The sequence below is a fragment of the Lasioglossum baleicum genome, chromosome 5, assembly GCF_051020765.1.
Source record: "Lasioglossum baleicum chromosome 5, iyLasBale1, whole genome shotgun sequence".
NCBI lineage: Eukaryota > Metazoa > Arthropoda > Insecta > Hymenoptera > Halictidae > Lasioglossum > Lasioglossum baleicum.
In genome coordinates this window covers 14,843,288-15,990,435 of record NC_134933.1, presented here as the reverse complement: position 1 = coordinate 15,990,435, position 1,147,148 = coordinate 14,843,288, and the positions used below count along the sequence as shown (strand labels likewise).

General features: G+C 43.1%; 71 protein-coding genes and 1 long non-coding RNA gene across 203 annotated transcripts in view; 38 read left to right on the top strand and 34 right to left on the bottom strand.

Moving 5' to 3' along the window:
* The window catches only part of LOC143209054 (lachesin), a 417,332-nt gene extending 39,952 nt beyond the window's left edge, over positions 1–377,380 (bottom strand). The window contains exons 1-10 of one of the 6 annotated variants that reach the window (XM_076424213.1): positions 377,182–377,380; positions 375,901–376,309; positions 363,929–364,037; positions 103,192–103,298; positions 81,257–81,464; positions 79,897–80,058; positions 54,563–54,691; positions 48,644–48,928; positions 47,531–47,593; positions 30,885–31,040 (exon numbers count right to left, since the gene is read on the bottom strand). In XM_076424213.1, the coding sequence (XP_076280328.1) occupies positions 30,885–31,040; positions 47,531–47,593; positions 48,644–48,928; positions 54,563–54,691; positions 79,897–80,058; positions 81,257–81,464; positions 103,192–103,298; positions 363,929–364,001 (1,183 nt within the window). In that variant the 5' untranslated portion in view covers positions 364,002–364,037; positions 375,901–376,309; positions 377,182–377,380. Of the gene's footprint in view, positions 1–30,884; positions 31,041–47,530; positions 47,594–48,643; positions 48,929–54,562; positions 54,692–79,896; positions 80,059–81,256; positions 81,465–103,191; positions 103,299–103,973; positions 110,899–363,928; positions 364,038–373,576; positions 375,842–375,900 lie in introns of those variants that run through there. The other 5 variants (XM_076424214.1, XM_076424212.1, XM_076424215.1 and 2 more) reach the window with 5 other exon arrangements.
* Positions 40,099–132,081, top strand: Fuctc (alpha-(1,3)-fucosyltransferase C). Of its 3 annotated transcripts, XM_076424219.1 has the most exons (5): positions 40,099–40,367; positions 89,558–89,645; positions 116,425–117,009; positions 123,072–123,366; positions 124,831–132,081. In XM_076424219.1, exons 2-5 carry the CDS (start codon positions 89,597–89,599, stop codon positions 125,186–125,188), a joined length of 1,287 nt encoding a protein of 428 aa, XP_076280334.1. In that variant the 5' UTR covers positions 40,099–40,367; positions 89,558–89,596; the 3' UTR covers positions 125,189–132,081. The 3 variants fall into 3 exon arrangements, with proteins under 3 accessions (XP_076280334.1, XP_076280335.1, XP_076280336.1); XM_076424220.1 differs by lacking the exons at positions 40,099–40,367; positions 89,558–89,645 and adding an exon at positions 110,803–111,141 and having other exon boundaries at positions 124,831–132,079; XM_076424221.1 differs by lacking the exons at positions 40,099–40,367; positions 89,558–89,645 and adding an exon at positions 113,522–116,333 and having other exon boundaries at positions 124,831–132,080.
* A 29,062-nt stretch (positions 377,381–406,442) lies between the features above and the next one.
* LOC143208735 (UDP-glucosyltransferase 2) lies at positions 406,443–419,384 on the top strand. Its single transcript, XM_076423421.1, has 8 exons — positions 406,443–407,156; positions 408,122–408,192; positions 409,516–409,614; positions 410,339–410,478; positions 413,113–413,426; positions 414,913–415,132; positions 418,087–418,306; positions 419,023–419,384. Exons 1-8 carry the CDS (start codon positions 406,971–406,973, stop codon positions 419,306–419,308), a joined length of 1,536 nt encoding a protein of 511 aa, XP_076279536.1. The 5' UTR covers positions 406,443–406,970; the 3' UTR covers positions 419,309–419,384.
* A 13,652-nt stretch (positions 419,385–433,036) lies between these two features.
* Positions 433,037–435,445, top strand: Idh3b (isocitrate dehydrogenase [NAD] subunit beta, mitochondrial). The gene is made up of 6 exons (XM_076423034.1): positions 433,037–433,137; positions 433,578–433,637; positions 433,705–433,914; positions 434,121–434,512; positions 434,594–434,783; positions 434,869–435,445. The coding sequence occupies exons 1-6, from the start codon at positions 433,096–433,098 to the stop codon at positions 435,097–435,099; spliced, it is 1,125 nt and encodes a 374-aa protein (XP_076279149.1). The 5' UTR covers positions 433,037–433,095; the 3' UTR covers positions 435,100–435,445.
* A 121-nt stretch (positions 435,446–435,566) lies between these two features.
* Sec20 (vesicle transport protein Sec20) lies at positions 435,567–437,023 on the top strand. Its single transcript, XM_076423039.1, has 3 exons — positions 435,567–435,863; positions 436,147–436,561; positions 436,639–437,023. Exons 1-3 carry the CDS (start codon positions 435,783–435,785, stop codon positions 436,824–436,826), a joined length of 684 nt encoding a protein of 227 aa, XP_076279154.1. The 5' UTR covers positions 435,567–435,782; the 3' UTR covers positions 436,827–437,023.
* Positions 436,865–439,792, bottom strand: LOC143208569 (neurocalcin-delta B-like). 4 transcript variants are annotated; one of them, XM_076423035.1, is made up of 6 exons: positions 439,396–439,792; positions 438,833–438,972; positions 438,604–438,736; positions 437,514–437,883; positions 437,090–437,288; positions 436,865–437,006 (listed from the first exon to the last, which is right to left on the bottom strand). In XM_076423035.1, exons 1-6 carry the CDS (start codon positions 439,412–439,414, stop codon positions 436,959–436,961), a joined length of 909 nt encoding a protein of 302 aa, XP_076279150.1. In that variant the 5' UTR covers positions 439,415–439,792; the 3' UTR covers positions 436,865–436,958. The 4 variants fall into 4 exon arrangements, with proteins under 4 accessions (XP_076279150.1, XP_076279151.1, XP_076279152.1 ...); XM_076423036.1 differs by having other exon boundaries at positions 437,514–437,844; positions 439,396–439,782; XM_076423037.1 differs by having other exon boundaries at positions 438,604–438,756; positions 439,038–439,764.
* Positions 439,793–441,217: 1,425 nt separating this feature from the next.
* LOC143208572 (uncharacterized) lies at positions 441,218–443,321 on the top strand. The gene is made up of 4 exons (XR_013008933.1): positions 441,218–441,520; positions 441,664–441,900; positions 442,067–442,422; positions 443,026–443,321. It is a non-coding gene; the product is annotated as an uncharacterized LOC143208572 (long non-coding RNA).
* On the bottom strand, positions 443,061–449,960 carry Vps15 (vacuolar protein sorting 15). Of its 3 annotated transcripts, XM_076423032.1 has the most exons (17): positions 449,545–449,751; positions 448,920–449,100; positions 448,697–448,840; positions 448,303–448,457; positions 448,040–448,230; positions 447,242–447,930; positions 446,699–447,007; positions 446,246–446,629; positions 445,836–446,159; positions 445,403–445,732; positions 445,176–445,326; positions 444,981–445,094; positions 444,716–444,908; positions 444,480–444,645; positions 444,148–444,418; positions 443,751–444,081; positions 443,061–443,289 (listed from the first exon to the last, which is right to left on the bottom strand). In XM_076423032.1, exons 1-17 carry the CDS (start codon positions 449,634–449,636, stop codon positions 443,061–443,063), a joined length of 4,254 nt encoding a protein of 1,417 aa, XP_076279147.1. In that variant the 5' UTR covers positions 449,637–449,751. The 3 variants fall into 3 exon arrangements, 2 of the variants coding, with proteins under 2 accessions (XP_076279147.1, XP_076279148.1); XM_076423033.1 differs by lacking the exon at positions 443,061–443,289 and adding an exon at positions 449,896–449,911 and having other exon boundaries at positions 443,989–444,418; positions 449,545–449,756; XR_013008932.1 differs by lacking the exons at positions 443,061–443,289; positions 443,751–444,081; positions 444,148–444,418; positions 444,480–444,645 and adding an exon at positions 449,896–449,960 and having other exon boundaries at positions 444,767–444,908; positions 444,981–445,090; positions 449,545–449,756.
* Positions 449,961–456,730: 6,770 nt separating this feature from the next.
* Positions 456,731–459,550, bottom strand: LOC143208543 (coiled-coil domain-containing protein 13). The gene is made up of 9 exons (XM_076423000.1): positions 459,452–459,550; positions 459,324–459,389; positions 458,926–459,217; positions 458,642–458,781; positions 458,155–458,305; positions 457,826–458,070; positions 457,252–457,749; positions 457,010–457,182; positions 456,731–456,931 (listed from the first exon to the last, which is right to left on the bottom strand). The coding sequence occupies exons 1-9, from the start codon at positions 459,548–459,550 to the stop codon at positions 456,793–456,795; spliced, it is 1,803 nt and encodes a 600-aa protein (XP_076279115.1). The 3' UTR covers positions 456,731–456,792.
* A 117-nt stretch (positions 459,551–459,667) lies between these two features.
* On the bottom strand, positions 459,668–461,921 carry LOC143208991 (uncharacterized). The gene is made up of 4 exons (XM_076424087.1): positions 461,747–461,921; positions 461,172–461,376; positions 460,364–461,090; positions 459,668–460,282 (listed from the first exon to the last, which is right to left on the bottom strand). Exons 2-4 carry the CDS (start codon positions 461,344–461,346, stop codon positions 459,937–459,939), a joined length of 1,248 nt encoding a protein of 415 aa, XP_076280202.1. The 5' UTR covers positions 461,347–461,376; positions 461,747–461,921; the 3' UTR covers positions 459,668–459,936.
* An 892-nt stretch (positions 461,922–462,813) lies between these two features.
* On the bottom strand, positions 462,814–465,579 carry LOC143208997 (thioredoxin-related transmembrane protein 1). The gene is made up of 5 exons (XM_076424095.1): positions 465,309–465,579; positions 464,872–465,033; positions 464,459–464,633; positions 464,272–464,373; positions 462,814–464,209 (listed from the first exon to the last, which is right to left on the bottom strand). The coding sequence occupies exons 1-5, from the start codon at positions 465,470–465,472 to the stop codon at positions 463,931–463,933; spliced, it is 882 nt and encodes a 293-aa protein (XP_076280210.1). The 5' UTR covers positions 465,473–465,579; the 3' UTR covers positions 462,814–463,930.
* Positions 465,580–465,790: 211 nt separating this feature from the next.
* Positions 465,791–469,505, top strand: LOC143208973 (uncharacterized). 3 transcript variants are annotated; one of them, XM_076424006.1, is made up of 5 exons: positions 465,791–465,950; positions 466,231–466,792; positions 467,037–467,626; positions 467,710–468,828; positions 468,906–469,505. In XM_076424006.1, the coding sequence occupies exons 2-5, from the start codon at positions 466,276–466,278 to the stop codon at positions 469,503–469,505; spliced, it is 2,826 nt and encodes a 941-aa protein (XP_076280121.1). In that variant the 5' UTR covers positions 465,791–465,950; positions 466,231–466,275. The 3 variants fall into 3 exon arrangements, with proteins under 3 accessions (XP_076280121.1, XP_076280122.1, XP_076280123.1); XM_076424007.1 differs by lacking the exon at positions 465,791–465,950 and adding an exon at positions 466,913–466,959 and having other exon boundaries at positions 466,699–466,792; XM_076424008.1 differs by lacking the exons at positions 465,791–465,950; positions 466,231–466,792 and adding an exon at positions 466,799–466,959.
* On the bottom strand, positions 466,377–476,089 carry Pall (F-box protein pallbearer). 3 transcript variants are annotated; one of them, XR_013009025.1, is made up of 4 exons: positions 475,724–476,041; positions 475,399–475,647; positions 473,975–475,326; positions 466,377–473,798 (listed from the first exon to the last, which is right to left on the bottom strand). XR_013009025.1 is itself a non-coding variant. In XM_076424092.1 (4 exons), exons 2-4 carry the CDS (start codon positions 475,856–475,858, stop codon positions 474,670–474,672), a joined length of 1,041 nt encoding a protein of 346 aa, XP_076280207.1. In that variant the 5' UTR covers positions 475,859–475,987; positions 476,075–476,089; the 3' UTR covers positions 466,377–474,669. The 3 variants fall into 3 exon arrangements, 2 of the variants coding, with proteins under 2 accessions (XP_076280207.1, XP_076280206.1); XM_076424092.1 differs by adding an exon at positions 476,075–476,089 and having other exon boundaries at positions 466,377–475,326; positions 475,724–475,987; XM_076424091.1 differs by having other exon boundaries at positions 466,377–475,326.
* LOC143209007 (cilia- and flagella-associated protein 91) lies at positions 470,119–473,071 on the top strand. Its single transcript, XM_076424107.1, has 8 exons — positions 470,119–470,341; positions 470,412–470,500; positions 470,577–470,860; positions 470,986–471,194; positions 471,285–471,633; positions 471,696–472,306; positions 472,381–472,676; positions 472,744–473,071. Exons 1-8 carry the CDS (start codon positions 470,282–470,284, stop codon positions 473,069–473,071), a joined length of 2,226 nt encoding a protein of 741 aa, XP_076280222.1. The 5' UTR covers positions 470,119–470,281.
* Positions 476,090–476,285: 196 nt separating the features above from the next.
* On the top strand, positions 476,286–485,980 carry Msk (importin-7 msk). 5 transcript variants are annotated; one of them, XR_013009018.1, is made up of 20 exons: positions 476,286–476,494; positions 477,186–477,264; positions 477,336–477,486; positions 477,572–477,730; positions 477,807–477,963; positions 478,106–478,470; positions 478,718–478,863; positions 478,954–479,117; positions 479,184–479,303; positions 479,390–479,716; positions 479,791–479,977; positions 480,542–480,765; positions 480,837–480,929; positions 481,012–481,238; positions 481,319–481,524; positions 481,603–481,875; positions 482,314–482,457; positions 482,534–482,632; positions 483,618–483,725; positions 483,908–485,980. XR_013009018.1 is itself a non-coding variant. In XM_076424003.1 (19 exons), the coding sequence occupies exons 1-18, from the start codon at positions 476,411–476,413 to the stop codon at positions 482,599–482,601; spliced, it is 3,174 nt and encodes a 1,057-aa protein (XP_076280118.1). In that variant the 5' UTR covers positions 476,286–476,410; the 3' UTR covers positions 482,602–482,632; positions 483,908–485,980. The 5 variants fall into 5 exon arrangements, 3 of the variants coding, with proteins under 3 accessions (XP_076280118.1, XP_076280117.1, XP_076280116.1); XR_013009017.1 differs by having other exon boundaries at positions 482,534–483,725; XM_076424003.1 differs by lacking the exon at positions 483,618–483,725.
* On the bottom strand, positions 485,633–487,255 carry Ubce2m (NEDD8-conjugating enzyme UbcE2M). Its single transcript, XM_076424102.1, has 4 exons — positions 486,977–487,255; positions 486,463–486,557; positions 486,186–486,392; positions 485,633–485,979 (listed from the first exon to the last, which is right to left on the bottom strand). The coding sequence occupies exons 1-4, from the start codon at positions 487,077–487,079 to the stop codon at positions 485,839–485,841; spliced, it is 546 nt and encodes a 181-aa protein (XP_076280217.1). The 5' UTR covers positions 487,080–487,255; the 3' UTR covers positions 485,633–485,838.
* Positions 487,256–488,049: 794 nt separating this feature from the next.
* Casp (Fas associated factor casp) lies at positions 488,050–492,773 on the top strand. Of its 2 annotated transcripts, none has more exons than XM_076424039.1 (12): positions 488,050–488,639; positions 489,082–489,150; positions 489,220–489,505; positions 489,588–489,756; positions 489,830–490,112; positions 490,184–490,307; positions 490,375–490,520; positions 490,593–490,747; positions 490,830–491,025; positions 491,112–491,215; positions 491,292–491,626; positions 491,787–492,773. In XM_076424039.1, exons 1-11 carry the CDS (start codon positions 488,601–488,603, stop codon positions 491,623–491,625), a joined length of 1,905 nt encoding a protein of 634 aa, XP_076280154.1. In that variant the 5' UTR covers positions 488,050–488,600; the 3' UTR covers position 491,626; positions 491,787–492,773. The 2 variants fall into 2 exon arrangements, with proteins under 2 accessions (XP_076280154.1, XP_076280153.1); XM_076424038.1 differs by having other exon boundaries at positions 488,052–488,639; positions 491,292–491,613.
* On the bottom strand, positions 492,329–496,428 carry Mtr4 (exosome RNA helicase Mtr4). The gene is made up of 10 exons (XM_076424005.1): positions 496,223–496,428; positions 496,033–496,137; positions 495,725–495,967; positions 495,449–495,656; positions 495,053–495,319; positions 494,155–494,983; positions 493,907–494,079; positions 493,385–493,819; positions 492,767–493,304; positions 492,329–492,504 (listed from the first exon to the last, which is right to left on the bottom strand). The coding sequence occupies exons 1-10, from the start codon at positions 496,330–496,332 to the stop codon at positions 492,347–492,349; spliced, it is 3,066 nt and encodes a 1,021-aa protein (XP_076280120.1). The 5' UTR covers positions 496,333–496,428; the 3' UTR covers positions 492,329–492,346.
* A 782-nt stretch (positions 496,429–497,210) lies between these two features.
* LOC143208986 (uncharacterized) lies at positions 497,211–512,275 on the top strand. Of its 11 annotated transcripts, none has more exons than XM_076424064.1 (7): positions 497,211–497,422; positions 504,115–504,296; positions 507,826–508,023; positions 508,433–508,648; positions 509,007–509,350; positions 509,478–510,265; positions 511,099–511,263. In XM_076424064.1, exons 3-7 carry the CDS (start codon positions 507,941–507,943, stop codon positions 511,126–511,128), a joined length of 1,461 nt encoding a protein of 486 aa, XP_076280179.1. In that variant the 5' UTR covers positions 497,211–497,422; positions 504,115–504,296; positions 507,826–507,940; the 3' UTR covers positions 511,129–511,263. The 11 variants fall into 11 exon arrangements, with proteins under 11 accessions (XP_076280179.1, XP_076280174.1, XP_076280170.1 ...); XM_076424059.1 differs by having other exon boundaries at positions 497,217–497,422; positions 511,115–512,275; XM_076424055.1 differs by lacking the exon at positions 504,115–504,296 and adding an exon at positions 507,079–507,275 and having other exon boundaries at positions 497,222–497,422; positions 511,112–512,259.
* A 159-nt stretch (positions 512,276–512,434) lies between these two features.
* On the bottom strand, positions 512,435–514,151 carry LOC143208996 (uncharacterized). The gene is made up of 2 exons (XM_076424093.1): positions 514,016–514,151; positions 512,435–513,920 (listed from the first exon to the last, which is right to left on the bottom strand). Exons 1-2 carry the CDS (start codon positions 514,133–514,135, stop codon positions 513,036–513,038), a joined length of 1,005 nt encoding a protein of 334 aa, XP_076280208.1. The 5' UTR covers positions 514,136–514,151; the 3' UTR covers positions 512,435–513,035.
* A 6-nt stretch (positions 514,152–514,157) lies between these two features.
* On the bottom strand, positions 514,158–520,173 carry LOC143208975 (uncharacterized). 3 transcript variants are annotated; one of them, XR_013009019.1, is made up of 10 exons: positions 519,866–520,172; positions 518,525–519,123; positions 518,159–518,416; positions 516,977–517,857; positions 516,363–516,518; positions 516,045–516,279; positions 515,689–515,815; positions 515,328–515,509; positions 514,889–515,252; positions 514,158–514,812 (listed from the first exon to the last, which is right to left on the bottom strand). XR_013009019.1 is itself a non-coding variant. In XM_076424012.1 (9 exons), the coding sequence occupies exons 2-9, from the start codon at positions 519,038–519,040 to the stop codon at positions 515,019–515,021; spliced, it is 2,589 nt and encodes an 862-aa protein (XP_076280127.1). In that variant the 5' UTR covers positions 519,041–519,123; positions 519,866–520,172; the 3' UTR covers positions 514,158–515,018. The 3 variants fall into 3 exon arrangements, 2 of the variants coding, with proteins under 2 accessions (XP_076280127.1, XP_076280129.1); XM_076424012.1 differs by having other exon boundaries at positions 514,158–515,252; XM_076424014.1 differs by lacking the exon at positions 514,158–514,812 and having other exon boundaries at positions 515,150–515,276; positions 519,866–520,173.
* Positions 520,174–520,442: 269 nt separating this feature from the next.
* On the bottom strand, positions 520,443–531,946 carry LOC143208989 (putative fatty acyl-CoA reductase CG5065). Its single transcript, XM_076424071.1, has 11 exons — positions 531,623–531,946; positions 527,746–528,176; positions 527,443–527,670; positions 526,675–526,923; positions 526,453–526,598; positions 525,845–525,954; positions 525,592–525,784; positions 523,976–524,224; positions 523,715–523,894; positions 523,550–523,630; positions 520,443–522,071 (listed from the first exon to the last, which is right to left on the bottom strand). Exons 2-11 carry the CDS (start codon positions 527,749–527,751, stop codon positions 521,963–521,965), a joined length of 1,551 nt encoding a protein of 516 aa, XP_076280186.1. The 5' UTR covers positions 527,752–528,176; positions 531,623–531,946; the 3' UTR covers positions 520,443–521,962.
* LOC143208977 (dynein axonemal intermediate chain 7) lies at positions 522,661–538,457 on the top strand. The gene is made up of 15 exons (XM_076424024.1): positions 522,661–523,321; positions 530,170–530,692; positions 530,759–530,945; positions 531,004–531,144; positions 531,212–531,286; positions 531,366–531,565; positions 531,656–531,840; positions 531,945–532,241; positions 532,843–533,004; positions 533,116–533,269; positions 533,338–533,629; positions 533,690–533,785; positions 533,847–534,068; positions 534,246–534,353; positions 534,413–538,457. The coding sequence occupies exons 2-15, from the start codon at positions 530,607–530,609 to the stop codon at positions 534,551–534,553; spliced, it is 2,346 nt and encodes a 781-aa protein (XP_076280139.1). The 5' UTR covers positions 522,661–523,321; positions 530,170–530,606; the 3' UTR covers positions 534,554–538,457.
* On the bottom strand, positions 534,592–566,944 carry Syt7 (Synaptotagmin 7). 14 transcript variants are annotated; one of them, XM_076424086.1, is made up of 10 exons: positions 566,761–566,944; positions 560,712–560,959; positions 549,519–549,530; positions 546,928–547,264; positions 543,543–543,683; positions 542,295–542,442; positions 542,089–542,198; positions 541,428–541,596; positions 541,141–541,353; positions 534,592–540,303 (listed from the first exon to the last, which is right to left on the bottom strand). In XM_076424086.1, exons 2-10 carry the CDS (start codon positions 560,951–560,953, stop codon positions 540,203–540,205), a joined length of 1,473 nt encoding a protein of 490 aa, XP_076280201.1. In that variant the 5' UTR covers positions 560,954–560,959; positions 566,761–566,944; the 3' UTR covers positions 534,592–540,202. The 14 variants fall into 14 exon arrangements, with proteins under 14 accessions (XP_076280201.1, XP_076280190.1, XP_076280187.1 ...); XM_076424075.1 differs by having other exon boundaries at positions 566,172–566,880; XM_076424072.1 differs by lacking the exon at positions 566,761–566,944 and adding an exon at positions 564,498–564,521.
* Positions 564,560–575,313, top strand: LOC143208988 (vanin-like protein 1). Of its 4 annotated transcripts, XM_076424068.1 has the most exons (9): positions 564,560–564,738; positions 570,629–570,757; positions 572,133–572,306; positions 572,378–572,518; positions 572,587–572,733; positions 572,818–572,984; positions 573,303–573,517; positions 573,576–573,680; positions 574,541–575,313. In XM_076424068.1, the coding sequence occupies exons 3-9, from the start codon at positions 572,241–572,243 to the stop codon at positions 575,311–575,313; spliced, it is 1,614 nt and encodes a 537-aa protein (XP_076280183.1). In that variant the 5' UTR covers positions 564,560–564,738; positions 570,629–570,757; positions 572,133–572,240. The 4 variants fall into 4 exon arrangements, with proteins under 4 accessions (XP_076280183.1, XP_076280181.1, XP_076280184.1 ...); XM_076424066.1 differs by lacking the exon at positions 570,629–570,757; XM_076424069.1 differs by lacking the exon at positions 570,629–570,757 and having other exon boundaries at positions 564,571–564,680.
* On the bottom strand, positions 574,539–583,794 carry Rtgef (Rho-type guanine nucleotide exchange factor). 13 transcript variants are annotated; one of them, XM_076424019.1, is made up of 12 exons: positions 583,182–583,711; positions 582,981–583,107; positions 582,724–582,904; positions 582,444–582,659; positions 582,169–582,367; positions 581,861–582,097; positions 581,722–581,800; positions 581,522–581,646; positions 579,741–579,906; positions 579,385–579,486; positions 579,207–579,291; positions 574,539–579,130 (listed from the first exon to the last, which is right to left on the bottom strand). In XM_076424019.1, exons 1-12 carry the CDS (start codon positions 583,248–583,250, stop codon positions 578,968–578,970), a joined length of 1,749 nt encoding a protein of 582 aa, XP_076280134.1. In that variant the 5' UTR covers positions 583,251–583,711; the 3' UTR covers positions 574,539–578,967. The 13 variants fall into 13 exon arrangements, 8 of the variants coding, with proteins under 8 accessions (XP_076280134.1, XP_076280135.1, XP_076280132.1 ...); XM_076424020.1 differs by having other exon boundaries at positions 579,207–579,288; positions 583,182–583,710; XM_076424017.1 differs by having other exon boundaries at positions 579,693–579,906; positions 583,182–583,709.
* Positions 575,660–577,702, top strand: LOC143209009 (cytochrome b-c1 complex subunit Rieske, mitochondrial). The gene is made up of 3 exons (XM_076424109.1): positions 575,660–575,882; positions 577,108–577,285; positions 577,362–577,702. The coding sequence occupies exons 1-3, from the start codon at positions 575,660–575,662 to the stop codon at positions 577,651–577,653; spliced, it is 693 nt and encodes a 230-aa protein (XP_076280224.1). The 3' UTR covers positions 577,654–577,702.
* On the top strand, positions 577,697–578,791 carry Med11 (mediator complex subunit 11). 2 transcript variants are annotated; one of them, XM_076424104.1, is made up of 4 exons: positions 577,697–577,842; positions 578,170–578,284; positions 578,365–578,505; positions 578,584–578,791. In XM_076424104.1, the coding sequence occupies exons 1-4, from the start codon at positions 577,840–577,842 to the stop codon at positions 578,703–578,705; spliced, it is 381 nt and encodes a 126-aa protein (XP_076280219.1). In that variant the 5' UTR covers positions 577,697–577,839; the 3' UTR covers positions 578,706–578,791. The 2 variants fall into 2 exon arrangements, with proteins under 2 accessions (XP_076280219.1, XP_076280220.1); XM_076424105.1 differs by lacking the exon at positions 577,697–577,842 and having other exon boundaries at positions 578,150–578,284.
* A 2,396-nt stretch (positions 583,795–586,190) lies between the features above and the next one.
* On the bottom strand, positions 586,191–595,058 carry Nau (myogenic-determination protein nautilus). 2 transcript variants are annotated; one of them, XM_076424089.1, is made up of 5 exons: positions 593,991–595,058; positions 592,900–593,275; positions 591,725–591,895; positions 589,479–589,557; positions 586,191–586,494 (listed from the first exon to the last, which is right to left on the bottom strand). In XM_076424089.1, the coding sequence occupies exons 1-5, from the start codon at positions 594,332–594,334 to the stop codon at positions 586,361–586,363; spliced, it is 1,104 nt and encodes a 367-aa protein (XP_076280204.1). In that variant the 5' UTR covers positions 594,335–595,058; the 3' UTR covers positions 586,191–586,360. The 2 variants fall into 2 exon arrangements, with proteins under 2 accessions (XP_076280204.1, XP_076280205.1); XM_076424090.1 differs by having other exon boundaries at positions 586,372–586,494; positions 589,429–589,557.
* Positions 595,059–598,605: 3,547 nt separating this feature from the next.
* On the top strand, positions 598,606–604,835 carry LOC143208987 (43 kDa receptor-associated protein of the synapse homolog). Its single transcript, XM_076424065.1, has 10 exons — positions 598,606–598,748; positions 599,718–599,934; positions 601,123–601,274; positions 602,011–602,157; positions 602,231–602,390; positions 602,485–602,685; positions 602,768–602,866; positions 603,058–603,249; positions 603,378–603,577; positions 603,643–604,835. Exons 1-10 carry the CDS (start codon positions 598,711–598,713, stop codon positions 603,848–603,850), a joined length of 1,614 nt encoding a protein of 537 aa, XP_076280180.1. The 5' UTR covers positions 598,606–598,710; the 3' UTR covers positions 603,851–604,835.
* Positions 604,836–612,247: 7,412 nt separating this feature from the next.
* Dia (diaphanous related formin 1) lies at positions 612,248–624,521 on the top strand. The gene is made up of 17 exons (XM_076424000.1): positions 612,248–612,809; positions 613,214–613,296; positions 616,613–616,795; positions 616,875–617,173; positions 617,281–617,301; positions 617,643–617,952; positions 618,039–618,385; positions 618,509–618,800; positions 618,896–619,240; positions 619,312–619,454; positions 619,572–619,839; positions 619,920–620,159; positions 620,231–620,485; positions 620,578–620,742; positions 621,017–621,260; positions 623,319–623,400; positions 623,696–624,521. The coding sequence occupies exons 2-17, from the start codon at positions 613,261–613,263 to the stop codon at positions 623,715–623,717; spliced, it is 3,252 nt and encodes a 1,083-aa protein (XP_076280115.1). The 5' UTR covers positions 612,248–612,809; positions 613,214–613,260; the 3' UTR covers positions 623,718–624,521.
* Positions 621,267–622,714, top strand: LOC143208992 (uncharacterized). The gene has a single exon (XM_076424088.1). It carries the CDS (start codon positions 621,569–621,571, stop codon positions 622,703–622,705), a length of 1,137 nt encoding a protein of 378 aa, XP_076280203.1. The 5' UTR covers positions 621,267–621,568; the 3' UTR covers positions 622,706–622,714.
* A 5,385-nt stretch (positions 624,522–629,906) lies between the features above and the next one.
* Positions 629,907–639,006, top strand: LOC143209006 (rhophilin-2-like). The gene is made up of 15 exons (XM_076424106.1): positions 629,907–630,179; positions 630,442–630,557; positions 630,636–630,767; positions 630,860–630,935; positions 632,506–632,583; positions 632,672–633,055; positions 633,128–633,226; positions 633,312–633,582; positions 633,673–633,867; positions 633,950–634,179; positions 634,260–634,442; positions 637,186–637,549; positions 637,634–637,944; positions 638,030–638,123; positions 638,212–639,006. Exons 1-15 carry the CDS (start codon positions 629,907–629,909, stop codon positions 638,361–638,363), a joined length of 2,958 nt encoding a protein of 985 aa, XP_076280221.1. The 3' UTR covers positions 638,364–639,006.
* On the bottom strand, positions 630,955–632,897 carry Tilb (touch insensitive larva B). Its single transcript, XM_076424108.1, has 3 exons — positions 632,048–632,897; positions 631,461–631,988; positions 630,955–631,390 (listed from the first exon to the last, which is right to left on the bottom strand). The coding sequence occupies exons 1-3, from the start codon at positions 632,374–632,376 to the stop codon at positions 630,955–630,957; spliced, it is 1,293 nt and encodes a 430-aa protein (XP_076280223.1). The 5' UTR covers positions 632,377–632,897.
* LOC143208998 (methylmalonic aciduria and homocystinuria type D homolog, mitochondrial) lies at positions 638,718–640,590 on the bottom strand. Its single transcript, XM_076424096.1, has 5 exons — positions 640,399–640,590; positions 640,151–640,289; positions 639,328–639,719; positions 639,008–639,224; positions 638,718–638,940 (listed from the first exon to the last, which is right to left on the bottom strand). Exons 2-5 carry the CDS (start codon positions 640,287–640,289, stop codon positions 638,852–638,854), a joined length of 837 nt encoding a protein of 278 aa, XP_076280211.1. The 5' UTR covers positions 640,399–640,590; the 3' UTR covers positions 638,718–638,851.
* A 734-nt stretch (positions 640,591–641,324) lies between these two features.
* On the bottom strand, positions 641,325–824,007 carry Cmpy (crimpy). 4 transcript variants are annotated; one of them, XM_076424042.1, is made up of 10 exons: positions 823,746–824,007; positions 822,202–822,871; positions 816,668–816,810; positions 792,825–793,049; positions 785,469–785,513; positions 649,713–649,895; positions 646,927–647,279; positions 646,377–646,736; positions 646,076–646,276; positions 641,325–644,911 (listed from the first exon to the last, which is right to left on the bottom strand). In XM_076424042.1, the coding sequence occupies exons 2-10, from the start codon at positions 822,345–822,347 to the stop codon at positions 644,657–644,659; spliced, it is 1,911 nt and encodes a 636-aa protein (XP_076280157.1). In that variant the 5' UTR covers positions 822,348–822,871; positions 823,746–824,007; the 3' UTR covers positions 641,325–644,656. The 4 variants fall into 4 exon arrangements, with proteins under 4 accessions (XP_076280157.1, XP_076280158.1, XP_076280156.1 ...); XM_076424043.1 differs by having other exon boundaries at positions 822,202–822,754; XM_076424041.1 differs by having other exon boundaries at positions 822,202–824,007.
* A 1,635-nt stretch (positions 824,008–825,642) lies between these two features.
* On the top strand, positions 825,643–832,121 carry Nup188 (nuclear pore complex protein Nup188). 2 transcript variants are annotated; one of them, XM_076423983.1, is made up of 5 exons: positions 825,643–825,954; positions 826,073–826,283; positions 826,373–826,837; positions 826,901–827,025; positions 827,135–832,121. In XM_076423983.1, the coding sequence occupies exons 1-5, from the start codon at positions 825,926–825,928 to the stop codon at positions 832,119–832,121; spliced, it is 5,817 nt and encodes a 1,938-aa protein (XP_076280098.1). In that variant the 5' UTR covers positions 825,643–825,925. The 2 variants fall into 2 exon arrangements, with proteins under 2 accessions (XP_076280098.1, XP_076280099.1); XM_076423984.1 differs by lacking the exons at positions 825,643–825,954; positions 826,073–826,283; positions 826,373–826,837 and having other exon boundaries at positions 827,135–827,248; positions 827,352–832,121.
* A 327-nt stretch (positions 832,122–832,448) lies between these two features.
* Positions 832,449–836,499, bottom strand: LOC143208979 (mesoderm induction early response protein 3). Of its 3 annotated transcripts, none has more exons than XM_076424027.1 (6): positions 835,998–836,499; positions 835,774–835,879; positions 835,497–835,632; positions 834,107–835,249; positions 833,883–834,010; positions 832,449–833,798 (listed from the first exon to the last, which is right to left on the bottom strand). In XM_076424027.1, coding segments are annotated over exons 2-6 (2,070 nt in total). In that variant the 5' UTR covers positions 835,776–835,879; positions 835,998–836,499; the 3' UTR covers positions 832,449–833,137. The 3 variants fall into 3 exon arrangements, with proteins under 3 accessions (XP_076280142.1, XP_076280143.1, XP_076280144.1); XM_076424028.1 differs by having other exon boundaries at positions 832,449–833,795; positions 835,998–836,498; XM_076424029.1 differs by lacking the exons at positions 835,774–835,879; positions 835,998–836,499 and adding an exon at positions 835,334–835,413 and having other exon boundaries at positions 835,497–835,557.
* Cpt2 (Carnitine palmitoyltransferase 2) lies at positions 836,262–839,702 on the top strand. The gene is made up of 7 exons (XM_076424037.1): positions 836,262–837,196; positions 837,255–837,295; positions 837,369–837,927; positions 838,046–838,579; positions 838,669–839,158; positions 839,258–839,450; positions 839,562–839,702. The coding sequence occupies exons 1-7, from the start codon at positions 837,152–837,154 to the stop codon at positions 839,683–839,685; spliced, it is 1,986 nt and encodes a 661-aa protein (XP_076280152.1). The 5' UTR covers positions 836,262–837,151; the 3' UTR covers positions 839,686–839,702.
* Positions 839,472–841,575, bottom strand: LOC143209001 (V-type proton ATPase 21 kDa proteolipid subunit c''). The gene is made up of 5 exons (XM_076424101.1): positions 841,321–841,575; positions 841,115–841,163; positions 840,937–841,020; positions 840,469–840,865; positions 839,472–840,392 (listed from the first exon to the last, which is right to left on the bottom strand). Exons 1-5 carry the CDS (start codon positions 841,379–841,381, stop codon positions 840,360–840,362), a joined length of 624 nt encoding a protein of 207 aa, XP_076280216.1. The 5' UTR covers positions 841,382–841,575; the 3' UTR covers positions 839,472–840,359.
* LOC143208980 (protein-lysine N-methyltransferase SMYD4) lies at positions 841,551–846,230 on the top strand. Of its 6 annotated transcripts, none has more exons than XM_076424033.1 (4): positions 841,551–842,189; positions 843,531–844,335; positions 844,770–845,433; positions 845,539–846,230. In XM_076424033.1, exons 2-4 carry the CDS (start codon positions 843,577–843,579, stop codon positions 846,066–846,068), a joined length of 1,953 nt encoding a protein of 650 aa, XP_076280148.1. In that variant the 5' UTR covers positions 841,551–842,189; positions 843,531–843,576; the 3' UTR covers positions 846,069–846,230. The 6 variants fall into 6 exon arrangements, with proteins under 6 accessions (XP_076280148.1, XP_076280146.1, XP_076280150.1 ...); XM_076424031.1 differs by lacking the exon at positions 841,551–842,189 and adding an exon at positions 842,210–842,357; XM_076424035.1 differs by lacking the exon at positions 841,551–842,189 and adding an exon at positions 842,364–842,579.
* On the bottom strand, positions 846,225–850,895 carry Drp1 (dynamin related protein 1). Of its 2 annotated transcripts, none has more exons than XM_076424026.1 (8): positions 850,706–850,895; positions 850,141–850,594; positions 849,322–849,886; positions 849,006–849,253; positions 848,191–848,898; positions 847,647–847,875; positions 847,343–847,554; positions 846,225–846,840 (listed from the first exon to the last, which is right to left on the bottom strand). In XM_076424026.1, the coding sequence occupies exons 2-8, from the start codon at positions 850,240–850,242 to the stop codon at positions 846,784–846,786; spliced, it is 2,121 nt and encodes a 706-aa protein (XP_076280141.1). In that variant the 5' UTR covers positions 850,243–850,594; positions 850,706–850,895; the 3' UTR covers positions 846,225–846,783. The 2 variants fall into 2 exon arrangements, with proteins under 2 accessions (XP_076280141.1, XP_076280140.1); XM_076424025.1 differs by having other exon boundaries at positions 847,647–847,983; positions 850,706–850,889.
* On the top strand, positions 850,554–854,606 carry LOC143208984 (uncharacterized). The gene is made up of 10 exons (XM_076424045.1): positions 850,554–850,999; positions 851,121–851,253; positions 851,316–851,431; positions 852,212–852,509; positions 852,597–852,750; positions 852,832–852,974; positions 853,061–853,257; positions 853,340–853,736; positions 853,811–854,059; positions 854,135–854,606. The coding sequence occupies exons 3-10, from the start codon at positions 851,342–851,344 to the stop codon at positions 854,485–854,487; spliced, it is 1,881 nt and encodes a 626-aa protein (XP_076280160.1). The 5' UTR covers positions 850,554–850,999; positions 851,121–851,253; positions 851,316–851,341; the 3' UTR covers positions 854,488–854,606.
* Positions 854,607–855,775: 1,169 nt separating this feature from the next.
* Hira (histone cell cycle regulator-like protein) lies at positions 855,776–861,494 on the top strand. 3 transcript variants are annotated; one of them, XM_076424010.1, is made up of 12 exons: positions 855,776–856,074; positions 856,163–856,225; positions 856,330–856,440; positions 856,546–857,144; positions 857,468–857,749; positions 857,842–858,110; positions 858,187–858,509; positions 858,573–858,730; positions 859,098–859,287; positions 859,400–859,684; positions 859,754–859,848; positions 859,944–861,494. In XM_076424010.1, exons 1-12 carry the CDS (start codon positions 856,038–856,040, stop codon positions 860,064–860,066), a joined length of 2,535 nt encoding a protein of 844 aa, XP_076280125.1. In that variant the 5' UTR covers positions 855,776–856,037; the 3' UTR covers positions 860,067–861,494. The 3 variants fall into 3 exon arrangements, with proteins under 3 accessions (XP_076280125.1, XP_076280124.1, XP_076280126.1); XM_076424009.1 differs by having other exon boundaries at positions 855,783–856,074; positions 858,187–858,730; XM_076424011.1 differs by having other exon boundaries at positions 855,784–856,074; positions 858,187–858,730; positions 859,754–859,862; positions 859,944–860,083.
* LOC143208999 (START domain-containing protein 10) lies at positions 861,422–865,299 on the bottom strand. Of its 3 annotated transcripts, none has more exons than XM_076424097.1 (8): positions 865,157–865,299; positions 864,514–864,678; positions 864,272–864,445; positions 864,036–864,183; positions 863,802–863,954; positions 863,387–863,511; positions 863,181–863,303; positions 861,422–863,113 (listed from the first exon to the last, which is right to left on the bottom strand). In XM_076424097.1, the coding sequence occupies exons 3-8, from the start codon at positions 864,425–864,427 to the stop codon at positions 863,024–863,026; spliced, it is 795 nt and encodes a 264-aa protein (XP_076280212.1). In that variant the 5' UTR covers positions 864,428–864,445; positions 864,514–864,678; positions 865,157–865,299; the 3' UTR covers positions 861,422–863,023. The 3 variants fall into 3 exon arrangements, with proteins under 3 accessions (XP_076280212.1, XP_076280214.1, XP_076280213.1); XM_076424099.1 differs by having other exon boundaries at positions 861,422–862,823; XM_076424098.1 differs by having other exon boundaries at positions 864,272–864,441.
* Positions 865,298–871,013, top strand: Pgm2a (phosphoglucomutase 2). Of its 5 annotated transcripts, none has more exons than XM_076424047.1 (10): positions 865,298–865,440; positions 866,008–866,100; positions 866,424–866,680; positions 866,744–867,206; positions 867,295–867,482; positions 867,557–867,734; positions 867,823–868,046; positions 868,170–868,275; positions 870,122–870,348; positions 870,447–871,013. In XM_076424047.1, the coding sequence occupies exons 2-10, from the start codon at positions 866,023–866,025 to the stop codon at positions 870,547–870,549; spliced, it is 1,824 nt and encodes a 607-aa protein (XP_076280162.1). In that variant the 5' UTR covers positions 865,298–865,440; positions 866,008–866,022; the 3' UTR covers positions 870,550–871,013. The 5 variants fall into 5 exon arrangements, with proteins under 5 accessions (XP_076280162.1, XP_076280161.1, XP_076280166.1 ...); XM_076424046.1 differs by having other exon boundaries at positions 865,407–865,542; XM_076424048.1 differs by lacking the exon at positions 865,298–865,440 and adding an exon at positions 865,681–865,733.
* Positions 871,014–871,079: 66 nt separating this feature from the next.
* On the bottom strand, positions 871,080–877,724 carry LOC143208969 (uncharacterized). 13 transcript variants are annotated; one of them, XM_076423996.1, is made up of 11 exons: positions 877,169–877,545; positions 876,073–876,755; positions 875,428–876,007; positions 875,206–875,332; positions 874,917–875,113; positions 874,728–874,829; positions 873,432–874,641; positions 871,942–873,350; positions 871,600–871,856; positions 871,288–871,501; positions 871,080–871,219 (listed from the first exon to the last, which is right to left on the bottom strand). In XM_076423996.1, exons 3-11 carry the CDS (start codon positions 875,950–875,952, stop codon positions 871,142–871,144), a joined length of 4,119 nt encoding a protein of 1,372 aa, XP_076280111.1. In that variant the 5' UTR covers positions 875,953–876,007; positions 876,073–876,755; positions 877,169–877,545; the 3' UTR covers positions 871,080–871,141. The 13 variants fall into 13 exon arrangements, with proteins under 13 accessions (XP_076280111.1, XP_076280103.1, XP_076280107.1 ...); XM_076423988.1 differs by lacking the exon at positions 877,169–877,545 and adding an exon at positions 877,598–877,724 and having other exon boundaries at positions 871,942–874,641; XM_076423992.1 differs by lacking the exon at positions 877,169–877,545 and adding an exon at positions 877,598–877,724 and having other exon boundaries at positions 871,942–874,641; positions 876,667–876,755.
* On the top strand, positions 876,790–879,067 carry LOC143209004 (uncharacterized). The gene is made up of 2 exons (XM_076424103.1): positions 876,790–878,037; positions 878,315–879,067. Exons 1-2 carry the CDS (start codon positions 878,035–878,037, stop codon positions 878,822–878,824), a joined length of 513 nt encoding a protein of 170 aa, XP_076280218.1. The 5' UTR covers positions 876,790–878,034; the 3' UTR covers positions 878,825–879,067.
* Positions 879,068–879,205: 138 nt separating this feature from the next.
* On the bottom strand, positions 879,206–881,334 carry LOC143209000 (exosome complex component RRP43). Its single transcript, XM_076424100.1, has 6 exons — positions 881,140–881,334; positions 880,761–880,797; positions 880,559–880,696; positions 880,190–880,484; positions 879,346–879,673; positions 879,206–879,251 (listed from the first exon to the last, which is right to left on the bottom strand). Exons 1-5 carry the CDS (start codon positions 881,235–881,237, stop codon positions 879,498–879,500), a joined length of 744 nt encoding a protein of 247 aa, XP_076280215.1. The 5' UTR covers positions 881,238–881,334; the 3' UTR covers positions 879,206–879,251; positions 879,346–879,497.
* A 390-nt stretch (positions 881,335–881,724) lies between these two features.
* Positions 881,725–884,800, bottom strand: Rush (pleckstrin homology and FYVE domain containing family member rush hour). Of its 4 annotated transcripts, none has more exons than XM_076424570.1 (8): positions 884,704–884,800; positions 884,025–884,089; positions 883,780–883,917; positions 883,600–883,663; positions 883,201–883,257; positions 883,019–883,125; positions 882,629–882,883; positions 881,725–882,521 (listed from the first exon to the last, which is right to left on the bottom strand). In XM_076424570.1, the coding sequence occupies exons 1-8, from the start codon at positions 884,717–884,719 to the stop codon at positions 882,492–882,494; spliced, it is 732 nt and encodes a 243-aa protein (XP_076280685.1). In that variant the 5' UTR covers positions 884,720–884,800; the 3' UTR covers positions 881,725–882,491. The 4 variants fall into 4 exon arrangements, with proteins under 4 accessions (XP_076280685.1, XP_076280682.1, XP_076280683.1 ...); XM_076424567.1 differs by having other exon boundaries at positions 883,201–883,326; positions 884,704–884,799; XM_076424568.1 differs by lacking the exon at positions 884,704–884,800 and adding an exon at positions 884,538–884,665 and having other exon boundaries at positions 883,201–883,326.
* Positions 884,801–885,286: 486 nt separating this feature from the next.
* Rnasek (Ribonuclease kappa) lies at positions 885,287–886,504 on the top strand. Its single transcript, XM_076424571.1, has 2 exons — positions 885,287–885,496; positions 886,024–886,504. The coding sequence occupies exons 1-2, from the start codon at positions 885,428–885,430 to the stop codon at positions 886,243–886,245; spliced, it is 291 nt and encodes a 96-aa protein (XP_076280686.1). The 5' UTR covers positions 885,287–885,427; the 3' UTR covers positions 886,246–886,504.
* A 134-nt stretch (positions 886,505–886,638) lies between these two features.
* Positions 886,639–889,700, top strand: LOC143209201 (major facilitator superfamily domain-containing protein 12). Its single transcript, XM_076424562.1, has 8 exons — positions 886,639–887,363; positions 887,723–888,031; positions 888,096–888,303; positions 888,388–888,599; positions 888,687–889,046; positions 889,134–889,284; positions 889,371–889,489; positions 889,562–889,700. The coding sequence occupies exons 2-8, from the start codon at positions 887,725–887,727 to the stop codon at positions 889,651–889,653; spliced, it is 1,449 nt and encodes a 482-aa protein (XP_076280677.1). The 5' UTR covers positions 886,639–887,363; positions 887,723–887,724; the 3' UTR covers positions 889,654–889,700.
* A 560-nt stretch (positions 889,701–890,260) lies between these two features.
* On the top strand, positions 890,261–896,661 carry LOC143209198 (serologically defined colon cancer antigen 8 homolog). Of its 5 annotated transcripts, XM_076424554.1 has the most exons (12): positions 890,261–890,454; positions 890,548–890,682; positions 891,394–891,730; positions 891,810–892,581; positions 892,677–892,915; positions 892,995–893,121; positions 893,310–893,427; positions 894,047–894,123; positions 894,205–895,984; positions 896,047–896,205; positions 896,294–896,389; positions 896,475–896,661. In XM_076424554.1, the coding sequence occupies exons 1-9, from the start codon at positions 890,261–890,263 to the stop codon at positions 894,618–894,620; spliced, it is 2,415 nt and encodes an 804-aa protein (XP_076280669.1). In that variant the 3' UTR covers positions 894,621–895,984; positions 896,047–896,205; positions 896,294–896,389; positions 896,475–896,661. The 5 variants fall into 5 exon arrangements, with proteins under 5 accessions (XP_076280669.1, XP_076280670.1, XP_076280672.1 ...); XM_076424555.1 differs by lacking the exons at positions 896,047–896,205; positions 896,294–896,389; positions 896,475–896,661 and adding an exon at positions 893,629–893,754 and having other exon boundaries at positions 893,310–893,438; positions 894,205–894,265; XM_076424557.1 differs by lacking the exons at positions 893,310–893,427; positions 896,047–896,205; positions 896,294–896,389; positions 896,475–896,661 and adding an exon at positions 893,629–893,754 and having other exon boundaries at positions 894,205–894,265.
* On the bottom strand, positions 896,586–897,447 carry Uqcr-6.4 (Ubiquinol-cytochrome c reductase 6.4 kDa subunit). The gene is made up of 3 exons (XM_076424572.1): positions 897,333–897,447; positions 897,209–897,260; positions 896,586–896,828 (listed from the first exon to the last, which is right to left on the bottom strand). The coding sequence occupies exons 2-3, from the start codon at positions 897,247–897,249 to the stop codon at positions 896,714–896,716; spliced, it is 156 nt and encodes a 51-aa protein (XP_076280687.1). The 5' UTR covers positions 897,250–897,260; positions 897,333–897,447; the 3' UTR covers positions 896,586–896,713.
* Positions 897,448–898,419: 972 nt separating this feature from the next.
* Positions 898,420–909,002, top strand: Dcr-2 (Endoribonuclease Dcr-2). 5 transcript variants are annotated; one of them, XM_076424549.1, is made up of 26 exons: positions 898,420–899,286; positions 899,881–900,044; positions 900,164–900,341; positions 900,421–900,660; positions 900,752–901,043; positions 901,158–901,234; positions 901,317–901,420; positions 901,494–901,632; positions 901,727–901,857; positions 902,846–903,086; positions 903,169–903,432; positions 903,524–903,793; positions 903,936–904,112; positions 905,005–905,209; positions 905,291–905,615; positions 905,714–906,075; positions 906,204–906,340; positions 906,430–906,537; positions 906,638–906,937; positions 907,026–907,241; positions 907,355–907,558; positions 907,696–907,777; positions 907,866–908,086; positions 908,159–908,330; positions 908,419–908,494; positions 908,763–909,002. In XM_076424549.1, the coding sequence occupies exons 1-26, from the start codon at positions 899,230–899,232 to the stop codon at positions 908,920–908,922; spliced, it is 4,902 nt and encodes a 1,633-aa protein (XP_076280664.1). In that variant the 5' UTR covers positions 898,420–899,229; the 3' UTR covers positions 908,923–909,002. The 5 variants fall into 5 exon arrangements, with proteins under 5 accessions (XP_076280664.1, XP_076280663.1, XP_076280667.1 ...); XM_076424548.1 differs by having other exon boundaries at positions 898,421–899,286; positions 906,192–906,340; XM_076424552.1 differs by having other exon boundaries at positions 898,421–899,338; positions 906,192–906,340.
* Mfap1 (Microfibril-associated protein 1) lies at positions 907,547–910,879 on the bottom strand. Its single transcript, XM_076424564.1, has 4 exons — positions 910,617–910,879; positions 909,802–910,478; positions 909,551–909,720; positions 907,547–909,455 (listed from the first exon to the last, which is right to left on the bottom strand). Exons 1-4 carry the CDS (start codon positions 910,711–910,713, stop codon positions 909,020–909,022), a joined length of 1,380 nt encoding a protein of 459 aa, XP_076280679.1. The 5' UTR covers positions 910,714–910,879; the 3' UTR covers positions 907,547–909,019.
* A 1,103-nt stretch (positions 910,880–911,982) lies between these two features.
* Positions 911,983–914,750, top strand: Fkbp39 (FK506-binding protein 39kD). Of its 2 annotated transcripts, XM_076424565.1 has the most exons (4): positions 911,983–912,282; positions 912,466–912,555; positions 913,388–914,333; positions 914,425–914,750. In XM_076424565.1, exons 1-4 carry the CDS (start codon positions 912,273–912,275, stop codon positions 914,504–914,506), a joined length of 1,128 nt encoding a protein of 375 aa, XP_076280680.1. In that variant the 5' UTR covers positions 911,983–912,272; the 3' UTR covers positions 914,507–914,750. The 2 variants fall into 2 exon arrangements, with proteins under 2 accessions (XP_076280680.1, XP_076280681.1); XM_076424566.1 differs by lacking the exons at positions 911,983–912,282; positions 912,466–912,555 and adding an exon at positions 912,626–912,809.
* An 824-nt stretch (positions 914,751–915,574) lies between these two features.
* Positions 915,575–920,738, bottom strand: LOC143209200 (uncharacterized). Of its 3 annotated transcripts, none has more exons than XM_076424560.1 (8): positions 920,539–920,735; positions 920,214–920,361; positions 919,906–920,142; positions 919,618–919,806; positions 918,977–919,529; positions 918,630–918,909; positions 916,207–916,237; positions 915,575–916,072 (listed from the first exon to the last, which is right to left on the bottom strand). In XM_076424560.1, exons 2-8 carry the CDS (start codon positions 920,290–920,292, stop codon positions 915,843–915,845), a joined length of 1,599 nt encoding a protein of 532 aa, XP_076280675.1. In that variant the 5' UTR covers positions 920,293–920,361; positions 920,539–920,735; the 3' UTR covers positions 915,575–915,842. The 3 variants fall into 3 exon arrangements, with proteins under 3 accessions (XP_076280675.1, XP_076280674.1, XP_076280676.1); XM_076424559.1 differs by having other exon boundaries at positions 920,214–920,315; XM_076424561.1 differs by lacking the exons at positions 915,575–916,072; positions 916,207–916,237 and adding an exon at positions 917,390–918,553 and having other exon boundaries at positions 920,214–920,315; positions 920,539–920,738.
* Positions 920,739–921,245: 507 nt separating this feature from the next.
* On the top strand, positions 921,246–928,455 carry LOC143208901 (uncharacterized). 5 transcript variants are annotated; one of them, XM_076423841.1, is made up of 6 exons: positions 921,537–921,796; positions 921,956–922,145; positions 922,362–922,544; positions 922,655–922,874; positions 926,084–926,395; positions 927,750–928,455. In XM_076423841.1, exons 1-6 carry the CDS (start codon positions 921,681–921,683, stop codon positions 928,022–928,024), a joined length of 1,296 nt encoding a protein of 431 aa, XP_076279956.1. In that variant the 5' UTR covers positions 921,537–921,680; the 3' UTR covers positions 928,025–928,455. The 5 variants fall into 5 exon arrangements, with proteins under 5 accessions (XP_076279957.1, XP_076279956.1, XP_076279958.1 ...); XM_076423842.1 differs by lacking the exons at positions 921,537–921,796; positions 926,084–926,395; positions 927,750–928,455 and adding exons at positions 921,246–921,470; positions 923,516–924,614; XM_076423843.1 differs by lacking the exons at positions 926,084–926,395; positions 927,750–928,455 and adding an exon at positions 923,516–924,614 and having other exon boundaries at positions 921,547–921,768.
* An 854-nt stretch (positions 928,456–929,309) lies between these two features.
* Positions 929,310–936,554, bottom strand: LOC143208898 (uncharacterized). Of its 4 annotated transcripts, none has more exons than XM_076423833.1 (6): positions 936,100–936,554; positions 933,276–933,678; positions 932,949–933,210; positions 932,114–932,496; positions 931,099–931,383; positions 929,310–929,997 (listed from the first exon to the last, which is right to left on the bottom strand). In XM_076423833.1, exons 2-6 carry the CDS (start codon positions 933,600–933,602, stop codon positions 929,806–929,808), a joined length of 1,449 nt encoding a protein of 482 aa, XP_076279948.1. In that variant the 5' UTR covers positions 933,603–933,678; positions 936,100–936,554; the 3' UTR covers positions 929,310–929,805. The 4 variants fall into 4 exon arrangements, with proteins under 4 accessions (XP_076279948.1, XP_076279950.1, XP_076279947.1 ...); XM_076423835.1 differs by having other exon boundaries at positions 936,355–936,554; XM_076423832.1 differs by lacking the exon at positions 936,100–936,554 and adding an exon at positions 933,819–936,007.
* A 5,657-nt stretch (positions 936,555–942,211) lies between these two features.
* Positions 942,212–1,083,503, top strand: LOC143208896 (uncharacterized). Of its 2 annotated transcripts, none has more exons than XM_076423828.1 (6): positions 942,212–942,906; positions 1,004,440–1,004,663; positions 1,045,800–1,045,944; positions 1,064,854–1,064,976; positions 1,066,773–1,066,961; positions 1,077,579–1,083,502. In XM_076423828.1, the coding sequence occupies exons 1-6, from the start codon at positions 942,768–942,770 to the stop codon at positions 1,078,826–1,078,828; spliced, it is 2,070 nt and encodes a 689-aa protein (XP_076279943.1). In that variant the 5' UTR covers positions 942,212–942,767; the 3' UTR covers positions 1,078,829–1,083,502. The 2 variants fall into 2 exon arrangements, with proteins under 2 accessions (XP_076279943.1, XP_076279945.1); XM_076423830.1 differs by lacking the exon at positions 942,212–942,906 and adding an exon at positions 983,452–996,511 and having other exon boundaries at positions 1,077,579–1,083,503.
* LOC143208903 (uncharacterized) lies at positions 1,005,209–1,011,191 on the top strand. The gene is made up of 7 exons (XM_076423846.1): positions 1,005,209–1,007,790; positions 1,007,864–1,008,110; positions 1,009,242–1,009,351; positions 1,009,454–1,009,573; positions 1,009,669–1,009,818; positions 1,009,886–1,009,942; positions 1,010,876–1,011,191. The coding sequence occupies exons 1-7, from the start codon at positions 1,007,661–1,007,663 to the stop codon at positions 1,011,043–1,011,045; spliced, it is 984 nt and encodes a 327-aa protein (XP_076279961.1). The 5' UTR covers positions 1,005,209–1,007,660; the 3' UTR covers positions 1,011,046–1,011,191.
* Positions 1,011,334–1,020,426, top strand: LOC143208902 (uncharacterized). Of its 2 annotated transcripts, XM_076423845.1 has the most exons (7): positions 1,011,334–1,014,496; positions 1,014,570–1,014,822; positions 1,015,955–1,016,067; positions 1,016,170–1,016,289; positions 1,016,377–1,016,529; positions 1,016,595–1,016,651; positions 1,017,585–1,020,426. In XM_076423845.1, exons 1-7 carry the CDS (start codon positions 1,014,367–1,014,369, stop codon positions 1,017,752–1,017,754), a joined length of 996 nt encoding a protein of 331 aa, XP_076279960.1. In that variant the 5' UTR covers positions 1,011,334–1,014,366; the 3' UTR covers positions 1,017,755–1,020,426. The 2 variants fall into 2 exon arrangements, with proteins under 2 accessions (XP_076279960.1, XP_076279959.1); XM_076423844.1 differs by having other exon boundaries at positions 1,016,170–1,016,529; positions 1,017,585–1,020,425.
* A 14,374-nt stretch (positions 1,083,504–1,097,877) lies between the features above and the next one.
* Positions 1,097,878–1,100,551, top strand: LOC143208895 (protein VAC14 homolog). 2 transcript variants are annotated; one of them, XM_076423826.1, is made up of 6 exons: positions 1,097,878–1,098,118; positions 1,098,213–1,098,594; positions 1,098,661–1,099,827; positions 1,099,898–1,100,016; positions 1,100,107–1,100,186; positions 1,100,250–1,100,551. In XM_076423826.1, the coding sequence occupies exons 1-6, from the start codon at positions 1,098,015–1,098,017 to the stop codon at positions 1,100,549–1,100,551; spliced, it is 2,154 nt and encodes a 717-aa protein (XP_076279941.1). In that variant the 5' UTR covers positions 1,097,878–1,098,014. The 2 variants fall into 2 exon arrangements, with proteins under 2 accessions (XP_076279941.1, XP_076279942.1); XM_076423827.1 differs by having other exon boundaries at positions 1,097,972–1,098,123.
* Positions 1,100,552–1,101,811: 1,260 nt separating this feature from the next.
* Ikkepsilon (I-kappaB kinase epsilon) lies at positions 1,101,812–1,105,808 on the bottom strand. Its single transcript, XM_076423825.1, has 5 exons — positions 1,105,664–1,105,808; positions 1,104,147–1,105,515; positions 1,102,598–1,103,771; positions 1,102,321–1,102,522; positions 1,101,812–1,102,225 (listed from the first exon to the last, which is right to left on the bottom strand). Exons 2-5 carry the CDS (start codon positions 1,104,568–1,104,570, stop codon positions 1,101,812–1,101,814), a joined length of 2,214 nt encoding a protein of 737 aa, XP_076279940.1. The 5' UTR covers positions 1,104,571–1,105,515; positions 1,105,664–1,105,808.
* A 110-nt stretch (positions 1,105,809–1,105,918) lies between these two features.
* Positions 1,105,919–1,120,334, top strand: LOC143208892 (alpha-2-macroglobulin-like protein 1). 5 transcript variants are annotated; one of them, XM_076423812.1, is made up of 26 exons: positions 1,105,921–1,106,167; positions 1,106,411–1,106,583; positions 1,108,493–1,108,731; positions 1,108,808–1,108,924; positions 1,108,990–1,109,156; positions 1,109,938–1,110,046; positions 1,110,129–1,110,362; positions 1,110,732–1,110,974; positions 1,111,182–1,111,513; positions 1,111,702–1,112,020; positions 1,112,092–1,112,283; positions 1,112,750–1,112,852; positions 1,112,942–1,113,113; positions 1,113,193–1,113,421; positions 1,113,510–1,113,715; positions 1,114,101–1,114,450; positions 1,114,997–1,115,241; positions 1,115,310–1,115,558; positions 1,115,963–1,116,355; positions 1,116,455–1,116,689; positions 1,117,164–1,117,336; positions 1,117,406–1,117,865; positions 1,117,920–1,118,257; positions 1,118,621–1,118,675; positions 1,118,872–1,119,096; positions 1,119,722–1,120,334. In XM_076423812.1, the coding sequence occupies exons 1-26, from the start codon at positions 1,106,091–1,106,093 to the stop codon at positions 1,119,907–1,119,909; spliced, it is 5,823 nt and encodes a 1,940-aa protein (XP_076279927.1). In that variant the 5' UTR covers positions 1,105,921–1,106,090; the 3' UTR covers positions 1,119,910–1,120,334. The 5 variants fall into 5 exon arrangements, with proteins under 5 accessions (XP_076279930.1, XP_076279927.1, XP_076279928.1 ...); XM_076423813.1 differs by having other exon boundaries at positions 1,111,702–1,112,060; positions 1,112,138–1,112,283; XM_076423811.1 differs by having other exon boundaries at positions 1,111,702–1,112,060; positions 1,112,126–1,112,283.
* A 1,458-nt stretch (positions 1,120,335–1,121,792) lies between these two features.
* LOC143208893 (uncharacterized) lies at positions 1,121,793–1,128,809 on the bottom strand. Of its 8 annotated transcripts, none has more exons than XM_076423816.1 (13): positions 1,128,667–1,128,809; positions 1,127,710–1,127,771; positions 1,127,543–1,127,616; positions 1,127,333–1,127,417; positions 1,127,168–1,127,259; positions 1,126,800–1,127,086; positions 1,126,076–1,126,375; positions 1,125,713–1,125,841; positions 1,125,401–1,125,557; positions 1,125,014–1,125,307; positions 1,124,607–1,124,746; positions 1,124,166–1,124,533; positions 1,121,793–1,123,666 (listed from the first exon to the last, which is right to left on the bottom strand). In XM_076423816.1, the coding sequence occupies exons 1-13, from the start codon at positions 1,128,736–1,128,738 to the stop codon at positions 1,123,006–1,123,008; spliced, it is 2,721 nt and encodes a 906-aa protein (XP_076279931.1). In that variant the 5' UTR covers positions 1,128,739–1,128,809; the 3' UTR covers positions 1,121,793–1,123,005. The 8 variants fall into 8 exon arrangements, with proteins under 8 accessions (XP_076279931.1, XP_076279933.1, XP_076279932.1 ...); XM_076423818.1 differs by having other exon boundaries at positions 1,124,166–1,124,425; XM_076423817.1 differs by having other exon boundaries at positions 1,125,401–1,125,470.
* On the top strand, positions 1,128,793–1,131,380 carry LOC143208904 (uncharacterized). 2 transcript variants are annotated; one of them, XM_076423849.1, is made up of 5 exons: positions 1,128,793–1,128,934; positions 1,130,279–1,130,424; positions 1,130,552–1,130,708; positions 1,130,785–1,130,904; positions 1,130,986–1,131,380. In XM_076423849.1, exons 2-5 carry the CDS (start codon positions 1,130,332–1,130,334, stop codon positions 1,131,135–1,131,137), a joined length of 522 nt encoding a protein of 173 aa, XP_076279964.1. In that variant the 5' UTR covers positions 1,128,793–1,128,934; positions 1,130,279–1,130,331; the 3' UTR covers positions 1,131,138–1,131,380. The 2 variants fall into 2 exon arrangements, with proteins under 2 accessions (XP_076279964.1, XP_076279963.1); XM_076423848.1 differs by lacking the exon at positions 1,128,793–1,128,934 and adding an exon at positions 1,129,297–1,130,156.
* A 233-nt stretch (positions 1,131,381–1,131,613) lies between these two features.
* On the top strand, positions 1,131,614–1,135,062 carry Ppat-dpck (Bifunctional Phosphopantetheine adenylyltransferase - Dephospho-CoA kinase). The gene is made up of 5 exons (XM_076423836.1): positions 1,131,614–1,132,343; positions 1,132,419–1,132,762; positions 1,132,921–1,133,175; positions 1,133,259–1,133,441; positions 1,133,508–1,135,062. Exons 1-5 carry the CDS (start codon positions 1,131,755–1,131,757, stop codon positions 1,133,709–1,133,711), a joined length of 1,575 nt encoding a protein of 524 aa, XP_076279951.1. The 5' UTR covers positions 1,131,614–1,131,754; the 3' UTR covers positions 1,133,712–1,135,062.
* On the bottom strand, positions 1,132,524–1,135,500 carry LOC143208905 (intraflagellar transport protein 22 homolog). Its single transcript, XM_076423850.1, has 4 exons — positions 1,135,389–1,135,500; positions 1,135,104–1,135,273; positions 1,134,830–1,135,029; positions 1,132,524–1,134,732 (listed from the first exon to the last, which is right to left on the bottom strand). Exons 1-4 carry the CDS (start codon positions 1,135,425–1,135,427, stop codon positions 1,134,563–1,134,565), a joined length of 579 nt encoding a protein of 192 aa, XP_076279965.1. The 5' UTR covers positions 1,135,428–1,135,500; the 3' UTR covers positions 1,132,524–1,134,562.
* A 120-nt stretch (positions 1,135,501–1,135,620) lies between these two features.
* Positions 1,135,621–1,142,005, bottom strand: LOC143208900 (uncharacterized). The gene is made up of 6 exons (XM_076423837.1): positions 1,141,769–1,142,005; positions 1,141,215–1,141,261; positions 1,138,626–1,139,196; positions 1,138,196–1,138,362; positions 1,137,315–1,137,873; positions 1,135,621–1,137,037 (listed from the first exon to the last, which is right to left on the bottom strand). Exons 1-6 carry the CDS (start codon positions 1,141,806–1,141,808, stop codon positions 1,136,922–1,136,924), a joined length of 1,500 nt encoding a protein of 499 aa, XP_076279952.1. The 5' UTR covers positions 1,141,809–1,142,005; the 3' UTR covers positions 1,135,621–1,136,921.
* Positions 1,141,778–1,146,341, bottom strand: LOC143208897 (uncharacterized). The gene is made up of 7 exons (XM_076423831.1): positions 1,146,001–1,146,341; positions 1,145,803–1,145,928; positions 1,145,580–1,145,677; positions 1,145,296–1,145,467; positions 1,144,888–1,145,141; positions 1,144,286–1,144,826; positions 1,141,778–1,143,952 (listed from the first exon to the last, which is right to left on the bottom strand). The coding sequence occupies exons 1-7, from the start codon at positions 1,146,062–1,146,064 to the stop codon at positions 1,143,510–1,143,512; spliced, it is 1,698 nt and encodes a 565-aa protein (XP_076279946.1). The 5' UTR covers positions 1,146,065–1,146,341; the 3' UTR covers positions 1,141,778–1,143,509.
* Between the last annotated feature and the right edge of the window lie 807 nt (positions 1,146,342–1,147,148).

Genomic DNA, 1,147,148 nt, shown 5'->3' with positions numbered 1-1,147,148 from the left:
AATAGGCTGTGGATCTTTATGCATTTATGGCGCGTACAAACTTGTCGAACGTAAGAAGACGATCATTATGTTCACTCCAAGGAACCGTCTAGAATAATTTGTGAAAAAGATCCATGAAAGATCCTCGGTCTGTGTAATGTGAGCAACGATGATCTTTATGCGAGAAATAAGGACTGCATAGACATTTATTCCTTCTCTTAATCATTTTAATAAGTTTATATAATTTATGACAAAAAATGGGCACGTACAGGGTGCATAAAAAGTAATGGTCATCCGTTTTAGGGGTGAATCTACACCTCTGGGTCGGTGGACATTTGTAAGAGGACATCAATGTATTAATTTCAGCTTAATATGATAATTAAAAGAAGAATACAATTTTTATTTGGCTGTTGTGTCTGTAATCAATGCAAACATTTTCTATTTCGCATAAAGCTCCACAGTCTTTTAGTAATTCTTTTGTTATAAATGCATAAAATCCACAGGCTATTATTTAAAGAATTATTTCGGTTTAGATCGTTAGAGGTCGGGTACACAAAACGATCTCCTTTTGCTCCAAAGAATCGAAGCTATTTTATGTAACGAATTGAATTTGTCAGACTTGTACAATACGAGTACCAAAATCGTGCAGCTCCTCCAAGCCTCTGTGTAACTATTAACGATGTTGTACAACGACGAGGGGTTTTAGGGTATGGAAAAACCGTTCGATTCATAAAATTTCCGGCACAATCCACCCCATGTCGTAGGAACGCGGAGGCTCGACCAGGCTCCTCCAACTGTTTACGGATTCATGAATTCCCGTTTACACGCTGGCTGAAACGTACGCTTCTCTCGGATAGCCTTCTTAAGCATACTCGGCGCGAGCTTAGAAGCTGAACTCGTTGTCGTTACCGTAAACAGTCATTTCACGGCGGAACGAGGCAATGGCACGGCGCGCGCCGGGGCTGACGGAATTCGGCGGAACCGAGGATTTAGGGCGGCGTTTTCTGGCCGCCCGCGACGGATCGATGAAAACTGGTCCCGAGGAATTTCAATTTTCGAATACCTCACCGAGAAGCCCGCGAACGATCCCGCCCGCTCGTCAATTATGAATTTCATTTCGCCTCGGTCTTCTCATTCGGTCACGATCATTTTGCGATCGCTTCGAGCACCAATGTTCCCATTGATTGGTATTACGATCGTCTTGGCCACTGTGTCTGAGCTCTACGCAGAATTTAGGGCTTGCGAAAGCATGCTAGAACCGACGGGACTAATTTAAACGGAACCCGCTGAACGGTGGCTGGGATCCTGTAAATTTGACCTTAGAATTTTATTAGAATTTATAGTGTTTCATACGAGTCTTGCTTATCGGAGTTATTAACAATTATTACTTGTTGGACTAACAATGATTTACAAGCACAATGAACTTATTTTTCGTGTTTCAAATGGAATCGTATTCCAAACAGAGATTACGAAGCATCGATAAAATGGTCTCAAAATGAAAAGTAAAGATTAAAATGTAAAGATTACGAAGTGTCGAATTGGATTAATCTAAACAGTCTGGAGATACGAGGGGACCCTAATTTCCTTTCAGGGTCAGCCGAAGCTAAGAATTCGAAGAGTAAAGACGTTGGCCCTTATATCGATTGGCCAGCGTTGAAAAAATGAAAGATAAATTAAATTTTAAAAGGAACTGATTCAAAATTTGTATACGTATTTAATATCTTCGCGACACATTTGTGTGTCGAAAGCACACAAATAATGTTGGCCCCGGGGACCACCACGGGACGTTTTAACAAGGAACCACTGTACTCACAATTCGATGGAATCGAATTATTCTCGTCTGTCTGCAAAGTTTTTCGGCGAACTTTTAAAGGACCCATCGGACACAGAAGTTTCGCGAAAAATTGAGGGAACCCTCTCGCCACCCCATCCGTCCAAAAACTTCCGTATTCTATTAATACGAGATATCTCGTCACCTCCGGAGAATAAAGTGCCGCGTCGTCCGCATATATCGCAAAACATCGAGCAGAAATAACCTGCCTCGGGAGTAGTTCTCCGCAAGGAAAAACGCGGAGAACGCGTTTCAGAACGAAAGCGGGCCGCGTCGCGACGCCTAGTATACGTCTGTGTACGTCTTCGAGGTCTTCTTTCTTGATCTGTCTCGCCGCGCCGCGGCAAACTCGGGCAAGAAGTACATACAGTGTTCCGCAAAAGTATTCTCGTTCAACTTGCGTTACGCTCTCTCGGAAAAATGATTGTATTCTTCGCCACGGAATCCCGGAAAGCATTAATCAAACTTCAACGAAAATCGTAAATGTTATTTCCCAGTTCTTTCTGGGAAGTAATCCTAATCCATTCCCGCCCTCGTTGAAATTCATTTCACCGACTGATCCTCCAATTTTTCAAAATCACGATTTTCATAGGCTACACTATTATAAGATTAAGAGCTCGGTAGAACTAGTTGTAATATTCTTATCGATAAGTTTGTACTGCAGAACTTTTATTCCTTTTCCATTAATCTTCAAAAAATTGCTTAACACTGTCTAGCACAGCTCTGACATTTATCTTTACCCAAAAGGAACATTTATCGTCGTAACGAGCTTCCTTTTAATTCTCGTTTCGACCGATGAATCCCGAGGGACTGGAATCTGCATAAAGACTCTCGGGGTCCGCAGATAACGTTTAAATTATTCGCCGGAATCTAAGTTTGTCGAACGATTCTTTCGGAATCGTGTCGAAATAGACTCGGGCATCGTTGTACGAGCGTTGAATTTATATTTTTGATACATTGTGCACGAGACATGCCAAAAACACATTTCACAAAATCGGAGTTCTATAAATCGTGCATATTATGACGAAGCTGATTCGACAAGAAATACAGTCCCCGACCACAATTTTTGACGTCTTCCGTGTTTTTAGTGTACCTTAGTAATTAACTGGGTAGAAGGGCCTATTACCTACATACTTATTACCACGCTTATATTAGCTTGCCGAATTGTTGTTGTGTGCGTCAAATCTTGTAATCAAATTTTAAACCACTTCCCGATGAGCTAGAGACTTGATACTTTAAACATAGCTCAGAACTGGATGACAATGCAATATTAAGAAACAATTTAAAAAAGAACTGTGCGCGCAGGAGAAAAAAAATTTTAATATTAACCGTCACACCTCGTCGCGCGACACTCGGCAGTAAGTACGTTATCGGGTTTAGCGATCCCCACTCCGCGCGCCAGCGCTCCCTACTCCACTACGCGTTCCCACTCCAACTCATCCCCACTCCACTGGTCCACTTCACACCGAAGGAGCTTGGTGTGGTTGTGGTGTTCCGTTCGTTCAGTTCCATTTCGGACAATTTCGGACTCCATCAAGTGACATCATCTCCCAGAGTCATCCCCTCATTCTATCTCGCGTATTTCCATATCTTACTATTTCATATCAGTATTACTATATCTTGCGTTCCATTTACAAAAGACTATAAAGAAGAAAATAAAAAAATATATAAAAAGAATCTTTTTAAAAACCACGCTTATATTGAAATGCACTAAAAAGGAGAAAATAATCTTTTTAGACATTAGTGACCATAAATAAAAGCGTAGAGCGCTAAACTATATTGACGTAATCTTCGTGGGCGAAGCGTGGTTTTTAAAAAGTTTTTTCTTCTTTAATATTTAATAAAACAAACAGCAAAAAGGTCTCAGTTTTCAGTTTTCGCAATGGAAGAGGGGCCTATGACATTTTCGGCTGTTTCTTATTATGGCAATTCACGTTTGAATTCAAAATTGCGCTGCTATAAAATTTAAAAAACCTGACACCTTCTTCCAGACACCCATACAATTGATAAAAATTTAATTCAAGTTCTGGCCTTTTAATTTTACGATTACCGCGAACAATTTGGAAAATTCTTAGTGGTCCTAACATCGTGGCCGAGGAAGTCTCGCTGTAAAGGAAATGAGATTTCAGCGACATTTTGCAGTAGACGCGATGCGGCGAGCTCGCAGCTAGAGAGAAGCGAGGAAAATTAGCAACCGTGGGGCGTACGAAATATTTTGCGGCGGACTGTACACGAGTCGGAGCTTCACCTGGCTCGCACACCGCGGGCTTAACACGCCGTAAGCCGCGTACCGTGGATATATCGCGGTTTCTGGGTGCGGGGCTCTATCCGTATCCATAAAGAATGTAAGTTTCCGCGGAGACGCGGCTGCGGGGGTTGGTATCTTCCCCCGTGGCGCAATAACGGTGACTCTCGGGATCCGAAATTTTCATGCATACGATATAAAGTATAAACGACGACTTCATCATCCCGTTTCCAACGTGGCGTCGCTCCGCTTCGTTTCGCTTCGCGTCGCGCACCGTCGCAGCCCCCGTCACCTTCATTTTCCTTTCCGCCCTCTTACGCTTTGCGCGGTCGCCCCTCTTTCGATGGAATACCTTGCAAATGCATACACGTGTGCGCGCGCGCGTGTGTCTCTGTACGAGCATGTAGGCGATAGTGCCAGAGGGGCGGAGACACGCGAGTCGATCTCGATTTTTCGGTTGTACCCCGGTGTTTCGAACCCCACCCCCGGCTTTTACCTTCCATTTGAATATGCAATGTAAAGGAAATACGGCGGACTCTCCGGCTGCGAGAAAATCGAAAAGAGGAACGGATATCGGTCCGCGCCCGCGACCCGGCAACGAGTGAAATGCGACGGAAAAGCATACACGGAACACAGCCGGACCGGGTTATTTTCCGGTTTCCCTTGGCCGCTCGTACTCGTCAAAGGGATATTTGGCTGCGCGCGCTCGGGTATTGCCAACTTGATTCCCAACGCTGGAAATCGTTCCACTATTCCACGCCGATCAGCCACCTTGTTTTCCGGAGCTGGACGCCCCGCCGCCTGTCGGGAATTTCTTTGTGCTATCGGGAACGCTAGCTGTCGAGGAAACTCGACGTGGAAACGAAGGTTTCTGGCCGTAGCTTCAGAGAGAGACGTTCATTTTTCGAGCACCGGACCTTTGAAGAATGGACGCGTTAAGAGATCGACGACCGATTGGAAATGGATCCCGGTGGGCGGAGACCTCGGGCCGGTTATGGATTGGTTAATTTTTGCCGGGGATAGCTGTCCGAGAAATTTATGAACGCCGAAGATATGCTGTTACTCTGGAGATTGTTGCAGATATCCTTTACCTTGCCGGTTCTCTCTGATCCATTCCGTTCGCGATTCAGAATGTTTCCTCTCTTCGAATTTGGTGAGAAAAAATGCATTGTCATCCAGTTCTGAGCCATGTAACCGATTTCTAGTCTCTAGCTCATCAGGAAGTTAGTTTAAAATCAATTGCAAAATTTGCCACCGAACAGACACACAGACAAACAGACAACTTTCTCGGTGCACCTGAACGATCGTCGCCTTCAAAATTAAAATTTCCGGCTTTAAATCGTTGGTACCACTTTTTGCATGTTCTGTAAGATACAGCGTTCGCTCCCAGTGCCGCACAAATCATTTCAGTAGCTTCAACAGCTGATTTCCTAAGCTGAGAGACAAAGAGTAAGCAGTGACGCAAATTATGCTTCTCGCACGCCATATTGCTTGAAATATTTGCATAGGACTGGGAACTCTTAGAGCGCTCATCACGACTCTTCTTAAAACTGAAAGAACGCTTTTTCAGATAACACAAAAATCGGGAAGTAATTCGAATTCAGTCGGAAGTTACGATCGTAGAAAAAAAAGGGAAGGAACTTATTTTTGCACACCTAATAGAATGGAATTATTCCAGGTCGGAAGAAATGTTTAATTTTCGAGTTAATATAGCTCCGACTGCAAAGAGTTAATGTTTTGTCAATTTTATTTCTGGCTCGAAAATTGCCCACAGATTAAACTACCGTAGAAACTTTTTAAAGCTTCGACCTTGGTCGACCTTGGAAGGTCAACGCGAATATAGGTCTTGCTTGTCTATTGGCAAGTCGATGTATTTCCAGCGTAATTGTTCGACACGCGAGTTTACTCGCCAAACAAATTCTCCGCGGGAAACGAAGATGAAGACAATGCGAGCTAAGCTGCGGGCCGGCTCGCCTCTGTACGACGTAATTGCATAGAAAACGAGCGTGCTATCGTTTTTGTTCGGCGCCCGACCTGTCGTGGGCTAAATACATACCATCTGGATTGGCAAACAGTCGATCTTCCTTGAAATCGCGGGAATCACTTTTAAAATAGAAATTTTCGCTACTTTCTCAAACGCATTGGGTCGCAGTTGCGTCCAAATTATTACTGTATTTGACGTATGTTCACGTTAATAATTGTTCAAATAATTATCTCTCTAAAATGGGTTTCGAACAATATGTTTTATTCCCGAAAAAATTATAAAATGGGTGTTACATACTCCCATTAATATTCGGACGCTAAAAAAAAAAACGAGAACTTTGTCAATATTGGACTATGCGATTTGAACTTTTCTGGGAAACTAGAGCAATTAGTTTACTACAGGATGTGAAATGAAATCTTTTCAAATTATTGCATTTGGTCGAAATTGTAGAGAAAATACTAAAAGTTGCATTTTACGACTTTTTTATGCAGGCCTATATTGAAATTTTAAAAAGTACGTTTTGTAGATCTGTGTCAATTATATGCACTGTGAAAGTTTCATAGAAATCGGTTGATGCGGGGAAAAAACGACAGGCATTGAAAGATGTAAGAAACCTTAGAACTACAGCCGGAAAACTGCAATTTTTACCATCTTACCAACTCCTCCAAAAATTTCAAGTCGTATATTCCAATATTAAAAAAGTTATGGTGTTTCTAAGAGTGTCCGAATTTTAGTCACTGTACGTTCATTTTTAGTACAGCATACTGTATCGATTATCGAAATGGACAATGTAGTTAATTAGCGTCGTCGTTTTCAGGAGAGTTTAGTAATAGCTGGACTGTGGTTTTGATGCATTTATGACAAAACGTACTAGGAGTAATTTAAAACAGTAATGACATTAGAAAATTTAAAAATACCGCTGTGTTATATTCAACCTATTACAAATGTTCAGAACGAACATTTTTTATTTGATGACAGTTTGTTATAATTCAGGTAGAAAATTTTTAACTCGGACGAAGATCCAAAATCTAGTAATGATTTTAGAGTAAGATTTAATGCCTTCAGACTTTGTACAATATTTATTCGATTGTTCCCTACGAATGCAACTTTACAATTTCAGTATTAATCAAATGAAAAGTCTGAGACCCTAGTCATTTTTTCGGAGGGTAAAAGGTTTAATTTCAGTTTCTTCTAATCGATTAAGAAGATTTCTATTTCTATTCCTTCTTATAAACAGCCACAGTCTATCGCTGTCGTCGCTCACAGGAAGGCTTGCAGTTATCCAGAGCTGAATATTTCTTTGTCAAAACTGCAGTCGTCCTTGCACGAATAAAATGGGTCGCAGTTCGAATCAAGGGCAGAGAGCCCCAGTTTTTTCCGTTTCCCTTCTTCTTCGGTTGTGGAACACGGGCGCGAAAAGAGAAGAGTAGAGAAAATACCATGGAGAAAGAGATCGAGCGGAACGATAGCGATTTGTTCCGCTCGACTCTTCATAAACACGCATCTCGTCGCGTCGCAGCGGGGTCTAAAAATATTTCCGAGGGTTGGCGGATGAATTTTAATCGTTATCGATTGTTCTCGATTCGCTGGAAGAGTCGTCGCGTTTTAAAACCCTCTCCTCGATAGGTCTATCGGTGGTCAGGCGCAACAGGTGTACTCTCTGTGCTTCTTGCGCATTATAGCGTGACAGGCTGCGGTAAAAAATGTCTGATAATGGTCGGGGGTGTTTAATCGATTCGCGTGTGCAGTCTTTTCCCGCGAGCCGAATCACTTCGCCGCGGATTATCCTCATTAATAAACGATCTTTGTGTAAATGCGTTCACGGTCGAACGGACCACCTCTGGCTCGCCCGAGCGTTGTTTTATCTTGATGAAGATACTATACCTATATTCCACGTTCGGATTTATACTAAGAAAACTGGGTCATGCTCCGTTATATAATGTGACGGAATAATGATTAAATGTAATTTACAATCTCCGACGCTGCGAAGCAAGGCATCGATTTTAACGAAGCAAATATTAATTTTCTCTGTCCGCTGCAGCTCGTCCAATATCGAGTCGCTTTATGTATATTCGTAACCGCATCGTAGCACAGGGTGTCCCATTATTGATGGCACGGCAAGAAAAGTAAGTCGAAACATGTAGAATCAAATTTTTTCATACGAGCCTTTGTTTAGGAAACGTTCAGACTCCCTTTTCCTGAAAACGAGACGTTAAAGGAAAAAGTCTGTTATTCCTTCTTCTCGTCCTGTTTTCGCAATGTAGAATCATCCCCTTTACGGTTGTACCATCGGGACACCCTATACATGAGACACAACAACATCGGACGCCGTTCTGGGAGCATACGTCGAGATACCTCGCTGAACATGATTCGATTACATCCCTATTAGGCGAAATGCATCGAATCGGAATCTAGTAAATGCTCGTTGGAGCTCTCGAGCCGTAATTTTTCAAAGGCTGCCACACGGAGAATCGAATCGCGCGGTTCTCCGGGCGCTATGGAAAACGCATTAACCGTCGATTGAATATCCGTCGCGATTAATTCTCAGCGGTTTCGCTTGATATCCATACGGCTGATACCGAGTGATACGGTGGGTAGTCCTATCGAGCAACAGGTCCCGGTTTTTCTTCTTTTCCCGTCGCGAATCTTGTTTCCTGGCCCGTCGTAACGATGATTGATGATCGATATCGAATAACCGGAGGAAATTTAATGCCGACATTATAGCCGTGGAAGCGGGCACGGTGATATTCCACGATTGAACACTGCGATCGGGGACGATAAACGAATCAATTTTCTGGCGAGCCGACGACGCGCCCCGATCGGACTCGCAATCGTTTTAACCTATTGCGAGACTCCATTTTCTTTATGTTCGAGCACGAGTACTTCGCCGTTTAGAATTTCGTGGAAGAGAGCGATCCTGATCACGGAGACTGTAACTTCTACCTTCCGTCGTTTATAAGCGTACAAAAGGAATAGAACGATAGGAGTTTTCCGTCACTTGCAATTTTTGAAGTGAAAAATTCTTTAGGCGCACCGCAAACACGGGTACTGAGCAGTGAATGAGTCTGATCCGTCACGCTCCGAGGTGAAACGTTATTCGAGAAGCAGACAGTGCAATCGCTATAGAAGTTTTCATTTCGTGCATAGAACGAGGTTTGTAGATTAGACTATAGTTTCGTTAATTTGAGGACGAATAAATTGATATTTAACGCATTACCGACCGGTGATTATTGCATAATTTTGAAAAATCTATGGTACATGGCTAAACACTTTTTAATGGAACCTTCAATAGCAACAGCAATTTTCGTTGTGAACTAACAAATCATCCTCAATAACGTCATCTAACAGTTTCATTTAAGATTGCAATGTAAAAGAAAATTTCTATGCTTTCTTTGGGCACAGCACAGTTATTGAAAATCCTATTAATAGGCTTCCGGTATGTAAAGTGTTAAGAGAACGGGAGTGATTCTAATCGCAACGAGTACATTTTCTTCCTCATCGAAAATTTTTTGAAAGTAGAAGAACGACAAGTGACGAAACAAAATCAAATACAAAATTAGAAAGGGTAGAAGAATCTCTTAGGATTGACTCGGGCAACTTTTATTTTCCACTATGATCCACAGTCTATTAGGGATGCAAAAGGGTTAAAGTACTCTTCAAAAGTATACATTTCAACTTGACACTTTCATTGATTACATTAGTTTGATTTCATATGAATTTTCGCGCCGATTCAGCGGATTTTAATTGAAATCTTCGCCACGGCTGGATATTATAAGGCAAGGTCTCGGGGGCTCGCGTAATTTCCGGGGCCAGTCGAGCGCGATTTTCGAACCGGAAACAAAACGGACGCCGCGCCGCGAGAGCCGTGTCGAACGATTTAATTTGTCACTGGCACGGTCGGCGCGTCCGTCACGGATCATTTTCACCGGAATTCGATGGGAAAATACGTCCGCGCGTCGCTCGAACGTCATCGACGAAGATATGCGCCCGTTATAACGCGTGTTTGCTCGGCAAATTCGAGCGGGGCTGTGTTTGCCGATCGGCGTGTGCCCGCGCGTGCATTTCCACCAAGGAGTCCGCGCGCAGTGTTTTTTCACTCTCTCTCTCTCTCTCCTCTCGCTTCTGAATTTTTATTTCGCGTAGATAATTGCGCGCGACAGTCTCGTCGATCGATTCATTAGCACGCTCGTTTTGTTTAAAAGCGCGCCGGCCCGCTACCCGTCACAATTTAACCAATATGTCCACGTCATCGACCGAAAATTTCGAATCATCGTCGATTTTCGGTATAATTCAATCTCACGACAAATCTGCTCTCGACCGGACGCTATAATACTTTGAATTTAATACTCTGACCCCGCTCGGCAACTGTTAACGAATGCGATTCGTTTTTAAGTGGTGTGAACGTTGATACTTTCACAGAATCGCTATCTATCGTGTTATCACTGCGAGTGACGTGCATTTACCTGAAAAACGTGTAGTTAAACAGTGAGCAGGTTAGAATAGTTTATCTGGTACTGTCGTGTTACTAATCATTTTAAAGCGGTTAATCACAGTTAACTGGCTGTATCGTTAAAATGCGAATATATTGGAACCGAACGGATTAATATGACTAGAATGCGGATATTTACGCAAAATAAAAATTGTCCAAGTCAATTGTAAGAACCAGAGATTCAATTAAATTTCAATATGTCTATAGCAGACAAAAAACGCGCACGTGTTCAATCCATATTCTAATAAATACAGTGATTCCCATTAATATTAGGACGCTCTAAAAAACGCGATAATCTTTTTACTATTGTACTATACGATTCAAACCTTTTTTTCGGAAGCTAGAGCACAAAACATATTTTTCAAAATTTCAATATAGGCCCGCATAAAAAAGTTGTAAAATGCAACATTTAGTATTTTCTCTACAATTCCGGACAAATGCAATTTTTGATAAAATTTCTTTTCACATCCTGTAGTAAACTAATTGTTCCAGCTTTCCAAAAAAGTTCAAATCGCATAGTCCAATATTTGAAAATTTACGGTGTTTTTAAGAGTGTCCGAATATTAGTGGGAGTCACTGTATTCTAATAAATAATCTTTTATTTGCAAATAAGAAATAATAAATAGATCACTTTTGGAACTATTTAAGTTACTTTTGTTTACATACAAAGTTTAGTTATTATTTGCAATTAAAATCACACGTTTATTTATTATTTAAAATAAAATGTTCCCAACACCGAATCACATCATTTAATTCCGCTAGTGTCTTTAGAGTCTCATATTTCACATATCCATTGTTGTCGTAAATGCATCAATTCCGCAGTCTAGATATAACAATAATAACTGGATAAAATCCGCGGACTGTTGACGCGTACCATAAACATTGTTGGGCAACTGTTATTTCAGTGTGGTTTAAGGGAATGTTGCTCCGACGAACTGGTAACTTCGGAGTGGCCCGATTAGCGTCGCTATTTACACTCGCCGGTCCCGAGCGTCCCCCAAAAATACCAAAGGAGTTAATTGCTTTCGACACGGAGGAATGCGGGGGCGTTTCGAGCTAGCGGGCATTAGTCGGCCGCGCTAAGTCCCCGTGATTAGCTGCTCAAGAGGCGCGAGTTTATAAGCAGCCTCGAATCCCCCGGGATGTCGGAGGATTAGCAACTTCTCTGGTCAAATGGCCGCGGCCGTCCCCGCCCCACGCTCCGATCGAAAACCGTTTAGCGCCGCGAGATCAAACAAAGGACCGTGTCTAGACCGGGGATACTCGGCAGAGGAAGTAGAAGAAGAAGACGACTCGAAGGTACAGGCTTGATTAAGAGGAGTTCTCCTTTATTAGAAACGAGAACGGCACTTGGTCGCGCGACCAACGCTGAGCACCGTTTAGCTCGCGGAGATCAAACGGAGTGCCCTAATCTCCCGTTTAATAGTCGCATTCTTTCCGTGCTTTAATTGACACCGAGTTACCCAGCTTCCCCGGGACCTCTCCATCCTCTTCGTTCGCTCTTCATATTTTTTCTTTCTCCGCTTCAATTCGAGGAGATGTCGAAAAGATATCTCTGTCTATTGAGGGGACACTTTGCGAATTTTTTGGCAGCGAACCGGTCGATGGATTTTTACGAAACTTCGCAGACTTGCTGGCACATGTATGAAGTATGTCTGTGAATTTTTGTAAGTTGGTATCGTTCAAACTGTAGAAGTTATTCGACGGGGAAGCATAGTTATCTTTCTCCGCTTAACTTCGAGGATACGCGGAAGAGGTGTTGTCCCGTGAAAGAAGATACTCGAATTTTTACAAAACTTGGCAGACATATTGGCACATGTATAAAGCGTGTCTCTGAATTTTTGCACGTCCGCATCGTTGAAACTATGGTAGTTATTCCTCCAAGGGGGAGCAGACAGTGCTCCTCAAGTGGTAGACAAGGTATCTCGTAAATCAAGTAGTGTCGACATGTTTTGCTTAAAATGGTTGTCAGGAAACTGTTTGCAATGTAAATTGGCACGAAACGTCCAAGTCATTGTGCCGGTTCGCTAACTTTGAAAAATGTCTAACAAGGCTACGAAAAATTCCAGTATCTCCATTGCGGAGCTCGCAGCTCTCGGCCGCGCGTTCCCAGGAGTTCTCAGCTGCTATCTAAAACAAGCATCGTTGCTCGCAGCTCCTTAAAGAACATCCCTTGCCGCTCTCTCGTCTGCCGTTTCCGCTGGTAGCAAGTTTCCCGGCTCGATAACCGGCTAATGCCTCCAACGAACGCTATCAGGACGGGCTGCAGCAAGATACTCGTTGTTGTCTCTACTTTCTGCGTTAATTTTCCTCGGCACTGTTTGACGAACTGCGAAGGAAATAAAACACGTCGCTCTACGCTTCGCACTCTCGAGATCGCGAGGATCGTTCGCGAATCATTCAATCCAGGGATTCGCGGTGTCTCGAGGATCCTAACAGAACAGTTGCAAGTGATTCCAGCTCTGTGAAACAGTTTCGAATCGAAAGTGTGCAATGATGTTGGAATGCAATTCTGTTGTACTTTAAAGTTAGTCGAGGAGTGAAAATTCATTTCTGTGGCAATGTAGTTTTCTACGAAATTATACCTATCTCTATGCACAAAGAGGAAAGTGATCGTAACGAGCTTTGACTCCTCGGTTCATGTTTTATTGAACATGTTTGTTGGATTTCGTGTTATTCCGTTGTAATTACAATTCGTTCGGTTGCAGATATAAATATGCTCGGATTCGAATGATTTAAATATGACTGGTTGCAAATGTGCATAACACTGTGATTGGAAAGAAGCCACTCGCAATCAGCAATTATACAATTGATTGAATATAATTCTCTGTTTTATTAATAAATAAAAAGAGATGTATAAACGAACGTATTTATGTTACGACCGAACAGTTGGAATTTGCGATATTGTTCCATTAAATAGATTGTATCGATTCGGCGAAGATTTAATGGTTCCGGCAGTGAACGTATCAATAATTGATCTTTACATCATTCGGCAAACTTCCGGATTAATTGAACAATGCTGAGAATGGATGAGGCTCGTAACATTTAAACCATGGTGTTCCAGATTTCCTCGTTTAGGATTATTGAGGTGGCAGAGACGCATTCGTCCGTCGATAATAATCGCTAAAAGTTTTAATGTCATTTTTTTTTCCATTTTATGGACATCAAATTGATATAACACCTCATACACTACTTAAATGTTTAGTATTGTATTTGATAAGGTGCCAACATATTTATCAATCTAAACGATATTTTGAATAATGGTATTAATAATGGTAGCCTCTGTTAAAAGTCCATAAATCCAGCGTTAGTAACCCGAGAGTTGCAGAAACGAACGGTAAATGGTACAGTAAATAGTTCAGCTGTTCGTTTTTCCGGGCATGAAAGCCGTCGTCTAAAATTCGCGGTGGTCACTAAATCCGACAGAAGTGCCAAAGAGGTTGGCCGATTTTTTCCAACGGAGATCGCGTGTCGGCGGGCCGTGCAGAACCGGGAAAACATGAACGGTGATCGGTGATGCGGTTTCCTTTCCCTGCAAAACTGCAAACAGATTTCGCGGGCTCGTGCCTCGGGTTCGAGTGGCACTGCGGCGGTTTTTATTTCGGAATTTCGCGAATACGGCCCGGCCGTCTCTGCGTCACCGAGCAAATTCTCATCCCGCTTCGCGTCACCGGTGTAATTGTTTCGCGAATCGCGCCGACCATCGCAGTAATAATTCGCGGCTATTGTTCCCCGGAAAAACGTCGAGGTTCGAACGCTGGCTTAGAAACGGATTGATTGATCGTCCTGTTACCTTCGACAGTCGCTGACTTCGGTCGCAATTTGTTTGTGGTCGTAATAGCGAGACGTATAATAACGATTGTATCTACACTATCTACATATAATAACGAGACTTATAATAACAAAGCATCTCGGTGTGACAACGAATCAAACTTGTGGTGAAACTTTGAAAGAGACTGCCCTGACGATTTCCAGCTGAAAATTGAGTTGCTTGATCGTGTTCGATTATTTAGAGCTGAACATCGAGTTGTTTGATCGGATCTGACGATTTCGAGCTCGCAGCTGATTTGTTCGACTACTCCGGGCTATTTTCAGCTAAACACTCAGTCGTTCGACAGATTCCGACGATTTCGAGGTACCGACTGAGTTGTTCGATGGATTTCGACGATTTCTCGCAGGCATCCAAGTTGTTCGACAGATTCCGAGGATTCGTAGCTAAACGGCCGAAGGCAAGCGGGCGCAGTAAGTCGCTCGAGGGGTTGAACGAGCTCGAGCTGCTTTATTAAAGTCGGTGAGGTCGAGTCATAGAAAGGCTCGCGCGTTGAACCGCGAGTAAGCGGGCACTGGCGCGCGCGGGTAGATTAATAAGAAAATAGAAAGACCGAGGCGGGTAGTTTGGCTCCGGTAAATATTCCTGGAGGATATCCGCGCAGGAGGAAGCAGGGTGGAGAACAGGATGGAACGGGTAACAAGAGAGAAGTCTCGCCGGAGGTGTTGGGAAGAAGATACGACGGAAACGTGGCGGTCCGTTCGAGCGAGACTAGAGACTCGGCTCACCTGTGGGCTTTATCCGGCCAACCTAACCCCTCCTGGTCTTATCCTTGGAAGACGACTGCTCTGCGAGGGCTGGAACGGGGGGAATAAGCAACGGAAGACGCCTGGAAAGAGCTGCATCTGGCTCTATCGCGGCCCAGCGAGCTATTTACTGCTCGTCAGACGGAGCCGCGCCGAGGAACACCGAGCCCCGGAAATTGAGATTAAACTGCGAGCTACCTGGCTAGCAAATACCCACGGACACTCGGCCGGGATTCTCGTTTGGGCGAGATCGGCGTCGAACGCCGGAAATTCCGACCGGCTCGCTAGAACCCACCGATTTTCCACCGCATCCGATACACCGCCGCGAAAACGAACATTTCGCTAGCGAGACCCTCCACGATTTCTCCTTTCTTTCTTGCGGTAGATCAGAAAACAGCTTTCTCTCTCTTCTCCCATTCGTGAAGTCGACGAATACGGTCGCGATACTAATTTCATTAGGCGAGTCTACAAATGCTAGGAGCTAGGGGTGTGTGAGATTCCTTTTCTCGGGATCGGGATGGAATCCCTTTTGAAGTTTCTCCATACTTTCAATAATTACAAGAATCCGAAAGCTATTGTGTTCTCGAAGATTACATATTTTATTAGTCGAGAATGTCTATGTTAGCGATATTGTAGAAAGTAATTGCGAATAACGACACTTTCGGGAATCCCAAATATTATTCTATATCCCGTACATTGTCGGGAATCCCAAAAATTCTCGTGAATCCCGGATATTTTACTGGGATCCCGAACATTTTCGGGAATCTCGCACACCCCTACTAGGAGCTCCCCGCCCGCTTCTATAAATGCAGTGTGGCGAATGAACAGCCTGTGATCCTGTAATTACTTGTGCAGGATAACTGCAATTCGGACATCATTGCAAATGCGTCATCTTGCTTCGTACTTAATTAGTCTTTACGGGATACAGTGATCACGGTAGTTTGGAATTCCTGCGGCTCGTTCCTGCTCCCTACGTCTTTTCTCATTCTTGATGTCGACGAATGCAACACTAATTTCATTAGCAGAGTCTAGCGGAGCTATTAGGAGCTCTCTGCTAGCTCGCAGAACTCGTTGTTTGCACGCGCTGGCCCTTCGGCTCGCAATAACGCGAGTTTTCTTAGAGAACCAAGCCGAGTAGCAAGTTTATCGGGGGTCAGCCGAGAATGGTAACTGCCAGAAACTGAGGCAGTCGGGATTAGACTGCGTTCACTGGCTGCGACCTCTTGCTAGAATGCTTCCGAGTGTCCATGGAATTTCAAGGAATCGTTTGACTGTAGCGACCATGGCCGTTGGAAACGAGGGACACAGACTGAAGGTCGCGTTACTCGAAACTGCACGGGCTAACGTGAACCTACACTGATCAACGCGAATACAGCCCGATAAATATGTTAGATGTATGAATGAATTCGTGGCTCTCGCAAATTATTTATTATTGTACGCACGTACATATTGGAAAGCTGCATATTGAATACACATTGGAGGTTCATTAACCTTTTAGCTCCCCGTGGTGTGTACACTCGCCAGTAAAATAAATTTATTCGCTGTTTACATTGAAATTTTATGCAAAATAAAAACTGTTTGTATTGATTGCAGGATATTAAAGATACGTGCATACAAATTCTCCCTTTCTTAATCGTTTTATCGAGGTGACAACGATAGGATATCGTTTTTTAATTTTTTACATGCATAAATTCCGTGGTCTGGTAATTTCCAAGCATTTTCAAATATTTAAAGTAAATGTAAATAATGAAAGTGCAGCGTGACAAACTATTAAGCTTTTACGACCTGTTTTAAAAATCGAACTGCACAGCTGAGAGGTAGATATTGTACGCATATCTCTTCAGGTTATTGTGATGCAAAAAATATTTGTTACGTAATGTGCATGGTGTCTAATGGTGTCAAGGACATTTTTTTTTATTGCATCGGGTAACTGATCGAGAAATACATTCAGATATGTATAATAACTTGACCTTGAAATGACCTTGATCTTCGAAAATTAATGTTTTACCTTCAGATCAAAGTCACATTACGTAACAAATATTTTTTGCATCCCAATAACCTGAAGAGATATTTAGGTGTCCTTATTTAAACGGACCTACCTGTATAGGATGGATCAAATGTACAGAAAACGTGACAGAGAGATTATTTTCGAATATATTTGAACCGTTCGTAAATAGTCGAAGGAAGAGCTACGTATCATTTCGCACACCGAACTCGGAGTTCTAGGGTCAATGGCAGCGGTCGGAGTCTTTAAAAGCGCAATTACGCATGCGAGGGCTGAGAAAATGAGTACCGAGCAGCCATTTAACGGATGGTCCGGATTCTTAAGGCGAGATTGAAACCGCGACGAGCTTGTCCGCGACAGCAGCATTTAAACAAGACTCGTCTCGGTTGCAAGCGTTATCTTTCCCTCGCATTGTTTCCGATCCAAATGGCAGAGTCCGCTTGCACTCATGTCGTCCATTTGGTCCGTGTTTTAGACTGCGGTTCTATTCAATGCGATTTTCGATCGCCTGCAACGCGTAGTCGTCGTTGTCGCCTATTTCAACGCGTTCTGAGCGCTTTCGAACGATTTCGAAATCATTGTTCAATTAATCTACAGGCTGTCTTCACTGAATCATCTAAATATCATTTACTGCTGCATGAGAAAACTATTCAGGATGAAATTATGTAACACTGGAAAGAATCTTTCCTTCGCGACGTTCGTTAAAGATATTACAAGATCGTTGTCGAAAGGTATTTAAAGTTGCTTTCAGACACGTTATTTAGGTCGCTGGATTTGTCTTTTTAATGCTCTGCAATAATATGTATATAAGGAATATCATAATCATACGTTTTTATGTAATATGTAGTCAATTTCGAAGCTCGTTCAATGTTGTTCGAAACTTGCATTTAAAATAGTCTAAATATTTGTTTGAGAAAATTCATTTTGCTAAGAGCATCTCGCTACCACTATGGACAATAGAAAGATTAACATGTTTATAAGAATTATCGCCAAAAAAGTGATTCAAAAAATCGTTAAATAACGCAAGAATAACGTAAGATTGTTTCGTGGTCCGAGATTAAAGAGCGGTTCTGTTGAAATGTGTGCCAATGCGAACATATCGGGACCAGCGGAGACGAGTACATCGTAGGTATGACGCTGTAGAAAATTGCGTCGAATATAACCGCAGTCTTAGGAGGCCACGTGCATTTACGTCAAGGCGTACACCGTTCAGTCTCGCAACAAGTTATTTAAAGTCTGCTCGCACGGAACACCGCAATTAACGTGCTCTCCTTGTTCGCGTGCGCGTCTAGTAAGCGACGTTTCGCAGTAGTGAAACGCCGATAACGTAACGTCTTCTTCGCCACGTTCACTTCCGGCTGAACCCGAGCCGTGAGTCTGTTAATTTTCTTTCTTGCCTGTTCTTCCTCTTTTTGTCTGGCCTACTTCCCACCCAACCACTAAATCTCCATTCTACACGCTTCATCTTTCCTCGCTGCCACCCTGGAATTCATTCAAGCCCTCACCTGCAATTCTTTGTTGTCTTTCGCAGCGAGTTCTACCGCTTTATAGTCTACTTCTCTGCTCTTTAATTAACGTCCGCATTACCATTACAAACTTGCCGATCGCTTATACAGGCTAAAACTTCAGCCTCCGTACCCGTGCGTCGAAATACAAGATCCCCGCCGTAACGATGCGTTGCCGTGCCTTTGTCCCTGCTTTGAGTTGCTTATACTGCTCTTTAACGGCGCGGAAAATTCTGCAGATCACTATCCCTTTGAAATAGTACTAGGAAGACAAGGGAACCCAGGCTTTCTTTTTCAAAACCACGCTTATATTAAATTGCACTGAAAAGGAGAAAACAATCTTTTTAGACATTAGTGACCATAAATAAAGGCGTGGAGCGCCCACGATGATTACGTCAATTGTATAGTTTAGCGCTCCACGCTTTTATTTATAGCTACCAATGTCTTAAAATATTATTTTCTCCTTTTTAGTGCATCTTAATATAAGCGTGGTTTTTAAAAAGGATTTTTTATTACAATTGACATGACGAATTTTTCGCATAACTAATCTGCAGTGACTCCCACTAATATTCGGACACTCTTAAAAAGACCATAACCTTTTTAATATTGGAATATATATACGACTTGAAATTTTTTGAGAAGTTAGAACAATTAATTTGCTACACAACGCGATAAAAATTTTTGAGAAAAACTGCAAGTTGTCGGAATTACAGAGAAAATACTGAAAGTCCAATATTAACAAAGTTATTGTTTTTTTGAGAGCGTCCGAATATTAATGGGAATCACTGTATGCGTCTACTAATCACTGTAGTGGTCAATGAACCATAATGCGAAGGGTTGATTCTACGCTCCAGTCTGGGGTAAGAATGTTGCAGCGTTGTGATAGGCGCGGGCGCTGCATATTACGAGCAGCAAACAAACGGCATCGTTTGATCAGAGGCGCATGAAACACAGCTCGTTTCCCTTTCCTATTTCTCGACCGGCAGAAAGCAACCCGAATCTTCTCTCTCCCGCTCTCTCGCTCCGTGCAAATCCTTGTCGCGTTCGCAACGACGAGCTTCCGATTCCCGGCACGCTCGCCGCCTTCAATTACATTTCGTTAGGGGTTCGCGATTGCCCGTGGAAAAAGCCGCAGTTCCGCGTCTAATTAATCGACTACCGATTGCGGACTTGCGTTCACCGTGGAACCGTTGCGCGGCGCGACAACGGTTCCGTTTTCCGAGAGAATTCTGTCGTGCGGGCATGAGGTACCATGCCCCGCCGCGTCATCTGGCTCTGTCCCCTCCGCCATCCTCCACGAGATAATGCTCGAGCGAGGCGCAGTTAATATTAACGGCGCCCCACGGAGGCCGCGCGTGTTGTTCCTACGTAATTTCCTACTAAACGCACTAAGGGATGCCCATGCATATTTCAAAACACGACTACGCTACTCCGGGTGCCTGTGTTTTCGACGCCGGTCGCGTTCTCGGATGCTCCTAGGGCCGCTCTTGCACTCCAACACCACTCGAACACTCCAATTTCTTCGATGCTCTTCCGGCCAGTTGTCGAGCTTCCTTCGAATTTGTGCTGCGCGCTCCAAGATGCTCGGCGCTTCCAACTAATTGTTTAAAAGGACTGCTGGTCTAAAGTCTCGAACAAATCATTCTCTGCAGCTTTCGTAAGCTTTTTCGTCATCAATAAAACAGCACTGTATCATGGACGGTATTCTTTACTTCTATAATGTTTGAAGATTCTTTTCTTCACTACTTATTTCTCTCAGAAATGTACTTTACTAAGAGAAGTATCCAAATTCTCGATATGAATTGTAGGAGCTAATGCCGTGTTTACTCCGACACAAAAGTATTTGATTTTTAGGGATCGATTGGTTAAACAAAAAAATTCGGATGCATTACAGAATAAAGTGCAATTGCACCTGGCGAGTGCATCGGTGCGTCCACATAAAGAATAAGGTCGCAGGAAGTTAGGACGTTCTATTTTCATACTTAAAAAAGGCAGTAACTTATCCCAGTTTCCGGAATCACCCTGTATACATAAATAATTTCGAAAAAAAATTTTCTTCAACAAAAAATAAAAATAATGTTGAGTTTTCAAATGTTAAAATGCATATTTGATTTCACAATGTTATAGCTGACGTTCAGACCAATTCCACGACCTACTGTATTATGGTCTACAGCCCATAAATAACGATAAAATAGTTCTGTCCGACTTTTCGGGCCAAATACCTCTCTGTGCGGTGGCTCTCCGTTTGCAGTGATCGGTCGCAATATGTTCGGAAACGGTATGGGTTATGGAAGTATTGGGTATGGTAATAAGTTTCCGCCCTTTTATGTTGAAAAGAAGCTCTCTGTTCAGAAATACAAATGGAAAGTAAATTCATCCAAAGTGTGCTGCATCGGCATCTACAACTTTCCTCCATCGTTCAGGTATTAAACGAATTCCTCAAAGAAAAAAATCTGTTTGTTTCGATGCAATCCATTCATCGAGCCAATTTGAAAATCTGAAGGAGCAATGTGAATGTGTTCACTCCTTCCAAGTATTTCTTGACGGGTTTTGCGACATGTGGCCTAGCGTTGTCATGTAACAGAATCCGCTTATCGTGCCTGTTGCCCTATTCCGGTCGTTTTTCTTGTAATTCTCGCTTCAAACGTAATAGTTGTAGTTCCTCAAATGTTTGACGTGGATTTTCATCAAGTAATGCTCGCAGCTCTCTATCTTTGAATTTTTTTGGCGCACCATCGCGATCTTTGTCCCTTACGTCGATATCATGGGTTTTAAACCGCCGAAACCATTTTTTACAACTTGTATTTGATGGAGCATCGTCGCCGTAAATATCCACGAGCAAACGATGCGTTTCCGCGGCACCTCTCTTCAAAACAAAACAATGCAACATAACTTCCCTGAAGTACTGCTTACTTGGAACAAATGTCGACATTTTTGACTCGAAGGATTAACTGCTGTTCACGCTCGAAACAATTGCCACTAACTGCGTTGTGAAGCTTGGACACACACCTTTCAAAACATGTACTACGTTTCATCAAATATGCGATCGGTACTCAAGTACAACGACATTTATCAAAAGGGACAGAAACTGATTCCCATAGCCAATATTCCCGAAGAAAAGAGTTCGCTCTTCCGAGACCGAAAGCTTGCCGATCCGCGAGACAGACCGCGCCCGAACCAAGTCGCGGGGGCACACGATTACGAAGTAAACGCGGTAGTTAGTGGCCGAGAATCGAGGATTTGCAACACCTAATGAGCTGGCTGAGCCCGGCATTTGTCCGCGGAGCGGATTACACTATGAAATTCCTCGAGCCACCGATGAATCTCACTGGAAGTAATTATGTCTGATTGATCGAAGCGATTCCCAGCGCTGGTGCTTTATTATTAATTACCAGCCCGGGACCCCAGCGCCCGAAACATCGTAAGTACATGCATCCGGTGCATTCTGCTCTGCTTCGTAAAACCGCATTCTTCCCGAGATAGCCCGAATACGGAATCACGGATATCGAGAGCACGTCGGCGAGCGTAACCGGGGTTCGATTCGGGCAGTTTCGTCTGGAATCCAGGATGTCCCCGACTCGACATCTTTCTTTAATCCGACATCTTTCTTTGATTCGATCCGTGCGACTTGAAATTCCGGTCTCGAGCGGCTTGAGCCGATCGACGGCTTCGGGTATGGTTCTTCTTCGAAAGAATGCCTTGCGGAATCGCACACGTGTTCGCAGCGGTAACGGCCGGCCGGGCGTAGACTTGTTTCACTATTTTATCAGATCAGATATTCACGAGCCGGCCAGCCCTCGCCTCTGCAAGCTCGAAGGAAATGCATTAAAGCGGGACGAGCGGCCGTCGTTCCGCGACACGTAAAACCAACGGCATTGTTGTTGCACTCCGCTACGTTCCACCGGTGCATCGTTGCACCGACGAATCGCAATGGGGATCTTTCACAGCGTTTCCACCGGTCCTGCATTTTTTAACGGGCATCCATTTTTTCGAACGTTCCGCAGCTATTGTCGCCGCGCCAAGTGGATATCATACGGATTTTGCTATCTTGTCGCGGATTTTTTCGAAATTCCCTTCCGATCCAATTTTTTGTCGGCCGATTCCAACCTCTTCAGGTGTTTAAGTACACGATCAATCGCCGACTCAGACGACCAGACACCTTACCTGTTTAGGTGCGACCTACATCGCTATTTTAGTATCGTTCGATATTTTATTTTTGCTGCGTCTCTGTTTCGATGCAATTTTATTGGCATCGCCTGCTTGTCGAGATTATCGGCTTTCCGAGATGTGATTCTTACAAGGGAAGAACCCTAAGTGTCCGACTTCAATTTTGATAATTTTTTGTGAGATGATGGTATATGGATCCCTTATTATCTATGCAAAATATTTGGTGTAGTTACTAAATAGTTTTAAAGATATAATCAATTAAAGTTTCATACTTCTGAATCACCCCACCTGCAAATCATGGTATATCAACAAGGTATGAAACTTTAATTGTTTATATCTTTAAAGAGTTAACAGTTCTAAAATTATTGAGTATTATTTTGCATATATAATTAGGGATCCCCATATACCATCATCTCACAAAAAATTATCAAAATCGAAGTCGGACGAATCGAAGCTTCCAAATTCACACAACTGTCTGTTTAGAAAAGGGTGGTTCCATTAAAAATAACGAAGGTGACCTTGACATCTCTAAGAAATTATAGAAACAACATTTTTTTCGTATCGTGTGAGCTCCATTTTCCGTTGTCCTCAAAACGTTTAATGTATCTTTGAAAACAACAAAGATATTTGAGGTACAAACGTGAGGTAACTCATCCTGTATAGACTCAATTAGTCCTGTCCATTTCTTGCTGGTTTCTCCGCGAAGAGAATGTGGTACGCGTTCGACAGGAATTTGCCTGGAAGCGCAGACCGTGGCGGTTTACGCGTTAGAAAGCGATTCCAGGTTGTGCGTGAGCGAACGGTCGATCCGCAGCGTAATATTTCTGCGTTTACAGCCGTTTATCGAAGCTTGACCTCCTGCCAGCAGCCGGGTTAGATACGTCTCGCAATCACGCTCCGAGTACGTGCTTTCTGACTTTCGGGGAAGCTTCCGCGTTTGCACGCGACCGCAAGCTGACCCGGGACGACCGCGCTGTAAAATTTTCCCGATGCATTTTCTCGGGAGAAACGTGGCTTAAGCGCCGGACAATTGGTCACGTTCTGGGCACGGCTGTCTGCCGCGCGCAGTAGAATGCGATTGCCCGAGTCAGACATATTTTCCATTACGCCACTGGAAATCGGAGCACACCTTGTTTCCCATTTCGTTGTCCGTCCGTTTCCTTCGGCCATTCAGTATCGGCTTTCCCTTTGTGTGAACCGTGTTGCGACCATCAAGATTATAACGACAACAACGTTTGCTGACCGTTTCCACTGCTATTTTTACTATGGTGCTTCAACCTCGAGTCGGTCCCAGATATTTTGTCCAGGTTTTGTCAGGTGGAGAAACAAATTACGGTTTTGAAGAATTAACCCTTAGCAGTCGAGGGGTGACTCAGGGTCGCCACTAAAAATTGTTGTACTACTATCCACAATATTGTTTACATTATTAAATATATTGGTATCTAATCAATGGCTAAAGATTTCAGTATTGTATGAGGTGTTATATCTATTTCATGTCCATAAAACGAAAAAGTCGTATAGAATGGAATTAGTCTAGGTCGGAAGAAATGTTTAATTTTCAAGTTAAAATAGGTCCGACTGCATAGGGTTAAGATGGAATGGTCAAATGGATTCAATCGTCATCCACTGCAATTTTATTAACTCGCAGCAATGCCCACAAAAAAATCATACAAAATAAAAACAACTTATCCAATAATACAAGAATAGAACAGTTTAACACTAAACCTACCACGAGGGTTGAATTGACCCATTTTAGGTCTTTTATTTGACAATTATTGAAATTGTAAAGGTGTTTTCATGGGAATTTATTGAATATATTTTTTGACTCCAGTATATATAATAGTAAAAATCGTACAAAATATAAATAAATTTAATTTTGTTATTTTTATAGTACTCTACACATCAGTCACTTTGGATGGTCGGTAGGTTTAGTGTTAATGATTCTTCTGATTTTCTGGCACCTCATGGATCCTGATAAAAATTGGTCTACTTAATAGATTGTAGTGAATACTGATTCTCAAATTCTGGCGAAACAATTGTGTCGTGACTGAAAATGTTGCATTAAATTAAAATAATAGTTTTCAATCAGGTTTAAAATTCACATTTATCACATTTAAAACACGAGCAAGATAGGATCCCGTTTGAGCCTCGAGCTCTTTTCGATCGTCACGATCTATTACTGTATTCCCCATTCGAAAGCAATATCGGATCAAATAACGCCCCATTTTTCCGTCTTCAAACTGTTCTGTAAAAATCTAAATTGGCTCGAAAATGCCACAGTTCTGTCTAAAAATACCGGTCGTACTGGATTTAAACGTCCTAACCCATAAAATGGACATTTCATTTCTGTTTCACCGATGGAAATGCTGAACAGCATAGAACCCCGCTGGCTTCAATTTCCATAAAAATTTAAACTCGAGATACCTCGAGTTACCTCGCGTCGGTCAACTATAAATCGGAGTTTCTCTCTAATTTCGTATTTGAGAGGAATTCCTTAAAAATACAAACGGTTTATGTTCTCGCGTTTAATTGGCTATGGTCAGGTTACTTCTGGCAATTTTTAAAATTGAGTTTCATAGAAATTTAGTGCACGGATAAGAAAACATTCACCTTTTTACCACGTTCTTATTAGATCGCTTTCTTGTCTGTCTGTTTGTCTGTTCGGTACAAATTTTGCAATTGATTTTAAACTAACTTCCCCATTAGCTAGAGACTTGAAATTTTAAACATAGCTCAGGACTGGATGACAATGCAATATTTTTAAAAAATTTTTAAGAAAGCCTGTGCGTTTAGGAGATATAAACTATTAAATTTAACCGTTACACCTCCCCGCGCGACGCTCGGTAGTACGTGATCGCGTTCAGCGATTCCCACTCCGGGCGTCAGCGCTCCCTACTCCACTACGCGTTTCCACTCCGACTCTCTCTTGCTCTCTCTTGCTCTATCTTGCTCTCTCTCTCTAAAAGATATACACTGTCACGACGCTCAATTTGCGGTTCCCCTTCAGAAGGCAACCCGCTCGGCGTTTTAGCATGACAGAAACTACAGAACTATTTTATATTATAGAAAGATCAAGATCCGCAGTCTAGTTATGAGTAGACAGCGGATTTTATGCATTTATAGCAGAATTGAGTAGGCTAAATTTAAAATTGTCAGAAAATATATTATCTTTTATCTTACTATAATAAAATCGTAAAGAAGTAACATTCCATTTGATTTACATTTCCTGCAATCAACGCAGACATACAATTTCATTTTGCACGAAGTTCCGCAATCAGAGAAACAATAGTGTTCTCCAATGAGTTTAATCGATCCCATTTCCACTAATATGTAGCCAGCTAATTCGGCGCGTCGCTTGATAGCAGATTGAAAAGTTTCCATTCGCCGAGAGATCCACGGTTGGATAACAGTGAAATGAATCCGGATGGCGCGGCGAGAGGCAAAGAATTCGATTGTCGGGCCAGAGAACTTGGTCCCCGTACGCTGAACGATTCCTTAAGAGCAGGAGAATTCGATGAGACGTCTATATCTCTCCCGAACCTTTTAAAAGCGAATATTTTGGGAGTCCGACCACATTGGACCGATATTAACCGACGTTAAAACGTAATGGAATTCCGAGTGAGGTGAAAGTCGAATGGAGACGAATTAAATTCGATCGAATGGCGTGTGTGTGTTCGCTGTCGATTTTTCGAGAACTCTGTCTCGACAGTCGAAATAATACGCGCAGATTGTTTCGTCACTGTATCAGGCTCCATCGACGTCATCTATGGATACTTCGATGTCGGATCACTCGAGCCATCGACACAGGATATCGATAATCGGGAACAAGAACGCAGTCGGAGGCATTTACCGTGCGGAATGGCCACCATAAAGTATTCTCGAGGGTATTATCGCGCGGTGATCCGCGTCACCGTTGAAACACCTCGCCGGCTGCCCTTTCCCATTCATTTTCATTCATTAACGCTCGTTAGCGCTCGGTATTTTGCCTGGAGAAAACCATCGAGTCCGCCGGATATCTGTCAATTAGTCGTTCTCGCGGCCGTCAGCCTAATTTACTGTTTTCCATACTTGTCCGCCGCGATTCTTCCGCCCAGGTCTGTTAAATCCGACGTCGGCGAACCGCGGAAACCCGAGAGAGTAATGGCAATCACGCGGTTCTTACTCCGTTCGGCGAACTGCACAATTGACCAGTCAGTCAAATTATCAACCGGACTTTAGTAGTTGAAGACACGCGATAAGTGAAATGGTCCGCGGTGGAAATATTTCGTATTCGACCGTGGCCGGGAACGCGTGAAATCACGAATAAAATCTATCGTGACCTTGGAAAACTTTTAAATGCTTCTTGCAAATTCGAATTTTCTGACAGCCAGTTTAAATGGAATAGCCACATCTATTAAGTTCAAGAGGATTTTTCTTGATCTCGAAGAAGTGGACGGATAAGTAAAAGAAGACTTCAAGAAGACGTTAATACGTTGGAATCGTGATTATAAAATTTACACAGTTGCGTATCTCCATAGATCGTCGACGTGTCCCAAAGTGGACATTCCTCTGTCGGCAACACGAAGCGATGTGCTAGAGATCGTAGCAGGAGATTCTGATCGGCGGTTAATTGATTCGAATTAATTGTATCAAGGTTGATCGCTCGTCTCGCAGCAGAAAGGCCGAGAACAATGGCGCCGTTCGAAACGCGGAAGCGAGTTCCGATCGATCTAATATCGGAAGTGCCTTTCAGCAGCGGGTATCCTCCTCGGGAATGATAATGGAAAGTTGAAGAGAGAATACGCGTGGAACGTAATCAGGGAACTCGTCGAAACTCGGTTGATGGCCAGATAAAAGGACGACGCGAAACTGTGTGGGACTTAAGGGAGCGTGCGGGGTGCGGAGGCGAGAAATGAAGTCGAGTTATCGCTATCGAAACGTATCGGCCCGTTCATTGGCTATTAAGATAAATACTGTGTGCCTTACATTACTCATCAAGCAGTAAGCGTCTTATTAAGAGCCGCCGGGTTCGATCGGGGGCTCGGCTTTTGGCCCGACGTTAATGGCCCCGCCGCCGTTGCGGAATGGCTTCCCCGTTCCTCCGCCCGGAGGACTCGTTATCTCGTTAACGATCCATTCATCTATTCTACGCGCCTTCATCAAAAAGCTCCGATCGCCGCGCAGGAAGCTAAACAAGTTACTTCGGAGGACGAGATCTTCGAGTCGGAAGAACCCTCGTCTACGGTGACGAGGCGCCAGTGAGTTTACGTCCGATCGAATTCCACTTTCGGAATACCGGCACACCCTTTCCCGGGTTTATTCGGTCTTTGAGGGCCCTTCGTTAACGCTCGAACGAAGGCAGCGCTTCTACAATGAGCGGGATCGCTGCCGTAAAGATCCGAGTCCTTCAATCTTCGAATCTCCGCCGGATTTCGAGTCGCCCGATGCGTTTTTCCGAACTAGAACGCTCTTAATCCCGGAAGTTCCGAATCCTTCCGATTTTTCCGTGTAACGCGACCCTTCCGAATCACATATGAATTGCAACATCCGATAAATTATTACCGAAGATACTCTTTTAAACTCTTTTGACAACCGAGCGAAGGGAATCCTTCTCAAATCGTCCGAATCAGAGACGTAAAGATTCGAGTTTCCCAATCTTTGAATTTCCACGGGATTTTCTGTTGCTCGATGCACTTTTGTCCAAGTGCAACGTTTTAAATTCCAAAAGTTCTGAATCCCTCAATTTCGATGTACAACGCGGTTCGTTATAATCGCATACGAAATGCAGCAGCATCCTCTGAATTGTCACTGCAGCATCTCTATTAAACGACGCAACTGTCCTCGATCTTCGAATATTTAAAGGATTTTTCATGGACCCATTTTTTCCCAACAAATCATACTTAAATCTCGAAAACTCCGCGCGTTTCCATTTCGCTGTATAATACCGTCCATCGCAAGTGCACGCAGAGTGCAATATCGTTCAAACTGTCGCTGAAACGTCAACTGTCCGGACCTCAAATTTTATAGAATTTCCCGGCCAGCTATTGGACATACGTTTAAAAAAAAAAAAAAAAAAAAATAAAACAGATTTAAATTTAACAAATTTGGAACGTGCCTATTTCAACGTATGATACAGAGTTTATCGCAGTTGCACGCGAAACGCGACGTCATTCGAATTTGTCACTGCTACTCAATTTCCCGATATCCACATCGGCAAAAAAAAAATGAAAAAAAAAAATCCATCATTCCTGTAGAAAAACGTCACGCATCATGCAACGAATAGCAGAAACCCGTCTTCGCGTTTCGGGAACGAATTGTGTCACATACTTCTAACGGGGACTCGTTTAATTAGTCCGACGTGACGTCACGAAGCAGAGAAGTTCCTCAAAATTTTGCTTGGTACCGAAGCTGTGAGATTCTGAGGAATGGCCGCGGTGCGACCACCGCGAAAAGATTTCTGAAATCGCGGAGAAAAAAACCGCGCGCGTAGCATCTCGTTTGCCGTTGCTCGGGGAAAAAAAGGGAAACGAGAGAAAAGGGGAATGGGACGGCCGGTGGTCAGACGGGCTTTGCCCGTATTTCGCCGGTCTTTACCGAGCTTTCCGCGTGAAAGCTCCCGGACACGCTCGCTCCTCGACCCTCGGGATACGCGGCAGAATTTTTCTGAGAACGCGATGCATAATGCAGAAATTTGAAACTCGAGAGTGATCTCGTGTTCGCCGCCGGACCCCGGAAAGACGAGATCCCGCAATAACGGTGCAAATGAGGGCTGAAGTCGCCGACCCCTATTGCATTATATACGTCCTGTACACGTTAATTGGGGAAATTACCGTGGGTAGACCTGCTCCTATCGAAATATAGAAAACACGTGTTTATCAGGCCGATCTGTAAAGTCCATCTTCATTTGTACACGCATTTTTGAAACTAATTCTGGAATCTAAGTGCTAGAATATCTTATCTGACCACAGGTTTGTAATTCTTCAGATTCTGCGATTTTAACGACACATTTTAGAGAGAACCATTTTATTAGCAGCTGCGTAATGTTTTCCGTAGATAAATATTTTCATAAGTTTAAGTATACTTGTTTCCTGACCTCTATTTCGTCGTGTATGTTTTTTTTTGTGTATTAAAACCTCTCTGTGCAATATCCATCTTGATTTTAATATATACAATTCTTTGCAGAACTTCTACGAGTGCAACTTTTTATAAACAAACGTGAATAGCTATTTTTATACTGACCGCGATACGCTCTTCTTAGACTGTGCACGGCGAATAGGTACCAGAGAATCAACTTCCACAAACAATAACAAACATATTAATTTATATTAATAAAATTTTTGCCCAACTCTGGTTTCAATATGCGAGATTTTATGCAGAACTTTCACGAGCGAGAAACCATTTTTAATAGACAAACACGAGTCAGTATTTCTAACAGATTTCCGCGAACACAATAAATTTGCGAGAGCAGTTTCCCGACGGGAGTTCCTCTAAAAATTCCGCCGCGCAACATTTTCCTTTCCGTATAAAATTTCGAAAGATCCGCGACTGAACACTCGTTAGAAGGCGAGCCCGAGTCACCGCGTCGACGGGGAAAGGTCCTTGGAGCTCGGGAGAGTTTCTCGCGTTAACTTCGGCGAACGAAATAGTCAAGTCAACAGTACGCAATCGATAGAGATATGGCAGCTTTCCACGAATAAAAATGTGAGCCACGAAGTCGGCGGCGACCCAGTTCGCCCCGAATCGCGTGACGACGAAGTGTGCTCGTGGTGCATGGTGCAGAACAATACTAGTACAATAATGCTCCATTAAATCTGATTAAAACTGTAAACGCGGGAGTTTGACTTTTCTGAATAGGATTCGAAAGTTTGCAAATTTAAGTGAGCACTACCGTGTAGCAGAGAGGCCGCGCGTTTCTACGAAGGGGTTGGTTGTCGAAAGGTATCGTTCGTGCGAGACAGCGCGTGCGTTTGTGCTTGATGCTGGTGGTTTGTGCGAGTGTGCGTGCGCGGTGGTGGTGCGATAGGCTAGGAAAAGTCGAAGAGAAAAACACAGAGACACGAGACACGAGAAACGAAAGAAAGAGCCGGGAGAGGGAGGGCCAGATGAGAGAATGCAAGCGCCTCACCTGTGCTCTGGCCACCACGTAGCTTCTGCTCTGGCCTGTCGACCCTCTCCTCACTCGGGGGAGGTGGCCTCTCTGTCCTTTTCGTATAGTACGGGTTGTACGAGGAGGGCCACACGGTGGTCGGCCTTTTTGCTGGTGACGGCGTGCTCGGTCGTCCTGAAAATAGATTAGGACCTTTCTCATCTAACCCAGCCATTCTCTAGCTCTCTCTCTCTCTCTCTCTTCCCGTCGCTTCCGTTTTCCCGCTCCTTCCTCCCTCTCCCTCTCTCTCTCTCTTTCTCTCATTTTCCTGATCCTCCTTTTTTAAATGTCTCGCTTCTTTCAACTGAAGCTTTTCTCCTTTCTCCCTCTCTCCTGTTCTGTCTCCGTTTTCCTCCCTCTCCTCTCTCCCTCTCCCTCTCTCACTCTCTCTTTCTAAACCTAACCAAGTGAGTGATCTCGTCGAGAGGTGTAGTGTGAGACCCTCGTACTAATTACTAGACTGCGGCTGTTTATGGTGGTTCGCGAATTTTGACACTCGTGCGCGAACGAAAAAAATTAGTGCGTTTGCTTTATTCTACCGAACGAGGAATTCATTTAGCTACCAGCTATATACAGTTTGCTGTAGCATACAGGGTGTCCCACAATTCCTTCAACAGCCGAAAACGGGAGGTTCCTGAGATCATTTGAAGCAACATTTTCCTTTGCAAGAATGTTATTCACGGCTTTGTTTAGGAGTTATTAACGAACAACACGAACCAATCAGAGCGCGACCTAGACGTTAGTCTAGTTGACCGGCGCGTCAACTGTCTATTGGCCGACTGTGCCAACTAACGTCTAAGCCGCGCTCTGATTGGTCCGCGTTTTTCGTTAATAACTCCTAAACAAAACCGCGAATAACATTTTTGCAAAGGAAAATGTTGCTCCATTTTCGGGATTTTCACGAATTTTGGGACACCTGTATATCAACTAACGAAAACTACAAATGTGTTGGTAAATAGATAGATACAAAGGTCTTGATCACTAGAGTTTGGGATAAAGGAATCTGTTTTATCGTTAGGGATGTATTGACACTTCCCGGTGTTTTATTTGGTAAAGACAAATGAAAAGTTTGGATGAGAAGGGTTCTGTTCTATTCTCGGAGATCTATTGATTTTGTTCGTGTTTCATTTGCTAGAGAACGCTGCGAATGCAAACAGATGAGAAAGCGTCGCCCTTCAGAATGAAAGTTAACATGAAGTATTCTGTTTTAGGGGATGTAACGACTTTATACCGAATTTGTGATTTTTTCTGTAATTTGTTCGCTGGACAATACTACAAATGCAAACAGAAGAGAGAACAAAAATTTAGCATACAGCGTTCTATTTCATTCCTAAAGGGTGAGGCACCTAAAACAGGCAACCTGAATAACTCGCCTGCTGTTGGTGTTAGGAAAAAATGCATCAGATGGATCTAATTCGTTTAAAAGTAATTTGAATTTTACTTAAATATTACCATAATATCAACGTGGTATGCAGGCAGTTAAAAGTGGTTGTAAAGACATTTTACGGTTCATTGATTGGCCAATACATCGATCTGTGAGTGTTGACACGTTCCTTCCGAATGCTCAACGAATATAAAAATTCTTGTTTACAAAGCAAGTGGGTAATAGTATTCTTAATTGAATATTTAATTCAACATATTTCATCTGGCATTATAATCTACAATGTTTTACAGACGCAATTATAATTACAGATGCAATTATAATGATCTAAATTAAGATCGAAACATCGAGGATAATCTGATAATTTGCAAAATTGCTTTTAAATTTTAATGATCGAACCAATGCGCCGATAACATTACGATCGATAAAAGGAAATATGTATTCTAGTTACTAGAGAATGAAGCAACAGTCAGAACCAAGTTAAACATGTAACACACTAGTTTATCGCGAAGAAAAATGAATATTATTTTCGGTGGCAAGGGTTGTATTGCATTGTTTGTTACATAATCACATTACACACAATTCTATTTTACCATACGGTACCAATGGAAGGAGCTATAAATGCACAGAGATCAAGTAGTCGTGTTAGCGACTCGAGAACTACAACGGTTGCTAAAGGAGGGAGATTCGAGGAAAATTGGAGAAGTCCATCGAATATATTCAAACCCAAAAAACCAAGAGACAGCCGCCGCAGCCCGATTCGAACCCTCTGCGTTCAACGCTCGAAATCGTCTCGTTAACGTTCTGTGTCTAAAGCTATGTCCACATTGAGGCAACACCGAGCAACTTTTTATCACCTCGTTATTGGACAAACAAGAAGAAAGCAACAAGAGGCGAGAAAAAGTTGCTCGCTGCTGCTTCAGTGTGAACGTAGCTTAACATCTTCAAGAAGTAGAACCGGTAGGTCATGGTCAGACGCGTCCCAATCAATAGGACGCGCGTTCGTCGAAATTACAAACTGGATTCTCTCGAGACCGAAAACAAACTAAATGTAGTCCATATTTTTCACTTGTTTTCTCGCGTAGAACCACCCTCTCCACGATTGTATCGATACTCGGACACCCTGTATAACCGTACTTCGAAAAAACAGTAGCAGTAGCGGAATTCGAGCAGACCGAGAGATCAACACATTCCCTGCCGGCGTGACAATCACGATTTTGTATATTATTTAACCCTGATAATTTCCTCAGAAATAGTTGCATATAAACGTCTAGAATAATATTTCACCTATTTTTATTTTACACTTTAAAACAACAAGTTATGTTTCGTTTATAGCGTTACGCTTTAAAGAAGTACATCTATCAACACAAACAGGATGAAATTAATTATTTTACAGTGCGTAAGAATAGTAAATTGATGAATTTTCACCATGAGGAACGTATAAGGATTAAAAAAAAAAACAATGTTGCACAGCTTTTTGCTTAACACTAGGTTCACGAGACGTGTTCTAATATTTTTAATTTACATTCAACATTTCTTTGGGTATATCAGGATATAAGAAACAGCGCGGACCCTAGGGTTTTTCTTAGATCGAGGATTTATTATATTACAAAAAAATAGCTAGAAAGAATAGACACGTTCTTGTTATATTAATGGAGTAATGCAAAATAGTTACTTCTACGGTATTCGGAAAATTTATAGCGTTTCTACGACAACATCTTTTTTTATATACCACAACGGGATTTATTGTGTTTAATAGAATACTGTAACTACGAAGTCTGTGGCTGAAATAATTGTCAGTAGCGAATGTGTTAATACGAGATTGTAATGCGTAGTCGAATGAGCCTCTTCTCAGATTCGTTTATAAAAGGGTCGCACTCGATTTCTCAAGTCAACACTGCGAGGTGTCGGGGTGCTGGGAAGGCAGGTGTGACGGAGAATCGTCGATCGTCGTCGACGGAACACGCTCGGGACGGTGTTTCGAGTGGACTCGGTGAAAACAGGCTGGCCGAGCTGGCGGTTTGATGAATTCCGGCAGCTTCTTTGAAAACGAGCCAACTTCTACTTGTTGCGTTCGATACCGTCGGCGGTTCCATTGAGCCGTAGTGCAAGACGGACGGAGAGCTGAGAGAAGAGGAAGAGAGAACGAAGAGAGAGAGAGAGATAAAGACACGGAGAAGCGACGTTCCGACGGAGAAAAAGCCGACTACAAAGAGAGCCAAGGGGCGATCGTTTCGAATCCGACGGATTCCGAGTGCTTCACACTCGATCGGATGCTCCTTTCTGTGTTTCCCTCTCTCTCCCTCTTTCTGTTTCGAGAAGAAGAAGAAGAAGAAGAAGTCGTTGTCGAGCGGCCCGAGAACGCGTTTCGCGACTCCGCGAAACTCGCATATAAATCGTCGCAGTAATACCAGCCGGCCGCGCGAGTGAATTTGAAATTCTTCTGGAACGCGGTCAGGGATCCTCGAGCCTCCGCGAGAGAGGATTCAAAGTTTCGGAAGAAATACGGTCCTTGGAAACCGCTTCGGAACTTCCCTGCCTCCTTAGCACCAACGCGCCGCGGTTTCGAAACCTGCACGGAATTCGACCGATCCTTCGAGTTTTGGTTTCCGTTTTTTCACCCTTTTTCTTTTCTTTCTGCCGCAAACGGGGATCGAGGCCCCTTAATTCGCCAACTTTGCCGATACCACTTCGACTTACTAACTACTTCCGAATCTACTTCTCTTCTCCCTCCCCCTCTCGAGACGAGAATCTTGTAGCTATGCGAGCTACGTGTCATCATTCGAGTATGCGATTTTATGAATCGATTTAGTAAGATTGACTTGTGCTCTAATTATTTATTCTTCTAATAATTTTAATAGATGAAATGTAATATTTGACTTTTTTCTAATTTTCCTACAATGTTAAACTTCATGAATTTCTATAAATGCATCTTCTCATTCATATTTATTATTTCCTAAACTGTCATTCGAGTTGAAGTGATATTCAGCCTGACATCTTCATCGTGAGCCTGGTTTGATATTGCAGCGCGAGGAGTTAAATTTGGTCTAATTACCTCGCGATCTAATTATTGGTATAGAATTATTATTCAGAGAATTATTATATTATAATTATCTCTCCCATATAATTACTATTATAGAAATTTCCGAAATCATTGTCGCTGGAAGGCACGTCGGTGTTCGTCAGGTTCGAAATTCTGAAATTGACGATGGATCTCGTTCCAAGAAATATTCTTTGGTTTCGAAGGGAAGAAGGGAGACACCAACGTATAATTTGATTAGGAACCACCGGCGCGGCGAGCAATTTGAGCGCAAGAGCAGATTGAAACTTTGCTTAGATTGTAATTTCGCTGGGGGGCTGCGCGTCAACCGCGGCTGTGCAATTCGAATTGATGCTCGACGCGGGACCCGTACACCATTGTGTAGCGTCGTTACCCTTTATAGACAGTTGCGACCCGGTAAGATGGTTCGCCACTTATTTCTGCCGCCCATAATCGAGCGGAATAATCAACCCGGTCCCCGGTGGCCCGTACGATTGTGTAACTCCGAGAAACTTCCCGTCTGGCTAACTAACTGTTGCGAATTTTTAAGGGACGCGTCCTTCTTCTCATTCTCACGCAACCAGATTCACAAGGATATTTCAATCGCTCGTTTCAAACTCGATGCTTCGTCATTGCAGGTACTTCCTTGAATTCATTGAAAATGCATACAATATTCTAACCAATTTCCTTCTACTTTAGTGAATTTAGACATTTCTGGTTGCGCTTTACCTTGCGTAACCAGAAACGTTTGCCTTTTTCTTATGCAATTCTGTAGATTTTGGCGAGAGAATGCCAATAATCACTTTCAATCCTAGGAGATCAGTGGTTCAAAAGTTATGAGTGTTTCTGATGTAAGAGCGCCGCCATATTGGTAGTGCACTATTCGTTATCTTGCAGTTCTGTAGCTGCATTGAATATAAAAGCAATTGTGCATGAAAAGCTCCGAGTTTTCCAAAGAAATTAATCATTCTGACCCGCGCAATGGACGGTTATGTGCATTACAATTTAACCCTGTGTAGACGGAAATGTTTCTCAGTATAATCCTCAACAGATCGAATATATTTTCATAGTGAGACGAGTGTGATTTCTATCAAAAATTTGTTTGATAAAATGGTTTGAACGACATACTGCTTGCAAAGGGTTGAAACAACGCCGTCCGCTTTTGAGCGAAACTGCTGTTTCTCTCGACTGGTAGTGCTCGCAAAAATTCGTTCCAAGCTAATCCGGGAAATCCAGTTTCCACCGTTGTAAGAATCGTTAACGCAATCTCACGAAGGACAACGAATTAATTGGCTGAGAGGGCGGTGTTCCGACTGGGAACATTCCCGTCTAAAAATAGCCGTCGAAACCGTTTTAAGCGGCACTCGATTAATTCTCCTCGGAGATCCCGAGTATCCTCGTCGTCCTCCCATCGCGGATATCCTTGTTCTCGAGGTTTTTTGCGGAGGGAAGTCCACCCCCTTTCCGGTTCGCAAACAAGCGCGGCCCTTTAGACTGTGTAGCAGAGCAGGGACGATAACAGCGCGCGGTACTAAAAAGTTTTCGAATAAAAGTTTAAATACGCCCGGGAAACTTTGTTTCGCAGCCCCCCCTTCCCCCGCCGCCCACCCCCCGATTCTCCTCTCAACAATATGGCCGACCCGGTGGCATCTTTCGCGAAGAATAAGCATATTCGCGGCCTTGCACAAAGAGCTGTCGCACGGGGGTTGTTTCCTCTTCGTGGGACCGAGCAATCGCGTCTACCTCCTCCCCCCCCCCTCCTTCTGTTTTCTCCTTTTGTACCCCTCTGTAGAAACTTTTGTCTTGCGCTCGAAAATTTAAGGGCACTAGTTTCCATCGCACGGAAATTTATATCGTCAATTTTGTTGCGGACGCCTCGCACAATCCCACCGAACACACGCCGCCATTTTCTGCCCCCGTCGGGGTGTCCTAGTTCGTGAACTTATAAATTTATCGAGAACTTAAAGACTGAAGATTGTTTCGCCTAGAAAGCGTGCGCTGAAACTTGCATCGAGAGACAACAGAGAGATCAGCCCCCTATTCTGGCGTGCCCCGGATCGCCATGTTGCGACCCCCTTCGAAAATTGTCCCCGGAGCTTGTGGAATACTGAGGAAAACCAGGTGACGAGATCGTAAAATTTATACTGTGAAATGTGTTTGTCTGTTCTATGCAACTATCACCGTTTGCCCCTCAATTCTAGTGTGCTCCGTGCCGCCATTTCGCTGTCACCTTCGGAAACCATTCAGGAATACTTGATGGTGCCAATTTAATGAAACGCTCGCGATCGTCTTACTATTTGATCGAATCCTCAACCACGATTTGATGACGTGTCCCGCTCGAAAATTAAACTCGAGCCACGTGAAAAATTTAAAAGGTTCGATTCCTGCTTGGCAATTCCAATCGGAAAACTTGTGTTCGTGCGTCGAGCAATCGAGTACCTGCAGTGCATCCGGTGGGGGATGAACTCTGCTCCGGTCCCTTGGCACTTTAAATGGAAAAGTTGAGGTTCTACAGCGGGAAATGACCAAGTTCCCTTTCTGTCCGCGGAGAAATGAACCTTTTGTGCCTGTCGTGTACATATTAAACGGGCCGGCAGCCGGCAGCCAGAGAGATAGAGAAAGAGGGAGAGACAGACCTCGATTCGCGAAATTAATACCCGTTTCCCGGCTCGCGGGCTGGATCACGGAATCGCTGATGTTCCGAGGGTCGGTCATTGTGAATTGAAACGATTCGGTAAGATCGCAAATACGATTGTCGGTCGGCAGGGAAATTGACGGTACGCGGACCGATAATTCTTTAATTATCTATTTAATAATTAATTATTTAGACTGTACCTAATTATTAGATTGCGGTTTTCATTATTATTATTATTATTATTATTATTATTATTATTATTATTATTATTATTATTATTATTAACGGACCAAAGCCCTCTTACATGAATGTTTACAATAGAAAACAATAAAGGACCACTCGTATAGTAACATAAAAGGGACATGCACAAAAACTAATGATACTAACTATATGGTATTATCCTATAATTCTGCGTAATTTTATATTTTACGCAAAATAAAAATTGTCTGTCTTAAGTAGACATTGACATCTTTACTCAACAATTCTGAATTAGTTGGAACTAATATATTCTCAAGTTCTTTAAACATTTTTACTGTTTTGTCATCTTGATCGCAATTATCTGCTAATTATCATCGTGCCTCCTATTTAAAAGTATTGGAGTATTGTTCTCAGCTGATTAAAACGATTAACGAAAGAACCGTGTGTATAGTTCCTGTAGAGATTCTGGAACATTACAAAGTTCGTCGTAGAGGTGTTCTGTCCATTTCCTGGCAGCGATAAAGGAACAAGGGATCTCTCGGGGAGAGATCGATCACTCGACGAGCTGCAGGGGTTGACGGGACGCGGAAGGATGCGTGGTGGCCTAGGGGCTGCTGGGAGAAATAATTCGGGCCTCTTTGCTCGGCGATAATTAATTACGGCCGGAAGGATCGATGGGCATCCCGAGAGGCGACTGGTGTGTAGAGGCATTATTAAATATCGTATATTCTCCGGGGGCTAATCCCAACCCTTCCGCGGCCTCCGACCACCCCTGTGCAAGGCTCGCCGGGAACGTGCCGCTCGAGATAGCATTCCGATCATAAAGCATTCGCTTTTTCCCCGGGAAAATTTAGTGTAGCGTTCAACGAGTTAGAAGCTCGCGTAAATAACCGCGCCTGGAGATTTACAAGACGGTTCCACTTTCCGTTGTAATAACAGCCTCGCAAACAGTATTATATTAGGGGCATTGTGCGGAGCTTATTCATGGACCCCAGAAATCTAACGTTTCACAAGGCTGCCATAAGTGCTCCAACAATGCGTAGAGGTACGGCTTATTTCTAGCTAAGTTATTTCTTGAATTCCGAAACACATTCGTCCTTACTCGAATCCACACAGCACCCGATTAGGGATTGTTAATATTTTCCTGGCGTAGGCTAAGCAAACGTTGTTTTCGTTCAGCTATCTAGTACTACGCTAAGCTAAGTGTTTCTATGGGCCAAGCCTACCATGCGGAATTCTGCGGTGTCAAGTGTACCATGGACTCTACGTGTAAAGCAACACGTTGGCTACCCTCGCACGATTTTAGCTGCCGCGATCCTCCCTTTGCAACAGGTTCCCCGAGATTTTATTCTACGGCCAGTTTTTTGTGCGATCACTGTGCGATCTGATCGTTTCACCATTGCATAATTAATTACGTTTATTCTCCGTAGCATATGATTTAAACAGTAAATAATTAATTTTAGAATAAATACGAGTGTGGCGTCACTGTATGAGAACGACACAGTGAGTGTGAGTAAGGATATGGAGAGCGAATGAGGACGATTGACGTATGACAATGTAGGACAAAGGAAGAGTAGAGAAAGAGAGAGAATCGTGCAGGAGAATATTATTAACAAACGTAACCATTAGACTGCGGATCTTTATGCACGGTAAAAATTATGTGCATAGTTTAAAATGAGGAGACGCTGAACAGAAGTTTCTATTTTTCTTTAATAATTTTAATAACATACAACTAATCGACGTTCTGAAATTCTTTTAATTTAGCTACACTGCCTTAAATTGCACCTGCTCTGTTGGAACTTGGAACAGGAGTAACCGCGCGTACTAATCGCGACATCTCTGATGTTTATTAGAAGTTGTTTGTTCCGTGCGTCCTGTGTATGATGGCGCTCGACCCTTAAGTGTGTACGTGGGTGCGTGCCTTCGCAGCTTCCTTCTTCTCAATGTGTACCTCGTGTAGTAAAGACGTATCTATTCTAATAAAGTCTAACACCTGTAACTGCGCACTCTCGCTTATATATTATACGCTTATACAGTAATCACCCTAACTCCAACAGGTTATGGGCCCAGTGAAACCCAGTGTAAACCAAAATTATACGGATTAAAGTGATTACGATTTTTTGTTAAGCAAATAAGCGCGATAATCGTGAATATTAAAAGTGCAAGGACTACAGAGGAGTTATGTAACCACGTGGCGGAATATATTTGGTGAGTTCCCCACATTATACGTATATATTTGTCTTTGAGAAGCGACAAATATCATTGACACCATTTTTTGTTCGTATTGAACGTTGATATCCTTGATACAATCTAAAATCTCGTATAAAATTTTGAAAACATAGCGCAATATGTAACCAAGGCATTATCAGTATCTCAAAAACTAGCAGACAAATTACTAGCAACGATTATTTTAGCCGGACTGCCTCCCGAGTATAAGCCAATGGTCATGGCTTTCGATAGTTTAAACATTGAATTTTCGTTTTTCGCTTATTTTACGTCGCACTTAACTGCCAGGGTTATTTCGCGACGGGACCTACAGTTTTTTATAAGGTGGGTTCCGAACCAACACCTTGGGCACCACAGTTAAATGGCACATGGAATATTTCCAGAGATGCCGGCGTCAGGATGTCGCGATCGAACCCGAGCGTCCACGGAGAGTCTGCAGTCGCGCGCTCTACCCACTGAGCCACTGCGCGGCCTCTTAAACATTGAATTGACCACTGAACTAGTAAAAAGCAAACTATTGCAGGAGGATGTAAAATCTCGGTTAGAAACAAATTCCACTAACGTAGCATTTTCTGCAAAACATGATCGGTATGGTGTTAGCAAATCTAAATTTCACAGATGAGAAATTAGATGTCATAATTGGACTGCGGATCTTTATGCAAAATAAAAAATGTTTGCATTGATTGTAGGACACAGGAGCCAAATAAAAATTGTATTCTTCTTTTAATTATCCTATTAAGCTGAAACTAATACGTTGATGTCCTTAAATATTTTTAACATGTCCACTGCTTTAAATTGTACGTATCCATTTTTGTCATAAATGCATAAAATCCGCAATCCGGTCATAATTGTGCTAAAAAAGGCTACATCAGGCCACACTGTAAGAAACCACGAGAGGACACCTTACCTAGAAATTCGACAACATGGAAGGAGAACAACGATAGACAAAGGTGTTTAAAAGGAACTCTCAAGGCCAAGGCCACCGATGAAAATTGGTACATGCATAAAATCCGCAGGCTAGTAATTACATTTCCGTGGACAGAACGAACTTTCCGGACATGGCGGTTACCACCCTAGAAGTCCTACAGGATTATTCAATTTTGTATACATTTAATAGGAAACGGTAGGTCTGGGTTAGCTTGATTGAAAATTATTTTGCAGAGCGTCTCCGTGCGTTCGCAAACGCAGGCTCGTATGTTGGTGCAGCCTGTACAATCGGAGGGAGCGTGTAACATGGCAGCGAACGTGTTAAACGCATCCATTATGCAAACTGGAAGCCCGGTCAAGATCTCTCCGACGGTACGGCAGGCAGATCTCTCTCTCTCTCGCGCGACAACAGACGTCGCGTCGGCGCGAGCTGTAAATCGTCGATTTGGTCTCGCGGATCGGCGCCGATTCCGCTGGAAATCTATCGTGCCGCACCCGTGATCGACGCAATCTCGTCCGCATCCGTGATTCAGCCGCGTCCCGGCGACACCGGTAATTGAATTTTAAATAAGGCTAATTGGGTCACCGGCAATGTAATGTCCGCGATAGAAAATTAAAATGTTCCCGGGGTCTCGCGGCACGTCATCCGTTTCGGACCGCAAAGAATCGTTGAATCGATTTATTCCCCGTGGCCCGAGAGCTTCGAACTAACTTCAAACAGGGCATTAACAACTCCGTTCAGAAGTCGATCAGATTCTTAACCGGGTCATGGTTTGCCTCGCAGTGTGGTCTTGCAATGATTTAACAGAATCTAATAACTTCGATGATATTCCAGGCGTAGAATATTGTCGATGAACAGTAGAATGCCCGTTCCATTGCATCGCAATATACGAGCATCTTTGTGCAGAAGACACATTTTCTGCATCGATTGCTTGCAAAATTGCTCGAGCAACTGAAAGCAAACACAAGGAAGAAGGAAGGCAGCGAAACAAATCGCACCCCGGCGAGAACAGTGACGCAACTACGAAAATAACGAGTTTGAAGTTGGAAAGCAAATGTCATATCTGTAACTCTTGATCGAACCACTAGAGGGCAGCTATGTCAGTTCTCTTTTTGAGCTGGTTCATATTTGTAGTCGGTGTTGGGCAATAATTATTTGGCTATTCAATTAAAAAGCAAAAATAATTATTTATTATTTGAGCAAGTCTAAACGAATTATTTAAAATAATAAAGTTAATTGTTATTTACAAATACAATTTCAATTATTATTTGTATTGACAAATGATTTTTGTTAATGGAATGAGGTATTTTTTAATGCATGAATCGATGCAGCTGGACATTCGTTATAAAAAGGTACTAACCTATGTATGTCGAAAAGTTAGTAGTTCAGGAGATATTTCAATTTAAATAATTCTAAAACACCATTACTGTATTAAAAAATACCTCATTGCATTTAAAAAAATGAAGGTAACCTCCATATCTCTAAAAAAGATTACATAAAAACAAAAATTTTTTGGTATCGTATGAGCCCCATTTTATCATTCAGCTTTGTCCTTCAGACATTTGACGTATTTTAACAAACAACAAAGATATTTGAGGTGGCAACGTAAGGTGACTCAACTCTGTACAGAAAATAAAAGAAATAAGAGAAGATTAAAAACTACTTATTTGATTTCCACCTCAATCCAAATAATAAATAATCTTTTATTTGCAAATAAGATATAATCACTTTTGGAATTATTTAAATTACTTTTACTTAAATAAAAAGTTTAGTTATTATTTGCAATTAAAATTACACGTTTATTTATTATTTAAAATAAAATTTGCCCAACACTGTTTGTAGTGGCATTTGACGGAGGCGTCCATAATATCATTTTCTAGAGCCTAATTGAATTCACATCCAAAACTATTTTCCTGCAAGATTAAAGATGTTTGAAATTTTATAATTTTCTTAAAACAGTTATTTTCAGAAGACTGCACATTTTTGTTGTGTCACTATTCTTGCCGGGGTGCGAAGTGGTGCTTAAAAGGTTGTGAAATTGCAGGAACATTCGCTCGCATTCGACGCGAGAATAATTCGGTGCAGGAACTTTTGTCGTTGTGCGTCCGAGTGCAGTATTGTTTGGACAAACTCGTGTGTAACACAGCAAATACACGTAATTCCGCGCGGCAAGATTTATCATCTGCTTTTCTAGGTGCGCGCGCGGTCACCTCACAGGTTTCAACGATGTCGCTGTGTTCCATTTAGCGAGCGTGTTCCGATATATCAAATTTCGAGGGTGTCGCTGCCATCCCGAATCTTATCTAGCCAGATAAGGGCGAAGGCGGACCCATTGGAAACTGTTCGGTGGCGCTTAACGTCCCCGCCGGTGAGTTATGGCGCTTGCTGCCCAGGTCATTAATAATTCGCTAATATTAAGATTGATTTCGAGCCGGCGTGGCGCGGCGAGACGACGAACACGAGCCACCGGCTAGTTCCGCGAAACTTTCCCGGCATCCGGGCAGTCAATCATCAACCATATTACCGCGAAACTGCAGTCGCATAAAAGCTGTACCCGACGCGACGCACCATTATGCGACCGTCTTGCCCCTTTTTCCCCGCTAATCCAATCGCATGGACGTACACCGGCACTGAGAGAGAAAATGGGTAGCCAATCATTTTGCAAGCTTAATTATCAGCCTACCAAATGTACTTTGACGTACAGGCTGTCAAATTACGTGTAAAATCCGCAACAGCGTGATTCTACACCTTAGGATGGACGAAATTTCTTAATAAAATTTTAGTTCAAAAATTACAACGACCGACTTTTTCAAGGAAAATTTTTATTGATTGCATCGTGTTCTACTTATCGAGGGGAACAAACTTCTTAAAGGAATCACGAGTCAAAAGTAATTTTTGCTCAAAACTTTCTTCGATGACTGAAAATTTTTTCAGAATACAGAGCAGACTGGAACAATGCTTCCGCTTTATATGTCGAGAATATTTCTTGGTGATGAAACCGCCTCTTCATTTACCGAAATGGAGTTCTTTGATGACTGAAGAATTTTTAAGACTCTGATAATTTTAATATTACGCAGTGCAGTAATTCCTGAGTTTGCAAGAATGCGTTCACAACAGTTTCCCATAGAGTACAGGATTTTAAAAACCAGTTATCTCCTAGATGACTCGAATACTGCGTCACAGCAGAGCGATTAAATGCTGATGGCTACAAGTTTGAAAGCCCGCGTTGTTCCCGCGGCCTGATACAAACGATTCATGGTACTGTGGTCGGCTTGTTCTTGGAAACGTAAGTTTCTGCGCTATTAACGCGGTACGTGATCGAGGAATGTGTACTAACCTCTATCTGTAACACACACGCGCTCGATACACATCAGTCGATGATAATTGGCCGTCGCACGTGTAGAACGTTCCCGCTGATTCCTAATTGTAGTGCATGCAGCGCTGTTTGCTAACGCGCTTCAGCGATTCCCGAAGTGTTTGTGCGAGCAAAAGGCTGGCTAATGAGTGTCTCGTCTAATACGGAATTATTAGATCGCCGGCTAACTAACCGCCTGCTCCTCTCGATACTCATTTTCCCGCGGCGACTGTCGTTAAAAGTTCGATCTTTCCAGATCGAGTCACCTCACTGATTTTATCTAACAGTTTTCTCAGCTCGATTTTTCTGAGCTATTTAGATTTAGATCGATATAATGTATCTCGTTTTCTCAGCTCAGAGTTTCTTCTTTGGTATCAAATTCAATGCAATCGTAAAAGGTTAACATAACGGAAAAATGAATACTAACATATATCTCTGAACTACTTCATTCGAAGGAACGAGATTAGATGAGATGCGGTTCAAATACATTTATTTATTACGCATTGTTGAAGAAAATGATGTACGCCACATACTGTTCGTCGAGACGCAAAGAAAACTGTGACGAATTGACACGAGAGAGGATAAATCTTATGCATAATCAAAGATTGTATAAAATGAAAGCGACTTACTTCAGCGAACGAAGAATTGAACTGTGAAATTCAGAATTGAACAAAGATTCATGTTATAGAAGCGGCGGCGCACAGTGGGACCTTTCGTCCAAATCGGAGACAAATTCAAAGAACTTTCCGCGCGTGGTATTGGAAAAACCACAATTTTCTTGAAATTGTGCAAGTTTAACGGATTTTCTCAACGTTAAAAAACGTTCTTACCATAATCTCCCTACTTTTTCCCATATTCTGCAAAGTTTCAGCTTCAATTTTTAAAAACTTCCATCGCTCTACCTTATTTCTATGGAAAGTTCTTTGATTTTGTCTGTGATTTGGACGAAAGGTCCCACTGTGCGGCGTTCAAGTGGTGACAAACTAGAAAAGGAACGATATGCGATCTAAGGAATTCAGGAATGAAGTGCCACAGCTAAAAACATCCGAGACCGTAGCTTCAAATAGCTTTATTTCGCGAGAACAATTACCGAGCACTTTAAAATTGCATCTGTCGAACAATCGAGCTTGTCTGGAAGGTGCAGCACCAGCCAGGTTGTTCCGCAGCTTTTCGGATCTTGTCCCAAGTGAAAATCCGGCTGGTTACAATTACTAGATGGAAGGTAACGTAAGAGAGAGAGAGAGAGAGAGATAGAGAGAGAGAGGGTAGCGCAGCGAAGGGTACGATGTTACAATAATCCGGGCAGGTGAGGCGGTTAGGTAAAATTGCGAAGCTTAATGGCGGTAATACGGTCGCGGCCGAGCCTTGTATGGCGTTAATAATGCAGCGTATTGAGATTGGTTTCGCTGCGAGAACACCGGGGCCAGAGCCACAGGGACCTGACCTAGGCATCCGCCCAACTTATTCGTGCTGCTTTAATAATACACCGGCCAATGTGCGAGCACATACCGTCGTTCGGCCCCGAGTCATGTAAAGATTACGTTCCCGGGCCCAGGATCCCCTAAAGTGCTCCTACCCTCGAGACAGATCCAGATCCAGGCGAATCGCACTGATTTTTTTAGGAAAGATTTGAACACTAAACATCCAGTGCCGCGAAAGAACACTGTTCGAAAGGATCCAAGAAGTTTAGACTACAGATTTTTTGGACTTTTGAAAATGACTGCAGATCAGATATTAGCGCTCAATCTATCACCACCGATCGAATGACCGGTTACAGATTTTTATTTCGAAATTATTGGAATTATAACGATGCTTTCGTGGTAAATGATTAAATAAATATACTCAATAGCGCAGATATTCTAATATGAACCGCACAAAGTTCAAATTTTAATCTTGTTATGTTTGTAAGGCTATATAGTGTTAGGTAGCCTGCCAATAGGCTGTGCAGATACGTTAATTTCGCAAACGGCCACGTTATTTCTCGAATAAAATGAGGGAACTAAGAAATCATTTTCACAAATTAATCTACGGGAATGGAAACTTTCAAAGAGCTCCGAGCACGGTCTGCCGATCATATCCAGCGAACAAACAACAATCTTTTGAATGTTTCCGGGAATCTTTCGCGCAAAGGATAACGCGGACTGCATCTGCTAATTAATTAAATAGTAGAGCAAGAGAGTTGGGCGTTCATTTCATTCGGATCTTTAGATTTTTTCGCTGCAAAGACGGGAATATACCTGACGTTCAAAACCGCTTCGAGGGACTTTTAAAGAAGGGAATAAAGTGATGTTCGAGCTCGAATTGCGGAGATATTTAGCAAAAATGCGAATCGCGAGAGAGAGAGCTGTGAACGTTTGTTCTGGAACGAATATCTTCGGTCGTTCGGAACAGGCGCGAGACGAATCGATACGACGAGAGAATTGTTTGCGTTGGACCGGCAAACGGGTCGATCTTTCGCGGAATTATTCCATCCCGTGTGGCGTTTAATAATCGTTCGAGGAGCGCGATAAAAGGCTGATTCATGGTCGCGAACTTTTCCACCGTTCCCTCTTCTCGAAACCGGTTCTCCCGTTGGGAAACGAGCTCGGCTCCGGCCGTTCGCTCAGCTGTGTAATTTCCGCGTTGTTTTTCTTCGTGGCGCCCACCTGCTCTCTCTCTCTTTCTCTTTCTCTCTCTCTTTTCTATCTCTCTCTTTCTCCATTTCTCTCTATCCACTAAACCGCGCGAGCTATAGTCGATTTTTGGGAATAAAACCGTGGAGAGCCGGCGAGCTAACGAGCGTTCGTTCCGAAGAGGGAAGCGAGAGATGATCGATTTCGGGGCTGGAGCTGTGCGAAATGATATTCAACGAGGCTCTCTCACCTTCTTTGTTGGCGCTGCTCTTGATCTCCGTGGCCTTCGGCGCCGCGGACGGCTTCGGAATAGCTGAAACAAAAATTATACGCTCTGAACTCTCTCCACGCTTTGAGCCTACTCGCTACAGGTCGCGCTCTGTCACGGTTGCATAACCGATAAGGACAGATCGAACTTTAGAGTATCAGAGACCACGATCTGGGTTCCAACAATGTGCTAAACGATCTCCCGACCCGTGCGGATTGCGCAATTTTATGAATAGATTGCGAATTTTTATGCACATTTCTATACATAGATATTTATTTCGTATAATCGTTTCAGTGGATTGGAAATAGTAGACTTTCAAATGCCTCAGATATTTTCACGTTGTTTGTATCGGATCTATTCATTTTTATCACAGATGCGTAAAATCCCCAGTCCATTCACGAGATTCGCGATTCTTCATTTGGAACCAGCTACAATGAATCCTTACTCTTATGGCGACCCTAAGGCGCCAATACTAATTAGTAATTAGCATTAGTATAGTACCAATATTCAAACCACTATTTACGTTAATAAATCTGTTTTCATTTAACCCGTAACTAGTATAGTGTTTAATCAGATTATAAAATATCATCCTAGAACCTTTCTACCCTTTGTTTCCTAACATTTTGTATAAATTTGTTTCAGACACATTCAAGTGTATTATTTCAGACTAAATAATCCAAATGTTCTAAAGAAGTTAAAAAATGTTAATGTTTTTCGTTGGGGTCATGAGAGACCCCAGTATACCAGTTAACAGTTAATGAATTGCTAAATTACAACTTCATTTGTATAAAATGAAAAATCGTTTAGAATATAAATATTCTAGATCGGAAGAAATGTCTTGATTTTGACGTTGAAATATCTTCGAGTGTTCATTTGAAGCTGAGAAGGGATCTCACGTATTCAGGACACCAAAGAGTTGTGATCGCACAACGCTAGCCTGAAAGTAGGCGCATGGAACGATATTATAAACGAATGGGAAGCGATGTTTAACAATTCGGTTGATTCCGGCGGCCGGTTAACGGGGGATTTGCAAAGAGAAAACTGCTGAGAAACCGGGTGTAGGTAACCATGGCCGGCGATCGTTCATCATCTTACCGTACAACCTAATCGAGCCCTCGGTCTCGCCCAGCGAGTTCTTGCTGATGCAACGATAGTTCCCGAAGTCGCCAGCCTGCAAGTTGTTAATGGTGAGCTTCATGTTCGTCCTGTAACTGTTCTCCGTGAAGATCGTCTTGAACTTATTGTTCGAGAGTATCATCTCCTTATCGATGTACCAGTAGCTCATCGCCCTTGGATAAGCCTCTGTCTGGCAGTCGATAGTGACGTTGGTGCCAGCTGGCGCGCCCACCAGCTGATTCGGTACGAAGATCATCGGCGAAACTTTAACATTAATTAACCAAGGTTAGCACTTAACAACTATCCCCTGTCCCGCTCGATCGTGAGACGGGGATGCTGATTGATAGACTGCGAATTTTTATGCGGAAGCAAAAATTCTTTGCATTCGATTACAATGAACATTAAATTGCATGTATTCATTTTCACTATAAATGCATACAAACCCGCAGTATATCAATCAAGATCTAGATGAGCCTCGCACACCACGATCAAATTGCAATAGTTGCGAAACAAACATTATGTGACCGGCTGCAGAAATTCGCGTTTGACATGTTTCTCCCAATAAAAGTGAAACCTTTGCCACTCCAGTGGTAGCAAATCGAAAAATCCGAAACCGCCCTTTACCTTTAAAAGTGATTTCCAGATGTGAAAATTCGCGCTCTACACCATCCCTCCGATAAAAGTCGCGGCTTTACAATTTCAATAGTCGTGAAACGAAAAAATCGAAGCCGGTCTTTACAGCTAAAAATTGTTCGCAGGTGCGAAATTCGCGTTTGACATCGGCTTTCTAATAGAAGTCGAATTCGTATGAAACGAAAACTCTGCAAACTGGATTTTAGCATTAAAAATGTTAGCGGAGTTGGGTGGAGAGTTCTCCGGTTTTCGACGGGGTCTATCCGACAGGAGTCCTAGTTGAAGCCGAATTGGCATCGAGTCGAGCATCGATCAGACGAATGTCCGCGACACTTCACGGGGTCGAAACGAAACTGGAAGTTGCCGGAGGTACGCTAACGGTTGGTCGTTTAACATAATCGCGCCATCTCTGCCCGGTTCGCCGGCAAATAGAGTTGCTTCGGAACAATTTTCCGACTCGTGCGACCGGGACGGGAGAGGCGGGGGATTCGGGTTCATCGGTGTGCCGAACGACGACTATCAAGCAGCAGCGCCCCACGTCGAAAAACTTTCCTCCATCGGGGCACGAAGTTTCTTTCTAACGTGAGCCACGCTGGAGCCAGTGCCACGCCACGGGGAGCTCTCTCTCTCTCTCTCTCGGTGTCCTCTCGTTCGTCCGGAATTGATCAAATGTAAATACCGTGCCCGGATAGCTCGCGCCGCGGAAAATAACCATGCCCTGTCCGCAGTTTAATTCGACCGGAATAAACAGAAACTCGCCCGGAAACTTTGCCGGGCCCGAACCTCGGATTAGGCGAGCGTGCTGCAATCGTCCCGGCTAAAGTCGAATTGCATGATCTCCGGCTGATGAAAACGCGATACAACCCTCGTCCGCACTCCGCGAAAGGATTATTCCGTTATCGGATTTTTTACCGACTTCCATCTGCCCCGCGATCCCGCCACAGTTCCCACGGAAAATGATCATTCCTGTTCGCGGCACTCAGCGGCGCCCATCCAATTTTTATTCCGCGGATCATTTTGTTAACTACACTATACAGGGTGTCTCAAAATTCCTTCAACATTCGGAAGTGGGAGGTACCTGGGACCATTTGAAGCAACATTTTCCTTTGCAAAAATGGCGTCCGCGGCTTTCTTAAGCAGTTATTAATCTTTCAGAATCCAGGCAGTAAAATGGCGATTCTTATTCTCTGGCTTGTTACGCGCCTACCGCGAATTGAATCAAGCACAGCTATTTACATTACCGTTTATGTATTCGTTCACACGCATCCGCGCGTCAAAAACAAAAATCGCGCGGTTTCCGCCGTGTCTGAACTAGGGCTAAAGTAACAGGTCAAAATGGACACACGCTCCGTCGCGTCGTTCCGATTAGTTTTGAAGGCACCCTGTAGACCAGTGTTTCCCAACTTTTTTTGCGCCATGTCCCACCTAAGTCTTTCTGAAATTCCTATGCCCCTTACGTATAACATATACATAATTTGTAATGTACAAAATTTTAATTGTTCATTGGAACTTTAACAATTTCTGATGATTGTACCAATCTGTTGGTATATTCTTAATCACGTAGAGTATGTATTCTTTTGAACTGATTTTTATCACTTCGATTCAGTACTACCTATACAGGGTGTTCTAAAATTCCTTCAACAGCCGGAAATGGGAGGTGCAAGCTGCATGCCATTTATGTCTTTTTCCAATAGTTTTAATAAGCTGGAGCACATCTAGTCGCTTTTGTCATGAATGCATCAAATCCGCATTCTAATAATTACTAACCCAGTATCCTAATTGCCTGAACTAATGGCAAATTCGTCGTGTTCTCGTGTTTTCATGGTTATATGCAGTTTTCCGACCCAAGCCGTGATGAATAGGAAAGCTTTTGCAGCTTTTCGGTCGTAGTTGGCTTCGTCGGGGGTCAAAGGCCCGCAATGATTCTGTGTAAACTACTACAGACAGTAATACCGAAACGACGCGAGAACTTTGGCGAGCGACACAGCTTATGTCGGAAAGCCTGCGATAGATATTCCCGCAATTAATCGGGCAAAAAGTCGCAGCAAGCCTAAACGCGACGAGAACGAAATCGGCTGGCGAACGCGAGGGGTTAACCGTAGACGAACAACAAGGCCCGCGGCAACCATACTCGAGCGCAGCTCGCGCCGGTATGCGCCGGGCTCGCCGCAAATCCACAAATTGCCTGCGCCGACCCTAATTAACGCATACTTCTCTTCATTTCCCGCCATCGACTCTATCCACGTCTACCCGACACCGGATCTCCTTCATCCTGCGAACCGACCTTTATTCCTGGCCTCAGCGCTCCGCGAACTTATCGACAATGTCGGAATTAACCTAATCGAGAAACAGAACGTCCGTGGACCGAATCGTTGCCGAGGTGTTCCCGTTTGAGGGGACTGTCGATTTTTTCAAAATTTTCTTAAAGAATCTTTAGGAACATGTACGCAAAATCTAATTCTTAAAATTAACGAAGTTTAGACTGTAAATGTTTATGCAAAATAAAAATTATCTGGCTAATTTACAAGAAGTTTCTTTCTCTATTAACTAAATTCTTTTAATCTTTCTAACATTACTAGTGAAGATTGTTTGAAGGATGAAAAACAAAAAATGACTGTTCCTTTGATTCTAAATAGGAACGTGTTCTAGCTACAGTGAGTGTAAAAAGTATTCATACGCCCTTTAAACTAGAATGGCTTTATTATAATTGTACCAAAAGACCTGATTTTTTATAATTAATTAGAAGCATTGGTTTGCGAAATGATATGCAAAAAAGATGTTCCAAATAATTCTAATTTACAAGGTTGCGTGCAAAAATATAAAAGGCATTTTTTTTAACTTTTCTATTTGGGCTCTTAATAAAATTTGAAATATATGTTTTGTAGATCTATATTAATTATACACATACTCTGAAAATTACGTCGAAATCGATAGACGCAGGAAAAAACGACACGCATCGAAAGATGTACGATTCTGTGGATTTTAAGCAGAAACTGATCAAAAATCTTGTAAAACTACGATTTTCACCATTTCTAACCGCTTGTAGCTCGCGTGTATGTTAATCGATTTCGATGAAATGTCCAGCATGTGTGTGTAACTACTAACTACTATACTACAAAACATATTTGAAATTTTCTTTAAGAGCCCAAACAAAGAAGGTTTTAAAAAATGCCTGTTTTATTTGTACATGTAACCTTGTAAATTATAATTTCTCGAAAATGTTTTTTGCATATCATTTCGTAAACCAATGCTCGTTTATGTTTGTCGTTCGTCAATGGTCGTTTGGTACAGTTATAAAAAAGTTATTCTATTTTAAAGGGCGTGCGAATACTTTGTACACTCATTGTACAAGAATTTCGGTGTGAGTGACTGCAAAATTTGTGTCATGTTTCTCCTCTTTCATATTTCGATTGGTGTGTTGAAGTAGATTCTGGTATTTGTGGTCAGACAACACGATCAAGTCCTTTCATCGCTCGTGCACCGTTCGAACAGCTTATTGTTCATTATCCCAGGAAAACATAATCCTATTACGCAATGCTATACATATTCTTTCACGTTACGCTCATTAACGCGGAAGCATCGAGCACGCAACGAGATTTTATTCTACTTTAAACGAACCCCACGCTTCCGACGCAGGGAAACAAAATTGCTAATTCCGAAGAATCCGCATTTGATCCTCGATTAAATTATTAACACGGTAACTTGTGTACTGTTAATTTCATCCGCGAATATTTTATTCCACGCAGACGCGTTCTGCCAGCGCGCGTCTACAATTCCGCCCGGAAAATTTCATTTCGGTACTGTACACTGACCCAAGCGGCAGTGGATTTACGGATTTATGGAAATGTTTCAACTTTGATGGGATTTAATCCTCGAGACATTAACATAAAAAATACTGGAATAATGCTGTAGGATTGGTGGAAAAGCTGCTGGAGGGCGGGCTCGCGTTCTCCGACTGTTTTTCACCGGAACATTTCGGACTTGATGAAAACGCGAGCGCGTTCGTCGGAAGCGCATCACTGAAGACGCGCGCGAGTTAGGAGGACTGGGGTTGTGGTGAACGGCGTCTCCTTGTCGCCGCGTCGGTTTCCTATAGCGTTGATTAATTAATTCTGATTGCAATTATTCGGTCCGATTGAGAGAACGCACGGCGTTCTACTCGGCGATAATTACGTTTCGGCTGCGGGAACGACGCTCTCGAGAGGTGAGCGGATCCTCGGAGACAGAAGAGCCCCGTCACATCCGGGAACAGATAAAAATTATTCAGTGGCGTGCGAGGGGTGCTGGGAGGAGAAGAGAGCGCCAGGCAGAGGGAACAACAAAAATGTTGGAGCGTTTCGAGGGAGCGAGTCGGGCGGCCAGTGTTTTCTTGCCGGGGCTAAATAAAATATGTCTGCGCTCCTCTAAATATTCAAAGGACACTATTCGACCTGTCCCAGGGCCCGCCGGTTCCTCGGCACGCACACGCCACTGTGCCAAGTGACACGAACGAATGGAACGCATAAAAGGGAAAAATGACCAGAAGCGGCGGGACGCGCGCGCGGAGCTACCGGTATTTCCCTCGGGTTTTCCTAACGGCGCATCTGCCCGCCGTTTCCCTGCCACCCACCCTCGCATCCTCCACTTTTCTACCCCTCGACGAATCCTACACGACCACCCGGCCACCGTCGCGCGAGTCGCGTCGTCGCGTCGACTGCAATTCGACGAATGAAATTTAAACAATATCTCCCCCACCCGTCCACGCCGATAATCCAGAACTCGATCACGGTCGAGTCGCACTCTTCGTTTCACTCGATGTTTCCTCAGTGTTCGCGATCCACGCCCCGATGATTGTTTCATCCGCGCAACCGTAAAATTTGGATGCTCGATTGGAATTTAAAGATATTCAATCATTTCAGCGCCCCACACAACAATAGTTTATAACTTCTATAATTGTAGAATGATAAATCTGGAACCGGTGAATTTGACCGGTGCTTACAGTTGAAGATTGTAAATGTCATCTTTTCTTAGAGTAATGCTTGAATTTGATGAATTCAATGAAGAAACCTTTCCTTGCACAACTTTTATACCTCATCGAGTTTGATTCAACAACAATATCGGCTCGGTCGCGATGAGCAATATTGCAAATGGAAAACCGCGTCCTACGTTCGTCGTTTCGAGAACGCGTTCGCCGCACCGGTAAATTAAAAATGCAAGATATGTCGGTGTACGAGGCTCGGTACGCGCGCGGCCGGAATGATAATAGTTATCTGGAAATCCACTCACATTCGACGTCGACGGTGATCCTCTTGCTGACTGTTGGCGGCACACCATTGGTCGCGATGCAGAGGTACGCCCCCATTTCGTTGCGCGTGATCTTCGTCAAGTTTAATTGTTCGCCATCGAACGTGGACACTGAAACCAAAAGCAGAAATTGATTCGGTCTGGTCGACCGTGCAAATACAGTGCGGCCGCTCAACTCCGCTCCGCTCGGCTCGGCTCCACTCCGCGCCGGAACAAACAAACATTCGCGTCCGACATAAACGTATAAACAGAATCCTCCGAAGAGGCGGGCCACGGCTCGCGGATTTTATCGGCGAAACTTTCTCGCTTTAAATGAAATCCCCTTTTCACTCCGGCCGACCGGCCGCCCCCGCCTGGAAAAATAGAGAAAAACGGAAAAATAACGGGGAAAATCGGGCCAACGATCGAACCACTATCCTCTTCATCTGCCCGTCAAATTTCACGCTTCTCATCGTCGTCGTGCCTTTAGACTTCAGCCTTTGACGATGGAAATTTTCGGACTTGTCTCTCAGACGACCTACATACGGTGGAACTTCGATTATCCGAACTGGTGTTTGTATTCTATCTACATCAATCTGTATATTAGTTTGTCAGCAATATTAATTCACAGAATGCAAATTCAAGATAGTAGGTTGGCAATAAGTTCCTTCGCATTTTCTTGAACAGAAGTATTTCATTACATGGGAAACATGTCCCATTTGATTCAATAATATTTTGTCGTATTTCAAGCGATTTTTCAACTTGTCTGGGGAATAGAGAAATAAAAAGAAAGTCGTGAATTTAGTTGCTAATCTAATAATTTTGAAGAAAGCAAATTATTGAATATACTGGTGCTGCTTAACATCATTGAGAATAATTGTTGGGTATCCCAGTTTGATTTTATTTGATTTGATCGGAAAGACTGTCATTATTTTCCGAAGCAGATCTGCTGAAAGCACTTACCGAAATACAATGGGTGTAAAAAGTATTCGTACGCCATTTAAAATAGAATAACTTTTTCATAATTGTACCAATCGACCTGATTTTTTTATAATCAATTAAAAGCATTGGTTTATGAAATGATATGCAAGAAAGATTTTCCAAAAATTATAATTTACAAGTAAACTTTTTTATTTGGGCCCTAAAAGGAAATTTAAAATATATGTTTTGTTGATCTATAGTAGTTGCACACATGCTGAAAATTTCATCGACATCGATTAACATACACGCGAGCTACAAGCGGTTAAAAATGGTGAAAATCGTAGTTTTACAAGATTTTTGATCTTCGAAGACAGTTTCTGCTTAAAATCCACAGAATCATACATCTTTCTATGCGTGTCGTTTTTTTCTGCGTGAACCGATTTCGATGTAATTTTCAGTATGTGTATAAGTAACATAGATCTACAAAACATATATTTTAAATTTTATTAAGAGAGATATAGAAAATAGAAATAGAAAAGTTTTAAAAAATTCCTACTTTTATTTTTGCATGTAACCTTGTAAATTATAATGTTTGAAAAATCTATTATGCATATCATCTCGTAAACCAATGCTTTTAATTGATTATAAAAAATCAGTTCACTTTTTACACCCACTGTACGTCCCAAAGGATTTCGCAGGATTTTGATTTTGAGCAAGTTGTAAGACGGGAAAGGAGAGCAGATCATGATCCGGCTTTCTCGAAAGTAGGAGCGACTCGATGGAAGATTTACGATCGCTAACAACCTGCATCGGTGGAGGCCGAGATATTGTTGCTCCCCGGCCGGAAACGATTCTCCCCTTTCTTAAGATATCGACTTCCTCCGGCGCGCTCCCATTAATTATTTCCGTGGATAAACGTCACGAGAGAACCGAAGTCGCTCGGCCCCCGGTGTAAACTCCGCGTAAAAATATTTTTCAGCGTAGATACACGCAACCAAACACCGGATAGCATGTATTCCGACGATATTTGATGTCTCAACCGGGAAATGTACTTGTTTGCTGTCGTGCAGAAAATTCGCAGTGGAATCACCCAACCTTTGTACGGGGTCCGACTTTTCTCTCCTCTGCATACAAATTCCTGCGTAATATCCTGGTAATTGCCGAACAGCTGGATTTTATGCTAACTTACGAATCTGTGGAAGTATCCGAGTTGATGAAAATCGAATGAAACTTTCTTCTCTGCTGGTGATAGAAAAACTTAACGGAAGCACACAGAACTCCGCGTTCCACAAGCTTTCAAATATTTTTGCGCGAAGGGGTGGTACGTTATTAAAAGTTTCTAGTAAAATCGTAAAATGTGAACGAAAATTGCAGTTACATTGTAGTTATATATATATATATAATTTGAGATGAACATTCCCCAGCGAAAAAATTGCTACTCTTCTTTCGGATATTCCGATGGATGTAATTAACATTTCTGTCCGTTTTTAGTCTCGGATGTGGAACAATGGTCTGCGCTCAAAACGTGTAAATTTAATTTGAAATTCCTCATCACAGTGTCTTACAAACTCATGCTCGACGATTCTTTTCACGAGCTCAACGTCTGCGTGATACATACTCGGCATCAAATATAGATCCATCTTTGTACTTCAAGTTTGATTCAAGGATCGATCTCATGCATTTATGATTAAGACAAGAGTTCCTGCACAATTTAACACAGTAGAAACATTATTAGAATTTAAGGACGTAGCGCGTTGTATTAAAACTGTCAACGAAAAAAAGAAATATCTATGCGTTACTATTCCTTGCAATTGGTGGGAAAATGTTTATTTTGCATAAATATGTGCAGTCTACTTATAAAATAATGGTCATCCAACAAATCTGCGTGATTTTTATTTACAGAAGATCTCGAGGTCTGTGAGAATATTGCACGAATTTTCGCAGTGATCCAGTGCAGTGTCCAGTTTTTCAAAGCAACTTTTTTACAATTCTATATTTCGTACGTGCTATCCGAAGGAGCGTCTTATCGACGAATCGAGTAGCGCAGAGAGAAAGAGAGGAGAGGGTCGATGCTTTTTAAGTGGATCGATTCTCGAGAGAGGTCAATGATACGAACGATAGCATAAACGGGTTTTCCCGTTCCCGGGAATATTCGATGTCGCGGTTCGAGTCTGTCCTCTCTCGGAAACAATCACGGGTTCAGATGGATCCGGAGAGGACAGATGGAATCGCATTCACGTCCCGACAATCTTCGCTTTTCACGGGGGCATTCATAAATCTTTACGCGGGTTTATTCCGGCTTTACTCGCTTCCTAGTCCCGATTAACCCCTCGGCCATTAGACCAGTGACAGGTGGGGGAGTGGTGGGGGGAGCAGGAACGATGTTTCTTTCACGAGACACATGCCCTGCCAAACTGCCTTTCCACGTGTACGACACGACGACACTTGCCGGAACGTTAGCGTTCGCCAAGGCAGCGGTCGATGTCCACGAATTATTGAGAGCACCGGCACGAATTTCGGGCTTCCCTCCTCTCTCTCTCTCCTTCTCTCCCTCTGTCCCCACTCTTGCTCGGTCCCTTTCTCTCCTTCTCTTTTTGCGACAACATTCAACGCCCTCGACAAAACTTTATTACTCTTAATTGGTTTTTGTATGAAACTTTTCTCGACATATACCCGACGTTTTTCTGATTAAAATGAGACCAAACACCATAGGATCCGATTTGAACTGTTTGGATAAATCGATGTTAATCGAATATAATCCAAATAAAATTCAAATTGTATCGTGTTTGGTAAACGGAAATAATACTTGCAAGTATATACGAATCTTGGTCGAACAGATTCGAAACTTTCAAGAATATGGTAATTATAAGTAATTATAAATATCTTCTCGAAACTTGTAAGTACTCATACCGAGGTTCGATATCAGTTTGTATAAAATGAATACTTTTCAAATATAACCATTAAAACATTATTGCTTTCAAGTATAATAGTAATCGAAGCCCATGAAATGAAACTTGGTTATTGAAATTGACTCGAATTCGTGAGTACATATTGAACTTGATCCCATCCCCACGTGTTTGGTATCATTCTGATCAGAAAAACGTCACACATACGTCGGTAAATGATTCATTAGAAAATCATTCGAGACAAAAGAGTTCTATAAAAATATTTCCAGCACTACATCAACTGTTATATCTAGACAACAGATTTAAAGAATTGAAGAAAAAATGTCGACATATTGTTCACATGTCAATAAGATCACTAAAGAAAGAACGAACCTTTAACTCGTCTATTCTTTTCTAGAATCAATACAAACAATTCTATATCAGTACGCCTATTAACAAATCCACTCTCCGAAGTTATATTAAATATGAATTGTATCAAAGCACATCACGATAAAGCTCGGAAGAGTACGAAAAAATATTTTCAAAGTTCGCTGTCCACTTTGGAAGCTCAAACGCGAAAGGCCAGCGAGGAATACGAAAGCGATCCGATTTTCGGTGGCATCGGAGGTACGGAGAAGTTTGCGGAGGTTGGTGCCGCGCGTCCGAGCCAATAATTAATCGGTAAATCAAGTTTGAATCGGACGCATGCAGAGCGCCGTTGATTGGAAACGCGAACGAGCTTTCAGTCGGAGTGGTTCCCGGCGCAAGTGGTGGAGAGGTCGGTGCATGGTCAGACGTGACCGAGAATCCTTCGACGGAATCTTAAGCGTCGTTCCATCGTGGAACGAGAACGTGGCTGAAATGAAAGGTCGTCGTTAATATTCAACGCGAATCGTTTATCAGCCAGTAAGTGAAAGAAGTGCGGCTTTGGTCAGACACAGAGACGAAGTTCCGTCTTTTAAGGATGTTCTGGAGGTATATAAAAACGCAACAAAATTTTTGAAAATTCAACAAGATATAATTCTTACTAAATTAATGGAATTACCAAAGTTTGGGTTCGATCCACTGCACCGTTTAAGAATTATAGCAACTTATAGTTTGCACATTTTAACACGTCTTCTTATGGAGAATTCATAAAATTCCACTTCAAACCCTGTTGAAACCTCGAAAAAACGCAACCAGAAACTCCAGTTCTTTTTTTTGTATGTGGTAAAAATTATGTAATTGATTATGTTCAGAATTTATTAGGATTCACTAAACAGTTACACAGCAAAAAAATGATAAACTGTTACAAAACGTCAAATTTATCATGTTGTCTCTCACTAGCATGGAAACGCGACAAGCGTAGACCACTGGATATAGCTACAGAGGGTACAGTATTCGCAAAAGTTTAATGCAAAATATACTCGTGAATGGGGCTTTCATTGCCATGTATTGATGGATTTCTAATTTCTTGTACTTTTGTCTCCCATTGTACCTCCAGAACATCCTTAAAATCGTTATCGTTGATTTCCGGCGCGACACGTGTTTCCCACGAAACGAACAACTGCTCGATACGCCGGCGATCGCATTATTTCGTAAAAACCGTGCTATAACAAGTCGGCTCGCGACCGACATTCCTCCTGGTTCGCTCGCTGCCATAGTTAATGAAGTTTTTGCCAGCGAGAGCGAACACGGCCGCCTGTTACGCGGCATAAAAATTTCACAGGGACTCTCTCCTTTCGCAACGGCTATTAGCGGCGGCCGGTTCGATGTATCGATTTGCATGCCGCGCTTTGAGCCCACCGACCCACCTGCCTAAATACTCCTGCTACCAATAGACGAATACATTAATGGGGGATGAAACGATCGCGAAATGAACTTGTACCCGCCGCCCCGATATATCGGCCTGATAAAAACATCCTCCCGATTCTGCTACGCAACTCCGATAATTCAATAAATCTACATCACAAGTCTAATACCTGGTTACCGACGCGCCGCGGATATATACGCTGCTTCTCTACTGATTCGATGAGGCGCGTTTCCACGTGCTTCCCGAAACGGAAAATCATCCTTTTCGATCGCGCCGATCTGTGCGTCGAACGAATTCGATTTCCATAATAGAACTAGCTAAGCAATTTCGAAAATTTAGTCGACTAAAATTCATCCGATTGCTTCGATCAATTTTCTCATGCAAGAGAAGGCCTTTTGGAGGCTGCATTGGTCGATCTGACTTTTTAGTGAAACGCATTCACAGGATTTATATTGCAACTGAACTGAATTTGTAAAAGGAGGTTCGTTGTTTAGAGAACGCGTTTGACTGACGTTCGTTGCAGATATCATTGAGTTTTCTACTGATTGTGTGCTGGAGATGCCTTTGAGTGGTGCAATCTATTTTCCGATGTAAAAACTCGCCCTTTTTGTAGATTGAATAGGTCTATGCGTGCTTTCAGTGCCGCCGCACAGCACAGAGACAGAAACAAAGATCTCGTTCTACTGATCCACTTGCAATATTGTATTTAACAAAAAGCCGAATTGTATATCGCTAATATTTGCCCGTTAATTTTGTATTTGCTTTGCAACGCAAACTTGTGCGATACGTTCGACGCGGTGCCAACCCTGCGGAACTTTAAAATGCTCTTTGCAAACAGAATTGTCGTCCCCATGTATTCCGCGTGCGTTTCGATTCTCGATTCACGCACACGCCGCGACAATTTATATTTTTCTAGCTTAATCCCGCCGCTTTTATACACCGACTGTATTTATAAATCGTATCATATCCCGCCGTACAAACAAGCAACTAAATAAATATTCAATGGCGCACCGGAGAATAAAAAACGGATCGGTTGCCAATGAAAATATGCTTTCGAGAATGTTAAATGGACCATGTCAGAAAATCGATAAAGCGCGAAGTGAACTACGAACATGTATTCGAGCCATTGCAGTCTGTCTTGCTTACGTGCGTGCAAAATATTCTTCGCGGAACACGGGAAGTCTTGCGCGGGTCAGAGGAAACTGCGTGCCCTGCGACCCTTTGCAAGGAGCGAATACGGTGGGAACACGACAAGAACGTGATCAGTAGACTGCGGATTTTATGCATTTGTAACGGAAATAAATGGGTGCAATTTCAAACAATAGACAAATTGTAAAAATTCACGATGGACGATGTATTCGTTTCGGCTCATTAAAATGAATAAAGGGAGAAAGAAATTTCTGTGCGGTTCCTGTTTATTTTAATTATACAGCGGATTTAATGAATTTATGGAAAAATGAGCAGGCGTCGTTTGAAACGGTAAAAACATTAAAAGAATATGAAAGCATTATTATTTCAACTTATTAAACCTGTTAAGGAAGGAAATGAACTGTTCTCGCTGTCGAGAGTTTGTTGTAATTCATTAATTCGTCTAATTGATCTAGTTACAGTTGATGCAAATAATTTTTATTTTGCGTAAAGAAGCTATGATCTCAATGCTGATCTTTATGCGTTTACGGCTTACAAAAATTTTCAAAAAATCTGTAATTATAAAATTTGATACAATTTAGTACGATTTCTATGTATTTTGGATCTACAAGTGCTGTTTTCATTGAAAGTAAGATTTCATGTGATTCCGCTTTCTTCAAAGGGTCTAGATAAGCATCGTCCAGCGGGCGATCCACAATTTTCATTGATATTGTGTGGAGAACAATGATTTTAGGTTGAAAGATAACCCCTAAAATTTTAAATCGCTAACGATGATATGGGTTGCTCGCAATTCCCACCCCTAAAGAATTAAATTATTTTTTTCTACCCTTAATAATTTGATCACAATTGTGAAAAAAATATATGATATGAAGGAAGTAAGTTCGAGTATTTTCGTTTTTTGGAAATCTGAATATCTTAATTAACAACCAAGAAAAAAAATGATACAGTTAAGGGTATTTTCCCTCATATCATCCTTATATAAAGTGTTACCGACTTCAAATTTTAGGGGGTTATTTTTCAACCTAAAGCCATTGTTTTCCACACAATAATAAAAATTGTGGGTGGGGTCGCCGGACCATGCTTATCCTCCTAGACCCAATTTGTCTACCAAAAATTGAAAATTCCATAAACATCTGCAGTCTAGAGCTAATGTTCGAACTGATGTTCAAATACAGATAAACTCAGAATACAGGTGCACTTATCGGAGTGTTTTGCGACGAAGAAAAACTGGCTTCAGAGCGGAAGTTTGTAAAAAGTCGAGCCGGCAGCGACGCAACAAGAAGGTGATCTGGTTTATTGTATCGAGATCGGTGTTTTACGGTGTCCCGTGGGGGTATCGCGTCGCGTCGAAGCATCCGGTGGCCCGGTTCGCTTACACCGGCCCGATTTCGCGTCGTTTGCGAAACTTTTAACGATCCTGTAAACTCGCGATACGCGAAACTTCATCCCGTGTTCTCTCCCGTCGAACGATATTAGGTGTTGGACAACACCGCTCGTTATGTATCGAGGGCTGGGATCTCCATGTCAGTGGCCGTCGACCGGGTTCAAACCGTAGAAACCGGCACTTTGCGAGCCATAGCGTCGCGTCGTTCAAAAGTCCAAGTTTCAAGTGCTCGAAACGGCTAATGGTTTCGCGGAAATTAAATCCGATTCGGAACACGTTCCCGTCACCTCTTGCTCGCCGGTCGATCAATCGACTTTCGGTTTGTCCGCGCCGGTTTCTCTACGCGACGTACCGTTTGTTCTTATACTCTTGTTTCCCTGAACTGTAATCGATCACACGGGTGGCTCCAATTTGTTCCATTTCAATCCGGCTGAACTTTTCAATTAGCTTGTAAATAATATAGAAGCTCGATTAAACCGTGGTGGATTACTCGTGGCTTAATTTTTTTTCTATAATGTGTACAGCATGATTTATACTGTAGCGTTTAAATAGGCGCTCGGTTCCCGCAAAAACAGATTCATTCGCGAAATTGATCGGGAACCGCGATTAACGTCTGCCTGCATTATGTATAAAATCAGCCACCACGTAATTATAAGCGAGACCGATGTGTTTACGGAATGTAAACGTATGATACGTGCAATGTTTATCCATTCTCGTCGATTACTGTAAACTAGCGAGAGCCGCGCGTTGTCCGCGGCGGAAATCGCTAAAATTTCGGCGGGGTGGGGGGAGCGAGGACCAGAAGCAGATGCATTTAAAAAATGAAGAGAACGCCGCGCCGTGCCGGCAGGCGTGTAAACACGCGCGCGGGATTAATCCGGGCACGGGCGATATCTATAATACTTCATTCTATTTATTGCGCGACGCTCGTATTTGCGCATAAATACCGATGCCGCTGGTGCGTTCCGATCGTGTCAATATTGCTCTCGGCGAGGAGAGCGGGGCGTCGCGACGCGTGTCGCAATATCGCGGCATCCACGGCCGGGCTTAATTAAATGTCGCAGTTCCGTAATGATGGACGAAAAGCTCGTGCGCGAAAATCGCGGGTGTCGCGCGCGGCGGGTCAGATATTGAGAGAACTCTGCCGCGAAAAAGAACGAGGAACGCGCTTGGCGAATTCGAGCCGATTGAAGAGGAGGATAGATTCGTTCGCTAATTTCCGATGGTTTCGCGTCCAATTAGCCGTCCAAACAATCTGCGAGAGCTCCCCGGGACACGTTGGTGTCGAAAATCGTGGATCCTCTAGATCAATCGAGATCGCGGGATGACAACGACGAAAATATTCAAACTGGCGTCTTTTATTTTACCACGTTTTTATTAGCTCGCTTTCTTGTTTGTTTGTTTGTTTGTCTGTTTGTTCGGTGGCAAATTTTGCAATTGATTTTAAACTAACTTCCCGATGAGCTAGAGGCTTGACATTTTAATTTCTAACCGTGTTGATTGGAAATGTCAATTGGTGTCCTTCATTGTTTGAATACCGTTAATCTTTTACAACCACAATGATTAGTGCTCCTCCATCAATACAGGGTGTCTCAGCTGAAGGAGGCCACCTAAATATCTCCTTCATTTTTAATGGCACGAAAAATATTTATATTTGCACGAAAAAAATTATACAATTTATTTTTATAATAGGGATATCATCAATACATTGATGTATGAGTCTTTTCCTCTTGTGTTTGAAATATCTAGTCCTGGAATCATATCATTTGCCCTTAAGTGACCTTCACAATTGAACTGTTTTACCAAAATGTGAATAAAAAATCATAAAATTCCATTGAAATAGACATTACTGTTCCTAACATCCCCGAAAACGTGACCTTGAGACGACCTTCATCCATACAGACTCATGTCACCCTCCAAATGCGATAACTTTCCGAAAATATTTTTCTGTAGCAGTGTTAAATAAGACACTACTATTCATCTAACGAATTTAGGATGACGCAGGACTACGTCATCGGTCTTGCACGCGTCGATATCGTGGCCAATTCACTGTAGCCGCGAGGAAACGGCCCGGCCCGGAAAAATCGTGATTGTTATTCGCCCGCCTGATAGTTAATAGTCGGCACAATCAATATTTGTAGACGCGGCCAACGTTACCTCTCTCTGTAGACGCTTATGATGTTTACGCAGTGTGTACATACGATGTCGGTCAACGAACGCGAACGTGCTCAAACGCGTGCGCGCGCACGCGCCCCGCAGATATTCGATTGCTCTTTCGTCCCGTTGTTTATTTAATTCTCCGCTATAAATTCACTTTGTTCGATTTCCACGGCGCTGTTTACCGGGCCCGACCGCGGACGGAAGCGGTCTGTCACGGTTTCAGGAGACCCGTTTGTCACGCTTGTTACGCGGAATCACTTTGAATCGCGTAACTGCTGCTGCCGGAACGTTTATTAGGATTTATCGCGCTGGTTTGCTGTCAGGAAACGCCGACTTCCGAGTGTCTGCTATTTTTCATTTCTTTTTCAGAACCGTGCTCTCGTCTCGTTGGCTGTAATCATGAATCGAGGAATGTGAAATGTCGCATTGTTGAATTATGGACCACCCTGTATCTGTCCGATTCATTTAGGACTAGCATGATTGAATGTCGGGAGAACGAGCCTTTTGGCTTAGACACTCTTGAGAGACACGTGGAAGTATTTCCTGTGTAGATCAGTAGAAAAGTAGACGATATCTGCGACAAGTTTTATTCAAGTTTATTCTTAATAGTGTAAGACTTTTTACAATTCCAGCTTGCGTCAGATATGCATTAGCTTCGTCAAATGCTGTAGTAGAACAATTCTTTTGGTTTAGAAATTTCGTTTTAAAAGTCCCTGAGGATATTCCTACGTAAATCAGTAGAAAAGCAGACGATATCTGCGACAATTTTTATTCAAGTTCATTCTTAATAGTGTAAGACTTTCTACAACTTGCGTCAGATATACATTAGCTTCATCAAATGCTGCAGGAGAACAATTCTCTTGATTTAGAAATTTGGTTTTAACTTCCCGAGGATATTCCTGCGTAAATCAGTAGAAAAGTAGACGATATCCGCAACGGTTTCCGTTCAAATATGTTTTTAATACAATAGACGACTTGCTACATGCCCAGACTATTTCATACGTAGATTAGCCTACTTTTGGCTGAAGTAGAACTTGTATCGTGAACATTGATAAATATTTGATATTCGGAGCGCAGGATAGTTTCGATCATGCCATTTAAGGACATCGAAGCACGTAACCGTCAAACAGGCGCAAATCCCGAAAAATTATGTGGTCCGGTAAGTCTAAGCGGACTGCGAGCATTCAGGAGCATTCAGCAGCATAAACAAGATCCTCCAAAGAGCCGGTTGAAGTGCACCGTTTCACGGCTCGGTCTCCGTTGACAAACTGGCAAACGGATTGCGCGGGATCAGCAAATGAAACGGACATTCACGGCCCGATCATTAACGATAATTGGCAGAATTCAGGCTAATCGTCCAAATAGGAGGCAATTTTCGCGTGGTGTCTGGGAATCAGCGTGTGAGCTAAGGGTCCCGGTCAAAGGACGCCGGCATTCGACCGGCATAATCTCGTCGAATAAGAGAAGGATGGTCAATTGCCGGTAAGCTTGATAATTAATGAAGTGGTCCGCGGCTCCGAGCTCGGGAGCTAATGGTGCTTTGACTATACCGAAACGAGTCCGGTCTCCATACCCTCGATTGTTTCAAATGTTGTGACACGTTATGCTACGCCAGTGCCACGCCGGTGAATAATTGCCGAGTTATCTTACATCTGCGCCAGCGGACGTTCTCGAAAGTTGCGCGACCGGTGAATTAAGGGAATGAAAGAACTTTTGTTTGCGTTTAGCGGGGCCACGGGTAAGCGGCGTGTTGCCAGCAGATCGCATTAATTACTTTCTCCGGGACGAGGACAAACGTGGACCAAGTCGGAATTCAATCTTCATCGGCCACTTTATAAATTCCTGACCGCTCGCAGTGTTTAAGTTTCATCTCGAAACCGAATCGAGATGAAGAGTGCTCTAACACTTTGCGCACTAGATCGTTCGATCCACTTCTTCACACGCTTGACGGTCTTTCGAAAATCTGAGGCAAACGCCAGGAACAGTCGCCACGCAATTGTTTAGAATTTCAGCTGGTCATTTTGGTCATGAATGCATCGAATCCACAGACGAATAACTAATGATTTCAACTGGCTACAAGATTACAATTTAGATGGAATGTTTGTAATTCTGTATCAAAATAGATCGTGATTAGAGGTTAACAATCGCGAAGAGATTAAAAATCTTCGGTCAGGGTGGGCTCGTTCCGATGCTGGCACTTGACGTGACAATAGGATCTCGATCTTGTTCGCGAAGACGTCCTGGGACAATGGGGATCCATCGGAAGAAACCCGAAGCGTGCTGGGGCTCGAGTAGAGGCTCGAGGAAAGCCTCGCGGCGAATGCTGCAGGACGAGTGGCCATTCAAGTCGAAGGAACAAGGGACTCGATGGTCCGCGGGTATCTCGATTGGCGCGATCTCAATCGAAAATGTGACTTTTCTATTTACAATTAACCCCTGGACCCGACACCTGCACCCTATACTGACTGAGGAATATTGAAAAACTGATTACGGAATCCACTACAGTAATTCTTCAGTCGGTGTCCAACGGCCGTGTTCTGCACGGACGGCGATGGTGCAGGGACACTATTTTTTTATGACGCGTCTACCGCGCTGACCACGCCCAGACTTCCATCGAAAGCCCGAACATAGAGAAGGACAGAATGTAATACGCATCGCGTGGCCGAAGCGTGCCGCCGCCGGCACAGTTTAAAGGTCTGCGAGTTCTCACAATGTAACGGCAATGATAGAATTGTTCATTTTTCATTATTTTTTAATGAAACTTTCGCCAATATATATGTGGCATTTTTTCTGATTCAAATAATACCACACACGATATAATTTCAGGGACTTTTATCACTAGTATAGGATCTAGGACTTTTTGAAAGGAAATCAGAAGTTGTAGAAGCGGATCATCTTTTCGCGAGGTGTACGCGAGCGAGGAGACCCTCCACTTTCTCGTCTTCTGCTAATTTCTGCTAATTAAAGCGAGCCGCTTTCCGCAAAGCGCGCGGAGGAAAAGCGTAAATACGCGGAGAATGGGTCGGAGGGTGGGCAGGGGGACAGAGAGACACGTCGCGAAAGAAATTTAAAATCGTCTGGCGTGTTTGCCAGTGAGCTTTTTTCAACCGGGGTACCGTCAAAGCTCTCCGGCGCGGCGCGACGGCCGGGACGACGACGCGATGAATGAAGACACAGCTGCGGACGGCCCGACGACTGCGCGGCTCTCTCTCTCTCCCTTTCCCTTTCTCTCCTACTGCCAAATCGCTCTATCGACTGGGAACCCTTTCAACTTTGTCCGCTAGCTGGTAAACCTGCCTTTGCCCGGCGGAAGCCTCGCCGCGTCGGCCGCTGTCAACAGATTTACCTCGAACCGGGCTCAAAAGCTCCCGCTGAAAGCTCGCTCCCGTGAAAAAGCGTCGCCTGGACTGCGCCCGTTATGTTACCCCGCAACTTCCGACATCGAACGACTCGTCACTGCCATGAGGAGCCAAATTACCATGTGATCATCCGCGATTCCGTGGGACCTCTTCGCATCCGTTCGACACTTGCTCGAAAATAGCGGAAATATTTGTTCCCATTTCTTGATCAGTTCTCTCCGGATCTCCGAAGCGTAGGGTACAAATTTTGGAACCTCTTATACGGCGAAGATACATTTGCAAATTGGCCACATTATGTTTCGTTAACCATTTAAACCTTCATAATAATTAACATGTCATTTTATCTCTATACCGAACTTCAACTAGACTTTTAACACATTATTCCACTTTATACACTATTAATTTTTATCTGAATTAAAAGCTGGAATCATAAGCTATGCGAAACGCTAAAAAGCATTTTTGCCAAATTATGAGATTTTATCACGGCTGTCGTGGGCGGCTGTCGCACAGTTTAATAAATGCTTATGATCACCTAAATTTTTTCAATGCCACTAAGTATTTTTTATTACATATAACTACAGCTAACGTCAAGACGATTCCAATTACTTTACTAGGGCTTTAAGGATGTTCTGGAGGTATATAAAAAGGCAATAAAATTTTTGAAAATTTGACAAGATATAATTAACGCAATTACCAAAGTTTGGGTTCGATTCACTGCACCGTTTATGGAGAATTCATAAAATTCCACTTCAAACCCTATTTAAACCTTGAAAAAACGAAACTAGAAACTCCAGTTTTTTCTTATATGTAGTAAAAATTATGTAATTAATTATGTTCGAAGTTTATTAGGATTCACTAAACAGTTACAGAGCAAAAAAATTATAAACTGTTACAAAACGTCAAATTTATCATGTTGTCTCTCACTAGCATGGAAACGCGACAAGTGTAGACCACTGAATATAGCTGCACAAAATATACTCATGAATGGCTTTCCTTGCCAATACATTGATGGATTTCGAATTTCTTGTACTTTTGTCTCGCTGAAATTAGTTTTAACCCGCTAGATTGGCATTTTCGCCTACTGTGCGATCGCGAGAATAGGCCAATTAGTAAAAGAAGAGTAAACCGTCGATTGACGGCTAGAATTTCGAGACCGTTGTCGACGATGCTGTCTTTCGGATGGCAGAGGGTGGTAGACGCGATGAAAAAGGAATCGAGACAGCATATCCGGACGACGACGACGACGACGTTGGGGAAGAAGCTCGTAACTTGTGTTGGTAGGGTGGGCTCGGATTATCGGAAATTCAACGCCATCCTGTTTCGTGCAAGTAAACACCGTTGAACTGAATCGTCCATCTGGAAGATTACGTGGGATCGGGATCCGATCGTTGCCGGAATTCGAAGCGGAGCGTGGAGATTCCGCAGCCGCCGCCGCCGCCGCCGCCGGAACCTTCGCTGACTCCGAGACCTCTTTCCAGATAATACAGGAAGCCGTATCTCCCCGTCGTCGTTCGAGAAATCGGCGACCGCCATCCCGTGGAATTAACCGAATCAGATGGACAGCGCGAGAGAGCAACGCGCGTCTCTTCTGCCCCCGGGATTTTCGGCCGAGCCATAAACAGGAAGGGGACCCCGAATGTTTTATCGGCCTCGCTCGAATGACCGTCGTTTATTTCCGTACGAGGAACCAGCCGTTTCCCGGCGAAAGCTACTTCTGATGATGGCCGACGAAACTTGTACGGAAACCGCTCGGCTTTCCTGTGGTCCGAGAAACTCGACGGGACGCGACAGTACATATGCTACTTCCCCAATGAAACTGACGGAGACATTAACCCATTTTTATGGTCAAGAAGAATGAAGAATATCCCTCTTACGACCAATCCTTTTTATTAGACTGAAGTAGAACAAGTTCGAAACGTTAGTCAATTTGTAAGGAAGTTTCATATGAAATAATAATTATATTAATGGACTCCGGATTTTTATGCGAAATAAACATTGTCTGTATTAATTGCAAGACACAGGAACTACGTAGACGTTTATTTCGTTTTCCGATCAATTTAATGACGTGAAAGTAATACAGTTAAAATGATTGAATTCTTAAAATGTTTACACAGTTTTGTATTTCATAATTTGTTGATTCTAAGGGGAAAGCAGAACTAGATGAGACATTAGGATCGTTTATGCAACTATTTCTGAGTAAAGGGTGAAGGTTAAATGATATTTTATTTATCCTTTGTACATAAGAAAATATACAGACTGTTATCTAATAGTTATATTACTATTGGAAAAGAATTACTTATTATTGAAGAAAGAGATTAATTGGCAAATATAAAGCAGAGGTTATTCCTCAAAAAGGAGCAGCGTATGAAACAGGATACTTCTTGGTGACTTTCCGGGCGAAACGTCGCGTCGACCCGTTCGATTTTGAAAAAATTTTGAATGGCAGCCGCCTGCCCTGTGGGCGGCTCTCGGTTTTCGTTCGATATTTCTGTCGGAATAAAAGTGATTACCGGCGGTGCAGTAAAACAAAGAATAAAAAACCGTGTTTACCACCATCGAGGATTATTCGTCGAGCTTGTATATTTCGATGGGAATAATAAAAATGGCTATTCGGGGTTTTACGTGGTCGGTCGTCAGGTATTCTCTATAAAAAGGGAAATACTGGAGGTTTTCGCGGGCTCGCACGCCTACGAGAGAGCCGATCGGTAGGAGTTGTCCAGGAATAGCTGAACTTCCGCGTTATAAGAGGATTGCGTATTCAACGTCGAACAAGCACCTATCGGAGGCGAAAGCTGCAGGGGCTCGAGAACGTCACTGAGCTTTTAGGCTTGCGCTTGTCTTCGGAAAAAATCAGTTTACGCTTGGAATTACACAGGGTGTTTCCTTTATCTCGGAGAGTAGAAATGTCTCGTAAATAATCAGTCAAAATATTTGTAGACAAGTCAAATCGTGAGGATGATTTGTGAGACAAATTAATTTTTTCTAATAAGAGAAGTGATTGGCCAACTCGCTGTCTGAATAAAACGTTCCTTTTCTACTTTGATAAGAAGAGCCTTCCACTGTACTACGCAATTAATTAGTCAAAATATTTGTAGAGAAGTCAAATCGTGAGGATGATTTGTGAGACAAATTAATTTTTTCTAATAAGAGAAGTGATTGCCCAACTCGCTGTCTGAATAAAACGTTCCTTTTCTACTTTGATAAGAAGAGCCTTCCACTGTACTACGTAATTAATTAGTCAAAATATTTGTAGATAAGTCAAATCGTGAGGATGATTTGTGAGACAAATTAATTTTTTCTAATAAGAGAAGTGATTGGCCAACTCGCTGTCTGAATAAAACGTTCCTTTTCTACTTTGATAAGAAGAGCCTTTTCTGTACTACGTCTAGACAATAATTAAAAATAAATTAAAAAAATATTGCATCCATCATAATAACTGTAGTCGAAATATCGATCTCGCTGTCTGTATAAAATGTTCCTTTTCCACTTCGACCTAGAAGAGACTTTCTAGCGCATTTAGGCTGTTTGCACGGAACTGTCGCGTCGCGTCGGCTCATCGGCGGCTAAAACCACAGCAGCTCCGTCATCCTAGCAGTGCGGCGCGGCGGTCGGTTCACGTGCACGTTGCCAACGTTAGCGAGCTAATGTCCGTGCCACCTGGGACATCCTGACATCCAAATGCTCCGATGTCCGGACACTGGGACGTCCGACCGGTTCCCCGTAGGACCGTCCGATCTATACCGGCGACCGGTTTTAATCCATCTAGTTTTATGATGACACAGAGTCCTCGAGGACTCACGAAAGTCGGGCAACTTGGCCCGCGGAATTACTGCTCGGGCTCCGGGCGCCGCGCTGGGCGCGCACCCTTTGGGGCACATTAAACTTTTAAGTAGATTACACCGGACATTTAGAACATTGTAAAAAAGTTCGACGAGCTCTCCGTTCCGCGAAACATCGGGCTTTTTGCTGCACATTGCCGAAGTTTCGTCGCTCGGAGCCATCCGCTCTCTGTCTTCTCCCTTCGTCCCATCGATCACGAGACTCCATTTTTACTTTCTGACCTATCCGCGCCATTTTTAGAAACCAATCTCGACAGGCTGATTACAAATGCATCGACACATTAGCCAGGGTCGTGTTTAAGCACGGTTCAGCACTTTTAGTGCGGGACTCGTCACCGAACCAGTTGAGGATCCCACCTTTGACTTATATCGAGAACGTATGTAGATTTTGTTTTTCCACAGCGATTTTACTCTTATATTTGCTCAGCCGATTCTTCCGATGATTTCTTTGGGTACTATTTTTCCAATGAATATTTTTAGCCCTTGCGTTAGTAGACACGACTTTTTCCGACACTCGATAAGATTGTAGTCAAGAAAGTAGAAATGCGTGACAATTTCTCTATTTTTTAATAAGAATCTATAAAAAATTTCAGAAAAATATTGAGAGTCAGTGCCCGTAAGGAAAAGTATTAACACTAGAACTACCGAGTAATAAATATGAGTGTATACTGGTGGGGTTAATAATGACATTATGCGCTTTCGTACAGAAGTTGATGCGAAAATTGCTCACGAAAACGTGTTTATAATTTCAGTAATTCTCTAGAACAATGTTATTTTGAATGCTTCTGAATAATTGGAGGCTAGTGAGAATCGTTATGATGCTGGGGCCCAGGGAGACGCGCGGAATTCTAATTTTCATCGAGCAGATTATTCCAGTCGTGAAAAATAGCCGGTTTCGTGCTTAAAACAGCTGCGAGGGAGCCTGTTTGGGAGGCGGCGTGTAATCTCATCAGAGAATCGCGGATCCTCAGAGTCCCGTGAATATTTCATGGCCGTCATGTGTACGCATAATTCTCGTGCCTCCGCCACTGGCCCGCTCGCGGCTCCGCCCACCGATTGCCCCCACCACAAGCCCTCCGGACCACTGACAGGCGGCCACGTTCCACGAGCACCGCGCCGGCAGTTCCCGAGTAGATTAATCTCTACAATATTTAAGAAGCAGATAGCTCGAGTAAAAAGCTCTTGGACGCCGCTTCCTTTGAATCGTTTTCTTCGCGGAAATCTGACTCGGCTAATCCACTTTGCGCTTCTCTCTCTCTCCCTCTCTAGCACCCTCTGCACGAAGAAATCGGAATTATCGTTGTATATTTGATCGTTCGACTCGATCGTTTTCAATTTTCGGAGCAGCGTTTCTTCCTTCGGATGTAATTACTGCCCAGCTATTTACTCTCTCCAGGTTATTAACCTTATTCATTAGAGCACCGGTCTGACGATAAAATCGTTGATTACTCTACCAACATTTGAGCGCAACGGCGAAATGTTTATCCAGAAAACCATCGATCACCGCGTCCTCTAATTGTTCTTCCATCATTTTTAACCCTCGTGTAACAGTTACACAATAGATCCTCGAACGATACCGCGTCCATTTAACTGCACGCTTTAATCCGCGCGGTACTCAGGAATGTTCATCCTTTCCTTTATTCTATTCTTTTGTTAAATGTACCTGCACATCAAATTTGAAACTACAAAAAAGGACTTCAGAATTTTTTAAAATTATTCAAAGAGTCGAAACAAGATATCGCTACTTGATGAATACTGACGATTGGATAAATACAAAGTGCTGCCAGTCAAAAGTGAAACTCCCGGTGTTCAGGAGCAGAAAGCGAACGTTCGTCTTCGTCGTAGAAGAAAGCGCACGTTGCGAGTACGTCCCGTCGCCCGATTGCATTGTGCATTCGGGGAAAATGCATCGCGCACGTTCAACAGTCACGTTCGTGGGAACGCGCAATTGCATTAATAACACGGCAACGAAAGGATGATAGCGATAGGGCGAAAGTGTGGGGGACGGGGGTGTATATGCGAAGCCCGGTATAGTTTATCGCGGTTCATTGCATTAGCTCGCGGGCGACGAGCCCATCGGGAATTTTCTCACGGATCGTGTGCAATTCCGAGCCCGAGCCATCGGGACTCGAACACCGACGTGTAAAGTCGACAACCACGCGGATCACGAGATAACACCGGTCCAGAATCCCTAACTTACCCACAGATTTACGTTGAGACCTTCGCGGCTGCTTGCCGGCGAGCGTACACTCGCAGATTTTCCGCGCGAAGCTGCCTCGACACGCGGTAAATCGGAGAGTCTCGCCTGGAAAGGTGAGTCCATAGAACGAACACGATGCACGAAGTGAAGAGAGAGATGTAACGGGTGTACGTGTGAAACTGCGACAGCTAAAAGGTTTTTCAATAAGGACATAACAACTTTAAGTTTAAATAAAACTGAAATTTATTAGAGTTGTAGTAAACATGTTACAATTATGTGTGGAATTCGATGTCGTTCATATGACCTGCACGGGCACGACGGCAGCAATCGATTCTTTGAACCCAATTTTCAACTACTCTTCCACACATATCAGCCGGAATGTTGGTAATTTCGAGTTCAATATTGTTCCTGAGATCGTCTAACGCCGTTGGATTTTTTCTTGTGGGGTTACCTTGAGTCGAAAGTTTAGACCAACCGTCCAACGACGTTAGACGATCTCAGGAACAATATTGAACACGAAATTACCAACATTCCGGCTGATATGTATGGGAGAGTATGTAGTTGAAAATTGGATTCAAAGAATCGATTGCTGCCATCGTGCCCGTGGAGGTCATACGAACGACATCGAATTCCATACATAATTGTAACATGTGTACTACAACTCTAATCAATTTCAGCCCGATATTTCAATTTTTCTGTGTTTTATTTAAACTTAAAGTTGTTATGTCCTTATTGAAAAACCTGTTATAAGTTCGCTAAAAATTAATGGACTCGTGTGTTTATGCCAAAGCTCCTGGTTGTGTTTCTCTTTTGTCGCTTGAAGAAACTCCGAAGTGTCCGGTTCGATAAAATGGTTCTAATGTCCAGTTCCGATCTTGAATTAGTGCATTGCAAATCTTTCTACGAGATAAAAATGTTCCAAAAATCGATTGAGAGAAACAGAAGTGAACTCTTCTAATTGTTAGTCGCAGTTTTAATTACATAAGAATACACAAAATCCGCAGTCCATTAATTACCTTTGTCATTTATGGAACACTGACATTATTTTCTTTCCGTCAGAGAAGAGTTTGAAGACACTAAGATTATAAGACACGAAGACTATAAACGCAAAAGCCTCAGGGAGGTTCGTTTGCATTTATCGTAGACGTGACACCATTTTTTTGAGCTTCAAAACCCGAGCCGAAAACGTACAGAGAAGACCGGCAGTCTAGTGTAAACTGACGTATTGATTTATGCCGCAATTTCCGACAGGAGAAACTTTACGGTTTGACTGTGAGCCAAGATATCTGGATTTCGTCTGTCTCGTAGCACGCATCGAAACAATCAAGCGTGTTCAAGTTTCGGGGAGTTCCAACGAAATGTCTGGGAGCCAGACGAAACAACGGGGATGCGCGAACGGGACGATAAACTGTTCTATATCGTTCGAAATAAATACGATTCGGGGGAACCCCGTCGGGAAGTAATTTAAAATTTCAATTAAAGAGAAATTGATACGATCCCAGTCAAGTTATTTTTATCTGCCGGCCCTCCCGTGGATCGCGAGAATCGAACAGACAGAGAGGGAGAGGGAGGAGCAAAGGAACGTCGAGAGATAGAAGTGGATCTTCGTGAAATGGTAATAGGGAGAATCGAGAGGGAGAATGGCTAATTGCATTCCTAATAATGCGTCGGCGTGGGGAGAGAGACTTATACAGTTTATCGTGCTTTATTACCGAGCCATCTGCAACCGTCGGCCAATTTTCCGACCGGTCTCATGCAGTCCGCACTCTGTCCTACAGCGATCGAAGTTTATCGCCGAGTCGATGGGAACGTTAAACACATCCTGCGGGTTCTTTGCATTTCATTTCAGTCCGGCGAGGAATCGAAATATGCTGCGATCCTCTCACCTGGAAAATCCCATTATACAGGATTTATACAGACGCCAGAATTTTTTCTCCCTCGTTCAGAGCGTCTCCTGCGTCTCGATGGGGAAACTGCGATTCTTCATCGAGCGAGGCTGTTGTTAATTATTCAATTTCTGTGGATCGAGAGGACATAGCAAACGCGACTCACAGGACCTCTCTACGAACGACTACAGCTTCGTCAGTAATAAATATTTCTTCAATAAAAAAATTACGAAGAATGTTCGAAGGAATCCTCTTTCATAGATACAAAACATTATTATCGGATCTCTGCATATTTTTAGTGGAAAAATTCCTGAACACCTAGAAGAAGACTTTCATAAAAATACCTACACCTTCATCAATAATTCCTATTCTGGAATTTTTAAAAATAAACGAAAATTGGAAACCCGTTGCTCCGTATCTGAAGATTCTAGCATAAATTTGGTTCGAAAACCAATTCGAAAAATTCACGGTTCCCGCCTGATTTTCCGAGGAAATAAAGGTAGAAATGCAACTTTGCTCCCCATTCATGCATCAACTCGGCGAGCCACTCTGCCGTCGTTGCGAACACGGTTGCAGGAAGCTGGGAGTTACACTTTTAGGTAGATATTTGGGAGATTCGAGTGGCTGGGAACGAGAAGAGAGTGAGGCTAGGGCTCGGACTTATTAAGCAGGATCAGTCCTCGGTGCCAGATTAAGGGGGTCCTTTCAATCGAGATTATACGAACAATTCCGAGACACGCTTAGTCAGATTAGAATCGTTTTTCCGCGGTAAGAGGCCTTGGACGATTCTCGCGGAATAATGCGTCCGTGGACTCCGTTGTACTCGATGTGAAACGCGACGGGCACGAAGAGGTCGCGCCATGCGAACGAGTAATTACTGCATTACTAATAACACACCGGCCGGAATGGATTTACGTATCCCACTGCATTAGAGAAATTACCGGAAACAGTGTCGCGTTTATTGTTTGACTCGCGGCATCGATCGCGGACGGAACAAAGGAACGCTAGGACATCCGGTGATGTTAGCGGAATTATTTCCAACGGCGAATCACACGTTTTCCTACGCACAATCCGTTCGATCCGGCTCGGCGATCTATTCGTTACAGCCCGATTTGATCCGAACCTTCGATATCCGATGTCTCTATTATCCCAACACCCATATAACTCGATCTATGGTGATTCGTATGGAACGCTATTTATTGTAAAAGTTACTCCCTCTCTGTCCCATAATAATAGTAGCACGTGTATATTTAAACGGGAATTATTGGCGAATGCAGCTGCAGGTTATGTTGTAGCGCAAAGTTGCGAAGCCTTCAATCAACATCAATGTTTCATAACGTCTGTAATTTGTTTTCACAATTCTTTCAATTTTTAGGTTAACCTAATTATTACGAATTATAACTATTTTTCTAATTTCATCCGCTGATCGAAATCAATTGTTTGATTTCAGTTAAATATCAACCCATTTGAAAAGTAAGATGAAAGAAATCAAGTTATGCTGGAAGCAATGGAGAACGATGACTCCAATAATTTTAAGCTCAAAAGCTTCGCAGCCGAGGGATCCTACCTACAAGTTTAAAATGAAGTAACGAAATTATTGAAGAATCCAGAATATAGTCAAAATAAAAATTAGGAGTAATATTTTTAATTTATTGTTTAATGTAATCTAGCTTTTTGATAATAAATGTTGCGTTCTATATTTATTTTCTTTTGCTGCTATTATTATGGGACAAATTAATTTCATCAACTGCTACTATTATTATGGGACAGAGGGAGTAATACAGATTGGATCAAGCACTGTAACTGTAATAATGCTCGAACATACATGGTTCCGTTTGGACAATCGAGGTTCTACCGAATCTACTGCGAGTCTTTGTGAAAAATTTCATTCCGCATGCATTTTTGTGGACGAACGTATTGCGCACCACAATACGTGGTCAAAATATGCAACGGGGAATTCTATTTCTTTTTATGTCGAAATCAAAAAACCACAATGCAAGAGATTAAAGAAACACGGATCGATGATATTGTTTTAGGAACAAAGGGGATCTCTATTGGAACTAACAGTGAGATAATGGAACGAATGAAAATTTGGAATACCATTGGATTAATCATGTGAATTATCTGATACCGAGTATAGTCCGATTCTTTGTGGCTTTATATGGTCCAGTGTTTCGCGTGCGCATTTCAATAAGCTGTTCTACCTTTTCTGTGACCGATGAAAACCCCTCTATCAATGAATATCAGACAAGAATCACGATTTACAGGATATTTTGGAAACGGCATTTCCTCGCGTTTTTGTTAGCCCGTCCAAAAATTAATTAACGAGACCCTGGAACGTCTGATCGCCGAGGATCGATACACTTGTTCGGTATTGAAGTGTTCGTTACTGTTATTAACATCCATGATACTTCGTATTCTATACGGGGGCGGAAACAGTCCCGACGATCCTCTAATGAGGACGCAGCCGTGCAAATTTTATAAAATGTTACGCGATGCACAGAACGGTGAATACGCGCGCGCCTGTCCCCGACGTCTCGTTCGATTTTTGCTAATTGGAAAAATTGACCGATGGCCAGCCAGCTGAAACGCGGGGGAGTTATAAAGGGAACGAAATATTAATTGACGTGTATCGTTATTATTCAGAATCTTAACAGGGATTACATCTGTTCACGGTTGTTCAAAGCGAGCCGTTCCGCATAAAAATTCTTTCCTCCGGTGTGACGATTCGACCAGAAAAAATAATCAAATACGAGAGGGGTATTGGTTAAACGTGAAAACCAAGAAAATTCGCATAGAATCCGAATCCGTAATAAAGAATATCATGTTCCATTTGAAAAATGTAACTTCCGGCCTCAATCACCTATTTCCGGCCGAAACTGGAAGTTAAAAATATCACCATTTGATACAGCGCATCTGATTCATAAAAGAAACACTTTGAATTTTTGAAAATAACCTATTTTCTAGATTATTAATGGGTGATAGGGATGGTCTGAGACACCCTGTATATATACTACTTATATAATGTTATGCGTCGCGTTTAAAAAGAAATAATTGATCAAGAAGGGACTTAATATCTTGATCAGAAACACACTGCACTGTACATTATACCATTATAATGACGTAATTTTATTTGTTTTTCAATATTTAACTATGTTCCACCAATCCGACCATCTTGAAACTTTTTTATACGTTAGATAAGCAACTGAACATTGTTCTTGAATTTTTTGGAAGTGGTCACACGAAGGGTTGCTTGCAATTCCCACCCATAAAAAATTAAATGATTTTTTCTACCCTTAATAATTTGATCACGATGGTGAAAAAAATATATGATACGAAGGAGGTAAGTTCGAGTATTTTCGTTTTCTTTTTATCCGAATATCTTAATTAACAACCGAGAAAAAAAATGATACATTTAAGGGTATTTACCCTCGTATCATCCTTATCTTTCATCCGTATCTTTCAACCTAAAACTAGCCTAAAACCATTGTTTTCCACATAATATCAATAAAAATTGTGGGTGGGGCCGCTGGACCAATCTTAGTCTGCTATGGCCAAAGAGAATTCGAAGCGCGACGGATGGAATTCGTGGTAGTGCTTATAAATTGCGAAAGTAAACCGGATAATCGTCTATGCCGATCGCGTGTTTTCACGAACACCGGCAAGGGATGGAGAATAGTGTCGGGCGTCCGATTAAAACCGACTTTCCGCGGTTGATCCGGCCGCACGTCGACTGTAAAAGCAGGAACAATCGAGACTCACCTTTCTCCTGTCGATTGATGCTTATACTCTGGCCATCCTCCCGCTTCCACATTAATTTCGGTGACGGGTATCCGTCCGCTTTGCACGTCAGAGTGATGTCCTGATTCTCCCGGACCGCCACCGAGCTCTCGCTAGACAGCGAGTCCAATATGTTCGGCGGCACTTGAAACAGAACAACGAGAACGGGGATACTGTGCCGTCGAAATTGAAAACCGTTTCATAAACCGTCTAGAACGTGACGAAAATCGACGTGGAAAGTACGCGCGAACAGCTTTCAAGACCGTACGGTGAACGTGCTCGCTCCGTAAAACCGCGCGTCAAATATTTTGGCAAGAACTACTTTCTGAAACCGGAGTTTCAAGACTATACAAAAATCCGCTTTCAAACGACGAGCGTCGTTCTCTTTTGTTTCCGATGCTAACCACACGACGACGTTCTGTCGCTTTACGATAGTATCGTCTGAATAGAAAAATCTATGCACGATGTGTTGGCACTATTAATACATATCTAATTAAATGTTTGATTTTTGTGTCTTGCAGTACATAAAATTGAACAAATGTTTTTCTAAGAATTTCTTTAATAGACCGTTTTATTTAAGATTGCATTAAAAGTCGCAGTTATGTTTAATCCACACAGTCCGTAAAGATTAATCAAAGATGAAGTCGTAATTTATTAGAATGTTTGTGAGAAAGAAAGGTAAACTAAGAAAAAATGCCTGTTCGATATCTGCTAAACTAGTTATTAATTATGTTGTACATGTAATACAATACAAGTAATGTAAGGGATTAATTAATACCGGATCCCATTTCATCGAAAACCGTGAGGGTTGTGTGCGTATCGAGCTACACGCGAAATATCAAATATTACAAATGAATTCAATAACAAAGCCAGTTGTGGCAAAATACTTCGAATTGATTAATGACGCGATACACGAAGAATAATGGCAAAAATGTGAATACGAAAATGAACAATGTTGGGCAGAATTGAATGTAAGTGATGAATAGATTTTTCTCTGTTTTCATGATAATCTTGGTGAAATACAAAACGGTAAAATACTGCAGAAACCAAAGAATATTTCAACGTAATTAAATGATTAACTCTTGCGTCCTGTATGAAGAACCGTGATCTAATGGCGAATTAAGAAACTCGCTGGAAGAGATAGTTTGACGAGATGATTTCAGTAATGGAATGTCGAAGGAAGATTCGACTGTCGGACGTCGAGCAAGTTTCTTGGGTAACACTCCCTTTAAGGTGGATTTTCGTTAAGGCACTTAACGGTCTCTCGCCGCGCGCGAAGTTTAATAATTGGCTGCGCGGTTGGTTGGGCTTAAGCCGTCGAAACAAGATTAAATATGCTTACCGACGACTTGAAGGAAGCCGACCTGGCTTATCATGGGCACCGTGTTCACTTGACACATGTAGTAACCCCGGTCGTCTTGCTGCACGCTGCTTATGTGAAGCAGCCAGGTCTTCTGGTTGTCGTGGGACACCTTAAACCGTGGTATCTTCACGACCACGTGCGTGTGAATAGTGAGCAACAACTGACGGCCCACGTGCACCCACGCCACCTGCGAACACGAGGAATTTCACTTGCAGTTTCGCGTACACCTTGGTTATCTCGCGAGTGACTTAGTGAGTGTAAAAAGTATTCGTACGTCCTTTGAAATAGAATAACTTTTTTATAATTGTACCGAACAACCTGATTTTTCATAATCAATTCGAAGCATTGGTTTACGAAATGATATGCGAAAAGATTTTCCAAAAATTATAATTTACAATGTTACATGCAAAAATAAAAAATCGATCGTTTATAGCTCGTAAACCAATGAACCAATTTCAATGAAATTTTCAGAGAGAGAGAGCGTATATAATTTATACATTTATATAATTTATAAATCGCATTATTGCAGACTCTAACACTCTGTATAATCGTATTGATTTTTTCATAGTCTTTGCACAAGTTGAAAAAAAAATCAGGCAGAATTATAGGTTAATACCATATAGTTAGTATTATTCGTTTTTGTGCATATCCCTTCTATGTTACTATACGAGTAGTCCTTTATTGTTTTCTATTGTAAACATTTATGTAAGAGGGCTTCGGTAATAATAATAATGATAATAAGAAAATTAGTAACATCAGGTTATGAGCGTCTCGATACCGAGTAAGATTGGTCTGATGCATTTTCTCATATCTTGAAGAGCAAGCGAGTTATTCAGGTGAACGGCTCAATCCTCTACACATATAGCGTGCGTAAATCCGATCGAGTTTCGCTAATATCGAACGAAGATTTCTGAAGCATTGTGTTTTGACGGGCTCGCGCTCTCCGGGCGAGTTTTCGTAATTGCCGCGGCTCGCCGAACCGAGAGACGATTCCGACGAGAGACTCCCATAGAAAATCTGGACCGAGGGAAGCTCCGTGAAGCGAGGGATCGGTACAGAGAACGATGCGGCTGTATCCGCAACCAAGGATTAACCGAGAGTTCGACCACGGTTTAATCTCCCCGGATATGACGTTCCTTCGAGCGTCTGCCAGCCAGTTTGTCTGCCGGCTCTTTGATCCTTTCGACAAATTAAATCAACGAATCAGGTCATCTCACGATGAATCCTGACCACTCCCCTCTTCCTCGACTTCACAGAGAATCGATGGACCGTGTCGAAACAATCGCGGCGAGTGGCTGCCACGTTGTTATTCACCGCTATACATCGCTATCCGCCACGCCGCGCTGCGCCATGTATCTGCGATCGACTGCAAATCGGGATAAGGAAACATTTGATCAACCAGTTTACTTTGCAACACCGAACAAATATTTTCCGACAAACACACGACTGGTTCCAATACACCATACAATTTTTGGTATATTATTTTATCAACATACAGTGGATCAAAGAACTATATGAAATTGAATTCGGTTCGTTTATTATCAATAGACTGCGGGTTTTTATGCAAAATAGAAATTTTCTTCGCTCATTGCAGCGCACAAGGACGCAGTTAAAATTTCATGTTTTGCGTTACATAAAATATAAATAATAATTACGTATTATAATGTTAAATTTTTAACCGACTTCGAAAAAGGAGGGGATTTTTTCTATGTATGTTCACCGATTACGCCGAGATGGATGGACCAATCAATGTAGGGTATATCTACCGATTGGTCTCTTGATAAAAAGTGCGAAATAAAAACAATTTTATAACAGAAAAATTAAACCGACTTCGAAAAAACGCACTAAAATGTATAAAATAATTTCCATTTAATTTCTGTGAATACACACGAACTTAAATACAATACAATCTTCTCGAAGGCGGCGCAAAATTGAAAATTTTCGACACTGGAAATTACGAAAATCCTTAAATTCTTCTACATGCTTTCACATATTAATGTATCTCCTCTTCCCACCTACCGATTTCCAAGTCCACCATATTCCAATGAAATCATAATCAGCAACATCTGTCATTTGGAAAATTTTTAATTTTTGCGCCGCCTCCGAAAAGATCGTATTGTATTTCAGTTCGCGTGTATTCACATAAATTAAATGGAAATTATTTTATACTTCTTAGTGCGTTTTTTCGAAGTCGGTTTAATTTTTTTTTTTAATAATATTTTAGTGAGTTGGAAACGATATATAAAACTGCACCTGATCCGTTAACCAAAGCAAAACGCGTTCCAGGAGTGTAGCAATAACGAGCTCCCGCTCGATTAACCGAGGCTACAAGAAGACGACCGAAAGGTGAGCGAAAAATTTTCGAAAAAGCGCCGGTCTTGTCGAAACTTCGCCGCAGGTGCGCTCCGAGGTTAACGCACGCTCGAAAACTGAGAAACGTAACCGGTCCCGGTGTGTATCCTCGACCCTCTGTTTTCCAGCCCGGTGTACGAACAAGCGGAAAACTTACAGCGTTAATTCAGTCGGCCGTGTACTCGTTAGTTTTTCTTCTGGGGAACACGGCTGCGACTGCCAACAGTTGCTTTGAACCAACGAGAAACAAGGAAGGCTTTCTAATATTCTTTATACAGTCGTGCTTCATTACAAAATGAATACGCGCATCGAGTAGCATTTCCTGAAAAATTCTCGAAACCTGGCGACAAGGTTGAATTTATTCAAAAATGATTTTCAAAAATACGACAGAAAATACAATCTTTTCGGAGGCGACGCAAAATTGAAAATTTTCGACACTGGAAATTACGAAAATCCGTAAATTCTTCTACGTGCTCTCACATATTAATGTATCTCCTCTTCCCACCTACTGATATCCAAGTTCACCATATTCCAATGAAATCATAATCAGCAACATCCGTCATTTGGAAAATTTTCAATTTTTCGCCGCCTCCGAAAAGATTGTATTGTATTTCAGTTCGTGTGTATTCACTAGGGATGTGCGAGATCCCGTCGGGACTGGTATTTCTCGCGGGATCGGGACGGAATCTCGAAAATATCCGGGAATCTCAAAAATTCCCGAGAAAGTTCTCGAGAAAATTTCGGGATTCCCGGATATTTTCGTGATTCCGTCCCGATCCCGCGAGAAATACCCGTCCCGACGGGATCTCGCACACACCCCTAGTATTCACATAGTTTATATGGAAATTATTTCATACTTTTTAGTTCATTTTTTTAGTGCGTTTTTTCGAAGTCGGTTTAATTTTCATGTTACATGTAATAACATTCTTAAATTTTTTGAATCTCTATTGTTTTAAATTTCTCGTTTTCCTATGAATGCACGAAATCCAGTATGCAGAATGCGGTGTTATAAAGTGTTAAAAGGAGGTTCGTCTGCGCTTCGACAAATAATCCTCGAGCTCTGCGAACCCGAAGCGAAGAAGGAAAGAGCGAAGAGGGTTGAGGCCGTAATTCATTGCTCGGCTTCGAGGAGACAGAGAAAGAGAGAGGGAGATAGGGTGGTTGTTATTGCGTTACTTCAGTAGAGAAGTAAAAATGAGGAAAAGTGGCGCTTTCGCGCAACGGAGCGTTCTCGAGCGTTGCCAAGGAAATGAAAAAGAAGAAGTGCTGGGGTGCAGGGTTCAACCCCGGCTCGCCCGTAGAAAGAGACCGGGCGGCAGTTTAACCTAGAAATCCTCGAAAGTGCATAAGCTTTGTCGAGGAATGAGCTTAGTTAGAGGAACGTTAGCCCGGCGGAGCGTAAAATACGGTCATAATAATGTTTGTTCATAGCATTTCTGATGCGGCCCGGGGGTTGCGCCGAGCCGTCCCGTTCTCGTCGCACTCGTCCCGCTTCCCACCCGCCGCGTTTCTTTCTTATTCTCCATCGTATTGTGCTCTAACCGCCATGCCACTTGTGGAGCCTCCCGATGACTCACGGTCCATCGACCACAGGAATCCGACGCGGATGCTTCCTCGAGGTCGGCCATAAACGTGATCCTGAACGATCTGCGCGACGCCTCGCAATTTCATTCCGTTTCATTTGTTAACCCTTCAGTGCACTTTTCTTACATAATTCTCTTGTTGCTGCACTGTGTAATGCTGTTCCTAGTAAAACAAGAATTTATTCAGTAGTTCCAAGATAATTTGAAGGATGTTTAAACAGCGCAAATTCAATTCGTGAATCACACAGACCCAATTCGCACACTGAAAGGTTAAAATAAAATTAGACAAGCTGAATACATCGTCTAGAGATTCTTAGTTGATCTTCGAGCAGCAATTTTAATCGCGAAACAAGAATCTACCCCTCGCTAACATGATCTAGTAATTTCATTTGGGATTTTTAACACTGATCGTACTGCAACCGGTTTTATATTTATTATTTTGTAAATATTGAAATTATTACCTAAACTTCATTCAAACACAAAAAATCTAAATAAATGTAGTCTTGTAAATTTAATAAAAGAACGTGTACCAGTCACTTTTATGTCTGATACGATTAGCGTCAAGCTTGCTCTTGGTGCAGCAATAGATCATGCAGCATAAGATAGTTCGCGGGGTGAATAAATGAAGGGAAGCGTGGAGAACAGAATTTATTCAAAATCGGTGGGAAATGTGTCGTATCGAGGCGATGAACGTCTGAGGGTTAAAGTTAGCGTGAACCGGCGACCGGATTAATATCTCAGCGATTACAAGACAGATTCGAGGTTGCATGGAAGAGGAATCGCTGCATAATAATTTCGAGTTTCTATTATTCCATTAGCAAAGTTTGAAAGTTGAAACTGATTTGTGAAAACCCATTGAACATTCGATGGGAACGACCCGCGAAATACACGGACGTTGCGTCGGCCAGGAGAAATAATTAATAGAAATGGCGCCGCTCGCCGCGGTCAATTGTTTTCAATTCGTATCGCTCGTTGGGATCTCGAAACGAATGCTGCTCTCTCGACCCTGGATAGAACGTTTCCGGTGTCGATTCCGATTCCCGATTTCAAACAGCCGGCAGCTGTCACTGATATTGGATCAATTTATGATTCTCCGTTCCGATAAAATCTTCTCCGGGATGAACTTCCTGGACCGACTAATTAGCTTCTCAGACCATGAAAAGGTCGACGCGAGTGGCTCGATAAAGAGTACGATGGATCCGATGCAATATTTATTGTTCGTTCATTCTGGAATTTCCAGTGATCGAAACGAAATGTCAACGTCCTCGGTGGATCGAGATTCATCGGATTGAATGAACTCTGCTTGTTACTTGAAGTAGGGTAAGGTTGCTCAAGTCGTACCAGTACTTGAAGTTTGAACGAACTACGGCGACAACAGCACATGCAACGCCAACCAAATATACATCTGAGTCAACCAAGTTGCTTTACGTATTATTGTCTGTCATAAACCAGCCTCATTATAAATCCCGTCATCAAGTAAGTTTATTTCAATTTTCTTATCATTTTCTGCATATGTTTGGTAGTTAATCTTGCAAGTAAATTATTGATAATATTATGTTCCTTATTAAATATATAAATTCAATAGAATGTACATAATCTTTTGGTCGAAACGAAATCGTATTAATTTTATTCAGTTAGGTTAGGTTTACTTTTTAAATTTATCTTGTGCCGTGTCTTAAGTCGTACCCATATGAGCTTCCTAAGTAGGATTCCTAAGGATTCCTGAGATTCCTTATCAGTCGAAATAACGTCAATGCAGAATAAAGAAAGGATTCCTGACTTCCACAGTTCTCCGTAAGAAGAGGTTAGGTGCTTCCACACTCCCAGAATTTCTAGCGTATATCCGAATCAGTGTCAAAGCTACGGGTACCATCATAGGTGTCAGTAGATTCCATCGAAAATCATGGTGTTGGTGCGTAGTGATTTGTCACGCGATAAAGCCGAGGCTGAGTAAAGTTCACGGTTGAAAATATGAAGCGTTTCGCTGGGTAGCGCGCAGGCGGTTTCATAGTTATTAGATCGGAGCAGTTGGCAGGAGGCTCGAGGATGCTCGCGAGAAAATAAATCGAGCATGATCGCGGGGAGGGGGGCGAGGTTCGGGAGTGACGGGGGCCAGAGCAGCAAACGGCGGCTATATTGGCCTTTAAACGGTCCGGGAGAAAAACTCGAGCCGCTTGCGGCCTCAATTGAAATCCCTGGCACCGGTACAAAGTCAGGCTTAACTGCTGCCGCCTAGCAGCTTTTATACCGGCCAGGGTAAAAACCCAGCATTCCGCTGCCGGGCATTTTCTCGCGATGAAGAACAGCCCGACGAACCCTTCTGCCACCGTTTCCATTCACCCGCAAGCTCGTCTCTATTTATTTATAATTTATTTTAATCCAGTCGCTGCAACCATGTCGACGTGTCTTAGAAATAGACTCATCAATAAATTTGCAGATGAGAACGACGTTTCCAACGTAACCGTGCTCGTTTCGATAATGGAGAATACTTTGGTACCTCTCCATCATTTGATTCTGGATAATAAAATTCAGTTCGTGTCCCATTGATCCACTTGTTATTCCATAAATTTGTGATGGGTTCTTTCGCCTATGTTTCTATTTGTGGTGAACTAGTTTGACAATTTTCATCGCAGTATTAAATTAGAACTGTGATTGTTAGATTACCGTCCTCGGTTCATGCTCCCAACCAGAGCTGGGGAAAATAGTATTTTAAATAGTAAATAGTAAATAATCCCATTTATTTTACAGTATCTGTACAACTTTGAAAATAAAATATTTTGTTTGATGCAGTAATTTTTGAAAATAAAATATTTCATTTGATGCAGTAATTTTGTAAAATAAAATATTTTATTTGATGCTTTGTTTCTGATGATTTAGTTTCTTATATTAAGTACCATTTCTTCTTTAAATTATTGCTAAAATAAGAAATATTAAATAAGTAACGCGATTTCTGAAAGTATTAGGTATAACAACGCGAAAAATAAAATATTCTATTTTGTGTTTCAGATTATTAAAATAGAAATATTTTACTTTGTGTGTGTTTCAGATTATTAGAGTAGAAATATTCTATTTTGAGGTTCAGATTTTTCAAATAGAAGTATTTTATTCCGAGATTCAGATTGTTCAAATAGAAATATTTTATTTCGAGGTTCAGATTGTTCAAATAAAATACTATTTTCTTTAAGCAAAATAAAATCTAAAATATTAAATAGTATTTCACATATTCTTTCCGCCAAATAATGCCCACCTCTGCTCCCAACGAACGGCAATGAACACAATCGCGTGACGGGATTAACATTTCATTATACAATTAGCATTGTTAGTACCGAAGACTTCAAAAGAGAGCTTCCACTCGTTGTTGTCGCTCCACGGTACATGTAAAATGCAAAACTAAGTAACTCTTTGCGGGAGTTTTGTTGAAGTCGCGGTGCGTGCTGGAATTCACTTACCGATAATAATAATATTCTTAATATATGTTCCGCCGACCGTATTGATATTCCGCTTGCGGAATTAAAACGTGTTCGCTTCGACTAGCGATTCTTCTTCCAGCCGCGGCGCCGTCGCCGTAACAATGGAAGAACGTTTCCCAAGCGAGAATTCTAGCCCTTTGTTCGGGACGGATTGAAACTCAACAGGCATTGCAGGCGTTCAAATACGTTCAAGCGGAATCGCTCGTCGTTCGTAAAAAGTGTTTGATCGCCTGACCGGTGGACAATTAACGTGTTTATCCCGTGAGATGAACGGGGAACGAATGGTCGCTTGTGGTTACGAGATATAGCCGAATAATCAGCTAATAGCCACGCAATAATAAGCTGCTCGAGCGCGTGATTAACGAGCGTTAACGTGTTAACACGTTCAAATATTGATTTTTGCTTAATAGATTTTTTAAAACCAAATTCCATTAGATTTGCAAAAGCTACTTGTTGAATTATCAATAAGTTACCAGCACAATGAACTTACTATTCGTTGTCAAAAATGAATCAACGATCTCAGAATCGTATTAATAAACAGAGATTACGAAGTATCGATAAACAGAGATTTCCTGTCCTAAGGGGACCCTGGTTCCCGTCGGGGTTCCAACAGTTTTCCTTTCAGCGTAAGTCGAAGCTAAGATTTCGTTGAGTAAAGAGCTTCCTCCCGCGCCGTGAAATTCAGAAAAGTTTTATTTCAAAAGTACTAGTGTGCACTCATTAACACCCATTATATTTAAACCACAATTTCTGAATTCTCATTACTCTTCTGCACATAATAATAATTACAAGGCAAGGCACACCAACGAATCGGTACAATAAACGTTAACTCTGCAGTGCTGGTATCGTCGAATAACAATTCTTTCATTTTGCAGAGCTCTTCAGGGTGCTGGCCAGCAGTTATCTACCGTCCAATGAGTGATTCGGAGTCGGAAGCTTGCACAGGCGTGCAACGAGACGAAAGTAAGTGCAATATAGTTAACAGTGTTCTATTCAGCGGAAGAGTTATTAGTCGATTTAATGGGAAACGGTGCGACAGTGAGTCTTGTTGGATGAGCAGGTTCGAGAAATTGGTCGAAGACGGTTCGAAAGTGTCGAGAACGCGGGTAACGATTCAATTAAAGGGCTGGTAGCAGTCGCATCGACAGTTTCGCGGATGATTCAATGCAATCTAGATCCATCGCACAGCTCGATTACTTTCGCGCTCGGGCCACGTGTGCCGGCGGCTGTCAAACAGACCGAGTTTTTCTTTATTTTCTCCAAATGACTGGCGCGCACAAAATCGATGAAAGAGAGAGAGAGAGAGAGAGGGGAGAGGAGGAAACAAGACTAAAAGACGAGTAAATAAAACGGAACAGCCAGGATGGAAACTAAAATAGTGGGAAAACGGGAGAATTCGCGAAACCGAAAACACCGTGTCGAAATCTCTTCGCGCGAATTTTGAACAGGACCACTGTTCTCTATGGTGAAGGGCCGGGCGTTCTAATTGCGACCAGGCAAGTTCAAATCTCGTTAACGGGGGGGGCCCGTCTTGCGTCATAATTTCTAATTCCGACCGGAAGCACGAATCGGCCCGGACGTCCCGGATGAGCGACAGTAATTATCCAACGACGGCCTTACGTGTGAAGTACACGGTCCGCGACGTCTTAACGCCGCAAACTCGCTGCGGGATTTGCATTCCCGTTTAAATACGTGCTCGAGGTGCCGGCCCGTCGCCGTCAAAATCTGCAACGACGCGACGTTCCGTTTCACGTTGAAACGCTTCCAGATCTTGCAAATGAGACCCGTCCGCATCGCTGCCGTAAGTCGATTGTCAACGTCTCGGCGAAATACGCTCGCCAGCTACCGGAAGAACCAGAGCGTTTTCTTGGCGAGAGGACCCTCTCTTCATTAGAGAACCACTCTCACCCGTGAAGCTGCCGGAGAACGCGTGAAAATAATGCGGAAACACTCCTCGACTAATTATGATAATCTTATCCCGAGACTGCGGCTTTTTATGCGGAACAAATCGGAATGTATTTAACAACAATGTATGTAACAACAATCTCGTTCGTGTCTTCACAATTTTGTTTTTCACTTATCTATTCCTGTTATAAATGCGCTGAAATTCGCAGTATACTGAATTGTTTAGTCGATAAATTGAACTTGGTCCCCATCTTAGCTTTCATAAATCAAACTGTGATATTTGGAATTTCCACCATGATCTGCAGTCTGCATATAGGCTCAAATAGACTCGCACCACGCTTGAACGTTTGGCAATTTATGAAATACGAATGCACTTAGTAATGTAAGAATTTATGAAATATCAACACAATTTGTGTAATGTACCGTTTCGAGTTACAGTATTCTTTGTAGTATCTATTATACACACTGTGTGAGTGACCTAAGACGAGCAGAATATCCCATTGCGTAAGCATTCACAGTGAATTTATATATTTCGTCGTTTTTACGTTTATGACCTTAAATGACCTTGAATAACCTTGAATATATCGTTGAAGTTATCTCGTGAAGGGCCACAAACATAGAAATTCAGAAATATGTGGTTCCATTTTAATATAAACTAGGTTGACCTTCAAATCTCCTAATCACCTTCATCTGAGAAAAAGTTATGTTCACCACGTAATGGTCCCCTCGAAAGCAACAACTTTTCCCTGAAACATTTCTTCCTATCTCAAAAAATTTAGAAGTTATTTAGGTAGCTTGTATGTTGCAAGCGAATATGTACTTCGCTTGATAGAGGTTCTATCGCGTCGGGAACGACGAAGAAATTTCGATTGGGCCCCGTAGCGATCTCTCAAGTGGCATCGAGTCGATGGCAATACTAATTAGCGTAGACCGCGAAGGCAAGGGAAATTAATAAAATGTCCGGTGGTCCAGCTGTCGGTGCAGCCGTAAAAACGGCCCGGTATGGCACAGAATGGTACAGCACAGCGACGGTAAAGCTAAACACCGTGGAGAAATATAAGAGCGACCTTGTGGGAAATCAGGCTCGGCCTAATGACCGAGCGCTGGCAAACGCCGGGGATATTTTTGCAAAGTTGATTAAAACGGGCTACCCTCGGCCGACACTAAACGGGCCGCGTCCTCTCGGCCAGTTTTCCTTCTCTCTCTCTCTCTCTCGCTTTCTCACCGTCTGTTTTTCTGTTTCTCTCGCGCTCCCATTACCTTCTGCGCTCTCTGTTATGTTCCCGAGCACTCTCTGTTACCTTTTTCCCGGCCTCCACTTTCCCCGTCCAGGGACGGCCCCATGCGCGGGGGTTAATTAAATTGTGGACCGGTCGATCGTGCCGGGGGCTCGCCATTTTCAAACCCGGACCGCCGTGTTCTTGGCCCCCTAAGATTTCGGTCGGCCAGAATTCGTAACGCTCCTGAAAAATTCAGCGCCTCTCTTTTTCTCTTTATTTACTTATTTAACCTAACCTGCATCCTCCAGCTTTTCTCGAATGTGTCGCGAAGAGCATTCATTTTTAAAGTATTTTCCACGGAATTATCATTTTGACACTTAGAGCCTCTTTTAATCCCAGTCTTCAATTGTGAAGGGAGAAATTTGAAATCTGAGATAGTATAATAATTCGAAAATCGACGAACAAAATGTTCCCGTTGTAATCCAGTGTCCTTTTAATTTCGTGGAGAGGTGTATTAATTGTTGAACGGTCTCCGAGCGATGGGACAGAAGCGATTGTCCTTCCCGATGATCCGGAATGATTCATGCACTTTCAGAGCGGAGTTGTAGCCGGGAAAAATTAATCATTCGGAGCGTTAATCGACGGACATTATCGGAGCGATTTTGTTCGACGTTTTCCTAGCGCCGCGCGCGCCGCGCCGGGGAAAATAAATTCCGACACGCGCGGTGGCAATCGTCGGATCTCGAGTACGAGAGCTAACTCGACGATTTATCGACTGGGTAATTAAAAATAATTTCAGGGATCGCGAGAAATTCCGTGTCGCCGGTTCGTGCATCGAGCGCCGCGTTATCCATCGTGATGGCGGCGCGGCGCGGCGCCGATGCTTGACGCACTCTCGCGCCGTAATCCGGTTAGCAAATTAATTATTAAATTCGTTTCCTAATTAGGTAATTACCGAGAGCACTCGAGCATACCGCCTCAACTTTTACTCCCGGAAGAGCCCGCTGCCAGCCGTGTTTCCGCTAAGCGCTCTCGCTCCGCGCGAATAATGGACGAACACTCCGAAACTTCTTTCCGCAGACGAAGCTCGATTACATTTTGCAACATCTTGGCCTAACTGCTCCGAGCCTCAGACCTCATACTGCAGAATCTCGTTTTTGCTTTGTTCACCGAAACCCAAAGATTCCGACCGACTGTTGCGCTGTTTCAATAATGTGCCGGCGCAAGATCGAATTTCGATAATATTCCACGATGCGCGGCATAAAATGACGTTATACATAAATAGCGGAACGCCCATTCCATCGGAAAATACCAATGTTATTCTACCAAACGGCCTGTAATGATTTACTGACAGAATCTAGCAACGTGTAGTTCGTAGAGCACATTGTGTGCTTCAGGTTCTTTAAAATTGCATTGTAATTGACGTTTAATTAGATGTGCTGATGTTGCGAATCGTTTGTCAAGTGCTGTTCATTGTGTGTGTGTGATTTAATAACCCCAATTCTCTATTAAACCATTGTTTAATATATGAACATTGTATCAGTGATGACGAGATACAATTCGAGAAGGAACGGTAGCATGTTTCATGGGATTGAAAATAATGGGGATGTTTGGTGTACACATCTTTCAGTAAACTTGTCCCAGTCAAAATTTCACATATTTCGGTCAAAATCTCAAGTTTCCCGGTTGTCGTGTTGTTCATCCTTGGTTTCCTTTCTATTCTCTCCGGAACACGCGATCGGATAATTTGTTCGCAAAGACACTTGCGTTTCACTTCACGTCTCGAACTTTTCCTCGGAACGTGTAGCATGTTATTCGACTTGTTCGTCAGGTGCTACTTTCGTTCGAACACGTTCGTTCTCTTTCGACTTTGTCAGCCGCTGCTATCGAATGCAAACAGAGGCGACGATGGAAACGCGAGCGCGCGCGATAATGAACACCGAAACGTTAGTCAATTTTTCATCGATGGCAGGCTCGTTTCCAGATAATTATCGAGCACTCGCGCGACAAAACGGTGCACAGGGAATATCACCGAATAACGATGAGCCGATAAAAAAAGAAGCCAGTGAAAGAGCGGAGAGTTGAATGAAATTTATTATACGAGCTAACAATGGCCGTTTTCTCGCGACCCACGATTCGACTACCCGTATAGGCAGTGATCGTCTTGCAGTAAGATAGATTGAAATTTTCATTGACCAATTAGATAACGAATAACAATGAGTGTAGCAACTGAGTGAAAACGTGTAGGATAAGATTGCTCAAGTCATACCATTGCTTAAGTTGTACCACTTGAATTTTGAACGAACTACGGTGACAACAGCACATATATAACGGCAACCAAATATATGTACATCCTGATTTATTGGTCAATGCGATGCATTGATCCATTCTTTAGAATATATCACACACAAATTGATTATTAAATTGTTTCTATTATCTTTTTATTATCTTTAATCGTTCATTAGCGTTTTATTATCTTTATTCGTTCATTATCGTTTTATTATCTTTATTATCATTATGTTAAAATTGTCATAATGAATTTGTTCTTCATTATCAATTTTGGCTTTTCTCCTTTATATTTAATTAGCGATTATTATTGAAGGAATTTTTACAAATTGAGTTAAGTAAATTAAAATAGCTTAAAGAGCTACTTAAAATAAATAAAGAATGGTATCAAATCTCCGGGTACTGTTTTGGTCACTAGTCAGTGGACAACCAGTCGCAGCGACTGACACGTAAGAAACGCGCCGCGCCGTCCATATTGATGGATTCCCCCAAGAGCGCGCCGCAGTCGAAGACTGTCTAAACAAAAAGAAGTGTTCGACCGTCTTTTTCTGTCCACCAATCAGCCAGTCCGAGCTACCCGAATGGCACTACCTGCAGGTCATATTGCGACTAGGTGTTCAATGTCATAAATGTTTGCACTGCTAATTAGGGACCCGGTAAATTTCTATTGGGAAGGTCTCTGTTACGCGACGGAACAATAGCGACGATAAATTAGCTGCGATTGATTTACGATTGGCTGGCCTTTGATTTATCCGGAACGCTTTAGGAACATTAATTGAGCATCAGCGCTGCCATGGTGGAACACGAGCGATGGCGTCGCGTTTCGTCGCCGTATCACCTCGCTTCGAAATTAAATGCAAATATTCCCAAAAATTGCTCGAGCTTCTCCCCTTTAACGCACCCGGATGCTTCATTACCAAAATCTCGACCGATTTACGGGGAAAACCGGCTCACTGCCTACCCCCGGCTCGTAGATATTGTTAATCCGAGTAAACAATAACACGAAACGACGTTCTCCCTCGCGCTCACTCAACCGAAAGAAAAGCACGCGTAAGCCGGCCATTCTGTTCAACATTTCCGGATAAAAGGAAAACGTATAGTATATATGCATAGATATATATCTATATGCGATAGAATAATGCGCCGGATCCGTACAGGAGAATTTCAACGGTGGCACGCAGCAACGATGAGCATGATTTCATCCTATTCAAATATTCGGAATTGTTCCGATCCGATTTCCCCATTATATGTAAACCACCGTGAAAATGAAAACCGTCATGAAAGATAATCTAATAAGGCTCCAAACACCAACCAATCCAATTGATCCATTAGCCCGCGAATTCGAGAATGAAAAATTGTTGCACTCGTTGCTTTCGCCGATACTTCCTTCGAAAATAGAAAACTGAATCGACAATTGTTATACAACCCGTTACGGTTCAACGTGTTCCCTGTACTTTTTGTCATCTGAATAATCGAGTTCAGAGTAGTGTTGATGTATATGTTACGGTAAATGTGATTAATCCGGTGATTATGCATAATAACCGGTTATTATATTAGGTTGGGGAAAAAGAAATCCATCATTTCTCCGCTTGAGATAACGTACAAATAATGGATTTCTTTTTCCCCAATCTAATATATAATCACCACTAAGTTTGCTAAGCGTTGCCAAATGAATTTGCCTAGTTTTCGCTCGAAACACCATTACTTAACCAGTGGAATTATCTAGAATGATGGCTTTTGATCTGGAAGAGAGCTTGTCTTCTCGCAGTCAACTTTTTAACTCATCCAGCGCCCCAATCTCGCGGGCGCTGGTGTCGCTTTTTGTCGGTGTTTCGTTGGAGACAATCGGGGGTGGCTCGTCGCACAGAGGTAGCGGGGAGGGAGGGCATTGCGAATGATTTTTTCCCACGGATTCGGAACACGTACCGCCGCGAGACTCGAGTATCTGCCAGTCTCATTAGACTCGACGCTCCGCGAATACGGCTGTCCCAGGTGGCCGAAGTCGCTCGGCGGGCGGCAGGCTCTTTGATCAAAACGCCAGAAAATTCTATTTACGGGGGTGCCAAAGCCACCCCCGCACCCTCGCAACGAAACCTTTTCCGCATCTCCGGCCAACCCGTTCAGCTAGACTCTCCCCGATTCCTGGCCGACAACAAAGAAACCGTACTAGTCTCTGTCAATTCTCCCGGATTTAATTATGCCGCAAAGCTGTCATTGTTCCATTGTTACGAGACTTTTTATAAGGACTCGACCTCTCTGACAGACTCCGAGCAAAAATTACGAAAATTGCGCCCGGACTCTGTCCGCGAATTAGGAAAAAAGTGAGTACGAGTTATATAGATCCGTCAGGAGTTGCTGAAACAGGTTTCGGAAGCCCGATGAATTTGGATTGCCCAGATGAAAATGGAACTAGGAAATGTTTGTTTGATATCGGGCACAAAGTTCATTTGATTTTCTGTATGCTAGATAAAAAATATGTGTGACGTAGAAGGCGAATGTATGAACACTAGAATGGATTTTATTTTCAATTTCTGAATTTCTTTACGTTTTTCTCGAATATCTTGGTTAAAACCGGTACATGCTATGACATTTCGTAAAGCAAACAGTTTTCGGAAAATGATGAAGTGCGTTTTCATTATCTTTTATCAACAAACATTAATGAAAAATGTGTATCTTTTTTTAACTTGCGGAACTTACTCTTTTTAAATTGTATATTATTTTGCAGGAAATTTCACATGTTTCTTTTATGAATAGTCAAAAAATTTTCCTGGTTTCGGTATAATCAATTAATTATTTTAATGTTTGAGGGCCTTAGGGCACGTGTCCCCGTTATCTGATCGAGCTTAAACTTTGCACGGATTTTTTTATTAATTGCAGCAAACCTGGTGGTAGCCGTAAAAGAAATTTTGAGAAAATTCTCGGCAAAAGTAAATAACAATACCCTAATGTACTCTAATGGAGACCTGTGATTAGTTGCGAGGAAGACGATGCTGCGAAGAGAGATGTGAAACAGAGAGATCGAATCGAAGGAATTCAGCGGAAAGGAAAAAGCTGGGAAGTACCATGCGCATGCAAACGTGTTCGCCGTCAGTCCACAGTAATCGCGACGAATTTCGCGCAATCACGCGGCTTCGCGGTGATTGGCCACCCCGGGGATAAATGGGTGCGGCACGTGTTCTTGGTGTCGGTTCGACGGTGGCCCCGTGTTTCTGTCTAGTGTCTGCGTGCTCGAGCGACTCCACGCACGTGCACCTGACTGCACGGAAACAGGAAGACGCTCCCCGGATGGACGAAGGCGTTTATTAGTCCGAGCCAATTACTCCGAAAGCCGTTAAGTCCCCGGACGCCAACGTGCACTCGGAAAATTACTGATCGATTCTCGCACGCCCAAGACATCGGAGGATATCGTGTCGCATTTACCCGCCTTTACTCCGTTACAATCGTCCAAGCGACGCGAGACTCTCGCGCGCGAGCTGTGTTCGTTACGCGAACGCGTTAACTAATCTCCGGAATTTATGCGAGCTCGATCATTCGGCTCGGGTAATCTCAAGTGAAGTGTACAGATTCGACTGGTCTTTTTTATCGGTCAGACTAAAATATTTTGTAAGTGAGAGGACTGAGATTAGCTTCGATGATCCTTTAACGCGTTCTCAGTGTGTTTATTGTGAAATGAATCGCTAATTAATTGCTGTGTACCAAACGTTAAGTAAGATAAAATTTTATATAAACATCAAGATTCGACGTTACGTCTAAAAAACACCATAATTTTTCTGGGGATATCGCGGTACGGTAGAAATTAAGAAATTTAAGAAATTGTTCAGGAAGATATTTTATTTTTTAAAAAAATATGTGAATTAAAGGAATCTCATATATGCCAAATGGCTCCCTATACTTCATTTGTCAAAAATAAATGAACACAAATAAAATGAAATTATTATTATTTTTCTTTATTAAACGTTAAATAAAAAATATAAAAAATGCCAGTCAATGAACAGTACATTCTAGTAATTGAACAATGATGGTCCAATGAATGAACAAAATTACTAAACAATATTCTCCTATTTATTTAACTCTTTAATCACAGAAAATCCCCTAGAATTAATTTTCTTTGGCTCCGTTATCATTGTTAAAACATCCTGTCTCTTGTACCAAACCGTATCTGGCATCTCTGGCCATTTCCATACCTTTCCTTTTTCACATTCTACCATTGTTGTCACTTCATGAACACTCTGTTCATTTACTGGGCTATGAGTAATATCGTAGACCAGTCAATAGACACAACGAATTTTTAACGAAATATTCATTTTATAGCTATTTTTGTGATTTATATTCAATATTTAAACCCTCGTACATCTATATCGTTAGTAACTCTTATCTCATGTGTAAAAGAAAAGGTCGTGTATACATACCTTACTAGTTTTAGCTCTGTTGCACACACTCAACGCACTTGGCGAAAATAGGCCATCTTCGAAACTAATGGTCAATTGACCAATATAAACCAACAGCTACGACAAAGAGTCATATATTCCATTGGGCCAAGAGTCATTATCGCTAGTATGCAGTGCGGCTTAAAATTTGTTGAAATATACAAAAGCGTTCATTTACTGGTGCTCGCGTTTATTCATTGGTGCAGTTACCCTACTGTGGAAAAGACAGTATTGGGTATCCGTGAGTGCGGATCCGTTTGTTCGGTCTTAGCCGTAGGGCAAGGGTTCTTCGGTGGGGCAACTGATGCGTTTCCAATACCGATCGCCGTTCGCATAACAGTGGTCCGGGGGCACGGATGGATCGTCGCCGATAACACCGAAGAATCTCCCACGGCGGATTCTTCGTCCCGGGAAGAAGAAAAGGCCCGGGAGCAATTACCGGCACGCCATATCGCGATGCCTTTCCACGGAATCGCGGTAATGCTAATAACGTCGGCACGATGGAACGATGGTAATTGAACGGGGAGAATCAACGGGAAGGGAGGTCGAGCTACGGCATCTCCAGCTTCCGATTACCGTCCCCCTTTCACGCTCCTCACTCTCTCTCTCTCCCTTTCTCTCTCTCTCTGTTCCTCTATATCGTCCCTCTATCCGTGACCCGTTCTGCTCTCGCTACTTCCCTTCGCTGGTGCACCCGGCTTAATGATTAACGACCACCAACACATAAATGCTCGAGTAATGTGGAGCACGCGTTGCGCTTCGCCGGGTATTATCGCGGTCCTGCGTTTTGTTCACCAGTAACCTGTTTACCTTTTCGTCCTAATCGACGCCTACGTGTGTCGATAAGACTCTGATTTTCCCAGGGCTATCTCCCTCTTCGCCGTTCTTTTTTTTTTTGGTGACTTGGGAAGGAGCGTTCTCGTTCTCGTTCTTTAGACGAGTCAAAGGAGGTGTAATTTATTTTTAATTTAATTAATAACCATATAGATTGTCCCTCTCTCCTTATGCAAATCAATTTTTACACACCTGAACGTGCTTCGAGATCTCGAGCAGGTTTTCAAACACTTATATGCAAAAATCCACATATGGATTAATAAATCCTATAAATCGAATTATTGCGAACTCTCCAACACTCTGTATAATAGTATTGATTATTTTAATGGGTCGTTACACACTTTCAAAACGAAGTACGCAGAATTAACTTATAATATCAATAACTTTATACCAAAAGTTTTTTTTTATGCATGTCCTTTCTTAGAAATTTATGTTAAGTCTTTGTTCTATTGTAAACATTTGTGTGTAAATGGACCTCGGTCCGTTCATAATAAATAATAAATAATAATTTCCAGCGGTAATAGCCTCTGTAGATCCGAAATAAATAAAAATCCTATCAAATTCGATTGAATTTTATAGTCTAGCATTTTTCGAAAATTTTTATAACCCATCACTGGATATATAAAGATTCGCATCATTATCCAATGATTAACTGTTTTGTCTCGCGCCATTTTTGCATGGAACAACTCGTGTAATTGCGCGTACTGTATGCAATAAATAAAAATCGATCGTGGTAGATTTAGTTAGAGAGACATCGCTGCAACGAAAAGCCAGAGGTTCGCGAAAGTACCGGTGCAAAAGGGTGCCTCGCCGTTGCGATGCATTGTAGTCCTCGAATTTACGCACAACCGCACACCTTTGCCCGGTCAGGTGTCTCCGGCGCGGCGCGATGCACTGCAGCGAAATGCAGTATGCAGGCAGGGGTTGCAGCTTACGTAAGCCGCGCGTCCAAGACTCCGTTATTACGCAACGTGCTCGGCTAAATAATAAATGCAGACGCATTGTAACACCGTGGGCAGGGCTGCCGCAGGCGGTTCTCAAGTATTCACGGCTCCCGATGCATCGATATTTCGAGGCACGATGTAACTATCCACCGCTGCGTTGCGAGAAACGAGCCGAGTGGCCAGGACAATGAACGACAAACCCTTCAACTCCTCAACGCAACAACGTTTCTTTACCTAATCCTGTTCTCGTAGGTACTGACATTTTTTCGGAGGATAATTACGGTGCACCACTCAACCCTTACGAACTGACACAGTGCTAAACTGGTTTAACAATCTCTTTCAGTTTCATTTCTGTTCATTCTGCTAATCCTGTTTACGATCCGAATTTTTTTTCTGAGCTATCTCTATGACATACTGAGGCTATGCTGTTTGTACTTGCATTCTTCTTTTCTGCAAGTTGGTCTTTATAGGTTTTACAATTTTTTCCGAAGAACACACACACACACCTTATTTACAACCCTGTTTATGTTCGTAAATAATGTCTCATTGTCAGCCCATCCCCTAAAACATGTCTTACAGATAGGCTGCTTCACTATTCTACCAGCATTCTTCCCTTCGTTAATTTTGTCAAATTTCATGACTTCTTCGTAGACCCCGAACAATATCTACCTACTGGACTCGCTTTCAACCCCTATTGCCCCATGTCGTTCAAAATTGTCCGAGCTACCCTCTTTTACGATTAACCTTATTTCTGCGGGTCCTATATTTTTCTCCATCGACCCTAGTCATTCCAAAATTCGAGCTACTCGTAACCCTGGTTAGTTCTCCTGCTATACTATCAGATTAAATTATCTTAGCGACCTTTTTACCACGTTTTTATTAGCTCGCTTTCTTGTTTGTTTGGTTGTTTGTCTGTTCGGTGGCAAATTTCTTACTTTTATTTCCAGTACCATATACTCGTCGAACACTCTTCTTTCAACTCAACCCTTCCTTTTCTTTACTTATACAATTTTCTTTCAGTTTCATCCTTGCGAATTCTATCCCGAAACACTCTGGTGCTAAACCAGTCTTTCCCATAGAACAATAGACAGTTTCGTTAATCTTCACCTGTTTTATTTTCGTTAATCTCATAACCCGTGCTTACCGGGTAAGACGAACAGAGACCGCGAAAGTGAATTTAACCTGCGCGCCGCGTCGTCAGCACCAGCGGACAGCGAGGAAATGGACCGGCGTGCATTATCGAAGCGACAGAATATCGAAAGGATAATGAAATTTTGAAATGAACGTTAATAAATAATGCGTCGATCTATCCGAATGACGCCGGGTGCTGTATCAACAGCAGCGAGCTATTAGCGAAAAAAGGCAACGGTGGATCCTGAAAATATGAAACGCAAACACGCGGATTTGGAAACAATGAGGACGACCGCTTTGAACGTTTCGTGATGATAATTCTACCGGCCTATTAATCGAGAACAATGCGAAAGTAGACGCGGGAAGAAAGGAGCGTGCTCGTTCCACCTATTCTATGACAGAGCGGTGTCGTGGTTTGCGTCCGAGTAAATCTCTGGTAGTAATGAATAGATTGTGTACCTTTGTGCAACAGACACACAATATTTTATAATCTCAATATGTCGGCGGCGATGTAACAATATTCCCGAGTATTTCCAGTGTCCTTCTTATTGGTGCATAACATCTGCAGTCGCATGGGAACAAAGGTTTAGAATTTAGAAGACAGACTCTATCCTAAACGACCTAGTTCAACAACTCTGTGTTTCTCCCATATAGTTAATCGTAGAGTCGATCGATTTATACGGTGATACTATGTTCGATAACGATCCTTCCACTTTAACCCTTCGCTACATGAAACCTTCCAATGATTGGACAATCAGAATTTTTAATCAGCTTTTTACACTCAAAGAAACTTCTTTAATAACGATTTCTGACGTTATTGATCGCCAGTGACAAAAATCGTCTATCGTTATGGTACCGTACGTTTACTCCAACAGGCAAACATTCGAATCCATCAACAGATGATCCAGTGAGCAATTATGCCGCATCAAATATTGACATTCCACCGTGTTGGTGGTCGATTTCATGAAACTAACGAGGTTTGCTTTGTGCCCATCAGTACAGTGTGCATATTTTTCAACACTACTTCTGCCAAAGGTATCGAGAGACACCTCATAACAATATATAAAATATAATTGAAAATTGATCGAAACTACGAAGATGCATTCAAGGGAAATTGTCTAATAAATATTGGGTTGGAACGAAAGTTCGTAGCATGTGTAAATTAAAATTTGAAGCTAAAATTCAGATATTTATTCATGGATTTATTCAATAACATATTTTCCATTCTGTTCTATAACTTTCTGCCATTTTCGAGGTAACTTTTCGTGTTGTTGAATAAACATATGAATAAATACCTTTTCTTTTCATCCCAATAGATTTCCTTGAATATACAATATCACCCTATAAAAGAGGGTAATTTTAAATATAAAAAAAATGTTCTCGATAAAATTTTAGTTTAAGAGAAAAAATTTTCATTTACATTGGAAGGATTTAATAAAAAATTTTAAATTCTATATTGGGAGAATAAATTTTAGATTTAGTCAAAATAAGTACACACAAAACTGCGGTAAAAATACTGTTATTAAGCCGCTTAAGTATAGTTTGTTTTTTTTTTACCAAACATGAGAAGTTGACTTCGTGCAAAAGAGATATGTGCTGGTGAATTTTTGTGATTAAATTTTTGATCTCCAGGATTCCGCTTTTGGAGCACAATCATACTTTCTCTACTGCATGACAGATTAACCGGGAATTTTTAGCTGGCCGTTCGGAATCTCGGGCGACTTGTCCCGACCCGGCCCGATGGACGGCTCGATTTAATTACCTTGTAATCACCGAGGTTTTCGACGACACAGGGCAGCTTGACATCTCTCCCCAGTGGCACGGTTACGTTCGGTATTGGCTCGGCAAACATCGGCCGATCCGACAGCGCTGCACACAGAAATCAAACGAAATTCTGTTAGCTCCTGATTTTTAACATTGATTATGATTTGTATTAATATTCCTGAACATTGCAGTCGGTGATTAATACTGTAGAAATCAAGGAGGGGCGAATAGTGATGCGATTATCACATGTAAAAATCGATAGACTTGCATATATATAGATCGTTTTTGATCGTAATGTTTTACTTATATTCGGACATCATCAGTTCGGATAATCTAGGATCTACAAAAGTCGTGAATTGAACAATCAAATCAGGTCCAAATTGTATCGTCTTTGGATTGATTTTGATTAAAAAATGTCAAAAACATGTTGATAAAGGTTCCACAGGAAGATAACAAACAGCAAAAGAATTGAAGAATTCAGGACATTAAACCGTCTTTGGAGTCATTTTTATAAAAAAAGTGTCAAAAATATGTTGATAAAGGTAGCACAGGGAGATAATAAAAAGCAAGAAAATTTAAGAATTCAGAAAATTGAACTCATTTTAATCAGAAAAAATGTTACAAACGTGTTGATAAATGTATCGCGTAGAAATAATAAAAAACAAAATAATACAAACACATAATAATTATCATAAATAATAATATAAAACAGTTTTAAGGCAAAGATAAAGTACAGACCGCGATAGTGAGAAATTTTCCACTAATACCGTACTCACACACCTCCGTCACATGGATCGAAGCATTACCGCACTTCCTACCTGAAAAATTCACATCGTCGACGTAAATAGAAGAAGAAAAAGAAGACGAATAACCAGACTGGAGCACAGTGACAGGCGGTGTACAAGCTTCCAAAGAAGAGACGGAGGAAGAGGAAGAGGAAGTGGAAGAGGGTCACCGCGAGTCACACCAGTCAAGGATCCTTTGGGAAAAGTTTCAGGGCCGGTCAAGAGTGAAGTAAGAGGGCAGTTGGTTGATCGCTCAACTGGAAGAGGGAGACCGTCGATTCCATTTCACGACTGTATTTACCGGAAGTGTACGCGACGAGTTGCGCAGTTCGCAAGAAACCGCGCGACGCATCGTCATTTCGCGATAAGAACTCGGGATGGGAGTGGAATGAGATAAACGATGAAACAATTCGACACGCAATTAATATAATGCAAACATTGATACAATTTTCCGTGATCGATGGATCTTTATGCAAAATCGAAATTGGCTCCATCGTTATGCTGTTGTAAATTACAGCTACTGACTTTTGTCATAAATGCATAAAATCGGCAGTCGTAACGGCAGTCGATCAGGTATTAGATCCACATGGAAACAAGATAAGTAGACTGCGAATTTTACGCATTTAAGATAATAATGAGTAGGTGAAATTTAAAGAAGTAAAAACATTCGACGAATTTAAAAATACTTTTATATTATTTTCGACATATTGAACACATTAAGAGAGCAAATATATGTTTATGTCACTCGAGTTTGTTGCAACTCGGGTACAAAATGTTTACTTTGCATAAAGATCCGCTGTCTAAAGATACAAAAATAGAATAGTAGAACAGTAGAAAGATAAAAACAATAAAGTTTGCCGTCCTAAACTCAAGACGTAGTGTGATATCAATTTTGTATCCATAAATGTAAACCAAACGGTTAAAATAGCTTCGAGTGCGGAGAATTAAATCGAACAATGTACATAGAACCCGAACGTATATCGCATTCCAACAGAATCGTCGCGATTTTTGTCTTCTATCGAAGGTATGTTCTAAGACTGCTGTGTTCCGATAGGATTGAGTATCTTTGTGAATCCTGTGGTAAGAGCGATAAATTCGACAGCGAGCGACTAGCGCTCGCGGCTCCTTAAATTCCGATTATGATTGATACTGCGCCGCTTAGAGTGCCGCCGCGGTGGCAGAGCAAGTTCTCAGATAGCGGCCCGATGACGTACAGAAGCGTGATTAATGGGAAGAATTAATCACGGGGGCGGTATCGGAGCGAAATAACCGGCGATTCGCCGGGGATGCCGGCCGGTTTTCGAGACCGTCTCGCAGACGATCGTTAGCCGGCGGATTTAGCCACGGGGAATCCCCGGAGAAACCTGCTCGGGCGGATCGCGGAGGCCGCAAGGAGGTTAAACTCGCCCGGTTTCGAATTATTATTTAGTGTACGAAGACGAATCGCCGAGCTTTAGCCAGGTACAAGCGTCTCGGGTACTCTCTCTCTCTCTCTTCGCTGTTGGCTTGGCTGTTTTGTGCGCGGAATAGATTAGAGGGCCGCCGAGTAACATTGAAAAGTCCGCGGCGAATTAAGCTCCCGACGGATCCCCTTTTGTTCCATTACCTTAATAAAACACGCCGCCTTCGATCGGGCCGAACGCTGGCAATATTTAATGACGACTCCGTTTCAAGCGACAGCCCAGTGTCGCGCCGCGGCACGATTGCTTTCGAAATGCAATTCCCAAAGTCGATAGTCGACGATTACAGTTACTATCCAACTAGATAGACAATACTGTTCGTCCTCTTTTTTAAATCTATAGATTTATATAAACTGTTATAAATTTTGCTGTCCGCCATCAATGTACACAATAACTGTAACTATCTCCACAAGTAAAATGTAAGACATATCTGATTGTAAACCATGTGGTCGCTAATGATCTAGCTGTTAATGCGACCACATTAAAATAAACCATGAAATAAATAAATAAATAAATACTGTTCGTCCGTCAGATGATGGCTTAGGTGAAGAATACGGTCTCATTCCGTCCAGGCTTCCCTATCATCGCACGCACTGTCGCTATGGGCCGAAGACGAACACGATGACGGAGAGCGATAGCGACGCATACCGAGACACCGGATGCATTAGTATGATTTCACAGCGTAACCTCTCAGGCTTTAATGTCATCATTTCACTCAGACTCGATATGACTGCTATCGTTCTTCGTCATCGTTCTCAGCCAATAGCGACATCGTCTGGCAGACGGACTGGCAACTAGCCATCATTCGGCGGACAGATAGTAGATAGTCCAGAAGAAGGCACAGAGAAAGTTGTAAACATCTAAGCTAGGGATGGGATCAAGTTCAATATGTACTCACGAATCCGAGTCAATTTCAATAACCAAGTTTCATTTCATGGGTTTCGATTACTACTTACAAGCAATAATGTTTCAATGATCATATTTGAGAAATATTCATTTTATACAAATTGATATCGAACCTCGGAATGAGTACTCACAAGTTTCGAGAAGCTACTTATAATTACTTCGATGTTGAAAGGATTCGAATCTTTCACAAGTAGTACTCGAATCATGGAAATCAGAATTGCATAGTGGGTTCTAAGCATTTTATTTATTAAATTCGTAACTATTTAAGAACAGTATTTCCGATAGATTATGAAATTATAGTTATACTAGGACAGAGGACAACATAATTGGTTTCAAAGGTAAAAGAATAATGATTAGAAAAATCAGAGAATTTCCGGTACGATATTCATAAAAGTTTCGAATCTGTCCGACCAAGATTCGAATATACTTGCAAGTATTATTTCCGTTTACCAAAGCACTTGTAAAAGGTTCGAAACTGTCTGGAACAGGTTCGAGTATACTTAGGAGTACTATTTCTGTTTTTCGAAGTACTTGTAGAGAGTTCGAATTCAATCAATCAAAGTTCCAACGTGTTTGCGAGGTAGTTAAACCCATCCCTAATCTATGCCCCACTACTTGACATCTGGGACTTCAATAGGAAGGTAGAGGTTCTCGAATAGCGTTAAGCATCACACACACAGTAATATTCGGACACTTCGAAAAGGATGCTACTCTTTTCTAGAAGCTAGTGCACTTAGTTTAATACAAGATGTGAAAAAAAAATTTTTGAAAAAATTGCAATTGGTCGGAATTAAGTAAGTACATATATTATTTTAGACTTTTTGAAGCCATTGATAGAGAAAATAAGTTTTATTTACTTCAGTCTCGTGCGACAGACTTTGACAATTTTCTTGCGTAAACATCCGTTGTCTAACTATAACATTTTAGGAGCGCATTTTCGAAATACTGCGAGAAAATATTGATTTTTTACCACCTTACGTACCCCGGACGTTCCCCAGCCTCGAAATGAGAGGGGGGGGGGGGCGTGGCCGTCGCGCATGCATAATATTAAACCGATCCGTCTTGGTTCTCGGACAGGTGTGTCGACAGCAACGGGCAATGCTCCCCTGCGTCACCAAGAATCAGCGACAGCAGCCCCCAGGCAAACGCGATCGTTCGTGCAGCTGCGAGCTCCGACTTGTTCCCGGTGAAACGGTTCTAGTTCCAACGGGACTCCGGTGTTACGTACTGTTTACTCGGTACTTTGACCCTTTTCACAGTCTGAACTTGATCCCGTTTGAACGCGTTCGCGGTCGAATAGTCACTCGTTTCCGCAGAATTTTTTTACGTTGGCTGTAATACGCTTTGAAATCGTGAGTTTGTTGAGCTTTGTACGAGCCAATGGTTTTCCAAATCGAATGACCCCGTACTCAACCCTTAAGTGGTACGATGTTCACTCAGATTACGAAGTATCATACTAGGACTTCTCTAGAATGATCAATTTTCTCAAATACCTCCAGTATGTAATTTGAGACTGAATAATCCAAATGTTCTAATCGAATGACCCCGTCCTCAACCCTTAAGTGGTGCGATGTTTACTCAGATTACGGAGTATCATACTAGGACTTCTCTAGAATGATCAATTTTCTCAAATACCTCCAGTATGTAATTTGAGACTGAATAATCCAAATGTTCTAATCGAATGACCCCGTCCTCAACCCTTAAGTGGTGCGATGTTTACTCAGATTACGAAGTATCATACTAGGACTTCTCTAGAATGATCAATTTTCTCAAATACCTCCAGTATGTAATTTGAGACTAAATAATCCAAATGTTCTAAAGAAGTTAATGAAACATGGTACTTGCAATGATCGTAGTATACAGTAACGAAAGTGTACAGAAATTTTGTTGGGGTTATGAGCGACCCCGGTATACTAGTTCAGAGTTAAAATATAATTGAGAAAATAGGTGAAATAATCAAAATAATAAATCTATAATGTTTTCGATCGGAAGATTGATCATAAGAATGTTGTAGTGTAAGGCGATCTGGTATCTCGTAGCCTAGTTTGTTCAAGCTATGGACCGTCGTTTGTAGGAAACAACGAGGCCGTAGATGAATATCAGTACGGTTCGATCAATCCGGGCGATAAATTGGGGAAAAGGGAGCCATTTGGCGGTCAGGGAAACCGCAAGGTTATCATGGCGCATGATGACGCATGTTGTTCGCGATTTAATCGCTCTGAAACCGCCGAGCTTCTATCCCGCAAGCTAGAGGAGGTTCCGGGTAACGTTAGAAAATATTACAGCCCCCGTTTTCACGATTACAGTCTCCGTTTAATAGCCTGGAGCTCGGAGCCATCTTGCGACTATTGTCGAGACAAGTAGCAGGCGGGACGAAAAGAACATATATTTTAAACTTTCAATGTTTAATAGCACAAACAAAAATGTTTAAAATAGTTATTACAGAGAATAATCTCCGTTATTTATAACAGTATGGAAAAATGTTGTACAAAACGACCAAGGTACCAACCAAGTACAATTCTTTAATTAATAGTAACTGGCATGTCTTGCATTATAAAAATAAGAAGATTAATATATAATAAAATAACGGTATACGTTTGATTTAAGAAATATAGGCAATGATTTCAGACTCTCGTAAACTCTAGCTACAGGTGTTGAAGGTAAAAGTGATTAGAGTGAGGTTTGCATAACAAAACTAAATATATTTCACAGAAAACGGAGATACAGAGTCGATATGGACATAACTGAGTGATAGATGAACATAATGATTGAATATATACAGATGCTTCATCACAATCAGCAAGATGTGCGAGTATCGCGGATCATTGGCTGGACGTGATAGTCGTAATGAGAGAGCGAAGCGCATCTCACAGTGGGCTGTTTGCCCGATTTGTGCGGTCAAAGATATTTCAAAATTCGCTCAATATTTAAACTGCTGTAACTTTGTTAAAAGTGATGCAAATTTGACGAAAAAGCAACCATCTTAAAGCTTGAGATTTCTACTTTTTGAACTATATACCGTTTTTACTAAAATGGATGTTTTGAGTGCAAAATCTGTCCATAAACGAGGAGCGTATCAGATTTTAAAGTTTGTAGCTATTTTTCAATCAAGTACTGGGGATTATAATCAATATTTTAACGTTATTCGTCTATTTTATGTACACTGTCGAAAATTGTAATCATTTGCAATTAAAATATCTTTTTAAAATAGTTATTACAAAGAATAATCTCCGTTATTTGTAACGGTATGGAAAAATGTCAATCTGACTAGTGCTGGTTCAGTGCTAAATGGTGTATGGGGATGTGTTTCTCACTAACTGTACATGTTGATTTTTCTCCGGGAGAAAATTAGAACCAGCAAGTTCTAATAATTGAGGATGTAAGGGCAATTGTAGTGCAAGGGATTGAGCACAGCGGCTTAAACGATCGTGTAACTTTGTTCTCGAAACTTGCCACTTTCGAATAGCGGTCGATCGTCTTCGGCAGACTTACCCGTGTTCGATATCGCGATTATAAATTTATGGGAGCGCTAGATCTCTCCGGATTAAGAATGGGACGAACGCTCGCTTTTCTCGCCTTCGGGTTGCGGTGTCTATGCATCGCTGCTCGCGCAACGTGCACCAACAATTTGCACGCGATGCGCTTCAGCATGCGAGACCGGAGATTCGCGGAACAAATTCCCTAGGCTTTCTGCGCACGATAATTATGCTGTGCTCTCGATGACATTTTCCACGTGGAAGCAGCCTCTCTGAAAACATGTACGACGTCTAACATGGTATTATAATATAGTTCAAAATATTGTGAAAGATTGTTTTCATCTGCAAACTTCCCTTTGCACAAGATAGGACAATATTATCAACTTAATACTTGACAAAAAAATTCGAAAACTTAAATGACAATTATCCCATATTTTTATTCAAAGATCACAGGTACTACTGTATAAAAATCAATGAACACTTTGTAAGGAAAATTGTAAAAGATTCGAACTTTTAATAGTGATATTCGTAATCTGTTTTCGCAGGTCTATTCCTCATAAATAGATTAAAAATCTAAAAATAGTGTTATGTTGTTTTCAGTCAGAGTGAAATAAATCTTTGTCTAACTCTTGCTGCCCACAATCGTTGCTGAACATTTTTATGTTACATAAAGATTCGCAGTCTACTCATAAAAGAATACATAACTTTGCTTTAGCTTTAATAGTGTCGAAGATATTCGATAAAAATATGTCTTTTACCCCCAAATTTTCACCCCTTCAGTGTGCACGATAGCCGTTTAAAAAAATGATCTATTCGTCCAAGAACTCATGAGAGTTCCATTAAAATCGGCTCGTGTAACTTGGAGTATGTTGCCTTGTGAGTTCCTCGGGCACGCGAACCGATCCCAGCCGATGCTCGCCGATTCGCTGCTCGTCACCCGTGAAAACCGGTCTCTTGCCGAGCGTTTCGTGACTGTTCCAAGCCGATGGCCGCGTGCGGCAGTGGGAAACGGGGCTCGCTCGCGATGGGCACGGTCCGCGCGTTTCGAACCAGTCGGCAGTCGGCCTGCGACAGCGCAGCCAGCTGGTCGTCGCGAAACACCGATACCGATTCGCCAAATTAGGCCCGCGATTGGCAATGCAACAAGTGAACAAACTTCGTAAATCGGACTGAGACGGTGAATGAACAGATGACTGATTTTCTGCGCGGAAGACAATGCGGCCTCGTAGAGAGATCGGCCCGTGATCGGCCGACCGCGATCTCGCTTACGCATCGATCACGAGGATCAGGCTCGGCCTTCGAGGACACGAACACGGTTCAGGTGGGATCTCCCAACTGCGCACCGACCGGCCAACACATTCGATAACAATCGAAACCACTGTTATAATTAAACTGCGGATTATATGCATTTATAAGAAAAATCAGCAGATTAAATTTAAAACAGTCTAAATGCATGCAAAATAGAAATTTTCTAAAAATCCGCGGTCTAATTATAATACACCTCGAATATTCCAATTGGTATGCCATTTACAGTCCCATAATTTACTAGAAAATGGTCTAATTAATACACAGCATAATATTCCGAGACTCTACGACTTTCTCATGTTGAATCGTTTTGATGTTTCTTAAAAGAAATGCGTCGCATTTAATAAACCGCTTGAACGGAGAAAGTGGAAACAAAATTAATGTTAATTACAACGTCTCGTTGAAATGATCGATATACATTCGACTCGAGATAAGTGAAAAAGAAAGGAATAACATTTTTCCATTTGACATCTCATTTTAGAGAGAATGGAGTTTGAAGATCTGTCGGGTTCGTGTGCCTTAGCACTAAACCGGTCAAATGACCGGTTTTATATTTTTCATTTCACAGTTATTGAAATTATGAAGCTGCTTACATGGAAATTGATTCGATAAATTTCTTTATCCACAAGCACATGTTGTAATAAAAATTGCACAAAATCTAAATAAACAGAGCCTTGTCATTTTTGTATGCTGAAACATTTTAATCGCTTCTAGTGCTCGGTAGGCTGTGTTAGCATATGTACGAAGTAGAATTGGTTTTTTTTTCAAAATCGGGTTTCTCGAAAACGAGGCGTCAAACGGAAAAATGTTATTGATTTGTTTCGACTTATTTTTCCATGTAGAATCATCCCCCGCAGGTTGTACCACCCGTTCGGCCACACCCCGTGTATTCGAAACTGAACAATCGTGTGAATACAAGTTCGCGTTCTCTTTTGCGATGTTCGTGTTCGTGATTTCCTGTTTTCAATCGATTCTGGTTGTGTTTTATCCGTCGTCACCTCAGCTTAAATAAGTGTGTTCTGGTTTATTTGTCCACGTTCTCGCCATAAGGAGTAGGATGGCACGAAGTTTGCGCGTTTGGATGGTGATATTTGGACAGCTGTAAACAGTTTAGCCGAGCACACCACCCGATCATCTGTTGATACCTAGCCTGAACAATTGCGTTTGACTCATCCGTGTCAGGCCCACCGTTCGCTTTCACAGTCCACGCGTGTACGTGATTGCTTTTACCGCCGCGGCTGTGAAAGTGTCTATGGCATTCAGTTTTCCTATGACTAGGACGAAACGCTAACGCTCGTTTGTGTCGCATGGACGCGCGTGTCTGCGTCGGTGCCCTCGTTGCAGTATAATGAAACGTTTTTGACGGGGATTCCGGGACAAAAAGCTTACTCGATTTCGAGTTCTATCGATCAAAGATCCTCTGTCTACTTATCTCACGTTGTTGCCTAGTTATAATACTGTCGATTGACTTTTTCATCGGATCACGAACCGGTCCACGTGTAGCTCCGTTAATTTACGATCCGCCATTAAACGTCTCGAGAACTTCACCGACGGACAAACAAAAATTTGTTTTCACTTTGACGTTCTGAAGTGAGGATTTATGCTCCATATCTCGAGGCGTAGAAGTTATAACAGCAATGATTAGTCCATTTAAATCTCTGCAACATGAGATACTGCCGCATCAACCCTTACTGCATTAGGGTGTCCCAAAAATGTTATGGTTCCTTGAAATGTTATTTGGAGTACCTTGACGTGGAATGTCTTTCGAGTTCCAAATAGTTGCGCATTTCTTCAAATTGGAATATTTTCAGTGTACTCTTCCCTGTATGATGTGCTGCAAGAATCATCTCCACCTTCGTCCTTCTTCGTCATTTAGGAAAGGCATCCGTAGGCTCTCGTTGATAAACCATTTACTGTAATCTCACCAGATTCGTCACGGATCGTAAATCCGCCCAGCGATTGATTTAATTCGCACGTGTCACGTGACGATCGCATTCCGAAACAGGCAATGAAGGTGTCGAAATGCGACAAGGCTCTCTCTCTCTCTCCCTCTCCGTTTCGTTTAGTCTGGAGACAGCGCGAGGATGGGGAGGATCGTTTGATTTTTAACGAACCTCGAACAGAGTCGAGTGCCGCGCTAATTAGAAATTTCGATCGTTACGCGAGCCGCGGATTAAAGCGACCGGATAAGAGGCGGAAGAGAGTGTCGTTTCCGCGCTCGTTCTCTCCTGCCGAACGAGTAACTTTTAATCGAACGGAACACGACGACCCCGTGGCCCGTTTACTCTCTCCATCGACGCGTTGCGTAATTTCTTCCTCCACCGGCGGCAAGGTCTGCGAATAACTACGCCTAGACATTCCGCGCGGGCAAACTGGCTTTCCCGAGGATTCGTGAATTACCGCTGACAATCACCGTCTGTCGTCGCGTCATAGCAGTCGCGTCTTCAGCTACCTGCTTGTCCGACAAAGAATTCGCGAAGGTTCAACCTTCAATTCTGGAGGAAATGATCGTTTATTTCAAAATCTGCACAAAGTTTCATCTTATTTTCTATTATTTTGAATCCATCGAAATTGCCATGTTTCCACCAATGTTTCCGTTTACAGTTTTTATCCTTGTAACGAATAGAATACGATGCAATAAAACAAAATGGTTCACGTTTCGATCCCCCCTTGAAATTTCTTACATTGATTTCCTTCAAAGAAGCCGTAGAATCTCGCTAGGATTGTCATGACTAGACTGCGGATTTAATGCATTTATGACAAAAATGGGTACGTACAATTTTTAAAACAGTGGAGGTATTAGAAAGATTTAAGACCACCAGTGTATTAGTTTCACCTTAACAAGATCATCAAAAGAAGAATGAAATTTTTATTTGGCTCCTGTATCTTGCAATCAATGCAAACATTTTTTATTTTGCATAAAGATCCGCAGTCTAGTCATGACATATGATTTCCGTACACCCTGTATATTTTCAACATTCTCAACTTTGGTACTTGACCTATTCATTTGAAATTTCAACGAAATTTCAGAATATCCTTGCATTTTCCTCAATTCATCAATACGGTTCAACGTACATTCTTATTCAACGTCAGCTGCGTTCGATCGATGTAGTAATGTTGCCGTTCGCATAAAGATCCGCAGTCAATTACGTATGCGCCGTCAAAGCGACATTCTAGATATGACTTTGAACGAGACGCAGGAAGTTGATTGACGTATCGCGATTATGTACATACATATCTAGCAATTAAGTGACATGTCGTTAAGTGAATGGTACCTAAATACGTCGTGAACTAGCGCCTAGTCGAGCGTTCTCATACCTCGGATACATAGCATTCGCTTATCTGCCGTGTACATTCCAAGTTGACTTGGAAAGGTTTTTCTCACTACACACACAACACCGGTATAAAATTCTGTCTGCGTAGGTTCTCGAAAGCAGAGACAGGACACTTTCGACGACACAATTTTATCTCATCTCGAAGCCTGGTCGAAATATCGTAACTATCCTAACATTCCCCGCGAATGTTCAGAGCCATTGTTCAAATCAATCGCCTTCCATTTGCATTCGTTTCGCTCGGAGTCCATCGCCGTGTGGTCGCGAGGTTGAGTATGCGACTTCTTAATTAGGCACTTGTCACACTAAGTGTGCCGTTGTTCGCATATAGACGACATTTATCTTCGATCAAGATAGGAAACTTATTCCAACTTGACGTCCCCCTGTTTCCGAATTCGTCGCAGCTAGCAATTTCAAATTTTTCGAGCGTCTAGCAGCATACTATACATTCATTTTAGCTAATTAAACATATCCTGAAAATTTCGTCAAAATCGGTCGACGTTGAAATGAGCTACAAGCGTTTAAAGATGGTAAAAAATGCAGATTTTCACGATTTTCGGCCTACAACGGCAGTAAATCTAAGAATTCCGCATCAACCGATTTCGATGAAACTTTCACAATGCATACAACTCACACAGATCTACAAAACATATATTTTAAAATTTCAATCTGGCCCGCATAAAAAAGTTGTAAAATGCAACATTTAGTATTTTCTCTACAATTCCGGCCGAATGCAATTTTTGAAAAAGTTTCTTTTCACATCCTGTAGTAAACTAATTGCTCTAGCTTTCCAAAAAAGTTCGAAACACATAGTCCAATATTTAAAAAGTTATGGTGTTTTTAAGAGTGTCCGAATATTAGTAGGAGTCACTGTATACCGCCAGTGGTCGGGCCCGTCCCGAGGGCGTATTAATGAATAAATTTATTATTTGTTAACCTTCCGTCGGGCGCAACCGATCTGAGAGGCACAGCGCGATCATTTAGGTACCTCAAAACAGTCACCCCACCCTTGGGGAGAGCCCAAAAGGGTGGCCCTACGAGTATAGACTTCACAAAGTGCACTATTTCCCTAACAGCAGTTGTATAAATGAACTTAATTAGGTATTTATCATGTTTTTTGAATATGGGCCCGTCAAGCACATTGCGCCCGAACTCGGCGGTCCAGATATTACGCCCGACGGAAGGTTGATACAAATAATAATTGCAAATTATATTTGTAAATAACAATTAACTACATTATTTTAAATAAATACATTTAGACTTGTTCAAATAATAAATAACTATTTTCGCGTTTTATTTGAATATCCAAATAACAGATAACTTGTTATTAAAATTTTTATTTAAATGAATTGATTTATTGCCCAACACTGGTTACCAAGAAAAAGAAGCACGAAGTCCATAAACTGTCTACCCCCCTAATGCGCCAATAAAATTTAGGCACGAAAAGCTTGTTTGAGACTCGGCCCAATAGTATCCCTGTTTCGTGGAAATCGTGGAAAAAACGTGAGCCGTTATCTGTAAGAACGATCGTCAGTTGTGCACACCGTCGATGTAGTATGAGATAAGATAACGTATATATCCTGTTCTGTAGACAACGCAGAACTAGTCGAAAGCGAACAACTGGTTCGAACCAGGCAGTCTCCAACGAATGCGAGCCGCATTCGTTTCGGCAAACAGTCGAGAAATCGTAGATCATTGAAAAGAGCTCTCACTCGATCATCAGGTTCATCAGCATCGAGATCGAAACGCGAACGTCGCCTATCCGAGTATATTATAGCGATCGAAGTCGTCCCAGGGATCATTGGCTTGTTCGAACAGTGTATTAACCTGTCTGGTTGGCCCAGTGGAGTCTCACGCTGCCTAGTAACTTATAAAAGTAAATTCAGAAGTGGCTAGTCCGGGGATTCGACAGTTAACGGAATACGTTTAATGTTGTCGTCCGTTGAACGTTGATCGGTTGGTTGCAGCTGCCGGGCGATCCAGAGCACTTGTCGACATGAGATCATGGATCCTCAGCAGGAACGTGTTGATCGTAGTCTCGGCGTGCCTATGCTCCGTCTACCTGGTCGCGTCCTACTTGAACGGGGAGATCTACGGCTCGATGACTCTGAGGAGGATCATCGCGGCGGACCGTTCGGTCACCAAGAACACCAAGAAAATACTCTATTGGAACACGTTGTTCGGCGAGGAGACGTTCTATTTAGGCAACGATTTCCACGACTGTCCCGTCAACGATTGCTATGCCACCCACGACAGGTATTACGCGGATGTTAACGATTTCGACGCGGTGCTGTTTCACGCGAACGAAATGAAGCTCGAGGACCTGCCGGCCAGCAGAAATCCTCGGCAGTGGTACGTTTTCGTGAATCTGGAGAGCCCGGTTAATCGGCCGCTGCTCGACTACTATTACGAGGATTTCTTTAATCTGACGATGACGTACAGATTGGACAGCGACATACCCTGGCCCTACAGCAGTGTCATAGAGAAGGCCACCGGCCAGTTCGTCGCGCCGATGCTCAACACCACCTGGAACGAATTTTATAATCGCACAGGTAACCATCGAACGACGATATCCAATTTGTTCCCTTGCACAGGACAGGCGAAACACTGATCTAGAAATGTTCACGAATTTTTTCTGTGAATTCTGTGTCTAAATCAAAGAACTTTCGAAAGAAATGATAGAGCGATGATTTTTTTTTAAATTAAAGCTGAAACATTGCGAAATATGGGAACATAAAGAGATTATAGTAGGAACGTCTTTTATAACCTTGAAAAAATTCGTTGAACTTGCACAATTTCAAGAAAATTGTGGTTTATCCAATACCACGAGCGGGAAAAATTGTTTTTTCACATGCTGTACATCATTTTTCGTAGATTTTTTCACATTGGTGTCAAATCTGGTCTCGACATTTGTCTACGACTCCAGGATTTTGCAAACAATCGATTTTTGTAAACGAAACTAATGAAATTATGTTCTCTTTGAAATGATTTGAAAACCCACTAGTTTGAAGGTATATTGAATTCTCATATATTGTATAAAACACAATAAAAATAAATATTTATATTTGAACGTTTACTTATCACTTGATGTAAGGTCTCGTTGCGATTATCGCTGGCACTCCTTGTAGGCTGTGTGTGCAACTGATGTTGTAGTGAGGTAAGCATTTTCATTCAACGAATTTCATAACATCTGGTGATAACGATAACAAAATAAGTTATCTTATACCTGATACCTTATTTCTGATACCTTATTTTTTTTTTTTTATCACCAGAAGTTACAAAGCTTACCTCACTTTCTGTGTAAATGAAACACACACAGCCTACAAGGAGTGCCAACGACAATCGCAGAGATTCGTCATGTCACCGTTCGTCAAATGATATACGTCAAGTAAACGTGCAAATACTTTGTTATATTTATTTTTATTGTGTTTTATATATGAGAATACAATATACCTTCAAACTAGTAGGTTTTCGAATAATTTCAAAGAGAAAATGATTTCATTAGTTTTGTTTACAAAAATCGATATTTTGCAAAATCCTGAAGTCGTAGACAAATTTTGAGACCAGATTTGACATCAGTGTGAGAAAATCTACGGGAAATGATGTATAGCATGTGAAAAAAACCATTTTCCCGCGCGTGGTATTGGATAAACGACAATTCCTTGAAATTGTGCAAGTTTAAAGAATTTTTTCAAGGTTAAAAAACGTTCCCTCTCTCTATTTTTCCCATGTTTTGCATCATTTTAGCATTGAATTTCTATAGAAAATTCTTTGATTTTGACACAGAATTCATCGGTTTGTACCACTGTGCGCCACGCCGTACAGCGAGTCGTTTATATGAAATCGGTGGAATTCATTTAACAACTTTCATGTCGTGAAATAGATTGGAGCCAGAATGTTTCGTGAGCTAATACTTGATAAGATAGACGGGAAAACTATACTCTTAGATGCTTCGAATGGCTTCACAGTTTTGTATTGCATATATCCATGTGTTATAAATGCAAAAAACCCGCAGTTTATTTATTGCCAATTAAGAGTGAATGTTTGTGTTTCAGTCTGGCAAACAAGTAATAGCAAAATTCGATTCCATTGCCCCTAAAATCGTTCCGTTTGTAACAGAAAGAGGCATGAATTTTGTTCAGCATTTTGAAACGCAGATAATAGCCTTTGCATTGGAGAAGGAACTTCTGTGAAATGCACTCGAGTCATATTTTTTAGCCTGTCATAATATCATAGAGAGTCTGAATTGTCCCGAAGATGTCCAGGAATTTATACTGATTTATCTTGAAGAGGAGAAGGCTGTCAGACCTGATTAGCATCATTTGCTTTGTGACAGAAATTTCTAATCGTCGTGATAATGTAAAGATCGTAAATGTGTTCTTTCATCCATAAAACATTGAAAAAATCGACGAAGGAATCATGAACTTACCGTGCTTTATGAAACATAATATTGAGTAGAATGACAGCGACGAGACACAGCGTTTCTTTGGTAGAAGCTCTTGAGAGCTTCTTAAGAGCTTCCTCAGCGACTGTTCTTTGATCCATAAAAGAGAAAATATTGTTGGAAAAATGTTGTTTTGCGAAAAACAAACTTCTGTCGAGTCTTCGCTGAGTAGCATCACAATATAGAAATTGCAGGTAGATTTAGATGCAACCAGAATAAGTCGATTACGCATGAAAAACTTAGTCGAAAATCTGAAATGAATTTTGTTGCCACGATGCCTTGTTTCCGAGATATTCGCAATTGAAAGCGCGCCTTCTATTGGCTGATCATGGCTGGCCATTTCTACTTGTTCAGACGCTTCAGATCGATTCTCTCGTAAATGAAGGCTCGTATGAAAAAGTTCGATTTCACAAAAACGACTGATTTTTCATAGAATATCATCTCATATCGAATAACAAATGAAACTACAGCTTGATCATCGTATTACGTTTTCCAAAGGAAATTATATAATTTCCCCATTAGCGTCGCGCTGCAAGCAAGAAGTCCCAGTTAGAGCGATTGACACGCGTTAGAGTGTTTGCGCAAGAATAGCGTGAATTAAGGAACCCGTTAGGTGCATTTCTGTGACTGTAGACTCGGAACATTATCGCGTTCAACGTCCGCGCACAGCTTGAACTCGCAAAAAGGCGATGACCTCTGTCAATCATCAGCTACGTGTGGCCTATCAACTTTTTACTATTATAAAATACAAAGAACAGTTTCACACTGCACAGGAGGCTGGTTTTTACAAATTCGTTTGGAATTAAAATTAAAAATTGCATAGATTAGCTGCGAGACTCACGATTGAATTTGTACATCTATACTACGTTAACACGAGTAGTAGAGATATTGTCAGTAGTACGGTTTTGAGGAAGAGAAAATACATGGAAATGAATTGTCGCCCGTTTTGTGGAAATCACAGGCGAACCGAAATGAAACATCCGGCACGGCGAGCGACTGCCACCGAAGCTGTCGAAACGCTCAAGAACGCGAACTTCCAAGTGGTTCTCAGAGTTTGGAATTAAACGAACGTTCGTCACGAAGTATCCAGAAGCGGCTGTTCCCTCCGCGCGCATTGATTATTCAAGATGTTTGCTTTTCGCTCTTCACCTTTCGCCGGGGCGCGCGAAAACCACTCTCTTTCTGCATCTGCAACGCAGCGCTCCCGCCTCGAGAGTATGCACCGTGTGCATCGTGCGCACCGTGCACCGTCTCGCACACTTCATAATCGACCCACCGTGTAATTAATCCCGTTCCGCCTTACGCACACGCTACAAGCGCGATTAAAGCCACCCCGCGCGACCGTAAACTTGAGGCACACGTTTATTGTCCTCGACGAGCACGAGCCTTCGTCGGAACGGAATTTTTTCGACAATTTTTTCACGTACACACGTTTTGCCAATCGTGGTTGCAATATTCTTTACCACGCTTATATTTAGCTTGCCGAGTTGTCGTTGTTGTATGCGTCAAATCTTGTAATCGAATTTTAAAGAAACAAAATTTTAACATTAACCGTCACACCTCGTCGCACGACCGTTAGTAGTACGTCATCGCGTTCAGCCATCCCCACTCCGCGCGCCAGCGCTCCCTACTCCAGTACGCGTTCCCACTCCGACTCATCTCCGCTCCACTGGAACGAATACTCAAAGTTGGATTGCGAGCAACTGCGTCTAATACGCGATTCGTAGTATTTTCACTTGTACGTGTTTTTTGACGTACGGGTGTTTTCTTCTTTACACTACCTCTTGGATAAATTGTTAAACAGTACGGTAAATTGTGCCTCGTGATGGACATTTTTTTCAGGGTACCGCAAAGCATACAAATTAATAGCTTCTTCAATGTTTCGTCCTGATTCACCATAAAGAAGAATCTTTTCATTTTTTCTGCAACTGTTAAAAATTGCATTGCGCTCGTTACGTAAACTGAACTAACGATACAGTATCTCCTAGACTATGATTAAGAATTCAGCCACAAACTTATCGTGTATTGATAGCACATTGTCAGATATAATACATTTATAAACGCAGCTATGTTTATTTCTATTCCCCTTGACAGAATTTATGATAAGAGTTGAAGAGATAAGAGTTTATGATAAAAATAGACAAAATGATAGTTCGATAGGTAGATGATAAGAATAGATTTGAAAACGCCTACGCATTAAAAAACTAGTAGTGCTATCTGACTCCAAACTCGAAACACTAAAGGACATGTGTCAGCTTGTATTTTTTAATTCACATGTCTTCGAGATTTTTTACAATTTCAACTGAAATGGGACACCCTGTACATATTATATTTCCACCGAGTTAACTGATTTGATGTAATTAAAATTATACACTGTGAAAAAACATGACTAATTCAACAATAATTGGTAATAATTTAGAAACACAACTATTATTGCTTTTATACGCATTTGCAATATAAACAGACGTTTATAAGGAAGTAAAACTTGTAAAACCCTAACTCTAATTCTAGTACTGCCGATCAAAGAACATACATATACTCCAAACTAATAAAGCAAGGTTCAGCTACGATTTGAGTGCCACCTTACGACCTACTTAACATTGCGCCACGGCTGACAATTAACAAATACCTAGACATCCGCAATAATATTCCTACATAATTTCCAATAAAACGTGCATTAATAATCTGTATAATGCGTCGGCATTAAAAACACATTAAACCGAGCGCCGTAATTACAGTAGCGGACAAAAGTTTAAGACCGCTCTAAAGAAGACGATAACTTTTTTAATATTGTACTATACAACTTGAACGTTTTTGGGAAGCTAGACCAATGAGTTTACTAAAGGATGTGAAAAGAAATTTTTTCAAAAATTGCAATTGATCGGAATTGTTGAAAAAAATACTAAAAGATGAATTTTTAACTTTTTTATTTATGATTGAAAATTTAAAAAATACGTTTTGTAGATCTGTGTCAATTGCCGAAAATATAAAAGAGTTAAAAATTCAACTTTTAGTATTTTTTCAACAATTCCGATTAATTGCAATTTTTGAACAAATTTCTTTTCACATCCTTTAGTAAACTAATTGGTCTAGCTTCCCAAAAAAGTTCGAATCGTATAGTACAATAGTAAAAAAGTTATCGTCTTCTTTAGAGCGGTCTAAAACTTTCGTCCACTACTGTATTTGAGAATTTTCCATCGATAAGTAGGTAATTGCGTTAGGTACCTTACGATGGTTTTGAAGTATTAGGTAGTGAGGTATTTAAAGAACTTCTCTCGAGCGAGCAAAAGCCGCGTAGAAAGGCATGTACGCGCCATGCCAGGCCGCGCATTGCCGCCGGAAAATGGCAGCAGGTTGCGAGAACATTTTTGCGTAATCACGTTATGCAACGCTAGAAGCATCCGTGGAAACGTCATAATTAAACCGTCGTCGCCAGCTACGTTAACTGTTGCTGACGTTAACGCTCACTTTCTCGCTCGGACGCGTCTGCCGCTTTTGTCTAGTTTCTGAAATGTTCTACTTGTTCGTTCTACTTGTTCGAGGTTTCTGAATTGCAGCGACAATTGCCTCGCAATTTTTACCTAACGGAACAGCCGATTCCTCGTTGCCTCACTCGTTTATGCAGAGATATGCTCAAATGTCCTGCAATCGAACATTTCAGATTTCCGAGACTTTTGAACGAATATTTAGCAATTCGAGATATTTATTGAACCCTCCGCATTGGGATTTTGCATTATATAGTTGATGGTATTTCAAGTGTACGCGTCTTATTTTCTTTTTCGAGTAAAAATTCAGGGTTGGTTTTTTAGGTCATTTGAATTAACTTTTTCCTTAGCGAAAATAGCATCGGCTTCGTTACGGAGTTATTAACGAAAAACACGGGCCAATCAGAGGGCGGCTAGAGTGAACGGATTCCGGGTCGGCGATAGGTCCCGTTGAGCGCTGCATTGCTGTTGGCGCAGCCAGAGTCCCTCCGCTGTAGCTGTCCTCTGATTGGTCCTTGGTTTTTCGAGAATGTCTTCACGGCTATAAAAGTACACGAATCCTACGAATTCAAACGAACTTACAAACTTACAGCACTGGTACTTAAACAAAATGCAATAGAAAGCCGATTCCTTGAAAATGAAGAACCAGAAAAGAATAAAGAATTGGACGGATCCGTGTTCGCAGGTGACCGGAAGTCGCTGGGGACGCCGAAATCGTTGCTGAAGCGGATCGAGGGCAAGACTAAGCCGATCGCGTGGTTCGTGAGCAACTGCCACGCGAGGTCCGGTCGGGAGAAGTACATCCGCGAGCTGGCGAAACACGTGGCGGTGGACATCTATGGGAAATGCGGGGATCACGTGTGTCCCCGTAGCCAGGACTGTTTCGGCGAGGTCGCCGAGCCGAACTACTTTTTCTATCTGTCGTTCGAGAATTCTCTTTGCGAGGATTACGTAACGGAGAAGCTGTACAACGCACTCAGGTAAAACAATGGCTCCAGCCGTGGGACGATTTCGCCGATAAAATTGTCAGTCGCAAGCCCGCAATTTGCCGATCCCGAACGACAACTCATTTCGGGCCGCCTGTAAACGATCCGATCGGATCCGCGGATCCTGGAATTGTTTCGACACGTGCCCGCGCTGCGAATGAATCCCTCTGACAATTTACCTCCGCCCTTCCCACCCCCATCGGCTCCTCTTTTTCTCTTTACTCGTTTCGCGCGTGTGTTTTTGTCACGTTTCGCAAGGCTACCGTTGCCGTCGATGACATTTTCTGACGAGTACATCGGACAGAATAAATTAATTGTCCAACGAATTGTGTCGGCCTAACTTCCTACAGGCGCCACAAGAGGGACAGGTAGTTGAGACCTTTCCCGCAAGTACTCGGTTCCTCGATGATTTGTATATATATACAGTCCTCAACCGCCTTCCGACATCCCAACCGTCTAAGGCAGGGTCCGCTAGATAGCCTTACTGATGAGTCCTCTAGCGGGCCTAGGACGAAATGCTCCTTCCTTTCTCCTCCTCTCTTTCATAGTGGTCGAGCTCCTTTACTATCACCTTTCATCTTATATCGAGCTCCTACAGAATCATTGTATCGCATACGTATCGTACTGCAGTACTCCTTTAATGTATAGTTAAGAGATTTCTAGTTGTTTGTTCCTTGGAAGTCGCACGTATTCGTCGGAACTCGATGAACGTGCGAAGCAGAGACAGACTTCGTCAATCGTTTGCGTCCAGAACCCCTCGCAATACACACCCGCCGTAACCGCAGCCTTAGTCGTTATAATCTCTCTCCTTGTCTCTCCCAGACATCACAATTAACATTCCCGAGATAGAAAGAACCATTCTTTGCGGTTATGGCAACCGCTAGAACCGTTCGCTTAGAGCTGTTCAAACCTCGAAACTCGTTTCTATTAGAAACCTGACATCCGGCGAAGCTGGACAGCCCGAGAAAAAGTTGCCACGGATCACTGTACTCGTCGATCACGTTTCTACGAGCAGCCTGTGGATTTTCCTGCGAAATTCCGCTTTCCTAAGAATTGGCAAACCGAGGTACACTTGCGCCAATACACAAGATTCGATTATTAGCTTGTTCGCAAGTGCCGCAAGTTGTCCAAACCTGTCGTAGAGCATGGAAAGACGAATCCAATGACCTCGGTAACAACAAACATTACAATCATTTACGATCATCCTTCCTATTTGCATCTGAAAGCATCAACATCAAATGCCTGACCTGAATTGTAGTCGTTGGACTCGTCTTTAGCAGCACTACAAGAATATCCAAGAGAATATATTATACATATAAATTATACGATTTTAATTAACAAATTACCCCGAGAGGGTGTTCTTCGTCACATAACTTTACCCCGAGAAGTGTTCGAAGTATGATCATTCTGTGCCGGATGAGTGAAGTGTGAATTTGGATCTTCCGGTTTGGATTTCAGGTACGACGTGGTGCCGGTCGTTTACGGTGGCGCGAACTATAGCATTTTCACGCCGCCCGGTTCCTACATCGACGCGCTGGACTTCGACTCGCCGGAGGAGCTGGCCAAATACTTGAAGGCGTTGATGGAGAACCGGGACGAGTACGCCAAGTACTTCGAGTGGAAGAAGTATTACGGGGTCTGGAGAGGAACGCAACGCGCCGTTTGCAACCTATGCGAGTTACTTCACAAACAGCCGCGACCACAGCGAACCTACAAATTCCTTTCCCACTGGTACAGTCGGTTCAAGTGTCCACTGCAGAAGCTGATGGCTACCGAGAAGTACGTCACCGGCGCCATGCTGTCGAGCCTAGGCTGATCAACTGTTCCGCATCGTGTCCTCTTCGGAAACACGTCGCCCGTCCATAGAATATCGTGACCACGAACACTGTTACCGCGGGACAAACGCTGGTGGCAAACCATGTTGTACAAAAGATACGAATTTAACAGGTTCTTCTATTAGAATGAACAATATACAATTGTTGCACGAGCTTTGTTACTTAGGTTCACGGAGACCGACGCGAGATTTTCCGTTATAATAGAGGTTATTTTGTTATACGATAAAAAGGAACCACGGTGCTTTCGTCTACGGTTCTTGACTGGATGTTTCCTACGAGGTAATTCGATAGTTTCTAAGACAAGACGGTTCATGGGTGCTTGCTAACCCTTGTGTCAACGCGTACTTTCGAATGACTTTCAAATTTCCTCTGCATCAATCGCAACGAACCACGCTCCTAGGACAACGTTACATGTGTTCGTCACACGAATTGTCGTTGTTGGTCGAAGGCAGTGAAGGCGATGGCACGGCACACAGTGGGACCTTTCGTCCAAATCGGAGACAAAATCAAAGAACTTTCGATAGAAATGAGGTAGAGCGATGAAACTTTTTAAAAATTAAAGCTGAAACTTTGCAGAATATGGGCAAAATAGGGAGATTTTGGTAAGAACGTTTTTTAACGTTGAGAAAATTCGTTAAACTTGCACAATTTCGAGAAAATTGTGGTTTTTCCAATACCACGCGCGGAAAAATTTTTTTTTGAACATGCTGTACTTCATTTCCCGTAGATTTTTTCACGCTGATTTCAAATCTGGCCTCAAAATTTTTCTACGACCTCAGGATATTGCAAAATCGATTTCTTGAAATTCTACATGTTTAACGAATTTTCTCAAGGTTAAAAAACGTTCGTACCATAATCTCCCTATTTTTCCCATATTCTGCAATGTTTCAGCTTTAATTTTAAAAAAAACTTCATCGCTCTACCTCATTTCTATCGAAAGTTCTTTGATTTTGACACAGATTTGGACGAAAGGTCCCACTGTGCGGCATTGAGACAAGACTTAGGCTGTCCATTCACGAATGACAATATTTTTCTCGCTAACGTCACATTGCCCGCCACATTGCCCTCAGCTATGCCTGCGGGCAAGAGCGGCCGCCGCAAGCTTGCTGAACGGAACTAATGCGTTCATCGGTGCTCTCCAACTCTTCCAATCAGTGGCCAGTAAGTGCAAATTATCGGTCTAATTGTCACATTTACATTTGCAGCCTGAGAATGCAAACTGACGAAGCTTAACGATGTGGTTGAACGTTGCGGAAAATGTTGGATGTCGACGCAAGGGTTGAAATTGTTGTTAACATTATTGATCGTCTGTATCTAATAAGTGTATAAGCCTAGTCTAGAGCCTTCGAGCGAGACTGTATCAGGAAATCCTTGTCACTTTGCGCAAAGTATTAAACTACGGTACAAAGAGTACGTTTCCAAAGATGTCAGCAAAGAAATGACTATAATCTCTCGATACGTGGTTAACATTAAGCGCGCGCGAGACCGGATTTAATCGCGGCTGATTCGCATGGTCGCGTTCGTCGAGTGTGTGCCGAGTTTGTTCGTATTCAAATCAATTTATTTATATGTAAAGTTGCTCGTTGATGCGCGTCAGCGGAATGAGGAAAGTTTAAGCGCGGCTGCCAAGTCGAATAAAACTCGACCGTACATGTTCGTCTAGTTTTCTTTAATCACTCGATGTATCCCGACTGTGTGAATACCTTCGACAAAATGAACGCTTTGCCCGTTGGAAGTTTATTAAATAGCAGCTTTCCTGTCAATGTCAGCCGTAATTATTCATACATGTACATTCGACGCGGTAAATGTTTTTATTAACACTCGCGTGTCATTGAATTTTTTGTATTTTTAGGAAGCACTGATGTGTGCAAATTGCTAATATAAGGTCAGCTACGCGGCTGGCAATTTTGTTAAAAATATTTAATATTTTGATTAAAAAGTTATACTAAATAACCTGGGAAATTACGTTTTTCAAGGGAATGCAACATTTCTGGGACACCCTATATAAGAAAAATGCCATTTTTACAGAGCTTTCAGTGTTCGATCAAATGCTGAAACGCCGAATCAAAAGCGAATGTAACAAAGCAAGCGGAAATAGAAAAATTGGATCTTCTCGACGCCCAACAGTGTGCGTTAGTGGCCAGATGAGGACAACACGATCTTAAAGTGTGCTACCTGTACAATGGCCGAATAATCTTGGAGTTAATCCTATAGGTGAGTCATCGGTAGCCTGTTTTGCGACTCAACACCCACCAGTTGCGTCATCCTCGTGACGAAATGCTCAAGGTGATCGATGCAGTGCGTTTCGCGAGTTGTTAATCGCTTCGACGGTAATTAGTGCTTGCCGAATGTATATCATTACCTCCTTTTTGTAACTAGGCGCGAAACTGAAAGAATAAACGTGTTGCGAAACGGCCGGAACTATTTGATTTGCGCGTGCGCGGCGATCGAGCGTTCTGTCAGGTTCGCGAGAGAGGGAATATTTTTTATTCTATGAAAGCAAAAGTGGAAAATGTTCGAAATAACTTTTACATTCTCCTGGGAGCTTTCGACTCCGCGCTGGCGACTATAAAATGGTTTCTGGTCTACCTTTTGCCACGTCGGATTGTGAATAACTATTCAAAAAAGTACGCTACACAATTTGTCGTGGCGGTCGTGTTTGCAGCGTGTTTTTTTTCAAAGGTGGCGCAATTTGATTGGGCGTCTGCCGTGTATTCTGCTATGTTTGTTGGTTTGGTGTCTGTGTGTGTGTCTCTAGAAAATGAAGGAATTAATCGACAAATTACCTTTTGCTGATTGAAAGGTTCCTTATGGGAAGAATAATCATATGCTTCTTCGTTTTTTCGAAACGTATACTATACAGGGTGGGGCGTTTTATAACTCCTGAATAATTGTATTCAAGACGAATACAATGACCTATTATGGAGGTTATTCGAGGTATTTTCTTCTATCTTCGAGAGCAAGCGAGTTATTTAGGTGACCTGTTTATAACTCACCACCCTGATTAGCAAAGGTGATAATACAGTAAATCCTCTATAAACGCAAAAGCCTTGGGGAGGTTCGTTTGCATTGTTCGTAGACGGACACTACTTTTTTGAGCTTCAAAGGCCGAGCCGAACGTAGAGAAGAGAGACCGCGACTCTCCGCGTCTCTTTCTTTCCCAAACGCTGTCCTTCCTTGCGCCCGAAACGTTCATCGTCAATTAAACCAGTAAATACAGTTGAAATTATATCGTGTTTGGTCTTATTTTAATCAGAGAAATACCACAAACATATTGGTGAAAGTTTCATAAAAAAATAAGTAATAATCAAAATGATTTCAAATTGGTATTACATTGTGAGGACGCTCGGGCCTTTGAACTGTGCCGACGACTGCGACTCTCCGCGTCGCATTAGTAGTGGTTCACACCGATACACCCGAGCCGAAATCAGATTACTACAGTGGAGGGGATATTTTTTTGCGTATATCGTTTACAACCTTTTTGCGTGCATAGAGGTTTTACTGTGCTAGATGATTCGAAGCTAGTTTTGAGCTTTGGGTAAAAAACGGAAACTTGCCGACACAAAGGAGCCGGTGTTCATCGAACTGGTTCGAGAGACAGCGGCGCAGCTCGCGGAAAGAAACGCTCGCGGCGCCAGAGTATGGCGTTTAGGCTAGGCGAGTGTTCATTGAAACTCGTACAATTCCCCACAAAACTTGGAGTCCCCGTTGTCGAATGGAGTCGCATGTCTCACCGAGTCCCTGTAGCCCTCGTAAACATTGTTACCCGCGTTAAAAGATGCTTTCGCGCGAGCCGAACGAGAGAAGGCGGCATTCTTCGAAAACTCTCCTCGTACCCTGAAGAAATTATCCAGTCGGAGGAACCGCCTTTCGAAACGTTGAAAAGGCTCGTCGCGATCGCGCCTCGAGTCAGCAAACTCCTGTCGGCACAGACAATTCGAAGATCCTGTGGAGATCGTTCGTGGAAAAGTTATACTGTTTTAAAGTGCGTTCAAATACTTTCGTGGTTCACTGTGTGTCTCAGTATTAATTTTCCAAGATTATCTTCAATTTCTTTCCGTATATTGCCAGAATTTGTTGCCCATCAGCTAGTGGAGATCAAAGCGAATTCAGCGTGATAAAAAGCAAGCATACTTTTTATGTAGACTTCTAATTGTTAATTGTACTTTCCTTGAACTAGTTTTACATTATCTCGAGAATATTTCCGTTCAGTAGATAACGTGGTCTCATTTGCATCAGTACTCTGTATCAATAGGAATTTCAAAATTCTTTCGATGCTTCCACCATTTGACATCGATTCGAAGTTGACACGTTGCAAGCGCCGGGCATTGAAGTCCCCGTGGAACGAGCGAATAATGACGATGAGATTCGCATTGCTGTGCATAGGAAAGCCGAAGATGAAAAGACGTTCTTAACAAGCGTGATCGTGTGCAAAAGAAATCTGGCGACATGCTGTAATTGGAATGGTGGAGGCACATCGGTGAGGGGCGTTACGAGCCATGCGACAACCATGACTGCTCCTGTGATTAAGAGTGCTTCAGGGACGTCCTTGAGGGCGATTAGTTCTTTTACTCACGGTCGAGACGCTCTTTGCCAGCACTTTATCACCGAACAGCTGTGCGACGCTCTCAGATAAAATATCCGAGGGAGGAGCCCAGCGATCAAACGTGATTACACACTATTATTTAATCACTGGAGACTAAATAAGTACGGTAGCTCAGATAACAGAATCAATTCTGAGGGATGATGTTATTTGATAAGGCGTCGAATATTGTACAGACATATTAAAAATCCAGAGAGCTCTATGAAGGTATAAAAGGGGATGTAAAATGTTTCTCACGATTCAACAAGTGTCTATCCAATGATCTGACAATGATTAATGCAGTTAAGGTATAACGTGATTGAAGCAAGAGTCAATTCTATTTTTCTTACTCAAGGAAGAATAACTTTTGAACCAACGTTGAATCATTATTGATAAACGTTTGTCCCACACTTCCTTGGTAAAACAGTTTGTTATAAAAATAATCGAAAACTGGAATTAAAGAAGGGTTTAAGTGCCAAAATTAAAATTCCGAGGAAAATCTATGTAAACCTGGTAAAATCGTTTTGTAACTAACCTTGTAACCAACTCAAAACTTGTTACTAAACGACAGAGAACTTTCAGTCTTATTTCATTGCTTCGGCGTTGGAACTTACATCCTTTTTGCGGGAAAAACAGTTTTTGAAAAAATGGCACTTTCAGCCTCTATTAAAATACATATTTACGATGACGACAATTTCCTCGGATTGTAAAAGAATCAATTCTCTAATTAATGCTGTGTCCACATTGAACAGTCGGCAACTGCTTGTAATGTTACATCTTTGGTTTCGAAGTCGACACTCGTTGCCCGTATCTTTTCAATACAAAAATCTGGGCAAACATCAAACACGAATATAGAACAGTTGCTAAAAGCAAACTTTCGTCAGACATCGCTTAAGATAAGCGTGACTGATTAACACGTGTAGCCTTAAAACAGAAGCAAATCACAAATATTCCTCGTTATTGCGTCAGAGTAAACACAGGCTGCTTTCAGCAACTTGTTAATGTTCCTCTAAAAATAATACAAAATTTCTCTGATTGTCCATTCTTTGCTCACTAATATATTAATTTATAGTCTTAAAATATGGGAATTTGTTCTAATATGTTAAATACAAAAGGTTTTAAATATAATCTATACATTTTTTGGTTGGCCGTGGAAGTAGAATTTTCACTATATCAAACATATCACGCCAATCGGAAACAAAAAGAAACACGGCACGGTGGGAGCACGAACGAGGCGCCAACAAAACGCGTGTGTTTCTTTCCGGATGAAAATATTGACTCGAATAATTTCCGTGAGTTGATCGTGTTAGTTAACAAGTTTTCTAATGGACTGTAGGTTCGATTGGGGGTCAAACACGGGGAAATATCGTTGGTCGGGCTTCCGTTTGGCGGATCAAAGCCAGTCGATCCGTGATCCGCGGAGACCGGCATGGTATGTCGAGGACGCGAGAGAGAGAGAGAGAGAGAGAGAGAGAGAGAGAGAGAGAGAGAGAGGAAAAAAGAACGCAACAACGCTGGAAAAATAGGTTGAGCGTTTGCGGAATTCAAAGGGGACCGCGCGTGCGGCCGCAGCTCGCCGCCGGGTTTTTATTTTAAAATATCACGAGAACCAGGCCCCCGTGTCCTCCGCCAATTTGTCGATTCGACACGCTGAACTTTTCCGCCGTTGTGTGATACGGCCGAGCTATCCGATTCGTGAAATAAAATCCCCGGTGTACGTTTTCGGGCCGACTGACGCTGTCGAACGCAGTCTCGAATTTGTAACGACAGCGTGGCCCGTTGTACGCGAGTCGCGAATCACGGTTGTCGCCTTGAGAAATGACGGCTGAGCGGAACACACGGGTAGCGATCCATCTTTTGGACGAGACCGAGACACGCTCGATCTACCCTCGATCACTCTGGATCCGCTTGATTCGCCGCGGTTCTTACGAGACAGCGAAACAAGAGATGTAAACTTGGCGACGTGTTGTCGGCTCTAGTTAAGTGGAAATAAGTTACGTCTGAACAATCGAATTTGAATCTCGAATACGGGTCTATGTTGCATTCTGGTCGAAATTCAGTTAACAGTAAACCAACCGAGCACCAAAAGCGATTAAAATGTGTTCGCTTAAAAATAGAGAAGGCTCTATTTATTTAGATTTCGTGCAATTTTGATTACAACATGTGCTTGGACGAAGAAATTTATCGAATCAATTTCCATGTAAGCAACTTTAGTGGGAAGTTTAGTGTTAACAGCACAACATGACTGTATACAGGGAGGTCCGTTTAAATAAGAACACCGAAATATCTCTTCTAAATATTTGGCACGAATATTTTTTTCCGAAGGTCATTTTTTCGGAGTTATCAAGGTTATCGATGTTTTTTGATACATAACTACATTTTTATTGTATTGTACCGTGCAACTGATCGAAAAGTACATTCCGATATTTATAAAAACATGACCTTGAAATGACCTTGATCTTCGAAAATTAAAGTTTTACCTTCAGATCAAGCTCAAGGTCATGTTATTATACATATCTGAATGTATATTTTTAGTTACCCGATGTAATAAAAACAAAATGTAGTTATGTATTAAAAAACATCGATGACCTTGATAACTCCGAAAAAAATATTCGTGCCAAATATTTGGTCCATTGATGATATGCACATTACGTAACAAATATTTTTTGCATCACAATAACCTGAAGAGATGTTTAGGTGTTCTTATTTAAACGGACTCCCTGTATAGTCTCTGAAGGAGTTGTCCTTAATTACTTTGTTTCATTGTAACAAATATTGAAATAACGGTGGTCTCCAGTTGTTATGTTGGTTTTTTCAATAGAATAAATCCTGACGACCTATCAAGTACAGTATAAACAGGTGTAACAGAGGTCGCCAGACGAGGAGAATTGACTCGAATTGTGGGGAAAAAGTGTTTCTCTCTCTGCCAGTACGAATTAGTTACGTGACATTGTGATACATGTACGACACAGAGGAAACGAGTCATGTGACCGGGTCGTAGCAGAAGAATGAGGAAGAACACCGTAGAAGGGGAAGGTAGAGTAGGGACACAAGTCTTAATCTAGCGACTCTGGGTATAACTTTACACCGCGTGATCTCGGAAAGTTGAACACGTAACATAGACGATTATTCGCGATTAAGACTAAGCACTAAAAGCAGCGCACTCTATAAAAATTAACTCTTTGCACTCGAAGCTATTTTAACTCGAAAATCAAACATTTCAGGCAATTGACAGTGAAATAACAATTTAGCTGATCCACATACTTTTAAACCCATTTTATATTATTTTGGATTTTTGAATTAAATTGGTTGGCAGAATGTAGATTAGACCGTTTATGACCTCTATTGATTCGGATGAAGATAATGGCTGGCGAATTTGGAAATTGAATACCGGTTGTATTGTTCCATTTCTGTTTGCAACTGTTGCTTCGCAAGTGTATTATTACAGGTGGCCATTATCGGCGCTCGAAGCAAGTATGATTCATTCTAATTTGCATGAGATAGGAGGAACGTATGGAACGTTCTTAAACAATGCTGGAATTGTTCTGTGAAAGTAAACCAATGTGGGTTTATTACATAAAACCTTTTTATGTGGGACCTGAATGAAAATTTAAAATATATGTTTTGCAGTATGCTAGTTATACACATGCTGAAAATTTCATCGAAATTGGTGTCGACGCTGGAAAAAACAATACTGATCAAAAGTCGTGTAAAACTACGATTTTCACAATTTTACCACGTAAAAACGCGGAGCGCATGCGATACATAATTGATGCATGAATAGTTCACCTACTAATAGTTCGCCCCACGTTTTTCGTTTTAAATCTTACAAGTATTTTCATAGCTACTAAAAATTCACAATCACAAATTTTCAGGACTATCTGTATGGGGTTAGGAATCTGTATGGGTTTAGGAACCTGTATTGGGCTAGGAAAAACTATTTTATCTACTGATCAATTTAAATGAGGTGGCTATTATAGAAGAAGAACCCAAGTTCTTATTTTGGAACCCTAGAACTTCTCAATGTATTATTATAATTAAGTTCTCAGCTCCTGGTAGATTATCATGATTTCATAAAGAGGTGTGGAAGGCTTGCAAAAAAGTATTGAGTTGATCTTCACCTTGAACAAATTATTCTTCATTTTTGCATAAAATAGGAGTTGCCTTCTGAATCGAAATTCTCAATCCGATACTCTACAGCTCCACGGTAGAATTAATTTTGGATTCCCAAGAAAGTGATCAATATACGCTGAAGAATTAATTATTGATTCCCAAGTGAATAATCGATATCTCCTAAAAAAATCTAAGTTTTCTAAAGAAAGGAAGTCTGCCAGGAAAGTAAAGGATTGCACCAAAGAAGCCTCTGAACGGTATAATTAATTTAGGACTCTCAAATAAATGATCAAAATTATCTAAAGGGTTTAACATAAGAAGTTAGAAGCCAAATGGAGAAGTGTCTCGCGACTGAATCGAGCAGAGCGGTAGTCGGACTGGTTCCAAAAAATGATTTCGCTGCTTCAAAGGGAATCCGAGTCTCTATTTAGCCGGTGGGTGGAGAGATAACCGTGTTACGGTTACGCGGAGCTTAAACACCGGCGAGTTGATAAGCAAACGAACGCGTAATGTTGTGTTATCGCGTGACCGAGCTGCAAGCTGATGTATCGTGTCGGATCAACGGGTTCACCGGCTGATTTCGGTCACGCGGCTTGCGAATATTTAGCGTAGAACACACCTGAAGATGCAAGACGAAGACCGAGAGGGTCGAACAACTTTATCGTTGACCGAACAGCTGAGGATACACCGCGCGATTAATATTCAATTCGGAATGAAGCAGGGGCGGCCGTGAGCTCCGAAGAGCAACGATGTTGCCTCGATTAACACACGGTAAACTGAATTATTCTTTGTCCGAATTTCGCCTCGGGAATTATTTCGCTCGATCTGCACATTAATACCGGTTTAGTATACCGGAAGGACCTCGGCTATTCATTGCCACTACAATCGTATAGATAATTTTCTTCATAGCATGTTTATGTTTTCAATCGTGGAATCCGTTTGAACTGCCGTGTCCAGATTGTTATCGCTCGATGTACAACAACGTCTATCATTGTTGAGAGACGTGTTCGAGTAATTTCTTGAAAAAGGCGTCGTCCCGTACGCAAGAATTTAACTGCTGGCTAGAGAACCGTCTCGTAAAAACCGCGGAGAGCTATGTTGTCTGTTCTGCGCGCAATAGTTGTCACCGCAGCGGCGAAACGAGTATTTCGATTCTTCTTCCGTCATCGTGGAAACTTCCGGGACTTCGCCGACTGGCTGGGAGGGCTGAGAGGCACCGGGAAGTTGTCTCGCGTCGTAGAAAGAACAGGACGAATCCCCGCGGAGTAATCTGTCAGGCGCAGGCCGCGCGTTAAGAACCGCAAACGGCCGCAGACCGAGCCGTACCGGAGCCACCGACTTTAAGTTCCCGTTAACGAACGAAACTTCGACTCGAGTCGAGTCGATTCGTATCTGCCCCGACGATGGGCAATCGAATCACGATAAACTGGACCCGGGACTACTGATAGACGACCGGCAATGGATAGTCGAGCCGCTATTCGACCGAGACGACCATACTCCCGGCCATTCTACCGGTCCGCGCAAAACAAGCGTCCTCTTCTGCGTCTTCCTCCTTCTGTGAGCTACACGCGATTCATTTTTTACATTTTTACGTTCGGAAACGTTCCCGAAGATTGTTGATATCATTTCATCCTCCTGGAATATCGTCAAATTATTTTTATTACTTAAGTAACCCTCATACGCTTCTCGAAACTATTAATTTCGAAAATGTCCGATTTTAGAATGCAAATGTTAGAACGCGAAGTTCTCGAACGTCTCAAGTTCAAAGACGACAAATCTGCAGAATTTCCATTCGGCCACGATTTTTTGGCAGCGCTGTAGCGATGAGCGCAGGTCACGCTGTAAAAGTGCTTAGGCGCGATGCAGTGACTCTTGCCGCCATTCCAACGGCTTCGAACAATCCGGAAGTTGTTCGAAAGCGGTCGTAAAGTTGATCGCGACCGCCCGCAGCGGAATTTTCGGGCGACGAAACGGTAACTGCTCCGCATAAGATTTCATTGGCCAGCAAAAAGACGGTGAGAGAGAGAGAGAGAGAGTAAAAAGGGGGTGGCCATTCGATCTAGCTCGCCAGTTAAAAAAGTCCTCGGTGCAAATGAGTTTTATTTACCCTCCGGGAGCGCTCCAGGACCGGTTTTCCTCCGCTGGACGAGCTCGAAAAATTTCAACCGAGAAAAACTTCTCGGATAGAGCTTTCTTCCCTTCGACGAGGTATTAGGCAGGATTCATTCGAACCACCGACCACGAGCCTCGCGAGGTTGTTACCTGGGGCTGAAAATCTGTCCCAAATTTGCTGAGCGTTTCTTGGGGCTACCGAAAATGCGACGAAACTCTGTTGTTGTAGGTGTCCGATGTTCCTGGGATTCAAAAAATTACTCGCAGGCGGAACATGTATTTTTCAGACTTCTTAAAAAATTTCTTGTCGAAATTTTGTCGAAAAATTGATGAAAACTGACCGTTTGCTCGGACAAAAATCAATGCGTTTCAAGGAGACGCTTCGAGTCAATTTTAGAACGTATTCTCGTTGGAATTTTTTCACAATTGAGGTCTTACATTAAAGGTAAGAGTTCGCACTTCATGTTAAGAGGAAATACTGTCGGAAAATCGATAAGACCTAATTGTCAACTCGATGAAAATCACTCCATTTAAGGGGACTCTTCGCGTTAATGTAAAATGTACACCGCTGAGATTTTTTAACGTTCCAGAGCTAAACGATGTTACTTCATGCCGCATTCACAGGTTAAAAAATAAATAGGAAATAATGTTAAATCCACACGATTTTAAGGGGTAGATTCATCACGGTGCGCGTTTTCTCTGGAATTCATAAACACAAATGTGTCCGACCAGTGACGGTGTACACGTCGAATTAAGTGAAAAAATTGTAACACGCCAGAAGCGGGTGTGGCAACTAACCGGTGAGTAAGTGTCTCGTAATCACGTTTAATACGGGAGCAGTTGTTGCCGATGGCGGCGCGTCGCGAATTAAATTAAAATTAATGCATTTCACAACGCCGACGATGCTGCTGCTTACTAAAAATTTCAAACGAGCACTGGTTCGCGTGACGACGCGTCCCCTAGTTCGCCGTGTGAAAACTAATCTATACGGTTCGGCGTGAATCGACTCGAACAACAACGTTCAATTTATAATTCGATCGCTTATAATCCCTTGCGAGCGCTGAAAACAGTGTAATCGAGAATCAATGACGGCCGGGGTATCGTTGGCTGCTTCGCTTGTTGGACGCAGCCCCCTATTTAACCACCGTAATATAACTTTAGATCGTTGTTTTCAAGTTCTCGGTGACTAATCGTTCGCAAACCCGCCCAGTCATTTCGCGTGACTCGAAACAGCGAACACGCGAGAGCCCTGTGTGTACTCGCCCCCTCGTCACAGTATTTATGTCGGGAGTAATAAACGCGGCATTAATAATTGCTCCGCAAAGTGTGCACGGCCCTCGTCGTCAATGCTGTAACAGAATTCGTGAAATCATGTCATCGACACGCTCGGCCAAGCCCGATTATTACCAGGCCGAAACAGCGTCGGCTATATTCAGCCAGTGAGCTCAAAAAATCAACGGTAAATTATACTACGCTGTTCCACTTCGCTGTTGACCTAATTACCGCTGGAAACAGAAACGGACGCTGGAGGCAAATTAATCTAATTTTTATTCGTTCGTTTGTGTGTTCTTAGACAATGTTTCTCAGAGACGCATAATGTAGATGCATATTGTGCAAATCTTCCAGTCCTGGAAAATTCTTGCACGATGCGAATGCATATACAGTTGAACTGAATGCATTGGGTTAATATTACGTGGATATTAAACATGCTAAGGGTTGATATTACGTGGATTAAGATCTGGATTCGTTTAGTACACGTGAAATAGGGATCTCTAATGCTTACACTCTTGTGGTCCGCAGGCTTGAAATAGAATTTTATTCCCCATATCTTACTGATTAATCTACGCTAATCACTGAGACGTTAGGAATTCTATTTTCAACCTTTTGGTTTTGGTCAACTGTATAATATCAGGGTGTGTCGAGCAATTGCGATCACCTAAATATCCGGATCATTTGTTGTCCAATGAACAGAAATTTCTTAGTATTTTTACCTCACAGAGTACCGTGGTATTTAAAAAAAAATGTTTTATTTGTGCCTTCTATGTTTACTTACGTTTCTCTTCAATATTACACATGAAATAGAGCACGAAAAAAACGAATCCAACGAGCTCAATGACCATAGACCGTCTCGATCATTCTATCGAATAAAAATTCTTTATTTTAACAACGCTAACTTTTGATTGTAATACGCAGAGCTCGCAACTTGATCGGACGTTTCCCGAGTCACTCTGTACATTGGGTTGCACATTCGAATGCAACGCGACGAAGTTGATTCACGATACGACGTTAATGAGTTATCGTCGTTAGTAATGCGCCTCTACGGACCATAACTGTATATCGGTATCGAATCATTAGCGCAGCGGTTCTCAATTGGGATTCCGTGACTAAACTAATTTCTCTTGAATGCGGGAATCGCGCGTCGATCGATCAAGTTTCATTCGATACGAGTCTTCGTCGTTGTCGCAATTAAACGCATCGCCGATGTGTCGTTAAGAATAATGTCGACGCGGCGTTTCTCGAACAATTCAGCTCGTCAACGCTCGCGAAAGACCCGCAAAAGTGTTGAATATCGCATCTCGAACCTCGATTAACCGTGGCGCACTGTTCGCGAAATTCGAACGTTTCTATTCTTCCGACTAGCTGATGAATTGTACATTCGATTTTGTAAAAAATACGCACTGTAGCGTAGTGTTCCTGTACGATACTTCATAATCTGGATAAACGCTGTACCACTTTATTAGGGTGTTCAAGAGAATACGAAGCTGCGCATGCTATCAGGAGAGTAACAGACCCACAAGCGATCCTCGAGTTCATTCCCGAGGAGTGCTCGCATAAAAATTCGCAACATTAACTCCGTTTTCGGGCAGCGCTCGCAGAACTGTCACAACTGTCGGCGCGTGTTTCGCGAACCAGACCGCAGCGTGTAATCCGTCACGTCGTCGCATGTAACGTTAGCAGGGTAAACGTGGCAGCCGACCGTGTGCTGTAATAAGCGAGGCTTGTAATAAGCAATTGTAGCAACACGGCTTTTCTCGAAACTATGCCGAGTAGAGGAATGTGGGCCGCGTTTTCGAGCTCGTTATCGAATTATCGTGTGGAATAACGAATCGTCTAGCTAGCGTTTCCTCGCGAGGTTTCGAAATCGGCCGCTCGTGACCGAATTCCCGAAGAGCCCTGAAATATTCAGGGGACGCCTGAAAAACGGACTCGACGCGCAACGGGGAGGAAGGGAGAGAGAGAGAGAGAGAGAGAGAGACCGGCAATTAGTGAAAAATTCAAAGTGTAATCAATCGGCCGATGGATGGGTTCGTTCGTTTAGCCCGACGGCGGCTGCCACTCGTGCAAATGGCTGTTCGTCGATCAGCTCGCTTGCTCTCGCGTTACAGTTTTTCTGTTTCAAGAGAACCAGCTGCAACGACTCGCCTTTCGACGGGAGGGAGTTTAAGATCGTCCTGGAAAAACGGGAGCGAAGAAAATGACGCGCGGAACAATTCGATGAAACGGGGACTCGCTTTGATCGTTGAGAATCGGCTCGGTTTCGGAAATCAGCCTTTGTGCTACCATCGCTGGACACAGTGTCCTTTTGACGGAGATTTCGGCGTGGGACGGGTTGTTCGATCGGTAGGAACGATATAGGAGTTCTATTGGTTCGATTAGGCTATGTTTCTTTAACCTTTGCCAACTCGGAAGCGGAGATTCGGTTCGTCGTCGTTCTTCTTGCTGGAACGTGTAAGTACATCACACCTTTAGATATTGCTGTATTTGTCGTGCAGTAGTACACCCCGCGCAAAGAATGATTCTACACGCGAAAATAAATCGAAAATGTGCAATGAGTTTTTTTTATTTGACACCTTGTATATGAAAAAAGTTAGTTTGAAAATTCGCCGAACACGCGGGTTATTGAATAGGAATCTTCTCACGCGTCTGGTCACGACCTACTGATTCTACTTCTCACTTGACAGATCTTCAAAGTCGATTTTCTCGAGAACAAAGCCTGAAACGAAACAGTGTTATTCCTTTCTGACGATTCAATCTCTCATGTAGAATCACCTCCTCCACGGCTGTACATTGTACATCAATGCTGGGACATTGAGCTTACATCGTACATTCTTCTATTGCCAGGGGTGTGAATTAATTGATGCAACTGAGGAATCCGTAGAATAGGCAACTATTGACGCAAAAATCAATGTCGAGTCCGACTGCAAGTAAGAGCGGAGAAGATCTGAGGGTTGGAGAAGGGACGGTTCGATAATTAAGGTAAAAACAGTGACGACGCGTCGGGGTGGGGCGGAATAATTTGCAAGTATCCGGAGACCTAGTGGCCGGCGCCACCCCCGCAAAGGAAGCTCGAGCGTATCTGGAAGGGACACCTGTAAATCAGGTTACAAGGGCGGAGCACGGGGTGGAATCGGGAAACAAGTCCGTAGAGCTGGCTGCTGCCGTACGGGAAAAAAGCAAAAGAGCCCGGCGAACGCGGATATAATGGGACGTGGGGGTGGAAACGGAGGTGGGAAGGAAGAGGAAAGAAAAGCACCGGGAGGATCCAAGTGCGTCTGAGAGGCCGGTAATTTCTTTTTATATCCGTCGGCCGCGATTCGAGCCGTACTTTCACAGGCCCCGCACCCCGACCCGTATTTATCGCTCGCGGCCTTAACCTTCCGGATGAAATTCCGCGCGTGGAATTCTTTCTGCGGCCGCTTCACTCTGAAATATTTCAAATGGCGTTCAACGTGCCTCGACGGATCTGCTCTGACAGACAATCTGTAGTCCATGTAATCCCTCACACTATCGCATCGAGTCAGGCTGGTTCCATGTGCCATGTAAAACTGTGGTGCCCAAGGTGGTTCGGAACCCACCTTAATAACCATAGCAGTTGAAGAAGCGACGTAAAATAAAATAATAAAAGGTATCTGGTTAACCCTCGGACAGGGGATGATTTTTATAGCTATATAATTGGCAATGCTTGGGACCGGTCACAGCTCTAATATGCTCAACGAAACAGCTATTCAGTGTTTCTTCATTCCATGTACATTTCTTCCTTGCGTATTGTATCCGACATATTAACCCTTGGATGGCGATAGTCGGATCAATTTTGACCCAGTCTTATAAACGCCCCATCTAAACATCAATGGGTAATCATTATCAGTGAAGTGATCGTAGTGACCTATAAGGCGTGTCTGAGAGTGAATTTTGTAGGCGAACGTCGGTGTCGGTGAAGTTGCATCGTTGAAGTACGGCGTCGATGAAATGATTGTCGCAAGTATCGAAGTAAGACCCCGAGGAGGAGGGCTGCGTTTTTACTGCCACTCGGCACGATATCCTCGAGGAATGACGGCGTTTAGGGTTCCCGGTGGCAAGCGGAGCGATAACGACGTCTTTACCGCAAGTAACGGCGTCAAGCGAGAAACCACGTAAACGGCTAATGAATTTTTTTTACTCTTATCCACGCTCGACGGATCGACCACGACGAGGGTATATCGTTAACAGTATCGCGAGATTAACACGATCGCGGAACCGCATACATGGGTGACATTATTCTTAAGCCCGGTCTTCAAGTTAACGTATATCACGATATACTCGCGAATGAGCCGAGCTTTATTGGGACTTCCAGTTGAGACGCTTCGAGATCACCATTCAATCGATGATAAAACCGCATAAATATGAGCCGTTTATTTCGAAAATGGCCCAAGTCCATTTGTCAATTATTTTTTAAGTATATTTAAGTATATTCGGCGTACACGACCATTTTTGGCACATAAATTTCCGCAGTTATTTCAATAATTAAAAGCATTACTTTGAAAGTGGCGTCAGTCCAATCCATTATTGATAATGTCCGAAAGTGCGGATTTTGAAGTGTCCGAACGCAGTGATGAAGGTAATTTTAATTAATTAGCATTAATTAATATTTACAAAGTTAACCTCACTTTTCGGACAGTGGCTTTACTGGAATAATCAGTACGTTTACTTAATGCAGTGAAAATAAATTCACGCAATACACATTTACAATTGAACATAGTGTGGAAATCATAGACCACAAATTCTTGGTAGCAGGACATTCGTTTTTATCGAATGATAGAGATTTTGGCGTCGTAGAAATGTCATTAAAGAAAAATAATTTACTGTTTGTCCCCCAAGATTATTATAATGCCATCAAAAAGTGTCGAAAAGGTAATAACCATTGGTTGAATATCAATGGATGAGGATGCAGAGTTTAAAATACTGAATTTATTACCACGTCGGCGTAGACCAAGAAAATTCGATCATATTGCATTGGCACCACTCTATAAAAATATAAGACGAATGCCAACAGCGAAATACAAGGACATGATGGACTTACTATTGTACCACTGGAGCACCATGACTTCTTCAAATCCTTCCCGCATACACAAAATGTAGACGAGCAGTAAATTGTTATATAATTTATATAGTTAGAAGATTTTGCATTTTGCATTTTGCAGACTCTGAATAAGTACGATACACTGAACAAATCAGCTGAATTTCTATATTTAGACAAGTAAGTCCAACAGCAACATACAGGTGACACGATGATCGACGTGTTAAAGCATTTTTGCGATTTATGCACTCGAATCTGTCGAGAGGAAATTTGTTATTAGAAAGGCAATTGTCTTAGATGCTGGGACGTGTGAAGCAGCGTGTGGACTACGAAAAGAGGCGATTCTTGAGCAGCAATTAACCTTATCCAACCAGGGGCACGCGGGTTTCCGGTTTCATTCAGCGGGCTGCACGGGTGGTGCGACCGCGCGAAATCGGCGGGGGCGTTAATTAGAGAAATAAACTGGTCGCGATACCGGAGAGAGAGAGAGGCACGAGCTCGGGACCGTAATCGGTTCGGTCACGCGTGTGCTCGGGCAGAATAGAGCCGACACCAGGGCTCTCCGATAGCGGGAATGATATTCGACGGGCGGATCGATGAAATCCGAAGCCGGCGACGATGCCCCCTTTCTGCCGAATGGACAAGCGTGACAGTCGGTTAATGGGATTGGCCGAAGCGACGCCCCAGCCCCAACACACGGCATATCTCTGGCAATTAATTAAATTATTTGGTCGCGTGCGGTACGCCCAACTGTTTTCGCGAGAACCTTTTTCGAACGGTGACACTGGCCGTTCGGCCGCTGTGCCGCGTCACGTGGCCGCGACAGCTTGTTCCTCACTTAGTTTGTTGATTTTTAAATATGCGTTCGCTCCCCCTACCCTCGCTTGCACGTTTTATTTCGTGTGCGGCGAGGTTTGATTTTCATTATCATGTTATTTTCTTCACGGAAACAGCGATTAGAATTTTTCTGCTCTTGCACTATGATTTATTTTACGGTCAGAGTGGTCAGAGCTTCGTTGTTGTTCATCATTTCTTATTATTATGCATATCTAGTAGGTTCTGTTGGAAGGGGTTGATCGTATTTAACCCTGGATTACTAACACTTCGTAAAAAGTGACGATTGGGAACGTATGAATCTTATGATGTCGCATACAATACTTTGATTAATGAATCCGATATCAAATACAACTTTTTAATTCCATTTATCCTGTTTTATTATAAGGTAAAATATTACTCGTTACGTGAAAGGTATTCAATATTCACGCTTTTAACCCATTTGCGTTATTGACGTACATACCGGATGCTTTTGTATTCTGTCTTTACAATTGTTATAGACGTAAAAATATTTATGCAGGAGTACAGCCAATTAGACCGTGTCTTTTAGAAATATAGAACGGGAAGTGCCGATTGAAATCTCAATGAATGTATTTCCAAAATTTTTACGAAAGAAGCTTCTCGGTACTACTATCATTAATTATGAGGCAACATTTTTGTGAGAATACACAGTCGTTCTATTTGAGCCAAATATACCTATACATAAGGGTGGCTATTGTTTACTCTTCTCAAAATATCTTTAATTAAATTCCTTTTGAAAAACCAAAGTTTGAGCTCGATTGGATAACGGGAAAACGTGCCCCAAGCCGATTAAACATTAAAATAATTCGTTTTATTGTTCATATAAAATCGGTTTTCTCGAATATCTCCTAAACTATTTAACGCGTCGATAAATACATATGTTAGACAAAACTTGTGGATCTGGACAGTGTCGTAAAAGAAATGCAAAAATGGAAAATAAGAGCCCCAGCCTTCTATACATTCTGCAACAAATAGTGACTAATTTTCCGCAATGAAATCAAATTAGCCATTTGAAGGGGTCGGGCACTTCTATCGTTAATTTCGTTTCGTTGGGACGTGAATGAGGATTCTGTGCGCGGTCGAGGATGACGATCGGGTTCCGCCTGCGCGGTTTGAGCGGGGTGAGGAAAGGAGTGGGGGGGGAAGAGATTGATATTTATAAGGTTGGTTTCGCGTGCTGGATTTTTTATGGAGCCGTTCCTCTTGAATGCTATCAGGCACGGTTCCAGCGATTTTTCTCGTCCGCATAATTCCGCGGGAAAGTCGAGGTGCCGAATAATGGGGAGCTGGAAAGGGATCGCGAAACAGGGGCAGGCCGGATATGCGAAGGGGTGGTTGCAGAAGGTTGCAGGGGGCTGCAGAGAAGAGGGTGGGGACAGGAACGGAAGACAGGGGGCTCGAGAAGAGTGACAGTAAGCTGTTCGTGGAACGTCTGCTCGCACTCGCGAAATTGCCAGCAGCAGAAGCTTTCGAGGATGCGACGTGTCTGCATCCAGACGACGTGCGCATCGTGCCAGTTGCATCCGCAACAGATAGAAGACACTTTAGCCGATACGCTGCGCCAAGTCGTTGACGTTCCCCTGCGGATCGATCCGGCCGACGATAATTCTTTGCGACGTATTGGCACGACGACGAAAACGACGAACGAGACGACGAGAACGAAGACGAGGACGACGACGGCGACGGCTGACGGTATTATTTACTTTTCGGGGAAATCCCTGAATATGAATTTACCTCAGCCCGGAAACGCGCAATTTAATTTCAAGCGAGAACATTCTCCGACCATCGCGAAGGAATCGCCTGCAAGCGACAGTCTCGGAAAATTCTTTCAAAGCGGATGCCGTTTGACGTGTTCTACCGCGTTTATTCTCGGAGGTGTGTGCAGAAATTTTCGGCTCGCTTTCGATCCGTTTCTCGAAGATCGATGCTCGCCCATGGTGTATATATTACTAGAGCTAGTTTGCCTTTTCTGGAAAAATCCTAACGTTACAATACAGCCTGAAATGGGAGGCTCTTGAGGTCATTTGAAGCGACATTTTCCTTTGCAAATGTGTCCGCTTCGGCTTCGTTTAGGAGTTATTAACAAAAACACGGACCAATCAGAACGCGATCCAGACGCATGTTGGCAAAAACGGCGCCCGGTGCGCTAGCAGACTCCACCGAGTCAAGCTTTGGTGGTACAAATTGAGCATGCTTAATCTTTTCATAAGATCTTTGTGATTCCAACAAGGTGCATATCCAAACGATATGGTTAAGATCTTGAACCTCACTGCCGCAGTTACATTTGGAATCATTGATTATATGTAGGCGTGAAAGGGATGCTGCAAGATGCTAATGATATAATTTACAACGATTGAATGTTGCAATAAATTTTCGTGATAAACTTCTGCCTGAGAACCATGGTACAACCCCGTCCCCAATATAATACTGAAAGTACTCCTTGCCTTTAAACTGACCCTGCTACATTGTAAAGTCGTTAGTACTTTGTCTACTTTTCGCAAGTAGAATCACGTCCTCCACGGTTGTTCCATCAATACCGGGACACGCTGTGTAGTTTTTACTAGAATTGCAAGGCAATGAGAAAATTGAAGATTGCGTACTGTTCTGCAGGAAATCGTTTTCTATGGGAACTCTTTGGGTATTCACGATTAGCGAGATCAAAGAAGGATTGCCATCGGGCGGGCCAAGGGAGGACACGCCGGAAAACTGGGTCCTTGGAGTGAATTTTTGTGGAGCATTGAATCGCGATACACAGTTCGCATCATTTAACGCTGTAGAACGTCGGCGGGTCGTACACGGTCGGATCTTTGTAGCGCGGTTGCCCGTTCATTCATCCATCCATCCGTCCATCCAACAGTACGTATCCCAAGATATACGGACTCTTGAAAGTGCAACGAGCCGCGTCGCTATTAATAAGCCGGCAACCATCGAACGCGCGCCCTTAGAAATGCACCCCGTGAAACTGGAACGCGGCCGGCTCACGGCTCACGCTGCAAACTGCAAACTGGAATACGGGAACCGAAGGAACCGAATGTGTCCAGGTTTTTCGATTAGAGAAACGGGAAGAGAGAGAGAATTTCGCCGGAGGTCGGAAATATAAATGCGCGCCATTCCCCCCGATAACGTATCGATAATTATTAAATAACGGACGTCTCCGCGAATGTAAACAGGCGCGTTATCCAATCAGAAATTCGATCACCGAATCGAGGTTCCCACCGGATTTCTCGCGAAACGTAAATCTTGTTACATGTTATTAAAGTCTTTTTCGAAAGCTAAACGCGGCAAATAAGTTATTCCATTGGCACGGTATCAATAAGTAATCAGGTCAGCTTGATATACCAAAAACGAACGCCTTCGGTTAACTTATTCATTTCGCTGAAACCAGTAGATACTAATTTTAAATCTGATTTATTCGTACTGGGTTCGCTCGAGATTCGGCATCTGCTACGCTCTACCGTATTTCCAGTTTATTTATACCTTCTCTCGGTAACATTTTTAATACATTACTAAAATGATTTAGCGATATCCTTTACAATTTATGTTTCCGCCTGAGCTATTTTCTTCCGTATTAAAATTCGAGCAAAAGTTCGACGGCTTCCAAGTTCCTACAAATTACAGAGCGTTATGAATTTCAATGAAAATGTGCATGAAAAGCGAGGGTCATTTTTACTTTCATAAACGACGGTATGCATTTTTGACTGCACAGCGCACGGGTCACTAAAAATTAGGAATTTTTTCCATTTAGTTGAACCATCCCGGTTGGAATTTACATTGAAGCAATACGATATTGTGTTACTAATGGTATATCAGTGAAATGATACGAACTTTGATAACTAATGACTGTCAAAGTGAAATCGCCGGACCAGAGCGGCAGATTGAAAATTTTTAACAATGCAATTTTTTGACGCGCCCTGTATACACTTGCGAAATTAACCATTGTTTCTTAGCTTCCACCCCCGCGTTCCGGTATTCGTTCCGTGAGACATTAGCTCGCGATCCGAAGCGGCTCTTCTCGACGTTATCTTCACCCGGTAGTTTCTCTCATTCCTTAATCAACTTAATGCGCCCATTAAAGACGCTATTATCATAATTAGCTCTCGCTTCGCGCTTTAATATCGGCGCGAGATCAAAGAGATCCATCTCCGGGTTGATTCGCCGGCTCTTTAAAGCGGGGGCCCGGTCGTTGTAAATTAGAACTCGCGTTTAATCCTCGATTATCCTCGAGATCCGGAGCCAATCTACGCCAACCGGGAGGGCCTCGGATGGCGTAGAGCTGTATTTCTACAATATTCACCTATTCTTTGTTCCGAATATTTTTTACTTCGTGTTATTTACGTTAGTGGCATTTTCGTTGAAAATAAATCGACACAGAGGTACTTTTTATTTTTCCCCACAGAAAACACTTTCCGGATCACTGGACCCAGTTACACAGCACGATTTTTCAAGCGTTTCCGATGATCCAGCTAAAAATGTTTCCAACAGAAAGTTGACGAGTATTCGCTTCTCTAAATAAAAAATTTCGTCTAAAAAATGGAGCCTCGATTTTTGAGATGCTTGTTTATAATTCCGAATTCATAATACTCTAGCTGATGTCCAGACGAACTCGACGACCTGCTGTACTGCAACCGTAAACCTTGAAATGACTCTAAAATAATTTCGACCAGAAAAAAGAAACGGGTTTCCAGCCCACAGTGGTCGCGAAACAATGAAAGCATTCGGGTTTGGGGGCACGAATTGCCCACGGGAGATGGCACAATGCTCTTCCGGAACGTATGCCCGGTTGCTATCAGCAATAACTTCGGTCCTTTCATATCTTGCCAATAATTCCTGGCCGGTGGGTCGGTCTCGGAGTCGGGGCTAGCGCGGACACAGACACAGCGACACGAAGGAGGAAGAGGAGGATGCCTGCGCTCGGCGTGGGCGGCTGAAGAGGGCCAGGGAAATTTATCCGCCGGATAAAAATGTCTGTTCGAGTTTATATAGGGAGCGCGGTGAGATTTCAATAAAACCCTCGATTGTAAAGTACAGATAGAGGAGGCTGTACGGACGTTACACGGGTCAGTGGAGCTCAAAGTCGAGTCGCCCCCTTTATCGTTCCCCTTCGTCGCTGGGAGGGCCTCTTGCTATTTGTCTCTCTCTCTCTCTCTCCCTTTCTCTCTTCTCGTAGCCACTCGAAACTGCATCCACGAAATAGAAGGAGAGAGAGAGAGAGAGATGCCCCCTGTGACTGTGCAGCGTCGCGTTATTGATACGTGCACTTCTTCCGAGGGAGAAATCGTTTCTTGGACGAGTTAAGGGCAAGCCCCGAGGTAACGTCCGAAACGTTTGTTCTTTGGGATGATCGGGGGAGGGGCCGGAGGGTTTGCTTTCCGACTGTTCTTTGTGTTTGCCGAGGATAAGAAGGTATACAACAACGGCTCTCCTGGTAGAGTAGCGGGGAATTTCACCCGGAGTACGTCCCGGCCAGCTTCCACTGGACGTCTCGCAGGCTACCTGCGAGAACAACTTTCGTCCTGCGTCCGTTGTCAATCGTCGGCATTCTGAATTTCGGACACGACGCGTCACCGATCGATTTCATTCGAAAGTCGGAAAAAAGTTGATTTAAGAATTTTGCGTGCGTCGTAGAATTTTTGTTGTCCGACGTAGTCAAAGATCTGACGAATAAGGTTTCAGTATTGCTTCTTTTTTTTATTTGGACACCCGTGAAGTACTCCACTTCATCGAAAGTCGAGAGATTTTATAGCACGCTCTTTGCGTTCTCAGAGAGTCTCTGAAACAGCGTTCATTCGTTATCGATTTCTAAGTGTTTTAAGGAAATTGTGTTTTCGAGTCGGTATACAGAGCACTTTCACACAGATTTCATTTAGTTATCATCTAAACTAGTATGGTTATTAGTATTTGAACATTATCAATAATTCTGTAAGTTTTTTACGATCACAAAACTTCATTCACGATTTCGTTATCACACAATGATATAAAATTAGATAAAGGTATTGGTCGTAGAAAACAATGATTGGCCAAGAAAGTCGCCGGGAAGGTACACGAACGAACTGTTCGGCGAGAATTTCAACGAATTGAAAACTAAAGAATGACGGAGTCGATCGGATGATCCAGTGTCGATAATGCGAGGGGTCGAGCATCGGAGTACGATTCGCAGGGAAAGTTGTCGAGTTATTATCACGCGGGAGGGATGAGAGGAGGGCAATTGTGTCCGGATCTACCGGAGTCTGCTTTCTCCGGTTTGTTCGGGAATCAATAAGCAGTAAAGAATCGGTCGGGTGCCGATAACTCACCAGGTAACGTTCGAGGCGTCCTGGAACACGTGGTTCCACAGCCTAGCCTTGAATCAATCCCATCGCGCTATCAATCCTGCTCGCGGCGTCTGCTTTAAGACCAGCCATAAAGTCTGAATCGGCCGATTTAACCGAGCACACCTCGGCCCCGTTCTTCTTCCCGGCAGACGTAGACGAGAAAGATCGACCTTCTCTTCAGCAATAAAAAACAGGAAGTTAGCCAGGACACCGAGGCTTTCCCTAACAAGTGCAACTCGAGCAGTGGGTACTGCAGTGACATGAAGAGCGAAGAACAGGAGTGGCGGAGAGCCTGAAGACGAAGAGAGGCAGGGGCAATGCGAATAGCGGGGGTCCTGTCTCTCATTTTAGTTCCGGCATAGAATTGATCGGTAGAGGGGCAGCCCCCATTGACTGTCCCGCGTGTGGACTTTTTTTTTAGTGGGTATGCGTGACGCGAGGCCCACACTACCCCCTTCTGGGGTGTGCGTAATTGCATATTTGACCACATCCTTAAAAAAAATGGTACTGTAGTGACATGACAAGAAGGTCACCGGGGCACACACACAAGATATGTATCTCCACTCTACCTTCCCCTTCCACGACGGTCACGTGACACGTTTCGGTTCTGTAGTGCATGCATCCGGTACTGGCAGAGAGGGTAACTTTTCCGCTCAATTCATACTGCTGTCAGGGGCCTTCTTGTCATCTGACCACAATACTCGCTCGTTGCACGAGAACGGGACAAAGTTTTCGTAATGAACGAGGTATCCAATCAATCGCATAACATTTCGTACCTATACATGACTCCCTCACTGTTGAATCGAAACTGTGACCAATGTGTGCTCAGTCGTCCAATGTCGTCCATCAGGAGATGGCAATGATTTCGACAGAGGATCTGGGAACCCCTAGATTTGCATCCGAAGAACTTAAAATCACGAAATTGCCATTTTCGTTAAGCTACATTCACCACCCTGCGCGAACAAAACGCAACGGACAAGATTTGTGTAAGGAACGGACATTTGATTGGGAGTGCAATCGTCAAGGTACCAACTGTACTCTTTTCAGAGCCGCGACGAAACTATCGATCGGATGACAGAGAAGCGCATTGGGAAGAAGAATAGCTTCCTGTTATATCGCTTGAGCTTCGATCCTATGACCTACCTAACCCTTTCACCAATAATTGGTCTAGCAGACGGCAACCGTGGCCGCTCGAAAACAATACGAAGAATGACTATCGTCGTTCAGCTCGAGGATATCCAGATTTTTCTGTAGCATTAGGAAAACGAATCCACCGTCAACTATTCCACGAATTTTGGTCGTCTGCCCCACGGCTGGGGATTTTCGAATAGATTCTTCAACTTTAGGAAAAGATTTTGAAGCTTCCATTCGGTACAATATAATTATCGAAAAGCTTATTAATAGTCTTCCGATAGATGAAGTGTTAATAATTCAAGCTCGTTTAATTAATGTGTCGCACTAGTTTATCGATTTGGCAAATTCAGATAAGTGCTCTAAATTTAACTGCCAATATTCTAAAAGCAGCGTCAATAATGCACTGGTTCTGTGCGCAAAATTCTGTGAGGATTGTGAGGATTGAAAAAGTGACTGTAACGCGTCGCGACTGTCCAGTTCCTGTTTCATTAAAAAAGTTGATCTAACTTTCTGGGATGTCTCTGCTGATTTCACAGTGACATCTTCACAGAAAATCTCAATTAATTTATTATTACAAATGTATGCAATAAAAATGCAAACCGTTCTGCTGTACTAGTTAAATTAACTCTGCTTGCAATCAGTTGAATTTTAGAATAGTCTTTACGCGCAAAAATCACGGACAGATTACGTAATGTCCGTTGCTCACGACGTACAGCTTTAACAGTGTCATCAAAATATCAATTAATTGTGTTTACAGTGAAGGTCTAATTGCGATTAATTGTAGAGGAATTAGGATTAATTGTGGCGGGCCGGTTTAGAAATTGCATGGAGGAGCATTCGAAAAACAGTGACAGTCCCGATCGCGAATGATCATCTCTGTTAGCAGGATTCTATCAGTGGCGGATCAGTGGCGGCCACGTCTGCTTCGATGGCGCGGCGCGGTCGCGCGAGAAGTGGATAATTAGTACGTTCCGGCCGCGTGCCCTCGCGCAGGATTAATTACGCGGGTTGCGATGTACGCGCGGAACCACATACACACACAGCTGAACACATAAATATTACACGCGCACGCGTATATCCCCGCTCTCCCCGGTGTCCATGCAAACAGCTATAGACACACGGGAACACGTTAATTTGTGGACGTGCGTGGCCCTGTGCATACACCCACAGGCACACGTGGCCGGATAAACTTTGCGCAACTGCATGTCCTATCATAAACCCAGTTTACAGTGCAATTTCCGGCGAAAAGATACATCTAAGATGCTACAATTAACCGCTAAGTCGATTAACCAAGGTGTTTCAAACGTCGGCTTGAAATTGTCTTTGATTTCGTTCAATTTCCTCTGTGTGGGCCTCTTGGAAAATCGTGGAACCCTTATAGGCATACAAGTGTAATTAACTAGTCCTACTAGCCAAGTCAATTACCAGGGGATGGAACAACCTAATTTTCTTTAGCTATTACCCCATAGAAACATCACTGAATCATTTGTAATTCTTCGAGCTTCCCTAATAATCGATTCACCTGCATCGTTATCGAAGCAATGTTTCCATATAAAAATCGAAAACAACGGACTACAGTGTTCCCGCGATTGTTGTGAGAACCTCGGGGGTATCGACTCTCAGGAAACGAAATGGTACTACGTTTCTTTACGTGTGCCGAACACAGATTTCTTGGATAACTTTTCCAAGTGTAAACGACGATCCTGGACAAACAACGGTGCTAAGAACATACCTGAGAATGATGCATAGAGTATCATAAAACCCCAATTTAAACACCCTAATAGCTTAATTTCTTTGTAGCGCGGTCGACCGCCCAAGGGGAAACCCCTAGTATGTAGTGGGGATAAAAAAGTCACATAATCCGCATACCCGAAAGTCACATCAATCGCGGGAACGCTGTGTTTTCCTAATTGTACGGTGCGGCGCGGCGTTTCGCTGATGGAAAAAACGGAGATGCAGCCGTGCTAGATGTTCCGTCGATTGTTCTGCAGCGTGTTCGGTGGAACAGCAATTTTCAGGCGGTGGAGGGGCCATATTTATAAGCGGGGCAGGAAGAGTTTGCAGCGAGCGCGGTTGCTCAGTCGCGTGTTGGTTTAATGCTCTATAAATCGTGCCGCAAAGTGCTGGTCCGGCCAGCGCATCCTGGATGTTGCGCGCCACGCCACCGTGAATGGTTCGCCTAAGGAAAACGCGTGTACAACACACCACGAGCCCCGGTTCGCCACGGTACGACCGTGTGTGGCCGAACGGTGGCTCGTTTTTGCCCCGCACACCTGCCCGTCTCTTCCTCCACGAGCCTGTAAAATCCTGTAAAACTCGCACACACACACGCGCGGCCACTCCGGCCCCCATTTGATGTATACGCGATGGCGAATGCATCTCACGTCGGTGAAGATATTCCGGCGAAACTTATAGTTTTTCGGCCGGGGGAAATTTAACGCTAGCCGGGCCCTGCGAGAGGGTTGCTCCACGATTTAAGGGGCTTGTAAATCTTCAGCCGCCGCTCTACACCGCTTGCAACCGGTCCACCGCGGTTTTCAGATTGCTGCAGGCTAATTTGCGATTAATTATTCGCTGAAAGCCATTCGGTAGAGTCTCGGGAACCGTCCAGAATTTATTTCATATTTTCCATAGAGAAGCAAACCTGTCTCGAGGCGAATAGGCGATTGTAGAGGTTGCCGGAGAACCATTTCACTTCCGCGCTAGTAAATCTTGTAACTTGGACTAGCTCGTGTTCGGGTTAGGTTATTTTACACTTCTGGGTCAGCTGGGAACTTTGTTGTGCGGCGAACTGCCGAGCTATATTTTGTGTATAATGTAGTTGTGAAAGTACACAAGGAATGATTCTAGTCCGCAAAGGATTGAAGTGGCTCCTTCAATTTGTCGTTTTTATCTCACGGCCGGAGATCAATCTCCTCTCCGGCAAGAAGTTTATGGGCGTCTTCAGGGGACGCGGATCTATTTCGAATAAGAAACTGGCGGGCTCTCCTTTTACTTTCTTTTTATTCGGCCGCGCGCTCCCCATTCGGCAGTCATCGAACCAGCATATAAGCGAGTCCACACGATAACCGAGCCTTCGACGTACCTACACTTATTCCTCACGATCCTTATCGATTTGGCCCGCGTGTCTGCTTTATGACCGTCTCGTAAGGCTTCTTCCATTTCTCGTATCGTCGCCGGCGATCGTTACGAGACCGACCACTTCGCGATAGATTACAATTTTATTCGTCACGAATGGGAAATCGATTGTCAAAAGAGCTGCGCCGAATATATCCGATCGGCGCGTGCACGCCGAGTAAGAACCAGCTCTCCGACGACGTTATGCTAGTTTTCGACGAACTACTGTTCGATGCACAGAGTCGATGAAATTTTCTTTCAAACCCGTCGCCGTACGATTTTCTTCGCAGCCGCAATGATCAGAATTTCGTTGTGCTCGTCAAATTCTGGAATTACCGAGCCCTAAACAAAACTGGTGTAGTATATATTCCCTTATATTCCCTTATATTTATTCAGATTTCATAGGATTTCTATGGCAACATGTACTGTGCTCAGATGACAAAAAGGTCCCCGGGGCAAGACTTGTGTCCCCACACTACCTTCCCCTTCTACGACGTTGTTCCCTATGCTACAGAGTAGGGCAATGGTCAACTAATATTTAAAAATGACCAATAGTCTTTTTGAACTAATTAATAATATTAATGTATGTTAATCGCACAATAGTGACTAAAGATTGATGACTGATCATCAACTACTAATTCACTAATAAGCAGTAGCTAACGATTACTTAGAGCTGTGTCTAATTATTTGCCATTTAGTTATCACCAACTAATCAAAATGTTTGTACGTAATGACTATTTTGCTATGGCTAACATAGTGCAAGCGTCTGGTACTGACAGAGAGAAGGCAACTTTTCCCTTCAACTCGTGCTCCCCTCATCTGGCGACACTGCCAGATGTCTTCTTGCCATCTCACCAAGTCTTTCACAACCATTGTGAAAGAAAGTGTAAAAGAAAAAATCCGAAGTCCTTCGAAATTGTAATTTTCACGGGATTAGTAATACGAGTGTTACGGGCGCTAAATAACCATTTGAATAGTAGCAGTTGAATGCGACGTAAAAACAATTTTTAAATATGTAGTACGAGTGTTAAATATCGACAACAGAAGGAAAGCAATTGATCCCGATTTAAAGGACTAAATAATGTTCAAGTTCAATAGCTTGCAATCCTAGTCACTGCGAATTCTATACGAAGAGAGAGACTTCTATGCCATCAATATTTGCCATAAATTCTACCCGCATTGCGGCGCAAGCTGGACTAAAATAGAAAATTATTTTCATCTTCAACGTCTTCAATAAGTTGAAAATAACAGAATAATTTTAAATTGTTCTAATGTGTGTCATTAAAAGATGTCTGACCTCCAGTATCTTCAATAAGCTGAAAATAATACAATATTTTTAAATTGTTCTAATTCAACCCGTCGTTACTGTTTTAAGTGACACCTACTCGGTTTCCCCATAAATGCATAAAATCTAACTCGATATGAAACGGCAAAGAGCACCCATGAACGCACGGCGCGCGTTTGATAACAAACAACGTCCGCTCTACCCTCTATTAGACCGCGACCGGTCGAAGCTTTTAAAAGCACTAAAAGGGCTCGCAAAACGAGATCGCTGTCGAAACTAAGTGCGATATTTCGGTCGGTCTTGCTGGGAAGCTCGCACGCGCGCAAAATTTCCAAATTCCCGTATGTGTTTGCTCTGTCCCGCTCGCCGTTTTCCAAGAGGGAGAGGACCAGGCTGGCAAACGGTTTTCACGCGGGTCGTCCACTTTTCGAATGGGGAGAGGATTAAACAACAACAACAAAAAAGAGAGAGAGGAAGAGGGAGCAGAGAAATGTTTGGTGCCGTCGGAAAAACCGTGTGTTATTCTTGCTCTGCCTCGAGGTAAACTCGTTACCGCGGGACGCGCATCGGGTACGGTGCCGGGTACGTCGCGTCGTTCCTCTCGTTTTTCGTTCGCCGCTGGTTGATATAGCAATTACGATGAAGTAAACACGCGATAAAACTCTTGGGCGAAGTTTTATTTTTCGCGGGTCGGGGGCGCAGAGGGTCGCGCAACGACGAGAGGACCTGTACAAGGGACGCAGCACACGGTATCACAGAGCGCTCTCTCTCTCTCTCTTCTCTCTTTCTCTTTCTCTCTAGGAGCGAGCGGTGTTTGCGCTCGACCGGACGCCCCCGCTCCGCGCGCCAAATAGAATTTCAATCTGGGATGTAATCGCTGAAACTTCCGAGATCCCGCCGGGGCTGAATTGCGCCGATAGAAGTTTCATGCGACGCCCTGGAAACGAAATTTTCCGGCGGATCGACCTTCACGAGAATAACCGGCCGTCGATTACGATTTATGAACCGCTTGATCAAATTTTGATGCGACCTCCTTCGGGTACCGACCGAATAAAATCGAACTGCCGTCGAGCCGCCTCTCCTCCCAGCGCGCCGTGCCGCGGCGGGCTGCTTCGTGCTCTCCGCCTGCCAGCAACTTCTTTCGGTGCTGTTTTATTAGTTCCAAACCCCGGCCCGGGAATTCCGCGTAGCCGCCGCGTGCTCTGCAGATCGCTTTATTCGGCTCGACTGTTTCGAAATAACTTCCCCCTTTTTCGAACCGGATCGTCGATCAATCCTCCGGGGCCTCGCTGCAATCCGTTTTTCTAATAAAGGAACAAGTCAAAACTGCCATCACTGTTTTCTTGATAACCCTCTCGTTTCTCGTCTTCACCTTGACTTGGCATTCGAAGAATGAAAGAATGAAACAAAGCTCGGGAAACAATGAAACTTTAACGAAATAGTGCTCGCATTGGGGCGATCGAATAACTATTAACATAGCTGAACTCTCACATTCCGAAACGATTTTGCAGGCGATCGGATCGCCGTGCGTAAATGATCCTAAGCAGAAAGTTAGCACCGACTGAACATCAATAAAATGTAGGATCACGCTCGGGAGCAGCTCGTCGCCGATCGGAACGGCGAAACGAGTCCGAGACCGGTAGACTTCCCACTAATCCTGATCGCGGCGTGTCTCCGCCGCCATACTCGTCGTACTATCAAGTAGACCCTGTAAATCTAGCAAGGCCCCAACTTCTACGGTTAAGATTGCGCGAGGCGTATTTACGACTGGCGGTTCCCGAAGATAGTCCCACCTGATTCGAAACTTCGCTAGTCGGTAGTTACGTGAGAACCCGGCAGTCTACGGGGATCCCACGGCCCCATAGATCGAGTCACCGGGGCACGGTGTGCTCGCGCGGGCTTTGCTCGAATTCTATAGAAATAAATTCGTGGTACGCGATAATTCCCGAGTTTTGCGCGGCAGGACGTCGAACCCTTTCCGAGGTTTCTTTCCCCCGCGAACTTGGACCATTACCAGCACCTGCCTTTCACCCTCTAGAAACCCGGGGCGGCTGTGCTCTCCTCGAAGCAGCACGAAAGTCCTGTCGATAATTCTCGGATCCGACGTAATTTCGTGGCGAGAGAGAGAGAGAGAGGACCTGTAGTCCCAGCGTCTGCGAATCTATTTCGCTGCGAACACGTACCCACATGCTGCCAGCGATTCTGTTGCCCTGTACGTGACGTAGCCAACGAGCATCGACCATGATCAACCTTGTTCGAGCCCTTCACTGGTTCTTCTTCCCGGACACTATCTACCGATGAACAAACTGCCATTCGGCTGGCCACTTCGGAAATAACATTTTCAACCCCTTCCGCTCCGGGCGAAGCTCGCTGAGCGCTAGTTTGTGCTCGTTTGTGGAGGTTTGAGCGGTTCAACGTTGAATGCTGGCTGTATATTCACCCACTGACTAGCGAAGAATATAAACTGAGGATTGCACCATAAAGTACCATTAAGAATACATTTTGAACAATCGGTGAGCAAGTGCCTAAACAGCCCAAGTATCTGTACAATCATAAAAGTTGCCACTTCTTCGAATACCAAATTGCTTACACGTTAATTAACCGATTTGAAGTTGAGGGACTTCGCGAAATTTCAGACAACGGCCAAGTAGATTGTCGGAACAAACACGACAGAGGACCCTCTCTATTTTTCCGACCGGGGTATTCATTCGCAGTTCCCCGGCGATACGTGGACCGAGGTAACAGGATTGATTTAATCCAAGGAAGCGGTTCCGGTGCAGCGTGGACGAGAATTAAATTCTTGAGCCGAATGTATTCCCCAAACAGTCCGGCGCAGAAAAACGTCCGGCTGCCAGGAATACCAATCAAGAGCCGTGAGATCCAGACGATAGGTCGCGGAGTCGCATGGAAGCTGCCCGTTTCCGGGAGACCGGCCGTCTGGAATCCCGAAAATAGGGAACAGGGGAGAGACCGAAGAAAATAGGACGATCTCTCCCCGTGTATATTTCCTCCTTATGGGTGGGTGGGGGTAGGGGCGGTGGATGAACAGCAGCAGGCTGCTGGAAGGAAGACGATGGGCGCGAACATTCGCCCGAAATATGGAGGGTGTGTAGGGACCAGCCGGTATTCCCATCCCAATTCAAGTAATGGAGTCTGAAACACATACACCCGGCCCTCGAGTTCTCCAGCATATCTAGGACCCCCTTTCCGTCCTCGGAGATGCGTTCTCCAGTCGCGCCGGACATCTTGTCCCTTGGAAATCCGCCTCGTGCAAACCCGTACCTCGTCTCGGGTAACTTAAACGTCGAGTCGAGCCGAGCCGTGCCGAGAGAGCCGGCCACTTCAATTTCTGCGGAACATTTCCCGGCTACAGACGCGATCGCCGAATGGCCTAGGATCGTCGAATGTCTCGAGGAGGGTCGCATCGATCCCTAACTGCAACGCAGGGATCGTTGCGCAAATTGCTACCGGCCTGACCGGAGCTACATTAGACTCCGCTTAAATCTGACTTGGCCAGGAAAATGCCGGCGCATTTCGATTAGTCAGCTGCACATACAAAATAAGTTAAGGGGTTACGCTCGTGAAATTGTTCTTGCGAGATTTTTCTCACGTCACCCCCTAGAATTGTGCCATTCGGTAAGAAAATCATTCCTGCAAAAGATGAACGTGATCGGTAAAGGGATAGACGTGCCACATTGACGTTGATAACAGTCGTTTAAATACTGATTGTTTGGGTAAAAATTGAATTTTCATTTTCATTTTCCTCGCATTTGTACAAAAATGTGTTTTTCTTAAAATCCCTATGCTACACGATAGATAATTTATCTAGGAACAGGAAAATCATGAGTTTTTTAATTTCAGATAACCCTGGGCATCACAATCTGTGAGACCGCGTCTACACTTGGTTTGACGGAGGAGCTACGCAAGAAAACGGATAACGCGGACATTTTTTAATATATGTTCGTGAATTTTTTACAGAATAACCTTCAATGTATGCCCCAACCATATATCATAATAAAAAAATGGTCACATTCATACTTTTGGAGAAAAAAATTCGTAAACTTTGATGTCGTTTCGGCCGCCTCAGGGTGGCGCAACCTCTTAATCACTAAGACAAACCATCTACTTTTGCAAACCATTATTCCTTTTTACCTAGGATATTTTTGCATGATGAAAATGTGGAAACGTTAAAAAAATTTTCGCGAATGAATCTACGATATGGATTTGAAGATTGAGCTTCCAATTTAAAACGACACCCTAAAACTTGATCTACGATTTTTTTGGCTGTTCTACGAAACAAAATGGGACTTGTGGATCAATTCAACAAAAACGATTAGGTGACTACAATTAATAGAGATCGTACAGAGGCAGAGGTGTATTTCACAGCGAACCTGAGGAATTGTTGCAACCACTGATCGCGCAGAATTCCCAAAAATCGCGGATCAGTCAGGCACCGGACAGTTATCCATCGAGGATCGCTAAATAATTTTGTCAGCCGGGTGGAAACGACTGGAAAGCAATCAGCGGTACAATCCACGCAGCGTTGGAGCCGTTTTGCCGGGCACAGGTCCGAGTATCCATTATCAACGTCATCAAAGTTTGTCAATCGAGGGCGTGTAACGAGCAGAGATTGCAAAAGCATCGGCAACAGGCGTGTCTCGATTTTGGATAGTGGAATTACACAAGGTTCGGGCACAGGGTCGGACCGGGTTGGCATTAAAACCGATTTCTCCCCTACTCTTTCAGGGTTCCGGGGTCGTGGGCCAACCGAGCGCCCCGGGGCCGACATTAAAACCAATTAATACGCGGATCGTTTTCATTACGATTCTATCGGGCTCGGGAGCTCGGTCCCATCGGGTCGTTTGATGTCATTGTTATCTAGAAACTGTAGAGTCGTAATATGTTCGTCGTATTACGCGTTTACCTCCTATCTGCCCTGCTCACGACTCCTCCACCTTGTTCTAGTCTTTATGCTCCATTTTATTTTATGTTTTTCTGACGAGATATGATATTTACATTCACAAATTAATTTTATATACTTCGTTATCTAATTTCGAAAAAAAGTACACAGCATATTGTTCGGAAACTGTCCGATGTTCTTCTGCAAAATTGTTTCAATGTTCCACGAAAGAGGTAACTTGCATCTAGCGGAACGTTTGAACAATAAAGACAAACAGCAAAACAAATGCTCTACAAATGCTCTATCTACAGGCTAGTCCAAAACCCTATACTAGTTTATCTGTTCATGTGTAGTTGGATTGGTTCGTTGATTTGTTATTAGTAGACTGCGGATCTTTATGCAATTATCGCTTTCGAAAATTTTCAAAAAATACTAGACTATGAAATGTGACAAAATTTAGTACGATTTTAATTTATTTCAGATCTAGAAAGGCTCTCTCTCTCTACTACCACAGAAAATAAAATCTTATTTGATTCGAGTTTCTTAAAATTCGTCTACGAAAATTGGAAATTGCATGAACATCATCCGCAGTCTAGTTATTAGACTGCGGATCTGTATGCGTTGAAGACATGAAATGGAATAGATCATACACAAAACTGGGAAGACATAAGAAAAATATAAAAACGTTGTTTAATTATTGTGGACTTTTTAGATGATAGAACGAGAAAATACATTTTCATTTTAACTTCGTTTCCTTATAATTGATTGGGACTATTGGCTTGTCGGAAAAGTCATGATGCATTTTTGAAAAAGATGGAAATGAGAAATACGTCATGATTTTTCCGACAACCCATTATTTATTATTTACTCTTGTGCGGTGCTGTTCTTGAACACAGCGGCGCTGGTTGAGAATCGCTGGTAGAGGCCATCGGTGCGCCATGATCGCGATCCAAGAGGATATTGCTCGAAGACTTAGGGCGCAAATGAAATCGCGTTCAGAATCGTCTCGTGTACAGGTGTGCGTCCGTGTGACGGTACACCTGCATCCTCGCCGGACCGAAGGGAAAACGGCTTCCGTTTTCTGCGTTCGAGGTCCTTCGGGTTCTCGGGTTTAAGGAGGACGGTATATCGGTTCGCGAGCAGCCCCGAGAAAGAAACCAAGATGCCGGGGAAACGGAATCGATTTGCTCGTCAAACGGTCTGCTTTCGAGCTAGCTCCCGAAACGATGGAGAACGCGATAGATATACGTACACATATACAATATATGTATGTATATTTTGGTAGCGAGCTCTCGCAGACTTACACTGCTGTTCAAAAGGTGTTAGACGTAAGCTTTCGTTCTGGAGAGTTATCATTCTTCTCGTTGTTAGCGTTCACTGTTTTATCAATTTTCTTACACACAGCTGTTTTTCTGAGCTGAACCATTTTCGTTGTAAACGTGTATCGAGTTTTATTGCCTACCTTCTACCTTCTTAAAATGTTTTATCAAATGCAACGTACCTTCTTTATGAAATATTCTAACGATTTAGCAGGATAAAGTTGTGGATCGTCTGAATATTGTGCCGCATACTATGAGTTGAAACAATACAGTCTAGATCTAGAGCTAGAGCTAGAACACTTTGCTGTTTTAAACTCTGGCTCATCTAATTTGCATAATCGTACGCGCTATTTTCCGGTGGAAATCAGTTAGTCTGCTGTTCTTATTATCAATAATATGCATATACGTAACGCTATGCATAATCGATATGTACAATATTAATGACTAGACTGCAGAATTTTATGCAAAATAAAAGTCGTCTTAAAATTTTAGAAAAACGCTCGCCCAGTTTATCAATTTTTCTGTATCCCTTGCTCCCGGTAGATAATCGATCGAGCAAATGAGAGGGGTTGAAGTATCGAGGTGGAATTGGACAGCAGGTGCGAGGGAAAAGCGCGCGCGGCAGACGGAGGACGCGTCTGCAGACGAGTGCCTCACAGACAGACAGTCAGACAACCATCGAGACAGACAGTTGGACAGACAGACGGAGGTGAGACGGGCAGGCAGACAGACAGACAGACGTCAATGGAAGAACCATCTGGCTGTTCGTCGGGGTGGCTGTCTTTCTTGGCGGTATACGACGCACGTACACGTTTCGGGGGCTCTTTGTCAGCGTGGTCTCTGCGAGAGAGAGAGAGAAAGTGAGAGAGAGAGAGAGAGCGTGTAACAGCTGCGCTGAATGGAGGGAAGGCGCTTCGATAGGCCCCGACGACGTTATCGCGACGAGAGAAGAGGGCGTCGTCCCTCTCACGGAGGATTCATTGGAATTACCGGGGAGAATGGAGCCGCGGGAGTGTAAAGATTCAATCCCGAAATGCCGTAGACTTCCCGGAATTATAAGCTCGGCCTCTCGGAACGCGGATCGGGTCTTAAGAAGCGAGCACTCCCCGGGAAAATATTGTGCCTCCTATTGGAAACGGTTCTCTTCCTCTATCTCTGTCTCTTTCTATCCGTCTGTCGCGAGCAACCAGTATAATCGGCCGCGAAATACCGTAAATAACAGGTCCCGCGCCGGATCATTTCGCGAATCATGTCGCCCGGCTTTCAAAAGCCGAGATTGGATCCTCTTCAATGGACCGCCCCAGCTGAGAACGCAATGCTCATGTTTGCAAACCCTCCCTTGCCAGCTATGTATTAGACTTGTCGACGGTCGTCGAGACCATTTTTCGAAGTCCTTCCTCCCTAGCCAATTTCTATTGATTTTTCATCGACGAGAGATGCTGTTTCGCTTTTAATAATTTATACAAGTTGATACCACGATCGAACTGCTGATGGCTTGTGGTGCATTCGTTGGTATCGTATTTAGCATGTCAGCATGAAAATCACATTAGCCCGTTAAACACAACTGTGAGTTCTCAAAAAATCCTCTGCATTCCCCTGACAATAGAATTGGCTGGCCATGATCAGACGCATCAGCATATTCACTAGCGAAATTATGTAACACGTCATGTCAGCACGTGTGACGATTTTATGTATCACACGAAGGAAGTCTAATTAATGCTGTGCATGTCGTGATTTATAGATCTACCAACTTGTAACTTTTCTGTGAAAATATATTTTCTCATATTCTCATATTCTCATTCTCTTTTCGAGATATTGCCGATTAATGTTTTGATCACTATTTCTTTGTACTAGCGACTGTTTTCATCACTTTTTTCTGATAAATACGTAAATCCAATACTCAAAAGCTTAATTAACCCTTTGGTTGCCCCGGACGAGATATCTCGCGCCCCGATACTTCCCGACAAACGCCTTTGGCGAGATATCTCGCCACCTGGCACCAGTGGTTTCACATTATAGACGAAATATTTTCTGTTTTGTTCGGTCATTTCATGAATATTTCATTCATTTCTTCATGTTACAAATCAGAATATAGTTACGTATAAAATATATTTGTTTATAGTGTCAAAATATTGGTGCTAGATGGCGAAACATCTCGTCAAAAGCGTTTATCGCGAGATATCTCGTCCGGGGCAACCAAAGGGTTAATGCATAAACGCTTTCCCAGAGATTTAACAAGAGAATATACATTTAATAGATTATTGTAACCACGCGAAGGCTATTTTTCAAATAAATGACGACTTCGCCGTCCATCCAGCGAGTTTGCCGTTGCCCTTGTGCGTTGTTTGTACGACAAACTTAATCCCTTGTTAAGTTCCGAGCGAAACGAACATCTCGTGTTTAACCTCCCCGAGCTATTCCGAGATCAAAAGGCACAGGATTAGTCCGCACACGGTTTCGCATTAGTCCACGGTGGCACCGTAATCCCGATCGCGTTAAAGAATGAGGAACGCGTTACGAGAAAGCATATGGTCCGCAAATAAAACTTCATTATGCTAAATGCAGCTGCGATTTCGTTGTTCCCGGCAGATACGGCGGAGCCTGCTGCAATCTTGTTAAAAGGGGTACACACGGCTGCAGCTAAATAATCAAGGACCATGCTCTCAGGCTTCCGTAGAAATAACGATGACGAATTCTTCTTGTTCTTTGTCTCTCCGCCTCTCCTCCTATCTCTTTTTCACTCTTTTCTCTGACGCGATCTTCGCAGCTTGCATTACTACGCCGCCGTTGAGAAATACACAAATTTCATTTAGACGAGATTCACGGTATGGGCGCGACTGCTTTGCTAGTTTTCAGAGAATGTTTTCGGCAGACATTCTCTATGTCACCGTTCAAGTTTTATCATTTCGATAAAAGATTGGAACTGATATGCATCATCACCAGGCTACGGATTTTCATATGAAATAAAAATTGTCCGCGTCCGTTGTAAGAAACTGCAGCCAAATCAAATTGTTGTTCAACCATTTCAACAAGGTAAGAATAATACAGCTTCATTTTTGAAAACTCGTAATCTTTTTGCTATTTTAGTATTCATGTACCCATCTTTGTGATAAGCGCATGCTGCCGGATCTAGTGGTCATTAATTATTATATTATAATTATAATTTAATTATGATTTCGAATAATGGTTGTATTATTTTTACTTTGCTGCAATTTGTCGCCATTCAAGCAGAGAATTTTTCTCCGTGCACTGCCTGTAAAAAATAATTAAAACATCTTTTTTATATTCCCGTCCACCCCCAATGGAATAGATAAACAAATAAGAAATTTCTATCCAGCCTGTTTGTCGCAGTCGCCGAAGAAAATGTTTCCGCTTTTCGTCATCGCCATCAAGATCCTCTGAAATCGCATCATCTCCGATGCAATTTCGCGTCATTTATGATGCAATTGTGATCGGCCCGTTATCGCAAATGATCGAGATGGCCTCGATCGGCGTTTTCGAAATGATTAAGGCAAGCTAAGCAGTCGCTGCGACGGTATCGGAAGTTATCACGGCCGGCATTAATAATAAAGCTGTTCGGTGACTTTGTTGACTCTCTCTCGCCTCTCTGTTCGAGCGTTTAATGGTATACTAATTTCGCGTGGCGCGATATCCGCCGATATCCGTCGCAGCTCCGGGGATAATTAATTGCGCGAGCCTCGGATCGCACGTAGCTAACCGTGTTGCAGCTCGCTTATTGTTATTCCCGCGGATACGGCGCGGCGCGGCGCCGCGAAATTAAATCCAGCCGCGGAAACGGTAATCCCTGTCGCACAAAGGGTCGTCTGTCTTGCACGCGGAAATTACTTTTCGCTTTTTGCGAACAAATCCCGTTCGGGATTAGCTCGACGTGTCCGCGCGAGCGTCGAACCCGCGACTGCGAAATTCGGTGTCCTCGACGAACGAATTCGATCCCTTCGCCAGCTGAATGCTAATGTCCCGATCCCCGTTCGATCCTTAATAATCCAGGATTTTTCAATCATTTCATTTTCAAACGTTCACAAGTACAAATGTCTGTCTGTTGCAGTACCTGTCCGCTCTCTTCGATTCACTTCATCAATCATTACGAAACTGCGGAACTTTATGCAGAAGTAAATTATCCAAGTCAATCGCCAAAAACAGAAATTAATACGTTTACTCTTTTTATAATTTTAACACAAAGAAAATCTGTCGGATATACATTATTTTACAAAAATTACAAGACTGGACTTATTTCGATGTTTTACAATCTTGATAATAATACGTTCTCGGATAAAGAAATTTCTTGGATAATTTCTAATGGAAGCATATCTTTATAATTTCAACAAATTAAAAAAATACAAAATGTGAAACCGGTCATTTGACCGGCAGTTAAGTACATTATTCAACTATTCTAGTTTCCTATTCTAATGTCGCAGATAAAGTTGCAGGTTCGAGTTCGAATATTATACAGCAGGGTTTTCGAAACTTTTTCTGCAATGGAACACTTCGCAAACCCGAAAATTTCAACGGAACACAGTTCATTTTTTCGGTTGGGTAATTCCTACTAGTAAAAATAGAAAAAAAATGTTATATACGTATTTTGGCGAGAATGTACCGAAACAATCTGTTCAAAATATTTTGTGTACAAAATATACACAAATACACTTGTTATACATTCATATTTCAGACCTTCCCAAATTGCCTATTCAGGTTCAGCAGAACACTGGTGTACCGCGGAACGTAGTTTGTGAAAGCCTGTTATACAGCAACCACACCGATCGGTTTTCTTCGAACGTTGCGCGTCCTCTCGGCTCGTCCCACGACTTCAAATTGAAATCCAATCCGGCTAGCGAGCTAATTAGCCGGGCAGGATGCTATTTCAGCGTGCAACGGGTCTCTCTCAATTGCTCGGAGATACTTCGCAACTCTTTTTGCATATCTTAAACAGCTGGTTCCGTTCGGTCCGTCGCGTCGCCGCGTCCGAGACGAGCAAACAGCGGGTCGCAATCTCGGTTGTCGAAGAGCAACGAAGCTTGAAAGTAGATAGGATGCTCCTATAGTCAGACAATGGCCAATGGCGTCCCAATTTCCTCTCGTGGGTTCCACTCTGTTGCGACCTGGAGTCACGATCAGGCGAATGTATCAAGCGTTCCGGTTAAGTCGCGTCCGTTCGATCGCTTGATACTGCGAAAAGAGCGACGCCGAGGAAACGGAAATGTTGTTGCGCGATCCTCTTGGCTGCTAACGTGTATTAACGTCTAGAAGTGCGAGAAATTCCGGGATACCTATCAGAACTTTATCAGAAGTTGCATCAAAGATCCAAGAGATCCAGGGATTTTACAGATTCTACTCAAAACAATTTTATTCTCTTGCAAATGGCTGATCCACTAGGCAGACCTTTTAGATTTCGAATTAATCGGTATTCCTCGAACCCTTCGAATCAATCAATCAAGTTTCAAAATCAAGTATCAAGTCATTCTTTTCGGTTTAAAAATTGCTAGACATTATTCGAACTGAAAGTGATCTGTTAAGATTTTAGAGACGCAAAGAAACCTAGGGAGTTTGCAGTTCCCATTAGAAAAATTTGTTTCCCGGGCGGATAGATGATCCAATGATAGGAAGACCTACTAGATCTCAAGTTAATCGATGATCCTCTATCCCTTCGAAACTCGTAGCCGGCTGGAGGTGATCCAGCAGACGTCGAACAATAAACCGCGGCGTGACGTTCGCCCTGGCTCCTTTGATCCTTCAATTTGTCGTCGTCCGTCTCATCCAAGATTCAATGCGTCCCCCTGAACCGTTGGCAGACTTTCGTCTTATTTGTTCCTCGCGCGACGCATCCAGAAGCTTCTCTCTTGCCTTTCCCGAGCGACGCGCGTTCCTTTAAAATGCGATTCTATCAAAAATAAAAGAATAAACAACACTTTTTTAAACAATTTACCGGGGAACTCTCAAAAGTTGCTCTTTGGTTTTAAAAAGGAGAGAATAGATGACTGTAAAAATTCGTGCCCAACTTGAAGATAAAACACAAGCAGCTTAAATAATTAAAATAACAGTTCTCTTAATTCATTGTCAGTCACCATCATTTTACAAAACTGTCTCTCAACGTCTCACAAGCTGGTGAAGTTCTTTTTTGTAAAAATTGTGTGGCGTTCTACAAGGAACAATTTGATTTTATGGAACGTTGGATGTTGATAGTTCTGCGCTCGAAGTGTTAACGGTGAATCCAGCGATCGAATCGGTCCTCGAGATCTTCGAACGAAAAAAAAACCAGTTGGAAAATCTGCGCAGCGGAATCCGGTGGATTGGCGCGTCTCGAAGAATCCATTGTTCGAGACCGAGGCGAATGAACCGGAAGAATTCGAGTAATCCTTTGGCCGTTGGCGGCGCCGGTTTATCGGAATCGAGAGCGGCATTCCGGTAATCAAACCGAGAAGCGGGCTTCGACTGCTGAATCGATATGAACGAGTTCCTCGCGAGTGTACGCTCGCCGTTTTTCGCGGGAGCAACCTGGCTGCCCGCTTTCCGCTTTCCGCTTCCCACATTCCTCGCGAGTCTACGGGCCGCGCCACACCGGTTTCCAGCGTTCTGCTCTTCGATCAACTATCCGGCCGATTTTTCTTTCGCGAGACACTTCTCTCGCTGCGAGACCTCGTGAATATCCACTTTGAAGCTGCTACAAAATTTATAAGTAGACTGGCGCATCTCTATACGAGACAAGAATTGCTTGCATCGACTCCAAAACGCTTTTGAATAGTTTTAATAATTTGTATAGAGGGGGTGGGTCATCTAACGTTTGTACCTCAAATATATTTGCGAGATAATATACGCCCTGTGTATATTATACAAATTCTTTTATTTTAGCTACTGTCCGAAATTCTCCCATTTTTTGTTCATAAATGAGTAAAGTTTCCTAATGAACGAAAGACGATTAAGAACAGAGAGCTAACGCAGAATCTGGTTAACCCTTTAACTACGGCTGTCGTCAATAGATGACGGTACGAAACTTTCGTGAAATACGGCCGTCGTCAATAAGCGATTTGATGAATTATGCCGGGAACGGGGGTCGCCTATCGACTTTTATGTATTTCATAAATAAGCCAACAAGCTTAGAGGGACTAATTTTCTTAGCAAACGTATTTTTTGTACAGGGTGCCCTGGGTTTTAATGGACAAACTTGGGGAGCATATCCTATACGTGGAAATAAGAAGAAAATGTTGTTTGAAGTTTGCTCAGAAACGCTTTTATTACAAAGTTATAAGCAAATAAAATTAGAATTGATGACGACGGATTTTACTTTGCTGAACGTTGAAAGGTCGAACGTGTTTATCTTTTCTTTTTATTGTTTTTTTTCTCCATAAAACATCGATGTCAAGCTTGTATTTGCGACCAAGGACGACATTTTAAAATAATCCGATAAACACGTTCGACCTTTCAATGTTCAGTAAAGTAAAATCCACCGTCATCAATTCTAACTTTGTTTGTTTATAACTTTGTATTAAAGCGTTTCTGAGCAAACTTAAAACATTTTTTTCTTATTTCCACTTGTGGGATATGCTCCCCAAGTTTGTCCATTGAAACCCGGGACACCCTGTATAATATATAAGTGTAATTATATTAAAGGGAGGAGGTAATTACCCCGTCTACCCCCTCTAATTTTGCCATTCTTATGTACACATGTTCTTCTTTTTTTTTTGTTTTACGTTTAGACAGACACATTTGTGAATATATACCAGTGGTTAAAGAGTAAAAGTCTAACCTCGTGCGAAAACTGAAAAACGTCGGGAAGCCACGGGAAGAAACTCATCCCCGAACGGGCTGATGGTTTACGTTAAAAGCCGTGCATCGGTAACTTCATTATTTCCGGAGGTAATCTAAATTCGAGAGCACGCCGGCTCTCGCTACTTTAATCCCGCGGCATCGCTCGGGAAAGTTTCCCGTAGGGGGAATTATTCTCACCTAAATTCCAAGTCGGCCGTCAGAAGGCCGCAGCTTTCGAGCATCGTTTCCCGATATCCGGTTTTAATATTCTCCTCGAACCGCGGCGCAAAAATATTCCCGTCGTGATTGCAGGTAGCTCTGCACCGTACAGAAAGGAAGAAAGAAAGAGAGTGAGAGAGGGAGTTAGAGATAGAAGAGAAAGAGCAACCGCGACGTCCGAAAAGAGTGGATCGCGTCCCTTACGATTTCATAACCGTTGCTCTCTCGGCGGCGATTTGCATTTTCCGGGGCTCGCGCCTCTGCCGGCGGCTTGGAGCTGGCTGCACCGGGCTCGAGGGTGCAACGCGCTGCACCGACGCGTCGGATGCGCCGGCAGGACCCGAGGATGCAAAGGGAGGTTCGAGCGGCTTATCCGCGCGGAAACCGCGACGAGGCGGAGTCCGTGGGCCGCACGATGGTCGGGTATGATGTTTGAGCGCATTTGAATATCAGGAAATGAAGCCTCTTGTCCCAGGGGCGTCTCAGCTGCGTGGAATCGGCCAGAACGAGAGAGACTGAGAGAGAACGAGTGAGGTAGATGGATGGAGATGGAGCGAGAGGTCGCCGGAAAAAGATATCGAATCGCGAGAGCGACCGGGAACTAGGAGAAAAAGTGGAAAAAAGGCACGAGCCCGAGAGCAAGAGAGAGACAGAGAGAGAGAGAGAGAGAGAGAGAGAGAGAGAGAGAGAGAGAGAGAGAGAGAGAGAGAGAGAGAGAGAGAGAGAGAAATGGTTAAGAGTAAGTGGCAAGTGGTGGGAGGCGGAGCGAGGGAACAAGAAAGAGCAATAAGGGACAGGAAGAGGGCGAGCTGAGACAGCCAGGGGAAAGGAAGCCTGCCATTTGAATAATACTTTGCATTTAAATGCGAGCACCGATAAAAGAAACGGTCCTGCCACTCGAAATATCCTATTACGGGCTATCATCTCCCGGCTGGACGCCACGCCAGTCACCCTCGATTCGACGAACGCGTTTCTCGACGTCGCGTCGTAGACGAAATCTGCGACCGTTTCCACCGTTCCTTGGTCCTCGAACTATCCTCGCCGAGAGTTACTCCGGGAATCGTCGATCTTCGACCCGGGAACACGCCCTCCTCGATTATGAACGCTTGCAGAAAGCTCTGATTAATCCCACGTAAAATTCGGAACAGAGAAAGCATCCTCCATAATTATTATTTTCAACTTTTCCCCAAGTTTAATCCCTTGCACTACGATTTATTTTATTCTTCGTTGCTCAGAATTGATTAGGAAAGAAAGAAAATTTATGTTTACCGTGTCAGTATGTATTTACCAGCGGCTACAATAAAATGGCATTTTATTTCTATTTAAAGACAATTATTAATATATGTACAGGGTGTCTCAAAATTCCTTTAACATCCGGAAATGGGAGGTTCCTGAGACCATTTGAAGCAACATTTTCGTTTGAAAAAATGGCGTCCGCGGCTTTGTTAAGGAGTTATTAGCGAAAAACACGGACCAATCAGAGCGGGACTTGGACACGTGTTGGCACAGTTGGCCCGGCGCGCCAACTGTCACGTGGCCGACGTTTTTCCTTCGAATTTTTCCTTCGAGGTCTTCGTTAAGAGTCTAACTCGATATTATGTCAAAATAGACTGGTTCCATTTTCTTTCGCAATTACTGAAAGTAGGGATTGTTTTTGTCAGAATTACTTCATCGGATCACATATTAGCGCTGAGAAAAATCGTTAAAAATCGGACAACAACAATCTAATACTTTCGTCGTTACGTGTTTCCGTCGCGTCGGAGATTCGTCTCGATCAACGTCGGTAAAATTCGCGTTCAGTCGAATTCCCGATGCGTGGGTGACGTGAATGCCAGCTCGCCGAATTCTTCAGGATCAGATACCCGTGAGCAATCCTTTTATCTTCGAAGCAGGGGCGGGTGGGTAGACAGGGTCCGCGTTTTCGCGCCGTTCGTCAGTTTTCACGGGAGGGATTTATGGGAACGCTTGAAAAAGAGAGGGAGACAGAGCGAATGCGAGAAAGAGGTGGACAGTGTTGGCTGCGTTTTTTCCAAGGTAGGCGGCGTGCGCGCTCTCGAAACGGCATTAAAATGTAAATTCCGCCGGGACATCTACATACACCTCGAGGAGGAGGAGGCCCTCGTAATAAATGCGAAGCAGATGATCGTCGCCGGGGTTCCCTGGGATTGTAAACGCGGCCGAACGAACGGCCGACAGAATTTATGTAACCTTCTGAGAAACTGTTTTTAATTAAGTCGAGGGTTGCAGTTTCGAACAGAAGAAAAGAGAAGGAGGTAGTTGCCCGCGGTCTCCGGTATTATTCCCGACGTTTCTCGGGCCGGCTTTTAAAATATTGGCTAAATCTTTCCGATCCGCTCGGTACTCTGGGCAAATCGAACGGAAAGGATTGTTTCTTCCACTTTCTTCCGGGCTCTCGGCCCGATGTTAACTCGATTCCTCCGCCGTGCCGCGCCGATGTCCGTTTCCATGGCCCGGTAATAGTTATTTCGAGGGAAACCTCCGCAGAAAGTACGTGGCTGTGGATTTCTTAATTCCCGCGGCTCGAATCGATACACCTGGCCGCAGCTTTTCCGCAAGTTTCCGCATTCCGACCCGTTCGACCCGAAAGCCAACCAAATGCAAAATTCCGCGATAGCGAAAACTGATACTTTCCCGGTTAAACAGAAACAAACTCGCTCGAGCAACGAGTTTCGCCAGTTAGTGAAACCAATTATTTATTTCTTTAATTCCCCGAGCCTCCCCCCCCTCCCATCCCTTTAGTGATAACTTACAATTCTGTAAACAGAACGATGCACAACCGGCGTTTCGCTTTGTCCCGCGACAAACTTTCGGACGGAAATGTTTGTCGCGGAAACGAAGCCGGGACTTAATACGAGCTACTTTCGTCCCGGTTTTGAATCGGATTGCAAGTTTTAATGAAATATCTGTCAGGGACGAGTCCGATGGAACGTTAAGTAGTTGGTTTCGGAAAATCGGAAAGTGTGCCACCGCGTTTCGGAGCGGAAACCGGCTTTGATCTCGCCTGGCTGGCAGCGCGATGGAAATTTAAATCCTCCGAACGGGTTAATTGCGAGACGTCTCCCACGAAAATGTTAATTACCTCGTGGGCGCCTCGCGTTCCCATCGAATCGATAGCTTTTGTGCTCTCCAGCCGCGCACCCCGCGCCGGCTTAAGATCTTCCGAAAACGTCTACCACCAGATTTCATTCACGCCGGGACGTCTGAATCGCAGACGCCCAACGACATTCGACGTGGACATCGCACCTAAATGGAACGCGGATGCCAAACCAACGAATCCGAGCACTCTACCCTCTACTGGAACTCTGAAATGCTGTCGAGAAAAATTCGAGAAGAGTCTTGGTAAGTGTTGAGAGAATATTGAATTAGATTCTTTCTTCACAGAGAGCTAGACTGTTCCTCTCCTGTTTTAACATGTATTGATAATACACGTGTGTTTACGTGTATAGCGTTTCCTACATTTTAAGTACACAGGTACACGTGTAGTATTCTACGTGTATTTAAATACACGTGCATTAATGCATCCTCATTTCAATTTACATAATTTTTAGAACATTGATATTAATTTATGTCATTGATGTCATTTGTGATTATATTCTGTTTTCCGAGATATGCTGCATCTCACATTTTTCCACGTACGACTGAATAACAATCTAAATAATAATGGATTTGAATGGTATTCTCGAATCTTTAAGCAGACCTTTAAGATTCAATTACAATTCGCAGCCTGCAACTGCAAATGAAAGACACGGAAAATTAAATATCTGAGAATTTAGTAGAATCGGCAAGAAAATATTCAAACATATGTATACTTAACACTAAACCTACCACTACCGGTCAAATAACCGGTTTTATATTTTTCATTTCATCATTGTTGAATTTATGAAGTTACATATACGGAAGTTGATTAAAAATTGCACAAGATCTAAATAAATAGAGCCTTGTCATTTGTATAAGCTGAGACATTTTAATCGCTTTTGGAGTTCGGTAGGTTTAGTGTTAAACAAAAGAAGTCGTTTATTGTCAGAACATAAAACATCAGATTCTTCTCTAATAAACTAGAGGGTTAGCTGTTTACATTTTTTTAAAGGCTTTGAAATTAATTTTTGTATCTATTTTATACATATACCCATATTTTGCTTTCCTAAAAATGTATGTGAATTAAAATGCGAATACATTAATACGCGTGTACCCGTGTACTTAAAATGAAGTACGTGTACATGAAATAGGGATTTCTAGTTTTTAGTTGGAACTGTAAGCTTCACCTGGAGAGATGGGTATAGAAGAACCCTGTTGTACTATAATGGTGAGGCATGAAGTATGATGCCTGTATCATTGATAGACCTATCAACGAATCGAAGAGAGATCGTACAGACGTTGACGAACGCGAATGAATCGACAGATGTTTTCCTCTTCAGGATCACTCGGCGGGAGTTCAGACTTGGCGGGGACACGAGTTAGCATATGTTTGCAGCGAAAATGATTTACGCTCCTCTCGGTCTGTACTCGGCTAGGTATCGGCAAGCTAGCGCGATATCTCGGAGGCGAAACAATGGAACAAGAGATTCGTCGTGGGGTGCGTCTCCCTCTTTTTCCTCTCGGGCCGATAATATCAGAGTCGTTGATTAGAGAAGAGCGTACCGGTAGTTAAAGCAAATTTCAATTTCCAATCGTTTCGGGGAGATACCGACGTATTGGTGCCGTCGACTCGTTGGAGAGGAGAGGGGGAATAAATCGAAAGCAATCCATTAGCTTTCGATTATCAATTTGTATCATCCGGTGGCGGATGCCGGGCGCTCGAATAACCCGATATCGGTTTATCAGTCATGCGAATTTCCGTCGGAGTTCCGAGCAATGACAATCCACCCGGGGGGAAGCGTCTTGTGCATTAGTTTCGTTTCCGACGACGATCCTCCGGAATTTCTCTTCTCTCTCCCTCCCTCTATCTCTCTGTCTCTTTCTAGATTCTCTCTATTCCTCTATCCCGACCGTGCTGGTTCCCTGGTCTCTGTCTGGCTTTTGTCCCGGCTCAATCCTCTCGGCGTGCAGCCGCGACGCGTCTACTTTCGAAACGTGCTCGCATTGTGCCCGCTCCCAGATACGAATTAGGATCGGTAAACCAGCCTCCGATAATCCCGGACAAAAATGGCGCGGGGCCCCCGGATCGATGGAACCGTGGGCAAAACGACCGCCATCGGCCGCGGTATTACGCAGCATTCACGGCTGCCCCGCCGTAATCGTGTACATTTTCCCTTTATTTCGCCACGCGAGATGGCTTCCCCGCATTTTATGGATCGACGCGTCGCTGAAACCCGCGAAAGGCCGTCCCATCCCGTCCCTCCCACTGATTGTACACGCTTCAACCCTGTCTCTCGTTTCAAAAATCGAACGATCGATTCACACCGAAACGCCGCCGCCGCCTCTGTCACCGTTCAGCCTATTTAACTTGGTTATTCTTTTCACCTTCGATAATCCTCCGCCGAACAATGCTCGCCAACGTTTTCGAGAGGCTTCTCCTCTAGCCGTGTCTCTTTGTTAGCCAATGTCTGCTAAACATACTTCGATAATCGACCGATGGATCGCGCCGGACGCTTAGAATCCCACGAATATCAACTATTGTGTTAGTGTACAGGTTGATCTCTTGACAGCTGCTGGTTGAATGTGATCGATGGACTGTCGGATTCGTGTATTCATCGCAAAAATTATTTAAATAAAAAAAATCTTTAATATAACACGTTTTTAAGACGGACTAAAAAGTATAATATAATTTTTCCTAGCCCCATACAGGTACTTCTGAAATTTTTGATTGTGAATTTTTAATTGATGCATGAATAGTCCACCTAAGTGACTAAATTCTCAACGGCAGCTATTATCTTGCTCCCCACGTTTTTCGTTTTAAATCTTACAAGTATTATCATAGCTATTCAGAATTCACAATCACAAATTTTCAGGACTATCTGTACGGGGCTAGGAAAAATTATTTTATACCTTTAAGTTCGTCTTAAAAACGTGGCATATTGAAAATTGTTTTTATTTAAATAATTATTTTCTGCTTTTTACTAGTTAATATTGCATTGTCATCCAGTTCTGAGCTATGTTTAAAGTTTCGAGTCTCTAGCTCATCGGGAAGTTAGTTTAAAATCGACTACAGTATTTGTACCGGACAGACAAACAGACAGACAAGAAAGCGAGTTAATAAAAACGTGGTAAAATGAGACGAATGTCAGAAAAATTTGAAGATTCTATTCTGTCTGATCTATTAGGATTAATGGAAGAAGTTTCTATTTTGCATAAAGATCCGCAGTCTGGAGATCATTAGTCACGAGTTATACTTGTTTTATTTCAGGATGGTATCCAAGTTGGAGTCCTTCCAAGCGTCCTGTGAAAATTCCTTAATTCCCAATCGTTCACTTTAGACTATTTGCTTGCCAATTTTTGATAGATATCTCTGTAGCATTTTGTAACTAAACGATCTAATCTGAGTTCCATAACACTTGGAGTTTAGCTCTTCGTTCCTCATATGTTTCTCAGGAGTTGTTATCCGAAATCGTTCTAGCAGCAACCGGTAATTATTCCTTATATTTAGGTAATTGTTACTCGCATTTTCCATCGATTATTCACCTGAATTGCAACGAAGGGAAGAACGGCTTTGTTTCGGTCAAAAATTTGCCCGATCGGTGCACAAGGCTTAAGAATAATTGCTTTCCGAGTTACGCGAGATAAGCCAAGTCGGGGTATTATTTGGGGAGCGACCTGATTGCATTCCTATCATCGACAGCATCGAACTTCCCTTACTTCAGTAAGACTTCGGGACTCCAGGAAGTTTGAATTGTCGGAAGAAGCACGGAATCCATCCTCGCGTTCTTTCCGTAATCATGACCAACCTTTGAATAGAGGAATCTTATTAAACCTCTTGTGCTGTCAGCGAGCAACGAAATTAACAAGCGTTCGTAGAAGTTCTATTTGTTTCGAATAAAAAAAGGATTTGTATCTTCTGGCACTTCTAATTAACGCTTTGACTGCGAATTCAACAGGCTCCTCGACAATTCCGATTCACGAAATACAACTTGAAAAGTTAAGATACATGACGCCGCGTACTCTTTCCGCTTTTCTCCTCGTTTTGCGAGGACCGAATTCAATGAACAGCTGTTACATTAAGGACGATAGAAAGGCTAATGTGTCTACACGAAGTGCAAACGTACAGTCGTCGTTCGCTACACAAGGTTAATTATTTATCAGGGTTAATGCAGTCTCCGGAGCAGTTTCCGGTAAAAATTTCATTCAATATTCATCGGTGGCAAAGTTCGGAGCTCATTCGGGCGGCCGCATCGCGTTGCGAGTCTGCTTTTCATAGAAACGCGGTTCTCGAAGGGCTCGTCAGCGTTGATGAAAAAAACCCGGGGCCGAAAGATCGCGCACGAGAAAATGGAAGATAAAGTCCACGGCCAACGGGAAACGGCATGAACGCGGAATTTCCAGCTGACCTTATTAACCCGTTCTAAACGATACCCGCGGATTCCCGGAGCCGTTCCGCTTTTTATCGTCCACGACCTCTGATTCCCTTCGATCCCCTGCACCCTCGCTAACCACGTAATCTAGAAGAAGCTAGAAATAGTCTCCGGCAGGGGCTCTTCCTCTACCTGAATCGAATGTATACACGCGACCTTCTTCTACCTTGCAGGCGCCTCTCTTATTAAATTCTTACATGTTTGCAACAAGATTTACCACGCGGGGTTTGCTAAACAATTTTCCCTGATGAAACCTTTCCGCAAAACTTCAGCTGCAGCATCCTCAACATTTTCTTATTTTATTTTTTCATTCTTGCTCGTGATATTTGAAGGTAACTGAACAACGCTTGAACAATCGAACAGATCACTTCGTTGATGCTCGTCAGAGTCTCAGTCTTGAAGTCTTCTTTAGCTATCGAGTTTCGCAGCTCGTCGAGGACCACGCTTTTTATCGAGAAACCGCGGATCTTTATGCAAGATTAAAACGTCCTACCTCGATCGCGCCGAACAACAGTCGAGTAGTTTATTTACTTTCTCCACAGTTTGACTGGTAACCCAACGAACTCAAAAGTTTCGTGAAAGCAAAGTGATTTGATATCGAGTGCTCTCCAGGCACCGAGCACTTGTTTCATCGCTTATCTCCCTCGTTTAAATGTTGTATTAAATGTGATGCACCTTCTTTCGAAAATATTCAAACAATTCAGTAGAAGAACGTCATTCTGAATATTTTGCTGCGTGTAAATTCGAATTTTGTTTGTGATTTTGTGCTTTCATTGTTCAAATGGACACATCAAAGTTGTTATCGCAGTGGTCGGTTGACTATCTTAGTCAGTTTACGAGTTGAAGTTAAGTGAGATTCAAGTTCGTGAAAATACCAAATTTCCGAACGAAAAATAAAATATATTCAGTGAGCGGATTGGTGCAAGAAATTGTGAGTACTGACACAAATCTAAATAAATGTTTTATTACAAATTATTTTATACAACTATTCTGCGGCTAAATGACAGTATTTGGTGTTTCTGAGGGTAATGTCAAATGTATTCGATATCCTCCCGAAAAATATGTATCTTTCCTGGCTCAAGCACTATCACACTAGCCTACATACAAATTTTTGAGATTATTAGCTCGACCTGAAATATTTTCGATCCGGAAAAGGTTAATTGCAAGACATGCAAGACAACCAAATAGAAATGATCGACCGTCTTAAATTCTTGTAATCTTTTTATTGTTTGAAATTACACTCACCCATTTTTGCTATGAATGCATAAAATGCGCTAATTATGACTTCAAACAACGAAGAGTGTACAACATTAATTCTCCTATCTTTAAGTAAACTAAGATTGTGGATATCACATATTCCGTGACGGTGGTAGCTAACGTGTTAATCTTCAAACATTTCGCAGCTCCCAGTTTCAACACGAATGTATATATGTATGTAATAAGCGCCGTTTGCGCAAAGTGCGCGCGTCCGACAGGCACGGGGCGTTCGAACGGAGCTCGTCGCCGGTTTTTACCAGCGTTTTAATTAAATCGCATAACGCCGGCTCGCGGAAGACTATTCCGGGGCAATTTATTGCTCAACAACTTTACCAACGATCCAGAGACTTTCTCGCGACGCGAACTCCGCCCCCCGCGTCGGGATCAACGGCGTGGAAAAGGGTTAACGAGAGGGTGCAAGGGGTGGTATGAGAGAAAACACAAGGCAGAAGAGCAAGGAGAAGAAGAGAGGCGAACAGTACTCTCTCTTGCAAGAATATCGCGACGTCGTTATTCAGGTCGGCGGTGGGCGGCGCATTAATTAATTATTCGCGTTCCGTGTCCGGTTCACTCGTATTATCCGCGACTGCAAACAATTACTTTAATGCCTTAATACTTCGAGGATGCAGTTTGTCCAGCGTTATGAATTTGGTTTAAAGCTAGTGCGAATATTGCGCGGCAATTTGCGTAAAAGCGTGCCACACCGGCCCGGCCCGGCCCGCCTTGGCTGTTGGTCCGTGTGCGATTTCGCCGGCGTCCTAGTATTTGTGCTCCTGTTTTGCGATTTGCTTGTGCCTATGCCTGTGTTCATACTTGTGCTCGTACTCGTGTTTGTGCCTGTGCCTGTACCTGTACCTGTGCCTGTACCTGTACTTGTGCCTGTGCCTGTACTTGTTCCTGTGCCAGTGCCTGCGTCTGTGCCTGTTCTGTTCCTGTGCCTGTACCTGTGCCTGTGCTTGTGGGTGAGTGTATGGAGGACGAACGACCGGGTGACACTCGCCCCGTGTTTTCTGGGACCCCTCCATTATGTCCGTGCCGAGAATAGCTCAGTGTTACCATTGTGCCGCGTCTCGACGTAACGCGCGCACATTCAGGATTATTAATTACGTCTTGCGAGGAAAAACTTTTGTCCCACCAGGCCCCGCGAGATCATCCTTCTCGCGACGATCCGCTACTTCTCTCTCACTCGTTCCCAGCTACCACCCTCCCCTCTCTCTCTCTCTCTCTCTCTCTCTTTTGCCGTTAAATACCGCTTATTTTCTGGAATGCCGTCAACGTGGTTACGCCTCTGTAGATACCGCCGTTCGAACGTCGGTCTCTAATAAATAGATTGCTCTGACTGTGTGTGTATCTGTTTCTAACATTAGTTCTGGGAGTATCGGGTTAACCGAAAAGTTTATTTGGCAACGTGTTAGTTTCGCAATACTGTTAAATAACAAGAGCATATACGCACAACATGACCGTGTGGGTTCGTTGACTTTCCATTACTTTTCAGACTCCCTTTTACATAGCCATGCGATTTGCTTTCTTGGATAAACAGTAGTTAAAAAATAGCAGACACGACCGAAAAATTTGGAAACACGTTCAGCATTGATCTTCCTATCGGTCGTGCAGCAAACAATGTTCAATGATTAGAATAGCCAGCTAAATGGTTTAAAAGTTGGTAGAACGTTTACAGCACATTTTCTCCCCATTTAAACTCCGACTCGTCAAATCTTGTTTCGCCGAACAAACTAGCACATCCCGTCCATCGAGAAATACGATAAAAAGCGTTCTCGCCCGCAAAGGGTTAATTATTCATTCTTTATTCAAATGAATTCAAATGAAAGTTTCTTCGAACAATGCCCGACAATGGTCCTCGCCGACGAGATGTTTCCGCGAGCGATAACCATCGCGAACGGCGCGTTTCGAGATCAGTTCCCACGGGGAATTAGGGGTTGGGGGTGCGGTAGACAGAGAGAGAGAGAAAGAGAGGGCAAAGAGTGAAAAGCGCGATATCCTGGCGCGACGCGATCTCCGGGCGTCGGACGAGATAACGCAAAATGGAGAAAGCTGGACGAGTCTGTTAGCGATGAAAATAATAGTGGCGAGGGTGTCGGGGGTTGGGGGTGAACCGGGTTTGTCCGAAGAGAGTGGGAATGGGACGACCAATGGCCAAAAGAGAGAAAAAGAGAAAGAGACGCTTCGGTGTCGAGAAAAGTGCAAGAACGAGAGACTCTTTCGAACTGCGAAAAGAGCGCACGGGTGGCAGGGGGTGACAGGGGGTGGATCGGCCCGCTGCTGGCACGTTGAAAGCCGAGGAATAAGTTGGGGTGATAAATCGGCGAGTCTCGCGAAAAGCGAGAACACCACTGCTCTACGTGTACGAGACGAGACGAGGACCGACACCCTACCGAGAGTTGCCGAGGTGAAGGCAGGGGTGAGAAAAGGGTGGAGAAAGGGTCTCCTCTGTGCTGAACACGAGAACGGTTACCGCCGAAAGAACCTGGGACTGGCATCGACGGAATGCGAGCCTTTTCCGGTCAACGTCTTCACATTCTCACCCTCCAACCCCCTAGGCAGGGATGAGTAATAAATTCGTTCGGGTAACCGTATTTACGTCTCGTTTCCAATAGAAAGTTGCTGGCAGAAAAGCACTTCTGATCATTGGAACGTTGTTTCCTCTGGTAGAGAGACCAGCGGACTTTTGTTTTAAATATTGTTTATTTATCAATGTCGCATTGTTACAAATCAAGAATTATTTCTCTCTAAAATCATTATATCGTCGACATTCTTAGCTCTCAAGTGGAGCTTCAGAAGGTTCTTTAGCATGCAATGCTTCAATTAAATTATAAATATTTAATATTCATCTCTACCAAAATAGAAATGTGAGATAATAAAAAAGTTATGTTATTAATAGTTACACATTAAATAATGCTGAGCATAAATTTATGTGGGGCTACGTCCGCCTCAATATAGAATCATTCAGGGGTTAAATTTATTTAATATTTTCACTGCGTTAAATCCGATTGCCTCTTTTCTGTCATGAATGCATAAAGTCGACAGTCTGGTTTTATTAATTCGTAGTCGTTCTTTCTGGAATTTGTGAATTATTTACAACCGTAGAAAATGATCTCGATCAGTTTCCATACGTTTATGTATACCGCCGTGGTTGTATCGATTGTACATTATTCTTGTTTGGTGTGTATGAGCGACGTTTACGTGCCAGATGGAGTCAAACATAAACTCCCTCGTGTACAAGGGACGGTCACTTATGCTGTTTAAACGCGCAGTCGGTATTGACAGAGACGCTATCCGGCTCCGAGCCTATTAATGATTAATAGCGACTTCCGTCTTGGCAAAGTATTTCGCAAATGGAGTCGTGAAACACACCCCCTGACCGGGGGTAAAGTCTCCGGGGAGCAGCCCAAGGGTTCGGGATCGTACTTTACGGCCCCCAACGGCGCCGAAACTTCCAAAAAATGCAAATTAATGTAATGTATTTGGGGTCTGCCGAGAGTGAACACGGTTTATCTCGTACGCGCTTCTCAGGTCGTTTGTTCCTGCTCTGGGAACTGATGGAATCGTCGTGCCCAACCCCCGGAACTCCAAAAGCCACGCCTCTACACAACAATTCCGATTCACATTAACCAATCCAAAATTTATACTTTTATCTAAATATTGGACAACTCATTCTTAAACTCGTTTTTAAATTCACGGAGCTTTAGAATTTTGATTAACGGTAAAATTGTTAACTTTAAGAATCTTTTTTCGCTCGAACTGTAAAATTTGTAGGGTGAGTCATGAAAAACAGAACACGCGAATTTCTCTGTTGGTATAAAGGATAAACGAAAGTTTCAAAATTGGAATGAGACAGTTCAAAGAGGGCAATATGATAATATCAACGGAGTGCCATTTGAAAAAACGCCGATGGCCTTGAAAAGACGAAAAACAATGTTAATCACAAGATCTGTTGATATCATCATATTGCTCCCTTCGAACGGTTTCATTTCGCTGTTGAAACTTTCGTTTATCAACAGTGAAATTCAGGTTTTGTGTTTTTCGTGACTCACTTTGTACATGAATAATTCTTGGGTGGAACGATATCGTAGGCTCTGTCGGAAGCAACGTATTTTTTAATAACATGTGCGAACATTTAGACATGTTTAAATAGTGTCTGAAGAGGGTTGCATGTCTACAGTGAATAATTTCAATTAGAAATTAGCAACGAAACTAAAGTAAATCGAAAATGAGCGTACATAAAGAAGAGAATTCTATCCTACGAGAGAAAATGAATTTGATTTGCAGTAGATCCATTGGAATTTTGAAAACGGTAGCGAGAGACCTGTGACTTTCCAGGCCGGATACTCGTCGCTCGTTAAAAAATAGTTAAAGTCCAGAGGCTCGAGCAAACTGCGCGTCGACCGTGGAGGTGTGGAAAGCAAACAAGGTTGTCTTCCAGAGGTCGGCACCACTTAACGGCTCGCCTGGCCGCGCTAATTAACCATGAATATTTGAGGATCTTTGCCGACCGACTCTAGTCGGTCTCCTCTCGGCTCGCGATTCTTTCGAATCGAAAGTTCACCAATATTTTAAGGGATCCTTACCCCCTCCGGAGCTTCGTTATTTCTGACCAGTCGACGAGACACATTCTCCTCTCTCTCTCTCTCTTCCGAGTCCCTTGATATTTCGCGTCGACAAGTAGGTCGACCCGGGAAGCATATTCCTTTGGTACTAACCTGGAACAGAATAATTAATTGTTTGTCAGGGGAGAGTCGGGTTCATTTGATGCTATTAGGTTCAATCGTAACTAGACTGCGGATGTTTGCGCGTGGGCTTGCGAACTGGCACCATAAGCGGACGTTTAGCTTATTTACTCCGCGTCCCGGGATCATATATGTATTTCCGAAAATTACAGCGTAATGTTGCCGTGACATGCTCGGTACAATGTTGTCGAAATTTTCCGGAATTTTGAACTCGAGTGAAAGCACTTTAATTATAATAATATAGAGTGAATGTAAAAAGTATACGTACGCCCTTTAAAACGGAATAACTGTTTATAATTGTACCAAACGACATGATTTTTTTATAATCAATTAGAAGCATTGGTTTACGAAATATTTTTCTGTACTCTTTCTGTATTTTCTGTATTTTCCGTATTTTTGACTTATTTCCTCTTGTAGAATCACCCCTCCACGGTTGTACCATCAATACTGGGACATCCTGTCTTTAACGCATTAACGTGCACATATCATTGATTCGGATAATCGGCGTTCCACTAGAGTCGGTTCCACAGTCTCTTCTTCGAGCGTTAGATAAACGCGTGTTGGAAACGAGGTCGCGTATTTTCCCGCAGGCATGCTGAACGGAAACTGGAGCCGGGTCCCGAGGTTCGGTAACGAGTGAAACGATTAGATTACGGGGTCGGAATATTTGTTAATTGGTGAAAAGGTCGCAGTAAATATGGCGGCGCTGCGGGGCACCACGGCTTCGAGGCCTCGGTTCTGCACCCGAAGTTATCGGGCGAGGATAAAATTAATTAGCTTAATTAGCGTCTTTGGGGCGCGGCATAATTCTCCTTCATTAACGGAGTAAACTATAATGCCCCGGACGGTATATATCCAAGAATTACATGCCGGGCTGCGAAACGGCCCGGCTGCCACTGGAGGCCAGAAATACGAGACATTTTTCCTCTGGAATAATTTTTACAAAGACCAGACTCGACCAGACCAGACCGGAGCGATGCAGAGCGGTGCAGAACGGGTGCAGTGCATCCCCGGGTACATGTGCAGCGCGCTATCTACCTTCCCGCGCAGTTTCTGCGGTCTGTGCCAGTGCACGCGCGCTTCTCATCAGCACGAAATACGAGACCTCAAAAACCGTGCCATCGGCTCCGCACCGGAGCTGAAAAATCCTCGGAAAAATCGCGGGGGATATTCAAATTTCGACGTTGCCCTCGCACGTATCATCCCACTCCCTCTCTCTCTCTCTCTCTCTCTCTCTCTCTCTCTCTCTCTCTCTCTCTCTCTTCGTTGCGTTTCATATCCCACTACACACAGCCCCGAATCTTCCCCACGTGAAAATCTACGTTAACTTTCACGGAAGGTCGTTCGCCACGCGACCGCGATCATTATCCGGATCTCGCGCGCGCGAATTGCCGTCGAATTTGTTGTGAACCATCATAGTCTCTCAAATCCTAGATTTTCTCCATTTTACCACCGTCCCGATCTCCACGAGAGATGTCGGGCTTTGTCGCGATACGGAAAAGTTGAATTCTGAAATGATTTTACGAAGTGGGAACTTGCGATAGTCACAGTGCTAGTTATCAGCCAATAGTATAGCATAAAGAAACAAATTCCAAAAATGGTTTAGACGAGACCACCAGGGAGACATTCTCCACAAGATGCAAAAGTTTGTATCTCTACAAATGAGATCCTCCTAACGCTAATCGTACCAAGCATAAAATGTGACTGGTAATTGTTGTTTTATTGAATTAACAAGACTAAATGAATTTTGCTTACTTTTTATAACAATACGTGTTTGAACGAAGAACATTATTTAATCATTTCTAATGGAAGCATCTTCGTAATTTCAATAATTATAAAATAAACAATGTGGAACCAGTCAGTTGACCTGCGTGGTACTATTAGCGTTAAAAATTGTATAGTAAGTTTGAGAAAATACCTTCCAGTTTGAGGATAAACAAAATTCGTCATTTCAAACGTTTCAATTTCTGTCATCCATGACGGCCATCCATTGATGTACCGACACAACTCCAAAAACAGCTACCTGGTCCGCCATTTGCCAGAATTTTTTTACTGAAAGCTCTGTACCCTGGCTCGCCCATTTAAAACTTGTTAAAAGTTAAAAGTTGTGTCAACATCGGTGTTAAAGGTCGGAATCTTTCGCTGGCTAATTATCCAGAAAAAAATGGTGGAAAACAGCGCTTTTTTATCTACCACCCGTATCAGTAGACATGATCGCCGATAAGTCGTCTTCAGCGACAGCAGGGCTGCTAAGGCCGCCGCAAGTGATCTCGATCGCGCGATGATCAATCAGCCGTCAGTAGCAACAGTAGGCAGAATTCGCGGCGGAGAGGCTCGGAACAGCGAGCGTGGCTAATAATTTTGATGAAATTTCGGGGCGGAGTGTCGTCGAATTCGTGCAGCGAGGCGAAAAAAAAAATCGGAATTTCGGGGACTGTCCGTGGACAGGCTGGCGGGCAGGTGGGCATCGATTTATATCGAACGCTCGAAAAATCACGCGGTTCGACACCGGCGATGATCGCAGCATAAAAATCGTGCTTCGCGACCGACGATGGACAGATGAAAAAGCGAGCAAGGAAAGACAAAACGATATCGCGCGTCGAGCGGAACGAGCAAGCGGCCAGGTGGCTATGGGAACGGTCCAGGGAGGGGGGGGGGGTTTCAGGGGGTGCAACGGAAAATGTTTGACGAATGTCGACGAGGGTTGCATAGTCGAATTACGAGGCCGCGCGGCGCCGCGGTGCAATCGTGGCCTGAGTGGATTTTTCTCACGTACGGCCGCGCGCATATGCGTGTTGTCTCGATTTCGGAAGATTTATACGCGCGGATTGGAAATGCCGGCGCCGCCGCGCCGCGACGCGGAGAACGGCTAGCGAGCGATTTTCACCGTGGTCCCGATTCCCGCTAATATTATTTCCGAGTCGCAAGCTATAATAAAATTGTCTGGATGCCTCGCGGGAGAGAAATACGCTATCCCGGATATCTTAACCCCGTACACAGCCGCGCGAAACTTTACGGATTCGCGCTGATCCTTCGATTCATACGAACGGGATGATGTCGTTTCATCAACTCAATCTCTGATTCTCCTGTATACTCGGTTCCCTCTCGATCCTCGCCAAAGAGAGAAACGAAGCTCTGTTTTAACCCCTTGCACTGCAATATCGCGACTGGAGCCGGAGTGTGCACGTCATTTGTTTTCCGCTCAATAATTCTTCGACTCGAGCAATTTATTCTCTCTCCTCGCATACCTATGAATTCCCGTTCTCGCATCCAGTTCCTGTAGACTGTTAGTCTTCCTCCTGGTCGCGTTATAAATCGAGATACTCGACGAAAACATGAACAGTTTATCTACGAGGGAACTCGAGAAGGACAGTGTGTAGATTTCGGTGGAACTTCGAGCATGAAGCGAGCATCGAAGTAGATTATGACAAAGGAGAGGCGCCGCTACTGACACGGAAAAGCAAGAGGACTCTCTGCACGTTGGAAAGTTGACGGACAGAGTATCTGGTAAAAAATTGCGGGCGTTAAAGGTTTAATTATCCTGACCGGTGTAGGGAGCGATCTGAAAACTTGGCCCGAATTAAGGGCGAAAAAAGGGAGCCGGCAAAGTAAACCGGCGAAATTGCCACTCTGTTAAGCGACAAAGAGCAGTTTAAGGGAAACAAGAATTCCTCGTTTCAAAGGTTCTCATCGCGTCGGCGACGGAATCTCTCGTCGCTTGACGCCGCGCCGTCGTCGTCGACGCGAAAAGACTGTCGTCGCAGCCAGGCGAGCCCGGAGGGGGCAAAATAAAGAAAAGTATGAAGTGGATAATATGCATATGCATGCGAGAAAGGAGGGAAATAAGGAAATGGAAGAGAAACAAGGGCGGGGGCTGACAGCCGGCCGAGAAACGACGAGGAAGCTGTGAAAAATGCTCGGCAAGCGGCGACGAGGGGAGGCGTATTTGAATTATGAGATTTAAATGCGCCACAGACGTGGTTAGCATGGAGCAAGGTGTAGAAGAGAGAGTCGCTCGGCTTCGTGGCAGCGAATCCGAGTCCACCGCCCAAGCTCGGCTCTCAATTTCGCTACATTTTCTGGGCCCGTGCATTTAGAGCGAGCAAGCTCGACGAAAAACCGATTAAAAACGAAGAATAAGAGCGAGCGAGCACGTTTCGACGGCCAAAGAACAATCACCGCACTGCAAAAAGGGGCCGAGATTCCCGTTCCGCGACCTGTGGACCGTTCTGGACACTTGTTTGAAGCGCGCGCGTCCTTCCGGAGCCGTAAGTCAATTTTTCGGCTTGCTCTCGCTCGATTGCTGTCTGTTTCCGGCTTACTGTCGCTCGTACAAATTCTGGTGCATGTGTAGAAAACAAAATAGACATTCGAATTTGACTTTTGGACCCAGAATTACAAATAATTCGTTGAAAGTTTAGTTATAGACAAGTGGGTTCAAAAATGAATGGATTCAGCTATGGTTGGCATGAATCATGAAAAGTATCCATCTTGCGATGAGGTTTAAAAAGTTTATGTAGATTGTGGATTTATTTGATATTCGTGAAGCTTTGTCATCATTCCCTAGGCATTTCCAGTAGTGCAATTTAGAAATCTCAAAAAATGCTTTCTAGAGAAGGCGGTAAAGGTCACCTTAACTGTTTTAAGTGTCACCTTAACTTTTTCAAATGACCTTCAACTCGAAAATTTTATGCCAACGTAATTTTAATGACAAATTATTTCTCAGAAAATAAATCAGGCTACATCAGATGTTCTAACTGCGATTACCTTGTATAAAATAAAGATTGTCGACATTGATTGCTAAATACAAGAGACATGAGGGCATGTTTATTTAATATCTTAAAATTTTGCTTTGCAGAAGGACCCATCTCCTTAATCGCTGGTCGAATAAATTCGTCAACAAGATAATTTACGCGAAACATCACGATGAATTGTTTCGTTAAACAAATTCGTGTCCAGGAAATAGCAGGTCGGCCCCCTTCTGACTGAGCGTTACCGTCGGTACAAGAGGAGGGGGTTGGAAGTGGGAATGTTTGTTAGAACATTCCGTAAATAATTCGCCGAATTTTCGTCGGACTTTTCCGGGGAGAGAAGCGTCTGCGGCCACGAGTACTTCCGGAGTTGGTGAATGCGCGTTGAAATACTTGTTTCCAGCTTTTCAAAAAAATTTTATTAACGAAAGGGTTCTTCAGGGAAAACGAGGTCGTGCGTGCAAAACACCGTGCGTCGCCTCTATCATTTTGGCCGGGCCGCGAAAATTTCTGCGAGAACGTTGCGGATCCACGCTGTTTCGCAGAAGTTCTCGCAGTCGCGGATCCACACGGAGCGGTAGCAAGAATAACAGCGGATGAAAATCAGTATTCGATCGCCGGCAAATAAATGGCCGATTCGAGCACGCCGAAATTACTACTACACGCCCCCTCCGTGGCATAATTCGCCGGAATTATACAGTTTGCGAGCGATTGTTCGATCCCCGGGCCGCCACGTGTTGCGGAATTCGAGCGATTACAGGCCGCGCGAAAAATTGTTGCGGAATCCGGAACTCTCGCGGAATTGTAGAATCGCGAGACCGTAATATCTCTCGTTTTTCGGTGGACGTCGTAATTGGAGCAGATAAAGATACGAATATTGAATTCCTTCCGGGTCTTCATATCGCTCGGATATACATACACGCACCCGCTACCGATATTACTTATGCAGCATTTTCATTACGGTGCCATCGCGAAATTCTCCGCGCATTGTCATTCCGACCGATATGATATTAATTCAGCCCGGAATTTCCAATCTGTTCATTATTAAAAACATTCCCGTTAAACGCGCTCGTCACAGGCGCGGCTCACAGTGTACCTACTACACGTAGCGTTGTCTCCCTCTCTCCTCGATGAAAATGTAAAACACGCTTTTGTTTTTGTTGCGCGCACACGATACACACCTAGCCTCGGCGTGACGCGACGCGACGCTCCGCGCAAGGTGTGTTTATTCGCGTACGGATCGGTGGTCGGGATAAAATTTTCGCGAACTAAAATCGATCCGTAGCAACCGTCAACGGTTGTTGTTCCGGGAGAGCGTACATTGGAAACTCTTGCTTTCAAATACCCTAGAGCAACAGCCCAAACTTTGTAATGCCAACGTGTTCCCGGAGCTACGCCGAAAATTGCCACAAAATCCCAATTCAGGACGTTGCGATGGCAGACTGCAATACGCTTGCGATTCTCAAATTCTGCGACGACCGATTAAAGCACATTGTGCAGGGTGTATGAAAAGTGATGGTCAGTCGGCCTAAAGGTGAATCTACACCACTGGATTCGTGGGAACTCATAAAAAAATCTTAATGCGATTTGAATCCATCCTTAACCAATCACGAAAAAAACTAACTCCACAGAATCAAATTTTGCAAAAAATTTAACAGCTTATATCTCAATAATTCTTTGTTTGCGACATATGGCCAGTGTTAGACAATAAATAAATTTATTTAAATAAAAATTTAAATAGCAAGTTATTCGTTGTTTGGATATTCAAATAAAACGCAAAAATAATTATTTCTAATTTGAGCAAGTCTGAATAGAATTATTGAAAATAATGAAGTTAATTGTTATTTACAAATACAATTTCAATTATTATTTGTATTGACAAATATAAAATTAAATTGTATTTTTTTATAGGCAGCTGGAGGTGTACCTGAAAAGTTGCTACGGCAGACAAAAAACGCGCACGTGTTCATTGTATTATACAAAATACAAGAAATAAGAGAAGACCAGAAACTATTCATTTGATTTCATCTCAATCCAAGTAATGAATAATCTTTTATTTGCAAATAAGAAATAATAAATAGATCACTTTGGAATTATTTAAATTACTTTTTTTTAAATAAAAAGTTTAGTTATTATTTGCAATTAAAATCACACGTTTATTTATTATTTATCATAACATAAAATTTGCCCAACACTGCATATGGTTCCTCTCAAACTTTTTCTCTTCTCGATGAGCAGAAGGTGTTGATGTAAAAACAAACTTTAACAACAATTTTCTTTGGTATAAACAATTTTGCGGCAAGTTTCTTTTACAAATATCCACAGCACCAGAGGAGTAGATTCACCTCTGAATACACATAACTAACATATCGTGTTAGTGCGATATGATTGCCGCAATGTCGAGTACTATGCTCTCTGTACGAAGAAAATCGATCAACGGACCCACGTCCGTATACGACTCGTATATTCTTGAACACTTCAATATTTTATCATTCGAAACCGTTTCGGGAACCTTCGACCGCCACTTCTAGAATTTCCGCGAATTTACGTCTCATTGGAAGCTACTCCCAGCACGCTGTGAAATGGAAATGGTTTTCGATTGCGCGTACGATTAATTTTATGTACCCCGCGTGGACATTGGGTCGTTACTTCTGCATGGGACCAACGTAGAACGCATAAAGAAACGGCGACCCGCGCGAAATAAAGCGGTCTAATTTACTGGAACTAAAAATGCAATTTGCAGTTTTGCACATTATAAATTTACGAACCAAATAATAAAATCGTCTACTAATCGGAACGTACATTAATTCGGTGACAAGATCGTATTTATTCGCATATCTATGGTAGTATGTACTCCATTAACATTTTTATAATTGTTGAGAGGTCATGTGAAATAATTATGTTTGAAGGCAGTGGAAGAAATATATTTGTATACAGGGTGTTTATTTTGTTTACAAAAATTGTTCGGTATGAAGGGTACAATCATATAGTCTAATTTTGTTGATGACTAGAATGATGGGGAGGGGGGATTTCAAAGTCAAATTAATTTTTTTAAATGGAATGTCCTATTTTTTATACCATAGATCGATAGAGTATCAAATTCTGAGTATTATAGTGTTGACCTTCATATCTCCTAAACCTAATAGTTAACGAGATATTATCCAAAGAAGAAAGAAAATTGTTTCGATAATATCTCGTTAATTATTAGGTTTAGGACATATGAAGGTCAACACTATAATACTCAGAATTTGATACTATATCGAACTGTGGTATAAAAAATAGGACATTCCATTTAAAAAACTTAATTTGACTTTGAAACTCAACAAAATTAGACTATTTTTGTAAACAAATTTTGTCGTAACATCAGCGCGTCACAAGATATTTCCGTTATCAGATACACGAGACACTCTGTACAAGATGTTGTCGGAGGCGTCTGCACGACGGACGCGCAATTAGAACCACTTCATACCTGAAGAAAGACGACATGCTATAAACGAGTCGGGGGAAGAGAATCAGTTATTTCCCAACATCTTTAGGATGTGGGGTTGTCCACAAAGTACAGCAAATCTAATGTTTTACTTTAACAATAATTTCATTAATTGTAAATACTCGAGTCACATCGAGCCGTTCGATAATTCGTCGAACGTACGTACTGTAATTGAAACATTGGACAACACGATCGCGAGAAAGGAATCTTTTCTGCCACAACGATCGGAAGTGGTTCGCCGAAGCGCGGTGGTTCCTTCCTTTTTCAACATATTTTCTCGAATCGGTCGGAACAACGGGGACGTTTCAGGTGAAAATGTTAGGCTACTCGGACCAGGCGGAGTATACAGCGCACGATAAGCCGAGACAAACGGGTAGATGGTGACGTTAACGATTCCGATAGAGTGTGAGATTGAAAAAGAGCGTCGTTCCGACCGGGTCCATTAAGCCGGTCAAGTTTCCGAAGCGGTTGCGGCCCCTCGAATCTTCCGACAGCGAGTAAATTGAAAGTATAAATTACGGATAAGGGATGCCTTGGCTTGGGCCGAGGGTGGTCGCGGGACGATGGTCTTCAAGATGGGAATGGATCGAGGAGTCAGTCGGTTATGCCTCGAGCGTGATACTCGTACCAATCAAACGGGACTCTCGCAGACCTAACCCAGAACCCCTGCTCATACATCCAGATATCCCCTGCGGAACAGCTTCGTTCTAGACTTGCACGCCTATATTCCTAGCAGAACCGAAGCCCGGCGTATGCCGGGCACGATGCTTTCGACGTAAGTGGAAATATTTCAGACCGAGCTGTGCCTTCTCCCCGGCCCCACTACCCCGCGGAAAATCATCCCCACCATTTTTGTCGGCTAACGGAGCTAAATTAGTGGATCCGCTCGCGATCGACCCATCATTTGGCTCCTGTCTCGAAATCCTCAGAACCGAGTGAAACTTATTGTTAGACTAAAGCCCAGCACGAGCTCTGAGATCGACAGGTTGAAAGTGGATTCGGCAGAGAAGAACTCTCTTCCTGAAGAGAGGGGTATGAAAAATCTGAAATCGCCTAATTATAGATTGCACATAACAGAAAAATTTCGATCTTCCACAACTCTGTCCTACAAACCATTAAAAACATCTCGATTTCTTTGCAGTGGAAAAAAACTCTTAAGAGAACCTATTCTCCCGCGATTCCAATTTCAACGAATTAATCCACGCATTAAATTCTATATTCGCACGCGAAGCTTCTAATCTCTATGCAACCGGTACCTTTATTAAATTTTTCTACCCGGAGGTAGAAACTGATGGACAGATATCCAACTAATCATAGCTACTCTATGCCCTCGAGGTCTGAAAAATAAAAAATGACATACGAGCGACGCAGATGAGAGTCCGTGTTGATTAATCTTGATGAAACGTTCGCCGGCAGGGAGTATCTTTTGAAAAAAATATTTCGCTCACGGTCGAAGCGTGATCCGAGGGGATTTTTGAGAGGATATTCGGTCCAGGAGGTGTGCCGAGATTGCAACGCGGTCAGGCTCTCTCTCTCCCTCTATCTGTCTCTCTCTCTCTCTCTCTCTCTCTCTCTCTCTCTCTCTCTCTCTCTCTCTCTCTTTCTCTCTCTCGGGCTAGAGCACAGCGAGGGCGTTTATTAGGAACTGTTTAAATGTATCCGGGGTTAAACGGGAGCCGCGCTTTCGGACGCGAGCAATTTGCACGGCGTTACACGTCGCCGGCGTTTTATCTGGATGTAACGAATACAGCCTGGGCATTTGCATGCGTGGCGTGCGGCTCCGCATAGCTCCGCATAGCTCCGCGCAGCGCCGCGTAGCGGAACGTTTATTCTGCATGTGGCCACGATTTCGCCAGTTTCGAAGGTGTTCCATACGCACCAGCCACGTCCCCGTTACCGCTCTAATAACAGTCAAATTGTAAACACTGCGTGCGAACCTCGAGTCTCTTCCGAACACTGCACAGTGGAGTATTTGCCTCGAAAGTTTGTGCAAAATACGATTTTTCAAATCTTGCGTAAGATGAAGAATTTTGGTTGTCTGAGCTATTGGAATATACAGGGTGTTTCGTAACTGGTGGTTCAAGCGAAAAGGGGGTGAAACTACATGAAAAAATTAGTCGAAAGTATATTTCGTGCGAGGCTTCGTTTTCGAGAAAATCGATATTGAATTTTCGCCGGGTATAGATCATTGTCTCGATTAAAGTTTATGTTAATGAACACTTCTAGTGTCACGGAAATGTTTGTTTTACCTATCATCTTACTATCTTACCTTTACCGCTAAACACTATAATGTCTCAAAGAAGATTTTATATATTATATTAATGTATAGATTAATATAATAATAAGAATAACAAAATTTTAATCTATATTTTAGACTTATTTTTTCATGTACTATCATCACCTTTTCGCTTGTATCACCAGTTACGAAACACCCTGTATAAACACTGCACTATGCATGCAAGACTTAAAATAATGCTAAAATAGTTTCGGCCAACTCTTTCCGAAGCAAATACTCCACTGTGCGCCGTAGAATCGCGAGAAGAGCTCGATAAACTTTCTACACGAAGAAAGTCACCCTGAGCAATTCCGAGAAAAGGTATTGCCGATCGTAAACTCGACCAATTTCGGCCAGTTTTAATTCATCGACTCCGATAAAGTTCGCACGGGTACACTCGCGTTCGCGAGGACTCGTACGTTCGCCGTACGTATGTTAATTACACGTAATTGGTCATCCGGCACGAGGACCGACGGGAAGAGGGTGTCTTTACGAGGGAACTTTCTTCCGCACTGCTTTTTTTACGGGACAAGTTTCCAGCTTCGTCGAGACAGTTTCGCCTACCTTAACTGGGTCCCAGCCACGCCTGCAGATGATAACCTAATTATTATCTTTGCGTTAACGATGCCGGGGACCGATTCTGAGAATGTTCTGCGCCGATCACTAGGGTGCATCTTATTTACTTTTGGCGAAAAAAATTGTCTAGCATTGCGACACTGGCTAAAAAAATAATCGACCCAAAATTTTGGATCGATCACACAACGGGAGTGCCGCATTGAGCTTGAAAATGTTTTATTTTTGAAATTTTAGTTTTCTCCATTATAAATATACATTTCTATATGTCGTTGAATTCGTCTTTCTATGCTCAATAAATATATGCAAATAAAATACAAGGTCATCGTAAAAAGAATTCGCAAATTTAAATTTCGAAAACAGTTTTTCAAAAAAAAAGAAATTTTCTTTACCATTATATTTACTTCATCGAACACATTTTTGTGACGAGTCATCTAGTTTACTGCGAGACGTGAAGAAAATTTTTGAAAAAATTGCAATTGGTCAGAATTACAGAGAAAATAGTAGGAGTTGTTGTTTACCACTTTTTTATGCGGGCCTATATTGAAAATGTAAACGATACATTTTGTAGATCTGTGTCAATTATACACATTCTGAAGATTTAAACAAAAGTGCAGAATATCGTGGTCGTTTAAATTTTCTTTCGTTTTAATCGAGTGTCGAATGCCTGGTGATCTCCAACTACGTCAAGTGGATCAGGATTTACTGTAATGAAACTCTACAACGTAGCTTGGACAAAGAGAGAGTCTTATTGTCAGAAAGGTACTTGATACTTCAACGACCTAACCCAGACCAATCGCGAATTGTAGCCACCCTATCAGCCACGTTTCAACCAAGTATTCGCGGATCACAATAAAAAATAGCTCGGTTCGAGGCGGTTCCTCGGTTCGTTTACCCGATCGCGCAATCTGGAACCGAGTTCCATCGTTTTCATCGGGTTGATCAACAGCTGCGCGTAACAGCCGCTTACGCGGAGTGTTAGGATATATCCAAGGGTGGAAACACGGTGGCTACGGGGGCGAATTCGAACGCGCCCCCAATTATAAAGTCTGATAAGCCGGAACGGGCGCGCGCGGCTTATCGTAATCGTTGTTCTTCCTCAATTTTCGCGAGACCCGTGATTACTCGCGCAACCGAGAACGAGGGCTGGTGGTGTGGCGAGGTAGAAAAGCAGTGAGACGGACAAAAAAGAGAGAGAGGAGAAAAGAAAGAAGAAGAAGAAGAAAAAGAAAAAGAAAGGGGACGGTGACGGAAGAGCTCGGCGCGGCTCGGGCTTGCAAAAGCGATAAGAAAAATTCAGTTAAGTGAAATTCGTTCCTTCGTCGCGTCGCGCCGGTCGTGCTCGAACCAACGCGGGGCCACTTTAGCGAAAGATAATTGCTCCGTCGACTAGAACAACCTTGTAACTGACGTCGCGGTGAAAAGTGAGGAAGCCCGCGCGCCTCCGATTATTCCGTCTCCTTTTCAGACCCGGAACACGCCATCCCCCTCGTCGCTCCTCTTCGACGGGACCTCGTTTTCTCTCCTCATAAAGGACGTCCACCCTTAATGAGCGCACCGACACCCCCAAACCGTACCTTTCGAGAACAATTCCTCCTAGGCAGTCGCGAGAATCGAGTCACCGGGTCGCAGAAATAACAATTCGTTTGCCGTCATCGACTATTAGGTGTGCAAATAAGTGCCTCTTTATTCGATCGCAAGTTTAGTTTAAATTATACTTTCCTCCCGCTGTTGATGGTGTTTTAAAGAGCCGATCTGCAGCTTCGAAATTGTCCTGTTAAGTGCAATCGATATCTCTTCGCCTTAAAAAGTTATGTAGAATTCAGAAGCTTGGTCGTTGGGTCCACCACGAACTGAGTGAGAAATCAAAAGTCATTTTCTCGGTAACGCATCTATGCCATACCCAATAAATAGGAAAATCCACTGATTTTGACAGTGGGGCGCAGAGAGATCTGCGAGATGCTTAGATTCTGGCGGGAAAAGCAATTCGATCTACAGCGAAAGACGTGTAGCGCGGAGTAGGGATATCACGCGGCCCTTTCAAGTTTCTCACTGCCGTCTTCCGATGGACGATCGGTACAACAAAATTGTCGTGGAATACTTCGAAACATGATCTTGTATACATCCTTCACGAATAAAAGCTAAATACCACTAGAAAAAGGGCACCGAATTAATTTGCAACGAGTCAGAAGCAATTCGAATTTATATTTGCAAGTGAGCGTCTTTATGTTACAACTCGATATATGTATACTTAAAGCGTTCTAGAACCAGTTACGTCTCCGAGAAGCATCACACCAATTAAGGGGAAAATACTTTTGTGAGACCAGCGCCGGGAAATATCGTAACACTCACCGTAAGCGGCTGTTACGCGCAGCTGTTGATCAAACGGACGGAGAACGATGAGACCGAGTTCTATCTCGCGCGATGAGCCAAAGAGAAGAACGAACCAACTTCTGGAGCTCTGCATTTTTAGTTCGATTTGGTCTGGAATTGCGTCGGACCTTCGCAATTGCTCGATTAAAATGCAACTGCGGATTATGCTGCGTTTGAGCAATTTTCTGGAACGATCAAGCGTTCTCGAATCGCAAATGATATAGTACATTCAGAAAATAATTAGAGAGATAAAGGAGCTAATAATTGGAGAACTGGATTGCAACAAAACTGGAATAATAATTCCTTTCTTGACATAAATGGTCGTAAATAATACAAAATTGGGCTGCTCTTTACTTTACCGGACTCAAAATTTGTGCCTTTCTCCTGCGAATTATGGTGTATTTGGTATGTGAACCAGTAGATTTGTACCCGGCGCGGATGCAGATCGAAGTTTCGAACCTCTAGGATCAATAGTTGAGGAGTTATGGTCGCTTAAAGTTGAGCAATCTGCAGTGTTTTTGACAGGTAAGGGCACCGCCATATTGGTTTGTAGGGACGGTCGCACGACGCTTCATCGATCTGCATCCGCGCCGTGTACAAATCTACTGGATTACATACCAAATACATCATAATTCCTAGGAGAAAGGTACTAATTTTGAGTCCGGTAAAGTAAAGTTTACCCCAGAATTATTTTCATGTTATTCCAACGCTATTCCCATTTGTGTTTTTCACGAATGCATAAAATCCACAGTCTAGATATCATGATGTCATATAAACGATTTGATATCGATAGGAGGAGAAGAAGAATTGAAATTTGATAGTCGGAGAGAAAAATCGTATAATGACGCACGATATTCAATATAAATATTATAAAATGCGACGTTAATCGTAAAATAAAACGAATCTCGGTACACGTTTCGTGTTCAAATATAAACACGTACACAAGCTAAAAGTTTAAAAAATTACAACTTGATAATTTTTAAAATTTCATTAATTTAGATATGCAGTTTTCTAAATTCATGTCTGACGTGAATCCTCCGAAAGGGGTTCCGAAAGTCTTAATAAACAAAAACGAGGAGAGTCGTTAATCGACCGAACGCGAGCGGTTGAGCATTAATTCGATAGGCTAGTTAGCCCCCTCCCGCAGCCACCCTCAGCTCGAGCTCGGTTTAATTAGGCGATTTCGGGCCGTGTTCGACTGTCGCTAAATTACTCGGTAATCGAATGACCGCAAGGCGAATGATCATTCAACGAGAAATCTGGCGAGCCGGCGCGTGCCTTATTTTATCTTGTCGCGCGGATAACGTTATTTACATTGCGATGGACGCGTTTACAACCCCTCCGTCATCCTCTACCCCTCTCTTTCTCTGTTTCTCTCGCCAGCATTATTTCCAGCGAATTACTACACGCGATGTACCGATGTACGAATATAATCCGGCGTAATCCAAGCGTGTATTTGATCCCGCTTCGCACAGAGCCGCGGAACAACGCAACATTTCAGCGACGCGCTCAGCTGCGCTCGCAAGATAACAACCTTCCTAATTAGCTTATACATTATGGTTCGCGGCGGCCGTGTCGATAATTTCCGCACCGCATTTTCTGCACCGCGGGCTATCGCAATTTTTCCGAGATGCGCCGCGTTGATGTCTCACGCGGAGAGATTTGTGAATGTTCAATGCTTAAAACAGTGACTGTGGCTATTGGACGAGTCAATAGCTCGCGATTTCAGTCGTTAAACTACCTGCATTAAACATTTTCGATACGCTATGCATTTACGACAGAAATTAACATGTGAATTCTAGAACAACAGAAGGCTTCGAAGAACTTAGGAACATTGGTGTATATTGTTGTAATAACAAACATGCGGATGTCTATGCAGTTTCCAATTTTTATGGAAAAATTTAAGAGAGTGGTACTAAAGAAAATCCTATTTTCATTGTTGATAACATTTGTAGGTCCAAAATAAATCAAAACCGTACTAAATTCTGTTGAACTTGATGCTCCAGCATTTTTTGAAAATTCTCACAAACCACAAATTGCAGAACACGGCTGTTCGACAGTAAACGCGCGATTACTTCACTGGGGGTGAGTTGTTGGTTCTCGATTGTTAAAAAGTCTTTGAGAAATTGACTTCCCCGAATTACGGAATAATAGACTTGTATAGTGAATAAAATGATTAAGGGTAGAGAAATTTTATTAATTATTATACTCGCATACAAAAGGGAAGTCAAAGGAGGAGTTTGTCTTTTGCACAAAGAATGCACGGGGAGACAGAATTATTGTACTCGTAGACAAACTCCCACTGCAAATGGTGAAAGGGAAGTCAAAGGACTAGTTTGTCTTTCTCACGAAGATCCGCAGTCAACTAATTGCAGATCCAGACAGAAAATCCCCGGTTAAACCGACCAACGGCAATCCATAAAAATTCTGATAGTAAGTTTCTTAGGTGCGATGAGGTGGTTCGGCGAAATCGTGGGCCGATAAGGTGGGTGTGCGACGCATGGCGAGAACGCGTTAAAAATGAACAAGGTGTAGAGAGTGCAGGGTGTCTCGGTGGCGGAAAGCGCTAAATGGTCGTTGCTGATACGGAATGTGAAAATTTGATCGGGCAGCCGGCAGCCGGCAGGCGGTCGTAAAATGCACGCGACGATCGTTCCGGTGGCTGTAAGAGCTCTCGGGTACGGCGGCGGGGTGGTTTCGAGGGTTGGAAGGAGGCAAGGCGAAATTGCGTCGATTCCGGCGATGCAACAATTTACCGAAAACCACCGAACTCCGATAACGGGTCTGGGCAGAAACGCAGATACGAGCTCTCTCGGACGCGGGCAGAATACGAAAAAGATTTGCGGGGTATGTTCTCTCCCGAGCCACGTCCGCGCGCGGGAAGAAGATGCGAGCGAGCGAGCGAGCGGTTCTCCGCCGTTTCTTCCACTCGCTCTGGTTGGTCGGCTCCTGTTCGCGTGAAATTTATACGCAGCCCGAGTAGAAAACCGCTATCTTTTAATTTATGCGCCGTCCTGGGAATTTAATATTCTCGGGGCGTCCGGGGCGCGTGCCGCAGCCGCACCGACATCGTGTCGTTTCCCTACGAACGCGACAAGAAAGAGGTACCCGGCAAGATCTACCGGCCGAAAGAAGTCGCCGGGGAGCAAGTAGAAAGCCGGAGAGCAAGAAGAGCCAACGGTAACGGAGCAAGAAAGATCTCGGGAGGGGGGACGTCTCGAGGGCCCTGTTTCGCTGGGCCCAGGCCGTGCATACCGAGGAGGATTAACGCAGCGAATTAGGCGCATCACAGACCTTCTTTCTCATCCTTCCGGCTCTCTCGGCCATAGCGATCTCCTCGACCATAAAGTCTCCGGCATCCTTTGACACCGACCCGGCGACGTTGTCGACACGTTGATGAAATTCCAGGATTCTTCTCGATCGCGAAAAGAACGCGAGGCGATCGCTAATTGCACGGCACGGCACTTTTCCACCCTTTGCGGTTCTATGTCGAGCCAGACTCGATGTATTGATACTTTTGTTCAATAATTCCTTATTTTATTGATCCCATGACGTCTATTAATAATATTTAATTACACTGTATATAAGTAAAACTGTAACGAGTATAAGTTACCACTATTTAAAAACTATAATATAGTATAATATATTGAATACCTTGTAGGGGATGTAGCCAAGTATACACATTGGACAAACGTCAAACGACATACTGCATTGACACTGCATTTGAAAATGCAAAAGTAGTTGACAAAGATGCGAATTTACACCAAAGGATTTTATTAGAAACAATTTATATGATTAAACACGGTAGCGTAAGTCTTAGGTATGAAACACCTAAGATATGTGAATATTACGCAACATTACTGAACCAGTAATGTACTATGATGAATTTTTCAATTATACTCCTTTAGGGCTTCACCAAATAAATTCATATCTACTTGTTCCGGTCAAAAGTAATTTGAATGTCAATTAAATATTACCATAATCAACATGGTATATAAGCATTTAAAAGTGGTTGTAAAGACATTTTACGGTTCTTTACGATCGATATAACGAAATATTTGTAACGAGTATACATAAGAAAAATTGTAACGAGTTCTGACAGCAAAAGAGGGGAAACACGTCGGACCGCAAACGGTTAATCTGCTTAACCGTTTAGCGTCCGGATGATATGAAATTTGACGTGACCAAAGGTACCAAATATCGAATATTCGGAGGCGCTCAAAGATATCGGCAGTAAAAGTTCGGGCAACGGTTCTACAGCGGCGGGGCGTGGAAGCGAAAACGGTTCGACAGGGCAGGCGAGAGAGGAATCTGAAAATTGCACGGGAAATTAACATCGGTCGAACGGTTAAAATTACCGCGTGAAAGCGGGGCCACGGGCATTGTCGGCTTCGCAGGCTACGGCAGGCTCCGCGGGCAGGGACGCGACAATGCAGCCGCGCGACAATGACTGTTATCGGCGCCATTATACGCAATTATTACCGCATGTAACGCGGCAATGCCGTTTCATCGGAAATCACCGAGTCGCGAGCGTTGTCCCGGTTGCTCGCGCAACGATTCGGATTAGCGGCAGACGTCAAAGTGCCGCTCTATTAAAGGGAAGACGCCGCCAGCCGGAGAGATTGTTCTGCGCCTGACAAGCGCTACAGAATCGCTCTCCTCTCTTCTCTCTCTCTCTCTCTCTCTCTCTCTCTCTCTGGCTCTCTCTGTGTGTGTCTTTCTGTCTCTGTACTAGTGCGGATGTGGATGAGAACGCGCGAATACCGAACGCGTCGACACCGAATAAGCTGACACTGAAACTACCTTGAAACTCGCGTCGAACGATCCGCTGCTATCCTCGAACTGCGCTACCGAGACTCTCAGCCTCAAAGAGGATCCGATGCTCTACTAATTGCACCCGAAAACGAAATCCTTTGAGCGCCGGCTAATTGACCGCGCCGTGCCGCTGCAACGGAACACACTCTCGCGATCTTACGAATATGGATTAATTCGTCGTTTCTTTCCCTGTGCATCCGAAACCTGGACCCTCGGTATCACTCCTGCATCTGGACCATGGATTTCATGCATTCATTCAATTTGACAAAGCGTAAAGATTAAAAGAATTTAACACTAATCTTATTACAAGACTAAATTTGTTTAGATTTCTCTTGACTTTTATACGAATGCGTATTTGAATGAATAAATTTAGTTAAGTGACTTCGTAATTTCATTAATAATGAAATAAAAAATGTGGAACCGGTCAATTGACCGGTCGTGGTGCAATGCATGACTGCATCTGTTTTCAGCTTACCGCAGTTACTAAAGAATGAAAGAAAATTTGGGTCCAATTCCTTGGAAATGATTTTTTTGTATAAAGTATTGAATGGGGTCTTTTCTTTATTTCGATCGCGGGAATAATCCTAACAGAAAAGTCAGATTTTGGTTTCGTAAATTAATATCTAAAAATTTTCATTCGCAGTCTACACAGTTTCTATGTGTTTTCTAAAAGTCAGCGATTCTTGCTCACGATACGGAGAATCTTCCTATATGATTTTTGTAAAATTTCTTGTGCCGAGAAGCGATTGCCAAGGCCGGTCCAATTTCAGCCTATTACGCAGCCGAAATGCGGCTAGTATCGGTATTTACGAGGAAACAACGTGGACCCCCGGTTTTTCGCGGCTCCGACCTGCCAGCCTGTCACCATAAATTCAGCCGCCCTTCCATAGATCGCGAGCTACGAGCAATATTTCCTTCTTCTCCTTGACATTGCGTCTGCGAGGGTAAGCACTGGCCGAGAATATCTGGTTTGGCTCACCGGGATCGATGGATCCGACTTTATGACTGAGAGAAGTCCGATTGCATCCTTTCTCCTCGAATTCAGACTCTATTTAAGTCCGCATCAAGTAAATCGTCTCTCCGATTACGCTACGATTCCATAATAACCACGATTTTTTCAAACCTGACATATTAAGAATATTTCTTATTGGATTATAGTATTCGAAGAAAAGAAACATATTCAAATAATTGATCTTTTCGACAAAAAATCGCAGATCAGTTTTATAGGAGTCAATGTAAAGGGAAGACTACTCTTCAAAAATTCATATTAAAAAAATTATTTAGGCTGTGTAGAATCATTAGAATTTTCAAGATTTGCATTTGCGAGAAAGAGTGCTTCTTCTAACAGAAAGAAACTCCGAACTGCCGCTGAAATTAGCACAGGCAGAATAATTTTAAAACAATTTCGCACAAAATTATAGTAGTTCAAAGATCGAGGAGCGTCAGCTACGGCAGAAAACTGTGCGATGACTATCGGTGGATATAATGCACTCCTCCGTTTCACAATCGAAAGAACAAGAACCAACTCTCGCGGACGAGAGACATCCTAATAAAAATATAAACTGCGCGGCGCGCAGCGGCCAGGTCTGATCTCGCAGCGGCTTCATTCTCGGATTACTTTGGCTCCGCGATAGTAATGGTGGTTTTCCAACTCCGGACGAATCTAATTTCCCAGCCGGGGGCTGATGACGCGCTCTGAATATTTTATCAGCGCGGAAACTTGTCCCCGCAGCGCCGATTTCGATCGAACCGTGATCCGATAATGCACAATACCGGGTCTGCGCGTCGAGATTTTCCCTGTAGCGGAATGATGGAGATCGAATTGATGCTCCGTGGTTGTCGCCGGTGACGAACGAACCCTTCAAGTCTCTGTTCGGGGCCTGTTACTTCTACCGAGTCGTTATGTCACTCGTTTCGAGTCTATTTCCACGTGATCCTCATTGTAATACGTGCTCTACTAAAGATATCTGTGTATACAATAATTTCTTATCAAATCAGTTTTATTATTTTAATAATTGCAAAACAAAAAATCTGACCGGTGGTGGTAGGTTTAGTGTTAAATGATTGCTGCAGCACTGTGGTGAGATGACAATAAGATCTCCAAGGCAAGACCTGACCTTTCCAAGGTCACCTGACGCGTTTCGTCTCTGTCATGCATGTATCCGGTACCTTTTCCCTTTTTTTATTTTAAGTTTAAGGACTATTATGAAAAAATGCATTAACGCACTAACTTTTCCCCTCAATTTATGGTCCGTCTTTTCATCTGGCGACACTGCTGCCAGGGACTTCCTTGTCGTCTCACCACAATATTGTATTTCTTTTCCGAATAACCAACTGGGTCTCCGCACAATTTCTCACGCGCATACTTCATGATACGAACAACCATTACGAGGGAGACATTTGTTGTACTATCTTAAATATGTCGCAAGAAAATTTAATTTGTAAGCTTCCGTCCTGCCGCAGAAGGAATCGCGTGACTCGCCTGTGTATTTCAAGAAGATTTCGCGAATGGAAGACTCTCGGAGGCAGGAAATATGGCGAGATTAATCAAAGACTCGTAATCTGTCCTCCAAAAATTTTTCACTCGGGGGGTAGCAGCCCTTTATCTTCTCAGCCGAGCGAAACAACGGCCGCTCCGGGTCGCGTTCCCCCTTTTAGAACGGATTAAAGTAATTTAACTGCTGCCGTGCATCATCTCGAGCGCTTTCCATAATGTTTATTAGACGAATATAGTTGCCGCGTCTCGTCGCGGAGCTTCGCGGTCTATGGGGATGGGGATGGTGTGAGAGACAACCGAACGCCTGGAAGACGCCCGCGATCATAAACTACCGACGATGAATTACGAAAATGTGTCGCCGAATTTCGGCGCGTTGAAATTAATGGAGCACGCGGGACGAGTTTGATAAACGACTGAAAAATGGACCGCAATATACTGGCGATAATCGTCCACCATTTATGCACTACGACAGACAAAAAATAGGATGAATACGAAATTATCGCAAACGTACGAGAATTATATATGGGTATAGTAAAGGATTTGCAACCACTATCGCATGGATCCCCTAAGACAGAGTTGTGCTAATTCAACTACATTGCAATTCAATTACGCAATTCAATTACATTGTATTTCAATTATAGTATAGTAATTCAACTACGTCGTAACTGAATTATATAATTCAAGCCTTTCAATTAATTCAATTACTAAGTATTTTGATCCGATGTGTAATTGAAATACAATATAATTGAAATACAGTATAATTGAAATACAATATAATTAAGCTGTCCAAATTATAGCCCAGAACTTTGAAGAAGTAATTACATCGTAATTCGTAATTAATGTAATTTAATTACATCATAATTCAAAATTAATATAATTTAATTACATCACAATTCGTATAATTAATGTAATAATTACAAAGTATTTTATAATTGTATTCCAATTGCAATTACGGATTACATTGTAATTTAATTGAATGGAGATCTGAATTATAAATTACAATATGACTGAAGTACGATGTAATTCAATTACTTCGCAAGTATAATACCTCGAGTAATTCAATTGTAATTCTTCACAACTCTGCCCTAAGAAGCTACTCAATAACGAGATCAGCATACCATCGGAAGATATTAAGAAATATATAGGGTGTCCCAAGAATGTCGTCCAACCTTGAAATGTTGAAAACCTTGAAAATGTCACTTCAAATTATCTCAGGAACCGTCCCTTTCAAGGTTGGACGACATTTTTGGGACACCCTGGAAATTATATTTTCTTGATATATTGTAATGAAAATTGTTTCTTTTTTAAGTTCGATAAAAGGATAGTGCCAGGCCCAGGTAACCGACGTTCCGAAATGTTAAATAAACTAGTCATTTCCCTAAATATCAAGTGAAGTTTAGCGTTATAGATTCTTACATCCCGGTAGAAAAGTGGCCATTAGCTCGCCGCCAGTCAGCTTTGGAGGAATTTATTTGTAACAGTCGCGCGCCGTTTCTCTCGTTCGTTATATTTATTACGAAAGATCTCGTGCTAATGCTCCTTTGTGCATGATGTGTACCGAGCGGTTTATAAAGAATGAAGCAGCCCCGGGATCTTTGTGCCGAATCCCCATTGTGTTTCCTTTAAATCTCTCCCGAAGATAGAGAGAAGAGTGTCGGTGTAGAGCGAAAGCCTTCCCTCAAAGTCATAATGGAGGAATTAATTAAAAATACACTTGCAACGGTATAGCTATCATAGAGAATCGCGCAATATCCGTCCGCGATTATTCCCTTCTGCTTTCGAGAGCACAGACAGAAATCAAGTTCTGGGCTACTGTAATTACATTCGGAAAAAAACTGTGTCGCATTTATACAGCTCGTACGAACCTAATTGGTGAACAAAAATTGCAATAAAAAATCCATTGTGATAGATGTTTCGTAGATCATCATCTGAGAGTTTGTACATATTGAAACGAATGTAGAAAAACATGCTCGAGATATTTTTAAATGTCTAGAAACGTTTCGATTATGTGTTGAAATATTCAGCAGTTACCAGGTTATCGAGGGACGGGATAAATTGTTTACTTACTGTTCCTTGCAGCTCACGCGAAGAAAATGTTTATTTTTGCAAAAAACTAGGTCAGTTGCAGAACAATTTCTCCGACACATTTTCATTATTTAGTCCCGGCTACGTCGAACAAGCTGCCTTAATTTTCTAGAATTTTTCCCGACAGTGAACATGTTGGAAGACTCGAAAACAACAGCGTGTTCTTTCAATTTTAAAAAGGGTATAAACATTGAACGTGGAGAGAAAATACATTCGCTCGATTTTTAAAGAAAATTTTCGTCGACGTTTAGAAACATTGAAGAATAGTGGTTTCCTTCTTTCGATTTTAAAAGACGAGAACAGAGTTGAATGCGCGAGCGTAGCCATTCGATTTTGGAGATAGTTATCATCGTAAAAGTTTGGTACATTAAAGAGAGAACAGAGGGGATCGTTTAGGAAAGCCGGATCCCGCCGGGTTTCTCGTTGTTTCGTGTTACCGAAACAACGGTCGGTGTCGAAACGGATTCGATGAAAAGCCGTGGGAACCGGATGCCGAGCGACGCCTCCGGAAATTTCGAATGCAACACTGGAAAAGCTGCGATGCACAACTGCGGGAACGCTTCTTCCCTTCTCTCCGTTTGTCGAAACTTATCGTGTTTATTTATCGCACGGTCGTTTAACCGGTATTTAATTACAAAGGCAACGCGCGCGAGTTAGTATCGCTCCGCCGGAAGCGACGGGTTTCCTTGGCATATTTCGGAAAACAAGGGAACTAATTTCCCCGCAGCCATCGATCCCCGAAAACGCGTGTCAGCCGAGAAACAGACGGAGGGAGGGTGAGCCACGGCGATTTCGAACGCGTTTACAGGCGATGCAATTGAAAACTGCTATAAATCAAGATTAAGATCTGCTCGACTTTAATTAAACTTACTTCGTTAAGGAGAGCGAGTGCAAGGAAGAGAGGAAAAAATGTATTTTTCACGCGGCACGGAGAGCCTCGGTCCATCAACCCCCGGGGTGGCAGAGTACTCGCAGAAAGGGGGCCTGGGCCAATTAAATTCTAATTGAAAACCCGCCGAATTATAATTTATAATCGCCGACGATCTAAATATTCGACCCGTCGAGAGACCTACCTTGCGATTATTCACCCCGAATTTTTACATTCTTCGTATACGTTCAAGTTAAAATAGTTGAATTAGTCTGAACCGCCGCCAATTTTGGAAATTATTACCATCATTTTATAGGTCGTAAATCAATTTCTTCAATTTTACCGGATGGTCGCCTCGGAAAAAGTACTTCGGTTGTTCGAGCCGAAGCAGCGTGATTTTCTTCACGGCTACAGCGGTTGCAATTCTTGGATCTTTCAAAAGATATTTGATAAAAATTTCATTTTATATGCGAGTATATTAGAGTCTGTTTTTGTTCAGAGCATCAATCAATTACGTCATCCAATTACTCCATTTCTGGTAACGAATCTGACTCGATAATTTGTGAAAAGGGGTTGATATACATTTACTGGTAAACATTTTTTTATAAAAATGACAAGACTGAATTCATTTAAATTTCTTGGAATTTTTAAAATCGAAACTGTAAATAAAATGAACGGTCATGGTACGGTTAGTGTTAAAGTCCATCTGGGTAACTATAGCAAGCAAAGTGTCGACGCAGTCGCGTCCCACTGCCGACTAAGAGCTAATTCCGCCTATTTAAACATTCAAAACAGAGTTGGGCAAAAATTTAATCAACGATTGGTGAATAAACTACAATCCGTGGCGTAATACGGATTTTGGAGAAAACATGTACAATTTAGAAATATAAAATATTACTTTATGGAGTTAAAACTGATGGGAAATGAAAAGGGGATTATTGAAGAATGAAAAACAACAAAATAACATAAGCTTCCATTTATTACAACAATTTCGACGCTCGGGCGTTGCAAACTTTAAAGGATGGTTTCTCAAGATAAAAGTCTGCTCTATCGCGTGATATTCGCGGAACGCGGAACGATAACTTCGCGCAAGTCAGACTCCGGGAGGTAACACAATCATGGTTAAAATTTGAATGAATTAATGCCCAACTCTGGTCGAAAATCTCCCGAAAATTTGTCAAATCTCCTCGACGAGCCAAAATCGTTAAATCGTGGACCGAACTGAACGACGCTCGAGAGTGTATGCGCCGACAGAGAGCTGGTAAAGGAATTATCGCGGCACGCGGCCATAAATGAATCGAATAAGTTTCGAGTGCTATTAAAGTTGAAACTTGATTTAGCAGGTACCGTCGTCGATTACCGCTGACTTTTGCATGCCTGGTTGCCACGGCTGGGATAAGTGAATCGACGAACTTCAGCTCAGCGAGAATCTCTTCTGCTGGAGCAAATTCGTCGTGAAGAAGAGGGAGAGAAGAGGGAGGCTGACACCATGGATAATTCGGTCGCGACAATACGTTTGTAAATTTCCCGAGGACCCGGGCGAAGAAACGACACACAGACGTATACGTAAAACGAGAAACGGAAGAACGGGGAGCGAGCACGAACCAACTCGAATGTAATCAACCCTGTAATATTTGGTTACGTGCGCTGGGACGATTCCTGTTTACAAGAGTCCACTGGTTCTTGGGAATGCCGCGGGCTGCCGGGTCATTCGACTTAATCAACATCGTGTACCCTATTGCACGGCAAACGTGACCCTCCGTAAAGTACCGGGGAAGAATTGCGTGGACGGATCCGCACACGTTTTTGCCGACGAATAACAAACTGTCGACCGAGTTTTCGGACTGCTCCACCCGTGCACCCGAATTATTCACCTCTCGCGGGACCGACTTTATAGAAAGACACTCGACCAGATGCACCCCGAGAGCTTCTCTCTTCGCGTGACAGCGTGCCGAACCACGCGTCCTGGGTAATTTACGGATCTGTGTTTGCGAACAGGCTAAAGATCGCGTTCATTTAATCCCTTTGCTGTCAGTGGACCGATCAATCTGATGAATTTGATTCCTTCGTGATAATTGCGGATTTTATGTAAATATTAAAGATGCACGTGCAATTTAAAAAGTTTTAAAAGTGCCTTTTTTATTTTTGCACATGCAACCTTGTAAATTGTAATTTTTAGATAATATCTTTTGCGCATCATTTAGTAAATCAATGCTTCTAATTGCTTACAAAACATCAGGTCGTTTGGTATAATTATAAAAAAGTTTTTCTGTTTCAAAGGGTGTACGGAGACTTATTTTACTGAGTGTAAGTGTAGCTGGAGAAGAGTCGATGCAGCAACTTCTGATTAATCACTGTAATGACTGTACTTCTGATTAACCCACCGTAAAAAGTTTCTATCCTTTCGATATTCGTGTTTTCCCCATTAATCGAAAAGATTTCTTGAAAACCGGTAACAAAAATTAGTCGTGAATATGAACGACCCATGCAGACGGCCCCAATAAAAATAATGTTGCAAGTGAGATCACTGGTCATTTCGTAGCTTTAGCAACACACTCGCCGTTCCCAGAAGATAGAATCTCACGAATAAATCCCTCGAGAAAGTAAAAAGTATGAGTACAGAGTTCAGTTTTCGCGAAAGCAAAAAGAGGAGAAATCGATGACATAATTACGCAGTTTATGGCAGCGAGTTTGATTCCGTAACGGGTATTATCCCCAATTTACGATGACTCCACGGAGAATAATTCCAAGCTAATAGTCGCGCGCCCTAAACGATTTACTCGAGTTAGTAGAACGAATGTCAGATGAAATACGTTCGAGATGGGAGCTGCGAATAACGAGCGAGATTTTGCTGCAGAGCCAGGGAGTCGTGTAAGTCGGATCGGCTTAGAAAGCAGCGGGAGGTTCAAGTGCTTCTGGAGATACACATTGTGATTCGACGCGAGTAAACATTACATTCCATTTTCAAGCTCGTTTGCTTCTCACTCGTGAAACGAATTAAAGTTTCTACCGGCAACCCGATTGTCTCTTGCCGCGTTAACGTCGGGGATTTCGTCTCGGAATGAAGCACACTCGGTGCACTATGCGACAAATTATGCCTCTGTGCGTTTCGTTAGATTCGAATTTTTTTATCTCCGGATACGCGGACGTACGAAGTTTGCGATTTTCTATGGGATGAACAAACTCATTAACACTCGTAACACACCAGTGTCGCCGTATCAAGACCCTACTGTACCTTTCCCTTCTACGACGGCATTCCCCACCCTTCCGCTGCGGGTCGGTCACGTGACGCGTTTCGTCTGTGTCGTGCAGGGTTGGGCATTAATCGATATTAAAATGTTAATCATGATTGATTGATTAATGTGTACGATTAAGAAAAGAAATCATCGAAAAATCGACGATTGACTCAATCGATTGATGAAGTTAATCGTCAATCGGTTGATTAAAAAAGAAATCATAGAAAAATCGATAATTGATTCAATTGATCGTTGATTAAAAAAAGAAATCATCGAAAAAAAAAACATAAAAGCACGTAAACAGAGTTTTTATTATATATAGACCAAATGACAATACACCTAAACTTAGTTTACATTTCTTTCAGTATTCATGCAGTTTTGATTCCGTATTTCATTTCGAAATTTCAGCAGTTAATCATTAATCAATTATCCGATTGACGATTACAATTGAAAGGTATGTAATCGTTAATCGCAATTAACGATTAATAAGTGTTTGATCGTTAACCGCAATTAACGACTAAACTAGGTGATTAATTGTTAATTACGATTAACGATTGAAGTAGAAATTTAGTCGTCAATCGTTGATTAAATTTTTGTCCAACTATGCAGTCGTGTATCTTACTGGCAGAGAGAGGGTAGAATTTTCCCCCCAATTCGTGCTCCCTCCCCTCGTGTGGCGACACTGTAACACACTTTATGCGAAGATAATGAAAAGTTATCACTTCTATAGATATCTAGGAACGAAAGTTGACTTTTTTATTTTTGTCCATTTTTAACGGACTGTAGGGTGCGGACACAGTTCCTAGGAACTTGCGAAAGTAAATAATAGACAGGAATATGACGGTACGCTTACTTCGGGAAGCTTTCCTCTGAAGTTGGCGAGCAAACGTCGCGGTGGGCCCGTGAATAGCAAATGCTGCGAAGGCTACGCGTATGCGAGAAATAAATGGCCGCGTCGGTTCCCGTAGCTCTGCCGAGTTTATGCTCCTGCTGAGGAATTTTTCGAGGGTTTAGACGGGATCTGGAAGGCCGTCACGTACAAAGAATTTTCGGATCTCCTCGCCGACCAGCTCGGCGAAACCGCGAACTCCAGGAACTCCAGAAACTCTCACAAAGAACGGCATCTTCGATTCAACTCTCCCGTTTCAGAATCTCTCGGATCAGAGGTAGGTATCGTATCAAAAAATGATCCGCTTTTCGGAGGGTCATCGCGTAACAAATTTATCGCTGATTCGATTCCCGCCCGATCTATCGGCCGGACGTGACAGATCTCGACCGGTTGCGCCCCTAAAAGATTCACGAGTCCGACGTGCCGTTACGATGGCCGTAGGATCTGCGCCGGATCCCCTCAACTGCTGGCTGGATATTTACGGGAATTCTACTTGCTGAATTCTTTCGGTGTTTGTTGATTTGTTCCGTCAATAAGGCAGTCACTTTATACCACTCGTGGTTAGCGAATGCCATTAGTAATACTGCGCATATCTATTTTTTCCGAGGAATATTCAGTGAAATTGATAGAATGTACATTATTAAACTGTGGACTTTATGCAAAATAAACAATTACTTCTTCAATTCCAACAAATACACTCTCTAAGTGTACCGAACTATAAAAGTAACAGGCACATATTGCCTTATAAAGATAACAAGATTTAATTTATTCAGACTTTGCGCGGTTCTTATTGTAATAAGTGCTCCAATGACAATATTTATTAAATCATTTCGTATGAAAGCATCTTTATAATTTAAATAATTGCAAAATAAGAAATCTAGAGCCGATCATTTGACCGGTCGTGATAGGTTCAGTGTTAATATTGTTAATTAGATTAAAAACAGTGTATCGACATGTTTCAATCCTTTGGATATTCTTACTATATTAAATTTTATTATCACTAATTCTTTTTCTAAATTATTACTACCTTACTAAAAATTGTTATACCATTATTTAAAACTGTTTCTACACACATTCGTCAGTATTCCATGAATTGCTAAAAATGCATGCGTAGTATGTAAAAACTAATTTCACATGCACAATTTAGAAAACATCGTATAAAATGTTCTAGATCAAATGTCTTGATTTTGCGCTTGAAATAAGTTCGAACACCAAGGGTGAGAAATACGGTCCACCTATGCTCTTGTAGCAAACACCTTCTTCGAATTTGATCCACGGATTTCGCGAGAATGTAGCGCGATAATTCATTTTACCGTGGAGTGCCGCCGAGGATCGATGGTAGTCGCTTCCCTGTGGATTATCCGCGATCGAACGCGTCGAGTAGGTTCCGCGATAATCATCGAGAGCGCGATAAATCACGTACGTTTACGCGCAAAACGCGCGATTCCAGCGGGGCCGCTCGCAGAGAGTGATCGAGGGGGGGGGGGGAGGAAGGGGGAGATCTCTCTCGCGAATTTACGACGGGTCGCCTCGCTTTCCATAAAGTTCACGGAGGAAAAAAATTCCGCATTAATTCGTAACGTATCATCCGGGATGTTTACGGGCCGTAACCCGACACGCGCTGAATAAGGCAATTAAACAATGCGAACGACAAACCGGAACAGCGGTCCCGGATAATTATCCTTTGTCCGCGGATAAATGTTTCGCGCCGGTAGAAGGCTGCCGCGACTTCTCTCGCTGCGGGGGGTTCTCGTGGAAAGCCAGCGTTGAACGTGGCGCGCGAAACGGAAAATCGCGCGGTACAATGGGAAAATGGAAAATGGAGATCGAATCGACACGACGTGGAAAGGTGTCGAGACAAAGAGAGAGAGAGAATTCGGTCGAGCCCCGAGCGTCAAAAAGCGTGAATGGAAGCGCGGCCGAAAAATTAGGAAAATCGTGGGGGCGCCCCGATTAAACAAATTCCCGAATATCATAATCCGGGGATCGGCCGTTTTCCGAAAGGGCCGATAGGGACTGTGGGACGCGTGGAGGGGTTGGGGGTGGTGCGATCGACGTTACCTCGATCCCAGTTCTATTTTCAGAAGCAACACCGGATCCCGGTCCCCGGATGGTTATCGGAGCCATCCGAGCCGGGGAATACGGTCGTTCTCGCGTCGCTCAATTAAAAAGCACGATCGCCGGCGGGTTGGTGGCGCGGGAACAAAGTGTCGAAGCGTTTTCGATTCGTACCACCGCCGATGAGAGAACAGGGGCGGGAACGAATGGGAGCGGGGAGTGGAGTGGGTGCCACGTGAAAAAGCAAGAGGAAGGTATCCGGTTGTCGCGGATCACGGGCCGGCTAACGAGATGCCGCTCCCGTTCCAACGGCGCGGCGAGAGGGAGCTGTTTGGCCAGCAGCGCGCCCGTAACAATTATTTGAACTGCGTCGGGGAGTCGGGGGATTGGAAAAACAGGGAGAACCTCGAGCGGCGAAGGAAACCGGATGGAAATCCAAGCAGACCGTTAGGCGAACGAGCGGGACAATAAGAGCAGCCGCGGCGCTCCTCGGCGCTCGAGCGGAGCTGAGTGCCCCGCGCTGATGCTCCTCTCGACGCTCCGGAGCGCTCTCCCCGCCTCACCCCGCCCGGCCCACTCGCTACGCTCCGCCCCCCGGGGCGGAATGCCTCTCCGAAGGAATCTCGAAGGCGCGAAAGTTCCCTGGAACGAGCGTAATGATTCTTCGAATAGTTCTCCCGGAGTTTGTTCACCCTCCAGGAGTGTTTCGGCTGTAACGATAACTTGATTCTTCGTGGAACCGCCGGCGTACTGCGCCGTCGCAAAATCGATAGAGAGCCGACAAAATTCCGCTGGCTTCTCGCGTCCTTGATTGCACGACGATTTTAAACCGATTAGGACCGGTTTAACCGGGGCTGACATGGCCCGCTACAGACGCCTGAATCAGCCGATGGCCCATTCGTCCGACTCCAATCGGACTCTGTTAGTTTTGCTATTATGTCCCTCGGCGCTATTCAGGATTTTTTCGCAGTCATTCTCCGCTAATACCCGCCACCGGTCATCCGGATTCGAGATTTAAATCGGCCGTCACTGTCGCGCGTGAATACATATATGCAGTAGCTCTAGCCGCCGCCGCACCGCGCGCCGCTCGGCTCGCGTTAGCGTATGGAAATTGCCGGTGTTTATGGAAATATACTGATTTCGCAGAGGGATATATTTGTCCTGTGATTAAACGAATCCCCCTGCGATTGTTCAACTGCCTTTTCGCGGTTGTACAATGTACTATAACATTCGAATTCGAGGCGCGAGGGAATCGGCCACTGTTTTTTGTCGCTTCTCGAAAAAGTACTGTTTTACCGCTTTGAACTTAGAGCTATGCGAATATCCATATAGTCAACTATTTAGGGCCATGGAAAACTGGAAGACGTTAGCTGTCGATTGGTGCACAGTTTCCATCGATAAACAAGGAAGTCAGAGGACCCAGAGGACGCAGCAGGGCTCAATTCTATCGATGCTTTCCTTTAGGCTGTTTTAGAGACCCTGGCAATATTCCTATCGCGAACTTGCAACAAGAATGTTGAATTGCATGCTACCGATTGTTTATTTATCGTCGGTCGCGCAGTCAGCGTTGCCACAATGCCCTTGCTCGTTTAGTCGACGCATTTCGACATCGGAAAAGAGCGAAACAACCCGTTGTGCAGCGTTCGCGAGAGAACCGACGCGACGGAAGACAAGCGGCAGAAGACAGAGGACAGAAGACAGAGGGGTGGCAGACGAGCAAAAACCGAACATCGCTTTACATGCCACTTTTTCGACCCTCGGTTCCGCCCGCAAAAAGGACAAAAGAGGAGAAACGAGGCTCGAGGGTGAAAAACCGGATGAGAATCCGGTTCGAGCGTGCCACGAACGAGAAGAAGAACAATAAGAGCGGCCGGAGTCGGCGTTTTCCCCTTAACCGCGCCGAGCGGTGCCACAGAGATCGCGAAAATCGTGTTCCGGCTCGCGCTCCGCCCAAACGGCCTCGTTTCTTCCTTTTTTTTCTATCTCTCCCTTTTCCGAGCGAGCTGTGCGCATTGAAACGAACCGCGATCGCTGGAAATCACTCGCGAGCTACCGTTCGCTCTTCCAGGCTGAAGGATTTCCCACTTTGACGTTGACGGCGACGTCCCCGAGACCCGTGGCTCTCATCCCGCAGATCCAGCGGGCGAGGATCCACACTTTGACGTGGATCATCCGTTCGGCGCCACAGTGATCCGAGCAGCTGCTCTAGTAGTTTAGCGCTCGGATTTAGTTACTCGAGACGGTCGAGTATCGATGGCTACGCCCCCTCGACCTACCCGCGCGTCTTGCTCCTCGTGGCGGTCCTAGTTCGGAGCTCCTCAGGCGCGTCCCATACTCGCTATATTCGTGGCTTCTAGCAGAACTAGGGCCGCCACGGGGAGCAAGACGCGCAGCCGGTTTGAGGGGGCGTAGCCTTCGAAACTCGTCCGTCGCGAGTAAGTAGTTCATTAAGATTGTGGCGCTATTTGGAAGCGTAAGGGTATAACGATGTAGATCGTTGTATTCGTTTTGACATCAGCTACAATATTATAAAGTCAAAAATATAGTTTGTCATTATGTTTGTGTGTTCTTCAGTATTTAACCGGCGTCCCGATTGACCGGAATTCACTGTATTTGTAATTTGAAGAATACCCGAGGACGACAGCGACGTCCCAAGGATCCGTGATTCTTACCCCGAAGATCGAACGGGGATCCACGATTTGAAAGCGTGGATCATCCATCCCCCTTGAGGACGAAAATGCAATTTGGCGACTCGAGCGGACAAAGCCTTGTCGCGACAAAGCATGCAATTAATTAACTCTATTGGGAAAATGATATTTTAGAGTTCGCGAAGCTTCCAGCACGGCACGTCGCGTCGGCCGAACTTTTATCGCCACGTTAATGCAATTCCTCGGCCCGGAGGAACTTTGCTCCTGTAGCAGTTCTGCATTTGCATCGTTCGAGCGAATCTCGCGGCGCTTCTGCGCTTCTTATATCCAATTAATAGATCCCTTATATATCTTGTCAATTATAGCGTGACAAAGCAGCCTCGCACATATACCTAAGCGTCACGTCGGTCGTGAACGAAAATCGAAGGGGTTGCTCTCCCGAAGGGGATGCCGGTTACCCTCTCGCAATTCCCGGGCCGAGGGAAACGAGATTTTATGGGAACAATTTGATACAGCCTGGCCCGATCGGATCCAAACTAGAATTAATATCGATAGCCATTAATTTTCGGCGGCCTGGGCAAGAAGCCGTTTCTTATTGAGGGTGCGGAATCTCCGGGAGATTAAGAACCCCCGACCCTTCCAGCTGATTGATTTAAAGACGAGTGGCGCGAACTTCGAGGGCGGAAACCGGGCTGCAACTCACGTAACACTGGCCGTTTCCTGCGTAGAATGCGTTCGATTAAATTTTCTTTCATTATTCACAGTCTTGAGTTTGTCACTGTTTCAGCACGTTCGCTATCAACATTTGTTTCAACGTGTACTGATCGTCCATCGGGAGATGGCTAGTAACCCGCGAGTCTCTTGACGTTACGCTGCGGTCTCCACCCATACGCTTAGGTCCTGAAGTTCCAATCACATTAGTAGGCGCATTTCCTGTCTTTGTCAAGCTATTCAGCCAATTGTAGCGCGGAGTAGGGATGTCACGTGGTCCCTACAAGTTTCTCACTGCCAGCTCCTGATGGACGATCAGAACTTCCATGGTTAAAGAAGATACAAAGCTAATTTCCGAATGTCTTCTCGCTTTCGGCGAGGGTCGTGCAAGACTGGAACCGTCCGTAAAAACGAGCGAGAACCCTGTGGCATTTGATTCGAATTTTATCAAAATTACAATTGTGTTAATTTGATCTTAAGACAGTAGAAAAAGACACAAAACTCTACCTTCTCCTTCTACCACGCTATTCCCCACGCTTCCATGATGATGGTATATGGATAGATATCTATTGTATATTAAAAGCGTACAAGTAAAATCGCAGTACAGTAGTGTTAGTTAGTAGTACGCACTGTTCGACAGAGTTTGCGTTAATAGCAAACGCGTTTCCTTCATAGCAACGACGGATGCTGGTGGGGGACAGTGGGCGCTTGGTGGGGACGGTCTTGTCTCAATTGAGACAAAAATGCCCATGCCTGACGTAAGCATTTTATAAGGGAACATCATGGAGCAATTTTCTCGTCCGCGGTGTTACCTGTGTTACGGACGTCGTGGCGTCCTTAGCGCCCGGATATCCGACTCGATGCTCGTTCCGCCGGACGTCATCGGTGTTTCGTAATATCGTTCCCGTGGATCGTCGCGGCGCGACGTTAATTAGCGCATCCGGGCGACGACGCGACGGCGTGTTACGTTCTCGTTCAATTGTGTTTCTTGTCGCGGGCTTTCGCCCGATCGTTGCATTACTCGCCCGGACCGGAGACAATCGTCACCGTCCGTAGCCGGAGGAATGTTGTCGAATACAATGGCAGAGCGGGTGGGAAAAAAAGGCGATCAAAGAACGAGCGGGGACAAGAACGAAAAGCAATTACGGGCAAAAGAGGTTGATTCTCTTTCAGACTTTGTCCCCCCGCTTCGAACTCAGTTTCCGAATCCGTCCGGAGTCGGCAAATAGACGTCGCAGACAGCACTCCAACAAAAGTAATTCCCCACCCGAAATGGAAAAACGTTCGGTGGTTCGTTCGCCAGGCCGGGTGAAAGGAGGGTAGGAAACCAACCAACCCGCGGGTTTGCGCCGCGAATGATAAGAAGTTCGCGCGAAGTCAATCTCGCGAATACGGACGCGGCACACTTTTCTCGCGAGGACAAGTCGGCGCGGCGGCGTCTCCGCGCGAAACAGCCTCTTTCCCGACGCTTCGTTCTGACCTCCTCGCGAATTAACGCAGCTTCGATCGTCGACTCGACAGTTGCTTCAAAACTCCATATTACGTGACATTAGTGGCAGTGAATATCAATTTATTCGTTCGTAGTCGCAGCCACAAAAAGATCTCCCCTCACCGTCTATATTCTAGCATGGAACCGAGGATCGAACTTCGTAGATCAAAACTTTACTGTACCTCGTAATCTGATTAAACACTACTTTAGGGTTAACGACCAATGTTCGCAGCCCCTGTTTCACTAAATGAAACCGTCTTCCTCGAAATGACTAACAGGTACAACGAACAAACATCCGCCACAACAGACTGTACAGTGTCCCATAGCCTAACAGCGTGTGGTGTAAACTGATCTACAGCGGTCTCAGCGGCGACTGACAGTAGATTAGAGTATTCCGCCGGGTGTCGCGTCGCACAATGAAAGCGTTCCGGGCGCGGACGAGCCATCTGGCCGCAGTAAATCCACGATTCGCGATACAATTCTTAAACGATAATTGGATCGCCGTGTCGGCAATCTGTTACCCGGAGAAATTCATCTGGCCGCGTTGTGCGTGCGCCCATTGTTCCGAGAGCCGCGATGCTGCGTGAGCTGCATAAATCCCGGTTCCGTCCACGCTGCGGAACAACCGAGCAGAGGAGGATGAGAACGTATCTCGGGATATCGACGTTTCCTTCCTCCTGAACCTCCGCTTTCTCTCTGTTCCTTCCTCTATCTCTTCTCCTCTTCCCTATGTTCCTCTATGTCTGTCTTCATCTCTGCCTCCCCTCTCTGTTCATCCCGCGCCGGCACGTTATCCCGACACATCGGTAGTTAAAATCTCATCTCCTTTCGCAGCTTTATCCGCGCCGCTCGTTAATATCCTGGCGATGACGTATTGGACGTAAATCGGGCCACTTGGCAGGGTCGACCACTCCATAAGACGGATCGCCGCCTAGCTTTTTACAAGTTACCGTCGACATTGAATACGGGATGAACCCTCGACCCCCATAGGGACCCCTATAAATATAGATGGAGTCGTTTTCACTGAATGTTGCTTGAATATTAATGAGCGGCCTGCATATTCGATGCACTTATAATGTGGACGATTGCCCCCGAGTTCCCCCGATCCAGCCGAACCCCCGGAGATTTAATAAAGTTTATCGATGCACTTCGTCGATGCGTGGAATCGGTCATTGGCTCGCCGATTTTTATAAATTGTTTATCCGGCTCGAAATGAGAGGAACGGTATAATGATCGCGGGAATGAAATTACCGTGCGAAAATCGACATTTGCTGGACTACCGTATGCAGTCAGGACGGTTGAATCTCGTATTAAGCGAAACGCACAGTTGAAGCTCTGCGGAATGCGCCTCTCGCCCGCCGGAGGATGTTTGAGTTTCTTCGGTGTAGTTGTTGCGCGAGAACCTTCGTGAACTGCCGGGGATTATCGCTTCATTGTAGACACTTGTCGGGTGGTCTCGAACTTTCCAATTTCACCCCTTGCGAATTCGCTGACCGATCCCGTCGATGCAGATCCCGTGCTCGCGGTGAGTTTCGAAGCGCTGGTTCGCTATTTTTCACTTTTTTCCGTAATTTTAAGGGAGAAAATTAAACGTAGAGTTCGTGATTCATGGAGAAAAACCCTTTTGGTGTTTAATAAAATGAGAAATTGTAGTAGAAAGATATCTACTAATACGTATCATTCATACGAGAATTAAACGAGTAAATATGCTGATGGCAAATGGCACAATCGCCGTGTATATTTAACTTTTAAATGATTCGATATCGATCCGCAATTCCAGCGTGACAAGGACATCAGATTTATTGGCCATCGTGTATGGAAGAATGGCTATTGTTATTCGCGTCCCCGTATATTACCTCTCGAGGGAGGAATATGTAAAAAAAATAATTACTCTCCATTTTTCAGCAGCGTTCGTTTGAAATATGTTCGCGAATATTAACAAATATTGGAAAATATTTTCGGCCGGGTTTCTTATAATAACGAACGTACCTGCGAATCATTAATTGAACCATGACAAATAGCCACGAACTTTAATCTTTCCGGAATCAGAATTGAACAGAACACGCTAATTAAATCAGTTCTACTTCTGTTTATTAACTCGCTGTCCTAGATTTTCTGACCATTTTTAGCGAGGCTTGATCTTGGAACAATCACCTGCCATTCTTTTTAGAGTTGTTTCTGCTCGCGGTGGTTTTTGCTTCACGGAACGCTGAGAAATTAGATTTCCCGCTGCTGAAATTCCGGCAAAGACATCGTGAGATTTCACGAGAGAGAGAGAGAGAGAGAGAGAGAGATACAAAAAAATTTTTTAAAAAATGTTTATTCCATAAAAAATCAAGATGAATATATATTTTTGACTTCATAATATAGTAGCTGATGTCAAAACGAATCCAACGACCTACATCGTTATACCCACAAACTTCCAAATACAGTAAATCCTCTATAGTCGTAAAAAGATCGTACACGATGAATGCAAAAAAATATCCCCTCCACAGTAGTTATCTGATCTCGGCTATATCTATATAATCATACTTTCACCAATATAGTTGTGGCATTTTTCTGATTAAAATAATACCAAACACGATATAATTTCAACTGTATTTAGTGGTTTAATTGACGATGAAAGTTTCGGGCGCAAGGAAGGACAGCGTATGGGAAAGAAAGAGACGCGGAGAGTCGGCTGCGCGCGGTCTCTCTTTACACCCTCTGTCTTTTTCTACGGTCGGCTCGGTCTTTGAAGCTCAAAAAAATAGTGTCCGTCAACGAACTTTGCAAACGTACATCCCCGAGGCTTTTGCGACAACAGAGGATTTACTGTAGTGCTAAAATCATCGTGAACTGCTAGAACGGGCCGCCCTGACCACTGTGAGACGCTCTAAAAAAAAAGGTGTAGCATTTCAAGTTCAGGTGCGTGTACGTCAAGGGACAAGGGTCAGTAATGTCCACGTAGGGCGGGATCCTGTTTCCGTCGTAGGGAACAGCGAAGGCTTTTGAATGTAAAACAGGCTGGTTGAACGACGACGAGCCAGCGAATGGCTAGCAACAGAGAAGGAAGGAAAGGAGGACTCTGCGGTGGATAGATAGAGAAGGAGGAAACGGTTTGCTACTCTCATCTTGCAGCGTTCTCCATTTTCCACCATAGACCGTCTCCCTTTCTCTCTTCAGTTCTCTGTTTCTCTGTACCACTTCCGCGGAGCGCAGACGAGAAAATGGAAAACACGGCCGTTGTCTGCCGGGATGCTTTATGAAATTTAATAAATACGAAATGAATCTATCTCGCAGCCGGTTCGCGGGCTGAAACCAGCAGAGGGAAAACCTAGGTCGGCATGGAACGAGCAAGAGATCGGGAGAGAAGCCTCGTTGACGAGCTAGCTAGCACGGTATTTCTCTTCGTTGCGTTACGAAGTTCGGTATTTGAAATTTTTGGTTTCCCGGGTGGTAGGTTTAACGATATTTCGCGAGAAAGAAAAGAAATTCCAAGGAGCCGACGCTCTGAAAGGTTTGATTGTACAATGACGCGATTAGTCAACAATTTATGTGTAATTAGAAACAAAATTATTAATAATTGAACACCTCACAGTAGAATTAATAGCAAAATTGTTATGTCGAACCTGGAAACGATTTTGTGGGAGCCATAGAACCTGGCTGAGCAGGTGGTGGAGTATCTGAAAGGTTTGATTGTGCACGGGTGGCTCTATTAGCCAAGACCATCCCCTCGTTGTTCGAAGGCAAGGGCGATCGAACGAGGAGTCGGTGTGCAGAGCATATAAAATGGAGTTGAACGCGTAAACGATGAAAAAGGAAAAGGTGCGCGGGCGCGATAAGGGGTCCATTAAAAGGCTCGTGAATCTTTTCCAATTTCAATATCGGCGTGACCGCCGCGAAATATAGACGTCTGGGCGCTCGCAACTGACCCAGAACGATGCCGGGTCTACTCCAATAAGATCTCAGCCAATAATAGCAGTACCGGAACGTCATTGGTCAATATCTCGTACACGTGCCACCGTAATGTATCGGCGTTTCGCAGCTCCATATTGAACACTTCCAATATAGGAGGGCCGAAGAGCCGCTTCGCCTCGTTTTCTCCGGCTAACTTCGTTTATCGTTATTACGTTCACCGTTGGAAAAATAGCTTATGTATCGCGAACATTTCGCTTCTTTTTCTACGTTCTTCCTCCTCCCTCTCTCCCTACTCCCTCGTTCTTTCCCACCCCGTGCCCTTCACCGAGGATTATCTCGGCTCCATTGTCACCGGAGACCTCGTTCGATTCGTCGTTTATTCCCAAACGCGATGCTGTGGAGTCCGTGGTCACGCTGGCTTCTCGTTTCCTCGTAAAATCGATCAGCAGATCAATTGTTGTCTGAACCCTGCTCACCTATTGTTCATTCTTTGAACACAAATTGCTTGATCAAACTTCAGCATCAATTTTTACTGCATTCTTTCAAGTAGACTAGACTTGATTAGGATCTGTGAGACGTGAGAAAGTTACAAACAACATTAACGCGTTAATGTTTGCAATCCCAGAAGAAAATTACTACTGAAATTCTTGTCTTGAATTACTTTCTTGCAAATGACGTTACTAATTAATCGGATGCTCGTCAGAGTTCATACCATCCTACAATTATATAATCACCAGCATTCTCTACGATAATCTCCCAACGTTTCCCGAGTTGGTTTCCGTTTTAAAAATTGTGTGATTTTTCTTAGAAGATGGTCTAGAACAGGAACAATCGTCCAACAAATTAGGCTCAAAATAAACCGAGCACACAGACCATACAAAGGTGAAAGAAGAATATTCGTGGATTGACCAGCAGCTTATCGCGAGCGAGGTTCAATTACGCGTTGAAATTCTGTGTACTCTGCTCCATTAGAAGTCCGTTTCGGAATCTCGTTCCCGGACACGAAATTCCGGCGCTCGGTCGTTGATATATTCAGCAGTCCCGGGCAGAAAACAATCCGGACCAGCCAATTGGACCGCGATCCTCGAAATCTCAGTTCGCATCACCGGGAATCCCCCAAGAAATCTGTCCGGTGGACTACTGGAAGCATCGTGGAGAGAGGGGAGAGGAGAGGAGGGTGGCTGCATCCCGGGGTATCCCGGTACAAATACGTCCGGGGAATCCCCGGGTTAAATTACGCGAACCCATTAAGGTGCTCGAGATCCATAGCTACTTAAAACAATCATAGCTAAGCTGGTCGAGGAGTCGGGCCCCGTAGACGCGGACCGAATGGGAACGAGGACGGTTCCGGATAGCGACGACGCGACGGCTAGATTTAATTAAAATTTAATTCGCGAACGCTAGGAGGACGGGGTGTGTAAGAGGCCGTGGCAGAGAAAGAGAGAAAGATGGAATGGGAAGGGGGTAATCCACAAGTTTCAGCAGTGGCAAGCCGTGCATGTGTCCGCAGAACCTGCCAGAGCGAGATCCAGACTTGAGCGCAGTCGGACCGGGACTGTTCTCTTGGACTGAAGTCGTCGTCGTCGTCCTTCTCCTCGCGTGGGGTTCAACAGTGATTCGGGGATTGCTCGAGGGTTACTGAGACGCCGGATGGGAACCTCGCAGAGGGCGAGGCACGAGGGGACTGGAGATTACCGCTAAAAGCGTACAAATCCTTCCTTGAACGTCGCATGAGGAGGAGGGAAGCGGAGAGACGACTGCGCTTTTGACCGGGCTCGCCTTGCAGAGGGGTGAACAGCCCGTGCGAGAAGGGGTGACGAACTGGGGGCTGGAAGTGAGTTGCTAGTTTAGGCCGTCGTCGCAAGCCGCGAAAACTTTGCGACGATCCACGGGACCGGCGAAACTCCTGCGGGCTTCTCCGACCAGCCCCCCCCCCCTCTTTTTGTCCTCCTTTTCCATCCCCCTTTTCGTTCCCTATTCGCCCACGCTTGGTCCCCCTTCTACAGTTCCCCGCGTTTCGTTCTCCGCCTCGTTTCCGGGGTGCCGCGAGCTCCCTGTTCGTTATTCAACCGCTCGTAAATAATCAGCCGGCTGCACCCTGTCTGCCGGCTCCTGCTTCTGCTTCGCCTTTTTGATGCGCCTCCGCCTTAGCTGCTAATCTTGCGAGCTCTGTGCTCCGCCTCCGCAACCGCGTTTGCGAATTCAGAGCTACTCGGTAACACGGCACACGAACAAGTTTCGCGTTCATCTCATTCCGCGATCCGGCCGAGCGACATTTTTGCACAGAAATCGTTCCTCCGAGAGTAAGAGCATGGCGAGCATCGTCTGCGACTTCTGAAGATTAGTAGCCGATTCTTCGATTGGTATGAAACTTGCGTGCGACGTCGACGTGGAACTAAAGTCACAATATTAGATAAGTGGTTTCTCTTTGGTAACTGCTCTTCGTGATTGATGTGTGGAAATTTATCCTTAACTCTTTCAGTGTGAAAACGTAAACATCAAATCGACCTTTGCTGGTTTTGGAGCTGGTAGCCAGAGGGTTGAGGGTGATGTACCGTACTCCCCCTCATAACGAGGAGCAAAAATTGCTATTTGATTTGTATCAAATTTAATTTAATTTGATCTGGTTTGTACTAAATTTGAGTTTCTTATAACGCAGTACGAATTAACCGCGTTATAAGAGAGTTCACTGTACAACAGACTCCTGTACTACGCGATCGAAAAATTATTTAGAAAATTTGTATAATGCCCAATCAACACAATATTTACAATTCCAACAATACTTGATGGTCATAGCTTCTATGAAAAATCTGACGTGGGATTATACGAATAATAGACCGTATGAACATCAATTACTAATGAATGATGAGAGGAAAAATCACAATTGCTAGAATAGATTCTCTCGCTGGACGAATCGTTATAATTTGTCTTCCTACCGATGGAACTGTTCGCACAATAAATTTCACAGTATTTACAACCTTGAGCACCAGCTCGGACGTTCTCCACTGCAAATGAGAGACCCGGGAAGGTGGCCCTGATTAATTTGATTTTTTACTCGTTGGAATTGCTCTATGGTCCAGCGTGCGACGTCGAAAACAACGACACCAGCAGCTGTAATTTACACCGCTAGTCGCTAATGTCGCGTTTCCATTTCATTCCTGAAGTACCTTCGTTTTCTTATTTTGCACCTATCCGAACACACGATTCTTTCATAGTAAATACTCGCAGGGTTCGCAGCGAAAACCCGACGTAACACCGAACGAACAAATCAAGTATTTCTCTATTCTGATTCGTGTCGAGAACCTGCTGAAACAAACAGAAAACTCCTTCAGCAATACAGTCAAAGGAATTGCTGTTCTCTCGCCAAGAGCAGCTTTCCGTAAACACAAACGCGGCTCGACAAACCTGCTTCCACCTTTGGAAGCGATCACCAAACCTGGTACCAAAAAAATCAGAGAGGACCTCGCAGCTTTTCCCTTGGCCCTATAATATTCGAACAACGAGCAGCGAGGGGGATAGAAACAGGTCGGTCCAGTTTGTTTGAAAACCATTAATGTCGGGTCAGGTAACCACTGTTTTCGATCCGGGATCGGAGTCATTACAGCGTTCGTCTTTTCCGAGGCGGCCCTCGGTAATGGCTGACACTTGTTAAAGGGAGCGCTGCAGAGAAAGGGGTTGGCAAATGATCTTGCCGCCATTAATCGCGCCGTTGATCCCGGAATCGCTGTCGATGCCTACCGGCACGTTGCTCTCTCTCTCTCTTTCTCTTTCTCTTTTTCTTTTGGACGCCGCTAGCTGTTTCGTTGATCTCTCTCCTTCTCCTCTCGTTCTCGCGTCGGTTTCCAACGCGAGCGACCGCGCACCCTTTCTCGGTCAGCCGGTGGAAGGGAAAAACGCGCATTGTGGGCCGGACCGATGCTCCTTGATGAGCGGTATCCGCTTCCGACCCGTCAAACAAAGCTTCGTTCTCATCGGAAACGACGCAACATCGTTATCGCGGCTGCGATTCTCCTCCGACTGTTCTCCACAGAAATATCGAGGCGCCAAGTCGCGTACGCGCAACCCGCATCCTCTCTTTTACACGATCGAGGGGAGGGTTAATTTCTCGTAATTAGCGTCTACCTTCGATTCCCGACGCGTTCCACGTATTAATGTTGACGCGTCTAATGAGCGACCCTTCGTGACTGCAATACCCGATCGGGTCCGGCGTCTTGCACCTCGGATGCCTCGCCAAAGAAACCGTGTCTAATTAGGCAAGCCATGCAGACAAAGTGTGGCAGGTTACGACGGGTCTTATTTATTCATGTCAAAAGATTTTGTCAACATTTCTTCGCGGCAGTCCCCAGATTCGTCTAACATATTTTTCGATGCTGTAAATAATTTAGAAGATGTTCGAAAAATACGATGTCATGAGCATTAAATTAATTATTTTAATATTTAAAGGCCTTGGGGCACTTTCTCCCGTTATCCTGGGGTGCTCAAACTGTAAACAGATTTTTTTTAATTATTTGGGACAACCCTGGGGGGGGGGGTGACGTAAAAGAAATTCAAAAGTCGAACACAAGAGCTATCTTAATGGCAGGTAATAGCTGCAGTAGTGGGAATGATGTGACGTCACGTATCCTCTTGTGCAGAGAGTCGCTAGAAGAGCATCGAGCCTCATTTAGTGGTACAGAGGAGGATTTAGAGGGGGATATAGTACACATGGTGAGGCTGTTCATAATAGTAAATACGATTAGCCGATCTTACGATACATTTCTGGATGACACCTTCGCAATCGAGCACTCCGTCATTGTCGTAAGAGTTCTTCCTCAATGCTTATGGAATTCTCCGAGCAGTGGTATCAATTTTTCGACCTCCGTATAAATCGGAAGCTTTCGTGATTGCTTTAAAGAGATTACTGGGTTCACCGTAAATTTAACGGTGCTGCGTTCCGGGACGTTTTCGTTATTTTTCGCGTATGGTCGTTTCCGCACAGCGCTGCGCGGCTCGTGGGTGAAATTATCACAAAGCAACCCTTCCAATTACAGCGGCAATTAATTTCATTCTGCGGCCGGACGGCGCTGGGACGCGCGGCGGGGGTTCGGTACCCGGTCGTCTGAAAAGTTTCGGGAGCACGCGATTTTGCAAACAATTATTAGAACGGCGCGGCACGGTGGCCCGAATGGGTGGCGCGACTTATTACGTCGCGTCGCCCGGCGACGCTCGCGGAAAGTTCGCGAAATTTATACGCGGTGGTATCGCGTGAACGCGATTATCATTTTTGCGCGGTGGGGGAGGAGGGATGGCGGTCGGGATTGCGGATTATTCAAAATGGCGAACGCGCCCGCGGAAATTCCGCGGAGCGTGACGCAAATTGCGATCTCTGGTCGGTCGTTCGGCGCCGTCATTCAGAATTCACGATCCATAGTCCCGCGATACAAGGATACCGCATCGCGGCATGCGTTCGCGAGCATTATGCCCGAGTGAATTTTCGTTCCACTATTATCGTCGATTTTTCAGGAACGAAGATCGCTGGCAGTCGCGGTCTGCAATTGGCCGCAAACTTGGTCCCCTTACCTCAGGTTTGGGAATTAACTGCTCGGTCCGGGGCATTTTCGAAGGATTGAACATCTCGAACACGTTAAATATTGTAATTTTTTGGTGAAAAATAAAGAATGTTTTAATGTTCTAACTAACGAAAATTTTGGATAGAGAACAATTCTTGAGATTAGACAAAAACTAGGTTTTGTATTAGGAGAACTTCATAGTAAATGAGGTGGCAGGAAAAATTGGTGCCACCTCTTTTGTGTTTCATATTTTCCTAGTAAAAAGCCGAAAATGTTCGAAAATCTCGGCAAATTGGTGAAGGTGGCTCGAAAATTCAGTAGTAAAACTCCGCGTCAAGTCAGGCGGTCGAAATTTTTTCGAAAATCCAGTAGTACGACTTAAAAATCTCGAATTTTGTATTATGAGAATATGGTATCGATGGAGGAGGTACGAAGATTCAGTAGCACAACTCAACGGCAAGCCGGTCAGTCGAATGTTCAGTAGTACAACTCAACGATAAGTCGGACGTTCGGGAGAAATTGTCTTTATTTATTAAGAGACAAGTCTAGATCTGGTGACACTGTGTACCAGGCCTGCCTTACCTTATAATTAGACTGCGGATATTTCTGCAAAATGAGAGTTGTTTCTGTCAATTGCAATTTACAAAAACCAAACAGAACTAGCAACCTGCTAACAAGTCGATATACTTCTCGATATACTCAAATTTCTAAACCTGCTTGGGTCTGTTTTGACCCGGGACATCAAAATTGTCATTCAAGTACTTTGTGGCAATTAAACTAAATGAATAGCTGTTGCATTGTGGATATCGGAAAGACTAATGTGTCTACACGAAATGTCACCGAACGTAAATTTTTAAAAATTATCAATTAGAGCTGTTAACAGTCCTAAGCATTGTCAATTATATGGCTATAAAAATCTCCACTGTCCGAGGGTTAAATCAGTGTACTATTTAAAGTTACGCCCACCCATTTTTGTGAGAAATGCATGAAATCCGCAGTGTAAAGTTTCTTAACGTACTCCATTAACCATTCGCGGTTGTCTTTCATTTCGGAACTCGCTACAGTTTAAATTCGCTGAAATAAAATCGTTCACCGAACATTGTTGGTTTACAGGGCCGAATAATTGAAGACACAGGACTATCCTGCGAACTCCAGAGTTCCTAACAACGCAAGATCGAAAGTACCGAGGGGCCAACAAAGGAGAACGAAGCGAAAGACGGCCGGAGATCGTTCGGTCCCTTTTTCTTCGGAATTAATCTCGGTCCACAGACTCGATAAATTCAAAGGTTCCTAGCAGACCTCGGCGGTCTTCGGAGCCGGAGCCGGCTGCGCGGAATCCGCGGAGCAACTTCTTATTTATGCCAGTTAAATGCACATTACTTTCCACGGACAGGCTCGAGAGAAGTTTCCCGGGAAGTTTACAGAGGGCGTAATGGCGCGTACAGGGACCCCCGGCATCACCTCGTCAAATATTTACTCTTAAAACTCCGGCATTTTGTTTGAACTTAATGGATTATACATTTCATTGTGCCGTCCCGGGGTTACTTACCTTTGTTAACAACTTTGCGCGCCGGGGAACTGCTGCGCGAGCAGAGCAGAGCAGAGCGGAGCAGAGCGAGCTTGAGCTGGGCGATTGCGTTTCCACGGCCGCGTCTCTCGTCGCCTACCTATGAAATCCACGCTAATGAACCGTGAAATTTAAAACCCCGGCTGTTATAAAACCCCGGGCCCCCTCTCAAGTTTTATGAGAAAATTATTTTCATTACATTTAACCGGTTAACTGGGCAACTTTCCGAGCGACGCGACGCGCCCCGCGCAACGTAATTTGTGTGGAATAAAAACGATTCAGACTAGTCGCACCACCCGGCAGAAACGAAATAATGCCCGTCGCCGCGCGCCGCTCAAATCGAGTTTATGAATTTCAGCGCACGGTTGAAGGCGATCATTCAAAATTATCGCGTCCCGCCCCTCCGGTGTTCCTCTGGATTAGCTTATATCCTTTATGCCGTCATCTATTCAAACGGGAACGGTAAAGAGAAACGCGGATGTAATTACATAGTGTCGATCGTCTCTATCGATTTTTCACGTTCATGGCTCCTGTACCCCGGCCACGACGATTTTTCACATTATAAATTGTCTACGCTCGAAGAGCACCTATTAGCCGGTCTCAAGAAACTTTACAGAAATTCGATGAAAGTGGTTGGATACGACGTTAAAGACTAACGAACTCCGCCAGAATATTGCGAAATCCTAGAAAATTAAAAAGTGTCCAGGATGCTTTTTAAAAGCAACGGGAATGAATATTTCTTGAAAATTTATGCCGAAAATTTTAAATCAGCGCAGTGTGGCGTGTTCAACAAAACTGCAGATTCTGTATTCGGAGAGGAAATGAATTAGATACTTGTTGGATATTTTGTATATTTCCTTCATGCAAGAATTGAACCAACGCAGTACGAAACTCTGGAGGAATAGTCGGAACGTTGTTGAGAGTTCCGCGGTAGAGAAGATTACCTTATTGCGAAGTGTTCATCGATATTCATTCGCTGTGAACGACTCGTACACGAAGACGTTAATTACACGTCTCGTTTAAAGTAAAGTGAACGTTATACAGGGTGAGGCGTTATAAATAGGTCATTTGAATAGCTCGCTTGCTTTTGATGTTAAAAGAAAATGCATCAGGCCAAACTTACTTGGTATCGAGGCGTTCGTAATCTGATGTAACTAATTTTTTTTACAGGTGGAGACATCAAAGAGATATAAAGGTCAACTCCGTTTTTTTTTTTAATGCAAGGGTATGGTTTTTTATTTACATTCTGATAGTGTGTTTCAAGACGAATATAATGACCTATTCTATTATGAAGGTCACTCAAGGTCAACTGCAGTAGAAAATAAATTATCTCAAAGCACTCTTGAAGTAGTTTTGTGTCTTCTCTGGTTGTTGGCATACAGTTCTTGTAATTATTTATAAGGGTCACAGAGTGCATAAACAAACGTTCTACGCTTATCTGTATCCACAAATGTTATTAGTAGTTTGACTACCGATTAGAGTACGGTTTTGTAATATTCTGACACCTCCTTGACGTCTCCACTTATAAAAATAATTAGTGACAACAGATTATGAGTGTCTCCATACCAAGTAAAATTCAAAAGTGAGCGAGTTATTTAGGCCGCTTGTTTCTAACACCCCAAATATTTACATATCCAGGACCATAAAGTCAATAATCATCCACAGCGGTTTGCGGGGCCTGGAGGAGGTGGTTTTGGTCAGGCGAGTTCTCCGAATCGGTTACAGCCTCGTGGAAGAACACGGGCAAGACAGTGTCCGCGCGAAATAAGGAAACGTGGTCGTTCGTGCGCGAATACTGGGGTTCCCTCTTCTGTGCTCCGGGGGAGGGGGAGGCTGATAACGGTCCGTTGATTCCAACGGAGGCGAAACTTGCCACTTTGCGGTTTACCGGCGATGAACTTAGAATTTCTAATGGCGGTGGACACGTCAGCGACGCAGCCCGCGGGCTCTGCCGCCGGTCCCCGGGCACTCGTCCGAATGACTTTTTAAACTTCGGATAAATATGTTAGCGAAACGCCGCGTCGGACGCGACCCGCGGGGACTCTAGTCCTAACAATTTCTCGCAATCAAGTCCCCTTTGACATGGAAATTAATCATGAGGAAAAAGAAGAAGCGCCTCGCCGCGGAAGGAGGTTGAAAAAGTCTGCGAACGAATGCGTCGCCGTCTCTTGATGATCGAGACTTCCTGCCGCACCGAGAGACAATATGATAATTATACCGTTTTAATTGTTTGCCAATTGATTCCTCTGCTGGATATTTCATCGTTAACGTTCAATGTTCAATATCATCCATTTTTCCAATGCACAATCTCGTCGATCAGAGTTTTCATTTCGTTGATCTCAGGCTTCACTCCCGATTCCTTCGGCTAATTAGGGTGGATTTATAGTAGAGCAGCGAGGTGAGCTGTGCGGTGAAAAAAAAAGAAAAACAAAGAAAATACATATGTACTTTTTCATTAGTATGTGTCGAAATATTGCACGAATGTTGGTTTCTTTTCACCGCGCCGCTATCATCGATGCTCGCGGCTCCACTATAAATCCACCCTTATTCATTAAATTTTATTGTGTAATTTGCCTACTTGGACCGCTGTTTTCTTGTTTTTCTCCCCTGTCAAGCTCTCGGTTCTTACTTCGTGGAACACATCGTTATGATTTTATCCAATGTTCGGTGTTGTGGAGGCCAGCTATGAGAACTCTAATTTCATCGTTACGTCGCGAAGGAGCTTAACAATTTCCTTCATGTCGAAATTCCGAGGGAAATTATTGAACCATATTGCTCGAGATAGCCTGAGGAGTTACCATTAAAATTGCGTGGTGAGTCGGTACTGAAAGATTTATTTAAAAATTCTCGATTGCTGAAAGACTATTTTAATATTCCTGCTTCAGTGATTCCGAGGAGGGAAGCCAGCCGATCTAAAATTGCAGTTGACGCTATTGAACAAGTTCATCAGAAAATCCTTGACGCCGCACCTTTGATTTTCGAAAGACTATAGCTGGTTTTCTATAGGACCGGTTCCGCGGAAGTTTCCAGAGGCGAAGAAGCCGAGTTAATGATAACGCTCCAGCAATTTGCATGACCGTATCGAGCAGCCTCGGGCAAAGTGGGGCGGCCCGGACTTATTGTTAATTTATGCCGGAGACAACGGGGTGTTTTAAATCACATGGAGGAGTGTAGGAGTCGAAAAGGGGGGAGCCTCAGGGGCAACGAAACATTTTCGTGTGGGCACCAGTCACCGGGTATCACGGTCGGTACCGTTTCCTTGGCTGGCACGACGCTTTCCTGTTGTCTTTTGCAACGGGATCACGTCGTTAGGCATTAACCGTGCCCGGTAGCCTGCTCGTCCGTGCGTCCGCCCGTTTCCTTGCTAATGGTGTCGTTAAGGCGTAGAAAAGACGGTGGATTTATGGTACGAATGGCTGCTGTCTGGCTCGCACAATGCTGAAGTCCCCATGTTCGGTTTCGGGAACCGTTCGGACACGGTAATTTGTCCGGGTAGCGTCGATCGAACAAAACACAGAGTAAGTCAAACAGAAACGTCGTCGTCGAGGGTTGTTACCAGTCGTCACGCGAGTCGTTCGCGACAGGAAAATGCGCCGGATGTTCCCTGTTAAACGCTAATTTCATTTCGGAGTTTACCACGCGGTTCCAGGAACCTCCGGCAATGAGACGCGGCGACGAAGTCATTTTCGAAATTTACGACGGGAAATTCGACGGTGTCGACAGCCGGATGCCAGCGGGACCTTTGGCACGTTCGCGTCGCTAAACTGCATTGTTAACCCTCGTCCGTTCCGCATTCCTACAGCTCAGAGCCGGGGAACTGGTGACCATGGACCGCACACTGCTTCCTTCCCCTGTTCTCAGTGCGTAGCGTCCCGCACCCTCCGACTGGTAGCCGATGAAAGAAATAGCGTGCAGCCCGCGGGCCAGTTCCCTGGCTCTGGAAATAAAGTCAAGCTAGGAGTGGTGCTGATGAGCGGGAGACCAGAAAATTAACCCTTAGCAGTCGAGGGGTGACTCAGAGTCACCACTAAAAATTGCTGTATCATTATTGACAACATCGTTTACATTATTAAATAGGTTGGCATCAAATCGATTGCTACGCATTTAAGTATTGTAGGAGATGTTATACAGGGTGTCCCAAAATTCGTGAAAATCCCGAAAGAGGGTGGTTCCTGAGACCATTTCAAGCGACATTTTCCTTTGCAAAAATGTTATCCGCGGCTTTCTTTAGGAGTTATTATCTGTATAGATTTCATATACATGAAATGAAAAACATCATACAGAATAGAATTATTCAAGTTCGGAAGAAATGTTTAATTTTAATTATATTTTCTGTATTCAAATTAACGCGCTTAACACTTTATCTACCGGCAATTTTCTAATAGCCCCTTCGAAATCGATGATCAATAATGAGAATTGATTCATATAATCCAGCGAGTTACAATTTCTTCTCAAACTATTTTTCTTTCAGTAGAAATGATTGAGTTTGCTTGAGATACAGCTCAGTTATTAAAAAGTCTGTTAATAGACTTTTGGTGGATAAAATGTTAATGGGTCCCTTGATATCTGTATAACTTCAGAAACTTCGGAAATTCCTTCCTCGAAGGAAATATAATTACTCGCGTCGCGCTCGCGACCAACGAAACGATATACAGAGAGCGCACTATTCATTCGGTGTTCGTGGAAACTGTGTCAAATTGACGCGAGTAACGAGGATGAGAGTGTAAATATTTGATCGAATGTGTGAAACCGCTTTTTATGAAATGTGAGAGCAATTTATCCACACGAATTTCCACCAGAGTTGCTGGTTATTAAGCTGCGAGTTTGAACAGTAGTTCGACTTAAATGGCGAACGACATGTAACGTTCGTCACGAACGTGTTGAACGTGTCGAATCATATTGAGTTTCTCCATCGTCTGTTGATCGACCATCGAGAACCGTATAGTCTTCCGCGAGGAAAATAATGCCGAAGCTTGGCAAAAATTGTTTGTCGAGCGTCGGTCCAAGCCGTGGAACGAGAAATGAAATTGTAGCTCCAGCGTGAGCCGCGTTTCCCGTCGAATCAATTAACGCTTCGTATCTCGGCTCGAAATTCGCGTCGGTCCCACGGGAGGGCAGATTAACTTTGTTTGCGTAACGGCAAACGGCGCAGAGAAGAACCTGCTCAGCAGCTCGTTCATGGAAAACCAATATCCATACTGCGTCGTCCACCCGCTCCCCCCCCCCCACTACCCCCTAGGCTTGCTTGACCTTTGTTTGCCCACATTTTTCCCTTTCCCGGCTCCCTTTATCTCCGTTGCGCCTTTCACGGTGCAGCCGAGAGCCACCTCGCCCCACCCCCGACCTCCTCCGCGTCAGTTTGTTAGCTTTCATCTTCGGGGAGCCGGGGTGGGGACTCTATTACTCTTGCCGAAATGAAAAGTTGAGAACCTTTGACCGTTCAGCCAGTTTATTGGCACACGATTGTGGCAGGGGGAGGTCGGTGGCAGGTGGAGCAGGCAGGGGGGGCACGGAGGCAGAAACACGAAGCGCCGCCGCCTGGCACAAAACCACTTCGACGGAAAACAGTTGGGCTTGGCACGACAGCATTCGCCCGCTCCTCTCGTTCGACCGCTTTCTTCCGGTTTATTGCCGGCTAGACGAGAACCAGGAGTCCCGTGGCCCGCCGGCGAAGTCGATCCCGACTTCGACAACTCATAACTGCCCCACGATTGCGGCCTGACACTCTCGCTATGCTTCTTTATTTCCGAGGATCGATCCCCTCCGATGCACATCATCGACGAGATACACCGTTCACACGTCATTTCCCCACCACTCTGGAGAAGCGAACGCTCCGCCTCCAGTCACGCCCCTGTCCCTACGCAGCCCCGTTCGTTAACTGCTCGTGCACGCACAGCACGTTTCGAGGAAGTAAATGATTGGATTCACCTCTCGCCACACACTGTATAGAGATGACAGGCTAAGCAGAAGATAGCTGCTCTCTGATTCATTTATAATTACCCTATAATTTCCGAGAGCTGAACGCTCCGCCCACTGCCACGACCCTGCCGTTATTGCAGATGCAAAAGCGATCAGATCATCCATTATACGTAGTACCCAAAATGGACCAAGCAAAAGAGACTATCATCAGCGTTCGCGATCGCTCCGGAATCCACTAACCCCGCCCCGGCCACGCTCCCTTCCGTCGTCGACCGAAGGATTCTATCTGCAAACATCGAAGTTGAGAAAAATGAAATTTTCGTTACGCAAGGCACCGTCACGTCGCGTTGCCTCGCAAACGAGCCGATCTGCAGGCAGCAGCAGCGCTAATCATAAGTTCTCGAGGACAATAAAAAGAATAACGGTTCCAGGGATATTATTCGCGCGACGCGGGAGAACTCCGATGTAAGTGACGTAATTAAAAGTTGCGTAACTTAATTAGCCGCGCAATTTTTCACGGTGGAGCCCGGCCGAGTTGCCGGAGAAGAAGAAGCGAAAGAAGGAGGAGGAGAAGGAAAAGGAAGGAAGAGAGTGGGCGGGGGTTGATTGTTAAAACGGTCGAATGAAATTTCCACTCGGGGGGGGGGGGGGGGGGGGAATGAGGAAGAGGCGGTAGCGTCTTTCAATTAGACACAATCGCCTCGTTCTCGCGTTAGCTTCGTTTCGAGTTGTTTAAAATCCTTCGTTTCGCCCGGCGAAGAAATTGCGAAGCGTGGGTGGACGGGTAACGGTGCGGCGCCGTCTTTGATGGTAGCAAAAGGCAGGGAGAATCGACGAAAGGCAGCACAGGCGACGGTGAAAGACGCGGGCGGGGGGGGGGGGACGAGAAAAGGGATAGGAAAGACCGGGCGAAGATCCCTTGAATTGTTATCCATCGCCTCGCTGGAATGTTTCGAATTGTGCCAGGTGCAGTTGCACTTTGCCTCGAGTTACCACCGCAATTGTGAGTACTTAGGGAGGGAAACGAAACTTTCCCGAGTCGGCGCGGGGACTGCATTCATTCCGCGCCGAGCCGAGCCGCCTGCAACTTCGCTCGTTAAGCAGCAATTCATTGATCGGCAAAAGTCGAGGCCTGCTCCCTCGATCAGGATCCCATGATTGCGCATTTTGCCAGTCCGAAAATATCCGTTTCCCTGCAAACGAGATCGCGGCCTAATCGGTCTATACTGCCCAACCAAGTCCGTCTTTCACGTCGCTTAGCTATTCCTAACCATTTAAGCGATTGTCTTAATAATGATGAAAGCGTCAACCAAGTGTTTCACTCATAATTTATATATAAGAATTAAGGATAAGGTAAATAGAAGAATTAAGGTAAGAATATTATTTAAGGATCCGTGTACGCGGTTCTGCGAATACGAATCCATATACACGGATCCGTTCGGCAACGTATCGCTGATTTAATGTCGAACAATTTACCGCGACTTTATTATTGTCTCACTTCTAACATCAACAGCCGAAAAGAATTCGATCGAAAAACAATAACGGCTCAGTTGTCGGACTCGAACGTGCCGAACCGATACAGGGTACACGAATTCGTAGTCGCAGATCCGTGTTCCCGGATCCGTACTCACGGATCCTTAAATTCGTACTACACGGTTCACGTACCACGTGTACACGTGTATTTTAGTACGCGTTCTATTTTTGAGCTTTCGATTTTGTATTCACATGTATAAGTCCTAGTGGTCGCTAAGGACCTTCTTGTTGATGCGGTCGGTATAAATAAACAATTGGAAAACAGCTTCGTCTTTCAACTTTGACAATGCGTGTTCTGACAGTCACCGTCCGTAAAAGTGGTACCAAATCGATACTAAGAAATGAAACAGAAATTGGTTTTACCTAGAAACGTAGGGTGATAGAACGGAATCCGCTGCAAGACGTCGATTAATTAACCAAGAAGAATTTTTCCAAAGACACGGAGCTCAAGCGAGCCTGACCGGCCGTGCCGGGGCTCCGTGATGTGCAGAAAAAGAGCGCTGCTGGTCTTTCAAGACGCGTTCGCAATACGTTGCGCAGGGATCACGAACACAGGCCATGTTTCCTTTAATTGCGGCATAAAGTTTCGTTTCCGAGAATGCAGCCTGGAAAGTCAGTCAAGTGCGCGTGACGTGATTAACAAACAGCCTCGTGTCCGATTAGGGGCACGCGAGACTGCGGTAGCGTGACAACGAGCCTAACAAATACTCGAACGTGTTCCTTAATTAGAGAATTACCGGCGATCTAACGCGAGCCTGGCACGCCTGGCCGTGAACTATTGATCTTAAACGTATCCTCGCGGATGCGAGACTCGATTCTTTCAAACTGTTGCGCTTGCACTTAGCGGGGCCAATCAGACTTTTCTTCGTGGCGCATTCCTTCTCTCTAAAGCTATGTCCACACTGAAGTAACATCGACGCAACTTTTCGTCACCTTCTTCTTGTGTGGTGGTAAAAAGCAGAAGACGACAACGAGAACGATAAGAAGTTGCCACTTCTGTGAGCATAGCTGAAGACGTTGCGAACTATCGAAAATTGTCGAGTTCTTGAACGAGAGGATAAACGTCGAGACAAAGCTCGATACTTTGCGGAAAGCGTTTGCTTAGACCGCAAAGAATCGTACGGTTGACGAACCCGTGTACTCGTAGGTCGCGGGGAACCTGATGCAGCGCAGCGGCGCGACCACGAACCGTGCATCCTGCAATTTCTCGAGTGCAGCCTCTCGCGAGCGCTTGAGTAATTTAGCGGTACTTTGGCGTGACGTATTTTCGCTCGGCGGAGCGCGTGATCAATCGGCGTGAACCGGTACGTAGAAATTCGGGGCTCTCATCTTTACCGCGAGAGTTGCTCGCGGATGCGCAATTAACCTTGCCTCTTGTTTCGATTACCACAGTTCCTTCTAATCGGCTGCAAAAATTCGCTGCGGCTCCAGAAATTCCCGAAAGCTGGCCTCTGCCTCGGTAAAGTATAGAGGGCGCTGCTAATCGACTCTACTTCGCTTCATAGTGTTAACGAGCGATGAAGGTACAGTGCTCGACAAAGTAAGACACTTCAAATATTTCTGTATCTTGTACATTTAAAGGTGGGAAATACCCGATGTAAGTTAACAGTACAGTGGTATCTCGGTATACGATCTTAATCCGTTCCTGATTTTTAAACTTATACCGAAGAGGACGTATACCAAACCAACCTTCCCCATAAGAAGTAGTGTAAAAATGATTCATCCGTTCTCATGTCAAAAAAATCCTATTGATATTATACCTATATTAATGGGGCTGCAAAACAATTTAAACGCTGTTGAAACACATAAATAAAAAATGAGATTTTATTATAGATTTTTAAATCCATATATACATACACTCAGTGAAATAAGTCTCCATACACCCTTTAAGACGGAATAACTTTTTTATAATTATAAAAGCAATTAGAAGCATTGGTTTATTGAATGATGTGCAAAAAATATTTTCTAAAAATTACAATTTACGAGGTTGCATGCAAAAATAAAAAAGGCACTTTTTAAAACTTTTCTATTTGGGCCATTAATAAAAATTTAAAATATATGTTTTGTAGATCTATAGTAGTTACACACCGGCTGAAAATTCCATCGAAATCGATTGACATACACACGAGCTAATTGCTTACAAAAACATCAGGTCACACATTTGGTATAATTATAAAAAAGTTATTCTGTTTTAAAGGGTTTACCGACCTCATCAGTAATTCTATTACTGATCCTTACTTGTATGATCAGTCAGTCAATAATACATCAACTCCGAATCTAATAGATTATTAATTGAATTTTTCCTCTGAGATAATTATTTAATAACGACGCAAAATTCACATAAAACATTTACGTCGTATACCGAACAGAAGTCGTATACCGAGCGAAATTTGTCACGTCCAAACAGGGCGTATTCCGAATTGGACGTACTCCAAAGCTGACGTATACCGAGGTACTACTGTAACTAAATAATTCGAGGTAAATTCGAATAAAATAATGATGCAGGGTATTCCAAAAATGTCGGAAAGCCGTGGAAGGATCGATTCTTGAGATCATTTCCTTCTTCGCGAAAATGTTCTGCGAGGCTTTCGCATGTGTGGCATTGTACATTTCGAATGCAGTTCCACACTGTTCGAATTTCTTACTCAAGCTTGTGCAGATAAATAGTCGCTTGAATTAGTTAATGAACCCAAAGGGTGACTGACCTAATTATAAATTCCTTCGATTGAAATCGATCGGCTAATTTCGGCTGTGATGAATTTTACAGAGCTGGGGAAAACCACTGCGTCCAAATGGCAACGTTCCCAACTGAATATACTCTTCGGTAACAGACTGACACCACGGTAAAAATACAAGCTCGGTGTATCAAAATAAATATTTCCGAATGTAAGAATATGAGCTGTCGCTCAAGTTGATTTGACAAGTCGTGATTTTGTATCGTTTGACAGAATATTCGCAGATAATTCGACGGTTGCAGGCAGATTTGTAGGAATCGTTAAAATTTGGACGGACAGGAGAGAAGAGTGGCTCAGGGAACGGAAGAGCAGAGGAGTCGGTGTAATGAACTAGAGTCTAACGAGGGAAGTACATATGCCGTTCGTCGCGAAAGATTTTCTCGCGTCGGAAAGCGGAGTTCCGCATCGTCGAAACGAATAATCCTCGATCGATCGATCCCGCTCGGTAACGCTGACAGCTCTGCCGCTTCTCTCTCCGTCTTGTCCTGTCTCTCTCGGTTGTGCATAAATTTCCAATAACTCGCAAGAAATAACAAGGCGAGTCGCGACTCGGGACGAGCAACGTGAGCGCCGTAAGCCGCTTACCGGGCGGAGAGCGCGTTCGACGGAGGCGGGAAATCAGCGAGAGCACGGATCTGCAATTTCTTAGGTCCGCTTCTTGTAACGATGTAACACAAAGTACTCGACAGATTTTAAAACAATGTACCCAGTCCTCTATTTGCATCCTGCTCGTCGCGCGATCCGGTTTCACATCCGAACGACGACAACCCGAAAGAAATCCGATAGGATCGGGCGCTCGAAATAAAAGAGAGCTGCTCGGCGACGACGCGCAACGCGGACGACGACGACGCGACGGCACAACGCTAAATTCTGCCGTTTTATTCGATTTGTCTGATTGTTTCGAGATGATACTTTTATCGATGCCGCGCGGAGCTGCTCGTCATTTACAGTCTGCCAGAAGCGGTGCACCCTTTGAAACGAAAGAACTCTTCGCAGAATTAGCTCAAACGACTCGAGCTCTTTACGGATTCTAGAACGAGCAGTTTACTGGATTCGTGAAAAATACTCCGGGAATAGGTATATCGCATTTGTTTGTCGGGATCGCGAGGAAATCTGTGATGGAGCTGCTTGCATTTCTTCGAGATTAATTAATTCGGAATTGTTCGAGTACTTGCGATTTTGCAATGACTAGTCGGGAAAATGTAGCTCACTTTTTTACAACATTTTTGATTTTGTTGGCTTGATACGAGTATTTTCAATGGAAATATGCACGCTGAACTATTCGGTGGAACAAGCGACGACAATGTAAGTTTTAATTACAAGTTGAACGTTTGAAAGAACTGTTATTTCGATATTTTCAACAATGGTTTCGGACGCGTGGCAATGTTGCTCGATTTCAACGAATTTTTCAGCATATATGCGACTGACATAAATCTATAAAATGTATTTTTCAATTCAGTTTTCAGTCAGATGAAAAACCTGCGAAATTAACGCAGGAGACATCGTCGAGTGGCACTGTAGCCTTAAAGTGCTTGTCGTGGAATCAACGCCACTGAATGTCAATTGATTGGTACCGAAATTGACTATATTATAGCGTCAGAACGACTTTCGTCTTTCATGAACGAAGTGACTTATTAAATACGCGTGGCAGTCAACGTGGTATTTCGTAATTCCTGCCAAATGTTCGCAGGTGCCTAAGTTTATTTTTCTTCGCTCTTCTTTCTCTCTCTCCTCACTTGATATCTCTAAACAAATGACAAAAACAGAAATCGTTTTGGTATCATGTGAGCCCCATTTTACCATTCAACTTTGTCCTCAACACATGTAATGTATCTTTGAAAACAACAAAGATATTTGAGGTTCAAACGTTACGTGACTCACCCGGTCTAAAGCAAAAGTTTGAATGGATGGTGGATCATGATGGATGATCGACGTTGTCCTGAAGGTTCGAGCAGTTCAGCGACAGACCTATTCCCACAGTTTTCTGATTGTGACTCGCCGTTCTACACCGTGCACCTTCGTCGAGGCACGTTGCTCGAGCGAAAGTTTTAATCAAGTTGCCCGTTCACCCACGACAAAGATACTCTTCCGGAGTAGCGAACGTCGCTAATTCAACATAGGAGACCGACGGAGAAGTAGAAACGGACAGGAAGGCAAATCGGAGGAAAGGCACAAACCGTTAGGAAATACGTTCGAAAGTATTTCCGAACCGGTTCATTCGGCCGTGTGCAGAATCGAACGCAAACAGAGTGGGTATTAAAAGCGATCGCTAGGACGCGCATCGGATATCGTCGCGAATCTTGGGTGTCCGATCAATTTTGCCATCGGTGTTTCCGTGCTATCGGCTTCAACGTTGAAAGTTTCTCTATCGGCGCGATCGACGAACCGGTCGTACCCCGTTCCGGCTCGAAAAAAATTAAAATTCAGATGATATCAAACCGGGAAACTGAAAATTCGTGGCGCTTTTCCCCTTTGGCGATTCGAAACTGTTACCTGATCGCTTCGCGTTTCAGCGGACCGGAAAAATGATGGACGGTCGCATATCAAATTTTTGGCTAGCCAGAGAACTCGCCAATATTTAATCGATCACCCGACTTCGCGGACAATGCAGCCGATCCTGCATTATTACCGATCGCCAGCGAAAACAACGGGAAAAAATTGTTGGCATGCAGTATAGAGCGTCGAGGTTCCTGTCGGCGACCGATCGCGATTACATTTTAACGCTGCGGCGGCGATAAAAATGCCACAGCAAGTCGACGAAACTAACTCAACGCAACCAAACATCGAGCGATGGAACGTCATCGTAGGAATCGCGGATTTGATGTACACTGTGGCCCGGTCCGTAGAATCGGACGGAATAGTTGCGCGAGCACACACGCCTGGCCCGATCGAGGGTTAAATAATTCCGTGACCTCGGAAATGTTAACCGACGGATGATCGTGAGAGGTTAACCAGCGAAAAATGCCGGAAGGTCACGGAACCGTAAATAATTTACGAGGAGGAACGGATATCCGGGCCTCGGAGAGGTAAGACAACGCGTTTTCGCTAGGTTCGCTCACGGACCAGCAAACCCGGCTGTTATTGCGAATCGTGACACGGGAAGCAACACACGCTCGCGTGTGGACAAACTCTCGTAAAGAGCAAGCGCTGCTTTGTATGCGCCGAGCCGAGGGAACGCTCCACGACTCGATCGAGAATTTAGCAGCTCCCGGACCACCCGACCGATCAACTCCGGAATCGAGGGCCGCGAAATGAATATTTCAGTGCCGATCTCGTCACCGAATAGAAAATAATGCATCAAAATCTCGAGGCTCGTCCTCTGCGCATCGCTGCTTTTGGGAAAGTTCACCATGTTATCTGTTGTAGATTCAAATTTTGTTCCTTGCGGCTCTTCCTTAAATTTTTGTGATGTTCTAATGCACGATAGACTGCCTTATCGAGGCTGATATCATTTATTCCACTTGATATAAATGGCCACGGCTGTCATAGATCCATCATTTCTTTTCGATTGTCCCTTTGTTTTTGGCGAGATCATATTAGAGTCGAATCGAGCGATATTCTGATGCAGATGTCCTGCCATGTCGAATTTGGTATCATTCCTCTCTTAATATAAAAAGCGTATGGTTGAAAAATAGTTATCATTAGACTGCGGATCTTTATGCATTTATGGCATCTGAAAATTTTCAAAAATTGCTGAAAGGTAAAATTCGATAGCATTTGGTACGATTTTTATTTATTCCAGATCTGCAAAGGCTACTACCACTGAAAACAAGATTTTATTTAGTTCCACATTCTTAAAATTTACTTACAAGAATTGATGAAATTAGACGTGATGAATTAAACGTGACATTATAAGGCACTCTGGCAAATTTAGAGGTAACGCCACATTTCCCTTGATACGAAACGCCGACATTCGAAAGTCATCTACCTGCCGATCGGTTGATTAGCGGCGCGCCCGATAAATTTCATCTGGCCGCCTTTAATCGCATAATTTCGGCCGGGCGTCGATTAATCAGCGCCGAGTTATTTTTGACGGGGTGTAAATTAGCCGATCGCTTGATTACACCGCTGGAAACGGTTCCCTGTGGCGGCTCTCGACAAAGCTGTGCACGGTTTGACGTGGATCGCGTCAAAGGCGTGTGCCCGTGCGTACACTTTTTTTTGCGCTCGGAATAAACAAAAGGGAGCGTAATTCCGTGGTGCTCGAGCCTGCACCCTCTGGCAACCGATACGCGTTAAGTGCTCGCTGGTACACGCACTGGTCTGCCTCGCAGAGGATGCAAAACGAGTTCGTTGCACAGCCTTCGGAAAGCCTTTTGTGTCTGTCTCGGCTGCGCTGCGTCGGTTTCGAGGCTTCGCGTTTTCCATCCCCCGTACACCGTTCTCTCGCATCGTCTCGCTCTTTCTCCCTCTCTCTCTCTCTCTTTCTCTATGTGTGTGTCTCTTTCGCTTTCTCTCCGTTTGCCAGAGAGACAGCGTTGGTCGAACAGGAAGACATGGCTCGGATGCAACGATATCGCTAGAGATTAATCACATCCGCATTGTCGCTTCCCCTTTTGTCGGTCCCGGTGACAGTCTACCGCGATGCAACCGCGATTAGTACCTCCGGCTCACTAAACTGCTTGACGAAGTTATCTGATGTTTGAGAGGATTCCTGCCCCGTGGATGACAGCGCCGACTCGCTTTCGGCCGATTAGCGATTGCGCTGCTGGAGCAGTTCCAGCGTGTTAGCACCGCAGAAACGATCGTCGATGTCTTCCGAATCTATTCGTAACACGCTCCGAACAGCACGATGATGGACGATCCCGGACGACAGTTACTTTAACCCTCGCCTGTCGTCCCTTGATTCTGATCCACGCCGTCGAATTGACAGAATGCTATATAATTCTCAATCTCCTGTCTTCAATCCAACCCCTCAAATGCTCGGAAACACCGACCAGAACACGGTCTAAACCCAAGGTAGGGGAGGATCTAGGGAATTGGAGAGAGGGGATCTAGGAATAGGTTGGGGATATCTTGGAGAGAGAAAGTGAAGGTACGAAGGGGATGTCTACTAGAGTCCACCAAGGTCCACCAGGGTCCATCAATGACCCACATACGTCCTCCCGAGCTCCCGGAGGAGCTCCAAGAGAGAGAGAGAGAGAGAGAGAGATCCGTCGCCCCTAGCAATTCGCGAGAGACTGACAATTATTGACAATGACCTTATAGACTTGTCACACGATCCGAAGCTACGTTAACCACTAATAGCCAGCTAATAGGAAGACATTCGAATAAAATGACTTGCACAGTCAAATGACATCGCGGCACACTCGGTACGCGTGTAAGGCCATCTCGCTTAACGTAATCAGGGACAACAATCTCGGAGCTCGTTCATAATGTATCCCGTTCGTTGCCAATTCCCTTTCAGTAGGGTTCTTGTCCTTTCCTTCAGCGATCCTCTTTGAGCCACCGTTAACTCCCCCGGTTGTTCGTTCTTTTTCACCGCATTTCCTACCGTTACTGTCGATCTGCTCGCATTTTACAGTGCCCATTCTCGCTTTCTCGCTGCAGCGATTCTATCTTGTTTTCACGAATCCCTTCCCTTTCATCTCTCTTTATTTTTCCTCTGCAAGCGGGGAGCTCTCTTCAGATCCTCGTTCTATCTTCCCCCTGTCCCATCCTTTCTTCTCCCCTCGCCACGGTGCTTTCTCTTTCACTCTGAGTTCGTTTTCTTGGCTTCAACGGTCTACATTTCTCTTGCCTCTTCGCACTTACCACCGACGGGACGCGACGGGACGCGACGGCACTCAATTCCTGAATCCTTTTGTCGCTTCAAACCTCTCGTTGCCGATCTCGTGGACATTCCGGGCACGTGCGGGACATTTTGAAACGCTCCGCAGAGGAAAAGAGACAGAGAGAGAAAGAGAGGAAAAAGGAATCCTCTCCGACACGTTCCATGCAGATACGCACGGCTGCGTGCATCGTGCGCGTTTATTGTCGGCCGGAAGGGACACTCGATGCGCGAAAAGCCCTTCCAAAATCGCCAGGATGAAACGGATAGCGACGGGTACCGGGCGGATAGCGACATTCACGTTTTCACAATTTCTGCACCGGGAAAAATTTCACTTTGATCGAACCAACTGTCCAAGAAAATCAACGGGACTACCAGAGCGCGATGGAATGCCCGAAAATAACCAATTCGTGCAAAATTCCAACTTTCTGCGATCGATCCACGCGATCGCCGACGATTTTACCGTCTCGACGGTGTTAGATCACCCCGATTTTGATCGTACAAGCAGATGTACGTTTGTGAACTAGTCTAACCAGATAGCAGTGATGCCGGACGCTTTAACAAATATCTGGAAAGTGTATTAATGATTGAAATGTGCAAGGATAAATGAGTCTAACGAGTCCCACGGGATAAACGAAATAGAAACGATGAAAGAAGCGCAGCCCTTAAAAATTATTTGAATTTAAACAGTTCTATCAAACGTTGCTATCACTACTTTCGGTTTCATCTTTCACATTCATTGTGAATGATTCCTCAGCAACGTACATCCAAAGCGAAAAAGCGTAAATTCGCCTTAACCTTGTTCCAACGAATGGTGCAGAAGAGTAAACCGAGTTGTTCCATAGAGTCTTCAATTTCTAAAACTGGGAAACGGCTTAAAATGGCGCGCTCATGAATCGGGTAGAGCGGAAGGTGTCTTTTGTATCGCGAAATAAATCTGGCGGCTTTGATGCGTTCGGCGTCGAACCGATGGGCACATCGAAGGATCTAAAATTGGGGACGCGTGCCGATGGCGGGGCTTTCAGAAATCCCCTCGGTCGAACGGCTGAATAAAATGGAACAATGGAGCCGAGCGGAGCAGACAAGAATAAACACTATTGACGGAGATTTGATGGACGTATTGGACGTCTCCGCAGTTTATTCCGGATATCCTTAGAGGGAATCGATAACATCGGAGCTGATTGGCAACGCGGAAGGGAGAAATTCTGTCTCGGAGTGCGAACGATTTCGCGGAGATCTGTCTGCGACGGATCGCGAATTCCACGGAATTCAAGGGATCTGCGAATGTCTGAGAGATCCTGCGAGAGCCTGCTGGAGGCTGCTGGCTGTCTTCTGTTTTTAGGTGTTTTTGTCAACAGAACTGCTAAACTTTTCGTGTCAGGAGTTTGCACACGGGTATTTTAAGTACGCCAGTTATTTTTTGTGGAAGCTGTCAAAATTACATGAGTTATACAGCGTGTGGCGTTATAAACAGGTTACCCGAATAACTTGAAGAAAATGCATTCCACCAAACTGACTTGGTGTCGAGGCGCTCATAATATGATATGTACTACTAATTTTGTCATAGGTGGAGTTTTTTATTCACGTTCTGATAGTACGTTTCAAGACGAATACAATGACTTATCATGAAGGTCATTCAAGGTCACTCTAGGTTAACTGCAACAGAAAATAAATTGTATTCAGGTGACCTGTTTATAACGTCCCACCCTGTATATTTTTTATAGAGTTCTGGGAAACATGTGTTGACTGTTGTCATGACTCTGGTTCCTCTGAAATCTACAACCACGTCATTTTAAACAAATTCTATAAAACTTAATTACACTTAAAGAACTTTCTAAAAATGAATTACCAGAATACCCACTTGACGCAACAGGATAGAATTTAACTTAGAACCGGGAGACAGGTGGAAAATGGCACGTGTCCGACGCGCCCCGGGTTATGTTGCAATTTTTAACAGACCCGAAATTCATGCTTCTCCGTTACAATGCGTGGCTCGCGGAACGCAACGGAGATGGTAATAAAACGACAACGATGTAATTCCAGCGTGAGCTCGATGCTCGAACACCGACGTACTCTGAAAATAATAGTTGCTCATGGAAACTTCAACGTCCGTGTGTTTATGGTTCTGCCCAGGACTCTGACTGTCTTCGTTCAATTCAGATTTTGTTAGGTCAGTGCTTATGGCAGGATGGAAGCTACCTAATTTGCGGGAATGTTAGCTGCCAGGCGGTGTAATTATGTTTGTTTGAAACTTTAAACGTTGGGAGTATGTACCGGCGAAGGGATATAACGTTTTGTAATATTTAGTGATGCTTATTGTTGAGTGTTAATTCCCTTACTGTACCATTTTCGTCATAAATATGTAGTGGGCATGGTGCGTGGGAAAGAGGGACTTTCCGGTCGCGGAGATCCCATCCTTTCCAAGTGTGCATTTTAGACTGTTGGATCGAAGGATCGGTCGTTAAAGTGACGATTGCCAGAACCCCTGCTCGACCGGTGTAATGTCTTTGGCAGCGACGATTTTAAACACATTGTTTTGGGGGAGGAAACTTTCTCCATGTTCTTGAGGAATGGAGAATTCCTCCCCTCGTTTTAACGGTTTTTCTGATGTTACCAATCCTCCCACCAAAAAGATTTTTACCAGTGGTGAGAATGCCCGTGACACTCGTTGAGAACTCCTGAGTTGTCATCATCGCGTCATTATCTCTGTCCCTTTCTAGGACTTTAGATCAGTTGACGTTTGTAGTTTTAGCTTTCTCGTTATCGCTGTTGTTCGTTATATCTCGTTTTGTTTTGTTGTTGTTATTTGTTACTGTTTTAATAAATATATATACTTGTTGTCTGTTCAATCGCGCGAAACATAAAGACACTTTCATTACACGTCATCCTAAAGACACAATCATTAGGGTGTCTTCCTCCTTGTTAATTCCACAGACGGGAAAAGAAATTTTTAAATAAATACATTTCATTAAATTACAAACTCTAATCCACCACAAAAAGGAATAAAATCGGTACGGCTACGGTACATTGTTTCAAGCGACATTCTACGCAGAATCCAACGAACAACATATTCGTTCTCGCATCCGAAAAATGCACGAGGAAAACCAGCGAGTAGGTGTAAACTATCGGCACCCCCGCAGGATTTTACCGAGCAGTAAATTCGAACGTGCGCCGCAAATGCGCGAAATCGGTCCAACAGTGGCACTAAATTCGCTCGGTATTAAACGCGATACAAGTTCGGTTGTAAACGCTTGCTAACCGAATGCGGACAGGTTCCGAAACGGACCGTAAAATCAAAAGCATCGGGGACAGGTTGGAGCAACAGCCTTGGCTGGGAACGGCACTCGCGCGTGGACATTTTCGCTCGATAGCATCCAAGAAAGTATCCGCATGAACGCTGGTATTATTATAGTACATCGATGTACGACACGGTTGCGGAGAAGTAAACATTTTTACTGTACCTAACATAGAAAACCAAAGGAACATACAACCTGATCATGCATTTATACAACAATGAGTGTAACCAATCTTGTAACCAATCAATAACCCATCTTATAACCAATCTTGTAACCAATATTGTAACCAATATTGTAACCAATCTTGTAACCAATCTTGTAACCAATCTTGTTACCAATCTTATAACCGATCTTGTAACCAACTCAAAACTTTTAATCAATCTTGTAACCAATCTTCTAACCATTCTTGTAATCAATCTTGAATCAACCTTGCAACCAATCTTGTAACCAACTCAAAACATGTAACCAATCTTATAACCAATCTTATAACCAATCTCTTGAAACCAATCTTGTAACCAATCTTGTAATCAATCTTGTAACGAATCTTGTAACCAATCTTATAACCAATCTTGTAACCAACTCTTTGTAACCAATCGTCAGGGAACTTTCAGCCTTACTTGCGGAAAACGCTTTTTTAAAAAATGGCACTTTCAGCCTTTTTTAATTCCAATCTTCATTTTTATTTTGCATAAGTGTCCGTCATATTAAAATTGTTAATGAGGGAAAGCAATTTCTATTTGGCTCCTGTCTTACAATTTTTATGCCGCATAAAGAACCGCAGTTTAATTACAAGCTTACAACGATGCAATGCCATTATGCAGGATGTGCCAAGAGCAGTGTGGAGTATCAAAAGCTACTTGCGAGGCATATTTAGCAACGTATTGCATAAAGTTTAACGAAGTTCGCTATTTCGTAACTGTTTTTGAGTAATCGCAATTAAGGTACTATCTGTAGGCCAATGGCGCACAGGTGGGAGCTAGATTTGGAAAGTCTCTGGCTCGGATCCCTCGATTTGGCGACGTCGAATCGGAATTAGAGTGGATACGGTGCACGATGGAAACGAAAGGATTGCAAGGACCGGACCGGATGGGATTGCGAGGGATACGAGCAGCTCGGCAATCGCGAAAAACTACCGTGTACTCGTGGGCGTCGTGTTACCATTCTCCCCGATATCTGAATATCGAGCAGCCAACGCGCCGTGGCATATCGAAAGGAGAATTCGATTGCTCTCGAGTCAATAAAAATCCCGCGATTCCTCCGCGCTAGATCCCCGGGATCAGCGCAGCTCGAGCGGAGCCGGATCTCTCGCGGAAAGTTTAAATACGAATCGCGTGGGTTGACGCGACGTTATGGAAGTTATGGGCAAACTTCGGGCCACCCACGCGTCTCGTCTAAGAATCCCCGAACCTCGTCGAAGGACGCCGTGGAAATTCAATTTGGAATCGTTATCCTTCGGGTACCAGCGATTAGAGGACTTTCGTCGGAAGTATTTAAGTAACGTGCACGACTAACCTGTTCCCGGCTGATTTGCCGAAAGTTCCGAGAGTCGAGCACCGGTTTCGGAGGTAGAAGCGCAATTATGACATCGACGGACTTCCGCTGGCTACAAATAATCGCGACTTTGTCGCCTGCGATCCCCGAATAAAGCATGGAGGGAGAAAACGTCTAGCAGATTTTTTACAATTTTACGATCTTTCATGAAGGAGAACGACTATGTTAGCGCTACATTGAATTCGTCTAAAAAATATATAACATATGAAAGAATTCAATTGATTTTTGTTGAGTGTAAAGACACATTCATATTAAATTTAGGGCTAATCTATTTTTTATTAAAGTTAGGGCCGACATTTATTGCAGCGTTTGGAAGTAGTCGGCCGGCAAATGAAAATGGTACTCAAGAAAACGTCACACTTGTAATATCATTACATTAAGTTAACAAATTTGAAATGTCACTCACATACTACTCTACACCACATAACTTCCTCCTCCATGTCAAACAACTTTTGTTTAAACACTTTTTCAGTGTCGCATCGAGATAAATCCGACACCCTGTATGTGTATTGTAGCGAGGGCAACCTCGACTGCCGAATTAACTGGTGAAAGGTTAAGAGGGTAACGTTCAGGGGAAAGATCGAGTCCATCAGCCCGGGGGGTGAGCAGGGATCGTGTTCGAAGGCACTTGTTGTGGAACCACGGAACGAGCTCGAAAGAAATTTCCTTTCTAGATCGTAGACCAGGCGTTACGTGGAAGAAACGGTTTCGATAGGGCGTCTATAGTCGACGAGGAAGCATTTTCCTAGCGAGAAGCCTTTCACGCGAGCTCCCACGCGTTAGCGGCTGGAACTACTTCCTCCGGCCTGGAAAAGCATCCTGCCGGAGGATCGGGGCGGCTTGCATTCTCAATTTATGACTAGGTACTTGGGCAAATTTATGGCACGCCCATTCTTCCGGGGAGATGCTGTGCCCTGGTATCGCGGGACGGCCGCGTGTACATATTGTTCCAATGATTCTTGCCACTTCAGCCTAAGGGCCCCGCTGCCGCTCTTCCCGTTCAACCTAGAGTGCTCTGATGTTTTTTAATGATTCCCCTGAAATACGCGAATATTCATGGAAACTCATACCGAAATGTCTTCTTGAAATTATCCGTACATCCCACAGTCGGACCCTTGCGCAGACGAAAATACAGGGTGTCCCCAGTATTGATGGTACAACCGTGGATGGGCTGATACTTCATTTGAGATCATCATTAACATCGTTCAGATGACACTTCATTTACTTAATATTTTTTGTATACATACAACGAGAAACAACAGTTTCAATATAAATAAATAATCGCCTGGCGGGCCGCGCGTTGGCCAGGCCTGCTTTAGTATATGCAGGAAGTAGAATTGGTTGGTCATGGTCAGACGCGTCAGATCATTCCTATCGAATAGCATGCGTGTTCGTTGCATTTTCAAACTCGATTTTCTCGGAAACAAAGCTTTGGGTGGAAAAATTTTATTCTATATTTTTGACATATTTTCTCATGTAGAATCATCGCTTCCACGGTTGTACCATCAATACCGCTTTGATAAAGTCTGAAGCTACAAGCTTCGATAAAGCCTGAATTAAAAAGCAAATGCATACGTTCCGCAGAACGTTTAATTGCTTGTAATTGAAACAAATCACAGTTGGAATTTTCGACAATTGTTCTAAAATCGGAGAAGTGATACTCTCGAATAATTTCAGGGGTTGTGGAATTTTGTGAGTTACTGCTCGCTCTCTCAGATATCTCTCTCCTATCGTGCGTTCTCTGAAAATAATATGCGGTCGAATTTAGGTAAGATGGATATGGTGGAATTGACAGTGACACCGAGCCAAAACTACGATTTGCTCTAGAATGAAACACACGGCTCGAGGATGCGCGGCGCACACTACTTGACGAAGTTTCAATTAATTCGGGCCCGTAGTTCCCCGTTTGTTTACATGCCGGCCACCGGGTTCCCCGCGCAGTTGCAAAATAGCCACTCCATGATCGCGTCACGATCCGACGAGTTTCTGCTGGAATTGCAAACCTGTCGCGTTCGATTTGCCAACAAACAATTCGACCACCACGGAATCCCCAGTCTACAGTTCCCCCGATCGGACTTCATTTTATGACGATACAAAACCTTTCGCCTGCGGTGAATCATCAAGAATGCTTTCGATCATTTTCCTCGGTAACTGCGTCCCGGTAATAATTAACGCGGTCATTGGCCGAACGGCCACTACACAACTACCACAGAATCCGAGCAATTTGTTTCATCTCCTTGCAGCTCGCAGACTTTGATTAAATCTCGCGCAGATACTACATTGACGCAATGCATTTCGTTTATGAATTTAACCCTTTCAGGAGGATTTTCTCGATTTTAGTATAGTAATTCCAGAAATTGTAAGCGTGTCAGGTAATTGTGTGCGTACTGTTCATGTTTCCTAATACCTTTTGATACACAAAATCTATCAAATATATTCTAATAAATATGTTCGATATTACAGGAACGCGTTCTTTCTTCAAGTGAAAATTCTGAGGAATGTCAGGCATATTTTGCCTACTAGATCGCACATCTTTGAATTCCTTCAAAATAAAGAAAATTTAAAATTGCCGATTTCTTGTAGAGCCAATACTAAGTAAGAGTATATTTTTACAGTTTTTTAGCATCTCGTTGTGGTTGTTAATCACACAATTTTTTCATATTACGTCCAACAAGAAGATCAACGTCGACCTCAAAGAAAGAGATCCGAAAACAAGTGAACAGGAATTAAGGCGCGAGAATTAGAATAAATTCATCCACAGTTTAAAATACAGAAATGAAGTAGAATTTCGCGAGATAGATCTCCGCGTGGGAGGAATCGATGAAACGAATCTCAATGGCGCTGATCTCGCAAATTCTTTGTTTGCGACAGGAACTGCGGCAGTTTCGAGTCGTCTAAAAGGCATTATAAAGCCTGGAGCTCTCTCCCCGGGATGGAACCAAAGGCAAATGCGTTCGTTTCTGCTCAGGTGCTCCTAAAAAATTCCATCAGCGATGCATGAAGAATACTGCGACTGCAGCAATCGCAACAATGCTCCTCCGGCGAACGTTTCGAGGGCGAAATTCGAAAGTGGACGCGCGAGGCTCGCGCACCGAAACAGCCAAATTAATTTTTCAACGAACTGCCATCTTTATTACGCGGAGCCGAGTCATTAAACCCGGGAATGCACGTGTCGCAAATTTTGACCCGCTGGCGAGATGTAGGGGCGATAAGGATAATTGAATGGAACTTGTATTGCATCTAGTACTCACCTTAACAATATACACATATATTAATTTTTATATTATTAGTTTCGTAATATTGCAACAACTGAAAAATGCTCCTCTAGATTAATTCGGATCGGAACGCTTTCTGGCAGAAATTGGGATAACCTTGGAGGTTATACATCGATTTCTGTCAGAGGTTGTTCAAAAATGACCGGTTTTTGATTTTTTTAATAATGTACCCTCTCTTTGAAAAATCTGAAAATATTACATGTTCACAACCACAACCACAACTAAAACTGTAAAAATATAAACGTAGTATTTCATAGCTTCTAGAAGAAATAGGCATTCCAAAATTTTCTATATTTCTTAAAATTTGGTTTCGATGCTAAAAATTCTGCATTCTAACAGCTAAAATATGCCTGATTATTTTCACAATTTTCAATTGAAGAGGATAAGAGGAAACACTGAAAAACCTGATTTTTTTGTCACCATTACTACTCCCATGTCGACGTAGTGGGTTGAAAATTGGTACAAAGTATTTTCGTTGGCTAACAATAAGTTACCGAATGGACTATTGTAAATTCAATTAGGGGCACCTTTGACCTCCTTAGTTTACGTTAAAGAAAATACTATGACTCTTCGACAAATTGATATGTTCCAGCATGGAAGCTAATATTATCCAATTAAAATATAGAATTCTATTTGAAAAATGGTCAGCTTGAGAAAGGTTAACCCTCCCGAAAGCAACTCCGCCTAAAAGATCTAGTGATCATCGTGAGACATCCTCGTTGACACAGAGCAAGTTTTATTTGATACACCTTGCGACAAATTCTGAAAATCTACATCTGTGAATCTACTCTACAATTCTGAATCTAAATTTAAATAAACTTTGTTAGGTAGAATTAGCCTGACGGTAAATCTAGCTTCGAGTCTGTACAAGCTTTTCTCATCGTTGTTCAGAGTATTCGGCGCAAGCATGCGTCGAACACGGACTGTCGCGCAGTTACATTAAATCAGCTTAACGGGGATACGTTTTTCACCAGAGCACGTAACAATTGCTTTCAGAAGCCAGCCAATGTTCTTAACAATCGGATTACACAGACTGATAAGTGAAGCAACGACGAAGCAAAAGGAACAAGAAACACGGACGCAGCAACGTTTCTTCAACAAGCTCGTATTAATTTTTAAATCTCCGCTGACCGTATGTGCAAGTGTGCGCGCGCGCGTACACGAGCATTTCGGGCGAGCAGTTTTTGCACGATTTAACGAGAGTGCAACGCGTTTTAGACCGTGTTGGATAAAGTTTCGAGGACCTTTGCCGACTCGTCGCATCCGCGGAGGGCGAAATTAATTCGAGACGTGCTTGCGGAAGGGTTAGATCCGAACGACAGATATAATCGCTGCGAGTAATTTCTTTCCAACAGGTCCGGTACCGTTTCGTTCCGCTCCCCTCGTAAAAGCGACCGGGAGTTGTATTTTATACAATTTATGGATACCGTAAAATGTTCCCTTTTAAACTGGCGTGGAGCGCGGAATTACGCGCTAACGCGAGCTTGTTTACTCTCTTCACGGTGCTGTTTTTAGCCGGCGAGCACCGGTCGGACATTACGTGGCCACTTTCCCACGAACGTTCACATGTTTTTCTTCGTCCATTACGCGGCCACCGGAAAAGTGTACTCAAAACTGTCGACCGTCGTTGTATCTCCGTTCGAACGGCGAACCTCGCATTCCGATGAGCCTCTTCTCTCTGGAAAAATAGAAAACGGCCCGGGAGACGTCGAATCTGAAGAACGAGTGACTTGTTTCCGTCTTGTGTATGGCCTGTTCCATCGCGAATTCGTCGATATAAATATGTTGGTGTTTCAAGGTCGTTCAAGATCATTTGTTGGTGCTTCAAGACCTCAAAGTCATTTGTCGCTGTTCAAATTTTATCTGTTGCAGAGTTATTGGGTTGGCAAGAAAGTAATTTCGATATTTTAGGCTGAACTAGGGCTCAACTTCTTATGCATGCAATGTACTTTAATGAATAAGATATTTTCCCTTTTATACGATGATATTCTGCCAAAAAGAATAAATAAGAAAATATTTTATCGATTAAAGTTTATCGCTTGAATAAAGAAATTCGGTTTTATATTTCACTTCAAAATACCGAAATTACTTTCTTACCAAACCAAAGTTAACTAAAATCACAGACCAATCAGGACGCGGCTGCGGAAGATGGAGAACACGACCTGAGGAATCCCCTCTATCAAGGGCGTTCTATATAAAGGACATCCGTCGAGGAGACATTTTATGGACACTCTGTATAAAACGAGCTACAATTTGGGGAGTGATCGCGTGCAGAGCCTGAAACGAGACACCCCGTATATGGGACCCGATGGTTCGATCGGGGGGGCTCAGGGTTGAAAAAACTAAATAGAAAGTCCGAGGCGGTTTCGTCCGAGGAATATCGAACGTAGGGTGCGTTGTAATGAAATGAATAGTAGCGTTCGGATCGTCGTTATCGGGCTCGAATCGGATTGCTTTTCCCGAGCGAGCTTTCAGGCCGAGGCGCTGCATCGTCGAGGAGAGAGGGTCTGGCGACCGGAAACCGCGGAAAAGTTCCCATTCCCGTTCCCGTTCCCGTGGAATGGAGCCCGGAGTAGGAGAGCCGGGAGAGAGCGAGCGTCGAGCAGGGGCCGAGGCTTTAAAAGACGAATATTTCAAAAACGCTGACGGAACTTTATCTTTCCGATTCCCCGGGACACCGTATACCTATCCCGGGCGAAAAGCACCGAGGGGAGGATCGGGAAAATGATCGGTTGAGGCACTGTGCGCGGGGGTGTAAGGTTCTGGGGGTTTGTGGGTGGACGTGTGCGGGACAGTTTCGAACGGGAAAGGGACGCTCTCATATCAGGGTCCCTTCGAGTGTAACGGCCCTCGGCCGTTACTCATATCTCGCGTTATTGGAATTTAAGCTATGTCACTGGGTTGCTCTTCGGCTCCCCCGACGTTCGACCTTGAATCGACGACGGCTTTCTCGAAGCCAGCCCTTCTTCCTCCGCACGATAACGACGAGACGGAAGGGATCCGAGGGCTTGGGGGACGGGATCCTCGTAGGACTCGCGTCCCTTTCAACCCCCGAATACCTTTCCACCCATTCAACTGTCTCTCAAAGACTCCTCCAGCCGACTCGCAGGCTAGCAGTCGCGTCACGCATCGAAATAGAATGTCAGACTCAGAGACGACCGGACCGAATCGATACCTTTCGTCAGCACCAAGGAAAAAATTACTTCGACCGTCTTCGGATCCTATGCTACTCTAACTTCTACGCTGTCCCGGTTAATCCACGATTGTCCCTAGATCTGTCGACTCACAATTGGATCCTTGCAAACTGACAATGAACCGTTTAGGCGACCATAGTCGATTGCCACGAAATCCTCCTCGCATACCATGAACGGTTGAAGTCAAGACTTTATTTATTTTTCTGCTTGAAACTTCACTAAAAACTGAACCCGCAAATTGCATTAGTATTTCTCCACAGCCCAGAGAGGGAAAAATACAGCGACTCGGTTCAGTTGAAAAATTTTAGCAAAACCTTCTAACGAAGCGAATCATTTGTTGATATTTGCAGCGCGCCGTTCCGGGCACCGCGTCACCAACAAGCAGGCAGTATTTACCACTAGAAATTTAGACGCGGTAAGCAAAACGGTTCGAGTATTATCTTGCTGGGTCTAGCGATATTGCAAAAATCTAGGAAGCTGGATTCGCGAGCGTGTGTGGCCACGCGCTCGATACGTTCCACTTCCGAAATGGAAAACTCGCCGGATATATGAACCGCGAATTTCCATTACGAAATCGTTTGTTTTCCCGGGTCAGGCCGGGCGCGAAGAGGAGAGGGGGCCGGTTAACGATACGACGCGACGGGGCCGGATGTGTGCGAATCGAATGTAAACCGTTCTTATGCATATATGCCTGGCTCTCTCGCTTCATAATCCGACAGATTTAATTTGCCAGACGCCGTACCGCCGCGAGAGGCGCGCGTTTAAACGGAAAAAGCCTGCTCTTCCGGTATTCTGCTTCGATCAAAGTAAACCGAACGATATCGTCGAGGGGCTGGCCCCGTTATTTATTCGGTTATTTAGACGCAGGGGCCGGATTACTCGAGCGATCTGTCAATTGTGGAGCGCCCGCGTCCCTGCGGTTAATTAGGCAGTTATTAATGGCAATTCCATGGCGCAGTCGGCTTGCCGCGGGAGCTTACACTCCCAATACTTGTTTATCCGATTGTACATTTTAATAATGGGGATTACGCACTCCCGCCCTTATCCGGTTAACGTTCCCTCGACTACAGAACAGAAATTCTGGCCTGTCCGTATCGATGGGCCATTTTTATAAAATGGGTTAAATTTACTTGCAAAATTTTCATGTGGTACGTTAACGCGTTAATGCCGCGCGAATTTTCACCGAGAGCTCCCGATCATTTAATTTCTATTTTTCGCAGTATCGCTTCACAAAGACCACGCATGTTGCATAAACATCTCTCCGTCTCGCTTTCGAGTCGGTCGTTTTCCGCGAATATCAGCATTATCCCGTTACATACAGTCTGTCCCGCAAGAGCGTGTCGACGATACTTCTGTAAATATTCATATATTTGTAAAAAAAAAGAACTTTATACGAGTCGGATCTATATACATCAAGCATCAATACGCTCCTACTTATTGTTAGGGGCAGAGTTGGGCATTAATCGATTGAAATTTTAATCAAGATTGATTGATTAATGTGTACGACCAAAAAAGTAATCATTGAAAAATCGGGCGATTGATTCAATCGATTGATGAAGTTAATCGTTGATTAAAAGAAGAAATCAGCGAAAAATCGGGGACTGATTCAATCGATTGATGAAGTTAATCGTCATACGGTCTTTCCATAAATTGTAATAAGGAGGGAGATAGAGAGACAGAGGAGAATTGACAGAAATACATATATATCTCAACAAAAACTCAGTTCACATATTTTTCAGTATTCATACAGTTTTGATTCCGTATTTCATTTCGAAGTTTCAGCAGTTAATCATTATAGACTACGGATGTTTATGCATTTATAGCAAAATTGAGCAGCTGAAATTCGAAATAGTTGGAAATTTTTGAAAATTTAAGATGTCAATATATGATCTCTCCTCTATTAAAATCATTAAAGGATGAAATAAAGTTCAATTTGATTTCTATTCTTCGCAATCGATGCAGACAATTTTTATTTTGCATAAAGTTTCGCAGTCTAATCATTAATCAGTTATCCGATTGACGATTACAATTGAAAGAAATGTAATCGTTAATGGCAATTAACGACTATAGTAGGAAATTAATTGTTAATTGCAATTAACGATTGAAGTAGAAATTTAATCGTCAATCGTTGATTAAATTTTTGCCCAACTCTGCTTAGGGGGTCCAATCTTCTCAATTAGCAATTATAGCTTGGCACCGTCTCGGCATACTTTCAACTAATTTCTCAGCGTACGCTACAGGTAGCGACCTCCATTTCTTCCGAATATGGTGTAAAAGAGTTCTTATTTTGGTAATACATATGTGTCCCTCTCAGCTTGCCCTTCATCATGAACCACACATTTTCTATTGGGTTTGCAGCAGGGGATTGGGATGGCCAAGGTAGTACTTACGGTGATGGCGTTCTCCGCTTTTCATTTGATATCAAATTGATGGTTTAAAGACATCTGCGTTTGTTTACATTGTCCTTATCCTCATTGAGTGACAGGTTTCGAAGATATCGCCGTAATGCCTCATTTTTTGCTCACTCCATGCACCGCGATAGCGGAAACAATATCCTTTTAGCATGCACCGTTCCCGATAAATCGAACACGCGGAAAAAAGCATGGTTCGCGAACAAATCGCACATTATGCTCTCGAAATATTTCCATCGCCGTGTGGTTGGTTCTTCTATGACGATGCAACGCGCCGCTACGTTTTCAGACTGCAGCGGCCTCGACGATCCGCGCGTGCATTCTGTACGGTTGTGACACGTGTCACGTCACAATTGAGACACTTTTTCCAATGATTTAGTTTCTTGCCGATAGCGCGCTTCCTGCGGAATAAATACACGCGTTCTGCCTCCATTGCCGCAGAAATGAAGAACTCCGTTCGCCTGACCTAGTCATCGCACATTCTTCCGCACAAAGAACTAACTGCAAATATGAACTGCGGGGGAACACGGATTTTACTGTGTCGGGGGAACAGTTACTGCAAGCTGTTTTTTGTTCATCAATTTCGGGCGCAACATATAAAACCTTAAATAGAAGTCTGATTAGACAAAAAGTAGACACAACTTGAAAAAGTAGAAAGGTTAAAACGATTTCATTATTTTAATTAAATGCTTATTTGGCTCCAGTCTTTTTCAGCTGATGCATTCAATTTTTATTTTGCATAAATTGTATCAAACTTATCATAATTCTAACGCTTGTTGAATTGTTTCTACAATGCTGGTGCGAGGCGAAATGATCAATGACAATCTTAACCCTCTCCGTGTTGTTCGAAAGACACCAAATATTGTAATTTAACAATAGTTTTAAAACAGAAGTTTATTGAGATTTGTATCAATATATTTTATCATATTTTTCGTTCAAAAATTTGGTATTTTCACAAACCTGATGGGCACTTTACTTCAACTCGTAAATAACTGACTAAAACAATCAACAATTATGAAGTGCAGAGATCTCCTTCTGAACAATGAAATTAAAAGTCATAAACAAAATTCACATTTACCGGAAACTATTGACCTTCAAAAAATGGAAAAAGAATATATTCGACTTCCTTCTCACCTCAGATGGGGCATCTCAGATGAAAAATATTATTTTCAATGGCTTAATTTTCAGATTTTTAGCTTCACCTAAAATATGTTTGATCCGGAGGGAGTATTTCCCACGATTTCCGTAACCCAATGCTAACTTGACCACCACAAGAGTCGGGACTAGATAGAGAGAATAAATTGATGTACTTCGAACAACTACTCCCTCCCACTTTGCAGCGGATACCAAAGAAATTCCAGCTGAATGAATTCCGATGTCGCAAGTCGCGAGAAAATGTTGAAAAGCAGAGGTTGCATAACGCCGAGCATCGGTTTCCCGTGGAAAACGAATACCTGGTCTGATATATATGTTCGGGGAGGTACGCGGGACGTACGTGAGGTCGTAACGCTTCGGAAACTGGAGCGAGAAGAGCCTTAAACTCCCCCGCAATATTTTGCGAACGCAGTTTGCGTCTGGGCCGGTAGCAGTGTCGCGTATGTCTTTGTTAGCTTGCTTGAACAGTCTACCGTGGAGATCGGAGTAGGGTGGGGGTACGGGAGAGGGCGGTGTGCTCGAAGAAGGACGCAACGATAATGCAAAAGTATCGTTAGAAAGTTTCGGCGTAAACTGCCGGTCTGATCAGCTGGTCCCCCGAACCTTTCTCGCTGGTTTCCGCTCGTTTCCGCTGCTTCTCGCGAACGAAACGGCCTTTGTCGGCTCTCCCGGGAGAACGAGCGCGCTCCTCCTTATCGAGTGTCTGAAGAAAATCGAAATTACAACCTGCCCCCTAACGACCCGGCAAACCGACCTCCATTTCCCGTCGTCTCGGCCCCCTCTCGATCACGTATCGTATCAGGATGATCGTCCTGGGTCCGCGGCACAAGTGGATCGTCGCGTATCGAGATGTCGTCGCGATGATTGAGTGCCTCATCGACGGACGATTAATTGCTATCGCGATGCCCGCCGGGAAACACCATCCCTTGCACTCCCAACAGAAACGCTAGCCATAATCATGCAAAATTACAACTCGCGAAGAAGGATATCCCAGTTGTTTAGTGGGTCAAGAAATTACATGTGAAAACTGTTACAGCGTGATTTCTACTACAGCTTAAGGTCGGCGAAGATCTGTTAAAAATGTTTTGTTCAAAACTATTGATACATGTTTTACGTTATGTTCTTCTATTGTAATGAAATTCTGAACCTAGTAAGTTTATGTGTTATTTGAACTTGAACGTCAAAGTTAAACTTTTCGAGAGAACGGTTCATTGTTTACCCATGGTTCCTTTGAGAAGTTCGTTTCTATCGATGAGTAAAACACTACACAATCATAAAATTTACCTTGGAAAGTCGCTGAAGGTCATTCTCGCAGAAAATTATGTGTAGGTATACAAGCTGATGGGAAGACTGATTTTATGCGGAGAAATCGATTTGTGTAACGTTCATGTGTTCTCCGAACATGAACAAAAATGATTAAATAAGTTCAGCATGGTACAGAGAAGAAACGCAACAATGCTCTCTTGCTAGAAAATGATACTAATAAAGTGTTCACCTTGAAATATATACGCTCGAGAATTCAATTGAATTTTTATTGAATTTTATTTTCATCGTTCTCGAAAGCGATGTACATTTAGAAAACTATATAACTTCAATAAAAATTCATCTGACAAATTAATCAACCTCGCAAATTAATCGGAGAGAAAATTGATGAAATAGTACGGCTTTACTTTCGAAGTGAAATTTTCAGCCATATACGCTCAACGATTGTTTCAATGTTTACCGTTTAGTGGTGTTGTTAAGCCTATCTCTAAACAAGGTGAATTTTAAGTGAAACAGATTCAAGCTTCACACCAAAATTTGGAAGGTGTTTAATCTGCGATCTCTGAACGTTTCAAATATTGATTCTTTTTAACAGATTGATTTGATAGTGAACGAAATTCCCGGAACTAGCGAGAGAAAGTAAGCCGTGAAAAAATAACTATGCCAATTACGATCCCTATCGCGGTTTGTACGCGTGTGCAAACACTGTGAATATTGGACGGGGAATTGTGCGGTGCGTGACGCGCGATGTGTACTGCGCGTCGCGATGCAAGCCGCTGCGAGTCGTCGTTGAAACCAGACGCGTCTCTTGGGAGGAGATTAGGTTCACAGCAGCTGTGAATTCAAGTAGAAACTCTCTTCTACGTGGAGCCATTCTCAAAATTTGTTCGAAGAATGCACACCTTTGTCTAAGTTCGGTGCTGCGCCAAGAAAATTCGAGCTGAGCCATTTTTTCAAAGAAAGGAACAAGTAGAACATGCACTGACGTATCTTTCGTGAATTGTAAGTTCTCTTTTCCAGCTGAACGGTGATTCGCGTTTAATACATACATACATACACATTTGAAGTAATTTCTTCGTTTGCGAGAATGTTCTCCGAGGTTTTGTCAGAAGCTATTAACGATAAACACTGATCCATCAGAGCGCGGCTTCTACACACGGAATTCGGAACGGCCAATGCCAACGCCACGCTGAAGTCGTGCGCTGATTGGTCCGTGACTTCCTTTAATAACTCGGGAACGAAGCCGCGAAGAACATTTTCGCAAAGGAGAAAGTTACAGTTTTGGGGCACCCTGTATACCTAAAAAATATTTAAATATCGTTTAACTAGAAATATTTAAGTTCACTACGGATTTTTATGCGAGATAGAAATGTTCTAATGTCTGCACAGTTTTGTATTTCGCCTATTCATTTCTGTTAGAAATGCGCAGAATTAAATATGCGTTTACTTACAACGTTATTTAACAGCAAACATAGCAGAGCGTGTAAAGATTTAATCCAGACCTACGAATCATATACAGTACAGTTCATTGAATACGAAATGAAATTGCCATGCTTTAACGTTTGAATATGCATGATCCTACTGTACCATGGATAGTTCCCAGCATCACTTTTATGAATTTATTTTTACAAACGTTTTTACCGCTTGTCTTACCGTGTCATTCCAGGGTTTCAGATTAAAATATACTTTTCATTTCGTACGTACGTTCCGTTGGAAAATGAAATGATTTATGTTGCTTCGAGATCACTGTAAAATGGTTAGGTGGCTACTGAATATGTTAATTTATGATGGAAAGTTGAATTTAATCAAATATCCCCGTACGAAACCCACGAATTTCCCTGGGACGTCATTTTAAGAGGTTCATTACATTCAGAACGAAAATTCCATAAAATAGCATGAAAAATATTTTTGAATCTAAATGGTTCATGGCTTGTATAGCATAGACCGTATTCTAAATTTCCCTTTAATCTCACTCTTTCAGGAGAGAAGATCACGAAAGACTGGCATGAATTCAACATGCTGAAGGAGGTCGAGTCTCGCAAGAATAAATTCTTTTTTCCTACTCTCCACGGGAGACCTAAACTTTTCGAAAAAAATCCACGAGGTAAAGCAAACCTGCACTTACCACTGGCTTTTGGATTCGTTGAAATATCTGAAGCAACGATCGAGGAACACGCTTGCAAAGTTAAAGGTTTTGCGGAACCGACGGATCAAGGGGAATGAATCTGCCTGTGGTCGGACGAACAACACTGTTCAATAGATTTCACATTCTCGGCAATTCCTCTAGATCCTAACACGTAGAATACGAACATGGGAATTAGTTTTCTCCATCAACTTCAGATTCCGATAAATCCAAATGTGAAGAACAAACATTTACTTGAATAATTTCTCCTCCGCCTCCCTACACTATTAATTTTCTTCTAAGTGCACGAGATATTACAGCGCTAATGTTTATCTTTAACTTTATCAAAAAATGTAAGATTAGGATTTAGCGCCTAACGTTTATACTACATAATTCCACACTTTATACATATTATGTTATAATACTTCTCTATTGTTTTTGTAAAGTGTTATAATAATGTATGCTATATGAACCAAACTAGGTTTACGGCATCAATAAATAATTAATTAATTAATTAATTTCCTCCGCTTTAAATATTGGGTTGGCAAATAAGTTCGTTCGGTTTTTTTAGAGTGGAATAAATCACAAAAGCCAAACGAACTTATTTGTCAACTCAATATGAGAGTAATGCGAGTGTTCGACGCATTAAAATGTGGGTTGTACGGTGTGATTAGTCGTATAAAACATCATTTCGGTGTGCAGGATCCTGGAGAATAGGTGTATCTGCGTGGGTGGCAGGAGCGAGGATTCGACAGGGCTGCGGGGGCGTGTGTCCCGGCGGCTGCTGATTTATTGCTGGCCCGTACCGTACATATCTCCGATATCTCTAGAATCTTGGCCCGGGCCCGGGAGAAAAAGCTGAATGCGCGCGATACAAATACACACAGCCTGCAGGAGAAGCTCACGTGCTTACGGCACGTTAAACTTTCAATGGCTCGGCTACTTTAATGCCATGTGGAAGGTGGTGGCCTGGCTCTCGTGTGCCGCAGCCAGCTCGGGGCCTGCGCGGCATTTCTTCGCTCCCTCTCCTATACGCCTGTCTTCGTCTACACACGTGTGCATGTGTGTCACCCGGTTATCCAGCCAACCTCTCGGCCAGGATTCCCGCAACAACTTCCCAGTAATTCGACTTATTGTTCCATACTCCCTAATAAACACGGACGACGCGCGACTGCTCCAAACAAATATCAAATTCAAGCTCTCCTACCAAGAAAACTGTTCGTCGCGAACATCATTGACAATATTCTCCTTTCTACTGTTCATGGTTTTAAGGGGCTAGTATAGGCTCGGATTGTAACTAGAAAATAACTAGAATCTTACTAGAAAAATGGGTCGAAACATGGGTTTGCGAGGTTTCGCTTAATGTCCGTATACGAGCAGATTTTGGGCTGGGTGAGGGCTCGTTCGAAAGAGGAAGGTTCACCGCATGGTGCTCTGAGTCATGAGGTTAACGAGATTATGTTTATATCTAATAATATGAGTGTCCAAAGTAGGGAAAAAATCGAGGAAAAATCCTGCAGACTTCAATGCATTTTTCTGTCTCTAAAAGCCTTTTTTGACTGATGGGATGACCAGAGCACCATGCGGTGAACCTTCCTCTTTCGAATGAGCGCTCACCCAGCCCAAAATTTGATCGTACAAGGACATTAAGCGAAACCTAGCAAACCCATATTTTCGACCCAAAATCTAGTAAGATGCTAGTTCCTTTCTAAATAACTAGAATCTTACTAGATTTTGGGTCGAAACATAGGTTTGCGCGATCGCTGACAGTGAACGCGCGATGACTGTATGTACTTACTTATTACGTACTCGTCGTGAGTTGGAGCGCCGCCGAATCCCTACCACTCAAATATCGAAATGCTACGTCTATGTCCACCTGAGCCACCTCTGGAGGCCACGTTCAAGCGACCAGCCGCTCAAGATACCGAAAAGATTGCATTCGGTGGCTTTCAGCGTCGAGCAAACGACGCAGAGGGTTATCCGGAGCTAATTCCCGGACCTCACTGGCCGGACCACTTCCAGAACATCTGGATCGCAAAAGGAAAGTGTCCTCTCACTCAAAGAGGTTCTCTAGGAGGGTTTCCCGGCGCGTTTCTCAAAATCCGCGTGGCCGATCGGTCCGGCGAGGCGTCGGGAGTTGTCGTCGTCTGAGCGACGTTAAACCGGATGGAACATCGGGTGAAGGTGTTTTCGTAGGTGGCGAGGCAGTCGGACCTGGTAAGCTCGCTCATCCTCTTTCATCCCAAGTCTGGGGGCCGGGAGAAACGGGAGACGTCGGCAGCCGATCTCCAATTCCAGTTATTAGGTTCTAAAATCCCTTGCCATAACCAGTCCCCGATCGAAATAGTGTTGGAGAGACGGCGAAGGACGAGGGAAAACGACGTACGGCGGGGCTGATGGCGGGGGCAGAGGACGCGGGGGCTGGACCGAGGACGATGAAACGATTCGAACACGGCGTCCAACGTCTTTTTCAGTCTCACCTTACCCGACCGGCAGGTAGCTTGTCCGACGAAACTCGGACCGCTTCCCGGAGTTTGCCCGTTCAATCTGATTCTCAGGAATTGGATACAATGTCTGGCCCTCGCCACGAGCTGCCTAGAGAGCGCAGAAAGGTCTCCGGTGCGCTATCGACTGCCTCCCTTCCCCTCCACTTCGACCCGTTTGCATCCTTGGCGACTCTTTTCGAGGATATCCTCGACGGGCCGGGCCCTCGTCGCTTTTGGAATCTATGGGGAACCGGCTCCGGCAATTTGAAAACGTTCCAATAGAAATTGATCGCCCACGCTGCTCCCTTCGGACGGAAGCTACTCTTGGCGGCGGACTTCGGGATTTATTGATCGGTAATCGCGCTAAATCGCACCGACGGAATATGATAACGACGCCCAAGGAGTATCTGGTATTCTGATTAATCGATGGATAACCTCCAGTTAACACACTGGGTACTCGAAAGAGATGCGTCTGATTTCGACTTTTGCGAGAACGATTAGCACGTTGACTGGCTAACTGATGGGCGATATCATCGTTCGTCTAGTCTGAAAAATTGCACATGCATTGTGATATCTGTTAGAGCCGTAGTAGTTAACCTGATCTCTACCCACTAGTGGGCGATTCAAGCTGTTATGGTGGGCGGTAGGGGTTTTGTCCGATGCTGAAGCTACTTTCCGTTATCACCGCGCATCTATGACTCACTGACCGAGTAGGTTGAAAAATTTTACAACCAACGAAGATACAAAAGCGGGTGGTAGATATAAAAACTGTGTTAGAGTAACTCAACATTCCACTAGGATCTGTGGAATCTGAAAGAGGACAAAGGATAATATAAAATTGTAACTTATCACTAGACTGCGGATTGTATGCATTTCTGAAGTCTAAAGATCTCGATTATATTACTTGTAACTTATCGAGATTGCTGTCTATGTAGTTCCTGACTCTTGCAATCGATGCACAAAATTTGTCATAAAGATCCACAGTCTACTCGCATGTGGTGTCGTTAAACGAACTGTATGCTACGAGAAGAGTACGTGAGAATTATGTAACGAGTACGATGAAGAACATTTTTATCTGGTCCCGTTACAACACATCCAGTGGCTGTTTAGCGTCGTTAACGATCGTCGAACACAGAACCGATACGAATAAACGACGACAAGCACGAAGAGAACGATACGGACGAAAATTTCAGCGGCACTCCGCGCAGTTTTATGCAGATTCGCATTTTTATCGGCGAGTCGGCGGCGCAACGACGGCGAATAAAATTTTACGCGTTCCGATGCGAGTAGATTTTGAAAATTCGAAATTGAAACGATTCCGGCTATATGGATCCTCGCAGGTGTCCGCGGGCGATAGGTGTACAAAGATGCGCGGTCTGTCGATCGCTGATTGCGGAGAACTGCGCTGCGCTGGTGCAGTCTGCTCGAGACGAGAAAGCGAATGCGCACGTTTTGAAACGTGAATTTTCAATTTTCCCCGGAGCTGACCGTCTGCAAACTGTCCCGGACGATTTCCCGCCGAGGATCTATTTGCTCTGGCATCGTGATCTCGTGTCCACGAAGCGAACACACGAGAACGGACATTCGTCAAGAGACATTTGGCGATCGAGTCCGTCAGCAAAACTCTGCACAAAGGATGGAGGACGACGAGGAACCCATGACACAGGGTGGGCCTAAACTTGATCGTTCTCAAAAGTATCGCTTTTGAAGTTAGCCAATGGAAAAATAACCTACGTTCTACCGTATCGAGTACGTTCATCACACACATAAACAAATTCATTAATAAATGTTACCGACGTACTCTTTCGCACTGCATTTCATTTTAATTCTACAGAATTCCGACTGACAACAGATGCATCATGTTCGTATCGGATAAAATAATTGAAATGCCAGATTGTTCAACAAGTTTCACACATTTACCTGCATTCATAATGAGTAAGCTGCGGATTTCATTCAACAATTGCAAAATTTATTCACCTTACAATCGTACAAAAATTGAAATAATTTCAGGTAACAATTAGAAGTTAATCTGATGCGAACTACTGCAGATTTCACACCGGACCGGTGCTACGACAATTATATCGTACAGTTTACAACGAATCCTTACCTCCGTTAATCCGTTAAACCAGCCCAGATAGATTTTTAATCGGGTTTTTCCCGAAAACAAAGCCGCCAACGCTATTATCACTATTATACTATTCCGCGATTCGCTTTCGCGCTGCCTGTACTGGCTGTTGTTATGAAACGGTTTATAACGTTAGCGCAGAGATTCCAATTTCGCGGCTCCTTGCGAAGGAAGCCTTCGCGACGGAGATCGGCCAATATTTGAGCGAGCAGATATTTTTCGAAGCAACAGAAGCGCTCGCCGGGATTGATAAAGCGGGATCGTTCAATTATATCGTGGCCCGTGGCCACGAGATATCCGAGGGCGAGGAAAAATCAAGATACCGCGTCGGACGTGTATTCCCATCGCGTCTAACAAACGGCGGCCGGCCCCATTATCGGGAAATTACCATTATTTGGCCCGACGCCTCGCCGCGGGTGCCTGAATATTGCTCGTTGAAAGGCAACGCGCGACGTGGAGCGGCATCCCGACCAGTTTATCCGGGAAATTCGCATCCGTCGACCGCGTAATTCGTTCGTTTGACGTGTGCTGTCACGCGATCCGACCGCACCCGTACGCACGTGCACGTGCAACGCGTGCACACTCGTTCTTCAACCGTTCCCGCGAAATTCACGTGAAATATTATTCGCTCGGCCTTTTAATAATATCCTTTCGGCACCGATAAAACTGCTGGAACGCGGCCACCATTCATCCGGGTTTTTCGCCGCGTTTCCCGGCTGATTGAAACGGGACACACGCCGAAAACCCCCGATGATAGACTAAACACGCGGGAGCTAGTCGAAAATTGGCAAAATTCGAGCCGTTTCATTTTCCGGGAAATTTCACGGCAAGCACGCGTTCTCGCGTGTACAAACCCTTTCCAAGTTAGTGCCTTTTTTAATAATAAACGTAACGTATCGATCCGCTTGCCAGTAGGTGAATGGGGCCGTGTTTCGCCGGTCCGCTGCGAAGGTGAATTTACACTGCTTCGCTTTAGATGTACAGTAGAACCTCGCTCGTGGCACGAAACGCCACCGAAATGGGTAACCAATCACGCGATTTGTTTTTCCACTTTCCCCACTCCGTATTGGCTCAACGTAGCCGCCGCAATCCCCACCACGAGGTATTAAAACTTCTAACAACTCGCTAGTGTAGGTGTTTAACACGGATTACAGTTTCACACAACGAATTGATTAATTTCATCACGAAGCTAGTGAGTAAATTTCTTAACAATATAAATTGCAACCAACTGTTGGTTTGCATTTCTGTTTTTCAAAATATTCTCAACAAAGTAATTGTTCACGGACGCAATTATAATAACCCTGAAGATGATCTGAAGAAAGATCGAAACATCGGAATTACAAATAACAATTAATCGAATCTTTGCGCCGGAAGCATTAAATATTCAATATTAACTCGCTAGTATGCAAGGAACGAGCATCCGGTTCAATGAATGAAGTTCAGCGAGCTGCGTTCTATGAATCATCTACAGGGAATCTAAAAGATGAAAAGTGGAATATTTATATCCGTTCCATAATTACCTTCGATTCACTCAGAATCGATAGATTGACACACTTCTGTTCCCACTCTACCTATTCCCCACGCTTCTGTCCCGTCACGTGACGCGCTTCGTCTCCGCCGTGCATGTGTCACAATGTCACATGACTACTCCGGTGATGGCAGAATTAGGTACTGATCCTACTTTGGTCACTGGTCACTTTGAATGTTCACTTTGGATGATATGCGCATGAGAAAAATCTTATTTTCCCAAAGTGAAAAGTCTAAATTCGCCTTGACATGCTTTTTGCGTGCACCTTCCGATGCAATTCTCCCCAGACACCTTCGTTTTCGCGACGAGAACCGCCGTAGAAAATGACTTGCTTCGATCGAAGAAACATTTGACATGAATCGTTTCTATTAGCAACACTTTGGTGGTAAACGACAGGGTCGCTTAGCTGCGATTCCGGATTCCTGTTTCGCTTTTCGGCTGATCCGAGGTCGCGTGTCATAAAGCGCGTTTATAGAGCCGTCGTAAAGCGGACTGGGAAACGAGTGCACGCAATTTCCACGATAACACCCTACAATCCTGTCCTGATTTCATTCCCGGCGAGTTCCGGGCGCGTTCGACAACAGCTTCCGCGACAGAGTCTCTCAACGAGTCCTCGAAGCCTCTAGATTGCTTGCATACTACTCTTTCTAACTTCTCAGTAGCTGGCCGATCAGCATACTAGCTGGAGACGTGATTCACATCATTCAGAGTTACATTCCAGCATTCGCATTATACTGTTTCGCACAGAGGATCCTTACCGGCGACCAGAGTTGCCAGACACAGTCTTTCTGGTCTTACTGGTATCCTATGAAAGAAATAGCGCGCGGCCTGCGGGCCAGTTCGCCGGCTCTGGAAATAAAGTCAAAGTAGGAGTGGTGCTGAAGATTTAGCAAAAAAAGAACAGGAGTGGAGTGAGTCCGGAAAATGAGGCAGCCAAGAGAAATGCAAGAAGCGGGGCCCTGACTGTCATCAAGGACATTAGAAAGCGAGGAAAGGACTCTGTCCTAGACGTGTGATTTTTTTAGTGAATATTGGGGAAACCGAAGGCCTGTTTCCCCCGAGCCCCACACTACCCCTCTACGTGGGGGGTGTATGTAAAAGTATTTCTTCCACACGTCTTTAAACTAAAAAGAAAAAAGAAGTAGTGCTAAAGAGTGGGGGACTAGAAAATTAATGGTGGGGGTCGCGCAGCGCCGGCGGGGAAGAAGATCCTCGGCTAGCATGTATCAGCAGCGGTAGTGGGGATAATGTGACCCTAGAGGAGATTCGAACTACGTTTAGTGGTAGGGAGGAAAGTATTTATTGGGGAGTACACATCATCTGATAACCCTGAACAGTTCTTTCTTCCCTGAACGTAGCGGTTCTCCACGTGTGCGTAAAAAAGTATTAGAAACTACTGGGAATGGGAGCGTTCTAGGAAAAAATGGCGGTTCACTTCGGCCGAATATGTAATTTCGGTTGTCCCGCGCGTGTGTTCGCGTCGCAACCGTTGCGAGCAGGTTCGTATCTTTTCCCGTGCGAGTCGCAAAGGGGGAAAGGCGAACGAACGGGGGTGAGCGTGGGTAGGGAGGGAGGGAGAGAACGCGGCCCGGAAAGATGAGGTAGCAAGACGTTAGGGCGGGGGGAGTAGCCGGGGACACTGCATGCTCGTCACGTCGAAATTTCGCCCACGTACCACTTTCCCGAAGTCTGGGGCCGGGAAAAGGGAGAATGGCGGAGGAGAGCGGAACTGTCGAAGTTCGGTTTTATAAGGAGTGCTGCGTCTACGAAGCGCGGCTCGGCATCGCGTCGCCTCGCCTTGCCTCGCGTCACGGCGGGTGTGGTGCGGGTGCAGCCGGGGCGGCCGAGGCCAGATGCCTCTTGAATATCTGTATTCCACGATGCAGATGGAAAATATTCAGGTGCCGGTTCCATCGAGGTGGGTTTCATTTACATTATGCACTGTCCCTCCGCTCTGTCTCTCTGTTTGCGTTTTATCGACCGCACCGGCTTCCTCTCTCACTACACCCGCCAGAGGACCTTCCTTTTTTATCCGGTTCCCACCGCCGCGCGTTCCTTGCACGCTTATCACACCCATAGTTCTTTTAAAAGCGCTATGTGATTTCTTACGGAATGTCGCGAGTAGTTTCGCGTCGTCTTTCTGTTTAATTGACACAAAATTACTGTTACTGTAGCACCCGTTTGGAATATTCTGTTACTTCGTGGTCTGCGGCAATTGCGAGGGCCAGTAAGCCACGCCCACGTGCGCACCTCTAGAACACTGTAGAAGAATATAGAAAAAGAGAATCAATAATTGTGCGGTTAGGAAATACTTCAATGAAAGAGTTGATATGGTCTTCAGGGATTCTTACAAGATACACACTCTATCCTCCTTGCACTGGGAGCGTTTAAATTCGGGGGCAACGAAGCCACGCCCTCTAGAATGTTTTCATTTAGAGAATTCGTGACAGTGTTTGTAGGATTTGTTGTTTCTCTATAATTCCTTGCCCCGGAGAGCAACTGGCACATGACATGGATCTGGCCTGAAGGAAGGAAAATTTTGGATCGTCAGTGTGGAGGAAGACGATCGCATTTAAAAGCTATGGAGGGAGGCGTCATAAGTAAACCAGCGGCTACGACCGTATGCAAATGAACGTCGCCTGCAACGCTCGCCGAAGAAACGCGTGCAACGGAGCCGTGACGAATATTCAGCAATGGCGGAAGCGTGACGAATGTCCCAGGTCCCTTTCGCGTTTACAGGACGTTTTCAATTTGCTTTACGATCGTGTCGATAAGTGCGAACGAATCGGGGTAAAGTGGACGCTGGAGAGACGCGCGGGGAAAGATGACGTCGAGCGTCCGAGGCTCGCAGAATCGGAACGAAATAGTGCTGACCGACATGCGACGCGCACAAAAGGCCATCGCGGTCCTCTCTCGGTCCTGTTTCGCGGTAAAAGGAGTTCCGCGTGGAAAAAAAAAGAATCGGTAGCCGGCAAAGGATGAGAAAAAGAAGGACAAAAAGCGAGATCGGGTGCTGTCTAACCGTCGAAGCGGTTCCGCGCGCTCTCCGCCGCGGGATTTCGCACCGGTCATCGTTTTAACCATCGTTTTACACCCTGGAACGCTCGAATAGGAGCCGAGATTGCCGAAGTGGTCGACAGCCGGGCTTCTGAATCGAAGATTAATTGCGCGATTCACCGGTCCCTGCAATGGCCCAGAGATCCCGTGGCTTAAGCAGACACGATCAAACACTTTCGTAGACGCTGCGACGCGACGACTGCGCCGCGCCGCGCCGCATCGCCGCTCCCGGGATTTCTCAGGCCAAATAGCTATCATTTCGAAGCGCATGGTTATGTTAATTATAGGACCCGGCTGCGAGCCTTGATTGCCCATTTACGGCCCGTTACCGACGACAATGGGATTACGCCCGCGCGAGGCAACAAAGAACGCGACGATGGCGGCCGCAGACCTCGGAGAAAGAACGGTGCCCGTACGACCACTCCTCTTTGAATTCTCCTGATCGCACAGCACGAAAATCGTACACAGAGTCGAGCATTCTTCATGATTCTTCGTTCAGGAGGAAACTCGCTTGGTTTTCAATAGTCTGGTGTTACGTAAGAATCCTCTTGTAGCTATTTTCTCTTTCTTAATTGAGTGATGCGTCTGTTTATCTATACTCTGATAAGGCTTTTTGAGACAAGTACGATGATTTTTGTTGTGAAAGTCACTTCAGATATCTTTCAGACTACTGCAACAATTACAGGAAACAGAAAGCGAGTAGAAATGTATTTCCTCTCTTAATCGTTTTGTCGCGTTCCAATGCACTAGAAACGCGACGCTCCTGGCTCACGCTTAACGCGTTTAGCGGATCCACCCCACCGCTAAACGTTCCTCCAACGCGACATTCGGGAGGTTCGTGAGGATTGTTATAGGCAGGATGAAACGAGATTAATTCATTACATAGTAACGGAAACCTCCATGATACGTTCAATGTCTCCTTTTTAAGAAACACACAAACATGCAAACTGACCCAAACACACTTTGTAATTAACACTATACATATATAGGGAATATAGGGAATACATATACATATATGTATATCTATATTATGCATGTACATTTTTATTCTTAAAGAATATAGTTCCTTTTTATCAGATACAAAAACACATCAATCTTTCCCTTCAATAACTTCGTCTCCCTGCGATCCGAAGCGTACCAACCTTAATTCGTAACAGTTTGGATAAACTGATAATAATGTTAGATGATTGCGTAAGTTCGTGCCCGATTTTCATAGATTTTCACAAGAAAATTATATAGTCGTCATTCTTTTCTAATTATAGAATTTCTACAAGTAATCGTTGTAGAATTTCTACAATTATAAAAGGATGCCGACTATATAATTGATTAATAAAGCTGTATTCTCTGAAATTTAACCATTGAATTTTATTTTCAAATCGGACACGAACTTATGCAATCATCTGATATGTTCTTAGATTCTTTCGAATCCTCCAATGTTCCAAGTCCCATGTGCTCACTCATGTCACAAGTGTATTAAATCCGCAGTCCAGTTATACGCCCGTCGAAATCGAGGAAATGTCATACGATGCATTTTCCTGTATCGAATCGTCGATAGCACGTGAGATATCGGATGACCCGTTTTAAATGCTCCGGCCTGATATTTAGGGAATACATCAGCGAACGAATAACAATTTATAGCGCGATGCTGTTGCGTCAGCGGCTGCGACATTTTGATTTGATTGCATAAACACGCCGACACATGCTAACACAGCCCGGCCCCCGATACTACTTGTATCAATAACTCGCTGGTTTTGCAAATAGTAAACGCGGCCAGTGTAAACAGGTTAGATAAAGATTACCAGCCTGTTCTAGCTGCGAGCCCAGTCTTGTTTGTCTTGCGTGGAACTTTCTAATGAAGCATGCTCGCTGCTGCCGTGTTTGCGTAACGCCTTTTCTTCCGTCGCGATGCTGCAGTTTGCTCGTTCGCGCGGCAAAACTCCTATTACCTTGTTTTGCCGAACGGAAGTATCAACAAAGTGTTTCGGCCTCGCCTGGCTTTTTTGGACGCGCGACGACGACGCGACGCGTTGGCGACCCATATAGGGAATGGATTTGCGTGTTGCGACGATTTTGCAGCAAATTGTAATTAACCGTGTTTATGAAATTTCGACGACGCTTATAGGTCCTGCGCCATCATAAGGTAGGCTTGTGGATTTATCTTAAGGCGGTAGACTTGTTTTCAGGATTGCAAGGATGCGAAAGAATCTCATTTCTCGATAATACGAACATGGGGGTTTCCAATAGCCAAAAACGCTAGATAAAAAATCGATCTAGGGCGCTATCACCCTCGAAAGCTATAATTTGCATTATACAAGATATAATGATGTTCTCATCTAATTTTTGGATCGAACCAGTGCGCCGAGAGCATCGTTACATCTTGTATCAACAATTATTCTAGATAGAAAGGAACATTTATTTGTAATTTGCATTATTCGGCAGCATGTAGCAATGAAAATAGCATGCTTCCGAATAATGTAAATTACGCTGCCGAATAATGCCAATTACGACTCGTAAACGAAAGTAGGTCGTAGATCGACCTTTTATCTACCGTTTTTGACTACTGAAAACCCCCATTTTTGTATTATCGAGAAATGAGAACGCGAATCCCGCACCCTTGCAATCCTGGAAAAGGAGTCTACTCCCTTAACCTTCAAACTGCGTATAGGGGGGTGTAAACGCACCCCGGATTAATAAAATCGTACATGAAAAGTTGCAGAATGGAAAATTTCCAAAGTTCTCGTAGGAATGCTATCTGTGACATATATCACACGTTATTAAAAAAATGGAAATTATTAACTTTATTATTTTTATTTATCGAGAATTTTTATTATATACAATTAAATTTTTTAATATTCATACCAACCGTCATGAACTGACTGCGGATCTTTATGCAAAATAAAAATTGTCTGCATCGATTGCAAGAGATAGAAAATAAATTGAATGTTATTTCTTCCCTTAATGATTTTATTAGAGAAGATGTCATATACTGACATCATCAATTTTTGTAATTCTCCATTAATTAAATGCTGTAAATGCATAAAGATCCGCAGTCTAGTCATGAAAATCAATAAAATTTCATTACATTTTGCATTGAGAACATGCACGAGGTGAAATTACACTCCACTACAGGGTTAACATTAGAATATATATGTACGCAGAGTGAAGGTTAACGCCAGCTACAGCATCCTGAGACAAAAAACGAATCAAGGTGATCTTGATTTTTAGTTAAAATACCTTTTTTCCGAGATTTTACATATTGACATATGTATGTAAACGTCTGAATACTGAGTTTCGATGGAAACATTTTTTCGTTAGATTATTAGAAATGCATGAAAATCGTAGTGAAGGCTAGGTGTTTGTTCCCAATCGCATAAAAATGATTTTTTTATTTTAGTGAAATCATAAAATTTTTATTGTTTATAGTTTGAACATTTATAGCATCGTGGGTGTATACATGTAATCTGAATTATAATTCGTACCAGATACTGGACACACCCTGTATAAATACATGCGTAAAGCGTTTCACTGTTTGGTCCAGGGGTGTATAAGAGGGTGAGAGTTGGAAATAATCGACAGTGGCACAGCATGTTCGAATTCAGCGAGGATATACGACCAGCTGAGACTGCTGGGAGGGTTTGGTTGGCCGGGAAGGTCTGGTTGGCTGAGAGAACGTTCGGAGACTTTTCGGCGGGCGACATGAATTACTTGCGCGGAAAGGGCCGCTCGATAAATTTCCACGGTAAGTATCAAAGTTCGCGAAAGAAAACGCAACACCTGTTAGCTACGTGCCGCTGCTTACGGTATTAAGAACTTACTTTAAAATGCTATGCATAGAGAAGCCAATCCCATGGCGCGTTCGCAGCGCATCTTGTTGCCGTTCTCCACCCCACCCCCTCTCTCTCTCACTCTCTCTCTGTCTTTCTGTTCATCGCTTTCCTCATTTCACTGGCAGCCCCGCATTCTCGGGCCGCATAACGCAGCAGTTTGCCATCTCGCGACCGATATTGCGAGCATGGCAGAAAACGCGGGCGGTAACGGGAACGCTAACACGAGCTATTCTCGCCCGCAATGCTAGCTCTGATATCTCTCCACCGTGTGGGAAATCGTCTTCGATGGAGACCGTAAGATGCTCGCCGTATTTCTCCGTTTTCCCGAAGAGTTCAACTTTTACCGCGTGCGCGCACGCGGAGAAACCCCGAGGCCCGATAAAACAGCAAAGTAATTTCGCATTTAAGTGCACGCGGGCACGTGTGAAATTGATCCTGAAACATTGCGAAAAGTTTGACACATCCGACGGCGGCGCAGCGCGGCGCGGCGTGCCTCTCCTTTATCGAAGGTTCAATTTCTGTTGCGAGGCCGCCGGGGCGAAGTCAGCACGAAGAAATTCAACGAGAACTTTGTTGCCGCGCGAAATAAGTTTGCGTTTAAGTGCATGCACGCCGTGGAATTTAATCCTGAAACAGTGTGCGAAAACTTCGCCCCGGGAAAAGTTTTCGGGATAAAGTAGCGAAGCAATAAGAGAAACGCTTCCGAAAATTCGGATTCGAAATTCACATTCCATTTTGTCGGAGGGGGGTATTCGCGGCCGTGATGCTTCGCGATGAACGCGGTGATCCGTGGTTTGGATAGCAGGTGGAGTTAAGAGCTGGGAGTTGGGTGGACAAGCAAATCGAGTCGCAGATAGAAAGCGGCGAGGTCTGATATCGGGGAGGCAACGCTGGCGGAGATAGAGGCCGTGGGGAACGATGGCGCGAGGCACTGAAACTTTATGTCAATATAGGGGAAATATAGTGCGCCGTAAAAGTCGCGCGACACCAATCTCGGTTTATTATGTCGTACATTATCGGCTGTATCGAGAACCACGCGTCTATTAACTCGGTGACAACGGTGACAACGCTCGCGTGCTGTGCGTCCACGCTTGCCGTGATATTAACAGGGACAGTCGATTACAGCCCGCCATAAATCTCCTCCTCGGCGAGCGGCGGCTGCTCGGGAACCGCGCGATACGATCGAACCAAGAATCTTGTGTGTCTTGAAACCATAAGAGTAGGACTAACCGGTGCTTTGACCGCTTCGGTTCGAGCGGGACGCTGCACAAAGAGAAAGCCTGCAAGCTTGTTCCACGCTACAGCGACAGTAAACATCGGCACCAATTTAAGCTGAAATCCCTGTAATCAAGGGATCCGGTCGAGCACTCGGCTGCCGACACCGATGAAAAGGGAATTGGAAAGTTCCGCGTGCCTGAGAACGCCGAACCACCGGCTACCAAGCCCGAAGAAGTTAACGAGTTGTTCCGGTGCCGGTTTCCAGTCGACATTAACCGATCGGAAACGGCGTATGATGATTATTTAAACTCCTGTGCGATCGATCCTAACACTCATATCTGTTGCTTTCTCCGTGGCACGCTGATGTTAGGCTTGAACAGTGATCAGAGCACCTTTTTGAACACTAACGATTCCCTGAAGACTTTCGAAAGACCGTACAATCAACAATGGACCTGAGAAACCTTCAGATAACAACCATTCTGAGACATAGTCGGAAGAATTTGAAAAACTTCAAAGGACCCTCCCTGACTGTCCTCAACACTTATGAGGATGCCGGGAAACCTTGGAAACACTCGAAAGTGTCCCAAAGAAGACAAAGATGATCACAAAGGATCCCGGGAGGCAACCGGAAGATCTCGGTAATTTTTATTACGAAAAGGTCGAACAAGAAAATTGAATCCACGCTTTTCGTTATTGTGGAATACAACAATGGTACATTTGATGGTGGCAAGTCTCATGTTAAACTCGAACGAAAGAACGTTTCGTCAGTGTTCGTTCCCTTTCAATATTCTAAAAACGAAAGATACAGCAAAGGATCCAACAACTGAAGACGCGTTTGGAAGCGTAGAACTCGGAATGACGTGGAACAGGTACATGACAAAAGTTTGTTTTCGAGATAAAGTTGCGCGCGAAACACAAGCAACCGAAGAAGTTATGCATCAACCGAAAATGTATTTCCACCCTAGGGCCATTCGTTGCTCGCCACAACGCCGATGTAACGCTTCATAACTTGTAATGGAATCGCCTTCGAACTCGCGAATGATGAAGCACAGTGAGCTCTGGGTGAAATTGACCAGCTGAATAAAAGTTTCTCTTTCGAGTCATCGTGGAGTCTTTTTAGTCGGAGATTCGGAGCTTAATTGTGGAATTAATTATTTGGAATTGTCCTCCAGCCTCTGATAAAGTTAGCGGTAACGCTTGTCCCACACTGGAAAAATAATTGCAAAAGGAAACCGTAGTCGGGTACCCGAAATTTTGGGTTTCGATCGAGTCGGTACCTGAATATTCGTGATACTCGGGTACCCGAAGTCGAAAACGGGACGGTTAAACTACACAGGTAGAAGAATACTGTCAAAACAAGAGGTAGAAACGCGATAAAAATGAATTTCTAACGCTGGTCGAAAATAAAACCTCCTGTAGTATTAAGATAAATTGCTATCAATCCCAGGAAAGACGTTGGTTCGACGATGGACCGGAGACAAGTTTACATTTCCGAGAGACTAGTTCTATGTTCGTTGATGAATCGTAGTCGGGTAAAGGGGCGATTCTTTCAAAAAAGTTGGTAACGAACGGCAGCGACGCGGTTAACAAATATATTCGAAGAATTATAGGACTTGTCGGAGTATAAATTGCGAGAGCGCCTTGAGCCATTGCGGGATCACCGGGTCGAGAAATGTAGAAAGGTGGAAGTAGAATGGGGCAGCGGTTGCATTAAGGCAAACTCGAGGAATTGCAAGACGTTTGCGCGTGTTTCCCTGGCCGATGATCCCGCCGCTTTTCCCCGAAAATATGTGGGAACGCGGGTGGAAGTTGGTAACGAGGCTGGTTACTTTTAAATTCACCAGGGAATGTACTCGCTGAGAAGCTTCGCCGTTTCTCTGTCTCTCTTTCCTCGGCCGGAAGTATGCAAAACAAGAGTCCTTCGAGTGGCAGGGAGCTTGTTAAGAATTCTCCGTTGTTGCATCTTCCGACGGGAACATACTGCTCGCCGCGCCGCGCCGCACCGCTGCGAAAACGATATTCGCGAGCCTTCGATCGCGAACCGGTTCTCCCTCTGTCGCGGAATCTCGCTGTTCCGGTCACCGAGCTGCTCGTCGAAACTTTCCGAAAGGGGAATTACGGGAATGGCTATTCGAAAACCCTTCGTGTGCTTTTCATAAAGAGAACTTCCGATCGGAGATCGACGCTCCTCCCGAGAGTACCTGCAAGTTTTATCCAAGTTCCAAGCGGACAGAGAAAAGAAGCTCTCTCGTTTTACAAGAATCCCTGAACCGCTCGATAGGACCGTGTTTAAAGAGCACGCGTCCCACGCCCATGCACGTGATATCCTTCCCCAGTTTTCTGTTTGCTCTCTTATCTAGAGAGGGGGCCACTCTGGTCTTTCAAAATATGTCTGCGAAAGGATCCGTTTAAATTCGTAGGAGTGACGAGGTTATGGATGTTTGAGGATCGTAAGCTCCAACTGTGTAGAACCGATAGTGTGACTGTGTAGAATCACACATGTTCCGGCCGTAGCTCCGCCCAAACCAACCAGATTTCCTAACAGGACACGATCGACACGATTCAAACCGTCAAGAGTGAGAATTGACCGAAGGTGTCCAATTATGAGAATCGTCTTGCAGCGAGCAAAGCGAAATCGGGGTGTAGGGATCGACGGAAGGGATTGCCAAGAGGGTTGCGTAGAGCGACAAGGTAGCAGCGTGGTGGAATCAGGATTGCCGCAGACGTTGGGCCATAGATCAAGCGAGTTAGTTCACCGGGAACCATCGAATCCGCGCTTATTTCACGGTGTAACCGGTGTTCCGTGGGCCGCGGCGCCCCCACCGTAGGCCGCACCCTTATAAATACGTCAGCGATAAATCTCGCTATTTGCCGCCGCTACTTCTACCATGGCTACGGTGAATCGATACGTCAGAGCGTCCTGTTCTCTTGAGCCGGCTGCGAGGAGCGTGTGGCTGTGTATAGTCCGATACCGGTCGCATTCCGTGGCAACATAAATAACCATTATACAGAGGGGCTCCGCCATTACGATTTCCGTGCACGTGCGCGATCCTCGATCCCGTCAACCTTCCTCGGGGCAAGAACAGACAGAGAGAAGGTAATCCAACGGACCGGACGTCTCGTCGGGATCGACGACGTTTAACGCGCGGCAAGGAATTCCCTGTTGTCCGAGCGACGTTCCTGAACGATTTATATTATTATATTTTGTTGCTGGCGCAGACCCTTCGACCGGCACGTACGTACCGCTCTCGCTGCTACGTGATAAACTGCGCGACCGACTTCTGCCCGATCATTCGATGCCGGGAACAATTTATTCTTCTCCATACCGAAACTTCATTTCAAACGTTATCAACTGCTGCTTGTCTTGCAAGCGCGCAAACTCAATGGAACGCAATAAAATTGTTAAGAAAAGAAGCACGGCGACTGTTTTGTAACGTGGTGGGACTTCTAGATCTTCTTATCTATTTTCTTCGGCAATCCCTCGCTATCATGCGACAATTAGCTGCAGTCAACTTGGTAAGGACTTTGCTCAATTTAACTTCGGCTTCGAAGAATATCCGAATATTCAAGGGTCGAGATCTCACGCTTTTAAAGTGAATGTGGTATGCAAAGAATCGCGTGATACTTCACATCTCATGATTCTTTCAATTTCCGTATAGAGGATTTTCCCGTGTTCGTCAACATTAGAGTGTTTCATGACTCGCGAGCCACACGCGATTCCTTCCCCGCTTAGGTGTTTCCCCCACTCTTAGTATTGCATTACTATTGCCGCCCCACTGGGGAACAAGTTGGAACTCCCTTGTCTACATTGTCTCTCTTTCAACCAAGATTGCACGGTGCATTCCTCGAGATGTTCAGCAAATAATGAAAGAAGAGTCTCCTACGAAATATTGAATATCTCTTAAAATACGATGATTAATTGCGATTCTACGGTGTTCCTTCCCATCCAACAATAAAGTATCATTATTCGCATTACAATTGCAACTCGCCAAGAACACCAAGACACAGCCGCCGCGCCTCGTTGTCGGATTTCATCGCACAGCTTCAAGAAAGTTTCGCGCTGCGCGCTTTCTCGCAGAAAAAGAAACAGCCGAAAGAAACGTAGTCGGATAGAAACGGAACGCCGCGCCGAGCCGAGCTGAAGAGTACATGACTCTCTGGAAATGTTGTTCGCGTTTCACAAAGACGCGACAACGGGAACAAAACACCGGGATCCCGAGAGAGAAACGACGAGAAGAGGGAGACAATTGCATTTAATAAAACATCAACCGGGGAAGCTTGCGAGGTTGGGGGACGAGTGCCATATTGATAAAGCATCGAGGATAGTACTATCGAGAGCGGGAAAGGGTTGTGCGTCGCCGCGATTCTTGGCCCATTTTTCTTCAGGGATCTTTGAAACGTAAAGCCGCGCTCGGATACCGGAATGAATTGCCGGGTCAGTTAGCAGAGCGTCCCGATCGGAACGTAACCCCGTGAATAGATAACAACTGGCCGCGGGAATAAAGCGGATAAAGAAAGAGGGAGGGAACTGGAGGAACAAGACGGTGGTGAGCGAACGAGCGAGAGCGAGCGACAAGATCGGACGATAAAGCGCATAGAAAAGTTAGTGAAAGAGGTTCGAGGATCGCGTTCACCTACTCCGCTCTGGCCGGCCACCTTCGACCCCTCGAAAGGAAAGCCTTTTACCCCACTCGGAATCGTTAGCGCGTCTCTGATAGCGAGCGAAGAATAAAAGTTGTCTGAAAGTCGGAGCTCTTACCCCTCTCTCTCTCTCTTTCCCTACAGGGTGTATTTTTTACAACGCTATCTGGCCGAGGATAGAACAGCCTGCAGCGTCTGAGCAAACCTGGCGAATCGCTGGAAAAACTCCCGAAGAACAACCACCGGTGATTAAGTTACCGAGTGCGAGCACTCGGCCGAGAACCTGTTAAACGCGCGAGGATATCGTATCGAACCAACCTCTGCTCGTAACTCGCCCCCTATCTGCCAGGAAATACACCCCTGCCAGCATCCCCTTCACCCTCGTGAATTAGACTGACCGTAATCGCCGCTTCTTTTTCATTTTCTCGGATGATTCGTTGGCCGCGCGCACATTTTTACGCCAACCCCTCCGCCGTATAACACCGCCGGCCGGACAATTACATTCAATATCGTTACTGGTTCAACGTTGATAACGCTCGAATCTTTGGCCCCGAAACTAAACCTCTGATTAACTTTGGACGGTCTACGTTGCGTAAATGCTTCATTGTGACTGAAATGTCGATCGAAGAATCGTCGATCTTCGCGTAACTTCGTGAAAAATAATCATACAAAAATCTATACCTCGGCTCATATATTCATAATCCTGAACCTCATTTTTCTGAAGTCACGAGACGTTCAGTAATAAATTTTGTAACAACGTAAGGAAAATGAAACGAAACAAGAACAAGTAGGTTCAGAAGAGTTTAAAGAAGCAATACTAATTGTTTATACTTGTTTGGATAATTTTCGTGTGTTTGGGGCGGCTGGATCAGGTGTATATTTACCTGCAGCCCGGTATACCCGGTGCGCCGGTCCGGTGGGGAATAGCTCTGTGACGACATTTCGATCGTATTAATTTTAATTCGGCTCCCGTATTTACAGAATTCGTCCACTCGACGCATCAGCCAGCGCGCGCGTTCATTAATATTTCATGCTCACGGTCGATACTCGTCCGGCCGGCAGTATTTCATCACTGGGAAATCGAAGTTTCCGGCACTTTGACGCGATACCGATGATTCGCGTCGCTCGGAAAAGGGGATGATTAAAGCTGTGCACACTGCGCCGATCGCCATAATGCACGCCGCGAACGAATTTCGACAGAAATTACAGAACTCGTCGATGTAAACCGGATCATAAGGCTCTATTAATGTCGCGTTCCCATCGAGTCCGACGCGATTCAGATCTTACTCCAAACTTCGCTTGGAACTTCATTTATTTCTAACCTCATGTTCCCTCTGAACAGTAAAATACATATTTCCCGATAAAATCGTGAATGCTTATGGACATTTTAGCAAACAACGATGTACGACCAGAAACGTCGACAGATCCGTGACGCTGTAGGTCAGTGGAGAGACGTGTATCGAACAAATTAGATAAATTTCACTCGTGCTGGTTGCAGGTTCCGGGCAATGGAGTCTCCGAGCCGGTCCACGTGTCCGAAGCATGTTCCGAACGCGACAGAACATTAATTTCCCCTGTGCACGATGGCTCACCTGGCCGGTCGCGTTCCCTGTTTCACCTACAGCTAGGCGTGTCCTCTCTCCCTCTCTCTGTCTGTCTGTAGCTCTCTGGTGCGCGTGATAAATCATCGCGTTTTCTTTTCGAGCCAGCCGAACCCGGGAAAGAAGAATATCTCTAACCCAAGGCGCGCGAACAACGACGACAAAACGCGTTACCTCGGTCTTCCCGTTCTCGGCCAGCAGTCAATGAATTCGTAATTAAAGCCGAGGGCAAGCCGCGCGCGGAGATTTACAATTCGCGGTGTATATTGCACGGCTCGTAAATTACTGTTTAAACTTTCACCGGGCCGATTATGACACCGGCGCGGCGCGGAAATTGGCTGTCGCGCGCGGCTCGGCGCGGAATTCGAAGGAACGCCAGCGCGGGCTTTCCGCTCTTTGTAATTTACGGGTTGTCTATTACAACGATTCTCTTCGCGCGCGCGAACTTGTGCCCGGTTCTTCCCAGGGTAATTTACGAGCAGTTCCGAAACTTGCCGACTAATTGCGTTATGTTTATTAGGTCGAGGCCCACTTCGATGCCACGAGTCTTCGAATATTAACCGAGGCGCGTCGAACCGCGTCGCTTCGAACTCCCTCTCCCACCCTCCAACCCCCGAATGACCAGCGAGCGTCGTTTGACTTAATTATCGACGTGTTTCCATGTATAATTACGCGAATCGTGTGTCAATTCCCATGAGCCGCGTCTCCGTGTACCCAGACCTGTGTCAGGTGTGCGACAACAACTCCCCCTCCGCCAACACCTAAACGGCATTATGCGAGTGTGTCAGCCGGACAGACCGCGATCTAGCTTGTGCTCCCTTGTCGTTGCACCAATATGCTGCAAAACGTCGCATCGCGCCGCACACGAGACGCCTGCGGGCATTCGCATAAATTTCCGATCGAGAGTCATACTCTTATCTACGCCTCGCCCCGACACTGCAACCTGTCGATTTTTTTTCCTTGACTCTTCTAAGCTTGAGTTGCAAATGATCATGCTAGGCTTCAAGTCTATTAGGAGATTTTTCTTTGTTTAAATCTTCCACTTTTTCCGATCCTGGTCCAGAGGTTCGACATTTTTTAACTTGTGATTATTGAGTCTACAAGTTGCACTAATGGGGCATTTATTGAATTAAATGTTCTTGAATAATATAATAAACATTGTTGAAATAATCTGAACAGATACGTTCCTGTTGTTTGAGTTTAGATCTAGTGTCACTTCGGAATTTATTTAAAGAACAAATTGACAAAAATAATCTACTGTTATTTAGTAGGCAGATTCGGTCGCTTGACTCACGAGCGCCTATACAAATGATACTCAACTCTCACTTGTTTCTTAAATCGTCGTCCGTTTTTTCTAGAGCAATGCGCACTCGTGTCGATATTGTTGAACAGTGAAGACGTGCTTCACAACGTGCCTTCAGAGATATAATAGAATAAATTCTATTTCATAGTTTAATAGAGAGTAGTTTATTGTATACCTATATTCCGATAATTAGAATCCCAGAACGTGATCTCTCACTTTATGAAAGATATCATAGTTGAAGATTAAAACGAAATAGGAAGTTATCGAAAATAAATATTCTTATGGTGAATATTAACTCAATGCTCGAATAAATATTTATTAAATATTAAATCAGAGAACCGGCAAAATGTCAATACGTTTATACGTACGAGCGAAGTATCGATGTATAACCAATCGATAACAAATGCTGAACGAAAATGCCGCAGAGCAAATTATATGAGACATATTTTAATGTCAATATTCATCGATAAAGAGGGAATAGTTCGCTTCTATCTTCTCGAAACTCGTTATGGAAAACGGATATAATTTTTAATTCATGTTTGTCGATTTCTGGCTTTGAAATAAAATTATAGAAGAGGTCCTGCTGCGATAATTTCTTACGTCGAGTGGATATGAATAGGTTAATACGATTTATAAGGTCTAATATAATAATACTATGACGTAAACCCTATACTTCCTTGGATAACAATATTTTAGAATTTCCCAAGACACAAAGCGCATAAGCCGCTACATCAAGGTGGATTTTTATAAATTTTAAAGAAATACTGTCGAGCGAGAAGTGCATGAATATATAATAATACTGATATTAACAAACTTTAAACATCGTAAAATAAAGATCAAAGGCCACAGTGAAGCGATAAAAGCGCGGATCGGAGAAAGAAAATTTTAACACGGATTTAATATTGCTGACCATTAAAAACTGGGATTTCTTGTTTATTAAAAAATGTATACAGAGTCTCACAGATACCTCATCGACTGAAAATTAAAAAACCAATCACCGTACACATTATTTCATTCAGTCACAATCATATTTGGCTCCTAAAAAGAAACTTCAATTTCATTTTTGAAAATATCAGTGATTAAGTAATTCCACTTATAAATATCGATACTGTATTTTTTACCGAAAATATTCCAGCACGCAACAGTGCGTTTCACTCATTTAATTCACAAAAAATAGTTCTTTCATGCAACGAGAAGCTTTTGTTTTGTGAATTTGTTTCCCTACATACAGGGTGGTTGACTACAAGTGGGAGAAAATTTAAGGGGCGGTCCTCCGTGAAAACATAAGACGAAAATAAATAATTAAAATATTGCGATTTCAGCTTTATTTTTCTGTATTAACAATTAAAAGTCCTCCTAAAATGCGGCAACCCAACTGACGGTACGTCACATGTGTTCGACTACAAGTGGGAGAAAATTTAAGGGGCGGTGCTCCATGAAAATATAAGACGAAAATAAATAATTAAAATATTGCGATTTCAGCTTTATTTTTCTCTATTAACAATTAAAAGTCCTCCTAAAATGCGTCAACCCAACCGACAGTACGTTACACACATCTGTCACTTGATACATGACTGTACGCACACCTCTCTTGGTCGAATTGCCGCATTTTAGGCGGATCTTTAATCGTTGATAATTAAAAAATTTGTATTCTTCACTTCCGTCTTATACTGTCATGGAAAACCACCCCTTTAATTTTCCTCCACCCTGTGTAAATCCAGTAGACACTACGAATTATATCGTTCTCCGCTAAAAATGTCTTTATTTTTTTAATTGCCTTTGTTGTAATAAGAGAAATGACAAGGCGGTCACATTACCGCCTCTTCCTCATCTGTTCGCTGTCGAACACCAAAGTCATCCGAATAAAAACTCGTGTTGGAGAAACGATCAGACACCGAGTCGGGTATTGGCCGGATTGTATTGTCCTGGAATTATTGCTCGATCCCGAAAGCGGTGACGGTATGATTAAACTTAAATATTGAATCAAGTCGGGAACGGGATGGAATTTACTTTCCATCGTGCAGATTAATTAATAAAAATAACCGAAGCAATCGGATTAATTTGCATGCCGAGAGCGGAACCGCGCTTTCGGAAATATATATGTATACCTATATATAATACAACCGAAGGGTTGCGGAGGATTCGAGGCACGATGGGGAATGGCGCATGGGGGTGAGAGGGAATCGTAGGAGGGTGCTCTCTCTCTCGGTTTTAGCGCACGCACTGTCACGTAATTTCGAAACCATCGGCCGACACACGCTCTCGCCATTATCCCGATTGTTGCGCCGCGCCGCGCCGTGCCGAGCCGAGCCGAGCCGGTTCTCGAATCGTGGGAAAGAAACCCAGCAAATAGGGGTGGTTTCTCGCTAAAACGAGCTGAATCTGCGATTCCGAGCTTCCATCGCCCGGGATACAGAAGCCTCTCGATTCACTGAAATTTCAAACATTAATACAATTCTCCCCCGCTTTGTCCGGTGTACGCTCTCTGTTCCTGAGAGAAAAGCCCTCCGGTACACGCTGATCAGAATATTCTTCGAATTAAATGCTTTTTGAAATTAATCGGTAGAAATGGCTCCATGGTGAACTCTTTCTATAGCAATCGAGCTTGTTATGCTTCGTTCATTTGTGCTAGAGTGTCACATTCATTTGTTGGCTAGGGAAGCATCGAGGATTAAAATTATTTTGACGTACGAGCATGAAAGCCACCCCTTAGAAACTTCAAAGAATATACTGTATTTATATATGGCTAATAAATTGCTCCCTCGAAATATTTGTTTATAGCACTCGCATATGCCGCGTTTATTTGCATAAAGTATCAAATCTATTTGTCGGCACAGGGGATGACGGTAATTAAACTATTTTCGACTTGCGAGCTCGAGAACCAACCTTCCGGAACGTCAAAGCAGAATCTCTGCTTTAAAATCATCGAAACGCTTATTAATCCCACGAATTCGCTTCTCCCGATGAATTGTAATTAGACTGTGGATCTTCATGCGACATACAAATAGTAAAGCTTTATGAAAGATAGATATGAAGTCCGAGTGCAGCGTTCACTTCAAATAATTAAACGTCATAAAGGGAACACTTGAGAACGCTTGAGAGAAGGGAACACATAAAGGGAACACATTTTCAAATTTTCAAAAAGTTCCCTGCTATGAAAACATGGTGTTTGTTTAAAACAATTGCAAAATAAATGGTGAAAAATAACATTTTCTTCAAATGACAACATTTTTAGTGGATACTCCTACATTTTCTCTATAAGTTCCTATAAACTCATTTTCATCGTTTTATTAGTTCTAGTCTTATGATTTAATGAAAAAAGGTGACACCTTTTTTACACGTCTGTAAAATCAACAATTTTTAATATATCGAAAAGTCCTTTGAGATTCGTTCATAGGTCAATAGAGACTACAACACATTCAAATTTGAACAAAGTCCGAAACAGTACTCCAAAGAGTGTCCGAATTCGCGTGGAATAACCTTAGGCTGAATTTATAGCGGAGCTGCGAGCATCGATGATAGCGGCGCGGTGAAAAGAAACCAACATTCGTGACAACATTTCGACACATACTAATGAAAAAGTACATATGTATTTCCTTTGTTTTTCATTTAATTTTCACCGCACAGCTCACCTCGCTGCTCCACTATAAATCAACCCTTAGACGTTGAAACACCCTGTTTGCAGGTCGCCGAATACGAAGTTCGAGTTCGGCTGTTTCGTGGTCGAGTTGGGAATCCCTGTTCGCGTATTTTCGTTCGAGAACTGAACATTTAAATCTCTGGCGGCACGTAGGCTAGTTTTCGCACGTAGAAACGTATAATCTACAGATAAGGGGCTCCCGACCGTGTAGAAATGTGGAAATTAGCAGAAGCTAATGTGCGGAGCAACGACGCGGCGCGGCGCGGCGTAGCAGGGGCGTGATAACGGGGAACGGCGATGCATCACCCGACGAGTTTTCGTTCGTATTCTATTACGCGATCGCATGTACAGCGACGGTCAGCCGGACTATAGAGTATCATTATTTGGGAAATACCCCACGGACGGAACGAGATAGGTCTGAACTAGCTAATGAACAGAACTAATGAAGCACAGCGCGCAAAACGGCAGAGGGGACTGACTAATAATGTTAGGGAACACGTATGTGACCGCAGACTGGAGGACTCGCCCTGTCCCTCTCTCGCGCACCCTCTCTCGCGCGTCTCTGCATTGAACGTAAGAACACATGGCCCTCTATGAAGTGAATTTCTGTGTCGCAATTTCCTCCGTCAAAGGAAGATACCGCCGTAAATTTCCTAATTCGCGCTGGCCAAATCGTGGACGGCCTAAAACAATTACTCGGTAGTTCCGTTCGACGAGTCTGTCCTCTAATCAAACTCCCACCAACATTCGGAAATTTGCCACTAGAGGTGCTAACACAATGGCGAGTAACTTGTGACAGTTTTTACGAGAGTAAAATGTTTATTCGCTATCTATCGGTATTCCACGGGGCGATTTCCTTCGGGGAGCAACAATTGGGATTCTCCGGGTTGAATAATTTGGCGAAAAGTTCAGAGAGAAGCAAGGGGAGTCTCTGGTCCGAGCGAGGTGACTCCCTAAATTTCGTTTTTCGCCGCAAGATCCTGTACATCAGAGCGATATTGGGGGGACAGCTGAAGGGTGCGGGGCTGTAACGGAGGGTTGCGGCAACGGCAGTGGCAGGGCGAGAGATAAGAGGGCGGGACGAGGGGAGGGCAGATGAGATAGAGAACAGTCGGTTATACGTGACTACGGTGAGGTTGGTATGTCTATGGAAGGCTGGTGCACCGCACCTAGGCGCCGCTACTCGGAAAGTACAGTGGCAGTAATGGTCTACTAAATCACATTATATTGTTTCTTGAAGGGCGAGAGAGGGTGGCTGCCGAGAAACAGAGAGAAAGAGATCCGGGGAGAGTGGGACAGAGAGAGAGAGAGAGGCGAAAGGCCTCTTTCGCCTCGTGTTGTCTGAGAGCTCCGCTAGAAAACAACCACCTCCGCCCCGGGCCCCCGCAAACCACCGCTGCCCGCAGAGATTGCGGAATATATGTTTGTACACACGGCCGTTATCTACGGGCCACGCACGCAGACACGGACAAGCGGGTTCGAAAACCGTTCATTTCCGGTACGCGGGACTGGCTTCCGGCCGACGCGTTTAAAAACCGAAACGAGCTTTTTCGAAATACAGCCTGACAGGCAGATCGGTCACAAAACTGAACCTGGACACGCTCGAAGCCGGAACGCGTACACTCCGCGGCAAAAGGTAACACGCGTTATGATTTACGTGGTTTTTATTTGCCCCCACGTTCCCATTGGAATCTGTTTCTATACAAGGTATGTTTAGTAACGCATACGAGTAAAATCAAATTGGAATTCGACATCTTTCTCGTAGAAATTCGAGGACGACGTCATTGATATTTCTAAGGGTGCTGTACACGCCCTCGTGGCTACCGGGCCTGAATTTTTTCAGACCATCCGACCGTCATCCGTCACCTCTGTCACTTTGACACATTTTTCATTGATCCTGAGAAAGTGGTACATGTCTTTTACGTCGATATATTCCGCGTGAACGATGCACGACATCTTATTTTATCTTGTCTCGTCTCACCTCACGGCGTTTCGTTTTCTACGAAGAAATTTACGAAGTTCATTGTTTATATTAGGTTGGGAAAAAATAAATCCATTATTTTTACGTTGTCTCAAGCGGAGAAATGATGGATTTCATTTTCCCCAACCTAATATGTTGTTTCCCTACGATTTGTTTTGCGGTTTCAGCGATTAGAACTTTTGTGTAGTTCGTAATTCCCTAAAAAGGGGAAAATTTATATCAGTTGCATGCCTGTTTCTTCTCCGACAGCTGTACACATTAACAGAATCAACATAGAATTTCATTTCGGTTTAGGGGAAAGTAATAACATACGTATTTATCAAACTCAATTCAGTATGTTCGTCACGAGTCTGACAACATATTATAGAGCAACGGGTTAAATGACAAAAAAGCTTGCAGGGAAAGTGTAAATTTGAGCAGTACTGGAAGAAGTCAGCGGAATAACAGCAACGCGAGACGAAAGCGAGAGCTTTCCTTGGAATCGGCGCGAAGACAAATAATCGTCGATAGACGGTGATCGGATCGATGCGAGCGCCGTCTAATCCCGGTCTGGATGTTGCCTTTTAACGGCACTTTCGTGAAGCGACTTTGACCGCAGCCGGGAGCATCGATAAAGTCAAAGGAGAATTTATCGTGGTTCTCGCGCCTGCAACGTGTCGGGTCCTCCTAATCTCACCCCTAATCTCGGCCGGCAGGTTCGACGAGGGGCAAGGGACTAGGGTACGAGGGAAGAGCTGAAGGGCTGGCTGGCAGGCGAGCAGGAAGGAAGGAAGGAAGGAAGGAAGGAAGGAAGGAAGGAAGGAAGGAAGGAAGATCGTAGTCGACCGACCGGATATATCCACGTCGGGGTTAAGAATTCGTCTTTCGAATTTATCGCGCGTTGATTTAATTAAATCCCCGCGTCGACGCCGTGCCGCCTTCCCTCGCCTCCATGCTCACAACAGCTCGTCCCTTTTTCTTAATTAACTGCCACAACCACACCGAAACCGCGACGCCTTGCTCGGTAAACTGTGAAAAGATGGGGAACGAAGACGCGATCGCGAGACCATACCCGTTTCTCGCACCTACCAACTGCATTTACGCAATCGGTGCATTTATGCAACTCGTGCATCCCCTATCGGGAAACTTCTCCATTTCTTTCCCCAGTTTCACTTGACCCTCCATTTCTCGGATCGATAGTATCCATTTTTTCGTTGATATTCCTACTATGAGAACATAGAGCTTTTCTTACGTGATGTTATTGTTGCTTTGCTGCAGAGAACTGCATCTAGCGTAACAAGAACTTCTCGAGGAGTTGGAGGACAATTAAAACAGTGCAAGTTCAATTCATGGATATCTCACAGATCCAGAAGACGATTCCAGAAGGAATACAGAAGAAAGTTCCAGAAGGGACCAGGAGGACCCAGAATACACAATACAAATTCAAATCGTCAATCTCGCAGATCCAATTTTGAGTCATGAAGGACTAATTTCGCGTCGTATCTATAGGATGAGTTCTTATATGATTCTATTCCTGATCCATCTACCCTGTATTTTCGGTACACTCTCTTAATCGAACGAAGAAATCCTGCCATTCTAAATTTTGCATAATAGAAACGTTGATATCGATGAACTTCCATTAGCATTTACTTCTAGCCCCTCTGCTCCAATTTTTAAATAACCTATAAAACCAGACATCTTGATATACTTCGTATTTCTATTCCATCAGCCATATTTGTTTCCTCTTCAGTTTAATTTTCAGGTAATACACGCATTGGAAATTTCACATGAAGCTTGCATTTTCATTTTATTCTTTGTTTCTCTGTTCTTTTGGAATCGTTGGAAACGGAATTGGTAATCGGCGAATAAACAATAATGTTTTACGGAGCTTATTTAACTCGGGAAAATACACAAAAATCGTAATGAAATGGTGGCCCTTCGAATCGCAGAATTGTGTAAAATTATTTGAAAAGTTCCATTGATTACTATAAGTTTTTTATTTAAATTACGACTGTATTCAAAGGAGCCGTATCGATTTTGTCGAATTCACTTGAAAAATGCAACTTGTCCAGCCAGCTTCTATCTCCCGGGGCACTGTGGGACATTTCACGACAAGGAACCGATACCGATGTCCCGGAAGTAGTCAAAGTTCAATTCACAGTCGTAGTTACCTCGCACATTAGACAGCGCCGGAACTTTCCACTTAGCGTGACACGAAATGCCAGGGGATCGATGACATTGACATCGACGAGCCGATTAATCCTACGAACATCTGAAACCAGATCGAGAGTCCGAGGCTTCTTGATCGCGTTAGAAAAATGAGAGAAGAATCTCGAGCTGGATATCGCTGAAAAATCGGATCGTCCACGGAGACCGCAGAGCGTTTGCGGACGTCGCGTGATGTCAGGAGCTTTGGCTGGGATTAAAAATCGTCTCAGAAGTCGAAACTGTGTCGGAATCGTGCGACCAGGTCGGATCACGCGGATCTAATGCTATTATCGGAATGAATGTTTCAGTGTGGCTGCAAGAACTTATCTATAGCTCATACTGTGCTTAATTAGAAAAATCTCTAAATTACTTTGGCAAAAGTTACATAACAAGATCGTTAATTGCTTCGGATTAGACTGCGAATCTTTATGCAAAATAAAAATCGCCTACGTCGATTGCAAGGAACGATTACGATTACATTAATAATTTTAGTATGATGAAAATAATGTGGCGGTATCTTTACATTCTCCAAATTCTTTAACAGTTTTGTATTTCGTCGACACATTTTTTCAAGATTCTGTGCTTTCGACTAGTAAGATGGGTGAAAATTTAAGGGGTGATGATGAAAATTGCGTTTTTTGCGTCGTTTTTTAGGTACTAACAACTAAAGATCCGCCTAAAATGCCACAACCCGACCGACAGTGGTGTACGTTACGTATCTGTAACTTGATACATGACAGTATGTACGCCTCTGTTGGTCGGATTTCCGCATTTCGGGGATATTTGCAATTATTAATACCTATCCGTTTACGGTCTGAAATGCTTTCATTTATTCCGGAACTTGCTAAACGTAAAATTCAATTACGTTTCCGTATACAGAGTGTTCGCCAACAAGTGGGAGAAAATTTCAGGGGTAGTCCTCCATGGCACTATAAGACCGGGTTGCAGCACTTTCGGCGGATTTTTCATTGGTAATAATTAGACCGCAGATCTTTATGCAAAATAAAAATGTTCTGCATTGATTGTGGGCAGCAGGAGTAAAGTAAAAATTGATTTCACCCCTTAATGATTTGGTTTCATTAAAAACAACGTTACAACATTCTTAAATTTTTCTAATCTGTTATTGTTTTATATTTCACCCAACCAATTTCTTCATAAATGCATAAAGATCCGCAGTCTAGTGATAACTAAAGAACGAAGTCGAAATGGCAATTTTCTCATGTTTGATTTTCGTTTTATATTATCATGGAGAACCACCCCATGAATGTTCTCCCATCTGTAGTCGAACACCGTGTATAGTGCACGGTTCCTTCACGCGAATCGAACCAGTGCTGTAACGCGGCTTGAAAGTTAGGGGAGCTATGGAGGGCCCTATCGCTGCCTAGCTCTGCCAGTTGACCCAGAATAGCTGCCGGTCGGGAGACCCGCTCTTCGAGGTAGTTAAATTTGTAATTTAAATCAATGTTAATCTCGAAGCCGCGGCCCGACACACCCGCGCTCGGAATTCATGGCCGAGTTTCGTCGAAAAGGCGATTATCAACCGGATCCCCGGGCGGAATCTTAAGCGATTTTTCCCGGCGCTGCGCGGAGCTGTGACAGTTAGCCGGCATTGTTAGCGGCCCGGTTTTACGATCGTGTTGCACATTTACCGAAACATCCGGCGATTTGCGCCCTCCTTCACCATCGCCATCCCCATTCAACCAATTCAACGGGAAGCCTCGCGTAAAGATTCTGCCGCTAACGAGTCCGCGAATTAGAATGCTAGACTCGGCTGAGTGTGCATCTACAAATTCCCACTTTGATAAGAAAGAGAGACGAACTAATTCGGACCAGTTGCAAATAATTAGCAGACCGTGGACTATTAAAATAAAAATCTGAAATAAAACTTGCCTGTATCAATTACAAAATACAGGAGTCACGTATGGAATAATAGCATGCATAATATTTCATAAACGTTTCTCATGATCTATAAAACAAAAAACGGATCCAGCATGAATGTTTTTAAGATTGTTTCATAGGGCTAACGTCTAAAGTCCCAGTTACTTTCATGCGACAGTAACAATACAACACGGGATATCTAATCCAGTTAAAATTGTACGCTTGAAATACTATGCAGTTTAGGGGTGTGTATTAGCTGCAATGTCTACATACAACGTAAAACTATATTCAATAGACCAGGAGCTTAACCGAGGAAATAAACGTATAATTTATACGTATGAATGGTTAAACGATCTCCGAGAACACAAAGAGGGGAATAATGGCGTGTATAATATTCCACCGACGCTATAAACGTCCCCTGCACTCCATAAAACGACGATTCGAAATAGGAGAAAACATTTTTAAAGTTGCTTCGGAGGATCAGCATTGGAAGTGCCATTTATTTTCATTTTATAGCGGCGGCAAGATACTGGACACATCTTTGATCCTGTCTGACAGACGCTGTACATTCGAAATTCTGTTGAGCATAGAGGAAATAAATGCACCAGCAACGATACACCTTCATTTTCATGAATTGCAAAAACATATTAAATAGACGGGCAGCTCGACTAAAGAGTAAAGTGGTGAACGGTAAAACCGTTGCAGTGAACGTCCCCCAACGTCCTATAAAAGTGCAAAAATTGACGAATCCAGCCAGCAAGAAAGTTTAGCAGCCACGCAATGACTAGGCAGAAGGGGAGGTTAAGTGTCACGGTGAAATTATACGTAAGCATTCGCTGCGTCGCGTCGAGATCTCGGGGTTCGATCTGGCCGAGTGATCGAGTATCGTTTCTTGCAAATTCATCGACTTTAATGCCCCTCGGTTGGCCTTAAGCTCGACCCGTTTCGCCGCGGGGGTGGAGGTTAAATCTTCCCAGGGGATATTCAGCGGCGCGTAAATTAGCCGTGGGGCAATAACATTTTTATCTGGGCAGGAACGACGCTCCTAATGAATCGCGTCGCGGCGCTTCTTTATCTGCGACATTCGCCGTTTACGGGCTACTCGTTTGCACGCGTTCCACCCAACGTGTTCCGCGAGAAACCCGCAATAGTGCACGGTTAAGCCTCACGCACATTGGCCATTCTTGGCCACTCTACCTTCCCCTTCTACGACGCTAGTCAAATTCTTTTTTATATGTGAATATCGTAATGCTATGTGTATATGATTTATTAACCCCTTTCCGTATTTTAACGAATCACACTCGTGATGAAGATTTTAAACGAAGTGTCACAAATATCAATGTCACGTCTTTCTTTCTAAATGGAATCAAATTTGATTGATTGTAATAAAAAGAAATAGAAATTAGTTTTGGGAATAAAGACGTTTTAATCACTGTAACTGTAAAGAAACTGATACGGCGCGAGCGGTTAAAGTATAAATTATTTCATTGATTTAAAAGAAAGGTCCAATCAACTACTGCAACGCAGGGTAGTACAATTTGTTAATGCACAATTAAAAGTACACAAGCGACCCGAAATTTCGCCAAAAACGGAAACAAATGGAAAAACACGGCGCGAAACGCGGTCGCACTGGTCAACGTGTTTACAAACTGGCAAGGACGTCTGCCGGCGAAATCGATTCACCGAAATATTTGCCTAAAACACGGAACAACACAAGCCTCGTCGAACGAAAGAAAAATATGATCGCGAATATCGATCAGCCGGCAATGAAACAAAATCGAATCACCACGACTCCCCCTGTACTGTCAGCGATAAAAATTTCTTCTTTTTCGAGCAACCGCGACGCGCGACCATCGACAGACTATAAATCGCGCGAGCTTATGAATGCACTAAAATTGGGGGTGGCCGGGTGATAGTTCGCGAAAGTTGGCGTGCCCGAACCTTGCCAAAAATCGACGTCGGATAACGCTGCGAATGGGCACTGTATCTCTATCGGGCCGACATTTCGCGTAGGCGCTTGGAATACCTAATTTCCCAACGATTTCGCCAGTGAATAAGGTCTATCGCGAGTCTTAACATGACAGTTCCTTTTTCGTAAAGTTTCTTCGATTCGATCTAATTCGCGAGGCTGTTGAGTTGCTGGTCAACGTGTTGATCCGCTAAATTGTGTGTGTGTGTGTGCATCCATCTTACTATTAACATTAGACTGTGGATCTTTACAGGAAAGAATACTTGTCGAAATCGATTCGAAGAAATCGAAGTTGAACATCAAAATCCATCAAAAAAACCATCAATTTTTATGCAAAATAAGAATTGTTCAAGTCAAAGGTTAAGGCAAGTTAAACTTTACCTTGCATAACCAGAAATTTTTGTCTTCACCACATGTAATCCAGATTTTGGCGAGCAAATGCCAAAAATCCAAGTTTCAATCCTAGGAGATCAGTGGTTTAAAAGTTATGAGTGTTTAAACTTGAGCGATTTTCAGTGTTTTCGACAGAGGTAAGAGCTCCGCCATGTTGGTATATAGTAACCATCGCGCGGCGTTTACCGAACGGAATCACTAGATGGCAGCACAAGCACGCTGTGATGACGATAACGCATTCGCAAGCCTAGTCGGGTCGGTCTAACGGCTGGTACATACCAATCAATATGGCGGCGCCCTTACCTGTCAAAAACGCTGAAAATCGTTAAAATTTAAACACTCATAACTCTTGAACCGCTGATCGCCTAGGATTGAAACTTGGATTTTTGGAAAAAGGCAAAAATTTCTGGTTACGCAAGGTAAAATGCAGCCAAGGTGTATTTTTCTTTTATAGATTGCTTCCTCTATCGACTCGTAGAACCGGACGAGACGAAGAGTACAACACTGCGTGTTGCTGCGATTCCTTTGGGGAGTATCGGAATATCGGGAAACGATTAACATTTCAGCCCAGTCGCACGCATTATTTTCCGGTCTGTCGTTCATTACAGCCCACGCGTAACTTTGATTTTAATCCTCGGCACAACGCTCGAAATTGTTGTCCGCCTACCGTTTACATAATAGTTTAAATTATACATAGATACAATAGAGAGTTCCGGCCCCCGTTCGTTCCCGTAATATAGGTCACATAATCTGCAAGCTTCCCCGGAATAGGCCGGAATTGTAGTTTACGTTCCCGCGACGAACAATGCGGCCAATTTTTGGGGCCGCGCGTTTCGAAAACGAACATGCGCGGAACTTCGTTTAACTTTTTACGGTCCGCGAAATTGCTCTCCCCGGGCTGCGTTCCGTCGACAACCAGAGAGAAGCTCTTACGCGAACAGCTGAAACGATTCGCCACGCTGTATTATTGCTGGATCTATTTTCCTGGCCGATTTTCCAACCGTTCGGAATCCGCGAGAATCTCTTCGGGTCCTCGAGATTAGACCATTACCAAACTTTTAAACCGTTCAGACTTAATTTAAATTAAAATATCTCCGAAACTACTAATTTCTCGATATGTAGGTTTTATTACTTTTTTTTATATAGGTTAATAAACTGCTTTGATTTGTGGATAAAAATTATTCGGATCTATTTAGAAAAACCATTAACACCAGTCTGGTAGTGAAAAAATAAATTGTGTTATACTTTTTTAGCACAGCATCTAAATAACAACAAATTATTTTGCATTTCTAAGTAGGTGATATACACTAAAAAAATTTCCCTTTTTACTTATGTTAATTTTCTTATGAATGAACGATATAGTATAATATTAACCCTCTGTACGTGTGTAAAAAATACTTTGACTGCGTAAGTATTCGTGAAATTTTATTGATTTTCATGATGGCAGGTAGGAGAAGATTAAAAAATTTAATTGAATGCATAAAAATTGTCTATAAATAAGAAGAATAAATTTAATAAATTCCATTTTTTAAATCATGTGTGAAGTATGTCACAGATAGCATTCCTACGTGAACTTTTTATTAGTCTGGGGTGCGTTTGTACCTCTATACGCAGATTAAATGATAATGAAAACATTTCTCGCTGCGAATAATAATAATAATGACGTTAATCAAGGTGGTAGTATCTGATGAGACACCCTGTTGAACAGAAACATTTTGGACTGGAAGAAATGTTTGGTTTCCGAGTTGAAACAGTTCCGAGTAAGTACAAAGGGATAATCGTCTTTCCTAGCAAACGACCGTGGTCGGAGTGGTTCGAATTCGCAAACCGGTTCGGAGAGACTCGACAGGATCAGCGCGCGTGGATACGCTCGGCCATCGGTATCGGTTATTCGTCGCGATTTCCCACGAGGTGTCGACGGACGTGGAAAAAAGAGAGGGGAAGAAGGAGGGAAGATCGATTCGTCCCGCGGATTTAGTGGTTTCATCGCTGGGGATATGCAAAGCAGCAAGGAGATATAGGGTCAATCCCTAATCCGGACACCTCCGTGCGTCCCTATCTGCTTGTTTTCCCTCTCCCGAGTGTCGACGGACCCGCAAACGGCGCGCGGCGTACCTACACCACCGACGGCAATTTTTGTGGTGGAAAACCGCCGCTTCAGCCCCCGGAGTACTTGAATTGCGGCTCCCGCGAGAGCCTCCCAAGGTTTCCAGACCTTCCACCACCTTTCCACCCCCACAGAAACCGGCTGACAACGACCTGGCTGGATCCGTCGCTTCGGAGACCTCGTGGACCGCATCCTAAGCTGCGTCCCTTCGATTTCGACCCCAAACGATCTCTATTCGCTACTCTGCTCGGTGCTGACTCCCTCTGTTAGTCGGGACTGTTCGAAAAAACGTCGACAGTCTACTTTATTTTACTCAGCTGCAAAATAGAAATTGTTTGCAAAATAAAAATTGTCTGCGTTAATGGGAAAATATGAAAGAACGGCGGGACAACCTCGGATTGGTGTTCTTAAAGAATAAATAAATATTTATAAAAACTGGTAACAGGTGTCACGTCCGGTGGTCAGCCAATGATAACAATTGATAAAATCAATCATGTATACGTACATTTTCTGAATTTCCTTTTACGCTTGCTCTAATAATGTTGTATCGGGAAATAAAATATCAAAAACTATAAATTAATAATTAATATTAAACTATCGTATATAGTATAATAAGTATGATATTTTATTTCCCGTACAACATTATTAAAGCAAGTATGACATCAAAAGAAACTCAGAAAATGTATGTATAAATGATTGATTTGATCAATTATTATCAACGGCTGAACCACAGGATTGCTAGTTTTTTCCGCAAACGCATAAAGTCTACAAACTACTTGCGGTTTCCGCATGAAGCTTCCCTCACAGTTTAGAATTCACGCATAAAATCCATCGTTTAACGATCACGATTGCGTCTCGTTTATCAATGTTCGTCCATAAAAGTCGTTGTTCGCCGAAACGGGTATAAACGACGACCATATACGTGGGTAATAATCGAACATAATAGCAGAGCATCGTACATATTCGAACACATTATCGATCGCATTATCCTTCGGCGTCCTGATTCCACGGAGATAATCAGTTTTCAGCGTCGGCGGACGGGGATTGGATCGAAAAAGGAATAAAACGACTCTTGATTAGCGCGACAGATTTTCGAGCCGGCTTGTTTATTTCCCAGGATATTGGAATTTTATCCTTTTTGTCCGTGCTACGGCCCTTTTCAGCCGCTATTGTTGCGGCTCGGGCTTTTTTACTGTGCGAACGCCACCGTGTAAACCGAGTTACGCGAGTCTCTGTCCGTCGGAGCGCCGCGACGCGCAACGCCCCGGCGTCGGCCTGCAATATCCTTTTCACTAGGCCATTCCGACACACGGATGCCGTTGCGCGATGCTTGCGGAAGCGAAACGGCAATTTTCGTACTGCGCGATTCCGCCATGGTAGATCAAGACGCGACCATGATCGCCTGCGAACGACACCGGCCCACTCAATTGCATTATTCAACTCCTGTCTCGCAGCGAACTTTCCGTGAAATATACCACCGACGCCGTCATCGCCAGCGATCATGATACGGCGACCATGCGTCACTTAAGAGGACAGTCTTTTATTCCACTGCTCTGTTCTTTAGAGAAATGTAAACGACTTGAAAAGCAAAATGAAGCAAACACATGTGCATTAATATCTCGGACAACACCAGCAGAAACTGCCAAAAATGTAATTAGGAGAGCCGACGTGCGCGTTCATGCGCAAGGAAATCATATTGAACGTTTTGAACGCGATTTCGTCCGTGATATGCTTTGGACGAGATATCTCAGAACACACTGTTTTTCATACGATGCGAGATATCTCGTCCAAAGCATATCCGATGCGAAGGGGTTAACACCAAACCTACCACTACCGGTCAAATGAACGGTTTTATATTTTTCATTTCACAATCATTGAAACTATGAAGTTGCTTACATCGACATTGCAGGGTTGTGCTAATTCAATTGCATTTTACAATGTAATTCAATTACTTTGAAATTTAATTCAATTGTAATTCTGCACAACTCTGGAAATTGATTCGATAAATTTCTTTATCCAAGCACATATTATTACAAAAATTGTACAGGATCTAAATAAATAGAGTCTTATCATTTCCATAAGCAAAAACATTTTAATCGCTTTCAGCGCTAGGTAGGTTTACTGTTAAAGTATTTCTTCCATTTCTGACATTGGCATGCGAAGGCGTGTTTTGGCGCACGCTTCCATATGATATAAAACAAATGCATAGCATTCCATTTAAAAAATTGAAGGTCACCTTCAAATTACCCGACAAATTAAAACCGACGAATGTGAGACTCGCGAAGGTGAAGCGACTATTTTATTTCTCAAGCTGTGCTACCTTCGATCGAGAAGGAACACATCCTAAAGCCTTGCCACGACAATCGGGGCTTAACAGAGCCGTCCAATGATGGCCTGGGCGTTAAAAAATTGCGTAACAACGCGAGGAATGTTGATAAAGCAAGCGAATTCATTCTGCGAGTCCGAAACTGTTGGATACCTAGCGTTAATAACTACATTCCGGCCATATCTTGCTGTGGCAACGCGCGGTCGACCGTGTCAGCGAGCAAGTGAGCTCTGCAACCGCGTTCCTAAAATTGCGGACACTTCAGCTGGCTCCTCGTCACGATAACGCGCAACTTTCTCTGTGCCTCTCTCTCTCTCTCTCTCTCTCTCTCTATGTGTATGTCTGTTGACGTAGCCGTTGAAAAACAACGGTTGCCAGACACGGCTGGATATTTTCTTGCTCCCGACGCGACGGTCTAATCAAAAGTCAAGGGTCATTACTTCCGTACAATTGAGTGCGGCATCCGAGCGCATTAGGGGTGCAACGGAGCCGCGGCTTTTTAAACCTTCTTACGAGCCCGTGGAAAACTAAAACTGCGTCCGGGACGGCTGCATCGAATGGCGCCTCGTTCCCGCTCGCTAAGGGCCGATGTAAATGCGAACGATTATTTAAATGGACGCGCTCTTACAGATTTAATCCCATTACCTCGTTAATACACCGCCGTATAATAACGGGACAAATTTTCTCGACAGTGTTTACGACGCCGCTGCTATTACTGTTGCCGCCGCCTGCCAAGATTAAACTCCATCTCTTCCCGGAAGATTAGGATCCAAGAGGAGAGAAAAAAGAAACGCGGGATAAAAGCCTCGCGGACAGTTTGGTAGGTGAGGGACGCGCGACCCCCGGCAGGCTATTCGTTACGACAGGATTACCAAAATTGTGACAAAGTAGCCACAATTTTCGCCGCGCCACACCGTCCCGGATGAAACAAGACGTTACGGCGTACAAGGCCGTTCCGCGGAATGCCCGCCGCTTAATTTCATGAGAACGTATCGTTCGCGCCGTTACGCGGGCGCAGTTTGTTTAGAAAACCCGACCCACGGGGGCTTAACGAGCACGGCCAGCGAAAAAATAACACGCCGCGCGATCGAAGGAATCATGGACAATTAGCGTCGAAACCGTGACAAAACCGCCCGGGGCTCTCTATTCTCTGCAAAGAGATTTTATTTATTTGTACTGTTAAGGAGAGCATAACCACGCCCATGAACGGGCACGAGCAAATATTTGATTGGACCGCTTCGAGCACGATTTTATGTCGGAAATAAACTGTCACGTTTTGTACTGTTTTAGAGTTCCGCTTGTACTCTACCGAAATGTTATGAAAATAACATTTTTTATTTGATTACCCATCACTGTTTGTTTCGTTGCGCAGTTTAAATGTTTTAACAAATGCAATGCACCTCATTTATGATATATTGAAACAATTTAACTGAAGGAAGTCGTGCGGTCTCTATTGTACTTATTATTAGAGTTTAACACTAACCGTACCACGACCAGAAAAATGACCGGTTTCATATTTTTCATTTTCTAATTACTCAAATTATAAAGATGCTTCCATTGGGGATTATTCCATAATCAGACCTATTGCAATTTTTTAAAACATTTCCCTTCACATCATGTGATAAACTAATTGCTCTTACTTCTCAAAAAAGGTTCGAATCGTATAGTTCAATATTAAAAAAGTTATCCAATTTTTTAGAGTGTTCGAATATTAATGGGAGTCACTGTATGTAAAAGACATCATCGAGACACAGCGCGCGCTCATCAAGCGAATGATCTCGCCAGAGGAGGATCGCTAACTGCGTATCAAGGAATTGCGTCTGTAACTCGCCTGGAGTTTGCCAGGTCGTTGCAATTAGCGTTGCCAGAGCAATCGTCTATCCGGAGGAAAAAATAATTGGCCACGGGGAAGACTTACCGGGGAAAGCGGGTAAGAGAACACCCAGAGAGAGACCCGTATAGAGCATCATCGACTGACCTGCAAAAGAAAACATTGTTATAGAACGCTAAGGAAGCATCCGTTGCTCGTCGGGGGGGAAAAAAGAGAAGGAGCGCATTGTTCGAAGCGGGAAGAAACTCGTAGGGGTTCGGCTGTGAACCGATGAGAAATAAAGGAGAAGGGTGAACGCGCGGTGCGGCGGGTAGACAGACGGGTAAAATACATTGGAGCGGGTCGCGCGGCAGCAGCACTTCTGCCGGCTGGCGTGGACGTGAAGGGGACGACGATTCCTTAATGCAACTAGCAATCGTAACGTTTACCGGGTTGAGGGCGTACATCCCGTTCTTAGCGGCCGGCCATTCTGCCATCCGCCATTGAAAAGTGGCGAGCAGATTGCGACGAAAGGGGACATTATACCTGCGAGTGGAGCCATTGACAGAGATAGCAGTAAAGAAAAGACGGCTGGCTGTGGGCGGAGGGGATGAGTCGAGGGTGAAAACCCGAGGGTGGCTCGGAGAGGGGGGGGGGGGGGAAAGGAAGGAAAACGTGTCTGAAAGGAGTCGGAGATAAGAAGCTGGTAGAAGGAAAATGTCTAGGACGCAGCGCGCCAGTGGAAACGGATAGAAGGAGGTGTAGAGGAAAGTGGAAGGTGCTGGTCGGTCAGGGAAAAAAGGAGGAAAAGATGGCGCGCACGCTCTCGCGTAACCGTCCGAGAGAGGAGAGACTGTCTCGGGAGAAAGAAAGAGAGGGAGAAGGAGGGCAACAACGAACGCCGCGATATTTTCGTCGGGTTTCTGGTCTTATTTCATAGGGAAGGAAAATACGGGAAGCATTATCTCGATATCGTTCCCCGAGAGGCGAGGACGGGGGGCCTGCAAAGGACGCGAGGCGTCTTTGAGGTTCCCCTTTCTTCCTTTATTTGACCGAGTCAAATGGAAAGGAGGAGATGATTTCTCTGTGCGAACAACGACCGTAAACGTTTGCCAGGCGTTCATTGTAGGCATCGTCTTAAGGGAGCTCTCTCTCTCTCTCTCTCTCTTCCTCGTTCCCCGCCAGCCGAAGAGTGCTTAGCAGGCCACAAAGGAGGGAAATGCGAGAAAAGCTGTGAACACGGCTCGCCGCGTCCACCAGCGCCCATCCGCTCGCCTCCGCTCGCGAGCAAGAAGAATAACCGAGCGTGAAGAACGGACAAGACGCGGTCCGGATGAGCGCAAACGGGAAAATGAATGGGATTAAAGCGATAAAGACGTTCTTCGCTCGGTCTTATATTTAAAAAGAGGATCGCCAGTTTAAACATTTCGTTCGAGACGTCGCGCCGGAAAACGATTCTTAGGGTAAACTAATTCTTACGGCCCTCCCGTTCGAAACAATCTTGGCTTGGTTTCAACTACTGGAACTCCGTGAGAAAAAATAGTACAGTACTCCAAGTTCATTTTAAAGCTTGAAGCCACTACTTTCGCACCTACAAGTTACTTCTTCCTGGATATTTTTTTTACTAACGATCCTATTGCAACTCCGTGAGAAAAATAGTATAGTGGCGCACCTAGTCTGATTTCAAAGCTTAAAAGCCTCTGCTGTCACATTCTATAAGTAGCCTCTTTCTAAATAAATTTTTTAACCGTAGGTCAGCAAGAAGAACAAAGGTTCTTCGATCCTAAAATTTTTACTAACAATTTTATTCTCTACAAAGTTCAACAAATTTTTTTCAATAGTCAAAACATCATGGCTCATTGAGATTCGCTCTTTGCAATAGGTCTGAAAAGTTTGACGATTGTTTCTTGCCACTTTATCGCACTCCGAATACAAAGTGTTCCATTGAGAAATTGAGATTCGATGTGGCTAGCCGAATTTCAGGTTTCTAGATTTCGAAAGGTTTATTGTGCAAGGTGTACAAGGTACAATGCATACGACACCTCGCGCGTTTGCGAAACTGTAAACGTCTTGGTGACCGCGAACGCGCGTTTAGCCGCCGCTAGAATGTCTGGAACTCGGCAGAACGATTCCGGCGTTCCTTCGAAACTCGAATGGACACGGGTGGAAACCGACTTGCGACAACAAGAATTCCGTCAACGCTAACTGGGTCTACTTATCCGCACTTCCGTGAGTTCGCAAACTTTCCCCCTGCAGCCGAAAACCAGTGGTACTGCAGCCCCGATGTGTTTAGATTCTAGACTGCACGCTCGGGACCGAGAATTTCCACTCGAAAATATTTTGTTTAACGCTACTTTCTTGGCAGTCAACGTAGAATTTTATTTTTCTTGATGATAGCTTATAGAGCATCACTTCCAATTACCACATCGGTTGAGATACGAAATCAAATCAACAGTGCACTTCGATTCTCATGTTTAGTTTAACACTACTGCCTTGGCAGTCAACGTAGAATTTTATTTTTCTTGATGATAGAGCTTATAGAGTATCGCTTCCAATTACCACATCGGTTACGAAATCGAGATACGAAATCAAAGCAACAGTGCACCTCGGTATTCATTTTTAATTTAACTCAATCCAATTACATCTAAATTAGAATTCAGAGAGCAATTAGGTGGATTTGTTCGATCGAGCCGCGCGAGCGAGAAGTTTACTAAATTTTGTTCTAGCCGGAGGAACAGCAGAAAGATAACGGATAATTCGCGCGTGAAGTTATATCGGGAATACAGAACGAAAGTTTTTCACGGGCAGCCTCTTCCACAAGGAAAATCGATCGCGAATGCAGGTCCGGGAGGCGCGCGCGGTTAATGCGTCTGACCATTACTGGCTGTTTCTACTTGTTGGGGACGGGAGCGACGTTATCTGTCGCGGCTGATCGTTGTGAACCGATAGAAGACAATGGAAATGCTAGCTTGTACTACATAACTACAATGTATTAGAATGTAATGCAATACAGGGTGTCCCAAAAATGTTCGAGTTCCTTGAAATAGGCGGTTGTCGAGGTCATTTGAAGCGTTTTCATTTTTCAAAAATTACACTAGAACATACTGTAATATGTATACTAGAATATATGAGAATATAATGAAATACACAAGAACATACTAGCAAATTTCCGCGAGTGCATCTATGGCAGGTGAAATTGGCAACGGGGTCTCCTTAACAGGAGAAAATGCTTCCCAGAAACAGTTTTCGCGCGGAAGCCAATGTCGACGCCGCGAATCGTAGCGAACGGCCGGTCGTTCTAACGAAGTTACGCCGCGGAAGGGTGTTTCACGCGTGCGGCGAGAGGTCGTCGAACGAAATCGAAGCCGAAGATACGCGATATCGTCATGACAGAGAGAAAGAGAGAGGGAGGAAGAAGCGGGGGCGTCTGTGCCCGACGACGTGTGTCGCGAATAAAATGGAAGACTGGCAAGTGTTCGTCGTCCGACTCGTCGACTGAACGCGACACACGTCCCGTCCCCGATATATCAGAACGCGGTCGCTTTATTTGAACAGGAGCATGATCAACGTGTTCCAAGGCGAGAACAGACAAACACGCGAGAACAATCTGCGAAACTTTCTCGATCATCGACCGGCCCGCTTGGGAGTCGTTCGTTCGCGATTTACGATGAGAGAACGGAACCAGAGAGAGAGAGAGAGCGAGAAAGGGAGATAGTGGCGAAGAGGGAGAGAGAGAGAGAGAAGAGAGGAAGCAGAGAGAGAAAAAAGAGAGAGCGAGGGGGACTTGGATCGATCGGCTCCTTTGTCGGCAATCGTACCGTGACTGAACGACAGGTACTGGAATAATCCGTACTAAAATCCTTGGAGACTGTACTGCGACAGACGATCCTATTGAATCGAACGTCACATAACGTCGATTTTTCTGCCTTGCTCACTCTCGCCACGCTTTGAGCGATATTGCTTTTTACGGTACCCGTTCAGCATCGCTTAATGATCACGTTCCCCTATTCAGCGGCTACCGATACTAGCTGATACGTTATTTAACCGGACGCTTTTCCTCGGAATATTTTTCCTTCGCCCCGTAATCATTGTCGAATCTCAGCGACGTTTAGTGTGCCAGTCGCTGGAATTATAGTCGCGTCGATTCCCATTGCTGTTGTCTGTGCTTCGTCACGGGAACATACCGCTAGTCGGTCTCTAGAAGCTCGATCGTCCCTCAATGCAGGGACTTCTGGCTTGTTAACCGAGTCGGTTAATTAAGTTGTTCACCCGAAGCAATGCTTCGAATTGGCTAACCCCGTGTGTCAAACTCGTGGCGACTAAGTGTAAGATCCGATATAGTTTCTGTTAAACTGAAATCGAATTTTCTGTCACTGTTATGGATATTTACCCAGAAAATACAGGAATTTTCTTTAAGGAAATTATGATTGACGAAGAGGCATTCGAGATGTAAAGAAAGCTGCACATTTTATTATATTCAAATAATAATATAAATGCTTTTTCAAACGCACAAACATCAGTCTACCAATAACACTGTAAGTATTACTCATTACTAGATAGCGGATCAACAAACCGCAGTGACATAGAAATTAATTTTTTCTCTTAATATTTCAATAGGTTGGAAATTATATAAAAGTATTTTTAAATTCGTCGAATGTTTTGAATATTCTAAATTACACCTACTCATTTTCGTCTTAAATGCATAAAATCCGCTGTCTACTCATTACCAAGACACACAATTGGAATCCAAGTGCTGATTATAATTAAGTCACTCTGTCCTAACCAGCAAGTTACAATCCCTTGCAAAAACCCTTCACAAAAACCGAGTTGCAAAAAGAAGCGTTCACAGGAACAAGAGAGAAGATCGTTTCACAGAGACCGAACGGAGAAAAAATTAATTTCGCGGGCCGAAAAGTTCCTTAGAGCCAATCTAACTTCGGTAATAATGCATTAACAGCCGTGTCCGCGGGATTTCTTTGTCCAGACTTCGGAATTAGATCGACCGCGCCGCTCACGATCTACGAGAGAAATTGGAGAGAGCGAATCCCAGTCTGAGATCTGAGGGTCTCCGTGTTAGGAAAATGAAATGGCAGCATTAGTAGTCGTTTTAGTAACGAATTCGAGTTTGCCGGGTCCCGCCGCGCCGGTGGCTTTAAAGATTAATCCTAGTTAACGCGCGTGTTCCCGAACGTATAAAGAGCCTGCGTCCTCTGATTACTCGCGGGATAATCGAACGTGTGCCGGATAAGCGTGTACGACGGTGTAGTATTTCACTGGATTTCTAGTGTTTATCGGAGTGTTTGTTAAAGTTTCGCCGGCGCCTACGGAGTAAATACAGAAATATCGTCCTCGGGGTCCAGTCGTCTTGCATAATCCAACGATTTGCAGCTTGGCCGGCGTTGGTAGACGTCGAACGTGTCGTCTCGGCTCGACCGGATCACCTAAATGGTTGTCTTATTTATCGGTGTATGTGCAAACTTTTCACAGAAGTTATGCTGTCTCAAGGATAAGATTTTTCTTCATAAAAGTGCTACTGATTTACTTCATGAGAGAACCACCGACTTCTTTCCCTAATTTCTTGTGTTTTATCGACACGAGAGGTTTTCTCCATGAAAGTGCGACTATTTTCTCCGCGAGAGAACCACTCCTTTTCCCGAGGAGATTTCGCGCAGGACAAGCAGAACGAGAGGCGTAGGTATTCTTCTGGTAGCGTGTAAATATGCAGGCGGGTTTCTAACAGTCGGCTAGCCTGTCGCAGGGGAATGGGTTTGCACGGGATCAGACTGTGGTGCGGCTTATATGTAGGTCAGCCTCGACTGCGACACTACGTGCTCCGTAAGCCGAGCCAGCCAGGTGTGCCCGCTTCTTGAACACTCCCTTTCCCTTTTCAACCTCGTTAACCCCTTCGAGCATCTTTATAAATTAAAAAACCAGCGCGCCTTTACTTCTAAAAATAAGAATTTACAGCGCGCCGCGCCATTCGAACCTTCACATTATATTTCTAAAGCCCACCCGCCGTACAGATAATATCCTCAATAAAAAATAAAAGTATTTGGCCACTTTGTGAATTAAAAACCAGCACCCCGCTTCACTTCTGAAAATATGAATTTGAGATCTGTGCGCTCTGCTACGCATTCAAATCTCTACATTATATTTGAAAAGCTTCCGAACAGCTAATATTCCCCTCAATGAAGCATAAAAGTGAAACTTCATTTCCACCGTTTCTATAAGTGAAATAGCAGGACGCTTGTAATTGGAAAAGTAAGTATTTATTGCGCGCTCGGAACGCCACATTGTAGAAACTCGTATTCGTCGCTACATCGTATTTTCAGAGGGTATAAAAGAATGATGATCCTGAATAGCAAAAGTGAAAGAAAACTAATAATGTTGAGTGTAAAGTACATTTATATTCTATGGAGATGCCGATGGCTGTCGTCATGGCGGTTGTGGTGTCGGCATCTCTTATTTCTTTTGCACGATTGGCATCATACATTAAGACTTACGTCCCCACTCTACCTTCCCTTTCTACGACGTTATTCCCCCACGCTTTGTCTCCGTCATGCATGTATTACAATGTCATGTGACTAATCCGATACTGGCAGAGAGATACCCTGTTCCCCTCAATTCATCCTCCCTCCCATCATCCGGCGACTCTGAGTGAGCGGGCCGCGTGGCAGTTGAGGTTATTGAATATAAAGAGAACCACGTTCACAAGATTTCGTCATAGTTACAATAAAGATAATGAATATACTTACAGATATATAAATACAACAAACTGAGTCAAGTGATTTCTAACGGCAATATTTCTCCATGAAGAATAAGTGCGACAATTTGAGTTGCTACTTGGTCGCAGAACAAATTAATTTCAGATCTTATTCTGCGTTAACGTTTCAACGGTCCGTGTTGGAAAATGCAAGATTGGTCGATTTATTCGGCGGAACAGGATCGTTCGGATTAAGAGATCCGGCGCGACGTGTTCCTTGAAATTTTCTGGGACACCGACCGAGCAATTCGCGCTTTCGTTGGAAATGGTAAACAAACGAAAGGGAAACGGCTATTACGCGGTGGCGAAACGAGAGCGGGTCCGGGAATCAGCGCGCAAACGACACTGTCGGGTAACGTGATAGCAGGACCCGGCAGATTCGCGCACGTTGGCGAATTCCCTCGAAGGTTTCATTTTCTGAAGCCGCCGCGCGTCTCCCTCCTCCCTGCAATAACACGTCGATGTTTCGGCGTCGTTTAGCCCGAGCTTCGCAAATCGTCCACGGGATCGCATAAGCGAGTTTTTCCCGGGGAAGAAATTTCCGCGGGAGCGTCCGATTGCAATTTCTTCGATACAATTCCGAATGATTAGAATGGGACGGTGGCGTATCGCGTGCCCGGAAGATCTTGATGCGATCCAGCAGACGGGGAAGCCAATTCCACCCACCCAGACACACGCACACACACACACTCTTTGTCATCGCGGAAAATTGGCTGAGGAACCGAGCCCATACCGCAGAATGCGCATTTAATGACGTTATCAAAGGTATGCCGGCCGCGATCGTACAGCTATTTCGGTAAATTATGTAGCGCTGCACGCTGTTGCGGGGCTTTAGCTTCAGGAATCCCTCAGAATACCAATAGCCGCGGCTCTAATTACGGTCGTATAGTTAACAGTGACCAATATTGCTATTAAACTGTCCCGTATGTGTTTCCTACTCGTCCGTCAAGCTTGCGGTGATTGTTCTCAGGCGAGTCTTTGTTCTCGGTTAATCACGGCACGGCGCGGCGTTCCGCCATCTTTTTTCAAGGAACACCTTGCTACCTCTCTTTCTCCTCGCAGGAGAGCTACTCGCTGTCTTCGTGAGAGAGGTACTTTCTTTCTCTGTGTACATACTTTCCGTTATCATTGTTAATTTTAATACTTCCACTCGTTTCGAAAGCGTTAGCTTTTCATTGTTATTTGATTTTTATTGTTAATGACTACTGGTGCGTCAGCAGTGGGTCCTTAGTTATACACCAAAGTCACTTTAGATGTCGAAATACTAATTGATCAGGTTTTAGATTTTTAAGTACTTTTGCTTTATTTTTATTGCGACAAGTCTTAAGTCTCCTATTACAATAATCGCTCTTCCACGTGCACTTCTGCTTGCTTAAACGTTAGCACTCGACTGGGGACTCATAGAGAAAGAAAGAGAGAGAGAGAGAGTCACCACTAAAAATGACTATACTATATAGTATATACACATATATAGTAGTATATACTATAATAACCAATTATTTCTCATTTAACCCTTCGCTGCATAGTGTATCATATCTGATACAGTTATCAAATCTGGTATATAGTAAACTAAGAATGTGTTTCTCACTATTCTACACATTTTATCTCATTTGACAGAATGTTGTTTTAATTTTTTTTTTGATATTTTTCCCTTAAATAAAACACAAAAACTGATCTTCTTCCAATTTTTTATCCCAATTAAAAAAATCATGCAGCGAAGGGTTAAGTATTTTATGAGGAATTATATCAATTACTCCTACATACGTATCTATTACTACATATACATATGTATAGGGTTTAGCATTCATACCAACATAAACATATTACAGATTTAACACTACCAACAATAATATTCATTTTCTATTTTAAGATGTTGTAGCTGACGTTCAGACGAATTCACATATCACGGACTCGAACCTATACATAACGCTAGAATAGTTCTTACCGGTTTTTAGGGGCAAATACCACGTTGCAGCCCGGAACCGATAACTACGTGAATCATTGTATCGGTTGAACGATAATCGCGAGGTCGGCCAATTCCAATGGACGAAACGGTCCGTCAAATATCCGCGAAGCATCCAGGAATCCTCGGAATGCTTCGGCGCCGTCGGTTTCCGATCGAAAATGCAGGTGTGCGGCCGCGGGTCAGAAAATTTCGTATTCCTTCGTTCGAGTGATTTGCGTCGCGGCGCGGCGCGGGTATCGGAAACCGCCGGGCTAAATACCGTCGCGTGAACTCGCGGAATGCGGCGGGCTTTTTTCGCCGAAATACCTGCGATCGCACGCGCACGGTCGGATTTTCCGGCTCGCGAATGTCATAACCGGTTCACCGTGGGACAGGTTGCGCATTCAGCACCGGAGGTCATGATTTAGCATCGAGTGGCCTGGAATTGCGCGCCATCGATCGCGGGACTGCACTCTAACGAACCCGAGCCATCGGAGGCGTTAAATAATTTTTGTCGTCCTTCCGTTTCAAAACGGCTCGGGATTCTCGATCGGTTTTCGCGACCGATTAGTATGATCGCCGTCGACGCGCGGGGGCAAGGCATCGCGGATGATAATTAGACCGTAGAATTTTATACATTCTACAGGAAATGAAAATTTTAATGGAATCGGACGCCGCTGCATTTTATTTTCCATTTACCAGGACCGCTCTCGCGAAGAAAATGGAATTTCATTTTGTTCCGGACTCCCTTCGGCTCTCCCGCAAAAGTATGAATCTGCATACAACGCCGCGGTCTAACGACCGGGGTATATGTATATTATATTGATCCAGACGCGAACCGGGGAACGAGGAACGTTCGTATTATGATGATGCTGATGAAAAATATGGATTTCAGTGGCACCGCGGGACCGTGAAACGATCGGAGGACGAGACGCGTTTCCGAGGAAGGAATCGTGCAGTTCCGAATACGTAGCGTGTCAATGCGAAATTCGCGATCGCCACGCGTCCCTCGCGGCGGCGCCGCCGACGAAATTACGAAGCGAGGAAATGGAAGCAATAAATGGTCAGCCGCGAGGGCCGAGCTTGCGCAACGGTAAATAGAATGCGGTGGCTTTGTCGGTGTTTCATAAAGAGTGTAGAATCGAAAATGTTTCGCAGCGCCGAGCCGAACCGAGCCGATCTAAAACCGCGTTTACCCGTCGAAAATGCATCTCGATAATGAATTTCGCTGCGCCGCGCCACCCCGGCCTGTCCGTTTCTTTCTCGAGTCCCGTGCTTGTTCAGGCGGATTTAAACTGCTTCGTTTGAATTGTACAGGGTGATTCTACACCTTCAGATCGGCAAGGATCTGTTAAAAAAGCAAAATTGACCTTGACAATCTTTTCGAGGTCAAATGAGAGGTTCCTCCTTCTCAAAGGAACAATAGATAAAAAATGACGTTAAAGATCAAATCACATATAAAGTTACTTCATTCAGAATTGGGGCTCAGAATTGATCTATTATATTACGTTATGTTGTAATGTTGTAATGCAATTCTGAGGCAAGTAAGTGTATGCGTCTTTTGAATTTTAACCTCAATTTTCAAGAGAACGGTTCATTTTTTGACCCATGATTCCTTTGAAAAGTTTGTTCCTCTTGATGAATTAGACCTTGAAAAAGTCTGTAAAGGTCAATCGGGAAATGATCGAAATAAATTGTATTACTATTACGAGAATAGTAAAAAGTATATATAACTTTAAGATCCTGTTTTCATAAACTCATACATGCCAGTCGCTTTTAATGCTCGGTAGGTTTAGTGTTAAATTTAGTGTTAAATAAATAAGAACCCTGCAAATGGACAGCGTCCGTTTGTTTAGACTCGTCACTGTCGTTCCACCGTTTCATTTTGGGTGAATCGTCACTTTATCAAAAGTAGGAACGCTATATCGTTCGCTAATCACTTCGGATGAAACGCGGATGAAAACGATCTTGATTCCAGTCATTGCGGATGAATCATCCGAGTCGCGCGTGCAAAGTGAAAAGGCTAAATTCGCCTTTAATCACAGGAATGGCTGACGGTTCAGATTCGCGCGAACCGGATTACCGTGTCGTGGATTTTTAATTAAAAGTCTCGTGGGGTAATACACGTCGCGGGACAAAACGTCGAAGAGAACGACCCCCACGGAGGAAGAGCAAGGCGGGGAACATTAAGCCACTGAGCGAAAGATCAAAGCGAGTATCATGCGTTTGAGGATAAACGAAAAGAACACTTGAACGGTGCGTTTCATTAGCCCCGACGGTAACGCTGGCAAATCTGCTTGTTCCGATGTTTGAAAATTTGATTGAAATAAATGTCCGAAGAGCCGAGCCCAGCTCAAATCCGAAGCCGATTAAAACAGATGCTCGGTTCATTTCGAGGCTGGTCCAAAATATTTGGCTGTGTCGGAACACATCGACGTTATCATCTGTTCCTCGATATTCTTTAATCCTAGGTACTTGCTCTGTCGTATATTATATATATTTAAATTTATATAAATATATATATATCATATATAAATATATTAAATATATAAAATATCGAATAACAGCTACCTACGTCTGCGTATACAGAATTAAACTTCATCATAAAGTGTCCGCATAATTGCATTTTATCAACCAGAGTCGCCAAATTAAGACTTGACTCCCCACTCTACTTTCCCATTCTACCACGCTACTCCCCCCACGGTTCCGCTACAGCCGAGTCACGTGACGCGCTTTATCTCTGTCGAGCATGTGTCACAATGTCTCGTGACTAATCCGGTACTGGCAGAGAAAGCATAACTTTTCCCCCTACTCTGTATTTCTTTCCTTTTCATTCAAAATTTCCTAAAGACACGGTCGACTTGTTCGAACCTTCGACAAACACAGCGGCGCAATTCTGCTTTTGTCCGGGCAGCAACGTGAATAATTCCTCCGTCAATTACACCGACGATTTTGATAGGATACGTTGAGCCGGGGTTACTGTACCGCGTATACATTGTTTTGCGCCCAAATGGATTTACGTTCGATTAATTTTCACGCGGGACAGCGATCACCGGTTCCAGTTACAGAGAATTTATCGGGAGAGATTGCTCGGCGCGGGTTCGGGCCGGGCCGGAGCACAAATGAGAGAGAGAGAGAGAGAGAATGGGGGAGGGAGGGAGACAAACGAGCCGTTGCGAGTTCACACACGCGAAACGGGTCACTATAAAGGGGCAGTCTTAACTCGAAAGCTATGGTGGACCGGAGGTCTCGGGGCTGCAGTAGGTCTCGCTTCGTTAAGGCCGCCGCTACAAACTTGCCAAAGTGTTCTCAGTGTCCACAAGTCGGCGATCACACGCCTGCTGGGAGCTCGTAAGAGCGTAACCTCGGAATTCCCGAGGAGACACTGCGGGTAACTGCGGTAGTTGCGGTGCGGGCAACCTCATTTTAATTCCAGGTAACCGGCAAGGCGCCACGTCCCGACGCTTACCCCATGGAACAATGCGAAAGAACGCTTTCTCGCCGTTACTTTCGAAGGAACGCAATTTTTGGTCCCTGTCTTTTCCGCCCTCAGATCAAACTTCCATTTTCAATCGTTTCTTAATCCATTCGCATCATTGTCGTATGAAGGGTATGTTCAGAAAAGTCCCGAACTAATTGTTCATTTCTAGTACCACCCATAAACTCACAGAGTATTATGTGATTTCAACCTCTCTTGGTGCCCTGCAATTTTCTTGTCTCGCGATGTCCATGCGAGTATTCTTCTTCAATATTTCGCTGTAAAACATGGCTTGATTTTATATGTTGCTTACAATGATGATCTTGACAACATCTTTCAAGGTCATCAAAATCGGTGGTGTATCCGCTTCTGTATAATTACCCTGTCATTAACTATTGGGTTGGAAAGAAAGTTCGTAGCGTTTTCAAATTAAGAATCGAAGATAAAATTAAGGTATTTGTTCATATGTTTAATCAATAACACGAGAAGTTACCTCGAAAATGGCAAAAAGTGATAGAACAGAATGGAAAATATGTTATTGAATAAATATCTGAATTTTACCTTTCAATTTTAATTTACAAATGCTACGAACTTTCGTTCCAACTCAATACATTTGCCAGATTTGGGGTTGCCTATATTTGGGATTTACCAATGAAGGGAACGTATTGTGAAGAGGTGAGTGCTATAAGACGAACAAAATATACATTCCTCAAGACTTTTTAGTGGCTAGAGATCGATCACTGGGATTAATCAACAGAATCCAATTTTTTATTACGGCGATCTTGGAACTTTTTGAACAGACTGTGTGCTAGAACGCAAAAATCCGCAACATTTAGCAAAGCGCATTCGCTTCCAACATAAATGTTTGCACCGTTGAACGGCGTTCAACTGTTTTTTTGCACGGATAAGGCACGATTTGAAAAATACATGTTGCATCAAACAAACCATGCGCGTATTCGATGTCAAACGCAGGATGTAATCGAAACATTTTGTGTACAGCTCGAAAAAGCATTTCACCCATAAGCCCTTTCACACTTCGAATCAATAGCTGCGAATGACTTGCTTTCATGTGTACGATCATTTCTGAAAATCGTATAAATGGCAACCTTGTCCCACGAAAATCACGCAAATCTCCCGGAAATTTGGGAATCGACATTTTGGTTCGAGGAGAGAAAATTGGAAATGTTTGCGGATTGTTCGATTCCCTTTGTTGGTTTGCTGTATTGTAATGTGATTGTCAATCACCTATTCAACATAATAGAGTTATTATTAGAAGATAGCGGCATGGGAATAACAATGTAACAAGTAACTCTGTATTATATAATCAAATATTTATAAACAAATATTTTTAACCATTTAATGCTTGATGCTACTCGATCAGCTAGCCAAGTCACCATGCAGGAACAAGTCTCTCATGTATCGCGATTGATTTTCATAAACGAACGTGTTCTATATTCGGCAGCTTTCCTCTGCGATTAAGCAGGGGATTAGTGTCATCGAGGCAGGGGCGGAAGAGTGTAAAAGGTTAACAATTATGTTTAATATGATACAGGTTCGGCGAGCGAGAGAAGCCAGGGCGTTGCGGAAAATCGCGAGGAGACCGGTGTAGGGGTTGAAGAGCGCAGGATGGTAAAAGAGAGAGAGAGAGAAGGGGCGTCATAAGCCGTAGATACCCCAGGCACTCATACTAGTTCGAAACTCACACTCTCGTGTCTCGGCCGCGACCACCAACCCCAGGTGAAATCTACCCCCTTTTGCAGCCCCATTCCCTTCCTGTACTCTCGCTACGTAGCCTATCCTCGTTCCTGCACAGCTATGCGGCGGAGTCTAATCAAATTTAATAACTTTTGTGCTACCCGCGCACTCTCTCCCTGTCTCCACCTCTCTCACTCACTCTCTCTGCCCCTCTCTGGCTCGCTTCTGCTCGCTCCTCTCGCTCGTACGTTCGCGAGCTGTCTCCGCGACTCCCCTGGTCTCCGTCACGTTATAAACTTCTGCCCCCCTCGCCAGCCGAGCTACTCACTGCCGCAGATTTATGACGGGAACATGTCAGACTCGCTGAAACCAGCCCGATCTGCCCCGTGACTCCATTCCGCGAAAGGTTTCGCGGGTTCATCGTCTACGGACATGTTCTCCTCTTCTTCCTCTTCATCTTCTTCTTCTCCTCACGTTTTTTCTACCCTGCGTGTACCCTGTCGCCATCGCCCTTTGTGTAATTTCACGGTAATAAGAGTCTCGTGGAAGAGGAGAACATTTTTGATGAGAGAAGGAGAGTTGAAGTGAATAGGCTAGCACTTCATCCAGCCTTGTTGCGATACGGGGCGCACCTGCTACTTCGGATTACACGGAGGGACCCTTCGCTACGCCAACGAAACGATTCAAACAAATCTCAGGCACAGGCAGCAGGACGAACAGGTTGAAGGAACTAGAATTTGGGACACGCAATGCGACGACTGAAGAAAAAACAATTAATTTCAATTCGAATTTCACAATTTTAGAAACTTCATTAGTTGATCCCTGCATGTGGACTTCGGATGTTGATGCAAATCGTGAAAAAACAAGAGCTGCACCATCCGCAGATCAACGAAAATTAGTTCGCTTCTGCAAGATTTCGTAGGATTCATCTTCAGAACCAGTTTTCTCTCATAAACATTTTCATAGAATCCGCAGTCTGGCGTGCAATCGTGATTACGCTACGGCCGCCGAGATATTCGCGGGATCTATTCGCGCATATTTTAAGGAAGAATGCACGCACCGAGGTTCCCGAGCGCGAGCATAAATTCTTCTCCGGCCTGTTTAGGATGCAAATGGTGGACAGGGTAGGCGACGGTGTGTGCCTTCGTGTAAGACCGTGTCGCAAACTTGTACGAACAAGCCGGAGATTCGTGCGACTATGTTCCGGGATCGAGGCAGGAACGCCGGATGTCCATTTCGTGTCGCGTGACCGATCGCTGTATTATCCGGGATCGGCAAAATTAATGAAACGCTCGGAAGACGAGGGCTGATCGCGAGATCCGCGTGTATGACATACTTGAGACACCTGGACGAGAGTGCACCTTGTTCTGGAATTAGCGTACATGTGGAAGATTGACACGTAAGAGGACGCAGGAGACATACATAGAGAGATATACATAGAAGACATACACGGATAGACATAGATGACATGTAACGACATATGACTATAGACAAGTATAAACATGACTGGTGAACATGGCCACATAAGAAGAGATAGAAGACATACATAGACAGATATAGAAGACATGTCTGAATATAGGCAAATATAAACATGACTGATATAGAAAATTGCCACATAAGAAGCCATGGAAGACATACATAGACAGATATAGAAGACATGTCTGAATATAGGCAAATATAAACATGACTGATATAGAAAATTGCCACATGAGAAGCCATAGAAAACATTCATAGGCAGATATAGAAGACATGTCAGAATATAGGCAAGTATAAACATGGCTGATATGGATCTTAATAGAAATTGCCATATAAGAAGATATACACAGACAGTTATACAAGACATGTCCATATGAATATAGATGCATATAAATATGACTGATATAGAACATGGCCACATAAAAAGCCATAGAAGACTACATAGACAGATATAGAAGACATGTTTGTATGAATATAGACAAATATAAAGCTGACTGATATAGAAAATGGATATTGAAGCAAACGTGCATAGACAGATATAGAACATAATGTGGAAGATCGTCTCGAGATCGAGAGCAAAATCGATCGTAGATAAATCTCCAGAAAGGAACATCGAGAGAGCGGTTCCAGGATTTTTACAGCTCCGTACGTTCCGCTCTAAAAAATAGAGCGACAAAGCCCCATAAAAGACTCGGCACTACGTCAGCAACCTTTGGCTCGAATCATAAAGTATGTAGCACTACGTCCGCAGCCGGGGATGCATTAACACCTTGCCGGTAACTACCGCAGGGAAGTATGTTTTCAGCTGGCAAAGAAGAAAAACTCTGCATCCGAAGCTTACGAATCTGTGTTTCCTGGTAGAAGCTTTTTGATTCGGATTTATATGTGTGCTTTCGTGGTCCTGTTTCTACCTATCTTTTTGCTTAACGTGGTCAAGCTTTTGGCGGGTGCATTAACGTATGCGGTGCTGGTAAAATTTGGTTCCTCGAATTACTCGAATCTCATTTTATTTCATTTCAGCAGTTTCAACGCGTGATTCCTTCATCTAAACAATTTAAAAATCAGGCAAGTTGAACGAACATTTCACACTGTTCACCGTCTCAAGATTTCTCGTCAGTTCGCAACAGATTAATAAAATTACACATGTTAAATCGGAGTAGGGTCATCTCTTCTATTGTGAGGGCTTACTTTCGTTCGTGCAGGCAATTGGTAAGAGAGAAAAAGTTTCAATCAGCCCAGCAACGAAATAAATCGCGGGATTTAATCGTTTAAGGAATAAACCGGAGTCTCCGCCCCGGCAATTGTCGCTCGGTGGATCACCGAAACCGATCGAGTCGCTTGGAAATCGTGGGCAATGAATCACGGGGAAAACGGCATTGATTCGCTCCTCGTAAATCAATATCGAATAGGCTCGCGGGCGTAGATCGCGGAGAACGGACGCGGGAAGGGGGTGGTTCGGGGCATTAAACTCGAAAGCAGAATAGCCGTATCCGGATTTCATACGCGACCGCACGCCTATTTTGTAGCAGTTAGAACGGTGGTCAATTCTCGTCCCGACGTGCCCCGCGGTTCCCCGTTGCACCCTCGATGCCCCGACGCACCGGTGCACCATCCAGCCTCGTTCAGCCACCCTCTGCGCAGAGGCGATGTTTTCCCCCGACCCCATCGAATCCGGGACTGCGCGACTCTGTCACGGATTTACCGATAATGTTGCGAGTCCCGCGTACACCTAACCGCGTGCACGCACACGCTGCCAGCGCCGGGAGTTAGGGGAGTGAAGCGGGGGTGCCACAAGCCGAGGTATATCGACCGGCCAGTAACTACAGATTAGTGTTATCAGAGCGTAACAACGCGAAAGCGTGGTTTACCTTGACACTGGTGAAACGCAAGATCGATGGCGGAACGGGGGGTATCGCGAAAGTCGCCGATAAATTGCTCGGTTTATTTCGTGAACCCTCGCTCGATACCCGGCCCGATTGATGGCCAGCGTACCCGCCTGGTCCCGCCATAATCGTCCACCGGTCCTGCCAGTCGTGTGCGAGGCTACCACGTGAAATCTGGGAAAACCGACTGCGCCAACAACCAGCAAGATTGCTATTCCCGAGCACAGGAGACAACCCTCGACAAGACGGGTGCCTCCCAGCACTCTCCGCGATGCTACCAGCCTCTCAGCATTCTGCGAACCGTCGACGACCAAGCCTCGAGGGTTATACTTGCACTCGAACGTCGTACTTTGCGCAGAGATCGATCGCTAATCGCGAAAGACAACGTCGAACGTTATCGGTACTGCGAGAGAGTTTTTACGCGATTAATGACTCTTCAGGAATGGATCATCGCTGTCGTCGAGCACCTTGATAATCTACCGAACTTGTGGTCTTTGTCTTTGCTGTTTGCGGTGGACGAACGCTTGGGGAGATATTAGCTTGTACCAGTGTGTATATTACGTATTATTAGTATCCTTGTATTCTTCTCGAACGTGAAACCATGGTTGCAAAAATGTAACAGTACCTTTCGACAAACATTTAACGTAAGCACCGTTGTAATCAACATATTCGACGAATTGCAAATTTCTCGATTGTATCCAGTGGAAATTGAATTTTACATTCATTACATTCAGAATATTACATTCTGCAACAGAAAAAAACGTTCGAGGTATTCATTCGAACCATGTGCTTCTGCTTTCCGAATAATTGAAAATTGGTTTAGCAGAATCCAAAATTGGTAAAACTGTTGGCCTGAAATTGTAACCGGTTCTGTTTGCGCGCATGTAACCCGAGGAGAAATACGGATTGAGCGAGTCGCGATAGATTAGCTTGAAACTCCGCTCGAACATCATCGAAGACAGGTCTCGAGGAACATCATTCGAGCACGTACCCGTTGGATGTCAGCTACCGGGGATGATATTCCCGTCGCATCTGGCGGTTGATCGATGGCCCGCTCGCGCCGCGGATATTTTAAAACTATTAAGCCCGCAATTTACAGTAATGACCGTTATCGTGCACCGAAGTAACTCGCATAGGCAAATGTCCGTCCATTACGCGTAGCATAGTAATTAAGCGGCGGTGTCCCGCAGCAATCCGCGTCTGCCCGAAACCCTGTAAAACCTACGCGCCACCCATGCAGCCGGCGTGTTTACAACGGAGCACCGCACCGATTCGGCGAAACTGTAGATCTTTCTGTAAAATAAAAATCGCTCGCGTCGCTAGCAATAAAAGAATATACTAAAATATACAAGAGTACACTGTAATATACCAGATAACCAGTGGAATATACCAGAATATACCAGAATCTACTAGAATATTCTAGAACATACTAGAATATTCCAGAATGTACTAGAATATAACATACCGGCACGTGCCCCAGAACATGCTAGAATTAACTAGAATATACAAGAACAGACAAGAATGAAATAAAATATACCAGAATAATTTACAACATACTCAAACATAAAGGGTGTTGTTGAATAGTTTCTTGACTGGACCAATGATGATCGTTCGAACTTCTCGTAACTTGCACGTGGTGTGCCGACTATTTAACTATGACTCGAAGGACCACTTCCCTGGTGGGAAGAACAGAATTGCAATACTTTCGGACAATACTTTATTCAACTATCTCTAAGAAACTCCATTGTCGGTACAAGATGTCTATGATTTCGAAGTTGCTAACTCGACAATCGGGAAGAATCTGCCTGGCGGCACGCAGGATCAGGATCAGGAAAAGATGGTCTTTCCCTCTCCTTTAGAATTTTCAACGCGTGGGGGTATCAATGGAAAATAGGGGCGAGTCGCAAGATAAATCTCTTCAAAATAAAATAAAATTCGCGCACATTGCTAGCAAGAAAAGGAAGTTGAATAGAAATGTATAATAATCTCAACTATTTGAGAATAACGGCTATATACTTCTAACATTCAGTTTCATAAATCAAAGAAGTAAAAGAAGAAACTCTACTATTTGCTGGAACGAAATACGGACCCGAGCTATTATCAAATTGTTAAGCAAGTAGACTCCATCGTATTTTCCCTTCCACTTGAAACACCGCGATCAAACATTTTAGCGATCCCAAACGGAACACTCGTCTTCCCGCTTGATAGATTATGCACGCGGTTTCCATGATCCCTATCATCGTATCGCGAATTTTCTTCGTAGCTCCAGTTTGCGATAGAATCTTCGCCGGATTATTAACCATTTAGCAATGCCTCGTGTTCACGTCTCGGCATTCCGCGCTCCGCCGCCCCTTGATTTGTATTTCGATGATCATCCGTGGAGCTCGGATCGCGATATCTAATCAGGAAACTACGCCGACTGACTGACTGTGCGCGTTAGATATGGCCGTCTAATGAATTTACAGCGCTCATCTCGGATGCTATCAACGATCAGCCGGCACAGATTTATCGCGTTCCCTCTCGGAACGTTCCCTCTCGAACACGCTTCGACGATTGCTTTCGAAGATCAATTCTTCATAGAGCGACTAGCGATGAAATCCTCCTCCACATTGTACCTTCGAATAAACCTCAAATATTCTAAATTCGCTTCATTTCACAGCAATTCAAAATACTAACCAAGAAATACGTTTAATATTTTATTTAACAACCTTCGACGTTGTTACGATTAGCCTGGCAAGAAAGTAATTTCGGTATTTTAAGGTGAAATAAACTTTAATGAATAAGATATTTTCCCTCTTATTCGATAATCTTTTGCCAAAAAGAATAAATAAGAAAATATGAATAAAGAATATTGAGTGAACTTGAATAAAGAAATTCGGTTTTATTTCACCTTAAAATACCGAAATTACTTTCTTGCCAACCCAATAGATTTTCACGATACTCCACTCAGTCCCATAATTGAAGACTGGAATTTTAAACAAGACTGTAAGTGCCGAAATTAAAATTTCGAGGAGAATCCTTATAAAGCCTGTAAGTGCAATTTATTTCAGAGACTTGAAAAAATTACAATTTCTAGTTAATACAACTTGAAAACAATATGTGACTTCAAAAAAGAGGAAGAAAGTAGCAAAGTGAGGAAAAAAATATTAGAACATCAGAAAAAAATGAAAGTCCACTTGTCGTTTTCTTGAAGAAGGAACTAGAAACCAACCAATCGTCAGGGAAATTTCAGCCTTATTTCACTTCATTGACGACGGAACTTACTGGGAGACAATAAACCACAGCTGCGCGTAAAGATCTAGGTGAATGTAAAAAAAAATACCCAGGCTTGTTTTTCCATTTGCCAACAGATCACAGAGCGGATCTCGTCAGCGATGCTCGCGAGAATAACGAATGATATTTTAATTGCGCTTATCGTCGCATAAATCGGCCGGTTGTTCTCGTTCAGAAACGGTTCGCCGGGGTAAGTTGCTCGATTAACAGGTTAAGGGGTCGTTTAAAGCGCGAGAGGCTGTGCTCGGCAGTGTCTCCATAGAAGGGAAAAAAATTCCCGTGCTCGTTCCTCCCATTTGCAGAAGCGGCTTAAATAGTTTCCATTCGATGGGTCCCGTATTCTCGGCGTATCACGAGCCCGCGCCGTTACACAAGAACGAATAGCAACAAACGGGACGCGAACGATATCGACGTTGATGTTACATGCACGCTCTTTTCACCGTTACCCGATATCCCGCGGGAAACGACGCGAAAACAACTTCGAACTGCGTGTTCTACAGCGCCCCTCCTCTTTTTATAGAGTCTACCGTGGAGAATCATATATTTCGTAATGTCGGCCATGTGTTTTCTGAGACAATAGAGATACCTCCGCCGTCTGTTCTCTGATCGATGCGCCCGGTATTCCGCGAGCGTTCCAACACTTCTGCATCTTCGCTATTATAACATTTACTCTCTGTCGTGATTACATCGCGAATTGTAGGACAGCATCGCTATCGATTCTATTATCCTTCGGTCTTCGCGATTTCATTTATTCCTTGTTTCGTTCTTCAGTTATTATTCTTCGATGCAGCTTGATTTCCTGCGTCCAAATAGGTCGTGGAAGATTTTATATACATTGGACTAGGATTTGTCTATATTCTTTTGGTACATATCCGATCGATATAGTCAATGCGTCGAACGAAACAACGTAGCGACGCACAGCAGGCTAGAATTCCACAAAGTGCTGGACTAATTAGAAGGAGAACGGTTTTAGGGGTTCTTGGGATTGCAGAATCGAATTCTCGTGTTACTTATTAGCTGGAATGAGAAACTGTGTTTGTTGGAATTCAACGATACCACAGCATCTTAGGTATAAGGATGTGGGCTTAACCCTTGTGTAGCCAATCGGGTACCCGGGTACCCATTTACTACATTTCTTTCCATAATTTCTTGATGTTTTTCCAAAAATATTACAAAATATTACAAAATGACTGATATTGGTATAAGTAACCACGATACAAAATTATTTTGATTCTGAATAAATGAAACAAAAATAAATTTCATTATATGTATTACATGAAAAAATGTAACATGAAGTAAGAATTTTAAAATGAAATTGTAACTGGTCTGGTAGTTCTTGTGTTAGAGACGAAAAATGTTAAATAATTTGTACATTCTGGATAGCAACACAAAGGTTAAGGAACGGTTAGTCCCAAAGACCGTCGTCAGTCCACTATAAGCATCTATGTAGCTGCTTGTCGTTTATTATGTGTCGTTTATTAGGATAGCATACGCAAGAAAGGCATTTCCAGCAGTCTTTATAAAACTGCCCTTGTAGGAGGTGTTTCGACCTAAGTAACTGAAACTTCGCTGGTTGATTTCGAATGTTCTTGTTGGTGGATGATCTGTATACTCGTCATGAAGATCCGCTGTCCGAGAGTTGAACAATGGACATTCAACTCGGTGATGAGAGCGCTCTTTCACGGAGCATCTCGAGGGATAATGAAGAGACCGGCCAGGAGATGTTAAACGTAAAAGTCTACTGGCTGGAGAGCGCGCGAGAGAGAGAGAAGTAGCTCTCGCGGTCGATTGAATCCCCGGTTCGGTGCGCGCTCTTTGCCGCTAATCCGAGGCGCGCGGTAAATCCCACCGGGCGGCCATTGCGGATTAACGGGGCGCGTCACGGTATCGGGAAGGCGTTAAAAAGCTCGTCGGCTGTAACTCGTGATCGCGGCTCGGTCACGGGGCGATCTAACGATAACGATCTCCGCGCGGGATCGCGGACGGTTGTAGATCGGCGGGATATCCGCGGGATTTCGATGAGAATGAAAAAAAAGGCGTCATAAGCCGGTCTCGGCCGGGAGCCAATGGCATCTCCGTTGAACGTAACAGATTCTAATGGTAATGTTCATGGTTACTGCCGGCTGGGAGGACGAGCAACCGGAGGTTAAGGGAGAGGGGCGGTGGGGGATGGACGGCCTTGTCTCTAATTACTTCGGAATATCTGGCTCGTTAAGGATACTGCCGCGGGCCACTTACACGCTACTTATTAAGGGGCACAGTTCCTCTTTTTTCCTCTTTCTCGCTCCCTCTCTCTCTCTCTCTTTCTCTCTTGTTAGCTCGTTTCCATCCGCTCATCCCCGCCTTGGATTTCGGAATTAACGACAGCCGTTAAATAAATGGCCCGACACCGCCGCGACCTATAATTTCGCGGACGCCATCGGCCGCCCCGGGAAACCCCGACGCACCCGCCCGTAATGGAATATTTAATCCCTTTTTGACCGGACCGTTTAAATTTCCCCGGCTCATGCATCAACAATGACACCCTGCGCACGCGCGTCATAGTCTCCCCGACATAATTGGATCTGTCTTCGTTTAAACGACGCCACGATACTAATCCGATGTTTGCCAGACGACGACGCCTTGTCTCGGTCGGCGTGGTTATTGTATCAAACCGAATTTCCAAGCGGCCCTCATCACACGGACTCGTCTTTGAGATCTGCGGCACGGCCGATGCCAGATTAACGTCGATTTAAACAGAATGTGGTGATGAGGTGGCATGAGGTGATTCTGTGTGGAATACTGTGTGAGAAGAAACAAATAACATCTTCGCGGTTCACCTTTCGGCTCCGAGAAAATTCGGCTGACGCGTCTGTGCATCACCGACCGATTCTACTTCCTGTGAATGCTAGGACACGCGAATCCGTTGCTAGGACACTGTATTATCCATTCGGAACGATTCAGTTCGGAAGTGTTACGAGGCCTATCTTCACATGTTGGTCGAAAACTTTTAAATTTCTCTAGTCTCGAAAATGAAACATTTCTTCCGACTTAGAATAATTCTATTGTATATGATTTCTTTCTTTTTATGCATATGAAATTGATATAATACCTCATACAATACTTGAATTTGTAGAAATTGATTAGATACCAACATATTTAATAATGTAAACAATATAATAATGGTACATGTTTAGTGGTGACTCTGAGTCACCCCTCGACTGCTAGGGGTTATTAATAAAATAAGCAGAATTTCCAGAAAAATTGTAACGTGTCAGGTCATTGTCACTAAAATCCACGTCTGCAAGGAGCGATTATCTGTCCGTATCAGCGACTCAAATCTCGTTCAAAGTTTTCCGAACGGTGGATTCGCCGATCCTCAGACGTTACGTGGTTAATCGTGCGATAACCCTCAGCGCGAAATGAATTTCTAGCGAAGCGAACCCTTGAATTCTCTGGCTGGTTTGAGGGTAGGTGTTGAGCGGCAAGTTTCCCGGTGAATATCCACATGTCGCCACGTTGATTCCTAGTTAAACAGAAGACGGGACAAAGCGGCTGTGCGGGGGAAGGCCGTTCGTTTGCGTGTCCCCCGAAACAAGTGCTCGCAACTTAAATAATAAATATGTATAGCGAGTGAGATAGAGAGAGAAAGAGCAAACGCGCGTGAGAGAGAACGGGGGTTTGATATAGTGTAATTTCACGAAGTTTATACCGCGGGATGTATCTCGCAGCCCCAAAACTTTACTTCGGAAGTTGAATTACCACGTGCACTTGCCCTGTCTCCGTCGGCTCCGCTCTTTGCTCCTCGCTCCTCGCTCCGTGCTCTTCGCTCCGCTCTGCTCTGCTCGGCTCGGCGTTGCACCGCCGCGCGCCGCGGCGCTGACGGTGCTGGACCGGTTACGTGACTGAATGTTTAATATGTTTGGACGCACCGCCATTATCGCGGCAGCCTTTGAATATTTTATAGCCGGCGTCATTTGCGCACCGATGCACACCGGGCCCCGCTTACCTACAGCCAGACGGACGCACGCGGTCGTTCGCGCGTCGACCAACAGTCGTAACTTTAATCCTTAATTTTGCGTACGGGAAATTGTGCTCGGCTCTGCTCCGCTCCGCTCTACTCTACTTCGCTCCGCTCTACTCTACTTCGCTCTGCTCTCCGCTTCTTTCGGCGATTCCATGAGTCGGCCACCTGCGAGCCGGGGCGCTCGAACGAAATGCCCTGCAGTTCGTTGCTTCATAGCTCCTCGATTCCGCTCCTCGATTCCACTCCTCGCTCCGGCTCCGAAAGCAACGCGACCAGTTTCCGCGCGGTTTACGCGCGATCGTTTCGTTCCGTGCACGGCGAAGCCAAATTCCTCGCTGATACGAGCAATAGCAAATATTGTATCCCCCCTCCCCTCTCCGGAGAATATTCTCCGAGCGTTTAACCGGGGTGGTGGTTATTTGAAGCGGTGGAACGGGATTGTGACTCCTGAGTGCGGTCGATGTTGCCCCCGGGGTCCAAAGGGTTGATTACGCTGGAGACAGATGCGATTGTCCATCTTGATATATTCGTTGCATTACGAGGGGCGTGGTTTAGTTGCTCACGATTTTGAACGGAGCCGGAGCAGTGCCCCATAGGGCAATCTTAGTCCTTGATGGGTCTAGACTATGTAATACGAAGAATACTTTTGCTGCTCACTATGCAGAGAGAATTACACAGGTGATTCTTTGGTTCGGTGGGAGGAGCCTCCAGGAGCCAACTTTGGAGGATACAGAGCAGATCTAAACGTAGGAATTAATTCAGAATCTACGCTGAAGCTATGTATTTTAGCGAATGCAACGTTACTGAACGGCATAAAACGTATTCTATAGTGACATAAGAGTGAAACTCTACCCAGAAGTCCGAAGGAGAGCTAGACTTCGCAATAATTCCCAGCGTAGAAGGGAGAGAAATAAGGGCGGAGACATAATTCGGGGGCGTTTGATCCGGCGTCGTTAATTAAGCATCGCCGGCCGGGTTTATGGTCCCGGCGGTAAATTCGTCCGACGAGTTTTCCCGTGTAGCTCCTCGAGGAACTCTCCTCGCGTCCGAGAAAAAGATTTAAGCCGAAAGTTAAGGGGCGGGTCCCGCTTGCACGAAGGGTGTGCAACACCGAAAGAGGACAAAGTAATAAAGTTGATGGGGGCTAGGATTGAGAGAGAGCGAAGTGGCCGGCCGTGGGACCGAGGTAGAAAGAAGCAGGCCGGAGTAATGAAATGGAAAAGTTTCTGGCCGAGACTCCTCTCGCCGGTAATGACTGCTAAGCGAATTAAAGAACCGGCTATCTGCCTCTCGCGAAGCAGCGTCAACGTTGACGGAAGCGACGACCGGTAAAAGTCGATTTATAATCATTTATATCATCCGCTCAGGCGCGGAACGAGTTGGTTTAGAAATATATTTTACAGGTTGTCCCTGTATTGATGGTACATCCGTAGGAGGTGTGGTATCGTCTCGATCCCGGAATTGGGACGTCGGATCGCGACTGGATTAACGGCGAACGACTGTATAGCCAAACTCCGGAGAACACATTTCTTTATTTTACAAAAGATACAAACTTGACTTGCTGTCTCCAAGTCAGACTCAGCTGTGCTTGGAGTTGGTAGTGGCTCGGTAGTCGAAACAGTCTTGGTCTTGTTGTGATCCCATAGAAATGAGGAAAGCTCGAAGGTAGGAGTGGTCTTGGAAAATTGTATATGATTGTTTGGTGGGTGTGTTTTAAATGGTGGTGGAAGTAGTGAAAAATTAGGAAGATTTCCTACTCTCATATAAAGTAGATATAGACGGCTACAGCTATAAAATCTCGGTACGCTAACGATTAAAAAGGTTCAGCATGTGTTCGTCAGCTACGTGCCTTTCGGTTTATCGAATATTCTAAATATGGTAGATTCGCTATCTTTTTTTATACCGCCAGTGGTAGTGTAGCTGACTTTCAAGATCGCACGCTTGTCCCTTCGCAGAGGGTTTTACGACGGAACAGAGGGGTTGATTCTACGTGAGAAAATAAGTCGAAAATATGGAATAAAGTTTCGTTTGACGCCTCGGTTTGGGGTATGAATACTAAAAGAATACTTTTCGGCTGGGAAAACTTTTTGATTCATTTTTCCATACAGGGTCACATAGCGGCTTGTACAGATCGGCGAGACCCTGTATGAATCGACCTTAAGGAGGACGTGATTCGGAGCTATTTCGAACGTCAAACCTAGAGGTTCTGGCTCCTGCAGGAAATATTACGAAGATTACTCGACCGTGCGCTTATCAAGGCGGAAAACGTCGGTTAATTATTCAGCCAGATTTGCATATATCGCCGCCAGCAGATCGCGGTCCCAAGGATTATCCTGGCAGTCTTAATGCACGACACCCCTATTAATATGGACGGGGCCAGACTCTGCCCCGCATCAAAACTACTAAATCGATTATCGATACACCGGACCAGGGCTACACTGTGTATGTATATGTACGTGTATATGTGTGTGTGCTAAAACCGACCGGACGCGAAACAATTAATCTCCCTGGCGGGTACCCGTTATCTAGCTTTTTTATCGGTGGAAAAATCCCCGTGTTCTCGGCCCGATCCCCTGTCCTGTAAAGGCGGCCTGTAACTCGATCGAATCGGCCCTGGCCCGCCTGTCTTTCTCTGTTTACACCGTGTACCCGCTGTCAACCGCTTCCGTTATCATTTCTTCGTCCATTTGTCCCCTGGATTTGTCCCCGACCCGGTATTTTTATTAATCCTCGCGCTGCCGTCGCCGCCGCCTGCGGAAATCGGCTCTTTCCGTCACCACGGCAATTAACTATTAACAGCTCTGCGACATGCCAGTGGAGGTTCCTCAGTCGGGATTTTTTGGTTCGGCAATTTTCCAGATGAAGAAAGGTGTTATAACCAGGGGAGTAATAACCAAAAAAGAAAAACAGTCATAGAATAACAAGTATTTCATCGACTAAAATCGTATTGGTTATAAATAAGGATTACAAGTAACCGAAAATTTTTTCTCTTGTTGGTAAATATTATCGTTGAGAGAAAACGAAAGAGTTTTTCCTCATCGATAACGGTTATCGAGGAGGATCCAATTTTTTGGATCAAGTTCCGCTTGAACACGCTCACTACCGAACGATCGCCGAAAAATATGACAACCCGACCGTATTGTACACTAGGATTGTCTAAGCTAGATAAAAATACATCGAAAAATAACTGTTTACATTGTTATTTCATTGATCTGTTACCACTGTATCAATTTGATACCGAGGGACAGATTCAGTTCGTGAAATGAAGGACGGATGAGGGTTCTCTCTAATCAATCGCCCACTGCTCTAATTAATCTACATAAACTTCCGCGTACCGACAGGCTGCCACTTTTGTATACTTGAACGATGAATAAAGCGTCCACATCCCCGACCAATGTAGCATTGAACGAGGCAAAAATTAGCAGAGTAAATTGGATGAAAGAAGCGAGTCAGCTACGTCGGAAGTAGCAAAGTCTGGGTACGAGTAGCGAAGTGGTGAGGCGTGGAGCAACACCACTGTACAAGCTGCTAACGATTAACTGTCCGTGCTCGCGATACCAGATAAAGGATAATAGCACGTCCGGATTCCACTTTAGTTACCGGACGCACAGATTCAGGTTGAAATGAGATTCCAGCGCGGCGGCGTCAAATAAATTTAACGTCGGTGTGTACACGCAGCAAGAGAGAGTATACGGACTACGTAAGACAGCTTTTGAGCCAGCCGTCGTCGTTTAACGCCGGGTATCGTGTAAATGAAAATTCCGGCCGAAAAACCAGCCCCCGGACGGTTTCGTAGCTGTTTCGACAGTGCTCAACTACAATTAGCGAGCCGCTGGGAAACATGGAGAGGTACTGAAAGAAATAAGGGAATAGTTGAATTTTCGAACAACAATAACTTTAATAAAAGGAACAACGGTATGCGAAAGATAGACTTGATTGACTGACCTTCCTTCGAAGGTCCATAAATAAGGAGACCTCGTGGGAGTGAAAATTCCCTGCACCAAAAATTGGAAAGTAGGACCTTAGCCAATAGCAGAGTGGGGGTTTTTTAATACGAGCAACGCCCATAAACGAAATTACAGAAACACCAGATATAAACATTTTAGTTCCTCGCACTCTTTGGAAGCCATAAATTAGTCTTAACTATGATTCCCAAGGGTGTCAACTGAAACCTTCCGCCCGTACCCGAGTCACAAACCAATAACCAAGAACGGCATCATTTAAAATCGAACACGGCGTAACCCAAATTGACACTCGAGTCGGCTACACACTAAGAACGTTTCAACAGTTAGTATGTCTAATTCGAAATTCTGCTAGCAATTGTCACGTGAACCACCACGTCCATAAGAATACCGTGCTTGCTGGAAGGAGCTTCTTCAGGAGCTAGGCTCGCTCGTTGCGAAACGCATCGCAGACGGGTCTCCCAGCCTTCCAGCAGACTTTGAAGCTCGCCAGTCAAGCATAACCGCGTAATGCGTTAAGTGGAGGTCCCGCAACTTTCCACTTCTGGAGCAGCTTGAGTATCCGAGCGCAAGTTACACAGGGTCGGGCCCGTGCTCCGCGCTAATCGAATACAGCAAGTTCGTCAAATTCGTTGCTCCCCGAGTAGTTATCGCCCGCGGGTGTCTGCCAGCAACAGTAGCAGCAACGGCATCAGCAATGCATCGGCCAAATGAGATGCATTTAGCTTCGTTGCTCGAACGTTGGGCCCATCCGGTCCGCTTCTCAGACAATCGATCCCTGCCCCCGACCCACACCACTCCACCCTCCGTACCTTCGGTAACTTTGATTCCCGAACAGCCACCTCGTTAGCTCGCATATTCATGCCAAAACTGCGCTAACCTAATCGGTTTTTCGACCTGTTTCCAAACACGTACGGCGACTACCGTAACTGATCGAGTACTCTGCAAATCAGAGTAACTTTCGCAGCCCGTGCGTCGTCGCTCCACGGAACAGTGTTCGCGCGCAACACGTCGAACACGGCCAGCCTTGTTTCATGATGCTACCATGATGCATTTTGAAGGTAAAAGAATCTTTATTTTACAACAATTTTCTCTTAGAAATATTAAATAGATTCGGCATGGTTCACAAAAGAAGATCAGTAAGTTTTTCGATGGAAAATCATATTCATAAAATGTTCATGTTTAAATGCTTGTCATCAATATCGACATTTCCGGCATTGCTAAACATTTAAGAAGTAATGTAGACGCATTAAATGCTGATATGAAACAAGTCATTTTTTACGAAATGACACCGATCGCAAGAACACGTGCCGACTATTTCTCTCGGAAGTACTTCCCACAAAAAGTTTCTTAAAATCGATTAGCGTGACTTGAATACGTTCCCTCGTCAGCCCGTCTGCGAGTAAATTCCGGATCGGTTGTCCTAATTGTTTCCAAGCGTTCCGATTGGCTGGCGACCGCATCCGATCCGGAACGGCTTGGATCGTTAAGGCGGCAAACAGAAGGAACGGTGTGTAATTCGATTCCGCCGTTGAAAATCGAAACACTCCGACCGTTAGCGTTCTACACGTGGTCTCGCGGCTCAGCTCGGCGCGACGCGGCGCGAGTCGGCATATCCCGATAATTAATTAATTATTCGACGCCGCGGAAGCGTGCAATTTCGCCTGGACAGAAACCAGAAACCCCGGGACGTTGGCCAGACGCCAAATTAGCTTATTAAATTAACACGTTCGCCCGGAGACTTGGCACGGGAGCTTTTCCGCCGCGGAAGCCGGCACCCCGCGCCGCGCCGGGTACGGGACGACATCTTCGGCTCTCGCGCACGGGACAAACGTTTCAATTCCGCGGAAAGCAAGGGAGATTTACGCGGGGAACCGATTTATCGAGAGCTGCCTCAACTAGGTAGAATCGCGGACAAACGAGACGACGAACGACCGCGTCGTAAATTAAAAGGAGAAAGGACAGGGACGAGGCGCGGGCTAAAAATGGAGCGGAACGTCGAGCTCGACAGGAACGGTCGTCTAACAAATTTCCATCGCGATCGTATCGAACGATCGGCGAATTTATTAGCTCGAAGGGCGCCGATGACCAATTACTCGGAACCGGGCCGACACACAAAAATCAAACCGACGCGCGGCGATCATTGCCGCTTCGACGGCCGACTTTCCGAATCGGGCGCGATCAATTTGCGAGCGAGCCCCACGGTTGAAGCATCCCGTTCACCGTGTTACGATACGAATACGGGATCGAACATGGCCCGTAACAATCGGTAACGCGGCCCCGAAACAGCACTCGCGATATTTCAAACAGGGTTTTGATTTCCACGCGATTGGCCCGGACCGGCGCAGCCGCGCTCCCGCTATAATCCGAAATGAAACGGCCGCGGCCGGGATCGTTTCATTTGCTAAATATCACGCGGATTTCGCCGGTATTGTGTTCGACGGTCTATGGAGCCGATCAAAAAACTACCCGGAACGCGAATGGCTTGGAAGAACGATTGCTTAAAAGCTAACGACCCGGGAAGCCCAATTTCCCATCGCCACAGTGGGCCGTTTCTGCGAAATCGCTGGAACATTCATTGATGAACCTTCGTGTCATGGACTAGTTGAAAACTAGGTGTCTTTTCAAAATACAGGTCACCTAAGACAAGCCACCAGTTAAATAAAAATTGTGGGATGGTCGAGGCTCGTTCAATCCTTTCGTTGCTAGGAACTCCTTTTCCCTTGGCAGAGAGAAACGATTCTCCGGAATAAACGAAGAAGATCTGTACAATCTTCGACTCGAAATAATTGATGAAACGCTGATTTCGTTCTGAAAGCGGACGATCGAAAGATCCAGCTATTAATTAATACCTCGCGTTCCCGATTTCGCTCGGTAAAGTGAACATTGCAGGGTCGTCGAGCCTCGTTCAACCCCTTCGTTCCTACGAGCCCCTTTTCTGGTTGGCAGGGCTGCGGTTCTTTCAGGAGAAAAATGGAAACGCTACATTCTCGGTAGCTCGAAAAATTCGAGGGTACCGCGGGCTCCGAAAAAGTGGCGCGGTGTCTTTTGTGACTCGGGAGCAGCCCAATTAGTCCGTGCGCACCTGTACAATCGGAAGGGGCTTTGAAAAGAGCAAAGATCCGCATTCAGGGATCCTCGGGGCGGCCGAGGGTCCCTTGAAAAGCGAGGAGATAACGTTATCCGTTCCCCGGGTCGGCTCATCATGTTGCAACGATAAATTGCGGCCGTGTAATTGCGAAAGGTCGCGGGAGGGAAACGTACAGCAGGCGGATCCGGGTCAAGCTGCAACCCCCCAACAAAATGTTTAATTGCACGGCCACGGCTGTTGGTCTTTTCTCGATCGAGTCGCGTCGCGGATGTGTCTATCGGCTTCGACGACGGGTCGCGTCTCGGCGCGTGCGAAACCGTTACGCGACGACGACGACGACAGCTCGCGCAATTATACCTGGCAGAAATTACTCGCGTAACTACGGTCCCGGCCGGCGAGCAGCGTTTTCGAACTTTTGCTCGTCGAATTTTCCGTAACAACTTTTACCGCGGTGATTAAGAGGAACGACCTGTTCCTGCAGCTTTCGAGGGCTTTCGTCCGAGCGTCGCGCCGGTGTTCTAAGGCCGTTCGCCACCGCAGTTTTCGGCGCGCTTCGTTAGCCCAATCATGCGAATGTTAATTCTCGCCCACCTTCGCGTCGCCACCGGAATTTATTTTCCACCGTGGACATTCGCGAGCGGACATCCCACGCACCCACCAACTGAATTTTTGGTGCATGTTCCGGTGCACCGTGTTCAATACAGCTAGCAAGAACTTTGTGCCATTCTCGACGTTAATTTCATCGGGTTTTACGGTCGTCTTTTTAATGTGGTCGTGACGACGAGTTTCCCAACGAAACGCAGCGCCAAGATCAGATTTTCTTCTCGAACTCAGTTCTCTGGTTGGTTAAGCTACCTACACACCGAAGCAACGTCGAGCAGCTTTGAATGTCGAATATGGGAAGAACGCTTTTCTCCTGTAAAGCTGAACGAACGTCACCGTTGTCACAATTCTGCATTTCGCCACATAATTGCATGCAACACCTACAATGAATCATAATATTCGAACACTTTTAAAAGGACGATAACTTTTTCAATATCGGACCGTACGACTTGGATTTTTTTGAGAAGTTAGAACAATTAGCTTACCACACGACGTGGAAATTGGGTCGGGATTACAATGAAAATACTAAAAGCTGTATACAATTGTTTTATGTGGGCCTATATTGAAAATTCAAAAAATATATTTCAAAGATCTGTGTGAATTAAACATATTCTGAAAATTTCATCTAGTTTTTTTTCGATGTTAAAACAGTCATCGTCCTTTTAAGTGTCCGAACACAACAGTGATTCACTGTATGTATCTACGATTTCCAAGCACCGCAGTTAAACGCAGCCACGAAAGTCCTCGATCATTATACAAACAACTCCGGAACGATCAAAGTGTTTCACTCTCGACTGTTTCGAGTATGACACATTCGTCGGATTCAGCGGGGCACAGAGGCGACAGACAGTACAAGGAAGACACTTTGAGGATCATTTTAGCCGTGTGCCGGAAAATCTCGCACGAGTAAATAAAACTGGCTATAAAACGGACGGATCCGAGTCGATAACGAAAGCTCTGACAAATGTGTTTCTTGCGCCGATCGTTCCGTTCGCATTGCGCTTTTTACGATTGCGTGATCCCCGGCCGCGTCGCGTCGAACGGCCGATATCCCGATGGTAAATCGCGACAACGGGTTCTCGCGCGCGCGCGGGTACGTTGTAGTACGGGTACGCGTTAACGCGGTGGTCGGTTTTTATAGTTGTAACGACGGTCTGTCGCCTTTTTACGAGCGTCGGTGTTCAGTTTTCAACCGACTGGGGAAGAGGGGAGTGAAACGATTTTGATGAAATTGCAGGTTTATAATGAAACGCGCGAGACCGTGATTACGCGCGCGCGGGAAGGGGGGACAACGGGCTCCGCGAACTTTTAATTGTGACGACCCGCGCGCCGAAAATTGTTAAGGACCGTAAATGGGAGTAATTGGAGCCGATGAATGCGAGTAATTGCTGTTTAATATAAACGACGCAACGACTGGCGGGGAATTTTTTTCGAAAATCGCGTGACCGTTACAGAAACACCAACGAGGATGGAGGGACGATTAACGGTAAGCGCGTTTAAATTGCAAAATGTCTCCGGCTAAAAGGCTTCCGTCGCGCAGGAGAGGGTTCAGCGACGGACTCGAGACGAGAGAAAAGATCACTTGGTCGACTGGACAGAGACCAGACGAGACGAGACGAGACGCGACGGCCGGCGACGTACCCGTCATAAATTATGCATCACGGCCGGTATTAAAAGTAACGTAGCTTCAATTAAAATTCGCCCCTAACTGGATCACCGCAATGCGGCGCATCCCCACAGAGTCCGATTCGCTTCGGGTCTGTATCGGGCTCGCTATTTCCGTTCGACCACGCCGTTGCAAAACAGAAACTACCATTTCGATGTCCTCGGCAAACCCACGCACGATATTCGTCGTCCCTGCGACTCGTTATTAACACGACAAGTTCCGTGCTCACTTTGTTAACTTTGTTACTTTGCGTTTACGTCGTTCCATACAGTTGAGCGGTAAACGGGAAGTCACAGATTTTCAATGTTTAAATATAGGTGCACAAAAGGGTACAGCCGGATGAGAAGGTCAAAAGTAGCCTTAAAGCAAATTGAAAATACTCTGCGCCAACTTCAACTCGATATGTCGACATGTGGGGTAATATGAGGTGACAGAGAATTAGGTTTTTCCGTAAATTCCTCTGTAATTGAAAATTCTGGAAAAACTAAAGTATATTTTAGCTATAAGAATTCGAAACGGAATTTTAAGAAATAAAATGAATGTTGAAATCTCGATTTCTTGTAGAACTTATGAAAACTATACTAAGTTTATATTTTTACAGTTTTAGCATCTTGTGATGGTTGTCAACAATATAATTTTTCAGATTATTTATGACAGTCAAAAATTGTTCAGAGCAGAACCGCGCCGGTTTGAGACAGACCGGATGCATTTTTGGCGCAGCCCAGCTGCAAGATCGCGCGCGGTTTGCGCCAGCGAGGATGCTCGCTCGTTTAGCGTGCGAAGATTGATAGTGGACGTTATTAAAGCCGCTCGGCCAGAGGCTGTCACGCGGAAACGATCGGTTCCCGGTCGTTGGCCGGACGTTCTATCAAAGTCTCGGATTTTTGCTTCTTCCGGTGGACGGGGCTCGCGTGGCCAGGTGTCCCGGAGATCGATGCCCGTTTCGGTTTAATAAACCAAGGGCGAGTGGAAGCCAACAGGTGTGACCGCGCGCGCGAGCGCGAGCGGTTTTTATCGCGCGCGCGACCGATCCACGGGTTCGGAACGGGCGTAATCGTTTTATAAACAAAGCACCGGGGCCGGATTACGCGATCGGTTTACTGGCCGCGGGACGCGTTTCGCTACCCGAGCAAATTTGATCCCGCTAATTTCCGATCCTCCGGGGGACACGCGGCGAAATTGCGCAGCGAAATAAGCGGGCGAGCGTGCTCTTGATAGCTCACCGGTTGAAGAATCGCGACGCTGCGCGCTGGTGGAATTATCGGCGCTGAGGCCGTCGTTACACCCGTTACAAATTGCGGATCTGCAGCGGGGGGCCATTCGCGGCCACGGCCGAAGCAACGATGCTTCAACGTTCGACGCTAAGCCGGCTTAGCGGACCGACGCCGACGCCGACACCACAAGCAACGATACGCGGCTCGGACCTCCACCTTTGCCGTTATGCTAACCGACACCCCTACCCAGGCTACTTTGCATTAATCGTTTTCGAGAAGTTGCCCCCTGAACACGGGGCATTGCCCTCGAACCATGCTCGAACGTATTCCGCCGTAAGCGAACGTATTCGCTTCGAGCCGGTTTTGCGACTCTATGACGCTCTCGACTGTTATTGCTGCTTAGTTTGCCTTTTGTTTGGAGAATTAGGCGAACCCCGAAGCTTGACACGGTCGGACCACTTGCGGCGGAGATTTATACGTTTAACACATTTGTACTAGGTGAGTAAATCAATTCAGAATAAAATTCTACAATTATTGAAATTATAAAGATGCTTACATACGGAATGATTTAATAAATATCTTTATTAGAGTTGTCATTCTTATAAGCCAACATGTGCACCTGCTACTGTCATAGCTCGGTACGTTTAGTGTTCGTGTGGTACTTACAATTAGATTCTATTCATAAAAGAAGTATACGACGAGATTGTGTTGCGGAGTTTCCTGGCAATTATGTCATCGATGCATTTACTCACGATGACATCGTAAATATTAACTAACGTTCCTCTTTCACAACGACTCGATCGTCATTCGTTCAAGTTTCGGAACATAGAGTGCTTTGGAAAGGTACGAGAAAGAGTCATACTACACCGCAGAAGAAAATTCGTAAGAAGTCCCGTGGAATGAAGACGAATGAAGGAGATAGAAGAAAATAGAAGAAAACGAACCGCGCGAAGTCGAAGAGTCTCGCAGAGTAAATAAACCAGCCGAGCCGGATCACCGTTTCTCGAAGAGAAGTAAATCTTCTGCGAGCATCGTGCACGCGTCTGGCCAGATTCCATGGGGGAGTCAATGGGAAGATGCATGGCAATAGTGGACGTTGGCTGGCGTCCACGGGACGTGACGACCGACATCCTTTATACAATTATAGTTTTCGGAGGAGAGAACGAGAGAAAGAAAAGACGCCGCGATGCCGGGAGGAAGAGGGACAGAGGGTGAGGGTAGATAATAGCCAGGATAGAATTGTTCCAGGAGCAAAAAACCAATCCATCCCGGCGTGTTATCGGATGGTGGAGATGCTCGTGGGGCAAGTGCCCTCTCACGCCCACCCTCTTCGAACGCGGACACCTCTCTCCGTCGCCCTGGAATGGCTTTATCCGTCGCGACTCCGAAATACAAGGCCCCCGACGAACCAGCAATTTCAGTTACTATAATGCACGCCGGGCGGACACAATCCGCACTGGATCTACCGCCAGGTGACCCTGGATTTTATTCGGACCGTGTGAATACCTTTTCCAAGTTCTATCCTGCCCGCAATCGCTACTGCGATGGCTCCTGGATACTTGCATATGGTGTTTGGTAATGAGAGTAGATCTTTATGCAGTATAAAAATGTCCTGCATTGTGGGAAGCAGGAGTAAAGTAAAAATTGATTTCGTTCATTCATGATTTTGTTGTATTAAAAACAACATCACCATATTCTAAACTATTCTCATCTACTGTTTTATATTTCACCCAGCTAATTTCTTCATAAATGCATACAATCGCGCAGTCTAGTAATGCTCCTTCAATCATTTACCTAAAGTTGATTGGTTGAAATTTTAGAATATCAGTGGTCTAGCCTGCACGTCCATTAGCGGATCACTTTCAATTTTTACGAATTCATTTTAATCCCCGTAAATGATGAAAGGGAGAATAAAATGTTTATTCGGTTCCATTACCTTGTCGTTCACGCAGAACAATATTAATTCTCATAAATGTCTGCGGTCTATCTATTACAAATAAAGAAAAATTCAATGCCGAGGTAAATCAAATGCTTCATTCGGTGTCCGGAAACAAGAAAGGATGAAACGAAAGCTAATCATTCCAGTCTGCGGAGCTCGGGAAAATTCGTTTGCTCGCTCGCTCGTCTAATCAAGAGACGACCAAAACGTTGGCAATTTGTGTTTCACCGTGGGGGACTATGTTTCATAGTTCGGCCGAGAGAGCGTGCTCGTTAACGAAAGCAAGCAAGCGAGCAAGCAGCGTGGCGACCGGTAAATAATTCGGTTTTTTCATTGCGGATTCGCGTTGCCGCGGCAAGAACGTTAGGGGAGCCACGCAACTGCTGCAACCTGGGATGTCTGGGGTCTTAGATTAATTTAGGGGTGTGCTGGCGGTGCTGTTTCCGAGGCAAAGTTTTCCGAGCCGAAGCGCGGGCCAAACCTGGAACTCTCTCGACAGAAGGAAAAGGGAGAGAATACTTGTCCAATACTCGTATAAGTATAGTCGGCAGGCGGCGAGGGAGGAGGAGTGGGGGCAGACCGGACTAAATGAATATAAATGACGTCCTCGGCACGTCCTCCGGTGACCAGGACGAACGTGTACCGAGGATTTTCGGTGTCTGCCGGGTTCTCGCGGCATACTTCCATCTCTATGAAGTCCTCGCATCACTTAGCGGCGGGATAATGTATGTACATGGACCGGCTGCAATGCAAACTAGCCGCCGTCGCCGCCGCCGTCGCCGCTATGGACATTCCACGGACCATGGAATTACGTCCGTTCATTTTTCAAAAGATTGCGGTCCCGGCTTTGAGGCCACCCCGCCGAGCAGACACTTCAATTTTCTCCTCCGTGTCGTTCATTTATTTTAGTCGCGACTCCCTGAAAAATTTCGTCCGGCGCGGTGCCATCACCGCTTCTGTGACGAACAGGCTTGTCGAACTCGCTCTTCACCAAAGAACAGCGCAATGAAAAATTAACGCGCAGAGCGTCGAGCACCGACCGCAAAAATCCCCGTAAAAGCGGGCTAATTTCGTTAGCAATGAAACCGAAACTGGACGCCGAAAATGTATTATAACAGATGCTCGCATGCGAAACTCATCGCAATCGAAAGGAACTTCGAAATTTGGTCCAAAAAAATGTTTAGAATTCACTATACCAATCATTAAACTTAGAATCTTTATAAAAATTTTAAAAGCAGTGACTAAATTGAAATGTGTCTCTCCTTTCAATATTTTTAATAAAGTTAAAGAATCATTTTAGGAGAGAAGTATAAAAATATCGCATTAACAAACTACGGACGTGCACGCAAACTACGATAATGAAACGACTCGATTCCCGTTGCGACGATATTTATCGTAACGTCGTCCGTTTATTATAGCAACATTACGTCGAATCACCTGTAAATAACGTCAGCAAAATCACATCGGTGAAATAAACAACAATTATATATCATAATATATTACGTATTCGTCATCGTTTGTACCGACTCGCTTGGCATTTATCGGGCAGATCAATTACAATTTGCTAAACGGACATTATTCGCGGCTCGAGCAAATGGAAACCGAGTTCAGGGAATCGGGATTATTTTTTATTTTGCACGATTCGTTGGGTGGTAAAAATGCGACGTGGTTCGCTCGCGCATTTACAGAAACGTGTCATGCACTCGGGGAATTATACGGTGGTACGTAGAGAGAGGCTCTAATCGATCTTGGGTCGCGTAAAGAGTTTTTAGCAGATTGCACGCGGCCGCCCCCCCTGTAGAACGGCAATTAATTTCACGACAGCGCAGCGGCGCACGGTGTATTGGTATTCATCGGGGATTTCCATTGGCGTGACAGTTTCTGAAATAAATAGACGGCCTGTATAATAGGCGCCGGGGAATAATCTCGCGCCGTTGTGGTTATGATAAACAGGTTTCCCACATTAAAGTACTTTAACGGGGTTAAGACTACTTTAGCCTGCTTAAGTAGATCCGACACGCTCCATTCAACGACTTAGCAGACTAGCGCCCCGGCAACGCCGGAACCGGTCCGTGTCGAACACTAATTTTACCTCTTGTCCTTTCGCTCTACACCTCCGGGAAACAGAATACCTTCTCATGAACGTTCTCTGTTTTTCGTACAAGCCTGCTTCTACGTCGAGAGTACTGGCTACGAAGTCTTTCGCCTACAATAATCGTAGTTCTTACCTCTCAACGAAGTACAGAATTACAATGGATCTATTATAAAATCGTTAGCTATAACTAACTTCTGTTTCACCACGTATATTTTCCACGAGCCACAATTAAACAGATGAAAGTAGAATGTATTTTTAAGTAGTAGAAAATAAATACTTCGACTGGGAACTTTTGTACACCACTGTACATTTGCGTTCGCACAAATCATTACATCGAATGATTACACCGGAGAACCATTCCGGTCGAAAGTAATCAAAATAATCCCGGTTTTAATTACCCCGACCTCGACATCGCAAAATTTCGCGTCTCAGGAACGTTCCTCCATTTCCCTTTGTTTACGCGAGCACGCGATACCACCAAAATCGAGTTTCATTCTCCCTTTCGTCTTCCAATTACAACGGCAGACAAGTAATTTGTCCCGCGACAGTGTGCAAGCTGGAAATAATTGTTCGCTTAAGAGAACGCCCGGTTACCGATTAAATTCTCGATGCGCCGAGCCTCGGGGATCCGAAGATCCACAGGGACGAAATAAATCGGCGAAACGTTTAGGTCAGTTCGACGACGATTTTTTTTCCGAGAGTGTCGTCGATCGACTCGACCCAGGGCGGGCCGGGCTGGACCTGGCTCGCAGATATATTTTCGAATTATCGACAGCCGACCACGCGACAAATTGTGCTCGAGAGCGGCCTTCTCCTGTCGATCGACGACAAGTTTAATAGGTTGTGAAATCATTCTGCAAAATAGGATCGTACCCCGCCGGGACCGTGTGCGTGTATGCACACTCGTAGATACTTGATCCGGAGCCATTCGAACGGGGGATGGGAAAATGCGGACGACAATGATACACGTTCTGTCAATGCGCTGCTGCTGGCCGCGAAAGAATCAATATATAATAGCGACGCGATGCAAGTACAACGGAACTCCATTTATCAGGCCGCGGCGCGGCGCGGTTCAGATGACCGAGAGACGCTCGCATAATAGCGATAGTCGCGATACGGTCACTTCATGATTCCCATTGTTCCTCCTTGGACAAGATGTAGGCCGAACGGCAAGAATCGGCTTCCAGGCGTACTCCGATCACCGTAAACGTTCGCCAATCCAAAATCTAAATGTCACTCAACGGGGTTGTATACGAAGGTAGCAGTTATGAGAAACGATATTCAGTTCTCTGCATTAGTTAAATTAGGCCAAAATCAGCTTTGACGATTACTAGAATTATTTTGTCCAGTTCGATGTAAAATTAACACTGAACCTAAAAGCCTTAAAAACGCGAGCCTTAAAAGTAGCTGGTATTGTGGTGAGATGACAAGAAGAGGTCGCTGGCTGTACTGTCGCCAGATGAGGGGAGGGAGCACGAATTGAGGGGAAAAGTTACCCTCTCTCTTTGCCAGTACAGTGTTCCCGCGATTGTTGTGAGAACCTCGGGGGTATCGAGTCTTGGGAAACGAAATGGTACTACGTTTTTCTACGTGTGCCGAACATAGATTTCTTAGATAACTTTTCCAAGTGTAAACGACGATCCTGTGTAAACAACGGCGCTAAGCGGGAAATTGTTGTATTGTACTAATGCCATTCCATACCTGAGAATAATACATCGAGTATCATAAAACGTGTAAATTTGTGCACCACATAATCTGGTACAATTTTTATAGGCTTCGGAAAAATGGCTGCCACGTCCTTTCGGTTCGGGATATTTAGCTAAAGTGTTCAGCAAGTACTCGTTAAATATGCGACAAGATGTACGAGACATCATTTTGTATATACAAAAAAATTGTTGATGTATACACGGAAGCTAAGTCAACTACGGATTATTATTAGGATTATACATACAACGGCGACCGAACCTAATCGTCTTTACAGTGGCGCAGCCGGCGATACTTAACGCTGTCCACGATTATACCGTGAACGTGGGTCGGTCTGTGTGTCCTCTGCCAATAGAAAGCCACGGGGTGGCGAACTTCGAGGCTTGCGAATCGAAAGACAAGCAATACCGAGCTCGTAACTACTGACTAATTCACCGAAACGCTCCGCCGCCGCGCCGTAGCAACATCTGCGATACTCGCAGACGTCGATCACCGGACTTCGTATTTAACTTGGTCCCTGGCCTCACTCTGCCCGACCACGAATTATTTAAGAAGTATTCTTTATGGGGCCCTAGCGTTAGCCGTGGTCGACGTTACAACCTTTTCGCCCGGGTCGCATTGTTTCACCGGCGCGCCCATGAAAATTGCAAACTTTGCTCGATTAGTCCCTATCCTTCCCCCGGGTGCTGCTCTCTCTTACTCCCTCTCTTTCCCTTGCTTGCTCTCGTGCCAGGACACCCCCTTATTTTACATTGCTAATATAGAGGAAAATTAAGGACGACCTCGCAAACTTCCACAACGAAATTAAGCCGCCGCGCAAACGGTCAATTTAATTACTCTTCCGGTTTTTATTCTCCGGCGACTTCTACTCGCCGATTCGCCGACTGTTGTCACACGATTTTCGACTGCACAATGCTGGAGAAGCATCAGTTTCTCTTTTGACACGTCAACTAGACGTATCAACTAGATGTTCATGATGTTTGCTTTAACTCCTTCGTACTGACAATCGATTGATCCAATCGTCGATTTTTCGATGATTTCTTCTTTTCATCAACGATTAACGATTAACTTCATTAATCGATTGAATCAATCGTCGATTTTTCGATGATCTCTTTTTTTAATCGTACACATTAATCAATCAAACATGATTAAAATTTTAATCGATTAATGCCCAACTCTGCTGTATATCGTGTACCGTACTTTACCTCGCGTATCTTCGAGGATACGACCTCTTATACACTCCTAATCTTCCCAACCTCCTCCTGCACTCCACAGGAGTTTGGGGGGAGGACCCAGAAGTAGAGAAAGAAGTGGCTCACTAGCAAATTGCCCAGGCCTGCTGTACAGGTAGGAAAAAATGCTTCAAAGCATGACTTTGTACACTTCCTTTATGAATACAAGCTAAATATCACTGAAACAAGTACCGAATTTATTTTCACACCTAATATGTTCAAGAGCGTTTCCATTTTTTCTCCCAGAAGTTTTGTAAGTAATGAAAGGGTACGAGCATTGTGACGACCGCGCAGTTTTCATTTTACCGAGAGCAAATTGGGAACGCGAGGTATTAATTAACGGGCGCAATCTGTCGATCGTCGGCTGCCGGAGCGGAATCCGCGTTTGATTTGCGAGCGGCCGACTGCCTCGCGTTTGCAGGCGAAGAAATCCGTCTTGGAAATAGTTTTGAGATGTCGGGAATACTTCGCGTTGCAGCATCCGGCCCGGAGATATTGCATTTCAACCAGCGAGCAGGCTGAAAGGACGGAATTAGAGTGGCGCCGCGCATTAAGGCGCTTCCTGCCTCGTCGTCGTCGTCATCTTCGTCTTCGTCTTCGTCCGAAGCATCCGCAATCGGCGATAACTGTAGCCGGGAATCAAAAATTCTCCGTTGCTTCGCTGTGCTCCGGTATCGACTGTGGCGCGCGTTATATTATTTTTTTGCGGAGCGCGCACGTTCGCATAAAACAAATCGGAATAATAATTGGAAGAGCCGGGAAAACGCCGCCCGAAAAGTATCGCGTTTCGTGCTCCGTGGCTCTCGCAATTATTTTTCGGTGAAATGTTCGCGAACCCCTGGAAATTAAACGAATCCTCGCGATTAAAACTGCCCGGCGATTGAAAATACAAAGTGTCGCGCGGCAGCCGCGCGTCGCGTCGCGTCGGCCGGAGGAAATTCAATCATAATGCATTAGAGGGACGGCGCGCGCGCTGTGCCGCTGAAATCCGCACGCGGTTCATGTTTCGGAATTTTTCTGAGGAGAAATTCGTCGATCTGTCTGTTTCAAATATTGCACGTCGGTTCGTGTACGCCGCGAGAATACGCGAGATATTTTTCCAAATGAAAACATTATCTCGGCACGAAACTATGGCAATTTCACCGGCAGCGTATCGGAAAAAGGATCGGAATCGTTACAAAGGATAGCGACGGTTGCAAAAACAGTATTAATAATAATCATCTAAAAAAGGTAGTTACAATTTTCAAAGAGGAAGAACGTTCGTTTTACTAAAAAAAAAGTAGCCCGTGTTTTATTGTAAACATCAATCCAGTTTCCCGACGTAAACGGTAAATGGGTATTTGCCAGCCATGTTTGCGTTGCTGAAAGCAACAAAATTGGTTGGTTGTCGAGACACCGATCGGTTACAAAAATACTGAAAATACACGGACGAACCTATGCAGCAACGAACACCGGGTGCAATGTTTATCGTTGCTGCGAGTTCTTTAATCGACGACCTAATTTTTGCGTGAGAGTTTCGCTAGACTGCAGAAACGGAAATATCTTGATAAAGATCCGCCGGGGTCCGGCAATAAAGTATACGACGACCGTCGCGTTTCCGTCGCCGATTGTTCGAACCCGTGCGGAACGGCCAGGCGTTATATTTTCGGAGCATAAAGCAGTTAGAAAATGCAAAAATAAGGTTCCCGTTAAAACCGTTGCGCCGCACGCCGACAAGTTGCGAAGTTCAACTGCGCTCCGAGAGGGTTTCACCTCCACCTTTTAGCGAATTAAACCGGTTCGTTGCACCAGCGCCGGTTCAGCACGCGGGTCAAATAAAACGGCGAGGCGAATGGCATAAGTCCCTAGCCGCACCCCGCGGTCGTCTCTATAAAACGTAGTCCCGCGGGGATAAAAATTTTAGAGATTTCTCGCCGGTGTAAAACGCGTTTGGTGCCACCGATGCGCAACGGAAGCGGCGGGAGCGTTAAGGCGCCGGCCGGCATTGACGGCTGTAAAATCGAGTAACAAGGCCCGATAACGCACCGAACGAGCCGCTTTACGATTCGCAGTGGCTAACGCACCGATTCGTCGCGAATCCGCGCATCAGAGACAAACGAAAACTTCTCCAACGAGCATCGAACTTGCCGATCCGATCTGTGAATATTAATCCCTTCGCATTGTAAAAAATGCACTTTCTTTGAATGCGATAAATGGACTGCAGATATTTACGTAAAATAAAAATTGTCTACTTCTATTGCAAGACGCAGCAGATAGATGTTTGATTCTCACTTTAATCATTTTAACAAGTTGATAATAATATATTGGCGTTCTTAAATCATTTCAATCTCTCTGGTTTAAAATGCACCTACTCGTTTTTGCTACAAATTTGTATACAAATGTAGGAAATAAAACTGCTGGAGTAGGTGTCGTTCATAACTGACGATCAGACAAGTTAAATGGAGTCGCAGTATAAATGGGGTCGAACAAGTAGACTAAGTTCAACGTATGATCAGACAAATGAGAATGGGATATTCATACGTAGCGAAGTGGGATAGAGAACGACATACGGACAAGTATCGGATCGGACAAGTAGAATAAGGTACTTATATCCAGACAAGTAAAACAGTGATAATATAAGTTCGACGTATCTGAATAGAAACGGTTCTGTGATTGTATAGATGAAATAGAGGATGAAAAATTGACTATAACAATTGGTAACACAGGTTCACTTATAATCTAGCAAGTGGAATAACTGTAGCACGAACGGTTCACGAGGAGATAAATGAATTTGACGAATTATTATAGACGAACCAGTAGAATAAAGAACAACCCATGACTGGAAAATTAAAATATCGTAGTCTACACTGAAACAAGTAGAATAATCCGACGTGTGGTCAGACAAAGGAGAAACAAGTAATTGCTTAAAATCCTCATCGGGAAATTTCTTCGGCGCTCCTGTTCTCTCGTCATCTTCGAGGCCGAAATTTCCACTCCCAATGCCTCCCATATCATCTCCTTAGCCTTGTTTCTTTTCAGTTGATATGCGAAAAGCATACAATGCCTAATATGCGTCTTTTGACAACTCATATTGTTTATTGTGGTTGCAATAATATTTTGAGGTTATGTTAAACTATTAGTCGGGTAATTTACCCTAATAGGTTGGCATTATAAAATCACCCAACCGGAGAAAAAATGTTTCGGTTCGAAAACTTAATACAGCCGTTTTTAATCTCAGGCCGCGAACTTATTTGTACACCTAATAGAATAGGGACAGTGGTCTCTCACGAGGAACAGAGGTTCCCACGACAATATTTGCAATAACATAAGAGACAACGAAAAATAGTAAGGGTGAACGTACCGAGAGAAAGATGAGGGTGTGCGAGGTTTTTGCAGGTCAGATGCCCGCGAAGGGGTTGCAAGGACACCGCGGACAGCGCGCGGCAGCTGTCGCGAAACGGATTCGTATTTGCGCTTGTGCTCGTAAATATTTGTCCGCCTTGGAGCCAGTTTCTTGTTCCGAGTTCGTTTGATGCGGCGGAGGTGCGAGGGCGCCTTTATTACGTTACTTCGTAAGCCGGCCCCCGCTTTCCCTTTTACATCGCGCGCGCGTACCAGCCTTGGCCGCAAACGTAATTCCCGAGCGGAATGCTCGCTCTCTTCAGAATTCCGCTGTTCGGCGAGCAAACACGAACTCGCGCCGCCGTAATTTTTACCCGTTATGTCGCGACGCCCTGCTGATCGTCCCCGAGATACAGTTAATGTTTAACCACGAGCGGGTCTCCGCGAATATATTTGCACTGGCGATAGCGGACCGACGAATGCCCGCGCCGCCACTGTTATTTGAATTTTTATCGCGACCGGTAATAGGACAGAAAAGACGAACGAGGCCGGATCGTTTGTCTTTGGGACTCGTTTGTCCGTCAATCGATCGCCTATTGCGATTTCGTTTTTGTCCGTAACAGTCTTGTCAGTGAAATTTTCACGCGAACCTATCTTCTATTGGAAACTGCGGACTTCTCGTAACTGCGTTAATAACAGTAAGAACCTTCGCACAAGGAAACTTCTCTATCGCTCAAATGAAATCACGGCTGTGAGCTACGCCGCGGGGGAAGGAAATTCGTTGCGAAACAGACTCGAAGCGTTTTAACAGTTGCCGTTAAATCTAACCTAAATCCTCGTAAACAAACTTCTCGGTTGTAAAAGGAAGCTGTAACGACAACCCGCTATATTAACTTATGACCGGAGAAATGAAACGAGCCTTGAATGAGGCGAGAGACAAGCGATAAAGCCTGCGTACCTGACCAGCAGCGGTCAGATCTTGATGGGCTGCGAATTTTTTCTTCTCAACCCTTTCCACGTTCACTTTTGCACAAAACTTTTGCTTCTTTCACCGATTATCATTCTGTTCAACTGTTTATTTACTCAACTGTCCTAAACCGACAGTAAAGCCAGGGTCTTCGACAACAGGTGGGAGAAAATTTAAGGGGTGTTGCTCTATGACAATGTACGACGAAAATTAAGAAGGAAAAAGTAGCGATTTCTGCTTCGTTGTCTAGTTATTACCAATGAAAAATAAAAGTGCTGCAACCCAACCAACAGAGGTGTCGTTGTACAGCGGATCCGTGACTTACCCAACGTACACCTCTGTTGGCCGTGTTGCAGCACTTCAGCTGAATTTTTAATTGTTTGTAACTAGACTGCGGATGTTTATGCAATTTTTAATTTTTTCAGGCAAATTTCAAGAGAAAGTGGGAACAAGTAAAATCTTATTTTCAGTGGTACTAGCCTTTATAGATCCGAAATAATTAAAAATCGTATTAAATTCTGTGGAATTTTATATTCTAGCATTTTTTGAACATTTTTAGAAGCCATAAATGCATAAAGATCCGCAGTCTATTAATAACTGCGAAACAACCGTTTTGTTCTCCATTTTCGTTTTATATTGCCATGGAGAGCCACCCCTGAAACCTTCTCCCAGTTGTTGTCTAACACCCTGTATATGGAAACGTAATTGAGTTGTACGTCTAGCAAGTTCCGGAATAAAAGAAAGCATTTCAGACCGTAAACGGTTAATTCTTGTTAACGTACGAGTTTACTCGTAAACTCGACGGTTTACGGATGCCATGGATCGTAAAGACTCGCTGTCTAGTAGAATAAGTCGGCCAACGGTCGGACAAGCGGAACGAGGCGCGCGAAGATGGTCCAGGAATAAATGATTCTGTCAAAGACTCGTCAATTAAAAAAAAATCTAGAACGATTTAAAACAACCAACGAAATGAGGTTATTCAAATTCCAATTAAAATGAACGGTATTAATCCAGATTACAGTGTCAGAGTGACACTCGTGACGTATCCTTCGTAAATGTGTCGAGCGGTTATCGAGATACCGCTGGTGGATCTGTCTGTGAAATATGCAGTCTCCGTCGGAGTTCGAAAGAACGGCCAGCTAGTTTGATCGGTGTTTCGAAAGTGGGCCAGCGTGGTGCGGCACCGACAAAGAATACGCTGCGAACACGCGACTTCCTGTCCTGAAATTTCATATTTCTCTTTTCCAGGGACGGAACGGCACGGAAATGCCATTAAACGGGCCGCGAGAAGCCGCCCTCGCCTCTCTCTCTCTCTCTCTTTCTCTCGTCGAATCGAGTTTGCGAAGGCACACGCGCCCCGAATGCCGGCTGCGAGCTACACCGGTCCATCGAGTATGCATGCATGTCCACGTACACGCGATTCTCGCTGCGAAAATCTATATTCACGCGACTGAACGCGCCGCCGAAAATACCCGTCGGGTCCTGTCGAGTCCCGTCGCACAGTGGTCCGAGTGACCGATCTAGCAGTTGATTAAAATTATATCACTATTTGGAAATTTAAGGGTATAACAAATGTAGGTCGTTGGATTCGTTTTGACATCAGCTACAATATTATGAAGTCAAAAATATATTGATCGTTAAAAATGAAAGGTGTCCTCGATTTTGTATAGAATAAACATTTTCTTTTCAATTTTTCGTATTGACATTTGTACACCGCTAAATGTCGATTGACATTTGTTTAAAACATTTTTTTAAGTAAACAATAATCCACATAATGGGATTCATAAAAGGTTGATTTTTAGATGCTTGTACATACAATTTTTAGAAAGCAATACACGTTCGATAAACACCAATATTCACTGAAGTATCTGTGACACTTTAGACAATAGTAATTCCTGAAGAAGAACGAAGGTGGAAATGATTTTTGCGACATCAAGCAAGAAAAGGTATTCTGAAAATATTTCAATGTGAATAAATGCGGAACTACTTTGAGCTCAAAAGATATTTCATGTCAAAGGGTATGGGCGAGTTTTAGATCGTCAAAAACGCATTGAAAGTGTTAAATACCGATATAAGACAAGTGATTTTTTATCAAACGAACTGTATAGGTCGGTCACCCGAACCACTGTGCGTCGCCCAGACAATACTCTCCGAGGCTTTAGAAGCTGATCCTGCGAAGTTATTCTTCGCTCCGACTCTGATTTCGCGACTCGAACCCGATGCTCCCCCGGCATCGATAAGGACAAACTCGACTAAAGCCGACGAACGACTATCGGTTCGAGAGAGCGGGGTAATTAAAGCCGCAGACTCCGGGCAAAGATGGAAATGCATTCTGATCTCGTAGTCACGCGGGTTAATGGTTTCAACCCAGTTTCCCCCGTAGTCCTCGCGAGAAGAATCGATCTTCCGGAGATAATTCGGGCGGGTCGCCTGACTCGAGAATCGAGGAGGATCGCACGGTCCATATAGTTGGATAAATGTTCAGTTGTTGCATATGAAATGTAATGAAGACATTTGGTCTAGAAATACTATTGTACCTCGTAGATTTATTATATACCCATTTCAATCCATCTTCATTTTGCAATTAGATATATCCAATGTCACTTTTCATGTATGACGAATAATCGCGGATTTTATGCATTTACAATAAAAAAATATATAGGCGAGAGTTAAGGTGATAGATAGATAAAAAATATTTGAGAATAACAATGTATCAGTTTCAGCTTATTGAAATTCCTGGAAGGATATAAAAATTTCTATTTGGCTCTCCGTTTACTTGACGCAAACCTAGTCTAGTGATGAATCTTAGAGCACTTATTCCAGAACCATCGAATACTTAACACGCTTGTCCCTTCGACCGGAGAGTTTCAAGATCACCAGGTTCGCGAAAGCAGAATCAGACGGAATAGAAGCAAATTGGTGGACGAATGAGCATGATGCGGAACAGGTGCGAGCCGAGGTCGGAAAAGCGGAACGGGGCGAGAAGAATCTTCCGGAGGACTGCTCGGACGACTTCCGTGAAACAGACGCTTCGCAGAGGCACGGGGACAAACAAAATTGCTTCGCTGCTGGCCTCTGGCCGCGACGTTCCCCGTAATTACGTTGTCCGTCGAGTCAATGAGAGACGAAGGCTCCGCAGAAAGCAAAGCTCCGAGGAACAGAGGAACGCGCGACCGGCTGTAACGCGAGACGATCCAACAGATTCTATTTGTTGCGCGCGACGAGCCGACGAAACGGCTCATTCGATAAACTACGATGGTTTATCAGAAGCTAAATAGAATTCCTTTGCGTTGCGCATTCCGCTCTAGAGTCCCGCGTTCCGCCGTCCGATTGCACGGGCAACGAACCTAACGACCGGCCATATTTTTCCTTTGTTTGTTCAAAGGATCAGCCGGGTTTTACCGGGGGCCACCAACGTCGATCCGTCGCGCTAAAAAGACACAGGCTCGTTAGCGGTCGTGTGCAATCGTCGAAAGAACGATCGTCGTACGTGGTCGTCCCCGAAGAAAACTCCGATGAACGTTCCAACCTGACGTCGCCGCCCGGCAGTTTCGCGTCCACCTTTTTCCACGGGGTTCGTTTCGGTCTCTAATCGATGGAAGAACGTCCACAGAGAACGCTACGGTACCTCGGTAGCTGCGAAATTCGGTTGCAAGCCTGTAGAAGTATTTACGAACGTTGCAACCAGCCCGAAATCATTCCGTACAAAGAGAACTCCGAGCGGATTATAGTACATTTTTTATCGGCAGACCTATGTTTCACGTATGCTTTTTTATGAATGTCGATTCGTATTTGGTCAGTATCATGGACTGGTGTGAAAAGCTGTAGATATAATATTTAGACTTTCCGTAAGACGTTCCTCTAAATTCGACTACACTCCTCTATTTCCTCCCTTGTCTCTTCTCTGACGTCCATCCGAGTGACGTACCGTGATTGCGTCATCGTTAACGAGAGATTCGTATATCGTCTCCCAAAACAACGAAAATAAACTCGCATTCGTTATAGGTCGACCTAATATTGGCGCCTGTATTTTTTCCAGGTCAATCGGCGGACGATTTTCGAACGCACTTCGAAAAAGTGGATGCTGTTTAGTTCAATCGGCATGTATTAGGTTGTCCCAAAAGTTTTTTATCGAATATGTTTGTTTAATATCGATAACTAACACGAACATATTAATATAATTTATCACTTCCTAAGATTCCTTTTACCTAGCCTCGTAATTTGTTTTCGCCAATGTACGATGAATTTGCATTATGTGTATTATCTTATGGGACAATCTGATATGTTACTTACGTCTTATATATGTCCAGCGATTACTCTGCAGCGGGTGGGCCAGCACGAATGGAACTTTCTGCGTTTCGTAGAGAATGCATTCCGCTCGCTTCAGTGGCCGTAACGCAACACTGTTTACCAGACCGCGAATTGTATGCATTTATGACAAAAATGAGTAGGGGTAATTTAAAAGATCCGCAGTCTACTGATTACCATTATGGTAATTAGGAATAGTAGGGAATACGAAAAAGCTCGATCGGATTTTCTCGAGTTTTTGTTGGCGTCGCGTCGAAACGTATCGAGTGCATCGAGTGCATTGAATGCATCGAGGGATCTCCATTCGGACGGCACCTGTCCATTGAAGTTTGGAGCACGAGAGAGCGCATCTAGCGGCACGCGTAATGGCTGGTGAATATGACCACTGCATATTGTATAAAAATCAATCCGAGTGCCGATGTAACGGTAGATGCGTCGGCGTCAGGCGTCGAGGCATCGTTAATAGAGTGTGCGGGCATCGAGCGCGATCGAGAGCCGGCTAGCATGATAAATAGACGGCGCAAAACGGCCATTCTAACGAGTGGCTTTTTTTTCGCACGAGTGTGCCTCTCGACGCTCGATGATATTCGTCCGCTTTCACGGTTATGAAAGCCGCTACCCGTCATTTATGCGGCCGTCAAACCCGTCCCGCGGATCACTTTATATTTTCTGCGTCGTCTGGCGGCACTTTTGCCGCCGCATAATGCGCGATTCTCGCCTCCGCCTCGTTTCTGCTCGACGCGTCGGTCGTCGCCGCGACGACTACGCGAATCCAGGACGACGGAGACGATCGAGCACGTGTGAACGTCATTCACCGGCACGCGACCCGCTTCTCTGTGTAAACTCGTCGCCGGAGCCTGGAATTCGAAGCGGCTGGCACAATCGTCGGCCCAGAATACACTGATACCGGCACGTACTCTGATCAATACACTGCTGCGGATACCCGGTGTATTCCCGACTTGTAAAACTCCGCAAAATTGACAACACTCTTGTTTCCGCTTTGACGACTGCGTCACACCAAACACCCAACGATTCTTTTCTATTAGGCTTAACCCCTTACGCTCTAGCATCAAGTCAGACTCGTGACGAAGACTTTGAACAGCAGCTACTAAATATACATGTTATTAACAGACTGCGAATACATTTATAGCATGTGCAAATTTTTTCAATACAAGACAACATGTATAGTAACAAACATTAACGACATCTCTGCTATAAGGAATTTTCTAATTGGTAAATTGATTTTGTCTTCCCGACTTTTATCAAATAAACCATCACATTTAGAATATCTTAGAATATCCATAAAGATCCGCAGTCTGGTAATAATCAATTAAGATAAGAACACCGTTTATCTGTAGGTACTTTTTTCTAATACAAGGACAGTAACGAATTCGGTACCGCCATCCCGAAGGAGCAGTCGTAAAAATGAAATGCTCGTTACTCGCAGGATTCAAGGGCACGCGCATCCTCGGCGCATTGTTCACTCGCTGAAAGGGGTAGCTGAAGGTGAAGGAAGGAGACGTTAGGGGGGTCGAGCTCGCGAGACGTCATGGAGAACGCGAAAGCGTGTTAAGTGTCGCGCAGGCCGGCGCAACGACACTAATGTACATTTAATGTCTCAAGTTTGAATACGGTTAGCCTCGGCCAGGGATAAGATCTTAAATATGTTTTTGCAGTTGAACATGGAAGAGAGGGACGTGACCGTAGCCGAGGGCGAGAGAGAAAGTTTTTAAACGAGAGAACGAAGGTTGTCGCGAGCCGAGCAGCCGTCGGCACCACCACCATCATCGGCACAGGTGAGGTGTTCTTTTTCCAAAGGATTTCTTCGCGCGTTTCCCTCCCGCCGTTTCTCTTTTCACAAAGGCTACATCAAGAATCTACGATCCGGCTGCCTGCCTGCTTGCCTGCCTGCCTGCCGACCAGGGGAATACCAGAAGTTTTTCCATTCGCTGGAACGACGCCGGGAAAGACGTAACCACGGCCTGTGTGCCCCTATTTCGCTCCTGCCACGGAATTCTCTCTCCGTCTCTTGCTTTTTCTCCTCTTTTCTCGTCGCAGCCGTGCGACAATGCTCCGGCGAAATCGAGGGAAATGCCGAGGATCCAGACGATCCATGGTATACATAGAAATCGTCGGAGAACGTTCTCTGATCGACGCCACCTCGTAATGGCGCCGCAACAAGGAATCGTTCGTTCCCGCGAACCGAACGCGTCGACTTCGACGCGGAACGACTTCGATGCAACGTACAAATTGACGGCGAAATCACTCGACCTCTCCGGACGCTGTAACGAGTCCACTAACAAAGCGAAGAGCATTTTTCATGGATCATCGAGAGGAATAATTCGACGCGCTCATTATAGAACCAGCTTCCTTCGATCGTTTTCTTTCTTTCTTCCTTTTCTTCTTCTTCGAGAGAGGGGGGAACTCCGGAATGTCTCTGTTTGGTAGAGACAAGTTTTCTCAATTAGGAACCGTTCTTCTTGGGCGATAAGTAGGTACTATAGATGTTGAAGTTTATACAGGGTGGTCGACTACAGGCGGCAGAAAATTTAAGGGGTGGTTCTTCGTGATAATATAATACGAAAATGAAGAATTTAAAAAAGTGCGAGTTAAGAAAGTGTTTTTAGTTAATAACAATTCAAGATCCGCCTAAAATGCTGCAACCCGAGCGACAGTGGTGTCGCTCTATGCCGGACTATGGCGCGCGTCTGACGTACGTAATGTGTACACCTCTGTTGGTCGGATTGCCGCATTTCAGGGATATTTTTAATTGTTAGTAACTAAAACACGGAGTAGAAATTGACCGATCGATCTTCTTTATTGCAAAACTGTTTCTCTTGAAGATAGTATGAGATAAATCCGTAAAGATTATAGAATAAAATCATGACTCAGTTATTAAATTATTTATAAGATGCCCGAACGAATTCCCGAACAAAGGGAAGAGCATTTTTCCTGGATCATCGAGGGGAATAATTCCATGCGCTCGTTATTAGACGAGTTTCCTTCGATCGTTTCCTCTTCCGACGACTAGAGGAACGAAAGAGAAGAATCCAGGAACATCCTGTGATTCGAGAAGAGGTTAACAAAAATCTTTCCTCGGATAATCACCGTTTATTAGCTATACAATTCCGTACACTGGCCCGAGAATTCTATGATAAAAATACACAAGCGAAGAGTACAGAACGGTGGAAACGTAAGAAAAATTTCAGAATTCTTTTCTACCGTCAACCCATCGCAATTACTACGACAAGAGACGAATTTGTATTCGTGTCTTTTGCAACAATGCCACGTTTTCATTTCTTTAAAAATAAACACCGAGTTTGTGTTTTTATCGAAACTTGGATCTAACGAAAGGATCGTACGTTGATCGACAAGGTTGTCGTTCTAATTACTCCAAAAGCGTTTGTATCATACGTATCGTTTTACCGATAAAGACGCTGATTTGATTTTCGGTGCTCGAGCACCGGGGAAAGCTCGGCGGATTTTTTTCGTGGGAACAATGCGATTGTTCTAGCCGTTTCGTTTCGGGGCGGAGAATGATTCTTCTGGACCACTATGAAATCGACAAATCCTACGGCTGACGATTCGGCCGAAAAAAGGTATAGGTGGAAAAAAAGGCCATGAAAGAACGGGATCCATTGAGATTCTACGGTTGACCGAACGAGTCCACGGTCTCGTGCACGGCACTTCGCAGGCGAACCGATACAGAAGGTATATTGGAACGGCAAACACTGTGTATCGTCGAATTCGAGAATGCTTTATTCTGGCACATTCGCTGCCGATTCTGCATTCACGAGCGACGACGCACAGTCTGCGGGTTTTCATATGCTATCGGTGCGGTGGTTTTCAGACCTTCCTATTATACGCGCCGAGATTTTCTGTTTGAACTTCTGGTCCGCGGATCCGACGTGCCTCACCTCGAATAACCTGAAATAACACGAAATAACCTCCTCTGATCGAACATCCGGCCACGATTAAAGAATTATGCGACCGAAATCACTTTCCCGAGCTGCGATCAAAGCGACACCGAACTGGATTCATTGAATCTACTAATGCAAACTTGTCTGACCACAGGTGTCCATTGATCGGATTATACATAACAGGAGTTAAAAAAATGATATGTCACAACGTGATGGAAATTGATGTAAGAAAGCTTCTGAAAAAATAAATTTGAAGGTTAAAAAGTCAACAATTAGTTTTTATTACATCTTATTCTACTCATCACGATTTTATTTATATTCATGGGATTCACCGATGATTCATTTTACACTTCTTATCCTTGTGGTGAATAGAATACGATGTCAAAATTAATTTTTTAGCACCTTTCTTATATCAATTTCATTTCTGCACACCATGTGCAATGTATACGTCAGAGTTGGGCATTATTTAGATAAAAAATTATTTAAGTAACGATTTGAATAAAAGATTACAAATTGTTATTCTTTATTTGAAGGTTCGAATAAAAAAGTATCTTTTATTCGACTCGTTATTTAAATAATTTTATTCGTCGAGAGTTTTTTCGGTGAATAATAGACAACTTTTTTATTCGAAGCGGATTTATTCGAAGCTTCGAATAAAATTTTCATCTATTATTCTTATCCATTATTCAAAGGCTTCGAATAACTATCGAATTATTTCTGCCAGCTCGAGGCTCAAAATACATACATCTATACTCTGACAGTCTGTAGATTAGGTGTGCGAATGAATTTTTAGAATTCATTAAAATTTAGAAACATTATAAAAATATTCTACTTTCCCAATTAACTCCATCGCTTCCTTATACATCTACTCCATCTTACAATTAATTATATAATACTTGAGACAAGTTCATTCGTTCACCTAGCACCTGACACTTGCTTGAACCACTATTCGACATGTCCGACCATAGGACGTCTCAATCCACTTTCCTCGACGTAGACTGTCGCTATTCTACTCGTCCAGCTTCAGAGCATTACTTCTCTATTTCTCGTTATCCCATTGCTCGGGTCAACAGTGTTATCTTCGGTCACAGATCGCTTGTCCAACAACGTCTGAACCCTGGTCTACTTATGTGACCACAGACATCATCCGCTGTACTTGCCCAACCACATACATATATGGCCCCTTTTCTACCTACCCTATTCTATCCTATTCTTCTCGTCCGGCAATAGACCAGACCTCGGAATTAATGGCTCGTGACGGCCGATTTTCGAAGGCTACGCCCCCTTGTCCCAGCCGTGCGTTTTGCTCTCCGTGGCAGCCGTAGTGCTCGAAGCTCTTCAGGCGCGTACCATAGGAGGTATTCGTGACGCATTAGGGCGACACTCGTATCAATGGATCACCACATTGTTAATGCGTTTTTCTTGTGAGTCGTATCCCCTACAAGAACTTTAGAAAATATATTCAGAAGATAAATTTTGAAAATATTTTTCAATTGTATTGTCAAACTTGTATTCACATCTGGGATAACTATCAGATGATTGTATAAATTCGTACCCGATTTGAAAATAAAATGCCATGGTTAAATTTTAAACAGTACAACTTTATTAATCAACTAGAGGAGAGTTGTTGCTCGCGAGCTTCGCGTCGATAATGTAAATTTTTATTGAAATATTGATTAAAAGCTACCACGTTCGTTTATTTGTTCTATTGAAATATGATTCTAAAAGCACTTTTAGTTTTTCCCGAATTTTCCGTGATACTTTTCCAATTTTTTTTTAATCTAAAAACCTGATTCGGACTACAACGAACATTAAAAAAAAAAAAAAATTAGCCAAATCGGTCCAGCCGTTCTTCCGTGATGTCGTGACCAACGAACAGCATTTGATTTTTATTATATGGAAGATTATACAGTCATCATTCATTTCTACAATTAGAAAAGAATGGCGACTATATAACATTTTTTTACACTCCGCCGTGCAGTACAGTTTGCGACATCTATGATAATCGCTTGCGTCTGAGATGAGACATACGTCGAACCTTCCCGTAGATCATACCAATTTGCCAAGCACGTCTAAACCTGTGCAAAAATCTGGTTATCCCAGATGTGAATAAAATTTTGGCAATACAATTAAAAACTATTTTCAAAATTTATTTTCTACATGTGTTATCCGAAATTATCGTGCGACATAACGGAATAGGCCTTCAGGGGATACCACTGACAAAAAGAAACGCATAAACCTTGATAAGTTGGACCGCCACGGGGAGCGAAACGCGCGGCCGGATCAAGGGAGCGTAGCCTTCGAAAATCGGCCATCGCGAGCCATTAATTCCGGAGCCTGCCGTAGACGAACCACAGTATCCGTTCGATTCGTTGCGCGTCTCGGAAGACGCGGTGCCAATTTGAGGATTAATTAGGGTGCTCGGTGACCCATTAACCCAGATAAAAACAGACGAGGCGAGGCGCGCAGCCCCGGTTCGCTTTAAGGCACTAATTTAAATACATATTAATACAACGCGTATGCAATATCCGTCGTTGAGTCAGGTGGAAGGAGATGCGCGGAAGCACGCAGACAGGAAGACAGACAAGCTTGCTTGGCTGGCAGGCAGCAAGGCAGCGTGTGTATCAGACCGCAGACTTTGTCGGTGCCGGCGGGAACCGACTTTGCGTGCCAGCCAATCAACATACCCGGCTATGCATACGAACGAACCCGTCGACGGCTCCCGACCCGAACAAATTTCCGTCGAATGAGTCGCGAGCAACTCGACTGGATTCGACTCGACTCAACGACGACGGCACATCGCCGGACGGGATCGCGTGGCAGTCGGCGACCCTCATTGATTCCACCCCCGCCGCTGCTAGGCAAATTGTTTCACAACGGATCTCTGATCGGTCGTACGGATTCCACGTGAAAACCGGCTCGATAGCACCGGGCTGTTCTAGCTCGGTTGCGAGCTGCCTCCGGGGCTGCGATTTTTCACCGAGGCTTTCGACTCGGATTACTTCGACGCGTTCCTACGAGTCTCGTTGCTCAGGCTTTCGCGTGCGAGTCGAGACCTTTCGCAATTCTTTTCTGGCACGGACTCGTGCTGACTTTCGATCCCTGATGAAGCTAGCAGAAAAAAAGATAGACTCAACAGTGAGAAGTGTACGACACCAGGCTGTGAAAGAATCAGATCTCTTGCTTAACACGTTCTCGTGAAAGAACAGTCTTTATATTTTCGAGAAACGACACATATTTGTTCTGGCCGGGTGATCTCGAACCAGCCAAGTAGAATATGTATATGGCTAGCCTATGTCCAAGTCAGCCACAATGTCAAACAGAGCGGAAATGATAACGAGCAGAATGGGACTGGTTCAAAGTAGATGATTATAATCGTTTAACAGAGAGCTGGAAGCCATTCGTTAAAACTTGTAATAGAACGGCGACCAGCAGCGGCTCGGGGTGTGCGCCGAGCTTAATCTATTTTGTTCAAAGGGTGATAGGGGAGGTGGTTTCTTATTTGGCGATAATTACGACCGTCTCCAGCGATCTTAAGACCTCCCAGCATCGGCTTCTCCCCATTGAGCGGAGAGCCGGGTCTCGATACCACGGTGAAGATATTGCACGTTGAATGGAAAATTGATTAACGCCCACCGTCGCTAACACAATATGTTTTATCAGAGCGGCCGCTGATAACCCGCGGTTCTTCTTCATCGGTCTACTTATACACACAGATCCCTCCCGGTTATCCGTCGGTTACGACGTCGGTGGTGGCCTGCTGTGCCTGATGTTTATTCGCCCCGGGATTTCCATGGCCCTTAGAAACGCTGTGCGATAAGTCGGCTCTGGTGTTAAGGGGCGGCAGCTGGAGAAATTGGATGATTGATGGGGCCCCTCTCCTATTCATAGACCCAGCTCGGAAAAAAGGAAGCGACAGGTCCTCGTTGAACGCGTCGAATCCCCGGAATTACCCGAAAAAAGAACCGATACGCTAACATTCCACAATTTTCGAGGAAAAAGAACCCGAGATCCAAACGTCCTAGATCCCGACTCACCCTCCAAGTTGCAATCTCGAAGCTAGGACAGCTCGTCGACGATTCAACTCCGATCAACTGATCGATCGCGGATAGACCGATGGTCATTGCGTTCTTCCATTTCTACATCAGAGGGTAACCATCGAGTTGGTTTTAATCCAATCTGCAAACTTGTCTCAACGAATAAAAAGACCGAAATACATAGCGACCTCGATTTCGGTGTGGAACGCGACTTCTCCTCGATCCAGGAGTCTCGCGGCCACAGATATCGAAATAGATTCCCTCGAAAGGTTGGCACGAAGAGTTAACGGTCTCCTTGTCGAAGAGGCGATGCAAAATATAGTCGGAGCGCAGCGGTGATGTCGCGCACACTCCGGGTCTCGTTCTTCGAGAGGCATTTAAGCTGTTTTACATTTAACGAGCGCGACTGGCTGAATAGCTAAACCGAAACGCGCGATAAGACGGATTCGTTCTTTTCGCGGTGAGTAAACGCGAGCAGTCCTCCCCCGCGGCACACGGTGTGTTTGCACGGTGAAACACGAGGCTCCCCGTGTTCGCAATTAACGGGAAATCTGGGTGTCAACCTGTATGATAGATAATGGCCGGAGCGTGCCAGAAACTGCACCCCCGCGAGCCAAAAACTCCTCGCCGCCGATGGAACTACTCGGCCCGACACGCAACTTTGTTTGCGTGGCGGCAAATCAACTCGCAGTGACATTTTCTGCATTACTGTTATTAATTATTCCCCTAACCCGACCGGGGGATTGCATAAAAAGGGGAATACCCTAGCGGAACGTTCCGTTTCGTGTCTCGAGATGATGGCCTCTCTACGAAACGATTTAAAACGTTAGTTGCGGTCTTCAATTAAATTCTACATGTTTATTATTCACACTTTTCGAAAATCTAGGACCGTGTTTAAACATTCGACCATGTCGGACACTGTCAGTTTCTGTTTTCCAAAAGAAGTACCACTACATCATCAAAGTTTTAACCCTGCAACGGTTCCTGGTACCCTTGTTTTTCATACTAATCTTCGCTACTGTACTGTACGATAACTGAAGACTGGAATTTAAGAATTGTTGGAACTTAAAGGACGTGCGTTCCAACGCCAATGCAATGAAATAAAATAAAGCTGCAAGTTCCCTGACGATTGATAACAAGTTTTGAGTTGGTGACGAAATTGGTTACAGAACGATCTTACAAGTTTTGCATGAATTTTCCTCGGAATTTTCATTTCGGCACTTTCTTAGTTCCAGTCAATTGCAAGCATGAGGTTTCTTTCACTTCTCTGAAACATCTGATGAAGTCATTAATCCTAAAAACTATCTTAGTACACTTTTATAGACGAGGGAATTATGACGAATGACGTAAGATAACCATTAAAAGAGTGTTCAATTAAATCGCAAGGAACAAGGGAGAACCAAAGAATATCGGAATACGATGTTCAAGATTGCCATGAAAAAAGTGTTCGGTTGAATCTCAAACGAGAAACTAAGCCCATGGAATATGAGGCTATAAAAATTCGAGTGACATGGTTTGACGTCTAGGTGCTTTTAGGGTCACCGTAGGTGTTAAAAGATAAGAGTGCCACGGAGCGTCGAGGAGCAATGAACAAGCGGGTGGAATAATGATGGCAACAATGTGAAGAAAGTATAATGGAAGTCCCCGCGAAACTGCGTCCGCGGTAGGTGAAACGGCAATAATTCCGAGCGGCTGTTACGCGCAACGTCTCGTTAAGGTATGCAATTGTCTTTACGACTTGATAGGAAGATTCGTACGTCTCTCGCGGCGTGGGCGGTCTGTTTCTTCTGATGACGGAATAATAGTTTCCGAGAGGGAACTGTTTTTTCGCGGTGGCCGAGGCCGGAATAGTTTGCGTGCCCGGACGTTCTAGCCGGCTTGCATTCCATTCCGGAGCTCTTCGCCGAATCTAATCGGAATATAATACTAATTCACTTGATATAAACCGTGGTCTTCGTCCCTGATCCCACCCGCTCCTGGTGTAATTGTAATTATTTACCGAGCCATTCGTAGTTGCTACACGTTTCCTTTATAATTACGCGAATTCCATTAGCGGCGCGGCGCCTCCGCGATAGACGTAACGCGTATTACACCGAAATACGTTTCTTTTACGCGAGTCCTTAAATGAAAATAGATTCCGCCCGTTCCCACCCGGGGAATTAAAACGTAAATTACCATGTGTCGCTTATCTGCCGCGGTTTATGCGAATGGCTGCATAAAGGAGACCCGGCCGAACCTAAACGCCGCGATCTCGGACCAAGATTCATTACGGATCTCTCCGCGGAGAGAATTAACCCTTCGGGGACGACGATGGAGTACCAGCCTGATTCTCTGTGATAGACATTAAATCATGTTAGAAATGTTACATGGTATTTTCCCGAGCTATCTTCGCTAGGATCTACTCTAATCAATTCTGGCATATTCGACCTGGCATAGACGTCGTCCCTGAGGAGTTCACGATTTTACAGTTCTTACAGTTGGTCAATCTTACGGTAACTTGCCTTGACACATGATTGTGATGATGTGCAGTATGCTGATGGTCAGGTAGCGTCTTCTTCGCAGGTTGTCCGCCATTTTTTAGCCGTTCCGGTCTCAGTCCTCGAAGCTTATCTGCAACCATCGAGAGATTTGTGAAATTATACGCTCCATCAAAATCGATATTCATATCTGTTGGAGTAGAATGTTTTATGGTATGTATCCTTTTATTTTTGAGAGATTGCAAGACGACAATAGCAATAAAGGAGGGATTCTTATCGATCGTAAATTGTTTTTGAATAAAACTTGGAATAATGTTTTCCGGCGCAACGGTTCGATCAATTTCTACATTATATAGCTATGTTGTAGGAAATTTAAACGTTTCGATACGGATGTGAATCAGTTAACGTCCTAAAGACCACGTTTGCTATAGAATTGTATTCTATTAGAGGAAAAGAAAGGTGTTTCGTCCTAGACCCGCTAGAGGACTCATCAGTAAGGCTATCTAGCGGGACAATAGCAATACAGCAAAAGACAATTACACTTATAATTCGCACCGAATAAACTTAAATCCTAATCCGTAATCCATGCTCGTACTCCGTGTGCTCGTACTGCGTGTTCGTAAGCCGTTTGTCGTAATCGTGATCGTATCGTATCTACTAGATTATTTATAATGATACAGTTCGTATCATCATCTACTCGATCGTACATTGATACAGCATGTAACTGTGTGCTCAGCAACTTACAAAGAAGATAAACTACAGTCCTGTCGAGTTGCCAAACTGAAAGCAGCAATGTTTGTGAGGGATCTACCTGGCCATTTTTCATAGGATTAAGAGTAACAGCGACTTTTATTTTTACGCTTTTGACACCCGTGTATTTTCTGCCTGAATTTACCTCGGGCCATCTATTCGAGGCCAGTGTAAATTCTGCGTTTCTATTTTCCAAACTTTGGAAATTCTACGGAACACGTTCGTTTCGTTTTCGATTGATGAGCACAGTACACATTCAGAATTATAGGAAGATAAATGACGTGGTTGAGTAAAAAGAAGCTCAAGAAAGAATGAAACATCAATGAATAGATGATTGCGTTATCTCTCTGTATGCAGGAATTTTCTGCAAAATTAGTACCTTTCTCCTAAGAATTATGATGTATTTGGTATGTAATCCGGTAGATTTGTACCCGGCGCGGCTGCAGATCGAAGTTTCGATCTTCTAGGATCAATAGTTGAGCAGCTATGATCGCTTAAAGTTGAGCATTTTTGGCAGGTAAGGGCTCCGCCATATTGGTTTGTAGTGACGAACGCGAGCCACTTATCTTGCCGCCGCCCTCCCCCCGCGACGTAATCCTAACGAAATCAGTAGGCGGCGTGCGACCGTCACTACAAACCAATATGGCGGCGGCCTTACCTCTCAAAAATGCTCAACTTTAAGCGACCATAGCTCCTCAACTATTGATCCTAGAGGTTCGAAACTTCGATCTGCATCCGCGCCGGGTACAAATCTACTGCATTACATACCAAATACATCATAATTCGTAGGAGAAAGGCACAAATTTTGAGTCCAGTAAAGTAAAGAGCAGTCGAATTTCCATCGTTGTCACCACTAAAAATTGCTGTACCATTACTCACAACGTTGTTTACGTTATTAAATATATTGGTATCTAATCAATAACTACACATTTAGGTATTTCATATGCATAAAATGAAAAAATCATATACAATGGAATTATTCTAGGTCGGAAGAAATATTTAATTTTCGAGTTGAAATAGTTTCGGCACTGCAAAGGGCTATACTTTTGAGACAACCTGATATAATTAACGTAATTAACGGGGATACGAATCCTGTCCAGCTTTCGCGGTTCCGGCCCGCCGTGCGTTAAAATAGAATTCCCAAGCCGGGAGGCCTCGAAACTAGAAACGATAAAATTCCAATAATTGCGTGGCGGTCCGTTTTTACCGGGGTTCCGCAAGGAGCGAAAAGACTCGAAGAAGAGGCATAAATAATCACAGAGCGCGCGGCGGATGAAAAGGTCGTGGCTGGCAATTAACAGGTGAGTCGGTTGCGCCAGACCACCGAGCACGACAGGAATATGTAAATACGCGTGCATCCGGCGTAGGTCGCAACAGTCGAATGCATATTGGGATGCGGCAACGTATCGTTGATTCGTCGATACGCTGGGAAAGCCCGCGGGACCGTGAAATCATTAACGCACGGCTAAGTCGAGGTAATAGAGGGGGCCCGTAATTAACGAACGCCCAATGTTAATCAGGTTTATTGGCCTGTAACGCGGAGATACGGCCACTTGAGAAGATATACCGAATACCTTATTCGCGGAGCCGCAGCCCGCCGTAATTCCGGCTACCCTCGATGAATACTGCGCTCGAGAAAAATGCGAATGCACCGATCGCGAAGACACCGATCCCGATACCGGCCCCCGGAAATTGAAAAGAGCTGCAGAGAGACAAAAGTGGACGCGTGATCCACATCGACTTTCTCTCTCGGATTAATCCCAGCTCAGATACCGGAGCTCTCTCGCGACAAGCAAATTGGCAGCGTCGAGTATCAAACACGCTCCCATCCGCCCCCGCGTCACGCTTAATTACCACCCGCTCCGTCACCGCCGCTAATAAACACCGAATAAGATATTTCAATATAAATACGTCTAATTAACGGGAAAAGCCTGAAAATTGAATCCCGGTTTTTCGAGCGATAGAAAGATGTTCAGTGCGAATGTTTTTTTCGGAAAAACTATGAAATCTATCGAATTGGGATATTGCACACGTATTTATCGGTATTTGAAGCACACGTGTGATTTTTTTCAAGTGTAAATAACGAAAGTTACACGAGTTGTACAGGGTGTTCGACTACTGGTGGGAGAAAATTTAACGAGTGATTCTCCATGACAATGTAAGACGAAAATGAAGAATGAAAAAATTGCGATTTCTGCGTCGTTTTCATTTTATTCGTTCGTTCATTTTCATCGTTTATTGTCATGGAGAACCACCCCTTATATTTGCTCCCACCTTTAGTCAAACACCCTATATTCTATTGATCGCGATCGATGAGAGATCCGTAATTGTTTCACTCGTTTCGCCAACGTATTGCATTGATCTCTAAATTTATGGAGGGTTCGCCTGAATTGTTAAGCTTCTGCGAACTTTGTTGAGCCAATTACAAAATTGTCTATGTCTACTTACATGCTCCTCCGTAGTTTTGGAACTACGAGGCACCAAGTTTGACGCTTGTAAGCATCGCGTAATGCGATAAAATACAATGTTAGTTAACCCTTTGAGAACAAGTATCGTCATAGTGTCGTAAATGTCGTCATATTGTCGTAAATGTTCTACATGTAATCAGCTCCATGTATTCCATTCTTGAAGTTGCAGATAATCTAATTATTCCAGTGGCAAAAGATCGGTATAAATTTTCATTTCTTCCCAGAGCCGAATACTTTCATGCTGTGTGGATTTAAATTCCCGAGAAAAATATTTTTACATGTGTTCCTCGTTTTTGTTCCATAAAATAGCCCGCAAAAACGGTCCAGCAATTTTTGAGCAATTTTTGCAATGTGTTTACATCCGTTTCGAACTTTACATAACTGTTTACATTGGACTTTATATGATTCCAACTCAAACAAATTTTGATGCCATAAAATAATTACTTCAATGCAAAATAAATGTTTGCCAGTGTAAGCGGCACCTTTGTTTACGCTTGAAACGCTAAATTAAATAGTTAAACGTACAGTTTAAGTTAGACAGATTAACATGTTGGAAGATATTTTTCTGTTTATTGAAAAAAAGGAATGGGATAAACAAACGAGCAACGAATATTACGAAGACGTCCCTAACGATCCTAGTTAACGACTCGAGTCTAACGCAAAAACCGTGTAGCGCCGTTCAGCTTCGAGCATAGCGTGGTACACAACGGAACAGCAATCCTAATGATAATAATAACGGCACTGTGCAAGAAGTTTCAGCGGCGGGCAACGAGCTCGAAACTCTCGAATTCCGTTCGACACGTCCGGTAACGCGATCTTCCGGCCGCGAGCGAAGTTACGGCCGAATAATTCCGCGGCTTAATATCCCGCGGAAGTTTTAATCGGAGCTCGCGCGTGGAGATTAAAGTTGATTTAAAAAATTTCACGGTCCGCGGGTCAACGTTGTCACGGCGACCGGGAGAGAACTTTTTCGTCCCTTTCACCTCCCCGCCCCCCATTTTTCCTCCGGAGGAAAAGGACGAGGGGGTGCGGGCGAATGTTCGAGGGTTAAAACGGAGCCTCGCGGCGCGACAGCGACCGTGTAACTTGATTCATTGCGTTATTACAAGTTTTACGAGTTAATTAACGGAGATTTTTCGAGTAATATCGCGCGGCCGGCACTTCGGTGAAGCGGCTCCTGTTATTACATCGCGCTTTTACACATCCATGGCTTCGAAATTACCGCGGGGCCGGGGCTCTGTAGCTATCGTGCTCGACCCATAATTAGTAAACTCGGTTAACGACATGACACGCCCGTTCGCTGACGCTATCGTTAGCCCCCTCTGCACCCCCGCCCCCATCCTCCCCCCGGCTCACTCTCTTCTTCTTCTTCTTCTTGCTCCTTCTCATCCTCCTCCTCCTCCTCTTCTTCTTCTTTTTTTCCGCGTAAACTTCTTCCCACACCGAAGCCCTGCCGGATCGTAAGTGTAAAACGAGAAGTTACACGTGGCCCTCGGGGATGCTACCCTCGGCCAGCAAATGCCCCCCTCCCCTCCACTCCTCTACCCCCCGTCACGGATTGCCAATTAATAAACGCTCGCAAACTTTCCGCCACCGAGCCGGCTCACGGTTAACGAGTTTAAACGAGCCTCCGATTGCCGCCCGTTTCACATCGATTTATCGCGGCGCGGCGTAACGCGTGGATCAGAAAATCCAGTTAGCATCGCGCAACAACACGCTCCCTTGTCGGGGGAAAAAGATACACCCACCCTTCGCCCGCAAAAAAACAACGACCGAGATCCCAAGAAACGAAAGCTGCTCGAGATAACAGCTTTTCCAGCAGTTCGAAGCGCAACCTTTCGCCTTGCTAGAGTGATGTCGGCGCAAATAGATAAACGCTACTTTTGCAGCGATTAGAACAGTCGTTTTAATTCGAGAGGATGCGGTTGATCGCTCGCTACGTGAAAGAGTGCTGAACATTGCGGGGAACTAGCTGGTCCTGGCAAACTGTACAAAATATTCACGCGAGAATTTGCATGTAATCGGCGGTCTCGATGTCGCACCGAAACAGTGGTTGCATAAAGTGGGAGAATGTGTTAAAAATCCTCGAGAAAATGTTTCCTGAGTTTCAGCTAGTAGAGACAAGTTGGTGTTCGCTGTATCTATATCGTTTTTTCACAGGTCTGTTTACCGGTAATACACGTAACGGCGCCGATCGTTTAATCCAATCGGACAAACGGTCGACGCAGGACGAAGAGAGAGAGAGGGAGAGAAGTGGACGTGGATGCGTCGGGTAGCGTGAGGCTGCTGCTCGTCCAGATTTACGAGGCGATTTACAAATTGGCGGTTATTGTGCGCCGCTCGGAAATCAAACTGTCCTGTAAATCAAAACGTCTGCCAGCGTTCATTAAACGTCAGGCGGCTCCCGGAAATCGGTCGTCGGTCTGGCCCGGACCTCGGACCAGCTCGAACCGGTTCGCGTCCTCTCTTCCTGTTTCCGTGCGGTGCACGCGCCGAAATTCCCGGGGAAAGCCACGGCCACTTGCGCGCCGCGTCCACGGAAAGTCGTAAACCATTTCCCCGGACGCTTTGTTTTTCCCCTGGTAGCCGCCTAGTGCTGTAACGAGAGAGATGCGCGCGGGTCGGGCCGGACCAGGGGGCGACAGAGACAACGAAATAACTCGCCATGTTCAGAACATCGTCGAAAATAATTGTTTAATCTGCGCACCCGTGACGAATACCCGTCCCGTTCTGTTTTACCCGCGTCCTGTCGCCCGAGCACCGCGTCCTTTTATTTTTACAAGCCCCGTACATTTGCACGGATTACTTTCCCGATGATGCTCGGTGCGCGGATTCCTGACACCGTGAGCCTATAACGAGGGAGGCCTGGATGGCGTTCACACTAGACTGCGGATGAATTTATGACAAAAATCGGAGGGCGTGATTTGACACAATAGAAAGATTAAAAGAATTTGAGAGTGTCAATAGATTTTTAACGTCACCGGGCTCTGTGCCAAGGAGAGAAATAATCTTCTGCAATTAATTCGAACAATTTTTATCCTGCACAAAGGTCCACGGTCTAACTACAACTGTCAATCTGTTAGGTTGTACCACAACTTTCTTTCGTCATACGTTTAAGGGGGCTGCATCGTGTAAACGCTGAAAAATTGATCAATTTTTCAAGTGAATATTAACAGAGACAGAAGTCAATTTTATTCGCAAAAACAGGCCACGTTCCTATCTAATATTTGTTAGATCTCGGTCGTTATCGACAGCAGAGTTTAGTGTGTCCTAGTCAGTAGGTAATAGTATACGCGCGATATTGTGAAAGTTATTGCAGAAGTTATTGCGAAAGATATTGCGTGCCACCTTTATTACCACCATTGCTACCTTTAGTAACAATGAAAAATACGGTGCGGAATCGGTTATGGTGCGCGTGATGAAAATGATGATTCAAGAAAGACGCTGCTTCAAATACGACCCCTCTCTTCTATTATACATTTCGCGAGGTGTGATACATTAGAATAATTTATGTAAACCTTTGGAAATGTTCCGTCAAAGATGGTCGGTTCAACGATCCGCCACGGCACCATGGAATATCGCTTATCGCGTCGCTTTTTATCCCCGAGGCCACTGAAATCAGCGATTCCAATCGGAAAAGGAAACGTCCAAGCGAGCCGAGTAAAAATCTGCACCCGTTAATTCCGATTTGATTTATGGCATTATCGACCCGTGGTCAACCGCTTCGAAACGATTCCTCGATGTCGAGCGGTTCCGAGAGGAAACTGCGAAAATTATGCAACCGTGTGCTCTCACTTTTCCTTTCATCTCTCATCCCGGAACGATTCAAACGGTCTCTATCAATCGCTTCTGTGACTGTTTAAAAACTCCGGGGATCAATGAATCGAGTCTCGTGACTTCACAATGGCCGTCGACGGCCCTTTTCACGGGAACAAAACGAATCCGACCGCTCACGATTATTCGAATCGCTTGACATTTCGCCGGCGAAAGAACGTCCCTGTCATTCTACGACACTGTTCAACAATTTTCCTATTCGGGTCGGGCAGGATGACGCGGAAAACCTGGCTCTTGGTATTGCTACTGTTCCCCTATCGTCAACGAGACGCAGGAAACTGGAAAGAAAGAAAAAGAGGGCTGAAGGACGATATCGAGTCGATTGAAAGTACGAAACGCGAGGAAACTCCGCTCGTTCTTTTGAACGACGCCGCGCGCCGCGCCGCGCCGCCGACCCGGTCAGAGATTGCACGAAACACGCGGCCGGATGGGGGAAAAATAAATCCCCGAACGAAATTCCGGCTGCGAGCCTTTCCACGTTAAACGTATCAGTCTCGTTAATTCGCTTGAAAAGCTCCCGTAACTGGACGCGGCTCGGAATGCCCAACGATCTCTGCTTTCGTACCACGATCCTCCGGAACGATCCAACTTTTTCATGGGACTACGATCGTTTCTAGCCGGATCACCGGAAGACACGAAACGCGATTCCCGAAAACAGGAAAGATCCGATATCTAGAACCTGATCCGGGAATCCTGCGAAAGATATTCTCAACAGCTACGATGCGTTAACACGATTCAGAAAATTCGAGTGGTCTGTCGATCTGTAGATCTCTGTCGATCTTGAAGAAAACTTGCTTAACGATTTATACTAGACTACGGTTACAGTTTAAAGTTTTTCTGAAATCTCTTCCAACGTCTTTTAACTTCTCCCAACGTTTTACAATGTCTTCGCAACACGTGATTGGGACGTGATTGCACGTCCCAATCACGTGTTGCGATACTAATCAGTGATATACAGGCAGTAAAAAGGGATATTTTGTGAAGAATTCGAAAAGTAACGGGTTTTCGAAGTGAAATTGCTAATCGTACGAAATTGTTGAAAGCCGTGAGGCGTGCGAAGTGGACCACGACGGCCACTCATAAATTTGTCGAATATCTCACTCTTCATACTCATTTTTCTCAATTTACGAATTTTGAGGCTATTAGTGCGTGCCAGTGTCCGACCGACTGCGACAAAACGCTCGTAATTACATTCCGGATGCGACCAGGTCGAAAAGCAGCATGGAGAGGGTCCACAGTGTCGTTTTGCATCTTGGATAATTGCCGAACACGCGGTACATTGCACGCTGCATCCGGTTAATGCGCCGTTTTAAGCGCGTGCAACGGTCTCTGGTAAGAAAAGTGTCGCCATTAGGACCCCACGCCGTTGAACCAAACTGTTATCAACACCGGAACCGGTCCCGGATCTTTTATTTCTGCGTGCTTATTGAAATTACGCTAATGCTTTCCTTCGCAATTCCCGGTTAAATGTGGTTCCGATGGAATTCGAATCAACGACGAGACTTTCTTATACGTTAACCCTCGATTAAATAAAAATTCGTTTTCCGCTAATAATTCCGGTAAGTCGAAACTAACGTAACAGCGTTCGATAATTTCTCCGATGTTTTCGCTATTTCCTATCACGCGTACTCATTCGTTTGCACGAATTGGTAACGACCAACAACAAACAGGCACTATGCATTTTTGAGCTATAGACGCATTCATCTTTCAGCAACCATTACCAATAGAAGTAGAATACAACGGAGCACTGGATAAAAACAGATAAATACAGCGCGTTTGCAAATACGTTCGATTTTCAATAACCATTGCAGAATAACGGAAAAGGTTCGATGGATGAGAGAACACGAGTGCTTAATCGAAAGAGGAATTGCATTTATCTTAATAAATCGCAACTTCTCGCGAATGCGCACCGCGGCCATTTTCTTGGGCAAGAAAATGATCGTTTAAAGGGAATAAAGTGAACATTTGAGATGTCACATTGAAATCTTGTGAAGAATAATATTGGAAGAAAGTCCCCTCCATCGTCCGATGCACCCCTTCAAATAATGTAACTTTGTTGGCACCGATGTTTCTACAGACTCGAAATCAACGGAGACAACCCGTCTTCGAGGATTCGCAGGAAGTAATCGCGATCGTCTGGGATCGCTCGTGCATCATTAGCCGCGCGTAGTTCTTCAACTTTGAGAAAGAAACCGTCGGGATAACGCGGCTCAATAGCGCTGGCGAGTTCGTCGAGACGAGGCGCGAGGATGTGCGCGGAGGCGAAAAAAATTGATCTTTAAAGTTCGAGGGCGGCGTTTTGTTTAACTTTTAAGCGCCGGCCAGGGGCGGTAAACTATCGCGACAAGTTCGATAATAGCCGAGACAATCGCGGAGCGGATTATTTATCTAATATTAAAAGTTGGTAACTACCGACGCCGTGAAAGCAACAGCGCGTTCAGCGTCGCCGTCGAGTGAGAGAAAAAAAAAAGGAGGATGGAAAAGAAACGGATAAGGGAAGAGAAAAAAGCGAAGGGGGGGGGATGAAACTGTTCGCGGAGCGTTTCTTTGGGATTCGATGGACAACCGAAGAATGGGCTTATTCAGATCAACGTTCCTTAACGAGGAAAGTTGTGCTTACCTCGAGCTTTGTGCACCCCTCAACAGGCTGACGGAGGTAAATCGAAGAAGTCCGTTTGCAAATGATTTTTCCTCGATCAAGAAAACTTTCTGTCACAGCCGCTAAGGCGATAGAAGCCTCGCTCTCTCTTTTTCTCTCCTCCTCTCTCTCTCTCTCTCTCTCGATCTACCACAGCTCGTTTATTAATATTCCGAAAGCGAACAGGGAGGCAACCATCGTGGGTGGATTTTTCGCAAAGGGAAATTTCATTGAATTTTCCCTACCAGTGCTGCATCGATCACATTTCCCGCGTTCTCCGCGGTTCCGCCGGAAGTCCACGTTACGGTGTGGGCCTGGGCATCAAACGTTTCTCGATGATTGCACACCGGTCCCGACGCATCTCGAAGCAGGGGGGAGCGGGCACTTGCCACCCCCGTCGGGAATATAATCATTCTTTGTACCGCAAAAGTGTGCATCAGCAGGCTCGAGCGTTCTTTAACCGGTGGAATGGGGTACGGTCGTGAGGGTGGGGGCGAGGCGGGAGGGGATACATCGTACACTTTTCGATCGGCAACGTATATCTTTGTAACTGCAAGAGCACTTCGGCTCGAGCACCCTCGAGAAACCGTTTGAAGTCATCGAAAGAGAGAAAGAACGGACACACACACAGAGAGAAAGAGAGAGAGAAAGGGGGTAGCAACGGATAGAGGAGTTGCTGATGTTTGCGTCCGCTCCGGCTCAAAGAGAACACTTGGAGCTGGAGTTTCGGATCGAGCGAAACACGGACAAATACCGCGAATCCATTACGTGTCCCATTAAAACACCGTGAATCGAGTGTTGCGGTCGAATATATATGCGGGGTGTCACCGATCCAGAGGTACAAGGCAGAGGGGGAATCTACGTGAAAAAATAAGTCGAAAAGGAAGAATAATATTTTTTCGTGCGAGGCTACGTCTTCGAGAAAATCGAGGTTGAAGGTCTGTCGGGTTAACGCGCCCCAATATCTGCAGCAAGTAGAACTGGTCTCTCATGGCCAGACGCGCCAGCCAATCCCTATCTAATGGCACGCGTATCCGCTGAATTTTCAAACTCCATTTTCTCGAAAACGAAATCGTCAACGAAAAAACATTCTTTTCTGACTTATCGTTTCATGTAGATTTCACCACCAGATCGATGACACCCTGCACACAATGCAGTCGAAATAAATCCGGAGTTCTTCTTGCCGCGATCAGACACTTGAATCTTTGTTAGCAAAAATTATTAATATTTCAATTGGTATAACTTCGTACAACCCACCCAGGCTCACTTTAAATCACGAAGCTTCTACTTTTAGAATCCCTTCTTAGCTTCGTCTAGCAAATTCAAACGTTGCGACGAAGATGAGAGAATTTTTTCGTACCTGAATCCCCCGTAGCTTCTCCTTCAAAATGAACTCTCGAAGGTAACGGTACGATTTTTTTTAGTAGACTTTTTAGAAGAAATTTTGCACGCGACGGCTTAATTTTATTGTAATTCAGTGCTGCTCTGTTGAATGAATATTTTCACAATTCATTAAGATACTGGCAATATCTATTTATTTGGCATCGTTAATAGTATGAATTATAACCATTAACGAATTTTATCAAGTGGCGAGTCTCAGAAGTGGTCTATATTTTCCATCCAAAACGAATTGCACAGCGACTATCGAGGGGTTGTTTAAAAAAAGAAGCTTCGATCTTCGAATATATCACATATCCGACTGTGTTCCTTCTATCCCTTGCTACACGATGCACAAACACCTTGAAAAAGGAATCAAAGAGCGATTCTGAAAGTACAAGTTCCGCGCTTTAAAAGTCGACCAGGTGGATTGCTGTGCAATTTTCGTTTACGAAGGTGCAACAGTTTGAATATTAGCAATTTTTAGCAAGTGACTTATATGATCGGAGGTATATATAAATTCGCACGTAGAGAGGAAGAGAAGAATGGCAAAGGAAAGTAGTCGCGGTTGTTCGAGTGGACGGTAAAAATTCCAGGCGTTTCGTTAACGATAACGGGGCGCGTGGGTGGGCGGGTACCACCTAAATAGAGAGATTTCCATAAATCAGTGGGGGGTGGCGGCCGGGAAATTTCAAGCGCGAGCCGGGGTCCGACCAATTGGAAATTTTGATTTACAACGCTTATCGAGGAAGCTGCGTAATAAGTCTTTTAAAAAGAGCGCGGCTACAAATCGTCCATAACTCTCGCGCCGCGCGACAAAGCTCCAAATCCCCGATACGTTAGCCCCCCCGATGTAGCGTCGTCCCGCACACCGCTCCGCTCTGCTTCGTTCCGCTTCACACCGGGATGGCAGGCCGGATAATACGTACTTTTTCACGGGAGTCCGCGGATTTCCGGGGACATATCGTCGAGGATCCGTGGAGTCCTTCGATCGCAGCCCGGACGGCTCTTCGGCGTTACCTGTGCACAGGGACCACCTCTGTTCATCAAACACTGAACCCACTGCACTATCCCCGGGGGCGAGATTCACTCGCGAGTGTCCACACACTAGCTTCTAGATCTCTGAAGGCGATCGACACCGATCCTTCCTCAGTCCCCCGATATCACTCTCAAGATCGTGTCTGTCGCGTCCAGTTCGTTTTCGTTCACTGTGCACCGAACTCGAAACACGGTACTTTCTCACATCGGTCCCGTACGTCCGGCCGTGTTTTGATTAATCGATAACGATAGCCGGGCTGCGGGTACGGCGAGCGATCAGCGTAAACCGTGTGCAACGGACTTCGATAAATGTAGCCGGTTATTTATTGGCAAAATCACGCGTGCGGCACACGCAACGACGAACCGGGAACGCGGACGCGGACGCGATCGCTCGGGAGTTTCGAGCCTCTGATCGCCGGTGGCACGATCTATCCCAGAAATATTATGGTTCTGGAACGGGTGCAACGATCGTCGTAAATCGTCCAGGGACGATTCGCAGACCGCACCGCCCGGATCGCGTGCAAATCCCCGTTACCGTCAAAAGGATTATTTTTCCGTTTACGAAGTTTCGTCGAGATCGCGTCGCGCGATTGTTATGGGAATCGGCCCGATACCGAGCAACGTAATTTGATCGAAGAGCAAGGAAGAGACATAGGGCTGGGGAAAAAATTTCATTAAACCGGGCCCGGTCGATTTTTCAAGATCACGCCGGTGTACGCGCGCGTTTCCCGTTCCAATTACAAGAATGCCACTTCGGCACGTTCGCCGGCGCCCCTCGTCGATGGGCGGCCTCCTCTCCGTCGGCAAATAAAAACGGACACCTTATATCGACGGGATATCCGCATGGATATCATCGAACGATCTCGCGAAACAAGACCGTTCGCAAGCGTCGAGCACGATCGAGCCAACGGGTCCCGCGGAGGACAGATATCCGTGACGTCGGATCGCGGAGCCAGCGGATCGATGCAAAACTCCTCGTGCGATTATCGAAGAGATCGATGCGATTGAAATAATCCTCGACCGATCTCGGTGGGATCGGGACAGGAAACAAATCGGCGATCAGAGGCTGCGAGACTTGTGAGCGAGATTTTGTTCTCTGATCGATATGCAGAGCGTAGATCTCGAGGTCGGGCCTGGCGAATCGGATGAACTTGACGACGAATTAAAAGCACCTGGCACCTGGCACCTGCTTGGCGACGTAACGCGACACGGACGATACGATTGTAACACGACGACACACCGCGACGGACTAACGCTCGCGGTACGACATCCCGAAGCCCCTTTTAGCCACGACGATGCTGCTGCTGCTGCTGAATGCTGGCTGGTGCTGATGGTGGTGCCGGTGCTACTGCTCTACCCGCGTCGTCGGATATACTATACGAGGAACACGGACACGCGCGCCGACCTTGCGCGAGCGCAATACCCTGCGATTCCGGCAGTAGGGGTTGTTTGATGCCTGCCTCCTTCGAAAATGCTCTTTTTCCACCCCTCGCGCGGCACGCTGGTCCTACCGACTCTCCTCTCTCTTCTCTTCTCCTTTCTCTTTCCCTCGCGATCAAAGGTTTCAGAATTTCGGAGCCGATCGGAGATACACCCGCGTCGTCCATCGTGCGTTTTCTACACGGTTAGGAGCTGCGAATCTCTACTGAAAGATTCCACGTTCCATTTCATTTTCTTCATGTCCGTCCAACATCCATTTTGCAGGCCTTAACACGGTCATCACCATTCGACATGTGTGACGGTCACAATTTTGTGTATCACGCAAAGAACATCAAATTAATCTTCAGCATTACTTAACACTAAACCTACAGAGCAGTAAAAGTAGCTGGTACATGAATCCTTATAGTAATAACAATTGAGACTTCGTGCCTATTGTAATACGTGCTCCACTAAAGATATGGAGACAATCAGTTCTTTTGAAATCATTTTTCAATAATCGTAAAATAAAAAATCTGGAACCGGCCATTCTGGCCGGTGGTGGTAGCTTTAGTGTTCAAATTTAAAAACATTTATTTAAATCATACTTTTCGTGTGGCAATATATTTTTAAAAATTTTACACCAGAGTTTATTGTATTTAATACAATATTGTAACGATGGAGGCTGTTACTGAAATGAATGCTGGTCGTGAACGCGTTAAGCAACATCAATTTTAAAACTCGTTTAAATCACATTTAAACTTGGTTGTCACAAAGTAATCTATTGTTTTAATGTGGAAAATGTTCGTGGTATGATTCACATAATTTCCGAAATATTTCGAGATCTACGATACGTGTATTTCAATGGATGAATGCCGAAGACAAGTATTCGGAAAAACCTGAACTTCAGGGGTGTGAACGTGTCGGTGGAGGCGGCAGAAGAAACTGCGAGAAGATTTGGCTGGGAAATGGTGGAGACGCTGAAAAAAACTGCTTAGATTTTATAGCGACGAAAGACGCGAGAGAAATTCTACGAGTCCCGCCTGGCTGAGTTGAAGAGTGTTCGACACTCAGCATGATTCGTGCTCTCGACTCTTCGGATATTTTCAGTTTTAACCGAGAGTGATCGAAAGATGTCGAATTTCGCGTTTTAAGTATTTTCGCATTTTCAGTATCCACTCGATAGAGATTTTCTTGAAAATGTTCACCAACGTTTAAAATCGTGAACAAACTACTGATGTCATAGACGAATCTCTAAGTGGAACATTAGGCTTCAAACTCGACTTCCTGCGAGTTCTTTACCCTGTGAAGTTACTCGAGTGTGCGAACCTTATTGGCTTGTAATCGAGATTAGCGCAGTCGCTGTGGTCAATGACCCGTGCTAGGGTTGTGGCTTTAAGTGAAAAATTAGTGGGTCACTGATAACTAGTTCCTAATGCAACGATCAATCCGCAGTATATTCTTGAACTCGTTACTCGAAACAAATGCTTACGAGTTACCTTGTTATTGTCTCTTATCATAATATCAATGTTAACTCTTTTACAAATTACATGTCTGATATGTCATAGCGAAGTGTAAATCACGTGGTGGCCAATGACCTCGCTGTTAATGCGACCACGTTAAAATGAACACTGTAAATAAAATTAATAAATAAACACTTTCTTCTTTCCCTTTTCTAATAATTTCAGTAGGACGAACATAATATATCAATACTCCTAGATTCTCTTAATATTTCTATAATAGCAAATTGCAACTAATTTTTGTCATAAACATATAAAATTCACAGTCTGTTTATAATCCAAGGAAGACGATTCGAACAATTAGATTCAAGCATAACAAAGAATGCAGGCAATTACGGTGCCCAGCATGTGATCGTTAACATTTTCTGCGAAATCCCATTAAACAAAGGATAACTACATCCGTCAACGACGCATCGATAAATATTCGAGTAACTAATACAGGTGATGCTAGGGAAGTCACCGAGTGCAAACAGTTAACCGGAAACGCTAAGAACCCAGCGACAACCGGTGTACATGTTCCCGGTAGACGTAAATCGGTGGGCGTTCCTGTGATCGCGAATCACGCGATTCTTTCATTTGAGCGTGAATGATGGACAGACACGTCCAAACGAAAAATCAAGCCCTGAAAAATGCCCGGTATAGACGGTTCCACCTGAGAAATGGCTCGCGCAATCCGGTGGCCATTAGACTTGCAAATAAATGGCAAGGCGAGGTGAGGCGAGGCGAAGCAAAGCGAGGCGAAGCTTCTCTCAGGCAATTTCACTTGCGTATCGCCTGGCTGGGACGGGGAAAGGTAACCGAGGAAGACAGACGGTTAAAAAGGTCCAAGAAATCGACTAGGGGCGGGGAAACGCGAGCAAACACCGGTAAACGACGGTAAACGCGTTTCCGATGACCACGACGGGATTCAATGATCCGACACGCGTTCTGCGCGATCTGGGAGCCAATATTTCCCGAACCGAGATTGCTACGGGTGCACAACAGTCTTGGACATGCGACGTGATTCGGAAGGCAGGTATGCAGCGAGTGCAACTTGATCGCGCGGGATTTAAAACGCACGTGAGTGCAAGATGAGCGAATGCGACGCAGCAATGTGATCGCGACGTTTAGAAAGCAGGTTTGTAGCGAATGTTACACGATCACGCTGGATTGCGCGAAGGAACACCACTCGGCGAGCACCGACCCTAGGTAACCCGACGCTAACCCGCGAAATTTTGAAAGGTCCTTCAGACACGTGCATTTCGCGATAAACACAACCCTCGTGATCGCAGACGTGGCGTTGAATAAACGAGGGTTCGACGTGAGCGCGAGCTGCGTCATCGCACCGCCTCCGAACCACCACCGGCGCCGGTCTGTTATTGTTTGCCGAGCAAGATTACCGGTGGCAAAGAGGGCTTGTTGCGAAACTGGATTTTCCCCCGGTAACTTACACCCTAACTTACACCTTCGACGACGACGACGACTCGACGCTCCGGGGCAACGTCGTAATAGACGCGTCACCCACAACCCAACAGATACTTGCGAAAGTATTCCGATATTTGCACGGATGCGCATGCTGTGTCGAGATTGTTCGAAGTTCGTGGTCCCCGTGGAAAAAAAGACTATCCTTGTAGGTGAGATTAGAACAGATTTTGACGTTGTACAGGGTGTCTCAAAAATGTACATACTTGGAAGGAGAGATCCTTGAAATCATTTCAAGTAACTTTTACCTTTGCGAAAATGTTTTTCAATCTAAGCGCGGCTACAGAATAGCCACAAAGTGCGGAAATAGAAACTTTTGAGTCACCCTGCACAAGGTAGTAATTATATTATTCAATAAAGGTATCATTACTGGCTGGCGACAATATTCGATCGTATAAATTTAGTGCATGAAGACATTTTCAACGTGCATGTTGAATGAAAATTTTTTTGAACAATCCGTATAACAAGTGTAAGAATATAATTGTAAGAATGTTTATACCACCGTGTGGATGACCGAGTGTTTCACGCATATGTTTAACTGTTGTACAGGGTGTTACGTTTATCTGATAACGGAAATATCTTGTGACGCACTGAAGTTACGATAAAACTTGTTAACAGAAATCCTCGATGCTTTTGACCAGTTTATCTGTCGTTGACAGATTTTTCGAAATAAATCTTTTTACCAAGCGCCATTGTAACCAACATACTCTGTCAACGGACTACAAACTCGATACCATTACGATAGAAGTAGAAATGATCATTCACCATCCTCGTTTACGAGACTGTCGTTTCACTTTTTCACATTTTGAATGAACATCGCCTAATCGTCGATGTGTTTCACTTTCTCACTCGCATGGAAAGCATGCACGATAATCACATTGATTGACGTTGAAATAAATCTTATTTCACTTTTTTAGAGAAGAATTGACATTCGTTCAAATATCTACGATGTACAACGAATTATTTATTATTTATTTATTTACAGTTTATTTTAACATGGCAGTTATAACGTATTAAACATGTAATTTGTAAAAAGGCATATAGTTAACATTGACATTAGAATGAGAAACAATAATATAAAGTTACAACTAGACTGCGGATCTTTATGCTAAATAAAAAATGTTCGCATCGATTGCAGGACACAGGAGCGAAATAAAAATTGCATACTTCTTTTAATTATCCTACTAAGCTGATACTAATACATTGATGTCCTTAAATATTTTTAATACGTCACCCGCTTTAGTTTGAACGTGCCCATTTTTGTCATAAATGCATAAAATCCGCTGTCTAGTTATAACAGATTGAACGAATTGTTCGACACTGTAAGAAATTTCCGGCTAAAAGATCAGCTTCGTGCCTGAAATTGGTTGGAATAAATCTGCAGGCTGTACTAGTGATTCTTGATTGAAACGCTTAGTAAAATTTGCATTTTAAAACCGAACATTTGCAGCAACCTAGTAGAAACCGGGACACGCAGCAGTCCGTTGGTTCAAGTTCGTCGTGATCTCGCACCGTCTGTTGAAGATTAAAGGGTTGGTTTGACGCATCCGCAGACTGCAGACACGATGCTCAAGGCACGTCAGGGTGCTGGTACGAGAGACAAGCACTACCCGGTCGGTTTTCCGTCGCGTGCTTACGCACAGCGGCAAGGATTACGTGTCACAAATTGGTATTAGCCCGTTGCGAACGTACACACGGGGACAGGTGTGTGCGAGGAGAAAGAGAGTGCGAGAGAGAAAGGGAGAGTGGAAGAGGAAAGCGTCTCGGAGTGTTCCCAGCATACCTGATGCGATCGCGCGCGCTCGAACACGCGGTCCTGTGACAGGCAATTTGCTTTGTAAGGAAATAATTATCGCCGGTTACCACCCTCCCCAGCTTGTCAACTGTCGAACCACGGATTTTACTGACGCGCAAATGCGACCACCTCTGCAGCCGCGAATCACCGTCGTTCTTGCTGCAAAACAACCAGAAAAGGGCGGCATATATTGTTACAAACAACGCGACCTGATCAGATCGTTTCAGAAAATTCTGGGAAGAGAACCGAAGATCTTGTAAGTAAGGGACAAGGTTGGGACACCGTATAAGTTGGGACAGTGCTTTTTTCCACATTAACGCACTGGAAACGCCAATGTAATGGTTGTCCACTGTATTTTGTCTATAAACAAACTTTTCATGAGCATTAGAAGCAACAAGTCGTGTTCAGTGTGTAGCTGCGCCAAGCAAAGGCTAAAAATATGTCCTAAAAAGTTTTATCGTGTTTCTCATCGATCCGCTTTTAACTGAAAATTTTTCAACCCTGATTGCTTACATATACATATCTTTCCATCAGAATTGTGCACTTATGTGATGTCAATTTGCTTCTTTTCTGTGTTTCGAAATGACGTTTTCTGTAAAGTTTGAAGGAGTGAACAATATCTCGTTTTGTGTCAATTCATGATCTACAAAATAAATACTTAATAAACATTAAATATAAGGTGTTTCGACTTCATTTCAAGACACACTTTTCAGAATTTTTGGGGTGCCCCAACTTATACGGCAAAATTGTTTTCTGTCGAAAACATTGTCTTTTCTGAATATTGGCTATAACTTTTTATCCATTAACGCTATCATCATACTTCCTCCAGCGAAAACGAAACTGACAATATAGCTTTTTTATAACTAAAAAACAAAACATGGCATAACCTTTACGACACTCCCTTAGACTGTAGATTTGATGTACGCATTTCTGGGAAAAGTGAAATCCGCCTACGGCTCACAGGACAAATTAAGAACACAATTCCCGAAACGACGGATCAAACAGTAGCAGGTTAGCCAACAATGGATTAATTTGCACCGGAAATAGCGAAGCCGTCGACTGCCTACGGTAACTACGACCAAGTCTAGTAGCAATCTAACTTGCCTCCGAGTATTTTCGAGGTGTGCAGTGTGTGCACACAAACGTATTCAGCCCATGTTCCCGCGGAGATTGATCTACGCGCGGGCGCGTAAAATCGTCTGCTGCGTGCAACATATTTTGAAAACACCCGGCAAAACTTGCCGGATACCGTAGCAAGCGGAAAGTTAGTCGTCGAACAGTGAACTGCAGGATTCTCCGGGAATAACCCCGGAGAATTCGCGAGGTAGACGGCGATCGTTACGGTGAACGGTGGAACCGAGCGTTGGACTCGAAGAAAAATTGAAGCTGCGAATGAGATCGAGGGATCAAGCGGTTCAACGGGTGGTTTCACAGAGAGATGATCGTTATATCTTGGTGTTCCCGTGATCTTCGCGGCTTATCCGTTAGCCTTGAAGAAGATCGATCATTGTTAAGGCCTTCTTCGGTTGGACACGTCGCGTTATTGCGGATGAATGGATAATGCTACTTTAAGTAGTTGCGCGGTTAAAAGACCGTAATACATTCCGGCAGCTCGCCGTAACAACTTGGATCGTCTTCTTCCAATTAAACTTCGGAATTTCACCGAATTTCCCAACCTTTTCCCCCGGCCCGCGCGTCCTCTCCGTAAACTTTCCGCGGATATTTTCGCATCGCGCTCGATACATTGTTCCTCCATTCAGAAATTCCCCTAATATCGGATGATTCAAAACCCTCTGAAACTCCCCTTTATTTTTTTCATCCGCCAATTATCGCGCATAAAGAATTCTCGAGGTTCACGCAGGGCGTTCTTACGAGAACATTCGGTAATAAAACAATTGGTGAACAGGAACTCGCACAGGGATTTGTCGAAGATGTCTGCAGGATGGCGGCTGCGCGGCGCCGCAAAACATCGGCGCGTTCCGATCTGCGGCTCCTCGAAACTCCTCAAACTCTGGGCTCTTGATGTTCATCATCTGATACGTAATACGGGCAGACAGCAAATTACGCGAGTGGTCTGGGCCAATTTAACGAGACCCTGGTCGATACACGGATTCCTCAGACCTCGAACCGCATAATTATTTATCCGATTAAGCCGCGCGCACCGTCCTGTGGATCGAGTTTGTCCTGTTACAATCTCGGCTATGTGTGGATATGTGTAGAGAGAATGAGAAAGAAACATAATGAGTGACAGACAAAATGTATGAAATGAATTTGGTTGAACGAAATAAAGAAATGAGTGTGCATGGGGGAGAATTTTGTTTGGACAATTTGTCGGTCATTAATTGGACATCGTTTGTGTTACACGTAATATGTTTTGTTCAGGGACCATTTTAGATCATATCTTAAACCATATATACTTATAGACCCGGCGTCAGATAAACTTGCCATGTTCCAAGATTAAATCGCCTAGCAGACGACTCTTGTGGGCAAATCGCATTACCACGAAGCTGATGTGGTAGAGGGGAGAGGAGAATCGCCATCGCATCTCATTCTGTATAAATACTTATGGAAACTGTAACTTATTTTATTACTCGTACATTTTTACTTTACTCTTATTATTTTAAATATGGCTAACTCATTTTGTAGATTATAATTTGGAAAAGGTTAAATTTTAATGTAGAAGTTGATAATATAAAATCTGTATTTTCTTCTTCACAACTATCGTAGAAAATTTTAGAATAACTGTTATTTTTGGTCCCTGATTTTGTTAAATATATAGTTCGTTTATAAACATTGATAATTCCATTGACTTGAACAGGCTCGAACAGGCTACACAGCGAAATCAACTCGGCCACCGATTAGAAAAGTCATTCGAAATTTCTTGGAGAACCTTTCGCTCGAGCTTTCTAGAAATCTGCCCATAGTGTGTACTGGTATGAATATTGTGTAAATAGCGTGCACATTGCGAGCACAAGCCGGGCCATATAATTATTAAATAGTAGAGACATTACACTGTGTCGATTCGAGGTCTCGATGCAGGCGAACCATACGCGAATTCGATTCAATTTAACGCCTCCAACGCGACGGACGAGAATCGCTCATTATCGGCCGTTACACTTCTCCCACTCGATATTACATATACGGGTCGCGGGTTCGGCGTGTCGGATGAATTTTCATTACCGAGCCGAAAGGCACAAAGCCCTGCCGCCGCCGGGCTCCTTCATCTACAGCTTTTCATTATTCCCGTGCATTGCGTCCGATCATCCACCGTTTCATTGTGAATTCCCGCGATTGAATCGGCCTCGGTTTTTCGCGTGAGCGTCTCAAACCGACCTGCATTAACCCTCGAACAATGGATCTTTTTCACGAGTATACAACCGACGATATCTAGAACCATTCAATTTATTTAAGACTTCGTCCGACACTTGCAATTTTTCTAACAAACTTGAAAATCAATTTTTATTACAGTCTATTCGAAGTAAAACAAAGTAGGACACCTACAAGGTGCAGAAAGGTTGCAAAAGTGATTTCTGTATAATAAATCTTGTTTCTCCTATTCGTATACAACAGGACCTCGATTATTCAAACTGAACAAGAAACGTGAGTCTTTGAAACACTTTTCATTGATCACCTGAGAGTAATCTATCTAGTTTGGAGCTTGTTGGAATAATGGAGACTTCAGATATCACTACTATATTATAAAATAAATTGTTCTGATTCTCGGTGTGGCATAGTGTCATCATTTAGCAAAGAAATGACCGAGAAATGGGTTGTTTTGACCTATTTGCTTGAACCTACAACCTTAACCGTCGCTTGGAGACGCCGGTGTGCAGAATGCACTCTCTAGCACCGATAAATCTCCGTTTAACGGTCCCTGTAAATGAATACTCGCCGATAAACCGTCTGCTATCGGACGAAAAATTGCACGGAACCGTACTACGCGACCGTTCACAGCCGCGTTTCTCCGGAGACGACCGGTTTGCAAACTTTCGACCGTTTCGCAAGAGTCTTCGACCACCGGCGAGCGGACAATATCTGTGCGGCGATGTAATTAGCTGATAGAATCTACGCGGATAGGCCGGCCCGAGACAAAAGAATGTCGAGAGCTCCATTGTGCCCGCGATCCTCCGTTTAATCCATTATTTTTACGCCATCTCGTAAAACGACGACCGATTGTTGCAGTTTTATGGGAAATGTAATCGGCGGCTCGCTCCGAGGAGAGCGCGAAACGAGGCGCGATACGCAAACTTGATTCCGATCTTCTGCGCCGTTTAATGAAAAGAATAATTCTCCATAAAACGCCCTTACATTCCATTGACATTATATTTTAGTATTTTTCAAAATTTCCGCAAGAAATGCATGAATGTGTCCACAGTCTAATAACAATTCCCCTAAGCCCCTATATAATTAAGCTTCGGTAAAAGCGACGATCGTATCGCTTGAATCGGATGGTTCGTCAAACGTTCCAATTAATTAATCGAGTACAGGAACAAAGATTTTCGTTATTGTAGAGCGAGGTCAATTATAACCGCGCTTTTAATTGGCGTCATCATGTCCGTATACGATGACTTATTGTTAGTTGCTCTGCGTGAAAATTTGAAGCACATCGAGACCAATATTGTGTTGGTAAAAATCCTATTGCGGGAACGAAAGAATAATTTCCTGAGCTACTCAAATTAATTAACGGATTTATTAACAGATTTAACAGTATGCAGCAGTCTAATCGTGGCAAAAAGGTAAACAGGCGAGACAAAAGCGTTTATAATCCAAGGAAACGATCAGCATCAGATTGAAAAGAACTTCGCCGTTTCTAATTCAGGCGATCGATCCGGCCGCGACGCGACGCGACACGACGCAACGGGTCGATATAGTCGGTTAAAGATAATAAAGCAAATTAAGATTCCGAGCGCACGTCCCCGGAGTTGAGGCACGAGCATACACTCTCTAGTTCCCGTGTGTAACACCAGCCACGGCAAAACCTGACGCCCTTACTAAAATCCTAGACTAATTTCCCAACGATCCCCCGACTGATGAAAATTTCAGCGACCCGGAATACCCGGACGAATCGCTATCGATTCGCGGGGAACGAGCAAATTTTCGCTGCAGATCATGGACACGAGAAATCCGTACCTTTGACGAGATAAGAAAAGCGGGAAAGCAATACCTTTCTTCTTATCAACTCTGTTCTAATTGCTCATTGGTGAACTGCGGATTTTGTGTACTTACAGAAAAATTGAACTGATCAAATGGAAAATGGTGAAATGATTTATAAAGAATTTCAATACGCTGTTGCGTATTGATTTGAAGTTGCAAAATGTGAAAGAATACCTTATTAGTATTGGGAACGTATGACGTATATGTTTCAGCTTTAATTTTAACTTCGAAAGTTCTTTGATTTTGACACAGATTTCGTCGGTTGTGCCCATAGTGCAGCGCCGTAAAAATTGACAGTGTCGAAGCACGTTCACAGTTCAGATCCGTAGAAAAGTTCCTCGTCGCTCGCTTATATTAATAGACGCAGCACGAGAAGTCGCGATCAGTTCCCGTCGAGCTCTGTGAATCGTGCGCCCCTGTCAATATTTCTAACGAATTCGGTGCATCGGCGTGATCCACGGGAATACTGGCTAATAGGGAGCGCCAATAACCGGGGCAGAGTGTTAACGATGGAAGGAGCGGCGTTCGTTAATTATTTACAAGTTTATCGATGCATCGCGTGCAGCGTCGCGGAAAGCAAAATTGACGTGGGACCACGGTGAAAAATTAGCGAGCGTCGGGCCGGGGCCAATTTCTTCGTTACGCCACGATGATTTGCGCACACCGAACCGAAATTCGCATAGTCGACTCGCTGCGCCCTCTCCGTTCTGTTTTTTCCTTAACCCTTCGCTCGAAAAATATCGAGCTTTTCCCATAGATTCTCATCCCACTTGTCTCGAACAACGGCGCAACGAATCGTGCATAATTGCTCGTCGGCAAAATCGAATTTTCAACATTTTGAGCAATCAGAGTAATTTAATCGATGGTGCTTGAACAGTTTCTACCAATCTCGGAAAGAAGAAACGAATAGTGTAGTTCAATTATTAGGTTGTCCCAAATGTCTAACATCGTTAGATAACTTGTAAACGTTTCATTCACCACGTTATTTGCTTTATTAAAAAGCTAATCCGAATGTAGGTTATGCGTATCGACCGTAAACGAAACGACCATTCGGGACAAGCTAATAAAACGATCGTGGTTGTTTGTGTCAACAATATGAAACGCAGAGAATAGAAAAACGAAACGAGGTTTCCGTTCGTAAGGAAAATTCCGTGGAACGTGCGTGAACGGTGCTTAGTGAGAGATCTTGCAATTAAGAAAATGAACGGGAATCGTCTGGTGGAATCGCGAAAGTGAAACACCATTGGCATCGCCATCCCCATGCGATCCGCGCGCGATGAGAATAGCGTCGTCATTGAAAAAAAAGCAAGAGGAAAAAAGAGAGCGAACAGAAGGAAGGGAACGCGACGGAAAAATGCAGAGCTCGGCAGGTTGTGACGCGGCGCCGAGGCAGTCTTCAAAACTAAAAGGCTGCGGTGGTTGCTGACGGTGTTGTAAGTAATAGATAGGTCCGGGTAATTGCTTCACTTAACGAGAAACACGTTCGACCCCCGCCCTGGCTCTCTTCCCCCAACGGAATCCGATATTAACCGTCGCGTTGTTTGATATAGTTCGGTGTGTCCCCGTGCTCTGCGTGTGTCTCGCCCCTGTTTCCCCGTGCTCGTTTGCCTGTCGCCGCCTGTAGCCCCTGCCTACGCTACCCTGGCCGCTCAAGGGCCATCGTTACGATTTTCAAGGAATTCCGCGAGCAGAAACGTGCCATTTTCCCGTTTTGAGACCCGCTGTACATTCTTCCAGCCCGGCCCGTTAAAAACGCGCGAACAACTCTCGCGAGCACGCTTTACTACGGGTCGTTTCGTACTTTAATCGCGTCGAGATGAAGCGTCGAAACAGTTGCGAGCGACTGGATAGGGCATAAGTATTGTTAGAAGAATTGGATTGGAATGAAAGAATTCTTGTTTAAAGAAGCTGTGGCAGATGGGAAAGTGTCCGTCTTGCTCTTGTGGGCGGGGCTTCATTGCTCCCGGTTTCAATCTAGACTTAGGGCACATTTTCACAGTGCAACTATAAGACTACGCGTAATGACAGCTGAATCACATCGATTAGATGTAACGTTTTCCGTGAACTCGATGACAGACGTAAACATTTCCTGCAGGAACGTGGACGCCGAAGCGTCGAGAAAATGTTTTCCAGCAAGGGTTCCGAAAAATCCTCGATGACACACCGGCAGCGCAGCACCGGAAGCCTCGGATCTCATTCGGGTCGTCGCTCACGCTTCGCAAAACTCGTCGTCATTATTACGAATGAAATTTGCCCCCCAGCGGGAACGAGGAGCAACTGCAATAAACACAGCGAGCCCGATCGATCGGACGCAGCGTTCCCCAAGCGCTCACGTACGAATCGAACTGCCCTAACGCTCGGCAGGTCCAAGGATGCAATTAAGGTCTCGGACCGAGTACAATGAGAGAAGAGAGAGAGAGAGGTTAGGTATAATCTAGAAGTAACTCGCGCGCTAGGTGGGGAAGCCTCGTAAACATATGTCCCTCATGGGGTATTTAATTCACGAGCCACGGACAGCGGCTCGAATTGCCGAGTTGGCCCCTCTCGCCCCCGGCTCTTGGGGGCACGCAAAGGGGGCGGGGTGGCACGGAAAATATGGAGGGGTGGCCGAAGAAAGGCTGAAGGAAGCGGGCAGGATCTCTTCCTTAGCGCCGGGGCGAGCTTTTTCCTTGGACGTAGTAAATACTGAAAGTGGAGGCTACCTCTGGGACTTTGCCGCTACTCCGACGGAGTTTACAGACCCTTCTACCTTACACCTCCCTTTTTTCTACACCGCTCTCCCCTCTCCAACTCCTCTGGAAAGGAGATCGCGCGCGCGCGCGAGCGCGAGCCGGTGAGCCGATAAGGAGTCAAGAAAAGATTTTACACTTGGACGGAAAGTAAAAAGGGTCGGGGGAGCTCAGCACGGCGGTCTTGTTGAACCAACGGAATCCTTTTGTTAGCTCGGCTTACATCACGTTCCGTTACGTGTTCGATCCCGAGAAGAACCCCCGTCGGAATGTTTGAACGCGCTCGTCGAAACGACGACCGTGTTTTCCGAGTGTAATTTCCGGCCGCAGTAGGTACGGCAAGAAATATTTCGAGCCGATCCGATTATCTCTTCCCCACCGATCTGTTAGCGTTGCTCGATAACGATATTCCTGCAGCGATGTCACGAGTTTCCTGGTGCCCGGAGAGAAAGACATCAACTTGATCGGACAGATAGTTCGCGAGATCAATGTTGATACGCGGAACATCTCCGTTCGGGAAAGTTGTGCATTTCAAGGGGCTGTGTTTTGTGAACAAATGTGAAACGAGCGAAACGGTGACTTAAACCCACCCTAATTGTTCATGAACTATGACGTATTCAACTTCTGAATAAAATCACAAATGTAGACAACATCCTTCTTCAACAACTTTGACCCTTTCGACGATTCTTCGCTCGTGATAAAAAGAGAAAATCTATGCTTCCCAAACAGATTGAAAAGGGCAAAAACGCTGGGCCAAAGCTCCCGAATTTCTGATGCTCTACAGCGCGCTCGTCTTTGAGCAAGATTCTGGCCGTGGACCGCAGAAGCCGATCGATTCAGCGATGAATGACCGTAAGTATCATCGAGATAGCGCGACGCGCTGTGCTCTCTCCCAATCCTCTTTCGGTGGCAACAATAAAGAGTGGATGGGTATCCTTCAGGGACGGTTTGCGGGAACCAATACCGAACGACCCGCCACGTCGGCCTGTCCGATCGAAATTTGTGTATGTTCGCGTGTTCATGTCGCGCGATCGAGCACGTGGACGCGGACAGTGGAGCGCGATCGTGGGTGCAACGGTGCAGCGGTTGCAACGTGCACAGAGAGAAGGCACGTTCTCGCGCTGCGTGCGTGTGCTTCGGACCGCGTTTGTGCGAAGGAAACACAGCTCGGCCGAGGTGCAGGATGCCGATGGGGAAAGGGCCGAAGAGAGGGCGGGACACGCAGGGAGGGCACAGGGAGGAAACAGTGCCCTTAATACCAAGCAGGAGTTCAAAGGTGGACCCCGCAACAACGCATCTAATTACTTGCTTCCTCCATGGTCCATGGCACAGCGAATTTACATCTTGTTTGTTCAAGCACCTGTAGCAACCTATACCGCTATCCGGAACCCCGCCCCTGCCCTCTTTGTCCTCCCACCGTCGGCCCCGCGACCCCTCCTACCCCTCGACAGAGCCGATGTAGATTGGATACTGCCTATAAACAAGCAATTGCCTTTGACTCCGAATGCTCTGCTCAGCAGAAAGTCTGCCCACCACAGACTAGCAATATCTTGGGCAGGGTCGTGTCCTGCCCCTGAGGCACCCTGGCTAGATCTCACCAGCCCCCGGAAATTCGAGGACAGAACCACCCACGCATCATGCGTTCGCTGCACCGCTAAAGATCCACGAACCCTATCGCCGAACAATTAACTCGGCGAGATTGTCGATCGATGGCCCCGAAATATTTTGCAAAAATTCCTGACCAGAACGAAATCCAAGCAGGTCAACATCTGCTGTGTTCAAATAGATTAAAGATACCTCGTGCAGAACCTCGATTATCCGAACCACCAATATCTGAAGTCACTATTAGCCCCAGCTCTCGCTTCATATGCGAATATGTAGTTCGACCCATGTTCACATCGCTATTCGTTGTACAAATGAATGCAGATCAAATGTACGGGGTGTCTCAAAATTCTGAGATCATTTGAAGCGACATTTTCCTTTGCAAAAATGACGTCCGCGGCTTTGTTAAGGAGTTATTAACGAAAAACTAATTTAATTTATTATTAACGAAATAGCAGGCTGTCATGACTTCACATGATCTCCCTAACGACGCGGACTCCGCAATGACCCTAAAGGACTGTGACCCGCGGGGAGGGATGATTAGAGACAATTTCTATTTAAAATAATTTCGAGTTGCATATTTTCAAAACGACCACGTAGGACCACTCCCTGAATGAAGCAGACCGCAGGGTGAGAAAAGTCTGGCAGACCCCGGCTTATTTTCCTCGTGCAATCCTTTAGTCTCGTCCCTGAAGAAACGGGCCGCTCTCGACTGATGCAAAGTGGATGGCATCGCCTCTGCTGCAACCCTGAAGAAAGCATTTTTAGTCGGGGCTGTTGTCTACCACCGACAATTTTTCGGTGCGACGACCCCGACACGTTGGTTTTTCTATTTAGGATTCCTTTCAGTCGCAAGATCTATCATTGTTGGTATCAATCCACTATGACTAGACTGCGAATCTGTATGCGAAATAAAAACTGTCTGTATCTGATGCAAACACACAAGAGCCACTTGCTAACTTCTTCCTTTCTTAAATAATTGTAGTGGATCTAAAGTAATACACACTTTTGTTATCCGCAGTCTAATTATGACACGCGGAAAATTGAGATAATTCAACCCTTTGTCTTGCAAATTTTTTCATAGTCGTCCACGATTTTCCCGATAAAAAAGAGCACGCCTGCAGTGCGCATAATCAATCTGCTCAAAGTTACCAATCTAGTTTGGCAACCTCTGTATTAACAGAAAACAGAACCTTCGTATTCGGACAAGTAACAATGGTTTCCGTTCGAATCGCAGGCGTGTGCAATGACACGGCGCGATTGAAATTGCACGGCCGCGCCAGGTCGGGGTGAGATCAATTAGAAAGTTCAATGGAAGGAGATACCTTTCGGATTAATATTCCTAAAGAGCAACTCTTCACAGATCAGAAGGGCAGACTAACAGAGCGCCGCGCACTCGGAGACGGAGTGTAATCAGCGTGAAATGTTTCTTTCACGACGATCTTGCTCATACATCTGATGCAGCCCGTGCACGTTTTGTCCACCGGGCGACAGTGGCGTCGAACGTACAGAAAGGTCTCGTCAAAATTCACCTGCATCAACAATTCCCCCATAAACAATCTCCAACTATTAAATAATCCGAAATTCCCTTTCCCCAGGAAATAATTAAGTAATCAGAAATATTCAAGTTTCTTGGCCCCTGTTGCTTTTCTATCTCCTGTAAATTCGATTCCTATGACCAGCACGCAATTGTTCGAAAGACAGTGGCGTACGACATACAGAAAACTGTCCCAAAAATTCACCAGCATCCTACGGTGACCAATTGTTAAATAACCTGATATTCGAATACATTCCGAGATTGTCAGTAATCAATTGTACTCGAAAAAATGGCGTAGGATCTACCAGAAAATCCCTCGTTAACGTCTACACGATCTCCAACCAAAGGCTAATCCAACTTCCTGATAGAAATGGCAGAAAAGTCGAGGATTTCGTTTCGAAATGTTGCGCGGCAATTTTCTCCGCGTACTAATTCGCGGGAATTTCGAGAAGCTTCGTACGTAAGTTTCCGGGATCGATAGGAAGTCGCGTGCACGCGATTTATGGGGCGCACGTCGAACAGAAACGTACGAGGCACGACTTCGATAATGTTATGAACGTTTATCGAAGGTTCGTGGCACTTTCTACGGCACAGTTTCCTCGAGTGGCTTTGGTCATGGCTTTTCTGATTTGTCGGTATCGGAAACAGTCCGCGTCGCGTCGCCTGGCATCGCGGCGCCTATGAACCATTCGCGAAAAAACTTTACAGCAAATAATCAGCGACACGACTCTCGATAGGGAAATATCGAAAAGTTCGCCTGCCGAATCGGCTCCTGTGGGCACTTCGGTCTACAAAAAAGTTTCCTCTTGAAGGACCCTTGTTACCCTTTCGCGTCAAAGGGACTCGAACAAGTTGTCACACCTTCCTTTCAAAGTAGACCCCTGCGAACACGCAATTACAATATTTGTAACAATGTGTTGCGAGAAAAATGTTTGCAAACTTCGACCCACCCTACTTATTAACAGTATCTTCAACGATTGCATCAAGAAGAAAAAACGACTAAGCGTAATTACTCTAGACGTAGCTTCCCAGATAGCACACGACGTCTTAAAGACATCCATTTTACCTGTATTGCAAGTCTGAAAGTCTTACGTCCTAAGAAGACGTCTTTAAGACCATAAACAGTGTGGTTTTTATATACCCATGATCTAGCAGTACTAGCATTGGTATTATTTGTTCGAGTTAGTGTTTTTGCTTCAATTTCAACTTCACTTTCAATTTCACTTTCAATTTCAACTCCTCAATCTCAAATTTTCAATTTCAACGTCAACTTTTCAATTTCAACTTTAATTTCAATATCAACTCTTCAACTTCGATTTCAACTCTTCAACTTCAACTTCAATTTCAACTCTTCAATTTCAATTTCAACTGGTCAATTTCAACTTCAATTTTTATAGTGATTCTAATTGCAATTGTTATTTTTATTACACTTCTTATGTCAATTTCACATACGTTCTTTTGATAAAGCTAGGTTTAACCTTAAACTCGTTTTTGTGGAAATCTATTTTTACTCATCCCTTCTTTTTTAATTTAATTAACATTTATGGACCTTTAAGACTTCTTAAGGACATCTTAAAGACTGCCGTCTTCGTGCTATCTGGGTTTATAAGAATGACATGATCGCATTTACTTGTTTATCAAAATATACCGTTGCAAAATATCATCCCCGAAACACGCGTCAAAGAGAATAGAAAAGTGCTGAATCTGTTCCGCCTGTTTCATTTAACCTCGCCAAAAGCGCTACAACCGAATAAAGCGTTAAAACAGAGAGAGCTTGCAGAGTAGCGACTTGAGCGAGGATTTCCGCGCAGTCTACGCCAGTGAGCGCCCCGCCTGTGTCCCGTTTACATTTTCGCAACACCGAAATGTAAATACACGGCAGGGAACACATTGGATAGAGGCGCGAGGTGCGGTCATTTTCATTAGACCGTGAGGATCTGTGAAAAAGTTGACTCTCCAAAGGACGCGCTCTCGGCGACGCGGAAAAAACTAATCAAAAATTTAGGAGCGTTCCAATTAATTACTAGATTCGAAACGGAGTTGCGAAACGCGTTCACGGCACTGCAGTGGCGCCGTTTTCCCCGGCTAAAACTGCAGAAACATGTAAATCTGCGCGGAAATAGCGAGAATTGGTTCGCGTTACACGCGCCGGGCCAGCCGCTCGATGAATCCACACGGCGAGACGCGTTATAGTGAAATCATTAACCTGAATTGACTGCGTGAACGTGCAGTCGATTCGACCGTAATCCGCCGTCCCGTAAACACGGACAGTTTCAATCATATTAATGTAGACACGACACGCCTAAATCATCGCAATAAATGGAATAATAGATGCCGACAGTCGAGTTGTACTACGAGAGGAGAACACACACAGCCGGTGGAAAAAGCACGAGGAAACATCAATGATTCCTGGACGCCTGTTGAACCCAATCACCGGCCCTGTTAATTAACGTTAATAAGTCACCGTTTGCTGTCTTGCCCTTCCCCGTTCAACTTTTGCCGGCGATCGAAAACCACGCTGTTTGAAGAACACAACCACCGGACCCCTGTTTGCACTGTTTGCACACGGCCCTGCGAACACGACACATGCAATTCCACGATCCACCGTTGCACCGCTCCAAGTTATGCAATATACATTACCTAAACCGTCCCGCGAGGATCCGCGTTAACGAATCGCCGCGCGCGATTTCGGAACAATACTACTACCAGGTAAAAATAAGCGATTACTCGCTCGACCAAATTAACCTTCGACGAATCGACAATTTTCGAATTCATTTGCATAGAGTTAGAGAATCGAACACTAGTTTATCGGAAATTCCCTGTGTGGAATTTCTCTCTGCATGTTTCAGTCCCGGATTGTGCTGTCAATGTGATCTAAAGTAAAGTTGTGATTTTTACCAGTTTAATCCTAGTTTGTTCTATCTCTTCATTGGGCATATTAAAACTTTGGAGTGGGGTTTTATATCCACTTGGCGTCCCACAATGCTAACGCATTATCACACCACAGCACAGCCGATGGAAAGAGAAAACAATAAAATAACTATGTTCGTAACGTAACACTGTCATTGTACAGTAACTGTAAGACTAATGTATAATTGTAAAAGCTGAAATCAACCTATAATAGGTTTCAGTGGCTCTATAAAAAAAAACTTTGGAGTATGTAATACAAATTGGGGGAAGGCGTTTCTTAATCACTTAAATCGCCTACACCATTTTTTAAACTAACAATGTCACCACTCTACCTCTACAACGCTATTCCCCACGCTTCCGCCACTGTCTGGTCACGTGACGCGTTTCGTCTCTGTCGTGCATGTGTCTGATACTGGCAGAGAAAGAGAGAGAGAAAAAGGGGGTAACTTTTTCCCCTCAATTCAGGGACCTTCTTGTCACCTCACAATACATCCTAGATTCTGACTGACAGTTTCAATAAATCCAGATCGTTATGCTCCAAAGGTTGAAGTTCGCGTCACTAAACTCTTATTAATCCTAACAGAATTCAGTTTACATGAATGTGTTACGGCTGAAGTTAAACTCTAAATTCGAAATTAAATTAATTGGTGTCCTTCAGTGTAATTTCTATCCGTAGGAGATTTAACGGAAAAAGCAACATCGACGAGACACGCGACTTTCCGTAAAAATGAAAATAAAAATGGCGCCGTTGATGGCCCCGAGTGGTCAGTTAGTTAATTTATCAATTTGACGGAGTTGGTGGCAAATAAGGGACGGCAAAAGTAAACAGGAAGCGCGGGGATGGTGTAAGAGCAGCGGGCAAGTTAAAAAAGTTCCATTTTAGTGTAGTTCCGTTAACGAACTCGGTAACGCGTTTATCCTCGCCGGGGAAACTTTCCTTTCGCTTTATAAGCGTGCGGATTAACAGCTTAAACAGCCGAAAAATATTATGCAGTCGGTACGTGCGTACCTGCCTGTCTGTCTCTGTACGTTTGCGTATGTATGAATGTATGTTTGTATGCACATAATGAACAGCGACGAGTCCCGCGACAAGAAGCAATCTGGCTGGTCCGAGGAGGCGCGAACGGCCGGGAAATTTTGTACGGCGGTCGTTGAATCAACTTAATTAAACTCCTTGATCCATTTCTATAACGTCTTAATTCCGTTTCCCCGGCGTAAACTCCCCGGCTTCTTCTTCCTCGCCTGGGGAGGAGAAACTTTCCGGGGGCGTATTCGCGTGTCAGTTTCCGCATTAGAGTCCAAACGGAAGACGAGCGACGAACGAGAAGCGACGACGACGCGATTATCGTGGAAACCGCTCGCTCAGAAAATGAAATATCGTTTTTCGCCCAGCAACTGGATTACCCCGCGATCGATCTTCGAATTATCGCACTGGGAATACTTTCAATGTACCCGTGCCGAGCCCTCCTTTACATCCATTCTTGCGTTCGCGGGGCCACCCCCAATCGACGCCAAAAGATAACAGAAGAATCCCAGAATTTCTGATTCACTTCTGTAGCGACATATTCATATTAGGTGTGTGTAAATCAGTGTCCTTTTTATTCAATCGATCAGTTTAGTTTAAATTATACTTCCCCCGTTCTTGATGGCGTTTAACCCTTTACTGTCGGAGCTATTTTAACTTGAAAATTAAATACTTCTACCGACCTGCAATAATTTCATTGTATATGTGTTTTTTTCATTTTATGGATATGAAATTGATATAATACCTCATACAATACTAAAATGTGTAATAATTGATTAGATACCAATGGTACAGCAATGTTTAGCGATGACTCTGTGTCACCCCTCTATTGCTAAGGATTAAAGCATCGATCTTCGATTTTTCTCTTTCACCGTTCGTGAAGTTATAGCCGATCTAGCCGGGCTTGCCGTTTCCCGGTGGCATCCCAGCTTGCCAAAACGCATCTTCTAAGGGCACGTGACCGCAACGCAACGACACGGCGCGGATCGATCAATTAATTTCACTCTGGGATCTCGATACACGTGCTTGTGTCCGTCGCCGATCTCGTTATTCGCAAAATATATCCCGCAAGACGTATCACACGTTCCTTTTTGTTTTTAATCATCTTCCGAGGCCGATGCGTCCGGGCTCTTTATCGCGGCGCATCTCCTCGGGAGTAGAGGCATTGTGCCTCGCATTACAATATTGCGAAGCTGCTCGCGCGACCGAGGCAAAAGGACCGTGGAAAAACCTGTAGAAAACAGGAGGGACGTGGGAAAAAAATCGGATAGAGACGGAGGGAACGAGGATAGAGGAGCAAGAGAGAGAGAGAGAGAGAGAGAGAGAGAGAGAGAGAGAGAGCGGACGAGGACAGAAGAAAGGGTTGAACGAGGCTACACCGATACGGGGAAAGAAAGAGAACCAGCGCGACAAACAGAACGAACACGTAGTCCCAGCCAGCGTGTAGGATGAGTAATGAAACGGTCACAGACAGAGGTTCTCTAATCCCGGCGGATATAAGATGAAATCGTTCGGGGACGAGAGGATAACGGCCGCCACCGGCCCGTGGAAACCGAAGAAAATCCGTGATCGTTGCACACGCCGTCCAGTCGTCATCGTTTTTAGATTAGCTTCGACCTAACGTCAAGCAAAACCGGTCCGTCACGCGAAAATGCTCAATGTCGAGGTCCTCGGACGAGACCTGAAACACCTCCAACACTCAATCGTGTTTCGAGGGTTCTGACATCGTCCAAGTGCCGAAAGAATGTGCAACTGAAAATACAAGTGTCCCCTCGAAAATTGAATAGAAGGGTGCCAGGCCACAACAGGGCAGATACGAACTAGACTGCGAATTTTATTAAAAAGACATCAACCTATTAAATTAATTACAGACATCTAGACTTTAATTAAAGACATGTAGACTTTAATTAAAGACATCTACGCTGTAATTAAAGACATCTACACTTTAATTAAAGACATCTACACTTTAATTAAAGACATCCAACTATAAAAGAGGAAAGAAATTTTTATTTCGCTCCTGTGTCTTGCAATCAATGCAAACATTATTTATTTTGCAAAGATAAAATAAGACAAGCATGATTAAATATACGTAGTGTAGTGAAATGAGCAGCAGTATCGCTAGATGAGGGGAGGTAGCACGAAACGAGGGGAAAACTGTTACCCTCTCTCTGCCAATACCAGATTAGTCACGTGACATTATGACACATACACGATAGAGACGAAATGCGTCACGTGATCAGGCCGCGACGTAAGCGTGGGGAAAGCGTCATAGAAGGGGAAGGTAGAGTGGGGACACAAGTCGGGGCCTTCTTGTCATCTCACCACAGCACATGTCCAAGCCTTATTAAGTTAGCTGTGAGATAATAGAATGTGATCCTAATTTTAAGCCGAAAGACAAGGATTCTAACAAATAATAATACTAATAAGGATGTTTTCTATCGATTCGTTCACCGTTGTTCCGCAAATGATACCGACCGCCGACACACACACACACACGCACACACAGGAGTATTCCCGAGCCCGCAAAGTGCACAAAATGTCCGTGGAGCGAGGGTGAGCGCGACTGGAGTGAACAAGGAATGCTCTAATCGCGCTTTGACAAACTCACGGACGGGATAAAAAGACTATGGCGGATCGGAGGGCCGGGTGGCATAATATTATTCCTTTCCGATAGTTCCATGGGCTTTCTAACGACGGCCAGGAATAATAACGTTACGTCGTCCCGGCGCAACGATGACAATAACGATGGAGGGTGCCGTGAGCGCGCGCCCTGAATTACAGAGTGCGGTTTCCGGTTGTTGTTTCTTTTGCGGTAGTTATCGTTTGCTCGAACAGTCTTTATTTCCGTGACGCGGAATCGTTCCCGAGCACATTGCCCGAGCACAGATGTGCCCTGCGGGGAATAACCTAGGAACCAGACATTGGGGGCGAACCTCGACACACAGAGAAATAGAGAGAGGAAAATAGAGTGAAAGAGAGAGAAAGAGAGAGAGAGAGAAACAGAAAGAGAAAGAGAGAATAAGAAGGAGCAGCGATCTCCGACTACTAGCCCGGTGTTCCCTATCGATTCCTTATTTTTACCTAAGCCAAAGGACGCGTATACTGTAAATGGATCAAGTGCGCGGAACGTTTCTTCGACGGTAAGTTCGATACGAACCGGAAGTTCCGTTCGACAGCTGCATTTTCCATGGCGGTACCGGCCATAGCCGAACTGCGCGCTCTCCTTTGAGATTTCGCCCGTTCCCCGATTAGACCGGGCAAAGGCCGCTCGGTAAAACGAAAATCGGATCCATCGGGAAACACGGGAGGATAACGAAGTTCCAGGACGTCCGCACGGCACACACGGCGAGGCGGCCCCAAGAAAAACTTTAATTTCGACAAGCGTGCAGCGCGCGCCGTCGACGTCCGCCCGAAGATCAGGATTTGTATTTGCAGTGAAAATGCTGTTTGAATTTGCTAGTATCAACGCCTTGGCTTACCAGAGGCGACAAGCTTTTAAACCAGTCCGGGCTTATGGTTGTACCATTTGTTTTGATGAAATCGTCACAATTTAAACGTCAACCAACTTTTTCGAGAAGCCGAAATGTAGTGGATCCACCGTATACATAATGTTTCCGATTATCCAAAAGGCAGTCTACTGTAGCTACAAGTTTCTCGCAGACGTGAAATACAAGAAAGAATGCGTCGACGCTAACGGGCCGGAAGCACGGGATCTCTTTAGCATGGTTTTTCACGTCCGATTTCGGCTCGAGGCGCAAGACAAGAGACGGGAAACGTGAGAGTAGGGAGAAGGAGCCCGAAGCTGCTTAGAACCCCATCGATACAGGTCCATGAAGTTCGAGAGGGTCTCTCGGAGTAGTGTAAGCCGACGTTTCGCTCATTAACGGTCGTGTTCGGTGGCGCGAATCATTCCATTCACCGTTACACGCGTACGTCGAGGAGCGTTCTACGGGACCGGATGCTGATGGCGGCAGGAGCAACGTTCCTCGCGCGTCTATGCAACAGGAACTTAAGTACCGTGATTAGAGTTCCCTCGCGGATGCTCGTGGATGCGTCGCAGGGGGGAGGGTGGGGATATACCGGGGCCAGAGAGAGCGCAAGCGGGCTGTGGGTGGGACTTAAGGCGTCCAAAGATGGTGGTAGGGGGCTCGGGGAGAGCGATTATGCACACCGACGTACATATTTCCGACGCGCACGGTTTCTTTGCGAACTGCCGGATGAGTTTACGGGGCGGCGGCAGCGGCTAATGAAATTATTTCTGGTCACCGAGCGGCGTAATCGTGTCAGGAGAACTTTCCGCGTTTCTGTGCCGCGACAAGGGCCATCCGGCGCACCGGGAACGTTTTCGCATGGCTCTTTGCGCGCTGCCGCAGCCTCCACCGAAAGATAAATATTTGCGAGCCCTCCATTACGCTTTATGGAATACTCCTTACCCCCCGGACACGACCCGCTTCGTCGCGGTCTCTCTCTTTTTCCGTGTAACGGGTCCAGCCAGGTCGAGCCGGGTCGGGCCGAGCCGCCTCACCCGTATAATCATCGCAATTTCCTTCGGCCGCTCGAATTTTCGTCGCAGTCGCCCCCGCTGTGTCTCGCCAAGAAGCCACCCCCGCGTATACCCGTTTTCGCCTCGACGCTCCTCTTCCCGAGTTTTTGCGAACCTCCACCACTCCCGGGCTCTCTTCTTTTTCGCAATCTCCGCAGACCTAGCCGCGATATTTATTTCGGTCGTTCGAGCGTACGATGCAGCAGCGAGATTTTCTTCAGTACCGTTAATTTTCTCGATGACGGTTCTGAATCCTTGAGAGGGGAGTATGACATGGAGCTTGCTTCTCGCGCGGATCCATCGATACAATGATTTATCCTACTCGCAGATGTTAAGTCTGGGATCTGGAGAGAGAAAAGGCCAGAATAGGCACAAGAATTCACGCTATCCGCTGGATATGATTATTTATGGTAAAGAATGGGCTGATACAATTGAAAACAGGAGAATTAAAATGATTTGAGAAAGAATTAAATGTGTGTCTAGCTCCCAACTGTTGCAATTGTAATTTCGCATAGAGATCCGCTGTCTAGTTATTATAAATCACGTTGACACAGTTGGTTTTCGTTGATTCGAAAATGAATGTTGTCCAGCTAATTTGAACTACTGAGCGTCGCGCCGCCGAGGCAACGAGTCCAGTCGGCGTCTCGAGCAACGAGCGAAATTCTTCGAAAGTCTTCCGACTTCGGTTCTGCCTCGAACACGCGGAAATTTTGGTTAAGGGGCCAGACACCCGTGGACTCTGACAGGTCAGACATCCACGAAGATGTAATAAGCTGCGTGACGAGTCCCGCTGACACCCCGGCTAGGCGGTAAATTCGAATCACGTGTCAGAATCAGATGCGTCTGATAAGGGTTGAAAGCAGCCGCTGTCGTTCGGGCTGAGCTCACCTTGAAACTTGACAACAAGTCTGAAACGAGGAGGAGCCGGAGAGACGACAGTCGGGTAGCGAGTTTAATAAAGGGCCCGGCGATCAACGGGAAATACCTCCTGCGATCTGTCCTCGTGCAGACACCCCTGCGGAAGGGGTACACTGGAAATTAACCCTTGTACGGTTCTTAGAACTGCTCTCGCCAATTTTAGCTTTCCATCGACCAGTGGCGCACCCAGGATGCAATCTTGGTGGGGTCCCGAGTTGAACCCAGCCCTCGGTTTTGCGTGATGACCTTTTTTTTTAGCCAACATATCTGTCGAGAGCTATTCCGCGATTTTATTTTTGGAAGCTAAACATTTTTTCTTGGGGGGGGGGGACTTGGCCCCCTGACTGTGTATATTGCACTTTCGCTACAAAAGCTAGAGAATCATCTTTCCCGCGCGCATTTTCGTAACCCGAATAATCGTCACTTGACCAACTCGGGAAGGTTTAGCATGAATATTTCAAAGGATCCTCTTCAGGAAACGGTTGCATCGTTTCCGGTATAGAGTGTAGGTTCGCGCTGCGGCTGCAACGGTGGTCGCGAACGAAAGAACAGCATGACACCGGCAAAGTGTCTAATCGCGGGAGGACAGCGCCGCGACACTAATCTCAGGGCACCAGGCGCAAGTACGAGCGGGGCAAGAAAAGCGGAACGAAATTCGTGACAAGCGAGCAAGGTGGCTCTGGGCTCTGCAGGCATATCCTCAAAATTAGCCGCGGATATCCTGAATTTCGGTCGCATAAACGGCGGGCAAAAACTCGCCCCGCTGGAAGCCGTCTGCCGGATGCGGGTGGGGTTTTGCGAGCGGGGCGGGGGAGGGATTATGGCAAGAGATCCGCAAGTGGGTGCCGCGATCCTGCAGCGCGCGAGGGAGGTTTTCCAAGAGGAACAGAGGGAAACAGAGAGAGAGAGACGGACAGGCGAGAGGTTCGGGGGAGAAGAAGAAGAAGAGAGGAGAGAAACCGAGAGATCTCGCAAAACATACACAGCTGAAGCTGACACGTCCTCCGGCAGGCGACGGCGGCTACTGGCTTTTCTAGGAGGCAGAGGGAAAGGACGAGCAAATCTAGACGCTTACTTAGTGACACACGCAGCATTTTGCTGTCGGGGGCTGAACTTTCTCTCTTCATCGTGGGAACCGTTCCTCTACTCTAGACGGTCTCTTTCCGCGGACGCGCCGGATCTCTATTTCTCGCCGACGCCCTACCACGATCCTTCGTGACGTTGTATTAAACCGTGGCCCGTGTTGCGGCCTGACACGAGTGGCTGCGAAGAGTTATCTTCGACCCTGCGTGTTCCCTCTCCGCTGCCGTCGGAAAACGGTGGCGTCCCCTCCTCGGAAAACCCGGATTATTCGAGGAGTAATTTAAACTACGGTCGACAGATATTTCGAGTGCACCGGACTGATCGATCGCGCCCGCCCGGATTCGCCTGGTTCACCCCCTCCAGCGGCCCCCTGTCATTTGTCGTCCCATCGTCGACGGATAAATTAATATCAGCTACCGCTTGATACTATCAACGACCACGCCGTGCCGGTTCCATCTGACCTTTCGAATCGACGAATAACTCGCCGATTCGAAATGTGGCCGTCGGGATCGAACGGGACCGATATAGCTGCAGAGAAGACACCCTCTGTTCAACCCCTTGCACTACTGCGATTAGAACTTCTTTGTCATCCGGACTCATTTATTGTTCAGAACTTCTTTATTGTGTTCAGAATTTCTTTATCGTTCAGAACTTCTTAGAAGAAGCGGGGATTGTTTGTATTCATTGTATGCCGTATGTATTCTCTGATAGCTATACATATATTAATTAACAACTAGACCGCGGGTCTTTATGGAAAATAACAATGCTCTACCTGAATTGTAACAAACTGGAGTGGAACAAATTTTCAATTCCTTGCTTAATACGTTTAACAGGTTGAAAATAATGCGATGGTCTTCAAATTCTTTTTTGTCACAAATGCATCAAATCCGTAGTCTATTAACCCCTTGCCCTTCAATTTATTTTACGGTTTCAATGATTAGAACTTCTTTGTAGATCGCGTAATTTGTTAAAAAAGGAGAAAACTTATATCAATTGTATGCCTATAGGTTTTCCAATAGGTGTACATTAAAGAAATCAAAATAGAATTTTGCGGTTATAGGAAATTATTGACATACATTTTTATTAGAATCTGTTCAGAATCTTCATCGCGATTCAGACACGACATTGTAAGGCAAGTGGTTAATAACATACATATTTAGTAGATTTTATGACTCGATGTTATAGTATACAAGGGGTGGAAGATCAAAGAGGTGAACCTTCGCAAATGTTTCGAAGTAAGGACCATCCGACAAGACGTCGCAAATTAACGAAACCGCGTGTGATTAAGATCGCGAGTATAATTACATTTAAAAAACGGAGGGTCTTTTGTTGCCGTTTCCGGAAACGTTTATCAGTGGGTCGCGCAGTAATTCTCATTTTAATTAGCGATATCATCGCAGACCGTGCCGCGAACGCGAGTCTTCGACGAGTTACGGGATCACGATGCGCGATCGCGTAATAACGCGTGCCGCTATTCCAGCTCGTTAATTAATCAGGCGGCCCGCGCGAGAAAAGGCCAACACAGTTTCGCGCGAATAGATGGCGTTCCTCGCCCCGGGGCGTTGGAAAACTTTCCTTTAGAAAATGCCGGGCCAATTTTTCTTCAGGCCCGGCGACCGCATCATTCCACACGCTGAACCGAAACCATTCTCCTCTTGACGGCGAGGCAAAAGCGTGTGCATCGAACCTAATGGGGCGACTCTCGCCGATCTGTTTCCACCCACACTGAATTCCCCTGCGTTTACTTCCCTTCCTAATATAGCCCTTGCCTTCCCTCCGAGGGACCGTAATGATTACATTCTGGATCCTCGTGCGAAATAAAATATGTATTTATGCATCACTTCTAAGAAAAGGAAGTTAAATAGAAATTTATTTCCTTGATTAATAGTCTTAATTATTTGAAAGTAATTGTTCCTTCTCAAATGCATAATATCCACAGTGATGATTACGTTATGAATCTTTGTTAATTCTAGCAAATCAGGAACGATATTTCTATTTTTTTCTTTGCTCTCGTCGACCGGCTCGTGTCGCAAGTAAAGAAGTCATCGAATATCTTTGGGGACAGTACTCGTTGAAGATAGGGATTGAGTGACGCGTGATCGAGGCGAAAAAAGGCTCGTTTGTTTCTGGAAATACAGAGTGTCCCAGATTTTAACAGCCAAACCTTGTCAGTATACTCTATGAGTCTAAATAAGAAAAAGATATTATATAAACGTAAGTCGTTTAGTTTAGAGCATTATTTAAAAGTTACAACAAAAATAAGAATTACATAGGAATCAATAACGAACAAGTACCTGACACACAGTTACAGCAGTGACTTTTATCTGTGGGAAACATTCCAAACATATCCACGAAAATTCTTTTTTTCTCTTGTCTCTACAGGAGAGACCAAAAGTTGTGCACAAACCTTGAGTTTCAACTTTACGTTCTCAGTTAATGCGTTGGTTACATATGGATGATACAATTTCATTTGATTAAGAAATTTAAAAAGTGTACTGAAAAGCGTACTTATCAGTAAACATACCGAGCCTCAAAAGTAACTGGTACTTATAAAAATGACAAGATCGATTTTAATTTGTCTTTGTGCGGCTTCTATCGTAATACGTGCACTACTAAAGATATCTGTACAATCGTTTCTTATGAAATCAGTTTTATCATTTTTCTAATTGTAAAATAAAAAACCTGGAACCGGTCATTTTGAACGGTGTTGGTAGGTTTAGTGTAAAAAATGCCATGTGGTAAAGAATTAGATAAATGAGATCTAAATGAGAATGAGCAAGAAAATGGTGAACTCGCGCGTTGTGTTGACACTTAAATGATCGTCCATGACCTCCAGCTACCGAGAATTCCGCGGCGTTCCTCCTTGGTCTAGAAGATAAGGAAGTCTTGGTCCGTGTTAGGCTGTCCACAATCCCTGAACGAGACCTTTACGTTTGACGGGGCCGGTATAAAAATATCTACCACGCCGCTGACCGGGCTTGCATTATTCGAAAGCAGGCAAGCCGCGCGAGTTGCACGCGACCGACGCGACGGGACGCGACAAGGAGTAGCTCTCGACTCGTTCACTTATTTATCCTGGCCTCGAGCGAGCTGATCGTGAAGAAGCGTGTTCTGAATCTTTCACCGGGATCGTTCGAGCTCCGCCTTCAGACTCCTGCTGTAATTTCTGCGAAGGTCGCAGCCCGAAGGACCTGCGCGGCGAGTCTCATTTCATTGGTTCCAAAGTTGAAGCTGTGTTTAGTGAAACAAGAGCAGGCGTATTAAACAAGATGCGTGGACTTTGTTTGTTATTTCTCGCGGCGATCTCGCTGATCCCAAGATTCTCTGTTGGATTCAACATCCTCGGGATTTGTCCCAGCACCAGCTACAGCCACCAGCAACCTTTTCAAGCACTGATGAAAGCTCTGGCAGCTCGGGGACACAAAGTCACTGTGATATCTACTATACCCTCGAAGGCAAGCAATTCTACTCTGTCATATTTCCTATAACGATCTACCAGCACGTCGATCCCATCAATCATTCGAACGATACGCATCCTCTAACTATGTCGTCAATAGACTGCGGATCCGAAATAATAATTGTTTGCTTTAATCAGTTGACAATAATATATCAGGACTTTTAAATTCTTTCTATCCCGTCTTGTCATATTATATATACATCCAATCTGCAGCCTCATAATGAACCTGAAAACGAGTCTCGCTCGAAGAAACGCGAAAGTCTCGTCGAAAAATCGATACCGGCAATCAAGCGAAGCAATTTACCGAACGATACAATAACGCCAGAAGTTCCTCCGATCCGTCATTGGGTAAACTTCTCGAAAAACAGGCGGAAACGACGTTAACAGAGTTACGACGATTTAATAATTCGATAATATGGCAGGGACATATAGAGAAAAGTTCGATCGATGTTTCAAATAGATGTTTGACTGTGTCCCGGAGTATCGAGAAGCACGCGTTTCTCTCCGCCTTCTTCCCACGTACCCTGGTCAGTCCATTTCGGATCCTCTTCGTTCTTCTTTCGAGAGTTTTCCACGGGGTCCTTGTCCCGGCGCAACTTCCACTTTTCTCTGTTCCTTCTCGTATCTTTCTTTCTCACCCCCTCGACCCCGCAGCTTCTTTTCTACCCGGTCCATAAACTAGAGTTCAAAGTTACGCAAACTTCGTCCGGCTTCAATTTACCTTCGCTAACATTTCTCCTTGTTAAATGCGTCCCTCTTTGCCGGAGCTCCGTCTACCCCGTTTTTCTCTCTCTCCGACCCTATCTCTCTTCTTTTCCTATCCGAGAAATCAAGAGTTCGGTTTCACATGTAAATCGCTCGCAAACACTGCCCCCGATCGAGATCCCATGAATCTATCCGTTGTCTCGAAGACCTGTTCCTTCTCGTGAACGGAATTCCTATGACGAACACCTAATCTTCCAGAAGCCGATCGACAACTACGAGGACGTCGACTTGTCCTTCACTTACCAAAAGAACGACTGCACCGGCCTGAGGTGCGTGTGTGTCTTTATACGATACATTCATAAGTGTGTCCGGATACTTAACACTAAACCTACCATCAACGGCCAAAATGGCCGGTTCCAGATTTTTTATTTTACGATTGTTGATACAATAAAAATAATTTCCTAAGAAATTATTGTATAGATATCTTCAGTGGAGCACATATTACAATAGGAGCTGCACAAAGTCTGAATAAAATCAATCTTGTCATTTTTTTAAGGCTCGGTAGATTTAGTGTTAACGAACTTATACAATTCGTGTATTCATAGAGGCTCGCGTGCTTGTTCAAGCACCCTTTTAATTGGAATACCTTTTTTAACCCTTAAGTGGTATAGTGTTTAATCAGATTATATATATAAAGAATCATCCTAGGACCTCACTAAAATTTTCTATACATTTTGTATTAAATTTTTCAGATACTTTTAAGAATATTATTTAAGACTAAATAATCCGAACGTTCTAAAGAAGTTAAAGAATATCGATATTTCTAATTTTCGTACAATACGATAGCAATGGTTAGTGTACAGAAATTTCGTTGGAGTCATGAGAAACCCTAGTATACCAGTTAAGGGTTAAAAGAGTGCCAAACAATATGAATTCTTCTGAGGGGCTAGTTTAGTACATAACACACAATGAACGTTTCAGAAACATTGCATTTGGTCGTAATCGCAAAAATGTTACTGAACTTTTAGCTGTTGGGTTGGAAAGAAAGTTCGTAGCGTTTTCTAATTAAGAATCGAAGATAAAATTAAGGTATTTATTCATATGTTTATTCAACATAACACGAGAAGGTACCTCGAAAATGGCGAAAAGTAATAGAACAGAATTAGCTTTCTATTTTACTTTACAAACGCTACGAACTTTCGTTCCGACCCAATATTTCTTCTATTCGCACGTTTGTATACTATTCCTTTACTATTATAAAATTTAAGAAATGTCAAGTCGAGACTATGCATACCATTCCTGAAGTGGCAAACATACAATTTAATTAGGTACATAACGAAAGATCAGTAAATACTGTTAATTCTTCCATTATTTAAAACATTGATTCTCACTTCGTTCTCCGAAGAAGATATTCATATTTTCAAAGACGTACTCGTAACACTCGTTATTTTACAATAAATATCGCGTGTATCACTTAAGAGTAACGCCAACTTGTAAGACAATATGATAAATGCATGAAAGAGAATAAATTTGGCTAGACATTTGGAAAATTCATACACGCAAAAGCGTCGGGATGCTTACGGACGGGCTGGTACGCGAGTTTCGCGACAACCATCGAACCCGGAGGAATGAAATTATCGATTTTGCGACAGGCACATGGGACCGTACACCATTCTGCGGAAGAACACGCGAGAGGCAAACGAGCTGTGCGAGAAGCAACTGTTCAGCCCGGCGATCGACGGCCTAATCTCGTAATGCGGATATTCATTTCTCCTAAGAACCCGCTCGCATGCCAGCCGAGGCTGTAAAAGGGGGAGAAAAACGAGAAAAGATATTCATTTGGTAACCTCGTTAAGGCTGAAACACAGTACAAGACCTCGATTCTCTCCCTCGCGAGCTAAGGGAAATTGCTAGCACTGTTTCCTCGCGAAAAACAACCCCCTGCAAAATTACTCTAATTTCATCCACGACAACTTCATCTACAGGGTGCTCGACGTGTGTCGAGTATTTCGAGATTCCACCGGTCGACCCGAAACGAAGGTCAATTGCCATGAAATTTGGATCATTTCCCCCTACCTTCTTCAATGTTTTGGGAACAGGACAATAAAGATTTGGAAAAGTATCATTTAGATTCAGCATATCAATGTTCTGTGGGACAAAAAGGGGGGTTAGTAAGTTGATTCTCTTTTTGTTGCAGTTTCCAAAAGTATAGAAAAAAATTGTTCATAACTTGAGACATACTGTCACTTGGAAAAAGGTCAATGAAAATTGATCAATTTTTCAGCGTTTGTGAGACAATAAATCATGTTACAACTTTCTAATCGCTGTAACTGTAGCATCGATTGCAAAGCAAGATGTTAACCGAAGTTGTTAAACAAAAATTGGTACATTGGTGGGGGAGAAGGGTTAGAATAGTCGACATTTGAGCACCCTGTGTAACGCCGATCGTTTTACTACAGAGCGTGTCGTTTTCAGGACGAACAGAACGTTCGACGCGGTGATCATAGAGCAGCTATGGTTCCAGTGTTATTACGCCCTAGTCAAGCATTACAATTGGCCGGTGCTGATCGGATTCCTGAGCGTTGGGAACCTGCCGTACGTGATGGACTCGGTCGGTAAGCGAGATCCGCCCCTGCACAGGGCCAAACAACAATTGGCGAGGATGAACTCGTGCCTCGAACACCGGTTTCGAATGGACCGGGACTGGTCTATCCTTGCACTGACGGGCCGATGCACTCGAATAAAAAACAGTTTAGGCTTCAAATTGTACGGGATGTTTCCGATCTGATGATACAAGCTGTTAACACTTCAGCTACCTTTTAGTTATTAGACTTAACCTTCTCTCTGTGTACTACTATTCTAATGTTAACCGTGTACAGGAGAGTAATTGGATTCCATACATTTTTGGAGCAAAATGACCGAAAAAATTTGTCTGCATAAGTATTTATGAAATTTTATTGATTTTTAACAGGTAAGTACAGTGGTACCTCGGTATACGTCTACTTTGGAGTACGTCCAATTCGGAATACGTCCTGTTTGGACGTGACTTTTGCTCGGTACACGACATAAGCTTTTTCTGTGAATTTTGCGTAATTTTTAAATAATTATCTTGGAGGAAAAATTGAATTAATAATCAATTATATTCAGAGTAGAGGTATTATTAGCTGACTGATCATACAAGTAAGGATCATTAATGGAATTACTGATGAGGTCGGCGTATGATCGCGAAGCCCGCGAAGACACGACACAAAGAGATGAAAGAAAATGATCAGTCGATCGAGTGTATCGGTATCAACTGCTTGATACAGAAGGCGAGTGTCTGGTGCGATGGCAGATGCTACGATATAAATATAAAGGTAGATCTAAAAATCTATAATAAAATCTCATTTTTTGTTTATGTGTTTAAACGATGTTCAAATTATCTTTTAAACGGATTAATCATTTTTGCATTACTTCTTATGGGAGAGGTTGGTTTGGTATACGTTCTATTCGGTATAAGACTAAACACCAGGAACAGATTAAGGTCGTATACCGAGATACCGCTGTATACAATATTTAAGAAATGTTTTATTTCCGTTTTTGTCAGCTTGGAGTGCATTTGCACCCCATACACAGAGAGAAGGTAAAATGTGTATACAGTACACTTAGTTCTCCAAAAATTAATTTCGATTGCCAGAATATGGAAAGATTTTTCCTTTCTGGCCATTTCAAGTTGCAAGAATTCAATGTTGTGTAGGAATTCATCCTCGGAAATTAATCAATTGAAGGTAGCACGGAATATCGAAATATTGAACCTGTTGTCATATGGAATGCTTTTAATCGAGGCGCTTTGGAGAAAGGAACTTCCTGCCGCGATTAGGCTGCATCGGACCCACGACGCGTCCTCCTTGCACTTTCCTCGTCGCCTGGCGTCGTAGCTCTCTCCCAAGCACCGGAAATTGACGTACATTGTCGGCGAAGCAGAAAGTGCGAGCAATCGGGGAAGATGGTTCCGCGGAAAAGGACGGATCGCCCGGTAGTGCTTTAACATGTAGCCATTCCGCGTCAGCCGGAAAATAGATCGCGAGACACAGAAGCTCTGCTAGGCGGCGAGAATTATTACGGTCGCCGTCCGAATGTGAATTTAATAGCTCGCGCTCGAGAACGTCCAGGTTTCTACTCGCCGACGATATTTCCCATCGCATAACACGCGCGTATACAGGCTGTTTCAAAAAGCGAAACCATTCAGATCCATGTGCCACAGACAACATCGAGACAACTCGACCGTTTCCGAGGAAAGAAATCTTTTGTTTCGCGTGCAATACTGTCTTCCTTTAAGGGGGTAGACTCGTTTCTCCAGGTTCTCCTTTTTGATTTCTCGATAATGCAAAGATGGGGGTTTTCAATAGTCCAAAGCGCTAGATGAAACATCAATCTAGGTCGCGATCGCCCTCAAAAGTTCGATTTTTACATTTACGAGGCGTAATTTGTGTTATTCGGCATCATGTAGCTGTCGCAGCTTTATGAAAATAACTACAGCGCAGCTGTATGCTTCCTAATAATGCAAATTTTTTAGGGCGATCGCGGCCTAGATTGATCTTCCATCTAGCGCTTTTGACTACTAAAAAACGCCATCTTTGCATTATCGAGAAATCAAAAAGCACATCCCGCACCTCTGCCAACCTGGAAAAACGAGTCTACCCCCTTAACAAATCAAAAACGCACAGTGTTACTACTGCGGATTTTTATGCGTTTGAAATATGAAACAGTAAAAAATTGAAAGATCTAAAATAGTGTTATGTTGCTTTCAGGTGCAGAAAACTATTAGAGTGTGACATGAATTTTTATTTAACTCTTGCTGCCCACGATCGCTGTTGAACACTTTCATTTTACATAAAGATCCGCAGTCTATTACAGTGGACCTTTATGGTATTTTCCAGCTAAATTGCAACAAACTGGAGTGAAATGAAAATTACTTTTCCTTCTTAATACCTATGTTTAATAGGTTGCAAATAATGTATTTTTAAATTCCTCTAATGTTGTTACTGCTTTAAATTATTAATTTTCCTCATAAGTGCATAAAATCCGCAACCCATTCATACTAGAAGATTCGACCAGCAATTAATCTGTTGTTATCATCCAGCAATCACGACGCTACCATAAAACAAGAGATGTCTATATCTCTCGAACGGTTGAATTTTCAATGTAAGGTCGCTCAGGCTCGTGAACCGTGTCATCCGAATGCTAATCAAAAGATTCTTGAATCCCAGGGAATCCAGATGACCCGCAGTTGAATCCAGACATGGCGTACCCATTCACAAATCGGATGTCCCTTCTCGAACGTGTCGAGAACGTTCTCTATACCACCTGGACCAGGATATACTACAGACACTGGCACTTGCCGAGGGCGCAAAAGATTGTTAACAAGTGGACGTCGGGAGTCTCGGTCGAGGACGTCGACAGGAACTTCAGTCTCGTGATACTGGGAAACAATCACGTGTTCGGCTACCCGAAGCCTCTGCTGCCGAACGTGATCGAAGTTCACAGTCTGCAGATCACTGGGAAGCAGGAAGCCCTGCCCAAGGTAACTAACGACAACAACTTTGCCATTAAAGCGGGACACCGGCGCAGCGCGGCGGATCTTCCCGGGAAAACGACCCCCGGGATAGATCGAATCCTCGACATGTCGATTAGCTTTTCCTTTCGCTCCTAACAAGCCCTTCTGTCTCGACCTTCTCTTGTTTTCGCTCCATAATTATACCTAGACTGTGGATTTTACGCGTTTACAATATCCATAAGTGCAATTTCAAACTGTAGAACGATTAATAGAATTTATGTATGCATATCGAGACACTATTTCCAACTGATTGAAATGATCGGAGGAAAGAAAACTGTGCAGAATATTGGACGAAATTCAGTTAACGATTACAGATATTATTCCTGGCGGAGCGTTGTTTCGCGCGGTACGGAGGGCGAGCGAAGACGAGAGAGTATCGAATTCCCGAGAATGATTTCTCCGGGGGAAAATAGCTAACGCCGCGGCAGGTGAGCGGTGCAGGGGTGAAAGTTTACCTGCGACGAGGGTGAAAAGTAAAGGTCATTGCTATTTACTGCCGCGGCGCGGCGGTTGTGGTGCCCTCCACCCCTGGCCGGAGCTAAGAAAAATATTTTTCGAACGGTGTTTCCAGAATGCGAACATCCTGCCGGTAGGAAAACAAATCGTGGATTTACGTTCGATTTCTTCCCCGAAAGGATTTTCGTTCTTATTTCTCTTTGCTCGATAATACGACGAATGCGTCAACAACATCGACGGAGTGTTCCGACGTCCAGGAGACAATGAGCCGGGGCCGTTTTTTTTAAACGTTGTCGCAAGAACCGACGTCACTGTCCCCGATGTGCAATTGTACCGGCGTCACGTGGAATTAACGCGGAACACCGACACGCGGAACGTGATCGTTATCCACGTGCACGGAAATTCGCCGGGTTCCACCGAGCTGTGCAATTAACGGGACAATGCCTTCGGCTCCACGTGATGCGCGTGCATCATAGCCCTCGAAGCGATCCTCGTCGCCACGAAGACGGTGCTCGAGGATTGCTTCCGGATCTAGATCGATGTCGATTTCGCGACGTTCGAATCTTGGGATCGTTCAAACGTCGAACAAGCGATTCAAATCTCCCACCTGGTTGCACAGTGTTTCATGTTTCGAATCCCGTCCCCGAGATTCTAAAGGCAAACCGATATTATATCGGTTCTACAACTGTTATTCATCGGTTCCGTCAAAGAACATAGCCAGCGAATCGTTTTAAACCACTAATGCGAATGGGTCGAGCAATTTTGCGTATAGATTTTTGATTTTTGAAGTTACAGTGGTGAACACAGCGAAAATATTACATTACTAATGAATTAATAATTCAGTTGATCGATAATTATATGATATTAGAAGCTACGTGAGCTAAGCATTGCGAGCAGTAGCGACAGCTCATGACAATGAACAGGGAATAATGCTTTTGACCTAACAATAACGCGATTGTTGATAAGTGTAAGCATCGTAGAGGAATCCTGTTCGCAGGAAATCCAAGAATTCCTGGACAACGCGAAACACGGAGCCATCTACTTCTCCCTAGGCTCGAACCTGCAAACTCATCAGCTGCCAGCCGGTCCTTTGACCGCGCTCTGCAACGCGCTCAGCTCGCTCAAGCAAAGAGTTTTATGGAAGGACGCCGGAGACATGGCCATTCATCCAGCTAACATTAAATTTGTGAAGTGGGCGCCGCAGCAAGCGGTTTTAGGTATGGCTGCCGTCGAACCTGACCCAGACCCCTTCCAACCCCTTCTTTGATCCGCTAGATTGACCGCTCCGGGATACGCGTTTTCTGCCGCGGCTTTTGATCGACGCGACGCCCCCAGGACCAACACCGATCCTTTCTTATCCTGGAATGTCTCGTCGGGACGCAATCGTTTACTTTTACTCGAGCAGCGTTACCTTCGAGCTAATCGAGTGTCGTACTTGCCAAGCACGTGACGTTAATTATCGAAGTATTCAATTCGAAACGTCGAGTCAGACTCGTGAAGATTTCAAACAAATAATTATTGATCTACGGAAAATCATAGTACAAGGGTTCAGGCATATTCTTTGCTCATTTTGGGTACACGGTATGATTTGCTCAGTTGCGAATTTAGTAAATCGTTTTAATCATCGACCAGTCAGGTGTCATCGGTAAACTTCTACTATTTTACTCGTGCCTGTTAAACGAATGTCGAGGACTTCAAACAAGATCAAAAACCGATTTTCATTCTCAAAGAGGAGGATGCACAAAGTCGATTATTCACTAAAAGTGACAAATTTCTATTGAATTTTAAGAATAACAAGTTTGAAGAAGTAAGTGAATTTCGACTAGTCCGATTGTGTTCCAATGTTAAATAAACCACAAGCGTTCAGCCTCTCTCGCCTGCGTATAAGTGAACAGCACGATCGCGTTTCGGATGACCTCAGTCATCCTTATCGTATCTTTCAGCGTAACAAGATTTGAATAGAATCGTTTGATGAGCCAGGCAATTAAATCTACGATTCTCTACTATTACGACAAACTAGTTCGCGGAGGAGGGAACGATCGAAGCGGATGAACGATCTTCTGTGCGTGCCGGCTACAATGCTTCTCTTTGACTCGCATGAGGCGACAGGATCATTATTTTTCGAACCACGGTTCTTGCGCAACCATCGGAATGTCGTGAGCGTATCTCCGCGCTGTGGTCTCCTAATTATCGCGCTTTCCATTCGATTTCTGCGCGGGTCTCGTCAAAATTACTCGCGACGGTCTCTTCGTTAAACAGGATTTAACGCTGGAGAGCGGATACTTAACGAAGTTGCTCTTGCTCGCTTCCTCGACGGCCATTTCGTTTCCGGGGGATGTTCGTTCTCTCTGTAACGACCTCGTCGAAGAACATTTTTAAACACTCCGGAAAAGGAAGTAGACCACTTTTGGGATACCCTGTATGTATGTACTGTATCCTATGATTTTTTGTAATGATTAAACCTCCTTTAACATCGTGACGAAAATTTCAACAGAATCTACTGAATATGGTTGTCACTCTTTTCCTTAAAATCAAAATCAAATGCTACGTGTTTATTGTAAATATTTAGCCATTTAGATATACGAGAGCGCACGATAGATAAACATTTTCTATTTCTCACAAGAAATTGTCAAAGACCAAGTAGCAGTGAAATAAATCATAGGATGCATGTACTGATCGTCTATCAGGAGATGGCAGGCTGCGGACCCCACTCATATGCTTATGTTCTGGCCGGAACGGTCGACATAAGACCTCGGCGTCCATCGCTCTGTTTCAGTCACACTAATACGCGCATGTGCTGTCTTCGTCGAGCAATTCGGCCAATGTGGTCCCTCCAAGTTTCTCACTGCTAACTCCTGATGGACGAACAGTACACGTTTCTAGATTCTCCAAACGTCAGTCTTCAAACAGACGGATCAAACTGTCATATCATTAATGTCGTGATCGACTCGTTTCTTTTAGAATTAGCTGAATGTATACGCAACAATGTCGAGACTTTCCGATCGGAATAAGCGAGCCCGGTTCGATCGTTTCGAGAAAGAGTCGGATGGTGGAAAAAAACGATCTCTGGAGCTCGCGTTGTCTCGTTATCACGGATATTCGAACGGCAATGTTTTCCGCGGGACCCAGAGGTGCGGTTGAGAAAGGGCCGGGATAAAAACTGCACAGGGAGAAATAAACGACTACACACCTCGATGATCCGAGGGGGCGAGGGATATGCCGGTTGCGATCCGGGGGCGATTCATACAGAAACGAAAAGATAACTCATGACACGCCGGCGAAATTCTCCCGGGAAATTCTGACAAACAACTCCGCATCGTTCGCGGTAACGCCCCGGTCCCGATGCAAATGCAAGCAGGCGCGAACTTTCGTACACATTGACAGACAGGTTACCGGCTCGCCTTCCCTTCCCTTCCTTTTCCCCGCCACCCACGCACTCGTTGGAAAACGTATTAAAGGCGAGAATACGGGGAGAGCCGCGAGTGCGCGATGCAAATAATGAGAATTTCAATTCAATTGCCTATTACGCAGGGGTTTTCGTAGTTCCGGAAGTCGACGTGCCGCTAGGATTACGGGGAAGTTTCTTGTCGGCGGAACCGCTTCGCCGGAAACCTGATCTCGTTGACAACGCGTGACGCGCTGCCTCATTTCACATAAGTCGAACGATTATGCTAGTCTGTCGAGGTTAAAAATCGTTCCTGGCTGCCGAACTTTTCGACGTGATTTCATATTTTCCTTCCGAATTCGATGCAGCTATCTGAAACCGCAAGTTTCAAACATTCCTTCAGGAATACATTTTTAAGTCGACTTGGGGAATCCTCTCAAAATTGAATGAATGAACCTTCGTTTCAAGTTTTTCGCGTCTTCGAAGATCCTCGAAAATTCAACTATTTTCAACTTTGTTAAGCGAGTCGAAGTTACGAGAATGAAACATTACTGGAATTACTACCAGCTGCGATGTTCGCGAAGAAAGTGATGTAACAGCTTCGGATTTGAAAAAGTGGCGTATCGTCAGATTGGTAAATTATCGATGTTTCCAAGTAGAACTATTAAACCACTGGTTTCCACGTAGAGTTTTAAGGGCTGCGATACTCGAGAACGGATAATCCATAGAGGAGTGCGGTTCGCTCAAGGCTGATTCATGATGCTAACATCACTTTTTTTTATGCAGCACATCCGAAAGTGATGGCGTACGTGATGCAAGGCGGATTGCAATCGTTACAGGAGGCAGTGCACTATTCTGTGCCGGTAGTCGCCATTCCCTTTTTCGGGGATCAACTTTTCAACGCACGTAAAATCCTGGACGCCGGTATCGGACTTACATTGAACATCGATACCATCACCGAGGAGTCCATCGCGCGGACTCTCACCGACGTTATAGAAAATAAAACGTGAGTAAACCTTCGCCCAACATCTGCGGATCGATCGATCGAATATGGATCGGTTGATTCGACGTCAAATATTTCGCAGAATGCTGCCACTGGATTCTCGCGGTGTTATTTAAATCTGCTACGTTATTCCATCTCGAGTTCGTTTCTGTTGCATGGGAAAAGTCTCTTTCCAGCTCTCGTTTCTTCGAAAATTCTTTCGCATTCAAAAGAAATCGATCTAACTCATCCCCTTACTCATCCCACAAAGATGAATTCTTGAGAATCGGACAAGAATTATTATTTATTCCCACTAAAACCTTAACGCTAAACCTACCATCACCGGTTAAAATGACCGGTTCCAGATTTTTGATTTTACGATTATTGATATAATAAAAATAATTTCATACGAAATGATTGTATAGATATCTTTAGTGGAGCACATATTACAATAGGAACAGCACAAAGTCTAAATAAAATCAATCTTGTCATTTTTATAAGGAAACATGTGTAAGTACCAGTTACTTTTAAGGCTCGGTAGGTTTAGTGTTAAATAAATGTATTAGGTATACAAATTGATTCGTGGCTTGCACAGTGAATCAATTGAAATATTTCAACCACTATATTGGAGAATCATTTATTACTTATAAGATGGAGAAACTGCATAGGAACTGATTCAGATTATTTTAGAGAATAAAATAAACCACAAAAATTATGGCTATCTAATGAATAAATTGCAGGTATTATAACAACATTAGAACTATGTCGGAGATCATAAAGGACGAATTAGTGAAGCCGATGGACCGAGCTGTTTGGAATGTGGAGCACGTGATCAAATTTCCAAAATGGGGACACATGCGTTACCACGGACACCATGTTTCAATGGTCGATTATTATGGGACTATCGTGATTTTAATTATGCCGTTGATATTACTGTCTTCGTGGATATGTTATCGAATTTTTCAAACGGGGGAAAAAATTGTTATAAATCGTCATCCATATCACTCGAATTTGAAATACGAATAGTTTAATTGAATCACATTGAATCAATTCTACCATACTTTTAAATCTTTAAAAATATTGCAAAATGTACATTACATATACTAGAAGTCATGTTATGAACGATTAAAGACATTTTCGAAATTCTTTAATAATTAGCGTTTAATGAATTACTCTTACCAGTCTGTTCTCATTGCAGATGAAGTTTGATCACTGGACTGCGGATCTTTATGCAAAATAAACATATTTTACAACAATTATGCATAGCAGGAATTAAATAACATTTCTTTTCATCCGTTAATGGATTTTTTACATTGATAACATCATAACAATATCCTTAGATTTTTCTAATCTTTCATTCTAATCTTTCATTCACTGTTTTATATTTCACCTAGCCAATTTCTTCGAAAATGCATAAAAATCCGCAGTCTATTGATCACCATAGTTTCCTCTGAATTCATCCAGGTCCCACGTGTTTCCTTCGAAACATTTCACCATCCCTGAACATCTTGTTCTGCTGAAACCGCCACGAAGTGGTAATCAATGAACTTTCTTTCTTAAATAACCATATACCTCGGAAATGAAGAAATTAGTACAATTTAATCAATATTATAGTTATAATAAACATTGAAGTTAGGACATTTTAAAAACGGTATTTTTCGCCTCAAAAATTGCTTCTCTATGTATTATGCGATGTCCTGACGATCCTATTTAATAGTTTCTCTAGCTTTTTTTTAAATTGAAGACCACATTTTTGCGATGAAAGTTATATCGTTTAATAATGAATACTGTAAATAATCTATCTAAAAAATAATATTGAATACAGAAGGGAACATTTGTTATATTTTTTACATTCAGAAAAACATTTTCTAGATTCCACAGAATTCCACTTTGATTTTTGGCGGTACAAGTGAAAATAGCGCCGCTTGACGTAGCGACAATACGCTCAAACTGATAGACAAAATTATCAACAGTGGCTATATCCCATAGATTTAAATCTGTGCACCGACGAGATACTGTTAAAACTTGATTTCTATCGCACGACACGAATTCAAATGCATTTGATCGTTGCGACACAGGAGTAAATCCGCGAATTAATAGGAAATAATTAATTCAAATTGAATATTTATTAATTGTTCATTGATATTACGAAAACAATGCTCAATAACACAGTATAATTGGAAATATAATTTGTACTCACGCCCGCGTCCTCTCCTGCTTGAAAGAAGTACGCCATGACACTTTGTCGCGATTTCGATTATCGAAAGCATCACGTGGTATCGATCTCTACAATGAATATGGTCTTTCGATCGATGGATTCTTTTCCCGCGGAATCTTATATCTCGTCGGTGGTATCACCGACGAGACTGCCAGCCCCTGTGTTATTCAGCGGGACCGGTAACCGGGCGCGACGGGCGCGGGGATAACGTGGAACTTACAGGGATCTGAAATACCACATCGCTAAAAGTTCTACCAACGACGAGATACTCGTCAAGTAGAAGAAGAATGATATAGTATTTACCCATTCTGTAATTGCCTTATAATACTATCACCGACGAGATACTATTAAAGACTGCCAGCCCCTGTGTTATTCAGCGGGACCAGTAAGTGGGCGCGAGTGGGCGCGGGGATAACGTGAAAGTTACAGTGATCTGATATACCACATCGCTAAAAGTTCTAAATAGTCCCAAAATAGTGCCAAAACATCGTCTGAAATATGACGGAGAATGTAACGTTTAATAATAATCGATATGGTTTCGTGATAATTCGCATTCTCACCGATACATCGCGACAAGAATCTCCTCAATGGTCTTCTTTACCGACAAAATGCCGTCGATGGCCTTCTGTTTCTCTGGATGGAGCCAGAATATATCCTAGAGGGCGTAAGAAATACCGACATTTTCGAGGGACACGAACTCCCATAAGGCTGGCAGTCTTTAATAGTATCTCGTCGGTGATACTATCGCCGACGAAATACTATCCCGTCTCTTTACCTAAATAGAACCAGACAATATATGACATTGTTCACGCCCGGGGCAAATCAGCTTGGATAATACATATATTTTGATCTGAAGGAAGGTAAAATTGCAAAATGTTGTGAAAGACAATAGGTATAGGAATAGAATTTATTGAAAAATCAACATATTTATTAAATGTGCAGCTATTAGCTCGATATTATCCTTTATTCATAAGACACTAAAAGTTCTTACAAATAAAGGATAATACCGATTGCCCAGGTCTCACCACGAGGAGGTTGCTGCACGAGAGACCCGAAAGGGAGTCAGAACGAATGCAATATTCCTTCTGGCTCCCTTTCTTACAGCGACGCACTTATACTAAATTACGCACGCAAGTCGAGCAATTATCGCGGAGCAAAAGGTGTGAATCGGAGAAGAAGTCTCCGATCCATGGGGGTTCAAAGGCGAATCAGGCAGAAGGCTCTGATTCTTTCAAAGTAAAAAATAAGAGCGAACCAGAGCAGAAGGCTCCGGTTCGAAGGTGACGCGGCGCGTACAATGCTTGCAGTGCAGCTCCGGTCAGAGCCGATACCCGACGTGTCCTCACCAAGAGAAATGGACAGTGAGAAGTGTTCAAACGTAATACCATCTCTCTGCCAACTACCTGCCACCAGGCAACGCAATGCGTTGAGGTAACGTGGGTAGGATGACGAACAGAGAATTTCTCTGCCAACTACCTGCCACCAGACAACCCAATGCATTGAGGTAACGTGGGTAGGATTACGAACAGAGAGAATGGCAATACGAGTAAACAGGTCTCAATGAACCACCCCTCTCAATGTATCGACGCCGAATACCGGCTCCAACCGGTCTGGTACATACAAGCAAGGTCCGACACAGCAGAAGGCTGTGTCGGAATCAAGCAAACGAGCAAAGTGAATTTAAGGCAATAATTACTCGACATATTTAAAACGACGATATACAATCTTAATAACTAACGCACGCAAGTCGATGGAATTATACTAAATTACGCACGCAAGTCGAGCAATTATCGCGGAGCAAAAGGTGTGAATCGGAGAAGAAGTCTCCGATCCACGGGGGATCAAAGGCGAATCAGGCAGAAGGCTCTGATTCTTTAAAAGAAAAAAAACTAAAGCGAACCAGAGCAGAAGGCTCCGGTTCGAAGGTGACGCGGCGCGTACAATGCTTGCAGTGCAGCTCCGATCAGAGCCGATACCCGACGTGTCCTCACCAAGAGAAATGGACAGTGAGAAGTGTTCAAACGTAATACCATCTCTCTGCCAACTACCTGCCACCAGGCAACGCAATGCGTTGAGGTAACGTGGGTAGGATGACGAACAGAGAATTTCTCTGCCAACTACCTGCCACCAGACAACCCAATGCATTGAGGTAACGTGGGTAGGATTACGAACAGAGAGAATGGCAATACGAGTAAACAGGTCTCAATGAACCACCCCTCTCAATGTATCGACGCCGAATACCGGCTCCAACCGGTCTGGTACATACAAGCAAGGTCCGACACAGCAGAAGGCTGTGTCGGAATCAAGCAAACGAGCAAAGTGAATTTAAGGCAATAATTACTCGACATATTTAAAACGACGATATACAATCTTAATAACTAACGCACGCAAGTCGATGGAATTATACTAAATTACGCACGCAAGTCGAGCAATTATCGCGGAGCAAAAGGTGTGAATCGGAGAAGAAGTCTCCGATCCACGGGGGATCAAAGGCGAATCAGGCAGAAGGCTCTGATTCTTTAAAAGAAAAAAAAACTAAAGCGAACCAGAGCAGAAGGCTCCGGTTCGAAGGTGACGCGGCGCGTACAATGCTTGCAGTGCAGCTCCGGTCAGAGCCGATACCCGACGTGTCCTCACCAAGAGAAATGGACAGTGAGAAGTGTCCAAACGTAATACCATCTCTCTGCCAACTACCTGCCACCAGGCAACGCAATGCGTTGAGGTAACGTGGGTAGGATGACGAACAGAGAATTTCTCTGCCAACTACCTGCCACCAGACAACCCAATGCATTGAGGTAACGTGGGTAGGATTACGAACAGAGAGAATGGCAATACGAGTAAACAGGTCTCAATGAACCACCCCTCTCAATGTATCGACGCCGAATACCGGCTCCAATCGGTCTGGTACATACAAGCAAGGTCCGACACAGCAGAAGGCTGTGTCGGAATCAAGAAAACGAGTAACGTGAATTTAAGACAATAATTACTCGACTTACTCGGGTGCGGCCTATCGGCGATTCGGGTACCCCGGGGACGCGACTCCCCGTACTCACTCACGGATGCGGCCGTGAGTGAGCCCCTGGGGGACCTCCCTCGGCGAATAAAACTACAACTTCGTGGTACGTCCTCTTCTTGGTGTGTCCTCTTCTTGGTGTCCTCTTCTTGGTATGTCTTCTTCTTGGTATGACTTCTTCTTGGTGTATTCTAGCTGAAACAGACTAATAATATAGTTAGACATAACAATACATAACCCTGCACACGAGTGCAAACCTAATACCCGCTCACAAGAGCCAACCTAATACCAGCTCACGAGAGCCAAACTAACCCCGCACACGAGTGCGAATCTAACCAGCTCATGAGAGCCAACCTAATACCAGTTCACGAGAACCAATCTATCCCCGCACAAGAGTGCGAATCTAACCAGCTCACGAGAGCCAACCTAACACCAGCTCACGAGAGCCAAACTAACCCCGCACACGGGTGCGGCCTATAGGCGATTCGGGTACCCCGGGGACGCGACACCCCGTACTCACTCACGGCACCATCCGTGAGTGAGCCCCTGGGGGACCTCCGATCGGAGGAATACCAATTTCAGACAAGATATGAAAATGTTTCGAAGCGGGACTTGTGAAAGTCCCGATGCAAACAATTGGAGATACAGAAATACAAATTGTCGAGATCACTGATTGAAATAACGAACTCAAGGCGGGCCAAGGGTAAACGCAGAAAGCATTGATGTACCCTCGGCCGACAGCAAGCTACCTCAAAGTAAATTCACATACAATTTAATGAAATACATATGTTTCTATATCTCGCAAGTCTTAAATTCTAGTACACAATCTTATCGAAAATTGTACATGTGCAATGTGCAGCTATTAGCTCGGTATTATCCTTTATTCATAAGAGACTAGAAGTTCTTATAAATAAAGGATAATACCGATTGCCCAGGTCTCACCACGAGGAGGTTGCTGCACGAGAGACCCGAAAGGGAGTCAGAACGAATGCAATATTCCTTCTGGCTCCCTTTCTTACAGCGACGCACTTATACTAAATTACGCACGCAAGTCGAGCAATTATCGCGGAGCAAAAGGTGTGAATCGGAGAAGAAGTCTCCGATCCATGGGGGTTCAAAGGCGAATCAGGCAGAAGGCTCTGATTCTTTAAAAGTAAAAAATAAGAGCGAACCAGAGCAGAAGGCTCCGGTTCGAAGGTGACGCGGCGCGTACAATGCTTGCAGTGCAGCTCCGGTCAGAGCCGATACCCGACGTGTCCTCACCAAGAGAAATGGACAGTGAGAAGTGTTCAAACGTAATACCATCTCTCTGCCAACTACCTGCCACCAGGCAACGCAATGCGTTGAGGTAACGTGGGTAGGATGACGAACAGAGAATTTCTCTGCCAACTACCTGCCACCAGACAACCCAATGCATTGAGGTAACGTGGGTAGGATTACGAACAGAGAGAATGGCAATACGAGTAAACAGGTCTCAATGAACCACCCCTCTCAATGTATCGACGCCGAATACCGGCTCCAACCGGTCTGGTACATACAAGCAAGGTCCGACACAGCAGAAGGCTGTGTCGGAATCAAGCAAACGAGCAAAGTGAATTTAAGGCAATAATTACTCGACATATTTAAAACGACGATATACAATCTTAATAACTAACGCACGCAAGTCGATGGAATTATACTAAATTACGCACGCAAGTCGAGCAATTATCGCGGAGCAAAAGGTGTGAATCGGAGAAGAAGTCTCCGATCCACGGGGGATCAAAGGCGAATCAGGCAGAAGGCTCTGATTCTTTAAAAGAAAAAAAACTAAAGCGAACCAGAGCAGAAGGCTCCGGTTCGAAGGTGACGCGGCGCGTACAATGCTTGCAGTGCAGCTCCGGTCAGAGCCGATACCCGACGTGTCCTCACCAAGAGAAATGGACAGTGAGAAGTGTTCAAACGTAATACCATCTCTCTGCCAACTACCTGCCACCAGGCAACGCAATGCGTTGAGGTAACGTGGGTAGGATGACGAACAGAGAATTTCTCTGCCAACTACCTGCCACCAGACAACCCAATGCATTGAGGTAACGTGGGTAGGATTACGAACAGAGAGAATGGCAATACGAGTAAACAGGTCTCAATGAACCACCCCTCTCAATGTATCGACGCCGAATACCGGCTCCAACCGGTCTGGTACATACAAGCAAGGTCCGACACAGCAGAAGGCTGTGTCGGAATCAAGCAAACGAGCAAAGTGAATTTAAGGCAATAATTACTCGACATATTTAAAACGACGATATACAATCTTAATAACTAACGCACGCAAGTCGATGGAATTATACTAAATTACGCACGCAAGTCGAGCAATTATCGCGGAGCAAAAGGTGTGAATCGGAGAAGAAGTCTCCGATCCACGGGGGATCAAAGGCGAATCAGGCAGAAGGCTCTGATTCTTTAAAAGAAAAAAAACTAAAGCGAACCAGAGCAGAAGGCTCCGGTTCGAAGGTGACGCGGCGCGTACAATGCTTGCAGTGCAGCTCCGGTCAGAGCCGATACCCGACGTGTCCTCACCAAGAGAAATGGACAGTGAGAAGTGTTCAAACGTAATACCATCTCTCTGCCAACTACCTGCCACCAGGCAACGCAATGCGTTGAGGTAACGTGGGTAGGATGACGAACAGAGAATTTCTCTGCCAACTACCTGCCACCAGACAACCCAATGCATTGAGGTAACGTGGGTAGGATTACGAACAGAGAGAATGGCAATACGAGTAAACAGGTCTCAATGAACCACCCCTCTCAATGTATCGACGCCGAATACCGGCTCCAACCGGTCTGGTACATACAAGCAAGGTCCGACACAGCAGAAGGCTGTGTCGGAATCAAGCAAACGAGCAAAGTGAATTTAAGGCAATAATTACTCGACATATTTAAAACGACGATATACAATCTTAATAACTAACGCACGCAAGTCGATGGAATTATACTAAATTACGCACGCAAGTCGAGCAATTATCGCGGAGCAAAAGGTGTGAATCGGAGAAGAAGTCTCCGATCCACGGGGGATCAAAGGCGAATCAGGCAGAAGGCTCTGATTCTTTAAAAGAAAAAAAAACTAAAGCGAACCAGAGCAGAAGGCTCCGGTTCGAAGGTGACGCGGCGCGTACAATGCTTGCAGTGCAGCTCCGGTCAGAGCCGATACCCGACGTGTCCTCACCAAGAGAAATGGACAGTGAGAAGTGTCCAAACGTAATACCATCTCTCTGCCAACTACCTGCCACCAGGCAACGCAATGCGTTGAGGTAACGTGGGTAGGATGACGAACAGAGAATTTCTCTGCCAACTACCTGCCACCAGACAACCCAATGCATTGAGGTAACGTGGGTAGGATTACGAACAGAGAGAATGGCAATACGAGTAAACAGGTCTCAATGAACCACCCCTCTCAATGTATCGACGCCGAATACCGGCTCCAATCGGTCTGGTACATACAAGCAAGGTCCGACACAGCAGAAGGCTGTGAGTGAGCCCCTGGGGGACCTCCCTCGGCGAATAAAACTACAACTTCGTGGTACGTCCTCTTCTTGGTGTGTCCTCTTCTTGGTGTCCTCTTCTTGGTATGTCTTCTTCTTGGTATGACTTCTTCTTGGTGTATTCTAGCTGAAACAGACTAATAATATAGTTAGACATAACAATACATAACCCTGCACACGAGTGCAAACCTAATACCCGCACACAAGAGCCAACCTAATACCAGCTCACGAGAGCCAAACTAACCCCGCACACGAGTGCGAATCTAACCAGCTCATGAGAGCCAACCTAATACCAGTTTACGAGAACCAATCTAACCCCGCACACGAGTGCGAATCTAACCAGCTCACGAGAGCCAACCTAACACCAGCTCACGAGAGCCAAACTAACCCCGCACACGGGTGCGAATCTAACCAGCTCATGAGAGCCAACCTAATACCAGTTCACGAGAACCAATCTAACCCCGCACACGAGTGCGAATCTAACCAGCTCATGAGAGCCAACATAACACCAGCTCACGAGAGCCAAACAAACCCCGCACACGAGTGCGAATCTAACCAGCTCATGAGAGCCAACATAACACCAGCTCACGAGAGCCAAACAAACCCCGCACACGAGTGCGAATCTAACCAGCTCACGAGAGCCAAACTAATACCAGCTCACGAGAGCCAACCTAACACCAGCTCACGAGAGCCAAACTAACCCCGCACACGGGTGCGGCCTATAGGCGATTCGGGTACCCCGGGGACGCGACACCCCGTACTCACTCACGGCACCATCCGTGAGTGAGCCCCTGGGGGACCTCCGATCGGAGGGATACCAATTTCAGACAAGATATGAAAATGTTTCAAAGCGGGACTTGTGAAAGTTTCGATGCAAACAATTGGAAATTCAATTCAACGGTCAGAAGACCAATCATAATTCTGCACATGAGTGCGAATACAACCAGAGAACCAGCTCATGAGAGCAATTGTAACCCCGCACAGAAGTGCGAATACAACCAGCGGAACAGCTCACAAGAGCAATTGTAATCCTGCATACGAGTGGGACGCTCAAAATGTAATTTTTATAAAGAATAAAATTGATAAATTTGAAGAAGACTCAATAGTCATCATTGAAAGTCTCGATAAAAATTTCAAAAGTATGAAGGACGAGTTTAAAAAGACAAAAGAAGTTTTGAAAAATATTAGTAATCAAACTTACCGTTGTTCCTTGAATTGACAGTTGAAGGTAGGCCAGGGTAACTGTAGATGACCTCTAGTCCACCTCTGGTCCACCTCTGGTCCCTCCGGTTCTCCTGGCGCTCCTGGTACCGCAGCACGTCCGCTCACCCCGCTTCCCACGCCCCCACTGACTGACCGCCGGTGAGCTCTCGCCGATCTGCCGAGCTCGAGCGGCGCCCCCCACTCCGCCGAATATCGATCGATGTCGATCGCCGTGACAATTATTGAAAAATTTATTACTTCCAGCTTGTTTTTGTTTATAACAATCCTATTTGACAGCGATGTCCACAAGCAATCCCTTGGCTATCTGACCACCTAACTTTTTATTCAAAGTGGCTAATAGTTTTCGTGATACGTAATGACTTTTAAACCATGAACATTCGCACGCATTAATTTATTCGATACAATTCACAGATAAATTTATTATATCTGGCTGTTTAATGTTTATAACAATTCCTTTTTCTAACGATGTTAACGAGCACTCCCTTGACCACCTTGCCTTCTAAATTTTTCGTAAAAATAGACAATAAAACTCGAAATATAGAATAACTTTTAAACCATGAACATTCGCACGCATTAATTTATTCAAAATTGATTTTTATTATATAGAAGATAATGCCATGAGACATTTATTAATTCTAGCTACATAATTAATGTTTATAATAATTCCTTTTGCCAACAACGTGGACAAGTACTCTTATCTTAAGAGAATAACTATAACCCCGCACACGATTGCGAAAACAACCAACGAAGCAGCTCACAAGAGCAATTATAATCCTGCATACGAGTGGGACGCTCAAAATGTAATTTTTATAAAGAATAAAATTGATAAATTTCAAGAAGACTCAATAGTCTTCATTGAAAGTCTCGATAAAAATTTCAAAAGTATGAAGGACGAGTTTAGAAAGACAAAAGAAGTTTTGAAAAATATTAGTAATCAAACTTACCGTTGTTCCTTGAATTGACAGTTGAAGGTAGGCCAGGGTAACTGTAGATGACCTCTAGTCCACCTCTGGTCCACCTCTGGTCCACCTCTGGTCCCTCCGGTTCTCCTGGCGCTCCTGGTCCCGCAGCACGTCCGCTCACCCCGCTTCCCACGCCCCCACTGACTGACCGCCGGTGAGCTCTCGCCGATCTGCCGAGCTCGAGCGGCGCCCCCCACTCCGCCGAATATCGATCGATGTCGATCGCCGTGACAATTATTGAAAAATTTATTATTTCCAGCTGGTTAATGTTTATAACAATTCTATTTTACAGCGATGTCCACAAGCAATCCCTTGGCTATCTGACCACCTAATTTTTTAGTCAAAGTGGCTAATAGTTTTCGTGATACGTAATAACTTTTAAACCATGAACATTCGCACGCATTAATTTATTCGATACAATTCACAGATAAATTTATTATATCTGGCTGTTTAATGTTTATAACAATTCCTTTTTCTAACGATGTTAACGAGCACTCCCTTGACCACCTTGCCTTCTAAATTTTTCGTAAAAATAGACAATAAAACTCGAAATATAGAATAACTTTTAAACCATGAACATTCGCACGCATTAATTTATTCAAAATTGATTTTTATTATATAGAAGATAATGCCATGAGACTTTTATTAATTCTAGCTACATAATTAATGTTTATAATAATTCCTTTTGCCAACGACGTGGACAAGTACTCTTATCTTAAGAGAATAACTATAACCCCGCACACGATTGCGAAAACAACCAACGAAGCAGCTCACAAGAGCAATTATAATCCTGCATACGAGTGGGACGCTCAAAATGTAATTTTTATAAAGAATAAAATTGATAAATTTGAAGATGACTCAATAGTCTTCATTGTAAGTCTCGATAAAAATTTCAAAAGTATGAAGGACGAGTTTAGAAAGACAAAAGAAGTTTTGAAAAATATTAGTAATCAAACTTACCGTTGTTCCTTGAATTGACAGTTGAAGGTAGGCCAGGGTAACTGTAGATGACCTCTAGTCCACCTCTGGTCCACCTCTGGTCCCCCCGGTTCTCCTGGCGCTCCTGGTCCCGCAGCACGTCCGCTCACCCCGCTTCCCACGCCCCCACTGACTGACCAAAGGTGAGCTCTCACCGATCTGCCGAGCTCGAGCGGCGCCTCCCACTCCGCCGAATATCGATCGATGTCGATCGCCGTGACAATTATTGAAAAATTTATTACTTCCAGCTTGTTTTTGTTTATAACAATTCTATTTGACAGCGATGCCCACAAGCAATCCCTTGGCTATCTGACCACCTAATTTTTTAGTCAAAGTGGCTAATAGTTTTCGTGATACGTAATAACTTTTAAACCATGAACATTCGCACGCATTAATTTATTCGATACAATTCACAGATAAATTTATTATATCTGGCTGTTTAATGTTTATAACAATTCCTTTTTCTAACGATGTTAACGAGCACTCCCTTGACCACCTTGCCTTCTAAATTTTTCGTAAAAATAGACAATAAAACTCGAAATATAGAATAACTTTTAAACCATGAACATTCGCACGCATTAATTTATTCAAAATTGATTTTTATTATATAGAAGATAATGCCATGAGACTTTTATTAATTCTAGCTACATAATTAATGTTTATAATAATTCCTTTTGCCAACGACGTGGACAAGTACTCTTATCTTAAGAGAATAACTATAACCCCGCACACGATTGCGAAAACAACCAACGAAGCAGCTCACAAGAGCAATTATAATCCTGCATACGAGTGGGACGCTCAAAATGTAATTTTTATAAAGAATAAAATTGATAAATTTGAAGAAGACTCAATAGTCTTCATTGTAAGTCTCGATAAAAATTTCAAAAGTATGAAGGACGAGTTTAGAAAGACAAAAGAAGTTTTGAAAAATATTAGTAATCAAACTTACCGTTGTTCCTTGAATTGACAGTTGAAGGTAGGCCAGGGTAACTGTAGATGACCTCTAGTCCACCTCTGGTCCACCTCTGGTCCCCCCGGTTCTCCTGGCGCTCCTGGTCCCGCAGCATGTCCGCTCACCCCGCTTCCCACGCCCCCACTGACTGACCAAAGGTGAGCTCTCGCCGATCTGCCGAGCTCGAGCGGCGCCCCCCACTCCGCCGAATATCGATCGATGTCGATCGCCGTGACAATTATTGAAAAATTTATTACTTCCAGCTTGTTTTTGTTTATAACAATTCTATTTGACAGCGATGTCCACAAGCAATCCCTTGGCTATCTGACCACCTAATTTTTTAGTCAAAGTGGCTAATAGTTTTCGTGATACGTAATAACTTTTAAACCATGAACATTCGCACGCATTAATTTATTCGATACAATTCACAGATAAATTTATTATATCTGGCTGTTTAATGTTTATAACAATTCCTTTTTCTAACGATGTTAACGAGCACTCCCTTGACCACCTTGCCTTCTAAATTTTTCGTAAAAATAGACAATAAAACTCGAAATATAGAATAACTTTTAAACCATGAACATTCGCACGCATTAATTTATTCAAAAAAGTAAAGTCCTTTCAAAATATTTCTGTCCAGATCGATTCTTGGAACATTTATGTATAAAAAAGTGAAAGGTAATAATTCTCGTTTATGAAATGTTTTGAAATTACAAACTGAGGTGTCTCGTATAAAATTTGAAATAGGAATTGTTGATTTTCCTAAAAAATTATGCTTCAATAATATATTTCTAGGAATTCTTTGTCCTTGAGTTTTGCTTTTAATATTGAAACCAACATCGTCTGAAATATCTGCTCGGTACAGAATGTAACAATTCATGATGATCAATATGGTTCCGTGACGATTTGCCTTCTCACCGACAAGAATCTCCTCATTAGCCTTCTGCACCGACGAGATCATGTCGATGGCCTTCTGTTTCTCACTCCAGTCAGAATATATCTTAGAGGGCGTAAGAGAACACCGAAATATTCGAGTGACACGAACTCCCATAAATGTTACATTCTCCGCCATATTTCAGACGATGTTTTGGCACTATTTTAGCACTATTTAGAACTTTTAGCGATGTGGTATATCAGATCACTGTAACTTTCACGTTATCCCCGTGCCCACTCGCGCCCACTTACTGGTCCCGCGGAATAACACAGGGGCTGGCAGTCTTTAATAGTATCTCGTCGGTGGTCAGGTCTATTCCTATATCTCGTCTGTGGTGGTATGTCGTCGGCAGCGGAACTTTTAGCAACTGTCGGTAATTCTGTCTACCAGTTCGAGTGTTTTGCCACTACATGGATTGGCGCTATTTACAGATTCTACAAATCAACAGATTCTTGCCAGAATCCACCAGAATCTGCATTATATTTTATGGCAAAAACGGCAAGAACTATTTACGTTCAAATAAAAAGTAATATTTCAATGTCTTCCCGCTGAGGTATTTTCTTCTTGAGGGCTCAAATTAATGTAGGAAAAATGTATTTTAAGATAGATGGATTCCAGTATGAAAATAATTACGATGACAAACAGGGATTCTAAAAATAAAAGTTTCTTCTCTGTAAGAGTGCTTTGCGCGTCACCGACATGTCACCGACTATACCCAGCGCCACGGCTCTGAAATTGCGAATTCGGACGAACGACGATAACAGGGCCGTATATACAAGCACCAGATCTCTGCAAGCACATTAACAATTTTGATAATGTTTGAAGACATTCCCAATGAAACGTTAACTTTATTATGAAAAGTCCAATAGTTCTGGGCAAGGTATGTAAGATGAAAAGAGTGAAGTTAGAAAACGTAGAACTAACTGTACTTTACTCGTCCCAGTTGTTTCCAAATTTGATACGTTACTGGTGCGCAAGCACGAGAGTGGGAGCGACACTGTGGTCCGTCGTAGAAAAATGGCTTTACTCGCGAGAAACGTCTGCAAAATATTTTCGCAGGTAACGCTAATTCAATTGGAGCAAAGAACTCCTGTTGCTTGTACGATTGTTAGAACCTTCCGAGTGCCGGCAGATTGAAATATCATCGAGTTCTATGCAGCAATTCGTTCGATTGGGTGATATGTGATAACGAAGAGAGCACCAGTTATCGCAAGGACGTTTCACATGATACCTTTTTTCTCTTAAAGACGTATGACAATTCTCTCGTTTAACGGTAAAAACAATTTGACAAAACGATTTGTTAATCTGTTTACCGAAAACTGGGTGGTTTAATTTGTATTTCAATTAAGACAATCGATATAACGAATGGCTCCGGTGATTCTGTTATTCAATCATTATAAATATAGCTTTTTAATGCGGAATGAATGATTCGATTATGTGTTCGAGAAATGTATGCGAAACTATATTTATAAGGCAATGATAAATATTTTTATTTGCAGACTACCCAGAAGGGAGCTATTGCAGCACTGCATATAGGAGCAGTACATCAACAAAATGCTGTACGTATTTAAATATCTGTAGTAAGTATTTAATTATACTATTCGATTAAAATCATTTTTGTTTTAGCCAATTGAACGAGAAGGAAAAGTAAAATGTACTCTTATACCAGGAGACGGTGTTGGACCAGAATTGGTGGTGTCGGTCCAAAGTGTTTTCAAGGCAATCAATATACCGGTTGAATTCGAGCCATACTTCCTTTCTGAAGTAAATCCAACATTAAGTGCACCGCTCGAACAAGTGTCCAATAGTATTGCAAGAAACCGAGTATGCTTGAAGGTTCGTGTACATACAAATGGAAATACTGCAATTTTGCATTTCAATAAATAATACATGATTTTTATGATTGATACGTCGAATGCTCAGTTTCTGAAAATTCGATTTTAAAGAAAAGACAAATTTTCAAATTTAATTTTTTTCATCTAAAATTAAAATTTGTTGGACAGTGTTAATAATATTAGGGATTGGTACTGTTCTGGAAATAGGGGATTCTAGCAACACCGGACCACTCCATGACTGGGGAGCTCCAAACATTAAATATGAAACTACGTAAGAGTCTGGACTTGTATTCGAACGTGGTACACGTAAAATCTTTGCCAGGAGTTAAATGTCGTCATAAGAATGTGGATTGTATTATCATCAGAGAACAAACAGAAGGAGAATACTCTGCGTTGGAGCACGAATCTGTGCCAGGAGTGGTAGAATGTTTGAAGATAGTCACTGCAACTAAAAGTCAAAGAATTGCAAAATTTGCGTTCGATTATGCAGTGAAACACAATCGCAAAAAGGTCACTTGCGTTCACAAAGCCAACATTATGAAACTTGGCGATGGTTTATTTTTAAAATCGTGTCAGGAAATCGCGAAATTATATCCTAAGTAGGTAGTTATAAATGTTAGTTTTGAAGTCAATGATTTTTTTCATACAAATAGGTAACAATTATATTGTTGTAATTACAGGATTACATTTGAAACAATGATCGTGGACAACTGTACCATGCAGATGGTATCTAATCCACACCAGTTCGATGTAATGGTATTACCAAATTTGTATGGTAATATTGTAGATAATCTTGCATCTGGATTGGTCGGCGGTGCTGGTGTAGTTGCAGGTGCCAGTTACAGTCCCGAGTGTGTCGTCTTTGAACCGGTAAGACGAACGCATTTAATACACGAAGATTTAACATTATACTCGAAATTGTACGTTATATAACGAGAACTCATTTGCAATTTAGGGCGCGAGGCACACTTATTCGGAGGCTGTTGGTAAAAATGTAGCCAACCCTACTGCCATGCTTCTGTGTGCTGTAAAACTTCTGCGTCACGTTAATTTGCAACGCTATGCTGAACAAATCAAAGATGCGTTGAACCATGTCCTGAACGACGGAAAAGTATTGACGAAAGATCTAGGCGGACAAAATTCTACAACAGATTTCACGAACGCTATAATACATCGCCTTCGTTAAGTCATTACTACCATGCGATCTCCGTTAATGTCGAAGAGACTCGTGTAATATAGAATGTTATAGAATAGGTACATTGTGCCCCTCGTGCATTATCAAAAAAAAAAGAAGTTAATAAAACCATTGTTGAATTGTACAGTATTATAAAAAGAGCTCAGACTGTACCTAACTTATCAGTTTTAAGTCAATATTTTATTTAAATTGATTATATTCTGTGAATAGAATTGTTTTATTCAATCAGTATCGTCATATTTATGACCGAAATTATATTTGTTAGACAGAGCTGTACCAGTCGTATGATAACAATGTAATACTCAAATTGTACATTAATAAATTGTACTACCTCGTACTCGTCTAAATATATGAAGCAACATCTCGCCAATTACTTCTCCAGGTCCAGATCTTCGTAACTCGAATTTCTTCCAGACACTTTCGTTGACTTGCCACACTTGGCAGTGACAAACAGGAGTTCTCTCCATGTTGCACATTTCCGTGGTACATGACCGTTCCTTGCGTACAATCAGAGAGGATATTCTCTGGTACAATGTAATAACAATTATGTGTTTTAATTACTGACCTTTATTGCGTCTAATTACGAACAACAAGGAGTTTAATGAGCTTCACTTGTCAGTTACATAAAAAATTATTATACGGCACAAGCGAACTGTCAAAAAACACGTGCATCAATGGAGACCGAGGATTTAGAGTTGGAACTAATACGTGAAGATATTGTGAAAAACAATTTTCAACTTACAGCTTTGATACAAGTAATTATTAATAAAAAACAAAAATTCCTCTTAACAATATATAAACGTCAACCTAACCTCGAATACTGACGTTAACAACTTGGCATTTTCAGTACACGTCATATACAAATAATGCTTTATTTAATTGACTATTAGTCGAACGTTTTATAAAAGTTGCACGATAAATAAATTATACGCTGCTACATTGTAATATTATACTATTCATTGTAATCTCGTTTAAACTACAAAAAAATGATTAGTAACTGTTACATTTTGTTTTTTACTAACTAGTATTATTTTTTAGGATATACAACAATGCACTGGTCCTCTCCAATTGCTTCATGACTTGAACGATGAGGGTAGAGTGAAACTAGAAGCTCTACAGTCGTCCTTATCCAAACTAGAGTCATTGGCGGAAAGAGAACTGAAGGAGAAGAAGAAAGCAGAGCTACAGGCAGAAATAGATACATATAGACAACAGTTGAAGAACTCCTTAACTGCATTTTGTAAGGCCAACATCTTTAGCAAGTTTGTAATAGACAAACTATCCAAGGAGGAACTACTGTCGATGCCCGAAGAACAACAGGCAGCTGTACGTAGAAAGCACGACAGAAGGAGCTTGGCAAACACATCTAGTCAACTATCTGAGAAACTTTTAAGTATATCTAGATGTTTGGCAGAGACTACTCAAAGAACTGCGGATGCGTTGGATACATTAAGTACATTTTCCTCTTGTATATATTGTTCGAGTATGCTGAAATACAATTTATGGTACATAAATTTTTAAATGTTACAGTAACTTCATCGGACAAGGTGTCTAGCACCTCGGGCGAATTGGAACACCAGCAACAGGTGATAGTACAATCGGGAAAACTATTAGGCAAATACGGTAGAAGGGAAGTCACGGATAAAGTTTTATTAGCACTGGCATTTGCATTTTTTCTTGCCTGTGTCTTCTATATTTTACAGAAGAGATTGTTTTAAGAATACAAAATTGTTTGACACGGGACCGTGTAATTCGCATCGTTGTGATAGCAGGAACATTTCCTGAGAAGTGCGAGCGACGCGCATTAAGACGGAGAATTCCAGAATCGCATTTTTCCAAGAGTAGGAGCATCACCAGAAGCGATCGAATGTCGCCAGCTGATTCAATATCGTGGGATTCTGAAATAAAAGAAAAGTATTAATTGTTGATTCGTGATGTGCTCATTTTCAGTCTTCCAACTGCCGCACTAATTGAATTGTACATTGTTACAGCAGCTCATGAATTCCTCCCGAGATATGACTCCGTCCTTATCGATGTCCATCTTTTCAAAAACCATGTCCACGTGCCTGTCGACCATACGTTGGATAGTCTGTCCATTATGCAGCATTTCATAAATCGCGGATATTATGACCAGCATTTCCTTCCTCGTGATGTAACCGTCCCCGTTCAGATCGTAAAACCTAATGGAGAGAAGGGCAAGACTAGAAAGTCAGATGTCGAGCATTTAACGAGCGGTTTCGTTAAGGGGGATAAACACTTTAACGGCGAAAAGAGATTTTCAATTATAACTTATGTACATAGAATGTCTCTCTCTAATGTATAGCTTCCAGAAAACAGCCGATTTTATCGTGTTCTGTACATGTCGCAGTGTTTATCCACCTTGATTCTTGATTTCGACCGGTCACCTGAAGATCCAGGAAAGTTTCTGATCCAGATCGCCGTTTGTGATTAGAGCTACCTCGGCGAGAAGATCCTGAAAGCTGATGACACCGTCGCCGTCCCGGTCGAAGGTGTTGAACACTATCTGCGTGTACTTGGCCGGGTCCCCTAACGGGAACAATTTCGCGTAAGCCGGCTTCAGGTCGTTCGTGGTCACCGCTCCTCGCGGACAATACTGTTTAAAAGCGCGATAGAGCTTTCGGATCTCATCCTTGGTGAAACCCGTTTGGCACGTTAAAGAGGAGAGCCGTTCCGGAAATATATACGGCGGCTGCCTCTCGTCGTCTTGCATATTCTCTACGAAAACGCAGTGAGGTTGTACAGTCGTCGAAGATTCTAAAAGTATTGAAAATCGACTTGTACGATAATTTTTATCTGTGCCAGACGCGCGTTAGATCTATGGTACAGGGTGCTTCAATGCGGGCAGTACACCTAAGTCGGAGCTAGTGTTCAGAATTACGTTCACTATCGTTAGACTTGATGCATTTGTGAAATACACGGATCTTTAAAATATAAGAAAACATATACGTATACGAAGCGAACTTAATAACATATTAATTACATTTTTATCCGAACGGATATTTTTATCAATGAAACTTTGGTTTAGTTTCCATAGAATTAATTGTGAAAATGAAAGTTTGCGTAGAATAAAAGTCGCTAATAAAAGCTCTTGTTGCACTGAACATTCTCTTTTTATTAGGACTGAGCGCTGTTTTTAAAGAGCCCGTGATCACTTTCTATCCGGTTATTCTACCTGTTTTGTAACACCCTGTATAAACGTGCTAGTGGCATCGGAACCAATTACGTGAAATCAATGCTCTGGCGGGTGGGCGATAGAATATAAGTGATAGAGTAAATATGCCTTTAAATTGAATGTGATGTATATTTTATAAGTCTAATGGTAGTAAAATACCTGGCCTAACATTGCAATTTAAATTCATACTTCTCCGCGCAACTAACAATAAAAATTCTTTTACTCGGCCACCAGAGAATGGTAATTCGGCAACGCATCGAGTAACAGTATATATATATATATGTATACATAGAAAAACGTACCGGTGATCTTCTGAATGCTCCTCTTCATCTTTTTTAAGCTTCGCTGCATCTTCAACGAAAGACTCGCTCGGTTTCTCACCTGCAGACTATCCTTGTCGTCCGCATTGAGGCTGTTTGACATTTTCAAAAACTTCTGGATCGCGAACAGCGTCGCTTGTAATTTGTAACGTGGAGAAAGCGATACGGAAAACTGTCTTTTTTATTTTAGAATACAGAAATTATAATTTACTTGATCGTTGCCATTCCTGATCCGATAGCGACGCGAACGAAGGGATGCAGAACCGGAGTTGTAGAAGCTCTCTGAATCACCAGCGAAACGGAACTGACGCGTATGGTGCAGCCGGCGTAGAACAGCGGTTTCAGCAAAATCTGTATTCCAAATATTTAGACGATAACTCCGAAAGGATGCGCCGAAATATACTTGCAGGCGATACCTTTAATCCTCGTTGTATGCCGAAGAATAACAAACAGAACGCGAGGTGCGTTTTACTCTCGCGATAAAATTGGACCTCGTTTCCAAAAATTTCAATAGCGCAACAGTCCTATCGCTTCTATATTATCTACAACTACATCATTCTATTTTCATTTTGGTTCTATAATAATTTCAAATATGACATATTTTTGACTTCTTTCGAACAATTGGAGTCTGCAGTTTCGGGCCTGGTACACGAAAGTAGTTTAAGAAATTTCGCGTGCCCTTGCAGGTTTAAAGTATGGAGAATGCCTTCGCGCTCCAATTATGATTGTCTTCGGCGACGAACGATGATTTATTTGTTGCAAACAAACGCGTACAGTGTACCAGCCGACGCATGCCATTCTCTCGCTGAACTTCTTATAATAGAAGCTACTTGTTCATGGGTTTCCGCACGTGCGTGTCCCCCGCTGAATACTAATATACGGTGACTACACAAAATATATACATATATTTTTCCCGCCAGACTCATATGATTCATCCATATTTGCGCTAAAGTCTTCCGGTTGCGGGACTTTTTCGATCCTGTTGGATTACGAGAAACCATTATCAAGTCACGATTGACGTAATCAGAGCCGGTTCACCGTGACCCAACGCTTATCTTTCTCGTTCTCGGGATTTTGGAAATCCATTGACTCGGATCCAGATCCGCGAACCCGCGAGAGAACCGTGAGAGAATCGCTCGAGCCTCGAGGATCGCGAACCCCTTGGCGCAAAACGCTGCCGCAGACTTTCTCTGCCAAACGCTATTAATAGTTCGACAGCCTGGAAACCGGCTATTACGGTAATAGGAAATAGTCACGGCTTAGTCATGGTAAACCTTAATGAGAACGATTACGCGCGTAACCGGGCTTTTTGCTATTTGCGAAATGGCCTTCCTTGCTTCAAAATATTTCGGCGTCGGAAAAAGTTCGCGTTGGAAATTATTCGGTCAAGCTGTTTCACACTTGAAAAAAGTTGTCGCGCTCGATGCAACAGTTAGTTTATGCTTTGCAAACAGCACGAAGGATATTCTTTGTTTTTCTTAGAGCTAAACACCCGCGAGACGATGGATCAAGGTTCTGCGGACTTGACGCGTTTATATTCGCAGAATTCGATGAAGGAAAGAATATGAGTTTATCGGGCCGTACGATGGGATAATTGACGTTAATTTCGAGAGATAGCTCAAAGATCAGAACACCGGGAACCTTGACACAAATGTTGCTTGCGAAGCAGGGTCGTTTGTAATCGCGCGGGTTCGTTATCATACGAAGACCTGTAGACCGAATTGCCGTTTCATCGATGAACCGATTCAATTTTCTGTCGGGTCCGCGAAATAATTTTCCTTTCGTTACACCCTGAGCTGTGAAATTTGCACAGGGAACCGTATGTAGCGTTACTATAATTCAGAGAAGAACGGAAATGCAGCTTTTGCGCATCAGCGCAGCGTGCCGAATAAATGAGTAACCATAATTAAATCAGCGTTGCATATTTTAACGTGTATTTCTCTTGAGACATTATAATCCACTGCACACGCGGAATAACAAAACGGTTGTACGCCGCATGAATAAAAATATGATTCGAGCATGGTAGGCTGGAGGATGGGGTCTTCCCCAAGTTCAATGTGACGGGCACGAAAGTTTCCTCATTGTTACACAGATTCTCCGATTCCGAACCTTTCATCAGCATCCAAGTCTTAGGTCAGTGCAAAAGTTCGTGTCCGATTTCGTATTTTAATACGAAATCGGACACGAACTTTTGCTCTGACCTATAATATATAATTTATAAACATGGACATTTGTTGTACATAGCGATAACTTCCGCGACTAATATAGTCTACAGCTTCGAATCTTCGAATGCAATTTTAAACGAACTAATTGTTAGGAGCGTCTAAACAGAAATTAGAGGGAAACGATAACCGAGGATATCAATACCTCAAACTAATCGGTTAGCATCGCATTTTATACATGAGTCTGCAAGTTTGAATATTAGTACAGTGGTTCCAAAACACCAATAGAATAAATAATTGTCGAGGCGAATTCCCCGATCTTGTTTAATCGAGACGCTGGTAAACAATGCCCGTCTGACGTAAGCGCATTTGCAACTTCTGCAGAGACGATTTTTTCTGAGCGGTAGGGCAGTCCTGCGGTATATAAAACAGCAGTAGCCATCCAGCATCTCTCCACTGCGAGAGTGTGCTCGTTACCGCGAGTACAGCTTGAACATCTATTTTATAAAAATAAGAGAAAAAACGAAAAATAAAGAGTTCTACCGGTCGAATATATCTGGCGAAGTTGACTGGTTGATTCAGTTTGATCGCGATTTCCAGAATCACCCATGAAATAGAGGAACGACAGAAGTGCTCGTAATTGGTCTGCTCAAAAAGTGTGAATTTCGAAAGCGAGGAATAACGAGTTCATCAAACACATGTCGCAACAATTGGTCATTGGACCTTTTAGCATGAAAGTTAGTACCGTCTTGCTCTGTGCTTGGTTACCCGTGCGTACATTCGCGAATCTGGTCCTACCGCGAACAGTGTTGTTTTTCAAAATGAATTTATAGTTAGCCATCACTTTCGATCGAATTAACGCAGTTCATTTTCTTTCCAGATGTCCGCCGATCTTTGATCTTTAATCAGCCAAGTCAATTAGGAAAGAAAGAACGTCGATATCGCGATTCCCGAATCAAATTTTGAACAGTGTCGGAGTTCGTACACTAGCGAGATATCTCGAGATTCTTGTTCAGGAGATAACTATTCAGTCTGCAAGTGTTTCTTTCAATTTCGAGTGTTCATCTATGTGTTCGATTGTTATTAAGCAATGAAGAGTGTAATCGACAAAAGCGGAGTAAGTGCATTTGTTATAATATCGAAATGAATTACAACGAAATGACAAATTTTAGTTGTTTTTTGAAAAATGTATATTTTAATCGGCTCTTCGTGTGTATCGTGCTTGATCCAACGATTACAATTCAATTCGGAGAAACGAAATGATAGATTCATTATTTTTCTAGGTGATCGTCGATCTTTAATCCCAACAGTCAATTACGAAGAGGAAAACGTTGCGATTTTTAAGATGAAAATATTCTTTGCGTTCTTATTGTTGATTGTGACTGTGGCCGCGGCGCCATGGATCGAAATTTTGTTCGGTGATCAATCCGGTTACGACTATCGTCCGCCGAATCACGGAAAACAAGAATTCCGACGAAGACAGGGCAAAGGAGGAAAAGAACGATGGAAAGAGATCTGCAGAACAATCAATCCTGATCCGTACGCGTTCACTGGCAGAGGATCGTATCCTGTCGCTCCGATTTGTCCCTGGTAGCGATCCGGTTCTCACATCCGATTTGTTACAGGTCCACACGTATAGGTGCGTTAAAAATATGAATTTATTGTAACAATATTAGGAAGTACGAAGATATTCACTGGTTATGAGTATTTCAGTCGGTATACAAGTGAACTATTGATCTAACACAAAAGTATGTACGCAGTCGTTATATGTATAGACGCCAGCCAGTATAAATAACATATCAAGTGAACAATTTTTACACGGCGCCGTTATTGATTTGTACACTGATCGTCGTATTGTTCTAATATGATCTCACGTGATTAGCTCGTTGCTATTATGCTAAACTCTAGAAACGTTTTACTGTATCGTGTTGTATGTTACAGTACATCAAAAGCTCTTTCGTCGGTCTCACGTTTCACGTAGAAAAATAAATCATTTATAATTATACAGAAGGATCACGGGTGTGTCGTTGAAGTAACGTTGTCGCGTTACGTTCTGTCCGCGGAAATGCATGGTATCGTTATCATCACGACTATCGGCGGTCTTAATAAATACAGTTTATATACAGTACACAGTATATACAAATAAAAGATCACAGAGTTACAGTAGCAGCACGTTCGTACAAAATCTCGATGTCTGGTCGAATCGTTTTCTACGTTAGAAAAATTTGTACACTTTGCGCAGGTTTCGGACACCGTAGATGACGGAAGCGAGAACAATCATTTCCAAACTTGTATCAAGCCGTCCGTGCTGCCCGTCAGGATCCACGTATTCGACATCGCGACAGCAGATATCGTGTCATGGTGGCCCGACGGTGGTGTTTCCGGCCCCTGGCCACCCTCCTCCGAGTTTCTTGTTCGAACGCTGCTACCTCCCACGGACGATGGCGCGGGCCCATCGCTGGCCAACACCTCTTGCACCACATTTGTCCCATCTATCAATCGTTGCCTGGAAAATAAATCAGGGGAATGTACCATTCATCACACTGTGATTGTATTCTCCTAAGTTACGCTTAAATTTAGCTCCTAGCAAAGAACAGGTACAGCACATTCGACTATTTCCTTCGGCATACAAGTGATTTTGTATGAGAAAACATATCGTTCCATTTTTAAATAATGGAATTTACTTTCACATCTCCTCTACGTCTCCGCGCATGAAAACATTGGTGACCCTACATTATAAGCCCCCTGAAGTCAAGCACATTTCATCCGGTTCATTTTTTCTGCCATCAATAGCAAGCGAGATATTCGGGTAACCAGTGTCTTAAATGCTCTAGCCCAGTGGTCGGCAACGGCTCCACTGTTCAGCTAGTTTTCGGAGCCTAGTGCATTACTAGTGCCGACCACTGCTATAATAATAATTGTGGAACGAAGACTAGAAAATATAGTGACCAGGTAACGGATACTAACTCGTACGCCAGCGAATTTGGAGGGGTCACATCGTTGGCTGCAGGCAACGCGACATACGATTCATTGGGAGCGTTCAAATCCCAGAAACGTAGTCTCATGTCAGCGCCGCCGGCCAGCAGAAAGCCGGAGCGATCGATACACCCGGAATAGATCGCGCATACACTATGCCCGCCCTGAGAATGGCTGAGAGGAGGCGCGTTCGACGCCCAGAGAACCATTTGCCGGAAATCGGTTTCAAGGTTCCACATGGAAATTTCGTTGTTGCCTTGCACAGCGGAAATAATCCACGAGTGTTCTGTAGGGTGGGTGATTACCTTCCTGACTCTTGCACCTGAAGCAAATATTATAAAAGTCGTTCAAAGATCAAAATCGTATTCAGTCGACTTTATTAATTTACCGGTAGGATGTTTAATGCTGGTTATCGGTAACTGGAATCGCAAGTCCCAACACGTGTGCACGCCCGAGCTCGTGCCAAGTGTCAGCCACTGTTGGTAGTTGTTCACGCAAAAAGAGGTGATCACGCCGTTCTTCAAATCGTTTTCTAAACGCCACGTTGTACCCGGACACCGTAAGTCCCAGCCAACCAGCGATCCATACAGCGAAGCGTATACTAGGACCGACTGTGATCCCGAGTCCAAATACTGCAGATCTACCGCGCATCCTTCTTCCTAAACGATGATTCGATCATGTATCATAGATAGTAGTAAAATGGTACGCATTGTTGGTTACCTGAAGATCCAGCTGTCTGGTCCCGATGACGCTCGTTTTGCTTGAATTTGGTTCAATTCGTAAAACAAACACTGTGCCCGTCTGACTCGCAGAGCTTGCTAGCGATTGCCCTTGGTCGCACACTGTCAGGCCAACCAGAGGACCGCCTCTATGCATGTACGTTTGCCTAAAATAAATCAAGTATACGTTATACAACGTGTGAAACACATAATTGTTTCAAAGATCATTTCGTCTACCTAGAACGATTAGCTATGTTCCGGCCTTCCATTCTACTAGCATCCCATATTTTAATGCATCCGTCCGCTGAGCTACTTGCAAATAGACTAGAGTCTGGTAAAGAAACTAGCCTATTCACTGCCGCTCTGTGCTCGTGGAGGTGAGCAACCGAAACCCCTCTAGGTCTCCAGCCACTTGGTAGTAGTCTTGAGCCTATCGAGGATCGCAAACGCGCGTTTCTTGTAAATCTCAGAATTATGTCTAAAAGTAATGATAATTAATTACCGGTTTGCCATGCAATGTTATCAGCCCAATGCTGTGCTCTTAATGCTGCAGCATGCTGTTCTTGTTTTCTGTATGTCAATTGTCTCACCTCTAGTCTGCAAGGTGCACACCTGTCTGAAGAATTACAGAAAGTTGTATTTTCTTGCATAACATTTCTTTATATTAACATCAAAGAGCATTCTGAGAAAGACATACATTGAATATAGGAACGTAAGGGGAGAGAGTGATCGTTTATGCTGTTCATATCGGACAGGCTGTGCTGAGGCGACAAATGTATATCCCCTCCGTGCAAACTTTGGCTAGGGCTTCCGCTACTTCCGGTCATGTCTGACATTTTCACAGTGTGCTGCAACGTGTAACAGAATCTATTAATATTATATAAAACGTAATCGGGGTATACGTATACTTGTTCTTCAAAGTACTTGAACGTTATCTTGAGCCGCGAACATTGTACGCCATTCTTGGTTCATCGTCGCGTATGTGCCGACACTGTCCGACGTTCTACGGTCTAATCGTTTGAACGGTGGCAAACCTAGGTCGGCTTTCGTGTCGGGATACAGTATAACAATGTGATGCCGTATCCTGTCCTTCATAGAGCTCAACTCTAACTTCCCATTCATAGATTTGCTCGTGATCTGTTTCGCGTCCACCGAATTGCGGTATTTGTTAATTTTCATTAAATGCGGCTTCATTATCAACAGCTGATCCTCGACAGTCTCGGTCATGGATTCCGAACTTAATCGTCTGAAAAGCTATAAACCCCTCGTTTATTCCTCCCGGAATCTATCCAAACACGTTACACGTAGAGACTCAAGCAAAAGTTAAAAGTTTTGTTGGACAATGTTGTTAACTCACATTTCGCAACGAGGTACTCATTTCGCTATACTGGGGCACGATCCCCGTTACCGCTTTAGCGCGAGCTACTTGTCTTTGTTCCAGGACTTGGAACAGTTCTTCTATGTCAGAGTATTTCACGACGGAATCGTAAACGATTCTTGGTATAGGCGGCACCAACGCCTCCAACAATAAAATCTCTTTCTCGATCTGAATCAAGGGATGCTTCAAATACGACTGAATCATTGTCTGCACTTTACACTGAACATCTACCAAGTTGAGTGTTCTAGCCGCGGCGGATATGAAACCAACTGTCGCGTGTCTTATCCATAAATTCGGATGTACCTGTGCATGGTATTGTGTTAAAAACATTTTAAAGTAAGTAGAAATGCGAGTTTTATGCATTTATGATAGAAAGAATGGGGACTTACTAGAAAGACCGTAGTCTCGTATAGCAGCTGGTAAAGTCCGGATTTGTGTAAGAGACCCAATTCGGTGAGGGTCGCCATTGCATTGATAGCCTTGGTCGTCACAAATTCTTCAGGGTCTGCTAGTCCTTGTTGAAGAAGGGGCATAAGTATAGGACTACTGTGCCATCCAACATAAGCAGCCACGCCCACGATACACTCGAAAAAGGAACCCCTTAATTCCTTGTCCTCTTTGTCATTTAAGAAAGTGATTACGTGACTAAGCAAAATATCGTTCGCCTTTTGCTTGCCAAAAAACACACAGAGCTTATTGATCCCGCTCTCCATTAATGTTTGCTTTACTAAGTTCTGGGGATCTGTTAATAACATGGACACAGATTGTTGTACCTAATAATATCACATGATTTAGTACGTAGCAGATGCAAACGAGGACTGCGGAGGTAACTAGCTAATTACCATTTCGTGCAACGTCTGGAGCTCGTTGTCGTAACTCGGTTTTGGGCCTTCTTTGTTACTCAAGTTTGACAAGTGAGAATTCTCTAAGTAACGCAGCGCTATGTGCGCCAGATGAGCGATATTCTCCGCGTAAGCAGCCCTAACTATAACTGCTTCGTCTTGCGTGATATGCGACAGACCTGGTAAAATATATTCCGGAAAGATATTCACGTCTGTAGGCGGAATCGATTTTACAAGATGCAAACATTTAGTCAATATATGTATAGCTGATACTCTTACTCGTGGAGCCGGATCATGAACCAAATGAAACTGTAACAAACATGTTTTGAGAAAAATACCGTGTTAACATTCTTTAAAAATACTGTTCAACAAACTGTAGCCTTTTTTGACGTTCTGATGACCATAAACGATTCTTAAAAACAATTCAAGTTGAAAAATGGCTTTCTCATTCAATTCATCTTCTATGTAAATCGCCCGTTGATTATCGAAACGTAAAATTGCTGTCGAACAATGAAATTAATCGTACTGTTCAAACTAACTTACAATGTAAGGCAAAATTCGATCCAGTATCGTTTCGTCCGATGTGTTCTCTGCTAGTTCAAGCAGTATTTCAAGACTTTGTAATTTAGATTGAGAATGATGCAAGCCTCGTATACACGAGGTAACCAGCTGAGTGATGATGACTAATCCTTCTAGAGGCTCTGAACAAGAGAATAATTTTTTCTCATTTTCCACGTCCACATTCTGCTTTTGTTCTCCATGTGTTTTAGAATCTGTTGCTGTATCTATCTGATTTAATTCGCTTTTGTCGAAGCTTTGATCGCTGTCACCATCCACAATAGTATTATCTTCGCTGTGGCCAGAGTCCTGTTTCGTTAATTCCACATTATTATCAAACTGATTATTCCTAGCCGTCTCTTCTCTATCATTTTTCATTTTCTCGTTTTCTTCTACTTTCAAAATGTTGATAATGTTGCCAATATCTTTTTTGAGTCGGTTTATCTTTTCGTCCGGCGATAGAATAGGAGCAGCAGAGAAAATAAGCATATACGACTGCAGAAACGAATAGAAATATTCCGGGAATATCGTGCCACGAGCCTGAGCCAAATAAATTTCGGCGCTTTTCCTGTTGGCTGGATTTTTCTCCAACATAGATGCGAGCAATTCGCGTATTCCTGGATCCTCTATAGCATCCAAATGCTTGCTCGCAGAATATTCATTGTTCCTGTATGCTTCACGTGTTATAATAAAATAATTTTTCAGTATTTGCTCACAATAGTATTATATATTATATACATATATATAAGTTCCACAGATAATCTTTACATATGATACACGCACCTAATAGTTGAGAAAAATCAAATGGAGGATGTCCTTCATTATACAACTCTGCTAATGCGCAGCCTGCAGAAAAAATGTCCATCATTGGGTGCAAATCACCTGTTTTCAGCTCTTGCTCAGATAATAATAATGTATTGCTTAATTCTGAAGATAATGTTTTCACAAACCGTTCAGGCGCAATGTAACATGTTCTAAAACATTATGACACGATGAGAGTATTATATAATCATTTAATAATGAACTAAACTAATTATAAAATGTACCTTCTCCTAGATGTGTCAAAAAAATATGAAAAATCAGCTGGATTATCTTCAGGTAAGTAAGTCGGTTTGAAGCTTGCAAAATCTGTGAGTAGAATCCAGTTCCAGCTGGTAATCATAATATTTTCTAGTTTTATGTCACCATGGCAGACTCCAAACTACAGTCAAATGAGAAGAAATATTTAAAATGTTTTTTCTTACAATTTTTCAGAACTAGAGGATTATAATAATATGTTCACTGGTTGATGCCGTGAAAAGCATTTTAATGTGTTCTCTTAGATGCTGACAATTAGTATTCACGACTACTAATAAACTATGGCACAGTTTATGGGTGCAATTTAAAAGGTTAGAACTCATTTTAACAACATTATTTTGGATGCTGTAAATAATATCTTACCTTGTGCGCTTGATGTAACGCGTACAGAACTTGAAAAGTAATCCATTTCTTTTCTATGCACGTTAAAAATGGCCTGGTGCTAATTCTATCGTAAAGTGAATACTTCACATATTCCCTCATTATCGATCCTGATTTTTCTGTGAGCTAATATACATATATATATTTAATTCCTCGACGATTCATGTATACGCGTGTAGCAAATACAACCAACAAAGATACTTACAATCACCCTTTGAAACGGTAGGCAATTTACAGCAGATGCTAATTTAGATCTAATTTCTTCAAGTTTGTCCTTGTACGCAGATAATGGTAATGTGGGATCATGAATAGCAAAAACTTTTACTACTATGAGACCCTCTTGGCTCCTGGCTCTAGCCACTTTAAAAAATCTGGTGCTTCCTAAGCTGCACATATTTAAACAACAATCGTGAAACATAGAAACCATTTAACAGATGAATGGGTGATACAGTCCATGCGATTCCATGAAAATGTGAAGCATTCGTGAAACTATATATTTTCATTTTATTCTAGAGACATCGAAAAGTTGAATACAATATATTCATTCGTTTTCGGTTCCTATATTGATCAACGAAATTATAAAATAAAAATTTGCATAAACATTTATTGCCAAATAGTCACGTCAACATAACTTATGTGACTTATCGTTTATAGTTAATCGTTCGAAAATATTCAACGTAAGATATGATATAATTCTCCATACAAACGAAAACCATTGCTGAATTGTTTTAATTTTCATTTAGTATGCCGTGTGGAGTTTTTGACAGAACATAGGTTGGTGCAAAAAGCCAACGTCTTGTTTGTTTAAAAGAGGTGTTGAATCTACTTACTTTACATCGAATAATAAGTCACTATGGTCTGTCAGATAATGTTCTACTGGAAATATTTGACTTGGCGCGATGCCGACTAATTGATTTCCCATTTTGTAAGTCGATGTTTAGTTGAAACTGGTGTATTTGCAAGCAGCATCCATTTTGTGCCAAATTCACTCGGTTCGATGTAAAGCAATGCGGACATAGGATGACGATGATGCAAAAAATTCCTAGATGATATTTTTCAATAAATTATAATTATTTATCAATATTTCCTCTGCCTTTTATGAATGCAATCGATGATAATTAAATGGTGTTATACGTATATAACACTGCATCGTATATCAAATTGCACTGAATTGCACCTACGTTGGATTTTCTTCGCATTGGTGACAGCAGATAACCATTTACCTGATTGCTATGTTCGCACTAAAAGAAATCTATTTTACCGACTGTTTCTACTTCTACAAAATAATAAGAATAAATGTTTTACTTTGTTATTAGTTTTATAACAAACGAAATTAGTTTCATGAGAGAACAATAATATAACGTCAACTTTTCATATGTGTATCATCAATCATAAACATTATAAAAAATGACGTAAAACTCAAATCAAAGAGGATATATGTACTCATCTCTGCTCAAATGCACGATAGCGTTACAATTAATAAATTGTATTTGTATATATATACGTACTTATGTACTAGAGACTACTTATCTGCTTTCATTTATGCTGTTGTGATTTGTTCGTATGAACAGTATGAACTCCTCTCTGCATTGCATTATCAATTTATGCGCTATTACGGTTACCCAGTCAGTCAGGCGTTCCCGAGCAGAAATCGAGCCCGGCGTGGAAAAGTAGATAACGAGCATTACACGGGTCAAACGCCGAACTGCTCGAAGCACAAGAGGCTCGATTTGGGACGGGCAGCTGTGGCCGCATAAGTACGTACGCATTCTGCCGGCCGAAAGAAGGGGCACCAGCCCGGCTCGGCACCGACAGAAGCAGCCGGCGCCCGGGCACAATGCTGGCCACACAGTCCTGGATTCTGCTCGGCCCAGCCCCAGCAGAAGCTGTGATGCCCCATCTTTCTGACGGCAGAATAGGGCAGTTGCTTACTAGGTGTAAGAACACATAGGCACAGTAAGTGTGCTATAGATTGTGGTGCAAGAATCTGAATTTACGATTATTTTTGTAAATTTCTTACTCCATAATTTAAATTCCAAAAGTATAAGGTATAAACAAGTTTTTTAGTTTAACAATTACTAATCTTTCGACTTACCGTAAGCTTTTTATTATTGGCATTTAAAAAATTAACTGCTCCAAATTTTGTGTCAAAATTAATTAGGATATATGTGAGGTATAATTTGCTCCGTTTTTGAAATATTCTTTTTATTTAACAATAAGTGTTGCTGCAACAGACTAGTATTTACATGTATAGTATTGTTTAACCTTTTGTACGACTTACACATTATTACCGAAAGCGTTCGAAGAAAAGAAAAAACATTGAAAATGGCTTTTTGACATAAATTTTCATCATTCGCACAGTAAATATAATGTAGAAGCTGTACGCTCTTGGCAATACATATCCAGGCTTCTGTTGTGCTTTCACCTAGAATAATAATATAATCGGTAACAGAAAAATACATATATTTCGCTATCAAACAAAAAACAAACAAAAACTATACTAAGCACAAATTTGTACACGCTTATAAACTGATTTGTACTTTTCGTTATTGCATAAAAGGAAAGAAAAAATAGAGGAGAAAGTCCATCCCTTCGTTACTTTGGTCTTTGAATACATATATTTATATATATGGAACGAAGTACAAACAAGGAAAGAATAAGCTAGGTATTCGAATACTTTATTGCATACCAGATATACTCTCTGTGCATACAATCTTGTTAGAAATAAATATAATTCGGCGATGAAGAAAGTCATGGGATGAGAACGTCGAATTTGGCAGCATCGACAAAGAGAGCAACTCCATGACAGTGTCTATCATCACCATACTGTCGATGGATAGCTCTCTTCATAGTGCGTGCCTCCAAGTGCCTCGAAAATAGTCAACCGTTGATTACTTATACCCAGTGTTTCCGGAATCAATCGTTCACTATAGCACTGAAACAATTCTCGAAGACAAATTCCATCGTACGACAATTCGTGGACTTATAATAACCGATTGAATAAATAATCAGCAGGGCATAATTTGCAGAAAAGTTTGGAGTTCAATTCTAATGAAGCGAGTTGTACTTCCGGGTCTGGTAGACGTACCGTTACCGGTAGTATCGCCACGTCAGTTTGAATTCGAACAGGGTCGAAAATTTTCGCGGCATTACCGCCGTTCTCGGTACGTAACATTCGATGAGGGATAAAGGTAATAGGTGGGAGAAAATTTAATGGACGATTCTACGTGACAGTGTAGAAAGAAAATTAAGAGCAGGCTTTCTATTCTTGATTTTCGTCTTTTATTATCCCGATGAATCACTCCTTAAATTTCCTCGCAACTGTTGCCGAACACCCTGTATGTGCTTTGAAATCTTTCTATTTAGATAGCTTTCTCTCTATATATAAATTCTGCAAATCTTTCTGTAGCCCGAAGCGTTCACGGAAGAAGGATCGGTTACAGGAAAGGATAGATTGAAAGGTAGAAATTGTCGCCGTGGTGGAGCGTAGCAACTCTGCTTGTTATCGGGAAGGTGCGAGTAGCCTCTTCCTCTTTAGCGCCAGCACCTGATTGCGCGGTAAACATAACCTCCGTGCGTTAGCTCGTGCCACGAGTCGTTAACACTTCCTTTTTCTTCTCTTTTATCCTTTCTGCGAGTTTCAGCCTGCAAAATACAATGAACTTTGGATCAACATTTAATTGGAGAGAACAACTCTCCTCGAAATGCATTTCAAAACAGAATGTCCATGTGACTAGTGCCAATATCAAATACCGGAAGTGATGCCATCTTATATTCCAATTCGGCAACGGATCTATTTCTATATTAATTGTAATTATTGTTGGTAAGTAGTTTGGAGGGTTAAACTTCAATTATAATACCGCCTGATAATAGATTTCAGTGCTGTGAAGAATTCGATACAGAGGGTCGAATTCCGAGTAGATCAATACCAGTGTCAATAAAAGATAAGTTTGAATAATTCATTTGGTCGATAACGGTTATCTGATATCATACGTTGTAAATGTACATATGTTGACGATTTCCACCATGCGTTTTAAGCGATGTTATATTTTATGGCGAGAAAGGAGAGTCGATTCGTTTATCAATTTAATAATTAATCAACAAAGGAATAAGTATGCGAATCGAGAAAGTTTTACAAGTGCGAATCGAACCGGAAACGCTATACCTATATGTATATATATATATATATACGGAAGCAATGGAAATTAACAAGTACTAACTAATTTCCAAATAAATCGGTCAGAGAGAAAAAAGAGTGCCTTCTCGTTTTTCGGTAGGCAGGATGGTAGACTCCGGCTCTATTTGCTCAGTCGACATTCTCTCCTGTTGCGAGCCGCAACTGCTTAAACAGGCAAACATTTCGTAGAGCTGGAGCAATTTAGAGATATTTACATATATCTTCTTGGTATCTTTATTTTCTACCTCTTATCTAAAAGAACACCTCGCCATCGCGATTGTTACAACCTGATATCGGTGAGTGTTCTCGTTTACCTTGCCATAAATATAATTATATGTACACGATATTAATGAACATAGTAGTGTTAACATTCGCCTAAAATTCTTGATGAGACAATTATCTTATGTGTATTCTGTTTGTACAAGGTACTGTTGACCAGAAAGTATATAGCTTTGCCGCTGTGTAAGCATATCTGAATAAGTTACGATGACAATGGACTTTAATCGTTAACGCTCCGAACATTTTTCAGGTGAAACTCTTGAGAACCAAAAATTTAATTCCGATAAGAAAGAATACTTTGATTTCCTTTATCGATCCTACATAAAAATATAGTACAACGATTATATTCAATGCTCTATAGCGGCGCCAACGGTTAATAGTCACGATTTTGATTGAATTATGTGACAATCTGTTCTTCCTCGACCTTATCTTGCCTGTAAATGATATTCCGATCTCGACAATCTTAATAATACAAATTGTGCTTACAAACCGCGTAATAAGTTGCAATCGTGTCATAAACGAAGTTTACGGAAAACACTAGCACGTTGCACAATATAGCGTCCTTCGGAATGACTCAAGAAATCATGGGAAAGAACACGATTTTCGTTTCCGTGCTGTTTCACCATATTCGCAGAGGATCAATAAAAACATTCGTTTGTTAAACTCGACGACAAATATCAGGTATCATCTTCGAGAGGTACCAACGATTACGCGTTATCAGTAGACGATGCGATAAGGCGATAACGAGTCGACACGGGCCGGTATTACCGAAAATCCCGAGGCATTAGTATTTTTTCTCCTCGGAAATCGTGGAACGTTATTGCAACCTAATTTTAGAAATGCGTAATAAATCTCTGATTTCTCGTAAATTATAATTCTGACGAAATTTCGCGTTTCTCCATGCTGTTAATTGCTTCGGATGCAGTCGTTTACCGAGGGATTATGTACCGGTCTTATTAGATAGTGAACAACAAAGCTGAATAATGCACTTATCTACTGTACTTCGTTTTATTGTTGACAAACTCGATGACTTGCCGCGTTATCGTTTCAACTACTAATTCATTTCAATCTTTTAGAGTAGAATTCCGCCGCAGGAAGAAATCGTTTGGTCCTCGAGCTTCAGCGATTTGAACCAATCATCGATTTTAGTATCAGCGTCGACGTGTCTTTCTAGGCTTGTGCAATTAATCATATTGTCTACCGAATTTCTATAATTAATACTCTACTGTTATCTCAAACGTAGCAGTAAAATACACTGCTGGTCTTCGCACAGAAAATATTGTACGTTTGTCTCTAAATTCGAAGTGGGCATCGACATTCAATTGTTATTAGCAAGCACCTTGAACAGGAAATGGAAAGATCTAATTATTCGTCAAGAATCGTAAGGACCTACCGAACTAACTATAGGACGACGGTGCTCGGGTCTATTTTGACTCAACTCTTCAAATACTCTATCCAAAGAAAGAACTAATGTATAATGAAAGATATATTCCTAAAACTGTACAAATAAGAATTTGAACAATACTTTTCGAACTACCTGTAGGTTAACTCGGAGATTAAAAGAAAAAAATTGTTGTAGGAGTCCCTACGGCGGCAATTGTATACCTCGAATTTACATATGAAAGCACCACGACGCGAAGAATTTCAACTGCGAGTGTACGAGGTGGCGAGAACACGCGCGGAAAAACATTTTCTCTTGTTCGCGAATTTTTTCCTCGATTAACACGTCGGACGATCGTTCGTCGCGATTTTCTTACCGACGTCGAAGTAGGAAATAAAAAATCCGGTATCGTAAATTGAAAATCCCCGGTCTTTTGGAAACTTACTTGATTGCCGTTCCCCATTATGGTACCGTAGCTCGAGAACACACCCGCTCGCGGTCGACTTCCGGATGAACGTGTGCATCCCGTCCGAGGAACTGACTTGCTGGCACGTCCCTGTCGTGACAGACTGATGCGATGTGCGGTGGAACCAATAGAAACGTGACGGCGAAAAGGAGAGAAAAAGGAACGGAGAGAAATACGAAAACCGTTCGACAACTTTACAGAACAAACGAACGAAGAGGTTCAAGAACGAGTGACGTGGACACCTCTCCGGGCCGTCTCATATACTCTACCTGCGCCGATCTGACGTCACGGCTGGGGCTTCTTATCAGGAAGGAGCAATAACACCTGTAAGCTCGCACCTGTGTATCGGAGCTTAGCGCCAATGGGAACGCCCTGCGCTCGATTTTTCGTTTTACAAAAGAAGCTTTCACGGTAGTCGCGACCACCACGTTTACGATAGTCCGGAATCCGCCTAAAACACAATGGCGATGCGGTCACTTCCATCGAAGTTCCTCATTTTGGAGAACCTCTCGTCTGTCTGGTTTCGTCTATCGGACTCCAAAGTTTCTTGAGAAATCGCTCAGGCAGGGCTTTTAAACTTTTATAATGTCCATTCCGGTTCTTGAAACAGTTACGAAGAACCTTTGCTGCGTTTAATTATTACGAAGTTCTGTTCTATGTAACATAGGTATCCAGAATAAAAGTTCTTCATAACTGACTGACCAGGAGAGAGAATTGCTTATTGTAGGGAACTCCTCCTAGTACTGGACACAGAAGATCTTTTTTCGGATAGAATTTTTTTATTGTTTCGATCGCACCGAAAACCGCCAGTATCGTGTTCAAGAAACGGCATAATCAGTAGAAACGTATTTACCAACGTAAATCTTCTCCAAACTTTGGTTTACGTTTTGATTCTCAAGCAACAAATAACGGCACCTAACGCCAGGTCGTCTCCAAATACACAAGCTTTGCGATCGCACCAAGGTCTGTGTTTAAGATCCACTCATTTTGTCGATTACACACTCTCTGCTACTATTCATTTTTCCTGTCTTCTCTTCTTTGCCGTTGTTCAAAGTTTTCAGTGATCGCTACTCGGCAAAAGCGTTCCCTGTTCCAAGTTGTACATTAATCGATAAAGTTAATTGACCATTGTCAACCACGACGAACATCGATTATTGATTGAAAATACAATGAATCGTTGACTGTACTGAACATTGTCCAATTCTGTTCCCATTTTCCCGATGATCGGTGAATGTCGAGTTCGGGTTCTCAGAATGTTGGGAAACAGGATGAATTTATGGTCATAGGACTGTCGAGCGATATCAATAACAAACGCAGTGGTTCAGGGTAAACACCGGTTACGTGAAACGGAGAAGGAGGCGGAATAACGAGCGACAGATACGAAACACCGTCGGTCGACGGTGTCACGCGCGTTTGCGCGGAGTGTTGCACCTTATCTTGTGTCCCATTTACATCACCGTTGCTCGCTTTGTAGTTCTTACACAATTTCAATCGGAAGGAACAATAAGCAACGACTGGCTTGGTTGTTGTTCCCTGATGGGTCCGTTTATTTTGCAAATTACGTGAGAAGGAGATCGAAGCGTTTCGACTTGCGCGAGACGCCTCGCCGTGTCCGACCGACTATTCTTTTTAATTGGCTGGTGCTGTAGGAATTCGATTTGAAGTTATATCGTGATCGTGGAACGAGGACCACCGGTGGGAGGCAGTCTCTCCCTAAAATAGAAAATTGTCGTTCGGCATTCGATCCTTTTCTTTTCCCATTTTTTCGTTCTTAATTACCTCCACGCAGCCTGGAAGACTTTCCTGACTTGATCAAGCATTTCCTTGTACCTAGCAAAGTCCGACGTTTTATCCTGTTGCACCGTGTCCAATCTCGCCTTCAAAGCGAGACATTCTTCTTGTAACAGCTCCATTCTACCGAACGTATCAAAAATTATACGCGTGAGCATTCGAAGTACATTTTATCTACGTCGGTTTCAATAAGTTTCTCACTTGAGCCGCATTTCTTCCGTGTTGATAAACTCATCGTTGCTTTTCAAAGACCTAGACAAAAGTCTCGATCTATATCCGGTATCGATCCTTACGAGTCCGGCCCTTTCGGTCTCCAATCTTCGAAGTTTCAACTCCAATTTCGCGGACTTGTGTTTCTCATCGCGCAACGAATTCTGAAAGGTCGATGGAACTAATTTAACATGTATGTATACCGCTTAATTTGAACTTTCCCTCATTCTTACGGAAAGCATTTCAGCATCGGTTCTCTCCTTATCCAGTCGTCTATTTAACACGGCAACTAGTTCCAACAATCTTTCCCTTTCGGATTCGGCTGCAAGAGCGAGAGTTACGTACTCGTTCGGATCGCCGGTGCTTCTGGAGCTCTGTGGCGGACTATTCAGGCTGTTTAAGTAGATCTCTGATTGAACACCTTCGAAGCATCTTCTCTGAGCTTTGATCGACCCATTAGTAACGATTCCATCTCTAGAATTGATTACGATTCGATTGGAAACTGTTCTAGAAACGTGCCATCGATTTCTAGCGTCGAAGACGACAGAAGACCTGAGCTTATCGATCTCGATCTCCCGTTCCTCCAATTTCCTTCTCAGCCGTTCGATCCGAAGCTGCGAGGACTGTAGATCGTTCCTTAAGTTCATGCACTCGCGGCTGATCTTCTCCTCCTTGATCTTCATGTCCGTCTCCCTTTCCAGTTGCCTCGCTTCCATCGTCTTCAACCGTTCCTGCGATTGTTCGAGATAGATTTTATTTCACCGGTATAAAAATCAAGATAAAGGCAAAGTTCGATCGTGTTCCTACGCCAAGGGTCTCGATCAGCTGGTCATCGTGGGATCTCTTCTCGTTTAGGACCGCGATGCTCCCTTTCGCCGCGTTCAATTCGTGTTCCAACACCTTTATCCTCGCCTTCGAAGCCTCTAGCTTCCTCTTGTAACCCTCGATCGCAACCTCCGACTGGCGAAGCTGCTTCGCAGAGTTCTCGATCTGCTGACGACGTTCTTTCTCGATGCTTCGAAAGCTGGCGAGATATTTTCGGTCCACGGACGCTGAGGAAAATCGTTGATCGTTATCAAATCACTTCTCGATCACTCCAGTCTCCGTAGATGCAATACCGGTCGACGTCTTCTGACAATGGGCTCCCTCGTAATCCGATAACTTCGACTGCAATTCCGCCACTTTCTGTTGCAGCAATTGAATCTGTTCGGCCCTCCCTCGCCATCCTCCAGGTTGGTTCGATAGATTACCTAGGCTCACGTTCTCGCCCACTTCGCTGCATAGTAACTACGTTGTTTGAGTTACTTATCAATCAAGTGTATCGATATCGCTATTCCTCAAAAAAGCCGAAGCTACATTATTCGAATGTATTTCAAGCACTCCAGACCGCTGACGCGACGCTTGATACAGGATGAGTCTACTAACGTGACGACTTCAAATTAATGATCGTACGGAAAACCATTGCAATGTGACAATTTCGATCTGCCCTTGCTCTATTATTACATCATACAGTCTCTTTTATACCATGCAACTTTTGCTTGAAACTTTTTCTCGTGAGGTTCACAATTAACGAGAAAATATATAGAGTCGTCGGATTAGAAGACTCGTCCTGTGTATATATACCTTGTTTAATTTGTTAATTTCTAATTTCAGACTGGCGCAGGTGTTCTTCGACTCGTATAGTTTCGTTTGCGTTTGCTGCAGTTTTTCGTTCAGCTGCCTCATTCGATCCTCACTTTCTTTCGGTCGATCGTTCTCGGTACCTTAGTCAATACTATCCTGGATCTCGATCATCACATTCCAAACAATGGAATAAATTGCGATACCCTTTCAGAAATGACTGGTACTCGATTCTCTCTGTTTACAAGTTAGCCCTAACAATAATATCTACGCTCAATATAACTCACTCTCCTGAGAGGAATCTGTTTTCGATCGCTTCTGGTTGCTCCTCTCGTTCTCCAACTCGACCACTTTGTTGCTCAAGTTAGCTTCGACGGTTTTACATTTCGATTTCAAAACTTCTATCTCGGCAGCTTGTTCTCTGCACCTTTTGCTGAGTTCGACTATTTTGGCGGTAGCCATTTCGTTCGGTTTCCCAAATATCGGCGCCGATGCCGTCGCTTCCGGTTGCTTCTTTCGAAGCTTCTCCTCAGACTCCTCGAGAGCTCGACGAAGACAACCATTCTCAGCAGTTAGATCCTACCACGTCGCGATAATTTCGAGTCTTATTGTATATCTTCCGTTGTCGAAACATTAGCGAATTTTTAATTAGAATTTAATCGTATTCGTTTGCTATTCATTTTACCTGAATCCGATTCCGCAAAAACAGATTGAGTTCCTTCGGGAAGACAATGCTATCCGGCAGCTTATCCTAAAACACATAGAGTTTCTATTTTTCTAAAGAAAAGACGCGTATCTTTTGCGATTTTGTACTTCTAAGAACTCATCCGTCCACGAAACTGTCGCTTCGAAGTCTAAAGATTGACCAGTTTCACTTTGATTTTTCGTACGCGTGATTTCCCATTTGGACATTTTTCATGATATTGTATATCGAGCCGCCCAGTTAACCTTCTCCTGCTACAATCATGTCACAATAATCTATATTTCTAACCTTCTTGAAGATACGTCAATAAATGCTACACAGGAACGTTAATGTGTACATATAGTTGTATTTTTTTTTTAGTTCTATAAACGTGTGTACACATACGAATCAGGTTAAAATTTCATAAAATTAATTGTACATCTCTTAATAGATAATTGTTTTATCTATATATCGATCGGAACATAATCTTTACAGTATCTTGTTTAGAATAAAAAAAAAAGAAACCTTAATACTAGATGTCAGAGGAGGTGGGGAGAAAGGAGGATGTCATTTAATGGATTCTTTCGTGATTCGTCCTATGCGTTACATTCGACAATTACGTCTTCGTCTTCTGAGCGTTTGGCTTCCCTCCCTTCGAGCCAGGGTTCTTTCGAAAATTTGTCTTCTGTCCACCGCCTAATTTTCCCGCTTTGTGAAGAGCTTGCAACTTTTGATTTTTCGCAACGGTTTCTTTCTTGTTACTTCCTGAGTATTGCACGTTTATTCTTCGACCATTGACGAACGAGTTGTTCAAGGCGATCGCTTTCTCGTAGTCTGTGTGATTACCCAATTCGACGTATGCGAATCCCCTTGGCGCATTGTCTTTCGACTTCGGTATCCTGATGTCGACTATTTGACTGACTTTTGTTAAGAAGTGCTTCTTAATTTCTTCCGGTGTAACGCTGAAAAATAAACAAATGAGTTATACACGATGTGTAAAGAAATCTGAGAATTTCACATTAATCAATAGTAAATATTCTTACTTGAAAGGTAGATTTCCTACGAAGAGAACGTATCTCTTCTTTTTTCCTCCTTGCTCCGGAGCCTGTTTAGGTTCGCTCTGAGCATCCTTTGTTTTAACTTCTTCTGCATCCTCTTCTGTGTCAGATCCTAAGGTTTCGAGATCTGTAGGAGAATCTTCATCATCATCATCATCATCATCATTATCATCATCATCATCATCTCCCTTATTCATTTTCCGATACCAAAAATCGAAATCGTCTCCTTCACCGTTGCTGCTCGAATGTTCCTCTAACTCACTATCACTACTATCAAGGTAGGCCGGATCAAGCTCTGGCTGATTCTCTTGCTTCACAAGAAGCAAATTCCCTTGTTTAATATCTTTTTTCTTACTGTCTTTGGATGACTTGGCTTCAACCTTTTCTGGTACTTTCTTTTTCTGTTCTGCAGTATTTTGAACCTGTTTCTTATTTGCAGCGGCTACTTGTTTCTCTTTCTTTCCTTCACCTGCTTGTTTCTTAACAACCTGTGGCTTCGGTTTGTACGTACCCTCTTTCACGCTTAACAATTTTTTCAAAGCTGCTAATTTCCTCTTAGCAGACTTTGAAAGGTTTCCTCTCTTTTCAATCTCTTCGACCTTCTTTTTAATATCTTCGACAGATATGTCAGGTTTTGCTCCTTTTGCTGCTCTCGCCTGTTTACGCTTCTCCCGATAGGCCATCCTTGATTCTTTGGTCTTCTTGTCACCACCTTTATCATTGAATATTTGTATTTTTAGTTCTATCTGTGGTTAAACCGCTATAAAATTCCCAAAAATTCGTATTCTCTTACCTGGCTTCTGTTCGACCTTTACTTGTGGCAATACTTCCTTTTTAACTTCTTTATTCGCTTGTCCATTTTGTGGAGCCCCATTCGCTGACTTCTTCTTTTTCGAAACAAATTCCTCTTTAACTTTCTTGACTGCCTCGCTTTCGCTTACAGTACGCTTCTTAGCATTGTGAACCATGATTGACTTTTAGAAATTACAGATAGTAATCTACACAAAATAATAAAAATGATAAATACCAGTCTGAAATATATGATAGACTAAAAATTATTTTATTTGTAACAATAGACTAAAGATTATTTTATTTGTAACACACATAAACTACCACGCTCGTTTTTTCCAAATCTGTATATTTAAAACGCGGATTTCTTAAATCGTATTTCTCACACGCGCACTTTATGTGCTACATTGTTGAAATAGAGATTGCATTAGGTTATACGTTAATTGTTTCGATCATATAAACCGGCACACTAAAAAAAATTTGATAGCCACATGTATTTAGCAGGGTAAGGTGAACCATACAAATAAATCGATTGTTTCAATCTTATTATTAATTTAAGTTTAATCTAATATAACTTACCAGATTGTTAGTTGAATCGCTAATCGGTGCTCGATCAGAAACAGTTTAAACAGCGAAAAAACGTGTTAATTTTTCGATTTACAGGAGCAACTGAACAACCACCCTAAACGTGGTCTAATATCGAGCGTTCCAGGTTAAGTTGAACACGCGTGCCTCGTGTTTCAGCGTGAGGCGTGCAGTTCCGAGTTCCGACGCGTATTTCCCTAATTGCGCATGCGTACAAAACTTAATGACCACTTTTCATCATAATTTAATACATATTTCTTTAGATTGTATGTATGTTTCAAGCAAAACAATTAAATACAGTAACTTATCTTATTAATAATTAGAATAGGTGACTTAAATTGTCGCAGATTATCTACTTAATATTAAAAATCTCATAACCAAATGATTTTTGAAGTACAACGTCATTTCCGTTACAGCACAGTCGGTAACTTTCATCGAATTGCGTTGATTGCGTATAAACAACAGATAAAAATAACTTCCTCGTGAATATTTTAATGTATTGATCAAAATAAATATAATATTTCTACATCTTACAATATTCAATTTGTTTTTATCTAATTGTGTTGATATCGGGAAATATATATTTTTACAAAAAAATAACTGGAAACTATTAATTAATACGTTTATTAGGCAGTCGGTTTTACAAATGTCAATATACCTTAGTTAAATTAGTTCATTTTTATATAATTAAACTTAATAGTTTTGTAAAAATATATTCTATTCTTCGAGGAATGTTGAAAATAATTGTAGAGTATAAATGTGTTCAGCATTCAGAAATTAGATATAATAAAAAAATGTAGTGCATTAGATGATTAACAATGTGTTTTATGAATTATTATTTTATACTGGAATAGTAATATGTACGGAAGACGTCTTATGTTTTTTGATTAGTTGCGCTGTATGTAAAATACTACTATGTAATTGTCGTAAAATGTAGTCTGTGTCAACAATTTTTTTGTAAACATATATGTATTTAATTTGAAATAGTAGATGCCGTGATACATTTAACTAAACATTTACATTATCCAGATTACAAGCGCTATAAAAATTTCGAACTATAGTTTAAGTGTTATGTATTACGATTTATTTACAAATACGAACATTTTCATTGTATAAATAATATTTTTATTCCTGTACTAAAAAGTATAGTAAAAGTAACTTTAAAACTATATTTACTAGAAATTCAGTCACGCAATATATATCAGCATATATATAAAATTTATTACTATATCATGGATATTTTTCTTGTCTAAAATAATTCTACAGACAGTTCAATTCAGTTCAATTCGTTATTTACTTTTTAGCATATTGAAATTTTACAATTCAATCGAAATGAAAAGTGCGCTTGCATAAGTAAAAAAAAAGTTAAAGCAGGTGCGTTTATGTAATCAATTCTTAAATACGATTCTTTACAATATCGAAAGAAATGCTTTTCATCTCGCTATCTAAAAAAAGGGTTGCACAAATAATTCATAGTTGTTCGTTTACTTTGCGATATTATATGTGTAAAATTTATAAATAAACGGTTTGTACAGGAAAATATATTAGTTATTTATGGTCACCTACGATGTTAAACATTCATATGGTTAATTTACGTAGTGATTCGTTATGGTATAAAACTAAGAAATACTTTTACAGATAATAAACAATTCAATTCAATAGAAACATGTTAATAAAAAAGATTCCAAATATTTTTCAACAGAAACACCAAGTATCTGTTTATTCGGAAGCAATTATTAATCGAGAACACAAAAATTGTTACTGTAGAATATCTATTCATTGTTGTAGTAACTATTGATCTAAGGACCTAAAAAGTAATACCTGAGGTACAGTAATTTTAACGTTTCAAAATCTTCAGTTCTATACGAAATTAAGATTTTCTCTGTTGTGTTTGAAAATAGCTCATATTTCAATTAACTATGAGTTTTCAATAAAAACTAGCATTTCCATCTCATTCTCTCTCTTTCTCTCACTCGTTCTCTTTCTTTCTTTCTTTCTCTCTCTCTCTCTCTTTGTATGAAATTTTACAATTCCTTTTGAATAATTGTTAATTAGTTCACCATATAATGTCATGCCATTATTCTCATTTATCAAAATGGATTGACATTACAAACTGCTAAATATTATCTGCTTTCTCTTTCCAGATGTTAAATATTTACATACAACCACACAGTATGTCTAGTCAGCTTTACGTGGCTTACGTTTGCGAAAACTCATTGGACTACTCGGCTCAGTTTTTGAATCTTTCTCTGCGTCTTTCTCTTTCTCTTCGGCGTCTGATCCTTCTCCTTCGGATTCTTCATCTACCAAGTCATCCTTCACATTTTCAACTATTTCTTCGTCTTGTATAATTCTTTTCTCTTGCATAAATCCACCTGAACCATCTTTCTGCTTTTTTCTGCTCTGAAGTGTTGCAGGTTTAGGTGGATATATCAAGTCGATCAGACAAACAATTACCTGAATCCCATGAAATTACAGTGTTTATTCGGTTTCCAATTCTAGAATTAGAAAGAACTTACCAATCCTAATACAGCGCCTAAAACAATAGTCACAACAGCAAAGATTAGATAACTTCCCCATGTAGGTAGTCCAAAGTCTTCCATCAGCTTGTTATGTACTCCCTGAAAGAATATATCTGTTTCTTTAGAATTTGTTAATCGCATAGCGAATTATATAACACAATTACACGATACAATTATTATTTACCCTTAGTACTTGTGACATTTTAAAGAATTGACTAATAACAGACATTTGAATAGAAGTTGGACTCTTCCAACCAAGAATAGGCTCGATTTTTTCCCATTTTCTTTCAGATACAAATTCAATTAATGAATCCTTATCTCTAGGATTCTTGTATTGTCTGAATACACCATCTTTTACACTAGAACAAACAGTTCAATTATTCAATAATTCAATTATACGATAATTTCTTTATCTCTAGTTATCAGATTTCAAATTAAATTATAATGCATAGAGTGCAGATCTACATTTGCAATTGAGACACATGCAAATTATATTATCACAATTGTTTTAGTTTTCATAAAATTGAATCACAAAAATGAAAATTTATTAAGATCCACGGTCGACTCTAATATGACAAGAAAAGAAATAGTACTTACTGATATATTGTTGGTAAAGCAGTTACCATAAATCTTCCGCTAAGACCCGGGGAATCGGTAATGTCTACTTTTCCAACATTAATATTCAACCTTCTCTTTTGTGATGCAAGGTGTTCCCACACAGGTTCTAGTGCTTCGCAAGCAGGACACCATGGTGCATAGCTAAATTAAAGAATTAGCCAAATTATAACGGATAAATGAAATAATTCGCCTTCTACCTCGACCTATATGAAAGTTTTAACAATTTCTCCTTCTTTTTTGTATATACAATTTTCATTTAAATAGAATTCAATTATTCCCATTTTGGAAGATTTAATTTTGTTTCACGAAGTATGCAATACTATCAAAGTTATTTAAATTATGTATTTCTCTCCTTTTCCTCGGCATGATTTTTGACACGCCATCAAATTTGACGACATAGATACAATACAACTCACAATTCCACCATCCATTCCCCGGTCAGCATACGATCCCAATTCTCCTCGGTAAGCTGTTCCGCGAATGTGTTTTTCCATGATTCCACAGAACCAGCGTATATGAAACTCAAAAATAAGAAACAACACGAGACTTGGAGAATAAACCTTAATTTCGTGTTCAACATTTTCGTTCTAACTAATGGTCACACCGGTATCTGTACTCCGTACTCCGTACACGCTACCGGTCGCTGAAAGAAGCACAAACCCAGGCAACAATAGTTGCCAATCAGGGTGTGTAATGTCTCTTTCACGTCAAGAACAGTCAAGAAACGCCTTAGAACATTAATACCCTAGCTGACCCTAGCAACACTATAGTGGAATTGAGTGGAATTATTTTATTATTTGTATTTTTCATTGATTTCAGATGATTTCAGATATTCATTCAACATTCACAGAAACAGCACTATTTAGCTCATATTTTGGAATACTAATGTTTGTTCATGAAAAAAAGATGTTTCGTAACGCTGTGCGCTGTGCTGTTCGTTATGAACGAACCATAATTGTTTGGTTTTATATATATATATATGCATGCGTTGTATAGATTTCAGTGAACAAATCATTCTTTGTTGTTCGTAACCAAAGTTCAATCAACACTCCCTAAAAGTATGTAAATAAACAATAAATATTATTAAAATTTTAATGTTATTTGTAGAATTTGTGATGTATTTTAAATTGTAATGTTTGCTAGGATAAAATGATACGATATGTTTTACGGTTCGTGAATAACTTGGAAATTCGTGAAATACTTCGTAATTTATTGTATGTTTTGTATTTTTCTACTGAATTGTTTCCTATCGAAATCTTGAGCCGATATTTTTTATATATCAAAAATGTAATGATATGTATGTCCATTTTATTGTAACAAAATATATCATTGTTACAGGTCTGACTTAACTATTGCTTATAATAATATTATAAGTTGAAAAATATGTCTACTGTTTATCCAACTTTACCTAAGTTGGCTGTGCGAGATGGATTTGATGAAGAAGATCTGACAGACATAGATGACGAAGTATTCATCAGAGATGGAAAAAATGGTGGCCTAAAATTAGACGAGGATGGTGGAGTTAAAAGGCCCTTAATGGCGTCTCGTAGAAGATGTAAAAAGTCATATAGTTTTGAGACATTTTCTACCAGAACTTGTTATATACCTCTTTGTCTTGGGTTTATAGCTTTGATAATACTATTGAGTATAATCCCATTATGTGTATACATCATAAATATTATTCCTGTGCCAATGCCAATTTTAAAAAATTGGTTATCTCACGATTACAAAGAAATATTAAATGAATCTAAAAATGAATCTAATATAGTTCCTTGTACATCGCTTACAACAACCATTCTATGGACTAAATCATTGCCAAAGCTAACTCCTGAATCGTCATTAAGAAGTACCGATATCAATAAAGATGGAGTGGAGGATATCATTGTTGGATTCAGTACAGGTCTTTAATTATATAGAAATAATCAGATCTATTTAATATGCTGACTACCATTTACAATTTATGTCAATTTCTATTTAATACTGTCTTTCATTTTTTCTATGTTTACTTTTTCACTTACAGAATTTAATTTTGCGCCATTATGTTTTGTTTGATCTTCAGTTAACGAGGTAAACCTTTTTCTAACGAATGTTTAACGATAATAGAAACATTTAATTAATTAATGTTATTCTTCTTTTAAAAATAGGTTTGGATATGATCGATGTACCAGAATACATTTGTATGGTTCACTTTAATGGACAAGTTCCATGTTTCGGCGGAGTTCTAGCTTTGGATGGTAGAACAGGGAATACACTTTGGACCCATTGGATGGCTCATTCTATTTATTCGGTTGATTGTAGTCTGGATTTAACAAACGACACAATCAAAGATTGTATTATATGTGGACACGGTGGAATACTTCATGCGATCCGTGGACACGATGGATCTACCATATGGGAAGCACCGGTCGAGGAACGATCAATTTCCGACGACTGGAGACTCGCCGATATTTACGATGCTAGATTCATTGCGGATATCGATGGGGACGAAATCGGAGATGTTATTGCATCGCACACTATACAGTCGAAAACATTAAGTGAAATCCTGATAATATCAGGAGTGAATGGAAACATTGTACATGTTTCGGTTTTGCCAAGCACAGAACAATTACTCTTAGCACCTCAAAAGTTAGTTCATCCGGATGGAGAAAATATTTTTGTTTTTACAACTACTAGCAGACAACAAACAGGAGGACTTTATGTAGTTCCCCAAGTGAATTTAATGTATGGTGACTTAGTAAGTTATTGATACTTATTGCATTCATCGTTTAAATGCATAAAAAATAATCGTGCAACAAGAATTCCCTTTATTCTTTGTAGAAATTGAGGAGACTGCATCGCAATGCAGGTAAAGGTTCTCCTTTACCTCCAATTTTGGTGGATATTACCTTAGATGGAGTCGAAGACATTGTTACAGCTCTATCTAATTCTACGATAATAGTTTATAATGGGTTAACATTTAAACCTATTTGGGACTATACAATTCCTAATTCTAAAGTAATAAGCATTCCTATTCCTGGTTATTACAATGATGATAATGTTCCAGATTTTATGGTGAAATATCAAATAGGTTCAGACTCTTTTACATATAATTACACAGTTACGACGATCATAGATGGAAAAACTGGCATGCCTCTGCTTGAGAAACCGATAGAGGGTCTTTTAAGCAAAGAAATGTCTGGTTTGTCTGTTACCGTTGAAGATTTCGGAAATGATTGGTTTTTATATTGGTCCGTTGAATGTTTAAATTACGAGGTAGATAAAGAAAAGTATCAATCTTTAAAAAACGCAAAACTTGCGTTTGAATCTTACGTCGACGTTTGTAAACTACGATTTAATTCTACTTTGACTACAAACTTGTATGCTTTGAGTCAACATGTTGGACCACCCGGTATATCGTTGTATTTTTCTGAATACTTAAATCCTAGAACAGATTCGTATGCAAATAATGCGGCATTTGTATCCGAAAGATCATCTAAAAAATATGAAAGCCGAAACGAAAAAATCGAAACTAATATTATGAATACTGAACTGGAAAATCCAGGCAATTTGAACAATGATTATATCTGGAAAAATGAAAATCGGTGGACACAAAAAAATGTACAAGACAAAGACTACGATGGCTCGTATGATGGAGAAAATAATATTAACGTGGGGGAGGAAGAGTCCGTTGATTATTCTGAAGCAGGTCAAGTACGAGAACAAAGAAGTAGTATTGACAGCAAATCCATCAATAGTTTTGATAGGAATATAAACGATTTTGTAAGAAATACAATTAGTAATGAAACAGGTGTTATTAACGGAAGAAATAGATCCGAACAACTTAACGACTATGCTACAAATCATGATATGAAAACTTTACTTTTAAGTAAACGAACTGTAAATTTTGAGGTAGCCAATAAAAATGGTACGAATGCATCAATGGAATGGAGTTCTACGGTAAAATATGTCTCTCTACCTTATTATTTCATTTTTTAAAGTATTCTGAACTAAATAATAATATCACTACGTTTCAGGAAGAAGAAGCTTCCATAGAAAAAGTGTTCAAACGAGAATCGCTGAGGAAACAAAATAAAAGAAAAATTTCTAAAGGAATTCCTTTGCGTTCGCAAAGAATAAAACGGGAGGCAGATATTAGGAGTAACGGAATGTATCGGATGTACGGTATAGAAAAACAACCACCAACTGGGATACTGTTGCCCTCACTTTCGGTATCGAAAAACACGATTCCTGTAGACCTAGTATTTTCTACATTTTCGTTACCATCTTCCGATACATCGAAAATGTTAATTCAAGAAGATCTAGACTGTATTAATAGAAAAAGGGTACTTTCAACACAAAGACTCCATTATAAGCATCAGGATGATTTCGTTAAGGAATGTTTGGCTGAACGCGGTATCAATTATAAAATGTACCAGGAAGCAACTGATCGAGAGAATTTTAAAATTTCCTTTGGAAAAATGATAATCTATAGAATGAAACTCGAATGTACATGTCCAGAGGATATGTTACCCAACGAAAGCTGCAAAAACATTTCTTCGCACCAGAGTTGGTCAGAATACTTGGGTTCCCAAGGGAATGGATATTTTAAAACACTTCATAAAACAAAGCTTTAGATAATCGTTCTCCGTGTATGAATTAATATTTTCATTAAATACAATTCATTTAATAGTCAAACAAGTTCAACCAGAAATTAAACAAAAATGTAGCTCTGTTTAAATAACAGTATTATTATTACTCTTGTATTGTAAATATAGTAGAATGTCTGTTTACAGTATATTTTATATCGATACATTGAGGAAACAATGTTTATGCCTAATAACGTGTCTTTCTCATTACAGGATAATGTTACATTCTGTGGTATCGATAGTCATCATGAGAATATTTATTAATTCATTTATTCTGTCAGCTTTGCCAGCTGTGTATTTTTATATTTAAAAAAGAATATCTATAATATATTTAAAATACTTATAATGAATGAAAGTAAATTATTAATTACTGTTGCATGTAAATTACTTATGGAATATAAAATATATATATTATAATTACCGTAATCTTATTGAAATTTATTGCTACCTTATACATTATACTTATACATTAATCACAACAGAACGTTAAAATTCCATATACATATATGTACGGTAACTGTGAGAATGCTGAAGTTAGTGTTTGATCAATATTTGTATAAATGTCCTAACTATTAGTGAGTACATTCTTCTAAATGTAATTGCATTCTTATATTCTTGATAGCAATTATTCAATTATACGAAGATATTAATTATCAAGTTTGAGTGACTATGGCCTATAAAGTAGTAAGCCGTAAGTTATAAATTTCACGTTAAACTGTTAGTAAAGTGGTTCTAATACAGAGACATATATAGAGACTACTTGCATGGTGCACGGCAGAAAAGCAAGATATAAAATGTCCAGTGTACAAGCAGCTTGTACAATTGTGAGTACCATTCTATACTTTTCTATACTTTATTACAAAATTTGTAGGTTTAAACGACATAATGTTACAGACTATATGTGAAAATATCAACATCAGAGATTCTTCGAAATACATGAGAAAATATAATAAGAAAACGAAAGATTGGATTTTAGACTGCAAGTAAGTTACCGTAAAAAGTGAATTGGAACTGATCTTTATACCGGTAGAGTACTTCGAGTAATTAAAATGCTTGTAGGATAATGACTGGACATAATACAACAGAAGATATCATGTGCTCTTATAACTTTAAATATTTTCGACGCCCGATTATACCATTTTTAGTACCAAAAATGCAAAATGTAGAGATTCCAAAACGCTTTAATCATGAGATCCTCAATGATGTAGTAAGAAATGCACAGAAACAATGTTATGAATTTTCATTGAAGTCAGAACGACACAGAAATATAGGGACCCAAACAGATTATAGGGATAGCGATACTCAAACTGTTCCATGGGAACCTCCATATAGGATTAAAGAAGGTACATAATATTCTCAATGATCAATGTTTAATCTTTAGTGTACCATTAAGTCAACTCATTGGTATGTAAGGTGTTAAATATAATCTATGTTTCAATGTACTCTCAATCAAACATTAACGTTTCAGGACATGATCCAGAAATATTGACGATAGCTCATTTAACATGGAATCAAGGATTACCACCTGGAGCCCACGAGCTAGAAGTTATCAATAGAATGAGAATGAAGAAAAAATGGGAACAAGTTCTTCCCCCTATGGATACACCAGCCAATACAAAACTACGAACAGCTATTCTAACAGCAATCGAAGTAGATGAATGGGCATTTAGAGAAGCAGTAAATATTTTATTGAAAAAATATAATGACGTTTGTATGTTAACTTTAGAAATGCAAGATTTGGTAAAAATGTCATTTGCAACTTATTAGGAGATTCAGGCGATAATGGATTATAGACTTGAATTGATGGATGAAATAACAAAATCTCGCGAAGCTGAGAAAGAACAAAAAACAGAAGGTCGTTTCCATCGATTAAAAGACATTTTATCTAAACGTAGAGATGAAAAGATACACTCTATTCGACATAATCTTAGAAGGGAGTTGAGGAAACTTCAAAAGAAGCATTATCAAAAATCACGGTCCACTGAACGTGACATTATTAAGGAATATGCTGATCCATCGTCTGAGATGTATGCACCGCAAATGCGTTACGGTGAACATCCACAAAGAAGACACGAAGTGATACAAAAGAAATTACTTAAGGATACTATCGACGAAGGTAATTTTGGAATAAAATTTGGTTATACTTTATATTTTATTCTCTTGTATTAAATAATGTAGATCTAGAAAAAATGAGTGTATTGCCAAAGTGGTTGCCAACACTTGAAGAATTGAAGGCAATTAGACCGAAGCCCAAGCCATTCGACCTTTGTATCAGAGAAACAAGATGGACAGACGAAAAGTTGAGACAATTGTACAATGACTTGAAGGCACTAAGAATGAATATAGAGCACACAGAGACATCAACTTTATTGAAGCGCAAGTATAAACCACCGTCTTTGCCTCCTACACCTTGTAAGACGCATACAGAAGATGTACAAGACATGCACTTGCATCAATTGTCCACTCTTATTCAGAAAATAGTTAAAGGAAGAGCGATCCAATGCATGGTAATTGTTAGTTTTGATTGTGATTCAACTTTTGTACATAAACATATTTTGTTTCTACAGATGTTTGAGGGTCGCAATAGGTGCAGAGAATTGATTGAAGAATTGCGGTCGTCTCATGGACTAGAAGAGGAAAGTAAAAAACAACGACAAAATGAAAAACAGCGTGTGATAGAATTATTACACTTACAAAATGAGAAATCTCTAAAAGAGGATCATTTATGTGAAATTCTTGATTCGTTAGAAGGAATGTCTCTTTCAGCGATGTTAAATTTCCTCAGCAAAGTACAGATTAAAATCGATCCTATACATTAATGATTTCGCATACTACTTTTTATTCGAATCTCCTTCGTTTTAAGGAGCTATTAAGATTGGAAGATGAACGTCGAATACACGCTTTCGCATTATTAGCTGAAAGAGAGAGAGCTATGAGAGAAGCTGCGGAAGCTGGAAGACGCCAATTGGAACGTAATCGGCGCAGAGAATTCGATGAAATGTTTCGACAAATTGTAAAAGTTCATCAAGATTCCGTGGAAATTTATTTAGAGGATGTTATTAAAGAAGGCGTCGATTGGGTGTCAGATGAGGCGGCCAAACAATATATTAACAATCTGTGCAACAAAGTAGACAGTGTCGCGAAGCATGTGCATGACAAGTAATACATAAAAGGATCAAAGGTGTGCCCAATTATTATTAAATAATTTCTATTAAATATATTTTAGTGCGTCAAGAGTAGCAGAAGAAGAACTGGTTGCAAATATGATTTATAACTTCGTGTTACCGGAAGTGGAAAAACATACTGTACGAAAAAATATAAGAATGCAACAACAAAGCTATTTGCAACACGCGCACGCAACCATTTACAGCGAGATAGTTCGTTTACCACCCGTTAACAGTAAAGATTTACCTAATGATATATCGGATACAAAACACGATGAGATTTCGAGGGAATTGTGTGTCAAAACAAGCTCAATCGTACTGTCGAATACGGACAATCTTGTAATGAATTCTTATTGTTTCAAATATTTATTTAGAATTACAGGCAGTTAATATTATACGGAACTTTTTAGCTTAAAATGTCTACAATCAATTCCGTTGCAGACATACAATGAGAATCTTTAAATACATGATTTACTTGGGAAGATGTCGAATCAATTTTGAAAATTATTCTAGTAAATATTGATAAATACATGAATCATTTTATTGCAAGTAGTGACGAAACCAAAAATGGTAATCAAATATAAAGGTTTGTACTTAAATTAGAATATATATTTATTGTTACATCAACCGAAACTTAAGAATTGTATGTAACTGTATATTTTTAAAATATCGAATTTGAATTTTGAATCCGCTATATTTTATAAAATTAAATTCTTAAAAATTTATACTCAGAAGTATAAATGTATGCATCGAATATTGCTAATAATTGATGGTACTAAACTTTACCAAAACCTTATATAATATTTTTACTAATCTTAGAACAAGTTTTATGCGAATGGAAGAATTTTATCACGCATAAAATAAATAAAAACAAATTAAATACTGTCCACTGCTGAAAAGAAGTTTTGCGGAACGGCACAGGGGTAAAAGGTGACCATGCCTGTTTATAATCTTATTCATTGATAATGTCATTTTGGCCAACAGCAAAATTGTGTGTGTCTAACAACTACTCAGATCCACATTCCTTCCAAGCAACTTCTTTCCAGCCACGCAGAACACACGTTATCAGTTTTTATTTCTGTTTAGAATTTTCAATGAATATCCATCTATAAATTGCCTGTTTAAAATAATACATGTCATATTACTGTATATTATTATAATTTTAAATACACGTGGTAAATGAATTGTAAGTTTTACACAATAGTTTAATACCACAGTCCATTACATGTATTCACATATTCGTGTTTAAGAATATACTTGCTTAAAAATGAAAAAGATTACAACATATTTTACCTTTTTTATATGTTTTAGTTATATCCATAAATGTTTTTTTAACATAAAGTATCTTTTAGTCCAATTCATGTGGACCATATTTACGCTGCAGAGGCTATTGGTATCTAGCATTTTAACAAACTGAATACACCTGCGAATAAGGAGGTGTTTAAGAAAGGGAAGCTGATATTGCTTTCAAACAGGTACCTATTAGAGCAGGCCTGTACAAGAGTAAGCGATTACATACACCACTGGCATACTCTATTTGTGTTTTTCATTTTTCTGGTTGAAACTAAATAAATGTAAGTGTTCTATTTTCTACATATTTAAATGTAGTATACATATATACAGGATGTCCCGCATACGATATACAACCGATTGGGAAGTAATTCTACACACAAAAGCGACTAGAAAAGAAAGAATAACATTGTTTTGTTTGATTACGCTTTCTTCTCAAAAACGAGTTTAAAAATTCGTCGGGTTCGCGTGCTTTAATATATGCAAGAAGTAGAATTGGTAGAATGCACACGTATTCACTGACTTTTCATCCTGTATATATAGCTGTTCTGAAAATACAATTAGAAGGTACCCACAATCAAGATAGTAAGAAAACAAACTATCAATATAATTCAAACATACAAGAAAGGCAAAATGTGCTATAATTTTGCTTTTCATATACAACCTTTTTATGTACATAGAACGAACCGATGAGACGTTCAAGCTTTTATATTATTGACTATTCTTTCTATCACCAATTTACACCTTTTCGCTTGTAATTCGTTTGTTGGATCAATGAGCTTTCTTTTACAGGTCTCTATGGAATCAGGCTTTTGCGTCTCTTCTCTGGCACGACTTAATCCAGCCGTTAAGTCGACCATTTTTTGTTCCCATTCCTCCAAATGTTTTCTCATTTCTGCCAATTGCGTATCTTGTTCGTGTATCTTTTTCGCCTGTTCTTGTAACTTTAAACTCTGCATTCGCATCTGAAAACCCTGCCTCTTCATTCGAAGTTTCATTTTACCTATTTGACCTTTCACAGAAAGGACAGATAATTTATTCTTTTTAGTGCGACTATAGATCTTTTTAAAAGTCTGATTCAGTTGATCCGAATTAAAGTTATGTGGCAGTGTTGTGTTAGTCGGATTGGTGGTATGATGAGAAATCATCAGACTTCCACCTGGTAGTTCGTAAGAACCTACATTACTAACGACAGATGTACAAATGCTGTGCCTTAAATCTGGCAAGATCTTCTCATCGAAATGTTCCATAGCCATGCTACTGATATCTCTTAATTCCTGAAGTATTTCATGAGCTCTTGGCGGAGTTTTCGAATCGCGAATTAAACGAAGGACACGAAAAATTTCATCGATAACCTGACGCAAATGAATTGCATATTAAAAATAAGAGTATATTATAATCATTTTAGGATAGTAAACTTATATTACCTTGCCAGGGATAAAACAACACAGATTGAGATCCACGTATTTGATGAACGTCATGGATAACATTGATATTCTTGTTTCAATCGCTGTCAATATATCACAATGACGTGCCAATGGATGACTTCTCCTTTCTGATTCCCTTCGCGGTAGTTGACTTTTTACAGCACGCAAACATTGCGCGTGATACTTCTCCATCAAATTGAAACCTCTGTTCAATAACTTCTTACATATACGGTCAAACTGCTTGCAAATCTGTCAAAATTGAATTCACAGAAACTTCATTATGCGTCTCTTACTGCACGACCAAAACGAAAGAATATGATCTTACAATTCTGTATCGAGAAATTTCGTCGTACGTAAGGTTAGACAAAATCGTCTCTAAAACAATATCGGGAAGATTTATTAATTGCAACATGTTAACGCCTTGTGACTTCACAGCACGATTTACAATAGTTTCATTCATCGTGAATATTGTTCGAACGTTGGCGTTAACTTCCTCTCTTTTGCAATCAACAAGAGAAAACGGAAGGTATACGGTTTCAACTATGATACATACAATATTACTATCGCAATGTTTTGACCGACCGATGACCTATAAACAAATATAGCTGTTACATATACATATGTAGGATGCACATCTGACAATGAATACAATAATATAGATGCAATGGGTCTTTACGGGGAACGAAACTCTGACGTTTCTCCACGTTTCTCGAGGAGCAATTTTCAATGTGCATCAATGTGCATGCGCCCTGTGTCCATGATAAATTCACTGATGTTGCACGGAGTTTACTATCTAGGTTGATTTTTGCAAACTTTCGAAACGTCTCGGTTGCTCATCTAAGTACATGATCGTCGAATGTTTAATGGCCGGATGTAACACAAGATCGGCTCACGTCCGCCATATTGTTGTGTCACGTGACGAGGGAGTAGCGAGGTGAGTGCGCCGGGTCGAATTCGTGAGGAACAGTGAAAAATTTTGGACATCACCAGCCAACACAAAACTAATTACAACATGGATGTACGAAAAGTGACAGAATTGCTTCGTGCCACGATCGACCCAGCGCAACAAAAACAAGCCGAAGAGCAACTGAATCAGGTCGGTCAACTGAATTGAAAAACGTGCTCGAACGGTCGACACTTCGACAGAAACATGTGCCTCCCCACGATTACTTTTTTTTTTCATCGCTACCATTTCCCCTTTGTAATTTGCAGTTCAATCGTCGAAATTATTCTTAAAAATGATTCTCTTACGATTACAAGCACTAATCCCTGATTACGATCGTTTCGTAGTATTTTCCCCTTGAGAACGACCTTTAACCAAATTCATGATCCTCCTCATTCATTTATTTTAATTGCAAGTTCTTTTATTTAATGATCTTTTTTCCAGCTGATCTTATACGCATAGATCAATTTCTGAATGCATTGCGATTTCTGTATCATCTTACTCCATTATCTGTAGTTTTTATTGAAGTAATAGCTTCATTCTCCTTAAATAGTTGCATAGTGCCAGTTTGTATAATTATTAAATCGTCTATATTATAATGATCTATCTAGAACTGTATATGTCTGCTATAATCAACTTGTTCTATTTTTAATTAATATAGATAATAAATAGTTATTGTTCGCTTGTACTTACTTGTAATTGTTATAGTTTTCATTATAGTTGGTTCAAGAGTGCAGATAGAAAATACTAGAATTCATGTATTAAATTACAGAATACATCCAATCGTAATGCGCACGGACAAATGTAGATTCGGTATAGTTTTTAATATAAAATATGCTTTCAGATTCATAAAATTATTGGTTTTGCACCAACATTACTCCAAGTGGTAATGACTGCAGAGGAAATGCCTGTTCGACAAGCTGGTAATTTATAAATATAATGTTTATCATACATAGAATAAAAATTGGTTACCAATGATTCTGTATCGATGCAGGTGTAATATACTTGAAAAATTTAATTACAAAATATTGGGCTGACAGAGAAAGTGACAATGGTCCCGTGGAGTTTAGCATTCACGAACAAGATAGAGCTATGATTCGTGATGCGATAGTCGATGCTCTTGTGCATGCTCCAGAACTCATCAGGTACATTTATTTTCATGAATCGTGATTACGGACTATGCTGTACATTTAAATATGATTACAATAATTTTCGTTTTTATCGATGTAGAGTGCAATTGGCAGTTTGTGTCAATAATATAGTAAAACACGATTTTCCTGGAAGATGGACACAAATAGTGGACAAAATTACAATATATTTACAGAATTCAGATGCTTCCTGCTGGCCAGGTGTTCTATTAGCACTTTATCAACTTGTTAAAAATTTTGAGTGTGTATTTTACTAAACATTATGCTTACATGTAGAAAAATAAGTATAATATTTTACATTGTATGATCTCGTCTAGATATAAGAAAGCAGAGGAAAGAGGGCCACTAAACGAAGCAATGAATCTCTTGTTCCCTATGATTTATCAATTAATATTACGACTTTTGCCAGATTCTTCTGAACAATCAGTTTTACTTCAACAACAAATATTAAAGATATTTTTTGCCCTTACACAGGTAGGCAACTTATGATTTTTTAAAAATTATTACCGCTTCAGTATTTTATCGGTATTACGACTCCCGGTTGTTTTATCGTTAATCAATTGGATTTGCTCGTTATCGTTTTAGTTTCTATTTCGTTTCATTATCTGTGTTCCAGTACACGCTCCCTCTGGACTTAATTTCGAAAGAAGTTTTCTCGCAATGGATGGACGTGGTGCGGCAAGTGGCTGACAGGCCAGTTCCGCCCGAAACGAATAATCCAGACTTCGATGATGATGAACGGGCAGACTTACCATGGTGGAAGTGTAAAAAATGGGCGCTTCACATTCTTTACAAAATGTTTGAAAGATACGGCAGTCCTAGGCATGTAACCAAAGAATACAAGGAGTTTTCTGAGTGGTACCTGAGAACATTCAGTGGAGGTATACTCGAAGTTCTTTTGAAAATTTTGGACCAATATCGGAGAAATATATACGTATCACCGAGAGTGATTCAACAATCAATCAACTACATTAATCAAGGGTAAGCATCAAAGCATAAAGCCATCTAAATTGATTGAGAATTTGGATGTTGTCTTATTTTATATGAAACAATTAGCCAAAAATGTACTCAGAACACGATCATATTTTAGTTTGCACTTTTGGCTTCGGTTTTCCCGTAAAATCAGCATCGTTCCGGTTGTACTACGGATACCGTGGGAATACAGCTTGTATACGTAAGAGTTCTTAAAACGACATATCTCAATAAAACTTCTGTTTTACATTTCCAGAGTGAGTCATGCATATTCGTGGAAGTTCTTGAAACCACACATGTTTGAGATTATTCGTGATGTACTCTTTCCAATCCTTTCATATTCTGCCGCAGACGAGGAGCTTTGGAATAACAATCCGCATGAATATATTAGAGTGAAATTCGGTAAGAATATTAAGAAAATGTTCATTCGTTTTATTTATATAGATTCTTCTCCTTATTCTTTCATAATATGAAAAATTATTGCTTGTTTAGATATCTTTGAAGATTTTGTATCTCCGGTAAACGCAGCACAGACTCTATTACGCTCCGCTTGCAAGATGCGTAAGGGTATGCTTCAACAAACCATGCGATTCTGTATGGAAGTCTTAACTAGTCCGAATGCAGATCCCCGACAAAAGGACGGCGCGTTGCACATGGTACGTATATTTGAATTAAAAGAATCTGTGCGAGTCACGCGGCGATATTTAAAAATGTTCTTATAGGTCGGAAGTTTAGCGAATGTATTATTAAAGAAGAAGGTATACAAAGAACAGATGGATAAAATGTTGTTACAATATGTGTTTCCTGAATTCAATAGTTCTCACGGACATATGAGAGCAAGAGTAAGCAGAAATGTTCTTTAATGAGTTAACGACATGTTGAATTTTTCATTTCAAGAGACTATTTGCTTCTACATCGGTTGTTTTAGGCATGTTGGGTGTTGCACTACTTCTCCGAAATAAAATTCAAGCAAGAGCAAATATTAGTCGAGGCAATTCGATTGACGACGAACGCTCTCTTAAGGGACCAAGATCTACCGGTTAAGGTGGAGGCTGCTATCGCTTTGCAAATGCTTCTCTCCGCTCAAGATAAAGCACAAAAGTATATAGAACCCTTGATCAAACCAATCACTCTTGAATTATTAAATATCGTACGCGAGACGGAGAACGATGATTTAACGACTGTTATCCAGAAAATTGTTTCTACGTATTCGAATCAGCTTATGCCGATTGCTGTACAAATGTGCCAGCATTTAGTGAGTATAATATTTTTTCATTACTTTTGGTTCAAATAAGTCGAGAAGTTAATAACAACTACTTGCTTGGTTAGGCTGCGACATTTAGCCAAGTGCTCGATACCGACGAAGGCAGCGACGAAAAAGCCATAACTGCCATGGGATTGTTAAATACAATAGAAACTTTGTTGGGTGCAATGATTACTGAGCCACAAATTATGGAACAGTTGCGGCCTATAGTGCTTCAGGTTATTGCACATATTTTTGGAGAGAGCGTCATGGGTAAGCTGTAACATTATCCTGCGACTAAATTGTCACGTTGTCCTTTTTCGCCGTTTCTAAATCGCAAATAGCGAAAACCATAACGGCCGCGCTACGCGACCGGGGGTGGTTCGACCTACCCCAGGGGCTGACCACACCATCCTCGCTATAATCACTTTTAATATGATGTCCGAAAGGGGTTCTTGTCCCACGTCGGCGCTTTCAACGGCCGGTTGTTCGGCCGTGTGCTATGATCCCATTTCCAATTATCCGTGCGCATGGGATGTTTTCTTTGTCGGCCAATTTATTGTCGTCGGTCGGTCCCACGAAGCGAGTCGCCCTTCGGAAAGATTGTAAGCCTGTAACTTTGCCATAGTCGGCACGCGTAAAAGATGTCAGTCATCTATCGAGAATCGATGCGGAAATTCTTCGGGGTTTTGTGATCCGATCGAGGGCGGTCCGGTCCATATGCAACACGGCTATTTTGCCATTACGAACGTAGAAGTGACGGCGCAATATTTGCAACCTCACAAAACATAACTAAGATTATTTTAACTAATGTGTTAATATTTTTCATTTTTGCAGACTTCTACGAAGAAGCATTTTCTTTGGTTTATGACTTGACTAGCCAGACAATTTCTAGCGATATGTGGAAAGTTTTAGAATTGATGTACCAACTATTCCAGAAGGATGCGTTCGAATATTTTATCGATATGATGCCTGCCCTTCACAATTACATCACAGTGGACACTCCGGCATTTCTTTCTAACGAGAACCACGTGCTGGCTATGTTTAATATGTGCAAAGCTGTATGTTACAAATCTATATATTTGTTCACCCCGCGAATTCTTGTACATTACGAAGTACTTTTATTTGGTAGGTGTTGACTGGAGATGCTGGAGAAGACCCAGAATGTCACGCTGCCAAGTTGTTGGAAGTTATAATTCTTCAATGTAAAGGCCATATCGATCAGGTATAATTTCTCAAAAATTTGATATACGAACGAATTCTTTGGTTTTCACAGTGGTGCTCATTCGAAATCATTTTTTTGTTAGTGTATACCATCTCTTGTCCAATTGGTGCTGGAGCGTTTAATGCGCGAGGTGAAGACCTCCGAATTAAGAACAATGTGTTTACAAGTAGTAATCGCAGCTCTTTATTATAACCCAGCGTTGTGCCTCGAAACGATGGACAGACTGCAAGGAAACTTCGGGCAGTCGACGGAACCAATTGCGTCTCACTTTATTAAACAATGGATACACGATACTGACTGTTTCCTAGGGTAAATATTTTACGGTTCTAAAAGTGTTAAATCTCTGTCGATCAAACAAACGATGAAACTATGTACAATTTTCTCTCTAGACTGCATGACAGAAAACTCTGTGTTCTTGGACTGTGCACGTTAATTAACATGGGTCCAGCAAGGCCAGCAGCAGTGAATGAATGCGCTCAACAAATTATACCATCTTTAATTCTACTTTTTGATGGTTTGAAGAGGGCTTATGCGGCTAAAGTGTCCGACATGGATGACGATGAAAATGACGACGACGGTAGCGATCTCGAAGAAGGTAATTTAATTAAAAAAATAAGAGTAGACACTCTTAAATGAAAAGAGGCGGTATAATTATTTGATTATGCTTTCGTAGAGGTATTATCATCGGACGAAGATGAAGTTGATGATGATAGCCAAGAATATTTGGAGAAGCTTCAAGATAGGGTCACAAGGTCGTCCGCGCAGCATGGTTTCAATGTGTCTGCCTCGATCCAAGACGGGCATGGTGATCATGGATCGGACGATGATGGTGACGACTCGGAGTACGATGCCAATGAGGAAACTCCTCTCGAGTGCTACGTCACACCTTTGGATTCGGAGGATACGAACCAAGACGAATATATTGTTTTCAAAGAAGTTATGCAAAGTAAGCAAACCTAAGATAATGTACAGCTTGTCAAATCTAGCTGTGCGGCTGAATGTCCCCCGCAAGGGGAAATGACCCCGCTGCGCAGTGGTAAATAGTAACTTCACAACGTTAGAGAACTGATCGTCACCTGTCAAACGATGCACGTGGCGTGGCGACAGTTCAGTTAAAAAGTAAAGTGACACAAGTGTATTCACCCAAACATATAAACAGTTGTTTTGTATGTTTACTACTGTAAGAAATAATGGACAGTACGCACTTTTGACGAGGTGTGTACCTTACCGTTCAAAATGTTGTATCCTTCTCTCGTCGAGTGCGGTCTTTGTTTTTTTTCTGCTCATTCCTAAGTTTTGGTCAACCGCACAGCTAGATTCGACAAGCTGTACGTTATATTTTTATACGCAAAATTTTGTATAATTTGTTTACTTGTGCCTTCAGATATCGAAAGATCAGACACAGTGTGGTATAGGGGATTGACCGGTCACTTGACTTCGGAACAGCAAAAGGCGTTACAGGAAATTATCTTGCTCGCGGATCAGCGCAAAGCAGCTCTGGAAAGTAAAAGAATTGAACAAAGCGGTGGTGAGTTTTTCGAACGGATTTTCTATTATTATAATTTTGAGCGGCTATAAAAAAATGACTTGACTTTTTCCTCTAGGATACGCCTTTCACTCGCAGACTGTACCCACATCGTTTAACTTCGGCGGAGCGCCTCTGACTCGATAGAGGCTCCCGGTCGTTTATATTTTTAGCTTAAGTAAGTAAATAAATTGCGAAGCATCCGAGTCGAGTATCCTCATTGACACAGTAAAGGTCGATCTACACTATACGGTACGGAACGTCACGTACCGACAACGGCAAACACCGGCACCGGCACGATAGTTTTGAAGGTTCTTCTTACACTACATTGCACGGGTCGTCATGTACAGACAACTGCAAGACCGGCACGATAGTATATATACTTGTATATACTATACTTCGGCGACAAACCGTCAGTTGACGTAAAACAGTTAAAATGAGCGGATCGGGCAGCGACGAGGAACTGGCTTTTCTCGCCATACTTTCAGACGAAGGGGAAGCTGAAATGAAAAAAGTGAAAAAAACGAGGTCGCATTTGGGTGCATCCGATTTTGAAGAAGAGAAAAGTCGATAGAGAATATTGGTCTTCATTCAAGGAGTTACTTAAATACGACGATAAATTCTATCAATATTTAAAACAAAGAAATTTTGAAAAATTGCAATTGGTCGGAATTACAAAGAAAATGCTAAAAGGTGTTTACAACTTTTTTATGTGGGCCTATATTGAAAATTTAAAAAATACATTTTGTAGATCTGTGTCAATTATGTATATGATAAAAATTTCATCCGAACGGAGGAGAAGTTTTGTTCCGGGACGGAACAAATGAGATTCACTCTGCCAAAATAGCGTAGCATCAACACGTACCGGCACGAACCGATAAAACTATTCTTCGCGAGAATGTTAGTCGGTGTCGGTTTGTGCAATATAGTGTGAACAGTTCCATTTAAAACGCATGTTTCAGTATTTTGTGTCGGTGCCAGTCCCGGTCTATTGCCATTGTCGGTACGTGACGGTCCGTGCCGTATAGTGTAGGTAGATTGTCCTTAACGCGTTCCCATTTCGAGTTGAAACCGAGTTGTGCAATGAGTCATGTCGAAAATCGAGAGCGATTTTTTGTTGTTGTTTGCTTTTTCACGTATCTCTTGGCTTTTCATGATCATAGCTCGGTACATACAACAATGGTAGCATCCTTTCGAGCGTTTGGAAATCCATTCCACGATGGAATCTGCGGAGAAGCACGTTTCTTCTCGTAGCAAGCACTAGTAAAAATGTAATTACGTCTCACGATTAACAAAATTATATAATATCTATATGTGTGTAGACATATATACAATGTGTTTATATATATGTACACACATATATATAAAGTAACTACAAAACATAATAAATTCAATCGTGCCACACAAAGGATTTTATATCTTCTCTTGACCATTCGTGTATTTCGATTTCCAGATTCCAGGGAATATGTTCTGATCACGATTTTCAAATCGCCGTGCTTCTTCGCCGAGCTCACGCCAATTCATTGTCCAGCGCGATCGAATCTTTTTTTGTACGAGAAGGGAAAAGGTTATATAGGATGAGAATGACAACTCTGGTACAAAAGAAAGCCAGAGGCGTGCATGACCGCGAGAGAGAGAGGGAGAGAGAGAGAGAGAGAGAGAGAGAGAGAGAGAGAGAGAGAGAGAAGTAGATCAAAAAGGAGAAAGTTGTTCGATCGCTCTTGAAGCGCTCGAAAAAGTGCCTTCAGAACACGCTCGAGGTAGATGGGACCTAAATTAAGGACAGCAAAGTTGGATTGAGGCTAGGACGCTTCTTTAGTTTGTAAGTTTCTCGTAAGCACTGTACTAAAGTATAATAAATTAATGCTAACTCAGAGGGCATGCTTGATTCAGGACTTCGTAGCGTTGATTCCATTAATCGGTATAAATTTCATAATGAATTGTAAATAAACGAACATTTTCAAAATGCTGGTAAAGTAATCGTACACCATAGATCAACAATTTGTCTGTTTGTATATTTTCTTTAAATCACGTTTCATACTACAGGTTTATAATTTAGGTAGATGTAGTCGACTCGCTAAGAGTTCATTTGTATAAAATGTATCTCCAACTATTTTTTTAAACATCCGTTTGGAATATTTATGAAATTATTGCCAGAGCATGAAATATTCTGTAAAGTTCATATGTTTATCTTATTAAAAGTATACATGTAAAATGTCTAATGATTTCATTGAATCAATATTGTTACACATGTTGATACGTCGGCGAGAAGAGTAAGTAGAAATTGCTGTGACTATGTAAATGTCATATGTAGACCGTAAAAACAATCGAGCGTGACTTCTACAATTAACATGTTCGCGTGTCTCTGTCTATAAAGTACGATCAATCGAATATTGTTTCACCACTTACAGGATTACAGCTTCAGGGTTATGATAAATGTGGATAAGAATGCAAAAGTTTTTCCTTAACAGCCTTATATTCCACTTTCCATCGATACATAAATTAAATTACGTGGTTTCCGATAAAGAGCATAGCAGGATACATCCGCTCGTGGAAAATAATTTATATCCTGCGAAAAGTGATTCTCAGAGCGGAGACACGTTCGTGAAAAGAGCTGCGACGATCGCTATTGCATATGCATTTGCAAATCTTGTACACGTATTACATATCTATATACATACTTTTTTGTCGAAAAAATTGGCTACGGTCGTGACTAATTCTTTGAAAGTGAGATAGATTGATTGATAGATAGATAGATAGATAGGGAAGGAGGGGAGAGAGAGAGAGAGAGAGAGAGAGCAGAGCTGCAATCATTTTTACCACTACTCATGATATCGGCTGGTGTTCATAATGGCACAAATACCGCAATTCCAATTGGATAAAAATTTCAAATAAACTTGAATGATCGCAAGAGAAATTGGAGCGATCGTGGCCAAAGATACATTTCTAGCAAAGAATAGTTGTAATATTTGTAATCACAGATTCAATATTTGAGAAAATTTTTTTAACAATCGCTACTTGATAAGTTCTACTTGTATTTACCAATGAATCGGTCAAGTAAGAAACTTGCAAGCGTAAAGACAACTGCGATCTTCCGCTAAATACTGATTGGAAGAGAAAACAAGAAGAAAAAAGAAAATGTATCCCACAACTCCGAGAGAACGACGCATTGATGTCGTTATTTTATTTCTTTTTTTTTTGTTTTGTTTCGTTTTCTACCGATGGTTCGGCGACCAAAGGTATGAAGCACTCGAGATCAAGAAGACGCAAAGAGGTTTGTCGATAAATGAACGTGATGGACGAGAGGAACGCGTTCAGAACAGGGAGAAGTTTTACTCTCGGTCTCTTTTCCTCAGTGTGTCCTCGCAGGAAACGAGCACTATTTCACTTCAGACATCGTTCGAAATAAAACGAGCCGATATACCCGCCTCTCATTGCTTTCGCTACATTCTGCTCAAACGCTCTCCTATTGTTTTGTAGAACCTCTGCAGCATCTTTGTTTAGCGGATCTTCCGGATTAGGTTCCTGAACAAGAAACAATGTTCTCTCAAAATGTGTAACTTATATGTTTTTTGGTTTACTAATGCATTTAACCCTGCAATGGCACACCAAGAAAGATTCCACCATGATATTTTATAGTCTCAAAAAAGAAGTGTGTCTTTGCACAGTTAATAGAATTTTTCTGATCCTATTTGGACCAAAAAATTTCACCGGTATGTTGTATCGTGTACCAAAAAGAGATATTGTAGTCCGTAGACGATAGAGTTAATGGTGAGAACTGGTTTCCAATCTTCTCTTAAGATATTCAAACACACATTGCCATCCAGATCGATATTCGGATGATAAACTTGCGTTTCGCACTTGACTTTGGGTGGCTCGTGTGGATAGTTTGGTCCAACTTTAAAACCAAAAACGAATCTACCACCCCTATAAAATCCCTAAAAAAAAATAACAAAATTACATTCACTCAATTGAAAGAATGATCTTACATTATGATAATTTTTTTACCTCGTCTGGACAAATAATTAGTTTAAAACTAAGAAGATCATCAGGATCAGGAAACTCCGTTCCACATGTTTTTGGCAAGTTTAATTCATTTATATCTATGGAAAAGAGAGAAACCATTAACTAGTTTAGTCTTATTTTTCAGTGCAATAAGGTTTTGGAATAATTTCAAAGAGCAGCTATTTATGCACTCCAATTGACAGTAGTTTAACAAGCAATCTAAAAGGAGTTTAAACATGCGTATATTATATACCATTGTACGTACTGGTGTTAGAGGAAGCTAAAAACAAAGTGCAGATTCTTAAGAGCATAATTTTATAAATAAAAATGATCGAACAAGAGTTGCTTGAACCATTGTTGGTAATTTTTGTGCATAGACATAAGAAACATTAAAAAAACTTGGAGAGAGGCTTTCACGAAGGAGAAATTTGATTGTTCGCGTGCTGAAGAAAGTTGATAGCCGATAGAATAAGACAAGAAAATAGGAAAAAAGACGATAAAAGGTCATCAATGAAACCTTTTGTAATTCTGAGTTGTGCTGCAGATGCCTTCTTCTGGGTACCAGGTTTTGGTGACTCGCCATCCTTTTTCGCCTGTTTTAACGAGAATAATTTAATCATGATAAAGTGGTGGTGCCCGGCGTGGAAGGCATAAAAAAAGTCTCTTCTTCCTCTGTTGGCCACGCGCGCGGACTGTGATACACGCAACAAAACTCTCTTTTTGACAATGGATACAACTACCGTGAATTTACGACTGATCTCACGTAGGACGTGCAACAAACCGTTGTGGTTGCTGTCACGGTACTAAAACTGTATATATATTTTTCACATCGTCTGGTTAAATCTGTGCCGTAAACGCTCCATACCGTCTACTCGTTCGAGAGACGTTCGAGAGTAGGAGAAGCTATTTGATCTTTGCCCCCCTTGGCTAACAACTTGTTGGCGACGGTGCTGCCACACAACAAAAGACAAAGAAAGATCGGATGGATCCGTCCACGTATCCGTGGATCCGTCTATCGAATAGATATAGACATATAGACATATAGATCGAAATAGGATCGAAACTATTGATGCCACAGTGACTAAAGCAGGGTCTGCTATGCACAGCTATGCAGCATCTGGCAGCATCAACGAGGAATCCAGCAGTAGTCCTGGGACAAGATGTTTCTTTCCAATTGAAAATAAACGATTCAAATTTACCGCCGCTATATTTCCCTTGCTCATCGCTTTTCTTTCTGTCGAAGATGTGCGCACTATTGAGTGCGCAATAGGATGGCGGAGATATAAATACACAGTTACGGAGGATATTTTGAGTATATATAAGACGGTAAGGAGCGTTTACTGTGTTTCATTTGCATACGACTCGGCACAACGCAACATATATAACAATTTTCAAGCAAACAGATGATCGTGTAAATTCTATTACAGTAAAAGAGCTTGATAAATATATTCATTGTAAAATAATAAATAATTAAACTCACGATCTTATTTACATATTTTTTTCATTCTTGTCTTAATAAATGTCCGTGATTTCAAGATAAGTATAGTTTTGAAAGTCGTTAAATATTGATTGATGCAAATCAGTCATTACTTCATTAAATACTTCAATTGGTATTTTATAGAAAGTTTTATCAGAAGTATCGGAACCATATATAATTTTTTTTCAAAGCTGAAACAAAGGATTCGTATCTTATACGGTGGGCATTAAAATTATGAACAAAAGATAACATTCGTCGCATAATTTCAAATCGGTGGTACATTAATTAAAATTTACATGATCATCATCACTTGAATTAGCTTGCATAAAGCGTACGTCATTCATCTTTTGTATATGATTGGAGAATAGTTATAACGATTTAAAGGTTTCACCAATCGGAATTTTTCGCGTGTATCTGGTCGAGAAGTGAGAACGTCTTTCTTGATTTCGGCCGTTATAGTTATACGAACGATTGTTTGATGTCGCAAAGGGAAATATATAAACACTATAGGTAGATAGTTCAATGTTCGTTTCAAGCTAGCGCGAGGTTTAAGACGTCAATGGCTTGCATTCGTTGTGCATGTCGCTTGGAACGATTGGTGAAGTAACGAAGCAGTTCTCGTGATTCGCATATTTGCTCAAATTTGACAGTGAACGTGGACACAATGGCTGGAACACGAGACGAAATTTTGGCTGATTTTCAGGTGATCCATTCAAGTCTCGATTTTGCGTTAACTTTTAAATACAAATAAAGTTTGAGGTTATGATATATGGAGTAATGACATTGACAATAGTTGAAATCGACGGATATCAACGATGAGATACTTTCTCTGTTTTGTTTGGCAATCTGCTGGAGTTTTCCATGATATTTTAGAATATCCGAAAAAATATTGATAATATTTTTTTGCTAATTCATATCGAGTATTTTTCATCGTTTCTTTTCCGTCTGCGAAAATCTTTGTCTCTTTGTCTGTACACAATTGCGACTGTGAGTTCTTTGAATCTTTGTTTAAAAGAGTTGTAATGTGTCGTTTATGTAAAACAAAGTACGAAAGAGTTTCATATGTCCTACATCCGCCTTTAAACTTGATTTCATTTTGTTAGCATATTTATTTAAAACAGTAACAATTATTTATATTATTTTAGGCTTGCACTGGAATCGACGATGTCGGACATGCCATTAAATATTTAGAGGAATCAAGTTGGGATTTATTGGTAAATACATATATAAACTTATTTCTATAACCAGTGCAATGTAACATAATATTTTACAACATTATGTAGGCAGCAGTAAATCAAGCCATGCCTAGCGGTACGCAACAATTACCCTCTGAAATGAGTCCCGATATAGAAATGATAGAGGAAATCGAAAGAATGCCACATTCATCTTCTTCGTCGTCGTCGCAAACTGTTAATGATACAAAGAATAGCGTGAAAGTGGATGTTATAGAAAATTCAAAACCTGGGACAAGTAAATATAAAAATTATGCAAGAGCAAGAACACTCACATTCTGTGTTAATTACCTTAGTCGTGTTTATATAATAAATATATCCGAGTCTTCGTCTGTGAGTAAGTAATCGCTACACTTTCTTTGATATTTTTGGTTAATACTAGTTGGTATTAGTTTTTAATTGGAACATGTTATCTCTAGAGGATCTAAGGCAGCTTATATGGGAGCAGACAAATGTTCCACGTTGCCAGCAACGTCTGCGTGGATGGAAAAAATCACCTGACTCGCTTTCAACGCCATTACACACATTAGACTTGCCAAAAGAGAATACCTTGTACATGTTTACTTCGCCAGATTTTATGACCGACGAGTAAGCACGTTTAAAAATAAGAAATAGTTTTCCAGCGTGAATGGCAATTTTAGTGCGTTTATTATATTTTTAGCGACAAATCGAAATGCACGGAGCGTATGACTCAAACATACACCTTGAATATCAGAGACGAAACACACAAGAAAACATACAATTTAAAGTTTAGTGGCTCGAGCACAGTCTTGGATGTAAAGTCCGGTATCGATGCATTGATAAATGTTCCTATTCGAAATCAACAATGGAAAGGCTGGCCAAGTACAGTGAAAAATGATAGCATAATGCTAGCACAAACTGGAATCTCTTATCCAGAGCATGATCTTTTCGTTACCGAGCTACCATCGAAAGAGGAGAAAAAGGTACTTTCTGATATGAATAAATAATCTATAAATTATGTAATATGTATAAATAATATTTTGTACGGTCTTAGGAAGTTATAGACTTGGTTGAAAGCGATAGTTCTTTAGAGGAAGCATACGACGTAGAGGATTCGTTCAACGTTGACGATGATATTTTCATAGATATTAAAACCACTACTAAAATACAACGTCTTAGTAAGTATATTTTCTAGCCCGTTCGCTGTGTGAATAAATTCATAAAATTAAATCGTGTTTCGTACAGTGCCAGATAATGTTATGGACGAGACCGTGGGAACGTTGCATTTTGCCGAACAATTCGAGAAACGATACGGACAAGCGCATCCAGAATTTTTTACCGGCAAATTTAAGGACGCTGTTAAAGAATCATGTTTAAAGCCTGCAAAAGAGGTTTGTAGTAAATCGAATCGATAGTTACGTTGAATCATATCTTGTGTGAAATATAAACTCGATTTATTTCAGAGAAAATTGTTAGCTGTTTATTTACATCACGATAACAGTATACTAGCGAACGTATTTTGCGCACAATTATTAGGCTTCGAAACAGTACTGCAAGTATTGTCCGCAAATTTCATTGTATGGGGCTGGGATATCACTTCCGAGTTTAATAAGCAGAGGTACATATATTGTTTTAAGAATAACTATTTCCGTTTAAAAAGATAATGCTTTTCTCAGTAATTAGTTATTTTTGAATCTCAGGTTTATTTTATCAGTAAACGAGACGCTAGGATCAGTTGCAGCATTAGCTATGAAGAATATAGACGTTGATACATTACCCGTTCTTGTAATTATAATGAGAATCAGGTCGAACACGGAAATATTCACGACAGTCCATGGCAATGTGGGGGTCAGTGATCTGCTGACCAACTTAATTCATGCTGTAGATGTATTTCAGGTGAACGGAAATGCTCTTATACATATGTACGAGCAATTGGATAAATCCGTGTCACATTTTAATTACTTGGATTTTTTAATTAATAGGAATACAGGCGCGCTGATATCGATGTCGAAGAAGAGAGACAAGCTAGAGAAAGAGTCAAGCAAGAACAAGACAGAGCTTATCAAGAAAGTTTAGCTGCGGATAGGTAAATAAATAATTAACTAATTGCGATAAAAAAGGTAAACGATATGTTTGAAATAAAATGTTTTATCACTGTGTAGAGCAAAGGAGAAAGCGAAAGAGCAGAAGAAAATGGAAGAAGAATTGGAAAAGAGACGAAAAGAGGAAGCAGAAAATGAAAAGTTGGTCGAAGAAGCAAGGAAAGAAGCTCATAGGCGAGCCCTAGAAGACAATCTCCCTCCTGAACCACAACAAGCGGTAGGAGACGGTGTACTGAAAGTTAAAGTGTGGCTGCCAGCTGGGAAATATCTGGAGCGCAGATTTCAGTCGGACACACCGCTCCAAACCCTTCTTAATTTTCTCATCGTGGAGGGCTATCCTACGGAAGAGTACAAGGTCCTATGTAGTTGGCCTCGAAGGGATGTAAGTAGATAATGTAAGCATTTGAGTTCTCATTATATAGATGTTTCTTCGCGGCCTTTCTTTTTCTACCGCGTTCATTTATAGCCAAAGAATTTGCATTCATGTTTTCACAAGAAATTTGAGCATAAGTTTTTGAGATCGACACATGATCAAATTTCTGTATTTTTTTCTAGTTGACGTCCATGGATTCGCAACTTACTCTCATGGACCTAAAATTCTGTCCTCAAGAAACGGTAATTCTAGAAGAACGATAAGTATAAGTAATTTGTTGTAATTAAATTAAAATGTAGAAACTAAGCATTGCAATATTCTGAAAGTGTTATTTATTCAAAACTTTACAAGTTTCGAATAGTTGTCAGTTAATATGAGTTCTGTTTATTATACAATATGATTAATTTTTATGTTATATCTTTCCGTACTATTAATTCGTACGACGAATGTGGTTTTTTTTATATACTATATGCATATATATGTATTTATATATGTATATAAAATGAAAAAAGAAAAGGGAGAAGTCTTTTCCATGCATGTGCATTGTATATTTTAAATTACTAGAAATAAATTACTTCTGAAAACCTCAAACAAAAGTTGTCTTTTGTTTGTCGTTATTATGTTACTAAGTATCTTAAAGTGTGAGTCGGGAAAGAACTTGATTTGTAAAAGATATATAAATAGAACTCGTAATAAAAAAAACTATATTTTAAATAATAGCACATCGTTTTAAGAATTTTTATTATAAATACAAAGATGAGGCGAAGACAATATCACGTTTTATAAGTTTAATTGCTTCGCTAAATTTATTCTCTAAGTCCGTATTTCCAATATTTTTTGCTGCTTGACACAATTGCCTAAGAACTTCCTCTAAACGCCGCATACATCGTATAATTGAACCTATACAAATTAACGGAATCAAAGTTAAGTTAGTTGGGAAGAAAATCAATATAAAGATGCAAATCTCAAACGAAGCATACGATAGACCTTACGGAAGTTTGCCATGTGTCTAAAGTACTAATAAAAATATGTATGATTTTGCATTTTAAACGATTAAAAATCAGTAGATAATAACTACGATACAAAAACACATTGGATACTGTCTATCCTATATTTCGTTTATAATATAATAATAAAAAAAAAATAAAAATCTGCAATATACCTTCAAATATATCTGTCATTTTACAAATTTGTAAAAACGTTGCCCCTTTACTCCAAGCATATACCACATCCATGAGATAGGGTTTGAACCTTTCCACGTACTTGTCTTCGTCTAACTCTAAATTAGCTTCTGTAGATACTTTTGCTATTCTTCGAGCCAAATCTTGCATTTGTCGAAGCGGACCACTTAATTCCTCGGTAGACTTCGGCATTTCGTTCGACTTCTCGTCACAAACGAAACAACTGATCAACGCTATCATTTGTGGTACGCTCAACGAATTAAACAATCCATTAAAGATCATCTCGGTCATTAACAATTCATCAGCCCCGTTCAGTTCGCAAGCCACTCTACCCTTTAATTCTATAACATCGGATGCTGTACAATAGGCCAACCTTCTTAATACCCTCTTTCTACATTTCAATTCGTCCATTTGAAGTATCGACTTGGCTTTTTTCAATTCCGACTTGGCTTGCTTCAACTGAACACCCAAATTCTCTTTGTTTAAGAATTGTTCGTATAATCTATTTACATTTGGATCCTATGTTTACGTAAAATAAAAATGTATTTAATATGTACGGTGGTTGAAACATTAAAGACTAGAGTTGACAGATACTTTACCTTGTGCAGGGGATGCGAATACAGTCTCTCTTCAAGTAGCTCGATTTTTTTAACGATATCTTTAAATGCCTCGTCTTCTATACGCATATCTGTAGTGGGATTCAAGAGTGGTAGTCCGTCGGGAAATCTTTTCTTCACTTCTTGTATCGTCTTTAATACACTCTTTCTGTTGTCCGACGGTCTTAAATCTTTTGGATAATACAGCCGGAGAGAACTTATTTGAGAAATTAACGTGTGTAGTACAGGTACCACTTCCACTTCACCCTCCTGGCCTTCGTGGCAGGGTACTGGACACCCTTCGCTGGACTCTTTAGAAATGTGCAGTAAAATATCAATAATAATGACCGTGCTCTCCTTTCCCGTTGGATTCTTTGGGTTTTTCTTTTTGAAATTCACTATAATACCCCAATCAAACATTTCATTCTCATTCTTTACCTAGAATATTACGAATATTTTAGAAGACATGGCTCTTGTATGTGTAAGTAATACAGATAAAATGTGTATATATATATAAACGCATACTTTCACTAGCCTTCCAGGCTGCAGGAAGGGTAGCAAGTACTCGGGCTTTGTCAAGTAAGATCGGAATTCGGTAGTAAGACGATCGAGTTGTTCACGTATGTCATGATAAGATGATATCTGATTATATTTATCGATATCCACTGCGTTATATGCCGCTTGTAATTCCTTTACCTCTGTAATCATTTGTAAAAATAATCATTTTATACCAAATTGTAATATGTAATTGAGGAAATAAATGATCTACTTACTATTGTACAAGTCGGGGATAGAGGCTTGATTTTGAAACTGATAAAAGCTCCTCTCGAGCATATATTCCGGATTAATTTCTTCAACTCGTAAAAGATTCAGAACCATGTTGTAAGTTAAATGGAACGCAGAGTTGATGGGATCCGCTTTTCCTTGTACAATCGCTTTGCCGATAACAGGGCTAACTTGTTCGTCAATCATCAGTATTACTATGCCTTTCTCGTCCAATCCTCTTCTACCAGCTCGACCGGACATTTGTATGTACTCTCCGGAAGTGATCCAACGGAAATCTTTACCGTCGAATTTTCGCGACGCGGTGAACAACACTGTTCGCGCTGGCATGTTCAAACCCATCGCGAACGTTTCTGTCGCGAAAAGCGCCTTTATCAGACCTTCACCGAACAGTATCTCCACAGTTTCTTTCAGTATAGGTAAAAGTCCACCGTGATGAATTCCTATTCCACGCCTCAACAGTGGCAAAACATTTTCAACCTGCGGTAAACGTCTGTCCTCCTCGTTCAGTACATCCATGGCGTTGTTGAACACCTCGTTCACCAGCTTTTTTTCTTCCAATGTGTTCAAATCCAATTTAGCCATTTGCATCGCGTAAATCTCGCAATCTTTCTTCGAAAAACTGAAGATAATTACAGGCGCGAAATTCCTTTCCATAATCATTTTGACCATTTTGAAAATATTTGTCTCTCCAGCGTTCGTACGTCGCATACCCCCTTTACGGCCTTTCGTGTCCCCTTTAGCCGCGTCGCTGTGTTGCAAACACGCCATCGCTCTGTTAAAGTTGTCTTCTTTAAATTGTCCGGTCTCGTCTACTACCTGTATATACATTTATTTATTAACAACTGTGTTTCGATTAATCATTCGTATCGATACAGTTTTACAAACCAAATGAATCCCATCACCGCCAACGGGGAATATGTAATGTTGTAACGGAGTTGGTCTGTAGTCCGTATAAACAACATGACAAGGCTGTTTATGTAAATGCGCGACCCACTCGACAAACTGTCGCGCATTCGGTATAGTAGCAGAAAGAAAAACGTAATGTACATTGTCTGGTAACAATATTAATGTTTCTTCCCATACAACACCCCTTTCTTTGTCACGCATGTAGTGAATCTCGTCAAAGATTACCCATCCAACTTCTCGCATTACCTACGATATTAAACCTATTATTAACAATGTAACGATTCCTGCGTGTTTAACTTATTTATCCTATTCATAAATGCAACTAGCGAATAAAGTGTACAATTAGAACTTTTATAGAAAGAGTATTGAAAAAACCTCTGATCCTCGGTAAAGCATATTTCTTAAAATTTCTGTGGTCATAATTAAGACACTGGCTGTTGGATTGATAGTAACATCTCCGGTCAGCAAACCAACATCTTTGAATTCTTCGAAGAACTCCCTATACTTTTGATTACTCAGCGCTTTTATAGGGGTAGTATAGATTACTCTTTGTTTGTCTTTTAACGAGCATGCTATAGCGTATCTGTAAAACGAATAGTTTGTAACAGGTTTCCTTAGAGACTCGTACATTTCTAGTACAATAAAACATACTCGGCAACAACAGTTTTGCCAGCCGACGTGTGAGCAGATACCAAAACAGACTGATTGTTTTCTATACACAATATTGCTTCCTTCTGAAAGGGATCCAACACGAATTTATATTCTTTGGCTGGTTTTCCTGGTTTGTTCTCCAATGGTACATATTCGTAATCCGGTGGAACTGCAACTTCGTGCGTGCAGGACTCGATCGTTTCTATAGTATGGATTTTGATGCGTGGAGCTAATTCTTCTATGCTATACACAACAAAACAACCAATTTACAAGGTGTATATTGTACATCGTCGTTTGTTGTAACTTACTTTAAATCATCTAAGACACAGTCCGATTTTAATTTCTTTGCAATTTCAGCATAATTTTTGTCGGTGGGATCGAGTTCCCGTTTCCCACTGCTTTCCCCCGTTTTTCTGCGTATCAATTTGAAAAATTAGAAAACACATTGCAAAGTCAATTACAAGGTTATGTCGCATAGAGGTTAGGAATACAATTTACGTTTCATTCAACGATGCCGTCGAGTCATTCTGTATTGCTGGCGGTGGAATTATTTCCACATCTTCCGTTTCTTCAAAAACGTCGAACAAATCGGCTGTAAAATTAGCCATTCTAAAATAGGACGTTTATTTACAAATTAATTTATATAAGCAATTTCACGCTGTCCTCACGCGCGCACGCAGATTGTATTTATTCCCCCCTATTATTTTGTATCGATAATCGAATCATCGAGTCGATACGTATCGAATATACATCGATTGCATATATTCGATTAAATATTCAAATTTAAAATTTCAGTACATATCTACAATCTCATAATGAGGATACATAATACATTAATGATGAAAGTGAGTTAAATATATCCAAATCGGAATCAAATTCTTTCTCATTGTTTCTTAATTGTTGCGTTTTGTTTACTGATGTTCATTATTATTTTAAAATGTATTCAAATTACGAATATGCTTCTGGCATTGTAAAGCCGTCATTAATCTCTGACTAATTTGTAATGCAACCTATTGATTTAGAATTTTATATCTTTTATGAATTCTTATAAGAAGTCATAATAAAATATAACGATAAATTGTCTAGATTGGCGAGCATATAAAATCGCCGACACAAACGTTAACACTAAACCTACCAACACCGGACAAATGACCGGTTCCAGATTTTTTATTTCACAATTATTGAGATTATAAAGCTGCTTTCGTGGTAAATGATTACACTAATATATTTAGCAGCGCAGATATTATAATATGAACCGTACAAAGTTCAAAGAAATTTAATCTTGTTATTTTTATAAGGCAACACGTACCGACTACTGTTAAAGCTCGGTAGGTTTAGTGTTAAAAAGCTTTGACAACAGATTTGCGAGCCATTCAAGAAAAACAGTATCATGGGGCAGATATATAGTAGATGCGTGTGTATGTACTAGCAGGTACGAGGGTAAGGATTTCAATGGGTCTGGCCGTGTTTGCGAGCTGACGGGACTTTCGGCGACGAAACGGGACTTTCAGTTTCCTTTGGGCGTCCGCGAGTGCAAGATCGTACGAATGCGAGTGCGAGAGTAACGGTCGCGCTGGCACGCGCGTGAAAGTTTTCGTTTTCGTCTCCGAGCGCTCAGCTTCCTCCGTACACGGTGTCGATCGCAGGATTGACTGGGACAGACTGATTGTTAGTTCAGAGGCACCGATACAGATCAAGGTATTTCACGCTAATCTCGAAAATGTATACCGAATTTTATTCGATGCCCATAGAATACTGCCGCCACGACCCTCGACCGATTATTATTAATAAATGTCCTCGCATCTCGATCGGACGACAACAATCAACCCTTCCGATCCCGATTAAGATTCCAAGCTCTTCAATCCATCTCTATGCCATTTCTCTAATGCTAAATCGTTCCTAATAAGAAAAGTAACAATATTCGCTTTTAATATTACAACACACCCTCCTATAACGCGGTACTCTCATAATGCCGAGCAAAAATTGCGATTTGTACCAAATTTAATTTAGTTTGATCTGATCTGAATTAATCTCGTTGTAGGAGGGTTGACTGTGTTGATAAATAATTAATAACAAAGTAGTGTCTCTTGTCACGTTAGGAGAATTCCAAGAATATACATTTACAAGAAAAATTTGTTACTGAAACACGCGTGAATTGCATTTTGAAATGGTTGCCTACTATGTTGTGTTATGAAACCCGTATTTCGATGGCTCGGTGTTAACGAAACCGGAGAATTATTGTTGCTAAACACCTGCGTATCGGCTAATCGAACGGTAGAAAGTTGCGGGTCGATACGATTAAGAGGTGCGCACTGTTGTGGCTCGATCATAAATCATGTTGATTCCACCGGGACGGCACCTGCATCGGCTTCGTGTGCGATGATGTTCAGTAATCAACGCATTTACTCATTCTTCCGACTGCTTTCTCAGGTGCAACGCAGCTGACTCTTTGTCTTCGGGACAATCCTCGTTCGATTCCCTATTCTTCCATCTCTAATTCGATGTACAGCTGTAACGAATCCTCGACCTTCGTCAGATTAAAATTACTCGCAAATGCGATTCACGATTTCGCTCGTGAACCGTAATTCGTTCACGCCCACCGAAGTCTTCCGACTGTTTTGGCTTGACGATATTCCCGATAGCAACCGATTAAACGAGACGGTAAATCGAGTCGGTGTTCGATGAAAAGAAGGAGAGCGTACCTCCTCTGTCGTGGACAATGTTTTGGTCAAACCCGTGGTTCGCGCAGGCCATTGCAAAAAGTTCGTCTGGTATCACGGTGGTTACAGCAGGTATACACGCGCACTTTCCATCTTCACTAGGCTCGGAAACTATTGCTCGGCCTCTGGAATCTTTCGCGACGAACAAATCAAAGGAGACTCGAGTAGCAGACTACAATTAGTTTTAAACCGAATTTTAATGACGGATTTTAATGAGGTTTGCGATTACGGGTTAATTTTGAGGAATACATTGGACTCGTGGATCGATGGTGGATAGGATCATCTTCCTATTTCTTTCCCAATACCAGAAGTGCCTAGCGGTCAAACAGAAGGATTTCAATTGTTTTTGGGAAAGTATTTACGTGCTTCCTAAATTGGTACCGTTGGTTCACGCGTTTAATAGGTGTACCGAACAACTCGGAAAAGTCGTTGTAAATATTTCATCGACGAGCAAAAGCTGCGATTACTTTGCGCGACCCTCCGTGATGACGAGGGTTACGAAACGGAGTGAGTCTTGACAGGATGGCCATATGTTAGAGTCGAAGGACGAGGATACAAGAACATGAGACGATCAATGGTCCACGAGTCATCTTGCAGCGGGTCGAAAAGTCAGGGTCTGTCCACCAGTCGATCTTTCTCAACCACCGAGCGCGTCCTCCGGAGGAATCCTGGTCGTCCGCTTTCGTGATCCGTTGATCTTCGCTCTTTTCGTAACTTAAATCGGTCGTCGCGTCGGGTTGCGCCTCTTTGTCGATGGCCATGGACCATCGCCACGCTTTTCTTCAGGGAACACAATCATTCGAACGTCGAAAACAATCGAATTCGAACGGGTCAGGCCGCTAGAGTAAATTGTTCGTTAGAGCCATTAGAAGGAAATAGGAAGTGTTTTAGTGACACTTTCAAAGAAAATTATTATTACGCCTGCGAATTTAAAGCGGTTGCCGTGCGCGTATCGAAGCAGGTAGTTGTTCAAGGTGTACAATGGAGCATTCGGATCGTGGTAGAAGGGAACGACGGATGTAAACCGAGGCGCCATGTAATTTAGCTTTGCTCCGTTGATTGTTGCACCGAAGTAACGGTCCATTCTTGCGATCATTGTTCTCGTTGAAACGATTCGCTGCTCTGTAGAGTTTATAGTGTACGTATGGATGCACATTAGACAGCGGATTTTCATGCAAAACAAGAATTTTCTGCCTGAATTGCAACAAACTGCAGTGAAATAGAAATTTATTTTCTGTCTTAAGGGAGTAGACTACTTTTTCCAGGATTGCATTCGCGTTCTCATTTCTCAATGATACAAAGATGGGAGTTTTCAGTAGTCGAAAACGCTAGATAAAAGATCGATCTAGGGCGCTATCGCCCTCAAAAGTCATTTGCATTATTCAAAAGCATACAGCTGCGCATGTACAGTTACTCGAATTAATATATGGACGCTCTAAAACAGACGATAACTTTTTTAATATTGTACTATAAAATTTTTTTCAAAAATAGCAATTGATCGGAATCGTAGAAAAAATACTAAAAATTGCATTTTAAAATTTTCTTACGTGGGTTTATATTTAAATTTGAAAAGTTTTAAAAGTACGTTTTGTAGGTCTGTGTCAATTATATGCACTGTGAAAGTTTCATCAAAATCGGTTGATGCGGGAAAAAACGACAGGCATTGAAAGATGTAAGAATTCTTAGATATAGGCAAAAAATCTGCAATTTTTACTATCTTTGAACGTTTGTAGCTCATTGCAACGTCGACCGATTTTGACGAAATTTTCAGAATATGTTTAATTCACACAGATCTACAAAACGTTTTTTTTTTATTTTCAATATATGTAGGCCCACATAAAAAAGTTTCAAAATGCAACTTTTAGTATTTTTTCTACAATTCTTTTTACATCCTGTAGTAAACTAGTTGCTCTAGCTTCCCAAAAAAGTTCAAACCGTGTAGTACAATATTTAAAAAGTTATCGTCTTTTTAACCGACTTCGAAAAAGGAGGAGGTTACTCAATTCGATCTGTATGTAATTCGAGTAACTGTAGCTATTTTCATAGCTCCACGCTGCCGAATAATGCAAGTTACGCTTCGTAAACGAAAAAATAGCTAGATTGATCTTTTATCTAGCGTTTTTGACTACTGAAAAACCCCATTTTTGTATTATCGAAAAATGAGAACGCGAATCCCGTGCCTTTGCAATCCTGGAAACGAGTCTCGCGCCTTAATATGTTTAATAGGTTGAAAATAATATAACAGTATTTCAAAATTCTTCTAATATTTTGGTTGTTCTAAATTACACCTACGCATTTTTGTCATAAATGCATATAATCCGCTGTCTAATGCGTATCTACAAACAGCTTAATTTGAAAGATCGATAGTTCTTTCGAACGAAATTTTTCTATTTAGTGCATAAGCTAGTTGCGATGAAATTGGATGCTTTGTTGAGTCCTTTCGTTTAGTTAAAGAGTTAACCCCCTATTGGCTTCGCTCATAGACGAAGAAACGCCGTGCCGCACCGTTGCGCCGTCACCAGCCATCGCGAGATCTTTCCGTGGCACGTTTCTTATTCGGAAGCAGCGACTCATCGCGCCGCGTCGCGTTCGCTTTCTAACTCCACATACTTCCTGTTTGCGAATGTACATATGTATATGTAGATGCGATTATCCAATGTCAGAGACGAAGAACCAAGCTGTTGGTATTTGAAACGCGAGACAAAGTTCGACTCTCGTTTAATCATCGGATCATAAAGTGGACCATAAAGTAGAATTTCCTCTTCCTCGGACGATGAACCAATTTTTAGAAGACCCAAAAAAGATAGAATCAATGGGAAACCAGGGGGTTCTCCGATCGTTTTGTACGGCGAACCGGTTTATATCAGTCGCCGAGCCATAAACGATAGGATAGAATCGACGACAGTTGCGTCACGATCTCCAATCTTTCTCTGGTCGTTAAACAGATTTTTATCGGGCGTACCCGGAGTCGTAAATAATAGGATCGATCGATAGCTAAATCATTCGCACCGTCTCTGAATAACGATTCACTTGTTGACCATCGAGGCACGTATGTGGTCGCGAACTGACCAGAGAAGAGAGCTGACGTAATCCACGGTCTGGCCAATGAATATGGAGACGGGAGGCACTGTTCATTGCCGCGAAGCAATTGTTATTTTTGTACTTTCTCCGGAGGAAAAGAAAAGCTTATATTGCCCCGTGGTCGTACGACCAGGATGTCCGAGTACATTATACGTGCGGGTATATAGGTATGTAGGTGCAGGTATAGGTATAGGTGTAGGTATAAGTATAGGTATAGGTAAACGTATACGTGCTCGAGCCTGTACCGAAACGTGAATCTGCATGCATGAAAGTTGCTCCTCGCCCCGGGCTGTTTTGCCTTTCTTGCGGCTCCCGAAGAAAATTCCTGTTCGGGGTCCCATGGATCCGTGCCCTACATTTCGCCGACCTCAACATTGATTTCGTATTCTAATGAACGAGTGGCGGATGTTCGCTCGCCTCGTATTTCTCTCGATTTTTCGTTTAGAACTCGACGAGGTTTCCGATGAAGTTTCGGCGACAATTTCTCCGCCTCTATCAATCTAATTCCGAATTTTACGGAATTCCAGAGGCTCTATCGTCCAGATTCTGCAGATTTCTCGGCACTTTCCTATCGCGAACGGGAATTATCTACTGGGAGGAATTCTTGGTCTCGGGGATTTTCGCACGAGTTTTATTTACTCGAAAGAGACCAGTCTCCGCTGTGACACCATTCGCAAACCCCCGGAGGTGTCGGAACGTTTGGTGGAAGGGGAAGGGGGCAGGTTGTGTCCAGTCGATTAGAAATTACACACGACGCTTTCGATGCCGTGAAAGTGGCCATGGGAATCTTTTTCGGATAGCTCTAGACGGCCGCTGCGTCAGAGACGAGTTCGTTTCTTTTCGGGTCGAGTCAAGTCGAGTCGATTCGAGCCGAGTCGAGCCGGGCATTTATTTTTCGAGACGTGGGGCGATGTGTTTTCATGGGACGGCCCTGAATGAGTGCGAGTGAAAGTTCGCGAGTCAAATATTTTTCGCGGCTCCGTTTCGTGGACCGTTCGCGTTCCCGCACGATCTTCCCTATAAGATAAAGTTTCTACGGGGCCGCTTCTTCTTCTACTTCTTCTTTCTCGATTCAGCGCGAGAGGCTCCCATTCGACTAACTTCTTGTCCCTCCTCTCTCACTTTGGGAAATTCTCACGACGACATCTACGCTCTATCTCTCCGTTGACCAATAAATTAACAATTGTCGATATGATTATCGTACATGTAAAAATTAACTCTTGTTGTCCCATATCCGCTTGGACCAAATTTTATTGGGATTTTCAAGATCCGGAAGGGTTGGAAGAGTTTCGATCAGCCACATTGTTGAGAGCTGAAGCTCAGTAGTATAATCGTTAGCTATCCGTATGTAATTTACAGTTTGATCATATGGGATTTTGAAAAATACATCGAAACCGACGAAAATCGTTGCGACAGATCGCCGATCTTACTCGCTGGAACAATCTCGGTCCGTTAGCGCTGGTAAGCGACCAAAGAGGATCGAGAGGGTTTGCCTACGATCGCCCGTTGAATTTGGTGTTGTGAAACCATTTAGAAAGGACTGCGCGGCCATTGAAAAAGAATGCAAAGTCGAGAAAACGGTTCGAAGACGTAAATCGGCAGAGAAAGCAAGAAGAGGCTGAGTCCGAATTGTTCGAATGTACCTCCGTTGTACTGTATGGATCCTTGCGGGGGTTGATCGATCATTGTACTAAACTGCGAGAGGTGTTGTTGCGTTTCGAATCGTTCGAGTTACGCGGTAGTCTTGTAACGGGTTACAGGAGAGCGCGATCTAATTGATTGCGCGAGAGGTTCTCTCTTCCCTGTTCGCCGGCTGGTCGTCTGTTTTTGTCGGCTCTCGATCCGGTCGATTCGTCAAATTAATTTTCCTCCGTTCGCTGATGCGGGACACGGTCCGGCACGAGCGACTCTCGAGGAAAAACCTCTGTCGATTGCGCAATCTGTAGCGTAGCCGCGGTTTCGTTTCCTATGTCGCACAGTGGGCCGATTCTATAAAATAGGTGGAGTAGGTTCATGTCATAAAACAGGTTAAATCATGTCTTTTCGTAGGCTACCATATCCTTTGTTTCAGCTACACTGATAAGCACACAGATTTCTATCTTATCTCATTTTTTAAACGAATATTTTCTTGCCAATTATACGTAGATGTTGATAGTATCTGTTTATGCTTTTACCTTTTATTCAAGTCATAAGATCAGTTTGAAATTCATAATGCATAATTAGATTTGTATCTGATCTAATTGTTTAAACGAATAATAGTCGAGTTCAAGTCAATGCCTGTCCGAGGTAATGTCACGTTCTGTTCCTAAGCGAATATTTTCTTGCCAATCAAACATGGATGGTTTCTACTAAAATTTGTTTATGCTTTTACCTTTTGTCCAAGTCATAGTCTGTGTGAAATTGATGATGTATAATTAACAGAGACACGAATTTTGTCCAGCTTTTTGGAATTCTGGGCCGCTGTGCGTCGCGGCCGGATCGGCCCGCGGAGTCGTGGATATCCTCTTGATATCGAGCTTCTGTGGCCGATCGCGCGAGTTGCATTCTTCTCCAAGCACAGAACTTTTGTAACGTCAATCGACATTCCAGGGTGCACCCGTGTGTAATACGTGAAGATCGTTGGAGCGGTGGCGTAGCCACGTGAAAGTGGAGGCGCAAGTGGTGCAACAGGCGCAAGAGGTGCAAGAGGTGCAAGAGGCGCAAGAAGTGACGGAATGCGGAGTACCGCGCCGGGGCGCTACAGCCTGCACCGCTGATCCAATGGGTACTAGGTAATTGGAGTACCTGTAACTTGTGGAGTAAACAGGCTACTTTGACACATCGTGTATCGTGCGCGTCGATCTCCGCTCTCCTGCTTGCGAACCGCCTCGCGCCTTACAGAGGCCCGCGGAATGGAATCACGAAAACCTGGACAAAACGTGTATTTCCGTTGATTCGACGTCATCGATTACAAGCAAAACTGTTCCAGGTTTCCTTTGTAGAGGATGCTCCAACCCTCAGGGTTCTCTCAAGAACCGAAACTTTTCACACTTGTTCTTCGACTTTTCTCTTCGAATGCACATTTTAGCAGGGCTTCGGAGTCGTAGTCGGAGTCGGAGTTTGGGAGTAATTGCTGATCACTGGAGTCGGAGCCGGAGTAAGAAAAAGCTATATATATCGACTCCCGGTGTCGGAGTCAGAGTCGGAAGAAATTATATCGACTCCGACTCCAACTCTGGCTCTTTTGTTTATAAATCATCAATAGATTTATGTATACATAAATAAATTGCTAACATTCGATCTACAGTATAGACGTATTGTACATGTATATACCTCGGCACTATGTAGAGGAGAAATAGTTAAAGTTATGGTAGTAGTATTTTCTAACTATTTCCTGAAAGTGAGAAAGTAACAGTCGTGTTGCGTTGTATCAGAGTTATCTGTTCGATATTCTCAGACTTTAATACAATATTTCAACTATTTATTTAGTTTTATTACAACTCTTAATTATTTTGAGTACATATTTTTTCAATTTGGAGAGTCAGAGTCGGATTCGGAGTCGGAGGTAAAAAAAGACAATGAGTTGGAGTCGGAGTTGGAGTTAAGAATTTTGACGAAAGGGAAAATATGGGGTGAAGATGATACGAACCTTCATCGTACCACTAAGAGCCACTAAGCGATGGTAGAACGAATCGACACCAGCGTCACAGTTACCGGAACGACGAGATCCGACTCGATTCGCGGAGACAATTTGTTTCGACTCCCGATAGGAATCGTATTTTCGGCTAGTCCGAAATAAACCGTCCCCGAACGTTTCACGAGCGCGTTTAGTTGCGATTCCGCGGCGAGATAACGATCACGATGGCTCGTTTAGCCGGCATTATATTACAGAAATATAACATTACCCTACATTCCTGCCAGGCCGGCGCGGAATGTCCTGGATAACGTAACACTCGTTCCACGTTGTCCAATTTCTTACGTGATCATGACGAATGTGAAAGCGACCTTGAAACATGGATCATCCACCGCATCAATACTAAACGGCTCGTCCGACGAATATCAGCCAGGGAAGAACGACCAGCGACCGATCCGATCCGACCCGAACTGAACCGACCCGACCCGACCAATAATTCAACCGATCTTCCCGAGTCAACAAGTCCGTTTTCGGTTGAAAAATCACGGAGCCGCGGTTGGCCGCGCCGATGCGGCGCGACGGACGTTATCCGGTGCCGATGGGTCCCGACCTGGCCGCGAAATTAGAATTACAAATCCTCGGATCGAGCTCCCCGCCTGTTCACCCTGCTTCGGCCGGGCCCAGCGAAAACGAAAGGCACCGTGCGGCATTAGAGTGACGAAACGGCCGCTTAATAAATTCTTGTGAAACCTGTGCGGGCGATAATGAATCGAACCGGACAATCCTTCTGCTCGGACACGGTGTCTACAAGAGTTCCCATCCCACGGATCGCAAGTCCTTCCTCTTCTAGCTCGAGACGAGCAAGCAATCGTGCGTGGGAGCGACGTTTTTATTTAACAAAAATATTTTACCTTGCAAGGAAACAAGATCTACGGTGAGTCATCTAGGATCAATCTCTCGGTCGCTGGTCAAATAATTGCTTTGGTATTGAATTCGAGGAGAGTATCAGAGAATTTTCGAGCAGCACCCGAATTCAGCTGGTACGAAAAGAGCGTGTTTGTTTCGCGGATCGGTGATTCCTCAACATTTAGCGTTCGAGACGATCCTCGGGGTGTCGAATCGTTTTTTCGATTACGCCACGTTAAAGGTTAGTCCTGAATATGGAAGAAGGGACCGGCGACAAGCCGAGAATACAATGATCTCGCCCGATTACCAGCTGCGGCGCGGCCCGGCGCGATATTGTGCACCGTGCAGACGTTCACGATTGCGACACCTATAAGTTCGCGTCGAAGACAAAGGTGGTGGAAAACGTGAGAGAGACGAGAGGGGCGCGCGAAGACCGGTACTCGAATGTCCCGAGGAATCCAGGTTGATCGTCGATCAGGAATCCAAAAATACGCGCGCGTATGCAGATATGTATATCCGTGGCCCGGCGCTAACACGGTCACGAGAACGAAATCGTTTCCGAAAAGGACGTCGAACGTCCTTTACGATCGGTCGTTTCTCCGACCCCTTGAACTGCGAACAATCGAATTGGTGGCTGGAGGATTTGTTGGATGTGAGATTTCCTTAAGGTCTACTAGCTTTTATTGTTCTCCCATCAGAGTTGTGTTGAATTACAATTGAATTACATCACGAATTATAATTACGAAGTAATTCAAGTACATTGTATTCAATTATTTTGTAATTCGAAATTCAGTCACTTCATTCAATTAAATTACAATGTAATTTGTAATTCTGGTCCCTTATTCAATTCAATTACGACGTAATTCGATTTTAAAATTGAAGCACAAAGTACAGTGTAATTATAAATTATATATATATAAAAAGAATAAGAGGTGGAAGAAAAGAAAAAGATTAGTAGCATCGATGAACATGGTATTATTCGTACATGCATACTGTGTGATCAAAATTAAACTTGTTTATTACGTCCGTTTCAGAAAAGACATGCAAATTGTAGAAAGACATAGGACAAAATTACTACAGAAAAAAGTAACGCTATTTAATAGAATGGACAACAAGGACAAGAACATTCTTCGTTATTCACTTATGGCAATTGTCAGCGAGTTTGAAATTACTATTTAATGAACACTCATTGTTCAAATCCCTTGTCACTAAGCTTGCTGCATTTTCGAAGGTTGGTCATCGTCGCATAAGAAAACATCCTCATAAATATAAGCATAAAATTGCGATAAAAATGAAAGATATTTTTCACATTAAGCGAGTAATGTACTCATTCAGTAATTTGTATTAAATTGTATTTCAATTACATTTTACTTCAATTATATTTTATTTAAATTACATTGTATTTCGATTACACTCGTGATTCGCGTAAGTAATTAGCAATTAAATGAAGTGAATGGTTTGAATTATGTAATGCAATTACAATGTAATTCAAATACGATGTAATTCAAATACGATGTATTTAAATTAGCACAACTCTGTCTCCCATCAAATCCTGCTCTCCTGTAAAATTTGCACTTTGTATCGTCCGATGTTGTTCCAGTCAACAATTCAATAATTAAATTAACAATAACGAACAATGCTGGATGATAGAAATGCAAATTTTACGAGAGAACAAAAGTTAATATCCACCAATTCAATTAGTGGAGACCGCGCTTTTCAATTTCAAAGGAGCGCTCGACCGTTCAAATGTATTTTGTTTGGACTTTATTTGGGATTCGCAGGAGCGCCGTCGAACAACGGGAAGACAAAGAGGGACATTGAGATGTCGTTGAAAGCCGAGGAAACCGAGAATGATAGCGTGCACTGTTAGTCGGCTGTCGGGCACTAGGATAGAGCATGCAGCGGTGGTTGCTAGCCCTGGACGAGCCAGCGTCTAATCCATGCGGTAGCATCCTAGTCAACCACGAACCATCGCTGGGGTACGTTTCCGCTCACGTTCTAGAAGCACCCCGTACAATCGCAACACAGAATTCCATAGGCGAAACGAGAGAATCAAAAAATGATTTGGCTCATGTTTCTCACAATTGATGCAAACAGTTTCTACTTTTCATAAAGATCCGCAGTCCATTCATAACATACATGTTCAGTAGATTCTCTGCGATATCTTCGTAACAAGTCTGACTCGATGTTACAGTGCAAGGAGTTTGAATTGTTTGAAATGATCGTCGCGAGTTCTCGCTCGGTATCATATTCGCGAATATACCATGTTGCGACGGTATGGAGATTGCAAATTCGACCGAGGCGAGTCGATGATTGGTGGTACTGCTACATAGGTGATACCGTTGGACCGTATCAGGGGATGCTGGAACGCGGGAAATTCTGTTCCAGTGGCGTGATCGCAACGGCCTTGGCAGTTCCAGCCGGGAACCAGAATCAGAATCAGAATTTGAACCAGAACAGCCCCAGAACAGACGGCGGCGGCGACGGTGACAGGGACGGCGATGGCGCAAAGCTGGCTTTACATCTACCGAACGAGCGGTACGGCTGCAATCCCGACTGCAGCTTGTATGCGGTGCCGAGGACCGAGCTGCACGAGGCGGAATGGTAAAGGCCGTTCCTCGCCAGCAGACCGTAAAATTCAATGCAAAACGTGGCTTGGGCAATACTGGCTGTTAGTCGAACGAACTTACACCGTTTACTTTTGTCGCGTATCGCTTAGCCGAACGATCGGGCTCGCTTGATCTTGTCCATTGATCTTCCAACGCGACTAAGGATACGTTTACATCGCAGCTGCGATCGAACCTACAAAACGTGTCGATCTTCGCTTCTATTATCGCTCTCACCTTTGATCGCCTGTCGCAGCTGCGACAGAAACGTATCCTAAAGTTTCCTTGTGTATCGTGAACGGAGGGCAGCGGTTAGGCGTCGCGATTGAAGACCTAACGATACTCTGATCACACAGGATAGAGCCTGACTCGATAGACGCTGAGTTCTCGAGATTCGTGGCCGGCTCGTCGGCGGCGACAACGACCACGAGGAACAACTCGAGAAGATGTTGCCGGACCTCGACCAGTTCCGGTTACTCCAGCCATTCGCCGCCGTTGTCCGGCGGCTCGTACTCCTGTTACGCGTCGGCGATTCCTGGCCAGGCCTTTTTCCGAACCGTTCCCCTCTCGATAAAGGACCAGTTTGGTGGAGGACTCGCCGTGATTCACGAGAGCGAAACGATCCCGCGCCCTATCTGGCCGTCCGCGTTCCCCGGCCCGCATGAACTCTACCAAACCGACGAGAATCCCGAATACGATGGTAAGTCAGATATCTGAGACGCTCGTCCTCGAGAATACTCGGACGGTTATTATCGAAGAATAAACGAAACTTCGAGGAATCAATTTTTTCTATATTTCCTAATTGTTGTTGTGCAATTCTGACGCAGCCCTGTACGCCTGTTGTGGTTGCGGTTGCGCGTACGCGTACTCGCATTGCGATCGGGACTATGAGAAGACGACCAGCACGTCGGCGCACGAGATCCTTCTCGAGCTATCCCAAACTCTGAACTCTGTGATAGAAGGGGAGACGGCGATGACACCGGAGGAGATCCTGCAGAGCATCTCGCACAAAGTGACGCAAGGTATCGGCTTGAAGAGCGGTATCTACGAGTACGTGTACCATCAGAACTCGTCCGGGAAGTTCTTGCCTGGGAAGAAGTCGCTGCTCAGCGACAAGAGCTCGTCCCTGTTCAGCTGCGGGAACCGGACCGGCTCGTCGCGAATCAATCCGGTGAACTCGAAGCTGTACACGAACGCCAGGCACTTGTACCTGCACAACCCTGGCTGGTACACTTCCGTGTGCACCTGCGAGCACGCGCACCACAGGTTCTTGTCGACGTCCTCGTCGTCGTCGAAGGGCGACGAGGAAACGGGAATCGGGAACGCCGTGGAGAAGAAAGGGGTCGCGTCCCCGGTGTTCCAGACGGACTGTCAAGGAATGCCGACAAACCGGGGTCAAGTCGCGCGAAACAATGCGAACGAGCCCGTTTCCGGATTCCGAGTGATCGGCTGCGGCTGCAGCTGCAACTGCAACTCAAGCAGACCGAGTCGCCAAGCCACGAGAAACGCTTACGCGAATCGCAGAATCGGCCAGGACGCGAAGGAGACCGTCGGACTGAACGGGGAGAAGGAGAACCGTAATACACTCCGCCACGGTGAACCAGAATACGCAACGGTGAGCGAAAACCGTGGTACCGGAAGTCGAACCGCGGAAGCGGCGAACACGCGTGAAATGATGGGTCTATGCAAAAATAATGGTTGCGGTAGTATCCGGTGACTCGACGCAACGTTTCTCCTTCTTTAAAATCGCGTTTCTCGTCCGGGTTGATCCTGATCCTATGTTATACCAGTTTCCGTATAATGAATACTCGATTTTATAGCGGTTTCGTCCCTGAATGCGATCGTCCATTATTTTAGCATATGCTCCATGTCGATATCGCTTGTTGGATAATTCGATTCTCTATTATCGCCCCGACCCGTAGCAAAATTACTCGAGTTCTCTCATTGTTGGTGCGACTTGAGTCCAGCTTTGCATAGCATCGGGTAACCAAGAAGCGATGCTGAATACCTATGCTGAAATAATTGCTTAGACGTTAAGGATACAGATTTAGCGGAGCGGTGAAGATCGAGGATAGCGGCGAGGTGAACATCGCGGCAAAATCAAAGCAATGTAATTAAATGCGACTGTATACAAGTGGAGTGATGACGAAAGCATAGCGGTGCACATAGAGACAAAAATCTACGTACCGCTCTCCTGAACGCTACGCTCATCTCGCCGTTCCACTATATTCTCGTACTAACACACAAATGGACAATCTCGAAATCAAAAACACGTCGGATGGAAGAAGAAGTAAAATATCGGATCTTGGTTACCCGATACTCGTATCGGTTCTTCTTCTTCTTCTTCTTCTTCTTCGAGAGAGAGAGAGTGAGTCCAGCGCGGTTTTCTACGTTACGATATAGATTTTGAACGAGTATTCACAATGTCAATGTAACCAACGTGTCAAGACCGATGTTTCAGCAGCTGGAGTGCAGTGACGGCGGTTCGTCCAGCGAGGGAATAGTCGTCGCTTCCGGCAAAAGCAACTGGGACAGTCGGTTCCGCGGTTTCGCCGGAGACTTGGACTTCACGCTGGACGTGTCTCGGGCCGAGAGATTGGGCCGAGCGATCGCGAAAGCGAAACGGAAGCGACAATGGTGCAGAGCTCTAACCGCTTTCTTCGGACTAGTCTTCTTTGTTTTAAGTGTCGTCATTGTCTCGCTGTCCGTCACGAGAGGCCGTAAAGCGTTTGGAAGCATGTGACCGTTCGACCATGGAAACTATCCGAATTCGAAGTATCGTTTAAACTCGGCTTGATCAACAGTAGTTTGCCAATCTTTTTACTACGCAACGCCCATTTCAAAGTTCTTCTTCTTCAACGCTCCCTTTGGGTGCATCGTCTCTACTATACGAATCTTTCAAGCACGGTTGCACTTTCAAAAGGTAGACTGAAGATAGGGTAGTTAGAGACGAATCTCTATGTTCGTTAATGATAGTGGTCGAGCGGGGAAACTGTGTTTTACATTTTTTCGAGGGTGACCCTTGTCGAGGATCTTTGAAATGCAAAAATTACGAAGCTGGTCTAGAACTGTGCGGAGTCAAGAATATTTGCATACTTTTATCAATATAAAAATTCATATACATATATGTATATATATATACGAATGGATGTGGAGTTCTGAATCAGTCTGTAATCCCGTCATTAAATCAGAAGGCTTTTCCGACGGCGATTATTGCAAAAAAAAACCATTGACTGACACACTCTCGCTTTATGTAATTCTCAGTACCTTATACCGTTAAGTGAAATTAGCAGGGTTTAAGTCCTGTTAGCAATATGTGGCTGTGACCATGTTCTTATACATATACGAATATCGATATACGACATATACCCCGATAAGAGATCGTGTGTACCGATTGCATGAGAATCGCACAATTAAACATTTTAACGAATAAAAGTATTGTGTTCACTTTATGTCGAATAATCCGCCCGAAAAATTATTAGCGTACGATACATTGATAAGCAACGAAAAAAGTAAAAGTTTTCTTCAAATCTTGTAGCTTAAACTTCGCGCCATAATAAAAATGTATATTCAGCGCCACTGGACGTAGTGGCGAAACGCTCAAACTATCGTTAAGGAATGATGACGCCATCTGTCGATCAGAAATGCTTACCAGTTTGAGCGTTTTGCCACTTGCATTTTCATTATGGCGCGAAATTTAAATCTGAAGATTTCAAGCAAACTTTTAAAGCAAAGAAATAGGTAGAACACAACTTTAGTCAATTAAGTAAAGGATAATACTGTCACTTCATTCATTCGTTAAGGTCTTAAATCATTGATTACTATATTCTGTTACTTTACATCTTCTATTGTATACGTAAAACATAGAATAGTGTGAATATAACGGTTCCTAATTTATGAAGACACTAATGAAATTGAAATGTATGGCCGGAGCATCGTAAAGGAGTCGAATAGCGTGTAGGACACACACTGCCGGCCTAAAGTTTGGAATCACTTCCTGATTTTTGATAAACTTCGAAATGCTCGATCGTTATCATATCAAGTATTAGCTACTTGAATAATATTTCTCACAGATTCTAACATTTTCTTATATCCATAATACTCCTTTATAATTTATACACCCGGTGTAAGACTTTTCTTATAAACATCCTGTTTCTCTGAATGTAAGCCGTGATTCCAAACTTTCGGCCGATAGTATAGATTTATCTTTCCATGCTGTTGATTTCAGGGTGTTTCTTCACAACGTTTATTTCATACATTTTATCTCGCAGTGAGATATTACAGATTGACGAGCTTAATTATTGTACATTCGCAGTAACGGTGATATAAATGCGTTCAGTCGGAATGCGTAATTGGTCGCGAAGACGGCGAAACGGTGGTTGCTATCAAAACGCTAATCGAAACGATTCGAGGTTCGTGGACATTAAAAGACCGATTGGTAACAAGAACCGATAGGCAAACGACGATGCGATTGTCGTCGCGTGCGTACCCTGACCGCTGGTTTTTGAGCACTTGCAGTTGCCCGCTTTGCAAACAATATTATTCTGAGCGGTGAATTCCTCGCTCGGGTTATTTTTCGGGTAGACGATCTCGGTGGGCAGACGGTTGTTCGCGCTTTCGATTTTGCTGGACGAGAGCCTCATCGAGCTCTTTCCATCCGCGCAGGTTCCGTTTATGACGACGCGTTCCGCGGCGACCACGTTCACGCTCGCGTTCGAGAACACGCAATCCTCGACGAGCACCCTATCGCCCTCCACCAATAACTGACTCGGTTTCTGCAAGTGAAATTTCGAGCGAACGATCTCTACGTTCGAGAAGTACGCGAAGTTCAGGGACTTCGTGACGGTTTGGAACTCGGTGTTCTCTATACGCAGAGTGCCGCTGCTTGACTCCGAAAAGTTCAACCCCTCCGCTTGCTCGACCGTGACATTGATCATGGCGAAATCGGTAATTGCGATGTCCGTGAACCGCTCCTCGAAACGACCGATCCTCGCGTTCTCGATACGCAGCGATCCGATGTCCTGCACGTGTAGAAACGTGTCGAGCTTGATGATCGGTATCCAGCCAATCTGCGACAGGATCAGCTTCTCGAGCTTCTTCGACGTGACGTACAGCTCAAAGATCAGACGGTCGCGGATGTTTTGCACGATGATCTCCGTGATCTGATTCGCTTCCGACAGGCTGGAGAAGTGCAGGTTCGCGGATCTACAGTACAACAGCCGCAGACTCGTCACGTTCACGAAGTTGTACCCGTCGGGCAGAGCGAACTCCTGCAATCGAAGAACAAGAACAGAAGATTCGCGGCTTGTCGTTCGATCGGATCGACGAATTCGCGGCGGATCAATCATTCGAAAAGGAGCCTTACCTCGTTTCCGACACACCGACAAGTCACTCTCGATTCCTTGTCGATCTCGCACTGTTCGTTGATCTTGCTTGCGGCTCCGAGAATCGCCGCGAACACGATCGGCCCGACCACACTCTTCATTTTTTTGCTCTCTTCCAATTCCACTCACCAGGACCACGATTCAAAGGTAACGTTCCCGCGCGTTCACGTACGATCGTCTTTCGACGTCCGATCGATTAGATTTTTCAGAGCAACGTCCCTTCTCGAGCAAACGTGCGATCAGTCTGGAGCAGCCGGGAAAAGGTCGGATCGGGCGGGTTCGAGTCCGCGTTCCGACGTAGAACGAAACGCGCCGACGTCTGGCACCGAATCAGGATCGGTCGATCGCCGGAATTAAGATGGACAGTTTGTTTCGCGCCGCGCGCTTTTACGCTGACAATGAGTGACGTGCTCGACATTCGATTTAAACGCGTTCCGTCCACTAAACACGCCCAACTAGTTGTCCTACACGCACCCGATTGTTTTAGCGTGCGCACCAACTGTGTACCAACACTACGGCAACCGGTTGCACGGCCAATCGGTTTCGCCACTTCCACACCGGAAGTGCCCGTCAGCTACAACGTCCACACGATGTCAGCCGGACATCGCTGTGCCACACCGTGCCGCGCCACGCCAAACCGCACACCCTGAGTCATGCCGTTTTTCACCGCAGATAGAACCGAAAATTATCAAGAAATCGTCCTCCGGTGTCTATCTGTTAATCGAGTCGGTTCTACTTCCGTCGTTTCGTTCTCGCCACCGTCCACTCGTTGGGAAATCTACGAAGAAACAATCAACTGGAACATCCTCTGTATTGCTAAACAAATATATTTATTGTATTTCGCTTAATCCTACGTGACGCGATCGATGATACCGCTTGGCCACGATCGCTAATTTGCACTTTCGTTCCGTTCGATGGGAGTGTACTCTGGAGTCGCGTCGATTATTCGGAAGTATATCCCGGGACGCATCACAACCGTTTGTACTATATCACTTTTTTGATCACGCTTTTCCTCTCCGGCGTGACGAGCTCCAACGGCACTTTACCCTGCCGATTCGACATAGTGGTGTGGCCACCGGCCTGGATCAGCAGCCAGAACAATTCTCGTTGCCTTTCCACGGGGACGTTGTTCGAAACGGTGGCTGCAGCGTGCAGAGGAGTGTCGTTATTGTAGTTGACCGTGTTCACTAGGTCGGCGCCGTGCTTCTCCAACAACACCTATGAACCGAACGCACCGCGACACTGTTCAAAACCTGGACGTTCACTCGAAACAATTGTTCGCTCGGTAGATACCTTGACCAACGCAGGATCCGTGGTTAAAGAGACTGCCATATGCAACGCGCTGTCCCCGCTTTTTCGTTCTGGGACTCTGGGGTCGGCGCCGCACTCGAGTAGCAGCTTCACCGTGGCCACGGACGAGACACCTTTCGTCAAGGGCTCGTGGGATTCGATCGCCACGTGCAGAGCCGTTTTCCCTGCGAAAAAGAAGCGCAAATAGTTCGTTCAATGAACTAGAACTTCCGACAATTCGAAGCACAGCGATCGTTCCTCGACCGTGCGTTTCTACTCCACACGCTGATGTCTGTCGAGATAACAGTTGCTCGCGATCGTCTCGAGGAACGAACGCTGAGGATAACCGTGCTAAGACTCTAACCGTCATAGTTGCGCTTCGACAGATCGAACACCCTGTTCCCTTGCTTCGTTCTCAGCACCAGCAAGTCGGCCATGATTTCCGCGTGGGAGTCTCCTTGCCCCGCTACCAGGTGGATCAGCGTGTTACCCTGCAAGGAACCCCGACGGGACAAACGTTAACGACGTGTGACTGTAAGTGTGATATTAGATTGCACAAGTCCCGGGGAGGTTTCTATTTAGAAACTTGAACTTTTGATTTTGGATCGGAGCCTATCCAAAGCCAATTCTCGATAAAAAGAGAAAGGAACCAGACATTTGCGGGTGCACAACATCTGACTCGGAGGAGTTTCAGGGGTTGGAAAAAGATGGCGAACGTACGCGGGTGTTGTACAGTTTTTGGCTAACGTCGATGCCCTTGTCTAACATCGTGGCGGCCAAGTATCCGGCGACGAACGCATATTGCGGACAGTTCAAAGCTGCCAAGTAAAGCGCGTCCTCGTCGCGATTGTTGGTGTAGGAGAGCACGTCTCTCGGAGTGCGCTCGACCAGCGGCGCCAAGTAGGCGAGTTTCTTCCCGATCTCCTCCGGATTCCCCACCAAACACATCAGAGTTCTGTCCCGAGGAACGAGCAGCAAAGCGTACGACACGAGTTAGAAATCCGTCTGAAATAATGTCGTTCCGTTTACTTTACTCACGTGTAGCCGTCCTCGTCTCGCTTCGCTATTTCCTCCGGGGACCACTTGAGCAAGCATCGCATAGCGCGTTCCACTTCCTTCGGATCCACGGCATCCTTCAGCCTCTCGCTGGCCTTTACCAACGGCAACTTCAACAACGGCCACGGTATAATGTTGCTGTAGAAACGAAATAGAAAGATCTCCTTTTACTCGTTGATTTTCCCTACCAGCGAAATTGAAAATTGAAATTGTTCAGGAAGATATATTTTATTTTTAAAAAATATGTGAATTAAAGCAATCTCATATATGCCAAATGGCTCCCTATACTTCATTTGTCAAAAATAAAAATGAACACAAATAAAATGAAATTATTATTATTTTTCATTATTAAACGTTAAATAAAAAATATAAAAAATACCAGTCAATGTGAACACTATATATTCTAGTACCAATATATTCTTATTACAGTCTTTCTATTGTACCAATAGGAATACAGCTACGAAAAAGAGTCATATATTCAATTGGCCCGAAAGTCATTATCGCTAGTATGCCGTGCAACTTAAAATTTGTTGAAATATACAAAAGCGTTCATTTACTGGTGCCCCTTTATTCACTGGTGCAGTTACCCTACTCACCGTCGCATAGAAGGTCTCGCCGAGCTCTCGAAGCAGGCGACTGTTTTCGGTATTTGCAGATCGTCCCGATTGTTCGTGAATTTCGGCGTTTGAAATTCGCCGACGCTTTGCCTACGCTGGCGTTCGGAAAATAGAAGTTGCGCTGCAATACCGCTCACGCTGTTCAAGTTGTTCATGTCGTTCACGTTCTTCATGTTGTTCACGCCATTCGCGACAGGCCGAACGGGATTGGTAACGAACGATTGCGGAATGCTGGGAAACTCCGGTTCCGTCGATCCGTTGTGATAGCCGTTGGTAGCGTCGCTGTGAACAGATTTGTTCTCCTCGGTCGCGTAGTTGGGAACTGCGACGTCTATTTGGTAATCGGTCCTGGCAATCGAGTCATCGTTATGGGGTATTCTGTACTCGGACGTACTGGGAGCGTCCGAATTGGTTTGATACGGGTTCGGGACCTGGATATGGATCGGGTCGGGGTTAGCGTTACGAGAAACATCAGCGATCTTCTGGGGCCTGATTCTCAGCACTTCCTCGACCAGCTGCAGCTCGTTGTTGTCGATGGTGTCGCAATTCGGCGCGTCATCGAGGGACTTAACGCTGTCCGGAATATTGCAGTTCTCCTCGAGAGGCTTGAAACTGTCGTTCCAGAAGGAAAAGTTGTCCAACTCGTCGCCCAACACTTCCTCGATGCTGGAGCCAAGAATTCCATTGACCATCCGGGAACTAGGCCTGTAGTTGGAACCGTTGGGGCTGTAGGCTTCTCCGTAGGACTGGATCGACGGCGAGGAGTACGGGGAGATGGAAGAGCATGGTGAGAGCGAGTAGGTGTTTTGTTCATCGAGAGAGAGCTGAGGAGTCCTGTGGCACGTCGTGGCGGCAGCGGTCTGCGAAGTTTCGTGATTCGTGACAAACGAGCATTCAGGAGGAATAGCTACGACAGCGTGTAATCGCCGTGCCTCGAACTTTTACGCGAGGACAAATGTGTTTCTTGGTAGGTATGATTCGCACGCGGACTCTAGTCGAGCAGAAGTTTATCTCCTTTATCGGAGAACACAAAGTTCAGCAGGATCGATGCAGCCTCCGGTCTCTTTTCATCCGCGGAAACTAGTATGTATCTAACGGGACGGGATGCGACAAAACCGGAATTGAGATTCGCGATCGCGTCGCGTACTGCTTACTACTTACCACGGGAGAACCGAGCGGGCTCTGCAAATGATTCGATTTCTTTTGCATCCACGGGCATTCCGCGCAGGACACGTAATTCGGGTGTTGGCACTCCGAGCTCGAGATCACAGGAGAGTCGTGGCGTGACGCCGCAGCGGTGGTCGTCGTTGCGGGATTGTCGATGCTGGGACAGTATTGGGCTGATTGGAGATCGCCTCGCAACACCTTCTCCAACAGCGCGGTATCGTCGTCTCCATCGCAAGCTAAATCGAAGCCAAACTGAAATAGAACTATGCGGATCAATCGGTGAACGGACCGAACGATAAGCACGATCAAAACGCGACACCGCTTTCAGGTGAAGCAAGGTGAAACGTATGAAAGACTCACCTGCGCGCTCGCATCTTGGATTCCCGAGCATTCTTCGTTTTCGATCTCGTTCAAGTGGTAGAATAGCGATCGAACGTTGGCCTGCAGCTGATCGAGACACGCGGTCTGTTCGTAATCGAGAAGATACGTTTCGTTTGTTCTCGCCGGTTGTTGAATCTGCTGCACATTGTATGCCCAGTCGTAAGGATTGTCTCTGGACCTTAGCACAACCTGCGACTTCATCGGTCCGCGGGCTATCAACCGATCGGTACGATCCGCGTCCTCCTGTTTGCCATTCTCGTTGCCATTGTCGTCTTCGTTTCTGTCGCTGCGATCGTTGTCGTTCTCGTTGTCCAAAGTTATGTTCCATTTCTTCTGGCGATCGGATCTTGTCGATTCCCCGCGATCCGCGGAGCCGATCTTTTGGCCAATCTCGCACGAGAGCCGGAGGTTGTCGATCCTCTCGATGATGCCGTCGAAATTATTCGACGAGCGAGGCCCGGCCGAGTTTCTTGGCAGCGCGCTCGTGTTCGCCATCTTCAACACTGCTTCCGAACCTCGAACGTTGTTTCGATCGCCCCGAGAGTACGATGCATTCAGGTAAAGCTAGTCTCGGCGACCTATAACGAAGAAGAACACCGTGGTCTCGCAAAGTAGACGCGACTTCATCCTATCAACCTAATCTTTTCAAACTTCCCGCCTCGGCTGGCCGGAACTTGCGGTCGCACCATCGAAAGACTACGCCGATGCACACGAACCTACCGCACGAAAGTCACGGACAGCTGCGTGTATCGCTGATTTGGAAAAAAAACGAAAAACAAAAAGAAAAACAATCGATAAGAACAAATAAGATGCAACCGGCTCGCTAGCCGCGTTCCTTCCGCCACGTTAGGGGGAATCGCGGCTGATATACGCCGAGCCGCGCCGCGATTCCTGGCTCGCGATGACATCAAGGGAGCTGAGAGCTGAGAGTTTGCAGCTATCGCGGAACCGGTTGTATGCGTGCGTAGCCAAAAATGCACACAGCCGGTGCGTTTGCATCGCAGTCTTGTGCGTCATAGAGTTGGTACTGAGCCGAAGCGAGCACGGACCACCGTCCGGCACACCGCGACTTGTAGAATCGAGGTCGCTTCGTGGCATTCGACTTTCTTCAGCTCCGGGCCTGGCTAACGTCTACTCGCCTCGCCTCGCCTCGTCTAACCTCGACTTGGATCTCTCTTGGCTACATACTACATAATACCGATGATCGATGACGATGATCGGTGACGAGAATGACGCGCGGCAAACACTTGTTTCACCAAGCACTCTCTCCGAAACGCTGGTCGATCTTGCACGCAAATAGAAAGAGAAGTGGAACAGTACCTGCCTCGCTGGTTTGCAGTGATGCGACCGGTTGAAAGGTGCGCGGGAGCCTTGCGAGGCGTGTAGTCGTTTCGTTTGCTCGCTACGTTCTGGAAAGCGACCTCTCTTGCCTGGACAGTCGTATCCATCGATGGTGTTAGAAATCTACGACTCGAGCCAGTCTCTCGCGGCTTGCTGCTCGATTACAGTACCGCATCGCTAGCGATAGCGGCTACGCATGCGCGACACTCAATGACGTCTGTCCACCATTTGCATTTACACACTGATGCGTTTCGAAAATGCTGGCGAACAATTGTCGTTGCCACTCCTCGGCCTTAGCGCCCAACTACTAAATGGCTAACGTCTCGCGCCGATCGCTAGCCGCTCCTACTTTCGCCGAGGCTTTGGCTTCAGCTTCGGCTTCGGCTTCGGCTTCGGCTTCGGCTTCGGCTTCGGCTTCGGCTTCGGCTTCGGCTTCGGCTTCGGCTTTTGATTTTGTTTTCAGCCGCGGCGCGGGAAATGTAACCTGATCTTTGCACTCTCTGCTTATCGTCGAATCGCCGAATCTTTGTTTTGAGACGAAGCTGAAATCCGCGAATCATCGTAACGCCAGCCGTTGGCTGAATTAAATGGATCGCGCGTCGCGTCGCAGTTGACTCATTTGAGCAAGATCATTAACGCGCGATATCCAGTGGTCTACTTTCCGAAATCAACACCCGCGATACACTGGCTACGATGTACGATTATCTAAACTCTGCGTCCTAACTAAGGTAGTTGCAGTATCCACGAAGCGGTTAAAATTTGGGTAACGTGCTGCCGTTTGCGATTCCGTTTCGAATTACTTGACGCGTTAGTTACCGCACCGGTAATCTCAACATATCAAAGGATCCTAGCAGTTTATTTAACCTGACTATGGGGAACTGTAGAGAAGCCAACCAGATTTGGCACGTTCAACGCGGTGACATGGTAATTAGTGTTTAAATCTAGGCAAATAGTTGCTCGACCCGTATGCGGGTCATGTGTTAGTCAATGCGCAAAGTGGTTAGCGTACGGGGTGGATTAGCTCGCGCGAACGCTTTGTATTTTCACAAGAAAAGCTATCGAAACAGAGACACTATTCGCGATCGTCGACAGAGAAATAACCCACTATTATCGTTTGCTCGGACAGGTGAAGATAAGATACTTATTTGTTAAAATATTAAATTATCTTCGGGTTTGCATATTCAGTTGAACGACAATAGTCCGACTTAATTCCGTGGAAATTTTTTGCTCTCGGAGATTGACAAGAACAGGGTGAATTCTCGGAAAGTGCTCTCGGGTATGTGGCCGTTTGTATTTCGTACGAATTTCAGAACAGAATGGACGCGCCAAAGTCTGCTGCAAATTGTTGCAATGTACTTAATAAGAAAAACGAAATATTCCAAAAAGAGAGAAAATGCTGGACTAAATCATTGATAGTTATTGCGGTCGGATCTAACCAATGAGCATATTGCACAAACAAATAATAATTTGGTTACTTAATTTTGTAATAAAAATTGAAAAATCGGTTTTGATGTATAAATATTTTCAAATTGAAGATTCTCTGATTTCTGCGTCAGACCATACTCCCCCTCCTATTATTCGACTTATGTATATGGAATAAATATATGTATATAATGGCAGAGAAAACTAACTAGAAGACTCTCAGCTATACGAATGGTTCTCTCTCCGAGAGTTTTTCGAGCATCTCTTCGCTAGTATTCTCAATACCGTGTACACTAACCAATTTGACTCTCGAGAGTAACTCGCGATAGCTTTACTCTCAGATGGACACGTACCTTCACCTTTCCGAAAAAAAATTTTGTTAAAAAATGCAACCGATGACCGCGGAATTAAGCCGTTTCTATCATCGATTTCTATCATCGTTCGCTAGTAGAAAGTAGAAACAGACCGGGCGTTGGCGCCGCGACGCGCGCCGTGCGATTTGGAAATTCCATGTATCTCGCAAGTCGCTTGCGCAACTGCGCTGTACAAGGAAATCAATCTTAGTATTCGACCGTCGTTTCACTTTATTTCATGACAGCGCATATCGTTCTCCGAAGCCATCGTTAACCGCAGTCGATAATCGGCTTGTTCCTCTCAGGGCCAGAACATGTCTAGAATCCTCGCGAAGAACCCAACCTTCCAAAGAATCCAGACCAGCAGCCCAATCAGGAACGCGTTTACTATCCTGTCAAGCCAGTGCAACCTGTAACAGTCCATTCGGTGCAATAACCGCGGTGGTTCACATAGATATGCACAAATTGTCGATCGTTGGGAGCTTGGGAATTGGCACAGAGACTGTACAAAAACATTGAAGATAGTTTCATTCCTTCACTATCCTTCGGTATCCTTAACGACCCCTTCCACTATAACATCGCGTCAGACTCGTAATACATTCGTACAATATCTACTGACTATGTAGATTGCGTATCTCCTCTAAACCGGAATAAAACTCTACTTTGTTATTGCCAATGTGCAGAGACTGGAAAATACGCCATCCAGTAGGTGTCTATTATCTTTTTTGTCTGATAAAGAAGTTGGAACGACTGCAACTATAAAATTACTAATCTCCTTTCAACTGGAATAAGATTCTACTTTGTTGTTGTGAACGTGTAGACACTAGAAAATACATACAGTAAGGAGCATAACTGATTCAACACTCTTTAAAACAGAATAACTTTTTTATGAATGGACCAAACGACTTCGATTTCTCTGTAAGGCTAGAAGAATTAGTTTAGTAAGTGACGTCTAAAAAATATTTTGAAAAAATTTCCTAAACTAATTCTTCTAGCCTTACATAGAAATTGAAGTCGTTTGGTCCATTCATAAAAAAGTTATTCTGATTTAAAGTGTGTTGAATCAGTTATGCTCGTTAGTGTAGGTAGCCATTTAGGATCAGTCATATTTTTCTTGCCCAGTAAAGAAATTCGGATGACTGTAACCATAAAATAAATCGTAGCATAAATCAGTTAATATATATTTAGAAGCAATCAGTCACGTAGACGTAGACATAGTCGTAGATTGTGCCATCTCCCGAGCTCCCAATGATCGAAAAATGCCGCGAGCGCTCGCCTCGGATCATTAAAAATATCGAAGAAGAAAAAGGAAATCCTCCGACGGGGTTTTCCGCGACTGTTACCGCGTATCTCCTCCCCCTTGTCCTCCCGCCGTCAGTGCCGAAGCCAGCAACTTCGTCTCTGTCACGCACTCCTCGGCCAAAGAGCGGCGAGTCTCGACTCGAAGTAGGTGGAGATCGGTCGAAATATAGTATCGTGTTGAAACGTGCATGTTTTACGCGCATCGCCAGCCAAAGAAGATTCGTCGGAGCGGGAGAACGAGTAGGAAGACTGGTATCAAGGCCGACCGCGTTGTAGCCGCTAGACTGGGATCGTAAGCGGGGGCAGAAGAAAACGAGGTCTGCGATCGATCAAACAGAACGCCGAATACATCGAGGAGGTAGGAAAGAAACACGAGTCCCGCGAGATCCGCGAGATCCACGGACCCCGCGATCCCGTCGCGTCGCGTCTGTCTTTACGGTCTTATCTTATTCCACTTATCTAATAGAAACGCAACCAGGTTTTATATTTAGCACAGACATGCCTTGTGTCTGATCGTGATATCGCGTGCGAGCATGGCCGCGATACATGCACACATATATATCCACTGTCGCGAGAACTGCATTACCTTTCGAGACGCCGCTTGTTTTCCTCGGTTCGCGAGAGGTCGTCGTGCAGTAGATAGCGTTTGGTACCGATCAGACAGTTCCTGTGCAACGGAGAACAGAGAATATAGAAATAAATCAGTTCACGGTGTTCATGCCATCGCGTTCACCTGGACCCGTGTACTCACTCGAAGTATTTCGGTACGTCAAAGTTCCGATAGTCGAAGCCGAAGATGTCCTGCTCGATGGACGGCACCTGGGTGTCGAAGAGGTCGAGCATCTTGTAATTGTGGAAGACCCACTCGTTATTGAGGAACGGGCTGAGCATCACCACGGCCGTGTAGATTTTCTTGTGGAGATTGACCAACCTGTGCGACATTGCGATACGAGATAAAGAAAGAACTTTGAGATGGCTGGACGCCAATAAAACGTTTCGGTTTTGCGCTTACATGGGTCGCCGGCCAGTCATCTTCAGCACTCTGTCGATGATCAGAGACGGTAGCAGGTGGACGAGCAACGTGAGCACGTAATGCAGGAAACGACTCTTCGTCAGGACCGTGCGAGGATACCAGATGATCCCGTCAAGTGGTCGCTCCGCGTTGCTCTTCAGGCCCAACGTGACAATCTCTCGAGACACGACGCGACGGATGTTATACGACGAGCAGTTGTACACGTGCACCTCGGGATCCTGGCTCACCCTGCAGCCGTTTTCAAGGGGAACATTTGTCAGACTTCCGGGAGGTTTTAACCTTTTCGCGTCTAGCGTTCCGCCCGGCGGAGCGAGATTTACGGCTACCCGTCGCCGCGTCGCGTCGCGTCGCGCCGCGCCATCGTGAAAGGGTTAAAATCGTCGCTCGTTCAATCGTCGTATTCGCATTATTATGCAAAGAATATAAATTTTATATGTATATATAGAAGTTTATAGATGTTTAAACACTGTTTAACTATGTTGCTTCGAACATTTTTTCCTCAGATTATATCGGAAACCCTTGAAAAATCGTGATAACGGAATGCTTCCACCGAAAAGCCGGAAAAAATTATTTTTGCATGTAAATTATGTTGAAATGATGTAATTTATTATTTGAATACTAAATAGTATTCAATACTTGAAAATACATCATTTCAAATAAATTACATCATTTCAACATAATTTATCTGCATAAATAATTAGTATTTTCAAGTATTGAATACTATTTAGTATTCAAATAATAAATTACATCATTTCAACATAATTTACATGCAAAAATAATTGTTTCCGGCTTTTCGGTGGAAGCCTTCCATTATGTATTACGATTATTTCAAGGATCTACATATTTATGTAGATCACGAAATTTTGTTTAACGAGCAAATATTTATTTTAAGATTTAAAAATTCTTACTACATATTAATTTTCATCGGGAAACACGCTGCGATTGTTGCTGCTCGTTTCTACTTAAATTAGTTATAAATCTTCAATCTGTGTACATCTGGGACTAATTCTTTTTGCACTATGATCACAAACCTTTGTCGAATGTAACGATACCAGAAAGAGCACCGGATATTACCGAGTAATATTACAAAATGGTCAATGAAGTTTTATAATCGTAAAGAAAATATATGATTTCTCATTCATTTCTTCGAGGATTCTATTCCTTGCTATCGACGCAGACCATTTTTATTTGGCATGAAGATTCGCAGTATAGACTGCTATTAATAGTAATAACTATACTAATTTAGATGATAACACGAAATGAAATCTGTGCGAAAGTGCTCCGTATATCTGCTTGAAAAGCTTCTGCAACGCAAGAATTTACACAATTTCCTTAGAACAATTGAAAATCGCTAATGAATTAACGTTGTTTCAGAGACTACTTAAGAACACACACAAAGCGTGCTATAAAATCTCCTGAATTTCGATGAAGTAGGGTACTTCCGGGTGTATAAATAAAAAAAAAACAATACTGAGACCTTATTCTTCAGACCATTAACTACGTCGGAGACTAAAATCGTACGACTTAGGCGAAATTTTGAAATCGATTTTTCCGACTTTTCGGGGTGTCTTGGAATCTCGTGTTTGGGTTCGTACGTTACCAGTCCCCGTTTCCACGTGGCGATGAGCATGGCTTTGATGGCGACGTCAACGGGTAGGAAATCGCTGCAAACTTCCGGGTCCACGCGGATCACCCTCAGGATACCTTTCGCGCCGCCCACCATGATCCCCACCGGTCCATTGAAGTTGTCCAGCCAGCCGCTAGCCGGATCGTTGATCGTCGAGATCACTGAACAATCGTGCAGGTTTTCGGTGTTCTATTTATCGGGTAAGAGCATCGGTGCCTTACCTATCGACGGTCGAAATACCACGCATGGCAGCTCTTTCGAATAGTCTGCGATCACCTGCTCCGCCAGCCGTTTGCTGAACGTGTACGTGTTCGGCATTGTGTTCAAGTATCTGCGAGAGAAAATTCGCTGATCGATCCCGCTCCTTCTGCTTATACAGGGTGAACCACGAATCGTGACCAGTAAAGATTACTCTGTTATTAGCAGTCTGATCGAAAATCTTTTTATCGTTTCGAGAGACTTATTTTTCACCTTCAATTTTTTGCAAATAAACCTATAATTTTTTACGCCCATTTGCTAGAGGATTTCAAGGCGAATTCGGTAAGTATTATAACGTAAAAAAATAGCTTTTTTAATTTTTCTTACAAAAAATTTGCTGTAACACGCGGAAGCTCACTCGAAACCTGATAAAGACATTATCGATCGGACTGCCAATAACAGAGTAATCTCTACTGATCACGATTTGTGATTCACCCTGTATTCCGCGGAGTCGAGAAGACGGTTGGTGAGGAGCGCATGGACGCGAAAGGAGCCCCTCTCTTCACGAGCCATCTTATCGTCCCCGCGATCTCAATCCCCTAAAATTCCATTGCTGAGATAAGGGACTCACTTGGGGGTAAATGTGCGTATAGTCTGTTCGTCCAAAGTTTCGACCATTTTTATGGTACTCTTCCAATCGGTGATCGGCGAATAGAGGGTCTCGTCCACCATGGGTTTGTCGCACTGCGCGTACGCGGAGCTGACGTGCATCAGAGCCTTTGGAAAACGTGGAGATTGTTAGAATGGTAAAAGCGAGCGCAAGGATGGTACACCGTCCTATCGCAATACTTGCCACCAAGTTTTGCATGCTGCTAGCCAAGACACAGACGTCCCTGGTCGAACGGGTGTTCGAGAATATATCCTTCTGTAGGTTTTCTTCGAATCGGACGTTCGCGGCTACGTGGAAGATCACCGACACGCGATCGATGATGGTTTCTCTGTCGTGCGAGGCCAGACCCAACCCTTCCACGCTCGTGTCTCCCCGTATCGGGATCAGTTTCGAGAAGTTCGAGGGACGCTCTTCTCGCAACTTGTCGTACAGCTGCCAACGGTAAAATAAGGGGTGTCAAGAAATTATGTGTAAAAACAGCTTGATTCTAAAAAGTTTTGTGCAAAATTGACCTTGAGAAAAGTCAAACCTTTTTATGACTCTGCCGTGTTCTTCTCGTGAAGAAGATTAAACTTTTCGAAGGGATCATAGGCCAAAAATGAACCGTTCTCTTGAAAATTGACGTCGAAGTTCAAAGAACACATGAACTTATTTGATTCAGCATTTCATTACAATATAACGTAATATTTATGATGGATCAATTCTGAACCCAGAATCACGTTTACATGTCATTCGGACTTTAACGTGAATTTTCAAGCGAACGGTTCATGTTTGACTAATGGTTCCTTTGGGAAGATGGTTCCTCTCATTTGACCTCGAAAAGGTCTGTGAAGATCAATTTTGCGCAGAACTTTTTTAATAGATCTTCGCCGATCCTAAGGTGTAGTATCACGCTGTAACATAATATTACAGGCTGAAACGATCGTTCGCGCCATCGCATCACCAACTTACCGGTAGCCGAATGATCTCCTTCAATCTGTCCTCGATGCACACGCCCTTTTTCGGTCGCATCAGCAAGTATATCTCGCGAATCTCGGGACACGATCTCAGCAGTTTTTCGATCAACACTTTCCCCAGGAAACCGGTGCTACCGGTGATGAACACGCTCCTTCCGGCGAAGAACGTTGCTATCGAGCATCGCTCCTTGGACCTCTGATCGCCGTCGTTGCTCCGTTGAACCTGGATCAGAGATTCGTTTCGATCGGTCTCGTGTACGCGAGGACAAAGATGGAACGGGCCTGCCCGAACACTTACCGACATCGCGTCTCTAGGGCTTAATCTTGTCTGGCTAGGATCTTGTCTGCTCAGCTCTGCTTTCGCGTAGAGGCAGATCACGAATGAACATATAGCCTATGGTGACTAATTCTCCGGAAATGACAAGGTACTTTCGTAAGTAGCCTTGGTTCAGAACGATTTTGTTTTAATCGGCGGAGAGTTCAAGGGTCTTGATCTGATCTGCATAAGCATGCACATCCGTTCATTGTTCGTCAACCTACGATAGATTTTCATCCTTCGATGCAGATCGACTAATCGTTTCTATTTTGACCCTCCTCGATACGAAAGGTGAATAACATTCTGGAACGGGATTATAGCCGTAGGTTCTCTCGAGTCATCGTACCTCGAGGAACTTGTCTTTGAATAGAGAAGCGGTCGAAGACCCTGCTTCGGTCGCAGTGACCTGTAACCTGTGACATAAGCTTCGAACTAGAAGAGTGTCTATGTATATCAGGCAGTTCCATCTTGCTCCCCTCCGCGAACCGCAAGGTCCTCACCGTTAAACAAACCTCTTTCCACTACTACGTTTAGCCGTAGAGTTAGTAGGCGGCAGTAGCGGCACGGGAGCAGAGACGTCTAAGAAGTTTAAGAATGGGGGAAGTAACTAAGCGGCGAAGGAGCCACGTGTGGCTCGTCAGCCACGTGTTGGAACAGTGTCGCCACATTGAGGAAATCGGGGAATACAGTTTACCCCCTCTCTGATAACGAGATTAATACCTGACCAGTCTACGGCAGGGTTACCATATTAACAATTTTTGAATGACAGCGTTATTACACTCGGGTAGCCCTGTAAGTTCTGTTAAAGAAAATTTTTTGTACCGAAAGATACTCCTAGAATTACACTGTGGAATTAAATTATCATTCGAAAATTTGACAATAGGCCCGGTGTATGCACGAAACTGACGCGTCAGTATAAAGGTCCGTATGTGGTGTCCAAGGTGCTCCGAAATGACCGTTACGTAATTAAGGACGTCGACGGACATCAAACGCAAATTCCGTACCGGGGAACTTGGGAGGTTGCGAATATGCGACGATGGTTTCCTTCCTAGGTCGATAGATTACGTGTTTGATTAAGTATTATTCTTCGAATTACGATATTGGATATGTGTGCGTGTGTACGGATGGAGAGTGCGAAATTCTTTATATAGAGTGGAAAAATATCCAAATCCATTCCAGACGCTAGGTATCTCAATATTATAGGAAGTCTTTGGTTTGCAGGGATAACTGGCTCGAATAAAGTTTCAAAGCTTTCTTCGTCCATTCAAAGAAAAGTGTAGTCGTCCGGTTCTGTAGAATGCAAAAAATTCAGCAAATGATCGTGTGCAAAGCGGCTTCTCAGCTTGTACCACTCTTTGGACCAGCGTCTATTTCTCTTTCTCTTTGATTTTTTTTTTTGTTCGCACAGAGTCAATGCTAGAAACCCCAAAACCGAACTGCAAAACATTTCGATATTCACAACAAAAACACCATTGAAACAGCCCCGACCATGCAGCACGAATATTTTTGCCAACTGTGTTGGAACCAGTGTCGCCAGTTGAGCTCCAAACGGAGCTCACACATTCCCCTCTTTTTCCCCTTCCAATATCCTATTCCAGCACCAAGCGCACACTCCAACGTCTCCCACTAACACCGTAGACCACGGTGCCCGTGTCACAGAATGGACTGGTAATCAGAGAGGGGGTACCTAATTCCCCTCGATTTTCTCGACCTGGCGACACTGGTTGGAACTCCCTGGTGTATATGAAAATCGGCGGTGGATCGAACACCGGCGAGAAAACGATCACCTCGGACCACGGTGCATTATACAGGTGTGCCGACTTAGCATCTCTGTAATGCTGAAATTTGGAGGCAGATGAGTCGTAATTCTCTGGCCGCCGCCAGACGGCGCATGGTTCCAGGTATCGTACGTGTGCGAATGAGTGTGATTGTGTGTATTCAGCAGCGCAATCTCATTCGCACATGTACAGTACCTGGGACCATGCGCCGTCTGGCGGCGGCCAGAGAATTACGACTCATCTGCCTCAGTTTTTTGAGGGAAGTCGGCACACCTGTATAATGCACCGTGCCTCGGACGCCCTCTGACAATGGAAACGCGTATCGTCGCGTCGCCGCAACCTCGGAGCGCTCCATCGTTTGTTTTGGTCTCATGGCGGTCGTTCTCGGCGAAGCGGAAGCGGATCGCGAAGAATCGATTCGCGATAATGGACGCATCGAGCAAATCCGTCGTTCTATCTGACGCGCCATCCGCCTCGCAGGAAAACAAAGACCCGTTCCTGTTAGAGCCCTCGACACTATCGCAACTGTCCCCCCAAGAGCAACGCTTGAGGTTCGGCCAAGAGATTGTCCTGTCCAGAGAGGATGTCAAGAGACACGCTCGACTTTGCTCGACTTTCGGTTTTTCAGGGAGTTGTCCGGCGAACGATCAACGGGAATAGGTTCGAACTCCACGGAGTCGTACGACGATGAGAAGGAAGAAGAGTACCAGGAGTTCGAGGCGAAGGGGGAGCGTAGGACCTTGAAGACCGAGTTTGGCGAGACGCTGAAAAGACCTCGCCGTGTCATGTCTCTGGTACAACGCGGTCCGAACAAGACGAAGCACGGTACCGGTCGCGTTGTTTAATATTCCCGGGAACACTTGTGCGTTCCAGCTGGACCGATGGCGAGAGATCCAGGTTCATTTTAATATCTCGTTCGTTTCCGCTTCCGTTTCTCATCGCGGATCTCGCGGATCAACGAACAGGCGAACAGACTTTCGGGTTTTATTCAAATTTCAAATTTGACCTCGACCGACGCAGAAAACGCTAGCGAAACCAGCTGCAACTTCAGCCAGACATAGACCCATGGGACGAAAAGGGCGGAAAGCCGTCGAAGATGGCGGCAAAGGCGACGGACTGGCAGACGGTGACGGACAGGTCTACAACATCAGGTAGACGGAAGCTCGATCCATCGAATCCACTGCTCGAGATCGTTCTTGAAACGGTTTCTTTTCCAGGGAGAAGATGATAAAAGACATGCAAGAAGAGATTCGATTGGAGCAGTACAACCAGGCGCAGAGTATGCTGTTGGAGGCTCAGCAGTTGGAGAAGTACGAGACGCAGTTGACGAAGACTAGAGCGGTTCTTGATCAACATTGGTCGGCGTACACAGAGAATGGTCATCTTCTGAAGTTGCAGGAAAACGTTTGTATCTCGATCCAACGAACAATGATCGAAGGCTTCAATTACGAATGACTTTCAGTGGGACAGGTACATGGCGTGCGATGGGCTTCCGGATCCTGGTTCGTTGCCCGATTTGAACACGTTCCTATTCGTCTGGACGATGGAGAACGAGGACGTGAACATGGTTACGGTCACGGGAATCTGCGACGTGATCACCGACGTAGGTCCCCCGTCTGCTGCATCTTGAGAACGACGTGAAATCGAAAGCTCGCCGCGTTTTCTTTCAGTTGATGGCCAAGCTGCGGAGAATCGTCCGGTTCTCCGACGCCAACCAGACGGTGAACGGCGACGAGTTCGAATCGGTGAGTGCACACACGTTGCCGCATATAAGTTCAGTTCCAGTGGATTTCCTATGTTCCACGATGATACGGCGGCGCGTAGATCGCGAGGGAGCTTCGCGGGAAGCTCCAGGGTTGGATCGACCTCGCGTGCTACCGATTGCTGCGTAACATCGAGGCGAACATGACGAGGGAGGACATGAGAACAAGCAGATACGTGCGCGAGTCGAACCAGATGGTGTGTTGCGTGTGGGCACCGATCGCGTTGCCTATCGCAGCGAAACGATTTACGGACAAGGAAAGGTACCGCGTTGAAGACCAAGGTTCTCTTGAATGAGAACGATAGATGACGATACATACTCGGATTTACCTTTCCATCGGCGTCTGGCACAGGAAGCCGATCGAGGTGACGTTCAACGAGATCAAGCTGACGATCAAATTGCCGGCGGACGTAGACTGCCACCGCATGGCGATCCGGGGACTCTGGCTTGCCTACGATCACTATTCCGTTGAGACCAATTCCCGTCGTATGCCGGATCTGCCCGAGGAGCTGAGAGATCCTTGGTACAGGGCTCCCGGTACGTTGTTCGCGTCCATTTCGATGCTCGATATAGCCGTAACGAAACGTAACGAAACGAAACGATTCTCTCGATAAACGCGGTCGCTGTCGTTCGAGCTTTAGATCTCCTCGAGTTCGCGAGACGGGAGTATCGGGAGAAGCTTCGGATCTGGGAGGAGCAGGCCGAGGAGCGCCAGCTACGATTGGAGGAGAAGAAGACGATACTAGAGAAGATGGAGAGTCCGCCGGCTTTGTCGAGCGCTCGCAGGAAAGGGAAGCGCGGCAAGAAGCAGAAGAGGCCGAAGTCTGCCAAGAATAACGTATCGGAGTTCGAGGAGACCTTGGAGACCTTCTTGCCCGACGACGGGGAACTGTTGCCGTATCTACCGACGCCCAACGAGATTGTCAGGCAACGGGAAGGTGACAGCTGTCAGCGCGGCGCAATGCTTATCTTTAGATAGAAATGATTCGACGCTGGAGCGTGACCTCGCGTCTCACAGTGGTCGACAAGTACGAAAACAGGGACAAAAATAGAAAAGGAATTATTTTAGGAATTGAAAGCTTTGGTATAACTTGATTCGTTAATATCCGATATGTACGCGTGTTTGATAAATTATATTCCGAATTGTTCAAGAAAGTGAAAATACAGCTTCAAAGTAGTAGTAACCGATGCAATTCGTAATATATTCAATCATTTGCATATTTGTATAGCACTTCATTGGAATCTCTTGATTCTCATCGGATGTACTTCCGGCGCCGTTTCTCATATAAAGGCGCCTGACATCTAATAAATATGAAAGACATAAAAATACACTTGCCAGTGTATTATATGTCAAGTGTTTCATGTTCAGTCCCACGGTTTCGAAAAGTCGACACCACTGTGCGTCGCGCGCCGCACCGTTGCGTTGTTTCCCCAACGGCCATACGAGATAGCTTACGAGGCTAGACAAGTGCCCGACTTTCGCCGAGCAGATCGGGCAGCTGTCATGAAAGTTCGATACTCGAAGCGTTTCCGTTTCAGAGGAGAACAAGAAAGAGGTTCGCAAGATATTGTTTAGCCGATGCGGTAAGAGCGAGGTGAACTTGAGGAAGTACGCTGTCCTCGGAGGCGTGTTTCGCGTGGATCTGATCCACCAGCCGCCGCAGCCGAAGGATCTCGGGAAAGACACCAGCTTGACCACTCGTGAGTACAAGTTTTTCTTAGAAAATTAAGCCTTTAACGTGGACGTGAACAATGGCACGACAAGAAATCGGCAATTTGGTAATTGGGACGTTGCGATCGCGCGCTTTGCAGTGGAATTGCCAAAGGAGCCGCGATTCGCGAAATTCTCGAGACGGTACGAGCCTCCGCAGCCAGCGCCGGACTCGGAGAGGACGCCGGAGGTGATCGAGGCCGAGATGAAGGCCCTGGAGACCGCGATGGAGTCGCTGCTACTGATCACGGTGCAGTTAGTATCCTCCTCGTTCGTATTTCTCGAGCTTCTCGGAAACGAATTCTTTCCCGAATCGCCCTTAGTTTGCCAGACACGGTGTTCTGGTTCGAGCCTCCGTTAGTGGCTCACTGGATACCCGAGAAAAAGATCTGGTCAACGAAAGACGTCCACGACATCAAGTACAACGAGGAGAAGCAAACGATCGCGTTCAGAAGCGGAAAATTGGGCGTCCACGGACTGGCCGCGTACAAGTTCGCCAATCTACCGTTTCAGAGTTGGGAGTTGAAGCCGGAAATGAGGAAGAACGGCCGGGATTACGGCGGGGTCGTTCTGAACGTGACCGCTGCCACCGTTCAAGCCGAGTTCGTGGTCAGAGTAGGTTGCCGGCCGGTATCCGCGTTCTAACGTGTATGATATGATAAATTACGATCGCAGGAGGATCGAGTATGCCTGAACTCGTTCGCGGGCGGTTCGTCCACGCCGTTGAAACAAATCCTCGGCGAATTTGTCGAGCTGGAGACCCTGATCGAGGTAAATCCTACTCCGAAACTCGCTTTCTCGACAAATTACGAATAGAATCGTCTGGCCGTAGCGGATGCAGCGCATCGGCTGCGACCTCTTTCCGGACCGGGACGCGGCCAGCTACTTGAAAGGTCTGCCGTTGAAGCATCCGGTCGCGAAGAAGCATTTGCAAGACTGCATGGCCCTGCTGTCCACCAGCTACGTGTTCGCTTGGTCCCGCTGGAACGCAAGCAGGACCTTCTGGGAGATTGTTGTGCAGTTTAAAGAGGTCCACGGCTGTGTTGCCAAAGAGGTAACCGCCTGTCTCTCTGTCGATTTAGCTCTTTGACCGCGCTCTAGGCTAGGATGCTAGGAAGTAGGCAACGAACCTTTCGAGGAGGTATAGACAAATTAGCTTTTCGCGGTCGAAGGGTTAAATGCTAGGTCTTGTACCGAGATTGGCTTGTCACGGCTGTCGGTGTTCTCTCAGCGCACGAATTTAACACTCCTGGTGACTCCGTGGCGAACGATGCGCGTGCGCTGCACCGAAGTCAGCCCCGAGTTCTCCGATTTGCCGCTGGACGACGAGGACAACAAGGTAACCGATCGACAAATGTCTAGTTCGAACGGATCCCGCTTGATCCTGGATACTTACAGTTTTACGCTGACCTATATCAACTGGCGACGAACACGGCAGGCATCAAGACCCGTCTGCTAATCGAACGAGTCTCGTTCAAGCTGGTGACAACGGTCGCGCGGCTCCTCAAGCGCACCAACGTGATCGGCATGTCCTCCTGAATCTGAGGACGGGAGGTTTACGAACGCAGGGTTACGGCTTTGCTTTCCAAATGAAATCCTTTTTATTCGAATACGTGACGTATCTCGAGCATAAAGCGATATTCAGGAAATAATATACGTCTCCGTTCGATCTGCAGTTGAACGCAAAACGATATCTCGAAGGAAACACACACAGCGATATCGAGATTACGGCTAAGCGGCAATTAGAGTTAATTGATGCGCTTCGACGGGTGGAGTCGAAAATGGACTGGGACCAGGGACTGGATTCGGGACTGGAATCGGGATTGGAATGCGGGACCAGGAACGGGGTTGTGGGATGATGATTCGAGGGACTGGGAGGAAGGTAACAATAGGGAACACTACAATACGGATGTATTCAAGTCGTCTTTGTCTCCGTCTTCGTCTTCATCGTCGTCTTCGTCGCCGTCGTCGTCGTCATTGTCATCATTGTCGTCGTTGTCGTCATCTTCGTCATCATCGTCATCGTCGTCGTTGTCGTCGACGTCATCGTGAACCCCATAGCCATGGCTAGGCGCGAGCGGCAACGGGCAGCTACCCGTTGCTACCACCGCCGCGCCGCCGGAAACGCGACATCGTTCTAATATATTAATACGTTTGCCTGCCATTTTGTTCTGCTCCCCATTTAACATCCACGAGTACATAGATTAATTGTTTGATCTGTTTCTTTCGATACGATCGAGTTTTTTTTTTAACGTATGTTTACGCAATACGAAGCTAAAAAATATACAGTGCTGCTAACCCAGATCTAACTTGGACACGCGGAAGAGCGGCAAGCCTTGGGTTATCGCCACGCAACAGTCTCTTTTCCGGTCTATGTCTTCTTCGAATCGGTTCTTTCGATCCTTCGAGCGCTTCTACCGCGTGTCCAGCGAGCACGGGCTGCAACACTTTGTATCCGCTACATTCTCTAACTACGTGTTTCCCTATATTCTTTGCCACCTTCGTCCCGACCGTTTGATATGCGTTCCAAATCGCCATGTACCTTTCTTCTTTTTTTTCTGTTTTTTTCTCTTTTATCTTTTTTGGTTACTTGTCTATCACACTGTCGCAGCGCGTTGCATTTTACGAAAATATCAACGCCTGTGCGCTCGTCCCGTCTCCTCTGTTTTGACCCCCTCCCCTTCTGTTATGACGCGCAAAATATTATGCATACAACCACACTCGCACCGAAACGCACGCTCGCACTCACACGGACGCATGTGCACGCGCAAGCGAGCACGGGCGCGCGCACACACGGAAAACAGCTGATGCATCGATTCGGTCAGACTAGCTCTCTCTCTCTCTCTCTCTCTCTCGCTCGCCCTCTCTCTCCCCCCTGTACGCGCACAGTCGTTCCCCTACCATCCTCTTTACTTTCTTTTGTTTTCTTTCTTCCCCTTAACTTCTTTCTGCTGTGGTCTCGTTGCTTCCGGACCGTAGCCTCGAGCGAATCGGTACGAAAGAACGCGAAGAGGCCGAGCGATCGTTATCGTTTTTCTGCTCCCGTATACATACTTAATCCCTTTGCCCCCATGGCCCCCCTTGCACCCCACTCCCACCCCCCCCTCCCACCGAACGAAGTTAGGGTTCACGCGTCGCTTCGCAAAAACATAGTGTCACCCGATTTTTAGCTGAACCGCTCCGCTCGATCTCGTTTGATCTCGCTTGATCTCGCTCGGATCCGATAACGGGATTCCATCGCGCTGCTAAGCTCGTAAACGTCGAGCAACGACGCGTTCCTCCGCGCGTATTAAAATCCTATTAAACGCTCGCTAAAACGTTATCGCAAACTCGAACTTGATTCGTAAGCTGTTTACGATTGAGGTAATCCATGGTATAAGGCCCAATTCTCATCCAGTTCGAACTATAACGCGTACTTAGCTGTATACCCTACGTATCTCGACGATTCGTTTGGCTCTAAAAATCAGTTTAGAATTAACGCGCGTTCTAAGATCGCGACGGAACAGTGTGTTTTCTCTTATTACGTTTTTTAGGTTTTTTGTTTTCACATTATAATCGCAAACGTTCCCTACCGAATTGCTCGACCGACGAATCGCCTGGCGTGTTCGATGATCGCCGCTTTCGCTGATCGCCGGCCGTCGCTGTGTATCGTTGTTCGTCTACGCCCGAGCACGGACACGGCCGATGACGTATGACGGTGACGTTGACGGTGACCGTTCTTAGCTCCCCGACAATGAATCAACGAATAGAAGACCCCTTTTATCCGTTGACTTTCGATCTTGACGGAGCCGGGACATCGTCGCAGCGGGCCAATCCTACTCTTGGGGACGGCCTTTTTATCCTCGGCTTTCCGAAAGTGTCGGGCAACGAAGAGCTGAGGAGGCACGGTTGCTCCCGAATTCGGAGCACAGTGGCCCCGCAGAGCACAGGACAACCGCCGGCCGTGCCTGGCCTCTACGTTCGACAGAGATATTATTCTCGCGATGCGCTCGAACGCTCGCGGCTCCTCTCTCTCTCGACTCGGGCTCTGCCGTCGATTGGATTTTGGCACTTGATTTGATGGCGCGTGCACGTTCCCGTGCGGTTCTCCGCACGGAAGCGGTCGCGCGAACGCTTCTCTCATCGTCGTCGTCGTCGTCGACGTGCAAGCTCGGTCGCGCGAGGACGAGCGCCGACTCGTCGACCGTGCAGCGCAAGATCGAACGCAACCATTCAAAGGAAGTAGGGACTCGGCTCGAGCGACATCGTTTTAACGCGCGGCGTTACACCCCCGGAACGTCGCAAGCCACTCGTAGGAGACCTTCCGGATCAGCGCGGAAGCTGTCCAGTAGAGATTCCTATTTCCCGTGTAGTAAACGATTCCGTCTCTGAATCCGTGTAACGTACACATGGCACGTGAAACGCTTTAAGAATCCGTACACACGGATACGTATTCACGGATCCTTGATTTCTCACCGCACGTGCGTACGTGCCACGTGTACACACCTGTGTTTTAGTACACGTTCAAAACCGCGATCTCAACTATCTACTGATCAATTGCGCCGCGATAGTTAGCGCGACGCTACGGAGAGAACGCCACGATACAGAGTGACTACGACATACAAACGTTAGTCTAACGGTTTTCCTTTTGTGCTAGAGGATACTTGGGTGTACACAGATGCGATGCGTGTACGTGCGGATGTGTCCGAATCCTGGCAACGAGTGTCGCGTTGCGCGCGTCGTGTGCCTCCGAGCCTGAACAGTGTGAACGCACATATGTTGCGATCATGTGTGTGCCGATGAATCGTTGTCGGCTGGAGACGAGGCTCGAGCGTTCGCGACTCTGCTAAGATCCGTTTTTCGTTCTCGAAAGACGAACACCGTTCGACGTATTTATGTATGTATCGAGTTTGTCGCGTTCAAAAACGTTCTTCGCGCGGCGAACGCATCGATCCGCGTCTACGGAGCGCGTCGACGCTCGTGGTCTCGCACGCTATACTCGTCTGTGTCGCCGTGTCTCCTTTGTTTTCTTTTTTGTTGTTGTTTCCTGTGTGTTGTTTTACTCTGTCGTGCGGTGTCTGTCGAACCGCGCACGCAAACGCTAACGCAAACACTAAACGCAAACACTAAACGCAAACCCCTAAACGCAAACACTAACGCAAAACGCAGACGCAAATACTGCACACGCACACTTCATGCTCCCCCGAGCGCAAACATGTTCTGATTTTTTTTTTTTCGTTTTGTTATACTTGTTTTTTCGGCTTTTTCGTTTTCTTCTTCTTCTTCTTCTTCTTCTTCTCTGTTACTGGTTATCTCTCTGTTTGTATGCGTACAACGTGGGATTCCGCGCGCGCGGAAAACGCGGCTCCATTTTGCGATCCTGCCGATCGGTACTACGGTTTATCGTCAACAACAGCAAACTAGTTGGATGTGTAACGCTTAAGATTAATTCAAGGTATAACACCGATCACAATTTTATCGTCGCTTCCAAAAAACTCCGACTTTGTCGATACAAAAGTTCCGTCAAAAATATCGCTGCTTTATCGTTTTCTACTAGTAATAATTCAACATTGTGTTCCGGTGTCCCGTTCCGATCGATCGTCAAATTTCAGTTGCGACGTTCGATGACGAGAGGATAGGAGAGAGAGAGAGAGAGAGAGAGAGAGTGAGAGTGAGGGTGAGAGAGGGGGTGGGGAGAGAAAGAAAGAGAGAGAGAGAGAGAGAAATTGTTAGCGAAGATCTGCGGGTGTGTGGGTGTGTGGGTGGGGACAAATGCTGGACAGAATAGAATGGAATAGAATAGTGAATAGAGAAGGTGGAACCGGAAGAACGGCTGCGACAATACGAAATGGTTTCGACCTTTCGGCGATGCGCAGGCGATCCGCAAGTGGAACGTGAAATGGAGGAAGACAGTCGGTAAAAGACGGTAAGGAGACTCGACCAAAGAAAATAGATCGTGGGGGCATCGAATCGACGAGTAGGTCGAAGCTCGTTTGAGGTCGTCCGCGGACCCTTCGATCGCGAGCAAGAACGCGCAGAAAGACAGAGAGATTCGTTCTTTGGAAACGCGTACGGGACGAACGAGATTTTCCTCCCGCTCACGATGCTGGAATCGAAAGACACCGGATTTACGAGACATAGAAACACGCAGAGTCGCGTCGTGTCAACGGGTAATTCGAAGCAACGGGTATTACGTACTCGGTACGTACTTACGCGTGCAAAACAGCCATAAAAATAACGTTCGATGTAAATGTCAATAAAGTCGCGAAAGTAACATCGATCGGTCGCGTTCGTCGAGCGTCTTGGCCGCTCGATGTATGACGTATACGTCGCGCGGCACGCAATTTTGCGTGGAAAACGAGCTCGTTATCGTTCGAGTCAAAGATGAATTCGATACACTTTTGCCGAGAGTCGTTGTCGTGTACGAAAGAAAAAGACAGACAGCGTACGTGAAACAAACGGAGCAAAACCAGAGAGAAACAGAGAAAGACAGAGAGAGGAGAGAGAGAGAGAGGGGGAGGGAGAGAGAGAGAGAGAGGTGGGGGGATATGATTAAGAACAGAACGACCGGAAGTATCCTGATGACCGGGGACGAACGAAATGTACCGACATCGATACGAGAACGAGTCGATAGTGAAATGAAGGGGTCGATACGTTTCAAACGGAAATCGAGTTCGCCTCACGGGATTCTTTTCGTTCAACTCGAAACCAGCTACTGGAATTGTCTTGATCCGTTGTTTGCTCGGTCCCGTACCGTTCTTGTATCTCCGATCCGATCCGATCCGATCCAATTCGAACTGATTCGATCCGTCTCGTCTCGACCCGAGGAACTCCCGAATTCGAAGTCCACCGAATTTCTGATTCCGGTTTCGCGAGAATAGTTGACCATAGTGAAAGAGAAAACTGTCCTCGCGTTTTACTCGTTAACCGGCCGACGACGCGATTTCGTCTGGTGAAACGCAGCAACGGAAAACGTACACGTTTGTTTGGTCGACGTTCGGACCGGAAACCGTGGCGACTCGCCGCCCGTTCGAAACCAGGCGAATCGAAACGATTTCGGTCGGTATCGCATCGTCGGAAGACAAGGAATACTCAAAGTTTAGCAAGGTTCGAGAGACCGGGAGGTACTGGTTCAAGGGTATGACGATGAATTCGCTCCCGCGAAATCCAAGTGTCGCGTGCGCCTACGTTTACTTGTTCCGCCTCCGTTTACTCCGGCTTGAGCCGGTGCCACTGGACGATCGTCTGCCGTGGCTTCGTGATCATGTCCTGCCAGTGTTTTGTTTCGCTCGCCCCGCTGCCGTTCTTTCCTGCAACAAAACCCAACAACTTGGCACCACTTCGCACTCTCCCGTATAAAAACGAATTTTCAACCGGAAGAATAATCTTTTCGTTCGTTCCTTTGCGAGCGTTAATATACGCGTCCATCTGAGAGTTTCTGGTGATAGTTGCTCTCGAGAGTAGTCTCAATTTGTGTGTCAGAAAATAATGATTTAAATAAAAATAAAGTTTCAAAAAATACCACGTTTTTAAAACGGACTAAAAAGTATAAAATAATTTTTCCTAGCCCCATACAGATTCCTAACCCTGTACAGATAGTCCTGAAAATTTGTGATTGTGAATATTCAATAGCTATGAAAATACTTGTAAGATTTAAAACGAAAAACGTGGGGCGCAAGATAATATTAAGGAGTGCATAGAGTAGCTGCCGTTGAGAAAACTCACACAACAGTTCGTATCATTTGCAGTGCAATAAAATTGTTAGTGATTTAGATGAACTCCATGAATTATCTATTGCATGCGCCCCTCGTTTTTCGTTTTAAATCTTACAAGTATTTTCATAGCTATTAGAAATTCACAATCACAAATTTTTAGGACTATTTATACGGAGTTAGAAATCTATATGGGGCTAGGAAAAATTTTATACTTTTTAGTGCGTTTTAAAAACGTGGTGTTTTTTAAAAATTTATTTTTATTGTTATCGGAGAAGATGATTTTTTCTATTTATTCGGTCTCTGACAAGAAAGCTCGAGCTATGAGTAGAAAATATCTACTTCGGCGAATGTGTTCGCACGAGATATTATAGAATCGGAGCTAAATTAATGCCATCTCAGATATCCCTACTAAATAAAGCTGAATCGGCTCACCTGCCAGTTGAATCCGGCCGATCAGCTCGTTTCTCCCGATATTATCGAAGTCCATGACCATCACGTCCAATGAACACTCTCGAATCTTCTCCCAGGGAACGTTGAAGGAGAACGCCTCGTTGAACACCGGATTCAAGGTACACTTAAATATAGGGGTCTTCCGTTTCTCGATTCTCTTGTCGCCGAATTGCAGCCAGACTTTCACGTACGGGTCTGGAGAAAGAGCGACACGGTCATTGGCTACTTGACGAACGAACGAACAAACGGCTTGTTCGACCAGCCCTCACCTGATTTCCCGTTGATGTCTTTCGCTTTGAGGTTCCTCGCCTTCAACAGCGTCAAAGTCAGCACGGAATTGCTCGGATGGTAGCACAACGAGCACAACAGTTCCCCGCACTTGTCCTTCGCCGGAGGCTTCAGGGCCTTCCAGAACGAGGGTTTCTCCGAAAAGTCGACCTACGGCAATCGAATCGATCAGCGAATTTCCGAGCAACCACGCGGGCGCGGTCACCGACGGTCAGCGGCGGTCAATGACGGTCACCTATGCCTATAACTATACCGTCGGAAATCTAGCATCGTTCGGAGCTCCACGTATTTCACGGTCTTTCCCGAACTTCAATTTCGAGATAAAAGTTCCGCTGAGTCGGATGAACTGGAGCGACGCGTTATTATCAATCGACCAAGCGTTGCTCGATCCTTCCGACAACAATTCGTTACCTTTGCGGGCAGTTTTAAGGCTACAGGGACACTGAGAAACTCATGGGCACACGATGTGTCTGGGTCCAGCAACGGTTTCGGGTCTTCCGCTCAATTTTAGGGCTTCCGAAGATAAGATTGAATCGAAAGGAGGCAGCTGCGAGAATGAAACTAAGAGTCTTGCGGAGGGCTATTGTCTCTCAGGATCTCCAATACCTAAGAAAACTAATATGGACGCCGAAATAATCGTACCTGGCAGAGCGGCAGAAACATCTCGCCGATTGAATCATCCCTCGAGAATCGGTCGTAGTCGAACACGTGTAAGTGCAGTACTCTGCTCTGTAACTTCTGAATCGGAAAACCTATAAACAGCGAATGAATGGCGTAAAACCGTGAACGGTCGAGATGACCCGCTCGTTCCATCGGTCAGTGGGACGGGGCAGGTCGTTTTCGTTTACCTTCGAAGTAAAACGTTTCGTTCCAGCGTGGATTGAGCGTGCGCCTTTTTATTTTGGTCTCGAGTCGATGCTTCTTGTCCGGCAGAAGGGTGACACGAACGTAGGGGTCGGACGTCCCGGACAGATCCTTCGCCGGTAAATCTTTGCCCTGGAAACAAACGAATCTTTGCTCGTCCCTTCGTCTCGTCTCTCGTTTCGTTCCGTCGCGTGTGGTACCTTCTGCCGTTCCTCGCGATAATAATTAAGGTAAAGGCACCAGTAATTACCAACATATTAATAATGTAAAGAATATTTTGAATAGTGGTACAGCAACCCAGTCAGCAAAATCTGATTCTGCAGATTAAGACCAAATGTCTGCAATCTTACTTCGCGAGCAGAAGGCGGTCAGTTTGGTGCCAAGAGATGTTTGGAACAGGATTTGGTCTTTATTTGCTCTGAATCTGCAGACCAAAACCTGTTGCCAAATATCGAGCCTGATGCAGAAACAGATAGATCCGTATTTTGGCGCCAGATTTGGTGCCAAAGTCATACCAAATCAAGAGCAGATTGCTTACTGGGAATTTTTCGTGGTGTCTCAGAGTCAAAGTTGTGCGAATTCAATTACGCAATTGAATTACATTGTATTTCAATTATATAGTAATTCAACTACGACGTAACTGAATTACATAATTCACACACAAACCTTTCAATTAATTCAATTACTAAGTATTTTAATCCGATGTGTATAATTGAAATACAATATAATTGAAATACAGCTCTCCAAATTACAGCCCAGAACTTTGAAGAAGTGCGATATATTTTTATGTTTTTCTTTCATATACTTGTTTGATGTCTATGCAACGTAGTTTCTATTCCTCGTCCTCCTTCATAATACGTAACGCTATTGTATAATTGTACTCCAATTGTAATTACGAATTACATTGTAGTTTAATTACAAAGTATTTTATAATTGTACTCCAATCGCGCAATTACGAATTACATTGTAGTTTAATTACAAAGTATTTTATAATTGTACTCCAATCGCGCAATTACGAATTACAATGCAATTTAATTGAATGAAGATCTGAATTATAAATTACAATATGACTGAATTACAATGTAAGTCAATAACTTTGTATTTATAATTCCTGGAGCAATTCAATTGTAATTCTGCACAACTCTGCTCAGAGTCACCACCCGAGTGCTAAGGGGTTAAGGATACGGCAGAAGCAAAGGCGGTGGTCGAACCAGACCGAACACGGCACTGACTTGTATGATGCGAAGGATGAGCGTCGTATTCTGGAAATCATACTCGAGGCTGAAGTGTATTTGACCGACGTTTTCGCTGGGCTCCGAATTATCGATGTACATGTCGACCAACGACATGGATCTGTTCTGCAGGAACGCTTTCTGCAAAAGACAATGCATATCGATCGGTGTTTTCTTTTCATCGGTCTGTTGTGTTTGCCGAACGGTAAGATTCGAACGGCGAGCGTCGCGTCGCGTCGTTGCAAATCTGTTTCCCCATTCTCGATCAGCAAAGAATAATATTGGGTATACTGGCAAACGAACGGTTCTCGTCGACGAGTGCCAGACGTTTCTTCACGTCGCGACGCCTCTGCCGTTTTCATGTGGCGCGGCGATAAAATCCGCAATATAGGCTAATCGCGTTATTTCGTTCTATTATTGACGGATACTCGGGTTCGTACAATTGTTCCGAACCCGAGTGACCGTGACTTACGGGCAGCGTTGGTTCGCGAGTTCAAACTGGGGCACAACGCGATAAATAAATTAAAGTGTGAAGCTGCTCCCGATTTATCTCCGACAGTCTTCTCCGACGATCAAACTTCCTACTCTGTGAAATGTTACGACCATTGTCTGGTGCGATAAAACTTCATCGCGGTACGAACGCTCGCGAAAGCCTTCGAAAACTTCGCGACATTCTACGCGCGCGTCGCGTCCCGTCAAGCTGGAATTGTAATCTCCCGCCTAATACGAACGAGGCTGCTTCATTTGTTTCTGGCGTCTACTCGACATTGATTAAGAACTCTTTTGTTTCACGCCCGAGGAGGAGTAAAATATACATACGTCTCGCGAGCCGTTCCCCGTGTACATTTTATTCTTGACGCGATGCTTCGTTAGTTCTAGAACTCAATTCTCCGAGAGTGAATATTTTTGTCAGACAGACGGAAAATGTAATGCGCGTATCGATCGATGCGACGGAAGGTGTCCGGTCTAATGGCAACCGTATTTTGATCGTCGAAAAAGTCCTCCACTTTTTCCGATTGTAAGTGGAACCGTTTGTTTTTATCGTCGCGTATCGGTAGAAACGACGATCGACTTGGATTTTTGCTAATCAAGGCTGCCCGACGATCGTGATGTCGTAGATTAATGATCTTGTCCTTGACGACTACGAACACAAGTACACAGACCCATTTAAAAGACTATCGATTTAGAAAGATGCTCCGCTCGTCGGAACATTTGCTCGAATCAAATAACTTAAAATAAGCTTTCCAAGAGATATTTCAGGTGTTCGAGTCAGGTGGTGCAACCTGAATATAATTCAACCTTTGTCATACCAAGGTGAAAGGATCGATTTTCTCAAACCTACACAAAGATCGTCAATTTTTTCTCTGGACATCGTTTTAATCCATTTCAATTTACCAAAATCGCTGATAAAGCACATAGAAACATGCCAGAACATTTTCGACGGTTGCCGGATGGTATAAACTATGGTGGGTCCATGTAGCTGTTGGCGAACTGTGATCAGTAGAAAAATGAGCAGGAGACATCGATAAGAAATTTTCAATCTCCTAAAATTGTTCAAGAAACGAAAATTCTTTAGTAACTCCTTCGCTTTGCAATTGATGCAGACAATTTTGATTTTTCCCTAAAGATCCGCAGTCTGGTGATCAGCTCATGGCGAGCTAGCTCGTAACAGCGAACAGCGTTTATTCGGTGAGCATATCGGTAAGGCATACATATGTATGAGTTGGTATGAATTGGCATCGCGTGCCAATTATTCCGAGTATTTTTTCACAATGCTCATACGACGTTCTTGTAATGTTTCTGAATCCTGTTGCGTGATTTTATTCCATCATTAGTTAAACATATTCCGCCAGAGAGGCGTCTCTTTCCGAGAATTTCAGTCTGCCAGCATCGCATCGTCGGTTTCTTTGTTCGCGAGCTGATCGCGACCAGTTTTACCGGTGCAGAGTGGAATCGCGGCTCCAAAATCCTGGCAGAAACTCGAAATATGAATATTTAAGAATTCATGATTATATCCTTCAGTAAATTATAATTAAGAATATGCTCTTGTAGAATCAGTAAAACATAACGATGTTGAAAAGCCAAGTTCGATGTTATTTGAGTTGCAAATTGGTCATTGCTATTGAGTTTAATTATGGTGTGAAAAATAGATATTTGAATAAGTATATTTTCGTAAGTACGCGACAATATCTACCAACCAAATTAATATGGCTTGTTCGTCTAGTGGTAAGTGAAGGGTTTATGCAAAATAAAAATATTCTGTATCGATTGTGGAAAGCAGTAATTAAAGAAAAATTAATTTCATCCCTTAATAGTCTTTTTACGTTGAGAAAAGCATAACAATATTCTTAGATTTTTTTATATTTTTCACTGTTTTATAATTCATGCAGTTAATTTCTTCATAAATGCATAAAAATCCGCAGTCTAATTATTACGTATCGTGCTTCTTAAAAATTTAGTTACTGCGAACCATTTATTACCTTGAAAAGATGAATAAATTTTTATACATTCCTGAGGTTTTAGTCATAATCCCAGTGCGTCCCAGACAATTTTTTTTTGCGAAATGTCGAGATATAATCTAACTTTATTGCTAAAAAGAAAACATTGCAGCTTTTTTGCACCTTCTGAAAAGTTCCAGTTTTTTATGTACGGCACCATCGCGATGGATCGTGTTTCCAGATGAAAATTAATATTTATGTTAACATTATATTTACATTAATGTTTGCTCGTTAAAGAAGTTCGTGATCATTTAATATTCAAATAATAATTTACATGCATAAATAATTTTTTCATACATGCATAAACAATTATCACAATTTTTCAAGGATTTTCGATAATCTGAGAGAAAAATTGTTTCCAACAAAAGTTGGACAGTATTTAAACATCTACAAATTTCGAGAAAAGTTGTTTTTCGACAGAATATGAAAATCATTTTGATTTTTTACATATTATAATGCATTTTTCATTTGATAACATTATAGTTGACATTAAGATGAATCTAACATGAGTCCATAAATAACACTAAAATAGTTTTTTCCGACTTTTCGGGCCAAATACTCTACGTATGGACCCATCATAGTAGCTACTGTATATCTCCGAAAAGTTTCCAGTGATAAAAAGCACGTACAAGAGATAAAATTGATATTCTCCCTTTCTCCGGTCGACCGGTACTACGTATCGAGGTCGTCGCATGACTCTGCTTCGTGTACCAAGTGTTAAAACACGAGAACGCCGATCGCTGTTTATTTCCCAGCGGCCTAATCGTGCCTGTACCGGGAAATTGGAAACTAGAAACTAGAAACTGCAAACTCGAAACTAGAAACTAGAAACTAGGAAGTGAAAAGTAAAAACTAGGAACTAAAAACAATTAGAAATCAGGACAAACCGAGGGATGATCTCCTTTGACGTTCTGCAGCTGTTTGTTTTGCGCTCCTGCGGTCGGCGTGCGAGGCTCACCGGCCCCACCGACCATGGTGCCGGCGCTGCTGCCGGAAGCCGGATTGCCACCGGCGATGCCGCTGGTGCTCGCGTTCGCATTACCCGCGCCCGTTCCTGAACTACCCGTGCCAGAGCCTGATGCGGCGGACCCGCTGCACCCGAGGACCGTTCCAGAAGCCGAGCCGGTCGCTGTGAGGACGGTACCGCCCGCGCTTGTTCCGCCGCCTCCACCGCCGAGGCCGCCACCGGAAGCCGCCGGTTTGTTCGCCGGACTACCGGTCGTTCTGAAGCAGATTCACCCGTTTTGTTATCCAATCCTTCCACAATCCTGCCACAATCCTTCCACAATCCTTCCACAATTCACGATCCACACCCGTCCCCACCCGTACCGCTACTGCTACCCTCGTCCTCTTTTCGTCGCTGTCGTCGCTTATCTGTCGCAGAAACGCCGTTAAACTATAACATCATCACCTCTCTCACTGCCCGTTTTTCCGAAGAAACCTACAGGAACAACGGTGCTCTTGATTGATACGATCGCACACATGTAGAACGCCTCGCAATTGCATCAACATGTATGGTAGCGTACATCGAATATCGCTTTATTCCATTACTATCGTTTTTTGATTTTGTTCGAAAACACCGGCGGACGTGTTGGGTTGTTGGGTAAGCTTCAACCCTTACCTATTCGACTCTCGTTTGCCTGGCTTAACCCTGCCCGTGTGTTCGGGCGAATATGACGCTAAACTTTTACACCAAAGCTCGCGCGGCTTTAGGCAAAAGTCTTCCGGTCGATAGAATGACTTGGAGAAGATTTATACGCCTCGTATTTAAACATTGAAATCCGATTGCACGCCACGATCGACACAACGAAAAGTCGCTACGATAACAAAGACGTAGAGCAGTCGAGTTTGCGGAATCTTCTCTCCGACGTGTAAATTTTAAACTTTCTTTTTTTACGATCGAACGAGTCACACGCCATTTCGTTGGATCTTCTGCCATCTTATCAGTCACGTCTTTACACCCTCCGCTATAGAATTTCTATGGGCTCCGCGTCGAGAGACGTAAAAAAAAAACTTTGAAACTCTCCCGACAACCCAGCAGAATCTTACTTAATTCGCGTCTCATCGAATTTGCCTATGAAAATGCGAATTTGCATAAAGTTCCGCAGTCTAGTCGTAACAGCTGTCCACCCCACCCCGATCGCTTGAACGTTATAAGCCTGTAGCGATTGGAGTCGACTGGACAGCTGTTATGATAGCTGCGCTGGCTCGACGCCTCGGGACACTAATTTTGTTTCGTTCGTGCGCTAGCGTTTTCCACCTATAATTAACACGAAAGGTTATTCCGGGACTGCGAAACTTTGCACGAACCCCATTCCCGTCCGGTCGTTTTACCGAAAGTCAAAGCTGTGCGGAAAAATAGCTGTCGTCGAGCCGAGGAAGTGCCGCATGACAAAAACGGAACAAAGCTTATCCCGGTATCGGCGCGACAGTTAATTGCGTGTTACGAATCGTCTGGAAACGGACCGTACGACGCGCGACGCATCGATGCGCGACTATCGATTCGAAACCTAAATGTATCGTTGTTATCAAACCGAGCACGGTGCGATAACGGAGGCAAGTGGTCATAACGACTGTCCACCGCGTCCCCGTAGCTGCAGGCGTGCAACATAGCGAATTGATACATACTGGCAGCGCGATAAGTATGCGATCGTATCGGTTCCACCCGCTGTCGCATCATTCTTTCGAAAAACGGGCTGCGATAGCTGGACTGCGGACTTTTATGCGGACGCAGATTTTCGTTGGAACGAGAGAAAAATTGATTCCCTGCCTCGCGCCGTGTTCCAACGAGCATGAGAAATCCCTCGCCAAACTTGGTCGAGCATGATCGTTCCAACTTTTTCTGGAAGAAAATGCTGCGAGAGCTCGTCAAATCCGCATGATAACGCGCGCTCAAACAACGACAACGACGATCCGGAACGCTACGAACTACGAGCTCCCCGTTCTATAAAGTGTTGGCAGAGGCTTGCAAGCTGCGAAGCAACGCGGATTTTTTTTGTCGGGTGCCACGATTTCTATGGCGCTACGATGCAAAACAAGACCCAGTGAGACGCGAGTCCCGGGGACGGAAGGGTTTTGGACCGCCCAGCGCCTCGTGGCTGCTCGGGCGAATTCGAGGCGGAACAAGGTAGCACGACGCGTACACCAACGAGTACGAGCCACGGAGAAAAAACCGTTCGTCGCTCAAAGAGCTTTTGGTTATAGACGCGAGAACGATCCTCCACGGGAATATACGTGTATATTTATGCACGATATATACGAAACCACGTGGAGGCTACGGTGGAAGGAAGATTCGATCGAATACAGAGAGAGAGCTACTTACGAGTAGGGAACGAAGCAGCGGCCATCCGTGGAACGGAACGTTTCCGTTAACAAGGAGAATTGAAAGAAGACAGAAAAAAAAGTCACGTGAGAATTCGGTTCTCTCGTATGGTAACGTATAGGGGTTTTTCTCTCTGTTTCGCCAGTTCATACTTACTCCAACTGGGCTCTGCATTCCAATGGTAACACACGCCGAAAGTAGGCATGAAACAAAAGAAAATGAGACAGGAGTTAATGAGTTTCGACGAGGCTGCTTCCGAGAACACGCCGACGAGCGAGAGGATTCCGTTCTCGTCGGGATCAAACTGTGTGTCACGAAGCGCTACGTGTGGACGTGTGGACGTGTGGAGTTCTATGGCCATTCCCAGCCATCAATTTTGATCGTTCGCGGTGTTGTTCGCTCCTCTGAGTCGAGGAAAAGTAGAGTCGAACGGACGCTTCGAATCGGATGCTATCGAGTTTTCGCTTTGTAACGCGGCGAAAAGGAAAATCAGAGCGATTCGAAGCTGAACAGAGGGACAGTATGATGCAGAGAGAGAGAGAGAGAGTAAGTGAGAGCGATAGCGTCAGAGTAAGAAAGAAGACAGACAGTCAGAGCGGTAGAGAGAGAGAGAGAAAGACAGAGTATGTAAGAGAGAAAAGGGGTGTATGAGAGAAGAGACAGACAAACAGACAGACAAAGGTAGAGAAAGAGAAACGTACAGACAAAGAAACCGATAGATCGATGGATAGAGCGACACGAGGCGCAGAGATGCTCGAAAACGAGAACAAAGAAAAATACGCTCGGCTCCGCTCCGCGCGGGGCAGCGTCCGATAGGAGCCGATCCGCTCGCATCTCTGAAGGTTTGCGCGCGAGGGAGCAATAGCTTCCGGTGTGTCACGGTTACGTTAACGACTGTAGTCTTTAATTACCCGAGTGGATCGTTGAAACACGCACATCTTACCTGGTGGTATAATACTCGAAGAAAGCGACCAGTATTTCCAAAGACCTCGAGACTGCAGCCCACATGGTGGTTCTTTTACCGGGAGTTTCGAGAACTGTCTCTGTGTTTAGCCTTGACTAGCGCGTGAACAAGTTCACATTCCCGATCCGCGCTATGTTCCAGGTTCACCGGTCTCCTGTTCGGTTGCACGCGCGTTTCGAGCACGAACACGGTCTGAACAGTAGCGGATTCATGCAATTTCAGTGACCACGGTAGGTAAATAGTAAATATGTCGCGCTCGAGGTGAGCTAGGGGGTGTGAGAAATTGTTGTCTCGCTGTCTCGGGGATTTGCTTGGTGGATGAACGGACGGCCGGTCGGTCGGTCGGTCGGTCGGTCGGTCGGTCGGTCGGTCGAAAGAAGGGTGTTGTTGGATCGATCTCAGCTACACTCGCCGGTACTACCACCGCCGCCTCCACCACTGCTGCACCTCGAGCACCAGCACATTTGCCGTGCTCCCTATCTAGGCGGTACCGACGACGCGACGACAGAAAGACAGACACGGACTCTTGGAATTCGGGACTCGGGGCCAGCTAAGGGACCCGCGACAATGCCCAGAGTGACTCTAGAGCGAAGTGGAGCGACGACTCCTCGACGATCTAGTCGATGGCTAGGCTCCGTGATATCGCCTATAGTCGGAAAATGAACGACACATCCGAAATCGAGTCAGGGACGCATTGGGTCGCGCACGTGGCAACGACGTTCGCGAAGGTCGATAGACACGGCGCGCGCATCTCGCTGGACACGCGAACCCTACCTTAGAATCCTCCGTAAACGATCAACAGAGATACCGAGCGAGTCGTCGAAACGATGCCGCACCGGCCTAAACAATTCGATTGTTCTCGATTTTATTCCTCCCTCTTGACTTTTCTGAAATCTCTGCACGGCGATACAACAGTTTTATCTCACGATTTCAAGTCGACGGAGTCTATCGCGGACCTCGCGAAACCTCAGCGTCCCACAGCGAAACGACGTACCGACGAATACTGGCGTCGGCTTCGACTTTGCGCCAGTAAAAAGTGAAAAGTTCTCGGGCCAAAGGAAATTACGTACCTATCGCGGGGACGATCGATCGGAACGCACGCGCACGCCACAAGAACCGAGTTCCTGGCCGTGGCGCGGCTCGGTCAATGCCGAAGAACGTCTAAGCAACAGGTTCTTGGTCGAGGTACGCGCGCGCCATAACTTCCACGAAAACTCATAAAAAATCCTGCTTTGTTTTAGGCCCGGATTTACATCGAGGTTCCGGGATTATTCGGGGTTTTCGGGTTCGAACGTCGCCGCACGGAAGGATCGTATTCGCGTCCCGACGGAATCGACGGGAGAGACGCTCGCGGTTCGTACCACGGTAAACCCAAGATTCTTCTCCGTTCCGTTTGCCCAATGACCGAGAGAACCTATTCGATGAAACAACGTCTCTGCCGCCTCTCCACTGCACTCACAAGGGTTGTTATTCCAGGCCACCCCTTCTGATTTTCATAAAATTTGCATACAACAAGCAGCCCGGGAAAATATTCCACGCGAATTTTTATTTTAAGGAGTCCGGCACGTAGCGCAGAGGTGAAAATAGTCGGAGATTCAAGGCTGAAAAATATTCAAGTCTATTTTCACGTCCCGGGGCGAACAATGGCCGCTAAAATGTCGCCAAGAGTCGAACGTCTTCGGCGATTTCGCGACGTAGTATGCTAATTTCATGAAAATTGGTGGGGACATTGCCAGTTCGAGACCATCTCCATCTTCGATCGAGTTTTCAATGGAGGACCTTGAAGTCTATGAACGTCGTCGATACCAAACGAGCAGCTCGTTCACCAGGGAGTGCTCGGAGCGAGCACGAACGCATAATTTTCCTTCCTTTTTTCTCGTTTCGCGTTCGGAAGCAGTTCTCGACAGGGAGATCTACCGATCACAAGGGGCCACCCACATAGCGATGATAGCGACAGCGCACTCGATCCGCGAGCCACCTGTTACTCGCGTACTCTGTGTGCACATCCCATAGTTCCATCGGTCGCTAACGATCGCCAACGTTACACGCGTTATGGCTTTTCTCGAGCTGGCGGTGTCCCTCTTTGCCAAAGGGGGTGCTCGCATGGAATGCGCGAAGGGAAGAGAATCGAGGGACGGGGAATCCGATCGGCGAAGAATAGACTTGTGGCTGTTTACGTTCACGCGAGCGTTGATACGCTCCCCACGAGAGTCTAAAGAAACCGGCGTTGAAAAGACAGATCGGTCGAAATCTAATTCTCGTTCGAGGAAACAAAGAAAAGTCAGTCTTCAGGTTCGAACAAACGAGGGACGACGACGCGTCGAGCACAACGTTGCGTTATTTTATACCGTACCGAAGCGTCGGTTATCGTGGCAGCTACGGACACATAAAATCCATAAACTATCCGAGAAGCGAGCAATTCTATTGGCGAAAGATTGGAAAGCGACACGTTTACGCGAAATGCTTTGTGAAAACTCGATGGGAACGAAGACGAGGAACGCGAAACGAAACGAGACGCGCCGAGACGAGTCGAGAGGAGACACAGGACGTCCTGTTGCATTCGCGGTGATCACCGAAAGAACGCGTGTTGGCAGTTCGCAGGCAACCGCAACCGTTCCACGTAAGCGACTGAAGTTTCGCTCGAAAAAGCAGGAGGTGTTGCATACACATCGGTGCTTTCGATACATTGGCGCCACCTCGTCGCTCGACAAAGGAGTTCCCGGCACCATGACAGGGCAGGCTCTCCTACGCACCTAGGCGGCCAGCCACCCCCTACCTCGCGGCGCCCTCGGTCCGCTCCCTCGACCGGCCACATCCCCCGACTTCACGTCCAGCCCTTGCACCCGCTCCATCATAGTCTTTCTTCGTCTCTGCACCCGACCCTCCGAACCTCCCTCAGCGCTTACAACCAAGGAACCTCGTCCTCCTTCAACCCTCTCTCCATCTCTTTGCCTCTTCGATCGGTTAACGGTCCCCGTGAAAATTTTAGCCTTATCGCGAATCGAACACCTTATTCGAGCCGACTGTTCATCCCGAAAGGATTATCGGATTACACTTTATACCGGTGCTTGTCCCGCCGGTCAATATCAAACTGCTTTCCGCGTTAGAACCCCCTGTGCACAAAATTGCGAGCAAGGGGTAGTTATCAGTTACCGTTACCGTTTCGACGGCGCCACCGTTAATCGAACGAGGTCAGACCGGTCTCTCTCTGCGTGTACGCAACCGGCTGTCCATCGCGATCGTGCTCTCGCAAGTAAACTCGAGATCGCGACGATACGACCTCGGTTAGTCTCGTTTTTCCCGGTGCGGAGCAGCGCGGCGCGAAACGGCATGATACCGAAAAGCCCGGGGCACCGCGGGATATGAACTGGGCCATCAACGCCGTCCGGTGTCCTTTCAATTACTCGTGTCTCTTCTTTGCCGAGTCTGGGAAACTCGGGAGATAGAAAAAAAAACGAAAAAAAAGGAGAAGAAGAGCCGAGGGAAAACTGAAAGGGGCGAAAATGGGTATGCGAGGTCGCGCAAGCGCGATCACGCGTAGCTGCTTGTCGCTTATCGCGCGACGCGACGGACCGACAAGCCGACCAACTGACAAGCAGACGTGTCTCGATTCGGGCTTTTATCGACGGTGTAGCCGCGAACGAGTCCTTTGTCTCTTTCTTCCTCGGGATCGCGAGGCCTTGATTAAAAATGTCGACTTTGCTCGTTCCACGGTTTCTAAAGGGACGCCCATCTGTCGTGTGTCCAGTTATAGTTCTCAACGCGCGAGACTCACGTTTTTCGCCCCGCTTTGAATCCAGCGCGCGAGCGCGCCCACCTACGTGCGTATTCGGGGTTACGTATATCGGAATCCCCGAAGTCTCTCGACGGTCAACGAGGTACTCTGTCGTGTCCTCCGGATAAACGACAGCCTGACGGATCTTTACACCCACGACTTGGTTATCCGTCGGTTATCGAGTTTGCTCGAGCGAGCGAGTTTCGGATCGTGTTAACCGCCGAACCGATTAATAGAAACTTTCGTCGACATATTATTCATTTTGCGGCCGAGTTCCCGCTCTTCCGCTCACTCCCCCTCCCCCTCCTCTCACTTCCATCATTTCTCTCTTGCATACTATCTCATCCTTCTCTCTCTCTCTCTCTCTTTTCCTCTACCTCCCTCCCCGTCACCCTGCCTGCTCGTTCATCTTCCAAACGGAAAAGTCGGCGTAACTGTAGCTCTACCACTAATACACTACCTTCTACGACTACGACCGCGAGTACACGGTTTACGGAACAAAAGTCTACGCGCTTGCAGTTGTCAACGAAAGCTCTATATGCATGAGTGTCATTCAAAACGAGATGAGATCGATCGACGGGCGCCGATCGACGACGGACCGAGGATCGTCGAGAAGCTTTTCGATCTCTAATGGGCGAGAAAAAGATCGATTTTCGACGGAAGGGAGCGTCGAATCGGTGCCCGCGACTCGTTTCTTTGTCTCTGTCGAATCGAATGCTGGGTCTGGACAAGAATCGAACAGGGTCCGTTCCCAGCGAAGATCGATAAGAAGACGCGCGCGCGATCCGAGCGCGTCCGATCGAAAGAAACGAGCCGCGACGAGATCAATGCGTGGAGGGTGGTTGGTGGTTGAGGGTTTCGGTGAGAGCGGGGTAGAGGCGAGAGCTACAAGAGGGAGGGCGGGTTGCGGGGGGGGGGGAGGAGGGGTCAAGCGATCGAACAAGTCGAACCGCGAACCGGATATGCGAGACTGTCTACGAATGACGATGATACGCAAATTCGTCGGCAGAAGCATAGTAACCAAGCCAAGCAATCAATTAGTGCGCGCTACGTGCCGGTGCCTGCGAGCACCCTCTTTTTACTTCGTATCGCGTCGAATCGATTACGTGCTCGTGACCAACGACCGGGTTAATTTACTCACAGACTCTGCGACAAGAACCGCGACAGTGCCAACTTGCTGATTCGATTATTTTTCAGGCCATCCAACATTGCAGAGGCTGCGATTTCCATATTCGATCGTTCCTCTCGAGAACCGAGCTAGATAGACGAGAGAGAGAATCGTGCGAGCCTGCGTTCGATCCGATGGATCGAGAAAGAGACGAGTCCTGTCGCGGTCGGACTGGTATTATTTCCGAGTCGTCCGATCGAACCCGTGTGTCCTCCACTGCAATTCCAATCCCTCTAATCGATATATTGTGCGTCGAGCGACTCGGTCTCCGTTCTCTCGGACTACCCTTATCTCGTGTTTCGATACGAATCTGTCTCTCTCGCACTCTTCCTTTCTTGGTCTCCTCTCGTTCTCGGTTAGCCCGAATCGGTTCTCCGAGCGATCTCGATGCCGCTCGAATCGCAACCTTTTTCGTTTCTCTGTTTTCGTTTATGTGATTTCGATGCGTCGTACCACCGCTAACGCATTCGTTGACAGGTTGTATCGCATGATTCGCGCGTCCCTCGTTTCACGTTGAGGTCCGCGAGCCTTCTCCGCGCGATCAACCGAGGAATCGTTGCTTCTGCGACCGGTGATCTCTCTCGTTGTATCCGTTTCCTCTCGTTTACTCCCGCGCCTCCTCGAGCTGCACACTCGGCCACCACACCGACTCGTAACGAGAGACGCTCGCGAGAGACGAATCGTTAATAAGTTCGATGCTCTTGCGCGTACAAACAGGTAATTCACCCGCTGTTCCTCTTCTCTTCTTTGCCAGACCGCCCCCTCCTCCTCCCCTTCTCCTTCTCCTCCTCCTCCTCCTCCTGGTTCCTCCTTCCTCCTGGTTCTTCCTCCTCCTCGCGGTTTCTTTCTCCCTTTGATACCACTAGCCCTCCAACCCGCGCTGCTTGTTCCGTCTCCTCGCGAGTTGAGGAACGCTTCGAATTAATCCGACCGGTCGATGCTGAAAGCTAGCAGTTTCCCGATTCTCCTCGATCCTTTTCAACTCGAATCCAATTTCATCTCCGCCTCCTTATCTCGTTTCTTTTCGGGCTCTTTCTCTGTTTTTGAGACGAGACGAAACGCGACGCAGGCCTGACAGATCGCTATCGTTCTCGCTGTCGCGCGCTTCTTAGGAACCTTCTCTCGTTCGAAGAAAATCGATAGAAAAATAACGGTGTGTACTTTCAACAACGGGATTTACGAAGGTAATAATCGATGATCAACGGTAACAATTTGCCATCTGTTTCACAGACGTCTGTACGCCAGGAGCGTGACCAGCGTGCATTTTCAGGTGTGCGTTCGTTGTGCGAGGGAAGCTTTTTCGTTCGTTGAAGGAAATCAAATTTTTCTCGTCGCGTCTTATCTTCTTCTCTCGCTTGCCCTCCCTCTCCTCTCCGCTCCTCTCCACTCCGCTCCTCTCCTCTCCGCTCCTCGCCACTCGTTGTCTGCTCAAACTATATTTAAGATTGTGAGCGTTTCTCGAACGTCAAGAATGTTCGCCGTGCTCCGTCCCCGAAAGCATGAAACTCATCGGAGCGAGCGTGAAACGTCGCGCGTCTCTCCTGCCCTCTTCTCCACCTTCGATCCCCCGGTTACTCTTCTGCGCTCGAATTCGCGATCGCTGTATCGAGAATCAATGGGAGAACGGTTTGATCGAACGGATCGCGCGACGATCACGGACCACCGCCACCGCCACCGTGTCGTGTCGAGTCGAGTCGAGTCGCGTACAGTCGCGTAGAGTCACGTAGAGTCACGTAGAGTCGCGCCAAACAACAGGAACAGAAATCAGTACGCGCCGCGCGCAAACGGCACGACCAATGTGCGTGACGAGGGTGAACCGGATGCACGCGTGCGAGCCACCGAGAAACCGGGGACGCGGAAAAGATCGTTCGTGTCTTCTATCGATGGGGAAGCGGCCTGCTCGGGACAAGGGTAAGCCCGAATCGTTTACCTATGCCGAAGACACGGAATATCTTTTCCGGAGTAACGACGGCGCTGCGGCAATCTGTCGCTCGCGGAAAAGCTGGTAAATACAACCGAGGCTCGAGGCTGTTCCGAGCGCCGACGGGTCCGACGTAGAAATCGATGGGAGAGTTTACTTGTCGCGCGAAATTCGCGATCCGAATCGACGGTCGTCGGTTACACGGTGGACGCGCGATCACCCCGCATATCTTTCGTCGCGAAGACCGAAAACGACCACGCGACGATACCGCGATTCGATGTCCGTCAGACGCGAGAACGAACAAAACCGTGCTCCGAGAGAACGCAGAGCCGGTCGAACGAACGCAATGGGTTCTCTCTGTCCAAGCCCGAACGAACGAACCAACGAGCGGACGAACGAACGAACGAACGAACGAACGAACCAACGAACGAACCGTGTGCTAACCGCGAACTATCGCTCTTCTCCGTGGTGTGACCTACTCGCGTACTGTACTCAGCTGCTTCCAACCCCCAGAATTCACCGCTACCCCTGCGTGCCAGTCCCCACCCCACGGCCAGCCGACTTCTCCTACGCCTCCCCTTCCGCTTGATGCTTTTACCCTCGCTCCTACCTAGCCGTAACTGGTCCTAACCCATCCTGTTCCATCCCCGTGCCATGCTGCGCCGCGCCGCTTCTCTCCACTCCACTCCATTCCGCTCGGTTCTCGGTTTTCGGTTCTCGGTTCCCGGTTCCCGGTTTTCGGTTCTCGGTTCTCAGCTCGCGGTTCCCTTTCCGTGCGCCGTGCCACGACAGAATACCTTTCGATCCCCTACTGCCTTCTGCTACGAGCTACAACCAAGATATCCATTCCCCTCCCTTTTCGACCCCGTCCACCACTACCTTTCGCTACGTACCACCACCATCGACTGCCTCCACCACCTCTGCTACCACCTCTGCTACCGCCACAGCCACCGCCACCACCTCCACCGCCGCCGGCACCACCACCACCACCACCACCATCACCTCCATCGTCAGCGTCCTCTTGTCCAGCTATCCTTTGCCGACCAATTCAACATTACAACCACCGTACGCCCTTGTCCTCCTCTCGATATCCACCATTTTCCGCTTTTCCTCATTCCCGTTTCCCCCTTTCGTTCTGCTTCGTGGACCCTGCTTTTTTCCCCTCTCTCCTTCTCTCATTCTCTCTCTAGCCGACCCTCCTTCTCGCTCTCTGGTTCCGTCTTTGTCGTCGCCTCGTTTTAACCCTCTATTCCTGCCCGTCGCCTTGTTCTCGGTATCTTCAATAGTCCACATCCTGTATCCTTCGCTTTCTTTCTTTACCCCAGGCTCTTTCATTCCGACCCCTGCACCCCCTCGCCTCGCTCTGCCCACCCCCTTCGCTTTTCACCTTACGTCTCCCCCGAATTATTCCAACTAACGATATACACAGTGGCGCGCAAAAGTCTCCGGTCGAATGGACTTTTTATACTGCGTCGTGGAAGCAAAACATTTCTAACCGAGATAAATGGTAAACAACTTGTTTGTCCTGCATTGTTCTACTCCGCGTATCCTTGGATATTCGACGTTGACTGAAACTCTTTTGAACGCGTAAACTTCCCCGGAAAAATCTGCTCGGAAACTTGTCCCTCGCGGTAATAACTTTTAGTTTTTCCTCGCAACGGATTAATCGGCTCTTCCCTGACGTTCTCTCCCGATTATCGGTTATCAGCGAGGGTTATCCGTCAAACGGTCTATCAATTTCGAACTTGTTCCGTTCCGGCGCGGCGGAGTGCTCGAACCGGTTCTTTTTGCTGCGTTCTCGATCGCCACGATACGCGTTTCCGGTTGTCGTTCGTTTTCTACGCGTAATGGCCGCTAGCACCGCGATCCTAATGGTCTACGCTTTATGCCGCGAACACTGGACTCTCGAGGCGCAACAAAATCGATTTCCCGACGCGTGCTTAGCTCTCGGTAAAATTTAAACCTTCTGGAGCTCTTTGACCGGAAGCTGCAAACGTTGCACGTCCAAGGAACAATGGCAGAGAGCCGTCAGTGAAAACGGCGTCCATTTAATACGCTGGAACTAACGGATCGGTTAAATCAACTCACCGCCGCCATTACTCAAACGATACAAAGACGCTCTTAAAGGAAATTGCATAAATTTACAAATCGGCAAATCCAGACTAAATTACCGATTAGAAATTCACTTTATCATTCCAGAGACCAATCCTGACGATACTTCGTTTGTATATATTCCGCAAATAGTACATTTTCTGCGGATAAATCGTAAAATCGTGAAAGCGACAGATTTTCACGACAGCGACGCGGCGCACAGCTGGCGCCAACGGAGTCGAAATTAAAATCCCTTCGATCCAGCCCTTTGTGCTGCCCGCTCGAGCCGTGTTCTTCCGCTGCAGGTATCCGCGAATCGTTGCGAACAACCGAACGAGCGATCGAAGCGAATACCGTAACATCAGCCAGGTATAGTATACAACGTAACAAGTGGCATCTGTTGCGTGTCGTCGATTTAAGTGCTACGAAACACTCGACTACTTGGCACTCTTCCAATTGGCACCTTGTCGGGAACAACGGAAGTTACGGAGCGCACCGGGTTCGCAGTTTTTTGGGCACGCAATTTTTCGGCGCCTTGGCCCCCGCGAGTTGTGCATCGCGAAAGAGCTGGGGTTCGCTCCCCTGAAAAGGCCACTGGGAAAATTTGGCAATTGGCTGACGCGCGATGGGAAAGCACAACGTCCGCGTCCATCGAGAACGTTCCCAGCGACGACGCGACCAATGCTCGGTCCGAGATCGCGCGGTTCTTCGCTTCGGAATACACGCGTATCGATCCGAGCGGAGTCAAACGACGTTTTCCGTTTCTCGAGAGGACGGACGACCCTCGACGAGTCGTTCAAGATCGTTTATCTCCGTTTCATCCCGGTTTCGCCGGCTATTTTTCCGCAAACGCGCTCCTCGAAAACAAGAACGTCTCCTCGCCGAGAGAAAGGTTCTATCCTCCTCTTCTTCCATCCACCTTGAACGCTTCGAAGTGCTCCAGGTTGTCGATAGACGATAACGGGGAAGTAATTACCAGCAATTACGAGACAGCCGTCCACTGTGCCTCTCGGCAACATGCGACCGCGTTTCGCGACCCAACCCTCCGTTACGTTACGTCGCGTCGCGTCGAAAAGGAATCGAGAGCGTGGACGACCAATTTTCCAAGTGGAAACGCCGCGGCGCGTCGTGACCGCTTACGTAATTGCGCTTATTATTTTTGCGCGAAATTTCCTCGACCTCGTTGCCGCTTCGGTCGATAATACTCGTAGCTCGCGACGAACGGGCGGCGAGTTATGGAGAAATTTACTAACGCGATGCTAAGCGACGCGACGCGACGGCCAGACTCTCTTCCACTCGCACCCCCCCTTATCGCACCCTTATCGTTGCCCGTTGGTCGCGGTTCGAGAGGGTAGCGGAGAGTGCGAAAGACACGTGGACTGCCGAGGCGAGCGAGAAAATCGAATCTGTTGTCAGGCGTGTTTGCTTACCCGAACACCTTCGTGCTAATAAGCGGAGTGGTCAGAGTCAAGAAACCGTGTTTCCGGTCCGCTGACCCGCCGTGCCGGTCCTCCAAAAAGTCCTCTCCGTCCACAGCCGCGAAGTCCTCGTTCTGCTGTTTCAACTTTCTTGTTCGGACATAGAGCCAGGCAGCCAGAAAGAGGAACACCAGTACCGCCAGGCCACCGAACGTCCCGAAAATCGCCGTCAACATCACCCCCGTATCCGCCATGCGAACCTTCAAGAGAAAAACGTACCGTCAAGTAAACACACCAATTAATTCGGCTGCTATATCGATCGCTTTCGTTCCTCCGACCAACAACCGTAGCCTTGCCGCGATCCCCGATCCGCGAACTCCGACCAAAACATTTTTATCGGGAACGATGCGAAACGTTGGCTAGTTGGAAAAAGTTCGGCCGAACTTCTCCCGGTCGTTGTTTTATTTAACGAGCGAATCGCCACTTGTTTTCATAACTCGTTGGCTCGTTGGCAACGGTCTATCTATAACCAATGTGGTCAATGTAGAAAAAAAACCTTCGCTTATAAAACAATTGCTGCTTCTAGTCGCAAATGAGTATAGCAGTATATCGAGGTAAGCGAAACTTCCTATTCGATACCATTTATTTTTAAACGATTTAACGCAGGCTAAACCGTATCATCCTGTTCGTTAAACTTTATTGTGTTCCTCGCGTTTCCAGGTTCGAACCTAATCGAGAGGACCGACGCCGGACAACGTTAAAAATAATCCCGGCCGCTCAACGCGCCATTATCCCGATTTCTCTGGTCTGTCGTGTTTCTCGTTTGTTTAAGGAGAAAGGATTCGGTTCGTCGAGGACGAGCGAAAATAAAGGGAAAAGGCGACTATCGATTTCTTCGCGATGGAGCGTCGAATTTCACAAAAAGCCCCTGCCTCCGCGTCGCGCCCTACCGATTCGAGTAACAAAAGGGGACGGACAACAAATAAGCCAATTTCTTTTACTCTCCCCACCTTCTGTTCCTTCTTGTTTTTCTTTCGTCCTTGGACCAGGTGGAGTATGCAAGTGCCACTTACACGATCAGAAATATACACAAAATTTAAGGGTTAGCGGCTGTGTTCGGGCGACTTCTAGGCCTCCGCGTGACCTCTATTGCTTTTAAAGCTATTCTCAATAGGACGAGGACCATTTCTTTGCCATTCTAGAACGCGAAAACCAGCCTGTCGATTGCTCGAATCAATCATCCGCAGCGCCAAACAAATTCGACCCTTCTCGCACATTATTTTTATTGACGAGCCGGGTAAGTAAGCGTTCGGGCTCGTTCGTTTCGTTAACCTTCGAACGAACGCGTTTCAGTGTGGCGTTTCCCACGAATTTTTTCTCTATCCGCTCGTTTCTGAGGGTCCGGTTGAGCGTTAATTAAATTTTGCTAAAGTCTGCGAAATTTAAGAAGCTCGGAGCCAGGATTGGAACCACCGTAAAAAATCTCGACCTTTTAGTTCTTCCTTGGCCAAGAAAAACACGGTGCGACGCGATGAAATTTTCGTGATCGATGGTTCAGCAATTAACGCGTTGTTTGCGAAAGCATTCGTGTGTCGACGACGCTGTGTGCTCGTCACGAGCAGGCGGACGCATACATCTTTAAGCGAGTCTCCTGGCTGGTCTTTTTCGCATTCGATTATATGTATACAAAGTACGCGATTAAATTTTGTGCTCCTTCGCTTATATGCAGTAACGTCAAGTGGGCGACGGCGGCCTTTAAACTTATCTCGAACGAGGAGCAACGCAAAGTATGTATAGCTAAAGCGAAGCATCATCGACGGCAACTCCTCCTCATCCTGTCGATTTTTTCTCGCACTTCCTTCCCCGGAATTGTTTCAGCTACGTTACTTTCATCTAATTAAAGACACGTCTCTTATAGGATCTCGTTCGCCGTTCATCGTTCACCCTTTCCTCCAAGTTGCGAAGCGCGCGCAAACCCGATGATCCGACTAATAATCGACCATTATATTAATAACAATAATACGCTGAGCTGATACGAGAGGCCCTCTTTGTCTCTTCCTCTCTCTCTCTCTCCTTCTCTCTTTTCTCGCTCATTGGCAAACTTTGGAAAACTTCGACGCGTATTTACGATTTTCATTACGTTGCTCGATGCAAGGGAAATGCCTGTGACCGATATGATAAGCGACGATGCTATAGAAAAAGTTTGACCAACACAGGGAGAAGTGTCCGCGAATCGGAACCGAACGTAGTATTTTCTATACTGAGAAAAAAATCCTGTCGAAACAAAAAAAATATATGTTGATTCAATAAGATGTACTATTGAATAGTGCCAATATTATATGAACTTATTTTAATATTTAATACCATTGAATTTCAATAGCAAAACTCATTTCCGCCAATCATATAAGCGAATAGCTTGACATCAATGTTTTCAAAAAAATAAGATATGGCATCAAACTAATTCCAGTATAAATCAATACATTTCTCAAATTTTTTTAACAACATATCTGATTGAAGGAAAAAGAGAAATATTACGAATAATAACGTACGGTATTGAATCGAATAATATTTTCAATCATTTCATGATAGACAATTCAAATACATCACGATTTGCTTCTAAATTTCATACTATTGGAAAGAATACATTGATATTCATCGAAGTAAAAAAATTACAATAACACGCGTGTTATTGAAGTAAATACTTTTTTTTCTCAGTGTAGTAGATCAGAATGACTGTCCGCGCGTTATCGTGCGCGGTTCTGTAATGTTTTGAAGCCGAGTGGACCAACCCTTATCCGAACCTAAATTCCCCGGGACAACCAATTTGAGAAGTATTCGTAGCGAAAACTTGACCATCTATTTTTACGCGAGACTTAAGGGGCCTATTCACGATCAAGCATTTTGCGCAACAATACCTATTGCGTCACGATTGATCGTGAATGATAGTGATTGACTAATTGCGCAACCCGTTGTGTAAAATCAGAATTTCCTGATATTTTGTGCACAGCAAATGGGTTGCGTTTGTACTGTGTTGTACTGTGAATTGGCAGTGTTGCACTAATATTGTCAGACGAGTCTCATCACTACGGAGTGAAAAACTGAACGATTGCTGAAATGATGTGTCAACGTGAATACAATTTGGATTTGCGTAACATCATGCTTGATCGTGAATAGGCCCCTTTACGCATGGCAATCAATATCGAATTATCGAAAGAACAAGAAGTGGAATTGACTCGGAGATTTCTCAACGGGGAAACGGAAAGAGTCTCGAATGCAGCGCAGGTTGTAATCGAGTACCCAGAAACCCGGTCACTGACATAACGATTAAACGTTTCAGTATTAAATCGTTTATACTTACTCGACGCTTAGTTTCAACCCAGTTTTAATATCTGTGCGTAAGACTTTAATCGTTCAATTGGAAACTTATAAGTATTCCACACGTACATATATCTCGAGGTTGAGTTTGACAGTCCTTCTTTTTAGACCTATTTACAACATACTTCCCGAGGACGCGTTCATTTGAAAACTGAAACGATCGAACATGTACCGAGAATCGAGAAAGGGAGCGAAGCAGCTGGGTCGGAGCAGACCCAGGCATAGCTTTCGAAGGGTTAACGTTCTTCGGGAAGAAAAATAACCGTTCCATGGGCCGCGGTCGGATCAATTAGCGAGACCGACTTTCCAATATCCTCAATTTGATTCCTATTCATCAAAGGAGCCATTGTCGGAGACAATGGTGATCGACGGCTTCGACTCATTGTCAGCGGTACCATGATATAGTTTTCGTAACTTGGTTACCGTTCCCATCTGCTGCGTATTCGGAACGTGTCGGGTCGGGTCGCTTCGTTCCGTATCCCGTCGGTTCCCTTCGTTTTATGTCGGGTCGCATCGAGTCTGGGTTAGGTCGAAACGTCATCGATACGAGGTAGCGTAACCTCTACGCTCTACGCCGAAACGCGATTATTCCGAGTGTTTATACAAGTGCGTGTCGTTCCTTGAAGACCTATCTGACCCGCCTACACAACAGTCACGATTCACGGTAGAAACGCTCGCACAACTCGCATGCTCGACATCGCTTAAATCCCCCATTTCAAGCCAAGACAGGATCTCGTCCTGGCATTTCACACTATAAGGAAACACATGAAACACCTGTCGTGTATAGACAACAACAAAAAGTTCTTCGCATCACATCAGACATACATAGCTCATTTTTTTCGAAAAAAAAGTGATCGCGAAGCGATTAGGTGTCTTGAATCATGAGGAGCAAGCTGAATCTTGGGAATTTTCGTTCCGCGACGAGCAGTGCACGACGTTATAGCGATCGGGGGGACAGAGTTCGCCGAGCAGGAGGACCATTGGAGTCCTGCGTACACGCACGTACCGCTCCACGCCTCGATTTCGCATTACCACCGATCAATGACTTCGTTACCGATGGCCTTGACCATGGCTCGACGGGAACCGCTTCATCATTTCGAGACTCGGACTGGTCGCGATCGATAAAGCATTTCTCGAACTTGTCTTCCGCTGACTTTGCGGATCGTTGAACCGAATCCCATTCGAAATTGATACGGTCCAGCGGTTGCATACACCTAGGAGCAACTCGTTCAAGCTAGGGTTAAACGATAGGCGTTCCTTCAGACTTGGACAGCGCTGTCGATTGTACAAACTTGTCGAAACAGAGGTCACGTTACTCGCGCGAACGTATCGTTAAGATTAAAAAGGAGGCATGTGCCTGGTGCTTAGGTATACGCAACGACTGCGTGCACCGTTTCCGAGGACGCGACATTAGGTACTCCAGTCACGATTACTGGCAATGGAACCGCAATAGAGTCTGCGGCAGGACATTCGTCGTTTGCGAACTTAATTAGACCAGATCTCTCGAGGAATCGATGGGAATCGAACAACGGCTCGTTCAGCAATCTAAAAGCATCTGACGCGACGCGTCATCGGCATCAGATATAGCTCGGCTCCAAGCTTAACCCAACTCGCAGCACGCCGTCGATCGATGCTGCTACTTCTTCACGGCTTATCCGTTCTCGCTTCTCTCGAGATCCGATGCAACGTTTACATTCGATAAGACGCGAACCAGGGAAGACTGGCGTCGTACGAGTATTCTTGCTGTTGCTGCTTGCTGTTTTGCTGTTGACGTCGACGTCGACGGTCCGTGAACGATTCGAGTACGCCAAAATGCGATCCTGTCCCGTTCACGCGGACCAATCGGAAACCGGAAATGGGAAACAGGAGATCGCTCCCAGTTCCTATTCCGGTTACTAGCGTGGATGATGCTGCGGTCTGGGATACTGCGGTCTAGGCTGGCAGCTCTAACTCGAAAATAGCAGATCGTATCCCCCGCAAACAGGCAGGCTATCGCGAGCTAGCAAATCTTTGAGACGAGAGAAAGAAAGAGAGAGAGAGAAACGAAAGAGAGGAGCGGCAGAGCGAAAGAATCGAATCTTGCTGGGTCGTACTCACCACGAAGCAGAGGAACAATCCTCTGTGACTCGTGCCGAATTCAAAGAACGATTACCGCGGCAAACGACATTTATGCGACACGGTGCGCCCCTGTGCAACCGCGTTCACAACCGTGTTTTTTTCACCGCGTTCCCGAAATCTCTCACCTCCCTTCCCTTCTCTCCGCCGTGTCGAGCGGTAACACGAGGAGCCGGTGAACCACCGAAAAAAAAGACGACTCTAGAGAACTTCACCGAGCGGTATCGAAGGAATTCGGGGAGAAATAACGAATGAGAGACAGTCGCCGAGGATAGAGTTTTGCTGAACGAGAAAGAGAGCGTGCGAGAGAACGAGTGCTGCAACTTGCGAGAGACCAGTTGGAGAACAGCGGGAAGGAGCAGGGACAGTTGCGTGATGTTTGCGAGTCCTGTTGGGAACAATAGAGAGGAATAGAGACGGCGTCAGAGAGAACGAGGAACGGGAAACAAAGAATGAAGGATAGCGGAAAACCTGAGATAGATGGATTGATAAGAGGAGAGAGACAGACAGAGAGAGAGAGAGAGAGAGCGAGCGCGCGCGCAGAGATAGACAAGATAGGAGTAGACCATACGACAGCGTTCCAGCGACAGCGATGCAAACGCGTAGTCGTGAAAAAGAGTCTGAAAATGAAGAAAGGATTGAGATAAGAGAGGAACGGCAACCGTGTGACAGACAGCGTCGCGACGCACTGCTGCTTCGACGCCGTGAACCCCCACCGTCGCAACCCCAGTAGCTTTCCACCCGTGTACCGGCTCTCTTTCTCTCTTTCTCCCTCTCACGTTCTCTCGCTCCTTCGCTCCTTCACCACCGGTCCCCACCTTGCCGACTATGGCACACCTTGCGAATCCTTCCCCAAATCGCGGACGTGCGAGTTTCTTTCCCCCTTTTCCCCACCACGTTCCTTGGCACCGACGAATTTCATCCCCTTCCCCGCGACTCGAAGAATTTCGCAAATTCGACGACCGAGAGAAACGCTTACCCCTTGTCGTTCGATGATAAATATACATACATTCGCCCGTCGATGATCACGATGACGAGGCAGGCGCTGCAGCTTCGTCATCATTTTTCCAGCGAACATAGTTGCTCGATGTACCTGCATGATTCGTCGTTGTAGAGCTCTTGAACTCGATCGATCGTAAACCACTCTTATCGTTTGCTGTTATCGTTGGAAGATATTTTTGAAATTCTGGTACCATTCCGTGGTTTCTACGAGGTACGATCATTTCATTAAACGACAACGACTTACCTAAAGTACCCGGTTTAGTCGGGCATCGTAATAAAGATTGTGTGAGATCCGAATAAACGCGGTCTCGTTATCTTCGTGTTGCAGCGTTAAATCCTCGAATTATATTCGACAATATCGCGCCGTGGTAACGCCGGTATCGTGAACGTGGTCAATCTTTCTTAGCCCCAATTAACGATCTTCAGCAAAAAATAATTTTTCCCTCGGCAGAGACTTCATCCCCTGTGGAAGCTCGAACCGTTTAATCGACCGGAACACTCGTTCCAAGTCGGGAGCGTTCCTTTGAAATTTTAACGGGCAGAAGGTTCTTGTAAAATGTACGAGTATATGTATACGGTACGGCCTCCGTACTCTGTATTCTGTATTCTGTATCCTGTATCTTGTACAGTACACCAGCAGTCTAAGTCTTAGCAGTTAGCATCCGTTTCCGATTCGGAAATTTGTTGGCACGGGCAACCTTTTGATAGCACGTGGACGGACTCGATAACGCGATAACACGATAACCGGCGGCGGTGAAACAACAGTTATCGATCATCGAAGAGATCCGATGTCGTTCGTCGAGTAACGAGAGAATCATCGGTGTTCTGTGTGGTCGAGTAGGGGTGGGTATATCGGCGCGAGGGACGCTGCGAATCGGGATGCAGAAAAATGCTGCTCCAGTTTTATTCATCGTCGACGAGCCCCTTTCAATTTCCAGCATGCCACGTGTCATTTACTTTTTCTTTTTTCTTGTATTCAAAGCACTAAACGCGGTCCGTGAAATACACAAGCGAAAAACCGGTTCTTCCGAGCACGAAATTTTCGCAAAATTTCCGCGAGATTCGTATCAGCGGAACCCCTCTGCTATCGGTATAGTTATTTTATTGTATAAGAATAGGCACCGCGAAGACAATGTTTCGCGTAACGCGTCCTATCCGTTCTGCTCGGTTGACCCAAATACACGTTGATTTCGTGCCGCTACAATTTCACCGAAAATCGAAATTAGGATAGAACACGCCACGCGAATGTGTGTCGAAGAGTCGATCGCTGAACCAGAGAGGAAATAAACGGTTTTTTGATTCAGCGACGACATAGTCTCGATTACATACAATTCCACAGTCCACTCCGTATTTAACCCTCCGTCGGAGCTATTTTAACTCGAAAATTAAACAATTTTTCCAATAATTCCATTCTGTATAATTTTTTTTCATTTTATGGATATGAAATTGACATAATACCTCATACAATACTTAAATGTTTAATAATAGATCGGATATCAATGTATTTAATAATGTAAACAATATTTTGAATAATGGCACAGCAAGTGTTGGTAGTATCTCAGAGCAGAGATGGGCAATTATGATTATTAGACAGCGGATTTTATGCATTTATGACAAAAATGAACAAGTGCAATTTAAGACAGTAAAAATATTAGAAGAATATAAACATACTATTACATTATTCTCAACCTATTAGACATATTAAGAAAGAAAATGAATTTCTATATCACTCCAGTTTGTAGCAATTCAGGTGCAAAGGTTTTATTTTGCATAAAGATTCGCTGTCTAATGATTATTGTCTAATAACTGCATAAGCTCTACAAAAGTGACTAATAATTAATGACTAAGAGTAAATACATGAGCGTGACTATGAGTAATGGCTACGTATGTATTTGTGAGCGTAATGACTAATGAAGAATGACTAAATTTTTATTAAAAATGAATATTGAATACTGACTATAATGGCATAACTAATGACTAAATACGCAATCAGAATTTCATTATGATTAATGACTAAAAATGGTTATAAATTAAAATAAGACATTATAATAGCAAAAAAATATCCTATTAGTTTATAAACATATAAAATACAGATTATGACACGTTTAGTCATAATCAGTCAAGTAAGTATACATATTGATGTATACTAATCGTACAATAGTGACTGATGACTAAAGATTGATGACTGATCATTTAAACTAACTAATGATTAATCATAACTAATAAGCAATAATTAACGATTATTTAGAGTTGTGACTAACTAGTGCCATGTAGTTATGACTAACTAATCAAAAAGTTTTGACTAACAATCAATCAGACTATTAGTCATTTTTAATTATTAGTTGATTTTTGCCCAACTCTGTGTCAGAGTCACAACTCGAGCTTCCTCTTCCAAATTGGGAACGTCATTTCTAATAGTCTCAAGAAACTGTACAGAGATCATCACTGCCGCATGAAAAGATAACACAACCATAAATTTTAAGAATCTCTATTTACATATTTAATAATGGGTTGAACTTTCACGCTTCTTAACTTCTACCATTGGATTCGGTAATGATTTATATAACTGTTTTAGAGTTTCATTTGTGAAAGTGTTCGCCAATCCCATTTCTCCAGCTCCTGGATTCTATGAAATTGTCAATTATTGACATAAACAGCTCGCGAAAGTTTTTCCCGACAATTTTCTATGATATCAAAATCGGGAGACTTTGCAGAACAGGGCAGAACACAAAGCAATTTGTCAACTCCTGCTTTATGGGCGGACGCATTGACCTGTTGGAAATATAAAATGTTGATTTCCGATGCGAGTTACGTGTGATTCCTAATTTGCACTTCAACGAAATTCTTGTACATCGTGGCATTTATTCGGCAACCAATTATTCGTCCATTATATATAGCCAATTGCAGCCCACAACACGAAATCAATATTCATGAAACTAATTAAAGTCATCTGGCCCATCTACATGGCTACGAATGTTTAATATTAATCTACAATTTAGTGATTTGACACGCGTTTGTTCGGAGAAAGCTTGAAAGAGACTAGTACTCGTTATGGAAGTATGTAGCAAGTAGGCACAACAAATTCCACGTTCAACGGTGTTTGAAATTTTTCTAAGACGTATTGTTTATGTAGAATCGACGAAAGTTCAGAAGCTACGAATGTATCATTTACAATTTGGTAATGTTACTAGAATTCTATACGAATTCTATATACATATATATACGAAAAAATAGCGCCTTAGATCGATCTTTTATCTAGCGTCTTTGACTACTGAAAAACCCCGTGTTTGTATTATGGAGAAATCAGAAGGCGAATCCCGCACCCTTACAATCCTGGAAAAAGCAGTCTACCCCCTTTTAAAATGAAAATTTGTGTTTTAAGTAATTTTAAATAAAAGGTTTTAAATAATCTATATTTTTTGGTTGGCTACATAAAGGTTAAAAACAAAGAATAGCAGGTTCCAGTTCATGCTACGAAGGACCCAATAAGGTTTCGATTTCTGATCCGCTGGGACGTAACGCCCGGGCTATGCCGGAGGCATCGAAACCCAGGCTCGGACGCGGACGTGAGCACTCTCTCATGTCCTCCCTGGCTAAAACGGCCCACAGACGATGCAATTTATCGTACAACAAATCGTACAAATGAAGTTGCTTCAACCGTCTGAAAGACAATTGCAACGATTGTGGTGCGGTTGTACAATTTGTAGATCGACGCGGTCGAATCGTACGGCAGTGCGGCATGCTGAAAATCTGTCGTACGACGCAGTTGGACATACGACAGGTTTAACCGTTTGCGGGTAGTTATTAACAAGTATCAATAGTATCTCCTTGTTACACTTACCTTTAAATGTTCTCTTTTTAATGTTTCGTAAATTGCCCAGCAATTTACACATTGTTTTGGGGCCATTTTTACCTAAAGATTGACGTGATATCGACTATCGAATTTAAGATCTTCATAAGAACTCCCAGTGACCAAATATCACAGAGTAACAATCAATCTTTCTTCAGCACAAATTGTTTCTCTCATATTTGTGGTTTGTATTGTAATTTTATGGTCAAGTAATTCTAACAAGAAATGTGGGAAGCAACTCCGTCCATTCTTAAATAATTCTTGAAATCTACCGGTTCATTGGTACGTAGTTCTCATAATAAGTAAATGTTCGAATATACATGCCGTTTACGTAGCCATTTTTTACACTATTTTTTTTTCTTTTCCGCGCTTTTTCTTCATTTCCTTTTCTGCTGTCCTTTTTGATACGCTCGGTTCCATCGCGAAAATGTACTGCAATACGATTTTGTACGATTTGCTGTTTGTTGGCACAAATGAATACGACTTGTCTTTCACCTTACCTTTCACCTTACTCGTACGACAAATCGTGTCGTCTGTGAGCCGTTTAAGCTTTGACCGGTACGAAATCGTTTGATCGCGTAGATAAATCCACACGTGTAGTTAATTTCGACCTATGAGCGTCCTTCGAGCACAGGTTTGACTATCTACGATGAGGCAGACGCGCTCGAGTCTCTCGACTATCGTCTCGATTCCAAAGTCTCGCTTGATCGCATTGTTCGGGAAAAACCAGCTACATCACGCCGCGCAATGCAACAGATATATTTGATAGCGACGATAATAAACGATTTTTATTCCGTGTCGCGATCTCTGTGGAAAGTGGGGCTCGGACAATTCCGAACAACATTGTCCGAACTTCACCGACGCGCGACGTTCTCGCGCGACGAAAAGATTCAGCCGCTCTCGGGGAACTTCGGGAACGGAGTTTTGCGGGGAGTCCCGTCGCGAGCGAGCGTTGTCATTGTTCGCCGGCCTCGTCTTCCGCGATCTTCATTTACCTAAGGCACGCCTAAGGTCTCTATTTAGAACCGCGTCAACTTCTCCGTTATCGGGAAAACTCTTTTCACTCTGCGTCCTCTGTTAAATCGTTCCAGAAGCTGCGGCGCGTTCGGCCAGTTTAGATCGACGTATTGTTCCAGCGAGCGAAGAAAAGAAGCATCCAGCGATTTGATAGCGAATAGCAGAGGGTAGAACGAGCAACCATGCGTGTCGCTGTGGGTCCTTTGGGACTGTTGCTGTTGCTGACTCTGGTGCAGTTTTCGCAACAGGTAAAAGCAAGTTGCAACTCGCCTAGGAATTCGAAATCGTGCCGACACGCATCCATTGCTCCAATTCGCAGGTGACGGAGCTGGACCAGAAGGATTATTATGTCGGGGCTGTGGTAGAATTCGCGCCGTTCGTCAACGCTAAGAACGGCCTGGCGACTCTGCAGACGAACGTGAACAACTATACCGATTTCGCGAAGCAGGCGAAACAACAGGTGAGCCTTCGCTCGGTGATTTCGTATTCCGCATTTTGTATTCGCGTGTATGCGTTTGCGTTTTCCAGGGCGCTGACATTATAGTGTTCCCGGAGGACGGATTAACTTCGTACCATATGCCGGCGAAATCCGAGATGGATCCATGGACGACAGCTATACCTTCCCCCAAGGAAGAGTACGTTCCGTGCACGGGGAATCGGAACGATGTCAGCCAAGTAAGTCGGTTATCGGAAAGCTTTTCTCGAGCAGCGTGTAAGTACTTGAAACTCGTCTGAAGACGTTTGTCGATGTTTGCGCAGACATTAAAGCAGCTATCCTGCGCGGCGCTGACAAACAGCATTTATCTGGTAGCAAACATCGCCGAGAAAGCTTGCCCTAATGCGCACAACGTGGAATGCACCGACAGCCGTACGATCTACCACAACACGAACGTAGCATTCGACCGAAACGGGAAAATAATAGCCAGGTGACACTCTTTCTTTCTCACAGGCCTAATTCAGACACCACTTTTCCTATAACTGTATCGAGAACGGCAGGATATCTCGGAAGACAGTGTCGTCAGTCGACAAGTTAGTTTGAGACGTGCATTCAGTGAGCAAAAAAGTCAAAGCACTTTATTCTCTTCGATCCCTTACCATCTCCTTTTTCCTCCGTATACCCCAATTTTATTCCGTATTGGAACAATTGTATTGCAGAAGATTTGGCGGAAGAAAAGTCAGTATTTCCGGTTAAGGGATAAAGGGATAAAGACTAGCTAAGCGTGACTGGTTTCGCTTGCACGCAGGTACCGCAAGGTTAATCTCTACAACGAGGAGCAATTCGAGGTGGTCAACCCGCCGGAAATCGTCACTTTCGACACTGATTTTGGCGTCAAGTTTGGCACGTTCATATGCTTCGACATACTATTTCCGGTGCCGGCGCTGAATCTGACGAGGCAGCTCGGAGTTACGGACATCGTGTACAGCACCGCCTGGTTCTCCGAGGCACCGTTTCTTACAGGTAATTTCTTCGGCCCCGTAAACCGTGACAGAATATTCGAACTCAAGTTCTCTTTCAGCCGTTCAAACGCAATACGGATGGTCTTACGGCGAGGACGTGAATATGCTGGCGGCCGGTTACAACAATCCAAGAGCCGGAAGCGCAGGAAGCGGTATTTATTTAGGTAGGCATTACGCTGTTTGTAATAAAAAGTAATGGTCATCCGTCCTTGGGGTGAATCAACACGTCTGGACCGATGGATACTCGTGAAAGAAACTTGCTGCAAAATTGTTTACAACAAAGAAAATTGTTGTTGAGATTCGCTTTTACATCAACTCATTGACAAGAGAAAAGATTTGTAAAGAACCAAACTGTTAAAGTTTTTGCAGAATTTGATTGTGTGGAGCAGTAGCGCGTTATAACTAGTTGGGGCCTCGGGCAAAGCAGAATTTCGGGGCCCCTAGCCCCAACTAAATAACTTTATGAGAAAAACGTAGAATTTGGATCTTGGTTTATGTTCGGGGTCCCCTTATAGACAAAAGCCTACTACTACAGTCCACCTGATCGTGTCGATGACACAAAACATAATCTAATTTAAAGGGACATTCATCGCCAGCCCCGTACCAAGTCATCATTGTCTCCCTGCACATTCAGAATATTAAAGTAAACCTCATATCCATTGTTATACATAAGAATATTAATCCTACATTATCAAACATTAATGTAAACCATAGGTACTTGCAAAAACTTTGTTTGCGACATATAGTGCCTTTTAAACATTTTCTCTCCTCGACGAGTAGAAGGTGTTGATGTAAAAGCAAACTCTAACAACAATTTTCTTCGGTGTAAACAATTTTGCGGATAGTTTCTTTTACAAATGGATAGTACATACACTCGCATGTCACCGGAAATTCGTGCAGCGCATTTCTAAGAGTTCCTCGACATTTTTCTTTCGTTCCTGGATCGGCATCTTCGAGCAACGAGCGGATCCAGATGACTCCTGCGTATTATTTAATATGATCCGATCGCTTTGGGATTTTCCAGGAACCAAAGGAATAGCTAACGCGACCATCACCGAGAAATCGCAAAGCCGACTGCTTGTCTCTCGGGTGCCGAAAAAGACACCGGTAGCACATCCTGATGTACTGTCGTCCCCAGAAAAAGACCCGTCGTCGGACAAAATTGCTGACAGTTGCTACAGGATGAACGGCACGACGGATGTTGTCCTTGGGGTTCGCATTATGCGCGACAGCATCCAGTCGTTCGAGACCGTTCCACTGAACGAGACATCGTTCAACAAAACTGTTTGTCACCGGGATTTCTGTTGCAATTTTCGTGGCAGCAAGGCTGCCGACATCAACGAGGCGTCAAGCATCTATCGCGCCGTCGTTTTCAACGGATGTCGCTTTTATGGTCATACCGTGGAAGCCGATATTCGAGTATGCGCGTTGACGCAATGTTCCGACGAATCGGTCGCGTCCTGCGGCGTTGTTAAACCGTCGAAAGTAACGTTCAAAAATATTGAAATCACCACAACCGACCGCATTTCGACCAGAGTGCTAGCATTACCTAGCGCGTTGAATTCCTCGCTGCTTCCGTTCGAACGATGGACCTACTCTAAAGAATGGCTAACTACTGAAAACGCAACCCGATACACGATCACCCTCAAAGAACCGACCAGCGACATATCTACTTTCGGCATATACATACGAGACTTGCAAAAACTATCCAATGGAAGCGCCGAATTATTCTCTCTTTCTACGATCATCCTCCCAATCTTGATGTCCACAATCTGCTTGCTCGCGAATCGACGTTAATTGTTCGCAGATGTCTGTTTAGTGTCGTATAGCGATACGAAGGAGCGAAGTTCACACGTCTTGTTATCAATTTGATTGTTAGATACACGCTGTGCAGACGCGAGATTAGCAGAAACAGATTCCACGACGCGAGATTATAATCGATGATTGCTAGCCGACTCTATGTACGGTAGACTAATGCTCGGAAATGGTTTCAAACTGCTGAGACCACCTGTATCGAGTTCTGTGTTGTTTCACGTGGTTTCACGGTTATTTTCCACTGTTTTCCAAACAGTCGAATGTTAACCATGACGCCCATGACACGAATCACAGTTTACGGATAACAGATCACAGAAAACGGTGTAAAATGGCGTGCTTTAGAGTACCGCCGACTGATCTCTCCGCGTCGATCCGAATATTTGGTAGCTGCCTAAACGCAAGTTTCTTTCGGCTGCGAAACCGATACGCCCATTCGGATCTACCAAAAGTCACATTTCAAGAATACCGCAAGAAATCTGTTCAGAATCCCAATGTGTCTGCTGCGAAATCCGTGGATGAACGAAGGTTCAAAGCCTCCGTGTCGTCTTTTGGTGGGTTCCTTCTTCCGGGCTGTAATTTTCCAACCGCGATCGCACACTTTTGAAAATGTTCTATTTGTTCGGCGTGACCTTCGGATAAACTACCTCTATTATACAAATATCAAAGAATAATCGTGCGTATCGATTTTCGATATTAAAACATTTCATTGAAAATAAAGAAAGTCAAATAACGGAACAACTGGAAATGTCCTACACTCTAAAACGAATCGAACAATAAAACGTAAACGTATTGGCTAACCAAGAAAATTCGTGCCGATTTTGGAATCATCGACATCGTAAATGGTTGTCTAGCTAAATCAGACAATAGTTACGTAAGCACAAAAGTGTTCGACAAGCTTTCATGTAAGCGTACACAAGCTTTTAATCGATACAGTGCATGCATGTACAGTTTAATTACGACAAAATCTAGAAACGACACGGACGATCTTGTTTAGCCGTAGCTTTTCCTACTATAGTTAGCGTCGCATTGCTATACCAAGCACCCATGGCCCATGGCGCATTCGACGCCAAATATATCTACAGTGGGTGTACACCTTTTAAAAACGGATAACTTTTTCAAAATTGGACCCGACAGCTTGAGTTTCTTCGAGACGTTAGAAGGATTAGTTTTTCTTTTAAGTTGTTACTCATCGCAATTGCGAAGGAAAACGTAAAGGTCACGATTTTCAAACTTTTTATCTGTGCCTGTAATGAAAATTTAAAACATGTATTTTGAAAAGCTAAGTAAGTTATATACGTGTGTACAAAGTTTCATTGAAAGCGTTTGCGATTCATCTAAATCGCAGATCCTAACAATTTTTCCTATTTTCAATCAATCATATTTTATAACAGCCTTGATCGATTTCGATGAAACTTTTTAAATTTTCATTACAGGCACAGATAAAATATTTAAAAATCATCACCTTTACTTTTTCCTTTGCAATTGCGACCAGTAACAATTAAAAAAAAGTATATTATTTACACATTAGCTGGTAAACTGATCCTTCTAACGTCTCGAGAAAACTCAAGCTGTCGGGTCCAATTTTAAAAAAGTTATTCGTGTTTAAAAGGTGGACGAATATTTTGTATGTCGACCCAATGTATGTATACGGTGATCCATTTTCCCTCCGGTCACGTGACCGTTGCAAAGTGATCGGCATGCGACTTTAACGAGGGAAAACGGCGGTATTCGCAGAGGGAGAAAGCGAGAATGATGTAATGGTTATCTCGTTGACAGTGTTCAGCGTTGCAGCCATGTACGGACTGAAGTCTCACATCTTACACTACGTTCTGTTCTTATCACCGTCGCGGGATGTCCTAGCGGAGGCGCAGGCCGAAATTAGTTTGGAAAATATAACCGTAGGGAAAGTGTTGGTCGCGAAGTGGCGTGGAAAACCGGTTTTCGTGTATCACCGGTAAGTCTTCCAGGAAACGATCGAGTTTCCCAGAGTTTTCCTGATTGTCTTGATTTTCCTGTACGCGGTGTTGCAGCCCACAATCCATTATAGATCAAGAGAGACGGGTGAGCCTCTCGGAATTGAGGGATCCCGAGTCCGACGAGGAAAGGGCCAAAAGGCCCGAGTGGTTGGTCGTGATTGGAATTTGCACGCATCTCGGATGCATTCCGATTCCGAACGCTGGTATTATCCCCGGAGGGTTCTATTGTCCGTGTCACGGCTCGCACTTTGACGGAGCTGGTCGCATACGTCGGGGGCCGGCCCCCACCAACTTGGAAATACCAGAATACGAGTTTCTCGAGAACAACGCTATCCTCGTTGGTTGATATCAACGTCGTTTCAATCTCAATTATCCGTTTTTTCATCCCTCCAGTTTTCCTCGTTTCTCGTTCTTCGTTTAATTCTCGTTAAGTGCATAAATACATCAATGGTGATGATTCAGAGACAGGCCTCATCGTGAACAGTCGGAAAAATCGTCCGTTGCGCCATGCCAGCTACTCGTGGCGACATCTATGGTTGGTACAGTATATTTGTCATCAGAATGTCATTAAAATTTTATATCAATTATCAACGCCGCGTTTAATCATACCTCAGATGATGGAAAGTAATTTCAGCTCGGCTCGTATGGTTTTACTGTCATTTTCCAAACACTGTTTATGCCATTTAAAAGTCATTCCTTGAAAGCGAAAGAGAGGGACAGCGAGAGAGAGAGAGAGAGAGAGAGAGAGAGAGAGAGAGAGAGAGAGAGAGAGAGAGAGAAAACTTGTTGACCACCGGTGAATGGTTTTGTCGCACGACTCACGTTGACGGATTTTTATCTTCTGATACGTTTTCTTACCCAGTTATCCAACCGAAAAGAGCACAAGAAATTACCTTGCATTATGACGCCACCAATGGAAAGGATACAAATCTTGGAAACGATCGAAAAGGACATTATCGTGTGTTTGCAAAGCGCAGGTAAGCGTCACTTCTTCTTCGATTGTATTTAGTTCGGCGTTCGGCGATGAAAAGCTTGAAGTGTCACTAATTTTCCGTAGGACAAGCATTCGTAGAGCTCAGCAAAGAAAAGTCTAGTTTGAAGCAAGCAGAGGCTCAAACACAACAGTTTCTGAAAACCTTGGGTCACGTAGAATCAAAGTTGAGCGAGCAAATCAATTATTTAACCCAAGTTTCGACAGGTAAGGACACCTTACCAAATAGCTAAAGTAACTTTTAATCGATTCTTCGAATTTCAACTGGTATTTGTTGTTTATCAGGGCAACCGCATGAAGGTTCCGGGTACGCGAGTCAAAAGGTTCTGCAAATGGCGTGGCATAGGTTAGAACACGCGCGAAGCCGAGTGAATGAATTGGAACGTGTAAAAAACAAACCAAGATGAAAACTCAGAAGGCTTTCTCATCTCGATGAATTATCCTCTGTTAGTTCTAATTTTAAGGTTAATATCTAAAAAGAAGGGTATAAATATTTTTTGAAAATTGTTTATTTACATATGATGAATCCACGCCTATGATAGGAAATTTGCGATCTAAGGAACATTCCGGTTGCAAACGTGTAAATCACGATGGCAGTAAAGAGCGCAAATCTGTGTCCAAGTTTCAGTTGTCGCTACAAAAGATATTCCGTTCAGTTTCGGGAAAGTGTCAGGGCATCGGTCCATCTACAACACCCATGCTTCGTTTCACTGTGGCAGCCAAAGAAAGCCGAGATCTTCTTTCCTCGTCCAGTTGTTTGGTTAATAGAGACATTTGTGATTGCAAATCGGTCATTTGACTTTTCAGTGTTTTCACCGTTTCCGATAATGTCCTGAAAGCGGAGGAAAAGCGCACGACTGACAGTTAGATCGCGGATAGCTATGATCGCGATTTTCGAAAACGTTTACCTGTTGCTACAAAAATCCCAGTCTCCCCTGTTGTGCGTCAGAGATGTTCTATCGCGTGTTTTCTGCGATCCGTAATCCAACACTGCTGGAACGCAGATACAATAAACGATACATGATTATTGCTGATTCGAGATCGACCCGTCTTAAAAAACAATCTGAAATGCGATCGATGACCTACAAGTTGATTCCCCAGAGTGTACGGTGAACCTAGCGTTCACGGTAAGACAATACGCCTCGATAACCTTCAGTATAGTCGCGTCCTCTTCAAATTGTCGTTCATCTAAAAAAAGATAAAGAAGCGCATTACTATTCCTCCTAGTTCTTAGCGCAGGTAACAGTATTCCCCCCTCCCCCGCCTACAACTGACCGACATAGAAAATTTTGTCTACGTTCCTCCGGTTGTTTCTGGAGGTACTGGCTATACACGCATGTATAGGGGGGGAATACTGCACGCCGTTTTGAAGATTTGAAATGTTGAATTCGTACTGCACGGTCGTGGAGCGCGTGATAAATCCATACTCGGATCGGTTTTACCAAATGCCCTGAAAGCGTAGACTGGAGGAGCTGGACGTAACGAAGCGATGCACCAAGCCTTTCTAATCCCTAAAGGTGGGCACTGATCCGCAATCGATCGTTGTTGTTGCGGTTGTGGTTGTGGTTGGGGTTGAGATTGTTGTTTCCCATTCTGTTGACTGCAAACCTGTTGTGCCATGAGCAATGAGCGTTACATAAATGGTACACGATACTACATAGTAGCTAAATTGCTAAATACGCTAAAGTGAGATTGTAAACTTGAAAGCCTCGTTGTGTCAATACGCTCCACAAATGTACACAAAATGGCAAACCGATCGACCGACTACAAGACGAGAGTGGTCGTCTCTTCGAATGGTACAACGTATTAGAAAAGCGAAAGCTTGCTTCACACAACATGGCTGTGGTGAAACTGAAGCATACGCTCGTTACATAAGAGTACAGTATCTATTGTAGAATTAGTAAGTCAAAACGGGTGAAGATGTTAACTGAACGAATAAAAAAGAAAGAAAACAGCCATGCCATGGAAGCTTGCCTTGATCCGTGCATCCAGAAAACGGTATAGACTTCTTCAACCACCAATGAGCGTACAGCCCCGACGTATAGACTCGACACGGTTCTCCGTACTCGTGTTTCGCGTTCGGTTGGATCGGCTTCCTCCCGACTTTTTTTACAACGTTTTGGTGCGCGTACGGTATCGGTTGCGTAAACCTTTTCTGCGCGTCCGAATGCACGACTTTGTCCGGTCGCGTGTCGGCTACATCCTCTTCCGCTTCTGTCTCGTTTACATCGCCCAGACGTCTGGTGACTTTGCAGATCGAGGAACTCGAAGCGTGGTCCGCGTTTCTCGACAGATCAGACAGGTGTGCGCTGTCCCTGGGCGTCGAATCGAACGGCGACGTGCAAATGCATTGATGTTCGAACTTATTCTCATCGTTCTCGCTTTCGTAGAAAGAATGTCTTCCGGGTACGCCGGCGTGGTACTTATTACCGACACAAGATTTACAAGAGTTCACCTCAGACGAGTTCAGACGGTAACATTCGACCATTCCCGAGTCCGAGGAATGAATGCTGGATCTACCGTGAGTTTCGTGCTCGGGATCACACCGATGTTCGTCGTCCTCACTGCGCGTCTGATTAATCGATCGATGGTCGGAAGCGACGCTCGATTGCTCTTGGACGTGTGTTTCTTGGCTCGTTGCAACCGTAGTGGCCGTTAGCTGTCTTTTCGCATTGTCGGGTCGCTTCCGAGAGAGGTCACAAACGCTCGATAAGGACAACGGAGGACGCGACTCGTAGCCGGCGGCAACGAGATCGGGCACGGCGGGATCGCGAGCGAATGCGCTGACTGGCAAACTTTTACTGGATTCGCTAGGACTGTTGCAGTCCGACGCAAATTCCGTCAAAGTCGAACTGTTTGTTATGCCCACGGTGCTAAGATCCATGTCACCCAACGCGTACTTCACCTCGAGGGTCAATGTAGATTTACGCAATATTGTCGATTCATCGTACCGTTGGTTTTCCATCGTTTCCTTCGCTTCGAAAGAAGTCGTGTCAGAATCTTTCTCAGAATCTTTCGACAGACATTCGTCGCTGCTCCGCAGCGGATGTAATGCGTAGGTCGTTATATTGGGCCTTCGCAATTTCACGTTACTTAAATCTGGTTTCAAGACATACTGCACGTACAACAACTTCTTCAGTAGTTCGGCGCGAATTAGTTTTCTTTTTACCAGCTTCGCGAAATACCTCGAGAGGCGCGTGTACGGAGGTAGACTACAACTCACACGTGACGTTGTCGACGGAGATTTTACAAGGTTGCTGGTCGCTTGTTCCTGTACCAAAAGTTCGATCCAACATTGCCGGTCTTCCTTGGTGGTGCAGAGTACGAGAATGCTCTCGATCATCGGTCCTAAAGGCAAACCAACAAGAAAAGAAGATATCGAGAGATTTAGTTGGAAAAAACTCCACCTAGAGTTTACTGTACCTGTAATTTCAAAAGCGTTTCTAATTTCTTCGCTGTCTTCCGTTGGAATGATATTGATGCCAGTCAGTGGAAGCTTCCCCTGAAAGCAAGTACAGTTTATATTCAACAGCAGACGCAACGCGAGAACATCTGATCATACCTCGTAAACGAAAGAACTCATTCTAGGACTCGCGCTGAGCACCAACAAGGTCGTAGGAAATAGAACAAAGTATCTGTCCCGACGATCCAAACCGGTCGTTACGCTTGCTAAAGTTACAGCCCCAACGTAGAGTATTTCCCCTAGCGAGCTTAGTTCCTCTCCCTCCCATCCCTTAATGCCGCTAGTTAATACTTGGAGGGCTAGCTCACGTTGCTTCCGAATCGACGCGCATCGTTCCTATATTACAATTTTGTTAATGCAGGAAAAGCGAGGGTGTGGTTTGCAGGATGACAGTTGAGCCAACGTACCGCTATTTCTCTGTACACAGATATTGCGCGTTGGGTGTCACCTCTGTCAGGATGATTTTTCTCGATGTACCTTTCCAGTTCTTGAAGCATGGCAGAATATTTGTCCAATCTCCGAAAAGGTTTACTTAGGCCAGTCGTTAGCACTAAAATTCCCGGCGATATTGCTCCACTGTGCTCCATAAATTCGTTCAACTCGTCCCTAAAACAGCGGAGCATCGCAAAGCAATTGTTTCGCTGAGCACGCGAGTACGATCGAAAGACCGATTCACGCATACCTATAGCGATCTAAAATGCATACAGCTCGCGGATGATTCGCGCAATAAGTAGCATGAATGGACTTCAGCTTTGGCGCTAGGGTTAGGAAAAGATTGCCGACCCTCGAAGAAGAACCCTGTGCTATAGCCGCTTCTAGGCTGGTGAGCAGCCTTTGGTGGGCTTCCAAAATTTCATGTACATTGCTCAAAAGTTGCTTGTACTCTTCTTTGGTTAATCTGTGCTTCCAATTGTTCAAAATATTAGTTGGCACGCTTGGGATACTATATTAGTTTTACCTACATGTTAGCCGATTCTAAAGGTAGCAAAAAATTGTTGGTCAGTCCTTGGAGTTCCACCACGTTCACTCTTTCTGAGTCAATTATATCTTTTAATACAATCTCTCGGTTGAGCTTCTGATGGACGGGTGACTCCTGCACTGTTTTTTCTGGGGACATTTTTGAGATAGCAGTGGGTCCACTATCTTAAGACCATAAAATCATTAGAACAGATTGCAAAACGTTGGAACGACCAAAATATGTTAGTTATCGAATCGATACCTGATGCCCTGCATTCTTTTACATAATTCGATGGAAACCATCCTGTTTTGTCGTGTAGCGTGCCTTCCCACCAACCTTCGTCATCCGTTTGCGTTATCATTATCGTATCTCCCCTTTTAAAACAAAGCTGTAAATCAAATTATAAACACGATCAATATCAAAATGCAATCACACTTGGAAAATAAGGAATCGGAGACCAACCTCGTCATTGTTTTTTCCTTTGAAGGAATAAAGTGCGGTAACATACTTTGGCGTGTCAGGTTTCGACATGATTGTCGAAATGAAACTGCCAAAATCAAAAAACGTTCCGAGAAGATATTTATTCCCCTCTTTTTCAAATTCAAAAGCGCAATGTAAAGCAATGACCTTCGGCGCAGTATTCTGCGCCCGCGCTCATCACACGCGCAAATTTTCGTAGAAAAACGTTTTCACTGTGTTATAGTTTCAAATTATCTTGCAATAAGTTCTGTATTTATTGGTTTCCGTTGCACGTTCGACCCGCTTCGTTCAGCCATACGTTTCTCGCTGGTAGTGCAGTTAATTGTACTCGATCACGTATAACGAAACGTCACTATTTAGATCAAATTGGAAAATCCGAAATTAGCTAAGGATGATGTTAGATACAACAGTCGTACGAGGAATCGTACAGGTTACATACTTTGATGTACAGATGTCTGTGACATCTCAGCAGGCGAAGCTATTTATAAACATATCCTATAGGTATAGGTTAGTCACTCGCAAGGATGAATACCAAACAGATGCCTCAGCCATGGACAAAATGTAAGAATAGATCTTACAACTCGTGGACCATTTACTTCGTAAAATCTGCATTTGGCGCCAAACGTTACCGACGTTAAAAACTATGCTGAAGTGTCATTATTTGAATGTCGCAGAATATTTGCTGATCGTAGAATTGTTCAGAGGTATCTCCTGCATCTATTTCATCTAAAATTACCGGTATAATTTCGTGATAAATCGTTTTCGGAATTACGCGTACGAAATAGGTTAGGACATCTGACGTTTTGGTACAGATGGCGTTACTCGCGATTGCCGACGTCAAATTTGAAAATGTCTATGGGAAGATTGTGCGTAAGACTTTTTAATAAATACATACATATATGCAGAAGAGTCCACTGAACATTCCCGTGCCCTTAGAATATTGTCATACCCTTTAAATTGCCAGATTTCATTTCCTTTTCCATGCATGTATCATTCTTATACAAATAGTTTGTTCGGGCGCTTTATCGCAAGGTGGTTATTGCGTTTCTGGAATTTTGAGCTCTGTGGTCGGTTGGAGACGGTAGAGGAGCCTAATCGGCAACGTTGTTTGATATCATTTGCTATCTCTTCGAGGAAACCGTAGATGGCGGGACGAGCTCGTTAATCCAACGTCGATTGCTTTCGCTACATAGAAGATTTCGCGGCCTCGGACATCAGGTTGCAAACGAATAAATGTATAAATTATTTTTCAATGTTCTCGGTGTCGAGTGATATTTAATTTCTTTTTCATGATCGCTTCACAGAGTCGTAAACTCCACGCGGGGAAGCAAACTGCGTCCGAGAACGAGGCAACAAGACGAACGCGATTCGTCGCTCGCACGAATCGCGATTTAAAGACACGCGTTTGCATACGCTGCAAGGGGTAGTTGCAAAATATACACCGGCGGCGTCGAAGCATGGCGCGTGGCGGCCCGTTCTAGAGACGTTCGCCGACTCAAAGTGCCGAGAATTTTGACGGGTCAGTAACTCCGAAAATATTTATGTCGTCCCCTACTATTCTTACTCCCGCGACATGGATATTTTCGGCTAATGTCGAGCAACCCTGGCTGCCGAACACCAAACTGTTTTCGAGCTTTTCCTTTAATTGCTGCGATCGCAGATTGCCAGATCGCAGATTCGAACGGGCGACCGGCTGGAGGAACCCGAACACCGCGTAGAGACAAGAACACGACCAAGAATGGGATCGTCTCGCGTTGTCCGTACGATGCGATCGTATTTTCGCTGTTCACTGAAACGTTAACTCGAAGTAATCGTACCATCCCCTCGAGGGGTTGCTCGTATCCGGTGGTCCGGTACGTGACACAATCGTCCCACCGTGTTCCTAAAAACAGAGGAATAGAAAATTGCCTCGGGAAAGATGAGTCGGGCGTAAGTCGGTACGGAGGGTGTTCCATTTAGGAATAAGGAGGGCTGTAGCAGATGCACGATGCGTGTCCCATGGGACATGAGCCCTTGGCCGTGGGACACCGCGCTAAGAACGTATCCCGAAGACGTGCCGATGCGTCGGCGAAGGGATCGCAGCGTTGCTGTGTCAACTTTACTAACTGTCGAATATACAAGCCCAGAAAAAATCTGTTGCTTCCTGTGTTGGTCTTTTGGTCGTGCCGCCTCGCCACACGTCAGTACGGCGGTGTCGACTGTTCGAGATAGCGGCCATAAATCGACCGAATCTCCAGCTGTCTCCGCGATCGAACCATTTAGCCATTAGGGTCCGGGAGAAACGAGGGAAGAACAGGCTACTTAACAAGTAGCGTACGAGCATACTATTCCGGGACGTGTCTTCTCCATTTAATCCTCGACGGGTAGGCATGCGTTTTTCGATGACCGATCTTGACTTGGAAATTTGTCTAGGTGGCATTCGCGTGCAACTGAAACGTTTTTATATAATTATTCAGCGATTCGCGAACCCTTCACAGTCTATAACCCGACACGCTAGTATGCATTTTTCTTTTCCTTCTTCTTTGCCTGGTGTTAAATCCGATTTCATCGAGCTTAGAATTTGTTCAGGTGCCCGGGTAATACGGCTAAACAGCTTTTTGGATAGGTTTCAAGACGGAAAGAGCCGAGCAACTAAGTGCACGGGAAATAAAGCGTCTCTCGGTGTGCTTTAGCTTTCTTTATTGTCGCATAGCGCGATGAAACGTACTCGTTAATGTGTATACATGTACGTACGTGTACACTACCGGCAAAAAGTATGGGTCAGGTTTCGTATAGCTTGCGTACTCTACCCTTTCAATAATGACGAAAGCGGAATCCATGCTGTCGACGGACAGTGTACACGTAATATGCGACGAATCGTGAAATGTGATGGTAGGATTCTCCAACTCGTTGACGACGACGGGAGAGATTTTCTTGCTCGTAACGCGCGCGCTTTGATCCGCTATGTTTCTCTCGAGAATCGGACTAGATCTCCAGAGGGACCGAAAGTAGTTCGGCGAGGTAATGAGGATCGTATTAATCGAACTTCGATGAGATTTCGTTTGGGCTCGGGACTCGGGTTTCGGGGCTCGGGGCTCGGATTTAGGAACTTCATATCCGGTTGGCGAATCCAGCGGTCCAGAACAGTCGTTCGATGTCTTCTAATACTGTTTCCCTGGTTCTCAGTGGTGGCAAGAATGTTGGTGCGGCTCGACGATCGGACGTGACGGATCGTTGATGCTCTGTACGATCATGTTCAGACGGTCCAAGCTGCTTCCGGTGACCTGGGCAGGCTGCAACTCCGCTTGCTCGAATCCTGCGAACAGATGCGCGCGAACGTTATCATCCGGATTCGGAACGTGGTATCCTCGCGATATCCTGAACGGTAACCGTTCCCGATTCCTCGTTGCCGTTTGGAAAAGATCCAAACTATCGATCGGTGGAAGAACGGCCGTGCGCGTGAACCGGCGAATCGCGGTTGCCTCTGATTTACGAATCGCATCTCCGACACGATATTTCTCCGACCATGACGTGTCCAGGAAAAGCTACACGCGCGGCTGCCTGCCAAACGCGTGTAATTTTCGACCAGTGAAATCGAACGGAAATCGAAGTTCCGAAAGGACGGCAACGAGACTGCGATCCTGACGATCGTTGCGTCGTATTCGTAGATCAACATTCGGAGGTCGATCAATCGGGAAATGGAGGCCGAGATCCGATGATCGCTTGAAGGATCGACCGATCCGCGAGCTCATCGGAACAGCGATAAGAGCCAAGCGTTTAAATCGCGACCAAAATCTCAGCCGAGGGTAAATCGGGGCGACTTAATTGCGCCGGTTTGTCCTCAAAGAACTTGGTGTATTGCGATTCGTTCGTGCCGGATCTGTCTCCTCGGAGCACAAAGAACCTTTGATTCGGTCTCATTAACGAAAGGCGGACGCGCGACGACGCGACGTCCCGATCTCGCAACACCGACGGGAAAACCCACCCTCCTCGGCTGCACTGCTTACAAGTTGTCGGAGATTGCCTGGCTGATCGCGCGTGCACAAGCACCGTTGCACTCTGGACGCGAGAAGCCGAGAAAATCGAAAAATACGGGTAATAGTAGAAACGCGAATTTAGACGAGGTTCTGCTAAAGGGAAAGAGACAGCAAGCGAGAGTAAGAGAGAGAGAGAGAGAAAGAGGGAGCCCCTCTTGCCCGGGGGGAGAGAGAGAGGGAGGAAAATCAACCAAGCGACAGAGCCGACGGGATTTTCGAGAGACGTTTACGAATATCTGGATGCAGTAAAGTATGTATTTTGGCCGCGACTTCGGTTGCGTTTAAACGCGCATTGCGCTCCGTCGGCAAAAGGATGATCCGGCGACGATGCGTCATACTAATGTACCGTGGCAATATATGGCACTTTCGAGCGGTTCGAGTTTTCTCGTCTTTCAAAGATCCTCCGATTCGCATCGCTACAAATGTTCACGATGGACGCAACCCAGAATGCTGTTAATCGAATCCTGTCCCGTAATCCTGACTCGGGGATCGATGGAGAAAGAAAAGAGCAACGTCGTTCGCGAGATAACGGCAAGATCAAAAGTCTCTCTCTCTCTGTGTTTCTGGACGTTTACACCGATTCTCTCGTCGTTGCCGTCGGGTGCAATTGTGGATCACGCTCCTTCCCCGCGGCAGGATCGTAGAACGCGTTCGGTGGGAACGACAAGGATCCTTTTGAGACAACGCTGACTAAATGGGACGCAACCGCGGGGCATTAATTAAAACGATCAGAGTCTACGTTAGTGGGTTACGGTTCGGTAAATCGCTTGGCACCGTCGCGACACCGGAGGAGCTTGTTTCTCGTTGCCACAGCCGCAGCCGCGTCTATTCCTACAGAGGGGCTGCATTGCCGTCGCCTTTTTCCTTTCGCAGAGGCCGAGTTTGAGGCGGAGGCGTAGCGGTGCGATTGTGAGTTATAGAGGTACCAGTAGCTCGGTCCTCTATTTATCAGTGCTCGAGCCTCCTTTTGCGACTCGCTCTTGTCTCCTCTTGTCTCAGGCATCGAGTACCGTCGCGTTTCGAAATACCGGTAGTTGCGAATAGGCGACGATAAGTTGGCTGTTCGCTAGCATCGAACACGGCACGCGCCTTTTGCTCCCGCTCGTCTCGCCCGATGTACGGTTACCCTTTCGCCCCTCTGAATTATGTGTCACGCTCGCCGATTCCCAGGTATTCATTTACGTTAACGAATCCCGAGTTATTTTAACGATCGGGATTCCGTGATTTCCCGCGCTGCGAGACACGAGCCAAGATGGGACGAAATGCGACAAGCCGCGGCATTGTAACTTGCGGCGGCGTTCGGCGATGTTTGTTCGATCGGTGTCATCGATGGTTGCTCGTCCGAGCATTCGGTCGACTCCCGATCGTCCCGCGCGAGTCTGCGTGCTATCCGGATGGGCGAACGGACACGGCTGCTCGTCTATTTTCAGAATGTAGGCCAATTAATTCCGCCGCATTTTCGGTACAGCTCGGAAAAACGAGAAACTTTACGAATGTCGCGCGAAAATAGCAAGAAACAAGGAGCTGAATCGACGGGAAGCCGGAGCGGCGCGGCGGCGCGCCGCGACTCCGTTGTTCGCGAGATACAATATAACGGAGAAATACATGGTCTCGGGCGTGCCGATGTCGACGGGTTTTCTCGTGTTCCTCGTAGAAGAGGAACTCTTGGTGTTTCTCGAAGGTGGTAGCATCGCGAGCTACCAGCTTGACGCCTGACTGGTCGCGGCTCGTGACTCGTGACTCGTGACTCGTGACGCGTGCCGCTCGGCGGTGAGCTCGTCTCGCGTCTCCCATCTCCCATCTTGCGTCTCTCGTCTCTCTTCTCTCGTCTCGACGCGGTGGAGGGGCCAAGAGGGATACGCGGTAGAAGCAGCCACTCCACCGAGAGATGAAATCGTTGCATCTCGGAAGCTCACGGGTGGGCTATCTATAGCAACGAGTGTAACCGAATAGAAGCCGAGTGTCACTCAAGGGTGACAAAACTCATTAATACCGATCTGCTTAATGCTGCGTCTCGTGTCTGGCATTAATCTACTTAAAAATATCAGAATCAAGAGCGATTCGGTGTTTTGGAAACGCCGACGAAGATGAGCCGGTCGATGCGTCCGTCGCTGCCTCCTTAATAGACAATTTCGCCTATCCGAGTGTTTCAAGCATTTCGAGCGTTTCTTGCCTTGCCTCTCGCCTCGCTTAGCCTCCGAAAACGAGCTTACGCGTTATTTCGTCAGCATTCGCTCCCACCTCGGGCCTCTCGTTCACTCACCGTTGATGGGCTGAAATCTTGCCAGGGGGTCCGAGAACTGTCTGAGCCTCTCCGTGACGTATCGCGGCGAGTCCGCACCCTGCAAACGAAACAATCTTGTTTTGATTCGCGAATCGGAGAAGCAGGAAATCAGCTGCGAGGAGACAAGCCTCGGAAGACGGAATGCGGGGCGGTGGGATGAGGGATGGGGGATGGAGGATGGGAGATGGGAGATGGGAAACGGGAAACGAAGGACACGCGCGGTGTCGCGGCTCGTTCGTTTCGATCGCTCGGGAAATGTAGGTCAATCGTGGCGTTCGGCAAGGGACTCGCGCAATCCTCGTCGGCCGAGGAGTGGTTGGAGCGCCCGTGGGACGGAGAAGAAGCCTGGTAGGGGATGGAACGCGTGGAAAGTGCGCGCGGTCGTTCGACCGTTCGAACGTTCGTCTCGCGGAAATTTGGAAAAACAGCCTCCACTCTCAGAGCGGAGGGACGCGATGAGAATTCTCGCCGGAGTACGAAGAACGAAGGGTGGACGATGCCTGGGGATCCTCGAGCAGCCGCCGGAATGCCGATCGGCGTCGAGTTCTCTGATCCCTTTCGCCTTCTTTCCCTCATTCATTCCTCCACTCTGCAGGCCACTAAACACTGCGTACACATTTTATCCGAGTCGAGTTCCTTTATTTGTCGCGGCGCATCTATATGCGGTGTCGTGGCCAACTATTCTCGGAGTGAAAGCAGTTCCTCGCAGCACTTACCGCGGCCTGGCAGCGGCGGTCGCGAGCCGCGAGCCGCGAGTCGCGAGTCTCGAACAGCCAGGAACACGCACATCCACGCGCGCTCGCAACTTGTCACGGTTACGAGAAACCGGCCACCCCTACCGGACTACCGGTGTCTCTCTCCACGGAGAAGATACGTTTCGATCGAGGGAGTGCTCGGAACTTCAGGTAAAAGATAAGAGGGAGCGAGTCGTTTGTCGTCTCGCAACCCCCAGGCGAGAAAAGCATCAAGTCTCATCCCCATCTACGAGCCATCCAGATTCAGGATTTCCGCTCGAAATAAAAATAGCAGTACTCTCGGTTGGAATAGACCGACCGCGATGCGCGCGAGCGTTTCCTAGTACCCTGACCAAGGGTCAACAGAAAAGTCACTGCTTGCCGCTGAAACGATTTCGAAAACCAGGGAAAAGACACCGCGACGCGGTGCAGGGTAGCCGAGCGAGGCCCGTGAGGCTTTTATCATTAAGTAGGATACCGTCGCGTCGTGTCGCCGAGTCATGCTAAGACTCTGGTTTAAATGAGCGCGATGTTTGCTCTGGAAGATGGCTCCGTGCCCTCGATATCGGTCCGGGCTTCTCGGGCTGGATTACAGCGTGGCCACTATCTCACGGTGCAGAGAGATTCCCTTTACCCAAACGATACTTCCTCGAGAAGAGTATATTCAAATCGATCGTCGATGATGTCGAAAAAAAGAAGAAGAAGCAACGAAGACATTGGGCGCGAGTCGATCTTGTTTCAAAACGATCGAAAACATGGTGTATCGCGCCGGCTCGAATCGATGCTCGTCGCGGAGCGTATATTTAGAGAGCGGACCACGGTCCGACTGGTTTACGCAGAAGGCCAGGCAAATATATTTCATTGTATAATCCCCTCGAGAAGCGTCTCACAACCTAGCCCTGAGCCGAGGCTTTCGACGCGTCGCGACGAGATTCCGAGATTCCGAGATCCAGAGATCCTGAGATTGCGTTTCCGGAGCGAACTTGTTCGAAAATCTCGCAAAAAACCACAATGATGCCGCGACTCCCCTACCTCGGTACAGATGTTGAACACATGCCTGATGGTGCGTTTGACCTCGAACAATCTCTCGGAATGAATATTCCTCGTTGGTTTTTCGACGGGCCGTTGAACGTGCGGTTCGCGAGCGACGGGACGCTGTGCGACGGCCCGCGCAGCGCAGCGTAGAGGAGAACGGAGCGGAGCAAGGCGGAGCGGCACGCCGGGATAGAGAGAGCATCCAGAACGATAACAAACCACTCGCTCGTCATAGTTTCGAGATTTCTGACACGCGTGGGAATACGGTATCGGAAACCGATATCAACTGGTCGCCCGACGACACGAGTAGCTACTCCGGCGGAATAGGCAGAAACGACCTCCTCTTGGTACGCGCGCGGCCGTCTAGCCTTGGCGCGCATCGATGCAGGATATCGTGGCTCCTCCCGCATTTTCCGCATTTTCCGCAGCCGTAAAGAGGTCGCCGCGTTTACATACCGCGTTCTCGGCGAACCCGTGCTCCTGCGTTCCCGAGCTTCCGTTCGCCTGCAGCAACGCTTCCAGGCCTTCGATGTACTCGATCGCGTTCCGCAGGATCTCCACCTTTGGCAGCCGCTGATTGGGATTGTTGCTCGTCCTCCTTTTCAGAACCTCGAACGCTTCGTTCACCTGTAAACCCGATAGCTGTTATCTGGCCGTAGTTGTTATTCGTGGAGATACTAGGCGCCGGAAAATGTTCTCTCTTCGTGGATCAAATCATCGTTGAACTTCACTAGACCGCGAAACTTTAAGCTGGATCAGAATTGATCGATGCGATCGCGGCAAACGGAAGTCGAATAGAAATTCGTTTCCTTTTCCATCGATTCGAGGAAATCGAGTGGAATACAACGGTGTTATCATGTAGAAACAGAGTAGGACAATAATCAACTAATATTTAAAAATGACTAATAGTCTTTTTGAATGTTAGTCATAGCAAAATAGTCATTAGCCAAAACTTTTTGACTAGTTAATGATAGCTAATTAATAATATTAATGTATGTTAATCGCACAATAGTGACTGAATCAACTACTAATTCACTAATAAGCAATAGCTAACGATTACTTATAGCTGTGACTAATTATTTTCCATTTACTTATCACTAACTAATCAAAAAGTTTTGACTAATGACTATTTTGCTATGACTAACGTTCAACAAGACTATTAGTCGCTTTTAAATATTAGTTGATTATTGCCCTACTCGGTGTAGGAATAACAGTGGCTACACCGGATTACATATTTAAGGTCGGGTCTCGGGCACGCAGGACTTTCCGATAACGGCCTGTCTCCCAGCGATTAAACGTTTCCTTTGAATCGCACGAACCACACCAGCGTTATCCTCTTGTTCGGAACGCAGGACAGTCCTCGCAGAACGCTAGAAACGCCTGTCTCTCTATTTCCACGTTTAAAGTCGCGAACCTTTCGTTTCTAACCTTTCTCTCAGCACCTACAAAATGCATAAACGATAGAGCATCGACGCGAAATGAACTGTTACGAGACCGCTATCGTTATATCATTTTTGGAAAGTATTAGAAGCAATTCGATGGTAGTGTGCGAACCTTTTCCAGTACCTATGGAGACCAGAGAGCCGTGAGAAACGAGAACCGGAAGAAACGGTTGGCTCGTGTACACTAACCTTCCTCAAACGCCTTCTTTCTCGCAACGTAGCCGCTTTTCTACGATCGACAGTGACGGTTTTCTTTTTGCATGCTTTGCAGGCCCAGAGGAGGCATCTGCGAGGCCCGTGGGTCGAGGCTGTGGCGTCCAACGCAGCGTGGGGATGCGGCACGTGCTCGGTCTCGTTCCTCTCGTTCTTCTCGTTCTTCCCGTTCTTCTCGTTCGTTTGATGGCCCCTCTGTGTCGCCTCGCCGGATCGTTTCAGCTCGTTCGATTCGTTCGCTTCGTTGCTTTCCTCCGCCTCGATCGAGACCGTCTCGAAATCGGCGGAAGCGTCCGCGGACACCACCGACGACGCGTCGTCCGAGTCCAAAGCGTACGGAGACGGCTGCGACCTGCGTGCACCAAACGGTCTAATATCATCTCCTATACTCTCTCCGAAATTCTCTTCCATCTTTTACCGATCTACTTTTCATTTTAGAGACACGAACCAACATCCTTCGTCCTTGCTCGCGCGATCAACCCAAACGCGAAACCGTGTTTGAAGATTTAAAGATAAACCGTTCTATCGATCGACTGTGATGAAGATTTAAGATGGCAACGAAGACATGAAACAGCGGAAAATTGAGGGAGACAGGCAGGAAGAGAGAATGAGAGAAAGAGAGCAGGCTGAGAAGAAAGCAAGAAAAAACGTTCGCCTCGCGTAACAGGAGTTTGCCGGACGAACCGGGTCCGACGCGATTGGACTAGTTCCAGGTGGTCGGAAGAGTACGATCCCCGTCGTCTACCTTGATCGTTGCGACGAGAGACACGTAGAAAAGGAACGCGAGATGCGACGCGAAAATGGCTTAATGCACTGTAAATCCATCCGCGCGTATCCCTTCGGAATAACGACAGCGCTCGGCGGCTAGAAAGCACGAGGAGCGGATGGACGGAACACGCGCGCGTTGTTCCACGCCGTAGAATACTTTACCTGAAAAATTCATTAGAACAACGTCAGAACGAAAACCGGCTAGCGGACGTTTTGCCGGATTTGTTTGCACCGCTTTCGCGATACCACGGGAAAGAAAGAAGAAAGCGTATTCGAGAGAACGCGGGAAGAATGCTTACGCGAGACGTTGCTCGTAGCGGCAACGCTGCGAGCTCGTTGACTCTAGCGTCGAGACGTTCTCGTTTGTCTCGACGATGCTTCTCCCATCCTCCTGGTCCAAGTTTCTCCCAGACAAGTACTCCTGCAGGTAGTCGATCGCTGGGCTCTCGTCGGAGGCGTAGACACGTCGGCGCCGATGATGGTGGTAGCGGTGATGATGTCGATGCTGATGGAATCGGTCGTGGTACCGGTGCCCATGATTGGGCTGCTGGCGGAGCTGCAGCTGATGGTGCCGAAACGCGTCGTAGGAAGGTCTGCCAGCCGCTTGACACGCGTAAGACACCGCGTTCGTCACGAGCGTCATCTCGAGAAACTTCGCCGGTTCCGCGGAAATTCTCTCGTCGTTCCGACACGTCGACCGATTTCGTCCTCGCGATACAAGCGTAAACGGTGGAAAGAGATTCGTTCAAGTTGAAACTGTTTCGCACGCTGGCTCCGCGCTGGTTCGACGAGTGATTCACGATCCGCGACGGTTCGGCCGATCGTCATGCCGGGGACGACGCGACGCGCATCGCGATCGGCCGTCGAATCGAATTGGATCGGTACGGATCGGATCAGATCGCGAAACTTCCGATCTCCGAACAAGAAGAACTGCGCGAAAACTGGGACCGTGTCGGGAAATAAGAAAAAAGAGGCCCGGAATCCTCGACTTCTCGTGGACCGAAGCGAAGTCGCGAGGAAGATTGAAGCTGCGAGCTTCCTCGAAGCCGGCGCGCGCGATACGATAGCGTGCGCGAGTGCGAGCCGCAAGCTCGTACACGCTCGTCGACGCTCGTAGCTACTCGCTCGCCACACCGTGATCCTCGTTCGCCGAAACGCACGCGTAGTCCACGCCGTTCGGACGCTTTACGAGCAACGTTTAGCCCCCCGGTTACACCCATTCGGATTATTTTCGACAAGAGCCCGACCAATTAGGACTCATCGGAATCCTCTCGGACTCGTCGTCGATCCGCCTCCTCGCTACCCTGGGCCGTCCTAGTGGCTGGCGAAATCTCGCGACAGGGTGTGGTTTCGACTTTTCCACGATTACAAGCGGGGAGTTACGCTTCGGCGATCGGAGCCAGCGGTAGCGCGTGCAGGTTCGCTAGACTTTTCGTTCGGCGCGGCGGTCGTTTCTCGCTCGCTTCGCTAATAGAATTCGAAGGATTATCCTTTGCATTCTTCATGAATTGATCGCGATTCGCTGCAATCGTGGTTCGCGCTATTCGGTGAACGGTATTGCTGCGATCATCGATACACGTTATGGCGAAACCTTTGCGTGTTCGTAGCTTGTAATTTCCATAAACGGACTTGATCGGTAACATCATTATCTAGCGCAAAATAGATTCGCGTATCTACCACCAATTCGATGATCGGTCATTGAATTGTCAGAAAAGTTTTAATACAATATAAAATATGGTTACGAACGGCGGATTTACTTTTCGAGTACGCGATTCGCATAGTTTCCGGTCACGGTACTCGAGAGGGTTTAAAACTTTTCGGACAATCCGGAAGAGCAGAAACTGTAATAAAACGAGAGGGTTGTCCGTTTTTCTGTACATAACGAAAACGATCGCAGATCGGAAGCATCGAGAAAAAGATTCGCGAGCCGCGCGAACAGGCTGATCGGAGGATGAGCGGCGAGCGGCTCGCGTGAGCGCGTCAGCTGAAAGTGTACGCGTAATATCGTCGGGATGGAGCGGAGCAGAGTGGAGCGGAACGAAGTTCCGTATGCAGGGGTAGCGCTGCGATCCACCCCCGTGCCGTGAGCGGTACGGACCTCGTGAAATCTCGGAGCGGCTCGGATCCGATCGGAGCGAACGAGAAGGGCGAATCGCGCAAGACGAACGGTCTGGATTCGAGAAGCGAGACGAAAAACGGGTCACGCTCTCCTCCTTTCAGGATTCGGTCGGCTGGGACACCTACATCCGCCAAAGCTGAAAGTTCACGGAAGGGCAATGCCTCGCCCATTTTTCTACGGACCACGGGCCACCGGACTACAGGCCACGGGGCGACGATGGACCGCACGACCGTCAGACCATGAGACCGTCCGACTGCAACTTCCCCGACCTCGGTACACGTTTCGCATCTCCTCGATTCCACGGACGATCGGTGATTCGATCGAAGCGAGAAACTTTCGCTTTTTCTTATCAAACGGTGAAAACGGCGCCGCTTCGTTTCTATCCTCGATGCATCTCCTCCGCTCGATCGATTCCCCCTTACCGATGGTCGTTGAATGCAAATTAGCACTGCAAACAGAGAAAAAAAGAAATGAGGCAAAGGCAGAGAATTGGATCGGAATCGCTAGCAACTTGGACAGGGGTAGCGGATACGCGAAAGGACGAATTGTAGCCGAATACGGAATGGATTCGCGCGCGCGCGTGATCTCTCTCTCTCTCTCACCCTCTCTCTCTCTCGCTCTTCCTCCGTCACTCTCTTTGGTTCACCCTCTCCCTATCTACTACCACCACCCTTGGAACGCGAACGAGGGGGTTGGGGCGAATAGCAATGATCGGTGGAAAGGATAGAGGGATGGAGGCAGGGAGAGGCAAGGTAAAAGCTTGGGAGGGGGTGTGGAGAAAAGCGAGAACGCGGGACGTCGGTGGTGGCCAGAGGAGTGAAGAGGAGAAAGAGAGGGGGAGGGAGAGAGTGAGAGAGAGAGAACCGGTGGCGGAGAGAAGAGGAGAGGAGAGAAGAGGAGAGAGAATCGGTCGGGTCGTGTGTTGCGGGCTGCTGCGGCTCGGGCGCGACAGTTCTACCCCAACCATTGCCGGCTGACTTTCGCGAGTAAACCGGACCCGAGCGACCCTCCCGCGAGTTCCGTTCGTGGCCGACGCGACGCGTTTCCGATTATCTGCGCGATCGCTCGCGAAACGATTCGCAAGGAAAGCCCGATGCGCTAGAGGAGACGCATGTTGGACCGCGTAGGAGATCGCGACGCGAATGCGAACGCGCAAGGACCGACCGGAGACCCAACAGAGGCCAGAGGTCGAGAGATAACGAGACGAGCAGCAGGATTCCTAGACGGTGGACCCGCCGTCCCGAGCGACGGAGGCTAGCGAATTCGAGCCACGGCATGCGGAGACGTCTCGCAGAGGATCGAATCGTCGCTTGGTTATCCGCGCACGCGATTACATCTTTCTCGCGGTTAAACTCGAAACGTCTTCGATTCTATGATCCGATATGGGCGCCAGATTCGAACACTGAGTCCTTCTCCCAGTGGCAAACCCGGGAATCGTCGGTCGTTTCCGTTCTAAGGCCGGTCGTTTGTCCGTAGGAGAATCGAGTCGAGAACGTGTTTGCAAAAGGGGACGCGACCGACGCGCGCGAACGACGAGCGAGCGAGTTTCGATGCTCCCCACGCTCGTTTCAGCTGCGGATTTGAACGTGACTGAGAGATTCGGCGGGTCGACCATCTCGCGTCCTCCCCTCACGATCTTCGATCTCGCGGCGAATCGTTCGACAATATTATTTCACGACCCGGCGACCTTGACAGCGTTTGCCAGCGAAAAACGTCGAGGAAAAGATGGAACGGGAGGACCGATAACGGAGGCGGGTATCGATCGTTTGACGCGTCGGAACGCACACGCGTCGTCGATCGCGATCGAGCAAACGGCGCGAGCTGCTACGATGCAACGGACGAGTTAACGACGCCTCGCGTTCCGCCGCTTCGGCCTCGCGATCCTACTCGGTCGCTACCATTGTGTTCGATGCGAAATAGTCCTCGCTCGGTTCTACCTACATATATATACATAAACAAATGAATAAATAAAAAAACAGATATATAAATAAACAAATAAATAAATATATATATATATAAATACATATGTATATTTACGCGCACTCGTACGAGTGTTTTCCAAAGGATCGATTCTAATCGCGTTACGCGTTCGAAGATAATCAAATTTAGAAAGAGGGAAAGCGCCGGTCGCTGGAAAAACTGTAGGATAATTAAGCAAACAGGAACCTCGAGAGCCGCGAACGTCGTAGTTACCGGTCGAACGGACGTTGAGAGGCGTCGCGAACCAATCTAGGCGAACAGAACAGAGACTGCCCGTGAAAATCGTGAATTGATCTCTATCGACGGACAGACGGACGTTTTCTCGCCCAAGTTTCGTACTACTTCCTGTACCGTCGCACCGTGTTAAATACCCGCCGCCCGTCCCCGTTGCTCTACGACTTACTCGGTCCTTCAACGGTAATATCGAACGCGTTGCACCTCGACGATCCTCTCGAAAGTACACATAGGTGTTGTTTCTCTCGATGCTCAATTACACGCAAGTACAAAGATCCGCGAGAGCAAAGTCTATTTTCTCCTAATCGCGCGAATCCGATATACACTCCGTCAAACTCCGACGACTTTGTCCATACTCGACTCGCTCGTGCCGCGAAACGCGCGCGAAAGGGAGCTACCTCAAACTCGCATACTTTTTCTCCTCGTATTTCGTCGTTCGTGCCGAAGATCCGTGATCGTGGTTCAAAACGATCGGCGTGTCGGTCCTCGGGAACCGAGACCCTCTTCCGCCACGGACAAACGGTTAACGTATTGTTGGGCAAACGATGCAACGTCTCGCGGCCATCGTCGAAATAATGTCGCCGAGGATCAAAATCATCCGGAGAAGAACGGACAATCGATATGCGAGCGAAGATCTTGAAGCACTTATCTCAAGGAAAAAGTAACGAAGAAAGGCACGCGCAGTCATGTCATGGGAATCCATTTCCTCAAGAGACTACCTTGGGCAAGTATCCTTGGGCGAGACCCTTTGGAGGAGATCCCTCCTAAAATCCGATCGCATCCCTTTCTCGAGCGCGCGCTCTTCCGCTCTTCTGCTCTTCCGCTTTTCCGCTCGAGAGCGAGAGACTCGAGTGTTTCGATATGGAGCGGGGGGTGGAATAAGTCTGTCGCGAGTTTACCGGTGCCGCGGCGTAACTCGGCAACCTTCGCTCCGGTATATAGGTCAGGAAAAGAGGTCACAGGTGCCTCGCCCACCGTGGCTAGCAGCTACTGGTTCGGTGACGGGAGCCGAAATTGCGCGAACGCTATGCCGAGCCACGATGCGCGTCGACACGAGCGCCGGACCAAGAGTGCCCTTAAACATGGCATTTCCTATATTTTATACTTTACAGTTGGCCCGATTCAAACAACGATTCTTTCGATCTCCTGTATGCGATTCTCATCTGTTGGATCGCGAACCAACTGCGTTGCGACCGTCGTTCGCGTCTAGAAATCTAAACAAGCCAAAGAGAAATTACGAATTCTGTAATTTATTCGATATATGTAGATGACGACATTAATCAAGTTAGGTTTATCCGCGTTGAAACTACGATTCGAGCACGAAACCCGCGTTCAATGTCAGGACGCGTATAGGAAATCCCACGTTCAGATTGCTCGACGACGCGACACAATAGTTCGTCGTCTGTTTGAATCGCGATAAGCGATCTGAGGGCAGAGATTGAAGGAAACTAAGAAACGCACGGTCGCAATGCGGCACGCCGCTAGACTGGAACGATGCTCGTGTGGAACGCTGCGCTGGCTGTGACGGCGCCAAGCGGTCTTTGCCCCGCGAACTCATCTCGGGTCTCGCACGCGAGATTCAAGCTAAAGAAACATCTTCGCGATGTCGCGAGGCCACTCGTCCCGGAGGTCACCGGAGGTTCGTCGAGAATCGATTTCGCGCTTTCAACGAATGATCGTGTCGAATTCGCAGCGGTCCGGCCAGTCATCAGCTGTCGGCAACCGCGCTGCTGGGTAGTCCGGACGGATCGCGACATCCTCTTGACGTGTGCGAGTTCACCGAGGAGGACTACCACCATCAGAACTCGAACGGGAACGGGCACTATCAGAACGGTCGATCCGGAGCTGGTTTCTGGGAATGTCTGGTAGGCTGCAGACAACGACTGGACCAACACTTTGCTCGCAGACGGGTAAGTCATCCTCGATCGGTTATCGGTTCGCCCTGTCCTACTTCTACTACCTCGATCTACCCTCTTCCGCTTCCTTCGTTTTCTTACACGACCATCTTCCGATCGTAACCTCGGTGAACAGGTTTTCTCGGTCATTGTCGAGACCGCTCCGGGGTAGAAAGATACGCACGCGATACTCGCGGTCACGCTACCTCCTAATTGCGAGTCCTGAGAGAGCCCATCTCTTCGTGACCTCGCCAGTCCTCGAGGCTGACACGGCGACCTCCTGTAATAACCGCAACAAAGCAAATAAAAACACCGCCGCTATATGTGTAGAAGCATAAAAATATCAAATGTCACCATGTCCAACAGGTTCTGCTGTTTTCTATTTTCCTCCTTTTTTCTCTCGGATATTCTGTAAGCTGGATCCTGCATTTTCCGGTAGAACGGATCTAAATTAGAATGAGTTTTGGGTACCAGAAAAATTTGGAATCGCTAATTAAAGCAATTATAACGTCAGGAACAGGAACAGGAAAGCATGACCGTGGAGGAGCTGGAGTTATTTTGAAAAGCATTGTTTTTGAACTCCGCTGAATTATTCTTCCGCACTGTTGGTCGTCGATCGATCATTTCTCAGCGAAGCCAACTTGAAAACTCTGTGACTCTTTTATTTTGGCGCAGCCTGTAATCGGTTATGTCCGGATTCGGTGGCCCTCCAGTTTCGCCAGAGCACGAGGATAGGTTCGCGCGTAAAATACAGCGTGTCGAAAGGTCGTGGCAGCTGATCGGGAAAACGGCTCGGCTCGTCTCGAGTCGACGAAGCAAGGCGAAGCGAAGCGGGGCGAGGCTCTACGCGGCAGTATTTCCGGTTGATCGCGAGATCGCGACGACCTCGACTACATGCAACATATAACACATATAAACTACAACATACAATATACAAGGGACGCAGGCGACTGGCGTACCCGTTACCTTCGTTTTTCCTGCTGGATCGCCAGCGTCGTCGCTATCGGTCGAGGTCGCCGCTATTTACGTTACACGAGATCGTTGGATCTGAAATCATCGACGGAGAAAGTTCAAGGTCGAATCGATAGAACCGTTTGCTCCTACGTTTAACCACGCGCGCCGCCGTTTATAACACGGCCGTTGTGTTTCCCGTTCATGGCCTCGTTGTTCGCGAATCACCCTTTCGGAATCTATTTGTCCCAGGTGGAGCAAGGCTTGAAGCTGTACCGCGCCCACAAACAACAGGCCGCCGTGCGGAAATGGTGGGGCGCGCTGAAGAACATCAGACAACGCGAGGACAAGTTCGCGCTCCTCGGTTATTTATACCAAGCCTACATGGACTGGGGAAAGTATAGGTATTCGTCGTGCGAACCGTTTCGATCGATTTCCGAACCGAAACGATTCGTTTATTGCCGGCTTTGATCGCCACGGAGACTCGCAGCAGGCTCCCGCGGCAACGGTTACCCTTCTCGTTCGCGATTCGCTTGCCATACGTTGTGATCACTGAAACGATACATCGCGTCAAACGATCGTTTCTCCCGCGAATCGAAAATCTGCGTTGTATCGAGGATCCTCTTCTACGGTGCCGTTTTTTCAATAATTCTTTAACAGAATTGACAATCTCTCGAGGGTTCGTTCGAGCGAATCGGAAAAGTTCGAAGATCAACGGCCTGGTTCGATGCGATTCGCGCTGGGAAAACAACAGTCGGCAAATCCAAGCGAAAACGGACGAAAGAAACCACTATAGCTGTCAGTTCGTTTCGCCGAAAGGCACGGGCGCGGTGGTCGGCTGGACTGCTCAACCCACTTAGCTGCCATGGAGAGCACTACGAGCCTCCTAGCTTAAGTACGCGGACCAGGAAGAGAAAAGAGCTTAATAGAGAGATTGTGACCAAGAGATAGTATTTACTTGTGCGCGAGACGCGAGACGCGAAACTCGGAGAGAAAGAAAACTCGCGATCCTTGACACGGTAACGAGGCGTTTCCTCCCTGAGAAAGGGGGTTACTACGGAGTGCTACTGCGTTTTTTCGCCCCCCCCCCCACCCCGTCGGTTAGAATTAACATAGTCAGGAGTAATCGCGTCGTTTCAGGGACAGCATCGATTTTGGTCACAAGCAATTATGCATCTCGGAGGAGCTCGATTCACCCAACATGCGGGCCGAGGCGTACTTAAATCTGGCGAGGGCTCATGAACGCCTGGGCGCATTGGACAGAGCGTTGGACTATGCGAGACACAGGTAGTACCGCCGTTCCCCAGATCCTCGATTCTCCAAGATACCTAATTACCGATTCGATCCTACGATTCCGTAGTTTGTACAACGAATGCGACCAATGCGCGACCGCCGGGCTGGTTCACTTGACCGTGGGTAGAGTGCATTTGGAGCTAGCGGGATTCTGCAAGGCTCTGGAAGCCTTCCAGAGAGCCCACAAGATCGCTCATTCCATTCAAGATCCGTCGCTGGAGTTGCAAGTAAGTCTTGCGCTCACGAGCCTTTCTCTTTGTCAACTCAACAGACATTCCGACTCGATGCCATCACGATCGCGATCACGATCCTGACTCGCAGGTATACGTCGGCCTGTCGGAGCTCTTCTGCAGACTACACGACGCCGATAAAAGCGCGAGGTACGCCGCACGGGCGTACGATCTCTCGAGAAGCTTGCAACTCGGCGATCTGAACTCGCGGCACCATAGAGCAGCCCTGCTGCAAATGGCCGCGGCTCTTCGAAAAAAAGGAGAACTCGGCGACGCGCACGACTACTGTTCGGTACGTTTTTATCAAGCGACGTCAGTTCCATTGTGTTTCCATTCTGTCATTTACCTCGTGTTTGACTCGCAACTCCGCGCAGGAAGCAACGCGTTTGTCGCTCGTATCCGGAGATCAAGCCAGCTATGCGAGGAGTATACGAATCATGGGAGATATCTATAGGAAGAAGGCCGACATAAATGTAAGTAGTATACCGGAACGAAAGTCAAGGACGTCGCGAATGTTCAAAGGTGTTGAAGCCTCGATTGATCCCTTACAATTAAATGCTGCCTTACCGCGAGTCTCTCCTCTTCCGTGCATCGCCAGTTTACCGCTGTCACAGAGCCCCTCGAATATTATTAGCGTGACCAATATACGAACATGTACCCGTAGAAAGCGTTTCGGCAATACGAGAGTGCGATGGGATCCGCGGCAGCAACCGGTGATCGTCTTTGTCAAATGGAAGCGATGGACGGTGCAGCGAGATGTCTCGAGGCTCTTCGACTGCAACACAAGATATGCAACTGTCGTCCGCTCGAGTTTAATACAAGACTGCTCGAAGTCGCTGGATCGGTCGGTGCTAAGGTAATCTTCTTTGTCTCTGACCGTGTGCTTCTTCGGTGTTAACGCGACTCTTGTTGATCGTTAACGCGTCGTTTGTCTGTCGTTTGTCTGTCGTTTGTCGTCTCGTCGACCGCTCGATCCGCGCGCAGTTCCTGGTGCGAACCGTAAGGTCGAGGCTGTCGCGGATTTACGGGTCCCTCGGCGACGAGGAACACAAGGCTCATCACGAGAGATTAGCCGCGGCTATGGAAGAGGATTTGGAGCTGCGATGCGGCGGCTGCAACGAGCCGTTCGGCCTCGAGTCGGACTCTTTGGAGGCGCTACCGTGCTCCCACATATTGCACGCCAGGTAAAACGTAGACACGACCGGCTAGCCAGCCCCCGACTGTTCATCGAACCACGCGTCGTTTGCAGGTGCGCCTATGAGATATTGAAGCGGCGCGATAAGAAAAAGAAGCGCCTGTGCCCCGACTGTCACAAGTCCGTTAGTTCACGATTGTACCTGCATTGCGAGGATCCTCACGGCATGAATACTTTGAATCACAGTTCCTTGAGTCTGGCGTCGTTGAGAGCAAGCAGTCTGGCTACACTGGACGATTGTCACGCCACGAGTAGCGTCTAAGATCCGATTATCCGATTATCCGATTCACCTGCTCTCCGCGTACACGCGCCTCCCTCCATGCGCTGTTATTCGTTAACGAAGGGCGAGCTCGTTCGATCTTCGGTATCCGAGTCTCGGTGCTCGTCGCGCATTCTGTCCAACTTCTAGGGAAGTACGTTTTTTCGAGGTTGAAGTCCTACTCACAGAAAAATTATACGCAAGATCAAGTAATTCGACACACGTTCATTTTTCAACTTGTCAACTTGGCTTACCTCGTATCGTTTGTTTACACTTACGCCTCTCTTTGTTTGGTCACTCTATACACTAAGAGATCGCTACTTTATGTACATTGTAAACGAATCCGTATATTTTAATTACTCACATATTTATATGTACGTCCGTTGTGTTACGCGTATATGCACGTAAAGCAGCTAAGGGTCAGCCTGGTAATTCCCTGAAACAAAAGAATCGATGCTCAGAAAATATGCGAACCTGACTACCTGATTTCAACCGTGTACACGTGTATTTTAAACCGCTCTATACATACATCGACGCCTCCTTGCAAGCGTAATCTGTCAATCTCGAGCTGAACGGACGTTGCGCATATCTATTTGTTACCCGATTCGATTCGAACATTTCGAATTCCGTTACAAGAGAATCCGTTATCACCAAAGTCGATAATCGAAGGTCGAGTGTCAGAGATCGAACGTTGAACGAACTCGCATAGTCGCATCATGGCCGACGCGACGCGAGACGATACGATACGGTACGATACGATACGATACGATACAAAACGATACGAGAACGCGGCGACCGCATTTACACAACCTCGCCTCACCGAGTTGAAATTCCCGCGATTCGCCGCCAATTAAAAGCCACTAGATTCTTAAATCTTAAATATCGTTTATCGATATACATTACCGATGAATTAGGAAACTAATGTTGAGAGAAAACTAGCACGATTGGAAAAGACTTAATGGCAATAAAAATGCACGTTCACATTGTTCGTTTTTCTCGATGATTATTTCCCTTGAACACTTCCCGTCGTTTTACAGTTTACGATACTCTTGCGATACCGTCGAAATTTGAACAGGGGATCAACTGTACATGTGTTCATGTTTATGTCGAGATTACACATATAGATTGTCTCGTATGTGTTTTGTTTGCGCGTAAACTCAAATCTGCGAACGCAGCTCTCTGTCTGACCTACAACTTTTCGTTGATAACCTACCACGAGGGCTGCGTTCGTCCATTTTTCTGCGGATAAGCAAAGAAAACGTGTACAGTACTTGGATAATGTTGATTCATATTTGCTATCTACAATAATATTTTTGTTTCTCGCCTATGCGTTGCTCCATTCCATACCATTACAAATCGACCGAATCCTCCTTTAACCTATGAACACGGAGCGTTCTCGCAGAAACGAAACTCCCGCCCTTTTCGAGAACCAACTGTCGCTGCGCTTGTGCACGGAAATGATGCTTCGTGTAAGTATCTATGGCAGCATAATCACAAAACTTTATTAGATTCAAGTACGAATACCGGGATGCTTTCAAATCCAAGATTATTCAATTACACCTGCTGTTATTTAACATTATTACGAATTCGTGTGTACGTTATCTTGCGCAACCAGTATCTTCTTCCTCTTTTACCCAGGGAGTTACAGATGGTTACAGAGAAGGATAGAGTCATCGTCGGTAATGAAGAGGTTCGTAGTAGTGTTTCAAGGTCAGTCAATTCGGAATCGTGAAGAAACGATTGTGACAGAACTTTCTAGAGAAGACTATTTCGTGGTACGGTTCCTGAGAACGCGCACGACATCTGGAACGTGGTTGTGGATGCACCGTACAACCGCCATGACAGCTTATGCTTTTCGTATCGCGTGACGTTTGATCAGAACATGACATTTTGTACACTTAATTTCGACAAATGGCAGACTTCTTTTTCGGTTTTGATACAGCGCTCGCAGTAAGTAGACTCGCTCTTAACAAATTCATGGTCCGCTCGCGTTTCTCCTCTGAACAGCCGAAAAACAGACCGATCAAAGCACAACTCGCATTTGCTTTCGACGAACAGTCGCGTCGCCTTTTACCCATCCACAAAGAATTCAAATTGTTCGCCGAACAGCTGAACGCACGGCATCTAACAACGGTCTACAAAGCCTACGAACTTATCGCATGAATCGCCGATAAGTAATGTTCTCCGATCCCTCCAGCGCGCACAGTTTTCCGAATAAGCATTACCCGTTTTACTACCTCCACAAGTTGCGATGGAGGTACGTCGCATAACCTCACCGTTCTCTTCTTCTCCATAAAGGTCGTTAACACTTCTATCTCGGTGGCAATTGTTATCGTTATCATTTTTTTTCATCATCCTGTAGGCGACCTTCTCTTACTTTTTCATCGTGTTGTTGTTCCGATATTCGTTGTCGAAATATTAACGTTCGAACGCTTCCCGTACCCTTTATTACGATTCTTTTTGCGTTCGTTCGAAATTGTTATTTAACCCATGAGCGGGCTTTCGAAATGCACTTGGAAAATGCAACGATTTGCTGAATATATTTTGAGCTCATTAGTGCCGTACGATAATAAACGTTTATGAAAACCTTAGAATAAACATATTCGTGCAAGTTAAATAATTATTAGCAAAAATGTAAATAGAGCCGTGGCGACCTCGATAGTTCTCTCTCGAGGAATAATCGAAACGAGGTCAAATAATAATCCGAGAAGTCTTTGATTTTTCGTTTTAAATTTTCGATTATTATATAGAATAGCAGTTTAGAAGATGGGTTGGATGGCCCTTTGGAGGAGGACGATTTCAGAGAAGAGGAGTACGACGCGTTTAACAATGAAACCTTCGGCTCCGACGGCGCTATCGGCGATTGGGAGAAAGATCACGAGAAACTTGCCGAGATCGCGGAGTCGAGTCGGAATCGACCGAAAAATGAGAATGCCCCGAATAAAAAGGTAAACAAATGGTAAATCGTACCCGCTCAGCGTATCGCGTATACAGAATGTATCGTTTATCTCGTCCAACTTAATATCATCGTTGTTACAGCAGATATGAAAAAAAATGTACTAAAAAAGTTGTTTGGTTTATCGCGACGAATGTTTACTACTTTATGTTGTTTTCTTCTCTTTCAATGTAATTTTTTGCGTAATTTTCAAGATCATTGATATGTGGATGTGTTTAAATCTCAATATTCGTTGCAATAAACCAACAAATGCTAAAACAACGAAGATGTCAATGTGGATGAGATAATTGAAACATCTTGCGTGTACACGTTTATGTATGCATGCTGATAAAAATTGTGTTTCAGAATGGAGTGACCACGGATATCGAAGATAATTTATCACATCTAGTGTTAGATGAGAAGGAAGGGATCGTTCCCCGCCCCGGAGTATGGGATAGTCCTTCGAATTTCTCTTTGTCTAACCCTAGGCCACCTCTCACGTTACCGTCGGTCTTGACGACCGCACGAACCGTTACAGAATTAGAAAAAAGTATTGTTGGAAGTAGACCACCACCAGGATTGGTCAAGCCCGTTCAATTATTGCAGCAACAACAACAGAAATCCGATGGATCGCTTCTGTTCGAATCTCTATCGGGTCCGCCTCGCTTTCCACCAGGATTAGGCATACCACCCGCGCATCCTGTTATTCTGCCCCCAAACGCAAGATTCCCCCCACACATGCAATTCATACCACATCTTAGGCAATTACCTAGTGCGTATATTTTACGGAAATATCCGGTCGGTATTTTGCCTATAAGTTCAAAGCAATCGTTTTTACAGATCAAACCGGAAACGTACTGAGGTACCCAATTCCGGCGCATTTGATGGTGCCACATGCTGGGCATTTAATGGTGCCACACGGTACGCAAAGACAGCCAATTCATGGTTCATTTTGCAATAATTTTCCTGTAAGTTTTCATAATACATATTATACTTTTCGGAAGTCAGTGTTCGTAACTTGGTAAAATATCGAGAACCTTTTATTTCAGCAACCCACGCACTCGAATTTAGGGCCCCCGCCGTTTATGCGAACTGATCATAGCATGGTGCCTCCTTTCTCTAGTAATCAGACTGGTCCTCATCAGCAGCAACACAATTTCCCGCATTCTGGAAACCAACGAAATCAGAACAGATCGTTCCACCACGCGGAACAACAAGGGAATCATCAGCCATTTCTTAAAAATAATCAATATTATCGTAATCACGAGTGGAATTACCAGCAAAGACAATACCATTACCATCATCATAATCATGGAATGAACGGAATGACCAATACGGGAGAATACGACGAATACGCTGGCTTGATGAGCGGTCGGGAAAAACAGTGGTTGATTAACATACAGTTGTTGCAACTAAACACTAACGAATCGTACGTCGACGACTACTATTATACCGTCTTCTGCGATAAGAGAAGCAAACAGACCGCGAGTCAAGAGCAAAAGGACAAAAAGTTTCACAATAACAATAACAACAACGGTTACCATAGAGATTCAAGGTGCACCCTCTTTTCTTGGTCTTTGCTTTTTGAAATAATTTACAGTGCTGCTGATGCTTCGCGTTGTTTTCTTTTTTGTTTTTTAGGGATCGGGAACAGAATCAACATCATACTCTTACTAGACAAATATATATACCGGCACAATTTGAAAATTCACTAGGAAAGCTACAGTTTGCCAGCGTGATAGCACCGCGTAAAGTGATCGACATGGACGTTGTACCGAACAGCGATCCTCAGTCGGCTACGCAAATACAACAAAGGGACACGAGGCGAACGAGGCAATTGTTGCTCGAAATCGAAAGGGTATTAATATTGTTTTTCATTTAGCCGTTTCGATCACGGAACGTTGGTGTACGATATTTCCCTGAGTAATACAAAAGATAACATTTTCAGTTGTATGTAATCCAACTGAAGTTAGAGGATTTGCATAATCCGTTGGCTCTGCTAAGCGAACAGCAGAATCCGGATAGAGAGACCGAAGCAAATACCGTTAAAAAAACGAGACCAGAGTTAATAAATACGATGTTGCCGTCTTTGCTTCAGTTGATCCAAGACGATAAACTGACAAGCATGCTTAGCATTCGAAAGGGAAAAGTGAGTAACCTAGAGCGATTTACGAATCGATCAATCTTTCTTCGGTTATCACTGTCATTGGATCATGTTGCAGACGCTGTTGTTGAGGTTCTTGCCGTTTTTGGACGTATCGGAGCAGCGCACACAGTTGGAGGAACTATGGAACGCGATATTCCGAGGATTAGTTATAATTGGTCGTAGAGATTCTCATTTGTTGATAACACTTTATTCGGAGTTTCAACGTTGGCTCGCCGCTGTACAAGACTTTGGTGCAATACTACGGCTAGCTCGATCCTTATCCGATTCCGTTTGCCAATCGGTCAGAAGCAACAGTTTAACGTTCGCTCTTACGAACAAGGTTTGTGCAAATGTCATCTGACATCCGTTTTGTTTTTCCTTTCCTTGAGTAGTTGCACGTCTGATCGTTTTTCTTCTAGTTTGGTGTATCTGTAATAGCATCGATGTTGGAACGAGCGGAGGAGCTGTATCCAACGGACGACTCGTTGTCCTCGCAGTGGTCATCTTTCATAGCAAACATCATCGAAATAACCGGCGAAACGCCACCCTGTGTCGCACCTTGTCAGCCAATTGCCGCAAACACGCTCAGTCAGCATTTAAACAGATTATCTCGCGTGAAAACCGAGGGGTACGCAAACCTGGAACTTTTGCTAACAGATGCGAACCCATCTCGATAATCGGAAGTCGATCAAACGATTTTTCGCTGTAACTGTTTCCAGTAATATTGATTTTTCTTAGACGAGAACAGAATCGTGTCGACGGAAAACTGCAGATGTCTTAAAGCTGCTACGATATTAAGTATATGTATGTTTTAGTACAATCGATAACCATGCTCTCACAGTAGATCCATGCTTTTTTTGCCTCGTATTTTAAATGTGACGACTATTACTCGATTGTTCCCCCATTTATATTTAACCCGATCGATTTATTTAGCCGACGTATCCCCTAACATTTTGTGTAATCTCTACCCGCGAGTCTACTGTGTCAAATTGGTCATCGTTTTCGATTTCGATTTCCTTTACGTAAACTACACATCCTATGTTCGATCGCTATTTAGTTGTTATTCTCTATATATTTCTTCATTTTTCGAGTTCATATTTTCGACTCACTAAAATACATATAAGCGTAAACGATTTAACATCGTGCTACGCGATCGTGACGGTTCGCGAGAACGTTTGACGAAGCTTCGAACGTTAATCAACGTTTTACGAATTTCTCTGGCTTTCGTTAGATCGAAACATTCGATGGAAGGAAACGAAGTTTCCTTGTGCTTCTATGCTCGACGCGAACGTTTTTGCGTATCAAATTTGAAATAGCTACGCCGCATAGGGTGTGTAGGTTTTTAACTTCCTTTAGGACTTCAAAAATAACAGCATGTTATTGTAATCACTTGTCGCAGAGAATCAGCTTTTTTCTAAAGAGATGAATCGTACAAGGTAATTACGTTATCTTTGCGCAAGTTAAATTGTATATTTATGAAACGCATCTTCTATTCGTTTCAGCTGTTTAATTTCTCGAGCCTTAACCGAGGGCTCGACTATTGCGTAAACGCAATTGTGTATAAGTTTCCACGCCAAGGTCCGAAGTATTATAACGTTTTTATATAACGCGATTAACGCATTGAGTAGCGAAAACTTTGAAAGGAAACCGGTGTGATTGCCGTTCTTGTCTGGAGACGCGCAATTGCAACGCTTTCATCGTATTACCTATCGTTTTTTTTCTTTTTGGAAACATTTGCGACCGTTTCGTGTGCATTTTTAAAACACTGATCGGTGTTTAGGTAGAGTGTTCGCGCAGTTGCTTCCTGCTTGTTGTAATAAGCAATGAAAACGGAAACGAAAGAAAATAGAAAAGGATCGTGAAGATTGTCGCAGCCCTGTAGCAAATGCGCGAACAACGATTTCAAATATATGACGACATGGCCTTTAGTATACAGTGTAAGTGGTTACTTTTTATCGCAGAACACATTGATCGAGTCTCATATGTACATTTAGCTTGTATGTACATAAAAGCAATTCCGACGAATGAATACCTTCATATATTTTGTAATTGGAATGCAAAAGAAAATTTATTTTTTGCTTCCACGAGACATAGTAGTACGTCATTTTTGCAAAAAAGGAAAAGAGGAAAAAAGGGAAAGATTATAGAAAAAATGATGAGAAGTATCGATCGCGTTATTTTTTAATCTCTGTAATGATTATATGAAATCGATCAAATTGACTCGGCATTCTCAAAGTTGCATAGTGTATATTAAAATATTCGTGAAAACCGAGCGGTGCGTTATATCGCGGTCCAGTACTTGTACTCTTCTCTTGTAACGTAAGACACTAATTATAAGTTTTACGAGCTCCTTTATTTTTCCCATTTTCTTTTAAAATGTATGTACCACTGTATCTAACCGAGTCGTTCTTAAGTTTCACAATGGATTCCGGCGAGTCTTTCTCGTCCTTTAATTCAACTGTTCGAATTCAGTGTGATATGTACGCAAGATCAAGGGAAGTTGATTATATTTACTGTTTTGTAAAATGCCAATCGAACGGTGACCGAGCTGAAACAAGCACGTTTCGATTCCGTACTATCGGACGAAAGATATTTGTTGAGCCTGTACAAATTTTTTAATCTTTGAAAGTAAACTGTACCATAAAGTTTAATCGGCGTTTACCCTTTGCGCGTCTTTAATTCTGCCGCCTTTCCGCGACTGCGTAAAGCATTACAATTCAACGTTTTAATGATTTTGCCTACCGGAAGCTTATGGAAGGAGTTCGAACCTTTCCTTTTATACAACCATTTCGAAAGAAACGATTACATTACGTTATTAAAGCTGACTTATCAATTCTCACGTAAGATTGCTATCGTTATCGAAAACTTGATGAAGAAATCTTTAGATGCGAAACAGAAACTTTTCAAACCAATATTGGTAGGCAATGCGTTAAGCGATAAGCGTTTATAAGTTGTAATCATTAAATCAAACAGCGCCGGGATTTCAAAATTTCAAAGACGATAAATACAGGAACTATATAGTTGAATTTCAAAATTGGATGAAACGGATAATTCTATTTTATCTTTTATTAAAGATGTGTTTTTATAGGAGACATCTGTTTATTGCGTTTGTCATAAATAGATATAGCTATATGGTGTGAACCGCGATACACCATATCATCGGATGTCCTAGACGTCTCCCGAAGAACAAGTTTGAGTGACAGAAATTTGAAATCAGATCGAAGGCAACAGGTCGGCGCAACGTGTAAATATCGAAGATTATTACGTTGACATGAAAGTGTTGAATAAATATTCTGAATTCACGTGACACCGTTACCCAATTTTCACATTGATGGGAAACCACTTTGCGTTAGCCAAAAGATTCGCTTCGACGTTCATTGATAGCGCTGCGCGTTTGCAAATTTTCTGCCATACCGACGGAGAAATGAGATTCGCGGCGCTGTTGTCCTCTTACAGCATTGCGCGTGTTGTTGCTTCTAACCCGAGTGTTCCTTTGACCAATATTAACCGATGCGACAGTTTTTCCATTCAAATTGTACGTTTTCTGTGGTGTCGGTGTTTTCCCAGTGAATTCCTCGTTCGTATCGGAACGGCAACAATAGCATTGTATAACCTACTGTCTCTCGATCTCCTGAAAAGGTTGTTTTGTATTGGCAGGTGTTTCATTGTCATAACGGATGAAACGAATATTTTTCTCTGGAAAGGTCATTTTTCCTCGTCCGAGAAACTGCCAAGTGCTCGTCGCTTTTTGCATACCAGAGGCAAATTATTCGTTCATGTGTACTGCCGGCCGATCGAGCACAGTTCCAAAACTAATGCCAATAACGGATTTCTAATCGTCGAAGTTGACTTTTGTTGAAGTGTATTTTGAATCGTACCGAGTAAGTACACCTAATCGAATTCGAACTGTATTTTTCGTTTACGTCTTGTTTCTCTCAGCGTTCGTTCCGGTTCGCTCAAATCAACGTTTCAGAAAATACAAAACAACATTGACTTTTGAATTCTTGCAGAAATAAGATATTCTTTGGTAGCAGTTTTTTCTTAGCCTGGTCACAAGGTGTGAGGCACTCGATATTATTATATCTTATTGGAGTTGTGTATCGTAATTGGAACAGGTACAAAATTCTTGAGTCCATAGGCAAGCATCTATTAAAATCTCTTTAAGAATCTTCTCGAACGTTACCCGAGTTAGAAAAAATCACTTTGGAAGATTCGCAGATAAATAAGACGTACATATACATATTATTTCAGACAAAATAAAATCTGGAATCTTGCTTGTTCGCAGCGGAAGAGAATGTGCGATCGAAGGTAATGATCGTGGAAGATTAAACTATGGCCAATAGAAAGGACAAATCGTCAGCAGGTTTTGTAAGTATTTATAGTAATTAGTTTGCATTAACATGCATACATGCGAGCAAGATAACACGTGAAATTGTCAAAAGAGCCAACAGACGATAACAGTTCTGACGTATGGTAGAATACCAATAATCCAACAAGCTTGGAATTTCAAGGGAAAATGTTTGTATATTTGTATTGCATTTAAATTGCCATGAATTTCGCATGGGCAAGCATTACCGCGCGTCGATCGTATTATATATATTTTGTACTGTAAAATGACATTTGTAGAGCCCGGTTGTGGTCAAGATTAGGTGAACTGGAGTATCCGCTGCGATGAATCATTGGGTCCGGATTATCAGAATTTTGTTTGGCCAGGGTGCACAAGGAATTTTCAGTCGCAAGATGCACCAAATTCGACCGGGAATTCGTACAATATCGACGAGCACGATAACGCGTGTTGCAACCAGTTCGGGAAAGCGATATGCGCGCAATACGTAGGCACGATGTCGCACTTCCTGTTGTACGGTTATCGGCTGGCGTTTGTAGCGACGCGATAGCGGAAACCTTGTTGGTTTCTGATCTTAACTCTTGCACGAACAAATTTATGCTGATAATTATTGAACACGTATCGACGGAACCGTCGGACAGTCGAAGGTCTAGATCAATTTTTATCGTCGCGCTACTTCTCCGTTGCTGTACACCAAAATGGATTTCCGTTCACCGGCTCGCTAAAATCCAATGTTAAACATCAGGATCCAGTTTGTTGCATTCTCAAAGTCCACTCAAGAGTTAAACTCGCACAGAGAGCAGATACGAAACCGCGGATACGCGTGTCGCTCACATAAAATCGTGCTCGATTGACATTGAGTTCATCGAATTATATCCAAGATGGTAATCGAGACTCGCTGAACGGTATTAATGCTCAAGGTGAACCGTGCCGCATACAGAAAAAGCCTAGATAGTCGAAGCAACGCGGAACGACGCGACGCGAACTACAAATTATTAGGACAAGGTGACGACGCTTGCCGATCAGGGTTATGACAATTTCACGCGTTTACTGCCGCGTCAGTCACCGGCGACCGGCATCCGGAGAATGCGTACAAGCAAGCACGATATGCGATCATGTTCTCGTATCGTTACAACTAGACTGAGGACGATCATGAGAATATAGATCCCTGTCCAGTCGTGTACAGAGATTACCCCTTGTATAGGCCACCAGATTCCCATTGATTATAGTTCCTTTAACAAGTTTATACTTATAGTAGTTAGACCTTCCAAAGTTACATACACGCTATACACTTTGGTAGCCTAAGAAAGATTTGTGTGCCACGTCGATCATAGCGCTATGCGCTACTGCGATTCTTCGTGCAGCTCTGAATAATGTATTTTTAAAGAATCGCTTCAGCTTCGACAGAAGCATTTGTCAAAGAGAGCGTCGAAAGTATAACTTGTTTTTTCGGAGCACGGTATTTCGAGGGATGCAGCGAATCTCGGGAATCCTAAAAATCCCAAAAAATAGATCGACCAAAAACCGGTCGGTGTTTTACGCTCTTTTTTGACGGGATGCAAGCGAAACGTGCAAAACGCAAAAAAGCGAAACATAGGGAGAGAAGGATTCGATGTAGAAAGCACGCGGATACTGGTCGCAGTCTGTTACATCATCGACCGTTCGTTCGTATGATCTCATCCGCTGTTTCAACTTTTTCCTCGCTTCCTTTCTTTCGTCGACGTTCTCGCTAAACGGGAACGCGCGAAAATATCGATTGTCGCGCGGTTTCCAAGAATCGTTCTCAATGTTTTTCGAAATAGTGTCGCGCATAGCAGAGAGAGAGAGAGAGAGGAAAATTTTGACCGTGAATTATAACAAAATTACCGGAGCGACGTGTTCGCTCGAATTGCCGAAACCTTGAGCTATTCGCAGGCATGACGTAGACCCTATCAGGCTCGTGGAATATGACTCACAATAATTTGCGCCTTTGGAAAAGTCGTTTTCGTCGGTGACGATCAATTAACCGGAAAGTTAGCGCGACAGCCGCGAGCTCTGACCGAATGCTTTAAATTGTTGCGCGTAACGACTTCGAAAGTTTGCTAAAACGTGCTTGTTGTTCGGTATGCTCGGTGGAATGCGTCGAGACAACACGAAAATAGGAAAATCATGCGATGGCACAATATTATAGGATCAAATGATTGGAAAGACGAATATTTTCCTAGCACTAATTTTTTTGGGATACTTCGTTTTATTAAATATAATAGAACTAGTACACCGTTGCAGGATTAGTTAGATTTTCTCAAATATAGAACCTCCTCCCAAAAAAAGAGCAATAGAGTGGAGAAAACGCGTTGCGCAAAGCAGAAACATCGAAAAGAAAGGCGCAGGATTGAAACAACCCTTAAGCGCAACCCGGTGGTTACAGCGTCGCATATATGTTCAATCCACGCGCAACGCTCGCGCCCAATTACTGCGCTGCACAGCCAACGAAATAGTAATAAGAACAATAGTAGGTAATCGGACGGCGTACGAAGAGAACGGATTCTCGTTCCGGCAATGAACATCGAAAAGCGCAGGCACGAATGTACGACGCCGTAAGATGTAAGAAGAGGAGAGCTATGGTCGTGATTGTGGTCGTGGTCGTGGGTAGTGCCAGCGAATACGCACGCGCGCGTCCTTCCACCGTTCGGCCGTGCTCGATCTCGATCTTCTCTCCTTTTGGTCCGTTCGATGACTTGCCATCGCCATCGGCGGTGCCGTTATCCTAAAGTTAGTTACTCGATGAATATCAAGAGCGTGCGTCGCGTCGTTTGATACTGCGAGAGCTGAAATCCGAGGGAGCCGAACGAACGCGTGTCATTTCGACATAACACCTGTGGATCGGTGACAGCGAGTTGTCGCGGTAGCGTGTAACGTGGTAACGGGCGGGAACGGTATCGCGTGCCGATCGAATAGAGCTGATCCAGAGGAATTCGTGGGAGCGAGCGCGTGTTCTTCGCACCTGTGGATCGATCGCAGAGGATACAGAATAGAGCGAAACAGATACATGGACAAGTGGAACATCGTTTCGAATAGAGCGATAGAAGAATCGGGTCACAAAACTTGTGCCTGTTGTTAACGAAGTCGGATGCGCGGCGCGTTTGAAGCGAGGGAAGTAGGTGCACGTCCTTGCGGTCCGCTCGTAACCACAAACGCGTAATCTATGATCACGGAATGGGTAAGACTCGCTTTTCTACCGGGTTCGTCCGACTGCTTCGCGATCTTTGGCAGGACCAGCTTCTTCGGGAAATGCGCTCGATACGCGATGGCCGAAATCTAGAAGATGATAGACGTTTGATCTGTGATGGTTTGTTTCAGCTGGACACATGGTTCGGCCGACCAAAAAAGTCCGGGCGTGGAGGTGGGGTCAGAAGTGGTTCGGGAAATCACACGATGCCCCGACCCCATTCCGGCGATGATTTCAATGAGATCGAACAGCAGCGGTGCATCATCGAGAGGATGGACGAGGAGGCTGTGAATGACAAGTTCGAAGAGATGCTGGTGAGTAGAAAGAAGAAGAGGTAGATCTTACACCGGTGGTATTTTGTCGGCGAAACCAAAGTGAAACCTTGTCTTTTAGGCGAATATGAACCTGACCGAGGAGAAGAAGGAACCTCTACGGCAGCAGTCGGAGGCCAAGAAAAAAGAGATGCTGGTGCTGCATTACAAAGGCAGTATTCAGGAGAACAAGTCCAAGTTCGACAAGCCCGCGGATTATATACAATACCTGGCGCAGCCCGATCTAAGCGTAAACAAGATCTACAGCTGCATCGAGTCGTTGAGAATCGCGTTAACCAACAATCCTCTCAGTTGGGTTCAAGAATTCGGCACGAAGGGATTGAAACAGGTTTTAGCCACGCTCAACGAGTGCTACCGGAAGTAAGTAATTCCATTCCCTATATGGCGAATCGTTGCGTTACATCACGGCATTGGTATTCGACGTTGCCGGACTAAGAATTTCTAATCACCGTGTTGTTCTATTCCAGTGCCTTCATATATTATGATAGGTAATTCATGCAAACATACTATACGCTTTAGTTTTTATTTTCTTTAGCGTTAGAAAGTCTTGTGACCTTCCGTTCCTTTTAAGTTGCTAGTTTTCGATGCGAGGTAAAAATCGGGAATACGGTAGCGCCGAAATTCCCGAGTTTCACCGAGTTCGATCCTTCTCTTGGCTGCCCTTAGTTCAGCAGATCGTATAGTTTTTGTTTGCCGATTCTTTGCACGATGTCCTCTGCCCGTCGACTATGCGACACCCCGTTTGTCGCGAACCAAAGTTGATTTCGCTGGAATATCCTCCTGTGGTTCTTGCGTTTCTGAGACAGCGTCTCTTTGTATCTTTTCGCAGTGACAATCGGTACGAGCGCATACAATACGAATGCATCCGATGCTTAAAGGCTATCATGAACAATACCGTCGGCATAAAGGAAATGCTGGCCCATCATGAGGCGCTGACGATCGTCGCGAGATCGTTGGAACCGACCAAACCGTCCGTCATGTCCGAAGCCGTGAAACTTCTTGGTGCGGTTTGCCTCATTTCCAGCGATAGTCACAAGAAGGTTTTGGACGCGATCACCATGAATGGCGAGTTCAAGGGCAGAGAAAGATTTCTGCCGATCGTTCAGGGATTGATGAACAAGAAGAACGAGAACCTGAGGGTATGTTATCTGTTGCTGCTCTATCGTTCTCGCTGTACTATCTTCAAGATAGATCGTCGAACAGTTCGTATTTGTTGCCGAAACAGGTCGAGTGCCTTCAACTCATCAACTCGATCATCTCTTCGACCGAAGAGCTGGATTTTAGACTGCATTTGCGAAACGAGATCATGCGGGTCGGTCTGGCCGACATTTTGGAGACGCTTGATAGGGACCAGTCCGAAGATCTGGCCAGGCACCTCAAGATCTTCAACGACCACAAGGAGGAGGACTACGAAGAGTTCGTGCAGAGGTTCGACCACGTGCGACTCGAACTGGACGACGTGAACGACTGCTTCGAAGTAATTAAAAACATGGTAATGGAGACGTCGGCGGAACCGTACTTCCTATCGATACTCCAACACCTCCTTTTCGTTAGGGACGACGCGTTGGTCAGGTAGGAAGATCGAGAAGATGCTCGAGGCGCGATACCGAATGCTGCGTTCCAGCGATCTGTACGTTTCTTTTTCTTTTTCTTTTTTTTTCATGTTCACGCGGCCCCGTGTTCTCGATCCGACAGGCCCGCGTACTACAAACTAATAGAGGAATGCGTATCGCAAATAGTGCTGCATCGTTCGGGCTGCGATCCGGATTTTAGCGCGACCAAGCGGTTTCAAATCGACGTGCAGCCGTTGATAGACACGCTGGTCGAGAAATCGCGGGCGGAAGAGGAGAGACGATTGATCGAGGTGTCGCAGAAACTGGAAGAGGCTATTGCCAGCAAGCAGGAAGCCGAAGCTAAGCTTCAGCACGCGGAGAACAAGATCAAAGAACTGGAACAAGGCGGAGGCAAGCCCACCGGTGGCAGCATGGTGAGAAAAATCGGCACAAATATCAGAACACTGTCGCACTATCGACGACTTCTTTCCTTTTGAAGCTTGTTCCAACCCTACCGGTTCTTTCGCAGATACGTGGATCTGGTCTAGTGCCACCACCACCCGTGCCACCCCCGTTCCCAGGTGGTTGCGCGCCTCCACCACCGCCTCCGCCACCTCCGCTACCAGGTTCTGGAATCCCAGGACCTCCGCGACCACCAGCGATGCCTGGATCCATGGGACCACCACCGCCTCCTATGCCTGGAATGGGACCGCCCCCACCTCCTATGCCAGGAATGGGTCCAGCCCCGCCTCCCATGATGCCTGGCTTTGGTCTCGGACCAGCTCTAAACGCTACGCAGTCTCTACCCTTGGGCCTGAAGCCGAAGAAAAAGTGGGAGGTTGAAGCTCCATTGAAGAGGGCGAATTGGAAGGCAGTAAGTACTTGCACGCTGTCTAGCAGATATTCAAACACGGAATTTATAATCATCTGCTTATCCTCTTGTAGATCTTGCCACACAAACTCACCGAAAAATCGTTTTGGACGAAAGTACAAGAGGATCGACTAGCGAGTCCGGAAATTTTGGATGGATTGTCTCAGAAATTCGCATCGAAGCCCAGCGGCAGAAGGATAGACGACGTGGTGGACAAGTAATTAATACGTCTGATCGGAATCGGTTTAATCGTCTGCCGCCGGAGCTAGTTCGACAGCCGACGGTTAAACATTTGCTGAAACGTACCGACGAAACATGTTTCACTTTTGTACAGGTCGATACCCTCGAAGAAGACGAAGGATTTGAAGGTTCTGGATAGCAAAGCCGCTCAGAACATCTTGATCCTCCTTGGCGGCACGTTGAAGCATATGTCGTACGACCAAGTCAAGTCCTGTTTGCTGAAGTGCGAGGGTCCAGTTGTATCGGACAACATACTTCAGGGATTGATACAGTATTTGCCGCCACCCGATCAGCTCTCCAAGCTGCAGGCTTTCAAAGACCAGTACGACGAATTGACGGAGGCGGAACAATTTTGCGTTACCGTAAGTAATCGTACTACTGTTTTACAATTCTCTTTCGATCCTCGAACTACGCAGGCGATTGAACGTTGGCGATTCGACAGATATCGACGATCAAGAGATTGTTGCCACGGTTGAGATCGTTGAGTTTCATGCTGCGATTCGAGGAACTGGTCCAAGACGTGAAGCCGGACATCGTGGCCGGCACGGCGGCTTGCGAGGAGGTTAAGGATAGCAAAAAGTTCGCCAGAATTCTCGAGTTGATCCTATTGCTCGGCAACTACATGAACACCGGATCCAAAAACGGCCAAGCTTTCGGTTTCGAGATAAGCTTCTTGACCAAGGTACGTTCGCGCTCGAGGGAAGATAAAGTTACGATCGTCGAACCGAGATATCGTTTCGTTCCGGTTTTCAGTTGACCAGCACGAAGGACATTGACAACAAGCAGACTCTGATGCACTATCTGGTGGACACGATAGAACGCAAGTTCCCCGAGTGTATCAGCTTCCCCGAGGAACTGGCGCACGTCGACAGAGCGAGTCGAGTGTCCTTAGAGAACATTCAAAGAACGCTGCGACAGATGGAGTCCAACATCCGGAACCTCGAACAGGATCTGTCGAATGCCAAAGTGCCCCAGTCGGACGAGGACAGGTTCATCGAAGTTATGGGCGTATCCTTTTTACTTTTTTATTTTGCGCAAAAATTCGTGGTTCAGCGATAACGGTATCGTTCGTTGTTTTCCTTGACCGTTCTGTGCTATAGCCGTTCGCGAAAAAGGCTCGTGAGTCCTATGAGGTTATGCAGAACATGTTTAAGAACATGGACAGCTTATACACCGGGATCTCCGAGTTCTTCTCGTTCGACAAGCAGAAGTACACGATAGAGGAGTTCTTCGGTGACATCAAAACGTTCAAAGACGACTTCACCGTAAGTATGGCAAAACGATTATCGCGAGGCATGGCAATGCAGAGGCGAATGGATGGCTGGCGGGACAGCCCGCGAGAACTCGTTAAAAGTCAGCAACACCTTGGCGATAACCAAATTGGATCCGCATTCCATCGGCCATCTTTTCCCGTGCTCGCTGTACTCGCTGTATAATTACGGGAGAATATGCAGGAGAGGGGATCGGTTAGGAGGTCGAGAGAGTTTCGACAAGAGTAGACGCGGAAAAATCTGACGACGTTTGTTGCTTGGTTTTCAGCAAGCGCAACGGGAGATAATAAAGCTGCGGGAGGGGGAGGAGAAGCAGAGGAGAGCGCGGGAGGCGCGGGAAAAAGCGGAAGCCGAGAAAGCGGCTCGAGCGGCTCGCAAGCGCGCCCTCGTCGACATGAACGCGCACGAAACGCAGGAGGGCGTTATGGACAGCTTAATGGAGGCTCTTCAAACTGGTTCCGCGTTCAGTAGACCGGATCAACGTCGCAAACGTCAAGCACGCGCCGCTGGTGGTAAGTTATATAGGACTACGTTCGCTTCGAGGAAGGAGTCCGCGCGGCAACGGAGATTAGCGTTGCTCATCGCGTTGCACGATACGAAAGATGCGAAGCTGTGCCGCGTACCGTCACGGAACCGAAACGATTCGTCTGCGCGTACCATTGTGTCCACGTTGTCCACCGCGTCTATCGTGTCTATCGCGTCCACCAACTCGACTCACGCCCAACCGTCGGTCGTGTTACACGAGCGATCCGCGTCCGAGCTGGCCTACACCACGCCCGAAGAGAACCAAAGGCTCTGTAGATTGGAGTTGCTCAAGATCATGGCGAGAACGCCGAAGCGCAACGTCTTCGTCTCGAGGGTCAGCTCGTTCAAGAGAAAAAGGCAGACCGAGATCGCGAACAAGAGAATCCGTTTGGACTTTCAAGCGACCATCGAGCAAACACCTAGGAGAGAGATTTGCATGCGAATGCCTCGAAGCCTCGAGAAAAGCGTCGTACCTCGAGACTTGTCCTCCTCGGACGGGCTTTCGTTCGTATCGGACAATGTCTCGCCCAACGACTCAATTCAACGCTTGTTTACCGTGAGACAGTCGCGAGCCTGCGCGAACGGAACCGCAATCGCATGTTACCAAGCTGTCGTGGACGAGCTTAAGAGACAGCCAAACGTACCGGGCAAACCCTTGTCGCGTCTTCTTCGGACACGGTCGGGCAATCCGAATTCGCCATCGCTGTACAGGACCGTCTTGATCGGCGAGGCCATGAAGCAGACACCAGCTAAGCGACGGCGCATAATAGTGAGCACACGGCGAAAGAGAAACAACATCGTGCGCCGCACTGTACACCGCCGCAAAATAAAACACTCGAGACGCGGCCGCAAAACGCGGAAGCCGTTCGATTTTCTGGGCAGCCCGCTTAGCGATTGCGCCTCGCTGCCCGATGATTATCAATGCCTCAACGAGAAATCGCCGTTTTCCTGCGATACACCAGACATAATGTCCAGGTCCGTGGACCATCTCGCCACCGGAACCGGCGACAAGCTCTCCACACCGGTCAGATCGCTCGTTCGAGCGAGAAACTTGGACGATATCGCTTACTGGAAAGACGAGAACGAGAACGAAGTGGCGGTACGGCTGTGGCGCCCTCGTCCTTCCCCCGGTAACGTTCCCGATCAAACGGTGGAGCCGTTGTCTCCGGAAATTCGAAAGGACATCGACGTCGTCGCGACCACTTCATCGGGAATCATTCCCTCGCGACTAATTGGAAAAGACGTTCGTCGGAGCGATTATTGTCGAACGGACGCAATCGAATGCGACGAAGCAGCGTTGCTAAGTTGCGACGACGCCTCCTCGTCGGACGGTCGAGGGCGCACCGTCGCGACCAAGCTCGAGACCATTCGAAAGTGGCCGGCGTTTTCAAAGAGAAAGAAACGGGAGAAAAAGAAATGGAAATTTTGGTAGACTCCACAAGTTGTACGCACGGTTATAGTTCCAAATTTTATAAGAGTTTTTTTTTTATTCGCGTTTCACGTAATTTTATATTGACGACGAATCGGGACGCGTGTATCGTATTCTCTTTTTTAAATAAGAAAAAATGTATATATTAGTAATTTGTTTCTCTGAGCGCGTCATTCTACGGCGATCTTTTTCTTTCTTTTACAAATAAGACTGAAGTCTGCGCCCCGGCATTTTTTTTATATCTTTGTAGTTTGTACGCTAGGAGAGGAAACGGATCGCCCGAGATAATGCCTAACGATCGTGTTTGTCGGTATATCGAGCGGTGGCAGTCACCCCGCTACGCGCATGTAATTGATTTTGTATCGATCGTTTTTGTAATCTGATCTTTTCTCTGTTCTTTGTAAATATCGTGATATATCATCGAGATTTGAATAAAGGTACTTTTTCTGCAGAGCTGGGATGAATTCGTGAAGTGTTCTCGTCGCATGTTCTACACTGAGAATCGCCTATGCGAGTACAAACGTGCATGCGCGCGCGCGCGATCGAGAGGTTTTACTAACGCGTTTACCGTCCGGTAGGAATACAAACGACGTAAACTTTCTTTTTACTTTTGCAGCAGAGAGAAGGGCTCAGCTTAATAGGAGTCGATCGCGAACAGGATTAGTGGGGACTGGTTTGCTGGGAAGAGAACTTTCGACGTAAGTATCTAGACGGCACCGCGGCTAACTCTCGTAGACGCGAGCGTTAGACTCGAGCGTCGCGCGTTATCGGTGCCCGATGCTCGATATCGGGTAGCAGGCATGGGCAGAGATTTTATGCCCACGAGTGGCGATGGTCTGGCCCCGATATGACCCTGGTCGAAATCGAATAGTGAAGATCGTTCGTTGCCCATGCCTGTCCGCTGCAGAGTCCACGCGTTTCGTCCATGGGCTAGAGATAGCTGGGGGTTGTCCAGTGCCGAATGATACCTGTGTGTAATCGTCATTGTTGCAGAGAACTTTTAAGCTCGGCATAATCCATGGAATACCCTGTTTCCGTCCTAAAACTTGAAACTGTGATGGATCGAATCGTCGTTTATCGTTCGTTCGACACGCCTGTAAAGAGAATACATAATTTTATACGATGGGGAAGAGTCGTGTCCAGTCTGTTCGGGCAATGTCTTCCCTTCGCCGGCTGAAACGCTAGGGAGATCGTGCTCTAGATCATTGTCCATTGGGAAAGACTCGGAGGGGCCGACAGAGGAGAAGGAGCGACGTGTCCAGTACGTTTTGTATTTTTTAAAACTCGAAGCTACAATTATCGCGCAAGTCGGAGGTTCATTGTCCACGATCGCGAGCCGCGAGCCAATGTACATACATCAATATATCGATCTATATCGTATATGTACACGGATAAACGACGGACAGCGCAAACACCACACCGAGCGATCGCCGTAAGTCGCGCGTTTCACGGAACACTTGACCGCGCTAATCCGACACGTACGGCGTAAAAGGCTTCCTTTCGGCGACGTCCGCGAAATCGATCTCGCGCGCGCGCGCACGCAAACGTCTTCCGAAGCTTCCAGACCCGTGCCAAAATCCCGTGCCGGATAAAACGTGCGCGCAGATTCCAACACGTCTCGGTGATCTCGCGCGCGTTGCCGTAGGAATTGCAAACGGTCGCGGTCAATTTGCGACGGGATCAATTTTCAAGTTTTCGACTTCTATAGATCGACGACTGTTTATATTGTATGTAATGACGATGAATTCTAAGACGAATTGTATCTATATTGTGAATATGTGATTTTAGATAGCAACAATACATTGCGACCTTTACAATCGATCGTGTCGAGTTTCTTTTTACAGCGTATAGCGACAGCTCTCTTAAAAACTAAGTTAATTTAGCCTCGGAAACCACCGAACGTATTCACGCTGCAATTATATCGTCAAAGATGTCTATGGTTCGACGCGTATTCGAGAACAGTCTCTTGGGATGATACGATGCGGTGGAACGATGAAAAGCGCCGGTCGAAGAGTGTGTAGCATAATTAAGGACGCAAAGAACCGAGCGGTAGAAACGGTTTCGTTGATTCGCTCGCGAGACTCGTGGCGATTCCGAAGCCCTGCAAAAGCTCCACCGACGCTTAGGAGACTCGCGTGTTCTCCTCGTATACAGGGTGTTCGATCTCGATTGCTCGCTTTTCTATAAACCGACGTGGTTAGGCTCCGTTTTCGATTTACGTGTTGCACACGCAACACCGAGCATTCATCCAGCGATGTTCCAGTAAGTCTAAAGGTATGCTCGAGCAATCTGTTCGTGGCGTATCGCGGTAATTCCTATCTTAGCTCGGCACTCGTTGTTTACAATCTCCTTTCTCTGCGCGCATTCCTTTGCAATTCTCTCCGATTGTCGAAGATTCCAACGGAAATAAATCGACGCTGACAACGACGATCGCAATGCTAAAAAATTTGCGAACTATGACGATCCGCCGACAATGGCGCGCGTGAGTCAGGTCAGTGCAGACTCCACCCGAAAGAGCCGAGCGCTGACTCGAGCTTCGCTATTGGTGGATGCGTGACCGTTGGTAATTTGAAAACGAAGCCACAGTTGGGAATTGTACGTTTGTCGTCTGGTTGCGACCGATGGAGTAGCGCTTTAAAATATCAATCGGATTGTGGCGAGCACCCTGTAGAACGACGCACCTGCGACAGCGACAGGACGGTTGATAGGTGCGGAGGTAGGCGGGATCGTGTCGCTTCGTGACGAGGCGAGGCGAGTCGAAGCGAGTCGAGTCGAGTCGAGTCGAGTCGCCTGGTAGTACCTTCCACGGTAGGACAGCCGTGTGTGCAGCGTGGCGCGTGTCGCATGTCGCTAGCATTGGGCGAGTAGGCAAGCAGATTTCACGCGCGCGAGCGACCGAACGAACGAGCGAACAAGCGACGCGTGTTCGGTATTCGACCAGTGCTGGAACCGGCGCGACGGACGTCGGGATCGTTCCGTAGATCTGGTGGTTGAATGCGCGCGTCCGTCGCGTCCAGGAAACCTCGACGAGACCTTTCGGACAGACTGGCTCGATGGCTCGTCTCGCCAACCTCGTGCCCGGCAAGGAAAAGGTGTGCGCGGTATTCGAGCGACATCGAGTTCTCGGCCGTGCGACGTCGAATCGACGCTGGAACCGTGGCCCGTGGCCGTCGTCAAGACCGATCGGCCGCGTACCCGTCCGCTCGTAGTCACCCGCGTGCAAAAGCAACAGCAATAGCAACACGTCCTCGGCGACACGCACGGCACAGTCGAGTTTCCGCGCGGCTCGCTCTCCAGACTTCAGCCAGGCTTCGACGACGCGTATGGTTTCGTGCACGAACGGTGACACGTTTTCGCTACACGTCCGATACAATGACAACAATACAATGAACGTTCCCATTGTATCGGGGGACATCGTCGACGAGGACACCCTGAAACCGCGTTTCATTCGGGTAAGTAACGTCGCCGAGCTACGAATTATCCTGCGAATCGTTTAATTGTGGAGCACGCGTTCGTCCTTTCGTTTTTCTTCCTCTCTCGTTGCCCTTTGATCCGGTGCTCGATCGAACGACGACGGTCGAAACGAATTCTACGTCTTAATTTTCGTCATCGCTATGCGACGCGATGTAACGCTGCTGCGGATCGTTCGTGCGCCACCGGTTATACTTTTATTCGTCCGTAAAGGTAAAGGTGTTACGCTCGTGCTCTAGAAATCGAAATCGCAGGCCACGGTCGGAAATAATGCAGCGCGCTTATCCGCCCGATAAGCAACGTCAACGTTTGTACAACATTCGGAGATCTAATCTCCCTAATTGCGCAATCGAATTCTCGTTCGTTCAGGGTTGAAACTGGCAGAGTTTCAAAACGAACACGAGACACCGTGCGACGACGCTTACGCGGGAAGTATTACGGAAGAAAGTAAAGGAAGCGAATCGATGCACGCGTGCAGAATTATCGATCGGCGAAGAGTGAAACGCAGAAGATCAAATTTCGACTTTCTCCGCTCGAGCGCGATCGGATATCGATTTATCGCTCGTTGACTACGAGATCCTATTAAGACTCCGGCGTTAGTGTTTCCGCGACAGGTTGTCGTCTCACAATTACGAGAGCAACGACAACAAACGAGGATAAGGATAATAACACGGATCGAGCGTACCCATCGAAATCCAACATCTGCCCGAGCTCCCAATTTGATAACACCGGAGCGACTCCGAACGAAAACCGAGGACTCGAACGGACCAATCGTTCCGAATCGAGTAGATACGGTCGACGCGATTCTTATCCACATTCTTGGCCTGGTTTACGGGTAAAAGGACGGGTCCTGGATGCAACGACGGTCGCAACAGCTGTTCGTCTCGCTGCGAGCATCTAAATGTCATCGAGCGATCGCGATGGTAAGGGCAGCTGTTGCGACCGTTCGCGTAGATCGGATCTTTCGGAAAAACGGATTGCGATTGCGCGTGTACGAATGCTGCTGAGAAAATCGACTCGCGAGATCGCAAAATACTCGGCGAATCACGAAAGTTTGCATGACCCGTCCTGTCGCGGTCCCAACGAGCACAGTTCCCGGGGCTCGAAGAGACGCGAGACTTTCGAACACCGGTTGATCTATGAAAACGGAATCACGAAAATGAGAAGATCGCGACGACGGTTTTCCGAACGATGCGTGTTGGCGCAGAGGAAAGAGGAAACGGCGAGACTCGATACACAGAGTGGCTGGGGTCTGCAAAAGGCGAGGTACGGCCCCGGTACACTGCGACTGGGCCCGAGAGAAGGCGGAGTCTACCGGGTTGCGGCGAAAACAGGCGAAACTAACCGAACGGGATGAAAGGGTCCGATCGGTAGGCAGCCCGGGGCCCGGAGAGAATCACCGAGGAAGGTGAGCGGTGAGCAACCGTTGGGGCCGTGTTCACGGTGCGTGTTGCGCGGTACGCGTCGATCGACAACAGCCGACTCTGATCCGTGAATCTTCTCGTTCGATCGTCTCCTCTCTCTCTCTCTCTCCCTCTCTCTCTCTCTCTCTCTCAGTCACTCTGTTTGTCTCTCCCACTCCGTCCCATCGTTCTCCCTCCTTGACGCGGACGCAACACCGTTCTTCGGCCCTGGGAATTCCGCTTTCCCGTAGAAAAGAAACGCACCGTGGAGGAAAGAGGAAACGTCGGGCATACCGTGTACGCGCCTCGCGTTCGTTTGCGAGACTCGACGACGCTATTCCGCGACGGTTGTCAGTGCCGCGATCCGCCGCGTTTCTTCTCCAACTGTCGGAGTTCGTTCTTTCTCTCTCTCTCTCTCTTTCTCTGTCTCTCTCCTCTCACTCTCTCTTTCCTCTTTCCGTCTTTCTCTCTTTCCGGATCGAGTAATCGCTCGACAAACTATGTAACCGGGACGATGAACCGATCGATGTGTCGCGAGTGCGATCGCGAGGCCGCGATTGCTGCGGGCTGGTGGATCTAACGAATGCCGTTCTCCGTAGCGAGTCGTATCCTCGACGCGAACCAGGATTCTGGAGTGTGTCCACAGCTCGCCGGGAGCACGAGAGACCCGAGCGAAAACGGGACGATCGGCGAACGGTCCTTGGACGCCGACGGGTCCGGTAACGATTTACCGATCGAATCCAGAACCATGTTGATCCTTCCGGATCTAAAATTGCAGGTAACTCGAATACGTGCGATCTCTTTGGGGCTCTTTGCCGCGACCTTTCGCAATCGGCCGCGGCTGCGGGAATCCGACGCGTCCCGACCTTTGCAGAACCGAAGAGGTTCATCTCTATCCGAGAGGATCGTACGTGGAAAACGGGCAACGTTCCAGCGAGGACCGCCCGCGGGCAATTCCTCCGGCCGAGCGTACTTCAGCGGATCGGGAGTCGGAAACGCGTCGAAGGAGAACGTTGAAACGGTCGAGCGACGAGTTGGAAGCGTTTCCTGTTGTAACACGAGCGCGATCGCGAACGACGTGCCACGGACCCGCTAGAGCGTACCCTGTTGTCCGTTCGCGCGGCCTTTCGGGTGCGTTCGAACGATTCATTCGATCGCGATTACTACCGATCGTATGAGGACCAAATGACAAATCACCGGGACTGCGACCGGCAATCACGCCGGATCCAGCTGTCGCGTCGACGCGTTCGAGATACTGGAAATGGATGATACGAGCCAGGATCCCGTTAGCAGAGCGCGCACATCTCCGGACTGGTTACCTCGGTTCGTCTCGTTCGGATGGAACCTGCTCGCGCGAAGGTCTTCGACCGCATTTCCCGCTTCTTCCCGACGCGCATCGCGGTTCCGCTTCCGTCCCGGTTTCTCGTTCCTCGTTTCACGTTTCTCGCTCGGAACGCGATCCCACCGAGTTGTGCCCCCAGCCTCGACTGGGGGGCCCCGAGAGAGACCCTTCCTCTCTCCCCGCGTACGTTCCATCGGTCGTTTCCACGTCCGAGCGCGCCGGACCGTGGATTTCGGACCGATGCGATGGGCCCCGAGACGAGCGGCCGATCGACGGACTCCGACAGCCGACCTTCGAATATCCACGGTACTCGGTACACGGTACCCGGTACACGGACGCCGTGCCGTGCCGTGCCGTGGAGCAAATAAAGCGTTCCTTATCCTTCGCCCCACCGTGCGGACCCTGCGCGACGTTTCTCTCCTTTCACCGAGAGTCGGCTTGCTCCGCGGGATCGCGATCGGTCCAACTCGCCGCTGCGCTGGGATACCCCGCGTGCCCTCCCCTCGCCCTCTCACCCTCACCCTCGAGAATGGTGTTGCGCGAGAGAGATCTCTCGTGGTCGTCGGTCGCTAAACGGTAATCTCGAAAATCATCGGCGAACGACCGGCCTGCCGGCCGTCCTCCACCGTCCAGCGCGTCGGATCCTCGTAATTGATCGTCCAACGGAAGAGTCGTCGCACGGTGGAAACGGTGGATCGCTGCGAGTCGAAGGATCTCCGCGTTTCGTCTCGCACGCGTCTCGAAGTGCCTCGAAGGATCGCGTGTCAGTCCGATCGAAATACGGTCACGGTGACACAACTCGCTGCTTCGGAGCGCAGCAGGGTTCCCTGTCCGTTTCTCTGTGTCTCCCCGTCCCCGTTTCCGTTTCTACCTGGTCACGCACTCGCCCTCGATCAACGAAAAAGCGACTTTCCGATTCGCAGCTCTGAGCGGACGCGGCATAGCTACCGATCGGAGGCGTAACGATGCGGCTGCGCTACCGAATACTATGTTGAAGTGGACTTGTTACGCGCCTCTGTCGAAGAATCGCGCGTCCCCGCCGAGCCCTCCGCCAGATAGACGGGAGAAGAAGAGGACGGACTGTGGAAATGCGTCGTCGTCATCGTCATCGTCTTCGTCATCGTCTTCGTCTTCGTCGTTGTTGCCACCTCTACCTCCGCCGCCATCATCGCGGTTTTCGCGCATCGAAAATACTTCCGCTTCTCGATCGGAGGACGTTGAGATTATTCGAGAGTCCTCGTCGACGAGAAAATCTCTGGGGGTGAGGACAAACACGAGGAACCAAGTCGATCGTTGTTTCACCGGAATCGGTCGCTGATCGCGCACAGTTTCCCCTCGCGCGCGTTATCCACGCGATTGGACGGTTGCGTTCTAGATCGGCACGCGCACATTCCCTTCCGTAATGTTCCGTAATTTCCGTAAATTCCATCGACGAATCGCCGTGCGTCCAGCTCCTCTCTTTCGATTCGAGCGCGTACCCCACTCGTGTCGATCTTTCCTTCTAACAACAATCGTTTGCGCAGGGCTCCGATCCACGAGTCGCCACTTGCCGAGGCAAATTGCAGAATAAACGGAGCAAGCTCAACCAGGAGATCAACAAGGAGCTGCGACTTCGTGCTGGCGCGGAAAATCTGTTCAAGTAAGAAACCCGCCAAGTCTGCGGAAAACTTAGATCGTTTGGTGAAGAATCGGAGTGACATGATTATTTGCGTTTCAGGGCGACTACGAACAGAAAACTCCGAGAAACGGTGGCTTTGGAGCTGAGCTTCGTCAACTCGAATCTGCAATTGTTGAAGGAGCAGCTGGCCGAGCTGAACAGCTCGGTCGAGCTTTACCAGAATGTCGACAGGTTGGTAGTACTTGGTATGAATTCGAGCGGGCGGGCCTGCGAGTCCGTGACGAGCGTCTCATGTCTCACGCCGCGTTCGCTTGATTTTGCAGTGTGGAACCGGCGATGCCGATGATACCCCTGGGACTAAAGGAAACCAAAGATATCGACTTCCGGGATCCGTTCAAGGTGAGCGAGCCTCGATGCGCTACTCCAGAGGCGGAACGTCCGGATTGTCCCAATCGTTGCACTCGGTCTCCCGATCAGTATTTACCGGCTTTGTCCTCTTGTGCTCGGAACAAACGATCCTCGAGAAATCCATATGGCTATCGGTAGCGGGACCGATCTCTAAATATTCTCGCATCGTCGTCGACGATTGTTGCCCCGTACGACCCATGCGACCGCGGTCTTCCTTGCTAACGACCTTCTTCTCGTTCCCCTCGGGTTCTCGCTTGCCAATGATCGGCAAGGGCTCGAGTCGCGGCATCGTCACCACCAACTTACCGTTCGTCGTGTTTCTCTCGGCTTTGCTACCCTCCACCGATACCTCGCAGGGTAGAGTCAGCTGCAAGATTTTCCCCTTGATCGTGACTCGAACGTATTCGGGCTGCACGTCCACGTCAACGTAATCCGTGTCTAGGTATCTGAAAATATGTACCGTGTGTACCGAATAGCAGGCACAGCGTTGAAAGTGCTATACTCTGTGTCACGTACTTGTACACCAGAACCTCCAAGACGACAATATCTCGTCGATCGTAGTTCAATGTAAATGGAATTTTCGGCTGGTTAGTATTGTACGGTCTTCCTTCGGGACTGAACAGTTTCGGCACGTAAGCGGGTCGCTTGTCCTGATTATCGCGCTTGCTTCTCCGCTCCTCCTTTCGCGCAGCCCGCTCAGCTATGAGCACGCGCTCTTCCGGCGTGTGACGGCTGACTCTTTTCCAAAACCGATCGTTTTCCTCTTCGCTCTCGCTGTCAGTCTTGTTCCTATTGGATTCCACTTCCGCGTTTCCGCGGATTCTTTCGTTTTCCCTAGTCTTTCTGTACTCTCTGTGACTCCTGATAATCTCTCCCTCGATCCTGGCGCAGAACTGCAACGCCTTGATCCGCTCGGACCTCTCGATTACCGTTCCATCCAGTTCCTTCAACTGCGGCAACGTAGCTATCGTGTAATCCCTGTACCCGCTGTAGTCCGCGCAAGGATTCCCAATAAGAAAAAGCTGCTCCAAGTTCTCGTTGCACCTGTCGATGGAACAACGACGGAATCAGAATGAATTTAGACGCGAACTTTCGCCTGTTACCTCAGCTTTCGAACATCCCGTAGATCGCCGATGAAATTGACAGTCAAGTCCAACTTCTTCAGACTCTCGAGACCCTCCAGGTTTTCTATCGCTTCTATGTTGTTCAGCGCAAGGTTCAGGTACTCGAGCCTCTTCAATCTGCCCAGGTTCTCGATCTTTCCGATCAGGTTGTTCTGCAGCAGCAGGATCTTCAAATGTCTGCACGTGCGATCGAGTAGCTCGATCTTGTCGATGTTCTCCTGGTGCAGAGCAATCTCCTCCAAAGTGGCGATCTCGCCCTCGTTGTGCTCGGACCGTTTCCGTATAAGCTCGAGAGTGATTCCAGGCATGTCTGCCTCGTACGCGTATCACGAATTTTCTACCGAGCGCGATCGACTCTCCCTTGGGAAAGTTAGCCGCGGTTGCCAGGCACCGACTATCGAATTAACACTCTCGTTTTCGACGCGCTCCCTTTTCAGGACTTCATTCTCGAGCACTACAGCGAAGATGGAGGCAAGTACGAGGAAGCCATCGCGGATCTCATGGAGACCAGACAGGTGAGAGCGAATCCCGAATACCAGACCGAAACGGTCCCAAATCTCGCGTCAAGGAGGGCTTAGAAATTTGAACGCTTGGTATTTCTAGGCTACCCGAACACCGACGAGGGACACGGCGGGCATCGCGTTGCTGCTCCGCTATTATAACCAACTCTACTTCGTCGAGCGTCGATTCTTCCCCCCCGATCGCAGCCTTGGGATCTACTTCGAGTGGTTCGACTCGCTGACGGGAGTGCCCAGCTGCCAGCGAACAGTCGCGTTCGAGAAAGCTTCGGTACTATTCAACGCCGGAGCGTTGTACACTCAACTGGCGGCGAAGCAAGATCGCCGTTCCGCCAGAGGCCTGGATCAGGCGATCGACGCGTTCCTCAGAGCCGCTGGTACCTTCCGCTACATACATGAGAACTTCACGAACGCGCCGAGCATGGACCTTGGACCGGACATGCTCGAGATGCTCGTCCAACTGATGCTGGTAACGAACAATCGCGTTCGAATCGACTCGCTCGAACCGCGATAGAATCGATTAATATCGTCTCGTTTTCAGGCCCAGGCGAGAGAATGCTTGTTCGAAAAGCTGGAACTGCAGTCGGCCGAGGGAAGGAACGTCGACGTCTCCTTGGACCTAGCACAGGAAGCGTCACAGGTATGAAACAACGATGTTTAGCGCGCCTCGATCTTGCCGGTCGAAGCTAAAAGTAAAAACACTTCTCCACTCGATTATCACGCAGGTGGCGGCGGTCTATAACGAGGTTCACGGATTAATCGCGCGGGAGCCTGTCCGGGATTACGTTCCGGAAACCTGGATCTCGCTGATCTTGGTGAAACGCGAACATCACCTGGCGCTAGCTCACAAGCATCTCGCGCTCGGCCTGTTTGAGCGGCCGATCGCCGAATGGCGCGCCGAGACCAAGCTCGCGCTCGAACACGCCCAGAAGAGCGACGGCAAAACGCAACTGGACGCCAGCGTGCCGCGTGACGAGAACGAGCGGAAAATGTTAGGTGAGTATCTCACCATCGCTGTACTTCACGATTCGAGAGACAAATTATATCCGAAGACGGCTGACATTGAACGCTGATCGTCGATTTCAGGTAAAGCGCATCTCAGAGAGGCTCTGGTTCTCCACGAGGAGAGCCAAAGATTGCAGCGAATGTGCAGAGACCTGAAAGCGAAGCAAGCGCTCGCGAAAGTTCTGAAGGCGGTGCAGGAATCCACCGTCGAGAGCTACAACGGTATCGGGGACGAAGAAGACTTTCGCGGGCTACTGGATCCTCCAGATATCGTTGGTAAGGATCGAATCTTAAACCTCGTCCTCGATTCTTCTCAGCTGCGATCTCGATACATATTTCTCTTGTTCTCGATGCACAGCCTCCACCAAGTTCCAACTGAACATCACGCATCCAGATTTCGGGCAGCACGGCGTAGACGATTTGTTCAGATCGCTGGGTCCGGTAGCCATATTCTCAGCTAAGAGGCATTGGACTGCTCCGCGACTGATCCAACTTCAGAGAGGTCCCGACGGCGAGGGGTTCGGGTTCAGTGTCCGCGGAGACGCTCCCGTGATCGTAGCGGCGGTCGATCACAATTCCCTGGCCGATGTAATTATACGATTATACGCTTGTACGCTTCGTCTCACTTCTTTCCGCGGCCGAGCTGATATATTCCGTTGCGTTCGCAGTTGGGTGGAATGAAGGAGGGCGACTTCATAGTCGGAATCGGCGACAAAGACGTCAAGTGGGCGTCCCACGACCAAGTGGTGCATCTGATCAAACAGTCGGGCGACTTCATCAACCTGAAGCTCGTCACGCCGATGGACAGAAACTATTTGAAGGTGAGCGACAGTGCCCACTGCTCCGAAGACGTCACCCGACTAACGAGTCTTACTCGTTCCAGAGGCCGGGCAAGGCCAATCAACAGGACAAGGGAAGCGTTTCCGCGAGCAGCTCTTCCGGCGTCTCCTCCGGCCAGCCGAGCCCCGCTGGCTCCGTCACTACCGCCCACGTGGCTAAAAAGTTACCGTGGAACCCGTTCAAAAAGTCGAGCGCGCAGCGAGACAGCAGGGACCTTACGTTCGACAACGTGATCCTCAGATGATTTGTCGACCGTCGCGGTCCTCGGAACGCGTTCACCGGGAGAACGGAACGAATCGGGATAAACGGGATAATCGAGTTAACCGAGATAACCGAGAAGCGAGCAGAGACGCGCACGTTGCTTCTCCTCGCTTCGCCAAAACGACCCGTTCGTGCCGTTCGACGACCCTACACGATGCGCGCGTATTGTACAGAACACGACCCCTAGCCACGCGTATCCAAAACCCTCTGGATTCGACATATCCCGTCGCGTCGCCTCGAATAGACGATCGTTGATCGCGTCCAGCGATTCGCCTCGTCCCCATTTCGTCCGACGTTATTTTCCACGAATATACGCATATACGACTACGTTGTATGCCAATTACATGTTGTTCGAAAGGAAGCGTAGTACGTTCGTATTTCATTTACCTGTCCTCTTCGCACCTGCACGAAGGTCCTCGTACGAATAGCAAATTTCCGCAAGCAGTTACGAAACGCCGGCGGACGTCGCGCGAAGGACGGACCGTGACGTTCGTATGCCTCCGTTGCCAGGCGTGGGATTGCCCCGTGGAGCATTGTCCTGGCCCCGTGGTGAAGTGAGAGCAACGCGACCACGCCCGCTCGGACCTTCGGATCGCAAACGAAAGTCTTTTCCGAGATCGTTTGTTTCGAGGTTGATTCAGGGGCAACGAGCTTCCCGGTATCTAAATTACTGTAATTTTATTTCTATGACAGAGGTGGAACGAGAGAGAGAGAGAGAGAGAGAGAGAGAGAGAAGAAAATATGGCGATCGAGCACGCGGAAAATGTCTAGATAGTTTGAAGATGCGGTTGGACGACCAACGGTTCAAACGGATTAAACGGTTCTTCATGAAACGTTGATTTGATGCAGGTACAGCTCGAGAAAGCGCGGACGCACCGGCGCGATGCGCAGGGGGTGCATGCCGCGGGCAAGTAGAAAGGTCCGAGATCTCGAGTGCAACTGAAGCGCAACTTTCACCGAGACGAGAAACGCCGCGGCGTGACACACGATCGGTTGCGCAATAGAGCGTACGCAAAGAAACGTTGATCGCGTGTAACGCGGGACCGTCGACCGTAGCGGAAGCGTTTAACGCGTTCAAACGGTGCGACGAGTCCTCGCCCGACAAAAACACGGTCGACGAGCAGATCGTTCGACGGTCGAATCGACGCGAGATGGAAAACCATGGTTTCGTCCCCACCCGGGGAATCATTGTGAGTTGCGACTTATGACACAGAAATCGTGTCACTCTCGAGACTCGGCGAACAACCTGTAACGCTGTACACGCGGACGTGGTTTTCGTCCAAGGCTACCTCCGCGCGCGGTTCCTTCTAGTCGGAAGCCAGCGAAAAAACGGGGATACAGTCTCGATGTTCGTCGAAGCGACTGAAAGTGGAACCACGGTGAAAGTGACCCGTAGGATTACGAGAAGAAAGTGAATCTTCGAACGGGCGCTGTTTCGTTTCTCGTGAAACGAACACTCGCGTGAATATCTTCCGATTCGAATCGCCGTGGCGGCAGCGAGAGAGTAACTAGGCCGATTTCTGGGGTCGATCGGGAGAAGGGACGATCGTTTTCGGAACTGGAGTACGCGAGAGACCGCTCTTGGCGGAAGGTTGGCCGCGCGTGGGTGAGTAGGCTGAGGAGACCCGACTGCGTCGCGTCAGCAAGATCCAGATCGGGATCAGGATCGAGGCGATTCGAAAAGACGCAGAAACGGAAGGGAAACTGGAGGAGAGCGTGCAACGAGGCGGTAACGATGGGAGCAACGGTATGGCGGTAAGAGCAACGCCTTAAATTGATCGGGCGAACAAACAGGCGGGTTACTCGAGTCCGGATCGGACGGGAAGGTGCAACGTCCGAGTATACCCTCTCGCTGATATTTCTTTTTCGGAAACCTTCAATGCGCGGTCGCTGCTGAAATCGTTTCATCTCCCTGCGAGACTGCTCGCGAAACCGTTTAGAGGGAATTAACGCGCGATTAGAATCTACCATACGGTGATGCGCGAAGGACGCGACAGGTTTCGAACGGCTTGCGAGTGTAAACGGAACGATCGCTGCTGTGCATCGAGTGTCCTCAAGAGTCGTCGAGGTTGCCAGACGGGAGGGGAATTTTGAGTATCGTTCGAAACTAACGGTATCCGAGGCTCGAGAGGAGAACGGTCGAACAGCGGCAAGAAGATCGGAAGGCGTTCGCGAGCGCGAGCGCGCGCGCGCGCAATAGAAAGCGCGCCGGAGAACCGCGAGGACAACTGTTCTCCCGCGGGTGGATCGGTGCCGGACTTTCTCTTGGACGACGAATCGTGGAATGGCGTAAGAACTCGTCGGGTCTCGTAACCGTTCGGAGCTCGCCTGAAATTCGAACGAGCGAAACGAGGACGCGCTGCGCCGATAACGTGGCAGAAGGGGCTGGATACGCGAAACGCTATTAGAGCTCCGTTCGCGAGGAAACTCGAACGACAGTAATCGCCTGGTGTTCCGAGAAACGCGACCGCGATGGCCAACACGCCGGAAGAGGATTACGGACGGCCGTTGGCGGAGTCGACCAAGCTGATCGCCAGCGAAGAGCTGCGCGAGGATGACGCGATCAGACGACAAACGTTGGACCACTTCAGACAGTGGATTCTGAAGCATCCGAGCATTAAACGGTGCAGAACCGACGCGGCGTTTCTCCTCAGGTTCCTCAGGACCAAAAAGTTCAGTCTGCCGATGGCGCAGGAAATGCTCGAGCGGTACCTGACTATCAGACAGGTCTACCCGAACTGGTTCCAAAACTTGGACATCGAGGACCCGGACATCGAAGCGATCGTGGATGCTGGCTACCTGGTTCCACTTCTGGAGCGGGATCAGCACGGTCGACGAGTGATACTCTCTTGTGCTGGTAAATATAGCTAATCGATTCGATATCGCTTTTGTTTTTCACCACCCTCGCGAAAATTTCCCACTTGTTTTCGTTCCGTTCCAGGCCGCTTTGATCCGTATAAGTATACGTCCGCGCAAATGGCTCGGGCTCACAGTCTGGTGGTCGAGGCTCTGATGGACGACGAGGAAAATCAGATCCGCGGGTACACTCACGTCAACGACGAGTCCGGGCTGACCATGGGCCATTTGAGCGCCTGGTCTCTCACGGACATACGCAACATGCTGCGGTGCATTCAAAACAGCACACCCATGAGACACAAGGAGACGCACTTCGTTAACATTCCGAGCTGCGCCAACAAGATCATCGAGTTCGCCATCTCGCTGCTCAACGACAAACTGAGGGCTCGTATCTCTGTATGTATCTTGCGCATCGCGTTCTTCCTATTCGCGATTCATCCGAATTTTCACATCTCAGTTTGCTCTATCTCCCTACAACTAGGTGCACAAGAGCCTCGAAGAGCTGAAGGATGCGATCGATCCCAGAATCCTGCCAAAGGAGTACGGCGGAGATGTTCCGCTTTCCGAAATGATCGGTGCGTGTCACTCGGGCTGCGAGCTAGTCTACGATCCGACTTTGCGTATTCGTTAGGAAAACTAATATACCTCGTTGTTCCATTGCAGCCGAGTTCAAGAAGACGCTGAGAGCCCAACGAGACCGTATAAAGGAGCTCGACGACATGTATATAGACATTTCATCGGGAGATTGTCGGTTCCACATCAACGATAATTTAAACGGCATACCCGGATCATTTCGGAAATTGGAGGTTGACTGACAGCCTTCCCTTTTATATAGTACTCTGCGCGTTATGGGAACCCGTTCGGTCCCGATCGTGCTCCTATATTATAGTTAGATATGTATCATACTTGCGCGATGCGCCCACGAGATGGAAACTTCATACTCATAGAACCGTTCCGCATCGTTTAGATTACGAACGCATACGAAAAGTATCAAGCGTTTCTCCTGCCGGTGGTATTAGTTACCTACAATGTAAACTTGTATGCAATCTAGAATAAGGAATTACATGTAAGCATTAAAAGTAGCGATGAAAATAACGATAAAAAGAGCGAGGCAAAGAGAGGGAGCGAGAGTGAAATATTTTAATGACGAAACGAAAAAAAAACGCTGGTTCTGACAATATCTAACCATATTATTTCTGTTTAAGATTTATACAGGATTACGGAGAGAATTTTTGTTGCGGCGAACCAAAAATTGTACTCCGATCGAACGCAACCACACTCTACCGACACTCTCTGTTCGCGATTATGCCTCGTGAAGATTCACGAGCTCGCAATCGCGCAGTATCTCCTTCAAAAAAGCTGTACTCGCTGGCGCCGTAGTGTAGAGACTTCCTGTAACGTACACAGATCGCGATTTTGTCTCTCTGTTCACCAATAAACCTTACAATTCTCTACTCACCTATAAAGTTCTTATCGTTATTGTCGTGTAAAATAACTTTACAACTGTTCCTATGCACTATTTTAAATCCTAAACAACGAAAGCGTTCGTCCGTCTTGTACAAAGTGTTGTTCTTTTGCAAACTCAAGTGGGGCTGTCCGCTGAATGGATTGATGAAATCCGCCCAGTAGCCGATCATCTTTAGCTTAGAGCAAATGTCGTATGCGGCCAGTACGAACTACCGAAAGAACAAGAAGGTACCCTGACGTTAATTAATCATAATTCATCGCGATCGATCTTTTTACTATCAAAATCGTCGAACGGATCTTGTGGACACTCACGTATTTGGCGAGTCTTTCGGTTTCCGCTTCTCTGCTCCATCTAGATGTTTTTTTGCCGATTCTCTGACAAATAGTAATTATCGTGAGCTGCGGGGAGCCGGCGTCTAGACATCCAGGAAAAAGTTCCTCTATACCTTTTCTCAATAACAATGGACATTCCTGAGCGGTGCAGCTGAGTGTCGGTCGCTCGTCCGTACAATTTATGGGGACAAGTTCTTTATCGTTGTTGGCATTGTTGTTGTTTGTGAAATCTAATAATTGTGTTCTAACTTGAGCAGTGGTGGTTACGTCGGACCAACCAGGCCCCACCCGTCCTGGTAGATAAAACCGAAATCCTCTTGGTGTCAGCAACTCCCAATTAGAATTTATACCGAGGACAGCTCCATCCATATCTGAAAGCGATAAAATGTAAAAGTATATCGCATCACAAACTGATATATAGACAGCGGATCTTCATGCATTTATAACAAAATTAAGTATGTAGATGGAATTCAGAACTGTTGAAATATTTTTAAAACTGAAGACGTCGATATATGATTCCTTCTTTATTAAAATCATTAAAGGAAGAAACATTATTCAATTTAATCTCTATTTCTTGCAATCGATGCAGACAATGTGATATTGCATAAAGATCCACAGTCTACTGATATGGTATCGTGGCAGGATACGAAGTAGTATTTCTCCTGCGGACAAGAGATTTCTTGGGATTCGCAGATCTTTAGCTTTACATCTAAAGGAAGCACACAACTTAAAAGTATAAGACCGCAAGAAACCTGTGACAAGCTAGGTTGGAAATGACCCCCGTGTCCCGCCAAGAATTTACCATCTAAATTTTCGCCGTCAGTCTTAACCACTTTGTACGTGGTCGTGTTTTTATCGCTTCGTCGGGAATAGTGATTTCTCGACAGGAAGTTGAGCAGCGGAGGGTGCCTAACGCTCCTCACATATTTCAAACCAAACATCTGAAAAGAATAGCAACACGTAGGTTATGATCAGCAAGTTTAAGCACTTCCAGCTTCCAGCGCCAAGTGCACGCTGATTCGTTCACTATTGTTCCGTGGCTGTATTTACCGTTCTGACACGATTCACATATTATGTTTAAAATTTCCTTCGTAGAAAACACCGTTTTCTTCTTCAGTTATCTAACTCTGACGTCCTTTCGTAAATCGCTCGTATACATATCGGACAATTTGCAAGGATACCTGATGCAACAATAATTCCGTGATTGGATTTTATCTCAAAATAAAGGTAGCTCGATGTCTCATCGACAGATGGCGGCACAAGTTCCCTATTTGTGGCGGATCACGCGATATCTCGTTTCTGGTATCAGCCTCCGCAAAAAACTAAATGAATATACATAAGTCAATAATAATTTCTCCTTATTAAATATAGAAGGTTGGGTTTGCTAATTATATGGCCCACGGACCTAAGTGTAGCAAAAGAGCGAAGTTAAGTGGCGCAGACTGTGGTGCGCTCTATAGGCGACTAATGTAGCGTCTGTAGCACGTGCACTGACGAGATCTCGTCGGTGATGTAGTACAGACGCTACACTAATACATTTAAAGTAATAAATAATAATAATAATAATTCTCCTTCATTGTCAGAAAGATTTTTGGCGACTCGAAAAAATATTTTTTACCATTCCAATGTCACTTTCTACCTTACCGACTTATCGACACTCTCGAGTACCTCGTCTGTGCTTCCACTTTGAGATATTCTTACTTTCAAGGGCTCTAGTTAGAGCTCGAAAAATGTGCTTTGTGCTAAGCGTATTGCGATTTGAAAATAATTGCGAAGACATACTGAAAATCTAGAATCCCACACAGAGTGAAGGCACAAATGAAAGGGAATGTAGGGCTTGTAAAATAATCATTTTTACCTTGGAGCGCCAGCTTCCGAAGTCTTAAATTAAAGCGGACGGAACGTGCTTGCATTTTACAGAAGACAGAACACAGGCAATTAGAATAAAAGGATAGAGTAGATGTGGTAAACGGCAATCACGTATCAACAATTTTATTTAGACTCGTTTTCTTTAACATACAAGAGCTATTCCTTAGACACGACGCACAATTTGAGTATGCATACGTATTCGCACATATTAAATAAGTCTAGGTTACACTGATATGGTTTTTGTTACGGTGAAACTGTACAAAGAACTCGCATACACGACACTAATCGTTTCTCGTGTTCGCGCGGCCACTAGACTCTACGTTTTGATCAAGGTTCGGACCTTGCTGTCCGTTTTGTTACTCCACCCGGACTCTGTTCATCGCCGCGCCAACAAAACCTCATCCTTCCGTTCATTTCTTCCGGATTTTCTGAAGGAAATTTTCGTCAGGGTTATCTCATCTTTTTTCGATCGGTCGCCACCGATCGTCGTTAACGCTTCCACGTTTTTGTCTAGTAGCAAACGCAGACGGTTGTCTTCCACCCAGGGAGGGCGGAAACACAGTCGACGTCGCTGTTGTTCCTTGTTAGGACTATTCGAGGGGGGCTCTCCCTCCTCAGGGAATGGCCTACATAAAGGCAGCGGGGGGCCTAGACGAACAGAGTTCCTGGGTCCCCCTCTCCAGCGAAGGGGCAGGATATCCATAAGGCGGATTTCCCTCACGTTTAAAAAAAAATGGCTGTTGTCTTCGATACCGGCTGGCGATTTCTCGTTTCGACCCTTTTCTCTACCACGGAAATGATTTGTCGGACTCTGATTAGCGGCAGCACGCTGTGTCCGATCGGGCACGGTCGCAAAAAATGTAGAAACGAGCGAGAAACGATCGTGGCTCGTCGCGTTGCGGTGGTGTCGCGAGATAAGGGAGCATCGGACGAGCCTGTCGTCGAAATACATATTGTCACCAAGATATGCCTACGAAACACAGCTCGCCGTTTCATCGTCTGCGAGTACAGTGTGTCGCCTGCACGGATACGGGGTACGTGCTCGCTTTCGATCGAGCGTTACTTTATTACTAATTGTAAACCAGGCGTGGGCAGCAACCGCTGTTTGCCCCCGGGGGCAAACCACATCGGAAATTCTCGATCGTGCGAGATCGAGGGCGACAGAAGTGACTATCTTGCTTCTGTACCTGCGCTAATCGGTTTTAGACGATATTAGACGATTTTGGAGGAAAGAGGATGGCCGACATCCTAGAGTAGTCTAATAGATAGGCTACACAAGACATACGATAAGACGAGAGTGTCACATTGAAAAAATATATGTACGCGTTATAATACAGAAGAGGAGGAACGATTAGACGGGGTTGATTCTCTATTACGTGGATATGTGTGGTTAACTTTCGCGGCGGATCGACCAATTTGCAACGACGCGACGCGCTCCAGTCGAAAAACGCGGTCAACTCTGCGTTCTCGACCTGCTAGGCCATAGTTTCCCACCGTAGATGCTGGGAAAAATCCTGGTTACTTTCCTGTTTCTATCAGATGATTGCATAAGTTCGTGCCCGAGTTGAAAATCAAATTTAATGGTTAAATTTTGAATAATGCAGCTTTATTAATCAATTATATAGTCACCATTTTTTCTACAATTAGAAAAGAAAGGTGACTAAATAATTCTTTTTTTAATTGGGCACGAACTTATGCGAAATCATCTCAAATTTTTAATCGAATGTTCGAAAATTCTTCAACAACACGCGCAACCGCTTTTGACGATTTTTTGGTAACGGGGGTGGCGCGGCGTCTCGAAAAGAGGTCGGGAAATTATGGGCTAGGCGATGGCCGCGATCTGGCCGCGAACCGCAATCGAATTCCGCCGCGTTTCGCAATCGCGATCGAATCCCTGCCGCGCAGACATGCTCTCTTCTAGTGGTCTCTGCTTCGTGTTAGGTGCGTTGCTCTTTCGCACGCGAATCCTCCATCTAACAACTTTCGACGCTGCTATTTCTCGCGCTCGGATACACGGGCACACGCGCACACGCTCATCTTGTTCCAGTCGTTTTTATTTTTGTCAACGATATGCTATATTACAGTTGTTGGCACGTCGCGATTCAAGATTCCAGATTCGAGATTCGCGATCCTGCATCTCAAGAAGCTGCGGACGAACGACGCGATTGCAGGAAGCCTCGACCCATCGAGTACCAACCGTGGAATCGCAACTCGGATATGTATGTACATGGAACCGCGTGGAAAAGAATCTCGAAGTGCCGTGCAGGTGCTTCGGCGGTTGGTCGGAGATAAGTTTAAACGAAACAGCGCTTTAAACGGGACGCGCGACTTCAGCGAGTCAGATGTTTTTATTCCAACGGTTTGTGGCGTACAATAAAATATGGGGCACACTGTATAACGAAAGATAGGAGTGTAGCCGCCGCCGCCTGTGGTCGCCCTTCGTATTTTTACAACGTTGGAAGTAAACTGGAAATAAATTAAAATAAATAAAATACATCAAAGCGAAACAAAGCCGAACTATGTTCGGTAGTATCCTTCGATTATAACGCCATTTCGCAAGTATCGTTTGGAAAACTTTTTACATCGAACAGAACGTTGCGCGAGCGATTCGAGATAAAATAGATTGTTCGAAGGAGAGCGAAACGTAGGAACGGTTTATTCCCCGTCATCGTTTCTATCGTATCGTTGGCGTTGGTCGACGAGAACGAAGGAAACCGCTGCGGCGCGCGCGTTTAAAGGTCTAATCTGAAACTAGGGCCGGTCGACGACGCTCTGATCTTCTTCGACGAAATCGTGGAAGTCGCAGATCGCGCGCCGACCAAGAAGCGACGCGGAACAACATCGATGGTCCAGAGATCGAGAGGAAACTAATACTACGGTCGAGACGGGTCTGTCCGTTTGTCCGTCTGTCTCTCTCTTTCTCTCTCTCTCTCTTCTACCTTTCTCGATTACTTCGGGGCCTAGCGGTTGCTTATCGTTAGTACATTTACTCTTACATTTTCACGGTAGTTACGCTAGAGCTTTTACGTTAGAATTTACAGGTTACAACAGGATTCGCGTAAAGGTTCACGCTAGATTCGCGCTCGTCGCAGCTATCGAAGTCAGCGACGATTGATTTCCGCGGCTCGTGTGCCTAGCGCAGACCTAATCGAAATCGAAGAGATAGCGCGCCGGCAGCCGCGCCGCGGGGCTTCATCCTTCGTCCGTTGTCCTTCGACCCGATATCTCTTCTTCTATTAGAGTCGCAACACCGTCTGCTACCTTACGAATAATACTGAAGCTACGCGCGGTACGATTCGGCCGCTGGAACGAAGGCCGCGCGATCGGTTTTCGTCGGGCCGTTCCACGCCTCTGTTCGTCGCTGGTCGCTTGTCGTCTTCTCGACGACGAACGACCGGTTCTCGTCTTGTCCGTGTACGTCGACGACTTTTCCAGTCTTCTACAACGGTACGATCTTCTCGTGTCGATGCGTCGGTGTATCGTACGCCGGAACGTATTTGTAGTACTGCGGGGGATAGGACGAGCAGGACGTGGTCTCGGAGGGCGAGAGTCTGCCGCGGAATCGACTGCGAATGATGTGCACGATCAGAAGCACACAGAGCAGAGTCAGAATCGCGATCAGGATGATCGGTGCCGTACCCCAGCCTCTTGTACCATGGTGACCACCGGTTGCCGTCTCGTTCTCCTTCGAGGGCTGTGGAATCGGAAGAATCGAACGAATAGAATAAATACATAGATGACGAATCAGCGGAAACGATCGTAGCTAGGGTTGCCAGATTTTCTATATTTGATACGAGTCTTCTATATTTGAACTTGATCTCCTATATCATATTTGAATAGGATATAATTTTCAAAAATCTTTGAACAAAAAAGTTTAAAATGTGCTGTTTACCTCTTTTACTTGAACTCCTATATATGAAACATTTCTGGCCACCCTAATCGTAGATGATACCTACTACAGATCGCGGTTTTGAACGTGTACTAAAATACACGTGTACACGTGGTGCGTGAACCGTATAGTACCGATTTAACACTAAAACTACCGCCAACGGTCAAAATGACCGGTTCCAGATTTTTTATTTTCAGTGATTGAGATAATAAAAAAATGATTTCATAAAAAATTATTGTATAGATATCTTTAGCAGAGCACGCGTACAATAGGAAGCGCGCAAAGACTAAATAAAATTGATCTTGTCATTTTTATAAGGGAACATGTACCAGTTCATCATGAAGGCTCAGTAGGTTTAGTGTTACGAAAAAGAATACGATTAAAAACCAATAACGCATCAGTTGTCGTACTCGAACGTGCCGAGCGGATCCGTATTCACGGATCCTTAAATTTTCACTACACGGTTCACGTACCACGCGTATTTATTATTTATACACACCGGAAATAGAGATTTCTACTACCTACGCGGGAAGACGTCCAGAGCCGCTAGATCAGGGGGATGGACTCGAATCAAGGGGAAGAGGTTACCCTCTCTCTGCCAGTACCGGAATAGTCACGCGACCGGACCGTGGCGGAAATATGGGGAATAGCGTCGTAGAAGGAGAAGGTAAAGTGGAGGGACAAGTCTTGATCTGCAGCAATGTCGCCAGATCGAGGAAATCGAGGGGAATACAGATTACCCTCTCTCTGATAACTAGATTAATACGTGAGCTTACGTGACGTCTTAGTGGGGGATGTTGGAGTATGCTCAAATGGACTGCTGGAATGGGATAGTGGAAGGGGAAAAGGAGGAGAGGAAAAATCGACCAGTTTTGGTCGATTCTGGCGACACTGATCTGTCGACACTGATCTGTTGACACTCATTTGTCGACACTGGCTACGTCAGCAGCTACGAGCGACAGAACTTACCGCGATCGGACAGATCGGGCAGCAGGTTCCAGGCTTGGGTGGCGATGGGTCGCTGCAGGCGACCGAGCAGATGGTTTCCCTGCAGCTGAGCCGACCTCCGGTTTGACAGGTACACGCTGTGCACGAGTTAGGGTGCCAAGTGGATCCTTCGAGATGCGTGTTGTTCAGACGATCGGTGCAGGAAGCTTTGCACCGACATATCTACATGGAACGCAAACAAACCGGTACAGTAGGGAGTGGGAGACTGCAAATGGGGGGAAACAGACATCGCGAATCAAACGAATCATGATCGTCTACTCACTGAACAGCCGTGTCTGTTCGTCTTGTAGCCATAGGTGCACCGTTTCCTGCAGCCTACCAGGGGAGGACAATCGGAATCCGGAGCCCGGCATTTGCAGAACGTGCAGTCGTTCTCGTCCATGAGCAGACCTCGCTCGCAGTGAAGGTCGCACTTGACTTCCGGGCAAATTTTCTTGCCGGTCTTGTCGATCACCACCGTGTCGTTCGCCGGCTCGTCGAAAGTCTCAGGAGGCCTGCACGTGCAAACCGGACAGCCTTCCTCGTCTCTCGCGAGTTCGCAGTTCGGCTCGCAGAACGGAACGGGCAGACACGAGTCGACGTCGGTGGTCGATTGCTCCGTGGACGCGTCCTCGTCGGTCTCCTGGAATCGGAAGCGCACCCGTGGTTGTAATTGTCCGGTCGAATCGAATAACGAAACAACCGATAATCGAACTGGTAGCCGACATTTAAACGGGACTGCGTTTCCATCGGCGCAGCGGCTGTCGCGTCAGGAAACTACGGTTCGAACAATCCCGTTGAACGATCGAGCGTCGATCGAAGCGGTTTCGTACCTTGTCGGAGACGCAGCTGCAGACGGGACAATTGTTTTCGTCCGTCTCGTATCCGTGTTCGCAGTTGATCGAGCAACCCTCCATCGACGCCTGGCAAGGGGATTTAGGTTCGACGAGGGAGCCGTTCGTCGGGATCGGGCAGTGAGGACAGCATTCGCCCGGCCCCGGTGCGATCGCGTTTTCGCAGGATTTGCACATCGTCTCCTGACAGGTGACCTCCTCCTCCTCGCAAACGCAGCTCACGCAGTCGGATTGCTGCCATCGCTCGCCGGGCTTCTTCGCCTGCTGATCGTAGATACAGTATCTCGTCGATTTCTCTCTCGCCTGCGTCGGCTTCGCCCAACCCGCCGATTCTGCAACGCGAAACAGAATGTTTTCTCCTCGTATACAACGCCGCCATTACCGCGCCTCGTCCACTAATTAAAATCTACTTTCCGTTCGATGCGCGAACGGTCAACGGGATTACGAGAGCATTCGTTCGCGGTTTGCGTCACAATGTACGCCGCGCCACTCCGTTGAATTTATCCGGACTGTTATGTATACTTTGTATACATACATACTTACTCTGTACACAAAGCGAAATCTGAAATCCGTGACAGAATCTGGGAGAACAAATAAATCGAGTATATCGCGTATCGCTTTTACCCCTACATCCGTTTCAGTCTTAACCGCGGGCTCGGTCGAGCTCTAGTTTTCGTTTCGAACGAAACGGTTGCGAATCGAGGAATCGACGAACCGATAAACCGAGTTCTATTTCTCAATGATGCGGGACCCGCGACCCGTGTCTCGATTTCACGTCAAATAAATATGTACACGATACTCGCTCTCTCCCAACCCCCGAACTCCCCCCCCGAAAGGTTTGATTTCCGTGTAGATTTCGGTGGACGTCGAGGGATTTCGATGTCGAGATTGGTAGGATGACCCTCGCTTAACAACTGTTCCGATCGACGCCGCTTCTAATTGTTCCCCAGGTGGCCGAGCGACCGTTATTAAATTTCAAAACGGATGCTATGGGGTTCCGAGCGACGTAGCACGGCGCGTCCCGGCGTCGCACGCGCGCGCAACCCTCTCGTGAACGCGTCCGCGGGATAAGAATGGGCTCGTTAAAATTCAACAGGTAAATCGAAAGTTTTCGCCGTGCCGTGCCGCGCCGCGCTGCGTCGACTAAAAACTTAAAAGCTTTTTTCTCGACCACCGGTGAGGATCAGCCGGAAGCTTTATCGTTGATTATAATCGAGGTGACTCGAATTGCTAATGTCGGTCACCGACGAGGATCGAGGTACCGCCGAAGCCTCTTCCCAATCTCGCCAAACTCTGTGTTCCCGTCTCTACTGATTCTTCTCATCTCGCGAAACTGTATTTCCGTCGCTCGGAAAACGCAAACTTGCAAATAAATACGAATACGAATACGATCCCAGCATGATTCACCGCGGTACATGAGAGGAATTATAGAATAGTTTGCTGTACAACAGTATAGCAAATAGTTTTATAATCATAAGAAAACTTACAGAATTACTGAGTCTGTTCAAATATTAATAACTAGACTGCGGAACTTTGTGCATTCATAGCAAAATTGGGTAGATGAAATTCAAAATTGTAGGAAAATTAAAAAAATTGAAAATATCAATATATGATCTCGCCTCTATTAAAATCATTAAGGGGAGAAATAACGTTCGATTTAGTTTCTATTTCTTGCAATCGATGAAGACAATTTTTATTTTCCGTAAAGAATTAGATGATAACGAAATGAAATCAGTGCGAAAGTGCTTTGTATACCTCCTTGAAAAGCTCCTGCAATGCAAGAATTTATACAATTTCCTTGAAACACTTGAAAATCGCTAATAAATGAACGTTGTTTCAGAGTTCTTGTTTAAGAACGCAAAGCTCTTGACTTTCGATGAAGTAGAGTACTTCACAGGTGTACTAATAAAAAAACCATTCTGAAACCTTATTCTTCAGGCCTTTAACTATGTCGGACACCAATAATTGTACGACCTACGGAAAATTTCAAAATCGACTTTTCAGGCTAAATACCACACTGAGCAACGGTGCGAGTTGGTTTATCGATGGTCTGGGGAACTGGACGTTTGAAAGACGAGGATGCTCTTCGTTGCCGATCGAAGAACAGGGACGGGGATAGAGATAGCGCACCGCATGTAACGCCACACGAGCAACGTAACGAAGAATACCGGCCGCGGCGCAAGCAAGGTGAAAAGCTAAAGAGATAGAGAGTCGAGGAGAACGAAGGGTGGGTTATAGGGCAGCGTAGAAATTCGAGATATCGACCAGCTGCTATGCCGGACGCATAGAAGCGAGCTCCAATCACGACTTTGCGTAATTACCTAGGGCTTCGAAGTCGTACAGAACGCAACAGCTACCGTGTGTTCAGCGATCGTACCGCTCGCGCTCGAACCTATCGTATCACCAACTCTAGAGTTCGTTCGGACGAATCCATCGATCGATACAGTAAAGTCGTGATCCATCTCCCTGAGGATCTCCACGATCACTGTCCGTTCGCCTACCCTTTCCCCGCGAGGGGCCAAGAAGCTCGAGCTGCCTCGGTTGCCGAGGAGTGTAAACATGCTATCAGCGCAGTCATAAAAAAATAGTTTCCCTACACGATCTCTGTCTCTGCTCGGAACCGGCGATGAGAGCTAGATCGCGACTTTACTGTATTTTTTAAGAGCGCGAAAAGTCGTTGGCACTCGGCCGCCTTTCGGAGGAAACCAGTTCACTTAGTTCAGCGAGCGCGTGAATCGGAAGTAACTGGATAACGTGATTCTTACCCGAAGGAACGCAGTTGTATTGGGCACAACAGTTTCCAGGCGTTCGAAGATCCGCAGGCTTGACCTCGACCGGATGTTCGCTCGGTGGACATATCGTCGTCGGACAGTCCGGCAAGCATTTGCAATCACCGTTCTCGTCTGGTACACTGTCCTCTGGACACTCGGCGCCGCGGACGTCCTCTCCTGTGAACAGAATCAATCAGAAAATTCAATCGAAGATCCACCATTCGACTTAAATCCTCGAAATATCAACATTTGCCAACGGCGTTCGAAGTTGACTCGAATAAATTGGAGACTGAAATTAAAAAAGGCTGTAAATGCCATTTTTGCAAAAATTGTTTTTTTCGTTCGTTGTTCGTAAGTTCGTTGTTCCTTTTTCAAAAAAACGGACAAGCGGACATTCATTCTTTTTTATATTTTTTTCAAGAAATATGTGATTTCTTTGATTCTCGCTCAAATAAATTGCATTCCTACAAGTTTCACATGAATTTTCCTCTGAATGTTCATTCTGCCACGCCTTCTTTAATTCCTGTCTTCCATTTTCGCAAACGTGACCGAAATCGTTTTAGATTAACACGGGATCTCCTAAACGCGTCCGGACGCAGCGTTTTGCGATCCAAACTCCATTCGTCGTCTAGACGCAGACGCAGGCGATCACTTCTGCTGAGACGAATGGAGTATAAGAGGCTCCAGGATCGCAGAACGCTCAGAGCGGACTATTCGTAGCATCGGTGAGCTTTGCATTCGGTAGGGATCGTCGACTGAAATAGCAAAAATGTATTTGTTGGCCGGAGAGTTTTCTCGGGACGGATGTCGATATCGACGCCTACGTCAGCGCCGGCACCGGCATTGCACTGCTTTTCCCGAGCGATCGATTCGTCCAAAGTAATCTCGCGTGTACGAGCCAGCTGTACCGTCGTTTCGGATCGATGAAATACCGTTCCCCGAGGATGCCGCGGCTTGAAAAATTGCACGCGTGCGAGCGTTCGCGCGTTTGCCCGAGCGGCGGGACATTCGGGAACGTCCGAAGGTGCGCGCGGGACCGGCTGAAAAATGAGGAGCCCGCACAACACGACTTCGTCGTTCGTTTCGAAAAGCAGAAAGTCGAGCGGCCGCCGCCGCCGTTGCTAAATAACCGATACGAGACCCGGCGTTCCAACTCGGACTCCGGGTTAGAGACCCAGTCCCGCGGGAGCGCGCGATGCTTTTCTGAAAGCGTATTTTCACGGAGAGGAGAGAGCAACGTCTACGGTAATTTGGATCGATCTGAGCCAAGGGATTCAGCACGAAGATACGATACCATCGTGCAGCGGCGCGGCTCGGCGTATCTTATCGGCGCTAACAATGCGTTCATTCGGTATGCAAGGGTTACCGCCGCTGTCCGGGAGGAGACTTGATACAATTCCTCGTGAACCGCCCCGGTCGAACCCCTGCGTCGCTTGATTCCCAGCGCAGCGGTCGATGACGCTTATTCGAGAGGATACGCTACTCGGTGAAATTCTCGGCCGACCGGACCGGACTCGGAACTGGAACCAGTGTGGCCAGATTAAGACTACGTCCCCACTCTGGCTTCCCTTTCCACGACGTTGCTACCAACGCTTCCGTTGCGGCCAGGTCGTGCATCTGTCACATGACTAATCTGGCACTGGCAAAGAGAGGGTAACTTTTTCCTCCCAATTCGAGTAAATTGATCTGGCGACTCTGCACTAGCCTACCTTGGGGTTGACCGGAGGTCCTCCAGATCTACCCTTGCCCATCTTGGTCTACCTTTAACTAGCTCAGATTAATGGTCATTTAAAACTTCCTTGGCGTACCTTGAGCTAGCTCTGGGTAGACCGAGATTCTTCAATGCTTTCTTCGTTTACCTTGGTCCACGATCAGCAACTCTTTTCAATTATTAATGCAAACGCGAAGTTTCCGTTTTAGAACACATGTGCATTCAACGAACATTGTCAATCTTCCTTTTTGGGATTTCTGATTGGAATGAATTGCTTCTGAAGTTTTCAAAAGTAACTCTTCTCAAAATTGATATTTTTTTTAGTAAGATTGGTATTCCTCCCTCCGAGGCTAACTCACGGATGGGGTCCGCGAATTGTGTGACAGAAAAATACATTGGGCGATTGGTCTGTTAACATGCCTTGTCTGCGAAGTCAGATGCATTCTGATCCGACTAATAAAAATTGCTGGAGGGTAACTTTCCCCCTTCAATTTGTGTTCCTCCCCTCATCTGGTCACTCTGACTAAGGGTGAATTTATAGTGGAGCAGCGAGGTGAGCAGTGCGGTGAAAAAAAAGAAAAACAAAGAAAATACATGTGTATTTTTTCATTAGTATGTGTCGAAATGTTGTCACGAATGTTGGTTTCTTTTCACCGCGCCGCTATCATCGATGCTCGCAGCTGCGCAGGGTAGCGAAGCTGGAACGATTAAGAGCTGCTTCGGTCCTCGAATGAGTCTCTGGGAAGCCGATTCGCGTTGCTCCGTGGGCATCAGCAACATTAATTCTGTTCACAGAGCAACGTACGCTACGGTCGAGCTGTTCGATGGTAGAGAGGTAGCTAGGCTCTGTCTTTGCCAGGTTATTCGACGTCGATGCCGCCGCTAATCTTCGCGTCCCTGGACGGTCGCCTCGCGTCAAAGCTAATGGCCGGCCCGCACCGGTTGCCTTTCGTTCGCTGCACTGTGTTCCGCACCGCACCACACCGTGCCGCTTGCCGATGGCCAAACCCTAGTTACCACCAAATTACGGACTCATCGAACCACGGCTTACCGAGGGCGCGGATTAACCGCGTTACTCGTGTCTTTGCAGCGACAGCCGTAAACCACCGTAAGCACGATACCGGCGACGTAAAAGCAACAAACCGTGGCCATCGCCGACAGCTGTACGTCCGACAAGAGAACGATCGAGCCGGTTCTGAGGCAGAGGCCAGAGGTCGAGAATTCGCCGACGACCGAGAATATTAGATGATATCGAGGTTCGCCGGCTAGGAAAATAAATTACCCAACGACTCGGTGAACGTGGAATTGACGATAAAGCAAACTAATTGGGGCGAGGCTGAACCACCGACGATACTCGCATCAATTGCTTCACGTTCTAACGAAAGAGAGCTTTCGATGTTCCTCTGTTCTCGTACGATGCTCCCCGATCCTCGAAATGGTTTAGTTCGCCGGGCAACGAGAACAAGAACGAGAACCTTGGAAAGTCTGTAATCCTCCGTTCGATTCCCTGGCGATACCAAAGACGTACACGCTTCCGGTCACGAACGCATACACCGGAATCATCCATCGATCGCTTCGTCGACAGTCGAGTATCTTCGTAATTCGATTAACCCTTCGACCGAACGGCGCTTTCGAGGAATGAGCATTCGTTTCCCGCTAAAGAAACGACCAGATCGAGATCCGAGAATCCCAGACGTACGATGCACGCTGCAGCGAAAGTTTCGTGGACATTCTCGGCGTCGCATACAGGAAATTTCGGGATCCCGCGTATCGAATACTTCGCCGTCCCTTTGTCCAGTTACAATCCCGACATAATTTCGGAATAATCGAATTTCGTCGCGGTTTCGAGATTTTTCCTGTCGAGCGACAAGCAACCGGATCGCTCGAGCAGTCGGTGATCCGACGCTGTTGCGGTTGTGGTTTAGCCACAACGGCAAAGGCGTAACAGCGAACCCGCACGAGATCTCTACCCTCGAACGAACCCCGCTGGACAGTGTGCCATGCGACTGCAACGTTTTGCAGGCGTTTTGGGTCGTCCGGAGCCGATCAAACGAGCCGTCTCCTCTCGGAGGGTCGGATCCAACCTACCCGAGCTTCCCGCATGGGAAAATAGGACAGGGCTTTCCCGAATCACTGTCCGTCAGTTTCGCCTCGCAGAATTGCAAAGCCGTAGAGAACCTATTTCCACCGAACGCTCCCGGTTACCGTAAACGTCGAGTTCGAAGATCGTCTACGCCTCTTTTAATTCTTCGAGGTCCCATCCAGCTTCCGGGCTTCCGGTAGTCGACTCCGTCCGAAGAATACACGGAGAAATCGATCGACGAAGCTTTTCCATAGCGCGAAGAACGCGCTCGAAGAAAGGCGAGGACGATTGCCGTTAAAATCCCTTTCTCGATGGAATATCGTTAGGAAGAAAAATATGCGCGATACAGAGGGGCCAGAGGAAATTTGCAGACTTTTCGTAGAAGAATAGACAAGGACTTGTCCTCGTTAACGTCGCGTCGCGACAAGGTGCGATGGCACGGGACGGGACGGGATGAGGCGTTGTTAACACGGCAGCGACGTACAAAGGAAGAGACACGGGAGAAGCTGAAACTCTCCGTTATCGTTCCTAGGACAGCGTATTTCCTCCTCGATAGCATTTCGAGCAATTTAGCCTCGTTCGGTAAGCACGCATCGACGCTTCGCGCGCGACGTTTCTCTTCCGGATGGCGGGCACTGCGATCCGGACGCGACTCTTAATAAATCAGTTTTATCTGGTCGCTTAAATCACCGGCCGGAAAATTGCCAGCTGCCGGCCGTCGGAACGAAATTATTTAATTCCGCGCGTATCCTTTCCCGTGGCCCGTGGTCCGTGGCCCGTAGCTCGTGGCCCGTATCCGCGATCGAAAATTCGCCAGCGATATCTCTCGGCGAACGAACGAACGAGAGAGAGAGAGAGAGAAACGTCCCCGGTATTCTTCTCGCAATGAATCATCGACCGAGAGAAAGAGAAACGAGTCGTTCCGGAACGGAGAGGAACGACGCGAAGCGGCGGCGGGGGGCACTTAATTTCTCCGGCAACGACGTTTCGCGACCCTCTTTCCATCCGACGTTTCGTTTCCCTCTCCGTTTCCCGCTACCCGCTTTGCCCGTTTTTACCCGAGTGCTAAGGCTACCGTCAGCTCGGTAACTCATTTACAGTAATACATTGAAAGGATGCGAAACGAGAGAGAGAAGGACGGTCGACAGTAGAAAAAGAGACGCGAAAGCGGAGAACGGCTCGGCCCGGGTAGGTACAGCGTGAGCCTGGAACGGCGCGAAAGAGTCAGCCCGCCATTAATTCTTTCCTGTCTTTTGTCTATTCCGTTGGCAGCATCCGACCGACCGACCGGCTGGCTGGTCTCGCCCCTCGGTACTCCGCATTGTCCTTGTCCGCCGTTGTCGGCGAACTCGCGAGCCCTCACGCCGACTATCCGTGACACGAGCTGCGCTCCCGTGCTCCGCTCTATTCCGCTTCCCTGCTCTCGTATTCTATCCCACGTTTTTCTTCGCGCCTTTCCAATTCAACCGCGGATAAAACCAGTGCCGCGCGTGCTTTACCGAAAACTCTGTCGCGCGATTCGATCGAGATTGCCGCGGCGCATCGGATATTACATATTCCCCGACAAGATTACGCGCAAGGGTCGTTGTTCTCTCCCCGGTTCGTTTCGCGAACGAATCGCGGGCCCGAGGTATTTTTGGCAGCGACGATTCGTAACGGACGCCTTTCATCATCCGAATGCGGGAACGCGAACACGACGGAATTCGTAATGCGGCTGAAAGCGGTGAAAAGCGGCCGGCAAACTCGCCCGGGCGAAAAACTGCGCCCGCGGCAACGATCCGTCCCGGTGAAATCATTAGTCTGATTGAAATTGGACGCGGGGATGGCCAAAGCCGACCAGCACAGCAACCGGCCAGCCAGCCGCGATGGCCAACCTAATGCCTGAGAGAGCAGACTCGTTCGCGAACGCACGAAACCGCGTCGAACAACGACGCGGAAACAATAACGACGGACGTTGTGGTTTCCGCGTGCGGCTCGCTGCGAAAAACGTGGACGCGCATTCTCCACCGGGGCAGTCACCACCGGTTGTCCTGGTACCGTTCAACGAAATAATATTACATTATGGGGGTAGTATAGGCTTGGATTGTAACTAGAAAATACCTAGAATCTTACTAGATTTTGGGTCGAAAATATGGGTCCCGTACTGAACGTTGTTTGACCTTATTTTAGCATATTTTGAGCTGGGTGAGGGCTCATTCGAAAGAGGAAGGTTCACCGCACGGTGCTCTGGTCATGAGGTTAACGAGATTATGTTTATATCTAATAATATGAGTGTCCAAAGTAGGGAAAAAATCTGGAAAAAATCCCGCAGATTCCAATGTATTTTTCTGTCTCTAAAAAAGCCTTTTTTTACTGATGGGATGACCAGAGCACCATGCGGTGAACCTTTCTCTTTCGAATGAGCACACTCACCCAGCCCAAAATTTGCTCGTTCAAGGACATTAATTCGTTCATGGCGCGAAGAGATTGATTTCGTAGGAAATTTCTCGAAAAATAGGTTCTCCCAATCGTTCTCGTCTTAGAGAAGACTATGTGAAAAGAACGTAATGCAAAAACGAAAAAAAAACATCGAGTCGAGAGAGCCGGGATACGTCTCGAAATTCGCCTTCGATCGGGAAGCTTTCGAGGCGGACTCGGTGTCGCGTCCCGGTTCGGCCGAGCCGCGCGAAATCAACGCTTCAAACTTTCCGCGATTCCATTTCGCCCATTCTCCCCTTCGAAAACCGTGCAGATTTATTTCGCGCGTTTGATGAGATCTTTCAGCCGGCATCAAAAGAGTTAAACGAAACGAAGTTTTGATTAAAAAAGCTTGTTCCACGAACGCACGTACACGTCCCTACCGACCGAACACCGCAGAGCCGAGCCGTATCCTCTGCGTTCGCGTTCGGTGAGAGCGCAACCGGATTTCATTTCTCCCGAAAGCTTTTGATTAGATCGCGCCGAAGAGCGTCCGACGAATTACGCTTTGCCTCCGCAGCGGCGAAGCTTCGTTGATTCTACGGTTTCGCGAACCACTCGCTTATAATCTTTTTATCCGACGGGTTGTTCGTCGTCGCGCAAAAGCCTGTCATTATTGCAAATCATCCGACGAAACTAGCTGAAAATCGTGTTCAAAGACCACCGAAACACGCGTATCGCGACCATCTGCGATCAAATATCGAGACGACAATTCCCCCCGATCAATTCCGCGCTACGGATCGCGAGTAACGGATAAAGCTGGAAGAATCTTTTGAACCAGGGTTGGTCCGGGGATTGAATTTAAAAGCTTTTGGAACCCACGGAGCACCGGGTTCCGTAGCTGGCCGGTGCGGCACGGTGCGGCACAGCAGAAGCTGCGGTTAGTTGTAAAATGCAAATGCGGATCTCGCGGAGACGTATGGAGTTCGGTATAGGAGTCGAGGTCGTAGGCGGGGTGCGCGTAGGGTGCACTGTGCACTGTGTACTCGTGCATAGGTGGTGCGAGGCCGATATAACAGCGCGGCAGAGCGGCAGAGCGGTAGCGTGGCTGAGCGCCCCGGCAAGGGGGGGCAGAGAGAGAGGGGACCGGACAGAGCGGTGTTACACGGAAAGGCTGTGTGTTTGCATTGCCGCGTCAGCTGGCCCGTTACCGCTGATAGCTACGCCCGTAGACATCGCTATAATGGAAAGCGTCAGGTTGCCTTTATGTCTTTCGCGATACCGAACCGTCGCGCGTCGCCTCGCGTCTCTCCTCGCATTCGTATCATGCGGATGCGCCACATCCCCATCCCTATCCGCATCTGTACGGCTTACCCCTTGTACAGGGACCAGTCTCCTTTCAGACGGTCCTCTCACTCCTCTCGATACTTCCACGAGGACACTGGATTAAAGCCGTGTCGCGTCGCTTTATCGTCCCGGCGAAGTCGGAACCGGCTAAATCCTATCCCGGCTCGACTCGATTCTACTAGACTCGACTTAATATGCTCGGAAAATCGGGACCTCCGGAGACGGTTCTTTCGAATCGACAAAGCAGGCTCCGAGACCTTCTTCTCTCGCTCGGTTTCGCCCAGCGAAAAGCAAAGGACGCGACCTTGAAGCGCCACCGAGTTCTTCCGACAAATTCTCTTCCCGCACATCCGGCTCGAAGGACCAAAAACTGTTACACCGACCCTTGTCGAGATTGAGAGTCCGTGAACTAAAAAATGCTGGAGTCGCGTTCAAAGAAGGACGGTAGGACCGGTCGAACTTAGGGCGTTGAAATAACTCTCACTTTGGTCAACCGCATTTCACTATTCACTAAGAACGTTTATTAGCTATGGTGCTTTGGTATAGCTATAGTCTACAAAAACGAAGGTTCTCGCAGTGGAGAGACAAAATTTAGAAGAATTCTCTCAGAGGAGATGTAACGGCGTCCTTCGAAACTATATTTTCGGCTGTTCACGATTTCGCCACGCTCGAGGAAGAAGAATGGCGACCGCCGCGCCGGCAGAAGCCGCGAGAGAACAACGAGAAAGTGGAGCGCACGCTCGAAATTCCTGGCTCTGTTCGAGGGAAGAAAGAACAATTTCGGGAACGGCGCGTAACCTAGCTCCGCGAAGCGTGTCGAGAGTTGGGACGCGGTGGCCTCCATGAATCGGCGGTGGTTTCCGCGACGTATGTCGCCGTGAAACGCGCAACGGCGGAGTTTCGGGGCGACAGATGTCCAGTTGCTGGCCGTGCCAACCTTGGGACGCTCGACTGACAGGATCCACGGTGTAACGGACTTTCCGGGAGTTCATCGAGACCTCTATGTCCCTGTTCGTGCCACCGAGCGACAAATGGCCAAAGGTCCACACGACTTTTCGTCCGGATTTGCTTCGCCACCGACCCTCGACCCTTAACCCACGACCCCCATCCCCGACCTGGGACATCTTTCTTCCCGCTGGTTGCGTTTATGCGCGCTCGTGCGTACCACTCGACTTCTAAATGCGAACAAAACCGATTCCAGCGTCGTTCTATCGGTGAAAGACAGGAACAGGTGTGGTAGTGGGCCTCGAGGGACGAGGAACTAAGGAGCAATGCGAAAAATTTCTCAGGTTTTCTTCTCATAAGATTAATAATCCTATGTCAATCTTTGATCACGATTACTCCACAATATTCACCATAGTCAACCTGGAAACATTGTCTGCTCGCAGAAGAGTATCCGACCAGAGCTTTATTTTTAATTTAATTAATAACCATATAGAGATTGTACCTCTCTCCTTATGCAAATCAATTTTTACACACCTGAACGTGCTTTGAGATCCCGAGCAGGTTTACAAACACGTAAATGCAAATCCACATATGGATTAACAAATCCTATAAATCGAATTATTGCGAATTCCAACACTCTATATAATAGTATTGACTATTTTAATGGGTCGTTACAAACTTTCAAAACAAAATTACGCAGGATTAACTCATAATATCAGTACCTTTATACCAATAGTTTTTTTTTTCTTGTATGCATGTCCTTTCTTAGTAATTTATGTTAAGTCTTTATTCTATTGTAAATGGACCTCGGTCCGTTCATAATAAATAATAATAATAATAATAATAATAATAATAAAAAAAAATGGAGGCCCTTGGTTCATCATAAGCTCGGGCATCAACTGCTTAGTAGAGGGGCGGTCCATTGAACGTTCCGGGGGTGGGTGTTTACGGGGGTTCGCCCTTGATTTTAGCCTCCCCCTTAACAAAAAAAAAGTGTCGTTCCTCCCGATTTCTCTTCGATCCGACTGGACTAGAGAAAAATCGGATCACGCGATGGAGGCGTTGCGGCAAGAGCAGGAATCGCGTTGTCGGCAGCGAGAACGCCGTCGAGGATGTTGCCGACGTCGGTAGCCGTCGACTGCCGACCGGCCGGAGCGAATATCGAGAAAGCCATTAGCGGGACTCGAGGTAGCCGGTTTTTCGACGAGGTCGGCGCAGCTGGTTTCTCGAATCTGGTTCTCGATGCCGGTTCACAACGTTCGTGGATTTCGTTGATGCTCTGCCGAGTATTGCGTCGGTTCGAGAGGACGGCCGGGCGGAGCGGAGGGGAAGCAGGGTGGTGCACGGAATTTCGTGCATTCAGCGTCCCGTATCTACGGGTGCAGTCTTCTCTTCTCGGAGACCAGCAGTCGCTGGGCGAGATTACGTTTCTTGACGCGTGGGCGTAGCTGCAGCTGTGGGGATAGCTACGTAAAGCTGTAAATGTAGCTGTAGCTGTGGATGTAGCAGCTGTACGTAGCTGTTGCCGTTCGACGCTCCGGTACACCGGTAATTCGGTTGATTTTTCACGGGAACCGATCCCTGGGCCCCGAAGTCGCAGACTCTCGATGGGACGCCACGCGACTCGATATCGAACACTCGTCGAGCCACTCGTCTCTTCGAGAACTACTTCCCTCCGGTAAATTTAGATTTTCATCGTCTCCCGGCAAATAAAATCGAGTAAATTCGATTTCGAATCCAATTTTCCCCGACCTCGGATCACCGACGTACACCGAGGAGCCCATTATTGCCGCCATCGTGGCCACGGAAAGGGAGAACTCCATTATTAGGTTTTCTCTTCGTTTTCGATTCATTCGTCGCTTTCGAGCCGCGCTCCCTCCGTCCGTGCTTCCCCCCGCACTGGTCAACTCACCCCGCCGTTCCTCTCCCCTCACCTTTTCGCTTTGATCGCGTTTGATCGCATCTATTCGACGGTTGCGACGACGCGATAGGTCGCGCGTTCAAGGAGACCGTCCGGCTACCGTCGGAACGCTTTCGGGAACAAACGCACGCCACGGAACGCGTCGAGACGTCCGCGGAAAGGACGCCGCTTTGCGGAGCTTTGTCGCGCGGCAATCTTAACGACGCAAAACATTTCAATTCCGCGATCTCGTCGATTCTCCGGAAAACGTTTCACGGTTTCTCAACGATTTCTCGGTCAAGCACCCTCGACTTATCGATCAGGGTAACGTGCTGCGGTAATTGCATCGGCTTTCGTATCGAATTCGCGATCCCATCGCTACCGAGATAAAGGTCGACGCAACCGACCAAGTTAATCGCGTTACCGCGTTTCCAAATCTTTTTTTTATTCAGTCGCCGCTCCGCGTCGGGGAATCGAACGTTTTCCCCGATATAATCCCCTCGGTCGCGGTTATCACTCGTGGATTACGTTCGCGGGCGTTCGGCTCGCGTGTATTCGCGATTTTACGTTTCAATTTCCACGTGTCTCTCGAAAACGGCTTCGAGAACTGGAACACCGTAAAAAAACGGCACCGACACCTTGGACGCGCGACAATTTGCCAAGTTCGTAAAATATCGTGTATATCGCAGCCAGTCGTTCTCGCGCGGTCCAATCGAGACGTTCGCCGTAGAAGCGACCGAGTATCCGGATCGGTTCGGATTTTTCCTTTCTCTTGTGTAACGAGCGTCCCGTCGCGGGACGCAGCGTACCGAGAGCTACTCTTCGACAGTAAAACGTTTTACGATCACCGAAGCCGAAATTCGCGGCAACGGACCATGTTTTTTCTTCGTGACTCGTTCACGTTCCGGACGAAGTGCGAACGGCGATTCGCGTCGATGCTCAGATATCGATCGCGCCGGGAAACCGAACGATACAACCTCTCGAATCGTTCTCTTAGCTTCCAGGAAATTGACATCGCCCGATCCATCCCCTTTTTCTAGCTTCGATAGATCCGTAGATTCGATCGAGAGATCCGATGCGACTCGACGGTACCCGAGGACGTATCGACCTCTTGAGATCAATTTTTTCAGCCCGGAAACAGACGTCGCGATATCTCGCTCTTTCATGCTTCCCCATTCTCACTGAACTTCCGTGTCGCGTTCTGTTTTTATCTGCAATACGAAACGGTCTCGTAGGTTTTTTTCCTTTTTCGAGGGCGGTTTCATCCGTCAAACTGGAGTTGTTGTTCCCAAAAAAAGAAAAAAATTCGTTCCCCTTGGTTGCAGTTGATCCACGGATCCGGGGGCGGTTTAATCGGAATCCGAAGAGAATGGGTCGAGTCCGTTGATGAACATTTTCTTTTGTCTCTGATTTTAATAGAGATATTTCGGTGTGTCGCGTTCCTCGACTCGATTCATACGGTAGAGAAGGAAGAAGAGGAGAAAAGCTCACGGCTATACGAGTGGAGGTTGACGAGGCTGCGAACGAGGACGAGGACGAGAAGGAGAAACGGGAGGACGCAAACAGAAGGCGCGCAATTAGCTGGTTAACGGGCCGCGGGAAATGTCGCGGAATTAGCCGGCAGCCGTGACAGAGTTTCCTCCAGTGGCAGTGACTGCAAACCGTGAACCGTGAACCGTAGATCGGAGACCGGGAAAAGTTTCCGTGGTCGTGAGGAAAACACTCGACGGTGTCCGCTTTTCCTTTTTCCGGAGGGGTACGAAATTTCGAGAACGGACGTAGTCCCAAAATATTTCCAAGCTTCTCGAACAATTCAATTTAGGATGATTCTTGGCTTCGAGCAACGCGAAAATATCGGAAAACTTCAGATCTATTCCTCCGGTTGTCCCTCTGTTTTTCGCGTTGCCGTTACCGGTGGAGCCGATCCGGCATAAATTACCTATCGCGTTCTTTCGATATGTTTGCGTTGGATATTTCGTATATCACCTTCATGCAAGATTGAATCAATGCAGTACGAAACTGCGGAGGGATAGTTGAAACATTTCTAGATGTTTGACACGTACCGCACCCGAATGCGAGACCGCGGAAAAAAGGTCACTTGCCCAGCCGTATACAGGGTGTCGCAAAATTCGTGAACTTCCCGAAAGGGGGTGGTTCCTGAGACCATTTCAAGCGATATTTTCCTTTCCGGACCAATCAGAGCGCGACCTAGACGTTAATTGATTGATCCGTGGTTTTTCGTTAATAACTCCTAAACAAAGCCGCGGATAACATTTTTGCAAAGGAAAATGTCGCTTGAAACGGTCTCAGGAACCTCCCATTTTCGGCTGTTGAAGGAATTTTGGGACACCCTGTATATAACTTCAAAATTAAAAATAAGAGATTTCACACATCTTCTCGCCCAAATCTACTGGATAACATAGGAAAAAGGCAAAAATTTATAGGAGAAAGGTAAAAATTTCTAGTTACGCAAGGAAAAGTTTACCCTTAAACGACATTTATCAAAGACTGTGGTCATTTCTATAAAGTTTATCATGGTTTTATACATTGTGTTTTGTACAACTCTTCTATATGTATGTTTGAAACACACACAATCATCAACCCTCCTACAGATCGTGTTATAGAATGGTGTAATTGTTTATAATCCGGGACGATAAATCTAATAGTTTGCACTAAGTTTTACTGCGAAACGACCAACGAACATGGATCGACTCCCGCCCAAGTCTTTACGATATCGCCTCGAGACGACGATATTCGAGAACCGGGGAAATTTGATCGGGGATTACCCCGTATAAGGCAGGTTTTGTCGGGAAAAGTATGCCGAGAATAGCTGCGGCCATCGTCGGGGAACCTCGAGATTCGAAACGATTCCGAGGCATTGTTCGCGAGACCACGTGCCGAGTCATCGGCCGAGCGCGAACGGTGACACTTTTTCGAGAGAGAGAGTGAGCCGACATGACAGTTTCCTCGCCTCCACGAGAAAAATAAGAATCGAGGGGCGGTTCAGGCTCGTTTCGCCGAGAAGAAAGCGTGGGGATAAAGGAACATTGGATTCGGTGCTGGAGCCGGAGCGAAACGGCGGGGACAGCGGCTGGAAAAAACGAGATGGCTGACGCGAGCTTTGCTTCGCGGAACAATGGCATTAACGAGAGCCCGTGGATCTTGGTTATTCTACGCTCGTCACGAGCCGTCCCGAGATCAACGAATCACCCTGACCGATTCCGAGGCGAGCTCTTTTTAATAACAATAGCAATTTATTTAACGATAACATTTCCATACCCTTTGGGAAGCCGCGGATAAAGATATAGAGCAGGAGATGCGTACAGTGCACAGTGCGGTCGCGGCCCCGAAAACCTGGCTGAAACTCGAAATATGGATCTGTCTATCCATGAAACGAATCTATGAAATGAATCTACGAAATGAATGTACGAAATGAATGTACGAAACGAATGTACGAAATGAATGTACGCAATGAATCTATGAAATGAATCTACAAAATGAATCTACGAAATGAATCTATGAAATGAATCTACGGAATGTATCTACGAAATGTATCTACGAAATGAATGTACGAAATGAATGTACGAAATGAATCTATGAAATGAATCTATGAAATGAATCTATGAAATGAAAGTCTCAAGTTTTTTGCACATTTTGAGAAATTCCATTATATGTATACGTGCGGTATACCATCGCGATGAAAATTAATATTTATATTATATTAATATTTGCTTATTAAAATGTTTCGTGATCTACATATTTAGTATTCAAATAATAAATTACATCATTTTAACACAATTTATATGCAAAAACAATTTCCTGCAGCTTTTCGGTGGAAGCACTTAATTATCGCGATTTTTCAAGCGTTTACGATAATTACAGAGAAAAATGTTTCCAACAAAAGAGCTGAACAGTATTTAAACATCTACAAACTTCTATACAGGGTGGGCCGGAAATTGTAGTAGAACCGGGCAGGCGGTGATTCTACATGCAAAAATAAATAGAATAACATTTTCTCGTTTGGCAGCTCGTTTGCGAGAAAATCGAAGTAAAAGTTCAGCCAGGTTCGCGTGCTTTAGTATGTATGCAGAAAGTAGAATTGGTTGATTATGGTCAGACGCGTCAGACGATTCCTATGCAATAGCACGTGTATTCGCTGCATTTTCAAACTCGACCTTCTCGAAAACGAGCTGCCAAACGAAAAAAATGTTATTCCTTTTTTTCGACTTATTTTTGCATGTACAATAGAATCATCCCCTGCCCGGTTGCACTACGATTTCCGACCAACACTGTATATAAAATTTCGAAAAAAATTTTCTTCGACAAGAAATAAAGATCATTTTGATTTTTTAAACATTGAAATGCATGTTTGATTTTATAATATTATAGCTAACGTTAAGACGAACTCAACGACGTACTATGTACTTGAGCCCATAATTAGTTTTTCCCGACTTTCCGAGCCAAATGCCCCACTGTGCAGTGAGCAAACGAAAAGGAACGAAAACGCAACGAAAATCAACAGTATAATTAAAAAATATATAAAAAGAAACTTTTTAAAAACCACGCTTATATTAAAATGCACTAAAAAGGAGAAAATACTTTTTTTGAGGCATTAGTAAATAAAAGTGTGGAGCGCCCACGAAGATTGCGTCAATATAGTTTAGCGCTCCACGCTTTTATTTATAGTCACTAATGCCTACAAAAATTATTTACTTAATTTATCTAAATTATTACTTTTTAGTCTTTTTTAAATGGAACGCAAGATATGGAAATACGCGAGATAGAATGAGGGGATAACTCCGAGACACGACGTCTCTTGATGGAGTCCGAAATTGTCCGAAATCGAATTGAATGAACGGAACACCATACTGACTGAGCTCCTTCGGTGCGAAATGGGTCAGTGGAGTGGGGATGAGTCGAAGTGGGAACGCGTAGTGGAGTAGGGAGCGTTGGCGTGCGGAGTGGGGATCGCTGAACGCAATGATGTACTACCGAGTGTCGTTAAAATCTTTTTTTTCTCCTGAACGCACTATTTTTTTTTAATTTGTTTATTAATATTGCATTGTCATCCAGTTCCGAGCTATGTTTAAAGTTTCAAGTCTCTAGCTCATCGGGAAGTGGTTTAAAATTCGATTACAAGATTTGACGCATACAACAACAACGACAACTCGGCAAGCTAATATAAACGTGGTAAAAAATACAGCTTCCGTTTTGAATTCTCGTGCGAACTATCTCCGGAACGATCCGCCGCGTCGGCATTCGGGAAATTGGTCAAGAAACTGGGAAGGAAAGACGCAACTCAATCGAGACACCGATGAAAATAACCGGGACGAAACGAGAACACGAAGATAATATTTGATATACCTACGAACAGGTTTGCGTTCGAAGGCTGAAGAAACGTCGCTTCGATATCGATTTCCGGTCAGAAAAAACCGAGTAAGATACCGTAGCGGGTAATATCGAGCGGATGGAAGCACGGCCCGGCACGGTACGGTACGCGGTGCGGGGTGAGAGCAGCAATGTTACCCCGGAACCGATTTAATTACCAAAACCATTACCGTAATTGCCGAAAGAGAGCACGGCGCGATATCGCGTCGCGTACGCCGTTCGGCATCGCGGGGATCGAAATAATTTACTCTCGCTCCGAAACGCTGGAAACTCGTGGAAATCTCGGATTCCTATGCGTCGAAAACTATGATCGTTCGAGCGGTTCCGTGGCGGCTCGGGGGGGGGGGGCGGGGTGGGAACGAGCGCGAGAAACGCGATTCGTTCGGTCCGATAACGATCCGAATTTATCGGAAGGGAACGTTGAATGGCGGCCATGTTTTATCAGAAACGCATTATAAATACAGAAGAGTTACGTAGAAGCGGTATTATTTGAACTCGGACCGGCCAATAATTAACGGAACCGCGAGAGCGGGGCGCATAAATTGGAAGACAACAAAGCGCGGGGCGACTGGCGAGGGAAAATTTTCGTTGTCCTTTTTCTCTCCGAGGCAACGCTGAACGAAGACCAGTTCCCAACGAACGGGGAAACAAAGCGGAAAGTCGATGGTGTACGCGCGCGTTTCCTCTCTCGCTTTTTCTCCTCCTTTATCGTTGCCGGAGCCTTCGTCGACAACGACGCGAGAAAAACTACCGGCTAACAACCCTTCGCGCGTAACGAACGAATCGATAAGGGTGCTGCGGCTCGCTGCGAGTTGTTAAAGGAGGATTATTGGAACGTTACGTTGCGTCGCGCTCGATAGGATAAGAGTTATGCGACGCGACCCGACGCGGATCGCGCGAACGCCTTCTTTTCACCCTTGCTTCGTTTAATCTTCTTCGCCCTCCAACTCTCCACCCCGCCGCCGTTGTAACAGGTGTCGCAGAGTCCACAATAGGTAACCCTATTTCTTCTTTATTTAGGACGAGAGTGTCCTCGACTTTCTTCGACGGAAATCCGACGCTCGCGTTTTCCACCGGGCAAGTTTTCCTCGCGGAGAGTAGCAAGTTTATCCAAAAAACTAGCTGCGCTTCAAAGGAAGTCACGTCGCTCACTCTAGAGTTCGCGCGTTCTACTTTTACCATCTTCTTACGAGATACGTTCTCGTGCGCGAAGAGACCCCTGTTGATCCGTGGGGAACGATCGGTCGTTGGCGGATCACGCCACAGGACATGACAATGGACGGAACCGACTCGAAGCGACGCGATGCACGACATAGAAACGAAACGAGGCTCGGAATGTTAATTACTCGATTAGCGGTGGCACACGTGCCAGCTACGAGCGTGATTTACGAGCGAGATGCGCCTCGGTAATCGAGGCTTCGGGACGTTAGCGAACGGAGAGAGAAAGAGAGAGAGCGGAGTCGCGCGCCGACCTCCCCGCGCTAATGGAGAGAACTTTATTAGACGTTGTCCCCGTTATCAATCGGAGTTCGCTAGAAGTCACCCGCCCGACCGGAAGCGCACAAACTCTCTCCTCGTCTTCCGTCTTCAGTCTTCCGTCTCGGATTCGGCTCACCAAGTTCCTTCTTCGAATCGGACGAACTCGCGATCAACGAGATTACTCTTGTCGACGGTTATCGAACCAGGCCACCGCGCGACCTGGCAGAAACCAGAGATCTCGGAAACACGCCGCTTAACCGTCTAACGTTAAACGTTTAACGAGCACGCGTGCCGCGCGCATTACTCTCCGTTTAACCGGCCACCCTGCTCGCCTAATTTCACCCGCCTCGGAATGGTCGCCCGTAAACCCAAAACGGGAACACCATCGTCTCGGCTTTTAAAATGGTCCGTTGGGGTTCTTAATGCCGACGATCGACAGTCGACACACTTGACCATTCAGCATCGATGATCGGTGATTAGCGGGCCAGGAAACAGCCGGAGGTGGTCCAATTTCGGTACACCTGCATAATCTCTAGACGCTTGCCGCACGGGTTTTACATAATTGCACGCGCGCCGGCAAATTTGTACGCGTCCAAAGCGGCGGAGGAGAACGTGTTGCCAAAGTGAATTAAAGGGAACAAGTTTGCCGTTGCAGCCGACGCGAGGGTTCTAATAAAATTTCGTCGCGTCGAGCGGCGTCGAGCAGCGACGAGAGGTTCCAGAGCAACCACGGAATTAACTGCAGCTCTCCTGCCTGGTTTTCGTTAGGCTAAAACGTTGAAAAATCGAGAAAATACTATGCGAGCGAGTCATCGCCCTCGCTAGCACGGACTGATGGTTCATCAGGAGATGGCGGTGAGAGACTTGTAAGGACTACGTGATATTCCTACTCCGCGCGTGTAGCGTCTTCCGCAATTGGCCGAATCGCTCGACGAAGAGAGCAAATGCATGTACAGTAAATCCCCTTAAACGCAAAAAGGCCGTACACGATAAACACAAAAAAATCTCCCCTCCACTGTAGTAATCTGATCTCGGCTCGGGTATATCGGTGTAGACCACTACTAATGCGACGCGCAGGGTCGCAGTCACCGACACAGTTCAAAGGCCCGTGCGTCCTCACAATGTAATAGCAATATAAAAATATTTTTATTGTTACTTATTTTTTTATGAAACTTTCACGAATATATTTGTGGCACTTTCCTGATTAAAATAGGACCAATCGCGATATAATTTCAACTGTATTTAGTGGTTTAATTGACGATGAACGTTTCGGGCGCAAGGAAGGACAGCGTATGGGAAAGGAAGAGACGCGGAGAGTCGCAGTCGGCTCGGCCTTCGACGCTCAAAAAATAGTGTCCGTCTACGAACTTTACAAACGAACCTCCCCGAGGCTTTTGCGTTTATAGAGGATTTACTGTATTACTGTGACTGGAACAGAGCGATGTGGGGATGCTGAGCTCCTTTGTCGACCGTTCCCGTTAGAACCTAATTATAAGCGTAATCCCCATTTGTAAATAAAAGCATCGCCATCTCATTTTACCGCGTCACAATCATCACCTCCCTCCCCTCATGTATACACATACAAACTGCGAATGTAGGATCTAGGACTTAGAATTACGAATAAAAATGATAATGCGAGCTCCTGTAAGAGCGTTTTCAGGAGCAAGAATCGAAAACCAAATATTTGTAGCTGTGAACTGTGCAAACGTATTCCGTTCAATACGATAAAAAATTAAGAGGCCGAAAAACAATAACTGTATAATTCTAATGTTCCTACACATTAGAATAATGTTCCTGCCACTGTTAAGAAAAACTTCTTGTTTATTTTTGTAGTTATTGTAAGAACTGTTAATATTGTTGAAGCTCGTTGAATAAACAATGAATAAAAAAAATCAACCTAACGTCAAGAGTTAGGTCTCTCCTGATGGACGATCAGTACATCTCTCATCGTTGAGATGACTCCATTCCGAATTCGCTGTTGACCATTGACGGTAGGAGCCGGTTAACCTTTTCCGGTCTCGTTCAAGTATATACATAAATACGTCATCGAATTACAGTTTAATAGACTGGATCTAGATCGAAAGCCTGTCGCGGAAGAAATTCTCGAAATGTTTGTGGTTCGGTGATCGGTTTCGTTGGTAAATCAACCCAGAAGCAATTTGTCGCGACATTAAGCCCGAGCCTAGTGCCTCGCGGAGGTGCCGATGAACTTCGATTAAGTGGGATATTACACGCGGCAGAGTTACGCGGGAGACAGGGGACGTGCCGGTCTCCCGTTGATGTCCCTGAGCTTACCAAATTATTAGTACCGACTTGGCCAAACTCCTCCGGCGGAATTTCACGAAATTGATCCGTCCCGGGCCGAAATTTCTCGAAATTCTCCGAAATTTCCCGAAATTACTCGAGAAGCGTGACGAATGCCCAAAGAAAATTCGGCTCGCTGTTAGTCTTCATTGAGCGACGCCGAGCGGACGCTCGGAGGAGAACGAAGGGTCTTCGCGATGCTGCGCCGCGACGATATTAAATCGCATAACTCGTATCCGTCCCTGCCGAAATTAGATGTAGAATCTTCCCCGATGCTATTCTTCAGCCTGCGATATTATACAGGGTTACCCAAAAATGTTGTACTTCCTTGAAAGGGGTAATCCCTGAGGTCATTCGAAGTAACTTTACCCGTGGCGAAAATGTTCTCCGTGACTTTGATCAGGAGGTATTGACGAAAAACGGCGGGCAAATTTGCCATTGGCCGAGTCAGAATCCTTCCGCTGTGGCCGTGTTCTGATTGGCCCACGTTTTTCTTGAATAACTCCTCAGCAAATCCGTGGAGAAGCTTTTCGTAAAGGAAAACGTTATTTGAAATGACCCTAGAAGTTACCCCTTTCAGGGAAGTGCAACATTTTAGGGACACCCTGTATTATACAGAGAACATCTCTGTTAGACGAGTAAAACCGCGCGAGGAAGCTCCTCGTAACAAAGTTACGTCCACTTTTGTTCGAGTTCATCTTTTTACCAGATTTTAAGAATGTAGATTCCCGGAATCTCTGTGTGTATCTGTGTGAGAGCGAGTGAGGGGTATTTATGAAGGCCTCGGGGGTCAGTTCTAAGTGAACTACCGCGGAGTTCGAGGCAGGATTTCCAGGGAGTATTTTTTGTGTAATGGCGTGGCTTTAACTTTTGGGAGACTGAATTACTCGAGGATAAATAGTACATTTATCGAAGAAGAGCGCACTACCTTTCCCTGACGCGAACATAGAATTGAAATTCCACATATTAGTGATTTTTTGTAGCGTGGAACAACGTAGTTTTCCACGGGCGTAGCGTTAAAACGAACGTAAAATTAAATCGATCCCTCGTCCAAAGGGAACGCTTCGGAGACCGTGAGAGAATCTTATTCGATCACGACCTCTGTCGCTCGCACGTTATGATCGCGAGAAAATCTATCGGAAAGCTCGCGTGTTCTCTTCGGGACGCAATTTTCATTTTCTATACTCTTTTAGCTTTCCCTTTGCGCAGCGTTCATGGAAGCAGTCGCTCGCGTGCATAATGCACGCCATGTTCGCTATCTCCGCACCCACTACATACCTCCCTTATCTTTCCTCGTCTCCTAGAAATCCTTCCTAATGTGCATCCTCCGCGTGCTCCGCGTGTTCCGTGCGAGAACCAACGTAGAAAGGGTGGAGGGTGTGGAAGGGTGAAGGGCTGTGGCTCCGCTATTACATAAACGCTTCTGGCTTCTGGCACCGGTATTTCGAGAGAAACAACAACGTGGAACAACAACAGCCCAGAGAGCAAAGCAGCAAATTTTCTTTCGAAATGAAAGCGATGAATTTACGATGCAACCGAATTGTATTCATCGAAATTCTTCTCCGGGAAACGTACAGAAAGGAACTTCGACGTCTCGAGAGTCATCGAAGCAGGCACAGCTTTCCGGAATCGCCAGATTAAGGCGGTGCACTTCTTTACAGAATTGCAAGAGTGCGGGATGCGCGTTCTCATTCCTCGATAATACAAAGATGGGATTTTTCAGTAGGCAAAAGCGCTAGATAAAAGATCAGTCTAGGCCGCGATCGACCTCGAAAGTCCTATTTTTACGTTTATGAGGCGAAACATGCATTATTCGACACCATGCAGCTATCGCAGATTTATGATATATATACTCCCAAATAATGCAAATTACCTCGTAAACGAAAAAATAGGACTTTTGAGGGCGGTAGCAGCCTAGATCGATCTTTTATCTAGCGATTTTAACTACTGAGAAACCCCATTTTACCACGTTTTTATTAGCTCGTTTTCTTGTCTGTCTGTCCGTTTGTTTGTATGTTCGGTACAAATTTTGCAATTGATTTTAAACTAACTTCCCGATGAGCTAGAGGCTTGAAATTCTAAACATAGCTCAGAACTAGATGACAATGCAATATTTAAAAAACAAATTTTAAAAAAGCCTATGCGTTTAGGAGATATAAACAATTAAATTTAACCGTTACACGACTTTACTGTATCGAGAAATGAGAACGCGCATCCCGCTCTCTTGCAATCCTGGAAAAACGAGTCTGGCTCCACTCTACCTTCCCGTTCTGCAATGCTTCCTGTCACGTGACGTGTTTCGTAGTGCATGTGTCCGGTGGCAGAGGAAGGGTAACTTGTTCCCCTCAATTCGCGCTCCCTCCCCTCATCTGGCGACTCCGTTCGAAACTCCTGGTGGCGACTAAACCGATGAAACCGAGGGTGATCCGTTGTATTTAATCTCGTCCCTCTTTGCAGCACGCGCTTTGAAAGTCCGATCCCACGGAATCGTTTAGCCGTCGAAGTAACGACATCCGTGGAAGTGTAAACGATAGCCGTGGTTTTCTCGGAAACGAATGGCTCTCCGAGGAGCGTTTAGGTACAGCGGGAAATCGTCGTCGCGGGCGAGAGCAGGGTTGGGGAATATTTCAAATAATTTTATGTAAAATGGTAAACATTGAAATATTTACGTTGATATATACTATTTCATTTAATGCTCCAATGAAATGCTATTTAATTAAATGTTTAAATTATGAGAAAATACTATATTTACCCTCGGAGTCAAATATAGAAGATAGTGAACTGAAGAGGAAAATTACGAAATTCATTGAGAGATAGTATGTTCTAGTATGTTCGTAAAGTGTGTTCTGTTTAAAGCAAACAAAGTGAATCAGTAACTTATATAAATTACTATTCCATAATGTTTCTAGTTATTTACACAGAAAATAAACGTCTTATGCTATCGATGTTATTTTCAGTCACATATGAAGAAAGTCTTGTATTATCGATAAAAGTACACGGTACTGTCAAAAGTTAAAGTATAAAAGTCTCATATTTGCCGTATTATTATTTGCAATTTAATTATTCTATTGTGAATACTATGGCGTGAAATACTATTTTCTTATATTTTAATGAAATATCTATTTCACGAAATATCTATGAGCTGCTATTAAATATGCTATATTTGAAATTCTGTATTACATGACAAAATATAAATATTTATAGTTTATTTACCATTTCAAAAATGTATTTTCCCCAACCTTCGGTAACAGAACTCTCGGTAACAAAATTCTCGCGTCTCTTGATTCACTTGCGGAAATCGGTGCTGCAAAATTCATCGCGTTTATCGGTAGGTATCGTCAATTTTTTTTGTTTCCGCTGCTCGTTCGATCAATCGAGATCCTAACGTCTCGACGAAACAAAGGTATCATCTAAGTAGAGGGACCAATTGTATTTGCATGTCTCGAATAGATCGCGATCTTGAAGGAACCATTTTTCCAGGCTTCCGATTACGCGTTAATATAATTTCCGGCTTTAATCGAGCGTTCGGCGGCTCCCGGGCTACTCGATTTGGATTTCAACTAGGCACGCGTTTCCCGAGTAGGCGAGCAACGGTTATCGGATTACTTGACATTTTCCATTAGTGGAAGGGCCGGCCGACTGGCAACGTCCAAAGCTTATCGTCTCGACCAATATCGGCCGAGACCCCTCCCCTCCCCCTCCTTCCCCTCCCGCAGGATTTAATCTTCGCCGTTCCGCCGACGTAATCTCGACGATCGACGCGACTCGGACGCGACCGTCGCCCCTCTATTATTCCGATGGAAAAAGCATCACAAACAAATTGTATCGCGAAAAGACAAATAACGGACTCGCAGCGAACGATTTCGCCCTGCAACGCTAAACCGAGACTGGAGTAGCCGGATTAAGACTTGTGTCCTCACTCTATCTTCCCGTCCTACGACGCTATTCCCCACTTTCTGTCTCGGCCCGATAAGACTAAGATGACGACCCCCATCAACAGTCGCAAAACTGTGTGTGATCCGTATGATTCAGCTGTCCCAAAACTTTGTACCCTTTAACCTTCCGTCGGGCGCAACCGATCTTACAATTCCTAAACCCCCATCATTCAAGTTAGAACTTATGTGCAGGGTGTCTCAGCTGAAGGAGGCCACCTAAATATCTCCTTTATTTTTAATGGCACAGAAAATATTTATGGCATAATTTACACGGTATCGAAGGAGGAATATCATAGAAGAATAAAATCTTTTGTCCGGTTACTTTGTCATAGTTTTTTCAAGGTCATCGTTATTATTTTATAGGTAAAACTTATTTTTTTTTATTTCATCTTATAGCGGCTGAAAAGTCATTAACAAGATGGAATAAAAAAAGTTTTCCCGATAAAAAATAACGATGCCTTTGAAAAAATCGTGACCGGACAAGAAAAAATTGTTCTTCTATGATATTTCTCCTTCGATACCATTTTTTTTTTTAAAAGATACACCCTTTTTATTCCCTGTTTTCCCTCCACATCAAGTTTTTCTCTGATTCTCTCTGACTCCCACGTACTCATTCATTTTCATTCGACTGTCGTAGACTACTGTATATTCCGCTAACGTACTGTATGTATACTGTCAACGTGTTAACGTTTAAGTTCCGTTGCATCTTACGAATAAAATACCAATTAACGAATACAACATCCCCTCAATTTCCTCGATCTAGAGACACTGCTCCCCTCATCTGGGGACAACGACGAGGTCGTAGGATGTCGAGGACTACGGTGGTCTTCCCGTAACGCGAAACACAAAGGACATTCCCAAGACGACGAGGATCCCCTTACAACGTTCCGCCGCGTCGTATTCTCGCGTTCACCCCGACGCGTCTTATTCCCGACGAATTCGCAACGACGAACAGCTTGTTCGATGCACCGATGCGATACGAATACCACGGTCTGCAGCGTCAACGGATATGTGCAACGCGGAGCAAAATTTTCAGCGGTCACAGTACCCAGGCTCGGGAAAATGGCAGAGAAATGAGAAAACCTATTGTACAATAAACTTGCGAACGCTGCGAGCGTGACCCGTCGTTCGTTTCTCTCCGCTTCGTGTTTCTGCCCGATGAATTTGCGACGATCTTCGAGCTGAGACGTGCCAGCTCGTCTCCAATAACGCCGAGCGTGAATTCGTCGTATCTCGTGTCTCGCGTTGCGTCTCCAATGGACCGTTCGCGTTCTCAGGATCTACGATCTACAACGACAACCGCGACGCGACGTTCTTGCTCTCGCGCCGACGCGCTAATGTAAATGCAAGTCGGACGGCTCAACCAACGACGCTCGTTAGGCTGTACACGGTGTATAAAAAGTAACGGTCATCGGTCCTAGGGGTTTTTGTAACAGAAACTTGCCACAAAAGTGTTCACACCAAAGGGAACTGTTGTGAAAGTTCGCTTTTGCGTCAACACCTTCTACTCGTCGAGAAGAGAGAAAGTTTGATAGGAACCATATGTCGCAAACCAATAGTTATTAAGAAAATGTCGAAAATACAAGTTTCAATCCTAGAGGATCAGTGGTTAACACTTTACAGTCCACACGACCGTGTCGATGAGACAGAACATGATCGTGTGGGTCTCGCTGCCCATTCGGATCATAAAGAAGTAACAAAATATGAAACAATACCTTATATCCATTTTTATACACGAGAATATTAATCCTGGGCTGCTCTTTACTTTACCGAACTCGAAATTTGTGCCTTTCTCCTACGAATTATGATGTATTTGTTATGTATTATGTAATCCACTAGATTTATATCCGGGGCGACTGTAGATCGAAGTTGTTTTCGATCTAATGTTTTTTCTCGATGTTTTCTTTTTTCAATCAACGATTGACGATTAACTTCATCAATCGAGTGAATAAATCGTACGATTTTTCAATGGTACACATTAATCAATCAATGGTGATTAAAATTTCAATCGATTAATGCCCATAACTCTGATCGCGAGTAAGGATTTTCGGGTGTACTCCCAAAAAGAATTTTCCGTTCGTCGTTTCAACGACGCTGCAGCTGATTTCGCGGGGACACACATCGCCAGAGGACAATTTGATTAGAAATGATCGCAACAATCGACACTGGAATGTAGCGCCGCGAAATGCTGGTTTCGAGTTGGAAAGCATCGCAGAATCGTCGAGACGTCGAACTCATCCTCGATCGATGATCGGCGCGAAAGAGGGGCTGGTTTTCATGGAGGTTCTGCGAAGCGTACGATCAGCGAAACGGTTTTTCGCGTCGAATCGCATCGCATCGCGCAGAGTCGAGTCGAGTGCAGTCGCGCGAGGCACCGACTACAAAAGGCGTAAGAAGCTTTCGAAGAGCGGAACGTCTTGAGACGAATAATGGCTGCGGCTTCGCTTCGCGACGTCCTTCTCTACGCGTTATTTGTTCGCCGCTCGAAGGTCGACACTCGTCTGTCACAGTCGCGGCTAAGTATTATTGCCAATGGTTGTTTGTTCAGCTCTTCGAGAAAAATAATGAACGAAATACGTTCGTGACGACACGGACAAAGAGAAACGAAACGAGAGAAGTCGGGATCGTTTTTATACGTGCAGAGACAGAGTCGCGTCAACTCCGTGCCGGGGTCTGCGCAGACCCAGAGTTTCTTTTTGAACAGCGAATGTTCTATTGGACGAAATGCCTGATGGATGGCAACGGACACGACCAGCCCGATCGATACCGATATGCGGCTTAATTTAGTGGATTGAAGGAGCGTCGCTTGTTTGTTTTTCGCGTTCGCAGTGCGATTGCGAGAACTCGATCGCGAAATTGCCAAGACTTCGGCTCCGCGACGCAACGAGACGCGTCGCGTCGCGCGATACGATCGATCGTTTCTGTCTCGCCTTGCTCTCGAGAAGAGCTACGATTGGAGAGAGGATACGGCGTGACCGAAGATCGGTTTCGAAGACGAACGGGATCGAAACAAAAGGGAGCTTCTCCCGCGGGAATCGTCGACTCGCATCGATCGCGTTAACGCTTTTCCTCCTCCTCCTTCTCCTCCTCTTGCTGCTCGTTCTCTCCCGCAGGCAAAACTAAAACGACCGGCAGCGGCAGCCAGACAGATCTATCCAGCTCGTTTCGCGTCGATCCGAGCGTCGCGCCGCGCCGCGTCGGTCTTCCGCACACACCGAGAATTTCGAGGATAGCAACGATGAACGTTCTCCTTTCGGGACGTTGAACCGTATAGGACGATTCGGAGACAGGGTTCCGAATTTCGGAAGCTTCGCAATATCGTGTCGGCCACGATCGAGCAATAGAAACAACGATTCGCCAGTGTCATCCGTCGAAAATGCCGCGGAAATTCTTATTCAAAATTGAGTAGCGTTGCTACCTTATTGCAAAAATCTTCGGGAGGCATTGTACTGTTTTAAACAATTTTGAGTGAATGTCTATAATCAATTCCTTGAAGCTATGAAATATAGTAAACTCTAGCCTTAACTCCTATTGCTTTGTTTGTTGTAACTTGATTCACTATATTATTACTAGACTGCGGATCTTTATGCAAAATAAAAAATGTTTGCATTGATTGCAAGACGCAGGAGCCAAATAGAAACTTCTTTCTTCTTTTACTTGCCTTATTAAGCTGAAATTAATACACCGATGTCTTTAAATCGTCGTAATTCGTCCACTGCTTTAAATTGCACGTGCTCGTTTTTCTCATAAATGCATAAAATCCGTAGTCTAAGTATTACATACGATAAAAGTTCTTAGTTTTAGAAATTGACATTTTAATACATACATATAAGAAAGCTTTCGTTTTGTGTTTTCTATATCTCCGGGTTTATATTCGAATCTCCGGGTTTGAATGTGCGACACTCTGGTATTTACATGGTGTTAAGGTGGCAACCTGGTCGCGTAGGTTTTCCGGTTCGAAAGGATAAGATTGTAAGAAACTAGTCGGCGCGGTTAGAGGAAGAAAAATGGCCGGAGCTCTCGCAACGACGACGACGTTGTGAGCCGAGAGTTCATCGGTTACAAGCTCCGCGAGCACCTCTAGAATCGACGAGTTTCGGAATGGCGGCAGTATTTCTACATATAAGAAATACACGCTAATCCCGACTTGCCTCTTGCCACGTACAAGCACAAGTACAAGCGCAAGTACTACTAGAAATACAAGTACAAGGTGTAAGCTTCTTCATCGCGCTAGCCGAGAGTTAGAAGAGAAACGATGCAATCGAGTCTCGGCGAATCGTCGAGCCGATTAACCGGAGCGGCTGCGAACGGAACGGGGAAGAACCGTACGCCACCGGGGAAATCATGTTGCGTCGTATGCCGGAAGCCTTGTAACTTATTGCGACTATTCTCGAGATTCCATCGCGGGGAAAAAGAGGCCCTCGGTGACTGTCACCGAACGTAACTCGGTTCCTGGGGATCCCGCCTCTAATGGTATTCGTGATTTCGGCATTAGCTTTTCTTCCGCTTGTTAACGGAGTCCCGACGCGTTCCAACGACGCTGACGCGAGACGTCTTGTTCGTTGCGCGCATCCTTGTCAGGTTTGGTACCAATCACCGACAGATTAGATTCGTTCACTCGAAAACCGCTCGACTCTGTTCGGAACTCGACGTCGCACAGCGGTTCGGGCGGGCGATCTAACAGTTCATTCAGATTTTACCATTATTTAGATTTGGTCCCAAAACCTAAACCTGCCTACGATGTTTCTGCAAAATTTCCGCTACCAAAATGACCGGTTTTATATTTTTCATTTCACAGTTATTCAAATTATGAAGTTGCTTACATGGAAATTGGTTCGATAAATCTCTTTATCGAAGCAGATATTGCAATAAAAATTGCACACAATTTAAATGAATAGAGCCTCGTTATTTTTGTAATGTAAAATATTTCAATCGTTTTTAGTGGACGGTAGATTTAATGTTAAAGGAAAAAGTTGTTCAGAATGGTGACCTTGACAACATACTTATATCAAAGAACTTATTTGCACACCTAATACAATCCCCTCCCCCGAATACAATCTCCTTTCCGCGAGGTGAAATCGTTGGTTCGAGTTTACGCGTGTAGCCCGTTTCAGCAGAACAATTGGAAATGTTCGCGCTTCGAGAGGCCTCTCGACGATTAATTGGAGACGACCGCGGCCGATCGAACGTCGGAAAGTCGAAGAAAGGAGGAAGCCGACTGTGCCGCTGGTTTGAACTTTGAACAACTTGGAAGAAATCGACGTGGACGGACATCGCACACGTATCGCTTATGTATTGGACTCTGCCGGCTCGCTTCGGTTGGCGTCGCGTCGCGCAGCGTCGGTTGTCGAATACATCCCTCCAGAGCAAAAATGAGACACTCTGGGGACCCGCAGTTTGCATTTTCCCATCGTACACGTACACGCGGCTCGGAATGTTTGAAACGCGTGCCAGAGTTCCTCGGACGACCCATTTCGTGGCGAGAATTCCCGGACACGACTCGGCTCGTCCGCCCGTTATAACTATACTGCGGATGTTTATGTAAATCTGCTTCTCTCCGTGTGCCAGTGCCGAGAAAGTAAAGTTACGAGGAATTTTATCTTGCGCGGTAACAGTTTCCTCGGACGAGAACGAACCCGAAACTCCATAAAACTGTATCGGACTTTTATTTCGCCGTCTCGAACGTATTTTCGAGTAGCTGCGCGCGTGAACGGTGCTGCGACTAGACGACCGACGACCGGTTTCGATGGTCTGACTCGCGTAACTCTTGTTCACCGTTCGAGACACAATTCGAGGCAATTCAAACCAAAAGTAAACCTTCACTCGCGTGTTCTTATTTTTAGATAGAAACTGTGAGAGCTTCTTCGTCGGAGTTGAGAGCAACGAAATCACGTCCGCGCGAGGTCGAGAGTCCCTTACCCCTTTAGCGTCGTTTGCTCCGAAGCGTTTGGCCCCGGGGGTGCCCTGGAGCATCTCCCAGGGCAAAGAGCTTTAAGCGTTGACGTGCTTGCCCCGAGATCGTAAAAGCGTCTAGATCGCGTACTCTACGTCCACATTGTCCACGCTAAGAGCCGTTTAAAACGCACAAAGGAAACCGTGGATCCGTGGCGCGACTCTCGTGCGAGTCTCGTATCACGCGCAAGGATACAATATCCACGCGTGCAAACAGGAAATGAAGGCGGTGCAGAGTGGCGCGGCGCGGCGCAGCGGTAGGTTCGCGGTAGCGACCAAACGAAAACAAACAGCGCAAGGTTCGCCTACGAGTAAAGCCTCCGGCGATTGCAATTACCATAAATTAGAATGCTTCGCAGCCGGAGCGAAAAGCCGCGTCGTTACGCGCGATATTAAACTGCGAATCGGGCCGACCCCCGCTTCACCTGCTTTACTCGTTTTACCCGCTTTACCCGCGTCGCCCTCGCCCACGCGACAGCTCGTTTCGATTCGAAGCGTGGACGAGAACCGATCGGAAAAATAGCCGAGTCGAGCGAAACCGACATGCGACAGTCGAAACCGAGAGGCGTGGAGGCTCGGGGACAGTGACGAGGATAAATCTTGGCGACCCGGCCCCGGAATTGCCAGCCGGAACGCGAATAATCGAACCGTCGCGCCAGTGTCCGGCGATTCGATGCCGCTGCATCGACTCGATCAATTAAAACAACAATATGCTCGATAGACCGCTTTGCATATAAATTAAAGAGGCCGCCGTCCGAGCGCATCGACGGTTTTCGCGGACCCTCCTCCCTCCGAATAGCCACCGAACCGGCAACAATCTATCGAGCCGATCTATCTGGCCAGGTGGCGTCGATTCTTTCTAATGCTAGGATCTTCTAAGCGCGTCTGGACGTCTAGACGTAGAGGCAAGCGATCACTTCTGATGAAGTTTGATGAATAGAGTATAAGAGCTTATGGGCTTAGCTCGTACTACATCAAGCGGCCGGGAGGAACGGGGCCCCAGCCGCTCCACATACGAGCCTACAGATGTGGGAGGAAAGGGCATAAGTCCTGGGAGATGGTTCTTTTAGTGGGTAGCAGGGGATCCGACCATCCGATCCCCACACTACCCCCTTCAGAGGTGTGCGCAAATGCATTTTTCCTTTAATCATTAATAAAAAAAAAGGATCGCTTTCGACAGGGGTGCGTAACGCTGGGCCGCGGATCATTATGTGGTTGCTCCTCCTTTTCGCCTGCTCGGCGAGTCAGTCCTCACCATGTGTCACCTTCAAGCAAGGGTCTTATGTACAGCTTGTCAAATCTAGCTCTGCGGCTAACCAAAACATAGGAATGGGCAAACAAATACAAAGATTTCCCCTTGCGGGGGGCATTCAGCAGCACAGCTAGATTTGACAAGTTGTACATGTACATGTCTACGTAGTCGTGGCGAGTAACCTGCCAGTGCAGCGGCCGTGGGGCTCGTGTCGGAGGAAAAATCGCAGCGGACATCTTGGGGACTCCCGAGTACGCGAAGAGAAGAAGCAGCCATATATCTGTTCCGCGAGTCAGCGTTAGGCACCCCTGGCTTAGAAGATCCCACCTTAAAACTGATACCTCAACCTCGGTGCAGTACGCGGTACTCAATGTCATCCAAAAGTTCATCTAATAATCTCGTAATCTAATAATCTTATTCCATTTTGTCGGTCTTGTCGAGACCGAGTTTGACCTTGTCCCGAATTGTCGAAGCTCGCAGCAGTTTTACGGATCGCGCGTCGATTCATAGCTTCCGGAGCCTAGTTCCTTTCCGAACGCGTTCTCCGAACGCGATTTGAACCGGAAATCGACTGGGACGGAGATATCGGCCAGGATTTTCCACGAGGTTTTCGGAGAAAGGAGGTCGTATCGGACGCGCGCTTTCCATCGAGATCGATGTTCCCAAAGTTTCGAACGATTCCGCGCGCGAGCAATTCTACGACGATCGATAGGGGAGAGGAAGACCGTGAATACTTGCCGATATACATGTACAGAAGCTATTCCGCTGAGAATGAGCCTGCATTGCAAGCGACCAGGAGCGTACAGAGGCGGATAGTAGCGGGTAGAAACAAACACGAGCCGCTCGAAAACTGGATGGTCAGCAGCAATTCCGTGAGAATCAATCCGATCACGATCGAATTCTCGAAACGTTACCGTCATCTATCCGTTTCCTGCGATCATCGTGGACCTTTCTTCTAATTGATAAGGTTCGCTCGGAGGTGAAGTAATCGGATATCGGGAATCGAGAGGATAGGGGACTCTAGGGTGGCTCTCATTTTCCAAATAATTAAAAAAAATCTGTGTGAAGTTTGAACACACTAGAAAAAAATTCCTGCAAAAAAGTAAGTTCTGCAAGTTTAAAAAAACACACATTTTTCACTAATGTTTGTTGATAAAAAATAATGAAACCACATTCGTATTTTCAAATGTGAAAAAAAAATTTTGGATGTTGGTCCGGCATTTTTTTCCATTTTTCTGAAACCATTTGTCTTACGAAAAAAGTAATAGGGCATAAAAGATGCAGTCCTTCTAGATCTACAAGTTTCGTCTAACATATTTTTCGACGTGATAAATAGTTTAGAAGATATTCCAGATAAATGATGTTATGAGCATTAAATTAATTATTTTAATGTTTGAGGACTAACGATGAGCTCAAACGATGCACAGATTTCTTTAAATCATTTCGAACAACCCTGGGGGTGCCGTAAAAGAGATTTTGATAAAAATTTTTGACGAGAGTGAGTAAGAGCCATCCTAGGGGACGCGCTTGACCATGACCGAGGTCACTGTGCCGCTCGTTGGCCGCGTTCTGGGCGTTCGTCGCATTCGTCGTTCGTTGGGATGACCAGGCCGACGTTGGCGGCACGCCAACCACCTTTTGGAAAACCTCTTTAACGGAGAAATTGTTCGTCGACTGTACGCGAACGAGTCGACGATAAATCTCGACTCCGCGTCGCTGGTCCGATTACCGGTGCGAGATTCGACGAAGAATCATTTCGGTCGGTCGATCGACACGCGTTACACCATTCACAATTGCAAACTAGCTTATCGCGGCTCTAGAACGTACAGTCTAGAGCGGTGGTTCTTAACCTTTCTGAAGTCAGAAAACACTTTCGATTACTTAAAAAATTTGCGGAACACCAAAACTAATGATCCAAAAAACAAACAAAAACATCCCGCGTAGAAATAAATATATTTTAGAGAATATATTATTCAATATATTTAATATATTTCGCTGAACACTTGCAAAAAGCTTGCGGAACACCAGTATTCTATAGTGTCTAGAGTCTGGGATTCCGTATGGAGCGGAGGAGGGAAAGTTCGAGCCGAGGACGATTAAAAATTGAGTTACCTCGGAAGTCTTAATGTTCTACTCCTCCTCCGACCGTCCGTTGCTCCTGCAATTACGAGGAACGCGAGCGATTCCGCTCGTAACTTCCTCCCAAAAGAGGTGCAATTTTGATGATATCTTTCCGGGGAACTCGTTACGTTAACGCAAGCTCGACTCGAATTTCGCGGAGCCGGGGATGGAGGCTCGCGGTCCGGCTACCGAGAAATTCGTTCTGTAAGCGGTAGACCGAGCCGCGCCGGCAGCCATATTACACGGTCCTATGAACTCTCGGGCAAAGGATCGCCAACGAGCGCCGATAAACCGACGAGATCGCTTTTGCTCGACAAACTTGCGTGTTCTCTTCGACGCTCGACGGAGTCCGGGTGCGACGACAACGTTGCGAACGCCGCGTTGACTCGAGCCTTAACCTTTACTCCGTATTACAGTAAATCCTCATTTACTGTCCAACAGCCGTGTTCTGCACGGAGAGTGATCGTATAGGGACACTATCTTTTTATGACTGCGTCTACCGCGCCGACCGCGCCGAGACTTCAATAGAGAAAGATAGAATGAAATACGGATTACGGATCGCGTGGGCCAAACGTGTTGCCTGTTCTTCCCAAAGAGTTTGTCCCAAACCTGTTCTTCGTTGCGTCTGAAACTTTCATCGTCGTTTAAACCACTAAATACAATTGAAATTACATCGTGTTTAGTGTCACTGTAACCAGAAAAATCCCAGAAATAAGTCAGTGAAAGTCCCATAAAAAAATAATGAAAATTAAGAAGTTTGAATATTCGATTCACGCGAGTCAATGTTGTGGTGTTCACACCGATATACCCGAGCCGACATCAATCGTCGCCTCGACTCGGCGTTGACAGGCAGTGGAGTGGGTAAGCACTGGACAGTGATCGCACAGGCGACCCCGGACAGTAAATGAGGATTTACTGTACTACGATCGTATATCGTATACATTTTTGGTGCAAAATGTTAAGAAAATATTTGTCTACACGAGTATTTTTGAAGTTATATTGATTTTTAAAAGATAAGTATACAATACTTTAAAAATATAATGTAAAATAAAATAATTAGGAAGTTTTGTGGAGACAAAATAATATAAAACTAAATCATATATTTAAACGGTGTTCAATTAACGACTGACTAATTTTCCAAACAAACCGCTCCCTCGTGCACACTCATTTCTTTTTATCTCGTTCAACCAAATTCCCTTCATACATTCTGCCTCCCGCTCGTAATGTTCCTTTCTCATTCTCACCACACATATCCACGTCTTCTACTCCATTCGTCTAAACGACGTGTGCAGTGTGGATCGCAAAAATTCTGCGTCGAGATGTGTTTAGGAGATCCCGCCTTTAGAAATAATCGCAATGTCCGCGGAAGCATTGTGGCATCGTGGACGATTCGCACGATGTCCACTAGCAACTTGTACAGAGAAAACAGCGAAGTGCGCGAAAATATAAGATTCAAATGAAGTTTGTAAGAACCGATCCCGGACGAGGCGAGTGTAAAAGTAAGTACTTTGCACTTTGTAGTTTGTGCTTCGCCGGGTAGCCGCCTAGGGCCTACAAACGTTACGATGCGACTTCAGCGTCGACGATGTTGGAGCTCCGTCGGGGTTGTCTGGAAGATTCCGGCAGCAAAACAGTCTAGCGCGGGGGAAAACGCAGCTGCCCTCCGAGGGTTTTTGCCGGGAGGTGAATTCTAATAGATCCGGTCGGGAATCTCCGAGGGTAATTTATCTCGGAACGGTGGCGGAGTTTCGAAGAAGCGGATCGACCGTCCTTGAGACTTCCCTCCGCTGTCTCAGCCTCGGTCCACGTTTCTCTTGCTCTTGCTCTTGCTCCGACCCGTCGACGTGGACGTAGACTTGAACGCAAACTCGAACCCGTAGCCGGCTTTGCTGGGTAATTTGCCGAGAAGATCGATAACCGATAATTTACGCGGCGGTTAAGCGTCGTCCTCGGACAGCTCCATCGTCCGCGCGCGGTAGCTATCGCCCGTGAGGAAATCGAAGCGTTTCGCACGCGACCGACGCGACGCGACGGCTATTAGTCGCGCGAGGACACCCGGTTCGCCGGATCGACTGATTCCTCCGGTGGGGTTGCCGCGAGGGACAAATTCTTTGCTGTCGCCGAACCTGCACGTCATCGGATCCCCGACGGAGCTTTTCCACCGAAAACCTAAATCTACGAAAATTCAATCTATTCGGGAACTATGAAAAGCGGCGACTGCTATGCCGCTCTGCGACACGGACGATCGGCGAAGCATTCGAATCGAGAGAGCGATGGGCGATCTAAGAAAACCGTGGGTCAGGCTAGGGTCTTCTAAGCACGTCTGGACGCAGCGATTTGGGATCCTGGGGCCTCTTATACTCCGTTCATCACGAGCGCAAACTTATGCGTTCAGGTTCAGACCTTAGACCATATACATATGTATGTATGTACACTTGCATGTAGACCATATTGTACAGTTAGGAGCAAAACTGATCACACACACTTTAAGTCAGAATAACTTTTTTATGAATGGACCAAACGACTTCGAGTTCACTGTAAAGCTAGAAGAATTAGTTTAGTGAACGAAGTCTAAAAAATATGTTGAAACAAATGCATTTCGTCGTTATCGTGAAATACAATAGTAAAAATCGATGTTTACGACTCCTCTAGCTGGGCCAATAAAGAAAATTTAAAAGATGTGTTTGATCAACTCGTATAAATTATATACGCCCCGAAAATTTCATTGAAATTGGTTAATCAGTTCACGAGTTCTAAACGATCAAAAGTGGCAAAAAGGCCGAAAATCTTGAAAAATTGCAATTCATTGATTAAGCAAACCGATTAACCAATTTCAATGAAATTTTCGGAGCGTATATAATTCATACAAATTGTGACCAAACACATCTTTTAAATTTCCGTTATTGGCCCAGCTGAAAAAGTCGTAAAAATCAATTTTTACTATTGTTTTTCACAATAACGATTAAATATAATACATTTATTCAGCATATTTTTTCGACGTCATTTACTAAACTAATTCTTCTAGCCTTACATGCTTTTAATTACTTACAAAACATCAGGTCGTTTGATACAATTATAAAAAAGTTATTCTGTTTTCAAGGGCGTACGAACACTTTAATGGTTCACTGTATGCATATTATTGCATATGTATATGGTCTATGGTGCAGATACACAGCAGGAAGTTACGACGAAGTATGGATCGCAAAACGCTGCGTCCAGACTCGCTCAGGAGATCCAATCTTCAGGCTACACCGGTTCGTACTCATTGAACCTGTGCGCGCAACTATTCACCGCTGGTGACCACTTTCCCGTTGTGTAGTCTGCGTTGCGTTTCGTATCCTCGCCTCTTATTGATAGTCGTATATCGAAGGACCGAATCCGATCGAATCGTGTCACCGCGAGCACAGAACGAACGCTGAGAACAGACGGAAAAGCGGAGAGCACGGTCAAAGCGGCCTGTAATCGAGATCCCGACCGTCCTAGGTAATCACAGCGGGATGTGGTTAGACGAAATAAAGGGACGAAACCAAAAACGAAACCGAAAACGCGACCGAAAAACCCGCGGTCGCGGTCGACCCGACGGAAAACCCGGTAGCGGGTTCGCGGATTAGTTTTTCGAAGGTGCCCATCCCTCGTACTCGATATATCTGCTTGTGTGCGTCGTCTCGTATCGTCCTGTATCGTCGAAAGACATGGAGCTGTCGGGGAATTCGGTTAAGATTGCGGTTCGTTAGCGAACCCGTTCTAAACCGATATCTATCGGGACGTGTTTTACAGGTTCCCTCAAGCTGGATTCGCAGGCAAGAATATCGCAGTTTCAGTTCGCAGCAATTCCCGAACTCTCGTTAACAGTCTACCGAATCGTGGCCAATATCTACGTTTCGCGGCGTGCTACCCCTAATCCGGTCCGTTCATCCCCGTTCGAGCTGCCCTTCGTTATGCGCGAAAAGCGACGAAGATCGACTTATTCGGTTGGCAACTAGATTCGCGAGCTTTTGTTTCGTAATTCTTTTATTGTATCATTATAACCTCATTCAGTGACTATTCCCTTTGAACGGTATACCATGAGGAAGCTCTGTATTTCACGATTACTTTGATATAAAATACTCGTGCTTAAAAAATATGTATAAATTACTTTGTTTGAGAAAATGTGGAGGTCGCGAACTTAGTTGCCAACCTGATATTATGTATTAGCGGTGGGCGGGTACCGAAAATAAAAATCTATAACATTCGTGTCTCCGAACAATATAAAATTTCGGGTTCCTAAGCCGACCCGATTCGATTTCGGGTATCCGAAATCTTTAGGTAGCCGAGTATCACTAATTTTCGTGTCCCAACCCCAACCCGAGTAAAACACCCACCTCTATTTATTATCGGAGACCGGTTGCGATTATTTCGACTACCGCTATTCGTTGCAAGACCCACCGAACGGTTGTTTTTCACGGTCTGTGACAAATAGCGGGGCAGTCGAATTCCTGAGGAGCTCGCCGGGACAGTTTGTCGTTGCGTCGAAGCGAGAGTAAAGGATGGTAGATGAACGTGGAACTGTTGCGTCGACGGGTCAGCCACGAAACGAGCCAGAAACACGGGTATCCATTGCAGCGGGGGTCTTTTCGTGCAACGTCGCGAAAGGAGGCCACGTCGAGTCCGTAACTCGAAGTCGCCGCGATGGCAGCGGCGATCAAGGTCGACTAGTTTCCCTTTTCCCGATACGAGAAGATGGCTATCGACGCGATAAAAGCGAACCTCTATCCCCGCTGCTCGACAAGGCGAGAGAGCGGCCCTATGTAATGGCCGATAATGGTTCCGTTTCAGAATACGGTGCGACGCACTACCCGACACAACCCGGCACGTAAAGTACGGCTCTTCTTGTCCGGTCGGTCGCGTGCTACCCCTTCGGTTCTTAGACCGGTGCTTTGCTTATCGAATAAGCTTCCCCGGATCCTCGTTCCTACACGAAATACACTCGGCAGGCGACTACCCCAGAACTAGCGACGATCAAAATAGCGCATTGCTGTACTTTGTCCCAGCTCTCGTTCTCCAGAGAATCGATCAGAAAGGTTAATTTCTTTCAACGGACTACTCCCGAGCGCTACAACAAATTTCCGTCCGATTGCGCAACGATAATCGTAAATGAGAATAGTTCGCGCCGTTAATACACCATTCCGCGTTTCGCAAATGTTTCGAGAAAACATTTTCATCGGGCGTCATGGTAATCGGGCGCTGTTTCGCGCGGCCATGTACATATTTCCATCCGTCGAACCGCAAATAATAATTCGAGTTCGATCGTATGGCATATACAAGTTATTCGCCACGGGGCACGGGTAACCGCTGTTTTAAACGATCGCGTGCATCGAGTCGCGTTCTCGTTACTTTTGCCTCGAATTGCCCGGTCCCGGTCGGGTTTATTCCGCCGTGCTTTGTTCGATCGAATTTTCGGATGTTAATGCTGACCCTCGTCCTCGGAAAGCCGAACGCTTCGCCTATCGGATAGCGCTATACATACAGGGTGTCTCTAGAATATTGCTATTCCTTGAAAAGGGTGATTCCCGAGGGCCCTTTAAGTAACTTTTTTCGTCACTGTCGTAACCGTTTCCCCTGAATTCGTGTTCCCTCCCTTTATCTGGCGACTTGGTCCCATTGAACGCGGCGTTAGCATCGGCTGACGTATCCGTCCGATGTAGCTGCGCTTTGATTAGTCCGTGTTTTTCGTTAATAACTTCTTAACTAAGCCGCGAAGAACATTTCAGCACAGGAACAAGTTACTTCAAATTACCTCGGGAATCGCCCCATACAACATTTTTGACTCTGTACAGCAGCCATGCGAAAATTCTCTGGAAGGCGTCTGGTCTCTTCGTTGCGCCCGATCGTGAATAAAATCTGGGTCGGAACGGACCAGGAGCTGAAGTAAAAGTAAAAGCGAAAGTAAAAGTAAGAGTAAAAAGTCGCGCGAGAACAAAGCGATGCGCGAGTCCGCTGGCGCCGCGCCAAAACCGTCGACAGACCTTCCGACTTCCGGTGAATCTTTTCGCCGATACGAACACGGAAATGCAGTTGTCGTCGAGCTTCCGCAGTATGCACGTCGACGAAGTCCGCGGACCTCCGAGACGCCACATTAAACCTTTCGCTACGGAAGATAATACAGAAGCAGAAATCTTCTAATTGACGGAGAGCATAACTGTTCTTCGTGCAAGTCACAGAAACGTAACCTGTATGTTTTATATTGGGCGTGCAAATAAGTTCCTTCCCCTTTTTTTCTACGATCATAACTTTTGACTGAATAACTTCCCGATTGGGAGTCACCAGACAAGATTTTATTATATTTTACGTACATGAAATGTAATAAAAGCTTGAATTTGGGAAAAAGGGGAAAGAACTTATTTGCACAGCTAATATTAATGACATAAAAAATTATTGTGTGTTACATCGCATTTTTATCAAATTTATTAGATCGCGTGTCATCTGCATGTGTCCGGTACTTGCACAGAGAGGAGGAGAGTAACTTTTTCCCCTCATTTTACTAATGGCTGACGAAGTTTGCAAAAATTATAACTCGATCGGATATTTTATCCGGCCAAGTCGCGATGTTTCGTGGTGTTTATCGCGAAAAAAACGCTTCCTCCGACTAATGAGAGTTTTTTTGGCAAAATTACCGTTCGGGCCATTCAGATTTTACGTATCCCGGTTGTTCGTGGACGTAGAAAGGGGGCGGAGCTCGTAAAGCCGAGCCGACGCGTGCACCTATCGTCCGCTAAACTCGTCGACGACATCGACGACGGCGATGTGTCTCCGGAGATTTCGGAACGACGCGATAATCCCCGGATAGAACCGTCCACTAACCGCTCGGACGTTTTTCCGGCCGATCGTAAACCGTTAGCCTCAGCGACTCCGTGCGGCTCCTCGGGTCCTCCGGACTGTTCGCAGATACTTGCGGCCGACCGACCCCTCTCGATTCCGCAACTTCTTCCGGCAGCTTACCGTCGCGCCGCGCCATTTGCGTTTCCTTAGACGGATTCTCTTCCTCCCGTCCCGTCGACACTACCCAGAACCATTTTCTCGCGGAACGAGCGTGCAACTCTCTCTTCTCCAACATTTTTGCGGTCACCCCGTTCTCGCTATTGGGGTTTAGCGCAAATTTTCGATCAATTTCAGCGGCGTTCTTCCTCCTCGACGATTTGTTTCTCCGCGCCGCCGGTGGGTCTTTCTCGGATACAGTAAAGTCTCGATCTAAGACCGATCCTCGGTTCCGAGCTGGGACATAGATTGTGCGGGGCTACTATTCTATTGTGACCACGTCGACCGTGCCGAACGTTAAAAATGTATAAATTCGTTCCCTGAACCGATAAAATTCGAGGAACCATTGGCCGTCAAAGCTCCGGCCGAAAAAGATCCACGACGATGTAATTTTCCGAAAAAGCTGCCCTGAAACTCGACGCTGGTAACGCGGTCCTTTGTCGGATTTCCCGATGCGACGACGATTTCGGGAGTTTCCGGTCGGGCTTCCGTCCCGTAAGGTAGGCAACCGTAAAAGCAGTTACGGTGCCCGGGGATCGCGTTTCGAAAATACGACGAACCATCGATCGAATTCGTACTCCGCTTACGGAGAGATACGTGGAAATTCGTGGAAATTCGGGGAAATGAGAAGTTCTGGTGGTTTGGCGTTCACGTTTCTCGTTACACAGGACAGCAGCCGTGCCGCGCCGTGGGTTCTCGGTGACGGATTCGATTCGTGCGAAGATTTCACGGCGGCGGTGGCTCGAGCGAGTTTTGAATCAATTAATCGTCGGTATCCGGAGCCGGGACGGGAAGAAGGCGCAGCTTCCGCGCACTTAGGAGAACTAATTACTCGATACTTCGTGACGGGCGGGCCGGTTCAAGTTTTCCCGACGCTGCTGGAGCGCTCTCGAGTTTCTCCCGGCGAACTTTGATAAATTGCGGCTCGTTTGTTCCAACCCCGAGGCCCCAGCGCGAGGCGGGCTCCCTCGGTCGGCCCGCTGCGCTGGCTTTGGCTGCCGGCTAGGGCTGCCTGCTGTCGGCTGTCGGCTCGATCTCAAGAAATCGTCGACCTTTCTTTTCGCAAATCGTATCCGACGCTTCGATCACCGGAAACCTGTTCGCAGTTCGCAGGCTTTGCCATGATCGCGACAAAGAAAGCTCGATCGATTGCGTTCTGGCATCTGGCAGAAACTCGAAATGTGAAAATTCGAGAACTCACGAACAGTGTCGTTAAATGTATATAGCTCATTGCAATGTTGACCGATTTCGATGAAATTTTCAGTATGCATATAAGTTACCGAAATCTATTGTATAAAACACATTTTTTAACATTATCGTTACAGGCTCAGACAGAAAAGTTGCCAAAAAACACCATTTCCTAAAATTTTGTATAATTCCTACCAATTGCAATCGTAATAAATTTTTGTTTACTTATTCTCTAGCGAACTAGCCGGTCTAACATCTCAAAAAAGTTCAAGTCCTTCGGACCAATTTCTAAAAAGTTATGCGATTTTTAAGGGTGTCCACTTTAAATTGCCGCTGACTGTATATTAATATTTACTTATTCAAAAGTCTCGTGATCTACATATATAGTATTAACATAATAAATTACATTATTTCAACAACAATTTAAATGCAACACTAATTTTTTCCAACTTCTCCAGCAAAGGAGGGCAATCACGATATCGTCTACGGTCTACGATCTACGGCAGAGCTGGGAGCGTTTGTCTCAATTGAGACAAATCCGTCCCCACCGTCCACTATCCCCTTCCAGTAGCTACGAAGGTGCACACGATGAGACACCGAAGACCTCGAGACATGAGCGAACGCGACGATAGTGTGCGATGCATGGAACAGGTAGAGGAAGCAAACGTTTGAGGGACCCAACACTGATCTATGAGGATCGGTCTAGACACTGTAGACTCTGGAGGAGTAATTTCGCCGGTGCGGCGCGACAACGTCGCCACGCGATTAAGAAGAGGCATTACGCGATCATCCGTTCTGGGTGGGTGACGCGGAGGTTCGTTGCGGGTTACCTATCCGTTATCTGCTTCGCTCTGCGAGTACGCGTTTACGAGGAACATGGTAGCTGGCTAAACAACTCCGCCGAAACGTCACGGCCGCTCTATCCAGTCGCTTTACGAGCGACGTTCGTGCTCCGGGCATAACCCGGCGACCCTGCGCATTGTAAAATCCACGAGCTTACCCCGCGACTCCCATAGTCTTTTTGTTCGCTCGGTGATCGACTTCCGAGCGACAAAACGGCTGCGACAAAGCCGGCGCTGCTATGCGAGAACAGAGAAGAAAAGAGGGATGCTTCGAAGAAAAAATTTGATACCTCTAAAGTCAGGGAAACGAGTCGCTGGGATCGCGGCCAAGTACGGGGCACGGTGTAGCGCGATGCCCACCATTAATCACGAGTATGGTCGTTGATAACCCGGCTCGGCAAGGTAAACCGTTCCATCGATCGCGGCCACGCTCCCGCTAAATATAGTCGCGAATTCGACCGACTTTCGAGGATTCTTTCGCCTCGTCCGCGTCCGCGTCTGCTCGACTCGCGTGCAAATTCATTCGATCCGTGACTGTACAGCCGCACCGTAGGCTTCATCCGGGTGGGAAGTGGAGCACGCGGTCTACGATACACGGCGATACTCTTCGACGAGCTCACGGTTGTTTCGCGCGATCGAACGGCAAACTCGGTCTCTGCCTTTTTGTGCATTCGTATTCATAGAAATTGTCAAATGGCTCGAGGCGTTATCGCACGGCAAACTTGCCGTGTGTGGCTTTTCCGATAGCTACCCCGGGGTGCCCGGGGGTACTCTATCCTGCTCGATTCCGCGAGGGAAAATTGGCCCGATCGAGTCGAGACGAGCATACGGAGCTATCCGCCGCGCCGTCACGCGTCGCGTCGAAGGCGAGAGACGAGTTCGTTCGTCTTAATTTTAGTTACGGACCCGTCGCGATACGAGATATGAGATGCCAGATACGAGATGCGAGATGCGAGATAGGAGATACGAGCGGTCCACGCTGAAACGTTTCGTTGCTCAACGGCCGCGCTACCGCTTTGCGGAGCTAAGGGAATTTTTTAAATGGTCGGTCGTCGAGACATTTTCCGCTTAATTAAAAGTACGTAGCACGCCGGTGTTCTCGCCACGGTGCCGCGCTGCTGAAGAACGGCCCGCTACAACCGTTGCGAATTTCGCTTTTCGCGCTGCTGGCCAAGCCATCCCCGACCGGGAGAGACGAATTCCTCTCTTGTTCCTTGCCGTGTGTTTTCAACCCCCGACACGTCGTATTTCTCCGGAGCTTCGTCTCCGTCCTCGAATCGCAACTGCAGACTTCCCGAGATACGATCGATGTCTTTCCGCTCGTCATAGATAGCCGGTAAATTTTTCTTGATACGTCGCGCGTCGCTTCGACGAGAAATAATCAAGAAGCACACAGGCTGCTCCGAACGAAATTGAAAAGTGAACGAAGAAAAGTTGTCGGGATCGAGAAGAGGATTTCATTTTAATTTTCCGATGCCACGAAGCCTCTCGTTTGTGTTCGCGGTTTTCTCCGTCGGCGATGCGATCGTAATTGCCGGGACGTTTTCGCCGCTCGGCGGCCAGTCTTCGCGGAGCCGGCAAACTGAATGAAAAACAGTCGTGCGAAAAAGGGCAAGGAAGTGGCGAAGAAGCTGGAATTCGGTGGCGCGGCGATGGAAATTCCGCGTCGGCTTTGGCGGAGTGTCGAGCGTGCACCAAGGAATGGGAGCGATCTCCGAACGATATGGGCGGCTGCGGGGCGCGGCGGAGACGAAGAGGCAAAGAGGCGAGCAGGCGGCTGACACGAGAGTAGAAGAAGGGGCGAAGAGGCGGGGGCAGAGACGAGCCCTTCCTCGTAATAAGCGGGCCACGGTACTCCTGGTCCTTTCAGGCACAGCCAACCGTACGACGGTGCCTTGGCTTTCGAACGAGAAACGTGTAAATGCGATGTTCGGGGCGACACGAATAATAACGTCTGGACGAGCTGGAATCTAGTTGCAGCTCGACGCAGCACGCGGAAGCGGTCGTCGACGAGCCACCGCCGCTGAATAAAACCGCTCGTTATTAACGCGACGTATTAAGGCCGCTCGCGCTCTCCGAACAGACACCGTCGAATCTTTCGCCCCCGTCCTCGCTCGTCCGATTATTCGTCGCAATTTTTCGTCCGGAGCGAACCAGCCTCTCACACGCGCTGAGTTTGATTACGCGAATCTCCATTCTTCATTCTTCGCATGCAATCCATGCGGCCTCCGACTCGGTCCGTCTTGGAACGTCGCGTTCTCGTTTAGAACAGGACCGCGCAACTTCTTCCCCGTTGTCGCTTCATGACCCCCACTACCAGTGTCTCATATTGCCTCTACCGTGCTTTGCCCGCGTCACTGCGCCGCAGTGTCGCCAGAAAGTGACCGAACCGTCACTCGAGGGGAATACAAGGTACCCCCTCTCTGATGACCAGAGTATGTAATATGTGACACGTTGCGCGTGCGCGATGGAGACGCAACAACGACTGACATTTCGCAGGTTTTAGGTTATTGCCCCGTATCGTATCGTACCTATTATGTACATATGAATCATGTGGGTCGTTCTAAATAGAGACTGTAAACATTCTTTATTATAAATAAAATTAATTGTAACATGTGGGAGTTTCAGTCGTGAAGCGAATATGAATGCTTACTATTAATTACTATATGTACAATTGAAAAAAATCTTGAAATCTGTATGTATGTAGTACTGAGTTACATTTCAGTAAAATCAATAAATCATAATATATTTTAACACTGTTAACCCTCATACGCTCGTCAAAAATAGTTGCATAAAACAGACTGGGATAATAAATTCACTCATTTTTCTTCTACACGATAAATTGACAAATTATGTTTTATTTGTAACGTTACACTTTAAAGAAATACAACTCACAACATAGACATAAAGGGATCAATAATTACATAGTATGTGAAATAAGTAAATGGGTGAATTTTACGCGGCAATAACCTAAAACCTGCGAAATGTCATGTCATTGTTGCGTCCCCATCGCGCACGCGCAACGTGTCTTCCATTCGCCCCACTAAATCCCCGTCACGCACGCGCAACGTGTCACATATTACCCTGGTCATCAGAGAGGGGGTACATCATTTCACCGTGACTCCCCTCATCTGGCGACACTGCACTGCGGGGATACGGCCTCCTGTGTATACACGGGAGGACCATAGTCTCCCCAAGCTCCTCTTACACTCCACACTAGTTTGGTGGGGAGGACCCAGGAGTAGGGAGAGGTGTCGCCAGCGGCACGCGAACCGCAAGTTGCCCAGCCCTCGTTCGAAGTGGGATCTTATACTCCATTCTTCACGAACGCAAACTTGTGCGTCCAAATGCACAGCAGGAAGTTATGCCGAATGGAGTCCGGTTCGCCAATCGTTGCGTCCAGACGCGCGCTTCGCGAATCCGATCTTTAGAAGATAGATGGCTCGTTTGAAACGCGGTAACCTCTACCCGAGTCGAGCATCGCGGCGCGACCGCGATTGCAATTTTCAGCGCGTTTCCAACGGCAACGCGCGTGAATCGCGGATACGATAGAGTTCGAGAAGCGTCTTCTTCGGAAACTTAAACAGAAAGTTCCGTCGAAAGCGTTATTCGGGTCGGTGGTCGGTAACTCGAAGCAAACATCGTCCAGTAGTTGTTCGCTCTCCGGTACAATTCGAGCCGCCACCCTCTTCGTGGCGAAGAAACCGAATTTTCCGTAGATTTCGCTCAGCGAGTCCAACGCTTGAAACGTTATCCCGGAAACGCGCCACGTTTCTCGGCGGAAATAACGACGGCAAAAGCCACGGGGTACGAAAGGTAGACAAAGAGAGGGTGGTAGCAGAGAGTTTTTTCGTTTTCGAGGTAACCGAGAGCAACGAAACGAAAGGGGAAGCAAGCAGGCGGTCTGGTTCCACGGTTCCGCAGAGCTTGGCGCGCGTCTCGTCGACGTCGGCGTCGCGTCGGCGACGTTTCCGACTGCGAGCCACCGACCAGAGGAAAGATAATTCCGACGCTCCGAAAACCCACGGCAAAATTTACCCTCGCTTAAGGGGTTAAAAGACCGCGAGCAGCGTATTCGTGCGTGGGACGCCGCGAAACGACACCGGCACGCGTTTGTGCGCGCTTTTGCCACGTGAAACTCCCGGTCTCGGACCCTCTCACCTTCTTATCCGTCCATCCGTCTGCGTCGGTAATTACATTCGTTTTAATTACGTCTGTTTCACGGTCCTGCGAGCACGGTGTTCCCAACCGGCACGGCGCGCGGCGAACAAGCACACCGGAGAGGGAAAGAAGGATTGGATTACTCATCTACCACAGCAGCGCGCTTTCCCGACTGGCCAACCCCGAACTGGAGCTGGAGGAGAAGGGAACTTCATTTTCCAGCGCCCGTGTTTCACCCGTTTCATTCGTTTCACCGATGATTCGAGGCGTCCCGTAAACGCGCGCGCCAAATTGAAACGTCGAACGCCCGTCGCAACGCGATGCGTCCAAAATTTCCCAGATCCTTTGTCCCCTGTGCTCGAAATGGCGAGTAGGATCACTTGCTTCCAGCCATTTCTTCGATGAAATTCCGACGATGATACTCCGCGAACTTCACGAAATAGCTCGGCGCGTTTCCGACGGAGAAATCAAAAGGATCTCCGACGAGTCTGAAAGTAGCGGACGGCGGAAGCACAAGCGTTTCCTTTCCTCCGAAAAAGTCTGGGTAAGCTTGGACGCTCGGCCGTTTTGGGAGCGAATGACACGGTTCTCGAAAGGAACGAGTCTTAACGGGACGCGAGACGGGAAGAGGACTTGGTCGAGTTGTTTGCTGATCGCAAACCACGTGAAAATATCTAGGTGCACGGTAGTGCACCAACCAAGTTCTTGCACTACCTCCTTTTACACGAAACAACTTAGCCGTTTTTTAGAGGCTTATAACTCGACACTGGAGGCAGATGGAGAGATGTAATTTCGTACACTTGTTAAATGCTATCATGTCTCAATATTGACAAAACATTAATCTTCCAACATTAGTAGGTTCCGAGATATAGGACCTCAAAAATCGCTAAATTTGTCACTGACTGACTGACTGACAGATCATCAAAACCTTTTGGGTACTTCCCATTGACCTACAAGCTTGAAATTTGGTACATGGGTCCACCATAACAAACACTCAAAGGAATAATTATCAAAGTTTGAAATTTTACACCTTAAAGGGATTGTATTAAAAAAAAAACGAAATAGGTTATGTATGGAGAAAATGAAATATGCCGCTTTTCCCATAAGGAACCGTGTAGATTCCGGAAAGAATCATCTGCTCTCTTCAAACGTTCGTATAGCGCCACATGGAGGGCTAAATTATTCAAACTTGGCCGTTACTTTTTAAACCAATGGCCCTAAAACGTGTTAGGTAGCGGTGAAGTTTGAATAATTTAGCCCTCCATGTGACTCTTTAAAAATTAAATAGCGTTCTTTTTAACTAATTTTTATTTTTATTTTTCTAAGCTAACGAACTTGGCCGTATTTTGTTTGATCTCACAACTTTTTACGGCCATAAGAACTTGGCTCCTGTTTACAGAATGTTTTTCTTGGGATTTGATTAACGGCACCTACTTACGCGCATCGTTCCGTTCCGATCCGATCAGCTCTCGCGCCTGCCTGGTTACCGGGTGACGATCGCATAAACCTAACGACCGAGTAATCAACGAGTGACTGGTAACGTCGAGTTCGAGCGACGACGAGATTCGGAGCAAATATTTTGTTCGATTTAAAAGTTTTGGTGCGGCGTCTGTCGCGTCTCTACGGACCGCAGAGCCGCGCTCCACGTCGAAATTACTTGCCGCAACCCCGACATTATTTACCTACGATCCGGCCGAAAGTAATTTGTTCCTTTTGCTTTCCTGCAACGATGCTAAACTCTGTCGAGATACGGTGCGCTACTACGTCCCTCCGTTCCCCCGTTCCGTCGTTCGACTCATTCCTCCGCTACGCCGCAACACGGAAACGGGCTGCCGCGAGAAATCTGCCCGGGAATCTGAAATACCGACTCCTCGGTTTCACCGGTTTCTCGGTGCGCCGGAGACTGTTAACAAGAAAAGAGGAAGGCTTCGTTTTCCGTGTCCTATCTTTTCGACGATTAGATCAGAGTTTACGCGCTTACGGCGGCGCCCGCTCCGCGTCTCTTCGGCGATGAAAAATAGAATAGAACCCCGGTATCTCTGCGGAGGCAAACTACGCAAAAATTAATTATTCCTTCTGCTGTATCGTTGCTGCTCGCATTCCGATGAAATTTCAAACCATTCGATTCGGATCCTATCGTCCATTCGTGTATCGAAAGCAGGTTTCTACTTTCTATCGTCCGACCTTCCGACTTCCGTCCCGTTCAGGCCACAATCGGGTCCGATCGGGCCGCGATAACATGCGATCAAAGGCGAGCTACTCGAGATCGCACCGAGAGATTCAACGGCTAGATCGAAAAAACGAGGAAGCGGAAGTTCGGGTATCGACCTTTCCGCTCGGAGGATGGCTAACTGCGAGAGCATCCTTTGCAAGCAACGACAGCCAACTTTCGCGAAATCCATAAATTCCAGTCGCAGCGAGTCGACGGCGACGCGAGGACAGTGACGCATGACGACGCGAAATCGAGACAGAAAAATAAACGATATCTTCGCGGGACAAAAGCTATTTTTACGATCGGAGATTGGAATCGAAAGCTCTCGCGAGACCGATAACGCCGCGTCGCCCGGGCCCAGTCATCTTTGGAATGTCTGGCATGCTCGCGATTCCACGATCCCGCTAAATCGCGAGCGTTTTCGACCAACTTTAATAGCAACGTGACCCCGCTCCCATCGTTCTCCTCGGCCAACGTTTTCGACTCCGAAGTTTCGACGGACTTTGGTCGGCCGCGAGGAGTCGACCGCCAACGAAAATGTACATTTCGGTAAATATTTGCGCAACGTAGTTCCCCCACACCGTGCACACTCTCTCGTCTGTCTCGCTCACTCTTTAACCGTCTCTTGTCTAGCTTCTCCTCCTATCTCGACTGTTCCCCCTTCCGCTTCATCTTCCTCGAGTAGAGTATGCAGCGCGCGAGTATTAGTCTCGCGTGGAATGTTCGTTAGTTGGCACAATGATAAACTCGCATTCCATTCCTGAGAGCGCCGACAGCCTCGGAGATATCGGTATTCCAGCCACTCGAAAAGATAACCCGTATCTCGATGCGCGAAATCAACGTTTTTTCAGGTTTCCGCGGGGGCTACCAACCGTGTTATCTTCCCGGCTGACGACTAACTTTTCGTCCCTCTTCTTTTTCACCTTCCCTGGATTTTCTGCTCTCGCAGCTCCTCCTTCTAGTCCTAGGACTCGGCTTTTATCGCCGTTATCGACTTTCGTTTTTCTTCTCAGCTTCGGTCTTGAGTCTCCCCTCCCAATTTTCGATTTTCTCCGCGGAATCTCGCGAGAGAAACAATTTTGCGAAAGGAGGAATTCATCCAGAGGAGAACTTTCTTTCAAATGACAGTTTTAGTGGATACTCTTTTTGTGTTTCCACTGTAGGCTCCTAAACACTCATTTTCATCTGTTTGTTAGTTCCAGGGAGCAAAAATAACAGTTATTATAAAATTTTCTACGATAAAAATCATTAATAAAAAGTTGATTATTATTGAAATTTAAGGTAATCCACACAAAATATAAAGGAAAAATTCGAAGAACGAAATGATTGAAAAATATCGATTTTTATAGTTTTTGGTTACAAATAACAATTATTAGTGTCCAAAAAATTGGCTCCTCCTTGATAAATGACACTCCTGTTGTTGTGACTCTTTCCGTCACTCTCTCACAGCAGACTTTTCTTCGTGCGACCATAGACAACCGGAAGTATTTAACTTTCCATCCGAGGTGACCCATACACAGCCCATAGAAACGGCAAGTAGAAACGCAAGAACTTTCGAACCTTCTCCATCATGACGCGTTCTCACGAATCATGTTCAATTGACCGATTATAGCTGATCGGAAAAGTTGAATCAGTTTTTGCCCACACGTAGAAACCGATCAACTGTTCCAGTTAAAATGGCGTCGGAAGCAGTTGGCGTGACCAGTAGAAAGCAAACTTGACAATCAACTGAAGTTCGCGCGTTTCAAGACAGGTTTCCACTTGAAAGCAAATGGCGGATGACTTGAACGATTAAGTTTGACCGGGTCAACTGATCAATAGTTTCAGTTAGAATGGCGTCAGAAGCAGTTACTGTGACCAGTTGAAAGCAAACTTGACAATCAACGAAAGTTCACACGTTTCAAGACAGGCTACAACTTGAAAGCAAATGGCGGACGACTTGAACGATAAACTTTGCCTGGGTCAAGCCTTGATCCACAAGCATTGTTCCTCGTTTTCGAAGGATTTTTCACCGGGAATCCATCCACGATCGATCGCAATACCTGCACTTGTGGTCAAAATAATAAGGCAGCTCAAGGTTTTTAGCAATGAACAATCATTTGTACATATATACACATGGAGAGTGAATATACGACAAAATAAGGTACTAACTTTTATGTAATATACTAAAAATTAAATAAATCGTTCTAACCATTTGTTATATCTACAAAAATTGACTTTTGGCGTGGGCAAAATGATAAGGCACTTTGAATATAAAATAAGAGAAGTATTAGAATTCAACAAAATCACACAATTTTTGGCAATTCTAGTAATGCGTGGACTGCCCTTTACGTTGTACCACTTCAATCGTTCTTCTTGGTAAACTTCTATATAGATTTTTTATATCATTTTAATGTACGCTTTCCCAAGCTTCTAAAATTGCTGGTTTCAATTCGGATACTGTACTGTGCTGCTTTGCACCTTCGTATAATATTCTTGGCAGTCTTCCCCGAACGTCCTGGATAATGTTTAGGCCAGGAGACCTCGCAGGCCAATTCAAAACCTTTATATTTTCAGCTATGCGAGCAGTATGCACACCTGCATTATCTTGCCGAAATACATATTTTCTGCCAGCAATTCTGCGAGCATATATTCCAATTTGCTCTCTAATTAAATTTAAGTAGCCAACACTATTCATACGACGTTGAATAAATTTTATTTCCATTTTTCCTCTATAGCCGATTCCTCCCCATATCATTACTGCACCGTCACCACATTGACGACGACTCAAAACCATTTGTCCCTTTCTTAAATCATGGAAATAGTACTTGTATCCATCTGGTCCATCCAAATTTCGTTTCTTTTCATCCGTGAATATAATTCGTCTCCACTGAGATTTCACGACATGTATATGAAATTTTGTGTGTGTGTACAACGGTGGCTTATCATTTTGTCCACCAGTGTATCTGCTACGGCTTGCATAACAACATCCTTCCGAGCGAAACAAACCGGTGGGACGAGTAGCAAGACGAATGAAAGAGTATCGCCTCGCGACATTTGCTTTCCCGAGGTCGTTACTTGAAGCGGTTGTTTGCAGCGAGGACTCGACAATCTAGTTTTTTCGCGAAAACGCCGACGTGTTTGCGTACGCTCTAAGTGAATGCGGGAGTCGTGAGAGAATCGCGCGCGAATAGGATCGTGTAATTCGCTGGGGTAAAAATAAAAAGCGTCGCCGGCAAGAAGGGTAATAATCGCTCAACAGGTTTTCTCTCGGTCGGCCGACCTCCTACCCCACTCTCTCTCTCTCCCCCTCTCTCTATCGCACCGGTTTTCGCTCTGGTTCTCGCTACGACGAGGAGCGTCACCGTGACGGAACGCGGCTCGAATAAATTACAATCGTGTCGTGCATAAACGCGTGTCGCGGCCGAGGACGTTTTTCGGCCGATTTTCCGCCATGCTCCTCTTTTTACGGTGGGGCGAACGATCGAACTATGTAGTGGGTGTCGAAAGCCGTCGCGACGCCGCGTCACGGTGCGCCGCGCGCCGAATGGGACAACGCAACGGTTTAATCAAACGATCTCTCGATTCGGTGTTTCGCCCGTTCGAGATATCCTTTCGACCGGAAAACACGAAATTCGTTTCTCGCTGCATTCCGCGCGGCGATTGCCCGCTCGATCGTGGCGGTCGCGCTTTTTGTGCGCTCCGCGTCGACCAAAGGGCTGCGCAACGACGCTCTGGGAAAGGTCATGCTCGAATTTGACTTCAACGTCCAGAGAGCAAACCGCGATTCCAATCCTTTGTTTACTCTACCCGTGCTCGGCGACCCTATGCTATAAACTATACAGGGTGCCTCAAAAATGTTGTACTTCCTTGATTGGGGTGATTCTTGGTGACATTTAAAGTAACTTCCTTTGCAACAATCACCGCGACTTCGTTAAAAAATTATTACAGAAGGACATCGACCAATCAGAGCTCGGCGGCAAGATGTCCCGCTAAACGCGACGTTGGCATTGGCGGAGTCGAAACTCGACGAAACGTGTGTTTTTCGTTAATAATTACTTAACAAAACGTTACTTCAAACGACATCAAGAATCACACCCTTCAAGGTAACACAATATTTTTGGGCCATTTTTGTAGACTGTAGAACACTGGTGTTCCGCGAGCTTCCGCGAAATATTTATATTAAATATTGTCAGACACGTTCAACAATCTTCTGCGAATACTTGCCGCCGCGAACACCCCTCTCGACGTCTCGACGGTAACGCGGCAATTAGATACCTCGAAGCGAGATCCTGTGTATGAATGTGGTGGGGCAATCTACCGATACACGTAAATAGAACCCCTTGTCGAATTCGAACGGTTCCGTTGTAACCTCCTCTGCGAGTACACGCGAATTCTACATTGTCTAACGTCTTAGTGAATCTTTGAAACCGATCTTTGCGATAAGTCTCCCCTCTGCGAGAATAATTCACGTGCATGTTGTAAATAGAACAATTGCGTAAAGGGACAATAAAGGCATTTAGTGAAACCGCAAATTACGAAAATCCTCAAATTCTTCTACATGTTTTCATATATTAATGTATCCAATGAAATCATAATTAGCAACATCTGTCACTCGGAAAATTTTCAATTTAGCGCCGCCTCCGAGAAGATTGTCATGTAATTAATTTCGTGTGTATGTATTCACATCAATTAAATGGAAATTATTTCATAGCTTTTAGTGCATTTTTCTAGTGCGTTTTTCCGAAGTAGGTTCAACTTTTTAAATAAAATTTCTCATACAATCAAAAGTGTTCCCTGACTTCAAAGTGGTTAAGAACCACTGCTCTAGAATGTATGTGACGCATCGATCGAAAACACGAGCAGGGAGATGCAGCGGCGTTCGGTTGCTAGGACCCGCTCGATCCATCGGCCGATGATCGAGGACGAGGCATTCTACGCGAGTAGGCGGAAACCGTGTAATTGACACGAATACGATAGTCGGCGCGGAGAGGGCTGCAACCTCGGAACAGGAGGAACAGGCGAAGCCCGGGTGTATTAAATCGAACGCGGTCGACGGGAACAAATGTCGCTCGCCGAATCAATTAAAACGATATCCGAAACAAACGGTACATAATGAACACGGTTAGCGGGCGCGAGTGGACAAGCGCGGCGAAACGATTCAATCGGGAGGCCGACGGATTACGATAAATGTGATTAAACGCTCGAATGTACGGCGATGTACCGGCGCGGCGGTGTATTCGCGACGAATAAACATTTTTCCACCTGCCCGTTATCAATTTCGAACCGGGCCCGCGACCCGGCCCAACTCGCTGACCGCTTCATGCGCAGATATATCCCCGAACCCCTCCCTCCGATCTTTTCGAAGAGATCTTTGGCCTCGTTTCCTATAAAAGGTCTTCCGGTTTATTTCCGGAGAGAAGCGCCGGGAAGCGAAGGGGACGCGATCTCTCCCCCGGGGCTTCGAGTTAATTTACCTACAAAGGGAAGGTGCGAAGGCGTCGCGTCGCATCGCGTCGTCCTCGCATAAACATCGCGATATCTATTCGCGTCGCAGCTCCCTTGCCGTTTGCACCGATTAACCTCGTTGCGATCGTCCCCGTTACTTTCCTCGAGGCGCGTACGCGAGTACACGGGGTATTAACTCGGCCACGGTGAACGCTGCGTCGAGAATATCTGGTTGCCGGCTATCGACTATCGGCTGTCGAGAAATCGAATTCATCGGCGAACAGGACGGCTACAGAGAATAATAGTTGTCCGGACTCTCTAGTAACTTTGTCGGTTTCTAGGGAGTTCTACTCACGCGCTCGTCACTCTCAGGGATTCCGGGGCGATTGTCTGCATCCACTTACCTGCAAATAATACAAAATGGATCGTTAGTCGAGACTATACGATACGCTAGCGTCTGTTTAACGCTGTTCATCGTTATTTATGAGCTTGAAGTTATAATACTGTCAGCCATAATATTTCAGAATTTTAATATTTAAGAAACAAAAATGATCTTTATTTTCTGTCGAAGAGAATTCTTTTCGAAATTTTATATGTATACAGAGAAGTTTGTTAATGTTTTAATTACTGTACCAGTTGGAAACATTTTTTCCTCGGATTAATTATCGCAAACCCTTGAAAAATCGAGAAAACGAAGTGCTTCCACAGAAAAGCTGAGAAAAATTCTTTTTTGTATGTAAATTATGTTGAAATTTGTTATTTTAATACTGAAAGTGTGTGTGGAACTTTTTAATGAGTAAATATTAATTTTCGTCAGGGAACACGCTGCATCGCGATGGTGTTTCTCAAAAAGTGCAACAGATTCGAAACGTTTTCTTTTTTTAGCATTAAAGTTACATAAATTCTCGTCATCTCGCACAAACAGAATTGTCTGGGACGCACTGGGTACGCAACTAAAACCTTAGAAAGGTATAAAAGTTGTATTATTCTTTTCACAACAAAAATTCCGCTGTTACTAAATATTACACGAAATACAGTGTGTTCGGTAACTGGTGGAAGTTTCGTTTGTACCACCAGTTACCATCTATTTTCCACTCCATAGCTAAACTCGATAGCAATGACCAATTTTGAACTCGTGTGACACCGAACTTAGCCGTTCAACATCGTTACTTTTCACTGACTCTGCAAGAGCATATTCTTAACTATAATTTGCCGACGGATAGTCATGAATTCTTGACTTATATTTCGAGTTTCTGCCAGGTTTCCGGGGCCATAACCTCAGAGTGCGTCGAGTCAAAACAGGGACTTCCTCGGTGGAACCTGTACCGACGAGTATACTCGAAGGTTGAAGGTCGAGGGACAGACTGCGGCGAGGCACGGTTCATTCGTTCGGTTGCGATTTAAGCCGATTACGCGAGCGCTGTTGCGATTCCGTGATAGTTCGGAGCGTCGCGCATCAGGGGTCGAAACTCCGGCATCGGAAGCCGATGCAATCGGTCCCAGGGACCGCTCTAACGATCGTCTCGTTTTATTTTCCACGAAACGCGTATCGGCCGCATCGAACTCGGGGAAAACTGTCAGCGTTGCACGCGCCGTGCTCGTGAAATCCGCGAATTCGCTAGTCGGATCGCTAAGCGGTCCCATCGATCAACGATCAAACTGGTCCAATAACGAGTAAACTGTTCCGAGATGGTCGCGGGCGATCAATGTTTCGTCGATCAACAGGACCGTTCATGAAATTTTCCGAGAAGACGCCGCGTGGACGTCGAAACGACGCTCCGAGTCATCGCGATCCGATAAAAAGACGAGACCGCTCCCCGCGAGCGATTCGACGATCAAAGATCGATCGATGTCGATGGATGACGCGCTATATTTTATTTCGATGATTCGGCTCCCGTGGAATTCGGGCGCGTAAGCTCTCGGTCCCGGACCGCGCCGCGCGTACCACAGCGCCGTACCACAAACTGTATTTCAACGATCCATTTTTTGCTCGCGGTGCCAGCGAGGTTCGAGAGCGCTGCTACGAAAAACAGAACCAAAAGTGTACTGGGAATCGATTCGATTGTTACATTACGACGAGTTCGGTCGCTTCTAGCCTTAAATTCCGCCCGATTCCTTGGCACGCCGATATTTTTAACGCGTTCGCCAGCGTGGCATATTCGCGAACAAAAAGGTACACTGAATTTAGCAAGGTACCCGCGGTTCCGGGATTAAAAGCGTTACTTTGGTAAACGAAGGCCCCTCTGCACAATAATTGGACGTAAACATAGAAACGTATGGCTCGCGCGTACAATACCGTGAGTGGGCGAGGAGCGACCGTTTCACCATCTGACCTATATCTTTTCGCACGAGAAATTTTCCGCTGAACCTCGCTGGAAAAAGACACCGCCATACGGTGACGCGCACCTGCGGAAAAATTTGTGCGCGATTCAAATGTCGCTGGGGTTTCCCCGAGCGCGTGAACGTTCGATACGACCTCGATGACGGGAGGCGAGACAAACAACCTCGTTTGCAGAGGCTTTTTAACGTTTTCTCGCAAGCTTCACGTGCCTTTCCACCAAATTGCGTCGCAGTGTCTCGCGTTCGACGTTACAAAATCAGGATTTGCCAGAGGAAAAATAAACTCGCGGGGGGAGTACGCCTTGTTAGTTATTCAACTTCCTAGCGGGAAGACTTGTTCGAATGGTGAACGATCGTGGGTCGTCGAGGTAGAAGATGAGATGGTGTTGGTCGCGGAGGCGAGGGTTCGGCTCGCTATGGTATTTTTCGCAGTCAGCTGAGCGAAGATTGACATCATCACGCGCGCCAGACCGGTGCCTCACGATTTACGACTCGCGAGAAAGTGCTCGAATCGATGCTACCGGGAAATTGATCGAAATAGCTCGTTGGTAATTAACATCGTTGCGTGGGCACGCTGCATCGCGGAAACAATTCTATATATACTCGCTGCTATAGGGCCACTGCTGTGCTCGACTTAACCAGACTTGGGCAAAAATCTAATCTACGATTGACGAAGAAATTTCTACTTGAATCGTTAATCGCAATTAACAATTAATCTCCTACTTTAGTCGTTGAGAGAGAGAGAGAGAGAGAGAGAGAGAGACATTGCGGTTAACGATTAAATACTTATTAATCGTTAAAATTGCGGTTAACGATTAAATACTTATTAATTGTTAATTGGGAATAACGGTTAAACTTCTACATTAGTCGTTAAATTGTAATCGTCAATCGGATAATTGATTAATGATTAACTGCTGAAACTTCGAAATGAAATATGGAATCAAAACTGTATGAATACTGAAAAAAATGTAAACTGAGTTTTTGTTGAGATATACATATTTCTGTCAATTCTCCATCTCCGCACTCTGTCTCTATCTGCGTCCTTATTAGAATTTATGGATAGACCGTATGGCGATTAACTTCATCAATCGATTGAATCAATCGCCAATTTTTCAATGATTACTTTTCTAATCGTACACATTAATCGATCAATCTTGATTAAAATTTTAATCGATTAATGCCCAACTCTGGTCCTAACTGGGGTTGGCATCTATAATATAAAATCGCGAACGCTGGACGAACGGCATAAAAATACCGTACTTTTCCGTGTGAAACGCGGACAATACATATACAGATAATGAAATTCATTTTTGAATAATAACTAGACTGCGGATCTTTATGCAAAATAAAAAATATTTGCATTGATTGCAAGATACAGGAGACAAATAACAAATTCATTCTTCTTGTATTTATCTTATTAAGGTGAAACTAATACACTGGTGGCCTTAAATCTTTTTAATACCTCCCCTGTTTTAAATTGTACATAGCTATTTTTGTCATAAATGCATAAAATCCGCAGTCTAATAATAACTCCTTCGAAGGTCACTTGAGAAAGTCAACATATTATATAATACATGGTTGAATTTGTCTTCTCATTAGTTATAATGACTTATCAAAAAATTGGGTTGGATGCTGCGGGCCCAGCCGTGTACTACTCTTCGTAACAACGGAATGCCATCGTTATCGTATCGAAAGAACCACTCGAATCCAGATGACTGTTTCATCGTATCGAACGCGATGCTTCGAAAGCCGACCGATCGACCCCGATGTCAGCTGGTGAAGCGGCGGCATAGCGCGTGTATCATTTATTTGATCGACGGGACACACGACGGGACGCGTGACGTGGAAGGTTTCGCCGACGAAAAATGTCGCGTCGTTTCGATGGCCATTCTCTTTTTCTCTCGACTACGAAATTCGAGCTTTCAATTTTTACCGGCAATCTGCGCGAACCTCATCCACCTGCACTGCCCCGCCCCCGTGCCTGTCCGTCCCGAATCCGCCCCGTTCTACCCTGGGTACTCGTGTTTCTCGGGAAAACTGACGCGTGACGCGTGCCCGGTCCGATAATATCCTTTTGCTCTTGGTGAAGGAGACAACGGGAAACCCGGAAAAAACCGAGGGAGAAACAGAGAGGAAAAACAAACGATATTTTTCGTTTGTGAAACCAAGTTCGCTGGTTTTTTGCAATTTTCTCGATAGCACGCGCGCGTACGTTACTCTCGTTTCACCGCGGTCTCGTACGGGAATCGCTCGCGGAATTATAAAAACGCGAGAAAAAGGAACGCGGCTGCTGCAACGATACTCGTGCTCGTGCCTGTGCTCGTACTCGGGACATAGAAGTCGTACATCCGGAAACAAGTTTTTCTTTTCCCGAAGGACGCGTAACTCATTCCACGTGGACGTGAATCGTCTTCTTCCCCACTCTTGCCGAAACTTGGCGGCACATGCTGCAAACCTTCGAGGTACTTTACGACTCGTGCCACGCGTTCGATAGTTCCGCTTAGTTTTCGGTGATACTATATGGTTCCGCTTGGTCGAATAGGTACAGGTGTATTAAAAGTAATGGTGATCCGTCGTAGGGGTGAATCTACACCTCTGGATCGGTGGACATTTGTAAAAGAAGCTTCCCGCAAAATTGTTTATAACAAAGAAGATTGTTGTTAAAGTTTATTTTTACATCAATACTTTCTACACAGTAATTATTCGATCGAAGACCGGATTTTGGGCAACGAGTCCATCGAGCGCCATCGCTCGTCGAAAAACCGACGCGTCGCGTCGTAAAACTCGCAAAAATACGCGGCAGAAATCTGTCGAATGATTTTCCCTGGAGACAATTAGTACCTTTGAAACGTAGCGATCGATCGTTTCTGGAAAAGATCGTTCTCTAGCTTGAGAGTTGTTGCGTTGCGTAGGAGTCAGCAGCGATGGCATCTCGAATATGGGGCGAGCGAAAGATTTTCAGATTTACAGCGCACGCGACAGGCACGCAAAGAGGGCGCGCGACCTAGACGTTCCTATAGTTATAATTATTACTGGTTCGGTCGTTAAGCGTGATTTAACTGCGGCCGCTTCATCGAGTGCACTCGCGTCATCGGCCTTCGAACGGATTTATGTTTATCCCTGGCAGCATCTCTTCGCTTCAAGTTTGTTGCGTTGCGTCATCGTTCCTCCTGTTCGCGTCGCCAATGCCATACCCATACACCATATCCATGCCTAATTCCACCCGAAGGCGCCCACGAACATACAGTGAGCCACGAAAGTACTCGAACGCCCTTTAAAACAGAATAACTTTATTTACGATTTTACCAAACGACCTAATTTTTTATAATCAATTAGAAGCATTGGTTTACGAAGTGACGTGCAAAAAAGATATTCCAAAAATTATGATTTACAAGGTTACCTGCGAAAATAAAAAAGGCATTTCCTAAAACTTTTTTATTTGGGTAGATCTTTAAATTTTCATTAGGGGCCCAAATAAAAAAGTTCTAGAAAAATGCCTTTTTTATTTGTGCGTGTAACCTTGTAAATTATAATTTTTGGAAAATCATTTTGTGCATATCATTTGATAAACCAATGCTTCTAATTGATTATCGAAAATCAGGTCGTTTGGTACAATCATAAAAAAAGTTGTTCTGTTTTAAACGGCGTTCGAATACTTTCGTGGCTCACTGTATACACGGTGTCAATAAATTGTTGTACTTCCTATTAAAAGGAATGATGTGCACAGTCATTTGAAGTTATGTAGTTCTTCCTTTGCAAAAATATTCAGCGCGGCTTCGTTCAGGAGTTATTAACGAAAAACACGGACCAATCATACTGTCGTGCGTACGATGCTATGGACGAGATATATCGTCTATCTTTATTATTGATATGAAGTGTTTTATTTGAAGATTTGACACAAGAGAGGAATCGATTTTACCCCCTTAGAGTTTTTATGGTTTATTCTGTATGGAATACAGAGGGTTAATTGTGATCGATGTAGAAGATCTAATATACAAAAATACAATTCACAGAAAAAATCTCATCCAGCAATAGAATGTGTAGTTTGCAAACAAAAATGGCCGACAGAAGGAAACCTGATATTTCTGTAAAAATTGTTCCGTCACATTATGCATTTCAGCATGCTCTCAAATATTCCATATAAAATAAACAATAAAAACTTTAATTGTGTCAAATATGAAGTACTCAATATTTATCATCTTTAAGTACTTTCCTTGTATGTTGTGAAAAGTTGTAAAATGCAAATTTTAGTATTTTCTCGACAATTCTCCGACCAATTGCAATTTTCGGAAGAATTTCTTTTCACATCCTGTAGTAAACTAATTGCTCTAGCTTCCCAAAAAAAAAGTTTCAACCGTACAGTCCAATATTAAAAAAGTTATCGCTTTTATTAGAGCGTCCGAATATTAATGGGAGTCACTGTATCCCGTCCATAGTATTATACGGCGAAATCATGTTGACGAGATTCTCGTCCATAGCATCGAACGTACGACAGAAAGAAAGTGTTAACGAGAGCCGGTCGAAATGAAGAGGTGGCAGATGGGAGAATTTGCAATTCGCCGGAGAAACGCAGGAGCACCCGAGGCCTCTGCGGATCCCAGGAGCGGACCTGACCCTCGAAAAACTTTTTTAGCGTCCTCCCAGCGAGCGTCGACTTAATTCGCGATTTCTTTGCAAACTGCCGTCGAAAGCTACGACCGAATTCTGGGACAGAACGTAATTTGGAAGAACGGTCGGACGATCGAACGGTCTAACGGCCGGGCTCGCATTGGCGGAAGATCGATCGATCGGGAACCCCTGGATTTGCGAGGGATCCGAGATTCGCGATTTCAGATTCGAGATACGGCCGGATTTCGGAGAACGTGTACCGAGCTCGCGTAAAAATCTTCGTCCGAGAGACTCGGATATTTTATTCGCTCCTTTTTTCACAGACGCGACGTGCTCCGCAATTTTTTCTGCTTCCCGATATCGGAACGATCTCGTTGGCAAACAAAGAGCAGCGTCTCCCGGATTCGTTTACGAAACGTTCGAAGGAAAATGTCGTCGATGCACTGGCATCGAATCCGGAGGATCGATAGTTACGGTAAAACTATTGATAACGGTTACCAATCATGGCGGATGCTGAATGTAATGCTAGTGACACTGACAATTTGCATTTAATTTACATTTCATTATTTCATTTATTTTATTTTACAAAATTTGTATTTATTTCTTTTAACAATAACATTTCAAGTATGAACGAAAAAATATATAAGAAAAGCTTTTTAAAAATCACGCTTATTTTAAAATGCACTAAAAAAGAGAAAATAATTTTTTTAGACATTGGTGACTATAAATAAAAGCGCGGACCGCTAAACTATATTGACGTAATCTTCGTGGGCTCTCCACACTTTTATTTATAGTCACCAATGTCTAATTATTTTTTCTCCTTTTTAGTGAACTGAATGAACGGAACACCACGACCACACACTGAGCTCCTTAGGTGCGAAGTGAGCCAGTGGAGTGGGAATGAGTCGGAGTGGGAACACGTAGTGGAGTAGGGAGCGCTGGCGCGCGGAGTGGGGATAGCTGAACGCGATGACATACTAATGAGCGTCGCGCGGCGAGGTGTGATGGTTAATATAAAAATCTTTATCTCTCCTAGACGCACAGTTTTTAAAAAAATTTGATTTTTAATATTGCATTGTCATCCAGTTGTTAGCTATGTTTAAAATTTCAAGTCTCTAGCTCATCGGAAAGTGGTTTAAAGTTCGATTACAAGATTTGACGCATACAACAACTCGGCAAGCTAATATAAGCGTGGTAAAAAGATGCTATAAATTCTTCCACGAGACTTTTGTCCAGTTAGATTGGGCATGTTTCCTCCAGTATGACAGGTACCCGAAAATATTGGGTTCGGGTTCAGAACCGAGTCTCGAGTTCCCACCCACCCCTACCTAAAACGTTCCAATTCGCTGTTGGAGATTCCTGGACAAATATTCGAGCGAGGACGGCGAGAAAGTTTCGCGGAGCAACAGAATTTCAGCGAGCTGGATGTCACGAGAACGAGCGGGAGAGCAGAGTGACGCTCCAACCCGCGGAATTCGAAAAGACAAACTACAAGGTTGCTTTCTCGCGGCCAGGAATAATCGGGACACGCTGGCAACGGTTGAAAAGTTGCAGCGACAGGTCGAGTATCAAACGATGAACGTTTCGCCTTCTCCTCCTCCTCCTCCTTCTTCTTCACGACGTATCTCGTATCGACGATACTCAACGTTCATTCGAGAGTTTCGAAACCAGACGCGAGAGAGCTCCCTCGTTTTTCAATATTTACCCGGCTCGAGTTCTCTCTCGAACGATAAAATCTCGTCGTCACGCCGCGCCGCGTTGATTCGATTACCAGGCGGGTCCGACGATTTTCGCAAACAAGAACCGAACAAATTATCGGCGGGTATCGCGTGGAAACGGCGCGACGTTAGAGGCGTAGTCCGGCAAGCTGGAAGATCGGCGAATCACAGGATCGAGACTCTAAGAGCTTCTTCTCCGTTCCGACGAGCTTGCCAGAGAAGTTTGTTCCGCGGTTTCCGTGGCAGGATAAAACTTTTCGAGGCATCGATTCCGAAGAGAACGACCAGCAAGGTGGAGACAGGCTCGTTAAACCGAGATCGGCTCTCCGTTTCCACTTATACTCGCAGCTCGTCTATGTGTACGTGTGTACACTATCCGCGGGTCGGTGTCTCTTCTTTCGGAGAGAGGCTCGTGTCTTCTATTAACGCGGACCGGAGTTTCCGCTATCCACCCACCACTCTCCCGTTACCTTTTCCATCTCGCTGCAAACTTTTCCAGAGGACCGCAGGTTTCGGAATTTACCGAACCCGCGATAAGAAACCGAATTCCGATCGATCCGCGATCGGCTCGGCTCGGATCAGCTCGAAAACTGTTCTGAGAAAAAATGACCGCCTTTGAATATCGACGAATCGATCTCATTCGATAGGTAAGACGTCCGGGGCTTGAGAAAAAAAATCGCCGAGAACCTTGGACCGATGCGACGCAGTGTTCGATCCTATAGAATAGGGGATTTCGGGACAAAACTGATACTTTTTTAAAGAGCATATGAAATAGTATTAGTTGATGAAAAAAAAAAACAATTTCATTTCAAACAGTTAAAATAATTTCAATTTTTTACTAAATAATAAGTCTTTTGTAGATTTTTTGTTATTACAGTTGGTTGTAATATGATTACTGAGTAACTTTCGTTACAACCATTTTTTTGTCAGTTTATCGGAAACGAGCGAAAAATCCGAAATGGAAAAAAAACAAGAGGAAAATGGAAAAAAACGACTTCTCTCTAAAAGTAAAATAAAAAATTTTAAATTAAAATTTTAAAAGAAATGGTTATTAAACTTCCACGTTACCACTTAGATTTGGATTATTTGGCTTCTGACGATTTCGTGATAAAAATCCGTAAATTCTTCACGCGCGTTTCGTCTCTTATTAAATATTGTTTCATTTCGTCGTCGTAATCAGCACTTTTCATTCTGAACCGTTTTGTTCGGTGAATTGATGCTAGGGGCTCGGAACTTATAATTAAAAAATTGTAAGACCGCTGCTGGTCGTAGCTTCTACGTGTGGCAGTAGAGCCTGAACAGAGAGAGCCTCTTAATGAGAATTTCCGTTAATATGTTCGTTTCGAAATCATTCGCGAAAATTAAACTAATTGTAATATGAAGTTTGATGTGTCCGGAAATAGTATACAAAAAATCAGAACGGTACTTTTTGGTACCGCCACAGTGCGGAATTTACTGGAAAAATTCGATATTCGTGTATATCACGATATGAAATTCTTTTGCAAAAATGCGTATTAGGATGGAAATTGTTATTAACCCTTTTCACTCGGGACTATTTTAACTGGAAAACTAAACTTTTTTTCCGATCTAGAATATTTCCATTCCCTGTGATTTTTTTCAAACTTTATGGATATGAAATTGGTATAATACTTGATATATTTAACTACATTGATATATTTAATAATGTAAACAATATTTTTTATAATGGCACAGTAATTTTTAGTGGTGCCTCAGAGGGGACAAAAAAGTGCAAAAAGGCTTAATAATAATCATATAATAACCATTTTTATGTATGATCTAATTTTGTAATAATGATACATATGTATATCAATTCTATTTATGTATTCTTAATTTGTTTTTAATATGGTTATGTCTTATACCTACTGGAAAAGTAATAAGAAACTAAGAGTAGGTCGTGATTGTTTGGAAGAACGTGAATGGGGACCATTGAGGACTGACGATAGAAGTGTGAAAGACAAGTGTTTTGTTTACTAGTATTATGATTTGTTTAATTTTATGATTATTGATTTTACGTATAATATGATTTATAATATTTTTACGGGCTCCGTTCTTAAGCAAAAACACAAGGTTGATTCGTCTAAAAATATAGAGATCTATTATTAATTACACAATAAATAATTCTTATTCAACAAAATCAACAATTAAATATTTGTGCTTCCCTATATTCTCTCAACAAACGATCTTCTTTATAGAAACCTGCACTTGTAGATTTCTGAACTTAAATATTTCATTAATTCATTTCTCACGAATTATCAAGGTAATTAATTATTGAATTAATCAGTTGAACTGTCGCTCTGTCTATCTGAATAACTGTTTACTTTATTCTCTGAAGTCCTGCCCTCTCTCGAGCATCTATGTAACTCACCGGCCTATTATACATACAAAGCTTACATACGTATGGTTCATTTATTATTAATTTTTCATTTTTTATACAAAATTGTTATTTTCTTGTTAAAGTTATTAATTATATATATATATATATTGTTATATTTCATTTTCTGTGAATAAGTACAGGGTGTGACCGGACAGGTAGTACAACCGAACAAGTGGTGATGCTACATGTAAAAACAAGTCGAAAAAAAGGAATTACATTTTTTTTCTTGGCGCTCCGTTTTCGAGAAAATCGAGTTTGAAAATGCAGAGAATGCACGTGATATTGCATAGGAATCGTCTGACGCGTCTGACCATGATCAACCAATTCTACTTTCTGCATATACAGTATACTGCTCGAATTAATATTCGGACGCTCTAAAAAAGACGATAACTTTTTAAATATTGTACTATGCGATTTAAACTTTTTCGGGAAGCTAGAGCAATTAGTTTACTACTGTAGTTTGCTACTAATTGATCGAAATTGTAGAAAAAAATACTAAAAGTTGCATTTTACAACTTTTTTATGTGGGCCTATATTGAAAATTTAAAAAGTACGTTTTGTAGGTCTGCGTCAATTATATGCACTGTGACAGTTTCATCGAAATCGTTTGATGTGAAATGATTAATCATTGAAACATGTAAGAATTCTTAGATATAGGTCGAAAATCGTGAAAATCTGAAATTTTTACCATCTTTGAACGTTTCTAGCTCATTGCAACGTCGACCGATTTTGACGAAATTTTCAGAATATTTTTAACTGACACAGATCGCGACAAAACGTATTTTTAAAATTTTCAATACACATATAGGCCCACATAAAAGAGTTGTAAAATGCAACTTTTAGTATTTTTTCTATAATTCCGATCAATTGCAATTTTTGAAAAAATTTCTTTTCACATCCTGTAGTAAACAAATTGTTCTAGCTTCCCAGAAAAAAGTTCAAATCGTATGGTACAATATTAAAAAAGTTATCGTCTTTTTTAGAGCTTCCGAATATTAATTCGAGTAACTGTGCTAAAGGTCAAACGAGAAGTGTCAAACATCGCAGTACGTGTTAAAAATGTTATTCCTTTTCTTCGACTTATTACCACGTTTTTTTCTTTTACATGTAGTATCACCCCGTGCTCGGTTGTACCACCCGTCCAGCCACACTCTGTATATGTATACATTGGTAACCAAATTGAGAGAAAAGTGGCGAATTTTGACGATTTGTCCGCACTGTGCGACGCAACGATCGTATGCCAGCGAGAGGAGAACTTTCCCGAGAAGAATAGAAGCGGATACTGGGAGGGCGAGGCGAGTATAGGTCGCGCCGGCTAATTGCGAGACAAAGGAAGGTGCCGGACGAACCATAAAAATAGAAAAGAAAGCAGGCGCGAGGAGGCAAACAAAACGGGTAAGGCGAGAGTCCTCGAGCGACACGAGTGGAGTCGAAACAACGACAAGTCGAAGAATGTAAGGTGCGAACGAGGCACGGCGCGGTGGTTTCAAGTTTCAGCGTGTACAAACCGTCGGAGAAGAAACGACCGGTGCGGTGCAACCGCGATCCTGGAGCGCGTTCGAATCGCAGGCGAAACCCGGTCGATTCGGCGGAATGGCCGCGCCGCAGACTCGCATTCGTCTCTGTCGACCCAGTAATACTACGGGCAACTGCTCTTAATTATAATTTTAAATACCTACCGTTGCGTTCTAGTTTCTCGCGTTAGCGTTATTAACGGGAAACACCGACGCTCTTGACGCCGCGCCGCGCGGACTCTGCGCGGATTCGGTGCGACTGAATACGTCCACACGATCTATCGTATGAGGCCGAATGACGTACGGTGCACGTTTTGATGCAAAATGACAAATTCTCTACTTTTTACCACGTTTTTATTAGCTCGCTTTCTTGTCTGTCTGTTTGTCTGTCGGTTTGTTCGATACAAATTTTGCAATAGATTTTAAACTAACTTCCCGATGAGCTGGAGACTTGTTATGATTCTACATATAGTAAAGTCGCGATCTAGCTCCCACCGCCTGTTCCGAGCAGAGACAGAGATCGTGTAGGGAAACTATTTTTTTATGACTGCGTCGAACCGTATTACACCGTACCGCGCCGAAAGTACGAAGGATGCCGAACGTAGAAAAGGACAGCATGTAAACACAGATCGCGCGGCGATCGAGGCAGCTCGAGCTTCATGGCCCCTCGCGGGGATGTCCCCCAGTGGAAGGGGTAGGCGAAGGGACAGTGATCGTGGAGATCGCGACATTACTGTACTCTGAATAAAAAACGATACAGAAGCAATCGTGATGATCGGACTTTGTTTGGTACACCATGCTCTGAAATATACTACCGACTAGAGTGGCTCTTATTTATTCTTGTCAAAAATTGTCACTATTTCTTTATACGGAACCCCAGGGTTGTTTGAACCAATTAACGCGTTGAGATAGCACCTGATGGCGAGCGCTCAAGAGGTTTAACTTAGAATGTTTTCATTAAAACTACAACATTTATTTTTTAACCTCGATACTATCGGTCCCAGGGACCGACGCTGCCCAAACGACAATTCACTGTCAGTCCCCAGGGACCAACTCCGCGCTGAACGTGTTAAAAAAGATCTGTGCAAAGTTTGAGCTCGACCGGATAACAGAAAAATGTGCCCCAAGAGCTTGTACCCTTGATAAACTGGTACCGAATTTGTATGACTTTAAATACAAGAAATATATGCAATTTCCTGTAAAATAATCTGCAATTAAAATAATGGAAGTTCCGCAAGTTCAAAAACAGGTACACATTTTTCGCTAATGTTTATTGATAAACGATAATGAACCCACACTTCAATTCTCAAATATCAGGAAAAGCTTTTGGATTTTGGTCCGATATTTTGTCAATTTTTTCTGAAACCATTTGTCTTACGAAAAGAAGCAATAAGACATAAAAGACGCAGCCTGTCCAGATCTACAGGTTTTGTCGAACATATTTTTCGGCGTGATGAACAGTTTAGAAGATATTGGAGAAAAACGATTTTATATGAGGTTTAAATTAATTATTTTAATGTTTAAGGGCGTAGGTTCCCCAAACTTCAACAACCCTCGGCTGCGCCGTAAAAGAAATTCAAACATCGAAATTAAGAGCCACCCTAATTCTACACAAAATTAAATTACAAAAGGAGTTCTGTCGGGTCAAAAGGGTTAACACGTATAGCGACACCTGATAGTGTTATCGCAATGATCGAGAAACGTCGTCGATAGCTGACAATGACAAATTATCCGATAAAAGTTACGACGCTCGGCGGTTCGGCGACGGTCGAAACGTTGACATTGGACTTTCTCACGCTTGGCAATGACTAGGGGAATGCTCGCTGGTGAGAATCCACGACTCGCGTAGACCCACGTAGACCCGCGCCTCGTGATTCATGGCGGGAGGCGACGAAACGTTGGATATAATGAAAACGAAGGACGACGGAGAGGTGGAACGACGTACGCGAGTCAGTCAGCTGATCGACGCTCCGCGCATTTTCAGCGTTTGCATACACGCTGCGTCTATTAGCGGCCGCGCGACTAAACCGGGTGGTTACGCGAGCATACCTTACGGAAATAGACCCGAAGCAAAACACGCGAGGCAAACTTATCCTTAGTCCGCAGCGTTTCACCTCTCCTCTTCCGGCCAACGCGAAACTGACGGTAGATCGGCCCTCGGAAAAGATTCTTTTCTGGTTCCCAGCCGTTCACGAGTTTTCGTTGACACCGAACGGAACGAAAGATGTCGTAGTCTGGACGGAGAGATCGATGGAAACGAATGCCTGGATTCGTCGCCGGGAACCGAAGCACGATCGGGGTTTCGATTGTGGCGATCGGCCGAGATCCGCCATCGTTCGGTTCGTTTGGAACGCGGAGGTAGGGACAAATGTTTAGCCAGCTATTTCGACGCGCGACATCGCGATCGCGATCCCATCGCGCGACGATCGCTCGCGTTTTCCGGGTCGGACGGCCTGTAATGGTTAAAGGATTATGCATTTCGAGCGGAGATTAAATCTCCTCGCGTGGAAAAAGTACACGTGGAATCGCGATGAAACGTTTCGGTTCACCGAAGGCTTATACCATTCGAATCGGCTCCCGAGCGCGATTCTCGTCGTTTCGACGCTGTCCGACGTCTCTCGTCTCTGTGACGGGCGATATCAACTTCGACACACCATTGACCCGTGGACCCAGGTGCCTATGAACCCATGAACTCGCGAACCTATGGACCTGGCTATCGTACCGCGTCACGAGCACACAGCTGGATCGTTCTCTATTTTTTCCGAAAAATTTGAAAAGCTACTTCGTTCGACGAGAGACGACCGGAGCGCTGCCACTCGGCGAGAGTGGGGCGGAAAGCGAGCTACTCGCGACGAACAGAGAAACATTATCTCGAAACATTACCGGGAAGCGAGGAAAACTCGCGAAGCACGAAATGGAATCGGACAGGACTCGTCGGGTCGCAAACGAATAGCAAACGACTCGCAGGCGGTTGATCGACACGATCGAACGTCGATCTAGCCGAAGATCCTGAAGAGGCTAGTCGTTGCTCCGACTAGCAACTTCCAGGAGCCAACTCGTGCCCCGAGGGGCAATCGTTGACGATATTTCCTGCTCTTACGATTGTAGCGTCAACCGAGCCGAAGAGGGGATCTGAATAGGCGTGGCTTCGTTGCCCGGAGTAGCGACTTCCTGGAGCCAACTTGTGCTACTTAGGGGAATCGTTAACGATGTTTTCTGCTCTCATTGTGACGTCGATGGGAAACGATTAACGGGAATTTGCTTGCGAATAAAAAATAGGTTACGACCCGGCGCACGCGATCGCAATTCGATTAAACGAAACTCGCCTTTAGCACGGTGGACTAAGCGGAAAGACTCGGTAAGGATCATCACAGTATTATCGCGCGATAATTACAAGGCGGATGGATGTCCGCACCGACGTGGTTAAGGGTTGTTCCGGAGGGACGACAAACACTTTGGAATGATCGAAAAACGACAACGAGCTTGGTATGTACATATCATGGTAAGCTCTCGTTGTAAGTGGACGCTCGCAGTAAGCACGCCGAAGACGGAGGGCCGAGGCCGACTCGACGTAATTTACCCTGGTTAGAAAATGGCCGGTGGAGTATTATCCGGTAAAGGGGTCGAGCGCAAACCCGTCGAGCAACGTTATCCAATCTTAATTAGAAAATTCATTTCGGGCGTGGATGGTAGCCGAAGGGAGGGTTTTTTCGCTCTCGAGGAATTTCAGCGATTTCTGCTACGTTCCTACCGGTCGCGTCGACTTTCCGGTTAGGTTATCCTTGTCGCTTTTCATTTCACTTCGACAACGATCGTGTACGCGTTTCGATATTGTTTTCCAGTCGGATTTCGAGCACGCAACGGAAAGCTGCTCGGTTTGTGATTCGCATAACGCGCCGAGTTTTCGAAATTTGTCGAATTCGCCGAATTTGCCGGTCGAACGCTGTGAAAGTTTTCGAGAAGTTCTCGCGAACGTCGGGTAATCGGCTCGCGCGGATAACGAGGCGTGACGTGTAACGGCCCCCGAAGGGATTGATCATCCCGCGTCCGTTTAGCCGAGGGTATTTCAACCTAATTAAAACGGACCGGTTTCGCGTGTCACAGAAATATTCAAAGCGCGGTTTTGTAGCGTTTTTGCGCGGGGCGTGATCGTGTTTGCTCGGTCGATCCATTAATTACGGTCGCTTAACGCGCGACCGAAGATAAATGAGAGTCTCGGGAAACGGACAAGAGAGACAGAGAGAAAGAGAGAAAGGGAGAAGAGAGAACCGAAGACGCTGGTTCCCAATAATTTCGTAATCATCGTGTCGCGTCATGTCGTTTCGGTTTTTAATACGAGTTTACCATCGGATGCCTGTTATTCCTTCCATATGGTGGCGTTACGAACTGTCCGGTGTAACGGCTCTGGTTTGGGAAAATTGACCGGTGCAGTATTGTATCATGTTTCTCCGGCAATCGATTCGATATCGCGCTGATAGACTGAACACCAATGGCGCACAGTGTGGTATTTAACGCGAAAAGTCGGAAAAAAGTCGATTTCAAAATTTTGTGCAAGTCGTACTATCTCTGCTATTAGATTATGTAATTAAATAATCCGCACACTTTATATAAATTGATTTAACGGAGTTTATTCAATAACGAGAAAAGCAGCACAAGCAAACCACGTCTTTACGATTTAAATGTAGAACGATCCTATGAACAAACAAACCAACGGTTTCACAATCAAACTGAAATAAACTGATATTGAATCGATCGTTCCTTGTGTGGAATAATAGATTAATATTGTTTCTCAAAACATATTTCAACATTTGCTGTCCGACGTAGTTAATGGTCCGAAGAATAAGATTTCAGTATTGTTTCTTCTTCATTTGTACACCCGTGAAACACTCTACTTGTCTCGACAAAAAATAACAATCACTTTGATCTTTTAAATATTAAAATGCATTTTTGATTTCATAATATTATAGCTGACATAAAGAAATGAGGTAGAGCGATGAAATTTTTTTTAAATTAAAGCTGAAACATTGCAGAATATGAGAAAAATAGGGAGATTATGGTACGAACGTTTTTTAACCTTGAGAAAATTCGTTAAACTGTGCGGCGTCCGGCCGACATCGCGATCCGTTCGAACAGCTCGGAGAAAGATTCAAGATTCAAGCCCGTAATTAAGTTTGAGCGGGGCGTTTCATTTTCCGAGATTCCTTTTTCGCTGGAACCATATTCTTTCCGTGTCGAGACGATGTCGCCCTTCGAGAAAAATGCACGGCGTATTATTAAGTAAGTAGGTACACGGAGACTCTGCAGGTATCGGAGCACGACCCGTAATCTCTCTCCCGGCATTTTCTAAGGAACTAGTCCCCCGGATCGATGCAGCCCACCTATCGGATGTAAAACGTTTTGCATTTTTTATACGGATCCCCGATCGAACGTAATAGCTCGTCGGGCTTGCTGAAACACGTCCCGTCCGTCGCATCGAATCGCGTTGCTCGCTCCTGCAAAAATTCCTAACGAGCCCCGCTCCCTTTTCTATTTTTTTTCCTCCTCCCGTTTTCTTTTTCCCTTTCCTCCTTTTTCCGAAACAAAAATCCGCCTCTCCCTCAGGCACGAACGCCAAAGCCGACGCCGACGCCGACGCGACGCCGCGGCACAGACTCGCCCCGGCAATTAAGGGTAATCGTCTTGAATTAACGACGTACTCCCGCATTTACATATTCGGGAGTGTTCTTTGATTCGGCGCGGTTGACCTTAATTCGAGTTCTTGCGATCGCACCGTTTCCTTTGACTGGAACTCGCGTCGCGACGCCCTCGCGAGCGAACCCACCATTCCGAGACGCGGTGAATTTTTTACAAATTTTTCTTATCCAGCCTCTCGCCGTGCTCGAGTTTGGGGTTACCATGGGTTCGTCGACAACTCATTTGATCGACAATAACTTTCGTCGACGCTATGTTTTCCTCGACATTGTGAAATGGTCGACAAATGATTTGACCGACACTATGTTTTCATAGACACGGTCAAATTGTCGACGTCTGCTGATTTCATCGACAGTCCGTGTTTAGCGACAGGTTTGATTCGTATTTGCTAATGTTGACTAATCGTTATTATCACTGTTACGTTCTAGACGCATTTAGTTGCTTGTATAATAAAAAGTAAAGAGAAGTACAAAGCATTTCTTCGAATAAACAAACTTTATTAATAGGTACACACAAATGAACAAAAATCATATAATATTTCATTTAATTTCAAACGGCTCTGCTGGCTGGGTCCGGTGGTAGGCTCTGTCAGGCTGTGTTACAATCTGGGTTGTTGATTGGTGTCCGCAGTCTAATCATTACCATTCATTTAATTTCAAACATAATTGTGTAAATACATACATATACATAATTTGAATTAATAGAACGAAAGCTACGCATATACATATAGAGATTACAAAACATAACAAAATTGTACAATAGTTACATAAATATCAAGTGATTAAATCAAAGCGATATACAGTAGCGGACAAAAGTTTAAGACCACTCTAAAGAAGACGATAACCTTTTTAATATTGTACTATACGATTTGAACTTTTTTGGGAAGCTAGAGCAATTAGTTTACAGGATGTGAAAAGAAATTCTTTCAAAAATTGCAATTGATCGGAATTGTTGAAGAAAATACTAAACGTTGAATTTTTAACTTTTTTATGTGGGCCTGTATTGAAAATTTAAAAAATACGTTTTGTAGATCTGCGTCAATTAAACATATTCTGAAAATTTCGTCCAAATCGGTCGACGTTGCAACGAGCTGCAAACGTTTAAAGATGGTAAAAATTGCAGATTTTCACGATTTATTGCCGAAAATCTTTTGTCCGCTACTGTATTTTGTGCTGAAGCCTTTAAAAGATCCATATCACTGTACATTTCTCAGCTCTCTAGTATTTTTCTAATACGTCGACGAGAACATAGTGTCGGTCAAATTATTTGTCGACCGTTTCACAATGTCGAGGAAAACATAGCGTCGACGAAAGTTATTGTCGGTCAAAACAGTGTCGGTCAAATGAGTTGTCGACGAACCAATGGTAACCCCGAGTTTGAACCGTTGGGTTTCGAACCCGTACGATCCGAGAAAACTCCGGGATGTCGACGAAAGTCGCGTGTTTACGGGCCGAGCCGGCCGAAGTTTTCACCTGCATCGCTCGTCCTTCGGTATCCTTAAAATCGCATGCAGGTAGGATGACGTCAGGCCGCTTGCAGGAAAACCGGTTAGCGGCCGGACGGAAACCGCTAGCCGCGAGACCTCGACTCGCCACGAAACAAGCCGCAACCTTATGCGAACGAAGCTCGATTAAACTAACGTTCCTGCTTGCTCGCTCGCCCGCTTTCTTTCCCCCGTTTTATTAAACGTTTAGTACCACGGATCATATTCTTTTCACGGTATTTCGCTTTCCGGTGCTCCGGGTAAACCACCTATACATCACGGTTACCAACAGCTCTCGCTGCTTGCAATCCCCTTTTCAAATTTAGTTCGTACGGCGCCCCTTTCGGCAAACTACCCTTATTCCGAAAATCTCCTGCGCGATCGCAGCGTACAGACCCCGAATTCTAGAGGTATTCGGATTTTCGAATAAACGTTCACGCGGTTGAACACCCGAGTTAAACTTTTACTCGCGATTCACGATTCGCAATAAACTTCGATTGCCTGTAGCCCCGGGCGCTCGAGTGGGATCCGTCGAGTGTCCACGAGAAAAATTGCTTACTCTTTTCCCTTCTGTTGAACACGAAACCTACCGAGCCTTAAATGTAACTGGTACATGTTACTCTTATCAAAATGACATGATTTCATTTAGACTCTGTGCGACCCCTATTGTAATACGTGCTTTACCAAAGATTCTATACAACCATTCCTTATGAAATCATTTTTATTTCAGTAATAGTAAAATGAAAAATCTGTCTGTAAAATAGAAACTCTATTTGGCCATAAAAAGTGGAAAAATCTATTGTAGCGTTATTTAGAGGCTCAAGGTTATAATATCATAATATATCGTTGGATCAGCCACGACATTTAAAAAATCAAATTCGCCTCAATTTTTGTAAAAAGAAAGTTTTTTCCAACTTTCGTATACATTAAAATTTGTAGACGTCTGAATACTGTTCCTCTTTTGTTCGAAACATTTCTTCCTCAGATTATCGAGAACCCATGAAAAAGCGTGGCGATAGTGGAATATATTCTAACTGTCAATTCCAAGCCTTGTAACTTGAAAAATATTTAAGGAAAAAATATTTTATTAGAGTGTCTTGGAAAGCTCTCAAAACAAGCGACAAGAATATGCAATAAAAAATAGGGAGAAATCAATGACACTATTTTATGTCCCCCTTGAAACCATACAACTTTTGTCTGAAACATTTTTCTCCAAAATGCTTCATTTCCGAGATATAAGAACATTTTTAAATGATTACCATTAATTTTCATACGAAAATACATCAGAAATTTCTTCCTCAGTCATGCTAAATTAGCTATAAAATTTCAATTCGGACATAGTCGGAATCATAATTTTGTTGGCTTATAATCACAAATTTTTACCGAATACGCGGAAATTTAGAAATCGACTTTTCTCCAATTTTTCAGGTCGAATAGTAGATTTAGTGTTAACCCCAACCATACCACGACCGATTTCACGGTTTCTATTTTTGAATTATGTTGAAATAAAACAGTCTTGAAAGAACTGAAATCCAAGAATTGTCACGAATTGCCAATGTAACGAATAATCGTTGATCACCGGCTGTCGGTATAGATCGATGGAGACTCGAGAGAACAGAGTCGAGGCATCATCGAGACCGATCCGGCAAGGGATCTAAGGGGAACCGGGAACCAGGAAGCGGGAGTTACGATAGCGATGGGTAACGCGAACGGACTTAACGAGACAGGAAAGAAGAGTAAGAACGATGGACGGGTCCCGGCGGCATCTTTCTTGTCATACCCAGTACTTTACCGTCCCGTTCCATCGGAGAGGATACGCTCGGGAATGGAGATATCATCTCCGGACGGACGATAGTCAACGGGACTCGTAGAATGGCGGGCAGTAAATTCGCGCGCAACAAACTACCTCGTCCGATTCAAAAGTCGCGATAACGTCGAACCTTTCTCTCTCCCCGCGCCCTTCTCCCCCGTCGCTCGATTCGCTTCTTTCCTTATCATCGTTCGTTTTTTAGTTCTGGTCAAACTCGCGTTCGAAAGCTTACGAAATTTCACGATGCAACGCTCCACCGACGAACGACGGTCCCATTTGTCTCTCCATGCGTGAACTTTGACGATCGCGGAGATGTCGCGGGAACGTCACGAGGCGTCCACGAATCGTCCGAGTAGGACGCTGGAAGATGGAAGGCGAATCGACAAGAGTTTCGTTCGAGGAGGAGGAGGAGCGGATTGCTCCCGTGTAGGCCAACGAAGAATAGATAATTTTCCAGCCTTTGACAGAGTTTTACCTTATGTGCCTTACCCTAATCTCATCCACGGCTCGGCGAAGTTTGGTTTTTGTTCAACGGCTTAGCATAGTCGATGCGCCACGACGCAGAGATCGGCTCGGCGCGCGGCGTCCGGTAATCTCGGTGAAATCGGCTCGACCGTTTATTACCGTACGCGTGCCTCGATGCGGAACGTCGCGTCGCCAGAAAATTTCACATTGACCGGCGCGTGTCCAAGCCAAATCCGATTAAACGGACGCGATTCGAAAAAAGTGCCGGTCGCGAAGCTAACGTTATCCTCTTTGGACGCGGCGTATAACCGAAGCGGTCTTGCCGGACCCGTTAATGGTCGTTTCAACGATGGCGCTTGATTCGCAGCTTTCAGCACAGTTCCATTAAAGATTGCTGCGTTATCAAAACGTCATAGCGTCCATTTTTTCCGATTTCAATCATTATGCAAACGCGATCTTGTTCATACTGAAAAAAATCGACGTTGTAGCTGTTCACGCCTATTTCACCATTATTTCAATACATAAAGACCACATTAAATAGGTCGTTCGATTCGTCTTGCCGTCAGCTATAACATTATTGAATAAAAAATATATAGTTATGAATAAATAATGAAGGTGACCACAATTTTTCATTGAAAAAAAATTTTTTTTGAAATTTTTTGTATTGATATTTGTAAAAGACTGTGTACTGATTACTTTTTGTAGGAAACATTTTTTTCTGTCACGCCACCGGAAATGTCTGAAAACTCGTGTGAATAATGAATAATTTGGCCACGATTTCGATCGAACTCACCACTGTGCGCGTGTCACGCGACGCTTTAAACTATCATAACTTCGGATAATGGATTATAACGGATCTAAATTTTGCACGATCGTTTAGAGGAGATCTTGCTGAAAATGTTCCACTTTGTCAGAACATGGACATCCCCGGACATGACAACTTATCCCTTGTCAAAGGTGAAAAACTTCGACAATTTTCCTTAGTTGATTAAAAACTTTTTTTTTTATAATAAATTATGAACAATGATGTTTAGTTCCTGGTGCGTTCTCAACATAGATATACATTCTTCATATAAAAAAAAATTGGTCACTTAATCTTCAGCAGGTTTTCCAGGACATCATTATGAAGACAAGGAATTTTTTCGGTGATAAATCGTATCTGAAAAAGTTTGATCTTTGAACGTTTAATTAATATTATCGTTTTCGAATGTAATAGACATTTAAGAATTGAGTTTTTAGCCCGTGAACAGCTAGAACGCCGATTTTACCCACTGTGCGCCGCCGTCGTGTAGAATCGTCAGCAGAGAGAACCAGTTTCGCGAGTCGGAACGAAATATCGCGGAGGAGGTGTTGGAGAGTACAGGATGCGATTAACAGAAAATATCGACGGTCGAATAAACGATGATATTTCGCCCGATTTTCCGTTCGAGGTGCGCGATGGTCCGCGTTATCACATTCATTATGTATGCACGTGTGTAACGACAGCTTTCAGTATTTGCGAATGGTGCGCGGGTTTTATGCATTCGCAGCGCATTTTCGTCTTCCAAACAGGATAAACGTTGCTTACGTTCACCCGAGGTTTTCGCGTTTATCGGATCGGGTCGCTCGATGGCAGAAATTCGTCTAGAAAAGTGCAAATTTGCGTACGGAACCGCAGTCCGCCGATAACACGGGACGAGGATCGGAAAGTCGAAAATGGTGTCGCCGATCGATTCGATCGTTCGGACGGCAATTAACGGCGGCGATAATCGTGAAATAAAAATAAAGACACGACAGCGAACGATACCTGCGCGAGGTTCGCGTGCATGCATTTCCAAGAACAATGGGGCGTCAGAAACGCGATATCTTCCAACCGGAATGGCAGGAATGCGTCGCAGCAGCAACTTGGATCCTACTGCAGCCAAGTTGCGCTCTCGAGTTACCGGTTCGCGTTGTAACGACGTGATCCGTCTCGTCGCGCGCGGCGACGTCGGCGGAGCGTCGAGTTCCGAGTTCCGAGTTCCGAGTTCGAAGTGTCGAGTGCCGAGTGCAGCATTCGTGCTTCGAATCCTCCTCCCCCCACCCCGTTCGACCATGGAATCAAGAATAAAACAACAGGATCCGTCCGCCGCGCCGCACAGAGCCGAACAGAGCCGAGTCGAGTCGAGCCGCTCTCATTCGAGTCGTTCGATCGTTAAGGAATATTTATCGCGCGCATAAATTGACCGAATAAAGCAATTTAATTCGTTGAATTATTTCGAATCGATACGGGAGCGTTACAACGGCCGCTATTCGCAGCGAGCCCCGTTGTTTCAGCCGACGCGTTGTAACGGCTACTATACGTGTGTATACACCGTGCGCGACGGGCAGCGGCGAAACAAGTAAAATGAAAAAAAAAAAACAGAAAAAAGAGCTACAATTTGAATCGAATAACGACCCGACTTATTTATTCGAGCACGGTCCATCGTATTTTTACCGCCGCTCGAATTAGAACGACCGTCCCGCTGCGATACCGACGAGAATATTTCACAAATTTTATCGATGGGAACTCCGCGCGCCCGACACGCTACTCTCGGTCCCCGAGTAGACGTTTCGCGGAGAAACGTAAACGCGCGAACGCAAACCAGCGATTCCACGCTCGATTCACACCGAATCACATATGTTTCCACGCGATACCGTCGAATAATACTACCTACTAGCGTAAACGACGCGTTCAAATCGCAATAACGCGTTCTACATCGATCAGCGGCAACAATCCGCGCGAAATACCCCTTCGCTAGAGCTTTCGTCGATTAAATAGTTTCTCCCGCGCGGTAAAGGGCCGAGCGGTTAAGCGAATCGCGATTACGATTACTATAGATGGATATTATTAGCAGCGTTATCGGCGGCTGTTCGTCCGGAGAGATAATACGACGCGTCGCGCCGGGTGGCAGCGAATCGACCAAAAATCAATATCACGGTGTCGGACAACGGACAATGCAGACTTCTCTGGAACCTTATCGCGTTCACGTCCGATAAATCCTGTATATGTATTCCCGTCTATACTTTGTTGGCGCGCGTTGACGGGCTCCGATCTCCGATCGCGTTGCGATCATCGGGAGCATGCCCATCGAACGCGGCCGGCCGATGAATGGCTATGTCATTAAGGTTAATACGTCATCCACAAGTTCGTAATCCTGATAACGCGAGATTATAACTCTACGCCCTCTCGGAACAGATATATGTATACATAGTTGGATGGCGGAGAGCGGCTCGTCGCACAGTGCGGACAAACGTGGCATATCTCACTACAAGTGTATATCACGATGTACGATAAATTCCTTTTTTTTTAAATTCCTTTTTTTTTTTTAAATATATTTTTGTTTAAATAAAAATGGTCAATTTCTTAATAAATTCATTAATTATATTGGTAAATATCATTTTCTGTAAAAAAATTACCTATATATATTACATTAATAACCAAATTTAGAGTATAGTGCCGAATATTAGGCCATTTGTCCGCACTGTGCGTCGGATCGAATCGCCGCTGCTGGACACACCATTTCTCAAATGACATTCGAAACGAACCACGTCGACGAGGAGACGGCGCCTCCGATGCGCCAATGACTATCCGATAACAATATTTATACCAGTTTCGCCGAGTTTCGGCAAGTTTCGTCGAACTTCGACGCGAACCCGATGTCAACGCGAGCAACCGTGTCCCGGAAGTTCCTCGTAACTCCATTACTGCGATCGCTACCAACCCTTGACACGGTTCCGCAAAATTATAAATAGACCGCGGCGGGACTTGCCGGCACGTAGAAACGTTCTGCATCGACTCCAAGAAACAGGAGGGCGCGCGAATACGAACGCGTGTGTACATCGTTTTTCAATTTTTCAGTTTTTCAGTTAAGCGAGCCGAGCGTTTCCCGTTTGCCGCGCTCGCTTGCGAGCCTAAAGCTCGCACGAAAATAACCAGTGACCGAACAATATCGTTACGCGGGCTTTTCAATGGAAGAACGGTGCCAATAGGTTTCAGGTCGACGAGCCGGCGAGTTGGGTTAGCGGAGTCGATCGCAAAGAACGTGGCACGGGCATGGGCACACAGAAGGAGATTCGATCCGTTGCGACGACGCCGACAAATCGTCTCGCGCGAAAGGCGCGAACGAGGCCCCTATCTCTCGGAGCCGAGTGCGGAGAACCAAGAACCAAGAACCGAGAACCTTGCTATCGCGCTTACGTACGCTCGAGACCACGGTCTCGACTTTCATGAACCCGAGCACTCTCCGGAGCGTTAACTTTTTCGTCTTAACTTTTCGCGTAAGTTCTCTCACGACTTACCGCGGACAAGCCACCCTCTCTGGAAACTTTGTTCGGCCGGGCTTGCTTTCTACTTGTCCCTTTGTGCTCGCGACCTCGTCGCGTCTCGTCCTTTCCCCGTTTCGTCGTTTCGTCCGCACCGCTTACGAGGTCTGGTTCCGATATCAGCCTAGCAGCCCACCGATTTCAATGGAAATTTACCGAAGCGACGAGCATCCGTCCGAGTTTTCAAACGGAAGATAATCGTGGTCGACATTCGATTGTTCTACCTGACCGATTGTCGAATAGACACGGGGCTCTGTTGTCGCAGGATCTTGCTAGCTTTTAAATTTGGGGCGCAGGCGGCTGCGCGTATTCGACGAGCGCAAGGCGCGCAACGCGTGCATCGTGACAAAGAGCGCGCTTCATTTTTGCGTATCGATCGCGTCGAATGGAAACGCGACGAGCGAAAAGCGAAAGGGCGAAGAATGGCGAGTGTTCAAAGCGGAAACCGGAACACGGAGGCGGCGTTGTTCTGCCGGGTGAATTTTCAATGGCCGGCGGAGCTTTGAAGTCGCGACGCGAACGCTGTTTAATGTAAAAACATTTGGCAACGCTCTCCTTTCGGCGCGCGCTCACGTAGTACATATACCGGCAATCGCAATTTCCCGGCATCCTCTATCATACAGAACGTGCAAGATACGCCGGAGACGACCACGCTCGATTCGGACGCATCCACTTCGTTAAATCGGGACGGGACTGCATATAGCGGAGCGCACGAAACCGTACGCTGCTGCTGCTTTTGCATTATGCATCACCTGCGTGAACGCGGACGCCTGATACCACGCAGCGTCGCAATCCGCGAGAAGGCCGTCCAAGGAGTTGCGACTTGGCCGTTGCGTCCACCGTTTCACAGTGCGGACAAATGGCCAAATATTCGGCACTTCTCTAAATTTGGTTACTAATGTGTATGCAATGGTAATTACAGTAAATCCTCTATAGTCGCAAAAGCCTCGGGGAGGTTTGTTTGCAAAGTTCGTAGGCGCGGACACGATTCTTTTGAGCTTCAAAGTCCGAGCCGAATGTAGAGAAGGACAGCTATGTAAGGAGAGACCCCGCGCGGTCAAAGCGACTGCGACTCTCCGCGTCTCTTTCTCTCCCATACGCTGTCCTTCCTTGCGCCCGAAACGTTCATCGTCAATTTTTTTCTTTTATTGAGAAAATCTCAAAAGAGATTTATTACAACGTTAGGTGTGAACATAAATGGAGTATACAGAACAAGAATCTTCTACAAAACTAAACATGAGGGTGCACGACCATTTTGATTTCCCTTAAATACGCAAGTTACAACTTTTTAGGAACGAGTGAATATAAAGACAGACTTTAATATTGGGCCCAGCCAAAGATATGGAAACGCGTCCAGAGGCAGTTGAAATTTTAACTTAAAAAGGTTTTTCAGCAGTAGTAATCTTTGCACATCATATAAATTACACTGCCAAAGGACGTGATTAAGAGTTACTAAATACAGTTGAAATTATATCGTGTTTGGTCTTATTTTAATCAGGAAAATGCCACAAATATTTCGGTGAAAGTTTCATAAAAAAATAACTAATAATTAAAAAAGATTTTGTATCGGTATTACATTGTGAGGACGCACGGGCCTTTGAACTGTGCCAACGACTGCGACTCTCCGCGTCGCATTACTAGTGGTTCACACCGATATTCCCGAGCCGAGATCAGATTACTACAGTGAAGCGGATATTTGTTTTGCACTTATCGTGTATGACCTCTTTGCAACTATAGAGGATTTACTGTATTCACAAAAAACGAAATTTATAACAATAAAATTAATAAATTATTAAATAATTAACAATATTTATGCATGAAAATGATTGTTACATGATTAATAATATAGATTTCTTCCTAATATGCAGTTTTTCCAGAGGAATTTATCGTACATCGTGATATAAACGTGTAATAAGATGTGCCAGGTTCGTCCACACTGTGCGTCCGCTCAAAACTGCAGTCAGGCCTGCTACACACACAGAATCCTTGCGGAACTCGAACGTTAAAAAACGAAAGTATATATAGCGAGCCTTACAAACAACAATTGTGAATTTTGAAAATGAAACGGGCTCTTGTACTCTGAGAAAAAAAACTTTTAAACGCGATTTTCCTCGAGAGCCGACCTTCTTCCATTTCCGCATCGACGGATGCGCGATAAAGACGAATCGTTATCGTCGCGATCGTTATTCCGCTTTCTCATCACGACTCACCCCGTTTTGTCGGACGCGGAGGCTCTGCTATTGGATCGGATGCTACGTCACGACACAACGCGATACGACGCTATATGCGGCTCGCAACTACATCGCAGGTCGTGGCTCCACGAGGTGCACACGTACGGAACATTAATCTTTGCCGGTGTTTATCCGTCTTCTGTTTAATTTCCTCTTTTCGACGTGCCCATTTCCTCGCGGGAACGAGGGGCGTCGCGTCGCGTCGCGTAGCCATGGTTTTCGAAGGTTTCACGCGCCAGAAACACGTCGAAGCATCGGAAATGTGGATCCGGAAGCTTCGCGAATCGAATACCTCGAGCTATTTTTCCGTAGACGCGCACAAGATCTAACCTACCCTAGCGATTTCATCACGGAAACCTTGAGGCACTCGGCGTCTTTCAGAACGGTTGGGATCGATTGTTCGAGGAATACCAACGATCGCCAACTGCTCGAGATAACGGCGAATATGCATGTATTCCGCTTTGAGAAGATACTTTGCACTGCTGGCTGAGAAGGAAGATGTCGAAGTCAGATTGAACGGCGCGTGGCATGTGGCGCGATGGTTGCCGCTGAAACCGAGGGAACTTTCGCCGTGTCGAAAGTTTCGTGCTTAAACGCGCGACGGAAATGCGATCGAAGAACGGTCTGTCTCGGCTCGCGAAACTGCTCGCGCGCGCGGCTCCTTGAGGGGAATTTTTATCGTCGTTCCTCGGGTCGACGGATCGTCGAGCCACCGTTTTTCTTATTGACCTCGTTTCGTTCGCCCGTTGGCTCGGCAAGACCGTATCTCCGTCTCGGTCGCATCAGCCTAGCAGCTGTTTCTCGGTTACGTCACACCATTATCTAATTGCGAGCGCGTCCGTGCCGTCTAATCGCATCGAAATTCCAATCCGTTCCGCGTCTCTCGCGGTATCCCGTTCCCCCAACGAGCGAGAGAGTAATCTCTGGCGACCTGTCGCGTCGCGTCAGAACACGGACCGATAGAACTCGCGAACATCTTGTCCATTAGGGACGAGTCAACCATTGGCCACGGTCTTTTGGACCTGCGGACAAATTCCGAAGAAATTCCGGAGCTCGCAAGTCCCTGGCAAGGCATTGGAGCACGAAATATGTAATCGCAGAACTCGAATGAATCGACTTCCCAAGATCGTTCGATGGGACGTCGACATGAATTTTATTATTATTATTATTATTATTATATACGGACCGAGGTCCTTTTATACAAATGTGTACAGTTTTGACAGTATAACTGATATAACAAAACGAAGATATGACAAAAAATCTTGACATAAAATCTTAACCTAAGTCTTAACTAAAATTTACATAAAAATGGACCGTGCGAAACTAAACAAATACAGGTACGATTAACATATAGTATCGCGCAATTTTGTTTTGAATGCCTGTAACGTGCCATTAAAAATATCGATATTGTTATAATATATGTTAGAGCAAGCAATAATGCGATTTAATGGATTTCTTATTCCACGTGAGGATTTGGATTTCATTGTTTGAAATCCTGCTCTCGTACTCAAAACACGTTCACGTACGTAGAAATTGATTTGCCTAAGGAGTGCGGGACAATCTATATTGTTATTAATTAAATTGAAGATAAAGCTCTGTTCGGAAACTGTTCTACGATCGGATAATGTTCTCAAGGTTGACTGTGTTTAATATTATTAAGTAATTATGATCAAAGAATGACATTGGGTTGTTTGTCTTATATGCACAAAACCTGAGGAATTTATGCTGCACTCTCTCTAGCATAATTTCATATTTAATGCTTTTCGGAGACCATATAGTTGACGCATATTCTAACTGGGGACGGACAAGGGTAATATATAGCAACTTAAGTGTATGGATTGAATGAAAATCTGTGGAAAAACGAAGTATGAAACCGAGCATTCTTGAAGCGGAGTTGACAATGTGATAAACATGGTTGGAAAAGTCTATGGTAGAGGAGAAGTGAATTCCTAAGTCGTTAACTTCTGTTATTGAGGAGAGAATACAGTCATTAAGACGGTCATTAAGGATATATAAGAGGTACAGAACGACGGGGGGACCGCATAATATGGCATTTTTTAATGTTAAGATCCATACCGTTCCTGTGACACCAGTCGCAGAAACGGTCAAGGTTTATCTGTAGTCTGGAAGAATCATCCATGGACGAGATGATGCTAAAGATTTTTAGATCATCTGCAAATAAGAGAAAATTACAGTATTGAAAAATGGTGGTTAAATCATTTATGAATATTATAAATAGTAGAGGCCCCAGATGGGAGCCTTGTGGTACTCCGGATAGAACAATTACTGGGGATGATAGGCAACCGCCTATACGTATAATTTGTATCCGGTTTTTAAGGTAACTTTCTAGCCATGCCAATAGATTACCCTTGCAGCCCAAAGCAGAAAGCTTATCGATTAGTAGGGAATGATTTACAGTGTCAAAAGCTTTATAGAAATCAGTAAATATTGTGTCATTTTCGCTCCCAATCGCGTCAACGTCCGCGTCCAACGCGCGTCACGGAGAGATATTGTTCCGAGTTGAAGGATCGATGTTGACGAGATTGAGAACTGTCGCGTTAAGGACGACGGATAGTCTGATCGCTAGCCGAGTGACGCCGGCGGCGCCTGGAACGGTGCGGGATTGGATGTCTGTACAGTCGTTGTCGAGCGTGCTTTTTGTCCATTGTCCGTGCGAGAGACAACGCGAAAAACTCTTGCGCGACGTTTCACGAGTCGCTAGATCGCTCCGAGTAACAGACGAATTCCCTTTGTTGCCCGGACAATGCTGCAGTCGATACGGCAAATCAGGGAAAGACCGTGTCGCTTTTGTATTCTCTGTCGAATAACATAAATATTAATGCAATAGCGCGGGTGCGATCTATAGAAAAACGTCGTCGTGTCACGACCGAACAGCCCTCAGCTCCCTCTCGACGCACACAGCTCTCTATTAGTTTCTCCGAACCAAATATCTCAAATTTTCGAAAATCGAATAACCGGAAGTTGAAATTTTTAAGCTCCTTTCGAATCTCTTCGGATTCTCTTCGACGAGCTACGTTCGTGTGGACGATACTGTGCCCTGCACGCGCTGGACAATAAAGAAAAGGCTGGAGAAGATTAAGGGCGGATAGAAACAGATGAAAAAACAGTGGAGGAAGAACGAGTCGAAAAATTAATAGCTGCGAAGGCACGAGCAATTTTTTTGGTTAAAAGAGGCAGCTTACTCGCTGCGGCAGCTACCGCGGGACTACGGTGTTGCGTAAAACGAAGGATTATTTTATCACTCTTCCTTTTTCGGATTACGTAAAGTATTCCGCGTGTCCTCTTCCCATTTTCGTTCATTTTTCACACCCTCGCCTCGAAGAATCACGCGCTCGTTCATAAATGCGGCGCGAGTGCAGCGGCGCGCGCTCGCTCGCGTTTTCCACTATCCGACTCGAGTCAACGAATTTCCGCCAGACAAAATCCAGAGTTTTCGGTCTACTCGTAAACGTTTCAACGTTATTTTCGCGCGGTTGCGTAGAATTTCGTAGTCGATACGGATCGAAAACGACACCGAAGCTGGAACTGAAACTGAATCTGCAACTGTAACAGCAACTGCGACGGTAACGGTAACGGTAACGGCGTCGAGTCATCCTTAACAAGTATTCCACGGTGTCCGCTTTCCTTTGACGGAAGAGCCGGCCCGAATAAGTGGTAATTGCACGCTTCGCTGACAGAGAAAAGAATTTTCCTCCGTCGAGACTCGAGGATTTGATTTCATTTAGCAGCGACGAGATTCTCGGCGAGTGAAGCGCCAGCGCACAGACAACCAAAGGAAAATAACTCCCCCCCCCCCGCGCCGGTACCAGGCCGCGTACGCTTTGCGATCGGTTCGTAACCGCTGTCGAACCCCTTTCGTGGCCGCTGGGTGACGCGACACCCTTGTTTCGTGTGAAGCAATCGTACTAAAAATTGAATAAACAGCCCCCGATGACGCATCCGGACTTCCGAACACGCTTCTGCAAATCCGAAACGCGATACGGGATGCGATACTATGGATCACGTTTCCGATAAACCCGGACGATAACGTTGTTTATTTATTTCGAACAGGATGCGGACGAGTCGACTTCGTCGAGCGTTCGCAGCCAAGTATCGCCAAACAAAGTCCAGAGGAATTAAATGAGAAAGTTTCTCGGGGTAGTAAGTAGTCGACCCTTTCGGAACGCTCGATACGCGATTCGATCAGATACGGTTAGCTAGCAGTCGACGGTTGGCCGAGCAAACTTTTAAACGGCCCGTCTGAAAAATTTTGTGTCGCGCGGCTTTCCCGAAGTCCGCCTTGGGATCGAGAGGAAACGGAAACGAGAGGGCTTTGAACGCGGCCCGACTTTGCCCACTGCGTTGCATCATCGGAGAACGATCGTTTGTTTTCTGCTCGTCGGTGCTGGGTTCACAGTTGCCAGATTAAAACTTGTCTCTCCCCTTGGGATGCATGTTAGCTGGGAAGTGACCTGTAGAGTACTCGCGTGATCCAGGCACTTCCCCTGTAGCTTAGGGCGGGCGTGTGTTTTTAGTGCGGTAGGACTCGGGAGGGGATCGAGTCGCTTGTGAGTCGACCAAAACTGGTCGATTTTTTCCTCTCCCCTTTTTCCCCTTCCACTATCCCATTCCAGCAGTATGAGCATGCTCCAACATCCTCCACTAACAAGGGAAGGACCCCGAGTGTCCGACTTCGATTTTGATAATTTTTTGTGAGATAATGGTACATGGATCGCTAATTATGTATGCAAAATATTAGGTGTAGTTACTCAACAGTTTTAAAGAGAGATATAAACAATTAAACTTTCACACCTTCTTGATATACCGTGATTTGCATGAAGTTGCGTGAAGGTTCAATTGTTTATATCTTTAAAACTACTGAGTAACTACACCTAATATTTTGCATACGTTTGGATGCCATCTGGCGACACTGACGCAACGCGATAAATCGATCAGATCGAGTCGACTGGACTGTTACGCGCTTTACGCGCATATACATAGTAGATCCGGGGCCAAGGGGCGTTTCCTTCGTTTTCGTTTCGATCCGTCTTTGAACGAGCTACAAAATCACGAAAATCTCGACAACCTCGAACCCGGGAAATACGGGGCTCAGCCTCGCGACAGGGTTGCTTCGCTTCCGGTGGCGGTTGCGGTTGCGGAATATTCCCAATATTTTATCCGTTCCGTCTAGAATCTAGAACGCTTCGCAACCGAAGCACGAAACGGTGCAACATTCCCGTATACATAGAGCAATCCGCTCATCGCACGCCTGCCACCGCATTGTTCTATTACATCTGTATACTGTATTCGATAGGACGAGCCGATTGTACGGGCAACCGTTCGATAGTCACCGCGGAACGAAAGGGTTCTACGTAAATGCGAACCAAGAGCTCGGGGCGCTAGCAAACTTCTTTAATAACGAGTTTCGAGAGTTTCCCTCCAAGTGGAAAGGAATAGCGGGGCGGCATACACCGTCATGATTTATACTAACGCGCGGAACGGAACGGGACCGCGAGTTATTTAAAAGAGCGAAACGATAAATCCCGAAAGTGCTCGGTCTGGTTGGCTCTGATCGGCTCTAGTCGGCTCTGCACGGCTCTGTTCGGCTCTCGCGCTGCTGCTCGTATCTCGTATCGTCGCGGAACGAAGCCCCGCGTAGATCTACGCGTCCAACTATTCGCGGCAGTTATAATGGCTTTCGTGGGATGGCATATCCGCGTGTCCCGACGCCCGACGCGACGTCGCAAAACTTTTCACATTTTCTTTCTTCGGCGGCGACCGTCTTTTATCTCCACCGTCCGTTCTGGCATCTGCGTCTGGCCGTATTGGTCGCGATAAAACCGGTGACGGTGCAGTTCGATTCGATTCGGCAGAGATTTAGGCACCGACTAGAGCGATCCTACGATCCTGATGGATCCCGTTCCGAACAGTTCGCGTCAAGCGCCCGAATTTGTACAAATCATTGTCTACTTTCCGTCGTATCCACTCGTTCGGGCTCGTATCGACATGCGCATTAAGGGCGGTTTATCTTAGCCAGTTCGGACCAGTCTGGCAGCACTACCCTGATTTTGTATCCAGTATTTTCCAAAAAAATAAAATACTGGGTACAAAACCAGGTGTAGTAAGGTTCTGTCCGACGGGCCGGACTGGCTAAGATGAACCGACCTTTAATCAGTCGACATCTTTTTATATTATTATTTTCGACTTGTTAAACACATTGAGGAAGAAAATAAATTTCTGTTTCACTCCAGTTTGTTGCGATTCAGGCGTAAGTATTGTAAGTGTCACCATATGAGGGGAGGGAATACAAATCGAGGGGAAAAAAGTTACCCTCTCTCTGCCAGTACCGAACGAAACGTGTCACGTGACCGGGCCGCGGCGGATGCGTGGCGAATAGCGTCGTAGAAAGGGAAGGTAGAGTGGGACACAAGTCTTAATCTGGCAACTCTGTATTATTCATGGCTCCATTCAAAAACCGGAGGTACGCTTTATTTTCTCATCGGTAGACGAGAAAACACGGTTACATTCGTTTTGTAGAGCGCTATTTCAATGCCAATTCACAGAGATATTAATAGTTTGCTAAAAACGCGACGAATCCCCGATAAAATCAAGTGTTGTTTCATTCTAATTTCAACGAATCGATAACTTCACGGCGAGCGTTTACGTTTTAAAATAGCTTCTCGTTGCACCTTGCCCTTATGCAATTCCGTGGTGTACGGAACTATGCGTTGAGTATACACGCGCAAGGATTGCGTAAGGGAGACGACAATGACGCGACGCGACAGAATTACGAGACGGGCAGCAAGAAAAGAATGGGGGAAAAAATCGTTCGCCAGAATACGATCGACGGGTGTCGCGAAACAAGCCTGTGATTTCACCGATCGTAAAATGACTGGGAGCCCGATTTTCGTCTGTCGTAACCCACGAGCGACGCTTATGCGAACGCTTACGTTTACGCGAACGAGCATCGGCCCAGGAGGGAGGGAGGGGAGACGCTTCCGAGATGCAACGGCAGCAGCTCTCGCTAACAAGCGGATCGGATTTAATGGTTCTATACGCTGACGGATGTTTAAACGAGCACTAAATGCAACCGCGGATAGGAATGCGGTACAGAGCGGATTTCCCCGAGAAACCGATTCAAAAATAGTTCATCGGGGAAGTGTGTGGAATTGCGAGCACCTAAGGAAAAAAATTAAAGAAAACAAAGTATTACGTATTCATTTGTTCAAAGACGTATTATGTGTTTACACAGAGTGAGTCACCTGACGTTGCCACCTCAAATATCTTTGTCGTTTTTAAAGATACGTCGAATGTCCGAAGGACAAAGTTGAATGGTAAAATAGGGGCTTATACGATACCAATAAAATTTTTGTTTCTATGTAATTTTTTTTAGAGACATGAAGGTCGCCTTAATTTTTTTAATGGAATGTCCTATTTTTTATACCATACATCGACAGAGTATCAAATTCTGAGTATAAAAGTGCTGACCTTCATATGTCCTAAACCTAATAGTTAACGAGATTATATCCAAAGAAGAAAGAAAATTGTTCGGATAATATCTCGTAAACTATTAGATTTAGGACATACGGAGGTCAATACATTTTTACTCGGAATTCGACAGTCTATCGATTCACGATACAGAAAGCCGATGTTTCCATTCAAAAAAATCCAGGTGACCTTGAAATCTCCTCTATGCCTCCATCCACACAGAAAATGTTTACGTCACAACATGCCGCCCTCTGTACCGTGCAAATTTTGTTGATAACATTTTTCCATATTGTTACAAATAACGGAGATATTCAAGGTAGACATAGTTATTGCCCTACCCTGTTTAGAAAACTTACTTTCTAGACGTTTAAAAAAGGGTGGTTCCATTTAAAAAACATGAAGGTGGCCTTGATATCTCTAAGAAAAATTACATAAAAACAAACATTTTTTTGGTATCGTATGAACCGCATTTTACCATTCAACTTTGTCCTTCAGACATTTGACGTATCTTTAAAAACAACAAAGATATTTTGGGTGGCAATGTTAGGTGACACCCTGTATTGTATATCTATAATCGACTTCGATAAAATTTTTAAATAAAATCGAGCGGTTCCCCCACTTTTCCCTACGTAGTTTACGTCTCGGGGACGAAAAAATGATAAAATCTGTACCGGAAGTTTCATTTTATGGAGCGTCCTCGTATTAGGGGCTAAGAAAAATGAGTCGTCCGTTTTCTATCCCTATACGACGCGACGGTCAGCTGTATTACCGGTACAGAGCCGTCCATTGGTCGAGTAATTTTTCTAATTTTACGATCGTAACGTTTAACCGTCGCCATGTCGGTGGCATATCGTGAAAGTGAAAACCGACAAACGTCGGTCTCGGATATAACGTACGAGCCATGAGCCATCGCCACCTTGCTAAAAACGATGGTTCTTCTGGCAATCTTAACGCTATATCGTTTCGCTTTATCGCTGCAGACGAAACGAAGCGAGCAACGAGAGCGAAGAAGAGGAGATGGAGGAGGAAGAGGAGGACGGAAGATAGAAGGACGAGGACTCGAACGAGCGCAGCGGGATCTCGCTCTCGCACAGATATTCCGGACTGCACGCGTGTCAGCTACGATAAGTTAATTAACGGACTGCCGCGAATCGGATTAATGCGTCTCGCAGCCGCGCAATACCAACAAATCTTGGTTAAACTCGGTATCTTAATGGCTTTAAGATGTCAGAGCCGGTGCGCGCGGCCGGGGTTCGAGGTTTCCTTACCCGAGACTGCTCATTGCTGCCGCGTTACGTTTGATACGTCATAAAGGCTCGAAACTGCGAGTTTCTGCATGCCGAGCCACCGCGGCGGAACGAGGTCATACGTTGCAAGTTTCTCCGGCCGGATTTGCTCGTTTCCTCGCCGAGTCGACGAGTCGCCGGATTGTCCTTTTCAGCCGCGAAAAAATTCCTGATAAAAGTTGACCGAGTTCAGTCAAATCGCCGAAAACCACGCCCCTGGTCCCCCCGTTCCTCGTCGTTCATCGTCCATCGTCGAACGAGCCCATTCAATCGTCACGGCGCACAGTAGGGTATTTGCCCAATTTCAACGGATAAATTGTAAAATTTTTGTGGTTTTTGGAGTTAGTTAAATATCTGAGGAACAATGTTCCATCATTCGTTCTCCCATTCATGTATCCATTAAGCTCTGAAATTTGTCGGAAGTTTGAATTTCTGTTAACCCGCTTTCATTTCTCAACGAATTCACCTATTAGAAATACCTACTTTTTGTATCATGAATCGATACACTATCGAATTCTGAGTAAAAATGTATTGACCTCCATATGTCTTAAATCTAATAGTTAACGAGATATTATCGAAACAATTTTCTTTGTTCTTTGGATAATATATCTCGTAAACTATCAGGTTTAGGACATACGAAGGTCACTTTTATACTCAAAATTTGATACTCTATCGATCTATGGTATAAAAAAAGGACATTCTGTTTAAAAAAAAATCAAGGTGACCTTGAAATCTCCTCTATGGCTCCACCCACGCAGAAAATGGGACACAGTACAAAAAGTAGAAATCTCTCAAGCTTTAAAATGGTTGTTTTTTCATCAAATTTGGATAAATTTTAGGAAAGTTACAGCAGTTTCAATATTGAGCGAATTTTGAACTAGCTGTGGCCGCTGAAATCGGGCAAATACCCCACTGTGCGGCGCGGGGCCGATGTTCTTAACGATCGATCCTCCATGTTTTCATCGGTTCTTCAATCGAACATCGTGATGCGATTCTTTGCGCATTCAAGTTACGTAATACGTGCGTATACGTGAGAAATCGAGGTAGAAACCGTTTGACTTTTTTTACAGCAAGACGCGTCTGTCTTGTATTCTAATTCTATGTACGCTAAACATACAGAGTGTCCCACGTAACTGATGCGCCATGATTTGTCGGACACTTCCGGTGATCAGATAACAAAATGTTCGGAACAAAATTAATTAGTTTATCAAGCCTGCCTTATTGTTAACACATTACCTACCGGTAATTATTGCATAATTTTGAAGAATTTATGGTACATGGCTAAACACTTTTTAATGGAACCTTCAATAGCAATAGCAATTTTCATTATGAACCAACAGGTCACCCTTAATGACATCATCTAATAGTTTCATTTAAGATCGCAATATGAAAGAAAATTTCTATGCTTTCTTTTGGTACAGCACAATTATTGAAAATCCTATTAATAGGCTTCCGGTAGGTAAAGTGTTAAGACCTTCCTGTTAAGGTCATGTCAATGTCACAGTATACTAGGCCGTTGAACTCGTGTTGACATAATCCATAATGTTATGCGCTAAAATCTGTGTATGTAGCGCCATTTAAAATAATGAAGGTTCATAAACAGATTTCTTTTTTGAATTTTTTTCGATTGCATTCCGCAGCCTGTCTAAAGAACCATTTCTTTATGTGGCTGCCGGAAGTGCCCGAAAAATCGTGGCGACAGTTACGCGGGACACCCTGTATACTTACGTATGTATACACAGATAGATTAGCAGATTACATGCCGGTGGCAAGTGGCAAGGTCGATCTCGCTTCGGCGTACCGCTCGCGTCGAGGTTTATCATTCAACGGCGCAGCGGAGTTTTCGATGAATTAATATCGTTATATCCGAAAGGAAGTTATTCGACGAAAAGTTTACAGCAACGAGATACAATCTCGCGGAAAGATTAGTTTCAAGGGTGTAGCTAATATAGTTTATCGTGGGCCGGATGGAGACGATCCACCTCCATCTTTTGCTCGACTTTCGAATATCCTGTTATCCGACGTCTAACTCCTCGCCGCGCAATATCGTGTAGCGAATACCCTCTCGAACGAATTTAACCCGCCATCTTCAGTTGCTCGGTCGGGGGATCGCAACAAACATCAAAATCCGCCCTTCCCTCTTGACGAATTGAACAAGAACAAGTGTTCGACAAGTTGGAACAAAATCGGTCGTTGGAAGAGTTTAAGGAAACCGAAGTAAAAATAAAGAAAACAAGAATGAACGAAACAAAAATGAGTTAGTTGCTCGACTCGAGACATCCTAGCCCAAGATAGAGGCATCAAATAAAATAAACTGAAACAAAGTAAATATACGAGGACTAAAAACAGTAGGACAAACGTACTGATCGTCCATCAGGAGATAACAGTGATTTCTGTTTCTAGAAAAACTCCTCCTTTTCCCCGTCCACTATCCCATTCCAGCACCATGAACATACTCCAACATCCCTCACTAAGACTGTAGACTGTCGCCAGAAGCTACCGAAACGGGTAGCTTTTTCTTCTTCTCCTTTTCCCCTTCTACTATCCCATTCCACTATCATGAGCATACTCCAACATCCCCCACTAACAAGGGAAGAACCCCAAGTATCCCACTTCGATTTTGATAATCTTTTGTGACACTATGGTATATGGATCCCTAATGATGTCTGCAAAATATTAGGTGTAGTTACTCAACAGTTTTAAAGATATAAACAATTGAACTTTCACACCTTGTTGATATACCATGATTTGCGTGAAGTTACATGAAAGTTCAATTGTTTATATCTTTAAAACTATTGAGTAAGCACACCTAATATTTTGCAGACATCATTAGGGATCCATATACATACCATCGTCTCACAAAAGATTATCAAAATCGAAGTCGGACACTTGGGATCCTTCCTTTATAAGTCCGTAGACTGGACACGTGTTCATCTGGTCATCAGAAAGGGGGTAAACTGTATTCCCCTCGATTTCCTCGATCTGGCGACGCTACTCTTGACGCTAGACTGCGAATCCCACTCGTACGGTCGACATAAGAGCTCAGCGTCACCACATCGGCCAATAGCGGAAGACGTGTAGCGCGGAGCAGGTATATCACGTGATTCGTACAAGTTCACCCTGCCATCTCCTGATGTACGATCAGTACAAAATAATAGCGAGTACACAGCCCGGCATAATTCATAACATAAAACGCACTATTCCAAATAAATACATATTCGAGCGGCAGAGCAAGAATATTTCGTGAAATTTAGTGGTTATCCGGGAATTAAGTGTCCGAGAACAGAGCACAGCCCCAGCCGATTGAAGATAGAACCTATCCCTTCCTGGCTTTCCGACTTTCTGGAACGGCGCGGTGATCGAACTTTCCCCCTTACGACTGCGATTTTACAGAGCACCTAACGAGCCCTTCTTCTCACGGTTTCGCGTTACACTTTTTTCCCTATCGCGGACAAGAAACTTCGAAACGAATCGAGTTCCCGGCGCGGCTCGCTGCATTCGCGCGACCCTTACAACAGGAATTCTTTTATTTTTCTCGTAAATTGATTCACGGCGCTACCCCATCTTTGCTCGCCCATCCCGCTCCGTGCCTTGCCCGTAGGTAAGCTGCAAAGTTTCGTCGCGCTTGAGTTATAGCACTGAATCACCACCGCCGCGCCATCGTCGACGACGACGACGACTGCAGCCAAGAATTTTCTTTCGACTTTTCCTCTATCCTCTATCCGCTGCGGAATCTATGCGGAATCCGGCCTTCCACGCCGACGCATATGTGTATTCTCCGAAATCGAAAGATCAACTCTCGGCTGAGCTCACGAAAGCTCGAGCCAGCGAAATCGGAGCTCGGCGGCGTTATCGGCCGGATGTTTCGCTGCCGGGGAACTTGCATCGGCGAAACGCGCACGCTACCCGACTTCGACTCGAAAGTTAAAAATAAGCGTAACGACCGAGAAGCGAAAATACTTTTGCACTTCGCGCATCCGTGCAATTCGATGATCGCGTCGACCATAATATTTTCGCTGGAAATTCTTCAAAGAGAGCCGCGCGCCTTTCTACATGTTGAATCGCGTTCGTTACGCGGCCGAAGTTGGACGCGAAACCCGAGACCCGGGATTTCGAGGTTGAAACGAACGCGACGCGATTCCGAGACACCCGCGGAAACCACGAATTACTACCGTAAAGCTGTAACGAGCGGGCCGTAACCGACATAATTACGAAACGAGGAAGGCGTGATGGTAATACCGATTGCGCGCGACCTACCGCCCGCGTCTGTGCGTCTACATGTCTATGCGTCTGTGTCTACCTCGGAAATACGCCTCGAGAATATATTGTCGGCTACGACACGCGAGTTCGATCATCCCATACATCGAGGAACAGTCGGCAGTTTGAAAATCATGCACAGATTGGGAATAACCAAGTCATTCTCCCAGAGTCTTCCTAACTTCGGGGCCACGTCGCCTTTCGATTAACCCGACGCACACCGAATGTCCACGATCTGCCCTATGCGGCCAGAATGATGTTCGGTGTACTGTTTCAGTTGTAGGGTAACTGCACCACTGAATAAACGGGCACCAATAAATGAACGCTTTTGTATATTTCAACAAATTTTAAGCTTGGGCCAATGACTCTATTAGTAGACAAATTTTGAGACCAGATTTGAAATCGGCGTGAAAAAATCTACGGGAAATGATATATAGCAAAAATTAAAAAAAATTTTTTTCCGTCCGTGGTAACGGAGAAACCACATTTTCTTGAAATTGTGGAAGTTTAACGAATTTTCTCAAGGTTAAAAACCGTTCGTACCGTAATCTCCCTATTTTTCCCATATTCTGCAAAGTTTCAGCTTTAATTTAACAAAAAATTCACCGCTCTACCTCATTTCTATCGAAAGTTATTTCTTTTTGAATCGAGTTAGGTCAATTTACCCACTGTGCGGCGCGGCGTCGCAGCGTTCGCACAGGCGACCCCGGACAGCGATTGAGAATTTGCTGTATATTATATACATATTCTGAATACAAACAACATAAAAGCAATCTTGACGTTGATTGCGAAGCCGTTCTCTGATTGGATCCATGCTTTGAAATGTGCCACACAAAATTAAATTATTAAGTTTGGAGTTGAGGAACGTCGCGTCGCGTCGGCCGTGCGTGGGGACGTTCGGAATACGTCCGTCGGGTCGGAAGGGTTAAATCGGGGGCGGCACGCAGCACGGGTTTGGGTGACCCACGAGCTTGTCCTTCGAAACGCGCCGGACGAAGCAAGATTAATTACTCGTTCGCCGCGGGGTCGCGATTGCTACGCAAAAGAAACGAAATTGTGATTTATGCCTCCCGTTTCGAGAGGGCGGCCCGGCGGCGCGGCGCGACGAGCCGCAACGAGACGAGCAGCGACGCCGCGATATCCTTTTAAGGATTTGCTCCAATCGGGACAGCGTTTTAAGGCCGTTTACTTTCTCGACCGTATGGCGAACCGCACCCGAGCAAACACGCGCGTACGCAAACGTTAGCTCGCACGAGATTAAGTGGAGGCCGAGGACGCGTAAACGAGGAGATTGAATTTTTCGGGCGAAATTACCCGCTCCTTTCAATTAGGAACTAAATTCGGATCGTGACGTAATTATGTAAACGCGTCGCGACCGTTGCCGCGGATAAATTTACATTCGAAGGAAGCAGGAACGCTCGACCGCGTTCTCTTAAAGCCGTTTCTTCCGAGAGAGACCGACCGTTCGACTTGGAAAGATTTTTCATCGTACTCGCCATTTCTATATTTTAATGAATATATTCGAAAGATGGAAAAATTGGTGCGACATTTTGTACAATATTTCGGTTCGAAGAGCCGAACTTGTGAAACTCGTGATCCGCAAAATTAGTCGAACCGTTGCCGATCGCAGATTCGCCAGATGAGGGGAATTGGCTCGAATCGAGGGGATAAATTTACCCTCTCTCTGCCAGTATCGGATCGGTCACGTGGCATTGTGACCTGCACAACAGAGTCGGAACGCGTCACGTGTCCGGGAAGTGGCAGAAGCGTGGGGGAATCGCGTCATAGAAGGGACAAGTCTGAATCTGGCGATTACAAAAGAGGAAAAGGGGACGATACGATTTTACAAAAATGGCATTTAAAATGTATGGGACATTTAAAATGTACCGTGACATCGAAACGAATTTTGTATGGAGCTCCCAAGTTCCAGATATGGCCGATGAAAATGAAAAAGAAAAAACGAAGCGAAAGACTCACCGATGGCGCAACAGAGGACGAGCAGTGCGGCCAGTCCGGACGCTCTCATGTTGTCCAGTCCTTTCCGGGATGGCACTCGCGACAGAACTAAACACGGTATTTACCGCGTCACCTCATAACACGTAACACGGAACACGGAACAGGGGTCGTCTGGCGAACGCACCTCGCGACCTTCTATTTGACTCGTCTTTCACTGAACCTTCATCCTACATAGCTGCGAGGCTACCAGTCGACAATTCACTTTTTTTCCATCGTCGAGAGACAGCCGATTCCGACGATTTTCCGGTGAAGGAAAGGCGAAGAGCAATTAGGTTTTCGAGACGCGTGCTTCGCGCGTTTCTTCCGTCTCGGAAGAGCTGCTCGAGAGAGCTCTTCGCCTCGACGCCTCGACGCCTCGACGCCTCGTCGAGCTCGCGATTCTCCGACACCTCGTCGCGACTTATCGTCCCGCGGTGTTCGCGACTCCTCTGATTTTCCTCTATCCGACTGCCGCCATCCGTCCCTTTTGCGACTCGGCAACTCGCGTTTTCCGTTTCGAAAACTCGTCCCTTTCTTCCGGTCGAGTCGCTTCTCTATCTCTGCTCGAACAGGACTTGCTCCGCGGGCCAGGTAATTAATGGACCGGTCGATCGATAATTGCTTTTCCAAGCCAGTGCTTCTTTTCCTTGAACTTTCCCCGAGATCTATCGTCTCCCTGCCGATTGAAACTTTGTTATCAGGAGAAATTGCTCGAGCGCCGCGTAATCTCCGACTCGGCCGAGCCCCCGTTTAATTAAACGATTCCGATCAGTTTTTTCGAGAGAGATAGAGAGCACAGAGAAAAAGAGAGCGTAACTCTGTTTTCCGGGTCGTACGACGCACAATTTCGCCGGAAAATCCAAAGCGCAAACTCGCCTCGTGATATCCGCGTTCGGGAAACTGATTAGGGGACACGGTGAAATCAGTGCGCACCGATCGCACGCCGCATCCTCTACGGCCGTGGTAATTAAGAAAATCGATAATCGACGATTCCCGCTGGCTTCCAGGCCTCCCTCTCCTTTTCTCCAGGGTCTTGGCTTCGTTCTTGACTTCGTTCCTCCGTTCGGTCTCCCCAGCTAGCGGCCAGTTAGCTCGTTACCGTCTAACAGAATCGAGCAACACTCCGGATCAGCGTGGTCCGCGAACCGTTGTATACATATCGCGATCGATTCTTTGTCGGTTTCGGAGCAGAGATTGCGGGTGCCTCTCAATGGTTATCCTAGCTACCTTTTTCCGAGGTTGACCCTTAACCGAACTCCACTTTTGACATATTCTAATTCTAATCGTTCCAGGTATTCGAACGTGGTCGAACTATTCCCGTTGCGCGGTGGTAAGTGGTAACGAGTATAGACGAGGAACGAGCGCACGCGGCGCCACGCGAATCGTAGAGCCGAGGCTGCCCGGTTACGTCGCGTCGATAGAGTGTTTCGATAAATTAGCTATCTTAATTGCGATCCGATCGGGCCATGTTCCGTCAAACCAAACAAAGGTTACACAAGCCATTATCGGTGCCGGTACCGTCACCGTCCCGACACTCACGCCTGCTCCCTTATCGATCACGCGTCAGTTTTACCAACCGGTAGGCTTTCCACGGGAAAATATTTAACCGGAAACGATTCGACGAACGACTTTCGGACGTCGAGCAGCTTCTCTCGAAATACTAGGCGGCACAGGATCCAGCAATCTCGGGTCGAGATCCCGAAAGCTTCTGCGACCCATAAATATACAGGGTGTCCCAAAATTCCTTCAACAGCCGGAAATGGGAGGTTCCTGAGATCGTTTGAAGCAACATTCTCCTTTGCAAAAATGTTATCCGCGGCTTTGTTTAGGAGTTATTAACGAAAAACACGGACCAATCAGAGCGCGACTGTCTATTGTCTGACTGTACCAACTCGCGTCTAGGTCGCGCTCTGATTGCTGCGTGTTTTTCGTTAATAAATCTTAAACAAAGCCGCGGATAACATTTTTGCAAAGGAGAATGTTGCTTCAAACGATCTCAGGAACTTCCCATTTCCGGCTGTTGAAGGAATTTTGGGACACCCTGTATATTTGATTGAAAACATAATTTCTCACCGCTCATTAGCTGTAACAATAGATAAAATTGCAATGAATGATTGAATGGCGAATCATTATTGCAACTAATGAGCGGTGCGAAAATAAAATGCTTTGAAATGAGAAGATCCGTTTGAGGAATTATGTTCCGGATGAAATATTGGATTCCGAATGAGTATCGGATCCCGATTGAGTCTCGGGACCTGAAATTCTCGAGTGCTCGAAGATATTTACGGCTCGGACATACTATCAGAATCCCGGCTGACCCGACCCGAAATTTCGGGATTCCGCGCACCCTTACTAAATACGACGTCGATGGACAAGCCACGGTTCGGGATAGTCGCGGTGAATAAGATCGGCACGCGTCGACCGATGCATGGCGTTCGCCAAACAAGAATGTCATTACGTTGCAACCGTCTAGTTTCGATGACGAGGCGAGATCGAATCGCCATGACTCCTTGACCGACGCGTCGCTCGTGCGGAATTTCCTGTCGGGCTGTCCATTTGCCTTTTCGACGTATCTACGGTGTCTAAGGTATTTACTAGGGTGCGAAGGTACCCGAAAATTTCGGGTTAGGGCCGGGACCCGAAAATTCGTGATACATACTGTAAAGTCGCGATCCAGCTCCCATCGCTTGTTTCGAGCGGGTTACCCTGGGTTGGTCGACAACTCATTTGGCCGACACTGTTTTCATTGACGATTTGACCGTGTTAGTGTCGGCCAAACCGTGTCAATGAAGACATTTGTCGATGATTTGACCGTGTAGATGAAAACATAGTGTCGACGAAAGTTACTGTCGGTCCAATCGTCGATGAAAACAGTGTCGGACAAATGAATTGTCGACCAACCCAGGGTAACCCGTTCCGAGCAGGGACAGAGATCGTGTAGGGAAACTATTTTTTTATGACTGCGTCGACCGCGTCAAAAGTACAAATTTGATGCTGAACGTAGAAAAGGACAGCATGTAAACACGGCAGCTCGAGCTTCTTGGCCCCTCGCGGGGACGCCCCCCAGTGGAAGGGGGAGATGAAGGGACATTGATCGGGGAGATTCTCACGGAGCTAGATCTTGACTTTACTGTACTCAAGTATCCGGACATTTCGAGTACTCGAGTTCAAAGTAGGATCGGGTGGGTAGTTGGGTTGGAGCGTTAACCTACCCGACTTCGACTTCGTGTACCCGAATTCCAGGTACAGAATTTTCAGGTCTCGACCCGAACCAGGACTTGTCACGGTGAAATGATGTACCCCCTCTCTGATAACGGGGAATGAGTGGGGCGAATGGGAGACACGTTGCACGTGAGCGATGGGGTTCGTGGATTGTGCGCCTGCGCACGATGCTGGAATGGAATAGTGGAAGGGGTAAGGAGGAGAGTACGAGAGCTCCGTTTGGAGCTCATTATGGCATCACTGTCGCCCACCCCTAGCATTTACAATTCGTCGGTTGGAACTATCGAAAACTTTTAAGATTTCGAGCGGCGCCCAATGAGTTCGGAGACTGCGCTCGGAGATTTTCTTTGATCGCTGGGCCAAAGAGCCCATCGACTTTTGTGCTCGCATTCGCCTGTGGCTCTGCCGTCGATCGATCCAAGAAACGGTGACTCAGGTTGTCCCATTATAGTTGACCGGTACACACGGTACACCGACAACATCGAAAGGTTATAATAGTATAATTAGACTGCGGGTACGTACTCGGGCGGGCATCGATTTCGGAGAATCGATTTATAGAAACCGAGAACGAACGGGAATTTATCTATCGAGGTTCCTGTCGGATTAGAAATCGACGAAAAAATTCCACATTTTCCGCACCGAATATCCTGGGCCGCTCGATACGATGCAAGCACACTTATTTATAGCGATCGAACGAGAACAGTTTGACGAGATTTTCGAGAGAGAAGGAAAATTCCGTTTTATCTTTCGGAAGTTGCTATCACGTGTCACGAATTTTCGGGTCACGACCCGAAATTTTCGCGCTTCGAGGGACTCGGTCTCTCCGTGAACAAAGTATCGAAGCTCTTTTATTCGGGACCTCGTTTTCCCGGTAAGGTTGAAATTTGTTGTGACGCTTTGGCGGAGCCAGCTTTTGTCTCGTCGCTCGTGGAACGCTATCGTAAACACTTTTATCTCGTTACGAGGGGCGTAACGTCTCTCTAACCAGCGGCCTCCGGATTACGTCGACGTGCACTCGTCAAAGCGTTCTTTGGTCCTTCAGCTCGCGCGACGCGTCGAAAGGACGAGCAAAAGTCCAAAGAAGAGAAAGTAGAGGAAAAAGCTGTGATCGGCGGGTATTCGAAAGGCTCCGAGCGAGTCCGAGACGGGCCGAACGAGTCGCGAGATCACCTAGGCGCCGCGATCGGTTCGCTGACATCACCACCCGTATTACATTAGCCTACGTAGTACGTAAACGTGGGTCGTACCGCGTCGCCTCTATTCGAGTCGTGTGCACGCGCACGAACACCAGCTTGTTTTTACGCGATTCGCTTTTTGTCGCGGAAGAACTTCGCCGAGAAACCCGATTCCCTCGCGCATGCCAGCGTTCTCCATCCAGCGAAGATACCGGGGTGGTTATCCTAGTAGCATTTATGGTTGGCATTTTGTTGGGCCTTGGTTGGCCAACCATTAAAAATGTTGCTTTTCTATGTAGGTTGACCAACGATCATGGTCAACGAAGGGCCAACGTCATTACAATACGGCCAATGCAAGCAAGACAGCCACAATGTAGTATATTATCATACGTTTCTTGTCAATTAACCAACTATAATAATTGCAGGCCCAACGTTGGATTTTTGGTACGGTCGGAAGAAATTAAATCGTTGTGAAACGTGGAAAGTGGGTCCATTGATTTATGTTACAGAGTTGACGTACGGATGGTGTATGTACCTATGCATGTGTGTGTATTAACAGACAACCCTATATAAAATAACAAACAAACAAATATCTTTGTTGTTTTTAAAGCCTAAGTATGAAGGCTACAAATAAGAGACCTCGAAAATTAGTGAGGGTATGCGTAATGCATTTTTTGTCCTCATCCCCTTTAAAAAAGAGGCCCAACTTTGGGCATTCGTTGTCGGTGCTATGTTGAGGATTTGTAGACAAAACCACCAACCAACTGCCAACCGTTGGCCACCGTTGATCAACCATAAATGCTACTAGGGCAGCATGTTCCCATGGATTTGTGAATTTTCGAAATTCAATATAGAGAATCTTTTGCGAGCGTTCAAAGCTGTTTTTAGGTGTACTGTCGAGAGATGCTGTCGAGCACAAGACTGCCGCGAATTAATTCGAAAACGCGAGACAGTGTGCTCCCCCCGCGGCTACTCTTTGCCGATCCGCGAAGCATAAACGAGGCGGCGGCGCGGCGCAACTAATTTCAACGACCGAAAACGCGAAGCACCGGTTCTCCGGCTCGTATCGTCCGAGGAAGCGAGCTTATCTCGAGACTACTCCGGCTGCGAAGAACCTGAGACAGTCAGATTGATTTTGATACGGTCTCGCGAATATCAATCCGACGAGATATAACTCCGAAAAATGAAATATGTCGAGCAGCGCGATGCGCGCAAAATTCTGTTACCCCGAAGTGCCGACGTGTTTTAAAACAGTATTTTCATGATCGATCTCGACGAACGTCAGCGAAAGATAAACCATAAACTTCGAATGTTCTGTACGGGAGAATTATCGTCCGAAAAGTGGAATTTCACGAACGCAACCGTCGCATTACGATATTTTTGTTCGCCGGTAGGCGGGATTGCAACCGACCGCAACGGATCGCCTAAACGGTCGGCTAACGAGATCGCTCGATCGCGTCGCTGCGTCGCGTCTGAGCGAGATACAAATCTGTTGCTCGCATAAATACGGGTACTCGAATTTCCAATTAGCATTCGAAACAGTGATGGCCAACGCGAGGCATAACTTGGACCAAAGTTGGATTAGAATTCAATGAGTCGGGTTATTAATAGTTCGGGCGGGGGAGTTTATTGCGCGTCGCTGCTCGGTCGTTTCGTTCGCGTGGAATCGCTTCGATTCGCTGCGCTCCACGTTGGAGACTTTTTCATCGACGTTTCATCGATTCAACGATGCAATCCGGAGCTCGATCGAGACCGACAACCTTAAAATATCTATGAAGATCGCACGGAGTTCACGAGTCTTTCGTCTCTGAAGAATGTTTGCACACGGAAGAATCGCTACTCCTTCCCTTCCTTCCCGAGTTGGCCAAGATACCCGTTATATCCTGGAAATATGTTCATTGCCGGAGGCAAAACGAGGCGAGGCGAGATAGAGGGTGGATGGGCGAAGAGAATAAGGGGATCCAAGGAGCGACCGTATCCTGCTGTGGAACTCCACGGTCACGAGTTCATACCCCCAAGTGCCATAAGTATCTCCTATCCGGCGAACGTATCTGGCTGTTTAGCGAACGTGCTTAGACAGTCGTTGCGTTTAACGCGCAACCGAAAGCGCCGCCAAGCTCTCTCGGGAATGGACGCGTTCGGGATTCCATCCCCTTCGTTCCTGGACCCTGGTTCTCCGATCGTTCAACTCTCTCCAACGTACCGACGTCGATACAGCAGTTACAGCAGTTCCAAGGGCTGGAATTGCTGTAAGCGTCATTTTTAAATGCAATGAATGCAATGAAGTAAGGCTGAATGTTTCCTGACGGTTACAAGATTCGCTACAAAACGATCTCACAAGTTTTCCTCGCACCTACAGCCTTTTTTAATTCCAGTCTTCAATTTGTCTCGCGGTATCGAAAATGACGAGCATTCCGTCGAAGCGAGAGTGCCGCTGGGCCGGTGGTACGGTATCGGAACGCGGAGAGCCCCGATGCCGGCTCGTTTATTCATCCAGCCGATTTAGCCGCGACCGCGGTACGGCCCGGCCGTTGGAAAATTCCCGGCGGGAGCATGAATTTTCATGGGAATCACGCCATCGTGTGGGCAAGCTGCTCACGCGAGAACACGGCACAGTATCGCGGAATCGCTGCTAGCTGCTAGCCGCTAGCCACGCGCGTTTACGCCACGCCCGAGAAATTTCAATCGTCCATTACAGCGAATGGATAAACGCGGGCGGCGAACGGCACGCGGCCCGACTCGGTTGAATTATCGATTCGAAGCGATCGTTATCCGCGTGCACGGGCCCGAATCGTCGGTTTCCTCGGTCTCAAAGCGCCGTTACCCAAGTTCCGACCGCATGCACGCGGCTCGACGCTCGTCGCGCGTACTCCCTTGCTCGCTCGATCGGCCCGAAAGTGTACGGAGAAACCCGCGCAACTTTACCACGAGCTTGACTCGTCAGAGTCGGATAGAGACCGTGCTGCAAGCGGCGTGTCGGTGACAGTTCGTCGATCGCAACCTTCAAAGTTCAAAGAACGAGACCGCGAACGACCGAGCAAGCCCATGTCGTCCAATTCGTCCGATGTGGTCGCGCCGAACTTTCCGATTTAACAGCTCGAACTCTGCACGCCACCTACACGGCTCGGTCGCACTGCTCCATGACCATTACGCGACCGACAGGTGCAAACGATGCTATCTTTGCGAGCTCTCCGACGTTTTTCGACAGAAGGGCTACCTCGAATCAACGTTCGAGATAATGGAAGGAGAGACCGGTCATTCAATTCCCTGATCCGGAAACGCGAAACCGTTAATGGTAAATCGCGCTTTATCTTGTTTATCGTTCGTTCGAGCGAGATAACGAGAGGTCGCGCGACTTTTGCGCACGTTACACCGCGTTCGCCTATTTTTCTACTAGTCCATCGGCGGAACGGTAAAATTCCACAATCGTCCTGATGTCCGGACAGATTTACTGGTTGCAACTACTATTATTAGTACTTGTCGCGCTGCGATGGATTATTATTACCGTGACGTCTTCGTTCGCGATACGGTCGGCACGCTTAACCCCGATTCGAAGAGAAGCGAACGAGCGAGAACGATAATTTGCTCGGAATGGATAAATTAGCTGATAACGAGCGAAAGATTTCATCGAAGGTACAAACCGGAAAGGATAACGGTGGTATCGCGGTGTTGCGGCGCTACGAAACACAAGAGGAGGTTCGTCAACGAATGCATTTCGTTTTAAATCCATCTCGGCGAGGAATTCGACGGCTGGCATACTCGAAACGGTGACGCGTCGCGATAAGATAAGCGGCGCGAATAAAATTCACCTTCTCGACTTACTGCCGTTCCCGAATGCGAACGTTTAACGTGGAAATAAACCGGCTTCGAAAATCAAATCCGATCGCGTCGACTTCCAACCGAAAACTTTGATCCACGAATAAATGGGAGGCGTGTTCGTAAATCGTGTCGATTACAAGAACGAGCACAGCGAGCCGTTTTTATCCATAAAAATCAAAACGTTACGAGCCAGCGCAAAATATTGCAACGCTTAACCCCGCGGAAGCGGCGGCTGATCCGACAGGGACACGCGGATCTTTTTATAAATATTTGTAAACGGACGCGTCGCGTAGTTTGCCAACATGCCAACAAACGCCGGCTGATGTATGGATAGTAAATTTATAGGTGTTACACACAGGAAACGCCACCAGCGACGCAGTCGCGGGTACACCAACACGAGCAGGGAGAGGAAAAATGCGCATCGCACCCGGAGGGGCCAATCAAAATATTTCGCATCGAGATTTTCGAATATTTGTCGTCGAATGCAATTAATTAGGTTACTTTTTCTGATCACGTTTACTTTACTCGTGCTCGGCGCGGTAATTAGGTACATCTCGCGCGTCTGCTCGTACAAAATAAATCGGTTTTCCGTGTATGTACATACTCGGGTACACCACTTCGACGAAAGTTCGTTCTGCCGCGGCACGGATTCTTAATTACCGCGTTTCTTTCCGCGACGACCGAGTAAAGATTTTGTGGACCTCCGACAGGGTTAATTAAGATATTTAAGATTCAGCTATTACGGCATGCTTTGGCGGCAACTCGTCATTCCGAATCTGGAAACGAATTTCTATCGCCGCTCGTCCACGGGATCGTTCCGCGATCACCGTCGAGCCGAACACCAGGTAGACGGATCGTCGCTCGAAATACCCGACCGTGACGTTAAATCGATGCCACGTGCCTCGCGAACTTTCGAACCAAAATACTAACTGGTCCGGTTCGGCTCGGACCGTCTCGGTCCGCCTCGGCTCGTCTCGGAGCCGCGGCCCGACCTATGGCAACCTCGGTAGCGACGTGCATGGCTTCTTCCGCGCTTAAATCCGTCGTCGACGTCGTCGCCGTCGAAACTCTTTTACTAGGTATGCATACTCGAATGTTTGGACGTTCGGCTGTTCGAAGCCGGACGATTGTCAACGCGAACCCGACGAGCAAGTCGACGTTTCCACCCGTGGCCCGACCTCTGCCGTCGCGCGCGCGCGCTCCGCCGGGAAAATTGCGCTAACGCGTTCTAATTATTCCTTCGGGTTCTCGGAACCACCGAATAATTCGTTCACCGTCGCAACACGTTTATCAGCGGCGTCTGTCTCTGCTCGACTACTCCCGACGATTCCATTTGCATACCGCTGCCAAACGGTTAACCGACCGTGTTCACAAACTTTCGCCCGAGCAGCAGCCTCCGGTGTGAATCGCGACTCCCGCCCTCCTTCTCCAGGTAGCAAAAGTTTGCCCGCTAGCAGCGTTTCGACCGGCTCCAACGCAAACCTACCAATCCTGTCAACGGCTCGCGACCTTCGACGAGCAAACACACTCCTTTCTCCCTCTCTTTCCCTCTCCTCTCTAATTCTCTCTTTCTCCGTTTCTCTGTCCGGGCCGGCCGCGGCCGGTCTTTCTGACCGCCACCTGTGGCTTCGGATCCTTCACGGGCATCGCGCCGATCCGACACGAACGTACCGCGACGCGGCAAATATCGTGGAAGATCCGATATCCGATGAATAAAAAAAAAAATGCGAGCGACGCGAACCGCGAGCCGACAGCCTCGTGAAAAATAAATAGCACCGATAAGCAAGTCTCCAAGGTCAACCTGGAATTCCAATACCGACCCAGACCTCCTATACGCGCGCTGCGACGCGTGGAACACGCTACCAGCAACTCGTTCTCCGTTTATCCTCGAGAGGGATCCTTCGCCCGACATTGGCACCCGCGATCCTGCCCCGGCATCGAGCTCGGCGAGTACTCACGGGCATCCTCGAGCTCCGGGAACCGTAGCAATGGCAAGGGACCACCTAAACTCACTGTCGCGACGCTTGTCACTTCGGAAATCGTCATAATCGAACGTCACGAGACCGTATGATATACTGCGCGCGCCTGCCTTTCGGATAACAAAACGAATCGAAACCCACGCGAGGCGCGAGCGAACTAACTCGAGCCGCGACTCGCTCGCCGGTTTTATACGACCGACTGGTTTCCCCCACGCGCGAAGCGAGTCGAGGCGAAGCGAGACGACACGACACGACGCGCTGGCCCACGGAGCCCACGATACGCAATATGCCCACGGGGCCCACGATGCTCGCGATTCCCCTGCCCCGTGCTAATGCACCGAGACAGAGCCTCCTTCTCGCTTCAACGCAGCGAGTCGAGGAAGTGGAGCGTCGTGCGATCTTCCAAAGGTGAGTCGCTCACCTGTGACGCAACTGTTACGACCGAATTATATATATCCGAACCATGACCGTAAAAACCGGAGCCGATCAACCTTGCTCGCGATCGCGAGTTACATCGTTAATATATAACACGTAAATGCAAATCCACATATGGATTAACAAATCCTATAAATCGAATTATTGCGAATTCCAACACTCTATATAATAGTATTGATTATTTTAATGGGTCGTTACAAACTTTCGAAAAAAAATTACGCAGGATTAACTCATATAATATCAGTACCTTTATACCAATAGTTTTTTTTTTCTTTTATGCATGTCCTTTCTTAGTAATTTATGTTAAGTCTTTATTCTATTGTAAGTCTTTATTCTATTGTAAATGTGGACCTCGGTCCGTGCATAATAAATAATAATAATATCGCTGTTGTCTGTACCGGATATTCGAAACGTTCTTCCGAGTGTACGTTATCGGAGCCGCGTAATATCGACTCCGATCCGCGATAAAGATTTCACACGGAATTTGCTGAACACACGATCAAAGCGTTCGTGTTCCGGCTTCGGTTTCCCTAACCGAATTACATCTCGCGTGGGATCTTCGCGGAAGATAACACCGGTCCGAGAGAAATGGAAATCGCGAGCGCGTCGCGAAACGACCGTAGATAAAATAGTTTTGTAGAACGAGTGTCCCGTGCATGAGCGAGCACGTGATAAGTGGCATATAGAAAACAAATTAATCGCTTTCGGGCTTAGCTAGGTCAAAAATTCTTCGAGATACGATCGCGAGTCGGGTCGAATCACGAGCCCGCTCGATCCTCTAGTGTATACGCGCTCTCCTCGATCCTTAACCTTTCGCCCGTATTTCGAGGACGCGACAACCACCTTATCTCTGTTGCTCGTCGCTGATGTCCAGTCTTCGATAAAGCCAACCGATTATCGAAACTCGCGGAACTTTTTCGCTTCGATTCTCATTCCGGGAACGCGCGACTCTACATCGTCACCGTCGCGTCGCCGTCGCGTCGCGTCGGGTGGCTCGACGACCCTGACTACCCAGCCGTAACCTTATTTCCGTCCTTCACCGAGAAAACTGAATGCCGTCGCGCAGCACCGAGTGTAAGGTAAACGACCTCTTTTTATCGACCACGCAACAACACCATTGTCGTGTAACGAAAGCATCGTTCCCGGAAATACACCAACACTCTAATCGGATATTATAATCATTATCATCACCGTTCGTGTTGCCGCATTCCCGGCTCGATCGAGTTTTAAAAATCTCGGAAAATCGCTCTCGCTCTACTCGATTCGTTACGAACGGCGCACACGTCGGATAGAAACGTTTATTTCTAACACGAGACAAGCAAAGTCCGGAAAATTCGAGCTCTCACGGTTTAAACTAAACCTCGAATTATATCCGGAACGCCCGCATATTCTCCACGAAAAGGTACTTTAAAGTTGCCCGCGCTCTCCTCTCACCCTCGCCCTCGGCGTCGTAATCGCCCGTTCGCGTTCCAACGAATCACGGTACTCGAGAAGAGAGAAATCACCCTGTAACCTGTAACGTTATGGACACGGCCCGGTATTCTCGTCGAATTTAGCGCGAGAACGACTCGTTAAAGATACACACCGACCGTAGGAAGATATAATTGGTACATCTTGTGTGCCAAGCTGAAAAATGAATACCGAAAGAGAAGATAAATTTCTTTTCTACTGATTTTCACTCAATACGCACAATTAGATTGCTATATATTGCCCTTGTCCGTCCCCAGTTGGAATATGCTTCAGTTATATGGTCTCCGAATAGCTTAAATTATGAAATCATGCTAGAGAGAGTGCATCATAAATTTCTCAGGTTTTGTTCTCATAAGATTGATAATCCTATGTCAATCTTTGATCACGATTACTCCACAATATTAACCATAGTCAACCTGGAAACATTGTCTGCTCGCAGAAGAGTATCCGACCAGAGCCTTATTTTTAATTTAATTAATAACCATATAGATTGTACCTCTCTCCTTATGCAAATCAATTTTTACGCACCTGAACGTGCTTTGAGATCTCGAGCAGGTTTTCAAACACTTAAATGCAAATCCACATATGGATTAACAAATCCTATAAATCGAATTATTGCGAACTCCAACACTCTACATAATAGTATTGACTATTTTAATGGGTCGTTACAAACTTTAAAAAAAAATTACGCAGGATTAACTCATAATATCAGTACCTTTAAACCAATAGTTCTTTTTTCGTTTATGCATGTCCTTTTTTAGTAATTTATGTTAAGTCTTTATTCTATTGTAAGTCTTTATTCTATTGCAAATGGACCTCGGTCCGTGCATAATAAATAATAATAATAATAATAAATGTGTGTACTCTCGCCTCGATCTCGACCATGTCTCGTTCGACGCAATATTTATCGTTGTTCCACGGTTCGGCCAGGCTGCAACGATCGATGGTTGGCAGGCCAAGTCGCGGCGGTAGCTCGCGAACCAGGTATTTGGCGAACGTACATACGTATTTTCATAGTTGGTCTCGTTTTCGCGCGGGCACACGGTACACGGTAACCCGGGTATACGAGCATACTCGTGGGCCGGATGCACACACCCTGGCTATCTCCCTCTGCAGCTATCTAGCTCTCTAGCTCTCTAGCTCTCGGTGTGCGCGCCAAGGCAATTTTCCGTGAGTAAACTCGCCGCCTTTGGAGAGCTCTGACGCGCGTTATCTTACGACTCGAGTTGGAGCACGGGGACTGGAGATCGTCGCGGTAGGATCTGGCACCGGGAGCAGGATCTGTCTCTGTCGGGACTAGGATACGGATTCCCTTTCTCCCACTCCGTCTCTCAGCCTCTCTGCCTATCTTCGTTCCGTTTCCCGCCTCCATCTCCTCGCCTCGCGCTCGCGATCATTTCCAGAAACCGGAATAGGAGGAGGTGGAGCACCGGCAAGGAGGATGGGAACAAGCTCGGGAAAGAGGGTCAAGTGGAGAATATACCGCGCCCCATCGGAAATCCTCTATACGAGAGAGTATTTACTGGTAAACGGTGAAACTTTTAATAAACGGCGTTCCATTGTTACACCTCTGTTCTATGACAACATTGGCAACCGAATAGCTATAGTTCGACTGTATCATAGTTTCCAAAGCAACGGTAGTCAAGGTAAGCCGGTGTTCGCAACGGCTTCTCACCCCGTGTCGCGTCGCGTGTCTTCGTGAGAGGCGATAGATTGCCCCGAGAGGCACTTCCCGGAGTCGAGGGCCACGAAACCACATCTACGACAAGACGGGACTCGACAACGTGCACGCGCTATCAGGGCATGCGCGGTTTCTCCGTGTCTACGGTGATCGTCTACGTGAGGGGGAGGCGTCGCTCCGGTATGTCCGTTTTCAAAGTGCCGTGAAAATACACAACGAAGACTAATTGCGACGCGATCGATCCAAGCGATGATTCGCTCGGTTACCGTGCCGTAATTAGAACGCGTTTGTTCATTTACACGAGCAACCGATCCGTTTCGCTGGAACGGGGCAGTTACCATTTTCGACGCCGATTCGCGACCATATGTACGTACGATGGACCGTTTGGCAGTGAGAGACACGAACCTTCCCTTGTGTATCGAATCTTCTTACGATTCGAGTAATTAGTAGGGGTGGGCGGGTATCCGAGCCTTGGTTCGAGTCGTGTCGGCACCCGAACCCGGTTAAAATCCCCGGACCGACACAGAAATTTTCGGGTACCTGCCCGCCCGTAGTAATTAGTTGGAGGGGATTGCAGCGCGACCAAAACGGCGCGGTGTATCACATGTTGGAAAGCTCACACCGTAGTGCGCAAGTTGCACCAAACCTTAGAACTTCGAGCGTCGAAAAGGTGAGGAGGAAACCGTCTTCGTTCACGTTGCGAGGAACAAAGTGGAAATATCAATTACACCGAGAAAAACGCGAATTCTCGTGAGAAGTCCGTGCTCTTACGTATTTGCGGAGTCCGCGGGATGGGTCACGTTTCAACCGAGCAGACTGGGAGCTCGCGGAGAAAGCTTTCATTGTCAGCGAAGCTCTACGAAGCTGTGCGAAGCTGTGCGAAACTGCGGCAAGGTTCGCGGCAAGCAGAGTCGGGAAAGCAAGCTCCCTTCTTTGCTATTCCTACGAGCCACCGTACGTAGTCTCATTGATTTCCGCGGTACGTGACGAGAGCGATCGACCGTGAGCATTTTCAGGAGCCGAGTGCTGCCTCGCGTCGAACAATGGAACGGATCCAAACTTTTACTCTTTATCTTCTCCCTCGGCCCGTAAAGAGAGGAGCGGTCCAAGTGGATCGTCTTGTTTTCCACATCGGCGAAGAACTTGATTTCGAACGGGGGCCCGTTGCGCTTGTAACACCGAAACGCGAGGGAAACTCGTCGCGGCGTGTCGCACAGTGGTCCGGGCGGCCGATCTAGCAGTTTATTTCGTAAAAAATGGCTTGTCGCATGTCGGTACATCATGCATCTACTTACGTTACTTTCTAAATGTTTAACAATGCTGAAAATGTCGATCTTAATGAAATTTAATAAAAATTATATTTAGGACAAGCATTTAGAAATTAACGTTTTGTGAACATGATTCTCGATCGAAAAAATTACTAATTTTCTTCAGAGAGCCCTGCCGAGACTATTCCGTATTTCTAAAAATTTTTTTAATGGAAAGCATCCTTTTACTTTGGAAATGTATACCTCAAATTTGTAATTACAGTTCGTCATTTATTAAATAAGTAATTCTTAAAGGACTAATTAAAGTTGTCGACGTTATTTCCCTCTGACATGGAATACCTTTTGAGTTCCAGATAGTTCCGTATTTTTTCAAATTGGAATATTTTCAGTACACTTTTCTTGTATGATGCCGCAAGAATCGTTTCCACTTTCGTCCTTCTTCGGGAATTATTACAATCTATAGTCTAAAGTGTCACAGATACTTCAGTGGATATTGATGTTTAACGAATGTATGCATATTGCTTTCTAAATGTCCATCACCTTCAAAAACGATTAAATCAATAAGATTTATTAAAAATTGTACATACAAGCATTTAAAAATCAATATTTTATGAATACCACTATAGACTATTGTCTATTTCAAAACTGAACATGATTTTTCAGGATCTTCCGGTAATGTTCTGCTTCTCGAACAGTCTCTCCTTTCTCTATTTTTCCACGACGCGCGACGAGACAATCCGAAACGAAGAACCCCTCGGACGATCGTTCATCGCTGCCCTGTTCGACATCAGCTCGGAAATGCGCAATTTTGAGTAATGAGTAATTTTTACCGGCGATCAAAATTTGATAACCGACGCACGGCGATTCTCGGAAAAAGCGCGCGCCATTATCGACGGCGCTCCAGGGAAATAAAAGTTTAATCAACGGGCGAACCTGGAAGTCAATAAAACTCGTGTTTCACCGTTCGATTTTAATTCGTTTTGCGGCCGAGGTTTGGTTTTATCGGAGAGAAGGCGGGAAACGCGACGTGTGACGATGCGGACTCGCGGATTCGTGAATTCGTGAACGAATCGATGTCCGTTCGAAACGGCGCGGCGACTATCCCACGCGAAACGGTCGCGTGGAATCAGCGGAAGACTGTCTTTGAATTCCGAGCACGCGATGCGCGACGCGCCGAGCATTTATATCTCCTGGATCAGTTACAGTTTATTCGTTATGCGTTATGTAATGTAATATATAATAAAATATATATTCTCTTTCCTCTCTAACACTTTAGTTTCGCGGTACTGCGACTTCTCAACAGACTATAGCACTTTGCCCACACAACCGTCATCTGGTAGACTATGTAATCTTGGAACAAGACACGTGAGTGTGTGTGTGTTATCTGAAGGCAGGTCTATAAGTATATACAGCTAACCCAATATAGTCGGGGACAATATTAAGTGGGCACTCGTAAAAATCGCGTAACTTTTTAAAAACTGGTCCAAAGGTCTTGAACTTTTTAAGATGTTAGATCGCTTAATTTGCTAACGAAATAGGTTAACGTTCCAATGAGCTACAAAACATTTAGTGATGATCACGTAAGAAATTTGAAAATCTGCGACTTTCACCCTTAAGCTTTGATCTTTAAACGTATGTAGCTCATTGCAATGTTCACCGAATTTCAATAAAACTTTCAGTATGTATATAAGTTACCGAAAACTACAAAACGCATATTTTAAATTATCGGTAAGACGCGGAAACACAGAAAATTGGAGCAAATACTGGCTGGAAGACGAGGCGAGAGGATGCGACCTTTGTGGTGACAAGTATGGAAGCCTAGAACATTTAACAAGGGAATGCAGGGTAATAGGAGAAAAGATCAGGATCGAGGAGTGTAGTGAGCGGGAGCAAAGATAGAAATGTCGAAGAGTGGTTGGAGAAGTTGAGGAGAAAGAGAGAAAGGATAAATACATCGAAGAATATGCCAAACTATTATAAAAACAAATGTTAGGGAATAGGAAGGAATGCAATAATGAGGATACAAGCAAAATAGGTTAGGGTAGGAATGAGTGAGACAAAGAAAAAGAGTGAGAGAAGATATGGACCGAATGTGTGAAATAAGATAGATATGCAAAGTTAGGTTAATGTAAACCAAGTCACATTTCTTAGCTGTAAGGCTGAAATAAAGCAAATACAATACAATATTTTAAATTATCGTTACAGGCTCGGATAAAAAAGTTGACAAAACATATCATTGTTTACTCATTCTCTAGCAAATTAAGCGGTCTAACATCTGAAAATACTTCTAGTCCTTTATACCAATTTTAAAAAAGTTAAGCGATTTTTAAGAGTGTCCACTTAATATTGTCCCCGATTGTATGTATACGGTCCAAGTTCGTGCATGTGTCACAGTTGTCGCGTGACTAATCCGGTACTGGCAGAAAATGGTAACTTTTCTCCTCAATTTCTGCTGCCTTCTTGTCATCTCACCACAATATGGAGGGACATTCTACGCAATGAGGAAACGAGATAGAAAGGCTTTCGCCGGAGGCAATCCAGAATGTTCCTAGGGTTCAGAGCACCTATTTCTTGGCAATGCCTGGTTTAGAAAATCCGTTTACGGTTTAGGGTTTACGTTTGACCCGTTCGCGTCCGCCGTTCGATGCGAACTGAAAATAACCGTGGAACGTTCGTTTGAAACGAGATGCCACGCGAATGCCACGCGAACCGTTTGAGAGTGATTTGCAGAGTACTCGTTGAATTTTCTCACCGCGGTGAACTGCCGTATCCTACAATCTCTTTGACCTCCATAGGCAAGGGGAGACGAGACGATGCGACGCGCGACGTCGAGAGAAGCGAAACGGCTACGATTCCCTAAATTGATGATCGCGGCAGGCTCGTCGACCGGTTGATCCCCGGTGAATTTTTATTCCCGGTACGTCGAGGTACGCGGCGCCCCGGCAATACAAACGAAAGAAAGGAAAGAAAGTACGAGGGGAGCACGATAAGCGAGCGCTTAATCGTGCTTCCCAGAATCGAGGAGCACTTATGAGAAACGGAATGAGCGTGTGCAGTTATTTACGATTTGGCGAGCAGAGAGTTGCAGAGAGAACCGAGGACAGAGAGAAAGAGAGAGGCGAGAGACGAGAGAGACGAAACAGCGAGGAGAATTTGAAATATTCACGTCTCTCCACCCCCATGCCGCACCGCACCGCGCTTTTAGATAAGAAGGTTTGCTCACGAAACACTTGCACGACATCGGTAAACAAACCGATCGACTCGGCGCCGGTTTCGCGTGCACCTACGACGTCTCTTGCTCGGAAATTGCGCAAGCTATAGGTACAGAATAATCGTCGCGGCATGCAACAAACGTCGCGTCACGACGGCTGGGATATCGTTATCGAATCCGTCTAAAAATAAAGCTCTTTCGAAATCGTCGCAGGAACAGCAGCGATCGTTGAACCGATCTTGATGTAAATCATTGGTACCTATCAATCAGCAATTAAAATTACTTGGCAGCTAATGCTCGTTGTCGAGATTTAATCTCCGAGATAAATGTGGACTCGCAACGAAGAAGCTCCTTTTTCCAACGATAAATTGTTAACGTCAAAGAAGCTCGAATCGGCGGCGACGCGTCGCGTATACCCCCAGAGGATTATATGTATAATAGTGGCGAAACATTCGCAACGTAGGTAGCTGCCACGTGTCGGCTTACGCGTTTATTCGCACGAGCGCGGAGAACCTCCGTTAAGATTGCGAATTTCTAGTGGTTTTTGCTCGCGGCAGATTTATTCGCATTCTCAGCGGTTTTTCTCGGGTAGCGGGTGTTCCATGATACGTTCGTGAGGCAAAGAACAATACGACGATCGCGGAAAACTAGACGGAACTTGTCGGAATTCGTAGGATTCTCCGCAGTTCACGATATACGAAATTTGCGTTGTATCGGTTTCTATCGGAGCCAGACGGTTCGATAGGGTAATCGACTATCGGGCCGCGGGCGTCGATCGCAGAGACTATAGAGCACATATACAGCATAGACTGTAGATCAGTGGTGGGCACGTTTGTCTCAATTGAGACAAATCCGACTATAGCACGACCATAGTTGCCTTCCTGTAAGCGCCGTAACTATGGAGAAAGGACACGGTCGCCTGTCGCGAGCAGCTACGAGAAGGTATTGTACATACCTTGGACCAGTATTGGGCACACATTTGTCTCAATCGAAACAAAACAGTAAGTGCCGTTACGGTGGGCAATGAAGACACAAAACACTAACGAACGCGACGGAGGTACGCGCTACACGGAAGAAACATTGGTAGGGGAAGCAAACGTTTGATTGGACCCAGTGTGTCCAGACAGGGGTAATCGGAAAAAAAAGGAATCGGGGGGAATACAAGTACCCCCTCTCTGATGACCAGAGTAATATGTGACACGTTGCGCGACGAGAATAGAGTGAGGCAGAGTGAGGCGAATGGAAGACACGTTGCGCGTGCGCGGTAGGGACTGAACGGTGGAATAGGATAGTGGAAGGGGATAAGGTGGAGAGCCTGCAGGGGGAAAAGATGTTGGTTTCAACATGAATCTGGCCACACTGATTGGACCCAACCTTGCCCACCACAGCCTTAGACCATATTGTATACTTATAGACTCGGCTTCAGATAACATGCCTCATTCCAAGATTACATCGTCTACCAGATGATGGTTGTGGGCAAAATGCTATAGTCTGTTGAGAAGTCGCAGTACTCACGAAGCTACACGTGCGAGGAGAAAGAAGAATTGTCACCGTATCTCATTCTGTATAAATATTTAAGGAAACAATAACTTGAATATTATTTTATTGCTCGTTCACTTTTACTTTACTCTTACTCTTTTAAATAGTGCTAACTCATTTTGTCAATCGTAATTTGGAAAAAGCTAAACTTTAATGTATTGTATATGTTGATAATATGAAATATCTGTTTATTTCCTCACAATTTACCTTAATTAAAGAAAAAAGAATAGTAAGAACAATATATGTATATGCAATGTTAAGTATAAAATATTGACTGGTGAAAAGATATTTGTATTACGGTTTTGTCGTTCCTTTTTTTTATGCTACAAGTTTGCACCATTTTTCCATATGTTCACGAAATAATGCATAAATATACTTGTATACCTCGCTTTTACATCGCGTATATATCGCTATCCAACATTTTGAATTATCTTGTGACGTCAGTTGTGGGACCTGATACTCCGTTATCTTGGAACACTGCGTCCTATGCATATCCTATACATGTGGTGTCTCCAAATGAGGGGAGGGGGCACGAATTGAGGGGAAAACGTTACACTCTCTCTGCCAGTACCGGATCAGTCACGTGACATTGTGACACAGAGACGAAACGCATCACGTGACCGGGCCGCGGCAGAGGTGTGGGGAATAGCGTCGTAGAAGGGGAAGGTAAAGTGGAGACACAAGTTGTAATCTGGCGACTCTGGTGCCCAGTCCTGCTGTAGATCATGAGACATACAATATAAAAGTTCTGTAATAAAGGATCGCGGAAGCATCGGCAAAAGAGAAAGAAGAAGAAAGAGAGGAAAGCGGCGAGGAGCGTCGGAGCGGCACAGGTGAAAACAAACATTGGGGACGCGATGAATCATGGCACGGTAGACAAAATTCCTCGTCTCAGAGAGAGAGAGAGGGCACGGGAAAACGGGGGTACAGCGGAACGGAGGAACAGAGGAACAGAGAAACCGGAGCAGCGAGTCGGGTCATGGAAGGTTCAGGTCGAATGGATGCTCTTAGTGATTACATTTGCAAGTCAAACGAGCTAGTCGACAAGATGGTCTGTATACTTATATACATATAAAGGACAACCATCAAAAAAGGGTCAAAGGACCGGGCTAGATGAAAAAATGGAGGGATATCGGTACGGGGAAGTTACGCTGCCTGGTAAAGCGTCCTAAACGAGCTCGGAAAGAATAAAGGAGAGCGCCTGGGGACGGGAATAAGGGGGTGGATGGTTCGTTTCGCGGGAGGTTGGAGCAGAGTATGGAAAACGAAGCGAATCGTCGAAGAGAATGTGTCGTTGCCCCTCCGCTCTCGATCCCTCTTGCTCCCTCTTTGTCGGCATCGGCGAAAAATAGAGGAGTGGAGCGGGGCAAGTGGGCAAGAGTGGGTGGCTGGAGAAGATTGAGAAAAAAGTCGGCGAAACAAGGACCGGCGAAGAAACCTACGCGACACGGAGGAGGACGGTGGAAAGACCGGTGGAACGACTAGGCAGGTTTATCCCGGACTGGCTTCATTTTCAGCCCTCGTCTGAATATAAAAGACAATTTAATTATAGGGGGATTTTCAAAGGCGAGTCGGCTCTTTCTCCCGTGCTGCTCGTTTCACCGTGCGCGCGGGCGCGCGCGAGCTCGCGTGCCTTCTTCCGTCCCTTTGTTCGTCCGTCGACCGATGTCTCCGAATTACTCGTAAAACGAAACGAGAAAACGCACAAACGCGGAACGCCGCGCCACGGCGCCGTCCACGCTCCTCGTCGAAACCCGAGACCGATTCGTATGCGAATCGAAGAGTCGATGGGCCGCGAAACAATAGCTGGATTACCATCCAAACCTCCGCAACGTGTAATTCGCTCGTGACTTTATCGTCGCTGTAATTGGCGAGCGTCGCTAATTTTTCCGGTCGATATCAGCTATTCCGTTAGTGATTCGAACTCGCGCGTTTTACAAATTAGCTTCTGCATTTCATTTTTAATCGGCTCGTTAACATCCACTGCAAACGAGACGATCGATACCGACACCGATATCTATGCCACGGTGAAATTTTAACACGACGACACTATAGCGTCGTGTTGTACGTCGTGGAAGTTATTGGCGCAGCAAAATTCGTGCAAAAAACCGAGGTCCCGTCGAAAGCCAAGTAAATTATATATATATAGCGAGCGAGAGAGAGAGAGACTCGTCGTGTTGTGCCCGGGAAAATGCTGGCTGTTTCATCAGCCTTGTAAATCAACCGTTGGTAAACACGTTCAGCAGGAAACCCGGCGAAATAGAATTAAATGCGTCCGATATAATTTGCGCGGCATTGGTTCACGTAGAGCTGCCACCCGACGACGCGTTTTAAATCCGGGCTCCCTGTAGCTTGGTGGACGCCGTATGCTGCATGCCGTATGCCGTATGTCGTATGCCGTATGCCCTATGTCGCACGCCGAAGGGAGCTGTAGTAGAAACCGCGACCCATATTTCCGTTTGAATCGCGTTTTAATCCCCGGTCGCGGTCGCAGCGACCCACGGCATCCGCGAGCGAGCTTCTCGTTGTATGTATAACCCACCACTGACCATCGACAAACAACCTTACCACTGTATGCGTTTTCAGGTCGTCGCGTCGGCCAGATCGGTACTTAGTCGCCGCGGGACTCTTATTGCTCTTTACTTGTTACCACGTTTATATTAGCTTGCCGAGTTGTCGTTGTATGCGTCAAATCTTGTAATCGAATTTTAAATCACTTCCCGATGAGACTTGACTTTAAACTTTAAACATATCTCAGAACTGGACCTTACTGCTAGTGGATTAGTCACGTGATATTGTATTATGGCGGAAGCGTGGAAAATGGCATCGTAGAAGGGGAAGGGTGGGAGACAAGTTTTAATCTGACGACTGTGCGTGTAGGCAGAGTCGTTAGCGTCGCTAACGAATGACATAAGACATAAATATTATAAAGCCACGATCGAATTGTACATCGCATTTTCCAGTAGAAGTAAACGCTCTATCTTCTTAAACCACTGACGACGATAGTCGAGCTTATCGATCTAATTCGATCATTTTTCATATTCGCTTTTGAATAGTTTCGATTGTGGCGCGCATCGGGCGTACAATAAAATTCCAAAAACGGTTGTTTCGACCGTTGCATCCTAAACGGAACTCCGATAAAAAAGAGCAATCGTTCGACTGTGAAACTAACCGATAAAAAGAAAAATATATTCGCCGGCAACGCTTGTCAAAAACGTACACGAAATAAAAAGAACTGCACGCGGCGAAAGTAATTGTGGAACGATACCAGCCGGTTTCTAGCGTCGAAATGGCTCCGTCTGTAAAGGACTGAGCGTAGAGGGGGTCTCTAGCGCAACCGTAAACACAACAAAACAAAATACGTACATAAAACGAGCAACGTTCGGAAAGCTTTTTTGTCAGGAAAATGATTAAACGCGCATGAACGGCACGTACGGGCATCGCGTCGTTCGAAGACGCAACAGATGTCAATTCGACGAAAAGCGGCTGATACGTGCCTGCCGTAACCACGATGGTCGAGTTAAACCGTGAAATACTCCCGAGGCAGTTCTTTTCAACGAGATCGTAATTATGGCTCGCGAGGCCGCCCGATCGATTCGTAATCCACCTCTAATCGCGATCATTAACAAATGCGTGGCGGAGAGAGACGTGCGGATCGTTAGGCCAGTGTTTACTTTGCAAATCGCGTCGGATAAATGTTGCGATAGTTCGCGTCGTGCCGCCGCCGCAACGTTTCCTGTTTCCCGAGGCGCACAACGTCGACGGATTAACGTTACCGCTCGATTTTGATTCGGTATCGACCGTCGCTAAATATGTTTCGCCCTTTCAACCGAAGACTTTGGGAAAGGAATTACTCGCGATAACCTATCATCCAATATTATTATGATTATCATTATTATTATTATTATTATTAGTATTATTGTATTAGCATTATAACGCGATACTAATTGATTAACCAATTACAGTGATTAAAACGTCTTCGTCCCCAAAAATGTTGCAGAAGAGAAAATAAAATCTATATTTTTTGTATAGCTACATTTATTTCAACGCTTTAACGTTGATTACAAACGAATCAAATTTTATTTCATTTAAGAAGAGAGGTGTAACATTCATATTTGTTAGACTTGTTTTTCCTGCAACCATCGGGAATTCGGGATCCGGGGGACGAGCAGAAGCAACTCGTAACAGTTTACGTCTCCGCGGACGCAGAGTCGCCATATCAAGACGTATGTCCCCACTCTACCTTCCTCTTCTACGGCGCTATTTCTCAGAGACAGAAAACACTTATTGTATCAGAGTCGCCAGATTAAGATTTGTCTCCCCACCCTATCTTCCCCTTCCGCCACGGGCCGGTCACGTGACGCGTTTAGCCTCTGTCGTGCGTGTGTCCGGTACTGGCAGAGAGAGGGCAACTTTTTCCCCTCATCTGGCGACTCTGCGCGGATGGGACGCATTGCTCGTTGAACCCAATGGCGCGGAGCCATTCAGGGCCATTTTCTCTCTGCTGAGCCGGCAAGATTTGTCGACGGTATTTCACGGTTCACGAGCGGGCCCTGCGACGTCCGCCGAAATATTCCTGGCTTGCGCTGAAGCCGGCAACACATTTACACAGCTCAGAAGGAGGATCGCGGTCGAGAAGGATCAGTTTCCATGGTACCTAGATCACTGCGACACCGAAACAACGAGCATTATTAAACATTCGACGCAGACGAAGAGACAAAAGGGAAAGGCTTCCTCTCGCAAAAGGGAGAGACTCCTCTTTCCCTCCCTCGGAGAGAGAGAGAGAGAGAGAGTGCGAAAAGAGGGAGGGAGAGGCGGAGCGAAAGATTAGAGAGAACAGAGGACGTAACCGGAATGATCGCGGTGCCATTTACATATAAATTGCCCGCCTAAAATCATACTCGCGTTTAATTTTCCGCTTCCGAGCCAGCATGCACGGCCGCGTTCCGCCGGCTTTGCTGCTTTTAAATTACCAGGACGTATCTGTCTGCTCTGATCGCGGTTAAATCATGTTAGCCGCGTATAATTTCTAAAGAGCTGGACCGACATTATCGGATCCACGGTCGAACGGAAACTCTCGTAACCGACTGCGGCCGTTACTTCGCGCAAATACCCAGAGAAAATCTTGCCATTCGCTACGTTGCGCTGGCTTCCGAGATATTAAAGCAAATATGTTTCCCACTCTGTACTTTCAGAGTTGTTTTCACCCGCTTGGCACTCGTTACGGTGCTTCCGGTGCAAGCACCCTTTTATTCCGTTCACCTTGCGTTTACGAATCCCGTTCGCATCGAATTCAGATCCACTGTATCTTCTCACGCGGTCCTCTTCAATGTTCAACGTTCTACGTTCAGAGCTCTCTGGCTACGGGGGGGGGGGGGGGGGGGGAGGCGGAAGCTTCATCGCGTACAACCACCAGCGGCGAAACAGGCGAAGCGACAGAACTGGTCCAGGTGTAATTCGCGCGTTCGGCGAAACAACTGCATATACAGCGAAACGTGTTTCGCGTTCGCGGATCCATCATCGTGGGGCGCATTCTTCCGCAAACTGTGGGAACGCTGCTGTAACGAAACGACCATGACTACGGCCACGGTATGGCCGGACCAGTAAAATAGCTCTCGCGCCACGTTTCGACGAGACGGATCGTTCCGGAATAATTAAGTCCTTACCCGTTCATGGAAATTGTAGCGAACCCGGAGGGGTTCTACTCGCGCGTTTCATACTTCACGATGTGTACGGAGGTCCATCGCGAGAGCAAATAGAGTCGGATGGTAGGGAAGACGACGAACAGACAGAGGGATAAATTGAAACTGCCGCGGCGCATTCTACCGGGGGTACATATGTACATAAACCTCGGCGAGGCGAGGCGAGGCAAGGCGAGGCGCGGCATAGCACGTTAACCGAACATTTATGTAAAGCGTCTACCGGGCTCGGCTTCCCCGGCATTGTCCGTCCATCGTACTACCCCGGCATTCTTCTCTGAACTCGGATTAACCCTCGCCGCTGCACCGTACTATTTTGCGGACCCTCGGAACCGTTTTCTCGTCGCGGAAAACTTGTCGCAGTTATTTCGCTTCGTTCGTCGATTTCGCGCGGCTTCCTTCGCTGCTCAAAAAGTGATAAGTAGACTGCGGATCTTTATGCAAAATAAAAATTGTCCGCATCGATTGCAAGAAATAGAAAATAAATTGAATGTTATATCTTCCCTTAATGATTTCTCAATAGAGGAGAAGTCATATGTTGACTACATCAATTTTTAAAATTTTCCAACAACTTCGAATTTCATCTACTCAATTTTCCTATAAATGCATAAAGATCCGAAGTCTAGTGATAAGTCACGCCGTCGATGTCTTTTCGCTGTATCGGTTTCCGGAACCAATGACATTGCTGGGTGTTTTAAGCGGTTGGAAATACGTTCAAAGCAATGTTCTACCGCCTCGTCTCGGGCTATTGTCGTTACCGTTCGCGTTCAATTTGAACGATTTCTAACGAGCTCCCAAGTATGAGAGTATGGTGGGGATTCTCACGTATTCTCGTGTTAGTTCTTCCGAAACTAGAGTTGCGAATCGTTCTTCCGAAACGATAACCGTTCAGTTTGTGATACGGCGATTTTTAAGGGAATTAAGATTAAAGCTATTCTTGGAAGTTGCGGAAACCTGGCTTCCCCGAGTAAACCAATGTTCTCATTCACCCACTCACACTTTCTCCACCACCGGACTGATCCAACCCTTCCTACCCGATTCATAACGAAGTGCTCGTGTCGGGGTAAACACTGGATACAGTCTGCTTCGCGGAGCGACGCGACGTGACGCACAGTGGTCCCAATCAAGAAATTAACTGTTCGCAATGATTTAAAGACTTAAAGCTATAGTTACGTAGGTCAGTGGATTCGTCGTGACGTCAGCTATAACATTAGTAAGTGAAAATATAGAGTGACAATTAAAAATTCGAGGTATAATAACAACTTTTTTACATGGACGAATATGGGCATGGAATTTGTATGATTATATGTAGACGCAAAAGTATGTTGAAGACATTCCACTTCGTAAGAAAATGGGATCCCTTGGAACTTGAAAGATATTGTCAATTATATAAAAACGTTAACGATTCTCCTTCGTCAATTGAACATAAATATTTTCAATAAATTATAGGCAATAATTCTTATAAACAACAGCATCCTTTAGCACGAAATAGACCAATATTATTAAATAGATTCTTCAGGGTATCAATAAGAAGTCGAGGCGTTTTCACGGTGAAAAACGGTGCTTCTGAAATGTTCATGTTTAAACGCTTTTTCGTACTATTTATCAAAAATTCAATTGATCTCGTGGTTTTCAAAAGTTCTGACCATTTATAAAGTGATATACATGTGAAAAAAGTCGACATGGGAAAGTTGATTTTTTAGGAAACGAACAGCTAATTAATTCTTCGATTGGGACCGCTATGGGACGCGTCGAACGTCCGAGTCGCGAGCAGGTATTAAACGAAACGAGCCTATCGAAATCGATCGAACCGGTCCCGTTTGATTGGTTCCATTCTGTTCGGTTGCCAATGGGAGTTCGGTCGACCCAGCTATTAATTCATTTTTTCGACGGGAATCGGAATCCGGATGGCACCGAGAGCAAGGTATGCCCGGTTCGCGAGGTACCGGCTACCAGCTACTGATATTATATTTCGCGCGGCCCTGCGGTTTATTGCTTGACCCAATTAATTTCAACATTCGAAATTCATCGGAACACGGTTCGCAACCTCGTTCCGGATTTATAACGCTGTGGAGCAAACCGTTTACAACGAAACCTACCGTTTACGTTTACCCGAAATGGATGTATCGAAAGCGCGGTCGACACATCCGTGCCTCAAATCGATCCAGGAGCGGACTTTGCGTTATAATCCGACGATTCTCGAAACGACTCGCGATTTCCCAGAGATTAATAGATAATAATTTGCTGATAATAATAGATTAAAATTTGCCTATCATCTCCGATACATGTTCTATCAGGTGTATTATCTATTTATAATTTTCATCAATGATTTGACTACTATTTTTCAATATTGTAAGTACCTACTATTCGCAAGATGATTTAAAAATCTTCTGCAGCATCTCGGGATCGATGAAGGTTTAGCACAAGAGAGAAGAAGACAAAAGATTCCAATTGGAAATCGGAATCTGCGTCGCTTTTCGAGGGTCGGGGATTGCTGGGAAAGAGACGATGCTCGACCGAGCGTTCAAAAAGTATAATGGTAAGACGCGCCCAAAAGATCGAACCATTTCGCGCGACAAATTCGTAACGCGATTAATATTATTCTCGTTTTCTTCTCAAGTGTTTCACGCATCACCCCGATGTCTTATCTGCTTCTTTTTCGCGGAAATCGAAATATCGAATCGACGTCGCGAAGAAACTGAAACGATCGCGCACAGATTCCTGCGAGTACCGTCGCACGCTGGGCCCGATTGAGAAGCACGCGACATTTTGGAAAGAATCAACATTCACATCGTGAACAATTCAGTTAAAGAAATTAATAAAAACGGTTAAACAAATGTGAAATATATTAAGTTACAAAAATCATCGAGAAGGAATTATTTTTTTAAATATTCAGTTCAAATTACATTGCAATATCTTTAGTGGTTTAAGAGTTATTCGAACGTGTCGCGTGCTTCTTCAATCTGGCCCAGTGTGTGTCGGCTGGTTATCAAAATTGAATTTGCTGAATCAGAGGCCAGGAAGGAACGGAAGCAACGTGGCGTAGGGAGCGCGAACCCCGCGAATGTTTCTCCGTTCGTTATTTATGTCTGAGACACGACGGGACGCAACGCGAAGCTCGATTTGTACAATAGAAATTTGTTCCCGCGACGTGTCGAGCAACCCGAACGGAACGACGGAAAAAGAAAGTGGATAGGGTTTCCCCTATATAAAGGAAAGAGAAGAGAGAAACGGCGCACTGGAAGCAGAGACGAACGATGTAAAAGATTCGGCAAGGCTCGCGGAAGGATTCCACGGAGTTCGAAGAGCGTGAAAAGTGTTCCGGTAGATATAGATACAGCTAGATATCCGCATCAAGTCAAAGGGAACGAGATCCAAGGAGAGAGAACACCGGGGTCAGATTGATTGCTCCTTTCACCCTCGGTGCTTCAAGGCCGACCTACAGACTATAGACGTACTCTCCCGATGCGTGATTCGGACTAGCGCGCCATTCGTGACCTGAAATCGAATCTCGTGGCAGCTTCGATTCCGATTCTTCGTTCTGCGACCACAATTCCCCACGTCTTCTTTAATTCTTCCGATGCAATGGACGAGATATCTCGGTTCCACGATGTCGAAGAAACGATGCCATAGACGAGATATCTCGTCACCATGATAGCGCACGTATGATCCTGTGGACGAGATATCTCGTCACCCTGATGTCGTACGTACGATGCTATGGACGAGATATCTCGGTACCACGATGTCGAAGAAACGATGCCATAGACGAGATATCTCGTCACCATGATATCGTACAATGCTATAGACGAGATATCTCATGTGTTTCATTTGAAAACTTGACACAAGTAATCAATTTTTAAGACACGTCGTCGTTGGCGGGAGGTGCTTAAGGATGATGAATATTATACTCCATATTTTACACAATTAGAGTTTTCATTGTTTATTTTGCATGGAATATTTGAAAGCACGATGAAATGCATAATGAGGCGGAACAATTTTTACAAAAGTATCTGGTTTCCTTCCGCCGGCCATTGTTTTTGCAAACTATACATCGTCTAGTTAGATGAGACTTTTTCTGTTGGTCGTATTTCACTTGGGAAACAACGTCGAGTGAAACGTAGATCGTTAGATCTTCTACCTCGACTACAAGTATCTCTCTTGCTATACTTCTCCACTGAACTCTAATTTCTTGTTTTAGTTGAAGATAAGATTCTTCATTTTCGTTCCAAATTGACATACTGTGAAAAATAGTGGCGTGAATTAAGCACTTTCCATCGACGATGATATGTCTTAAAAATGGATTACTTGTGTCACTTTGACGCAAGATATCTCACTTATACACGAGATATCTCGTCCTCGGCAGCGAAAGGGTAAATCGAGGAATCCGCGAGCCGTTTGCCGTCTCGAACCTCGTATTTTCCTCGTCCGAGGAGAGCAATCGGTAAAAAATTCGATTCACCATCGCGTGTCTCGAAAACGGTATCTATCCTTTCCGAGCACAGAATCCCTTGGTTCGCACCAGGAAAAAAGCAAAAGAAAATCTCGAATGCGTTTTCTTCTGTTGCGAGAATACAGAGGGTCGGGATACGTCCAAGATGTTAGGGTGAGTTCGTTAAGATCGTTTTGTTTGCCGAGTATCGGTTCGAGAAAACTGGATTTTTCAGTGATTAGTTGACGCTGGTTCGCTCGATGTCCGGGCATGCTCGATTTCGACGGCGCGGCGACCAATGTAGGTAATTAAGTCGAAAAGTAAACTACCTACGTACCTAGGAGCGTGTAGGCTAATCCAAGCGCGTTCCACCTCCCTTCCCGGTGGTCGATGAACCAATTAACTGAATTATCGAGTGCCCATTAACCGAGAAGCGTTCGAGTCTGACTAATGCACTCGCAATGAAAACGTGCTTTAAATTCGATGCTCGTCGAATTCCTCCCGCACGATTCCGATAAATTTATTCGACTAGGGTGGCCGCAACACCGAAGATTACCATCGGAAACGGGATTACCCTCGACATTCTCCGCATCCCCCGCAACCCTCGAAACCACCCTCGCAACCCCCGCAACCCGAACGTATCCCGAAAAGATCCTTTTTACCAGCTAACGGAAATATGAACGAGCGCTGGCGCTGCTTCTCACTTTCTCGACATTTCTCCAAACCTTTCGGGATCGTGCGAAGCAAGCCGATGGAACTTCTCACCGGAGGAACACTGGAAATTCTTTTATCGCGATATTCGATAATACAATATCGTAAAATGGTCGCGTCGCCGATTCTACTCGACCAAATGTCTCGCGATTTCGATCGCTGGAACCAACGCGACGAAACGGCGCTCGCCAAAAATATTATTCGAGATTTACAGTGACGTACAACGAGAAACGCGTCGACTCGTCTATTCATTCGAGGAATATTCCTGCATTTGTTTGTCCAGAATTGAAAATTTCATGTCGTTTCGATACGGCATTTCCTTGTGGACAAGACGATCTCGTCGCGACGCTCGTCCTCCCTTGCCGTCCCACCCCGCGTGATTAGCGAGTAAGATGGTCCGGTCTCCCGACAGCCAAGGGAGCAACTTTTTCAGAAATGGTGCGGCGCGGCTGTTTGGATTCCTCTTTCCTAACCGGTCGCTTTACGAAGCACTGGAATTTCCCCAGGGGCTCCGGCAACGGGGCCCGCTTCTCTTCTCGCACATTTTAGATTGCTTCTCGGTATACACCGCTAAGTTTCGCGCCGGCGCACAGTGCTAAGATTCGATGTGCTCTAGCTGGACAAACCCTTCTTTATGACTACTATTACAAAGTGTGTGATTTTTCTGCTGCTTCAGATAACACGGTTTCTCCAAAACATATTTATACAATCCATTCAGATTGTCTTTCCGAAAATTCCTCCAGACTTCCAAAAATTCAGATCCGGAAATAGCGATCACTGTCATTAAAAATATAAATATTGTTCATTTCCGCAGATTTCCGCATTTTTAAATTTACACGAAAGGAAAGTTTAATGTCTGCTCTAATATTACCAACAACGATTTTTCCGTATATTGGCGTTTATTGCCTACTTTGAGCTTGTTGAATATTGCATACACAACCTTCATAATGTATGTACATATATAATTAACGGAATTAATTAAGCCAATAAACGTACATTCGGCGTTAGTTACCACAATAAAAATTTACTTTAGAATACAGAAAAGTAAGTACAAAACGTGTTTTAAAAATATCGATTGATATTAATTAGATATAAGAGCTTCTATGGACCTCCCTATAAAATTTAGGAAAATATGAATTCAGAATGCTTACACAGTTCTGTCGACAAAAAAGACTGGGAGTTTTACCGCCAGAGAAATGTTAATATTCTTAGTGTCTACAGCACTGGTTCTTAACCGGTGTTCCGCGAGTTTTTTGCAAGCGTTCCGCGAAAAACTCCGCGAAATATATTAAATGTATTTAATAGGGGTGTGCGAGATTCCCGAAAATGTTCGGGGTTCCCATAAAATATCCGAGATCTCCGAGAATTTTCGGGATTCCCGAGTATGTACGTAACAATATAATCAAAAGTGTTCCCTGACTTCAAAAAGGTTAAGATCCTCTGGTCTAGACTCTAGATATTCATATAACTAGAATCTATTTGTTACGGAATTATGTTACGAGTTTTGTCTAGCTAATTAGCATTGATCATTGCCTCATAGACTCGAAGGAAGCAACGAGACAACCGCGGATGGCGAGGGGGTCGAAAAAGAACTTCCGAGAGTCGGATACATACATACATACAAGATGGCAAATCAAACCAATCACTCGACTCGACCAACGGCGCTAATCGAACCTCTTTTTCAACGAGCGACGCAAACTTCCACCGAAAAATGAATTTTTAAGGCAACGTCTCCTCGTCCCGCCGCCGCGGGCACGTCCAGCAGCCCCGAGAAAAGTAAACCGATCCGTGAGTAGCCAACGTTACTCGAACTTCGGAGAACTTTCGAAATTCGCTTAAATCCGAAACGATTTTTTAATAGAAAGCTTCCTTCCATTTAACTTGCTTGCGGATATAAACTTTGTTTTTATCGGCGTTCCGCCGTTCCATTTTTTCGGGATTTTCTTTCGACGGTACTTTCCTACCCCGGTGCTGTTCGTCGTCGAAAACGCGAAGAAAGTTTCGGAGTAGGCGGCCGCGCAATTTCTATTGCGTGAGCTAGTTTTTTCTTCCCGTGTCCTTCCACGACTGTCTCGTCTCGTGGTCGCGTCTTGGTTGTGGCATGGTCCTGACATGGTCCTGCCGTGGACAATGGAGCGGTATTGCATACATACGCATACCCGATAGCCGGTCGCTACATTTCCACGGCTCCGAATGGGATAGTAATTATGCCAAACGTAAACGCAAACGTTGATAAATAAATAATAAATAATACGGGCCTCATTAATTTCCAAGAATTTTCTATTTGCATCTAGCGGGTTGATAGAAATACATCGATAACAAAAGATCGAAAATATTCCTTCAAATTTCCTTCACCAATAGTTTACTAAAGGTTTGCAAATAATTATTACCGAGTTCGCCGAGTTAACTGAGTTTAGCGGTATTCGCAACGATTTTCCAGGAGTTTCTGCAGGTTGTTGTCGCAAGGTAAATGAAACTCGCAGTCTGTGACATTCGCGTTACACGGACGCCAGTTACAGCGGAGAAGGAAAAAGGAAAAAAAGAGGAAAAGGGAAAAGAAAACAGCGAGAACAGTTTAAAACAAGGCTCTGGTCTCCTGGTGAAAAGCGAGAACCGAGCTGGAACTACCAAACTACTATCGACTGCAGAAACTCGAGGCATTCCGGAAGTCGGTAAACGCGCGAAGACATTCCGTGGACTTCCACGTATTTGTTAAGAACTCGAAACTGGAAAAAGACGCCACGCCACGTCCCGACGAACCGAAGCTTCTACCTTCCGACTATTTCGTGTTTCTCGCGCGGAACTGCGATAGTAACGAGACGCAGAGATTCGGGAAGGCCAGATTTGCTAGACATCGTGCAACGTAAATACGCGCGTCTCGTTTTGCGTATTTAAACGCGACGATCCTCTCGGTCGATCGCATCGAAACGATAAACACAGTTTTTGCAGCATCGTTCCAAAGCGCCCTGAATCTTCGCGCGATTCAAAACACTTCAAAGTTGCCTGGTCTCAATTCGACGGTTGCGATCAATTTATAAGACAATGACGACTGAATTCTTTAACAACTTGAATGATTTTCTTGGCTTGCAAATGTGTAATTAAGAGGGAAACTGTTTATTCGATAGTCAATGTGTGAATATCGGCACAGGGTAATTGTGAACAATACTGTCCTTTATCAACACAAATTTTTACCAAAGCTAACTTTCGTGAAGCGAACGTGGACGCGATATCTTTTGGTTCGAATGATTCGATTACCCAGGATCGTCCAAGATTTATCGCGATTAGGTATCGGCCGACCCGGGATCGACTTTTAATCGCCGTGACATTTAAACCAGAAATTCCACTAACTTCCAACAATTAGGTACACGCGCGTGCTCACATGTATTGGTAGTAGTACGTGGGTCGACATCCGAGGTTTAACGATAACATTGTGAACCCCTCGATGTCGGTAGTCCAACACGGTGGACCGACGAACCAATTGCGGATCGATCCGATGCCGCAGGCACGAACAAATTCTTATCGTGCCCGGCCGTAACGACGAACGAACCGATCGCGATCGCAGAACGCGGAAGGTGGGTCGCGTCGCGTCCGGGCGAAATTACGGTGTGTCTTCGTTAAAAGTTGAACCGTTTGTCAAGCGAATAGCCCGGGGATTGTCGCGGCGCGACACGAGGAGAGACGGCGAGCCACGGTATCGCTCGTTCGCGACACGATGAAAGCCCCAGACCGCGACAACGTCCTCCGAGGGAAGAAACTTCTTATCGGGTGTTTTACCGGGGCTGATTCGACCTACTCTACTAAATGAAATCTCTTTCGGAACCTAACCGAGCTGAACCGTTTAATTGCTGCTTACCTTGGCCTTCGTTCTCGCCCTTTTATTTGCCGACGCTAGCGAACACCACTGGCCCGAAAACTAATTGAACGCTGCCGAACCGATATCGACACGCTCGATTCTATCCGATTACAGATTTCGTTTCACCGTCTGCCGATTTCCAGCCAATGATTATATCAAAGTCACCAATTTCTTGTATCCGTAACCACTCGCAACCCGGCAAGAACAATGGGACTACTCAGAAAATAACGATTTTGAAATTGAAATAGTGATAGATGCGTTTACTTGGCCTCTACGTGCTAGGAAAACGTCATATCGCTGCTCCGGAAGTATGACACAACTGCAAAAATTGAAAAATTTGACAGGACAAGCAAAAGAAAAATAATTCCAATTATTAATGCAAATAAGCAATACAATTATGTCGATTTACAAACATCTCGTAAATGCCCGCCAACACAATAAAGTCAATTTCACAAAATTTTACAGTTGCGTCATTATACTTCCGGAGCAGCGATATTATATTTCTAACTCCTAATTGAACCGGTCGAGGACAGTTACGTCAGGTTTTCGTTTTGAGCTAGGTCATAGCAACTGTAGTGGCAGGAACAGTGTCACTTGATTGAGTTGATAGAGGCATCCGTAATATTATTTTACATAGCCCAGTCGAATTTACTTCCAATTTTTCTGTAAGACTAAAGATATCTGTACTATGTCGACGGAAATTTTATAATTTTCGTAAAATCGTTATTGTGAGAATACTGCATTTTTTAATTAAGGTGGAGTGAGTCCATCCTAGTTTTTGCAAAGTTGGACTTTAAACTGATGTATTTTCAGTCTGGTATGTAAAAACTTAACGTTCTTGGTATCAAACTCTTGCCACAGTTATTACTGATGAATTAGTATTATGTAGGATTCTAAGTTTGCTTGAAAAGTATCATTTTGATAGGATATTGTACAAAGTACAAAAGTACTTGCCCCGAAAATGAGTCAAGTCCGTCTCTGAGAGTTAAAAATGCTTTCGAACCTTCTTTCAAGTGCTACGGGGCAAGAAAAGAATTACTATCAAGCTTGCTACAAAATGCTTTTTATGGCATTACATATATTGTTTAGTTTTATAGTTATCCATACAGTACGGACTTACCCCACCGTGATAGTACGGACTTGCCCCGTGTAGTAATATTTACGGGGCAAGATCATCTTAGTGTTTTTCTCAATAAATTTTAAAAAATACAATAAGAACGGTTTATTTAATGTAAACCTACATCAATATTTGTTGTACCTACCTAAAATAACAGAATATATTAATAACTTGTAAACTATTGCACGTTCAGGATAACCTCAAAGTTGTACGTGTACCTCGCACGTGACTGTTTGGCATTGGTTGATTTGAGCGAAGAAAACACCTTTATTCTTGGGCGACGTCTATGTAGAATAGTTCATACTAACTTATACTACATTAATAAATACAAGCTAGAGAAATTTCGTTCATATTATAATAAACATAACCAATTAACGGACTTGCCCCGTAGACTGATTTACTCCACTCCACCTTATGTCATTATTTTTGCTGGGGTGCGCACTGATGTCGCGACGTAGCCCTCTCTCCGATCACCGAATCCGCGGAAGAAAACGATTTTATCGGTCTTTGGAAAGTCACGATTTCGACCTTTGGAAACAGTCATTCTTTCCAACGTCAGCTGGAATGTGGAAATTCGATAAAAATTGCCGGAAGTTAGGGATCCGGGAATCCTAGAATTCCGGGATCCCGGAGAATTTCTTTGGTTACTCCGGCTCTCCGTAAACTTTGGTCCTTTCTCGCGGCGAGCGAGCTAACGCGTCCCATCTATTATAGAAAGGGAAGTTCTTAACGCGGCATTGTCGTCCTTTCTTTCTCGTTTCGCGAGAAGAGAGGCGGACACCGCTCTCGCCTACCAAATTGAATTAGTTGCTAGCGCCTCGTGGACCTGAACAGCAATGCCTGGTCGAGCCCTGCGATACCGGTCCTTCGTTCGCCCTTCGTCTGCCCTTCGTACCTCGGAGTAATTCGATTTCCAGCTCGACTCCGCTTCGGTGCGACTCCACCCTCTGACCCGTTCCCTTTTCCCATCCCCCGAAACACCGCCGAAACACCGCTCTCTTCATCCGGGGAAATTTTATCTCGCCGACAGTCCACGAGCAAGGTACCTTTCCTACGCATCCACCCTAGTAGCATTTATGGTTGACATTTTGTTGGGCCTTCGTTGGGGTATTGGTTGGGCTACCGACAGAAATGTCGCCTTTTTATGCAGTTGGGCTAAAGATCATACCCAACATAGGGCCAACGTTACTATAATGCGAACCGTCAACTGACAATGAGTTAACTTATTATTCTGGTTTTCTTTTTTACGGTTATTTTTATGGTATATCATAAATAATATCATTATTAATGATCTGGGCTACTAGAGATATGTCAACAAATTTAAATGAAAATATCTAGAAAGGAAAGGCCCATTATGAAGAAACCCAAAAGGGTTATACTACATCAGCACTATCCTTTGCGTTCCCGTTGGAAAATGGAAAGATTAAAGAAATGCATAAATTTCAAAGCTGTGCTCACAATCAAACTTTGCAGTATATATTAGATCGTTCGGAAAGTCATTTCGTTTCTCGTGTACAGACAGCATTGCTTCCGTTTGTTATTACTAGCCTGCGGATCTTTATGCATTCATGAAGAAATTGATTGGGTGAAATATAAACCAGTATAAAAAATTTAAAAAATTCAAGTATGTTCTGATTCACTGCGCTAACTGATAAATCCGCCATGCGCCACCGCAGAGTTCGAATACTTGAAATACTTGAAATACTTGGAATAGGTATGTATACTTGCAATACTTCGAACGAATGCAAACACCTACGTGTGGCCGTGTCGACACTGCGACGCGATCCGATATTTCCATTAGCCCTTTCAACTTGGAATTCTCCTGATAAAATAGAATTCTTCTTGTGGCTGAAAGCGACTAGTTGGTACACGATTATCTTTTCTCCCGATGAAAAACAATTTGATCGTGCACGGAGCGCGGGTAACTTTGATCGCTCGTATGAACGTATTCCATCGTTTATCAACGATATAATGGGATATAATACTAATAGCAGCGGATGAAAAATAACCGGCTTTCATCGGCGATATTAATAACCGTCGATCGATGCGCAGAGACGTAACCGATGGAAAACAAAAAAAAAAGAAAGGGTCGCCACACGCACACCACCCTAAATTGGAAACGAGATACGGGGACGAATTTCAATTTATTATCGTGGCGACGATAACCATGACCCTAACGAGGAAGCGGAGTTACAGAAAATATTGAAAATCGGCCGCGTTGAAACGCATTGAAACGCGTCGGGTTGAAACGCGTCGAAACACGAACAAATGGATATCGACGGGCGGAATTAATCTTGTATTTTTGCACGATTCACCCCACCGTTGGCGATACCTATGGATTTAGCCCTTCGAGGGCATTCCACACTTCCCATATTTTTTCTTTAAACACGTGCGTAACAGCGTTTAAAACGATAATGAATTTTTAGTTAGTAATCGTTCGACGAAGGTTATACTTGGTCGAGAAAGTTCGAAAGAATCTACGAGATTTCCCTTTGACTTTCGAGCACCGGAGTCAACGCGGATGCTCAGTTCTCCGATAGGTTTTCGTCGAGAGAGAGTCTCTCGTTCGCGTGTCTCGCGTCTTCCGAGTAAACGTGTCCACGTCGGCCAAACGAAAAATTAGAGGCAGCGTGGCCGAGGTCTCGCGAAAGAGAAGTATAAGAAACGAGCGGAACGAGGCAACGGAGACAGATTGCTGTTCGCCGTCTGTTTCCCTATAAAAGTCCGACCGAAGCGAAAAGTACATCCGTAGTTCGTTAACGAAATGCAAGCGCACTCGCGTAATTTCACTTTAATCCCTCAAACTCGATCGTCGATGAATACTAAACACACTCAATTAAAACTCGCGGAAACTTTGAAAATCGGCTAAAAGTGACTCACCTTCAGCGTCGTCCGCCACCGTGTCTCCGGAATTAAAGAGGTCATCTGGAACAGAAGTTGATCAGCGTCAGCCTCGACTATCGTCGGATGGAAGGCGAACGCTGCCCCGGGGCGAACCAATTAATCCTCATTTTTCACGCTCTTTGGCGCGCTTAATATATTATACGTGCCGTGTCGTGCTTCTCCCCGCACCGCCTCGTCTCCCCTCGCCTCACCTCGTCAAAATCAAATAGGCTGTTCCATCGCTCAAATTATTTCGCGTGAAATCCATAACGACGTCACCGGAAGATTTTGCCCCAGCTTCTCGAACATTGAACGTTATACGAAAAATAATTAACACGTTCGAACACTCGAGCAAGTGAAATCTCGTGGCTCGTTTAGACTCGCTGCGCCATTTTACCGTGATTGATTGCTAGACTGCGGAACTTTGTGCAAGATAAAAATTGTCTGCATTGAAAGCAAAGAATGGAAACCTAATTGAATGTTATCTCTTCCCGTAATGATTTTAATAGAGGAGAAATGATGCATTGACAAATTCAATTTTTCAAATTTTCCGACAATTTTGAATTTCCTCTAGTGCTCTGGACAGTAGGTATACATAGACCAGAAACCGATTGCGCGACCCCCACGGAGGTTTGCCGGTTCTCCCACTCTTCCCTTCTAGCTTGACTTTATCTCCAGAGCCAGAGAACTGGTGCGATGCGGCGGCCCATGAGCCGCATACTGTTTGTCTCATAAGTACGAATGGTGGGAGACACTCCTGAACACTGAGAAGAGGGGAAAGAAGCGATGTGCGGCCCGCGGGCCGCCAGTTGCCCGGCTCTGACATACATATACTATACGGATCGGTGACGGATCAGGTAGTAGCAGGAAACGTCTTGACCATTTGTCCATTTTGTGGCGAGCGTAGGAGGTAGCCGCCACAATTCAATTTTGCTATAAATGCCTAAAGAATCGCGGAACTTCGCGCGGATCTACTTGTTTTTATGATTGAAGAAGTAGGAAAGCTGTTCACACGAGAACGCGTCGGCGACGCTTCAATTGCCGCTGGAAGAATCTTTCGGGTTTGATCGAATGGCACCGCTGATAAAACGCGAGAGCATCGTGATTCGCACGAACGTGACTCTCATTACCTTGCACGATAGCGTCGCGATATTATGCACCGCTTACTTTTCTTTTTGCTTTTAACGACGAGCAATAAAGGCGATTTATTATTATTAAAGTACCGGGGCTAGCGCGTTGCCGCGGTATAATTGTTCTCCATCGCGCAATATTCTCGGTCGATTAACGATACGCGACGTTCAGCAGCTCGAATAAACGTGGAACCGTTCGAACGTCGCGTTTCCAAAATCGGTGTATCGGTGCGATGGTTAATAGAGGTTATTTTCCGAGATCGTAGTATGCACACGTGCATTTGCTTAATACACCCTATACCGTAGACATCTGTACACGGTACACGTATAAACCGTGGCGCAGGTTCGAATCGCGCGGATCATAGATTACGAGTTTACTCGTACTTAAGCAACTCGCTATTTCATCCGTCCGCGGACATTTATTGCGCAAATACTTGAATGGATTGCCGAACGGCTAATACGGCAGGTAAATTTTGCGCAACGTCCCCCGGAATCCTAAACAAACTCCAAGTTATCCGGAAGTGGCGGCCGCGGAATCCTACGGCTAATCTTCCTCGGACAACCGTCGCGGTATTTGCCATTAATATTTGCGAACACGTAACTGCTCTCCGCTCCGATCAACTCTGTCTCGTCTCGCGTTTCGCGTCGCCGCGCCGCTCGACGTCGTATCAACATCTTCTCCTCGTAGCAGGCGTCGTCGTTCGCGTGCGTCGACGAAGCGTACTCGTGCAACGGAAGACGCTTTCGCGTTTACTTCTCCACGAAAACCTCTCCGAGTAATTCCCAAACGCTGTGCTACATCGGTTAATATTCACGAAAGCTTTGAAATGTCTATTTATCGCGACAACGCTCTGATGTTTCGTTTAAAAAATAAGAAAGTTAGATTGGCGGATAACGAGGGGGAAAGGTACGGATGACGGGCGACGGTAGATGGTAAATGGGCGGCGCGACGGCTGCGCGCACTTCCGCTCACCCGACAAGCTCTTCGAAAGGGATTAACCGAACTAAATCTTGCGATCGATAAAATGTTCGCGTAATGACCCAATTATCGAGTTATCGGTAACTCGAGTGCGCCGAAGAAGGTATCCCCGGGTATAGACGATAATCTTTCAGTCGTATCACGCTACGTTCGGCTACCAACAGCTAAACGGGTCCCACGTTTCGAAAATAGACTCGACCAGCGGGATTAAAAGAAAGACGATCGGCTTAGCTCGCGGAAAGCACGCTCTTTCGAAGTACAGGCTTTTTTTAAAATATTTCGATGTGCATGAAAAACCGATATAATCCTCGAGGTCGATCGTCGCTTTATCGAGCAGGCGATTGCGCGAAAATTTTTCCAGTGCGCGCTCTCGTGACGCGGATAGTGTAAAATCGCAACGAGTCGAAACAAAATTCTAAACGCGCTGGTTGCTTGCGCTTCGAGTCACAGAGGGTCATCGGTTAACGGTCAACGCAACATGATCCAGGAACCTGGAAGTGCGAAACTGTTGCTTTGCAACGCGTTGAGACGCGACAACTGCGCTGCGGCGCACGATGAGCCTAAGCCCGGCAAGTGCAACTTCTTGTGCACCGATCCCCCCACTATCAACTATTTCATATTACCCCTACCGTGCAGTGCGAGGGGATACGGTCTCCTCTACTATACACACTCCTAATCTCCCCTACCTCCTCCTACACTCCACAGGACTTTGGTGGGGAGGATCCTGAAGTAGGTAGAGGAGTCGTCTGCGACTCGAGGAGAAAATAGTGTCGTAGAAGGGGAAGGCAGAGTGCGGACACAAGTCTTAACCTGACGACTCTGGCGGCAAGTTGGCCAGGCCTGGCATAAACGATTCCTAAAGGTGCTAGCTGCTAGAGGATCGAGGAAGCCCCAACGAGACTGTTTTCGCTCGTTTATGCAGGGCCGTTCTCTTATCAAAGGTGAACCTGGACAACATTGTTTGAACCTTCTTGGCTATTCTTGGCAACGGAAATTCATCTCCTCTTAAAAGGAATCCCACATCGTCGAAAGGCAAGAACCGAATGACCAGAGAACAGTAAGACAGGAAGGTGGTATCCCTCAGCTAAGACGGTTCGGAACGGTTGGAAACGGTTTGCGGTTTGTTAAAATAACCTGGTATGTAACCGATTCGATCAGTACAACGAAAACGATATGCGAGGCCGACACACGAGCCTCGTTAAACAGACGTTTAGGCAATCTATGCATCGATTAGTTTCCAAGTTAGTTTCCGCGTGGAAACGTAGCAACTCGGCGGGCGAACTAGAACAGGAAATGAAACCGAAGCAATAGACTAATATAAACTGAAACTAAAGTTGTTACGAAGTCGATCTAACCGTCGAACTCGTGAGCCGAAACGCACGATCGCCGTGTACGTTACAAAAGGCATTAATATCTAGCTGGTAATAACGAGAGGACGCGGGAGAATGTTCGATAAATTCCTGTAATAGCTGTCGTCGTCCTTTGTCGTCGTTATCACGAGGCCTGGACCAATTAGCTCGGCCACGTGGTTACTCTGCGAGCCTATTAACGCTTTTGGTTGGCGAGCAGAAAATATTCGCCATTCGTCAAAATGGAAACCGAACTCCTTCCGGTGTCGACTTTTGGATCAGCTAGCTCCCGCGCGTCTTATTACATTTTCCGCGTTACGATATTTCGCGCGAACACGTTTACCAACTCGATGCATCATCCGTCTATCCGCGGTTCCATTATATCGCGCGATGTGGCACGGAGTCAGCGTACCAAGAAATATCCGACGAATGGAGTTGTATTCTATGCAACGAATAATTTCACTTCGACGAATTTTCTACATTCTATGAAGTTCGCGATGATATTCCATGGTCAGAATTTCAAACGGATTCGTAACACGCTCATTGAGAAAATACTACAGTGAAGTCTTGATCTAAGCCGGACAGAACTGTACGATGTTAGTAAGTTTGCCTACCGCCTCCACTGAGGGCTATACCTTGCGAAGAGCCGCAAAGCTAGAGCTGCCTCGGTAGTCGAGCACTGTAAAGTATTAACGTGCCGCGTAATCCGATACACGGTCGAGTACATCGGTGTGAACCACTACTAATCCAATTACAAAACTTCTGTATTTTTCATTGTCCTTCTACGGGACTTTCGCCAACTTATTTATAGCATTTTTCTGATTAAAATTACACTAAACGCGATATAATTGAATCTGTATTTAGTGGTTTAATCGACGGTATGTTTATATGCGCTATTCTTTTCTACGTTCGACGCGGTCGGTGAGGTCACAAAAAGATAGTCGCCCTACACGATCTATGTCGGAGCATGGACCCGACATTGTAGATCAAGACTTTACTGGACAATGAGGCATGCGGTTGAATAGCTGCATATGTATACATTGCGGTCGCGCTAATGTTTAACAAAAGCAAAGATAATCATCGTCGAAAATAAAGGTTTCGAGCTGAAAGTTCTCGGCATGCCACGGTAGAGATTGCCAGAGCAAGCTCTCCTCGTTCCATTCTCCGACGGACCCGGAGATTTTAGTCGTGCGTTTAACTCCGCAAAGGAACAATCCACCTATCCTCCACCTTTCGAGAACGTACACGATTAAACTTCTTCCGAAGGATCGAATTGGACTTTCCGCGCCGGTGGAGGTAACTAATTTTGTTACTCGCTCGCTAACAACTTCGTTACAGGTTCGCTACAGCGCAACGGCGAATATTGCTACGGCTTGCGGCGCGGTGGAACAGCGGAACAGCGGAACAGCGGAAGTTTAGTTCGACGAAAAGACCGGCTCAACTATTCATTTCGCAGAACCCGGCTACGATTATTCCCAATTTATTCGATAATCGATACGCCCCTCCGAAAACGAGAACACTCGCCCTGCGCTTCCACAGCTACATGCATTCAAATTTCGTCGATACTCGTGCAGTTTTTGCGCAGGTCTCAGAAATATTTTTTCGCAGGTCCGGGAAATGTTATTAGAATTATTAAATTATTTCGTGGGTAAGGAAAGAACCCGACCGATGGCGGCTGCCGCGACGCGGTAGTCTCGCGCGCCTACGCGTCGAACAACGAGAATACCAGTTGCGTTTCTCTCTTTCTTCGACGGTCATAGAGGCCCGCTACGCACATCTGTTTTTTTATCATGCGGCGACGCGCGATCGTCGCAGTCGCATGTGCAATCGTTTAGTACATAACCGAATATCAGTCAAAGTACACATTCGTTATTCGGCCGCACGGTCTCCGCACGGTTTTTGCACGGTTTTTGCACAAACGTTTGTCTAACGTGCGGCAACCGTGCAGTACCGGAATTGCGGTCAGAAATACTATGGATTCAATATTACGTTTACCAGTCGTAATTTGCATCATTCGGCAGTGTAATTTGCGTTACTCGGAAGCATACAGCTGCGTATGTTTCTATTTTCATAAAGCTACGACAGCTACATGCTGCCGAATAACGCAAACTACGCCTCGTAAACGTAAAAATAGGACTTTTTAGGGCGATCGCGGCCTAGATTGATCTTTTATCTAGCGCTTCTGACCACTGAAAAACCTCATCTTTGCATTATCGAGAAATGAGAAGACGCACCCCGCATCCTTGGAATCCTGGATACGAGACCTCCTTAAAAAGCGACTGTGTGTAGCGGGCTTTATCATTTCTTTTCGTTAACATGTCGCACGGTCGCGCGATTCGATCGTTCTGGTGTCGTTTTTTCCTTTAGCCGACGACGAACGTTTTCCCGTCACGTCGAAACGGTCGAAATCCCTCGTCCCGATTCCGATAATATGCATCGTTTCCTGTCGGCCAATTAAGTAAATCCGACGGAAACATTTGATTCGGCGATAAACTGCAACAGTTCCCAATGTTCCATCAAGTTATAATAACCGGGAAAATGACAACGGACCGTTGCACCTCGCCTCTCGCCTCGCTTTGCCACGTCCCACCGCGATCGATAATGCATATGGATGGTGCGTTATTAAAAAGAATGTCTACCGTATACCCGAAGTACGCGTAAATACGACCTGTTCGATTTTGGAATTTGGAATTGGCGTTACTCTTGGTCCTTAACGAAATAGGGATCGCGGAGGGAAGGGGGAAGCCAGTTTCTCCGCGTTCGCAACACAATTTTCGCTACGCAACTGTTGTTTTAATGGAGCACCGCTGGTCATTTTACGGCTGAGCGAACTGGGAAGCAGGAAACGAGAAACGGAAAACGGAAAACAGGACGCGGGGCTTCTATAGAGAATAATTAATTGTTTTCGAGTTTTAGGGGGAACAACGACCGTGCGGCTGGATGTGTCTCCATGGTGCGCCACGCACCATAGGTGATGGGGCCATGGTACTGTGAAATCGGCACGAAGCAACCCGATCGCCGAATCGGAGGTTCTAGCGTAGACACCTAAAACCGAATCGCAGCCAGGTAACCGGTTTCCCGCGAGACTGAAGGTAACTGCTGCCCATAGTAACCACCCGTGGTAACCATAAGCTAACGTTCCCGGAGTACCCTAGAGAGTGGACTGTAACAGTGCTATTGCAGCTTACAAACGGCACGGGAGATGCACAACAATAATCGGATAATACGGAAAGATATTTTCGCGATCGAGTTCGTTTGGGTGCATCTCGATCCAATAACGATAATTAGAATCGTAATGATAAAAGGGCAAGTTGCTCTCGGTACCTTTTATTGTATACGAGATTATTCCTAAAGGATGTATCTATGTATATAGAAATGCTCGTAGTAGTTACCCGACTATTCTAGGTAGATATTTCCTATAATGATAACGAGTTTATATGTACGCTAACCGGACCAAGACCGCGCGGATCTTTATGCAAATTCGCGTTTTAAGGACCAATCGATGGGAACGGGAATGAAATTGAAGCTTTCGCTATTCGAAGAACCGCTTGTGCCGTCCAAAAAAAGAGTAACAGCTTCGCTGGTCGATTCTCCTCGCGAGAACAATCAACATCGGTGCTAAAAACGAAATCCTGAAGTATCGACATCGAAATCGATTTCGATAGTCTATTTCCTATTTCGATGGATCGCCGAGAGCCAATTATCGAACTAACAATAAATATCGAAGTAAATCCGAGTTTTATCGAGTATGTTAAAACGTAATTATTATTCCAATGGCCGTATCGATCGAATGGATTCGAACCGATCGCGTATCTTGGGGAAAACTGGGACAGAGTCTAGGTATTCTAATTACAAGTAAGTATAGACGGGAATTCAGCAATGGCCGGGTACTTACCGTATCCCATTTTCGCGATCAAATTGAGCCTGCACTCGTATCGCGTTTGGTAAACGTAAGGCCGTGGTTCACCTGGACACCAGAGCACCGGCGGTCCGCAGACGCATTTCCCGGTCGCCACCGTGTTTCCGTTCTCCCCGGTGATTCCCTCGGAAACCAAGTTGCATCCGGCATCCGACATTATCGGTCCGTGCGGACAGTGCCTCCTCCATCTTCCCGGAATCTCTGCAAAATAGTAAATATCCAACGACATAATAACGCGCTCTTCCGGAACGAAGCTAAAGTTCCCTTTCTCGAAGGCATTGACCGATCCGGACCGAACCGATGCAACGTCTGTTGGACTGTGGAATTTCTGTTCATCATCGATTCACTTTTCGCGATTCGGATGGGTACGTTCCTACAATGTCCATAAAGTAGAGTTTTAGATAAAGAAACGCTCGAACAAATAGAAACTCTCAACGACACCGAGAATCGATTTCAAGACCGAATACACGCGGTTTTCAACGATGGAACCGTCGCGCGCGTCCCGTCACGTCCCATCTCGTCTTGTCTCATCCCATCTTGTTTCATCTCGCCCCGTCTCGAACTGTTTCATGGAACGCCGGACGAGCCGGAACGGCTCCTCCCCATTTTACCCGAGTTCCCATAATCGATGATGAACGCTGAAACGCTTCTATTTGGAAATAGTTAAACCGATTCATTTGTCCGCGCGCATATTCAGTCAAGACTCTCGTAGACTTTGGTAGAGAATACACCGTTCTCGGTGCTCGGATATCCGGAGCGTTAAAAATGTAGACTCGTTGTAATTGTAATCAAACATTTCGACGAGGAATTGACCGAGAAATAACATGAATTCTATTTGTCCATGCGAATGAATTATTCGTCTACCGCGACGTTTTGGTGAGGAGAACGAGACTCGCGAAAATATTCGCCGGGAACCGGAATCCCTGATGCGGTTGGCTTGATACGTTGCGCCGTGTGCTACGAAAGTCTGTGCAATTACGCACGGTTGCCTAACATCGGTAAACAGGCCGGGTACAATATACGTCGGATCGAACTAAGGCTTCTATCGTGCCCCAGAGAATACATATAACGCGGTTTCCTAACGCTGAGCGCTGAGCGCCGAACGCCGGGCATAGGGCGCCGCGCCGCACACCGCCCCGATATACCCTCTAACGACTAATTCGAATTCAATTACATGCGACACGCAAAACCAGATAGCGATCTTATCACAAATAATACACGGGAACCGTGCGGACCGTCAGTTACGGTGATCCGGAGCGAGTAGACACGAAGATAAGTCAGACCAAAGTTAAATTAAGCTGAATTTTTCAACGCATCCTGCCGAATTGTCACGGTCTGATGTGACGGTTCGCCGTGTATCAAAACGCCGTAACGTATTCAAGCGAAGAGAAGGAAACATGTCGAGAAAGCGTCTTCGGTTTTCTAGAGCGCCGCGAGACACAAGTATCTACATATGTACTGGGTGAATCACCTAACGTTATCACCTGAAATATCTTTGTTGTTTTCAAAGATACATTAAATGTATTCAGGACAAAGTTGAATGATAAAATGGGGCTCATACGACACCCAAAAAGTTTTTGTTTCTATGTTATTTTTTTAGAGATATCAAGGTCACCTTTATTTTTTTAATGGAACCACTCTTTTTTAAACATCTACCTTTTCATTACGATTTCAGTGACTATAGTTACTCAAGGTTATTCAAGGTCGCGGACGGCAAAAACCTGATGAATTCCTGATGTAGCGATATGTGAAACCGATGAAATTTATGTCGGGAATATCAGGAATTCATCAGGTTTTTTCATTCCGTGACCTTGAATGGCCTTGAGTAATTGTAGTCACCGAATTCGAAATGAAAGGGACTATCAATGTATAGATGTTTAAAAAAGGGTGGTTCCATTTAAAACAATGAAGGTGACCTTGATATCTCTAAAAAAATGACATAAAAACAAAAATCTTTTTGGTGACGTACGAGCCCCATTTTACCATTCAACATTGTCCTCAAGACATTTAATGTATCTTTGAAAACAACAACGATATTTGAGGTGATAACGTTAGGTGACTCACCCTATATAATGAGACGGAAAATGAAGGGGCAAGAAGGGGGGAAAGAAGAGGTGAACGGGGGTTATTTGTTGCGGCACAGGACGCAACGTTGGCCGCAAACAACTCGGAAGCAGAGACAGTCGGATAGCCTTCCTCGGTTGCTCCCCCGCCATCAAACCAAACCCAGACGAATTAGGCTAGGCCGAGTCGCCGCTGCGCCGATCGATAAGTTTAATAATCCACGGTCGACCGCCCCAGAAATCGAATTTGCCGATTGGTTTACCGATCGACCATCCGCGCCGAAGCAAACCCTAAACGCGAATTCATTTCGAGTTAATGGTCCGAACGCGCTTCCGGCTAATTGGCCGCGGTTCGCCGAGTACACACCAAGAGAGCGAACGATCCGGATCGCCTTTCGATCAAGAAAATCCCGGATCCTGAGCGAATTTGCGCAAACAAGCCAGCCGACCCGAAATTACCAGAGACCTGTCCGATTATCGCTCGCGAATCGTAACGAGGTCACACACGTTCGACGGAATCTATCTGTTTCGGTGGAGAGTTGACGAGACACACCAGTTCGACTATCGACGATCGGCATCGAGATCAGTTGCCGACTATCGCAGCGCAGCTAATTAGAATATTTATCAAGACCAGGCATTTTTACGTTGCGTTACGCGGGTAGCCGCCTCCGATCTTTGTAATAGCAAGCTGCAACGAGAACGTATTCGCCGGTGAATTTATAAACGAGAAGTTCGTTAACGCGCTTCCGGCTAAACGTAACAGCAACAGCGCGTATTGTATATTGTATGTATATTGTATACCGTATACGATGCACCGTTCAGTTTTCGTGCGGATCGCGTCCCCGACACTGTAACGAGAAATTTGAAAAGCTCTCTCGCGATTCGAATTACAAAGGAGCGAGCCGCGGTACGCTGATTCCGAAAGAGACCGCTTTAACGCGCTTTAAGCGCCCCCCTTCTGGCATTTATGGTCGCTGTCGCGCTACGTTACGGAACAATGCTCGCTGATGTATTCGCGAGCTGATGATTTTACAGTGGGCGATGCGTGCGCGTCTTTATTTTTATTCGTTCTCGACGTCAGCGACACCGCATAAAAGCGTTCTCCGTATCTCTATATTCTGCCCACCCTCTACACTCCATTCGACCTCTCGTTGTCCCTCTTCATCCCTCTTAATACCTCTTCGTCCCTCTTCATCCCTCGTTGCGCGACACAAAGTCCTCGCCATGCACCGCTAAGCTCTGTCCCGACGAGCTTCTTTAAACTTTAATCCCATTTTCTTCGAATAGAACAACTTCGTAAGCTCTGCCATTTTATCGCAAAACTAGACTGTTCAAAACTTTTTCAAAACCGCGCACCTTCTTTTCGCGAACCTCACAAACGCTTTTCGAAACTCGGCAATTCGTTCGAAGTCGCCGACCAGTTTTCTCTCTCGCGGCTGTTTTGCAAGCACCAGAATTTGTTCGCCGGTCCTGTAGATGCGTCTCTCGTAGATCCTGATCTTTTGTCCACGGAACCAATACGCTTCGCTCGCAGTATCTAAAGCGGCAATTGCACAAAGCGGCTTCATCGACAGCGCGGCGAGCGAATGTAACCCGGACAAAATCGGCTTTCGTTCTCGGTCATGGGATTGTCAACCATTTAAAAGCAAAAAGCTGCTCGAAAAATCAAACTCCGACTGTTCCGGGCAATCTGATTCCCGGGGTGAAGGGGACAGAGAAATAAACTCGTGTCGCCGCTACGCAGCGTTGCCGCGACAGACTCGAAAATGCAGATTCCCGGTCAGCAAGTAAATAGAGTTATGAAAAATAACGGATGGCTCTGACCAGGTGCTAAGTAAATTACAAGCGCGAAACGACATCCGGCTTGATCAGTCGACGCACGTTTCGCCGGAGTCGTGCCGCCATCATTCGTTGACGAAAAGCGGGAAACGGGAAATAGATAAACGGGAAAGGTATGTTCATCGGGCAGTCGCGCGTTCTCTGCGTGTTATACTTTACAGCCCCACGCATTTTGTAACAGGAAAAAAATATAGCCATGCTGCACACACACGCACACACGCACACCGGACCGCATCAAAATGCACCGCCCGGCTTGACAGCTATTTGTTTCCCGAAGCCGACGCGCGACGTCGCGACGTGCCCGCCCGTAACAATTAAACGAACCGGAAACTAGAGCTATGCTTTCTCATTAGCCGTCGAGCAGACAATGATCGATGATCCGACGCGATTATGAGCTACGTGCGTTATTGTTTGTTTTCGTTATTTAACAACGCGCGGACTCGCACCATCGCTCCTCGCGCGCCGCGCCGCTAGTGGCTTTTGTAAAATTCCGCCAAATTCCGTCAAATTCCGTCGAATGCCGTCGAATTTCGAACGCGCATCGTGCACGAATTGTTTTGCTTTTCATCCGGCCTGTAATCCGCGAATAACAACGACGAGTCACGCGTAAAATGGATCGTAGATCGGCCGATAATCTTTAATCGCCTGCCGTTTCTACATGCATATGCATACACGTGTGTTCCGTCGTCGACATTTTCATTTCATTTACCAACAATTTCATAATTTTGAAACGGCTCGCGCAGCACACGACCCAGCTTCAACCACTCGTTGACAGCCTTGTCCAGTTCCTTTTTTCCTTTGATTTTATTTACTGGCTCGATTTTCAGTCGAAAAGGGAGGAGAGAGAAAAAACGGCGAAAAAGTTGAAAATTTGATAGAGTCGCTATTCGTCCCATAAAAGGTTAAACGGGCAGGACAACGAATCGATTTTTCCCAGCGTAAAGCCAACCGATTGATTTTGTTCGATGCGTGCGGGAACAATGGCGGAGATCATGAATGTTTCAAGAGCACGATGGCCGTAAACGTACGATTCACTTCGAAATTTCTATTTTTCCAGCCTTCGTTCCAGAAACATTGTTTCCACAGTATAGATAATGTATATACGAAACTGGAGAAGCTAATGGCGAATCGAATAGATAGCGGTTCGTGGCATTCCGCAAAGAAGAACCGACTCGTTGCGTTTTTCACAGATTTCCGCTGTTTCGGGCCGCTTTGCAACGCTTTTTACCCGCTTTGAGCTGTTTTGAATCGCTTTCTACCCGCTTTGCATTTCTTTGTAGCCGCTTTGCATCATTTTTTAACCGGCTTGCGCCGCTTCGCGTCGGTTTTTAGCCGCTTTGGGCCGCTTTGCATCGCCTTTTATCAGCTTTGACCCGCTTCGCATCGCTTTTTAGCCGCTTCGAGCCGCTGAGACGAGCTCCTCGGAGCAAGCGAAAAAGTTGCAGGAGACTTCCACTTGGCTGAAACGTCGCGTCGCGTCGCAACGCGCCTAATTTCTCCGGAACTTTCAGAGTTATTCCCTTTGCGCGCGCGCCCACGGTGAATCCCAATTAACCCCTTAAATTGAATCTCGAGCACTGCTTGCCGCATTTTAACGGTGGCTGCCTCGTCTTCCGATTATGAAGCCCGCGTTCTCGAATTAATCGCTCGACCGATCGCGCGTCTCCTTCAACTCCTCTATATCCGGCGAGTGGATCACTAACAAATTTTTACGGCGTTTCATGTTCCTAGTGAAAGATCTCGTATAATCTTCCTTCGCGTCGTATATCCTGCAGAGCTCAAGTTCGCGGAGTACTCTACCCGGAGTGCTTGATAGTTTCAAAATTAATTATCATAATAACAACTATAGATTCGCGCCCGGTTCTATAAGCATTCTAAGCAAGACAATAACAAAGAGATCATGTTACCTTGTCCGTTACGAGCGTGGTACCTGACAACCACATTGCGCATCGCTCATTCCCCATCGGCAGACATTACCGATGCAACGTAGCTACAACTGTGGGATTGACAGACAGTCTGTCAGTACCTAGTCTGTATGTACTATATCCCGCAGGATACACGAGCGATACCTCGGCTTAACCCTCCACGGCACATAATTCCCGAGAGACCGTGAAAAATCTGCTTCGATCGGATACCATTGGTCGGCTCGTGTTAGAGGATCCTTGGGAAATTCGAGAAATTCCGAATCGTTCGTAATTCGTACCAAGTTCAAGCGTGTAACGTCAAAGTTCCAATTTATTCTGTTCACGTACGTATGCACGGGATTAACGTTCAACTGGAAATGTTAAAAACGGGTCATTTCATCGACTGTTCCTCGTAGGATTTGATTTCGATTGTCGAAAAGCAGAATCCGGAGCAGGGAATCAGGAATTTCATTGTTCCCGGGTTAAATACTCGAGACACGGTACAAAGTAGCAAACGATTTCACCGTAAAAACATATCCGAGGGAAATATCGAGCAAATTCCTGCCACGGATCAGGCAACGGGTCGCAACATCGAACCGTAACGCGTTCGGGAAGCCGCCGACCATACAGGCGTAGCGGTAATGTAATATAATGTGTAATGAAATTTTCTCTGCATATATGTAGTCTATACTCCACAGGGTGTCCCAAAAACGTCGTTTAACCTTAAAAGGGGCGGTTCCGAAGATCATTCGGAGTGACACTTTCATTTCCAAAAATGTCCGTCTCGGTTAACAAGATATTAACGCGTACCTGACATTTCTATCTCTTGCTGGGTAAAAGGACAGACTTTTTTCGAACAAGTTACCCATCGACTTTGCGTACCAATCGGCAGAAAAACTGAAACATACGAGTGTCATAAATTCCAGTCTTACAGCAGTCCCTCTCGGGACTGATGAGGTTTTTCAGTAGACAAACGCGCTAGATAAAAGTTCAATCTAGGCCGCAATTGCCCTCAAAAGCCCTATTTTTACGTTTGCGAGGCGTAATTTGCATTATTCACCAGCATGTAGCTGTCACAGTTTCATGAAAATAGCTACATGCGCAGCTTTATGCTTCCAAATAATGCAAATTACGCCTCGTAAACGTAAAAATAGGACTTCTGAGGGCTGTTACGAATTGTGCGACATGCGTGTGGAAAGAATGTTCTGGATTCAACCGTTAATTAGGGGGAGTCACGTGTCCCTCTCTCCTTTTACGTGAATTCGGTCCCGCGAGCCGCGCCAGACGTACTCGAGGATTGCGAGAGACATACGCATAGGCGAGAACATTGCAACATTGTAAAGTAAAGTGAAAAAAACAATTTGTTCTATTCTGTCTGCGCCAACCGGCAACATCATTAAACATTAAACACTAAACAAGGGCGATTGCGACCTAGAGTGATCTTTTATCTAGCGCTTTTGGCCATTGAAAATCTTCATCTTTGCATTATCGAGAAATGCGAAGAAACATCCCGCACCCTTGCAATCCTGGAAACGAAACCAGCTGTGCAGTTCGTCAACCTGACCATACGTCCCTTAACGGCACTGCTCTATCCCTAATTTTAACTGTGCAGTTCATCTCCGAATGGCCTAGTGACACGCATTTCGAAGCAGCAACTGCATTCATGGCTGAATAAGTGAGTTCTAATTAAATCAATTTCTGCTCCTGCTCTTGTTCACTGCCACACCGCGGCTCGACACCAACGCTGCGCTCAGTGGAGCCTGCCGCTCTGATTGGTCCGTGGTGGTTTTTTGTTAATAACTCCTTAACCAGGAAGAGGTGGATATTTTCGCAAAGGAAAATGTCACTTGAAATGACCTCAGGAGTCGCCCTCATCAAGGAACTCCAACATTTTTAGGACACCCTGTATAAAAATGTAGACGCCGCACAGCACTGCGCGTTGCGGTTACGTCTGTAAACACGAATGATGATATTCAATATTATTCGTTTCTATTCGTTTACGCTTTTAAACGTACACCTCCGTGGCCGTGCAGTCGATCTCGCGAAAATTCGAAAACACAGTTTCGAGACTGATAGTTTATTCATCTATTGAGGAATCATCTTATTTTTACTCGAATTTCTCGTTTCCATGTCATTTTGATTTCAATACTTCTCTCTTTACCACCTTTCTATGTACCTGCCACTGTCTCCCTAATTTCAGCTCGAATCACTGTCATCGCGTTTCTCCGACTTTCGACTAGCACATGCAGATCCAGGATAGGACAACAACGACAATAACACAGACCATGACGACAACGGCAGCGGCAACGGCAACGATAGCGACAACGATAACAATAACGGTAACGGAGCTGTCGAACTGCGTATTTGTTGGCAGCGTTTCTTGGACCGTCACGGGAAAACAGGTTCGATGCAGGAGGCAGCAACAGAGTAGATATCGGGGTTTTGTATGCATTGCAGCCGGGTGATCTATGGACTTTCGTGGTCGTGTACTCGCTTCTATAGAATACCGGTAACCGGTAACCGGTAGCCAGTAGCCAACCATACGAATAGCCGTACGAGTAGCCGTAGACGTTCGCAGACGAACCGTTGCATAGGAATGCCATCCAGTGCGGTGCACGGAGCTATTCTCAAGATTTGTTGCTCGACGTTGAGAAACTGGGCTCTCCCGATCCGCGTCTACACCACCGTGCACGATGCACACAAACCGGAAGTCGGCCAGCTCTCCAGCCAACTTTCAGGAAAGAGTTACTCACCGCTTTTTCTCTGTCGGAATCGCAATCCGGTCACGTTCCTTTGTTAATCTCGATACCGACCGTTCGATCGCAACCCTTTCTCGGTAATTGTCTCGGTAACAAGGCAAGATCCTTGTTTCCAATCGGATATAGACCGTTCATAAATTCCTACGAACCTTGACTGATAATCTGGTGAATGTACTGATCGTCCATCATCAGATGGCAGCGATTTCCACAGACCAGAGTAGGGCAATAATCAACTGTTTGATTAGTTAGTGATAACTAAATGGCAAATAATTAGTCACAGGTCTAAGTAATCGTTAGCTATTGCTTATTAGTGACTTAGTGGTTGATGATCAGTCATCAATCTTTAGTCATCGGTCACTATTGTGCGATTAACATACATTAATACATATTATTAACCCGGCCACGCGTTGCTGTGGCTCAGTCACGTTTTGACCATATTTCTGCTTCTAACTTCTGTAAAACTGTTGAACTCATTTTGTAGACTTTCGCACGCTAAGTAAGCCTGTTTGCCCAAAACTTATTTCCGACAAACGGTTTAAAAATTACGGCCGAAAATGCCTTACAGCAAAACTATCAACATTTTCGAGATTATATCGTTTTTTGCATCACCCCTTAGATCGCGTCGGAGAAAAAGTTTGAAATATAAAAGTTATAGAGAATTAAATTTTCAATCGCCAAGGTGGTCTCAGATTTTTCCTAAAACCTACCGTTGAAAAGCTACAGCTGTTTAAACGTTCGGTAAACCAAGAAGTTTAAATTAAATTGTGTTATAACTCCTAAACTATGCAACCTACAGAATCGAACTTGAAAGAACTTGTCGAGCTGAATGCAATGAGTACCTCAAATTGAATATTGGTGCTACCAGTCAAGAGTTGAAGATTCGCATGCGTTTTTTGCTTGCTATAACGTCCCTTGCAGGTCTATCGCCTAATCCGCTGGAGGAACGGTGAGGTACGGTAACATATTTAGTGTAATACAGGATTAATACTCTTATAACAATGGATGTAAGATATTCTTTCATATTTTGCAACTTCTTTATGATCCGAACGGGCAGGGAGACGATGACGTCGTACGGGCCTAGCGACGAATGTCCCTTTAAATTTCGTTTGCTCGAGGCACGCACAATTATGTTCTGTCTCATCGACACGGTCGCGTGGATTATAGTAGTAGGCTTTTGTCTATACGTATAACTCCACAGAATCAAATTTTGCAAAAATTTTAACAGCTTTATCTCAATAACTATTTGTTTGTGACATGTGGCTTCTTTCAAACTTTTTCTCTTCTGGATGAGTGGAAGGTGTTGATGTAAAGAACAACTTTACCAAAACAATTTTCTTCGTTATAAAAAATTTAGCGGCAAGTTTCTCATATAAATGTTCACCGATCCAGAGGTGTAGATTCAGCCCTGGATGACCATTACTTTTTATACACTCTGTACAAGGTGCCCGGAGCAAATTCAACCGACCCTGTCGCATTTCTGTGGACCAAAACGGTAGGGTAAAGCATGGCACCGGTTCAAATACCAACGTGGAATTCCTATTTTTCCTCGTACAACGACGCGACGCATTACTCCTCCTATAAATTCATATGTATAAACTGTAAGCGCGGTGCATACAGCGCACGCGAGGTAACCCCGCCAGGGTTCGAGGCGACGCAAAACTGCTGGATATAGTTTATGCCATAGACCACGGACTACCGCGAACTACCACCAACTACCGCGTTCTCTATTCTTGGTTTACTCGATTCGAAACGGAGGTCCCCGCGTGGCGCGGCGCGGCCGGCCGCTTCCATGTCCGCTCGAATCCTACTTCCGACCGCAAACCTGCTATTACGCGACCCTCTCAATTTTATTGCGGCCTCCCCGAAAATCAAATGTCCGGCCGATAACGCGTAACCCATCGATCGGATCGTCGTATTCTTTTTGAATTGAAAGCTGACCCGGCAGCATCGTTGCCTTCTTCCATGGTCCGCGAAGACCGCGTTGTCTAAGGGTGGATTTATAATGGAGCAGCGAGGTGAGCTGTGCGGTGAAAAAAAAGAAAAACAAAGAAAATACATATGTACTTTTTCATTAGTATGTGTCGAAATGTTGTCACGAATGTTGGTTTCTTTTCACCGCGCCGCTATCATCGATACTCGCAGCTCCACTGTAAATCCACCCTAAGAATCCGTCTGATTTGATCAATGAAAACTGTTCAAACCGGGAAGATTGCAGCGCGGAGTAAGTACAGTAAAGTCCAGATCTAAGCTAGAAATGTACTTAACGATATGATTGTCAATAAGATATCGATAAACTGTATTTATCAATATACACATACAATTGTTATCGATATATCAATAATACAAGCTTCGTTCTCGATGTAAATGTCAATACAGACTGCTCTTTCAGCTTTCATTTGTGTTTATAAACAGGAATAGCGTTGGTATTTCCCTCTGTACCATTAGTCTCCTTCGATCCATCATGACGACAACACTTGCTACGCGGAAGTTAAATAAGATACATTTCCCTGAAATATAGCCATAAAATATTTGTCAGTTCCTGGGACATCTATTCCAAGTGAACGAATATTTTCAAAAACGGGAGAGATACTGTCAGATCGCAGAACTAGATTGCACTCCAAGCATATAAATCCAAGCAAATAAAAATGTTTATAGCCGAAAATGTAATATATCTTATTCTAAAATTTATTACGACATATCATTGATTAACATAATTGTTGTTATCGATATTTTATCGACATATCCATAAATGTTCTGTTGGTAAACAAAATTATGGATGTCGATAACATATCGGGAGTTGTTGGCAGCAAAATTGGAAAATACTCCGGAGCGCAAAGGGTTAACATGCCGCGTAATCCGATACGAGGTTCGGTATATCGGTGTGAACCTGTACTAATCCAATTGCGAAACTACTTTATTCTTCATTATTTTGTTATGGGATTTTCATGAACATATTTGTAGCGTCTTTCTCATTCAAATGACACTAAACGCGATATAATTTGAACTGTATTTAGTGGTTTAATTGACGGTATGCAGGTAAATTTTGGACCGCGCTGTCCTTTTCTATGTTCCTTCTATGTTTGCAGAAAAGAATAGTAGCCCCACACGATCTATGTTCGAGCACGGAACCGAGGATCGGGCTTAGATCAAGACTTTACTATATTGCGCGAACTACTCGCAAACAAGAGGGCAACAAACTAGCAAACGGTACTCTATGAGCGAGGCGAACGAACTCCGACGGCGTTTTATCTTCTTGTTTATGAATATTCGAAGAAAAGGCGGCGCTGGAAATGGATCTGTATCGTCCGCAGCGGTGCAAGCACGGTGCATAGCGATCTGCCGCGGGTCTGCACGCATTGTCGAAATACGGAATACAAAATACGAAATATGAACGCGGCTCAAATGGAAAGCTCGAGGACAACGAGCTGCGCGGCAGCTAAGCGAATTCATCCTCAAAAACGACTCCGCCGGCACTTTCGCCGTTCCAGTGTGAGCCGTGTCCCCGCGTAAAGAGTTTTCTCCTGAAAAGCAAACCGTCGACGCCGCGTACCTGCATAAAATATACCAGACGGAAGTGTGCACTCGTACCGCGTATGCATCCTCCTCGACTGCAACTCGAGCGCGCAGAAATTTTCTCGCGCACGATCGCGGAAAGCCGATAACCGCTATCGGCAAGTTGAGAACCAACGAAGCCGAGCGTGAAACATTTCCAGTCGATCGAAATAGTTTCGGCACCGAATAGGTAATGCGTTGGCAACAAATCGATCCTAGATAAGATGCAACGGTCGCAGGTAGAGTTTCCATCTAGAAAATCGCGAACCCAGGACGAACGGCATAAAAACCCCGGACTTTTACGTCTTAAACCCGGACAATATATTTATTATGATAATTATCAGTAGATAGGAATCATTTTTAATGAACTATAGTATTACAAATTTCAGGCGGATATCTCCTTTGGTTCAAGAGCTATAGTAAAATGTCGTCTTTCTCGATCCTGTATGTCGCGGTCAGCGTTCACTTCAAATACTTTTAATTTCGTCAATTTTAAAGCGCCCGTTTTCTCAAAAACAGGTCCGTAAAGAGGACACTTGGGACTATATCCTCATTTTTCAAATTTTTTAAAAAGTTCTCTGCTACGAAACCATTGCATTTGCTTACAACAATTGCAAAATAAGTGGTGAAAAAAACATTTTCTTCGAATGACATGTTTGGTAGAGTCTCTTATGTTTTCGCTATAAGCCCCTTAAAACTCATTTTGATTAATGATTATCTTTAGATTAAATCACTATTCATCAATGGATAAAGAGTGACACGCTTTTCACACGTCTGAACTACACATTCAAACTTGAACATCTGAAACAGTACTCGAAAAAAATGTCCAATTTTGATAACATCGGAAAACCCGACTGAAAACCAAGAGAAATCCGGGGAGACCCGGACGGATGGCAACCCTAGTCGCAAAGGAACCGGCGAATTAGGGCCAAGAACAAACGTTGGGTTTAAGTGGAAACTCGATAGCGTAAATATAATCGGAGATTGTTCTTCCCGAGAGCATTTAACCGTTATCGCGTTCCGTGTTTGCGTGTCGTTCGAGACAACGTTGAAGGACTAGATGTTCCAGTTTGGTGGTTCGTGTAAATACTGCAAACACTGGAAACCTCAGCTCGCGATCTACAGCGGCGACACGCGTTACCGATTGAAAGCGAACACCGTGCCGCGCACCGAATGCGCAACCGGTTCCCTCTACCGATCCGCGCCGCCGCAATTCCCTCTGTGAAAATTCGAACTATCGAGCATCGTTGCAGAAGCGTCCGGAATTCCGTGACCCCGTATCACTTTGATCATTCGAAGTATACAGGATGTCCTAAAAATGTAGTATTTCCTTAACCCAAACCTACCGAGCCTTGAAAGTAACTGGTACATGTTCCCTTATAAAAATGACAAGATTGATTTTATTTATATATTTCGATCGCGCTCATGACAGTTATCGATGAGGGAAATTTATTTCGATCGCTCGTAACAGTTATTGATGAAGTAATAGTTACTATTAAATAATACAACTTTCAAATGGTAAACAATCAATTATTTCATAAATGTTTTATTCGTAAAATTAATTGCTGCAATCAAATTTTGATGTGACAAACAAAAACAGATTTTGTGTTGTTCTCATGGTCTGTTGATTCGTCTTGTTGTACGAAACCGCAATGAATTTCACAGGCTTGCTCCATCCGAAAAAGAGTAGACAACTCAATAATTAAATAAGCAACCAGAATGAATTTTCTCGTCAATAATTATTATGAACAAGTGAAAAGAAATTCGATCATCGATAACTCTTATGAGCGATCGAAATGAACTTCTCTAATCGATAACTGCTTTGAGGAATCGAAACAGTTCTTCTTCATCGATAACAATTATCGAGGATCCAATTTTTTGAACACTAATAACTGTTATTTGTAACCAAAAAGTATAAAAATCGATATTTTTTAATCATTTTGTTCTTTGAATTTTTTTCTTTATGTTTTGTGTATTGCACATTATCTTAAATTTCAATAATAATCATCTTTTTATTAATGATTTTTATCGTGGAAAATTTTAGAATAACTGTAATGTTTGGTCCCTGCTTCAAATCACTTGTAGGCATGATCCTTTTCAAAGAAGAACAACATTTTTCGAACACCCTCTACATAGCACATGTCTCGCACTCCCTTTCGTCGCACGATTCGCGGATGCAGGAAAACAGCAAAATTACAGAGATCAGTGGTTAGTTTATAGCTTTCAAGAAACCGCTGTTGAAAAATTGAAATTTCCGACATATCGGTACGTTCCGCAGCAATAACCTCTATCGGTAGTGATTAAGTTGCTCCAATTTTCCAGCCCCACAGTAATTATCACTATGCACCGCGAGTTTCAAAACTAATCGCGAGCTACGAACGTGAAATCTCTCGAGTCTATATGTACATACGCATACGTACAGCTATACAAGTATACAGGGTGTATGTACAATGTACATACACATTACAGTACTATATACATACACAGGTCCGCTGGTTCCAGGTAAATTCAGGAATTTCATAAAATCCATCGACTAAACGGTGAAGGATGTGGTGTGTGCTTACGTGCGCGTGTGGGTTTATTAATGCTCTCGAGTACTGTACGAGACAATGAGCGGATATCGAAACGTGAAATGAACCTCGCACTTTTGGCTTTTGGAAAATCAATTCACTGCAACGCATCGCTAATATCATTTATGAAAATCGACTTAGCTCTAGGGTTGGGTGAAAAGCCAAGAACAGGGCCCGCGGGCCTTTCATTCTGTCCTTCTCTATGTTCAGCTTTGCGATTGAAGTCTCGGCGCGGTCGGCGCGGCAGTCAAAAAAAATAGTGTCCCTGAACGATCACTGTTACTGCAGAACACGGCTGTTTGACAGTAAACGCGCGATTACTGTATTCGGGTACCCGAATCAGTCATAGATTTTCACTCCTGCCTAGTTCTAGAGTTTAGCCGAGCATCCCACTCCGTTAGCTTTGTTAATATTTCTCTAATATTACTCACGATCTGATTAAACAGTGAACCCAAAACGAGCCTACCCCGAAAACGCGATCGTCGTTGCGCCAATAAGAAAACTGTGCGACTGTTGACTCTGGGGATTCGATCCGTTGAAGTTGCAGGTCGAAGCAACTGGTTTGAACGAATGTGCGCACGCTGCACGTCGCACGCTTATATAGGTACACTTTGCCTCGCGATTCGACGAGACTCGTAAATTTCTGAAAGCGTGGAACAAGGAACAAGACGGCGCGGCGCGGCGCGTCGAGGCGCACACCTGCCTCGATTTCTACGTTCCGTACGGCCGCGGATTAAAAATGAAATTATGCACGCTCCGCGAGGGGCTTTGCAATGAAATATTGACCGTAACAACGCTATCTACGAGAACCAACCATCCGACAGAGGCGCGTACACTGGTCGCGCGTTTAACCACCACATCGCTGCGTGTTTGTTCTACCCCCTCCAACAATTTCAACATTTCGCATTTTTACGCGGTAGACCTGCCTGACCAACCACATATAGCAATGATGAGCAACCCGCGGACTGCAGTGGTCCAAAAGTGGAAACGAACGCAATATTAAATACTTAAAAATACTGTTCGCATCGTCCGACGGCCGTAGCCAACAATTGAAGAGCGCCCTGAGGAACGTTTCTTCGGTTATTGTGCCCCGAAAGTCGTTTCGCGGATTTCGCGTTTTTCTGTCCCGTCTTCGCTCGTGTTTGCCTTTCCAGCAGCTAGTAATAGCATCAGAACAGTCATACGCAACAGTCGTGCCGGTATCGGAAAGTCGCTATTTCACGTGCAATGTGTATTGAACATCTGCCGCATTCTATGCTCTGCTCCTCAGACCTCTGGGTTCTATCATAACGTGCTCGCGGGCTTTCCGAAAGGGAAGAGCGCGCACGCATACTAATAAAATAATTTTAATTTGTGGCACGTATATATTCGTTATTTCTTTTCATAGATTTACAGTAAAACGTTTTTTTTTAAGTTAATCTATTATTTTGTATTACTAGATATATGTATACACAATAATGCATAGCTACATGTTATATGTATATCTTTATGTATACATATACCGGGTGTCGCAGACCACCCGTATCACCCATTTATAATCTACAAAGTAGGTCATTTTCAAAAATTCAGTGTTTTTTTTTATAAATCAAATGCGCTCTATCAAATAGTGATATTTTTAACTTCCGGGTTCGGCCGGAAATAGGTGATTGAGACCGGAAGTTACATTTTTCAAATGGAACATGGTATTTTTTTATTACGAAATGAGTCTTGGCGAAATAATGTTTTCACTTTCTGCTCTTGGCATAACCCAGAAAGATGCCAGAAAGATGGCAAAAGATCATCGAACAAAGTGGAAAATATTTGATTGATTAAAGTCATTGCTTGAATAAAAAAATTGGGCTGTATTACACAGATAGTGAAAACATTATTTCGAATTAATTTATAATACTTAATAAGGCCCTTGGGGTGATAAACGAGTTTGACATGCCTGGTACAGAGTACAAACTATACACTGTACAGTGTACAGACTGTACGCCGGACACAATCATCCGTAAGCTTCGTTCAGAGATCTCGCTCAGGGTGCTCGAGCTCCACGGAGGGACTAGCGACGTTCGGATGATGCATGGGCACAAAAAAACGTGGGTGTTCCTCATCCGAGACAATGCTTTTTCCGGTGCGACACTCATCTCAGCGATAAGAGCTAAGAATATTTCCGGCGGGGTTTCCGCGGACAAACAGCAGTAGTGATAAACTCGGGTGGCGATTGCTATCTTGCAATGGAACTCGGCTAGACCCTATCGAGACCCTGTCTCTCTAGCGTGGCCGCGACCGCAACGGCGACCACGACCGAGGACAAAAACGAAAGAGAAAAGGAGAAGAAAAGGAAAGAAAAGAAGGAGGCAAGAAAGAAAGAAACCAAGAAAACTAGAGATGACCGCATAGCTGACGACCGATATCTCAACATTCACGGGCCATTTACTCGTCGCGTCGTTGCTCGTAACGACGTTATTGCCTTTTCGAGGCTCCGTCGGCCGGAGGTTGCTGGGAACAGGATCTGTATCCGAATCCGTTAACCACCGACATTATCGGTTTTTGGCTGATGCGCCGAAAATGTAAATTCGCAAAGATCAGGCGGCGGGCGTTTGCGAACTTTCTCTCGCCGCGCCGGCTATAACTTATTCCGCTCTGTTCCGGTTCGGAGCTGAGGCAGCAGAGGCAACGGAAAGGAGATTGATTTCTTTCGACTGGCGGAAACGATGTCGAGCTGATACGTAATACCCGCTTCGGTATATCGTGCCACGAATATCGTGCGCGTCGTTTTATTTATTTTCGAAATACATACACGCGATCGCTGATACATTTCGATCCGTATGCCGTATGCGCGGAGCACCTTCTTAATCCATTTTTAGCGCTTCTTGCCGAATAAGTCGATGTCGGGTCCATTGGCCCGTCGTATTATACGTATTGAATGGAACTGAACGGAGGCGCGGAAAGGAAATTGCCATTCCGTTTCACTTTATCGAGATAAGGAGAACGGGCGAAAGAGAGCGAAAGAAGAGGAGGATGACGAACGGACGGATTATTTCGAGGCAGACGTTTGTAGCAATCCGCTCGCCTGGTTAAATACACCGATTATTACGATCGAAAAATTAATCGGCGCTAAATTCTATTCGGCGGAAGGGCTCGACCGTAATACACGAATGAAACGATTAAATAAATGTGTCCAACATATTCGTAAAAAACGTGGTAAAAAGGAAGATAATGTCATGGAATAAATCGCCTCGCCGAATAAAATATTACGGACGATAATGGACTCGCTGTAGGAGATAGCTGGTGAAACGCGGGCACGAAACAGCACACGTCAAACGAATAGACGGGACCCGGTTACGGACCGCTCGAATAAATCACAAATTAATTGAGTCGCGCGTTATACAAATCGAAGTAATAAACATCGATTATATTTGGCACGGGCGACGGCAATCACCGCTGCACAGGTTGCCGAAGCCGAGTGCGTATGTCGCGCCGCGCACACTTCCCATTCTACGTATATTAGCTAGTTTATTGTATAAGTGCAATCGCCCGCGTACCTACACAGCTTACGGCCGTCATGTGACCTATTCAGACCTATTCAGCCCGACGATTAAAGAGCGCGCATCCTTTTGAATAAAAACTACTTGACCGTGGCGCAATGTCGTTCATCGACGGGAGCAACTTTTCCATTTTCTCATTTTTTTCAAATGGACGCGCGGTAATGTAAATATAAGGGGGCTAAACTAATTTGCTGGCCGCCCTATAGCCCAACTATTCTTGCCCGCTCGCGTTCGAGCAACGATATTCCATGAATACTGAGTACCCGGGCTTCTACATCAAGTACCGGTGCATATGCATCGGCTTAAATTCAACGGGCGTATGCATATCCCGGGCCGCAGCGTGTTCAGCTCTTTTCTTAAACGTACCTCGAGCAACGAAAGATCCCAGAGAGAAAAGCCGCTGCCTGAAACCTACATGGAAATTGATTTTGTATTCTTTTCGCGCCTCCATGAAGATCCAGTGTTCGTTCAATTTGCACCCGATGCTCGGACAATCGCGAATTCCCTGTGTCGCGATCGAGTACTTACACGATTAGTCACGGTGACTTGTTTCAACACCGGACTGCAGATTCTTATAAAAATATCACGCAAACTATTGCGAACCGATCGACGAACGCTCGAGTCCGATGGAAATTGAATTCTTTTGTTACGGGTTCCATTGTCCCGGTAATAATACAAAATGCAAATTGGTTATTCCATCGCGTTTCGATCGTGCGCCTCGTGTACTCTTTAAAGAACGATCTAGTGGAACAGTGATTTTGTTCTCGCGAAAATTAAACACAAAGACGCACGACAAAGGAGAATAATAATGAAGTTGCTCGGTCGAGAGAACGAGACGCGGATTGCAGCAATCACGGCACACAGTGCGGTGGGAAGAGTTTCGGCTAGCTGCCGCGTTCGGACAATAACGAGAAGATTGTACTCTAGTAATTATTATAGCATCGAAACGTTTACGAGCTCTCGGATCACGAATCCCGCGAATCAAGGAGGATCTCGAGCAGAGATCTGCTTTCTTTTTCTTTCGCCAGCTAGCAAGGAGATCGGATCTCGAGTCGAGCTACTTACTCTTTTATTTTTCTCCCAGCACCTAGCTGAGAAGAGAACTCTTCCAACGAGTTTCCAACTATCCAAGCCCGAGATTAAAAATTGGTTCAACGAGTCGACGGTTGCCACATTCGCCGGCGGCACAACTATTTCACTTACGCGAACAATCTTCGTAGAATTCGGACCACGGCCCAAGTCGATAAATAGAAGGATTCGACGATGACGACTTAACCCTCCGACTTGCCGTCCTTTTGGGCTGATTCGATTCAGAACATGAACATTATTTTTGGTTCGACCTAATATTTCTCTGAAAAAGAAAATCCGATCGATCGATGAACGAAAACCGATGGATATAGAGCCACGGTTACCACGAAATTGGCAGATCAAAGAATCTGTAAGTAAACAAAAATCTTCCAATTTAATTCCATATTGCTTCGGAAAGTATTAGACTTCGCTTCATCAAATCGATCGTCGTTTACATATTGTAACTGCGTATTGCCCTCAATATAATAACGAATATGAAGCGAAAAGGGCGAATATACTCGCTCGAGCCTGAATTTTTATAGGCAACTATGCCAAGGAAATGGTGTCGAATAAAATTTGATTTCGTTCGGTAATGCAATAGTTCTATTAAGCAACGAATAGTCGAAAACTGCGTTAAATCCCATCGAACTTTGCGTTCCGTCGTTTCACGATAACTTTTACGAGCGAAATGCATAAAAATCCTCGTTTCGATCGTGACTCTTCGCGCGAGCAGTAGGAATACGCGTCGCTCGTGGAAACCTGCGTTGAAAATGTGCGCGTGGAAAGTCACGGAAAGAAATATTCTATCGCGGACCGTGAACGTTCTCCCCCTTAGCCCCCTTTGGCCCCTGTCGCGCCAAGCCGACCAGATATCGACGAATTCGGATTTCGTGTCGCGCGACAAGCGTCAGTTTACAGGATTACCGATCACATCCGGGGGCTTAAAAAATGTTCGAGCGCACTGTTGCGCGAAATTGGCCGCCTGCCATCTGCGGCGGCACACGATGCGAGACGCGAGACGCGATACCCGAGACAGAAGACAGGCGACGCGACGCTGCATTCGCTCGCGTGAAAGCGTTAATAAAATCTGGAATTCTAAACAGATCGTTTCTGTGCACCGATCCCGTGTGCTCGAAATGATCCAGAAAGTATACCAATTCAAAATATTTTGAAAAATCCGATGTCCGATAAACGTCGAATCAACATCGACACGGATCGCTTTCGGAACGGTGCGCGGTAGAATGTTCAAAGGCGACGCGATCAATATTCCGAGTACCTGTACAAACTCAACTATCGTATTACTTTCACCAGGGACCATAACTGTTGTATCCAAAATGAAAAAAGGTTTTAGATTAACAAATATCTCATCGATCAAAATCGTATTGAACACGAACGAGGATTATAGGTGACCGAAAATTTTTTCTCTTGTTGGTAAATGTCGTCGAGAGAAATTCATTTCGATCACTCATAACTAGACTGCGGATTTTATACAAAATGTACAAAATAATTTATACAAAATAATTTATTCAAAATAAAAAAATGTTTGCATTGATTGCAGGACACAGGAGCCAAACAATAACTGTATTCTTCATTTTATTATCCTATTAAGCTGAAACTAATACATACATTGATGCCCTTAAATATTTTTAACATATCCACAGCTTTGAATTGTATGTACCCATTTTTGTCGTAAGTGCATAAAATTCGCAGTCTACTCATAACAGTTATCAATGAGAAACGGTTCATTTCGATCATTATCATGAGCAAGTGAAAAGAAATTCGATCATCGATAGCTGCTTTGAGCAGTCGTGTAGTTTACCTTCATCGATAACAGTTATCGAGGAGGATCCAAATATTGGACACTAATAACTGTTACTTCTAACCAAAAAGCTTACAAATCGATATTTTATAATTATTTTGATCTTCGGTCTATTTTCTTTATATTTTGTGTTGATTATCAAAAATTTCATTAACAATCGACTTTTTATCAATGATTTTTATCGTAGAAAATTTTGGAATAACTGTTATTTTTAGTACGTGATTTTCACAACGAGATTTTGACACACTCGAACCGCCTTCGAGACGCGAATAATTGCGAGCGCAAAGCCGTGGAAAGTTATAGTCTCCAGCGCTTGTGATTGGAACCCTCCCAGAACCGAGTTCTCCTCTTGCTATGAAAAATGCACGGCTCGTTTGTGGAGCACCCTCTTGCACCGAACGCGTTTTTCTTGCCTCGAACGCGAAAGAGCCAAGAGTATTATCTCTAATAACGCGACGCGAAGTTGCCGCGGAAAAATTGTTCAATTAAATTCGCGGACAGAACCCGATGTGCCGTGCCGTACAGTACCGTACCGTTTTACTTCCCTTCTTTCCTTCCTTCCATCCTTTCTCCGTTCTTCATCCTTTTGTTACGAAAAGACGCGACGCGGCTCTCTACCCCCCTACTCGCCGCAGTCACGGCTCGGCTTGTTCAAAGTGTTAAGAAGTTTGGACGGCAAGGGTGGGGATGTTTGAAAGAAGGTAAAATCCGAGCTCGGAAAGGGGATCAAAACTGTACGCCGAATCTATTATTCGATGAACTAGGAAAATGAAAGAAAAACATGTTCCGTGGACAATCTCGATCGAGCAAAGAGCTTTTACATGCTTCGCCGGTCGGGTCGAATTTTAATATGATAGATCTATCAGTCACCGAGCTTCTACGATGACTCACCGAAAACCAGAAACACGGAACGCGTTTGTGGAAAAAAATTCTCCGTTTAATGTTCGATTCGTAAACCGTTTCGACCGACCACGAATTGTTTGTCGGGTAGAAGGTATTTTCTAACATTAACACTTCGCTGACCGGCGATTTGGAGTAGAAACCAGCCTGTGTAGTTAGAAACTGTTCTTCATTCGAATGCAAGATCGAGGCCTTGTATTTTAGCGATTTCACCCTAAACTAAGATAACTAAGAATACTTTTCTGAGCAACGTTCGAACATGAAAACACGAGTACACTCGTGACCGGTCAAATGACCGCTTCTAGATTTTAATTTTACAGTTAATGAAATTATAAAGATGCTTTCGTGAGAAATGATTTAACAAATATCTTAGTTTAAATCAATTAAATCTTGTGGTTTTCATAAGGCAACATGTGCCTGTTACTTTCATAGCTCGGTACGTTTTATGTTAACAAAGATAAAATGGAAAAGCCGAGGAAAGAGCTCGGAGTCTGGTTTTGATGACGCTTCAACATAACTCGCGTATGATAGGAAATGTTCGACACGCGAAAGTAACGCAGGCCAGTAGGAAAAATATGTTTCGAACCGGAGCATCGCGACACGCTATTATTCGCCGTTTTAATCGTAACCGTTCGAGAAGTGTTCAGACGTACACCGTGTCGCGCAGAAATAAACCGAGAGAAACGTGAACCAATCTTCTCATAAATTTGTCTCGGTATCGTGTTATTACCCGTCCTCTCGAATTACTATTATTACCTTCGCGTATCGATTATCGCACTCGTGAAAGACTGTCCCCGTTAACGTCGTTTGAAAGCACGCGCGCTCACAGATTAAACACGCGCTCTTCTCTCGTGCTCGTTTAACGACAATCAACATCCCTTGGCAATTATTCGCGATGTATCCTCTGTATGTCGATAGCAACCTTGCTCTCCGCCATGAATCGCGACATTATATTTGACTCCAAGTCCACGCAACGTTACGAAACGCGCGCCAAAGGGAAGAATAAAATGACGTTCGGCCGAGGCCGTGCGATCGCGTTGTTCTTGCCTTCGTTCCCGTTTCCGTTCCCGTTTCGTTCGTCAATTAAATGAAACCTCTGGCTGCAATACGCACGCTGTACCAGTATTCCCGACGAAACAATCGTCGTTCCATTTACGTGGAATCGTTAGTCGCCAACATTGCGCCGCAGCAATCAAGACCTGAACACGACCGTAATCGACTAGCAAGTTTCTCGCGGATAACAACGATTTTAACAACGGATCGAAAGAATCTTTGTGAATCGAGAACAAGTTACTCTTCGGATTAGAGCTACAGTAAAGTCTTGATCTAAGTCCCACGGAGGCGGTCGATCTTAGACCGTTCGCCTACCCCTTCCACTGGGGGGCATCCCCGCGAGGGGTCAAGAAAGTCGAGGATCGGACTGCGAACCACTACTGATCCAATTACAAGACTTGTTCGCTTTTCATTGTCTTTATACGGGACATTCGCCAACTTATTTATAGCATTTTTCTGAATAATATTACACTGAACGCGCGATATTAATTTGAACTGTGTTTAGTGGTTTAATTGACGCTATGCAGCAAGTTTTCGGCCGCCGCGGTCCGTGTTTAATTCGATCGACGCGGTCACAAAAGCAATAGTATTCCCGACGATCTATGTCCCGGCTCAAAACTGAGAATAGGACTTAGATCAAGACTTTATCGTAGTCGGGAATCGTTCTGGGCAGCGTCACCCGCGAAACACAACTCGGACGGAGACGAAAATAGGGACCGCGCGTTGCGCTCGAAGAAAGGGACGAAAACGGATCGTACTTACTTGTGCAGACACCCTCGTCGACTTCCCTTGTGTTGGGCAAGAGATTTTTGATGACGCATTGGAGGCCGTCGGCGCAGCTTCCGGAAAAACCGAAGAGGCCACCGCACGGTTCTCCCTCGACGCGGGCGCAGACCTTGCAGCATCTGAAACAAGTACACCGGGAATAGGCTGGCGTCGAGTTTACTCGTACGAATTTCTCGAGGAACTGGAGAACCACAGAATCGAATCACGAACAACGTTGCTCGTCGATTCGTAAAGAGGTGGGATCTCTTCAACGCGTCTGGACGCAGAATTTTACGATCCTGGAGCCTCTCTCATATACCTCATTCGTCAAACTTCATCAGAAGTGATTGCTTGCGTCTAGACGACGAATGTAGACGAACGACGAAAATAGATACGATTTTCCGCGCTGCAGCGAAACCAAGTTAAATCCGTATCTAATAAAGTCACCGGCATTAGACCGGATTGAAAGAACATTTTCTCGGAACTGGAAACGTCCCACACGGGAAAAATTGTGGTTCGACGCCTTCGACGCCCTAATGATAGGATGAAAATCCGGACTGAGACGTGTAAATTTAACATTTGCGCTCGTTGTCTCTGAGGTACGTAAACTGTAACTTTTTCTATATACTATCCTGTATACTTCGATTTTTATATTCTTAAAAATGTCGATACTTTCCCTAAATTTTCAAACTTTGAGCTCAATGCGCAACCCGAAGACATCATCGCACAGCTTTGGGATTTTCATCCTGTCATTGGGACGTCGGACCACAACTCCTGCAGCATGGCATCCGAAAGGACACGACGCGACGACATTTCGATCGACTTGTATCAACCTAATATAGGAGACGTCGCGGGAGGTAAACGTCCGTAGAGAAGAGAGAGAGAGAGAGGTAACGCTCCCTGTGCTCCTGATCGCGTGCGGACAGATCGAGGAACAGTGGAAACAGAGGAGCAGGAAATACCAGATGAAAAAAGAAAATACGGCCAGAAGAAACAGTAGCGTCACGCCACGACATACCCCGCCGCGCCGCACAGAAAATATCCGACTGCGACGAGCAATTTTATTACTTCGCCTCACGGTACGGTCGTAGAACAATCAATCCTTTTATATTGCCTTCCCTCCGTCTCTTCTTCTTCTTCGTTCTCCTCCTCCACCACGTCCACTACCTTCTGTTTCTCCTTCTGCTACGCCACCCACACCCACCGACCCTGTGAAACAGTTCCCCGGCCGATGCGACGCGTGTAATTCACGTAACTCGGCCCATAGTTTCCCTTTTAATCAACCATTTACGGCATTCGTTCCGCGTTGCAATCAGCCGACTTCAAAGCAACGTTATTACGCGAACGAGCTCGCTCGCCCGCGCGCGCACAGATGTTTATACAAACTCGCGGTTTTACAGACCTATTCAGGGAAGAAAGAAGCGAGTCTACACATACACTATTTTTCGTTGCCGGATCCATGGAATTCAAGAGAACTCGCGGTACACCGTGTTTTATTTCGCGCGTTACCGTAAACCGTAAACGCACGGAAGTCTGTCCTGTCCTGTCCGATCTGGTTATTACATGAACGTTCAAACAGAAATTTTACGAAGAAAGTTATGTTGAGACCCGCCGCAAAAATTTAGTTCGCGATTTAAAGTCCTTCCACCCTGCAACCGTATTTCGACACGAGTTACAGCTACGGCGCATTCGAATTTCACGACGAGATGCGTATTTTGTTTAACCCGATACATCGCGAAAGCGAACAGAGAAGTGTCGTGTAAGGCCGTTATTAGACTAGGCCACTGGTGGGCAACTTGGTGGCGCAACTTGGTGGCGCCACCGAATTGAAGAGCTTTTATGAATCGGTAACTGGTGGTACCACCAAGCGTTCATTCCCGCTGTCGATGTAACGCTGTGTCGTGTTCTTATGTATTTTACGATAAATGTGGTGGTAATTTGAACGTCAATTGTTCATGTTTTCGCGATGCTGGTGGCGCAACTTGGTGGCTTTGTCTAATAGGCTACTAAGATAAAGAGATAATCTTTGTACAAGTTGGAAAAGTCTGCTCGATAGAATAGCGTAGCGAAAACGATGAAAATTAGTTGGAACCGACGTAAAACCAGCACAAAAGCTTAATGTTTTAGTAAGGAAATTTTTAATGCCACCCGCCAGCCTGAAGGGTTTCTTTTGCGGTTCTCCTTCTGTCTGCGCGTGAAATGTGTAAAACGCGTTATTCAAATGCCCACGCATGCACAGAGGAGCAGAAAAATCAAATTGCACAAGGCAGTTCTCAACTTTTCCAACGAAGGACGCGTTTTAATGCTGAAATCGTTGCAGGCGGTTTCGTCGGGTAGCGGTGTTTCTATCGCGCGACTGCCATGCCGTAAGAGTTCGCAATCCGATGCGATGAAAGCTGGACGATGTTTTCCGTCTGTGGAAAGCATCGGGTGGTCGAAAGGGACGATTTCGGTGTCGTAAAATGTTTATTCTACGCGAAGCCCATGGCATTCCCTTTCCCGAGATAACTCGTGCAGCGGTCTCAATCTTCACGAATCGAACAGCCTTCGAACCGGCTTAGGTCCCTTCGAAGGGCCATGTCGTTTCGAGTCTCCAAGAATTCTCCGCTTTTGCGAAGCGATGAACAGCGGTTCGCATACACCCATCCGTATCGAATCGAAAATGGATTCGGAAAAAGAGAGAGCACAGAGATTCCGAGAGTTTCAACCGCATCGGTTTTCGATTTGTGCTTCCCTTTCGCGAAATCTTGTCGAATTCGAACGAATCCGGCGAGATTCGAAACGAAAAATGTTTGCAGACGCGCCGCGCCGCTCGATAGCGGCAAAATGAATCCGGATCGGTAAGCGCTAAACGCATAACGCTAGACGCGACGCGCGACAAACGAGATTCGATCGCGATGAGAACGAGAAGCCGGAGAGAAGACAGAACATTTCGGTGATCGACGCTTTTGATCGGGGTCCCGGATCCATGTTCGAAAGCACGCGCGTGTGCCAGCCTCCCTTTATCATGCCCTATTTTCCGTGCGAGCGCTGGAATAAAATTCGCCCGAGGCCTTTAGACAAAGACCGCTGCGCAACAAAGAACAGAATTTTTTCTTGCCCGTTTCCGCTGGGCAAAAGAACGGGGCGCGGTCGTCCTTATTGTACCCGCGGAGATTTTAATTGCACGCGGAACGATTATCGCGCGCGCAGAAAAAGATCGGCTTTGTCCCACAGAGGATCAGGAAATCTCTGTCGCGCGGAAATTGTGACTTTCGCTACGGTGAAACGTTGTCGAAGATGTCTCCATCGCGCGTGCAGCCTTCGAAGAAGAATCGACAAATATGCGTGCCCTTTTACAGAAGTGGGAATAATACGCGCTATAGATAAACTCGTAATCGTAACCAATACTTATACGGTATACACCAGGGATGAGCAACCCGCGGCCCTTCAAAGATTTTACATTTTGACTTTTAAAAATTCCTACAGTGTCCCGCTGTTCTACAAAAGACTGCGAGCTCTTCGTACGACGGCGACGTTACCTACCAAGCTTCGGCCGATCATCTTTTTACTTTTTACGCACGCATGGATTCTTCCGGTGCGTTTGTCGATCGTCATTTCGCCAACGGACGTCATTTCGCTACATTATTTTCTGGTCAGATTCACGAATTGCTTGTTTCGAGGTAGTTCTCCAAGTTTGATTAAAAGTGTTGTCACAAATCATAGAACTTTTTTGTGTGTATTTTGTACTGTCTATTTCGTGACTTATTACCGTATCATTGTAACAAAAAAGGTAAGCACTATTTTTAAATTTGAAAACTAATATTATCGACCGAAAATTATTTTTTTATTATATTTTTATAAACACTTGCCTTATTATTATAGTTGCAAATATGTCCTACCAGCAAACGAAAAAACGAAAAGTTCGAGATGAAAATAGAAGTTTTAATGAAGAATGGAAATTGGATTATTTTTTCACACTGGTGAAAGATAAAGCTGTTTGCCTTTTATGCTCAGATTCAGTATCCGTCTCAAAGGAATATAATATTAATCGTTATTATGAGGCAAAACTTGAGACAAATTATAACAACATCCAAGGCCAAATGCGAAAGGATCAATTGAATCAGTTGGAGAAAAGTTTGAAACAACAACAAAATATATTCAAAGTTCAAAGTTTTTCATCAGATTTGGCAGTAAAAGCTAGTTACACTGTTAGTCAAGTTTTAGCCAAAAAGATGAAACCATTTGCTGATGGTGAGATGATTAAGGAATGTTTAACTGCTGTTGCAGAAATAGCTTTTCCTGATAAAAAGGACATTATTTCCAAAAATACTTTGTCAAGATTTACAATTGGAAGAAGAATCGTAGACCTGTCCGAAAACATAATTGCAACATTAGGTGAACGCATTCACAAATTTGAATGGTGTTTCTTGGCACTTGATGAAAGCTGTGACATCAGTGACTGGCCCGCACGACATTTTTAAATTTGTAGCTGGCCCGTCGTAAAAAAAGGTTGCTCATCCCTGGTATACACCGTATACTGTATACATACTGTACGCGCGACACGCGATAGGCGATCGACGTCAAAAACGTTCAGATCGAAGCCTGCGCTACCATTTTTGATGCGTTTCAAGAGTCGTGATATGTTTGTACCCACATACTACCTGTCGAAGTACCTGTACACATATAGTATCTACTATGTACCTATCTCCCACGCCTCTCTACCTCTACGCGAACACTGTATGTACAAATGATAACCGCAACTGCGTCTTCGACAGTGCTTTTTGAATCGAAACGCGAACAAAATTTTAAATGACTATCACCGCGGCGAATCAGCAAAACGCAATATGTATGTACTCGACTTTGATCGGTTCTGCTGGCAAAGAGTTAACGTAAAAAGGACAGTTCGGTTGAATTCTACCGAATCGCTGCGAGGGGTTCGGTCGAATACACTAGCACGTAGAATCGTCCACGAATACCATATTACGGTCATGATTTTATCGTAAATAACCTCTGAACTTTGTATGTACTTGTCAAAGCACAACGTTTCAAAAATTGGTTCGTACCGTAACGCGTTTCTACCTTCGCGTCAACATCCAAAATTTTCTTCTTTTTTTGCTAAAGCTTTCGGTACAGATTTTAACCCTGCATCAACGAATCATTGTAAATGCAACAGTTTATACAAATTCTTTGGAACACCGAAGCGCCGTAGCCTTAAGCTCGAAAAATGCGGATGGATGCAAAGTAATGCGAGAAATGGGAACCTTAAACGTTTACGATGTATCTAAATGGATAACCCCCGATCGACGGAAACAAGGATTAGAAGGAACTCGTATCGATGTTGAGCAGTTGAAAGGTTTCAAAAAAATACGTGTACCGTGTCCACGACATACGCGAGTCTTGAAAAGCCTCAATGTTTACGGAACAGTTGCAGTCTTGTTGTTCGCAACCATAGTATATTAATATAAATAACGCGTTCAACATCGAGCAGAGGATGAGAAGCGATTTTCCATGAAAATAGAGACATGAAAATAGAAACTAGCGCAACTCACCCGCAGGGGTCCGAGGTGAGACCTCCGGGGCAATCCTCGTCCGTAAGAACGTCACACTCGAGGGGTGAGCACACACACGAAAGAGCTCTCGCAACCGCGACCGAGAGTACCACGATGCCCCCCAGCAACAGCAACGAGGCCCTCATTTTTCTCCTCCCTTTCTAGCCGATCTACTGCCCCTCCCCCCCCTCCCGCGCGTCGCGCACCAACCCCTTCGATCGTCCTCTTCGTTTCCGATTCTTCTTGCTCGTTCTCGGTTCTCCTCGATTCTTGTCGATTCTATGGCTTATATCCGTCCTCCTGGTCGCGAGAATCGCGTAAAGAAAGCTCCTCCGCAACGCGTTACCAGTTCATCGCGGAAGGATATCGCGCGGCAGCGCCGTGCATCTCAAATTCACCAGCTGCAGTACACTTGGACGCACGTGCCGCAATGTTCGCCACCGTTCGGCAGCCCGATTGCGGTACGGGATGCACCGTGCACGCTGCACGCGGTCTACGGGCTTTCTATCGAGTCCAAACACTTCTCCTCGAATTCCTCGCTAGGCAAATTGCACTGGAAACGAGACAGAGCGCCGAGCCGAGCCGCGTCGAGCCGAGCCACGCCACGCCACGCGCCGCGCCGGCAGGTTCAGAGCAAGTCGAAAACGGAGCAATGATTTCGTTCACGGTTCTGTGACAAGAAAATATTTTTCCAGCGGATAGAAAGCGGAATTAAGCGCTCTCGGATGGTAACAAAAAATTATTAAGTCCCAATTGATCAAGACGGATCCTTCCGATTTCGTGCGAATCGGAATCGATATCGGAATAGAGATCGACATCGCGGGGGTTCGCGGAAGGAAATCGATAAATCATAAACGCTGCGCCAGGGTCCAGGAATTACGGCGGCCCCGACGATGCGAGGCAGAAAGTTGGCGAGGTCTCGTCCCGGCCGCGGTTAAATTACAAGGGTAGATAGCGGACGCGGAGAACAGCCGCAGTGCCGCATACCGTCGGTGCAACACGCTCGAATTTTGTGGCAGAGTGCTAAACGCGAGAATACTCTTCGCACAGTTACGTTGCGCCACGTACGGGACGCGCGTCACAGGATACCCATATTTCCATACTTCCCGACGCGACGCGACGGATGCAGCCACGATGTAACAGGATTCGCGATGTACACGCGTTGCGAAAGACCACGCGCCGACGATGGAAAATGCTGCTTTCATCTTAAACGGAACGATGCTTCAGCCTCCGGAGAATCAACTACTTTGCATTTAGTCCCGTAACGATCGTTAATACTTCCCGTGGAGCAACGCAACGTGCTGCGCGTCTACTTCGGCCCGAGCTGGATGGTTCACCCGGGGGATGCCGATCGAGTCGATCTATAAATCTCGCGCGTTCCCATTGTTTTGTTCCGAAGGAAATAGTATCCTTATTCATTTGCTCGAACGATTGTAGGTCGACAACGTCCACGAGGTACGAACAGCGATTCGGTTCCGATAAAAAACGTGTCGTTTAAAAAACGCAGCCTTGCACCCTAGCAAGGGTAAAAGGTCAATATTTACGAGAATCGTTTCGACGCAAGGTCTCATAGTAATCGCGATGGAAGCCACGCTTCCTGCGGGCTCCGGGTGTACGGTGTAGATCACGCTCGTGGCAACATCGTACACGGCGAGAATCGGCGCTAATCGGCGCGAATCGGCGATACTTGACGCGAATCGGCGGACTGTCGCGACGAAACGACGCTATCAAACGATCGCAAACCGCGACAAGAACGCGACGCGCTCGATGTCCAAGACGAACGTGCACTGGTCGACGATCAGCTCCTACGAAGCGGCATGAAGCGGCGCGAAGCGGCCTGAAGCGCCTCGACGCCTCGCGTCGGCGCCCTGACACGCAACCCCTGTCTCCCATCCACCCTCGATCACCTCAGCTGTTCATTCGCCTCTTTCCTCCACGAGCCATTTTCCTTGCTATTGTCGCCTGATTCCGGTTGTGCTTCTGATTCTGATTCTGATTCTGCTTCTGATTCTCTGACTCTGATTCTTCCAAACGCTAATTATGCTTTACTTATTGTTAGTCGATCGGAGATAAACCGGCTGATAAGGATCCAGCCAACCCTCGAAATGGTTCGACTAATTCACTTGTTCTACGATAACAATTACGAGAAGTCCCGCGAGATCCAACGAGATTTTCATTGGAGTTTATACGTGAATAAACGAATTTATTTTATTATTAAGTACTTACACGATCTCATTCACAACTCCCGACAATTGGGAAACGAAATATTTCAACCGGTCAATTTCACCTGTCCGGTAGTTCGATCGATAAATCATTTTCCAGATTCACCTCTTGCATGCTTCGTAAAAGAAATATAACATTACAAAACGATTAATAACGATAAATAGGACATTGCAAGTAAACCAAAAACTGTGTTATAGACATTTGTAATAATAGAGAACTGCCTTACCGACACAGAACGGTAAGAAAATTTTTCCATTTTCTACCAACGGTAGCGTCCAGGACGAGACGACGAGACAAACGTGCTATATACGAATTTTTGGTAAATTATTATTAATAGTTTATGGGCATACACATATTATGCATTCATTTTTCAAAATCATATCGTAACAAGTGATCAAAGTATCCCATTAACTCGTTCGTTACCAGGGTCTCAAAGGAAAAACGTCCACCACAGCCCATGATTTTTTTCAGGTTTATAATTTCCTCTCTGATGACACCAATTAGAATAGACTGTACGTATTTATATTCAGACCATTCTAACAAAGTAAAATAAACATTCTTTTAAACTGGCACACATATGTGTCACTGGGCTATAACAATTTTCAAAACACAACGCGTTTTAATATGTCTTCATAAATTGACCAAAAACATCTGTCACATATATATATGTGACACCGGCCTCTGATAACAAACCGATGTGTCACACATATGTGATGGCTGCAACTTTTACCTTTTACTGATTGTGTGTCGTTTCACGTCCCTCGTCCTGGAGTCTCTTTGTCCGGAACAGGTTGTTTTGGTACTTTCCCGCCAATATCATTACATTGCATTACATATCCACCAGTGTCGCCAGGTAGCTAACCAAATGGATGCCTTTTCCTCTCCTCCTTTTCCCCTTCCACTATGAGCACACTCCAACATCCCCCACTAATGTAAGACCGTAGACCACAACCACGGTGCCCGTTGGTGCCCGTGCCGTAGACGGGTCTGATCATCAGAGAGGGGGTACATTATTTCCCCTCGATTTTCTCGACCTGGCGATACTGTACTCCAATAAATACATGAAAAATATTACCTATAAAATTTAAGTAAATTTATATAGAATTAATATTATTTATGTAAATACATACCTTTTCATCATAATACAACAAGATACGTTACTGTTTCGGACGCGCATGCGCGAGAAATCTTGGCCAATGGCCAATTCAACTGACTGTACTACGAATCTACGACATCTACTACGAAGGTTTCAGTTTGAAAAGAGCGAATAGGATATGCCCATCTGCCCATACCGTCATATGCCGGTTGTCGTGTGTAATTCGCAAAAGAGGTTATGTCTCGTTTACTGTAAACAATAAACTGCACTGACAAACAACAAAAGGAATATGTAAGGAAGGAATACTGTATTTATATTTGACTATGCAAGATATTTGAAACGTGAAGCGAGAAATTACAAATATATTTCTCACGAATTACATATATATGACTTGATACGTTGAGAATGGACGGACACGCTGTCGAGAGTTTACCGTGAGTAAACACTTTCTCTTTATTGCAACGAAACGCGGCATTAATTTTGATTTTACGTTCTGGCATTTAACCTTTATTTACGACGATTGTCATCGCGCTAAAGTCATTATTTTCACAGTTACTGCAAGGAGTTATGGCTCTTAATATCGGATACGGTATGCCGGTGCGAGAAACAGCTCGTCGAAGACGAAATTAAAAAGGAGACGAAATTGCTCAAGGAGGGTCTTTTGTTCTTCAAGCCATACACAGAAGCCTCCCTTCGTAACATTCCAAAAAATGATCCTTCTCCCCGAATGTACGAACTGATTGGCAAACTGGCTCCTCTTTTGGTACATGTTCTTAAGAGATTTAAGACAATTTCTTCTTATTTAAATTATTGTGATTCTGATTCTCGTATTTATTATTATCTATGTTATAGAATTTAGATGCTACGCTTACCTGGGACCTGGTCTGTAATTTCATCAAGTACGAGTATCGCAACTGTACGGAAACCTTTGTGTCTCAACTGATAGATTTCTCTTCGATGAAGGCATTGATCGACGATATTTGGAACTTTTATTACTCCGAAAGAATGACCCTGATAAAGTGCCTTAAACTCATGGTCGAATACAAAGACAATGAACATCGTTACCAAAAGGAGTTTGCCAAATTTTTCGACGACGTTCTATTCGGTACCCTGTTGGAATCCATTAGAAAACAAATAGAAATGCTGAAGACAGTGAACCCACCAGTTCGGTCGCAGCTGTGCACGGAAGAGTACTTGCACAGGCTGTACAACAGTAGCCTCGTCGAAATGCGAGAATTACTTCACATTTTGACGGTCATTATTCACGATATACATATCGCTGACACCGAATTTTTGAAGTTATACGAAAGTATCGGGGTAAGTGTAATAGTTTTAATCAATTCTCACCACTCGATTAACATTTCAAACTTAATCGTATAGGGAGAGCCGAAACGTTTGGCAAGTACCAAGAGTCACGAAGACAAAAAGGTGATTGCTAGGAAAATCAAAGAAATTCATCATAGTCAAGCGGCGTTGATCCTAGTAGCGTTGGACGTGAGAAAACAGTAAGCTGATCGTTAGCACGCATTCGTGCAGACGAACCGATTATGTTTGGATTGATTCTTATTGTTAGAACAGATATGATACACGGTACGTGATATGTAATGTTTGCAGCCCCGACATGGAAGATTGGGTTAGAAGCGTGAGAAACAGTATGCAGGAAATCTTCGAGCAGAAATGTATCCGCGACAACAACCCGCAAGACAGTCCGCTATTTCTGTCATGGATGTTAGCAAACTACGCAATCGATTCCGATAATATGGACACGTTGTCGCGGTTCCGGCCGTTCGGCATCAAAGCGATCCAACTTGACGTTTTCCGTTATTTACAGGACTTGATGAACAGCGAGATGATTTGCGAGAAAACTCATTATGCCGAGGTCGTGCGCAACAGCGTGTACAATCTGATGACGTTAGTGTGCGTTTTCGTCGACGAAGACAAACTCGGCACGTTGAACGGTATCTTCGACGCGGTAGCTGCAACGATACAGTTTCCCGAGACGGCCGCTCGATTCTGGCAAGAACGCGAGGACAGTTTCTGGCCGATCTACAAATTCGCTTCGGAACAATTTCCGCACGAGTTCGAGCCTCTGACCAACATTGCAATTGGATTGGCTAGCGCCTCGAAATCGAGCGCCAAGAGGATTGCCGTCGAATTGGAAAATCTGCGCTCGTTGACACTGGAATTGCCGCGGCAACGGGACCACAACAAGCCGTTGAAGCCTTACCAACAGGAATGCACGATCCATAAGAACTCGTACACCATATTGGAGGACACCATTCGAGAAAACGTACGCATACTGTCGAGCGACCGTGAAGTAGTGATATTCCGACAAAAAGCGAGCTACTGGGATGCTCTACACCACAAGATAGAACAACTATTCTCTCAAGCGGGCGGCAGAGTTTCAAATATTAATGAGATCAGCAAAAACTTACCAGAGAACGTGTCGCAGGGTCTAAAATTGCTGAAGAAGCTGGCAAAATACATAGGGATTCGTCAGAGCATGGTCATTCCGACGGAATTAAGCTTCGAAATTATCAACCGATTCTCCTATCCGGTACTGCCCGAGGAGAAAATGTACATATACAAGACAGTTGCGGCGTGCATCAGCATTTCCTCCGAGCTGATCCCCGAGTATCCCGAGGAGATTCTTGCTAGAATGCGCGCGGGCGTTTATCCGAGGTTCAACAACCGGTACCAGAAGGCGTTGGACTTTGCGGAGGCGGTCTCGTTCGATGGCGGTATAATCGCATCCTGGCTGTCGGCGATAGAAACGATCGCCCATTCCTACCCGATCTTGAACGCGTACCTAGACATCCTCTCCAACTATTTGATCCGGAAATACAACGAGGAAGCTCTGTACACGGTCGAGATACCAGGAATGGTGTTCTTACTGCAAGGTGTCTTGCCGAAGTTGGACTCCTGGTACTTTGACTCGGACGCCGAGAGGACCGATCTGTGGTTGAAGTGCATGTACTGTCTTCACAGAGCGCTCGAGACTAGCCTCTCGAAAGACGATATCCGCAACGAACTACAGCTGGTGGTCGCGTATAGTTTATTGTACCTGGAACCGAGGCACGCGCTTCTCAAACTGATCCGAACCGGCGAGCGTACCTTGCACAACAAGATGATGGTAGAGACCGATTGGATTCGCGGAAAAGGATTGAAGGCGATCACAAGCGTGCAGCTGGCGCTGTCGGTGGTAAATAGGTTACTGATATTCAGAAAGTCATTGGGTCTTCGGAGAGAGGACAGATCGCCGTTGGAAACTGCGTTGTACTCGTCGCCGCGCGTGCCGAACGGTCTTCTGATAGTACCGACGATCGTGAATTACCTTTACGTTTGGTTCAGTCCGCCGTTGCAGGCGATGGCGGTCAGACTGTTGAAAAAGTTTGCCGAAGGATCTTCGATGTCCCTACTGGTCTGCATGGGCATGGACGGGACGGCCATACGAGAGACATTCGCATCCCGCAGAGGATTGATGTCACCGACCTGCGTGGCCGACGTCAAAGTCGCGATTCTTGAGCTGGTCGCCGTTTGCCTAGAGAAACAACCCGGACTAACGGAAGCCCTCTTCAACATCGTACACCCGGCAGAATGCAACAGAATCTTCCCGCGGTCGGTCGAGGAGTTCTTTACGGAGGGCTGTAGACAGTTCTTGGACAAATACCTGAGCCGGATCTACGAGAGGGAGAACATCGTGTGCGATCAACTATACAACAGCACGATGGCGTTGCTGCGAGCAATGTGGTACCATAGGAACGAGATCCTGGTCAACTTCTTCCGCAAACGAGACAAATTTTGGACTCACCTGCTCGCTCCACTGTTCAGGGATCTCGTTCCAACCGCGAAAGGCTATTCCCACCTGCTTGATATAATCACTCTGGAGCTGTTCAAGAACTCCTTACTGGAGGACGATTTCTCCATGAACCTGAGGAAACTGATGGACAAGTCGAAGCCTTACTGGAAGAACCTGGCGGTATACATATTGAAGGACGAGCTGTCGAGCTGCGATAGTGACGGCGAGCAATCGCCGAGCAAGCGCGAAAAGTACGACAGCAACGCGTCTGTGGGTTGTTCGTTGTACGAGACCAATTTGGAGTCCTGGTACAATTTTGTGGTAACGTTAACGGATGAAAGGATCGCCGTCAACTATCCCGTGAACGTGATCCAAGCGCAGTTGATAACCCAACGCTCTCTCGAATCGCTTCTCGAGCGAGTGAAACAGTCCCACGACCCCGCCAACCGTAAAGTCACGATGCTGTTGGCTTCGTTGTCGCTGCGGTGCATCACCTCTTGGAAGCAGATGTGCGTCGACGACTCGAGGATCTTTAAGTCAGGATTGATGCAACTGATGCAAGAGATCAGCCAGGCGTACCGTTGCTACGGGAAATCGTTGCGGCAAACACTGGTATCTTTGCTTCTAGGATGCGTTCAATGCGTGAAGAGCACGTTACGCGAGGACGCGACCAGCCTCGAGTATCTCTTGGCGCACTCCTGCACGATCGCTGCGAGCGAGCTGGAGGAATTGAAGGAGGCAGCGATACGGTTTGAGAAGCAGAACCGGCAGTCCCAGCAGTATCAACAGTACCAACAGTACCAGCTGCAACCGATCGCTGTATCCGGTACGGTAGACGAGAAGGGGACGATCGCCCAGGGCAATGTCACTGCCCAGAAGAACGTCGACGAGAGGAACGCGGAGACCTTAAGGGGTGTTCGAGAGAGTTTACCAGCGACTTTGGCAGTCTGCATGGTCACGCAACTGTTGCGTTCGTACGTGGAACGAAGCTCGCTGTCAAAACGCCAAAGAAAGTCCGGTTGCGTGCAGCTTCGACAAATGATACCCGAATTGACGGCCTGCATCGGTATCACCATGCAAAAGTACCCCTACCTGAGGTTCAGCAGCGCCGCGTTGAATCTGCTCAACTTGATCGTTCGATCGCCCTATACTCTGCACCCAATCAACGAAAACGACATCGCGAAGCTGTGGTTGAGCTTGATTCCGCCCGCGGAGATCGGTAATAGCATGCTGGATTCGCTGTACCAGGACTGGCCAAACGCGAACTGGCGATGCCAGGATTGGTGGCCGCTGTATACCTTAGGCCTAGAATTCGTGACCGGTCTCGTTACCAGAGAAACGGCTACCGTCCACATCAAGTCCATTCTAATGTTCCTGAACTCGCACGAACACCAGCTAATGGTCGTCTCGACGTTGCTCAGACACACGGCGGACCTCTTAGCCGCCGACCTGGTGCAGTCCCTCGTCGCCCTGATTCACACGATGGCGACGCAGCCCTACGTCTGGAACTCCGTGCAGCCGAACGTCTGCGAAACTTTGATCAAGTGCATGTACCTGGCATACGACAACACGGTAAACTTGCTTCTCAGGCCGCGAATCCTCAAGTTCATCATCGACGGGATCAGCGTTGAAAGCGCCGAAGAGCTGGAATCCTGCGACAAAAAATCGCCGAGCGGAGAACTGAAACTTCTAGTAAACAAGCTGATAGTGATCAACACAACCTGCGCGCTGAGCTTCGTTCACTTCTCGCCGAGACTGAACACTCTCGTCGACACGATCTACACGCAAGACTTTTGGTACACTCCGATGGCCGAGATGAATTTCGGCCCGCCTCAAATGAGCATGAGCTCGGGTCCCCGGCTGACCTACGGAACGATCATCAGCTCGACCCAACTGTTCACCCAAGCTCTCCATTCACGCTCTCAGCCGGCCGGCTCCTCGTCCATATCTTTCACCGGTCAGGCCGACAAAACGGACTCCGCGAAGAGAGAGTGGGAACACGCAACGCCGGAGGACCGACGAATGCACTCCAGCAAGGACCTCAGAAGGATCATCCATGCGGCCGCAGCCGCGGCCTCCTCCGGTTCGGCGTCGAGGTCGTCGTCCTCGTCATCGAACGTTGGCGGAGACTTTTTGGTGTATGTCAGCGGTCTGGACGTGACCGTGCCTCTGCTCAGCAGCCCGAGGCTCGTCAGAAGACCCTACGACCCACTGATATGCGAAAACACCATCCTGTCGAGGGCAACCGCTCTAACAAGCGGCAGACACGTCTCCAAAGCTGGCAGCGGCGGAACTACCGCCGCGAACACTGGAACCACCGGCAGCCCCGTTGTCGCAAAGTACCAAAAGTTTAGAGATCCCTGGTTCGAATCTATGGACGAGAACAACACCAGACTAGCGCTCGAAGTCAATCTAGTGTTGATTCTCTGTCAAGCGTTGGAGGGTGTCCGGAGTCCTCGAATCGCTCTCCGGGACCGGCAGCTCATAGCTCGCGAAACAGTCACGGAATTGGGGGTTTTCTTCGATTTTCTAGAGCACCGAGGCACCCCCGACAACTGGCCTGTCGAGGGATCGTTGATCAACGCCGATTCGAAGAGCGCGAGAACGATCGACCTGGCGATCGATCCGTGCCAGACCATTCTACCCGCGAGGTTGAAACAGGGGGAAGGACGAAGACCCGAGGAGAACGTTTTCACCACCGGAACGTTTACGACGAACGTCAGTAGCGTACAATTTCTACCATTGATGGGAAAGCTGTTAAAAGCCGTGGTGGAATCATTGGATTTAACGCAATACCGATGATAGCGATCGCCTTTTCACTTTTGCGAAAATTGCGGAAGTCACTGGAGGTTGGTGGTGTATGTACAAAAGATGTAACAATATCATCATTTCGTGTATGTTGAAGTTCATAATAAAGTAACAATTTTTATTATAATTTTCCGTCTTCGACATTGCATAAGCGATAAAGAAACTAGAGTTAAAAGATCGATCGAGGACACGCGAGCACGAAACAACATTCAGTCGTTAGCCTCGAGATCGGGAGACGTATTTACAACGAACCCGCTTATAACCGAATCTGGATTGCCGCATTTCGCATGTCCTCGATGGTGAAAATAAAAGACAACCATGTATTCAGCGAATTTCATTTAATTGTAACCATGTTCAACGGATCATCGAGTTTTCGCTTTGTCGAATTTCCATAATCTCGTAGCAAAAGTGGACTTTTGTACACTCGATACCAGCCAACGATCGGACAAGTGCCGAGACAACATTACGATTATCTCTTACACGTTTGCGCCCGGCGCTACATCCTGTGATCGGAATTCGTCGCGCGAATCGCGGACCGCGAATCGCAAACAGCGAATCGTAAAATCACCTCGATAACACTTAAATATTTATAGATCTGAAAACGTGAAATCGATTCGAATAATTTAAACGAATTTTATAATTGATTCGTAAACTTCATCTACGAATATAACGAGATAGGAGTAGTTGTCGTCGGAAACTAGAAAGCAGAAAATGGAAAAAGCTATGCTAATTCACGGCCACGTGCCATTGAACCCGCTGCTCCTTTTTTCTCTGTTCGTTTCAACGACGTACTTTTAATACCTTTAGTTTTCCTTCTGTCACGAGGAGAACGCGTTTCCTCCGCTATCACGATCGATAGTCGTACTACGATACCGTATAAAAATATAATTCGTGATATTAACGAATATTATATATTACGACAATAGCAGTGTCGCGAGCGACGAGTTGAACGCGTCGCACGAACATATTCGACGCCTTCCAGGCTCAGAACCCGAAGGTCGCGTTCGACGCTAAGGGGGCAAATGAGGTAAAATGTTCTCTGGCGAGGGCGAGTCGTGGGAATCGTTGGTTCTCGAAGTCACCCGACCGTGGTAAAAACTATTCGAAGTGACGGAAGCGACGACGGAACTAGTCGCGACCGTATTCGTCACTGCGTCCGCGATCGTCATCATGGGAACGGTGCTGCTGGCTGTCGTAGCGTTGATGGTGATCGTTGTCACGATCGAAGAGGTAGAGTGACTTCGGGACGCCAGCGTTGGCCAGACGTGCGAATTACCACAACCGGTGTCGGACGGTGAACACTCCGAGAGTCGAGTTGACGCGGCACAGCATACCGCTGTTGACAGGGTAGTTGGTATCGCGACCGGGACTGAGGCTGAGACTGAAGCTGAAGCTGGGTTTGAAACCGAGACCGAGACGGTTGTCGGTGGTGGTGGCGGTGGAGGTGGCGGTGGTGGCGGTGGTACTGGCGTTGGTCCGTTCAGATCCGCCAAGGGATCGACCGCGGTATTGTCCCACGGTTCCACGGACTTCGACTCGTCGTTGCTCACGACACTGGCAGCCGATCGCTGTCGCTTCGCGTCGCCGTACAACAAACAATGGACGTTCGGTGAACTGCTTCGATCTCTTACGCCCTCTTGTTCCTCCAGGAATCGGTCCATATAGTCCCTGCTTACAATGCAACGGTCTTGTCATACTTCGAGTTTTCAATTGCCGTCCGATGGAAAATGAGAACGGTACAGAGAAAATACTCACGTGATACCAGGATGTAGAGCGTACTTTTTCTTTTCTAAGCGAGCCTTGTACGTAAATATATCGTGGCGTTCCGTCTTCTTCCACAGGTAATAAAATTGCACTAATTCCCCGACAGAACGCGTCCTCACCTGCAACGATAACGGGTGTGTCGGTCGCAATAAGCGATCAAATCAAAGATTGTTTGTTCTTTTAGAAGATAATTTCGGCTATCGTACCACGCGTACCTTATTCTTTTGTATCAAGTGGAAATCTTTTCCGTAACTCCGTAATCCAGACTCGAAATTGTGACATTCTTCTTCCGACCAAAGGCTAACCGCATCCGTTGGCGGTACGACGTTCATTCTACGTCTTCTCAATGCCTCCTCGAGATTGTAGCCGCACTGTAGCAACAAATATAATGCCTGCTCGTCGTCTCTGATGTGAGATCCCGTAGGTAGAGAACCACCTTTCACCGCTGGTAACTGGGCCCGTTCCAAGAACTCTTCAGTTTCCTCTTCCGGTATGTGACTAGGATCCCACAACATTTTGTCCTCGTTCTCGTACGGTAGAGCGTCATCGTAACGACACAGACCTTCCGGAATAGCTGCTTGATAATCGCTACCAACCATGATTGTCTTCTTCCATTCCTCCTCGTCCGGACTGTAGTCGCAGTCGTCCTCCTCCTCTTCGCTCTGCGGTCGTGAAACGCTTCGCAATAGTCTCGAAGTACCAGTTCCTGTACCGGTACTGACTATTCCATCTTCTCCCCCGTCTACCGTGGCACCCGCGACAGTACCCTCTATACCCGTCACAGTGGTATCGTCCGCTGCACAACCACCAAGTTCGCCAATGACGGTGCATTTAGGGGTACCGCTGACTCCCAGTTTCGCTGTGGTCCTTATGTTATCGTTATTACTACAATTATCGGTCATAGAACATTCTTCGGGTTCGGCTTCGACTTCGGCTTCGGCTTCGACTTCAGCTTCAGCTTCGACTTCAGCTTCGGCTTCAACTTCTCCGTCTTCGTCGTCATCATCATCGTCGTCGTCGTGGATTCTGTGCCGTCTACTATTGTCCCCTGCAGCCACGCTACTGGCATTGTTCCCTTTCATGGTCGATCCCGACACCAACGATGTCGAATCCTTCCCCTTCACCAACATTTCGGTGTAAAACTGTTTAAGATCCGGCTCATTACTAGCCGCGTCTGCCTCGTCGTCGTCGTCGTCGTCGTCCGCGTCATTGTCACCCTTATCCGAATACGGTCCTTCAACTTCCGGATCCCCGCTTCCAGATGGAATCAACATTCGATCGGAACTGTTTGAATTCTCTGTCGATGGATCCCCGTATCCATACATTGCAAGTAGATCTTTTAGTGGCATATCACCTTCCTGAAAGAAGACAAGAACAAAAATGATTATCACGCCGGACCCAACAAACAGACTAAACATACGAATCTCACTACGAGAACGCACTTTGAGTCCAAAGTGTTGTAGAAACTTATCATAATTGTAATTATTTATGGGCTTGATTTTTTCATTTCACAGGCTTGATCCTAGAATAGTTGGGATCAGAATCGTGTTACAAAGTGAACATCGTACATGTTAAATATTTAGCTCATATGCCTCAGAGTTATACCTTTTGCAAGTTGGACAACTCGTTGTGAGAATCTTCACTACCTTCTAAAGCTTCTTCTTCGTCTAAAGTCCGTTCATCGTCAAAATCATTTATCAGCATTCCGGTACCTGGGCCCATGTCATAATCTCGATCAGCCCTATGAATTATCAGATATTAATAACGTGTCTGTGTCTTCGAATAACAAAGATCTCTAACACTAATCTATATGTATATATATATACACATATATATAAACATATACATATATATACACATATATATATACATATATACTAACATGTTTACACGAATCGCAGTAGCTGAAGCAGCAACATAGCACGCAGATACTACACTCAGAGCGATGCACACCGTTAGAATGCTGACCAGGGATGTCCTTATACTACCTACATTGTACATTTCGTTGGTTTTAGTTGATTCCATAAAGCGTTTTGACCGAGTGAACAATATATTGGATATAATTGATTGGAAGGTGTAATATGCAAATTATGACGCGCATCTAACCTTAAATCCTTGTGACATTAGCGCGGAGTTTACAATTGCAATAACAACTCATATTTCAATGATTGCTATAATAGAAAGTAGGCCTTTCGTTCGAGTTTCTTATTAATTGTACTCCGTACAATACCGGGTTCCACTTCACCTCATTAAAAACATTTTATTGCGATATCATATATCTCCACAAAGAAAAGTAAATTTTTCAATTTAAGAATTCCATGATGTATCCAGCACTTATCCAAGGCACAATTTTGACCCACGAGAAAACTGTTTCAACTGTACGGACGGGTGATATCAACAGAAAGTTATTATCACTTTCCGAGAAATACTTTACGCACAATTCATTATTTATATTCATTGGATGTATCGTTATGCTTCCATAACATTCTAAAAAGCGGGAAATTCATGGGATTCGTTGTAAGCACCAATCACAAGTGTTAGCGTCATGCAGAAAACATTTTACCATTGGCTGGGAACTATATATGTTGCCCTAAATCTAAATATATGAACTCTCCCTTATGTTTACCAAAAATTTACTATAAATGTTCGTCTTTTCCACTATATACGAAATGCTATTATGCTATTGTTGTTCACAATTATCTATATATATACACAATATATACATTATCTATATTATCATATAGATACGTTACGCTATTATCACTATGTATTATGTATAATTATTTGATAATTATTATCTGAATGCACCATGCGCCATCGAATATCACACTATTAGAAAGGGGCCCACACGCGCTCAGTTTAGCTGGTTACACTTACATAGATAAGTTTGAACGTCATAATAGTTCAAATTTCAAATTAATTCTGATTTGAATGTTTCAAATATAGAAAGATGTATTATCGAATATAACGTTTCTATGCGAAACTATTAACGCTCCATATCGCATTTGTAAATAAAAAAAAGGAAACGTATTGCTTGCATGTGCGAACAAACACTACCACTACATGTCATCAATAATACATTAACTTGTTGATTGTTGTACTAGAAGCAATATCATCGAGAGTGAATTTTTTAAGAAATTATATATCATTGTTGTATTTTATATTATATTCTGTTATTGTAGCTTACATGTATATTTTATATAGAATACTTATAATTGTACAGTGACTCAACTTATTGTGTACAGTGTACAGTGAACAACATGCTATCTGTCACAGCAAGACATAATTATCTACAGAGAAAATTGGTAATGACATTTAAATTTTTTATTCATCTACTCATTTAATAATGTACTTCCATTTCAGATTAAACAAGACAAAATACAATGGCTGTTGCAAGTATCAAGGTAAATGATATACAGATATTTTTTATTTAATTTAATTATAAGCTACCCTATTGACCATTTATTTTTGTCATAGATACACATCTGCACAGAAAGATGAGGAATATCAGTATATTAAGAAAAGTAAAACCCCAACGATGCATTTTCAACCGTCTCTACCACGGTTGCCTATTCCTAAGCTCGAAGAAACATGCAAAAGATATTTAAAAGCGCAGAAGCCTTTACTATCTAACGAACGGTTTGAAGAAACTTCCTCCAGTGTCAATGAATTTCTTCTTAAAGATGGTATCGATGTGCATAAAAAACTTGTTGAGAAAGATAAGAAAAATCTTCATACTAGCTATATCAGCGAACCATGGTTTGATATGTATCTTAGAGACCGTAAGCCTTTACCCATCAATTATAATCCTTTCTTAGTTTTTGTACCAGAGGACAAATCAGAATACAATATCCAATTGGTAAAAGCCACGAATTTAATTGTCTCGTCGTTAAGGTTTATGAAGTCTTTGAAAGAAAACATACTACCACCAGAGGTGTTTCATTTGAATGCTAAAAAATCTGATACAGATTTATTTCATCTCGTCACAAGAGTACTCCCATCCAAAGTCAGTTGGTATGGAGCCTATCTGTTCAATGTAAGATAATATTGATTTATTGATTTATTGATTTATCAATGAAGATATAAAATTGATTAACAAAAGTGAAAAATATTATTTGCTCATGATATCGCTGTAATAGAAATTGTTATTTCAGGCCTACCCCTTGGACATGTCGCAGTATCACAATTTATTCAATACAACAAGATTACCAAAATTAGACAAAGATGAGATTTATCAAGATAAGTCTGCACGACATATAGTTATTATGCGGAAAGGGCATTTCTATTGCTTCGACGTGATAGACGAAAATGGCTACATTTATGAACCAAAAACAATAGCAACCTGTATAAAGACTATTTTAGAAGATGACAGAGCACCCAATGAAAGCCCAATTGGAATACTAACAACTGCAGAACGTAATCAGTGGGCTGACACCAGAGCTCATTTGTCTGGTGTTGGTAATCAGAAATTGTTGCAAAAAATAGACACTGCTGTGTTTGCAATGGTATTGGATGATACATATATTGGTACAGACTATAATAAATTAATTAGAACATACCTCCATGCAGATGGAACAAACAGGTGGTTCGATAAATCATTTTCGCTAATCGTGACGCAGGATGGATACGCTGGAATAAATTTCGAACATTCTTGGGGAGATGGAGTAGCTGTACTCAGATTTTTTAATGTATGTAACGTTAAACAAAATTTAAACGTTGTAAGATTGTAAAAGAACATTGTAAAATTGTATGATAAGAATGACCTCTGCATTTACAGGACGTAAAAGACGACATATCTAAGAAACCAAGATTCCATCCTACTGATGTTTATCACCTTCAGAAAGGAGCAACAGATATCCAAAAACTCGAATTCATTGTGGATAGTAAAACAGAGAATATTATCAACGAGCAGAAAAAGATTTACAACGAATGGACGGGACAATTGAGTATCGATCATGTGATATGTAACGAGTTTGGTAAAGATCAGTGCAAGAAATTTGGAGTAAGTCCCGATGCGATTATGCAATTGGCATTCCAGCTAGCTCTGTATTATCAGAAGAATTGTGTAGCGCCAACGTATGAATCTTGCAGTACTGCTGCATTTAAACATGGACGAACAGAAACTATCAGATCCTGCACAATGGAAACAAAAACGACCTGCGAATCCATGACTCGAAAAAATAACACTTTAACTAAATCCGAGTTAAAGCAATTAATAATAAATTGTGGTAACGTTCATAATACGCTTACCAAAGAGGCTGCTATGGGTAATTACAAAACACTGATAAACTTGCGTCGCTTGTACTTTATTTTAAAAAACTGTATTATCAAGAACTAACATCAGTTATGGTCTCGCACCTTTCTAGGCCAAGGATTCGATCGACATTTGTTCGCGTTAAAAAAGATCTGTGAACAATCAAGTATACCCATGCCAGCGATTTTTAAAGACCCGGCTTACGAATACATTAACAAAAATGTATTATCTACGTCTACCCTTTCGAGTCCAGCTGTACTCGCTGGTGGATTTGGCCCGGTAATAGACAATGGATATGGAATCGGGTAAAGTATAGATTTTCGTAATTGTTTCCATATATGTTTAATCTCTGTTCTACATGTATAAATCAAGTTTACGAAATTTTATTTGGAACTCTTTTTTTGTCCATCATTTAGATACATGATTCAAGACCGAAGACTTGGAGCTGTTGTAACATGTTATAACAAATACTGTGATTCCAATGAGTATGTCAATTGTTTAGAACAGGCGTTTACGAATATTCATCAAATATTGACATAGATCGTAATGGCACTGTTGCACGGTTGCAATCAGTATCGATTGTTGCATTGAAACTCATTTAACATATATATTTTACACTCGTTTATGTGAATCTCTATCGTTGTTGATTATATACACGATCATATATTTTTATATACCGGTTTGGAGAACGTTTTTTACTGTTACTCGAATAATAAAGGCCTATATCATTTTTTGTATAATGTTGCCAAATGAACTCAAAAGCGATAAATATAATTACATTACTATATTTTACATATACCTATGTGCAACACGTACAAGTAAGTATGATATAATATTACTCTTATTCGATACAACAATTCTGTTGAAAAAAATATATACACGAAATGTATACTGTGTAAGAGAGCGCTATAACACACTCAAAATACCATACATAGGTTACAGTAGTAGAGCAGTAGATTTGACACTACTAAAACCAGATATTTACGCGCATGGTTAATACACAGAGATCATGATATCCAAGGCTACTAACTTTCAACAACTATTTAAATCAATTCTCTGCTTAAACGTGACAGAGTTTCTTTACACTGTTCTGTATATGGTTCGAACAAAACGTGATCTTGCAGTATTTCTTTTCAATGGTTACTAATCATGGAATGGAATTTCGTGATTTCAAAGAATACTTTATGGTTGTAGCACTTCTTCTTACATTAAAGTTACAATTTGCTTCCCATTTTTACTTTAGATGTCTGGAAGAACAAAAGAGTTTATTCACATTTAGAAAGATTGAATTAAAAGATACTTGCTGATAGATAAAAAGCTTACCATATAAATGCCCACGATTAATCCAAAGAGACCAATGGCTGATCCAAAGATCTCGACGATAAGAATTTTGACGAACAGAGCAGAATTGGCTGCATCCGCGAGAGCAGCCCCTGACCCCACGATACCGACAGCTATGCCACAGAACAAATTAACAAGACCAACAGCTAAACCTGCTCCAAACATTAAATAACCGGCTAGCCAGTTCTGATTGCGAATGTCCTCCTTTAAAAGCGACTCTTCGTCAAACTTATCCAACATTCCAGATAAAACGATGGCTGTGATCAGTCCATAAATAGCTACAGCTTCGCAGAATATGACAGAAATTAAATTCTTCGTTTTAATTCTTGGAGCTTTGACGCCACCACCGACGATCGACACGCCGGTCGTATGTATACCTCTGAAATAGATAGTTTCTAATACCTTTGCCTATAAATAAATGTATAGAATAGGCAGATTTTTTTAACTTACAAAGCAGCGCCTACTACAGATAGGGCAACCGCAAGTCCTATACCAAGCGTTGCCCACATGTACGGAGAGGTATTTGCCAAGAACCTAGAATCATTTTTAGCATCAATGTTTTCTCTTTTTCCTTGTGAAAACAACATGCCGTTGTTGCATGCTAAGTAATTAGAATCTTTGTTCTTACCATGCAATGCTAACGCGCTCCCCTTTCCCAGTAAATACATGGTACAGTACTAGAAAGAAGATTTTTATTTAGAAGCTGATGCATCTAATAAAAGTATAAAACGTACTTTTTCAAGTAGCATAAGCGATCAGGTATTTTTTTATAGATTATTGGCTTGAGAAGTCCACGATTTAATCTTAGATAAGTCGAATATAAAGCGAGTATACCTAAGACTGTAATTGTGGCAGTGGCAGTAGTCACAAAAGTGGTACCCAAAATGTATCTCATCGTGTTATTTTCACTATCCTCGTTACGCGGAATACTTCAGACGATCGTGGGATAGTGGATGAATACTCGAATAACAAGTTCACAGTGTACAACAAACAAAGAATTTCGAAATTTCTTAAAGTAAGAACATATCGCGTTGAGATTGAAAGGATAGCGGACTCACACCCGTTCTTATCATGTGACGTCTGGTCAGTCTGGTACTCGGTAAGTCGGTAGTCGGGTGTCGGGTCGTCGGTACTCGATGCTCCTAATGGTTAGGTACACTAGTGACATCGATCGTAGAGGAGCAGTATTAAAATTAAATTTTAAATTCATATCAAACAATTTTTTCTTTTTCTTAGTGAATTAACCACAAGCAGCTTCTCGATCGTACAATAAACCAAATCCATTGTATACGCGTTCGCATAGCATTCTGCGACTACCCGTATAACTACATAATGCAATGCATATTTAAATCGTTCGACTATTATATATATATGTATATATATAATTAGCAGAGCTCTACGAAAAAAAATGATCGGAACGATCGTTGAGATTGCTTTGTTTCGATGAACATTTTTTAAAAGCTTGGCTTATTCGTTTGTCCAGATTTTAATGTAACGCTTCTGCTTTGTGTAAAAAAAGAAACCTCTCTCGCTGATCTCAGAGGATATAATAAACGTCGTATTTTCGAATGGGATCGTTGAATCGTTGCGATCGAAAAGCTTGAAGCAACCACGGTGGAAATTATTTAACGGAGATTCGCCGTTTTTCTGTTCTCTTCGGCCAATTGTTTCACAGAGTTTCTCGCTTTAAAATAAAGCGCAAGGTACAGTAAAGTAAAATCTCTAACATTCTAATTTTAGAAATCGTCACAGCTCATTCGTGTCGTGTGTTGTACCTGGGGTAAAAGTAGTCGCGGCCTGTCGACAATATAACGCTGATTACATTACCATTCCCTGTTCCGATTCGATCATAAAATGTTTCCGGCAAAGGGGTAAGAGCACAGTTACAGCATCTGTTACAGCTTCTCCCGGGAATTTTCCCGTGAAAATGTCATCGACTTCGAACTATAAAAAATCCATGTGATCTCGTTCGAATCTCGTTTCAACGAGAACTACAACAAATAACGACTTGGATCGTGGTGCGTGGTTCGTGTGCATAGCAGAGAAAATGAAGAATTGCTCGAACTATTTCAGTCTTCGATTAAATTACGTTGGTAAATTTAGAGACCTAATTTAAGGTTTGTCGGCCGAGGGTGACCGGTCTCGTGCAAGTTATGCGACATTCGTTCGAATCTCAGGGATCTTGGGATCTCGGGAATCAAGCATCGGGTATATTTGTGCCTTCGTTAATCGATCAACAGATCACCGATCGGATCGTCGAATAGGATTACCTGCTCCTATTTGCGTTTCGTTGCGATTTTTCGACCCGGTTAGCAACTGTGCGTAACTCACTCGACAGCAGCGATGAAAATCATTTGAATCGCGAGAATCAAAATCGTAAACGGCACCTGTCGCTTTTACTAAGGATCTGTCCAGCTATTTTCGCGAATTCGTCACCGTAAGATCATAGGCCACATATATAGGTTCCGTTTATTGTCGGATTTGCAAATCCATGGATTCAGATTCGTTTTGCATCGTTAGAACAATAACAGAGTCGCGGGATCTTAAATCTTAACCCTTTGCACTCTGAATTGTTTTTCAATTTTGTTCCCAACAATTCTCTACTATTAGAAGTGTTTCATTTGAAATTTATTACTTCAAAGGACAGTTCCTTGACTCCTTATTTTAAACAATCTTGTTTACTAACGTACCACGACCGGTCAAATGACCGCTTTCGCATTGTTTATTTTTTAATTATTGAAATTATAAAGGTGCTTCCATTAGAAATTGTTCAATAAATTTCTTTATTCGAGCACGTATTATAAAAATTGTGGAAAATTTAAATAAATTCAGTCTGGTAATTTTTATAAAACAATTATATGTACCCGGATTCTCAAACTTTGTTGTAATTCAATACAACTTAAACAAATGAAGGAAGAACCAAATACATATAAAAACGTTTATTTGCATTTTTTTTAACGTTTGTGCGAAGCATTTCAACTTTTAAGTAGCTCGATGAATGTTTCAATTGCGATAAATATTGATGCGATGGTGATCGTTCGCAGGTGTACGAAATTCTACGAGTTCCTCAAAGTAGCTTACGATGGTGGAATGTCGGAGCCGTTCGCGACTCGTTTCAAGGAATCGTCGGCGAAAGGGGACATAGAAGGAATGATAAAAGTCCTCATGGATATACCATGCGTAAAGAATACGAATGTTGCCGAATCGTACAGGGGTAAGGATGACGTTAAGGCGGCTGAGATTTACTGTAAAATACGGGGGACGATCGTCGAGAATGGCGAACAGGAAAGTAGAATTAGCGTCCTCGCGGAAACACTGTTTATGGCCAGTGTGACCAGTAGGTTGTTTCTGGAGGTTCTGTTTGATTGCGCCCAGAGCTGCTACGACTCGGGGGCTTTTGTGAGTTGCCTGAGATACTGCGAATGCATGCTTGCACTTCCCGCGAGCTTCTACGATAGGACCGCCGAGAGCATGAACGATTTCTTCGAACGTAGAAAAGCGTGTGTGTATTTGGAGAGCGAGTGCTCCAAGATGTTGAAGCGGTCGTCTTCCAGGGAAAAAGGCACAAGTGGAACGAAACGCGCCTCGAATCCTAAGACACCCGCCGTCGACGGGAAACCAAACAGCCTCCTACAAAGTTGCTCCGACGCTGTGGCCTTGGAATTCGACGAGAAGAGAGGTCGGCATCTCGTGGCTACCAGGAACATCAAGGCGGGAACCGTACTGATCGTAGAGTCACCGTTTGCCTGCACCACCAACAAGGATGCGCTCGATACCAATTGCTTGCATTGCCACGCCAGTCTAAAGCCGACCGGCAGCGTAAAGATACCCTGTCGCTCTTGTCGAGCGGTTCGTAGAACAAAGAAAGAAAAGCGCGACCCATTACCAGGTCAAATCGATCGGTTTTCGCGGAATCAAATGCACTCGGGTTACATGCATACAGTCGGGGACAATATTAAATGGACATTCTTAAAAATCGCATAACTTTTTTAATGAATAAATAAAAATTTGTTGAGATTGCAACTGGTAGGAATCATACAAAATTAAAAAAATGTTTTATCAACTTTTTTATCTGAACCTCTAACGATAATTTTAAAAAATCCGTTTTTTGTCTCCGACTGTATATTTATATATGTACATGTGTGTCTATGTAGTTTCGAGAATACTTGGCGGCGAGATAATGATTGCCCAAAGCATGTTGTTCACCTGATTCCGCGACGGACAAACAACAATCGATTCGGGGTTGGAACGACTCGACAATCACGATAGCTAATTTCCCGTAGGTGTTTTTCTGTTCGGAAAGGTGCCGCAAAGAAGCATGGCAGGCTTATCATCGGTACGAGTGCTTGTTTCTCGACGCCTTTTACGAAGATCGTCCCGCGGACACGCAGAAACAAGTCTCGCACCTGTTGCTGGCATACAGAATGACGATCGCAGGATCCTTGTCTCCGAAACGCAGGACCGTGGCCGTAGATAACGATCACGACGATAAAACGGACGATGATGAGATTCCACTTTTGAACGACGAGCACGTTAGACGCTTAGCTGCAGCTGCGGAAGAGAATCGCAACCGGTTGGGGAGAAGCGAGATTTACCAATTTCAGGACTACCGCACCGTGTTAGCTTTGGAGACTCATTGCGCGGCATTGGACCCTAACGTGAATCTGGTTCGCGGCATCGAAGCGATTTTCTTGACCAAATGTTTCACACTTGTCTTGGGTAAAATGGATGTTGTTTGTTTAGAGGAAGCCTTTCTTTGGTTAGCCATAGGAATGATGCACCATTTGCAGGCTATCACCTGCAACGCGTACGAGATCGTCGAGAATGTGTACAATAAGGAGATTCACGTTTGGGAGCCGCGAGAGATCGGCGGGGCGATTTACCCGTCAGTCAGTCTCGTGAATCACAGCTGTTATCCGAACGTCGTACGTCATTCGTATCCAGCAGGTGCGCCAGATGCCACATCATTTTCTATGTCTGTTATCGTCAGAATTCGCTTGACCGCTGAAAAGTGATATTTAGGAATGATATGATTTATCCGTTGTTTCGCAGGAACGGTCATGGTGAGAACGTTGCGGTTTATCGGTAAGGGTAGCGAAATTCTCGACTGCTACGGACCACACTTCCTCAGCGAGTCGAGGCTACAAAGACGCGAGCATTTGGGGAAAAAGTATCGTTTTCTGTGCGAATGCGAGGCTTGCGTCGGAAACTGGCAGTTTCCATTACCCCAAACGATCGCTTACAAATGTAAAACGTGCTCGGAACCCGTCGGTTCGTTCTCGTTGAACGGTAATGTTGAAAAAGACGGCCGACGCGCGTCGACCAACGTCCCGCAACGTTGCAGGTGTAACGAGAAGAAACTCGATCGCAAGAAATTGTACGCACAATTTCGGAAATCGATCGACAAACGATTGAACGCGATCTCGAGAATGTACGAAGGCCAGTACGCACAGGCTCTGCCCCAGTTGATCGAGCACATAAACTTTATTGAAAAGTTCTTTGTTGCGCCCAATAGCGAAACTATCAAAACACAACAATGTATCATTCAATGTTACAATCGGTTTGGCTGTACCTCTCAATAACAATAAGTTAACAATTCTATGTATATATGAATACACATACTGGTACATATGTATATACATAATATTGTATATGCATTGTATAATATACGTACGCATCATATCCATACACACGATTTTGGGATTTATATCACAAAGTGTTTAAAAAACGAACAGAAATTTTACGACATCTCCTTGTATTAGACACCATCTTTTAGTCGGGTCCTACGAGCAGTGCAAAAAAATTACAAAACAATTACGACCGCTCTACAGTCACGACAACATTTTCCAATCGTTTCTCGCGCTTTACGATCATCGAGAAACTAGACAGTTTCCTCGTATGTACGTGAGTATATGTATGTAAATTAATCGATCAGTTTGGTGGTATACCGCACGAATCCGAACGAATAAAGCGTTCCTTCGCGTGGTTGTGACGTGGTGAGCACCGTTAACTACTTAAGCACGATTTCGCGTTGCTTGGTATTTGTCGCGTCAACGATTGCCATAAATGCATGCGTTACGGTAACGTATCGTTACGTGTGTTTTACACGCTGACAATGTGAAATCAAAAGGAAATGCGTAGACACTGCTTGTATAGAAAATAAAAATTATATATATATACAGTGGATCGACACACGCGTAATTTCACTCGTCGATGTATCTACTAGAAACGCCCAAAAAAATATCTATATTAAACTATAACTCGATGGTGCGTGTATGATGTACAGGTTTGGCATGGTTACCACATATGCGTTTCTCGAATTTCACTAATGATGTGACTGGCTTGAGTTAGTGCCTGCAATAGAAAACACATGAGTAGGTATACGAACAACTTTTAAAACAGTTTTTCTTCGTGTAGCGTTTCCCCCCTGTAACGTCACATGTCTTTCAGGGATGTAGAATCGTTTTTCCAGGATTGCAAAGATTGTGTTCTTTAGTAGTCAAAAGCGCTAAATAAAAAAGATCAATCTAGACCATGATCGCCCTCAAAAGTCCTATTTTTACGTTTACGAAGCGTAATTTGCATTATCAGTATTAATACGGCTGCGCATGTAGCTGTTTTCATAAAGCTGCGACAGCTACATGCTGCCGAATGATGCAAATTACGCCTCATAAACGTAAAAATAGGACTTTTGAGGGCGATTGCGGCCTAGATTGATCTTCTATCTAGCGCTTTTGACTACTGAAAAACTCTATGTTTGCATTATCGAGAAATGAGAAGGCGCATTCCGCATCCTTGCAATCCTGGAAACGAGTCTACCCCTCAAGGGGAAAGTTGCCGAATCGATGGAACGTACCTTTAGCATGTCTGCCGCTTCCTTGCGCCTGACAGCGACGTGGTCGCTCTCGTTTAACAGCACCTCGGCCTGATCGGACTTGTATAAGTGAGTCACGAGCTCGCTTTGTAAATTATCTTTCACATAGTTGACTAGGAAATGCATAATAGCCTTCGGCACGCTATCACGTATAGACTTTCTTACGATATAAAAGTATGATTTAATTAGTCTCTCTGCAAAACAATACGTTTACTTGACTACAATGAACTGGAATCGAAAGGCAAATCAAAGGAAATGAAATAAGACAAATTCTCTCTGGTCTTACCAATAACATCACAGTCCCGTTGGTCCCGTTTGCTAAGCTGTCGATATGTTTGCAGTGGTACCTCCGGGAGTAGATTTACCGGTTTCTGCTGCGGGGATGATGTTTGTATATCGATCGCTGGATTTGGATTTGAATTCGTATGCGAATGCGAATTTGGGATGGGAGAACTGCTGCTTTCTCGATTTCTCATGGGCGAACCGTCGATCGAGTTAGCCGAATCGCCTCTCCCCTGCGGCAACCAATTAGTTAACAACCAATGATTTGGGTGTACTTGCTGATCTTTGTTCTGCTCGGGAAAAGATGCCACGTCCTCTTGACTATTCGCTGATTTTGCATTCTATTAGGTACACGTTATAGTAATATTAGTTACGTGAATACACACACCGAATATCGCACACTTACACTCACGCCAACACAAATACAAACATAAACACTTACTTTCTAGTTAAATTACAGGCAATCGATAGATTGTTTGCGATGGTGTAGCAACGGAAGAATTAGTAATTGAAAAACTAATACGATCAACCGATCGGTGATTACTTACAATGTCGTTTGGGATTATGGGACTCGATGTACTCGTGGTGGAAGGATGTCTCTTATTGTGTTTCGGGAGATCCCCGTCAGCGTTTTGCAATATAGACGATGCAAGAACGGCATCTTTATGAAAATCTGGATGCTTTGTGTTTATGTAAGCTAATTCTATGGCAACCAGATTTTCAACCATGTGATTGGTGGCTGGCAGTCGTCGACGCAGCAGCTGTGTCACAACGTCGACGATGCGCTCGTGCAACTTTGGGAATCGCATCATCTCTTGCTGCACTTCGGTACCACAGTGCTGTATAATACTTTGCATCTCCTCATGAATCAGTTCCACACAGCGTAAAGAAGGCTCCTCGAGTCTTCGGATTTGCCGTTTAACCAAAAGTTCAAACGAAACTTCTGGCACGAATAGAGCCGGTCTAGGACCAGTCGCGTTTCGAATGGCAGTCAAAATATCTCCTTTCGTGAGACCGGCTAGCGGATGAATCGAGTCGAGCGTTCTGCCAAACGATTCGTGAAAAATATAACAAATACGAGCACCACCGTACAACACCGTTGTTTCGATGTTTTTAGCAGTTCCGTCTATTGTCGAGCAATAGCTGCTCGCGAATTTGGTAATAATTTGTAGTAACGTTTGACTCTTGTCGCTAACGTCTTCCCCGTACGAATTCTGGAGACTTTGAAATTGAGACACCATCACGTTCACTCTCATCTGTTTTCAAAAGATATAAGTTCTACCAGATTATGTTCATTTTAGTACTGCAATATTTCTGACTATGTTTCGCGCGAATGCTTACTACTTTTCTACAATCCTGTTACCTTTAATTCCGGAAGGCAATCCCGAATGTGTTGCATAAGCAAACGGTTCAACGTTTTAGCCAGATAAGGAGTTCCATTTCTGTTGGCCAAAGAAGGATATTTCCGCTGTAAAAATGCGGCCTCGTCCCTTAATGCTTCGTGAATACTTTTGTTGTTTATAATATCTTGCTGAGAACGATTCACCACCCCGATGATCCCTAGTTTTACAGGAATTACCCTGCCACATAATATATCGATAGCATCCGTTCCTGAAATGACATGCAATATAATAAGTTTCGAAGTTCATTGCGACAAACTGAGAATTTCAGGTGATTACCAGCGTCCATGAGATCTAATTTTGTTACAACTGCTAAAGTACGTCTTCCATCCGGATCCACGTCTTTGCTGAGTTTTAAACTTTCACTGGTAGCCATGTCGGTATTCGCAGTGACGACAGCCAATATAATAGAATTAGGGTTACATATATATTTCAATACGAGCTGAGATATTTGATTTTCAATATCTTCGGGTTGATCGCCAACCGGTACCTTTGTGATACCAGGGAGATCTATAAGCGTCAAATTAACGACCGTTTTCGAATAAATCTTTAAATTGATTGGTTCCGGACAAATCCCTTTGTTAGATCCAGCCATACGGTCCGTTTCGGTTTCAATTTCTTTACATATCTGATCAAAGTCTGTATAAATTTTATTCTTGGTATGTAAAAAAACTCCCCACTCGTCCAGATCCAGCGTTCCATTTTCCGCGCTGCGATGTTCACGGTCATCTTTAGGAGTATAGACGAGTTGTAACACCAATGGACGTCGAGTAACTATTCCAATACCTCTTGGTAAAAACGATCGGCCGACCAAACTTTCAATTACCGAGGATTTCCCAGAACTCTGAAAAGGAAATTATTACTTATGTCCTATATACAATAAGTCCTACATAAACGCTTTATAGTAGACAATTAAGAAAACAAACTGAACGGTGCAGAAGAATATTTGTCGAATATAATATTATCAATTTAACTGTGCGACTGTCTGTTTAACTGTGCGATTTTATATATAGAAAAATGAAAATTTTAATTCAGATCTTAATCGCGATAGATCACATGAATTTTCACGTTACTATTAATTTAAAAATATGAACTGACCTGTGTGCCAAGTACGACGATTTGTGGTAGCTGTATAGCATCTGCTCCGACAGTATTGAATACATCTTGCAATTTGTTTATAACGGGTATCAAAGCTTCCATTGTAAAGAAATAAGTGCAAGGTAAATCGATCGAAAGACAGTTACGCGGTTCAAGCCGGTGCAAAATGTACTTCCGCTACAATTACACCTGTAATTACATGCGTCTTCAGCGACACAAAGAGTTGCCGCAATATATTCCGTTTTCTCACGAATGTTATACTGGCTTCTGTAGTAATTTCTGTGGTTGTAAAATTTCCGTTAAAATCACTGCAACAATTCTACAACCGCTGCTCCCAACCACCGTTTTCCTGCTCCATAGTCCACACGCGTGCGCATGTCATAATTCAACGAGTAACAGTAACGTCCATTGCGAATCGTGTGCACAACGTCGCTGAACCTTTACCGCTAAATTGCTAAAATTTTAATATGCAAATAGATATCGCAGTTTGCGTGAACTTCGCAAATGCGAGATTAATCAGTAGCACTTAGCAATTCATTTGATTATACAATAACAGTATATTTACCACTGTGACCACTGACGAGCCGTACAGAGCCGTGGGAGTATGAACAAGTACAAATTGCAAATACTAACAAATACGTACTGAATACGTACATAGAGTGACGTAGACGGTAAACTGTAGACCAATCACCTCATAGCCACGGATGAGATTAATAAAAGTATTATAAATATAGATCAATCTCATTCAATGTATTTTTCTGTCACAGACGAGATTTGTGTATTTATTTCATTTCTACCGCGAAACTCTATCAGAGAGTATTTGACTCTATATACTCTGTGGTTTACGTTTCGATTTTAGGTACCTACTTACCTATCTAACTATAAATACTTCCTAGGTCTTAGACCATATATATATCAGTGTATTGTATAATGTATAAATACGAATTTTACCATCTATATATTTTTTATTTATGACTCAGCAAGTACGCAAGTACTGGCAAGTACGTAAAAGCTTTTGAAATTCAAACTGATTCAAACGTTTACGTGAAACTGTCAGAAAAGCCGTGGTACTCTTCAGTATTGCGTGGTATCTTCAAGTGACAAACGTAGAATGTAAGTAGTAATTTAATAATTTAAATAATAGTAAATAATTTAAATAATAAATAATTTTATAGAGAAACTATCAAAATTTTTGGATTCAATGGCTATAAGCGCATCGTTCTATCGCAACGTTTCGTTGCTGACTGAATTAGTTCCGCCCAGTGAGGAATTTAAGCAACATTTTCGTGAGGTACATTCTATTTACTAAACAAAACATATCCTGTACTTACGTATGTATACAACATATATCGCGTCTCCCCGAAAAGTAATACGACTACATTTTTTAATATTTATGTTATAAAGATTTTGTAATCCTTAAAATTCCTCAAAGCTTTCAAACTAGCATCCTTTTAGCACATTTTTTATTTTGGGAAACAAGAAGAAGTCGCTCGGAGACACAAATCAGGATTGTACAGAGGTTGTCGTGGTGAAGCACCTAGTTGGCGGTGATCTCTTTTCTGAAGTGGTTAACCCTTTGTTTCACTCTTTTGGTACAAACTCATGGTGGAGACTGTCAAAGAACACAATCAGCATAGCTTTCACTTTTGACTTGCTCACGCCTGATTTTTTCATCTTCTATCTTCTCCTATCCCTCCTTAAACATTTTTTGCTATCGCAAAACTTGAGATTTTGAGAGGCACTCATCCCCAAAGGCCTGTTGCAAAATGGAAAAGTCTCAGTCCCATATTTGCCAAGTTGTAGACAAATTTTGATGGCGTATCGTTGCTCAACAGAGCACTGCATTATAAGCTTATACCATGCTCTACAAACACATCTCAGTTTTTTAATGATCTTGATTGAACAAGAGCTTGGAGACAAGTTTTTGCATGTTTATAGGTAAGACCTCCCCACACCAATTCCCCCAGGTGCACGCGCCCTGCAGTCAGGAGAGCCAGAAAAAATTTGGCCGCATTACTTTCCGGACAGACCATGCACATATATCTTGTTGTTAATTGTGTTTTTTATGTAGGGCATGTTTGACAAGCCCAACACTGCAGGTTTTTTGCATACATCTCACTATTTATTAACAATATACGACTCAAAGCGCTTCAAAAAGTTATTTGAATGGCCAGTGACGTGTAAAAAAACAGAAGCAATATACCGTAATAATGTTAAGACATTTTTAACAGTCATATCCACAGAAAATCGTGACATCGAATTTCCAAATATACTTGTGTCTCACTTGTTCCATGCTAGTGGTAGCAAATTTACAATTATTATGTGGAAGTTGTCACAAGTGGTACTAAGGAAATATATTGTTTCTACAAGTAAGATGTTTACTATAAAAATCATGTTATCACTAACCATTATTTATAATAGTTTGTAATTATCTAATTATGTGCCTATTTTTACAGGTAGTTATAATGTTATGTTTGTACCTCAAATGGGAATCGAATCAATTGTAGGAAAAAAGTTTTTGAAACAGACATATGCACAAACATGTTGTAATATTTTTGATCGACGTCAGGCTTTATCGGAAATGGAAGAAACAGCTGAAACTTTTTTAAAGTATTATTCGCGTTCTCTACTATATATCTATGCGTTGCAACATTGTAATTAAGATTGTTTATTTATCTCATTGTTTTGCAGAGCGGAAGAACAGAAATTAAACAACGTTAAAACAGAAATTTTTGAGACTGAACGAGTAATTAAAACTATTGCCAGCGATGCTCCTGTTTATTCTACGATTAAGAAACGCTTGGCGGATATAAATGACAAAGACGTGATACAAAGTTAATATTAAACTCAACATTTTATTTTGTATAATTTCTATATTCGAATCCAGTTTTTAAATGTAACGTTCGCATATTAATTTCAGTCTGGAAGGCGAGTGTACACAAAAGCTTGTGTTACCTACAAAATAAAAATTCAATTTTAGAAAATGTAACAGAACTTAGTCAAAGAGTGAACGATATAGTATTTAGCACCAGTAGCGATATTCAAATATTGGATGCAAATCAATATCAAAGGATAAATTATTTGGAAATGGTTGAATTGCTTCCTTACAATATGCAAGTAAGCAGCGTTCAAAAATTCTTTAACATTTACTTCATAATCTAAGGTGGCACATTAAAAGGAAATGTATTTCTCGTTTCAGACACTCCTACTACAACTATACACAAATGAGAAATTGAATTTACATAATTTTATTCTACTATTCAATTCGATATTGATTCAGTTGTATCAACGATTGAAATTATATTCGTTGGAGGACCTTTCGGTGTATCGATTACAGACAGAATCGAGTTGCAAGGACTTAATCGAAGCTTTAAACATATATCAAATGCATTTATCCGACGTCAAAACACTGACATCGGAAACACGTGAAAAATTACATCATATATTACAAAGAAACAACATTGTTCAAATTTATGATAATTTGGAAGTATCTCCTACCAATTTTCTTTTAATGTCAACACCACCTATGAAATTCGACACCAGCTCAAACATAGAATTCGATCCACACAACCGCCTACTATTTACTCCAATGGGAGGTATAACTCGTACTATTAGAACTGTTATTATTATGTACATTGTACACGATACTATATTGACAACTACTTTTTAGCTGCACACAAGTCACTATTTTCGAGATATGAACATTTGAAGCAGAATAATTCTGCACCAAGATCAAACTTCAGAGAAAATTTGTTCGCAGCTCGCATTAATTTCGATGAAACGATATCGATAATTAATGATGATACATCAACGTTACATGTTCTTCCAGTTTCGAATAAAAAGAATATGTCATCTTCGAAACAAGCTGAAAAATATTCTCGATTATTTTCTAGGCGTTCAAAAAGGAATAACACTGCAGGTTCGCAAACAATATTGAATCGTTGTAACTTTGATTTCCATCACAAAATGTTAAACACATTTATTTTATTTACAGCAATTGAAAACGTAATATCTTGTACCAATACAAATGCAAACTCCACTGCAATTGCAAATACAAAAGATATATCAGAACTCGATCAGAATATGTCGGAAATGTCTATGTGTAACAAGAGTATCGAATTTACTAATCCTATTACAATCACAAAATATGATGAACCCGAAAACACATCTGAGGTAAAAGATGTAGTGAATATGCTTCAAAGAACACCAAATGTTCTCAATATGTGCGAAACACCAACTAAAGAAATGACGAGCAACAAAACAGAAAGAACTACACAGACTCGACACAAAAGGCGTTCGATCAGCGATTTGGTTGAACGCTATAAGAAATTACTTGATCATGCTTAGTAATCATACAAGTAATTAACTAACCAAGACATGGTAAAAAATAATTGTAAGATAAGAGCATTTAAGAGTTTAATAGCCACATATTTTGTATAAAATTTGTAATAAATAATTAGCATGTATGTATATAGTCCTCTCCGGCCCCACGACCACGACCTCATCACTGCTCATCACAACCCATCACAACCAGTGTCGCCTCATTGAGGAACAGTGATGCCAGAATGAGCTCCAAACTGCGCTCATTGGGGCATTGGGCGCTCATGGCTCATGTACTCTCCTCCTACCCCTTTCACTATTCCATTCCAGCACCGTGCGCAGGCGCACACTCCACGGTCCCCATCGCGCACGTGCAACGTGTCTCCCTCCCGTCATCAGAGAGGGGGTACATCATTTCACCGTGACTGACTGTGACTCCCTGCATCTGGCGGCATCACTGCTGAGGAAATCGAGGGGAATTAGGTACTAGCAGGTACTAGGTACCCCTCTCTGATGGCCAGAGTCATAATATAATATGACACGTTGCGCATGCGCAACGTACGGTTTTAGTGGGGGACGTTGGTGGAGTGTGCGCATGGTGCTGGAATGGGATAGTGGAAGGGGAAAAAGAGGGGAATGTGTGAGCTCCGTTTGGAGGTTTGGAGCTGTTTGGAACTCAACTGGCGACACTGATCACAACTTCACAACTAGCTTCAAAACCCAGACCTAACGGCCGGGTCTTTCCCTCCTCCCCAGACGTTCTAATTGGTTCTAATCACAATTCACTTTAAAAAATTGCGAGTGAATTGTGATTATGTTGGGGGCGGAGAGGTCCTTAAGCTTAGACTATATACAGGGTGACCTAGACCACCTGTCCATCCCTTAAAATGGTGGAGAGTGATTTTTATTGAAAACTAAAAAAATTTTAGCAATTAATTCAAGTACGCTCTATCAAATGGTGGTAATCTTGACTCCAAATAAGAAGGTACTTACTAGCCAACGAATTTAAGACTCTACTGCGCATATGACTCTAACGGAACTCGTTCATTGGCTAATCCCCCTACTCGTACTTCGCCGACCACGCGATCATTGGCCGACGCCATCAATTTTATGGCTGACATGCAACAACATGCGCAGAACAAGTACCTTCTTATTTGGGCCCAAGTATAGCCGTCATACAGAATTTGAACTATATAGTAATGAAAAATCATGCGATCAGAATTATATACTTATATACAACTTATATAGTTAGGATTAGGATTACGTGGTGGAGGCTTTGGAGGTATATATTATATATCAGTATATATATATATATAGGCTTTAGCGCTTCGTACTGTACGAATCGTACAGGTCGCGCAGTCTATCTCTATATGTATATAAGTCTATGGTTTTACATAGAAATCAGGCTGAACATATTGTCGGCAGTGAGATTTTGTTTGTATCTTGTTTCGAGGTTATGCCATTTGTAGAGCGTTATAATTACGAGAAACGAATGTATCAGTGTATTTAAAATGAACTATGAACTAAGAGTTATAAAGATATTGTTAAATTAATCAAATTCCAGTACATAATATAATATGAAGTTAGTAAAGCCAAATTGGGTTACGCACGATGGTTTGTATATTTCATTCAAGATTCAAGTACACATATTTCGAACTTTAAACTTACAATATATGAATTAAAAAATTAAATTATACCCTAGGCTATCCAATATTTTCTGTGGATATACATCCAGATGGAAAAAGATTTGCTACGGGTGGTCAAGGTATTACTGTCTTCCATTTATGTTATAATTTTTCCTGGATATCCGGGTTTACTGTTTTCGTTTATTCGAAACATGATACATAACTATTCATATTATCATTCTAGGAGGTGATTCCGGGAGGGTTGTCATATGGAATATGGAACCAGTAGTTAATGAAATTGCAGAATTAGATGAGAATATTCCAAAAATGTTGTGTCAATTAGATAATCATCTTGGTACAAATAATATTGATATATATATTTATTTAATTTCTATATGTTTAAGATTCGAATTGCACATTTTATTGCAATATATAAAAATTTGTTATTTTTATTTTATAGCATGTGTCAACTGTGTTAGATGGAGCAATAATGGATTATTGGCATCAGGTGGAGTAGATAAACTCATTATGATCTGGAGGTTGTCAGGTGGAGTTGGCGGCAGTTCTATGTTTGGCGGAAAGTCTAGCGTAGAAACATGGCGTTGCATAGCTACTTTACGTTCTCATGAAGCAGACGTATTAGATCTCGCATGGGCACCGCATAGTCCATGGTTGGCTTCTGCCTCAGTGGACAATAGTGTAATCGTATGGGACGCTTCGAAGTTTCCAGCCATTGTGGCTGTGTTGAAAGGTCATAAAGGATTCGTGAAAGGGATTACTTGGGATCCTGTTGGGAAATATTTAGCTTCTCAATCCGATGACAAAACGTTACGCGTATGGCGTACTACCGATTGGACAGAAGCAGCTCTGATATCTGAACCGTTCGATGAATGCGGTGGAACCACTCATGTTTTAAGACTTTCCTGGAGTCCCGATGGTCAATATTTAGTGTCAGCTCATGCCATGAATGGTGGTGGCCCAACTGCTCAAATAATCGAAAGAGATGGATGGACCCAAGACAAAGATTTTGTCGGACATAGAAAAGCTGTTACGTGCGTGGTATGTAATGTGATAATTGTCGCGATCTAGCTCCTTGAGGATCTCCACGATTGCTGTCCCTTCGCCTACCCCTTCCACTGGGGGGCATCCCCGCGAGGGACCAAGAAGCTCCAGCTCACAGTCGAACGGAAGTTCGGCCTCACGATCCTAGTTTACTCTGTACTTTTGGCGCGATCGACGCAGTCATAAAAAATGTTTCCCTACACGATCTCTGTCTCTGCTCGGAACAGGAACTAGATCTCGACTTTACTGTAACTAGCATTAGAAAAAAATGTACACAGAGATTATAATTTATTCAATTATATATTCTTCTCTTATTTCAGAGATTTAATGGAAATATCTTACAAAAAAAGCAACCTGGATCTTCTAAACCTCAACAGTACTGTTGCGTTGCTATAGGATCTCGTGACCGTTCTCTCTCCGTATGGTTAACGTCCTTAAAAAGGCCTCTAGTAGTGATACATGAATTATTTACGCACTCGGTACTAGATGCTAGCTGGTCACCGTGTGGTCTACGCCTAGCAGCTTGTTCTTGGGACGGATCTGTTGTACTTATCGAGTTTACTCAACAGGAATTGGGTCAACCATTAGACCCTGCTGAACAAGTAATCGTTCAACTTGTGAATTATTTACTATACGTTATAGTTTATATTATAATATGTTAATAGGCTGCATACTAGGTTTTATTTCATTGCAGAGTAGTCTCCATGAACGTTTGTATGGTAAACCTTTGGTTCAAGGAAGTTGTACGGTAATGGAGGCACCGGAACTTCTCAATTTGAAGACAACTTCACCAACGCAAACAACTCAAACGCAAACGTCAACAAGCATAAATTCGGTACAGCCACCGACTACTACACCTACAACTCCCGCGAAAGGTCCAATTAATAAACAAATCGAAACAAGGACGTCCGATGGTAAAAGGCGGATAACGCCAATGTTTATACCACCGCCATCAGACACAATGTTCGTTTGATATAAGTAACTTATAATAATCTTGGAACATTCTCTTAATATTACAACGATTCTGTTTGTATATTAGGGACTCGTCGATTACTAGATTGGGGACGCCAACATTTACCAGTCAAGTCAAAAGTTCGATCGTTATAGAGAAGCGAAACGATGTTGTAGCGCCCAATGTTACTGCTTCAGTGAATTCGACCAATACTAATAGTCCAACGTCTACATTGACTTTGAAACGACGCGAACAAACTACACCGAAACTACATCACGCGGCGCCTACTAAAAAGCCAAAAATCACATCTGAAAGAAGTATAAATCAAATTTTACTTCCGCCGTTGAAGCCATCCAGTTCCTTGTCTCAACAAGCTGGCCACTATGCCGTGACCGTAACCAATAGCCAAGGTTTAGCTCATTTACAAGTGTTCAAGGGTACAGATTCTGAACCAACTTGGGATTTATATTTAGGATACAGTGCTGTAGCCCTAGCAGCTTCGCCAGCGGTTATAGCGCTTGGTTTAGAAGATGGAAGTCTTCATACGTTTCATCCTGCGAAAGGATGTCGACCAGCACCTCCTCTGGCTCCGCCCGCACCACTTGCAAAAGTCCATGCAGTTGGGAATGCGGTAATAGTATCTTTACTATTAACTATATAGAGATCGCGGTTTTGAACGTGTACTAAAATACACGTGTACACGTGGTACGTGAACCGTGTAGTACAAAAAATTAAGGATCCGTGAATACGGATCCGTGGACACTGTACACGAATCGAAAAAGAATTCGATCGGAAAACAACAACGCATCACTTGTCGGACTCGAACGTGCCGAACGGATCCGTGTACACGGATCCTTAAATTCGTACGGTTCACGTACCATGTGTACTTATATGTATACACGTAAAACAGAGATCTCTACTATTACCCCAAATATTTTTTTTTCGTTTTATTTTGGATAAATGAATGACAATTGTATATCGAGTACCTATATCTTCAGGTAATGGTGATTTCAAGTTGCGGAGCGGTTCGTGTGTGGGAAATAGGATACTCGTGTAGAATGATAGTTTCCACTTCTGCTGCACACTTGGCAGTACCAGGCACCTCTTTGTTATCGTGCACCTTATACAATGGAATGCCTCATTTAGCTTTTACCAATGCCAGAGCATACATATATCATAAAGAAATGGGTACGTAGATCGAATGGATGTCTATGACTCGTTTGTGAGAGAACGATCGACACCCAAATATATGTAGTATCTTGTAGCAAACGTTTACTCACAAAAATATGATTATATTTAGGTACGTGGTTATTAATTGGCGACAGTCAAGATCCTATATGGCGCTGGGCGTCATTTAATGCGTCCAGTACATCCGGAAGTAGAGCACCCAGGGGACCTCTTTCTTCTTTACAAGAAGGATTATTGAGAACAGCTGGAAATACTTTACCTAATCCAAGATTACCCCATAGCGCTCCCAGCGTAGTATCTTATTTAGAACAACAAATGCTGGCTTCCAGAGCACTTGGAAGCGCACAGGAATATGTACATTGGCTCATAGCTTTAGTGTCCTTTTTGTTGACTCAAGGTAGATAAGAATATTTAATTTATATTTTATATTTACCGATCGTATTTTGCAATCTTATATTTCTTCCAGATGGATTAGAGAAACGTTTGCGGTTAATTTTGGATGATCTTTTGGGTCCGAGTCACACGTCAGCTTCCAAAAGTATATGGGATCCTTTGATACTGGTATTGGTTCAAGTGTCTGTTACATCGTATTATATATATAGTATTGTATTATACATAAGGTTGAGTATTGTTAATACGTTATTCAATTTGTACAGGGAATGAAGAAGCATAAACTTTTAGAAGATGTATTGTCTGTTGTTGGTGGACATCTTCGTTGGCAAAGGTTGTACCTCGAATACACGGAACAGTTAACTGCGCTAAAACCTCAAATGATTTGAAAAAGACTCGATCGAACCATAACTGCGATATGATACGTGAAATTTCTATTGTAATTATACATACACTACTGTGCAAAAGAAAGAAGCACTCAGTATAATTATAAGATATAATGACAAATAATATCTTTATGTAGAAATTGTAATGTATAACGATTGATTTATTGCATTTAAAGTATTGGATAATCCGCAATAAAACACACAGCGGAATCCTTTTTCAAAACTTACTGTGTTCTTGTTTGATTTTTTATGCTTTTCTATTAGATATGACCGGGTGCTTCTTTCTTTTGCACAACAGTGTACATATATTATACATCATGACACTAAAATGATGTTACTCGATTTTTTTTATTAATTTAATGTTACAAATTAACTAAGATGTAATATAAAAAGCCACTTCTAAACATTTTTTTCAGTTCCTAAAAAGCGTAGAATATTCTAACATTATTTAAGAAACGTTTTGGATTTCTTGTACATTTTAAAAGCACATCGTTATAGAGAAATAAAATTGTACAGTTTTTTATATCGTTTATGTCATAGGCATAAGTAAACTAAACTAATAAAAATCAAATTTTCTACTGAAAAGTCTCGTGGAAAATCTTCTGACAAGCTTGAAACAGTGTAAAATCAAGATGATTGCGTACGCGTACAGAGGACAAATAAAGAAATTAATTGACAAAAATTTTAACAATTTTATATTATTTCCATACAGTATCACACACACACACACACACACACATTGGAACAAAATTCTTATAATTTATTTATCTGTAATGCAACATCAGTAAGTATTATCACAATGTCTCATAAGGTATGATGCACTGCAAAAAACTATCAGCATTAATAAGAATGCATTTCCGAAACTTGTACCTCAATTGTGCCTATAATTATAAAAATGGTCTGAGACATATATTTCTTGTTTCGAGATATTTAAAGGAAATGAATTCCATAGAATGTTGAAATAACAAGCACTATCTAACGGTTCATTTTTGACAATATCGTAAAAATTACATTGAATTAATTTTATTTAAAATAATGTGATGTGAAATAACTAATAAACTCATTTTTTTTAAATTTTGACTTAGACCACTTTCATAATTATGGGCACAATTATATTCATCGATAAGGAGGAAAACGTGTATAACAACGCGCAAATCTGTGGTAAACAATTGAAAAATACACTTATAAAAAGTAAGAGTAGTAAATCTGACAAAATATCCTGCAAATTCGAAAAATTATTCACCATATGATCAGCAGCATACCTAATTTTGATTTTGATATTAATTTTGCTCTATGTATGTATACCGTTTCTTTTCTACCATAAGAGTTCTAATTATAAATGCAGCTATTTATTTGTCTTTCAATTGAGAGAGAGAGAGAGAGAGAGAGAGAGAGAGAGAGAGAGAGAGAGAGAGAGAGAGAGAGAGAGAGGGAGACACTGTAATTCAGATAAAAACCTATTTTTACGAAGCATTGTAGAAGAATACTACTTTCACATATGCATGTAAATTATCTATATATACAATATACATAAAGAACATGACATACTAACACAATGACAGATTTGCATAAAGCATCCATCTAAGCGGGTATACATATAAAAGATCAAATGCTAAGACAAGTGCATAGAATATTTCAAATAGTGTGCATGAATATAAATATCCAATTAAAAACTGTTAGCGTTCACTTTTTCACAAGATGTGAACATTCAGTTATTCTACATTCTCTAAAATGAACTATTTTAAAAAATATTCATAACTAAACAACATTATATTATATTATATTATATTATTATATTATATTATATAATTGTACTTTCTTTAAATGCTTGTCACAGAATTTATAATATATAAACTTGAACTTGCGACACAAGTAAATACATAGGAAAATCGTGTTAAGTACAGAAGTCTATAAATTTATATTTTATAATAAAATAGTAAAAGATGCCAGTTAAATTTGTGTAAATAGGATATGTAACCGTATTAATGTAGGCAGAATGCATTACGATATCTTTCCATTTTTCTTCTAAATGATGTAAAAAACTTCAAGTATAGGAACTACTATCGTAAAACTAATTGAAAGTTCATTTCGCTCGACCAATTTCTTTACTTGTAACTATTGTCTGAACAAACTAGTTAATATATTGGAATCGATCGAATAACATTTTAAATATTTACTGGAGCAAAACGTTGTTATTATTATTATTAATATACGAAGCTAAATATTTTTATTTTCTTCAATTAAAGCAACCGTATGTTAGAAATTTCGATCTGTTCAAGTCCAACGAATGGCATCATTAAGAACCATTTTACATATATCGAAAAAATTTCAACAGAAATGCTATCCGTATTCGACTACTATTCTTGTAATTATCCGAATCCCTCTGATAGTACAAAAATCACATTTTTTAATACCACATCGTTACAACAGGCGTCTATGAAGTACATTATCATCGTGTACAGTAAGTTCAACAAATGCTCAATTCAAATAACATTTTTGTACCTTCGGTAATCATGTTCAATCCTGACATTTATATAACTCTTAAATGAATCCATTCAAACACAAATATGTAATTTATGCTCTACATATTGTGCGTTATACATGTATATTCCACATCATAGCACATACAATAAATTATGTGCGTCTAATCAACACGTACAATTCTTTCAATCTGATAACAAGCTATGACTAGTATCGTATATGTATATGCAATGCAGGCCACAATGTTACTTACAACATTATCCATTGCCATAAGCTTTGCTATTGCAATAAACTCGATATCAATATCATTGATATATAATATAATTAATGAAATTTAAGCAGTCATGTGTATGTATACACATAAGTATATACACATAAAAATCGTATTGTTTGAATTTTAATAATACTGTATTTTTTAACAGTTAGACTTTCTCAAATCCTAACTATACGAGAGCGTGTATCTTCTTATAGAAAAAGAATTAATCGCTATCCATTATAGCGGACTCCTTTAATTCTGATTCGTCGACATAATGACTCTTCGAATTTCTTTCCTCGGTAGACTTTACACACTAAAAAAGTGCTAGTACTTACAAAGTATAAAAATATTGAACCGATTTAGAAAACCAGTGTACTCACATCTTCGACTCGTATTCGTGGTGCAGATATCTGTTCAGGGGAATGCCACGGTTTGCAGTTTGGGTTATTTAATAACTTCCAATTAGGGTAGGCCACAGAAGCTTTATGTAACTTTTTAACCATCTAAAACAGAAATAGGGATTACAGAGTTTGTCATCCGAGCAAAAATCTTACTTTCTTTAGAATCAAACAGACAACGTACAGACCTTGGGCGCGAATATTTGTGTAACTTTATTGACTAGCCAAACTGGTAGTTTCCCATGTGGATCAGTGTGAGATACATATCCCAATTCAGAACCATCCCCATTTCGCGACGGTCTGACAATGTATCCTTAAATTAAGAACATCAACAGCATAGAATTGCATAAAATCTAATTCAATAATTTCAATTTGATCATTATTACTAGACTGCAGATCTTTATGCATTTATGAAGAAATTGATTGGGTGAGATATAAACCAGTAAAAGATTTTAAAAATTCGAGAACGTTCTAATGTTTCTTTTAAGATAATAAAGTCGTTAAGGGATGAAATTTTTATGTTATTCCTGCTTCTCACAATCAATGCAAAACATTTTTATGTTGCATAAAGATCTGCAGTCTACTTATTACAAATTACAGTACCTGTAAGATAAGATGTTGCTCTCACGTATTGTTTTCTCGGTGGATAATCTTTATGGAAAACGGAATGATTTAGAATTAATTGTTCTAAACCGGTATCGAGCCAAGACCTTTGTAGTACAAAATCTCTGTTTTTTAACGGAGATGGACAAGACACTAATTGGAACATATACCGATTTTTATTTAACGCAATTACAAACAATACTGCTACAAATACATTAAAGACAAAATGCTTACTGGAATAGTAACCAATATCGTTATTCGGATTAAAAAAGCCTATATCTTTCGATTCGATCATATGGGTATCCCAAACTTTTCTATACTCGGGATCATGCAATACGTCGTATAATGTCTCTGGCAAAACATCGGCAAAACGAGTTCTAATCTATAAAATAATTTCTCATTAATGCTATACACCAATGTAAATCCATATCAAGAATCTAAATGTGAATCGCTATTAAACATGTACGTACTTTCACCATTCTGAAACTAATTCCTGGCACAGATTTTGTCCAAACTGACAAATCAGGTTTATTGTAATCCAACCTCCAGTCATTATTATCATCGTATAGTCGTTTCAATTTCTCGAAATCCTTATCTTCGGCAATTTTAACAATTCCAATATCCATTTTATATGTATGTACTATCTATGAAACGTTCGACGTAATTAATTACAAAACATAATTACAAAAAAGAAAATAAGTATTTCAATTACCTGATGCACCTAAAGTTTACAGCATACTCATAAAAAATTTAAATACACTTAATTCTGTTATGCAATAGGCCTTATACTTATGCCGAAGTAACCTTTGGACAGTCTTATGCATTGTTGCGCTTTTGGGATAATGATTAATTGTATAATCCATGAAGTTTGTTCATGCTAAACAGATATTGAATTAATTATTAATGAAATCTATGTAAACGCTGTTGTTTATAACATTGAAATATTTGTATATAGTGAAAATATAATAAAACAGGAACTGTGTTTTTTCTCATTCTAATTAGTGTTAGAAAATGTTTATATATAAGTACTTTTGTATAGCTAAATACATAATGCCAATAGTTGAAAAATATTTAAATCTCAATTAACTAAATATGTACTTATATACGATGGAAATGTTACGATATAACCTTCGAATGAATTGAAAACATAAATAATGAAAAATTTAAAAAAACAGACTGTCTAAAAGTATTGATAATTATACGATGAACCAAGAGTAAGGTCAAAATAAGAATTTAAACAGCCCGCATAAACACAGCTACAAAATATGTATTTACGTGTATGATTTCTTAAAGATAAAAACAAAATAACCTTTCCCCATACAGCATACGGTAGGTATAAATACATAGTAAAGTACCTTTTTCTTGTTCGAATATATAATTATTCTGCTCGCCGCAAAAGTGCATTTCTACGGGATAGAGACAAATCATATCACATATTTATTCCACTTTCGGATAGGGTTAAAATTTTCCATATGAAATGCAATAAATCGAATATCGCAATCAAGTCAAATCAAGTCTCACTGAAAATATGAACCGACCTGCGTCACCGGCACGGTGTAGCTGGTGATAGGTTAGCGAACATCTATGGAATTTATCTGTTTCAACACCACTGTTGAGGTTCAGATTATTTTCCCTATGTGTAGGTAACATACCATCCACATTTTCATTCGATATTACATATTTTGTAATATTTTTCGTTCCTCTCGGAGAATACATACTGTAATTGTAGCACATTGAGTCTGTAAGCATTCTAATTACATACATTTATTCTTAATTGCAAGTGTTTCTTAACTATTTATAAACAACTATTATATTCATGTATATATACATATATATACTCAATACTCCACACACAACACTTGCAGAAAGACTAAAATAATTCAGAAAACTTTTAGCTACGATAACTTCCTAAAAAATAAGTTTAAGGCACAAGTATATTAATACTTTTATGTAGAGTACAGAACATCAATCGGTGCAGTCAAAAATATAGATCCATTTAAAAAAAAAGGGGCTGTTTCATTTTTTTGATGGACTGATGCACAAAAATGCATAAAGTTATGCACAAAAGTGCATATTATGCACCATCCAAGACGATTTAACTTTGATCTATTTATACCGGATTCTTCTATTTCCAATGATTTAGAAGATACAACCTCTGTTCCAGTTACATAGGACACCCTGTATATATATTCGTTTCTTTTTACAGGAGAATATTCTCATTATGGGTACAAAAATTCCTGTGAACACTGGAAATATCGAGCTGGACAATAAAATCGACGAATGGTTAAAATGGAACAAGGTCCTGATATCTACAATTCATATTCTTTTGCATTCAAAACGAATATTGTATGAATGCTTTATCTACTAGCAATCGACTAATGGTCTTTCAAAAAACAAGGATTAACAATTAAGAATTGAGAATTTGTTAATAAATTCTCCAATAGTCATAACAACTTCATTCTTAATCTGATAAGTTATTTCGAGCAATATAATAACTAGTACCTTGTGTTGAGATTATTGCTATAAAGAAAATTATCGAGCTTCTTGTAGACACATTGTACTTATTGAAAATACTACGAATAGATTTCTAGTAGCCGAAAGTTATGACTAATTGGTTTTCAGGATCCAAAAGCTGGTCATAAGATCGAAGAACTTGTCCAAGAAAATAATGTTCAGATCTTGTCAAAGTTGTTCTCGAAAAGACTTGAATTTGGTACGGCTGGGCTAAGAGGCTGTATGGGTCCAGGATATAGTCAGATGAACGATTTAGTTATAGTTCAAACTGGTCAAGGATTATCAAACTATTTACTAAATGTTGTATCCGATGCACCAGAAAAGGGAGTAATAATAGGATACGATGGACGTCATTGTAGCAAAATGTTTGTAAAAATATCAATCACAATCTGATCAATCACTTATACTAATATTCTATATTGTTTCAGGTTCGCAGAATTGACTGCTGCAATTTTTGTGGCAAAATCTATAAAAGTATATCTGTTTTCAAAAGTTGTCCCAACTCCCTTCATACCTTATGGCGTGGTGAAATATAAATGTGCAGCAGGAATAATGGTTACAGCTTCCCATAATCCCAAGGATGACAATGGTTATAAAGTCTATTGGGAGAATGGTGCACAAATAATTTCACCTCATGATAAAAAAATTCAAAAGTACATACTCGAAAATCTGAAACCTGACGAATCTTCTTGGGACGTGACAAAAGTATATGAAAGCCCATTATACAAAGATCCATGGAATGACATTACACAATCGTACTTTCATAGTCTCAAACAAACAGTTTTATATCCTGAAGTAAATAGAAATACGATATTAAAGTTTACATATACCCCCATGCATGGTGTCGGATATGAATACATGAGTACGGCATTCGATGCTGCAAATTTGAAGGTATCTTTATCTAGTACAAACTTTAGAAAGATAGAATAAAATAAGAAAATAAGGGTAACAGAAGAAATGTTATTTCTATTTGTTACAGCCATTCATAATAGTTGAAGAACAAAAATTGCCTGATCCAGAATTTCCAACTGTAAAATTTCCAAATCCTGAGGAAGGGAAGAGTGCTTTGGACCTTAGCATAAAAACAGCAAATGAAAATTCTTCTTCTATCATAATTGCCAACGATCCTGATGCGGATAGATTAGCTTGTGGTATAAAAATGAAAAGGTACATAATATAGTGTGGCTGTTATATCGAATCTAATTAACGTTTTAATTTGAATCTATTTATTTCTATTACAGTGGAGAATGGTATATTTTTTCGGGCAACGAATTAGGAGCGCTATTAGGATGGTGGATGATGCATGCGTATCAAGTACAACATCCTGACACAGATTTCTCTAATGTATATATGCTAGCGTCAACGGTATCGAGCAAAATTTTAGCATCGATGGCTAAACAGGAAGGATTTAACTTCGAGGTGAGTACACTTTAAACAGTGTACTTAGATACAGTTGTCTTTACTTTTCTTCGAATACTTTTCTATAGAACTTTTCTATGTTCAAAAGGAAACTTTAACAGGTTTTAAATGGATGGGCAATAGAACGGTAGAACTAGAGAAAGCGGGTAAAGTAGTAATATTTGCATACGAAGAAGCAATTGGTTTCATGTGTGGTTCTACTGTATTGGACAAAGATGGTATAAGTGCTGGAATGCGCATAGCAGAATTAGCAGCTTATCTCGAGACAATAGGTTTTACGCTTTATGAAAAACTAAACGAGATATATGCTCAGTAAGTCGTATCGATGCATCATAGATGTTCAGTTAAACGCTTATCTAACTTGTGGCACTTTATCTTCAATTTGAAGAAACTTCGTATGTGTATTTAGATATGTACTTCATATGTTTATTCCAGATATGGATATCACATTTCTAAGAATTCATATTGGATTTGTCATGAACCAGATACAATTAAAGCAATATTTGAAAGATTACGAAATTACACTGGAGAACAAAATACGGTAAGAAATATAGATATAATATTTAATTCCATGTTATATTAATAACAAGATATTCGTGTGGAAATAAAGTGTGAAAATATCGCTTCAAGAGCTCAAAATACAATAACGAACAAGAAAATTAGATTTACATAATGCAGTTCAAACTACAGTAAATCCTCTATAAACGCAAATCGGGGGGATTCGTTTGTATTTATCGTAGACGGGACACCATTTTTTTGAGCTTCAAAGGCCGAGCCGAACGTAGAGTAGGACAGCGCGCGGCCAAAGCGACTGCGAGTCTCCGCGTCTCTTTCTTTCTCATACGCTGTCCTTCCTTGCGCTCGAAACATTCATCGTCAATCAAACTTTGAACTGTGCCGGCGACTACGACTCTCCGCGTCTCTTTCTTCCACATACGCTGTCCTTCCTTGCGTACGAAACGTTCATCGTCAATGAAACCACTAAATACTTGTAATTATTTCGTGTTTGGTCTTATTTTAATCAGAAAAATGCCACAAATATAGTGGTGAAAGTCTCATTAAAACATAAGTAATAATAAAAAAGATTTGAACTGTGCCGACGACTGCGACTCCCCGCGTCGCATTACTGGTAGTGATTCACACTGATATACCCGAGCCGAGATCAGATTACTACAGTGGAGGGGATCTTTTTTTTCCGTTTATCGTGTACAGCCTTCGAGCGTTTATAAAGAATATACTGTAGTATTGCAAGTCATCCATACCTACACTACACAGAGTATGAGAAAGCATAAAACGACGAGTATTTAATTACATAGGCGTAGTTTTGCGTGTGTACGAACAACATTAACCGCGTTCAGTTTGTTTATAGTTTTCAGAGCGATAGTAATACCAAATATACTTCACATGTTATGTATTTCTAAGTAATAATACTAATAATCTTTGCCGTGTTAAACGACAATATACATATGTTGAGAAGCTATTTAAAAACATTGTGAAACAGTTCGTTTTTTTGAACATGTTTACAAATATTTTATTTGTGTCTTTGACACTTTTGCCGTTAGTATTTTTTGCTTTTCTAATGTTTCCGGTTGTACAAAATCTCTATTATCTAACACCGTTTGTTGAGAAATTTTCAGACACAAATAGGTAAATATTACGTTAACGAGAGGCATCTCGGATGACCTTGACTTTGAGACATGTTGTCGAGGACAACATTCTGAACAACTTTTCTCTACACATCTACTGCGCTCGAACTTAGTTCTCGAGACAATTGCAAAAAACTATTGCTAGTACTGAAATGAATTTTCCGTATTCGTGCACGCTCGAAAATCCAAGAGTAGTCTTTGAAAACTGAAATCTCACCTTACATATGTATGATCAGAATGAGACCCTGTTTTCTCTCTCAACTCCACAGCATGTTTAAAAAAAAAGGTAACCAGACGCCGCGCCGCAGCAGTCAATACAGTATTAGCAATAGTTTTTTGCGAATATCTCGAAAATTAAAAGCGGCCCCCCTATATGTAAAGGGAAAAGTTGTTCAAAATGTCGAAATCTATAACATCTTTAAATTTTCTCAAAATCTGAGAGGAGTGCCTCTTTCTAAATAATTACAAAAACTTCTTTTGTTTATAACTTTTTAATAAAAAACGGACGACGGCTTCTTGACGGTTACTCAGAATGTTGTCCTTGACAACATATGTCAAGGTCATCCGAGGTGCCTCCCCTTAATGTAATATTTACCCATAAATATATTGTAAGTGCATTTCTATAAAAGTCTATAGGATTCCTAGATGTGTATAAATACTACATATTCTGCAAAATATTTGTATGAAATGGTTTTGAACTTACTATAGGTTTGCTTACTATAATTTAATAATTGTTTTCAGTACCCGACAAGTATACTCAATGGGAAATACCCCATAGTAGGTGTTCGTGATCTGACCAACGGTTATGACAATACGAAACCAAAAAACAAGGCTATTCTACCAGTTTCAAAATCAAGTCAAATGATAACGTTTACTTTTAAGAATGGTTTAGTAGTAACATTAAGAACAAGCGGTACGGAACCCAAGATTAAGTACTACAGTGAATTATGTGCGACTCCCGAGGAAAAGTAAGCTGTCGAAAAACATAGCACACTCATATCACAAAACAGAAATATTCATTGCATTTAAATTGAAATCATCTGTATAAATTTGTTTTATCTTTTAGAAACCTTAAACTGCTAAGGGGTACGCTTGACGAAATGGTATCGTCCGTTGTAGAGGAATTTCTCCAACCTGAGATCAATGGATTGATACCTCGTCCCAGTTAAGTGGAATTATCAAGGTTTATTATAAAATTATAGGAGATGCCCCAATAATCCATCGAAGTAAAAAAGTACTTGCTATATTCCAGTTTTATACTTTTCTATTCTTTCTTCTAATTAACTATCTTAATTAGTATTTACTCAAATTGAAGTACAATTTGACGAATTCAATAATTCATGAAGTAACCAAATTTGTCATTTACTTGGTATAAGTATAAATATAGTAATGTTTATTTATTCAGAATAATTAATATTACTTAACTATTATTAAGTTCGTAAGGTCTGTAAAAATTTGGATTTACAAAAACTTATAATTCCTTCAATTAAGGATATTAAATGGAATAAAATGTTGGGAATTAGAGAGAATTTATTTGAATAACTGTTACTATCTTTTTTCAATTTATTTAAATGTATGAAAACGTACAAAATATATTGATAATGAAAATAAAAAAATGAGTATAATAATCCTATACATTGTACACTCTTCTTCAAAATGATTACCAGAGCAATATTTGTTTCTTATATGTTTACTGTACATCAACTTTTATAACAAACATGTATATCACTTGTTATTAACCATCGAATATGCTATATCTTATTAATTTGTTTTTGTATTACCATTTACTTTTTCTAATTTTTTGCTTTGTTTTGTATCTTGAAAGTAGAATGTAATACACTGAAACCAATGTACTATCAATTATCTTAAATATCAAATAATATATTGAAAGATGATAATAATATTACCTGTTCATCCAAAAAGTCCATTAATGTATTCATTTTGTATTTGAAGCCTTTTCCTTTTAACATGGAGTGTACCGAATCAATGCATAATGGCTTGTAAGATAAAATATTGTTATATAATTCTTTCTGGTCTTTTATTAATTCGAGAAACACATCTTTGATATTTGGTATGGATCGTCGTCTTTTATCTATTATATTTATCGGCGATTTTTCAGTACTAAAAATTTGGATAAACTGTTATGATTTTGTAGTGAAATTTATCGGTAATATATTACTATAATAATCTATTTAACGAAAACTATAGATTTCACATACCTGCCTTGCGTAGGTGGTAAATCATAACTATACTCGTTGTTATAATTATTATCATCATCTTTACTGTAACTTCTTCTCCTCTTTGCTGGCTCTGTTGCTTGTTCTTCTTCGTCGTCGCTATTTATAAGTACAAGCTCAGATACTACTTTTTTGGATGTTAAAGGAATTGTAGGATGCAACTCGTTGTAAATATATGTCAACAATTTTACAGCTCGGCTTCGTTTCTGTAGTTTTAATCCGTATCTATGTAATTCTGCCTAAAATGAAATCTACAAATTGTTACTTCTGATATTTATCCTAAATTTGTCTCGATCGCTTGTAGAATATGATTTATTATCTTACATGAAGTTCCGGTGTTTTCATGCTATCATAATCAGGAGGAGGTGTACAACTGTCCCTAGTGATCGTAGGAGATTTAACTTTTCTTAGCACTTTGTTATGACCACAATTACATGGAGACCGATTTACAGTATCTACAATGTCTACAGTATCAAAAGGAAACGATGTATCATTTTTTCTATCTTTTTTACTTTTTCCATTAGCGTTTAAATTTGTTTCTGACATGGATTTTCGTTTCAATTTTCGGATGTTTTCTTTTGTAACTAATGGTTTTGCTGACTGGATCATGCTATCATTAACTGTTGTAATTGATTCATCATTTTTCCCATCATTGTCGTTATCATCATCAATACGAACATTTGCCAAATAAATATCTTTCTCGAAAATGTGAGTATTATCATGAAATTCGTTCAAATTCGAAACCTCATTAGCCACTATCTTTTTGCGTGTATCTATATTCGTAGTAACAAAATCAATTTCTGGACTAGACAATATTAAAATAGGTGATTTCGTTTTTTGTTCTGGCGATGAAACTAACAAATTGTTTCTTTTTGTTTCCATATTTATATTACTTTCTGATTTAGTGTACCTTAATTTGCTTGAATTAACAGTTTTCTCATGTTCATTGTCAAACGTCTCGTTGAAATTTGTAGGGTATTGTGAAAATGATAGAGACTTCTCCAGATTAGAAGCCCTTACTTTCCCATTTTCTGATATTAGTGTAAAATCAGAATCCATTTCTAGATCTATGTACTCGTCCGACAATATAGGAATGTCTTCCATATTCATGTTGTTCTTCGCTTCACAATAATCATCTTTTGAACTATTTTTTACAAAATTGTTTAGTACATGTTGCTCTGGAAAATTTCGATATTTTACTATACTATTATTTTCATGTTTTTTCTTATATTTTGTATACATTGATAATTCACCATCATCGGAATGAGAATCTGACAAAACACTACTATCGCTTTCGTTACAGTTATCTATACTGCTATCTAAATTTTGAACGCTTTCACTGTTCTGTGATAAAGGTTCTGTTACAGGAGAATTTATGGCATTTTGAATCGCACTTTCTGCACTGGTTGTGTTGCTATTCGTCGAATTACTTTTCGAATACTTTTGCGTATATATTTCTTCATTATTCTCTAATAATTGCGTTAAATTGTCCATCGAATTGAGATCCAAGTTTACATTGATATCAGTTTCTACGGACTTAGTGTGTAAATGCAATGGGAAACTAGTATCAACGTAGTCGAACTTATTTAGAACATCTGTTTCTTTCCTTGATTCTCCTTTTACAAGGGTAGCATTATTAACTATAAAATTCTGATCAGAATTATCACTTTGCAGATTAAATGGATTTCTCTTCAGTTTTGGTGTCACTCGTGCTGTAATTGTCGTATCAGAATCTGTATCAAAATCAGATTTTGCATTTTCTATTCGAAATTGATCGATAAATAAACTCAAATTACTTTTCGTTCTCTTAATACCTGATTTGTTTAGACTCCTTCGCGTTGGTCTACTCGACTGTGGCGTACTTGCTAAAGAGTTCATATTCTCTTCAATGTTACTGCTGATTGTTACTGTATCAATATCGACATCAGTGGAATCGACAATATCAGTATTGTTAGATCTCTGTGATTTGTCAGTAACTATTATATGATCAACAGATTTCTCTTCGCAACTTCTAATGGAGTCATTGACATCGTCAAACATATCTGGAGATTCGTTGCATTGCCTAATTGAACTTATCTGTCTCATGTTCGTAACTTTTACTGTCAGTGTATCCGTAGCAGGTAATACTAAACTTTTTCTTCCAGTTTCAAAAGATTCTGAATTATTTAGAACATCTTCTAAATACTCTTCACTCGATTGTTCATCTTTATATAATGATTCTTTACATTCTTTTTTCTTTTCGCAAAGTAAACTCTGTGATATACTTGCATATTCATTCAAATTATCGTTTTCTTTTACATTTAATATTCTTCTGTGTACAGTATCTTTTATTCTTTCTTCTTCGCTCGATTGTTCATCTTTATATAATAATTCTTTACATTCTTTTTTCTTTTCGCAAAGTAAACTCTGTGATATACTTGCATATTCATTCAAATTATCATCTTCTTTTACATTTAATATTTTTCCGTGTACATTATCTTTTATTTTTTCTGTTTGAATGTTTACTTGCTGCTTAATTTCAGTCCCCTTTCTTTGTAAATATGCAAATAATTCTTTCACTTTATACTTTCTTGCTAAACTCCTCAAAGTAGAAGAACTTTGTTCATTCTTACAGACATCGAAATGCTTCTTAATATTTCCACTGTAGATAAATTCCAAGAATGCTAACGCAACACTGTAAGTTATATCAGGCCAGCATATCTTTTCTTTGACTGTAGTAAATTGCGAATTATCGTTGGGCATAACATCAAGTAGTATATTAGAACACTGTACATAAAAGACTAATTTGTGTGCCCAAATATATTTATTATTATCGACAAATACTATTATATCACTTGCAGAACTGTCATTTAATGTGTTTCCCCAATTGTTCAATAGGGAATCAATGTACTGTCTATCATTACAATTTTCACATTTACCATCAATTAAATGTAAATCGTTTTGCGACATTTTACAAAATGTTTTCTCATCCATGCTTTTTTCTGTCTTATCCTCACTCGGTTCTCTGTTATCTTCTTCGCATTCCTACAAGTATGAATTTAAATAATGTTAATATATTATTAAGCGAATATCAATTAGTATATGTAATATGTAAAGTACTATTTCCTCACTTTCAGTTGTTTTTCTCGTGGAAATATGTACTCCGATAAATTTGATACATAAAAAGATATTTCACTTCGAGGTAATTCTGCTTTATCCCATAGCTTTTCACTCTTTAATTTATACGACAAGAAATTTTTAATTAATTAATGACAATTATATGATACTAAGATGACAATAAGATCAAATAATATTTCTACCTCGTGAAAAAGATCCTGAAGTAAATAACTTTTCAAATCAGTTTTTACAGTAAACTTTTTATTACATATGATTTCTTTGTTTGGTTTTTGAGTAAATGGTTCATCACCCATAAGAATTTCTGCTATTCTTTCAGTTAAAATACGATTTCGCTCTTCTTGGGTTCGTGTTTTGAGAACAGTTACCACATTGTGTACTCCTGTTAGAAAAATGTCACCGTATAAAAAGACTGTTCTGAAACTGGTTATTAAAGTATCTCTAAGTAAATCTATGAACACAACAAAAGTATACTTTTCCTATTTTTTACAAGGATTGCAGGTTGGACATTTACAGGTTGAACATTCACAAATTCTTCCACTTCATGAAGAGACTTTGACAACGCTAATGCAAGATCAAAATCAGAATCGTCATGTGAATTCTATAAAAGAGAAAGTTTCGATTAAATTCAATTTAGAACCATATCCTTTCATGTAGAATGTCAAGTACATTTTGTATGCATTGTACAATACATACCACTTTGCGGGCTACAGACTTCTTCTTTTCTTGCACTATCGGTGCTGCAAGTAAACCTAATAATTTCCTTTCGTCTTCTTGACGTTTTTGAAGCTCTATAGCATCTAATAACTTCTTTGTTGAAATGTTATTTTTGCATGCACAAATCTTCATGTGTGCCACTTGAGAGTCCACATCTTTGAATGTTTTAAAACATAATGGACATACAAGAGCTACTTGCAAGTTGGTTGTTGAATCTTTATTATCATCGTTGTTTTTAAACTTAAAATAAGATGATTCTATAGAAGGTTGGAAGCTTCTTTTTTCCGATTGTTGCTTTGATTTTGTGTCTTTTTGATTCTTTGGAATACTCTTTAATTTTGTTGTTGCTTTTTTCTTTTGTTTTATATTCGTGGGCTTAACAAATTCGCTTAATTTTGTTTTAGTAATATTTGATTCTGGACTTTTAAAGTCTAATATACTGTCACCTTCGGTTTCAGTATTCATAAAAATATTATATTTAGTATCTTGCCCCTTTTCATCCATTTCGGTTGTATCAATAAATTATCTTGGAATACATTCTAATAACTTTGCACCAGTACTGTAAATGAAATGTATTTTATATACATATAAAGTAAAACAACTTGTATGTATTATACCATATACCATATATACTGTTGTCATGTCCGGTGATCCAACCACTGATGATAATTAACAATCAAAATATATTTTCAATGTTGGTAACTCAATACAATATTCGATAGCTTAACGATAATGAAATTCAGTGTTTACTTCTTGTGCAACATTATCGGAAAAAGATTAAAAATATATTTTGATTGCTGCTGGACCACCGGATGTGACACTATAAACCAGATGGAGCACAATTAAAAACTATAGAAATTATATGTATGTATTATTATAAAAATAATCAAATGAAAGTTTTATTTCATAATTTGGAAAGGTTTAACTCAGAAATTAGACATGATTTATTACTAGAAATATCCTTTTATCTGTATACTTGTCTGTACATTATTATCGTATCGGAGGTACTGTTCTAAGAATCATACGTGACTACTTAGGTACATTACACTTTTTCAAACAATCATATCTTACGTGAAACTGCTTCAAAAGTTGATTAACAATGAAATGAAAACTATGAATATATCTACAAGCTGTTTATTAGTCCAATGTGTTTTCAGATTCGATAATCCGTTCCAGCCAGAATAACAATTTTTCACTTAAAAAACGGTAGAGAAAAACCTTTCACTCCGATATCCGTCTCCACTTCATGAATCATCATAGTTCCATCGAGTTCTCTGACTAACTTCCTTTTCTTTATAAGAAAAGCACTGTAACATAGAAATCAATAATTATTACGTTTACATTGGTCAAATGAGCACTATACGTTTCATTCATTGTACCGCTACAATCACATTCTACATCATTTTATCAACAGATCTATTATAGATATCTCAACTTTATTGAAATATCTCTCATAAATACTGAAAGTAGGTACTGTTGAAAGTTTGGGTCAAAATAAACTCACGCACCTTCATTGATTGGTTAAACACCTTACACAACAAGGTTAACTTATGATTATTCCTTTATATCGAATAAATAAAAATAAAACCAATAGCCTCGAGTAAATATTATTATTAGCATGAACTTTATTCTTTTATAACTGTCCAATTTCAGGAAAGCAAAGGCATTTAATGAACGAAATCAAATTTAATTATACCGTATGAAACATGCAGACATTTACCTAACTGAAACAGTAATCCCGAACATACCAAAAATTTTTGCTAAAGTAGTAATTATTTGAACTCTACCAGCCGGTGTGCCGCGAAGATTACGAGGTTTTTGTATTTGTATAACTATCGGTTCATACATGATGAGAGAAATTGTAGTTCTTGTTTAGGAAACAAGATGTATATATAAATATGTATTTTACATATATAGGATGTATCTACATATATACATATACATGCACAGTGCTGGTGCTGTCATGGCAAAATAAATACGATCGCGTTCCACGTTCCACCATACATTTACTTTGCTTCAATGCTTTTTGTGTTTTTACTGTAATATTCTCAAATAGTGCGAATATCGTAGATCAATTATCTTTCATACAATGATACTCGATAGTTACATACTAAAATGTATCTCTGCATGTATAAATACAATATCTTACAATAAATAGTTGGATAGTCTTCCTTTGATCACTCACTATAATATACACTCACTACTACTAAATATTTACATATACACGCAATGTATACCAGTACACTCTCTACTATTCGTTACACAAAATAAACTTTACTATGTATATATGTATGCATGTATGTATATATATATATGTATGTATATTCAAATTTTAATTTTCCATGTACTATTATGCTGTACCTTGTACCAAACATAAACAACTGAGATAACCAGTACCATAACAATTGACATTTTAATTACATAAAACGAGTACCGGCAAATTATAAAATTTGTAATGTTATACATATTGTTGTATACTCTAATAAACTAATAATTAAATAAGTAGTATTCCACAACATATAGAAATTTATGCTAAGCAGGACTACTATAATTTCTTACCTGGAAACATTCAATTAATTTTCAACCATGGTACGTACAAGCATTATTACATTTTTTCTTAACGCTATATCTACAAAAAGCATATTAATAGGTTGTCTAATGACTGAAAGAAGCTTAATGCTTTCTTTATAAATAACAATTCTATCAGAGAGCTTGTTGGCTTGTGAATGAATACTGTTGCCATTGAAAAATCTGTTAAGAAGTCCTCGATTGTTAATCTTTTCTAATTTTTAAAAGACTATTAAGTCATTGCTAGTAGGTAAAGCGTTAATATGTATGTAGAAATAAATTAATAATTATGTTTTAGGCTTCTACGTCTAAAAAGCAAGCAGTCATTACTGTTAAAAAAAAGGGGCCCCCAAAGTTAGATTTGACAGCAGAACAAAAAAGTGATATAAAAGAAGCTTTCGATCTATTTGATCCAGATGGTACTGGAAGAATCGCTACCAAAGAACTTAAAGTAGCCATTAGGGCTCTCGGATTCGAGCCTAAAAAGGAAGAAATGAAAAAACTAATAGCCGACGTTGATCCAGATGGTCTTGGCACATTGTCATTCGAAGAGTTTTTGAACTTAATGTCTATAAAAATGCTAGAAAAGGATACAAAAGATGAAGTTTTGAAAGCATTTCGATTGTTCGACGATGATAACACAGGAAAAATAACGTTCAAGAATTTGAAAAGAGTTGCTCGAGAATTAGGTGAAAATCTGACAGATGAAGAGTTGCAAGAAATGATAGATGAAGCAGACAAAGATGGGGACGGAGAAATTTCTCAAGAAGAATTTCTGCGGATTATGAAAAAAACGAGTTTGTACTAATTTCTATGAATTTAATAATTACAAATAATACCTATGTATTCGTTATATATTCAACAATATTTCTTTGCACAATTCAATTGTACAAATCTATAATAGAAAACGATTATTTATACTTACCTTAGGATAGAATATTCTAATTGTTAATTATTATACGTGACAATAAAAACAAAAAAAGTGTTACATATAAAATTTTATACTGCAAAATGTAATTTATAAGATAAGAGTATAGTGTAAATAAATGATTAAAAAAATAATTATGAATCATTTTATTAGGACTGCAAATGCATATTTCATACACTTTGTTTTTTTGGTTGTTCTTCTTTTGCTGATGACATAGCAGTATTAATTAGCGATCTTACCAATTCTGTTCTTTTCCTGGATTTTGCTAAGCTCTTTAAAAATAACTCGCATGAAATAGGGACTCCACCTAGGTAAATAATATTTTATGTATATACAAGTATTCTGTTAAGAATATAATTTGTTTAAATGCATATTCTTAGTAATAATAATTCACAACACACCAGGTTTATGTATGCAACAAATCTTTTCCTCGTCCATTACTATCGTCAATCTCCCTAAACAGAAAGTTTCCTCTTCGTCGGTAGGATCAGCAATTAATAATTGACTGTATAAATGAATAAACAATAAGTGTACATATTTAATATTTTGTACTTCATATAAGTTGCAAAGAATAAATTAATTTATATTTCAAAATATTGTAAACACACTTATCGAATATAGCAAATGTTACAGAAACTGGCAGAGATTTAACTGGAAACTGTATCTTATTCATAGGATGTACAGAAATATTTCCAGTTGCCACGTTGTATTCTGTTTCAGGCAGCTTCACTGTAAAAACAGAAATTTACAAATACATATTAAATTTGGAGACAATAAAAAAGTGGAATAGATTTTGGGAGACAGAGGAAGGTCGAAAATGTGGAGCTATGCGGGGATACGTTTGGACATTTGGAAAAACATATATAGTAAAGTCGTGATCTAGCTCCCATTGTCTGTTCCGAGCAGGGCAGAGATCGTGTAGGGAAAATATTTTTTTATGACTGAGTCGACCGCACCGACAGTACAAAGGATGCTAAACGTAGAAAAGGACAGCATGAAAACACAAACCGTGTGGCGGCCAAGGCAGCTCGAGCTTCTTGGCCCCTCGCAGGGATACCCCCCCAATGGAAGGGGTAGGCAAAGGGACAGTGATCGTGGAGATCCTCAGGGAGCTAGATCACGACTTTACTGCAATAAGAGAATGTAGGGAACTAGAAAGGGGTATTACCATAGAAGATACACTGAGTGAGAAGAAGGAGTCAAAAACCGTCAGGAGCCAGAAAAATATTTATGAATGAAACTTACATGTGTTGAGTGCGCTAGTTAATGCTCCGATACTAGCATCGATTACAGAACCATCGTAATTAATACATAATAGATCACAGTATAGCACCCATACTAGTTTACCTTTGCAAATGCATAGATCTTTTAAATCTATAGCTTCTGAATTTTTTAATATATTTTCTATTGTTTTTGAAATAATTTGTGCTTGATCGCTTGGTGGACCAGGTCGAAATTTTGGTGAACATAATGGAGAAAGTTCAACGTTTGGTACAATATACCCACAATCAGGAGATTCTGTTTTTGGTATCGCTAGTTCCTACAGCATAGTAAACATTTCATTGTTATACATATGTACAGATATGTAAGTATATCCTATATCAGAGTACTTACAGCTTTAACACCGCAAACAACTGTTGTATTGCCAATTTTAAATATTGACGAACTATCAGCATGAGTAATCGATGATATGTTTATGCTTATCGGACGAAAAGATAGAAATTGTCTACCATCGGGACGAACATCTTGTGCCTAAAAATTTTCAATAAATTTATAAATGATAGTAAACTACAAATAAAAGTATACGTTTGCTCACCAAATGGTCTTGTAGATATTTCACCGGGTGAATGGTCCTGTAATTATATATATATGTACATGTGAATTGAATTATTGTGTTATCACTTTTTAAACATATATACTTTCAACACAGTTATTCAAATATTTCAAACATCTCGTAAAAAAGTTTGTTGAGATATATTTTGTAATCTTTTCAGTGTATATATTTATATCGGAAGTTATTCCAATAACAGACTGTTAAATAGGTTATGTTAAAATGAAACGAAAATGAATTATTAACTGTTCAAATAGACTTTCTTACTTTTCGGTAAATATATTTTTAGTATTTTTAAATAAAGTTTGCAATAAATGCAAATAGTTTTAAGTAAAACACAATACATAAAGTTTTAAATACCGACTTGTATTGTGTATCCATAATACGAATTTCCCACTGTTTTACACACTGAATACACACTGCTACACACTCTTTGGTTCTACATATATACTTTATATACATATATATATATGTTCTATCGTTCTATCTTCTATCCCAAATCCCATACCAAATCCCAACCAATCTCAACTCGTCCACTGATCCACTACAATCATATGACTACAAACAATATAATATACAATTCCGTATCTAAATATATATAGATACAGGAAAGTGTAAGTATTTATATATTTATATACATATTTATGTACTATATAAAATATATATATTTTTACATTTTACATATAATTTATTGACTTAGTAGGTATTATCTGAACTTTTAAAAAAAAAAATATATAAACATATATAGTTTCAGGAATCTTTGAAAAACAAGAAAAAAATAAAAAGAAATACAATGCAATTCGTTATTTGAATCGTTGTAAGAGCTTTTATACATGTGGAATAGCATTTTGAAAAATGTATTATATACAGATACCTATAGGTATATATATTGTAAATGATAAATATATTTATGTATGTAGTCATCTATATAATAAAATTTACAATAATATTCAGTTGCACCACTTATATCAATTTTAATGAAAAATATGAAGAACATAGCTTACATAAATATTATATTGTTTATTATTACATATTTCGCTTATTAATACAATATTCGCATTTTACAGTGATTTCATTAATCTTATAATACAATTTGACTATAAGAAATTTAATTTTATGCGAATACAAATTCATTATATAATGTGTCTCCTTAGAAATTAATGTTAGATTAATATCAATTCTGTATAAACAGTAAAAAAGATGAAACGATCTACATAGTTGGAAAGGCACAGTGTGGCATATATGTATTTATAGAATATTTTATCAAGGAAAATTAGCATCTAATTGTAGTAAATACTGGAAATATTACAATATAACAAGATACAAGTATAAACGGTCAAAATTTTCATAATCTTGTTACATACAAAGAGTTTAAGAATAATAGTCTTTTTGTTTGACTGTCTGTGTAGTATTAGAAATAGATTAAAAAACTACCATCAAAAGTCAAATATATTTTTCAAGTTATGCACTTATATAAATTAGATATACAATTTAAACTAGTCCTCAAAATTTCATACAAAATCATTTTACTTAGTTATACACAGACATTTGTTGCCTAGTTCTCTGCAATAATATAATTTAAAAATAGTTTTAGCGATTTTTGTTTACTAGAAGTGTTTATAACTGAGAAATTCATGTTATTAATTTTTAAAAATATAGTTGTGAATAACGATTCGATTTGTAGGCATTTTTGCTTTAACAGTGATCTGGTTAACTTCATCGGGCAAGCGTAGAATAAAATTTGGGCTGAAACAGTTAAAATATTGAAATTGTTACCAATGATGATGCTGGTATAAAAAGAGACAAGTAGATACATCACAAGCATTATATGTAAAATATATATAAATTATTACCTCATCATGATTTTCTTCTTTATTTCCATCGTCATCATCACCAGAGCTATCTCCTCCTGAACTATCGGCAGAATTACGTTGCTGATATTTGTTATTCAAGCTATCGGTAGTCGGTGAAGATGCTTTTACTTTACTAGCTGCATCAAAGCATTGTAAGCAAACTCTAACTGCTTTTCCATTCCCTTGTCCTGGTAGTAATAATTTTTTATTACTGCAAGGTCCGCATACTACAGCTCCGCACTGCCTACAATGGTGCTAAAAAATGTTAGAAATGCTTTAAAATATAGAAGAAGTATAAGCCCCAGCAAATTTACTTAAAATTCTGCTAATATACATATACATGTATGTATGTATATAAATATATATATGTATATGTGTATGTATATATACCCGTCTATTCAAGACTGTAAACTGTGTTTTATTACAATGCATACAGATTGTGGCTTCATTATCCGGTACCCAAACAGCTGCATGAATTTCAACTGGTTTCTTACCACCTGTTATATGTAAAGTCATTTAGAAATTTCAAATGTTTCGGATTTATTAAACAGAGTAATAACAATGGTACTTACTTTTTCTTAATAAATCTTCAATGCATTTTGTAATATGAGCCATCCATTCTTGTTTTTCTGTTGCAGTGGCAGCATAAACAGCGAATGATTTTGTTAATGTCTTTATAAGCCAACCATTACGATATTCTATAAATAACGATGAATTACTATATTATCTTTGTATAATTATAAACATTTGCAACATTGAATGTGTGCAATATATAATAAATAGTATAATAATTAGTAGCCTAAAAATTATTGCTGGAAACTATTATAAATAAAGAAGCAATAGTCAAGATAAAAGTACTCTTGCGTCAGACATAATTATATTACTTTCTTTTACCAGAAAATTGTATTTTCTTTCAAGCGCGATTCATAAAATAATATTTATAACAAATCAATAATGAAAATGTAACTTACGGCCATCGTCGGCCAAAGACTCCAGTTTTACTTCTTCAAGTGGTATAATATGTTGTTTGTTATACTGTTGATACAAAGAATATTAATTTGTTTTATAATAAGATAAAAAAGAGATTCAATTGATTTCTATGAACTTTTAGATGCATTTATGGATTTATAACAAAAACTTCATTAAAGCACCTTCTTTTTGTTGATTACAATGTTTCCATATACCAATATATCATTAAATAGAAAGAACTGTCTTGGTTTTGGTTTCTTTCTACACATTTTGGTCAAGACCCCTTCGCCAACCAAAACTCTTCCAGGTACTGCAAGTGGCTGAAATAAATAGTATACCTAAATTAATTTCAACGAAATTTAATTGGTATTTTCCAATAATACAAAGAATAGATAATCAATGATTGTATTTAATGATTCAACTTTACCTGGCCAGAACTGCCAAAGCAGTTTTCGACCATTGCGATACGCCTGGCATTGGCTTCGCTATTTACTGTAAAAAGTCATAGTAAAGATAAATAATTATTAGTTTATACTCGTGTAATTCCTTCCAGCGATGTACAAAATACAAATGCAGGCTTAATATTGTCTTTTGTCGATTAACACGTAGCGTATGTAACTGTCGTAAATAAGACCTATCAAACTATATTTTTACCCGATACGAATGTCACAAGTTATGGAGCATAAATTGGTAGATCTTCCAATTCGTGAACTGGAATCAATATCGTGACTCTTGTATCGATATATGTTAAAAACAAGTTAAATGCAATTAACAGTCCTATATACTGCAACAAATCGTAAGTACATTAAATGACTGTCGATATATTTTCAATGGAATATATATTAATAAATAGAACTTGATCAAGATTCAATTATTCGTTTTCGGGAAGATCGTAGGTATATATTATTAACTGTCAAAAACACAAGCTACTAAACTTCACCGTTATTCGATCAAAATGTCACAAATCGTAAAATACGCATCACGTAAATTATCCAACCACGGGAAACAAGTATCACAAATCTTGAAGTATTTCGTCGAAAACAGGTGAAAATTTTCGTGCAATTCGTAACATTAATTAATTGATAATAAATGGGATATAAACTAACCCAATCGGTCAACCATGATCCTATGAATCAGGGCTGACAACAACAGGAAGTATGAATCACATCCATGTTTCACGTTTCGCTACGATTTGTCGCGTTCATAATGCGTATCAAATGTATAAAATTTCAATGTGTGGATTTACAAAAGGGTGATTTTTATACATAATTATAAAAGTATAATGGAAGAAACAATATCATTACATATTTAAAGCAAATATTTTCGAAAAGTTAACATTTCTACAACGTAAATCTTATCTATAATATATTATATTAGTACATATATATATATATATATATGTATAAGTATAGGTATATATATACATATGTATCTATGTATGTATAAAATTTTATGCAAATTTCGTTCGATTGGTTTTCAATTAAATTGTAAGAAAACCTTCTTATTGTAAACTTCAAATAGAATAAATTTACGTACATGTGCATTATGCATATTTGGAGGAGAAACTCATCAATAATCTAATAATACACAAGTTCTACAATTATTCAACCATACCACATAGTTAACTTCAGCTTTATATAAAAGTCATTTGTTGAAATTTTGAATACCGGATGTACCCTGATGTACCCTACTTCGAGATATCGATAGTTGTCCCTCTATTCGTCAATGAAAATCATATGATCACCGAGGGCGTAGCGACACAATAGTTGTTATAAGATCTTTGTTAGGTTATTCCGTACAGAACGGAAGAAAGTCAGTTTTTGGTTAAAAATGAAGATATGTGGACCCAAATATGCCCTGTGTGGCTTGATATTATCTACTTGGGGTATATTTCAACTAGTAAGTAATACTTTCAATTCAATTTCAATATACGATTAATACACAGATAAAATGTACTGAAGAATTTTGAATTAAATGAGGACCTTATCAGATGGTGACTTTAGTCTACTTTAATTTTATATCAATAAAAAAATTGAATATACTACATAATGTACTCTTTGGAGTACATGACGATAGATGTTCCGAGGACAACATTTTTCATTTTTTAAATATATATATTCCAACTAGTAAGGGTATATTTTAACTAGTAAGTAATACTTTCAATTCAATTTCAATATACGATTAATACACAGACAAAATGTACTGAAGAATTTTGAATTAAATGAGGACCTTATCAGATGATGATTTAAATCCACTTTACTTCTGTATCTATTAAAAAAAGTGAATATGCTATATAATGTACTCTTTGGAGTACATGACCATAAATGTTCCTAGGACATTTTACATTGTTTTAATCTTTTCCGTATATTTATCTACATTGTGTATGCATATCGTATATGAATATGTCAATTCTGTTTGATTTTCAGCTCCTGATGGGAATATTTTTCTATGTTAAAAGTGTCGCTTTAGTAGAAGATCTTCCATTGAAGGGTGACTTCAAAGATGTTCATGAATTTTATGCTGAAGCAGACAGAGGCTATACGCAGAATGCATACAATTGTTGGATTGCGGCGTGCATTTATGTTCTCACATTCCTGTTCTCAGGACATCAATTTTATATAAATTCAAGAATGTCTCTTAGCGTCTGAAATAGTATTGTTAGTATGTTGAACAACAAAATAAAAATTATAAATATAAATTTATAAATTAATGTTGTATTATCAGCATTATGTTGAGAAGTATTATATATTATTTTCGATGGTATAGTATTAATATTAAAATCTTGTTCGATGCATTAAAACTATTTTATTTTATAACATATATATGTGTCTAAATTTTTAAATATATATTACATGTATTACATAAATATAATATATAAATTAAATATATTACATAAATGAGATAAAACATTGTCTCATATAATAATGTACATATAAAAATGTAGATATATAATAATATCAATGAAAGCTGTTATTTCTTTTTAGAGTGCTATGCATGATTTCATTTTCCTCTGTTATTTAAACTTGAACTGTTTCATGGTAGAATACTAAATAAGTATATCTATGAAACAGCAATTACGACTAACTTATGTATGAAACGTAAAGGCTAAGTTTGAAAACAGATAGTAATAGACACTTGTTACATAAATTAACACAATTTATAACAGTATATGTATATGAATACCAAAAAATTGTGTTCATGTTTCGCGTAAATTATCGCGCAATTATCATTCATGAATCATGCTCAACGTTTCTACCTACTACCTAGTACTACCTACTGCTATTGACTACTGTCTACTGTGTTTATGTGTAAATACGCCTACCATCATTCTCTGTCCTGTTGTTAACGTTGTGCATACTATAAAATAGATGTTTGCTTTAAAAATTCTACTAGAGGAAGAGCAGATTTAATAACATTTACGATGTTATTAAATAAATCTAGAGATACTAAATTGACAGCAATAACATACAGAATTGTGATAACTTGAGTGAGAATTAAATATAGGTTATACTCATACAGTATTTATTTACACATATCCGTCCATGTATTGTGTGATTAGTCTCATTATCAAATATGACATTTAAATTAATAATTTGAATTGCTTTTTATCGTATATGATAATATGAAATATTATTAAATATTATTGAGACTAAAAAGAAGAAGTCAAACAGTTTTGTATGTTCTACGAAACGAAAAACGATTGGTATACATATATTTATGTATATAAATAGAAGGAAATGTATTCAATTTAAATAAAATATTGTAGGTAAGTACATATAAATATACTAAAAATTTTCTATAGTCTGAAATTTCGAAAATATTCGAAATAGATAAGTCACTGATAATTATTTAGACTGCAGATCTTTATGCATTTATGAAGAAATTGGTTGAGTGAAATATATAACAGTAAAGGATTAGAAAAATTTAAGAACACTATAATGTTGTTTTTAATGTAACAAAGTCTTTAAGGGATGAAATCAATTTTTATTTTATTCCTGCTTCCCACAATCTATGCAGAACATTTTTATTTTACATAAAGATCTGCGGTCTACTGATAACATTTCCACGTTGACTGTGTATAGGAAGAATACCTTAAGACTTACAATATCTTATTGGATTTTACAGCAATGGAAGCAGAACGTAGAAGTATAGCAAGCGATTATATTGAAATAATTCAACGTTTATCGCTTTCAGTAAAACTAGCATATGGCATAGGACACATATTAAATGATATTTGTGCTTCTATGTGGTTTACATATTTGTTAGTGTACTTTCATTTGGTATTGGGATTCAATGCTACGTTGGCTGGAATAATTTTACTTATCGGTCAAATAGCAGATGCTATAGCCACTCCATTCGTTGGATTTCATTCTGACAATCACGACGAATTCTGGCTATGTAAATATGGAAGGAGGAAGACATGGCATCTGATAGGTATAAATATTTTCTATATTTTTTGTAATAAATTAAGAAATATTTTTTAAACTATACATTTCAGGTACTTTGTGCATTTTATTCGCTTTTCCTTTTATATTTTCACCTTGTATCGGATGCGAGACAAGCGATAAATGGGCTCAATTAATTTATTATGCTGCGTTTGTTGTAATCTTTCAATTCGGTTGGGCTGCTGTGCAAATATCACACTTGTCATTAGTTCCAGAACTTACACCTTCTGAATATGAAAGAACAGAACTCATAGCTATTAGGTATTCTTCAAAACCAATCTTGTGTTCAAAATACGTGTGCCACAAAACTGTTTTATTACATTCATTATGCTTTTTTGTAAATAGGTACAGTTTCACTGTTTTGTCAAATATATTTGTTTATTGTGTCGCATGGGCAGTATTACATATAACAAACACTAATGGTGCAGATTCTCAAATTGGCCCTGGCGATGCAAAGAAGTTTCAAGAAATTTTATTTATCGGTATAGGATTAGGATCTCTATCGTCGATTTTATTCCATATCTTTGTTAAGGAAGGAGCTGTTGGTAGCTTTAATGGTTCGGTTGATTTTTTATTCATTGTTCCCTGTATTTACTACATAATAATTAGAATTCATTGATGGTAAAATTTAATTGGTTTTTTAGGAGCAACGCGCAGAGATGCAAGATCCATACCAGTACTATTGAAAGACCCACGTTTGTATCAAGTGGCCTGTGTATACATATCTACCCGTTTGTTTGTGAATTTATTACAAATTTATATTCCTTTGTATTTACACGAATCGTTACTTATGCCAGCTACGTCTTTGGCTATAATTCCTTTGATAATGTTTTTGAGTAGTCTTGTAATGTCTTTAATTATTGAAAAATTAAATACGAGGCTAGGCAGAAAAATTTCATTTTGTTTGGGTGTTATGCTGGGTGTATGCGCTTGTATTTGGATTCGATGTGGCACAGGCATGACGTACACGAAGTATCAAATTTATCCAGTGTCTCTAATTTTAGGTAGTAGCATTCCATATTTATAAAACCGTTATTAACTCTGTAAAATATGTAAAATATTTATAAATTGGCTAAATATCGCTTTCACAGGATTTGCTGGTTCTATTATGTTGGTGACTAGCCTCGGTCTTATCGCAGACTTTATCGGGCAGAATACGAATAACGGTGCACTCGTATATGGTATAATGAGTTTCACAGATAAACTCTCCAATGGTTTAGCAGTAATAATTATTCAATACTTGTTAGTACTTTTTTATGCTTTCTAATATTTCAGTTATGTAACAATTTTAATATTTCTTATTTTTTATTCTCTCTTTCTTATTCTAGAGCAAATTGGAGCAGCTCGAAAAATTACTACAGAGACATATTGGTTTATGTGTGCAGTGCTTCTGCAATCGTTGGTTCCCTAGTGATTTTATTTACAAAACCGTTTTCTCATAGTACAGGTAAATAGAAACTGAAGGTTTCAGTTGTAAAAGCAAAGTATATTTTGATAGATTAATTTGAATACTTTTCAGTGTATCGTACATTAACTTCGGAACAACCTACAGAAACCGATAATACGTCAACGGAACCTACAAATATATTACATCAAGAGCCTATCACTTAGTCTAGAAAATAATATCATTGAACTAATTCAAGTTTCATTTGGAACATAAATTAGAAAAATGGTTAAGAAAAATATGATACTTATTTTTATACCAATCGTAATATACTATTGTTACAGCATATCACAATGCATGATTAAAAAGTTTAATTTTTACATACTTGTTGGAGTATATTACATTTCAACTGTACATATACATAGCCTGTACACCATTGAACCAATTTGATCGTAACAGGTAATGCAATACATAATAATTAGTAAACAACTAACTAAATTGTAATAAATATCTAGAATATCGTTAATTAGAATTCTGGAATTTTCCTAAAGAAACGTACAACGAAAGTTTCTTTGTAAGTCTGATAGATATTATAATAAGTCATGGAATGTTAGTGCGTGATGGTACGGTGCCTGATCCCGCAAAGCATGAACGACCGTTCGGCACGCGATCAACTATACTAACAGGGTCGGTCTATGTTTGGTCGAGTCGAACTTCGATTTTCTTAAGCGTTACTCCGAACGATTCACTTGTGTGTTGGACACATGAATACTTACAATAGTTCTTCTATACAACGAAACGACGGCCCAACGATATCGGCCAAACAAACTCGGTATGTTTGAGATGAGCAACTGTGGACGCCGACATCAGTTTAATAGTACATCGGCAACTACTACGGGAAGTTCAACTACATATTTAGCAGGCATCAATTTTCCTTTACGAAATTACTTGAAGACAAAAGTATTTTTTTCGAGTTACACGGATCCTGCGAATTCTGTCCCAATGAAACGATTAAGTTTAAAATCAAAGTAAGTAATAATTGTATTATACTCTCTTCGTTTTCTTTTGCCTTTTATAAGTATTTGATTCTACATGGGTACATTTTCATTTTCATTTTATAGGAAGACCAATGGGATTCAAAAATTAGATTCAAGCAAAAAGAAATCTGTAGATTATTCAGAAATGGCTTATAGAGAAGCTGTTTCAAAACTAAAGTATTTGCTTGCCGAGTCTTACGCTTCAAAACCAGTGTTGGGGTAAATTGTATTCTACAAGATGTTTGGCTAAGTGTGACAGGTATTTTAAAGGGTGATTCCACAAGCTAATCTGATTGTAAAACGAAAATCAAGAATTTTGAAGAAAGCCAACGATTTTTATGTAACTAACAGAGACTCAGAGTTGGCTCGTGTACCGCTACTGATATCGACTTTAACCATTCACTCTTTCAATACATAACGAGCGGTGATTACCAGCGCCGACTCTAGTTGACATCCGCATAACGAATTATAAAGCTTACTCGGAAACAAAGACGTTGAAGGAAAATTTTAGTCTTACAATTAGATTGGCATGTAGAGGCACAACTTGACACATTGTTTGCGGAACGCGCTTAAACGCGTCTTTTGCATACTGTTGGTACAAAGCGGGAGACGCTTAAAACGCGTTGTACAGTAAAAATTAGGCGCCAGCCATTGTGAAACATGTAGTAGGTAAGTCATAATTATATCATTAATCGTTTCGCGACTGTAAGCACGAATCTGAAAAAATTGCCCGCTTTACAGGGTGGATTGATGAAAAAACCGCCCGCAAACAATGTGTTAAGATATTTCATATTTTATATACGTAATAGAACACTCTGTATGTGTATTATACACGTACGTGTAATGCGTGTATAATATACACTGTATATGTAGATGTAGTGTATCTGAATTGTATTAATTAAATGTAAAATAATTTCCACACACACACAGAAAATCACAGAACATTAAAGATTATCAGTATGGTAACATCAAAGCTAATGAATCTGAAGAAGATACTGACGATAAGAGTGTGGTAATTAATAATTGTAAATCAAGAGATTTACCCGAGGACGCAAATAGAATTGTAAATACACATTTCACTTCGTGTAAAAGGGTACATCCAACGAAAACGTATAGCAATTTAGCATCTTCGAGTGTAGACTCACAGTCTGTCCCTCCAGAATTAAATTCTTTTATCGAGCAACAAGAGGAATACATCCAACAATTACAACAAGAATCTCAATTTTGCAGAAATCAATTAAACAAGCTATTACACAAAGTTCGAGAGGTATTTTATCTATACCTATTTGGTTGCTAGTCGTTTTTGTTGCTAGTCATTCTCAGAGAATTTAGTTAAATAATTTTAGGTTGTGGCTGAAAATGAAGCTCTCCATTATAAAAACAAAACTGGATTTTTTAAATGTGTACTCGACGAATATGCACACATGGATGAAACTGAGAACGAAAGCGCTAGAGAAAAGCCAGTTCAAATAGAAACTTGCGAAATAAAAAAACCTAGAACTTTGGAGGGTCCTAATATTGTCTTCGAATCGAGAATCGCCGAACTAGAAGCGCAACTGACTCAAGCAAAATTAGAATTGCGTAAAGCGCAAGAAGAAAATCAGTACAATTTAAAACGAACGTCCGAGAGTTGTTTGAGCAACGACACGCCTGAGATGAAAGCACAGTTGGAAAAAGCTTTGCATGCTAAATATGAAGCTGAAATAAAGGTACAAGATTTGCAAAAAACTTTAACGTCCATACGAGAACAGGAAACTGAAGCATTACAAAAAATAAAACATACAGTAGACGCCATGCAGCAAATTCAGTTTGAAAAAGATCAATGTGATATAGAGATTAAACGATTGAAAGACGAATTGGATAGACAACACGGGAAATTTCGAGAAGCCACGCAGGAAGCAAGTAAACGTGTTGCCGAAGAAAGACAACAAGTAGAACGTAGGTATAGTCAGCAAATTGAGCAATTATCTGTTGATTTAGCTTCCCATTGGGATACAGCTAGTAAATCACAATTAGAATCTGAGAAACAACGTAGAGAATTGACAGAACTTCGAAGAGAATTATCTCAAAAACAAACGTTTATCGATAGTATAAAGAAAGAACTTCAAAACAAGATATGTAAGTTACACATATCTTCACATAATTTAATTTCACAACTTTAGTCAATACATTACTAACAATAAATAATATTTGATCATTTATACTTTGTGCAGCGAATTTACAAAGTGACTTGAATCAAGCACTAACTGAAAAAGATGTGGCTGAACAAGAGGTTTTAGCGTCAAAATTAGCTACTGAACGAAATGAAAGACAAAGTCGCCAAGAACAAAGTAGACTACAAATTGAAATAAATTCGTACAAACAACGGCTAGAGAGAACAGAAGCAGACCTAGTTCACTTAAGAAGAGAAAATTTAAGGCTTTCAGAACATATAGCTTCTTTGGAGAAAGAGGTAAGATATTAAACAGTGGAATATCAATTTGAATTTTTCTATACAAACTGTTTAAACGCGCATGCACTACTTCTTTCAGATCAATGCGAATAAACCTATAATGGGTCCGGAAGACTTTGGCATGCAAGCTCCAGCAAAATCGGAAAATAAACATGAAAATGAAAAGCAATTGACTTCTATGATAATAGATATGGAAACTAAACATGGTAAGACTTCAGTTTCTACACGTGTGCCTATGTTAGGTATATTGTCTTTGAGAAATTCTATTATCTTACTATTGTTTGCAAACTCATGTTGTGTGTGGGATATCGGCATGCTGACATTATGCCTAGCATGGGCAGAAATCGAATTAGTCAATTTATTAAAAATTGACTAATGCAATTGAATTTCTTAGCTTCTACAGTGGCTGGTCTAGAAGATGCTTTGAATAATCAGGCTACGATCGTCTCTCGTCTGACGGCTGAATGCCAATCTCTCACACAGCGTTTGGAAGCTAACAACCTAAAGCACAAGTATATTCTTAGTTCAGTGTAGAAAATACATATATCCCTTTGGTTTTTATATTGGTGCATAACAATATTCTGTGTTAGATTTGCTATAGATTTTTAGACATTATTGCTATAGATAGATTTTTTGAAAGAATTAAATTTTTTTATCGTTGTTTTACTTGTATCCCTTCGTTAAATACAATTAGGGCTATTCTGTCTTGACAGAGGGAGTCACTGACAGAGATGTAACAACAGTTGGAAAAGCTACATCAGCTTCAAACAAGAGACGCACTGTTAAGATTGATTTAAAAGTAAACGTAGCTCCAAAACAAAAATAAGAATATTTTAAAGGTACCTCTTTCAACACAGTAATAGCATACATATATGTGTGTACGTACGGAGCATTTTACTTCACTTTATTGTCCAAACTATTAATAATATTTTAATTTCACGATATTGTAATAATAGTAGAAAAATTTTAGGTGATCAAGTTAATTGTAGAAAAATATATACTCTTCTACCTACGTACGCTTACTTAAATGTTAATATTACAATATTACAATTATAAGAAACGTAAAGCAATAATTAGAAATTTTCAGTTTTATTAAATTAACTTTAAAGTTGAACATCTGTTGTTTCCCAGGGAAGAAATGGCCAACTTACAAAACAACATAGAATATTTGTCAGACAAGATACAAAATACTTTCAGTAATCAACAAGGTAGTACTTTCTATGCCATGCAAATGTATATTATGTTGTCCATTAAATATCATCATTCTGATAATAGAATCATATTTTTAGGTATTGAATCGATGGAAAGTAGAGATATATTATCTAATACATTAATACCAGCACAAAGTACGAGCAGTACGATAACACCTAATGTAGTTTATGAGGAAAATAATATGAAAATCAATAATATAAATAATCAATCACTGGGAACCGATTTGTCCAATGAAAAAGAGTACTCTGTAGATCATAATGTAAAGAATGATTTGAAAACAACAGTACAGACATATGAACAAAATCAAAATGAAGACGACGACCAAGAACATGTAATTGATCACCAAACTTTAGAATCGTATGTACCAGACCAAGAATATAATTCGTATGATCAATATAATGTTATAGAAAATGAACAACAAGAAAATACTGATACAATACAAAATTCTGATGCGGTAACATTATCTCGGTACTCTACATTGGATACACAATAAAATAGCGTTATCCATTACGAACATAAAAATGATATAAGTTGTATCAATTACTTCATTATAGATTCATATATACACGTTATAATAAAGTAGCATATACATATAAAATATGAACAAACATTGGTGTCCATAATGTATTCATTTTTCGTTTCAACTCATTAATCTCCTGTTTTTATTCTTTCTTTCAGTCTTCTATCCGAGATAGATAGGTATACATATGTAGTCTATAGTCTATCTAATAATAATAATAAAATACGCTATGTTAGATATATCTACGTATACATATATGTATAATCTGCTATTATTGCCAAAAAATGCTGATAGAATTAAAATTCAAATACAGTTCTGACATTTTCCATCTTTTAAAATGATGGAATGTGCGAGAAACAAATTCGAATATTAAAGTAAAATACTATTCTAAAGTATTCTTATTTAACTGTGTAATTACTTTGTCTTTGAAATTGCTTACACTAGTATAAGAAATTCAGTTCGAATTTGATTGATTATCAGATATACCTATATATCTATTTTTGTCAATGTACATTAGGGTGGACCTTATTTTTTGCCAAAAAACTTTTTGTCCTCACTTCCCGGAATTGTGACAAATGTTGAGAAAATGATCTGGAAAAAATTTGGGGGCCGATTGGATCATGGGAAAAGGACGCGCAGCAAATTTGAAAATTTTGAATTTTTTAAATCTCGACATAAATAGACGTTATGGTATATCGTTGAATTTGTCTCTTTTTTCTCTTTAAGAATCCATATATAGCATAAACAGGTGTTAATAGATAAAACATCCGTGACCTCGAAAAATTGAAAAAATGACCTTGAAAAAGTTTTTTTTCTCTGATACTATATTTACCTCCTTATATACTACAACTTTTGCTTGGAGAGTTCTTTCGTATATACATAACTGACGTAATTTGCATTATTCGGAAGCATACAACTACGCATGTAGCTATTTTTATAGCTATACTCAGTGTCGCCAGTTGAGCTCCAAACAGCTCCAAACCACTGATGCCAAGCAGTGTCGCCAGATGAGGGGAGTCACGGTGAAATGATGTACCCTCTCTCTGATGACCAGAGTACATGCGCGTGCGCGACGGAGATTTAGTGGGGCGAATTGCCGGCAACCTCATCTGGCCACACTGGTGCAACGTGTCTCTCATTCGCCCCACTCATTCCCCGTTATCAGAGAGGGGGTACATCATTTCACCGTGACTCCCCGCATCTGGCATCACTGGTGAATAAATAGGTGAATGGTGAATCGAAAATCGAACCACATTTAGTAGTAGAAGGGGAAGCATTTTGAGGGGAATACAAGTCCGCCTGGCACCTCCAAAAGTAAATAAAACATAATCTTATATGTAAGTATATGTACCTAACTTATTTTTGTAAAGCAGTAAATTGTAATCTTAATTTTTTGTAGAATTATAAAATAAGCATAATGTTATTTAGAGGAATTCCCAAGCATGAAATTTTTGTTGTTATCATACTTGGTGCCTTATCCGGTTTCTATATATGGAATGAGCCCTTAAAGCAATACGCAAAAGAGAATTTCCCACATAATAACCTCAAAGAAATAAAAGTATGTATGTTAATATTTTCAAACAATTGTATTCAAAGTTTATAGACAATTATAGAATGCTGTTTAATTTAAATTTCTTACTTTGAAGGAGTCATCAAATGGCGAAGCGTAGACCACTCATACCAATTCGTATAAAATTGTTAACAGGTGTAGCAGTACTTGTACTATCTATGACCGGTTACAGGTAAATTTAATTTCTTGTATTATGGAAATTATAAACATTGAATAGATACTTATCATCAAAACTATTAAATCTCTCTTATTAACAGATTTCATTTAGACGATCATATAAAGTACAATCGATACAGGCAGGCTGAGGTCTACGCAAATTATCTGTATGAAAGTTATCAAGAAAAGGATAAAGAGAATACAAAGGTGGATTCAATTTGACTTTTTCTAATGTATATGGCATAGAATTATTTACATTCGTTTAATAAATAATACAATGAATAATTACATGGTACTATAATTTATTACATAATATAACAATGCAAATGTATTTTACAGACTAGTTCTTAAATTTTCCTCCATAGAATGGTATGTATTGAGCTACTACTTTCCAATCTGTGAAATAAATCACTGCTAAACCAGCTACTCCTCCGTAAGTCGCTGCAGATGGTATCCTAATTAAGAAAACAGTAAAATATACATGCTGAAAAACTTTATTAACCCCTTGCCTTACAATATCGTGTCAGACTCGTGACGAAGATTCTGAACAGAGGGACTAATAAATATATGTATGTTATTATTCCTTTTTGGTTTTGTTAATCTGCAGCTATTGAAGAACATACAGGCACTCAATAGATATAAATGTTTTAGGAAATTACGATCTACAAAAAAGTTCTAAGCACTGAAACTGTAAAATAAATCGTAGGGTAAGGGGTTAATGGTTACGTAATGTTACAAGAACGTTAAATTTACGCAAATATCCAAAATATATCTATTAAACATCTTAAATATACTATAAACTTATTGTACATTACGATAATGAATAAGTGTTTACCATCTTGTGGCAATTTCAAGGTGTTTCTTTCCTAACCGCATTTTCCGTGACCCTGTAATAATACTAGCGTTGGTATAATGAATATTTAATAAAGGACTGTAAAATATAAAAAGATATTAAATACTTTTACGAAATTATTATTATGCAAGTGCACTTGTACTTCCTCGTTCTTCCGAACAGGAATTCAATTCAATGTACTTATGTATAAACAATGACTGAAAACTATAAGAAGGGACAACTGCGTCAAAGATTGGGGATACAACAAGAGGCGACACTCCAGGCAGTATCTTTGATTACAGACAAGGTAATATACAGGGTGTCCCAAAATTCGTGAACTTCCCGACAGGGGGTGGTTCCTGAGACCATTTCAAGCGACATTTTCCTTTGCAAAAATGTTATCCGCGGCTTTGTTTAGGAGTTATTAACGAAAAACACGGACCAATCAGAGCGCGACCTAGACGCGAGTTGGCACAGTCGGCCCGGCGCGACAACTGTCTATTGGCCACACGCTTCGCGATCTTATCAAAACAAATTGATGATTCCAGCTTCCAAATAACAGATCAGATGTTAGAATTATTTAATGCCCAAATGTACAATAGAGAAGAAATACCAAAAAAATCACCTGGAACCTTGCTCGCTGGTGAAACTGAGAATAGCGGCAATGACAGTGATATATATTGAGTATTTGTTTGCTTATTTTGGTGTGTGTGTGTGTATTTGTTTATTATATTTTATTGTATCGTATTGTATTTGATTGTGTTATGTGATGCTCTGAGTGTTCAGTTCGTAGAGTTCATTAATAAATCTCACTACAACTTTTTAAGATATGCATTGAAAAAGGTAGTTTCAAAACTTGCTATGTCCATTCCTTAAAAGTGTTAAAATAGATTATGATTTATTTTTAGGACATTTAGGATTTTACTGGAATGTAACTCAGTAGTACAGATTTCAACATTTTTTTCAACATACATATTATACATAATAAGCATACTTCATTTCACAACTGAAACTCCCACATGTTACAATTCATTTTATTTATAATAAAGAATGTTGATAATATCTAGAACGATTCATATGATTCATTTCATTAGGTAATAGGTTCGATATGCGGCAATACCTAAAACTTCTAATATGTCATCTGTCATTGTTGCGTCCCCATCGCGCAAGCGCAACGTGTCTCCCATGCAGTGCTGCCAGATGAGGGGAATCACGCCGATATGAGGTACCCCCTCTCTGATGACCAGAGTAATATGTGACACGTTGCGCGTGTGCGACGGGGATTGAGTGAGGCAAATGGGAGACACGTTGCGCGTGCGCGATGGGGACGCAACAATGGCATGACATTTCGCAGGTTTTAGGTTATTGCCGCGTAAAATTCACCCATTTACTTATTTCACATACTATGTAATTATTGATCCCTTTATGTCTATGTTGTGAGTTGTATTTCTTTAAAATATAACGTTACAAATAAAACGTAATTTGTCAATTTATCGTGTAGAAGAAAAATGAGTGAATTTATTATCCCAGTCTCTTTTATGCAACTATTTTTGAGAAGCGTATGAGGGTTAACAGTGTTAAAATATATTATGATTTATTGATTTTACTGGAATGTAACTCAGTACTACATACATACAGATTTCAAAATTTTTTCAATTGTACATATAAAAGAAAGCATTCATACTTCGCTTCACGACTGAAACTCCCACATGTTACAATTCATTTTATTTATTATATAATAAAGAATGTTTACAATGTCTATTTAGAACGAACCATATGATTTATTTCATTAAGTACGTATATGTACACGAGTACGATACGATACGCGGCAATAACCTAAAACCTGCGAAATGTCATGTCATCTCATCTGTCATCGTTGCGTCCCCATCGCGCACGCGCAATGTGTCTCCCATTTGCCCCACTCAATCCTAAAGCGATGGAATAGGATAGTGGAAGGGGAAAAGTAGGAGAGCATAGGAGAGTACCTGGTTGCGATCTCACAACCATCTGGCAGCACTGCTCCCATGCGCCTTACTCGATCCCCGTCGCGCTTGCGCATATTGCTGGTCATCAGAGAAGGGGTACTGTATTCCCCTCGCGAGTCCCAAGGTCGGACTCGTCTGGCCACTCTGGGTAGGAGAGTAACGGGAGCTCCGTTTGGACGTTTGGAGTTTTGGAGCTCATTACGGCATCACTGGTTCCAATTCCAACTTTCTCCAACTGTTCCAAGTCATTCCAAGTTTCCAAGTTCCAGAGTCATTCCATAGAGTCCAGACTTCTCGGTTCCCACGTTCCCAGTTCCCGGTGCTTCCCGGTGCTTCCCAGTGCTTCCCAGTGCTTCCTGGTCATTCCCGGCAGTTCCCGGTACCAGTTGGTTTGAGTTGGTTCCAGTTTTTAGTTACACTCGATAGATTTATTTGTTTTTCTGAGAAGATAAAACAAACGAAACAAAACGCTCTCTCGCTTCCGATCGTAGTATTATAGTTAAATATAGTATTAAAGTTAAATTGTATATTTACATAGTTTTACTTTTATCTTTAGGAACTTGCCATTTTAAGTAAGAATGATTTATCTGTTGTCTGTTATCTATTATACTTATTTAGTAAACTTATTCTATATAAATAGTAGCCGCACGATACTTTGTCAATGCAAATATATGTATATTTTCTATTAAGGAAATGGATAATAACGATACAATTGACTTTATACCAAGGCCTTATCAAATTGACCTGTACGAGGTTGCCCTCAAACAAAATACAATTATTTATCTGCCGACAGGATGTGGAAAAACTTTTATAGCTGTTATGCTCATTAAACAATTAAGTGCTGCTATACGAAGGTACATAAATAGTTATTGGTTATCAATTACATATTTATTAAATGTTCCTTTCTTCTTAATGTTTTAAGTATTATGATATAATACAAACTGTATACACAATATGTTTTACTTAATAATAGACCATACAGTGAAGGTAGGAAACACACTGTATTTTTAGTAAATACCGTACCTTTAGTTTTGCAACAATGCCAGTACATTCGGAGAATGTCTGGATTATCGTGTGGAGGATACTCTGGCGATATGGGGGTTGATTTCTGGAAAAATGAAGATTGGGATAAAGAGTTGGAAGCTAATCAAGTACTACGAATCCATTAATTTATTGTATTAAACATCGTACAACAAATTATATATTATAAATTAAACACTTACATTATAGGTTTTGGTAATGACGTCTCAAATTTTATTGGATGCGCTATGTCATGGATTTATATATTTGAATAGAATAAATTTACTAGTATTGGATGAATGTCATAGAGCGGTAAACGATCACCCTATGAGGCAAATTATGCAATTGTTTGAAGATTGCCCTGAAGAAGAACAGCCGAGAGTTTTAGGTCTAACAGCCACATTATTAAATGCTAATGTAGACTTGCGTAAAATAGAGTTAACAGTTCGGGTAATTTGTTTTGATTTTAGTATTCGCATTTAATATTTTTTCATATGAACTCGAATAACTAATACATATATAATATCGGACTTTATTACAGACCTTGGAAGTTACGCTTCATGCAAATGTGGCTACAGTAGACTCTGTGGCACAAGTTAAAAACTCTTATGCGAATCCAGATGTAATATTTGTTCGTTTCAAAGAATATGTTTTATCCGATGTTGGAACACTTATTTGTAAGACAATTGATGAAATGGTAGAGGTTTTAAACTGTGTAGTATTGAAGTCTTCTTTAAGGAATATTGAGACGAGCAAGAGGTTCAGACCAAAAGCTATAACGGAAAAATTGGCTAACATTTTAGCTGATATCAAAGATCAGTTTCTTCATGCAGGTATAGTTGTATTATAGTTGAACATTGTTGCATAAAATTGTTGTTGCTCAAACTTGTTGTATAAAAAATCGTGTAGATTTTTAATTTAGCTTTAGTATTTTATTTGTATTGTAGGAATATACGGAGGAAGTAAATGTGTTTTGCTTCATATGATTCAACTAGAATCTATAAAGAAATATACTGACGATGCGGTATGTAAAACCTTAACTAAAATAGGAGATAAAGAACATTCAGAGTTTGACTTTATGTTTTTACCATAAATTATATGTTTAGGATACAGCATATGTTTTGGAATACCTTATTTCAGAATGCATAAAATTCCGAAAATTATTAGAAGATGAAATGAAAGATAATTCAGAAGTCGCAAAAATACAAAAGTTAGTTTACTCTATTTAAATTTGTTCAAATCTATTTAATAAATTCATACTTAATTGTGCTATACTGTTACAGCTATTCGTCCGATCAAGTACAAAAACTTTTTGCTGTATTACGAGACTTTAATAAAAACAAGTCTTCCGATCAGAAATTTTGTTGCATTATATTCGTAAAGCGACGCTTTACAGCAACAGTGTTATATCATATATTGAAGGTAATTATTAATAACCAGTTTTCCTAGCTTCTTAACTTGAATGACATTGTCATTTTTTTTATCTATAATTATTATATAAATTTTACTACTTCAGAATTTGTCGGAACACGACGAAAGCTTTAAATTTTTACAACCTGATTATGTTGTTGGTACTTCTAATGATCCTTACAAGAATAGCAAGGAAGTATTGTGCATATCTAAATGGAATAAAGAAGTTTTATGCAGGTATGTAGTGATTTCATGCAACGATGCAACGTACGTACATCTCTCCCTCAATTTATGCGGAATATCCATTCCACGTGGATTCGTTTTATGCGAATGAAAATCTCGTAAATAAAGTCTGTCAGTACAAAAGAGAAAATATTGGACATAAAAGCTAGTACATATAAGTTTTAGAAATACATATTTAGTTGAAATAGCTTGACCAAAACAATAATGACGTTTCAAAAAACAAAAGTAAATTTTCGAATAAGTTGCAGTATACACTTGTTACTTTTAAAACTTCTAGGGAAATATATCTTCTGACCACGTAAATTGAGATCGTGCATAAAAACTACCGCCTAAATTGTGTTATGATTTACCGTGTAAATTGAGGAAGGGGTGTATTTTAAGCAGGGACTTAATACCGGTAGAATTTTCATACCAGTATTATGTCAAGAGGCTTTATTGAAACCGAAATACATAATACCAAAATGGATTAAAACCGAAATCGTTAAAATACCGGTATTTTTCGGTTTTTCCAATACAAAGGATGCCCCACATAAAAATTCCTGTGAGGCTCTGTTTTCAAGAAAATCGACTTTGAATTTTCTTCGGGTACGCGTGCATTTGATCGTGTCTCGTTATAACGGATCTCACTGTAGTTCATTGTCTCGATTGAAGTTTATGCTGATAAACACTTCCAGTGTCAAGTAAATGTTTATTTTACCCATAACATAAAAAAATTTCATCCAGAATCACTGGGTGAGTCACCTACAGGGTGAGTCACCTAACGTTATCACCTCAAAATATCTTTGCTGTGTTTTCAAAAATACATTAAATGTCTTGAGGACGACGTTGAATGGTAAAACAACAAAGATATTTGAGGTGATAACGTTAGGTGACTCACCCTGTATATAATATATATCATATTCTGATATTTTGGTTTCCATAACGGTAGAATAGACATATGTTATTTTATACGTTTTGTTCGTTCTAATGGAATTTCATTTAGGTTCAGAAATGGTACCTCAAACTGTTTGATTGCAACAGATATTGTCGATGAAGGTATCGACATTCCAACTTGCACACTGATTATTCGATACAATTTGCCAATGGATATTAGGGCTTATATACAAAGCAAGGGTAGAGCACGGTACTCTGCCAGTCAATATACATTATTGTTACCAGAAAAGGATAATAGTTATTTGAAACGTTATGAAAATTTTAAAATGACGGAGTCATATTTACAACAGGTCTGGTTGAATTTTGTTTGATTTTATTTTCTCATTGGTATTTTATGTTCAAAGTTATATCATGTTCATATTCTGGATGTAGCTATTATTAGGTAAAACTCAATATCGTGAGAAACCATCAGAGAATGAACTCAAAAATACGCTATATATATCCGAAATAGAACCATATCGTTGCATAAACAGTAGCGGAAAAAAATGTATTATAAACGCACAATCAGCGATTAGTATAGTAAACATTTACTGTAGCATATTATGCAATTCTAAATTTACACAATTAACTCCTATATGGAAATTGTTCAAAACTGAAACAAGCGTGGAACCAGGGGAGGAATGTAAAGTATATCAGGTATTTGAAAATATCAGTGTAATATAGTATTAAAATTAATTTGTTTAATTACTCTCTTCTAGCTGGTTCCTTGTTATAATTGAATTCTTAGGTTTCAGTTCGATTACCAACTGTAAGTCCTTTAAAGGATACAATATATGGAGACTTTTCTGCTAATATTAATATTGCAAAGAGATCCGCTGCTATGAAATTGTGTATAGAATTACATAAAATTGGTGAACTATCCGATAATTTAATGCCACACGGAGTTAATGCTATTCTAAAGAACGTAGATTATATATTCACAAATTGGGAGGAAGAGGATAAGTCGGAAACAGGTATAATTGGAACAAATAAAAAGAAACGAGCTCACAAGTTACAGGTGAGATGGAATGTAAACTAATTGTACACACATACCTTTTTCTTTTTAAGCGCAACTATAACTATATAAAGAAAATATTTCTTTTGTACTTTCGTCTAGTTATTATACCAAGAATGTAAAAAATTTTCTATATTCTTTACAGTTTCCATCGGCTCTAAACGGTGCATATCCTTTGCCATCGAAGCCAGTGTATCTTCATTTACTTCATGCTAAACCCGTGTATCCAGCCCCGCATTACGATAATCGATATCTAGTATTTTACAATTTACTATGCGACAAGGCAGGATTTGGAATACTCTCTTCGAAACGAATGCCAACGGTAATATTCCAAGTTTACATATTAATTATAAAACTCACGAATCTCTCGAGTTTTCGCTTAAATTTCTGAAAGGAGGCATCTCGAATTCACACCTTTTCCTGAATTTTATAACATTGAAGTATACATATACAATGTACAGTGAGGGACGAAAGTATTCGTACACTCTTTAAAACAGAACAACTTTTTTTATAATTGTACCAAACGACCTGATTAAAGGGTTGGTCGTTTAAAGGGTGTACGAATACTTTCGTTTCTCATTGTATGTATTACTCATCGCAAACAAGATAGTAACTACATTCTTTGATATTTATTTTTACGTGAGGTGACTTTATATTTATCCGCTTATTGCGCTTATAGCATCCCCTTCCTTTTTCTGGTATGATATTTTTTACTATTCTTGTGTAGTGTTTATTTAGCATTTTCTCTGGTAAAATTTTTTGCTTGGTAATAATACTTTCATAATTATTACACATTTTGAATATAAAGAACTTTCACAAAAATAATCGTAACTTGTGACTAAGTACTTATAGATTCAATTCTTACTTTCGACTGTTCTCTTTGATTGTTCTATTTCAATTAAGCATCCAGCATCATTTCCTTCAGAATAGATTTTCTTTATTAAAAAGATTGGTGTGTTATTATATTTTTTGAAGATGAGAATAGTGTAAGTCGCAAGTCATCCAATATTAACACGGCACATAGTCTGTTTTCTTGTTATACGGGGTTTTTCATATATAGAACAATGAAACCTTTTAAATGTCAAATTTAAATAGATTTTTGAAAAATTTTCGCAGAAGAAAAACAGTTTTAATTTAACGACTTGTGGGTTCGAGGAGCCAACCCCCAAGTAGTAATAAGGCCAGCAGTTAATAACTAATATTCTGTTACATAGATACCATCTTTTCCAATTTTCATGAGACTTGGTGAACTACAAGTTGAAGTTAAAGTGAATCATGCGATCATGAAATTGTCTGCGAATGAAATAAATTCCATAAAAGCCTTCCATAGTTTGATATTCAGTCAAGTTGTTAAAGTAATCAAATCTTTTATGGTATTCGATAATTACAATCGTGATAATTGTTTTTTAACTGTACCAGGTAAATTTGTAATAGTACAAACATGAAAAAAGATTGTTATTTCGCTTTTAGAGATAAACTTGAATTAACGTTTGTGTCCAGTGAACGAAAAATGGGAAATAAATTGGGAGACCATACGGCAACATCAGCAGATACAGCATGTACCACCACCGGTACCCTTCCGTTTTGAGCCCAAAGATTATCACGAGCTATCGTTAGTCGTGCCGACCTACAGAGGGGCTGCAGAGGTATACGTAGTTACACAAGTTTGCGAGGATCTTACTCCAAACTCGTGTTTTCCAACTGAGAACTTCTATTCGTACGTTCATTATTATCAACGTAAACACGGTTTGACGATAAATAATTTAGACCAACCGATGCTGGAAGCAAAAATGATATCAACACGAATCAATTGCATAAAGCCTAGGTAACGATACAAGTATTTTGTTCGGTTCAGAATATCAACAAATACAGATTTATAACTAATTTCTGTTTCTATCGCTACTTTTTTACTACTACTAACAGGGCAATGAACTGTGAATCGAAGTATCGTAAGCGCATGGAAACGAACGATGATTTGAAGGAGCATTTAATTCCAGAATTATGCACTATAGTTAAATTCCCAGCGTTATATTGGCTGAAAGCAACAATGTTACCTTCCGTATTGCATAGAATTTCACAGCTTTTAGTTGCGGATGATTTACGACAGCTTATTGCTACTGAAGCTAATTTAGGATTAATATCTAACGATGACTATTGGCCTCCGTTAATAATAAACGAGGAAGAATTAGGAGAACCGAGCGAATCAATAACAAAAATTCCTTTCGACGAAAGTATCGATAATTCTTTGCAATCAGAGCCTGTATTAGATGTCCCGGAAGTAGATGGTATATGTTTTATTTTATTTGATTATTTAAACGCGTCTTCGTTTTTTAATATACATATACCTATTTCTGTACATATTTCTGTTTCACTGAATTTAATATTATCGATGTTCATATAGTATTGAATACAGATGTATACCACTATCCGTGGACAGAAGATCAAGAACCGCCAGATTTGAACAGGAAGATCGAAGACATTCGTTTAATTGATATTGAGCATCATTATCAATTTATGGTTGGTGACTGTGATACAGAGTCTAACACAATGGTAGTCTTTTTGTCATATATGTATATAATCTTTGAACAGAAAATATATGGCACAGAACATTCATATGAAAAACAAATTGGGTTTTGCAGAAGAATATAAAAACAAAATTTATGAAGAATTCGTCAGTTCCGACACGTGATTTAAAGATCCTTTCAGTAGCAAATTCAGAGGGTCCGAATCCTGTACAGATTATGTATGTGAGTATCCTAAAAGTTTTTTCACAATACGCTGTATATAAAATTTATACACCACGTGGTCTCTATGTTACATTTCTTACAATCGTGATTTCTATTATAGGCACTTACAAGTAAAATTGGACATGATGCATTCGACTTGGAACGTTTGGAAACATTAGGAGATGCATGTTTGAAATTTGTTACGACATTGTTTCTGTATACTAGCTTCTCAAACAGTAGCGAAGGTCAGTTAACGGTTCTGAAGGGTAAAATAATTGGAAATCGGAATCTTTATTATTGTGGAAAGAAAAAATGCATTCCTGGACGTATGAAAGTAGACGAGTTTGTGCCTCACAGTAATTTCATTGCTCCAGCTTACGCAGTATTCAGGAGGCTTCAAGAAGTGTTACTAAAAGCGGAGGTTCGTTAATTTAGTTAATTTACGATTTAAACATTGCTTTAGATAGTAGCGTAATAATAGTGTAACGCAATGAAATCATCTGCGTAAGGTATCACCAAACGTTTTGTATGAAATCCAAGTGCCCGAGAACGAACAATTTAGTGGATGTATAAGCGAATCTACCATAAATACAATGGAAGCGAAGGTATTAAGTTGGGAATCGGCTGAAACACAAACTGGTATGGAGAATTATCTTGGAATGCAAACTGTTTCCGATAAAACAATAGCCGACTCTGTGGAAGCATTGATAGGTGTCTATCTCACGGTAAAAACACAAACATAATATGTAGTACTTATTTTGTGTCATTTTCTATAAATGTGAGTAAATACCTATATGTATTATTATACATTCAGTACATTTATTATACATTTGAACAGAGCATGGGTATTAAAGCTGCTATCAACCTACTAACATGGTTCGAAATCTTACCAAAGGAAGCAGTTAATATTGATAGTTTACTGGTTACCGTGCACGAAAATGATATTATTTCTCAGCAAAACATAAATTATTTTATGCCCTGGGCTAATGATATAGAGGAAAGACTTGGTTACAAATTTCAAAATAGAAAATTTCTGTTACAGGTACCTTTACCTATAATCTTTATTATAATTTTAAATATATGTACATACACAGTAGTAAAATAATATCACTTACAAAATAGTATACATTACATTGTGAATAGAAAATACAAAATATTCACATTAAACAAATATTTTAGGCTTTTACACATCCCTCGTACTCTGCAAATACTATAACCGAGTGTTATGAAAGACTCGAATTTCTTGGTGATGCCGTTATCGGTGAGAGATAATTTTCAAAACCTATAATAATGTGTATCAGTTTCTATGCAAAAATAATTATTTATCAATGAACCTCTTCGTGTTTCAGACTTTCTAATTACATGTTACATTTACGAATATTGTGGAAATTTTAATCCCGGTGCTTTAACCGATTTAAGGTCTGCCCTTGTCAACAATATTACATTTGCATGTCTGGCCATACGATATGGTTTGCATACCGCGTTACTAACTTATGTGCCGCAATTGAATGATGCTATAATTCGTTTCGTTAAATTTCAAGAAGAAAGAAATCATATTGTAAACGACGAGGTACTGTACTGTACTATTACTTTAGTACAAATTCTAATCAATTACTAATATTTTCCGAATTGATTTGTATAGCTTTTATGGATTTTATTGGAAGAAGATGAATGCAAAATGGTTGAATATGTAGATGTCCCTAAAGCTTTAGGAGATATATTTGAGTCTACGATAGGTGCAATATATTTAGATAGTGGAAAAAATCTTAAGAAAGTTTGGGAAATACTTTATTCTCTCATGCACAAGGAAATTGGTAAGCTTTGATCTGTATAGAAATAGAAAAACTCATCATTTATATAGTCATATATTATCCATTCTAACTATTAATGTTTTTGTTTTAGATGAATTTAGTAAAAATATTCCAAAACAACCGATTCGTGTATTATATGAAACTCAAGGTGCACGACCGCAATTTTTGTATGTATCCCGGTTATTTTTTATCATTAACAATAAGATATTTATCTCTCGAAATATTATATTATACATATCTTTCCACTTCACATGAAAGATAATCAAAACTTGACACATACAACAACCAATACATATTGTATAGATATGTATTAGTTGATATAGTATAGTAATCAAGATTATAGAATTTTTCAAATTAATATAATATATATATATAAAACCTATATACTTACATATGTACATATTGCACATATTGGAATCTTTTCCGTTCTTTTAGAAATGCTGTTCATATCGAAGCAACGGACTCCGTTATGGTGCCATTACAAGTAATTATTGCTGGAAAAGTAAAGGTTCTTCATGGATTTGGTAAAAACAAAAAACAAGCCAAATGTGCGGTCGCGAAGCTAGCTTTAAAATATTTGTTACGTAAAAGTTAAGATTGAGCAAAAATGAGCATGTATGACATATTAATTGTATAATTATGTTGTTAATTAAATATATCTACAATACTACAGTATAGACTGTACAGTACATTTAATTTTCATTTTTCCGTTTCTTTAACGATGGTCGATCAAATATTTGCTTCATTCCCGCTGCTTGATTATTATGAAATTTGAGATTTTGTGCTGTTTCCGAGATCCACGGCGAATCAAACTGAGTAGTATCTTGATCAACCAAGTGAGTATACTTGGTTCTACCACTGCGACCGAAGTTCTTCACTTGCATTACTTTTGGCAAAATTGTTTTGTCAAAGTGATCTTCCAACGTTGCACCCGAGAAATCTCGTTTAAATATATTGTCCTCTTTGTCTAAATAGAAGGCTCCACGATGATAATATTTCTGCAAAAACTTGTATTTTCCTTTAGCGGCTTTATTGGTAATAACTTTTGGATTTAGCCGAGCCTCTTGTCTTCGTTCTTCTTCGGTCATATTCCGTATACGTTCAATCTCGAGACGTTCCTTCTCGAGCCTAAAAATAAAAACAAAGTATTTGTTAGTGCAAACTGGAATATCACATACGATGATTCAAAAGCAACAACACTTAACGCATCAAATAATACATACAGTTCTCTTTCTTCCCGATCGCGTTTGATTCTTTTTAGCTCTCTCAGTTTCCAAGCTTCGTATTCTACTTCGTCGTTCTCATCATCTGTACAAACATCTTCGATTCTACCCTCTTGGTCGTTATTGTTTTTACCAACTTGTGTTTCTTTCCTTATTGCTTCCTCTACCATCTACAAAGTAAATAAAGTATTAGTAGAAAAGTCATCTTTGTATATAGGTAAGGGTCCTTTTATTTTGATAATTCAATTTACTCTTAAGGTCTGCCGTTTTCGTTCTTCTGCCATCTTTTTGGCCTCGACCTCTGCTTGTTTTTGTTTCATTGCTTCTTTTTCTTTCTCCATTACTGTAATTCTATCCTTTTTACGTACAAAAACTGGTTTCAATCTTGGTCCAGTTTCTTCTTCGGAATCTGTATATTCTTCGTATTCTGAACTGTCGTCTGAACTGTCACCAGATCTTTCATCTTCCTCTCCATGAATTAGTTCTTCTTCATTATCTTTCTTAGATAGAACTCGCTGTTTCAACGCTTCGCGTCTCCTTTCAATTTCAGAATCTGATAATTCCTCGTCTTCCGACGAATCAGAACTCTCTAGTTTGATTCTTTCACGAGTTCTTTCCGGTTCGACTTCAATCAATTCTGGTTCGTAAATGTGCCTGTGTCTTTCCGTACGAATTTCTGTGTTCAATTCTTTTTGTCTTTCTAAACGTGTTAATCTTCTTATGCGAGGGTCATCCTCGTCGCGTATTCTAACTTGCGACTGTGCAGGAGCGTCCACAGAAATTTCATTTTCCTCATAATGTTTGTGTGCTCGTCTTTCTAAAAAATCCTCGTCTTCGGACTCCTCTTCGGAACTAGCAGCAGGCGCATAATCTGGACGTTTTCCAGAGACATAGCGATGTACCTTCACTTTTTTCATAGATAGCTCTCCTATAATCAAACAAATTTATACAAAAGTTTCAAATGCAGAATGATCTTCTATACTGTTAGAACTGATTTTTCTAGTACATTCTTATAAATATAATGAAATTAGATGAAGATTTTTATTCTGACATTTCAACTTCTAACCTTTGTCATTTTTTACGGGTACAGCACCAGCAGTACTCTGAATTCCCATAGGTGCGGGTGCTAACGAATTATTCGTGACAAAATAATCCATCATCATTTTGGTAACTTTTCGATCAATTTACAAGAATTAAAATACTCGTGTAAATATTTATAGCTTATAGCTTATGGTATATTCTGCAACTAACAACAACAAATTACTGAATTGATCCGTCCACCTCCACACTCCTCCACTTGCCTCCACTCCACCATTATTATTACACAAACTACAGGAAACGTGTGATGGGTGATGGCGTTGCTGTTTGCCGTACGGCCCTTAGAGACCGACCATATAATATATAATTCTAAGACTGAGACCATACGCCACACATACCCAGACAGCACAGTCTGACAGAGCCTACCACCGGACCCAGCCCCAGCAGAGCCCCTGGCCCCTGACCTACAGGTTACGGGCAAACACCCCAGACAGCCAAAATCCTTGATTCTGTCCAGGCCACAAATGCGCGTGAGGGCTCGTAGTGTTCCCTGGACACGATCTTGGCACATGATGTCGTCGCCACAATCCGGGCCGATCGTGTCTGGTTTAACGATCGGGCCGTTGTAAGAGGGCAGCACAGCCGCACTAACTCTTCCTTTTTACTTATTTTGTACACATTCAAGGCGGGAAAATTAAATGATAGATTTTATTTATTGTAGTATTTGTAGTAGTTTTCCTAGACTGCGGATCTTTATGCAAAATAAAAATTGTCTGCATCGATTGCAAGAGATAGAAACTAAATTGAATGTTACTTTTTTATGCAAAAAGGAAGAGTTAGTGCGGCTGTGCTGCCCTCTTACAACGGCCCGATCGTTAAACCAGACACGATCGGCCCGGATTGTGGCAACGACATCATGTGCCAAGATCGTGTCCAGGGAACACTACGAGCCCTCACGCGCATTTGTGGCGTGGCCACAATCTAGTCATCGTGTGGCCTGGACAGCTGCGAATAGGGTCGACCAGGGTCGACCGCTGTACGTGACCGTTTGGTGGTGTGGACACGCTGTGCTCGAGATGTGGTTTCGGCACGCTTGGTTGTCTGGGACAACGCTTGGAGCTGCGTCGAGACCCAGATGGACCCAGACAGGCCGATTCAGCCGGGCACCTGTGCACAAAATGGCGGGAATATCACCTGCAGGGGGCTCGAGCCCAGGGCCTGCCGGCCGGGCTGGGATTCAGCCTGTTTTTGAGAGGGCAGCACGGTATCACACTAATGTAGCCAATCAGTGCTTCAGACGGAAAAGTCGGGGTTTTTTATGTCGTTCGTCCTTGGTCCGCGATTTTATAGATGGCATACCTATCTACATATCACATAAATACCTGCAGCCGACTTCGGCGGCAGTGCGGCATGTGCGGTGTCATACAGAAGTAGAACTGAGTAGGAACAAGTAGGACTGTAGGACTAAGTAGGACTGTAGGACTAAATAGTAGACGTCACGTCTGCATAGACACTAGACCGTACAGATACAGAAGGTTTCTAGTTATTCGTTGCGACTGTTGCGAGCCGGCGCGAGGGGGTACCTGATTTGTGTTGTTCGTTAGACATTACCTCGTGTTGCATATATTGATTGTTAGTATTTTTATTTAATTCAGATAGAACCGAAATAACTATATCAACAAAAATGTTTTGGGGTAAGCAAAAAACTCATTCGAAACAAAGACCATCGACTATCCAAAATTTGCCGGCAAAGAATTGTTTCAGGACGGCGTCGCCATGTGCTCCTAAAAACCAATTGCATGCTTCTCTTAAATATTTTCGAGTCGAAAGATGTTGTATGAATAATATTAATTTTCTAATCTATTTTTTCTTGTTAGGTTTAATAATGGAACCGAACAAACGGTATACGCAAGTCGTTGAAAAACCATTCCACGTGTCGATGGCGAGTTTAGACCTCACCACGGCCGGTAAGGCTTGTACGGTAAAAGTTTCTATCATTTAACACTAACCGTACCGGGTACAAAATGTGTCGGAAATATTGTATATTGTTTTATAAAAATTACAAGACTGAATTTATTTAGATTTTTCATAATTTTTATAACAATACGTGCTCGAATAAAGAAATTTATTGAATAATTTCTAATAGAAGCATCTTTATAATTTCAATAATTAAAAAATAAAGCAAAGCAAGTGAAAGCGGTCACTGACTGGTTGCGGTATGGTTAGTGTTAAAAAAAGGAAGACTTTTATCTTTCTATAGTTTTGTTTTAACAATTCCTTACTTCGATGGTTCTCTCTATTCCATAAATAATCTTTTGGCAATTATTTACAAAGACTCCTCTCCGATTTTGATGAAATTTAAATATTTTATGTAGCTACACATTTTGAACAACTTTTTTCTTCTCACATACTAGGGGGTTTCTTTTAGTTTTTGAGATATTCGCAAAAAGCTATTGCTCTTACTAGACTGAAACTTGTTTACAAAAAAGTAAACACATACTGGAGCAGGCTTACGTTGCCACGGGGCATGCACCAATATGGGAAATTCAATTCAGTACAAACAATAGCTTTTTGTGAGTATCTTGAAAACTAAAAGAGACCCCCTCGTATGTGAAAAGGAAACTATTGTTCAAAATGTCGAAATCTATAACATATTTAAATTTTATCAAAATCGGAGAAGAGTACCTCTCAACAAAGTTCACAGTGTGAAGTTTAATTTATCTAAATAAATTTTTAATTATTTATAATGGTGATCGTAGCGATAATTATTTATCATAATGAATATTTCGCTCATTACAGATAACAATTTGGTGCAAGTTATGTTAGGCTACGACAATAGGAACTTCTTACTTTGCAGTTTAAGAAAGGATTCAACATGGCAGGTACCGCTTGATTTGAATTTTCAAGAAGGGACCAAAATTGCATTCACATGTAATGGCCAAGGTCATGTGCATTTATCTGGCTATGTGATATCCAACGAAGATGAATTGGATTTAGATGAATTGGAAGATGAAGAAGAGGAAGAGGACGTACCGCAATTGGTTGATAAGAAAGCTAAGAGGAAAGCTACCGAATCGTTGAAAAACCAGAAGAATATCAAGCGCTCCAAACGAGATATAGAAACAGAATCATCGGGAGACGAAGAAATAGATTTAGATGGTAGCGATTCCGATGATTCTGATAGAGAGAGTGACAAGTCATTGATAAACGTGGAGGAAGAAGAAACAGACAGCGATGAAGACGAGGATGACAACGAAGAGGAAGAGGAAGAACCTAAAAAAGTAAAGCCTCATCAGAAGGACAAAAAGAATAAGCAACAACAGAAAAAAAAAGAAGATATAAACAAATTAGTAAATGGTAAAGACGCAAAACAAGACCAGCAAAGTAAACAACAAAAGAAAACTAAAGGGAAACAGCAACAACAACAACAGCAGCAGCAACAACAACAATCGAATAAACAAAATACTCAAATTGCCCAAAATGTTCAAAAGAAAAGGATAGTAGAAGGTGGAATGCAAGTAGAAGAACTAAAAATAGGTAGCGGGGCACCTGCAAGAAAAGGAAAATTCGTATCAGTATACTATGTAGGTCGATTGAAGAATGGGAAGATGTTTGACTCAACCACAGAAGGAGAAGGTTTCCAATTTAAATTAGGAAAGGGTGAAGTAATCAAAGGATGGGACGTTGGTATCGCAGGAATGGTAGTTGGAGGAAAACGACGTCTTACAATACCACCAGCTATGGGGTATGTATTTCCTCTGGAATATTTTTAATAACATTTACTTACCAAACTTTATTTATGTATATATCATGAGTATATTATTTGTATGTTGTAGGTACGGTGCAAAAGGTTCACCTCCTGTTATTCCTGGCAACAGTACACTTGTATTTGAAGTTGAACTTAGAGATGCCCGTTAACACATTTTACCCTCTTGAGTATTCGTTAAGCATATTGTATTTTGAAACAGCAGAACGTACATCCCTTTTTTTTTATTACTCAACTTCAAGATATTGCAACTTATACAACATCATTTCCAGGAAAAATGTGATGTATAAACTTAAGTGAATTTAGCGTAACTGATTCATTACTTGTGTATTTTTTAAGAAATGTCTGAAATCATATGTTAAGAATTGAACTAATAAATAGCATTTACAAGTAAAATTGCACATATTTCTGTGATAAATTTATCCTTGTTGTAAACTCTAGCTATAGGTGATTAAGGTATAGATTATAGATGATTGGACTTTGTATAACAAAACTAAATACATATATTTAACAGAAAAGGAAGTACAAAGTTGGTGTGAACAGAATGAGTGAATGTACAGATGCTTGATCACGGTCAGCAAGATGTGCGAACATCGCGGATCGTTGGCTGGGCGTAGTGTCGCCAGAACAGGGAAATCGAGGGGAATACATTTTACCCTCTCTCTGATGACCATACTAATACGAGACCAGTATGTATACGGCTGTCTACGGCTTAGTGTGGGATGTGGAGTATGCTCATTGTGCTGAAATGGGATAGTGGAAGGGGAAAAGGAGGAGAGGAAAAATCGACCAGCTTTGGTCGATTCTGGCGGCACTGTGTACATATAACCAGAATATAACTATATAACATACGGGCTCTGACGGGCTCTAATAAAAAAAGTTTTAAAAAGTGTCTTTCTTATTTTCTCATGTAATTCTTAACAATTGCAATTTTTTTCAAAATCATTTTTTCATGTCATTTAGTAAACCAATTCTTCTAATATTTCAAAAAAAGTCAGGTCATTTCGTCCGATTTCGTGAGTCACTGTATAAACGTAATGATGTGATATTGTTGAATAAATATATATGTATGTATATACATCATTAGGTTTATTGATTCGATAAGAAGAAACGAATAAAACTTGCAATCTCTTATTTTAAATGTATGAAACTAATATATATAAGTATAAACTAATAATATATGTATAAGCTATTATAAAAATCCTAAATAAAAGCAAACGTTTCATCATACATATAACATTTTTCGTTTATTAATAATCTATGTTTTACATTAATTGACATTCGAGTAACAATTAATTTAGATAAATCATGGAAATAGATATATAACTTAATAACAAAGGATTTTTTCTAATGTTTCTAATTTAAAAATAAGCATGTATAAACTGTGATTGGTACTGTAATACAACTGATCGGAATCAATATTATTATATAAATAAGATTTACGCGCGTGGTATGTAAACGGATAAATGCTTGTTGTAATTTATCTCATCAATCGACCTTTTTATTACATTGACTTTTACTCCAAGATAATGTGCACACGTCGTTTATGCAAGCTTTCACCAATTGTGGAGGTTCTTCCAATTCTTCATCTTTTCCTTTATTTCTACTTTGCCACCATTTCAACATTATCGGTTGTATCAGAAACCTCCATATTACAAGTAATATAGGGATAGCGACACAAGGTACGCAGACCATTTTAAGATTATGATGAGGACAGTCTGAAAAATACAATGGTTTTTATTAAGTATGGTTTTAGAAAGAATCCCTGTACATTAGATTAGAAATGTATATATTTTTCTAGTATATGCAAATCCATGGAAGCTCAGATTAAATCACATATATTGCTACATACCTGGCTCCTTATTTAACAGCAACGACGGTATCTGAAACAGTGTTATGAAAAGAATATAACCTATATCATCAAATCAAGATACAACGTAATGTAAGTTCAGTAGAACTTTACGTTGTTACTTTCTTATCTTGTCACGTTGAGACGAAAGATATTGGTGTAATATCGTTATCGAGTAACCTTAAATTTTATGTTTAACGAGTCTGTAATTATCGTTTTCCGAGTTGGTTCAGATTATTCACGAAACTCAGCTGATTGTCATGATTTTACCGTATACACTATTTAGTATGTGTAGTATACGTGTAAGTAGCTAAGTACATACATTGCGGTACATTGGTATCGGTATCATGATACGTATAAGTACTACAGTACTATGTATTTACATATATACAGTGCTGCCAGATGGTTGTGAGATCGCAACCAGGTACTCTCCTACTTTTCCCCTTCCACTATCCTATTCCATCGCTTTAGGATTGAGTGGGGCAAATGGGAGACACGTTGCGCGTGCGCGATGGGGACGCAACGATGACAGATGAGATGACATGACATTTCGCAGGTTTTAGGTTATTGCCGCGTATCGTATCGTACTCGTGTACATATACGTACTTAATGAAATAAATCATATGGTTCGTTCTAAATAGACATTCTTTATTATAAATAAAATTAATTGTAACATGTGAGAGTTTCAGTCGTGAAGCGAAGTATGAATGCTTTCTTTTATATGTACAATTGAAAAAATTTTGGAATCTGTATGTATGTAGTACTGAGTTACATTCCAGTAAAATCAATAAATCATAATATATTTTAACACTGTTAACCCTCATACGCTTCTCAAAAATAGTTGCATAAAAGAGACTGGGATAATAAATTCACTCATTTTTCTTCTACACGATAAATTGACAAATTATGTTTTATTTGTAACGTTATATTTTAAAGAAATACAATAATTACATAGTATGTGAAATAAGTAAATGGGTGAATTTTACGCGGCAATAACCTAAAACCTGCGAAATGTCATGCCATTGTTGCGTCTCCATCGCGCACGCGCAACATCTCCCATTTGCCTCACTCAATCCCTGTCGCACACGCGCAACGTGTCACATATTACTCTGGTCATCAGAGAGGGGGTACCTCATATCGGCGTGATTCCCCTCATCTGGCAGCACTGCATATATATATATTTATGTATGTATTTGCTCGCATTTTCATAAGCATGCGCGGCACGGTTCATCGAATGGACGGGAAAAATATGAAATATGGCAACCATAAAACAAAAAAAGGTATTTTGAGGGCACGGGAATGTTCAGGAGAATCTACTCTACTGTATGCATACAATTCAAATAAAGCCTATTCGTCGCTCAAAAATTTAGATTATTGAACATTTAAATATTGTACAGTAAAGTCGCGATCTAGCTCCTTGAAGGTCTCCAATCTCCACGATTACTATCCATTCGCCTACCCCTTCCACTGAGGGGCATCCCGCGAAGGGTCATGAAACTCGAGCTGCATCGGCCGCTGCCACCACTGATATAATACTATTTAGTATACAGTGGGTGTAGAATACTGTAGAAAGTATTCGTACACTGATAAATTTCAAACAAAACTGTGAAATTGTTGTTTACATGTGTCCTTTTCTACGTTTGACAACCTTTGTACTTTCGGCGCGATCGACGCAGTCATAAAAAAATAATATCCTCTCACTATGTCACAGCTCAGAATCGATAATCGGTTTAGATGAAGACTTTACTGTATTTCTGATCCCACAGATCGAATTTTGGAACAATTATGTACAAGAAAAGTGTAAGGAAATAATGCTCGTTTATGAAATATTTTGAAATTACAAATTGAGCTATCTCATATGAAACTTGAAGTAGGAAGAGTTGCTCTTCAATGATTTCTTACGTACAATATATCTAGGAATTTTTTCCCTTTAAAAACCAACACCAAAACATCGTCTGAAATTTTGGTGGTGAATGTAACATTTCATGATAATCGTTATGGTTCCGTGATGATTCGCCTTCTCACCGACGAGAATCTTCTCGTGAGCACTCTCTGTTCCTCTCTGATATATATTTTTTATGCAACGCTACTTAATAAAATTATACACATTGTAGTTACGTTAAGTATTAAAAACAATAAATCTTTATTTTTGCATTTTCACAGTACTTTTTTTTTTAAATATTGTATATAAAAATAAAATATTTGATAAATAAAACGACAACACAATTAATTAATAGTAATAACTATACTCAGTTATAACATCTAATATAGCTTTTCTTTCTGCATTAACTGTTACACCAATTTCAATTAAGTCTTGATCAGTTAGACTCATCAACAACTCAAAATCTACCTGGAACAGTTACGAAAAATTCGTTCGCTTTCACAAATCTTATAATTTTTGTTGTATAAAGGTCTAATACACTTACTTCTTGCTCAAGGAATATAGGAATATGTTGACCTAATCCATGACGTTGTAATAAAATACACATTTTTGTTTCTTCCGAATTCAAAATCATTCCTCTTGGTGGTGTTTTATAACGCGGTGGGGTCGGTGTAGTTTCACCAAACACATTTTCGTCATTTAGATCTGCAGGTACATATGGCGAACGAACTGGACTAAATTCAGGAATGAAACCAAGGGTTGTATTGGGATCATCTTCTTCATCATTTTGTATATTCAAATCTGGTGGTCGGATAGACTGTAATCTTCAGTAGAAATGAGACTGAGTTAACATAAAAAATTGTTTATCAACTACTATATTCAATAATATACCTCTGCAATGGTCGGTCCGGTAAAGATTCGTTGTGGTTCGATTGTTGTATTAATTTTTCAGCTTTATCTTGAATTAATTGTTCATACTTCATGTTGTTCATTGTGCGGATATTAACTTTATCATTACTATTATTGTTAGTGAAATAGATGTTTGGAGACCCTGGTACGATTTCATCCAGAATGCAAGTCAGTCTTGGCGAGATTATACTGCATAAAGAAGAATCTGAATGCTTTAACACTACATTCAAATTAGAAGGTATCCCTTTAGAATATTGATTAGAACTCATTACTACGTTGTTGTTGCAGTCCTCACTGTACTTTTCTGAAGTATGTACTATAGTTTTAGGTACCACGATAGAACTTAAGGCTGACATTACGTCGTCATTTTTATTTTCTTTGTCATATTCCTTTAAATTTTTTGTTTGGTTTGAATCACTTTCTACAAGTATGTTATCCGAAGTATCATTCCAATAATTTTCTACATCATTACTTTCTGCTAGGTTTCTGATTTCTGGTACTGTTGATAGTTTCATCATGATATGTGTATATTCGTCTATGAAAAACAATAAAAAATGTTATTACAGAAATATCTATGGACAATATTACACGCTTCCATTTAAACAGTACACATATGCTCTTACTAATCTTAGAAACTTCAAATCCTAATCTTAACAATTGAAAGAACAGTCTCTTATCATTTTTCATCGCAGCTATGCAAAGTGGTGTGATGTCATCGTGCATACAATTCATTAATGCAGATGGACATGCTTCGTATACAATTTGAAACATGGTTGCATCTATTGCAGCTGCTAATCCAAGAACAGACATACCTATGTATTATTTTAAAATAAAAAGAAAAGTAAATTAATTACTTAGTGAAGTTTTACAGTCTTAATTTGTATGTTAATTTAAGAAATTAATATGCTCACCAAGATAAGTTGAATCGTTTACATTAGCATTCTTTCCTAAAAGATATTTCACCGTTTTAATGTCTCTATTTCGAATAGCTATCATTAATGGTGTCCATCCAAATTTATTTTTCCTATTGATTATGTCAGAACTATATTCTTTCCGCAAAATTTCTTTTGTAATGTTGAGACAACCATTTGCTGCGCTGGTGTGTAACAAATTCTCCCCATGAGAATTCACAGTATTCAATGTATAATCTAGAAACAACAAAAAGAAATACATAATGTAAACTTTATTTTCAGTATACATCGGTAAATAATTAAAATACCTTGTTCTTGCAGTACTTTTATAACTTCTGTTTCTACGGTCTCTCTTATGTTATTGTTTGTGCTATTTCTGTTAAACATTGTTTTAATTCCCTTTATTTTTCCTGTAATAAGTGTTTTTCACCGTTATAGTTAAATAACGAAAGTGATCTACAAGAAATATATTTCGTTCTTTTTTGGATTACTGTTTGTAAACTTCTCATGCTAAGTTATGCTATAATAACTTCTCATCAAGGTTTGAAAGTATTTAGTAACAGTTTTTAAAGAAAGCATGCATAGCGATATTTAAAAAGATCATTTCGCTCATTTGCTGCAACAATAGCATACCTGAATAAATCAAAATTTCCAGTCTTCTCGAGTTGTATTGGTATGTATATTTAGTAAAATCGGTTGTGATCGGTTGAAGATTCTTGAATCTTCAGTAGAAGTTCTTGAGTTCTACACAGTTCTATTTACATTTTACGGGTGGAGTCCATGGAGTCGTCAGGAGTTCCATAAACAAGTTTCAGAAATTCACCACACGAGAGCACTTGTGTCACTTTTGCATTATCTCGTTTGATCCAATTGGATTACTTCAACGCTGAATTGTATTAATAATTGTAAGTAAATTATACTAAAACTTCAAGAAAAGAGTTACAGATCGTGCTACTATAATATTATAGTATATATTATATATAGTTATATGATAATGTATAATTTCAACACTGTTTTTAAATATTTCTTTTATCAACGCGACGACACAAATAATTAAATATATATTAAATATATAGCTCTCATTTATCTTCAAGGATAAATGAACATTTATTATATACATAGAATCAACAATCTTATTGTACCAATTGTTACATTTTAATTCGATGTTGTTCCAAAGTTCAGAAACTTTAAACCGATTCTCCTTAAAATCTCGATTTTTTAAAAACGGAGGATATGTATATTAATAATTAATATTACGTCGAACGTGTGCATAATATTTAATTCCGTTTGATATTTTATATTATTTCCGCCAAAACTGTACGAAACTTTTGTTGGACCAGTATGGTGGCAGCACGGTCTCATAAAATGTGACGTGCATGATAATTTCTGACAGCATTTGAATTTCATTTTACATATCGTGTGTCTATTTGTCTCCGAAAGTAAATTACTTTATAAAATTGTATAAGTACAATTATTAAAAGTATTGCTGTAACACGCGAACAACGAATTTAGTGTGACTGTTGTAATTTAAAAGTATACTTTACGGCAATAACTTGTAACCCAATGTAAGTTATTTTGCATTAAGCATTTTCTATAGCTTTCTCGATTTAGCTTTGTTTTTTATTTCTGTACATGTGTCCAAATCTATCGTTACATTATACGTTTCTTTTCTATATTTTTGTTATTTCTATCAGAGTATTTAGAAGCTTTTGTTAGGTTAACTTTCAGACGACGCCGAGATCATATTTTTTGGGGTGGGGGCAGTAATTAAGAGAATGTGGATAGGGAACACGAGTATATGTATATCGTCACCGTTAGAGAATAATTTTCCCGAATTTTCATTAACTCTCTCTCTCTCGATTCGTACGTGCTATTGTCTACAGAAATTTATGTATGTTAAATGCTTCTGAATTTTTCTGTGAAACAATATGTATCACTGATTTTTCTTATAACAATACAATATGGGATATTGACAAGCTATAGTTGTAGAGTTAGTGATTTTTTCATTATTCTAAGGCGTGAATCAACTAATTTGTAATTTATTGTTTAGAATGGGAAGCAGCAGCCAATTGTATAGTCTCTCTTGGGGAGAATTCAATTCATCGTTGGCTTCTGCGGTACAGCTATTAAGAGGTCACGGCGATTTGGTGGATGTTACTTTGGCTGCCGGTGGACGTAGTTTTCCTGCACACAAAATAGTTCTCTGTGCAGCTAGTCCCTTTCTTCTAGATTTACTAAAGGTTTTATTTTAACTGCGATTACTTTCACATATATAAATATTAGTACATTGGCAACCATTTAAAATATTGTCTACACAATATATCTTTAAATATTGAGAAAAACAATTTTTCATTCTCCATGGTTGGCAAAATGTTAATGTAATTACTTATGATATTCAAATAATTTATAGTATGATTGAAAACTTATTCAGTATTGTTTCTGTTTTATACAATTAGAGCACACCATGTCAGCATCCAGTGGTAATGCTAGCAGGTATAGGTGCAGATGATTTAGAATCTTTATTGGAGTTTGTATATCGAGGCGAAGTGAGCGTAGAACCGTCTCAGTTGCCGTCTCTGCTGCAAGCTGCTCATTGTCTCTGCATTCATGGACTAACGCCACCTACTATATTGACTGAAGTACGTTTTGCAAATCAAGTAACTAAAAACAATGTTCATACGCATCTGTGTCATGTCGTAAATTGTAAATAGTGAAATATATTTGAAATTAATTAATTGTGTTTATACAGAATGGGGAGGAGGTACCCGTATCAGCGATACCAACAACGAACGAAGCTTTGTCAAAAGAAACCTCTAGTCCTTACTTTCCGTTAAAACGAAGAAAGAAAAGGAGAAAGTCTTCCTCATCTTCCGGGAAATGGCCACGTACTGGGAATAATGCAGATAACGAAAACAGGCATATAGATGATCATAAGGACGACGACAATACTGAACATGGTGACGACACAGGTAAGAAATATGTTAAATTATATATTCACTCCCTTTGCAAAGAAGAAGGTTTCTGAAAAGGAAATGGTAAGGCAAGTACCATCCTTTTTAGATCTGTAGATAAAGTAATTACAGGTTTATGTAAGTAATACATGTTCTGTTGTAATTTAATACAAATTATTATATTGTCGCAATAAATAGCAACGTTTTTCTGTTAGCATTTTTTACGAACGGTCTGTGTTTATTGATTTTTCGGATTTCCGCATAGATATTCAATCGATATATTGAATTTGGTTTGGCTAGAGGAAAGAAAGGAAAAATTGGAAATATCACTTGAAGTTGAATGGAAGTTGCGACGTTAATAATTGTGTTTGGTATCCGATATATTATTTTAGTGTGCGAACGAGTATAAAATTAGTGTACATACATACATACGTGTATATTGTATATTTGGATTGTATGATAAGGAAGGCTTCAGTGTTTTGATATTCGAAAACGGACACAAGCACAACCATCGATCGGGTTGAACTGCGGCTAATCGATGCACACCAGGATAATGCTATTCGGATAGAAGATAGAAGTTAGAAGTTAGAAATACTGTTCAAAGAGAATAATACATCAGTTCAGCCCTGCAATGGTAATGCTGTGTTTGTGTCTGTTAGCAGCCAGCGATCGATTGGAATATTCGAATCATCGGAGTTGTCATTCGCCTCGTGCTCAAGAAGCGCAACCGATCTCGATGTCGACAGAAAATTCCCAAGCAGGACCACATCAGGATCAGATATCGGATAACGAGTCGCATCTGCACACTTTAACGCCAATGCAACCGTACTCTCCGCTGCATATACCACAATTTCCCGGGCCTCTCGGTATGGGTTTTCCCCCTGGAATACCGCTGCCGTTGGTTAGCCAGGGCTCAACTGCTGGGACGGCGTCTTGCGGGCTAACTGGGAACATGAATTTGTCGAAAATACGCGGTGCATCCGATTGTCCAGGCGTTTGCCCGCTTTGCGGTGCCACGTTACGACAGGCGAGAAATCTTCGGAGACACCTGTTGTCGTCCTGCAAATATCGGTTTAGTAGTAATTCAGTTCAGAATTCCCCGGCCGACGCGATGATGATCGAAATAAAGCCCGAGGTCGAGTTGTCCGGTTACAATGAGCAATCGATGACATACGGGACCGACAGCGGCAGTAGTACCTGTGAGCAAATCGTTTGCAAGCCCAGTCCACTTCCTTCCCCGACCTCGCAAGGGCCGAACGTTGTCTCCCCTCAAAGCAACGTCTCCTCGCCAACCATTGCCAGATGAATCGACAAACGGTCCCGACCGTTTCAACCGGATAATTCAATGCGAACAGAATTGTTCTTTGGTTCTGTTACTGTGATTCGGAGAGGAGTCTATCTTACATTAAACTTACCTTTTTTCAGTGATTCTCAGTGACACTATTGTTTCATACTGATTCTACGGTGAGAGGGGTATAATACCGATGCTGGGGGAAAGAAACATTTCAGTGTATCTTAAATTAAGGTTGTGACTGACTCGGTGGTCGGATCATTTCTCCATAGGAAGAAATTTTCATTCGAACAAAATGAAATGAGAAAATATACCAATAGGACTGCATACAATGCAATGCAATCTTTACACAACGTCGTGTGTGACGATTATATTTTCGTAATGTAACGAGTATTATGTTTTTATTTCTGTTACTTTACTATGTTCCAGAATCTGTTTATACGATAATAAATCACGTTAAAATTGTTTATCAGCTTATTGTAATCTCACTCGTATCACTCTGTACGTTCCTTTATTCGTACCCTTAGATTTGCTTTAATTTTAGTTTGTGTTATGTAGTGTGTTCAATTGAAATTAGTTTAAAATCAATTGCAAAATTTGCCACCGAACAGACAAACAAACAGACAAACAAGAAAGCGAGCTAATACAAACGTGGTAACATTGCACGTGTACAGTTTCACGCTAATCTAAGGAAGTAGATAAATTCGTTAGTAGTAGTTGAATTGTACGATGTAACAATACAAAGCTAAAGCAAAATACGTTTCCAAACCTGTAACGATATTTGATAAACGATCATTTTTTCAATGAAAGTTTCTTTCTACGGAAAAACAATAAAATAGAAATATCAATGAAATCTCAAACAGACTTTCTAGACTTGGTTAAATTTCTATCGACCGTGATTTTCGGTATCTGCGCATTGGTAATTTCATTTAAGCGAGCGTAATCATTTCTTTTTGTATCGTTCGAATGTACTTACGCGAATCGATGATTTAAAATATTCTATAGGAGGAATCGTCTAAATGTTGTTTTAAACAGTTTGCTAGCACGAATTCGTTGTTACATTACTCGTATAGTTTATTTTATATTTTATTTCCATCCGAATGGTGGTTTTATTCACATTTTTTTACGAATCCAGAGACATTTCGCGTGGAACAGTTATAAACAAATCTTCCAGGTTAGCGAGTAAGATTTAGAGTATTATAGGGATAACAGGAATAGCGTTCGATAAAAAATTATGCATAGTGACAGCGATGGTACAAGTATTTGCAAAGTACTTGGACGTTTTTTATACCTTTCGTATATATTCGTTCATGCGGTAATTCCCTTACGGAATTGAATAATGCAAACGGATAGAATTGGAGTACATATCTCTATCCATCATTCGTTTATATCATTGTTTGCCAGCATCGTCGAGATTTCTTATCGTCATCGATGTCGTAAACGGTTCAATACATTTTTTTACTGGTGAAAAATCAAGTTCCTAGAAACATCATTTATTCGTTTCGTAATTGTCGATACACAGACTGACGTTGCGTTTCACAAACGGTCGTGTATAGATCGAAATGCGTGTTTTGCGTTAGCGTACCTAATCGAAATTAGATAACGAATTTTCTCAAGGGGATAGTGAAGATTTATTTTCATCGAAAGCATTACTATTCTTGGAAATAAAAATCATTATATACAATACTTCGACGATCAATCATTTTTCGCTACACTGACCACGAAGATGGGTCACAGGCGACACGTTCCTGCGACTCTTTTCATGTTCTCAAGGGGTTACATATGCTTCGCTTGTTTTCTTTTTTTGTAAATATAAAATTATGTTTGACTATAAGCGGATATCTTTCGTTTACTTGTATATGTACATAGTTGTATGGTGTTCGATGTAAATATGTAACCCCTCGAGCCAGTTTCGTTTTCACGGAATTAATTCTAGGAGATGGGTTGTCCAAGGCAAGAAGCATGTCCGATCAGCCAGCGCCTTGTCCACTGTGCGGTGCAATTATACGCCAGTCACGAAATCTGAGAAGACATTTAGAACTTCTGCACTTTGGGTTCGGTAGCAACGGTAAATCCAGTGTCCACGCCAGACACCGAAGGACCAGCAGAACAAACGATCTCGTACGATCCACGTTAGCGTTTATTTGTCCGCCGCACATCACGAGGACCGACCATCCTAGAACTATTGAGAACAATGACTTCTCGACGTCTCTTTCCATTGCCTCGACGCTTGCTTCCAATGTTTCAGGTGAAAACAGTTGCCTAAAATACGAAGCATAGAACGATTGATACAATAACATGCGTATCGTCCAAATTCATCCTTAAAGACATCGCACTGAGCAATTCTACGTTGGCACGTGTCCCATTCAGAAGAAATAACGAGAATAGACCAAACTGGTGATAGCATATCGAATGATACTGTATCAATCTTCCTATTGTTTTACATGATAAGTGTACGAGTATGAGTACGTATTGCACGATGCTTTTTATTCTGAAACAATGCTTTTATTCCGGAATATATATTTATGAAAAAAGATCATTGTGTTATAGAAATTTGTATCATCACGCAGACAGCGTATGTTTCCAAATTACATCGAACACTTTCCAGACTTATTGTGTTATCGTCTAGCTTCATTTCCGTAGCTTTTCGTAGATGCGACTATTTACGTGATTAATAAAGTTGACGATGTAGTAACACTTTAGTCCTCGATCCTCAGTTATCGATGTTTAATGTTTTGCGGGCTTGTTATACTATCGTCTGACTTTATTTTGATAGCTTTTTGTAGATGCGACTATTTACATCAGAGCTGGGGGAGTTCTACCCCGCTATCACGTCCCCACCATTCATTTTCTGGTCTCCCACTCTTCAGCATCACTCCTTCCCAGTTTGACTTTATTTCCAGAATTCTCACAGAATTAGACTAGAATTTAAACGACTCATTTTAATCTGAAAAATGTGAAAAATATCTTGAGAAAGGTTGTATAAGAAGATAGTTGAAAATAAAAAAGTTAGCATCGCATTGGTATTTTAAACAGTACAATAAGTTTGAATTTTTGCCGACCGTCGCGGACTTTCTCACACGCTTTCTCATCCTCTTCTATAAAGTTACTCCACACCGTTAATGAAACCACTAGATACGGTTGAAATTATATCGTGTTTAGTGTCATTTTAATCAGAAAAGTGCCACAAATAAGTTGGCGAAAGTGCCATAAAAAAATAATGAAATATAAAGAAGTTTTCTAATTAGATTAGTAGTGGTTCACACCGATATACCCGACCCGGTATCTGACATAGAACGGTCTCTTCCGCCGGACTTAGAGTGGGACTTTACTGTACTTATTTCATAGGAGATCAGTTGAATGGTGGGGGACGCTGGTAAGCACTGAGAACAAGGGAAAGAAACAGTGTGCGGCCCATGGGCCGCTAGTTCCCCGGCTCTGATTTATACGATGAATACAGTCGAGCAGTAGTTGCCTTTTAGTCCACGATCACCGATTCTCAATTCTTGATTCTCAATACTTGATGCTGGATCCTCTTATGGCCTCCTCGGTGAACATTCGAGAGGTGTATAATTAAGGCGTTTTGATATGTTTGTATTCAGGAGGTTTGGCGGGACCAAGTTCGAACTCAGTCGCAACTGGAGATCAAGGTACGAGTTCGGCGCTACTTCCAGGTCCAAGCTCGTCCGCCACTTCCACCACTTCTGTTAATAGCGGGATATACGCATATTCGTCGGACAGTAATGTCAATATGTTAAATTGTGTGTCACCTTCGGCATCGTCTCTGCCACCATCGACCCTTTCCTCTCCACACGACATGCTCCGATACGGCGAAATTTTGAGAGCTGGTATTGCGTACCACGAATTCTCGAGATAGTGTGTCAAATAAATACAGCAATCAGCAAATCGATGTTACTTCAACCTTTTCGACACTTTCCCTCTTTTTAACATACCTAATGCTATATTGATATACATTAACGATAAGTAGATACAATCGTTCCGGAGAGCGACTTAACTATCGCAATTTGTGGAGAAATGAATACAATTATGTTGTGCAAACATATAAAAAAAACCCATCAGACTAAATTTGAAATAATGGGTAGTAGTTACTGAACTGGGGATTTTTGTGCAAACTCAAAATAGTTTGCATCGATTGCAGGAAACAGTATCAGATGATTGCATAAGTTCGTACCCGATTTGAAAATAAAATTCAATGGTTAGATTTTAAATAATACAGCGTTATTAATCAATTATATAGTCACCATTCATTTCTACAATTAAGAATTCTTTTCTACAATTACAAAAGAATCGTGACTAAATGTACATATTTTTTTTATACTCCGCCGTGCAGTACAGTTTGAAAAATCTATGAAAATCGGTCACGAACTTAGAAGCTATGTTGAAATGACCTGATGTGTAACATTTGAAGGCGAGTCTCAATCACGACGAATATACAATCATTTCCCTGGAAATTGCGACGGTTACTTTACTTTCCGAATGAGCCGTATTTGTCGACGAACGGCGAATAGAACATTATTTTCATGAACCATTCGTTCGCTTTTTGTAGCTGAAGAGGGACATAGATGAATGTTACATTAGAAATAGGTAACTAAGAACGCATGAGATAATTGGATTATCTCATAATAATTCATAAGTCGATCAGTCTTTCTTGAAACTGTACAGTAAAATCCATAGTCGCGCATAAAGTGGAAACTGGGAGAGTGATTCACTAATTCGAATTTATTTGTCGAATTATCACTTATATTAATTAAAAATAATAGTGAAAGCATTGCAAGACAGCAGTTTAAAATACGTGTTTATAAATATCTCGATTACAAAATTCCAAATATATTTATAAATAGGTTTCCTGCATGAATATAAATATAATACAATGTCTTCAGATGTTTTTATTACATTAAATTATTGTACTTTGAAAGGTCGAATTAGCTTGAAGGACACTTTCTGCAGTATTTTGCCCGATTAAGTATCCTAATATTAATACTGGCACCATGCAGTTGTTGCAAGGAAACGACAAAATTTACCGTGCTTACAAGGAAGTTCCAGTAAAAAAAAAAACAACCTCCCGAACGGAAATTTGAAAATATTAATGTCCAAATATTCGTGTATTTATTTTAAATTTTCTTTGGAGTTGTTTGTATCTACGGGGTAACTTGCGAAATCGACTCTCACAGCGTTCTCTTGTATCGCGAATCGGTGGTACTTTTTCAATGAACAAGGACGGAAAGAAATTACAAGGTATAATAAAACTGAATGGATTTCGACGTTAATACTATGCTGAATAAATCGAGTTATTGTCACAGCCTTCCCTCCTGTCTGAAGCGGTTTCGAAAGATGAGCTCGAGCGAATTATCCGAGTGGCGTTGCATCGTTGTTCCATCGAAGTTGGGATTTCGATCTCGCGAATTAAATGGCAGTGACCACGGAAGAATAAATCGAATGGCAATAACCGTTCGGATCAAAATTACTGTTGGATATCGTGTAGCGTGGTAGATGGAAAACGAGATGACTATTATTTACGACTAAACTTATAGTAACATAAGACGTTTGCGTATTTTCCAAGGGACGATATAATATGCTCGGCATTGTTTCAATCCCGAAAAAATATTCTACGATATCGAAATCACCGAAGACACTTTTCTACACGACGAGATTCATTTCCTCCGAAGGGTTTTTCATGCGACCTACAACGAACGGCCAACCCCTTTCCGAAATTCTCTGGAGATTCCCGCGCAAGAGATTTAAGAGATCATCGAGATATCGCAGCTCGTGAACGTCCTCGCGCAGTTTACTCGTACGGCTAGAAATGTCCTCCATTTTTCGTTCGTCGCACTGGAAAACACGTTTTCGAAGAGGCGTTATTATTATTCGCTTTAATGCTTTTATGTGTAATAAACATTGTTAATGGTGTAACGCTGCGTGTTCTGTATTGACGTTATTATGTATGAATTATTAGTTTACATCGAATGATTGCGAACAGCGTGTAATAACATATTATTGTTATGGTCAGCCAGACACGATCGTTAGTAAATAATTTACAAGCGAAATGCAGCTGAAGCGCACACTTACCAATTGAATTTGTACAGAGTGTTCAATTACAGATGGGAAAAAATTTAAAAGGCCGTTCTCCATGACAATATAAGGCGAAAATGAAGAATAAACAAATTTAGTTATTAAAAATTCGCCTAAAATGTGGCAGCCCGATCAACAGAGATGTACGTTGCGTACGCCACAGAGGCGCGCTACACAGAGCGATAAAATATTTTCGTTTCATTTTACTTGTCAATAGTTTTAGCAGTTTTAGCTAAAAGCAACATTACTTTTCATTTCTTTCAACGTTTTATTTTCTGCGTGCACGACCGCGAATCAGCTGTACAACGATTCATAGCCGAAGTCAAATCAATTATAACGCGATTGTGATTATTTACGTCTGGAGAGAAAAGTGTTGTACAGGGTGTAAAGAAATTACATATAATGCCATAGGATGATTTTACGCTCTCGATTTAGTTGAAATTGAACCAAGGAAGGTGCCACAAAATTGATCTTGACCTTGTATTTTAAGGTCAAAAGGTCAACAATTTTTTTTTCATTGCATCGTATTTTACTCGTCGCGGTTGAGTTGCGACCGATGATTTTTTTGCATTTTTGACCCTCGCGACGAGTAAAAAACGATGCAATTAAAAAAAAATTGTTCACATTTTGATCTTAAAATTCAAGGTCAAGGTCAATTTTGCTGCACCTTCCTTAGTTCAATTTCTACCAAATCGAGGGTCTAGAATGTAGAATCATCCTATGGTAGCCGCGACATATAATTTCTTTACACCCTGCACGTTTTTGATTCAGCCAAAGGTAATCAAGTAATCATTTTAACGCATCGAAAACATGCAGAATGAATAGAATGAATAGAGTGAATAGATTGGGGAGTACTCTTACCTGAAAACTCTGTCGCAGGTTACATATATCTCTGAACATATCTTTATTACTGGCCTGCAGCATTTCCACTCTCCTTTGGAGATTTCGGACCACATTTTCCGAAGTTTCGAGTGCATCCGGGACTTTCGCGTCCGTTTCTATCGACAGAGCTAGCCTGGTTAGCTGATCGTGGGAAGAGGTGATATCGCAGAAACGATCCTCCTCGAGAAGAACCGCCGCTTTTTCGGGATCTGTGTCGAGGACTTCGAGAATTGATACCACTTCGTTAATAGCGGTGCATCGCCCCTGTGAAACGTAATCTCAATTTTAACGATAACTAAACACACCGGTGTACTCGATCATATATATCTTCGTCGTATAAAAAATCATCAGAAATAAATCAATCATAGATTTGAAGATTAATCCTTTCCTTTACAACGACGTAACAAAACTACACGCATGCTTTTTTGGGGCTGTTTTATTGAGCTTTGAGTGGAACGCGTTTTGTACCACAAAATTTACAGTAATATAAAGGGGTACTCCATGAGTGAATTTGTTAAAAAGAATCGTAAATCAATTTTTAACGAGTCGTTGTAAAGCCGAGGCTCCAATCTTCAAGTTTGAGGTAGATTCAACTACGGAAAAATTTTCCAATGTTTTTACAGAAGTTTCAATTTATAGCATTTTTGAAGAAATATGGGTCTTATGGGAAGAAAATTAACAATGTTCGTCGAAAGTAGAGACTTCAAGCTTTAAAATGAGTCCATTGTTGTTTATTGTTGTTTATTGTTGTACCATCTTTTAAACGAAATTATCACAATTTAAACTTCACGGTGAACCCATACTGTAAAATGATTAATCCGTCTCTGTCCGTGTCTTGAGACATATATTTCTTTAAAATGTGACACTATAAATTAAATATATTTTGTTGATTTATATAAAGTGTGAGGCAAAAATGAGTGAAGTATTGTCCTACACTTTCTATGTTCGTATGAAAAATTGGTGTTGAAATACATTTTGGATTGACTGTATGTACCTGCGAGGTGTTCAACTTGTAGTTCGTCGTTGCCAGTTCGTCGGAAAGGCAGAGGGGTGTGTTTTGCAAGTCGCTGTGTGTATCCGAGCTCCAGTCGTTGCTTTGGATACCAGAGGTGTCATCCATAGAGGAGCTACGCGTTTCTATCCTCTTGCAGTCCTCCCAGCTAACGTTCAACCCCTCGTTACTGGATCTCTTATAGATCAAATCCGATGTCTGTACGTCGTTCGGTCTTTTCTGGTCGGTCGAGTTATAGTTCGTTTTCAAGATATCGTGGTCTCGTTCGAGGGTCCCCTTCGAGCTCCTCCAGTGTGGCGAAAAAATGGCAGGCATCGCTACCTCCACGGGAGTGGAAGATAGGAGCGTTCTTAGCTGAGTTGCGCCTAATAAAACATTTGCCAGTTAGAAATGTCCTCGTTCCAAAGGTTAGGGAATCTTTCATAAAACAGAAGATCCCTTTCGCTGGATCAGTGGAGAAAACGGCCGGGCAGTTTTCGCGAGGGATTCGAAAAAATCTGTGCAGCGACTCGACAAGTTTCTTCTTCGAGTGGAGCATAGCACGAGAAGTTTAAGGGTGCAGGTGTTGAAACGAAAGTACGTCTAATGAACGTGAAGCGAAGCGAACCGATTTCACATATTGGTAGACCGCAAAACTTTACTAGGTCAGACACAATGGCTGGGTAATATGTATTCAAGCTAGCTGACGGCAGTCTTGCTCGAACAAGTTTGCGCGATCTGCCGTGCACTGTTGCACGCTCCGCGAATGTCGAACATAGTGTGCTCGCGCGGCCGTGTGCGAGCGAGGGACTCCCCTATAAACGGGCAAAATACCTACCAACTTGCTTAGAGTCGATAAGATAATTCAATCGCCGTCGGCAGCGAAGCGCTTTCCATGGACTTTCATTTTCTAGCATCAGCCTCGCCTGAGAGATGGATAAGTAACGGGGCGATGGAGTGAGTATTCTATACTCCTGAGACTTAACCAGCCTTTCCGGCGTGTAGCACACTCCTCGGGACCGGGACGACTTCTGCGATTTAGGCCCCGCGGATTTCTCGAAGTACTCCTCGGCCTCTTGAACCGAGAACCCCGGGAGATCCTGCGATTTCGCAGACACGTTAAATCACGCGACTAAAATTCGATAGACGAAACGTGTCAACGTACCGGTTCGTTCGCGATCGCATCGCGTTCGATCAGGTCCACGTCGAGGTCCTTGTGAATCATAGACGCGAGCTCTATCTTCTCGCAATTGTCGTTCAAGTCCGGTTTAAACTCCTCCGCGAGAGAATAGGTTTCCTCGTCGTCGAGATCAGAGTCAATGCAGGAGAGCATCGATTCGGACGCTGAATCCAGTGACAAGCAGTCTTTGCTACGGCTCGATCTCGGCGACTTCAGATCGTCTTCGTTGCACAACCGCCATCCGTAGTCGTCCTCGTTCAACGTCGCCTTTAATTTCTCATCGCGATTCCCCCTCCCTTTCGCGAGGAACATTGTTAAAGTCTGTCGATGCGAGTTTCCCGCATCAATCTTCTCGCTGTTCTCCGACGCACGGTGTATCCGTTTAAATCTGTAATCAAACAGACATTAAGTACCGCGCTGCACGGTCCGCGAGCGTTCAAACTTTTCTCGAATGCGTAAACAGATCTCCGTGTATGTGTACACTGAGTCGAAAGTGTTCCGAAACGTCGGCGATAACGGGCGGCTAACCTCTGTTGCAGGAATTTCATTTGTATTTCAAGAAACGAGTTCGTCGAAGAATTGACACGCTTCCAGGCAAACTGGAAGCCGACTCGCTTCGCTTCCATTCACTGTTCGAAATCATTCTCGACGCGAACGATTCGATCGTGTGACGTAAATGTTTATCATCTCAAGTATTGTTTCACCGAACGAAACCGTGATAAACCGTGTTCGGTTGTTCGTGTTCCGTTGACACGCGATAAAGCGAATAAACTGACGGCGGACGGAAGAAGAGAGGCGTATCTCCGATCGAGGTGTAGGAGGCGCACGAGAAATCGAACGGCAGGCCATTATACGTACACTTGGTCGGCTTCTGTGTCGGCGTTGAAGACGCGACGGAAACTTCTAATATCTAAGAGCTGCCGATAATCGAACGATCTTCGAAGCGGCTCTCCCTCGCGAAGCCACCTGATAGAACGGAACGCGTCTTTTCCGCGGCGCGGTGCGGCGCGGCGGGTCAAGCTACTTTCCGCGCGAGTCAGTCAGCCTGGTCACCGCTCGCGAAACCTCGGATCACGATCTCTCATATTTCTCAGATACAACTAGTTTGACAGTCGTTCGAAGCGCTGTCACCGCTGCGCTTCGACTGTCTACGAAACGCCCATTTCCTTGACCACTGGTCGCCATGGGGACACTAACTTAATAAGCCGGCGTCTCTCGTTCTTATTTACCGCCGCGCCGCGCTCTGTTGCTGCTGTCTCGCTATAGCTGTCGTTAACGCATTCAGTATCGCTCCCGAACGACCCCGTCGATTAACATTAATGCGGGCGTTACCGGCTCGTTCAACGACCTTCGTAATTTCATTCTATTATGAAAGCTAATTAACCCTTTGACTGGCCCACTCACGTGTTCCGGCAAAAAATCGTTGGCATTGCGCGACGCGATTCGAGCCCGAGCTAGGCTCATTGTCAGAAATTCATTTGCACGAGCACGAGCGCGACAACAGCTACTAATTGTTGTGCAATGCGTATCAATGTTTTCTATACAGTCGCATTCATACGTGTGAACATATACGTACGGGCGTACCATGCGAGATGAGCGATCGGAAATCAAGCTAAACCAAATTTGCTTGCGAAATTATCCACGTTTGTGCACGCTGTCAGACTACAATCTTATATACGAATATATTGTACTCCCTCTGTCCCATAATAATAGTAGCAAGTGAATATTTAAATGGGAATTATTGGCGAATTAAGCTGTTAGTTATGTTGTAGCGCAAAATTGCGAAGCTTTCAATCAAAATCAATGTTTCATTACATCTGTTATTTGTTTTGACGTATCTTTCAATTTCTGGGGTAATTATTACGAGTTACAACTATTTTTCTAATTTTATCCGCTGATTGAAATCAATTGGTTTTACACAATTGTTGAATATCAACCCATTGTAAAAGTAAGATGAAAAAAGCTCACGCTTATAGGGAAAGTAAAGTTTCGCAGCCAAGGGATCCTACCCACAAGTTTAAATTGCAGTAACGAAATTATTAAAAAAATCAAGAGAAACTATCTGCACACTCAAAATAAAAAAATTAGGAGTAATATTTTTAATTTATTGTTTAATGTAATCTATTAGATGATTGCATAAGTTCGTGCCCGATTTGAAAATAAAATTCAATGGTTAAATTTTGAAGAATACAACTTTTACTAATCAATTATACATATAGTCACCATTCTTTTCTAATTGTAGAAAATTTAACCATTTTTTCATTTTAATGTAACCAGTCTTTAACCAAATCTTTAACCAATCTTAACAATTTAACCATTGAACTTATGCAATTATCTAATAGTTTTTTGATAAAACATCTTTTGCTACAATTATTATGGGACAAATTAAATTCAACAACTGCTACTAATTATTATGACGCAGAGGGAGTATGTAATTAATATAGGCTGCGGATTTTTGTGCAATGCGAACATTCTCTGCATTAATTGCCAGATACTAGAGCTATATGGATGCTTGTTCGTTTCTTTTCTTAATCATCGAAAAATTTCTTTTTTCATTTTGATTTTTCAAACAAGAGGCGGTCAGTAATTACATGGTGATAAACAAAAATTAAGATCAGCTTGAATTTTTTAACGAAATTGTATTTTTTTTTAAATTACCTAAAGTCCTAGATCGAAAATTAGTTTAGAAGATACAAATTCTTTTGTATCTTCTCCCGGCTGTGCTTTAAATCAACAAAATGTGTTTCATTTTCAGTGTCACACAAATCATTTGACAGTATGCAAAATTAATAAATTTGTAAATGTTTACCCTGATGAAGTGGGTTAAATGTTTTCAGTCTGCATATGATCCAGATGTTTTCGTGGTAAATACGTAACATCCGCAGTCTAGCAATTAAACAACAAGTTTTTGGCACGGTTTTCATTCACGTTTCACAGTTCCCTTTCGTCAGGTAACACAGATCCAAGTTATTCGGCACACTTTTATTACGCACAATTTTCTTGTTCAATTTTCGAGAAACACGATTTTTGTGTTCAAAGATACTTGCGGTTTGGAACACGTTACCGAACTTCACGCGAAACCTTGTTGCCCTCTGTGCTCAAATGCGTGCTGAACGACGCCGACGTGCGACAAGCAATGTGGCAATATTCTTACTCGTGCTAGAACGTCCGTCAATCTGCGATGGGTGTCGTGGTCTGTTTGAATACAGGCTAAATAAATATGACAATGCGCGGTACGCAATTGTTACGGATCGACTGGATGACTGTATCACATATTTACGTTTCCCCGGAGTGTATTGCTCCGCGATAGCTCGATGACCCTTTTCGATATTTTTTGTTCGTAGTGAGTCAAGACCAGAGCCGCTTCTACCCATACCGATGATCTTTCAGCTTCCCATGGACATTCTCTGTTGACAAATCTATCGAGAGCTACGTAAATATTTTAACTTGTACATCTTCTATTTGCATCGCTTATTTCCCGTTTATCGAATGTGATAACGATGCGTTTTCTCTTTCGGCTTATCGATGCGCGACGTTATCTTGAAAAGTTTGTTGTATCACGAAATTCTTCTTCAGTTTGTTAGGTAGTTAGTAGTAGTAGTATAATGTGATGACAAAGGAAGATTTAAGTATCTGCAGATTATTTATAGATAATGACATTGATAACAGGTAGTGCTTGCAATTATTTGTCCATAAACTGATCAGAGTTATCTTATTATTGGACAGCGACAACATTAATTATTAATACAAACATTGGCAGAACTTAAAAATAGTATTATATTATTTTCAATCTATTGAATACATTAAGAAGGAAAATAAATTTTTATTTCACTCCCGTTTGTTGCAACTCGGATAGAAATGTTTATTTTGCATAAAGATCCGCTGTCTATTTATTATTATCATATTTCGTAAATTCATATACAGTATAGCGTTTCAATATGATTATATCTGTGGTTGTCAGGAAGAACGCCGCATGTCATATAATTTCACTATCGAGATATTGCCGTTTAAAGTTTAGACCACTACTGTTTTGATATAGGACATCGGTTAAATTGCATTATTTTTTTCAGCCTTTCGAACTTATTTCCATGACCTTTTCTGGTAAATACATAAATCCTGTACCATAGAGCTCAAATCTGTGGTTGCAAGGAAAATCGCCGCATGTCACAATTTTAAAAAATTTGAGTTTATGCATTAATCGAGCTTTACACTACACAGGATTACGTATTTACCAGAAAAAAGTCATGAAAACAAATACGAAAGGCTCAAAAAAATAATACAATTTAACCTATATCCTAAGTCAAAGCATTAGTGATCAAAACTTTAAATGGCAATGTCTCGAAAGTGAAATTATGTGATATGCGGCTTTCTTCCTGACAACCACAGAAATAATGTATAAATGCGGCGTTTTTCCTTGCAACCACAGACATTATGGAGGCAAATAAATTTTCAAAAATAGTAAATTTATTTTGGAATATAACGTATATTTTAGTTCTGTCCCTCGAGATTCGGTTATCCATAGAAACCTTAATTAGTCCGGTCTGTCTGCCGATCAAGCCGGTTAATCGAGGTTCTACTGTGACGCCAAAAAGAATTGGGACTAAATTTCCTATTTCCGAAAAAGTGTTGATATTTAAATTGTTATAATTGTCTAAACAAAAGAATCGTACTTTTATAATCCCTCTTCAATTTTCTAGTAAGATATTTTTACGTAATATAGTTAGCTGAAAACAGAACACAGGTTCTTCTTGATAATGACGCAAATTGAAATGTCTCTGGAAACATTGCTACGAGAAATAGGATTGATTAAAAATAGAAGAAATTTTAAGAAACCGCGATTTAATTAGAATATAGTTTTTTTTTATGCGTTAACCGATTTTGATGAAACTTTGCACATGTATATAAATTACTTAGATTTACAAAAGGCATGGTTTAATATTGTCTTAACAATTGTGACCAAAAACAATTTTTTAAAAAATTATCTACACATTAGGTAGTGAACTAATCCTTCTAACTACTTCCAAAAAATTCAAGCTGTTTGTGGTCACATTTTAAAAAGTTATTCGTTTTCAAAGGGTGTGCGGATACTCTTCACATTGGCGGTATGTTTACAATGACAAATATATACACTTCGAGTGCATATCGGAGAGGTTGGAATCTCGAGTGTTTTCTAGGATACGTAGATCGAGAAAAAATCGCGTTAGATAAGCAAAGTATGTTGCATTGGACGCAGAATGAAAATTTCAATGGAGCAGCATAGTATTCCATAATGGAGGTCGCGCACGCGTGGCAGGTGCCGCGAGCCTCGTGTCGCGGCATGATTCAACGTGCTGCGAACGATAGCGCGTCCACGATAGATTGTCTTTCATATTTTCGCTATTTTATAGAAGTCAGCCTGTGGTCTAGGGGTACGATTCACCACCGTGAATCCAGTATCTGGATAGAAACGGGTATTCGAGACTACATGCTGATTTTCAATTTTTTCCGGGAGATTTTTTCGAACAAAGGTCAACAGATTCGACAGGAACAGGACCCGGTTAAAAACGCGAATTTAATTTCATTTTTAGGACGAATATTCATTAGCGTGACGTCAAAAGGCCTTGATAGAACCTGGTGCATCATCGATAAGCTTATCGTTACGGTTGTTGCAGTCAGGTGTAACGGGTGTTTTATAAAGTCCTGATTAACGACGCGACGTAACGATCGAAAGTCAACTATCGGAGATCGACTGCTTTGCGGAACAGAAAAGACCTTACCTCGAGAACTTTGACTCATTTTGAAGGCGAATGTCATCATTGGGACATTCAGGACATTCAGGACGATATCAGGACTGTGCAATTAGTCACGGTCGTCTCTAGTACAAGCCGGAATACGGTCAATTTGGCTACGCTGTCTCTATAATGCTACTGTACAGATGCAATAATTTGATCGGACCAGAGTCTATAGAAATTTATTATAACTTTGGAGAAGTACATTGTTTTCACTCGAAAAAATTCGAGTATACTCCAAATAAATCATCTAATAAATTCACAAGATTTCAAATTGATAAGTTCTATACTTTTTCTTTAAAGTTTTCTGAAAATGACCTAACTCGATGGTCGCCAGAGTCGCCAGACTTGTGTCTCCACTCTACCTTCCCTTTCTACGTTTCGTCCACGTCGTTCGGTACTGGCAGAGAGAGGGGAAACTTCTTCCCCCTAATTCTGTGCTGGGCACAGTTGGGGCCCCTCAAACGCTTGTTTCCCCCACCAACGTTTCTTCCGTGCAGAGCGCATCTTCGTTGTGTTCGCTAGTGTTTCGTGTCTTCATTGCCCCACCGTAACGGTGCTTACTGGAAGGGGACAGTGGGAGCTACGGTGGGGACAGTTTTGTCTCGATTGAGACAAATGTGTGCCCAGCACTGCCCCAATTCGTGCTCCCTCCCCTCATCTGGCGACTCTGGATCGGACTGATGCTCTATCTATGAAGTTGCATATGTATAAATTAATTACGTACATAACAAACGATCAGTACATACTGTTCATGTTCTCCATTATTTAAGGACACGTCATTTAGTTTCCTGATGAAACTATACTTTTCTAAAAATCCTCGTGTCCACAAAGGGTCAACGTTGTTCGAGACTTTACGTACCACAGTGTATGTACACAAGCAGCGTCGCTACAAATTTCCGATTGGCTGACCTTCTTATGTCCATCGCAACGATTATCTCGTAAATGATAACGCAATTAAATCAACTGTGATTCATGCAGCTCTGCGTGAAACCGCCGCGTAGGTGCATTTCGCGGTTACAGAAAAAGAAAACATAGGATACTATTCCCGGCGCGGCGCTGTAAACTAATACTTGGGCGTAAAACGTAACGCCTTCTACGCCTTTGTTTCAGCAAAACAAAGTTGATCATTCGTTTATTTCTGTAAGAGATCGTTATCTACATAAATCACATTTCACTTCAGCTTTCACTTTCTGTTCGATTCAAAGATATTGACACGCGGTGTTGTTCCGATACGCAAGCGTTTATTGGTGCACAAATGAGCGGGCCAAAACGATTAATCTTTCGCGCTCGAACCAAAATAAACGATAGGTTAATATGCATTAGTAGAGTGTGGATCTGTGTGAAAATAACAATTGAAGAGTGGAATGAAAAAAGGCTGTAAGTGCCATTTTTTCAACAATTGTTTTCTTGCAATACAATACAATGAAATATGACTGAAAGTTCCCTGTTGATCGGTTAGTTTGTTGTTCCTTTTTCAAGAAAACAACAAATGGAATTCTTTCCATTTCATCTATTTTTTCCTCTTTTTTAAAGTCATATATCGTTTTCAAGTTGTGTTAACTACAAACTGTAATTTTTTAAAGTATCTCCGAAATAAATTGTATTCCTACAAGCATTACAAGTATTACTACCTTTTATAATTCCAGTCTTCAAGTGTGACACAGAAACAAAGTTAATTTCTCTTTTTAAAAGTTTTTTTAATTGTTTCTTTCCTCCTCTTTAATGTTTGAAATTGCATCCACACATTTTTTTTATTTCCTAGTGTACATAATGGTCCTTTTTAGAAGTCTGTAGTTCTAGTGTTAAGAATGGGAAAAAAAACATTTAATGGACGGAAGGCCTGCACAGTGAGCGAGTTAGTATTTTTAGAATATTTGCGGTTCGCCGTAGTTATCCGCTTCGACTGCGAACAGAAACCAACTATACATATAAAAACTTCGCACCTGTATTCCGCTCTGCGCAAAAAAAAAAAAATGAAAAGAGCGGCAAAATGCAAACATAGCGTGGTATATAGCATATTCTATGTATCCGAACATCAGCAAAATATGAATCCAGATACGAGAGAGCAGTACAATTCGTAGAATTCCCAAAAATATTTGCGAAAGTGATTATAGAAACAAGCTAATATAAGCGTGGTAAGAATGACTATCATTTCGCAGAAGAACTAGAGCCAAATTCAAGGAACCCAATGGGGTCAAAAAAGCCCTTATTGTTGTGTCACACGCAGAATCGCCAGATTAAAACTTGTCTTCTAGTCTACCCTTCCCCTTCTGCGAAGCTGTTCCCCCACGCTTTCGTCACGGTCCGGTCACGTGACGCATTTCATTTTTATCGTGCACACTGTCACACTGTCACGTGACTGATCTGGTACTGGCAGAGAGGGGGTAACTTTTTCCTCTCAATTCAAGTCAATTTCCCTGATGTGGCGACTGAAACATGAGAGTGACTGTTTACTCGTCTTTTGTATAACTATTATATGCGATTGAAATACAATGTTTCTCATCGATAACTGTGCACATCAATTTCCGGTCATTATAATTATTATTTGTACTCAGAAATATTTTAGTTGCAAAAATAATTATCCTACGACTCTTCTCCATTTTCAACAGGTTAATGTTATCGAACAAATTTTCGAACTGTTTCTGTTTTTCAATATTAAAAGTACCGAACTATACAAACAAGTAACAGGCACATGTTGCCTTATGAAAATGACAAGATTTAATTTATTCAGACTGCGCTGTTCTTACGGTAATATGTGCTCCAATAAACATATTTATTATGTTATTTTTTGTGAAAGAACCTTTTTAATTTCAATAATTCTGCAATAAAAATCGAAAACCGGTCATTTGACCGGTCGTGGCACGTTTAGTGTTAAAGTATATGTATGTACTATTATGAGAAAAAAAAATTGTTTTAATTCCTACTGGAACAAAGTTGTTATTGGCTCCTAGTGAGAGGCATCTCTCCTACATTTACCCTGTAACAGTTATGGTTATTATTATCCCTCGTTTCGGGCAGTGTAGACAGAATCGAGCGAGTTCGCGTAAGATTCTCCGAGCAGAGAAGCCGAAAAAGGATCGAGCGACTTTCGAACGAGCGTGGGAGAAATCGTACGGCGAGAGGTCGACTTCCGGGGGTTGAAAGGCGCATGCACAGAAACATGGCGTCCTCGGCGGGGTAGATTGTCGAGTGTACGGCGGCCTAGTGGGGTTTGGCGGGGTTTCGCGGGGTTTGTCGGATCGATAGCGCGCATGAGGGGTGCGCGAACACCTACGAGTACGAGTCGGTGATCGTGACGACATAGCCGCCGCCGTGAGTCGAGTATCCGGCGAGTATTCCCCGATGTCAATAGCGTACGTGCGTCCCAGTGACGAACACCGGGTTCGGTAGCTCGTCGACGAGGACTGGGATCGGGTCGGGTCGGGTCGTGTCGTTTCGTGTGTGTCCACTTGCGCGGGTATACGATCAGGAATGCCGGCCGGTTTCCGTTGCTCTGATCGCTGTCATCGCCTTCGTCGCGTTCATCCCCTTCGTCGGTCCCGTCGTGGCAGCGATCTCCTCTGAACGAGAACCGAGTCGCGGATACGCGAGTGACTCTGATGCACGAGCAGCTTGTGTTCAGGCGGGTATCGCGCGGAAATACCACCGGAGCCGGAGCCGAAGCCGGAATCGGTGCCGGCATGCCATCGACTTGAGAGCTAGTGATATGTCCGTAATGTCCCGAGGCTCGCCCTGGTGCCTGGCCGCACCGGGGCCCAACAGATTCCTAACGCTTCTCCTGATCGTCGTCGCTGCCCTCGTCGGCTTACTATCCCCAGGCGTCGTCGGCGAGAAGAGCAAAAAATGTGAGTACCTACAGTCTATCCTCTACAACTTTCCTCGCGATTCTATCCCAGCTGTGTTGGTAACTACTCCAACTCGCACCGATGCCCCACGAACGTGACAAATTAGGGTTGTTCCGGCATGAAATGCGGTTTGAATGTTTCGTGTCATGCGCTTCGGGGAATGTTTCCTGAAATTGCTGCGATTTTGCCGGAACCTCTCGACACCTTTTCGAATAACGTTCGTTTTCACTGTTTAATGAAGCAGGTCAACAACGCCGTGCGCGCAACGTAAAATTCGTCCCCTTTCCTTTACATCGTGATCAACGTTCGCTCGCTTTACGCCGACGTTTTGGCGAACTAAACGTTAGAGTTCTCTTAAAGATTTTTAGATCTTCGTAAAATAGTTTTATATCGCATTGTGTTGTTAATTATACTGCCCGTATCGTGCTCCTAAGACCACGTGGTGAAAAAAATGTGGAGCAATTATCTGGTCGCGTAAATTACTAGCACAGTCCAAGATTTCTCCCGCAGAGTCGGGGATTTGTTGTTGCATGCGTTGAAACAGGACGAAATCCACAGCGTGCAGTAAGATTAACCGCCTTGCACTGTTATTACAGTCTGACTCGAGATTTCATTGAATATGTATGCTATTCCAGTGGAATAAAATACTATTTCAGACAATAGATATAAATTCTCCTTTTTTTCTACGAAATTATGAACAACAATAAAGCTCTAATCACTGTAACCGTAAAATAGACCGTGGTGCCAAAAGTTAACGCAACGATCTCGTCCCGGATTAATTTTAGTCGAGTCGTTTCCGCCACTTCCTTATTTCGTAATGCGCAAACTTTTGTCAGCGCGCAAAACGCGGTCGAGGGCCTTTCATTGTTGGTCCATCTCCTTTGCTCTTTGCGGGTCTGGCTTGCCGGGCCTGTTCAGTGATTCGTTGAAACGAATTGAACCATTCGTGGCTGAAGCATCGTACATTCCGTAATTTAACGCTCGCCCGGTGTCCTAATTTAATTACAATAATGCCGAAACGTTCGTATTCTATGCTGTCGCGAGGTTGTCAACCTTACTGGGCTTGTTCAGAGATTCATTGAAACGAATTGGACCGATACGTGCATGAAACATCGCACATTTCATAATTTAACGTTCCCCCATTGTTCTAATTTTGTTACAACAATTCTGGAGCGGTGTCCGAGATTGTCAGCCAACGAATGCTCACGGAAAAGGAAATTTTCGAAATTGTAGGGGCGTCGCTACAGGTGCTGGTAAACGACCGGACTGTCCAGTGAAAATTGCAGTGATCACGCCAAAGTTACCGGAACAACGTTAATTGTTTGCCGGAGCGGTAGGCGGCAGGAAGATTACTACGTCGCCGTGGCCAGTGCACGACGAACGTGACGCGGACCGATAAACGAAGCTAATTACGACAGTGTGTGTGAAATTAGCTCGGCCGAGCAACCATATCGCAGTGATTTCGCGATGACGCGTGATCGATCGATATCCCGCGTATCATCGATCAAAACGTACGGGTGTCATAATTACCTTTGTACCGCATAGTGCCGCCTCCACGGAAAAGAAAAGCACCCATTTCGTGGCGTTTACGCTACACATATCCCGCGAACACCACCATCTCGAGCGCTTAATTGCACAGTCGATGGTAGTATCATAAGCGTTGTAGTTGTAAAGCCGATGTAGGCTTTTAAACTCTACTCGAGATTAAACTACAATCGAGGGACCGCCTTTAAGCACGGCTTAGACTTTAAGCTTTGGCAGAGAACCTCCAGGCAAATAGTTTTGATTGGTAATGGACTAGGAGAAAGATAGTAGCAACAAATTCGGCGTAAAGGAGGAGCTAACCGCGTTCAAGTTTCCTCCTAGCGGAAGCTAATGGGTCTAATGAATTTATTATTGCAGCTGGTATTTGAATAATCGATGAGCACGCGAACGATACACTGCCACCACGACGCAAACTGTAAACCTACGAAAATTTCCTGGAAGACTCTCTTCTTATCTTATCAGTCGGTTCGAATCAAATTTTTCATACAATCCTCTTTTCCGCTGAGCTGGCGGAGGACAGTCCACGTTTAAGGGTTGGAAATGTTGATTTTGCAGAGATAGGGGAACCCAACTTTGATGTCGCTTTCCTTTATGCCTCTCGGAAGTGGTGGTTTTATTTATGGCAGGGTTCGTGTATGTTGTAACCCGGGTACATTGAAATTCATTTTCTATTCAGCGATAAGCTACTTAAAGAGTCGCTGTGAAAGTGACGTTCGGATAAATGAGAAATTTCGCGAGGAGCTGAGGATAATGGATTCCCTTTTTATTCGGTCTCTTATGACGCGCTGTCATCCATAATACGAGCATATGCTTGATAAATTCAGGGATTTACCAGTGAAAGGAAGAAATTACAACGCTGCTGGCCGATCGGAATTGAAACTTCCAGTCGGGTTTCAGCCTGGAATTTGCTCGTTTGAAAAATGTCCTCCGCGATCGCGCGTCCTTATCATAGTTTCTTGGCCCATAGACGATTTCTCTTTCGTGGGGGGATGAACATCGGTGGCGGTGGCGTACTGCTGTTTCTTATGTCCTCGCTGTTCCGCGGCCTTCTCGAACTTTCGTGGCAATCCTTGTCACTGTCTGGCGGCTTGATTTCTTGCTAAACTCTCCCTGCAAGAAACTTCGCGTCCGGAAACGAGTGACTCGCTCTCTCCCCATTTACTTATCCCGAGGGATAGTCGGTCCGGGTCCAGACCGTGCATCACCGGCGACCACGGTCCTTCGACTTGGCAAAATTCCACTCAATTTCCGTGGAATTCACGCGCAACCGACGGAACGAAATTCTTCGCGGAACGATCCTCGCAAGATCATCGCCGGAGGTCCATTTTTGAAACATTTTCTCGACGATCTACCTACCAGTGCACAGTGGTCTATTTTCCCAAGAACGTGGACAACATTTACATTTTTATTAGTTGTACATGTTATTCATTGCGTACAGATCAGTCTCGGGTTTTTCTTACTATCTAATTTTGCCGTTGTCTTTACTATGATGGAGGATCACAGGGGGTATTTCAAGAAAAGAAAATTTGTCAGTCAGATCGTGATTTCGAGCGAATATCTTGTTAGCATATTGCCGATCTTTATACAGAATTAAATTGTTTTACCTCGATTGTAACAGACTGAAGCAAAATAGAAATTGATTTTCTTCCTTTAGACGTAGGTTGAAAATAGCATTACAATAGTTTCAAACGCTTTTATTAATTTCGCTATGTTGTGGTTCTGTTAAACATTTTTGTCATTGATTTACTCCAGAGTTTGCTTGGGAACTGGAATATACCAGGATGTACTAAAATATAGTAGTGTTGACAAGGTAGACTGGGGATTTTTCGACAAAATACAAAAATTTGTGCATCGATTGCAAGAAACAAGAGCTGCATAGACACTTTATATCTTCTTCTTGTTACAAACAATTCCGCGGGAAGTTTCTTTTACAAATGTTTCTATTACCAGTGTACAACTGTACACGTAATGTATGACAAGGGATCAAGGGTCAGTATTATTCGAAGATATTGCATACAATGCTTCCTCTATATTCTCGAGAATGCAATTGTCCTATACGTAAATGCGCTGTAAAGAAGGCGGCGGATCCGCGCGACGTTTGTGTCTCGATGTAGATTGAAGCTTTCGTAGCTCGAAGAGGTTCGTTAAATTGAAAGGCCACAGGTCGTAAGTTGGAGAGGCGGCTTCCTATCGTTATGTCGAAATGTTGCTGGGAAATTACTAACAGAGCTCGATTGGTAGTAGCACCGCGGTGCCTCACCTGTCGCTTTCTCGGTTTCCTCTCTTTGTGCGGCAGCCACCTCAATTACCGAAGCTCTTCGTATCGGTAACTTCGAGACGGCCAATCTGCCTCGGCCAATCAATTCCGACGAATGTTTGAACTTTATAAAATCCACAGAAATTCGCCTCGCCAGTTCGTTAGTTTTTCAAACTTCGGATTTATCTTGGAACGATACGCGGCGAACTTTCCTTTTCCATTTCCCTCGACACCATTTTGTATAATTTATTGCCATAAATCAGCATCGATATTCCCGTCCCCGTCCAGATAAGAATGCCTGGCGGTAACTCACGACGCTGTGTTCTTTTTTGCAAGAGACTGCATCTTAAATGCCAACCGTGGCAACCGACGATATCTTTATTTCTGTGCTTGTGGCGCGCTAAACGATACCCTCCTTTCCTTCCTCGGAGCCTTCTTGCTTCTTGATATGCAACCATCGTTGCCGCGTATTGTGAGCTTCGATACGGTTACTCTTCCCTCGGGAGCAATACAGCTACTGCAAGGGAAATGTACTTACATGTCTTGTAGTATTTCTTTCATCCCATCTATAAACATCGCTGCTCAATTCCTCGCGAGCCGCGTGTGCATTCGCTGGTCGAGATATGTAACCTCGTCTTCCAAGCTAAAATTATCGCTCCTGAATTAGTGATCTTCTTTTTTTTTCCAAGGAATCTCCGAACAATTATGTACAGGGTGGCAGTTGCATAACTTTTCGTCAAATGTAAACTTTCGAATTTGTGTTCCAGAATTTTGAAATTCTTTCTTTGGAACAATGGAAAAATTCACAATGGAGCAACCAGTTAAAATAATTGAAATTAGTGTTCCATTATTTTAACCCAGAGAGTGTACAGCCGCTATTTTAATTTCTCGAGATTCCAATTTCAACTTCACCACCAGATATGTCTCTATGGGGATATTTGAAGGATCGAGGGTACGTTAATAAGCCCCGAACAATACAACAGCCAAACGACAATATCCAGGAAGAAACTCAGGCTCTGGGACCAGGAACATTGAAAGCTGTGATGCAAAAATGTAGTGGAAAGAGCCCACGCTTGTGAAGCAGAGAATGGGGGTCACCTACCGTGACATTCTTTTCCGCTTCTGAATTAAAAACATCCCCCCATTTAACGTATCCCAAACCACCATAGAAATACAAATAGAAATGATGAAAGAACGAGAAGTTTATTATTCATTTCTGAAATGATGATTTATGGGCCACCCTGTACCTCCCACGATTACGAAGAGACATTCCGATAGGACATTGATTCGGAAAGCTTGCGCGAAGGCAAGCTGTCATTACGAAGCGGGTATTTACTTTGTATCATTCACGTTTCATTTAGTATTCATAGAAAACTTCGTTGCGACGCGACGCGACGCGACATCTTCCTCAGCAGACGCGACCATCTTCCTCAGAGGGAAGGTTGAAATTGAGACTGCATCTATCATTCTGCAGCCATCTCAAAGAACCCGAGACGTCTTGATCGAAGGAACGTCTGCTGGCCAGGTCGCGCCAACGTAAACACCTGCAACGTGCTTAACATTAGCAACGAAAGAAATTACGAGAAATCTGATCAATAGAGTAGAGTTCTCGGCAACGTCGAACCGATCACCGGGGTCTGACCGCCTGATTCGAAAGGATCCACGGGTTCAGGGATGATTAACAATGCAGGAGGAAGGTTATGGAGGTATCGATCTCCCTTTCTTCATTTACGTGCCCCCCTTCGTCTCCCGCTTTGTCTTCTTTTTTCAGCTGTTTGTCCTTTTCGAACCTTACGGCAATTCGGAATACTGCGCGTCAGAAGCAGACCTTTTCATCCGTGTCGTGAGCATTATTGTGCACGCAATCTGTACGTACAACCCTCTCTGCCAGTGGTTTGAGCGCTCGCAAACCTGCACCGAGTACTATCTACACACTTCCGTTTTTCCAGCGGCAACCCTTCTTCTACCCTTCCTCCTCCTTCTCCTCTCTCTCTTTCTCTCACTCTCTCTCGCCCTCTCGCTATATATCTCCTTCTCTCCTGATGCACTCGAAACGATGTTGCTTCGTGCACGAGCAGCACGTTCAATAGATACCAAACGATCAATGAGATACTCGTTTGATATATACCCGAACAATATGTTCCTTCCAGTTCTTGTTTTGCTATCGACACGTGTTACGAGTACGAGGCGGCTCGAATATCGGATTCCTCTAGATAAGATGCTTACGAAAATAGCTCATCGAGTTCGGCGCTTGCATTTCTAATCCTCGCGCATCTTTTCGCTGCGACAGTTACAGAATACGTTAGGATCTCTCTCAACGCGGCTGTGTTGTATAAAGCTATTTCTTATTCCGACGAGAACAGATAAACGTAAAACAAAGAATTGTCCAGAGCAGAAACTTCTTCCCCCCGCCGTTGCTCCGCGACCCCCACGATTAATCTTCCACTCCCCCATTCTTCAGCAACACTCCTAGCTTGACTTTATTTCCAGATCCGGGCAACTGGCCCGCGGGCAGAGTTGGGCATTAATCAATTAAAATTTTAACCAAGATTGATTGATTAATGTGTACGATTAAAAAAGGTAATCATTGAAAAATGGACAACTGATGCAATCGATTGATGTAGTTAATCGTCAATCGTTGATTAAAAAAAGGAATCATCGAAAAATCGGAGACACGGTCTTAGTTAATCGCCACACGGTCTATCCATAAATTATAATAAGGAGGGAGAGAGACAGAGAGAGATGGAGAATTGACAGAAATATATCTCAACAAAACTTAGATTACATTTTTTTCAGTATGCATACAGTTTTGATTTCGTATTTCATTCCGAAATTTCGGCAGTTAATCATCAATCAATTATCCGATTGACGATTACAATTGAAGAGAATGTAATCGTTAACCGCAATTAACGACTAAAGTAGGAGTGTAATTGTTAATTGCGATTAACGATTGAAGTAGAAATTTGTTCGTCAATCGTTGATTTTGCTCAACTCTGCCCTCGGGACGCACGCTACTTCTCTCATAATTATGATCTAAGAAATAAATACTCGATAAACATTGAATATAAGGTATTTTGACTTCAACCCTTACTTTTCAGAGTTTTTGGGATGTCCCAACTTGTACCGAAAAATTTTTTTACCGAAAACATTGTCTTCAGAAAATTGTACTATCATTATACTTTCTGCTGCTAAAATGTAGCTGGCAACTATTCGTATACAGTTTTTTGCGTAATTCTCGTGCTACGAAATTTTACGGAACATATTTTTAGAGATAATTAGATTAGGCTCTATAAAATGATATCACAGACAATTCGGTGTTAAAGATATGATGTTTTTCTAGAGGCCAACTAAACTTATGTCACTTTTCGTTTGTTTTCGAATTGTTTTGAATTATAGTGTAGTAAAATTTTTTGTGGTGCCTCAGGGGGAGTACGAAGGGTTAAGTTATCAGAAAGCTGGGGAACGATCATAGAACAAACAGGCATGCATTTCATTGATTGGATCAGTTTGACGCAATAGTAATATGCAACAACATTCCTGCAAAGAAATGCGAACAGTCATATATTTCGCGACTGAATATTTTAAAGTTATTTTTCGTTCGTGTTACACGTAGACGCCGCGCCGTAGTACGGCTTTAGAAGATGAAATAGCGAAACCGCGTGTTCCGACAAGAATTTCGAATTTTCTTGGAATACGAACGGGCCAGAGATAGTTACGTTTTCTTCTTACATCCAGAAAACCCCGTAAAAATGATTTACAAAGGGCTGGCGAGGATATGCTGCGCATCTGTATCGACGAAACGCCGAGCCCCGCATCTGTATGCAGATGTGCTATCAAAACGCGGAGGAACAAATCGAATGACTGTAACAGCATTTACTGAAATGGCGAGAACGAACGAACAGATAAAAAGGTCTATAAGAAAATTCATTCTTCTATAGCACGCTGCTACTACTACACACGGTGTAGCTACATCCTGACGGATGATAAATTCTATATGTCCTCCCGTGATACCCCTTGAGAACCGCCTATCTATCAGTACATGAAAGATACGTCTGCATCCACGTGCATCAAATATTTGTCTCCGTGTTCGCCTCATTTTGAATATCCTTTCGACATTCCTCTGAGTATTTTTAAGCAATCCAGTAATTATTTGTGACGCGCGAGTGTGTAGAGTGCAACACTGGGGCCAGGAATTATCGTGGAGGATAAACTTTTTACATAAAAGCTGATAAATCGTCGCCATTTGATGTATATTAATTAGACTGCGGATTTCATGCGTCTGCGACAAAAATGGGTAGCCGTGATTTGGGAAAGTGCAAAGATTAAAACAATTTCAGAATCTCAACAATTGTTCACACCTTAATAAAGCCACAGACGAGAGAAATTAACTGCTATTTGGCTCCTGCGTCCTGCAATTAAAGCGAAACATTTTTATTGTGCATGCAGGTCCACAGTCTAATTAGACAGAATAGCCCAAAAGTTGCTAGACCATTTAAAATGTGAATTTCTTTACAGAAGAATGAAAATGTGAATATTTTAGAAGGGAATGGTTATAGGACCACCCTGTAATATTCACGAAACGTTTTCGTATGCATTATTAGTAGATTGTAAGTCAATTGTAAGAAATTGTATGTAGTTTTTTGTTTAAGCATTTTAGAAATTCTAAAATGATATCAGAACATCCTTAAGTTTTTCTAATGTCTTTTTAGTTTTGCACTTGACCTATTCATTTTTTTGCGTAAACGCATAATAGCCGCAGCCTAATTATTATTAGTAATTGTAAAACTACATATGTTCGATTTAAAAGATTTTTCTCATGAAATTTTCGCGTCAAGTATTACGCGACAAGTCCGTAAAAAATGCACTGGCTCTATAAAAATATTTACGCGATCAAAAATTTCAATCGAAATGCAGAAAATATAATAGGCGTGTATTTGACTTTAAATATATTTTCGATTAATTAGAAATGTGCGATTGTTTGAAAATTATAGATAATTTGTGGAAAGAATATTTGTTATTTTATCGTTTAATTATTCTCAGGGTGAGAATGGTAAACGTATAAAATGATAATGTCTGTTACCGAGTCTCGTGTACTTGCTGATATTATACACTACTGTGCAAAAGAAAGAAGCAGCCGGCTATACATATTTAATAGAAAAGCGTAAAAAATCAAATAGGAATACAGTAATTTTCGAGAAAGGATTCCGCCGTTTAATTGAATAGTTCTGAGAATATGTGTTATTGCGTATTATATTAGGTTGGGGAAAAAGAAATCCATTATTTTTACGTTATCTCAAGCGGAGAAATGATGGATTTCTTTTTCCCCAACCTAATATAATACTTCAAATGCAATAAATCAATCATGGTACAATACAATTTCTACATAAAGATATTGTTTGTCAGTATATCTTATAATTATACTGGATGCCATGCTTCTTTCTTTTGCACAGTCATGTATGTATACTGAAATTGGAAGTCTTACTTCCGTTCGGCTCGATGGCGTCGTGGAGTAACTGTTTGACTCACGAACTGCGCTTCGCACGAACTCGGGTTCGAATCCCGGTCTCCCTCTACATTATTTCCAACTCCTCTCTCGATAACTTTACACTTTTCGGTTTTTCCCTCTCTATCTTGAAGTGACCCACAGTTCAGCTCCAGTCGTATGCAATCACAGTACGAATGGCGTTCCCTTTAACTGTGGAGATTAATGTGCTGTTAATTCGCTATGTTTCAGAAGTGTATACTATTACTTCTGTAACACGCTTAACAGCCACACAAAATAATTTTTTTTTTTTATCTTCGAACAAACTGTACCTACACATCAAAAGTTCGTCCCGAATCGTACATCAAAAGTTCATCTTAAATTGCGCACCGAAAGTTTTATCGAAACGTTGCATGTTCAAGTTGGATATCTTTGCAAAGAAGAGAGATCCGAGACTGTTGCCAAGCTGATGTGCGGCGCTACGCGAAAACAGTTTTGCGATAGAGCATTACATAAATTTTGAGGTAAAGCGTAGCAATAGTAGAAACTCGGTAACAGCATGAATACTAAATTTACGGTTTGCCGCAGTTTTGAGGGGGAATTGTATTTCGCGTTACATTTTCGACGAAGTTCACTAATACTCGCTACTAAATTATAGTACACCCCCGGGACTAATTACATTGGCCTTAACAAGTGCAGTTAATCTTGCTTATAATTTATGTGTACTCACGATGTACTCTATTTACCGATGCGCGGGGAAGGCAGGCAAAGATTTAACAAACTTGCCGTATTTCATTGCTTCAAGATGGTGCAGGTAATAATACATTTTCAGTTGCTGCGTTAACATTAAATACGTTCGGTATTTCGAATTGTTCTCTTTGCAGGATTATAATGAGGAGCAAAATTGAACCGATAAAATCATTTTTTCAGTAAATTATATTATATTATTAAGACAATATTTATCAAAGAGAGATGCGCATGATTTTAAATTTATTTTAGTTTCAGTTCTGACGGATTTTATGCGCTTATGGCGGAAATGCGTAGAAGAGATAAAAAGAATTTAAGAACATGAATAAAATGATTAAAGACAGAAAGAGAAGTCTAATAGATCTAACTGTAAAATCATATGCTTCTCGAGTGTCTATGACTCTGTCTGAACCGCATGGACAATGATATCCTGGAGAAGTGATGCGATTCGTTCAATTTTTCTCCCCACTGCGCTTGATTATCCGTTTATGCAAATCCGTAGATATTTTATCGAGTGTCCGCTCCTAAACCGGCTCGTCTCATATGATGAAATCCCGCAGGGACGCGCGACCATAATAACATCTTTTAATCCCGTGAAAAACGCAAAGAAGTTCGCCTGCCGGGAAAATCCGTGAATATTTCCTGGATGACGGTCGAATTTAAAGCTGTGTTCACACCGGCTTAGCCTGGACGTGCGTCTTCGTGACGGGGCTCGAGAGTACGGGAAAGAAAGGTGGTCGCATGGTCGAAAGATCCTACGGCCGAAGCCTTGTAGCTTATTCGCGACCGCAAATCTACGTGGGAAGGCCGAGGTAGCTTCACGGGAAAAAACAGCTCGGAGCGATGTGGACACGGCTTAATAATCGCTTTTCTCGTGAAGCCGGGCACACACCGAAGTCGGTTATAGAACAGCGGCGGTGTGTAATAACCTCCGTGGCCCAGATACGGGAGAAAAATCGAAGTCGTCGACAGACATATTGGATGCTGGGAAGATAGTTCCCGTCTCGATGTTTTTGTCCCACTTCTTACACCGGTAACTCAGCGTGCCTGGAACATCCGACATCCAAATATCAATTCTTTCGAGACACACGTGTGTGCCGGGCGCACGGCACCGGATCGATACGATTCGGAGGTGCATAATCTCTCTCGTGACAATGCACCTTTTCTCCATCGACGACGATCGAACCGAACCGGAATAAAATGAAAATGCGACGTTCCTCGCTCGGCCCGAATTTCGCCCACACTTTTAGGAACGGAGAACGTTAACGTGCTCTTTATTCTGCGAATTTCAGCGATACGTTCCAACGTTGTTACCGTACTTACACGCCTGGACAAAATAATAGCGTGCTTCTTCCATTTCCCGAAGACTAGATATCAGGTTGTCCCAAAAGTTTCTCTCGCAATGTTATATGTTTCATACTCTCAAACACCACGAGCATACCACTGTGCAAAAGAAAGAAGCACCCAGTATAATTATAAGATTTAATGACAAACAATATCTTTATGCAGAAATTGTATTGTACTCAGTTAGAAATTGTATTCAATTAAACAGCGAAATCCATTCTCGAAACTTACTGTGTTCTTATTTGATTTTTTTACGCTTTTCCATTAAATATGGCCGGGTTTTTCTTTCAAACAACGCGGTCATTAACGTTCTATTACTTCCTAAGCTTACTTGTAATTTCTTTTCTTAAAAAACTAGGTTGAATTTGCATCGTGCCCAATATGGCGTCTTAGAGATGTCGTTAGTTTCGTACACCAAAAAAAAAAACTTGATTATATATTTCTAACTTATTATAAGTTAACACATGTAATAGAACATACACAATATTAATCATTGTACATACATTGATTTCGAAGCAATACAAATTATGTCTACAAAAGAGTATCGTACAAATTGTATTTATACATTTTATATTGTAAGGCAAAGGGTTAATGGAAAAGAAGCAAACTCTTGCGACAGCTGTGAAACGATGAAAGACAGTCATCGATACATATACAATAAAGCCTCTGGTAATGACTACAGATGGCAGTTCATGTATGATAGATGATTATCTTCAATAATATCCCTTGCACCTAATCCTGACGACAAGCAAATAGAATTTCTGAATACAAGAGACGCAGCATCGTAATTGTTCGCCGAAATAAAGTTCGCCCTTTATGAAAGTTTGTGTTTCATTTCGAAATTCTATATTAGAAATTAAAGAAGGTGCACGCGTGCCGCCATTTTGTGTAGGAGTGTACCGTACTCATTACGGCCATCGGCCTTCCGATTATAGTTAAACCGAACTTTCCACGTTCAGCCGTGCTCGTATTCCGCCACGCGGAAAAGAGCATCGTCGTTTTGTTTCATCGTGTAGACGATTAGTCGGTGCTCCTCGACCCTGTTGTCTGCAGTCTGCATTCATTGGGTTTATCGGATCGTAAGCCCGGCGTCCGTACGCTTAAATTAGCGTTACACGATAATTTAGCTGTTTCGAGAGCCCGCGCTCCGGTTCTCACGCCACGCGTTCGTTAATTCTTTGCATATTTATTTATTGCTATCGCGTGCACTCGCCGCGCTTATTCCCGGATTATTTCGGCCGTTGGCGCGAGCTTATTTCGCTTCCGTGTTGTACTTGTGTCTTGTTCCCTCCTGGATCGTGCAACGTGGAAACTCGTGATCTCGAACGAAGTAATTATTTAATACGGTATGTCATAGTTCATCGTGGTCGATTTTCCGTGTTTCCGAATTTGTAATCTAGATAAACTTGTTTGTACGTTACGGTGACTACCGAGACCAATAAAATATTCGACTGGAATCGGTCTCTCTTAAATTTCGTGCTGGCTTTCGTGATTTTGCGGGAAATTTTGGTCCACCGACGAAATGAAACAACAGCGTTTCCAGCTAATTCTACCATAAAATTCTATTCATACTTTAGCCCGGAAAAATTGCCCCTTTTTTTGTCGAAAGAAGGGGGTTGCGCGATCATTAAAAACTGCTGTGGCTGGCATTTAATACCTTGGTCTGGCGGCGATCGTTAGTGCAAGGGGTATAGAGTAGCGAGAGATAAATGAATTAAGGGTCGAATGAATAATCTCCGGGGGTGGCTGTCGATGGTACAAAGACCGCACCTATATTTTAGTCGTGCTGCACTTAGTTGCACGATCCTCTTTTTGCCCGCTGTCCCTTATCCTCCAAGTTTCTCCTCTTCTTCCTCTCTTCCTGTTTTTCTCCCGTCCTCTCCTTGAGCATCGCCGAACTCTTCTCCAAGTCGGCGGACGCCATTGTCTGGCAAGGTTCTATTCAATTCTAAACTCGGTTGGGACCACAAAGATTCCCTTTTAGGAATTAACGCACGGGATCCAGAGATTTCGTCGAATTTACTGTCTCGCCAGCATTACGCATGCTTCCTCGGCGTTTCCGTCTCACCTAACAATTTATTCCCCTCGACGAGCGCTTCCAGAATTCGGGGATTTTTAATGCAAACCTTTCCCCCGTACCTCATCCCGCATATTATTATCGTTCAGATTTCACAGTCCATGAGTTCCTTGACGCGCCTTCAAAGTGAAAATGAAGGATAGTTATTTGGATAGTTGCTCTACTGCCGCAGTTTCAACCTCACAGTGGCTGCGTTAACCGAGTAGCTATGTGTTCCCAACAAACTTGGGTTAGCGCTTCTTCGTTAATCTGCGTGTAGACGATTAATTAAATCCCGCATTATGACGATAATACCCGGGAGATCGTTTGAACACTTAATTTGTTCAAATCGTTCGGGCTACTTCTCTCCACGGCGCGGCGAGAGTTAGAAAGTGGAGGAAGTATGGATGGCGAAAATCTTCATTTAGAAACAATCTATAGAATAATGTTTTGAGCGAGTGTGTGTGTGTATTATTTAGACGGTTCGTACAAGTCATACGACGCTTTTGTTATTATTTATATCAACACGTGAAAAAATACATCGTTTTCGTTGCGTTATTCGAAATAAACTACACAGTTTATCACATGAATACGTTGTATGTTCCTCTAGTAATGTGTGCTTAACATGATTTATTTCTCAATAATTATTCCCCTTGCAAGAATATTAAGTATTTATTAAAATCAATCAGCATTTAGTTATAACTTGAGCAGTATAATTTTAGATCCGGCTCAGTTAAAACCCGATTGATATTTAAATTCTATTACACGTAGCTCGTTAGCGACAATATCGATCTTGCACCAAGATACTAAAAAAAACGAGATATATTTAATATTTCCTCCAAAGACATCCACTGCCAAATATCAGCAACAGCAAAGCCATATGTTTACATCTACTAGACAAAAAGTTCCAGAACTGTACTAGATTTGTACGAAATACAAAACAGAATAATTCAGAGCGTTGCATGCAACGAAGCTTGTCAAAAAATGGAATGTCGACGGCTAAGGTGTCTAGAAAGTGTGATATTGAAAATATGATTTTTACGGGACTGTTCTACCGAAATTCCTTGTGTTGGATTATATTACCAATAAGTAATATATTGCTCGAGAGCAATAATGAGTCAATGTTTCCTGAATCGACGTTCAAACAAAGATTAATGTGTTACCTAATGTGTCACGACTTTGTTTCGAGGTTGAGTCTGTGGAGCTCACTCTGGAGATACGAGAGGGCCCCTAAAAATAGTTTCCTTTAGGGGTTCCAAAGACAGTTGCAGCTAAGGATTCGTTCAGTAAAGAGCTTCCTCTCGCGTGCCACGAACTAAAGAAATCTTTCTACAAGAAAAAATGCTAGTGTACATTTTATTTACACCCATATCCAATACCTCGATACCCTAATCGTAACAGCGGTATCAACGAATTGAATCGTCACGGTGAACTAACCAATTGTATAATTAGCAGTGACGTGCTTGCCATCTGGATCCGACACGCTTGAATTGCGGTTTGCGGGAGTATACGCGCACTGCCGAGTTTCCACTTTTCCCGTTCGCCTAACGTCTGCATAGCATCTGCATAGCGTCTACGGGGGTTTCATTATCGCACGTCCGCCGACGCTCGAGAATTAACCTTTTTTTTTTTTTCTTCTCCCCCGTAGCCTTGATGAAATATCGTAGGCGTACGCGTGTCAGAGGTAAAACGGGTTGGGCGACGAATCTCGTTTCGCCAGTGGTTCGCGATAAGGAAAAATTTTCGAGATTTCCTCGGTTCATCTCCTGAACAGGAACTTTATTTCCTGGGGTAAGTCGAGGGCGGAGATGCAGACTTGTTACCCAGAAGACGTGCCTTTATGAATCTAGCCACTGCACCTGCAGCTATAAATCTCTTCAGGATATTACTTAATGCAGTGACGTCTCGAACCACGATAAATCGCGTTCCAACGCTTCCCGACGTTTTTCGGCTCGGACGTACCCCGATACAGCGTCGATGCGCGTCGTTCGCGCGGCGGGATCGTATTAGAGAAAATTCTACAAGATTTCCAAAGCCGTGTGTTTGGTAATGTTTGGAATATGAAGGATTCTCTTCATGACGTACCTTCGTGAAAATTGTCAATTACGCTCGGCGCATACGTAAGCGTTTCCACACTTCTTTCGCCGTGATCGCGGGCAAGCAAGTTTGAAACGGCTCCGACAGTTTTAAGGAGATCAGGACTGTTTGTATCGAGATAACGATCCGGCTCTTGAAACTAACACGGCCTTTATCCTATCTTCAAGTTTTGAAAAATGTAAATTTCTTGGACGATAATTTCTTGGTACGATACTCGTCGAGACATCGATTCAAGGCCACTGATTGACCCTGTTCGAGCGAGAAGGGTTGAGAGAACGTCGATCGAGACGCGAATCGGTCGGATGAAGATGACGCGGGGGGCGGTAACGATGAAACGACGCGACAGGAGGCTGCGAAACAATTCCTATCACAGATCACAGATCGCAGCTCGTCGAGTCAGCGGTAAAACGTGGGCTGCCCGAGGGGTTTCGAATGAGAACGGGGGGGTGAAGGAGAATCCTTCAGGACTCCGACAGTCCGCTACCGGCAGCAGCCAGATTTATGATCCCACAATATCCTCCTATGATTGGATCCTGGCAACTTTCTTGGCCGGCCCTTTTTCTTTCGACACTCCCCCCACCCCTGCTCCCTGTTTACTCCTCACTCTGTCCCTCCTCCTCTCTTCTTTCTCAGTTCAGCCGAGCTCTGCTCGTCGCGCCGCCTTCTTACCAACCACTTCACGTTGAACCTCCCTAGCGATGACGTTTCCTCTTTATTCCTTTTTGATCCCTGTTCCGCGAGAAACTTCGAAAGGTGTAGATATCACTGCGGGCTACCCCGTTTCTTGCATAACCACGGGTATCTTCCAGTCGTTTTTATAATCTTGTATACGCGAGCAAAGACCGTTCCGCTGGCCGGCGAAACTTCGCAAAGTAGATTCGAGCTGATCCCGCGTAGCACCGCACCGGCACGAATGGGATTCCGAAAGGATCCTCATTACGTGAATGATTTTCCCGAGCATTCGTCCTCTCGCCTTCCCTTGCGGTGCCCTACGATCGATCGTAACAGGATGCGAGGAAATTGTGGTTTGCATCGCGACGGATCGATTGTTCGACGATTACCACGCGACGGAGGGCAACGTCTGATTATGTGGGCGCGCGCGCGCGGCGTCGGCACATGGAGCAGAAAATTAAACAAAAAACCGCGCGGTGATCCCTTTCACCGGGAGGCAATCAGGAAGGCTTAGGGCAACGGCTCCGTCTCTCATAACAGGTCGGATCTAAGAACCTGCGGCTGGTCTGCGAGTTCCTTTTCATCGAGGATTTAATATCACTCTATAGACACCGAATTCTCTTATTCCATTCGGAGCATGCTCGATTCCTTTTTACGACGTGTCGCTTTGTTCTTTTACGGTACTTCGATCCGATACTACCGAACGAGTTTTTTTTAATTGAAATTCCGCTGTTTCGTTACGAGCGATAACATGGAGGTCCGTTGCATCGGCATGCGGCTGTGGATGGTCAATAACATATTTAATAAGAAATACTCGCACTGTTCCATAATAATAGTAGTAGTTAATGAATTTAATTTGTCCCATAATAATGATAGCAAAATAAAATAAATATAGAACGCAACACTTATTATCAAAAAACTAGATTACATTAAGCAATAAATTAAAAATATTACTCCTAATTTTTATTTTGAGTGTTCAGGTAGTTTCTGGATTTTTCAATCATTTCGTCACTGCATTTTAAACTTGTGGGTAGGATCCTTTGGCTGCGAAGCTTTGCTTTCCCATATGCGTGAGCTTAAAATTATTGGAGCCATCGTTCTTCATTGCTTCCAGCATAACTTGTCTTTTATTCATCTTACTTTTACAATGGGTTGATATTCAACTGAAATAAAACAATTGATTTCGATCAACGGATGAAATTAGAAAAATAGTTCCTCGGTTCTGGCTTAGATAGCAAAATTAGGTGACCACGCCGACCACGCCAAACGTAGAAAAGCACAGCGCGTGTAAACACGGGCGAAAACTTTCTGCACATCGTCAATTAAACCAGGATTGTGCAACTAGTGCTCCGAGCAAGCACAGCTCCGCGTTTTCTCGATTTCTGAATTTTATCACTCACTAGTTACATATTCTGTTAATTTCAGCAGTTTATTAATTTCTAATTGATAGCACAAGTGAAATGACAACGTTATATTGTTATTTTATTCACATAATAGTTATACCGTCAATTTAAATAAAATCACTTGGAGAAGCTGCAAGGTACGTTTCAGAGAATGGCTATTTACTTAATTACACCCAAAGGCAGCAAGTTATAAAATAATTGTAGCAAGCAAATTACAAGGGAAAGAACAACAACGGGGTTGAAAAGAAGTTAACAGTTAACAGCATGAATTAAACGGACTGTGTACGCGTCGCGGACACGTGGGCTCTCTCTAAGGAACTCGATAAACGCGCCGGAAGTTAGATGGTCGACGTTCGAAGTCGATCGGGCCTTCGGGTTCGTTGTAATCTCGTTTCTATCTCGACATTGCCGGCAAATTGTTTCGGGAGGTTTGGGAGATAGCAGATCGAACTACCACTTGTCTATACCCTGCAGTACAGTAACTACGGAAGTTTCATGGCAAAGCTTTTACACCGAGGCGCTATTTGTCCGTTCCGCCGGCGTAACTAATTCAATATACACAGCGTTTCAAACTGTCGATGGAAACTAAATTCTATTTATATTTCAACTTTTCTATCGTCGCGCGCTAATTCGAGCGAGTTAACTATACTGTCGTGTCGATTCCCGAGGACTTTGTACCGCGTTCCATTCGATTCGAATTCGAATTGGAGCGCAATCTATGGATCTGGCGCATCGTGATCTCGATTGCGGAAGAATTCACGCACAGAGCGGTTCGACCCGGTATGCCACCAACTAATTATCGATTACCTATTATTGCAGACTGGACCACTGACCGATCTCCACGTGGGCTTCAACGACACAGTATTTGTAATTACCGACGTTGCTAAAAATCGGTGACTAGGTTGACTTTATTATTTAAACGTTGCCACAGACAATTCTATTCTTTTCGTGACAGTATTTTGGACTGCCACTTTGTAAGGCTGTATAAAAAGTAATGGTCATCATCATATTTCTTTCAGGCTCCACGGTGTGCCCCACGCCAAAAAAACCATGATCCGAAGGTCATACAAAAAAGTTTATTCAATAAAAAAGATGCACCTACTTATTTTAAACTAAACAAAGGAAAAACCATCAAGATTCATCATTGGAGTCCTGAGATATTTAATTTTATGTAAACTCAAAAAATGATGGTTTTTTGCAATTATCTGAAAATCGAGGCCGAAACGAAAAAAGTGATAGGGGTAAAAGTTGTTCCATTTGGGGTCCTCTACAGCTGGTTAACGTTTGGCCGTTTATAAACGGATGACCCTGTATACGTATAATTTTACACAATTAAATTTTGCAAGAACTTTAACAGCTTATATCTTAATAACTGTTTGTTTGCGACACACATGTGGCTCCTTTTAACCTTTTTCTCTTCTCGATCAGTAGAAGGTATTGATGTAAAAACAAACCTTGATAACAATCTTCTTTGTTATAAACAATTTTGCCGCAAGTTTCTTTTATACACCTTGTACAATCGGTTAAATGAATGCAAGATTTATTGGGCCACTGTAGAATGTCTTGATACGATTTTACCCAAGTGTAACACGCTGATTTTAATGAAATTTATACAGCACATAGTTTGTTGAAAAATATTTGACTTTTGTTGACATGTCTTGATACGATTTTAATAAGTTAGCTGGGACATCCTATATATTTGAATATATGGGCTGTTGTTCTAACAACTGCTAAATAAATTAATGTAGTGTCAAACAGGTTCTGAAAAAAAAGATCTCTGTAGCGAACGAACAACAGAATTACTGTATTTTCAACATGGAGGAAACATCATAAATTAATTATTTCGTTTGATAGGAATTCTGTTTATTCACTGGACTGGACACTCTTCTCTACTTGCCAGTGCCTTCCTCAATTATCTTGTTTCGTTGGCAAGGTTTGACGAGGATAATAGGACACTAGAACCGCAAGAGCACGCAACAAAAAAGAAAATACATTGAGTGATTGGTTTACTATATGTCGTATATGAGCGGGTCAGTCATGTGTAACGCGTAATCCAAGTGTCGATAGCTGGTGCACCGTTATCGATAGAGATATCCTTTATCCGTAAAATGGAAATCACTTCTACTTCCGCTTCTGTTCCGCCGCTTGTTTCGCTTCGTGTGTGTTCCATCCTGATTGCCCGCTACTAGGAAAACTGTCCTCTCTTGTCAGAATCGTAACCGTGATCATGATCGTACTCTCGCAGTTGTTTCGCCGTGATCTGGTTCTCGATGGTACCATTTTACCAGTAAATAGATGACAGTTATTAAATACATCGTTCATCAATATATCCACCTTGGGCAATCTAGCAACAAGTTTTTTAAATGTTTCTTCCTGGAAATAGTGAAAAGATAGAGCGGAGAGACACTTGAAACTACCATACTTAAGTGTGTTCGCTCGACCAGTTTTCGTTCAATTTTTCTTATTATCTTTTTATTCACAGTAATAGATGTTGAATATTATCTGTATTATTAATTATTACTTTTATATGAGTGTATAAACGAAATACTGTAGCAAAAGTTACATTGGGATGCCTTATTTTAAATGTATATTTTGTGTATTTTCGATAAACAGAAGTTGGCCAAATACTTATGGACGGTAATGTAGCTGTCGCAGCTTTACGAAAATAGCTACATCCGCATCTGTATGCTTCCGAATAATGCAAATTACGCCTCGTAAACGTAAAAGTAGGATATTCGAGGGCGATCGCGGCCTACATTGATCTTTTACCTAACGATTTTGATTACTGAAAAACCCCATCTTTGCATTATCGAGAAATGAGAAGGCGCATCCCGCACCCTTGTAGTCCTAAAAACGATCTACCCCCTTAAAATGAGGGACGGATGAGGGTTAATAGATATTGATTTCGTCGATAGCGTGGAGGAATAAGTGCCAAGGGTCTAAGTTGATTTTCTTGGCTGCTCTCCTGTAATTGTCCATAATAATTTCGAACGTGGAGCGCTGTAAACGTTTATCTCGGCGCGGGAACCCGCATTGTAGTCGTTCCTTTACTTCCACGGTGAAATCCTTTCATCCCAGCAGCCGGCGAGGATTCATTAACGGGAGTTGCATCCCGCGCATGTGGTCCATACGTCTGGCCGCAACAGAAAGACTGGGAAATTGCGATTACGAACTACTAAACACTCGGCGCGGCCCGGCGCAGAACGCGCGGCGTCCGCCCAATCAGAGAGCGGTGTGCACGCGATCTTCCAACCCGTTATGAACTTCACTTTCCGCCGCTGTGTGCATACGAATGAGAATCCTAGAAATGCAATTATTGCTGATCGCTATAGGGTGCCTTTCAATTCGCCCCGGCGCTAGAATAATGTGTACGCGTACGCGTACGCGTACAAACGTACGTACATATTCGCCCGCCCCAGCAACCAGATTACCTTTTTCCGTGCTGTAAATCCAAATATGCTCGCTCGATCAAGGGGCCGAGCTTTTCAATTGCAAAATATTACAGGTTACACGGCTGAACGCGATAAACTCGTTACGATTGCTTCTTTTTTTGTCGGACATTTTATTCAAACAATTTGGCTATATTGTAAATGTCAATTTCCCTACTGCTGCGTACTCCGAATTAAACGGCTACGCTGGTTTCGATTCGGCATTTTTTTAAACATTCTTCAGGAATGTTAATCGGGAGGGACATTGAAACTTCTGTTTCAGGATTTTGCATACACATTCGTGGGTGTTCGAAGTACACGAACCATTTTTTTTCAAGGAAAAATCATAAAAATTACGTGAGTTATATAACTTTTATTGAACGATTGAAAAATAATGAAACTCGACCAATTTTTTTTGTATATAAAAAGTATGTTTCTCTAAAAAATGAATATAATTTTTACATTTTAATTTTAAATGAAGCGTTCGTCGAATTTGACGTCGAAAAATTCAATTTTCATAAAAGGTCACGACCATTTTTATTGAAATATACGTATAACTTCTTATTTTATCTATAGAGACAGTGTTAATAAATGAATGTGATCTTTTTGTTACAGGTGAGTCTGAAATGTGTTACGCGTGTGTTACATAAGTTACGATCCTCCGGAACGCGTAAGTACGCGAGAATTTCCGAGGATTTCATAAACTTATTAATCACTAGATTGCGGATTTTATGCATTTATGACGAAAATGGACGCGTACAATTTAAAGCAGTGGAGGAATTAAGAAGATTTAAAGGACATCAGTGTGTTAATTTCAGCTTAATATGTGACAATTAAAAGAAGGAAGAAAATTTGACTCTCCTGTGTCTTGCAATCGATACAAACATTTTTTTATTTTGCATGAAAAGATCCGCAGTCTATTAATCACTTATTATTGGTAATCGATTGTCAGTTATCGGTTGTCGGTTGTCAAGCGCACATGTCAAACCTGTCGGAAGCAATGCGCGGCGAGCTCGCACTTGAAATCATTTCTATAATACATATATTTAGACAGAGTGCGTACGTCTGGTGCACAGACCGTATTCTAGCAAGCGTGGGTGGAATGGATGTTATAATAATATCGGTGTTATGGTTCGGCCAACGACAGATGTTTCTTTCGATTCGGAGGGTTCTGGTCGCGAAAGAATTCCAGTGGAAAAGCAATTCGAAAGTCGCGGAGAGCTATTCTAGCGGTGCTAGATATCGGTATCTTAGGTACCTAGCAATTTCTGTGCCCTGTCATCCAGGAGATTAGTGGTACATCGATGGAATTCCTCGTTAGCTACAGCTCGTATTTACCAGGATAATCTATACCGCCAATTTGTTGGCGATATCTGTGGCTGTATCGGTATCCAGTTCAACACGAAATTCCGAATCAGTTGCAATTCAACCCGGTTTCTAATAATTTACGTCAATATTAGATACTAACGATAACTTCCAATTTGTGTAGCGTGCATCCCTCTACGCGCCGCTCTAATCTCTTCGCTGAATATCCTCTCGTATCTTTCACGTATTTAACGATAATATCCACTAGCGGAAATTCTTGTAATAAATTACATCTTACAGGAATTCTAATAATAAATTAATTTTATACTTAATTTCAGCAGAATTTCAAGTGTAAATTTGCAAAATTTTCGTGAAAAAGATGCCTGTGCTACATTCCCCTCCTGCTACATGGTGCACGAATATCGTAGAAACAAAAATGAAAAGGATTTCTGGAAATAGAGACTTTACGCTTTGGAATGAGACTGGGTAGACTGTTGTACGCCTTTTTATTTATATTTAAAGGGAAATGTTGCCCAGAATGATTCACAAATCAAGTTTCTTGCGAGTGGGACTTTAAAGGGAAATGTTGAGAATGATGGTCATGGCAACGGCAACATAGTTCAAGATCATTGGAATCGGAGAGGAGGACCCTATACGGGTATTCAACGGGCTCGTTGTTTCTTTTATAGACCGACATTACAGCGAAAAATAATATGAAGTGGCTTTTTGTTGTCGTTACTGTGGCACGATGGTCTCGCGAATCGATCGAAGAACTCTTGATGGAGAGTCACCGGAAATCCTAGTGACATATTCAACTGTAAATTAGATTGAATAGGATCTCGTGGCGTTTATTTACACGTTCGCCTGGCAGCCGAAGAAATAATACAGTAATGTCTTGTGTCTGATGTGTCGGTGACCTAGTTGCAGTACTAGAATAAATCTTCACTGACTGAAAAACGTAAAAGTTTTGTCATTGGACTAGTACACAGATGTATCTAATCCCGTGCCATGCTACACTTCTCGGTGATCCACTTTCTATTAGGACTCTGAGTCGCCAGATTAAGACTTGTGTCCCCACTCTAGTTATGTGTAGATATCTTTTGTGTCAAAGTCTAAATAAAATCAATCTTGTCATTTTTATAAGGGAACATGTACCAGCTACTTTCAAGGCTCGGTAGGTTTAGTGGCAAAGGAAATTATTAGCATACATTTTTATTAGAATCTGTTCAGTATCTCCGTCGCGAGTCAGACACGATATTGTAAGGCAAGGGGTTAACAATTAAAAATATCCCTGAAACGCAGCAATCCGACCAACAGAGGTGTACACGTTGCGTACATCATAGACGCGCGCGACAGTCAAATACCAAATACAAAGTGACAGGTAACGTGCACCACTGTCGGTTGGGTTGCAGCATTTCAGGCGTATTTTTAATTGTTGATAGCTAAAAAGCGAAGCCGAAATCGCAATTTTGTCATTCTTCATTTTCATCTTATATTGTCACAGGAAAAACCATTGAATTATCTCCCACCTCCCACTAGTCGAACACACTGCAGAATATCATAACGCACGATATCGAGACGTTACCGTGTCCCGATAGTTTCGGCGTGTCGAGTGCGCGTGTGAATCACATAAAAACAGGCTGCGGGGATCGATAAACAGGAAACGAAGCATAAGGAGGGAGCGCGAGAGCGTTCACTGCGAGGAAACTTTGCGATTCGAATTATTCGATTACAGATTCGACAAATCGTGACAACCACAGCGTCAACATTGTTAACAGAGCGCGCGGGACGGAATGGATTAATCGAGCGTGTTACACGTTTACACGATGAATCCGATTGCAGCAGACCAACGACAAACGGTGATTTCTAGTAACGACCGAGCACACTGGCGCGCGGTGGTGGTACGGTTTTCCCGAACCTCGGAAACCAACGTTCCGCTTGCCGGGAAACTCTTCGCGCGCAACAAATCTTGTAACCCTAACGAACGCGAGGCTTAACGTTCGATCGCATGGAACTACAAAAGCTCGTAGTCACGTTTCGTTCCATAAAACTGATTATCGACTCGGGTTTCGTGCGGGTTCCAGGCGTTTTCGTGAAACCCCGGACGAAATCTATCGTTCGAAAACATGCCAACTCACGGAAACGGTAATTTTCAATCGCGTTTTCCTGCCGCCGCGCCGCACTATGGGCCAAACCGACGAAATCTGTGTAAAAATCAAAGAACTTTCGATAGAAATGAGATAGAGCGATGATTTTTTTAAAAATTAAAGCTGAAACATTGCAAAATATGGGAAAAATAGAGAGATTATAGTAGGAACGTTTTTTAACCTTGAAAAAATTCGTTGAACGTGCACAATTTCAAGAAAATTGTGGTTTATCCAATACCACGCGCGGAAAACGCTGACTTTTCACGCTGACTTCAAATCTGGTCTCAAAATTTGCCTACGATTTTGCAAAAAATCGACTTTTGTGAACAAAACTAATGAAATCATTTTTTCGTTGAAATGGATTGATAAACCACAAAATAAATACAATATACCTTCAAACTAGTGGGTTTTCAAATCATTTCAACGAAAAAATGATTTCATTGGTTTTGTTCAGAAAAATCTTGAGCAAATTTTGAGACCAGATTTGAAATCGGCGTGAAAAAATCTACGGGGAATGATGTATAGCATGTGAAAAAAAATTTTTCCGCCCGTGGTATTGGAAAAACCACAATTTTCTTGAAATTGTGCAAGTTTAACGAATTCTTTCAAGGTTAAAAAAACGTTCGTACCGCAATCTCTATAATTATCCCATATTCTGCAAAGTTTCAGCTTTCATTTAAAAAAAATTCCATCGCTCTATCTCATTTCTATCGAAAGTTCTTTGATTTTGACACAGATTTCGTCGACTTGGCCCATAGTGCGCCGCGCTGCGCTGTTTCGTTCGTGTCTTCCGCCGGTGGTCTCCAACACGTCAGCAATTAATGTTACAACGGCGGCGCACCGCCGCGCCGCACCGCGCCGTGGACAATCCTCAATAATTACGTATCGTCGAATCCTCGTCTTCGCTCACAATCAGTCCAATATGCAGACAGATTGGCAGAATAATTAAGTCTGGGCCACTAGAATGGGAGGACGCTCGAACGATGCAAATTAATATCTCGTTCGCGCCATTCCTGCTGGTAGCATCGATCCGACAGAGATCTGGAATTGGTCGGGCTGGGTCGCGAGTCGAGTCGCATCCAGAATCGTAATAGCCCTTACGAACCGGAGCACGGAAACCTAGCTTGCATTCGAAATATCAGCCATACCTTCTCAAGGATACGATCCCGCCAAAGTCTGTTAACTGCATAGAAATGCTTAATCCTGTTCCCCCGCGTGTCTACGCGATACCATCGAGAATCCATCGAGTCTCCGCCGAGCCGCTTGGGAAGGTTAAAAGTCGATTGTGTTCCGCTTGATCTCTGTTTTCGAAACAGCGATCGAGTTCGGAACAGACCCCTGGAGCTTTCGGGAGCACAACAGACTCGCGAGGACACGTGTTATTCCGCGTTCGTGAATTTTCCAACGGAATGTCCCAGCGAAACGGACAGCCTCGGTGAAGTAAGTATCTCTATGGACGTCGTCGAACCCGTGTCCCCGAATTTCTTTACGAGCGTACACGGGAAGGGCCGGTCAATGCTGTTCACCTCTTTCGCGTCGAGCTATTCCCGTATCGATCGTCTCGATTCTACCGTGTGCCGTAGACCAGGCGGCGTTCTCCATTTACACGGGCGGAATGACAGGGACGACCGATCGATCGCGAACAAATCTGAAAATAAAATCATATCCGTTTCGGGCATTTTTCACGGCGACGCGTACGCATACATCGCGCAACGGAAACCGGGATTCTAATTTGCCGTTACGACGACGGGAGCATGCAATTAGACCGGCAGAGACGCGTCGCGTCGGCGCGACTCGTTTTGTGAAGTTTAATTTGAATTTAAAGTTTCGAGAATATTACTGCGCAGCTACGCGCGGAGGCCATTCACGTGCTTCAAGTGTCTCTTTAATGTTTAATGGTTCATTTCGGAATTATTCGCAGGCTATTCATATGCAAGTAGCACACCAGTTTCCTGCTGTTTTGAGGGCCCCTTTGTGCAATGACGAATGTTCTGCCAACAACCGAGCGAATCTTTATCGATATTTCGGTCGCGGGCACAAAGCAGCGAACGCGTGCGCTTGGAAACGCGTACTGTAGACGAGATATACAGAGTGTTACAAAATTATTGTACCTCCTTGATTACTGACGCATTTTCAAGCAACTTTTTCCTTTGCGAAAATGTTCTCTGTGGCTTCGTTATTGGAGTTATCAACAGGGACCAATCAGAGCGTGGCTACAGCGGGCGGATTTCTGCTCGGCCAACGCCACGCTCAGCTGTAACCGCGTTATGATTGGTCCACGTTTTTCGTTAATAATTAAATCAGTAAAGGGAAATGCAACATTTTTGGGACACGCTGTAGTGCTTCAGAGGTGGCAAAGAAAGTCAAACAGTCAGTCGACTTGCCAAACTCAGGATTATTCGAAAGAGGATTGCAGAGATTGCGATTGTACTGTACAGAGACCGTAGGTATGTTGCCGAGGAGCTACGAACTGAACAGCACAAATACGAGAGGAGTAGGCTGTTAGCTCTACCTATTCTTCTCTAGGGTGTTCCATCTGTTAGATTATTTACAATAACACAGTATTTGTCAACATCCATTAAACTGTTTACAATAATATATTAATACAGTTTGTAGATGCGAACTGAACAGCACAGAGACGAGAGGCTGTTTTCTCCACCTAATCTTCTCTAGGGTGTTCCCGAATGGTCTATGATAGGATGTTATACCCACGAAAACCTTCTCTAGACTGTTCCCGAACAGCTACGCTTAAGTACTTTGGTCCCTTATCGCCTAAAGTTTATAAATCGACGCATGAAATCTATATACAAAAGTCGGCACGAACTTATGAGATGACTTAATACTACAGTTTTTATCATCATCTAATCAGATTCCTCTAGCGGGTCTAGGACGAAACACACCACCTTTCTTTACCTCCAATAGAATACAATCCTATAGCAAAACGTGGTCTTAGGACGTTAACTGATTCACATCCGAATCTAAACGTTAAAATGCCCTACAACATAGCTGTGTAGTGTAGAATTTGATCGAACCGTTGCGCCGAAAATATTATTATTCCAAGTTTATTCAAACAAATTTACGATCGATAAGAGTCCCTCCTTTTTATCTAATTAGATTGTTTGCAATAATATATTAATACAGTTTCGGTGACTTACGATCTCTGCAGTATACGACGAAAAAGAGGGAGAAAGGAATGGCCGGATGAGTTGCTAGGAAAATCTACATGACTAAAATCAAGCGTGTATTGTGTTGAATCATCGGTAGCCTGCGGACGACAGAGGACGACAGAGGAACATTGCAGGAAGGAGCCACTAACGACCGAGTTCCGCTGTTTTGCTAATTATCCAAGCTCATCCAATCTCGCCGCTCGAGGAAGCCTTTATCCTCCCGGACTACCCTCCTGGTCTACCCTGCCGTACCGGTAACTCTCGTCATCCCCTCTTCTTCTTGGGTTAGCGTCCAGCTCTTTCGCGCATCCTTGTATCGCACACCCTCACGAGAAACGATCGTTAGTCAAGGACCTCTCGCGAGGCAGCTACTTCGCTCTTGGGATTATCGATCAGACCGCCGAACCAGGTGTGACTGCAGCCTTCGTCTTCGCCGGAGGAGTTCGTCCGGGAATTTAAAGCGATCGGACCCCGTCGCGAAACGGGCTTTCTATATTCGTGTTTGCGGAACCAGTCCAACCGTGTAACGAACCGTCTTTGTTATTTTTCCATCGCCCCGTTCGCCCTTCCCCTTCCAATTCCCTTGACGACGAAGACGGATTCGCGTTTTGATGTCGAAGTATTCCGCGAGAACTGCAGCCAATCGCGAGTCCCGAAACGAAATACAATGGTGAACGGTTAAGTTTACACGAGTCTACACCAGTAGACAAGGATAGAGAATGAATGTGTGCAATGTCACAATTCGAAAAACTAAACATGGAATAAAGAGAACTTTAGTTTTAGTAATCGTCGTTTAAACATTCATCATTGTAGCACCAATGGATGGATGAGACTCTTCCAATTAGAATGAGCCGAAACATGAGGTAAATCGGACTAACTTTACCTATTTAATATGGAGAAAAATATATAAAAATAACTTTTTAAAAATTACGCTTATATTAGAATGCAATAAAAGGAGAAAATAATTTTTATCCTGGTTCTCCATAAAATACCGAATCCAGTGAAATGATTAATAATATTTTTCCCCAAAATTTTAAGCAATTAGTTCAACATTTCTTCCGTTATAAAATTAGTGTCGCAATCGATAGTTCCGATAATTCAAATCATGAAATTGGTGATCAATATAGGTTAGCGCGCTCCACGCTTTTATTTTTATACATAGTCACTAATGTGTCATGATTTTGTTTAAATTCATATTCAATTTATCTATCTATTCCGACACTAATTTTATAACGGAAGAAATGTTGAACTAATTGCTTAAAATTTTGGGGAAAAATATTATTAATCATTTCACTGGATTCGGTATTTTATGGAGAACCAGGAAAAAATTATTTTCTCCTTTTTGGTGCATTTGAATATAAGCGTGATTTTTAAGAAGTTTTTTTTAATATATTTTATTTTCTACTTTTATTGTCATCGGACGCAAGTGTGTATACAAAACTTCAGCAAGATTGGAGTATTAAAATTAAAATTCGATTACAAGATTTGACGCATACAACGACAACACGGCAAGTTAATATAAGCGTGGTAAAAATAGTCCGACTTACAACGTGTTCGGACTTATTTTAACCCTCAGTGATGACGAAATGCAACTGACAATACTCGTGTATGCAACTATCGAGAGTGATAAAATAATTTCAGTTATCGATCGTAAATGTTGGATATCAAATTTATAAATGCTTTCGGCGCTACCGTTTCGTATGTTTCAAACCAGCAACTGATACACATCATTTTTCAATGTTCATTTTCACATTATAAAGTTATTATAGCAAAAGCGAATGTCCACCTTTGATAAAGGTTCAAAACGGAACCGAAACGTCAGGAAAGAAGGTAAAATTGCTATATCAGTAATTGATCGAAACGGTAGCGCCGAAAGCATTTATAAATTTGATATCGAGGGTGAAACGCACCTGGTTCTACCGTACGCACCGGTTCTCTTACTTTGTCGAGCTCGAGTCAGAAAGCTTGGAAGAAAGAGATGTCCCGCTGTAAATTTAACCGTGCACTACTGTGCTCCGCGAGAACAAAATCCGAGCGAACGTCGATGCGACGCTTTGTCGTAGCTAACGAAGGCGAAGTATTTACGCGCGGACGACTGTATCATGGCCAAACACAATAACACGGGACCAGAGTATACCATACATACATATGTATATGTATAGTGTGCGAGAGGCGAGGGCTGTACGTATGTGCCGCACTTCCGACCAGGAACTACCCTCGCCGTTTCCGGACGATGCATCATTGGAGTCCGATAAAGTTTGCGAGTCGGCGAAACTCGCGGCGTAACTAGAAACCGAGTCGAGGGCCGGGTTAGGCGAAACAAAAAGGATACGACTGCTATCTGGCAAGTGGGAGGGAACCGAGCCCGAAAATTTCGGCTCGCCGCGCCGTCTATCCTTCTTCTGCTTCCGACGACACCAGGACAAGATATATGGAGAAATTTTCCGCGGTGCGCAGCGTCGCCTTCCGCTTCAAAGTACTGTAATGCCCTCGATATATGCGCTAGAGATCTGCACGATATTCAGAAAAAATTATCCCCGCTACCGTTTTCAGAGTTGGGCAAACTCTAGTCACAATTATGATTATTGACTAATAACTTCGTAAGCTCTACAAAAGTGACTAATAATAATTGATGACTAAGTAAATACTTGAGCGTGACTAATGAGTAACGACTACATAAGTATTTGAGCGTAATGACTAAATTTTTATTAAGGATAAATATTGCATACTGACTATGATGGCATAACTAATGACTAAATACGCAATCAGAATTTCACTATGACCAGAGACTACAAATGGTTATAAGTTAAAATAAGATTATTATTATTATTATTATATTATTATTATTCTGTTTTGAAGTACTAAGACTTTTTTGACTGACTGTAATTGACATTAACCCTTTGCACTCCTTTGCCGAGTGTGTCTCGTTATCAGAGAAAGAGAAGTGTAAATAAAACGGGTTTTTATATGTATCTGGTTCTTCCTCTATTTATTTAATAGTCTTATGTTTTAGTGAATAGCAAATATAAGTTCTACAAATATAAAATGCGACAAAGTTTGAGACCTATATTTAATATAATTAGTGAACATAATTGTTTAAAAGAAGTAGCAGTCAAGGAACTGTCCTTTCAAATAAATTTCAAATAAACCACTTGAAGTAGTAGGAAGTTGTCGGCGACAAAATTTAAAAAGAATTCGAAATGCAAAGGGTTAAGGGACATTATCGTAATTGGTTTTGTTTCACTCGATCAGTCGTCTTCCTCATAAATAAACGTCGTAAATCGAGGCAGCTGATCTCAGCGAATAACGCGTTCGTCTTTATTTGGGCGGTTCGCGTCGGTCGGATCGAAGAAAATTGAACGATGTCAGCGACATGGGCTGCCGGATCTCAAGTTTGAAGAAGCTCTTCCAGACCACTCGAACTGGCCGTCTTTCTTCCAGTACTTTTCAAACAATTTAAGTACCATTTCATAGGACTTGCCCGAAAGTTTCTTGACTGCTGAGCCTAGAGTATAAATAGACATTTTAGAAAGTTGGTGAGTACGGTCTCCGCGATTGTAACTGAAAATAAAACGTGCCGAGCGGCTAATTCGACTTACGGCTGTCGATGAAGTTCGCTCGGACCGAATTACTTTACCGAGGACAATTGGATTTCTTTTCCATAACAAATCGCTTTCCATGCAGATCCCGTAATTTCCGAGTGGTTTTCGTTTACATCGTTTCATCCGCCAACCCGCGAACACCAACGGATAGAACTCTGCTGCAGCAAGGTACTCGCGGCGCAATGGAAAACGCATCGTTTGTAAATGAAACGCGTCTCTTGTTGCTCGGTGAATCAACTGGGAAGCGCGACCAGGAAACTGAGAGTCTACGGGTCCGGCCGACGCACTTGGTCGAATAACCACATTGATATACAGACATCCATTCGTTTCGCCCCACCTGTATATTAATTACGCACTATTCCGGACACGGTCGACTAGAAAGCATAAAACCGTGTATTTCCAACAGGACGGTAAAGCAGCGCGCCCGGGCGAAACAATACGCGTGATTTATTTTAATAATTTAACTAACCCGTCAAACCGGCGCGCGGCGGCGAGTTTCACGAGCCATCGAATTCTCTCTTTTCCACCTTCCTTTCCACCGAATTTTCTCCTGCCGTACGGCCGCCACGGTGTACCCAAGTCACGGCGGCGTACACGGCCAAATATTAAAACGCGTTCGCGGAGAATTAAAACTATATTTCACGACTAGTCTGTTCGAGCGTTTCCGCGCGAATCGCTGACGCTGCACGCGACGCGCCGCGACGCCAACATTAGCAAGCCAGATGAATCGTGGCTGTGTGCTTGTTGGCTCTGTCCACCACCATCCGCGAACATTTCGAGCAGTGCTTGCTAAGCATCGGTCGCAACTCGCGAGCAAATCGAGCTCCTCCTGCTCCATCCTCGTCTTCGTTCGCGTCTTCGTTCGCAAGGAAACTAACACGCTTACAGCAGCATCGTGCCATTAACACGTTCGAGGAGGGCAGCGAATTTGTCGAAACTCTGGTTGCAGCTAGCACCTGCGACTAATAGACTAGCATGTTATGTTTATACAAACTCGCGTTTCGACGCGATGCGATAGCGAACGTAGCAAGCCAGCACTACACGGTGTCCCAAAAATGTTCTAGTTAAAAGGGGAGATTCCTGAGGTGATTAGAGATACCTTTTTAACCGACTACGAAAAAGGAGGAGGTTACTCAATTCGATCTGTATGTGCCTTTTTTTCGCTTTTTTTTTCTATGTATATTTACATTTCAAAAATTAAAAATTTTCCAAATGACAGATGTTGCTGATTATGATTTCATTGGAATATGGTGGGCTTGGAAATCAGTAGGTGCGAAGAGAAGATACGTTAATATGTGAAAGCATGTATTTAGAAGAATTTAAGGATTTTCGTAATTTCCAGTGTCGAAAATTTTCAATTTTGCGCCGCCCCCGAAAAGATTGTATTGTATTTAAGTTCGTGTGTATTCACATAAATTAAATGGAAATTATTTTATACTTTTTAGTGCGTTTTTTCGAAGTCGGATTAATTTTTTTAATAAATTTTTTTTATTTCTTTGCAGTGTTCTCGCCTATTTCAAGAGTTATTAACAGAAAACCAATCGCTTTTGTTCGTCCGTGTTTTTCGTTCGAAGAACATTTTCGCAAAGGAAAAAGTTACTTCGAATGACCTCAGGAGTCGCCCCATTTTATGGATAAAAAGAAGTCAGCTTTTCTCACGAAAATAGTTTCAATGTGTCGTTCGCACGAACGCGCGTTGTGCTCTTAGAACGAGATTTTTCGGATGGAAAAATGGACGTAGCTCGGCAATTAGTTGTCGATACGACTGGTTAAAGGACGAAGGACGGCTCTCGAGAACGCGTTCTCTGTCGTCCTCTTCGAGGATCGAATTATCTGCTTAATGGGTGGTAATTGCTGCAAAGCTGCACTTACCGCAGCAGCTGCTCGTGCCTCCACTTGGCGCAATTAGGTGCTCCATCCGGAACAACCACTTTTCTACAGTCATTAGAAGGGCGTAACGAAATTTTGGAATTTTCGAGGAGACTTTCGCCCCATTTTTATTAATCGCGTTTATACGCGCGCGCACGCTGGGCTGTATACCGGCATTTTATAATATCATGAAAATTTTACAAGAGTCGAACGTTCGTAATCGTGCAGCTTTCCGCGGGGCGTCAGTTACGGAACGTTTACGAGCGTCGGAACGATCGCAATTTACACTCGCGAGCCCTAGTTTGCTCGCCGCTGCCATGCCGTTCGTTTTACCGTTGAATCCCTTCCCGGGCGAATGTAAGGGAAGGAACGGGTCGCTCTGTGTTCGTTAATTCCACGATGGCGAGGTTCGTTCGTTAATCTCGACCGCCTTTTCCAGGTACAGTTTAGTGGCCCACGGCGCGGCGGCATGGGACAATAACGCGGTTGATTGTGATGGAACCCGCGCCGCGGCGCTGGTATTAGAAGCTCATTGTTCCGCGGAGCCGCTTTTCCCTTACCTTCATCCCCTTCAACTTATTCTCGAGTTCTAATGTCGATGCACGATTCTCCCGAGAACTTCTTGGATCTGTTTTCCTTTCTGGTATCATGGGAAAGACCGAGCTGATTGCAGTCGCAATTTATTCAGGCAACAAATATTTTATGCACCGCACAGTGATGATCGTTTCTATAAGATAGAATTAATTTTCGTGTAATTCGAATATTGGGTTGTGTAATAAAATTCTGCGTTTTTTTTTTGTATTTTATTTTTCTCCCGCAATTTTGTGTTTTGCTAGTTAAAGTATATATGTATATGCATTCGCAAGTCATTTTCTTGCTCTACAAACCTATCTGCTTCAATTTTTCGAATTGATTAATTTTAAGCAATTTTCAGGCTTTTCCAATGGAAAAGCGATGGTAAGTGATAGACCATCCCTAACCATCTTCACTCCATGGGCTTTACTCGTAAAATTGGAGCACGGGTGCCACACAACTTGAGTGAGATGTCGAGCAGATGTCGAAAATGAATTTTTCTGCCTCCTGCACGCTATACATATAACCTCCATCTGACTAAAAAATGAAAATATAATGTAAATAAAATCAGTTTGATATAATGAAAAACTTTACCATTATAGTGGCTCTCGTCTATGTAATCTTCTTGAACGATACGCTACTATAGTGGCTTTCGTCTATGTCATCTTCTTCAACGATACGGCACTATAGTGGCTTTTGTCTATGTCATCTTCTCGAACGATACGACACTATAGCGGCTCACTTGTTCTCGCATTGAAAGCCATGCATATTATACATATACCACGGCGATGTTCTTTCAAATTTTTTATACAAAGGTATACAATGAATGTTATGTTTCGCAGTACGCGTTCAGATCTGTCGTAGCTACATGGATAATTAAATGGAATTGATCTCTCTTCGATTTTAAAATTGTTGAAATTATATAAAGATCACTTCATAGAAAATAATTGAATAAATTTCTTAATCTAAGAATATACATACACTGGAACTCCGTTTATATGAACTAAATTTTAGCAGTGTCTGGTTAACTGAATTCTAGCTGAGCGAAAATCTCTTGTAAATCAAAAATGGGGGTTTTCAGTAGTCAATAACGCTAGGTAAAAGATCGATCTAGACCGCTATCGCCCTCAGAAGTCCTATTTTTCCGTTTACGAGGTGTAATTTGCATTATTCGGCAGCATACAACTGCGCACATGTAGCTATTTTGATAAATCTGTGACTGTGAATAATGCAAATTACGCCTCCTAAACGAAAACATAGGACTTTCGAGGGCGATCGCGGCCTAGATTGATCTTTTATCTAGCGTTTTTGACTACTGAAAAAAATCCCATCTTTGTATGATCGAGAAATGCAATTCTGGAAACGAGTCTACCGCCTTAATTCGTGATCGCTCTCCTTATCTGGCGGCTCTGGTTCCGACGAGTTATAAGTTAGCTCACAACACAGGGCCGCATCATGCTGCTCGTGTACACTTTCGGTAACTTCTCTAAGACATTGGAAAGCAATCGCTTTCTTAGCTCGGCAGTTTTAACGTCGATTAGAGCAGAGAAGTATACGGCGTTCCGAGATTGCTGCGTAGAGTTCACGATGTTCGCCGGCCTTGCTGTTTTCCCGCAAACTTGTTTCGGAGAAGTTTTTCTGTCCTCGAGACCCGAACATTTCCAATAACGCAGCGCCCGTTCGCTGTACATGTTGCACACCGTAGACCGCACACCCTGTGTACCCTGTGTCCCGTGTCTGACGGGGGTCTCGGAGACCTATTCGTGGGCACGATGAACCGACAATCTCATCTCCGCATAAACACATCGCTCCTTCCACAAACAAGGGCGAAGAGGCCGATGCTCGGAGCTCTTTAATTAACGTCTGTGACAACGTGGCGCGTTCTGGCGAGCTAACTGGCTCAGAGTGTCGAAGACGCTACATGGTTTTCGATATCGAGCGCATTCGAACCGCTCCTTCTCACAGGGAATTATATCGGATCAGTGTGAAAGTTCAGTTACAATTTCAAGTAGACAGTTCTATCAATTGATTATACAGGGTGTTCCAAGAATGTCGGGAAACCTTGAGAGGGGAAGGTTCTTGAGATCATTTCAAATAACTTTTTCCTTTTTGAAAATGTTTTCCGAGGCTATTAACGGAAAACACGGACTAATCAGAGCGTGGTGTTGGCATTGGCCGAGCCAGTATCCGTCTGCTGGTAGCGCTCTAATTGGTCCGTGTTTTTCGTTAATAATTCTTTAACGAAGCCGCGGAGAAAACGTTTGAGGAAAAGAAAAAGTTCCTTCAAATGATATCAGGAATTTACCCTTACGAGGAAACGTAACATTTTTGGGACATCCCTAAATGTTTCTTACTATAACACACTTTCTGTTTTATGAAACTGATCTGACATAAAAGCTGTCGTTTCATATAACATAGCAATTGCGTGAATATCGGCAACTGTTTCAATGTTCGCACGTTTTTTTATTGATACTGTTCACTTTCAATATTGCTGTTCTCCAACGTGAAATGACTTGTATAAACTTATCCCTTCGCTGCATATACAGGGTGTGGCCGGACGGGTGGTACAATCGAACAAGGGGGTGATACTACATGTAAAAAGAGGAATAACATTTTTTTGTTTGACGCTTCGTTTTCGAGAAAGTCGAGTTTGAAAATGCAGCGAATACACGTGCTATTGCATAGGAATCGTCTGACGCGTCTGACCATGAGCAACCAATTCTACTTTGTGCATATACTAAAGCACGCGAACCTGGCGGAACTCTAAACTCGATTTTCTTGAAAACGAAGCGTCAAACGAAAGAATGTTATTCCTTTTCTTCGACTTATTTTTACATGTAGTATCACCCCCTGCTCGGTTGTGTCACCCGTCCGGCCACACCCTGTATAAGTGTTCATTGTTTCCATTAGTTTTATAATATTATACATTCGCTACTTTTCCGAATAAGAAATGTCGAACTTTTGTCTTTTCATTTAATTGCGAGATGATAATTAACAATTAACGAGAGTGCGCCGCAGTCAAGATGACACCAAAAAGAAATATATAAAAAAACTTTTTAAAAAACACGCTTATTTTAAAATGCACTAAAAAGAAAAAAATAATTTCTTTAGATATTAGTCACTATAAATAAAAGCGTGGGGCGCTAAACTATATTACCCACACTTTTATTTATAGTCACTGATGTCTAAAAAAATTATTTCCTCCTTTTTAGTGCATTTCAATATAAGCGTGGTTTTTAAAAAGTTTACTGGCATGATGTAGTAAGATATAGAAACGCAAAATATGGAAATACGTTAGATAGAATGAGGGGATGACTCCGAGAGACGACGTCTCTTGATGGAGTCCGAAATTGTCCGAAGTGGAACTGAATGGATGGAACACCACACTGACCGAGCTCCTTCGGTGCGAAATGGGTCAGTGGAGTGGGGATGAGTCGGAGTAGGAACGCGTAGTGGAGTAGGGAGCGCTGGCGCGCGGAGTGGGGATCGTTGAACGCAATGACGAACTACTGAGCGTCGCGTGGCGAGGTGTGACGGTTAATATAAAAACTTTTTTTTCTCCTAGACGCACAGTTTTTTTTTATATTTGTTTTTAATATTGCATTGTCATCCAGTTCTCAGCTATGTTTAAAATTTCAAGTCTCTAGCTCATCGGGAAGTGGTTTAAAATTCGATTACAAGATTTAACGCATACAACAACAACAACGACAACTCGGCAAGCTAATATAAGCATGGTAAAAAAGAAACATCAGTGCCGAATTACGACAAGGTTCACACCACCCCCAAAAAATCGGTAGACACGCGGCGTACAAGTTGAAATTGTTGTTCCGAGACCGACGTTATTCATGAGCCCGTTGAATTTTTATCTCGACAGCGAACCCCTTCCAAACGAATTAACAGAAACTGCTGGAGAAGCTGCGAGGTGCGCGTCATAAACAGAATTTATTGGCTGGGGCTTGGGGGTCTCGCGTGCGCCGTAAAGAAAAATTCTATGCATTCGCAATGAATGACTGCGAAACAGAGTAATAACCATGGATGCGAGTCGTCCGCGCTCGACGCCTATCGTTTAGGTCGTTCACGGAAATTGAAAGAGACGTATCTTTGATCGACGTCGGCCGCTTAGTTTATTCCTCCGAGTGAAATTTTCAAAGCAACTTCTCCAAGCCATCGGTGGCTCGGCGATAACCACAAAAATAATCGTTTGCCCGGCGTTGCAGAAAAATCGTTTCTCGGGGACCGACGAGGATGAAAATAGGACGCCGCGACGTCTAAAAATTCCTCATAACGTTACATATACGGCGCGGATATGTCGGCAGACAGTCTGTCCGTGCCACGGTGATTCCATTCTCCGCTCGAAGGGGAATTTCTCCATGATAAAATTCAACGAAATCCGAAGCCATCCGGCGATCCAGGTCGCGCGCCGCGCCGGAACAGTTAGTCCGCTTGGAAAATGCAATCCTTCGTGGAAAATCTCTTCGGAAATTTTCAGCTCCGCGAGGCTCCGCGCATTTTTGCGCGCGCGGACATATCCTCGCTCGTTCTCGAGAACTTATTTCAGGGAACACTGCCCAGTGGCGGAACTGGGAGGATTTTAAACGGTCGGAACCATCGAAATTCCTTACGCTCCAGAGTTTCTAGAAGATTCGCAAACGTTCAGGTCACTTTTAATCGACTCCTTACAACGTTCACGATCGTCCTCGATTTTATTGCCTGTCGTTCTAAGTCGGTTTATTTGATTTCAGGGATCGGACATAGTAACCGTAATGAGGGTGGAAAAGAGCGAAAAGGGTGAAAAATTCAAAAAAGAAATTTGTTTATGAAAATTGAGGCCACCTTCATTTTTTTAAACGGCACTACATATTTTTTAGTACATAATAGTATTGCTTATGCAGCCTTCAATGACCTGGGTCAAGGTCATGAACATAAAACATAAAACAACCTTATTGTCAAGGTCATGGCTAGGCCGTTGAACTCGTCCTGACATAAGCAATAATATTATGTATTTTCTAAGACCCTGTATTCATATTTTGTTGATATTCAGATACAGTGAGTGTAAAAAGTATTCGTACGCCCTTTAACATAGACTAACTTTTTTATTATTGCACCAAACGACCTGATTTTTTATAATCAATTAGAAACATTGATTTACGAAATGATATGCAAAAAGAATTTTCGAAAAATTATAATTTACAAGGTTACATGCAATAAAAAGGAATTTTTTAAAACTTTTTATTTGGGCCGCTAATGAAAATTTACAAGATATGTTTTGTAGATCTATGTTAGTTGTACACATACTGAAAATTTCATCGGAATCGGTTGACGCAGGAAAAAACAAAAATAAGGATTTTAAACAGAAACTGATCAAAAGTCGTGTAAAACTACGATTTTCATCATTTTTAACCGCTTGTAGCTCGTGTGTACGTTAATCTATTTCGATGAAATTTTTAGCATGTGTGTAACTACTATAGATCTACAGATCATATATTTTAAATTTTCATTAAGGGCCCAAATAAAAATGTTCTAAAAAATGCCTTTTTTATTTTTGCATGTAACCTCCTAAATTATAATTTTTGGAAAATCTTTTGTGCATATCATATCGTAAATCAATTCTTCTAATTGATTATAAAAGAATCAGGTCGTTTGGTACAATTACGAAAAAGTTATTCTGTTTTACAGGGCGTACGAATATTTTTTACATTCACTGTATATGTATACATAGAATGTATTATCTGCTCTGCTTCTCTTTCAATAAACGGTGTATTCATTTTTCCAAACAGATATGTGTAGAGGGCACGCTTTTTCTTTAATTCATTGCAGAATGCTATCAAACACAAATGTTTCATCGCTACGGAACAATTATAACAATTGACTAAAAGGCACGGTGACTGCACAGAAATGTTTCGTGTTTTCCTTCGGCTGCATATTCCTCACAATTAACTTCCAACGGTATGTAATTAGTTTCGCGGTGCACACTTTCGCGATCCATGAATCTGCATTAAGCCTACATTAAATGTCATGTTACACGATATACCGCCGCCTTTAAAATTTAAATTGGACTTTCCGCAAATTCTGATAAACTTTTAAACACGTTGCTCCGTTTCCATCCCTCCGGCTCTTGGTTACACCTGCTCCATGCGAGTCGGCTCGGCTGTGTCCACTGTCGCAGTCTCATTTTCGAGTTCAAGGAGTTTCGCGAAGTTTCGCGCGAGCGTAAAGATAGCGTGTACGAATCCGAATGGTTGATTTTGGAAAATGAACAGGACCGATTTCCATAGCTGGAACGAGATTTCCGCTCTTTTCATTTTTGCTGATTCGGAACGAAGTTTCTCATTCGTATCCTACTCCGGTTCGATAATTCTGTCTCGGTGGATGGCGGAAATACATACATACAGGGTGTCCCAAAAATGTTGTACCTTCTCCAAATTTCCGAAGCCATTTCAACTAACTTTTTCTCCTGCTGAGGAGTTATTAACGAAAAACGCTGTGTCTGACAAGGAAAGTGCAAGGTTGATGAGTCCCAGATTTGATTGAAACTTTGTACAGTTATAGATCTCGTTCTCCTGTTAATGTGTATACCTTATTATAGAAAGATTTTCATTATAAAGATTTTAAAGGTTATAAAAATTTTCATTACTATGAATATACAGGGTGAACATTATAAAGTGTTACAGACGAATATCTCAAAAAATATTGATTGTACGCAAAAATGTTTCAGATGAAAGTTGTTCAGTACCGAAGAAGATATCATGTGGTGGAACTTTCATTTTTTTCGGTGGACAGTGCAAGGTGAGATGAAGGTCGCCTTGATTTTTTTAAATGGAAACACCTACTTTCTGTATCATGAATCGATGGTCTATCGTATTCTGAGTAAAAATGTATTAACCTTCATATGTCCTAAATCTAATAATTAATGAGATATTATTATATGGAAATATTATATGAAGGTCAACACTTTTATACTCAGAATTTGATACTCTACTGATCTATGGTATAAAAAATAGAACGTTCCATTTAAAGAAAGCTCCACCGCATGTCCCCCTCGATATCGAACAATTTCCATCTGAAACATATCTTTTTAAATGTTTTTGTAATGTTCACGCTGTATATTCACACACACATGGTAATGAAAACCTTTAATTATAAATATCTTCAAAACTATTGAGTATCTGCGCCTATAACTGTACAAAGTTTCAATCAAATCTGAGACTCATCGACCTCGCACTCTCCTCGTGAGTGTGGCGTTGTCATTGGGCGAGCCGGACTGGTTCTGCAGAAGCCGCGCTCTGATTGGTCCTTGTTTTGCGTTAATAACTGCTGAACAAGGCCTCGGAGAATTTTTTCGCAAAGGAAAAGTTGCTTCAAATCACCTCAGGAATCAGCCCTCTCAAGGAAGTACGCCATTCCTGTGTCACCGTGTATACCGTGGCACGCGCGTCAAGGCAGAAAGGTAAAACGAGGAATGAGAGATCCGCCTCCGAAGCAGCCGTCTTCTCGAATCTGTTTCGGTGCCTGAAAACTCTCGGGTCGCTTTTATCAGATCCGACAAACTATCCTGCATGTAATTTCGCATCCGAAACTGTGTAACAGACGTCGACACGGACGTCGCCGTCGAGAAACGGGGACAAAGGCGAGAGCGTACGTAGGTAGGCGCCTAGTGTGCTCGCGAGCCAGACAGATTTCAGAACGTGCAAGTGGAAAGAATCGATCCGCCGGCGGACGTCGATTATATTCGCTGCGAGCCGAAGATGCTTGCAACGGCGCGGCGCGGTGGGCTGATATTTTTTTGGATAATCGGCCAACCGAACAGATAGGGAGAGAGAGAGAGAGAGCAGCGTGGGGGATTGCCTTCCCTAATATCCGTAGCCGCGGAAAAAATGTCATTCCAGGATGAGTGACGTCGCACGAACTGCCAGTCTACTCGGAAAGAAATGCTTCGCGGAATCAGGCCGCCGATGTGAACCCGCGTGAATGAATAGCTGCGCAAGATCAAATCGGCAGATTATGCTGCCTGCTCGCGGCGTCTGCTCGCGGGAGGTTGCAGCCGCCGCCGATTGTAATCTGAAACGATGCAGCGCGGTTCCATTCGGGGGAAAACGGGAGCGAGAGAGAGAGGGGGGGCGGGGGGTGAGGGAGCGCAAAATACGAGGGAAACAGAGGACGGAATGTGGGCACGGTCCCACAGCCGAAAATCACGTCGAATCCGAACGCTAGCTCGTAGCTAACGATATCGAATCGGATAAACGCCGTTAAGGCGTGGCTGGTCGCGCGGAGGAACAACTTTATTACAGGTTCCCTTAGATACGACCTACGAAATCCCGCGTTAACGACTTCTCGATAGGGCGGCTCTACGTGTCCAGGAAAAGCGTTGATGTGCATGTGCAGCACCGTCGCGCCGTGCGCCACCGCGACCATTCCCAATGGATCGATGCGGGACGAAAGTGCAGGGCGACGTGCAGCCTCTCTAGGACGCAGAGATACATTTAATATTTGATCGGGTGAACAGCAGCAAGTGACCGAGAAAGCGACTTATTGTCTGAGCACCTTTCTGCCCGTATAAAAGACATTTTTCCAGATCGCCGCACGCGCGCGCTGCAATTTTACAAGATGTCTGTGTTGCACCAGACACGCCGGTTTTCGCGAGGATGCGCCGCGCCGCGTCGCGACGCACCAGGGGGAAAATCTCGCTCGAGGCTGACTTCCGACATCCACGCGGAGGAACGGTAACTCGGTAATTGGTTTCGCTGGCTAAGACAAGCCGTTTCGTTGGGAATCCATGGAGCCGCGCCGCGAACGGCTTCAAGTGGGAACGCAGGAGGATCCGTCCGCCGGAAGTTGCCGGGTAACTTGCGAGTATCCACTCGAGAACTCGACACGACGCTTAGATGAACTAACGCCGGCGGAGGCTGCTTTGTGCCAAAGAAATATGTATACAGCCCGCGATGAAATCCATCCAGCACTCTTACCGCGAACCACGAGTGTCATTCTTGTTGCACACACGCTCTAGCCCCCGGGTTGCTATCGCTGGCTCCGCCAGCCAAAGGACTCCTCCGCGCCGAGAAACTAGGCGCATACTTTTGTTCCTCTGTCCTCCGTATCTTCGCCTAGGCCTAGACGATCGAAACAAACCCTAATTCCGATCCGCTCGTGGCTCCGTTGCCATTCTCCCACCACGCTAGACGTATTATCTGTGAATTACTGCCGTCAATTTAGGGGACTGCGAGAAGATGAACGGCGGCAAGGGTGGATTACGCTCGAGGACGGTACAACGCACCCCGAGAAAGTCGCCGCGTATCGTGCAATTTACATGCGCCATGAGGTCTAATCTACCCGCTTCTGGGCTTACGCTCGATTGAATCATAACCAACCATGTTGTTTACAGCACTCCACCCGCAAGACGTTTTACCACGGACGCAACAAATCAGCCCCGCTAGACGGTTCCGTGATGCTACGAAGTACAATGAAATCTCTGTAAAGTCGCCACGCCATTTTTGTAAAGCCGTATAAGGAGGTCAAAAGTGCACTATTGATTTTCTGTATATTGGAAGGAATTCTTAGATTAAATTGAATATCAGAGTAATTTCAATAATAAATTAATTTGAAATTTTAATTGAGGGGAATTTTAAGCCCCTAAAAACCAAATTGAATTCGCAATAGGTCATTCGATAGCTTATCCAAAGGGCGACGAAGAGTAACAGATTTTTCCGTAATTTCTCTTATCCTCTTTAATTGAAAATTCCGAAAAAATCAGGCATATTTTAGCTATTAGAATGCACATCTATGAATTTTTTTCAGAATTTCTAGCTTCGAAACCGAATTTTAAGGAATAAAAGAACTTTTTCAAATGCCGATTTCTTGTAGAAGTTATGAAATATACTGAGTTTATATTTTTACAGTTTTAGCATCTCGTTATGACTGTTAATATATAATATTTTTCAGATTTTGTAAAGTGAGGGTACGTTTATTGTCGTCGAAGGTGAAATCGCAATTTTTTAATACTTCATTTTCGTCTTATGTTGTCATGGAAAACCATCCCTAATATTTTAATAAAACCATCGCTGTATATTTACCGCAGCGTGGAGAAGATATCCCGTGAAATACGTTTCACGCGCTCACAGTTTCCAGCGTTAGTCGTAATACAACGGAGCTAAATGTTTTCCCCGGAAAGTAATCAAACGACGACGAAAACGTTTACCCGGGAATGCAAAGGTCTTTCAGCCGCGCGGTTCGGTCTGAGTCTTTAAATTTCAATTCATGGGCTGCGACCTCGACAGCGGTTGGTCCGCGGAAAATCGTGAAGCAATATTTTTCCGCGGCACGAATAATGAAACCGCGATTCGGGAAACTGTCGGGAAACGTCGCGCTGTTTGTCGAGGACAAATCGGGGAACACGGTTCCCGGAGTTATCTCCCGAAGGACGGCGCGCCGTTCCGGTCGGTCGGTAGTTATTAAAAGTCAATAAAAGGCCGCGGAATTATGATTTTCATTTGTAACTTTTTCATTTTCGCAGACCGGCTACGCAAAGATTGTGTGCGCTCGTTTGTTAATCGGGCTGTTGAACGAACTCAAGAAGCGCAGAGCGCGTTTACCCTATCGACGGAGAAAACCCTTGGAATCGAAATCAATCGATAGAGCTAATTCCGGGAAGCTTCGGTCTGTTCTTTTTTACGATCGATCAAGTCCATTATCCAGCCAATTATTTCTCTGGTAAAATATTGTTCGCAGTACCGTGCGCGCCGCGTCATTCGTAATTTCATTTCGACTACACGCGCACGGATACGTCAGCTAAGTGCACACCGATCGGGAAATGCATCGATCGATACTGTCGCGCATTTCATTGTAATTTACAGCCCGGGACTCTGAACAGCTTGTGTCGTACTAGAACTTCGTAAACATGTATTTCATTCGATGATTGTTGAGCATCGACGGAGCATGATCGCGCACATTGGCAATTATCCTCGAAACACAGAACGTCGAGCGAGCGTCGCTCAATCGAAGTTCGTACCCGGCCGCGGCCCTTTCCGAAAATCTAACCCAGACGTCCGCGATCGAAGACCGTCGATTGACTCGAGTTGTCGCGCCGAAACTTTCCGAAACTTTTCTTGGGAGAAGAAGCCGCGGCCACTCGATGCCCGTACCAAAGTGGTTACACACTTTCAGGAAGCTATTACCGAAGAGACGGCGAGCTTCGTCGAACGTCTTCGAGCCTGAAACCACGAACGTGTTTCCGCTTTGCTCGCCCTCTCGCGCCGATAGCTATTCAGGCTTCTGTTCCCGTAAAATTATTTTCAAACCTGTCGCTTCTTCTCTCGTGCTTTCACATCGCTCGTGTCGATAGCTTCGTCGTCGACGATGCAGGAATTACACAGCTGCCACTTGGCGAAATTAAAATTTCACCGAATCGATACAGTCTTCGACTTGTTTGCGAACTTTTCCGTAGTCGACGACGCCCACGCTCTCTTTTCTGAACTACGTCTCACGGAAGGTGTATCGCAGCTTAACTCCACCCGTCGTCGTGTCACGGTGAAGTGTACCGGTGACACGCGTATATTTTCATAGGGAGACGGCCGAGATGAAAGCGAACACTGCTACGCGTTCGTGGGGGAGCGACATACCCTTAACAAGCATAATTGGAGCAGGTGGTCGGCCATGGCTGCGGTTTCCTTGCATAGATAACTACCCAAAGGTATTCTACCCTCTGTCCTACCGGCCCAGTCGCCTTTGTTGTTGATTCACCCTACTCCGAGCAACTACGATCTTTCGCCGCTTAATGAATTAAGCTACGACGACCAGAACTAGTGTCTCTCCGCAAGTCGAACTACAGTAACATCTCGATATAGCAATGGCGCACACTGAAAGCTTAGACAAATTTTACTGGTGTTAATAGAAAATGTTTGATGCCGAATTGATCGTGACTGCAACAAACCCGCAGTCAAATGAAGAAAATGAAGAATAAACAAATTGCGATTTCGACTTCGTTTTTTAGTTGTTAACTATAAATCCGCCTAAAATGCGGCAACCTTATTAACAGCGATGTACAGGAACATGCTTACCATGGTTTTCATTTGGGCCCATACCGAAGTGAAACTGACCAATCGTTGAACAATGAAACTGCTTTGAAAATCTGAAAAAATTAAAACTGTAAAAATATAAACTTAGTATTTCATAACTTCTACAAGAAATCGGCAATTTGTAAGGAGGCTCGGAGGCTCGACACGACACGTTGTGATCCGTTGCTCGCTCGCATTTGTTAACAAATGCGCTAACGCAACGCATAAATCAATAAAATTATATATAACAGCATAAATCAATAAAATTATATATAACAAATAAACATATGAGTGAAACACTCAGTCATCCACACGGTGGTATAAACATTATAAACATTCTTACAATTTCAAAATCTCTTTCATTCTTTAAAATTCAGTTTCGAAGATAAAAATTCTGAAAAAGATTCATAGATGTGCATTCTAATAGCTAGAATATGCCTGAATTTCTTCAGAATTTTCAATTAACCCCTTGGCCTACGATTTATTTTACGGTTTCAGTGATTACAATTTTTTTTATAATAAATTTAATAAAAAAATTTTAATAATTTAATAATTAAGTAATTTCATAAAAAAGGAGAATATTGATATAAATTGTATTACTGTATGTTCTCGAATAGCTGTAAATTAACAAAACCAAAACAGAATTTTTTTCCGATTTAAAGGAAATTAGTAACATACATTTTTATCAGAATCTGTTCAGAATCTTCATCACGAGTCAGACACGATATTGTAAGGCAAGGGGTTGAAGAGGATAATAATTAAATCGTTACCGACTTGTAACACGTACGCGAAGAATGGTGCTTTTAGATGTTATCGGTCCGGATAGTCGAGGTTCTACTGAATCGTCGATTGGACGAGCAAATCTATTCCGATTAGTGTTGTGTTCGGTCTCCTTTTACTCAGGAAAATATCGCGAATATGTTGGTAAAAAACTTCATGAAAAAAGCTTTGTCATTGATATACTCCATGGGTAAACATGGCAAACGTTCATATTACAAAATATCAGCTTTCTCTATACGCCGAACTGTCTTAACGGTTGATGTCGTGTAGGCTGTTCCAAAGATTGGAGATAACGAAGAGGAGGGTAGGAGAGCTGGCGATGAAACAGGGAGCCGAGTCAGGGGGTGAGACTCGAGCCGACCCAATCGATAGAGTGCTCATTCGATATTCGTAGTTATTCAAGTGTGTTTCTGTCTACCATACCGCGAAATCTCTCTAAACTCTAAATGCAAGCACCAGGGGATGGGTTTCGCGCTGTGTTCACGGTGGTGAGACGCGAATGGAGTAGCCGCCAGGTCCGCCCGATCTCCAATCTTCTCTTCCCGGACATGCGCAGTTATAACAGCCCCTAATACTCGGTGGACCTACTCCATAGTTACCGCCGCACCCTATGCAGCAGGGGTGGAACGTGCGCGACACGTGGATGGCGAGTCATTCCGAAAGCAAACCACAGATGTACTAACCGAGCAACGTTATTCGATCTTATTCGATATTTTTCGTTTGCTCTTTCGGTAGTCCCTTTTGCATTGCACAGTGAGACTCGAGCTTTGTGTATCGTTCTCACCGATTACGCGTTCAAACGGTCTTGTACTCTTTGGCCAGGAGAAGATAGCACGTCTGATCCCACTCTTGAGATCAATTTATACTGTCCTCCCAGACACGGAACGGTCAGGCACTGACCAGACAAACATTCTTCAATGCATTTGAACATCAAGTGGATCTTTAAGTTGATAAGTTGATATCTAACCTGTGATAATTTTCTTTAAAAAAATAGCACAACAATAAACCTCGACTCTCATTCCAAAGCTTGAAACTTCTACTCTGTCACAATCCTTTATTCATTTTTCCTCAACATCTTTTTTCATGCCGACGGGAGACCGAAGGTACGTCTTCGCCGGAAATACTACATATTCAAAATCGTCTGTGGAAACATTGAAAAATTCTTCTCATAACTGAATCCTAGATTGGAAGATTGAAACTTTACGACGACTCCTCAATAATAATAATTAATGTATGATCTCTTTTAACGAGGTTTGAACGGAAGGTGTTCCGCCATCTTTGGAGAAATATGAGGTACTGATCGCTCACCCAGCCCAAAATCTGCTCAAATAAGGTCAAATAACCGAAGCGCGCAAACCCATGTTTCGACCCAGTTTTCTAGTAAGATTCTAGGTATTTTCTAGTTACAATTCGAGCCTATACTAGCCCGTATAGTGGGATCTCGCAGATCCCCCTACACCACACTGTCGAAATCTGTGACATCTATCGTTGGAAGAGGAGTACATACTCTTGAAACGCGAAGTGGGGATATCAGGTAGCATAGACACCGATAAGTTTCTGCGTGGCATCTTCTCGCGTACGAGCGATATGTATTTTCTCAGGTGTGAGCGGGCGGCCGTGTATACCTGTCCGGGAGGTTTGAGTGCAGCGGGTCGTGGAAGCTCCTTAACACCGTCGAGACAAAAGCAATTAGAGTCGGCTGCCCAGAGAAACTCGAGACTCTGACCTCGTCTGTCGGTGACTTCAAGCCTGATTCAGAAGCGTAACCCGCAGTTTCCCTCTCGTGGCACTCTTGCCGTCGAAAGGGAGCTCGTGCCTCTAGACACCGGAGCTCGATAATGTCTCGGAAAGTGAGTGGGTAATTTGATTGCGTCCTAAGATACCGGAACAGGAAGTTGATGTAGTTTCGGAGGAGTTCCTCTACTCTATCATACTCCCTCCCCCCTCTGTTCTACCAACCCTTCGTGTTCTCTCTCTCTCTCTCATCCACCCTTCCTCTGTCTCTTTCGAGGCTGTCAGTCACCGTTAACTTTAAATCAACTCTTCCGACCCGATAAACCGTCGCGCCTCTTAAAAATCGTTAACATCCCGAAGCCTCGAAGTTCGCTACGGCCACTCTGTAGAGGGACTCGGAATTCTCTCTTAATAGGGCGCGCGCTTAACAAGCTGCCATTTAAATAATTGCAAGCTTGCAAAACCCACGCGAGTTTCCTTCGATTTTTACCCCCGGAACCATCGCCGGCGTTACACGCGATTAATTCCCGGAGAAGAAGCCTCCGAGGATAATGGGCAGCGAATCACCAGGTTGCTGAAATTCGATCCGGAAAATCCACTCGACTGTTTCTTGGCTATTGTTAGTGTTGTTTCGGGTATCGAAAATTCGTGATGCTCGGGCATTTACCTGAAGTCACGAGTTTTCGGGCCCGACCCGACCCTAGTCATTAAAAGCCAAATCGAAGCTCGGCTACCCGAAGTTTACGTGTTCCCGACCGCCCTTAGTTATTGTTAGCGTAACCCTTGATCGAAATAAAGAGGACTCGCGTTCTTCGATCGTCCCCATTACGTCCCCGGGAGTCGAGCGTTCATAAAATCGAATCGGTAATTTGTTTTTCCTTTTATTGGTTATTTTACGTCGCTCTTAACTGCCAGGGGTTTTTCGCGACGGGACCTATAGTTTTTATAAGGTGCAGACCACGGAGTCCGCAGTCGCGCTCTACCCACTGAGCCACTGCGCGCCCCATGGTAATTTGTTTTCTTCGCGGATCGCGCGTAATATGGAACGCAGCCGCGCGATTAAATTGCACCGACGCGACACACGTTGCGATTCCCATTCGTTTTATACGCGGGACACGTATCGTCGGTGGAAATCTCGTTTCGGAATCGATTAGCCAGCAGCACGTAGAATCGTCGCTCGCTACTAAAAATGTCGCTGAAAATTAATTGCACGCGAAGGCGAAACAATAATCGCGGGGCCGCGCAACGCCGCGCCGGCTGTCCTTATTCCGCGATCCGATAAACGATACCAGGAATCCTCGAATCGTTTAGTAGGACGTGTGCTGCTTTCCCCGCGCGAAACCAAACGTATCAAATCTTACGCTCGACAACAGCAGGCACTCGGAATTTCATCGGACCCGGAATCGGTTCGATCCCGCGCGATTTTCTTGATTTTACGTATTGTTTCGCGAACGTTACGCCCCGGGCAAACATTTTCCCCGCACGCGGACCTAGGACGTTTCTCAAATGGAAGCTATAAAGTTGTAATGTATGTGTACACGTGTACGTAACGTTGCGTGACGCAAACACAGCGTTGCCGGGCTAATATAAACTTTATTGCTTCCACGTAAGTCCGTGAGTCCGTCCGACACAGAGTGAGTCATACCACCCAAGTTATACATAAAATCTTTAACGCGCCCAAATAATTAAAACGCGAACGTAATCTCGTTCGCTTTTTAACGGTAGGCACTCCCGTGCGATCGTACGCCCGCAAAGCTAGCTTCGCTTAGTACGGAATAATATATTCTGTTCTTAATAAAACTTCAGATTACACGAGAGGGGTCGGGAGAGAGAGAGAACAATTTTCCCGGGGAAATACGCGGCTTTCCATTAGCGTTAAGTAGTATTAATTATACCTGCTCGATCTAGAACCATCGATACGTTTAATACCTCCACTGAGGTTGATATTGACTCTTCAAATATTTTGAGTAGCGGCTGGGGCCGGGCTGTGTATGCCTTCGGGCTGCGGCTTGTATTTTCCAAGCAAAATTTATGCTGTTGCATTCATGAAACAATTTCTATTCATTCGTAGCGCCGCGTACATCAAGCTCCAATCGGTCGATCGAATATTCGCGCTATTTGCCGCATCAGAGGAACAATTAAAATATTTTGCAAATTTCGTTCTCGAGAGTAACGATCCCTGGCTGCGCCACTTTCGAGTGCACTCGAGGCTCCCTTTTCAAGCTTCGTGGAGCCGCTGTATATTTTCATTGACGTATAGTCCTTCCGATTCATCGACCGTTGGCCCAAAAACGAATTCAGCGCTTCCAATCTGCCAAAGATAGTTTGACATAGATACTTGGTAGAAACTGACGAACCAAAGTTACGAAACGTGGAGATCATTTGCTAATTAATTAGCGTGTATTTCTTCTCCTCTACTGGTTGGGATACAAAATACCACAAAGCGATAACATTCCGATCATGAATATACAATGCAGAATGTTATCTCTTTACGTAATTATTCATCTCAACCAATCTATATTAGAAGAGAAGAAATACATAGTAATTTTCTACTATATCGTGTCAGACTCGTGATGAAGATTCTGAACAGAGTCTAATAAATATATGTGTCTTATTAATCTCCTTTAAACCGAGATGAAATTCCATTTTGGTTTTGTTAATGTATAGTTATTGGAGAACATGTAGGCATACAATAGATATAAACTTTCTCCTTTTTTACGAAATTACGAGAACTACAATAAAAGTTCTAATCACTGAAACCGTAAAATAAATCGTAGGGCGACGGTTTAACCCTAATCGGTTTCAGTGATTAGAACTCTTTTGTAGATCACACATAATTTCCTAAAAAAGGAGAAAATTTATATCTATTGTATGTTGAAATAGAATTTTATTTCGGTTTGAAGGGAATTATTAACATACATTTTTATCATACTCTTTACCACAAGTCAGACACGATATTGTAAGGCAAGAGGTTAATTGAAGACTCGAACTAAAAAAGGCTGTAAGTGCCATTTTTGTTTAAATGGTTTTTCCCGAAAGGAAAACAGTTCCCTGACGATTAGTTACAAGTTTTCAGTTGTTCACAAGATTGGTTACAAGATTAGTTATAAAATTGGTTGCTAGACGATCTTATGTATAAGTTTTACATGGATTTTCGTTGGAATTTTTATTTTGGCACTCACAGCCTTTCTTAATTCCAGTCTTCAATTTTTGTCACGTGTTTCAGAATTTCTAATGTAGCATCGAACGGAAACGTCTGCGACTGGTTTCGATGGATAATAAGATCGGAATAAAGTGCACCTTCGAGAGCAATACTCGGGATTCGAATTCGCGGCAGCACACGGTTCGGGAGGATGGCGAGTCGAGGTAGGGCGAGGATGGGCGAGGCAAGTTTCGAGATAAAGATTTGCAATTCCGCCTATCGCTGCCGCGGCTCGTCTGGCCCGCGTGTTGCTCGCGACGAATTTTAAATCTGCCGGACACCGAACGCGGCGGAAAACTTTCGCGGAAGTTTCTGCACGCTGTTCTTTGCTCGCGTCGCTATTATGCGACGGTTCCAGAGAGTCAACGTCCGCGGGAGCACTCGTCGACGAGCCTCTGCTCGCCCAAATTAGGCGTTGCCGAATGAAAGAGGCCGCAATGGCGGTTACAATTCTCCCCCAAATTGACTAAGTGCTCCCTTTATTTTCGAGGAAAATAGCACGCCCGTCATTCTAATAATCCGACCTCTGACTGAATCAGGCTTGCTTTTTCATCCATGCAATGCAAATTAAATATACGTTCTCGGACGGCGAACCTCTCTTGCAACTAGGCTGCGGATTTCTAAGCAAACTGAAAATTGTTTGCACGATTACAATGAACCGGAACCAAACGTAAATTTCTTTGTTCCTTTAGTCGTTTTGATACTAGTACATTGAAATTCTTAACGTTTGATTACTCGCATGTAGTATTTACAATCTCAAAACATTAAGAGTGTTTCAAGCATAAACAAAGGGGCTGTCTACACTAGAAAATATCTATTTTGCAGTGAAGTAGTTATTATACTGAATAAAAATTTCCTTATGTTGGAAAATGGAATGAGAGTAAACATGCAGAACTGATTAACGGTTATATGTATTCTTTTAATCTGTTTCTTGCTTTAATTTGTACCTATTTATTTTTACCATAAATGTATAAAACCCGCAGTCTACTTACATATTTTTAAGAATATTTCTTGCGAATACATTCGCGTGTGTCTTTCCGTTAGTCCCAATAGCTATCCATTCAGTTTAATTACCAAATATACTATTAAAACTTGAATTCTCGAAGGACAGTTCCTCGACTGCTACTCATTTTAAACAATTCTGTTTGCTAATTATATTAAATATAGCTCTCAAACTTTGTTGTAATTTATATTTGTGGAACTTACATCTGTTTTTAACTAGAAAATAAGAAATTAAATAAATAAAGGAAGAATCAAATACATATAAAAACCTGTTTGGCAAGAAAATTGGAAAATAATTCGGAGTGCAAAGGGTTAAAGCAACGGAACTCGTAAGAGATCATTGATTGGAGCCACTCAATACCGTAGCATCCCCTTAAAGGTGTTCCGGAAGCGGAGTGACGAAATCTGTTAAACCGGGTACGACTGTAGCGGTATTTACTGGAGGAAGCAATGCGATAAAGGAAAGTTTACACGATCGTTTACCGGGACGATCATAAAAGCTGCAAGACAATGATGAAGAATAATAGAATTCCATTTAACGACGAACAACCAACCCCCGTGCGGAAGCGATGTTCCCTCATCGTGTTCGGGGTACGCGAGCTCTCTCACGGACACACCCTGCACCGCGAATCACGAACCACGAACCACGATACGCTCGTAAAACCAGCCTGTATCGTTTCGCTCATTAACTCGCCTCAACAATGACCGTGGGTGTCGGCGTAGTACGTCGAGATCCTTTCAACTCCCGCCTATCCACACCCTTCTGGCGGTGGTAGTGCGCATACGCGACGAGAGGAGAACGGGAGAGAGAGAGGAGAGAACGAGAGAGGAGAGGAGAGACGAGCACCACCGAGTCAGACGAGGCGGTTCGCGCGTAAAATCGCGCCGAGCGGCAGTCAGTCGCGCGGAATACGGCGCGGGGTGCGGTTTTCTGGTGTTCGTCGTCCTCGGATGGCCATCGCCATCCATTCCCCTCGTTTCTTTTTCATTTCACTCGCAGGATCCCCTAATCCGCGACACAGCCCACCCGCGAATCGAAATCTCCCGTAGCCCGTCGCGTGTGACGATCAGGGATGTGCTTCGCGGGGAACGTCTTTGCCTTCTTGCTGCTGACGCTGACACTGTGTCACGCGAAAAACGACAACTGTGAGTAGTCTCGCTATCCTCTCTGCATCCTCCTGACCCCCTACTCCTTCCGCTGCAGCGGTGCACACCGATGCGCCGATGCACCGTGCTTCGAAAACCGGAAGACTCCCGTACAACGCGATCCGAAAACTATTTAAAAAGTAGGTGCCTACATGTGTTTCATGTGGCAGTGTATGTACATACCATATATACATTAGGTTGAGTAATAAGATCGTTCGAGCGTGGCATGTGAAATACGTATTTTTTAATAAAAACGCGCACGGACATTTTATGAACGAGGTATATTTGGGAAGTAGGTCAGAACGAAATAGCACGTATTTCATTGATCAGGAATGTAGTAAGATTCGTCTTGAACATGGAGATTTCTTACTTACAATTAATCTAATAGAAAAAGAATTGTTTGGAAATATTGTTTTTGTCAAACAATTTTTTGATCGCGGTATACGGGAGTTTTCTGTATTTCTTCCCGACAATTCAACGTATCCTCGCTTCGACGGATAATCTCATTTAAGGAACGAGCGCCCAAGGGGAAAAGGTCGTTTTGATGTTGTTCTTGTGGTGCAGTAGTCGTAGTGTATCAGACACGTGGGCAAACTTTGCTGGTACAGGTCGATCCAAAGTTGTGGTACCACCGACGACGCGGCGTACTTAACCCTTAACTAGGTTGGTCTGTTGAGACCGCTTTAACCCTTTGCGGACGAGAACATTTTCTGTTTTATCTTTCAATTTTATCTTAATTAACAAGACTATGAACTGAAAAGATAAGTGTAAGAGTTAAACCAAGGTAAACATGCTGAGTTTAACGAAAAGGTTGATGTAGTGGATCTTGGATTATCCGGGTCTCTAATCTCTGTATTCTACATATATTATACATATTTCTATATACATACATATAATGCTATACTACATATACTCTATAATATACTGTACTATATAATACACTATACTCTATAATACCCTATACTCTATAATACACTATACTCTATAATATACTATACTCTATACTATACTATACTCTATAATATACTATACTCTATACTATACCATACTCTATACTCTATACTATACTATACTCTACATATAATATACTATAATCTATACTATACCATACTCTATACTCTATACTCTATACTCTATACTCATTATACTATACCATACTCTATACTCTATACTCATTATACTATACCATACTCTATACTCTATACTCTATACTATACCATACTCTATACTCTATACTATACTATACTCTACATATAATATACTATAATCTATACTATACCATACTCTATACTCTATACTCTATACTCTATACTCTATACTCATTATACTATACCATACTCTATACTCTATACTCATTATACTATACCATACTCTATACTCTATACTCTATACTATACCATACTCTATACTATACCATACTGTATACTATACCATACTCTATACTACACCATACCCTATACTATACCATACTCTATACTATACCATACTCTATACTATACCATACTCTATACTATACTATACTATACTATACACTATAATATAGGTATACTGTACTCTATGTATACTATACCATACTCTATACTACACCATACTCTATACTATACCATACTCTATACTATACCATACTCTATACTATACTATACTATACTATACTATACACTATAATATAGGTATACTGTACTCTATGTATACTATACCATACTCTATACTATACTATGTAAACTCTATATGTACACTATACTCTATACTATACTATACTCTGTACTACAGTATACTCTATACTATACTATACTACCATACTTACATACACATAATACTACACATGTATATTATACTATACTCTATACCATAAGGATCTAGTATGCAACACAATGTACTGTACAACTTAGTAAGGATTCGGTTCAACACTGAAACCAAATAATTGCTCTATTATCCGAACATGTATGTTCCACTGATTAGTACGGACAATCGAGGTTCTACTGTATATATTTGAGAATAATAGCTTTTCGCAGTCTGGGCGACGGCATGCGTCACAAAGGATTAAATATTCATTCTCTGCATGGCCCTGCATGCCTTTCAATTAGAGTTCAATATTAAATTCGTGAAATGATTGACGGGGTTTAAATGTACATGCATTTATTATAATAAGTAGACAGCGAAAATATTCTACCTGAATTGCAACAAACTGGAGCGAAATAGAAATTTATTTAATAGGTTAAAACTAATGTAACAGTATTTTAAAAAGGCTTCTAATATTTTCACCGTTTTAAATTGCATCTACTCATTCCTGCGATAAATGCATAAAATACGCTGTCTATTAATAAGAATACTCGAGAGACCGCGTATAGTAAAAGTAGTTTCAACAGTTATAGTAGTTAAGGAGTTGGAGATACTCGAATGTGTAAATGTAATTGTATGGATTTTAACAAGCGATGTTGATTTGCTGCAATCGGTATAGAGATTACGGTGGTCCCTATCTGCTGCATCTACTACTTACCGATAACGGCTATAAGCCAATCCGTACGTGATCGATTCGGAGCCATTCCGAGACAGTTGTAAGCGCATTTGCACGATCCTCTCCGAAATCTCGATCCTAGAATTAAATGAAGATCGGAACTGAATGATGTAGGTGTAAGCTCATTGTAAGATGTGCACAGGTTGCTATTGAATGTTGATAGAGAGTTGTACCTGACGATCGAGAGTTCGTTCATCGAGTACATGGCATGACAAGAGATACTTAGGAAAAGTAACGATTCGTACATGATCTATTTCGTGGGTCGTTGGAACACCACGTGTCTTTGATTAATCGTGATTATACATTAAACATGACTAGACTGCGAATCTTTATGCATTTATGGCTTATCAAAATTTTAAAAAAATGCTAGGATATAAAATACGATAGAATTTAGTATCACATCACGAACTGAAACTGTCTCTCGGTATCAAATTGACACAGTGATAAAAAATCGATAAAATAGCAAGGTAAACAGTTATTTCTCGATGATTTGTAATTGTAATTGATGAGTTAACGTTTACATCTTAGGTCTTTCGGTTATGTGCTTCGCATTAAAAAAAATAAAAGTCACGAAGTTTCAGACTTTATCTATAAATAACAGAACAGTATTACTTATTTCGGGAAAACTGTGTCAAATTGACACGAGGAACGGATGAGAGTTAAAATTCGTCTATAAAAATTGCAAGTTCCATAAAGATCTGCAGTCTAAACATGTCAGATATTATACATTAATAGCATGATCTATTTCGTGGGTCGTTGGAACACCACGTGTCTTTGACCTAAATATTCTTCTCGAATAACTAAATAACATAACATAATACGACGATTGGAAAAATATAACCGTGATTGTACATTAAACATGACAGATTGTACATTGTACATTTGCCACGTGAGTCATATACAGGGCGTCCCAAAACTGTAGTTCTTTGAAGGGAGTAATTCCTGAGACCATTTGAAATAACTTTTCCTTGACAAAAGTGTTCTCAACGAAAATCACGAACCAATCATCGGCTTCTGCGGACTTGGTTCTGCTGTAGCCGCGCTCTGATTTGTCCGTGCTTTTCGTTAATAACTCCTGAACGAAGCCTCCCAAGGTATTTTTCTAAAGGAAAAAAGTGACTACAAATCACCTGAGGAACCCGACGTTTTTAGGACACACTGTATATAGATGACACAATTATTCGTGTATCTTCAAAAATTAATTTTGATCATAACACACAGTTGCTAGAACCGCGCCTAATTGAGATTTATGCGATCTGAAACAGTTTCAGAGATAATCCCTGAACTCTGCAGTTTGAATTACGATGGTTAAATCACTCTGATTTCCTGGGAGTTTCGAGAAACGATTGCTCCGTAAGTGTTAAATACTACAAACACCGAGCGTCAGGAGCAACCGGTGTCCCAGCATTCGCGAACAGAGGCAAACCAAGAAGCAAAGACGGAAACACCTGCTCCGCAAATGATTATTTTCGTCGAACGCATTCGAGTATGCTGCACCTCGGGGCGATTTGCAGAGGAGAATAATCGGATCGTTCGATGTCGAAAAGACGGCTCGAAGAAACGAAGAAAAAGGAGAAGAAGAAGAACTAGAGAAACCATCTGAGCAAAGTAGTTTGGAGCAATCTGATGGTTCGCGGGCGAATCAGATTGGTGGGATTTCGCGGAGCGATACCGGGCCGCGTTGGTGGCCCGTTTTCTCCCGTCGATCTGGGAGGGTTGAACTTTTAAGAGCATGCCCGTTATGCTGCGATAACATTGTTTCTCCGTTGCCGGGCGTCGTTGCTCGGCAAGAACAGATAAAATCGGTCGACGCCGACGCATAGAGACGGCCGCTACCGCCCGGCCCGGCCCGGTTCGAAAGAAAAGTTTCTTGGCGCGGGCTGGAACAGCAGCAGCAGAACCAAAGAGCTCGCAACTTAATACGATAGCGCTCGGTTGCCGCTCAGACGAGCCGTGCCGCGCTCCAAGAGAGAGTAATATTGATCGACGGAGCAGGCTTACATCGTCCCAAGAGGAAGCGGGACGCGACGGGGAGAAGAGGAGGATGGAAGAGGATGGCGGAGAACCGAGCGAGAAGGGAAGCGCGACGTTAGGGGGGGGGGGGAGAAAGCGCGAGGGAGGGTCGCGCTCGAGGGTGCCACGGGAACTAGAATGAGAACGGGAAAGGGAGAGGAAGAGAGCAGGAGGAACGTCGAGGGCCCCCGGTGGTGGTGATTGCTGGAGGGTCGTCGGGCCAACGCGCACGACCATGGCCAAAGGGTGGCCCCTTCTCCGTCTAACCTTTCTCTCTTCCCTCGTCCCACCAACAAGGACTGTCCGCCCTCGCTCGCCTCTGTTTCTCTCCCTGTGTCCCGTTTTCCTTTTTCTTTCCATTTTTCCTCGCCCCTCCGTTCCTTCGTACCTACGTTTCGCTGCTGCCACCCCCCGCTCTCGCCTGGTTTGTTTTGCACGCGACTTTTCGTGGAACCCCCGAAGTTCTTTGTAAGCCGTCGCGTCTCAAAGTTCCCTTTTGCAGGCTCGTTTCTTCGTGTGACCGATTTCTCTCTCGTATTTCCCTCTTGTTCGGCACACCGCCGATACTTCGCCCGCCACTGCCATATTCTCGGTTTTATTACACCAAGCTTGTTGTTATTTGCCGTCTGGAAATTTGCTGAACGAAATGACACGCCGATTCTCTTGCGTTGCACTGCCTTTTTCGTTGCTTTTTGTCTTGGAGGAGGAAGGGTAGATATTGATGGGGTATTCGCTGTATACCGTTCGACGCTGTTTAGGATTTTGGGTCGATGTTTCGGAATGGCGGATGGCAAATGGCGATGGTCGCGAATTTACGGGACGTGCTCGCGTCATTAATATCGGTAAATACCGTATTTCTACGTCGATTATGTGTTTCCCTCCCGCTGCGCTACGCCGCCGCCGCCGCCGCCGCCGCGCGCCGGTCGCCCCCGTGAATTATGGCCAACTACGCGTGTCCATCGAGCCTGTGAATTAAACGTAGGAAAGCTGCAGGACTAATAACTATGACGAATGGCTCTGAATTCTGGCTCGCTCGATCACGTCCCCGATATTCCGGGCTACAATTTCCGAGGGCTCTCCAAGAACAAGCAACCCCTGATCAGAGAGTATTTACGACGAGAGCAACCGAACTACTCTAGTCAAACTTGTTCATCGGCGGTGAAATAAAGAGGACGAATATATTGAAGCGAAATACGAGGCTCGTAGTGTTGGGTTTACGTAGACCGCTTTACACGGAGACACAAATTGTGTTTCACGTGTTCACGCGTATAAAGTACACGCACGGAAATGAAATGCGTGTGTCTCGTACGCTACTGTGCAAAAGAAAGAAGCATCCAATCTAATTATAAGATATTGTGTTAGAAATTTTATAAAAATTTTATAGAAATTTTCAAAAATCTTTGTTTGAATAAAAAAGTTTCAAATGTGCTGTGTACCTCTTTTACTTGAACCCCTATATTTTGAGCCTATCTCATATATACATAATTGCAGTTTTCACTACTTCTCTTCTATAATTGGATAAAACATTTCTGGCAACCCTAGTTCCGAACCACCTTGGGCACCACAGTTTTAAATGGCACTCACAAAATGTCCCTGGTTTATCGCTGAAAAACATTTTACGAGTGGTAATACGTTGATCATTTGTGATCAGTGCTTTGATTAGGTATTTAAGGTTAAATTTGAATTTCGTAAACCATTCGCGCAATGTTTGATCACTTGCAGCATTATCTTGGTAAACAGCACTAAATGCCGAAAATGCACTTTTTCGTTCTCCATGTTTACATTGACGCCACACAAAAACGATTGAACCTATGTTCGTGGTGAATAGATGTGTATTGTACGTGTGTACACACTCATTTGCCTCCGTGTGAAAGTGCAATTAATATCTTCTTCATTTGTATATGGCTCGATACAGACTATCGATCACCGATCATGCGATTACCATTAATCATGCAAAATTCGAATTGTAAACAGAAGCGACGACACACGTAAACCGATGAAATGTTGATTTTACAGAACACTCGCGCTAATGCATATTACTAATTATATTTATCATATAAATATTGTTATAAATTATTATAAATTAGTATAGTATATTATGTATTATTGTGAGTTGGCAAGAAAGTAATTTCGGTATGTTAAGGTGAAATTAAACTGAATTTCATTATTCAAGCGATGAACTTTCATCAATAAAATATTTTCTTATTTATTGTTTTTGGCAAAAGATCATCGAACAAAAGGGAAAATATCTTGTTCATTAAAGATCATTTTTTTTAATCAAAAAATATGTAACAATTATGACACGTCGATTATGAACGCATATGAATTAGAACGCGCTGCCAAAGCCGCTGAAATGATTCGTTCTGCTTTGATTTTGATGAATGAATTGAGCTCTGCTTGAATTTTCATTTATTCCGATTACTCCAGCATCATTTAGCAGATTTTCCAAACATTGCAAGAGGTGGAAAAATGTATTGACGAGTTCACGACATCAAAACCGCCATCTTTTTTCTGTCAAGGAATACGACAGTTGCCTGACAAATGGATCAAAGTCATCGAAAATAATGGAGCCTATTTCGAAAACAACAGATGTATGATTACTAGACTGCGGATCTTTATGCAAAATAAAAATTGTCTTCATCAATTGCAAGACACAGATGCCATATAAAGCTTTCTTTCTATTTTCAACAATTTTAATAAACCGAGAATACCATACGGGCGTTGTTAAATTGTCTTAATGTTTTTACTGTTTTAAATTACATCCACAGATTTTTGTCATAGATGCATAAAATCCGCAGTCTAATGATTACATTATAAATAAATACTAAATTCGTTTTAAAAAGGCACCGAATTAATTTCTACACCTAATAATATTTGATCGAAACGTGAGCGGGACCTCTGTATCGAGCTCTACTGTTATGAATTCGAATTCCTGCCAATTTCGAAAACTCTCAAACGCCCCGGAGGGTTCGCGAAAGTCAGTGTCGCTCCGTGACCTCTAACCGCGAATAGGATGCGCAGGTTTATCGAAAATCTTGCCGTTAGTTGCCCAAGAATGTTCCCCGGCCCACATTCGAGCAGAACTATCTTAGGTTGCAACTACGTCACACGGGGAGAACTATCTCGTGTACTCCTGTACTCCCGATGGCCCGAAGCGCAAAGCGCAACACGAGCGAAACTTTTCAATCGAGTTTCTTCGCCTCCGTCCACTCGGCGATGTTCCGAGCCTTTTTATTTTCTCGTTCGACCGAATCCGGACGAACCATAACGGCCGAAAGAACACTGATTCGCAGATTCTCCGCCGTGAAAGCGTCTCGGGACGCATCGCGCCACCAACTTTTTCTCCTGTTCGCCGATTCGTTTACGCCATTGAAAAATATCGAATTTTCGTTTGTTGCAGATCAAATGAGCGATATTTGCAGGAAGAACTATATACAGGATATGTACAGGAAGATAGATGGAGCCGTAATCGTGTCGCAAAACGAGAAGGACCTCGGCTGCACCATCACCTTCCAAACCCATAGCATTCTGCAGCGGTTCATGCTTCGCTTCGATCAGTTGCAGCTCGACTGCAACGATCATCTTTACATCTTCGATGGCGCGCACGCGGTCAGCACTCACAAGGTTAGTCGAAGGTTTCACCTTTTATGACTATGAAATATATGTGCTCCTTTTCAAAGTGGCTAATAAAACGAATATACCAGTATTAAACCCTCATAGACGATGTCTACGTACACCGTGTACTGGCTCTTGTAGAGCTTTAAAATTTACAACATCAGGTCAGATTATTAATCCTGTATCTAACTTTGTAGACCCTAAGCAACATCAATTTCAAGTCCCATTTCTACATGGGTCCCATAGAAATTTCTCCGACACGGTTTTCGTCGACAACATTCCACCGACTCCAGATTTGATCGACAATAGCTTTGGCCGACAACGCCTTTAACCGACAACGATCTTGACCGACAACGAATTTGATCCACAACGACTTCAGACACAGTATGATAATATTGTATGATAATACATATGATAATACTGTATGATAATACATACTGTGGTCGTCTTAAGTTGTTGTGGATCAAATTCGTTGTCGGTTAAAGGTGTTGTTGGCCAAAGCTATTGTCGGTCAAATCTGGAGTCGGTGAAATGTTGTCGGTGAAAACCGTGTCGGAGAAATCTGTGTCCGTGATTTCCATGGGACCCTTTCTATATACAGTTACTCGAATTAATATTCGGACGCTCTAAAAAAGACTTGTCGTCTTTTTAAATATTGTACTAAATTTATAAAAATAGAAAATCAGAAATAACAAAAGAATTGTGAAATTACGATCGCCAGCAGATTGCAAGCAGAAGACAGAATGAAACGAGCGACCACGACAAACACGTCGGTCGTTAACTCCTGGCTATCCGTGTGCCCAATTTTGTTAATAAACCGGTTTCGGCTTCTCCTTAGATAATTAATTTTGTTCCAAACATTTTTTCTACGGGAATCACCCGAAAAATCGTTCCGTGGGACACCCTGTATCTATACAGGCGCGCCAACTGTCTATTGGCCGACTGTAGCAACTCGCGTCTAGGTCGCGCTCTGATTGGTCCGTGGGTTTTCGTTAATAACTCCTAAACAAATCCGCGGACAACATTTTTGCAAAGGAAAATGTCGCTTGAAATGGTCTCAGGAACCACCCCCTTTCGGGAAGTTCACGAATTTTGCGACACCCTGTATACGTAGAGCGAGTGACATTCAGACAGAGCTAGAGGATGAGGAATGAAGCGGCTGTTGTCTTCGATCAACGATTCCAAGTATAATTGCCGCCATCGATCAAAAGATGAAGCTCTAATTGCAGGAGGAACCGCGTTATTCTTTCCTGATTACCATCGAAGACAATGGCGTCGCGTCGCGGCGAGAGGGGACGAGTTTCAGTTCCTAGGACCATTATAATGTATTCCGCCATTATAAATTCTGAACATGGTCAGCACCCGGCGAGGCGAAGCGCCCGGGAACTTGCGCCATTAATCAGGATTCGTTTTTTCGTCGGAGCTGCATATATATCTTTCTTTTTGTTTTGACTCTCGAGGGGGATGCGATTCGCTACGATGTCATCGGTAATTTTCCGAAGAATTTGTTACCGGGACATCCGAGAGACTTGTAAAAAGACACATCACAGGCTTCGCGAGCGGATAATAAAAATTTGTCAAATATATACGAGCGGACAAATCACCGGCAAATCACAGTGAATAAATTTGCCGAAACACTTTCACCGGTGAATTTTCTGCGTCGTTGTCCACCGTTGTCCACCGCGGGCAGATTTTAATTAAGATATTCCTGTTTTGGCGCTGAAACGTCAACGGTTTGTCACTTCTGATCGATACAACGATATGGGGAATTCCCTTCGAGTAATTCTAGAAAGTAATAAAGCGCCGCGTCGCCGCGGCAAATTGCGGTTGATTGATTTAATGCCTTCCGCTGTTTACGGCGCCGTGGAATTACTTACTATAAGTATGCATACATACATCCTCGATCGCACGTTGTACATAAATCAACCAGAAACGTGCCGAACGGTTACATAGTTATTCTTGTCTAATTTAATGCGAGTTATTTTTAATATCATTCGCTCGTCTTGCGCATCGTGGGTAGACGCTAATCATGAAGAAAAAAGCATCTGACCGATTGATACATCCTCGATTGCACGTTGTACATAAATCAACCAGAAACGTGCCGAACGGTTGCATAATTATTCTTGTTTAATTTAATCGAGTTATTTTTAATTTCATTGATCCGTTTTGCGCATCGTGGGTAGACGCTAATCATGAAGATAGAAGCGTCTGACCGACTGATACATCCTGGATCGCACGTTGTACATTACACATAAATCAACCAGAAACGTTCCCAACGCAACGGTTGCATAGTTATTTTTGTTCAATTTCATCGAGTTATTTTTAATTTCATTGGCTGGTTTTGCGCATCGTGGGTAGACGCTAGTCGCGAAGACGGAACCGTCTGACTGATTGATACATCCTCATTATACGTAAATCAACCAGAAACGTTCCCAACGGTTACATTGTTATTCTTGCTTAATTTAATCGTGATATTGTTAATTTTATTGGTACGTCCTGGGTAGACGATTACGCGAATCGCGAAGACTGAATCGTTCGACCAATTGACCTTGAGGGAACACGTTTTCCACGAAGTGTTTTCTGCAATATTTCCACCGTGCATGTTTAATTAATGATACCTAGTCTATTGTAAATAATTGAAGCGTTTCGAATCTCTATCGAGCAGCGTATTAGTATCCTATCGACGGGCTATATGATTTAATTGTACGTGACGAATTTGCAGAACGATGGTCGATAGTGTCGGAAACGATTGCTCGATCTCTTTAGTGTTGCTGCGAGCATGTTCATCAAGACAAAACAGAAGGAATGCTCGCGTAATAATCGAGAGAGAACGGAACTTCCTCGGTTATCCCTCCTCTATTCGTTCCCGCATTTGCGTCGGCAGATGTCCTTCGCACGTTGCTCGGACAATTTGATAAAACAACAAAGCCACCTTGAGGACTTTGACATAGGAGACCCCCTCCTTGCCATATCCCTCATGGACAGCGGAGATTCAAGGTATAAAAGATGCGACACGATCGCGAGACCGCTAATATGTTCGCGTTCTCTTCCACAATGGCTGTGTACAGTGTCTTTTATTCGAGTGTATCAAAATGCGTTCTACTAACGCTTCTCGTCGCATCCTGCGCGGCTCGAGGTGAGATCATTCGGCGAACGTGAAAACTGTTCGATTAGCCACCGATCACTGATCGATCATTTTCTTTTCAAAGAGATCTGCGACAAGTCAAAGTGCCCAGGCCCCCTAAGATATTACAAGGAACTCGAGTGCAAACCGGTGTACAAGAATCCCGACGATTGCTGCGCCGAGACGTTCGATTGTAGCCATCTGGAAAAATTGTCCAAAAACAAGTGTTACGTAAATGGTCACGAGTATAGTATCGGCGAGAAGCTCAGAGACGAGGACGCGAATCCTTGCGATGTAAGCTGTACGTGTACAGAAGGATTCTCAGAAGGCCGGTGAGTACCGCGGGAGAGTATTTCCAAGTCGTTTCTCGAAAAATATCGAGAATAGCTACACTGGATCACAGTAATATTCGGACACTTTTCAAAGGACGAACACTTTTTTAATATTGGACTCTTGAGAAGTTAGTTTACTACAAGACACGTTAAAAAAATTTTGGAAAAATCGAAATTGGTCGGAGTTGCAGAGAATATACTAAGATTGAAGACTGGAATTAAAAAAGACTCAAAGTGCCATTTCTTCAAAAATCGTTTTCTCCGCAGAAAGTTGTAAGTTCTAACGCCAATGCAGTGATAAAAGGCTGAAATAAATTGCATTCTTACTATTTTTACATGGAATTTCCTCGGAATTTTCATTTTGGCACTTGCAGCATTCTTTAAACTTCATTATAGCCTTTTGTAAACAAAATCGATTTGTGCAGAAAAAAGTTACAGGCATTGAAAGGTGCAAGAATATATATGTATAATAAACTGAAACACCAACTTTAAACATTTATAGCTCATCGCAGCGTTGGCCGATTTTCATGAAATTTTCAGAATATGTTTCATAGATACGCATCTACAAAATGTATTTTGTAAATTTTCAATATAGGCCCACAGAGAGAAGAGAGTTGCGAACAACAATTTATTATTTTCTTCGTAATCCCGAGCAATTGCAATTTCTCCAAAAATTTTTTCAGCTTGTAGTAAAGTAATTGCTCTAACTTCTCAATAAAATCCAAGACGTACGGTCCGATGTTAAAATGTTATCGTCCTTTTATAAGTAACCTAATATTATTGTCATTCACTGTATATTTGTTAGCTATTTCCAGACTGCAGATCTTTATGCAAAATAAAAATTACTTAAGAACGCCTTTATAATTTTCTCAAAATAATATCATTATAATCGTCATATTCTGTCAAGAAACGACGAGTTACCCTCTCTCTGTCAGTACCAGATTAGCCACGTGACCGTGGCGGAAGCGTGGGGGAGTAGGGTTGTAGAAGGTCAAGGTAGAGAGTGAGGATACAAGTCCTACTCTGGCGACTCTGATTACAGCTATTCATTTTTGTCCTGAACGCGTAAAGTCTCCAGTCAACTACTTTATTTCGACACCGGTGTAATATGTTATTCTAATTTATCGATAGAGCGGCCTACTTCAATTGCGCTGCGGTCGATTGCGGGTTTCTTTCCCCGCAAGAAAATTGTTTCGACAGAATGTCTCACGACACCTGTTGTCCGTCAACGCGGGTATGCTGTGAGTAAGCTTAATAAGATAAATTCAGTTCAAAAACGACATCGATTTTCTTCAAAGAGTTCTTAAGTGCGTTAAAGAGATTAAATTGGATTAAATGTCCAGTGAAGGAGGGTGAACAGAGAGCGACTTGCGAGGTAGACGGCGAAGTTTATTACGACGGGCACCCCTTCACACCGAAGTCTGATCCGGATCTTGATTGTAACTGCTTGCCAGGATACACAGGTATATTATTTCGAATCTAGTTTAACAAAACGTTTCACGAAGAAACTGTATCTGACGAACTCAGTGGTCTGACACGGGAATTTTTCAACGATTAGGTCAAAACGTTGAACCCTTCTGCAAGAAACCAAATCACAGATTTTGCGTTCCTCTCTTCCGAAGTGCCGAAGAAATACACAGCAAATGCGCGCCCGTCTTCTATAGTAATCAAAATCTGCAAAAGGATTGCAGTTACAATACTAGATGCCGTAAGTTTTTATCATTCGGAAGCTTTGTGAAGATATCGCTTCTAATCGAATGTTCCTATTCTTGCAGCGACTGACGATGATACCGTTGTTCACAATCACGATGGTAAATCTTTGTCAGAGACAGGTACGTCACTTAGCAACGATTTACACGATCGGCAAGAAAGCATTTGTTTGAAATCCAGTTACCTTCCCGAACAGTAATGCTCAGATTATGGAGTAAAATTCTGTTTGAACTTTTTCAGGCACCTCTAAGTATATAATTTTAGACTAAATGCACCAAATGATCAGGAGAAGAGAAATAAACTTGATATTTACGATTATCATAGAATACAGTAGCGAAAGTTAGTGTACAGAAATGTTGTTGGGGTCATGAGATACTTCAATATACCGATTAACACTAAACCTACCGAGCGCTAAAAGCGATTCAAATGTTTTAGCATACAAACATTTCATGCAATTTTTATTGCAATTTGTGCTTGGATAATGAAATTTGTCGAATCAATTTCCATGTAAGCAACTTCATAATTTCAATAATTGTAAGATGAAAAATACAAAACCCGTCATTTGACCGACAGTGGTAGGTTTAGTGTCAAGGGTTGATATTGAAATTTTTGTTAGTACTTTCGTTGTACTTGATTCAATTTGCCAGCTGCTATTAATATTTAGTATGCGTTAACTAAATTTTACCCCGTGTACATATTTATATCTATCTGTTACGCAAAGTTCTAATGTGAAACTCGAATCGATAATACGCATCGTATATTCAAATTATGCCGGAAATTCGAACTTGCTAAGCTATGTACAAGGTACTTACCAAATTGGAATCTGGTACTTACGAGCTTGGACTTGGAACTGTTTCGAACTTTCAAACACATTCTAATCTGTGAGGGGCTTGCCCACAATTTCACTATAACTATGCATAACTTACCGAGGTGTTGTAACTCGAAAGGGAATCAACTGGATTTTCAATCAAATGCACCGCGGTTTGTTTACTCGATCGATCGTGTGTTTAAATAACAACAAATATCAGCAGTTTCTTTCTTCTTACATATTACAGATGAGAGCAAAGTATGCACATTCGGTAACATGACGATGCACATTGGTGACACACTGAAACAAGGGAACACTTACGAGTCGAAATGTATAAAATGCAAGTGTGAAGTTCCGCCGTTCCCAACGTGCATTCTGGATACCGCCTGCGAATTCTCGATACCTGTAATTGAGTGATACCGTACTATGGTTTTGATGCACTTTTGGAAAATGAACGGATGTAATTTAACCAGCTAAACCACGGTTTAGACGACGAAATGCTTAGTGTTGTAGATACATTTGTTTTTTTAGTAGTATTTGATTAATAAAACATGTTTTTCACACCGGCTTGCACATATTTGTTTAACCTTGTACGGCCCAGAACCGGGAAACTGGCGTTCCATGGGCCGCACACTGTGCGGGCCGCCCGATATTCGTGTTCGAGTCGGGTCGAATAAAGTCGAGCTTCAAGGACTCATCGGGCATCCGGCGGCCCGAGATTCAACTCTGCGTTTTTATGAAATAGATAATGGTAATAATGGTTTTCTTTCTTAACTTATGACTTGGTTTTTTTTATAACATTAGGTATATTCGGCAACCATGTGCATAATCTTTATGTGTATTAAACTTCGAAGTAATGCACGTTACACGTGAAACATTTAAAAGACAATATTTCGGGCATTGTGACGAATTAATCATTATATACGAATAATATCATTAAAATATCCTTACGGAGTTACATACTCGTGGAAGGTATAAATATAAGGTAAATTATGACAATTTTTTAAGGAGTGATGTTTTTATTAACTGCTATATGTATAACTCACTTAATATCTTGTTATACAACTTATTCGTTAACTATCATTAACCTGACAGAAATTGTGCAACGCCAACTGACTCCGTCATATTCTCACGTAAGTCTCGCAGGACACTGCATAAAGATCCCTCGTTCAAGGATGTTCCCCGAACCTGGTGTTGCCTTTCCGCTGACAATGAGTGTTGGTCTGCGATGCATCGATTGTCATTGAGTGGAGTACGGCTGGTCTGTTTTTTGGAAACCTGTAACAAATTCTTAGGGCCAAGCGTGGCAATAATTATGTATTTTATATTTTAAGAATTGATGTAAGGTTAATGGACAGTTAATTAATAAGTTATATAACAAGATATTAAGTAAGTTATATGAGCCGTCTATTTTGAAAGTGGCCAACGTCCATTTTCGAGAAAAATCAAGCTAGCAATTTTAATCTCTACATCTCTACGTTATCTTTTCATTCTGAAGCAAATTGTAACTAATATATTTAAAATCACAAAGATTTTGTAAAAAGGAAATTAGCTGGTTAATAGAATGATACAAATTTTTATTTTGAAACTGGCAAAAGTCCATTTGTCAGTTGCAGTCTTGGTCAAGAATTTCAATTAAATAAAAATTTCACTACAACAAAAATCTCTCTTTACTCGAAATTTTTATTTGAAGAAAATTTTTGCCCAACTCTGGTCAGTTGACAAATGGACCATCAATCCTTAGTACCAGGACATTCGTTTTTACCGAATGACAGAGATTTTGGCGTCGTAGAAATGTCATTAAAGAATAATAATGTACTGTTTGTCCCCCAAGATTATTGTAATGTTATCAAGAAGTGCCAGAAAAATATTGTCTTATAAGTTTTTCACGTGTAACGTGCATTATTTCAAAATTTAATACAAATAAATATTATGCAGATTTTTGCAGAATATACCTAATGTAATTATAAAATAAACCAAGTATATTAAAATTACGTTATGAGTTATGAAAGAAATACCGTTATTACCATTATCTATTTCATAAGAACGCGGAGTTGATACGCGGATATCGCGATAACTCGCTCGTCCGAACTTGTCCGATTCTTTCCGAATCCACCCGACGAAGTCGAGTCACCCCCGACTAGGCAGCTCGAAACTGTCGGGCCGTCCGATGTATCTTGAAGTATCGCGCACCCGAATCGAGCCCGCCCGATTTTCTGCGACCCGATCCGACGATTTGGGCTCCCGATAATAATCGGGCGGCCCGCGCATTCCTACGTGGAGGGTATCTTACAGATAAACTATATCGAATATGTATTTCAGAAAAATAAGTACAAAAGAAATAAGTAAAAAAGATAACTTTCGTTTATCTGTTATTTAAAAATTTTGGATAAAAAATTGCCCATCTCTGAGCTCAATTTAGCCAGACGATTTATTTGACGCTTTTATTCGTGACGAGTAATTGGAAGAGATAAAAATCACATGTGTCTTTATTCGTTATTTTTATTTGATTTCTAATTACTGAGATGTTGATCCGACGTTGCCACGTCGTCGTACATAGGTACATTGTACGTACAGTGACTTCCATTAATATTCAATATTCGGACGCTCTTAGAAGGACGATAACAATTGTTTAAACAAATAGATGTTTATTATTTAATCAAATGTTTAAACCAATAATATTTTATTACTTAAACGATTGTCAAAACAAATAAATATCTATTATTTAAACAATTTTTATCACGTACAACAAACAAATATAACAATTATCATGTTATCTGACGAGAAAATACTGTTCTAAACATTACTGACAAATTAACGGAATTACTGTATTAGTATCATATTATTCCTTTCTTTTACCAATTATACTTATATTTACTTATTGTTAGCTAAATGCATTTATGGTATGGGGTACAATTAAATATTGAAAATACTTTACAACATTGACGATATTTAGTACGTAACCGTGGTACATAAGCGACATTGTAGTAACAATTCTTACGAATTGGCAACGTCTAATCAAGATGTCCGTTATTCGAGGTCAAATAAAAATAACGGATAAAGATACACGTGATTTTTATCTCTGCGAAATACTCGTCACGAATAAAAAAATCGAATAAATCATCTCGCTATATCGAGCTTCGAATAAATCTCAAGGTTAAATTGAAATTGCTCTATCGAAATCTCACAAATAAACTTTCGTAGCCAAAATCTGACGGATACACCGTAAGATACATGGTAGCGCTGACTTCGGCTCTCAAATAATGGCTAAAGATGAACTAAAAATTCTCAGCTGTATCTTTGGGATAATCCCTCTCGAACAGTGTCGCCAGTTGGCACCGAAACGGGTGCTAAATACTCACCTTTTCCCGTTCCACTATCCCATTCTAGCATACTCCAACGTCCCCCACTAATTGTAAGCCGTAGACCACGGTGCCCGTGCCGTAGACTCGTCAGGTCATCACAGAGGAGGTACTCGTATTCCCCTCGATTTTCTCGACCTTTCTGCACAGCTCTCGAATAACTTCTCGCCGCTAGAGTTGGATACGCATACGCCGTTAATTTCGAGCTTCGATAAACTACAGACGACGAATGAAATTTCTGGGGAGTATCTTACAGATAAACTATGTCGAATGTGTATATCCGAAAAATAAGTACAAATAAAAGATAACTTTCGTTTATCTTTTATTTAAAAATTTTAGATGAAAAATTCCACGTCTCTGATTCAAGGTATAAAAGATGCGACACGATCGCGAGACCGCTGATATGTTCGCGTTCTCTTCCACAATGGCTGTGTACAGTGTCTTTTATTCGAGTGTATCAAAATGCGTTCTACTAACGCTTCTCGTCGCATCCTGCGCGGCTCGAGGTGAGATCACTCGGCGAACGTGAAAACCGTTCTATTAGTCACCGATCACCGATCGATTATTTTCTTTTCAAAGAGATCTGCGACAAGTCAAAGTGCCCAGGCCCCTTAAGATATTACAAGGAAATCGAATGCAAACCGGTGTACAAGAATCCCGGCGATTGCTGCGCCGAGACGTTCGATTGTAGCCATCTGGAAAAATTGTCCAGAAACAAGTGTTACGTAAATGGCCACGAGTATAGTATCGGCGAGAACCTCAGAGACGAGGACGCGGGTCCTTGCGATATGTTCTGTAAGTGTGTAAAAGGATACCCATTCTCAGAAGACCGGTGAGTACCGCGGGAGAGTATTTCCAAGTCGTTTCTCGAAAAATATCGAGAATAGGAGACACTGGATCACAGTAATATTCGGACACTTTTAAAAGGACGAACACTTTTTCCGTAGTGGATTCTTGAGAAGTTAATTAGTTTACTATATGACATGTGAAAACATTTTTGGTAAAATTGCAATTGGTAGGAGTTACAGAGAAAATACTAAGATTGAAGACTGGAATTAAAGAAGAATCAAAGTGCCGTTTCTTCGAAAATCGTTTTTTCCGCAGAAAGATGTAAGTTCTAACGCCAATGCAGTGATAGAAGGCTGAAATAAATTGCGTTCTTACTATTTTTACATGGAATTTCCTCGGAATTTTCATTTTGGCACTTGCAGCATTCTTTAAAATTCATTATAGCCTTTTGTGAACAAAATCGATTTGTGCAGAAAAAAGTTACAGGCATTAAAAGGTGCAGAAATATATATGATAAACTGAAACACCATCTTTAAACATTTATAGCTCATCGCAGCGTTGGCCGATTTTCATAAAATTTTAAGAATATGTATAATTGATACGCATCTAGAAAATGTATTTTTTAAATTTTCAATATGGGCCCGCATAAGCGAGTTGCGAACAACAATTTATTATTTTCTTCGTAATCCCGACCAATTGCTATTTTTCCAAAAATTTTGTTCAGCTTGTAGTAAAGTAATTGCTCTAACTTCTCAATAAAATCCAAGTCGTACGGTCCGATGTTAAAATGTTATCGTCCTTTTCTAAAAGTAAGCGAATATTATTGTAATTCACTGTATATTTGTTAGCAACTTTTAGACTGCGGATCTTTATGCAAAATAAAAATTACTGAAGAACGCCTTTATAATTTTCTCAAAATAATATCATTGTAATCGTTATATCCTGTCAAGAAACGACGAGTTACCCCCTGTCTGTCAGTACCAGATTAGCCACGTGACCGTGGCGGAAGCGTGGGGGAGTTGGGTTGTAGAAGGGCAAGGTAAAGTGAGGAGACAAGTCCTACTCTCTGGCAACTCTGATTACAGCTATTCATTTTTATCCTGAACACGTAAAGTCCGCAGTCTAACTATTTTATTTCGACGCCGGTGTGATATGTTATTCTAATTTATCGACAGAACGGCCCAGTTCAATTGCGTTGAGGTCGATTGCGTGTTTCCTCCCTGGAAAAAAGATTGTTTCAACAAACGGACTGATGATACTGTATGTTGTGGGTTTACGCAAGTATGCTGTGAGTAAGCTTAATTAGATAAATTCCGTTCAAAAACGACATCGATTTTCTTCAAAGAGTTCTTAAGTGCGTTAAAGAGATTAAGTTGCATTAAATGTCCAGTGACGGAGGAACAAAAGAGAGTGACTTGCGAGGTAGACGGCGAAGTTTATCACGACGGGCACGGCTTCAGTCCGAAGTCTGATCGGGATCTTGTTTGTACCTGCATGCCAGGATACACAGGTATATTATTTCGAATCTGGTTTAACACATTGTTTAACCAAGGAACTGTATCTGACGAACTCATCACGCGAATTTTTCAACGATTAGGTCAAAACGTTGAACCCTTCTGCAAGAAAAAAACTCCAAGATATTATTGCGGTCTTCTCTTCCGAAATGCCGATGCTATACACAATAAATGCGCGCCCGTCTTCTATAGTTACCAAGATGTGCAAAAGGAGTGCAATTACCAGAGTAGATGCCGTAAGTTTTTATCAATCGGAAGCTTTGCGGATATCGCTTCTAATCGAATGTTCCTATTCTTGCAGCGACTGACGATGATACCGTTGTTCACAATCACGATGGTAAATCTTTGTCAGAGACAGGTACGTCACTTAGCAACGATTTACACGATCGGCAAGAAAGCATTTGTTTGAAATCCAGTTACCTTCCCGAACAGTAATGCTCAGATTATGGAGTAAAATTCTGTTTGAATTTTTTCAGGCACCTCTAAGTATGCAATTTTAGACTAAATGCACCAAATGATCAGGAGAAGAGAAATAAACTTGATATTTACAATTATCATAGAATACAGTAGCGAAAGTTAGTGTACAGAAATGCTGTTAGAGTCATGAGAAACCTCAATATACCGATTAACACTAAACCTACCGAGCGCTAAAAGCGATTCAAATGTTTTAGCATACAAACATTTCGTGCAATTTTTATTGCAATTTGTGCTTGGATAAAGAAATTTGTCGAATCAATTTCCATGTAAGCAAATTCATAATTTCAATAATTGTAAGATGAAAAATACAGAACCCGTGATTTGACCGGCAGTGGTAGGTTTAGTGTTAAGGGTTGATATTGAAATTTTTGTTAGTACTTTCGTTCTACTTGATTCAATTTGCCAGTTGCAATTAATATTTAGTATGCGTTAACTAAATTTTACCCCGTGTACATATTTATATCTATCTGTTACGCAAAGTTCTAATGTGAAACTCGAATCGATAATATGCATCGTATATTCAAATTATGCCGGAAATTCGAACTTGCTAAGCTATGCACAAGGTACTTACCAAATTGGAATCTGGTACTTACGAGCTTGGACTTGGAACTGTTTCGAACTTTCAAACACATTCTAATCTGTGAGGGGCTTGCCCACAATTTCACTATAACTATGCATAACTTACCGAGGTGTTGTAACTCGAAAGGGAATCAACTGGATTTTCAATCAAATGCACCGCGGTTTGTTTACTCGATCGATCGTGTGTTTAAATAACAACAAATATCAGCAGTTTCTTTCTTTTTACATATTACAGACGAGAGCAAAGTATGTACATTCGGTAACATGAAGATGCACATTGGTGACACACTGAAAGAGGGGAACACTTTCGAGACGAAATGTATAAAATGCAAGTGTGAAGTTCCACCGTTCCCAACGTGCATTCAGGAGCAGAACTGCACAACCGTGACACATTTTGTTGGCTGATACCGCACTATCGTTCTGATGTATTTTTGGAGAATGAACGGATGTAATTTAACCAGCTAAACCACGGTTCAACCGACGAAATAGTGTTGTAGATACATTTGTTTTTTTAGAAGTACATATTTGATTAACAAAACATGTTTTTCGCATCGGCTTGCACATATTTATTTAATCTTCTATGGCTCAGAACCGGGGAACCTCCGAAACCTCCAGAACCGGCGAAATAATCGAATTATCATTATTAAGTAACGTATATATTGTCTGGTATTGGTATTTAAATAAGAAATTGTCTATACCTTCCTACTAATTACATAAATAATACCATTTTTTAACTCAAAGATGAAAAGGTAGTATGACTCGAGATAAAAAAATTAAAATCACAGTCGTGATCGTGATTTTGCGATCACTGTGAGAAATCACCGTGAGTAATTTTGAACGCCATCTCTAGCGGCCACCGGGCTAGTTCCCCGGCTCTGGAAATAAAGCCAAGCTAGAAGTGGGGAAGAAGTTCTCTGGCTCTGTTCTATACGAAATGTGCGTCGCTCTTCGATGGTCGTAAGTTTCCAATCGATAACCTTGTTCTACGCCCAGGCACGTAACCATCGAGACGTATTTCAAGCATACATTAACCGCGAAAATTGCCCGAATTAGTCTCTGATCATTGTGCAGATTCTACTATTTGGCTGCGCACGAATCCCCGTTTCTGTTTTCAGCGGCCGGATGGCCACGATTGCTCCACAATCGATCAGCTAATTAAATCTCCCGACCTGTTTCTTAAATCGTTTCTGTTTCCACATGGGTACAAACTGCACAGACCCTCCAATTCGAGAGAGTAACTGACGTCTGCGAGTCCGTGTCTACCGAATTAATCTGCAGCTTCCGATAGTTCCAAGCATTAATTAACGTCTACCGAGACCACAGGCGAATGAAAATACATAGTTATATCCGTTCGAAACTCTCTATGTTTAACACGATTCCTGCACTGACGTCATGCATGCGGAGTGAATTCTATTTATAATTTTTCATTCTACTAGAAATAATGTCTCGTCAGGATACAAACATCCTTTGAATTAACATAATCGTTACTATATTTACTTCCATGAAAACATCAATCAAGTTTTACTGTAACCGTTTCTTATAATTACTACAGATTTCGTAAGACGATGTTACGATATTAATAAAAATACTCTTATAGTGAAAAATATCTGCCACCACTGTTACCGAAAAAAATGTTGAAATTTCTACTTTGTTTAGGGAAACGTAGAGTACGTTGCTCTAAAGAAGCAATTGAAGATCATTTTTTAAACAAATTGTATTTGTTCAAGTGAAGCATATTTTCATATCGGCGTTTAGCTAAATGTCTGATGAAGAAATTAAATAATTTTCAAGAACTTACACGATTTTTGATAACCGATAACACTAGAGTGCAAATTTTTATGTAATATAACAATTGTGTGCATTGTTTACGAGACACAGGAACTCCATATAATTAATTTTTGCTCCTAACGATTTTATTGAACCACAGACAACTTAATTGATTTCTGAAATTCTTTTAAAATATTTACTGTTTTGTACACTCGACAAGACTGACATATCTATCTACATGTGTAGTACAGAATTTTCGACGTAACAGCAAGTTCCAAAACAAGAAATCCGAATTTTCGGGTTAACGAAGCTCCGTTGTTAGGATAATACCAGATAGAAATGTCAAAGGTATTGAAACCCACGAGCAAATTATATTCACTGCCTACCTCTCCTAATTTACATATACACCGGCGAGTTGAAATTACAATCCGAATCGTGGGAAGAAATTATCGGCAACACCTGGCCACTGTCACTGGCACAATTCTCATTCACCGAATATTCTGTCGAGTTTCGTAAGCAACGAAACTAATTTTCTATTCTCCAGAGATTGGCGAGAAATTATGATCATTCTCGTTTATCAATGCCACACATTATAAATAATTCATCCCCGCATATTATTACGTATTATTATAACAATTTACATTATTACATCAGATTTCGGATTTCATGCATTTTAGATTTTATGCATTATGAGATTCAGAGAATTTACATAAACATCATAGTATCATTTTCATCTTATTAAAATCGTTGAAGTACTTTTTACTTGGCTGCAGCTTCTTACGATTGACGCTCGACATTTTCATTTTGCATAAAGAACCGCAGTCTAATTATTACCAAAGATGAAATAAAATAGGATGTTTACAAGAAATGAAAGTGTTGTGCCAACGACTGCCAGAAACAGAAACTGCCTAGTCTCAATGTAAAATTTATTCATACAACCTTTTTAAAAACTTTTTCAAAATTGGACCGAACGGCTCGAGTTTTTTTCGACTTGTTTGAAGGATTAATTTACTAGGTAGCACGTGAACAATTCTTTTTAAAACATTGCTATTGTTCGGAATTTTGGGAAAACTTATTTTTCAATTAATTCGAAAAATGATTAAATTTTCGATTTTAATTAAATTTTATGTATGTATACAAAATACTTGAATCTACAAAATGGATATTTTCAATTTTCATTATAGGTACAGATAAAAAAGTTAAAAGTCGAGGCTTTTGCTATTTTCCTTGCAATTGCGACCAATAGCAATTTTTAAAGAAGCGTATATATAAAAAAAAACTTTTTAAAAACCACGCTTATATTAAAATGCACTAAAAAGGAGAAAATCATTTTTTTAGACATTAGTGACTATAAATAAAAAAGCGTGGAGCGCTAAACTATATTGACGTAATTTTCGTGGGCGCTCCACGCTTTTATTTATAGTCACCAATGTCTAAAAAAATGATTTTCTCCTTTTTAGTGCATTTTAATATAAGCGTGGGTTTTAAAAAGTTTTTTTTATATACGTTTTTATTTTCTACTTTTTAGTCTTTTTTGAATGGAACGTAAGATATAGTAATACTGGTATGACGCCGTCGAAGAGACGCCGTCTCTTGATGGAGTCCGAAATTGTCCGAAATATTGGGTTGGCAAATAAGTTCGTTCGGTTTTTTACACTGGAATAAATCACAACAACCGAACGAACTTATTTGCCAACCCAATAGAACTGAATGAACGGAACACCACAACCACAGTGAGCTCCTTCGGTGTGAAATGGGTCAGTGGAGTGGGTATGAGTCGGAGTGGAAACGCGTAATGGAGTAGGGAGTGCTGGCGCGTGGAGTGGGGATCGCTGAACACGATCACGTACTACCGAGCGTCGCGTGGCGAGGTGTGACGGTTAATATAAAAATTTTTTTCTCCTACACGCACAGTTTTTTTAAAAAATTTGTTTTTTAATATTGCATTGTCATCCAGTTCTAAGCTATGTTTAAAGTTTCAAGTCTCTAGCTAATCGAGAAGTGGTATAAAATTCGATTACAAGATTTGACGCATGCAACAACAACTCGGCAAGCTAATATAAGCGTGGTAAAAATAAAAATGTTGTGCACCGCAAGAAACAGTACCAGCATGCATATTAATTTCGAGATGATTTCAATAAATTGTAAATCACGTGAATCCTTCAATTGTATGTTTACTGTTCTGTCTTTCACTTACTCGTCTTTGTTATGAACGCATACAAACCGCAGTCCAATAATAACACCGTGCATAACAAGCTTCAATAATGTGGCTTCATTTTACTAATGGAAAGCGATATTCATTCCGCAGAAACATCGTCGAGTATTTCCCGCGAAATGTTATACAAGTCACGCGTGCAATTATCTGTATCATCCTCTCTGCCGAAGACCAATCCGAGCTCGTAAACAATTATGAATATTTCATACGAACGATGAATTTTACAGAAAAGCATACATAAACCATCGCCATAATTATGGACATTGTTACCGCGACCACTGCCACGACTTCGGAAGTTCGCAGTTCCGTCAGAGCAGTCGGTCGACACGCTAGTACCGTTACACCATTGTTTACGTCCCTGACAAATGAAGATAAGATGAAGAGCGTAATTGCATTGGCATGGATTGCGATTCTGACGTGCTCGTTGGTCGACAACAGATTTCTACGGGAGTCTGTGAGCGATAATCGACTCGGAGACCTCGTCCACGAGATCGTGCGATCGAGTTACACACGAGACGTTTTCATACTGATCCGAAACCATCGCAACGACGACGTCGCTGCACAAATAATCTCCGTTGTTTCCGAAACTGCGTTGAAATTGCTACCAACGATGATAATCGACGTCACGAAAACATCAAAGTCCCCTGATGATTTAGCTACCTCCGCTAGTCTTCTGATCTACGTATACGCTTCTCGTGTTGATGTTCAATCCTGGGACGAGATAGTCAGCAATTTGCTCGAGGTATCCTCGGGTTCTCACACTCCAAGGATTCTATTCCTGCTCGTAGTGGATGAAACCGATACCCACATCGAAGACTTTTACAAGTACTTGTGGACCCAGAAAATTATTCGAGTGGAGATTCTCGAAGTCCTGTCGTCGACGAAGCTCATGGTCGCTCATCGATACAATCCGTTTTCAAACAGCTACACGAAAGAGGATCCTTTCAGCGTCACATGGTACCCGGATAAAGTAGAGAATATGCATCGGCAGCCTATATGCTATCAAAGTACAGAACAGTATAACACAACGAGCAGTCATTCTGTAAGCGAGCTCTACTTCCGTAGCACAGTAATAAACGCCCTCTCTTTTACGATGAACTTCTCCCTTTTTATATGCGATGATGTCTCTGAAGCAGAGGCGTATCCTCTTCAGTACAGTTACCTGTCAAAATTGGACGATACCGCGAATTACATCGAAATGTTCTTGAACTCGGACGTGTGTCTGATAACTCCCATTCTGCCGGTGAAGACTGTGTTCCTGTGGAACATCTTCTACACGATTTGCCTCGGCGCAGCCATCGTGATCGTGTTTCTCGTCGCGTCGATATTCCTCCGAATCGACGAACGTCTACGACGAGCCATGTATCTGGTAAATCTGCTTCTCGGCTTTTCCGTCACGTTGTTGCCAACAACCTCCAGGGAGAAAGTTGTGTTCCTCTCTTTGGTGACGGTCTCTATCATGTACACCACCATGTTCTACACCGAAATCTTCGAATTGTCATTCGTACACCAAGAATACCAGATCGATGATTTCGAGGACCTCGCGCGATCGGGACTCACCGTGATGGTCGACGAGCCGACGTACCCGGAATTTATGAACTCGGAGCACATACCGCGGAGCGTCAAGAGGAACATGCTACCTTGGATGATCACGTACGGTGACGAGATTCTTGACCTACAACCACGTGCGAACACGTCGTACTTTTTCGAACGTGAAGTCGCCGAGATGATCGTGAATTCGAGACAGGACGCGTTCGGCCAACGTCTTTTCAAATTGAACAACTTGTGCGTGGAGGTTCGCAGCGTCTTGCTGACCATGAAGAAGAGATCACCGTACAAAGAACGCTTCCAAAACATAGCGATCCGTATGGTGACTGCTGGTTTCTTGGATCGCGCGGAGAAAATCATATCGACGGTATTCACACTTGCGCAAACAAATGCTAAACATAGGGCAGTTGTAGAACGCAAATTTGAGATACCCTTCCCGGTTGTGATATTACTTTGCGGTTTGTTTTTGTCTACTCTCGTATTTTTCGGGGAACTGATTCTTTCCAAATGTTCTCGGAACACGACTTGACTTGTAATCTATATTTAAATTGACGCCTAGCATTTTAATGCAACAATGATAAAAGAACCGTAATGCTTGTGTTTTCAATTGTGTTACATAAGAGTGCAATAAAATATTTTTCTTCGTCCGACGTGCTTTTCTGTTGTTTGTTCATGAACGCTAATCCCAGTGGAAATACTAATTCCCGAGGTCCGTACGGTTTGTTTCGACGGTTGGACGAGGGCGGTTCGCTATTGGAGGGACGATCGGGTCGCTAGATTGCAATTATGATAAACCTGAAAGCTCCTTTCGAAAGCTTTTCAATGGTATCGCAGACTTACAAAAGGGATGACCGCGCCGGGACCCTTTTGACCGCGTTTTAATCTATATCGTTCTCTATTTCCTCTTCTCTTTAACCCGAGACTGCTGCGACGTGCATGACAAGTTTTCCAACATGCGATCGTCAAAAACGTTCGGAGTTCCAGTTGTATTATACATACGTCGTATTTGGAGGATCGATAAGTCAAAGAGGATCAAACTAATCCGCGAATGGTTGATTCCGGAAACGAGCGTCGGTGCTTGCAACCATAGCCAGATTCAGGGGAATTGATTCGAATCGAGGAGAAAAAGTTACCCTCTCTCTGCCGGTACCGGATCAGTCACGTGACGGTGTGATTCGTGCATGAAAGAGACGAAACGCGTCACGTGACCGGGCCGTAGCGGAAGCGTGGGGAACAGCGTCGTAGAAGGGGAAGGTAGAGTGGGGATAAGTTTTAACTTGATGACTATGCTTGTAGTAGCTGGTACGGTACCGCTCTATTCAAAACGAATCGTTGCAGATTTTCGTTGAAATTACTACAAGACGGGAAACGGTAATAAAAGCAGGGACCGGCTGGGGTCACGGAATTTCTTTGGTTCGTCTCGGCGGTTCCCTTGACCGGTCGATATTTGTCCGAGCCACGACTATTGCCGGAGTATTGTTCCGGCAGAAAATCGATTAAAGTTATGTGTGCCCGGCCCCCCCCCCCCCCTAAAGAAAGATCTTACGTGACCTACATGCGTTCCAGCGAAAGAAGGATTTCGCTGTTTGTGCGCGCGACAATACACCCTTGTCCCCGACTGAGTTTTCCTCCTTGCGAACCTCCTCGAAGTCGACTTAAAGCGGCATTGTCGTAAGCTCAAAGCCTTTTTGCCCCTTTGCTCCTTCGTCCCTGTCGTCCCCTCGCCCCCTTGAATTCGCCGTGGCGCGCCGTTCGCGGTAAGAAAAGAGAAAGGCCGTGTCTCCAAAGCCATTCTATTTGCGTGAAATACGGTGGATGCTATGTAAATGCAGATTCGACGGACCAGTTCCGTCTTCAAGTTCGCCTTCCGCTCCGATTTCCCCGACGTTCCTTGTTTGCCTCGTTCTCAGTCCACCATTTTTACTCGACGTGGATCTAATCTTCCAGCACTGTTCACCTCTCCGCCGATACTTTGCCGATACACGCGTATTCTCGACGTATTCTTCTTACTGCGAGCTGCACGGCCACTACTCCTCGAGCAATTGTACAAAAGGATATAGGACTAATCCGATAATAAAACTTTTTTGTTTGCACTGGTTTCTCGATGAAATTTTTTCCAACGTACAGTGGATAACGAGAGTAAGTTAATACTCATATTTTCAATAATGAAATCACGATAACAGTAATATTTATTCACTTATAAAAATAAACAAGTTGACTACATATTTCATGGCAATGTTGAAAACAAAATTTATCACGATAATCACAGTGATCTGAAGATTTATCAAGATATTGATCTTTCTATACTAAATATACAGGCGTGTGTGCCAAAAGTAAGTTAAAGTATCGTTTAATAACACTGTCCAACACCAAATTTGTTTCACAATTACATTGTGATTCCGAATCTGCCCTTAATTTTTCTCCTAGACGAACAGTTCTTGAGAAACAAGACTTCGAAAAAAAAAAATATTTTTAAACTTTAAACAAATATTTTGATGGTATTATAAAAGATATTGAATTGTTCTTTACAGCAAAAGATTCTGTAGACTTTCCCGAATACAGTGATATCTAATACTAATACATTATGAATGTTTAAACATGTTTAAACAATCATCAAAGACGGAGAGACACCACTTTTGCAGAAACTTTTCAGGATATTTTTGAATTTATCTCAGAAAATAAGGGTTTAGCGGAAAATCGAACTATACCACGCGATAGAGCAGACTTTTATCTTGAGAAATCACCCTTTGAAGTTTGCTACGTCGATCAAAAATGATTTTCTCCTCTTTAGTGCATTTTAATACAAGCATGGTTTTTAAAAAGCTTCTTTTTATACATTTCTTTTAATTAAAAGACAATAGAAACTAATCGTTTCTAGCATACTTAACTCTTTACTGATTTGTTGTACAATGAATAACTCCGAATATTATCATGTTCGGTCTCATTTTGGTCAAGGTTTCTTAGGGAAATAATTAAAAACGAAACAGTTTTGTGATTTTAGTTCTCGCTTAAACTGTGTGCCATCAATTACGAGTTTCATGTAACACTTCTTGGTGATCGAACATCCGAGCTCCTCAAGCTACCAGAGACAAGTTTTTCAAAATTCTTATGTATATGTAGTGGATCGGCAAACTAATATTTCCTATAAAGACAATTCTCGTGTTGCAAACATTGCGCAAAATTCGGTCGCCTGCAAACGAACTCCAGCTCGGCGAGATCTTTATCGAAATCATGGAAACACTCGAGTCCTTCGAGACGAAATTGAAATACCGTGCCCTCCTTGACACACATATTTCACAAACGTTGAAGTCCCGCTAGAGTTCGCGCGTAACTTTTCTCTTGTTTATCGTGCAAATAATATTGGAACGTGCCAGTGACCTATTGCCAGTGCCCGAGGGATCTTATCTCGGAAAATCGAATACTTTACACCCGCAAAAAAAGTGTGTGTACTTCTGCGGAATTGCAAAGTTGTTCGAAACTTTCCAGATTGAAAGCTGAAGTGCTTGAAGGAGGGAAAACGAGGACGAAGATATTCGCGTGGCTGCCGCGAACAGTTTCGGAAAATCGATAGTTTTTCTGCACTTCCGACGATTATGAAATTACTGGGAGAGCGTTGCACGAAGGAGGAGCATCGAATGCATCGAATATTTCACGTAGTTAAGGAAAGTTGTGGATTCCTGTAGGCGATTTCGATGTGGAATCACCGAAACATGTTGTCGCGCGAACCGCAAAGAGGTCCACGGTTGAACATTTCCACGGGTGCTGTTACGTTGCAATTAAACGCTGCAACGAGCCTTGCAATCGAAGTAGCGATATCGTTAGTTTGCGGCAAAGCTGCTCGTACCATCGTGAGATCGCTATTCTGATTCGTAACGAAAATTTTCGACGAAGGTACTCCGCGCTGTGGGCGGACAATCTCGAACTGTTTAATGACCGCAAAAATGCCTCCGTTTTATGGGGTTGTTCTAAGGAAACGACGCGCATACGTCACAATTACAACGTCTCGGTGGGTCGTTCTTATCGAGCGAACCGTTCGAACTTTTTACTCGTGGCATCGAATCGAGACGTTTCGGACATAATGCGAGTAAGGGCTGCAGACCTGTCCAGTGAATGAACACTTAAGCTGCACGTCTCTTAAAATTATTATTTGGAAATAGTTGTTTAATGTCCTGAGTCTTATTTCTGTAGGGCGACTGTGTGATTGCGAAGACCATGTATTCCAGAACATAATTCTAACAAACCCACCGGAGTGTAAAATTCTAGTTGACTGTCCCAGATTCTCTTTACTACGATCCAGATTTTCCATCGAAAATGACCTCAAGTCAAATCTGAACGAGGGCAATATCGGAAACGTCCTCCTCTTCGTTAGATCTATCGATACATATATAAACTGCTATTTTGTTCTTGCTGTTCCGTATCGCAATGCAAACATTAACCAACCCTCTTCACAAGTAACATGTAAGATATGATATATTCGATTGTAAACCATGTGGTCACTAATGACCTCGCTGTTAATGCGACCACATTAAAATAAACCATAAATTTGATGGTTATAAATTTTAAATGAATAATATGTTAATGTTCTCGACGCAACACACGGTTCGATCAACTATTAACGAAAAAGCAAATTTTGCACGTTAACTTAAACTTTCAACGTTTCGATCCACGTGTGGGTCGTTTTCAAGAAAGAAGAAAAACTGCGTTCTTCTTTCTTGAAAAGGATCGAAACGTTGAAAGTTTAAGTTAACCTGCAGCTTTTTCGTTAATTGCGCCGAGAACATTAACATATCATTCATTAACAGCCATACGATCGATAATTCAAACAATAGTTATAAATTTTATTGAAAATCTGGCATAGGGTTAAACGAAAAATGTGCCCAATGACCACTGAATGAGCATCAATTTCTAAAGAATGAGTAGAGATACAAACATCATAGGTTCACTGAACCACCTCAAAATACAAATTGCTAATACTAAATACAACTGCTGACCACTGTTCGGAGATGGAAATAAGACACATCACTAGACTGCGGGTGTTTATGCAAAATAAAAATAGTTTGCATGGATTGCAAGAAATTGAAACCAAATTGAATGTTATTTCTTCCCTTAATGATCTTAATAGAGGAAGCATATATGGACATCTTGAATTTTTCTAATTTTTCAACAGTTTTGAATTTCATCTACTCAATATTGCTATGAATGCATCAAGATCCGCAGTCTACACATCACCTTAAACAACAATAAAACTTGATGCAACCATACAAAATTTTACCTTGGCAAAACCGGTCAAGCACAAATCTGCACGTAATTTTGCAAACAGATCTTCGCCGATCCAAAGCCGCAGAATCCAGCAGTGATAGTTTTTACACATAATTCTGGTACACCCTGCACACGAACGTAAGAAGACATTGTCCCGAATAAATCTTTCTTAAAAAATTATTTTTTGATGGTTGCAGAATCATTATCAACGACGATAGATTATACCGTAACTTTGCAGCATTGGAGTTCCGAAGATTTCGATAAGCTCGTGCGGTATGGTTGATTTCGCGTGATCGATGACGCGTGACATCGCAGTCGACAGGTTCCGGTGCGATGTCCTGCGGCCCGATTGCGGTCACATTATTAAACCGCCGGCTATTCACGCACGTAGCCTCTAATACGGCGAAATGTACAGTTTGTACTGTGCAAATAGAACGTTTAGATCAAGTATAACGTGACTTCGGCGTGAGTCTGTGCCGCGATCGGTTTGCAATAATGTAATCCTCAAATTAAGCTAACTCAGAGTGCGCTAACGGCGGTACCAGTGGCAGCGACAGCAGCTGCAGCCGGCGTTTAATCGCATCGACTTGTCGCAATTGTTACGCGGCCAATTCGAATCAATTCCATAACAAATCCGTTTAATTCCGGTAGCTCAAGTCCCACGAACCGCGTTTTTTAACGTGATCCAGTCTTCGTAAACTAAACGCAGCGAAGAAAATCGCATCGACTCGTCGCAATTTTTATGACAAATCTCTTTAATTCCGGTCACTCAAATATCCCTGAACCCGAGTCGCCAGATTAAGACTTGTTTCCCTCACTCTAGCTTCCCCTTCTACGATTCTGCTTCCACCGCGCACTAATACTCTAACCTATTATATATATTTAAATAATTCTAAAACACCATTACTGTCGTGTACTAAAACATTAGCGTTTACTTACTAGTGTAACGTCTTAGTACGTCTTAGTACTTTTTTATAACGAATGTCCAGCTGCATCGATTGATGTATTAAAAAATACCTCATTCCATCTAAAAAAAAATGAAGGTGACCTTCATATCTCTAAAAGGAATTACACAAAAGCAAAAATCTTTTTGGTATCGTATGAGCCCCATTTTACCATTCAACTTTGTCCTTCAGACGTTTGACGTATCTTTAAAAATAACAAAGATATTCAAGGTGGTCAAATTAGCTGGGACACCCTGTATATTTTTCTCATTTAGAAGTTGTTGCTGTTTTGAATTACATCTACTCAATTAACCGACTTCGAAAAAGGAGGAGGTTACTCAATTCGATCTGTATGTGCCTTTTTTTCTTTTTTTCGCTTTTTCTTCTATGTATGTTCACCGATTACGCCGAGATGGATGGACCAATCGGAACGAGACCTTTTGCATCTTGTAGAGTATGTTCCCGGGATGGTCCCCCGTGCAAAAAAATTTTACATTTTCTTATTAATTATACGATTTTATTTGCGAAAATGTAGGGTGGTGATGCCGTTGTGAACTCCGCTGAATGTTAGATATTAGGAACAGTAACGACGCGACATCGTTACCGTTATCGATTGCGGCTTTCAGAGATAAAAAGTGTGAAATAGAAAAAATTTTATAAGGAAAAATTAAACCGACTTCGAAAAAACGCACTAAAAAGTATAAAATAATTTCCATTTAATTTATGTGAATACACACGAACTTAAATACAATACAATCATTTCGGAGGCGGCACAAAAATTAAAAATTTGCCAAATGACAGATGTTGCTGATTATGATTTCATTGGAATATGGTGGGCTTGGAAATCAGTAGGTGGGAAGAAGCATGTAGAACAATTTAAGGATTTTCGTAATCTCCAGTGTCGGAAATTTTCAATTTTGCGCCGCCTCCGAAAAGATTGTATTGTATTTAAGTTCGTGTGTATTCACATAAATTAAATGGAAATTATTTTATACTTTTTAGTGCGTTTTTTTTTTGTCATAAATGCCCACTACGCCTCGAACCGCATCTCTGAACGCAATCGAGTCTTTTTTTTAAACTAAACGCAGCAAAGAAATCGTTCGGCGTTTCTCCGGCATCTCTGCGTCCACGAATTCGGTTTTCAATTGCTTTCGCGAGGACCCGAATCGGTGTCTCGATACGTTAGGAGACGGGATAAAACCCTTAGGATTGAAAGCGATAAATCGTAGGCACGCGACGCGCTGGCTGCATATTCTCCGTGGGAAACGACTGGCAATAATTCGAAGTTTTGTCGCGACTGCATTTGTTATAGTCGAGCGTACAAACGACGTAATTTGTAACCAGCCTGTAACGATACGAGAACGTCGTTACACGTTGCTTTCCCAACGTTTTATGTGATTTGATAAACGGGCGTGGACGATACAGATGCGGACCTTCCTCTCCCGCGTTAACGATAATAACGTTGTTACGCCAATGAAATTAAGCTTATCGATTTTCGGCAAATTTAATGCGCGTAATTTACAAGACTACTCGATAAGCATTCCCAAACCATCGAACCAGGTTTCTAAACTGATAATCAATACCCACGTTACCATGTAACCGACACTCTGCTCTTTTTGTCATGAGGATATATCCGGCTTTTCTGTGTACAGTGTGATTTTTATAAAGTGACCGATTCAGCTTTCATCAAAATGAATAGATGTACGAAAAAATCGATTCAACGAGAAATGTTCTGTTTCGATTTCAATGTCAATTTAATTTTTTTTATGGAACTCTATACATATTGTAGGATCTGGTCGTCAACGCGGATGGAATTTCGTTGACTTCGGACGAGACAAAAATTAACTTGACAACACGAACGATAATAGACAATTTATTACGATTAACAAGGGACGTTAACAATTTGCAACTCGCACAATACAGTGTTCTTTCGTTTCCTCGTCTATTCTGTTTGAACAAACTCTTCATTAGCCTGCTTCTCGGTTTTCGAATTGTCATCGGTTACGCGTCGCGGGGGTTTTTTTGCCTCCGCAACGGCCGACAACAGCTCCTTCGCGACACCAAGCACCGAGTGACAACCTTGCCGTTTGTTGTCACTCGCACATATACGCACACATTCATACGTCACGCAACACACAACATACAGTTTGGAACGTCTTCGACCCCGCGTTCACATCCTACAAAATATTTTGCTTAAACCTATTAATAGGATTTTCGATAATTGTGCTCTGTACCAAAAGAAAGCATATAGAAATTTTCTTTTAGATTGCAATCTTAAGAAAACGTGACTTGTTAGTTGACAATGAAAATTGCTGTTGCTATTAAAGGTTCCATTAAAAAGTGTCCAGCCATGTACCCAGAGATGGGGAAAAATTTAATCAACGATTGACGAATTTTCTACTTCAATCGTTAATCGTAATTAACAATTACATTCCTACTGTAGTCGTTAATTGCGGTCAACGATTACATTCTTTTCAATTGTAATCGTCAATCGGATAATCGATTAATGATTAACTGCTGAAATTTCGAAATGAAATCCGGAATCAAAACTGTATGAATACTGATAAAAATGTAAACTGAATTTAGGTGTATCGTCATTTGGTCTATATATAATACAAACTCTGTTTACATGCTTTTATGTTTTTTTTCGATGATTTCTTCTTTCAATCAAAGATCGACGATTAACTTCATCAATCGATTGATCCAATCGTCGATTTTTCGATGATTTTTTAATCGTACACATTAATCGATCAATCATGATAAAAATTTTAATCGATCAATGCAAAATTGTGGTACAGGGTGACAAGAAATTATGTAGGAAAACCGTTATACTTCCCGATTCTACACATTAGAGTCGGCGAAAATCTGTTAAAAATGTTTTCTGCAAAATTAGCCTTGACAGAGTTTTTCATGGTCAAATTTTTTTAATGATTCTATCATGTTCTACTCATTGAGACGGACGAACTTCGCAAAGGAACCACGGGTAAGAATGAACCGGTATCTTGAAAATTGACGGTAAAGTTCAAATAACACGTAAAATTATTTGTGATTCAGAATTTCATCACAACATAGCAATATTAATATAATCATATTAGGACAGTCTTAAAAGGACAAATCTTTCACAAATATCAGGAACATCTCTAGCATATATCGCGGCAGTAATTACTTACCTTCGAAGAAAGTCTGTCTACTCGCAAGAGTTATCAGTTTAACCGAAAATGAATTCTAGTACGATCCGATTTATTTCTCGCGATTACTTAATTCACCGAAGACTTGTTCCATCTTGCAGACTACCAGAAACGAATTAAATCGTGGAGAAATGGAACAAGAGGATTGGGAGGTTGTTAGTCCTTATCGGACGCTAGCTTTTGGTTTCGGTAAATATGCGAAAAATTATGAGTATTATAATTAGACTGTGGATCTTTATGCATTTATAGTCAAATTGAGACGATGAAATTCAAAAATGTTGAGAATTTAAAAAAATTGAAGGTATCAATATATGATTTCTCCTCTGTTAAAATCATTAACGGGAGAAATAACATTCAATTTAGTTTCTATTTCCTGCGATCGATGCAGACAATTTTTATTTTGCATAAACATCCGCAGTCTAATGATAAGAATAACATTGTTGTTAGAAATTATATATTTTCCGAAGGAGTATTACGAATACATGAGTTTCAAATAATTATTTATAAATTGTCAATGTATGATATTTTTCGAAACAATCTCCAACATGAACGACTGGTTTTGTGGTACAGGTATCACAGTAATATACTTTTGTCCTTGTTATTCCTGGCACCGTACGATTAGAACATACTATGCAGACATTATGTTTTCCTAAGCCACAAGGTCGCATGATATGTAGTTTTCCATCTAATCTCCCCTCATTGCCTGTTGATGATATTTCACGTCGCCTAGTTTCATCTATATGAAAATCCCCAACTAGTGACATAATTAATGACCGAATAAATTTTTTATAAGGCATTTTCCGTTTCTTGTTATGATTACAATCAGCTTTATACAGAATAAAAGAATTGAAGCAGCATACTTCCATTCCCCAGAAAAAAACTTTCCGCCTCCATTTTAATGATTTGCGTAAAAAACAAGGCATAGTTCCATATTGATCTGGTCGGTCTTTTGCGCACTTGTATTTATCATAATTCAACATCACTTCCGGTCTCATAACCATTTCCTCACCTGGTTTTGTTCGTGCAGTACTCAGTTTTGCAGTATCATATGAACTGATTATGTTAACAAGTCCTTTGTCAACGCCTTTCTTTCGCCATGATAAAGCTAACAGCTTACTTTTTTTTGTACGGAATCCGATAACAGTCCTTTTTTGAGAAGTCTTCTCCTGTATAAGTTTTTGTATTTGTTTCGGCAGTTTTATAGTACCCGTTAAATAGCATTCCTTTTTAAGCAATTCTTCAGCCAATGGAATACTGGTATAGTATTCGTTGACATAAAGATGATGTCCTTTGGCTTCAGGGATCGAAACGAGTAAATTGTTGTACAAATGCAAAACGAGCCTTGCACTGTCAGGAAGCTCGGGACAAATTAAAGACTCCGACAGATAAGATTCATAATTGGGCAATATCGAATACACATATCCAGTATTTGTATCTGCCAAAACATGTATTTGCAGTCCTATATTAGCTGGTTTATCGGGCTTATAAGTTGAAGTGAATTCTCCTTTGAACGGCATATCAATGGTATCCACATATATTTCTTTTCCGGGAACAAAATTTTGTCTAAACTTTAAATCAATACACTCCAGAAAGTTTATGACTTTCATACATTTTGTTGTTGGTTTGGCTGGATCAGCGTTTTTAGGTAAATAGAGCATCCGCAAAATTTGAAAAAAACGTTCTCTCGTAAAAATCTTAGTGAAAAATGGAATATTGCACACGGTATCTTTGGAAAAATAATCTCTCATGTCACTTAAAAACATTGTACCCATATTCAAAATCACACCAAAAAAAGCTCGCAATTCCTTTTCCGAAATGACTTCCCACGTTTCCCAAATTGATTCCTCGGATAACTTTTTCTTTTCCATTTTCCTTATCGCATATAAATTTGTTCGCACTGTAATTTCCTTTATGAGCTCGTCATTAAAAAATTTTTTGAAATAATATATAGGGTCCTGAACTTCTCCAAAAGTTTTGGGGTTACTTGTAAAAGGAATCCTACTAGGGAGAGCATCATCCTGACTCCCGAATTCAATCCAATCAACGTCCGAGTCACCAATATTTTCTGTTTCAACCTTCCTTTTCTTAGGACTTGGTAAAGCCTGAATGCTAGTCTCATCACTAGAATCGTCACTTTGAACTTTATCTTCAGAACTTTCACTGTTGCTAACATTATCCATTTTTTGAGCAGAATATATTAAAAATTGACTACAAAAGGCGTTGATATATCACCGGATATGTTAATTGCTCCGTTGCTGGTGCCCAACTGACAAGGGTATCCACATTTCACAGACAGCGAGTTTCGAAAAGATCCGTATTGTCATTTCGCCCGTGACACGATCGCTGCGACAAAGTACTGTTGTCAAGTGAGAGGTTACTTACGACCGCTAAGGGTAACATAATCACATTCGGACAGTCTTAAAAGGACAAATTTTTCACAAATATCGAGAACGTCTCTCACATCCAGTAATTATTTTCCTTCAAAGAAAGTCTGTCTACTCGCAAGAGTTATCTGTTTAACCGATTAACGAAAGGAGAATGAATTCTAGTACGACTCGATTTATTTCTCGCGATTACTTAATTCACCGAAGACTTGTTGCATCTTGCAGACTACCGGAAACGGAATTAAATCGTGGAGAAATGGAAAAAGAGGATTGGGAGGTTGTTAGACCAGGAGGAAGTTGATTAAAACTTGTGTCCCCACTCTATCTTCCCCTTCTATGACGTTATTCCTCCACGTTCACGTCGCGGCCCTATCACGTGACGCGTTTCGTCGTGCATTTGTCCAGTGCCAGAGGGAGGGTAACTTTTTCCCCTTAATTCGTGCTCCCTCCCCTCAACTGGCAACTCCGGTTCTCACTGCTTCGTTGCTACAAAATATTGTCTATCGAGCAATAACTGCGTTCTTTCTATTGCAATTAGAGGATAAATAAACCGCGGATAATCCATCTTCAATTATCTCCGTTGTCCCGTCCTTCGAGGCAGAAGCGGCGATGATCTGGCCGCGTCGCACAGTGGGGTATTTGGCCTGAAAAAGTGGAAAAAACTATTGTAGCGTTATTTATAAGCTCAAGGTTATAATATTATATATCGTTGGATTCGCCTTAACATCAGCTACAACATTATGAAATCCAAAATACATTTTAGTATTTAAAAAATCAAATTTACCTCAATTTTTTGAAAAAAAAAATTTTTTTTAACTTTTATATATTGAAATTTGTAGACGACTGAATACTGTTCCTCTCTTGTTGGAAACATTTTTTTCTCAGATTATCGAGAACCCCTGAAAAAGCGAGGCGATAGTGGAATATTTGCACTATTGTAACTTGAACAGTATTTAAGAAAAAAATATTTTATTATAGCGTTTTGGAAAGCTCTGAAAACAAGCTAGAAGAATATGCAATAAAAAATAGGGTTTTCTATTGAAGAAATTGAAGATGACCTTCGCGTGATTTTCAAACGACTATCCAAGGTCAAATCAATGACGCCATTTTATGGCCCCCTCGAAACCATACAACTTTTGTCAGAAACATTTTTTAACCGAAATGCTTAATTTCGAAGATATACGTCTGTTTCACTTTGAATGACTCACCCGGTATATATATATATATTATAAGAACATTTTAAAATTATTAAAAACGCTGTTAAACGCTTAATACTAAATTAGCTATAAAATTTGAATCCGGACATATCCGGAATCAAACTTTGTTGGCTTATAATCACAAATCTTTACCGAATGTAATGACACCAAAAAGAGCACTCAATAAAGCTTTATACTATAACAAAATTGTCAATAAAGTTTTGTCATTTTTAAAAAGCTTACAGAATGATTGGTAATATTCAAATATTAATAACTATACTAATTTAGATGATAACAAAATAAAATCTATGCGAAAGTCGATAAATCGAAATAATTAAAAGCCAACTGCTTGTGCGCGTTCGCGGTACGTTAAAATTCAAGCGTACACTCCGATGCAGCATGGCGCGGCGTCACGGTGCACCAGCCACCATCAAATTCGTGTATTTACGCAGATGAAGTGATTTTAATTGCGGAATACTAATCAACGATGGCTCGATACCTCCGGCAATATGTATTGTCGACCAATTCACGTACTACGATTTCGGAGACACTCTATATAAAATCGAGAAGACTATTGTCTATTTAATTTTTCCATCTGACCTGAGACAGTAGTGGTCAACTTCTATATAGATCGACTTTTCTAAGAAAATGTGTCGTGATCTATCTATTAACAGTTAACATCTGATTTCTGATACAGTTCACAAATCTGGTATACATATAGTAAACGAAGAATGTGTTTCTTATCATTCTACACATTTTATCTCATTTGATAAAATGTTGTTCTAATTTTTTGAAATATTTTTCTCTTAAATAAAACACAAGAACTGACCTACTTTCAATTTTTTCATCTCAATTAAAAAAGTCATGCAGTGAAGGGTTAAAATCTTATCATTTAACACATTCAAACTTGTGTCTTTTGTACTAATAAGTGACAATGGGGGAGGGGGTGTTAAACTAACATGATATTTTATTAATAACTAGCATTGTTTCCGGTTCTTTATAAACATTATATATCTACTACCTACATTGTCATTGATAATCTTGTATTTTTCATCCTCCTTCCTCCTAAAAATATTTTTATTTCTTGTCCAAGGAGGGGTTAAAGAATAAGTCGTTCTCCATAGAATTGTTGTAGTTAGCCCGATCGATGGCGATCAACTTTGCCATTCCTGATCTAAGAGGTCGTACATTGATCTCGAATGTACAAGCACTCGAGAATAATCTGAAAGGAGTTCGTTAAACAACGATTCGAATCGACCCAACTCTGGCTGTTACGAACTCGCGAAAGCCTCGCGAGGGTTAAAGGTCGACGGGAAATATGTTGGTAAGCATTCGTGACAAACGAAAGCGTGTAAAAGTGAAAAAAAAGAGGAAACCGGTGGCGGGTAAAGTTGTATCAGAATAATGTGGCTTCCCGGATTGAAATGCGAGCGCGATCGTTATACGGTGGAATATCAACGCTGAAATGGGATACGTCCCAGAGATTTGACCGTTGCTCCGCGTTCGTTCCTTTGAACATCAAGGCTTTTAAGCGGAGCGTATCAAAACGTCACAAAAAAAGATGATAGCCCGTTGACAAAGGTGGGCTTTAACTGTCGAAAATGGTGCGCGCATCTGACCCTGTCGGGCACAGCCGGGCCTGGGTCGAGTTCCGTTCACGCAAACAAAATTGTGCGTTACAGAATCAGCGACACTGAAAATTTGCGGATATGAGCAAACATCGAGGACCGTTTTTGCCACGGCTGAAGATTGCAGTATCGACGCTAAGGTGACTTTTATTTTCGACTTTTAAATTTCTTTTACGGCATCCCCCAACATTGTTCCGAATAATTAAAAAACAAAAACGATTTTGCTCATCTTTCACTACAATGGACAAGATACCTCGTTTCCACGATGTTGAAGTAACGATGCTATGGACGAGATGTCTCGTGTATCTTTATTATGGATATGAAATGGTTTATTTGAAGATTTGTCGCAAGTAATCGATTTTTAAGACATGTCATCGTCGGTGGAAGGTGTTTAAACATAATAAATATAAAATACTCTATATTTTACACAATTAGAGTTGTTATTGCTTATTTTCTATGGAACGCAGAGAAATAATTGTAATCGATATGTAGAAGATCTAATATACAAAAATACAACCGACAGAAAAAAATCTCATCTAACAATAGAATGTGTAGTTTGTAAAATAAATTTTATCAAGCTTTCAAGCGTTCCATACAAAATAAACAATGAAAGCTTTAATTGTATCAACTATGGAGTATTTAATATTTATCATATTTAAGAACATGTTCCCAACATCGATTACACTGTCCAACACCAAATTTGTTTTCAATATACTGTTGGGTCCTTCTTATAGAGTTTTTTTTTAACTCAAAGAACTCTATAAGAAGGACCCAACAGTGGTGTCGTTATGTGACGACGATCGATTTGTTGTTAACGACCGACGTTCGTTTGCAGTTAACATTTGTATTCAGATTGTAACAAACCGTTGAATTAAACATCTGTTTTGAATAAATACTCCTTCAAACTTCAGAAGTGGGATAATCTCGCGAAATTGTATTGAATCGACTTGTGAATTGAATTGAATCGTGTGTTTATATTGTGTAACACCCATAAATATCGTCATGTCATTTACTCAAACGATCGATCGCCGTTATGTGACGACGATCGATTTGTTGTTAACGACCGACGTTCGTTTGCAGTTAACATTTGTATTCAGATTGTAACAAACCGTTGAATTAAACATCTGTTTTGAATAAATACTCCTTCAATATCGCCGTCATGGCATTGTACGACGAAATCATAGTGTCGAGATATCTTGTCCATAGCATCGTTTCCTCGACATCGAGGAAGCGAGATATCTCGTCTACGGCAGTAAAAGGGTTAAAGGCTGGGGCACGTTTTCCCGTTACGCAGATTGTTTTTAATTATTTCGAACAATTCGGAGGGGTGTCGTAAAAGAATTTTCGAAAAACATTTGCAACAAGAGTAAATAATAGCCACTCTAATCGACACGCTGCTGTTGCGAGCGAATAAAATTCCTGTTAGTATTTCTAATATCCCGGCGGCGTGCGTGCATTCCGTATTTCATTCCGGCCGGTGCTGTTCACCGTTCACACGGCAAATAATGAAACTATTACCGCGAGTACGTCCGCGTGAAATTGCTATCGAAAATCGTTTCTACCGCGTGTATACCGTAGCCGAGAAAATGAGAAGAACTTTTTTGGAAGCCGTAAGACGAGCAGTGGAAACGAGTGCGTTTACCGTGCCGAAAGCGATAGCTTTCCCGTCAAAATGGAAGCTGGACGAATCCGTGCAGCGAACGGAGAACTAATTGCGAGCGTGAGTTTCGTCGTAACATGGAAGTTACGATTCCCGCGAACAAAAAGCCGACGCGCGGAGATAATTGTGCGTGCCGGCAAATGTCCCGCATGCGTCGCGCCGCTAAAACTTTTAATAAATCAACCACAAGTTTTCCGGGCGCGCGGTAAACACGCGTTCGCAGCGTCCATGATTTTCAAACAGGCCGGACACAGTGTAAACTTCGCGCGACAACGTTCCGGCCAAGGATGTTTTTATTTCTCTGATATTTTTAATTACGATTCTACCCGCGAAAGCCCTGGGGCGAGATAATTAACGGCACGTAACCTAAAAACTTTGATAGAAAATTTTAATCTCAACTTGTCCGGAGAGCGCCAGACGGTTATCAGTTAAAAATTTCCTATTATATTATTTTTTCCCCAAGATCCGCGAGAGCCGAGATAATTACACAATTACTCGGAACGTCCAGATAGGAAAAAAAATTTTAATGAGTTACGGGTATATATAATTACCAGAAATATAATGAAAAATATTGTTGCGGGGAAGATCGTTCTGAAATTTCCATGACGGACCGAATTATTAAAAGAAATTTCCCGTGTACAACCCGAGGATCCTGCCAGCGCGAGAACTTCAGAATACTATTAGAGATAGCATTCGTCGTTTTACAGAGAGCCCCGGCTATCAGCCCGTTGGCAATTGCTAATTATGAAAGTAATTAACGCTCGCTATCACTGATTCAGAGGACGGCCAGCTATAATATTAGCAAAACTACCACGGAACTTCCATGAAATGGATCATCGTGTACGCGCGCGTACTTCGCCGACGTATAACCAAACTAATCATGCAGCATTCAATAACAAATACCCGGCTGATTGAAAAATGTTTAGCACGCTATGATTTGATAATTAGCCGACAGATAGATAACGCATCTGAACGAACATGGCAACCACATAAATATGTTGTTACTTGGCTGCTTCCGCTTCAATTCTTTATCGTTGCACTCGAGACGCATTGTAAAAGAATTGAAGCGGAAGCAGCCAAGAAAAAATTACCGGACACATGCACGACGAAGCGCGTCACGTGATAGGGCCGCGACGTGAACGTGGGGGAATAACATCATAGAAGGGGAAGGTAGAGTGGGGACACAAATTTTAATCAACTTCCTCCTGGTCTAACAACCTCCCAATCCTCTTTTTCCATTTCTCCACGATTTAATTCCGTTTCCGGTAGTCTGCAAGATGCAACAAGTCTTCGGTGAATTAAGTAATCGCGAGAAATAAATCGAGTCGTACTAGAATTCATTCTCCTTTCGTTAATCGGTTAAACAGATAACTCTTGCGAGTAGACAAACTTTCTTTGAAGGGAAATAATTACTGGATGTGAGAGACGTTCTCGATATTTGTGAAAAATTTGTCCTTTTAAGACTGTCCGAATGTGATTATGTTACCCTTAGCGGTCGTAAGTAACCTCTCACTTGACAACAGTACTTTGTCGCTGCGGTCGTGTCACGGGCGAAATGACAATACGGATCTTTTCGAAACTCGCTGTCTGTGAAATGTGGATACCCTTGTCAGTTGGGCACCAGCAACGGAGCAATTAACATCTCCGGTGATATATCAACGCCTTTTGTAGTCAATTTTTAATATATTGTGCTCAAAAAATGGATAATGTTAGCAACAGTGAAAGTTCTGAAGATAAAGTTCAAAGTGACGATTCTAGTGATGAGACTAGCATTCAGGCTTTACCAAGTCCTAAGAAAAGGAAGGTTGAAACAGAAAATATTGGTGACTCGGACGTTGATTGGATTGAATTCGGGAGTCAGGATGATGCTCTCCCTAGTAGGATTCCTTTTACAAGTAACCCCAAAACTTTTGGAGAAGTTCAGGACCCTATATATTATTTCAAAAAATTTTTTAATGACGAGCTCATAAAGGACATTACAGCGCGAACAAATGTATATGCGAAAAGGACAATGGAATGGAAAGAGTTACCCCAGGCATCAATGTGGAAAAGGTGGAAAAACGTTTCGGAGAAGGAAATACAAGCTTTTTTAGGTGTGATTTTGAATATGGGTACAATGTTTTTCAGTGACATGAGAGATTATTTTTCCAAAGATGCCGTGTGCAATATTCCATTTTTCACTAAGATTTTTACGAGAAATCGTTTTTTCCAAATTTTGTGGATGCTCTATTTACCTAAAAACGCTGATACAGACAAACCAACAACAATACTTACGAAAGTCAAATACTTTCTGGAGTGTATTGATTTAAAGTTTAGACAAAACTTCGTTCCCGGAGAAGAAATACGTGTGGATACCATTGATATGCCGTTCAAAGGAAAATTCAGTACAACTTGTAAGCGGGATGAACCAGCTAAAATAGGACTACAAATACATGTTTTGGCAGATTCAAATACTGGATATGTGTATTCGATATTGCCCAATTATGAATCTTTTCTGTCGGAGTCTTTAATTTGTCCCGAGCTTCCTGACAGTGCAAGGCTCGTTTTGCATTTGTACAACAATCTACTCGTTTCGATCCCTGAAGCCAAAGGACATCATCTTTATGTCGACGAATACTATACCAGTATTCCATTGGCTGAAGAATTGCTTAAAAAGGAATGCTATTTAACGGGTACTATAAAACTGCCGAAACAAATAAAAAAACTTATACAGGAGAAGACTTCTCAAAAAAAGACTGTTATCGGATTCCGTACAAAAAAAAGTAAGCTGTTAGCTTTATCATGGCGAAAGAAAGGCGTTGACAAAGGACTTGTTAACATAATCAGTTCATATGATACTGCAAAACTGAGTACTGCACGAACAAAACCAGGTGAGGAAATGGTTATGAGACCGGAAGTGATGTTGAATTATGATAAATACAAGTGCGCAATAGACCGACCAGATCAATATGGAACTATGCCTTATTTTTTACGCAAATCATTAAAATGGTGGCGGAAAGTTTTTTTCTGGGGAATGGAAGTATGCTGCTTCAATTCTTATATTCTGTATACAGCTGATTGTAATCATAACAAGAAAGAGAAAATATCTTATAACAAATTTATTCGGTCATTAGTTAAGTCACTAGTTGGAGATATTCATGTAGATGAAACTAAGCGACGTGAAACATCATCAACAGACAATGAGGGGAGATTAGATGGAAAACTACATATCATGCGATCTGGTGGCTCAAGAAAACATAAAGACTGCATAGTATGTTCTATTCGTACGGTGTCAGGAAAAAGAAAGACAACAGTATATTACTGTGATACCTGTATCACAAAACCTCATATTTGTGTTGGCGTTTGTTTCGAAAAATATCATACATTGAAAATTTATAAATAATTATTTGAAACTCATGTATTCGTAATACTCCTTCGGAAAATATATAATTTCTAACAAAAATGTTATTCTTATCATTAGACTGCGGATGTTTATGCAAAATAAAAATTGTCTGCATCGATCGCAGGAAATAGAAACTAAATTGAATGTTATTTCTCCCGTTAATGATTTTAATAGAGGAGAAATCATATATTGATACCTTCAATTTTTTTAAATTCTCAACATTTTTGAATTTCATCGTCTCAATTTGACTATAAATGCATAAAGATCCGCAGTCTAATTATAATACTCATAATTTTTCGCATATATACCGAAACCAAAAGCTAGCGTCCGATAAGGACTAACAACCTCCCAATCCTCTTGTTCCATTTCTCCACGATTTAATTCGTTTCTGGTAGTCTGCAAGATGCAACAAGTCCTCGGTGAATTAAGTAATCGCGAGAAATAAATCGGATCGTACTAGAATTCATTTTCGGTTAAACTGATAACTCTTGCGAGTAGACAGACTTTCTTCGAAGGTAAGTAATTACTGCCGCGATATATGCTAGAGATGTTCCTGATATTTGTGAAAGATTTGTCCTTTTAATACTGTCCTAATATGATTATATTAATATTGCTATGTTGTGATGAAATTCTGAATCACAAATAATTTTACGTGTTATTTGAACTTTACCGTCAATTTTCAAGATAACGGTTTATTCTTGCTCGTGGTTCCTTTGCGAAGTTCGTCCGTCTCAATGAGTAGAACATGATAGAATCATTAAAAAAAATTTGACCATGAAAAACTCTGTCAAGGCTAATTTTGCAGAAAACATTTTTAACAGATTTTCGTCGACTCTAATGTGTAGAATCAGGAAGTATAACGGTTTTCCTACATAATTTCTTGTCACCCTGTACCACAATTTTGCATTAATCGATTAAAATTTTTATCATGATTGATCGATTAATGTGTACGATTAAAAAATCATCGAAAAATCGACGATTGGATCAATCGATTGATGAAGTTAATCGTCGATCTTTGATTAAAAGAAGAAATCATCGAAAAAAAACATAAAAGCATGTAAACAGAGTTTGTATTATATATAGACCAAATGACGTTACACCTAAATTCAGTTTAAATTTTTTTCAGTATTCATACAGTTTTGATTCTGTATTTAATTTCGAAATTTCAGCAGTTAATCATTCATTAATTATACGATTGACGATTAATAGTCGTTAACCGCAATTAACGATTAATAAGTATTGTTAGAGACTTTTTCAATTTATTGAACCATCTCAATTACAATATACCCACTATTGTACAAACACTGCTTATCTGTTTAATATGTAAATAAAGATTGACATCGTTCGGCGGCCGTCGCACAGTGGGACCTTTCGTCCAAATCGGAGACAAAATCGAAGAACTTTCGATAGAAATGAGGTAGAGCGATGAAATTTGTTTTAAATTAAAGCTGAAACATTGCAGAATATGGGAAAAATAGGGAGATTATGGTAAGAACGTTTTTTAACGTTGAGAAAATTCGTTAAACTTGCACAATTTCAAGAAAATTGTGGTTTTCCCAATACCACGCGCGGAAAAAATTTTTTTTGAACATGCTGTACTTCATTTCCCGTAGATTTTGTCACGCTGATTTCAAATCTGGTCTCAAAATGTGTCTACGACCTCAGGATATTGCAAAATCGATTTCTTGAAATTCTACATGTTTAACGAATTTTCTCAAGGCTAAAAAATGTTCGTACCATAATCTCCCTATTTTTCCCATATTCTTCAAAGTTTCAGCTTTAATTTAAAAACATTTTCATCGCTCTACCTCATTTCTATCGAAAGTTCTTTGATTTTGTCTCCGATTTGGACGAAAGGTCCCACTGTGCGTCGTCTCCGCACCGTCCCACCGTTCCCCGCGAGCGCCAAGGGTGGATCGTGCAGCTCGGGCTTCGCCGGCGCGGCAGGGGGAGCGGACGCGATGGATCGACGTTCAGTTCGTCTCTATTGACACCGCAAACGACATTCGTATACGTATTTATTATCTTTTCGAAGTCTTACGTAACCGTCTCGTCGACCCCTCAGTTTTACTTTGTCAATTCATCTTTTAAATCTAGAACAAGTATGTAATCGGTTAACCGCAATTAACGACTAAACTAGGAGATTAATTCTTAATTGCGATTATCGATGGAATTAGAAATTTAGTCGTCAATCGTTGATTAAATATGTTGCCCAACTCTGCCCTGTACATGGAGACATTACTGTATTCCGATCACGGGATCCGAGACACGAAAGTACACGGCAAGGATTGTTTTCGTAATCAGGCTCGCGATTCTTGGTGTTTGCTTTGAAGCATTCTTTACGCCGCCGTCTCCCCCCTTTTCGTTTTCCAAAGCGGGGAACACGAAAGATAAATATTATTGCGCACATATCGATAGCGGTAATAGAATCCTCACAGTTCGTAACGGGTACAGTTTTATCTACTGTAGAAAAAGCATGCCGTTGTTGTCCGTTTAGCCGGCGGCCGTGTGTTTGCGTTACAGGTTTGTTTACTTATCCGGTGTAGTCGGTAGCGATGTTTAATGTACGAACCGTCGTCGATGAAAAACCGCCCCGGGCATTTCAGTTTTTGGTGGGTGCGGGCTATTTAGAAATTCCGTGATTTCGAACTTCGAAGCACACGGTTGAATAAGAAGTTGATTTACGTATCGTGTGCAGCAATAACGAGCTTTAAAGTGTAACCGTGACTCTCGTTAAAACTTTCGACTGGAAACCGCATACTTTTATCCTCTTAGTTTGCGGGGCTTAGTTTATGGAACGCTTTAAGAAATTCCTTTTCCGACGCCTTAAAGGCAGATTAGAGTTTGCGGAACCTTTTAGAAAAAGGTTCTGTTTCTTGTTCGCCACGGTACGTTCTATGCATTCGAGATTGTTTTGCGTTGTTGCACCGACGAACATCGAGTCACATGAGTCGTCAGATGATTGGAGGGAACAGTTCCCCTCTCTGCCAGTGCCGGATTAGTCACGTGACATTATCGCAAGGAAGCTGGAGTGGAGATACAAGTCTTCATGTAATAAAAAATTGAATCATACCCACTTTTAATATGGATCAGAACCTACAGTGGGTGTACAAAGAATTTTAACCCGTTACATTCGCGATTCCGACCACTGTGCGTCAGTTCCCGGTTACCCTCGGGTGGATTGTATACTTGAGAAATGTCGCTTGTGAAAAAGATGATAGACGCGCGGCAGCGAAGGATGTTTGCATCTAACGGCCGTTTTTTCTGTTCGTTTTACAGGCGGACTTGTCTTGTAAAAACACGGACCAGACGGTGGGCGCGATTTATACTCGCACGAACTTCGTAACGCTGAAATACGTCACCGACTCCTGGGGCACTAAAGGAAATGGCTTCCGTCTCGTTATCACTGCCGTCAAGGATCCGAGTGAGTACTTTTCTACTCTCATGTAGTTCCACTTGTACATTTACTTTTTCAGCTTCAAAACAGGAATCATCCGCGGACACGTTTAGACAATTTCACCGAATATCTTGGTCGCCAAGTATGCAACTTAACGAATGTCAAAAAGCAACCTTTAACATTGTACTATCTCTCGCGTGTTAGTTCAGTGTGAAAGACGTGTTCTTGCTCTTCAGTTGCTATATTGACCGTTAAAATATCTTTATTCGTTTCATCGGGTGATCCATTTGGATAGAACTATGGAGAGAACAGTCGAAAATTCGTGTAATTTACATTTGAACATGTCCGCTGTGGAACTCCAGTATAAAGTGTCCCAATCTAAGTAAATTCTCGGTTCTGTGTCGTCACACAGATCGGGATCGGATACTATTTAGAGGCCTCAGTGTCCGAGAAGTGTGAACATAACTAATCCAATAACAAAACTTCTTTATTTTTCATTATCGTTTTATGGAACTTTAACTAACATATTCGTGGCATTTCGTTCATCACACAAGTAAATAACATCGGAATCATATCATACTTAGTATTATTTTCATTAGAAAAATGCCACGAACATGTTAATCAAAGTCCCATGAAAAATAATGAAAAATAAAGAAGTTTTCTACTGTCTCATCCGTCGGATTTAGAATGGGACTTTACTATACAGTGTTAGAGCCGGCTCGTGCTGTGTAGATAACACGAATGCACACTTCGATGAAAACTAACTAATTCTTATTTGCCAAAACTATGAAGAAAGTTCATGTTTTATCTGTCAAGTTTCATAGTTAACAGCCTGATGTCTCGTAGACCGAACTACAATTTTTCGAGAAGACACATTTCCCCCCGGTATTTGCGAATATTACGATGCAAATGAGTTGGAAAGAAGTTTCAGTTTCGAGTGTCTTTCCGCAAGAAAGTAGAGCGGCCGTCCTTTCTTTCCCCGATTCGAGAAAGCCCTCTTTTGAGAATGTTCCGCTCGAGTTGGTTGCGCTTAATGAAGTAGTTAATGCCCGGTGATTAAAAAAAAGGACTCGGCGAGTCCGGGCGGGAGAGAGAAATTCGTCGCGGAACATTTTCCATTGTTACGTTGCTGATAAGACTCCCCGTTGTTCCCCGTTTAAATTCATTTCGAAAACGCGGCGACCGCGTCAACGAGCAATAATTCCGAGAATAAAATCTAGTGGAAAACAGCTTATCGATGCGAAGAAGCACGCGAGATGAAATTGCGCTCTCGCGAGACTGTTGTTACGAAAGAGTGGAGTAGCCAATTACAGGACTGAAACGGAAACAAATTCGACCGAGTAAATATTGCAGGAGGAGCTAAAACTCGTAGAGAATCGAGGACGGGAATAAACGTGGAAACAGTAAGTTAACAACATTCCCTATTAACGGCGTTCGAATCACCGGGACTCGTTATTTTCTGGAACGGTTTCAATGCCCCCGGTAATTTTAAATTAACAGCAACGCCATGGCGAAAGATAATACTGTCATCCGGCCGTAGAAAATTCGCTTCTCTGCCCGTTCCCAGTTGGAAACGAGTAAGATCGTCGTCCGGGAAATCTCGGTGAAATTCTAACGCTGAAACTCCGTGATAAATTAAACGCGACGTTTCGCTTCCAACTCGAATTTTCCTGCCTGGCTCCCGGTTCTCGGCTCGGGTTGAAAAGTACCAGTGTTGTACAGCATCAGACGAGAGAGAAAGCACGGAGCTCGCCTGCCTGGATCTCTGCGAAACAGATTTGCAAGCTCCTTTACCCAGCATCGATCATCAGGCTACTAAAAAAAAAAAAATCTCCTTTATTCCACCGCGCACCGGTGTGTTTCCAGTTAACAACAACCACCCTTATCCGCCGTCGAACAAGTTTGTTTAGCATTTTTCAGAGATTTATCGGCGTGCTCGGCATTTTAAGGTCAAGAGAATCGTTTTATTCGCAACAATCGACAACCGATCAGCATTGCAAGCGTACCTACTTTTTCAACCATTAAACGTGAACACTCGAAAACATGGAACAGGTCCGAGAGAGAGCCGGGCTGTCGCGCTTCACTAGGCGAAACGAACATTTTCACGACTGAAATTAGAGTCGATGAGATTGAAATAGTCGCCCGGCATCGATCCGGAAACTGCGAAACGGTATTCTAGTTTGGGCTTTGCACGGAGCTTGCTGTGTAACACGAGAAATCTCAAACTGTCCGGAATCACGAAAGCTTCTGGACGCGGCTGGGACACGTGTCACCACGAGCTGGGATGGAAGTGGTGGCTAATGCTAAGGCTAAAAATTGTCGACCTTTGCACTCCTGTAACTTTGTGTAAAATAATTAAAGGGTGAATTCTCTACCTTTACGCCTCTGAACAATTTTTCAAAGTCTCTTTATTGTTATGACTTGAGAAAATTCTTGTCTAGAAACACCGAATACAGAGTTTCAACAATTTTGTTTCCACGGTCATTTCAACGCAACATTTTGGAAGGTTATTTCGCCTGGACAACGGCCTCTCAAAAGTTGATTTTCGATTTTTAGTCGCTCGTTATACGTCAAATGGAAAACAATTCGAAATATCCATACTGTGTGTATCTAACGCATGTGTATATGTGTCCAATACACATTATCATTTTGTCGAAGGGAAAACTACAAACGTCGTTTGTAGAAAAGAACGAACGAGAGACTGGTTTCGATTGAATTCGCAAGGAAACTTGGGGAGAGCCTTTTTCTAAATATTATAATTAATTATTTATACGGGTCTTGGAAAATCAATTAAGCGCGCTAGTAGTCTTTGCCGGTAATGGACACCCCGAGCCTCTTTAATCTTTAATTTCAATTAGAAGTTTCTCTGGAGGAAGGTTGCCGGTCGAGCCCAATGGACTCGACACGCTTTTATCCGCTGTTAAATATTCGATGAACGATTGTGTTCCGAAAAATGAACAGCTATCGGGATCGAGAACCGACTGGCCCGGTAATAATGCAAAACGACCCCGCATGTTACGGTTCGAAAAGCTGACAGTCCCGCTAAAAGTCAAGTAAAACTCGGTGTCAAACAATCGCGGAAGTTCTCGCCGATATTCCCCGGGCTACGCTTCATTTACATGCAAAATAGAACGAAATTATCGGCACGGTGTAATTTTCGAGTCAAAGCGGTTCATAATTTAGTTTCGGCCGCAGAATTTTCTAACGCTGGCAACTCTAACTTCCGCTGGCTGGCAACACGGTGTGTGTTGCCGACTAACAAATTAGCCTCTCAACGCGCCGCCCGGTTTATGTATATTTGCGGCGAAACTCGTTTCCATCACGATGGAATTACCAAGAGTCGGGTAATTTGATCGACGCGACCCGGAACACTAGCTTCGATTCGAACTATTCTGTGCAAAAGTTCGCGCAGAATCACGCTAATATCGTGTACTCCGGGCTGCCCAACTCAGAATCGACAGATGAGGGCGGATAAAGTTACCCCCTCTCTGCCAGTACTGGATTAGTAGCGTGTCCTGTAGTAAAAACGTAAAAATAAGTAGAATAAAAGGAATAACATTTTTTTGTTCGACGCTTTGTTTTCGAGAACACCGAGTTTAAAAATGCAGCGAATACACGTGCTATTGCATAGGAATCGTCTGACGCGTCTGACCATGATCAACCAATTCTACTTTCTGCATATGTATAGAAGAAGTTTACCAAGAAGAATGATTGAAGTGGTACAACGTAACGGGCAACCTTCGCATTACTAAAACTGCCAAAAATTGTGTAATTTTATTGAATTCTAATAATTTTTTCTTATTTTATGCTCAAAGTGTGTGCCTTATCATTTTGCCCACACTGAAAGTCGATTTTTGTGGAAATAATAAATGGTTTGAACGAGTTATTTAGTTTTTAGTGTATTACATAAAAGTTAGTAGCTTATTTTGTTGTACATTCACTTTCTACGTGTATATATGTACAAATGAATGTCCATTGCTAAAAACCTTGAGGTGCCTTGTCACTTTGACCACCAGCGTACGTACAATGGTACGGTGGAGATTGATGTAAGAGAGAGCTGCAGCAAAATTAATTTTGAGGTCAAAAGGTCAACAATCTTTTTTCATCGCGTCGTACTCTACTCGCCACAAGAGAGGATAAAAAGTACAAAGGAAAGCGTGAGTCGAAGCTCAACCGTTCTCTGAAATAATTATACTTCCTCTGGCCCATAATAATAGTAGCAAGTGAATATTTAAATGGGAATTATTGGCGAATGCAGCTGTAAGTTATTTTCTAGCGCAAAATAGCGAAGCCTTCAATCAAAGTCAATGTTGACACTTGTCATTTGTTCTGACACATCTTTCAATTTTTAGGTTAACCTAATTATTACGAATTATAACTATTTTTCTAATTTCATCCGCTGATCGAAATCAATTGCTTTATTGTCAAGCAATGAAGAACGGTGGCTCCAATAATTATAAGCTCACGCATATAGGGAAAGGAAAGCTTCGCAGCCAAGGGATCCTACCTACAAGTTTAAAATGCAGTAACGAAATTATCGAAAAATCCAGAAACTCCTTTTCGCTGGGCAATTACTAAGGTACGGTCAAGCATCTGACTCCCAGCCGTTCGACCGTAAACGCATAACCGAAATCTCCAAACCGTTATTTTTAAAACTGAACTTAGTCCTACGCGGACGTATAATCCCAAGAGATAACATAATTGTCTTTTACGATAAGCAAGCGTTACGCGTCTCTGTCAACGGGTTGCGTCGCTTCCGTCATGTCCCGACACGGCCCTCCTGACTGTCACGCGTCCTCGTGTGCAGTTACAACGAGTTTATAAGTCTGTAATAGAAATATCACCTATGTTTCCCGTTCGTCCATCCTGACAAAAAAAAAAAAATATTGATTGAGCCCTGAGAGATTGCCGTGCCCTCCATATGTACTCTGTGTTGAAGCATTATCAAATTCTCAACAAAACATATTGAAATACATTCGGTATCATGAAATAGACAGTTCGGCCAAGCGGTTCTGACACACAGTGAGCTCAAGACAACACTGCCAAATACTGTGTCCACCATTGGACACAGCAAAACAAAGCCAACCATGTGGCAACCGACCAACCATGTGGTCACACATCTCACAGTCATCAACATGACCAAACACATCCATCGCCTGCCATTACATCGCCCCGCCTCCTTCACCAGCTAAACTGGGTTTGGGAATAATGGCTTACGACTAATAAACACGACGTATGGAGTTTCACAGTCACCACGTGACTCTTGATCAACCATGTGATCACTCATCTCACAGTCATCAACATGACCAAACACATCCATCGCCTGCCATTACATCGCCCCGCCTCCTTCACCAGCTAAACTGGGTTTGGGAATAATGGCTTACGACTAATAAACACGACGTATGGAGTTTCACAGTCACCACGTGACTCTTGATCAACCATGTGATCACTCATCTCACAGTCATCAACATGACCAAACACATCCATCGCCTGCCATTACATCGCCCCGCCTCCTTCACCAGCTAAACTGGATTTGGGAATAATGGCTTACGACTAATAAGCACGACGCATGGAGTTTCACATGTTTCTTTCCTCACTGTTGTCATTGCCGGCACCGGCACGTTCTGTCAATTCCGTATCGCTACAATTACTACGTATATCAAGCTCTATTGGAACAGAACTATCAGGCATTAATCTCAATCGCTCATGGGCATATTTAAGTACTCTATCGCCATTTATAGACTTCAGACGGTATCTGTCATTAGGCAAAACTTCTACTATCTTATACGGACCGGGGAATTTAGCATCCAATTTCGTCTGATTCGTGATTTTCTATAAGAACGTAGTTTCCGACCGAAAATCTAATAATTTCTGCTTTACTACTATCGAATCGTGTCTTGTCTGTCGCGGCGTTTCGGTCGATCGCTTGGGTCGCTTGTTCTCTGATATCCGAAAGGTCTAATTCTTCATCCTCGTTATTAACGACTGATAAAGACATTGGTCTGGCAACTTTGCCTATAAGCAATTCTAAGGGGCTGTGCCTGGTAGTACGATTTGCTGTACAATTCAATGCTACTTGGACACTTTCAAGAGACTCTTGCCAGGACTTGCTATTATTTAGTTTTACCGCTGTTAGCATATTTCTAAGCGTACACATCGGTCTTTCTACCTGACCATTGGCACGACACGTACCCGTAGCGATTAGGTGCAGGTCAATATTGTGGGTCTCGCAGAAGTCACGAAAGTTACTACCTGCGAAACATCTGCCCTGGTCGGCAATAAGGGTCGTTGCAGACTATACCGACACGGCGGCTACCTGCACCGCGCCGCTAGGCCGTTTTGGGTTTCTTCTGTGTATTTCAATGGGGATGCGGATACTAGGCCGTACCGACGACCCGCCGCATCACCATTGTAATACACAGCGGCGCGGTGCAGGTAGCCGCATTGTTGGTATAGTCTGCAAGGACCTTGATTCTGGACGGAGCCCCAAACAAATTTACACAGTAATTTATTGCTTTAATGGCACTAGCCGCGTCTATACTGATTGTATGTCGTAAAATAACAAATTTGGTGAACGCTTCGACGAACACAAACACATATTCCTTTACGTTATTTTTGCCGCTAAGTTTTCCAGTAGCATCGACACGAATCGTATGCCACGGTACGCTTACCTTTGGGATGCGATGCAACTCGGCTTGCGTTTTACCCGAGTGAGGCTTTGCTAATTTGCAAGTGATACAGTTTTTCGACAAATTTACTAACGTACTTAGACATATTAGGAAAACAGTAATGTTGATAAGTCGTCTCTAATGTTTTGTTCCAACCAAGATGCATAATGGACTCGTGAATATTATTAATTACGGACCATCCAAAATGTACAGGGACTATGGGCAAATATTGACTGCGTTTCTCACGTTGTATTTTTCTATGCAAAAAAACTCCCGATTTTAACAAATATGTCCTAGCAGTATCAGAATCCATTTCATTGTTTTCTAACCGAGAAATAATTTTGTTCAGTCCGTCATCTCGTCGTTGCTCAGCCTGTAACCGATTCTCCGATATTTCGGCTAAATTAACCCGTTTCTGTTCAACTCGTTTATGACTGTCATTGGTCGGTAATGGGTTTCGCGAGAATAAATCCGCGTGGCTCATGCGCTTTCCTTCTCGGTATATGATGTCGAAATCATATGCCTGAAGGAACGCCCACCATCTGTGTACCCGGGGAGTAAGATCAATTTTTGTACGCGAGTTGCTTTAAGCGAGTTGCAGTCTGTGACAACTAGAAATTGTCTTCCTTGCAAGAAGTGTCGGAAATGCTTTATGGCATTAACTACGGCCAACGTCTCCAGCTCATACGAGTGATATCGCGATTCGGCGTCAGAGGTTCTCTTACTATAACACGCGATTTTAGGGATGCACATTTATTTAAATTGAGTGAGAATCCCGCTAATTTTAATTTCTCTAGCACTATTCGTAACCTCTCTAGGGACTGCTGTATAGAGTCGGCCGGAATCATAACGGTCGTCCAGGTAGCATACTGCAAACGTGTTTCCGAGTTCAGAAAGGGCTCGGTTTATGGCCCTTTGAAATACTGAAGGAGCATTGCGAAGCCCGAACGGCATTGATAAATACTCGTATTGACCATCCGGGGGAACAAAATGCAGTTTTCCCTATCGAGTCTTTATGAATAGGGGTTTGGTGGAAACCCGACGCCATATCTAATGTCGTAAAATACTGTGCTCCGCTTAACCGTTGGATTTGGTCGCTTATAAGCGGTAAGGGGTACCTATCGGGGACTGTATTACTGTTCAGCTCTCAATAATATAATCAACGCATAAACGGTCGGAACCATATTTCTTGTTTACGAGAATTATGGGACTGGCAAACGGAAAACTACTGGGCCTAATGATCCCAGCCGACAAGAGCTCGCTGATTTTGTCCCTTACGGTTTGCCTCTCGTTGGGACTAAGTCGGTATGGTCGTCGTTGCACGGTACGATTAGGGTCTATTAACTTTATTAGTAGCTCTCCCGAATTTATCCTGTCCGTAGGCGTACCGTTGACAAACGATTCGGAAAATCCATTCAACAAATTGATCAGTGCTTCCTTATCGGGACCGACTATACCCGTGTCAATACTGTTAAAGTTATCAATCTTCTTGCCGACTTCACAAATCTTTATCAACTTGTCCCGCTTTAGAATAAAGTTATTTGCCGAAATTTCAACGGAAAGCCCTTGCGCTATTAAGTCGCGACCAATCAAAATACTACTGTTCAAATGTTCACCCGGTACGACATGGAAAAGAATTTCGACGCTGTGATCGAGTATGATCACTTGAGACAGTATCTGTACGCTACTCATCACATTGGCGTTGCCCAGACAAATTAACCTTGTTAGATTTTCAAATCGCTTACCGGAAAATTTATTCGCTACTGATTCTTTTATCAGAGAGCGTTCCGCACCCGTATCGAAACAAAAATCTTAGATCTCACCCGATTTCGCAAGTTCTGCTGTTACCGGCGCGATACTGCACAGGTTGATCCGCCGTTCCATGGATACCCTTGGATGCGATCTTCCATCCTCCTTTTTGCACTGTGGAGCAATATGGCCGTCCTCTCCGCACTTGAAACAAGTAACCGGCTTTTGCGGTGGTCCGCGTTTGTCTCCGCTCGTACCAGGCTTGGGTCCTAGCATCCGTGTCGCTCTTTGGCGTCAATGACAGTCCGTAGCCTTATGTCCTTCCTTGCCACATGAAAAACATGTGACGCCACTCCTCGTCTTCTTGATTTCCGTTGCCTTTGGATCTTTTCCGTCGGTGGTAGCTGACCGTTTACGGAAACCGAAGGCCATTAGCTCCTTTTTTAACGAAGCGCTGTTATCAATTTTCGTAGTAAACGCAACGCGCTGCAGCCGAGGATCTATTTGCACGCAATGTGCCAACGTTGAAGCAATAGCGATTTGCTCCGTTGACATTGTCGTGTACAAATTTGTAAACGCAGCCAGGACTCGGTTCGCGTACGAGGGCATAGACTCGCCATCTCGTGGTTTCCCCCCGTTGATCCTCATCATTGCACCGGCAGGGGTTTCGAAGGTGTCATATTCGGCCAGGAACATTTTTCTGAATTCACTCCAGTCCACGCCCGCATAAATTACTTGTGCCATCCACGCGGACGCACTACCTTTCAGCGCCCTGTTTAATGCCATAATTAATTCACCGCCTTGTATCCGTCGCTCCGCGAGGCAAACGTCTACGGTTCCGCACCAAGCTTTCGCACTGTGGTCTGCATTGTCGGGGTCGAACTCTGGCAAAAATATCCGGGCCTTTGTGGATACTGGTCGCTGCACTATTGGACCTTGCATCCGTCCCAATAACATCTCGAACATGAGTTTCCAATTTGTCCCATCGTTCTCGGACGTGTTCCGTTCGAATCCCACTTCTGATGTCGGAGGCTGATCGGTAAGATTCTCCCTCGGACCCGCTAGTTCCGGTCTATCGGACCGGATCACTCATTGTCTTCGCACGCGCGGACTTAAATAAACCGGGAAACAACGATCACCGTTAAACACCACAACCCTCGACCCGTAACGCAACGGCGAGACACGTCAACGAGCCCACGAGGCTGGCAGAATCTCCTTACACGATCTCACGTCTGACTCTTTCGCTTCTACTCGCGACGACTAGCTGTCCACCAAACTCAAACGCTCTTCACTGTAGCGCAGCCAAAAACGTTCTGCCCCTCGTGGTCACGTTCAACAAGGCCCCAGCCCATCCCTTCCAGGGACCCTATCTCGCATCTCTCCTTGCGCCGCGCACGATGAGGGATGCAGGTAAACGGGAAACGTTTTATTGCCTTTTCGCTGGGCAATTACTAAGGTACGGTCAAGCATCTGACTCGCAGCCGTTCGACCGTAAACGCATAACCGAAATCTCCAAACCGTTATTCTTAAAACTAAACTTAGTCGTACACGGACGTATAATTCCAAGAGATAACATAATTGTCTTTTACAATAAACAAGCGTTACGCGTCTCTGTCAACGGGTTGCGTCGCTTCCGTCATGTCCCGACATATACATATAGATTGCTTCTATCATTTTGATGTATGCTTTCCCAAGCTTCTAAAATTGTTGATTTCAACGCGGATACTGTACTGTACTGATTTCCACCTTTGTATAATATTCTTGACAGTCTTCTCCAAACGTTCTCGATAATGTTTAGCTCAGGAGATCTTGCAGGCCAATTCAAAACCTTTATATTTTCCGCGCTTTGAAATAATTTTTTACTATGCGGGCAGTATGTGCATAGCTGCATTATCTTACTGAAATATATATTTTCTGACAGCAATTCTGCGAGCATATGTTCCAATTTGCTCTTTAATTAAATTTAAGTAGCCAGCACTATTCATACGGCTTTGAATAAATTTTATTTCCATTTTTCCTCTATAGCCGATTCCTCTATAGCCGATTCCTTTCTTAAATCATGGAGATAGTACTTGTACCCATCTGTACCATCCAAATTTAGTTTCTTTTCATCCGTGAATGTAATTCGTTTCCACTGAGATTTCACGACATGAAATTTTGTGTGTGTACAACGGTGCTTTATCATTTTGTCCACCAATGTATGTAAATGATAGTTAAGACAGTAATGCCTAAAGCCATTAAAGTGACTGTCCTGCCCTCTGAAGGTTGGAGATAGCGGACGCTATCATTTTGTCCAGTAGTGTACATGTCTTGCCACAGCCCTTGGCTCTCTTCGCTTTAAAATCGCCATTCTCCTTTTGGCTCTTGTTCCACCCTCGCGGATTCAATTCTCGGACGCACTTTCAATCTTCTCCGTTTCAGCCAAGACGTTGCATATCGATTCCGTCCATCGACGTGTCGTCCGCTTTCGGGCATTCGTTTTCCCTCTTTCAATATCCCGGGCTTACACCATTTTTTCCCAAGGCGTATCGCCGCGAACCGAGCGGGAAAAAAGTAAGCAGGTTGACATCGATCTTCTGTCCGTGTCGAGAAACGAGAAGCGCGGAGCCAGCCAGCAGCGTTCCGGTACATACTATATTAAAAAAGTAGCCCGGCTGGGCAAAAAATTGCAGAAACGTTCGCAACACACTTTTCTTTCGATCTCGATCGCTTGATCTTGAAGAATGATTCGCGGAACGTTGCACGTTTCCGAGCTCGGGGAAATACCAGGTCGAACCGGTGTTTTTCTGCGAAAAGACTCGAATTCGCTCGGCAAACAATCGCGCCTTGGAACTGGAAACCTCCTTAGCTGGCCGGAAGCCCAATTAATTACCCCGCGCGCGCGTGTTCGCAAGATTCGTTAAATAGATTGTTAATGGACTGCTAAATTCAGACGGAACTCATTAAATAGCTCTCTAGTTTTTCTCGCTCTCTCTCTCTCTCTCTCTCTTGTCTCACCTTTGTGAGTTGTTACGTAACAAGATTTAATCGCAGTTTTTCGTTCTGTCGGCACCGAGGCGAAATGCTAATTAACGAATCGCCCGGCCCGACGGTTAACTGGACGAATTAAGGCGGAGGAAGCTCCGACAATGTATGCGTCGTGTTTTTATTTCGCCGGGATTCGCGTTTTTCGTACGGACAAAGCCCCAGAGCATAGTTCCGGAATTCCGGTTGATGCACTTTCATAATAACATAAGGAACGTTCGGCGCGTCATGGAAAGCTGTTCAACGCTTCTAAAGCTCCTTTGAGCTTGTTCCGTGTTCCGCGTTATCCTCGTTTTCAGCGTTATCTCTCGTGGTTCATGTAAATTGCTTCATCAACGATTTACGCAGTATCTTCCGTTGCTATCGCGGAAGAAGATTAACGCGGGCTATGAAGGCGTTGCAGAAGTTTTATGAGGAATCTCCCGACTTTTTCCCCATGCTTTGCTCCTCGAATCGTTCGTTAAGTTTTTTAATTAACAGTGGTAAAAGTTTGAAATATTCCTTGAATCAGTAATCTACTTTGTCGGGTCATTTATCGACTGTAACGAGGTAGACAGGTAGATAGACACCCCCCTCCCCTCGGTCGTGGTTTCTTGCCGGCATGAAAACTCAAAATTCGATAATCGAATTAGATCTCGTCGAAAACAGAGGAAGACAAATTCCCGACCGGACACCGGTTTCGATGCCTTTGAAATCGATAACGTTAATGCAATATTAATCCGACCGAGCCGAGCTGCGGGCTACGGATCCACCGGCAAATAATTACAATGGATTCCGGTGGTTAGCGGAAAAGGGGATAGCGGCTGTCAATCGAGCAGGTGATAAATCCTGGGAAATTCTAGCGAAGTTCATCAAACGTTCTCGTATCGAGGAGATCCTGCTCGTAAAGCGACGTTTTTCTCGCGAAGCGTATCTGCAGAGCTGTTCTGGGCACGATTGGGACCCCTCAAACGCTTGCTTCTCCCACCAACGTTTCTTCCGTGCAGCGACAGTTCTTCGTTGCCCGGAAACGGGCAGTGGGCGCTCCGGTGGGGATGGTTTTGAATTTTATTTATATAAATCTCTAGATTATATAATTTTAAGTTCCATGTGTTTTCAATCATTTCCATATTTACAGATCTTAATCTTTCCCCTCTAAACCTACCGACAGAGTTGGGGCAAACATTTTATTTAAACAAAAATTTCGGATAAAGTAGATTTTTTCCAAGTGGTTTGTAAACCCACTTTGTTCGAAATTGTTATTGAAATAAAATTTTTGCCGAACTCCGCCTACCAAACCTTAAAACTGAAATGTAACTGGTACATGTTCCCTTATAAAAATGACAAGATTGATTTTATTTCGAATTTTTGCTTGAATTCTTATAGAATCATTTTTATTATTTCAATAATTGTAAAATAATAAGTCTGGAACCGGTCATTTCGACCGGTGGGGGTAGGTTTAGTGTTAAAGCAAGATTAGTACTCCGCTTTTAGTGCGACCGACCCGCCCTTTCCACGAGGACAGGGTCTGCCCTCGATTTGGCATGGAGTTCCAACAAGTTTCGATGGCAAATCCATAGCAGATCAAGAGCAGATTGCTTATTGGGACTGTACATTGTACATGGTTTGAAATATAGTCACTGATAGAATTTCTTTCCTTCCGCTTGGGATGATCGTCGTCCGAACTTGAACCGCATAGTCATCACACGCAGTGCAAACACAGCAGTACGAACGGTCAATCGGATCAGCCACGGACAATTAACGGCAACAACATTGCACTCGTAAGAGGAAATGTGCGAAAGGGGGTTGGTTACGGATTGTTAGAGTCGATGCGAAAGGATCACGATGCCGAGGCCGTTTTCACATCGCTGGAAGAAAAGTCAATATTCTTGGCCGTTGGACTCGTAAAAGAAAGGATAACTCGGTCGTTTCGAGTGAATTGAGACCGTACTTTCGTTCAGGAAGCGGGAACGATTCCGCGAGCAAACGAACCGCGGCTCATTCATGAAATGCATTGCGTGCTTATACAGCGCATTAGCTGAATCGGCGAGGATGAATCGAGCGGAGGGAATACAACACCGAAAAGAAACTTGAAAAATATGATAGCGTGATCGGCCATCGTTCTAATAAACTTTTCATCTATCCAAAGCAGAGATAACTCGACCATTTTAATATCGAGATATGTTCAAAGGTCGTTGGTCCATTTAACGGCACGATGTTTGAACGCCATTAGACCAGCATCGACATTTTCACATTGTATGTATCTGAATAAAAATCCACTTAACGACAACAGAACAATACCGACTTTCTCTTCGTCTTCCCTTTGATAAGAGTGTATACGTTAATGTTCAATGTGCTAGTCTTATTCTTTACTCTTGATTGATTCACTTCTCGATAACGACGTAAATACAATCTACAATCAACGTAAATACAAAAAATATATTAATAGAAGTACATTCACTTAACGACAACAGCACACCATCGACACTACTCATTTTTTCATTCTCTTCCATTTGATAAGAATGAATACGTTAATGTCGATCTGACGTTGTTCAATGTGCTAGTCTTATTCTTTACTCTTGATTGATTCACTTCTCGATAACGACGTAAATACAATCTACAATCAACGTAAATACAAAAAATATATTAACAGAAGTACATTCTATATGTAATGATTTATGCACATAAGAATGGCAAAAATTGGAGGGAGTAAACGGGATAATTACCTCCCCCCTTTAATATAATTACACTTATATATTATATAAAAAATACGTTTGCTAAGAAAATTAGTCCCTCTAAGCTTGTCGTCTTATTTATAAAATAAATGAAAGTCAATAAGCGACCCTCGTTCCTGGCATCAAATCGCTTATTGACGACGGCCGTATCTCACGAAAGTCTCGTACCGTCGCGTTGTCTATTGACAGTAGCCGTAGTTAAAGGCGAACGGACACGATCGAATGTGTTCTTTTCGTAAGAGGGGAGTGGACGAAATTTGTCATGCCACTTTTCCGAGACGATACGTAGACGGATGCGCATCGTGACGGTGTACCGACCTCGACACGGAATTAGGGGCGGAGGGAATATTTCCATGGGGATGCCACCCATGCCAGGGCGCATTCATCGAGCTAGCACTCTGGCGCAACCTTTGTGCGAAGATTCAGGTTCCCAGCCTCTATTCCGTTTCCGCTGGAGCCTGCATGCGTCAGAATTCCGGCAGCAAGGCAGCGTCGACGGTAACGGCGTGGAGGCGGCGGCGGCCTCGTTACCAACGACTAATGTGTTTATATGCATTTGCGCGACGCTTCCGTGCCGCGAACGCCATTTTCGCCATTTGTCCATCACCATCAACATCGCTGCACTGCGAACGTCGTCGTGTCGGGACTATTCGGGTACACGGGTATACATGAGTATACACGATGAATGTTCGACGGCACCGTGAACCGGAACGGCCAAGAACACGACCATTTTGTTTCACCGTTCGGTCCCTTAATCCTTTCGAGGAGGGGACAATGCGTTCCAAGTTAACTTTCAGAAGAACTCCTGGGAAGTTCGCATAGCAAATGCAACTGTCTTTTCACGTAGCACGCGACTCTAATCGCGGTCCATTGTTGGGGAGTTGTAGTCCCGATGCAATGTACTAATGGAACTCCGTGTTCCATTTGGAAAAGTGGAAGAAATCTTACTCGAGGAACGGACAGAAGGAGCGGTACACACGATCAATTACAGAAAGATCGGCGCGCGATCGGATCGGGTAATTCCATGAGAGGAGTAGGCGAAGTCTCGATCACTCGTTTGCCGGAAGATCAAGAGATTCCGTCGAGAGAGAGAGACGGGAAATGAATAAAACATAGGGTATTACTTTTCGATCGATTCTTGGTAGATTATAGCGTTCCCCCATTTGCCGGGTGTAATGGCGTCGGAGCCGTGCGAAGCAATTCGAACGTTCTCGTTGTAAGTGCGCCATTTGCAGTGGCGGGTCGTTAGCAGCCATTAGCATCGTTGCCGATACATACTAATCGATGAAAACAACGCCAACGACAGGGAATATTTCTACCGAAGCGACGCGACGGCATTTAACCTCCCGATTCCCCTAATAATTTAACGGTGGACAACGCCAAAGCGCGAATCCGCTCTAATTTGCACGGCACACCGATGAAATTAACAATAGTCGTTAAGCAAACCCCCGCCTACCCGTTAGCCTCGTGCCCCGTAATCAAGCGGAATGTTCCGAGAACTTACCTACAATTGCGCCTCGTGTGCTCGTTGAATCGACGTTAGCGGCGCACCCGATCAAACACACGACGGAGCGACGATTTTCAGCGGAGAAATATATTCTCGGAACCAAACCTGGAAATTGTTTACACGAATTAGAAGCGGCGTGGAACCATCGAATCCTTGAAATACCGGAGAAGTCACGGACGTATGGCTGCGATCGGGCAAATAATTAACGGGCGCTTAACGCGAAATAGACTTCGGAACCAATTTATTTGCAGAATTTACGAGGTTCCGAACTCAAACGCACCCCGGTCTTGGAAGTGGCGTAGTTCCAGAGTCCATAATGCCCTGCGGAAAGTTAACAACGAGCCCCTCGCGGGTTTTCATTCGGTAGAATCGCAAAACTCTATTTGCGTTCAAAGTTTCGCTCGATCGAAAATATACAGGGTGCTCGGTAAGTGGGGTGGTTCTACATTATAGAATTAGTTCAAAATGTAGAATAAAATTTTCTCGCGCCAGGCTTTATTTACGAGATAATCGAATTTCAAAATTTGAGGAAAGTAAAATAATCGGACGCTCTAAAAAAATACGATAACTTTTTTAATACTGTACTATACGATTTGAACTTTTTTTTTGAAGCTAGGAGCTTACTACAGGATGTGAAGAGAAGTTTTTTCAAAAATTGTAATTGATCGGAATTGTAGAAAAAATACTAAAAGTTGCATTTTAAAACTTTTTTATGTGGGCCTATATTGAGAATTTAAAAAATACGTTTTGTAGATCCGTGTCAATTAAACATATTCTGAAAATTTCGTAAAAATCAAGAACGTTACAATGAGCTATAAACGTTTAAAGATGGTAAAAATTGCAGATTTTCACGATTTTCGGCTCTTATATCTAAGAATTCTTACATCTTTCAATGCCTTTCGTTTCTTCCCGCATTAACCGATTTAGATAAAATTTTCAGTATGTGTATAAGGAACATAGATCTGCAACACATGTATTTGAAATTTTCTCACACACACATTAAGGGCCCAAATAAAAAAGTTTTTAAAAATGCCCTTTTTATGTTTGCATGTGACCTTGTAAATCATAATTATTTGGAAAATCTTTTTTGCGTATCATTTCGTGAGCCATTGCTTCTAATATAAAAAATCAGGTCGTTTGGTGCAATTGTAAAAAAGTTATTCTATTTTAAAAGGCGTACGACTACTTTTTATACCATCTTTCTGGTAGCTTAATAAAGTTATTGGCTATTTTCATAAAGCTGCGACAGCTACATATTGAATAACAAAATTGGGTTTCATTTCACCTTAAAATACCGAAATTATAACACTTTCTTGCCAACCGAATAATATATTCTAGTATCCTCTGATATACATATACAGGGTGCCTCAAAATTCCTTCAACATCCTGAAATGGGAGGTTCCTAAGGTCATCTGAAGCAACATTTTCCTTTGCAAAAATTTTATCCGCGGAATTGTTAAAGAGTTATTAACGAAAAACACGAAACAATCAGAGCGCGACCTAGACGCGTGTTAGCACAGTCTGCCCGGCGTGCCAACTGTCTATTAGCCGACTGTACCAACACGCGTCTAGGTCGCGCTCTGATTGGTCCGTGTTTTTCGTTAATAACTCCTAAACAAAGCTGCGGATAACATTTTTGCTAAGGAAAATGTCGCTTCAAATGACGCCAGGAACCTCCCATTTCCGGGTGTTGAAGGAATTTTGGGACACCCTGAATATATATGTAGAATCACCCCCTTCTCGGTTTTACAACCAACGAGTTACCCAACACGGCGATTATTACAGGAATCCAGCGTTACTCGCGCAATCGCTTGAAAAATTACAATCCCTCTCGGAACCGTTTAGTCAACATCGGCAGAGGGGTTCGTTTCATTTCTGCGAAAGGATACGTCGCGAAAGATTTGTAGGTAACTCGATCCCATTTTAATCAGGACTCGCCCCATCGCTCCTCCCACTTTTTCTGCCTCCCGTCTCAGGAATTCTTCGAATCCTGCGGAATGGCCAGGAACAAACGGGAAAGATAAAAGCGAAAAGAATTTCAACTATTAAATTATAGAAAATTACACTCTTCCCCCCCCCCCCTCTGGCCGTTGCCGACGGTCGCCGGTTTTTCTTCGATTCCATCCAGCCATTTCTCTCGCGCCAATCCCTCTAACCCTACGTTTCCCGTTTTATTACCTTCGATCCCGAACCACCCTCGAGAGTTATAATTGCGAACCGGAATAGGAGGAGTCATTACCCCCGCGTTCCATCATCGGCCACTTTGTTACGGTCTGCCAGAGATATCTTCGACGAACTTCTCATTTTTTACACGTTTCAATTTCGAGGAAAAGTCCAGTTTTCTACGTTAACTTTTTGCGCTCGACTGCCCCCTCTGAGGCATCGCTAAAAATTACTATACAGGTATAATCCCCCGCATAACGTGCGTATAACTATGATTCGAAACAATTTCTGCGTTATGAAAAGTAACACATTCTACTTGCCTTACGAACACAGTGCTGTTTCTGGCCACGAGAAACAGTATGTTTCGATTTCGGTCTCGGAAAGTAGTATGTATGTTCTCATTCGTGGCAACGGAGAAATGCACGTTATGCTTTTCCGCGATGGAAGGTAGCATATTTCGGTAGATTGCCTCGAAAAATAGCACGGTTTGACTTTAGCCGCGAGAAGTATCACGTTTCATAAATTGCCTAGAATTCTATTTGAAAAATGAGAAAGGTGAAGGTATACTCACGCATATTTATTTCATCTCAGCCTTCCTAGCCAGGAGATGAGCTCGGTTTACTTCTGTTACATCCGCCTTATAACATAATTGAAAAAGAAACAAAGTATTTCTGAACCTTGAGAAGGGTAAAGATATTTTTAAGTGAAATGAACGTCTCTAATCAAATAAATTGCTTATTACTCCCGGACCATATGAGCGTTTTGAATGATTTGAAGATGGGCTTAATGGCTCCTTAATTCGTAGAAGCAAGCAGAATATAAAAGTTGAATTTTCAACTGTGAAAAGTAGTTGGACAGCTAAATGACAGCGCGGACGCAGCAGAAATAGCCGGAGGGAGGTTCGTCGCCGAAAAGCGCGACGCGTGTTTCAGAATTGGCCTATCGTTGAAGCTTCGACACCTGTCGGAGAGCCCTCGACTCGAGGGGTGCATAACCCTTTCGCAAGGCCAATGCACTTGTCCGCGAAACACCATGCTTTTTTTCTACCTGGTTCTTGGCTTGCCTGTTCCGGCACGGTTAACGTTCAATTTCTTTTTTCTTCCGTTTCCAGAGCACACCTGCAAGGACTTCCGGTGCACCGAGAAAGAATTCTGCATAGAGAAAGACCTGCTCTGCGACGGTGTGAATCATTGCGGCGATGGCTCCGACGAGGCTATCTCCAAACTCTGTGCCAGTAAGTTCGCCACCCAGCATTCATTCGAAGGACACACACCCTACGTTTTTCATAATAATATTCGCTTCTCAATTGGAACACGAGTAAACAGTAGAACGTTGCACGTTACACGCACCGGGACAGAAATTGTTTTTCTACTTTCCCACTCCGTATTTCTCCTATACATTACCGCTCAAAAGTATGTGGACGCTTATCGTTGAAATTCGTGTACGTACTATTTGATTGTTATTAGATGATATTTATTGTTCACAGAGCTCAAGTTTGCGTACCACGGAAAATGTTTAGAAACGTATCTTAAGGAAGGCTTGTGTAACTTCAGTGAAAAAGTGTTTTTTAAGAATTCTTTTAGAACAACTATAATTGGTTATATGGAACTAGGCTTCAGATGTAAACAGATAGCCTTGAAGTACATGTGTTCTTGTTTTAGCGTTCAAGCAAATGTATATTGTTCAGAAAGATATAAACAAAAATCAAACATATATTTTAGGTCCAATCCCTAGAGAAACGTGTAATTATGCAGTAAATAATAATTTATAAATGCATAAAAATCGCGGCCACTAATAAATTAGTGCTCAGATAAATTCTCCAATACTGTATAAAGCAGATCGCATGAAATTTTAATTAAATCCCTTGAAGATTCTTGTTCTTCCAGGAGGAGAATTGAGCAAGTGTCCACATTCTTTCGAGCGGTAGTGTATGTCAGAGCCGGGGAAGTGGCGGCCCATGCAGAGTCGCCAGATCAGGGGAGGGTGCACGAATTGAGGGAAAAACGTTACCCTCTCTTGGCTAGTACACCGGATCAGTCACGTGACAGAGTCGGAACGCAACGGGAAGCGTGGGGAATAGCGTTGTAGAAGGGAAAGGTAGAGTGGGGGGACAAGTGTTAATCTGGCAACTCTAGGCTCATGGGCTGCACACTATTTCTTTTCCCTATTCTCAGTGCCTACCAGCGTCCCGCACCATTCGACTTTTATCCTATGAAAGAAATAGCTGCCCGGCTCCGGAAATACAGTCAAGCTAGTAGTGATGCTGAAGAGTGAGAGACCAGAAAATTAATGGTGGGGGTCGCGCAGCGACGACGAGGAAGAAGTTCCCTTGCTCTGTGCCATGTAACCAGCACAGTCCCCCGCCACGAGTTCCAGAACTTCTAGCAACTTATGGTGGGGATCGCTAGTACAAAACGACTCGAGTGCAATAAACCAGATTGCAACGAACGAGGTTCTACTGTACCGACTTTCCCCTCAAAGTTCAAATGGATTCAGCCAACGAGAAGACGATTGTATTTGTAACGTCTGTATAGACAGATTTCAATGTACCGTAGAACTCCATTTATGGGAACCTTTCGAGAGATAAGTTGATTCACATAATCAAATGGTTCATACAATAGGAGTTCACCTGTGTCCCATCCATTGACTATGATTTTTCGTTCATTTAATAGGACGTTCATATAAGAGGATTTCGCTCAGCTGGAACTCAGTTAACCATGCTCTGCTTTTAATACAAGTCAATGGAGTTCATGTAAACGGAGCTCCGTTATATCATACCGAAAGTTTATTTTAATACCTCAGTAATTAACAGACACCCGGAGGTAAAATTTTATTTTAGAGCTCCTCCTCTCTCTCCTGTTCAACCCTTTAAAATTTCAATTCATTGCGATGGTTGCACAACGTATTGTACCCACATTGGACACGGCATTAAACAGGTTAAGAAAACACGGGATTAACTCCTGTTTGTTGGAATCGGGGTATTTCGCAGACTAATTATTATCGTATTATTATCGTGATGCACCGTTTCAGACTCCGAGGCATCAACGATCCTGGGCATGCAGCCGACCTGGTTCGCGGTCGCTCTGGTTTTGCTGATCATGATCGTAGCGGCCATGGTGACGGCGATGGTTCTCTGCTTCTGGAGACAACGCGTCGTAACCCCCAGGCATCCCCATAACGCACACAACGCCCAAACTCATCCTCCAGTCAGCTTCCCATGTGAGTCGAAAAACAGCAACTCTGATGTACCACTACACAGTCCATCCTCCATGTTGTGTCGCTGTTTAGTTTTGCTCGGCAGCCCATTCACCCTCCGGCCTTTTTCACCATCCGTACGCGATTTCGTACTTCTCGGAGTTGCGCGGAGGGGTTGCAACCGGACCTCGACTTTCGACGAAATTAGAGACCCTGAAACGTACAGCGGCGGCCATATATTGGGACATTGCAAAGTCTTGAATTTTTGGTTTAGTTCTAATTTGCTCTCTATTATAAAATATGTTACAGTCGATTAAGTAGTTACCGTCGTTTTCTATGACGATTTGCTAAAATTCTGCTAGCATTCGTTTGACTTGTGTATTTCTGGGGTCAAGGTCCGAATTCTGAACAACATTTCCCTCTGAAGTTTTTCTCGGTCGGCCTCAGTTTACGAGATATGTATTCGCAAAACTTTTCTTATAAGTCTAAACAACGTTTCCCTTTAACATTTTTGGTGTCCTGACGCTGAGTATAATTAAGTCAGAACTCTAGCCTAAGTTTTTTGCAATTATCTCGTAAACTAAGGCTAACTGACGAAATCCTTAGAGAGAAATCTTGTTCAGAATGGTAGCCTGTGGATAACATAACCGACAAAGTCACCAAACTTTTATTTATTTCGAGACTTTAGAATGGAAAGTAGAAATTTTTCTGACAATATTGTTCAGACATTCTTGAAAGCTTCCCAGAAAGCTAAGCCATGTGATATTTAAAGTATCACTTGTACATAAGTGAATGGCCATCGCTGTATGCAGATTTTGGACGATACCAAGCGGAAATTGGAACTAAATTTGCACACCTCTTGTTTGTTCCTCGTGCGAGAAAAGCAGGAAGGTGGACGGGCCTTGTGTTTTGATATCGATATATTTTTCGACCGGTTAAACGAGTTTCCGTTCAATTAGTTTGTAAGTTACGCCTTCAGACGGGTCGAGCCAATGAATGAAGGATGCATCTATGCGTTTGTAGCTCGTAAACTTTGTATAATTTGGCGCGATGAACGCGCCACGGAAACAGTACCTATCCCACGCTTTTATAGTGTGCCGCGTATTAATTTATCAAAGCGACGACTAATTAATTTTGCGCGAGATTAATTTAACGGGAACACGGGTTAAACTCAATAAACGTTCCGAACAACTTCGCGCTAGTTTACTGGATACGGTCAATCCTGTTCTTCGATAATAACAATAACGTTGGAAACAATCGATGCCGCGAGACTGAGATTTAAATATTATCTCTGCGATAAAATGCGCAAGTGAATTCGCTAGTAAGACCGTGAAACGAATTTGATTAGACTGTCACAAGTCTGAAAAAATGTATAGATATTTTCTATTTTATTTGACGCATGACTCTTAGCAATACATTCAAAAAAATTATTTTATGACATAAATTCCTTCAGATTCAATACTTCGAAAATTTGAATTTTTAGCATTGCATCGAAAAAATACTATGCGACGTCGGAATGTATGACTGTACAGGATGTATAAGAAGTAATAGGTTGAATCTATACACCTCTGGATCGGTGGACATTTGTAAAAGATACTTGCCGCAGAATTGTTTATAGCAAAGAAAATTGTTGTTAAAATTTATTTTTACACCAACGCGTTTCTCCTATAAATTATGATGTATTTGGTATGTAATCCAGTAGATTTGTGCCCGGGGCGGCTGCAGATCGAAGTTTCGATCCTGTAGAATCAGAGGTTCAGAAGTTATGCTTGCTTAAACTTGTGCATTTTTTAGAATTTTTGACAGGTAAGCAGATCCGCTAGGTGGTAGTTAGTTGGTGATTAGGTCGTGGGGAGGGCGGCAAGGTGAGCGGCTGGTGGTAGTCACTACAAACCAATATGGCGGCGCCCTTACCTGTCAAAAACACTGCAGATTGCTCAACTTTAATCAAGCATAACTCCTGAACCATTCATCCTACAGAATCGAAACTTCGGTCTGCAGCCGCCCCGGGTACAAATCTACTGGATTACGTACCAAATACATCATAATTTATAGGAGAAAGGCACAAATTTTGAGTCCGGTAAAGTAAAGTTTACCCATAATTTTCTTTGTTATAAACAATCTTGCGGCAAGTTTCTTTTACAAATGTCCACCGATCCAGAAGTGTATATTCATCCCTATCACGGATGACCATTACTTTTTATACATCCTGTACAGACCAGTACGGAATAAATGGTATGGAATAAAATGATTAGCAAACCTCTGTAATCTAAAGTGCAAAGAGCGGATCCGCCGTTTACTTTGATCGCGAATACGCTGTATTTCACTCGGTTAATGCAAATGAAAACGGACCAACAAACCAAGTAAACGAATGTCTGAGTAGTTAATCCGATTTGAAAATCATAAATTTCGTTGGTAATGTAAATTGCCATCGAGAGTCTCTCTCCGCGTTTCGGTCCACCTTGCACTCCCGATCGTTTTTAGAATTTGCATTACGGTAATCTGAATATTACCTCGACGGTCGATCGTAAAATTTATTATTTCCCGTGTCCTCCGGAACGGAAATTACAGTCGTGAGAAAGTCGTAGCGCACCGAGTAAAATATCGCGGTGCACGTTTCACGGTACACGCATCGAACAAAATGGCGCGCGATAGGCGACTAATAGATTTCCAACCCGACAAAGCGTTCTTTATTCCGCTGTCAAATCAAGCGAAATCGATATCGCCAGACTCGATACCGAAAGAGAGATAATATTTAAATCGAATCAAAGTTGTAAATTTCGTAATAGTCCGACTAGGTTTCCCACTGACAGCATCGCTTTTATTCCCCTGCTTCGTTGTTGCTTCCGACGAATTCACTTCCAATACTTGTACCTTTGTGTAAACTTTTTTACACCGCACCGTAATTCACATAACTTCGCCGTTCAAAATTGGAAAATACTCGTGTTTGCATGCCACGTTCGCGATTGCAATCAACTTTTGTTCGTACAGTAAAGCCTTGATCTAAGAAAAATCCTCGGGTCCGTACTGTTTCTTAGACCCTGTAGTTCTACTATTTCTTTGTGGCCTGGCCAAATTATATCGTGTTCAGTGTCACTTCAAACAGAAAAATGCCACAAATAAATTGGTTAAAGTCCCATAAAAAAAAATAATGAAAAATAAAAAAGGTTTTGTAATTGGATTAGTAGTGGTTCACACGAACTTCGAGGAGAGAGGTAATGATTTCTCGTAGATCCTACGGTTGCCGTTTTCTTAGATCAAGACTTTACTGTATTTCGGTTCTAGTTTTCGAAGACGAGTCTCGAACATTCGACGTTCATAACTAGACTGCAGATTGGATGCATCCATGGCAGAAATGAATGTTCAAAAATTTAAGGGATGAAAAGATACATTATTTTCCACTTTTACTAAAATTAGTAAGAGAAGAAATGCATTTCTGCTTAACTCCATTGTTGCAATCGGTGCAGACAATTTTTATGTTCGATAAAAATCAGCAGTCTATTCATAACATTCACCGGACAACCGTGCGATTCGGTAAAACTAAAATTAATTCTGATTCGGTAAATCAAGATGTGCTGTGGTTCCAGATCTTCCAAACCTTCTAGTTCGGTCCAAATCCGGAATACTACATCGTGTCGTTTCGAAGCTCAAGCTATCCACACTTTATATAACTTTCATCGTCTGCGGAACTTTAGAATTCCACTGTGACAAAATAAATGACCTTCTTTCTGATAAAAGTGTACGCGATCGAATTCTCTCTCAGCTAATAAAATCTGTTCTGCGTTCGGTATTACTTTCAACGTTACTCTGAAAAATTGCAATTGATTTCGATAAAGTTAATGGTCCAATTACAACTTTTCATTTGACTCGTAACAGCAATCAACCCGCTGTAAATTGCTGCTCACGCGAAGCAAAATTTGCACTTACACGTGGAATGTTTCTCCACACTTGCATTAGACCTCTATGTGCTTGCTTGTTGTATACAACACTGTTCAGCTGTGTGTTCGTATTCTGTGTATAATCTTAAAGTGATCTCTGTATAAAATAGTCCCGTAGAAAATATGTCGCGAAACATTTAACAAATCTCGATAAGAATAGCAACAAATACAATTTTATTGTACGGTAACGTACGCAAATTAATTTTTTTAATGATAATGAATACCAAGATTAAAAGTTCTTCAGAGTGAAAGGTTTTGAATGGCAATTAACTATTGGGGCAGATGTCTATAAACCAGTGCACCAATGATCTAGAGCAGCCATGTCAAACTCTTTTACCCCCAAGGGCTTCATTGAGTATTATAAATTAATACGTGGGGCCGCAATAAAAAAAGCAGACTCGAAATAAAGAAGAGACACATGTTTTTTTATTAACATTGCAGTTACACATACAAAATAACACGGCAACGTTTCTCAGTAATGAAATTTTCAAAATTTGGTTGAATTTGTTGGGCTGTAATTATTTTTGAAATTGATTATTGTACACGCAGGTCTGTTAATCTTGACCTTTCCGTAGTTTTATTATATTTTAACGTTGAAAATAGTGATTCGCGCATACAGTAAATACTCTATAGACTATAAGATATAACAATAGATAGATGCGACACCAAGAATATCCCCCCCAACTTAGTAATCTGATCTCGGCTCGGTATATTGGTGTGAACCATTCCTAACGCGACGCGGAGAGTCGCAGTCGCCGGCACAGTTCAAACGCCCGTGTGTCGTCACAATGTAACATCAATATTTAATTTAATCAGACGGGCGTCTGATAATTTCGTGATGGAACGTAGGTCATAAGCAGAGTCGCCAGATTAAGATTTCTGTCCTCACTCTACATTCCCCTTCCATGATCCACGACCCGGTCACGTGACTCGTTTCCCCTTTGTCGAGCATGTATCACATGTCAGGTGACCGGCAGAGAGAGGGAAACTTTTTCCTCTCAATTCGTGTTCCCTCTCCTTATCTGGCGACTCTGGTCATAAGTTATGCTCGTCGTACGTATGTAGGTGGGTCGGGATCGGTTTGGGCCGAGACAGCCTGTATGTTCGGCGCGCTATTCAACTTATCTGGACAGTAATGTTTTCGAAAGTGGTTGCCGCTCGTAGATCCTCTCGGAAAAGAACTTCCGTGATTCGTGCGTGCGTGGCACCGATGTATCATTGAATTTCCTGACGGTATCAATTCTCTATTCGGCAAAGGAGTAAGAACGTTGGCGATGGTGGTTGCACGAAACCGAGGAAACGTTTGGCGGAGATTAAAAGACAGTCGGCCTCCAGCTTTAATTTCCGTCCCGCGAATAATTCAGCCGTAGTAAAGTCTGCCGCTGGCGAGGCGAATAGGTGAGACATTATCCGCATCACGAGACGTTCATAAATCTTGCAATGCCCCGTTATCTGTTATCAAGTCACCGCGCTCCATTAAATCGGAACGTTACAAGTTACAAGCACCGTTTCCAACTACCCCCATCCTCCGCGTTTCACCGCAGTCTCTCCCTCTCTCTCTCTCTCTCTCTCTCTCTCTCTCCTCTCTCCTCTAGTATCTCCAAAACTTCGATACGAAATATGCATTTTTTTCGAATTTTTAGAGACTTCCAATTGTTTTAAACGTGTTATAATTTGAAAGATCTGTGAAGATGAGACACAATTAACACATAATAATATAATCGTGGTACTCTGAAAACTTCAATATACAATCGGCAATTTTATGCTTCGGGATTTTTAAAAAAATCTGTGTGTCTCATCCAAAAACTCTGAAATAATTCACTATCGTGTGCGTTACTAGGTAGAATGTTTATGAATTTTTTCGTGATCTTTGTTTAAGCTGAACAGAAGGAATGATTCATCAAACGGTGCTCATCTTGTAACTACCCTTGTGGTAGGAGTACCGACTTGGAACTTGTCACACAGAGTTTTCTTTGGCAGCTTTATCGAATGGTTCAGCCAAAAATTAATTTGGTTAGGGTGCCATTTTCAGAATCTTATTTCAAGATCCATCTCTATCGGCGGGATCCGTTGTCCCTAATAATCGGACAATGATCTGTCGCACGAACCGGAATCCATTATCGAATTTCGGAGTGGAGGCGGAAAACGGCCACGCGTACCGGCCATTTCAACCATAAAATCGACCAATCGACGGCCACTTTGTCTAAACGAATTGCGTGCAATTATCGGACAATAATCGCGCCGCATTATACCTTATTACAACAGATCGCGCGGGCCGGTGTACGCGCGCGAGAGCCCCGGCGCAATTTGTTTGCGGTCATTTCGCGATAACCGACAAACCGAGCAGCTTTGATTTATAGCGAGCCTGGTTATACAGTTGTCCGCGATTGCATACGACCCGAGGTCACTCGACGAGGTTTGCGTTCTTTTCGCGCGGTCAACGATCGGCCTCGATTCGCCGAATCTCGTCGCGTACTTTACTTTCCTGGACCATCCCGGCACTCCTGGATAAAATGACAGCTGGACTGCGTGTTTTATGCATTTATGACAAAAAAAGAAACGTACAATCTAAAGCAGTGAACATGTGAAAAAGATTTAAGGACATCGGTGTATTAATTTCAGCTTAATAAAATTATTAAAAGAAGAAAGAATGTTTAATTTGGTTCCTTTGGCTTGTAATCGATGCAGACAATTTTTATTTTACATAAATATCCGCAGTCTACTGATAGCACATGTGACCCCTATCTTTAACCCTTAAAAGAAAAATACAGCACGTTTGTGAAGTAATTAAAAATGAAAGGAAATTAAAGATAACTCGGATATGTGTGCTATCATTTCCGCTGGGTATTCCTGTTCGTCGAGAAGGGGAGGTTTGTCCGTCGGAACAATCGCGAAAATAGATCGTCGGCAAAGGCTAAATTAACCGCGGGAACACGGATGAAAAACGAATTCCCCTGTTCTCGAACTTTCCGCGGAAAAGTTTCCCATGCGATGACTGGCAACCACGTTGCCATTACCGACCGTTGCCACAGTAGCAGCTCGCATGACTGGAAAAATACGAAAAAGCTAGCTGTGGGCGGGAGGAAGTTCGAAGAAACAAAGAAAGAAGTATTCGCGACGGGTAACGGTGGACTTTGGCCTCGTTCCAACAGGCCATCGACCGTTTTCAACCCTGTTTCTTTTCCATTATCGTCGGAACAAGCAGGATGGGTCGGAGAGAGAGAGAGAGAGAGAGAGCACCTCTTTTCCTCCCTTTATCCCTTGGCTCGGTCTCTGCTCTCTCCCCTCTTCCTCCACCTCTCCTACCCTTTCTCTCTCCCTCTCTGTCCGTCTCTGGAAAACGGATCCCATTCGATTTTATTATGACAACGTTAGATCAATGAAACGAAAAAGCCGCCTAGCCAATTATCGACCTTTAATTGGCAGACTAGCACGCGTATGAATAATTCGACGAGACCTTTATCGATTCGCGCGTCCACGTTCCCGTTTCCACCCCGTCCCTCCCGTTCACTCCCCGTGTCCCGCGTGTCGAAAATAACGAACCGATTCAAATGCACGGCGATTTCGTCGCCGGATAATTGCCAATTTAATATTTGTTTACTCGCAACGAACAGCTATTCTGTTACGGATTTTTGTCAATAATGCAACCGTTGCAGCCGGCACGAGTTACATCGGATTGATTTGACAAGCGCACGCTTTTCAATACCAGTGCATCACGGTCGCGAACACGCGTATCGGTTATTTTTCTGTTTTTCATCACACAGCCTGTACAAATTGTTGACTCCGACGTTAAAATCTTTCTTTTTGTCGACGCCGCCCGTAGCGCCGATATCGTTCCGGCGATCGTATTCGATTCGATACAGAGAGAAGAGCCAATCAAATCGGAAACAACGCCGATAACGGAGCGACGATTAGATAGAAGACGCATAATTGGGACACGCGCGGTACGCTCTACGAAACGAGCGTAAAAGTGTTTTCGGCCCCGATTAATATTCCTCGGACGTTTATCGCGAAAGTTTAAGCTTTCGAGTCGCATACCGAATCGCTACGGAAATTTCACCTTCTAGCGGTGCACGCCGACGGAAGTAAATGCCCGCTTTCACGGTCGCCGCCGCCGACACATGATCGCTCGAGAAGTATCGTTTCCCATCTGGCGCAACTACAGAGCTGGACAAAATAATAAGACACTTCGCATATTTATATGTATATTCTGCATGTTTAAAGATACGAAATGTGCCAGCGTTGTGCTAATTCAATTACATTGTAATTCAATTACACAATTGAATTATACATTGTATTTCAATTATATAGTAATTCAGCTACGTCGTAACTGAATTACATAATTCAAACCTTTCAATTAATTCAATTACTAAGTATTTTAATCAGACGTGTAATTGAAATACAATATAATTACAATACAGCTCTCCAAATTGTAGCCCAGAACTTTGAAGAAGTGCGATATATTTTTATGTTTTTCTTTCATATACTAGTTTGCTGTCTATGCGGCGTAGTTTCTATTCCTCGTCCTCCTTCATAATACGTAACGCTGTTTTATAATTGAACTCCAATTGCAATTACGAATTACATTGTAATTTAATTTCAAAGTATTTTATAATTGTACTTCAATTGCAATTACGAATTACATTGCAATTTAATTAAATGAAGATCTGAATTATAAATTACAGTATGACTGAATTACAATGTAATTCAATTACTTTGTAATTATAATTCCTGGAGCAATTCAATCGTAATTCTGCACAGCTCTGAAATGTACACCCTGTATACAGGGTGTCCCGAAAATGTACTTCCTTGGAAGGAGTGATTCCTCAGGTCATTTGAAGTTATTAACCCGTATCATTTTCTTTACAGTTACAGTACATCTTTGTCCCCAAACATGTCGTAAAAGAGAAGAGAAATTTATATTTCTCGTATGGGTACATTTATTTAAATGCTTAAATATTGATTACAAACGAGTCAAATTTCATTTAATTTAAAAAGAAAGGCGTAACACTTATATTTGTTAGACTTTGTTTGAAATCTTCATGACGAGTGTGGCTCGCTAAAATACGGCAAGGGGTTAACAAAAAACGCGGACCAATAGGAACGCGGCTACAGCGGCCGAATTCCGGCTCAGCCTATGCCAACGGAGAACGTTTTAGCCGCGGAAAAAGTTACTTCAAATGACTTCGAGAATCATACCTATCAAGCACGCAAACATTTTTGAGACACCTTGTATTACATATCGTCTCCAGAGTAAACACACAACATCTTGAGTTGTTATGACAGGTGCTGCAGTTGTGGACGAAATTGTATAAATAATATGATTCGACAAAAGTATAAGATTGGAGTACAAGCATTGCTCTTTATTTTACAGAGACACAATATGTATAAACTGTCGTAGCAGTATTTTGTTACATTTCCCTTCAATTCCATTGCATTGCGTTTTCAGATCGTTTCATGTAACATAATTTTTATAATGGTCCAATCGGAACCACATTCAAATTGAATTTTCTTTATCATAAAATATAACGTTTCCTCATTTTTTGTGAACATGTTCAAAGGCAAACGTCAGGGATCTCAGTTAAGGAAAACCTTTGCTTCCGTCTTTTGCGTTCAGTGTGTTTCCCTTCTTGCAAAATACCACGAACTTCTCCCGAATTTATTTGTACTTTTACTTCTTAGACGATTTCCTTGTTGTACCTTCAAAGGATCCAGTCAGTTAAGTGGCGTAGAAACGCTTTTCAGCCGATTTTAGCCGGAAATGGCTCGTTCGATAGCTCACCAAGAAAGAACCCTTCCTGCCAAGTTTCAGCTCCATACCTGGCCTGTAAGGGTAGTTGCGGGGAGGGGCGACTGCACCACTTCCAAAAAACCCGTTACCGTAGAATTATGTCCTCATCGAATCCATATAACTTTGGTTTAAAGCATTTTTCGATGTCATTAACCCCTTGCCCTACGATTTATTTTATGGTTTTAGTGACTAGAACTTTTTTGTAGATCGTAATTTCCTAAAAAAGGAGAAAATTTATATCTATGGTATGCCTATATGTTCTACAATAGTTGTACATTTAACGAAACCAAAAAAGAATTTTAGTTCGGTTTAAATGAAATTAATAACAAACATATTTATTAGACTGTGTTTAGAATTTTAATCACGATATCATAGACCAAGGGGTTAATAACCCTTAGACTGTAAACTGTGAACCCTCTTAGCCTGAAACAGTGTTTAGTGACTAATGGTTCTCCAAAGAATCTGAAAAATTCATATAGCCCCTCCGAACATTCTAAACTGAGATTATAAATATTTCGACAAATAATTTGTTGAATTTTACGAACTGTTCGAATGACCGCCCTTCACAGTTTAAAGGTCAATTTCATGGATATTGGAGTGGATCACTTGAAATGGTATACTCGATATAAATATGAAAAGTGTCTTTGTTATTGTGTCGAGCACTGTACTCGGGATCGAGTGGTGTCATTCTAACGGTGTTTCAATCGCGGCGATCTGAAAGAAAAATTAGTCACGTGGCGAGACATCGATCGCAACAGCGTGCTCCGAGTCGTCATAGGTTCGACCTTCGTCGGGGCTGGACGCAATCGAACGGTAGTACGCTTATCGAACGTGTTGGTGCGTCAGAGCTTGCCCCTACACTGCCCCCACCCCTAATCAGTGACAAGTCGCGTGTGGCATGCCCCTCTTTAGGGATTCGGAGCTCGTCGAGGCGGTACGTGCTGATTCAACACGAAGTTTCCCCGACGCCGACGCCAATGCCAACGCCGACGGTTGGCCGCCGCGCGGACCACTCGGTAGTTTGGTGCCGGCAGTCGAGCGAAATCGGCCCTAACGTCGATCCCGGAATCCCTCGGTCCTCGAAGCGACTCGGTGGACCAGCCAAGATGAACATCTCAATGATATGGAGAATGATCCGCGCCTCTCTGTTGACGCTGCTCTTGATCATTCAATATTCCTCCGGCATGCAAACGCCGCAACCTCTCGTGATCAGCAACACGCTGGACCAGGGCACCTTGCCCAAAGACTACTTCATCGGACCCTGCCTGGTGAACACCAATCAGACTTGCCCGGACGACGAAGTGACCTTCTTCCTCTACACCAAAAGAAACATGAAAGAAGGCCAGCAGATCCTGGTGGACGACATTGACTCTAATCTTGACGAGACCAACTTCGTGCCGTCGAATCCTACCAAGATCCTGATACACGGCTACGACTCGGACATGCAGCTGTCGTACCTGGTGGACGTGCGGATGGAGTACCTGAAGAGTTACGATTACAACTTAATCTCGGTGGACTGGCACCGTCTGGCAACCTCGCCGTGCTACCCCATCGTCGTGAGGAACGTGCCGCACGTGGGCCAATGTCTGGCCCAGCTGATCGAGAGGCTGAAGGACGCAGGGGCTAAGGATATCCACGCTATCGGCTTCAGCCTCGGTGCCCACGTGCCCGCGTTCGCCGCGAACGTGATGCGACCTTATCGAATCTCGAGGATCACCGGCCTGGACCCGGCCATGCCTCTGTTCATCACCGTGGACAAGGACCACAAGCTGGACGCGAGCGATGCCGAGTTCGTCGACGTGTTCCACACGAACGCGTTCATCCAGGGGAAGGTCGAGATGAGCGGGCACGTCGACTTCTACATGAACGGCGGCTTCAATCAACCCGGCTGCTGGGAGATCGGCAAGCTGTTCCAGTGCGATCATCATAGATCGGTCATGTATTTCGCGGAATCGATCAACTCGAAAGTGGGTTTCTGGGGATGGCATTGCGGCGGGTTCCTGTCTTACTTGCTGGGCATGTGCCCGCCGAGGTTCCCGGCTATTCTCGCCGGGGACAGGGTCGAGAGAAGGCAGAGAGGCTTTATCCTGGTTCGAACGAACTCGCACAGTCCCTATGCCTTGGGAAATTTCACCGTGAACCGGTTGGACATGTATACGTAGAGCCGGCGAGAGAGGACCTCCACGATAATGTCGACGGATAATGTTCCCTGCGATAACACGGCCAATGTACGAGGTCCGCGAGCACACGATCTACGCCGCCGATAGCGGGAACAGCCGCGAAGCGGAACACGAGCGCGAATCCCAAACCGTGCCCACCTTTCTCCCGAACACTTGCTGAAACTTCGCCGAGATCCCGGAGTTTACCCGGAGAAAAACACGTTCCCGTGTCAAGGTCAGGAGACCTTGTCCTTACCCGGTGAACGAACTGTGCTCACCCGAATCGATATCGCGTTTGACGTTCGACTAATATGGGGCTTCCCTAAAATCCGATCGCTGATCTACACGAACGGTAAACAGTGATTTAATATGTTCGCGACCACTGGTATAATAAGGTGCGTCGAACGAATTCTATATTAATTGTATTCATAGTACTCGTTGTTCTTAACACATCGCACCTCTACAAGAACATCGTCGCAACTCAAAAAATCATCCTACTAAATTCTGGATTACTTAAATGATGAGTAGACAGCGGGTCTTTATGCAAAAAAACCGACTTCGAAAAAACGCACTAAAAAGTGTGAAATAAAAAAAACTTTTTAAAAAGAAAAAACGCACTAAAAAGTATAAAATAATTTCCATTTAATTTATGTGAGTACACACGAACTTAAATACAATACAATCTTTTCGGAGGCGGCGCAAAATTGAAAATTTTCGACACTGGGAATTACGAAAATCCTTAAATTCTTCTAAATACTAATATATTTATATTTAAATAATATATTTGCGCCGCCTCCGAAAAGATTGTATTGTATTTAAGTTCGTGTGTATTCACGTAAATTAAATGGAAATTATTTTATACTTTTTAGTGCGTTTTTTTCTTTTTAAAATGTTCTTTTTTATTTCACACTTTTTTATACTTTTTGGTGCGTTTTTTCGAAGTCGGTTTAATTTTTTTTTTATAAGTTTTTTTTTATTTCACACTTTTTTTATCTCTGTCAGACGTCGCGTCGTTACTGTTCCTAATGTCTAACATTCAGCGGAGTTCACAACGGTATCACCACCCTACATTTTCGCAAATAAAATCGTAATTAATAAAAAAATGTAAATTTCTATCTACAAGATGCAAAAGGTTTCGTTCCGATTGGTCCATCCATCTCGGCGTAATCGGTGAACACACAAAAAAAAAGAAAAAGCGAAAAAAAAGGCACATACAGATCGAATTGAGTAACCTCCTCCTTTTTCGAAGTCGGTTAATAAGAATGTTTTACCTGAATTATAACAAACTGCAGTGAAATAGAAATTTATTTTCGTTGTCAACATGGATAAAAGGTTGAAAATAATAGAACAGAATTTTTAAATTCTTGTAATGTTCTCACTGTTTTAAATTACACCTACTCATTTTTGTTATAATTGCATAAAGATCCGCTGTCTAATGATGAGCGTTAACACAGTTACTGAACATTATAAACTTCAATATATCCCAGTATCGTAACTTTAAGTGCTACTTCGCAATTCAACGAAGTTTAATTAGAATTTTATTTTCCTGTCTCCTGAAAACTTGTATTTTTAGAGTCGTGACGGTTTTCTTCTAGGGGTGCGATATTATCTACCGGCGTAGGTGACCCGAAAAATGGGGAAACTATTTTAACGTTATTTATAGGCTCCAGGTCATAGTGTAGTAGGTGATAGAATTCGTTTTAGTGTCGGCTACAAGTCATAAATGAATTTCAACGTTTAACAGATTAAAGCGATCGTGATTTTTCAATATTTTATAGTATATGGAATTTGTCGATGTCTGAATGCCGCTTAATTTTTGTTTGTTTGAAACATTTTTTCCATTGATCGAAAACACTTGAAAAATTGTGATATTGGAGTACTTGCAATGAAGAATGGAAAAATATTGTTGGTCATTGATCTTATATTAAAATAGAGTGTTACTTTATCTGTATAAATAAAAATTAAATGCTGTTCGTTGGTAAGCGCATCACTTGAGAACGGCTGGACCGATTTGGCTTATTTAAAAAGAAAAATGTTCGTAATAGTCCGAATAAAGTTTTTAGGGAAAGAAAAATTGGAAAAGTTGCCCGAAAAAAATGGAAAATTCGGAAAAAAAAGAAAGTGCTTTTATCTATGGCATTTTTGTATGAACTCAAAACCATATAATCTACGATTCGAACGATGGAAATGCGTGCAACCCGCCTGGTTGCCACGAACAGCTAGTTAAGAATAAATAAAACTTCCTTAAAACATTCGACGAAACACACTGTGTAGTCAGTATTAATAAACTTCCAGTAGGTAAATGTTTCATTTGTTAACTTTCTATTTTTCTTTATTAAAAATATTGACCATGCGTGGTCTATTAGCCTGTTAACTTTCTATTTAGCGAGTCATATGTCGTATCTACAGTTTTCGTGCTAATCGATTCGAATCTTTAAGTAACTAGATCGATCGAATTTCGATCGAAATCGTTACGACGCTTCCACGCAACTTCTTTGCTCTATTCTGTCATGCTTGTGAGATACGTAAATCAATTAAGCCGTAAAGTCGTTAAATTGTTTGTTGTAGCTTGGACCTTAGATTACATAAAAGAGAGAAGATAAGGAATGAACGGCGAATCAAACGACCGATTGCTATCGGCAAAATTATTATCTCTCGCGAAATAACATCTAGGAAATCGGAAATTGTGTCGGAGAAATATACTCGTAGCTTGTCGAATCTCTATAACGAAATTAAAGTAATAAATATTGTAGATGTGGCTTCCATAATCTTGATCCTGCGTAGCGATAAAGCTAGCGAAACGTTTACGTTTGTAATCGAATTGATTGCTTGAAAAGGGAACGGTGCAAAGACCTCGCTGCATAAAAAGGTCTAGAAGCCATACTGGATGATCTGGTTAGTTTCTTTAAGCCAACTTTAAGATGAAAGGGTCCGTCGTGCGCGGTAAGCTACCGGAGAAACGTTTTATAAGTTAAAAGTGTTTTGCGAAGATGGCTTCGACCAGCTTCGCGTGTACTGCAGGTACTCTTAATTATACTCTGCTTGTAACACTTTGTGGTGTGTACGATTACGCGTAATAGACTGACGTTGGAAATATTGCGAATAAATGGGAACTTTATACAGTCACGTAATTAATGGCATACACTTATTAGTTTACTAGACTGTAGTGAACATTTTTGAGAAGTTGCGCTTAGTCTAAATTATGAATAAAATAGTAAATGTTGCTTTTATTTTGTTGTGTACCTACTTAAAATTTCGTCGAAATTGATTCAATTGTTTATAATTAATAAACCAGTTAATCAATGCCGATGAAATTTTTAGCATGTACATAACTTATATGAATCAACGATCTCGTCACAAGCCCAAATAAAAAAGGTGTCAAATGCATCTCTCCCACTTGTTTTCGTAATACAGACTTCATTACATGTCTCCTAGTAAACTAATCTAGCTTGGCAGAAAAGCCAAAGTCATTAAGTCCATTTAGAAAAAAGTTATTTTAATTTAAAATAAAACTGTATTCGTTTAAGGAATAGATTTATATTTGTTTTAACGCGCGGTCGTCGCAAGCGAAAATATGCAGTTTATAAATAAGCCACGTGGACAATGATTATTGTACTTTAACGACGATCAACGTCGACCAGAATAAGTAGAAGGTACCGAATAACGCTGGAAATATTAAATAAAATGCTGAACGTTGAACGTAAATTCGTTCCTCTCATTTCATTTGTATCGCACGTATCTTGTATCTGATTTTCAGACGGTTTATCCTAAGCAACGATCTCTTATCCTCGCCCCTCCAGGTTCGCTTCCTTTCGAGGCTCCGGTTAAATACCACGTGGCATTTTTAGTTTACGTCGCCGGAAACTCCTTCGAGCCGCTATGGAACTTCGAAACGCGATCTTCTATACCCACGTTGGACTGGTTGAACCCAGTTATATCACTCGTTCCACGAAACGAGCAACCCTAGTTGCTAGTCGGTAATCCACCAATTTGGGGGATGAAAAACGAACCGAAAGAAAGCACGGCAGAGTCACGATAGACCTGTCGACTTCCCTCGCACGGGTTCTTACAATGATTCGGTATACATTACGCAGAACTGTCTTTCCGTGTTCTTTGACATGGTATGGGTTATGGAGTTACCACATTACAGTAAAGCCTTGATCTAAGAAAACAGGAAACGAAGGGACTAACAAAGGAAGGACCCCAAGTGTCCGACTTCGATTTTGATAATTTTTTGTGAGATGATGGTATATAGATCCCTAATTATCTATGCAAAATATTAGGTGTAGTTATTATATAATAGTAAATATATTATAAACAAATAAGTTTTCGAAGTTCACAGGTACGAAACTTTAATTGTTTATATCTTTAAACTATTGAGTAACTACACCTAATATTTTGCATACATAATTAGCGATCCATATACAGTAAATGTTCCATAGATGTGAAAATTTTTGTACGATAGATGCGAAAAAAATATCCCCCCCAACTTAGTAATCTGATCTTGACTCGGTATATCGTCATCACAATGTAACACCAATATTTAATCTTCTTTATTTTTCATTATTTTTTTATGGAACTTTCAGCAACATATTCCTGGCATTTTTCTAATGCAAAATGATACCAAACACGATATAAGTTCAACTGTGTTTAGTGGTTTAATCCAGGCCTGGGCGCGGTTGGCTCGGGGAACACATGTTGCTGCTTCTCCTCTTCGCTTGGTCGACAAGTAAGTCCCCACCACGGCCACTTCCACTCTTCCCTTAGCCTTAGCCTTAGCCATAGCCTTAGTTCTAGCACGAGCACCCCCACGATGCTGCACCGGCAGGTTACTCACCACTACTATGTAAACATGTACACGCACATAAGACCCTTGCCCGAAGCTGTGGAACTAGCGGCATTTACCAATTCCTTTAATTTCGTGGGGGTGCTCGTGCCAAGGCTAAGGCTAAGGCTAAGGGAAGAGTCGGAGTGACCGTGGTGGGGACTGACTTGCCGACCAAACGAAGAGGAGAAGCTGCAACATGTGTTCCCCGAGCCAACCGCGCCCAGGCCTGGTTTAATCAATGATGAGAGTTTCGAACGCAAGGAAGGACAGCGCATCAGAAAGAAGAGACGCGGACAGTTGCCGTGGTCTCTCTTTACACGCGCTGTCCTTCTCTACGTTCGGCTCGACCTTTGAAGCTCAAAAAATAGGTACCCATATGCGATAGATGCGAAGAAATCCCCCCGAGGCTCTCGCGTCTATAGAAACTGTACCATCACCTCACAAAAAATTATCAGAATCGAAGTCGGACACTTGGGATCCTTCCCTTGTAAGAAAATCGAATATCCCCCCTACTGTGGGGCATATCCCGCGAGGAGTCGAGAAGCTCGGTCGCCGAATAGTGCAAAGTGTAAATATGCCACGTGATCCGATACGGGGTTGGGTATATCGGTGCGAACCTTTACCAGTCTAATTACAAAACTTCTTTATTTTTATTACGCGCTTACCGGCCAGATGGGGGTAGCCGATTCTACTCAAAAGAATATGAGAACTACACTATCTAAAAAACAGCACGGACCCGAGGGTTTTTCCTGGATCAAAGCTTTACTGTATATCAAGTTTGAAGAAAATTTCGGAATACCGGTGCTTGGCAACGCGGGGATCACGATATTAAAAGATGCGAACGGGTCGTTGCGACGCGCCGCGTCGGATCGTGCCATTATTCAAAGGGCCATTTCCTTTGCAAGACATTTGGAAAAATATAACGGCAACGAAGTTGCATGCTATGAAATCCTCGTCGATCATCGATTTCCGATAGCTCTCCGGTCGGGTCGCGAGCCGTTCGAACGGACCTGACGGGGTTGCAGGAGCAGCCGTCCGGGGTATCAAAATAAAAATCGAGGGCCGAGGGAAACGCGAAAGTGATTAGTTAGTTGTTCGTGTCGCCGTGCCATGCCAGGGCAAATCGATGATCGGTATTTCGAGAACGGTCGGTAAAAGTCTTGCCCGTTGAACTCTCGAGTTCGCGGGGTCGTTCCTCTACATATATTCGAAGGTGCGCGCGGAATGGTGAAATAGAATATCGAGCAAGTTGAGGGTTTGTGGGGAACGGATACGAAAGAATTTCGAACCGAAAACGGAAGAGATGGAGGTGTTATGGCGGGACTGATGTGTCTTACGGAATTTCAGTGCAACAGATGTACGAATCGAACGGAGCGAGCGCAGGCCTGCCGGTGGGCATGACCACGTTGAAGAGCTCCACGGGCACCCTGGGAGTCCTAGGGAGCTACGGTTCGGGATACAGGCCGGGGATAACGGAAGCTACGACCCTCCCGCGGCCGGGAAACTGGCTGCGCCCTGCGGGCCTCAGGCTCGGGCACAGCGCGGCGCGGGTCCGCCTCTACTGCCAGGCAAAGTGAGGAGTCACGGTTCCGATAGGTAATTATCTCTTCCTTCCAATACATTCCGCGAAACCAGGGACTTCACACTGAAGACATTTCAAGCAACTTTTTCCGTTGCAATAGCGTTCTCCGCACCTTTGTTAACGGTGTAGACTCCTTTCCAAGATTGCAAAGGAGCGAGATGCGCCTTGTCATTTCTCGATAATCTGAAGACGGGGATTTTCAGTAGTCGGAAGCGCTAGATAAAAGATCAATCTAGGCCGCGATTTCCCTCAAAAGTCCTATTTTTACGTTTACGAGGCGTAAATTGCATTATTCGGAAGCAAACAGCTGCGCCTGTAGCTATTTTCATAAACCTGCGACAGCTACGTGCTGTCGAATGATGCAAATTACGCCTGGATTTATTTTTTATCTACCGCTTTATCTTACCAATCCTGAAAGTCTACTCCCTTAAAGAGTTATTAACGAAAAATTCGGACCGAGGATAGAGGAAAAAGTTACTTCAAATGACTTCGGAAATCACCCCTTTCAAGGAAATAGAACATTTTTGGGGCACCCTGTATAAAATAGGCGGAGTTAATTCAAAAATTTTCATGTCACGAAATAGGTTAAAAATAGGGCACTTCGTAAGCTCATGCTTGATTGAGATAGACTGAAGTAACATATCATTTTGGGGCACCCTTATAAAGTAGGCGAAGTTGATTCAAAAATTTTCATGTCACGAAATAGGTAAAAATAGGGCATTTCGTAAGCTCATGCTTGATTGAGATAGACTGAGATAACATATCATTTTGGGGCACCCTGTATAAAATAGGCGAAGTTAATTCAAAAATTTTCATGTCACGAAATAGGTTAAAAATAGGACATTTCGTAAGCTCAAGCTTGATTGAGATAGACTGAGATAACATATCATAAGCTTGATTGAGATAACATAACATGATAATCGATATTATTTATATTGGACTAGGATAGGAATATTTTAACTCTTTGCTATGGTTGGGTATATCAAAATTTGTTCATTATTACGTTTAGCAAAAACACTATTGTCGAGATGAAGCCATAATTCATCTGCAGCAAATTGCTGAGTAGAACCTAGCCTCGAAATTCCCACGAAAATCAGCTAATTTGTTTGTCTGTTCGCAGCGACATCTCCTCCAGCCAAAAGGATGAATGGTTTGTGTAGGTGAGCGAACAGAAACTGTCACTATCACGTATTTCCACAAACTTCAACCTTAACGCCTAGTGCTTTTCTCCCTCCTAATCCATTTCAAGAGCTCACACGGTAACGGGCCTGTTAACGTCAGCGTATTTTTAACGAAACCGAAGGAAGATGGCAAGGCGCCATCCAGTCTTCGGTGGGGTAGCTTCATGCCAAGGTTTTAGTCTGTTCACGATCTTAACCCTTTGCACTTCAAAATGTTTTTTCTTTAGGGTTACACGAGGATAGTTCAGACTAAACAATCGATATTCACAATTGAATACCAACTAGAAATAAGGATCTATAGCACAATTTGGTCAGAAGTGATGGTTTCAGAGTCCCTATAGATCATTTTAATAGACTCTTATTTTGATAATATGTTTATTTATTTGTCTATAGACAGTTTCACAACAGAATTTATGTATATGAAACAGTAGGTTCTGTGCTTTACACCCTTCCAGCGTAACCTTCAAACCGATTTATCTCGAAATGTGCTACATGCGGTTTTGACCCTTATTCTCAGTTCGTATTTAATTTTAAAGGTCGGTATCCATTTGTTGCGTATTAGTGTCGGCGGATAATAGGGTGGTTCCTACTTTTCGACTCTTCGAAAATAGCCAGTTATCTTCTGGTAACCCGAAAAACCATTTGGATAAATCTCTGGGCCGGCCCAGAGAGCACCTTTTTGCCCCGCGAGGCTCTTCGCGTTAAAACCCTCGGCCGCGATCCAATTGATTGTCGGTCAAAGTAAAAGCTCGGCAAAGGTGAGAGAGATGGAGAGAGGGAGGGAGGGGAGAGAGAGAGGGAAAGGAGAAAGAGCACTAGGGGCAAGCCGCAATTGACCGTGTTCGTTATTGCGTTTGACAGAGGCAGGCCTGGACCAGAGCCCGCAGGGCTAATTGGAGCGGTGGTGCCCTCACCGCCTCCCCCTCCCCCGGATGGACGTGACGACGCCATGAGTCGCTTCCGTTCCTATTGACATTGGTCGCGTGTTACCGAACGTCGACGAGCATCTTTGTGAGCGTGGTCAAAGCGTGCAACGTAAATTCTCCATCCGCCGCCGCCGCCGTTTCAGCATCACGGAAATGGATCAGCGAGCGGTTAACAAACCGGTCCCCATGAAACAACTGCTACTCGCGAGCGCGTCTTCGACGAGCACTAGGAGGAACAACGCTCGAGCGTCGTTTACCGTTAAACGCTGCTCGAGTATCGCCGGAAGAATCGAATTCGTCGATCGAATTCCACCCCCGTAACCGACCCGGCGGTTTCTCATGATGTTCCCACTTCTCTCGGCCCCCCTGAATTCCCGGTCGTTGTCCGCAACGTTCTCCAGTGAACGATGCGGTGCAACGCGCGGGTAGACAGTGGAGTCGAGGGCTGGACACGGACGCGCGATCCGTCAGATAATTTCGTTCGCAACGCGGATACGCTGTATAAATGCGTACTCGTGTGTCCGCACGTGTACGCGGCTCAGCGAGGAAACGCGTGTCGTTGCGCGATTTCGCGCGAGGCCGACACACAAGAGTCATCGGTGTCCCGTGATCCTCTTTTTCGGCTTCATTGTCCGATCGGGTGTCTCGACGGAGCATTTTCTGTGGAACGCTCTGCGAGAGAACGTTTTCTCTGGATCATCGCAGGCTGTTTGAAAAATTAGATCTCGTGAATACGTGGCCTGTCCAATAAACACGCGAACTGAAGTCCGGAGAGAACTTCATTTCACAAATTATCCCCTTCGAAACACTCACCATTTGTCCCATCTCCGTTTCCATTCGTCAAGACAGCCTTGGAAGTCCTCAGAAGTCAGGCTCTTCATTCTCTACATCATCCCAGTGCCACCTCCGCATGACCATTTTGCATTTCGGGAACAAAAAGAAATCGCAGGAAGCTAAATCCGGTAAGCAGGGAGGGTGATCTAGCGGGGTGATCGAATTACGGGTTAGAAACTCGCGGGAAATCACTGCTGCAGCTTCCATCGATCACCATCACACGAGGCAGCTGAACAGCCTGACTTCTGAGAACTTCCAGAGATGTTATCCACGATGGAAACAGAGATGGAACAGGTGTATTTGCTACAAACGGGGAGTATTTCGATGGGGATAAGATTGATGTACCCTGAATTTTGTAAAATGAAGTCTTTACGACCTTGGTTCGCGTATTTATTGGACAGACTATGTGTTCGATTAACAAGTTGATGTAACAAGAGGTTAACTGTGCTCTAACACGACTGGCGCCGTTAAAGTCTCGCCGCCGTGAAACATCTATGGCTGATCAAGAGCCGCGACAGTTCTAGAAGTCGGATAACAAGAAGTGGTTAGAGTTATTCTTAGCTACAGATTGATTTTCTCGCGGTGACACAGTGTCGAAGCTCGCGGCTCGCGCGATGGAAAAATGTGAATTACATACATCGGCGCTATTGATCCAGGAAAGGCTGAAACGTTCCGCAGAAAATCGTTACCGCGGGACACGTGTATGCATGTGGACGCAGCACGTGTACGCGCAACGCATCCCAGGATGCGAACGACTAGATTGTGTATTGTCGATGCTCGAACGTTGACGAACGAAAACAGGAGAACGAAGGGATCGCGTCGCAGAGACCGTCGCTCGAATTATTATAGAGGGCTACGGATACAAGAAGAAAAAGAAACGAAATGAAATCCTGTATGCTGGCGTTTCACTCCACCAATAAGCGACAAAAGTAGACGCGAAACGACTGACGATGTGAATCATCGCGATAACGATCATCGCCGTTAAGGTTTATTGTTCGGTCGCGGGGGGATCTGCCTGGTTTTCCCGCGACCATTATTCCCGTGTTTAGCATTTTGCGCTGCGACTGCTCTATTAGTTTCGCGATATCGATCTCGAGACGATTGCCTAGTTCCTATAGTATTCTAGCATTCCCAATAGACGAGCGTAGCGACGGCTACGCGTTCTACAAATCGGAGCTCTTTTACCACAAGACTGTTAGTACTTCCGCCTCTGTGAGCGACACCTTGCCAAACTCAACGTTTCGAGCAGTTTTCGTGCGAACACGAGCAATCGTGCCCCCGTGATCGTGTCGACTCAGGTGTCACGATTGATCCTGTTGCCGTGCAACCGCGTTGAGTTGAGTCGTTGAGACGAGTCGAATTGACTGGACATATACTAGTATGTACCTCGTAGTCGAGAAACTGAATCGCGGATCGGTATTAACGTTGACATTTCAGAAGAAACTCGATCGTGCTTTTTACCACGGAAATTTCATATCGTTGCTTTAGAATCGAATAGAGTCCTCCTCGTGTGAATATTTCAAATGACAATCGCAGTAGCATGTATACCTATTTAGCAAGACTACTACACGTGAGTAATTACGCGAACGAGGATAACGACGGTGTCGCCGTGGTTTTTCGAACGTGGTCATCCTTGCCGCGAGAGCGTAGGAGTTACTACACAAAATTCAATGTTAAAATTAATTAACGAATAAGAATTGAACGATACAACACCGACTGAACCCCGTTTTATAGTCGAACCGAACGTTCACATTCTCCACGATCCGATATCGTCCCGTTTGAATAATTCTACGACTGTTTCGGTTGTTGCACAAGTGTAAATGAGTCGCACAATTTTTTGATACGAGTCCTTGGTACATTGGAAAACGAATGGTAACTAGAAGATGAAGAAATTGATGAGCAAAAACGTTACGACTGACCGACGATAACGTAACTCCGTTTGTTCTATTTTTTTAAAACTGTTTTTTTATACTGTGTACGAATCACAATAATATCTTTGCACTGCCTTTTTACGGGGACAATAAAGTAAATTCTCCCGCGTAGTCGTGTCAGAACTGAAAATACAAAAGATACGAAGCATCGTTTCACCCTTGGTATATATATATTCTTTGTTTATTTACATTTACACGTTCATTCGAAACGGAACGCAGCGCGGAGTGAAATGCAAGCGACAGCGATCGTACTCGTGTACATGTAACATATTTGTATCTACTACTAGCCGTTCAGCTTTGTGCCGTCTCCATAGATTACAATTACGATAAAAAAATATAGAGATTATAGCTGCGAGAAGAACGCGATAAATACGGATGAAAGATCGAGATGATGAAGAGAGAGAGAGAGAGAGAGAGAGAATGCGTGTTTCTGTGTCTGTGCGCGCGCATCTGTGTGAATGTGTATGAAAAGAAATATTGACAAAACTTTTTAACCGTCGACTCTAGCACGTGCCCCATTATCGCAACCAAGTATATAAGTCACCGAACAATGATTGTTAGTTTGTGTTTGATACAATCAATGATGTTGATCGACGGATAAAAACGACGCAAAAAAAATCTGTCAAGTCCTATCGATGTATAATCATCACCGCAGTTTATCATTGTCAGACTCACCCTTCGGCCTCAATCTTCGAATGAAATTGTACAGGGTGTCAGGAAGTTATTGGGTAAAAACAATTACAGCGCGATTCTACACCTTAAAAAAGTGCTCTGCAAAATTGACCGACAGACTATTTTAAGGTCAAATTTTTTATGATTGCATCGTGTTCCACTCGTTAGAAAGTTTACGTTAAAGTTCAAATAACACAATCTCTTAATTCAGAATTTCATTACAACATCAGTTCTGAAGTTCATGTGTTATTGGAACTTTAACGTCAATTTTCAAGAGAACGATTCATTTTTTACCCATGGTTCCTTTGGGAAGATGGTTCCTCTCGTTTGACCTTTAGGTCTGTCAAGATCAATTTTTCGCAGAACATTTCTAACAGATCTTTATCGATCCTAAGGTGTAGAATCACGCTGTAACGGTTTTTATAATTCCTTGACACCTCGTATGATTCGAGATCGCGCGACGTGGTTCATATCTTGCACATAGGTATTTCGCACCTCATACGATTGTACAAAAATGTATCGAGCACGTCGTGAAGATTTTTCATAAAACGATCCAGTTGATCCGGTAGAGTGCGGTGTCTACACGATTTGCTAGCGCAACAACGACATTGTATCTACAGAGTGTCCCAAAAATGTTCCTTAGGTCATTTAAAGTAACTTTTTCCTTAGCGAAAATGTTCTCCGGCAGCTTTGTTACGGAGTTATTGACGAAAAACGCGGACCAATCAGAGCGCCACTACAGTGAACAGATTCCGGCTCGGCCAATGCCAAGCCTGCTGTAGGCACACGCGGTGATTGTACCGTGTTTTTCGATGATCACTCCCTAACAAAGCCGTGTAGAATATTTTCACACAGGAAAAAATTCTAAGGAAGTTTTAAGGAACGACAACATTTTTAGTACACCCTGTATAAGCCGGAGCAGGGGATCCGTTTCTTTCCCTGCTCTCAGTGACCACCACGTCCCCCACCATACAGCCCTATACAAGGTGTCCCAAAAAAAATTGTCGAAGAACCTTGAAAGGAGTGGTTCCTGTCAAGTTAGAAGAGTGGGAGACTAGAAAAGTAATGCTGGGGGTCGCGCAGCGAGAACGGGGAACAAGTTCCCTGGTTACAATTGTCGGACTTGCGGTACAGATTGGCATAAACGATTTCGGAATCGCTGTACTGAGTTGTCTCGTTTAGTACCGCATTATACAGTATACACACGTCGCTCAATGGACCATTTTAATACTAGACTGAACGGTCACGTGTCAATTTAAGCGATCGATGGTGCTTAATTATATTTCATTTGAACGTGTTTACACGCCGATGGAAATACTACGTTATTCGGATTACAAATCAATTCACGTTTGATCGACTGATATAGAAATTGTCGTTGGTAGCGACGCGGCGATACGTTGTGCACCGTGTACATGTTCTGCGCTGCCTATGTGTATAGTATGTGAGCCAAATATGGTATCCTTGTTAGCTTCCTTATCGGTGTACGCCCGACGAGACCATTGACTTGATTAATGATTCGCAAGCACGTAACGATGCCGATAGATGATAAACAACAGACCGATAACAAGATAAAAAGCGAAAATAACCGAGCGAGTAAAACACCTGTGAGTTTCACTCTTTTGTCTGAGCCACTCGAAGATTAACTTCTACGACTGTTGCTCGCAAACGTTTACTCTCAAGAATAGTTCTCTCGTTCACTCGACGGCAATGTATGTTATTGCTGTCAACAACACAGCTATCAGCTAATTATCAGCGAAAAAGTGAGGGCTCTTTACGAGCACGAGATTGTACGTATGGTCATGGAATGTATGGTATTATAGTTGGTGAACGACTTTCGAAGGACGCGACACCGCGATCTGTATGGGGATAGGTAGAATGTTCCGTTCTGTTTATATATGGATCCGGACACACGGAAGCTAGTTAAAACTGCCAGGAAACGAAGCGCGACGTAGATGAATGGATTTAAGTGATATTAGTCGGAAGGCAATCACTTCCCTAATGAATTTCTCGTGATCGGTGATCGGATCTCCGGCGTCTTTTGTTTGATCTCTTGGATCTTGTGTAACGAGCTTGATGTTCTCGAGATATAAGGATGAATAGCTAAATTATATGATGATTAGTATCGTGTTGTTGTTGTTACCTGTTACTTCAACTTTACGATTCGCGAATTCTAGAAAAATTATATTGGGGAAGTGGTTCAAGCAGCATGCTCCGAGAGGATCATTTTCGGTCTACAAGTTGAAAGGGAAGCCAGGCGGAATTTGTTCTCGACCCGTTTACTTTCGCGATTCGACCGAACCTACGAACAGAGAGAGACTTGGTCTACAAGATCGATAATATTTAATGCTAGTCAAACGTTTAAAGTACCAATACGAGAAATGTTTAAAAAAAATCTTTAGAATAAATTAGTCGCTAGGAATTTAGATAACTCGTTATAGTAATCCAACGTGTCTTCGTGGCAACACTATATAAGCCGAGCGACGTCGATTCGTGAAATTCATTAATGGCTCTTTCGAAATTACTCAACGATTCTTTTCGAATGAAACTCCTGGTCGAGACAGAGCAGAGGAGGGAGACTGAGAAAGTCTCGTACTCCGCGCGTGAACGAGAAAAATGCGCGAATATTTATCAGCAGGACCAAACGTCGAATTATCCGATTTTTCTAGACTTATTTTCACTCGTTTTAATACCTAAGGAATGTACTGAGCGTTTGTGAGTTTCGTTGCGTTTACGTCGAGGACGTTGCACGCTGTCGAATATTATAGTTATCGCTTATCCGTGAAAATGCGACAATGCTTGACACGAATATTATCGAGGCGCTACACCGGACTATCGTTAAACAGCGTTCGGATCAATATTCACATATGATCGCGATAAACGTTGTGCAAATGTTTTCCAATGTTTATCGTTCCGATGTTATCGCCTGAGAGAGAACACGACGCATACAACCCGGTAAAGCGAAATAGATATTGTTAGTTGACACCAGAAACCGATCTTATGAATTCGAATTTCGTTGAAAGGTGAATCGATCAGACCTAAGAAAAGCGATTCGTCGTCATCTTGCTTCGTAGTCGAGTAGTTAGTTCGTCGTATCGTTGGACGGACTAATTTGTTGTTAGAGTTGTGTGTGCACGATGAAACGAATGATGCTAGTCAAATTGAAGCGAAGGTAATAATCCCGAGTCGAGATAAATGTCTGAGACTCGTTCAATTAAACGAGAGACAAGCGGACAATAATCATCTAAGTTTTCGAGAATTCTCGACAAATTGTCATCCAGTACTGATCGTCCATCAGAAGATGCCAGTGATTTTGACAGTGGGCGAGACCCCACTCTTCCGCTTCTTCAAGCGATTCGGCCAATAGACGTGTAGCGCGGAGTAGGGACATCACGTGGTCCCTACAAGTTTCTCACTGCCACCTCCTGATGGACGATCAGTACCTACATCTGCTATTCGAACAAAGCTCCGAAACAACGCAACACCCTCACCATTTTGTACCTATCATCATCATTACGAGACAGCATCGATCATTACCTTCATGCGAACATATTTCTATCGCATAATCGGTTGTTCCAGGCTCGAGACCGACCGAACACGAGATTCTCGAGACTCGAAATTTGACGAACAGCGATCTCAACGCAACAAACAAAAGACAAATAATGTACGCTATTGACAGAAAACGAAGAGAGAGAGAGAGAGAGAGAGATGTAGTACTCGCGTGTATCCTAGGTACTCGTGGGGCGAATTTTGAAATTCGTCGTCCGAGGATAGCTCGTGTTCGCGAGATCGACAGTGTGGGTTATGACCTAATAATAAGTAATGGGAAACAATACAATAATTTTTCATACTGTTTTTACTTTTTACTACTATGATTGCGCGCGATCGTACGATGTTACTCATACCCACATGTACTTGTACGCACGGTACAACGTGCGATCCAACGGAAACTACATTGCATCCTAATTGCGCGCGTTACATCCTAAACTGTTGTAGGTATGTATAGTTTGTGGAGAGCTAACAAATTTTCTCTGTGCATATGTACGTGCGCACGTGTGCATGTATGCGTGTCGGTATGTGTATGTACGCGCGAACAGAACGAGAACAATTTACGCGGAATCGCGACCAATACAAAGCATATTATTTCGCGAGGAAATTGAGAAATAGTAAAATAAGCAAATACCTTGAGTACCGAAACACGAGTTGAGAAGAGAAGCTCTCGGCCTCTTTTTAACTGGAAACGCGATTTCCTCGTGACCGTGGAAAGAGAGGTTCGCATAATGTCGTTCGATCGAACCGAATATCGCGTACTCCGCTTTAAGTGTGAATCGTTTGATCGTATAGTTTAGAGAATACCAAGCCTTCTCCTCGCGACGAAGAGAGCAAAAGCGATTTTTGGGAAACGCGTTAAATTAAAGGACTACCGAAAGATTCTATTGTCGTCTTCTAGATATCTTCGATCATTGATTCAAATCGATTTACATATCCTTCCGAACTCCGCTTACATATCAAAATGAATATCATCACTTCGAATGTATAACTTGTTCGTACAAATTAGAGATAACAGCGCGTCAAGATCGATACTCGGAGCGAATTCGAAACGATCCAAAGTGATTCGACGAATCAACGTGGCAATAGACGAATTCATCTTCTGTACGTTGTCATCGTACCCGAGTAACGTCACTGCCGAACGAAAGCGCGCTCGCGTTACTGTGAATCGAACAAAGAGAAGCAAAAACCATGAACCGCATCATAAAGACGAAGTACGTACCAATGAATAATTAACTACTGTCATGACGAGATGGTAATGTCCTTTTGGTTCAACTAAACGTATTTTGCATCCTTTCGCTTGACGAAAATTGTAGAGCAGGGCCGGGCACGGTTGCCTCAATTGAGGCGAAACCGTCCCCACCATAGCGCCCACTGTGCCCCTCCGGTACGCGCCGTTACTATGATGGGGCAACGAAGAGGTTGGTGGGGGAAGCAAGCGTTTGAGGGGCTCTAACCGTGCCCAGCACTGTCTTGCACTGTCGTAGAGCTATCGTGCGATTAGCCGCGAGAACGAGCACAGAATCTGAGAGGAAAAAACGTAGCATATTATTCATTGATACAAACCATTGAGTGTACGCAACAACGTTATGCGCGTATCGATACGCGCGCAACAATAATAATTAATAGTAGGCCACGGAACTGCGATCTGTTTACATGTATTATTTCGTCGATCGACAATTAACGAATTGAACGTGAATCGAGAGGGAAACCTTTCGAACGACGGATTCTTTTCTTGCATTTGAGGAAAGAATCGACAAGAGTCGGTTGGTCGCTTTCTCAAACTGTGAATTTAATGTAAACGACGTTGTATTAAAGAAAATATATGGAAATTCGGGCGGCCGCATCATATGTTTATCTTTGAAAATGCGAAGCAATAGATGGCTCCTTGATACGCGTGATTGACGTGGTTGGAATTTTTTCGCGGTAAGTCGATAGTAATAGTAATTATTGTATAACGATAGTAGTACTATACGTGTGTCGGACCGATCACGCGATCGAGCAGCCGAAACGACTACGAGCGAACTTGAAACTATCAGCTGCTTGGTAATTTCAGTGCTAAACAAACCAATGGAAACCAACAAAGAACACTAATTATATCCATAAGTATCCTATATACCTAAAACCAAAAAAAAAAGGTAACCAAAGCATTGTAACCTTCTAGATGCAAAGAAGAAATAGAGAAGTACCTAATCTTGAATGGTTTAGTTCGACCACTGATTTGTCCGTGTGTGTTCGTTATTGAAATATGTTTCTTTAGTAAAAAAATGCTTAAAAATCTATCCATCTATGCGTTATTCATTCCTTTTCCTTGTCTCTTATCTGATGTCGAAATTATTAGAGGTATCCGTAAGTAATGACACTTTTTGATATTTACGTAATTTAATAATATTTCGTATTGACTCATTCATTTCAGAATGAACACGCTATCTGACAATAAATTCAATTAGTATGTACTCCGCGAATTAGCGTAGCAATGTTATCTACTCAATCTGTAAAAACGACATTATTCATCTTCTAATAGAACACAAAATGTTGTAAAGACTATATAGATCACATTGAAAGCCCGACTCACTCTGACCTGCAAGTCAATTAACGTCAATTTTTAAACAACATAAACTTGAGCACCTTTCGATCGGTGGAGATCAGTTACAAAAATGTACCGCAAAATTGACCTTGACATTGAATCCCAAGGTCAAAATTGTTTTTTATTTCATCGTATAGTACTCATCGCAACGAACAAAAGTCTCAAAGGACTACCATGTGTCTCACATGCCAACCGTTCTCTTAGAAAACGATCTTAAAGTTTTGTGAACTCTCTACCATGTCCGTGTGACTACCTGCTCGACTAATCGACGCCGACGCGTTCCTTCGATTTTCACGTTGCCGAAGTTTCGGAAGCATGAGGCGAAAAGTCGGAATCTGGAGACGGCGCGCATTTGAATCTCGGGCACAGCTCGCGGCGCGACGCACATTTTGCTATAACTTTTGATCTAAAAGAGATATCGAAGACAATTAGGCCTAATTTTTTTTTGAAAAATCGGTTTTAACGATGTAAACAGAAATATATTTTGTATTTTTTAAATAATGTTTTCGTTGATTCTTAAGGTATAGCCGGAAAAGATGGTCAGAAGTATCCAACCAAATTTGTTTTTAGTCACGTCATGTTCAACAGAAAATTATGAAAAAATTCATGAATATTCTACCGAATAGCATACACTACTGAGACTTTTTTTTCAAAATTTTTGTTTGCAAAATCGATTTTTAAACAAATCGGAAAACATAAAATTGACGATTTTACGTTGCAAATCTTGCGACGTCACTTTTCCGTTAATTGCGGTTACAAAAGTGACATATAAACGGGACTGAACCGCCCTCTCACGAGTCACGACACGGAATCACAGGATTTGAGAACGTTCCTCGAGGAAATCCCGTACTTATCGATCGCCGATGATTGACATCTATCGTACATTTAAACATCCGTACAGCGCCATTTCATGCAGCGGCAAAACGCTCAAGCTGTTAGCCAAATGTTACCGACAGAGAAGTCAAGTCACAGACCAGTTTTAGTCGTTTCTGGCGACACTGATAACAGGTGATGATTTGAGATTGATAGATCAGCTGTCACTTTTGCCAGCGTTGCAATATTAGTACATCATTTTTTAAACTCAAAGCGTAATATTAAGAAAATGATGTCGGAAAGAGATTATGCACCTCTCAGTGCTGCTTGTGTACGTTCTTTAAACGATAAGCTTTACGAGAAACGGAAAGCGGCTGCTTTGGAAATAGAAAAGTGAGGTTATGAACTTTGTTTATTGATATTTCTGTCTCACATTATTTCTGTTAATTACGGGATCTTCTTCATCAATATTTCTGTCTTACTTTAGAATGGTCAAAGAATTTGCTGCTCATAACAACACCGTTCAGATTAAACGGCTTTTAAAAGTACTAGGTCAAGATTTAGCAACTTCACAAAACCCACATACTCGTAAAGGTGGTTTAATAGGCTTGGCAGCAATAGCAGTAGGTCTAGGAAAAGACACCGGTCAATACATAGAAGACTTAATTCATCCTATTTTGGCTTGTTTCTGTGATTCTGATTTATATGTAAGATATTATGCCTGCGAAAGTTTATACAATGTGGTAAAAGTGGCTAGAGGCGCTGTATTACCACAATTTACAGATATTTTTGCAGCACTTAGTAAATTAGCATGTGATTCGGAACAAAATGTAAAGAATGGTACTGAGTTACTGGATAGACTTATGAAGGTAATTATAATTTTCAAACCACGAAAAATCATACTGGAAACAAGTTTCTGTAACGTTCAATTTCAGGATATTGTCACAGAAAGCGGTCTGTTCGATTTAGTTGGATTCATGCCGCTATTAAGAGAACGTATTTGTACCAAAAACCCATTTGGTAGACAATTTGTAATAGCATGGGTGTCTGTTTTGGATGCTGTACCTAACATGGATTTTATTATATTTCTACCCGAGATACTCGATGGTCTGTTTAAAATACTAGAAGATCCAACACCAGAGATTAAGAAGGTTACGGACACAGTCCTCGGCGAATTCTTACGTAGTATAAAAACTAATCCGAGTAGGGTGGATTTCCCTGGAATGATAAATATATTAATTACGCACGCGCAAAGCACAGACGAATTGCTACAATTAACGGCGATCACGTGGATCAAGGAATTTGTACACTTATCTGGACCTCTTATGCTTCCTTACATGTCTGGCATACTTATAGCTGTTCTACCTTGTTTAGCGTACGACGGTGATACCAGAAAAAATATTAAAGAAACTGCGACTCAAGTAAACGCAAATTTGATGAAATTGATAACTATGAAAAATGCACAAATTGCGAATAACACGTCTGAAAACGATGCGCAACCCGTGCAAGGTGAATTAATGTCTTTTCTAGATACCAATGGACATCGCTCTTTGGCAGAAACATTAGATTTACCTAGCGTTGTCGAAGTGCTAACAAAACATTTAATCTACATATCGGTTCAGACAAAAGTAGCTGTTCTGAAGTGGATTCATCATTTGTTTATACACATTCCGCACAAAATGTTTTATCATGTGGATAACTTATTTCCGATTCTAATGAAGTCGTTGAGCGACAATTCCGATGAGGTAGTCCAACAAACGCTGGTGGTAATGGCTGAAATAATTAGTTCAAAATCTCCCGAAGCAGCCAACATGGATTTAAAAGCAGACATGCAAAACAGATATTTCACCAAATTTATAGTAAACTTATTAAGAGTTTTCTCAACTGACAGGAATTTATTGGTGGAAAGGGGAGCGTTTATCATACGCGAATTGTGCGTGCTACTGAGTGCTGAAGATATTTATAAAACATTGGCGAAAATACTACTGGAAGAGCAAAACCTGAGTTTTGCTTGCACAATGATACAAACTTTGAATGTTATATTGTTGACGAGCTCGGAATTATTCGACTTACGAAACAAACTTAAGGACTTAGATTCTGTAGTAAGTTCTTTTTTATCTTTTATTCATTTAATCACTTTAACTATCTTCTAAACCTCGCGCATAATTGCAGGAAAGCTGTGAATTATTTAAATGTTTATACGTATCCTGGTGCCACAATCCTGTTGCAACCGTCGCCTTGTGTCTTTTGTCGCAGCATTATGGTCATGCATGCAATATTATAAGATCATTGTATCCTTTATTATTGTACGGAATTACTTAACACGTTCGATAAAAAATTTACTATATCTTTAATAAGTACTTAACTAAAACCGTATATAGTGAGAATATAGAAGTTACTGTTGAATTCCTCATAGAAATTGATAAACTAGTACAGCTGATCGAATCTCCAATATTTACATGTAAGTATCAAATACTGTGTTTAACTGTGAAATCTATGTTTAGAAATAATCAATTTATTTCAGATTTGAGACTACAACTTCTTGAAAGAGAAAAGAACAATGCACTGGTATATGCGCTTTATGGTCTGCTCATGATTCTTCCTCAAAGCGAGGCATATGCAACATTACAGAAGCGTTTAGCAGCAATTCCACCAAAGACAAATGCTATAGTTACAGCTGCACCAAGTTCGAAACCCTTACAAACAATGTTCGATTTTCCTGAATTGTTGGAACATTTCCATCTTGTTCAAGAACGACATAAAGAACAAAAACGAAAACAACGACTAACAAACTTGATAGAAAAAAATTCAAATCATGAAATGTAAATACGAAACATTGTTCTATGATGTTCGTGATCGAAACACGTAATTATACATATTTATAAAAATATCTGGTCATTGAGCTAGAAGTACTATCGTACTATGAAAATATAAAAACTCGTACTCGTATGCGTTGTATTTCACCGTCAACAAAATTTATAAAAAAATGTATGAAGAAAGTATTACTGTAACATTTATATATATTTAAACTTTTAATTGTTATAAACAATAATTTCTATATAGGTAAACTAATATATGTATATATCTCATTTTTTTATATATCTAATTTACTGTACAAACGTAATGATGTATATAAATGCAATGGCATATCTACTGTCTTTCGTATTGACAATACAAAAGTTGAATAGGTACAGTTGATACGGAGTAAAATGATCCACCTTATTTACTTATTAGTGTTGTATATATAAATTACAAATATGTACAAACTAGCTTTCCTGGCCAATTTAACCCAGAACTTAAATTCTAGTGTTATTTAACTTGTAACTCGAGAAGAGAAGGACGTAGCGAGTTGGATGTAATCACATTTATCTGGATTAGCCAGGCATAACGAGCTGAGGCACATTTCATTATTCCAAATTTTATCGTTCGACAGTTTTTGGGACAGTTTTTGCTTTATATAGTATACATATATAATCTATGAACATTTTATACATCGGAATCTCCTAAAAGTTCCGGAACGATCGATTATCTCGGAAACAATGCATTTTGAACAAAAAAATGCTGTAGACAAAAGGTTCTATTGAACGCTTGGTGAAGGTCACGTCAAGGTCAACATGGATTTTTTAAATGGAATATTAAGCTCATAGCTCAGACAATTTACATACAAAAAATTGAAACAAGGAGTGTTGCTTCTAGCTTTAACTTCTAACACTGCATAATAAAAAATTGGGTGTTCCAATTAAAAAATTCATGTTGTCTTACACCTTAAAACTTGTTACAAACATTTTTTGTAAAATTCATAGTTTCTGAGATAATCAACCGTTCCGGGACTTGTGGGAAATCCTGTATATACACATAATACAGCAGATTTTATCATGCGTTTCTTGTCTAATGAAGGAAAATAATTCACGATTCTTATACTGTACAATACTGTACAATCTCCCTTCATATTCTTGTCTAAGAATACTGTACATTGTTTGTTTTTTCCTATTATAAATTCTTTACCTTTACTGTACACATCAGTCTTACCCGTAAAAATATTAAAGAAAATGCTAAAAGGTAAAGTAAAGATCGTTAAATTGATATCTATTCCAAATCGTCCTCTGAATCTTCTAGCGTTGATAAAGAATTAATCTGATCGATAAGTAATTCATTTGAATGCAAGAGCATTACAATTTGTTCTTGCGCAACGCATATCTTTTTACATACTTTTGCATTTTCTTGGGCAGGCTGATTAGATTTTTCAATGGTTTTCAACTTTCCTGGATCTATCACATGTAGAACATTTTCACATGGTTCTTTGTTTTCCTGTGACAAGCGATACGAGTATGCTTGCAAGACACGCTCATAATTATCTATGTCCTTGTCTAATATTTGAGTTTGTAGGAAAACGGTTTGTGCAATTTTGTACCAGTCGGCAACATATTCAGATCTGTTCGCCATCGACGGTATACAAAACGTTTCAAGAAGATTCTTTATTCTTTGTCCTGTTTCTGTTACCTGAAAAGAAATTCCAAAATGAGATGATACGTTGTATTTCATAAATTACGTTTTCTTGCCTTTGTTTCACATTCAAAATGTTTTAGTTAAAATACCTTTATCCGTTCCAATACATGGAATTGCTCATCATTGTACGTGAGGCTACGAGTAGCTCTATCCCTTAATAAATGTTGCCAGCCATCTCGTAAACGATCCACTAAAGTTGCTGCTTTCTGACTTGCTTTATTGGCCCATGGACACCATAGTCCGCGAGTGTTACTGTCCCATCCAGCCCGCAAACTGCCATCTTTTACATACCTGTATTTGGAATAATACTTTGTTTAGAAGAATGATTTATTTGAATGTAACGAATAATAAATATAATTTTTTTACCTCTGATGAAGTTGTGCTACTGCAGGAGCCAATTCGGTTAAAAGCACCTTACTCTTTAAATCTAGCTCCTTCTTCCAATTTTTTGCCTCTAAACTGTTTTGGATCCCAAACTTCTTGTAAAACTGTCGAACTAGACTCTCATATGTTTCCACTGCTATTGTCGTGTCTTCTACAGCTTTAGTCAAGTCTTTGAAATGTTGACATTTTTCTAGCAATCTTGTAATTTCTGTTAAAACAAAATCACCAAATGCCTTTATCGCATCCTGTGACAACTTGCTACACACTACCAATTTGTCGATTCTTCTTTTGCATACATATCCGATGGAACAAGCTACTTTCGCTTGACTGGCATCATTTTCTACAGATACCAAATTTGCAAAAACTGGAAATTTAGGCAACTCTGGGTCCATTGGCAGCGTGACGTTATTATTCTCTTTGGAGAACAACATCAATGGTTTATCCTCGGATGTTTCTGGATACCCTTTCCCAGGTGTGGATTCTTCAACGATGCTCGTTAAAAACGTGTCTCCATACAAAAGAATCTGAACATTTGGTGCAATGTCGGTTTGTTCTTGAATGTACATCTGTAGCGCTGTTAGCTTTTCTTCGGGATGCAAGAAAACTTTGATCAAGCTGCCTTTGTGAATGTTAAACACGTGCAAACGTTTCCTCGAGAGAGTTTCGGTAACTTCTGTAAAAAATCGATCGAAACTCCATATCTTTTGCGGATCAACCTCCAGTAATCCAGCCAATAAAGGAGTAACAATCTTCTTCAACTCAGCGCTTAATTGACAATTTTGTGGCAATTCTCTGCTCCATTCGATCGGTCCATTTTCTGATGTTTGCACACCCGATATAACACCAGTGGCTTTCTCTGTAGTAATATAAAACATTGTCTCCTTATTTCTACGTCCACCAAATGGTCTAAATGGTAAATGTCCTGTAGCTACGTGATATAATGTTACACCAATCGACCATAGATCTACTGTTGCTCCAAATGTCTTTCCTACAGTTTTGCGTAAGATAGCCCGTTCATATATATCTGGATGCAAGTATTCCTCGGTACCATACAGAGATACAAACTGCTGGTCTTCTTGCAATTCTCTGGCAGCACCAAAATCGGTGAGCTTATAAATGGTGCTGCCATCGTCAGAAATAAATTTCATTATATTACCTGTAATAAAATTCACGATAAAATTATTATATACAGTAAACAATGCTTGAAGATTATGTAGAGTGAAAGACTTCTATGTAGAGTACAGATCTTCATGCAAAATATAAATGTTCTGCATTGATTTTGGAAAGCAGGAATGAAATAAAAATTAATTTCATCCCTTATTGACTTTGTCACATTAAAAATGACATTATGATATTCTTAAATTGTTCTAATCCTTTACTGTTTTATATTTTGCCCAATCAATTTCTTCATAAATACATAAAGATCCGCAGTTTATTTATAAGTATTGTCTATTCAATGTTTGCAAATATTATAAGCTAAACTTTAAATATCTGTCCCTTCTTTCATTACTTTGTATTATGGTTTCTATACCTGGTTTTAAGTCTCTGTGTACTAAATTATTGTCACGTAAGTGTTTCATTCCAGCGGTCACATGTTCCAGAACTAACAAGAACTCAGCTTCTGCGAGTCCGAATGTATTCTCAGGGTCGTCTAGGATATTAAAGAGACTGCCTCCCGTACAAAGTTCCATGACAATCACAGTACCACGACCATCTTGCTCCTCTTCAATTGCTAATAACTGAACAATATTCTCGTGGTTGACTCTCTTGAGAACCTCGAATTCTCGCATTTGCACGTCATGGGGACGCATATGACTCAACTGATTGAACGTTTTAACCGCGACAGGTTCCCCATTGTTTTTATTGACACCTTGGAACACTGTGCCAGTCGCACCTTTCCCGAGTACACTGGTCGTGCACCAGACAAAATGCGCGGATCCACGTAGGAAAGACATTTTTTACTATCCAATAGCCCATGCAATTTTCGTATTGTTTGGTTGTTTGACAAGTAGTATAACCTCCTTCTTATCGGATAGATTTCTAAGATCTCGCATCTATGAATCTTTAATTGTACCATTCGTTTGAAAGCTAATACGTAACGTGAAAATGAATACGCTCTCGATGTTATTGACGCGTCAAAATCATTTGTCAATACACAGACAAACTTTCGAACAGTTTCGAATAAACAGTAACCAACCAACAGTAACTGTAGCAGTGTCGCCAGTTGAGGCCGAATCTGGCCTCAATTACTCTCCTCCTTTTCCCCTTCCACTATCCCATTCCTGCACCATGCGCACACTCCAACGTCCCCCACTAAGACCGTAGACCACGGTGCCCGTGTCGTAGACTGGACTGGTCATCAGAGAGGGGGTACTTGATTCCCCTCGATTGCTGGCGACCTGGCGACACTGCACCGGAGTCAACCGGAGTGCACCGCATTCTTGCCAGAGAACTTCTTGTCAGTGTCGCCAGATGAGAGCCAAACGGCTCTCACACATTCTCCTCCTTTTCTCCTTCCATTATCCCATTCCAGCGCCATGCGTACACTCCAACTCCAACGTCCCCCACTAATACCGTAGACCACGGTGCCCGTGTCGTAGACTGGAGTGACTGGACTGGTCATCAGAGAGGGGGTACTTAATTCCCCTCGATTTTCTCAGTCTGGCGACACTGCTTCTTGTCATTTCCCGGCCATACGTGCCGTCACATTATTCCTACTACGAGGGGAATCGAGAGATATTTACTGGTAGAGGGGGAAAGATTTCGAGGGAAATGTACACCATCTGGTAACACTACTCATAATCCATTTTCTTCTGTAACGTAGCGTTACCTCCAAGGTCCTTTGCTTTCTAATTATTTCGAGATTCTCTATTGTTAAGCGGGTAACAATATATTTCAAGCTAAAGGTAAAAAAACAAAATGTTGAATAGATTAGAACGATAAGAGGATCTAATGACAAGTATTTTATGGGAACCGATTGATTCCGCAGAGTTGTCAACGATAATTATTTATTTTTAACTTGAACAAAATTGCGAAGCATGTACGCACCTATTAAAAAATAATTTCACCAATGAAAAGTACCTGACTATGTAGATTCAAGCAAGTGTTCTATAAACACTTGTATATAGTGTCACTAGTGTGTACGTGCAGAGTCCGAGGACCGAAACGTAGAAGAAAAGATTGTGGTGCATGCGTTAATGCGTTGTCCACGTTCTAATCGGTATTGGTCGAACGCCGTAACCCTTCTCCTTATTCAGAGGGTGAATAAGAGGGACCGAATGAATATCGTGGTTTCAGTCTGCGTGCAGCGTACAGCTACGCGTACCGGTCACGTTCTTTTATTGCACAGGAAACTGTACTCTGCGTTTATCAAACTGGTCTGGGACCAATCGTTGAACGGTTTGTGAAACATGTTCGCGGGCACGGTCCCCCGGGAATAAACAGTGTGAACATCTCGAACCGTATACGACATATCATGGAGAAACACGTGCTTTTGGTGCTGCTTGTTTGTTCGGTGGCGTTTTTACATTCCTCGAGAGGAACGGTTAATCGGTAAGTGATAGACGATAAATAGCTGGATCGATTGAAACGCCGAACTTTATCTGCATTCTTGTTTTTTTTTCTTTCTAAGCATTTCAAAGAGACCGAAATGAAATATAACTTTTCGTTTTATAATTTTTCAAGTGCAACAATATTCTTTATTTTCACCTGTACGAGACCAGTCTGTGTTTCGGTAATTTTGAATAGAATCGATGCGAACAGTATATCGGCAAAATTGATCGGTTCTGCTTTCAGGGGATATGTGTTTACGATGCCGAAAGTGTTGTTAGCCGGCGAGACCGAGCGTGGGTGCCTTTCTCTGCACAATTTGGAGCCACCGGCTCTTGTCACCCTCGATCTGTTGTCCCCCGCGTCGTCGGTCAAAGACACGGAAGTATTGTCGACCACTTCCTCCATTTTGAAAACAGGTAGTCACACCAAGCTATTGGAACGCATTAAAAAACGATAAAAAGTCAATGTGTTTATTACTTTTAACAGGCGTCCTGACGTAAATAGTAAAAGTTTCGCGCGACAGTAGTCTCCGTTGCAGAACCACCGGTTTCCCAAGAATGTTTATTATAATAGTAGCTGTTTCTTTATCTTCGCCGTTGAATCTAAACCTCCGACCTCTTGTTGCGTATGTAATGTGTCCTTTACATCTTGTTTCACGAATATCTGTCTGATAAGAGGTTTCCAGAAATAATATGCAGACGGTATTTTATTCGCGATTCGCGTCGCTATAAATTTGTAGGTTCAACAGCTGTAGAGTACATTTATGCGAAAGTATTGAGATTATCTGTGATTGTACCAGCGAATGTAGCCCTTGATTGTTTCGAATAATAATATATATAGTTGTAATGAGAATAACAGGTTTTCGGTAAACATGGTTCGCTGATTGTAATTGTAGTATCGCGTTGTTTGCTTTGTTTTCGAAGCACTATTTTCCATAAATTGGTTTTATTTTCTTTCTGGTGTCGGTCGGTCCTTTCGTCTCGCGTCGGGCTCTTTAAACAAATCGTAAATTGAAATTGTCGTCGCTTCCTGTGGGGGAACTGAATTGGCCGACCCCTCTCTGGAGGGGAAATAAGCAATCGCTAGAATACATGGGAAACCCATTTATATTGTTATATACGGGGTGAATAACGAAGATTGGCTATTTAACTCGATCAAGGTCCGACTTCGTTGAACAAATATGTTTGATATCTCAATATCTTAGTGACAGTAATGCATGCTGTGCAAAACAATTAGAGTACAGTAGTCGCCGGTTCATAGCAGCGCATCTGGCAGACAAAACGATCTCAAGTATCGTTTGTACGAGGGCTGTTACTTGGAGAAGCTTGGACTCTTCGAAGGTTCGAAGTTTCAAAGTGTCTGAAGTGCACGAAGTTTCGAAGTCTTCGAAAGTGTCTGTAACTGCATCAAATATAACTTAGCAGCGAAATTTCAAAGTTCTAGTAATCTCTAATATAATTTACTACAGAGGTTCGAATTTCGAAGCTTCGAAAATTCGATTCTCATCACCTTCGAAGTTTCTGAAATCGAAGCTCCGAAATTTGAATCTTCAAAATCTTCGGCCTTCGAAGGAAAGTAACAGCCCTAGTTTGTATACTTGCACAATCGTTAAAAAATGTATTTCCTCGTTTTGGCGACCCTATTCTAATACCCTAATGCCTGCACGTCCTATTATCCTAGCTATTCTCCCGTAAATTGTGTAAAAACGAATCTCCATCATCACGTTCTTGATATTTAACCCTTTGCACTCCTTTGTCGAGTGTGACTCGATATCGGAGAGAGGAGAACGTAAATAAAAAATGTATTTTTAGTTAAAAACAAATATAAGTTCTACAAATATAAATTACAACAAAGTTTGAGAGCTATACTTATAATATAATTGGTAAACAAAATTGTTTAAAATAAATACGAGTCAAGGAACTGTCCTTTCAAGTAAATTTCAAATGAAACACTTAAAATAGTAGGCAGTTGTCGGCAACAAAATTAAAAAGCAGTTCGGAGGGCAAAGGGTTAATCATGTATACTGGAGATACCAGTTTTATTGGTTCTGAAACGCATTACAAAGCGAAATTGCGTCCTTCAGAATGTTTTGAAACGTATGAGTAATTGCAGGTCCAACAATCAGCTAAATCGACGCACGGTTAGATTGTCTTCTTAGTATCAATTTATCAATTAGGGACATCCTTTTGCACGAATGCTGTTATATGTTGGCGCAATCGTTGCAAAGGGAAGATCGTTGTGTCAGTATCAGATACTAATATAGTTTACACCACGTCGGTTTTCCTTCATTCAAGTTGCATAGTGCTGATCTTTCGAATGCTTTAGGTACGGAAATATGCTTGGAATTAATGGTACCATTGACGAAGTATGCGAACGGACGCCTACGATTGAGAATAGAAATCGAACATCTGGATTACACGGTCGAGGCAGAAGAAAAGTGTCACATCGAGCACGACTCTTTGCTGACTTTCGTGGAAACGGATAAGTCTGTGTACAAGCCGGGCCAAGATGTGAACATTAGGATCGTGATGCTCAAACACGATTTGAAACCTTGGAAGGAATCGGTGGGTATAAGAGATCTGTTCTCTCGAAAATTATTTTCCGAGATTTTTTAAACATAGTTTTTAAATCTCGTTACAGATTCCGAAAGTATGGATCGAGAATCCATCGGAGATAAGGGTAGCGCAATGGACGAGCGTGAATACGGAAAACGGCATGGCGCAGTTGCTCTTTCCTCTATCACCGGAACAAAGCACGGTAAAAGAATGCGTTTGTTTCTTTGAAGGGATCTAACTGAAATAATGATTCGTTCGTTGCGACAGGGGACGTGGAAAGTCAAAGTAGAAAAGAAAAAATCGCACCCGCAACTGATCCACACGGCCACGTTCGAAGTATCGAAATACGTTCTGCAGAGGTTCCAAGTAACGATCAGATCGCCAGGGTATATCTTAGCCGACGCGGATAACGTGACTTGGACTATTTGCGCCAAGTAATTATTGCGATCACGTCAGATTATTGACACTTCAGCTACCGGAATACCATTGGTAGAGTTTTTAACGACTTTACCGTAACTGTAAAAGGCACGGGGGTAGACTCGTTTCCAGGATTGCAAGGGGGCGGGATGCGCATTCCCATTTCTCGATAATGCAAAGATGGGGTCCTTCAGTAGTCAAAAACGCTAGATGAAAGATTAATCTAGGCCGCGATCGCCATCGAAAGTTCTATTTTTACGTTTACGAGGCGTAATTTGCAATAATTCGGAAGCATACAGATGCACATGTAGCTATATTTTCATAGAGCTGCGACAGCTACACACTACCGAATAATGAAAATTACGCCTCGTAAACGTAGAAATAGGTATTTAGGGCGATCATGGCCTAGATTGACCCTTTATCTAGCGCTTTTGTGACGCCAGAAGAGCTGCGGCCCATTGCCGAAAATTTCAAGACACGTTCGAGCCTCTGTATCGGCGCAAAGGGTGGCCATTTCGAAACTTCTTAAATGTATGAATACTAAAGGTCCATGTTATGGTTGTTATTATTTGGTTTTTCAAAATTCGTCGATTTGACAGAATTATAATGAGAAATGATTAACTCCGTTATTTCTTGTCACCCTGTATAATATTCAATTATATTACCCAAAATAATATTCCTTCAATTATTAATTTTTAATTTTTGAGGGACTTACGCAATTCCCGGTAGGTGAAATGTCTCCACTCGTCATTTCTCAAAACTGGAACAACCCGACTAAAGCTGAATATTATTCTACAGATATAGTTACGGTAAACCTGTTAAAGGTACTTTGCGACTGAAATCAACCCCGCAAACGCCAAGTTGGAGGAGAAAATTCAATCTGCCGGAAGTAAATTACGAGACCAAGGTAAACAATTCACTGTTCGCACTTGCGTCGAGTAATATGATTACTCGAGAAAAATTTCTTATTAATGAACAAATGTTTTTAGTTGGTCTCGCCGGATGGATGCACCGACTTCGTACTATCTGGATCAGATCTCGGTCTAGATTGCTGGAAGGTGGCTCCCGACAGTATCGTTCTTATCGCGAATTTTACAGAGGCCGGGACTGGCGTAGTAGAAACTACTATTAGTCAGACAGTGGTCGTGAATCAAGCCTTGAAACTGGAATTTGTGCCTCACACACCCAAATACTTTAAACTGGGCTTGCCTTACCACGGAAAGGTATTTTCCTTGCATGTTACGTTTAACCCTTTGCACTTTGAGGTATTTTAACTCGAAAATTAAACATTTCTTCCTAGCTAGAATAATTCCAAGAATGGAATTATTCATATATCGTATAGAAATATGATTTTAGTTTATTTTGTGGATGTGAAATTTATAGAACACCTCATACAATACTTAAACATTTTAAACAATATTTTGAATAATGGTGTAACAATTTTGGTGGTGACTCAGAGTCACCACTCGAGTGCTAAGGGTTAAATTCACACGAAATTGTGGTAACTGAAATAATGGAAATTAATACAAATTCTAAAACGGCCGAATTTTAGAATTTTATTCAGTTTACTCCACTTGTTTTTTTCTTGTTAGCTACGAGTTTTACGACAAGACAATACTCCGGCTCCAAACGAGAAGATTCAACTTTGCTTGCAAGTTTTTGGAAAAGGGGAGTCGCAACGAGACGTAGTGGAATGTCGTAATTTCAGATCATCCGTTGATGGTTTCATCGATTTTGTCGTTCCTCCGCCTCACAAGAATATTGTTGAATTGAACTTTATTGCCACCGGTGTCGACTATCCCACGAAATACTACTCGCCGGACAAACGGTGGTGGGTGAGTATAAATTAATTCTGCTGCGGTTGCCGGTTGACCTATACATATTGTATATTTGAAATAGTGTTGACGAAAAAGTAACAAGTTCGTGTTGGTAGCAATCTTCTTACATTTTTCGAAAATATGAGGTCCCGATACAGCAGATTTAAACAGCTTTGTATATTGTGTTCCTTTTGCAAATTGATACATCCAGTAAATATCTGTTAGGTGTTTATGGATCAACCTTCTGCACGCATTAACGTGGTCCCTTGGTATTCGCCATCCGACAGTTACTTGGCAGTAGCTCGAGGAAATCAGCCTATCGTGTGTGGTGAGAAGTATTCGTTCAACGTGATGTACACAATTCCGTCGAACAGTAACATTAGCGAATCGATCTCGTTTCATTATTCGATCAATTCGAAGGGAGACCTCTTGATACACGGCCACGTGAAGCACAAGCCAAGCAGGGATACCATATTAAATTATTCAGAATTCCGTAATCTACTGGGCGCCGTTAACTCCTCAACAAACAAAACGGAACAGAGCACCATTGTGCATAGGTATGCCTGTGCCGCTTCAATTATGTAACGTTATGCTTAATTGTTAAGGAAAACTATTGTACATATAGACGATTAAGCATATCAAGTGCTTCGTCATTAAAATTTTTAAAAATTCAAGAGTTGGTCATTCGCTTTGGCCTCAAACTTTGGTTCATCGAATTGATTTAATTTTCTCTTTCTGCAAATAGGTTCCCATTAAGCGTGAAAGTTACGCCGAGCATGGCTCCGGTCTCGGAATTATTGCTCTATTACGTGCGAGCCGACGGAGAAGTTGTTTCTACCACATACACGATCGAGGTTGGTCACTGTTTCGAGAACAAGGTGAAGAGTGCTTGGCATACAGGTACCGAGCTACCGGGAGCCACGACTCAGTACCACGTAGAGGCTACGCCCTGGTCGTTCTGTGGCATTTCCGCTGTCGACAAATCGACCCGCTTTATGGCTGGATCGAAAAGAAGCCTGATCGATGCCAGTCAAACGTTCGAAGAGCTGAAAAAGTTTCATTCGGTGCCGATTCATTTGCTATCCTGGTCGTCACACTGCAAACGTACGTTTCTAATTGGAAATAATTCCCGTAGAAGTACAGCCCTGAACGCAAACGTTGTGCTACAGCAAATGTTACAGCAACAATGACAACGCAACCATCGATGGAGGAAATCGATCATCTGCCCAGTCCCGCGATTAAATTGCCAGACTTGTGGTTCGAAGCGATGAGGGGGCCAACCACCACTATAAATTTCAACTATGTGGATGCCATGCAAGCTTTCTTTGTAAGCAATGTCTTCCATCCTGTATATGGAGACGTTAATCTGCTTGTGCCGAATCGCCAATTGACGAAAAGTTTATGTAAAGTTTCGTAAAGTTAGATCAATGCTCATTAAATGATTATCAACATAAACTTGAGTAAACTCGCGGGGAACCGAATAGTTAAGGGGGTAGATTCGTTTCCAGGATTGCAAGGGTGCGGGATGCGCTTTCTCATTTCTCAATAATGCAAAGATAGGCTTTTTCAGTAGTCAAAAGCGCTAGATATAAGATCAATCTAGCGTAATTTGCATTATTCGAAAGCATACAGCTGCGACAGCTAACGTAAACGTAAAAATAGGACTTCGGAGGACGATCGCGGCCTAGATTGATCTTTTATCTAGCACTTTTGACTACTGGAAAACCCCATCTTTGCATTATCGTAGAAACGAGTCTGCCCCCTTAACGTATGCAATCTTCTTTTTCCCATAGGATTTTGGAGTAGTTGTAATGAGCGATTTGGTGTTGATATCGCGTCCGTGCGGGGAGTACGGATTTACGATTGCCGACCGAATGCTTTCATTGGATTCGTCTGGCAAGTATACGATATTGTTGTTACTCCAGATTGGTGCTGCGTGCAATCTTTGGAATTAAAAAAAAATTCTTCACTCTCGGTTTTTTCAGATATCGTCAAAGCAATGCAACCTACCGCTGTCCCTTTGATCAATTACAGGACTCGCGATGCGGTAGGTGTTTCCGAAGTAGACCACTATTACTTTGACCACCTGACCGATCAGACTGCTGCACTGAGGTCGTATTTTCCCGAGACATGGTTGTGGGAACTGGTGCCCACCGGGTATGGTTTACCTTATTTCACGAGTATGCTACATTATTAAACTCGATTCAACATTATCCGATTACACTTACTTTCGTAGAAAGGAAGGCAAAGTTACGATAGAACGCACTCTCCCGCACACCATCACCGATTGGATCAGCTATACAACCTGCATCTCGCCCATACACGGTCTCGGGATAGCACCACCAACCACTATAAAGGCGTTCCAACCATTTTTCCTTGACTACACCCTGCCGTACAGCGTGAAACGCGGGGAATTGTTGCATATGAAGGTGTCGCTCTTCAATTACATGAACCATCGGATACCTGTAAGTTGGATCAAGTCGGACCAAATGAATTTCAAACCTATTAACGAAAGTAATCGCCAAACATATAAAAATATACGAAATTTCCTAGGTCAAAATTAAGTTGGAAGAAGCGACGGGTCTCGACCTACATTTATCGCATCCCACCGCTTCGTTTTGCGTGAATCCGCGAGACACTGTTGTCCACGAGTACATTCTCAGGCCTCGAGTTATCGGAGAAGTCAATATCACAGTATCCGCATCGGTAGATCCTGATTTCGTCGAACCATGCGGACCGGACACTTTGATCTTTACGCGGTAACTGTTCTCATCGCTTTAGCTACCGGAACAGGGCCGGATTAAGCCCCGTAGCAGAAGTAGTAAATGCTACGGGCCCCGCGCTTCTGGAGGCCCCGCGCCATACAAACAGAGGCCATGGGGCACAGATATTTTTACTAAAAGAGAAAAAAAAGTTTATGCACTGTGTTTATTGAAAAGGTGCGCTACATTTGCACACGAACGGCTCTGATACAAGGCCTAGGACCTCGACATAACATTTGCTACGGGTCCCGCGCTGGCTTAATCCGGCACTGTACCGGAAGCCTACTAAAGTCTAAATCTTAAAAGAAATTATAACTTGTTGGTTTACTATTATTTTACTATTATTATTATTATTATTATTATATTCGTTTTTATCTTTAAGAGACGCCATTGTGAAGCCAATTCTCGTTCTACCGGAAGGTTACCCCGTAGAGGTGACAAGGTCGACGTTCATCTGCCCAAAGGAGTTCAGTGACGATTCCACGATCGTATGGGATTTACTATTGCCGGAGGACGTTGTGCCCGACAGTGGCAGGGCGTACGTGAGCCTGATAGGGCACATTTTGGGACCTGCTCTCGAAAATTTGGACAAGCTCGTACAGCTGCCGATGGGCTGTGGCGAACAGAATATGATACTCTTCGTCCCGAATATTCATGTGGTTAAATATTTGGAAGCCGTTGGCATCGAGAACCCCGCGCTACGAGCACGAGCGATCAAGAACATGGAGAAAGGTAAAAATCTCTTAACCCTCGAATGGTCTAGTGAGATGTCTCTGGCGCTTCATGAAAAGTTTAATTGTATCACTTATTTTTTACAAACATGTTTAAAAAAAAAGAAAGACGTTGTTGATCTGAATACACAACACAAGATACCTTTATAGATATACAAAAACGACTAATTGATATCTGGAAGAGGACAATTAGCATATCCGGTCAACAATGTCTTAAGGGAGTAGACTCGTTTGCAGGATTGCAAGGGTGCGGGATGCGCTTTGTTATTTCTCGATAATGCAAAGATGGGGTTTTCAGAAGTTAAAAGCGCTAGGTAAAAGATCAATCTAGGCCGCGATCGCCCTCAAAAGTCCTATTCTTATGATTACGAAGCTTAAATAGGACTTTTGAGGGCGATCGCGGCTTAGATTGATATTTTATCTAGCGCTTTTGACTACTGAAAAACCCCATCTTTGCATTATAGAGAAATATCTACCAGAGAGTCTACCCCCTTAATTAGCTTTATAAAATAGTTGTTACTTGAAAGTATTTAACTGTATGAAAAAGGATATCAGCGAGAGATGACCTATAGACATCCTGACGGCTCTTATTCCGCGTTCGGAGCGCAATTTACGGAAGACGAAGGATCCATATGGCTAACTGCGTTCGTGTTGAAGTCGTTCACTCAAGCTCGATGTCTGATTAACATCGACGATCATGCCATGTCGTTATCTGCTCGATGGATCTTAATGAAGCAACTGGAGAACGGCTGCTTCCCCGTGGTGGGCACGGTCTTCCACAAAGCGATGAAGGTTCGACCGTCCGATAGAAACGTCAAGTTATCAACAGGAATTTGAACTAACGTGTGCTACTATCATAGGGTGGCCTCGAGGACGACAGTTCGTCGACAGCGCTGACCGCCTACATTCTAATCTCTTTTATCGAATCTGAAATATTCTCGCAAAGATCGTTCCTCCACAAAGCCGTGAATTGCCTCGAGAATGGGTTGAAGAACAACAACGAGGGTTTATATACCGTCGCTCTTTCTACGTATGCGTTCACCCTGCTAGGACATTCGAAAGCAGGCTACTGGGTGAAGACGCTCATGGATCGTGCCACGCGACACAATGTACGAACTAATACGTTCTACACACAATATTACTAGAGGTGTGCGAGAACTCGATGGTCGGGCCAGTTCGGGAAGGCGTCGCACAGTGGGACATTTGGCCCGAAAAGCGGCCTCACTCTGCGTCGGGTTGAGAACCCGTCCCGATCTCGAATGAAATTCTCGACCCGACATCCTCACCCGACATTTTCAGGTTCTCGCAAACCTCTAGTAGTTACCTTATTCTAGGAACTTCGATAATGAAGGAAAAATTACCCTTCACCCTCGGATGGCGGAAAGTGGAGTTCTTTTCGACCCACGGTTGCAAGTAGAAGGAAACTGGTATCGTCAAAAGCATCCGCCATGCGAGGGTTGAAAAGGACTCTGCTGACACGCAAAGATGTGCTAAAACATTTCATATTTTTTAGGATCTGCTTTGGTGGGAGGACAAAACGAAACCCTCTATGAGCCTTAGCATCGAGATAACAGCGTACGCCGTGCTCACGCTAGTAAAATTAGGCGGAGAAGAGAACATGGTACACGCTTTGAAAGCTGTTCGTTGGATGTCGAAGCAACGAAACGCCGAAGGTGGATTCTCGTCCACGCAGGACACTGTCCTCGCCTTGGAAGCACTAACGAAATACGCCGCGGCTATGAACAACAATAATACCGATCTTTCTGTCCTGGTGACAGCGTCGGAAGTGGACCACGTTTATAGAACGCACAACGACAATCGCATGGTCCTCACGCAAATTAAATTACCCGTTTTGCCGACTATCGTTGAAATCTTTGCGGAGGGGGAAGGCTGTGTGTTGATACAGGTAAGACCGATGCTCTTCATCGTCTCTGCCTTTAAAAAGTGCTTCTATAAGAAAAAGCAATATGTTTAAACTTTTTCTTGTTTCCATTGCCTTCTTTAGAGCAACATCAAATACAACGTGGTGCACGCCACCGGTTCCGATGCGTTCGATCTATCGGTAACTGCTCATTCTGAAGCCTCCGAGAACGAATGTTCAGTACAGGAAATTACCGTTTGCGCACGCTACAAGATAGCGGACGAGGAAAGTAACATGGCTTTAGCCGAAATTGGAATGATCAGCGGCTACGCGCCGGATCGAACGAGCCTATATTCGTTACTCGGGAAACCATCGTCGAGTAAGTCGTCAAATTTACAGACTTGATCACCCAATTACAGTCGCGGGCAATATTAAGTGAAAATTTCATCGAAATCGGTTAATCTTGCAATGGGAATTGAAAATCTGCGACTTTCAACCTTAAGCTCTCATCTTTAAACGTATGTAGCTCGTTTAAAACTTTTAGTACGCATATAAGTTTCCGAAATCTACAAAATACATTTTTAAATTATTGTTACTGGCTCAGGTAAAAAAGTTGAAATACCTACATTATTTCTAAAATTTTGTATGATTCCTACCAGTTTCAAGCTAAACAAATTTTTGTTTACCCGTTCTCTAGCAAATTAGTCGGTCTAACATCTTTGAAAAATTCAAGTCCTTTGGACCAATTTTAGGAAAGTTCTGCGATTTTTAAGAGTGGCCACTTAATATTGTCCTTGACTGTATTTCCTGGAAGTTCTGGCGATTGAAATCTGTATTAAAATGTTGATCGCAGAAGTGAAGCGTTTCGAAGTGGAGCACGACGTCGTTTCCATCTACTTCGACAAGCTTACCGGACAGAAAACTTGCATCTCGTTCACGGTAATGAGGGAGACCGTGGTCGATCGTCTGGAGCCAGCGAACGTGAAACTTTACGATTACTATCAACCAGAACTGACAATATCCAGTGTAAGTACGAGTGGGAAGTGTATCGTATGGGATATTGTTCCATAAAATTCACCCAAATAATATTTTCAGAGCTACAATTTCGCCCCCACTTGTAGCAGCGCGGATCCTGTCGAAGAACAGTCAACGCCGAGCGTGATACCGGAAGTGAAATTGCTGGTAAAGAATTTGGCGGTTGACATGTTGCTTCTAACAGAAGACAATTTCAAAGACAAACCGGTGGAAAAGTCGGCGAAGAATTTGCCAACGGAAGATACAAACAGTAGGGATAAGGTGATCAATAGAATCAGTGAGGCCGATAGAAAAGCCTCAAAAGGACCAAATTTGGTGAACATTCTTCACGACGATGTAGCAAACAGAGAGGGGAAGCTCAGGGATGATAACGAAGAGGAATCGATCGCTGATGTGCGACCCATAATTGATAACGTGCCATTCGTAGAAAAGTCAGATCCGAAGATCGGAGAGGACACTGTAGACACTATAACACACGTACGGATAGCCAGTGATAACGCCATTCTAAACCACTCAAACAGTGAGTAAGAAAAAATGAATATTAACACTGTTTTACATCTAAATGTTCTGTTAGTTCCGCAGGTAGAATCTGGTAGCGGTTTAACCCCAGACGAGCCAGATAGAAGTCGTAATTTTAATTTTGACAACGTAGATCCTAACGTAGGAACTTTGAGCAACATAGAAAATCCATCCACGATTCCCGTGAAAGAAATCGAGGACTCGACGATACCAGGAAATCCGTCTTTCGTTGTTGTCAGCCACGAACTGGAAACTCCAGAGGGAATGGAAGGACTAGTTCCAGTTTACATGAGACCAGATGCAGTCGATTATAAACCGGAAACTACCAGTAGTACGAATGGTTTGTCCCATTTTTCGCTAATGTCTCCGGTGGAGAACGATGATATTTCACAGGTACATGAACAAGCTATTAAGAGGGTAGACTCGTTTCTAGGATTTCAACTTCGGTAGGCAAAAACGCTAGATAAAAGATCAAACTAGGCTGCAATCGCCCTCGCCCCCGTAATTTGCATTATTCGACAGCATGTATAGCTGTCGCAGCTTTACGAAAATAGATACATGCGCAACTATGTATGCTTCCGACTAATGCAAATTGCATCTAGCGCTTTTGACTACTGAAAAACCCCACCCTTGCATTATTGAGAAATGAGAAGACGCATCCCACACCCTTGCAATCCTGGAAACAAGATTCTACCCCCTTAAAAGACTTTTCAACCTTTTTGCAACTTTGACCGTTCAACATTGTTTCCTTCCTAGGAGGAACTCGAACACCAGACAATATATACAACTAACAGCGACGTGAATATGACATGTAAGGGAATATGTTTTACAGTGATTATTATAACGCAGATCTTTATGCAACTTCCAGGATGATGAAAAAATAATTTTGTCAACTGGACAATTCCTCATAGCAAAGTCAATTACAAATGCATAAAGATCTACATCCCAGTAATTTATTATTGTCCAGATACATCTGTTGATGTCTCCTGCATTACATTTTAATCTAGCGTTGACCAGAGCGAGTCAGTCTTGTCCAACATGCATCGACAAGTTACCGTCGAACATTAGCGATGTTTATTGCTCAGCGAACGCCGCGGTTAAAGTAGCGATCAGGCGATTGCGCAAAGCCCGACTGTTGCTGGATCTAAATGCATCCCGAGAAGTACAACGTCTTCGTGCCACCGTCAAGTTTGCTTTAGATCCGAGTTGCTCTTGTTCTCCGATAGATTCCCGTACGTAGTTCAGTCTTCTATCTCTTACTCTAACGTCTTCTCTTCTCGGAGGCAAATAATTAAGAGAAGACACTATTTATAGCTAGATATACGTATAATCAACACGCTACAATTACAGTAAAGTCGCGATCTAGCTCTCATCGCCTGCTCCGAGCAGGGGCAGAGGTCGTGTAGGGAAACTATTTTTTTACGACTGCGTCGACCGCGCCGAAAGTACATAGGATGCTGAACGGTAGCATGTAAACGCGGACTGCGCGACGACCAAGGCAGCTCGAGCTTCTCGGCCCCTTACGGGGATGCCCCCCAGTGGAGAGGGTAGGCGAAGGGACACTGATCGTGGAGATCCACGGGGAGCTAGAGTGCGACTTTACTGTATTATATTGGGTTGGCAAGAAGGTAATTTCGGTAGTGAAATAGAGAGTCCAATTTTTTTATTCAAGCAATGAATTTTAATGAATGAAACATTTTCTTATTTACAACAAAAAGGAAAATATATTTTATTCATTAGAATTCATTGCTTGAATAAAAAAATTGGGCTCTATTTCACCTTAAAATACCGAAATTACCTTCTTGCCAACCCAATATATAATATAATATTCTTTCTAAATAAAATATTCTCTTGCAGCTGGAACTTTTGCATTGATCTTAAACAAGAAGAACAATTTTCTTCAATTCGGAGATCACAAACAGACACTCAACAATGCGTTTAACATATACGGATTGCCAATAGTGACCGGTGTGCCCCCCGAAATTACAGAAGCGCGAAGATCATCGTGTTCAAATCGCGAGGAGAATCGGCCAGCCGGTGATTGAACGAGACGCATACCTTTTATTTAAGCATTTTCATAAGCTGTTTTATAACAATCAGAATAAGGGAGAAATTTGTTTTACCAAATAGAAGATTTCTTTTTGGTAAATATATAAATATATAAACATCCGCAGTCCATACATAACACTGAACACTAAATCTAGATCGTAGACCTCACTCATTTGTAAATCTCGATCATGAAGATACGCTATTCGCAAGCATCGCGCAGATTATTACATACATGATATCTTTGTGTACCCTTTTTTTTATCCGCAGACATGTAAATTATATACAATAATATTAATGATAGGATAAGGTATCACGTATAGAAGTATAAAAAAAACTAGTTATCATCCTCGTCGCAAATGAATTGTTACAGCGAGGATGAATCATTTTATTTTTTATCAAGTCAATAAAAATAGTTAATGAATTTCGATGTAATCAATTAGCCCGCTTTTTTCACGCGTGTGTGTACAAGGGAGAGAGAGAGAAAGAGAGTGAGAGGAGACAAGAAAGAAAGAAAGAAGTGAGGGAGAGAATGAATACTCAAGAAAGCGAATATAACACCGTTTTGTTGCACTTTTTATTTATTATCTTTGTATCTGACCGCTACTGAAATAATTATTACAAATTAACAATCACCCTTCGAACTGTACTACATTAAATATTATTTTATTACAATGAATTTACGGTTATTTATTTAATTATTACGGCTTTCAATTTTTCTTTTCTTTATCTATTGTTTACGCTAGGTGTTTGTCATTTAATGCTGATCCGAATTCATTGTATATTCTGTAGCTACGCAGCAATATTGATAACGATCGAGAATAACATTTTTTTTCATTAATCTTTGCTATCTATCATGAACATTTATGTGTAAGTATGTGTGTTCGTGAGTGTGCGCGCTCGCGCATTGTTTATTATGTGTATATATATTGTGACGTGGCAAAAGTTGCCTACGTCCCTTCTAGCCCGTGGACAAGGACCGGGCAACCTCTGGCAATACCGATGCGAATCGGATAATCCCGGGCGCTCTTCCTGGGACGTCCGAAAACGCATGGTGTAGTCGAGTAACACATTTTGAACGTCGCGCCACTTTTGCGCGATATTTATATATATATATATCTTCTTCTTTCAGCATTAAATATCAAATCGCAATCGTTTCTGGAAGTATATTACTATTCATTTACGTTGTACACGGTGAAATGCTTGCTCGAAATAAATAGAGACTATTTATTGTTCGCTAGAGACTATTCGGCACGACGCGACGCTCCGCTAAACGAATGCAAAATCTAATCGCGCGTCATTCAGGAATGAGAAAGGAACACGTTGAACATTTATAAAGAGTTGGCAGTAACATTTTCATCAGTCCAGTCTGCGTCGCACGAGATTTCGATAGTAAATCATTCTAACAGGTATCTTGAAGATGCAATACATCCTCCGCATGAATAAATAATATTTCTATGCATAGAGATACTGGAATTCCGTCGCGATCAATTAACTTAAAACAAAAAACACTTAATAATACTTTGTTACAATAGGATCGTTATTTTCGCATAATTTTCTTAATATTCGCCGTTCCCCAAACACACACACATACAAATTTTTATGTTATCATTTACCCGATATTTGGAACAACGTCGCCCAGGCAGAACACACAAAGTACTGGGACAAATGTCGTTCGCCTAATATAGCGGCAACAGTAATCAGTCGTTGGCAGTAAATGCGTTTAATAAATGCATCTCGTTTCAAAGTATTGTGTAACTGTAGATCCGATAGTACCTACTAATTATTATAAAATAGTATCATACACATTATACGAATATTCAAAGAAGGCAGCGATACAAAAGTTTTGATATGTATTCCAAATATATTTTCCCCAGTTAAATACTTTAAATGTATTAAATATAAAATGTATAGCATTAATAAGAATCGATGTTTTTTCCCTTAGTGTCAGAAATAAACACCGATGCATATAAAAGTTGCTTAGCAGTTATTGTAGAAAGAAGGGAATACTGATCAAATGATAATACTGTAATGTTGTACAATATTACATCAGTGTACAAGCATTCAAATAAATGTCTATGGAATAATGCGACTGATATAGAAATTAATTCTAAAGTTACGTTCCGCCTGGGCAGTAATAATCATTTCGTTTATGTTTAATTAACTCTGCCGTTCCAATAATGACAGTGTCATGGTCTGCTGAAACGCTATTAGAAACTTTCACTGGGAATACACGAAAAACAAAGACCGCACGAAACAAGGAGAAATGCGATTGTGCGCTTTCCGTACGAAAATGAAAGACTGGTAATGCAGGAAACAAATTAGTATAGCTATATGCAAGATAACGATATACATATGTATGTCAAGACACCAGCTCTATATTAAACTATACGCAAATTTTGTATTTTCAATTTTGCTTTTTCTTTGCGACTATTAAAATATAACGCGTTAAATCATTACTATGGTATTAAATCAGTCGGCTTCACCTTAATAAGGGCAAGCATCGGGCATTAGTATAATTATACATCAACTCGAACCAAGTAGAGTTGAAATAATATATATATTAATACGTGCTACTTTAATACACTTTATAAATATACATATATTACTTGAATCTTATTAGTTATCAAATACTACAATGTAATTAGATCAGACTCTAGTCGAGTAATTAAGATAAATCGTTTCATTCTCGCTCCGAGATTTCATTTATTTATATATATATTATAATACGCACTAAAGTATTGTATGTCAAGGATGGATTTAATATAGAGCCTGCCTCTTCTACACAATTTTCGATAGAACTAATAATGATGGTATAAAGAATTCACGTAAAACAATTCACTTTGCTCTTTTACTTTCGATGTTGATGCGCTCAAGTGCAAAGAAGTCGATCGACATTGATCGGAATTATCGAATGTACATTCGTGAATGTACATACACAAACGATCAACAAGTGACAAATGTCGTTTTGCTTTGACGACGCAGATACGTTTATCGTACCCGATAACCAACGATTGTTGTACCACAATCGTGAATGCAAATGAAATGCATCATAGATAATAGAGGAACTTACGTGAACATCAGTATTACAGTATTCAATAGATTTTAGGTGCCGAACGATCGTTGATGGGTCCGCTGGTTTTCCTCAAAGAGGTCCCCCTTCGTATCTGATCCATCAGAGAGTCCCTGACTTGCAAAGGATCTATTATAGGTACCCGATTACCCATAATACGTCTCACGCTTGCCGATTTACTCGATATATTCCCCTGTATGTTCTGTTGCTGCTGCGCTAGCTTAGCATTCAAAGTCTCGAGAAAACCGGTCGCCGTTTTCGTATTTTTCGTTATTTGCTGATCGATAGAGTGCTTCCTCGAAGACTTTGGACTGCTACTAGTATTGTTACCACCCGCAGCATTGTTACCTGTTGTACTGTTAATAAGCTTGGCACTAAGCACTGCCATAAAGCTTTGACCTACTCCTCCCGGACCTTGTCCTTGAATATTTATACCCGTGTTCATCGTAGTCATTTGTGTAGTAGTTGTCGAGCCACGTTCTTGAGCAGTTGAACGAATCGTTGTACACGAACGTTCGACGGAAGACCGAGTGACTTGTAACACGGCATTGTGTTGTAACGCTCCCGCCGACTGGTTGTTATGGGACTGTGTCTGACTCGTAGCCTTCCGTAGAAGAGAAGGGCTAGCCGGGGTGTGACGCAACTCTGTGAGGGTCCTTACGGTTTCGGACACTGAGACCGATCTGCAATATTATATATATATATATATATAATGAAACAATATCATATATTATATTATATATTAGGTTGGGGAAAAAGAAATCCATTATTTTTACGTTATCTCAAGCGGAGAAATGATGGATTTCTTTTTCCCCAACCTAATATATATGTATATAGGTGTTTGCGAAATCGTGGTACAACCGGCAAGGGGATGATTCCTCACATAAAATCTAATCGAAAATAAGGAATATAGTTTTTTCATACGGGCCTTCATTTTCGAGAAAATCGGGTTCGAAAATTCGTTAGGTACAAATAATGCAAATTACAGCACGTAAACGTAAAAATAGGACTTTTGAGGGCGATCGCGGCCTAGATCGATCTTTTCTCTAGAGCTTTTGATTACTACAAAATCCCATTGCATGCAATATCGAGAAATGAGAAGGCGCATCCCGCGTCCTTGCAATCCTGAAAACGCAAATCTACCCCGTTAAATCTATATTTCTAGAAAAGATTATCACCTACCGCTGAGGAGTAGGACTGGCTGTAGGTGAAGAACCCTCCAACAAGAATGCTGGTGGTGGCGGAAGATTTTCAGCCTCGTCGCAAGGATTATCAGTACGTTCCTCATTAGAACCCGACACGGGAGTACTAAACGTGGCAGTTATGATAGTAGACGTGCGTCTTGTAGGAGGAAGAGGTTTGCTCGCTTGCTGCACCGATCCTCTGCGAACCGTTAAAGTAGAGGCAGCACCAGGTACGTTCCAAGCATTCTCATTTTGATTCTGAAGCGAATGAGAATGCGGTATAGTAGTCTGACTACCATAGCCACTACTAGATTCCGCACTAGATTCTGACGTTTGACTTCCACCATCTTTTTCCGTAACTTCAGTCTGAATACGTTGATCGATATAAATCATATATTATAAATTGAAACTATATTATCCGAGATATCCGAAAACATACCTTCTCTGTTCCTGATGCAGTTAGCGACGCAGGAGGTGGAGGCAGAGGCAGTTGCATCTCTTGAGCACGAGTTGCTGCTAGATTTGCCAATTCGTGCATGTTCACATACATTGGTTGCTGAAGCTGATGCGTTACTAATTCTGCAATGTATCTCACAGTTACACGGTGTTTTCAATAACACTTTAAACAACATATTAGTTCGGACCAGAAACAACTTTCACTGCAGGCATTGCAGTAATAATGAGAATGATTGAGTAGAGTAAAAATTGTCCCCAAAAGAAATCTCAATTATTAACTAATGATAATTGAGAATGTGAATTAGAAAAGTGTTCTGCGCCAACTTGAATTTGGTAAATGAAAATTGTTTTTAGCTCAACCTAATGATTAAGGAAAAAAACGTTAAGTACCTTTTGCTAAATGGGCTGGAAGCGGTAATTTAGGTTTACCTCGAGGACTTCCGGGAGACTCATTTTTTACTGGAACTGTTGGCCGCTCTAAACTAGAACATCTGTTTGGTATAGGAGGACGATTACTACCATTATTCCTACGCAATTGTACTCTAGATGCTTGCTGATTAGAGGAAGAACATGAAGAGGAAGAAGAAACTGGAGAAGCTGGTTGACTATGGCAACAGCCACTACTGTCTGGAGCTTGGAATGTGTAAACGCTGAGAGCTGGTCTCTGATGTCCTTTTTCATAAGCTGTAGCAACAAACAACAACAGTATTTAGTTAAATTATTCGTTTTACAAAAGCAAGAAGATATACAAAAATCTTAAGGTGACTTTTTGTTTACCGGAAGAAATCGTATGCGGTCGTTCAGTGACTGAGTTCTGATTTTGCCTATCGTACTGAACCGATGTTTCCTGCAAGTCAGGCCAAGTAGCAGTGGTTACAGGTCTCGTTGTTGTACAACCAGTATTTTGATTATTTTGAGAAGACACATTTGATACCTACGACAACACAATTATCTTCAACAATGAAACAAAAATCTTTGCTCGTTGAAAGATATACACAAGTAGAACTTTTTATTTAGCGTTGAAAGTGAAGAGAAAAGGAAACCGTGAAACGCTAACGCTAGCAGGCTTCTAATTTCTAGCAACCTTACCTGGTGTTCGGAAATTGGTTGTGTATATAATGTATCCTGTGAAGTGAAGCCAGAGTCACGGGAACTACCGTTTGCCAAGTGGCGCAGCGTCATCATACCACTGATGCTGGAGGGCCTGACACCGACAGACTACAACGAGTACAACATCGACTACCACATACACTAAAGCAGATGCCAAATGGCGCTCATGCTATAATCTACCAGCAGCTACTTACATTGGTATATGTATATAGGTGGTGCGTAAACAGTGAAACTAATATGCCATGCATCGTAAAGGTTAACATTCTTAGATCAATGAATTAGCATGGAAAAAGAGAATGTAATATTGTTTGTTTTTTTTTTTATGCTTCCAAAATTGTTCACCTGAGAGAGTGATCTATGCCAAGGATGTCCAGATGGACTGGGGTGACTTTTGCAAGAACCACTGCTACTGCTGGTCAGAGAGCTGATCGAACACATTGAACTTTTCCTTGATCCAAGAGACAAAGAAGGACTGGAAGGAGGCGTAGCCAGCGACCATTGTGTAACGTCACAACCTTTTATATCTGTTATCACCTGTTCCGATGCAGGCGGTAGGTGATGCGGAGAGGCAGCATGTCGTTGCAACTGATCAGAAACTTCTTGAAGGTGTGTCAGTTCCATTAGCATAGCAATTTCCTCATCCTACGGATTTTTGTAGACGTTAATACAGGCATTATTGAGAAATGGAATCGTTAATGGGGTATACTCGTTTCTAGGATTGCAAGGGTGCGGGATGCGTCTTCTCATTTCTCGATAATACAAGGATAGGGTTTTTCGATACTCAAAAGCACTAGATAAAACATCAATCTAGGCCGCGATCGTCCACAAAAGTCCTATTTTTACATTTACGAGGCACAATTATTTCACAGCTTTAGGAAAATAGCTACATGCGCAAGTGTATGCTTCCGAATAACTTAAAAATATGTTTTATCCAGCGCTTTTGAGTACTGAAAAATCCCATCTTTGTATTATCAAGAAATGAGAAGGTGCACATCGCACCGTTGCAATCCTGGAAACGCGAGTCTACCCCCTTAATGTTTTACTAAGTGTAGCCAACTTTACTAACGAGTACTGGTTTCAGGAATCTTGCAAGAAGACAAAATCTGCCTCTTTCCTCGAGCAGAGCCGCGCGAACAGCTCTTCTTTCTGTTTCTTCTAAACTCAGGCGTTTTTCTTGAACAACTGCAGCAGATGATTCTAACATTCTGTTGAATTCAACGTCACCAGATAAAGTACCATGGCTTTGTGGTTGTCCTTGCCCATGCAAGTGTTGGCCCTTGCGCGCCTTTTTCTTTTGTAATCGTAATGTATCGGTAGAACGTTTCTTCAATTCTGCTCTCGCTTTCTTGTATTCTGCAACAAATACACAATACGAGAACATTACAATTTCATAAAGTTTATATTCAAATTATTGCAACAGTGTTTTCTGCCAACCTTTGGCATGTTCCTTATCTAAATTGATTAAAGATTTTTTCCAATCTTCTAATTTTTCTTGAAGAGGCAACACCAAGCAATCCATAATAGCACTGGAACCAAGAGCAAACGCAATTAAGTACATTGTATACTTAAATTAAATACAAAAAACTGAGAGCTAATTACCTGGTAAAGGATTTCATACGTGTCTCCACAGCTTTATGTCTAAGACATATTCTAGTTAAAGCAGTTCCAATTTCTTTTGTTGCACCTTAAATATATTATTTATTTTATTAAATGATGACATTAATAAAAGGTAAAATATAGGAGTAAAAGAGAATGGATAAGATATCCATATGTAATACAATACACACAGTTATGCCATGATTGATTTACCTCTTGCATTAGTTGCGGCATCAGCAATTTTTTGAAAAGTTTCAAGATATGCAGAAACAGCCAAAATAGCAGCCCTAAAATAAATGAAAATACAATTAAAATTATGTTGTTATAATATACTAAAAATAAAATAATGAACAACACTATAAGTGAAACTATTACATTACCTCAAGCAGGAATGTAATTTTGTTGCTTTCGAAATTAAATCTTCCCATAATGGTGCACCATTCTAAAAACAAAAAATTCTGTAACAGATGCTTACATATTTTTAATCAACTTACAATTAGATATGTTTCACACTTTTGTTTTGTCATGGACGTATTATACGATATCACTGAACAACAATGCATGTTACATGCAGATAATGCAATCGTATACGCCTACTTATGTTTTATGATTAGATGTTTTCCCAACATTGGCTATGAATGTACATTAATATGATATTTAGAAAGCGTAGAAAAACTTATAAGTTCAATACTAAATAAAGAAAAATAAAGAAAAATTTGTACATTAAATCTGAGCGAATGAAACTTCAAATTAAATTTTGAATCATTAATTATGCAGACGAAATGATCAAAACATAATTGTTCCTTATGTTTATTATATTTTAAATATTTATATCTATTATCTGAAACAGTTGAAGTGAAATGTTTGTTGTGTTTTGATCATTTTCATGTTATATTCGAAAAATTATTTTATTGAATTTCAAAATTCAAATACAATGTTAGCAAAATTGACTCGGCTCTAGTTGTCATTAACAATGATTGAACAATACTTCAAAGCACTCTGAACATGTGTAAATTAGCGTCTGTCCTCATTCTGCTGCATTAAATATCTGAATGGTTTCGGAGAATAGCTTTTAAAACCAGAACACCGCAACGTTCACAAATAGTCTAATAAGAAGGTCCGAAAGAAGCATATTATTTCGTTCGATCGTATCGACTGATTTCATAATACATATTTACAAAGTATAGGACTCGAAGAAACAGCATCGACATCGCGCCTTCGCCTGCATCGTAAATTGTGCAACGGTACAGAAACATTACAAAAAACAATGAACAGGAAAAACGCGGTCGAATAATCCGAATCCAAATATCGAACACTACGAATGCAGCATTACTTACTTTCATGTCAGTGATAATCTGTTGAAAGAGGCCACCCAAAGCACTGCACTCTCTCTCAATTGTTGCATCCATCTTTGACGATCCGAAATGATTTTGTTACTTGCCCTCAATAAAGTTCTTCCGCATCAGAGTCGTTGGAAAGTTCACTTCTTGTCATCTGCACGAGGATGTGCGGAATAGCCGTAAGAATACTGACGATCCGTGTAACTCGCCATTTTCGTAACGAACAACGACAAATTTAAAGTAACACGCGAAGAAACACGATCAAGTAAGTATATCTACAGAAATTCGACTGCCATGTACGCCACAACAATTGCCTCTACCGAATTGATTGGGAAAAAAAGAAATCACTGTCGAAGTGTTACAGGCACGTACTAGGGACGATTCGGGATCATAACATCGATTAGTTTCGCGAGGAAAGATTGTAAACACTAGGAACAGGTTTGTCGGAACAGCGCACTTATCGCGACGATCAAGTATGGCTCGCGTCTGCGTCGATTCTGTTTTCGTTGTAATATCTGGACACCCGTAGATGCCCCCTACGGCGACCCCGTTACAGAACTTCAAATTGAGGATTCGGAGTATATCTAATCGTTACTCAGGGTGAGGGTTCTCTCTCTTTCCCTACCCCTTCGACAATCACTTCCGGAGTGCCGACTATTGAAAGAGGACATCCTGCATCATTGCTCGCTCATTCTGATTGGTTATTCAGTGCGACTATGAGCACAGAGGGTTCTCACAGAGATAAAACTCCGCCGTTTTTTTAAAACCAATTTACACTACGCATGCGTCTATAAGTAGAGCGATCGTGAACATAGCCACGGAACTTTGTACCAAAGAGGATTTGAGAGTGCTATATAGGAATAGACTTGAAATCGAACTTAAATATAAATGCATAATATTAGTCGTATTAATGACTTTGTTACGTTAAAAACAACATTACAATATTCTTGAATTTTTCCAATCTATTACTGTTTTATATTTCATCCAACTAATTTCTGCATAAATGCATAAAGATCCGCAGTCTAGTTTAGTTCGTACCTTAGACTACATATTCAATAGGTAAATAGCAAAATGTATTCGTTCTAATAGTTAGAACCTATATAACTCTAATTGTAAGACGATTCTTCGGCCAGTAGCGATCCCCTACCATTCCTTCTTGTTAGAGTTATACGATAGAAATATCGTTTGCTATATATATATGTATATAGCCATCATTTGGCGCGCGCAGAATTATTTACAAAGAATAGGCGCGCGCATCGGAAGATCTCTTATACCTGCTCTTACGAAAAAGTGAATTCATATTCTGCGAGAAAAATATTAAATGAGTGAAATGATGAGTCTTGTATTAAAAAATGATGAATCGTTTTATAACGTACTACGACAGTATTTCGCACAATTAATTGACGCCATGCCAAGCATTTTAAAAGTCCTTACACTCGCTGGAGGAGTTATTGCCGTTACTTCGTATGCGTTTTACCGTGCTCATGGTATATAGATTCACTTTTAAATATTAAAGAAACGTCAGCACATGAAAACTTAGTCAGATTCTTAATTAAGTATACACAATAGCAATTGCTCAATGTATATATCTTTTTAAATTAAATTGTAGCACATCGTTATAGAAGAATCACGCGCGAAACAAGACACGATTCAAAAGTCTTCATGGACATTAAAAATTATAATCGTTCGGTCGTTAGGCAACGAAGCATAATCAGCCATAAATATATGTTTCGTAAATTGGATCACGCTGCTAACGTAAGTACATAACATTTTGTTATCAAAAATATCAGTATATATATATATATATAAAAATTAATTATATATAAAAATTATATTTCGATGCACTTATTACACTGCTTGGATTATATTTATTTTTTAATAGCAATGTTACGACAAGGTATATGCATTGAAATGTATTGATATAACTGTTTATTGTCCACAATTGTTGAATGTAAAGTGTCCAATTACTGGTATAACACCCTTCCATCGAATTTGTTATAACGGCCACACATGCTTAATAACATTTATGTTAGGAAAAGGTATCCATATAGAATACAAAACATATAATATGTAATGAAATATATAGTTTTAAGTAAATTTGTGAAACAAACATAGGTGCAGATCCTTCTATAGCTACAGTAACAGGAGAAAATGCCTTGTGTATGGCTGTTTATTATTTTCTTAATAATCCATTACAAGATGATTTTTCATGTCTTGAACTGTTACATGAAACAGGTTTGTTATTTTAAATACACAGTTCTATATAACACTGGTAAAAAAGTTTCTATTGTAAACAGGAAAATGTACTCTTTTCAGGATGTAGATTTGGTGCTAAAAATAAATGGTACACTAGTTTGCTAAAAATGGCAGTTACTAACAAGAATACAAAATTGTTTCAGTGGCTAATTCTACATCAAAAAGCACCATTGTATAACATTTCTAGAAGTTATTCTACACCACCACACTAATGAGTATAGTTAAAAATAATAGAGAAAATAACATATGTGATATATATAAAATGAAATATAAAGTAATATATATTAATATTATCCAATAAAAGAACAATATGTATTAATTTTTTTCAACTTTATGAAACTATATTTAACACACATTAATAACATGCGGTTAGAATTAATAAATATAATGTAAATACTTTTTACAAGAGTAAAAAGTACTTTTGGAGAATATAAATTTTGTGTTATAAATTGAATTACTCTTTTTTGTGTACGTATAATGTGAAATGCTTCTTTTTATAAGGCTTTTAAAATGTTTATAACATACAAATCATTCTCCTGCTCGTGTGCTCCCACAATCCTTATCAATATTAACATAAACAGAAGACATATACTTACTTACATACATATGTATATCTACTTACTGGTATCAGAGAGTATACATATATGCTCTCTGTAGCATCTATTTAAATCCATATATATACAGCACATACAGGCGGAAAAAGTTAACCTTGCAACAACGTCACATAACCTTTATCTGCTGGGTTATTCGGACTGTCCCCGGTAAAGGTGTCAGAATTGTCAATTCTAAAAGTCATAGGTTCTAAGTATATTGTAGCATCTACTATACAATGGCAAACACCGGTTTATTAGTTCTGACGAATCCATCAAAAGTAAAGAAATTATTGCCAATTATTGAAAAGCACGTATTAAAAACTTTGTACATACAATATTTTCCAGAAAAGAACATTTTTAAATCGGGAAAATATGCAATTACGAATTCTCCACAGCAACTAACACATTATGCTCGAACTATTTCTAATATTTACATTGACACGTCTACGATATCCTCGCTGCTAGACATTCGAGTTTTACTGAATAGTATGAAGAACTCGAATTTATCGATGATAAATACCAAGAAGCCTGTGGAAGTAGTAATTTTTGATCACAACTATAGTAAAAATGAAGCTGATACATTTATACAGGACTGTCTAGCCAATGCTTCTATGAGTTGCAACTTTATCAGCTGGAACGATGATCAGAAACTTGAGAACACGGATGCAAAGGCATGCGTAGAGGATGGAAAAACTTACAAGAATGTGGTACTCGGCGGTACATTTGATCGAATACATCATGGTCATAAGATATTTCTAAGTGAAGCTGTATTGCATTGCACAGAAAAACTCACAGTCGGAGTGACCAGTGCGAATATGTTACATGGTAAGAATTCTATACAATGTTATTAAAATGAAAATCTTTGGTAATTCGTTCATAACAATGTAACACTTTCTATAGGAAAATTATTATGGGAGTTGATAGAACCATGTTCAAAAAGGATAACTGGTGTTAAAGACTTCTTAGAAGACGTAGATTCAACGTTAGTATATGATGTAGTTGAAATAAACGATATGTACGGTCCAACTAAGGATGATCCAACATTTGAATTAATAGTAGTGAGCGAAGAAACAAAGCGTGGTGCGAATAAAGTCAATGAATTACGTATGCAAAGAGATCTAAGTAAATTAGATATTTATGTTGTGCAGCTGTTAAAGGACAACGACCATAGGGAACACGAAGAATCTAAAATCAGTTCCAGCAATAACAGAATACGATTATTAGGAACCAGACTTCAACCTCCTGTATGTATTGACCCTTAGATTGCGAATCTTATGCGTTTGTGACTTATACAAATTTCTAAAGCAATCATGTATCATAGCATATTTATTTCATTTTTACTATAAGGAATCTATTAAACGTATTACTATTGAAAGAAATTTTAATTCCATTGTTCTTTTAGAAAATGGGAAACAAACCACTGAAACCTTACATTATTGGTTTAGTTGGTGGAATAGCAAGTGGAAAGTCAACGGTAGCTCAGAAATTGGAAGAATTAGGGGCAGGCCTTGTAAATTGTGACAAACTAGCGCATGAACTTTATTTACCTGGAAGTCAATGTTTCAATACTGTAATTAAAACTTTTGGTCCGACAATTCTAGGATCAGATGGATTTATTAATAGAAAAGTACTTGGCAACATAGTATTTAATGACAAAGTAGGTTTACATAAATTAATATATTCTTGGCTATCTTGTTACTATGTTCAAATTTATGTTTGAGAACATAAATTTATTTCCAGACACAGTTAGACAAATTGAATAAAATAGTTTGGCCCATAATTTTAGATGAAGCAAAGAAAAAGATAAGTGATCTTTATGCGAAAGGGTTTGATATAATTGTCATGGAAGCAGCGGTATTAATTCAAGCCAAGTGGCAAAATCATTGCCATGAAATTTGGATGTGTATTATCCCTCCGGAAGAGGTCAGTAGTGCTTCTTGATTGAATATTTCATATTCAATTTTTTGTATTGAAATTGACTATTTACAGGCTGTAAGACGAGTGATGGACAGAGATAGATTAACCGAAACTAATGCAAAATTACGTATTCAAGTTCAACCTAGTAACGTGGAACAAGTTAAAGAAGCTAATGTTGTCATATGTAGTTTATGGAATCCTGATATAACCCAAGATCAAGTGCAAAAAGCGTGGAATGAATTGACGAATTTCCTAACAATCCAAAAGAAAAGTTAATACAACAAAAGAAACATGTTGTCTGAACGGATTGTAAATTAGGCGTAAATTGCATTTGAATAAATTTATAAGATATTTTTATCAACCTGGGGTAAATATGACCGAAGTAATTGTTTTTAGTATATTTGTTAAACAAATATAAAATTAGTTTTCCATGTAGAACAATTATACAGGGTGTGTTAAAAGAAGACATTCAATATTTATATGGCATATAGAACACACTGTGCTGAGTAAAAAAGCCTTAGTGAACATAAACGAAAGGTCAACCGTTTCTGAGATATAAACATTATTGTTTGCTAACGTCATGATTCATTTACTACTGGCCTTTTGATATTTACAGAAGATTTTTCACATGTCTTCCTTCCATTTATACACAACTGACTGATTCCGGATGAAATCTACTGTTGGCACTTGAATAAGTAAGCATTGCATGCGATGGAAGCAAGTTGATCATAATGCTAGCAAACAAAATGTTCATATCTCAGAAACGGTTGACCTTTTGACCTATGTTTACTAAGGCTTTTTTACTCAGCACATAGTGTGTTCTATATACCATATAAATATTGAATGTTTTTTTACCACCCTGTATATATATATATTGACAGTACAAATATAAATGGTTTAATTGACGGTATGTAGTGCGCCTTCTGAACCACACAGAATCTAAGAACCATCACGGACTTGAAGGTTTTTCTTAGATTGACTTTACTGCATATTACAACATTTAATAAACATATGATTTTATATACTGTGTATAATGTATATATGCATTTGTTATTAATAAGAAATTTATAATTGCCATAGGTAATATTTTGGGTATGTAAAGAAATAGTAAAATTAAAATAAAAATATTATTTTGCAAATAGTATATTTTCATTTAACATATTTCTCATTTCTTCGTCTTCGTAATTGTACATTTTAGTAACTATTGTACTTATAAACGAAGAAAAGTCAGCTTTAAGTTTATTTCCACCACTGTCTACATTACATTTCACATGAGATACTTTCACAAATGTAGAAGCTATATTTACAATAAAATAAGAATGTCATTTTTCTAAATTACAGACGACCAAAAGTTAGTAAAATATAATAATAAGTGAATATTTATATATACTTACAAATAATTTTTGATATTTCTGGATTTTTCTTCTCAGGATCATAACAGAATATAACACATTTGTCTGGACCTAATTTTGTTTGATTAACAAAATAATCGTAAAATTCTTGAATCTGTTTCAAGCATTCATTTGATTTTTCGCTGTACATCAATATAACACCATGTAAATGTTTTTTTATAGCTGGCCAACAGTTCTCAAATCTAAAATATTTTTGTACATTTGGTATGAAACATTGTAAATGAAATAATTATTAAAATAAAATATTTCGGAATACTTGTGATCTCCACTACAATCCCACAATTCAATATCTTTTGTAATATATTTGTTATTCACATTTATATTTTGTACTTCGAATTCTAATATTCGAACACCTTGTGTAGGATGATAATCATAAGGTATTTCAGTGGCATCAGCAAGAAAATTGGCTATCGTTGTCTTACCACTCTAAAACATATATATCTTTATTAATTTGTAAAACTTATTAGAATTTAATTTTACGCTTTTATATCGATATATAAAAAATTGTTCAAAGTGATATCATTTTTTAATTAAACGTTACCTTAACAGGCCCTATAACTACTATTTTTAATGGTTGCATATTTGTAGCGTATTACAGTTCAACACAAACTTGAATGTTTTGAGAATTGTTGTCATAGTAACCAATCCTATACTCTTGTACGCGCATGTACATATATGTGACAAAACATATATATATATATAATAATAATAATAATGACGGTCAAAATTGATACAAACTAACATTTATGATCGAATAAAAATTCACTACAATACTTGTTTTTATAGACTGATTTATTGGGCTACAATAAGATTTCAATATCAGTACAACATTGAAACGGAAATGTTTAAATTGCAAATGGGACCAGTAATATACTATCTACAGAAGTAAACTAGCTAAACATGGTGAATCTTTTTGAAGATGTATATTTTACTGATTTCAACACAATGATAATACTGTAAAGCCTTGATCTAAGAAAACGGAATTTTACAGGTTCTACGAACAGTGTAAAGTGCAAACATGCCGTGTAATCCGATACGGGTCGGGCATATTGGTATGAACTATTACTACTCCAATTACAAAACTTTATTTTTCATACTTTTTTTATGAACTTATGTGCGGTATATTCTAATTAAAATGACGTATTGCGCCTTCGGCCGCGCGGTCAGTGTTTACACGCGCTTGCCTTTTCTACGTTCGGCGCGGTCGACGGGGTAAAAAAAAAGTAGAACCACAGGATCTAAGAAACAGCACAGACCCGAGGGTTTTGATTAGATCAAGGCTTTACTGTATTTGTATCAATAGTTGAATCTACTTACAATTATATTCACCTAAGTGGTATAAATATATAATTGTTACATACAATAATTCACATACATTAAAACAACAATCATGATACATAGGAAGTTGCAATTCCCTAATTCATAGGATAATAATCGTCGATAAAATGTCATTTTGTAATAGTTTCAAATTAGAAGGTTGTACAGGGTGGTCTATGATATTTGAACTGACCTTATTAGTCTAATAAAAATATTTCAAGCAAAAGTTGGCCTTCGATTAAAAAATAAAAATGATTTTGGTTTCACGCATGTCTTATCTTTTCTAATAATAAAAAGTACTGCAATATATTCTCTTTTTCATGTGTCTTATTTATTGAATTTTGATTTGAAACATTTTTAGTGCACTATCAAAACCAGTTCAAATACTACGACTGAATTATGTACCACCCTATATGAAACATGCTGTATTTAATCAAAAACAGTTACTTATCATAGAAAGGATTTTTAAATTAACTACAGTAGTATCTATTTAAACATTGATTCAGTTTATAAGAAATAATACTCTTTAAATATTTCTTAATGTTATAGACAGTTGAATATCATACATATTTTCATATATGTACGTGTACACGAATTCGATATATGTATTTATAAATATAAATTGAAAAAATCTTATATTATTATTGCAGGTTATTCAAGTTTTAGAATCTCGTCTGCAATATGCAGTTCACACAAATATATAAATTGAAGTCATAAAATTAAAAATTAAGTCATTCTCATTTAAAAGCTTTAAGCCTTAAGCCATTGGATGATCTTGAAGAACTGACGTATTTTCATCTGGGTAGTTCAAAGAGTACAAGGCCAAGAGTGCTGATTTTGCAGCTATTTTCTTGGCATCTTTTTTGTTTTTTGCTGTAATATATACATGTAGCTTTAGTAAGAGAATAGTTAAAATTATAAAATATATAGGTTTGTTATTTATGTGTAAATATATTTTAAATACTATTATAAATAGACTTCGGATCTTTATGCAAATTCCTACTTTATATTTAATTTTATGAAAATTATAGAAGAAATTTTTTTAGATTTTATTAAAAAATTTCCTATCAATATTTTAGAAATTTGCACATGTTATAAATGCATAAAAAACATCAGTCTAGTTATGAATGGCAAATATGCAATATGTTACCTGTTCCTGTGTATTCAACACCATCAATTTCTACAGCAAGTGTAAACATTGTGTTAGGTGGATTACCAACACGATTGAGTTCCACATAAGTTAAACCTGGTCTCATTTGGTTTAACAGCATTACAGGGTGTATATTTGTGGCATTCGGTGGGAGTTCTTTTTGAACTGGAGCTTTTGGAACATGGGCTATTTCCTTCTTAACTCCCTTCACAGGCGATGGCAGTCCAGGTCTTGAAACTGGGACTGATGTACCTTGATTATGCCACTCAAGGAACAGTTTGTACAAAGCAAAACTAGCCAAAGAACTCCATGGAATTTCGTCGGTCTCGTCTACATTAGTATCCATAGGTGTTGGACCTTCTTCACTATTATCATCCTTTGATACAATTGATGAGTCTGTTGATTGATTTAACAGACCATCTGATTCTGCATCAATACGTGCCTTCAAAGATGCAGCTGTCATTTTTTCAAGTAACAAAGCTTTCAGTGCATTTTCAGCAGCATTTTGTCGTGCGAGCGGCTTGGATAAGCCTTGTCCAACATAGGTTTTTCCATCAAGCTGTTATTAATAATGATGAATTAAATTTCAAACTATTCATAGTACTTTTGTAGATGCATGAGAATTGGAGATATGCGAATATCCGAAAATGTCGATACCCGATGGTAGAGATGAGTCAAATTTTAGAAAATTTCGGGATTCCCAAGAATATTATGGTTCTCGAATATTTTCTCGGGGATCCCGAATACTTTTGAGAATAATGCTGAACATTTGTTGAGAATCTCGATACATTCGAGAACCCGAATATGCTCGGGAATCCGAAAATTTTTGAGACATTTTCGGTTCTCGCACATCTCTAATGAGAATACATTATTTGAAATACCTCCGCGTGAACGAGATAAAGAGAGTTTGGCATTCCTTGGGTTTCAGGGAATGTAAACTGTACTCCAGCTTTCATTTCATTCAGTACCATAATTGCATTCTTCGGTTGCAATGTTTTCCTTAAACGTTGATTCAAACGAAGTCGCTTGAGTCTTTTGTTTACCCTAACTGAACGCATAAAATTGGTTTAGCATGTAAAATTTCAAAATTATATACTGATTTTCTTTCCCAGAAATATCAGAAAATAAAGTGTTCACAAGTGTTATTAAAAATGCAATAGCTCAACAATAATATATTGGAGCACTTGGCAATTGAAATTTTCAAATTTGCGCAGTGATTTGTCATCATTGTAACGAATTCTTTTATCAATTAATATGTTGTAATTACATTTTGATCGATAATACACTTCTCCAACAATCAAGAATACTTACATCCAGGTACTTTGCGTCTCCATCTCGGTTGTTGTTCTTGCATATCAACATCGGTATTCTCAGGCACTTGATCATCATTCTTCACATCAGGAATATTGATTGTCGCTGGTGGTGTAGGATTGGAATTGTTTGATAAAGGTGTAGTAACAGGAATTGGTGGTTGAGAAGTTGGAGCAGGATTACTTTGCACAGCTGGTGTAGGTTGTTGTTGTGTATGAGATGTCTGTTTTAGAATTGGCTTTAATCGCTGAGGTTGGGCTGAAGGTTGTAGTTGCACTTGAGGTTGAGTCTGTGATTGTTGTTGAGGTGGAGGTTGAGGTTGTGGAACAGGTTGAGGTTGGGATTGTAATTGAGATGGATTTGGTTGCTGTGGCGGTTTAATCTGCTGCTGCTGCTGTGGTTGCGGTTGTTGCTGTTGTTGCGGTGATTTTCCTTGTTGTAAATTCCTCGATGCAATCTGCTGCTGTTGCGGTTGTTGTTTAAATGGTGGTACATTTTGTGTATTTCCTTGCTTATAATTGCTTTGCTGATTAGGAGAGGGTTGTGAACCTTGGAAGCCTCCTTGGTTAAACTGTAAAAAAGAGGGTGGGTCGCCGCTACACAAGGAACCTCTACGGTTGTGCTATCCCACCAAGGTCTAGCATCGTATGTGTACTCGGAAGCAATCTAATGCTACCCCCATAACTCATACCAATACTTTTGTGGCCAATATTTTTTCATTTATAACTGAGCCGCGTTTATGAAATGTTTTAACACTTTAGCTACCTGAACCCTATTACCCCTATGACTTTGCAATCGTAGAAATAATAGGCTCTTCAATGATTGTGTTATGTCTGAAAGAAGCTTAATAATTTCCTTTTAAACAGTACTCTAAAGTGAAATTGTTAGATTACTTTACCCAAAACAATTTGTTGCCATATGAATCAAATTATTACTGTTATTAAACAGTCCTCTATACTATGCCATTGATTTTTAAGAACTGTTACATAACTGTCGGTAGATGAAGTGTTAAATAATAAAAAGATATATACATGTAAATATGTGAAGTAATGTTAACTATACATTGTATCAAAACAATTCATATATCCCCATGAAAACTAGGAAGATATAGCTGCATTGAAACAAATAATGAATATTGTAAGGAACAAGAGACTTTATCCTTCTGAATATGTGTGTGTATACCTTGAAAACTTATGTACTCATATGCCTTGTAAGCCAATAGGTAAGTTACATTGTTTAAACATCAGTTCAGTACATTATCAAAAATATGGCCTTTAGCAGGCTATGCTATGTGGGTAACTGACGAACTAGTCCCTGGCTGAATAGACCTCCTCGGTATTGTTGTATAGCTACTAGTTCCTGCATTGCAGGGGAGGGGAAAGTAGGGACCACTAATTAGTACATGCAAATGGCTGAAATATTGGAAACAACTACACAGATCGATCGCGAGGAATATAAAAAATAACGACCTGAACTTTTTATATTGATAGAATTTACAAATGAAAGTATAACGAACTTTCATAATTTTGTTATTTGGTCATAAACAAATCATCGAAAATATTTATTATTAAAATAAAGTAGACAATAAGGAAAAATTAATTCTTATTTGAAAAGATGATACTCTCGACTTGGTTCAGAATAAATAACTTCTCTATTTTTTATGGATACTCCCTAAAGTCCTGTATTTTCTTTTTACTATATTTGTTTCTCGTTTTTTTAGATGAACAAAGGTAATATCAAAAATGAGAATAGACAATACCTTTAAAATCGATTCAGAATCATTTTTTTTTGTTGTTTCAATAATTTAATTCTAGCTATTTTCAGAGATACTACATATATTTGTACTTAACTTGTATACCAAAAGTAATATATCATTAATATTATCATCTTAATGAATATACATATGCTTATGTGTATGAAACACTTTGTAATAGATTTCTGGTATACATACCAAATGATATTTTAGCGTGGAAAGAAACTTTGATATAGTTTGGTATACGTACCAGAATATTATCAAAAAATGCTTCCACTATTTGCACTTGTATACTGAAATTCTTTGTTCGTATACATATCTATTAAATACATGTACATTTTATGCTATAGAAGAATATACTCATTATATTAGAAACTGTCTTAAAATTAATGTTACCTACTTTTCATTGGATTACGAAAATATAAAATATTTAATGTTCAAATAGAAGAATTAATTAAAGAAGGTAAAACTTGTGTTTTAAAGTATCATAATGGAACAAATGAAATCTCCATTTAGTTTTCAATGAATCTTCTTGTATAAAACAAAACTAACTTAGTCTTTACTATGTAAAAATGTAAGAGACAACATTTACTTTTATATAAATATTTACCATTTCTTGTAATTTCTCAATGCACAAATTGAAATCATATACAACAGATTTTTTATGTGGAACATGAAAATTACTATACGTATTTGGATTGAATTTTTTCTGTCTAAAATTATATGTTAATCTAAGGTAACCATTTGTATAAAGCCACAATTATTTGTACAAGTATTTCCTAAATTTATGCAAGATACTACTATACCTATATTATAATAAAAGTAACGAAACTTACTGCATTTTGACCTTGGTAGTTCAATGCTGGATTATTTTGGTTTCTCGCTGTAAACATAATTTTAGGAAATTATTACATTCCATGCAACATTGTAATCGAAATCAATATTTGTGTTCAAGTTAAAGAATTTGATGTAACTACATGTACTCCAGTAGTACACTGGAACTTTACTATAAATGCGTACTGTATCTGTTTATATTTACAGATATATATGAAAACTGTGTGTATGCATACATTGTATACATATTATACGCGTACGTATTCTTTTTATATGGAATATATATAAACATTATCCCAAGCACGATGTTTCTAATACTTATGTAACATCATTTTGGGTCTTCAAAATTTTGTGCAAAATTAAGGCGTAAAAGATAAATTGTGTAATAATGATCATCGAAGTAATATCCGATCAGAGACGCCATTCCCGAAAAGCCGGTGTATAGAATATTGATTTTTTTCTATTAAAAGAATTCGCGTATTTATAGCATATCTCAATTACATCAAAATTTCTATAAGATATGTAATTCTCTATTTACAGATTTCTAAAGACTTACCGTTAGAGTAGCCTTGGCTTTGTCTGCTTCTCGTATACATATTGAATTTAACTTTTAATTCAAATCACTTTGGATACGATTCAGAGCAAAACACTACGTATAAATGAAATGCGTATTTTTACTATACTCAATTCTGAGACATAAAATTCAACTACTTCACGAGAAATACAGGCACAATTTAGGGTTTTATACAGTGTGATTCCCACTGGTCACGTAAAGGGGAATGAATTACAGTCGCGTTACAGAGAAGAAGGAAATGACGTTGTTTACTGTTGTCGGAAGTGGAAGTTCCGCCATTTTATTCATTCTGCGCATGCTTCAATCATTGAGTTACGTAGAATGGAGGGAGAAATAGGACTATTATAGAAAAAAATAACCCAATCATCTTCTAAATTATACATTAGTTATTGGAAAAAGGGTTTTGAAGGAAATTTTTCTGTTTCAAGATGGACATTTTGTGATGGCTATCAGTTTCTTTTTTAATTTCAAAATCTCGGGGTAACCGTTGGTTTTTTTAAATTGGAACTGTATGTTTTTATTTAGTCAAGTTTGTTCCATAACAAATTCATCAATCTAAATATGTTTGTGTTTGAAGATCACTCAAAGTTGTTTATTGCTGTCCAAATTGTAGAAATTGTCTCTTCCTCGTTCCTCCATTCGAAAAGACATCCTTGCACATCGATGCAAGGAATGGCAAGGATTTATTTTGTCCCTAGAGGAGAGTTCCTCCGTTCCTCCCTCTAATAAATTGCTCAACCAGAGAGAATTTTTACTCAACTAATAATGATTCACACGAAATACTTCTGTGAATGAAATTTTGACAACGTTCAATAAATTCGTACAAAGGATAAAAATTTTATTTTGCTCCTAAAGAACAGTTCTTTCCTGTTCAAAATTGCGCAATGAATGATAATTCACACGAAATTTGTATTTCTGTGAACGAAATTTTGACAATATTCAATGAGTTTGTACAAATTAGGGATAAAAATAATTTGTTATAATTTTCATTAGACTCTAATCTTTTTGATATCTTAAGAATATATTATTAAAATAAAAGTATTTTTACATAATTATAATTTTTGATTTACGATTGTAAAAATCGCTAACTAATAAGTACAATGTTAATATTTGTAGTAAATAGTAAATTGCATATATTTTGTATGGGTGTATAAAGGGTGATAAAAAAAAGGTTCGATACTTATAGGCCTTATAGTATTCACGCGAAGAGTAAAAAAATGTCTAATCAATATAGGTCCTAAAAGCAATCCTTTCCCTGTGAAATTAACTTTTGTTATGCATTACTGTTCTATATCATAACTGGTTCTCTTCGTAACACATTAAATGTATAGTATACACTTCATAGACGTGACTGAAGATTTGTACTACGACTTGTGTTTACAATCTTGAACTAATACTTCCAACTTCTCTGTGTCGGAAGCAAAATAATGCTAATGAAAAATAAAAGTTGATTTTATAGGATGAAGATTGCTTTTAAGACCTATGTTAATTAGACACTTTCTACTCCTCTCGGTGGGTACTATGAGAGTCCTATCAGTATCGGACCTTTTTATTATCACCCTGTAAGTGAATAGAAACATAGAAGTTCATCAAATTATAGGACTTTGTGTGAGTCAAGGAATTTATATTAATTACTTTATCATTGCAGTAATAGTAATAACATATTTTACAAGATTTAATCATTTTCTATCTTAATAAACTTGTAGTACACTGCAATATAAATTTAAAGCAATCCTTCCATTTCTTGCATAAACTGCATGTATGCGTCGTCTTTAGTCTTAGGTTGCGTCGTTCGCAATGGTTGCGTTTCCGGTATTCTTTCTGCGAGTCTAGACAAAGTACTTGGCTTTTTCTTATCGTCTCTTTTCACTCGAAGAGAAGTAGGTAAAAATCGTGTAACATCGGCAGCCAAATTTCGAATTTGTGGCTTCGCTTCGATGGTTGTGGTGCTTTTCCCGTCTTTGTCTTTCCTGTTAATCAATTGTGGCGCCGCAGAAAGAACATTAGGTGTTTTGGGTTGTGATCCAGTTCCCGATTGTGTCTGCATTTGAGGATTTCCTATATTCGTCATATTCGATAGGTTTGGCATTTGCATTTGTGGTGGAGGCATTCTAGGCATACTCGGTGGACCAGGTCTCAGCATCCTCGGCATTCCCGGTGGGGGACCTAAATATCAAATTTAACGATTAAAATGCATTTTCTTTTGTTCGTGTAACAATGAGACTTAAGTGTAACACGTATAAGGTTGCTGCATATGAAATGTGCGATCTTAGAATGCAAATGTTACAAAGCATTTTGATCAAGAAATACTATTACAGTCTGCAGGCTTATTATATATATTATTATATACAGATCGCAATCTTGAAGAAGAAGAATGTACATACATTCAAGAAACTTGAAATTCATCGACAAATTTTTTCAGAAAATAGTTGCGTTTGTTTAACGTTACTGTTAAAAATTGTACATTCCATATGCAACATCCTAGTATAATGTCCTTACCAGGAGGTAACCTGAGTCCGATACGAGGTGGTGGAGGTGGAGGCATTCTTAAATGCAGAGGCGGCGGCGGTGGTCTATACATTAAAGGATGAGGTGGCATTCCCATAGGAGGCATGGTATGAGGTTGAGTATGTTGAGAATGGGAATGCGAAGATGTGTGTTGATTATGATTAGAAGAGTGATCCGATGCTCCCGGAGGTTCAAGATCTTCTTCTTCTATTTTATTATTGCTAGATTTGTTATTAGATTTTGAATTAGATTCATTCTCCGCTTCGAGCAAAGATAATCGAGCATTCAAGTCCTGAGCTCTTTCGGTTTCCCGTTTTTTATGGACGACTTCCATTTCACGCATAAATTGATCGATATCTTGACCCGCCATAGCCAACATCTTCTGCTGTAAAGTCGTTGGTTTCACCTTCGACATGTCTCTTTCCTTTTCTTTCTCTTTATCTGTTTCTTTCTCTTTATTGTCCGATTCTTGCTTGTCTTCTTTATCGTCTGCAAATCGGATTGTCCTGGACTTTTGCAACGGTTCTTTACCCTATGTTAAAATTACACGTTTATTATACGATAATAATAAGAGAAACTTCTGAAGTATTTACCTTGTCAGGTACATCCTCTTCGTCGCTAGATAAATCTGGAGGTGGGAACGGTGGAACACCTGGCGGTTCTTTATTAGGAGCTAACATTGGTATAGACGGGGATGTTGCGTATGCACTTGTTTTTTTTAGAATACTTGGTGGTATTGGTATGTTCATGAGAGGATGATGTTGAGGTAAATAATGTGGATGAGGGGGGTACATATGAGCTGGTGGCTGTGGCATGTCTGGCAAAGGTATTTGCGACGTTAAAGAACCTGAAAAAATATTACTATTCAGAGATTTCAGGCTTTCACAGCTTGGTATCATAGTTCTTCATCATCAAAAGCCTTAACAGTGAGAACAGATAATACTATTGTAATACAGATAGTAAAATTTGTTATAAATTAAGACATAAACATTTAAATATACCAGGGTACATTCGGGATATATCGTTGCCAGCCGAAGGTAAAGGAATTTCGTCGACTTGTACTTGTTGTGCATGACGCACAGCTTCAAAATAAGAAACTAAATCTATTCTTCTACGTTCGTACTGTATTAATTGCTCTTTCAACTCAGCCCATTTCTCTTGATCGTCCTTTGCCTAACAAAAAAATGTATATCTATTATATCTTTTAGAAAACTTTTGATTTTGAATTCAATCTTACCAATAACTTTTGAAGGAAATTAATACATATTATTTTAATAGTACTTACATACATTTTCAATACACGATCTAGAGTCTCCTTCAGCTTTTTCCTTTTATCTTTCAAAACTTTTTCATTAAGTGGAGGAGGCTGCATAACATTATACTCTACAAATAAAGCATTCAAGATAAGAATTATTAACAGAATTTTATACAAAGTTGTCCATTAAAAAAATTGTGGAGAATGGATGTCTATAATAATTATGTAAAAAGCACCTACAGCTTATACTAACCCATTTGATCTATCTTTTCCATTTCTTCAATGATTTGAGCAGGATCTTTGCCTTTTAAAACAGCAGCTCGTACCAGCTGTCTTTGTTTTTTATTCTTTTTTAATTCCTTCTTACGTGCTTCTTTTCCTGTAAATACATAATAATTAATTAGCGATTGTTTAAAGAGAAGTAAACTGTTAGGTTATGTTATTTACTAACGTGCTTGATCTGTGGGATTCATGTATTTCCCACTTTTCGTGGTGTTGATTGAACGACGACCCATTTTTTCGTAATTAATAACACTTGCTGCACTATAGTTTTATATTATTCTTTCACAAATTTTGTATTTCACTATCCATTATTTACATTCATTACAACTACAGATTCGTCATTAATTTTTACCACATAGTTGGTGAACTTATAAGTCAGAATGTGTTCATAGGTGAAATATTCGATACACCTTTCAACAGAGAGGAAATTTCCTGAATTTGAACGTGAAGAACAGTGAAGAATTATTCGTTAAATTACAAAATCGTATAAAAATTAATATTTAATAAAATAACAAATAAACACTGAAACACGATCCCTAGGGACCACAAAGACTGACAGAGACTGACAGAGACAGACAGAGACTCTCTAGTAGAAAAGTAGAATCCACTATATATCGTACTAGAGAACTAGAAATCAGTCACAGACTGCATGCAATGGTTCAGTGACGCTTCTCACCGATGAGAATCTCCTCAGTAGCCTTCTGCACCGACAAGATCACGTCGATGGCCTTCTGTTTCTTACTCCAGCCAGAATATATCCTAGAGGGCGTAAGAGAACACCATGTTTTGTCGGTAAGATAGAAAATGACACTAAAACGATAGGAAATTTTTTTTTCGAGTCGTCAAAAATCCCTTTGAGAAACATATTTTTAATGCAAAATGAACCTATGTGCAAAATTTTAGTTCAATCCGATTTGACCGATTTTCAGAAATTTACCCGGAAAGAAATATTGACTGTGGGCAATTTTGTCTACCGGTTTGAGCATTTTGCCACTACTAGTCGATGCAGGTAGCTTCCTTCAACATTCTGTGACCCTCAGAATATTTTTTTATTCTTCAAATTACTTGCCTTTGCCACTCTTTTTAAACCTAACTTCTACTACAGCGGTTTCCAACCTTCATGCTTGATGCTACTACGCCTCCCCGAAAAATTTCTTTCCGCGCCTCCCCTACCTTTTATTTTTTTAATAGATATAATAATATTGTTACGACGGCATGAGATGAAATGCTATCCTCTATCTTGTGAGTTCTGAAACGTTCGAAAATTCTTACGAGAATGCACTGTAAAATTGACTCGAAAAATCCGCTCAAAATCTG

Excerpts from the sequence above, each read along its gene's own strand:
- Fuctc (XM_076424219.1), top strand. The coding sequence starts at position 89,597 with ATGAGTGATTCGGAGTCGGAAGCTTGCACAGGCGTGCAACGAGACGAA. Across the intron at positions 117,010-123,071 it reads CGAATTTTATAATCGCACAG|GTGACCGGAAGTCGCTGGGG; the intron begins GTAACCATCGAA and ends CCGTGTTCGCAG. Across the intron at positions 123,367-124,830 it reads AAGCTGTACAACGCACTCAG|GTACGACGTGGTGCCGGTCG; the intron begins GTAAAACAATGG and ends TTTGGATTTCAG.
- LOC143208735 (XM_076423421.1), top strand. The coding sequence starts at position 406,971 with ATGCGTGGACTTTGTTTGTTATTTCTCGCGGCGATCTCGCTGATCCCA. Across the intron at positions 413,427-414,912 it reads AGCAGGAAGCCCTGCCCAAG|GAAATCCAAGAATTCCTGGA; the intron begins GTAACTAACGAC and ends TCCTGTTCGCAG. Across the intron at positions 418,307-419,022 it reads GACGTTATAGAAAATAAAAC|GTATTATAACAACATTAGAA; the intron begins GTGAGTAAACCT and ends AATAAATTGCAG.
- Idh3b (XM_076423034.1), top strand. The coding sequence starts at position 433,096 with ATGGCTTTACTCGCGAGAAACGTCTGCAAAATATTTTCGCAG. Across the intron at positions 434,513-434,593 it reads ATCGCGAAATTATATCCTAA|GATTACATTTGAAACAATGA; the intron begins GTAGGTAGTTAT and ends TTGTAATTACAG. Across the intron at positions 434,784-434,868 it reads AGTGTGTCGTCTTTGAACCG|GGCGCGAGGCACACTTATTC; the intron begins GTAAGACGAACG and ends TTTGCAATTTAG.
- Sec20 (XM_076423039.1), top strand. The coding sequence starts at position 435,783 with ATGGAGACCGAGGATTTAGAGTTGGAACTAATACGTGAAGATATTGTG. Across the intron at positions 435,864-436,146 it reads AACTTACAGCTTTGATACAA|GATATACAACAATGCACTGG; the intron begins GTAATTATTAAT and ends ATTATTTTTTAG. Across the intron at positions 436,562-436,638 it reads GGATGCGTTGGATACATTAA|TAACTTCATCGGACAAGGTG; the intron begins GTACATTTTCCT and ends TAAATGTTACAG.
- LOC143208569 (XM_076423035.1), bottom strand. Across the intron at positions 437,884-438,603 it reads GAGCATTCAGAAGATCACCG|AATCTTCGACGACTGTACAA; the intron begins GTACGTTTTTCT and ends CAATACTTTTAG. Across the intron at positions 437,007-437,089 it reads TCATGAGCTGCTGTAACAAT|AATCCCACGATATTGAATCA; the intron begins GTACAATTCAAT and ends CTTTTATTTCAG.
- Vps15 (XM_076423032.1), bottom strand. The coding sequence starts at position 449,636 with ATGGGAAATCAATTAGTCGGCATCGCGCCAAGTCAAATATTTCCAGTA. Across the intron at positions 448,231-448,302 it reads TTTGACACATCTAGGAGAAG|AACATGTTACATTGCGCCTG; the intron begins GTACATTTTATA and ends ATAATGTTTTAG. Across the intron at positions 447,931-448,039 it reads TGATTTTTCTCAACTATTAG|CATACAGGAACAATGAATAT; the intron begins GTGCGTGTATCA and ends TAACACGTGAAG.
- LOC143208543 (XM_076423000.1), bottom strand. The coding sequence starts at position 459,550 with ATGTCCAAATGGGAAATCACGCGTACGAAAAATCAAAGTGAAACTGGT. Across the intron at positions 459,390-459,451 it reads GGACGGATGAGTTCTTAGAA|GATAAGCTGCCGGATAGCAT; the intron begins GTACAAAATCGC and ends TATGTGTTTTAG. Across the intron at positions 459,218-459,323 it reads TTTTGCGGAATCGGATTCAG|GATCTAACTGCTGAGAATGG; the intron begins GTAAAATGAATA and ends GCGACGTGGTAG.
- LOC143208991 (XM_076424087.1), bottom strand. The coding sequence starts at position 461,346 with ATGGTTCACAATGCTAAGAAGCGTACTGTAAGCGAAAGCGAGGCAGTC. Across the intron at positions 461,091-461,171 it reads AAAGGTCGAACAGAAGCCAG|GTGGTGACAAGAAGACCAAA; the intron begins GTAAGAGAATAC and ends TCAATGATAAAG. Across the intron at positions 460,283-460,363 it reads GTAGGAAATCTACCTTTCAA|CGTTACACCGGAAGAAATTA; the intron begins GTAAGAATATTT and ends TTTATTTTTCAG.
- LOC143208997 (XM_076424095.1), bottom strand. The coding sequence starts at position 465,472 with ATGTTGAACACGAAATTAAGGTTTATTCTCCAAGTCTCGTGTTGTTTC. Across the intron at positions 464,374-464,458 it reads AAATGTCACAAGTACTAAGG|GGAGTACATAACAAGCTGAT; the intron begins GTAAATAATAAT and ends ATATTCTTTCAG. Across the intron at positions 464,210-464,271 it reads TAGGCGCTGTATTAGGATTG|GTAATTGTTTGTCTGATCGA; the intron begins GTAAGTTCTTTC and ends CATGGGATTCAG.
- LOC143208973 (XM_076424006.1), top strand. The coding sequence starts at position 466,276 with ATGTCTACTGTTTATCCAACTTTACCTAAGTTGGCTGTGCGAGATGGA. Across the intron at positions 466,793-467,036 it reads CATTGTTGGATTCAGTACAG|GTTTGGATATGATCGATGTA; the intron begins GTCTTTAATTAT and ends TTTTAAAAATAG. Across the intron at positions 467,627-467,709 it reads ATTTAATGTATGGTGACTTA|AAATTGAGGAGACTGCATCG; the intron begins GTAAGTTATTGA and ends TATTCTTTGTAG.
- LOC143209007 (XM_076424107.1), top strand. The coding sequence starts at position 470,282 with ATGGTGCACGGCAGAAAAGCAAGATATAAAATGTCCAGTGTACAAGCA. Across the intron at positions 472,307-472,380 it reads TGTTAAATTTCCTCAGCAAA|GAGCTATTAAGATTGGAAGA; the intron begins GTACAGATTAAA and ends CTTCGTTTTAAG. Across the intron at positions 472,677-472,743 it reads GCGAAGCATGTGCATGACAA|TGCGTCAAGAGTAGCAGAAG; the intron begins GTAATACATAAA and ends AATATATTTTAG.
- Pall (XM_076424092.1), bottom strand. The coding sequence starts at position 475,858 with ATGAATGAAACTATTGTAAATCGTGCTGTGAAGTCACAAGGCGTTAAC. Across the intron at positions 475,648-475,723 it reads AAATTTCTCGATACAGAATT|ATTTGCAAGCAGTTTGACCG; the intron begins GTAAGATCATAT and ends CAATTTTGACAG. Across the intron at positions 475,327-475,398 it reads GTTGTTTTATCCCTGGCAAG|GTTATCGATGAAATTTTTCG; the intron begins GTAATATAAGTT and ends CATTTGCGTCAG.
- Msk (XM_076424003.1), top strand. The coding sequence starts at position 476,411 with ATGGATGTACGAAAAGTGACAGAATTGCTTCGTGCCACGATCGACCCA. Across the intron at positions 477,964-478,105 it reads TATTTTTTGCCCTTACACAG|TACACGCTCCCTCTGGACTT; the intron begins GTAGGCAACTTA and ends TCTGTGTTCCAG. Across the intron at positions 480,766-480,836 it reads TGTTTAATATGTGCAAAGCT|GTGTTGACTGGAGATGCTGG; the intron begins GTATGTTACAAA and ends TTTATTTGGTAG.
- Ubce2m (XM_076424102.1), bottom strand. The coding sequence starts at position 487,079 with ATGATTAAATTATTCTCGTTAAAACAGGCGAAAAAGGATGGCGAGTCA. Across the intron at positions 486,558-486,976 it reads ACAACTCAGAATTACAAAAG|ATATAAATGAATTAAACTTG; the intron begins GTTTCATTGATG and ends TCTTTTCCATAG. Across the intron at positions 485,980-486,185 it reads GACTACAATATCTCTTTTTG|GAACCTAATCCGGAAGATCC; the intron begins GTACACGATACA and ends TTTCTTGTTCAG.
- Casp (XM_076424038.1), top strand. The coding sequence starts at position 488,601 with ATGGCTGGAACACGAGACGAAATTTTGGCTGATTTTCAG. Across the intron at positions 489,151-489,219 it reads AATCAAGTTGGGATTTATTG|GCAGCAGTAAATCAAGCCAT; the intron begins GTAAATACATAT and ends AACATTATGTAG. Across the intron at positions 491,614-491,786 it reads GTAGTTGGCCTCGAAGGGAT|TTGACGTCCATGGATTCGCA; the intron begins GTAAGTAGATAA and ends ATTTTTTTCTAG.
- Mtr4 (XM_076424005.1), bottom strand. The coding sequence starts at position 496,332 with ATGGCTAATTTTACAGCCGATTTGTTCGACGTTTTTGAAGAAACGGAA. Across the intron at positions 496,138-496,222 it reads ACGGCATCGTTGAATGAAAC|AAAAACGGGGGAAAGCAGTG; the intron begins GTAAATTGTATT and ends ATTGATACGCAG. Across the intron at positions 495,320-495,448 it reads TGCTTTACCGAGGATCAGAG|GTAATGCGAGAAGTTGGATG; the intron begins GTTTTTTCAATA and ends TTAATATCGTAG.
- LOC143208986 (XM_076424053.1), top strand. The coding sequence starts at position 507,941 with ATGCAGCGGTGGTTGCTAGCCCTGGACGAGCCAGCGTCTAATCCATGC. Across the intron at positions 508,024-508,432 it reads AACCACGAACCATCGCTGGG|TGGCGTGATCGCAACGGCCT; the intron begins GTACGTTTCCGC and ends ATTCTGTTCCAG. Across the intron at positions 510,266-511,111 it reads GTGAACCAGAATACGCAACG|CAGCTGGAGTGCAGTGACGG; the intron begins GTGAGCGAAAAC and ends CCGATGTTTCAG.
- LOC143208996 (XM_076424093.1), bottom strand. The coding sequence starts at position 514,135 with ATGAAGAGTGTGGTCGGGCCGATCGTGTTCGCGGCGATTCTCGGAGCC. Across the intron at positions 513,921-514,015 it reads GTCGGTGTGTCGGAAACGAG|GAGTTCGCTCTGCCCGACGG; the intron begins GTAAGGCTCCTT and ends CTTCGATTGCAG.
- LOC143208975 (XM_076424012.1), bottom strand. The coding sequence starts at position 519,040 with ATGGCGAACACGAGCGCGCTGCCAAGAAACTCGGCCGGGCCTCGCTCG. Across the intron at positions 518,417-518,524 it reads TCCAAGATGCGAGCGCGCAG|TTTGGCTTCGATTTAGCTTG; the intron begins GTGAGTCTTTCA and ends GTTCTATTTCAG. Across the intron at positions 515,253-515,327 it reads CGGATCCTGCGTTGGTCAAG|GTGTTGTTGGAGAAGCACGG; the intron begins GTATCTACCGAG and ends TTCGGTTCATAG.
- LOC143208989 (XM_076424071.1), bottom strand. Across the intron at positions 525,955-526,452 it reads ATACGCACATTTACCCCCAA|ATACTTGAACACAATGCCGA; the intron begins GTGAGTCCCTTA and ends TTTCTCTCGCAG. Across the intron at positions 525,785-525,844 it reads GGTATTTCGACCGTCGATAG|TGATCTCGACGATCAACGAT; the intron begins GTAAGGCACCGA and ends ACGATTGTTCAG.
- LOC143208977 (XM_076424024.1), top strand. The coding sequence starts at position 530,607 with ATGGGACGAAAAGGGCGGAAAGCCGTCGAAGATGGCGGCAAAGGCGAC. Across the intron at positions 532,242-532,842 it reads GATTGTCAGGCAACGGGAAG|AGGAGAACAAGAAAGAGGTT; the intron begins GTGACAGCTGTC and ends TTTCCGTTTCAG. Across the intron at positions 534,354-534,412 it reads TGGACGACGAGGACAACAAG|TTTTACGCTGACCTATATCA; the intron begins GTAACCGATCGA and ends GGATACTTACAG.
- Syt7 (XM_076424072.1), bottom strand. Across the intron at positions 541,597-542,088 it reads TGTTTCTGCCGCTCTGCCAG|GTCGACTTTTCGGAGAAACC; the intron begins GTACGATTATTT and ends CGATTGCCGTAG. Across the intron at positions 540,304-541,140 it reads CGGCCGGATTCAACTGGCAG|GAAAGAACGGCAGCGGGGCG; the intron begins GTGAGCCGATTC and ends GTTTTGTTGCAG.
- LOC143208988 (XM_076424066.1), top strand. The coding sequence starts at position 572,241 with ATGCGTGTCGCTGTGGGTCCTTTGGGACTGTTGCTGTTGCTGACTCTG. Across the intron at positions 572,734-572,817 it reads ATCGGAACGATGTCAGCCAA|ACATTAAAGCAGCTATCCTG; the intron begins GTAAGTCGGTTA and ends ATGTTTGCGCAG. Across the intron at positions 573,681-574,540 it reads AGGAAGCGGTATTTATTTAG|GAACCAAAGGAATAGCTAAC; the intron begins GTAGGCATTACG and ends GGGATTTTCCAG.
- LOC143209009 (XM_076424109.1), top strand. The coding sequence starts at position 575,660 with ATGGCGTGCTTTAGAGTACCGCCGACTGATCTCTCCGCGTCGATCCGA. Across the intron at positions 575,883-577,107 it reads AGCCTCCGTGTCGTCTTTTG|TGTTCAGCGTTGCAGCCATG; the intron begins GTGGGTTCCTTC and ends TCTCGTTGACAG. Across the intron at positions 577,286-577,361 it reads CCGGTTTTCGTGTATCACCG|CCCACAATCCATTATAGATC; the intron begins GTAAGTCTTCCA and ends GCGGTGTTGCAG.
- Med11 (XM_076424104.1), top strand. Across the intron at positions 578,285-578,364 it reads CGTGTGTTTGCAAAGCGCAG|GACAAGCATTCGTAGAGCTC; the intron begins GTAAGCGTCACT and ends AATTTTCCGTAG. Across the intron at positions 578,506-578,583 it reads TTTAACCCAAGTTTCGACAG|GGCAACCGCATGAAGGTTCC; the intron begins GTAAGGACACCT and ends GTTGTTTATCAG.
- Rtgef (XM_076424015.1), bottom strand. The coding sequence starts at position 583,250 with ATGTCGAAACCTGACACGCCAAAGTATGTTACCGCACTTTATTCCTTC. Across the intron at positions 582,660-582,723 it reads CCTTTAGAATCGGCTAACAT|ATTAACCAAAGAAGAGTACA; the intron begins GTAGGTAAAACT and ends TTGGAAGCACAG. Across the intron at positions 582,368-582,443 it reads TGCATTTTAGATCGCTATAG|GGACGAGTTGAACGAATTTA; the intron begins GTATGCGTGAAT and ends CCGCTGTTTTAG.
- Nau (XM_076424089.1), bottom strand. The coding sequence starts at position 594,334 with ATGACGCTCGTGACGAACGCGGTGTCTTACGCGTGTCAAGCGGCTGGC. Across the intron at positions 593,276-593,990 it reads CGCTACGAGCAACGTCTCGC|GTCGCAGCCGTCTCCGTACG; the intron begins GTAAGCATTCTT and ends TGGTGCACGCAG. Across the intron at positions 586,495-589,478 it reads AAGATTTCAGCCCATCAACG|GATTCGAGCAAGCGGAGTTG; the intron begins GTGAGTGAACGA and ends ATCTGTTCGCAG.
- LOC143208987 (XM_076424065.1), top strand. The coding sequence starts at position 598,711 with ATGTCATGGGAATCCATTTCCTCAAGAGACTACCTTGG. Across the intron at positions 602,686-602,767 it reads ACGCGCACGACTACTGTTCG|GAAGCAACGCGTTTGTCGCT; the intron begins GTACGTTTTTAT and ends AACTCCGCGCAG. Across the intron at positions 602,867-603,057 it reads GGAAGAAGGCCGACATAAAT|AAAGCGTTTCGGCAATACGA; the intron begins GTAAGTAGTATA and ends ATGTACCCGTAG.
- Dia (XM_076424000.1), top strand. The coding sequence starts at position 613,261 with ATGGCCAATAGAAAGGACAAATCGTCAGCAGGTTTT. Across the intron at positions 619,241-619,311 it reads AGAGGGCGAATTGGAAGGCA|ATCTTGCCACACAAACTCAC; the intron begins GTAAGTACTTGC and ends ATCCTCTTGTAG. Across the intron at positions 620,743-621,016 it reads CGTTCAAAGACGACTTCACC|CAAGCGCAACGGGAGATAAT; the intron begins GTAAGTATGGCA and ends CTTGGTTTTCAG.
- LOC143208992 (XM_076424088.1), top strand. The coding sequence starts at position 621,569 with ATGGCGAGAACGCCGAAGCGCAACGTCTTCGTCTCGAGGGTCAGCTCG.
- LOC143209006 (XM_076424106.1), top strand. The coding sequence starts at position 629,907 with ATGTTGAAGTGGACTTGTTACGCGCCTCTGTCGAAGAATCGCGCGTCC. Across the intron at positions 630,768-630,859 it reads CTTTACCAGAATGTCGACAG|TGTGGAACCGGCGATGCCGA; the intron begins GTTGGTAGTACT and ends TTGATTTTGCAG. Across the intron at positions 634,443-637,185 it reads GTGCCCACTGCTCCGAAGAC|GATTACGGACGGCCGTTGGC; the intron begins GTCACCCGACTA and ends ACGCCGGAAGAG.
- Tilb (XM_076424108.1), bottom strand. The coding sequence starts at position 632,376 with ATGCCTGGAATCACTCTCGAGCTTATACGGAAACGGTCCGAGCACAAC. Across the intron at positions 631,989-632,047 it reads CGGGATGTTCGAAAGCTGAG|GTGCAACGAGAACTTGGAGC; the intron begins GTAACAGGCGAA and ends TTCCATCGACAG. Across the intron at positions 631,391-631,460 it reads TTGGAGGTTCTGGTGTACAA|ATACCTAGACACGGATTACG; the intron begins GTACGTGACACA and ends ACATATTTTCAG.
- LOC143208998 (XM_076424096.1), bottom strand. The coding sequence starts at position 640,289 with ATGTTTGGTTTGAAATATGTGAGGAGCGTTAGGCACCCTCCGCTGCTC. Across the intron at positions 639,225-639,327 it reads CCGAAAGACTCGCCAAATAC|TTCGTACTGGCCGCATACGA; the intron begins GTGAGTGTCCAC and ends TTCTTTCGGTAG. Across the intron at positions 638,941-639,007 it reads TAACGATAAGAACTTTATAG|GAAGTCTCTACACTACGGCG; the intron begins GTGAGTAGAGAA and ends TGTACGTTACAG.
- Cmpy (XM_076424041.1), bottom strand. The coding sequence starts at position 822,347 with ATGAGGGCCTCGTTGCTGTTGCTGGGGGGCATCGTGGTACTCTCGGTC. Across the intron at positions 793,050-816,667 it reads CGACGAGGGTGTCTGCACAA|AGATTCCGGGAAGATGGAGG; the intron begins GTAAGTACGATC and ends ACTATTTTGCAG. Across the intron at positions 646,737-646,926 it reads GCAGCTGCGTCTCCGACAAG|GAGACCGACGAGGACGCGTC; the intron begins GTACGAAACCGC and ends TTCCGATTCCAG.
- Nup188 (XM_076423983.1), top strand. The coding sequence starts at position 825,926 with ATGGACGGACACGCTGTCGAGAGTTTACC. Across the intron at positions 825,955-826,072 it reads CACGCTGTCGAGAGTTTACC|TTACTGCAAGGAGTTATGGC; the intron begins GTGAGTAAACAC and ends TTATTTTCACAG. Across the intron at positions 826,284-826,372 it reads GCAAACTGGCTCCTCTTTTG|AATTTAGATGCTACGCTTAC; the intron begins GTACATGTTCTT and ends TCTATGTTATAG.
- LOC143208979 (XM_076424027.1), bottom strand. Across the intron at positions 835,250-835,496 it reads AGTTGTCCAACTTGCAAAAG|GAAGGTGATATGCCACTAAA; the intron begins GTATAACTCTGA and ends GTCTTCTTTCAG. Across the intron at positions 833,799-833,882 it reads GCTCTACATCCTGGTATCAC|CAGGGACTATATGGACCGAT; the intron begins GTGAGTATTTTC and ends TTGCATTGTAAG.
- Cpt2 (XM_076424037.1), top strand. The coding sequence starts at position 837,152 with ATGCTATCTGTCACAGCAAGACATAATTATCTACAGAGAAAATTG. Across the intron at positions 837,296-837,368 it reads TGGCTGTTGCAAGTATCAAG|ATACACATCTGCACAGAAAG; the intron begins GTAAATGATATA and ends TTTTTGTCATAG. Across the intron at positions 839,159-839,257 it reads TACCAAAGAGGCTGCTATGG|GCCAAGGATTCGATCGACAT; the intron begins GTAATTACAAAA and ends GCACCTTTCTAG.
- LOC143209001 (XM_076424101.1), bottom strand. The coding sequence starts at position 841,381 with ATGAGATACATTTTGGGTACCACTTTTGTGACTACTGCCACTGCCACA. Across the intron at positions 841,164-841,320 it reads TGCCACAATTACAGTCTTAG|TACTGTACCATGTATTTACT; the intron begins GTATACTCGCTT and ends TCTTCTTTCTAG. Across the intron at positions 840,393-840,468 it reads TAATCGTGGGCATTTATATG|ACATCTAAAGTAAAAATGGG; the intron begins GTAAGCTTTTTA and ends TTGTTCTTCCAG.
- LOC143208980 (XM_076424031.1), top strand. Across the intron at positions 844,336-844,769 it reads CCTGTCGCTCTTGTCGAGCG|GTGTTTTTCTGTTCGGAAAG; the intron begins GTTCGTAGAACA and ends AATTTCCCGTAG. Across the intron at positions 845,434-845,538 it reads ACGTCATTCGTATCCAGCAG|GAACGGTCATGGTGAGAACG; the intron begins GTGCGCCAGATG and ends GTTGTTTCGCAG.
- Drp1 (XM_076424025.1), bottom strand. The coding sequence starts at position 850,242 with ATGGAAGCTTTGATACCCGTTATAAACAAATTGCAAGATGTATTCAAT. Across the intron at positions 849,887-850,140 it reads TCGTCGTACTTGGCACACAG|AGTTCTGGGAAATCCTCGGT; the intron begins GTCAGTTCATAT and ends TTTCCTTTTCAG. Across the intron at positions 846,841-847,342 it reads AAGCGGCAGACATGCTAAAG|GCACTAACTCAAGCCAGTCA; the intron begins GTACGTTCCATC and ends TTTCTATTGCAG.
- LOC143208984 (XM_076424045.1), top strand. The coding sequence starts at position 851,342 with ATGGCTATAAGCGCATCGTTCTATCGCAACGTTTCGTTGCTGACTGAA. Across the intron at positions 852,510-852,596 it reads GAAATATATTGTTTCTACAA|GTAGTTATAATGTTATGTTT; the intron begins GTAAGATGTTTA and ends CTATTTTTACAG. Across the intron at positions 853,737-853,810 it reads ACTATTTACTCCAATGGGAG|CTGCACACAAGTCACTATTT; the intron begins GTATAACTCGTA and ends ACTACTTTTTAG.
- Hira (XM_076424009.1), top strand. The coding sequence starts at position 856,038 with ATGAAGTTAGTAAAGCCAAATTGGGTTACGCACGATG. Across the intron at positions 858,731-859,097 it reads TCCATGCAGTTGGGAATGCG|GTAATGGTGATTTCAAGTTG; the intron begins GTAATAGTATCT and ends CTATATCTTCAG. Across the intron at positions 859,288-859,399 it reads CATATATCATAAAGAAATGG|GTACGTGGTTATTAATTGGC; the intron begins GTACGTAGATCG and ends GATTATATTTAG.
- LOC143208999 (XM_076424097.1), bottom strand. The coding sequence starts at position 864,427 with ATGGATATTGGAATTGTTAAAATTGCCGAAGATAAGGATTTCGAGAAA. Across the intron at positions 863,512-863,801 it reads AGCAACATCTTATCTTACAG|GATACATTGTCAGACCGTCG; the intron begins GTACTGTAATTT and ends TCTTAATTTAAG. Across the intron at positions 863,304-863,386 it reads CACAAATATTCGCGCCCAAG|ATGGTTAAAAAGTTACATAA; the intron begins GTCTGTACGTTG and ends TTTCTGTTTTAG.
- Pgm2a (XM_076424047.1), top strand. The coding sequence starts at position 866,023 with ATGGGTACAAAAATTCCTGTGAACACTGGAAATATCGAGCTGGACAAT. Across the intron at positions 866,101-866,423 it reads AATGGTTAAAATGGAACAAG|GATCCAAAAGCTGGTCATAA; the intron begins GTCCTGATATCT and ends ATTGGTTTTCAG. Across the intron at positions 867,207-867,294 it reads TCGATGCTGCAAATTTGAAG|CCATTCATAATAGTTGAAGA; the intron begins GTATCTTTATCT and ends TATTTGTTACAG.
- LOC143208969 (XM_076423988.1), bottom strand. The coding sequence starts at position 875,952 with ATGGATGAAAAGGGGCAAGATACTAAATATAATATTTTTATGAATACT. Across the intron at positions 875,333-875,427 it reads AGTCTGTAGCCCGCAAAGTG|AATTCACATGACGATTCTGA; the intron begins GTATGTATTGTA and ends TCTCTTTTATAG. Across the intron at positions 871,220-871,287 it reads TGGACTTTTTGGATGAACAG|TGTATTACATTCTACTTTCA; the intron begins GTAATATTATTA and ends CATTGGTTTCAG.
- LOC143209000 (XM_076424100.1), bottom strand. The coding sequence starts at position 881,237 with ATGTATATAAAGTATATATGTAGAACCAAAGAGTGTGTAGCAGTGTGT. Across the intron at positions 880,697-880,760 it reads AATATCTACAAGACCATTTG|GCACAAGATGTTCGTCCCGA; the intron begins GTGAGCAAACGT and ends GAAAATTTTTAG. Across the intron at positions 880,485-880,558 it reads TTGTTTGCGGTGTTAAAGCT|GAACTAGCGATACCAAAAAC; the intron begins GTAAGTACTCTG and ends ACTATGCTGTAG.
- Rush (XM_076424567.1), bottom strand. Across the intron at positions 883,918-884,024 it reads GCTTTGGCAGTTCTGGCCAG|CCACTTGCAGTACCTGGAAG; the intron begins GTAAAGTTGAAT and ends TATTTATTTCAG. Across the intron at positions 883,126-883,200 it reads TGAAGATTTATTAAGAAAAA|GTGGTAAGAAACCAGTTGAA; the intron begins GTAAGTACCATT and ends TACATATAACAG.
- Rnasek (XM_076424571.1), top strand. The coding sequence starts at position 885,428 with ATGAAGATATGTGGACCCAAATATGCCCTGTGTGGCTTGATATTATCT. Across the intron at positions 885,497-886,023 it reads CTTGGGGTATATTTCAACTA|CTCCTGATGGGAATATTTTT; the intron begins GTAAGTAATACT and ends TTTGATTTTCAG.
- LOC143209201 (XM_076424562.1), top strand. The coding sequence starts at position 887,725 with ATGGAAGCAGAACGTAGAAGTATAGCAAGCGATTATATTGAAATAATT. Across the intron at positions 888,032-888,095 it reads GAAGACATGGCATCTGATAG|GTACTTTGTGCATTTTATTC; the intron begins GTATAAATATTT and ends TATACATTTCAG. Across the intron at positions 889,047-889,133 it reads TCCAGTGTCTCTAATTTTAG|GATTTGCTGGTTCTATTATG; the intron begins GTAGTAGCATTC and ends TCGCTTTCACAG.
- LOC143209198 (XM_076424554.1), top strand. The coding sequence starts at position 890,261 with ATGTTTGAGATGAGCAACTGTGGACGCCGACATCAGTTTAATAGTACA. Across the intron at positions 892,916-892,994 it reads TAGCTTCTTTGGAGAAAGAG|ATCAATGCGAATAAACCTAT; the intron begins GTAAGATATTAA and ends TACTTCTTTCAG. Across the intron at positions 893,122-893,309 it reads AGATATGGAAACTAAACATG|CTTCTACAGTGGCTGGTCTA; the intron begins GTAAGACTTCAG and ends TGAATTTCTTAG.
- Uqcr-6.4 (XM_076424572.1), bottom strand. The coding sequence starts at position 897,249 with ATGCGGTTAGGAAAGAAACACCTTGAAATTGCCACAAGATG. Across the intron at positions 896,829-897,208 it reads CTTGAAATTGCCACAAGATG|GATACCATCTGCAGCGACTT; the intron begins GTAAACACTTAT and ends TTTCTTAATTAG.
- Dcr-2 (XM_076424548.1), top strand. The coding sequence starts at position 899,230 with ATGCGCCTTACTCGATCCCCGTCGCGCTTGCGCATATTGCTGGTCATC. Across the intron at positions 901,858-902,845 it reads AATAAAGAAGTTTTATGCAG|GTTCAGAAATGGTACCTCAA; the intron begins GTATGTAGTGAT and ends AATTTCATTTAG. Across the intron at positions 905,616-905,713 it reads ATCAATTGCATAAAGCCTAG|GGCAATGAACTGTGAATCGA; the intron begins GTAACGATACAA and ends TACTACTAACAG.
- Mfap1 (XM_076424564.1), bottom strand. The coding sequence starts at position 910,713 with ATGATGATGGATTATTTTGTCACGAATAATTCGTTAGCACCCGCACCT. Across the intron at positions 910,479-910,616 it reads ACCCGTAAAAAATGACAAAG|GAGAGCTATCTATGAAAAAA; the intron begins GTTAGAAGTTGA and ends GTTTGATTATAG. Across the intron at positions 909,456-909,550 it reads GATCGGGAAGAAAGAGAACT|GCTCGAGAAGGAACGTCTCG; the intron begins GTATGTATTATT and ends TTTTATTTTTAG.
- Fkbp39 (XM_076424565.1), top strand. Across the intron at positions 912,556-913,387 it reads TTTAGACCTCACCACGGCCG|ATAACAATTTGGTGCAAGTT; the intron begins GTAAGGCTTGTA and ends CGCTCATTACAG. Across the intron at positions 914,334-914,424 it reads ACAATACCACCAGCTATGGG|GTACGGTGCAAAAGGTTCAC; the intron begins GTATGTATTTCC and ends TGTATGTTGTAG.
- LOC143209200 (XM_076424560.1), bottom strand. The coding sequence starts at position 920,292 with ATGTTTAACAGAAATAGCACAAACAATAACATAAGAGAGACCGTAGAA. Across the intron at positions 919,807-919,905 it reads AAACGATTCAACTTATCTTG|GTATGTCTGTTCTTGGATTA; the intron begins GTGAGCATATTA and ends AATAATACATAG. Across the intron at positions 916,073-916,206 it reads GCTGTTAAATAAGGAGCCAG|ACTGTCCTCATCATAATCTT; the intron begins GTATGTAGCAAT and ends TGTATTTTTCAG.
- LOC143208901 (XM_076423839.1), top strand. The coding sequence starts at position 921,681 with ATGTGGATAGGGAACACGAGTATATGTATATCGTCACCGTTAGAGAAT. Across the intron at positions 921,797-921,955 it reads TATTGTCTACAGAAATTTAT|AATGGGAAGCAGCAGCCAAT; the intron begins GTATGTTAAATG and ends TTTATTGTTTAG. Across the intron at positions 922,875-923,515 it reads TGAACATGGTGACGACACAG|CAGCCAGCGATCGATTGGAA; the intron begins GTAAGAAATATG and ends TGTGTCTGTTAG.
- LOC143208898 (XM_076423832.1), bottom strand. The coding sequence starts at position 933,916 with ATGGAAGCGAAGCGAGTCGGCTTCCAGTTTGCCTGGAAGCGTGTCAAT. Across the intron at positions 933,679-933,818 it reads ATGAAATTCCTGCAACAGAG|ATTTAAACGGATACACCGTG; the intron begins GTTAGCCGCCCG and ends GTTTGATTACAG. Across the intron at positions 931,384-932,113 it reads ACAAGTTGAACACCTCGCAG|GGGCGATGCACCGCTATTAA; the intron begins GTACATACAGTC and ends TACGTTTCACAG.
- LOC143208896 (XM_076423828.1), top strand. The coding sequence starts at position 942,768 with ATGTCCGTAATGTCCCGAGGCTCGCCCTGGTGCCTGGCCGCACCGGGG. Across the intron at positions 1,045,945-1,064,853 it reads CACTGCCGTCAAGGATCCGA|AGCACACCTGCAAGGACTTC; the intron begins GTGAGTACTTTT and ends TTCCGTTTCCAG. Across the intron at positions 1,064,977-1,066,772 it reads TATCTCCAAACTCTGTGCCA|ACTCCGAGGCATCAACGATC; the intron begins GTAAGTTCGCCA and ends GCACCGTTTCAG.
- LOC143208903 (XM_076423846.1), top strand. The coding sequence starts at position 1,007,661 with ATGCGACACGATCGCGAGACCGCTAATATGTTCGCGTTCTCTTCCACA. Across the intron at positions 1,007,791-1,007,863 it reads CGCATCCTGCGCGGCTCGAG|AGATCTGCGACAAGTCAAAG; the intron begins GTGAGATCATTC and ends TTCTTTTCAAAG. Across the intron at positions 1,009,352-1,009,453 it reads TCCGTCAACGCGGGTATGCT|TGAAGGAGGGTGAACAGAGA; the intron begins GTGAGTAAGCTT and ends TTAAATGTCCAG.
- LOC143208902 (XM_076423844.1), top strand. The coding sequence starts at position 1,014,367 with ATGCGACACGATCGCGAGACCGCTGATATGTTCGCGTTCTCTTCCACA. Across the intron at positions 1,014,823-1,015,954 it reads TACCCATTCTCAGAAGACCG|AACGGCCCAGTTCAATTGCG; the intron begins GTGAGTACCGCG and ends ATTTATCGACAG. Across the intron at positions 1,016,068-1,016,169 it reads TGGGTTTACGCAAGTATGCT|TGACGGAGGAACAAAAGAGA; the intron begins GTGAGTAAGCTT and ends TTAAATGTCCAG.
- LOC143208895 (XM_076423826.1), top strand. The coding sequence starts at position 1,098,015 with ATGATGTCGGAAAGAGATTATGCACCTCTCAGTGCTGCTTGTGTACGT. Across the intron at positions 1,098,119-1,098,212 it reads GCTGCTTTGGAAATAGAAAA|AATGGTCAAAGAATTTGCTG; the intron begins GTGAGGTTATGA and ends GTCTTACTTTAG. Across the intron at positions 1,100,187-1,100,249 it reads CGAATCTCCAATATTTACAT|ATTTGAGACTACAACTTCTT; the intron begins GTAAGTATCAAA and ends AATTTATTTCAG.
- Ikkepsilon (XM_076423825.1), bottom strand. The coding sequence starts at position 1,104,570 with ATGTCTTTCCTACGTGGATCCGCGCATTTTGTCTGGTGCACGACCAGT. Across the intron at positions 1,103,772-1,104,146 it reads ACACAGAGACTTAAAACCAG|GTAATATAATGAAATTTATT; the intron begins GTATAGAAACCA and ends ATTTTATTACAG. Across the intron at positions 1,102,226-1,102,320 it reads ATGTATTGGAACGGATAAAG|GTAACAGAAACAGGACAAAG; the intron begins GTATTTTAACTA and ends ATTTCTTTTCAG.
- LOC143208892 (XM_076423811.1), top strand. The coding sequence starts at position 1,106,091 with ATGGAGAAACACGTGCTTTTGGTGCTGCTTGTTTGTTCGGTGGCGTTT. Across the intron at positions 1,112,853-1,112,941 it reads GCTTTCATTGGATTCGTCTG|ATATCGTCAAAGCAATGCAA; the intron begins GCAAGTATACGA and ends CGGTTTTTTCAG. Across the intron at positions 1,113,716-1,114,100 it reads GACACTTTGATCTTTACGCG|AGACGCCATTGTGAAGCCAA; the intron begins GTAACTGTTCTC and ends TTTATCTTTAAG.
- LOC143208893 (XM_076423816.1), bottom strand. The coding sequence starts at position 1,128,738 with ATGGATGCAACAATTGAGAGAGAGTGCAGTGCTTTGGGTGGCCTCTTT. Across the intron at positions 1,127,772-1,128,666 it reads AGATTATCACTGACATGAAA|AATGGTGCACCATTATGGGA; the intron begins GTAAGTAATGCT and ends TTTTGTTTTTAG. Across the intron at positions 1,126,376-1,126,799 it reads GATTCCTGAAACCAGTACTC|GATGAGGAAATTGCTATGCT; the intron begins GTTAGTAAAGTT and ends AAAAATCCGTAG.
- LOC143208904 (XM_076423848.1), top strand. The coding sequence starts at position 1,129,991 with ATGAGTGAAATGATGAGTCTTGTATTAAAAAATGATGAATCGTTTTAT. Across the intron at positions 1,130,157-1,130,278 it reads TGCGTTTTACCGTGCTCATG|CACATCGTTATAGAAGAATC; the intron begins GTATATAGATTC and ends ATTAAATTGTAG. Across the intron at positions 1,130,709-1,130,784 it reads AACATTTATGTTAGGAAAAG|GTGCAGATCCTTCTATAGCT; the intron begins GTATCCATATAG and ends AAACAAACATAG.
- Ppat-dpck (XM_076423836.1), top strand. The coding sequence starts at position 1,131,755 with ATGGCAAACACCGGTTTATTAGTTCTGACGAATCCATCAAAAGTAAAG. Across the intron at positions 1,132,763-1,132,920 it reads GAACCAGACTTCAACCTCCT|AAAATGGGAAACAAACCACT; the intron begins GTATGTATTGAC and ends TTGTTCTTTTAG. Across the intron at positions 1,133,442-1,133,507 it reads GTATTATCCCTCCGGAAGAG|GCTGTAAGACGAGTGATGGA; the intron begins GTCAGTAGTGCT and ends GACTATTTACAG.
- LOC143208905 (XM_076423850.1), bottom strand. The coding sequence starts at position 1,135,427 with ATGCAACCATTAAAAATAGTAGTTATAGGGCCTGTTAAG. Across the intron at positions 1,135,274-1,135,388 it reads TAGTTATAGGGCCTGTTAAG|AGTGGTAAGACAACGATAGC; the intron begins GTAACGTTTAAT and ends TATATGTTTTAG. Across the intron at positions 1,134,733-1,134,829 it reads AGAAATATCAAAAATTATTT|CTTCTACATTTGTGAAAGTA; the intron begins GTAAGTATATAT and ends TTGTAAATATAG.
- LOC143208900 (XM_076423837.1), bottom strand. The coding sequence starts at position 1,141,808 with ATGTATACGAGAAGCAGACAAAGCCAAGGCTACTCTAACG. Across the intron at positions 1,139,197-1,141,214 it reads ACTACCAAGGTCAAAATGCA|TTTAACCAAGGAGGCTTCCA; the intron begins GTAAGTTTCGTT and ends TCTTTTTTACAG. Across the intron at positions 1,138,363-1,138,625 it reads GAGACGCAAAGTACCTGGAT|TTAGGGTAAACAAAAGACTC; the intron begins GTAAGTATTCTT and ends TTATGCGTTCAG.
- LOC143208897 (XM_076423831.1), bottom strand. The coding sequence starts at position 1,146,064 with ATGGGTCGTCGTTCAATCAACACCACGAAAAGTGGGAAATACATGAAT. Across the intron at positions 1,145,678-1,145,802 it reads GGAAAAGATAGATCAAATGG|AGTATAATGTTATGCAGCCT; the intron begins GTTAGTATAAGC and ends CTTTATTTGTAG. Across the intron at positions 1,145,142-1,145,295 it reads TATATCCCGAATGTACCCTG|GTTCTTTAACGTCGCAAATA; the intron begins GTATATTTAAAT and ends ATATTTTTTCAG.